Here is a 1,033,872-nt window from a genome sequence, read left to right as displayed (position 1 = left end):
ACGTAGACTATATATACTCTATTCACTTCATTGTATGATCAGAATTCGGCCCACTCGGGTGAATGGAACTCAGAGCTGCTAACTCCCCTTAGAGGTTGAGTTGCTCAGATTTTCATATGCGATTAAGTTGACAGAAAGGGAACACTCAAAGCTCTGTTCATCTGTAGAATGTTTTTTCTTTAATTTCAGGTGTACTGCTAATTCTTGGGACTCCTATCACCTTAACTAACAGGAAGATAAGCAGATTGTTTTTGCCCATTTCTGTTTTTGGCCGCCTGAGCCCTTGGAACCATCCAGGTGGCTGATACCTAAGGCAAGAGTTCTTTTCAAACCATGTCAAGCTTGAGCTAGAAAGATTTACAATGATGGCCCCCTGCAACAAGTGCTTGTTGTGCATATATGTAAATGTGGCTAGAAACTGATGTCTTTCAGACATTTTGCCACAAGATCGGATAGAGACTACTAGCCGCAGATTACTTCACGTAGAATTATCCCCAGGCATGCGACTGGATCCGGAAAACTTTCTTGCCCAGCATCCCTGCACGCCAGGGGGACGACATTACGCGACTCCGCCCAAGCGTCGTCCGTGCACGTGACGTCAGCGAGGTCACATAAGTCTCACCCCGGCGCACCTACATCAGTTTTTTCCTTTCCCACGTGCAATGCGTTTCCGGTTTGTGCTCGGGCCTGTTTAGGCCTTTCCCTTACGCTATTGCTGTGTGTGGGAACAGTGTGCGAATGCCTTCGGGCTTTAAAACTTGCTCGTCGTGTGGCCGCCTCATGTCGGTGACGGATCCTCACCCCATCTGTATGTGGTGTTTGGGGGAGCACCACGACTCCACCGATTGTGAGGCGTGCCAGCAGATGAAGCTGAAGTCCCGGCGGGAGCGCCGGATGAAACTTTTTTCAGCTCGTGTGTCCAGATTGGCGTTGGCGCCTCGTCCGGCCCCTGCGAAGGGTTCTCGGGCCCGTGGCTTCCCTCGCCGACATCGATCTTCTTTTAGGTCGCAAGAGCGCCACTCACCTATTGGTAAGTGTTGCAGTATGTCCCCGAGGGTTGGGTTCCGGCCTGTCGGGGGCGTGGGCTCTCCGCGGGTGGTGCAGCCCCGCTTGTCGTCCCCTTATCTGCCGGTTCCTGGCGTGGGGGCGTCCAGAGCCCAGATGAAGACATATGCAGTGGCTTTGCAGGCCTCGCTGGCTTCTCCTCCTCCTTCCCCTCCTGGGACGTCAGCGGATCCCTTGCAGTGTGCGGGGCCCTCCGCGGCGTTGCTGGCGGCTCCGGCGCTGAGTGGCTCGGATCCAGGCTCCGAGGATGTGGTGCCGTTGGGATGCGGCACTTCGGGGGTCCCTCCTTCAGACCACTGCACCTCTGCTTTGCCGCAAACTCCCGCGGGAGTCCCTGTGGTGTCGCGGGAGGTCGTTGGAGCTCGGGTCGCACCCCCGAGCCCCTTTCAGTCCTCGGGACAGGCGGCGTCCTTGTCCGAGGCCGAGGTGACACCGCTACGGCACCGGCGGCCACTGGCCTTGGCGGCGCCACAGGGGTCGGCCCATCTCGCCCTGCCACGAGTCGCGGCTGGCGGGGGACTCATCATCCTTCCCCGGGCCCTTCTCGTCCCTCCACGCAGGCGGCTACCTCATCGGAGATCAGGTCAGTGCCGTTCCGGCGCCACCCCTTCGCCACCCCGGCTCCGGCCCAGCTCTGGTCTCCTGCGCTGTGTACTGTGTCGGAGGTCGCCTCGATGTCTCCTCCGGCGCCGGTCGCCGACGGTGGCCTACCTCAGGTTGCGGACTCTACGTCGCCGAGCCGATGTCGGGACGTTGACTCGTCTTCGGACGCCTCCTCTTCTCCAGACGCCTCCTCTTCTCCAGAGGTTCGGCGGTTGCTGGTGTCATCCTCGTCGGAGACGGGCCGCCGTGTCGTGGCCTTTTCCTCGACGCCATCGAAAGGCGGCTCCTGGCTGTCCCCACGACCGCGGTCTTTGCTGGAGTAGCCGCAGGTCCCCCATTCCTCGGTCCCTCTTCCTTCTGTCCGGCCTTGGCCCTTCCCTCCTCCGGTTGGCTTGGGGGATGGCCGCCTTAGTGTGCAGCCGTCGCCTAATGAGGAGCTGCTTTCCCCTCCGCGGGGCCCCACGGACGCAGGTGCGGCTTTCGCCCGCGCTGTTTCCACGGCTGTGGTAATTTTGTGTATGGGTGATCCAGCTGCCCATTTCTCTGCCGATCATCTTTTGGAGGTTCTCCACCAGGGCTCTGGTGGTAGGGAACTGTTGCTTCCCTTCGAGGGTTCACTCCATTCTTCTCACTTGGGGACGTCCTGCCACCGGGGACCTTCTGCACTGCCACCATCCGGCACCGCGTGATCCGGTGTGCCTTTCTCTTCACCCTTCGACCAGAGGCCCCCTTTTGCAGTCTGCCTTTCCTGCTTTGCCGCTGCTGTTGTCTCCCCCGTCACGGGAAGCACGCTGGCTGGATTCCTGGGGGAGCAATATCTTTGCCTCGACCAGTGCGGCTCTGCGGGCCCTTAACACACTGTGTGTTTTGGCTAGGGCCACTTCTTGTTTGTGGGACTCGGTGGAGTCCCTTATGCCTGCCGCTTCTCAGGAGGGTGCATGTGTGGACTTGCAACACCATGTCTTGGATGGTCGGGAGCTGGCGGCAATTATCCTTCGCTCCGCTCTGGACATCTCGGAGGTGCTCTGTCGTGCCATGGCTTCTTTGGTGTCCCTTCGTCGTCATGCCTGGTTTCGGGACAGTGTGTTCCCGGAGAATGTCCAGGAACTGCTGGTGGACCTTCCCTTCGATGGTGCTCTTTTGTTCCATGCCCCTGCGGACTCGGCCATCCAGAGGTTCTTGGCGGGGCTTCGTCCTATTCCTCCTCCTCCTCCTTCTTCTCCTCCTCAGTGACCTGCAGTTGCTCTGGTTCTTGGAGCTGTTCTTCCGTTGGGGCGGGTCGCCCTGGTTGTCTGGCTGAGATTGTGGTTCTGTTGGCTGCTGGCCAGCCCCTTTTTTACTGTGTGTTTTTCCACACCATGCTGGGCCTGCGATTGGGCCTTCTGCATTTCCCATCTGGCTGCTTGATAGGCCTCCTGCAAGGTTTTCTTTTGCCGCGGTTCTTTTTGTTGTCCTCTGCTGTGGAAGTTTCTTCCTAAGAGGTTCCCATGTCTTGGGATGTGACATCCCCCATGTGGGGCAGTGTTGGCTTTTATATAGCCCTGGTATGTGCTGGGGAGTTGTGGTCGCCTGCGGACTTCTGCTCTTCATGGCGTTATGGTATGTTGCGGATGCAACCTTCTTCTTCGCCTTTTTGCTTGAGTATTGGTTCTGTGGTGTTCCTGGCGTCTGGTGTAGCTTGCCAGTGCCGCCCTTCGGTTCTTTCTGCATCGTTGTGCCTTCTTGGGGATTTAGTGGGACTGTCATCCTGCCTTCTCTGCTGCTTCCAGTGGACCTTGCACTCGGTTCTACCTCTTCTCCCTGTGGGGGGGATGGTCCCTGACTTTTGGACCCTCTTGCGGGTGCAGTTTGTCCCTGCGGGATGTTGGACGCTTCTTCCTGGGTGACCTTGGGTTCCTCTTTTCGGCTTCCGCCTGCTTCTTGCTGCCGGCGCCATCCTGTCTGGGATTGTCTTTGCTCTGCCTCTTCTCCTTGGAGTCTCTAGGTTGCTCTTCTCCTTCAGCGCCCTCCTGTTTGGGATTGCCTTTGCGCTGCCTCTTCTCCATGGAGTCTCTAGATTGCTCTTCTCCTTCAGTGCCCCCTTATTTGGCCTTGGGCGGAGGTTTTCTTGCCCCATGTGGGCGTGGGGTGTTTGGCCTCTTTGCGCCTTGCCTTGTTTCCTCTGCTGAGTGAAGACAGGTTATCATCTTCTTCTTCTTCTTCTTCTTCATTTCTCCTTGCCTGGGGGACGGGGCTCCTCGTCCTGTTTGGGACTCGGCCCCCGTGCGGGCCTCTGTTCGTCCCAGGTGGGTGGGGTCCTTTCACAGACCCTCCTTCCCCTTGGGTACGACTGGGGTATCTATTCTACGTGAAGGAATCTGCGGCTAGAATCGTCTCTACCAGATACATCGTTACCGAAGGTAAGTAACCCGTACATCAAGACTCTCACTCACAGGGATCCAAAGGCTTTGCAAATTCGTAATAAAATGTTGCCTGACACAAAGTGAGCAAAGAGTGCACCTCCAGATAAAACCAAGAAGATCGAGTTGCAGCTGGGTGGGAGCCACAAACACAGACAGACTGATCACTCCTACTCATATGCCCTCTGAGCCTTCCTTTAAAGCCCAGACTTCTGACAAGATGGATAGTTTGTAGCGAAAGTCTCAAAATCCATGATGTCCCTAATTCACCAGCATCTCCTCAAACCTTCAACTTTGGAGGAGCCTTCTCAGTGACCAACAGCATCGTTGACACAATCAAGCAAAGCTTTGTCACAGAAGAAATGTGATAACTGTGCAGAATGGTCACTGATGACTAGTGGCAAGATAGCTTTGTCTTCATTGAAAACATTCCCATTGTTGAAGGCCATCCCAGCGACAACCTAATCGACAAAAACATCTGCAGTGTTAAAGGTCCGACCATTGTCGACAGCCATCCAGACAAAGACTCATCAAGTGAGAACTACTTTGTCAGTCATTTTTCTGGGCTAATGCATCTGCCCTACACACTTAATACTGTCAAAAGAAAGTGATGACAAGCTCATCTCACTGGTTCAGCACATAAAAGTTTGCATTTACCAAACCATACACAAATACAAGAAATTGCTAGCGACTTTGTTGTTCTGTATTCAACTACTTCCCCAGTGCCATGTCTCCATGTGCCTGCTACCAGAACAATTGGATTGCAAATGGAAGCAGTAGCAGGACTTTTGGATGACATCATTTCAATGATCTCCAAAGCAAAGCAAGCAATACAGTAGTGGGTCGGTCCATGCAAAATCTTTGCAGGACAAAACCTGTATTCGTAAGACACTCCACTTCATCCCACCACGGGTGCATTCCTTTTTGGGAATGGGGAGCTATTCTCTCGAAAATTTCTCCACCATTGGATGGTGGAAGAGTTATATCTACATATAAGCCTACTGGAATAGAGAACAGTAATGTGGCCTCTAAAAACCTTTTTTACCCCAATTTGCCAAATGAAAAGTACTTGTCCGGACAGTTGACAAAACTACCAGTACTGCATAAGAAAACAGGGTCGAAGAAGATCACTTGGGTTCTTCTGTACGTCAGTGAACTAATGGGTTCTTCGGCATGCCATTGAACTAACGGTGGAGCATGTCCAAAGTTTGAAGAATGCCATAGTAGATGCCTTCAGCAGGCACATTTGTGACTACCTAGAATGGAATATAGACGTGAAATCTTCAACTAGTCTTCAACAAATGCCCCCCCCCCCCCATTCTGTTAGCCACCCCAGACAACTTCAAATGCGGGCCGTACGCTATTAAACAGTGGAACACAGGAACCCTGGGGGTAGATTTTTCTATTCCCTGGCCAGGGATTTATGCATACGCTTTTCACCAGTCCCTCTCAAGCCGATATTACTCTGAAAATGAAAGAGAGATCCATGTAAGTTGCTTAGGCCAAAAGGCAATGTTGGATTACAGAGTTGTGTGATCTCTCAGTAGATGTCCCTATTCGATTCATGGTGGGCTCATATTTACTGACCAGAGATCAGAGTAAGGCTCTATAGTTACTCCAACATGATTGTTTGGCTGCTGTAAACCTAGAGTGTGGAATTTTGAACATGCCACCTGACTGTTGAACCATCTTAGCAGAGTACATCACAGCATGCAAAAGAGTGTGCATGTGGTCCGTAAATCACAATCGGAATCCCTTACAAATGTGTCATTACAAGATTTTGTCCTGTCTTTTGCACATGGCTCCTTCCAAATTGAAATATTCCTATATTCAGGTCCATTTAGCTGAAGTATCAAGAAACCTAAGAACACAAATGACACAATCCCTCTTTTTACCAATGTGGTGAAAGAGTTTATGAAAGCTCTTTTTGGAACTTTCCCACTGTAGCCAAATCACAACCAACCTAGGAATTAAAAGTGGTTCTGGGAGCTCTTGTGAGAAACCCTTCAAAACCCAGTCAGAAGTCCACTCTGCAGATGCTGTCATTAACAACAGCTACATCATTAGACCTTCATATAAACTAGAAGAGTTTGAGAAATCCAAGCATTATAAATTCACCTATCTTATCTTAAATGTAAAAATTCCATGGTTAAACTGACCACAAATCCTCGTTGCATTTCCAAGGTGCCATCATTGCTCCATCTCAACCTAAAATTCCCTCTACCAACTTTCATTCTACCTTCCAATCCCTTAGTGAAGAATCATATCATTTTATCAGCGGCTTGTGCCAGCCCCACTGCTGTGTATAACAGTACTTGGGGGATTACCTATGATCGGACCCAAGCGATCACAGCAATTGTGTTGCAGGACTCCCCATAGCTGCTATCCGAATTACGTTCCGCTAGCAAATCCCCCAGTGGGATTCTGATTACCCTAGTATCGGCGCTTGAGCTCCTCTATCCCATGTAATCTCTGGGCTTACATCTCAGCAGCAGTTTTAAAGTTATTTTGCTAATTGTAGTACTGCCTACTTCATTACAATGACACAATTAAAAAAGTATGGTTAGTTGATGTCAGTTGGTCTAAAACGTGTATAACTTGAAAGGCCTGCCATGTATGTTTATCCTTTGGTCTAGAAACCACCCTATTACAGATAATAGGCGTGCAGATACCCTTGCGTGTTATACCATAAAAAGGGGTTTCGAAGAGCAGCTGCTCTGTGTTCTATATGTCCACTGGTATTGGTGTGATTTACCCTAACACTTTTCCCCGCAATTGCTCAAATAGTGCCATTAGGACTACCATAGTGACAAATGTATTTAAAGTGATATCCATGCAGTGTTGTGCTCTGCATCTAGTTTGATACATTAATACTGCATACCATAGGAAGTACCTGCATTTGGGGTACATATCTTGCAAAGTATGTTGTGTAACTTTATCGTTTTGGTCCTAATGTGTATATAACATAGAGCCATATTTTATATACCGCTGTGTGGAGTCTCTTTTGTGGTGAGTTTATTGTGTTGCTGTGTGAATGTGTCGCGCAAACGCTTTACATATCGCCTCTGTTGATCAGCCTGCCTGCTTTGCGCCACGCTACCAGAGAGTGAGCACAGGTTATCTTTGGTGTGTAACTTACTTGCCCTGATTAGTGGTGGGTTCTGCCTGGCTTAGATACATACCCTAGCCAATCAGAAATAAATCCCTTTCCTAACATTAGTGATCAGCAGTGAGGGCAGGCTTGCATGTGTGTGATACCACAGTAGCTCATTATTGCACTACAACTCTGCACTTTTATTATGTGTTTTTCTCCTGTTCTCTCATCGGCCATTTTTATTGTTTACTCCTGCTTCATCTCCTACGCCTGGGAATCTTGATGTTACACTTTTGTTTTTGTTCCAAAATTGAATCTACTTTTCATCCTGATGACCTGTTTTACAATTTGGAGGAGTTGAAGGATGTTCTGCAGGGAGAGGGGATTAGCTGTGAGTGGGAAATTCACCCAGTGGGACCTTCGGAGAGTCCAACACTATTTTGAAAGGGAACGCGAAGAAGCAACCTTAAAAGAGGATCAGGAGGGTGGTGGTTTTGAGGAAAACCCTCAGGAGGACTCAGAGATCAGTGAGAACTCCAAGTGTGAGGGTTCCCAGTACACGCCCCAAGAGGGCAGTGACCCTGAGGAGTTTGAGGAGGAGGGAGAAAAAGACTTAGCAGGGACGCCAGTAGAGAGAGAGAGAGAGGACCCCATCGATCGATAGTCCCTTGCTGAGTCTAGTGCCAGGAGCAGGGTCAGCTCCCACACCCTGTCCCCTGAGGAATTCAAGGATCGACAGGCTGAGAAGGACCTGATTTCACAGCTGTGTATAGAGGAGATAAGGGCAAAGGCTGAAAGAGACTTAGGTGAAGAGAGTATGGCGGAGGCTGAAATGCCCTGCGCCAGGGAAAAACGTGCTCTTGAGGAGAAGAAATTAGCCCATGAGCATAGTTTGAGAGTTCTGGCCTTACCAGCATAGAGTACTGTGGTGGCAGCAATATTGAGTCCAATGTAAAAGATACTATCCACAAAAGACTTAGTGCCTAGCTTCAAGGAGGGGGATGACATACATAAGTGTTTGGAGGCGTTTGAGAGTGATCTGGCAGTGCACAGGATACCTGAGAAGGATTGGGGAACTGGCCTGGGGAGTTATATTCCTGATGATGGGAGGGATGCCTACTGGTCTTAGAAGGGAGTGGCAAACAGAGGTAGACCCCCATGAAGGAAGCCCTGATAAGAAAGTATAGCTTCACCCCTGAAGAGTATAGGTTTAGGTTCAGGGGCAGCAGGACACTGTCTTGCCAGTCATGGGAGGAATTTGTGGAGAATTTTTGCAAAGCACTGGATGAATGGCTGAAGAGTAGAACAGTAAGCACTTAGGAAGGGCTTCATAATCGGATTGTCAGAGAGCACATGTTCCGCTGTTGTTTTTTGTTCAGGGCTGTGCCAACACCTGGGAACTTGCAAAGGAGGCAGACCTCTAAGTGAGTACCAGAGGGTCTGGAAAGGCATTTGGGAGTGATCCTAATGAAAGTGACTCATGTTCCCCCCAAATAGGGCGGGGGAGGTTCACAGTAGCCCAGACAGTTCCCAGTGTAGTGGGGTGGGTAAAGGGTCCCATGTCCCTTAACAGAGTAGGAGGAGAGGTGTGGGGTGGGCAAAGTCCCATGGTGCCATATGCCTAGTCCCAGCTCCTGGATAGTACCCCAAGGGGACACCAAGAAGGGAAGCTAGTCTGTACTGGGGGACCCCATAGTATCAGGAGAACTTCGTCTAGGGCTACTGATACCAGCGTCCAACCAGTTCTGGTTTCTGGCTGTACAAAACCCCAGAGGAGGGTGTGGAAGCCCAGACGGTGGCTAGCGGGAGGAAGTACTCACTGCTAACCCCTGTTCAGTCTAAGGGTAGAGACCCTGTGTTGGAAGACCAGTTACAGGATAAAACCCCTGAAGTGGTAGAATTGTGCAGGACGGCTGCCACAAGTGCTCTGACAGCTTGCATTCTGGGGTACCACTCCCAAAAGGAGGGTACGGAACCCCAGAAGGAAGGGCAGGGGAGGAAGGACTCACCCCTGACTCCTCTCCAGCCGAAGGGTACAGACCACGGGCTGGAAGACCACTGTCAGGATATCGCCCCTGAACTGGTAGAAGGTGGAGTGGAGAAAGGATGTGATGCACCTGGGGCTACCGCCTCCCACTCTGTGAAACCACAGAGGACAGAGACCCCTGCATGTCCTGGGGTCTGGCTCTGGACGGTGACAGCGGCCTCTGTTGGTTACTGTCCTTGTGGACAGAGTTTTCCTTGGGTTGGGGACAGAAGTCAGACCTTAGGGGTAGAATTCGCCTCATCACTTTGTGCCCCTGTAGTAGCGGGCCAAGGTCCATGTTCTATCGCTCTGAGCAGGAAAGCCCATAAAGGTATTGATTAGTCTACCCTGGCGTTAGACTAAAAGGAGTTTGTGAATATAAATGAATAAAATACATTTATATAGCACACAGCTACACAGAAGAGTGTCCCGGCGTTGTTGGCCGTGGCCCTTTTTGCAGGGTTATTTCCCAGACTGTTTGCCTTCCTCTGCCTATATTTATGACCTTCTTTTTGTTGGTTTTAGGACTCTGGGCACTTAACTGCTGCTAATAAGTGCTAAAGTGCATGTGCTGTTTCCTCTTAATATATTCTGATACGTTTATATCTGTTTGGCATGTTTGATTTACTTGGAAGTCCCTTGTTAAGTGGTATACCATATACCCAGGGCCTGTAAATTAAATGCTACTAGTGGACATGCACACAAAGAAGAGATGATGGACAGAGTGCAGAACAAATTAAACATTCACCCCATTTGCAGATCTGGGTTAAATCCATTGGTTTGTCTTGCTCGCCATGCCATTCCAATGTGGACCCAGCCATGTACAAATCAGTCTTGACCCTGCTCCCCAATGGGAACAGTCCAGCCCAAACTACCAGGCCCTCCCTGGACTGGAAGCAAGCATCCTGGGACCAGTTTCGAGTATCACCCCTCATCAGCCAGGCTAGCTTGAAACTAGTGGCATAGCAGGCACTGGAATGGCGTGGTGAGGATAAAAACGATAGATTTAACCCAGATCTGTGACTGGGGGTGAATGTTTGTTTGATTTTCCTCTATCAATTGTTCTTTTTGCATATGCATTTGGGAGGGGTATTGTCCAGACTTGGGTCCCATGCTCGCTATGCCACCGGATTCAAGTTGGGGTGGAGTGTTGAGCAAATAAACAATAGATTTAACTCAGACCTGTGACTGTGGTTGAATGTTTGACAATGTTCAGCATTCCGTCCATCCGCTTTTTGTTTTGTGTTGAAACTAGTGGACATGCAGGACTGCTGGGCCCCCACAGCAGTAGACTTTCAAACTTGTCTCAGGCCTGCCACTGCAGGGCCTGCATCTGCAGTTTACTGCCACTTTCACTTGTCATTTAAAACTACTTGCCAAGCCTTAAACTCCACTTTTATTAAACATAGGTCATCCATAAGGTAGGCCCTAGGTATCCCTTTGGGGAGGGTGTTGTGTAGGTAAAAGGTAGGACATATGCCTTTCTTTGTGGCATTTCCTGGTAGTGACAAACAGCCCTTTTCTGCTGTGAGGCTTATGCCTCTCATAGACTAGCATTGGGAATTCCCTTATATATTTTAAGTGGTAATTCCTAATCAGAAAGGAGTGGCTTTTCCATGAAAGTATGTTTAGAATAGTGGTGATAAATCCTACTTACTGGTTTGGTTGAATTTTACATTACTATTTTAGAAATGCCTTTTAGAAAGTGGGCATTTCTCTATCCTTTGACTCTTTGTGCTTTGCAGCCGGCTCCGATACGTCTGAGCTAGGTGACAGCTTCACTTGGTGCTTACTTTTCAGACAGCCACCACACAGGAAGGGCTGTGTGAGACGGGATACATCTGCATTCATCTGCATACTGATAGTCTTGGACTGAGAGAGGGAGAGTTAGTTCACACTTTACATTTGTATAGGTTGTATCCTTCCCTCACACAAAGGGCTACTTACCCCCTCCTGATCGTCTGGAGCCAGGGTTGGTTTGAAAGGGATTGTAGCTCACTTCTGAGGGTTCTTTTGAAGTCATCCTTTCATCAAAGACATTTTTGAGTATAAGTACTGGGGCTCTGTCCCCATGTTTTAAGACACTGTGTGGGACTTGTAACCAGATGTTGCTGGCTCTACATTCTGCATATTACCAAAGGACTGCTGTACTGACAAGAGAAGCCGCTATTTGGACTACTTGCTTTGCTGTGCTGGCCTGCCGGGCTGCTGGAGGGACTGACACCCTGCAGCTGTACTTTTTGTGCTGGGCTGCCTGCTACTCCCTGTGTACCCCCAAGTGTTCTCCAATGGCTTGTTGGCTTGCCCCTGTTCTCCCTGATGTCTCAGGGGCATCAAAGACCTCGCCCTATCACCCTGAGCCCACAGCACTGCCTGATTGCTGTGGGCTCAGGGCTATGATTTTCCCCCGCAAAACCTTGTGGTTTACCTTCTCTATGGCATAGGCTTTCCAGCATTGCCTGGAGCTCCAACCTGGTATAAATTTTGAACGCTCTGAGAACTCGCGCCCTTGACCATGAACAGTGTTGTGCTTGCCGGTTGACTGGCAGCTTTTTTTGTTAAGCGCTTTTAATGACTCATGCTGTGGATACCAAACAGCTCTGTGAGCCCCCATCCTGCCTTTTTGTTATGAGCACTTGCTTAGGAATGCGCTTCGGATCACCAGCACCGGCCTCCCTGTTGCTCTCATGACTGAGATGTGCTATGTGCACCCTCTCGGGAAGTCAGGCAAACCAGAAAGCGGGCCCCAGCCCATGGAGCCTGCCTGCACTGTCTGACCAGCCCAACTCGCCGGAAGGAGATTAACAGGGCTGTCAACGCAGGCCCAGAGTCTGTAGCCTGCCAACAGTCTCAACAAACTCTCTTGAGGTGTTTCACCCATTCACCAGACGCGGGCGTGCCTAGACTTTGCAGAGGTTTGACCCAGCCCCGCGGCTGTGTATAACATTACGTGGTGGATTACCTATGATCGGACCCGAGCTGTCCCGGCAGTTGTGTTGCAGCGTTCCCATAGTTGCTGTCCTACCAACATTCCGCTTGCAAATGTCCCAGTGAGATTCTGATGACTGTATATTCCCTAGTGACTGCACTGGGGCTTCTCTCCCCTGTAAAATCTCTGGAACTGCATCGCAGCAGCAGTTTTGAAGTTCTTTTGTTTGTTGTAGTATTACCTACTTTATGACATGACACTATTCGAAAAGTATAGAGTTAGTTGATGTCAGTTGCTCTGAAACATGCATAACTTGACAAGTCTGCCGTGTATGTTATCGTTTGGTCTAGAAACCACAGTATTACAGGTAATAGGCACATAGGTGCTCCTGCGCCCTACGTTTTCTGCCTGACACCATACAAAGGGGTTTAGAAGCGCATGTGGTCTATGTTCTATGTGTCCCCTGGTAATGGTGTGATTTACCCTAACACTTTTCTGTACAATTGCTCTAATGGGGCCATAAGGACTACCGTAGTGCCAAATGTATTTAAAGTGATATCCATGACCCCATTTCTAACATACAGTAAGACTGTCAGTTCGAGGCATATGAGCTGCAGATTGTACACTTAGCATAGATCGCCATCTGGTGTTGGGCCCGGATGTTTGCAGTTTGTTTTTGTTCTTTGGACAGTCTTTGGAAGTCACGAGTTCGGTGACTCCTCCTTCGGTCCGTACTGCGCATGGGCTTCGGCTCCATCCTCAGATTGTTTTTTTCCGCCATCGGGCTCGGATGTGATACTTCGTGCTCCGGCTTCGAACTTCTACGGTTCCAGCCTCGACGGAAAATCCTCGTTCTTCGAGTTTTCTTCATCATATCTTCATCTCTCGAAGCGGCACTTTTCTCCATTCCGTACATCGGCACCGGCCTTCGGGCCCTCCTCGACTCCGGTCCCGGCCGATGGAAAGGACTCCGTTCAAAAAGTGCCCAAAATGTGGGTCTAAATTTCCCCACACCGACCTCCATCAGGTGTGTAACCTGTGCCTCTCTGCAGAACACGAGGCCAGAGACTGCCCCGCCTGTAAGTCTTTTCGATCAAAAAAGACCATCCGGGATCGAAGAGCTCGACGCACCATGGCGCACTCATCGACCGCAGCTCCACCGGACATCTTCGGAGACGACGCCGAAGCTTCGGGGCAACTACACACCGAGCAGGAGGACGATGTCGTCAGCGCTTCCGAGGCCGACGACTCCGACGTGGAGGACATCACACCGGCGCAGCGGGTCGTGAGTACTGTACCCCCTCCCACCCCCGCGCCCAAAACCAAAGAGACTCAGGTTACACCCTCGCCTGCAGGCCTGGGTAAAACCAAGCACACAGCTTCTATCACCCCACCTTCGGGCCCGGTGTCGAAGCCTCAAAAGTCTCACGGCAGCTCGGGCTCGAGCCAGCCGGCGCCCAGTGCCGAAAAACACCATCCGGCACCGAAAAAAGTAATACCCAGCTCGACTCCGAAGCCACCGGTGCCGAAACCTGGACTCTCGGTGCCGACCAAACACAAACACAAATCTGTCGGCACCGACGTTCCGGCGCCGAAAACTCCTTCGACGCCGAAAAAAACGGAGGCTCCGAAAAAGCATGGCGCACAGAAACCATCGAAGCCCTCGGCCCCGAAATCATCGGCGCCAGCGGACGATTCGGCGCCACTGGCTCTGTTTACACCAGACCCTTTGCAAAAGACTCTATCTAAAGATCCAAAGACTGGGCTATTGACTTTAATTATCAAGAAAAGACGCCTTGACACTCCGGCTCCTCCTCCACCACCCAAACGGAAGGACTCTGCTACTTCTCCCCTCAGAGTGCCCTCCCCACTACCTCCTCCTCTGCCTCCTCCACCTCCTCCACCCCCTCCCCCTCCCAGGTCTCCGCCACCTTTACCTCATCACTCCCCGACCCCGTCCCCAGATCCGGATGACGGGGATCCGGACTATGACCCGGCGGACGCCCCAATGGACCCCACTCCACCGGGAACCCCAGACCCATGGGAAGACTACCACAACCCTGACATACCTGATATGCCTCAGGACGACCTATACCCATCCAGGCCGTCTCCTCCAGAGGACTCCTTAGGGTTCCATCACTTAGTGCAGAGAGCAGCACACTACCATGGGGTGGACATGCACAGCGAACCAGTGGAAGACGACTTCCTACTGGACACATTTGACATTCAGGACAAATCCACGTCTATTTTGCCCATGCTGAAAGGTGTCACCAAGCATGCTGCAGAGGTGTTCAGAGAACCTGTCAGGGCCAGGGTACTGAACCCTAGAATAGAAAAAAAGTACAAGGCGGCACCCACAGACCCTGCATACATTAAGGGCCCTGCTCCCTTAGATTCCCTAGTTGTCTCCACAGCTAGAAAGCGGGCTAACTCCCAGTCCTCAGGAGAAGCCCCGCCGCCAGACAAGGAATCGAAACTTTTAGACGCGTCTGGCAAACGCACCACCTCCCAAGCTGCAAACATGTGGCGCATTGCAAATACACAAGCACTACTTGCGCGCTATGACAGAGCACACTACGACGAACTTGAGGCTCTTATGCAGCACCTCCCTGAAAAACACAAGCGCAAGGCTCATGACCTGATACAGGAGGGTAAACTAATTACAAACACCTCCATTACGTGTGCCCTCGATGCAGCCGACACTGCTTCTAGTGCCATAAATACCAGTGTCCTCCTTCGTCGTCATGCCTGGCTCAGGATCTCAGGGTTCAAGTCTGAAGTCCAGGCGTCCATACTCAATCACCCTTTTGACCAACAAACTCTCTTTGGGCCAAAGGTGGACGAAGCGTTGGAAAAGATGAAAAAGGACACAGACACAGCAAAGTCTATGGGGGCACTCCAAACACAGGCCCCTAAACGTTCCTTTCGACGCTCATCCTTTCGTGGCACAGGTAGAGGCTTCTCCACCGATAGCGCCTCTACCTCCTACAAGTCCCCTCCTCAAAATACCTTTTCAAAGGGAAACCAAAGGGGTGGTTACAGAGGCAACAACAATAAGGGCAGGGGCAAAACTAACACCACCCGTTCTGCCACCCCGCCCACGCAATGACTTCCCTCCGCTCCCCCCAGACCATTCCACTCCGGTCGGGGGCAGACTACAAAACTTTATCAACGCATGGGAATCCATAACATCGGACAAATGGGTGACCCAAATTATTCGGTCAGGGTACTGTCTCGAGTTAACATCTACCCCACCCAATATCCCACCAAGGCACCGTCCAATGTCTCAAGAACATTCCACACTGCTCAAACAGGAGGTGCTCTCCCTCCTCCAAAAACACACTATAGAGCAGGTCCCCGTCAATCAGCAGAATCTAGGGGTCTACTCTCTGTATTTCCTAATACCAAAGAAAGACGGGACCCTGAGGCCCATTCTGGACCTCCGGCCCCTAAATGCATACATACATTCAGACCATTTCCACATGGTCACCCTACAACAAGTCCTCCCGCTCCTCTGTCAGGGAGACTTTCTCACTACCTTGGATCTGAAAGACGCATACTTTCACATTCCAATACACCCTTCTCACAGGAAGTACCTCAGGTTCGTGGTGGACGGTCAGCATTACCAATTCACGGTTCTCCCCTTTGGGGTCACCACCGCACCACGGGTGTTTACCAAATGCCTAGCGGTAGTAGCAGCACACCTCAGGCGTCAACATGTTCACGTCTTCCCTTACTTAGACGACTGGCTCATAAAAGCCGCGTCCTACCACCAATGTGTGCAACATACAAACAGCACCATTCAGCTGCTCCACCAACTAGGCTTCACGGTGAACTACCAAAAGTCCCACCTTGTACCGTCTCACACAAAACAATATCTCGGGGCCACTATAGACACCTCCAAAGGTATTACCTATCCAAACTCAGCCAGGATCGCAAGCATACAAGCCTTGCGCAAAACATTCCTTCCTCAACACTCTCTTCCAGCAAGAGTGTTTATGAAGCTCATAGGAATGATGGCGTCTTGCATTTTCATAGTGCCCCATGCAAGACTCCACATGCGTCCACTTCAAGAGTGCCTAGCACGACAGTGGAACCAGGCCCAGGGTCAGCTAACGGATCTGGTGTTGGTGGACGGCCGCACCCATCACTCTCTGCAGTGGTGGAACACCACAAACCTTTCCAAAGGGCGGCCGTTCCTGGACCCGGTTCCTCAACTGATTCTAACAGCGGACGCATCGCTCTCCGGCTGGGGAGCGCACCTCCTACACCTCACAATGCAAGGTCTATGGACGCCACAGCAAAAATCGCTCCACATCAACCATCTGGAACTCTTGGCGATCTTTCTAGCCCTAAAATCTTTCCAAAAACAGATTTCGGGCAAAGCAGTCCTCATTCGCACAGACAACATGACTGCAATGTATTATATCCAAAAACAGGGGGGACACACTCTCCCCAGCTCTCCCGCTTAGCCCAGAGCATATGGAGATGGGCAATTCCCCAAAACATCTTTCTCCTGGCACAGCACGTTCCAGGCGTACAAAACACCATGGCAGATCTGCTCAGCAGACAAACGCAACAACTACACGAATGGGAACTGCATCCACAAGTTCTTCACCCATTCTTCCAACAGTGGGGGCATCCTCAGATAGACCTCTTCGCCACCCACGAAAACAAAAAATGCCCAAGCTTCGCCGCCAGATACCCACACCCATTGTCCAAGGGCAATGCGATATGGATGAACTGGTCAGGCAGATTTGCATACGCCTTTCCACCTCTCCCACTAATTCCATTAGTGGTAAGGAAGCTACAACAGCACTCCCTCACACTCATTCTAGTAGCTCCAACATGGGCCAGGCAGCCGTGGTACACCACACTACCACAACTATCAGTGGTACCACATCAAAAACTGCACCTGTCCCCATGCCTCCTAACCCAGAACCATGGAGAAATCAGGCACCCGGACCCAGCTCAGCTCAACCTTGCGATCTGGCTCCTGAAATCTTAAAATTTGGATACCTTAACCTTCCCCCTGATTGCATGAACATCATCATGGAAGCCAGACGTCCTACCACTAGAGCATGCTATGCCGCAAAGTGGAAAAGATTCGTAATTTACTGCCGTAACAATACAATCAACCCTTTAGATGCATCCATACAGCACATCATATGCTATCTGCTCCATCTTCACAGGTGTAACCTGGCATATTCATCCATACGCCTACACCTAGCAGCGATCGCTGCTTATCTACAAAACAGACAGCATTTATCACTGTTCAGAGTGCCCGCTATTAAAGCCTTTATGGAAGGCCTTAAACGAGTAATTCCTCCCAGGGCACCACCTTCCCCTGTATGGAATCTAAATGTAGTTCTTACACGGCTAATGGGTCCGCCCTTCGAACCAATGCATAAATGTGAGCTACAGTTACTCACCTGGAAAACAGCTTTTCTCGTAGCTATCACTTCCCTTAGAAGGGTTGGTGAAATACAAGCGTTCACTATACAGGAACCCTTCCTACAAATACATCACAGCAAGGTCATACTTCGTACAAATCCGAAGTTTCTGCCCAAGGTTATTTCCCCCTTCCATCTCAATCAATCGGTGGAATTACCTGTCTTCTTCTCGCAACCTCAATCTGTTGCAGAAAGGGCTTTACACACACTTGATGTTAAGAGGGCTTTGCTGTACTACATACAAAGAACGCAACCTTTCAGGAAGACTAAACAACTGTTCGTCTCCTTCTCTCCACCACATAAAGGCAACCCCATCTCTAAATCAGGGATAGCTATGTGGATTGTAAAGTGCATACAAATTTGCTATCAAAAGGCAAAAAGAACATTATCTGTTCCACCTAAAGCCCACTCTACTAGAAAGTTAGGGGCTTCTATGGCTTTTCTAGGGAACATACCCTTAGATGACATCTGCAAAGCAGCCACATGGTCAACACCGCACACCTTCACAAAACATTACTGTGTAGATGTGCATTCCAAGCAGCAAGCTAGTGTGGGCCAGGCTGTACTAAAGACACTTTTTCAAACCACTGCAACGGATACCGGTGGTCGCCGCTAAGGTTGGGTACTGCTATATAATCTATGCTAAGTGTACAATCTGCAGCTCATATGCCTCGAACGGAATATGCTACTTACCAGTATGCATCTGTTCTTGGCATGTAGAGCTGCAGAGTTGTACACGCCCACCCGCCTCCCCGGCTACCTGTATCCGTTCCAGTCCATCTTATTTAGATACAACACACATGGGTTTCTCACTGTTATTACTACGCTCCATCATTTCCCTGTTGGCGAAAAACAATCTGAGGATGGAGCCGAAGCCCATGCGCAGTACGGACCGAAGAAGGAGTCACCGAACTCGTGACTTCCAAAGACTGTCCAAAGAACAAAAACAAACTGCAAACATCCGTGCCCAACACCAGATGGCGATCTATGCTAAGTGTACAACTCTGCAGCTCTACATGCCAAGAACAGATGCATACTGGTAAGCAGCATATTCCTTTCTCCTACTCGGGTATGACTCGATCCATCGTGGGAAAATGCACACAATAACCAGGGCATGTCTCAGCCCATTAACCACGGGCATTTTGATAAAAGCCAGTTGCATCCTGTTAAATGGACTTCCCAATCTACCTATGACACTCATTTTCACAGGGGTTCTTCTCTCTACATTAAACTGGGAGAACTGGACTGGTGAGAGGAGTTGGGTGATGCCAGTGGTCTGGATACTTCTCCGGACCCTGGTATGCTTTCTCCCCCTACCGTGGCTACGGAGGAGGAAGCCTCATGCGCAGTGGTGTTGCCTAGGGCAGCTGAGGCCTTGAACTGTGAGCACCTACTGTGGCGGTCAGGACTAACCTCCTGACCGAGGTGCTTCAACCGGCAGCGGCCTCTTCGGAGCCCCTCCTGCCATTCAATGAGGGCCTTACTGACCTACTTCTGGGCACCTGGTCCAAGCCCAGCACAGGGGCTCTTGTGGATAGAATGATTGCCCTATGCCACAGCCCGGCCGACCCACTTTTCCTCTCCCAACCCATGAGAGCTTGGTGTTCTACGCCCCAGATAGGTTATCCAAAAAGCTGGACCATCTTAGAAAGAAGATGTTTGTTCCCGCCAGTTTAGTACTGCGGTCGGTGAACACTGCATGTCCTTTGGGCTGTTATTCACACTCTGTGTGGGATATGGTTGCGCAGGTGCTGCCACAGTCCCCCACAGTCAACGTCAGCAGCCCTACAACACTATGCCTGGCTGAGATCCAATGGCTTTTCGGTGATGTCCAATCGACTCTTGTGTACATGCCTTTGATGGCCGTCACTTGTTTGGCGACAAAGCGGACAACGCGTTCAAGCACTTTAAGGATTCTAGGGCCTCGCTACCACCTCTCACCCCGCGCAGTCTGATTTTTGCCCCTTTCGGCTACGGAAGGGGTGCCCCACCACGTCCCGCCCAGAGCCGCAGACCTGCACAAAATGTTCAGCCCCTGCGTGGCTGGGAACCCAGCATCATGGGTCAGGGGGCCAGCAGGTGGGCCAGCCACCTCTGCAGCAGCCTCCACACCCTCCTAGTCTGTCCTTTCAGGGCCACCAGTTGCCAGTGGGTGGCAGGATCCGCCATCACCTCACCCACTGGCAAACCATCATGTTGAATAGGTGGGTTTTGCAGATAGTCTGAAGGAGCTACTCCTTCCCCTTCGAGACTACCCCTCCATCCATGCCACCTCAATTCCATTGCATGTCGGAGGATCACTTGGCCCTGCTCCATCAGGAAGTTACGGCACTCTTGGCCAAGGGGGCTATCGAGTGAGTTCCTGCCCCAGAAGTAGGTCGTAACTGCTAGTCCCACTACTTTCTGGTGCCCAAGAAGGACAAGGGTCTGCGTCCTATCTTGGATCTCAGGAACGTCAACCGCTTCTTCCGGAAGGAGAAGTTCAAAATGCTGACGTTGGCTCAGGTCTTGTCTGCCCTCGGCTCTGGAGACTGGATTGTAGCGTTGGACTTGCCGGATGCCTATTTCCACATCGCCGTCCTGCCGGCCCATAGGCTTTATCTACTGTTCACAGTAGGCCACGCCCCTCGATTGTTTTCGAAAGTGATGTTGGTGGTCGCAGCTCATCTGCGCAGATCAGAGGTTCTAGTCTTCCCCTATCTTGACGACTGGCTGTTGAAGGCAGGCTCACTCCAGGCTGTCGTCGCCCACCTGCAGATTACGGCGGACCTCCTGCATTCGCATTCGCAGGGGGTTCACAGTCAACATGCCGAAGTCGCACCTGAACCCTTCTCAGATGCTCCTTTTCATCGGAGCGGTTCTGGACACAGCGCTGTTTCAGGCCTATCCTCCCGAGCAGCGAGCCCGGGATATTCAGGCTATGATTCTGATCTTTCAGCCTCTATCCCGGATTTTGATCAAAATGACTCTGAGGCTGCTGGGCCTCATGGCTTCCTGCATCCTGCTGGTGGATCATGCCAGGTGGCACATGCAGGATCTGCAGTGGGACCTGAAGTTCCAGTGGGCACAGCATCAGGGGAATCTTGCACTGAAGGCATTCCTTCCCTCTGCCCGGGTAATAGTAGTGCAGGTATTCACGGACTACACCACCGCCATGTGGTACTGCAACAAACAGGGTGGGGTGGGGTCGTGGACCCTCTGTCAAGAGGCTATCCGCCGTTGGACATGGCTGGAACACCAGGGCATGTCTCTGGTGGTTCAACACCTGGCAGGTTCCCTGAACGCCAGTGCGGACAAACTCATCCGCAGATGCATGAAGGATCACAATACCAGCAGAAATCACTGCTTTTGAGCAAGCGTTTTTTTTGGAAATTGAGACCTTCGACCAACCTAGACAATTCAAAAATCTGAGTGCAAATGAATATAGGGCACTAGATAGCTTAAAAGCCAATTCCACTATCACGATTAAACCAGCCGATAAAGGCGGTGGTATCGTAATCCAAAATACAGTGGATTATGACAATGAATGCAAATGCCTGTTGAGTGATAGAACTAACTACCAACCACTCATGACAGATCCCTCTGTTGCACTCAAGACCCGGATCACCAATCTTGTGAGAGAGGCAGAGGAGAATGGCCACATAAGTAAACACAAGGCAGATTTTTTAACAGCAGGGGATAGCATAGTGCCCTATTTTTATACTCTGCCAAAGATATACAAAAACAAAATGCCTCCCCCAGGACGCCCGATTGTCTCGGGCATTGGCTCTCTACTTGAGCCCCTGTCTCGCTTTTACAAACACTTTCTTAAACCTTTAATCCAAAAAACTCCGACCTATCTGAAGGATACTAAGAACCTCCTTAACTTACTCCAATAATTATCCATTGATACCGAAGCCACCATACTTGTGACCCTAGACATCGAAAGTCTCTATACCAGCATTCCCCAGGACGATACCATCAGAGTCCTGGGAGAAGCCCTCGATGGTATTAACTGGGAAATCCAAACACCCAAGGAATTCATCCTGGAATGTGCTACCTTGGCACTTAAACAAAAACATTTTTAATACAAAGGGGATATCTACCTGCAGTCTACCGGGACTTCTATGGGCAGCACCTTCGCCCCCAGTGTAGTGGGCCTCTACGTCCATGATTTTGAACGCAGACACATCCTAGGTGCCACTAATCCTTATTCCTCTTGCATTAGATTTTGGGAAAGATACATAGACGATATCCTTCTTATCTGGAAAGGTGCAGAGATCACCCTAATGACCTTTCTACAATGAATAAACAATCTGGACCTCAACCTAAAATTCACTCATACCTGTAGCTCACAATCAGTGGTGTTCCTGGACGTTGTGATCTCAAAGGCGAATGGTTGTCTCACAACCAAAACTCACTATAAACCTACTGCCAAGAACAACCTTCTCGAGTTCTCAAGTTTCCACCCAAGACCTCTACGAGAGAACCTACCCTATGGTCAATACCTTCGGGTAAGGAGAAACTGCAGCAATCTAGAAGACTTCCGAAAGCAGTCCACCGATCTCACAACGAAGTTAAAACATTGGGGTTACACAGACAAAATCCTCAACAATGGCTACAAAAGAGCGCGCAACCAGCCAAGAGAGGCGCTCCTTGAAGACAACCCAAAAACAAAGAAAGACCTACCTTTGACATGCGTGACAACCTACAGCAGTGCTTCGAATTTTGTGAAAAAAGTAATCAATAAACATTGGGGTATCCTCACAAGTAACAACCGTACCTGGGAAAACGCCCTTTTTTCATTCAAAAAAGGACGTAGTCTGAAAGACTCCCTAGTCCATACACGTCCAACTGAAAATCTCATTAAAGAACCCACTATCACTGAAGCTTGGGGACTACCCAAAGTCATGGGTCATTTTCCCTGCACCAATTGCAGCATATGTCACTTGACTAAGCATACCAAAACCCTTAATCTAGAACCAGGAAAGACGTGGACACTACGAGTCCACACCAACTGTAATTCGATCAATGTGGTGTATCTGCTGATGTGCCCATGTGATTTACGTTATGTGGGCATGACGACTCGAAAAGTGAAAATACGAGTGGGTGAACATCGCAGTAATATTCGCTGTGGGAGAATTACTACTAAACTTAGTGAACACTTTATACAGCAGAATCATACTGCCAATGATCTCAGGTGGACAGTCATCGAACAGGTGAACACACAACGCAACACTCAGGAAATCCTTTTTGAAAAAGAACAAAGGTGGGTGTACCGGCTGGGCACTCATGACAAAGGGTTAAATGATAACATTCCCTGGGCTTCAGTTTTGAAGCGCTAGTTATCCTTACTTTCTCTTTGAGTTCTACCGAACACTATTCAATACATTTTTCAATACCTTCTGCCACCTGGCCCCTCATGTGGCAAAGAAGGATGAACCTTTTCACTGGATTTTCCCGCGCGCTTTGCCTAATACGTGTCCATAACTCCTTAACCTATTGATTTATAAGGCCCCCCTCATATTCGCACTAATTACGAATAGTGACTATATGATCTCCCTGCTTGTGCTTTGACCCACTGTTTCTTGTGTCTTTTTTCTATTTTTAACCTCCATCGACCCCCATTTCAGCATACTTATAAATGTATTTTCACATACGATTAAAACGTATACAAAATGATCTCCCTGCCTTTGCCTTGATCTACTGAGGTTTAAATCTTCATTTTTTACTTCCATTTAAGCACACTTATAAATATACTTGGACGTGTGCCACATACATAGACATCGAGTAGATTGAATCTGTGTCTGTCTCAGTGTCATTCGTCAAAACACAATAAAGCTTGACATTCTGACGTTCCTCCTTCCTTTTTTTCTGAACGCGCTACTTCGAGCGCGTCATCACCATGACAACCAGGCTCATTGTCACACCCACCCTGATTTGTTAATACTCTAACCTCTGGAGGATTTAGAGTCCCTATTGGTAAACAGCGGGTGACGCCCGTCGGCGCACACGTGACCACGCCATTCGGGACGTGACCCCTCCCCCTGGCAAGCCTGCGAAAGCCTGCCATTAAATACTTGCCGGTTCTCACTCCACTTGGTCATCGGGGTCCGGTACATGAGTGTATTTTGCAGGCACCAAGCGGGTGTTATGCACTGCAGGCGTGAGTCCGTTTCTTGCAAGCTGAAGATAAGTAACGCAACATTTCGGTCGCTCTTTACTAATCGTTTTCTTTCCACTTTCGTTTCCTTTCTCCCAATCCTCTAGGGTGTGCCATTGTTGCTATCACCCCCCTCCCGAGACCCATGATGCAGTTAATGGCTGCTTCTTAAGTGAGACTATGTTTCATTTCTTCTAATAAGCATCCTATGCCCAAATGTGCTATGTTTACGAGCTTTACGCATAGCTTCTCTCACTCTAGTTCATGTGTATCGATATACCTCACGATGGGCATATAGACTCTTTGACGCTACTGTGAGATTACTTCACCGAAACGACTTTGGTTTACTTTCTTTAGTGCACATTATTTTCCAAAGGCAGCACGTTTTGATAAATGTTACTGCTCATTTGTGCACTGCGTAGAGCACCAGTATCTATCTTTTTATTCCACTGGATTTTACGGAATGAATTATGACTAATTACTATGTCTGTCTTTCTTTATATGTTGGTCTGTGTATGTTATGTACAATCAGAATAAACTCTGTTCCTCTCACGCACGAGGGTTTACCAGATGATATGTGTCCTAAAGAAATCCTTTTGACACTTTTTATCTTCTTAGCGCGCCCATACTGCCGGGGTTTACACCTTATGGTCCTGAAGAATGCCCGTTAAAATTACAACACATAGGCAGAAACATGTTGACCACCTCTTAAGTAGACTCTGCTGAACAATCTACTCAGCTGATGTCCCACACCTAGTTTTTACTGTGTCCGATTGGCCTTTAATAAAACTTTTTACGGGACACAATCGTGATACTTTTAACACTCACGTATTCACTATTCACCACACACGAATAACCAGCTCCGCAGTAACTCTGGCGTTGCAGCACACCAGGGTGGCACTCGGCCTCTCATGGTGGGGCCCAATGATGAAGCATGTCACCAACCAGGTTGGTGAGTGAGGGCTTTATAAAAACCTAACTTGGTTTTTCCAGTCGTGCTCTACATACTTTCTTTCAAGGCACACTCTTCTGTTGTTATGATTGGATCACAAATGGCGTCTTCACTCGGAGGTTGTGCAAGGTCTCTTTCAGCAGTGGCGAGAGCCTTGGTTAGATCTATTTGCCACCGAAGAGAATGTGCAATGTCAGCAGTTCTGCTCATTGGAATTTCCAAGGCGGCACTCGCTAGGTGATGCTTTTCGTCGGGAGTGGAGGTGTGGTCTCCTATACACCTTTCCGTCTGTAACACTTCTGCCCAAAGTGCTGGAGAAGATCAAGCGCGACTGGGCCCAAGTCATTCTTGTGGCTCCGGATAGGGCACAGACAGTCTGGTATCCCAAGCTCCTACACATGGCCATCAGACTGCCTCTTCTGGAGGATCTTCTGTCGCAGCAGCAGAGAACGGTTCTCCACCCAAACCTATCCAGCCTCTACCTTCTTGCGTGGAGAGTATCCGGCGACAGTTTACAGCTTTCAACCTGGGGAGGACCAGGTCTGTAATGTTATCTTGGCAGCCAGGCGTCCCTCCACTAACACAGTATACGCCTGTAGATGGAACAAATTTGTGGCTAGGTGCACAGCAAAGACTGTGGATCCCCTTTCTGCTCCTCTTTCTGAGGTTCTTTTGTTCCTCCTTTCTGTGGCCCAGCAGGGCTCTGCTCTGGGTACTCTTAAGGGCTCTCTATCGGCTATCTTAGTCTTTCTTCTGCTTCCTGATCTGCCTTCTCTTTTCAAGTCCCCTATTGTGTAAATAGATTTCTTAAGGGCATTACTCATATATTTTCTCCTGTTACTTTCGGGATGCCCCAGTGGGACTTGAATCTGGTTTGGACTTACCTTATTTGCGCTCCTTTCGAGCCGCTACATAATTGTCCTCTCAGGCTTTTAGTTTAAAAACTGCTTTTCTGAATGTCATTACCTCTGCTCGCAAGGTGAGTGAGCTCCAGGCTCTGTCTTCTAAGCCTCATTTCCTTGCTGTTCATCCGGACAAGGTTGTCCTTCAAATTCAACCTTCTTTTCACCCCAAAGTGGTTTCCTCTTTCCACATTGGCCAGACCATCACCTTGCCCACTTTCTTCCGACCTCGCATCCTTCAAAGGAGGAAGAGAGGATCCACACTCTGGATCCAAAACATGCGCTATCTTTCTATCTGGATCGCACAAAACAATTCCAGGTGGACGACCAACTCTTTGTTTGCTATGTGGGCGCCAAGAAAGGTCGGACCATCTCCCGGTGGGTTGTTCTTTGCATCAAACTTTGTTATTCTTTGGCAAAGAAGGTTGGACTGCAAGCCCATTCCACCAGGGTGATGGCAGCCACTACTGCTTTGGGACGTGGAGTCCCTCTCAGTGACATCTGCCAGGCAGCCACATGGGCATCCCTGCACCCGTTCACGAAACACTACTGCTTGGACAGCCAAGTCCGGAGAGACAGCTTTTTTGGACGTTTAGTTCTCCAGGACTTTCTGGTGTGAACTTAGTTCGCAGACCCGCCTCCGGGGTTGGTATTGCTGGGGTATATATTCTAAGTTAAGGAATCTATAACTAATTGTCTCTTTCAGATGAACAAGTTACTTACCTTCGGTAACGATATATCTGTAAAAGACATATATTAGTTATAGATTCCTTACCGCCCCACCTATCCTCCCCGTTCTGCGTACTGCCTTCTAGGGTAAAGGACTCCCTTTCAGGGCCCTAGTTTTGTGCACCAGTGGTCAGTGTCTTGCCTGGCTCTATGCTTCTGGTGTGGAATGTTGTGTGAAGAACTGACATCAGAGCACAAGGGCGGTGTCTAAGTATACACCGCAACGTCATCCCCGGCACCGAAGACGAACGCAGAGTCGACTGACGCTACCTATCGGCGCGTCGGGGTACTGCTACAAAAAAAATTCTCCGGATGCAGTCTGACGCCTGGAGGTAATTCTAAGGTAAGGAATCTATAACTAATATATTTCTCTTACAGATATATCGTTACCGATAGTAAGTAACTTGTTCAACAATTTCATAGCATACTTCCCAACCCTTATGGAGGAACCTGAAGAGAAAATAAACTCCCTTTGTGACCACAACTGTCCAAATTCATGAACGGCACCAAACCCGTACTGATAGCCGGTGAAAATAGTCACCCTCAAATGGTTTGAGACATTGCAAGCTCTTGTAAGAGTGACTAACTCAGTCACTTGTGCAGAAGCAACAGTGCAGAGCCATTAGGCTTCCGCTACACAAGTTTTCTCTATCATCCATTAGGCAGGCGCCATCCATAAACAATACATAGTCCAACTCTTCAGGGAGTTCATCTCTAATATCAGGGCTCAGCTTGGTGCACAATTCTGTGATATCCAATCATGCTCAACCGCCCCTTCAGTCATTTAATTTTCTGGCAATGGTAACAATGTAGCAGGATTTAGCGATGAGCACCTCTTCAGAGTAATATTTTCAGTAACCAATTTACCATGCTCCTACTTTGTTAATCGGCTATTTGTCAGATGCTGGGTTCGGTTTCGGTTCAGTAAGATCTCCACTGAATGAGGGAGAAGTACTATAAGAGGATGTTCCATAACTACACTCTTGCACCTTTCAGGGCTGACTCATTCTGTTGCAACAGCTTTAAGACAGCCGGGCAGTCCTACGACTACAGGATCAAGGGTAGCAGAAAAATATGCCACAGGGCTTTGAGTATCCCCATGCATTTGTGTAAGCACTGAGAGAGCGCAGCCCTCCCTTTCACTACAAAAGAGTGTTAAAGATTTTTTATAATCTGGTATTCCTAGTGCTGGGGCACGAAAGAGACTTTCTCTGCTCGAGGGATGCAGTCGTAGTGGGTCAGGATTATCATTGTGAGTTAACCTCTGCAGAGGTTTGGCTACTAAGGAAAAGTTTGTTATCCACTGCCTACAGTATCGTACCATTCTCAAGAACATCCTGTAGTGGGTGGATTCATTTTCAAAACGGCAGATATCCTCTCTTGTGACACTTTCCTTACCCCTTTCTCAACATGATGTCCCAATTATAGTACTTCTTTCTGACAATACTGCAATTTGATTGAGGACACCTTGTGTCCAATTCCCGTCAAGTGGTTCAACAAGGTGATGTTATCCTGTTGTCAGTCCTCTTGTGAATATGAAGCATCCAAATAGTCATCTATGTATTGCACAAGAACCAAATTACAGGGCATGTTTAAGGACTCAAGGTTTTTCTTTAAGATCTGATGAAAGATTCAGGGGCTCTCTGTATATACCTCAGGGGCTCAACTCCATGCTAAACCCCTAAAGGAAAAGTTAAACTGACTTTCTCCATGCAATAGAATGGAGAAGAAAGCCTGGCACAAGACAAAAACACTGAACCTATCAGCCTCACATGGTATCTGGAATAATATTACATCGGGATTCGGTACTACAGGGCATCTGGGGACACCAATGTTATTAATTTTCCTCCGGTCCTGCATGATCCGGTATTTAATGTTTGGTTTCAGCACACCCATAATGAGTGAATTACTTGGACTCCCCATTATCTCTTTCAGGATGCGTTGCGGTTTCATTGACTCGGTCACTGGAGAAATTCCAGCTATCATTTTGGGAGTGAAATTATATTATGGTGTCCTAGAATATTTGCCATTTTGTTTGATAGTTGTCATGAGACCAGCGGGGTGCATGAAAAGTCCCAGACTTCGGGCTTTGCAGTATCCCGCAGATCTAAGAGCAAATCATCAACAGTCATTAAAGGATACAGACCGATAGCTATCCCTTGCCTAACCAGTCTGAAATCAGAAACTTCATTGTGAGTCTGAAATTCAAGACCATTTTATGCGCAGCATATAGTGTAATTTAACTTTCACAATAAATCTTGCCCTAAAAGGTTCACAGCACTACAGTCACATATTACAAACTGATGGTCTTCCTCTCACATCCCTATCTTTACGGCCTCTTTTTGTGAAACAGGGTTGGTGATTTATTTATTGGCAACTCCCACAACCTGGTTCTGTTTTCCAGACAGGGATAGATTTTGAACTTCCTCTGCCCTGACAGGTAGCACCAGTGTCAATAAGAAAGGACACTTGATACATTAGTCAGTACTTTATTGATAATCACGCAATGGCCTCCACACGCGTGGTTGAGTGGAACTCCTTCAAGGTAGTCACCAGGGGACTTTGCATCCAGAACATAGCCGGGGTCCGCCTGGAACTGGCTACAGACCTTACAGACGCTGAGGAGGCACTAACAGACCATGACAGTCGCACCACCTCCCACTGACAATGCCACATGCTGGGCGAAAAGCACCCTGCTCTGATAGAGGGTCTTTGCTGCTATAGTTTTTGCAAATTATACAATCTGGATTCATGCCACAGGGGACAAACCTGGCTGCCTACTGTCATGGCTCACCCACCAGGAGACTCACACACCCGCAATTACGGAAATAGCCCTGGACACTTGACCCATTTTATGCTTTCAATCAGCATTACTACAGGCATTCTGACACTACTAGCTGTATAGGGCTCCTCGCACTCCACTCCATGGCGTGATTGTGCGATTTTTCGCCCTTCACCCATTGCCCTTCATTAGCGCCATTGAACACGAAGAACTAGACAAACTAATCACCGTAGCGCAGGTGAAGAAGGTGAACCACGAATTGGCCTGAAATAAGGCACCAGGGATGGATGACCTCCCAATAGAATACTGTGATCACTTCTCAGCCCACATTGTCCCCAAAGTGGTTGAAGTATATAACGATGCACTCACCACTGGAGCGCTCCCAACCTCCTTCCAGGAATCTCTCCTCTTCTCCCTTGTGAACCCAGACAGAGACCCACTCGCCTATCCTCGTATTGCCCCATAGCCATTCTGAGCACAGACTACAAGATGCTCTGCAAAATACTTGCCGAATGATACCTGGAGGTATGGCCCACCATTATACACCCCACCCAAAACAGGTTTGTTCCGGACGGCAGCTCGTCCAATAGCATCAGAAGGGTCTTTTACGTAGTGGACCAGGCGTCACTACGATACCCCCAAGCAGCATGCCTGATATTAGACCTTGAGAAGACCTTCGATTCTCTCTCCTGGGACTATCTTTTCGAGGACTTGTGGACAGCTGGCCTCGGCAGGCATGTTCTGGCCTACATGAAGTTGCTATACACCAACCTAGTCTCCCAGGCACGTATTGGCCACCTGATTTTAACTCCTTTCCCAATCAAGTGCAGCACTTGACATGGTTGCCACTTATCCCCAATCCTTTTTGCCTTTGCCATGGAGCCATTGGCACACTGTCTTTGGTCGGAAGGACTACGCTGGGGCATCCCCCTAGACGTCAATACCCATGCAGTGTCATTGTACGCTGATGAATTGCTGCTGTACCCCCAGGATGTGGCAGCGAACATTGAGTTGATATAAGTCACTTTCCATGAATTTTATGAGGCAGTGGGCCTACAAGTGAATTTGAAGAGTTGTACATTTAACCTTTATAGCAAAACGTGCCCCTTGACTATACGCCTTGCTGGGAGACAGTGGCGGTCCGCTGCCTCAGCATCAGGTTATATACCACTTAAAACAAGACTTGTTTGAGGCAACTTAAAGCGGGCATTTACAGCCCTCAAATCTCAAACGTGATTCTGACAGCACCTACTGCTTGCCCTCACTTTCAAAATCGCTCTCTCAAAAATGAACATCCTTCCACTCTATTATATTATTTCGTCAATGTGCTGGTATATCGTCACCGGCAATTTACCGGGATTGGGGCCTGATGCTGGTAGAACTACTCTGGGACGGTAAATCCAGCAGGTGGCTCTCAACAAGCTCCAGCTGCTGATGGGACAGGGTGGACTTTGTGCTACATGAGTCTTATTACCTTGAGCCGCAGCTTCAGTGGGTATCCCGATGGTTAGCAGGAAAGAACTTATACAAGAGTAGTACTGGGAACAGCCCTCTCCCCCTGGATATTCTTTCCCAACTATTAAACCCCACAGCTAAAGTACATCGCTCCTTGTCCAAAAACCTTTGGGTGGCCTGGAAGTGCCTTGCCAGGATCTTCAGCTGACAAGACAGGTGCCAGTTGTCAACATGGCATGAATGCTCCCTGGAAACAGTGGGCGGCTTCTTCCAGATTACATTTGATCAATTGTGTCAACATTATGGCTTTCCCCCGGGTCTGTTCATCCAGCATGGACAACTGCTGGTGATGATCCAGGCTCTATGGCGCACAGTGGACGAGGAGCCCCCCTTCACACCGTCATACATTCACTGCACACCATGGGGGCAGGGCGTCACGAGGTAGCATGGCTGTATAAAGCCATCGGGGAACACATGGGGGTCTCTAGTTGGCATAGGTAGGTACTTGTGACAAATAAGGACCCTTGCATCTAGTCAGGGTAAGGGGGTACACTCCTTAAAAAAAACACTGCTTACCCCCTTGGTAGCTTGGCACAAGCAGACAGGCTTATCTCAGAGGCAGTGTGTGAAGCATTTGTGAACACATACAGTAATCAAGTGACAACACTACAGATGGACACCACACAAGTTTTATATCAGAAAATAAGTATTCTTTATATATATTTAACACAAGACCATAAACGACAAAAATCCACAATACTGTTACTTTAAAATGGTAGAATTTAACTTAGTTCTCTTAAGATGGTAAATGCGATACTCAGAGTTCAATGTACCTTAAGATGCGACACGCAGGGCAACAAAAGTGTTGCAAGGACGGTGATGCGTTGAAGATCCGGTGCAAATAAACAAAGATGGCGCTTTCTTCTTGATGCAACACACTTCCAGGTGATGCGGTGGTGTCTGCTGCGACGTCGATCCTCTTCTCCGGCGATGCGAGATGCTTTACACGATGCGAGCCGCGACAGGCCCTGCGACGCGCTTTCTAGTGATGCGGCGGCGTCTGCTGCGACGTCGATCCTCTCCCCTGGCGATGCGAGTTGCTTCCACAGCGATGCGAGCCGCGACAGGCCCTGTGATGCGGCGGTGTCTGATGCGACGTCGATCCTCGTCTCCTGCGATGAGCCGCAACAGGCCCTGCGACACGCTACCCAGTGATGCGGCGGCATCTGCTGCGATGTCGATCCTCTTCTCCTGGCGATGCGAGGCGCTTCAGTGGACCTGCGATGACTCAACGATTCTTCTGCGACATGCTTCCCGGTGATGTGGCGGCGTCGGAAGCGACGTCGATCCTCTTCTCCGGCGATGCGAGGCGCTTCATGTTGTGAAGCGGCAGCAGCAGTTCGGCACCCCGCTTCTTGTTCTTGAGTCGCGCTTCCAGCTCCTTGCTGTCAGAGCCCCCCAAGTCTTACCTTCCGCTTGAGGGGTGATCCTGCAGAGGCGACAGGAACCACCACCCCCGTTTCCCACCTCACCCTAGCAGGGGGTGAGTACTGACTAGGACAAGGGGGTACCAGGGGTAGAAGTCAGATAGGAGCGAGTCAGAAGGCACCTTTGACACCGAGCTTGTGCGATGTCACGGGGCAGCCTCCACGGGAAGTCTTCAGTCCCAGAACGGCTAGTGGGTCCCCGGACTGATGAACGTGAAGCACTGCAGTCAAGGTGAACCAAAATCAAAGAAGAGGGCATTCTTGTGGTTGGTCCGTGCTTCCGTGGTTTTCTGGTTTTGCCAGGTTTTTTTTAAGCGTCTGCAGGCGCGTCTGGCTTCTTGGAGTTGTGGTGAACCAGGCAGCCTTTAGAGGGTGTTGTTTGTCGGGGAGGCGGAGTGGTGCGAGCTTGTCCGCACAGCAGGAGATCCAGCGGTGAAATTCCCTGGCTGCGGTGTTGGTGTCGGTCGTGGCGACGGGGGTGTTTTGGCGTAGGGTGGTGTTGAGGAGTTCCTCTGTGACCTTGTTCCAGTTCCGTTGTGGCGGGCGTGGGGCGGGCTTGAATGCGGTGGTGGTGTTGAAGGTGAAATGTACGCAGTGGTGGTCCATCCAGGGGGGCTGGGTGGTGTGGCTGAAGCGGATGTTGGTTCCTCCTGCGAAGATGGGGTCGAGGGTGTGGCCTGCTCTGTGGGTGGGTGTGTTGACGAGCTGCTTCAGTCCTAGGTTGGCGAGGTTGTCGGTGAGAGTGCTGAAGTCGGGGCCGTCGCTTTTGTCGAGGTGGAAGTTCAGTTCTCCGAGTAGGATGTAGTCTGTGGAGGTGATAGCGTGGTGTGCGGCGAGCTCGGCGATGGACGTTGTTGGCTGGGTGCGGGGTCCCGGCGGTCTGTAGATGAGGGTGCTGCGTAGCGTGGTCCTGGGGCTGGTCTAGACCTGGAAGTGGAGGTGTTCCATGTTGGACTGGTGGTCACCCGAGGTGGAGAGTCGGAGGGCGGTCTTGTGCGCGATGGCGAGTCCCCCTCCTAGGCGGTGCGGGCAGTCCTTTGTCTGGAGCTTGTAGCCGTCTGGGATGGCGGTGGCGATGTCGGGGCTGGAGGTGGCATTGGTCCAGGTCTCTGTGAAGAAGGCGACGTCGGGTGAGAGGGTGTCGATCAGGTCCCAGATTTCGACGGCATGTTGGTGCAGGGAGCGCACGTTGAGGAGGATGCAAGTAAGGCTCTCTGTGGTGCGTGCATCGGACGGGCAGTCTGCGGACGCGGGGGGCTTGTCGACGGTGAATGATTTGTGGTAGGTTTTGCAGGAGAACTTCCCGTGGGTGGTGTTGGGCCATGATCTTGCGCAGTCGGTGTGTCTTCCAGGGTTGAGTGCGTGGAGGGTGGTTGGGTCGTAGCGGTGGGGTCTAGGAGAACCAGGGTTCCTGGAGCTGGTCGCGGTCGGGTTGCAGACGGGCACAGACGGGCTTGCCTTCGGTGCGCCTGCGGCACGACCGCACAGCGGTCGCCATAAGTAGGGGAGGGGGCGGGAGCAGTGGAAGGGAGGCGGGAGTGGAGCTGGATCCGGGGGTGGGGCCGCAGGGGCAGCAAAGGCGGGAAAGGTAGGCGCGTGACACTGGTGCCGCAAAACACCAAAAATTAAACTAAATCAGCAATCACCACAAAATAAACTAAACGAGAATCAAAGTAGCAGGGGCCAAGCCCTAGAAACGCAAAGGAGCAACCTGCGGTGCGGGGACGGGCTGCCGGCTCGAACCCTGCCGGGAAGGATCTGAAGTGCTGGGTCGCTCGGCTGATCTGGCGGAGCTGCTGGGGAGAGTGCTATCCTTGTGCCAAGAGGTCAAGGAATCACGTGTGCTCCCCCGCAGCGGTCGCCATAAGTAGGGGAGGAGGCGAGAGCAGCAGAAGGGAGGCGGGAGTGCGGCTGGATTGGAGGGCGGGGCCACAGGGGCAGCAGCGGCGGGAAAGGTGACACTGGTGCCGCCAAACAACAAAAATTTAACTAAATCAGCAATCACCACAAAATAAACTAAACGAGAATAAAAGCAGCAGGGGCCAAGCCCCAAAAACGCAAATGAGCAACCTGCGGTGCGGGGATGAGCTGCCAGCTGTCTTCCAGTAAGTAGCTTCAACCAATGGAAACTGTGGGATAGTGACTTAAAGTGCTATGAGGTCACTGCCTATGACAGAAAGCACGGTTAATATGTCTTTATATAAAAAATTTATTGCACACAGTATACCATATGGTGTCGTGAAATAATCAAGGGCCACATCATGTACGAAACTTTGAAATCGTGAGTTCCTAATTGTGATATCCTGCGAATCCCAACTAGGAAATCGCGATTTCAAATGTATTAAACTCTTTTGCATTTCATTTGCGATTCGCAGTGGGTCGCAAATAGACCTACCTCATGAATATTAATGTGGTAGGTTTTAGTTAGCGAACCTTTGAGAATTGCTAAAATCACAGGGATGGTGGCCTGCTGGGGTCAACAGACCACCATGTCTGTGATTGGTTTTAAATAAAGCACTCTGTTTTTATTTTAAATGCAGCATGTTTTCCTTAAAGAATATCGGGAGGTGTTTTAAAAAAAAAAAAAAAATTAAACATTTTCTTTTCAGTTTTTTAGAGTAGGCAGTGGCCCCCTGAACCACTGCCTGCCATTAAAAAATGCTTTTGCAAACATTCACAAAGGGGGAGGAGTCCCTTGGGGACCCTTCCCCATTTCTGAATGGGTTATCACCAATTTAAAATTGGCGGTATATTACAAACGTTTTGCAACTGCATTTTGGTCGCAAAACATTCACACATACCAATGCAATTCGGTATTAAGAAGGAACGCCCTACACACGCCCCTTCCTGATACCGAATTTCAAATCCAATTTGTTATTTGGTAATTGGTTACTGAATCGCAAATACGGTTTTCTACATCCCAAAAAGCTATTTTGCATTTGCAAACGGGCTGATTCTGCGAATCGGCCCATTTGCGACAAGCAAAAAGGTTTGTACATATGGCCCTTAATGTTTAAGATCAATCAAATGATGTCAAAGTATATTTTTTTGTAATAAGACTGTACCAAACAAGTGCTGAGAAAGTATATTTTTAAGTAATAGGAATGTACCAGGTACAAACATTTTTATTTGTAAGGATCCATTAAAACAAAGCAGAACTCAGCTGAAACCCCCTTAATTTACCTCTCAGAAACTATAAATATTGGTCAGTATGAAACTGAATACATCAAATATAGTATATACGGGATCCTAAGCAGCCTTTGCATTTGGAGTCAGGTGTACTAAGATAGGATTTGTAGTGAGTGGTCTCAATTCGCACGCTGACACTTTGCGAACCTGATGGATTTTGTAAAATACCTAATCTCAGTGGGTCGCAATTGGACCTACCTCATGAATATTAATGAGGGAGGTCACAAATTGTGACCCACTACGATTTACTATCATTACGTGGCTGGTGGCCTGCTGATGTGAACTGGCCACTATGTCTGTAGTTGCTTTTAAATAAAGCAAATATTTTTTTATTTTTTTTTTAAATGCAGCCCATTTTCCTTAAACAAAAATGGGCTGCAATTAAAAAAAGGAAAAGTTTAAAAAAAAAAGAGTAAGCAGTAAGGTCACGAACCACTTCCTGCTCCCAAAAATGTTTTTTTGACCATTTACAAAGGGGAAGGAGTCCTCTTCCCATTTACAAACGGGTTATTCCTACCTTTCAGTAGTCGGAAAAATCTTAATGTTTTGTGGTAGAATTTAGTTCGCAAAATATTAGTACATACCATGTGGAATCTCGCTATTTTGAAGGGTTGCTATAAACACTCTGTTTTCAAATAGTGATTCCTAATGGCTTCCATTTAGCGAGTCTGTAACATGTTACTAAATTGCTAAATTGGTTTCGTACATTTGAAAAACACATTTTCTTGTTGCAAACCTTACAATTTTCCAAATGGCAGTGTTTGTGACTAGAAAATGCGTTTGTAAATCTGGCCCTTGGTGAATAATCCATTGCATGCATTTGAGTTTCTGTCAGGTAGCAGGCACCCTGATGAGAAGGCATGTTTCTTTAATTCTCTGCCCCTGTCTTGGCTTCACAAAACAGGAGACATGGCATCACCCTCATTTTCAGAGGTACATCTGGGTCTGCATTAACTGTCCACGTCTGGTTGTTTTTTATGAGAACTCCTTTTATTAAAAAAACAATTCCAATGGATCACACCCACTTTGACCTCTGTTTATATGCAAATGTCCTTCTAGGTGAGTCAAAGGTGTTGCGTGGAGGAGGCCAGAAAGTTTACATTCAGATGCAGAGCCCTGATAGTCTGAACCGCTGGAACTTCACACTAATGTCCCAGGAGAAAGAGGAAAGAAGCGAGGTCTATGCACGCCGTAACAGAGATGGCCCAGAGGAGGGGGCAGTATATGGTAGCTATTTTTTAAAATTTACAAATGGACAGAGACAGCTTCCTTGGAGAGATGCCCTGAGGAAGGAGGTGAGATATGGGAGCTTCCTTTCTTTTTTGAAGAACCATTAGTGCAGCAGGTGCAGTAGCACTGGTGTTAGGAATGTGAGTGCCACTCTACCCCATTTATGGCTGTTTTACTACCAGAAAAGGGAAACGGGACGATTTTTCTTACCAGTATTAAGGCCCAGGTCATCCTTGATGTACAGTGAACAGGGCCTGATGTACAGTGAACAGGGACCAAGCAACAGGCAGCGAGATGTGGGATTTTTGTCTTTTATTTTCTTCTTCAAACGCAGAGGCAGGCAGCCTGCTTTTGGCCTCAGGCCTAGGAGTGATGGCCCAGTGGTCTAGGCAGAGGAGATGGGCTGTAGGTATCAATAATTCTAAAGGTGCAGTGGCACTGGCCCCATTGATGCGAGGTGCAAACTAAACTCCAATTATGGCTGTGTTACTATCCTTTTTCGCTTGTATTCGGGCCCGGGGCACCTTTGTGTGCCAGTGTTGCTTTGTGGCTAGGAGGTAAGAAGAAAATTGAAACAGACTTTAATCTTGGCTTGAGCTCAGAGAGGTTGTGGCTATTTAGTAGCAATTACTAATGAACCAGATGCAGTGGCACTGGGGCTCAGGGGTGTGAAGGGCTCATGGCATCACAGTTATGACTGGCTTACTGTAAAAAAGGGACATCAGAGCTCATTTTCCTTGCTAGCATTGAGTCCAAGGGCACCCTTGCTGCACAGATGTGGGCAACACAAGGGAGTTAGTAAAATCTCAGGGTCGGAGATCCAGTTTCAAGATTGGAGTCATGTTCCAGCATGGTGGGAAGAAAGGGTGAAAGAGGCAAAGGAGACAGCCTGCTATTTGGAGCCGCTGCTGTCATTAGTTCACCGGTGCAGTTGCTTTGGGACCCATGACTGTCTCACATCCTCTCATTATGGAAAGCAGTGTTTTTTGGCAAGTTTCTGTTTTAGTTTGATACATCTGCTCTTTGATAAGTCTTACATTTAATATGGATTATGAGCGGCGTACCCCTGAAAGGATTTTATAAGCTCCACTGTGGAAGGATTCTGCACAAATGCAGAACTATGCACAGGAATATGGCACCTTGGTGCATAGTGACTGGGTCTTCCTACCACCTTAGTACCCACAAACCCAGGACCAACTAGCTATATTGCCTCACTTGCTTTCCTATTCACTTGCAGAGAAGCAAATGATTAGACACCCCCGAACACATCACTCCCAGATCTCTCGGGAATCGCGGTAACAAGACACACCCTTTCGCTCACTCTCTTATACTTGTCCACAATAAGATCTGACAGAGACGTGAAACAGATTAAAATATTTATTTTAACTGACGTGCCCCAACATGTAGTATACGTGCCACAACAAGTAGGAAAATGCATAGTACAAATACAGTCAGCATAACAGCAAGTCTATATATCATGAAGGGAGATGTAGTAATAAAAGGACAATGGAGAAAGGACTATAGTGCCTAACCTCCCTCCCCTTGCTAAGAAGAAGTATTACTATATAATAGAAGATCTCTGGGCTTTGTCAGCAGACCCCATACCTTAGCCTATGGATGGTAGATCTACATCATAGGTGCAGTCTCGCTCTTCTCCCAGGAAAGGTCCGTCTCCAATTGTGTCTCACTTCTTCATGTACCCCACTAAAAACCCAAGTATGCTGTCCAAACAATAGCTGCATTGGTATGTTTTGGCTAAGGGCTAAGGTCTGGCCAGAACAAAATAACAAGGGGCATTGTTGTTCGACCTTGCACATAATGTTCAGTTAAAATCGCAGGAACATGCAGAGAGTGAACACAGTGCTGAGTTCTCATGTGAAAGCAGTCATGGAAATTATTGCAAAAAATAAAGACGTGTAGTAACATGTGCAAAGCAGCAGGCAAGCATTAGCCATTTGCGAAAAACAAAAATCAGGCGTAAACAGAGTCAAAGTGTCTCAGTCAGAGTCCAAGTGGTATAATTACGAAGCCAAATTGTTTTTTTAGTATTGCATGGGTATAATGTTCAAAGATTTTTGCCAATTGGGTGCTTAAAAACGCAAACTGATCATAGTCAGTCTTCAGAGACAAAAATGTTACGGGAAAAATGGAATGCCATGAACTCCAGAATGTTGTCTGTCCTTCCATCGTAAAAAGGTAAGATATCCAGTTCAGTCGGTCGAACGAGCACACATGTTCCTCATATCCCGAAGCCCTTAGGAGCATCTCAGGGCAACCTGCGTTAACCTCGATGAAACCACGGTCTATGAGGTGCTGCACCCGAGCACAGATACTAAACTTTGCCGTTGGTCCAAGTAGAGGGTCGCACACCAAATGCCTACCCCTGGCACATTCCTTGTCATGGACCTACAAAGAACCCATTAACAGATCGAATTCCAGGGCAGCATGTGTGGTATTGGAGAGGCAGACATCCATAGCCCATTGAAAAGGGCACCAAAGGCAGTGGAACACAGGTTGCACGCAGGTAAAGTAGACATACCGAAGGTCAGCCAGTAGTAGATGACAAAAGACTTTACTGGCATAGAACCAAAGAGCTGACTCATTCGATAATGGTACAGTTGCAACTGGATCGGGTTTGGCAGCTCCACAGATCGAGCATCCATTGCGAAGCAATAATAGGAGAACCAGCACGCCGCAAACCGACAGGAGCACCAGGGTAAAGCCTCCGAAGGTGCTGGAAAAAATAGAGTGAATAAAGGCCGGAATTCTCCAAAAATAGTCTGAAAGGAAGATACAAGGCCGGATCCCACAAATTTAAAAGAGTGAGCAAGGCCCTCTGTATCAGGCGCATTAAATATTTGGTGTATTCATTCTCCAAAATGGAGTGGGAGATTTGTGTTGAGCAGCTAGTGTATCTCACTAGCGGTTCTTGTCACCTGCAATTCGAAGGTCTCTAGAGCTGATACGAGAGCGACTTTTTATTGAAACAAAAGCGCTTTGAGTCTGCTTAGCTTGTTGAAATCTGTTTTCACGGTTGGGGTGGAAGGCCCAGGTGAACTATGTACAATACCATGCGGGGGTGGAAACAGGGCATTAATGCAACATGTAACTCGTTGAGATACCGTTACTATATACGGGATGCCAGCTCTCAAACCGCAGCCGTCGTGGTTATTCAAAATAAGATAACTACTGTTAGAAAGTAAAGTTAATTCTGGAATAATAGCTGGGACAGGGTTACCTCTTAAAAAACAAACCAGATTAGGGGCCGATACGTTACAGGCTCTGTGAAGCTAAACTTGTTTACAGACCAGGGAATGTTCTACTGTGGAATCATAGTCTCCCCTACAAGGAAAACGTCCTTCTCTGCACGCTGACATCTGTAGGTGAAAGGTAACGACCATAATTTGTGAATATAATTATTGCTAAGGGGCTCATATCTCCCAATGGGATGATGTTTCATACATGCTGTGAACTGAAAAAGTGAGATAGGCAGTAAAATAGTCCCATATATTAACCACACAGCTGAAAACGGTAACTGTTCTAATTGTTCAATATGTAACAATGTGTATGTGGTATCTTTCATGGACATTAATTTCTGTTTCTGAGACGAATTAAACGGCAAAAACAGTGCAGAAGCATTCAAATAATCCCATGGCACTTTACCATTTTTGAGTGTTTGCAACGTCCAAGCAAACTGCAATACAAAACGTAACTGATTTTGACCATGATACAAAACAGACACTTCATGTTGAACAATGTCAATGACAGATGATACAATATTATCCAAAGTGTATATACGCTAAGACAGCGTATTAATACTATTATCTACTACTGCAAGGACTTTTTCTAAATTAGCCTGGTCAATTTGGCAGAGACGCACCGCTGCTTCCATCTGCGACAGTTTCCAAAATTCATAATATGCTGAATAAATGAAACGTTTTGTTCGAGAGGACTTTGGACCTAAAAGGAATTGAGCCAAATCGATGTCATCTGACAAACGAGAAAGGTGTTGTTTCACAGACGACAGTGTGGAATGTTCCAAACATTGCTGACATAATTTACCCACTGAATATGTGGTAACTGTATGCAAATGTGGGAAGCGTGGATCAGGTCTACTCTGTGTAAAATCTTTTGTAGTATTCAAAAAGCGTAATTGACATGCATTTGAAGTTGTTGCCACACTAACCATCCCAAGGGGTCAATAATGGAAGAGTTAAGTGTGCCGTTTTGAAATAAGACCGCTAAGTCTTCAATTATGTAGTTAATGTGCATTTGCCATGTATCATATGGAATCATTAATGGAATGGAGGGAATATTTAGACTTGTGACCATTGCTAAACCAAAATAAGTAGTCTGTTTTACTGTGTCATTTAAAAATAAAATTTGAGATGGTATCAGACATGCACGATGCAAAGTGTCAGTTCCCTGTACTTGCCAATCTCTAGTACCCCAAATGGTTTTTAAATCAATTATGTCCAAGTGCTTATAACCCTTCACAGATAACTCGTTCCTGAAGGACATGGAGTAAACCAATTTAGTGTGTGTTAACATAAATTTAGTTTGGGGTGGCATCTTCAATTTATAAAAAGTAGGACTGTGGGTCTGACAGATTGTAATCTGAAAAATACACAAATTTACTTTGTTGGGTCTTCGAACTTCCCTGTAATGGTGTTGGGCAATGCTCCCATTGGGTATAATTAAAAAAAGGTCTTTGAGTTTTAGTTTTGTGTAAAAGATGATGGCCATAATGTTGATAGCAGAATAAATCTGCGTAATTAGGCGAATTCAAATACAAATCTTCAGTGTCAAAAGCAGTGTAATATTTCAAATGAGAGAACAATGAATGAACTGCATGAACATCCCAGTCATCTGAATGTATGTCAGGCAAAACCACATCCCCTAAGGAAACGTGAAAGACGTATGGAATGTTAAAAATTTCCGTCAGGCCAAGGATATCGTATGATACTTTATCCCAGACAAAGCCATCAACAACAGGGAATGCTAATATATTGACACGGGATTGGTCTCTTTTCATTATGTGGGACGATGTGTGAGGGGCCAGAACTCCGTCAGCAAAGTTGACAGCAGAGCGTTCAGGTAAATAATGGCCATTAATGAGTAGGAACAACACAGTCACAAAGCCGGTCCACATGAAGAGGAATATCATCATAAGCACCATCCAGATATATGTCCAGAGCGGGACCAAGTTAGTCTTTGTGAACGCGGAGATCAAAACGCTAGTACGGGTAGGGGTCTCCGGCACAGAGGATGACGAGGAAGATGTATCATTGGAAAAGCTATTACGTTCCATATAATAACCACTGGACCCCAGCTGGAACAACGGGGGATGTGCTGCATCAGATGTTGCAGGTATAGTACTCTCAGGAATGTCACTTATGACTTTAACGGGAGAAGCATACTCAATATCCACAGATGTGGATGTAGAAGGAAAAAAGGCAATAAATCAATTGAAGTTTCCATCTCCCCTTCGGTTTGCTGGGGAGCGGTCGAAGAAAATGAAGCCATCAGATTCAGTGAAAGATCTTGACGTGGAATGCTTGGGGGCATACTATTCAGTATTGACCATATGGTGTAGCTTGACATGTTCGATTGAAATGTAACAATTCTCCTTACGATCAGGTAAAGGAGGTAGGATCACAGGATGTGTGCCTTTTAAACCAAAGACTCTGACCGTTGCACGGTAGGTTGGACCAAATTCTTTTTTGTTCTCCACCTTTTATTGGACCAGATCTCCAACTTTAGGAAGCCAGCCAGAAACAGGAATCAGCACCGCTTGATCTACGGAAGAGGGCAACTGGGCTCTTGCTCGTGAATCACAAGCTTTTTGTTGGTCCTGTAACATAGCACAATGATTATCTTCATCAAAGGATGCGGCAGCCGCCACAATGTCTAGACCATCAAGGTCTGGCACAAACATTTTAATGCCAAAGAGCAATTTGTATGGGGTCCGTCCACCCAGAGATCTTCTAGGGAGATTATCTAGTGCATGTTGGACTACATACAGATGAGTCAGCCAACCCCTGCCAGTACCTAAGACTCTAGCTGTCAAAGATTGCTTTAAGTCATCCGCTCCACAACTGAATTGTCCTCAGGCCGGTATGGAGACGGATATTACACCTGCACCCCCAGAGACTTCATCACATCTCGGTACGTCCTATAGGCAAAAGCAAGACCTTGGTCAGAATGGAAGGTGCCACAGGCAAACGTACCGACAAAGACACGCAAATCCTTAATGACAGTTTGAGCATCAGCAGTATGTTGCGGCCAAACCCAAAGGAATGTAGTGCACAAATCCACTGCAACTAAGCTGTGTTTAAAAGCAGTGTCAGATGTCAAAGGACCCCAGTGATCCAGATAGTTACAACCAAATGGTTGTTTAGAGATGTAAAGTTCAGTGTGGGGTGGATGAGCAACAGTAGAAGGCTTAATTTGTTGACAAATGTCACTCGAAAGAACATATACCACACCACCAGAATCGTTGCTGTAAAAGAGACACTGTCGCTGTTACTCCGGCATGTGCCGAAGCCACGCTTTCAATGATCAAAGAAATTCTGCGGTCCTCATTGGGTATCGGCACAGAATAGATACAAATTGGACTTGACCAAAAGACATATGATATGAATAACGTGAAGGAAAACCTTGGGGAAATTCTGTTTCCTCTGTCGCCGCAATAGCTGCTAAAATATCATCATCAATTTTAGTCATGGACCTTGTGACTGCTGCTACTGAACAACTGGCTACTGCAGATTTGCCTCCTCAGCCAGCGAATTACCCAAAGCATGTGTACCCACACGCTGATGGCCCAAAGTATGGATAACGTGTGAGTGGCAATCATTCCTTAAGAGCGGCCACTCGAACCCAAAGCGATTTATCCTTAATTGTGCTAATCATTTTGTGTCCAGAAGAACAAGTTGTCATTGAAGGATTGTACGTAGTAAAACGAATCGCACACTGTAAGTGTAGGAAAATCTGGATCCGCAAATTCGAGAGCCAAAAGCAAAGCACGTAGCTCCGCCAATTGAGCCGTGCAGTCACCAAGAGACTGTGTGTGCACCAAGGGGGATTTAAAATCCCCATCAACAATTTTACCTGCCACAATTGTGCTGGCAATCGAATAAGCATGTTTAGAACCAATGGCTAGCTGTGCAGATCCATCAGTGTAAATAATGCATTTGTACTGATCAAGAGGAAGCAATGACAGAGGAGGCGGGTGAACATGTTCATATTGTAAAAACTCCTGTGTCAGCAAAGACGGGTCAAAGATAAAGTTGACATCAGCCGATGTCAGAGAACTAGCTCATTGTATCCAACGTGGATGCAAGGCTCTGGAATTCAGAACACTAACCGTTGTAACTGCTTCCAAAGCAGGTACAGGCAAGACCATGAAAATGTGTTTACCCTGAGCCAGAGAGCATTCTTTCAGAAACGCCATCTAGACAGCGGTCAAAAAGTTTTCTGTAGAATAGAAACTCATCTCAGCCGAAGTGTACAAATGTGATTTATATGCTATGAGGACTGTGTCCCCTTCATTGAACGTTAAGTAAGGAAAACCTAACGCACCAAGTACAATCTTTATGACCAGATTTGTAGAGTTGTTACATGTCAACAAGCAGTTGGACGCCAGCAGATCAGACTACAGAGACCGAAGAAGCATGGTATGTTCCGGAAGCCAACAGGAAGCCGAAAACGAAGGTTGTATCAAAGAGTAAAGTGGTTTGAAACGCTGGGCATAATCAGGAATTCCTCCCAAGATTAAAAAACCCCACAAAGATTGCAATTTTTTAAGATTAGAGGGAGGTTGCAATTGAACACATTTCTCCAGAAAGTGGGGGGCCCAACCCCCTACCTTCATTGGTAAGTTTGTAACACAGAAAAAGAACTACCAAACAGGCAATATGCGACTTGGTAAAGTTGAATTTGTACCCCAAGTCTGCAAAAGACATTATGATGCAGTACACACGCACAAGATACGGTATCAATTCATCATCCATCAGAGAAATGTCATCAATGTATGAGAAAGCATCAGGGTCAATTTCATGTAAAACTGATACTATGCGTGCCGCAAAAGCGCCAGGACTATATTTATATCCCATAGGCGAGTGCGTATAACTTTTTATGACTGCTGAGGGCGCTGAAGGCTGTCAAGTCACGGCTATCACGAGCCAAATTGTAACTATAAAAACCATTGGAGCTATCGAGAGCCGTTTTATATTTTTTACGAACAATGGTATCGACTAAGGCAAAGCTGTGGGTGGTCTGTAATGCAAAGGTACAAACATGACTGTTCAAATGACGGTAATCCAAAACAATATGATATGAACAATCCGGTTTCAATATCGGAAAAAGAGGATTATTCATGGATGAAACACAGTTTTCAATTACACCCTAATATTACAATTGGGCCAGGATTTCACTTACGGGTGCTTTCGCGTCTCACTTAATTGGGTATTGGGGATAGGGTTGTGGCATTGAACGCAAAGGAATTTCAGGTGACGAATTCTTTTCCCAACCCACCTGATTACGATACACAGCCAGAGCAAGGGCTAACGCCCACTCCAAGGCGTAAACTTGTTCATCCTCCTCCAAGAACTGATGCGAAAAACTCGGGAGAATAACATCCTCCCCCTTAGAAGAAGCCAGAACAAGTGGGGGAGACCAATCAACCTCTGCCAACAAAATATCATAGGAAGAAGTAAGGTTGTCCCAAAATACCACCTTGATTGTGCGTTTAATATCACCTTCAATTTGGAGGCCTATCTCAGAACGTCTATCGGGGTGCAACTCTTGTGACAGCTGTTTCCACTGTAATGAACGTGTCAGTTGCTTTCACCTCTAGACACTGGTGGAGTGCCTCCCGCACTATGGTAACTTCTGCAGCACTGTCGAGGAGTGTTATTGTCCATTTCCAATCGAGGAGCAGTGTTCTTACCGTATGAGGCACACTTTGCAGTCAAAGCGGCTACTTTTTTCTTCTGAAATGGGGCACGATATTGAGGTGGTCTCCCCTGTTTGGCTTTTACATCAAACTAGTGCTGCGGGTCACGTCTTGGTTGCAAAGACTCGCCTTCTGACGTCCTCCTCCGCCAATCTGTTGATCTGACGATTCCTGAAAGGAACGAGGAGAACGAGGATCTGGAACCTGAAATCTCTCGGGTGTTTTAATTTCAGAGCGGTCACACAAATCATATCTATGTTCAGAAGCGTCCGGCAGTGGTGAACCAGCACGAGAACCAGGCTTCTGCTGTTGCTGCCGCTGATTTTTATTCCATGCCTTTTTAGGAAAGATCGGACGACCCTCCTTTTCTGTAGGGGGCTTATTTTGTACCTGAGCATAAGTTCTTACTCCTAAACTATTGCGACCCAATGATGTGTACACATCCGCAATAATAATGGGCAACTGCCATTGCCTGTCAATGTCTGTCGCAGCCAACAGTCATTGACGCACTTGTAAGCTAACTTTCTCACCTATGACAGTGGCCAGAATCAGGTCGGAAACAATAGGGAACATGCCCACTAACCTCATCCCCAACTCCAGGGCCAGACCAGCCCTGTGTTCATCTTGTACCTTCTTTAGAACGCTCATGGAGGGGGTGCCAAAGTACAGTGTATACACCGCAGTAAACACCATCCCCCAGGTGGTGCAATCAGCTAAAGTGGGAACAATACCACTCGGTAAACTCATCATAAGGATCCAGGGTTTCTCAACAGGAGTAGTATGTGGAAAAATACCCTCAAGTTGCTTAAATCTTTCTGCCAGCCAATATGGGAAATCATATCTATTCTGAGGACGCTTGCCCATCACTGAATTAATCATGATGGGACTTATGACAAGACCACCACCATGGCCAGGTGGTTGAGGAGCGGCTCCATCCGGAGCCACTTGAATATTACGTGACATAAATTGTATGACACTTCTGTTTATTAAATTAATGTGCTGCGCTCAGCCCTGCTCCTCCTGCTCCACCAATCTATGCCATAAAGTTTCGGAGGATGCCGTCTACAAAACATTTTCCTTAGTGAGGGTCCACTGGGCGGCAAATGCAACCCTAGCCTGACACAGAGTGCGCGGATGCATATGTGGTCAGCACATAATTGCCTGACAGCACAGCATCAGCCAAACAGCAATGCACACTTCACGTTTATACACCAAGTTTAGGTAAAAAGGGACAAATTAATGGGAAAATTAAACAAACTAAAAACATGGATTAAAAAGTTAGCTAAAATAAGCAAAAACAATTCTCGTTTTATAAGCATTCAGATGAATTTTATTTTTACAATTCGACACTAGAGGGCAGCCAGACCTCAAGAATATTCAAGGTAACATTTAATAATAGGAATAACAGTTTCAAATACATATAAAAACAAATAGTTGAAAACGTTACATCAAAAAACCGTGGCACAGCTAAAAAAAAGTTAAAGAATCAACGTAGCATTCGCAGCAGTGATGAACACATCCATTCGTAAACTCTTAAATTCAAGTGTAGTAAGAAATAATGTTTTAATGTACCTCTTGTGCAACTTCCCTAACTCTGCGATTAAATTAGGATACTGCTAATTAAGCAGCTAAGCTCTCGGAGTCAATTACACACCTCAATACATTCAAGTCTAAAGTTAAAAAAGCCAAATGCGATGCGCTCCAAGAAGCGTTAATAACAGCAGCTTGGAGCATTCCAGATACAACATTAACAAATATTTATTTGTGAAAAGTACTTGTAAAATAAAGTGGCATAAAGTGTAGCAACAGGAGTTTCAATAAAATGATCAAATAAGCTTTACTTGTATTGTCCAGGTCTCCAAATATAACCCAATCTTCCTCTTTCTCGTCTAGAAGCGAAATAACCAGGGGCCCGAGGTATGAACAAACCTGCGATCCGCTAATCGGTTGCAAATGGCTTTGTGGCCGCTAAAATGAGCTTCTGAAATGTGCTAAAGTGCCCAGAGTATTGAATTCATGTTTTTGTGTTTCTTTATTACAGATTACTAAATAGCGACTCTCTATGTCTGTATTATGCATTCGCAATTTGTGAATGGCTTGCATGTGCAAAATACCATCAATCGGAAGCAGGTGTTAACCAGGCGCAAAATATGAAAGGGGATGGAATGAACATTTCTAACTTCAGAGTGGCGGAGATCTGTGCTCTGGTGAGGTGAGTGTGTATTCTGGCTGCAGTAAAGGGGAATAGGAGGAGAAGGGAGAGGATTTTTAGGCTGCGTGGCACTTTATTGGAGAAGTCAGTGGAGAGGTATATACTACATACAGGTTAAGAAGACAGGTAATTATTGGCTTAATAGATTCATTTAACCCGTGGAAGAGAAACGCACCGTAGCTAGGTGTTACCTACACACATACAAGTGCTATGTTTGCTACACCTCCTAACTTCAGGGAGCTACCAGGGAATAGTGGCTGTTGCAGGGAAGATTTCACAACGTGGTCCTTTAAGGATCTTCTGTACCTGTTTAGATGCTATGGGTCTCATTTATGAGGTTTTGCCATAGGGAAATGTCGCGGGCCTTCCTGCTGCGCTGCCCTACGGTAAAAGAAAAGGGCAGAAATGTGCCGTATCTATCAGATAAGGTGCATTCCTGTCCTTTTCGCCTGCGCCGGCGCACAATGGGCTGCTGTGTGCCAACGCAGGCACCTTTACACCTTCCTCCACAGAAACAATCACAAGAGGTTTTTTCCTCTTTCTATGTGTGCTGCAGAGTGCTTATATTTTTATGTATTTGAGTAATCAATGGTATATGCACTGCTATTGAGAATTGTTGTTTAATGTGATTGAGGAATAGAAGACTAAGAGGAAAGATATTTCTCCTTTACTGTAGAGGAACATGGTTTTATCGTTTTTATACAAATGTTAAAATGAGTGCAGTCTTGGTCTTATAATAATTTGCATATATCTATTGTTTTGCAGAAGAGGCGCAATGTTTTTTATGAATAAAGTATAAACGTTTTTTTTATTATATATGAATGTGGGGTTCTGTTTTGGTGGTACCAGGGGTGTACAGCAAGGGATGAATGATATTATTGATAAGAGTATGAAACAGGCGTGAGAGTTACTAAGAAACCCAAAGGGGATTTCTTTTTTTGACTAGATGGCAACAGTACATATGCAATTTGTGCATGGATTATGGACCCATACATTTATGCACATACTCCGAGATAGAGCAGATGTAACAATGCATATAGGCAAACGAGATCTACAATAGAACGTATTTCTGAAATACTTAAGATGATGTCTGCATGAAAGTGGAACAGCCCTGGAGGACACACCAGAAACCAGCTGTAGAAAAGTGGCGGCTGGTGACATTTGGTGTAAAATTTTGGCTGAGTGTTATGTGGTAAGAATGAAGCGAGCAAGCCCAACGCTGTGGAGGGGTTTGTGTGGGTTCTCCACCCGATAATTTATTTCAAATAAAGAGTCGGCAAATGCTGTAATATGAGCAAATTTGAGAAAGCATGACGGTAAATATCATGCATGGAATCCCAGGCTCGTCTCTTAGGCTCTTTGTGTGATTCTGCACCTCAGTTCCCTTATCTGCAGCTATTGGAAGCGCTTAAGCAACTGAACAATCACTTTCGCTCACATTTCTATATGGCACTTAATGGCCATTTACCATGTGCTTATTCTTACAACTGAGCCAATTGCACTAGGTGAGGGTATATACAGCTCTGAGTGGAGCCAAAGCCCCACTCCATGTATAGTTTAAATATAATAGGTGCTGTTCCAGCCAGATCTAAAAATGTCATATCATCCTCAAGCTGTGGCTACAAAGCAGGAGCCCCCAACTTTCGTCCACAACCCCCCCCCCCAAAATCCTTAAAACATACACACTACTTCTGTGTAGCAACTGTCTGGGGGCTGTAACCCTTTGAGCCCAATGAGCGTTGCGCGCCTGACCCTGAGGCCCTCTATTGGCGACCGCGGCTGCCTGGTCTATGCTGCACAATGCAGTAATGAGAAAGGATCTACCACATGAACCTGACGAAGACACCTCGGATGATGATGACGATCCACCGCCTTCCCATCTCAACTAGGGCACAAGTCATCCACGGCCACATAGGGCAAAGCACGCCGAACAGACATTACAGATGAATATTTTTAAAGTCAATGTTTTTGAAATGCATTCAAAATAAAGTTGTAGAGAGTTCTTATTGAATTATTAACCAACATTTTGTTTACTCACAGGTGGAAAACGTGAAGAAAAGAAAACAGCAAACCATTTTCTATCTGTTAATTGTAATGAAATTATTGTCAACAAATGCGTAATAAAATATTGATGTTTCAAACTACATCTGTTGTTTTCCTTCATTTGTTTTGCCAGCGGCTGCTGTGTTTGTCTTAACTTTAGTAACCAGTCCTCCTCGTCTTCTTGGTCTTGCACCAGCTCCTCCTGCACCAATAGTAGGAGCCGCCTCACCCTCTCACTCTCGCCTGGTGCTGTAGCTCTGCTCATGGAGGCATTGGAGGTTTGTGACTCCTCCGGTACTTTTGTTCCTTTGGTACAGCGTAATCTTCAGTCCCACGTTGTTTAACAAGTGCAACCTGAAAGTCGGTTGTGCATCATCACAAATGTTTGCTAAACTGACAAAATCTGCAAGAGGCTTCTTGACATTGGCTGGTATATTGTGGCTGTTTTCTGACCTGGGCAAAAGCCTCATCTAAGGAGGTAGAAAGATTAGTGATGGCTTGTGCCAAATCATGAATTCTTTGTGCCACTGCTGCAAAGCCCTAGCTAGTACATTGTACTCTTTAACCCAGCAGACTTCCGGCTAATTTCGAACAGGGCCTTTTGTTGTTTCTCCTTCCTTCTTACATCTTCTTTTCTACTATGTGTGATCTCGCGGTGGTTGTGGTAGTTGTCATGGTGGTAATACTGGCAATGGTGTCTGGCTCCTTATGTTCCTGCAGGCCAGTCTTGACACCAGATCCTCTTTACATGCTGGTATCACCAGAGTGGTTTCTGATGGATACTTATAACTGCAGGCTTCAAAGCATGTGAATATCCCCCAGGTGTCAGGCTAGATCCGGAAACTGAAGAGCCGCACTGCTGCGCGTCAGCAGGTGTCATTGTGCTGCTCAGTGCGTTGCTCTGCTCCAGTAGAGACCAGCATGGTCGCATATACCCATCCCCCAGGTGCGAGGCTGTCAGTTCCTTTTATTTCCTTCAGACTGTACCCTGAGCTCAGTCTTCTTGTCTTTGCTAAGTATTTTTTCTCCAAATGTTTTCTTTTCCATTGCACAAGGGGCAATATGTCATCTCCCAAAATGACTTGGTTTAAACTTTGTAAGGACTGTCAGAAACAAATGTCTGTGATAGATCCCAGAGAGGTATGTCTGTGGTGCCTGGGGTCAGAACACGACAGCAGGGCCTGCGACTACTGTGGTCAGATGAGCCCAAAGGTCATATGGGACCGCGAGGGAAAACTGCCTGTCCCCAAGCGCTGGAAGACTCTGTCCGATGACCGGTCAAAGGAGAAATGAAGGCCCTGTTTCCACTCCCAAAAGTTTGCTGAATTGTGGTTGAAGTCTTTGGATAAGTGTGACAAGAAGCATAAGAAAACGAAGTGACAATCCGCTCCTTCTTGCTACTCTCCTACTCTGGAGAGGATGTGGGGGTTTCAACATGCCTCCCAGTCTCACTCCTGAGAAATCAATTCCGGGTTTGGTCCCAATAGAACCGGAGTTTGTGGGTTCATGGTCAAGATCTCACCAAAAAGATGCCTTTTCGGGAAACCATGCTGCATATATTTGGCATTGTTCCAGCTCCCTCTGGCATAGCTTTCGGGCCCAAGGATTCGCAGAGGCCTCCAGTTGGGATCCCGCCGGCAGGTTCCTTCTCAGTGCTGTCTGTGCCTCTTGAATCCACATTGGGTTCTGCACCTGCTTTGATGCCGACTTTGGTTCCAACGCCTCTCTTTGTGCCTGTTCCGTGCTCATTACCTTGCTCTTATCACGTGGTAGAGGTCATACCTTACAGCAGCCCTTTGGTTCAGATTCTGATAATAACTACGATGAAGTGGATGCAAATTTGCTCCTAATTATGACAAGGCAATTGGTATACTGAATTACAGGACTGCCAGTGGTCTAGACACTTCCCCAGGACTGGACTTGTCTCTCCCCCTGGTGATGCCACTGGCGAGAGTACCTCTTTTGCGATGTTCATGTGGTGGACTGTATCGATTCTTGACCTACAGCTACCGATAATGGGAATTAAAACTATCATCTTGACAGAGGTTCGTCAGCCTGGCTATGCACCTACTAACCCTCTACTACCATTTAGGGAGGCCTTTATAGCTATCCTCTTATGCGCTTAGGCAAAGCTGTGTTCTAGCCACCCTCCTGGACAACCTCGCCAGCCTCGGACTGAAACAACTCGTCACCACCCCTACCAACAAGGCAGGACACACCCTCAACCCGATCTTTGCAGGAGGTAACAACATCCACTTCAGCCACACCACGCAACCCCCCCCCCCCCGGATGGACTCCCACTGTGTACACTTCCATGTCGAAAAACCCACCGCCCTCAATCCTGCACCACGCCCTCCGCGAAGGGACTGGAGCAAGGTCACCGCAGAGCACCTCAACTCCACCCTCAACCGCAATGCCCCCCCACCTCGACCGACGCCAACTTTGCAGCCAAAGAACTTCACAGATGGATCACCAACTGTGCAGACAAGCTCACCCCCCTCCGCAACCCCAACAGACAGTGCCACAAGAAGGCCACCTGGTTCACCGTTGACCTCCAAGAATCCAGAGGCACCTGCAGACTTCTCGAGAAGAATTGGAGAAACAGCAAAACTTCAGACGACTGCACCACATACAAGAACGCCATGACAGATCCACCAAAAGGACCTTCATCTGAAACAATATCCACGCCAATGCCAGCAACGCCAAGGAAATCTTCAACATCATTCAGGAATGTATCTAGCCCCCCAGCACAGCAACCAACGTCACACAATCCCAGGACATCCACGACAAACTAGGCTCCTACTTCCAACTGAAAATTAGAGCCCTTTACGAGAACTTCAACGAACAGCCTCAGGACACCCTCTCCACTCCTCCCCCCAGCAATGACAACAGTCCACCATCTCCTCCTGGACCCTGGCCACCACCGAAGACACCGTGTCGAACATGAAAGGCATTCACTGAGGAGCCTCCACGGACCCCTGTCCTCCGCACAACTTCCACAGAGCCGCTGCCCCATCAACACCACCTATGAAGCCGGCACATTCCCCAATGACTGGAAATGCACAGAAGTCAAGCCCCTCCTCAAGAACCCCATATCAGATCCAACGGACCTCAAGAACCACCGACCCATCTCTCCCCTCCCTTTCGCGGCCAAAGTCACAGAGAAGATCGTCAACAGCCTAACTAATGAAATTCATCGAAGAGAACTCCATCCACGACCCCTCCTCATTTGAATTCCACAGCAACCACAGCACAGCGACCGCCCTACTCACCACCATCCGCACCCTCCCCAACCTCGGCCACACCGCAGCTCTGATCCTGCTCGACCTCTCTGCAGCCTTCGACACCATATCCCACGGCACTCTCACCACCAGATTCCATGACACTGGCATACAGGAAAGCACCCTCGACTGGCTCCCCTCATTCCTCACCGGCAGAACCCAAAGAATCAGAATACCGCCCTTCCTCTCCACACCCACAGAGATCAACTGCGGAGTACCCCGATCGTCGCTCAGCCCCACGCTCTTCAACATCTACATTGCCCCCCTCGCCACCATCGACAGACAACATGGACTCCGCATGGTATCCTACGCCGACGACACCCAGCTCATCCTCTCCCTCACTAAGGACCCCCTCACCACCAGACTCAGCTTCTAGTAAGGAATGAAGGATGTCGCATTCTGGATGAGCAGCAGCTGCCTGTAGCTTAACTTGGAGAAGACAGAAGCCTTCATCCTCTGACCCTCCCTTTCTGCATGGGACAACACCTGGTGACCCACCACCCTAGGCAGCACCCCCTCCCCCACGGACCATGCCCAGAACCTATGCATCATTCTCGCATCCTCCCTCACCATGACCCGACAGATCAACGCTGTCGCCTCCACTGCTTCAACACCCTCCACATCCTCCGCAAGACCTTCAAATGGATCCCCCCGAATAAAAAAAAACTACTGTCACCCATGCACTCATAACCAGCAGACTGGACTACAGAAACGCCCTCTATGCCGGGATCACCAAATCTCTGCTCCTCAAGTTCCAGACCATACAGAACACCTCAGCCAGACATGTCCTCAGCATCCCTCCACATGAACACATCACCCAACACCTGCAAGACCTCCACTGGCTTCCCGTCGAGAAGAGCGTAACCTTCAAGATACTCACCCACGCCTACAAACGCCTCCACAACACCGGACCCCAATATCTCAATGAAAGAATCGCCTTCCACAAGCTCCTGATCAACATCAGACACGCCCCCACTCTTCACATCTTCATGAAGGCCTGGCTCTTCAATTGACCGGAGCTGCATCCCCCCCCCCCTCAGTGCCTTGAGACCCCTAAGGGTGAGTAGTGCGCTTCACAATTCCCTGCTTGATTGATAGTTAGTAGACTGGTAACTCATCACCACAGACCTGCACCGGGCATTCCTGATATTTTGACAGAACACTTTATGCAGGAGAGTTCGATGGTACTGACATCCACCAGCAGAGTCAACCCTAACGACTTTCCAATGATTACTCTTGACCGTGAGTCTAACCTCATGAAAACATTTGGCAAGCATTTGTTTTCTTCGGCTAGCCTTATTTCACGCTCAGTTAATGCCAACTGCATTTTAGGCCATTACAGTCATGCTTTATTGGATGCAGTTGGCCAAATCTTGCTGGCAGTTCTACGGGCATCTTTAGCTCCAACCATACAGGATGGTCCAGATGTGGAAACGTTTGTGGTACTGTCTGGCCTTGCCACAAGTGACTGCTTGGGCTTTCAGTGGACATGATTGTAGTGCTTCAGTACCACACTTCAATGAGGTCTACAGTCTTCTCTGTGGATATCCTGGCATCTTTGATGGATATACAGTTTGATGATTATAACTTTTTGACAAAAAAGTGGACTCGGCCATTGAACGATTTAAGGAGAGTTGTGCCTCAGTGTGATCCCTGGGGCTATTGGCCAATACTAGACAATTTCTGCAGCTGTTTTGCACCGTTTGTGGCTATGCTACACGTTTTAATAAAACAAACGCCAGACCCTGCAGCTGGCACGACAATCTGCTCAACCATTTCATGGCCGAGGCCGCGGCTCCTAGAGACATCATTCAGGGCATCAAGGACAATGTACAGCTTAGACCTTCAACCCTCCAGCAACAACAAGACTGCTTTAGTGTATCCTTTTCAATACAAGCTAATCATGTAGAAAGCAGGATCGGACGTATCCTCCAAGTGTGGTAAGAAATAACTTCAGATGCATGGGACTCGAACTGGTCAAGCATGGTTTTGCAATCCCATTCCTTTTTGCTCCACTGCTCTTGCCCCTCCACCATCAACATGGCTGAGAGAGGAGCACAGGGCCATTTTGCGCCATTAACTGCAGGTTTTTTGGCAAAAGGAGCCATAGAGAGGGGCCCAGCCTCAGAAGTAGGAATTGTGTGTTACTCCATTACTTCCTTTTGCTGAAGAAGGATGGAGACCTTCGTCCTATTTAAGATTTCCACCCACTCCATACCTTCCTAGGGTAGGACAAATTCAAGATGCTCATGCTAGCCCAGGTTTTGTCTACCCTGCATCCAGGAGACCTGCAGAACCTGTATTTCCATATTCTCATCCTACAGGCTCACAGGTATTGTCTATGGAACACAGTGAGCCAGGAAATGTTTTAGTTTTCCGTGCACCCTTTTGGCCTTACCGATTGTTCATGAAAGTAATGGTATAGGTTGCAGTGCATTTTATGAAGTTTTCCTGTACCTCAATGACTAGCTGCTGAAGGTGGGTTCACCCTAGGCAGTCATAGGCAACCTCCACATGATATCAAACCTCCTAACATTGTTGGGGTTCACTATCAACATGCCGAAGTAAACCAGACTCCTTCGCAGATATTCCCATTCATTTGAGTTATCCTGGATACGGTACAATTTTTTGTTTTATCCTCAGAGCTGTTTCAGCCTCTGTCCTAAATGGATGAGGATGGCGCTGAGGTTACTGGGCTTCCTGCACCATGTTAATCCAGTACTCCAGATAGCATATGCAGACGCTGTATTGGGATTTTAAGTACCAGTGGGCACAGCACCAAGGCAACCTGTCAGATTTAAATCCAGGCTTTGTAGAAGACTAAAATATGTATAGTAATGGCTGCCAGACCACAATTGGGACAGTGGTAGACCCCTCGCCTTACCCCGCTCATAGCTAACAGGGGTCATTAATGCATCACTGCTTGGTTAGGTAGGCCATCTGGAATAGGTGGAAATTAGAGGATTCTGGTGGAAACCCAACTCCACATCAATCTGTTGGAGTTGAGGCAATCAGCTTGGCAGTAAACGTCTTCCTTGCATCCATTAAGGGGCGGCTAGTACAGACAATACCACTGCCACATGTTACTGCAACAAGTAGGGCAGAATGGGGTCTTGGGTCCTGTGACTGGAGGCCCTACTCCTCTGGAGGTCGCTGACTCACCAGGGCATTTCCTTGTTTTTTTTGGTGTTTTTTTTAATGCTTTATTTATAAATTTCAAACATTACAAACACTTGCAGTATATTCAGGAGCATTAAGTCATCACAATATCCATACCTTTCCATGGCACAATTTCCTCATGTTCTCTCGTGCTCAGCAGAGCATCATATCTGACAGATTCCAATCTATTCTTCTAGGGAGATTCCATCGTTGACCTCACCGGTCAGCTCAGCCCCGGCCTAGTACGAGCCAATCTATGTAGCCCCTTGACTCTCCATCTCACCAAGGGGCTCAACCCCTGCCCGCGCCGCCCCCCTCCCCGGCTCCCTCCCCCGGACACACTTCCCTCTCTCGCTCCTCACCGGCGCCTCCTTGTGGGCATGCAAGTAGATAGCTTTTTAGTGGCCCCCAAATGTCCCCGGGTTTAGAGGTGCACGGCAACAGTTCCGCATATGCGCTGAGTTGTTCCTGACAATATATTAGATCGTCCAACCATACCTTAAATTTGGGCGCCCTCCCTCTGCCCCAGCGGCACGCCACTCGCCTCTTTGCCAGCAGAAGCGCTAGTGCTACATACCTGCGGTACACGGCTTTTAATGGTTTAACATAGCCTAGTACGGCCAGCAGGGGCGTGGGTTCAACATGCTCGTTTATCATCAGAGTTAGGGCCTCAAAAACTTTCCTCCAGTAAGCATAGACACCCGGGCACTCCCAGGCTAAGTGTAAGAAATCCGCATTTGGTGCTCTACACCTCTCACAGTTGTCCGTTGTCCTCAATTTGTACCTGCACATCCTGGCCGGCGTGTAATATAGTCTATGCAAAAATTTATAGTGCACAATACGCAGTCGGCTGCTGTCCGAGACCAGCTCTGTCTGTGACGAGCAGTACTCCCACTGCTCGTCTGTCAGCACAGACCCCAATTCTTCATCCCAGCGCTCCCGGGCCGGGGCGGATGATGTCTGTCTCTGTGTGTGGACGGTATGATATATTAACGATACCAATCGTTTAGCCGTCGCATTTTTAAGAATCAATTGTAGTGGCGCAAGCTCGGGGGGTTCAGCCGAGAAGGCAGGGGTGAGAGAGCGGACGCCCTGCCGGAGGCGGATATATAAAAACACATCCAGAGGAGTACGTGGTAAGTCCCGAAGTATGTGCTCTAAAGTTCGAAATTGACCATTCTGGTAAAGATCTCCCCATGTTTTAATGCGCACGCGTTCCGCAAATCTGCGAAACACCGTTTCCTGAAGTAGGGGCATTTTAGGGTGGTAGACGAGCGGTAATACCGAGGAGTAGAGTATAGGAGCATCCAGTAGGGCACCTATGCGCTTCCATGCTGCCACAGTGCATGCAACCGTTGTCGTCGGCCGCTCCCTGCTAACAGGCACATCATACAGTGCTCCGTCTATCGGGATGGGATGAGCCAACCAGTGCTCCGCCACAACTTGTGGCATATATCGCAGCTGGCGCACCCAGAAATATGCATAGTGAGCCTGCGCACTGAGATAACATAATTCATGGTCGGGTACACCAAAGCCTCCCTGCGAGTACGGCCTAATAAGGACACTCCACTGTAGTCGTGAGTGTTTGCCCCCCCCCCCCACACCAAGCGTATCAATTCAGATTTCAGCGTTTTAAAGAAGTAATTTCCGGGACAAAATGGTATATTTAAGAAAAGATACAATAGTTGGGGTAAGATCACCATTTTAATCAGGGACGCACTCCCCGCCATCGAGAGCGGGAGGGAAATCCAGCGGGTCACGTATTCCATAATACGTGTCAAGGCCGTTCCGTAATTAAGGCGCATTAATGCATCCCTATCTCTCGTGACTGTGATGCCCAAATACCGCACTGCATCCTCGCACCATTCCAGGGGATAGTCTAATGAGAAACGAGTCGCAACGGCTGTCAAAGGGAAGACACAGGATTTACCCCAATATATTTGGATCCCTGAGAGTCTCCCAAACACGATGAACTCACGGAGGATCGGATTCAGATTGGCTTGTGGGTCCCGAACATACAAAGTGATGTCATCCGCGTACAAGGATATCAATATTTGCCTCATGTTACACCGCAACGCCTTATCTCTATGATGTTGCCGCAGTTTTGCCGCTAGAGGCTCAACCGCAAGTGCGAAGAGTAAAGGGGATAGAGGGCAGCCCTGTCGGGTACCCCTCGTAACCGGGAATGCTCGGGACACGCGACCATTGACAAGCACCCTAGCCATGGGCAAGCAATATAATAACTTGATCCATGAAAGGAAAAGGGGAGGAAAGCCCATGCGTGACATCACCCCAAACATGTAGTCCCACTCAAGTGAATCGAAAGCCTTCGTGGCATCCAGAAACACTGCCGCCAGAGGCAATTCAGGAGCGACATTGTTCAACACCGAAAAAAGGGTGCGCAAGTTATGAGAGGTTGCGCGGCCGGGCACAAACCCAGACTGGTCAGGCAGCACCAAAGCCTCCAGTAATAAGCTAAGCCGGTTGGCTATTAATTTGGCTAATATTTTAACGTCGCAGTTAAGAAGTGACAATGGACGGTACGAGTCACACAAATGTGGCGCTTTCCCAGGCTTCAATAATGAAATGATCAGGGCCTCCCGCATAGAGGGAGGGAGGTGCCTGACCTCCAGGGCATCTTCATAAACTTCACGTAGTATGGGGGGCCATCTGATCTATATACATTTTATAGAATTCTACCAGTATGCCATCTGTGCCAGTGGCCTTCCCGGATTGGAGCTGCATTATGGCGTCCTTTACTTCATCCAGCTGAAACGGGGTGCAGAGAAACTCTCGCTGCCTATCACTCAGCCACCCAAGTGTCACATCGGCCAGATAACTATCTAGATCTAGTTCACCAGCCCTCTGCATGGTATACAGTTGGTCATATTGTGCGGTAAAGGCATTGAGGATACTTGCCGTGTCTCTGTACACTGCCTCCCCAGGGCCCGCGATTTCCAACACTAAGGAGGAGTATCATGGCTTCCGAATCACCTTGCCCGGACGCTCTCCTTCACCGTACCGCCTAGCTGTCCAATGTCTACCCCTAAAGCGCGTCTCACGCCGCGCCGCCTCCATATACTCGGTAAGCCCTTCTCTGAATTTAAGCCGGGTAGGCCCATCCGGGCACTCGGCTAATTTCGTCTCCAAGTCCTTCAGGTCGCTATCCAGCCTCCTCAGTGTGCCCATAATATCTTTTAGCACACCCGCTCCCTTAGATATTGCAATACCCCCTGAGCGTGACCTTGAATGCTTCCCAAACGGTCTCAACATGCTCGACTGATCCCTTATTCCGTGTGAAGAAGTCACTCACCTCCTCCCCCAACCCGGCCTGGAAAACCGGATCCAACAAAATAGCACGCAGCCGCCAGCTATTGCGCGGGGGTCCGTAATCCGCCGATGTTAGTGTAAGCTTAACTGGGGCGTGATCTGAATAAGTGCGGGCCAAATGCTGCGCCTGTGCTGTGGCTGGACCCAGGCCGCGGGACACGAAGATATAATCCAATCGCGCCCAGGATGCCGCCTGTGCCGTAAAATGCGTACCCTCCAATTTGTGTGGATGAAGGTGCCGCCAAACATCCAGTAACTGATAAGCGCAGAGTATGTCCCAGAGGACCGCCCGGGCCCGGGTGTCATGATGCGGGGCAGGGTGGGACCTATCATGCCCCGGGTCACATGTGACGTTAAAATCACCTCCCCAAATGATATGATTTGAGCCTACATCAAAAATCATAGCCCATAAGTCAGAGTAAAAGTCTGGGGTATCCACATTAGGGCCATAGCAGCAAGCCAGGCTGACGGAGTCAGAGCCCAGTCTACCCCAAACTATGCAGTATCTCCCCTGCTCGTCCCAGGTAGCGCCAGCTAGCTGAAATGGTGTGCGTCTCTTTATAAGAATAGCTGTGCCCCGAGCATAGGAGGAGTTAGAGGAAAAAATTCGGTGTTCCGCCCATTTGCAGGCAAAGGTATTGGGGCTCCGGGGACTAAAATGTGTCTCCTACAACATAGCGATATGTACCTGATGTCGGTCAAGGTAGGCCAGTATTTGTCGCTTTTTGCGTGCATCTCCCAGCCCCCTAACATTCCAAGTAATGATGTTCAGTTTTTCTATCTTCCCATCAGACATAAGTATACATATTCAATAATGATCATCAAGGTTCGTGCCTGGCGAGCACAATTCAAGAAATGAAAACACATACAGTGCCATAATACAACCTGTGCCATGCTCTCGGTTCTGCTAGCCACTATCATGCTCAATATAGGTGAACTCAATCTGTCCCATACTAGAAAGAACAAGTGATTCCGATAAGTACCCCTACAAACTCCCCCCCCCCACTGAAGCAGCCCCAACTTGCCAGAAGTAGTCACCCACCCTCCTTCCCCTCCCCAAAAAAAGAAAAGTCAACAACACCCAAAAAAATATGCAATATGGCAATGGCCAACGCACATGGCTTAAACCATGCAGTGTGCCACCACGGGGGATTACCCATGAGGGATCACCGAGGTGGCCACCCTATCACTCCCAGCTCCGCCGGTCCACCGCGTATGGTGAGGCCCGGACTCTAGCAGAGCCGAGAGTGCCCAGTTTGTCAAATATCATACTTAGAGCAATCAAGCAGGCGGGCAGTAATCAAACTAATCACCAAATATCCAACCATCCAGTCATTTCTATTGTCACACTGCCCACAATATAGTCCAATTCAAGTAGATCCTGAAACAGAAAGATTAGCAATTGGTAAAAGGAAAGAAGCAATACTATAGTAACTGTGCGCCAGCAGCCGCCCCCGATGGCGAAGAGGGCCGTAATGCAGCCGCAGCGTCCTCACTGTGACCTGTCCGCTTCAGATGCTTAAGAAAATCCTCCACCTGCTGTGGCGTGGTAAAGAACCGCTGCTGGCCCTGATTAGTCACCCGAAGGCGCGCAGGATACAACAGCGCATAGTCGATTTGAGCCAGCCGCAGTTTGTTCTTGACCGCTGTGAACTTACGATGTTCCTCCTGAACCAGTGGAGTGAAATCCGGGTAGACAGTAAAAGTGTTGCCGTCATATGCCAGTTGCTTTTTGCTTCTTGCTATCCGTAAAGCAGCATCACGGTCCCGATAGTTTAAAAGTCACGCAGTGATGGGGCGAGGCGTGCTCCCGGGAGGCGGTCACGAACCAATGTGCGATGCGCTTGTTCGACTATGAATTGACTTGAAAAAGCATCCGCCCCGATAGAGGTCAGCAGCATCTTCTCCAAATAGTCCTCCATCCTCCCCGTATTGGTGGACTCTGGAATACCTAAAACACAAATATTGTTGCGCCGACTGCGCGCTTCCAAGTCCTCATTCTTCGCGGCCACCAATGTCAGCAATTTTTCCATGTGAGTGACCTGCGTGGTGACCCGTGCAGTAGTGTCCTCAGTGTCCGAGATACGCCTCTCAGTCTCTTTGATACGATCTTCATGGCCGTTTAATTTATGTGCGATGGCATCAATACGCGATGACATCCTGTCCACCTTGTCTACTATAGTAGCGAATCCCTGCCGGACCTCTTGCAGTATGCTCTGCACATCGGTAGTCATCGCGGGTGCCTCACTCTGAGACCCCTCAACAGTGTCCATCCCCTGATTATCCTGTGTGGCTCGAACATTCTTTTTGGCCGTCGCGAAGGTCAGCTTAGGTTGCCGGGCATCCGACTTCCCCATGACGCCACCACGATGGAGCATTCCTGCCCAGACTATCCTCCCCACCGTCGGCGCTGTACCAGGGAGCCGGGGCGTGGCCTGGAAACAACACAGCAAGAGCCACCCAAGAGGAAGGCCACTACGAACCCCCCGCAGCCCGCAGCGCCCCGGCCCAGATCCCTCAGGGCCACATGAGGCAGCAAGCGCAAGGGTGTTGCGGGGGGGCCAGCAGCGTCCCAAGAGTCACAGCGTCCCGCCGTTACAGCATGCAGCAAGAAGCTGCGCCCCCCTCTCTGCGTCTCCAACTTCCCGGGGAGGCCCAGGACTCTCTCCGCACTGGGTAGGAAACCCCCAGGCAGGCACCACAGACAGGATCCACACAGACGAGCGGATTGAGCCGCACTCAGACTTGCCTTTAAGTCCCCCGCAGCGCCAAGCAGATCTGAGCAGCAGTCTAGGCAGTCTAGGCAATTCTCATTCCAGTGGGCTGCAAACAATCTCCTGGCACTCCAACTTGCCTCACCGTTCCTCCTGAAGTCTCCGCATATGTCGTCCCCGCTGCCACCGCGCCCCCAGGGCCGCACCGCTCCTCACGTCTATCTCCACCCGCGCCGCCGCTGTTCCTGCGGCGGGAGTTACTCAATCCTCAGCCGGGGAGCAGGCCAGCATCGCCCCCCCAGGCAGCACTCACCGAGATTCGGGGAGCGCCCGCGTCCGCTGCGCTTCTCCAGGCGCTCCCCCAGGGCCCAGGCGACGCGCGGCGAACACCGAGCCTCCACGCTCAGGGGAAGCCGAGGTGGGCCGCCGCCTCAGTCCTCTCCGCTACCGCTGTACCTCCTCCACTGCCGCCGCGATCCCCCGATCAGGAATCCGGCAGGAAGCAATTCAGCAGGCACTTCTCCCAGGGACCGGGACCGCCCGCGCCGATCCCGCCTCACGCCGCGCACTCCCAGGCCCAGGCGCCTCTTGGTCAGCACCGGTCTTGCGTGTCTCCGCAGGCCGAGGGAGGGCTCCACACCGCTCCGCTCACCAGTCCGGCCCAAGTCTCACAGCGGCATAGCGCGTGCAGTGTTGCTCCAAACAAGCCACAACTTTCACCAGTGCCGCAGTAGTAGATGCGCTCCTCCCAGTCACCGCTTTTGACCTTTTGCGACGCCTCTAAGTAGGATAATTAAACAGATAAATGTGCTGGGCTGCAGGAGCCTCACAGCAGTGCGGCCATTCTGCTCGTGCGCCACCTAGTGCCCCTCCATTTCCTTGGTTGTGAACCAGCTTGTTGGATCTCTAAACGCTAGAGCAGATGAGGTCATAGTGGATTACAAATGCCAGCTACCCCCAGAGGTGGTGCAGGTTTTTTTGCAGCAATGGGCAAAACCTGGCACGATCGGTTTGCTACCTGTGAGAACGCACAATGTCAGCACTTACTATGGATTTCCCAAGAAGGCTCTCTCTCGGAGATACATTCTGACCAGAGTGGAGCTCTGGAATCTTGTATGCTTTTTGCCTCTAACCCTCTAGGGGGTTCTGAAGAATATCAAGATTGATTGGGCCCACATCACCCCAGTGCTTCTGGATTGGCCCAAAAAGGTGCGGTATCTAGAACTCGTTGGCATGAGCATCACTCCTTCGATCAATCTGGCACTCCAGGAAGATCTACAGGGAGGACCTACTGTAGCAGCAACAGGGCAGAGGCTAGCACTTGAGCCTTCGTACACTGTCACCTTTGAGTCTCCTCTTGAAGTTGATGTAATTCTGGAACCTAAGCATTCCTTTACAAAATCAGGGTGTGGTGGGCACTGGGACAAGTTGGTGACTTGGTGCAACAACCATTGAATTGACCTGCTACAAGCCACATTGTAGGAATTAGTGTTTGTTTTGTCATTAGGCCAACAGGGACTTGCGTTGGGCACTGTTAAAGGCTGTTTGTACACTCATTTGGGTTGAGGATGCTGAATCAGACTTCTTCGCTTACATCACCTGCTGTGTTGAGATTTCATAAAGGTTTGCAGCATATGTTTCCACTGAAGCCCTTTGTGATGCCACAGTAGGGCTTGAATTTTGTTCTCAGTTTTCTAATATGTACCCAATTTGACCCAATGTGCAGCTCTCTGTTATGCCTCTTGACCCTGAACACTTTTTTCTGGTTGGGATCACGCCAGCTTGTCATGTGAGTGAACTGCAGGCTCTTTCTGTGCATCTGCCTTATACAAAGTTCTTCCCAGACAAGCCAATGCTGAGAACTTGAGCTGCATTCCTGCCAAAGTTAGTAACCCCTTTCCACGTCTGGTAGGCTACACTCTTCCAGCCTCCTTTGCCCCGCCTCATCCCTCAAAATAGGCATAGAGACGGCATAGTTTGGACCCAAAGTGGGCCCTCAGTTTCTACAATAATCGTACCCAGGACCATCAGGTAGATGATCAACTCTTTGTGGGCTTCCCAGGAAATAAGGGCACGGCAGTGCCATCTCTAGGTCGATAGTCCTCTGCATCAAAATCTGCTATGTTTTCACTGAGAAGCAACCACCTGAAGGATTGAAGGCTCATTCCACTCGAGCAAAGGCTGCTACTATTGTGCTTACCTGTGGAGTGCCTGACCTGGGTACCTGTCAGGCTGCAATATGGGTATCAGGGCACACATTCACGAATCACTAATGCCTTGACAGTTTGGTCCATCAGTATGACCATTTTGCCAATGTGGTCCTGCACAGCTTTCTTAGCCATTCCACAGACTCACCACCAGAGGAGCTACTGCTATTATAAAGGTGAGGAATCTGCAGTTAGAAGTATCCATCAAAACTATTTACCTTCTGTAACACTCTTTCAGGTGGGTAATCCTGTCTGCGCCCGTCCGCGCCCATACGGGCCCAGGGACCACACACCCTGTTCTAACTCCCCTGCCAAGAGTCAAATATGATTCCAAACAACTGCATGCTCTACGACCTAAGTTTGAGCAGGAAGCTATCATCTTTGACATGTCGGGCCAGTTTCCTCAGACCTGCCTTCACTGTGGCTTCTCTCTGGGAGTTCCACAGTTGTGCAGCTGCTTTGGCCCTCGAACATCCCTTGCCGACACTTTACAGTTTACCTTCCTTAGTTTAAACTGTCGTTCCCTCCACCGGCACAAACGTGAGATCTTTGACTTACTGGTGGAGGAATCACCAGATGCATTGTTTCTTATGGAGACCTGGCTCCATGAGAGTTCAGGTCCGGATGTTGCGGAGGCATTGCCCACTGCTATGCTATAGTCAGGTACGACCGACCGAATAAGATCGGGGGGGGCATCACAATTATCTTTAACAATGTTTTCCAATGTCAATTTGACCCCGTTAAGATCGGCAATAGTGAATCTGCCTCTTTTAAACTTGCACTTCACCCCAAATTTACCCTTAGTGGACTCCTGGTTTATCGTCCTCCTGACCCCGTGAATGCCTGGACGGCCTTGCTCTCGGAGTATATTGCCTCAGTCCTTGCTACATCTAGCAACTTTATGCTAATTGTAGACCTTAATATCCATCTGGAGGATATTAAGAACAGCACCAGCAGCAATCTTATTGCTGACCTAGAGGCTATGAACCTGATCCTCCAAAACCAAGGCCCTACTCATCGCGGCGGTCATTTTCTTGACCCCGTTTTTTCAAACATCTCCCAATTGCTATGTTCTCCGGCCTTGCCCATTCTATGGTCTGATCACTATTTGATCAAATGTTCCTTGTCTGTGAGTAAAGTCACACCTCCTAGTAGTACCCCAGTGAGAGTTACCAAAAGAGATTGGGCCAAGCTGGACATTGCTTCTCTCAACACCTTTCTCACTAATCATCCCATTATCGATCTGCCGAACTCCATGGAGATTGAAATGACTGCCAGCGCTGTCAATTCATGGCTCTTGGAAGCCATTGACTCCTGCCTCCCGGCCACTGACAAGAAAACGAAACTGCACAAGACTCCCGCTCCTTGGTACAACGTGTCTTTAAAATCTGACAGGTCTCGCTGTAAAAAGCTAGAACGTATCTGGAGAAGGGAGTATTGTCCAGTTGCGGGCCTCACCTACAAAAAAGAGTTGAAACTTTACCATAAAGCTTGTGCCTTGGCCAGAGCCAACCATGCATCCATTATGATATCGGAAGCCGTTAACAAATCTAAAGTTCTGTTCAATGTAGTCAAAAATATTGCTGGCTCGGAGACTTCAGCCAAACCCCCTCCCTTATCCAATATTAAATGTGATGAATTAGCTCAATTCTTTATCTCTAAGATCGATAATATATATAGCGACATCGCTGCACATGGAGCCAGCAAACCCACTGACACTTCTGGAGAGCCTACCGATTCTGTGTCTTCTTCTAGTGCTCTCCTTGAGTGCTGGCCTCCCCTCCACCAATTGAGTTTTGGAGACCTCTTGGGGAAAGTTAAATCAGGCTCACCTTGTGATCCCCTACTTGTTTCAGTGCTACGTCTCTTAGATACATCCCATCTGGCTACTATTTGTACCTTACTCAATCATTCTCTTAATACGGCCATTGTTCCCAGCTGCTGGAAGCACGCAATGGTTACCCCTTTGTTGACAAAAGCCCACAGCAGATCCTAAGGTTCACTCCAATTTTCGTCCCATATCCTTATTACCTGTGTTCCCTAAAATTTTGGAGAGGCACATTCACCAGCACTTGTCTCAATTTGTGACCACTCATAATCTCCTACACACTTCTCAATCCGGCTTACGCTCCGGCTTCTCGGCCGAGACCACCCTTCTGGGAGTCACAGAAAACCTTCGTTGCTTGCTGGACCGTGGTGACACAGTGGCTCTAGTGCTGCTGGATCTCAGTGCGGCATTCAACACTGTGTAACATAAGATACTTCTCGGATCCCTCGCAACTTTGGGGATTGGCGGGAAAGCCTTGAAATGGCTAACATCCTTCCTTTCGGACCGAACTTTTCAAATTTCATCGCATCCATCGAAATCCAAAATGTATCCTTTACCTCACGGGGTTCCCCAGGGTTCTATCCTTAGTCCTCTCCTTTTTAACCTTTATGTTGCCCCTTTAGCCCTTGTTGCACAACGTTCCGGATTAAATTTATTCACTTATGCTGATGATTCCCAAATTGTTTTTTCCCTTTCTCAAGCGGACCCAACTCTGCCTTCTCCCTTACAGGCAGGTCTCAGTGAGATATCTGATTGGATGTGCCTCAACCTACTCAAACTTAACGGAGATAAGACTGAGGTTCTGGTGCTTGGCAACAAACCAGAACTTTGGAACCCAAGGCATTGGCCAGCTGTGATGGGCCCTCTCCCCACTCCCTCAGAGCACGTACGGAATTTAGGTGTCACGATTGATAACACCTTGTCCATGAAACATCAAGTAAACAAAGTTGCGGCTACTTGCTTCACCATCTTGCGGTGGCTCCGGAAAATTTTCTGGATGTTACCTACTGACGTGCAGAAGTCCGTTGTGAGTGCCTTGGTGACCTCTAGGTTGGATTATGGTAACATTCTCTACCTGGGGGCTTCCAGGGCAGTCACTCGCAGACTCCAACTAGTGCAAAATGCAGCCGCCCGCCTCCTCTGTGGCTGTCGGAGATCTGACCACATCACCCCTCGACTTCGGGAACTCCACTGGCTTAGAGTCGAGAGCCGCGTGAAGTTCAAGGCACTGAGCTTCATGCATAGGATCAGAACTGGGGTCGCTCCTGCGTACCTTCAGTCTCTTGTCAAACACTATACTCCCTCGCGCTCCCTTCGCTCCTCCTCTCAGCATCTATTCTCTGTACCTAGGTACAGGCTTTCTAAAAAAGGAGGTGCCGCCTTTGCTAACCTGGGACCGCGACTTTGGAACTCACTCCCCCTTGAGATTCGTAGCGAGAACTGTCATGCCCGCCTTCATCGAGCCATCAAGACCTGGCTCTTCGACCAATAACTCCTTCTGGTGTTTGTTTAGTTCCTCTGTCTTCTAGCGCCGAGAAACCCTTTTGGGTAGCTGTTGCGCTTTATAAAACTAAAAAATAAATAAAATAAAATAAATAAATAAAATAAATCTATCTAACCTCGGGTTCTTCTCTGACCCTCCTTCCTCCCCCTTTTGTGGATTGAACTCCTTTTCTATCCATAAAGATCCAAACCTAGAGATCTGCCCACAGGTTGCGCCAATTTGCCTGATGGTTCTGTGTCTGAGGTGGTGCACAAGCTTTAGAAAGCAAATGACGTCAGCACCTGGTGGTGTCTAAATGCACCACCTCTTGTCACTTCCAGTAGAACAATGTTGGTGCGAAGCTGCATAACACCACCTACCAACACAGGAGTACTGCCTTCGAGTTTCCTGAACAAATCTGATGCCTGGGAGAATATTCACAAGGTGAGGAATTTTTGGTTATGTAGAGTATCCACCATAAAGAGCATTACCGAATGTAAGTAACTTGTTCACCATGACCTGCACAGTGTGCCTAAGAAGGTTATCCAGGTTTACTATATACTAAAGAACCCTTGTGATATGCATAGGAAAATGATATTTGATGCACTTAGTTTTCCATTTCCCTTTGCTATCCCCTACTGTGCCCTAAATGGTGTCCTTTCTGTAAGCCTAGCATAATTCCTCCAGGGAAAGCCATGTGTCCGCACCGTATGCCTTTTGATATGTTTTAACTGATCCAGAATATTTTGAAGAGTTCCAATAAGATCTTTGGGATCATATGGCGTGGCAGCCATCTTTCGGCATGGTCATTTTACACCACATGCAAAGCCATTTCGTATTGCTTGACTTTGTTTTCCACGAAGCAGAAGTGGGGAGTTGAGTGCCTTTCGGGGCTACTCATCTGTGTTTCAGTCCCTATCTTGAATCAGTGCAATCCTGTGAAGGGATCTTCATTACCTCATCGTCCCTCCTTCGCTTCCCTTCCTTACTTATTGAGGCATCCTTGCCTAACCAGACACCCATACCCCGTGACTCCAACACGTGGAGTATATATAGCCCCCACCCCTCCAACCTCCTGCTTTTTTTCTGTGTCTCACCTCTGAGACGCGCATACCACATGCAGGCCGTTTGTGGTGCTGCGCTCTTCTATTTTCATTTATGGAGTTCTGTCAAATGCTCGTCGAATGTTCTTCAATGAAGGATCTCTACTGATGGTCTTTGTAAAGTTGCTATGTTCTGTAGGTGCTTGCTGTTATCCCCAAGGACTTGCTGGAGGCAGTGTAGAAGGTTATATATATATATTTATTAATACAAATAAAGACTTCGCCTAGAGAGAGCGCCGGGCAACACGCTCCGATCGCTTGCTCTCGCGCCGCGCTACTCGCGCATGCGCAGTAGCGTCCAATATGGCCGCTACTCGCATTGCTGCCCTGACGTAGTGCGCGTCAACTAGACCGCGACACTACATATCTCCCCCTTTTTATACCATCCAACACAGTGTACTCCGACCCGGGAGTCAGTCCATTTCATAGTCTCTAAACTTGGATGGTCTCACCACTGCTCGCCCCACCCGGGTGTGTCTTACCGGAGTGGTTTGTCCTTCTCGGCCTCCTTCTGCGACCGGGCCTCCTCTCCTTCCTTCCGGAGTGCCCTGGCCCCCTCTCTCTCCTTTCTCACCGTCTTCCCGGGTCCTTTCCTCCATGGGCCCTCCATCCGGTATGTCTCTCTCTCCGTCCTGTTCTTCACTCCGGTTCTCTCCGCACTCTCCTTTGGACGTTCCTGCGTCCCTTGTCGCTCCTTCTGTCAGTGTTTCCCCTTCCGTGTCCTCCCTGGACCATTGTAGGATTTTGTTGCACTTGGCCATGCGATCGTGGGACCACACGTTTCCGTCACTGAGCAACGCTGCCCGGTCGTACACTTCTTCTACTCTTAGGGGTGGGGAGTACTTGCTTTCTCCCTTCCGCTTCAGAACTGCCAGCTTCACTCTGACCCACTCCCCTTTTTCCAATACTGTCTCCTTCACCTTCCTGTTGCGATTGTAGTGGTCCGTATAAATGCGTTGTGCCTTCTCCAGGTTGTGTTGTACCACCGCTGGAGACCATTTGCTGGTGATGGTCTTCTCCTGCCAAGCAACATTGTCTCTGGTGAAGGGTTGCCTTCCTCGCAGGATCTGGAAGGGGCTGTACCCCGTACCGGTGGGGGTGATGCGATATGCCCATATCGTACTTTGCACTTCTTTTTCCCAGTCTTTGCCCCTCGTGATGGCCGCTTGTATGGAGCCCATGAGCACCCTATTGAACCTTTCTACTTGTCCGTTACCTGCCGGATGATATATTGACCTGTGCCTAAGTAGGATGCCGTTCCTGTCAGCAAATTTGGTCCATTTGTCCGAGGTGAATTGGGGGCCATTGTCACTGATTATGGTCCTGGGTATGCCTTCCCTGAGGAACACTGCCTTGAGGAAGCGCAGTATCTCATCCGTGTCCATGACCTCTTGGATGTGTACCTCTGGCCACTTTGAGTACTTGTCCACTAACACACAGAGGTATTTAGGTATCCCCTGATCATCCAGTATAGGCCCTAAGATGTCCACTGCCACCTCTTCCCATGGGTTACTGGGACTCGTGAACTTCCCTAGAGGCGGCCTCATTGGCTTCAGTATCTTGTCCGCTCCTTGGCACTGCACGCAGTCTCTCACGTGCCTCTCTACTTGCGTATCCATTCCTGGCCACCAATACGTTTGTTTGGTCCTGGCCTTCGTCTTCACAATTCCCAGGTGTCCTTCGTGTATTATGGAGAGCAGATCAGGTATTATGTTCTCCGGTGGTACCACTCTGTTTCCTCTGTATACGAACACCCCGTCGTTCCCCACTGACAGCTCTTCTCTGACCTCGTAGAACTGCCGGACCTTGGGTCTCTGTCGTCTCCGCTCCGGCCACCCTCGTACTATGTACATCTTGATGTCGTCCATGTCTTCATCTGCCGCATACGCGTCTTTCCACTCCTGTCTACTGATGGCTTTTTCTGGGTCGTCTGTCAGGGCTACCATCTCGTCTTCGTCTTCCGTGCCATTGGTGGCACTTTCCATCGCCGACGCCCTGCTGAGGTAATCTGCAATCTTGTTTCTCGAGCCCGGTATGTACTCCACGTCGTACCGATACTCCAGGAGTTTCAGCGTCATCTTCGCAATCCGGGGTGTGGCACTGGCATGGCCGTCGGATGTCAAAACCTTCACTAGGGGTTTGTGATCCGTCTTCACTTGAAATTTTGTGCCCCACAGGAACTGACGGTACTTCCCCATGGCCCATACCACGGCCAGCATCTCTTTTTCGATCACACTGAACTTTTGTTCTGGTGACGTCAATGTCCTGGACGCGAAGCTGATCGTCTCTGTCCCTCCTTCAGGTCTTTCTTGCATGAGCACCGCTCCTAACCCTTTGTCACTTGCGTCCGTCATCAATATGGATCGCCCCTGAGGATCGTACCCATGCAGCGGGATCGCTTGGCTGATCTCCCGTTTCACCGTGTCGAACTCTTCCTGCGTCTCTTCCGTCCACACAAACGCCGTCTTGTCCCTCGTGAGTTGCCTCATGTGGTGCGTTTTCGTGGCGAAGTGGTGGACGAACTTGCTGTAGTATTCCGCCATCCCTAAAAATGACCGTACTTCTTCCTTGGAGGTGGGCGGGGGTGCATCGCAGATGGCCTTCACGTTCCCTTTCTTCGGCGTTATCCCCTGCGCTCCTATCTCGTGCCCCAGGTATGTGACTGACGTCATCCCAAAATGACATTTCTCCCATTCTGCCGTCAGGCCGTTTTCCTCCAGGATCTTCAATACCGCTTCCAGCTTCTTGTCGTGGTCTTCCAGCTCTGTCCCCATTACTAGGATGTCGTCCTGGAAGTATTGCACTCCCTCTATGCCCTTGAATAGGCGGGCCATCAGCTTCTGGAACACCGCTGCTGCCGAAGCTAGACCGAAGGGCATGCGGCAGAACTGGTAACATCCAAACGGCGTTATGAATGACGTCAGTTTCTTGCTCGTGGGATGCAGCACTACCTGGTGGTACGCCGATTGTAGGTCGATGGTGGAGAACCATTTCATGCCTTTCGTGCGGGCCAACATTTCCTCTATGCGTGGTAAGGGGAATTTTTCTACCACGATGCACTTGTTTAACTCCCTGAGGTCCACACATAGGCGCACCTTGCCTGACGGTTTCATGGCCACTACCAGAGGCGCCAACCACTCCGCGCTGTCGATGGGTTCGATGATTCCCCCGTCCTCCAGCCGGTGTAGTTCCTGTTGTACCGCCTCTCTCACTGCGATCGGTATGTTCCTTACTTTATGCGCTACAGGGCGTTCGTTTTCCTTAAGGACGATCTTGTGGGAGAACTTCTCGAGTTTTCCGATTGTGCCGCCAAAAACTTTCGGGTGTCCACTCCGCCATTTCTCCGCCGTCGACTCATCTCCGTCCAGGGTTACCATCACTTGGGTGTCCCCTCCGGGGTTCAGCTGTACGCCCAACTCTCCTTGGTCCATCCATCCCAGGACTGCAGGTCCCTTCTCCGCGACGTACAGTTTGCAGTGGGCGCTTCGTTCTTTGAACTGGAACAGTAGCTTCCTGAACCCTACCATCGGGATGGGTTCCCCTGTGTAGGTGACTGGTCGTATGTCGGGTGGTTCTAGATGGGTGCCCAAGGTAGGTTTGAACCTCTCGTTCCACACCGATCTTTGGACGATCGTGTAAGGAGACCCCGAATCCGCCACTATGGTGATTCCTACTCCTCCAATGATCATGTCACACTGGGGCTTGCGCGATCTCCTCCCATCGATGTCCAGCACCTGGTCCTCCACACACAGGACTTCGTCGTCTTCCTCCTGACCGTCTACTTCTTCTCCTGCGTCTTGTGCCACAAATTTCACCGCGTGTTGTCTCCCTTTCCTTCGGCATACTTTATCGTAGTGGCTGACCAGGCCGCAGAACGCACACTTGGCTCTGAAGGCGGGGCACCGTTTGTCGTGCGCTGCATGGCTCGAGCTTCCACATCTGTAGCACCTCACCGTTTCTCCTTTGTCTTGCTTCCATGTTTGTCCTGGTTTTCCTTTCCCTTTGGGTGTTCCTCTGTACTCCCCAGGCGCTGTTTTTCCTCGTCTGTACTGGTCCGCTTCGTCCACCTTATTGACTGCGAGTCTTGGGGCTTGGTCTCTCTTTGCGGCCTCTGCACAGCGCTTGGTCAGTTCTGCCCTTTTCACTATGGCGATCACGTCTTTCAGCGTCGCATCTCCACTCGCCCACAGTTTATCTTGCACCGTCTTGCTGGTCGTATGCATCACGATTTGGTCCTTAATGAACTCTTCCTGTAGCGCTCCATACTTGCACGTTATCGCAAGTTTCCGCAGCGCCGCCACGTAGTCGTCTATCGTTTCCCCCGCTTCTTGCTTCCTCTGCTGGAAATTGTAGCGGTCGATGGAGGTGCACACTGCAGGACGATAGTGGTTGTCTAAGTCTTCAATGGCGTGTTTGAACACGTCCGTGTCCGCTGCCGGTCTGGTGACCGGTGTGAGGTTCTGGAATACCCGTATTCCTTCTGGTCCTAGATTGTGTAAGAGTATCCTCTTCCTCCTGGCACTGGAGAACGCCTCCTCGTTCTCATCTTCCAGCGCTTCCAGGTAATTTTTAAAGTACTCCCTCCAGTCTTCCCACTTCATTTGGGGTTCTCCTGGACGTGGAAGGAACGGGATCGGCGTCGTTAAAGCTGATGCCTGTGCGCTCATTTTGGCTTCCACCTGTTTCCTCGGGCTACCTGGCGCGTCTGTCCTCTCTCCCCTTCTTCGGGTTCCCGGGACTTCGTTAGAGCTGCCTGCGCCGTCGTCTCCCTGTTCCGCCAGGGTCTCCGCTGCCTTCCTGCGGTCCGCCTGTAATGTTCCTCCGCCTCGTGGCCGGCACACTCACTGCCCACGTGCCACCCTCTGGCGTCTGTCTGCCACTGCCGCGCTCTCCCGGTGCGTAGGCGTCTGTCCTCGACCCCCTCGGTCTTCTTACCGCGTAGGGTGACGTCCCTCCTCGTGGGTTTTCCTCCCAGAAGCAAGTTGGGGGGCACCTTCCTCCTGGGTCACACAGGGTCCTCACCGTCCGAGCCTCGTCGCCACTGTAAAGTTGCTATGTTCTGTAGGTGCTTGCTGTTATCCCCAAGGACTTGCTGGAGGCAGTGTAGAGGGTTATATATATATATTTATTAATACAAATAAAGACTTCGCCTAGAGAGAGCGCCGGGCAACACGCTCCGATCGCTTGCTCTCGCGCCGCGCTTGCGCAGTAGCGTCCAATATGGCCGCTACTCGCATTGCTGCCCTGACGTAGTGCGCGTCAACTAGACCGCGACACTACAGTCTTTATGCCTGCGGGGCTTGGTGGTGCCGGCCTGGGCAGCACGGTGCCTTCCCTCCCCGCGTCTGGAGCGGCAGAGAGGGCGGTGTCCGGCTGACAGATTCAACGACCCTGCGTGTTTGGGGCTGTCTTTCCGGGTTGGAGGCCGGAAAGGGAAGCTTTCTGGTTCCTGTATACAGTAAGGGCCTAAAAAAAGGCAGTTTTTTATTGTTTTTCTGTCAATTGCTGATTGGATTGCGATTCTTTCACTATGTTGGCTCATTGTTGATTGGAAATCTTTTTCCCCTCAGTTTTTTTGCCTGATTTTGGTTGGTCCTTGGTTTCCTGGGTTGCACCTATTTAGGGGTGGCTTTCAGCTGTACTTCTGTCTGTGGTCATTATGGTGGGAAAGTGTGCTACCAAGCGCAAGCATGTACTGTCCTCCTTCTCTGACGATGATGAGCCGATTCCAGCTCGCCGGAGCAGGTCCAAGGGTCCGGGGGATTCTTCTGCCCTGCTGTCGGCCTCTGAGATGCAGGATATGATTGAGGCGACAGTGGCTCGTGCTCTGGACATCAGAGATCTGGCTAAACGCAGGGCTTCTCGTGCTGCGCTTGGTCCAGTAGACTCACCCTCTGAGGACTTCTCGGCTTCAGAGACTAGCCGGCTTTCTACATCTTCGGGGAAGTTTGTTCGTAGGGAAGAGGTCCCTTTGATTCTTCAGCACATTAGGGAGAACTTGGGATTTCCTCCTTTCTCTTTCCCCGAGGGGTTGGAGGACATCTTTCCTCAATATGTTAAGCCTCATGTATTTGCTATGCCCTTTCATGGTCGCATCAAAGACTTGATTTCTGGGAAATGGTGAGATCTGGAGCACTCCTCGGTTCTGCGCTTTTTGCAGAAACTGTACTCGCTGGAAGAGGGTGACGACTCTCTTCCGCACTCTGTAAAAGTGGATGCCATGTTGGCCACTCTTATTGGTCGTACCGCAATCAATCCGGAGGATTGTTCCGCTACGGATGCGACTGAGAAGAAAGTGGATGGGGCTCTGCAGAAGGCCTTCTCTGCTGGTCATTTGACATTGCGGGCTGGCATATACTCTGCTTATGCAGCACAGTCATTGGTGTCTGACTTTGAGAAGCTTTCCATGGCTATTCAGGAGGAGACGGACTGCTCAGACTTGCTTGTCCACATGGAACAGCAGGCCAAGTTGTTGGCTGATGTCTCTTCGGATGTTCTTAAATCTTCTTCCATGACTTCGGGTTCCTTGGTGTTGGCTCGTAGGAACCTGTGGATGCGGGACTGGAATGCGGATTCCTCGGAGAAGTCTTCTCTCCTTAAAATTCCCTTTGATGGCAAGGTGCTGTTTGGTGAACAGCTGGACAGCATGATCACAAAGGCCTTCAAAGATCGCAAATATGCTCTGCCTCATAAGGGAAAAGCTTCGTCTTCCCACTCCCGTTACTTCTGGAATCCTCCTTCTTCCGCTTTTTCGTTCCATTCTTCCCATCAGTCCTCCAGGCCCTTTTTGGACCATCGGCATAAGTTCCAGCCCACGAATGCGTCTTCCCTGCCAGGTACCTAGGGTCAATCGGATTCCTTCAAGCGGAAGCCCTGACAACGATGGCGAGGCAGCTTCGAGGCCTGTGAGCAGGAGGCTGTTATATTTTCTGGGAGCTTGGAGTCTGAACGTGAAGGATCACTGGGCTTTGAGCATTGTCAGGAGCGGTTCTTTTCTGCCACCCGGCTGGGGCACCATCCGTATTCCTGTCCCCAGGGATACGGTGAAGAGGAGGTCTCTTCTGGAGGGCATTCAGGATCTTCTGGCAAAGAAGGCAATCATGCCGGTCCCCCTGGCGCAGCAGGGAATGGGTTGCTATTCCATTTTGTTTCTAGTTCAGAAGGTGTCAGGGGGGTTCCGGCCGGTTCTGAACCTCAAGAGGGTGAATGGTTGGGTTCGGACCGTTCACTTCAAGATGGTGACTTTGCAGTCCATCATTCCTTTGGTGGGGGTCTGAGACTTCCTGACTTCTATAGATCTGCAAGACGCTTATCTGCATGTTCCCATGGCTCGGGAGCATCAGAGGTTCCTGCGTTTTGCGATAGGCGACTGCCACTTCCAGTTTGCAGTGTTGCCATTCGGGCTGAAGTCTGCCCCTCGAGTCTTCACCAAGCTTCTGGCTCTGTTGGTGGCCTTGATTCACAGTCAGGGCATTTTTCTCCATCCCTACTTGGACAATTGGTTCATACTCCCTCGTTCCAGTTGGCTCTCAGTCACACGAGGGTGGTTCTCGACGATTTGAGGGGGCACGGCTTTCTTCTCAATGTGGGAAAATCCTCCCTTGTTCCTTCCCAAGATCGCCTCTTTATTGGGGCTCGACTTCATACAGATCTGGGGGATGGTCACTCTGCCCGAGGTTCAGGTGTCCAAAATCCACTCTTACATTCTGTCTCTTCTGTCCGGTCAGGTTCAGGTGGTTGCTCATTGGCTCCAGGTGCAAAGGGATCTGGCTGCCACAGTTTTTCTGGTTCCATGGGCCCGATTTCATTTGCACACTCTGATGGCTCACATTCTGGCTCATTGGTCTCCCCATTGCCTACTTCTCTCTTTTCCAATTCCAGTGTCCCCTCAGATCAGGGAGGATCTGGGTTGGTGGCTGGTTCGGGATCACCTACTGCGGGGGGTCTCTCTCTCTCCTCCTTCGCCTTCGGTGGTCACCACAGATGCCAGACTCTTGGGGTGGGGGGCCTGGTTGGGGAATCATCGGACCTGGGGCGTCTGGTCCCCCTTGCAGATCAGAAGGTCTTTGAATTGAAGGGAGTTGGAAGCTGTCCGGTTGGCTCTGAGGGCCTTCTCGCAGTTTCTGCAGGGTTCGGTCATTCTTATCAGGACTATCACGGCCATGTCATATGTGAACAGGCGGGGGGGAGGACCAGCTCCTGTCTCTGGCTCTGGTGGCAGTGCAGTTTTTCCGTTGGGCGGAATCCCATCTAGTGGCGCTATCGACGATTCATATTCGGGGGTGTCCAATTCCCTGGCGGATGATCTCGGCAGGGCCATCCCCTCCTCAGTGGATTCCTGCCTCCGTCAGGAGTTGTTTGTGACCCTGACAGGGTGCTGGGGTGTTCCGGTGGTGAACCTCTTTGCCAGTGTGGGCAATGCCAAGGTGGACAGGTTTTGCTCCCGCAGCCGGGATGGTTCGGCCTGGGCGGTGGACGCTCTCTCCTGCCCTTGGCCTCGCGGGCTTCTGTATGCCTTTCCTCCCTTTCCCCTTCTTCTCCGGTTCCTTCTGTGGGTTCAGTCCTTGCCGGCTTTTGTGATTCTGGTGGCTCCAGCTTGGCCTTGTGCTTCTTGGTTTCCTCTCTTGGTGGAGATGCGGTCGGAGGTGGAGTGGTTGCTGCCTCTGACTCCGTCCCCTTTGTTGTTCCCTGTGCTGCAGCAGGATGTTCTGTCCCGGATGCCCTTAGCGGCCTGGAGGTTGAACGCCTAGGTCTACTGCAAAAGGGGGTCTCGGCTGGTTTGACTTCTACTCTGCAGGTGGCTAGGCGCTCTTCTACCAACAAATCTTACCTGAGGCACTGGCGTTCTTTCGGTAGATAGTGTCGTGGGAAGGGTTTGGACCCTGCTTCCTCTTCTTTGTTTGAAGTGATGTTGTTTCTCCAGGAGTGGGCTGTGTCCTTTAAGACCTTCTTTTTGGTGACTACTTGCTCTGCTCGCCGCCTGAGTGAAGTGGGTGCTCTGTCTTCCAAACAGCCTTTTTGTAGGGTCCTTGAGGACAGGATAATTTTGAGGATGATTCTTTCCTTTCATCCTAAGGTGTATTCTCAGGTCAATCGTGATCAGGAATTAATTCTTCCTTCCTTTTTTGATTCCCCTTCCTCAGAATCGGAGGTGCAGCTGCACTCGTTGGATGTCAGGAGGGCTCTCCTGATCTATTTGGAGCGGGTAGCTCCTTTTCGTCTTTCTGATTCCTTTTTTGTGAATTTTGGGGCTGTGAATCTGGGTTTGCGTCCTTCCACTCCTCTTTGTGTCATTGGATTCGGTCTGTTTTCTCTGGCTTACGAGGCGGAGGGGCACCTTTCTCCCTTGGGGGTTGAGGGTCATTCCACCCAGTCCATGGAGGCGTCTTGTGCGGAGATCCAGGGGGCTTCCATTTCCGAGATTTGCTGTGCTGCCACCTGGGCTTCACAGTTGATCGTTGCCTCTCATTACAGGATTGGCCAGGAGATTGACCGTGCTGAGGTTTTTGGGTCCAAGGTTCTTTCCACTATGGTTCCTGAATAGTGGTGCTTCTTTGTTGTCTGTGTTTGTTAATAAATCTGTTTTTGTGCATACCTGAATTGGTTGTCCTGTTTGGCTTTGTACATCTCAATAAGCAAGAACGGGAAGCGAGCGAGGGGTGATGAGGTAATGCATCAATTACTTACCGGTAATTGCATTACTCTGAGTACTACTCCCTCGCTTCCATTACTTACGTTCCTCCCTCCCTCTCTGGTAGTCCAGGCCAACCTTTTTGGTATGTGGTATTACAGGAGGGGGGTGGGGGCTATATATACTCCAAGCGTTGGAGTCACGTGGAATGGGTGTCTGGTGAGGCAGGGATGCCTCAATAAGTAAGTTATGGAAGCGAGGGAGTAGGACTTATGAGTAATGCAATTACCGGTCAGTAATTGATGCATTTACGCCCTCTATCTGGAAGAGAAAAGACAAAGAACTTTAAACAGTCTCTAACGTTAGTCCACAAATGTTTAGCTCAAAAGGTTAAGCATCGAATGTAGACAATTTTTAATAGGATGTTGTGGACATAGCATATTTTTTGATACACGATCTAAAACTAATGATTTCAAAAGTTTCAAGCCTGACTGAATGTTAGCACTGAGATCTCAGAAGAGAAGTAAACGGTAGGGTGAAAAAAATTATTACAAGGAACATTTGAAGGGAACATAATATAAAAGACAAATAAATGTTTGTGAAATAAGTCAACAATCTTTAATTTGAAAAATCGAGATTGTCTTGTCCGCTGTTTACATTATTTGATCGTTGTTATCTCCAGGGTTTCTGAATCTAGATTCGCTGGGTCACGCGGGAAGAAGTTTCTTGAAGTTGCTTTTGTTAAACTCTGATTAATATAGAACACTGAACTAATGTGTTGTTTATTTTTAGGGAGTTCACGCTCAATCTGGCTAACCATGACATGCTCATACATAACTAATAAGTTTTTCTTGTAGAAGAGTCCAGCCCCCCTCCTGTGTCTGCCCTCCATCCCGACTCCCTCTCCCCTGCAGGGTCACATGAGGCTCCGGAATTGGGATCTGCAGGTGCTTCTGACCAGGTGGAGCAGTGGCGAAATGTCACTCCTGCAGTGGTTCAGTACAAGCATAAGATGAGTGGCTAGGGTCAGGTGCAGAGCTAAGCTCTTCCCCTGTTATTTGTTGGCCTCTGTCTTGCGGTACATCAGTGATAGTATGATATGTAAGGAGTGGAGGGGGGTGGCGGGTCATAGGCCATTGCAATGTCATTGAGGAATGAGTAAATTACTCATTCACAATGTTTCAAGTGGATTTAGCCTGTTTTTTAAAAGAGATCTAGGGAATAGATTAGGTATTATTCACCCTCCCTCTAAGAAATCTCACATTATACATTCATAATCTCATTGTAGTCCGATGGTTTTCCTGTTCTGGAGGCGTGACACTGAATTCTTCCCAGAATCGGCTGCAATTTGAAGTCCAGCCTAGACAGTATTTTTGTGGTTGTACTTTATTGATTCGATTTTTCTAACTGAGAACTAAGTCTCATTTTGTGTTTGCACATGAAATTGCATCACTTCGAAACTGAAGTGAGTTTAATTGATGTTGGGGGAAGTGTTACTGTGAAACGTAATCAGTCGTTTCTGATTTCAGCAGGCTAAGACTAACAGCCCTCATCACCACACCTTAATTTAAACACACTTCCAACTGTGCCACTATGACAGTAAACAATCCAATAGTGGGAGTTAACCCTATATACCTAACCCCTTAAACACTATACCCCAATCTCTGGCCTTAACCCCTGACCTTGGATCCCAAACAGTTACTCCTCAACCCTTTAACCTATATCCTTAACCCCAACCTCAGACCCCTAACCTTACACCCCTGACCATTAACCCTTTAACTCCAAACCCTGTAATCTCAAACCCTTAATGTATACTCCCAACCCTTCAATCCAATAATCTCAACCCCTTAACCCTATTCTCTTAACATCTAAGCCTATACCTCTTCCCCATACCATAAATCATAGACACCAAACCCTCACTATCTAACAGGTACCCATATATTTTACTCCTATGCCCTTAACCCTATGCCCTTAACCCTATGCCTTTAACCTTAACCTCTTCTTCCTTAATCTTTACATCCCAAACATTAAACCACTACAGTTTAACCCAAAAATATAAAGCTATTCCACTAACCCTTATGTACACCCCGAACCCATAACTCTATAGCTCTAAATCCATAACCATGGCCCCTCTACCTTTAATCCCTATACTTCAAGCCCTATACTATACCCCAAACTGTTGAACCAACACATTTAAATCCTTTCCCTTGCCCCCTAACTCCCTCCATTTAACCCCTCTACCCTTAACCATATACCATCAACCCTTAACTTCTACCCATTACCGCCTTAAACCCTAACCTCTTCATGCCTTACTCCATTGCCTAAACTATTAATCCCATTTCAAAAACCTTAACACTATACCTTTATGCCCAATCTTATACCCTTAATTTCAAAGCCTTAACCTAGTTCACACTGTCCTTACTTAAGTGTATTTTGGGAACAAATATATCTGAAAGAGACTATTAGTTGTCGTGTTCTCCTTGCCCCAGGAACCACACAGGAATCAGGTAAGGGTTGCGTTACTCTTTATTTGCTATTGTTGCTTCCCCTGCCCACATACACGTCTGTCCTCGTGCCCTCCTCGTTCATACTGCCCTGTCCACTCCCTGACCGGAAGTGATGTCCAGTTCCCTTCCTGCCTTGTGGTCCGGTGCAGGGTCCTAGTGCTCTTCACCCCAGGCCACTATATCTCCCCCCTTTGTCACAAAGAAATGATGAGAGAAGAGAGAGAGAAAGAAAAGTGGTAGCGATAGGGAGAAGGGAGAAGAGATAGCTCAAAACAAAGAAATGATACGTGTGCATCCCCATTACTGCATTTCTTCAGTAAGTCTTTTCAGCCTTATGCTCGCTCTTTTTGGACAAGTCTCTTCCTGTAATTCTTCTGCTGGCCCTTCACCCTTGTCCGTTCCCTTTCCGTTGTGATCCATCGCTTCATCTCCTTCTGTTGCAGTATCTTGGCCGTCTTCATTCACGGTCTTCAGTCCTTTGAAATGAGAACTGTTCCGTGTTATTCGGTGTTATTCGGTGATGTTCTGACGCAGCCGTAATCATTGGCCCCTTCACGTTTATGATCGTTAGCGGTTGAGAACAAGCTGTCGGACTTTCTTTGCTGTCGCTGATGCGCTACCACTGCGTCTCCTTCTTTGAGGAGTGACGAGGTGGCATGACGCCTTGCATCTGCATATGCTTTCATCTTTTCTTTAGCTTCCTTGTCCTTAGCTGCAATGCTGCTGTGCTCTGGTGACGCCGTTGCCTCTATCTGTGGTAGCCTTGTCCTGCTTGTACTCCCCAATACCAACTCAGCGGGGCATATTCCCGTGGAGCTGTGGGGTGTTTTCTATAGTCTCGTAGAACCTGACATAGTGCCTGTCCGGTGGAGATCTGTGCCAGCTTCGCTCGTTGGACCGCTTTCTTTATGTTCCCCATGAACCGTTCCACCATGCCGTTCGCTTGTGGCCAAAGTGGTGTTATCTTCCTGTGATGAATGTCTAGGTAGGACATGAACTTTCGGAACTCTTCTCCTGAGAATGGAGAACCATTGTCTGTCTTTAGAGTTTCTGGGGAGCCCCAGGCCGCAAATATGTCATCCAGGATTGGTAGCCTCGCTGTTGCCGACGTTGATGATACGTGTCGCACTATGGGAAATCGTGAGTACTCGTCAATGATCATGAGCAGGTAGTTGCCCGTATATAGTGGCCCAAAGAAGTCAGCTGCCAACGTTGTCCACACCGCCCTTGGGAGTTCTGACATTTGCAGTGGTTCGGGTTTGGCTGGCTGTCCTGTCGTTTGACAGATGGGACACGTCACAATGGTGTCTTCCACCATTCTATCCAGGCCAGGGAACCAGAATTTCTCCCTTAGCAGCTTTTTTGTTGCCGCCATTCCGCGGTGTGACTCGTATGCCACATTGACAGTCTGTCGCCTTAGTGAACTTGGTATCACTATCCTTGTTCCTCGCATTATTATTCCTGTTTCTGTCTCCGATAGTTCTTCATGTATCTTCTTTAGTACTAGCATTTCCTCCTTATTTACTCATTCTCCCCAGGTGGAGTTGTTGTTGATGTGTCTCCATCTCTGCATCCTTGTCGTTTCTTTGGCCAGCTGCACGGTAGCATCTTTCGCTGTCTCCTGCTCTAGTTTCGCTAATGTTATTGGCGCCGGAGTGTTTTGCTTTAGTACAAAATTGAGATATTTCTCAGCCATTGAGGCGGTCTCTGGTGACTGTGGTAGAGGGTGTCTCGACATGTAGTCAGCTAGGTTATGTTCCTTTCCGGTCTTGTGCACAATTTTGAAGTCATAGTCCAACAACAGTATGCCCCAGTGCTCAATGCGAGGTGGCAGTTTTGCCGACGGATTGCCATATATTGTCCCCAGAGCCTGATGATCTGTTATGATGATGAACAACTTCCCGTAGATGAACATGTGATAGTGTTCACATGACCATACCACTGCTAGGCTTTCTTTTTCTGGTTGGGAATATGCCTTCTCAATGTCAGACAAACTTTTGCTTGCAAACGCAACAATCTTTCTTTGTGAATCTCTCCCCGGCAGGTGCTGCGCTAGTATGGCTCCTAGTGCGACTGGGCTGGCGTCTACCGTCAGCTCAGTGCATAGCAAAGGGTCAAAATAGGCAAGATGATCTACAGTCATTACGGCCTCTCTGATGGCTTCAAATGCCCAACTGCATTCTTGTGACCAAAGGAACTTCTGACCTTGCTTTGTCGGTTCTCGAAGCGGTGTGCTCACTGTGGCGAAGTCCTTGATGTAGCGAGCACAGTAGCTGGCAAGCCCCAGAAATAACCTTACTTCTGCGACATCCTTCGGAGGACTCGCGTTTCTCAGTGTCTCTACTTTGTGGGATCTGGCCTCATTCCTTTCTTGGAGAAAATGTGTCCGAAGAATACCAATTCACTTCTCCCCAGCTCACACTTGTCTGCGTTCAATGTTAATCTCGTTTGTTCCAGCTGTAGGCATACTTGATGCAGGGCCCTATCCCGTTCCTCATCTGACCGCCCGAATACTAGAATGTCATCACTATAGTTTAGGCTGTTCTTCACCGGCCTTATCACCTGCCTTATGATCTCTTGAAATATCTCTGCAGCCGATTAAATGCCAAAGCTCAGTCTCTTGTAGCGAAACAGGCCCATGTGCGTCAAGAACGTGGTAATGTATCTTGACTGTTGGTCCAGCTCTAGTTGGTGGTACCCTTTGCACAAGTCTAACTACGAGAATCGGCATGCCCCAGTGAGACAGCTGATCATCTCGTTGAGATGTGGCCCCGGGTGGCGCTCTCGCTCGATTGCTGTATTCGGTACACTCATGTCCACACATCTGCGGATCTTGGAGGTGTTTTTTTCAGGACTGCACTATTGGAGACACCCATGGCGTCAGCCCTTCCGCAGGCTCAATGATGTCCTGGGCCAGTAAACTTTTAATCTGTGGTTGCAGGTGGATTGGTACCCGCCGATGATGTTGTGCTACCGGCTTGATCGCCTCGTTGATGTGCAACGTTATTTGTTTCCCCCTTCAGTTTTCCACGGCCCTGCAGGAAAACTGAAGAATGTTCCTTTTTTCCGACATGTGGTATGTCATCGCAAGTAGACCCATCACCTGCGCCAAGACATTTCTTAGCAGACATGGTGCTGGGATGTCACCTCTCAGCACATGTATCTCTTCTTGGCAGGACCTGTCCTTCCCCATGTTCTCTACTGGCTTCTTGGAGCCCCACGTGAACACATCAACAGTGGACGGTGATAGCGGCGGCCTCACTTTCATTTTCTCATACTCCGACATGCACATGATGTTGCATGTGGCCCCGCTGTCAAGCACGAACCGTGTATTATGTCGCCCTACTTCAATGTCCATGGTTGCAGTTTTCTTTATTTGATGCTTCTCCACGAGATGAATGTGCTCTGGTCTCCGGTCATCATTGGGGGCATCGGACATTAGGTACAGTCGTGCCACGTTCACAGGTGCTGCCGTTTCTTCTGACTCATCGGAGGAATTGTGATTCGCTGTTTCCATGTGTTTGGCATACCGGCTGGTGGTACTGGTGGTCATCTGTGGTCTTGCCACTCTGCCCGCTCGCTTCTGAACTGCCTGCTCATGCAGGCGCTTGCAAAGTGATTGTCCCTGTTGCATTTCCTGCATCTCTGGCCCATCGCCGGGCACGCACCGACATGCGGAAAGTTGAGTCCGCATCTATAGCACGTTTGTTCGTTCTTCTTTGCTGGCGTGGCTGCCGGGTATTCTTTCTTCTTGCCATTTCCCGTGATGCGATTTGTTTGTTCCACTCTTTTCTCTTACCCCAGCTCCATCTCTTTGGCATGCGCTGTTGCTCTCGCTTCCGTGCGGGCCATGGTCAATATCTTCTCCAGCGTTGTTGGTTCCTTCAGGACACGTGCACCGAACTCTACAGACTGACAGCCTTCGATGATGCGCAGTCGTATCGCCTGCTCATTGTCAACCTTGTCGAACTCACAGTATGTGACCAATTTTTGCAGTCGTGTTGCGAAGTCGTCAAGGGACTCCTCTGTTCGCTGACACACTGTGTTGAAGGTGTATCTCTCAAAGTCAATGTTCCGTTGCGGGTCAAATTTCGCTGTGAGGCACTGTATCACCGCTTTTTATGTTGCTGTTTGATCGCTTTGAAATGTTATGAGCAGATCCTCCACTTCATCCCCTGCGAGATTCAGAAAGAGGTCCAGCTGTTTGCTGTCTACAATGTCCGCATGTAACGCTCGATTTGCCTAATCCACCTTTCCCACCTGATGCCAGCTTGTGCTTTTGATAGGCTGAATGGCAATGGTCTTCGAAATATTGCTTTCTGTGTAAACCATTTTTACTGACGTGCAGCTCCTGTGCAGGTCTTCGTTTTCTGTAATTGCTTTCTTTCTGCGTTGACAGTGGCACTTCTGTCTCTATTTACTGTCACTTTTTCTGTCACTTTTGTTGTCACTTTTACTGTCACAATTTACATTTACTTCTTCCTTTAATATGTTGTCTTTTTACTTTTAAATTACACCTTTCTCCTTGTATATTTGCCTGCTTCACATTAATCTGGCCTCCTGGCCTTCCATTCCACTTTTTTTCACCCTTTTTCGCTTCTGCCTGACTTCAAAATGGCCTTCTGGCTTTCCTCTTCTTCTATTGGCTTGCTTTGCCTGCCCACATGCACGTCTGTCCTCGTGCCCTCCTCGTTCATACTGCCCTGTCCACTCCCTGACCGGAAGTGGTGTCCAATTCCCTTCCTGCCTTGTGGTCGGGTGCAGGGTCCTAGTGCCCTTCACCCCAGGCCACTGCATTAGTTATGGATGCCTTACCTTGGAATAACCCGCAGGCGTCAGACTGGATCCGGAGAATTTTTCGTCAGTACCCCTGCACGTTGGTTGGTGGCGTCAGTCGACTCCGCGTTCGTTGTTGGCATCGTGACCGCTGGAATGGCGTCGTGGTATCTACTTAGATGCCGGCCCTGCACACTGATGTCAGTTCTTTCTTTTTGCGCGCCAGCCAGCGCAGATCCGGAGAAAGCGGTACCCTTAGTCTTTTTTGACTAGAGTTTTTTTGACTTTTTGTTGATTTCATTTTTCTAGTCGTTAGACTCCTGGTGCAAGGGATGTCACATCGACTGACTGGCTACAAACCTTGTGACTCCTGTCACAAGTTGATGTTAGTCATGGACCCACATCTTGTGTGCCTCTGGTGCTGGAGTGCGACCAGGGCCCAAAGTCGCGCTCCGACTCTCGCGCCATCAACCCGGAGCCTTTGTGGGAGCGCTCCCGAAAACCGTTCACCGAGTCACCACCATCACTCCTCTTCGAAGTCTTTGTGTAAGTCGAAGCACAAGAAGAAGGCGAAGAAGCACTGTCGCTCTATGCCTTCTCCCCGTCTGTCAGCCGATGCAACGGGGGATGCGGAAGGTCGTCGTCCTTCGGCTCCGCCCGCGGAGCCTGTTGGGTCGGCTTCGATCCTCCCTCCCTTCCCGGGAGCCGGGGTGACCCCTGCCCAACTTTGTTGCTTTTACGAAGCCCTCCACTCCATATTTGGGCATGCCGACTCAGCAGGCTTGCCTTGGGGCCCCACGGACTCGGCTGGAAGTTCAAGGCTTTCAATGCTGGCGGCTTCAGCTCCGGCACTGCGGGGCCCCCAGGGTTCCATGCCTGGATCCGGATTAGCACCGGTCCATCTTACAATACCTCCTCCGGCGTCTAATTCATTGGCGATACCTTCGCCCCCTCCGACGCCGGTTGTGTCCCCAGCCGCCGTCGTCCCCGGCCTCCCCCTCGACATGGACACGGAGACAAACCGACATCAGCCGACGCCGGTATCAGTGCCGACCTGTACTTTTGTACCTCTGTTCTATCCTGGAATTCCCTATCACCCTGAGTGGCAGCCAGAGGAGGGTGAGGAGGAGTTGGGAGTGGTCTAGCAGACCAGCTGGAAGAGCCGGACTGGAAAGAGGAACTGGGTGAGGCCAGTGGTCAGGATACATCCCCAGACCATGGTTTGCTTTCTCCCCCTACCGTGGCTACGGAGGAGGGAGCCTCCTACGCTGGGGTGTTGTGTAGGGCGGCTGAGGCCTTGGGCCTTGAGCTACCTACGGTGGTGGTTAGGACTAACCTCCTGACTGAGGTGCTTCAACCAGCAGCTGCCTCTCCAGGGCCTCTTCTGCCGTTCAATGAGGCCCTCACAGACATCCTTCTGGGCACCTGGTTCAAGTCCACCATAGGGGATCCTGTGGATAGGATGATTGCCCAACGCCACCGCTCGGCCCCGGGCGACCCCATTTTCCTCTCCCAACACCCTACCCCTGAGAGCTTGGTGGTCCCAGCCTCAACATCCAAAGGCGCATTCCCTACTGGTCCCCCAGATAGGGAATCCAAGAAGCTGGATCATCTTGGGAAGATGATGTTTTCTTCCGCCAGCTTAGGTCTGCGGTCGGTGAACACTGCATGTCTCTTGGGCCACTACACCCACTCTGTGTGGGACATGGTTGCGCCGGTGCTGCCACAGTGCCCGGAGGAGGCCGAGCCGTACTCTCCCGAGCGGTCACAGAAGGGAGGGATGCAGCAAAATTTGCCATTCGCTGTGGGCTGGACACCGCCGACTCGCTAGGCAGGACTATTTCAATGTCGGTAGCACTGAGATGCTATGCCTGGCTGAGGTCTACTGGCTGAGGTCCACTGGCATCGTGGGCGATGTCCAATCAACTCTTTTGGACATGCCCTTTGATGGCCGTCGCTTGTTTGGCGTCAAGGCGGACAATGCGCTTGAGCGCTTCAAGGATTCTAGGGCTACTGCCAGCTCCTTCGGCCTCGCTACCACCACTTGCCCCATGCAGTCTGCTTCCCCCCCCCCATTGTGGCTATGGGAGGGGTGCCCCACCACGTTCTGCCCAGAGCCACAGGCCCGTGGAGGCTGTCCAGCCGCTGTTGGGCCGGGGATGTGGGACCCACTGCCGTGGGTCTGAGGGTCAGCAGACGGGCCAGTCCACCAGTGCCCCCTCTGCAGCAGCCTTCAAACCTTCCTAGTCTGACTTTCAGGGCCACCAGTTGCCATTGGGTGGCAGGATCCGCCATCACCTCCCCCACTGGGACAACATTATGTCAGACAGGTGGGTTTTGCAGATAGTCCGAAGGGGCTACTCCCTTCCCTTCGAGACCAACCTTGCCTCCATGCCACCTGCATTCCAGCACATGTCGGAGGATCACCGGGCCCTACTCCGTCAGGAAGTTGCGGCTCTCTTGGTCAAGGGAGCCATTGAGCAAGTCCCTGTGCCAGAAGTAGGTCATGGCTGCTACTCCCACTACTTTCTGGTGCCCAAGAAGGACAAATACCTGCATCCTATCATAGACGCCAGGGAGGTCAACCGCTTCTTCTGGAAGGAGAAGTTCAAAATGTTGACATTGGCTCAGGGCTTGTCTGCCCTTGACCTTGGAGACTGATTGGTAATGTTGGACTTGCAGGACGCTTATTTCTACATTCCGTCCTGCCGGCCCACAGGCGTTACCTACTGTTCACGGTAGGCCACAAGCATTTTCAGTTTACCGTGCTCCCCTTTGGCCTTACCTGTGACCCTCAGGTGTTCATGCAAGTGATGGCAGTGGTCGCAGCTCATCTGTGCAGATCAGGGGTTCCAGTCTTCCCTTATCTCGACGACTGGTTGTTGAAGGCGAGCTCGCCCCAGGCTGTCATTGCCCGCCTCCAGGCTACGACAGACCTCCTGCATTAACTGGGGTTCACAGTCAACATGCCGAAGTCACACCTGTACCCTTCTCAGAAGCTCCTTTTCATCGGAGCGGTTCTGGACACAGCACAGTTTCGGGCCTATCCTCCCGAACAGCGAGTCCGGGATATTCGGGTTGTAATACCGATAATCCAGCCTCTATCCCGGATTTTGGTGAGCATGACCCTGAGGCTGCTAGGCCTCATGGCCGCCTGCATCCCACTGGTGGATCATGCCAGGTGGCATATTCAGGCTCTGCAGTGGGACCTGAAGTTCCAGTGGGTGCAGCATCAGGGGAATCTGTCCGATGCTGTCCAGATCTCGGTGGGGACTGCACTTCAGTTGCAGTGGTGGCTCACAAACCGGGATTGGGTCATTGGCAGATCCCTCTCCCTTCCCCAACCAGATGTCACAGTGGTGATAGAGGCGTCACTCATGGGATGGGGCGGCCACATGGGAGAGGTGGAAATCAGAAGCCTCTGGTCTCCGACAGAGTCCGGGCTCAACATGAACCTTCTGGAGCTCCGGGCGATTCATCTAGCACTGACGGCATTCCTTCCTCCTGTCAAAGGAAGAGTAGTGCAGGTGTTCACAGACAACACTTCCGCCATGTGGTATTGCAATAAACAGGGTGGAGTGGAGTCGTGGACGCTCTGTCAGGAGGCCCTTCATCTCTGGAAGTGGCTGGAACATCAGGGCATGTCCCTGGTGGTTCAATACCTGGCAGGTTCCCTGAGCGCCAGGGCGGACAAACTCAGCCACCGGTGCTTGATGGATCACGAATGGCGTCTTCACTCAGAGGTGGTGCAAGGTCTCTTTCAGCAGTGGGGAGAGCCTTGTTTAGATCTAGTCACCACCTAAGAGAATGCGCAATGTCAGCAGTTCTGTGCATTGGAATTTTCAAGGCGGCACTCGCTAGGCGACGCTCTTCGTCGCAAGTGGAATTGCGGTCTTCTATATGCCTTTCCACCTATACCACTTCTGCCCAGCGTGGTAAAAAGATGAAGCGCGACAGGGCCCAAGTAATTCTCGTGGCTCCGGAGTGGGCACTAATAGTCTTGAGCTCTTGAACATCGCCATCGATCCCCTGAGCAGACTGCCCCTTCGGGAGGATCTTCTGTCGCAGCAGCAGGGGACGGTCCTCCACCCAAACATGTGCAGCCTCCACCTCCTTGCGTGGAGATTGAGCGGTGACAGTTGACAGCCTTCGACCTCCTGAAGTCTGTAACGTTATCTTGGCAGCCAGGCGTCCCTCTTCTGAAACAGTATACGCCTGTAGATGGAACAAATTTGTGGCATGGTGCACAGCAAAGGCTGTGGATCCACTTTCTGCCCTCCTTTATGAGGTTCTCCTCTTCCTGCTTTCTTTGGCCCAGCAGGGCTCTGCTCTGGGCACCCTCAAGGGCTATCTTTCGGCCAATTCGGCCTTTCTTCACCATACTGATCAGCCTTCTCTTTTCAAGTCCCCTATTTTAAATCGTTTCCTTAAGGGCATTACTCACCTGTTTCCTCCTATTCCTTTCGTAATGCCCCAGTGGGACTTGAACCTTTTTCTGACTTTCCTTATGTGTGCTCCCTTCGAGCTGATACATAATTGTCGTCTCAGACTCTTGACTTTAAAGACTGCTTTTCAGGTTGCCATCACCTCTGCTCTCAGGGTGAGTGAGCTTCAGGTTCTTTCTTCTAAGCCTCCTTTCCTTGCTGTTCATCCCGACAAGGTTGTCCTTCGAACTCGACCTTCTTTTCTTCCCAAGTAGTTACCTCTTTCCACATAGGACAGACCATCACTTTGCCCACCTTCTTCCCACCCCGCATCCTTCTAAAGAGGAGGAGAGGCTCCATCATCTGGATCCAAAACATGTGCTCTCATTTTATCTGGATTGCACAAAACAATTCTGGATGGATGATCAGCTCTTATTTGGTTATGTGGGCGCCAAGAAAGGTCGGGCCGTGCAAAAACGAACAATCTCTCGATGGTTCGTTTGTTGCATTAAAATATGTTATTCCTTGGCGAAAAGGGAACCTCCAGTAGGGTTGCACGCCCATTCCATCAGGGCGACTGAAGCCACCACTGCTTTGGGATGTGGAGTCCCCCTTCGTGACATCTGCCAGGCAGCCTCGTGAGCTTCATTGCACACGTTCATTAAACATTCCTGCCTGGACAGCCAAATCCAGAGAGACGGCTTCTTTGGCCACTCCGTTCCTCAGGACTTCCTGGTGTGAACTTGGTTTGCAGACCCACCTACAGGGTTGGTATTGCTGGGGTATCTATTTTAAGGTAAGAAATCCATAACTCATAGTCTCTTTCAGATGAGACAAGTTACTTACCTTTGGTAACAATATATCTATTATAATATATATTAGTTATGGATTCCTTACCGCACCACCCATCCTCCCCTTTCTGCGAACTGACTTCTAGAGTAAGGGACTCCCTTTCAGGGCCCTAATTTTGTGCACCAGTGGTCAGTGTCTTGCATGGCTCTGCGCTTCTGGCGTGGAATGTCGTGTAAAGAACTGACGTCAGCAAGCAGGGGCAGCATCTAAGTAGATACCGCTACATCATTCCGGTGATCACAATGCCAACGGCGAATGTGGAGTCGACCAACGCCACCTACAGACACACAGGGGTACTGCTGAAGAAAAATTCTCCGGCTCCAGTGTGACGCCTGGGGGTGATTCTAAGGTAAGGAATCCATAACTAATATATGTCTCTTACAGATATATCGTTACCGAAGGTAAGTAACTTGTTCTTTAGGATGTGTTTCCTTTTATATGTATTTATAATAATTGAGTTCTTTTTAGAAGTATTACATCTGAAGTTTTGAAGCAATACCCTTGTTTCTAAGACGTCCCCTCTGCCCTCCAACTCTTCCCATCTTTAAGCATTCCAGTGCTGCCTCTTCAGATGTGTTGCAGAGCCTACAGATGACACTGTCCCAGGATCTCCAACAAAGAAACAGAGACTCAGAGTTTGTTGTGGTTCCCTTCTTCGAAGGAGCTAGGGGATAACAACTCTTTTCAATGCTAAATAAATGGATTCAACCCATAGGTCAACCCTCCTTATGACCTTCAGCATATTGTGTGTGTTCCTATTGTGGTGCTGAGCTGGCAGATTGCTTGAGCACACTCATGAAACCGGTCTCTCATTCCTAATCAGTGTATATCCTGCTAACTCATTTAAGATGACTGAAACACACAATTTTCCATATCATCTTTCTGATAAAGTACGGCCAAATACCACCAATATCCTTTCATATTTAATCTTTCAGGTCTAGTTGCTTACCTTACTTGGAAGCCTAGTGTTCTCACTTCTAGTCACACCAGGCCTATGGTAATAGGGCTGTATTAGCAGGGGCACATCATATGGGACCACAGCCTGTCTAGCAATACATTGTCATTACTCCACAGGCCCAAATAACAAAATGGGGAACCCATATGGGTTGATGAATTTTCTCACATGTGTAAGATGCAAAGAGAATCACATGCATTGCATTACGTGAATAGGAGATACCTGCAGTAAAGAAGGCCTGTGCACTGCTGAGTGCATCTGCCTACACGAGGCATCTCTTCCCATACTTGCAAACAGCTGTTACACTCCTTAGAAAACTAACACATGCCACGTACCGCATGCAGGACTCTTAAAGATGCAGCTATGTCATGCAGAAATTATGGAAAAGACATAAAAACAGAAGAGCTGCTAGGAGATGGACACAAGAAGCACAGGCCACAGCCCAGGCCCAACAAGGAACTCTGCTGAGAACAGCATGACAATTAACTGTACTCAATGAGCCCAGTGGCGGCTCATCTGATATGGTGGAGGAGCGTTGCCTCACCGACTCAGAGCCAGCAGCTAAAAAATAAAACAATGTTTCATTATCGTTTTATTTTTAAGCGGCTGGCTCAGCCAGCGTCTGCAGGGAGGGGCGGGGCCAGGGCATGAGACTGGGAGGACGAGTGCTATGTGCACTCTCTAAGTGCCCATGTGTGTTTGGCCCGCTATCTCAGGCTGGCCAAACCTACATGCACACTTAGGTTTCTCTAGCCCAGCTGCATTGAACAGCCATTCTGGAGAAACTGCACAGACTTCATGGTCTGAGCAGAGCGTCTTTTCAGCCCTCTCAGGCCAATCCCCATGCTGCTCTTATACATGAGAGCAGCGGGTGGATTAGACAGGGAGTCTGATGCAGCCCCAGTGCCTGCTGGGAAAAAGAAGAGGAAAGACTAGGCGCAACGCGGCCAGCAACTTAAGGTATGTTTCCTTTTTTAGTATTAAACTACCCCCATTACTCCACCTCCCACGCTCCCCCCTCCCAGCTCACCACCTTTTTTATGTGGCGGCCGCCACTGAATGAGCCACAACATACTACATAAAGGAGGTCACATGCTTCGGTGACAGACACAGATTATAGCTCTGTAGCATACTATATGACTCTTACTTAACTAGTATCGACCCACTAACTGATGTCCCCAAGAAGGCTGGCAGAAACTATCAGGCGAGAGGCAACAACATGTCTGATTTCACAAAATCCGAAAGTTCTTGTGCTTGCTAAAGAGGTGTGCTCGTTACTGAAGCTGCTAAACTATTCTGACAAAACCCGGCCTTGCAAAAGTCTACGTAGGCAGCCACATGAAGTAGCTTTATGCCAGAGCATAATAGGTCTTAACAGTGCCATAGCTCAGGATGAAATTCCTCCTGGTGAGGCTGCCATCCAAACAGCTACTAGTAACGAGAGAAGTTCATATGTCCCTGACTGTGACTACAAACTACATTCAGTGACTTGACCTAATGAGAAAAATGGTGGCATCTCGGTTAGTGGGAACAAACTTACGGACTCACTAGATTTGTACAGAGGACTAAAAGACACAATATACCTTTTTTCTCAAACATTGGGAAGAGGTCATCAGGGATTATGAGCTGGGAGAGAAAAAGAGAGCCACTCCAACCCTGGTGCAGCCAGCATCAGAAACCACTGCAGATGCCAAAGCAGAGCCTTATGGGGAACACTACTACCAAAGGTATATTCAGCCATACATTTTTTCAAACAAATTTACCTTTTTACACCTGCCAATGGCTCATAAAAAGGTTCCTGGTAGACATCAGTCCGTTTGCATGTGTGTTGATCTCCGCCGTGAATGCGAAGTTCTTCACACTCGTAAATCCCACACATGGAAGGCAGGGGTGGGGGAAGTGGGTGCTCCCAGGTGTGGTTAGCTTTGGAAGTTATTGAAGGCCCACAAACAAGGTTGTTTGTGGGTATTCACAAATTTCTATCTTTCTGCTTTTCTCCCCAGAAAGGATCAGATTTTTACTCCAGCCAAGGGCTGGCGAAATCTTGACAGGCAATCAGCCTAACAATTCTTTCCCCGCAGAATATAGATCACTTCAAAATTGAACTTTAGGAGTTTCACAGCGAGCCGTGCCAACCTGGCGGTCATTTTTTTTCTTCTTGATCCCTTGCAAAATATACACTAACGGTCTGAGGTCAGTTTGTAAGCAAAATGATCTACCCCAAACATAAGATTAAATGTTTCTACTCCCCACGTGTAAGCCTGCATTTCTTTTTCAATACCAGAGTATCTGGTCTCGACATCAGTTCATCTACAGGAAGCAGATCTAATAATCACACCGTCACTGAGAGAGAACAGCTCTCAGATCATATGCACTAGCATCCACTGTGAGCACTGTTCTACGACATACAGTTATAGTGCTGGAGCTGAGGTGATACTCTTTTTGATGACATCAAAATGTTGCTGACATTCAGTGGACCAAATAAATTCAGCATTTTTTCAACAAATTCCTAAAGCATTCTGTCATGTCAGAAAAGTTAAACATGAACTTTGACTAAAACTCACACATTCTCATAAAAGACCTAAGTTGGGCCCCGTCCTTGGGATGAGGAGCTTTTACAATGCCTTCAACCAAACCAGGTTTAGGTTTGACACCCTCCGATGATAGCATGTGACCAAAATACTTAATTTCATTTATTGCAAATACACACTTATCCTTTCTCAGGGTAACACCATTAGTATTTAAGACATTCAATACATGTCATGTTCTTTCAGGGAATCTGCAAACACTAATATTTGTATTTGTATTTGTATGCGGTATTTATAGAGCGCAGCTATCACCCAACGTGTATCTTGGCGCTATAGTACGTGAATCATCAGTCAGAGATGACAACAGATGTGGGGTAGCATGGAGAGTCCTCAATGATAGATTCTAGGGAACAGCCATGTTTTGACCTTATTCCTAAATTGCAGAAGGTTATGGGACTGTCTGATTTCCATAGGAAGTGTGTTCCAAAGCTTTGCAGCGTCCGAGCTAAACGCCCTACCTCCTACCTTGGTTCTTCGAATTTTAGGAGTTCTCACCAAGTAGGCAGTGGAGGAACGAAGACACCTCGACGGGATGTACCATGCAAATGTCTCCCGTATAGGTTTGGGTCCGAAACCCTGAAGGGCTTTGAAGACCAAGCAGAGAGATTTAAACTGGATTCTCTGCATGATTGGTAGCCAATGAAGCTCTGCAAGGGCCGAAGAACCTGACGAGCGGCGAGGTTTCATCAATACCAATTTGGCCGCCAAAGTTTGAACTCTTTGAAGGCGTTCAATTAGAAATTTTGGGGACTCCAATAATAGGGCATTACAGTAGTCTAGGATGATACTTCCAGGATCTTCCTCAGAGCTCTGATCAGGGAAAACAGCTCCCCAACAGCTTATTTACATGTACTTCCAGATTTAAGTTAGCATCTAGCATGACTCCCAGATTATGTACTGATTTAGAGTAGAGGCAGTTGAAGAAGGCCAGAAATTGTCTGGAAAAGGAGAGGGGACTTTCCCCACAGCACAGTGCAAGACCTCGGTCTTGGCAGAATTAAATTGAAGAGAGTTGGCTCTTAGCCAACAGGCAGTGTCCTGCATGCAGGCAAGAAATGTCGCAAGAGGTATAGACTGATTCCCCTCTAAGGAGAAAAAGAGCTGAGTATCATCAGCATAGTTTACCAATTTCACACCATGCGCCTTTATAATATCGATCAAGGGTCTCATATAGATGTTAAAAAGGATGGGACTGATCGCTGATCCCTGAGGGACACCAGTATGGACATTGGAAAACTCGGATTGATACGGAGGGAGAGACACCGCCTGACACCTGCCAGATAAATAGGAGCAAAACCATTCTAGAGCCGTGCCTGACACCCCAATCTCATCCAGCCTGGTCAGCAAAATGTCGTGGTTGGCCATCTCGAAAACGGCAGACAGGTCAAGCAAAATAAGAATGCCAGATTGTCCCCTATCTGCCCTCAATCGAAGATCATCTAACACGGTCACCAGAGCAGTCTCAGTTCCATGGCCAGGTCGAACACAGCCTTGAAGAGGTGATCGCTCCTACTACTAATGACCCTAATCACCCTCCTATTTTAATCGCCCGGTGTGCCGTTCGCCTTACATAATGGGAACTATGAGGATTGAAAACGTAATTTTTTAGAGTAATAGTCTCAGACCCTGCCAGGCAATGCGGGCTTAAAGGAGGATGCCTGACCAAAGAACTACAAACGATCGCCTATTGAAATCGTCACCCTAAGCATAAGATTCTCAGATCCTAAATGATCAGGCCACAGTGATGCAGCCAGGCAATGTGGGCTCCGTTGTAACCGTCACTGCTGCGTGCACGATGTTAAAGATGCACGCAGCCTACAAAAAGCGGGCGAAGACCGGAGGGGTGAGCGCTCTAACTAGACACAAACGCCACCTCTACCGGGTACCTGTACCGGATTGCACCTCTACCGGATTCGCCCGCAACCGCTCTCCAGCAAGTTCTCCCGGCACTCCTCCGCGATTCACCGGCTCGTGCTGGAACTCCACGATTCTTCCGCCTGCCTGCCGAGCTCTGACTTCCTCCGAATCAACAGCTGACCTGCATAAAAAGAAGAGAGGAGACAACCCACGGCTCTCCGACGGCGACGAAACTCCCAACGATGATCGACCGATGACCCTGCAAAACAAAGACAAAATCAAATTACAGCCTCCTAGCGAGGCTGGTGTGGCAGGCTGGGGAGCAAGGAGCGAAGAGACTGACTCCTGTGCTCCCAAGCCTTTTATCCAGGTTTCATGCCAGACCGGTCCTAACCTGGCGTTAGCCCATCGCGTGACCCGGAAGTGATTCCAATCACTTCCGGGTCATGCCCTGGGCTGGGACCAATAAATGAGGAGGCGCACGTGTCGCGTCACCAAAGTGCGCGTCAGGCTTGCCTCCATGTCTGGAGGGGGCCGGCACGACCGCCATACTTTTGGCATGGCAGATGCCTGCCCCGCCGTTCTCAACTAATTCCTTTTTCTGTCAGGTCTAAATTTCTGACCATCAATTGCTACAGGCGAGCATTAAATGACCTAATCCAAACTCTCCACTTAACGGAAGTAAGACTCTGTTTCCCCTGTGGGTTCTCTACTTCAGATGTTTCGCACAAGTATTAGTGCCAGGCTGGTTTTGTGTCTTTGCGGCGTAGCCTTTCTGACAAGGTGCTGTCAGAATCACCATAGTTCATGGTTTATAGCATACTCTCTTTTCTGTTCAGTGGTTGAGACTAATGTTTTTCAACATTTATATAGCCTTTATAGGTGTGTCTTTAGGTTCATACAAGCATCTGCGCATTCACTGTAGGTGTTACATCTGTGATCCCATGTTATTCTTCGCCGGTATCAATCAGGCATCTGAAAATGTGTGTCTCTTGTCTTGCGTGGTTATTTTTTTTCTGGACTCTTCCATCTGCTTGGATCCTGACTGTTGGTATTTCTCTCCTAAAATGTGAGCTCTCGCTTTGTAACATCCTGATTAATCTTCACGAGATCGCCCTCATTTTTGTCATGTCACCAGATCTGGCAATTTGAGTTTTCAAAACATTTTCTGTGTAGAAGTACTATACCGTCTTAGCAATTTGTGGATGGTCCTCCTGGGGTTGCTATTGCTCTTTGTAGGTATATTTTTATGCAGTAGTTTTATGTGCAACCATAGTTGAAAAATAGCACAGCTCTGTACGTAGTCAACAGCCAAGCTACAGTCAACAAATGATTGGAGGAGTAAATGGATTTGGAGAACAAAAGTGGACTATGATGGAGAGTTTGTTTTGGAGTGTCTCAGTTCTTACATTTTTGCAAAGTTAGGGTGGTCCTGATGAATACAGGGATGTTGTTCCAGATGATGGGTGCGTGGATTGCGAAGACCTCATGGATGTCAACTCAACAAAATGCCTGGGGTAGCAAAAGTTTGTGTCTCAATTCAGAAGGAGAATAACAGAAGCGGGGCTGCGGCTAACTGTCTCCTCCTGTCCCCTTTGGCTTCTTTCCTTCAAATGGCTTTGCACCCAGAACTTTGACTACCAGCATGTGTTGGCACCCCCCACAAGTCCTGGCAAGACTTCAAAGGCGATATCAATCCTGTAAGTTATATTTCTGATGTCAACCACCATGTCACTTTTAATGGAGGTGGTTTTGTGAACATCAAGACCCGACGAACTGGAATTTCTTTTGGCCAAAACTGAATGTGGCACTCTTTTAGAGACCTTACATGACGTAACAACTGCCAATGGACGCTGTCTTCACACTGGCATGCTGTTTTACAACGTCTGAAACTAGAAGGAATAAGCACATTTCCTTTGTGGCAAGAAACCCTACCCCGTCTGCCCCCAGACTGTGCTGGGTTGTGGGATTTAGAAAAAAGAAAAGAAAACCGAATTCTCCTAACACCCCACTTAAAGCACTGCACAAGTCTGGAGCTGTCGTGTGGCACTCCTGCTCAGTACAGGAACCTCCCCATAACTGCCCCCTGGTGGACGACTTGTTCTCTGTAAATGTGCGTCTGTGTCGGCCTACCATGACGAAGCTGAACATATTTGCAAATGTTTATAATATTGTACACCGCTGCAAAAAAAAAATCTATCCCACTTGCCCCCCTGGGATGCAATGGCCAGACCCTAGGGTGAGGATTGGCGAAAAAACCCTTAAAGTACCTGGTGCACAAGGATGCCCATCAGCCATACCAACCAGGCAGGACCAGCTCCTGCCATCTTTGCTGAAGATCACTCGGATAGTAAATGCCCCCCGACTGATGTCTGCCTATGAAAGCTTGATGGTGGGAGGACTAGACGAGCACTTAACGTTGTGCCACCTGCCTCCTCTCCTAGCATTTAATTTGGGGGGAAAAACAGGGGTCAAAAGCTGAATACTAAGCCTCCATAGATGTCACTACATTCTTCTTTCTTCCACCTACCTACACTTCCTAACTTTTCATCTCACTCTTGCATGTTAGTTTTCATTCCTAGTTTTCTTCTGTCACCGTTTCAGTATTTCCTTCTTACTCCATGTTTAGCTATTCTTTCTCTTGCTCTGGGCCGAAGTCTGAGCATTAAAAAAGAGAATCACTGCCTTAAATGAGAGCTGGTGCTGACCACCGGTACAAGTTAAACATTGAGGCCGTGCCTCCCCTGATATGTTTGGTTGCCTGAGAGATCTCCCCATACTTTTTAAGGTGTTGCCCCTTCATTCCAAACCTGGCCAGTGTGGGGGGGAGGGGGGAGGGTGGTGGTGGTGGCAGGAGGGGAGAAGAGGGGTTGAGGGAGGGGGGTAGGAGGTTTTCTCTCCAGTGCCTTAGGATATATTGGGAAGGTCATGAAGGGCCTGGCAGCATCTTTAAGGAGCTAGAGCATGGGTACTCACAAACGTTTGCACTGGGGCGCCAAAGTATGGTCTATGGTGTGACCAAGGTCTGCACTGATGGCGGTAGGGGGTCTGGGTGGGTCAGGGTTTGTGTAAGGAGGTTTAAAAAACATGTTAAACGAGTAAACATTTATTTGCAGGTTATTAAATGCTTGCCTGTTTATTTAAAAATAACAATTCTGAATATTAGTACTCAGCATCTAAACAGCAGCTCATGCTGCTGCAGGCGGGCCGCATGTAAATGTCAAGGAAGCAGCATGTAAATGTCAAGAGGGCCACAAGTGGCCCCCGGGCCGTACTTTGAGTATCACTGAGCTAGAGGGTAGTAACCACAATACCAGGTCCCTAGAGAATAGATGCATTGGAATTAAGTGAATGGGGTACCATGCAAAAGAAACACGTCATGCCTAAAGATCTAATTTAGAAAAGGACGCTTTAATGGTAGCTAGATACTAGAGGGCAATTAAAAGGCTACTGACTATGGTGATGGCCATTAAAATCCATGTAGCTTAAACTGTTTTTATGTGAGGCCTTGGTGTACATTCGTAAACTCTGTACAGCTCAATTTGATAGGTAAATTGTTTTTTCATGTGGAGCTGACGGTGCGTGTAGCAGCCAGTAAATTGTACACAAACTTGAGAAACACAATTCTTAGATGTTTAGACTTGTAACATATCAAGCTATAATTATATTTGTCACAGTGTTTTGTTTGTGTAATTGCTGTGTTTAACGAAGCAGTAACAAGCACCCTATATTTTACTTCTTCAATTTGATGTATCGTGCTTTTCTTAGTAGTTATTCACTCAAATTCCAGTAGATGGCGCACTTGGCAAAACAGTAAAAAGTCTCAACTAAACCCCACCGTGAATGATGTTAAAAACATGAGGCTCGGAATATGTGGCTTTGACTTTTTTTTTTTTTATAGTACCGCCAACCAAGCGGAACGAGGTATTACACTCCTGAGCCGCATTCTACGACTTGAGTCGTTGCGGGATACCCTGTGATGGAATATCTCCGTGGATTGAGTCGCGTAAGGACTCCCAGTATTAATGCATGTGTGAGCATAGATTATTTGGTGTGGGGTTATATTCACAGGAGTTGAAGCAATAGTGCAGGGTACAGGGGCCGATGTGATGGGTCCCACTGCAGGCTAAAGATGGTAGTTTTCTTACTTACTTAAATTCGCGCGTAGAGGACAACTTTTATTTATTTTTTGGAGATTTGTATTGCGCGAACTCGGCCGGAAGGTATCAGAGTGCTTTTCACGAGCACCAGTTGCGTTACAGACGGACACATTCATTAGGTCTCGCCTACCCAGCGCGCATGTGTTGCATAGGAGAGACCTTTAGTCATCGGCACAGCTTTGCGGCCAAAAACGGCCAAAAACGTGCACGCGTTCCATTGCCTTCAATGGCAACGCGTGCACGTGTGGGAGCGAGCGGCTGGCGCCATATGTTAGCAATTATCGCGGCGCCGGCTGCTCGCTCCCGCAAGTGAATCACGCAGGCCCCCTCCTCTCTCCCCCTGCTGCAGCGCGAACTTGTGCTTGTTTTCCTTATTCTCGCGTGCAGTAGATATATTTAGAATGCATGTGTTGGACTTCAAAAACCGTGACACAACTGGTACATTATCGCACGTATGGGGATTGTCAGCTGCAGCGCTTCAAACTAATTTAACCACGTTTCCAATAAGTAAAACTCAATCGCCCGTCTCTATAAATGCTTATAGTTGTGTAATGTTAACTTTTCTGTGGCCAGCTCCAGGCACAAAGCGCTGAGAAGAGGCGCGCATGAGCTACTGCTAACCCAGAGATGGCCCTGTACGCAGTGGTGGTACACAAAATGATGGCATGTGTGACGAGGGGCCCCTGTGGCTCCCCATCTCATATTTATCTGGAGACTTTGGGCTGAATACCTCCCTCCACCCCCACACCGTAGGGGCGTGCGGGATGCCCCTGTCTGTATCTAAACATGTCTTCTTCACAGTAAAACCCCAGGCACGAGCATGTGGGCTGGATACCGCATGAGTGAGTGAAGCAGGTCCGCCGTGTGGCCGCTGACCTGACAGCATGACAGGGGTAATAATTCCACTTGAGTGACACGTTCCTCGCCATCCTACGGTGGCGGACCCGGAGACCAGCAGGGGCAAGCGCTGGAGCCTGGGCAGATGTGGAGCTGCTAAATGTAACATGCTAGCCGCCTCCAGGGAGACAGGAACAGCCAGGTCTTCTGTTCGAGGGCAGAGCACATGCATTAGCTGATCTTATCGTGGGCCCTGCTGGTCAGCTGGGATTTTTTTCTTTTGTAGTTTTATAAAGAGCGATCTCATCCCGGGGCGCTCTACATGAGCACCAGTTACATTACAAGGATACATTCATTTAATTATGTAGAGCAGAGAATGTAGCTGCAAAAGGCTAGATTTTTCAAACCTTCATAACCAATTCATGAGATACAGAAACCAAGATCATTTAATGCGGTTTCTAATAGGCAAACGAGATAAACACCATACTCTAGAAATGAGGACTCTGTCTGTGACCAGTAGAGGGAGGCGTTTCCCAATTAATCCACCAGTGCTGCGAGGCTTATTAGACTTATGCGCATTTCCACCAATGACTGTCCACGTTGTTCAGCAGCGCCAAGAAGTTTCCATAGTAACAACACACTGGCATGTATACCTCAAATATCTACTTGACACATGTCAAAGAAGCAGCCATCTTGTTTGGGTTATTGAGATTCCTACTACAGCGAAAGGCAAACAAATTAGATGGGAACCCCAACGGAAACATGCCCAGCTTAACGATTCAACGAGGAACGTTTGTAATTAAATGAAAAACAGATTTGTATTGTGTTTTTCTGCTACTTCATTTGTCTTGGTCCATGTGTGATTAACGAAAAGAATACTTCTTTCCCTAGGGAAAAGAAAGCGAGGCAATTGGCAATCTATTCCACTTTCTACGTCTACGTACAAACACAAAGGCTACCCTTTTGGACATTGACTCTAGTCACAGCAGCCTCGCTTACACGGCGAGAGTTTACCCCATTCTGAAAGCTGCTTGTGTTCTCGACACCGTCTGTCTCCATGCTGGAGAAGGCAGCTCGCCATGGCCTCCATCGCATCACTCACCCACAGGCTGGGATAGCCGTAGCTCCTCGTTCAGCCACTGGCACATAATGTCCGACATGACAATACCCCGCGTATGGTAGGCACCGCTCCCGGGTCCCACAGTGATTCACTCTACACACAGTACTCTCATGTCGGAGTGAGACCCCGAGCGGTCTGCTCCCCTTTATTTAAAGCCTCGACCATGCCTGGCCAAAGGATGAGGTGTATATACAGTCGGGTGCTCCACAGGAAGCAGGACCGCTAGCCTGCTACATCCATCCCCAACTTGGTCTTGAAGGTCTGAGTTTATTTGATTTGACATGCAAAGTCTTTGAGCCGCTGGCTGGGCTGAGGATTGGGTCGAAGGTTGTATCGATGGGGTTGACTATGAGTGGACAGATCACAGGTGGGAGAACCGGCTTGCGTGTTCTCTTGCCGACTCTCTGCGGGACCAGACAGGCCTGATCTGTAGGCTCATTGCCCACCGTGTCATCCTCTCCGTACTCAGACCAGTCAGTATTCTCTTCATTGTCGTTTTGAGGGGAAGGCTAGGGTGAGTTTTCTACCCATTTGAACCATGTTTTGCTCCTAGAGACCACTTTTAGTCCCTTGCTGGCTGTCACCATGGTTCTGTCACTTCTGATGACAGTCCAGATCCCAGGTTCAAACGGTGTCCTAAACTTCCTCCCGGGCTTGTGGTCTTTGATGACTATGTGGTTACCAGGTAAGAGTGATCAGGCTCTTGCTCACCAGGTCTGGCTGGCGAGGGTGTTGTCACTCGCGACTTGCTTGGATCCCTCGAATGTCGAGAGATGGTGGTGTCCACCCTGGACATGTGGGAATCATATCTTGACGAGGTCCATTGAACATTAGAGTCCAAGATGCTTGTTGGGTTGTGCAATGGGGGGTACTCTGATATTTTCTGAGGAATGATTGGAGGATGTATTCAGGGATGGCCTGCTCCCCGGTGGCGATGCAGAGTGATTTGTTCATTGTGCTAATGAACCTTTTAACCTCCCCATTCGCTTGTGGCCATTAGGGAGTGATTCGGCGGTGATGTATTCCAAGCCGGTTAAGAAAATCCCTAAAATCTGCACCATGAAAGGGCGGTCCATTGTCACTTTGATTCTCGGTGGATAGACTAAAGATGGCAAACACCTTCTAGAGGACTGTGGCGACGTGGACAAAGGCTGGTGAGTCGTACACCTCCACAATTGGATACTTCGAGTGAGCGTCCACTATCACCAAGGTGATCCGTCCATCTGAGAAACTACCGAAATCCATACTTAGTTTAGACCAAGGGATCACACAGGGTTCTTCGGGGATCATGGGTGCTGGCCTCTCCGGTGCTCCTGTTAGCTGGCACGCTGGGCATTTGCGAACGAGGTCTTCAACCATCTCCTCTGACCCAGGGATCCTTACCTTTTCTCGCATCCTTGTTTTCATCTTTGTGACACCTTAGTGCCCTCTATTTGCTAGTAGCGTGACATGGTGCCTCAGTGTCTTCGGGATTATGATGCGGGACCACCATAGGAGGAGTCCATCTGGAGTAGTATGGAATTCATCCTGAGTTCTCCACATGTTCATCAGGCTCTCTCTCTCTCTCTCTTCGCCTGGCCAGTCATTGTCGTCCCGAAGGAAATATTGCCATGTGCCGCCTTGAACAGCGGCTCGCACCCAAATGACTACGGGGTCCAACTCGGCGGCCTCCTTGATGTCTTCCAGCCGTAGAGCTCGGTGGCAGGTGTTATCTGAAACCATTGTAACACAGTCCTCCACTACATCCTGGCCATCTTGAGTGTTGGAAGGCACAGTGTGGCAAGATAAGAAGTCAGCAGGGATCTTTGACCATGGACGGTAGACAGCTTCCATTCGGTAGTGTTGTAGTTGAATGACCCACCTCTCGTTCTGAATAGGTAGATGAGGAGCTGACCCTCGGAATAGGGGGACGAGGAGCTGATGATCCGTGATGACCTTGAAGGGTTAGCCACTTAGGTACTGGTGGGAATGCCCACAAACCGCCTTGATTGTGAGGGCCTCTCACTTGATTTGGGCATAGCGCGTCTATGTTGACATTAACGCCTTGCTGGTGAACGCCAACACGGACCATCAACCAGGTTCCTGCTCCTGGGCAAGTATGGCCCCCAGCCCAGCAAGGCTGGCGTCAACCATCAGCTCAGTACACTTGTCAGGGTCAAAGTAGATGAGCGTGGTGTTGTCCAGGAAGATGTCCTTGATTTTCTGGAATGCATCCTCGTCCTGATGACCCCATGTCCATATTTGCCTTCAAGAGGGATCACATCGGTTCAGCGAGGGTTGCAAGGTCTGGGATGAACCTCCCGCAGTATGTAGCCATTCCTAGGATGCTTCTCATTTCTGGAACGATGGTGGGTGCTTGCTTTAACGTCTGTGGCTTGCGAGGGTCAACTTGTATCCCGTCTTGGTTCTTGGTTAAAGACGTATCCAAAGATACGTGCAGTTTCACCCTGTGTTCTTTGAGGCGTTTGAGAGTGGCCTTCAGCTGCTTATGATGTTGGGCTGCTGTGGGCGAGTGGATCAGTATGTCATCACTGACATTCAAGATGCATGGCAGGCTGGACAGAGTCTCATGCATTAGATTCTGAAATACTTCAGCGGCCGATGAGATGCCAAAGTTCAGGCGCTATATCGGCGTAGCCCTAGGTGGGTGCTGAATGTAGTGATGTACCGGCTTTCCTCTGCCAATAGCAGCTGCTGGTACCTGGCATTAAGGTCCAGCTTTGAAAACCAGCAGGAGCCATTGACGTCTTCTATTATCTTGTCCATGCTGGGGCTGATGTGCCGCACCTGTTTAATGGCGTGGTTGGGGTGTCGCATGTCAATACATAAACAGATTTTCCCCAGTTGTTTGGGTTTTTCTGTGCTCACCATTGGAGAGACCTAAGGAGTGGGTCCTGAGACTTTCTCTTTCACACCATGGTCTTCCATTCTCTCGAGCTCTTTCCCCACCAACGGGCATAGGTGAAACGGGACGCAGCGATGCCAAAGCACCACTGATGCAATTGAAGAGTCGATGTGTAGCTTTACTGGGGGATACTTTAAGACAGCCGAGCACTCTGAACAATTCAGGAATCTGGTTTAACAGGTCACTGATTTGATGTGATCTCACTCTTTTGGTTAAGGATATGTGGCCGAGATACTCTGCCATGTGGCTGCTGAACAGTGCGTCTGCTGCTTGGTCGATTATGTGAAATGTTGTAGCAACCTCCTGATCCTCAGATTCTACTGGTATTGACATCCGTCCACAGAGAGGTAGAGGTGTCTGACTCCCATATGCAAAGATCTTTGTGTAGGACAGCACCAGTTGAGGTTTGGACCAGAGACAGTTGTATTGTTGCACCCCCATTACATAGACTGAGGCTCGGGTGTCAATGATGGCCTTTACTTCTGCAACTTGGATGGTGCACGTGGGTTGCAGCCTTCTACGGTGCTTTAGTTCTCTTGTGAAGGAGATGAGGAACGTTTCTTCTTCATACTTTTCTTCCGAGGATGAGTCTTCTTGATGGCGACTTTGTCTCGCCGGGGTCTTCGACTCATTTAGGCGCATCATGGTTGTGAGAGATAGTTGGCGCACCATCTTTGACTGCAATCTGTTGTCTCTGGGGCCTTGTTTCTGAGCTTTTTTCTGCAGACTGACGCAAAGTGTATCTGGATTCCATAATTTGAACAGGCGTGGCCCTGTGCCAGACAGTCACTGATTGGGTGTTCTTTGTGGCCACAGTAGCTGCACTTTGGCTTGGCCGACAGGAGCCATCTTCCTTTGGTCGTGTCACCTTTGGTTCGAATGGCATCGGTCCGTTTGGTCTTGATGTTTGCTGACTTTTCTGGGGTCTGTGTGATGGTCAGGTCCATTTTGTTGGCCCAAGTCGCAGACAGGTCATGCGATCGCGCCAGGATCAATATGTTGTCCAGGCTGATGTTCAGTTGGCACAGGATCAGGCTCCGTAGGGTTTTAGTTTGGCATCCTTGTATCAGCCGTGCCCGGATATCTTTGAGCTGGTCACCCTCAGTGCAGGTGCTTGCCAGCTTGCATAGCCTCGCGTAAAAGTTGTCAATGGACTCCCTCTCTCATTGAAGGGCTTGGAGCAGCTTGAACCTTTCAAAATACAGGTTTAGCTGGGGGTCAAAGTGGGCATTGAGTGCCTTTATGGTTACACCTTAGGCAGCGGCTGGCCCGGTGTCTGGTAGATGCTCGAACAGCTTGTAAATTTCTTCTCTCTCATGATGGAGGAGTAGCGACCTCTTGACGGTGCCAGGCGTCTCCATCGTGGCAACAAAATAGTTATCCAGTTGCCTGATCCATATCTTCCACTATGGGGACGCGGTTGCTGAGTCTGCCAGCTCGTTGAATGGTGGTAAAACCTCTGTGAGGGCATGTTGTGTGGGGGTTGGCTGCTGAGGCTGGGCTTCCTCTGCCATGTTCTCCGGTTGCCGAGAGACTGGTGGACTGCTTGTAGGCCCTGGTTCTGTACTTCTGGGTCTTGCGCGATTAATGTGCGCTCTGTGCCTTAAGCTGACACCGCTGGTGGCGTAGATTTGAGCCCCTCTGGGTGCTTCACCTTCTGTCTGTTGGTGGGGATCTAGTCTGGTATGTATTTATTCTTCCTCTACTTCTCATTCAAGCTTAGCTGTTTCTTTTTTCTTCCTTTTCTTCATTTACTTTTATTACAACTTCTTTTTTTTCTCTTCGTTGCAGGTGCCATAGCTTGATGGAGATAATGAGACGGTAGATCGACACAGAGCTGGCATGTGAGGGCGCGTGGGACTGGCTGGGTCATTTATATGCGGCCTCTCCTCCACTCGAGGAGCGGTCTGATTGCACATGTGATGGGCGTGGCCTGGGCCGGCCGCTGCTCACCTCAATGCTCCTGCTCGTCGCTGCGTGTCGGCCCCAGTTTCCGCCCACCTCGCCTCGCTCAACCTCAACCTAACTAGGAGGGAGGAGATGCCAGCCGCAAGCACAGCCCTTCCAGCCTTGCGGCAGCTCTGGAGTCCTGGCTACCGCAGTGCTGCGCATGGCGGCAACAACGATAGCTGGGTCTGATTCAATCGGCTGTTGGATGCCGCCACTGCCGGTACTCGGTTGTTGAGGGTGCGTGGGGGCTCCACGTACGCTCTTTGCCAGTGTTGTGACGGTATATATTGGCCTGGCAATACCCCACATGTGGTAGGTTCCACTCCTGGGTCCCACAGCGATTCACTCTACACTCACTACACTTGTGTTGGAGTGAGACCCTGAGCAGTCTACTCCCCTTTATTTGAAAGCCTCTGGCCACGCCTGGCCAGAGGATGAGATGTATATACAGTCAGTCAGTCAAGTATGCTTTATTCGAATATCATTCATAAAAGCAGAAATACAATTACAATAAACAAACTCATACAATATTTATAAATAGGATTAAATTATGATCAAATGCTCAAATACAAAGCATACATGTACAATTTTTGTCTTAATCATGACCCTATAAAAACGTACTGTTCTTTTGGTGGTAAATAATTTAAATTTAAAAGACAGAAAAAAAAATAGTTGAATAAAAATACTTTTAAAACCATAATATAGAAATCAAAGTGCAGAAAAAATGCTATAGGAGAGAATAATCAAAAGACTAGCAGTCTCTCCCTAATCATGAGAATAGTCAAACGACTAGCAGTCTCTGTCTAATCGACCACGCCCAGCCTAAATATTTTGCAGTGGCTACTGAAATCCATGGCAGAGTACTGGTACATATAATACGCAGGGCCAGGTTACCACTGGTTGTTCCTAGATTTTTACACATCGGGGACATCCAGTTACGCCTTGGAACCTCGTAGAACTTACAGGCAAATAGAAAATGACCAATAGTTTCTTTACTGATACCACAGGCAGGGCATCCATCACAAGATCCCCCTTCCCACTTAGATGTCAAGAATTTAAGTGGGAGTGCACCTGCTCTCAGTTGGAAAAGAAGCTTTCTTTCCATAGGCCTTGTTATAATGTCCCAATATGGTCCTAGACAAGGATACATCTTGGCCTCTAGGAACTCTCCGGTCATAGAGCCGGCACTCGAGCTATTCCAATACCGGCGAGCAACCATCTCCCAATAGATATTCTTTAAAGTGCTTTTAGATGGGAAACTGGCTGTCGCCGGGGCATCCCAAAGTGAGCACAGGCCAAGCTCAGACAGGGATGTCCTGAGTGATTTTAGCCATCCTATTTTGTGATAAACATCGGACCTTATAATGTCTAAAAAACCATCTGCATAATGAGAAAGGACAGGAGTCGTCCATAACCTGCGCCAATACAGGATGGGGCGAAGTTGTACCAAATCTGAGATTGCTTTTCTACCCAGATCATATTTAAGGGGCAACAATGGGGTACTTTTAGGGACACCTGTTATTGCCCTTAAAAATTTGTTCTCTGAGGATTGAAGGGCAGCAACCTTCTCGAAGCCCCAGAGCTCTGCACCGTATAAAGCGGAGCCTAGAGCTTTTGTTTCATACACCTGTAAAACAGGTTTTACAGGTTTGGTCAATGATTTTCTATGCTCTGAACAAATGGCACCTGCCAATTGCCTATGTCTGATTGTAGCAATATCAACATGATGCCGCCAGTTCATCTTGCTAGATATATGAATACCCAGATATGTAAAGGTATTCACTACTTCTAGCGGGCGATCATTTAAAATAATTTTAGATTTAAAGCTACGGTGGGGGATGAATATCATAAGCTTTGTTTTGGCAATATTAACCTCTAGTCCGCAGTCCCCACAGAATTCGTCAAAAATAGACAAGGCACACTGCAAACCACTAGGAGTTTTAGATAGGATGAGCGTGTCATCTGCAAACATTAAAATAGGGATTTTAGTCCCAACTAAAAAAGGAGCGTCCACTTGTGCGGAAGTCATGCGGGCAACAACATCATTAATGTATAAGGTAAAAAGGACAGGAGCCATCGAACAGCCCTGCCGGACTCCCCTCTCTACAGGGAAGTCCGAAGTTACCGAGCCGAGTCCTCCCCACTGAATTCTGGCATAGTTAGATTCGTGTAGCCTCATTATCAGAGATAATAGATCGCTAGGAAGACTCTGCTTATTTAGGGCCATCCAAAGCTTAGATCGGGGGACAAGATCGAAAGCGGCCCGTAGATCGACAAAGGCCGCATACAAGCTTCCTTTGCCCAACACCACCGTCTTCCATTGTAACAGGGTGAAACGGAAAACCTGATCCACTGTGCTTGTGGACCGTCGAAAGCCAGCCTGGAATGATGAAAGAGCATTAGTCTCATCCGCCCAATCCAGGAGCCTATTGACGATCACACGTCCCACGACCTTTTGAATGGTGTCTATGAGGGTTATTGGCCTGTAATTACCCGGAAGGGATCGGTCACCTTTCTTAAAGATGGGGATGATAACTGCACCCTGCCAGGATTTTGGTACCGCAGCACCCAAAGCAATGGCATTAATAAGAAGATGGATATACTGGCACCGGCGCTCCTTGTCATTTAAAAATAGATCGGCTGGCACACCATCAAGACCAGGGGCACGCCCACAGGCAACCGTATTCAGGGTCGATAAAATTTCAGCTTTACCAAAAAGATTCACTTTTTGGAGGTCTACACTGAATTCCTGGGCCATGTTATCATTATTTGGTGCAGCATACTGGTTTTTAAAAAATGTTATCCATTCTTTTTCAGGCACATTGTTATGTGGGCACTCGGGAGAGCCAGTTTTTCCCCATCTAACAATGTGCCAAAATAGCCGGGAGTCCCTACTGTCAGTGGCTGCCTTTAGCTCAGTCCAGTGGTGTTCATCCCAAGCCTTTTTAGCCTTTGATATACTGGTTTTATAGTTCTTTCTAGCGGCTTGAATTGAAGTGGATTGCCCCCCCCTTGATAGCTGCACCTAAAGCTAATCGTGCTTCCCTACATTGTTCGTTATACCACTTAGCAGGCTTAGGGACTCTATTACCTTTGTTTTTCACGGGTTTAAGGAAATACTCCTTGATTACACACAAGAGAGAGTTATGTAATCCTTCAACCTTATCTAAGCCAGAGCTAAGTGGGTTAAGGTGCTCTATAGCTGATATTACTATGTCCACCTGGCCATTGATCTCAGCAATGACCTGGTGGTCAATTGCTACGTTTTCCCACCTTAATCTCCGCATGTCATTTGTAGGAACAATCCGGGGAGGAACAGTCGTAGAAAAACGTGGAGATAAGATGGTATAGGACCACAATTTGTGGATGGTGCACAGGGGATTATGATCACTCTCGATCCTTCCTACAACCTCCATGTCACAAATCAAAGGCCATAATTTTAAACTACATAACACATAATCAATTCTACTGTTATGTCGGCCATTGTCAAATGTACTTGACCCATTCCTGTCGCCACTAGTCCTACCATTTAGGGCTCTTAAGCCCTTTTCATAACATATATTATTTAGGCCAATAACATTGGCTGTCCACCGCACAACCGGTGGGAGCTCAAGCTTAGGAACACCCCATTGTCGATCCTCCTCATCACCGAAAAAATCATCGTCATTAATTAAGGGTTCAAATGTTCTATTAAAATCACCCGCTATGACAATATTATTATTTAGAGAGTGGGTGTCAAGCAGAGTGGTTAGAGCAACTAGAACATCAGACCTCCCCCCCCTTATTGCTCCGAACATAAACATTATAGATATCCAATCTACCTAATTTATCTAGATCCAATCTGATTAATTGGATATCTTGGTTTTTGGTATCAACAACTTTAATAACCAGCTTTAAATACTGGCGAACCCATATTGTTAGGCCTCCCATGGGTCTTCCCCTAGGGCCCTTTAAAGCCGGCACGGAGTAATTCAGATATCCCTGAACAAAGCAGGGTTCACATGACCAAGTTTCCTGGAATATGCATAGATCATAGTTTTTAACAAAACATATCCAATCTACGGATTCCAATTTGGAAGTCAGCCCGGCGATGTTCCAAGAAAATAAACTCCCAGTAATTCCCTGGGGGTAAATCGGGCAATTAGCTGTTAATAGAAGATCGGAGACAGTTGAATACTTAGAACAATTATCTGAAATTACTTCCTGTTGTGGATTTCTTATCTCATTGATAAAAGGAGATGGGTCAGACAATGGCTCAAAGGGACTCATTAACATGGCCTGGTTGTTATTAAGTCAATCTACATCTTCGAGGTTAGCTAACACCTCAAAACGATTTCTCGTTGAAATCAAAGCATTAGATTGAGTGCAACGTGGAGCCCCAAAATTAGAGGTGGAAACTGACCTAGGTCTAGGGAAAAAATAAGTTAATTCCCAAGTAGTAATAAAGGAGCTCCTATGATTTGTATGCCAGTTTAGGATGTGATTGACGGCTCTGGGGTCCCTAAAGTTGATCAGAATAATGTCCCCATTTATATTTTTTGGAGTATTACCCAGCCATGGTAGACGCCTAACGTGTAAAATTTCCCCGTTAATATACGAGGGGAGAGGGCGGTTTTGTCCTAACCAATGGATAACCTTGTTCTTTAGTTGTGAATATCCCTCTATAGCTTCATCCTTCAAGGTGGGAACACCCGCAAGCACCACTACAAGAGGAACAGCTTCTGGTGGAAGATTAATAGAGAAAGATCCACGCATCTTAGCCATAGGAACCAAGTTGCAGGTCTTTCTATCCAGCAATGCATCCCCTTGTGGTGGAATGTTTCCTCCTCGGCAAGCTCTATCCTTGTTTGACTGGATTGACTTAGGAATATTAACTCTTCCTGCGTGATTATTCATTACATTATTTGTACTGCAGTCACCTTGAATAACTTTCTGATGTAAGGGTAGAGTAGAAGGCGATACAGCAGGAACGGAGACAGTAATAGGCGGCATTGTTGGCTTTACAGAATTCTTACATGAGTCCCCTTTACCACCCATTATAGATTCAACTTTTGCCAGCCTTTTTTCAATGCTTTTTAAACTGTCAACAATTGGTAGCATGTGAGTTTTGAATAATTTGTCTATGTTACCCATTAATTCCGCAATCGTAATGTCATTTACAGAACAGGATACCGAGGTACCAGGGAGGGATAAGTTATTGGTACCATTGATGGGGCCTTTGTCAGTGTGAGCCAAGACAGATTCATAGCTGGATATATTTCTATTTTTATTTTTATGGACCTCAGAGTCCAGCTTCCTCCTTTTCCTAGGTATACATCCGGGTAGTCCACAGGAAGCAGGACCACTAACCTGATTCACCACCGCCCCAGTATTAGTGTCTTCCCATTGCTATTTCAGTATTCCCCTCTCCCAGTATATGCTTGTCACAGTGTCAGTGCGGTCCCATGACTGTCTGTTTTTCCCTCTCTCACTGTAGGCCTGGCCCTGTGCCACTGTGTTTCCACAACTGTGTCTGCGTTTGCCCAAACCCCCTAGAGTGACCTTGTTACAAAGTCAGAATCCATGTTTTAAGCTCAGAGTAAGTGTGCCTGTTCCCAGAGAGTCCCTGTCTCAGTGTGACCCTGTTCTAAAACAAGTCTTCCTTTTCCGCTGTGTGGGTTCCTTACTTACCCACTCTTGGTGTGTTCCACTGTTCCTACTGTCTGTGTCTCTGTTCCAATGTAAGTGCCTGCTGATCCCACTCTGTCTCTCATCTAACTGCATCGGCAGGTCGTTGTCACAGTTCAGTGCCGATGTCCGAGTGTCAAAGTGACCCTGTCCGAGAGGCAGCGTGACTCTATCCCATTGGCACTGTGCTCCTGTCAGAAGAAGTGTGACCCTGCGCTAGTGTCAGTGTGTCCCTGTCTGTCATTGCGCCCCTGCTCCGCTGTCCGGTGCTTGACCTCCCACTAATTAATGTCTTCCTGTTCAACTGTGAGTGCGGGGTTTCATTGAGGAGTGACGCCGCTGAAATAAGACGAGAGGAACGTACGAGTCATGGGGCGCATACTGAGGGTGATATCATTGTTTTTATGTGATTCTTCCTGGTGGCATGTACATGCATCACACGCTATAAGACTGTGAGGTACTGACCCCTTCCAGATGTTCCAGGGAAAAGTGTGCATTTGGTGTGTGGTTGGAGCAATGCTTATTTGTGCCAGTGGTTGCTGTTGGCCACCCCTGATGTTCATTTTTGGAGACCATGACACCGGAGTAAAAAAAGGAAGCGTTTTCTCTGTGTTCTACTGTGCAAAGACGTGCCTGTAGCAAATCATGTGAGGTGGTCACAGCAACATTGTATGGTGGGCGAGCACTTCCATCTTTGGGCACCTGCACTTACATTTTTAACAAATAAGCTCTGGGTTTGGGAGTCACCTGATATACTGAAGGAGAGAACTTACTCCTATGCTATCGCTAGTTGACCAGATTCAGTCCTTACAGGAGCTGAGGAGGTCAGTGTATGCAGTGCTTTAAATGGAAATATAGAAGTCAGGTACTCGCTCCTTGAAGTACCTGTTTGCTCCTAAAAACCGGGGCGAAACACAGGCCTCCGCAGCCCCCGCGATGCAGAGGGCCCACCGAACTGCAGGGTGCCCCTGAGCTGCAGGGGGCCCGCTAAGCACAATACTCTGGCCCAAGAGCTCTTACTAGATCAGGCGTGGGAGCCCCTCCATGTACGTGGCAGGGGGGCCCCTCAACTTTCATTATGCCACTGCCTGAGAAGTGCCGGTACTCTTCCATTAAAAGCATTGGAGCAGTACTGAGAAGTGTAGTTACTCTTCCTTTCAAATTAAAGAAGTGCAGGTACTCAGATACTTTGGCGGAGAAACTCACAGCCTGAAAATATCCCAAGAGAATTGTGCAACGAGCTAGAAAACAAGCACATAATAACAATGTAGACTCTCTCCTGGAAACACATCCTAAAGAGTAACCGGATAGGCCCGTCTGCGTAATCCCTCCACAATGTTGGACCCAAATACCTCAATGAAAGAGTATCTTTCCACATACCCAAATTAAACCTCCGCTCCACTGACCTCGCCCTAGCAGAAACACCACACATCCACAGAACCAGAGCAGGGGGAAGAGCCTTCTCCCACATTGCGGCAAAGGCCTGGAACGAGCTCCCAGCCAACATCAGATGCTCCCCTACCCTGCACACCTTCAGGAGGAGCCTCAAGACCTGGCTCTTTGGCTGATCCGGAGCTACACCTCCCCCCTGGCGCCTTGAGACACTCACAGGTGAGTAGTGCGCTTTAATAACCCCGGATTGATAGATTGATTGATAACTACCTTCTCACCTGTCTCAAATGCAATGAAGAAAATGATCTCAAAAAATTTGAACATCCTCCGCAAAGCAGGAAGGCTGGTCTTGTCCTCTCTTTTTCTTCAAAGGGGGAACCAATCTAAGGGACGGATTACTACACACCAAATATATTCTACCTACACCTACAACATTCACTCTGACTACCCTCTGTGGCTTATCACCTGTCACTGGACACTACCAATGTGGCAGACGCATTTATTTTGCAATTTCCTAAAACCTGTAAGGAGATAGACATTGGGATCAATCAACCATTGGTGATCAAAAACCATCCCATTGTAATAGCGAAAATGTTACATACATAATTACATGTCTCTGTTCTTTGAGATACATTGGCATGACTTCACGGAAAGTGCGCATCAGGTTTCGTGAGCACCACAGTAACGTAAGATGCAGAAAGAAATACACAGGAATGAAAAACCTTTTTTTTTAGAACAAAACCACTCTGACAAAGACTTGCCATGGGCAGTACTCGAAAAGATACTACCTCAACTATAAGATAGCACATTGCAGACCCTCTGAAACAAGGAACAACAATTGGTATACCACTTGAAAACCCAGACTAATGGGCTTAATGATTAGATACCGTGGTTACAGGTATCTACATGATAATCTTACACTTATTTTCAGTACATATTGAAATTGTGGGTTTCTCATGTAGGTCCCTGTCAACATATACCTGCATTTTCTGACATAACTGGGATCCCATCCCCTAGGGTTCTAATTTCGATGTGCAGCCGGGCTCGACTACGTTTCCCATATGCCCGCCATACCACAGATGCGATGACATCCTCAACATGCTCTGCTCGTCCTCCAAACCCTTAATAGGAGTAGGAGAGAATCAGAAATTATTATTGGAGTCAGTCGCCAATATAGCTTGAGTGGCAGGGTAAGACCTTTGACGGAGTAAGGGATTTAGCTGGACCTTTATTAATCCCAACTTTCTCTTCGCTGTCTCCCTGGGGCTTTCAAGGAAAGTATGTTTCCTCATAGAGTGTGACTACAAGGCTCCCCTCCTTAACTCCTCCATATAGTCCCTTTGATCAATGACAAGGGAAATGGAGTATGTGTGAATCGGTGTGGCATGAGTTGCAGTTTGGGGTGTTTTTCCCACCAGCTTCCAGTGGTTTGCAGTGATTACCCACCACGTTGCTTGGTTACAGTGGCACATAGCTGGATTCAGCACGTTTTAGGATGTGATTCTTGTTTCTTTAGTGTATGCCTTCTATGTCTTTATCAGTGTGCATTGAATAAGTGTTCCTAATAACTCTCTGTGTTTTATATGCTACAGAACCTCAAGAAACCTGCAGATTCAGCAATATTTATTCCAACAGGAACACAATATTGGTATTGCATGTATGCATGCCGGTTGTGTGTAAATGAGGTCAGGGATAAGTATAGGGAGAATAGGGATCTCGGTCCTGACAAAAGCATAGGACCCCCTTGTAGAGGCCATTTGAAGGGCTGAAACATGTTGACCTTTCAGACGCTGGAGTAATTACCTTTCCTATGCATGCCATTTGTTTCGTAACTCACCGCCCTCCCACAATTAAAAGAGGAAACTTCCTATGGTAGGCTTTTGAGATTCTTATCTGATTTTCTTCTGATTATTTTCCTTACTCCCCTGCTAAAGTATTCTCTCTGAATTCACAGGGCCCACCTGCCATTAGAGGATTAATTGGGGAGTATTGGTGGCCGATGATGGACCATGACACCCAGGGTGGAGTGCAAGGCCACACCTTACAATGTTTTTTAATTTTTGGGTCCTCTCATTGACATTAAGGCACCCCATAGTTGTGTTTGCAAATTGTGATGTGTTCTGAAACGAACAAATAGTACTTTAATTTGTTTATATCTATTGTCTGTTCTGCACTTATGGGTAGGGACAGTAGTGTAGGAACGGTGCCAAGCATGTGAAAAGGTCTGCCTTCTGTTTGGTTGATTTATAAAAAATAAAAAAAGAACAGATATCATTGAGTTGTAGTGGGTCCCTCAAATCCTAGGCACCGGAGCCAATCAAATGTACATCCCTGGGTGGGGACATTCTGTAGCTAAAGGGATTTTTTCACTTGATTGCAATGTTCTGAAAGTTTAGAAATATTACAGCAAAATACTTGTGGTGTGTTAACGACAATCCTAAACAAGCAATGCCGAAGCCAGTATATCTCTTATTTATTAAGGAAAGTGTCTGTGTGTCCCACCTTATCTGTCAAAGAAAGAAAAAAACACAATAAAACTGCAACTTTGACTACAACAATATGGAAGCTGGAAGTAGGGCTCTTCACTGAATAGACGTTTGATGTGTCAGCAAAGTAAATGTATCAAAGACTGCATACTGTCTTGAGTTTAAGAAATGGACAACTGGATTGCCTATCACCAAAATCTAATGGCGAAATGTAATCATCCACAAAATGCTATGGCCTTGATTCACAGCCCATCGCAAACCATGCTGGGATACTTTAAGTCTCTCATATGAGGGGCGAATCTTCATGTCACGGGAACCCTAAGACAACAACTCATGCGGCTCGATGAGGTATCATCAAACCTGAAGGCACAGTAGAAACAGGTATGTGCCCATACTCTAGTTGCTCTGAAACAGTGGTTTGTGCAGGCAAAGCCTAAAATATTTTCTCTGGTACCTTCAAACAGATAAAAGAACCTACAAGAGGCTCTAGCGGATCTGGAATACAGGGGCCGTTGTTGGGTCTGTTAGACCAGAGCAGTAGTAGGATTTGTGAACATTGTATAGTAGGGTTTCCAGGGCAGACTAGAAGTATCCAATGGCAAAGGTAACTGAAGAATGAATGGAGACTGCTACGGAGAGGACGGTAGCTCCATCCCACAGTATGGCCGTAGAGTGCATACTGGGCAATGGATGCCTAATTCTGAGCTTATGGCAGTTGTGGCCATTTACAAATCGCTTGTTGGTGCAGTGCTTGGAAGTGTGAGCGAGAAGCTGCCAGGAAGTGGCAAAAGGCATGAGAAGCTAGCAATTATTATTATTATTATTATTAAGCATTTGTAGAGCGCAACAGTTACCTCCAACGGAGGTGTCCCGGCGCTAGCATCCATGGAGAGGCGGGAAGATAACGGGAGAGAGATCGAGGCGTTAGCAGAAAGAGGATAGGTCAAACAGCCAAGTTTTGAGGGCCTTTCTAAATGGCAGTTCCGCTTTGATCTGACGCAGGGGGTTTGGCATCATATTCCACAGCGTAGCCGTTTTTACTGCAAAGGCTCTCCCTCCTAGCCTTGCTTTCCTATAGCGTGGAATGGCTAGGAGGTTCAAGTTGCTAGATCGTAGATTTCTGGCATTCTGATATTTTTGGAGCCTCTGTCTCAGATAGAGGGGGCCAACCTCTCTGAGCGCTTTGTGGGCTAGGACCAGAGCCTTGAACATCACTCTTTTTTTTACCGGCAACCAGTGTAAGCTTTGCAGATGGGGAGTAATGTGATACCTTAGTGGCACATTTCTAATCAATCTAGCAGCAGCATTTTGAATTCTTTGAAGTCTCTTCAAGAGATAGTCAGGGAGACCAATGAAAAGGCTGTTGGCATAGTCTAACTGGGAGGTGATAAGCGCATGAACCACCATCTTTCTGCATTCCATAGGAAGGAATTGAAGACACCTGCGTAAAGCCTTCATTTTCCAGAAACATTGTGAGGATATGTAGGCTATTTGGGCCTTGCCTGTTAGTTGGGTATCCATTCTAAAACCCAGGTTCCTTGCTGAGTTGACCGGAGTTGGTGGGGGGTTAAGTTCTAATGGCCACCAGAGCTCAGATTGAGGGGGGATGTACTGCTCGATTTTTCCGGTCTTATTGTGTTGAAGGGTGATTTAGGTGACTTCAGTCTCTTTCCATTCAAGTCTAAGGGTTAGAGTAGTGTATAGAGCCTATTTATTAGGCACTTCGACATGATCCTGTGTTCTTCCCCATAGATCAGGGTTTGCATATATATCCTAGGGGATAGATTCGTTAGCATTAGGGGTAATCTGTTCTGTAGTGAGGGTATTTCATGGAGCCGTGCTGAATTCAGGCCTGGTAGGCCTTAAACGGGAGAGACTCCATCTTTCCTCCTGCTCTGGCAGCTTGGGATGTTTCTAGGTCATAGGCAGTGTTTTAGTTAGGAGGTGTTATTAGCTTGGAGAGAACCGGTTCAGGCCGGCCCTTATCGAAGGATTGTATTTTTCTTCATGCCGAAGACACTACATCAGGCCGGCCGGCTGGGAACGTGTCCTTGGCACGGGGAGGTACAAGAATTTGGTGGGCGGCAGGTTACGGGCTGGAATTTTCCATGAGGAAATGCACGTCTATATTAGTAAAAGTTTGAGGCAGATACTGGCACTTGCTTCTAGTCCATAGGCGGCACCTGGCCGTTAGTAGTAAAACTGCTACTTATTCCAGGGAAGACAGATGACAAACTTGGAGGTGGAGAAAAACCGAGAAATAGATATTCCAAAGAGAAGAGAGTAGCCGATGAGGAAGAGGTCCCAGTGACTCGGAGAGGGAGACGGGAGTAAACCCGTGATTGCGGAGGTGTGACTTCCAGGCGAAGCCGAGGCGCAGACGAGAAGGGAACCTAGATGACCATTGAGTGCAGGCTACATACGACCAAGGTGATGTCAACCCCTTACTATTAGAGTGTACAACTTAATCTTTCACTTTTCTTTGCAGGTTATGTGATATGTATTATGTTCCGTGAGTGTGCATGTAATAACTAAATAAAGTATTCAGTTTGTAGTAAAGCAATATGTGCTACGTGTTCTTGTGTAAGAGGGTAACCTATTCTTCTAGTCAGCTGTGACTTGACATGAACAGATGTTAATCCTGATCAGGTAGGTGGTAACTGAATAAGGGAGAAAGGAGCCCCTCGAACTGGGGAACAAGTTGTGCTCAACTAGCTGTCTTTGTGTGATCTGATATATAGTAGCACTGATTCCCTTGTTGTATGTCGTGGTAATTATAGGATGAACTCGTGCTAAGGCTGCCGTCTGGGCAGGAAGTCCTGGGTCCGTTTGGGACCGCGAGGCTGTGACTGCCGTCTGGGCAGGAAGTCCTGGGTCCGTTTGGGACCGCGAGGCTGTGGCTGCCGTCTGGGCAGGAAGTCCTGGGTCCGTTTGGGACCGCGAGGCTGTGACTTGTAGGTCTTGGTATATATAGTAGGAATTCCCTGTCCTTAGGTGGTACATATATGTGGTTATTTAGGTGTAAATAGGCCCTAGGGAGGGGGTAACGTTCTGGTTTGGGTTAGAGAGGCTCTGCTGAGCGGGTTCTATCTGATCCGAAAACCCAAGCAGAACATTTGGCGTCACGAACCGTTTACGAAACCTGTGTGCGTTGTGGTTGTCTTGTGTTTGCTTTCGGCGCGTGCGTGGTTTTGTTTGCATTTTATTTTTGTATATTTCTGTGTATAGTTTTTATTTTTCTTCCTTCTTTTCTTTTTCTTCTTTTCTTCTTTTTCCTTTTTCACGATGTTTTCTAAAAGGTCTAAATCTACTTTTAAGTTGCCCGTTGATATTCCCGGATGGGATTCAACGCCTTATGAAGCCTTGGCCCGTGAGTGGGCTGATTCTACTGGTTTGAGTGAGAATTGGAATTCTTCTTTGGAGCTGGCAGAGCCGGCTAATGTGATTGCTTGTTTGCAGAAGGCACCCGTATCGAAGGGTGAGGAGATTCCCATTTTGGGGCGCAGAGGTTGGATTCTTTTGTCTGCATACAGGATTCTGCATGAGAGATTGTTGAAGTTACAGATATCTTTTAAAGATGTGGAAGCGCACTTTGTTGAGATTCAGAATTCTCATACTTTGTTGCGGTGTCAAAATAAGTTGCTTGCTGATAAACTTGAGACTTACCAAACTATTGCCGAACGGGCGGCTGTGCGAATTGCTCGTTATAAATACAAGAACAGGCGCGGTCGGGTTTCGACGCGAAAGGTGCGTCTGGTCGTGGCGACAGCCGGGCTGGATTGGAATCCTGATGAATGGGATGGTAATATCTGGAACTCGACTGATTCTTGTTCCTCGGGTGAGGAGTCTGCCAAGCGCGAGTCTTCTCGCTCCCGCCATGATTGTAAGTCTGCTTCTCGCACCTTTGATGGTGCACCCCGTGATTACGCTCGTTCTTCGAGTGGGATCAATGCTTCTTACACTGATTGTCCCTCTACGAGTACTGATCGGGCTCCTTGTGATGCTCGTCCCGCGGTTTCTGCACATCCAGTTTTCCGTCGGAAGTTGCAGCAGTCTCCCAATGCTCCGCAGGGTATTTCTTTGGACTGTTTAGAAGACTTTACTCAGCAGGAAATTAGTGATATTTTGCAGCGATTTCGGCAGCGAGCTGGTGAGTCCTTGCTCACATGGATGGTGCGCCTTTATGAACTGGGCGCTGCTGGTATTATGTTGGATACTGGCGATTGTTTAAAGTTCTGTTCCTTGAGTTTGGATTCTACTGTGCAGGATCATTTTCGTAACTATAATGGTGTTGGTCAGATTTCTTTACTCCAATTGGCGACTGAGGGTTGTAATCAAAAATATCCTACTGAATCTGACTGGCCTGTGAATGACAAGCCGTGGTATACTTTGCGTGATGCTGCTCAACGTCTCAAAGAGGAGGTGATGAAAACGGCAATTTTTCTGGGTACTGCTGACAGGTTGCTTGATGGTTCGTTGACATCTTCTGTGCGGAACCGTATCATTCGATCTTCCCCTGTTGCCTATAAGCAGGTCATGATGACTTTATTGATTAATCAGACTGGTAACGTGTTATCTACGGTTTTGGAATCGGTGCGCCAACTCGGTGAGTTGGGTGAGTGGTTTAAACCTGAACGTCAGTCCCGGCCTGACACTCGTACTCCTGGTGAAAATAAACTTACTAGACGTGATATTTTTTCTGGTCTTCTGGCTGATGGTGTGCGGAGGGAGGACATTGATGGTGAGACTACCGCTCGTTTGTGGGAGTTGTTTCGCAAACGTGGCTTGGATCGAAAGGAGGGTGCCCGGCGTGTTCGGACCACTGAGTGTGATCGTGGTGGTTCTGACGGTAGCGGTGATGACGACCGCCGTGGGCGCTCTGTTCATCGTGATGATCGACGTTCTGCACGTGATGTGTCCCCCCGTCGAGAGAGAGACAGGGAGAGAGAGGGGGAAAGAGAAAGGGGGAGAACTGACTATGTTTACAGCAGACGTAGAGATGATAGGGATCAATCCCCTGAGTTGAGGAGGAGAGAGGATCGTCACAGTTTGGTCGATCGTAACCCGCAGTACAATGCAGAAGATACGAATCCGTTCCGTACTGGGAATGGATATGAACAGGAGGTACCGATACCTAAGAAGCGTGAGAGTCTTTATCCTGATTTATCCTGGTATACAGAATGCAGTAAGAATGATTAGGAAAGAGGTCAAGCTCCGGTACACAGATGGGCTCACAGAGATAATAGACCGTATGTAGATATTGACATTTATTGGAGACATCGTAATATCCAAAGGGCCCGAGCATTGGTAGATACAGGAGCGGAGGCCACTCTTATTCATGGAAAATCGAAGAAGTTTACAGGTCAGCCTTTTACTATTACCGGATTAGGTGGAAAAGAAACCCCTGCAGTTCAAACTTTGCTTGAAATGAGAATAGGTAGAATTCCTAGAAAAGAGTATTCTGTACTAGTAGTGCCACTTCTAGAATTCATAATTGGGATTGATATTTTGAGAGGAATGACTTTGCATCTAGATGACGGATGTTACCAATTTGGAACAACGCATTATATATCGTCCAGACCTATACGGGTTGGTCGTTTAAGAATGCCCCCCATACAAGTTCCCCATGCGACAAAAGTGGTTTGTCAGAAGCAGTATCGTATTCCAGGTGGTCATGAGGAGATTAGTACCACTATTCAGGAGTTAGTGGATGCAGGAGTCATAACCCCAGTTACTTCTGCTTGGAATAATCCTGTTTGGCCGGTGCGTAAGAGTGATAACTCTTGGCGCATGACCGTTGATTATCGAGAATTGAACAAGCACACACCCTCTTTGACTGTTGCAGTACCGGATGTTATTACACTAATTGAGAGAATCCAAAAGCATCCAGGTACATGGTACGCGTCCATTGATATTGCTAATGCTTTCTTTTCAATTCCGATTGCCCCAGAGTGTCAGGAACAATTCAGTTTTACGTGGAACGGGCGTCAGATGACGTTTAGAAGTCTTCCCCAGGGCTATGTGCATAGTCCTACGATATGTCACCGGCTGGTGGCAGAGCATTTGGCTGAGGTACCGGTTCATCCCCAAATTCAGATATGTCATTATATTGATGATGTTTTGATCCAAGGCGAAACACAAGAGGAAGTTCAGACCCAATTAGACAGAGTCATTGAGTGCCTGCGTGAGAAAGGTTGGGAAATCAACCCAGATAAATTGCAAGGTCCGTCCCAGGCTGTAAAATTTTTGGGTATTAATTGGCATGAAGGGCACCGTGAAGTGATCCCTCAGGTTAAACAGAAGATTCTTGATTTTGCAGTTCCTAGAAATAGGAAAGAAGCCCAGAGCTTCATTGGTCTGTTTGGCTTTTGGCGCCAGCATATTCCTCATTTGAGTCAAATATTGGCCCCCTTGTACCGGGTCACGCGTAAAAAGAATGCATTTGAATGGGATAAACCACAGCAAGATGCGTTTAGTCTGGCAAAAGAGGCAATTCAACATGCTCTGGATTTATGGCCTGTACGTGATGGTGACGTGGATTTGAATGTGTCTGTACAGGGCCTTTATGCAAATTGGAGTTTGTGGCAGAAACAAGGCAGGAGTAAAGTACCGTTAGGTTTTTGGACCAAAAAGTTACCTGATGCTGGTGAGCGTTACACACCCTTTGAGAAACAGTTACTTGCTTGTTATTGGGCTCTGGTGGATACCGAGCAATTGACTTTGGAACATGATATAGTTCTGCGTCCGGAAATTCCTATCATGCAGTGGGTTCTGAGTTCGCCGAAAACTCACCGAATTGGACACGCTCAAGAGGCGAGTGTGATTAAATGGAAATGGTACATACAAGACAGGGCACGTGTGGGCCCGAAAGGAGTTGCTTCTTTACATGAGCAGGTGGCGCGAGCGCCATCGACTGAGACTGGGAGTGAATGTTCCGTACCTTTAGCACAGGAGTCTCCTGTCAAGTGGGGTAAGCCTTTTGATGATTTGTCCGCAGCGGAAAGAAACCATGTTTGGTTCACTGATGGTTCAGCGAGGTTTATAGGGATGACACGGTACTGGAAGGCGGTGTCCTATAATCCGATCACACAGAAATTGTTGAGCACAACTGGTGAAGGTAAAAGCAGCCAATTTGCCGAGCTTTACGCTGTTTACCAAGTTTTGAAACAAGAGTTACCTGGTACATGTCATATTTTCACTGATTCTTGGTCTACTGCCAATGGACTGGCTGTTTGGTTGCCAACTTAGCATTCCCATAATTGGAAGTTACATTCCAAAGAATTATGGGGAAAAGAGTTATGGCAAGAAATTTGGGAGATGCTCCCACAGAGTACTGTTACAATCTTCCATGTGGACGCTCACACCCCGATAGATTCTCTTGACAAATTTTTTCATAACATTGCAGATGAGAAGTCTAAAATTGCTGAGGCAGTGGTGGACAGGCAAGATTCTGATATTGCGGGATTGGCGAAATGGGCACACCAGAAGGCAGGACATTTTGGAGAGAAGGCCACTAGCAGGTGGGCTGCTGATCGAGGAATTTATATTCCCTTAGATTTAATCAAAAATGTTATTTTACACTGCCCCGTTTGTCAGCATATCAGACGGCGTAAGGTGCCCCAAATTGTTAAAGGTCATTTACATCGCGGCAAACTGCCCGCTCAAATTTGGCAGATCGATTACATTGGTCCACTTCCCATGAGTAGGAATTGTCAATATGTTTGCACTATTGTTGATACATACAGTGGCCTGCTGGTAGCCCTTCCCTGTAAGCAAGCTACCCAATTGAATACCATTAAAACATTAGAATTAATTATGATGTACTATGGTGTGCCATTCCAAATTCAATCTGATAATGCATCCCATTTTCGTGGAAGATTGGTACAGGAATTCTGTGCGGAAAACAATATTGAATGGATATTCCATATCCCCTACTACCCACAGGCCTCGGGCCTGGTGGAGAGATTGAATGGCCTGCTAAAGGACCAGCTGCGTAAGTTAACGGATGACAAGTATAAAAATTGGCGAGACTTTTTGCCCCAAGCACTATTGATTTTGAATAATCGTCCTTTTTTAAATGCTGAATCTCCACTTATGTGTTTGTTTCCCCCGAATGCTGAGGCTATGCCTAATGAAATCAGAGAAACTGTGATGTATTGGGAAATTACTCCCGGAGCTTTGGCTCCATGTAGAGCGACCCCAGGGTCGGCAGGTTTAGACTTGCATGCTATGGATGACATTGTTATAAAAAGTAGAGATCGAGTCATCATAGAGACAGGTGTTGGTGTTCAGATGCCACCTGGAAATTTCGGATTGATCGCCCCTAGATCGGGGCTGGCTGTAAAAGGCATTCAGGTGCTTGGAGGAATTATCGACAGTGATTATCAGGGAGAGATTAAGGTGCTCCTGCTGAATAGCAGTGAGGTTGACTTACTGATACATCGCACTGACCGAGTGGCTCAATTACTCATAATGCCTGTTTTCAGTGGTGTATTAATGAAAGGCACTGCTCCAACGTTGCTAACTGTACGTGGCCAGAAAGGTTTTGGCTCCACGGATAATCCTGGGGCCAGAGTTTGGGTGCAGTCGCCTAAGAATCCCCCTGAACAAGCAGAGGTCATTGCCACCGGTCAGGATAATGCCATTTTGGTTATGAGACCAGGGAAAGATAGCTGGGAAGCGGTCCCGGCTGATAAATGTTATTTACGAGAATGATTAATGCCTGTATTTGGTTCTCTTTCAGATCATTCTTTGGATTGTTGCTGCAGGATGTGTCGGAGCCGGACTGTTTTCGGACTGGTACGACGAGAAAGGAGGGATCCTATCAACCCGGGATGAACTGGGAACCCGAGTGTTGCGTTCCTTCGCTGCATGGGATTCATCATCGAACTTTTGGACCGCACTTGCTAAGAGGGTGACTGACGCCCCTCACTTCTGTTTGACACCGATGAGATCTGTACATGACATTCTGGCGACCTGCCTGGTTGCTGTCCCCGCCTCATTGGAAACTTTAACTCATATTTTTAATGTCTCGAAGGCCCGTCCCAATATTCTCCTGGGTGATTTTGCTACCCATGTATATTGCCCCCTATGTATTGAATTGCCGAACGAGCAAACCCCCATCCAGTCCCAAATACTTACTTATAATATCACACAAGGTGATTTGTGCTTCTTTCTTACGTGTAATCCTAGTGCGATCTCTGAATGTCTGCGCCTAAAACTAAAAGGCGCCACTTCGTTTACAACTCACGAACGGACTTTGTGCTTTCAAAGGACACCGACCACATGTGTTTCAGTTCAGAACAATATGACTTGTAATAGTTTGGTAGTTACCCCCAGTCACTATCGCACGATGTTACTACCTGCCGGATGGCTTTTCTCATGTGGTAATACTTCCTGGCCATTTGTCCCTGCAAACATTTCCGGAGGCCCTTGTGCCATTACGAGACTCAGTTTGTTGATGTTCGCATCGCATCCGAATGCCAACTCTCGTGTGCTTCGAGATACTGTAATGTTACAGGAGGATTGTGACCCATCTTTGCATTTATATTCCAAGTCTGAATACCTTAGATTAGCTGTTTCAATGATTGGTGTTCCTGCTTTGGCGGTTTATAATGCCAAATCTATTGGGAAAATGGCCTGCTGGATGGTGAAATCTATTAATCATACTTCTACAATTTTGTCTGACATGCTATTAGACGCCCAGGGTGAAAGTAGGGCCATTTTGCAAAATAGAGCAGCCATTGATTATCTTTTGCTTAAACATGGACATGATTGCTCGGACTTCGAAGGTCTCTGTTGTTTTAACTTGTCTGACCATACACAATCCATTCGTGCTCACATCGACAAGTTGCGTGACTTAACAGAAGAAGTTAGAAAACACATTGACCAGGGCTGGTTTGACTGGCTCTTTAATTGGTTACCTGATATACACATGCTACGCCAAATATTAGGTGGTATTTTGATTGCTGTTGCTGTTTTGATTTCTATCTGTTGCTTTATTCAGTGTATTCCTTCATTATTTCAATTCTGCACACTTGGTACTAGACATAGATCAGTTAGCTTTGTTTCATATTATTCTTCCACAGATGTTAGCTCCATTTAATGAATGTATAATAGACTGAAGTCAAGGGTGAAATGTACTGCTCGATTTTTCCGGTCTTATTGTGTTGAAGGGTGATTTAGGTGACTTCAGTCTCTTTCCATTCAAGTCTAAGGGTTAGAGTAGTGTATAGAGCCTATTTATTAGGCACTTCGACATGATCCTGTGTTCTTCCCCATAGATCAGGGTTTGCATATATATCCTAGGGGATAGATTTGTTAGCATTAGGGGTAATCTGTTCTGTAGTGAGGGTATTTCATGGAGCCGTGCTGAATTCAGGCCTGGTAGGCCTTAAACGGGAGAGACTCCATCTTTCCTCCTGCTCTGGCAGCTTGGGATGTTTCTAGGTCATAGGCAGTGTTTTAGTTAGGAGGTGTTATTAGCTTGGAGAGAACCGGTTCAGGCCGGCCCTTATCGAAGGATTGTATTTTTCTTCATGCCGAAGACACTACATCAGGCCGGCCGGCTGGGAACATGTCCTTGGCACGGGGAGGTACAAGAATTTGGTGGGCGGCAGGTTACGGGCTGGAATTTTCCATGAGGAAATGCACGTCTATATTAGTAAAAGTTTGAGGCAGATACTGGCACTTGCTTCTAGTCCATAGGCGGCACCTGGCCGTTAGTAGTAAAGCTGCTACTTATTCCAGGGAAGACAGATGACAAACTTGGAGGTGGAGAAAAACCGAGAAATAGATATTCCAAAGAGAAGAGAGTAGCCGATGAGGAAGAGGTCCCAGTGACTCGGAGAGGGAGACGGGAGTAAACCCGTGATTGCGGAGGTGTGACTTCCAGGCGAAGCCGAGGCGCAGACGAGAAGGGAACCTAGATGACCATTGAGTGCAGGCTACATACGACCAAGGTGATGTCAACCCCTTACTATTAGAGTGTACAACTTAATCTTTCACTTTTCTTTGCAGGTTATGTGATATGTATTATGTTCCGTGAGTGTGCATGTAATAACTAAATAAAGTATTCAGTTTGTAGTAAAGCAATATGTGCTACGTGTTCTTGTGTAAGAGGGTAACCTATTCTTCTAGTCAGATGTGACTTGACATGAACAGATGTTAATCCTGATCAGGTAGGTGGTAACTGAATAAGGGAGAAAGGAGCCCCTCGAACTGGGGAACAAGTTGTGCTCAACTAGCTGTCTTTGTGTGATCTGATATATAGTAACACTGATTCCCTTGTTGTATGTCGTGGTAATGATAGGATGAACTCGTGCTAAGGCTGCCGTCTGGGCAGGAAGTCCTGGGTCCGTTTGGGACCGCGAGGCTGTGGCTGCCGTCTGGGCAGGAAGTCCTGGGTCCGTTTGGGACCGCGAGGCTGTGGCTGCCGTCTGGGCAGGAAGTCCTGGGTCCGTTTGGGACCGCGAGGCTGTGGCTGCCGTCTGGGCAGGAAGTCCTGGGTCCGTTTGGGACCGCGAGGCTGTGGCTGCCGTCTGGGCAGGAAGTCCTGGGTCCGTTTGGGACCGCGAGGCTGTGGCTGCCGTCTGGGCAGGAAGTCCTGGGTCCGTTTGGGACCGCGAGGCTGTGACTGCCGTCTGGGCAGGAAGTCCTGGGTCCGTTTGGGACCGCGAGGCTGTGGCTGCCGTCTGGGCAGGAAGTCCTGGGTCCGTTTGGGACCGCGAGGCTGTGACTTGTAGGTCTTGGTATATATAGTAGGAATTCCCTGTCCTTAGGTGGTACATATATGTGGTTATTTAGGTGTAAATAGGCCCTAGGGAGGGGGTAACGTTCTGGTTTGGGTTAGAGAGGCTCTGCTGAGCGGGTTCTATCTGATCCGAAAACCCAAGCAGAACAGGGGATCGGCTGATTAAAAAACAATATCTCGGTCTTGTCAGTATTTAATTTCAGGCAGTTATCAGTCATCCAAGATGAAATATCAAGGAGACACTGCCTGAAATTAGTAAAAGCATTCTCATTTTGCTCATTCCACTCATTCCAAAGACTGACCCTGAAGCAGTGATACCTCAAACCCACTAAACTTGCAATACCCAATTCTGTATTTTCCAGCAAGGAGCTAACTTTGGCAGCATTTCATCAACATCTAGTATTTAATCTGCACATCAAGGCACATCCACAAAGCCAGAGAGCCTAAAACGAATGACGCGTCCGAAGTACGCGTGGGAAATTCCTTTATAGTTGGAGGCCCTGTACACTTTTTTAAACCCTTTCCTTAATAAAAACTGCAAATTGTTATATATTTCCGCAGAACATGTCTTTTTGAATAACCCCTGTCATATACATTTTGACTTCCAACAGACACATCCCTGAAGAGCTTTACTACTGTTTCTAAATCAAAGTTCACAGAGCTCAGCATTTGCCTGAGAGTCCCACCGCCATCGTTAGGTTTACGCATTACGTCAATAAAAGGAGCTGAAAAGTTCAATTTCACATTGAACCCTAGAGTCTGTTCCTCACTGAACCTATCCAGTGTGGAATACAAATGAAAGCAGCCACTAAGCCTCAATGAAAGAGGCAATCTATCCTCTTCATGCGCAGTTATTTATGGCCGCCTCTTATGAATCCATTTCGCTAAGAAGCCGGAGAGGAGAGCGTGTGATGCTCTTTAAGTGTGCATCCGCGCCTCTCATCCGGGCACTTAGCAACGAGCATTCACCAGGCACCTGGGCCTGAATTGAGAGTACCCTCATGCATGACCTCAAACCTGCACAGGGAGTTGTCCTGCCATATTGGGACTGCAGTAAAGGAGCTATAATTTAAGAGTCAGCTGAACTGCCTGAAGTTGGGTCATGTTGGCCGGCTCTAGATGCAAAGACACCTAAAGTCCCTTTAGCTTATCCTAAAATGCAGACCTGTATATCAGCATGCAATATATTTTCATACTCTTTTCTATCGTCTCATAACCAATTTAATGCTTGACCTTTCCTGTCTGCATTAGTATGCAATCGGACTACACATGCGGATAGCACAGTGTCTAGTAACATATTACTGCCACTCTGGGATTGTCACTGAACACGCAACAGGCTAAATATAAAATATTCAGTAGTTTGGCATGTTTCCCCAAAGAGGAGCTACATTAAAACATATATATTTCTGCGAGAGAAGTGATTGTACGGTGTATAACTTGTACACTTTAGATCAAACCTTTTAAGAAGACTTTGGCAGAGGAATGGATTTAATCTCTCCACTAGCCAAAAAAATCATTATTAATCCTTGTTGAAGCCTCTGTAACAATGTAAAGTTGGAAGCATCCACTTTGTAGTGTATTAAACTAATGTAACATTTCGAGTACATATATTCATCAGCAGGGAGCGTTTGCTCTCTCTTTCCTTCTTCATTAAGCTACAATCTGGATTTCATTTGGACTGCTCTGCTGAGATCACTGGCGAAGAATGAACTGAAGCACTGAGCACGGACGCTTCCCCCCTCCCCCGCCCGCCACACTGTCAGAGGAGATACTTCGGGCTGTGCGAAAAATGAACATTTTCCATTCCCTCCGAAACCTGCGGTTTGTTGTCAGAAGATATGTGGCCACCACCGTTTTCTCCTGCGCTATGACAGAACATCCTGGCGACGTACACAAAAGAAAGATCCCTCTCTCGCCATGGAAACAGATTGTCGTATTGTTTAGTGAAGGGCCTCAGCTTCAAAATAAGGTCTGGCCTGACCCACTGTAATGCATGATCATGTAAGAGAACACCTCGTTTCAGTCAGTGAATTGTTATTAATCTTTTGTAAAGTAACCTCGAACTGTAAAGCTCTCTGACGCCCACGGGCAAATTCTGCACTATATAAAACCACAAATAAATTGTTGGACGATGCGTAAGAGCGACTGGAAGACATCTCCGGGAGCGGACTGTCTCACGTTACGGCCGCAGTGGCAGCTCTTGAAGCCATTCCTAGTGGGAGCACGCACTGGGCCACAGATTAGATTGATTGGGGCTGTGGTGTTGCGGGGCCATCCTTTCACTTACTCATCCATCCACCCAGTTACTCATTCTACCACCCAGTCCCCTTTTCAGTCATCCATTCATCCTCCCTTTCTCTCTTCATTGACCCTTTCACTTAGCCATCCTTCCTTTCTTCGATCCACCCATACTTCAACTCATCCACTCATGAATCCATCCATTGACCCTATCACTCATCCATCCACTCATTCACTCACCGATCAGCCACCCTTTCACTCATCCATCCATCCTTTCGCTCATTATCCATCTATTCACCCTTCCATTAATCCATTCACCCTTTCACTAATCCATCCAGCCATCCACCCCTTCCTTCACCTACTCACTCGCCCACCTTTTCCTCTTAATTATGAACTGAGCCTTTGTCTGCAGAGTTGCAGACAGAAGAGGCCCATCAAGAATTTCGCCCATGCTGTCTTCATAAAGCAAGGGGTGGGGTGGGGGAGGGTTCACTATGCACTGGCACATAGGCAATCTGAAAAAGTGGAAGTCATGAGTCATGCATGATGCACAGTGCCAGGCCATGAGGTGATTGTGACATGGTGTTTCCAGGGCTTTAAGCGGGATGAAAAAACTGGGGGTCTCTCCAAGGGGCGTGTCTGATGTAATTAATGGTGTTGCTTAAAACAACTAAGCTAAAAATCTGTGCTTAGCATTGTGTATCGCCGGATTGGTATTTTGCCACTTCTTTCATTGCATCCAGATATATATCACAAGTAACGTTACACCTAAAACAAGCCAGAACCATTTGCTTTGTTAATGGTTGTTAGTTTCATAAAATAAAAATGCAGCAACCATGGCTTAATTGAATATAATATTGAAACTGCACTTTTCTAAAATGATGAGACGGAAAGAATTCCCTGCCCCAATCTCCACTCTGTCTATTGCTTAAAGACTCAGCACCCACCCCCGCCCCCATTTGGCTCTAGTTGCGCCTCTAACTCACTCACCTGAGGCCGGGGCGAGCGTCGAACCGGACTCAGAAACTGCGGGCGCCGCCGGGCGGCCTGCTGCTGTGCTGCGTGACTCCAGGCTGTGCTGTTGACTGGTGGTGGGCTCACTGGGCTGGCACCACCCGCCGCTGCCTGTGGCCTGGGTGACCACCAGTGGACCACAGTGGGCGGCAGAAGCAGGGACACCACGTGCGTCCGACTGTTAGAAATAAAGTCTTCAAATCCAGTAAATTGTATTAAGATTTAATTTGAGCAGCACAGCAACCCAAGGTGACTGATCAGCACAAGCCAGCCAGAATAACTGCCCAGAGCCTCACAGTCCCTTAAGGTTCCATATGGAACAAGAACAGTTTCTCATAAGATGCTACAGTGCCAATACACAACAAACATTGAAAATGTAAATGTAACATATCTCCCTTTTTTTTTTAAACAAACATGTATATCCAAACAACAACAAAATAATACATTACTCATTGAGTACAAACATTACTCATCATCAAATCTTCTTGGAGTTATTCTTATGCGGTCAGAAACTTTACCTCTAGACGCTACAGTATCATTATCACTCACTGATGGAGAATACACAGTTTGACTGGGTATATTGTGACATTTTGCAACACGTTTAACATTCCACAATCTTCCATCTTGAGTTATGACAATCCCTTACATCCCTTAAAATCTTCATGGGTTTACCAAAACTTCCTGAACACTTCATAGTTAAACCAGGCTTTTTAACCCTGACCCAATCACCCTTGTTGAAATTGTGAGCTTTAGTTTTCCACTTGCTGTCATACCAAACCTTTGTTTTCATTTGTTTGGAACCAACTCTTTCTTCAACACCAGTAACCATGGAGTCAGAAAACGACTTGAGCTTGCATTTATCTTTAAACCACCATGGACATATCTTGGAAGCAGGATCTCTCCCTTTTAACAGACGGAAAGGACTGACTTCCGTAGTTGAATGAGGTGTGATGCGGTACAACCATAATTTTTCCCTTACAAAATTTTTCCAATTGTCCTTAGCTTTCACTCCATCTGCAACATACCCCTTTAACATCCTATTAAACCGTTCGACAAGACCATTTTCATGTGGTTCATATACTGAAACAGTATGGTGTTTAATATTATGACATTTTAGAAAGTTCTCCATATCATTAGATGTGAGTTGTACACCATTATCTGTAACAAGCTCAGCAGGACATCCTTCCCTAGAAAAAATCTCTTTGAAAAATTCCATGACTAAATTGGTCGAAGCACCTGAAGAAAATTTTACTTCTGGCCATTTGGAGTGGTAATCCACCAACACAAAAGCATATTGGGAATCACGTGGTAGACACAAGAAAGGACCAGAAATGTCAAATGCTACTTTTTTCCAGGGCTCAGTGGGCCATTCAGTATTCTTTAAAGGAGGAGTATTCAGCTTTAACATTTTTTCACTCCCCATGCACACATCACACTCTCTCACTATGCGATCCACCATGCGATCTAAACCAGGCCACCAGAAATAATTCCTGACCAAACGCTTTATTGCTGATATTCCAGGATGTGACTTGTGTGCCAAGTCTATAATAATCTTTTGAATTCCAAAAGGAGGCACACACTTACCATCTTTAAACATCAAATCACCTTCTAATACCAGAGAATCTGCAACTCTATGCATTGGCATAAATTCCTCTGATAACCCCCTCTTTCCTGGCTAACCTTTCACAATATACTCCTTGACCGTTTGCCATATGATATCCTCCTTCTCACAACACTTCCAGCTATTTTCAGTAATGTCTTCAAATGTTCCATTCACCAGTACCTAAGAGGTCCAATGTTGAAGGAATAGTGAAAGCTCCTCCTCCATCGAACAAGGAACAGCTTTTATCATTCACAGGAATGTGTGAATACTACAGTAAGTTTGTTAAAAGTGCTGTTCAGAAATAAAGATACTTTTTATTACGTATGCCGGTGACTTCCTTCCCTGCGAAGCGTTGTTATGGAAACAAACATCAAGGAACAAACGCGTTGTTTCAGCTTCTGTTGCCAACCATAGAGATCGTCGACTGGTAGAGTGTCTTCAGAGACAATCGCGCTGATAGACCATTAAGTGTATGCGCACGCGCATTCAACCTGAGGGCCTTCCGATCGGAACATTCAGCAATGCAGGATTCAGCGTGCGTGAATTGCCTTCCTTGAAAATTCCATGCAAGCCCCTGAGCCAGGTATTTACTTTTAAAATACACGCTCGTTTCCTCGCGCTACACACTTCTTACTAATTAAAGTGTCAAACTGTTCAAAATAGAATAACTCATGTTGCCAAACAAGTTGGAAAGTCCGGTTTTTTGCAGGGATGACGATCTTGAAGTATCGTTTAAATCAGCAGGGTCCGTTTCACAAGCTCGATGAAACCAGAATTTAAAGAACACACAACACCTGTGCTGCAGTAGTCTGGTTGGTTAGGTGTTCCTCTCCCTCATAACTCGTCGCCATTGTTAGAAATAAAGTCTTCAAATCCAGTAAATTGTATTAAGATTTAATTTGAGCAGCACAGCAACCCAAGGTGACTTATCAGCACAAGCCAGCCAGAATAACTGCCCAGAGCCTCACAGTCCCTTAAGGTTCCATATGGAACAAGAACAGTTTCTCATAAGATGCTACAGTGCCAATACACAACAAACATTGAAAATGTAAATGTAACACCGACTCCAGTCCACTCCGACTCCTCATGAATCCATAATGCGTGAAGATGCGTCCACTCCTGGCGCGAGCCGAAAGTAAGAGCTCAGGTCACACACATGTGTAAACACCTATGAAGTATATTACAGCGCGCAGTCCACACAACGTATGCTTTTCACTCTCCTCAACGAGGGGATGTGCTTTGTGTGCGTTTTATGGTCACTCAGCGACAATGGCTACTTAATCATTCTGGAACATGCGCTGTCCACATTCCCCTGCACGCCAGTGGTCCTTAAGGCCTAAGTTTTTGGGAGCATGAAAAGGATCGCCATTGGCAACCACAGTGCCGCATTCAGACCCACTTCAATGCAGAGCTGAAAAGAAGCGGCTCTCGCGGCGTCTGCATGTAGATTTATCTCCTCTGATCTGAAGGGCTCCGCGGAACTTCTCTCACCCTCGCAGCCATTAAATCAGCACACGGCGTCGGCTCGCATTCTCCGAGCCCTGTGCCCTCGCAATAAAGTCTCGGAGAGGAAATTATATTAAGTGAGGAATGGATCATGGTCCTCAGGCTGAGATCACGCTGCACGCACCGTGACGCACGCACGCAGGGGCTGGCCAAAAAATTATTCCTAGGGCCGTCATTGGTAGCGTTTTCGCGCGCTACTGGATTGACGGCCCTGGGGGACCCCCACATTGGCCCGCGAACTCACGCGACGGACTCCTCATGGTCGGAGCCCGCCCAGGCCACAAAATTGCGCACAACCATCCAAAACTAGCCCAAAAAGTAGCCCCCCGCCAGGCATGGTTTTTTCCCGCACAACTGGGAAAAAAGTTGCCCAATTGTGCGGGAAATAGCCCAATCTGGCAACATTGCCGGAGCCCCGCGCTTTTAATAACCCCTTCCACGCTGAACTGACGTACGCCAGTCCAGCCCATTACAATTACGTACATGGGATCCCAACTAACCTCTCCCCTATGCAGATGGGAGAGGTGGGCTCGCCCATAATCTCACAACACTACAGGGGCCACCTACAAAGGGCAGCCGTATATATATATATATGTGTGTGTGTGTACATTTTTGCTTAAAATGCTTAAATATGACTTTGAATGGATGTTTATGTATACATATATTGAACGTCATATTAAACCATTTTAAAATGCATGGAGGTCCTTTGCAATAAAAGGTGGCGTTTGGACAATGCACGTGAAGGTGGGTGCTATATCTGGTTTTTAGGTCTCGGCTAGCGTAGGCTGCGCAGACATGCGCAGTCTTGCTGGCTGAGATTTTATGTTTTGGGGTAGCTTTCACTAGCGGGGTTTAAGCCCCGCCCCTCTTTTCCATTGGCTGGCGTCACCATTTATGCTAAACAGTGGCCAGCCATTGGAAAAGAGCTTCCAGTGACCTACACTTTTCTCTTTTAGAGTCATCCCAGTTGGACTGGCTCGCTTGACTTACGTGTGTGGTAAAAGGTTTCTTATCTTTATGGAGCCATGTGTTTCAAACATATGGCCCCATAAAGACAAGAGATGGATGCTTGTTATTACTCTCCTCCCCTTGAATCAAAGACTGCAAAAGATGGCTTCTTTTTGTATGTTTACTGGGTGTTAGTTGATAGGCGGCTTCTGGTGTGTTCAAAGGATGTTTGCGGTTTGAATGGAACACTGCTACCCAGTCTGTAGATGTAGACGGGTAGAAGGACCGACAGCCAAAATGCGTATTTCTCCTTAGAAATGAAAGCGCTGGCTGGAACCCTGATTCTACCTTTCCTCGTTTTGCGTGGGTGACCTCTGGTTGTCAATCACCCTTCAGGTTGGTTTCCTGTCAACGTCTCGACCCCTCCTTCGCTCCTGTGTCTGCCTCTTATTATATTTTGTAAACTGGTGACGTGACCCAGTGAATGTTGCCTTGAACACTCGATTCCACACTCGACAAAAAAGTAACTTCTGGTGAAAAGGCGAGCATCACTTTGTCTCTCTGTACACACAAAGCCCGAGCGGTGATTGGCTGGCATGTGGCTGACGGGCACAGCACATAGCTCCCCATTCAGTGCATGGGAATGGGTCTCTGTAACACGGCCTGTGCCAGGTCACTCGCTGCGTGGACTCATGGCACCATGGTAAGCCTGACCCCAGCTGTGTGCCCTGTACATCCTGGGGGCTGTGTGCTCTCTGTATCCCTGGGGCTGCGTGCTTCGCGACTTTGTGTGCTCTGGGCATCCCGGGGGCTTGTGCTTCGTGACGTTGTGTGTTCTGGGCATCTTTGGTCTGAGTGCATCTTGGGGGTTGTTGTGTGGGGAATGTCTGTCTACTCGAAACATAGGTACCCGATCAAGGGGTGTTTTGTGTACATCTGCGTGACTTCTGAAGATCTGACATGGCTCAGAACCCGGTTTTATAGGCTGCTAGACAACTCAGCGGGTTGAGCGCCAACTGCAGTGATCATTGGGTAGCCCATGGAGGCTCAGAACAAGGTAGGGGCGGGTTGGCAGTTCATCCCCCTCAGGCTGACAAGACTACAGTGACTGTGGCAATGCATATTTTTGCTGTTTAAGCGCAAAAGGGAAGTTAATTTTGTTGTCGCTACGAAAGTTTAAGTTTCACCTGCAGAAGTGTGTAACCCAAAGGTAACAGTTTAAAATCCTGGCACATCCACTCAAAGTTTTAGCCACCAGAAACGGATAAAATGAGTGCAGTTAGGTAAAAACCATACCTGCTGTTTAGAAGACTGACTAACATCGACACTAGTCCGCTCTATCAAAATACAGCTTACTATTATACGTTACCAAACCTAATCCAATTAGCGGCCTCTTGTCCTGTCCATATATAAAAAGTTTATGGAAATTACTCAATGGAAGCCGTAATTATTTATTTGGCAGTTTCATATAGCGCCCAAGGTCTCCTAAGTCACTTCGCAACACTAATGGAAGGGTAAGGATTTTCATTTTTTCATATCATTGCCAGGTTAGGGAACCTTCTGTTTGTTTAGAGGGGTTGTGGCAGTTTTAGAAATTTCTGGAAAATTCTGAGCAATTGTACTAGATTTCTAGCTCTTTACTGACACGGTCCCGCCCTTCCGTCTTGGCCACACATCTTTTATAGCGCTCATGCAGCTAGGTAATTGAATTAATTACATAAAACTTTGGCACCCAATCTAGCGAGGGGTTAGGGCACAATACATGCAACATATCTTCCCTGGACCTCCTAGACTCCAGTCCATGGTGGGAACCTTGGAACTCTGTGGAAAGGCATCCCAGAGCGCCGAGAGCGCTGTAAGGTACACTAATGCGAGACTGTGCACTACACAAATGCCAGCATCATAATAGAAGTTTCACTACACACCGTTCTTGGTGTTAAATTGGTGAAACCTTTTAAGTTCTGCATGTGTGCGGCACTGTACAATAAATACCAATGTGTGAAAAGCTTTAAAGTATTTCTAGGCATATTATTGTGTGCAGTGGCCCTTACACACCTCACACCATTGCACTATGGTGCACTGTGGTGCAAAGGTACGTGCTTGGCGTTAGGCACCCTGGTTGTGCACCAGCGGTGGTAGAGAGATTTTAGAAGATACAACTCTACCCTGCTCTCTCCCCCTAGAATAATGCGGTGCAGAAACTTTGGCTGCTGTGCAGCTTTGCACTACAAATTTGCACCATGGCAGCCGGAGTTTATAGTAAGAGGTTACACTGATGCAGGGGGTGACGGGGAACGGCTTGGCTGCCAACGCTCTCCGTGGCACAGCACACACAAGTGGGAGAGGGAGTTCCTCGAGAGACAGCGTTTACAGTGAGTGGTCACTACACTACTTGAGGGGTGGGACTGAGGAGGCGCCCTACCCAGTGTACGCCAAAGCTCACTGAGGCTGCATGCAGGCGTAAGTGGGAGCTACCTGGCGCGCAGAGTTTACAGTAACTTCATTCCTAGAGATGCCGGGAGTGACAGGTGCCTCCTGCCCTTACAGTAACCCTTATCACTTCATGAGGTGGGGGAGGAGTGGCTCGGTCATGTGTTCCCCTTTCCATAGCCCCGCCCCCATAGTCCACGGAAGCTGCCACAGGTGGCATGATAAGGCCTGGGAGACCCCCTGCTCATCACAAGGCTTTTCACTCACTATGGAGGTTCCAGAAAGGAGGGGCTGTGAGGGCAGCCCCCATGGCCCTGCGTGCACGTGACAGCCCTGGCCAGGTGGATGCCGCACACGTGTCCAGACCACGCTGTGTGTACAACAGACCACCTGCCTCTCACAGAATGGGCTCCGACCACTGTGAATACAAACGGAGGGAGGGGTGAGTACAGGAGGTGCCAGGAGCGTCTGTGGCACTGAGGGGGCAGAAGGGAGAGAGAACGGGAGAGGATGTGGTCCGTCGGCTTAAGCTGCCGACTTTGGGGCAGGAAATCAGGGTTCGAGCCTCGAGGTCGCGTCCACATCCTGTGATTCTGGGCAAATGCTTAATCTCCCCGTGCCTGAATGTGTAATGTAAATACGGTGCTCATGTAAAGCGCTCCAATACCTTAGGGTCGAGTTCGCGCTATATAAATATGCAAAACAAAAAAACACAGGTGGAGTGCTTCAGGAGAGGATGTAGCCTTGCGGCTAGAGCGGTCGACTTCGAAGCTGGAGACTTCGAAGCTGGAGAACCGGGTACGACGCTCAACATCCTGTGATTCTGGGCAAATCATTTGTTTGTTTAAACTTTATTTCGGCTTTATAGCCTTAAAAGCAAAAGTACAGAAAATAAATAACAGGCACATATATACATAACCATAATCCAACAATTGATTAAATTTACCATGTAACAGGGCGAATAAATCATTAAAATATAATCATACTTGAGCTTTATCGCAATTAAGATCATAAATACAATTATTAAATTAACTAAAATCCAGACACTAAAATAATTCTGTACAGGTTAAGGTTAGACAGCAGTATATAACCTAACATTACAATTTATGACCAGACCATTTCCTGATAAGGTACACACTGAATAAAAATCTACTTGTACCAAAAACCACAAGTTGCGAGGTATTAGACTTAATTATGCGCTCTGCCTCTTTATAGGATCTAACCCCCATATTTTTACATAGAGGTTTGATCCAACGATCTCTCGGTTTTTTATAGGCCGGACAGAAGAAGAGTAGATGGACATCATCTTCTTTTGCCCCCAGAGAGCAGAGAGTACATAAATCAGTACCATTTTTCTCCCCCCACCTACATGTGGTTGCAGAGGTCTGTAAAATCCCATATCTAAATTGCAAATATAGTGTTTTTGCTAGGGGTGGGCCTATCTCGTCCATAAATTGCTCAAAGAAAGGGATGTCTTTTATATTCAAAAATTTCTGAGTCAATGTGCCAAACGAGGAACTGTATATTAGATCATAATTGACACACGACCAGAATGTGTCCCTTACAAATTTTTTAGAGGAACAAGTCATGTTTTGGGGAACATCCCATAGGTGGGAGAGCCCTAACCTCTCGTACCACATAGAGATATGCTTTAACCAGGGTATTTTCATATGTCCATCAAGCTCAATTATTTCAATCAAACCCTTCTTATAGTCACCCAACTCCGAGGTTGTCCATAACCTGACCCAATACAACAAGGGTCTTAGTATAGCTTGATAGTCAGTCCTTTTGAGATTAATATAAAAAAATACTGGTATTAAGGGGGTTCTAATCGGAATTTTAAGCAGCCTACGTACGAAATGGTTTTCCACCTTTTCAAAATTGTTTTTACAGCTGCATCCCCAGAGCTCAGCTCCATAAAGGGCCGCCGATTGGGCCTTCGCTTTAAATACCTCGATTGCCGGCGTAATTGCTTTAGAGTGGCTTGCACCGTGCACTTTTAGTATGGGCATTGAATTCTGTTTAAAGGACAGATTACTTTTTTCCAACTGACCTTGCCAAGTAAGGTTATTATCCAACATTAAACCTAAATAGTTAAAACTACCCACATGTTCCAGTTTTTGACTTTCTAAAAACAGATTTTTCCTAAATGACTTATGGGGTTTAATGGACATGTATTTAGTTTTAGCAGGGTTTATTTCTAAGCCCTTCCTCACAAAATAACTTTGGAAGGAATCCACCAATTTTTGCAAGCCCCTCGGAGTCTGTGAAATAAGAATGGTGTCATCAGCAAAAAGTAAAGATGTAATCGCCTCACCACCTAGCTTTGGGGAATCATGATCACAGTTACTTAAGTAGCTGGGAATGTCATTAACGTATAGCGAGAAGAGTGTGGGTGCTAACACACACCCTTGACGCACACCACGTTCCACGGATATGGGCCTTGAGATTTCTCCAACCTTTCCCCATCTAATTTTAGCAAAATTCCCTGTGTGTAGTTTAATAAATTCTTGGAGAAGCTCGCCAGGGACCGCCATATTCTTAAGTGTGATCCACAACAAGTTGCGAGGGACAAGGTCGAAGGCGGCTCTCAGATCAACAAATGCTACATACAGGCTGCCCTTCCTTATGTTAATATACTTCCAACAGATGCACATGAACCTAAACACCTGATCAACCATACTCGTTTTTGACCTAAATCCTGCTTGGTATTTGGTTAAAATCTTCATTTCCTCGATCCAATCTAAAAGCCTATTTAAAATATGTCTGGCAAAATTTTTTTGTAAAATATCAATTAAACTTATTGGGCGGTAATTGCTCGGATCATAACGATCACCTTTTTTAAAAATTGTTATGATTTCCGCCCCTTTCCATGATTCGGGGATCGGTGTTCCTGCCACTATCGAATTACATAGAAAATTTATATACGGCCCCCACACTCCTACATCGTGCTTTAGGAGATCACCGGGAATTTTATCAGGACCTGGGGCTTTACCCATTTTAACAGCCTGCAATGCCTGAGTAGTTTCTTCTAGACTAAATCGTAAGGGAACGATACTCTGTTCTGAATTAATCTCTGCGTCCCCTGGGATTAATCCCTCCTTATCAATGGAATAGAGCTTAGAAAAGTGATCACACCAAGTTTTTTCATCTAAATAAATATCCTTTGGTGATCTACCTTTTTGGTTTCCCTTTGCAACTAGGTTCCAGAATGTACTCTGGTCTCTTATCTTGGCCGCATTTAGGAGATCGTCCCAAAATCTTCCATCCCAATCTTTTTTCGCTTTAGCCAGGATTTTATTATATGCCTGTCTACCATGTTTTATGTCCAGTTGATTCTTAGATTTTACTGCCTGTATCAAACTGGACTTTGCTATCCGACAGTCTTTGTTAAACCATGGATTCGTTTGCTCATGATGGTTCCCTTTTGAGTTTACATCCTTATTATACAATTTACTCAAAAAGGGAGATAGCGCATCTACCAATTTGGTGTGCAGATCTAGGACGTCCTTAGAGCCCATTAAGGGCTTCTGCGAAGCTTCAACAGTGTCAGAAAATGTGATATAAATGTCCTGTAATGACTTTTCTTTTCCCAAAATAAATGGCCATCTTAGAGCACGCCTATTATTTGTTATCTGTGGCTCCTCGTCCGTAGTGTTTATTAATGTTTCTCCAGCTAGTCTAGAAGAAAAAGGCTGTGGATCTAGCCATAATTGGAGTGGGAGATGGTCACTCTCTGACCTAAAATCTATCTTGAAGTCAGTAATTAAATACCATAGACTCATTGAGACCAAAACAAAGTCTATGTGTGACCTACAATTGCCTTTTGAGAAGGTTGGGGCCGGTGGTCTATCGGATCGAAAACGACCATTACATGCCCTTAAGTCGTGGGACATGGTCAGCTGTAAAATCTGTGTAGCGGCTACAGTGCTTTTAACTGACCCCATAGGCTCTAAAGGCATGATGTCGTTAGCAACATCTTGTTCATCGAATAAAGTTTCCAACCCCAGGACTGGTTCATACTTACAATTAAAATCCCCGCCTACTACTACATGAGCAATAGGGCCCAGTGAGTCTAAAAAGGAAACCAGGAGTTCTACCACCTTTGATTCCTTGTTTGCTGGGTACGGTCTATTATAAATGTTTATTAAATACATAACTTCATTCCCTCTAGTCACAATTTTTAAACCTAGTATATTCGGAGAGGGAATAGACAATTGGGTAACAACTATTTCCAAGTTAATTTTCACCCATATGACCAATCCCCCTGATGCTCTACCTCTCACTGAAGGAATTGCATTCGAACTAAAGGATTTATACCCTAACCTGTGAGGGATTTCTACAGCCCAAGTCTCCTGTAAGAAAATGATGTCATAGTCTTCTATATAGGAGCACCATACCACATCCTTTAGGTTTCTATCTAACCCTGCTATGTTCCAAGATATCAGTCTTGTGCTTAGGTTATCTTCTACACATGGTAGGAATGTAGCTGGTAGTGTATTGACCACAGATGTAAATGGGATGTTTAATACATCGACTTGAATATTGTTTGCGTTGGTTCCCTTTTCCTCTATATTCTTAATGTGACCACGGGTGACTTCACCCTCCCTACATACTTTGCCCACCCTGTCTCCCTCTCCCAGTTTAGCCTTATAGGATCCAACACTAAATGGCGACTCTTCTGGCACCACAACTTTAGGTATTGGTTCCAATAAAGTGTTAAGAATAGGTTCTTCATTACTCGATGTCTGTCCCCGTACCTGGGTATCTGAGGTTGTCTCTACAGTGGTTTTCCCATCCTGTGGGAGTCAGTCATTTTGGTCCAGTGTGCTCAGTGCCAGGTATCTATTTTTAGTGGGGATTTGAAAAACTGGGCTTCTAGTAATATTTTGGTTCCCATTTGTAATAACACTAGATTGACATGTTTTACCTAGGTGACTATAAAAATAACCCAACAAATGTACAGTCACATCATTCTCTCCCAAAACAAGAGAGGCTGCTCTAAGTAAAACGGTCATAACATGTTGAGGGTGTCTAAAATTTATAATCACACAGTCCCCCTTACGTCTTTTCCTTGAATTACCAATCCAGGGAACCCGTCTGGTAGACAGTAGTTGGTCAGAAAAATTAAAGGGGAATCCACAGTTTTTATTCAACCACGCAATTGTTTTCCTTTTTAGTGAATCGTGCGATTCCTCCCGGAATTAAGATACCATGTGGTCTACAGGAGGCACATTTGAAAGAATGATAACATAAGGTTCACAGTCAGGTGGAAGCTCAGTGTGTCGTATACTTCCCTCTGGAACAGTATACCTCCCACCTCTAGGTAAGTTTTCTTTAGTCTGGGTAATACTATCATCCTTACAAGGTAAGACCTTTAGCTCAGGATTGAGTTTAGGAGATTTTACTCCCCCCTAACACACTAGTCTGGGCGGAAAGACCCGATTGGACCAGTGTCTCTGGTGGTTTTTTACTTTGTTCCTCGTTTATTTTAGCTAAAAGGCCACTTAACCTAGAGACTTCAGCAGTTAGAAAGTCGATTTTTTCCATTAATGGTTTGACAGTAAGGTTTAGTTTTTCTTCAACCATCTTAGCTATGTGACCCAGAGAAACTAAGTTCGTATCATCGCTATTCGACTGGGTCTCCCTAGTAGTCTTGGTTCTTTTCTGTCCTGCTTCCAGCGTTGGCTTAGGATGTACATTCCTATCCTTGTTCTGGGTTTTCCTACATTTCCTTACTACTCTCTTAACAGGAGAGTGTGGTATTACTATCTCTCCAGGGACAAATAGTGGATCCTGGCCTAAAATATTTTGTGCCACGGCTAAAGTTGCTGAACTCTCCTCCATTGAGGGTTCAGTACTTAAGAATTCGGCCATAGGAGGGCTACTACTATCATCTGGGAGTGGGAGTATAGTTTCAGGGGAAGTTTCTCTACCCAACGATTTCCTTCTATCATTATTGATCTTGCTTACCATCTTAACCAGATAGTTATCCATGGTCGATTTACTTTTAGCCATAATGGACAAAGGAAATGTGGTATAAAATAACCCTCTAAATGCGAACAGAAGCACCTATGGGGTTAGTTAACAGTAAAAACTAGCAAGAACTTAAGAAACAGTACAAAATATTACATACACTATGCCTGCATTATAACACGTATAATAAGAAACAAACAGTGATCACAATGAATAAAACAATTATACAGCAATATGCTGCAACAGTTTGGGCAGCCTTGTAATTTGGGCTTAGAGGGATGACCCGACCCGACCTCTACCGGCCCCCTAACGGCCACACAACAGCCCGCCCTTTGCCCGGGCATAGCCCGGCGCCGCCCGCGCGCGTCTCGCGACGCGGAGGAAGCTGTTTGAATTTAGCGCCTCCAGGCGCGGAAGTGGCACTGTGTGGGGGCGGTGACAGTGGCGGGGCTTCTTGGAAGCGTAGTCCTGCTCTCCCTCGATGCACGCCGCAGCCACCAGCAACAGCAGCGGCGAGGCCAGGGGAAACGCCAACACCAGCGAGCCTGCCAACACCCGTCGGACACCCCAGCTCAGCCGCCCAGTAAGTGGGCTCCGCTTCGTCAACTGTCCAAGGAAAGGGAGACCCCCTGCTCATCACAAGGCTTTTCACTCACTATGGAGGTTCCAGAAAGGAGGGGCTGTGAGGGCAGCCCCCATGGCCCTGCGTGCACGTGACAGCCCTGGCCAGGTGGATGCCGCACACGTGTCCAGACCACGCTGTGTGTACAACAGACCACCTGCCTCTCACAGAATGGGCTCCGACCACTGTGAATACAAACGGAGGGAGGGGTGAGTACAGGAGGTGCCAGGAGCGTCTGTGGCACTGAGGGGGCAGAAGGGAGAGAGAACGGGAGAGGATGTGGTCCGTCGGCTTAAGCTGCCGACTTTGGGGCAGGAAACCAGGGTTCGAGTCTCGAGGTCGCGTCCACATCCTGTGATTCTGGGCAAATGCTTAATCTCCCCGTGCCTGAATGTGTAATGTAAATACGGTGCTCATGTAAAGCGCTCCAATACCTTAGGGTCGAGTTCGCGCTATATAAATATGCAAAACAAAAAAACACGGGTGGAGTGCTTCAGGAGAGGATGTAGCCTTGCGGCTAGAGCGGTCGACTTCGAAGCTGGAGACTTCGAAGCTGGAGAACCGGGTACGACGCTCAACATCCTGTGATTCTGGGCAAATCATTTAATTTCCGAATGCCTAAGAAAAAAACAAGCATTGAAAATGCAATAGGTCTCGCCTTTAATTAAGTTAAAGCCATTTGCTTTGCTAATGGTATTGTATAGCTAAGCACATGTCTTTAACGTAATAAAAGGCGAGACCTATTGTATTTTTAATGCTTGTGCAAGAGGTAAATTTTTTGTTACCTCTTGGCGCATTCACCGGCTGTGGTGGTGGGGTCAGGGCACACCGAGGTGGAGCACAACCCGTGGCATAGATAGATGCCACGGGTTATGGGCCCCTTTATACAAGTGTAAAATGGCGCAGCCCTCTGTGACCCTGGGCTCTGAGGTGAAATAGTTCAAGGACCTCTGTTTCAAATCCCCTCTGCAGTTAAACATTCACTGGGGTTAAAGTTAAACTCACTTGCTAGAGAGAGCGGTGACTCTGGGCTCAATAAATCCAGAGGTTCAGGTAGAAAGGTCATTTCTGTGCCGCACTCAAGGTCATGCAGCAGCGTCGTGCTCGAGATACTGTAGTGGTCGCTTGTGTCGACCCTTTCCCGTAAACACGTTTGTAGCAGCGCTATTTAAATGTGTAAGTGGGAGAAGCTGTCGTCGGTTTTGCAACGTGTCCGCGTTGAATTGGAGAGTGCTTGATTTTACAACCATATTGCACAGTGTAATGTATTTTCTATTCCAGTCATGTTTCAATAAATACAGTTTTATACAACACATTAAACTGCTACCCAAAGTTTTTACTGCAGGCAAAATATAAACCGCCTTGCCACAGACCTCTTTACTCATTATATATTATGTCAGGGGGTATTTGTAAAGCAGTCATACGCATAAGCTTCTAGGCACTGTAGGTCCTCTAACAGCCCAGTAGCAGCACCTGGGGTTATTAAAGTTTATTGATTAGACATCCAGGTTTTCAAGTGTTATCTGTAACTTAGAAGACAGGTTTCAGATCCTAGGGGCACAGATAGTGTGTTCCAGAGTTTTGCAGTAGCTGTCACGAGCTGTTGTTAACACACGATGGCCTTTCAGATCTGGGGGCAGGGAGAAGGAATGTTTCTGCACTGGAAGTTTCTAATGGGATTGTCCCAGGGAATTGTGGGGCTGTGCCATGATACAGTCAATACGGGTAACACAGAACTGTTCACGTGAGAGGGCCAAAGTCATTTAATGGTACACACATACTCGCTTTCCTTGTGAATCTGGACTGCCACGTTTCAGCATGCTTCAGGGGCTATTTTATGTATACCAGTAGAAAGAACATTTCCGCTGCTAACCTTTCACGCTTCTGCAATTTCTTGTACCTTTGCTTGCACAAGATGGGACAACAGCACACGAGGTGTCATTTTTATTGGTAAAACACAGGTATATGTTTTTTTAATGTCACGTCCTGCGACTGTCTGGTTGCTAATTTTGCATACTGAATCATTTTAACTGCAACTTGAGTGGAATGACTAATGCGGGTGGGTGAATGTAGGTCTGTCAGGAGCACTGTGCACAATAACTCTACACGGAGGGATATCCCGACCATAGTTCCAGCTACGGATGCCCCTGTCCCTGCACAGGGATTCACGGTGCTCACACTCATGGTAGAAAAGCAGGGGCACCAAACCATGTATGCTGTCACAGAGGAAACCTTCAAAAGAGTGATATTTGGGAGTCAGGATTTGAAACTGTCAGCCAGACTGCATGAGAATACATAGCAAATGAGAAATCATAGATGTCAAAAACAGAATAGACTCCCTACATTGGATGAGTTGGGAAGTGTGCCAGTGGGAAGTGGACAAGATCAGTTTAAATCTCCTTTCTCAGTAGTTGTGTCTCCATAGGCTCCTGGGCACAGTCTCATGATGCTGGGCGCTGGTGCAGATATGGGCAGCTTGGTTTAGTTGCCTGCTTCCTTTCTAGATGCCCCTCGAACACATCTGCTGAGACAGGATCCAGATGGCCAGTGGATTATCTGATTACATCTGCTGGGGTAGGATTCAGATGGACAGTGGATTACTTGAGCACATCTGCTGGGGCAGGATCCAGATGGACAGTCGATTACTTGAGCACTTCTGCAAGGGCAGGGTCCAGATGGCCAGTGGGTTACTCAAATATATCTGCTGGGGCAGGATACAGATGACAAATGGATTACCTGAGTACATCTGCTGGGGCAGGATCCACATGGCCAGTGGGTTACTCGAGCACATCTTCTGGGGCAGGATCCAGATGACCAGTGGCTAACCTGAGTACATCTGCTGGAGCAGGATCCAGATGACCAAGAGGTTACTTGAGCACATCTGTGTGGGCAGGATCCAAATGACCTGTGGGTTACTTGAGTACATCTACTGGGCCAGAATCCAGATGACCAGTGGGTCCTCTCATCTTTGAGCTGGCTTGGACCTTTTCTTGTGTCAGGTGCCTATGGAAGCGTGTAACTTACTGGAGCCCATGTGTGAAAACTATTCCTTGCTGGCCCCAGGGAGCCTTTGACTTATCTGTGTGCTTTTGTGCACTCTCCAACGCTTGGGCGCCGGCACCTGCTTCTACCTCCTGGAGTGGCAGGGAGTCAGCCACTAGTGATCAGGAACATCAAACTGTACCTTCTCACCTGCTTCTACTGGCCTATGTGGATGGATCAGCAGGGGACGTGGGGGGGGGGGGGCTTCCATGAAGTACCACAACTAAAATCACAACTGACACTGCAGCCGTGGTCTTGGATGGATGGGAGTTAGCTTGCTGGCTTAGCTGGATTTTAATGGTAGTGTACACCACAGATGGCTTGCAAGGCACAGAAAGAAGCAAGCAGGCAGCGGGTCACAGCACCATCGTGGAAATGCAACATTCCCCACTAAAACCAGCACACACAACCAGGGGCGTCTCCTACGTAATGGCGGAGGACCGCCGCCCCCCCTGATAAACGATGAAAAATAAAATGATAATAAAAGCATTTTATTTTCATTTTATTTTTGCCTATCTGACAGTCAATGCAATTCTTCACAGGGGCAGGGCCCGGCAATCCTGTGTGACAGGCATGGCAGGGGGAGGTATGGTGAGCACTTTTAAGTGCCCACATCAGTTTGGTCGGCTGTCTTAGGCTAGCCAAACAGACATGCACACTTAGGTTTTCCCAAACCAGCTGTGTTGCACCGCCGGTTTGGAGAAATGCCACAGGCTCCCAGGCGGTGAACCAGGCAGCTCAGAGCAATCCCAGTGCTTCTCTCATGCTGTGAATAGTATTCCCTGCAAGAGTGAAGGGCCTGGATTGGCATCTGGGAGCCTGCGAAGTGTGCTGCCGGAGTCAAGGATCGGAAGAGAGGAGCATGGCGGCCACCGTCGGAGCGTCAGGGAAGTGCAATTTTTTACTTTGTCTGTCTCCACGTCTGTGAAAAGCACCAAACAGCAGAGGGCAGTGGACCTCAACATATTGCTGCACCCACACCATAATAACCCTAAGTTAAGTCAAATGGGTAAATTTTTCTCATACCGTTTGCACTACTCTATGTACACCCTCTGTCTGCCCTAAATGATGCTACCCTCACATAGAGAAATCTTTAACAATATTGCAACAAGAGGTGCACCACATTCAAAACAAATGTTATTCAAATGATCATAACATTTTCAAAAAATAGTGACAATGAATTTCACAAATGCAAATGGTCTTCTTCTTTTATTAGTGCTTCCTCAAAAGTACTCATACCACCAGCCAACGCATTTCGTCCAGCATAAGATGGACTTCATCAGGGCAAAATGGCAGTGAAGTAACTCCGTGATGTCTGTGCTTGTTACGAAGAGTATTGAGAAACTGTCTGGTAGAGGGCGGTAATTCCCAAAGGGCAATGTCCAAAAGAAGGGAAAATGGAAAAATGAAGCGTACTATAACTTTCCAGCCCCTTGTGGGTTAAGTAAGTTATGGAGAAAATGGTTCCAATCTGTATTTCAGGAAGGGCATATCCGCCCTGTATAAGGGCACTACAATTGGTCTGTGTCTACCAGTTTCGCCACTTCCCTATGTGTCTCTGCAGTCAGGCTCTCGGTGTCTGTGTCCGGATGCCCTCTTCACAATTTAGAGATGGTGGTAGTTGTGATTTTCATGTGGCAAGTTGGTTTATTGCCCCACATCTGGTTTCTGAGTTTCTCCATTGACCAGGTGCCCCCTGCAAATAGCAGAGGGGTGCCATTAATGGCTCCACAGGCATGAGCAAAGTGCGAATCCCTCATCGGTGTCGCCATGAAGGAGGGTTTCCTGTGACATCATCTGGGGGCGCCCCCTGGGACTGCAGAATATCAGGCATCACGAGGCAAAGGATTGGCCTCTTTTCACTCCACTGCGCACCGCATTCCACCCTACTGCATTCTCACCCCCTGCCCACCCACCCACTCCTGTATGAAGGCAGTATTGGCGGAATTTCTTGCAGCAGAAAAGGGGGTCTCCCCAAATGTTGACTGAATTATTGAACCTTCCCTGTGGAGGGGTGTTGATTTGTGTGGGCACTGGGCAGGCGGGAAGGGGGGCTGCCTATTGGTGGTCCTGGACCTTTATGCCCTACCCCGGGATGCCTAGAGTTGAACATTTTGGGGATTTACCAGGTGACAGGTACCCCGGCAGGGAAGGAGCGCTATGCGGTGCCCTGGTATATGTGTTGGTATGGAACAGCAGGTATTGCCGGCCCATCTCTCTGAGAGATGAGCAGAAGTTCCTACTAAGGTATAGATGCCTTTGGTGGAGGGCGTGGGAAATGGCCTTCTGGCACTTTCATCCTGAAGTGTTCAGCTGTGATGGAAGGTGGGGACACCTCTGTTGCTTTGAAAAGTTTTGCTGACCTGATGTCATGCATTCTCCTAACAATAATGTGTGTCAGTAATGTACGTCTTTGCTGATCTTATGTCCTGTAGTCTCATAACAATGTCTATTTAAGTCCTGTATTCGCATAACAATGTGCTTATTGGCTATCGTTTCTCAATGATACTATGTGAATAAAAGGCTACGCCCTTGGTTAAACCACAGTTATTACATTTGTCTCTCTCCTTCTCTCCTTGGGAGTTGTTGCAGTAAGAAGAGTAGCGAATTGCACGTTGTGAGCGCACTAGTGAGCTTACCCTGCACAGTGACGCTTTGCTGCAATGCACTCAGGATTTTACTGGCTTTAGCTGCTGCAGGGGAAAGTTCTATAACTGGGTGAAAAATCAGAATGTAGTGCTTATGAAATAAATGTTATATGTACGGGACCTGTTTGCATCAATACTTACAGAATGGCGCAATATTGTATAGTGTGTGTTACATATCATTCCACTACCACCAGCAGTGAATTGTGGATCCAATACTATCTGGCATTACTACAAACGTACCAACTTTAAAGAAACTTTGGAGAAAAGTCTTGTACAGCTCCACGGTCACTGAACAACACCCGATCCACGTTCTGTCGGATGGGGAAAACGTCTGTGCCAGCAGGGACAGCGGTTTGTTGCTTGCCCTATGCCAGCCAGTGTATTTCATTGAATTGTAGCTCTTGCATAGTGAGTTATATCACTGACAAGGCTCCGAAGGTGCTATTGATTGTTAGGAAAGAGGTTATTTATTCTCTTTGCTGTGCATGGTTGCCAAGTCTGGATTTGTTGTGTGGTTTATGGAAAGAATTTGGGTGTCAAGCGTGAGGTTCAGAGGTGCCCTTCAAACAATCTTGGCGAACTTGTGTCTGTGCTCAAACGTGCAGTGAAGCAGAGACATGCGAGTTACGCTTACATGTGCATTTACCATCTTCTAGTAAGAGGCTGCACAGTTGTTACCCTGCTGGCAGAGATCAACTTTATGTGGGAAGAGTTGGGCTGTCGTAAGCAATGTTCAGAGGGGTGAAAAAGAAACATGCCAGGGCTGGGCCTAAGCGTGCAGTGATAATGCGCGTGTAAAAGTATTCCTTCATTCCTGCACAATGCAGTATGGGAGGCACCGAATAGTAAGAGACAGGGGCTTTTGAGATGGTCACCTGCAGCTTCTTTCGCCTCACCACTTTCCAAGTCCACCAGCCACCACTGCACACCACACACAGAACATACACATACACATACACAAGTTTGGTCTAGATAAGCATGCAAACGCACAGTGACACTTTCGGAAAAGAAAATGGTTTTGCATTTTTATGCAGCATTAGCCTCACAAAAACACAACAAATTATTTTCTAAAAAAATAAGATCTGATTAGTATTATAGTGCATTTTTAAATACTTATCTATATCGAACTTCAAGTAAGGACTTGTTTAGCAGACAGAAAGTTTTGTTTTTTCTGCGGGAAAACTTTTTGAGATGACTTCACTGTTGAAGTACTTGAGAAGGAGATTTCATATCCGCAGAAAGCCTTCATGCGGCAGCTGCTCCGAGAACAAAGTGCGTTCTCGCGTTGCGATGAAAGCACTCCGTGGGCGGACTGATACCCCGACTAGCCAATCAAGCAGAAGCATCACTAGGAAGACGACATACTTTAAGCTCCTGCTCTTCTTTTGATTACATAATCTCCGACAAGCAGCTAATGTCTTTAATCATAAAAACAGCGACAAAAAATAAACTCTCCAGCAGATGACGAGGGTATCCTTTTGAGACTGCTCCTCTAAAGCAGCTACACACAAACAAAACAAACGCTCCCATCTATGAGGATTATTGTGAAATGCAACGTTATCAATGTTCACAAACAGGAAAACAGTAATAGTAAGCAAAAAATAGGCCCACAAAACTTTCAGAGAATCGGATTAAGGACATTTTAAGAGCATTCATTCTTTGCTGTTCAAGCAGGCCAGCGCGTTTGTGTTAGAACGATTTGTACAGAGTGGGAAACGGTTGCAATTCTTTTAACCAGATATGGTAATTCCTCATTTGGTCTCCGTTTCACTTTTTCTTCCTCTAAATTGATAACTGGCCTGGGTCTGAAAGGACAGCAAGTATTGATGGCCAACGCCACCCACCGAATAGTAAATTCTAGTCAGGTTTTTAAAATGGCCAACCAATATAAAAGTAATTTGAGCTAAAATTCACACTTAGAATGGTTTTCTTTTGCATATTGATAGTCGAGGGCTTGAAAACCTGACTGGGTTTCGCCATTCACCGGGTCGACAATCAGGGGCGCAATTAGACCCGAACTTCGAGGGGGCTAACACTCCCAGCCAAGGCGGGCCCTAGCACTGGTCGCACACCAACAATGCATCATCTCTCTACAGCAGCTTTCTGACAAACATTAATTTTTTTATAGTGCTACTCAAAGTTTACTCACACTCTGTTCTGTGATCTGCATGGTACACGTTCTTTGCAGGAAGCACATTAACTCTCTGCACTGAGTGGGTGGCAGGAGTGCCCATGTGACTGTACGGTGTGCGATGCAACAGTGTGAGAGTAGGGTAAGAGTGACTGCAGGGTGAGTGAGGTGACCATATGAATTTGGGTGCGGATGTAAGTGCAGAGTGGGACGAACAAATGCATGGTTAGTGATGGGTTTGTTTGAGTGATATTGCAGATTGAGCAGTGAGGGGGCAGGTGAGTGAAGTGTCACATGACCCTTTAAAAGCCGCAATTGCAAGTGTGGGGCGCTTCATTCGCTCCTACAGCCCCTTGCTACCGGACTTATCCCGGCCCCACGTCCTGGAATGCCTATACCGTGAGATATAACCGGACCTGACACCTTTGAGCTTTTGAACCTATGCCTCGGAGCGCTTCCAATTCCTTTGCATGCTACATCCCTCCCCGGTGCAAGATCCTTAACTACCAAAACGCACCACAGCAACCTGACTGCTGTTGTCAGTGACGCCACCCCGCGCTTCAAGATTAGCAGACATTAACTCTGGATACTTCCACCCTCCCCTCATATTGTCACCAGAAGCACTTTATGAATCGTGTAACCATATGTCATGGTTCCGGCCGGGGACGTTCTAGGGCAGGAACCGACTTCCGGTTCTCGGAGCACGCGCCGCTTTCAGGTCCGCGGTCTAGTGCTCACGAGGACCTTGGGAAGCACTTCCGGGTGCGGCCGCATTTAACCACGGCGGCCGCTCCCGTCAGTGCTTCCAGTACTGGACGTGTCGCTGCTTGGCTGCCTGTTTCCACGCCCTGTCTGTTACGCCACGCCGGAGCGCCTCAAGCTACTCTCTCCCGTGACACACTGGTAGCGTGGTCATGGACTCGCCCTGCCTATTACACTGCGCCGGAGCGCCTCAAAGCAACTTTCTCCCGTGACATGCTGGTAGTATGGTCACGGACTCGCCCTGCCTCTAACACCGCGCCGGAGCGCCTCAAGCCACTTTCTCCCGTGACACGCTGGAAGCGTGGTCACGGACTTGCCTTGCTTTTCACCGCGCCGGAGCGCTTTCAACCCAGTCTTCCTCCGTGACACGCTGAAAGCGTGATTACGGACTTACCTTGTCCCCTCACCGCGCAGGAACGCTTACTACCACAGTTTTGACACGCACAGGGAAGCTTGGTCACGCAGTTCCTTCTTTTGCCCCTCACCGCGCAGGAGCGCTTACTACCACAGTTGTGACACGCACAGGGAAGCGTGGTCACACAGTTCCTTCTTTTGCCCCTCACCGCGCAGGAGCGCTTACTACCACAGTTGTGACACGCACAGGGAAGCGTGGTCACGCAGTTCCTTCTTTTGCCCCTCACCGCGCAGGAGCCTTTACTACCACAGTTGTGACACGCCCAGGGAATCGTGGTCACACAGTTCCTTCTTTTGCCCCTTTACCGCGCAGGAGCGCGTTTGTGTGCCCATCACATGCTGCTGTCCTAACAGGCATGTATGACGGCCACTGAACCCTCTACACCTGAGACGTCAAGACCAACCTCTGTCTGGAGTACACGAAAGAACCCACAACCACCTGCCAGGTGACTATACCTTCCTACTACCAGCCCTATAGCCTGTAAGGTTGTTGCGTCTGTACATGTGAATCACGAAAGGAAAGCAGGTGCACTGATCATTGTTGTTCCTCTGTTTAGCTGGTGATTCTTCAGAGAACATTCCCGGCCTAGCGTGACTCCATCTCTGATCCACCATGACGTCTTTTCCCTGATCCCATTCGGCATCTTTCCCTGGTCTCCTCCATGCCTGGGTCTGATTCTTCCCTTTGATCAGGTAGGGAGGGGAACGGTGGAGGTTGCTCACGGCGTCCCTGCGAGATGGCTCCACAAGTGTAACAGGTAAGACTTGTGGGGTCCCTGACACCATAGTCCTGATGATGACCTCAAGCTAAAGAGGTCGAAACGCCGTTGACTCTACAACGCCAGTTGCGGCTTTTAAAGGGTTATTCACAAATAATGGAATTATGTTTCTGAGTGTAAATACTTTTGTTTGACCCCCATTGTTTATTTGCTTTTTTGCCGCTCCACGTTGTTGCCTAATCACTTGTGTCACTGCGCCGTTCACCACCACGACACCCCCAGTGCACATCTGGTTGTTATGGTTACTGTAATTTAAATGTATTCTGTGCTTCTATCTACAAATAACAACCCCTCTTGGTCTCCCTTGTCCCTTTCCTGTGCTATGTGATTAATTCTCGTGTTTAACAGCCCCCCCTACATGATTTACCAGTTGAGACATTGTCCTTTTGCTGCTACACTTACCTGGTCTCAGCTGGGCTAACGGGTTCACTCCTGTTTCTGTTTTCTTGCCGGCATGCCGAAGGCTCGCCAAAGCAAACCCGTCTGCACCCATCCGCGACCCGACCGCGGCCAGCGCCAGGAACCCTGGACCTCCCACTACCCATCGCTACAACACCACCACCCTCCTCGCACTCAACCCTGGAAAACTTAGAGAATGCCAACACACCTCGCCGAACATGACCCATGGCCAGTTCTCCTACCTCCACTGCCGCCAGACCATCACCGCCACCCCGGCCTCCAACACCGCCGACGCCAGCACCGGCGACACCCTAAAATGCATCCTCCTCAACGTACGCTCCATACACAAACACGCCATGGAAATCTGGAACCTACTCGACTCTCTCTCGGCCGACATCGCCTTCTTCACAGAGACCTGGACCAACGCATCCTCCGCCCTCGACATCAGCACCTCCATCCCAGACGGATACAAGGTCCAGAGGAAAGACCGCCCCAACCACCCAGGAGGGGGCCTCGCCATCGCCTGCAAGAGCACCCTCCACCTCACCACCTCCAGCGAAACCTTCCCCTCCACCGAACACATGCACTTCCAGATCCAGGCCTCCCCCAAAGCCACACTCCGAGGAACCCTCGTCTAAAGACCCCCCGGACCCCGAAAACCCTTCGCCACCACCATCACCGACTTCATCGTACCCCACGGCATCACCGCAACAAACTACATACTCATTGGAGATCAGAACCTCCACTTCGACAACCCCAGCGACCCCAACTCCACTATCCTTCATGACAACCTCGCCAGCGTCGGACTTAAACAATTTGTCAACACACTGACCCACAGAGCATGACACACCCTCGACCCCATCTTCGCGGCAGGAAACAGCGTCCAATTCAGCCACACAACGCAGCCGCCATGGACTGACCACCACTGTGTACACTTCGCCATCAACAAACCCAAGGCACCAAAACCAGCTCCACGCCCACCACGAAGGAACTGGAGCAAGGTTACCGACGAGCAACTTAACTCCACCCTCACCCGAGACAACCACACCTGGGCACCCAACGCAAACGACGCAGCCAGAGAACTCCACACCTGGATCTACGACTGCGCAGACGAGCTCACCCCGCTACGCAACCCTGACAGACAACAGCGAATGGTTCACCACCGCTCTCCAAGAAGCCAAACACTTCTGCAGACACCTGGAGAAGAACTGGAGAAACACCAAGGAAACCGAAAACCACACCACCTACAAGGACACTATGACGGACTACCACAACCAGATCAGAGCCACCAAGAGGAACTTCATCCACAACAAAATCCTGGCCAACACCACCAACTCCAAGGAACTTTTCAGTGTCTTTCAAGAATTCACCAACCCACGCAGCGAAGCCACAGACATTACCCCATCCCAAGACTTCTGCGACAAGCTTGGAACCTATTTCCACCTCAAGATCAAAAACCTCTACGACAACTTCATCGACCATCCACCAGGCGCCACAGACGACCCCCCAGAAACACCTGCCAGCCCACCATCTCCAACTGGACACCGATCACAGCCCAAGACACCGCCTCGGCCATGAAAATTATCCACTCAGGGGTCCCCACCGACCCCTGCCCCCCTCACGTCTACCACAGAGCTGCGGCCGTCATCGCACTCGAACTACAATGCACCATCAACACCACCTTCTAAACAGGCACCTTCCCAGATGACTGGAAATGCGCAGAAGTCAGACCTCTGCTCAAGTAGCCCACAGCTGACCCCACCGACCACAAGAACTATCGGCCCATTTTGCTCCTCCCCTTCGAAGCCAAAGTTACAGAGAAAACAGTCAGCAGGAAACTGACACGATTCATTGAAGAGAACGCCGTCCTCGACCTGTCCCAATCAGGATTCTGAAGCAACCACAGCCAGAGACCGCCCTACTCGCCGCCACGGATGACATCCGCACCCTCCTGGACCAAGGCCACTCCGCAGCCCTCATCCTACTCGACCTATCAGCGGCCTTCGACACCGTCTCCCACCGCACACTAGTCGCCATACTACACGACGCAGGCATACAAGGAACAGCCCTGGACTGGATCCGATCATTCCTCACTGGAAGAAGCCAAAGGATCAGACTCCCACCATTCCTCTCCGACCCCACGAAAATCACCTGCGGAGTCCCACAGGGTTCCTCCCTGAGCCCCACCCTCTTCAACATCTACATGGCCCCCTCGTAGCCATCGTCTGACAACACGGCCTCAACATCGTAAACTACACCGACGACACTCAGCCCATCCTCTCCCTCACCAAAGACCCCACCACTGCCACACTCAGCTTCCAGAAAGGAATGCAAGACTTCGCAGTCTGGATGACCAACAGCTGCCTGAAGCTCAACGGCGAGAAAATAGAAGTCCTCGTCCTCGGTACCACCCCTTCTGCATGGGACAGCACCTGGTGGCTGACCGCCCTCGGAACCTCCTACCTCCACAGACCACGCCAAGAACCTCAGCATCGTACTTGACTCATCACTCACTATGAACCGACAGGTCAACGCCATCACCTCCAGCTGATTCAACACCCTCTGCATCCTCCGCAAGACCTTCAAGTGGATCCCCCTGAGTCAAGGAAGACAGTTACCCCCGCACTCATCACCAGCAGACTGGACTATGGAAACGCATTTTATGCCGGTATCAACAAGTCCCTACTCCGCAAACTCCAGACAATACAGAACAACGCAGCCAGACTCGTCCTTGGCATCCCCCCCACACAAACACATCAGTCAACACCTACAAAGTCTCCACTGGCTCCCCGTGGAGAAAAGGGTCACTTTTAAAATCCTCACTCAGGTGTTTAAAGCACTGTACAAGTTACTGATAAACAACTCTACAGTTTGGTTTTTGATTAAAATGGTGGGAAGACCAGGTAATGCATGGGTACTCGCAGACATTTTCCCAGGGGCCACAAAGTGTGATCTATGGTGTGCCCGAGGGCCGCATTGATGCCAGCACAGTGGGAGTGTGGCTTTGTGTAAGGAGCAGGGTTAAGCTGGGCACTATAGCTGGCTTGGGAGATTCAAATGTAAAAAGGAAGGAACTTGATTAAAGAATTGGAATAAAATTGAATTGCACAATTTGAAACCAGAAAACCTGGGATCAATCCTGGCTTTTTTACTTGTCCAAATTGTGTGATCCAAGGCAATTGTCTAATTTCACTTTGCCTCCTTTTTCTTCATTATGACATATGAGCACCTTGAAATACATGAGTTCAGGATGTGCACTGTACAAAACCTTCTCTCTTGTGTGTGATTAATAAACTATAATGTTGTCCAGGTATAAGAACAACCCCGACCACCCAGAAGGTTCTGTGACAACTGACTTGCCTTTTAGTTCACTATTGGCATTTTTGTCTGGGTGGGTGGAGGTGTGAATGTTTCTGTGTTCATTTTTGAAAACTATCAGTTCTAAAAATACTTCTGAAGGCAATGATATTATCAACTAAGGTGAAATGCATCTGCATGTTAATGAAATGCACTTTTTTAAATTTTGAGGTGACTTTATCATATTTGTACACGATTGTTACAAAATGTGTTAAAAAATAATAATGCTTCCCTAAACTTAAGTGGTGCAGGACACCTAATTTGCTTATTCTCTTTTACTTCAGTTAGTGTAAATAAATGCTTGCCGTTTATTTAACAACTTTCTGAATGTTACTGCTCACAGCAGCCCAGTGCACTCATTCTACTGGGGGACCACATTTGAAGGTCAGGAGGGCCGCATGTGAAGGTCAGGAGGGCCGCATGTGAAGGTCAAGAGGTCCGCATGTGAAGGTCAGGAGGGCCGCATGTGAAGGTCAGTGGGCCGCATGTGAAGGTCAGAAGGGCCGCATGCGGCCTGAGCTGTACTTTCAGTATCACTGAGCTAAAGCAATATGTCTACTGTATTTAAAGAATTTTCCTCGTCCATTCATGTAAGCGATCAATGAAAATATGGGATGGTTTTGCGCATTTAGGAAGTCTTCCACGCTTTCCATAGCATACCCATGCTCTACCTCAACATTTCTGTATATGCAAGCACATTTAATTATTTAGGTGACTTGAAGGTCATTGATATTTCAATATTGACTCTGTGGTCCGCCAGGAAATTCAGGTATCTGTGATGTAAGGACGAAACACCCTCTGGTCCAGGGGCTTCTCACTTCCTCTTGGTTAATAACAGGCGTGAAGGCCTCTGCCGGCCTGCCCTGCTGGTGCTGCTGACCTTGTCTACATGGATGTCCCTCACCAGCCCAAGAACTCCAGAGAAGTATACACAGTGTTTTGAGTCCCTCACCACCTCTCACAAGAGTCCAGAGGAGGGATGCTCAAGAAACTACTGCTACATGTGAACTGAGCAGCATCTTTGTCTTGTGAGCAAACTCCCTTGCTGATGCATCTCTTGTTATTTTGTCTCTTCAGTTGGCTGCTATTTGTGGTAGCCCAGCATCCAGTTGGCTTGCCAGCTATCCTGAACGAGCGAGCCATAGGCAGATTTAGATCAGCCCTTTGGCCCTGTTTTGGCTTGAACCTGTTCCTATGAGCCAGATTCATCCAGCCTCCTTTCATCATCGAAGATGTTCTCCCTTAAGTGAGCATCTGGTGACCCATTTTTGTCAACAACACCACTACTGAACCCTGAAGAGCTGCCTCGCTGGACCCATCAAATACACTTTCGGAATTCCGAGGCTCTGGTCACAATAACTGCAGGCTACAAGATACACTTTATTGTTGCTCTCCATCATGTTTTTTTGTGCTTATTTCAGACATTCACAAACATTATGGTCGTAAACCACAAAGTTCACACAATCGCAGCCAAAAATCACGTTTTTGGCTTGAAGTTTGCAATCTTTCATTTTGCAGTTTGTTGATTGTTGTCTGTTAGCGATCTTCAGCAGTATTTGAGAACATTGTTGATATATTTAAATGTTCTCATAACTGCTTTGTTGTGATATGTTAATTCAGTCCTGATTGTGCCAATGTTTGTAATCTTTTAGGGATAACAAACGGTCTATTTTTTGCATAGCATGGAGCTGTAGTTTTGCTACTACATAGATTTGAGTTGACATTTTATTATGTATTGCATCTTGAAAATGTTTTGTTATTTGAGATCCCATTCCTACTGTAAATAGTTGAGATATTAGTTTTGTATAATCACAACTCTTGCTGGGCTTTCACAACTTTATTGCTTCTGTGCTAATTGTGTTGTAGTTTACTTAGATTCGCCCTCAACATCTCTCTTGAGCAAGGCTCTGACTGATGGTCCATGGCTTCCCGGAGAGCCAAGTAGGCTTAACAACTCTTATGCCTTCAGAGCAACCAGTGCTCCGGTGGGTGCTCTGAAGCCACTGAGATCCTCACCAGGTTAGAGATATCTCACACAGAGTGAGGGTCCTCTACTTTGGGTGGATTGTCCATGGCCTCCACTGGCTTTGTATCTTAGGATCTAATTACCTTTCTGGAGTCTAGTTGAGACTGCTTGGTTGTCTATGAGAGTGCACAGGCTCAATTACAAGTAATGTATAACAAAATAAAAAATGGATAGTATATGTGGTAGGCCTTGTACATTTAATATTTTGCCACTTGGTATATGTGCATAATTAGGTATAGCAAGGTTTAAGAGACGCCAAGTTTTACGTCCAATGTGACATGACATATGTAGTCTCCTGGCCTTACACATTTGCAGATTAAATTTTGTACAGTAGGCCAATGTGTTCATATGTTCAATTACCCCAGAAAAAGGGAAAGTATGATGATTTTGAGGATGGGGCATTAAGACAGATTAATTGTTGTGATCAAGCTACCGCCTGAATAGGATGGGTTTCAGATCTTTCATGAAAAGTGTGAAGTACAGAGCTAGGCATAATGATATCATTTGTCAACCAAGGGCTTTCTTGTGGATATGAGATCTAACATCAGGGATGTCAATTATGGACTGCCAAGGTTACCCCCCACTTACCTTGTGGTATCCCCGTCACTGCCCTTGCTAGTTCTAGAGTTACAATAGTGGATGGCTGTAGCTGTAGCTGTAACTAACATTACAACAGGTTAGATTATTTCCTGTATTTTCCACTCCTTGGTATGTCCTGTGCCCTTCAAAAGTAAACCAGATGCTACCGATGGGTTAAGATTAGGGCAAGGGGTCAACTCTTTGATGTGCAAAAGGCGAGTGATGTAAAGTTCACTATGGCTGGAATCTTGGTGGCTTATCTTTTATTTGTTGTCTGTTCTGCCACCTGATGTCACTGGATTTCTCTTCTTAGAGTCTTGACTTCCATGTTTTTCATCTTTTCTTCAGCAGCCATGTTCTTAATGCTCATATCTCTTCAATAGACCATTTGCCTTTTCACGGGGCCTTCATTACGGTTCTTTGTTCCTGCTCCATCTCATTTCCATCCAGTTTCTACATACTAGGGTTGAGTTTTTTGGTGCTTTGAATGAGGCAGTACTGGTGGCCTTGAAGGGAGGCACGTTAAACGCTTTCAGTTGGCACCGAGTCTGCCAACTGGGAAAGAGCACATCGCACTGGGCAAGTTCAGCGCTACAGAGCAGAACAATTTAAGACACAGGGCATAGTGTAAGTTTTGCACCTGTCAAACCAAACACTTACACCGTTCTTTGGACTCCCATATGGGAAATCCATTTCTTCAGACTGGCAGAGCAAGAGGGTAGAAGAGAAGAATGCAGTAGATATATGTTATTTAAGAGGTTCAAATTCATCTACTACTAAAGTCGTTAGTTGAATTCTATCTGCTTCATCCACATCTAAAATGCTGATTAATATTAGGAGGCCCGGGGGCGTGGCCAAGGGCGTCAAGATGGCGGTCGCACTTTAGTAGTGCTCCGGAACCCTCCGTCATCCACCCTGAATCCGCCTACCATCGGGACCCCAGTGACCGTGCAATCCTTACCTGCTCACCTGGAGGTCCGAAGGCCCCCGCTGCTGTGCTGGTTGCTGATCCTTGGGTCCGCAGACCCTTCTTCTGCTCCAAACCTCATCGCGGCCTCTCGCAAGATGGCGGCTTCTGCCGTGGCCGTTGGCTCCCTACCCGATCGCTCATCCTGCCTGCTTTGATGTGGATCGCTTCGTCGCCGGCCTCCTGGAATCGGCCGGAGGGACTGAGAAACTGCCCATTCTTTCCCGGTATCGCGGAGGCTGTGGCTGACGCTGCGGGTGCTCCTGGGACACCTGTCTGGGCTCCTCCCTGCACTTAAGGAGTCCGCCCCTGCCTGCGGCTGCCTCGGGCCTCTGCTGTTGGGCCGAGGAGGAGCTGTGGTGCCTTCGTTTCCCCCGGCGCAGCTGTGACCGTGTCTCTCCGCGGGGGAGGCCGCCACCTTGCTCCTGTGGGCCCCCCCTGGGCTGCCATCTACCTGGGAGCTGTCTTGCTGGCCTCCTGTGCCCGGCCGGCGTGACTGTTGGGGCGGCTGAAGCTGTCGGGGCCTGGGTGACTACTGTCTGCCTTCTCGGGCTCCCCCTGCATTTCGGGAGCCCGGATCTACCTTGAGCTGTCACGGGACCTGCCTGAATGGCCTGAGGAGGGGCTCTGTTATTCCCGCCTCCCGCTGAGGACATCGTGGATTGCCTCCCACCAGGGGGCCATCGCCTTGCTCCTGTTGGCTCCCTCCTGAGACACTGTGAATCCCGGGGACGAACTGGATGTTGGCCGGGTCCGGCTTGGATCGCAGCTGCCTGTGACCCCTTCGGCAGCCTGTGGCGCTGCATTGCGGCATCGGCAGTGATGGGGGTGCTGCCTGGACCTCCTGGAGGCCTGGACCATGCTGCGCTGGTATATGCGAGCCGCCGAGGGGCTTTCCTTCCCCCCCCCAAGCGACAACTGAGGTGAGGAGGTGTTCACGGGGGTGCGGGCCTCTGGGAGGGGGATCGGCCGTCGATCGGGTGGCAGGGGGGTGACGGTGTGTGCAGCCCCGGGCCGGCTCGGTGCCCATCAGGGCTTCTTCCCCCCCACCCCCTGGAGTCCGGGAGGGTTGGTGGATCCTCGACAGCCACCTCGGGCAGTGGTGTTTGGGCTTCTGGGCGGGGGCCCATGGGTGGCCCGGTGGCTCCGCCTGCCTTTCTCTCTACCTGGGGGGACCGATGCGGGCCTGGCTGCCCGGTCCCGCTCACCTGACCCGGTGCAACCGTCTGGTGCGGTGCCCTTGGGCTACGGCCACTGCCTGGGGTTTCTGGTCAGCTGCACGATTCGGGCGGCGGGGGGGTATTGGTTGTGGGCCCCCTCCATTGGCACCTGTCCTCTGAAGCGGTGACGTCCTGCTCCCGCCTCCGTAGTGGACCTTGGCCCCCAGCGCTGCGAGCCTGACACTCTTCAGTGGTCCACTGAGGCCCCTGCGGAATACGACCGGCTTGACGCGGGGCGGCGAGGGCTGGCTACGCCCTGGTCCCTCTTCTCCATCCTCTTTCCTTGCCCCCCGGCTGACTGGATTACCTTAAGGGAGCCGCCGTCGCGTCTCCGTCCTGTCTGGAGGTCACCATGGTCTGGGACAAGATACCCAAGACCCCGGCTACCCAAACCCGGATAGACCGGTCCACCACCACTGACGCTGGGGCTGCCGGTGGTCTTGTTGGCGCGGGAGCTCCTGCCGCGCCAGATCTCTCCGTGATTCTTCAGGCGATCCAGACGTCGCAGTCCTCGTTCGAGGGTTAGACTGCTGAGGTCCGTGTAGACATAACACTAATCCGACAGGACCTTCGCAATGCCAACACCAGGATTAAGGAAGCGGAGTCTAGAGTGTCTGCCGTGGAGGATGACTTTCAGCAACTCAAGGCCCAGGTGAACCGGCTCCAATCCCACACTCAAGAGCTCCACCGGCGGGCTGAGGATGCGGAAAATCGCACCCGCCGTAACAATCTTCGGTTGGATTTTCTGAAGGCGTAGAGCAGGGTCGGGCAGCGGAGTTTGCAGAACGTTGGACACGCTCCTGGATGCCCGAGGGCGCGCTCTCTCCCTGGTTCACGATCGAGAGGGTGCACAGGTCGCTTGCTCCCCGGCCGCAGCCGGGTGCCACTCCGCGACCCATTATCCTGCAAATCCTCAACTACCGGGACAGAGATGCTATCCTGGCCGAATCCCGGAAGAAGCAGCCGCTCAAACACGAGAACCTGACGATAATGGTCTTCCCTGACTACACCCAGGAGGTCCAATCTCAACGTCGCTCCTTTGCTGAGGTAAAGCAGAAGCTGCGTTCGCTTAACATTCAATACAGGCTCCTCTTCCCGGCACGGCTGCGTGTGATCTTTCAGGACAAATCCCTTTTCTTTGAGACTCCAGAGGAGGCATGGACATGGGCGACAGAAGAGCGCCCAATGCAGCTGCCTGTCCAGGACTGCGTGCAGCCTGCTGCCACCGGATGCGTGCGGCTGGACTTGCCTGTGCTCCGCCCGTGCCGCAGACGCTCAGGGAGGCGCAGGGGCTGGCTAAGTGCACGATCTGCCTCTCCGGCGGGCCCCTCATGGGATCACATGCCTGGGCCTTCTGGGGGGACCTCTCCTGCCGGGAGGCGCTCTGGTTCCTCGGGCCGGCCGACCCCAGTTCAGCTTCACCTCGACCGTCCCTGATCGATCTTCCAGATACCGATCTTTCCCGCAGCCCGACTCTTCTCACCGGACCGGTCTGACCACATCGCAGTGATGTTAGCCTCCCACGCGATGTCTGGGTTCCTGGTCGGGGTCGTCCGAGACCTGTGGCTGAGTTCAAGATTAATTTCCCATTTGGTCACTAACTGTTCACCGTTGGTATAAGACATGAACATCCTACTAAGAGGAGGGGTCCTCCATGTCTTGCCCCGTTTCCAAGTGTTTTAGCTTGGTGTTTCCGTGCTTTGTTGTTGTTTGGGCGACAGATGCTTCCGTTCCTGAAGTGTGGGGTGGGGGGATGGGAGGGGTTGGAGCCTCTTCTCCTGTTTGTTTTGTTTTTCAAAGTTATTGTCTTTTCCATCACCTTTGATCCACAGTACTTGGGGGAACACATCCCATACACCGCTACACTACTCTATCCGTGGGCACTGGGAACTTCCGCACATCTCTTATCCCAGCTAAGCTGCCTCGCAACCCGGCTCCCCCCATGGCCTCCTCCTCCTTGGCGATTCTAGCGTGCTGTCATCGCTTCGTCTAGGCCTGGAATGTTAACGGCCTGCTGGACAAAATCAAACGTGCAGCCGTCCTGCGATACGCCCAGCACCAGGCGATAGATATACTCTTGCTCCAGGAAACCCATCTACTAGGCCAACGCTGTCCTTTCCTTGCCCGCTATGGCTATGGCGCGGTCTGGCTTTCTGGGTTTTGTAGGGGATCCAGAGGGGTGGCAATTCTGGCATGTCCTGCTCTCCCCCTTGTGGCGCATAAGGTGACACATGACCCTCAGGGCTGCTTTATTCTTTTAGAAGGGATCCTTGGGGATCGGCCGCTAAACTTGCTGTCTGTCTATTCCCCTCCTGCTCTTTTGGCCCCCCACAATCTGCAGACTTGCACCGCTGATCGCTTCTTACCTCTTGGACTGACCATGGTGGGGGGTGACTTTAACGCCATTATGGACCCTGTTCTCGACGTTGCGTCCCCTCCCTCTACTTCCAGGACTGTCCAGTCCGGTCTTCTCTCCTCATGGGCAGCCGGCCTGGGGCTCGGAGACGCCTGGAGACTGTGGCACCCGACGGCTAGGCAATACACCCACACTTCTGCCTCTCAACACACCCATGCGTGCCTAGACTATGCTTTCCTACCGGTTCAGGACTGCCGATCGCTCCAGGCCATATCTATCCTCCCGAGGGGCCTATCGGACGATTACCGAGTGCTACTTCACGTAGGGGCCCTTCCCCCAGCCTCCCGACCGCTCTGGCGACTCAACGCCTGGTTCCTCCAGGACGAGGAGTTCAGGGACAGTATTGGTGCTGAACTTACCAGCTATTTTACCATTAATCAGGACTCGGTGTCCTCCTCTCGCACTCTTTGGGAGGCTGGTAAGACCACTATTAGGGGGTTTGCCAAGGGCCAGTTGAAACTCACTTGCGCGGCACGTGACTCCCAGCTCACACGCCTGGAGGCACAGGCCGCCCTGATTGAGGCGCTGAACCCTGACGAGAGATCTGATGCCCAGGAGCAGAGACTGGCGTTCCTACGAGACGAGATGCGTCAGACCTCTCTGGAGGCTGCCAAGCTCCTTTGGCGTTCGTCCGTGGCCCGAGTGTACGGTTGGGGAGACAAAAATGGGAAGCTCCTCCACCGCCTCGCCACCTACCCTATGGCCAACCGTATCATACCTGAGATGACAGACAAAGATGGAACACTCCACCGTGCCCCGGTAGCGGTTGCCCAATGCTTTGCCTCCTACTACGCTACCCTCTATTCGGTGCGTCTGCCTGATCTTTCTCTCCTTGACCTCCTCCGACGGGAGGACTCCTGGGCCGGACGCGATACCCTGCTTCCACCTCTCGTGGCAATGTACAGGATAGCGGTGGAATGTGGCTCATTCCAGCCAGAGATGGATCTCACTACCATCGTAGTGATCCCTAAGTCCCAGCCCCCCTCGCAGTGTTGCTCGGACTATCGTCCCATCTCACTCATCAATACGGAACTTAAGATCTTCGCATCCGTATTGGCCAATCGCATACGGCCGCATTTAACCCAGCTTGTCCACCCTGACCAATGCGGCTTTATGCCTCGCCGAGGGACTAGACACTGTCTCCGACGCCTTCACCTTGCCCTCAAGAACCGACACCTGCTTCCTCCATACTTGTCCCTTCTCCTTATTGATTTTGAGAAGGCTTTTGACTCCGTTGACTGGAGCTACTTGGATGTGGTGTTGGAACAGATGGGCTTTGGTACTCCTTTCCGTAACCTGGTGAGACTACTCTACCACCGTCCCCGGGCACGGGTCCTCGTCAACGGCGCTCTATCCCGTCCCTTCCCCATTGGACGGGGTACGAGGCAGGGATGCTCCCTCTCCTCGATCCTCTTTGCTCTCGTAATGGAGCCGTTCGCTTGTCTTGTCCGCAGTGACCATTCCTTGACTGGTTGGAGGTGGCCCGGTCTGGCGGAGGATAAAATCGCGCTATACGCGGATGACGTGTTACTGTTCCTGGTGGACCCAACCTGGTCGGGACCTCATTGCCTTCGGGCACTGGCTATTTTTGAATGAGCTTCTGGCCTGCAACTCAACCCGGCCAAGTCCGTCCTTGTCCCCTTACACTTATCACGCAAGTGCTTTGACTGGCAGTCGTTGATCCCTCTTCGGCGGTTGTCTTCCAAGTACTTGGGGATTTGGGTTTCCCTCCTCCCTGACCTTGCATGGGAGCTCAATTTCACCCCGCTGGTTAAGCGGGTCTGTGCCGACCTCCTTAAATGGCGCACGCTGCCTCTAAACCCTCTGGGCAGGATTGCCCTGTACAAAATGATGATCTTGCCCCGTTTTCTGTACATTCGCCAGATCTTGGTTCCGAGATATGGATGGCATGGCCACCAAATTCCTCTGGGGAGGTCGGTGGTCCAGGCTGGCCCTGGCCCAATGCCGAATCCCACCATTTGATGGGGGCCTCGGAATGATGAACCTCTACCTCTACTACCTAGCGACTCGTCTCCTCACGATTCACGACTGGTTTAATGGCGGCTGGTCCGACCCGGCGTATCGCTTGGAACTTCATCTCTTGGGCTTCTCCTCTATCCAGGGGATGCTTTATGGGACTGCAATTCCCCGAGCTCTTCCTGAGGTCACGTGTGGCGTATTCCTGGCTTGGCGTTCCTCACTTCGTCATACTCCATGGGCAGGCAGGCTGACCCGCTACACTCCCTTGTGGTGTGGCACAAGACTTTGTGAAGTTGCTTCCCTGCCGGGGTTCCGGCAGTGGGATCTCATCGGGGTAACATTGCTGGGTGACGTCTAGAGCGGTACCCACATCCAATCCTTTCAGGACTTACAGACCAGGCACTCCCTCCATCCCTCTCAATTCTTTCGGTACTTGCAGCTGCGCCATGCCCTTCACTCCCACATTCCACGTCCCTGCCTGAATATAACTCGCCCAAGGCACAGGTACTGACCGGGGACTTGGGGAAGGGTGGAGTCTCTCGGATCTACTGCTCACTCACCAACACCACCCCTAATTCCCTTTCCCTACTCCGCAAGAAGTGGGAGGGCTGGCTTGGGGCTCTGGAGGATGAGGACTGGAGGGACGCCCTGATGGCCCCTAGGACGATTGTGGTATCGGCGAGGCTTCGCCTGGTCCAAGTCTATTTTCTACATGCCGCCTACCTTAAACCTCTGCATCTCCACCGTGCTGGGCTTCGGCCTGACGCCCACTACCCCCGCTGTGCCCACCCCCACGCCGATTTCTACCATATGGTTTGGTCGTGCTCTGCGATTCAGAGATATTGGGAATTTTTAACACAAGATCTGACAGGGGTCCTGGGGTGGGAGGTGCCTCTCGATCCCATACATGTTCTGCTGGGAGTCACTGATGGATTGGACGTCTCCAGGGCTGAGAAGCTCTTCCTTAACACAGCACAGGTGGTGGCCCAGAGGGACATTGCTGCGCATTGACTGGACACTGCTCCTCCCACTCTAGGGCGCTGGCGCCGGGGGGTGGATTGGTGCGCTGCACAGGGAAGGCCTCTATGTAGCCAGGGGGTGTCCTGAGAAATTTCGCCATATGTGGGGCAAATGGGTCGGGGTACTCTATGACTGAGATGGTGTGGTCCTCTCTTCAGGTACACGTGGATATGCTTTTAGTGATTTCCTTCTGTAGCCTTAATGTCACTGCGATGTGTTTTTCTCCCTATTCTGATAATGCATATGTAGCTCTGAATGGTGCTGTTTATTGTTGCATCCAAAACTAAATAAAATTGGTTGTCAAAAAAAAATATTAGGAGGCCCGTTATATTGGGTCTGTTTCATAAAGTTTCATTTTGCAATATTTTTAACCATCCTGAACAGCACTGTGGTTACTGTGAAATATGGCTAAAAAATAAATAGTAGCAATGATGTGGACACCACATCAATTTATAGCTGTTTGCATGCGTTCAATGCAGGCTTTTTAGTTATCGATCCGAGATTAATCGTAAATTCTTTTAGCATGAGTAGGTTGGGGAGAAGGTGGGAGGTGAAGCCACTCAATGTACTGGGACAGGATGCACTGTCCTTTTTTGCACCACGATGCACCTTTAACCAGGTGTGTCGGGTGCAAACAGGGACCTTTCATCCTAATACAATTAATGTGCTCAGGCCAGCTGCGAACCTGAGGCTGCCCTGGGGGCAGTGCATTCAGTGAAAGACTGAGCTGCTTCCTTCAAGCTGCTCTCATGTTTCATGGTGCGGGCAGCACCCAACTGCACTTTAAAGAGGGGAAAGAGATCCACCTTCAGGCGGGTGCAGTGAGTGACTGCGCCCATCTTCAGGGGGATGTCTGGGGAATTCATGGGACCCCTTTTCCCACCTCCAGACAGCTTTCGTTTTTCTGGTGCAGTGTTAGCGCGCCTCCTAAGGTCCTATTTGGTTCTGCGTTTGTGTCCATAATATGGTGCGGGCGCAGATGCAGCATGATTGCCTGATTTGCATGGGGCCATGCCCCCATGCAAATGAAGGCACACCCACTCACGATAGCGCCAGCGCTATGAGTATTACTGAAGGGGCCACACAACCTTCTGCAGTCTCTTCTGTTATACTGTAGTGTTCCAGGTGCACAAACAATGGGCATACAAGCCTGTTAGGGCCCTGGGACACTATGGGACATATTCTCAAAGATCTCTCGCCGAGTTAACGGCACTTTATCGCAGTCAAAGTTGCGATAAATTTATCGCCCCTTTCACAAGCTGGTGCTAACAGCCCATAACAACAGTTTACCTGCGATAGCAGCTGCAAAAAACATCACCACAGATGACCCCGGCAACTATCACTAATGAGATGCAGAGTAGGTGTTCCCTTGCCAAAAGCTGCTACAACACCACTCCGCAACATTCTCAACGACCAGCCACATCAGCGATAAGTCCACAAAACATGCAAAATGGCGCGTTAGCAGCAGGAAACTAACACCTGCCCTGACCTGGTGCAAAGTCGGACGGCAGCCGGCACCAGAAAAGGGAGCCCAGACCACAGCTACACCTGAAGGACAACAGATGCCATGGAGCTACTCATCATGCAGCTCGGAGCCCCAACAGGCCCACAACACCCACCGCCGCCACCCCCAGGCCCGCCACCATCCCCTGGACCACCCCACACCACCCCCCCGGACCATCACAGAGGCAGCACAGACACAGACCGCGGACCTTCAGGAAACGCACCAGCCTCACAGACATGACACCAGAGTATGTCATTGCCCACTTCAGGCTCAAAAGGACAACCATCCTCCGGATCCTGAACATCATTGCCCACAGGCTGACTGTACCAACACAGCGGACAACCAACATCCCTTCGCAGACAAAGCTGCTGGCTGTGCTGCACCTGTTGGCCTCTGGGACATTCCAACCGCCAGAGTCGGAGGAGTCTCACAGCCAGCCCTATCAACGTTCCTCACACCTGTCTTGAATGCCATCATCAGCTTGGTACCCCAGTACCTACACTGCACAGATACAGCTGGAGACCAAACAAGGCTTCTACGCCATAGCTGGGTTCCCTGCCGTGTTGGGGGCAAAAGACGGCACACATGTCCTACTTGTGCCCCCTGCCGAGACTGCACACAATTACCGCAACAGAAAGCACACACATTCCATCAATGTGCAGGCAATAGTGGACCACCGGGGACTCTTCACCAATGCCCTCGCCAACTACCCAGGCAGAGTGCATGATTCATACATCTTCCAACAGTCCATCATCAACCGGCGCTTCCAGGATGGCACCTACGGAAATGCAGTGCTCGTTGGTAAGTACCAAATGCACACATCCCACACCTCAACTCCACGATCATACAACTCACATCTCTGGTAAAGCACATGTTACAAACCCACATACAACATGCCAAACAACATGCCCACCCACCAGACACGACAGCACAACTTACCGTGGGAACCTGGCCTAGACATGTGCATGAGCCATCAATGGCATGGCACCTCAGCCACACATTAGCAGAATGTGGGAAGAGGAGGGAACCAGGCATGTGTGAAGGAGGCGATGTGACTGATGAATGAGACTGCACACAATGCCAAGTGTGGCGTGGATGTGTTGGACAGACTGCAGTATGCATACCACGCAGATATCCATGTCGACATACACTGCTGGTGTTTGGTGTAGTGGACAGTGGACGCAACCATGTCACCCCAGCCAGTGGGGGAGAACAAGGAAATGTAGCTTGTTAAGTCCCCCCCCTAAAAGCATGAGAGGAGTGGGCTGGCCCGGCGTATGCCAGGCCAGCGTAGGGGTGTGAATAAAAAGCACGTAGCTCTGGGCGTAGTCCTCTTCTGGAATGCCCAACGTCCCTGCCAGGGCGGCGCCTCTCACCTCGCCACAAGGCCTATGCCGTGAGCGGTGTTGCCTGGAATCCTGGCGCCTGCTGCACCCCGGGCCGCTGGTCCCGAAAGCCATCATGGCCGCCCCTGCGTATCCAGGCATCACTGCTCACCTGCCGACACCGGCGTGTGTCAAAGAGGGCCCACCACGTGCCGGTGCAAGCTCCAAGCCTCGGGCCCCCGACCTTGGCAGACTCATCGGACCATCACGGCCTCCGTGACACAAGCCAGTGGAACTCCTTTCTGGTTGACGTACTCCACCGGCATACCCAGCGGACAAGTAGGACACACATTTGGAACTGAGTCTTGATTATACCATGGCAGAGTACATGATTTAAGGCAGAGTTCATGTCACTATACTCCCTCCAATGTGGTGCCACCAAGTCTGTGCATAGGACTCCCACCAAACGTGACTGTGGGTCCTTGCTGACTCAGGCCCTTGGCCTGCACTGCTGTCTTGCAGGCCTCACACTAATCCAATGCAGTCCGTCACAGGCAGGACAAGGCCTCCTCGCCGGCTGCACAACCGCTCAGCTCTGGTGCCACTACCTATGTCACCCACAAATGTAATACAAATGCCATTCCAACGTCGTGTGTGAGAGATCCAGGATGAGATGGCTGGACTGCGGTTGGCCCGCGCTGACTGCTGCCTCCGACCGACACTGCGGCCAACTAGGTTGCACTTTTGGAACTGAGTCTTGATTTCTTCATGGCAGTGTTCATGTCACAGTACGCAAGGAGAGGAGTAAGAGGAAGACGCGCTTCAGTCCGGAGGAGAAAAGGCTCACCTATCCTGAGGTGATGGGACACTACCAACAACTGCACTGGTGCCACTGACTCTGTGCAGCGCATGCCTATCACACGTGGCTGTGGGTCCCTGCTGACCGCGGCCTCAGCACATACTGCGGTGGAGTAGGTCACACGATTTGAACTGAGTCTTGCTCTCCACATAGCAGAGTCCATGTCATTCTACAGGACTCATCGCAAACTGCATCCCCTTCCAGCTCTGGTGCCACTGAGTGTGTGCCCTGAAATCCATGCAAAAACAACAGTTGATGGACAGAATGCAGAACAATGTCATACATTCACCCCAGTACAGAGATCTGGGTCTAAATCCATCGTTTTTTTGCTCACCATGCCGTTCCAGTTTGAACCTAGCCATATGCAAATCAGTCTTGCCCTGTGACTCATGGGAACAGTCCAGCCCGAACTGCCAAGCCAGGTCCTCTCTGGACTGGAAACAAGCATCCTAGGACCGGTTTCGGGGTTTCACCCCTCTTCAGACAGGATAACTTGATTCCAGTGGCATGGAGAACACGGGACCCACGTCTGGGCATACCCTTCCCACTCGGGGTGACAAATGCAAAAACAACAGTTGATGGACAGAATGCAGAACAATGTCATGCATTCACCCCAGTACAGAGATCTGGGCCTAAATCCATCAATTGTGTGTCTTTTGCTTTCTCGTCCTAAGTGCACCAGGTATGCCCAGATGTGGGTCCTGGGCTCACTGTGCCACTGGAATCAAGCTATCCTTGCTGAAGAGGGGTGAAACCCAGAAACCAGTCCTAGGATGCTTGTTCCCGGTCCAGGGAGGACCTGGCTTGGCAGTTCGGGCTGGACTGTTCCCATGAAGACTGATTTGCATATAGCCAGGTCTAAACTGGGGTGGCATGGTGAGCAAAAGAATGATGGATTTAACCCAGATCTCTTGACTGGGGGTGAATGTTTTGATTTGTTCTGTATTCCGTCCATCAATTGTGTGTCTTTTGCTTTATCGCCCTAAGTGCACCAGGTATGCCCAGACGTGGGTCCTGGGCTCACTGTGCCACTGGAATCAAGCTATCCTGGCTGAAGAGGGGTGAAACTCCAAAACCAGTCCTAGGATGCTTGTTTCCGGTCCAGGGAGGACTTGGCTTGGCAGTTCGGGCTGGACTGTTCCCATGAGGCACAGGGTCAAGACTGATTTGCATATGGCCAGGTCTAAACTGGGGTGGCATGGTGAGCAAAAGAATGATGGATTTAACCCAGATCTCTTGACTGGGGGTGAATGTTTTGATTTTTTCTGCATTCCGTCCATCAATTGTGCGTCTTTTGCTTTCTCGCCCTGAAATCCATGGGCAATATCTGTTTGGATGTCGGTGGCGTCTGAGCCCATGGGCTGGAGGCTGTCTTCATCTACATGTAGCTGATACTGACAAGGTGGAAAAGTGGGGTCTGTAGCATTCAACTCTGCCATCTGCCTGTTTCTGCTTGCTTCTGCCCTGGAAGGACACCTTCCACTGTCCTCCGCAACCCTCTGCGAAATTCCCCTTGGACATCGTCGAGTACACGCTCAGATCGCTTGGCACTACCTCAGTGCACCGCAAGTCACCGTCCCGTGGCGGTGTGCCTGCGCTGGCCGCTGTGCATCCGGGGCCACAAACTCAGTGCTGCTAAAGTCAGGGATCCATGATGTACGTACCTTGTACTGCTGATTTTCTGCTCACTGTGGTGGTCTTTGCCAGCACCAAGCATCCCCTGAGTGGTGGCTTACACTACCCAATACCCATCCAGCACAGGCGTCACTGGAGATGTAACCCTGGCAATAAAAGGGTCCAGGCGCACGTGCCCGTGGCCAGTCCCACAAACTCACTCAGTGTGTCTGTGTGTTTATTATGGATGCATGAAGGACAGGGGTCATTCCACATAACATTGTGCTGTGTACAGCATGTGCATCCATGTCACCGCAGGCAGTGGTGTAGACCTGGAACATGACACCGTGTCATACCTCCCTGTGAGCGTAAGTGGGGTGGACAGGCATACGACAGTACTGCATAGGGGTGTGGCTACTCCACACGTGGATCTGGGTGTGGTGCAGTGTAGGCCTTGCCAAGGATGTGGCTGATGCGTGTGTCTCTGTTGTAGTGTCTGCGCCCCCTTTATCGTAATTGAAAATGTTGCCCTGTGGCAGGCCCCCGGTGTGCGTGCTTGGCCGAAGGGGTGCATGGGGTAGGGCATGCCCGCAAGGGGTCAGGGATCACACATGCCAACTGTTGTGTGTGTCGCTATTATCACAGCATGAGCCACAGATGTACCCTCAACTGCATGTCGGGTTCAGCCAGGCAAGTGCTCTACATCTGTGTCAGCCCTCTCCTTGCAATGGGCCAACACATGTGGCCGGCCACATTCTGTGCAGCATCATCACTGTGTCGTAGTCAGGCTTGTGGGCATGCACAGATAGGCATGACAATGGTGTGCCGTAGGGGTACATGTGATGCAATCGCGCTGCGCACAATAGTGAATGTGCTCGGGGTGGGAGGTGCAGCAGTGAGGCTACGTAGTACACAGTGATGCCGCTCATTAGCAACACGCAGTACATGTCATATAGGAATCACTAAGTCAGACATATCACACACCAATGAACCAGTGAGCCTGCCAACACATCATGCAGTACGTAGTCTTGACTCATGTCTCTATGCACTGTCACAGGTGACCAAGGATATGCACTCTGCGCATGGATGATGACACCCCTCCGAGCCCCAAACACACAGCCCCAGAGGCAGTACAATTTGGCCCAGAAACGCACCAGGGGAATCATGGAGCGCACATTTGGCGTGTTGAAGTCATGTTTCAGGTGCCTGGACTTCTCAGGTGGAAAGCTCCTGTACAGCCCAGGCCTTGTGTGCAAGATGATCGTTGAATGTTGGGTGTTGCACAACATATGTGTACGCAGCAAAGCCCCATGGATACGAGTGCCAGATGCACCGGACGATGATGATGAAGATGAGGCAGGTGGACCACACCCCACTGCAGCAAGAATTGCCCATAGGGACTACATCATTGACAATTTCTTCTCTGGTTGACGTCCCATTGTGAGGGTCCTTAGCAGTAATGGCACAGTACGTTGACTGACCACAGGCACAGCATGTGCTAATGAATGCATTCCGAAATAGATTCCCGGCGTGCATGTCACTCATCTGTACAGGCACTTCACTCAGACCAGTGTGGGTGCAACATGTTGTGCTGACAATTTAGGATTTTCGTTAATGGATGGTGGGTGTGTCACCTCTGTGCAGTGAGGCTGTTTAGGGTGTCACGTATTGGAACTGCCAGTTCTGTCTGTCACAGTTGTTTCGGTATCCCACTCTTCGGCATTTCACATGTGTCCCAATTCATTCCATTTTGGCTGTCATATGTGGCCTACAAGTGACAAGAGGGCTTCTTTTGGGCTCTGATATATGCCACCATGATGCAGGGATGCACCCTGTGACTCAAGTCCCGTGACATGGGCGACATGTGCGTGGGGGGAGTCACTGCCCCTACATTGGTCCATGCTTTCATTACTTTTTGGTCATGGACATGGCACGTCGGTGTGCAGGGGGTATTGCTTGTCCCTCTGCAATGTGAAGAGGAGATGCGGTTTCACAGTGTGTTCCATGTTTATTTCTGCACTGGCGCAGGTTACATACTGAATGCATGTCAATGTACATTGTGGCTGTTTGTGGGGGACTGCCTATCTGATTTGGGCAATGGCCATTTGTTCTGCGTCACAGCTGTGGGGTTGTGCTCGTACGTTGTCATCTCGCCGTTTGTTTGGTCTGCTTTTATGGTGCATTTTCCTGCCAGACGCGTGGGATTTGCAGGCCTGCCGCTGGTTTTCGCTGCTTTTTGTATCGCAATTGGCCTCATCGCAGCTTTTTTGGCATTCGTGTTTCGCATTTTTGCTGCGTGGCATTGGTTTTAACGCGGCCATTTGACGCGTTATCTGGTGACTATCGCATGGTACCACCATGTTGTGAATACTTGGTTAACACAGAGTAAGTTTCCCGTGATAGACTGCGATGTTGGAGGTTGCGTTAAGTAACTTTTGCGATGGTTCTCACACGTTCTTGAGAATATCCCCCTATGTTTAATATGGTCCCAGGAGGCCTACTATCATCTGACTTTCCAGAAGTGATACAAACAAATAAAGTGTACCTCTGCCCTAACGGGTGACATGTTGGTAGTCATATTTTGGATTAAAATGCCACAGGTCGTCATGTGATTTGCACAGTAGAAATATAAATGACCTAATTATAGCACAATTGCTTCCGGGTTCCTTGATTCCAGAGTTTTTGCCTTGGCAATGTTCCAAATATTTGAAAGTAAACGAGCTATCAAAGTAGGTTAATTGAAGTCCTATTTATGAAGGTAAAAAACGAAAGGAGGTTTAAGAAGACTTTACCCAAGAACAACAATCTTTAATATCGTATGCAAAAGTATCGACTGAATTGTGTAGTAAACCGTTTAGAAGATATCCTCCCATTGGGTGTAGATTTCCAGTTAACTCCAGTGGGGGCAATGTTTTTGTTAGTGGTATTTAGGACGCCATATTTATGTCAAATGAAATTCTGACTGCAATATTCTCGTTCCACGCCCTAAAGGTTCACATAAAAAAATTACAATATCGAAAATGAAAACAGGATCTAAAGATAAGCACATAACAATGTGACCATTATGTTGCAAAATAACAGGCGTTTTTTTCTTTTTCCAATTTATCCCAGTCTTTGTTTAACAAATGCATACCTATCACACATTCCTTCTCTGCTGATGAATCCACAATCCATTTCCTGTGCTGCCAAGAAGCATTTGTCATCCCAGGTCTTCCAAATGATGAAATAACACCTGGAAAATGTTTTAGTCGTTGCCACCAATGTTATAGCTCAGCAGGGAAATTTTCCTTTACAGCTGCATTTAACTTTTTGGAACAAAATAGATGGCAATATCTTTTTCTTGACACAGGAGTAATAACAATCATAGAATGGGAGAATAAAACCCTGCTGAAGATTTCATGCTGATTCCCAGGGGCGCCACTGACATATTTTACAAAGAATTAGTTATGTTAATGTGAACATTGGTAGAGATGAACACAGCCAGACCTTTTCGTTTTTTAAGAACATGAGGCCTGATGTACAAAGCCATTTTCCAATCGTAAAACCTCCGATTATCCAAATCACATGGTTCGCAACCTCAAAATGGCTTTTTTTTATGTATTGAACCCATTTTACAATTCGTAACAGATCACCTCATCACAAAATGAGTTTATAAACCCAAAGTGAATCGCTGTTTGAAAAGGGCATGTTCATAGCATCCCTTCCGAATAGCGAGCGATATGTAAATGTAGGCATCGCTGTTTTGGGACCAAAATCTGGTTGCAAAACAGTGACATGTTACCAACACCTCAAAGGAGGTGGTAACCCATTTGGAAATGGGCAGTGGTTATTTTCTTTTTGGGACCCTTTTCTGTTTGTGAATATTGGAAAAAACGTTTGTTGGGGGACTATGCAGTAGCCATTGAGACCACTGGACCACTGCCTACTCCCAAGAAAACAGAAAAAAAATATTTTTCAATGCAGCCCCATTTTCTGTAAGGAAAATGAGCTACATTCAAATTTAAAAAAATGCTGACCCCAGTGGGCCACAATACCTGGGATGGCTTCCAATGGTAGAGTCGCAATTTGCGGCCTACCTCATGGATATTGATGAGGTAGTTCAGATTGCAACCCACTAGGATTAGGAATTTTATGAACAGACCTATTAGTGCATAGGTCATTTCAGAAATTTCCTTTTCATTTGCAAATAGTTGGTGCACAATTTGCAATCACTTTTTTTGAAAATAAAATTTGTTTATTGGGCTCTTTTTTTGTGAATATCTGCACACTCGCTATGGATGGGTCAGAAACATTGGCTTGGTGTAGGAAGCTGGCTCTCTATATACTATACCAAAAAGAGGTATAGTGGGCAGAGAGTCCAGTGGATCCCCAGAGGCTTTAATGAAGTAGATATTATTAATGCTCTCTTTTGTGGTAGTGTGGGCAAGTAGTTAGGCTTGTCAGACGGTAGTGTTAAGCATTTGTTGTACACACAGTGGCAATAAATGAGACTTGGTCTCAGGTAAATACAATTTGCAATAGAAATACTTTTCAATCTAAAAAGTGGAGTCAGTGCAATTTTCAGACTTTGTAATGTTAATCTATGGGAGCAAGAAAACATTCAACATTCGTATAGACAACATCGACTTACAAGACCAGTCTTCAGAAGTTAAGGTCAGTATTGGACAAGGTTCAGTACAGCACCAACAGTATGCCACCAGTTGCACAGGGGCGGCTGGGTGCAGGGTGCAAGTTAGAGGTCGAGTGCCCAATACAAATCAATGGGACAATTGAACAGGGGCTGCTTACAAGTAAGTAGCAGCGACCTGGAGTTGAGGTTTTGGGGTTTGGGCCAACACTGGACAGGGCCCAAGGCAGCACCAATACTACACCACCAGGGCACAGGGGCAGCTGGGTTCAGGTTGCCAACACAGCATTGGGTGCCCAATGAAACACACTGGAGGCAGGTCAAATCAGAAGAGGGCTGCAGGCTCAGGCCAGGAGGCCGGTGAAGGAAACCAACAGCTGTAGAGGTAAGATGCAGTGCTCGGGGCCACCTTTTATCCTCTTCACCAAGGCCCGGGATGGACGGGTGTAGGGGTGCCTTTTGGTGTCAGAAACGGCTTACCGGTAGGCCTGGGTGGAGCTCGTGGAGTTCTATTCCATAGAATTCCGCAGAGTTATCTGAAAACTCCTTGAGATTCTGTGGAGTTCCGCCTGTGGCGGAATGCCGGCGCCGCCCTGTCTGAGCTCTTGTATTTTGGTGTTTGACATTTCTCCGTGTGCCATTTTGCTCCTCAAGACATTCTGAACTCCATTTACGTTTGGTGCTATCCTAATGCATGAAGAATGAAGCAGCCCTTCTTCAAATGGAGAGTAATGTCAGAGTTAGTTGAAGCAAATTACAGCGGTTGGCATTGTTTTTGCCGAATTCCGCTCTCCAAGCAAAGCATGGAGTTGGCAAATCTCTGCAATCTCTGCTGGTAGAGTGGCGTTTGATGCTCACCCCTACTTACCGGAGTAGATCTAGATGGAGTGGGGTTTCCATGGAGAGGCTACAGGCAAAGTCGAGGACTCCGGAAGAAGTCACCTCACAGTGGACTCGGGCTATGGGGGCTGGGGGACCTTGCTGGAACTGGTGGGCCCCTTGGACTCATGCAGGAGGCCTCGGGTGCAGAGGTGGAACCGGGGGCAGGCTTTACGGTTCTTTAGGTCGCAGAGTCTTTACTTTGAAGATGGTTGCTTTGTGAACAGATCCACTGTTCTCAGGAGATCTTGGTCTTTATCGAAGACAGGCAGTCCTCCCAAGGCTCTGGAGGTTGCTGGGCTGCAGGACTAGTTGTATTTTGGTGCAGGATCATCGAGGGCAGCAGACAGGCTGGTAGGGCTTGAGCCATGTCAGTAGTTCTCTGCAGTCTTCTCTGCGGGTGCAACTCTGTGGTGCCCGGCTCTTCTTAGGTCCCCTGGATCTGGGGATACTGTCTAAATACTGGATTTAAGGATGTAACAAGGAAGTGACAGGTAGTGGCCAATAGGCCCTCACCTGGGGTGTCCACACCCTCTATTATGCTCACCTCCTGAGGGAGGGGGACATAGTCCTAACCCTGATTGGATAAGTACTACCATGAACAAGATGGTGGCCACTGAATAGTGTACTTCACCTCACCTCCAGCATCTGAGGGGTGTAGTTGGCATAGGAGGCACACCTCCTATTCTTTCTATGTTTTCCCTCTTGTCCTCGCACCAAAAAGGGGGTGAGGACAGGAAGGGGACTGCTTCCTCTAACAAGAGAGGCTGGAGTCGCATTACAGAGGCAGCATTGCCTTTAAAGCTACCCACCATGGATGGCTCCTCCTGACCTGGGGAAGGTGTGATCACCTCCCCCAGGAAAGGCATTGTTCTCGACCTCAGAGTGCACAGGCACTCTCCCTATGAGGTCTGAACACTGTCTGGTGGAAGCAGGCTGGCTCAAGCCAGTCGGTGACCACACTAAGGATTGGTAGGATTCATAGGTCCCACCTAAGAGGCCCTCTGTGTGCACTTTTTAATAAATCTGACACTGGAGTCGGTGCAGGTTTATTATGCTGAGATGTTTGGTACCAAACATCCCATATTTCAGTGAAGTCATTGTGGAGCTAGGAAACTTGTAATGACCAATGTCCAGCCCATGCATTTACTATGGCTTCCCTGGTCACTTACAATATGCAGGAATCGACAAGGATATTGCAGAGGCATGTCCGCTCATGCCGTTATGCCCTCACAGGAGATATAGTGCATCCTGCCTTAGGGCTAAGGCCTGCTAGAGGGGTGTCTTACCTATATCACATGCAGTGTCTATAGGCATGGCACACAGGGATGTGTGCCATGTTGACTCTTCAGTTTTGTCTACACCAAGACACGCAGGCTGCAGTGGCAGTGTGAGTGTGCTTGCTGAAGGGTCCCTTAGGGTGGCACGATTTGTGATGCAGCCTTTAGAGACCCTCTTTAACCACAAGGCCCTTGGTACCAGGGGTACATTTTACTAGGGGCTTACATGTGATCTAGAGGGATGCCAATCATGGAAATGACAAGTACAGTTTAGGGAAGGAGATCTGGCACAGGGGAACTGGTTAGTGGAGACCCTGTGCACTTCAAGTTGAAACTACTTCATTTTCCAGGCAAGAAGAGGGGGACAACCATGTCCAAAGGAGGCACTTTCCTACACTCGGTTAACAACAACAAAAATCAACACCTGAGCTGTTATATTCATGTTTATGTGTATAACCTTGTGGATAATTCTGGTGCAAGTATTTATTTGCCATTGACAGAGACCGATCTGTGCACTCTACATCTTTCTGAGGCTTGGCAGGGTTTTTGCTAATAGAGTAATCCTGGATCTGAGCTCACTGTGAATGTGACAGACAGAGTGTGTGAACCCATGCCTCGAATGCATGTTTAAGTGTATTGACCAACTAACTCAGACACAACAGTTTCGGTGCCTTTACACAGGACCCCATATTGATTTTTAAACCTGGCCACTTCTGAGTAAAATGTGTAACCGATATCCGCAAATGAGGGGGGTTACTTTGTTTCCTCTCAAACCCTTTATAGAACACTGTAAAGGTTCTCCAGCTTTGTTTTCTTCTTTCTTCATTCATGAAGACATTTAGCTAAAAGACATCTTATGTATTTTGGAAATGGAGCACTGCCCCTTTTTGTACCATGGCACATCTTTAAACAGGTGCACTGGGCGCAAATAGGGACAGTGGGCCCGATTACAATGAATTTGTGCCCCAAGGCCAGCCACCAACTTGCGTTTCCCTGGGGGAAGCACATTTAGTGTGATACTCAATGGCTGCTTAAAAGCCTCTCTGTGTCTCACAGTACTGTGGGCATACTGTCTGCCCCTCAGAGAAGGAAGAGAGATCCCACTGCAGGCGGATGCAGTGTGTGACTGCACCTACTTGCAGGGGGATGTCTGGGGAGTCCATGGGGAGTCTCTTTTCAACCTCCTGCTTTACGAGGTGCACTGACAATGCGCTACCTTTTTATGGCACACTGTGAGTGCACCTCCAAAGGGGCTATTTGCATCTGCGCCCACATGTATAATACTGCGCGGCCACCTAGGTAGACAGATTCTTTCATTTACTTGGGGCCATGCTCAATTCGAACACCCGCACATTAGAGCTGGTGCTACATGTGCACCAGGGATATCAGATTACAGGCGTTTGCAGATCCTTCTGTACCCTGGTGGTGCACAATGTGGGCTCACACACCCTTTGCGTCCCTAGGACACAAAGTAATGCAGCCCCATATCACTTAATTCTGAACCAATTAACGACTATGCTACATGAATTGCAAAGGAAGACTGAAACATCAACTATGTTATGCGGAATCAAATTTGTATACATGGCGCACGCCAAGGTTACATTGTATCTTTATAACAGTATTTGCCCAGACTAAGGTGTTAACACCCAGGCATTGCAGGTTTTTATGTTGTTTTGCATTGTTTTTATTCAGAGGTGATGTCTCTTTCCCCAGGTTTTGGATTCTCCATTGAATTCTGAAACATTTTTTTAAAAACATTTTTTGAAATAGTGTATGTACAAAAAAGATCATCTTGATATAATTTTCCATATATCTCTTAGTATATCATATTTACGTAGTGTTTAATGCTGCATATAGTAAAAGGCATAGGATGGATGTTGTTAATTAAAAGCCTGAAAAATAACTCAGGAAACTTGCAGACAAGGCCTTTTATTTCATTTATAGTTCTGTAGTTTGGGGTGGGGGGATCACCCCTATGACCTTTGGAGTTCACTTCCTTGTTCTAGGTACAAGAGGGAGCAGGTCCAGACCTTCAGGGTTACTCTCACATCTCAAATTGCAGTTCCTGTTGTCTTCTGTCCTTCCTCAGGTCCAGCAGCGGTCTGAAGCGGGTGCCTGAAAGTTTCACATTTATGTCTGAAGCTAGTTCAGAATCAGAAAATGCTTTATTCGATTTTAGACAATTGATAAAATCATAAAAGCAGAGTTTAAAAAACAATTCATACAAAAAGGGATTATAAATACAGTATAAAAACAGCTCACCCGACGATGCATAATTTACAATTTAAAATCTAGTCAGTTATGCTTTTCCTTTTCCTCAAGATGCTTTTCAAAAGTCCAATCATAATGCCAATGCAATACACATTATCCAATAATTGTAGGAATAGGAAAGCTGTGCGACATTGCCGCCAAGCCTCCTGCTTCAAACAAGGCTTAATCCATCGAGCACGTTCCATATGGTCTGGGACTACCGAATTTCCCCCTCCCCCTGCGCGTAAACCACAATTTTTAATGAGGGACATGAGAAGGTAATTACTTTTGGAGGCGGGGGTCGTACAACCCCCGGCCGTATTTATTAAAATATGAAAACAAAATTAAAATTTTGAAATAAACAATATTTACACAATTATACGCAGAAACATAACACGACATTTGATTACAATTCATATGCACAGATATCAGATGGCTAACCTTAAACTATCTCTAATACATAGTTTTTCTATCCAAATCTAACATCTGGACATAATCATACATTAATTATTTTCTGCGTATCCTCTTTGGGCCTACGGCAAGGTCGCTAACCGGTGTCAGATCCTTATCAATTAACCACGCCCTCCCGTAGGAGTTGCGCATGCGCAGAGGGCCCGCTTACCGAGAGGGTTCTTCCCCCCCCCGGTTACCCCCATACGTTCCCTGAACTCCATTCCAATTTGGGGGGTCTTGCACTCTGCGACATTTTAATGATGTCCATACCAGTGCGGGGTGGCCAACCAGCCTAAAGAAAGCGTGACTCCCCTCTTTCCCCGCACCCATCCATCCAACCGGATGTACCGCCCCTGGAGTTCTAGGAGAGACCCTTGTCTCTCCTCCTGGGCGACCCCATACGTGAATGGCGCCGCCCCCTAAGGACCTTAAAGTTACTGCTCACCAGTCATGACCTTACAGCCACAGGTCAGCATAGTTGACCGACTATCTGGCCCCCCCCAAACTAACCCTCAGAAAGGTCATGCCCCTTCCCTCAGACCCTCTAGTCAGGCCATGAAATTCTCCAACATTATGTCATTACCTAACCTAGTCAGGTGGACTCCGTCTTTTAAGAAGCACGGTTCCCCCCTGACACACCCATGCGCAATGCATTGCAATTTGGAAGATCTGAAAAGTCTCCCTAAATTATTGTTGACCCTCTTTACCGAGTGTTTCGAAGCCCTCACAGAGTCCCCCCCTCTCCATTTAAATCCGGGTATCATGTGAGACCAAACTATGCAACAACCCTGACAGGCCTTGGCTAACCAACTAATCTCCGAAATTATGTTCTCCAACAAAACCCTCCTGCCCTGGTACTCCTGTGCTAGCCAGCCAACCTTGGAGATTACTTCCTCCCGCAAGACTCTTCTGCCTAGCTGTATCAAGTCATTCCCCCACTAACTATAAGAACTATTGCGGCGACGGACTGTATCTCTTCAGAAGATCAGTCATAAAGAAAACCCCGAAACTGACTGAGGCCAAGGAAATATACTTGAAAACCACCCTGCTCTCAGCTCTGTCTGTCTAGTCTGCAGGTGTAAAAACGCTAGCTAGCCTCCTCCCTACTGGAATCTCCGCAATCCATGCCGAAGTGTACCTCGGCATAGTCGTGTCGCTTTCCCACTCCCATGCGAAGTATTCCCACCGTTCTACCCAGGCGTAGGGTCCGCAACCCCTTACCTAGTGTAGATAACACAAATACCATGGCTGACTGAATCAGACAAAATTGACATAACGTCAAGGAGCCACAAAATGGTCTTGATTGACGCATCGTGATGTACCACGTAGCAACCCCAACCCCTAGCATCATTAGCACCATGCTCTAAACCGTCAGAGTTGACCAGCCGCTGACATACCCCGGTACTCATTCCAGATGTGATTATACAATTGTGATACTAACCCAGATAGTGTCCCACAGGCTCCCAAAGAATTGCCATAAGCATACCATGGGCCTCATGAACCACCGAAACCTAACCAATATGCTCTAAGATAGGTTCTGTATTGGCTGCTGCCCCTACTCCGGAGCCTCCCAACACGCACAGTGACCAATTTAATGACAAGGGGTGTTGAGGAATAATTTTGTACCCGCTCACTCCCCTTTGCAGGATAATAATGCTACGGGGCTGAATTCATCATAGAGAGTGAACCTTCCGTTTTGGAGCCCTAAACCGTGAACTTATCTGCATCCGAGCACAATGTTCTGGAATAGGCCCCGTGACCAGCCTATCCCCCTATACGGAGCATCCCGACTTCTCAATGTCCGCACCGAAAGGCGCCTGCGTGCACATGCGCCGTAATGGCAGTTAACCGTTCCGTGACACAGGAGTTAATGTGTCCCTCTGCCCCGGATACTGGTGTTGTATCCCATCGGCGAAGGTATATACCTACATGGCAGCGCACTGCCACCATAACACGATTGGCAAAGTAAATGTATGCGTCTTGTAAAGCGCACTGCTGCCCTGAGGCGTCGTGGCGCTGTAGACCGCTGGGGAACCCGTCCTGGCTATCCCTGTGAGATGGTACCTCCAGGGTATCTCCAAGGTGAAACCAGGCATCCCCGGCGAATGTGGGGGGCCGTTGTGGAGATGAGGCAAGCTAATGCCCAGAGTTGCCGAGTGTGTTCCTGGTTAGAGTAGGTACCGAGGCGAGAATTATCAAGTCCGTTTTGACCCTGGTCCACGACCCTGCCGCGTCGGGAATTGAACCCTGGTCCCTGGCCGATTCTCTGCTTGCGGATCTGCCGCCTCTAACCAGTGAGCCACACCTCTCCACTCCAAGTAAATGGATGACAACCATACCCTCCCACTATAATGCATGGGCAGCTCTGAAGGTATACCCCTGCCAGGCAGATGTACTGCCGACTTACCACAAATGGCAACAACAAATGAGTGCCAATTATACATTCCACTATGAAGCATATGGCGCACTGTCTCAAGCTAGCACCACTTGAACCACTGGATGATCACCCATCCAACTTGCTGCCGCCGCTTGCCACTCACGTTTCGGATCCACCAGTTCCCCTGATTGTCCACCTCTAGTAGTCATATCGCTGTGTAGCACTTCCAGGCATCAGGCGTGGATCCAGGTATACATAAATGAAAACCAAACAGATGATTAGTGTTTTTGTCTTTGGGTAAAAGATACACAGTGTGACACAAAACGAATGCAAGATATCATAGGCATCCAACACACTATAAGTGCACAAGCCATGATCGGTAGGTACAGTGTATCGCAGAAACCGAGTGCAGAGATACCGCGTGACAAACCATAGGCCTCTAATGCTTGATCAGGTAGAAAGAGCCGACTGGTAGGGTGTGCCACAACGCAGACATCCAATGAACCCGTGTTCCGGCATCTGGGGGCAGAAATAGTGTGTAACACAATAAATTAGTAGTATGCATACATACCAGTCGAGCACATGGGTGCACCGGTACTATGTGACAACCACCAGCATAAATTGCTGTGCCTCTTTGTGACCTAACGGGTTTCTAATGTATCGGTGTAGCTGCAATGGGTATCTAGGTGCTTTTTAGCAGTCCCCTACTTTGTATGTGTAACTGCACACGTGTGCGTAAGTACTCATTAAGGCCAGGCATGGGACGTACTGATGTGATATCATTCGTGGCGATAATGCGCTTGGGTGACTTCACCTGGGCCAGCGCCTCGCAAGACTAACCTCCCAACCGTGGAATGGGTTGCTGCTACATGTCAGCTTGGAATATCTAGATGTGAATGGCCACTGAAAGGCAAGTCACGTTTCGTACTACCAACGCCAATGATTTGGCCACTCTGATGGCAACAAACCGCCCCGGCCAGGTCCCTAGTGCAAAAAACCTGCCGCTGCCACTTTAAATGTGAACCCATACTTGCATTCCTTGTGAGACGGCCAAAGCACACTTATCCATGCCTGGTGTTACAAGCCATCATGGGAGCGCAAACCTTTTTCTCTTAGTTTTCTATTCAGAACAGCAAGTACTGTGCAGACCATTGACATCAGACCTTCCAATGAAGCCTGACTGCCCGCTGAGAGCGCTTAGCAGAGCCCCAGTTGTATTACAGGAATTGCCCAGTGAAAGTTCCTTGTATGACTCCAGCTCCTGAAATGCCAGAATCTGAGCATACTGCTGATGATGACTAGAACCATTTGTGAAACCTAATTCCAATATTTGCATCAAAATGCACTCTCTCTGGGTTTAAAAAACAGGCATGATAAAGTGATAGATCTAAACCTATCACTGTGTTTGCGATCCCATGGAATACAGGCCAAACACAGACAAAAAGAATTTCCCAGAGGTAGGAAATGTGATCGCTGGCTGAATGTGGGCCCAGAACCATGCGGCGTGAATTTCAATTGTGGCTGCCTAATTTGAGCAGACCATATGCTCCTGGGCTAAACCCTACCCCTAGCCACTCACTCACTGTAGATCATAAAAGGCATATATGGACCCTCACATCTGGTAGCTGCCTAACACCAGTCAGATGAACAAGACCCTCTATGTATAGATAGCTTATACCCTACCATATATATCTTAAAGGAAGATGATGAGGCCCTGCCATTTTTGACAAAGAAGGCACCATTAACCAGAAAAAAGGCCTGAAGAAAAAACAGGCCTGAGATGCACCTCCGCACAACTTTTCACATGTTATGGCGAAAAACAGTAGATTCGCACAAGTTGGTTAGTTTTACAGCTTGTGTATACTGGGCTCTCACGAAGCACCCACAGGAGATAAAAGGTACATAGCCTTTAAACTATATGCTTGAGATATCGGTGGAAAGCCCACCTGTTGTTCGAGGTGCTTCAAAAATTCACTTTGAGGGTAAGGGAAAGAAATACGCAACTATGGTGTACCCCCTTACCAGTTTTACCTATCAGACTTACCAGTTACACCAATTGCATCACATGAGGTAACATTGGAATCACCCAAACAAGAGTGCCTACCATTAACATTACATGAGGAGCATTGTACTCACTTTCAATTGAGTGCACCCAGCTTAGAACCCGTTGCATCACATAGCACATATTGCCGTATAAGACAAAACTTTGCAAATAGACTGTCAATTTAGAGCGCGTATCTCTCCACCATATTCCTTACACGAGGAACATTGAGAATATATTCTTTAAGTTGGTAAGGGAGCTATTTCCCAGAGTCACATGGTGCTGAGCTGCTGCCGGGGATCGAACCGTGGGTCTCGCGCTCCGGAGTCAGCCGCTCTGGCTGCTGCACCACACCTCTCCCTCATAAGAAGACTGGCCAGCCAAACAGAGACTTGAACCCTGGACCCTCAATTTTATAGTCTACTGCTCTGCCGACAGAGCTATAGCAGGCATATAAAACATCCAAGGACAGACAATACTACTTTGTTAAAATGATCGTTAAATCATAACATCAATAAAACCGAATTATTTGATAACAATCTAAAAGTTGCTCCTCATAATAAAATGGGATTTTACATTGAACATTAAGTGTCCATTAGAGGGCGACAAACTCATAACGTTGTCTGATTTGCAGCGCACGCCTACTAAAGCAACATTCTCAGACCCTAACCATTAGGCTACAGTGACTCTTGTGGGGCGCAGCCTACTGCTGTTCCCGCCTTGCGTGTGGTTAAAATTATTGCCCAAACACGACTAACAGAGCTATACTAAAATCAAGATAAACTCCGACTGAGCTACACAATATTCCAATAATTCTGCTCTTTTAAATGCGCAATGCGAATATCTGCCCGATTATTTGTATGTGATACTATTTAAAAGTGAGGCACGAACTGACAACCTCAGCATGGCTCACTGCATGTAATGCTGCATAAGACCACACGCTAACCGATTGCGCCACGGGAGCTCACTCCTTCCTCTTCAGTGAGGCACACCTGCCCCGCTGCACCCACACCGGATGAATAACAAACTCGAAGCACGGTCGAAATACCCTTAAATTAAATCGTAGCAATACTGTATTGCGCCAGAACATGTTGCATTTTTATAGCCCTTGTACCCGTATGACATTTGCTACGTTTTCCTAATTCCAGAGCCCCTGCCAATACAAATTACGCTGCCACCAAGCGCATGCTCACCATCATTATAAAAAGGTGGGGGTGGGCTTCCGCAGCTCGCACCGCAGCCGACCGACACCGCTGTTCCTCTCGGACTCGATCGACTCCTCGCTGCCGCCCAACACCGGCACTGGTCGCACGCCAAGCCTAGCCGCTCTTCTCATCACGCGGGTCTCGAGAAGGCAACCTCCACGCTCGTCCGGTGATGCAGCACACGTCCCCCGCCGGGCACTGCACGTCCTCCGCCAGGCGCTGAACAGTCCCGCTTAGTCGGCGAGAAAACTGGGCCCCACTCTGACTCGACGATCATCATTATAAAAAAGGTGGGGGTGGGCTTCCGCAGCTCGCACCGCAGCCGACCGACACCGCTGTTCCTCTCGGGCTCGATCGACTCCTCGCTGCCGCCCAACACCGGCACTGGTCTGACTCGACGATCTGAAAAACAAAGAAGAAATAAAATTACAGCCTCCTAGCGAGGCTGTTGCCCTTAAAGCGCCTGAAAAGAAACACAAACAAAATAGTTAGCAGCCTCCCAGGGGCTGCGTCCGGATGGCCGAGAGCGCGGGACCAAGAGACCGCGCCCCGCGCTCCCCGGCCTTTTATCATAATACTGGGGGCAGGCCAGTTCTAACTGGCCTGTCCCCTGCCGCCCCCTTGACCCGGAAGCACCTTAATTGCTTCTGGGCCAAGGGTTCCCTGCCGCCACCCAATCCCGGCCGTGACGCGCCCACCGCGTCATGCTGACGCGGTGGACGCGCCGGGCCGGGCGAACAGGCGAGGGGGGAGGGGGTCGGTGCCCCGCCATATCTGCGGCAGGGCCGATACCGGCCCCGCCTTTCCATTCTCTGTGCCCTTCTTCCACCCCACCATTCCTCTGTTCACTCAGGGGCTGCTTTCCTTGTGGTTCACCTTCCCAGCTTCTCCCCCAGCACTGCCCTTCCCCCTCTGGCTCTTTTTCCTCTCAGCCCCCCGTCCCTGTCCCTCTGCGTCATGCCGTGTCATGCAACAGCCGGCGTTGGTGGCAGGCCTGGATGCAGACAGCCTGCATGTTGATGAGCTTGGTGGCCTACAATGACACGCAACCGGTGCCACCCACCCTAATTCAGTCAATGCTTATGAACACAACCACTTGTTCTAGGTCTGTGTGCTTTTTTAATTGTACATTGCACCTAGAAGCTGGAGCCTGGCACTTGTTGCTCATTACAAAAAATAGGTAATTACAATTATGGATATAAAAATTTGACAGAGCAGGGTGAAAGGGATTATTTTATTGATATTCTGATTACAGTGGTAGTGCTACAAACAGGCCATTTCAGGAAGAGCTGGTTAGACGAGGAGGAGTGAGGCTGAAGCGGTACGAAGACTGTTTTGTTCCTCCAGCACTACCAGGCTGGTTAAATTAAGACAGTGAAAGTTTATCAGAGGAGTACGCAGCCACTGCAATCGTAAGTGTATTGCATTGTATGTCTCAAACTCACATACAGTATTTTTAGGTCTCGCCTGGCATTGCAGCGCGCATGTGGTGCTCGCTCTCCGAGGGCTTCTTGGAGTCAATACGGTTTCAGAAGTTCAGTTTGTGCTCCGTCCCTAATTTTCATTGGGTGCGTCATTTTTGGTCATTAATTATGCTGAACAGAGTGTGATGATTGAACCGGAGGCTTTTTAGTCCCTCCTGGTTACCACCCTGTCCTCTTTTGGCCCCGCCCACCGGGACTGGATCTGTCACTGGCGGCGTGACATGGTGGGTTTTTATAATTACTGTCCGCGCTTTTTTTTTACCATTGCTTGCATGTGGGCTGTGCGTTTCTATTGTGTGCCGTTTAACTAATAATGTTTTTTATTTCACGACACCTGTTAACTAATTTTAAGTATTATTATTACTATACGCTAGAGGCGCTTGGGGCTTGTGCCAAAATGGTCCCAGAAAAGTTAAGGACACGCATGCGGCTTGGAGCTTGTGTCCACTCGCGTTTGCTTGTGTGGCGCGATGTTTATAATGGCGCTGCTCCCTCATGTTTTGTTTCTCAAACTGTGCGCGGGGCCCGCTTTATGGGGGTCGTGCTATAACCTTTAAAAATGCTCTGTCTTTGTCAGTAGCGGCCTCTCCTTCCTGCGGCTCAGCATGTGTATGGCTCACACTCTGTATGTCTATGGTGTGCACTTCTGCCACTCACGTTTGCTTGTGTGGCGCGATGCTTATAATGGCACCGCTCCCTCATGTTTTGTTTTTCAAACTGTGCACGGCACCCGCTTTATGGGGGTCGCGCTATAACTTTTAAAAATGCTCCATCTCTGTCAGCAGTAGCCTCTCCTTGCGGCTCAGCAAGTGTACAGCTCACCTTCTGTATGTCTATGGTGTGCACTTCTGTTCACTCGCGTCCGTGTGTGTGTGGTCCTGGTTAAACATGGATGTGTGTGAGTGTGAAATGTACATCTAACTGTCCGTGTCTAAGTATTTTGCTTGGTTTGGGTGTTTTCATGTGCCTTCTCCCTGAGTTTATAGCCGTAGGTTTTCGGGGAGTCTGTGTGTGTGAGTGGGTCAGGAATTCTGTACAGATATTTATAAGTGTGAGCTTTTGTGTATTTTGCATTTTGCCATGTGAGAGTGCGAATCGTGTGTGCGGTGGGAGTGAAAATGGTTTTGTGTGAGTCTCGACGTGACATCAAATGTCTTCTTGTATGTTTGTATGTTGTCGGTGTCTCTGTATGCGTGTGTGTATTTGTGCCTGTCTGGTTAGTGTGTGTTCATGATTTTATATATGCGAGTGCGTGAGCCTCCCTGCTCTACAGTCTGCTTGCAGGCTGCCCGAGTCCCTTGGCCCAGCTCCGTGCTCCTTTGAGGCTCCAGTCCGGGTTTGCCTCGCCTCCATGTAACCAAAGCCAGCATGCTGTGAGCTGGGAGTCTCCTGGACTGCCTCCCAACCTCACACGGCAAATCCACCTCCCACTCCAAACTTCAGGCTTTACAATTAAAACTCTCTACAACATCATCCGCGAGAGAGCCCCCCAAAAAGGGCACCCTGAGAACCAATCCTGCCCTCCTCTGCCCCACTGGATGCCGAACGCACCCCAACATTTTGGTGCCACAATATGCAGAAGTTAGCAGCCCCGGAACTTTGAAAGAAGAAGGAGAGAAATTGCTCTGCTTCAGGGTGGTCTACGGAGCCTGCTGCCGTCTGAGAATGGAATATTTATAACTAAGGCAAGTCTTGGACAAATATATATATATGAAATTTAAGTTTGGTGCGGTTTAAAGTCAATATATATTTATAAAATATATTTGTTTATATATATATTGGTATGTGGAACTTAACATTTGTGTTGTTTTGGTGTACACTATTTGAACTTGTTTGTCATGTATGTATGCTTGGGTGATATGGTATATATACCTACACTGTACTAATAACAACTCATGTTACACTACCAACAACATCAAACAACAACCAACACACTACTCGTATCCTCATCACTCACAGTCCTTCTTCATCACACTACTCTTCTCCTACTCCAACATCTCCAATCTTCCTCACAGTGCTCTTCTGCACTTCTTTAATTGCTTATATTTAATGCTAATAAAGTAATCTTACCTTGCTTCAACCTCACACTATTCTTCTACATCTCACAATCCTGTCATATCACACCTACTGCTCTTCTACCACTCTATCCTTTCTTATGCATCATACCACTCTCCAAACTTTTCAACATTCAAAACAACACTAAACTCCTCCACACTTTCTTCCTTCTCCCTATTTACTCTCCTCCACACCTTTGTTCTGCATCATACTATTCTACTCCTCACTATACTTCATTAGCCCTCATGCTATTCTTCTAATCATTCTCCTTCCCAAATCTTAAACACTGCTCCTCTCCTACTAAAGTATGCTTTAAACCACTACACAGCTAACAAATAAAATTCTAACAACATAAAATCACAACATATCACAAACATACACTAATTAATACAAAGCTATAAAACAATACCATTCGCAAAGCAAACTGCTTTAACTTAAACAAAGGTGAGACCTATTGCATTTCTAATGCTTGTTATGTGCTTGTGTGTCATGTGTCATGTCCACCTCTCTGATCTGTCTGGGGGCAGAGTGCACTGCCAAAACCAGCTCTTTCTTTCTTGCTTCATGGAATGGCAAAAGCTGGGCTACTTGAGGTCCCCAAACTCCACTTTTCATTGTTTGAGCTCCTCTGAGGCTCAAGGGGAGGAGGAAGTGGAGACCTGAGAGGGATAGTACAGGGGGTTTCACTTAAATATGGGGTGTCATATTAATCTACACAAACGCAAGTTGAAGAAAGAAAAACATACCTATGGACATTAAAATATGTTTTCTCTAAGGAACTATTAGTTTGAAATGTGAACACTTTGAGAATCTCTGGCGGAATAAATAACCTCAGTGTGGGGAGAAAGGTGACATAGGGCACAAAGGGAGCGCCATGCTTTATCTTTGATGGGGTTGTGTGCAAACATGAATTGCACAGGGCAAGTATCGGAGAGTTTTATGTTTCAAATCAGTACTTGTCTGGGGAGGGAGGAAGGGAGACATTTACAGCAGCTATCATTGAAGACACTCGTGAGTCACTTTGGAACCTAAAGCAAGGAGATGAAAAGCACCTGAGTGAGTTTCCATTTGACAGCACCGGTTATCGGTAATCCCTTAGACGCACAGCTATGCAGATGACTTGAGAAGTGAGAACTGTTGGTAACAATCTGCATTCTGACTTCAGTTTTGGAGTTTTAATTTCATGACAATCACTTCTTTAATTTATTTGGAAGCGAACCTTGTGTCAGGGAAAGAAAATGTGCACATGATTATGACAACATGGCTGAGCAGCAGGCAGGCCAATTACACTTTTTTGTATCTTTTTGAGTGAATGTTCTGTTTTTCAGTTTATTTATGTATGCACTGTACCGAGTCCTGACCTAGGGCGGAATGTGTTGTTGTTTTGTGGTGTTTATGTTCAGTGATGCTCAAAACTGGGTGGTAGAACGGGCCTCGGCAGGGGCGAGGCACAGGGAAGCACCCCTGCCAGTCTCATGTCTCGCCCCAGAGCACTAACCCCCCCTCTCCAGTGCTTCCCGACCCTGCGCCTCTCTAATGGCCATTTGCAAAGAAAAACATGCACTGTGCTCCTGGGACCAGGCCAGTGAGTTAGCATAGCAGTTCTCTGATTATACTGAACACGCAGCTACCAGCAACATTATCATAAGTAATAGCTTTATTGATGTCATATTCAGTTTGACAAAACTGTCTTTATTACCATTCTTGCTTTCTAAAATTTGCTTGAACATTAAGGCTCCCTGTTTTCCGTTTTTACTGATTTGTACAGATAAAACATTTATTTTCTTGTCTGTATTTATATTTAAATGTGGATAAAACCGGAAATTGGGTGCTTTTTGAGTGATTCTAAATACACTTTGACATTTCTGCCAAGGCAATAACTGTGTGGATTCATAGATAAGGTGAGATTTTTTTTTGTGTGTAAAGAGGCTTAAACAGCAGTAAATAGGCACAAGGTGGATACTGAAATGTGCATATTTTCATATAAGTGCATTGATTTACCTTCTGCAGGTGTTCATATCACTGAAACCTGACAGGCATTCAAGCATGACTGCATATTTATTAGTTAAATAAATGCGGAAATGTACCAGTTTCAGCTTTATTTTTTTCACAAAACCCATATTAAATATGAATAAATACAGATAAAGTTGACAAAAAATAAATATGGGTAAATACAGACGGAAATGTCAAAAAAATAAATACCATAAAACCGAGAGCCCTATTGAAAATGCACCATTTGCTCACTAGTTTTTTAAAAACAATTCCAGCGGGAGAACCCCCCATTGGACATTCAATCTCACTCGCTCGCCGCAGGGCACTCATCATAAACGTTTGCACCTCACCACTTTCAAATGTCACCAGCCGCCACTGGTAGGTTCTGCAAAATAGTTGGTGGGAGTGGGTGAGAAGATGACTAGCGAACACACATTCTGACTGAGGAAGCAAACTCTCACTCCTTCTATGACCCGATTCCTGTAGGACTGAAGTGTAGCCATATTAAGTGGAGGAGGTCTGCTCTTCCCATGTTTAACCTGGGCAGGTGACCCATGATGATCCATGATGACCCATAGATCCAAAAATCAGATAGGAGGGAGAAAGAAGGGCTTAGGTCCACTCAGCTTCCTTGTCTCAATATATCAAAAAATCAGTAGTAGAGTGGATCACTGGTCCTGGGAAACCAGGGTATTGCATGGTTAGTACTTTGTACTGTTTAAGAAACCCTCATTCACGTTTGGTTAAGGATCGAGAGTAGCGGTATATCTTGATTCTCCGCTGGATTTGGTATTAACGTGATCGCATAATCATTGGGTTAATCCAATGCAATACCCTGGTTTCCCAGGACCAGTGATCCACTCTACTACTGATTTTTTGACCCATAGATCCTGCAAAGTATCACTGTTAGGTGTGGTAGAGGAATGTCAACTGTACAAGCGTGAAACGGGTATTTCAAGATAATTTCACAGAGGAAGGTGCTACTCGCTCCTAGATCTGCCAATGAGGTCCCAATCTAGGTTCTTCAACCATATAAACCGCTAACTTTCTAGCTTGGGGCCTGCATTTGGGACATCGCCCATTTAGCATTGTTCATTAAGGTCTATATGACTCCATGTGTGGGAGGTTACAGCATACAGCAGCTTCAATTAGGGTGGACCACCCTTATCATATGGACATACAACAGGACCTAACCAGCAGGGACTCCCCTCACCAATGGGAAGCTATCAGCAAATGTATGCAGTGTACCAGTGACCCTCTTGTGAGAAGTGCACTTAGGGGACATGTACACACATCTATGCCTTTCACGATTTTGCCAAGGTGAGACAAGTCCCACAGTGGTATAGAAAGTGCATAAAACATTTATTGTCCTGTCCTCCTCAAGCCACTGCCGCTGCTTGGTGTGAACCATTAGTTGCAGGTGCGGCCCAGCCGCACTCCTTTTTGGGAACCAGCACTTATTTTGCTTTAACAGAGTTTGAGCCAGATCAAGAAAGATACAAACAAAAGAGGGGGGATGAAGGAGGAAGAGAAAGATGGAAAAACAGTGACAAAGAGTGAAAGCAGCCTGCAGAAGTGAGATAAATTGTGTGGTGGTGTATTAGATGAGAGGGAACTAAGACTATGCATTCTTCGTATTCGACACCCCGACCACTGCCAAATGTATTTTAATGCTCTGGTTATTGTTACACTTTTATTACTAAAGAAACCGATTGAGACTACTAACTAAAAGTTTTTGAGGTCAGTACTGTGTCTCCTGCTATTCATCACTCTTACACTTTGGCAATTGTTGTATAGTGGTAAATGTTGCCATGACAATGATCCTGTCATGGTAATGATGCAATTGAGAAGGGAATAGAATGTAGGAGTCAGTTTGTGCTGCCCATGTTTTGTACTGACAGTTGAAGATTACCTAGAGCATGGGCTGGTTGTTGTACGATGTACTAAATAAAGGGTTACACAGCATTTCAATTTGACATGGATTTATATAAAGAAGAGGGCTGTTTTAGGGGTGACGAAGGGGAGATGCACATGAGAAGAGGACCAGCCCACTCCTGTCATTATAATGATTGTGGAGTGTGAGCTCTGAGGGGTGTACATGTGTCGACAGCAAGAAAACCTGGTTGGTTGCTGGTGTGACCGGGGAAAAGGAGACCTGTGTATCCCCCAGTGAAGTGAACAGACAAAGCAGTGTTGTGTAGTTCCTATAAACCTATATAGGATCTGCACATTTAGACAACATAGACTGTGGGATTGGTGTTCAGACTGATTCTAAACACCCCCACCGGGTATGTTTGCCTGCATACCAGCTACCTCACAGTGCCACTAGAAACCCCTCTTACCAAGGAGAGAATAGTTCTTGGCAGCTATCGATTATGACAACTCTGTCCCATCAGCGATCATGGAAACAGTGCGATACTTTTTGCTCAGTCACTCGTGCTCACTTTTTCTCTGAGAGATACACAGAATTAATGGTGAGGACGTTTTCAATAAGCATTTATTGAGCCAGCGTCATTCTAGTGTAAAATAGGTGTCCTGAAACAACCATCAGCCAGAAACAGATATTAATGAAGCACCAACAGAGTAAAAGGATGGTAGATTCCTACTATAGTGCTAAAACAATGAATACAGGCAGGTATAAAAATACATAACAGTAATAATGTGTACTCCTACGATGGAACCCTAACTGGATGTACCTCAGTGTACCTAGCATGTATGTACATGTGGAGCCAAGAATCCTTCTATGTCTAGGATAAAGTAGACCCCATTACCTGAAGTGAGAGACCGTGGGCCCGTCTTGGTCTCGAAATGGACACCCCGCGAGGGACATCAGACCACTGCGAGCTGGAGTGTCTACATGCAGGAACCTTAGCATTTTGCATCAGCATGGAAGTCCTTTATCTCCTCTCCCTGCCTCAGCAAAGATATGGTGTTTATATACCCAAAGTGGTACCCTCAAGGGATCTACCTTGCTGTGTCATGTCGGACTTAGGATGATGGAAGGAATGACCCTTATACATAGTCATTATGAAGGGAGATGGTAGTCCTGCTGAGTTTCCAAGAATCCTCATGCATAATGAATGAGGCTGGTTTTCAGGAAAAAACCCACGTCTTGTAGCAGTACCATAACTAGGTAAAAGGTCAGTACCAAGAACCGTTATGTAGTGTAATGGCAGGGGAAATATAGGTGAAAGGTTTGGTTGCTACCTGAGATTATGTTGGGATACCTGTATGAAACATAACAGCAGCAGAAGATACTTAGTACCAGTTACCAGTAGTAAATACATGCTTTTGGAGGTTGTGAATTTCATGTTGGTGTTTAGCAGGCACTTTGAAGATGGAGAAAAGAGAAAAAGGACTAACAGCCTTAAGGAAAAGTGAAAGGAAGCAGGATTATGTGGCAGCCATGATGGTCTGGGCAAGCAAGTTAAATGGCATTTAACTGTGTTAATTTGAACATGCTTGTTACCATACATTTAGAAGACATCAATGACAACTGTATTCATGTAAATTAATTATGTTAGTTTTTTTTTTTGTTAAATCGTATGGAAATGTTTTTTGACGACGGTGCCAACTTTATTTATGTTAGTTGTGTTTTTGGGACTGAAAAACCTGCTAGCAGAGCGAACAACTTGTAATTGATATACAATTTTAATTAGTATCAAGTGTAAGTACGCGTGTCTTGTTACATTACATTTTGAGGTAGTCAATTTCACCACCACTTATGTTTTTAGCTAGTCTGGTTGATCTTGTAGTGGCATGGGAGGATTGACATCAAGTGTTTGAAACGTATTGGAGGCGATTGATGGAAAGGAATTTATAGCAAAGAGAAAACTAGCTATATTGGAGCATAGTTTAGGAGTTGAGGGTAGATAAGTTCTGTAAGAGAAATTTTGAGGATGGTGGTGAGGACAATTCTGACATGGAAGAAGAGTCTGAACATATGTCTACAATGAAAGCGTTGGATGAGAATTTTGGACGTAAAGTAAGTGTAGTTGTGGAAAGATATAAATTATTTTCTTGTGCTCAAGGTGTGAATGAGTATGTGGAAGTACTACGAAATGTAGCTGTTACGTGTAAATTTAAGGAAATGCAGTTTGAAATAATAAGGGATCAGTTGATCAATCGGACAAATAATAAAAAAATACAAGCGAAATTGTTAGGGATGAAAGAGTCGACATTAGATGAAGTAATAACGGCAGCAAAACGGTTTCAAAACACATCTAAGTATGTTGAATAGTTGAAATCTTACAAGAGTGTGTGTAAGATAACGGACTCAGGGTACAAGAATAAACCCGAAGAGGAAGGGAAAAACAGATGTCCAATTAAAGCATGAGGAAATCATATTATAGATGTGGAAGTATGAAGAACATTGTCACATCTAGTAATTGTCCTGCTGTCAGAGTAAAGTGTTATACATGTAAAAAAGTGGGGCACTTTGTGAGAATACGTAGACGTGAAGGAGGTGTTAGCACGTCAAATTCTGTCAATGTGGTATATCATGGCAGGGACAGTAGAAGATTTGAAGAAAATCTATCAGATTCTGATGCGGAAGTCTTGATGGTGCAAGACCTTGTAAACACATTGGAAGTGGAATCTATGGGTGCAAATGATAATTATCGTCCTCCCAAATGTCAAGTGAATATATGTAGAATGGATGTATGGATGTGAGCTGATTCATATTCTACCTGTACACTGATAAATAAAGAAATCTTGGAGAAATTAGGTAGAGTAAGTTTATGTAAGACTCACATTGAACCGGAAAGGTGTTGTGGAGGCAAACGTCCTATCTATGCTTGCTTTCAAGCCAAATTGGGATTCAAGGATAGAAGTGCGATATGTATGGTGAATGTGGTAGAAAAGAGAGATTTATTGTTTGGATAGAGAGATCAACGTAAGCTTGGAATAAAGTTGGATCCTAATGAGAAAGAACAGGTATTAGTAACAGCAAATAATGATGTAAGTACATGGACACATGAATTTCCTAGATTGTTTGGACAGGCACCTGAATGTTTAAAAAACTTTGTACATAAGATTATGATGAAGGAAAAAGTTACACCTCTGGTGCATAAAGTGAGAAGTGTACCCATGGCTTTAAGGGTTCAATAAGAGAAGAGTTGGAGAGATTATGTAAAAGTAAGATAATTGAACCAATTGAATCATCAGATTTGTTGAGTCCAATTATTATAGTCCGCAAGCCGAATTGAAAAATATGGACTTGAAGGAATTTACCAGCTTCATATGGGTTGATTGGCACCCCTTACCGAATATGGGAGAATTTTTGTCTGGAGTAACCAAGGGACAGTATTTCTCGACCATTGATTTGCCCAGTGCTTACCGCCAGTTGTTATTACACAGTATTTCTCGCCATTTGACATTCATTTGTCACTCCTGAAGGGGTATTCTATTTTACAAGAATGCCATTCAGATTGGCGTCGGCATCAGCATTTTTTATGTGTGATACACAAATTGCTGGAAGAATTACATCAAGTGATATTTTAAGAAAGGTTTTAGAAAAGTTTGATAAAACTGGCTTCACTGTGGAATAGAACAAATGCAAATTTGCATTACAAGATGGTGGAGTACTTGGGACACACCCTTTCATCTCAAGAAATAGAACCTAAACTGAAATTAGTGGAAACTATTGTGAAGGCTCCAAGTTCCATAGATAAAGACCAACTATTGTCATTTTTGGGTTTGGTAGAATTTTACTCAAAATGTGTTGATCATTTTGCAGATTGAGTACAGCTGCTGAGAGAATTGATGAAAAAAGGATGTACATTTTGTTGGTCATTGGAGTGTCAAAGAGCTTTTTGTGACATCAAGACATGTATAATTAGTGCTGTAGCATTATCTCTGTTTGATCCTCTGGATCAGACAATTGTTGCAACTGATGTGAGCATGCATGGAAAGGGTGCTGTACGCATGCAGAGGAAAAAGAAGGGCCATGAAAAAGTGATTGCATTTCCTTGCATAACATTGAAGGGAGTGGAGTTAAATTACTCTACTATTGAAATAGAGACCATGGCCTGTTGGTGGGGAATACAGCATTTTAGAAATGTTGTATTGGACACTGAATTCAAAATGTGGACTGATCACAAACCTTTAATTGATGTATTTATAACTCAGGGAGCAATAAAAGCAACTCCACATATAGCAAAGTGGTTATTTAGATTACAAATGTGAATGCTGATTTCTTATCACATTTATCATTACAAATTGTGGTGAGGTTGAACGGGATTGGATGATAGCAGATGCAGAGAATGCTAGCCTTAGAGCAATTTCAGACCCAGAATGGAAGGCTGAAATTGAGAAAGAGGAGACTTGTCAGAAAATCATTGAACGTTTAACTAGTGGTTGGAGCATGCAATGGGACAAAATGGATGCAATTGCTAATTAGTAATTGCTAATTTGGCCAGGATTATCATGTATCAATGGCATTTTAAGAAGAGGAGTCAAATTAGTGGTACCTACAAATGTATGTTCCGAATTACTTTCTGCAATGCACGAGGGACATGGAGGTTTATCAGCTATGAAATGCAAATTAAGGTTGGAATTTTGGTTGCCAGGGCTAGATCGGGAGATTTGCCTTAGTATTAATGGATTAATATTCCAAATGGCCAGAGATTACTTTTGCTAGAGAGATAAAAACAAAGTTGGTAATTGAATTTTGCAAAGAGGTGTTCAGAAGAGAAGGATATCTGGAAGAATTGACATCAGATAATGGATCTCAGTTTGTAGCTATATGTTTTGAAGTACTTTTGGAACAAAGTGGAATTATTCACAAGAAAACTGCAGTATATCACCCACATGAAAATGGGCTTGTTGGAAGATTTAATAGATTAGTTGGAGAAAACCTTCAGCTGTCTCTGCAGAGTGGGCTAGATTGGAAAGAGGAAATCAAGAAGATGGTGTGAGATTATAGACCTACTTCACACTCTATGACTGAGGAAACACTGTTGATGTTGTTGAAGGGTAGAAAGGCTACAGTAGCTGTGCCAGCTTGTATGAACAAGAGCAGAGTGGAAATGGTGAATGAAGAGAAAATGAGAGAAAGTGTGTGTAGGCAACAGCAAAGGTATGGGTTGGTGAAGGAAAAGGATGTGGAAAGTGGTGCTACAAAATTACAAGTTGGTGATTTTGTAATGTTGAGAAAATTTCATATATCCAGGAAGGGAGAGTCCAAATGGTCAGAACCCCAAAAAAATGCAAGAAGTGTTGAGATTTTCTGTTATTGTGGCGGATGGAAAAAGATGGAATATAAGAAATGTAACAAAGTGAAGTGAGGTGGAATTAACACATTCTAATGAAGAATTGAAACATTTTAGTGTAGAACCAAAAGATAGTAAAAATGCTGTGACCAAATTGAAACAGGATGCTAGCTTGCCTAAGAAGTAGGAAACATATGGCTCTCACTCCACATGAAGCATGTTAAGCTAGTTATTTTTAATGGCTAACTATCCGCGGGCTACTTTATGATTACATGTGAATGATTGATTTTCATGTTGTTTTTATTATTGAAATTGTTATTTAACATGTTTATATATCTTCTAGTGGTTTCTAAAAGACTTAGATGATGTCGTGATTTTTTACCTTGACTAATTAATTTGTCAGATTGTAGCTGAATTCGATCTATTTAACTTAATATGGTTTTAAGTGTTTTTATATCTTTTTGTACTTTTATGATCTGTAGATCACAAAACAGACCGAATAAAATAATTTCTATGTCTAAGAAACAGGATGATAGGGTACCAATGCAAAGAAGTAATCGTTAAAAGGTTAGTCAAAGAAAATTCAAAGACTACATGTAAGGTACAGTTGTGCCAGGATTTGGGACATTATAATAATAGTTAAATATTCTAGTATGCATGTGTAGAATTGTAAATGTTTATAATGCCTTTAAGAATAATTTTGTTTTGCAGAATTCATTTAATTTGTTTAGTTAAGGGAGATATATTGTATAGTGGAAAATGTTCCCATGACAATGGTCTTGTCATGGTAATGATGTCATAGAGGAGGGAATGGAATGTAGGAGCCCATGTTTTGTACTGACAGTTAATGATTACCTAGAGCATGGGCTGGTCGTTATATGTTGTACTAAATAAAGAGTTACACAGTATTTTAATTTGCGGTGGATTTATTTCAAGAACAAAGCTGTTTTTTGCACTCAAATGTGAAGGAAGTGCTTTGGTGAATAGAGGTAATGTGGGGTTGAAGGGAAGTAAAGTGCAGTGGAAAGCATGATATTATGTCTTTTTCATTCACATACCTACTTGTCTACTTTGTGACAAAGGTAAATATATAAAATCCTAGCAGAATTTTTAGTTGATCAATTCTCCCACACATTTGGCAGCCGCCATGCACATTTATTTATTTTATATTCAATATAACACGTTACACTATATTTTAATGAACCTTGTTTCGTTTCAACAGCAGTGCACCCAACGTGTACTTCTTTAACTCTCTCAAGGTTAGGTCCAGATTGTCTGGTCTCTGTTCAACAGCCTCTGGAAGGTGTAGCTGTTGAATTACTTGTGCACATGGACTTTCTTCTCTGATGATTGTACTCTAGGGGCCAGATGTACGACCATTGGTATTAGCGACACGCAAATTGCAAAAAATTGTCACAATTTGTGAGTCGCTTATGCCAATGAACAACAGTATCAGAGACACTGTTTGTGATTCCCAATGGGGTGGCAAATTGCATGCCTCATCAGTATTCATGAGGCACTCGCAATTTGTGACCCCATTGGGAATGGCTGGCCATCCCAGGTATAGTGGCCTGCTGGGCTCAGCAGACCTCCATGTCTGGGACGGCTTTTAAATAAGGCAGTTTTTTTCTTAAAATACAGCCCGTTTTCCGTAAAAGAAAACGGGATGCATTTAAAAAAAGAAAACGTTTTTGTTTAATTTTTTACGGACAGTTTGTAGTCCCTGGAAGCACTGCCTGCCCCTAAAAAATGTTAACCCGTACATTAACAAAGGGGAAGGGGTCCCCCTCCCTTTCGCAAGTGCTTTACCACCCTCTTGAAGAAGGCGGTAAATTGCAAGCATTTTGTGAGCACAATTGCGGCCGCAAAACATTCTTACATAAGGTAGCGAGTCGCTATTAGAAAGGGACGCCCTCGGAACACCCCTTCCCAATAGCGTGTCGCAAATCCTATTTAGCAAGTCGAAAATAAATTGCGACTCGCTAAATAGGGTTTAACATGGCCCATTGGTATTTTTGCATGCGCAAACAGATCGCTAACACATTTGCGCATGCAAAAATGGGTCGTACATATGGCCCCAGATACTGTATTATAAATGCATAATGATGAGCATTGAGGATTACTTTCTAGGTCATATATGATGTTAATAACTGAATTTACCGACCACAGGGGAAAGCAAGGCTGAGTGGACATTGGTGGAATGCTGACTGGGTCGCCTGCACATCACAGCACATGCCATCGGCGAGTCATAACACACTGGGACATATTTCAAAATATGTATGCATACTTTTATTACCCGTAGCACCTGCTCAGCCTTCAAATAAGATGCATTTCAATGACATACATTCCCTGAGATGCGGACAGACGTGTGTCAACGTTTCATCTTTCAGTTTCTTTAGACAAATGTCAACATGCACTCAGCATGCACTCAATCTGAAACCAGGCTCTCTTTGAAGCACTCCTTGAGCATCTTCTAATAGGTAATTTTCAATTTTGCAGGAAGTCTGACACGCAGCTTCTTGAACTAATGAGGGAGAACAAATTACATCTTTTTATTACAGCGGAAATGACTTTAGAATTACAAAAATAACAGCTACTTCTCAGAATTATCATCTTTGGCCTGGAATACCATTAAGGCTTCAGATTGGAGAAATACTGCCATTATTAAGTATTCTCTCTTCACCGCAGGAACTGAGAGACAGAAGGGCCCTGTGTTCTGTTCACACAGCACAACCCCACCAAATAGTGGAAACTAATGTAGTGCCTCAAAATCCTTTACATGATTTCAGGGTCGGATTGGGACAGAAAATATGTCCGGGCACTAAAATGAAAGCGGCCCCCACTAGTGGATTAGATAGCTAAAAAAGTGACCAGTGTTTGCAAATTGGGGCAGTATTAAGCTGCAAAGATATGCTGCATACGTGTTTTGCAAAGTATGGAAGACTGCATGCATTTCAGCTTGCTGCAGACAATGTTTATTTTAATATCAGAAATATGAACAGTAGAAACTGGCCCAGTAAACCATAACACAGGCCCATAGACAGCAAAAAAAACAGTCCCACACAATGACCTGTCACACCAGCTCTTTGCCCTATAGCCCAGTACTACTCTGTATGAATTTAAATATGGTACGCCCATGCAGTGCACTTGCCTTTTGCAAGTCTCAAGCCCTTGCATTTGCCTCCTATCTTAATCCACTGACTTTGCATGGGCGTTGATTCACCAAAATGCCTGGGGTAGCAAAAGTTACATCACATACCTTTTGACCTGAGTACCATTGAGTTGGGTAACAATAAACATCTGTTATTCAGCGCCAAGAAACCTTTGGGTGAATGTGCGCTTTACAAATACACATGTTATGTTATGTTGACCTTAATGATCCCTGACCCTAATTCTTTCTAGGAAGGCATGTCACATGACGCTGACATCACAACAATTGAGGATTTGCATTGGATAATATCACAAAGTAATGCATAGTTGCGCTTTTTGCTGCTTTGCATCATTGTGTTTCAGGTGGGGCGTTCCATGGATGCACATGCAACCACCGATGGGTTTTGACACAAATCCTGATATACAAACATGGGTAGACACAAATTTTGCTCCAAAATCTTATGCCTCTCCTGCCACTCCCCTGTGGGACACAGCTAGACTAGGCACACTAGGGACGCAGCCTGGATTCAATAAGTGGGACTTCATTGGCCATTCCAGGGTGGGGGACTTCTGAGCACAGGGAGGAGTCATCCCTTTTGCGTAACTGCAAAGTGAGTACGATCTAGCATCCATTGAAATTTAGCGCTTTTACAGATACGCCATGCATTGCAGAAGGCACTTCCGGAGGGAACAGTGCTCCCCAAATCCTGCACACTAGAGGACAGGCTGCTGGATACTCCCATACAAACAAACAGAGCTCGGTTTTGGAGGGACTTGAGGATGACGTGTGGCTTGAGGCCCTGGAACCCCTAAGAGAAGAGGCCATAAGGTCAGATTCTGCCTAGTGCAGCTAAAAATACTACAAAGATCCTATTATGCATGCACTACTATGGTAAAAATAGGCAGGGCAACGGATGCACAATGTTGGCCAAGTAGGTACATTTTTCCATATTATATGGAGCTGCCCTGCAATACAGCTATATTGGAACCCTGTGGTCAATTGCATGAATAATCTTTGTGGGAGCGACATGGGTGCTTCTGCTAAAGGGTGCCTCCTGAATGTCTGGGAATGCAACACACCTAAATAGCAGGAAACAGACTTGGATGACCCTGGGGCTGATGGTAGCCAAACAAAATATTGCATTTCTATGGGGGGGGGGGGGGGTTTAGAGCAGGCACCACAACTGGGTGACTGGAAACAGGATATGGATTGGTGTATGCTGGCTGAGAGAGTGGTGTACGAGGGGCGGCGGTCCCGAAAAATGGGCGCAGATATGAGGAAAGTGGAACAGCTATAGAGGAAATCCCTTTACATCTCTTGTTGGTGCTGATTTATTGCTTGCTACCTGCTCCGAACCAAATGTTATCATTGAAGACATGGGGGGAGAACACAGAGGCGTTTAATGGCTGAGGGGACAATGGCTCTGTCTGTCTGGGTCAATGCACGACAGTGTGTTAATTTTCATGTCTTTATTATTTTAATGTTTACAATAAAAAGAATGTCAAAAAAAATTGTATGCCTCCTCGAGGCAGGCATAATGAGGAGAAATGTTTTAATTTCTTTTTGTTTTTCCAACTTTCCATTTGTGATGCATTGTATAGCACACATACAAAGTGGGAAACGCCTTAAAGTATAATTTTTGTTCTGGAAGTGACCTCTTTTAGTACAAAACCTATGCTTCTGAAAATGCACACACATTGCATTCTGGCACATGGCTATGTTCGTTGGCGCACGACTGCCAGAAGTACACCAGTGTATGGGGAGGGAAAAAATGCACTATATTTAATTAAACATGGCACATTTTTTATCTCCCTCTTTGACGCAAAGCAGCACAGCAACTTTGATTCAGCATTTTGTTGCGTCAAAGAATAGTAAATCTGGGTCTCAATCTCACACAACCTCACTCACTACATGTCACTTGACGCTCACTCCCTTTCACTCACACACACACACACTTGCACATACTGACACACTTGCTAACACATGACATGCACACACTCTTTCTCACTCTAACCCGCAAGCATGCATACAGCATACATTTAAAACCAATTGTACTTACCATAGCTGCCACTATAGGTCTCAAGTGTGCTCTTTTTTTATTACAGTAATAGTAAATAATAGAATATTATTCACTATTAGTATAATGAAAAACAGCCGGACAATAAGGAATGCAGAACCCCTGTGTTCTTGGGACTGATTTTGTCACTTCTGAGGGCAGAGGTTGCAAAGGAATTGCCAGAGGTTGCAAGGGGAAAGCAGGGGTCATAGCTTCCACCCCTAAATGACGTCCATGGACTTTGTCATTTTACTATGCGAGTTTTCAAGCCACAGTAGGTAAGTTTAAGGGCCTTGTTACAAGTGGGATGGTAAGTTCTATTCCCAGGATGGGACTAGAAACCAAATTCAGCCCAGGCTAAAGTATTGAAATAGCACGCATGAGTCTGTGGCTAAAGGAGGACATGAGCCTGGTTGGGTTAAGGTAGCCCATCGCCCTCTGAATCAGTCCTCGGCCTTCTGTATCCTGGGGAAACGCCAGAGTGACAGAATGACTATTCTGGTCCTGCACCCCCTTTTTAATCACTTGTTTGAGGTTGAACCATGCTGTGCACAACTGAAGCCCATATGTCTGGGTGCAGAGCTTGGCCAGGCTCTGATCTCAGACCCCACTGTGCACGAACAAAGATCCTGTGCTGTGGTTTGTCTTTACAGGGCTTCATGCACCCATTTTGAATCACTAATTTTTCTTGTTCATATTCAATTGTTATTGATACCTCAGCGATGTTGTCAATGCTGTCATTTTAGATGTGATCAGTGATGTCCTTGTTTAAGTTATTTGAGATGTGAACAGTGATAACCCGTTTGAAGTCATGCTCCGTGCAAGGAGAGAGCGTAGTTTTGTTCACTACAACCAGTGAATTTTTGCGGCTTTTACATTTCATTGGTTTTTTGTTGTTTAGCATTGTAACTACAAAGTCACTTTAATTGCAGTTTTTATTGGAAGTTCGTAAGTATTTATAACCAAACAAGAATTTAATCTGCACAATGTAACTATGACCTACCTTTAGCAAACAAGATGCTCACCTAATTGCTTGAAAAACAGGTTAAGGATCATACCTTTGCAAGCTAAGAGTCTGCAAGTGCTATGAATCAGAAAGACTAGCCCTAGGCATTGCGACCAGCCTTAAATTTGTAGGGTGTAGTTTCATTTTTCCTAGTTGGCAACGTTGGCGTACTTTAACTTCTAATTCCTTGTGTTGTTGAGTTAATATTACAGCATTCCCCTTCCGTAGATTTAAAAAACACAGAACATTAACCCAGGGTGGACCACAAGCTCGGGTAGCGCAAACACAGATAATTCGGCTTCTTGGAGCCTGGAATATGTGGCATTGGTTTTTTAAAGTATTATCCAGGATCACAGTTGCCATTCACTTCCCGGAGGTTTCCAGGAGCCTCTCTTGAGAACCCTCCTTTGCTGGTTTTTCCTTGAAAGATGTACCTTCTAGCATCTCCTCACCTGTTCTATTGTGTACATTGAACCATGGTACAAGGCATTCTCGTAGACCGGTATTTGTTATGTAGCAAAACTATCATGTATCAAAAACCTACAAGAAGTTGATGTAGAATTCACGTTCAAGGAGGTCTCTTGGTTCCATTGACAGATAACATATGTTATTGTTACACAAATCAATGGTACTTACTTTATTCTTCTCAGGAGGATGAAAGGCTGAGGTGACCCACCAGGATTCAAACCGGTGTTCGTGAGGTCAAACATAGATCCCAGGACAAACACATTAATGTACTGTCAAGGTCTATGTTCCCTCTTTTTTCTACATTTCCATTGTTCTTCACATCAGTCTCTAAGTGCAACTTTAATGCTAGAGGCAACACATTCACCTATTCCTCACACATGCCTCTCATACACACCCCCTAGCAGCCCCCCTTTTCCAGATAGAACAATGGTAATCTCTCAATGCCTTCTACCTTTCTGACATACAATCCCAATGTCTAGTACTTTGTTAGCTATCCTGGTTGATGAAGGGTGATGCCATGAAACCTGTCCCAGGATGCTTTTTTTCTGGTCCAGGTAGGACCTGGCTTGGCATTTCCGGCTGGACTGTTCCCATGAAGCACATAGTCAAGACTGATTTGCATATGGCTGAGTCTAAACTGGGGTGGCATGGTGAGCAAAAAAATGATAGATTTAATCCAGATCTATTGACTGGGGGTGAATGTTCGATTCGCTCTGCATTCCGTCTATCATCTGTGGGCCTTTTGCTTTCTCACCCTAAGTGCGCCGGTTATGCCCAGATGTGGATCCTGGGCTCCCTGTGTCACTGGATTCAAGCTCGCCTGGGTGATGAGGGGTGATGCCCGAAACCGGTCCCAGGTTGCTTGTTTCCAGTCCAGGGAGGACCTGGCTTGGAAGTTCGGGCTGGACCATTCCCATGAGGCACAGGGTCAAGACTGATTTGCATATGGCTGGGTCTAAACTGGGGTGGCATGGTGAGCAAAAGAACAATGGATTTCACCCAGATCTATTGACTGGGGGTGAATATTCGATTTGCTCTGCATTCCGTCCATCATCTGTGTGCCTAGTACTTTGTTAGAAACAACTAGAGCTTTCGAGTGTGGTAAAAGTGTGATACTAAACTGGCCCACTTGGCTAGTAATGTTCCTCAGCACTTGTCAAATGCAAATGCATCATGATTAGCTTGCCTGGGAGAAAGCCATGGTGTCTCCACTGACCTTCTGGAAGTATCCAGTGACCAAGTAGTGGAATACAGCCATTATTCTGACATGTGCAGGTATGGCCTGGGAGTTTACGTGAGATGAAATGGGCTCCCATTCCCAGTGTCCAACCATGTCAAGGATACAACGAATGAGAAGTGTTATATAACAATGACAGTCTCCCTGAAAATGCCAAATGTGTTGATACTCTGCCTGTAAATCCTCCATCTTCGCCTCATATATCCTCAAAAGGAGGTGTAAGACAAAAAAGATATACACCAGGATGGTAAAACATTTATTTTTGGTCTGCATCTTGCTTCCTTATGTGAGCATGTTGTGTGTGATTGGTTAAAGTTGTATATGTTTCAGCTGTTTATGGGTGTGTTGAAGTCCTGACTGTTTACACCCTCACACCTTGCAGTAGCAGGTGTGTTGGAATATAGGGCTCCAAGGAGGGAACATGGCGGCTGACAGGTAGTGCCGGTCGTGAGCTCCGGCACACTGGGTGAAGGATGGACTGAAAACTGACCTGTGCCTTTTTGAGTGCACGAACGGCGATCGGCGATCGCGTGCGGTCTGAGGCGTGCTCCCTCTGTCCCGACCGGGCGCTTTTCGTTGGCTTCTGTGCTTCGCTCATGCGGGAGGAGGCTTCCTCTTGCTGGTCTCTGTCTGCTGCTTGTCGTAGCGTCGCGGTCGCGGTGCGGCATGGCCTGTGGGCAGAGGTGGAGGCAGGGGGAGTTGAGGAGCTCGCCGGTTGGAGCTTGGCTGGGGTTGTTGCAGCGGGCTTGGTTGTGTCCGGGCTCGGCTGCTCCCTTTCACCAGTGTTGGTTGGGCTCTTGGAAGATGGAGTCACAGCGCCACAGTGTGTGGGCGGAGGCAGCTAGTCGGCTCAGTCAGGGTCAGCGTGCTGCCGCAAGAATAGGTTTCAGAGGTGGCGAAGGTGAGGGGTGCTGTCTGACTTGTCTTCTAGAGTGCAGTTCACCCAAATTTGGAAGACTTACGCGCCATTCAGCTGAAGAAACCCAGAGAGGAAGAAAAAATAACAAATTCTCCTCAGAAACCCTGATGACTCTGGTAAGAGGGGGGAAAGATCACAAATTTAAATCTAAAAAGGCCCTAAATGTTTATAATGGCATAACTAATAGCTCTGTCGACGGATACACTTTAAGGAGCAGGGTGGTAAAGACTCAAAATACTGTATCACTACTGTCTCCTCAAAAAGAGCAGAACGAGGGTGGATCTAGTTGCTCTCAAGTAGCCCCACTAGATAAAGCAATATAGGACTCCTCAATAGTTAGACAGGTACCAGAACTACGGTTGGAGGCTGGGAAAAAGTGAAATAAGAAAAATGTCGACTGTGTAAAAATTACACCTTCACTCCGTTCATACTTTAAAGTCCAGACTCAAATTGTGCATTTAACCCCTCCTCTTCCCATTACTACAACACCTATTATAACATCTGTATCTGCATCAGTCTTCGCATCTGCACCCTTAGCTGAGATTCAAAAGCCGGATTCCATAGTCCCTACGCAAATTATGGATGGCACTGGTAACAGTACCACTAAAGGTATGGACAGTGCATTGTGTTTGGAAAATAGATTTGGCCCCTTAGCGGCTATAACAGAATGCGAAATAGGCGCACAAGCACAAGTTGAGACAAATCCAGTTGACATTACTAACAGGTCCTTGAAAATAGCTTCTGAAGCCTCCGCAGTGACGGTAATATCTGACAAGCTAGAACAGTCCACCCAAACAGGCATAGAGAAACTAATATCTACTCTACTAATAGAAATCGGAGAGAAATTTGCCATTTCAGAGACAAACCAACAAAAGATTCAATATACCTGTGAAACACTAGAAAATAAGATTAGTTGGAGTAATTGAGAGTTCTTTGGAAGAACTCTCAGGAAAAGTCGATGTAAACAAGAACGAGATCGCTAAACTAAAGGAAAATGATAAAAAACTGCAGAATAAGCTGGAGGTCCTTGAAAACAATGCCAGGAGAAATAACATTAACATTTTGAATGTCCGAGAGGGTTTGGAAGGGGAAGATATAAAGGGCTTTACAACCAAACTTCTGAAAGAATTCAACAAGGATATCGATGAACTTGCACTAGAAGAGGATATCCAGAGAGTCCACCGAGATCCCGATCTCAAGAGACCGGGGGAAAAAAACCCTAGGAAAATTCTGGTTAACTTTAAATCTTATTCCCTGAAAGAGAAAATTCTTTCAGAAGGGTTTAAAGCAAATATTTATAAGAAGGGTGAATGGTCTTTAAAGGTGAGATCTGATATTTCTCGTTCAACTCAAGATAAACAATGGGAGATGGGGAAGTATACTTTCTTTTCTTTCGCCTGGTGTAATGGGGCTCAAATAGGAGGTAATCTACCCAGATACCTCTAGTAGTAGTAGGAGGGTTCCCTGGGGTGGGAAAGGGGGGGGGAAGGAGGGCCACTGGCAAAAAATAAAACACAAACAAAAAAATGATTTCATTGCACGTATAGGGTGGGGGAGCATAAAGGTAAAAAAAGAAAAAACCTCATTAGTCAAAATGATTCAGTCAGAATCTGGCACAGTCCAGTTCTCTTTAAGAGCTATAAATGCCTGTATTACACTAAATTTGTGGAGTCATATGGCCAATTTAGATAGACCAAAGAAATTAAAATTTTTATTGTGGAATGTCAACGGCCTCAGAGTATCCTCAAGGAGGAAAAAGATTTTAGAATTTTTTAGACTTTCGGATAGCGAAGTGATTATAATACAAGAGTCTCACCTACTGAGAGATGAGTGGTTTGAGATACTTAAAACACAAAAATGGGTAGAACATTATGTGTGTACCACCCAAACCTGTCCGACTAAGGGAGTTGCATTACTTTTTAAAAAATCCATCCAAGTTATTCTGGGGGAATGGAGGGCTGACCCTCTTGGTAACTGGGCAATAGCCACAGTTAAAATACAGGGGTCTTGGCTGACTTTCGTGGGGCACTACGGACCCAATATAGATGACTCAGCCCCGTTACAATCTCTATTGCTGCATCTGATAGATATTAAAAACCCCATTATACTTGGTGGTGATTTTAAAGTGGTCTTAGATTTAACCCTAGACACTACGGGCCATATGTAGGTAGCTAAATACCGGTCGGTAACGGCCGAAATTCGGTAAATATCCCGTTACCGACCGGTATTTAGTCAAGTGAGATGTAGGAGGCCAAAAACCAGTTTTCGGTAAATATGAAGCGGTAAATATCGATTCATATTTACCGATTTCTAAAATACCGATTCATATTTACCGAATACATATTTTCCGATTCGGTAAATATGAAGTGGTAATTATGAAGTGGTAATTATGAAGTGGTAAATATGAAGTGGTAAAACGGAAAAAGACATGTAGATAAATTCGGTAATTAAGAAATCCATGAAATTCGGTAATTAAGAGTCGGTAATTAACACAGATTGAAAGCAGGTGGTAAGCATCAACAGTGCATATAAGCAATCCCAAAATGCAACAGCGTGGACAACATGGCCGCTCTGTATGTCATTGCAAGGCGCCTACGTCTACAGGCAGCAGGTCTGAGGATTTGGAGACGGGAGGAACGCATCTACAGACAGCGCATCACACTCTTTCAACAGACTGATGCAGAGATACATGAAAGGTACAGGCTACACCCACAAACCATCATGGACCTGATAAGGGACCTGCACCCACTCCTGGACCAGCCAACAAGAAGGGTGCATGCCATACCACCACATGTGCAGGTGCTCTGCAGCCTACATCTACTCGCATCTGGCAGTTACCAGGGGGTGATAGCTGCGGTGGGCGGTGTATCCCAGAGTTGCCTGTCCCGTTTCTTCAGGAAGTTCCTGGATGCCATGATGCAGAGAATGCACCACTACATCAGCTTACCAAACACACAGGCTGAACTGCAGAAAACTAAAACTGACTTTTATCACATGGCACAGTTCCCCCATGTCATTGGCTGTATTGATGGCACACACATCCCAATCTGCCCACCAGCTGCCACTGAGCACATCTACAGGAACAGAAAGTCCACCCACTCCATCAATGTGCAGGTAATCTGCGATGCAGGGAACATCATCACTGATATTGTTGCGAAGTTTCCTGGGAGCACCTACGACTCCTACATCTTCCAGAACAGTGGGATCTACACACGACTGCTTGCCGGAGAATTTGGAGAGGGATACCTGCTAGGTAAGTAACAGTGACGCCCCATGAAACTTGCAAATCATAGTGTATTGAGGCATGTGACTGATGGTTCCCTTTTACTCACCTAGGCGACAGTGCATATGCCGTGCGGTCATTCATCCTCACTCCCTACCTACACCCATCAACCCAGAGTGAGAGACGATATAACGTGGCACACAAATCTACACGCAACGTGGTGGAGCGCACGTTTGGACTATTGAAAAGCAGGTTCCGCTGCCTCCACAAGAGCGGAGGCGCACGCCAGTACACACCCATCATCTGTTGCAAGATCATTGCCACTTGTGCAATGCTGCACAACCTTGCCACGAAGAGAGGTACAGAGGTGGAACTAACAGATTTTGAGGACAATGAGGATGAGTCAGGTCAGCCAGAGGCCAACGCAGCTGGAGTGCCAACAGCAACAGATGGGAGAGAGAGACGGGCAGAGATCACATGCAACTATTTCTGAGTAAGTAAGGGGACACAGCCAGTTGTTGGATGTCATGACGTAGTTTAATAATGCGGCACTACGCCACAACACCAAGATTATGCCATTCTGGCAACATTGCGTAATTACAAGTAGTAAGTCCAGGGTTACATCACCCAATAGTCTTTGGCTATGCGGTGCTGCATTAATGTTTGCGGCCACGCGCTACAGTGTGGGATGGCACGGATTGAGCCTCCTCACTAGTGCCAGCCCCAAGCCGCCTGCTGCTCCTGCGTGTATCTGGGACCGGGGGTGTTATGCTGCTCCTGCTGCTGGTGTCGATGCTTTCCGCAGCATCCCCTGCACCAGTTGTGGCCGCCTGACTTGTCAATAGCACCTCAAGTGCACTTGTGACCTGCACCATCCCCCTAGACACGTCGCTGCTGCAGTGTGTCAGGCCCTCCTGCATAGACACAGAGCGCCGGCAGAGTAGTGAAGTGGCAGTTGCCAGCCGGTTGAGTGCCCTGGTGTGACTGTCTCTCCTCTGCCGTTCCCGGCGCCGTGCAGCCCTGTCTGCATCATATTTGCTGCACAACAGCTTGATGGACTGGGACATGTCCCGAATGCCCGCTGCCATGTCACCCATCCCCACCGCCATTGCGCCGATGTTCCTGTCCATGTTGACAAAAGTGGTTTTCAGTCCCCGCATATGCCGCTGAACTGACATGACTGCCTTTGTTTGCAGGCGCTGTTGCTTCAACATGTTGCCCTCGAGCCCCGAGAAGACCCCATGGCTGGCAACGTCTGCTGGTGGACTCTGCACCCGCGACCTGCGACGCCGTCTTGCACCCGTGTGTTCTCCCTGTGAGGTGGAGGGCACAGTGGCATGGCTCCCATCCTGGGGCATAGTGTTTGGCTCCGGGCCCCTGCTGTCGTCAGATGAGGTCTCTAACGCTCACAACCTGGCAGCAGCACGCCTCCTCGGCCTCACAAATGCAGGCGGTGATGTGGCCGGTGACTCAAACATGAGTGGCGATGCTGGCTGTGGTAGAGGTGATGCTGGCTGTGGTTGAGGTGATGCTGGCTGTGGTAGTGGTGATGCGGGCTGTGGTGGTGGTGATGCTGGCTGTGGTAGTGGTGATGCGGGCTGTGGTGGTGGTGATGCTGGCTGTGGCAGTGGTGATGCTGGCTGTGGCAATGATCCCTGGGCAGAACTTGTGCTGGCCAGTGCTGACCTGTCTTGCCGGTGTGCCCTCTCTCCTGTAGCATGTGCAGTCCTGCGCGATGTTACATCTGTGGACAGAAATGCAACATCAGCTCAGTGTACCTGAAGCCCTGCATTGCTAGCATCACAATAAATTCATGTAACACTCTCACATTGTCCTCTGCCTGCTTTTGGCTAATGTGTGTACCATGCATTGTTGTTCTGTGCTATTCAGCTCATGGTTGGGGTTTCCCTGACTACATCTCCCATAATGCATTGACTGTCTGCACTAACACATGGACTGGAGTGGGATACTCATTTCACAATGGGGGATGTGGGATAGGGGTAGGGGGGGCTACATTGCTGTGCATTTGTCTTACCTTGTTGGGTGGCGGCTCTGGCAGAGCTGTCGGCATCCCCAAGGCCCACGACGCTCTCATGCTCGATTGTGGCCTCCACCAGCTCCTCCAGTTCGGTGAGGGCAGGTGCCCTGTTAATTCCACCTCCTGTCCGGCTGGCCTTCTGTATTTCCCCCATCTTCCTCTTTGTGACGATCCTCAGGTCGTACCAGCGCTTTTTAAGTACCTCAATGTCCCTGGGGGTCACTCCAACAGCATTGACCTGCGCCTGGATTCCCAGCCATATATTGCGCTTCTCTGACTCTGGCACTTGCAGGGACTGCCTCCCAAACAGCTTCTGGTGCTGCTTCACCACCTCCTCCACTAGCACCTGGAGTTCCCTGGGGCTGAATTTCTGCTTCCTCCTCCTTTCCCCTCCATCTCTCTGTGTCCTCTGGCTGGACATAGTGATTTTGAGCTGCACAATCAGGCACTGGCTCCCTGCCTCTCCTCTGCACTCCCAGCCTCTCCAGGGTCTGTTGATTGTGTGCACCTGCCTGGGTGTGGCCACTTCCTGGTTGGGTGGGGTGTGGTTGCACAGGATTGGCTGTTTCATCCAGTCATGTGTTTTCGTTTTTCCGATTCGGTAAATACCGATTCGGTATTTACCGATTCGGTAAATACCACCTCGGTATTTACCGATTCGGAAAATTCCGATTCTTGAATACCGAATGTTACCGATTCGGAAATTTTTACCGAATTATTACCTACATATAACTTACCGATTCATAAATACCGATTCAGTAAAGTTCGGTATTTAAGAATCGGTAAATTATATTTACCTACATGAGGCCCTACATCTAAAAGAAGTGCGGCGACTCATGAGATGAGGAGTATCCTAAAACAACTAATGTTTGATCTAGGCCTCATAGACATATGGAGGTCGATGAGAGCCAATGCTGGGAGAGGTGGGGGAGCCTTTACTTTTCATAATAAAAAGCATGGCCATCAATCTTGGATCGATTTCTTTCTCGTAGATAACTATATTAGTAAAATCACGAACAAAGTAACTCATGCCCCAGAACACTTCTCTGACCATTCAGCTGTTATCCTAGAGGTTATGTTAAAAACAAGACCACTCTCTAGTGGGTGGACAGTAAATAGATCTCTGTTTTCAGATCAGAGGGTAGTAGAACAATTAAAAAACTCCACAAATGAATTTTCTTGTTCAATATAGATTCAGCTCCACTCGAGATTGTTTGGGATATCTATAAGGCCTATATAAGAGGTATGGTAATGTCCCTATCTTCTCAGCACAATAAAAATGCTGAGATAAATAAATTAGAAAATGCTATTCAAAGTTTACAAGTACAAATTGAACAAAACTTGGGTGATTCAAACATGGCACAGTTAAAGAAAAAATTGCAAGAGGCAAAATTGGAGTTGGGTGACTATTTTGAGACAATTATAGAAAAAATGAAAAGCCAGCAAAATGTCGAATTATGATTATGGAGAGGGATGTGGTAAATTGCTGGCATGGAAAGCTAAAGCCAATCAGACAAGAAACCAAATAAGAGATCTTAGATGCCAAAACCCAGGTGACATAATCTCTAATGAAGAAGTGATTGAGGACGCATTTGTCTCCTTTTTTCAAGATCTTTACAAGGAAGATGCTAAAGCTGACGATAAAAAAATTGAAGAATATTTTAAAGATGTTGATCTCCCGTCTTTGCAAGAAATGGAAAAAGAGAGACTAAATAGTCCTTTCAGTCTTGAAGAGATTATTCTAATCATTAGGGGCTTAAAAAAGGGGAAAGTGGCAGGTCCAGATGCCATCCCTAATGAAATGTATTCCTTGCTTAATGAAGAACTTGCCCCGATACTATTACAGTTGTTTAACTCTGTCTTTTTGGATAAACAGAGTCTCACGTCGTCCTGGGATATGGCCACAATAACTATACTCTTAAAATCGAACAAAAACCCGAGGGCATGTGAATCTTACAGGCCAATTTCTCTCCTTAACAGTGATTATAAAATCTTCACTCAGGCTTTAACCAAGAGATTGGATAAGGTGATAGGGTCTCTAATTCACACTGACCAAAAAGGTTTTTTAAGATGGAGGCAATTTCATGAGTTAACCCATGAACTTATTGCAACCATTGATTTGGCGAAAATTAATGGGAATCCCCTTACAGTAATGGCACTAGACGTGGCTAAGGCTTTCGACAAGGTTAGTTGGGTCTTTTTGCATAAAACTATAGAACGTCTTAACCTTGGAGAAACTTTCTTAGCAACAATTAAAGCAGTGTATGAAAACCCAGTGGCAAAGGTGTTGGTAAACGGGAATTTGACTAAACTAATAAAAATTGAAAGAGGGACTAGACAGGGCTGCCCCCTTTCTCCTCTCCTTTTTAACATTTATATCGAGCCTTTGGCTTGTAAACTGAGGGAAAATCAAAAGATCCACCCCTTTTCCTGTAATGGATGGTAAAAACAAATTGGTCTGTATGCCGATGATTTAATGATCTTTACAGGTGATCTTCCCAACTCTCTTTCAGCTATTTGGGAAACATTAGATCTTTTTACAGGCGTCTCGGGGTACTCTGTAAACCAACAAAAGATAAGAAAAGAGATGATGCAATGGAACACACAACACTGTAGTAGTTTGATAAGGAAAGAAATAAAATATCCACAATCTGGAAAAACTAGCACAGACAAACTTTGATAAGTTAGTTGTATCAGTTAGAAAATAACTGCAGGCTTAGGGTGCGCTGCCATTGTCCTTTCTTGGCAGATCTAACCTTTTAAAGATGTCGGTGCTTCCAAAATTTTCCTTCCTATTTAACACTATCCCTCTAGAGTTTAATAAAGTATGGTTTAAAAAAATACAAGGAGAGTTCCCCAGTTTTATCTGGGGAAATAAATGTCCAAGAATCGCCTTAAAAAAATTATGCAGGACGATAGAGCAAGGCGGTATAGCCACTCCTGATCTATATCAATACTATCGAGCCTTTAATTTAAAGAACTTTCGTCAGCTTTTAAAGGCTAGCTCCAGCTTAGCCCCCTACTTAAAGGCTCTAGTAAAGGACTCCCAAGTTCAACCAGAATATTTCCTTTTTAAATACGCTCACCCTAAATTTAAAAAAAAAGTTAAACTAAAAATTCTTCAGAATGCAGCCAAGATTTGGTACTACACAAGACTTACTTTACAAATACCATACTACAGTGTTTCTGCCCCTATCTGTGATTCCCCAGGTACGTCGGCTTGTCTTTTGGACTCACTAGCAATCCCGCTACGAGAGAGCGGAATCAACCACTGGGGTCAACTCCTGGAAAATTCCAATTTAATTTCATGGCAGAGATTGTCTGAGGTAACTAATAACACTGTTTCTAAATTCAAATATTACCAACTAGCCAGCTGGGCAAAAAGATTAGAAGAAAAGGGTGAAGGAAATTCTGAGGCTGAATCAAGGATAAAATTACGACCCAAGGTACAGAAAGAAATCGCAGAGTGGTACTGGTTGTTTATTCAGGAAGAAGAAGGGCCCCAGAATGCACTGATGGAAAGCTGGAAGAGGGAACTGCTGGTAAAAGATCATGAATTATTATGGCAAGTATCAATGGCTTATTTATGGCGCTACGTGAGCTCTACCCCACTAAGAAAAACGTATCTCTTTACTGTCCACAAGGCATACTGGACACCCCAGGGGTTATCAAAGATGGGAAGCCGGACAGTAAGAAAATGCCTTAAATGCAGTGAAGAAAACACGAATGAAGCACATATGCTTTGGCAGTGTCCCTCGATCCAGTTCTTCTGGGAGAAAGTGGGTAAGATTATATCAGAGGTCCTAGAGCAAGAACTAGAGGTGAGCTTAGACATTGTCATTTTTGGGGTTTTAACAGGAGCAGCAGATAATGGGAACTTTACTAACATTCAAAAATCTATTATTTTTGTTTTAATATTGCTGGCAAGAACGGAACTGTGTATTAAATGGATACTTCCATGTTCCCCGACAGAGGTGGAATGGATCCTTTCAGTACAAAGGGTGGCAACTCTTGATCGAGCGATTGGGTTAAGCAAGAAGACAAGATTCTGGGAACTATGGGATAAATAGTTAGAAACATATAGAAATTAGATAGATCTTAGTCATGTTCGCCATTATTTAGAACTCAGTATTGGACTTTGGTTCTTATGTTTTCTGTTGTTATCTGTTTCTTCCCTTTTTTCAAAACATTTGGTCCTATGATTAATAATATGCTTTACAGGGTTTGGCTTATCTGTGTCAGTGCCATAATCTTTGCCTGTGTCAGTGAAGTCAGTCCCTTTTGACCAGGCGGGGGGGATATTTCCCTTAGGTTACCCGGGATGATCATAACATCTCCTCCTTACGGAGAGACCGGGTTCCCCTGCCCTAGTAGAAATGGACTCTTTTCCTGATGGTTTTTGCATATTGACAAATGAGGACAAAAAAAAAAAAAGGAATATAGGAATATGTGTTTTAAATAACTTGAAACAAAAGTAATTGTTCTTTTTATTTTTTATTTATTAAATAAAAAATAAAAATATAGTTTAGACATTCAAAAATATTTTTCATTTATTTTCTTATTTTTCCCTATGTGGTTTTAATAATATTTGTTGCCTCCCTTGATTTCTATGAGAGTGTTTTCCAATACCAGTTGTTGGCCATATGTGGTACTTGACTTACTCCACGGCTTGGCTGTAGTAGATTTAAGCCTATCTTGCCATTATCACTACTGCTGTATAGATATGTGTAACGTTTGTGAATAGTAACTGTCTTTGAGGGTGTTTTTTAGTATTTGCATGCCACCTATAAAACCATCCTTAAATTTTCCCTAACCCCACCCATTGTTTCAAAACATACTTTTTGGGAATTTTCTATTTAATTGAGTACAAGCAGGTGCAGATTATAGTCACATTTTGCATACATTGCACACAGGTTTCTAGACTGTCACTTTAGATCCCACTTTCTGCACTTATTTCTGTTGAAGTACAATGCCATAAATATAGGAGCGGTCAGACCACAGTCCATGTTTGCTTGCAAGTGACACCCATATATCACTGCCTTCAGATTTCTCCCTCCCCCTTTTCAACAGCTGCCCGTAACCCCAGGGTGCCACATTCAGGTCCTCCCTCAATTCCCTTCATATATTTTGGAGCTTTTGTTCTATATTGGGGTTGGTTTATCTCTTTTACCGTGTTGTATCATCAGATTTCTTAGACACCGCTTTTATTATATTGTCCATGCATCCAGTCCAAAGCATTTGGCTATTTTTGCTACTCGGCTATCACCCACTGGGTCACATCAGATCTCAATAATACATATGAGGAAGCACTGAGCAATTTCCAGCTCATCGCAATTCTCCATTTGGCTAACGCTTGTGGTAGGTCTATGAAGTCACTCTTGGACTTTCCCTTCCATCCATGTCTGACCACCCTACACAGGCATTCTTCAGGGGGTCTACATCCCCATTAATCTGTGTGACTAAAGTGGATCAAAACGTGCATATCATGGGCAGCCTCACGTCATATGGTATTGGTCTCCGCGGCCCAAATAACATCTGGGGCAGCTGCTGAAATCACCCCAAATATTTTTCTTATTCTTACATGTATAAGGTAGACCCTGTCTAAACAAATTACATTGTATCGTTTTAAGGCACAATCGATGATGAGTTTACCTCACCTTCCAATATGAATTCTGCAGACATGGTGGTTCACAATCTATTAGAAACTGTGGAACATACAAAGCTGGTCTGCTTTGTATTCACCAGCATATCCAAGAGAGCTATATAATCACAGAGAATAAAACTGTAAAATCTGGCTCGCCACTTGATTTTTGTCCCATCAAAATTTTCCATATGATCGTAAATACCATCGCTCATATTCTTGCTTCGCTAAAATGCTTACTTTATATAATCATCAGCACCCTTCTGCTGGAAGAAAGCTTCATTAGTCCCCTATTAAAAAAAGCTTTTCTTGACTCAACCATGTTAAAAAATGTATAGACACAAATTGTTATTACAATTTATGGCCAAGGTCACAGAAAACGTACAAATACACACACACCTACAATTATTGAAGGAAATAATATTGTTGAAAATGAGCAGGTAGGATTTAGAGCATATGCACAAATAGAAGGAGTGAGAGGAGATTGCATCTCTCTAATACTTTCTCCCTACCAACAATCATCACACTAAGGGTATAGCAAAAAGCAAATTACCACAATTTCTAGTTAGATGTGTTGTGTATCAGAAACCCTCTGGGAAGATAAAAATCCCTCACCAACAACTTGTGGCATGCTTCATCATCAGACCTATCATCATCTCGACGAATATCATGTCAGGATGGGTTTGACCAAAACAATCTGGGAGGTTTAGACATTAGAACTTCAGAGATAATTACATAGAGTGCTTGTAAAATTTCATTTATTTAATTGATTCAATATTTTATTTGTGGTTAATTTGACAAGATTACAAATGTGGATGGTTAGAGGAAGGTGTCATGTTATCCTTCTATCCTGTAATTTCCATCAGCATGTTTCACCTTATGTCAAAGCCACTAAGGGGCAAGAGGCTCTCGTCAGGACTGTAAGATTCCCACTTAAGATGTCCTATTTCACTTTTCACTAAGATATTAATTTGCGAGTGGGCAACCGAGATAAGCAGTAAAACACAAAACATGCGCAGATAATCACTCGCACCTTGACAGGGTTTTTCTGTAGAAATGATCCCAGACACACACACTAATATTTAATCAGAGCTAATAAAATCAAATCTGCATGGAAATGCACCAAGTGATGCACTGCAGTCTATGGTAAAGCACTGCACTCAAGTGAGGAGGCAAGGTGTTATTGTTAGAGACTCACCTTGATTAAAGGGGAAACATGCCACATGGAAAGTAAACATCTCCCAGTAGTCACACACTAGACATGGACAAGGTCAATTCCATCAACTAAAAGAAAATCATAAGGGCTGTTGGGTGTGGGCTCTCATAGTCCAATGTTACTCAGTATGTGGTAAAACAGCCCCATAAGGTACTTCCTTTATCAAGGCAAAGATGTTGCCAATTAACATGACTTTCCTTTTCCCCACTGGTGATTGGGGGAAAAGAAGCTGGAGTTTTTAATTAGAGCTCATATTGTGATCCTTTGCTTCCCCTTCTGATGACGTGACATCCTTGATGCACGTCACATCAGCGTGTTGAGCTACACATTATGGTGACGTGCCCTCCATAGCAATGCAGCCAAATTTCCAGAAGTGTTGCTATGGCTTAGATCGCCTTCTCACCTAGTGACATGTCGAGTGGAATACATACATTACACCTTTTAAGACTGCACACTTTAATATACACTTTCAAGCTCTGGAATATACATCCTCAATCTCTGCTCCTCAGTGAGAATCATTGTTTTGTTAGGAAAGTGCTGTGTATTTTCTGGCTGGTAGGGAACTTTACAAAACTACTAAATGAATAAAAAGAAATACACTGCTCCTAGAAACACATTCTACATACACCATTAGTCTGTCCCAGTCATCTCTAAATTCCTTATGCATGGCTTCCTGCCATTGTGCCCTCAGCCCTGCAAGTGGTTTACATTATGTCTCTAGGATCTGGGTTTAGAGGTGTGATACTATCGTATGTGCTGATCTCCATGTCAGTAACACCAGCAGGCCTCTGTCTGTTGGTGGTTCAATGCCACTGCTAATCCATGTGACCCCTTACCGCATGTACCAGAGACCCCATGACAAAAAAGACCCTGGTAGTATCCCATATTCTCCCTGCACCTCTGCAAAAGTGTGAAGTTTGCGGTCCGAGTATATGTTGCCCACTTTCTTTAATGATACATCCTTCCACACATCTGCAACTAATACCAGTTGGGTTTCAGACCAATGCTTCAAACACCGCAGGGAATTTCGAAATCATATACTTTAATGTTTCTCTCCCAATGATGTCCTGATGCAGATAGGGTCGGATTAGTTAGGCAGGCACTCGGGGAATGGCTGAAGGGCCGGTATCCGAGTTACAGCTGTGGGCTGCTTTTTTGGGCAGCATGGGGGCCGATTTTGGCTGTGTGTGGTGTGTTCAGATGCCACCAGCGGCCCAGTAGTTGCCTGAGTGGCCTTTCTGGAGGCAGAAGGGAGTCCATTACCTCCCTTTTATCAACGGGCAGAGGTGCCACTCCCTTTCTCTCGCTGGGCCGACAACTTAATATATTCATACTGAGCGGGGGCAGAGGGCATGAGCAGAAGTGGCCTCACTTGTTTTCAGGTGTGTTTCAGCAGTGTGAACTAATCCGACAACAAGGAGAAATAAAAGTAGTTCTCAATGCGTCAATCTAACTCCTGCTTTTGAATGGCGTTATATTTTAGCACTGCCTCAGATTTACATATCCTTGTAAATATGGGGAAGCGTCAAAAAGCAATGGGTGTTGCTGTGGAACACCCACATCAACATACATTGCACGCCCCTTTCACGCAGAGAAGTACGTGAAAGGGTACCATATCTACAAAGTGGAGTTAAGCCACACAAAGTTGCTTAACACCACTTTGTAAATATGATGCAGGGCATTACACCACCAGAATGTCTCAGAGAGGGACGCTCTGGTGAGGCCGTCCCCTTGTAAATATGCCTCAAAATGTTTTCCTTTTTGGAAAGACTTCGGGGAGAGCAGGTAGTCATGCACTGGAATACTGCCTGGTCCTACTAAGGCTGCCAACATGATTCCCAAAGATGAAGATGTGCTAATGAGACATCTTTTGCTTTGAGGATCCGGCACCACCTACTTTCGGGTTTCGATATCTGAGCAATAGATTGCAACTGCAGTTTAGATCACAAACCATCGATACATTCCTCTCGGAAATGAATATAAGGAGGGGGCAACGCTCTTATACCCTTCCTCTAAGTGATTCATAAAGGGTCACACAGCTCCTTTTATATCAGAAAGACTTTTCTGGCTCGTAAAAAGACTTTTGTAAATAAAGAAAACTTTGGGAATCACAGGGTTTGCAACCCAGATTCCTTTGTACATCAGGCCACTACTGCTTTGAATAACAACCGAGGCAGAATCACCAGTACAATGTTGAAAACGTAAAATAATCTAGGCAATTTTACCATTTTTGACAAAGTTATCCTTCTCATTAATGATAGTGTGAGCTTTAGCCAGAATTGTACGGAGCTCCTAAGGCTCACTGACTTGTGTCTGCTACAGTCTGTTAAGTCACTGTCTGAATGGTATTTATGAACCCACAGGTATGGGAAACTAGTGGCTGGCAGCTGGAGTGGAACTGGATCAACCCATTGTTGTGAGTCTTGGTTCATCTTTTGGAATGGGAACAGGCTTAACATTGCCTAGTTCATCTTCAAAGCTGAAAGATACACGAAAGATTCCAGCATCTGCCTTACCTCCTTCAACTGCTACAAAGGATGTCATCAGCATGAAGGGATCACATGCCATGTACGCGATACGTTCTGCACCATTTTGTCTAATCTGATTTGCCAGTGGTTTTCTGGCTAATGCAAATTGGATACATCACTTGTTTAGATGTAAATGTTCCCCATTTTCCAACCTTCTTGCCTTGTTCCTCCCACATTTACTCAAAAAACGTATGCTTCTTTGTACTGATATCTCAGCTTTTGTGGTAGAGGTCTCTGCAAATGAGACATAGAAAAAGTCAGAGGGAGAGACCTCTGGCCAAAGACCTGTGAATAGCATTTGTGAGTATAGGGACTAGTAGTACTCGAGTACTCCTCCCTGTAATCAAAAGTGCTTTTGTGAATAAGCTTCATAGCCATAAAAAGAAAAGCATGTTAGACTCTTCATATAAGTTTCTTTGATCCACCACTTCAACACTGACAATACTAGAGGTATTAGTTGCAGCCCACACTCTCATGTGCAGGTGGGCGGACATCTGTTCTAGAGTAAACACTCAACTATTACCTAAGGTTATCTTGGAACTTTCCCCTTAATAGACTCTTTAAATCAATCCACTTCAGCTTCATAATGTCAGTGTCGCTGATTCCTGAAGACATAACATTCATTTTTTCTGAGATTGTCTTCAATGTAGTGTTTTGGCAGACAATTATATACACTGTCAACCATGCAGTTTAACATTATACAAGGTGATCTTTTCACCAAGAAATTCTATTTCTTCTTAAAAAACTTTGATGCAATTTTCTACTGTTCTCGTATATATGTTACCCCTGATGACTCACCCATGAACTGCAGGAACAACACAACACAAGTAGGAGCGGAGCAAAAATGTCCTGCTGTGTGCACTGGTCAATAACCATAAATGTTTGCACTCTTCGAGTAGAGCAAAAAAAATCCCGAAATACCCTTGCAATCATAGTGAGCCATATTACATGCTACAGCAACTTCAAAACTGGCATAGTAGTTACTGCCTACTGCAGAAGTGGCTCCAGAAGGAAGAGGCATGCCATAGCCTCCAAATTGAAAGTACGTAAGATAACACAACTGTGGGGGATACAATCCTAGAAAACAAAAGAATGTTAAATAGGTGGTGGTAGCACCACTTACAAGCCTACTGAACCAATTGCTGGAGAGGGAAATTGGTTCCAGAGGACTGGACATGCACTGGTGGTGTGTGACGTTCTGAATCAACAAAGGTGACCACAGAGCAGAAATATTAACTTTGAAATATTGTTTAACCATAATATCTTAGTCAAAATATCATAAATGCAAAATATTGTGGGACAGAACATCGAAGGTGGATATATGTGTTTTTCTATATTTCTAATAATATTAATCTTTAAAGTGTAGTATCTGAATATATTGTTGTTCATAATGTTATGTTCTGTGGTTGTTTTTTTAGCAATATTTATTTATAAATATGTCTTATAGTATTGTTATTTTATAAACTTTTTTTAGAATTTTATTTCTTTCAGGTTGTGCGGTTTATTGTGTAGGTTGTGTTTTATTTCAATGATCTATTAATTAATATTAAATTGGTAATTCAATTCATGAATTCATTTAAATGAATTATCTTATTAATGTAAAATAAATAATACAACGATTAAATAAATATTGAGATACATTTAATTATATAATATAAATTGTAAAAAATAAGAAAATATTTTTCCTTTTTCGAGGGTATTGGGCAGATGGTTAATTATTATTAGGAAGATTAATTTACATACATATTGAGAGATGTATGTTTAAATTAGTATTGTAATTGTGACAAATATTTAATGAAAATATTTGGGGTTCAATGTTGTGGTTTGGGCATTTTCCTTTGTTTTTGATTTTATTTTTAGAGTTTCAGAATTTATAAAAATATAATATTATTTTATATCTTATTTTTGTGCACATCAAACGAGTATTTAATGACATTTCAAAAATATCTCAAAAAGTTAATATGAAATAATTTCAATAATTCCATTTAGAATTAATAACAAAAATGTGCTATGTTTGTTTATAACATTTGTTTAATTTACATTACATCTTTGCTTATTTTGACTTAGGGCATAAAATCGCCAACCCCACTTCGATAGTTGAAATTTCCCCAATTTTAGTGAAACAGGATTTAGAAAATCTTTGTGGGATTGGAGTTAGAATAGCACACTTACCCCCCACGCCCTCCCCCCCACCGACCCCACATATACACTTTCTCCAATTTATTTTGAGGTGTAGACACTATAATACGTCTTCCTTTCCCTCCCTCGAAACATACTTTAACTAATGATTGTGGGACTGCAGTTAAAATCTACCCCTGCTCACAAATATATGCACTTTCCCCAGTGTTAGTAGGATTGGAATTATAGTAGTAATTTGCATCCTTCCTCATAAAATATATGCATGTTCTAGAATGTTAGTAGAAATAGAGTTAACACAGTAGTCTGAAACCCTCCAAATATATGCATTATCCACAAGTTATGTAGGACTGAAGTTATAATAGTAAATCACACCCAAAAAGAATGTATTCACTTTCCCCAGTGTTTGCGGGACTAGAGTTAATTGGAATACTAAATATGTACCTTCCTCAATGCCTATGAGAATGGAGCTAGAATAGCAAATCACGCTCCACTATATATGCATATTCCCCAGTTTTATGAAATTGGAGTTAGATGTATATATTTTAAGTCTTAAATTACTACCTGTGAGTGGCTATTTGCGGTGCTGGTTGTACTCCAAGACTAGGCTGAATGAAGTACATTAACTACTGTCTTGTGACTTTTAGGAAAGTAATAACATTTGAGTGCAGTTTCTGAATAGCAATGACCTTACTCTTTTGTGAGTGGATGTTTGTATTATCATGCCCCTCCCTAGACTCCTCTTTACCCCACCATCCTCCTACTCACCCCTCTCTAACCCCTCCTTAGATTTCCCTGAAACTCTCCTATTTAGAAGCAAGTATTCCCCATTACCTTCTACAAAATGCAGATTGCGATCAGGGCCATTCACAGGATAAACATGGAATTTCATGATATCAGCAATTTGAAGTGCTAAATGACTGCACCTGATTTGCCAATGCACTTGGCTTGAGGTCCATGGTCTTAAAATCATTGGAAATAATTTCTAATTTAGTTTTTTATAAGATGGCAGGAGACATAGATCAAAGCAAAACAATGGCAGTTAACTACTTAGACTTCTATAACACTTCCACTGGAGTTCCACAAAGAAGACTACTATAACATTTCAAAAGGGTAACCAGTGGCTTGTTGAAATCTCAGCACTATTTTTGCTAAATAAAAGACATACAATTCTCATATATTTACACCAACACCAAGAGCATCTAATTCTTCTTTAAGAAAATCCTGATACAAGAAATCAAAAGATTTTTGATGTAGCCATATAAACAAATTTCATACACCCTGTAGAAGATATTGTTAACCTTGGAATAAATCGGATTTTGTCACATTGATTCAAAGTTTTTCATTAGGTCCACAGGTCTTCTACCATGTCCACTTTCAAATATTTTATTTTCAGCAGTATCTGAATGTATAGGTCTGTGAGCTCAAACTTAGACCACCTCTGACTTTAGCTATCGAAATAATTACAAATGTTGCTGTTGTGGGTAATTGCACCACGTTGCATGGCTTCCTTAACCATAGCAATCGGTGCAGGCCATATTGTTGTGCTATTTTATAGATATTATTCATTAGCCTGTGAGGACTGCGAAGTACAATTGTTTAATGAGTGTATAGTGGTAAACAACGTTTATCCCGAAACTTTTAAAACGCAGGCAATCACAACGCGGTCATTACAACGACCGCGTTGTGATTCCGCATACCATTACTCGGAACAACGACTTGCGGAGGGGGGGGGGGAGGTGTTGGATTTAAAATCTAACACCTTCCCTAGTGTCCGCACAGACTGGAGTTGGAATAGTAAATTATACTATTCCAACATCCAGCGCCCCCCCTCCGCAAGTCATTGTTCCGACTTGCGAAGTAATGGTATGCGGAATCACAACGCGGTCGTTGTAACGACCGCGTTGTGATTCCCTGCGGGACAAAAGGCGGCGGAATAACGTCAGACATTCGTGTATAGTATTTACTATTTAATATCTTTATGAAGTGATTCACAATTCCACTGAATGAACGCAATATCTATAAACTTTGTCCTCAAATCATCAACCATCTCATGGACGGATAGATGTTTATAAAAGATTGATTGCAAAACATTTGCTTATTAAATTAGTATTTCTAATGCTAGTACGACACTCTAGTCTTCTGACGGTAAATATCTTCCATGTTTCGCCATTTATCTCATCTCATTCAGCATTGCATGGGAGGCATTGCAATGACTGACTTAAATATCTTCCATAGAGGCTCATGACAATTGGTGGAGGGGGTCGCTCAGCTGAGGTGCAAAAGCTTTTTGTTCACATGCAGAGGTAACATAGCATGTGAGTTGTCTAAAAATGAAGGTGTTGATGTGACACTGATGTGCCTTCTGGAGAATAATAACCCTCAAATGCAATTTACAATGTTTTGTGTGTCTAGAAGTTCCAATATTTGTATGAGCAGAAACAAACAGGTAGAAGGTAAATTCTGGTCTGACAAATAATAAATGTATATAGAGAGCATCTCTGCTTTGACATGCTAATGAAAAGGAGGGCTAAATCCTACTTTTGCTGAAGAGATAACCATACCTCCTTAAGGCTTTAATAGACAATTGAATCTTCCCAAGGGTGGGAAAATATTTCCGCTTTTTTGTTGGAATTCTCCATATCTGAAACTGGAGGTGCGTCAAAATTTAGAGGAACATCCACTGTAGGTCAAAGATCCCCGAATCCTCCACACATCATCGAGACATTAGGTAGTAAAACCATTCTAAAAGTACTGGGGAGTGTAACAGGCTATGTCACAGGCATAAGGAGGGCACCTGCATTATCCTCTTAAAAGACTCACCTCAAAAGCAACATGAAGGAAACCAACAGGGCCTGTGGGACAACAGATAACATTCCCCTTATAGGATAAATAAACCCCAAAGGCTGAGAGGAGACGTCATATGAGGGGCCATTAGTAGAGTGTCAGTTAGTACCAAAACGTGATTGAAAGCTGGCTATCCTTGGACTACTGGAAGGAAAGAGCATGGCATTTACAAGGCCTTATTCCTAATTGAAAAAACACATAAATAATGTAGAGACCCAGCTATAATACTGCCGATGCCTGCATGGAAAGCATTTGACAGTATTGACTGTGCTTTCTATCCTAGAAATGGTGTGACTGGTATGGGATCTAGCTGCATCTGTATAGAAAATCTGAATGAACAGTTGCCTTTCTGAGCTGTTTCTCCAAAGAGTTAGACAGCAGGGATGTCCCTCTGTTTCTTTCCTTCTTGCATTCACTACAGAGACACTTACACAAGGACTCTAAATGAATAATATTAATAAAGGTATCCCACTCTGTTACAAATACAACAAATTATTGCTAATGTCTTGAACATGGGAACTGATGCCGATATTTCACTTCCAGGATAAATAAAAGAGAGTCGGTTGTCATGAATGTATTGAAATTCGTCTGCTTGAGTTACATGTGATAAACAATTTTTTGGGTTTTTTTTTCCACAAATGATGAACTAGTTTATTGAATTCAAAAACCGAGAAAAACATACATTTTAATTTTAATCAGAAGCTTTTTTTAAACTTATTTTTTATTAAAAACCGCTTCCACTGTATTAAGTACAAAAAGCATGTACATACACTTTGGGCTCAGATAGGCAGAGTACAATTTGTGATATCCATAGATCATATTTTGGTTACAGACAGTCTCACCATCACATGAGCGTACTATTTACCCATTATATCAGTGCAACTGCAGTTTATAGTTTTATGTTTGTAAAACCTATACTCTTCATAACAACTAAACAACACTAATAATCCTCCCAGCTAGAGAATAAATCCCTGCCCCCCCCTGCAATTCCCATCCCCCCCACCCAAGTGACAGCGGCAGACAGGTGGCCCAGTCTAGATAAACTAGTACAAAAGTTGGCGGTGCACTCATAACTAGTGTGTGAATCATACGTTCATGTTGTGAGAAGGTGCGGGGTGCGGCGAGTGTTCAGGGTGCGTGAAGTCGAGTATGGAGCCCTGTGTGCCATGCTCGCTATCCGTTTCATTCTCATTCATTGTTGTGGACATTTCGGTCAACATCTGCCCCCAATCCAGAAGATCAATCTCCACATTGTCATCCGTCCGCACTACCGTAAGGCGACACTCCTCGGCTACTCCCATTCCCATAAGTCCTCACTCCATTTTGTCCATGCAGGTGGACCAGGCTGTACCCAGTGAATAGCTATTCGTCTTTTTGCCAGAACCAGCCCCAAGAGGGCGAACCTATAGCGCATCCTCATCCCTTTCTTGGGTATTGGAAGGACTCCCAATAAGCAGTGCTTTATGGAGATCTCCATGCGCACTGAAGTCACTGTGCCAAGAGATTGCACCACTTGGTGCCAGTACTTCTGCAGACGGCGGTAGCTCCAGACCATATGGAGAAAAGTAGCCGGATCTGTGCCACATCGCGGGCATGCAGAAGATACCACTGGTGTCAAGCTTGATGCTGTGGGAGATGAAGATAATAAAATTGAATTAATTTAAATTGTGCATTACTGGTAGCTTCAGCCACCTCTGCGAACGCTCTCCTCCACTCACCATCTGTCAAAGGGGCCGGCAGGTCCTCTTCCCAACGTGCCCTAACCCTGTCTAAATGCGAGCCCTGGTCCATCTTCAACGCCTTGTATAAGCGGGAGATAAGCCCTCGAGTAGACCCTGGGTCCAGCAGAGTCACAAGTGTACTGGTCACTTCCGGCTCAACAGGAAATGTTGTCCACATCTCTAGGACGGTACGCGATATCTTAGCGTACTGTAAAAAATGTCCCGGTGGCACCTGAAACCAGGCTTGCGCATTTTGGAAGGTCATAAACGTTCCATTCTGGTATAAATCTCCAGCCATCGCGCAGCCTCCCTCATACCATTTTGTGAGATGCATTACATCTTGTGCCTTCTGAAAACCCTGCAACGAGTGTAGAGGTAATGCGCTAGCGTATGTGGCTTTTTTAATCACCCCAGTTACCGCCTGCTCCCAGACCTCAGTAACCTATGTGATAAACAATTAATCAAAATGCAGAACACTCATGAATCAAATTACACACATTTGGTTGATATTATGTTCTGTAATGTGATAATCAAGCCTATGTGAATATACTTGCAATTTTTTATCTAAATGCTGATAGCTTAATTTTTTATGTTAGCTTGTTATTACTTTCTATGAGTTTCTAGAAGGTTGATAATTATGGGCCTGATTACGATGGCGGTGGGACCGTCACCGACAACTGGATGGTGGCGGTCCCACTGCCATTGCAGTACAGAATATCGCCCGCCACAATAGGATGGTGGGCAGATGGTCGGGGTGGAAAGACCGTTCAACACTAATCCGACTGTCGTAGGGTCTGTAATGCCTACGATGGTGGTGGTGCATACCCGGCACCGCCGTAGGCATTACGATGTTCCTTTACGCCAGCCCTTTCATGGCGGTGAACCGGCCATGAAAAGGCTGGCAGAAAGAGACATTCTGGGCCCCTAGTGGGTCCCCCTTATCCCTGGCCCCCAGACACAGACCTGGTGGGCACCTATGGTGCCTCCTACATATCCCTGCACCATGTGGCAGGCACAGGATGGTGCCTGCCACGTAGTGCAGGGATATGTAAAGTGTCTCTTTTTTGCATTGTGGTGGGTGCTGCAGCCAGCAGCACCCGCCGCAATGCAAAATATAGGCATTGCGATTGCCGTGGTGGCGGTCGCATCAAAATGCCTACTGCGGGACTGCCGACAGCCTATCGGGCGGTCCCAATCCATAACGTCGGCCAGCCACCTTAATCGGGCACTATGTATCTTGCTTTTGTTGATATTCGAAAGAACACAATCTCATAGAATGAAAATAATTGAAAGGGCATCAGGCCACTTTTTGTCAATTGTTTCTACTTGGTGTTCTAAATGATAAAGTTGAGCACAGAAAGGGGAGGGCAGAGAGGAGTCGTCACACCAGGCAACACTGCGACACGCCGTATAGAATCATATCTTTGGTTCCGATTGAAGTCTACCAGAACAGGAGGGACTTAGCGTTCCTGTGTTGCTTTATCGGCGCAGCTGGCCTCGTGTGACATGAATAACAGACCTTGGTATTTTCCTCAACACAGAACTTTATTGTTCAGGCAGGCGTGTACTGTCTGTGAAACTCACAAAAGCTTTTATTTTCTACTTTGCCAGAATTCTAGCATTAGACTAGTTCTTAGAAGTAGCAGAAAAAGGGTAGGATTACAATCTATTAAAGAACAGCAATCATGTTGGTGGCATCTATTCACATTTCTAATAGCTGTTGCTACTGCCATATTATATGTCTTTACAGTGGTTACAATTCAGATTTTGTGCACTAGATTAGGATTTTAAAATACATATTTTAAATGCTTCCTTGGTGTTCTTGAGTGTGTAATTCAATAATGAAAGGGGATTTGGAGCTCCACTAATTGTCCCTGTTATATCTCATGTGATTGATCATTACCTAGAACACACCTTGCCCAAATATTGCTCAATGGGTTGTGTAATGGATAAAGTACAGCTGGTTTTTTGATTCAGGTTGGCACATTGACACAGTGCTAAGTGGGCTAGAAAACTGACCCTTATATATAAAAATAATATCTATAATATAGAATATAGAAAAAGCATCACATTCTTTTGCACCAACAATGCAGGATGATACATAAAGCTGGATATGCCAAACGTAGACAAATAATGTTAGAAAGTAAGCTCAGACATTTGCATGTGGAGAGGCATATTGCCTAGAACACATAACAATAAATTGTTTGCCCAGTTGATTGTACTTTATTTAGGCTTTTTTTACTACAGGTTTCTAAACATGACCTATGCATCCACAGTCCAAGGGTCTAATTATGAGTTTTATGAGTTTGGCGGTCCCACAGTGGCGGTGCGGCTACCACTGCACTGGTGGTCCAACCGCCCTATTACAAAATCGGGCCTTATCTAATTTCAAACTTGCCAATTTATGATGTCTTTGTACTAACCAGATTCAGACTTAATAACTTTCACCGTCTTATTACCTTTCCAAATATTAACGACTGGTCAAAGGAGCTCTCTTGCTGTCTGTGTGATGACACCTCCATGCAATCCCTTCTACACGTCACTTTTTTCTGCAAATGTTATCTTGAACCAAGAAGACGGTGGCTGAAACCTCTTCTGTTACAAATGGCTCTACGTGAATGCCGCCCGGCATTGTTGTCACTGCAAATGTTGGACTCCCTTCTGGTATCTTTTAATATTGCTAAATTTTTAAAATTCTGTATTAGGCATCGAACAAAATTATAATTATAATCTTGTTCCTGTGACTGTTAGCTGTATCGTAAATTAATTCCACAAAAATCTGTTTTAATAACCATTTACCTAAATTCAAAACTCGAAACAAACTATTTTTTCTAATTTTGCTATTTTGCACCTGACATGCTTTTGCCATTTTTGCACTTATTCAACCCTATACAGAACTAACAAGTCCTCTCGAAAATTTTTTGGTCTGTTTTTAAAAATTTTGAGTGTTATACCCACATTATGTAAATCGTGACAAATTTTTACAGTGTATTTGTACCATGCTTTTATGGTTTTGCTAAGCATTCCAAATAAAGCTTTTATTGAATTGAAGTAGGGCAGTCGGACCACCATGAGACTGCTGCTACAGCCAGGGATCTGCAATCCCTGGCGGTCTTGCAGCGGTCAGAGGCACCTAATATGCTGGCGTTGCCACGGCGGCATCGCCAAGCATATTAGGAGCTTCCTCACCCCCATAGTTTTCATGGTGGTGAGCCTGCCATGAAAAGTGTGGCGTGTGAGGAAACAAAGGGTTGCCTCTACGCCTGGGGATGCATGCAGGAGGGCATATGGTGTGCCCTCCTGTATGCATGCACCCCTAGTTCCTGCAGGACAAGGACTTGACAGTCCAGGCCCTATAGGATCTGCCTGTGGCACTCCTATTGCGCTGCCTTTTTAATAGGCACCGCAGTCAGACCGCCAAAGAATCGTCCGCCAAAGACAATAAAAGCCATACTCTGGCCGGTGGTTTCTTATGGCTTTGGTGGACTTAGAGCAGGGCTGTAAAAACATGGCGATTATCTGAGATACAGCATCATAGTGAAGTTAAGAGGGGTAAAGGAAAATGTACACTTCAGGATGTTTAGAATGTTGAGCGCTGGTTGTTTGGAGACCTTTCCTGAATTGCATCAAGGAAGGTGCAAGTCAGTGATGCAAGGTGTAGTTGGTCTAGATGTTCGGGATATATGCAAAAAAGTGTGTCTGTGTGCTCTGTTAATCTTGTGACTTCCAGGAAGGCAGGCAGAGGTGTAGGTCAAACACGATCCTCTGAGTCGACCTCATTGATACTGCAGTACTACCGAAGCCCTCTGCCTCGACCTAAGGCACTCGAAATCCTGTCGATTTGGGTTGGACTATCAGATTGCAATAGGGTGATCAACTCTTAGGAACTATTGCCCTTTTGTCTCACCACTAGAGGTCGTTAGACATAACCCAGTTTTAACTTTATATAACCTGCCCTGAGTAAGGGTAGATTATCTAATTTCATTGGTTCTGAAGAAATGCCTTGGATCCCTTCTGGACCGGAAAAGCATGTAGCATTTTGACCTAAGCATCCAATCACCACACACTAGATAGCCATCATCGTAACTTTGTCCTGATAATCTACACCTCACTGATTTTAATCCTGACAAGGGGACCTCTGTTTGAATACACCTCTGGGTACCCCTTAGGTATTATTAAGACCACCCTTTTTCTCACTATATTCATGACCATAATACCTGCACACCTGCACGCATCATCTCAGCTGAAACAAAACGATCCCCGCCAAAGAGCTCTCTTGCGGGGCCCATGGGACTTTCCAGCACCAGCCCCATGAGGAGCAAAAGCCCGATGACGAAGCATGACACCCACATGAGTGTGTGAGGGCAACACTTTCTACTAAGGAAGACCCCCTCACTTAACATACTCCAACCTTTCACTTTCCATATATGAACAGCCTCCCTTTTTTGTTCATGTATTGCAAGTAGGACCAGGGAGGAGCTCCTGGTCAAAGAGGCTGTGTTGAACCTGGCCTTTTTTGTAGGATGACACCACACCTTTTGCCTTCCCCTGCTTTCCTTTGCTGGATCCGTTTTGTTGGCTGTTAGGACTCTGTGCACTTTTCCCCTGCTAACCAGTGGTAAAGTGCTTGTGCTCTCTCCTTTAAACACCTGGTATACACTGCTTGGTTCATTTAATTTGCTTGTAACCCCTCGTATATGGTACTACATGTACACAGGGCCTTCACATTAAACGCTACTCGTAGGACTGCAGCACTCATTGTACCACCCACTAAAGTAGCCTTGTAAAACATGACTACAAGCCTGCCAGTGCAGCCTGCGGGTTTTACACTGTAATTTCAACCTGTCAAACTAAACCTTTTGACAGGCCTACACCTTCCTTGTAACTACTTATAGATCACCCCTAAGCTAGGCCCTAAACTCTTATAGGGCAGGGTGCCTAGTATTTAATAAGTTAGACATGTGGGTTTACATTTTACGTGTCCTGTCAGTGAAAATTGCCCCTAGTATTTAAAAAGTAAGACATATGGGTTTACGTTTTATGTGTCTTGTCAGTGAAAAAATCATTTTTCGCTGTTGCCAGCTCTCCCATAGACTAACACTGGGTTACCTTATTACATTTAATAGCTAACTTCAGATTGAGAGCAGATAGAAATATGCTGATTACACTCAAATGAATTGTAATTAATTGTCATTTCAAATCCTCAGCCGGATTTTAAGTTACTGTTCTGAAAATGGCACTTTTAGAAAGCTGCCATATGCCTGTCTAAAATATCTATGCCTTTCCACCAGTGTCCTGAGTCCCATAAATGTGAATAGCTCTACTGCTGGGGCTTGTGTATTGCTTCCAGTAACACAAAGGGGGCTTAGGCGTGGACAATATGGAACATCCTGGCAGGATGGAGGGGGGAGGAGTCATACACAGCCCTGAATGCTCTTCAAAGGGCTTTAACCCAACACACACAAAAGGACCTGACACCAGGCCTACTCTGCCTTTTGTTTGCCCCAGACAGTTTAGAGTCTTAACATGGGAAGGGGGAAGAACTTTCCAGAACAATTTGTGGGGCTAGGACAAGGAGTCCTCCACACAAAGGCTGATGCCAGGTATAAAGCTTGGACCTCCAAACCACTGATCAGAACTCTCCTGGACCTGTGGAACTTACAGAAGAAAGACTGCCCTGCTGCCTAAAGGACTGCCATGTGGTCTGAGGAGGAAGATTGGACTTGCTTGCCTTCATCCCAGGCTACCCAGAGTGACTCCAAGGGTCAGTTGGTTGGCCTACGGTGTGAGCTACAGTGACTCACCATGCTTTTAAGACCTCCATGGAACTGCCCAGCTGACCTGCTGCAACTGGACCTGAAAGTGGATCTGCCTGAGCCCTTCTTTTGGCCTCTGCTCGAGCGATCCCCAAGAGGTGCCCTCCAGGTCCTGGACCCTTGGTTGGCATCAGTGAGAACTATTGGAAAGAAGAAAAGGTGAAAATCTTGACCTTTGGGCCCCTCATGACTGCACACAGGTCAGTTTGCACCAAGCCATCCGTGATGACCGCCAACATGAAGTTCTGGTGAGGCCTGCTCTTTGCGCTGTCAGCAAAGATAAGCCACTTTAAAGCTGCACTTCTTGCTACAGCAATGACAACCCTGATGACTGCCAACACAAGGATACAGCAACCACCGTCTGTGATGCTTGACTGTTTTTTTGCGCTCCAGTGAGGACCACCTGCAACTATTAGCCCCCTCCTCAAGGCCTGTACCTCCAATGAAATGAGTCAGACTTAGAATGTAACTTTCCAGCGGGAACAACCTGGTCCCTGTATGCGGGCCACGCTCCCTCACAGTTGGCCTCCTGAACTTGTGACTTTCCCCCAGTTTAGCATGACCAGATGACCATGAGTGGTGCATTGTGCTTTCAGGTGCTATTTTCACTAAAAACTTTAAAACTGCATATCTGTGGTTCTACTGATTGAATCGTTGTCATTCTGGTATCATGTTAAAAATATTTTTTAAAATGACTCTAGTTTTCACTTCATACCTGTTTGTGTGCTGCATAAATATTTTATACTTTGCCTCTAGGTTAAGTAAGCCTGACTGCTTTGTGCCCAGCTACCTGAGGGTTACGCATATGGCATTTTAGTGACTTTTGATGGTTCACTCTGACAAGGATTGTGGTTGTTGCCTTAGACGTGCTTGGACGCCGCTCAGCCAAGAACTAAATTTCTTTTTTATAACCAAATTTTATTCATTTTAACAATTATCAGCAGCATTCACCAACAGTCACAGTGTGTATAAGATATTGGAAAACAGTACAAATATCTGTAAACAGCAACAGCATCACTTTAGTAGTTCATGATATGCCCACCACCCACCCCATATCTTATCAAATAATTAAATTTCTTACAGGCTGACAAATATCCATCTAGCAGTTTATCCTTATGTTCATCCACCCAGATTCCCAATCACTCTTGTGGAACAAATCAGACGTTCTCAGCAACACAGGCCAAACGTCTTGTAGGACGTGGAAGACAAGATGCAGCAATGTCAGTGTTGGCATTATATGCAGCAGCAGCAACACAAGAAGGTGCACCTTGCCACCATTCAAACCACCTTCAGAACTTATTGTTACCCATTCAAAGTCAAAGGGTCATATATAGCTTTCTTTCAGATAAAATCATCTGCTTTTGAAACATGGAAAAATGTGACTGAGGTCGGAGTTCCACTTTTGACGAATGGCCGGACAGAGCATTTGCAATTGAGCCAAATCTCCAACTTGTGTGTGAAAAGGAGTGCTGTCAGAGTGTTTTTGATTAGGTGATTCTGTACCTCATCAGACACAAGCATAGTATCATAATCCTACGGCTCTCTGCTGGATACATGTGCCGAGGAGAGACCATCTGGTCAACCTTGGTGGTCCTGTCCAGCGAATTCTAGGTTCTGAAAAGAGGTTGCTTGCTGTAATTCAAGATTTATTGCTGACATTTAGAACGTTTCCAATGGATCATGCTGATGATAGATGTGGGACTGCTATGACAATTAAGACATTTTTAACCCCAGACAACTGAAGTTGACTTCCTCAGTCTAGGCTTAGATTTGCTTGGAGAAATGCTCTCTGCCTTAATCTCTCAGTGAAATTCATTCTAATTGGCCGTCTTTCCAGTCATAATATTGCTTTTCCCTTAAATTTAGCAGATGTAGCTTTCAAATTGGTCTTGAACCCTTTCATATTTCGATTCTTGGAGACTTGAAAGTATCAGCAATATATTCCAATTTCTTCTGGATGTCTTTCCCTCTCCACTTGAAATGCTGCTGGTTTCAGTCAGTGGTCCACTTCTCACGATCGTATAAGCCTGCCACAATTATTACCACTGACATGGGCTGACCATATCTGTTTTTTTTGTCCATTGCATCCTCTTTAACAGACCATTATTCGGCACTTTATTTGACCCTAACTAGCTGCACTGAAACAAAATGAAATCATTCCACTCCAGTTAGAGCTCTATATAAACTAAACACTGCGTCATCCCAATCGTGACCTTTGCATGCAATATTATAGCCTTATAGCCCGCCGTAGCGGCTGTTAATGGCCCGCTGCAGCGTTAAAGGCCCGAGCCGAAGGGACTTTAACAACAGCAGCGGGCCATTAACAGCCGGTATAGCCCTGCTACGAAGGGCTATAAGGCTATTAGAACATTCTGCCACTAGAGGGCAGAATGTTCTAACAAAACAAAGCCCTTCAGGGAGCGCGAGGGGATTGAAATCCCCTCAGGCTCCCTGAAGCCTTTGTTCACAGCCAGAGCTGTGAACAAAGACACATTGGAATGTTGGTGCTCCGGGCTTATACCAGCCATTACAAGCCCGGAGCACTCCATTGTTTTCAATGGAGCTCCCAACATTCCAATGTTCTAATAGATGTTATTAGCAGCTTTGTACTGTTGATATATTGTGTCAGCATAATTCAGACAAGGCGTATGTTTTGCATTTCACGCCACAGTTTTCACATTAGCCAAGTGGACAAACTACTACAGCACAGGCTAGTATTTGATACATTTGATTCTAGGTTTGAGCAGAGCCAAGAGGGTCAATGCATCCACAATTCAAGTAATGAACCTGTATTAGAACATTGGAATGTACCTTTTTTCTGTAACTAAACCACCTCTCATCCAGCTTCTTATTCTAGGGAAACTCCTCACTTTAAGTTAACTGTAGCTTTCTATCTGTTCGAAAAAACATCTCTTTAGAGCCTTGTGACAGTGCAGTTCATTGACTGATTCTGTCGCCATCCCTTATCTGCATGAAAGAATTGTCATATAGCAAATCAAAACCAAATCTACAGTTTGTTGAAGCCCCAGAATTTGTTGGTTGGTTGAGTTTATGCTGCTTCTTTGGCCTTAAAAGAAATTGAACCAGTACTACACTGAGTCCTCGATGACCTGCATCACATTGTGCATGGCAGCGGAGTCTGTGTTCGGATTGTACTGGGATCAGGAGCCCCTTAAGCTCACTCACCCACACTTTTCTGTGTTCACAACACAGTAATGGCTGGATGCCCCTGTGCTTGGAGTCAGTCCTATCTCTCATGGTGCTCTCAAGCTCAAAGGGGATTTTGCAAATCAATCAGAATTACATTTAAGAGTGGTAGTGAAAGGGATGTCCCCTTCTAATTGCGATTTGTAATGGTCTATTTAAATGGTTTGTGAATGCAATTGTGGTCACTAGCCATTGAACAGTTACCCACATATCAAAGGAGGTTGGTATCTGATATGAAAAGGGGGTGCTTCACCGTAGGACAACTTCACCTTTGGGATTCATGTCGGGAGGCCTCACTCAGGGCAGGCAGTGGTCTCCAGGACCACCCTAATGTTGTCCCGAATGGTAAATATTTTGAAAAGCGGCCTTTAAGGAACACAGACTGCTAGAAACAATTGTTTACAGTTTGGGAATACAAAGGAAGGGATGGGGCTCTCCAGTCCTTTTCAGGCCAACACCTCTGCAATGATAGCCAATCACAGGGATTCACAAATTGAAATCTATCTAACTAATATTCATTAGGCAGGTCATTCTGCGATCCCCTGTGAAAAGTGCGAGTTATGATGCGACCTCTGAGCAAAAACTCCACACTTTAGAATGGCAGACTGGTCGTTAAGAGTTGATGCACATTTTTCACCCATTGTATGCAACTTGTCTATTCAAACATCTGGCCCAAAGCTTCTGAAGTTCAAGGTGTTTGTCCAATAGTATGTATATTATATGTTATGTTATTGAATTTTGTGACGCTCACAGCTACTCCTGGGAGTGTCCCAGCACGAACCTTGGAGGTGCTGATAAAGGAAGCGATTAAAACAGAAACGTTTTGAGCTGTTTCTTAAGCTGCCCCAGATCCTGGATGCTACGTAGAGAGAAGGGCAAAGAATTCCAAGCCGTGGCTGCCCTAAAGGTAAGGGACCTGCCCTCCATTCTTTGTAGACGCACACAAGGTATCTGTGCCAAAAGCTGAGATGCCGACCTGAAATGTCTGGCAGGTGTGTAAAAAGCAAAACGCTTCCTAAGATATTCAGGCCCTCCAGCGTGTAGGGCACGGTGCTCAATGACCAGGGCCTTGAATTTTACACGTTTCATGACAGGTAGCCAGTGCAACATACGCAGATGTTGCTTAACTCTCTTTCTAATAGGAATGTTAAACACAAACCTAGCTGCCGCGTTCTGGACCACCTGCAGTTTTCTGAGGGTGTAATCAGGAAGGCCCACATACAATGCATTGGCATAGTCAATGCGAGAAAGGATCAGTGCCCGGGTCACTGTTTCCTTCGCTGTTCTAGGAAGCAGTGTCAGGAATTTCTTAAGGGATTTTAATATCCCATAACAGCTCCCAGCCAGTTTTTTAATTTGGGTCGAGAAGGACAGCTGCTCGTCGAACCAAATACCCAGGTTTTTTACTGGTAGACCGAAGGAGGACGGCATAGCAAAGTCGGACGGCCAGAGAGATTCTCTGAACCAGGGGGGGGGGGGGGTAGGGGGGGGACACTTTCCATAGAGAAGGATTTCCAACTTCTCCTCATTGCTTTTGAGCTGGGCTGCACAGAGCCATTGAAAAACAGCTGTAAGATACTCTTTTGCCGTCACAGTAGAGAACTCCGATTTACCCAGTGTAAAGAGAAGTTGGGTATCATCGCGTAAGCAATGATCTTGGCACCCTGCTCTTCCGCTAACTGGACAAGAGGGGTGACATAGATATTAAAGAGCAGGGGGCTCAGAGAGGACCCTTGCGGCACTCCAGTGGTCACAGATTGAGGCAGGGACGAAAAAGGCAGAAGCCAGACCTGTTGCGAACGTCCCTCTAGGAAGGATTTCAACCACCTCCAAGCTAACCCAGAGATACCTATGTACCTATGTCTGCTATCTGGGCCAGGAGCAGCGAATGGGGAACAGTATCAAATGCCGCTGACAGGTCCAGCACTTCCACCAGAGTCCAGGCAGCCCTGAAGAGCTTCAGAGACTTCGACTAAGGCAGACTTTTTATATATGAGTATACTATTGTTTACCATAAGGCCAAATATAATCTAAAACCGATAAGGCATCCAAGTGTGAGTATATTTGCTGGTTAAGTAAATGCAGACGTATATTATTTGCATCTTCATTTTTTCGCAAAATAAATATGGGCAAATGTCAGCAAATGAGAAAAATAAATGTGGATGCATACAGTCTGAAATGTCAAAGAATGCCATAAAACTCAGATCCATATTTATTACATAGAATTGTCCCAGACTTGGATGAATGCACTATTTAGAGGAGATCAGAGTTCAGATGAATTGTGCTTAAAGTGAACTTTTGTCATCCTTAGAAATTACTTAATGGTATAGTTTTCCATAGGTGGACAAGGCTCAAGTAGAGTAGGGATCAGATTATCTGACAGAGTGAGACCTTCGTAGAAGTGTGAAGTGGCTACTGCAGTAAACGAAAACATCTGCAGAGACCTGGCTGATTATATACCCAGAGTAATGAACCTGCTGCAGTAGCAATACACAAAGCATCCTTACAGTAGCGGCTCGTGGAGGGAGTTCGGTGGGGCAGTGAGGCGGGGTGGGGAAATGTAAACACCGGAATATGGATGAACGGAGGTAAGTACACATTTAAATTAATAAAACGAATTCCTGTGCGCGCGCTGCATCATGCAAAGAGGGAAAAGGGTTAAAGTTAGTCTCAGCGTAGTATTTTGTATTGGAAAGGTACCATTTCAGTACAAAACCTATGCTAGACTCATGGAGACACCCTTGCACCATGGCGCAAAGCTGTCTCAGTGGCGCACAGCAGCTGATTTCAGCGCCGGCACAAGGGAAAGGGGAATAGAGCGCCAGATTTCTGTACATTTGGCGCTCTCTTCTTCACTCCTTTTCACGCAGCGCAGCCTGTGCAGCATTTACAGCTGCTACACTGCGCTGCACGAGAAAGTAGTACATCTGGCCCATTGCGCTCTTCCATCGACTACATTCACCTATTCCAACGACAAGCAAAAGGGGAGCTTTCAACGAGTGATCAAACTTTTTCAAAGCAAAACCGTTCTGTCAATGACAGGATAATCCTTGTGACAGAAACTCTGCGGCAAGTGTTGGTAATGAAGAGATGAGTTTAAGCCTGTATGAGTTGGTTATGCTATGTAAAGTTATTGATGCTTTATCACAACAGCAATAGCTATTGGTTTCTATCACTCTATTTATGTATCTATAATTTATATGTCAATGTTTTTTCTTTACCAAGCCCAGCTTAACTGTATGTGGGAACTGCATTGGGCACGTGGGTTAGCAGAGAGAGATCCTGCATGCCTGGCAACTCACAGCAAGAATGAGCCGCTGCCATTGATGTATGCATGGCAGGGGGCACTGCAATGCTTTGGTTCTATTGCTGTGCGGTCTGAAATGGTGGTGAAGGCCTCTGTGGCATCAGAAGCATATTATAAACTGGATAATTTGGATACTGGGCCTCCTTATTGGTGAGCAACATAGTGAGCAACAGGGTGAGCAACATGGCAAAAGGTTCCACTGAATATCCTTACTTAAGAGGATGAGCAAAACGCTTGTGATACAGACATTTGAGATTAACCCAAGGTGAGTGGGAAATCAGTATTATATCTGGGGCCTATGTTATAGCATAGTAGAAGCCCTGCACTACTATCATGAGCTATTTCAAAACCCATGCTTCTTGATACAAGGATTGTAGTAATCCATGAGGAGGAGTCACAGAAGGTTGTGGTAATGGGAAAACACGAAAGAGGTGTTGTGTCACAACAGGATTAGCAACAGAAGGAAAAATGTACAGTCTGCAGAAGCCGTTTGTGCTGAACAGGCTGGATATGTTGTTTGATACACAGAGATCTTTTTAGTTTTCAGAAGACAGAGTTTTACATGTAACTAGAAACACTCTGTTCAGACAGTGAAGGTCTGTAAGTTGTAGTGATTGGGTGTCAGGATACATTAGGTTCTTCTAAAGAGAATGGCGTGGACTGCAATACCCAGAAAAAAGTTTAGAACTGGATAATTGACTCACTAATAAGACAAATTAGAACATTGGAATGTGGAGCACTCCATTGTAGACAATGGAGTGCTCCATGCTTCTGCGGGCCGGTAAAGGCCCGCAGAGCAACATTCCAATGTTTTACAAAAGCCTCTCGAAGCTCGAGGAGATTTAAATCTCCTCGAGCTTCGAGAAGCCATTGTTTAATTTGTTAGAACATTCTGCCCTCTAGTGGCAGAATGTTCTAATAGCCTTATAGCCCTTCGTAGCAGGGCTATACCGCTATTAAAGTCCCGCTGCTTTTGTTAAAGTCCCTCACCTTCGGCTCGGGCCTTTAACGCTGCAGCGGGCCTTTAATAGCCGGTATAGCCCGCTACGGCGGGCTATAAGGCTATAGTATTGACCTACCCTGCTTGGTAGATAGGGGACACTTTTAGCCGAAATAGTGGTGTAGTGACCTTTGAAAACACTATCCCGGATCCAGGACTTGGTAACTAATTGTGGTCCGTAGCATTGGATGAAAGGAACAGCTTATTGACAGCTTCCCTATGACAGGATGAACTTTGTCAATGGAAATTTTGTACCATGAAACAATTTGCTTAAATTTGACGGAGCTGTTTATAAATATTACCTACTATAAAAGAGTATCCGCGGCGTAATTCAGCATGTAATACCCAGTGTTTATGCAGGTCACTCATGAGAAGTGTTCTCTGCATTGAACCGAGTTAGTTAAAAGTAAATAGTAGGGAAGCATGTCTTAAAAGGGCAGTATTCGCTTCTGTTGTTTATTTAATTGTTTGATTGGGTTTGATTAGATTTGAGTTTTTCCGTTTTGATGGATTATTAATACAATAGGCCCCAAAAGGCAACATCGATAAGCAAAATACAGTGATCAAACCACAATGCAAAGTATTTTGGATCATGAGAGACCACCATGAACCAATCATGAACCATCATGAGCCAATGCACTTCATATTACTGCTACAACTGTACACTGGATGTGAAACAAGTGAACATATGCGATCAATTATACAGAGTTTGTAATAATGATGAAACCCAACCCAAATTAACTATTACTCTCAATCACATTGAGGAAAGCAGATGCTGGATTTCAGGATAACCAGCATTGTTGGTAGTTGGAAAACTCATGTATTGTGTGAGGCTCATAGGACTTTCCATGAGTGTGCTGCATTTTGTTCATCAGCAACTCACAGGATAAGGCCGTGCAAACGTCTACTGTCACACTGACTGAAGTGGCCCATAGGCACAAGTAGCACTGCTAGGAGGAGCAACGTTCACTGTGCAAAAGGAGGAGTTTATGAACTACAATAATGGTTGCAGTAAGCAAGGCATCCAAATTAAGACATTTTGTGGGTCATGCCACTGTGCCATACTCTCACACCAATTTCAAAAGAGTGGTTTAGGCAAAGTGTGTGTGTTTTTTTTGCAGTCGTGAGGAACTAATAACTGAATTGGTACTGATGAAATGATGCAGGTTATCTTTGTGACAGCATATGAATCTGCTAGCCAGAAAGAATGTGCACTGTAAACATGATGCCAGTGAAAGTACAAAATAACAAGCAGAAGAACGTAAAACAAGTGGATTTTGAGTAGTCCATGCAACAGAGGAGAGATAGTTCAACACACCTCCAAATATTCATGCAGACACAAACCAACATGCTTTAGCCACCTGGGCACATAGAGCAACCTAGGTACAGGGACCATTAGAACACTGGAATGTTGAGCGCTCCATTAAAGACAATGGAGTGCTCTGGGCTTCGAATGCCTGGTAGAAGCCCAGAGCATCAACATTCCAATGTTTGTTTCACAGCTGTTGCAGTGAACAAAGACTTCATGGAGCCCGAGGGGATTTCTTCTGTGAGGCCTTTGTTTTATAAATTAGAATATTCTGCCCTCCCGCAGCGGAATGTTCTACTAGCCTTAGAGCCTTTTGTAGCGGGCTCCACTGACCATTAAAGGCCCTCTCCCTTGTTAAAGGCCCTCGCCATCGGCTTGGGTCTTTAATGCTGGAGTGGGCCTTTAATGGCTGGTAGAGCCCACTACATTGGGCTCTAAGGCTATATTAAAATGTGGGACTGTTGAGATCTCCATTGAAGACAATGGAGTTGGGTGGGCTTATAATGAATGAATGACTGAATGAATGAATTGGTTTTATAAAGCGCGCAATACCCGAAGGTGTCTTAGTGCTGAGCGGACCAAAGACGGAAAGGGGCAGAGACCAAGGAAATAAGTCAACAAACACTAGCGCTCAGTTGGTGGAAACAGCCAGTTCTTTAGCTGCTTTCTAAACAGCTGCAGGCTGTGTTGGGAGCGTAGGGCCAGAGGGAGGGAATTCCATAACTTGTCCCCCTGGAATGTCAAAGTCCTCCCACCCCATTTTACTCGCTTAATTCTCGGAATCTGAACCTTATGCTCCGAGCTAGATCTCAACGCTCTGCTAGGTGTATACCATGTGAATAGCTCCTGAAAATAGAGGTGGCCGGTTCCATGAAGTGCCTTATGCATTAGACACATAGTTTTGAAAGAAATTCTCCTCTCCACTGGGAGCCAATGAAGGCCATGCAATAAATGTGACACCGGTTTGAACTTGGGGATGTTCAAAAGTGTTCTGGCCACCGCATTTTGGAGAGGCTGCATTTTTTTAATCAAGTATTTCGGGATACCTATATAGAGTGCATTGCAGGAATCTAGCTTCAACCCAACGAGGGTCAACATTACGGTCTTCTGAAGTTCTGTTGGAATACACAGGAGTATTTTTGTTTTAGAATTTGTAGCAGAAAATAGCCCCAGGAGGTCACTGCATTAATCTGAGCACTGAAGCACACTCACACTGTGTCTGAAAAAAAAGATCAGAACAGAAAGTCTCTGAAATGGCTGGTATAAGCCTTCCGCTCCTACAGTCCAATGTTTGTATTTCTGTCTCTCTCTTTATAGTTTCGAAAATTCTAGCCTCAGTGTGTGAAATGTTCTAATAGCCTTATTTATATCCCTTATACCTTGGGCTTTGCTGGTTGTTAAAGACCTTCTCCCTCGTTGTAGGCGTGAGCCAAATGGCATAGCCTTTGGTAGTGGTCTATAAGGCTATGATATACACAGGTAAACAAGCATGTAGTCATGCATACAAACTTATGAAACACAAATCAGGTACCCAACGTATGCAGGAAGCAGGCACAGTCACTTAGACAAAGATAACAAACATGCAGACACAAACTTATAAATACCTTGCATTCCGCCATAAAGAGCCACACTAGTAAAAGCATAGATTGATGAACAAATGCGCGTAAAATGGATACATGGGTATATGAATGGACATGGGTTCAAACAATAAATTAAAGTATCCTTTATGTTGATATTTTGCGGCAGTTGATTTTGCCGAGAAAGATACAAAGTACAGGAAAACTCGTTCCCAGATTATGCACAGAAATATGACTGAAAAACTGAACAAGGTTCTAACGTTAATCTTTCTGTGAGAACTTCTAGCAGGGAAAACATATAAGCACTGCACTAACTACTCCCAAATGACTTAACCTCTCTGAGAGACTTGCCCTCATCAATAAAATGTATTTCTAAATCCAACGTCACGGAAGAGCTCAGCAGAAAGCAACACTTTCGTTATTCAAAGCCAAAAATCATTGCACCCGCCCACTGCCAGACATGCAGTGTTATAACTCAGTTATTGAATGATCAAATTGAAAACAACATATCCACAGCATCATGGAACCATCCATCATCGCACCCCTATCACTTTACCACAGACTTAAATGGACCACATTTTAGACTAATCCCTTCACTGACTTCTCTGATGTAATCATTGTGTTAAAATCCATGAAATACAAGGATGACATCCTCCTCCCTACTGTCATAGAAAGCCCTCTCCTGTAACCGGCACTTGAAAAGAAAAGCTTTCACTCAGACAGTACTTCGGATCCTGAGCTCTATGGAAGCTTCTATTGTTGATTATCGAGTGTTCACCAGCTTTGCCTTCAAAGAATCTAGACTGACCACTGAATGCCTGAAACATTCATCTATACATCTGAATGTCAATACTTACTATCCAGACAGACTCACTCATTGATATCGTTGCTTTACTTAAAACTTCATTGGGTCCTGCAAATCACTGACATAAAAGAACTACTGAGACGACTGACTACAGTTCTTAGAACCTTGGCTAATTAATTAAGGTGATGTTAACTGACTTGTTGACAATGTGTGTGATTACCCCTTTGCTCCAAAAAGATACCATCTTGGTTTGTGATAATCACCTATTCCAAGTATTCGTATCCTACTATGGATTCTGCTTAGCTCCATCCCCATTTGGAAAGTCATTATTTGCTTGGTGATGTTCAATCAGGGTTTCACTGTGTTGACAGGGCCATACCATTGGTGCAGCCGGTGCAATGCACCGGTGCCCTGAGGTGGGAGTGGGCCCAGTCTGTCCCTGCATCAGCTGATGTTATTTCAGAGTCTTTCTGTTCTGATCTTTTTTTCAGAGACAGTGTGAGTGCTTAGCTCAGTAGAGGATAAGGGAACAATAAAGAAACGACAGCAAATCAGTGCTTAATTTGCGCCGTTGTTGGCTGGTGCTCGGCACAACACCTTTTTCTAAACAACGGCAAACCACATGATGGTGCTGTGTGCCTAATATGTTTGGCAGAATTCATAAGTGGTGATTTAATATACATAGGTACGGCTGTCACTGGTATTTGGTAGCAGTGGCAGGAGCTGGGGTGGCGGGAGCTAAAGTGGATGCCTGAGAAATACTTTGGACCCAAGCACTTAATAATTTACAAATTAAGCTCTGCAGCAAATGAACTAAAGAAAAAGGAGAGGGTGAAAGAATGGGGAAGAGTACAGGAAAGGAAAATGTGACAGAATGGGAGAAGGAAATAAGGTGGAGGAAGAAGGAGAAAGGTGATAAGGATGACAAAAGTGGACCATGGAAAAGGACGAGAAAGGAAGCAAAAATAAGGAGACAAGGGAAGAATGAGATGATGATGAGTGAGAGACAAAAAAGGGGAAACTTCAGCTTTAGAAAGTCTCTTTAGTACACAAAAGCTACAGTATTAACTGAAATTGACATTATTAAGGTGAATCAGTAAGATTCTGTATCAGGCCAAAACCAGACAGTGAAACACTGAAATAGGTAATAAATTAGGTCAGTCCCCATGATTACTTACAGGAACAAGCTTCAGTGATAACAGCAAAATAGCTAATTCACTGTAACTTCATGTATTCATAATAAAACAACAAACTACCCATCCCTAGCATCACAAAATAACAGCCAGCAATTAATGCTGTGAAGAAATAGCCAGCTTCTACTTTGGTAAAGTTGCAAAAATAGAACGATCCCTTATCCAAGACACAAATCTGACATTACAGCCTGCCTCCTCCATCGTCACACATTGTCACACAGGTCACCGTAGAAACTCCCCTCCTCAAGACCTAACAAAGATCCGGAGTGCCCCAAGAAAAACTAAAGACAATAAAGATCTCCTACAACTGAAAAACAATGCCAAGTGGACAGACTTCAAACCTATGGCAGAAGGAGAAGTCTTCAATATAATAACAAACTTGAAGCCCACATCCCCTACTACCAATCCTCTCCCCTCCTTCCGAGTACATAACCTCAACCATATAATTTCCCCGTTTTGGACTAAAATCATAAACGCCTCTCTCTCATCAGGCCATGTACTCGAGTACCTTCAACCAGGCCAAGTCACACCCATTCTTAAAAAGCCTGGGGCAGACCCCAACTACCTCAATAACCTCAGACCTATCACTAGCCTTCCTTTCCTAGCCAAAACAATGGAGACGTGTGACTTGATACAACTCAACCAACACATAGATGACTTCAAACTCCATAACAAATTCAAATCAGGATTTAGGAAATGTTGTAGCACAGAAACCGCTATGCTCAATATATCAGATGACATTCACAGGTCCTTAGATGAAGGTGACTCCTGCCTCGTTAGCCTACTCAACTTATCTGTGGCATTTGATACAGTAAATCACCCAGCCTTACTCAAGATACTCAGTAACCGCATGGATATCAATAGCACAGTCCTGAGTTGGTTCACATCCTATCTGCAACATCACTCGCAACAAATGAAAATCAACAGCTGTCTCGCGAAGCCTACACTAGTTCCACAAGGTGTACCTCTTGGCTCTATTCTATCGCCAGCCCTCTTTAATCTCTTCACGGAACCCCTCATGAGTTATTCTGAACCAAGCAGGGGTCAAATATCACCTATATGCCAATGACACTCAACTCTACTACAAAATGAAATCACCTATTGACATCTGGCATCTAAATGCATCACTAAATAAGGTAAAAACATGGGTAAACACCAACCACCTAAAGCTGAACCCCAAGAAAACTGAGCTTCTACTCCTCTCCCAAAAAACAAACCTTTACCAATCCAAGAATGGCTCATGAATTTGGATGCACTAAACTGTTCTCTATCACTAGCTAACTCCGTAAAGTTCTTGGGTATGACCCGGGACAAAAACATGTCAATGAAGGAGCACATCAACAACTCAGTCAAAGGAGCGCTCAACACACTACAACACCTCAAGAAAATCAAACCATTCATCCCTTCTGAAGATCTTGAGATGGTAGTACAATCACTAGTCCTCTCGCAACTCAATTACTACAATGACATCATTACAGGAACTCCAAAAATTCAACTCCCCCCGTAAGAGCAGTCCTCGTGGTGGCTGCCAAACTCTTCACAGGAATCCAATGGGTTGATCACATCCCACCTGCCCTCAACAGTCTCAATTGGCTTCCTATTGAAGGAAGATGCATCTTCAAGACAGCATGTATCACCCACAAAGCCCATCACACACTAGACCACAAATACCTTGAAACAAAACTTTTGAGAGTAGGAAGAGGCCTGGCACTGAGAAGCTCCAACTCCCTTCTTCTCATACCTCCTAATCTGAAGACAAAATCCTCTTCGTGTGCTCTTTCTCAGGGAATGCTCCTAAGATTTGAACTCACTCCCTAAAGATCTCTGCTACAACCACCCCCCTTCTCCTCTTTCAAACGGGACCTTAAATCTCAACTGCTCAACAATTACTTCTACATACGCACAAGATGATCTATGTTTCTCAAAGACCTACTCACATTGACTAGATCTGTTGAGGCGGCCGTCTAACTCGTTCAGTCTTGAATCTGTCTCCAACACCATTATCTTAATGTTGTATTGTTATATATTTTTTGAGATTATTTTTAAATACCTCAATGATGTATTGTTTTACACTTTTCTATTTCTGTTTTGACCCATAACCATCCCCACATGCACCTCAAGGAAACGTTTTCACATAACATGTAAAGGGCTCTGATACCTTCGGGTCTAGCTAGCGCTATATAAAACTAAAAAATAAATAAATAAATATTCTCTCAGGAAGTGCCAAAGCAGCAAGCGCCATCCAGATATTGGGTTATATACGCATTCTTTCATTAGCTCTAGTTTTGGCCCAATATAGACTCTTGCTGATTCACTCGTTTATCGTTTTCATTTAAAGACATGGTCAATGATTGACTCCATAAATTGTAAGTACCTAATGAGCCTGCATGTCACAATGTTGCACTGCACTAGGTCACCAGGCTTATTTTCTTTTTCCATAAAGCAAACTGCATGACAAGGCCACATTTATTAATTGACTCTACCTCATGGAAGTAATTTTTTCAGCTTGCATGTCACACAGAAACACTGTACTTTGGTACGATATAGCTCACCTCCTTTGCTGTTTGAATATTTACTCAGCACAACCGGTAATTGATACTTGAATGATCCCTTCTTTCAATGCAAGCAGCAATCAAGTTTGAGTAATTCCCTTGAGCCTCACACTTCTCTGTGGACTAATGTGTCCTTATTTTTTATACAGGTGTCCCAAATTCTCATTGGGAGGTGGAAAGGCAACTCAAACTGACTTTTACACTGTTGAAAATTATTAGAGAATCTGGTATTTACTATAAAGATAATGCACAGCTCTCCACTTCTTTCACTTTTGTTAGCCGTTTGGTTTTGTCCACACATTTTACTCAATATATGTATTTTTGCAATGTGAGCCCTAGGGCACTGACCATTGCAACGTCTTTTGAGATTGCTTTTTGCAAACAGCTTTTAAAGCATTAAACCTACATGTGTGATTTACGAGGCCAGCCTTTTTAATATAATTTCTTGACCTAGTATGTCCAAATGTTATATTTGTTTGAAAAAACGATAAATGGGTAAATTGATGGGCCCCATGCAACCACTGATTCTTTAATTTTGGATGTATTACGTATGTTCTTTTTGGGTCTATTGGGTTGTGTTGGATCTGGCACTCTCTGCAAGGTTACACCCAAACATTTTGCCTTTTCCATTCTACTTTTTGCTCATTTTGTTTTTGTAGGCCTTAGGGCTCTGTGCAGATGACCAGTGCTAAAGTGCTTGTGCTCACGCCCCTAAAAAATTGTTAAATTGGTTTATACTTATTGCAATATTTGATTTACTTCTAAGTCGCTGGAATCGTGGTATAGCCTATACCCAGGGACTGTAAATTAAATGCTTCCAGTGGGCCTGCAGCACACATTGTGCCACCCACTTAAGTAGCACCTTAATGCAAGTTCCAGGCCTGCCACTCCAACCTAAATGCAATTTTAAACTGCCATGTTGACTTGCCAACAAAGCCCCCTTGCCAAGCCTTAAAATCCCATTTCATTACATATAAGTCAAGCCTCAGGTAGGCCCTTGGTAGCCCACAGGGTAGGGTGCCTTGTAATTGAAAGGTTGGATGTGAACATTCTAGTTTTACATAACCTGGTGGTGAAAAACTCTTACATTTGTTTTTCCCTACTGTGAGGCCTACCGCCCCCATTGGATAACATTGGGGATTCCTTATTACATTTAATAAGCTGTACTTTATAGTTGTGAGCACGTAGCTATGTCATGTTTGGTGCATTTGGAATTTTAATGAATAACTATATCTAATGGTAAAGTCAGGTTTTTGATTACAATTTTGAAATTGTCAGTTTTAGAAAGATGGGAGTTTTTGCCATTAGCCCTCCTGTGCCTGCAGCCTGTCTTGGGTCACATGACTGAGTGTAACTGATAGTTAGACTTTGTGTGAATTCCTCCCAACCGTCACAGAAAAGAGGGATTAGGTGTACCTTCCAGAAACAGGGCACCGGGGTATATAAATAGGACCTCAGACAACAACTCTTCAGTACACTTCTGGACCAGTGAATTGGTCCACACTCCATCGCGGTCGGCTTGTGGCATTGTCCCGGTCCAGCCCAACCAGATATCCATAGTTTGCGCTTTGTGCTTTTTAGCACTATTTTCACTAAAATCTTTCAAATTGCATATCTCCGGTACTACTGATAGGATTTTCGTTGTGTTTGTCTTGTTTTATTTATTAAAAAATACTCCCTCATTCTAATCTGGTGTAGGATGCTTTTTGGGTCGTGTTTTCTCTTTATTACTCGCTGAAGTGTTGCACAAATGCTTTATACATTGCATCTAAGTAAGTCCAGATTACTCTGTGCCAAGCTACCAGAGGGCTGAGCACATGTTAATTTAGACTTAGCTTGTGCCTCACCCTGACAAAGATTGTTGTTGCTGCTTGACCAGGGCTCACATCCCAGTCAACCCACAACCACATTTTCTACAGATTGCTCTTGTATCTCCTAAATCTGTATTACTTTGGTGGGCAGAAGCAAAATGTCATAACAGTATAACAGAACCGGTGGCTGAAGTCAGTTAACCAATAGTTTGTTTATGTATCTTTAGTAAGGATTTGATTTAAAAAAACAAGAGCCTGGTGTGACACCTGAAGCAGTGTCAAAGGCCACACCTAAACACAAGCTGATCAGTGCACACACTCAGCAAATTGCCCATTCCATTAAGATCTCTAGAGGGTGTATCCCAAAATTGTCTACAATTACAATTCTATCAATGTATAAGTGGAGAAAGCACGTAAGTCCTGATTGTGGGACTATCACTTTATTCATTAAAAATCAAAAGTGTCAAAACATGGTTTTATATCATGTGTAAAGAATAAAGAAATAATAGATCTCATTGCCCATGTTAGGAGTATAGGAAAGGGGAGGTGACATCAGAGCATTAGTAAATCATTTCAACTCGGGTGTCTGTCCTAATCTTTTGGCCTTTCGACAAATGTGCTTGTCTGAGTCCTAATCTATTCCAGCTCTGCATGTATGTTGTACATCCTAAATAATTAATTCTGAAATGTGCTACAATAGGCATGAAAGAAAACTTAATGATTACAATATTCTTTGCCTAAAATAAGTCAAAATATTTAATAGGCAAATAACTGAAATAATTACAGGGTTATGGACTTTGGCATCCACTGAGCCTGGGGGGGGGGGAGGGGTTATAAATACCTGTACGGTCAGATCAATGTCCAGCTACCTGTTTTACTTACTTCGGGAAAAGTGGAGATAAGGTGGCATTTTAGAGAGAGAATTGTAATAACACTGACAAAGACAACAAGCTTGGTATTGGTTGTCAGTCTCTTGGCTCGGCCAATGCTTATTTTCTTTTTTCATGATTTTTTTATAACTTTATTGTTGGGAAAGCCGCCTTGCCCTTCTCAATCTAAATAAAATATTTGCAAAAAGCAATCATACTTTCACAGAAAACACTCATTGCCACAGTAGTGCCTGGCACTGACGGGGAATACTTTTTGTGTGGATATGCTTTGTGAAAGAGCAGAATGCAGTCACTCACAGAGAAATTACAATAGCTGAAGTGGATTGACCCACTGCCTTGTGCTGTTGTGCAGGAGTGGCCGGAAGAAAAATGTAAATGAAGCAACAAACAACCAAAGACTATTGAATGAAGACCACTGGCTGGAAGCCCCTTTAACAAAATGTATTATACATGCAATTCAAGTAGCATAAAATGATCATGGCAAGCACCAGACCTGAGGACAACTGAACATTGACCATCCGTCAATTGAATGGTCAAAGTCCAAATTATCCCTTCCTTTAATTGTGTGCTTTCCTTTTCACTGATGACATGTTGTTCATGTAATACCCACAACATGTGAATCTTAATTAGGCTTTCAATCAGGAAAGAACAACTTCTGTTCACTGTTTCATAAGCCTGAACAACTATTATCGTAGTTCAAATTGCCTAATAATTTACAGCAAGCCATACTCGGGATCCAGAGGAAAACATGTAATATGGGAACTTCCCAGGCATATGCCTTTTAGGAACAGTAACTGTGCTCCCTGGCACTTACATGTTCTAAATGCCACTTTTAAATTAGAATCGTACTGGAACCTGGATTATATATGTAATTAAGATTTATGATTGTCCTTAGCAAGTTTAAATACAATATTGATTTCCACAGAATAATACCCACACAGTGATAGAAACCAGGGTTGGCTTTAGTGCTGGTGGAGCCCGGTGTGACAATCTTTTTTGGCATCCCCTCTCCCATGACCACCTCCTCGGATACGCTCATTACCATCCTGCAAAAGTGCCCTTCATCTCTCCATAGACCCTCTCTTACATACATTTATGCGCTGGCTTAACTAATCCACTCAGCTATCCACATAAAAAACAGATCTTTTCTTTGCAGCAGGCATATTAACCCTCTGCGCTACTTTATTGAGTCAAAACTGCCCCTCCACAAAACTCAGATCTCTCTCTTTCTCTAGCAGGAATATTCAGCATGAGTTATCGTGACATTTTTATTGCTGCTGGAAAGCTGAGCGCAGAAGGAACTCTTCAGCAGGTGCTTTCAAATCTTAAGTTATTGCTAAACACAGCACACCCCTCCAGGTCAGCGCCCAGTGTGACCGCACCAGTTCACCTCCCTAAAGCCAGCCCTGTAGAAAACACCACAAGGGTAGAATACGTCTTATAACAAAGAAAGAGCACACAATCTTGATATGTATGTGCCAATTCAGAAAAACATTTATAAGTATGAGAAGTAGTGCTGCGGAGGCACTCTTTACCATACTTTTACATGCCTTTCCACATCTGTATGAAACGTTCAACTACCTGTTAGAAAAAGTGCAAAGAGGACATAGTGCCTTTTTACGCGAATGAATTTTACTGTTTTATTCCCAGCTTAGATATTTCTGCGTCAATTCACACAAGTACTTAAAATAGTTTGAACTCCAAAATACGTTTGCAAGTAGGTCCTCTAGTATTTCTTTAAAGCAAGTATATTCAAAAGAAATATCAAGAGAAGGAAGTGACTTATATCCTGCATCATCATGGAAGTTGTCTTAGTGTCAGATACTAAACCCTTCAATTTGGGCGTTAGAGTCTTTGCACAATGAGCACAGCAAGCAGGGAGACAATGTATGCGCAGGCAACAGGTGAAAAGTAGGCCAGCAAGTACAGCGGAGAAAATGAGAATCTTCCAACCCCAGGACGTGAACAGATCCCAAAACCATCGAGAGAGAGACCAAGTACTATTCTCTTGGTGGATGTCGGATGCAAGTCTGTGCAACCTCTGAATGGCAAGGTATACATTAGGGGCATGGTCAGGTATGTATACGCAGCAACTTCTGCCAATGACGCGGCAGGCTCCTCCCCAATCAGCAAGGATGATGTCTAACACCATCCGGTTTTGTAAAGCAATGAGTCTCGTAGCCTGGCGCTCATCTGTAATATTCGTCAGAATCCCTGCCATTGTATTAATGACCCCCTCTACATCTCTTGTGAGCCGACGAATGTTAAGGCTATTGGACAATGGGCCCCAAAATAGCATGATACCCTTCATGGCATCTGTAAACTGTTGCAAAGTGGTATCTGTCTGATCTATAGCTTTTGTGTTAATAACCCTTCTAACTCGGGCATGTGTGCTCTCCTACGTTGTAATCGATGGTCCCTATGGTAAGTGGACGGTGCTATATGCACTGGGGGAAGAAGGAAAGAGAGATAACAAGTACCTGACCATCCCCTAGGAAGCCAAACATAAGCTTGAGACCCACAGACAAAATAGACATTATGTGGTGGGAGTAAAGGTGGACTACTGTTTGTGTTCAACATATACGTGTTATTGCAATTGCTCCCTCCTACTTGTACTTCCCCTGTTCCCTGGACACAAAACCCAGCTGTTGTATTGACTATTGGTATTGGCATCGCTTTATCCTTAGTAACATTACGTGTCGGAAAACATTTGAAGTATTCGGTTGCATTTAACCCCTAGAAGTCTAACATTTTATTTCAAAGCCATGTTGCATTTTTTCTCCTGTTCATATACATTGATACAAGCTGTTGGGACAATGTATCAGGGGCCCCTTGCTCACCTGGAGTAAACCCTTGATGAACATGTATATATTCTAACACTGTATAATAATCAGCAGATGTCATATCCATAGTAGAAGAATGAAAATTAATATATACCATAGTAAACAGTTCAAACCACCCCTCGCAGCTTGCCAGATATGAGAATGGCATCGACAACAGGATATCACTTCTATGTGTAACTGAGGGGAGTAGACCGCAGATCCAACAATTTGTAACATTAGACATACCATGGGCCTGATGCAAAAATACATTATCTGCATATATTTTGCAATATTCCCCTTTGTGAGGGGCCAAAGTAACAAACGTGTTCAGGGGGAACAGGCGTTGTACCAACCAGAGAATGCACTAAGTATTTCTCTTCCAAGAACCATGCTACTCCAAGTACTGTTACTAAAAATATCACAACAATCACTAAGAAAACTATTTTACTCTTTATGGACCAACTAGACCAACTAGACTCATTCCGCTCTGAACTCGCATCTGCAAATGACTGTTCTTCCTGAGTAATGGGTCGGCCAAACAGGTACATTATGAAATGAAGGGGAAGGAATGCAAGTAAACCAAGGGCAAAAGGCAAATGTTCCTCGCGTCTGTTAGAGCCTCGCTGGCTATTGTTCATTAACGTTGGAGCTGTTGAGCATCGGCGGTGGAGCTGTCGGACCAGTTCTTGAATAAAATCCCACATCGTACATGATAAAGTACCCCCCTTCCAAGGGGAGCACTTTCAAACTATTCTGTCCAGTGTCCGAACAGTGCATCAGTTATGCCTTTACCTAAACTTCTGTTGGTACCATGAGCAAGGTACACCCTAACTCTCACAGTCCATTCTTACTAATCTGACTTCTCCTTTGATGCACTGTTCCTCCGTCGAAGGCTCAGATTGTACCTAGCTACTCCAGGCACAGAGGGGTCAACAAAAAGGGGCTCATTAAGAGGGGCCAATGGACTGGGGCTCGGGCACAGGTAGGACATCAGAATGGGGCTCCTGAATGGCCCGGACCTCAGGGGGCACTGCCGCATTCAACACTGCATCATTTTCATCCTCCGTTTGGGTCCACGTTAGCTGGGCATCTGAAAAAGGAACAAAGCTGGGCCCTTGCTCTCCTTCTGAATCCCCGATGCCGTCAAGGACCCACTGGTCGTAAGGCAGAGGAAGAGGTACTTTACAGCAATGCTGGCAGTGAATCCAGTTCTTTCGGCAGGCGACCTTCACAGCGGTGCGGGTGGAACGGAGCACCGGGACTGCCCCTTCCACCTCGGCTCCAAGGCCTTCTTCCTCGGGAAATTAAGTGTTAAAACGAAATCTCCAGGCCGGATATTGTGCCCAGGCCCCTCAGGTACTGGAGGGAGTGTGTTCTGAATCTGTTGATGAATAGAATGCAGACTTTTAGTTAACTCATACAAATAATCTTCCAACAGAGGATATTCAATTTCAGAGAACCTTCCAGGTCGCAGGATGCCCCAAACATTTGCCGGGTGCCCAAACACGAACTCGTAAGGTGACAGTCCTATTCTAGAGTGAGCTGTCACTCTTTTAGACAAGAGGGCTAATGGTAAAGCATCTGGCCACTGCAACCCGTGCTCTCTTGAATCTTTGCCAATTTCAGTTTGAGAGTACCATTGTACTTCTCAACCAAAATGGCTGACTGGGGATGATTCGCAGCATGAAACATTTGATATGTAGTCCCTCACACTCCAACTGAATCGTTTTAGCATTGAGGTGCCTGCCATGGTCACTCCAAATCAAACAGGGCAAGCCAAAGCGAAGAAATAACTCCTTTAGGAGGGCTTTCGCAGTTGTATGGCTGTATTCTCTTTGGTGGGGTAAGCCTCAACCCATTTACTGAATGCACCAAAACACCCACTAACACATACTTCAAATTGTTGACTCTGTCCATTTCTATATAATCAAGTTGGAGGACCTCAAAAGGGAAAGTGGGAGGTGCGAAATTACTAGGCGGTTTAGGGGTCCCTTTTCAAGGATTGGGCATCATACACACCATACAATATTTAACCAAATGAGCAGCCGTCTTTGGGATATTGTCATTCTGCCATACAGGGTTAACAACGTACAAATGCCCTTAGCACTGATATGAGCGTGCCCATGCACCATAGTGACTGCGGGCAGAACATATGCATCTGGTAACATCCATCTCTGTTTTTCCTGACTTATCAGTCCAACACCAATCCTCATCCAAACATGCTGTGCTTTCCTGCCATAGTGCTAATTCCTCAATCATTGCCTCACTCTGAATCTCCTTGACATTTTTCAACGTGTCTTCAAACATGGTAACCTCGGGCACCCACCTAGCGGGACCTGCTACAAAAATCCTTTTCATCTTTGTTCGAGCTGTCTCCTTAGCTGTCTGATCTGCAAATGCATTCTCCCTGCCCACGTCATCAGTTATTGCCTTGTGGGCGCTACACTTCACTACCGCTAATTTCTTGAGAATTGTCAGGGCCGACAAAAGTCTATGTATAAGATGGCCGTTTTGTATTTTCATCCCATGGGAAGTGAGGAATCCTCTCTCCTCCCAGAGCCGTCCAAAATTATGGGCGACTCCGAATGCATATTGGCTGTCAGTGTAGATATTGACAGCTAATCCCTCACTCAACTCACAAGCTTGAATAAGGGCAACGAGCTCTGCAGCTTGGGCCGACTGATAGGGAACTCATGATGTCTCAACTACTGTGTGTAGTGTTGTGAATACATATGCTGCAGTCGTAGTGCCATCTGGTAACTCAAAACAAGAGCCATTGATGTATAGTTCCCCTTGGGGGTCAGATAAGGGAACATCAGTCAGGTGTACCCATCCTTTCATCTCTTTCTCTGTTCGGAAGATACAATCATGTATGTTAATTTTTTCACTCTCAGAAGGGAGGGGTAGTAACGTGGCTGGGTTCAGAGTGGCACATCTTTTGACCGTGACATGCGGGGCAAAGAGAGTTAGATCATAACCAGTCAGACTTGCACTGGTGAGGTGCTGTGTCTTGGTCTTATTCAAAAGGGTATCCACCGCATGGGGTACCATAACTGTGAGGTCAGTATCAAGTACGAGCCCAGCCAATTGCCTTATGGAGATGGCCACAGCCGCGACCGCTCTTAGACAGTTCGGGAGGGCCCTGGCGACAGGATCAAGCAAAGCATAAAAATAAGCACATATCTGTTGCTTACCTTCAAAGGCCTGTGTTAAGACAGAAAGCGCACAACCGGCCGTCTCGTGAGCGGACAGCACGTACGGCTTCTTGTAGTCAGGCGTACCAAATACAGGTGCAGTGCAAAGCGCAACTTTTAATTGCTCAACAGACCGCTGACATTCATAGGGCAAGGGTTCAAGCACATCTTTAGTAATCAAAGTGAGCAGGGGTTGGATTAGTAGGGAATAGTATGGGTTCAAGTGGCGACAGTAAAAAGTAATGCCAATAAAAGCGCGCTCATCCTTTTGAGTTTGAGGGATAGGCATTTTAACAATGGTACTAATGCGCTCAGGAGTCAATCTCCTACCCTCCTTCGAAAGTAGGTGACCTAAATAGATGACCTCCTGTCGACAATATTGAAATTTGGAGAGGGACACTTTATGTCCATGATGTGCCAAATGCAATAACAATTTGACTGTGCTGTCTTTGCAACCCTTTTCAGTGTCAGAAGCAATGAGAAGATCATCAACGTACTGGACAACACATTACCTGAGGGAATCTAATTGGGCATTTAAAGCTTGACTATATATACTAGGGCTCTCAGTATAGCCCTGAGGAGCACAATATAATCTAAAGCTTCTGCCAGCCAGTGTAAAGCTGGACAAATGTCTACTGTCTGGATGGATCGTAATACTGAAGAATGCATTTTTTAGATCAATGACAGAAAAGTATTTAGCAGAGGGAGGTATCATCATCAGAAGGGTAGTAATGTCGTGGACCACCGGAAACTGAGGAACCACTATGTTGTTAACTTCCCGTATGTCAATCACAGAACGATAAACATCTGGATGGTCATAGGAGGAACCTGAAGGGGTCCTCTTAAGGATGGGAAGAATGGGGAGTTTGCATACATTCGCAGTCGTCTCCTCAACAACCCATGACTTAATCATGTCCTGTATAATTTATATGGCTCGCTTCACAGCCTGTGGTATCTTGTATTGAGGAATGCGGGGCAGGATGGCATTGTCTTTTATTTTGATGGAAACCGGCAGAATCTGCAATAGTCCTACGTCTGTATCACCCGTTGCCCACAACGGCAGCACGTATTTGAATTCAGCAGGGAGTGGCGCATCCTTGAACAGACACTGTTTAGCGTTAATCACATTAGGGCATATTGTCATGTATACACCTTCAGGGGAACAAAAAATTGTTGCATGCAACTTCTTTAACAAATCTAAACCCATCAGATTTTCTCCGCAATTGGATGTCAACAAAAATGGTCAATCCACAGTAAAAGGACCTATAGTCAGTGCAAGAGGTTTGGAAATGGGGCTCACAACCGACACACCAGAAAAGCCTACAGAAACATTATGTTGGCCAGAAATGGAGCTATTCATTGCACCTGTATCCACCAGAAATTCCTTAGCTGAGCCATGCAAATCCACAATAACATAAGAACCGCGCTGATCTACATGTATCGGAACTGGTCCCTCACTCTGACATTGGCTGTCCTAACAGTGAGACATTCCTGTCACCTCATCCATGTCGTAATCATCATGATAATTCTGTCACCCCTAGTGTCATCAAAGTAGTTACCACCTGAACTATTCTGTGAGGCCGCGGAATGCTGAGCCCTGTCCTGTCCACCAGCTCCACGACCCCATCCATGAGAACCTCATCCTCTAGGGGCCGTGACTTTCTGCAACAACACTGAACACTCGCAACGCCAGTGTCCCTCCTCTTTACAATATGCACACTGATTCAGCCCTACAGGTGTAGTAGTCCGGCTAGTACGCGGAAGCTACCTGTCCGAACCACCACTTGCTCTACCATTCCCCCTAGAAGCCTGCTGCAACAACACCTTCGTTTTCAACTCTTTATGCTTTTTCTCCTACTTCTCTTTTCCCTCATTTTCTCTGTCCTCATAGTACTGCACCATACTCAGTTTCACAGAAGGGGAGGAGGTAGTCCAAGTGCTCTCCAAAGCCTGCAACCGAGTTGCTATCTCAGGAAGCAAGTTGGTAACAAATATATTAACGAAAAATCGGAAACCCCCTTCCACCGACAAATCCTGTCCGCTAATATCCCAAAACACACCTTCAAATCGGGTGAAGAAATCTGGCACACTTTCATCTTTCTTCTGACGATATGCCGTTAAGTTGTCCCAATCTACCCTCGGTGGGATGAGGGAGTGCATGTACGTAATTATTTGACCAGGCAAAGCTAGTATCTCAGCCTAAGGCTTCTCACCGCTCTTTAATTTGATCCCAGGTCCCACCCAATTCCACAATGTGGTACTGTGTGTGCACCTGTCTCCAAATGTCAACGGGCAATAATAAACCAAAGAACATCTCAATAACTGCTAGCGTCATCACCGTCGACGAAGCAGCCTCTGTCAATTCCTAATAATATGCAGTAGGATTTTTCCTAGGATCGGGTAACTGAGTCTTGAGGGACAAAACCTCACTCCTCTTCCATGTAGTATAAACCCACTGTTCTTGGTACTGGGCCTCTACCGTTGTTCTGACAACAACATCATGCTTGTCCCATTGCTCAGGTATTTCAGGGTGATATATAGGGTGCACCTCCCGCATCGGAAACTGAGACACTATTTTCGGGCTCTTATCATGCTGCCTACTCCGATAGGCAACTAACGTCGCAACATTACCAGACACCTGACCAGGGGCCATATCTGCTACATAGACATGATCCTTAATATCGTAGACAATCTGTGGTGCTTCCTCATTAAAACACTGCTCCCAAAGCCCAATCAAAGTAGCCGACATGTGCTTATGGGCATGCTGCTGAATAAAAGGCTCATAATCTTTCATCACTTCCTACACATCCTCCACGCTGTAAATGATGTTACGAGCCCACTGAGCTGCCTGATTAGCCACCACCTTTTTCTCGGCTTCCCTACATCAGATCAACGTCCGTCCTAACCAATCCTTTAATTTCATCAAGTCCCTGTCCTCAGGGCCACGTACTGGCTTCTCAATATTTTGTGATATAGGGGAATAGGGGAAAACAGTGGGAGTGATAACAGAGTTACCGGGCAATAAAGTTGCTATTGGCTGGGTCGTGGGTGTAAGAGCTGGCAAGAGGGATGCCGAAGCAATAGGTGTCACCGGAATGCCAACAGACGTAGTTGCCACAGACGGCGAAGACAGAGAGAGGACAGGAGGTGCCGTGGCCAAGGCAGACGGAGCCACAGTGGTAGAGACAGAGACAACAGAAACAGAAGAACCAGGTGGCTGAGGCTGCGGGGGAAGTACAGGGTATACCCTCTGCGAGGCATATGGAGGCGGGTGTCGAGCATCCAACAATTCCTCCCAAAAAGTATCGCTCTCATCTCGGGCAACATAAGACTTATCAACTTGTAATCGGAAATTCCTATCAGCACACTCTATTCCTTTTTCTATGTTCTCCCTATCATGTGCTTTAGCTTTTTGAGTCAATGTCTGCATTCTCCCCTTCCGGACTTCTTTCTCCGCCTTTATCCGTCTCTGTTTAGCCTCCTTCTGCCACGTTCTGAGGGAATCAAACATCGACTACATACTCCTTCTCGCAAACAATTTTTCCTGCGGGAAATTAATTTTCTGTTCATCAAAAGTGCCCGTCAACGCCCAGTGCAACTCGGCATTGTCCCTCGTATATTTGTGCCATAATGTACTAAACATAATAGGGCCAATGCCATGTTTCACATATTAATCAACATTTGGAGTGCCTTTCGGAGGCGCTGGCTGACTCTTCTCCAATCGAGCATCAGTAGAACAACAACAGCTCAAACAAATCAATTTGCTACAACAAGGCATTTTTAAGAGAGAAAAAAGTTCAGTACTTCTGCCTAGCAGATATTTGTAAATATCTTTACCCAAGTCGGTCCTCTGACCTCATCAAATACAAATCAAAATGGTACCATGTTCATAAAGAACCCAAACAAATTCAAGCGCTTGTCCAAAGACGGTCCGCAGGCCGTGCCAAATACAAACCAAAAAGACGCCATATCCACAAAAAAACAAAGCAAACTCACCTGGTGCACACAGGTCAAATTAAGTTATTCTCCACTGCCGACTCTTCGGACCAAATGGTCAGATCCAAGGGTTTTGCCATCTAGGATCCCAGTCGGGATGATCACTGGATGAGGCACCGCCCGGTTAGACAGACGGGCAGCTGTGGGTTCAAGACTCTCTCCTGCAGAGATCCTCGGTCCGCCCGTCCGAACCGAGGTGGCCCGACCTCCTCACCCATCCGCGGGCAAGGATGGGTCACTCACCTGATGGGGTCCGTGTTCGGGCGCCAACTGAAGGAAGTGACCCGATTAGGGCCACCCGAGTCACTCGCGACCACCTCTCAGCCTTCCATACAAATGAAGAGTTGGCCAGACAGTAGAAAATACAAACCAAAGTGATTTATTAGTCATACACTCAAGCGGAGTCAAGTCTGACCAGCCTCCTTGGATTGCTGCAGAGGGAACTGGCCTCAGACAACATGGTAAGGCATAAAGTACATTTCCAGTACCCCTAAAGACATGCCCAGACTGGATTTTTACAGTTGGGAGCTAATGAACAAAGGAGATAGAGAAAGATGAGTTACAATCCTGGGACCTTATCAAGGTTACTCTGCCTGGCCTCACTGATGGAGCAAGGACTTGTATAAAAGAGACTTGCTCGGAAGCAATCCTCTCAAATAACTTGTAGCACTGTATTAATCATGTTTGTAAAGACAAATATGCACCACATTCCATATATTTAGCTTAGAGGAAGCTTGCATATGTGTCTTACTAACAAGTAACCCGAGAGAAATTTAAAATGGCTGCTAACGTGGGAATTTGCACTGCGCATGCGTCAACTGCATCTACGCAGAATGACGAACTAAAGCTTGGAGGGAATTGTCTGCATGTGCGCACTTGCTTCTAATATTGCCACTTGAAGGCTCACATGCTAAGCATCTGCCTCGCTGAAACTAAAACATGCTATTTACTAAATGCTAATGCAGGGAGATTATTTTAAGTAAATGGGATTAGAGTAGAGATAGGTGGTATACAGTGAAATCATTTTATTTTGATTTTAACTTGTTTCTTTTTGACCTCTCTATTAGTTCATATTTGGGCCTCAGAGTGATGCTAAAGTCTATACATCACATGACTACTCACGCAGGCGCAGTGACTACCAGCCAGAAGCCATGAGGGTGTGCTTGGATCCCGTCCAAGGCCGCGTTCGCAACATGTCCTGGGAAAGTGATGGACATCCTGCAGGATGAACAAGACAACTGTTCAATGTATTCTTTTTATTGATAAAGATGTGAAATGCTGGTGGGAAATAAAGCTTGGGAAAATAAATTAAGGGGTGGGACCACTGAATAACGAACTAGAAAAATTGTTAAAACTTAGCATGATGTGATGATCATTCCCCTTTTCCTGCCCAATCAGAATTAGGAGTTTCATAAATGTGAAACATTTAGGAGTGGTACATGCCATTAGAAAAGTATAATTGAGGTAGTTTAGTTAGTTAAGGAGATGCTGATGATGATGCTGATGCGGCTGCTGCTGCTCGTGTTGCTGAGATGCTGAGAGACCGGGATGCTGTCCGAGAGCTGAATAAGAATCGAATTGCAGAACTTAGAGCCAAAATCTAATTAATTAGAAGAAGATCACAGAAGAATCGAGGAGGGAAATAAGGCAAAGAATTAGAAGAAGATCGCGGAAGAATCGAGGAAGAAGATAGCGTCAGAGAGGGGTGGACGCAGGCGTCGAATCTAGAAGAGGTAATCTATCCTGTCCCTGAAACCTGTCCTGAAACCTTTCTCACCTGAGCTGTGCCAGGGGACCCTTCCAGCTCCTTGGCCAAGGGGTTGGTTTCCACACTATCCTAGGTAAATATAATTCTGTGTAGTATGTCATTGTACTGCTCTCTCTAGTTTCTCCTCTCCAGGTACTGTCAATATTGTTTAGATGATTTACTGACATATTTGATAGATTGATTTTCCTTCCTCTGAGAAAACTGTGTACGAATTGTATTTTTGCTTTGTCTCACATGAAATTAACTAGATAAACATTTAAACTCTTCCCGAGTCTGTGGTTATTTTAAGTATTCAATTTACCTCATTTCACCTTATACTAGCTTAACTAAAAGGTCCATTGACCAGAGGAAAGTACTTTGGATTTAGAAAGATATTAAAGAAATATTATGGTAAATTAAACTTGAAGCATATCACACAAATTGACCCAAGTGGCACTTTACCAGCTTACGTGAATGTGTGTTTATGGGCCCAGGTGAGTATGTGGATTGTGAGTATCTCTAGCTGGTAACCCGCTGGATCATCACCGCTCTGAGCAGTGGGAGCAGGCCTATCTAGTCAGAAAGGCATGCACTAATAAAACATTCTATTCATTAGCACAGCAAACTCAGCCGTGAAGAAATACACGTACATAGGACACTTTGGCAGCTGCTGTCCGGTGAGGCAGACACAAAGTGAGACAGAAGTTAGTTTTGATCATGGCTCAAAATGGCGGCTGAATTCAAAATGTTGCAGCGAATTCTAACTTAAATCATACAGTGCATGGGAAATTCGGAAAAAGCAGTTTTGTAGTCCAACACAGGTTAGCTGCTTACATAGAAGGAGCAGGGTTTAAGGGAAACATACTCAGATGGCTTCCACTGTTGTTACACCTGCCCCAACAAATGTATTACATTTCTCATGCAAATCAGTGTCTGACTCATGGGAGTGTAGACTAGCTTGGCAGAGAAGGTAAGCAGTTTACATGAAGAAAACAGTGCCACTCAGTTTTGAAGTATTTGCTGCACTCTAATGGTTCAAAGTGCTTACATAATAGTGTGTACAGCAAGAATACAAATTAACTTATAAAAGAGAAATCATATAGTGTGTAAAATGCCATAATAACTATAAAATGTTAAACATGGACATGCCTGTAAATAGGGAAATGAGAATCAATTCTGTCTGTTTCAAAAAGTTGCCAATAATCCTCCTAACAACAGTTATGCTGTTCCTTGGCAGAGTCCTTACAATATAGCTGAACTTTTGTCAAGACAATGCACAACCTTGCTTGCTCTTGAAACACATTTCAAATTTCCCCTCAAATTTTTTATAAAACTGTCTGTGCCTCCATATCTAGATCTCCTTTTTGGTATACAAACATGGTGCCATCCTGGCTGAAGGGAAAGAAGGGAGTGTAATGAATAGATTCAAAAAGTAATCTAGCTATTACTTCCTTGTCCTTCCACCTTGTCACAGTGCTTACAGAATGAGCACCAACCACAGGAGAGATTAATCCTTGACCACCAAGTCACAGATGGCACAATATGTCAGGTAGAGTTTATTAGCAAGCTATCAAACATTTTTCAGACAGCAGCTATATGCAGTTTCCAGAAACAAATTTCTATTGACAAAGGAAGTCCGTAATTCAGTTTATAGCGTTTAATAGAAGTAAAGGGGAGTCACTTAGCTTGGCACATTGCAAATGCTCAATGAAACAATTTTCATTTAACACAAAAAGTAGCATTCTCTATAATGTCAAGGCCTTGCTCACAAAGAAATTCATTCCTGAATGTCCCTAAGCAGTTAAAAGGACTATTAATCCATTGAATTGGTGTCATGGGAACCAGTTCATCCCTGTATATAAATACTGAACAGAGAGTCAAAGATTTAATTTCAAATTATCTTTATTGAAATTTTATGCATAAGCGGAACAGGAGCTGGTAACATGGTGTGAAGCCACAATGTACATGAAATGGTGCTGCAACCGATCAATAACCAAGTGTCAGCAATAGACGTACATCTTAACAGCGAAGTAACTCCTTAGGCACCAGCTCAAGAAAGGAAGAAAGGAAAGAGTGAAAAAAGAAAAAGAGTGGAAAGGAAAGCCGAAAGAGAAGAGAAGAGAGAAAAGAGGTAAAAGAGCTTATCTAGCGCCTCGAGCCCCATACTTAATATAACATAGTTCAACAAATGGCCGGCCAGGACGGTTTCCTTAGAAGTGAAGCCCACATAGGAACCCTCGATCAAAATGATGAAATCATGGCGGCTTATGAGAGGCGAAATATTCATCCAGGGTAGACCATATACTTCTCGTGGAGGTTTTCCAAGGAGAGTGTTGCAAGACAATGTTATCTGCCCCTCTAAGGTGTATGACCCAGTTCAGCCAGCAATTGTAGGAGGCTTTGCTAGTATCCTTCCAATTGGTGAGTATCATTTTAACTGCAGAAATCAACAGTAGATCAAGGAGAGCTCGGTCCCCCTCCGACTGCAAATCCACCTGTAAAAAAGCAGTTACCACGGACGGTAGGGTCCTGGGGAGTACACAGTTAAACAAATTATTCAAAAATAAGTAGACCCTATCCCAAAAGGGTTTCACAACAGGACAGTGTAAGATAAGGTGAGGCAAATCTCCTCTTTCTTGATTACAATTCCAACACATGTCATCTTCCCGGATCCCCGTGGAGAACAGCCTAGCCGGTGTCCAAAAAGCCTTGTGTAATAGCCAGAATTTCGTTTGAGATAGAACTGGGGAAATCTTGTTGCGTGTGACTAGCCTCCATAACGGGGACCACGATTCTTCGGTTAGCTGATTAGCCGAAAGCAAGTTCCAGTAATCGACTACCTTAGAATTAAGCTTGGAGGATTTTGGGCGGAAAAATTGGTAAATCTGGGAGACCTGATGGCCAAGCCTATGAAGTTTCGAAGCAAATGTGGGTAACGATGGGGAACTAGGAGACATTCTGGATTTCGCAATGGCAGCCCTCACTTTCAGAAAGTTATAAAATTCAATGTCAGCTAATTGGAAGCGCGATTGAAGTTCCTTGATCGTCAGTGGGAATGCATTATTTTCCAATTGATGAGGAAAAAAAATACCTTTTTTGCACCAGGAGTCAAAGAATAATGGTTTACCATTGTAGAGGAACTTGGAGTTCAGCCAAAGCGATTCCATATTGGAGCCCTTCATACTGACATCCATGGACCTATCTATTTTTAAGAGAGCTAATTTAGTGTTCTTAAAGATGGACCTAGAGTGGGTGGCAACAAGACGGTTAGCCGTGAGAATCGACAGATGGTGTATATTATTGAGGAGGGCCCCTTCTACTTACAACCACACAGGTACATAGTTATCAGGAGGAGAAACCCAAAGTAGGCCTTGCTTCGCCAAAAAGGCGAATTGGTAGATACGAAAGTCAGCCAGGTTAACGCCCCCCAGTGTCTTGTCCAGCCTCAATTTTCGAATGCTAATTTTGGCTTTTTTACCACGCCAAAGGAAGGATGTTAAAAGAGTATCTAATTTATGGTGAAAGGAGTCAGTTAACATGAGTGGCAGCATACTTAAGAGATAATTAACTAAAGGAGTAACCATCATCTTGATAGTCTCAATTCTCCCCCACCACGTGATGAATTTTGGGGACCAGGCATCTAAAAGTTTCTTAATTTTCTGTAGAAGGACCTTTTCATTTTGATACAGGGTGTCCATTATGTTATTTCCAAATTCAATCCCTAAGTATTTAATAAAACCCGGCTGCCATGTTAACCCCGAGTCCCCCAACATTTCGCTAGTGCAAAACACGTTTAGTGGTCTAACTTCCGATTTGTCTCTATTGAGTTTATACCCGGAGTGTAAAGAGTATAATGCAATCGTTTCCATTAGGGCTGTAATGGAGGAATCCGGACGTTCTGTAACTATCAAAATATCATCCGCATAAGCGGCCAATTTGACTCGCACGCCATAGATGTCAATTCCTGTAATATCTGTGTTGAGCTTGATGGCCTGAAGAAGAGGTTCCAATGCCAAGAGGAAAAGTGATGGCGATAGAGGGCATCCCTGTCTGGTACCCTGATAAAGAGGGAAGGCCTCTGAGAGAGACCCATTGACAGCTATACGGCCAGTCGGGTGTAGGTAAAGCGACATAACCATTTTAATAAAGTCCGGGCCCAAGTTAAAGAAATGCAGGCACCGTTCCAAGAATGCCCAAGAGACTCTGTCGAAGGCCTTCTCGGCATCTAACGTAATGGCAATAGAGGGTTCATGTTTAGTTGCAGCATTTTCTAATACATGGCATAACAGACGTGTGTTATCATTGGATAATCTATTCCGGAGGAACCCCACCTGGGAATTGCTTATCAATTTATGAAGGACCGAATTTAGTCTGACCGCAAGAATTTTGGCGTATATTTTGCAGTCGACATTTATAAGCGAAATAGGCCTATAATTTTTTGGGTATACAGGATCTTTCCCCTCCTTGGGAATAACAACAATGTTAGCTTCGGTCATTGAATCAGGCGTGTGACCTGTGTCGGCAATATGGTTAAAAACCTGCTTCATAGCAGGACCTAATTGGATTAAAAAGGATTTATAGAAGGATGCCGTGAAGCCATCTGGCCCTGGCGCTTTATTATCTTTCAAGGACCTGACCGTCTTTTCAATTTCCGCGCTATTGATTTCCATACTTAACATGGTAGAGTCTACTTCTGATAGTTGTGGCAAGTTAAGATCACGGAGGAAAGCAGTGCACTTCTCAGTGTCAAAAGTCTGATTATTGGAATATAGGTCCTGATAAAAGTGTTTAAAAGTATTGAGGATGCCGTTGTGTGTGGTATGGGTTTGGTTATTAGCATCCTTAATTGAAGAGATGACATGCTGATTTTGTCTATGTTTAAGATATGAAGCTAAAAGTTTCCCTGCCTTGTTGGCCTCACATAGGTTCAGCGCTTTAAATTTATTAATCCACACCCCCGCGCGTTCACTCAATATCTTATTGTACTCGTATTTCTTCTGTGTTAAGGTCAGCAATAGAGTAGGATTGTTGAAAGAGGCAATGTGGGCAGACTCTAAATCTCTAATTTCTCGTTCTAGCTGGAGTAGTCCTTGGTTCAGGCGTTTATTTTTTTTTTTTTTTATAGCAATGACTAGCCCCCTTATAGTGGCCTTCAATGCATCCCAGTGTATATTTATATTAGTATCAGACACCTTGTTATGCCCGAGATATTCTGAGATGGCCTCAGCAATCTTCTTTCTATCCTCAGGGTCTGATAAGACCTCATTGTTAAACCGCCATCGTTTGGGTGTTTGTTCCTTGTGACTTCCCGCTAATTTAAGAGAGATGCAAGAGTGGTCAGAAATCAACCTTGGGGCTATATCAGAGGACTCAATGAGGCTGGCGTATGCCCCCGAGACAAGGATATAATCAATCCTAGTGTACGAGTTGTGAGGGGCCGAATAAAAGGTATAATCCCTTGTGTCTGGGTGCTGGAGCCTCCAGGGATCTTTGAGATTAAATTTAGAACAAATAGTTGTGAGCACAGCGTGTGAGTTCGTCGGTTGATAGTGGCAGTTGGACTGCCTGTCAATTATCGGGTCCAGGGGAAAGTTGAAGTCTCCTGCCACTACTGTAAGATCTTCCTGGGGAATACTACCTAACCTGTCAGAAACGCTGGACCAAAAGGAGGGGTCATCCGCGTTAGGACCATAAATATTGACCACATGTAATAAGTCTTCGCCTCTCTTCAAGTGAGTGATCAAAAAACGACCTTCATTGTCGTGTGTGGAGGATTCTAGCGTGATGTTGGCAGATCTCGAAATCAAGGTTATGACCCCTCGTTTCTTCTTATCTGCTGGAGAGCATGCCAATTGCGAAATCCAGTTACATTTTATGAGGTTATTGTCTACTTCAGAAAGCTTAGTCTCTTGTAACAACACAATGTCACTTTTGGTCTTGGCTAAATACTCTAAAATCTTACGTCTTTTCACCGGATGGTTAAGACCTTTAACATTTAGAGACACTATCTTCAAATCGCTCGTAAGGGCACATTGTTTGTTAGTGGCCATTAAGAACGGTTTCAAATGGTGAACTCAATAAGTATGGGTCTTGATATAGGAGCAAATGTGAATATCTTAAATACCACGTAGCAGGCCTCATGTAATAGTCAACAAAATCATACATCTTCAACAGCATTATACCCGTGGAAGCCGGATAATCCCATCCCGGAAATTGCATATGGGATATAGGGCACCAGACATGTCTATCGAGTAGGAGACGCCAGGTAAAGAGAAGAGTGAAGAAGAAGGAGAAGAGGAAAGAAAAGAGAGAAAAGAGAAGAAAGAAAAGTAGATGGAGAGCAGCTGAGAAAACAACTATGAAAACATCGAAAACGTTAGTAATAACGCGGACGCTCTCAACCAAAACACCCCCGGTCCCCTCCCTCCCCACCCCTACCGCAATACTTAGCATGTGGGAGGTGCGACGACAGAAGTGTCCACCCGCACTCCTGAGGAAACATCATGGTCAGATCGTACATATACCTGCCCAATACCCAACTAACAACCAACCTTCGGTTAAAAATGCAAGCCTAAGTAGAAACAAATACTGTCACGTCCAAGTATCATCCCACCCAGTAAAGGACTTTACAAAACCACAAATTACCTATGAGTCGATACAATGCATCAGAACAATTGAGGAAGACAATGACAAGAGGAGCAAAGGAATCAGTGCGTACACTACGCCGGACCTGGTGAGGACTTCCTCTTACTGGCAGAGAGCTGTGACGAGTCCATGTCCTGAATAGGAGGGCCTTCTAGATAGTTCGCAAGGTCTCTGGGATCGTTGAAAAAGAGAGGTTTCCCCCCATCAGTGATCTTAAACCTAGTAGGACCGACAAAGGAAAACAGGATGCCCTTGTTCCTCAACTTGTCCCTTAGATTTAGGAAACCCCTACGTATATCAACAGTAGGCTTCGAAAAATCCTGGGTGAAAATAATTTTGTGACCCTTCCAGGTGAGTTGATGGTTCTTCCGGGCATAGTTGAGTATTGCTTCTACCTGTCGAAATCGCAGCGGCTTACATATGATTGGACGAACTCCCTGCCGTGGTGAGGATTTAAATGAAGGGATTCTGTGTGCTCTGTCCAATTCAAAAGGCTGATCAAACGATATGCCCGTAAACTTAGGGATCCAGTCCTCTAGAAAGGCTAAGCAAGAGCCTAGAGCCTCCTCCGACCCCTCCGGAACACCAAGGATTCGGATGTTGCCTCTACGATTGCGGTCTTCCAACTCGGCTGTCTGTCTCAAGAGCATTGATGACATATTCTTCAGGGAATTTGTTTCATTGCATGACTTGGTCACAATGTCTTCAACATCGCTGATCCTCTGTTCAGCTACAGAAAGTCTGTTACTCACAGTATTCATATCTGCTCTAATGGCCGTTATCTCCAGCTGTATAGTGTCAGTGGTTTGTTTGGTTGATTTGGCCAACTCGTGGACATCAGCCAGCTTTTTAAGGATTAGGTCCAATGTACTGTTAATATCTGGTTTCAGTTTGATGGGTGAATCAGACTGTGAGGATTCGCCTTTATTTCTCTTGTGCAGCAACTTAGATTCGCGGTCAGACATTTTGGAGGTTTTTATTTTGGGACGTGCTAACAATTGAATAATTAGTTGGATGTTTGCTTGCTTGGTTAGCGAAAATCTCCAGTGACAACCAAGACCTTCGTGCTGGGAGAAAAAGAATGATTCAAAACGATAATAGCGGCTCTCTGTAATAATGCCTGGAGAATACGTGGATGTTTATGAAGATCTAGTGGGCCAGTTGGCCACAACACTTGCAGAATGTCGTCCAGATGCCCCAGTGTGGCAGGATTAGCCGCCAGAAGGCAGTGTGGCAGTAAGTCGCGGAGAAAAGGTAGTGGACCTAATAGGTAGCCAGTGGTATCAGGTAGTTTAACAGCGTGGGAGATACGACCGGTGAAGAGACCAAACCTGACCCCAGCTTAGTGAGCAAGACTTACTCTCCGCAATTCACCACAGAGCGCACAGAGAGTCAAAGATTTAAAAAGTCAGAGTTTGTCTGGTACAAATTTGAAAAGTATGCCACACATCCAAGATTAGGTAGTAGAATTATTTCCAAGAAAAAAAAAACCTGCCACAGAAGGAAGTGGAAGGTTTAATTAATATAAATAGAAGACAAAATTACGACATTCAGGGCCTGATTTAGAGTTCGGTGAACGGATTACACCGCAACAAACGTAACAGATATCCCGACTGCTTTATTGCAAGTGCATTTTATCATATGACACTTGTAGTAAGGAGGACGGAATACCCATCAAATTGTGATGGCGTAACCTGCCCATCAAACTCTAAATCAGGCTCCTTATCTAATTAGGTTCATCTGGACTAGGACCATAGTTTACTAAGTTCTGTGTAAGCACTAGTGCATTGCTGTACAATTTTGCAGTGCACTAGTGGGCCTTTTCAGTCTTATGTAAATTGAGGCAGTTCTTTGTGTCCCTTTGCACCATGCAAGCACCTGTGCAAAATGTTAGTAGAGAACCCCCTGGAATTGAAATAGCTCCATCAATTCAAGAGAGTTTAGCGTGATCTCCTACAAATGTTGAAAGGGGGACAACTATATGGCTAAGAGAACCAACAGCATATCCTCGTTTGGAAATAGGGAATATCTAACATTGGATATCATATCAAAGTAGATGACAGGAAGTCAATGCACATCCTGCCTCCCAAGGATTGCATGATGGCTTTGATCTCTGTTGGTTGTGAACACAAAAAAAGATAAAGCAACCCACATAAATAAAAGATTGAAGGGACAATCCAAGAGACAGTCAAAACTGGACTTCAGATCACATTGGCTCCTGGATATATACCAGCTTAAAAAACATTTAGAGTACCTGTGCATTTGGACTGTTTGATTGATATCACTACTTTACTGGAGAGACCTTTACATCAGAGAAATTGTTGATTGTCCTAGACAATTTTGAAGGAGAGTCCTAATTGTTTTTAAAAGAAAAAAGAAGGAAATATTATGCAGTCTCTCTTCTTGCTTTATCTTGTATAACACATAATGGAATGCTACAGATCCCATTATCCTTCTCACCCGAGCATATTGTTATTAGTTCACAGAATGAGCATCCTCACCTATAAATAGCAGTGGTCCATACACCAGATCATCTTTTCTTGTCGAGTCAGAGCCTATTGTCCATGAAAAAAAAAAAATGAACAATGACAAAAAATAACAGACACGGACAAAGAACTTCTTTGCCATAGGGAGGGCTAACAAATATCAGAGTTGGGATAATATTCAACACCTTTATATTTAATAATATCATAAAGGGGTCTCTCTGGTCAATTTTTGATACCATGCTAGCAGCCGCAAGTCCCTTTAACAACCAGTTACTTTAAGTATGGTAGGGAGGGGGAGGAAGCCATCCAGGTCCCTGCTGTACAGGTGGGCCAGAACTTCCCCTCACTCCAGTGTGCTCAGCTGGAGCCAAAAGTTATTATTAATATTTTATTATTGCATTTTGTAAAGCGCAACAGCTACCTCCAACGGAGCTGTCCCGGCGCTGACAGCGAGTTGTGAGGGGGAGGTAACCTGGTGAATAGGCTCGGGGGGAGGCTCTACGGTAGACTAAAGAGCCAGGTTTTAAGATTCTTCCTAAAAATGGGTTCTGAGGTGGGCTTTTGGAGATGCTCCAGCATGGAGTTCCAGAGAAAGGCGGTTGTAAAAAAAAAAAGATCGTCCGCCTAGTCTAGCTTTTTTGAAACGTGGAATAGCTAGGAATCTCTGGTGATTTGATCTCAGCGTCCTGTTTTGGATATATTTGGGTAATCTTAGTTTTAAGTATTTAGGGCCCGTGTCACTGGTGGACCTGAAGGCCAGGGTTAGAGAGAGCCTTGAACTGCAATCATATCATACACATATAGTTACCATTTATTACAGGTCTAGATGGCAATCTAGAAGTTCTTGTTAAACAAGAATAGACAATGAGACAGGACACTGAGTGCTTATAAATGTCATCTGAATCCAGAGATGGCTTTCTGGACCATTTATCTTTATGCTTGTTCTGCTCGATTTTCCCGGCCTTCTTGTGAGGAACAATGATGGAATGTGACTTCAGTCTCTTATCATTCAAGTCTAAGGGTTAGAGTAGTGAATGGAGCCTATTTACTAGGCACTTCGACATGATCCTGTGTTCTTCCCCATAGATCAGGGCTTGCACACATATCCTAGGGGATAGATTCGTTAGTATTAGGGATAACCTGTCCTGTAGTGAGGGTATTTAATGGAGCCGTGCTGAATTCAGGCCTGGTAGGCCTCAAACGGGAGAGACTCCATCTTTCTTTCTGCTCCGGCAGCTTGAGATGCTTCTAGGTTAAGGGTGGTGTTTTAGTTATGAGGTGTTATTCGCTTGGAGAGAACCGGTTCAGGCCAGCCCTTATCGAAGGATTGTATTTTTCTTCATGCCGAAGACACTACATCAGGCCGGCCGGCTGGGAACGTGTCCTTGGTACGGGGAGGTACAAGAATTTGGTGGGCGGCAGGTTACGGGCCGGAATTTTCCATGAGGAAATGCACCTCTATATTAGTGAAAGTCTGAGGCATATACGGTGCACTTACTTCAGTCCGTAGGCGGCATCTAGCCGTTAGCAGTAAAGCTACTACTTATTCCAGGGAAGACAGATGACAAACTTGAAGGCGGAGAAAAACCGAGAGACAGATACTCTTCTAGCAGAATAGCCAGAGAGGAGAGAGAGTAGCCGATGAGGAAGAGGTCCCAGTGACTCGGAGAAGGGAGAAGGGAACAGATCCGTGACTGCGGAGGTGTGACTTCCCGGCGAGCAGAGGCACAGACGAGAAGGGAACCTAGATGACCATTGAGTGCAGGCTACACACGACTAAGGTGATGTCGACCCCTTTCTTATTAGAGTGTACAACCTAATCTTTCACTTTTCCTTGCAGGTTATGTGTTACATAGTAATGTTATGTGATTGCGTATGTAATGAGTAATAAAGTACCCAGTTTGTAGTGAATCAACATGTGCTGCGTGTTCTTGTATAAGAGGGTAGCCTATTCTTCTAGTCAGCTGTGACTTGACATGAACAGATGTTAACCCTGATCAGGTAAGTGGTAACTGAATAAGGGAGAGAGGAGCCCCTCGAACCAGAGAACGGGTTGTGCTCAAACTGGCAGTTCTTGTGTGATCTGATAAATAGTAAAACTGATTCCCTTGTTGTATGTTATGGTAATCATAGGATGAACTTGTACTGAGGCTGCCGTCTGGGTAGGAAGTCCTGGGTCCGTCTGGGACCGCGAGGCTGAGGCTGCCGTCTGGGTAGGAAGTCCTGGGTCCGTCTGGGACCGCGAGGCTGAGGCTGCCGTCTGGGTAGGAAGTCCTGGGTCCGTCTGGGACCGCGAGGCTGAGGCTGCCGTCTGGGTAGGAAGTCCTGGGTCCGTCTGGGACCGCGAGGCTGAGGCTGCCGTCTGGGTAGGAAGTCCTGGGTCCGTCTGGGACCGCGAGGCTGAGGCTGCCGTCTGGGTAGGAAGTCCTGGGTCCGTCTGGGATCGCGAGGCCGCCACTTGTATTATAAGAGGTCTAGATATATATATATATATATATATATAGTAGGAATTCCCTGTCCTTAGGTGGTATATATCTGTGGTTACTTGTTGTGAATAGGCCCTAGGGAGAGGGTAACGTTCTGGCTGGGTTAGAGAGGCTCTGATGAGCGGGTTCTATCTGATCCGAAAACCCAAGCAGAACATTTGGCGTCACGAACCGTTTTCGAAACCTGTGTGCGTCGTGTTGTCTCGTGTTTGCTTTCGGCGTGTGCGTGGTTTTGTTTCTATATTATTTGTGGTATAATTGTGTGTATAGTTTTTCTTCTTCTTTCTTTTCTTTTTCTTTCTTTTCTTCTTTCTTTTTCACGATGTTTTCTAGAAAGTCAAAATCTACTTTTAAGTTGCCCGTTGATATTCCCGGATGGGATTCAACGCCTTATGAAGCCTTAGCCCGTGAGTGGGCTGATTCTACTGGTTTGAGTGAGAATTGGAATTCTTCTTTGGAGCTGGCGGAGCCGGCTAATGTGATTACTTGTTTACAAAAGGCACCTGTCTCGAAGGGTGAGGAGATTCCCATTTTGGGGCGCAGGGGTTGGATTGTTCTGTCTGCGTACAGGATTCTGCATGAGAGGTTGTTGAAGCTACAGATATCTCTTAAGGATGTGGAAGCGCACTTTGTTGAGATTCAGAATTCTCATACTTTGTTGCGGTGTCAAAATAAGTTGCTTGCTGACAAACTTGAGACGTACCAAACTATTGCCGAGAGGGCGGCTGTGCGAATTGCTCGTTATAAATACAAGAATCGGCGTGGTCGGGTTTCGACGCGAAAGGTGCGTCTGGTCGTGGCGAAAGCCGGACTGGATTGGAATCCTGATGAATGGGATGGTAATATCTGGAACTCGAGTGATTCTCCTTCCTCGGGTGAGGAGTCTGCCAAGCGCGAGTCCTCTCGCTCCGGCCGTGCTTGTAAATCTGCTTCTTGCGCCTCTGATGGTGCACCCCGTGATTGCGCTCGTCCTTCGAGCGGGGTCGATGCTTCTTCCACTGATTGTTCCTCTACGTGTACTGGTCGAGCTCCTTGTGATGCTCATCCCGCGGTCTCGGCGCATCCAGTTTTTCGTCGGAAGTTGCAGCAGTCTCCCGCTGCTCCGCAGGGTATTTCTTTAGACTCTTTAGAGGACTTTACTCAACAAGAAATTAGTGATATTTTGCAGCGATTTCGGCAGCGAGCTGGTGAGACCTTGCTCACATGGATGGTGCGCCTTTATGAACTGGGCGCTGCTGGCATTATGTTAGATAATGGCGATTGTTTGAAGTTTTGTTCCTTGAGTTCGGATTCTACTGTACAGGATCATTTTCGTAACTATAATGGTGGTGGTCAGATTTCTTTACTTCAATTGGCGACTGAGGGTTGTAATCAAAAGTATCCTACTGAGTCTGATTGGCCTGTGAATGACAAACCGTGGTATACTTTGCGCGACGCTGCACAACGTCTCAAAGAGGAGGTGATGAAAACGGCAATTTTTCTGGGTACTGCTGACAGGTTGCTTGATGGTTTGTTGACATCTTCTGTGCGGAATCGTATCATTCGTTCTTCCCCTGTTGCCTATAAGCAGGTCATGATGACTTTCTTGATTAATCAGACTGGTAACGTGTTATCTATGGTACTGGAATCGGTACGCCAACTCGGTGAGTTGGGTGAGTGGTTTAAACCTGAACGTCAGTCCCGGCCTGACACTCGTACTCCTGGTGACAATAAACTTACTAGACGTGATATCTTTTCTGGTCTTCTGGCCGATGGTGTGCGGAGGGAGGACATTGACGGTGAGACTACTGCTCGTTTGTGGGAGTTGTTTCGCAAACGTGGCTTGGATCGGAAGGAGGGTGCCCGGCGTGTTCGGACGACTGAGTGTGATCGTGGTGGTTCTGACGGTAGCGGTGATGACGACCGCCGTGGGCGCTCTGTTCGTCGTGATGATCGACGTTATGTACGTGATATGTCCCCCCGTCGAGAGAGAGACAGAGAGAGAGAGGAGGAAAGAGAAAGGGGGAGAAATGATTATGTTTACAGCAGACGTAGAGATGATAGGGATCAATCCCCTGAGTTGAGGAGGAGAGAGGATCGTCATAGTTTGGCCGATCGAAACCAGCAGTGCAATGCAGAAGACACGAATCCATTTCGTACTGGGAATGGATATGAACAGGAGGTACCGATACCTAAGAAACGTGAGAGTCTTTATCCTGATTTATCCTGGTACACAGAATGCAGTAAGCATGACTAGGAAATAGGTCAAGCTCCAGTACACAGATGGGCTCACAGAGATAATAGACCCTATGTAGATATTGATATTTATTGGAGACATCGTAATATCCAAAGGGCCCGAGCATTGGTAGATACAGGAGCGGAGGCCACTCTTATTCATGGAAAATCAAAGAAGTTTACAGGTCAGCCTTTTACAATTACCGGATTGGGTGGAAAGGAAACTCCTGCCGTTCAAACTTTACTTGAAATGAGAATAGATAGAATCCCTAGAAAAGAATACTCTGTACTAGTGGTTCCACTCTTGGAATTCATAATTGGAATTGATATTTTGAAAGGAATGACTTTGCATTTAGATGATGGATGTTACCAATTTGGAACTACGCATTATATATCGTCCAGGCCTATACGGGTTGGTCGTTTAAGAATGCCCCCCATAAAAGTTCCTCAGGCGACAAAAGTGGTTTGTCAGAATCAGTATCGTATTCCAGGTGGTCATGAGGAGATTAGTACCACTATTCAGGAGTTGGTGGATGTAGGTGTTATAACCCCAGTTACTTCTGCTTGGAATAATCCTGTTTGGCCTGTACGTAAGAGTGATAATTCTTGGCGTATGACTGTTGATTATCGAGAATTGAACAAACACACACCCTCTTTGACCGTTGCAGTACCGGATGTTATTACTCTAATTGAAAGAATCGAAAAACATCCAGGTACATGGTATGCGTCCATTGATATTGCTAATGCTTTCTTTTCGATTCCGATTGCCCCTGAGTGTCAGGAACAGTTCAGTTTTACGTGGAATGGGCATCAGATGACGTTTAGAAGTCTTCCTCAGGGCTATGTGCATAGTCCTACGATATGTCACCGGCTGGTGGCAGAGCATTTGGCTGAGGTACCGGTTCATCCACAAATTCAGATGTGTCATTATATTGATGATGTTTTGATCCAAGGCGAAACACAAGAGGAAGTTCAGACCCAATTGGACAGAGTCATTGAGTGCCTGCGTGAGAAAGGTTGGGAAATCAATCCGGATAAATTACAAGGCCCGTCCCAGGCTGTAAAATTTTTGGGTATTAATTGGCATGAAGGGCACCGTGAAGTGATCCCTCAGGTTAAACAGAAAATCCTTGATTTTGCAGTTCCGAGGAATAGGAAAGAAGCCCAAAGCTTCATTGGTTTGTTTGGTTTTTGGCGTCAGCATATTCCTCATTTGAGTCAAATATTGGCCCCCTTGTACCGTGTCACTCGTAAAAAGAATGCATTTGAATGGGATAAACCACAGCAAGATGCGTTCAACCTAGCAAAAGAGGCAATTCAGCATGCTTTGGATTTATGGCCCGTACGTGATGGTGAGGTGGATTTGAATGTGTCTGTACAGGGCCTTTATGCGAATTGGAGTTTGTGGCAGAAGCAAGGCAGGAGTAGAGTGCCGTTGGGTTTCTGGACCAAAAAGTTACCTGATGCTGGTGAGCGTTATACACCTTTTGAGAAACAGTTACTTGCATGTTATTGGGCTCTGGTGGATACCGAGCAACTGACTTTGGGACATGATATAGTTTTGCGACCTGAAATTCCTATCATGCAGTGGGTTATGAGTTCGCCGAAAACTCACCGAATTGGACATGCTCAAGAGGCGAGTGTGATTAAATGGAAATGGTATATACAAGACAGGGCACGTGTGGGACAAAAAGGAGTTGCATCTTTACATGAGCAGGTGGCGCGAGCGCCATCGACTGAGACTGAGAGTGAATGTTCCGTACCTTTAGTACAGGAGTCTCCTGTCAAGTGGGGTAGACCTTTTGATGATTTGTCCGCAGAGGACAGAAACCATGTCTGGTTTACGGATGGTTCAGCAAGGTTCATAGGGACGAAACGGCACTGGAAAGCGGTGTCCTATAATCCGATCACACAAAAACTGCTGAGCACAACTGGTGAAGGTAAGAGCAGTCAATTTGCTGAACTTTATGCTGTTTATCAAGTTCTGAAACAAGAGTTACCTGGCACATGTCATATTTTCACCGATTCTTGGTCTACTGCCAATGGACTGGCAGTTTGGTTACCGACTTGGCATTCCCATAATTGGAAATTGCATTCAAAAGAATTGTGGGGAAAAGAATTATGGCAAGAGATTTGGGAGATGCTCCCACAGAGTACTGTTACAATCTTCCATGTGGATGCTCACACCCCGATAGATTCTCTTGACAAATTTTTTCATAACATTGCAGATGAGAAATCTAAAATTGCTGAGGCAGTGGTGGACAGGCAAGATTCTGATATTGCGGGATTGGCGAAATGGGCCCACCAGAAGGCAGGACATTTTGGAGAGAAAGCCACTAGCAGGTGGGCTGCTGATCGAGGAATTTATATTCCCCTAGATTTAATCAAAAATGTTATTTTACATTGTCCCATTTGTCAGCATATCAGACAGCGCAAAGTGCCCCAAATTGTTAAAGGTCATTTACATCGCGGGAAACTGCCCGCTCAAATTTGGCAGATTGATTACATCGGTCCACTTCCCATGAGTAGGAATTGTCAATATGTTTGCACTATTGTTGATACATACAGTGGCTTGTTGGTAGCCCTTCCCTGTAAGCAAGCTACCCAATTGAATACCATTAAAACATTGGAATTGATTATGATGTATTATGGTGTGCCATTCCAAATTCAATCTGATAATGCATCCCATTTTCGTGGAAGATTGGTACAGGAATTCTGTGTGGAAAACAATATTGACTGGGTATTTCATATCCCATATTATCCGCAGGCCTCGGGTCTTGTGGAGAGATTGAATGGTCTGCTGAAGGAGCAACTGCGTAAATTGACAGATGACAAGTATAAGAATTGGCGAGACTTTTTGCCCCAAGCGCTATTAATTTTGAATAATCGTCCTTTTCTAAATGCTGAATCTCCACTTATGCGTTTGTTTCCTCCGAATGTTAATGCTCAGCCAAATGAAATCAGAGAGACTGTGATGTACTGGGAAATTACTCCCGGAGCTTTGGCTCCATGTAGAGCGACCCCAGGGTCGGCAGGTTTAGACTTGCATGCCATGGATGACACCGTTATAAAAGGTAAAGATCGGGTCATCATCGCGACCGGTGTTGGTGTTCATATACCACCCGGGAATTTTGGATTAATCGCCCCTAGATCGGGGCTGGCTGTAAAAGGCATTCAGGTGCTTGGAGGGATCATTGACAGTGATTATCAGGGAGAGATTAAGGTGCTCCTGCTGAATAGCAGTGAGGCTGACTTACTGATACATCAAACTGACCGAGTGGCTCAATTACTCATAATGCCTGTCTTCAGTGGTGGGATGGTAAAAGGCACTGCCCCAACTTTGCTAACTGTACGAGGCCAGAAAGGTTTTGGTTCCACAGATAACCATGGGGCCAGGGTTTGGGTGCAGTCGCCTAAGAATCCCCCTGAACAAGCAGAGGTCATCGCCACCGGTCATGACAATACCATTCTAGTTATGAGACCAGGGAAAGATAGCTGGGAAGTGGTCCCGGCTGACAAATGTTACTTACGAGAATGAATAATACCTGTATTTGATTCTCTTTCAGATCATTCTTTGGACTGTTGCTGCAGGATGTGTCGGCGTCGGACTATTTTCGGGTTGGTTCGACGAGAGAGGAGGGATCCCGTCAACCCGGGATGATTTACGCACCCGAGTGTCGCGCTCCTTCGCTGCGTGGGATTCGTCATCGAACTTTTGGACCTTACTGGCGAAAAGGGTGACTGATGCCCCTCACTTCTGTTTGACGCCGATGAGATCTGTACACGACATCTTGGCGACCTGTCTGGTTGCTGTCCCTGCTTCGCTGGAAACTTTGACTCATATTTTCAACATTTCAAAGGCTCGCCCCAATGTTCTTCTGGGCGATTTTGCCACCCATGCGTATTGCCCCTTATGTACTGAACTACCAGACCAGATACCCCCCATCCAGTCCCAAATAGTTACCTATAATATCACACAAGGAGATTTGTGTTTTTTCCTTACGTGTAACCCTGGTGCAATTTCTGAATGTCTGCGTCTAAAATTGAAAGGTGCTACTTCCTTTACCCTTCATGAGCGAACTTTGTGCTTTCAAAGGACACCGAAAACATGTACTTCTGTCCAGAACAATATGACTTGCAAGAGTTTGGTAGTTACCCCCAGTCATTATCGCACGATGTTACTACCTGCCGGATGGCTTTTCTCATGTGGTAATACTTCCTGGCCATATGTCCCCGCAAATATTTCAGGAGGCCCTTGTGCCATTACGAGACTCAGTTTACTGATGTTCTCGTCACACCTGAATGCCAATTCTCGTGTGATTCGAGATACAGTGATGTTACAGGAGGATTGTGACTCGTCTTTGCATTTATATTCCAAGTCTGAATACCTTAGCCTGGCTATTTCAATTATTGGTGTTCCTGCTTTGGCGGTTTATAATGCCAAATCTATTGGGAAAATGGCCTGCTGGATGGTAAAATCCATTAATCATACTTCTACAGTCCTGTCTGACATGCTGTTAGACGCCCAGGGTGAACGCAGAGCCATCTTGCAAAATCGAGCGGCCATTGATTATCTTTTGCTTAAACATGGACACGATTGTTCTGATTTTGAGGGTCTTTGTTGTTTTAACTTGTCTGATCATACACAATCCATTCGCGCTCACATTGATAAGCTACATGACTTGACAGAAGAAGTTAGAAAACACATTGACCAGGGCTGGTTTGACTGGCTCTTTAATTGGTTACCTGATTTGTATCTGTTACGTCAAATATTAGGAGGTATTCTGATTACCATCGCTGTTTTGATTTCTATCTGTTGCTTTATTCAGTGTATTCCTTCACTACTTCAATTCTGCACATTTGGTACTAGACATAGATCAGTTAGCTTTGTTTCATATTATTCTTCCACAGATGTTAGTTCTGTTTAATGAATGTATAATAGACTGAAGTCAAGGGTGAAATGTTCTGCTCGATTTTCCCGGCCTTCTTGTGAGGAACAATGATGGAATGTGACTTCAGTCTCTTATCATTCAAGTCTAAGGGTTAGAGTAGTGAATGGAGCCTATTTACTAGGCACTTCGACATGATCCTGTGTTCTTCCCCATAGATCAGGGCTTGCACACATATCCTAGGGGATAGATTCGTTAGTATTAGGGATAACCTGTCCTGTAGTGAGGGTATTTCATGGAGCCGTGCTGAATTCAGGCCTGGTAGGCCTCAAACGGGAGAGACTCCATCTTTCTTTCTGCTCCGGCAGCTTGAGATGCTTCTAGGTTAAGGGTGGTGTTTTAGTTATGAGGTGTTATTCGCTTGGAGAGAACCGGTTCAGGCCAGCCCTTATCGAAGGATTGTATTTTTCTTCATGCCGAAGACACTACATCGGGCCGGCCGGCTGGGAACGTGTCCTTGGTACGGGGAGGTACAAGAATTTGGTGGGCGGCAGGTTACGGGCCGGAATTTTCCATGAGGAAATGCACCTCTATATTAGTGAAAGTCTGAGTCATATACGGTGCACTTACTTCAGTCCGTAGGCGGCATCTAGCCGTTAGCAGTAAAGCTACTACTTATTCCAGGGAAGACAGATGACAAACTTGAAGGCGGAGAAAAACCGAGAGACAGATACTCTTCTAGCAGAATAGCCAGAGAGGAGAGAGAGTAGCCGATGAGGAAGAGGTCCCAGTGACTCGGAGAAGGGAGAAGGGAACAGATCCGTGACTGCGGAGGTGTGACTTCCCGGCGAGCCGAGGCACAGACGAGAAGGGAACCTAGATGACCATTGAGTGCAGGCTACACACGACTAAGGTGATGTCGACCCCTTTCTTATTAGAGTGTACAACCTAATCTTTCACTTTTCCTTGCAGGTTATGTGTTACATAGTAATGTTATGTGATTGCGTATGTAATGAGTAATAAAGTACCCAGTTTGTAGTGAATCAACATGTGCTGCGTGTTCTTGTATAAGAGGGTAGCCTATTCTTCTAGTCAGCTGTGACTTGACATGAACAGATGTTAACCCTGATCAGGTAAGTGGTAACTGAATAAGGGAGAGAGGAGCCCCTCGAACCAGAGAACGGGTTGTGCTCAAACTGGCAGTTCTTGTGTGATCTGATAAATAGTAAAACTGATTCCCTTGTTGTATGTTATGGTAATCATAGGATGAACTTGTACTGAGGCTGCCGTCTGGGTAGGAAGTCCTGGGTCCGTCTGGGACCGCGAGGCTGAGGCTGCCGTCTGGGTAGGAAGTCCTGGGTCCGTCTGGGACCGCGAGGCTGAGGCTGCCGTCTGGGTAGGAAGTCCTGGGTCCGTCTGGGACCGCGAGGCTGAGGCTGCCGTCTGGGTAGGAAGTCCTGGGTCCGTCTGGGACCGCGAGGCTGAGGCTGCCGTCTGGGTAGGAAGTCCTGGGTCCGTCTGGGACCGCGAGGCTGAGGCTGCCGTCTGGGTAGGAAGTCCTGGGTCCGTCTGGGACCGCGAGGCTGAGACTGCCGTTTGGGTAGGAAGTCCTGGGTCCGTCTGGGACCGCGAGGCTGAGGCTGCCGTCTGGGTAGGAAGTCCTGGGTCCGTCTGGGATCGCGAGGCCGCCACTTGTATTATAAGAGGTCTAGATATATATATATATATATATAGTAGGAATTCCCTGTCCTTAGGTGGTATATATCTGTGGTTACTTGTTGTGAATAGGCCCTAGGGAGAGGGTAACGTTCTGGCTGGGTTAGAGAGGCTCTGATGAGCGGGTTCTATCTGATCCGAAAACCCAAGCAGAACAATGCTTTAAGTTGATTCAACTTAAAATGCATCGCTATCTCATCATTCTTGTGGATTATGTTTCTGTAATACAAGTTCAACTAAACATTACCTCACACAGTGGATAGTCAACATAGTGAACTACAAAACCACAACTGACATCCGAACTCTTGCATACTGGTTTTGAGGAAAGTGTCACCGTAGATCCAGACTTAGTTCTGCTTACAGAAGACATAAGATCGCATCTTGTTACAATTACAAACAAGGAATTGTGATACTAAGTCAGCCAAAAAGGCAGCTGCCAGCACTTTGTTAGGTCTAGCTTGCCTCATGCTACTCCTAACACCTGATATATCCAACAAGTTGACATAGATATGTAAGTCAAAGCAACACAGAGTTTAGTACTTAATTTGTAGAAAATGAAGTGCTTGGGCCCAGGGCATTTTACAGGAAGTCACTGGAGATGGCACCACCCATTGACAAAACAAGGAGAGCTGCCAATGCTGCCCGTTATTTAGCATCCATTTGTATTCAAAGTGTGATCAGTGAAACAACACACTTGTGACTTCTTTTTCTGTCAGATTTAATCTTCGATCATTTAGATTTATAAAAAACAACACATAACACTACATTTGTGCCCCAAACAAAATTCTACTTGAAGTGATAAGCGTTATTTGATATATACAAAATTCATTTTTTTGAAAGAGAAGACGCAAAAAACATATTTGTACAAAAAACATTAAATACATCAATCATACCCATTCATACCACTCATATCTTGTACAAATTACAAAATTACAACAAACATTGAAAAGGCCATCAATAAAATGGAACTCAGTAAACTCTATTTTGTTTTAACTAGAAGATTGGCCTTAGGACTAAAGGTCGACGCGTTTCAGATCCCCTTTCATGTGGAGATCCTCATCAGGACCTATGTGTGACTGAAACAGAAAACAAAAAACCTCATTTACTCAATGACCCAATATATCGAACGTCACAGCCTACCAACTATTTTAATTCGACTCTTACCTGCAACAATGCAGCAACAAGAAGACAAAGTCAGTGGACCTAAGGAGGGATAAAACAAGGACTCTAAATATAGTCATATTTAGTTGCAAGTCAGCGTCCGTCTACTAAAGCTGGCAGTTCCGTCATTGTTTTATGTAAAACTAATGGATTCTTACTTGTGATATCTTGATGTTGTGTGGACCCAGCTGCGGGCGGAGATGGAGATTGGTGTGCGCTGAAATGAATTAACGCACAACTATGAGAATCGGGCTTGCAGAAGTTAAAAAAGGGGGCTTAAACAAACAACTAGTTAGATGATAGTACCTTGGATCGTGGCGTTTTTCTGTTGGAGCACGAACAGGACCAACGAAGATTTTGTTTGTTGACGAACAATTGTTTATCTAAGATAAACAGAAACGGACAATTTAGAAATCTGTGTGACAGCAAATATGCCGGTCGGCTAAAGAATGATAGTAAGGCCCAGCTCGTTGTCTTTACCTCTGAGTAAAACGGTGTCCTGTATGGTCTCTTTCCCGCATTGGCGCCTTCTCCAAATTGAATTGCCTGTGTGACCCGCTTGCTCTCGCGATCTTTATTGCTGCTGGGAGTTGTAGTTTTTTGGCATCGTTCAATGCACGTGTGTGAATCAACAAACTTTATTTAGATCCTAGGAATGCACCGCTGTCCTCGAATTACGCTTATTGCCAAAGGCGTTTAGAAGGATATCTTTTGGCGGATTAATACTTTGAATATGTGGATATAGTCTCCTGAGATGGAGACACAATTTATAGACATATATCTTGGTGGCTGTTTTGTCCATATCAAGTGTACTTGATCAATAAACGCATGAATGTGGCAAAGAGTAAATCGGAACAGGATCATTAGTGCCGATTGGGTGCATGAACCGTTTTTATGAATCCAGATTTATATTTCAGGTATTAACAGACCTGATGCATTAGTAGGACATTGTGACATGCAAAAACTTTGTATGGGCGCTGTTCCTTTTGTTATATGAAATGAACATTATAGATTGTAAATTTTGGATAGTTCATTCAGCCCATCTATAGATGTATTAAATTTGACAATGAGCATTGCCTCACGTTTTAATAGTTTAGAATCTAGATCACCTCCTCTCATGTCCTGTTCAACTTTAGAGATCACGGTCCATCTCAGATCTTTTTCCGTGTGGGCGAGGGCCAACCAGTGATTGACCAATGGTGCATTCTGTACTTTTTTGCGTACTCTCGATTTGTGCTGTTGAATCCTTAATCGGATTTCTTGGTTTGTTTTTCCAATATATAATTTGTCACATGGACACAATATTCCATACACAATATACTTGGATTTACAATTGGTGAATTTGTCGTGTTTCCAATGTATTTCTTTGTGTGTGAAAAGTTTCTCAGTGTTGAATCTCACTCGTCCTCGTTGTACAAGATATGAGTAGACCACTAGGTACCTCCAGTAAGCGCCACAGAGCTGCGTTGCAGAGAGATGTAAAAAGGGGCACGGCCTAGACCACCTCTCTGCAATGCAGCGGCGCTTACTGGAAGCAGCTGGTGGGCTAGTTGGCCCCCAGGGTCCCTCAGGATTGAAGGGGAATTATTTCCCCAACTTAAAACACGCCACAGGACGTCCTTGCACACGTTAACTCAGGCCCCGTCCCCTCCCTTCACCACTGTGTAAACATGCCCTGTGGCCGTTTTTAGTTGGGAGATTAAGTTCATTTGAACCCTAAGGGTCCCTAGGGTCCAACTAGCCCACTAGGTACCTCTAGTAAGTGCCACAGAGCTGCGTTGCAGAGAGGTGTAAAAAGTGGCACGGCCTGGACCACCTCTCTGCAACACAGCTCAGTGGCGCTTACTGGAAGCACCTGGTGGACTAGTTAGCCCCCAGGGGCCCTCAGGATTGAAGGGGAATTATTTCCCCAACTTAAAACCCGCCACAGGGCCTGTGGGCGTTCTGAGTTGAGAGATTAAGTCCCCTTGAATCCTGAGGGTCCCTAGGGTCAAACAAGCCCACTAGGTACCTCCAGTAAGCGCCACAGAGCTGCGTTGCATGGAGGTGTAAAAAGGGGCGTGGCCTCAGAACACCTGTCTGCAACGCAGCTCCCTGGCGCATACTGGAGATACCTGTTGGGCTAGTTGGCCCTCAGGGACCCTCAGTATTGAAGGGGAATTAATTCCTCAACTTACAACTGGCCAGGGAATGCGTTTGCAGAGTGCTACAAGGAAGGGGCGTGGCCTCCGGCGCGATGCCGGTCTTTTATTTATTTATTTTTAAGAAGGAGGGCTGTGTGGCCCCCTTTCTTTTTCTAATATATTAGCCCTGGGGACCCCATCCCCCAGGGCCTGCACCCTAATTTTTTTTGTTGAAAAAAATTAATTTGGCCCTCCCAAGGCCCCGGGGACCCCAACCCCCAGGTCATGGCCTTTTTTTTATTTTTTTATTCTTTAGGAGGGGGGCTGTGTTGCCCCCCTCCTCAGGCCACTTATGGCCCCGGGGACCCCATCCCCCGGGGCCGGCCTTTGTTTTTTATTTTTTTTAACAAAAATATATTTATAGAAACACCTAGGACATGCTGGACAAACCGTATGTACCTATCACCATGACGATTTGCGTGATATTCATTACAAGGCGACTATGCATACAATGAATCCACGTAGAATGTATTCACACCGCTAGTAAAGCTCTGACATGTCTGACACCCTACCGTGCCTAATCCCGGCGCCCCCGCTGGTGGGTACTCTCCAAGTAGACACCCTTGTCGTTTATTTATACAAACATGGGTAGCTATTGACGGGCACATTTAATACACATGCACACCAAGCCATTCAAAGGGGGTTCGACAAAAATTCGACCAAACTATGCAAGAAACCCCCTCACGGTTAATAAAACACACATCCACCGCCGGATGTGTAATACTTTTTATTTTACTCTCTGGAAAGGAAACAAACCTCACTTGAGAGTCACAGCGTGCTCCTGGCTGAGCCCACTGCTGTGTTACACCCACCAGTGCCCGCCGAGTGCCACACACCTCTGTGTTGTATTCCACCAGCTAGTGCGTATGCTAGGACACTCTCTAGCCCATGTGCACTGTAACACCACCCCGTGAATATTTCATGCCACACTTGCCTTCGCACGGGTTATATTGCCCCATCTAACGTGCCTTCCTCGATGCCTATGTTATAAAGCACAGCGCTATGCCATACATATTACAATCTGGGATCCATATCTTTGTCACAGTGCATATGTAATGTTACACTACCCAGCACATATTTTATATTACAACTTTAGAGACTACTTAGGTTACACAACACTGCCCTGTGCATATTACACTCCAAGGCGCATATCACATAGCAAGCGCTAGTGCCTGTGCTATCTCGCGCTCTCCAATGAATCTGTCATTGCGCACAATGTATTGCATATTATATTTCACGCCCCGGTTCATCTTATATCACACTTTTTGGTGCATAGTTTATACCATATACTATATCTAGTTTTCATTTTCAATCGTGCTCTCAGGACTATGTTCTATATAACACTGCGTCCACCTACCCTTTTCACGGGCATTACATTTGCGATGGGGTGGAGGGTCAGGGGATGTTTCTGCCAAGTGAGCCCGGAGTCACAGTCCCAAACGTCCTCTTCTTCCTGAATAAAAGTGAGATTATGCTGCATACTTGTTCATATTTTAAGTAGTTCGCACAGACACACATTTTGAAAAACAATAAAGTTCCTAATACCCACCTCCTCCCTATCCTCTGTTGTCTGAATCCATGGACTAGCATCCTCCCTGCTGCCATGCATTGTCTGATGTGCTGCCACTGCCCTGCATTTAGCATAATGTATCAGTCCACTCATCCTGCCCTCCATTGCCCAATTCTATGGCCCATCATTGACCTTCTGCTTAGCCTCTGTACTTTGCTTGCTGCCCCTATTCTCCTTCCCCCTGCCCTCCGATGTCTTTGTGCAGTCCCCTGCTCCATCCTTTTTGACCACCATGTTTCATGGACCTGCCACACCTATCTACTCTGAGTGTTCTGTTGAGCTGTCACTCCCCTACCACCTGCCTAGCATTGTCAGATGACTGTAACCTGTCCCTGCCACCTCCACCCTGCCTGTCCACATGCCATGCCCCTATCCCCTTCCTCCTGTCCTCCATGGTCCATTTTACTGCCACACCCTTCTGCCCTCCCTGGTCTGTTGTGCTGCAACTGCTCCTCCTGCCTGCCCCACGCGGTCTGTTGTGAGGCCCATTCCCCTGAACTCTCTTGTCTGTCCCCAGGTCCTGACCCTCCCTTCTATCCTCCATGGTCCTTTGTGCATGCCCCTGCACCCTCCTTCTTGCCCATCATAGCCATTGTGCTGCCACTAACCCTCCCGCTTGCCATGCATGGTCTTCTGTGCTGCCATGGCCCCTCCCACCTTCCCTGTGTGGTCAGCTAGCTGCTCCTGACCCCCTCCCACCTTCCCTCCATGGTCTGTGTGTATGCCATCATAGTCTCACTGTTGCTCTCCATGGTGTGTCTTGTTTCTAGTGCCCATCCTGCCTGACCTCCATGGTCATCTTGCTGCTCCTGCCCTGCCCCCTTGCCCCAAGCCCTCTGTTTCCATGTGCAGACCCCTATTCCCTCCCTCCTGGCTTGTCGGTTCCATTGTAATGCCCCTGATCCGTCCCTCCTGCCCTTTATGGTCTGTTATGCTGCAGCTTTCTCTCCTGTCTGTCCATTATGGTCAGCTAGCTACCATTGCCTCTTCCCCCTCTGTTGTCTGTTGTCCATGTGCATGGTCCTGTCCCCTCCCTATTGCTTTCTATGGATTGTTGTGCTGCACTCCCGTCCCCCATGCCCTGTGTGGTGTATTGTGCTGCTGCAAACCCTGATGCCTGCCCTGTAGGGTCAGTTTGGTGCACCTCTCAATGTCCCTCCTGTCCTCTGTTATCCGAGTCCATGTCCCTACCCCAATTCCTCCTGCCTACCATGATCCAATGTACCATACTTGCGAACATTTTGAACTTGGTAAGAGGGAGATTTTGAAATAAAACTGGGGTTTTGATTTTCCCCTTTGAGTTACATTGAAAAAGAGAAGATTGTAGACAGGAAACAGATCAAGTAAAGCCCATTTGAGCTTAAAAACATTGGACGTTTCCTGGCTGAAACGGGTCTGTTGGCATGTATGGTTGTATGACCACTGCCTCTTCCTTCTAACCACAATGGCCACAGCCTCTCTTGCCAGTCCTGTATTGTTGGTTTGTTGCCCCTGCCCCCCTTTCCACTGCCCTCCATAGTCTGTTGTGCTGCCACTGCCCTTCCTGCCTGCCTAGTGTGGTCAAATTGTTGCCTCTGCACTCTCCTACCTGCCTTCAATTTTCAGAGTACGTGCCCCTGGCCTCTGCCTCTCAACAGCATCCCAATGAACAACTAGATTGCTAACATTCTATATTTTTTACAAAAGTGTGGAATTCCTGACGTCATCTTGATGTAATCAAAACTGTAATGCCTAGAGCATTTCCTTTAGACATTACATATATGAGAGGGTCTTATTTGCATCAAAATTTTGGTTAGTGCTCTAAAAAACTAAAATGAGGACATATTTTCTGAGTTTTCAAATAGCGACAAAGAACTTTTAAATTATTTGTAATCTTAGTTTTTTTATCCAGTTGACCACTTGATTAAATGTTGCATCCAAGGGGAGAGGGTGTCGTGTTACTTCCAGAGCTGCAGACTTTGCAACTGGGGAACCAGGTTGGAGTTTCTGCTTCAGCTCAACATTCTGTGATTCTGGTCAAATCACTTAATCTCCCCATGTCTACAACCAAAATGAATTTGATCTTGTGTGATGTAACCAATGTTCATGTAAAGCACTCCAATACCTGACAAGTCTGCACTATATAAAACTGCAAATACACAAAAAATAAGTGTTTTGCACACTTCTGTCATTGGGCTACATTTGGGCTACATCTGGGTGATATTTGGGCTACATTTGGGCTCTTTTGTCTCTGGTGGCCATTTTAGGAGATGTATTTGTTATGAAGTTTCCTAATTTCCTCATTTACTGCAGTCTCCTCAGTAGGAAATGCTTTCAGTTTTTTACTTTGATTCCATCAAGAAGGTATTCAGATATGTCACACATTTGCCATAAATTCTGAATGTTAGCACTCTAGTTGCTCATTAGATCACTGTAGTAAAGCTACTGCTCACCACGGAAGTCTGCTGCTAGTATTGGAAGTGCATGTTTCAGTCTGCATATCAGATTTTTTTAATGAAATAGAAGAGGATTTGAGAAGTCACTCAAAATGTGCCCTCATTTTTCTTTCTTCAGCACTAATCATAATTTCTATGGCAAAATGAACCCCCTCATTGTGTTCCTTTTTAAATTAAATGTTTTAAAGTGTTACCAGTTTATTCCAATCAAGATGGATTCAGGTGTGCCATACTTTTGTCATAAGTAAGACAGTAAGCGCTCTAGTTGTTCTTAAGAACACTCTGGGACATTCTGTCATTGGGCTATACTTGGGTTACATCTGGGTGATATTTGGGCTACATTTGGGCTCTTTTGTCTCTGGTGGCCATCTTGGGAGATTTATTTGTTATGAAGTTTCCTAATTTCCTCATTTACTGCAGTCTCCTCAGTAGGAAATACTTTCAGTTTTTTACTTTGATTCCATCAAGAAGGCATTCAGATGTGTCACACATTTTCCATAAATTCTGAATGTTAGCACTCTAGTTGCTCATTAGATCACTGTAGTAAAGCTACTGCTCACCAGGCAAGTCTGCTGCTGGTATTCAAAGTGCATGTTTCAGTCTGCATGTCAAAATGTTTTTATGAAATAAAAGAGGATTTCAGAAGTCAAAATGTGCCCTAGTTTTTCTTTCTGCAGCACTAATCATAATCTATATGGCAAAATGAACCCCCTCATTTTGTTCCTTTGTAAATTAAATGTTTTAAGTGTTACCACTTTATTCCAATCAAGATGGCTTCAGGTGTGCCATACTTTTGTCATAAGTAAGACTGTTAGCGCTCTAGTTGTTCTTTAGAGCACTCTGGGAAGCTGCAGTAGAACACAAAGGAATCAACTCACAGTCTCTGCCCTTGTTGGATGTACATATTGTACTGAGAATGTCAGACTTCATTCTTACATGACTGAGAAAGATAATGTGAATTTACAGAAAATATGCTCTCAGTTTAGCTTATAGATCACCTTCCAAACCTCTGTGGGAAAAGTATGAGAAAATAGTTTTCTCTCAAACATGGTTCGTTATATCACAGCAGAAGGCCTTTTCACATGGTAAAATCACCTTAGAACACACCACAATTCCTAAAATGAGTATGGTACCATCAACGAATGATTTATAATGTAACTAAAGTCTTAAAACCTTCTATTAACTGCAATGCTTTTTAATGAGGTGCTATCATGTATATTGGTCCCAAGATGGCTGCCAACACTTCTGGATGAAGTGCTGACAGCCAATCAGATCTCACGATGAGATGTGTGGTTAGGCTCCGCCCAGATATGTATGTGATTTTACTTTTGATTTTCTCAGGAACTACTGAACAGATTGACACCATATATGCAAAAAGCACATGCCTGACCTGAGGACTACCTCCTTGCCAAATTTCAAGTAATTCTGTTCAGCCGTTCGGGCTGTACCTTGGACTAAAGGTCCCTATGTAAAATTGCATGGGGAAAACGCGTTTTGGGACCCCCCTTTTTTTCTCAGCCCCCGCTTGACGAATCCCCCCGAGACTTTCAGGGTAGGAGCGGAGCGGAGCGCCCCACCTATTTTGAAAATTTCGCGAGGATTCGTCACCCGGCGCCAAAGTTATTCCAAATAGAATGTTGCGGATTTCCTATGGAAACACGGTCCTAACTATAACTATCTACTGGCAACCGCCAGTAGATTATATATATATATATATATATATATATATATATATATATATATATATATATTGCTTCTGGATATTAGAAGGCAACTGTAACATTAACCACTGACAGGGGTATTGGCTTACCTTCAGTAACACTACGGGCCTGGAAGGACTGTTAGAATTCTGATGTGGTGAACTGTAGAAATGTATCCATTTCCATTTGGGACCAATTTCCCTGTCTTACCTTCTTGTAGGCATGCATGTAAGAGCTCAGAAACAATCTGCCAAACGGCTCTCGGCCTGTGGGAGCACCAGGGGGTGCTCTATGCTGGGAACGTACATTTTGTGTTAGGGTGCGAGAACTAGTACTCTTTTGCTCTAATGTAGCAGTCCAGGGAGATGAACGTATAATACTAAACAATGCAAACCAACCTTCACAGCTACTGACATATGACAAAGGCATGGACAACAAGTTCTCACTTCTATGAATCACCGAGGGTAACAGCCCACATTCCCAACATTTTGTCGTATTATAGGCAGTGTGCCTCTGATGCAGGGTTTGAATAAACACATTTTCCTTGTAGGTCTTTCGGTGCTCCTCTTTGTGAGGGGCCAAAGTAACAAAGATGTGTTCAAGGGGAAATAGGCGTAGTACCAATCAGAGAGTGCACAGGATATTTTTCCTCAAGGAAATATGTTATCCCAAGGACATTATTAGAGAGATCAGGATAACAGCTACAAAGACAACTTTACTTTTGACAGACCAGGAGGACCAAACAGGCCCATACCGTTGAGAACGCGGAGCTGAAAAGGGCTGTTCTTCCTCCTGAATGGGGCAACCAAAGGAGTACATTTTCTCAACCAGAGGAAAAGACTTACTCTTGGAGCCAAATGGGGATAAAGCAAGAAAATGGAACAGTGTTTCCAACGTCCGTTTGGGTCCCGCTGGTGGACCTCTATTGATCATCAAGCGTAGGTGCTGTTGACCACCGGCGATGGAGCTACTCGTCTAGCTCCGATCTAGATCCTATGTTGCAGGGCAAGGTATTTCCTTCCTTAGAAATGCAGTACGTTTCCCCTGATCGTTCACTGTCCGAACAATGCACCAATCTCCCTTTCCCTAAGCTATGGTTGGTACCACGGACAGGGTACGTTCGCCCTATTCTTCATCAATGCAGTCCATCCCTACTAATCTGACTTCCCCTGCGGTGCACTGTTCATCTGGCGCGGGCGTAAATTGTACCTCAACACCCCAGGCACAGAAGGGTGAGGAAAAAGTGAGTCAGGCTCAAGGGGACCAAGGGGCAGAGGCTCAAACACAGACGAGCCGGCAGATTGGGGATCAATAGGTCGGGGCTCAATCACTGCTGGATGTGCAAGCCGGGGCTCCTGGATGGCCTTAATTTCAGGTGGCACCGCCTCGTTCAACACTGCACGGCTATCTTCCTCAGTTGATACCCACGTCAGGCGGGCATCTGAAAAAGGAATGAAACGTGACACCTCTTTTGTCTCACAGTCATCAATCCCATCCAAGACCCATTGGGCGCAAGGCAACGGCAGGGGTACCCTCTTGCAATGGGTACTGTGAATCCAGTTCTTCCAACCGTCGACCTTCACCGCTGTTCTGGTGGCAAGAAGGACTTGAAGAGGTCCCTTCCAATGGGCTCCAAGCTGCTCTTCCTCTGGAAATTGCGAACCAGTACCCAATCTCCGGGTCGTCTCTTGTAGTCCGGCCCCTCTGGATTTTGCTATAGGGTCTCAGATATTTGTTGGTGAATAGAACGCTAGTTTTTAGTCAATTCATAGAGATAGTCCATAAGCAAGGGGTATTCTATGTCAGAAAACTGACGAGTCGTACAGTGACAGTCCTGTTCTAGAGTGGGCAGAAGCTTTTGTGGACAACAGCACTAGGGGTAAAGCATCTGGCCACTGCAATCCTGTGCTCTCTTTGATCTTTGCCATTTTCAATTTGAGAGTACTTCTCAACTAAATCTGCCTACTGGGGGTGGTTTGCGGCATGAAACTTTTGCGTAATGTGCAACCCATCGCACACCAACTGATTTCTTTAGAGGTAAAGTGGCTTCCATTGTCACTCCAAATTAAACGGGGCAAACCGAAGCACGGGAAGAACTCTTTCAAGAGTATCTTTTCCGTCACCATAGCTGTATTCTCTTTAGTGGGGTAAGCCTCAATCCATTTACTGAACGCACAGACAACCACTAACACATATTTCAAGTTGTTAAATTGTTCCATTTCGTTGAAATCCATCTGGAGAACCTCGAAATGGAAGGAAGGTGGTGCACAGCTGCCAGAAGGGGTAGGGGTACCTTTTCCAGGGTTGTGCATCATGCACACCATACAGTACTTCACCAGGTGGTCAGCTACCTTATGGATGTTATCATTCTGCCATACAGGATCTGATCTAGCAATTTACAAATTACCTTCGCACTAAGGTGTGCTGGCCCGTGTGCCATGGTGACTACAGGGAGTACATATGCATCTGGTAACATCCATCTCTGCTTCTCTGATTTGTCAGTCCAACACCCATCGTCATCTAGACGTCCTGTTCTCTCCTGCCATATTGCTAACTCCTCCATCGTTGCCTCACTCTGAATTTCTTTAACATTTTCTAATGTATCCTCAAACATTGCATTGTGAAGTACCCATCTAGCAGGACCTGCCACAAACATTTATTTCATTTTAGATCAGGCTATCTCCTTAGCTATCTGATCTGCAAACGAATTTCCTCTTCCCACATCGCCAGTGACTGTCTTATGGGTACTGCACTTCACTATTGCTAACTTCTTGGGAAATGTCAGGGATGACTAAAGCCTATGAATCAGTGGGCTATTTTGGATTTTAAACCCATGTGAAGTCAGGAAGCCTCTCTCTGCCCAGAGCCGCCCAAAGTTATGAGCGACTCCGAATGGGTACTGTCTGTCTATGTAAATATTGACAGCCAGTCCCTCACTCAACTCACAGGCACGAAGGAGGGCAATCAACTTTGCAGCTTAGGCCGAATGATAAGGAACTCTTGATGTTTCGACTACTGTGTGTAAGGTAGTGATGGCGTACGCCGCAGTTGTTGTGCTATCTGGTCATTTGAATGAAGAGCCATCGACATATAATTCCCCTTGTGGCTCGGACAGGGGAACGTCAGTCAGGTCTACCCGTCATTCCGTCTCCTCCTCAGTACGGAAAATGCAATCATGCACGTCCGCGTCCTTACTCCCAGAAGGGAGGGGTAGTAACATGGCTGGGTTCAGAGTGGCACATCTTTTGATGGTGATGTGTGGTGAAAACAGGGCCAATTTGTAGCCAGTCAGACGTGCACTGGTAAGGTGCTGTCTTTTTTCTGTTCAAAAGTGTGTCCACAGCATGCGGTACCATGACTGTGAGATCAGTATCAAGGACAGGCCCTGCCAATTGTCGGATTGAGACGGCCACGGTCGGAACGCTCTTAGCCAGCTCGGGAGGGCTCTGGCGACGCTATCCAGAAGTGCAGAGAAATAAGCACATGGCCTTTGTTTACCTCCAAAGGCTTCTGTTAAGAGAGAGAGTGCACACCCAGCCGTTTTGTGTACATACAATACAAACGGCTTCTGGTAGTCTGGTGTGCCAAGCACAGGCGCAGAACGAAGCACGATTTTTAGTTGCTCAAAAGCTTGTTGGCAATCATGCGTCCAAGGCAAGGACTCATGCACATCCTAAGTGGTTAGTTGCAGTAGGGGTTTCGTTAGTAGGGAATATTAAGGGTTCCATTGAAAACAATACGAGATAATACCTATAAAAGCTTGCACATCCCGCTGCGTCTTAGGGATGGGCATTTTAACAATAGCATTGATACATTCAGGTGTTAGTCTCCTTCCCTCCTTCAGCAGTAGGTGACCTAGATAGGTGACCTCCTGTCGACAATATTGAAATTTTTAAAGGGACACTTTATGTCCGGGGTGGGCCAAATACAACAGCAATTTAACCATTGCATCTTTGCAACCATCTTCAGTGTCCGAAGAGATCAAAAGATCGTCCACATACTGCAACAATACATTACCTGTGGTAAGGACAAGGGAGCCCAATTGACTTTTCAGAGCTTGACAATAGATGCTAGGACTTTCAGTATAGCCCTGAGTAGCCCGACAGAATCTAAAACGTCTGCTGGTGAGGACAAATCCAAACAGATACCTACTGTCTGAATGTATTGGAATGCTAAAGAATGCATTTTTCAAATAAATGACAGAAAAGTATTTGGCAGAGGAAGGAATCATAGTTAGAAGAGCAGTGATGTCGAGGGCCACTGGGAACTGAGGGACCACATTCTTATTCACCTCCCGCAGGTCAATCACAAACCGATAGACATCTGGGTGATCATCTTAGGATCCCGATGGTGCCCTCTTAAGAATAGGAAGAATAGGGCTAATACACAATTTCCAGTCATCTCCTCAACAACCCCAGATTCAATCTGATCCTGTATAATCTGCAATAGCGCTCACTCCCCCACCTGCAGTATTTTGTACTGAGGGATACCGGGTAAAACAGCGTTGTCCTTAACTCAGATGAAGACCGGTGGTATTTGCAGTAGCCCCACATCCATATTACCTGTAGCCCACAACGACGGTAGCACATCTTTGAACTCAGCGGGAATGGGCTCATCCTTTGCCAAACATTGCTTGGAATTCAATACATTCGGTCCAATGGTCATATAGACACCATCCGGAGAGCACGAAATAGTTGCATGCTACTTCTTCAACAAATCCCAAACCATCAAATTTTCTCCACAGTTAGATGTCAGTTGAAAAGGTGAATCTACAGTAAAAGGACCAATAGTCAGGGCGAGTGGCTCAGAGATGGGGCTCACAAACGGTATACCTGAAAAGCCTACCGAAACATTATTTTGGCGAGACAGGGCTGCTCCGGGGGCCAGTGAATGAGAAACAGAGCTATTCCTTGCCCCCGTGTCCACCAAGATTTTTTTCGCTGAGCCCTGCAGATCAGCAGTAACATAAGGTCTGCGCTGATCCACAGGGATCTGAACTGGTCCCTCACCCTGCACCTGGCTGCCCTAGCCAGGAATAAGTCCCGTCACTTCATCCAAATCGTAGTCATCATGGTAGTACTGTCGCCCCTGCGGAACATCAAAATAGTTCTGGCAAGATGGACCTGGCTGTCCCTCACTTCCCTGGCCTCCGTCATGGTCGCTTGCCCCACGACCCCGTCCTCTAGTAAAACCTTGTCCTCTGAGGACCCCAACCCTTTGCAACAACATTGGACACTCACTGCACCAGTGCCACTCCTCCTTACAATATGCCCAATGGTTCATCCCCAAAGGCGTGGTATTCCTGCTAGTGCGAGGCAGCTGTCGGGCCTGACCAATGCCTCGTCCTCTACCGTTCCCCCGGGATACCTGCTGCATCAACACCTTCATTTTCAGCTCCTTAGTTTTCTTCTCTACCTCCTCCTTTTCTTCGTTCTCTCTATGCTCGTAATACTGTGCCCTTCTTAATATTACCGATGGGGAGGACGTAGTCCAGGTGCTCTCCGAAGCCTGCAACTGAGTCGCGATCTCAGGAAGCAGGTTCGTAACAAATCTGTTAACAAACAACACACCTTCAAACCTAGTGAAGAAATCAGATACACTTTCAACTTTATTCTGGCGACATGCTGTTACTTTGTCCCAATCCACTCTCCTTTGTGGAATCAAGGAGTGCATATAAGTAATAATTTGGCCAGGCATGGCTAGTATCTCAGCCCTAGGCTTCTCACCAGGCTTCCTCTCTTTATCCCATGCCCTGATCTCTTCCCAAGTGCCACCCAGCTCCACAACAAGGTCCTGTGTATGCACCTGCCTCCAAATATCTCCCGGTACCAACAAGCCGAAAAACATCTCATTATCAGCCAACATCATCACTATCAACCAGGTGGCCTCTGTTAATTCTTTGGAGTATGCAGTTGGATTCTTCCTAGGATCTGGCAACTGACTTTTAAGAGATAAAACCTCACTCCTTTTCCATGGAGTGTAAACTCATTGTTCTTGAAAGTGAGCCTCTAACCGCTGCCTGACAACAGCATTCTGTTGATTACGCAGCTCGGGTATCTCAGGGTGAAAATGGGATGTACCTCCCTCATTGGAAACTGGGACCCTGTCGTTGGTGTCTTCTGCTGTAACCTACCTCGATAACCAATCAGTGAGGCAACATTACTAAAAATGTCATTAGGAGCCATATAGGCAGAATACTCACGGTACCGGATGTTATACATTTTCTGAGGCGCAACACCATTGAAACACTGTTCCCATAAGCCTATTAGTGTGGCTGACATATGCTTGAGAGCATGATGCTGCACAAATGGCTCATAATCTTTTACCACACTCCACACCGTAGATCGGATGCTGAGCCCACTGGGCGGCCTGATCAACCACCATTTATTTCTCCTCATTCCCCACATCAGATCGAATCAGCACCCGCCCCATTCATTCTCGAGCAGCTGCCCAATTCCCCTCATCTGGTTCACGCACCGGCGTCCCAATACTCAACAATGTCAGGAAAGAGACATTTGAGGAAGACACAATAGATGAAGGGACTTGCTCGAGCGTTAACAGTGGCTATGTTGAGGGTGTGAGGGATGGGGGAGAGAGCATAAGTGTAGACAATAGGTGTAGCAGGAAGGCTTGCTATTATTGCATCTGTTGCAGACAAAGCTAAAGAAGGAACAGTAGGTGCTGTAGCCAAAGCAGCCGGGTCAGGAGCAGAAGAACCAGAGGTGGAAACAGGAGGGGCAGAAGACTGAGGTGTCGGGACAACAGGGGGTGGTCTCTGCAGAGGTCGAGAGTCTAATAGCTCCCCCACGAACGTATCGCCCTACTCTCGGGCGACATACGATTTGTCGCATTACAATCAAAACTTCCTATCAGCACACTCTATACCTTTTTCTATCTTCTCTCTATCATACGCTACTGCTTTCTGAGTCACTGTCTGCATCGTCCCTCTCCGGGCTTCTTTTTCTGCTCGCATGCGCCTTTGCCATGCAAACAATTTATCCAGCAGAAAATTCAATTTTTGTTCATCAAAGGTACCTGTTAGTGGCCACTGGAGCTCGGCATTGTCCCTCCTAAATTTGTGCCATAATGTACGAAACATAATAGGGCCAATGCCATGCTTGACGTACATGTCATAGTTTGGGGTGCCCTCCGGAGGTGCAGGTGTCTTTCCTCCAGTCGGGCATCAGCAGAACAACAACGGCACCCCAAACACCACATTTTGCTGAAACAAGGCATTTTAACATAAGACATGTTCACTATTTGTTTTTTACACAAGTTGGTCCTCAGACTACGTCAAACAAAGGAAACCAAGAGTCAGCCCTCAGACTGCACCAAAAAGACAGGCTCAAGCCCCAGGCATTTTCAAGAGTAAAACAAATTTGTTATATAGCCTGGTAGAGTATCCACAAATACTCTGATCTAAGCGGTCCGTAGACCCACCAAGTTCAAGCAAGCCAAGAAATGGTCTTCAGACCATACCCAACATTATTCAAGGATGGCGCCATATTTACCAAGAATCAAGACAAACTCACCTGGTGCACACAGGTCAAACAAAGTTATTCCCCACTGCCATCTCTTCGGACCAAAATGGTCAGATCCAAGGGTTTCGCCTTTTAGGACCCCAGCGGGATGACCACAGGGCGAGACACCGCCCGATCAGACAGGCGGGGCAGCTGCGATAACTAAGCTCTATTGTATGGGGATCGCCGATTCGTCCAACCGACCTGACGCGGCCCTGTCCTCCACACCCGGTCGCAGGCGAGATGGGTCAGCCCGATAGAGTCCCTGTTCGGGTGCCAACTGAAGGAAGTGACCCGATTAGGGCCACCCGACTCACTCACGACCAGCTCTCAGCCTTCCAAACAATGAAGAGTCGATCAGGTAGTAGAAAATACAAACCAAGGGCCTCATTAAGATGGCGGAACGATTGCCACAGCCGGGCCGGCCATCGTAAAGAGATTTACCCACCGCCATATTAGGATGGCGGTGAGTATCACAGCGGACTAAAAGTCCGTCCGCCGCTTTTCCGCTGGTGGAAATCGTTACGATTGCCTGCCGGTCGGAGCTGGGCCACTAATATGGTGGCGGTGCCTAGCAGGCACCGTCCGCCATATTAGGATGTGGGTTATGTATAGGCCTTTCCATGGCGGCGATGCCACCATGGAAAGGCTGACCGGGATTGGATTTGGGGGCCTGTTGCGGGCCCCCTCAGGGGGGGTGAACTGGGGGGTTACCCATGGTACCCCCCTGCAGTGCCTATCACGTGGTGCAGGGAAATGCTGTGCATGGCCTTTTACCATTGCGGACGGTGCTGGGGCTGGGTACACACTATCCCGCCTCAAAGGCCGCTCGGCCTGTGTCTACCATTCAAAGATGTGGCAATGGGTTTATCGAACAGCGGAGGTATGCAACAATAGAGAGTACATTCATTAGTACAATGAAACTCGGCCTTCGGCAATACAAGCTGAAGGTACAGGATGCAGTTTTCTGCTGATAGAAGCAATACAAGACAGAAGCTTAGTTGCAATCAAAAAACAAAATGTCGGTCACTAATCAAATGGCACCATGAATTCTAACTTAATACAGAACATAACATGAGCATCACAATAAGAACATTTCAAATCTAACAACACCTTTTTAAGTGGCCTGCCACCTTTACTTATACATTTCACACTTTTAGCATACAATTCTGGAGTTATGGCCACTTTCTCAGATGTTATTAACCTTGGGAACTCCACGCTCAGTTTAGATCTAACACTTCTGCCCACTGAACATTTTATCTTGGACCTAATGTATTCATTGATAAATGCCAAAGGAGCCCACTCCACTGACGTTGGATGCTGAATAAGCCCAGGATCAAACATGGAGTATCCTTTTTGTCCAAAATAACAATATGAGGCTTACTCCCAGTTTCCATCTTTTTTTCAGACCTTAGTACCATCATCAGCATCATTGTAATAATTGTCATTGTCATGGGATTGAAGACATTCTGTGAACATAAATCATCATAGGGTGTAATACTTGGTCCTCCCATATTACCCACAATAGGGTTTTGCCACATTAACATTAAATCATTATCTCCCTGTGGAATTATACTGCCACCAAATTCAGCTGCCTCATATCCAAGAGGGAGAACATATTTTTAATGTATCATTCTTTTGCCACCTTGACTTCATAATTTCCATTGCTGGGAATGTAACATGCAGTCTTCAGGAATTAAAGAGCTTGTAATAGCATTTGCCATGGAATTTCCTATATTAGTGACTGTGCCCCTAAGTTGTGGACAGTCTGCTTTATTAATAAAATTAGAAACTGCATTGTCCAAAAATTCACAAAGGTTACTCTTAAAAACCTCATTCTCTTCAATATTAACATTGTGGTCAACCATTTTAATCAGAAAACAACCAGAAATTGAACCCCCATAATATTTTTTGTTAAAATATATTGAACCAAGTATGCAGACAAAAGGTTGAGCCATTAAATTGCATTCACATAAATCCAGGCAGCTGTTTGCATAAACAGTTCCTCAGGCATTTGTCTGCCTCGCAACAAATAATACAATGTATCTGATCATGAAATAAATAGTGTCAAAATGCCACAGCAGTCCGGTGCTGACACGATACAATTATTCATATGTGAACCTTGGAAACAAGCAAATTCACTCGTAAATAAAGAAAAAACAGCCACAGCGCGCTGAAACAATGTAATAATTTCACCCAGAGCCTTTGAAGCAGGCACCTATGTAAAATCGACCTTCAGAAATCCAAACTTCAGTGTAAACACCAAACGAACAATAAATATATGCACAGTAAATCACAATTCAACGCCAGCAGTAGGGAGAGGAAACAGTGTATGGGCTACTGCTATTTATAGGTGGGGATATCCTTTGTTTGTATTCATAGCTTCCTGCCCAGGGCAGCAGGATTATGAGAGTTGTAGTGTTTGTTTAAGTCAGTGATTCTCAAAGTACGCGCCGCATTCAGCCCTCTTGACCTTTACATGCAGACCCCTGGCCAACAGCAGCACTGGGCTGCTGTTTACTTGACTCACTTCAGATGTAAAGGTTATTTTAAGTTAAAGAAAGGAAGTAACTAAGGTGTCCTGCCCCGTTTAAATTTAGAAAGGCCTACATTTTTAAAGACATCTTGCAGTAAAAGTGTAAAATTATCATTGTAAAAGTCTGTGCAAAATTTAAAAGTGCATTTCATTAACATGTGTTGCACAGCCCCGTGGAGAACATGCCCAACCTCACCAGGCACTGCCTGAACTGTCAAACAGACACCTCAGACCAATCACAAAGCTGCTCCTGCAGCATCGTGATTGGCTGGCAGAGTCAGAGCCTGGGCGCTTCCGGTGCAGGCTGCAGGCAGCAGCCGGGAAGAAGATGAGAATGAAGACAGCGGAGAGGAGTGCGGCGGATGCGGCGGCAAAGCAGGTAAGTTTATTTTTATTCACCCTGACCCCCCTGCCTTACCACCCCCATTCAGAGGCAGCCGCCACTGTAGAAACTTTCATTCTCTCGCACCCCTGCCCCACCCACCCCCCGACAACAGCCCGGTGAACTAAGAGTCAAGTCCGTTGTAATATGCACACTTTGGGTTGCCTGGGTTTCTATTATAATGAACAACATTATAGTTTAGAAACAACACACATCCTGAAGTCATATACTTCGAGATCCTCATATGTGATAATGAAGAACAAGAGGGAAAAGTTAAATTAAACAGTTGCCTAGAATCACACAATTCAGTTAAGGGAAGAAGCCTGAAGGAATCACAAGTTTTTGGTTTCACATTGTACTATTCACACACTACATATATACGCTTTGCTTCCCCTACACCCACATTACTGTAAATTCTTCCACCCCAACCCCTTACTGCCACCCTGCTGGCATTAATGCAGACCTCGGTCACATCACCGACCAAACTTTTTGGCCCCTAGGAAAATTTGTGTGAGTGCTCATGGTTTAAGTTCTGTAGGAACTGATGCAAGAAGGGAGACTGCATACTGGAGCCTTCTGTCTTGTAATAAAATTACCTTTCAACTTTGAAGTCAATAAGCAAAGGCAGTGAAACGGTTTTCCATGACAATGGAGTAGGAGCAGTAAAAGTAAAGCAATACATTATATTCAGTAAAATGAGGGAAATTAAATGGAATTCAAATAACAGAGCCCTAGGTCCTCCCACCTGCAAGATTAAGTTCCTAGAACAAAATGCTGGAAGTGTATGTGTCTCTGAAATAAACAGGTCGTATGAGGGAAGTCAGAATCTGCAAACAATCCAGAGAAACAGTTGCAGGAGTTCACAGTGATCTATAGTAATGGAAAATACCAGTTAAGGAAATCTGCCTAACCATTATCTGTGCAAGAAATATAAATTGCCCTCAGAGATAATAGATTGGTATATGCCCAGAATCAAAACTGTTAAGCATCTTCACCAGAGAACATGATCAAGTCCTACACTTATTTCTTTGTAGGAAGGTTTTTGCACTTAGTTGTCAGTGTGAACCCACACTGGATAGCCTTTCAGATGGGTTCAGTAGACATTTTGACATTGACATAGGTTCTCTCAGGTTGTAAAAATGAGACACTTTGGTGCTGGATTACTGGTTGTTTCACTGTTAGATCTGCTATTGTGTCCCTCTGTGTTTCATGTTGTTATCCTTCCTACCAAAGGATCCTTATCTAGATGTTTTAGAGCCAACCACCCCTTGAATTATGTCCTCAGGTGCCTCACGATAACTAACACTTGGCCAGGGAAAAGAGAAGTATACACTGGACTTGCATCTGGTGTGTCTTCCTTAAGGTGATAGAAAATCTCTGGTCCAGCTGAACGTTTGCAGATTTGGGTTGTGACTGGGTTTTGTACACTATTTTATTTGGGAGGGGTGGCACTGAATGACTTTACTGTATAAAACCTGCATAAGTAGATCCTTTACCTTCATAAGGAGGCACAGTGCCAAAGGGAGACCTAAATGCAGTACTCATAACTGAAAGAATGAATTGGAGGAACTTTTGATAAAGAGCACATATATTTCCCAGGAAGACTGACCTGAATAATATTTTAATGTTATTCTACAGTCAGTGGGCGCCATCCGACAAATGTGTTGGTGCTCTTGGCATCTAAACCTGGCTAGGAATCCAAGGCAATGTCTGAGCTAAAAAAAATATAGAGAGTAAAATCCCTTTCCTCCTTTTCCTGGGCCGCCACTGAAATGTCTTCTTTCAAGATAATAGTGTAGGGTCCGTATGTATCAATGCATTGCCCCATAAAAACAGAATGGGTAAGAATGATTGATAAATCAGGCACAAGATTCTGTTAGATTTCAAAACTACAGGGGCTGCTCATCAGAAACAACGCCAGTGAAAGGGAAATAATCCTACACAGTGGCAGGATACAACGCCTTTAATTGAGATGCCCTTGAGAGAATGCTTAATGATCTGGCATTACTTCAAATAATTTCATATTTTGGATATGGCCGAATAGACTGCCTGGTAAAAGACAGGGCAACTAATATTCTTTTGCGAATACGGAAGGGTTATTTGACAAGAAAAAGCTGACAGACACTAGTCTTCTAATGGCACTATAGTAGTACCCTTCTACTCTGGTATATGCGGCTCATTACTGTTGGAGCTGGCCCTCTATGCAGGGTCATCCCGAAACTTTTCACCATCGCCAGTCCCGTTTTGGCGGAATTCATTTTTGTTGGCCTTAGAACTCTTTGCACTTTACCACTGCTTACCAGTGCTAAAGGGCTTGTGCTCATTCCCTAAATATGGTAACATTGGCTAACACCTGATTGGAATATTTAACTTACTTATAAGTCCCTAGTAAAGTGGTATACCATATACCCTGGGCCTGTAAATTAAATGCTACTAGTGGGTTTTCAGCACTTATTGTGCCACCAACTTAAGTACCCCCCATAAAACAAGTCCCAGGTCTGCTATTGCAGCCTGAATGAAGTTTTAAACTGCCAATATGACTTGGCAAAATATCCCCCTTGCAAATTCATAAACTCCCCTTTTATTACACATGAGTTACCACTAAGGTAGGTTTTAGGTACCAAATCGGGCATGGTGCCCTGTAATTTAAAGGTTATATATTAACTTTTTAAGTTTTACATGTCCTGGTAGTTAAAAAAGCACACATTTATTTTGTTACTACTGTGAGGCCTACCTCTCCCATAGGATAACATTGGGTTGCCTTACTACATTTAATAAGTGCTAGCTTTTGAGTGGGAGAAGGTAGGATTTCATATTTGGTGTCTGAGAAATTTAAAATCTTCTTTAATGATAAAGTCGGATTTTAGGTCGCAATTTTGAAAATACCACTTCTATAAAGTTAAAGACACACACATTATAGACAGAATGTGGACCAAATCAAACATTCACCACTAGTCAAAAGATCTGGGTTAGATCCATAGTTCTTTTGCTTACCATGCCACCCCAGTTTAGACCCAGCCATATGCAATTCAGTCTTGACCCTGCTCCTCACGTGAACAGTCCAGTCTGAACTTCTAAGCCAGGTCCTCCCTTGACCAGAAAAAGCATCCTGGGACTGGTTTCCGGGTATCACCCCTAATCAGCCAGGCTAGCTTGAATCCAGTGCCACAGTGAGCCCGGGACCCACGTCTGGGCATACCTGACGCACTTAGGAAAGAAAGTAAAAGACACACAAATGATGGGAATGTGGAACAAATCAAATAATCACCCCGAGTCAAGAGATTTGGGTTAAATCCATCATTCTTTTGCTCACCATGCACACCAGTTCAGACCCAGCCATATGCAAAACAGTCTTGACTCCTCACGGGAACTGTCCAGCCCAAACTGCCAAACGAGGTCCTCCCTGGATCAGAAACAAGCATGAAGACTGATCTGCACATGGCTGGTTCTGAAATGGAATGGCATGGTGTGCAAAAAAAAAATGGATTTAGGCCCAGATCTCTGTACTGGGGTGAATGTTTGACATTGTTCAGCATTCCGTCCATCAATTGTTCTTTTTGCTTTTGTCGCCCTAAGTGGGAATGGAATGCCCAGACGTGGGTCCTGTGCTCATTATGCCAACGGAGTCAAGCTAGCCTGTCTGGTGAGGGGTGATTCCCTGAAACCAGTCCCAGGATGTTTGTTTCTAGTCCAGGGAAGACCTGGCCTGGCAGTTCGAACTGGACTGTTCCCATTGGGAGCAGTGTCAGGATTGATTTGCATATGGCTGGGTCTTAACTGGATTGGCATGGTGTGCAAGAAAATGATCGATTTAGGCCCAGATCTCTGTAAAGGGGGTGAATGTTTGACATTGTTCAGCATTCCGTCCATCAATTGTTCTTTTTGCTTTTGTCGCCCTAAGTGGGAATGGAATGCCCAGACGTGGGTCCTGTGCTCATTATGCCAACGGAGTCAAGCTAGCCTGTCTGGTGAGGGGTGATTCCCTGAAACCAGTCCCAGGATGTTTGTTTCTAGTCCAGGGAAGACCTGGCCTGGCAGTTCGAACTGGACTGTTCCCATTGGGAGCAGTGTCAAGATTGATTTGCATATGGCTGGGTCTTAACTGGATTGGCATGGTGTGCAAGAAAATGATCGATTTAGGCCCAGATCTCTGTAAAGGGGGTGAATGTTTGACATTGTTCAGCATTCCGTTCCTTAATTTTTCTTTTTGAACTACTATGAAAGTTGTCATTTTCCTGCCCTATCTATCTGGTGCCTGCAGCCTATTCCTGGGTCACATGACTGAGTGTAGTTGACAGTTGGACTTTGTTAATTCTTCCTAGACGGCCACACAATAGAGGGGTTAGGTGGGCCTGGATGGACCATCACTAACAGTATGGGGGCGGAGCTTGCACTTGCAATTAAATAGGCTGTGCTCTGGTTTCACATACAGTATTTGTTACCACTGTATTGTTCATGCAGCCAGCTTGGAGCCAGGGCAGTGGAGGCAGAAAATTTCAATCATCTAAAAGGAAATTCTCTAGAAACCTCTCCCACTTCAAAGAAGGTACCCGGTATAAAAATAGGACCTTCAGACCCACTCTTCTATTCACTTATTCACTTTCTGGACTGTCTACTGCTGTGGCCTGCTGGGTACTTCAGAAAACAGCTTTGCTGGCCCGGGAAGAAATGCTCTGCTTTCGGAAGCCTGCCTTATACCCTCAGAGGCTTGCCCTGCTGCTTAAGCCCTATTCCACTTCTTGAACCTAGGACTACAAGAGTGACTCCAAGGACTAGTTACCTGGTCTACTTATCAGAGACTCAGGGACAAAAAAGGCTTTAGCCATCTTGAACCCGCACCTGGACCCAGCCTGAGTGAGTCCTAACACCCCCCCACCCCATTGGTGCTTCTCCAGTACTGGACCCTTGGCAGTAATGTCAAAGGTGCCCAGATAGCCAAACCTCAAAACGTGGGACTTAGAAACCTTTTGGCTAAAAACTGTTCAGAGAACCGAGAGGAGACTGGTATCAACCTGCTCATTTTTCAGCCCAGGGTGTATCGCCTAATATTTTTAGCTTTAGCTTTGTCCTGCTGGAGATTTTCAATTCCAAAAAAGAGACTAATCCCGAATGTGGAAATCTTCACTGCAACTTCATCCAATGGCTCCTCGACGATGACGCCTCCTCCTCAGACACTGCCTGCAGCCTTGCCCTGCTGAACTTTACCTTCTCATACATTTTTCAATAAATGTCTCTCAAGTGCAAAGGTAAGTGCTGACCGGGCCTAATCCACTTCTTGTATTCGACTTGTGCTGCATTAGGGTGGCCATATTTTTTTACTTTGACCCAGTCTCGTGCAGCTAGATGTCTGCAGTTGGTGCTTTGATCTTTTAGGCTCTAGTTGTTTTGCTTACACTTTAAAAATTCATAACTCAGGTTTTTCTTATTGGATTTCTGATGTATTGGAGTCAAATGAGTTATTAAAATGAACTCTATTTTTCTCAATTGGTGTGGAATATTTATTTTACTGTGTTTTCACTTTATTACTGTTTGTGTGCTGCATAAATAGTTTACACATTGCCTCTAAATTAAGCCTGACTGTATTTTGCACCAAGCCACCAGATGGATAAGCACAGGTTAATTTAGTTACTTTTGTTGTTCACCCTGACAGGGCTTGTGGCTGTTGTTTGAGCAGGATTAACACCCAATTCAACCAACAACCCGGTTTCTCACAGTTGCCAAAAATACCGAAGAAGCACAGACAAGAGGTCACCATAGAAACTGGGAAGATTGCCTCTAAGGGTCAGAAATTGACAGTAGAAGTTTCAATCATATTTTTTTCACAAATGCAGTAAAGATACAATCAATACAAATTAGTTAAGGACACTCCACAGTCCAGGGATATAGTCACAAGTGATAACTGCTGCGATAACTATTCTAGATTGACTACTTAGGAGCTCTTTACTAAGTCATACCAATGTAACTCTTCAATCGTTTGTTGACTTTTTAGATATCAGCTTTATCCTTGAATTAATTTCAAGAAAGTTACCTAAAATACTGAAGCAGCACAGACAATTAGTCCACACCGGGTACAAAATGTGGGAGATGTGGTCTTGTAGAGAGACATACGTCCTGGCTGTACTTCAAGAAGCAGAGGTTTCAGACAGATGTTGGGGACACACTTCACCACATTGCAGGGAACCATTGATGATGATAGCTGGTATGACTAAACTCCTCCCAAAGTCATGCAGATGAATGGTCTGTATATGTCAAGAATTCCTGTCATACAAGGGAAACACGCCCTTATGTAAACAGGAGAGCTGTTACATAACTCAAGGGAACCACGCCCTTATGTAAACAGGAGAGCTGTTACATAACTCAAGGGAAACACGCCCTTATGTAAACAGGAGAGCTGTTACATAACTCAAGGAAAACACGCCCTATAAAGGGAGGAACCGGGAGGTACAAGGCTGTCGGATATTGTGTTTACACCGACGTACCTGCTTCGTGAAGAGCAGTGTTCCGGAGTGGTGCTCCAGTAAGGCAAGAACGGAGGTAGGTCGAGTCGTTACTCCCTGGGCCGTGTCTTGCCCCATCGTCACCTGTGAAGGACCCGGAAGCTCTACCGGTCAACCATTGAGCTTCGCTTTTTGACTCGGCTGAGTCCAAGCGCAGTGGCGCTTTTGCTGGTTGGAGTCGTAACTCCCAGCCCGACCAGAGACACAGGGACTGCCAGCTGTAACGCACACCAGGAGGTGTTTGCCGCGTTACAGACTCGGAAGTCCACAGGATCGATCGAGCGGCTGCTCTCGGTTCAGTCTTCTTGCTTGAGATTGGGGTATCGGTGACGCATCACCAGGAGGTGACTCCGCGTCCCGGTGCAGTCTGAGGAAGAGGTTGAGCGGCTGCTCCCTTCAGGTAGAGACCCCGGCTGGGTGTTTCCCTGACTCCTCGATTCTCCCCAACACTCTTCGTGCCCCTCACAGCCTACCGATTGGCATTGTCGGCCATTTCATTTCTGCCCTCTGTTGGCATACGCCGGGATCGGCGTATATGCAGAGGACGGTTAGGACCATCCGTGCTGTGGGCTGGTAACGTACTTAGCCTGGAGGATTCCAGTGACTATAACTTTTGTTTGTTCTTTGTATTTTATTTGCCTTCATTAAAAGAACTAACCCTTCACAAGTGGTTGCGTCCTCATTGTCGTGTCTGTTAAACGATCCTGAGACGTTCAGGGCGTTACAAAATATCCGACCTTAATAACACTAACTGTCTCCCGGTCGATAACAGACATGGCAACACTTGATGATGTGCTGGCTGCTTTAGCGGCCATGCAAGTTGAAGTGGCTGCCTCTAGGCAAGAAACAGCCGATGTAAAAGCCAGACTGGATGCTATCCAATTGGACCCGCTCACGCCCAGCACCTCCCTCACGAACCAGACCCCTGCGGTAGTAGTGGAAATGCCGGTAGCCATCCCCTTGGCAACACCATAGAGGTACAGTGGGGATCCTAACACAGTGCAGGTATTCCTCTCACAAGTGGCGCTACATTTATCGTGCAAACCAAAGGCGTTCCCCACGAGTCAGGCTCGTGTGGCTTTCCTTATATCCTATTTGGCTGGAAACGCGGCACAATGGGCCGTACCTCTGGTGAGCAGGGACGACCCCCTCTTATGTGATTGGGGTGCTTTTCGCGAGGAATTCCTGAAGGTATTCGACAGAAGGGCTGACTCGTACACGGCGGACCGTGAAATGCTTGAGTTGAGACAGGGATCCAACGACCTGGTGCAGTATCTCAACGCGTTCCGAAGGCTGGTTGCGGAAACCAAGTGGCCTGTTGCTAAACAGACGGCGCTCTTCCATCAAGGGCTGTGCGATGAGCTCAAGGACGCCGTGGCTCATATTGACCCTCAACCCAAGACATGTGAGGGCCTTATCAACCTGGTATTACGGCTGGAACATAGGCTAAGTGAAAGAAAGGGGGATCATGGGAGAAAAGGAAAATCCCTTCCATCCTATGTGACGGTGGGAAGTCCTGAAACTTCCACCGCATCCAAGGGAGAACCCATGGACATCAGCGCAATACGAGCGAGCCTCACAGCCACGGAGAAAGAGTCACGCCGTAAACAAGGATTGTGCCTATATTGTGGCAAAAAAGGCCACTACGTACGTGAATGCCCTGCCAAACCGAAGACGTCACGTTATCGGGCCAACCGGTCGGTAACAGCCGTGGTGGACATACCGGCGGAAAACTAGAGGACTCCAAGACCAGAGAAGGGGCATCTCGGAGTCACTCATCCATCCCTTCACTTTCCAACTCGGTCACTAAGGGACAACGACACCTGTTTATCACGGTGCACGTGGGAGTGCATGACCAGTGGATACCCGTTGTGGCCATGGTGGATTCAGGGGCCACTGGCATGTTTATGGACCACAACGAGGCATGCAGGCTAGGGCTAGTGCTTCTTCCCAAAGCAGTACCCGAAGACGTCTATGCGGTAGACGGAAGGCGATTGGTGACGGGGCCCATCGGACAGCACACGGGGGTCCTTCCGATGAGATATGGGAGGAACCATTTGGAACAAATCGATTTTAACATCATCCGAGCGCCCCAATATGGCGTCATATTGGGATTGCCGTGGCTACAGAAACACAACCCCTTTGTGGATTGGCCAACACATCGCATCGAAATGACGTCACCGTATTGCATCCTGCATTGTGGAATAAGAACGGAATCCCTTGACGCAGATGAGAGCGGGAGTCAGACGGTGGCTACAGCGGCAGAAAAAGATGTGGCTCTCCCCCAGGCTTATCACAGTTTTGAGGATGTATTTGATGAGGTGAAGGCGGAAGTGCTACCACCACATAGACAGTTTGACTGCCAGATCGACCTGGTGCCAGGGGCCAGCGTTCCCAGCGGCAGGCTGTATGCCCTGACGGAGCCTGAAAACGTGCATCTCCGGGGGTACCTGGATAAACTCCTCAAGCTAGGATTCATCCGCCCGTCCAAGTCTCCGGCCGCCTCGCCACTCTTCTTCATCCCGAAGGCTAATGGGGAGCTGAGAGCCTGTGTGGACTTTAGGGCATTGAATGCGATAACCATAAAAAATCGGTACCCCTTGCCTCTCATCAGTGTACTTCTGGAACAGGTCAAGAAAGCTCGTATCTACACCAAGTTGGATTTGAAAGGGGCATACCATCTGGTGCGCATGAGGGACGGAGACGAGTGGAAGACCGCCTTTAAGACCAGGTTCGGCCTTTTTGAGTACCTCGTCATGCCGTTCGGTCTGTGCAACGCCCCGGCAGCCTTTCAGTACTTTTTGAATGAGGTATTCAGAGAGGAGTTGGATATCTACGTGGTCGTATATATCGACGACATCCTCATCTATTCGTCCAGTGTGGAGGAGCACGTACACCACGTCAAAGCTGTGCTCCAAAAGCTGAGGGAAAACATGCTGTTTTGTAAACTCAGCAAGTGTGACTTCCACGTCACATCCGTGGAATTCCTCGGAGTGATGCTGAGTCCAGAGGGACAGGAGATGGCAGAACGAAAGATCAAGGCGGTGAAAGAATGGCCGGTGCCCCAAAGCGTGAAGGACGTCCAAAGTTTCATTGGCTTCGCCAACTTTTACAGGCGGTTTATAGATGGATTTTCAGGAGTGGTGGCCCCAATCACACAGCTACTGAGGAAGTCCAAGGAGTTTGTCTGGTCCCCTGAAGCGAACAAAGCCTTTGAGGCCCTGAAAAGCGCCTTTGGTAAGGCGCCGGTGTTGGCTCACCCCGATCCGGATCTCCCCTACGTGGTGGAAGCGGACGCGTCGGATGTGGCGCTGGGGGCTATCTTGTCCCAACGCAATCACGACACAGGGGTGCTTCATCCCGTTGCGTACATGTCCCGCAAACTCAACGACGCCGAACGCAACTACCATATTGCGGAGAAGGAGCTTCTCGCAATCAAGGACGCCTTCACCGAATGGAGGCATTGGTTGATGGGGGCAAGACATGTGGTATCGGTGTACACGGACCATCGGAACCTACAGTTCATGACGGCCACTAGACACCTTTCTCCCAGGCAGCTGCGGTGGATGATCTTCTTTGCGGGGTTCAACTTCCGCATCACATATCGGCCGGGGACGGAAAACCGGAAGGCGGACGCCCTGTCCCGTCAATCTGCAGTTAAGGAACCATTGCCTGCAACCGAGCGTTCCATCATTTCCCCGAGGATGGTATTGGGGGTTATCCAACCGGATACTTTCCTGAGGGGAATAAAGAGAGGGATCAGGTCATTCGCATGGCGGAGGTGGCTCCTCAGTCACAGAGAATGGCAGCTGAAGGACGGGATACCCCTGAAGGGCAGGTGCCTATTGATACCCACGCCTAGGCTAAGGAAACAAGCATTCATCTGGTGCCATGACTCTCCATGCGCAGGTCATTTGGGCTTTGAAAAAACGGTGGCTAGCATGGGACGGCATTTCTGGTGGCCAACCATGAGAGTGGATGTCAGGAGGTGGGGACAGGAGTGTCCTACGTGTGCTACCATGAAGGCCGACCATGGCCGAACCCAAGGGCTCTTACATCCACTTCCAACCCCGGATAGACCATGGGATAGCATATCACTGGACTTCGTGGTGGGCCTACCAGTAGACCAGGGGATGACGGCAATACTGGTGGTGGTGGATTACTTGACGAAAATGGGGCACTTCATCCCCTGCAAGAGAGTCCCTACGGCCGGGGAATTGGCGTCACTACTCCTAAAGAATGTGGTACGACTGCATGGATTACCTGGGGTGATCGTGTCGGACCGGGGGTCGCAGTTTACTGCGCAATTCTGGAAGACTTGGTGCACTGCGCTGCATGTTAAGACCGCCCTGTCCACCAGCTACCACCCTCAAACGGACGGCCAAACCGAGCGCCTGAACCAAACGCTCAAACAGTATCTGCGATGTTTTGTGGACCAGGGCAGGGAAGAATGGGTCGACTTGCTATGGGTTGCAGAGATAGCCTATAACAACGCCACTCACAGCTCCACACAGTCATCTCCGTTCTATAGCAACTATGGCCAACATCCCAGGTTCTTGCCATTTCTACATCCGTTCAGAGAGGACAGGATTCCCGCCACAGCGGACAGGATGGCACACATAAAAGACACGTTGATGCGCTCAAGGGCTGTCCTAATAGAGGCCAAGAGAAGATACAAGGCTGCGGCAGATAGGAAGAGAAGGCCCGGGCCACTGTACCGCACTGGAGACTACGTCTGGATATCCACAAGAAACATGAGGTTTCGAAAGAACAGTGTGTTCCATCCCAAGTACATGGGCCCCTATCGAATTACCAAGTGTATGGGACCCGTGAACGTGAAGGTGTGCTTGCCCCAGTCATTGCGGATACACCCTGTCTTTCATGTATCATTGCTCAAACCAGCACCCTCCAAGCCGTCTGGGACACCTAGGCCGGTATGCGTGGAGTCGGAGGTGGAGTATGAAGTGTCGGGCATACGGGCGTCCAAATGGCGCAGGGGGAAGCTGTGGTACCTGGTTGCGTGGAAAGGCTATGGCCCGGAGGAGCATTCATGGGAACCGGCTGAAGGGGTTCATGCTCCGCGCTTGGTCTCCTTGTTCCATCGGCGTTTTCCTGCCAGCGCTGGACCCGTGGGGAGCCGCTGAGAGGGAGGATGTACTGTCAAGAATTCCTGTCATACAAGGGAAACACGCCCTTATGTAAACAGGAGAGCTGTTACATAACTCAAGGGAAACACGCCCTTATGTAAACAGGAGAGCTGTTACATAACTCAAGGGAAACACGCCCTTATGTAAACAGGAGAGCTGTTACATAACTCAAGGGAAACACGCCCTTATGTAAACAGGAGAGCTGTTACATAACTCAAGGAAAACACGCCCTATAAAGGGAGGAACCGGGAGGTACAAGGCTGTCGGATATTGTGTTTACACCGACGTACCTGCTTCGTGAAGAGCAGTGTTCCGGAGTGGTGCTCCAGTAAGGCAAGAACGGAGGTAGGTCGAGTCGTTACTCCCTGGGCCGTGTCTTGCCCCATCGTCACCTGTGAAGGACCCGGAAGCTCTACCGGTCAACCATTGAGCTTCGCTTTTTGACTCGGCTGAGTCCAAGCGCAGTGGCGCTTTTGCTGGTTGGAGTCGTAACTCCCAGCCCGACCAGAGACACAGGGACTGCCAGCTGTAACGCACACCAGGAGGTGTTTGCCGCGTTACAGACTCGGAAGTCCACAGGATCGATCGAGCGGCTGCTCTCGGTTCAGTCTTCTTGCTTGAGATTGGGGTATCGGTGACGCATCACCAGGAGGTGACTCCGCGTCCCGGTGCAGTCTGAGGAAGAGGTTGAGCGGCTGCTCCCTTCAGGTAGAGACCCCGGCTGGGTGTTTCCCTGACTCCTCGATTCTCCCCAACACTCTTCGTGCCCCTCACAGCCTACCGATTGGCATTGTCGGCCATTTCATTTCTGCCCTCTGTTGGCATACGCCGGGATCGGCGTATATGCAGAGGACGGTTAGGACCATCCGTGCTGTGGGCTGGTAACGTACTTAGCCTGGAGGATTCCAGTGACTATAACTTTTGTTTGTTCTTTGTATTTTATTTGCCTTCATTAAAAGAACTAACCCTTCACAAGTGGTTGCGTCCTCATTGTCGTGTCTGTTAAACGATCCTGAGACGTTCAGGGCGTTACAGTATAGCTCTTTTGGTGGATTAATGTAACATAGGAATCCATTGGTCTACAGCAACTGTGCCATCAGGGTAGCTTCCAAATTTGAAGCAATGTAACAAATATTTAGATGCATACTGAGATGACAATCTGCAAAATACCCGTCAGTGTGATATACAACCCTCTCATAAGTTAACCTAGTCAGTCTTGGCACACCTGACAGACTAATCCTTCACAACATGGTGAGGTATAGCATAGACAAAGAAAGATGTATATCACAAAGAAATGGGGATCAAAGCATGAATGCCCGCACCAGTCTTAACTTCTCTATAGTTCAACCACAAAACAAGGTGCAAAAGAGCCTGGGACACAATCCCCTAGGTCCCAAAATAGAGAAACCAGGAGAGCCCTAACTTGTTCCTCTAATACCATACATAAAAAATAGCTCAGCACACTTGTTAATATTAAGTATGGACAATCCACGATAAAATATGTCTATAGCACAGTTGTTTTCTCAAAAAGGAGTCGATATGTTCTGTTGGTATTGAAATTCATCCTTTATTCACATGTATACTTTGTTTGCAACCGCCAACGCGTTTCATCCACAATCGGACTTCTTCAGGGCTCACAATAGACTTTTTCTATTTTCAAGTATCCATTTCGAATGTGTTTAACCAATTTGTTTGAAAGCAAGTTTATCCAGACATTGTACATCTATAGTTTCCAGAGAACTAGGTGTATGTCGGTGATAGTGTGCACCCGTCCTTGCGCGATCATCCGGTTTAGAAAATAACTTCTTTTCGTCCGATTGTGGACGAAACGTGATGGTGGTTGCAAAAAAAGTATACATGTGAATAAAGGAAGAATTTCAATACCAACAGAACATATCGACTCCGTTTTGAGAAAACAGCTGTGTTATAGACGTTTTTTATTGTGAATTGTCCATACTTAATGTTTACAAGTGTGCTGAGCTATTTTTGTTACAAAGAAAGATGTAGCGAATGTGGAACTCTTGCCTCCAAATAGTTTAGAGACAAGGTCTTCAAACTGAAGCATGTGCCACCCTAGGGGTGGCCTGAATTGATCACGGGAGGCGGCGGCAGGGCAATGCACTGGCATGATGGGCATCATACTCAAAATAGTGGTATGTTTTTAGTGAAAAAAACAAATTGGCAGCGAGTCACTTGGTAGGGGCCATCCTAACATCTTTCATCAATCACGCCCTGCATGGGAGTATGTATCATGGGGTTGGGCTCAAACCTCCCTACCTCCCATTTCTGATAAAGGATCACTCTGTTGACTCTTTTACATTTTAGGGGGAGAGCAGGCTGCCCATAGCAGTTGCAATATTTTTTGTGCTTCCAATCTAATAGAATAATTTAGGGAAATAAATATGTAATGGGAGGGGGCAATTAGATTTTTTTACATGAGTGGTTGGCACTTCTAAGTCTGAAGACCACGGGTTTAGAGCAACATGAGGTGGACAGAGCATTGTTGGGAGGATTTGTAATATTATATAAGAATGTTGAAACTGGTTATTTAACACCCAATAGGTGAATATAGCCTAAATGCAGAATTGTGTATTATGCTGTTGTAATTTGAGATAAAGTTAAGAATGAATAAAGAATTAACATATACTTGGAACAGTAACATTCTTTTAAGGAATGAACATAAATCTGCATCAAGTTGTGATCATGCCCATCAACTTCCAGGAATTTATTAGAATATTTTCCCAGTTTGTCAAACGCATGTCACCCGGTCTCTTCAACTTTTTTTGTTGTTTGATCTGACAGCCATGAATCCAGTACATCTATAAATAATATTTTAGGGCAGAGCTTTGCATACATTTTACTTGTGGGTCGGACACAGATTATTGCTTGCATAGTCAGTCCCGGCAAACAGAGTGGAAGTCACTGCGTCAGTGACATTATGGTCAGACGGTGTCACTGGTAGTTTGGGATTCGATTCTGATGGGGGCATGAAGATCTTCTGAGTACACTTCAATAAGCTAAGTATGTATAATAACAAATTAGAGAAGTGTAAGAAAAAAATTGAGAAGTGCAGGAAGGTAATAGATTCTTCTTATGTGACTCTGCATATGGTCTTCTGGTGAACGTATGCCTAATTTCTTAATACAAGATGCTTTTCAGTAAGTTTTTCTTTCTGAGACAGAGTTAAGTTTCATGTGAGAGTAGCTACGTCTGCACAATATTTAGTTCTTTGTTATGGTTTATCATATCTTTTATTTGTTGTAAATTCTACTTGTTCAAGAGGACATTGAACTAGATACATAGCTTAATATAATATAGAGGTGATGTAAAACTAGTCTCCACGTGTATTGTGAGAATCTACTTAGTGAATGTGTCTCTAATAAATAATATTATTGCATGCATTTTTTTTGCATTAGTTTGTTTTGAACTAAAATCCCACTCTATGCATGATCTAGGACAAATTTGTGCTGGTGTTTCTTTGTTAACTGTTTGGAATATTCTAGAGTTTAACAAATCTTATCCAGAAAGATTTAGAACCTGATTTAGAGATTGACAGACATTTAACTCCGACGCAAACTTGACAGATATCCCTTCTACCTTATTTCAAGTGCCTTATATCCTATGTTACATAAGGTAGACAGGATTTCTGCTATGTTTGTGACAGAGTAACCCATCCGCAAACTCTAAATCCGTCAGGCCCTTAACTCTCGTGCAAATTGTTTTACATTTCTCATATCTATGGGTCAGAAACCTTATTGTTGTGCTAGCCACACGATGTCACCATTTGTTTATATCTCACTTTCATAAGGCAATAATTTATCACACCTAACCCCAATCAATGGAAATCATGTAATAAAACAAATGCAAGTTTCAGTTAAAACGTGTTATTTTATTCATGGTACAGTGTCATTATTAATCCGTTAAATTCAATGATATTACATTAAATTGGTTGTACTGAAAATAGAATGGATACAGTAGAGGTATGTTTTTATATCAGTTCCTGAAACCCACACGCCTGTGTTTTTTTAGAGAGGCCAAAAGTACATTGTTTTTTCAGTGAATCAATTCCTTGAAGGAGCCAAGCTTGTCTTCGAAGCCTCTGTTCGGTTTTGCAGCAGCGCCATCTTTCTTTGGCTGTGAAGAAACCAGAATCTCAGAATGCACTGTTTACCCACAGGGTGCTGAAACTAACTGGTCATGGTCGAAAGTTCACTTTTGCAGAAGTTCGAAAGCTGCCAAATTGTTAGTGGCACCACTTATGTGAGTGTATCGACGAAATTTTGTGATGCGGTATTGACCTTTGAACACGTTATGCTGTCAGTGTACTTTCTGAGAGTAGCTACTAAACCACGGAATCCCTGAAAAAAATAGAATTGCTGAGGTCCACTCTGACACTTCACAAGGCCTCCATGAATGGGATCCCCCTAGCGTTTGAAATGCATGCACGTCACCACGCAATCTGCACGTCACCACACGTCGCCTCTCCCAGCTTCCGGTGTCCTGCCACCTGTATACCTCCTAGTTATGGTCCCTCCATATACATATCACCATGCTCAGATTCTGGAAAACCTGAAGAGTAATGCAGCTGGTTTTACCACAGCCCGTGCCCCTAACAAATATGCCCTATACGTTGGGTAGAGCTATTACCTCTATAATTATGTTCTTTGGGTGCATTGTCCACAGACCAACCTACAACTCAGCAGCAGAGCTGACGCATCCGACTGAAGTCCTGGCCAGCCATGGGAGGCAAGATGGGAAAGGGGGAGCGAATCAACTCCATGGTTATCTGTGGATCTCCCAGGTGCTTCGAGCTTTTTATCCATGCAAATATTTATGTATAGGGTAAGCGATTAATCGTGTAATTCTGAGACGCTTCAAGCACCTCTTGTCTTGCTTGAATTGTGCTGAATGTATCTACAGTTTAAATGCATAAGGAGGCTATGTCTTACTCTTAGGGTTATTTATTCGAATGGGCATTACATTTGTAGGATAAATAAAAGAAAAGAAAGGTTCTGTTAATGGTATCTAGCCAGTCAGAATAACGTAAAGTGAGCATCACTCGTCCAGGCTAAGGCTGCAGCTAGTTGTAGCCTACAAATTTCAGATTTCAAAAACATTACACTAAAATATTTATTACATTTTGAGCATTGAAAAGAAGGACAAAATATCTTTCTTATCTCAACCATAATAAGACATCCTCAACGCCAATGTATCCAGCACCACTGTCTCATCACCAAGTATAAAATGAATGTATATGTTGCAAACAGGTACAAAACTACATCTGCAGATGTGAAGAGTGAAATATGCTATTTATTACTACTGGTGAGTATGAGGAGGAGAAGCATATTACGTTCTTCAATGTCTGCATGTATGCTTTATGTATGCTCTAGTTTATTGTGCAGTAATTATGAATGTACAAGAGGTGTTCTGCTAAGTGAGATATAAACATAAGAATTAGGATTTTAGAGTATGGCCCCAGGCATTTTCTACTCTACATTGAAATTAAATGAAATCTCTGACTCAATTAGCAGTGTTTGTTCAAGTGAGGTGAGATGCATACTCTGGAATTCACACGGAATTTGACCTTTGAGCCAAAGTAGTAAATGTCTGAATATAGTCCATTAGCTGAAGGATGAGTACAGAGCCTGGCCCTGCGGCCACACCCAGAAGTGTACAGCCAAATGCCACGTGCAGCGGGCATTGGCTACTCGTGATGAGTTGGGCACAGGGAACTTTCAAATTTAGTATATCACCAAAATTCCATTGAAAAACCAAAGTTTACAGTGAAGTTATGATTATCTTTGGTTAAAATACCTCAACATATATATAAAAAAAACTCGGTTAAAGTTCATCTATGTTTACAAAAATACTGAAAAATCACTGAAATTTGCAAGTTATGGTTAGGACCACAACACATAAGTCGCGCAGCAGTCAGGAGAAATATAACTCACCCACTAATGCAATGATTAGGACCTCATAAATAATAATTAAAAGCAAAATGTAAATAAACAACAACACACATTCAAACCAAGTAATGATACTACATTCATGGTTGTCTTAGTCTGAGTGGTAAGGGTAATGCAATATGTATTCTCACATGTAAGATGATTTACAACATTTGCTTCTGTTTTCTTAAGGGTGAGGCCAGGAGCTTTGCATTTGGTGTGCAAGTTATGGTTTGCATGGCTGTTGCCCAAGTTATGGATTGTGTCCCCAATTACTATCTGAGAATTTCAGTTTTTTTAAAATTTTAATTCTGTTTTGTTTTTTAACAGGTATTCAAAGCAAAGTTAACTATAACTTTAATTAAATCTTTGTTTTTTTTAAATATATATGAACACACACATATATATATATATATCTATAGCCACTCACAAACTTAATATTTGTGTTTGGGGTTGCAAGTGTTTTACAAAATAATTCTGAGGCCAGGCGAAGTGTTGAGCACACACTCGATCACCTTACCACTTGTATTGTACACGCTATTTCTTGTTGTCAGAGATAACTGCTGGCATTCAAAGCAGGACTGTGATGTCATTACCCAAATTGCCCTGTGAATGCTTTGCAAATGGTACGCGAGATCATTGTCTGTTTTGTAATAAGCTTGCCTTGAGAGAGACATCACAAAGCTGAAAGGGCTACTGTACGCAGTAAAGCGAATTCAGCGAGACTTTGTAAGTTTGAAAGCCAATTATTTTAGCTGTCAACTATCTGGAAAGCATATTTCCATACATTGCGGTGGTTCGTGCTGCACAGAAAAAAAAGTGTTGCAGTGTGCATAATAGAGGGGATTACAAATTCAAATGTATGCACATATTTCAGATAGTTCCGTGTATGGGAAACTATCGAAATGAGTAACAGACTTTCTCTAATCATTGCTGTCCACGTCTGTGGCGACGAGGACGCAAGAATGGGCCTTTGTTCTCCCTCCGCAGGAACAATGGGGCTAATTTTCCACTTGCTCTAGAGGCCTGGAGGGTTCCTAGCCTCTGCGTGGGCCCGCAGAAGTTCTGCAATGCTGCTGTGGGCTGACTTCGAAACAATGGACAGAGCAGAGATGCCAACCTGCAGACAAAAGGACAAGAAGAAAGAAAAATTAACATGATGTAACTCATTAAATATTGCTCAGGGAACCCGCATGGGGCCCAAGTACCAAGCTATTATAATATGAGACCATTACACGTCTGTGAAACAAGCCCAGTATTTCCAATGTGTTGCCCATTTTCCACAAGGGATAATCCCTCGAACTGCAAAAAGTGTTGCAGACCTTTTTCATCAGTTTTGGATGCAGACTGAGAGGTTCAGTGTGTTGGTCAAGTCAATGTAATCGTCCCATTGGAGTTATTGGGCATATTAGAGGAGCAAAAATAGCATTGGTCTACACAACAATGAGAGGCTCTACATTGCTCTTTGATTGGTTGGTGCACAGAATATAAAACATTCTAAAGTTCAGTGCTTTGAACAGGTTCACGGTAAAACCTCCATTGATGAAATAGCATAAAATGCACCACAGCTTGACCTGAGGTTCTCCAGGGTCATATTTACAAGGGGATTGCGCCACCAGAAAGTGACTTTTTCCGAGATTCCGGTGGCGCAGTGCCCTGCATCATATGTACAAAGTGGTGTTAGGCCACGTTTTATGGCTTTGTAAATATGGTAGTCTTTCATGAAGTTTTCTGCGTCAAAGGGGCATGCAAGGGGTGCTGCTGTGGGTGTTCCACCACAACACCCATTGCTTTTTGACACTGCCCTAGATTTAGAAGGATCTTTAAATCTGAGGCAGCGCAAAAGCAGGCGTTAGATTGACGCAATACTTTTATTTCTCCTTGTTTTTTCTTTTTCTTAGTGTGCTGCATTCTGCAGCACACATAGAAAGAGGAAAACACCATAAATGATTGTTTTTGTGCAGGAACAGACTCTTTCCTGCACAAAAACAATCATCCCTGCAATTCAGGCACCCTTGCACTATGGCACAAGGGTGTCTGTGTTGGCACTAGGCAGGTTTTTCTAGCACCAGCACAAGGGAAAAGAGAGGTGTGCCATATTCTTGTAAATACAGTGCATCCCTGCATTTTTTAAATGATGCAGCGCTGCAAAATTTGATGCAACGCCATGCTGCGCCATTTCCTTGTAAATATGCCCCTCGGTCTCTGGAACGCAGCACAGAGAACAACCCTTTGTTAACAGCCGACTGCTCACAGAGTTCAGTTCATGAATCTGGTAGTTATGCACAGAGGACCATCTGGTTAGGGTCTTGAAGAATGATCTTAAAGGGGGCATCCAGTGAATGATGTCACAATAGGTCTCCAATTCCAAGTAGGCATCATCAATGAGAGAAGCATTCTGGAACACGTTTTGTTGGTGATTGTTAGCAATGTGGGACTTAGCAAATAAACCACATTTTCTCTCCACGCTGGACGTTCCCTTTTCAGTATATCTCAGGCTTAGATGCTTATTCTGCCAAAGTGGAATATGCATTCCTGAGCTCAGGTTCAACCCCCTGCTAACAGGATGTCTATAATGTTCTACAGTTGTTCTCCCCATTTGGAAGACAGGTCTTAAGACGTCTTAGTTGTCACTGCCATGCTCTGTTCCTGATCACTTGCCATTAAGCCTAAGGAGTTTGGTTACGTTGGTGATGGGTACCCACTACTGGTTAATCGAGAGAGAAACATTTTCCTTTCCATCCAAGGACTCATAGTTAGAAAACATGGCCCTTTTGCAACCAGTAATAAGGTATCAAAGATGTATTGAGTATTGTCACCACCCCGTTGTGCCCCCTACCCATTACACAATGATAGATGGACATGGGACTGTGCTGTGATGGCACGGCGTACCCACTGGCAGGACGCTTGGCTTCAGTTCTGCAGGATAGGTGACATGCCCCATGCCACTGCGGCTCACCCTCGAGAGCTAATGGCATTAACATTGATTTTCTGATTACGGCAAGATCAGAGATACAGGGAAAACCTTCTGAATTAGATTACAACTTTACTACCTTTATTCTGGTCAGTTTGGACGAGAGAAGAACTGTGGCTTCTCCTGAGAGCAATTGGAAAACCACCGGGACACTATCTGGCCTCAGTGCATTGTAGTTACAGCACTAAGCCACTCTTTACTAGCCTATTTTTTTTTTTGCCTGGAGCTTCACTGCAGTTCAAGGCAGAAATGACCAACTGTGGTCAAACGGTCTGCTCCAGCACTCAAGCAGATGGAGGGGAATTATTTATGTTTGTATTAAAAAATAAATCTTTTAAGTAGAGTTATAAGGAAGTGGAATTATTAAACCTCACTCCTTCTGTTATTAGTGCCTAATCTACTAGTGCATACAATGCAATCTAACAAGCAGGCTGCATTTCATATGTGATGTGGGTACACAATGCAATACGTTAACATGAAGAAAGAACATATCTATTTCTAGCATGTTTCATCTTAGGCGAACCATTCCACACGAGAAAATCACAGGACGAATGCATTAAATAGTATCACATGTTCCTCACAAAAAATGGCATTCATAAATATGTACAACACACAAGAACAAACGCTGCATTTAAGGACAATAACCTGAAAGGGCGCAGCACTCATGGGGGTGTAGCGGTCATGTTAAATCTACTAGCTGGCCTTTGGACTGGTTAGTAATAATTGCTTCCAATCCTGGGCTTTGTTTCCTCTGCTCATGATTTTGGAGACGAGTTTGATGGATGCTGGGAGATTAGCATGAGCCTCCACTCCAATATCTGTCAGTGACACAGACCTTCCCACAGGCTGGTAGGTGGGAAGCCTGCATGAGTCTGTGAGATGGTGTTTGTGTTATCAGACAGGAAGAGTCCCTGAGTCTCCAAAGTGTTTACATTGACCTTTCACCCTTATTAAGTTGAGGAGGTCGGTTTCACTTGCAATATAATGCTGTTTTGAAAAAGCAACAAGCATTGCTTCAGGAAGTATCAAAATTAAAATAAAAGCAACGGGGGCTTTGGTCAGCTTTGATAAAAAGAAATGTATAAACAAGAAGTCGTGCATATCCTGGGGATAGGAACAGCTACGCCCCTCCCAGATAAGGCCCAGCTGGGAACTGCAGGTTAAGGTAGATGGCATGGTCTTTACTGCACTCTCCCAACTGTGGACAGGCAAAAAGAAGGATCATTTCTGATCTATAAAATCCCTGGGTCCCTGCTTTTTAAATAATCCTCAACATACACTGTTATTGGTCCCAGCGCCCTTGTGCCAAATAGTGTCTGGGACTCGCTCACTGATACAGCCACTCTGAAAAATCTTCAGACTTCTTTCGGGAATCTAAAATGCATATCAGCTGTACACAACCATAACTTTTAGGGTCTCATTATTGAATCCCCATGATGTCTGCTTGACATATCCTCCTGACTTGAGACTGGGGACAGAGTGACCTATGAGCTTAGTGTTGCAGCTGGCGGAATGTCTTCCTCCTTCTGTTGCACCACATATATCAGATGGATTAATTATCCTCCATTCCCTTTCCTGAGGTATGAACATAGCAATGCTTTTCAGGCACCAGGGAGCAACTTCCAGCTTACTTAATGGGATAAGAATCAATAAGCGCCGCAATCTGCTTTAAAACTTACCTTCAACAGGTCAAAACAGGAGATGGCTTATATATTTTGTTATACAATAATTTTTCTCTTTGACTTCAACTATCGGGGGAACTAGTTCTTTTATATTCCACAATAGTGTTATGTCTGCCACAATTAATATTTTGTATCATAAAGGTTTCTGCTTCTCTGGAAGATTTTTCTTTTCTCTGGGAGTTTATTTTTAATGCCCGATAACCTAGTGATGGGTAACATGGCTGTTTTAAATTGGTGCCATGTTTCCCTCATCATAACAGAGAGGTGCTTACTTTCTAAAAAAAAAACAGCTTTCTCGCTGTGGATCGATTGGTAGAGGATATGGCCTACGGGTGTCAATAGTGGGTACCTTACTCTAAGTCAGATTCTGGGAAATCGGCTCATAAAATGCTAATATTTACCAAGTTTAGGACCTTAACTGGAGTTTTGGCGGACAGAATACTCCATCACAAACATGGCAGGTGCCCTTGGCACTGTATTACAAGTGCTTTATAGTCCATTGAACTTATAATAAGGCGAGTGGGCTATCGACCAAGTAATGACGGGTATTCATCCAGCCAAACGCTAAAGAAGGCCCTTAGTCCAAATATCTGTATTACTTGCAAAAAGCGTATGGTCCTTGGAGCACAGGCTACCACATATGTTTAGCACTTTAAAGCACATTTGAAAATTGTTCAAATACTGGGCCATTTGCATTTTGGACAATCAATACTTAGGAATATTCAGGAAATAAGGTGCTCGTATAAATCCTTAATTTAAGTATAATGTGTTATTTGTGCATCACCTAAAATGTCATTATCTTGCACAGTTAGTAGCACAGCTGCTTTTTGATGCACATTGTTGCTAATTAACCTGCACAGTTTAATATGTCACTAAGTAACAAAAGAGTCAACATGTCAGTGAGCCGCAGGCACATTTATTTGTAACCGCGCGATTGTTATCAATGATCTTCTTGTTTGAAGTTTGCTGAACCACCTCTCCTGAACTTCCTGCGGCCTTTGCCTGGCAACTTCACAAAATATCTTCATTCCCATCTAAGGCCAAATCCCATGATTTCTAAACAAATTAATTTGCTAGTAATTAACATTTTAAATATAAATGTACTTGCATCTACCCAACACAACTTAGTGTTGACCAGACTAAGATAAATACTTTACCAGCTTTCAGAAATATGGTTCAGAAGCATTTTGTGTATTTGGGATCCATAAACAGTCATCAACCATGTTTAGTTGTGTATTACCCAAGATTAACTTTCTAGACACTAATCTGGTTAACTCTATTTTAGGACAACAAGGAGTCAGTGGCGTAGCTGGGAGGAGTGATGAAAGAACGTTTTGGGGGGCAGCTGCGAGCGCAAGGTAGTTTTTTTCTATTCTCCCTCGTCATCTGTTTCCTCCCCCTGCTTGTTGTCGTCTGTAGCCAGCACCCCCTGCCCGCTCGTCATCTGTCGCCAGCACCCCTCCCCCCCGCTCTTACCTGCTCCGGCTGTCACTGGCCGGCAGACTCAGGCATCGCCCCGGGCCTCAAATGTACTAGCAACGCCACTGCAAGGAGTAAAAATATTGCACAGGCACTGGGTCTCACAAATTTCTTGCGCCAACCCCATTTGTGCTAGAAATCAACAGCAATGTTTAAATGTGATATTCTTGGTGCTTTTTCTGTGTCATGTCATGTTTGAGGTCACTGTGCCACTTTGTAGGTTAAAGTTATGCAGCTGCCCAAACTGATAGGTCTTTTGGACTTTTTGCATTTTGCAACATAGCATTACTATCTCTTTAGGTAAAGTTCCTAAAGGATTATACTACAGAGTCGTCAACAGTGACCTTGTAGTTATGATTGGTTTAGTATTTTTTATGGCCTTTTCAAACTTTGCCACTGTAAGAAAATCTGAAAACATCTCATCCGACGGTGGCTTAATTAAAGCTGTGTGGTCTGTAGCAATGTCAGTTACTAACTCTTTTGAGGCATACATTTGCCAGACTGCCACTCCAGCTGTGCTCCCAAGCAGCGAGGAGAGGTAGTAATAAATCACTGCTTTACATTGATTGAAGACTGTAATCTAATCTTTCCCTGCTGCCCCTCCCTTTATGAAACCTTTACATTATGGCCTCGGTTTTATTGATTCCTCTGCTTGACTTTTCGATTCCCTTTAATTATTCTGGTAGCAATCTATGTTATCTGTCTATCCTCTCCTTTACATCATCCCATTTAGCGCCTCAACAATGACTCTTTTCTTTCCTTCGTTTTCTCTATTTCCTTTTGATGGTTGAGAGCAATTCTGAACAAAACCTTTTTACCTTCCTGCCTTTCCCTTTGCCACTTTATTCCTACCACCACCTAACAAGTGCATCTAGTCTCTCTTTCTGCTTTTAATTTTGCTTCTCATTTAAAATGCAACTTTGTCTTCTGTGCACATTATTTACCTCCTGTCTTCCACTCAAATTCCCATTTCCATAGTGGATTTTTCCACTTTACCCTTCCCTGTCTCCAGACCAGCTGTTCCTCTTTTCCTTCTTATATACAGAACCTTGATCCCCTCTGCGCATCTCCACCTTCTTACCTACTCTCTATTTTTGTCTTCTCTACACTAGAATATTTCTCAATCAATCAATTAAATCAGAGTTATTTTAGCCTAAAATCCATAAAACCTGAGGTGCATAATAAAACATTCCATTCACAAGAAGAAACATGGGTTCTGCAACCGATAAGTAAAGGCAAGAAAATGAAAACTACATCAAGAAATCACTTTAAAAAAAAAAATCACATCTTCTAAATCAAAGTGTTCCATTACACTTATTCTGGGGCATAACGTGCACCATGCATTGAATCACAGACTGTTTGAACACATTTGAGATCTCTCACAATGTATTTCTATCTCTGAATGTAGACGTTTTGGGACCCTGCCGTGTCTGGAGCTTAGTGGATGCCATTAAGGATAGTATCCTCTTTCCTAGACAAAGTTTTAGTGCCAGATTTGTGTTTTAGAAAGAGATTTCTCAATCTCTTCAGACATACTTCAGTCATCTCCCTACCTAGCAAACTTTTCATTGTTTGAACCCTTCGTGCCAAGTTCCACACAATTTTGCATCTGTCTTATTTTTAAGGCAGTGTATCAATGCAACATCGAGTTTTGTTGAATTATATGAACTTTTGTCAACATTGCACAACATTATATGACATTTTGTGAAATTCCTTTTGCAGTATAAGTGAAAACTGAATGTAAAGGCATCCTTGTGTTCAAGAGCCACCTCAGATACCAATGGTGCTCCTAATCTCTCATTAACACCCCTCTCTCAATTATGTATTTTATAGCACTACCTATTCCAATGCAGACAGTCAGAGCACCTTACTTCACAAACATATTATACAAATACGGTTAGCTAAGTTTGTAAATTAATATATAGGAAATGTTACTTAATACAATGCGGATTACAAGGTGTAGGAGTCACATGCCATCCATACGGGTAGGCATTATATGTTAAGAATGCGTGATCTGGAGAGACAAAGGGACAGATTCACATGGGGGCATATTATCAAGGGCCTTATCTCCGCTTTTGTGGCTGTAAAAGCCACAAAAGCGGAGATAATGTTTTCGCCCTATTAACAAGAGGGTGATAACATGCAATAGCGCATGTAAGCACCCTTTTACCCGACGCCTCCCTTTGCATCTCTAATGAGATGCAAAGTGGGCGTCACTGGGCAGAACAACCTTGTAAATATCGCTGATGTGCACTTCGTGATATTTACAAGGAGGCCCAGGCATTTTTGCAGTTGTTAGTTTTTGGCGAAAACTGCGCTTTTCGCCAGAAACTAACGTCTGCAAAAATACTGACTTACCTATACTTTATATTGGAGGTGGATTATGCTGATACGACCACAGGGTCGTATCAGCAAGGTTATCGCCGTTTTCCATGGAACATCGCTGGTTTTCCAGCGATGTTCCATGGAAAACAACGCTATCACAGGAATAATTATCGTCATTGCGCTATGCGTTGGCAATACAGCGATAATTATCTGCGATAGCCGGCGATGCCAATTCTCACGCATAGAACGGCCAGCGATAATTATCGCTGGCCGTTAATAATATGCCCCTAAATTTTTATGTTGCACAGTAACTAATGGTGCTGCGCTGAATGAAAAGGAGTCTGCACAACAGCACCATATTTACTAAGATACAGTGCTGTTGCTCTCTCATCTAGTGCTGGAGTACCTTAGGTGAACATACGCCAATGCACGCACCCTTGCAAAACCCTTGCATCGTAGTGCAAGAGTGTTTGCATGATATCATACTTGGGCTTTATACTGGAATGGTACCCATCTAGCTGGAAATTCTATGCTTGATAGAGTATAACATTATACCACTTTGTCTATGTGGTTTGTCTGCGTGCTGCATGGTGTAGCACACACGCAAAGGTGAAAAGGTTTGGGGAAAATAAATCTTTTTATCTTTTGCCTGCCTAAACGAAGCATACTGTTTTGATCCGATCCCATTATGCCAAATTAGTAGTTGGGGGTTTGCATGAAAATCTGTAAGTAAGTGTATGGGAATGTCTATTAACCACCTCCTTGACATAAAGTAGCACATAGTGTTACTTTATGGCTGATGTCCAAAGCAAACAGGATTTGTGCCAGAAAGTAGGCCCCAAAACAGCTTTTTGCACCAAGTTTGCATAATTTTTGTCATGAAAAACAGACACAAAGAGGGCGATTACGATGCGGCCGGTAAAGGCTCCGACTCAAGGCCGCATTGTAACGGGCCGCAAGGTTTACTTTCTGAATGCCTCCTTATGATGTAGCCCGTCTGCCAGTCGGACCCCGGCCAGTAATCTCAAGGGCGGGCCTTTCTGCCCTTGAGATTACGATGCACAGTTTCTGACATGGTTTCCTTGCTAGCCTGTCCAACATGAAAACCATGTTGGAAAGTGTGTTTGGGGGCCCCCAGCAGGGTCCCCTTTGGTGCAAGACCTCTGGTTGGAGGCCGAGGGGGCACCTATGGTGCCCCCCTGTTGATCCCTGTACCTTGTGGCAAGCACCTTGCAGTGCTTGCTACGAGGTGCAGGGATGGATTGCACCTCCCTTTTCTCAATGGATGCGTGTGTTACGGCCGGTTTACGGCCATAACATAAGCTCCCATTGAGGAAAAGGAGCATGCAACCGAACAGTGTTCGGTCGGATTGTAATGGGCCAGTTGAGACCGCCGTTCAGGTGTAGGTCGGTCCCAGGACAAAGTCGGTGTCGGTGGATGCAATTCCGCCCAACATTGTAATCAGCCCCAAAGTATTAATAGAGCCACTCCATAAACGTAAAACAATGATTGGTGTGTCATGCTAATAAATTGTATTGCTAATCAAAGGAAGCTTTCTCAGCATCCTAAGAGTAGCAAAAGACTAAGCGAAAAAAAACAATAATGTTCTAAAAATATGCCTTTCAATTTGCAAGCAGCGCTTTGATAGCAGTTCATAGCTCAATGTGCTACAGTAGAAAGGTTGTTATTTATGAACTCCAAGTAACAAAAGGATATCTGTGACAAAAGCAATAACCCTCTGAGCTATCAATCTAAAATACTAATCTGTGATCTGTATGTCACATACTGCGGTTTGCAACAGGATCATTTCCCCTCTATACTACTATATCATGAGTCAAAACTTTGACTGGACAAATCACAGATATTTGTCTCATGTGCATTAATCACCAGAGTTATAATTCCCTTGTAATATCCCGTGAAAATGCTGCACAGACTAAGGTCTCTGCAGGCTGCTCATATCTCAGAACAATCTGTCAGTCAGAGGTCACCCTCTTGACCTTGTCGCCCAGTGCAATGGCACTGGTCACACCACTCTAAAGCTGGTAATGCTCTGAGTTGTTGACCCCACAGAAACACACTCCTGGCTTACCTTGTTAGTTAATGTAACATCACATTCGGGCCGAGAGAGAAGCTGCCTTACGATTTCCACATGGCCATGCTGACAGGCAATCATAAGAGCTGAATCACCGTCGTCATCTTGCAAGTTGACTTGTGAGCCACAAGAGAGCAAGACCTGCACCATGTCAGACCGCCCATGGCTCACTCCCAGCATGAGTGCTGTCTGGCCTCCCTGCAAACACATGATCACAAGAAATAAAACATTAACATCAAGCACCACTGTGAATGTCTAGAACTGCATCTCTATAAAACATGCTTTTGCTTCTATAGTTGTAAGGCCATATCGTGCATCCTTCAGCAACAATATCACAGTGAAATGTATGCAGTATTTGAGTAAGTATCTGAAATGTACATGTGAGACTTTGAAAAAGCGAAACAGTCATTGTATAAGAAACTACATATGATAGGGATGACCAATATTAATTTGAACAAGCTCCTTTCTGCCAGTTTAAAACAACTTTATTGTATCATTTTCTCTAGGTGTCCATTATGGTCACCTGAAATTCTAAAGATGAACTCTCGCGTTAAAGTCATAGCGCCCTCTTTTTTATAAAAATAAAATGTAAAGTAATGCAGTTGGGTAGCTCAATGAAAATCCACTTGCAAGGAGGACCAGCATGGGCACTGATGAACGTTTAGGGTCTACCTGGTATCTTCAGTCTCACATCACATGATGGGGGAGAGTAAGAGAGGCATGTCTATGCCCCCATGAGGAACCCATCACGTTCTCCAAAAGTAGTATTTCATTTTGCACCCTTCAGCGTGAAATCATCTATTTCAATGCAGACTGCAATCCCAGTGAGGAGAAAAAAGAAGGGGAACGCCTAGCAGATTAGTATATGAAGGACTGCTAACACGATAAATATATTGCAAATGGTGCTATCATCATTTTCTGCTATTTTGGCAGATTTAGGATGTAGTGGTCAAGAACTAGAGGTCTCTTGGAGGAGAAGAATCGTTTTTTCTGGACCAAAAAATAATAGAGCCAGCCTGCCTGACTCCCTCCCTCATTCTCTCTCTTCCTCCCTCCCTCCTTCCTTCTGAGTGTGAGTGTGTGCTAACTTTTGACTGTGCATAGCGGGTGTTGGCTGCAGGGCCTGGTCTTCTGACGTTTTGGTGGGGGAGGGGCAGCAGCACTGCACACAGCCTTCAGACAAGTGCAGATGGCTTTAGCTGCAGGTCCAGGCCTTCAAACAGTTCTTGTGCCCAGGATGAAATGGCGGTCCAAACCTTGCTGTGCACGTCCTTTGGCTGTGTGCACCACAGTTTCTGCTAGCACCAAACGCTCTGTGGACGACCATGCAGGATCTAGTAGTTAATAAAGACAACCTCTTTTATTGAGATTTGTTGGTGGTTCTCAAAATAAAAAGAAATGTTAGAGGGGTTATTTTTTAGGGGGGGCTTGCAATTGTGTTGGCAAATTACTACTTACAAACCTTGAATAATTTTCTTTTGCCTATTGATTACATTTCATGTAATGGTCTTCCATCTTCCTGATTCTAATTCCTGGGATTCTTTCATCTGCACTAGGTGTTTATTATTGCACTCCATGCAATTAATGCAAATATGATGAGGTGGGGATTATTGTCTTCATTTTCTACAACACCTCTTCAGGAACATTTTCTGTTCTTCGTGTATCCTTGGATTGGCTCTCGGCCCCTACTTAATCTTTGCTTGCATGTGACTGACCTGGCATTTAGTTTCTTCTTTTCGGTGGTATTTGTGAAAAAATCCTTCCCAACATGGATCCATGAGTTTTATAGTCAGTGGTCTCCGTGATGAGACCAAGGACTTTGGAACACAAATGCGCAGGACCTGCAGTTTGTAGAACATGCAACATTTTTTAAAAACTTTGGGGGTGCTATTTGGGAGTCACCTCATATGTGCCTGAGGTTAGAGTGTGCCCGTCCTGTACCCTTATGTGGACAAAAATAAATAAATAATTATAGAATTTGCATGAAAGACTTTAAGGGGGGCTGAGAAAAGATATTCTGTAATTAAAAAAGAGGCTTTGGCTTGTTGGTGGGGGGTCCAACATTTCAAGACATATTTAGGGGGGACAAGATTTAAATTAAGAACAGATCACAAACTACTGGTGAATGTCTTCACAACAAAAGGAGGGAAAGGCCACTTCTTGAATGGCAAAATGTTTGTTTAGGCTTCAAGCATATTCATTAATGAAATGAAGAATGCCTTTCATTGTTGCCAGTAATACCAACAGAGGATGATGGTATGGAGGAGAAGGATGCAGAAGATTGGATGGTGGCCACAGTAGGGTTGTTGCTTGAAAGAGCAATCACTTAGGACAAGTAGAAGGGTGCCTTAGGTATTGATGAGGAGTTGAAGAGAGTAAGGAACAATATAATGAGCGTGTGGAGAAAAGAATGGACAAGTGATTATCTGCTTGGGAAGTATAAATTGGTGTGGACCGAGTTGCCAGTGGTGAATGATATTGTGCACAGAGGTGAGCAGTTGGTGGTCCCAGAGTCGACTTATGGAGTTATTAAATGAAGGTCATGGAGGTATGTCAGCCATGAACCGTAAGGTGCGGATGGACTTCTGGTGGCCAGGTATGGACAGGGACATAGAGAGGCACTTGAGAAATTGTGACAGTTGTGTGAGCAGTGGTAAGTCTTGTGTAGTAAGGGAATCACCTATAGTACCAATTAAATATCCTAAGGGATAATGGAGGAAGCTTGGCTTGAACATTTGCCATACCAATGGTTGACTATTTCTCTAATTGGCTGGTAGTTCACATAGTAGATGATGTTAAAACAGGTATTGATTGGATTTTGTAGGGATGTGCTTGCAAGAGAAGGCATTCCTCAGGAGATCATCATGGATAATGGTCCACAATTTGTTTCAGAATAAATATCTGATTTCTTTAGATTTCACAACATACAGCACCATAGCACTGCATTAAATCATCCCAGAAAGAACAGATTAATTGAAAGATTTAACAGAGTGTTGGGAGATTACCTGCAGTTAGCCAAAAAGAATGGTTTGAAGTGAAAGGAGTGCGGAATTATAGGTCCACACCATATTCAGTAACAGGTGAATCACCTTTTGTGCTTCTTAGAGGAAGGAAGTCTGCAACAATAGCCTGTCCTGCATGGATGAAAAGTGGAGGGGTCAATGGGTGTGAGGTGAGCATTTTAGTTAAAAAAGTGAAAGAAAAGCAAACAGTTACTGTTAGAGACACAATAGCAGGTTGGGAAGTGCACATATGTTTGAAGACGGAGAATGCATGTGTGTCAAATTGGGTGCATCAGTGAAAAAAAAGGTGAATCTAAATTTTCAAGTGGCAAGAAATTACAAATAAAACATTTTAGTAACACTGTGATCTTAGAGGGCATTACCCTTGAGGAAGTTGAAAAATGTTACGAAAAATGGACCACCTATTAAAAATAGAAATGTACCTTAACGTTAACATAAAAATGCATAATAAATTTAACGTTAGGAAAATGTGCCTTTATTATAAGTGCAAAAGTGAAAAAGCTGCTTGTTTCTGCAGAAAGCTTAAATTTCTATTGTTTTCACACAGCTAGGCCTCACTATTCCTTTATTCTTCTCTATCCCTTTAAGAATAAATGCTTTCACAAAAGATGAATTAATGTTACAACTGAATTGTAGAACTTGACCTCTTTATGAAATGTCCTGTTTCCTGAAAATTATATTTCTCTTTCCTCATACCATGATTTCACTGTATGTTGATTGTTTCCTCTGCCACATATTCGGAATGAACAATCGTATTTAATGAAAGACGCTTGCTGCAGCTTAAATATCGTGATCTAACTAAGACATAACAGACTTAAATGCTTCATTTCATAGAACAGCTCATTGTTACACGATGGCACACCAAGCAGCTAATAGGGTAGGCTTGCAAAAAGGTTCCCATGAGAACCTTCGTAGATGTAACTTACTGTTCTACGTTGTAGCCACATCTGAGTGACTTCTTATCAACATGAATGTTTACTGTGAGAAACATCGAAGACGACGGACCATGGGAAGATCTTCCTCCATTTGACATTGATGACATATTTGCCTGTTTTTCCTACGTATATTGACTTTTCTATATAGTACGTGTTCCTAGCTAGAGAGTCAAGGCATTCTATGCACTCCTACCCTGCCATGTCCCTTAGCACTTTTTGGTGCAAGCTCTAATTACCATAAGCTATTGCTAACTATCATTATCTTCGATTATCCTTGCGGAAGCTTTCTATCCCTATGACAACCATAGCTACTTCTGTAGTTATTTCCTTCTACCTGTCTTAACGGTTGCTACTGCAGCTGTTTGGAGAACTCAGCTGAGTCTCCGGAACTACCCTTTATGGGGAGTTTGACTTTTCTTAGATATCTGACTTTGCTCCCGAATTTACTTGCTCTTTTCCAGAGGGAACTTTATTGTAGAATAGGGACCACATTCAGAATGGAACACGCTGTTATTTTCTTTGCTTATTCTAACCAAAACTTATTTTCTTCAATTTCTGTAATTAGATCTAGTTGATTAATCTGAATAAAAGAAAATAAATATCGACTAATCTCTTAATGAGAAAAGAAACTTTTGAAACTTCACCGACCTTCTCTTTATTGGCTGAACATCAAATGCAAATAATAATGACTATTATGTGTGTTGCTCCATTTTAATACGGTGGCAAAGATTCATTGACTCAGGAAGGCGTGGAAATCCCCAGATTTCTAGGTAAGTTTAAAGGACTGTAGTTGTGGAAATTATTATACGATATCAGCGCTTGCACCCTTCACTTTCAGTTTTGGACAATGTAGAGCAATTAGTTGATTTCCAATATGTGGCATTGGATAGACGCAAATCACTTTTTATGACAGTTTAATTGCTTCACGTAAATACTGTTTTTTAAACTGTGTTTTTACACTAGTGACGTAGGGGTTATTACTTGCCATGTGGTAATATAACGAACACAATTGGATTAATTGCTAATGAACATTTATTCTGATATGAGTGTTTTTGTACCATAGATACCACTGACGAAGAGCAGTGGCCCGAAATGCATTGGATAGATGTTTGCTATATTGACTTATGGAGAATGGTGAACCGCCATGCGCTGTTGAGAGAAAAGCCTGGATTGGCATCTCATTGAACTGTTTACTTGAGACATGGAAGAAAAAATTAATAAAGATGGGATTAAATATGGATAAACTGTTTGAAGTTGAGTTAAGAGTGTTTCAGCACATTAAAACTTTGTTTCATGGTAGTGTATCCCGGATTTTATGGTAGTGCATCCCGGGTAGCAATAAAGGAGTGAAAGTACATTATCTATACACTTGTTCCAAAGCACTGGATATTGCTACATCCAGTTATGATTCTTGTGAAGTTAGTAAAATATATTTCATTTTCTCTGTACATCTTGCTAGGTCATCTCTTGCAAGCGCATTAATTCCATTAGAGTTTTCCATGTTCACACACTTATTCAGGATCGGTTAAGGATGATAAGGATAGTAATCAGATCAGTAGCTCAGGTTCAACGTAAAACAGAGGTGTGTCTTAAAGTGAAAGAATGCTACTTAATAATATTTGGTGTTGTAGTTGTTTAATAGTGGATTCTGCACCATAGTCTTTCCTCAGTGGCTACTATTTTGTACACTGGTAAATTCATTGTCCACTTCTTTACAAGTAAACACTCTCATAAATCACATTATGCACTTACATTTCAATTGTATATTTATCAGCTTTGTGATAAACAGAGCCCAGACACATTCCATTATTTTTAGCAAGAGCAATTAAGAGACAGTTTATCTGGGACTTAGACAAAGATAAGAGAATGTTCTGCTGCCAGGAGTGTTCTCTGTGCTATTGGTGTATGCCGATGGAATGCAATATTAGCTGCTGCATAACATGGAACAGAGCCCTGCTAATGATGGCCAGTAATAACCCAAGACAATCAATTCCTGTCACCCGGTCACTCCAGCAGGTGTGTAGGTGAAACCCACAGGCACTTATTAAAAAGCAGCTGCCTCCACATCAAATTATGGCAGTTGCAATTAAAAAAAGTGTTGACTGTGAGTTACAGTTTGTAAATATTTCTCATTAGTTGCTCATGTTCACAAATCTATGGCACTGAAGAATGCTGTTGTCAATATAATGCAGGATAATTGGGCTTTGAGAATAGAACGTATAATTGTACACAATACCACTCTGCTCTTCAGGAGGAAGGCGGGCAAGTGTGCTTTAAGGCACAGTGTGGGAGACAAAGGACTTATAGTGACCTTCTGTGGGAGGGGCAGGACTCCGTTGCCCTCAATACTGCTCTGCACAGCTAAGGAGAAAGAAGGGTACGCCTGACCTTGTCACAGTCTCGATGAGGCTCGGCTGGGCCACCCCTCTCGGCTTTGGTTTGTAGATTCCTCTGTGCTTTACCTCTGATACAACAAAATGGGTAATCCACTAATTCATCAGGGTGGAGGGAAGGTCTGTTCAAGGTGACAGCCTCTGTTACCAGCTACCTTTTAAGTGTAATGAGGGCGATTAATAATGAGATGGGATTGGTTGAGGAAAGAATGGGTGCTCTGCACTTCCGACCAATGAACTCAATCATCATTCCTCCAACAAAGGACCATCCAAGAACAGTAGCGCCTCAACTATAACCTCGGGTGCAACGGTTGACTGTGGTACAGAAAAGTTCCCAGGTCAAGACCCCTGTGTATCCATTGTATTGGGCACGGCCAACCAGGTAGCCAGCCCCCCACTGGCTAAAAAGAAGAAAAGGGTGGTCGACAGGTCCAACTCTTTGCAAAACACCAAGCTGGGAATGACAGAGGAGAAAGTAATAATACACTCTATGTGGCTTCCTCCAGGGCCTGTTGCCCACAGAATATAGAGGTGAGTCAATCACAATAACATTAAAGGAAATGCAACAGTCCATGAGAAGCAATTTTAGCACCTGTTGATATGCTATAGGGGAAAATGTCGTTTTTTTTAGATAAAGTATTAGACAAACTTAAAAACATAGCGATGTTATTGATAAATAATCTGGAGACAAGATGTGAAGTCTGTAGGAAGCAGCCTCTGTTTACACTATACCAAAGTAAGGTATTGTTTGAACAGAGTCTAAGGAGTCCCCAGAGGTATAGCAGAGGGTAAATTAAACAAGAACTAACAGCTCTCTTTGTGGTAGTGTGGGCGAGCAGTTAGGCTTATTAAGAGGGTGTGTTAAGCATTTATTGTATTCACTCAATCAAGAACTGATTACACACACTCAGAGACAGAATCCAAGTATTAAAACAAGTTATACTTAGGTTGTATTTCTAGAACCAAGCAGGACAGGTAGGTAAATTGTACTTGCAATGGTAAAACATTACAAGTTAATGCCACTGGAAATGGATTTGCAATCGATACAGGTAGGTATGTGCTTTAAAAACTGTTTAAATTACACAGTAATTACTTTTGATTACTTTGGTGGTACTTTTAGATTGCATCGACTACTCAGGGAGGTATGCCTATATACCACACTTTGAATCCCACAATACAAGGTATGTAAGACTTTCTTTGGTTTGCAATATAGTTACTTTTCTTTCATAAAAAAGATCAGCTCGACACAGAACATTTTAGGAACAAAATATCACAACGTTGGTTCCTATGGGAAAAAGAAGGTTATCGGTTTGCAGGTAAGTAAACCATCTGCAAGAATAGTTTTTGGGAGTTAGAACAAAGGTAATCCAAGGTTCAGTTAGGCACTCAAATTGCACCACCAGCGACACTAGGACTCCCGGTTGCAGAGTGCAGGGGCCCAACGTTAGCCAACTGGGCTAAGGAGGCCTTTGGTCATGGGCTGCTTACGTGCAGGCCACTCTGGTATGGGAGCATAGCTCCTGGGGTTAATATCAGCGCTGCAGGGGCCAACAATCAGCACAGGAGCTGCACCACCAGAGGCACAGGGGCGGCTGGGTGCAGAGTGCCAAGGAGGTGTTGGCAAAGATACTGCAGGCTCCGGCAGGGAGGATACTTGAAGGTGACCACTACCTGGAGAGGTAAGTTAAGTTCTTGGGGATATCTGGACACTGTTGGTTGGGCCACCCAAGGCCGTCGGGTCTTGGGTGCAGGGGTGTCCTTTGGCGTTGCGATTTCTTATCAGTTCTGGTCACGTTCAGGGGGACCCTTCATGTTGAGGCTGAAGGCAGCAGCTTGAAGCTCGAGGGGGTCACCAGATCCCAGTTCAGCATCACTTGGGAGACCTCCTCGTGGGGTTGGGCCACTCGAACTCAGGCTGTGGGCGCCAAGTGCAGAGTGGTGCAGAACCGCGGAGTCGCCTGGATCCGGGTTCTGTGTTGGAAGTGTTTGCTTGAGCAAATCCAGCGCTCACAGGTGAGTCTGTAAGGTGAGTGCAGGACAGATCCTCCGGGCTCAGGGGGTGGGGCTGCTCGCTGCTGGACACACTGGGGTTTCCGCTGTTGGCAGGTCAAAGTTGGGACAGGCTTGTAGAGCTGGGGCCAAAGCAGTTGTACTCTTCTTCGTGGGTCAGCATGGCTCATTGGTCCTTCTTCTTTCTTCCTCAAATTTGAGGAGGCATGGTTGAGAGTCGCCCTTAAATACTAAATTTAGGGGCGTTACAGGGGTGTGCAGGTTGGGACTAATGGGTCTGTTCCTTAAGGGGGTACACCCCCTATTATGGCACCCTCCAGTGAGCCTTGTCCTAATTGGCTGTGTCCCCTCATCTGCAAGATGGAGGGAACTGAGATGTGTGCTTCACCTCGCCTCCCCCACCTGAGGGGTGGGATTGGCAAAGATGAGCACACCTCTCCTCTTAGCTTGGTTTTCCCTGCTGAGTCTCCTGCCCAAAGTGTGGATCTGAACCGGTGGCAGCCAGTTGATGGCAGCAAAAGACATGGACAGCTTACAAAGGCAGCAGGCCTTTGAAGCTTTCCCTTCGTGGACCCAACCCATCCTGGGGGATTAGGCATGACACCTCTGCCCTGGATGGGCTTTGTCTCTGGACCCAGAAAGCAGAGGCTCTCTACCCTGGGTTCCAGAAACCTGTCTGAAAAATGTCAGGCAACCTTTCAGGATCCACACCAGGACTGGTAGTCCTAATGAGAGTTACACGCCATTAGTACCCACAAGGCTGTGTGCATCCTCACTCGAGGCGCGACTACGGTGTGGACGGTTGCAAAATGTATGCCCGATTCCGGCGCGGGATAAACATCATGAAGTAAACTGAAATCTTATCGAAATACACAAGTATTTAATCTTGGACAGCCGGAAAAGAGGAAAAGTTCCCTTTCTCTAGTCCCTCTGCATTGGAAACAAAATCCATTTAAGGCAGATAGATTTCTCCGTGCAAAGAAATTGGTTGGTCCTGAGGAGAACCCACAACTCTGGGGTTCGAAACGCGTCGACCATTTTTCATTTCCTTGTGTCGCACCGCTTTCATAAAATTGTATTCCTATGCGAAGTTTAAAAACATGTTTGTCATATTCATTTTCGCAAAATAATAATGAAATGTTTTTTGACATTTGAATCGCAATGTAATCAATCGTACTAAGAAAGAAAGGTCGCCACAAGGACCTAGTTCTAGACAGTTTTTGTATGTATGCCGTGAATGCATGAGTGGAATGGCCATGAGTGTTTGATGAATGTTGACATTTATTTTCTTTTTGTGTTTCCAGGGGAATATTAGTTATGTGTTATTGTAATATATGCCTTGTAACATTTTGTATATATGACCTCAGCGCAACAAAAGAAATGGTTCTGCGCAAAAATTGTTCTTGCATCATAAAATAAATTTGAATTATTTCCATCAAATAATAAGGAAATTCATAAATCCCTCCTTCTCAGTTTCATTTCTTTTTAGGAGCTACAAAAAGATTGTGTAGAGTTATTCTCAGCTTGAACTGTTTGTTCTGTTTTCTTCTATGTGTACATCTAGCATTAAATCCCACACTAGTATCAGTGTGGGATTAATGTGCTGAGATGTTTGCTACCAAACTTCCCAGATTTCAGTGCAGCCATTATGGAGCTGTGGAGTTCGTAATGACCAACTCCCAGACCATATACTCTTTATGGCTTCACTGCACTTACAATGTTTAAGAATGGACTTAGACACTGTAGGGGTACAGTGCTCATGCAACTGGACCCTCATCCTGCTAGAGGGGTGACTTACCTAGGCCATAGGCAGTGGATTGTAGGCTGGTGCACAGGGATGTGTGCCAGGTCGACTCATTCACTTTTCTCTGCACCAAAACATGCAACCTGCAATGGCAGTGTGTGGGTGTTAAGGTACACGGCCCCTAAGGGTTGCACAACAGGTGCTGCAGCCCTTGGAGACCTTCCCTGGCCACAGTGCTCTTGGTACCCTTGGTAACTTTTACAAGGGGCTTACTTGTGGTCAGAGATGTACCAATTGGGGGGTACAAAGGTACAGATTTGGGAAAGAACACAGGCTCTGGGAACCTGATTGGCAGGGACCCAGGGCACACCAAGTCAAAGTGCATCATGTGTCATGCATAAAGTGGGGGATAACCATGCAATAAGGGGCACTTTCCTACAAAATCATGCTAAATGTTACCACAACCCACAAAAATGATAAACATATAGAAGTAGATCCTCAAATAGTACCCAAAGGGCAAGGTGGAGCGAAGAAAGGGGGCTGAGGGGCAATGCTATGGGGTCCAAAGAAGAAAGTGAGAAAGGAGGGGTTACCTAGAGGATCTGCACCACACACAAGTCTAAATTAACTTCAGATTATTTGCTTCCAGTTTCACTGGGTGACAAGATTGACAGTACTGTACATCTTCATCTTCTATCATTAGCCACCCCTCAAGTGGTCGTGCTTGAGAATGTACCCCCGTTATGCACCTCACAAAATGAAGACTGATGGGAACTGAAAAACAAGGTTATTCATTGGATGATGAGGCACACAGGTTGAAGAAAAAACAGTTTGGCGTAATATCAATGGCTAGAAGAGATTTCTGGGCAGGTAACGGGCAAAACATTACATGGGGGACTGAGTGGTACTTAATTTTAGAAATGCCTTAATTACTGAGAATTTCTTCAAAAAACTTTAAATGGAGTCATGAGGCTGATAGTAAAGTTTGTGATCTTCCGTGTGGACATTTCTATAGATCGGCTGATATATGCACAAACCATCAGGTACAGGTCATGTTGAAGTCAGAAATGTTTCTTCGCCACTTTGGCTGCTAGATGAGAATGACTGGCTCTCTTATCCTAATATGAAGGCCCATGACCCCAAAATAAATATGCCCAATTTTGTAATTAATGAGGCCAAAAATTCAAATCAGAATATGCAAACAAGTTTGCCCTTGCCTAGGAGTAGTGAGGGTGAAAATCCATCTCGCCTTCTGGAATATTGCAGGAATTTTGTCTAAATGAATACTCCAGACTGGTCCAAATTTGTCATGGAATTCAATATATTTTGTTGCTGAGAGGCATGGGCCCTACATCTTTTTCATATGGTATTGCACGTTTGTTATTCCCACTATAAGCTATATTGTAGGGAAGGCTAAGAGGGATCTGGCAACCCTAATATCAGTGACAAGTCCTATTAAAATTGTAAGGACTGTACAGCTTCTCCTCATTTTCAGATATTGCATATACGTTTTTCTGATTTACACAATACTCTGCTGATATACTTGCATCCTAATAATTTTGACCATTGTTGTAGCATAACCATCACTGAACTTGTGAAATCAACAGGTATATTATCTAATGTTCTAAGCCAATTGCAATGATATGGGTAGGCATTTTAATACAACTCTAAGTAATCTAATCCTGTCCTCAATTTGTGGTGTGACAGACACAATCGGAGAAGAACAATCACATTTTTGACACAACCCATATGGTGAGGCTCTAAACAACTAACTAGTAAAGCACAATTTTGTAACTGCTTCGGAGGCTTGCGTATCTATCAATTCACTAATGCCAACGTTCATCGTTTATGCTGCGGGAAGCTCAACTGATTTATTCTTTTTTTCACAGGCAATCTACTAGACCTGGGCAGAATTTCAATTACATGGGAGCAGTCTAAGTAATTTTGGTTATTCCATGTGATTGTTTTGATGCTGAATTACCGATAATAACATATTTACTTAGGTCGTATAATCAGGAATAATTTGGTCGAAAAAAGAAACTTCGAGAGCACATTTAGTGAGCAAAAGCAGCTGCTTGTGTTGCTTTTTTGTTCTGTTGCATTTAGCACTATATTCTTAGCGCAGAATTCATACTCGCGTCCATTTTGGACATAAGGGCAGATTTTGCATTAAGAAACTAACGCTAAATGCTGGGATCATGTTAAAGGAAGATTCTACCCCAAGTGCACATTTAGCAAATGCGAGAGACTGCTTACACTAGCTGTTCATGTTCTGTTGCATTTAGTGCTATTTGTTAGTGCAAAATGCATCCTTGGTATGTTAAGATCCTTTCTTACCAGCAGAGAACCGTCAGTATCTCTAGAAGAATTCACATCTAAGGGGTGAATTACGATGACGTCCAGAAAAGCTCCGAATGGGATTCGGTATCTCAGAATTAGATTCAGAACCCTTGTTTCCGACCGTATCCTGCACATTTCCCAACAACTGATTATGATGCCTGGAAACCATTTGGGCTGTCCGAATACGTTTTGAAAGGCATTCGGACAGGTCGAGTCTTTCGGAGCTGAATCGTACAGCTCTATGGACATGGTTTCCGAAGAGCAGTTATGATGACCGATTCAGACAGCTGTTCCGATTCGGTCTGCCCAACATGAAACAGCTGTCGGAATCTGTCTTTGGGGGCCCGTTGCAGGCCCCCCCTTCACTCGGAGGTGTCCAGTTGAGGCACGTGGGGGTACCCAAGGGACCCCTCTTTCCAACCATGCACAATGTGGCAGGCCCTTTTTTCAATGGGAGCCAGTATTCTTGTTCCGAACACAGGCTCCCATTGAAGTCACAGAACCCGATTCGTTCGGAAAAAATTTCTAAACCGATTAGGTCGGAAGAGTTTCCTAATGAGATCATAATCAGCCCCTAAGTACTTTTCATTGCCCTGTGGAGTTCCCCCAGTAGTTTTCATTAAGACCTAAGCTTTTTAATATTTACGTAGCACCATTGGCCAAGCTGGTTTGTTTTTTGGTTTTGTTTATATTGAAAAATATGATGTTGATGTACACCATGGTATATGTACATATGACAACGAACTTGCATGGCTGTTGTCAAATCCACCTAAGATGATCGCCCCATCAACCCTGATTCAAAAATGTGTGGTCAGGCAGGGCTTGCGACGTAGGCCCGAAGCAACTGATGAATAGATCACAGGTGGGGTGACACATAACCCTTAGACAAATGCGCAAACAGCATTTTATTTTTCCTTTCCTGCCGAGTCCTGGGGGCGGGGCCTGGAAGTGACAGACGCTTTGGGGAGTGGTAGTGCACTCCCATCACTGCGCATGACGGCATATATTCACTGTTTTAGCACCATGGTAGAATTCTTCCTTTTATTTACTCTGTTGGTGATTGTAATCTTATGCATCTGTTTCTGTCTAACGATTGTTGCAACAAACATGTTTTGTACTAGTATGACGCTGGGTCAATAAATGCTTATTGGAAAACGTCCCCACCGTTTATTCTGTGTATCTCTCTGAGACTAAGTGAGCATGTTTGACTGTGGAAAAAGTGCTGTACTGTTTCCACGATCCCTGAAGGACCTAGGGTTGTCATGTTCGATAGTTGCCAGAAACTATTCGCCTCTTGGTAAGGTTAGGGAGCTTATGGTGGCACTGTGAGCTAGCTGGTCTAAAGGCTAACATATCCTTCTGGAGTGTCTGGAATCAGTCTAGACACCACTCCCTTGGTTTATGTTGTCTAAATGCGCAGATCTTATGTATTTTTAGGAACTATGCACCACCCAAGTACTATGCAGGGCCTCCATTCTTTATTGTGCAGCATTTGCTAGGAGCGGGCTAAGATTTTTGGACAAAGTCATCATTTTTTTCCTTCTTCGTCAATTTTCTTTTCTCTTTGCTTTTACTTCTATTATGATTTTCAATTGATGCATTTTGTCTTGATTTTGTGGTGCTGATAAATTATTGCAACTGTGTTCTATGTTGAATGTTATGTCCAGTTAACGATTCGATGTGCGTATGAAATAGTTGTCATTTGTTCACATTTTGCTGTTCCGATCCTAACAAACAACTCATAATGTGTTGAATTAGCCATTGCACTTTCTTACAGGTTATACTTATCATATGTGTTGTTTTATGTACTGTTTGTTTGATGCATCTTTTTGTCTAAGCTAAGCTTGCAGTAACGAAGTTGCTGTAGGCATAATCCCTTGTACATATTTTCCCCATGATCAGAGTAGAATTTAGGATTATCTCAAAAGCCTTGAGAAGTTAGAAGTGTACTAGTCCCTTAAAAGTTCCCAAACCATCATGGGGTCGCTGTTAAACCGGATGAAAACTAGGTTCCCAACGCAGGCCAAAAAGCTAGATAAATTCTGCTGTGAATGTCACGCACACACTATAACACATGGGTTCCCCTGGCCAGAAGGGGGAACCTTCGACACCAACATAATAGAAAGCACATGGACACACATTCAAAACAGGTATGTAGGGCAGAAGAAGGCTAGAAGAAAGGCACTGTTAGAACTTTAGGCCGTCTTCAAGGTGGCCCGATCTACTATCCTGTTCCAGAACCCGCAAGCAAGGCGTCCGCACCTCCCGCACCATAGACAGGCCCAGAAGAGCTCTCTCATATACTTGCCATCCATGCCGAACCCTGAACAATAAGATAGATAGGTTCATGTGGCCAGAAGTGAAGGGGCAACCCCAAATTGTATGAAAACCTTAACTTATTCCCTGTGTTTCAGAGGCAAAGGAACAATCCTGCTTGGCACAAATGAAAATTGTGGAGCAAAACATTTGCTAGCAATGTGGGGAGTTTGCCTACGCTCAGCTTGTCTCTAAATGGTTGGGCTACGGCTCCCTCGTAACCATACACATCTGGACCCTGGTCATCCCGGGAGCAGACCTGTCGGAGTTGTTCAAAAAAGAACTGCTGATTATTTTGGCTGGGCTCAGTACAAGAACATTCCAGAAGAATGTAGACTGTTTTCTGACACTCAAGTAATCACAGGAGGGTCCAGACACTTCTTCGCCCTGCAACCAAAGGTGAATATCTGCTGGTTGAAAATAGTCAGGTGGGAATTGCTGGAGATGATCAACAATACTGAGCTCGGCCTAAATACTGTCAAAGAAAAACTAAGAGCCATCCACCTCATGGTGATGCAACATCGGTATGTATTGCACTTGATGACTGCAATGGAGGGTGAGGTGTGTTACAAGATTGGTGCATCCTGCTATACTTTTATTCCTGGAAATGACATGGACAATAGGAAGCTAACTCTTGCCATCCAAGCATTGCATCGTCAACAAGCTGACATGAAGAAGAAGGGGGGTGCCCCTGAGCAGAACTGGTTTATCGATTTGTTTTCCTGGCTCTCCCGATGGGTGACCAGACGATGCACGTCATTGCTTCCGCTTATCCTATTTGTGCTGTTTTTGTGTGGTTACCTACAAGTGGGGGTTTCCTGCTGTAAAAATGCAGTCCTCAAATTAAGTAGAAGGCAAGTAACTAGGAGGATAGTACCAGAAACAACAGAAACACACTGAACCTCAAATAATGTGACTGTCATGAAGTGTGGGGCATTTGAAGTAGTAGAAAATTCAGCTAAAGGAGACAATGTAAATATTGAAAAATACAGTGTTCGCCATGGTATATATACCTATAACAACGAACTTGCATCGCTGTTGTTGAATTCACTTGATATGACTTCCGCCTCAACCCAGGGTCAAACATATGTGGTCAGGAAGGCCCTGCAACCTAGGCCTGAAGCAACTGATTGACGGATCACAGGTGGGGTGACAGTTAACCCTTAGACAAACGTCTAAACAGAAAAACCCTGATCCCACAGATAAGCAGCAATACCACAGTGGTCTAAGGAGATCAGCCCCAATAAAACACATTTGACCAGAGGGGTGCGCATTCCTAAAACACCATAAAGTCAGATGCCACACTAAGTTAGGAATACTCAGCCAATCCGGACCCCGCATGCACACTAGATGTATTGATCCCGTGCTCCCCAATGTCAGCCAGCTCGACAAGTACCCACCGGCCCTGCATTGTGTCCACGCAAGGTCAAGACCCACCTGTGCTTCTTATCAAATAACCAGATTTATGGCCTCATGACTAGGCCCAGATTCCTGTTTTTAAAAAACGTTTCAAATTGCTTTATGACACTTTGCGAAATGTATAAAATGACGGGCAAAACCAATGTACTTCGAGACAGAGTTCAGACCTGGACTCAGTTGGATGTTTTCCAGGCGCTGTGTTTAATTAAACCAACTGCCAAACTCCTCTTACAAGGATGACACTCAAATTGTAGTCTAGATTTTGAGTGACATTGAGGAGGTTGCAAAATGCTTTAACAACTGCATAAGAGGGGTAGTTGTATGGATGAGAGACAACTGTCTCAAATTGAACACTTAGAGAACTGTTTGGAAATGATACCACTTTTTGGAATCCTTCCTGGGGTTTCCAATACCTGGGCCCCCAGTCACAAATGTTAGGTATTTGGGAGTATTGTTTGATGGAAAACTTAACTTTGCGGATCAGATTAATTAAGTCACCTCCTGCAGTTTACTCCTAAGAACGTTGAGAAAGATCTTTCCATTTATCTTGTACGAACTCCGAAAAACAGTAATTACTGCATTGGTACTTTGTAGGATAAATTAATGAGCTGCCCTTTTATATGGGCTTTTAACAATGGCTGCTGAAAAAACTGCAGGTACTACCGTACGCAGCAGCTCGACCTCTCATGAGGATTACAAAATTCAATTCAGTTACCCAAACCATTGTGGAGCTACACTGGCTGCCTGTTAGAAAGCGGGTAGTCTTCATGGTGCTCTGCCTTGCTCACAAAGCCTATGACCCAGAATATCTTAGGAAGAAATACCATTGGTACATTCCCAGGAGAGCTCTTCGATCATCTCCTGCTAAAACCGTGGTAATGCCCAAGATCAATAAAGTTTCCTGGGGTGGTAGATTTTTGTTTCTTCTACCTGCAAACTGCGAAGCAAGCTGCCTTGGCACCTTTAAGATCAGTGCAATCTCATGCAATTCAGAAAGTTGCTCAGAACCTGGCTGTTTTCATTTTCTTTGTCTTATTAGGCTGCCTTTTGGATCAATAAGCAGACACCAACGGCAAGACGCCTTCGCAAAATCATGCGCTCTATAAAATAATATCAATATCAGTACCTTGCATCCATTTTAGATGGAAGGTATATTTTTTTTGCTCAGAAAATAGCACTGAATGCAGAATTATCCTTGGAGCGTAATTGAGAATTATCCTTCTAGCGTAATTCCGTTCATTTTAGACGGAAGGTGTATTTTTGTTATAGAAAATAACACTGAATCTCGCTGTATTTTTGGCTAATTCCACATGATCATGCTACACGGAAAGACGTGACTTACTCCCACCTCTATAATCCACCCTTTGATATCTGATTTCAATGTTGTGCACAACTGTACAAGTGATCACAACCCACTTACTTTATCTATGGGATTTGCTGTTGGCTCTAAATATGTAAACGCAAAAAGTTTGGGAATCGATTAACCAAAGAATAAAGGTATAAAACCAAATGGTGTAAGATAGAGCCAATTTGCTTACTCCAGGACTTGTTTTGGTTGAATTGCTGGGTATGTTTAGACAATAGTGCAGAAACAGCAGTGATTTTGAACTCTTTTGCCTCACTTTGTGACTCTTTAAAATCCTTGATGACTTTCACTCCACTACGCCCCCAACAAGGATAAAACCACACAGGTGGTTTGACCATGCATGTTCTGTAGCACACAATAACCTTCTGGTCACTCTAAAAGGAAGCTAAGGGCCAGATGTATGACTGTTTTTTTTGCGGTCGCAAACGAGAAAGCAGACCGTTTGCGACCGCAAATAAGGGTGTTGATATGTACAAATGCTATTTTGTGAGTCGTGACTCGCAAAATAGTGTTTGCTAGTCGCTATTAGGAAAGGGCGTGCCAAGGGTGTCCCTTCCTACTAGCGAGTCAAATTGGTATGTACCATTGTTTTGCAACCGCATTTACAGTCGCAAAACACTCGCAGTTTACCACCTACTTCAAGTAGGTGGTAAGCCACTCGCAAACAGAAAGGGGTTCCCAGGGGACCCCTTCCCCTTTGTGAATGGACCACTGCCTGCTCTTAAAAAATAAAAGAGAAACGTATAATTTTTCTTTTTGAAATTCATCCCGTTTTCATTTAAGGAAAACAGGCGACTGCATTCAAAAAAAAAAAAAAACCTGCTTTATTGAAAAAGCAGTCACAGACATTGTGATCATCCCTGCAAGGGCTGGCAATTCCCAATGGGTATCAAATTGCGACTTGCCTCATGAATATTGATAAGACCAGTCATTTGCGACCCTATTAGGAATCGCTAACAGTGTCTTAGACACTGTTCTACATTCCATTTTGCGAGTTGCAAATTGCGAGTCGCAAAACGTTGATATTTGCAACTCGCAAAATGGAATGGTCGTACATCTGGCCCCATATGTTAGTGATAAAGTGAGGGGGTGTAGGAATATATATACAAGGAGGTTCTGGATTGCAGAAAGAAAGATATTGGGGACAGGCAAACTAAAGATAAAGAGGCATTTTGGGGAACTGTTGATCTAGCTTTTTTTCAATGAGCCACAAGCCCCAAAATTGGAATGCTTAATATCAGCAGACCAGTGCGTAATCCATTTTAGAATTGTCTATACCTCGTATGTGGTGGACAATACCCAGGAGGCCCAGAACGTTGTGGCTTAACAATTGAGGCCCTGTCATTTTAGCAACCCTACCCTCATTGAGGTCACAGAGATAGCCCTTACCATAAATGAAAAACACAGAAGAAAAGCTCCCGGCCAATATGGGGTCCCAATGAGCGTAAATTAAAATACCATCACCCTGTGGGCACCTATATTAAAAAATATTATCAGGGCTGCCACTACAACCACAATCCCTACATGTGGACCGAGGCAATACTTTTTCCCGTTTTCAAAAAGTGGCAAGAAAGGATCCCAGATGCTATTAGCCAATATCTCTGCTGGGCTCTACAATCTAAAATCATAGTTAGCTAGATCAGAAACTTGGGCTGAGCAGAAACCAATTCTCTCAGAAGTACAGTATGATTTTCTCCATGGTTAAGGACAGTCAAACAAGACCTTAACATATATTTGCTTTTTGGAAATATACCAAAATGAAGAGGGGAGTTGGTACATATGCACCATTGCAGAGATGAGGGTGGAGACATCTCTAAACCCCCTATTAAGGGTAATGCATAGAGACGTCCCACTGAGGGTTTGTTACAACCCAAAAGGTGAATGTACAGAGCCTATCAACGCCAAATGGACGGGGATTCACTAAGGATGTCTCCTGGCACCATCTATTTTTATCCTGTACATAAATGGACTACAGAATTACATAATGAGAAATAAGAAGGGCATGCCCTATTGGGCAACACCCTTTCCCAGTCCTGCTATATGGAGATGATGCAGTCCTGTTGGCCAAGACTGCAAATGGGCTGCAGTGTCTTTTGGATGATTTTACTTTTTTCATAAAAGATTTGGACTTGAACACTAAATTAACCAAATCATTCACAATGGAATGTGGTCCAAAAAGTCCACTTTATTGATAACATGGCAGATTGGAGGGTGAGTATTTTTACTTATTTGGGCGTACCTTTCCACTCTTCACTTAGTTGGGGCTGTCTCCAGATCCATAGAGTTCAGACTCAGACTTGCATTAACACTAGGTCACCAATAATAAACTAGAGGTAGGCAATATAGAGAAGCAAGTGTCTGTCAAAGGCCACATGTGGAGCAGATCTTTGGGTCTATTCAAAAGCTGAAGTCTTGCTTAGGGTAGAAAATGACTTTCTGCAAAGACTCCTATCAGTTTCACATTCTGTCTTTGTCTGCCATACCGAGTTGGTGTTGCCTTATGTTGTGGATCAAATCACAATTTTCCCCCTACTGCTGTGGATTTCTATCTGGTTGAAACCAGAAACAGGTTTTATGCAGGCTGTAATAAGGGAGAGCATGTCTCTGGTTAAAGTCCTATCCATCCCTTATCTCGCCCATGTAAAGGAAACCTTCTACTTGCTGTGAGCTCCGGAGTTATTTACGGATATGAGATCTATCGGGTTACCGACTGGAGAAAAGATTAAACAACAGTTTACCAATCATTGTGAAAACGTTAGATTCATTCATGAATCAGATAAAATTTCTATGAAAACCCATATAGAATTATTGCCAGTGAATGGACAGGAGCCTTGCCTCCTTTTTGTAAAGAATCCTCAACACATTTTATCTGACACGTTTTAGAGTTATCATTGTGCATCTTCTTGTTTTTTTCTTATCTATGGCCTTTGGCCCATGCATCACTCGGCATATCAATGTGAGAAGTGTTCAGAACAAAGCCCATTGCACTTTATGTATTTTTGCCTCCCTTTTTTGCCACCCTGGATGCCGGACTACTAAGCAATTGGCACAGCGCATCCGCGCAGCCTCTACACAAGGTAGTGTGTCTGCCTTTACTTGCCTTTACTTTCCTTGTAACGCACTACTGTGCGATTTTCAGGAGGTTCCTGGCTCCTCTGTGCTATTTGTAAAAGTCTTGTGCCTTTTTAATTACTTTGTTCGTTTTATGTTTTCTTATTTTTCTCACTTTTAATTTAGTTTTGTTTTTCCTTACCAGTAGTGTTACACCGCACAGGAGCTTACAGCAGAATACGAGGGGTTGCTGGACCCCTGTTTGGTTTAAATTCTCCCCTCACTAATTATTAAGCCGCGCTGAGAATCCCCATGTCATCACGGCCCCAGACATCCACCTCTGGATGCCCGTCTACAAAGCAATCGGCACAGCGCATCCACGTAGCCTCTACACCAGGTAGTGTGTCCAGTGGCGTAGCAAGTTCAGGTGGTACCCGGTGCGGAACATTTCTTGTCACACCCCCAGCATCAAGTTCAGCTGCGTTTCGTTGCGTTTGTTGACTGAACTAAAAAGTTTCAATATGTACATATTTTTACCATTTTGTCACCTCCCTCAGTGATGACACCCGGGGCAGCCCGCACCCACCGCACCCCCCTTCCTATGCCGCTGAGTGTGTCTGCCTTTACTTGCCTTTACTTTCCTTGTAACGCGCTACCGTGCGGATTGATAAGGTGTCAGGCTCCTGCATCGTTTCCTCTGCACCATTCATAAAAGTCTTGTGCCTTTTTAATTACTTTGGGGCATATTATCGCTTTAGCGGCAGAAAACTGCTGCTAAAACGGCGATAATGGGCTTGATAATAATATGCTCTATGGAATTCCAATTGAAGCCCATGTTAGATGTCCTTCACATTTAATAAGGGCTTCAATTGGAATTCCATAGAGCATATTATCAAGCCCATTATCGCCGTTTTAGCGGCCGTTTTCTGCCGCTAAAGCGGCGATCATTTTATCGCCTGGCTTGGTAATATGCCCCTTTGTTTGTTTTAGGTTTTCTCACTTTGAATTTAGTTTTGTTTTGCCTTACCAGTAGTGTTACTCCACACGGGAGCTTGAGGCAGAATACGAGGGGTTGCTGGGCCCCTGTTTGATTTAAATTCTCCCCTCACTAGTTTTTAGGCCGTGCTGAGAAGCGCTGTCATCATGCCCCCAGACATACCCCCTGGATGTCAGCCTACAAGGCAATTGGCACAGCGCGTCCGTGCCGCTACCACCAGCCTCCTTTCTGTTTTCCAGCCCGCCATACCACCATGCGTAGATATTCAAGCGAATAATTACTAAAGCTCAATTCCTCAGGTAAGAAACCTCACAGCACTATCTTGGAACCACTGGGTACCATAGATACTATGAAATGTCAGGCTTGTAAGTTTGCACTAACTAGCCATAGAATTGGAAACATGAATACAATCAACCCAGTCACTGTATGCAAGCCTGCAAATCAACTCATTTTCACATGCGCCTTAATCAATGCCAGATCTTTGATAAAAAAATTAAATAGAGTTTAAGGACTTTTTAGGCTCCTATAATGGCATGGGATTTATAACCGAAACATGAGCTGGCCCCTTTTCTGATCCTGATTTGGTGGCCGCCATTCCTTGAAGATACTTTGGGCCTCATTTAAGAGTTTATGCCATAGGGCAGCACCGCAGGCCTTTCTGCAGCACTGCCCTACTCTCAAAAGAAAAGAGAATGTGCCGTATCTTTTAGATGCGGTGCTTCCCTGTCCTTTTCCCCTGCGCTGGCACACAATGGGCTGCCGTGCGCAAATGCAGGCACTTTTGCACCATGCTGCAAGGGTGCCTGCATTGAGGGGATGGTTGTTTCTGTGCAGGAAGGGAAACCTTCCTACACAAAAACAATCACAAGAAGCTTTTTCCTCTTCCTATGTGTTCTGCAAAATGCAACACACATAGAAAAAGGAAAAAACGAGGAGAAATAAAGATATTTCTCCTCGTAGTGCATCTCTTTCGCCTCCCCTGGGGAGACGTACGTTTTTGACAAAGCCTCAGAGTTACGATTTCTCATAAATCTGGGGCAGTGTCAAAAAGCCATGGCTGTTGCTGGGAACGCCCCCAGCAACATGCATGCCCCTTTAACGCAGAAAACTGCGTTAAAGGGAACAATATTTACAAAGCAGCATTAAGCCAAATAAAGTGGCTTAGTGCTGCCTGGTATATACGGAGCAGGTTCCTGCTCCACCCGGGGTGACAAAAAGTGATGCATCAGTGGCTCAAGGGGCTTATAAATAAGCCCCTCCAGTTTTAGAATGGACTAACCTGTAAAAGGAGGTGGGGGACTTGCGATAATGTATTGTGACCACTTTTTTGCAGTCTCATCCAATGCTAAGTGCGAAGCACTCTCTTTTAAGATTGAATTGAATGAAAGCAAAACCTTTAATGGGCTACTTATTTATTGGCCTCAGGGCCCTAGGTCCACTTTTATCCAGGCATTCAGTCATCAGCTAGAATTCAGATTCAACTCCGCAGACTACACAGTTCTCTGAGATTTTAATTTTCATCTGGAGAACAGACAGAGACTCAGAGCTTTTAATTGATACCATGGCCAGCCCTGGCCCTGCTCAGTTGGTAAATGCCTGACTAAGTGGCTGGCCACATTTTGGGCGGGATATTTTCTGATCATCCACTTCTTAACCTTACGGCAATATTGCCATTGACATGGTCAGACCACATGGTGGTCATGTTTGATTTAAAAATAACAGACAAATCACCCCCTGCAAATGATCAATAACCCAATAGAAAGTTGTGTCCTTGGTGCAAGATAGAATCAGAGGCGCTGGACTCGGTTATTACTAGGTCAAAGCCCAGTCCCCTTAAACACTTGGACCTAGCAGTCTCTGAATATCGCTATTGGTTAGGTATGGCGGTAAATCAACTAGCCCCTGAAAAAAAACATTTCAGTCGTAGGGTAACTCTATCTGAATCTTGGTTATCTGACAAACTCAACGCCCAAAAGCATCAGTGCCATAGGTAGGAGCGCAAATGGAGAAAGAGTTACAAAGCCAGTGAAAGAGAAATCTATAAACACACAAAATCAATGATTACAAGACCCTGATTCTAGAAGAAAAATACTCTTATTATATTAATAAAAATGAGATTGCTGGAAATTCAACTAAAGAACTCTTTAAGACAGTAAAACAACTTGCCATCGTTCCTGAAAATAAAAACACATACTCTAACCGATCTTGTTGTAATATGCTGGCCTAATCCTTTCCTGCCAAAGTTGAAGATGTGTACAACATTTTCGCGGTGAACTCCCCTCCGATCCTACATACACCTGATGAGGTTTCCTCACCTTTCAAGCTAGATACATTAGCTTCTTTCTCATCACTCACTGCAGATCAGGTGCTTAGCTTGATAAATTCTACGAAGTTGGGTTCCCCAGTTGACCCATGTCCTCCAAAAAGAATACAACTTGTCTCGAAAACAATATCAGTACATCTTGCCAACATCTTTAATGGAATATTTTGTTCAGGGTACTTTCCAAGGTTTTGGAAAAAATCATCTATCCTGCCTTTAGTTAAAAAGGCTAACCTGTCCTCTTCAGACCCTAGCAAATATCAGCCAATATCATGTCTGCCATTCCCGGGCCAAGGCTGTAAAAAACACATGTTGGCTTCATACATTAACACCAATGACTTGCTCGACTCTACTCAGTTCGGGTTCAGGAGTGAGCATAGCACTGAATCTGCCCTGATTGTGGCATCTGAGGACATAAGATCCACCCTTGACAAAGGAGGAAATGTTGCTCTGATTCTTCTAGACCTCTCTGAAGCATTCAACACGGTCAACCATGACCTTCTGATTGACCGTCTCTAATCCTTAGGAATTAAGGGAGCACCCCTAGCTCTCCTAAAATCCTTGTCAGAACGGGAACAATTTGCCGCTTTGGACGAATTTGTGATTGATCCTTTTTTCCTCCCATGTGGAGTAAGTGCCACAAGGGTCTTCCTTGAGCCCCACCCTTTTTAATTTTCATGTCACCCCTCTGGCCAGACTTATAAAATCTTTTGGTTTCTCAGGAATATCTTACACTGACGACACCCAAATTGCAGTCTCAGTAATCCCGATCACACCGCAGCCAGATTCCATGGCTGTATGCTGCATATAGGCAAATGGATAACAGCATTTGCCTAAACTTAAACTCAGGGAAAAACAGAGGTACTCCTGTTCAGGAACATCACCTTTTGGACCCCCTTTTGGACCCCCTTGTTGATGGCCTCAAGAAATGGGTACACTGCCAACGCCGGTCAAGAAAGTGAAGAATTTAGTGGATCTTTTTGACAACAGGTTAACCTTTGAAAGTCAAGTTAATTCAGTAGCATCATCTGCTTTTTATATTCAGAAGAAGCTCAGAAAAATACTTCCATTTATCCCTAAGGAGCTGCAAAAGGCTGTGGCAAATTGGATTATTGCAATGCGCTCTATACCAATACGCAGCTAAGTCTCCTAAATCAACTACAGATACTGCCAATGCAGCAGCTCGGGAATCCCCAAGAATCAGTCAGCATCAAAGCCTCTTAAAGAGTTACATTGGTTGCCCATAAAGAAGCGCATTGTTTTCAAGGCATTGGGCATTGCCTTCAAAGCACTTCACAACTCTGGCCCTGACTATCTTAAGAGTACCTTCTCCTAGTACTTACCATCCAGGTCCTTACGATCGTCTGCAGCCAATAATGTAATTGTCCCTAAATTCAGGAAATCCCATTGGGGAGGCAGAAGCTTTGTTATCAGCACTTCCTAACTCTGAAATACCCCCACTCTTAAACATAAGAAAATAACAGATATTTGCCAATTTAGGAAAGCTTTAGAAACTTGGTTGTTCTGACAATATTTCTTTTGATCTGGATAGCCCCCCCTCACAGCTATGGTTCTTTCTCTTTCACATCCTTAGGTAGTGGCAGCACCAAGATGCCTCCGGGCAATCTAGCGCTTTATAATTATACATTTTAAATTTCATTTCATATGTTCTGCTGCTAGGAAATTTTATTAATGGGATGTATTAGTCCTCTGCATGATCATGGATGTGGACCCCTGCCTTGAGTGCCCAACTGTCCTGTTGTCTGGCTCACTAAGGCTTCTTTTTGTTGTTATAGGAAACACAAACCTTGCATGAGCGCCATGACAAAGGCCTGGTTTATGGATTGCAGTCTTGTTGGCCCGGGAGAGGCATTCAAAACACTACCCTCATAGCAGTGGAAGGCTACTTAACTAGGAGTTAAGCAGCACGAGCGCAATGATAGCGGCACACCATATAGTGATTAGTAGGATTGAACAGGTCCTGTTTAACCTGTGCTCACTCACTTTTAAGGTTGCGCTGCTGTGTGCTTAATTCAACCTTGGCCAACATCAGATTGCTGTGAAGTGCTGTGCAGGGCAGAGGTGGTGTATCCGTGATGGGTGTATGGGTGCCTGGGAAGGGTACAGTACAGGGATAATGCAGTACTGAGCAGTGCATGTATGGTGATTACAAGTGCTGGATTTACATGTTCCTATGAGTGGTACAGTACCTCAAGGATGTAGTGCTGTACAGTGCGTGCAGGACCAATGCATGTGCAGGGTGTATGTGATCAGTGCTTAATTTGTAAAATAAAATGAGTGCAAGGGTCCAAAATGTTTTTTTTTAAACTTGATGCCTGTATTTTTGAATGACGGGTTGGCAAATATCAAGGCTGCCTAGTTGTGATTGCACATCATCTCCTGTACTTCCACCTTGCTACGCTTACTGTCTCTCTTTTTCTCTTGCAGGTCCTTTTTCATCCTTACTGTCAATTTTTGTTACTGTTCTATTGTTGTTTCCTCCTGCTTTATCCACTTTTCTCATTGCTCGCTTTTTGTCTGGGTCGAATATGTGACGTTACAACGCATGCCATCGCATGCCGTTGTAACGCAAAACTTTACCCCGACTTTCTGTCGGGGGAGGGCTGGAAGTTGGAATAGATTAATTTTCTATTCCAACTCCAGTGTATGCAATAGTAGGGAAGGTGGTGGAGTTAAATCTAACACCTTCTACCCACTGCTGCACACCTTTTGCGTTGCAATGGCATGCGATGTAATAGCATGCGTTGTAACGGTTGCATTTAAAAGGCTGTTTCCCATCTGGGTCAGAGTCTGATGATGAAAAATAAATTCAGAGCCCTGAAAATGAGTTCTGGTGTTCACCACCTGCAATCAACTGCACAAATTAAGCACGGGTATGTGTACCTTGGAGTGGTACAATACATGAAGACTGCAGTGAGTGCATGTTAAATGCGTATGCTGGATGTATGTGTGCCTATGCGTGGTGCAGTACACGGAAGATATAATACTGTACTGTGCATGTATGCTGTATACATGCACTGGGAGTATGTGTGCCTGTGGATAGTAAAATAAATGGAGGGCATGGGTTCCATTTTGGGAGACCCAGGCCTACATGGTGAAACATGGAGTGGCGGTAAAGAGATCCCCCAGAAAGAATTGTGTATTGCTGCATTCCTGTAACCTGGGTGGGACACACCCTGGAGAGGAGAAAGTGAGGTTTCACCTGTACATTTCAAGAGGGGCTCTTTTATCAGTGATAAAGGGGCCTGGGCACATCTCTCAAATGAGATGGGGCTGATTAGAGCATCGCAAAGAATAGGTAGGGATGCGGGGCATGAGCTAGCCATCCAGATGTGAACTCTTGTCTCTCCCATGGCCTGTGTTGTCAGACTATCAGCTTTGAAGGCACTCCTGCTGTGAAGAGTGCATTTCATGAGGGAGAGGGAGCAGAGAAGTGGACAGTACAAAAGAAGCAAAACACCAACAAAACACATCAAAGACTCTGCCCTAATCCACATTTGGTGTCTGCACATGGACTATAAGAAGGGGAGTTGCCAAGCAGCTAGATGGGCTATGTGAGATGGGGAAGCTATCCAAAACTTCCGCCTGTGACCAGGACTGGGAGCTAAGGCCTGCTAGTCTCCCAGCTGGGTGAGGGTACATCACTCAGGGAATCCAAGACCTCCTGTCCTGGAGCCTGGAGCACTAGCACCTGCCTGCTTGCCAAGACCAGTGTGCCCTGTGAAGAAGAGGAGAGCATTGGAGGGAATGAGGTCCAGTGGGGAGACCTGTCGAGTGGACTACCAGTATAAGGAGTGAGGAAACGGCAGGAGATGGCTGCTGTGAATTTGACGGGTGTTGTGCTGCGCCAATTTGTTCAGAGTGCATGCGAACTAGTGAGACGGCGACCCCGTATGCCAGAAGGGGCTGCCATGGAATAGACAGCCATGCAGTGAGGGCCACAGCCTAGTGTAGTAGCAAGGCCGTCATGGAAAAGGCTGTTGTGCGGTAAGGGCACTAGCCTTGTGCGGTAGCAAGGCGGCAAGCCAGAATGCCAGGAGAGACTGCCGTAGAAAATTTCACAGTGTCGATCACAGTGTCGATCATAGTGTCGATCACAGTGTCATCTGATTGATTGATTCACAGTCAAGACCTGGAACGAGCTCCCAGTGAACATCAGGCGCTCCCCGACCCTGAACACGTTCAGGAAGAACCTCAAGACCTGGCTCTTCACCTGATCCGAAGCTACACCCCCTCCCCCGCCCCTAGCACCTTGAGACCCTCACGGGTGAGTAGCGCACTTTATAAACCTCTGATTGATTGATTGATTGATCAGGCCGGAGCCTGTGGATGGATTGTGAGTTGCAGTGACCCCGCATATCAGAGGGGGTTACTAGGAGCACCAAGGACTGCAACTTGTTCCCCCCCAACAACAAGTAAGGACACAGTGGGAGTACCTGTGCACCATCGCCCAGGTGAGGGACCGCAGACAGGATCGTCGTTGTCACCTCAATTGAGAGATGAGCCAAACACTTACCCTGCAGGACGAGCTGAATAGAGCCTCTGGTTGCTTCAGGAGCACGACCAAGAGTGAGAGACTCTGCACCCGCTGTGAGCGCACTCAGGAACTCCAAATGCTTCACATCTGCTGGTTTGGGTAAAACTGATTTTGGGCCTATTGGTCGCGGGGGAACTGGCTGCTAAATTAATGCTGGAACACTGTTGACTTTAAGTTAGAGTCATAGTGGACTATTGAGACTTGAACTACTAGGGGGGCATGCCATGGATGTTATCAATAGCGAATAGGGTGTATGCACGTTCGCTAACGCAAGGAGTGGGTGAGGCGGGGAATTGCCAAAGAAACACTAGAGTCCTAACCTCAGGGGAAAACTGTGTAATTATTTGTGGAAGTTGTATTTTTCCTTTGAGTGGATAGCAGTAGAAATAAAATGCTTCTCTTTTTTCATAAAAGTTCACTATCCTGTATCCACTCCCTTCCTTCTCTCCTGAGGGAGCCTTGGATTGCTCGGACCACGCTATCCTGAGAGTCAAGTGCAGAAGGGGTACTTGGCCCAGTTGCTCAGAGGCCATAGTAGGTCAGGCCCCGGGACATCAGCATTAAAAGGCCTCAGTCCCCACGGTGTGCCCAGTAACCCCTGCTTGGCCCGTGGCCCTCTGAAAGGGGTTCTGACAGTAAATTCATCACATTATTACGAATTTTAAATATTAAATAGTGCAGGCCAGCTCTGATGGAGTTACAGCAACTTCCATCAGAAATATGTTGTTTGGCGCAATTAATTTAACCAAAGTGACTTGAAAACCATTAAGTTATACTGTAAAATAGGAGAGTGAGAGTATTTGACAGATTGTGCAAAGCCTTTTCATCCTGATAGTTTTAGCGAAAGATTTTAAACCCGTCTATTTTTCATGTATTGCGAAGTGATTTTGACATTTGCAGGTGCTTTGGTGATTTTTTTCTTTACAACCCTGCTAAGCGTTTTAATACATTTTACCCTGGAGTTTACTCTGGGGATTATATGTAAACAAAGTGTGTAGATTTTTTAAGTCTGTTGACAGAATTATTCTTATTTTATTCAATAAGTCATTTGTGCAGTGTTCTATATTAGTTTATTTATTTCAATTCATTTAATTTCGACTATAGGGCATAAAACAGTAAAGCAATATAGCAAAGTTAAATGCATCATAGAACAAAAACACACGCTAACATAAACAGTCAATTTAATAATTCAACCAAGTCCAAAGACTACAGCACATAGTGATCAATATTGTTTCTAATATTAATAGCTGCCATAAGAAATTTAGACAAATAACATGATACTCGTGGAGACTGTAACATCAATAAGTACATAAATGCCACTATACAGTCGATTATCCCACTAGATCTTATTAAGGGTCTTAAAAGTGTCCACCTAGACATGGCAAGAGGAGTACAGGAAAAGGAAGTGTATGCAAGATTGGCGTAAGTCACGTGGCCAGCTACCGGCATGTAGCTCTAGCGCTCTCGTTATAGGAAAACTGATCATTCCAGCTACCAGGTCTATTTTACATCGGGTCAACAGATTGCTAAAAGCAGCACCCACACCAGATAGGGTTCTTGGCCAAAACAGGTCTTGGTTATTATACATGTCCTAACTAACTGAAGGTTTTCCGAGCTGTGCCTTTTCTCTGTTCATAGTGTTATAGTCCGTGTAAATATATATATATTTTTTTTTGGTTCCAGTAAATTTTCCTTACTAGATATGTGATTGCAGGGGGTAATTTTGATGGATTCTCTCAAATAAAATGATAGTCTATGCGATGGCAAACCTGGTCAAGATAGCTCAGCCATGGGATAGAATGTGAGAAGTGACCCTCATCACATCCCCTATGATCTCTCCTTTCAGAGGTGCATGCAGAGTAGTACAAGCTGAGATCCAACTGGAACTGGGGACAGTTTAGTCTGATCTTCCAGGTATTTTTTACCCATTCATCTAAAGGCAAAAAATGGTCCGTTTTAAACCGTGTTTATAATAGTCTACAATTTAGAGCTCTGGAATTGAGACAGACGGCACTGCAAGTTTCTCACATTGCCTGTCAGTGAATTAAAGCCACGTACTTTTAAAAAAAATAAAAAGATTTACTTACCTGTTGCCTAGTGCTGGGTGCTCCTCTTCATCTCGGCACCAAAGAATCCCAGAGCTCCAGCAAGCAACTCCCCTTTACCAATCCAGATGCTTCCCTCAGCACAATAAGAGAAGCACCAGGATTGGCTGGAGGATGCTGGTGCATTGCTTCTTAAAGCACTGAGGTTCTGTGCTTGCTCTCCAACCAGCTGTCTGAGGCAGCTTGGGTTGGAGTGTTTAAAGTGCGCATGTCAAGCTGGCTGACGCAAGATGGCCAGCCAAAGTGACATGTGCACTTTAAATTAAGTGCACAGAATTCCTCTCTGCTGCTGCCCCTCCCCCAGAGTTGGCTGCTGCCAGCACGAAAAATAAAATGGTAGTATATGTGTTTTATTACCATTTTATTTTTCATGTTGTCCTTCTCTCCAGCAGAGGGGCGATGCTGCTCCGCTCTCATGGAGGCACTGCTGCTGCTTATCTTCCGTCCCCTGCAGACAATGTCATTCTGCATGCCCCCATATGCCTGCACTGTACAGCACCATGCCTAGGCCTTTAGCCTTGTGTACATTAAGCACAGATTACACATGCAAGTAGCCATGCCAAGTTGCACAGCTGGCACCCCCCCCCCATTAACTCTTTGAATTTCATAGGTAAGTGGGTTAAATAGAGGGCTCCAGTTTAGCTTGCGATCAAATGTAATACCCCAAATTTGGTACCAAGATCAACACTTTAGCAGGTCCTTTCCAAGATGGGGGGTGCCCAGTTATTTGCTAGATATCATAGTCAGACGGCATACCAACAACGATACGCAGGTCAGGCATGGTAGCGCAGGCGAGCTAACTGATTCCTTCTCCGTAACCAGAGTCAGACAGGGTTGTGTGTTGGCCCCCACGCTGTTTACGCTCTACATCAATGGCCTTGTCAAATTCCTGGAACAGTATTAGGATGACACACCCAGATTTGCAAACATGAGGGTTCCTGCCCTCATGATTGCTGATGATACTTTATTACTCTCCAGATCCCCCATGGGACTCCAGAAGTTGTTGGATCAGTTTGAATGTTTCTGCCAAATGAGAGGATTGGAGATCAACGTGAGCAAAACTAAGTACATGGTCCTGAATCCTTGGCATTTGACCAGGAGTCATCTAACTCTAGCAGGGGCCCCCACTGGAACGTGTGCACACATTTGTGTATTTAGGTTTTACACTGACTGAACATCTGCGGTGGCAAGCTCACATAAAACAGCGACAATTAAAACTGAAGCAAGTGGTGGGAGGTGTTCTGAAATTGTTGCACAGCTCACAGTACCGTCCCATCCTGTCAGCCCTACAGATTTATTATCGTCAGTCTCCGGGGTGCAGAGTTGTGCGGGCTTCTGGGAGCGGCCTCATTGGTAATGGTGGAAAATCACTTAATGTGTGAATTGGTGGGTGTAACTGTAAGCAATCCTTTGCTTCCACTTAGGCTGGATTTTGGAATGAGAGACCTCTCAGACAGATTGGCACTGCGCCGCTTACTTTACTGGAGGAGGATCTAGGCTACCCCAGAGTTATCTGCCTATCCCCAAGGGCTAGAGGACATTTTGTCTCAAGTGGGCTCTTGTAGAATTCCATGGCTAAGCACGTCAAGGGTACACTGAAAGAGATTGGCCTCCATGGCTTATGGAGTACTCAGGCTGGGGCTATCTCGAAATCACTTATCAAAACAGCATATTGTCAATATAGAGGTATTCTCTTACACTGTCAGTTGAGGCATGGGACTTTAACAAATGCCTTTCTTACAGTTTAGGACTCCTTTAAAAAGGAGGACTTTCTGGATGAAATAGAACCCCCACTAGCAAGGCGATTGTATTTGCAATTTCGGTATGGAACCTTGCCCTCCAGGCCTTTACTGCCAGTGGGCACGAGCACCACAGGTCGGTGAGCTGCAATGCCTGGCCTGTGGTGACACAAAAGAAACTGTTGAGCATATTATGTTCTTCTGCCCAGCCTATATGACCTATAGCAGGTGTTGCATTATTCTGACTTGTCGTAATTTGGAATTAGGGAGTACAAAGAAGGTCTGAGGATTTTGAGATACGATACATGCAGATTGGTGGTTTTTGCTCTCTCTCGATTTCTGATGGGTGTGTGGAGAGTAAGGCACAAGATGAGCATTTCTCATGAACATTTGGATGGTGGCGATCTGTAAAACGGTAATTGCAACTGTTGCTAGAGAACAGGATGTGCAATACTTATACAGCAACACAGGAACCTCTTTTAGAATATTTAAATATTTTAATATTTAGTTGCTGACCAACTTATTTTATTGTGTATTACTTATTTACAGCTTGATGTGCAGTTATAGGATTAGCTGGTTGTGCAATTCTGTGAACGAACACTACCAGTTAGGGAGATTCCTGTCACTTCTTGATTTATTGCTTAATCTACCCCATTGTGTTATATATCTTTTTTTTTGTTGTTGCTCAAAACACATGAAGCCTGTTTAGTAGGAAGAAGGTATCGGTTGTCTTAATGTTTATTATATTGCACATGTCATATTTTATGTCTTATTGTATGTTTTTGTCTTAGGTGCTTTTATGGCTCATAGACAAAATAAAGTTTTTACTGACTGACTGAATCCCCCACATAAGACAATGAGTTCTCCCTTTTTCAGCCCTGGCTGCCTGTTATAATATGTTTTATTTTACTAAGTATCACGTTTCATTTATTCACGTAAGTCGCCAAACCGCGACAGCACATAAAACCAGCATAGCTTGCTGCAAGGCTTTGCAGGCTACTTAAAGTCATAGAGATAAGGACTGCATTGTTTTCCTACAAAAGCAAAGAGATATATGTGCCAACCTTAGGAGTATCTGCACCAGTGGTCAGCAACGCAGCTTACACTAGATAAATATATCAAAGGAATAAAATGGAGCTAACACACACCCCTGCTGTGCTCTCTATTGAGTGCCCTCACCATTCCTCTCATATATAACTGAGGCTTGAGGGCCACTCTGCTAAGACGACAACAAAGCTATCAGGAACTTATCAACACCCTTAGGCTCTAGGCAGTTTATTTCTGAGAGCCCTGCATCACTTTTGCACCAAGTAAAATAGCATATGCATGACGCAGGGCTCTCATGAAGATTTATGAAGCCACGCAAAGCGACCCTGCGTGGCTTTGAGTGACCTCATAAATCATGAGTAAGGAGATGCTGCGCAAATTGCTGCATTGCTGCAGCACCTTACTCTGCACTGGGAGGCCTTCCATGGACGTTGCAGTGGGTTTTCCCACGCAACACCCATGGAATTTGACGCAAACCGATATAAACCTGGGGAAGTGTAAAATCCATACGCCTCTCGAGGTGAGGTGTAAGGAGAAGAAATATGTTAATTTCTCCTAATTTATTCCTCTTTCCATTCTGCAGCACACATAGAAAGAGGAAAACACCTCGTAAGATTGTTTTTGTGCAGGAAGGTGCCCCTTCCTGTACAAAAACAATCCTGCCTGTAACGGAGGTAGCCTTGCACCTACGTTGGCGCTAAGCTGCCAAAATGGCGCCAGCACAGGCAGAAAGGAAAGGAATGCACTGTATTGCTCCTCCGCTTTCACTTTGGCATTGGGCAGCGCAACAAGGTGCCTTGCTGCATTGCCCTACGCCTAAATGACATAAATGAGGTCCCAGAATTCCGCATAGTTTGGACCTGTTTACCTTATCAAAGAGGAGGACAGGCCCATATTAGTGTTTTCAGTAAAGATGACATTTTTAGAAATAATCGAGAGAGAATACTATCTCACCAGGCACAGAACTGTAATCTCTCCCATATCACCCTCCCCAAAGGCTTGACAGATGAGTCTATGAGTGGTATTGGGCAATAGCAGAGCTTTGTTCAGCTCTGCGGAGGAACCAGTTTTAGGAAAGATCACTGTGCTAGATACTGCATTAAAATCCCTGGTAAATAGGGGGACTGCAAATCCAAATTTAATTTGTAAATGCCTTTGGGGACACTATCCAGGCCCAGACTTTTTGGGCTCACTTGACTAATTTTTAATTTCTCCTCTAAAGTGAAAGTAATGTCGATAGTATCCACATGAATTATAGACCCAGAACAATCATTGGACCAAAACCATTCAATATGAGGAAATGAGAAAAACAACCATCAGCTGGGATTACCACTTCCATATCAGAATCAAGATAGTGTACTTGCGCCCTCCCTGAAACAATACAACAAAAGGTCTCCTCGCCTTTCAGGCGGCATGCATTTTGCAAAACATCCAATCCCTGCCAGTTACATCCTCTTGAGCCTTGGACATCACGATGCAACATTCCTGCTCATACTCAGGCCCCAGTATGTGGATTCTATGAAGTGTTGTCAAACTATAAAGATCTGGTTTGGCTTTCCTACGCGCACTTGTAAACCACCTTTTTTAACTGGATCATTCTGGTGGGTGGGGGCTCTGTTTGTTACTTTCCGTTTGTTACACTTATTGATGAACTCCTAATAACTGAATCAGAATGACCTTCCAGATCTAAAGAAGTCATAAAGACTTCACTGAAAAAATGTAACACTGCTGTAAGCAAGTCGTTTGGAACTACAGTATCCGTCTAGCACCATTATGCAATATTGCAGCTCTTCATTGAACTGTCACCCTAACATAAGAGAGATTAGCAATCTCAAAACAGGTGCACAAGATCAAGGGATTATGAGAATTCCTAAACCTTTGTTGCACTTAAAAACTAAAAAGCAAACCCTCACTAAATGGTCCACAATCGAGGGTGAGCCTTTACCTAAAAATGTGGGCATATCATTGTCAAAGCATCCATAGCAGCTATTTATAGGGTGGCACGGTTTAAGATCAGTGTCTGCCTTGACAGTCAATTCTACAACCATCCACAAAAGACTCAGGAATGTGAAAAATAATGCTTCTCCGGATCAGGCACTACACTTTCCAGTCTTGGCTTTATAATTTTTAACAAGTGAAAGGGAGACAGAAGAAACAAAAACAGTCTTACTGTCTTACAAGTCAAAAACCCCCTTGAGTTCTTTAGATTCTGGGACTTTTCCCTGTCCAATACTTGTTGTAATAATTAGTTACATATAGCAATTCGCTATCCACGAAAATTATATAGAGTGGATAAAGAATTGTTTATGAGGGTATTGGAAAAAGAGAGAGGTGACAGTACAGGGCCAATTATACCCAGGTTAGTAGTCCCCTAGAGCCCGTAGAAACTAATGTTAAAATTAATTAAATTATGTAAATTATTTAAAAATATAATTAACTTCTATTTTATATTTAAAAAAATCTAAAAACAAAAAAGAATTATTCATTTATTTTAAAGTCTTTATTAATCTTTTTGAATATTAAAATGGATGTAACATTAATATTTATTAATACAATTCAATCACTGTTAATTACTTCCATATATATCGCTCTTAATAATTTTAAATGCATAATAAAAACTAGATTTGTTTTACTGTAAGTTGTATATTTTTTAAATAATCTTAAAAGAATGTTATTTTATATTTAATATATTCACTTTTGCCCATCAGAGACTAATCCTACCTCAGCTTTTGTCTGTTCACATTTGTTAAGCATTTTAAAACAGTATTAAAATTGACTCTGAATAAGTTCTCTTCAGGGGACAATAACAAAGCTGGCAAACAGTCAGTGTATCCTCAGCATGGGAAAAGTTCTCAATTTGATCATCATTGTATATGGCAACCAGACGAAAAAGTTAATCCTTAACACGTGTCTCAGTTTCCTGGTCTGGCAGAGTGTTAGCAGTACAGGAACTCCAAATAATAAAAGGTTTTGTGCCAGCAATTTCATCATTTAATAGTCCCACTGTTTTTTTAATGCATCAAATGAAGTCACATTTAGTTTTGAGCCTTTACCTGTAATTGTTGTTGGAAGTGTGGCAGCCTTCTGTTTCAACATAATGACTCATGAGGCACTAACCCAAGAGTTCTTCCCAGCTCCTCTATCATTGGTGGGCGTCCTGCACAGCAGGGAAGTCAAGCTATATACGATATGATGTTGACATAGGTGCTGGAGCTCTGATGCAAAGCAGGGGAATCTGGTACTTGTGGTCCCCCGACAGTCTGAGGAAATAAAAATTGTGTCCCCTATGTGCCCCCCGACGCTTCATGTACACATGCATGTAACCCATGCATTTCCCCTCCATGGCCTGTCTATCATGATGCTTATGCTATAACGTGGCCTGCCATCATCCAGTCTCCCATGAGAGAAACGACAAATCTGCACTGAGGCCTACACGTTTTGCATCATGTTTTCGTGCATTTTCATGAAAACCCATGTTTGTGGCTCAGCCAGAGCCAAAAGAGGTTTCAGGCCTCAGACGCTCTGAGAGCTGCAGCTGCATATCCTTGGCCTTGCACACTTGGGCCTCAGCCAAAAGGGCCCTGTCCGAGGTGCCGAGACAGTATTGAGCACGGTTATCTGCTTACTCCTACTGAACCACATTCCTGCCTGGAGAAGGAGGAATAAACACCACCCGTCTGCAAAGGAGAAAGCCTAGCCTTTCTGTCTCATTTTGTGTGATTGCAAAGCTCACGTTAGTGAAAAGCCCATAGCCCCCATGTAAGGCCTACGCAGTGAATGAAGAAATAGATGCCACATCGGCTCTTGGTGATGGGCAACCTATGTCACAGATCAGTCCCTGCTCCCTGCTCCGGACTTTAGATATCAGATAATACAAGATGTACTGGTCGTCCTGACACTGAAGGCCTCTCTTCCAGACTCCCTGACTGCACAAGCAGCCTTCCCCCAGTCACACGTCAATTACACGTCACACTCAAGTTGAGCACAAGTAAGGCAAAGTTCCAGTAAAGTTCCAGCTGATCACGCAACCCCCTCCAGGTATCCACCCACCTATGACATTCACCAATGATCATCACATGGACGCCCCCCTTCACGCCTACTTACACGCCCACATGCTCTTATCTCATTCTCTCTTGCTCTGCCTGAAGCGCTCCTGCTTACGTGTAATATTGAATGTATATATACTGTACTCTGAGAATTCTGATCAGATGACTCTTCCTGATCCCTTGTGTTGATGGAACTATTCTCCCTATAACTCGAGTTATTGGAATAAAGCCCTTTTGAACCTGATACTACAGACTCAGCCTCTTGCTTTATGCATGATCATATTGATACATAAAGAAATTATGAGTGTGTAATACTTTATTTACGACATTTAATGGCGACCGAACAGGGACGAATCTCCTTCCCCACGCGCCGGAGATGAAGGTCCAGTTTTGCCCCCTTCTACAGCCGTGACGGACTTCAAGTGTACACATCGCGGGTTTTCCCGCCAACTCCCTCAGGCCAACGAAGGAGACGGACTGCGACCAGGCATCCATACGAGGCGGTGAGGATTGCGGATCGTCCCGACCCAGAGCCCACCCTGCGAGAGAGCTGTGTCCGAGGTTTCTAGAGATCCACCAGAGATACGCCATTCCCTGCGCAGCGTCAAGTGTCCGAGGCCTTCAAGTTCTGCTTCCCGGTGAGTTTTTCATGGGGGTTGCATAAAGACGGGTTCATTTAATGAACACGGTAAAGACGTGTCTCACTTGTGAGACCGGTATGTTTTCAAGTATTCAAGACCATGCATCAAGTATTAAAGAATTAAAGTAATCCAAGTATTCAGGTGCACCGATTTAACTGTATGAATGTTATTGTCTTAGTCAGGTTCAGTTAGATTTGAATGTGTCAGGTTTTTATGTAAGTTTGTTTCATTGTGATTTTTTGTTTTTGGGTCATTGTGATTTTTGTTTTCGGTTACATTCCAACATGCCGTTGTTTTCGAAACTGCGTAAGATATGTACCAGAAAAGGTGCACTAGAGGAACCAGTTAACATTCCGCCTAGAGACACACCTGGACATTTCATGTACTGTAAGCATGGTTTAGATGCCGTGTTGTTTTTAGAACTATGGGTGGATTACACGAAGGATTTAGAGACAAAGTATAGATGGCCTATCACGGGAACGTGGGATGCGGAATGCATTATGAAGGTAGAGGAAGAGATATGGAAGAGAAAATCTAGACCTGCTCAGAAGGATGCCATTGAGTTTTGGCGCAAGGAGTCACATAGAAGAACAGAGAAAGAGTTCCACAAAGCAGAGAGAAGTAGACAGGAGTCCGAAAAAGCCAAAGAAAAGAAATTACAGGAGGAAGGGGAACGGGTAAAAAGAGAGCAGACTGAAAGAGAAAGAAATACTGTCGTTGCTGGTATTTATCCCGTCCTTTCAGAGGAACTAGCAAGAGTGGCCCCAGTAGAAAGACCCATTAGAGTGCCACCGCAAGTACCCCGAAAAATAAAACCAACAGCATCCGAAACGTTTATTAACACCTACCTAGAGGAATCCCCACCAGCATACGTGGACGGATCTTTCCCTGCACCCCCAACGCAAGACCAGCTCCAGGAGCTCGAGGACGGCGGGGAGGGAGGATCCAGGACAACATCAGGAGGGGGGCCGACAGTAAAAGTAGACATCCCCGAATGTATATATGATCCAGATCCAGGAAAGGGCAGAATGCTCGTGTTTTCACTAAGGCTTAGACGAGCAGTCGCAGATTTGGAAAAATTACCAGATATGGATAAACATCTAAAGAAAATGTACACATTCATAAGAACAGGGGAAGGTCCTGAGTGCATAGCAGAAGCTATACAAAATAGAAAGGTAATTATTAAGAACTATATCCTTCGCTTCCTAATTAACTGTCTGATCAGAGAAAAAGACGAAGGTGACGGGGACGTAGACCGTTGTTATATTGGTTGGAGTGATCGCATAGATGCCGGTCAGCATGATAAATCAGGACAGACAGACAACATGTTGACCAAAATCCGAAAGGCAATAATAGCTTCACACAAAGCAGGACCGAACGAACAGGCTGAGTCACCCTCTGATGATGAAGCAGGGGACAAAGACAGAGTACTATATGTGGGCCATGCCCGGCGGTTCGAGAGGCCCAAGGGCCTCAATCACCGTAAACAGGGAACGGCTATAAAAGAAAGATATTCCCTTGAAAGTTTGTTCCAAATCACCGAAAAAGCGGTGAATAAATGGTTAGGTAACGATCAGCCCCTCACCCCGACCGAAAATGAATTAGCACGGTCAGCCACCCTGTGGGTATCCCAATATGATACATATAATAATGATATCGTAGCACAGACGTTCTTGAGCCTCCCACCAAACGAACAGCGCATAGCTGGTGTTTACATGGTCCAACATTTGATTACGTTGTATGAGAGTCAATATTCTGGTCCTGGTCTATTGTATAAGTTGCTGGACGACATAATACTAGACAGGTGGATGAACATGGGTACTGAATTGATTAATGTCATCCTGGATCAGCGACACAAATATATAGTATACATGACTAGGTCCCTGCTTCCCGCTCCACCACAGGATAAGGGACAGTTATACGACAAGCTGAACCCCCTACGAGAGGTTCATCCTGTAAAGGATGCAAACAATGTGCTGCAACGGGTGTATGTCTACACCCCCTTGTCAAAATTAGAGATACTGGAAATGAAAAAAATGTTGCCCTCCCATGATAAAGAACCGGGGGGTTTTCACCGAGAACTGAAAGACATTCTCCGCTTAGGAGAATATACATATGCTGACATTCTAAAGTTATTAAAAGTACTATTGCCTGCTGGTATTTACGAGAGGCTCAAAGGAAAGGACTGGGAGGTGGGAGAGAAGAAGATTAGCTGGGATCTGTTGGAAACAGAGGAAGAAGAAAGAGGCCCGGGGGTTGGTCTGGGTCCCCGAGGTAAGGACTTACCTGAACTCCTTGTACAAGTTTTGCCTAGATTATTAGTTACTAAGAAGGAAGACTGGGATGCTATTTCAGCCTGTAAACAGAAACCAGACGAGGACACTAGCGATTTTTACTCTAGGTTTGAGAAGTGTTTCGCTATCAATAGTGGCCTTAAGCCCGGTAGCGATTCATATCCCCATCTTTTCGTGAGCAAACTAGTACAAAATTCCCTACCAGAGGTAAAGTATAGGGTACTGAAGGTTGAGAGCACTTGGCAAGCAAACAGCCCTTCCCAAATGTTACAGATGTTACAATATCACCAGAACAGAATTAGAGAAGAACAGAACCAGGAAAAGAGACGCATGAAAGAGACAAAGATGAAGATGCTGGTGGCCCAATCGACACCGGCAAACACAAACACGAACAAGAATAGCACAAAACAAACTAGTGGGACCTGTAATTATTGCAAGAAGCCAGGCCACTTCGTAAATGAATGTGCAGTCCTGAAACACAATATAGCTATAGGTAAAACAAAGCCACGTCCTTATCCTCCCAAGGAAAATAACACACGTCAAACATCAGATACGTTTCCACCGCCGCCACCGCCTGTCCATGCACCTGCACCAGCCCACGCCACGACACAAATGTATGAGCACGCTCAAACTAACTATCCAGAATACCAAGCATATTCATGAAGCAGCCCAGAGAGGGAATTCGACTTGCCCCTTATTTCAATTCCTGTGGACCAAGAGGGTCCCTATGTACATGCACGTTTACTAGGACAAGATAAAAAGTTTTTGATTGACACTGGGGCGAGTAGAACTACCATCAGTCATTCCGAGGTTCCAGGGGCACCCCTCTCGGGCTCAAAGAACATATCCCTGGGCTTTTCAGGAAAGCCTATTATTAATGAGGTTTCAGAACCAGTCTCTTTAGGAGTTGGTCCACTAATACATGCAACAGACTTACTGCTTACTAAATCATGTCCAGAAAACTTACTTGGTATAAAGACATTAAAGGAACTGGGAGCAATTATCTGTTGCTCGCCAGAAGGAGTGCGACTGTATTTACGTGATTTCAAAGGACATTTTGTAATGAAAGATATTGACATCAGGCTCCGAAATGTGCCACAGCACCTATGGGCACAAGGCCCGACTGACGTAGGTTTCATGAACATTACACCACACCAGGTCACCCTCAAGGAAGGAGTAGTGCTGCCACGGATTAGACAATACAAAATGCCACCTGAGGCTGAAGTAGGGTTACTGAGAATAATCGATGAACTCATTGCACAAGGGGTGGTGGTAGAGACAGATTCAAACATATGCAACTCACCTGTTCTTCCTATTCTTAAACGATCTGATCCCAATACATCACCTGTCTACAGATTAGTTGTGGACCTGCGAGAATTAAACAAATGTGTGGTGCCACAGTACCCTGTGGTCCCGGACATTTCTTCATTATTAACTGCTATTGATGCGAAGGCTACGTTCTTTACAGTTATCGATCTGAAGAACGCATTTTTCAGTATCCCAATACATCCAGACAGCCAATATCTTTTTGATTTCAGTTTAAAAGGCCGCAGCTTCAGATTCACAAGAGCACCACAGGGCTTCACGGAAAGCCCTAGCATCTACAGTCAGGCACTCAAACGACAACTAGACAGTATTCATATGCCTACCACTACAGCGCTGATACAGTATGTAGATGACATTCTCATCACTGCAAGATCGGAAACTGACTGTGAAGATGCATCACTCACGGTTTTACACTTCCTGGCTGACAAGGGGCACAAAGTGTCCCCTTCAAAGCTACAATTCTGTGAACAGCAAGTGGCGTACCTTGGGCACTTGCTATCCAAGGAGGGTAGGCGACTGACACCAGAACGTATTCAATTGATTTCTGGCCTTTCACAGCCCAAGACACAAAAGGAGGTACGTGCATTCATTGGCCTCACTTCATATTGCAGGCAGTGGATCCCCCAGTATGCTTACATAGCCAAGCCCTAATACAGTTGACGACACAGGAGGCAGCTTCTACTAATGTCCTCCCTTGGACACAAGAACACACTGTGGCATTTGAAGAATTAAAAAGAGCTTTATGTCAAGCACCAGTTTTAGCAATCCCTGATTACAACAAATCTTTTATGCTTTTTGTGACAGAGCGAGATGGAACAGCACTCTCTGTCCTAACACAAGATCATGCAGGAAAACACAAGCCCTGTGCTTATTTTTCTAGTACATTGGACCCAGTAGCACAGGCTTTGCCTGCGTGCCTAAAATCTGTTGCAGCAACGGCCTTAGCCATAAGACAAAGTGACTCGATAGTGCTGGGCCACCCCTTGACAGTACAAGTACCGCAAGCAGTGGAGGTTCTCTTGAACCGGACACAAACCCAACACCTGACTGTGGCGAGACTGACAGGTTATGAGCTGACGTTATTTCAACCACACATAGAGATCAGACGATGCAACATACTGAATCCTGCTACTCTTTGCCCTCCAGTACAGAAAACGTTTCTCCACATGACTGTGTTGAAGTAATACATACCGTGACCAAGCCAAGACAAGACTTGACAGACGTTGCACTTCCAGACCCTGACCTAACACTCTATGTTGATGGCTCATGCATGAGGATGGGGGCGGGAGAATTAGTGGCAGCATATGCAGTGACCACTGCTACTGAAATCATAGAGACTAAAAGAATAGACATACTGTCAGCACAAGCAGCAGAGCTCATCGCCCTGACACAAGCGTGCATAAGAGCTAAGCACTTGAGAGTAAACATTTACACCGACTCACAATACGCATATGGGGTAGTCCATGACTTCGGAGTACTGCGGAGAGAAAGAGGTTTCTTGACCTCTCACGGGGCCAAGATACAGCATGGCCCCCTTATTCAAGCCCTTCTGGACGCGATACATTTACCAACAGCCATAGCTATCCTGAAATGCAAAGCACATACTAAAGCCACAGATACCATTTCTCAAGGCAATGATCTGGCAGACCGAACTGCTAAACAGACAGCTCAGACCCCACTAGACATGACAAACTCACAGATACCATCAATGACCAAAGCCATGACAGTCAGGGATCCTTCCAGAGATGTACAAGACATACAGACACATGCTACTCTAGACGAACTAAAGAAATGGTCGGAACAAGGAGGGGTACTGACTGATCAGGGTTGGATGACTAAGGGCAAAGCAACATGGTTTCTTCCTGATTCGATGGTACAAGTGATCATAAATACCACACATAGTCCTGCACACTTAGGAGAGAAAGAAATGCTAGACAGCTTACAGAATATATGGTTCAACAAGCACCTGCGTGCAGCAGCGAAACAAAAGGTCAGAACATGTATGATCTGTTGCCAATTCAATCCAGGTAAAGGCATTCCGATGGAACAAGGTGGATTCCATCCACCTGACCATCCTTTTGAAGTCCTCCAAATGGATTATATCCAAATGGACAGATGTAGAGGTTACAAATATGTCCTGGTAGTAGTATGTTCACTGACAAGGTGGACAGAAGCTTATCCAGTCCCTGATTATACTGCTGTAACTACCGCCAGACAATTGGTGCGAGAGTTTTTCCCACGTTATGGATTACCGCGTGTCGTATATTCCGACAACGGTCAGCCTTTCTCCTCTGAACTCATGAAACAGGTGTCCCTTCTGTTAGGGTATACCTGGAAGTTCCATTGTGTACGACATCCTGAGGCAGCAGGCCTTGTAGAAAGACACAATCAGACCTTAAAGATAAAACTAGCAAAGATTTGTGCAGACAAAGGTGTAGATTGGATGGTAGCCCTGCCGGTTGCCCTCTTTTACATGCGAATGGTAGCCCATTCTAGAACAGGCTTATCTCCCTATGAAGTGGTCTTTGGTAGACCACCGAATATGTGGGGCACTCCAATGCCTAAAAAGATTACTGATGTTGATAGTAACATGCTGACAGATTACCTGGCTTCCTTGATGTCTGCACTACTCTCTTGTCGTTCGCAGGTTGCTGCCGCCTTCCCTGACAACACCCAGGTCAAGGAACACTCCATCGTTCCTGGGGATTTTGTCCTGATAAGGAACTTTGACAGATTAAGCCCTCTTGAGCCGAGATGGAAGGCGCCAAAGTTGGTATTGTTAACCACGAGGTCAGCCGTTAAAGTCGAGGGACGGAAAGGATGGGTGCACCTCCATCACTGCAAACGCTACTTTGGAAATAACGACTCTTTTAAAAGGGAAACTAACTTTCCAGACTTTGAGCCCCCTTTACTAGAGGAGACTCCCCAGCAGGAGTACAAAGCTAAACTTAGATCTAAGAAGTCAGAACCCGTTTGATCAATTAAGTCCACTAGGTGGTGAAGCGGTTGAACATGTATTCTGGCTTGCATAAGATCTCGGACAATAATAATGATAAAAAGAGCAAGATGAAAAGCAAATACTGTAAAATATTACGTGGTAGATGTATAGTGACTTTGATTTTTCTATCTCTTCTGTGCATCACGATAATATGTATCAGCTTAATACTACATGCTATTTTTCCTCCTATTGCCTCACTCTTACACTCCTCCACTAATGATACCATAAAGCACACATTTAGTGATCTGCCATCCCATGAGCTATCATATCGACTTGCCTTACGCAACAATACCTTTATTCAGATGCTGCACCATTCACATCAGACTAGCAATGCTACAGACTGCTGGGTCTGTGGCCGACTTCCCCCGTATCAGAAGGTGAAGGGAGTGTTGCCTCTTTTCCCTTTTCCGTTCTCCCATAATGGATCTTGCGGAGCATGGTTTGCCTTAATGACATCCATCACCGGTGATGCCAAAGAATGTCAAGACAAGGAGTGTAGGGGCGACTGGGTATGGGGTAACTTGAATAAAGTCATGAATGAAGCATGTTTCCCAGATGAAGAAGGTCTTCCCCAAAGGAAAGGTACAGATCTAGAAAATTAAGAGTATCTGCAAGGAAATGCGACCCTCGACTTTATAGTGTTGAATGTCAAGCCCATACACAATTTAGGTCCATCCTCACTTACAGTTCTGCCAGTAAAAGGGAACTTGTGTGTCAGAAAAGAAGGCTCAGTACATTTGGGGCACAGCGAGTGTAATACTATAATAGTGTTTAAAGACAAAGGAAAGTCCTATTTCAGAGCATCACGACACACCTACTTTATTTGTGGCCAGACAGCCTATGTGCAACTGCCCTTAGACTGGGGTGGGACGTGCTACATATCATTTCTATTACCACCCGTTTTCTTGGCCCCATCGAACTATCATCAAGATCTCCAACTAGCACTTATCAGACACAGACGAGGGCTCGATGCCTCCGGCATTGACCAAACTGAGACGGCTTGGGAGCAATATACAGATTTCAACAAAGGATTTTTTTTCTTCATAGGTCCTGTCCAGAATAGTAAACTTATCCGCAGGTTAACAAGGATTCTAGAAACAGTTGCAAATGAGACTGCATCAGCCCTGGGGAACTTGACCCAGGAACAGTCTGCTATGAGAATGGTCGTTCTTCAGAATCGTCTTGTTCTTGACGTCATCCTGGCGGATAGGGGCGGGGCTTGTAGGGTCATCGGCTCCAGCTGTTGCGTTTTCATCCCTAATAACGCACCGTCTGTATACAAAGCAATAACAAGGCTCCACAAGATTGCCCAAAGCATACATCAAGACCCAGGCACGTGGACTTGGTCCAGTTGGCTCTGGGGAGTAATATCGGCATGGGGATGGAAAGTGTTGACCGTCTGTGGGTTAATACTACTAATGGTATTCAGTTGTTGCCTATGTCTGCAGTGTGGCCCGGCCATTTGCGGCCTGTGTGCTACTGCATGTGTTCCACATCTCCATTTACAAAGCATTGAAAATGGAAAAATAATGCTGCAAGAACAGATCGACTGTCTCATGAAAATAGATGTGACATGAAGGGTCCACTAGGGGACAAGGAGGGAATGAGGAAATAAAAATTGTGTCCCCTATGTGCCCCCCGACGCTTCATGTACACATGCATGTAACCCATGCATTTCCCCTCCATGGCCTGTCTATCATGATGCTTATGCTATAACGTGGCCTGCCATCATCCAGTCTCCCATGAGAGAAACGACAAATCTGCACTGAGGCCTACACGTTTTGCATCATGTTTTCCTGCATTTTCATGAAAACCCATGTTTGTGGCTCAGCCAGAACCAAAAGAGGTTTCAGGCCTCAGACGCTCTGAGAGCTGCAGCTGCATATCCTTGGCCTTGCTCACTTGGGCCTCAGCCAAAGGGGCCCTGTCCGAGGTGCCGAGACAGTATTGAGCACGGTTATCTGCTTACTCCTACTGAACCACATTCCTGCCTGGAGAAGGAGGAATAAACACCACCCGTCTGCAAAGGAGAAAGCCTAGCCTTTCTGTCTCATTTTGTGTGATTGCAAAGCTCACGTTAGTGAAAAGCCCATAGCCCCCATGTAAGGCCTACGCAGTGAATGAAGAAATAGATGCCACATCGGCTCTTGGTGATGGGCAACCTATGTCACAGATCAGTCCCTGCTCCCTGCTCCGGACTTTAGATATCAGATAATACAAGATGTACTGGTCGTCCTGACACTGAAGGCCTCTCTTCCAGACTCCCTGACTGCACAAGCAGCCTTCCCCCAGTCACACGTCAATTACACGTCACACTCAAGTTGAGCACAAGTAAGGCAAAGTTCCAGTAAAGTTCCAGCTGATCACGCAACCCCCTCCAGGTATCCACCCACCTATGACATTCACCAATGATCATCACATGGACGCCCCCCTTCACGCCTACTTACACGCCCACATGCTCTTATCTCATTCTCTCTTGCTCTGCCTGAAGCGCTCCTGCTTACGTGTAATATTGAATGTATATATACTGTACTCTGAGAATTCTGATCAGATGACTCTTCCTGATCCCTTGTGGTGATGGAACTATTCTCCCTATAACTCGAGTTATTGGAATAAAGCCCTTTTGAACCTGATACCACAGACTCAGCCTCTTGCTTTATGCATGATCATATTGATACATAAAGAAATTATGAGTGCGTAATACTTTATTTACGACAAGTCTCCCACACAGTCTCCCTGGCTCCTTTCTTCTGGATGGGCGGGTTCTATATTTATAAGTTCCCTTTTGTGGGCAGTGCTATTGGCCTTAGGAGATGCAATGCAAGGTGTCACAACTCTGACTAGTGAAGTAGAAGCATCTCTTGTTCAGCCAAATGCTCATTCACCAAATGTTCTTCATTCATGTAGATAAACAAGATCTGCCTACACCCTGGTGCTTCTTCCCTCTGTGTCATGGCCGCACACACCTGAATGTGCTGAGGAAAGTTTCCTGGTCCATGTTTTCAGTTTCAAATGATCATCTGCATGCATGGGTCAGCGATTACACAGGAGACACCCTGACCACTTCCCTCTTTAGTCAAAACAGGGTGATTGTGGTGAAGCAGATCGTCATCATCAGTTTCAGTTCCTCCTTAACCTGCTGTTAGCTGTTATGGGCCCTACAGGGAACACTGTATTAGCGAAGGGCTGCAGAAGCAGTATCATTATAGCGCCAAAGAACAGGCGATATCTTACCTAGGGTGGCAGTCGTCACGTTGAAAACAAAACTCTCCAAAACAAAGTAGTGCAAGGGCAGAATGAGACAAATTGTAAATAAGAAAGCCTCATGAGAACCATGCTTAAATGCATGAATTATCTAAAGTTCAGCCAGCTGCGATTCATTAATGATTTCATCTCAGAGGTCACTGTGCCTGACTGTTTCCTGGTGCAAATCAGCTACAGTGCTTAATTTGTAAAATAATGAGTGCCGGTGCCCAAAGCTCTGCTGAGAACCCTGCAACCTGGCGCTAATACATGTTGGCATGCTGAATACCAACGCTGCATAGTTTGGAATCCATTTCGTGCCATTTAAACCACTATTAGACACTCCCTGCCCAATTATCTCACTTGCAGGTTCCTGCATTCTCCCTTTATGACCGATTGTACATCTTCTCTTTCTCCTTCTTTCCCCTTTATGTGTTTTCCTGTTCTTTTCTCTTTGAAAATGTCCAAAGAGCAAAAATAATTGCTGGTCTCCCAAAATGAGTGCTGGTGGGCCCCTCTGGTAATCACCAGCTCAAATTAGGGGGAGGTCCTCCAGTGCTTAGTTTGTAAATTTAAAAAAAAGGACCAGGGCTCTCGTCAGGAGGCCAATGCAGCTCGCACCATCTAATTGCCCCAGCCTGCGCTGCTGTCAGTACCAACACAACTGCTAATCATCACACACCTACAAGAGTGACCATTGAGACTATTACAGGCCCCGAAAGATAAAAGATAGGCTTGGGCGGCAGGTATCAGTCATTGTCAATGTTTATTGAATCACTAAACAACTGTTATTGTGTTCATCCTTAAATTAGACAAACCGTCAGTGGCAACATGTGGCAGGCTGTCATAAATACTGGTGTTGACAACATAGGGGCTCATTACGTTGGGGAAGGACCACCACCGTCAGCCCGTCAGTGGTAGTCCGCCCGGCAATTCTGAGGGCCGATCAGACCGCCACATTACGATGGCGGTCGGATCGTTGGCGGTTGGAAAATTCGACCGCCATGGTCCCGGCAGTCAGATAGAATCCGACCGCCAAACGGACCGCCCGCATTAGCCAAAAGGGTGGCGGTGCCTTTTAGGCCGCTGGTCAGATAATGATATTCATCCCTGCCAGCCTTTCCATGCCGGTTCAACTGCCATGAAAAAGCACGCGGGGATGGACATTGGGGGCCCGTAGCGTGCCCACCTTTCCCCCTGGCCCATTCCTCTGGGTGTTGGGGGGCACCCTTGGTGCCTCCTACATATCCCTGTACCAAGTGACAGGTACCGCATGGTGCCTGTCACGTGGTACAGGGATATGTAAAACATCCCTTTTTAACATTGCGGCAGGTGCTGCAGCCAGCAGCACCCGCCGCAATGTTAAAGGTGGGTGATGAGACCGCCATGGTAGGGGTAGCATCCTAATTCCTATTGTGGGAATAGGAAACGATGGCAGATGGACTGTCCGTCTGCCATCGTAATCCAACCCGAAGTGCCGGTGCCGAGCACCAGAAAACACCAGCTCAAATTAAGAACTGAGGTCATCTCTCCAGGAGTGAGCAGAAAACGTAAATGGAGAGGTAGGAATCAGAAAAACAATGATTACTCTATGGCTACACACATTTATTTTTACAAGACGTGTAACATAAATATATAAACAGGAAATAACTTCCATCAAATCTGTTTGTGGAGAAATGGAGCAATAACTTATTTGCATACATGCCCTAAAGTGTTGGCAAGCCAGATAACAGAAACAAATGTCAAATGGAATTAGTGCTAGAGGAGTCAGGCAGCAGAAGGTCAAATCGAGTTACATCATAACATTAAGAGCATGAAATGGAAGGGATGCTTTGCTCGAAACACAAAAATTGCTTTACAGTTTACAGAAATGCACTCTGTTCCACAAGGACACAAAGTCAAATTCTGGTAATTCAGATGTCAAGAGAATTTAGATTCTGAAAGTACCTTACTTGCCCTTGTGTTTACATCTCCTTGTTTAAGGAGCGTCAAAACAACTTTCATATCTTCATCAGTCTCTGCAGAAGCCAGAGGGGTGAGCATCACTGCGGTGTATCCTGCTTTGTTCTGGTGGTTTACATCACACACTCCTGTAACACAAGCACAGGCGAATGAAAAGCTGTCCATCCTATGGCATTTCCAATGAAATGAAATGTAGAAGGCGCAACAAAGATTTTCTCTATGAAACTGAGTTTCCAAGAAAAGAAAAATGCATTCACTTCATATATTATTTCATATTGATTCCTTCGCAGAAAAAAATAATGCCATGTACGCTCCCTGTATTTGCAACATCAGCACCTATTACCAGGATTACTGGAACTATGTGTCAGGGCAGGGCCACATTCTGTGATGGGTTGCATTACATTATTTAGTAAGAAAAGGCACATTATGTGGAAGGAAAGGCATATTATGCACCATAATATGTGATTACAATACAATTCTGAAACATATTCTGTATCAATATTATCTATTTTGAAATGCTAAAACAGTAATAAAAAAATATCAAAGTGCAATAAAAATACATAGGTTCCCAAAGAAGAAATGTATATCCACCCAACACATCCTATTTAAAATGAAACTCACCAATAATTTTGTCTTTTATGAAGCATTGTTACCTGTTTACTTTCTACTTCCCAGAGTACAATACATAGTGTAAAACATACGTCAGGCTCATACTCGGCAGAAAATAGCCTTGTGGTACGCAGAACAATGCTAATTTATTCCTTTTATCCCAATTATATTCTACAGTTTGTCTTCAGTTTTGAGTTAACCTTGTGTTCACAAAATAGGGTCTCTGGAAGCCCTACTATCCAATAATAAATGGCCCATCAGAACAGTAGCATACATTTTTAGGTCTCGCCTAGCGACGCAGCGCATGTGCTGTGTGCCTTGGCGAGACCTATAGTTGTCGGTTTCTCTGCCGAAGGGGGACAGGAGATGTGCACTCGTACGGACAGGAGATGTGCACTCCGTATGCGTGCACATCTCCTGTGCCCACTGTACAGCGCGTTAGCACAACTCCTGCTCGCTCGCTCCCTCCCTCTCTGTCTCTGGGACAGGACATGTGCACGAGTACGCGCCAGCAATCTCGGAGTCAGCTCACCTTTGAGCACAACGCGCGCATGGCGCACTTTCACTTTCCCAGTCGGCTCCAGATATTCTCGGAAGCTCCCAAGGACCCTGCATGGCGTGATTTATGGGCATATCGCAGAGAGACACATTTTTTATTATTGAAACCGACGTTTGAGGAGTGGGGCGATTTTGCTAGTTTGTGATTGTAGTAATGTTTTGTCTTTACTTGATTGTGGGCGATTTCCCAGGGAATTGGCACATCACTCTGTTGGCTGCCTCTGTTTTTACAGATTGTCCCTCCATTTAGTGAATAGGGCAGAACCCTGCACATTTTCTTTCCTGTGTTTTGTAACTTGTGTAGCAGGCGCACTGCTTTTCTCTGTGAAAGAGAGACCGAAAGTTGGCAAGTGGACGATGGTGAAATTAGGGGCATGAAAAGGCAGAATATGAAAAGATGTTTGGCAGCAGAGAAACCATTTCAGAAAGCCTGCAGTGCACAAAGTCGATGAAAAGTATGGCAAACCAGCGTAATTATGGAGTCTGAATGGTAGCCATAATACGAGAGATTAGCTCATTACAATAGCAGGAGTCCGTGTAGGCAGCTTTAGCCAAACTTCCATTTGATACTCTGGAACAGCCTGATACTTCCATTGCAAGCTGAATCTCGTTTACTGAGCTTTGGGAAACATTTGAAGACCTGGCTTTTTGTTCTATTCCAGTACCTCTTATGTCTTATTTTTATTTAGTAGTATGTCCTTTTATTCTGTTAAGGGTTTTGAGTGCCACGGTACCTTTGGGTGACCGTTATGCTTTACAAACTTTAAAATAAAGGGCGGGGTGATCTTTCTCCATAATCTTTCTCTACCAATACTTTGTATGTAACCTGCTAGAGGATCCTAGCCACGCAGTCTGTTAAAAAATACTCTAAAAGAGCCCGCCAGGCCTGTAGATAGCCCAATCAGCTCTGCTCTGAATCTGTAGGCAGGATATGACTCAGAGGAACATGGCAGGAACTCGGGTTATAGCTTTTTTGTTTTTTCCTGAACATCGCACATGCACTGTCAGCTAAATCTTTTGCTAACAAAAAAAAGCTTAAAGACGAGCTTAGAGCCTGCCCATTACTTACCTTTACTTACTATTGGTTGGCTTCAATGTCATTTGTTTCCTTGCATCTTATTGGTCACCTTTTCCTACTAACCTCCTACTTCCTCTGGGTCTTCAAGTGATTATCCCTGCTGTGGCCCATGGACAAAGTACAGTTTCCTCTCCGTCCAGTGTCCTTCCCCAGGTCGCAGGATCCTGCAGGTACTTTTACAATTTATTTTATAGATGCACTCTATAACAGGGCAAATGTTTCCGTCCCACCCCCTTACACGGTGCATGCGCTTGCCTCCATCCGCTCTCCATGTGTTATTGCTCCCTTCTCGCTCACACCTCCCTTGTGTTGTGTCACACTCCCAAACTCCCCCGCTCTCCATTGTGTTGCTGCTCAACCCTCCTATCCCTCACAAAAACATTAAACAAAGCCAAACCGCTTGTGTGAAGTGCTTTTTGGCACGCTGCCGGCTTTTATTTTACATACTAATGGCGGTCTGCTTTAACTATAGTGGCCGCGTTTCTTTATTTAGTTTAGCAGCGCGGTCCGGTGTAAGTATAGTGGCCGCGCGTACTTTTTTTTTGTTTTTTTGGTGTTGTTGTTTACTAGCGCCCATGTGGCGATTTCACATTCATGGAGGCCGCGCCCCTTTCTTTAGACAAGTGGTGTCTAAAGAAGGGTGTGCGGCCTCTATTAAAGTAAAAGCGCGGCATGGGCGCTTTTACAAACAAAAAATCTGTTTATCAACTTAACAAACAGATGCTTTTTTTTGTCATAGCGCCCCATGCTGCGGTTTTACTTTCATGTCGGCCACGCCCCTTTCTTTAGACTCGCTTGTCTGAAGAAAGGGGGGCGTTCTCCATAAATATGATATCGCCACATGGGCGCAAGTAAACAAAATAATATTTCCAATGCAATAGGTCTCGCATTTGCGAGAGTTTAATCTATTGCATTGCCAATAGCTCAAACTCTCGTAAATGCGAGACCTATTGCATTGCAAATGCTTGTTATATTTGTTACCTATGCGGCATGTTAGGATGTAAGACGGGCATTAGAAAGAGACACAATACATTTTGGCACTTTCGAATTGACCCTCTTGAGACAACTGCTACTCTGAGTGCAGTGTGTATTGTGTAAACATGTGAGCATGGGTGTGGATAGTGAAACAAGACATTTCCATGACAAAGAATGATTGTTTTTGTTCACTCTGATTATATTTAAGTGTTAAAGTTTTGTTCTACGTCAGACTCAAGGCCCTTGCTCCTGTCCATCAATAGTGATCGTTTACACTATCCCCTCTTTAAAGGCTGGAATTTAACTCTTGCACAGGGCCAGGCATTTTATTGACCTGGCGCGGAACAATTATGAAACGTTTGATTCGTTAAAGGGGAAAACATTGTTTGGTTAAAATCTATGCAACAAGCCTGTGGCTGAAAAATCACATTTTTCCTTTGAACCTGTTTATGACTTTCTAGAGAAGAAGGGCTCAGCCTGGGAAGAAACCGATAGACATAGTTCTGATCAGCAATGCTACAATTTGTACCAGAAAATCTGGTCATTTGTTTTCTTTGAAATAATTTTCAGGGATTATTAGCAAGCAATCTCAAGCCCATAAGTAGTAAATAAATAGGAAATTGATAAAGTTAGGCTGTTATTGTCAATGGATTCCACTCCAATACTCATCAGCGCTGTCATTGTGCCAGTGGTTCACTTTGAAGGAGTGGCAGTGGAGTGAATGTTTTGATGATATCCTGAGCATTTGAATGGAATCCTTGAAAACAAAAAGTGCGCATTTCCCATTGAAAATATCCAATCCCATATCATTTGCTTTTAGGGTTTTGCTAAAGGGTTATGCGTAGTTTAACAGCGTCAATGAGCTTTTCAACAATGTTACATTAGAAGAAAGTTGATCATACACTACCCCTAATAACAAGTGCATATGATGTTATATTCAATGGAGACTGAAACCAGAGCTAAAGCAAACATGTCGAGCAATGTGATGTGTTTCAAAAGAAGCTCATTTGAAAAGTTTAACACTTTCTTCTAAAATGCTTCACTACTTCCAAAGCATGGAGCTGTTTCTAAAGGGACAATCGGCAAAAACGAACACCGCATCTTCTCTAAAATGCATACGATTACGTTAAAGCTTACTTTTAATGTAAGTGTGTAGGATTTGTGCTTTTGTAGTTGTTATATCGAACCTGGATTTAGCAGTGTGTCATGCTCATATTACATCTGTCAATCAATCAATCAGTTGGTACTTGCAGAGTGAGGCTTATCACCCGAGAGGGTATCTAAGCTCTGGGTTGCTGGTCTTAGTCGAAGAGCCAGGTCTTGAGTTTCTTCCTGAAGTTCATCAGCAAGGGTGATGTTCGGAGGTGGAGTGGGAGGGCATTCTAGGACTTGGCAGTGAGGTGGGAGAAGGAACGTCCTTCAATGTGGCTACCACGGATGCACGGTGTCTGTGCCCGGGCGAGGTAGGCAGAGCGACGGTTTCAGGATAATTGGCGGAAGTTCAGACTGTGGTTCATGTGTGCTGGTCCTTGGTCATGGAGGGCTTTGAAGGCATGTGTCAGTAGTATGAATTGCCATCTTTTCTCGTTTGGGAGCCTGTCCGTGGAGGTTCCTCGGGTGCTAGGTGACGTGGGTCAATTTGGGCAAGTTAAGGATCAGTCTGACCACTGCATTCTGTATCATCTGGAGCCTTCTCATGAGTCTGATGGTGGTTCCTGCATATAGTGTGTTGCCGTAGTTCATATGGCTGGAGATTAGGGCTTGCATTCTGGTGCTTGTGGGGAGCCATTTGAAAATTCTTCGAGGCATGCGGAGAGTGTGGAAACAGGCCGAGGAGACTGTGTTGGTCTGTCGTTTCATGGCAAGTTTGCTGTCCAGGATGATGCCATGGTTGCGGGCGTGGTCTTTCAGGGTGGGGGTGGTTCCAAGTTTGGCACACCACCAGGTGTCTTTCCAGAGGGAGGTGTGGGTGCCAAAGATCAGCACTTTGGTCTGGTCTGTGTTAAGTTTCAGACAGTTGTCCTTCATCCAGGCTGCGACATTCTTTATGCAGTTGTAGAAGTTGGTCTTCATTGTAGCTGGGTCTGCTGAGAGCTAGAGGATGAGCTTGGTGTCATCAGCATAGGGTATGATGTGGAGATCGTGGGTTCTGATGATGTCGGCTAGAGACATCATGCGGATATTGAAGAGGGTGAGGCTGAGGGATGAAACTTTGGGGACTCCGCAGATGGTGCTCTTGGGTTGCGAGGGGAAGGGGGAGATGGATTCTCTGCGTCCGTCCTGTGTGGGATGATGCAATCCATCTGATTGTGTCCCTTTGATACGGATGTGGTACAGTCTCTTGATGAGTGTGTGGTGGGCAATGGTGTCGAAGGTTAAGTAGAGGTTGAGAAGATCAGGGCAGTTGATTCTCCTCTGTCGAGTAGGGCGCGGATGTCATCTGTGGTGGCGATCAGGGAGGTTTCGGTGCTCTGTTTGGTTTTGAAACCTGATTGGGAGGGGTCTAACAGGTTATTTCTCTCCAGGTGTTCGGTGAGCCTTCTTGAGGACTTTGGCAGGAAACAAGAGCAGTAAGATCGGGCCGTAGTTCGGGAGATTGCTGGGGTCTGCAGAGGGTTTCTTGAGGAGAGGTCTGACCTCTGCATTAGGTGGCTGAGGCAATGGATGCATTGAGGATGGGGGTGAGTTGGTGGCTGATCTCGCTTCCTAAATTGAAGAGGCTGTGGCAGAATGGGTCGGTGGTAGCTCCTGAGTGGATGAAGTTCATTATGGCTGTGGTGTGGTGAGCTGCTCCCATGTGGTGAGATGTTGGTGGAAGCTTTGGTGGGAGTGCGGAGGCTGAGGGGTCAGTGGGTTAGGGCTCGAATTTCCAGATGTTTGTAGATATCTTGTTGTGAAATTGATTTGCTAGAGCGTCACAGAGTACCTGTGAGGCAGGGATCATGCTCTCGCTGCCTGTTGAGTGGGCAATCACTCTGACAGTGGTGAAGAGTTTCTTGGTGTTGTTGGTGCTAACCTCAATGCGGCCTGCAAGGGCGCCCTTTTTCATGTCTTTGAGTTGTTGGTGGTATTTGTTGAGGGCCTACTTAAAGGTGGCTCAGTCTGTGTCATCTCTGCTGGGGCAGCATCTTCTTTCTAGTTGTTTGCAGTGGCGTGCATAGTTCCGAAGTGTACCAGCTGGCTTGTTTAGTAGATCTCCGAGTTTTGGCTGATTTGATGGAGGCAACTCGGCTGGGGGCATTGGGATCCAGGTGTTGAAATTCTTGACTGCCTGCTTCAGGTTTGTTGCGCAGTCAGGCTGGGTGGGGTTGAGGGAGTCCAACCATTGGTTCTGTTAAACATTGCTCCAGCTGCAGAAGGATGTGCTGGGAGGGTTGGGGTATTGGGGGGAAGTGTGAGGTTTTACTGTGATGGTGAAGTGGATGATGAAGTGGTCGGTCCATGTGAGTTCCGTGGTATGGCTGCATTTGACTCTGTTGCTGGATGTGAAGATAGGGTCCATTGTGTGTCCTGCTCTGTGTGCAGGGTCTGTGACCAACTGGGTGAGGCCCATGTTGTCCATTTGTTCCAGGAGATTGGCAGAGTTTGTGTCTGTGGGATCAACCAGGTGGAAGTTGAGGTCTCCGAGGAAGAGGCAGTGCTTGGATTTGATGACAGGTGGGGTGATAAAGTCTGTGATTGTGTGGCAAAGGCCGGTTCGTAGTCCTGGGGGTATGTAGTTGAGGGTGCCTTTTTGTGGTTGTTTTGTGATCGATGTGAAGTTGGAAATTCAGGTGTTCCAGGATCTGCGTGGTTTGTCTTCGGTGGTGGTGCAGTGGATTGATTCTTTGTGGATGCTGGCGATGCCACCTCCGTGTTTGTTGGTGCGGTCCTGGTGTTTCATCTTGTAGCTTTTGGGCATCGCGCTGGCGATGTTGGCGGCCAAAGACTGGTTGAGTCATGTCTTTGTGATGAAGGTCACGTAGGGGGTAAGAATGAGGATGGTGTCCCAGACTTTGGTGGTGTGTTTCCAGAACGATCTGGTGTTTATCAGTAGGCATTGGAGTGGTGCTAGGGTGGTGTTGGCCAGAGGGGTGGGAGCAACACGGGTATCTGCAAGGGCGGCCAGTCCTAGGTTGCAGGTGACCTGACTTTGGTGGCAGGTGAACGTTCATGCTGTGTAGCGAGGAGATGAGAGGCAGCAGTTATTGTGGCGTTTGGGGTCTAGGGCTCTGAGATCTGTGTAGGAGCCTGTGAGTAGCTGGAGGGTCAGGGTTCCTGGTGCTTGGAGTGGTCCAGACGTGGACGTGCGCAGACAGGCTTCCCTTTGGCACACCCAATGCACCGCTGAGTTGCTGCCACATCAAGTTCGTCCTGGGAGGGGGGGCACCGTACGGAGGTAGGTGGTGGAAAGCGGGACGCAGGAATTGAGAAAACAGCAAGCGGCAATAGAGCCTAAAGGGCTGACAGCACTGGAACCTACAAAAACAGGCTGTGTGACAAAGCTGGCTGCTGAGGCTCACTCACAAGGGCAGGAGCGGCCTAGCAGCAGCCAGGCGGGAGGAAGAGGCGACTACCAGCAAGGCGAGCTGGTGAGAACCTGGTCATCTATGTCTTCAGAACATGAAATTCAGAATTAAAATATGTGATGAATTGCATCAATATTTTTGTGTTCACAGACATATGCAATAACTAGGGGACATAACATAGAATCTGTAATATCAACCTGTGTCAAGTAGAAGTTTCACAATAGAGAAGTTGGAGTGTGAGACACTGTAGTGAAGGGCTGTGTTCCCATTTCCATCCGCCATATTTAGGACCATCTTGAGCAGTTGTGGGCTGATGGAGCTGAACTCTTTCAGGTAGGCCTCCACCACAGACGATCTGGATGACTTCTGACTAGACACTCGGAACCACTCTTTGCAGATGATGCTTAGGGTATCTCTCTGTACAAAATAAATGCAGTTAGATTTAGATTATGTTCTGCGTTGCTGCAACAAAAGAGTACTTAATTAAATACCTATTTTAAATCTGAAATGGGTTCTGTTTAAAAAAAGAGCATTACAATTGTACACCTGTTATGCAACACAAAATGATAAAATATAAAACAACTAGGAAAGATTAACAGTGCATTAGAAGTGACTGTAGCAAAGTAAAAGCAATATAATCAGGAGCAGACGAAAGATGACCAAAACAAAGAGTTGAGTTATAAGAACAGAGAAACAATAAAATCAGGCACATTCTGATAGAGTAGCTTTCAGAAATGTCTAGTTCACAGAAGTCATATCTTAACTCTCTTCTTGCTGATAATGGACTATTATGAATTAAAGAGAGATTCTCTTAGACAGAACATTAAGCAATTTACTAATCTAATTACTGATGTACAAGTCCATAGGGTTTTGCTGGTGTGATATAAGATTTAACCTAGTTCTTGTGTGTCGTGCGGTCACAAAACATGGCATGGATTAACTGGTTCCACGACGAAGAATGGATAGAGATGGATCTGCAGATTAACAGTGGGGCACTATTTTATTAAACCAAATGTGATCTCAAATCGTTTTACAATCAGTTTACGACTTGGCACTGCTTGCATTTATATTTAGTCTGGGTGTGGTAGAAATCCTTCTATTTGGTACCAGATTAACACCCAGGAATGATTTAATGAAAGTCCTTTTATGCCACCAGAGAATTTACATGTGGTAGTTAGCACAAGCTCAGACAATGCAGAATGAAATTGTATAACATCCTTTCCAATAGAATCGGACACACATGGATGTTGCATGATCCTCTTTTCAATAAATCTATAAAGCCAGGTACTTAAAAATAAGCATAGCATAAGCATATGATATTCAAAGAACACAAATAAACTTGAGTCTTAAGAATATTGAACAAAAACATTACATTGATAAAAACTTACATCACATTTTCCATCTCAAATTATATAAAAATTAATAATAAACCTGTAGGAATGTGCACTACATTGTGATTGAATAGAAAGTGTTCTGCTGCCAGTAATGCTGTATTTTTGTCACAATATAGTGAAAAAATTCTATTCTATTGCCACAATAAAATCCTATGACCCATTGATCTAAGCTGTCTTTTCTAGTATTGAATAAACACGTTAACATTTGCAGCTGTAAAGTTACACAGAGGCTGTGGTCTCCCCAATGCTAACAGTGCGCCTACCGTTGGGGAAAAAAACGGACCCAACAAAACAGAGTCTCTTACCCTCTATGATTCTCTCAGCACCAGTAACTGGCTGACTGTAATGGTTGCCACAGGACTACCACTGACCGCAGCAACAGGGAGAAAAACAACACACACAGTACCTTTACTTTAGAAAATCCACAGGGTTCATCTTGACTACTGGAAGATGTGGGGTACTAAATGGAAAAAATGGCTGCCAAAGACTTTCTGAAAAAGCTAAGATGTGATGCTTTGGTCTCAACAACACAGGGCTATTTTTATTCTATGGACTCTATTGTTAAAAGCAAGGCTTTCATTACAATTAGTGTCAAAATGTATATTTGATATATAGCCCTTCTTTGTGATGCATATATTTAGTGCCATTTCCTGAAAGTAAATTTTGCCTACATTTATTCTATTGCCTAATAAAGAACGGATAACACCCAAGTAGAGTTTTACCACAACAGTGTCTAATTTTTGTAAATTGGCCTGTAGGTCACACAATAGGATGTGAACACAGTACGTATTGAGGGACAGTGCAAATTTGTTTTATAGTGTGTGATAGCAAATATCATCTGGTTTGCGATTGGGAGGGTAACATTGTAAAAGGCATTTTCAAGGGAGCCAAGGTGTTGCTGAGAATCGGGACTGTACATGTGGATAAGGATGGGGTCTAAACATTGGAGCTTTTCTTAGAGGGCTGCAAGCATGTGATGCTGGGTAAGAGGCCCAGTTGAAACCCGTTGCAATAACAAGGTCAAGAATATTAACCTGCAAATCTATTGACTCCACAATATTGAATGCCAACATATTGTCAAGATAAGCATACACAGGGCAGTACAGAATTGCTATTATTAAATCAGCCTATTGGTAGTCAATATTGATATGTATCTTTGATATTTTGGTAGAACACTAAGGCAATCTTGACTTACTTGTTGGCATGGCCTTTGAAAGATGTCAGGGTGATGTTTATTTAGAAGCCAAGGAGCTTTGTGCCTGCAGTGAGACACGGGGGGAAGGCTTCAGGGTTCATGTCCACAAATCATGCCTGCATCTGCAGTAGATGTGTGCTGCCATAGAAGAGAAAATTCAGACTCAGTCAGACTGAGATTTTTTAAGTGGCCATTCATGTTTTGAAGGTGTTCCGGCAAGTTTGGAGCCTTTGGAAATTGCTAGCAGAAGTGACTTTAAGGTAGTGATGTGTTTCATACTCTCGTTAGTTGAAATGCCTATTTTCTAGGGAGCGTTATACTTTGAAGGAGTACAGGAAGGCAAGGGCCTCCTTTGTTAGTATTCTTTAATGCATCATAAACCACCTCAGAAAAGAGGATGTTGTCTTCATAGATTTGACTTCTAGGAACTCAGGGATTCACACTACATGCGGTGTTGTCACTGGCAGGAAGAAGTGCTCCGGGGCACAGAGGAATACATGGTTTGACAATATGGAAGTTTGTGGAATCTATGTCTATGTATCTTTGTTAGGTGGGATAGTGTTGATTCCATTGATGAGTAGTGAGTTATTTCACAATGTTTTGCTCTAAGTGTGACATACTAGGAGCAGCTAGCCAATTCTATAGTTGACAGCTGAGGAAAATCCTTGCTGTCAATATTTGCCTTTGGTGTGGCTATTGTTTAGTACTTGCACTTGCCTATGGTGATGGTCTGTTTCATTTCAACAAATACAATCTCCAGTACACAAGAGGTACCTGCTTATACCTTGATGCTAAAGTAAAATTCTCTAATAAAGGGCTGCATGGGTTTCCGAGTCCAATGAGGATTAGTGTAATGATTTTGCTCTTCTGCTAGACCTTACAGCTGAAGTTTTCAAAACATTTGCTTTAATACATTGAGGTTGTTTGGGTACTGGATAAGCCCCAAGTTGAACAACAGTAGGGATAGTGTGAGGGGGGTGGTTCTTAATGGCAAAGCCTCAATGGCTTGAGGATACCCTGGCAGCTGTTCTTTACATCCAGCCTTGATAGCTACACCTTGAATGTATGTATGCCATTTTATTTTTTCCAAAGCTTAATAGTAATTACGGATGCAATGTAGAAAATGGGGTATATAGATCAATTGTCATATTCACTCGTACACTCGTACACGTCCTAAGTTAAAGCCAAAAACGTATAGGCATCAAATAACATAAGTCAAAACGGACACATGGCAGTGGAACCAAAGCATATACAGGTAAACCCCATTTGCAGATTGACTGAGGTTAAGGCTTTTGTAGGACACAGCCGAGAGATGTTTTTTCCGACCAGGGTGTGTGTTTCAGGTCTTTATCGATCGCTGCGGGGGTAGTCAATACCCTGTTTAGATGTCAGGGAGTTCTGAATTCTTCGATCCGGCCAGAGAAAGAGGGTGAGGTGATTCTTAAACCCTGGCATCTCCAGAAATGTCTCAGAGCTAATCCATCATTCCAATGCACCCCCTTGAAAGAAATGATTCATTTTGTAATCAAGAATGAGGCTGGTTTCTTTTTTCTTACCTTCTATGGGAAGCAAAATGAAGTATAATTTTTCACCACCCACCACTAGCAAGAAAGATACGTGTCCTAATGAAGACATTGGAATTCGTTTTGTACTACGACACCCTCCCTAAAGAGATGCTCACATGTTCCACCTTTTCTCTTGGAGGTGGGCAGTAAAGCCACCTACGACCGTACCGGCTGAGACTTCGGTGTACCTAGTGATTGATGCAACATAAAATCAGAATGAAGCATTTTGCATAGTAATGGTCGGATGATTTATATTAATGGGAGGAGACAAGCGGTGCTTTTAAAGTGATGGAGATGTTATAGAAACTTCTTTTATCTAGAGTGCGCTGTTCAGTATCTGCCTGCTACCCTCTCTTGGAGTATTCTTACCCCACAAAGACTGAAATGTGTCAGTAGTGCATTAGAGAAGCAGCCGGTAAATCCGAATAAATACTGACTGAGTAATGGTACCAGGGTCTTGAGTTGAGATCTTCATAGAAATCATTGACAACAAAAACCGTCTGCGGTCGCTTGCCATCGAGAATCAGTCGTAGTCCCTTTATTGCAACGGGCTATTTACAATTGACTCAAGCATGCTTGGGGGCGGAAAACAGAATATTGTAATCCTTATATTAACACATGCGTTCCAATAGAATGAATGGGGAAGCTCATTAAAAGTTTTTATAAAGAACAAAATGCCACTGTTTCCAATAATCTTAATATGCAGAGGGCCAGCTTTATGCATATTTCAAAATTACTGCAAAACACCCCCTTCCATTGAGTAAATATATTTAATGCAAGAATAAAAAGCTTATCCAAACGAAATAAACTGTTTTTCACAGTACTGTTTTAGATAAATCTAGAAATATTCTTTGTCGCTTCTGAAACTGTACATTGTAAGCTTATGGTTAATAAAAAGAATATACTAAGAAAAGTACTGCATATAGGCAACAAAAGTACCATTTGCTTGTCCGGCGTGGAACTGATTTCCGATAGGTGATTGCTCAACAATTGGCACTGATGAAGAAATTCTTCCTCGAGTTTACATCTGCAAATGAAAAACACGTTTGTGAATAATTCCTAGTGCTATTCCATCTCTTGTCTGTCTGCTCAAGCTTACATGAGGCTGCAGCTGTCACATATTACGCTATCCTCACATAACCTCTTCTACCAATTTGTCACATTTCCTGCCCTCAGCTAGGGATCTTTCTTACGAGGGAAGAGAGGGGTTCTTCCATCTGTGCTTTGTCCTGTTTCCAAAGCCTTCACCCCACTATTTGGCCCTTGTTTCTAGTAATAATCTCACTGACTTCTTACCAGCAGACCTAAAAACACCTCCTTATCAGGTCCTGGGGTTAGAAAAGAGAAGTGGGATATTTAGTTACCCTAGCAGGCAGGAATACTAGAGTAATTGGCCATTGCTTGAAGGGAGAGCGGAAGGATATATGACGAGTCACATTTTATGGGAGTGATGTTCCCCTTAATGTCTAATAACCTCTTCCTTCAAATAGCCTCCTTCTGCGTAATATCATGGTGGCATCTAGTTTGTTGTACAGTCTGCGAGGCACAAATCATCAGTCTGTACGCCACCACGCGTAGTGTCCGTAATGTCTGCATCATCTAGTTCTACCATTTAACCAAAGGTCACTCAACCATGCTCCAATGGTGGTGTTTCCTAGTTGTTTCATTGTATTTAAGTACCTTGTGTATTTAATGTCTGGGATATGTATCTTCTCTCTTGGCATCATACAGCTTTTCTCTTTGCATGTTCTTGCTGTAGATCAAAAATACATCTGGGTAACACCCGAGTGAGCTCTCTCCTCTAAAACAACTTGCCAGCAGTCACTGTCTTTAGTACCAATACAGTATAAATGTAGCATAGTGATAATCAGAAGCACAAAACACGCCCTCGCACATGCATTCCTTGATATGGTGTCATCAGCTAGAGGACATGAACATTAAACATCTGTGCAGATGGTCCATCGCGAATGGGTTCAGTTATTTTAAGAGCCATTGCTTCTTTAACAAATTTACAATTTATGATGTTGTCGTTTATTCCTCAACACAACTCTTGCTAAAAGATATTTATTAGAATGTACTTTACCTTCACATCTGCTGTTTCTCTGATATTACTGCTTTGCTACTATCCTTGCCAGATCAACCCTAGTTGCAATTACTCTCACAGAGCACCTTCTATCAATACTAAAGTTAAAACATCACAATGCATTGCTTCAGGAAACTGCTTCACACCCAAACAACCAACTGCTACAAGAAATCATTTATCATCTGAGCACACTTTTTAAAAAGGAAACCTAAAAAGAGTATACCAAATGGGCTACCATTACATCTGAATACAAATTAAAAAAATAAACTTAAATCAGCCATTTCTACACTCTGGAACCAAATATTTTAATCACTGGATTAGGGAATGGATTAGGACTATAGTTTAGCCTCTTATTTCAGCTGGAGATAATGGCTTGAACCGTAAAAGAAGCATTTTGAACATCTCAATTGAATAAACCTGAGGCAGGCTCAACTTGAAACCAACTGCACAGTTGCAGCCTGAAATAAGCAGCCATGAGACTAATACAGAACCAAATAGAGTGGTAATAATATTCAGAAAACTTCCAGCCAGAGTCGCAAACAAAAAGGGAATTGAACCCGCACTGTGATCATCCAAGAGGATCGCTTGTTCGCATTCATACAAGTAAACGCCAACCCCTAGACGTAAGCTTCTTTCAGTGGCTTTTGATACAATTTATTGCACAATCCTAATAGATAGACGGGTGTAAATGATCAAAGGCAGTGTAAAAATGATCAAAGGTGGTCCACAGGGCTCACCATTGTAATGTCAACAACAGGCCACCAGTGGTAATGGTTAGATTAATTGAGTGGAATTAACCTGTATGCAGACAACAGCTACATCTATTCTTTGGTATGAGAAAATTAGGAGAACATCAGTGAATCTAAACACGCCTCAGCACAATTGGTGGTTGGATGATCGACAACTACTAATGCCTGAATAGGGCAAAATCTGAAACATTACATTTTCAAATCCATGGGCAAGACACTATCAATCCCTCGGTCAATGTCGATAGGCATGGCCCCTAAACCAGCAATGGAAGCAGGCAACCTTGCAGCATTATTTAATAACTATTGTCCATCATCCTACAGATAATAACTGAACCAATACCTTAATGTTTTACCTAACATTTATGTGGTGGTTGCCAAACAGCTTCAAATTAATCAGTAGAATGCTGTAGCCTTAGCATTGGTTGGGTCAGATTAAAACAGAACAGGCCCATCAAGTTTCTAAAGTGGCGAGGAGTCTCCTTTGCTGCCCATACACTACAAGATACTGCTCAACATAGCAATCATAATGATATCCACAAAACTTCTACAAAAGATATATAACTTAAAACAAGCATAACATCAAGGTGCCAATTCCGATCCTGGAGAAACCGGGTACGAACCGTCGGACGGAGGGTTTTCTCCGTCCGACTCGTACCCGGTTGTAAAAGTATACAAACATGCAAGTACGATTCGTACGGTAAAAAGACCGGATACGAGTCGTACGGGGAATTTTTTTCCAGGATCAGAATCGGCACCTAAATTCTTATACCTATTGAAAATGTAGCTTGTGCAAGGCAGAGAGAGCACGGCAAGTAGGCCGATGCCTGGCAGAAGGGTGAGTGAGTTTGAAAGACCGTGTCCCGCTTGATTGAGGTAAAGACCGAAGTCATAAGTATTTTCTTGAAATGATTACTAACAAACCAATACCACAAAAAGGACCCTGGGTCTAGAAGATGTGGAAAAGTGCTAAAGGGGGGTTCCTTTTAGGTTTAAATCTTTTTTATTGATACAAGCAATATTGCAATGAACATTACAGTGCCATCTGTTTACAACCGTACGTGAAATACAAACCCCCAACTCCCCCCCCACGATCTCCTCCCCGGCCCTCCCCATCCCCTTACCCATAGTACTGCCTCCCTTCCCCCCATCCGCCCCATCGAGCAGAAAAGGGGGATTAGCAAGTCGCAGCCTGATATCTTTATGTCTGTGCTGATTTAGTCAACTGCTCCAGAGGGTAAACAGACATAATATCGAATTCAAAATATCGGTAGGACAGAATATCGAGTTTTTAATATAGAATGGACAGAATATCGAATTGCCAAAATATAGTGGTGAAGAATATCGAAAATCGGGTAAGAAATAAAATATTGATTTAAATAATATAGTAAGTAATATCGACAAAAGAGCAAATGGAGGGACAGGAGAGGCCGTTTTCCACTCACAGAGGAATGGGAGGTCCAGTAGGAACAGGGGCCCCTGTTACAATAATAGCAAAAGATGTTCCTATAGTTCCTCAGAGAAGAAAGAGAAAGAGTAGTGTCAACGCTAAGGCTTCAGGCGGATAAAACACACCGTAAAGTCAGTGTGGAAAATCCTTATGTCGGATTTAAATGCCCTCACACACCGAGTCCGGACTCGGTGGAGAGGGTAGGTCGTAACACGGTACTCGAAAGGAAGACATCCTCTTAATCTTGAGGAAGTCATATTCGTGTACAACCCACCGAGTACTGTTGATACCAGGATATTGACTGACTACGGTAGCTCCCGGTACCAACAGGTATTCAATACATAGATTGATCAACAATCCCAACCAACCAGGTTGTGTAATGTAGATATTTTTTTTTTTTTAAAACCCCATAGGTCCTTAAGAATCGCGAGTATAAATTACTCATAGCGAGAAACATGTTGACCCACTATTGCAATATACATACCACTTTAATAGGAGACATTACGCTCACATAAGTGCTCTGTATACACGTTTTTAACTAAGGTAGGAGGCCATCTGAATAAAATTTACTTCGACAAAGGCACTCATCACCCTATTTTAAAATCACCGATCTTTATCTACATTTAACAGGCCCTACACCCGCACTTCATCTATACGGCAGTCGGATTGAAGATCTCCGCCAAAGAGCCCCTTTTTAGGGAGCCCGTCGGGCATTGCACCGCCGGCCCGACGAGGAGCAGCCCAAATGATGAAGCATGACACCTGCAAGGGTGTGTGAGGGCATTTAAATCCGACATAAGGATTTTCCACACTGACTTTACGGTGTGTTTTATCCGCCTGAAGCCTTAGCGTTGACACTACTCTTTCTCTTTCTTCTCTGAAGTAATATCGACAGTCATAATATAGTTGTTAAAAATATCGATTTTAGTGTTTTAAGTGTTAGTATATGTGTTAAAAGTATGTATAAATTTTGGAATGTATGTTTGAATATTTTTAAAGTAATGAATTGTATGTTATTTAATTTTTGTGTAATTTAATTCCGTAGCGGGTTGTGGGTTTATAGGGGATTAGGGTGGGAAGTAATTTAATTATAGTACATTAAATAATAATTTTTAGGAATTATTAATTATTTTTAATTTAATTTTGCGTTTTACTTCTGTAGCGGGTTGTGGGTTTATAGGGGAATAGGGTGGGAAGTAATTTAATTGTTATTAGGTAATTATTAATTGGTATTGAAAATTAATTGGTTGTTGATTAATTATTAATTGGTAAATATTTAGTATTAATTGGTAATTAATTAGTATTAATTGTTTAATTGATAATCATGTTAATTGTATTAATTTATTATTTGTAGCGGGTTGTGTGTTTATAGGGGAATATGGTGGGAATTAATTTAATTGTAAATAATTAATTATTGAAATCATTTTTGTATATTGCTAATTAATTTATTCTTTTTTTTTTTTTTTTTTTTTTTAAACCTTTATTCTTTTAAGTCAGGGACACAGCTATTCAGCCGACAACCCGGAGGTACGGCAGCTTTAGAAACACAACACAAGCGAGCGTCCACATTTCACTGATAGGAGAATCAAAAGGTTCTGTTTTAAATAAACACAAACCCAAACCTAAACACAAGCAAGGCGATAAGTACTGAAAGCACAAAAAGGGTTCCCATCAGGGGGAGCGAGCCCCATTTCGTCCATCAGACACAGGTCTATAGTAAGGGAAGGAGGGGAAGGCAGAGACTCAAGAAGGCAAACACATACCAGCAAAGAATACAAAGCCGGAAAGAATGCTAAGGGGAGAGCTGCTCCTCAGGCGGGTCCGGGTCTGGGGGCAGGCATATGCCCCCTCTGTACTGGTTCCATCGCCCCCATACGGTGTGCCATTTCCGGGGGCGCCCTCGAGCACAATACACTGTCTTCTCCCTAAACATGCTCCAATCCATGTTTTCCATCCACGCTGCCAATGTAGGAGGCCTAGTAGAGCCCCACAGGCGAGCGATGTCGCGCTTAGCTACCATGTTCCCTAGGGTCACCCACTGAGTCTGTGCCGCGTCGTGGTCGGTAGGACCCCAAACATTCAGGAGACAACACCGCGCCTCCGGCTGCATGGCGATGCCCGTCACCTCCCCCATCACATCGTGGATTCGCTTCCAGAACTCCATGATCGCACCGCATTCCCAAATAATATGTAGGAAGGTGCCCACCATACCACAGCCTCTCTTACATAAGCCCTCCTCAGAGAAACCCATGTGGACCAGCCTAGGCCCTGTCACGTAAACTCTATGGAGTATTTTAAGCTGCACCAGCCGCAGGCGCGCCGGGATCGCGACCTCTTTGGGAGAAGAAACTGCAGACTGCCAATCCTCATCATCTAATTCGAGGCCATCCCTAGTCCATTGATCGCGCAACCCTAGAAGAAGATCTGCCCGTACATTAATTAGTTTCTTATAAATGATAGAGATCGTACTCTCTGGCATATGGCCATCCAGGATCCGGTCCTCCAACGGAGAGGACTCAGGCACCGTCTCCCCCTCTACAAGGACTGACCGCAAGGCGTGACACACTTGAGCGTATCGGAAGAACTCCGTGCTCCCTAGCTCATATTCCTTCTGCAGCTCCTCGAATGACTTCACCCTACCCTTAACCAAAAGGTCTCCAACCCTGGATATACCGATCAGGTCCCATTTCTCAAACCCTTTTGTATGCCAAAGCTTCCCCAGAATATCGGAGTCAAACAACGGGGTGGCAAGGGTAAGCTTACCCCTCCAGCCCAGTGAATCTGTCGCCACCTTCCACACGTGCACGGCCACCCTGGTGGGCCCCGTAAGGGTTAAGTCCAACGACTTCGAGTACAACGCTCTGTGGTAATTACCCCCGCGCAGTAACCACTGGTCCATGGCGTAGCCGGGGCTCAGCGCCGGACCATAGACACCATGGTTAATCGCGCTCAACTGAGTGGCCCAATAATAACGTCGAATGTCTGGAAGCGCGATACCCCCGTCATACCACGGAAGCGTCAACTTAGCAATCGCTATGCGCGGTCGCCCTTCCCACAATAGCGCGCGCTGGAGGCTTTCGACCTCTCGGAAATAACTGGCCGGGACCAATTCAAGGGTATTCTGCAAGGCATAGAGGAAACGGGAAGAGACATCATTTTAAACAGGGCGGCGCGGCCAAGGAGGGAAAGCGGCAACCGCCGCCAGCCCGCCACGTCCCGCCGCAAACGTGCCAAGGGAGGCAGCAAGTTTTTCTCGTATCGTAAAGTGGGGTCAGTGGAAATATAGATCCCTAAATACAAAAAGCCCTGCCGGGCGATCTGGATCGAGCAGTTTCGCGGGACAGGCGGGACATCACCACACAGGACATACAAATATGACTTTCCCCAATTAATAACAAGACCAGAGTTCCTACCGAAAGAAGTCAAGACGTCACAAACCAATATGAGAGATTTCTTAGGCGAGGTGAGGTATAACAGAATATCGTCGGCGTTAAGCGAAATACGGTCCTCGTGGTCAGGCGACCAACGAATCCCACGTATATCCGGGTGCCATCGTATCCACGCCGCCAGCGGTTCAAGAGCAAGGGCAAACAACAACGGCGACAGGGGACAGCCTTGCCGGGTGCCCCTCCCGAGCTCGAACGGTGTCGACGCCCGCCCGTTCACCACGACGCTAGCAAGGGGCCCCTCATAAAGCAACCTCACCCAGCCCACAAAGCCAGGCCCGAAGCCGAACTTGGTTAGCACAGCCCACAGGTATGCCCACTCCACCGTATCGAAAGCCATCGTGGCATCGAGGGCCGCCACTATGGCCGGCTCTCGCATCGTGCCCGTCCTAGCAATCACTCCATGAAGGCGTCTAAGATTCAGTGCAGTGTTACGGTGCGGGATAAAGCCCGACTGGTCCGGGTGGATCAAATCTCCAAGCACCCGGACCAGGCGGTTAGCAAGGATCTTGGCAAGGATTTTCGGCTCGGCATTGAGAAGTGATATCGGCCGATAGAAACCACACTTATCCCGGGGCTTACCGTCTTTGTGTATTACCACAATCGTCGCCAGTCGTTGATCAAGCGGAAGAAACCCATTCACCCGCGCCTCCACGAACATGGCGCCCAGGTGAGGAGCCAACTTATCCGGACGAAGCTTATACAACTCAATCGGCAAACCATTTGGGCCCGAGGCCTTACCCGAGCGCAACGCACGGATAGCACACGCCACTTCGTCAACAGTTATATCTCCATCGAGGTCATCCCTATCTATGGCAGAAAGGCAGGGCAGAGCAATATCACGCAGAAGGTCGCACGAGTCCTCAGTCGGCCTGTCCGAAACCGAGGTGTATACCGTACGAAAATAGTCCGAGAAACACTGGACTATACCGTCGGGGTCAGTGACAACCTCTCCCCCATCCATCGACAACTCCGGCACCACTCGATTAACACGCTCTTTTTTATCCAACCACGCCAACAGTTTCCCGGCCTTATCACCGACATCGTACAATCGACCCTGCTGCTCCCTATTGAGGGTGTTGGCAGCGTTCGTCACCAGATCCCTGTATTCCAATTGCTTCAAGCTCAAATTATGCAGTGTGGCCGCTGCAACCTCCTCCTCCAAGGCCACGTCTAAAGCCGCAATCTCGTCCTCAACTTGTGTCACCTTGGCGTCTCTCTGCCGCTTGGCGGCCACTACCAAGGAAAGGGCCTCCCCTCTCAATACGGTCTTGAACGCTTCCCACAAGGACACCGCAGATTCAACTGAACCCTGATTATCCTGAAAATAGTGATCAACTGCCTTCAGCAACGCACTGCGCAGCTTGGGGTCACGAAAGTACCAGGGGTTAATGGGAGCCACCCTGCCCCCCACTACTCGGCCAATATCCAGACGGGCCCACACCGGCGAGTGATCGGATATACCCCGTGCCATGTGCCTGGCCTCAGATACCAATGAGGCGTGCGCAGCCAGAGTGAGCAAGTAATCAATCCGAGAGAGACTACCGTGGGCCCCGGAGTGAAAGGTATATTGTCTCTGAGTGGGGTGTCGTAGCCTCCAACAGTCCACCAGGCCAAAAGTATCTATAAAGTCGGGAAGCCACTTCTGAGCCCCCCCGGTGTCCCTGGGCGGGTACCTATCGAGCAATCCAGATCCAACCGCATTGAAGTCTCCTCCCACCACCAGCATCCCTTCAGGGAGTTCCAACAAGGCCTTGCCCAGATCAGCAAACGTGGAGGCCTGCAGGGCAGGAGGGACATAAACAGAAACCAATACCAACGTTCTGCCCTCCCACCTCCCCGCCACAGCCACAAAGCGCCCCCTATCATCAGCAATGGTGGAGTCAACCTCAAATGGTAGGGAAGCTCTAACAAGTATGCCCGCACCCCTGGAGCCCGAGGAGAACCCCGAGTGAGCAATGAATTTATAACCCTTTCTATTAAGTGCATAACACGTATTCCCTATAAGGTGGGTCTCCTGCAAGAGGACCACATCTGGCGAGGTCCGTTTCAAGAATTGTAGGACTATCCCCCGTTTAATACGATCCCCTAAGCCATTAACATTCCAGCTAATTATGTTTAAGCCCCTACCCCCCATCCCCAAACACAAAGAGACCTCCACCCCCCCCGTGGGAACCACAATCGGACAATACTGACAACAATTACTACGCCTTGCAAGAAAAAAAACCCCAACAACAACCCCAACATCCCAAATCCCCCCCCCCTCCCTGCACCCCTGCGTCAGCTTGCAAAGCCCCCCCAACTTGCAGTGTGCCTGTCGCCCTATCAAAAACAAATCTACAAAAAGTACCCCAAGGGAGGAAAGAGCTACTATCTTCCCCCCGCCGCCCTCCCATTACTGCAGTAGGGTGCTAGTCACTGTCCGGGGCTGAGTCAAAACAGACCGACACCGGAGGTATCACTCCTGTCCATCCCGGTCGCCTTCCGCTCCAACCACGTGGTCCCCGCCGGGCTGTCGCCGAGGGAGCGCATCCAACCAGTCCCTTGCCATGTCCGGCGATTCGAAGAAGAAAGTCCGATCCTCATACACCACACGTAGCCTGGCGGGGAAAAGCATGGCATATTTCAGGTCCATCTCCCTAAGCCGCCTCTTCACCCCCAGGAAGCTCTGCCTTTGCTTCTGCACCATCTGGGTGAAGTCAGGATAAAAGCTCACAGAGGCATTCTGAAAAGGCACCGGGCCTGTCACCCTCGATGCTTGCAGGATAGCGTCTCGGTCTCGAAAATTAAAGATCCGGGCGACAATCGGTCGCGGGGGGGCTCCTACCTTAGGCCTTCCGCCAGGCACTCGGTGAGCCCGCTCAACCGCAAAAAACCTGCCGAGGCCCTTAGGCGCAAGATGGTTCACCACCAAGTCCTCGACGAGTAAATCCACGGAGAGCTCCTCCGAAGTTTCCGGGACCCCAATAAGGCGCACATTATTGCGCCGGGCCCGACCTTCAAAATCCTCGAGCCGGCGGGCGGAGAGGTCATTCACGGTCCGTAACTTGCGAACCTCAACCTGGAGTTCCGAGACATCATCCGCGAGGCCAGTGGTCTTGAGATCCAGGGACTTGACCCGCTCATTGGTTTTGCCCAGGTCCGCGCGAATCAAGTTGACATCAACCAATATCATGTCCACCTTGTGCGCCAGGGTCTCGAACTGTCGCCCAATCGATGATTGCATCCCCTCAATCGCCCCCTTGATATCCTGCAACGATAACTCCGAGGCTGGGGATGGATCGGCCTTCTGTGCTTCCAGCGACTGTCCCGATCCACCAGGCGACCCCTTCTGCTGGGCATAGCGATCCATATTGTTGGACTGGGTATAGCCTCCCCGTCTGGTAGCCTTAGACTTCAGCTTGTCTACCTCCGATTTGGCCGACATCTCGAACAGCAGGGCGGTCAGTTACAAAAAGACGTCCCTCGCTCAGCCAGAGGAAACAGGGTCAACCAGAACTGCAACAGCCAGCCCGGGTCGAGTGCAGGTCTTCCAGATATCAGGGGATCGGCATGAAGCACTCCCGGGCCAGAGCAAGCAAAGGGCGAGAAAGCGAAAGTGAAAGTGCAGCGGCACCCGTCCGCCAGTTCACACCTCCCAAGGCCGCTGTTGTTCAATTAGTGGCCGGGCATCCTGCCAGCGCGAGCCCCTGGCATCCTTCGGAGGTAGGCCGCAATCTTCCGCCATGCACAACTTCGGTTCCCGGTGGGCGATCTTAGCCCGGACAACGTCAATCGCCCCAGCTGTGACTCATCTGCAGGATTCCGTGCATGAAAAACAGGATTTAGGACAGGATAATTGCAGGAGGGCGCGAGGGTCGCGGGAGCTCAAGGCTCACGCGGCCATCTTGATCAAGCGCCAGGCTCCTCCTACCAATTTATTCTTAATTAATTATTAATTGGTATTAATTTTATTTATTAATTTTTGGTATTGAAAATTAATTGGTTGTTAATTAATTATTAATAGGTTATTAATAAATAAAAAAAACATTGGTATGTATTTATAATAAAGTAATTATTAAATATTGTGTGATTGGTAATTAATTTTAATATTTTTATTTGTTATTAACAATTTATTTATTTTTAATAAAATATTAAATTATTATTTTCCCTACTATTGCACTCACTGGAGTGGGAACAATAATTTTTACCCCTACGGTATCCAACGCTTATCCTAGAGTTGCACTCACTGGAGTGGGAATAGTAAATTTTACCCTCCCGCTATCCAACGCTTTCCCTACTGTTGCACTCTCTGGAGTGGGAATAGTCATTTTTACCCCTACGCTATCCAACGCTTTCCCTACTGTTGCACTCTTTGGAGTGGGAATAGTAATTTTTACCCCTACGCTATCCAACGCTTTCCCTACTGTTGCACTCTTTGGAGTGGGAATAGTAATTTTTACCCTCCCGCTATCCAACGCTTTCCCTACTGTTGCACTCTCTGGAGTGGGAATAGTAATTTTTACCCCTACGCTATCCAACGCTTAACCTACAGTTGCACTCACTGGAGTGGGAATAGTAATTTTTACCCCTACGCTATCCAATGCTTTCCCTACTGTTGCACTCTTTGGAGTGGGAATAGTAATTTTTACCCCTACGCTATCCAACGCTTTCCCTACTGTTGCACTCTCTGGAGTGGGAATAGTAATTTTTACCCCTACGCTATCCAACGCTTTCCCTACTGTTGCACTCTTTGGAGTGGGAATAGTAATTTTTACCCCTACGCTATCCAATGCTTTCCCTACTGTTGAACTCACTGGAGTGGGAACAGTGAATTTTACCCTCCCGCTATCCAACGCTTTCCCTACTGTTGCACTCTCTGGAGTGTGAATATAAATTTTTACCCCTACGCTATCCAATGCTTTCCCTATTATTACACTGTCTGGAGTGGGAATACTAATTGTTACCCTCCCGCTATCCAACGCTTTCCCTACTGTTGCACTCTCTGGAGTGGGAATAGTAATTTTTACCCTCCCGCTATCCAACGTTTTCCCTACTATTGCACTTACTGGAGTGGTAATAGTAAATTTTACCCGCCCGCTATCCTACGCAAAAAATATAGCATTTTTTAAATAAATATTACGTTAATATATATGTATTATTATTATTTTTTTACTTACATTAATTATTTATTAATTTTAAAGTAATTTGAGTATTTTTAAGTATGTTTCAGTTAATTATATGTTTTATTTCATTCATTTTACATTCATTTTAAGACATTTAAAAAAATTCGATATTGTGACTAACCATATTTTTTACAACGATATTTAGGATTCTATATTTTTGTACTTACCTGTTTGGAGATAGGGCTTCAATATTTTAGCATTCTATATTTTTCCTTCGATATTTTGGCAAGTCGATATTCTTCTTCTCGATATTTCGTCAGTGATCCGCTCCAGAGGTCTCAAAAGATGGTAGAGTTCCGTGATAAGGCGCTTACTGGACTTTTAAATGTGCAACCACTTCTCGTATGGGGTGAGCGGCCTTTGTGCCCCCTCACGTAGGGATGGCTGCATAACCCAGTGACGTATCTGCTGAAAATGATATCGTTCTGACTCTGTGAGCTGAAAATCAAAGCGGAAGTCTTCAATACTCAGGGGGCCCTCAATATCAAAGAAGTGGCCAATAGATCTGTGCCCTTCCTTAGTCCAGTGCCTGAAGGCCACCGGATCCAGACAGGGGGTAAACTCACGGTTGTTAGTTATAGGTATGAGTGGAGACGGAAACATGGTGAGGCCGCATCGAACGGCGGTCGCATCCCAAGTCTTCAGGGTCGCCCTAGCAACCGGTGACCCATAGAGCTGGGCGTTGGATTTTGAGATTTTGCGAATAATGGAATTCTCCATAGGGGCTGGCCTCCCAGGGCTCTCACCATAAGGAGCCAATGTTTCTTAGACTCTTTTTTGAACTACTCCAATAGAACCCAATAGAACCCACAGCTGGGTAGCCCGATAGTATCGTTCGATGTTAGGAATCCCGAGACCACCCTTCCCTGGGGTCTATAACTTAGGCCTCTATTCATCCTGGGCTTTTTGTCCGCCCAGACGAAAGAAAGACACTCATGCTGGAGAGACCCCGGCATACCAGGGCAGGCTCTGCTGGTAGCGTTTGGAAAAGATATAGTAGTTTCGGAAGCACGTTCATTTAAGCGCTGCCACACGGCCTAGCCATGAGAGGCCAAATGGTCGCCAGCGTTGAAGGTCACGGCGAGTCTGTGACAGGAGATGGTTGTAATTCAAGGAAACTGTACCTCGAACCAAAGTTGCCAATTTTATTCCTCCATATTCCGGCAAAGGTGGCATATCTGGTGAAGGGTGTCTCTAGTGGAGGGCTGTAAGGAGAACCCCAAGGCCTGCGACTTGGATAAGGGGGTGTTCCTTTTAAAAGACGGTTTCCCTCACCCATCCGAAGGTGGCATGCTTCATCATAGGGTAACCTTCTCGCATTATGAACCTGGTCATAATGCGGGCTACAACCCCCTCTCTGAGAGGGAGGAGCTCAGGGATGTTTTCAGTGATAGAAAGAGGTATCCAAAATCCTGTAGATGAGCAGGGTGTGGTGAGGAGTGAAAAGATGAAAAGCATGAACCTGTCATAGAACCATGAGGGTCGACAAGTTTCAGTCTTATACCCTCCGTAGAGGTGTGGCGGCTTTCTTCAGGACCAATATAAAAAATGTGAATAAATATGTAGTATGGCTCATGTAGAAAACTTAATCATCAATAAATGTAATGGTATACAGAACCAGTGGTCGACCCTCATGGTTCTATGATACGTTGAATACCTTCTTGTTGTAGTTTGATTTTAATCTTGAGCCAAGGACGTCCCAATAAAGTTAACAGCGTACCTTGGAGTTAGTTTTACTTCACATACACTTTCCTTATTTTCACTCCTCACCACACCCTGCTCATCTACAGGTTTTACGATAGCTCTTTCTAACACTTAGCACTCCTCCACATCTTCTAGACCCTGGGGCCTTTTTGTGGTTTTGGAAAAGGGGAGTCGCCCCCTGCTGGTCTTTAAATCCCCTCAGGCCCTCTTTGGTGTCATAGTGATTCCTAATAAACCTTTAGAATTATTTGGCCAGTTTCTCGAAGAAGGAGCTGCATGTATCTGATGTAATGTGCTGAAGCAACCTGGAGCAGCATGCCTGGCCATAACCCATAAAGTAACTACAGCCAGGCATATGTCCTCATTCTCACTCGGCGGGCAACCTGGACTCAAAATCACCTGAATTGGGAATTCAGCTGGTAAACAAATACCCCACACAAATGTCACCAGGTAAATCCTTGCTAATGTATGCAGGGACAAAATACAATATTCTGAGTTTTGAAGATTCAAATGAGGGAACAAATGTGATATTATTTTATTGTGCCCCTTTCCGAGCTGCGCAATTCAGAAGCCAAAAGCTGAACCCTGCTGCCATGAGAGGTATGTCCCCCACCCAGTACAGCCCCAAAATCAGGAATGAGAACTTCAGTACTGCTATGCCACACCCCCAGTACAGACCTCAACCCAGAGTTAGCTGACAACAGAAAAAAAGATGTCTGTGTAACCTGTGTGCCATTTTAATATTTTTTTTTTAGAGGAACCGCTTTAATAGTCAGCAGGCAGCCCCTCGCCCTGTCAGGCGAGCTGCCTGCATCACAATGACGAGCCCCGGGAGAACCGAGCATTCGTGAGGCTGCTGCCTCTGTCTGAGACACTCACTCAGGGTTTCATGGCTCAGCTTCTTTAGAGCTTGCAGGAAAAAAGTCTTGATTAGACTTCGCAGTGACAGCTTGCCTACGTATGCTCTGTCCTTTGTATTCAGGGTTTGACAATGACTGGAAAAAGACACTAGTATAGAGATAGGGGGTTTGCGAAGGATGCCAGAAATTTATGTTTATGCAGAGTAAACATGTGCATGTCAACAGGATTATGTCTGTACAATTCCCTTATTATGGAAAGTACATAAATATCAACAATGTAAATCATACATACATGTCTACAAGCAATTAGGGGGCATATTTATAATGAAGTGGCGGAGCGTGGCGTTAGCCTCCTTGGCTTAACGCCACGGCCTGCCACTTCTGAAACGCAGGACTGCACCATATTTACAACTATATGGTGCAGCCCTGCATTTCCCCCTGCGCTGGTGTGAAATTTAGCAGCCATAGTGCAAGGGTGCGTGCGTTGAGGGGAAGATTGTTTGTGTGCAGAAAGGGTCACCCACCTGCACATAAACAATCAATGGCCGGTTGCTGTTTCGAATGTGCAGCACACATTGAAACAGCAAAAACTAGCTGAAATAAAGCCGCTCCGTCATGAGCCACGGTTGCCGTGTGCTCATGACGGAACGGTTCCGTCATGTTACGGCCGTTGGCGGCCGCTCCGCCTACGCGGCGCTGTTTCCCCGCCTGTACGGGGGGACAACGCAAATGGGCGGAGTCATGACGGAACCGTTCCGTCATGAGCACAGCTCAACCGTGCCTCATGACGGAGCGGCTCCGTCATGAGCACAGCGCCACCGCGCTGCCCCCCCGCACCTCCCAGCACCGCGGCGGAATTCCCGCCGCGGTGAAAGGGTTAAACAACGTTAAGTGGCTTAATGCTGTCTTGTAAATAAGGCAACACACATATTGCCACAGGAACGTCACTAAAAGTGACATTCCTTTGGTGATAGGGGCTTGTAAATATAACCCTAGATATTTGTAAACTTACCCAGATAAAATTAGCAGATACAAAAATCTTTTTACTCTCAGTTCATTTAACTTCATCACCACTATTGCCCTTTTCTTGAATAACCTAGAAAAACGTATCACTAACTAAACTGGGTGATTTGTGCTTTCTGCACCGACCTTACTCATACCTAATTTTCCCACGGATAAGCCTTCTCTTTAGCTAACATACACACGCAGGCTGAGTCATCCACATTTTTCGTAGCTACTTGAGAGTGCTACAACATGTCAAAATCAGGGCACTGGCACCAAACAATGATGGGGTGTTTCATTGTAATGGATTTTCCTTACTTGCTTCATTTAGAAAAATATATATTTTTTTATTGTTTTTCCATTTATAACAACAGCAATTGGCACATCAGACATCAATGTCCAGTAGTATCAATCTTGCTACATCATATACACTTTTTAGCAGTTACAACGTCACAATTGCTTATACAGTGGGTACTACTGTGTGGTGGCGCCCAGGAGTTGCGCATTAGAAGACACGCAGTATACATCAGATGCATCTGGACTACCTTTGTTCTATCGTATGACGAGTAACAAGTGAAGTCTGGTTCTTTTTAGGAGACCACGCTGAGTAGTGCAATTTATAACTGGGGGGAGAGAACATTAAACTAGGAGCTGAGTTGGAAAATCTCATTTATCTGTCTGTGTGTGTGTATTGCCAATTCTACCCTTGCCTGCTGCCCTGCTACTTGGCCCATGGTGAGAGCGCATGCTGGAATGTGGCTGCGTGTTAATTGGTCACAGGCTGAGTGCCTTTAGCTAGTATGGAAGTATGGGTCACATGCGCAGTATCACACCGCTGGGTTGGTCGCCTGAGGGGTCGAATCTGGCGGGTTTGCGCTCTGCTGTAGTACTGTCAGGATTGCGTCCCAGTGTGCGGATATCGGTATTTTCCTTAGGCCCATGGTTTCTTCACATCGGATCACTATACTTTCTGCTCTGCCCTATGCAAGTGTGGAATGCCTCCGTGCTTTTATGCGCGGGGGTCAGTTGCCTTCCATTTTCTGGTGCTTAACCTTTTGGCTGCCACTATGCCTAGGTCTAGGAATCTGGAGGTTACCTTAGTGTTACGTGTTCTGCGGAATTTTGTGTAGCAGGTATGTCGGCCAATCAAAAATATGTCTCGCTCGGTGCAGTTACGGAGTGCATCCGCTACCTCCCTCCAATATGCGATGAGGCTGGCGCAGCTCCAGAGCATATGTATGAGATCGGCATCAAAGGTGGCGCATCTGGGACAGGCAGAGTCAGTACGGTTGAAATATCTGTTGATTCTGGCAGGCGTGAAATTTGCTCTCTGAGTGATGTAGTACTGTATTTACCTGAATCTCATGTTTCTGGGAATCTTCACTGGACTGGCCAGCACCTGCACCCATTCAGTGTCTGAGAATTGCCGGCCCAGATCATGTTCCCACTTGTGCCGGAGGGGGTCTAGACTAATCGCTGCGTGCTCCCTTAGTGAGGCAGCAAACCACTGCGTAAGGTGTCTGCCCAGTCCCATAATGTGCAGGCATTGTATGGTGAGATGTGTTTGTGACTCAGTAGTAAGATCGCCCCATTTCACCGTCTATCTATCAGTGAACGATGCAGGAGGAATTGACCTGTGGGGAGCCCTTCATCTTCTATCAGTGTTGCGCAGGGGACAAGCGAGCCGTCGCGATATAGGTCTCCCAAGGATTCTATGCCTGCTTCGTGCCAGTGTTGTAACTCGACGGCTGTGAGCGCTGACTGACCTCTAGGGGTGCCTTCTAAAGGGAGTGTGGTGGCATAGGGCGTTATGCGTCGGGTTATGTGGAGGCTCCTTTGGTAGCATCTGTATGCCACATTCAGCATCAGGGATTCTGGGGGTCATGCCTTTGCGCCAGGGTGGAAGAGCCTGAGGTGCTGGGGTAGCGTGTATGGTAGGCACGCAGTCACTGTGTCGTCATGTTGGCGGTCTGCCATCCATCTGGCAACCAATTGGAGTTGGGCTGCCAGGTAGTAGTGTTGGAAACATGGTGCTGCTAGTCCTCCTTGGTCCGTGGGCAAATATAATTTCTTCGCCACCACCCTGTGTCGACTGAAACCCAATGTGAAGTCTCTAGCCATCTTCTCTAGAGTGGTGAAGAAGGGGGTGGGTATATATATATATGGGCAAGTTAGCAAAGTAATAAAGGAATCTCATCAGTGCCACTATTTTCACGAGTGCTATTCTTCGTGTTACAGCAAGTGGGAGTGCGCTCCAGATTTTCATCTGACACCTGATGGCTGTTAGCCCCCTGCCTAGGTTGCCATTGAATAGATCCGGCGGTTGACAATATATTCGTATGTCTAAGTACCGGAATGTGTCTGCACTCCACTGCACTCTCTCCCCATTAAGTACAAGGCCCGGGTCGTGGTTTCCTTAGTTGAAGGCATATCATTTAAATTTGCCTACATTCACCTTCAGCCCCGATATGGGCGCAAATTCCCGAAGGATTTGGGCTAGTTGCACCGGCACGTCATTTATGTCCTTTAGATAGATCAGCAGGTCGTCTCCATATAATGACACCTTGTGCATGCCATCGCCTAGTGGAATGCCATCATTTAATTGTGCCCTTATCGACTCCGCAAGCGGCTCCATCGCGAGCACGAAGAGGAGGGAGGACAGTGGGCAGCCCTGCCATGTCCCTCGTCGTACTGGGACTATGTCCGATAGGTATGGGCCCAATTTCACTCTTACAACCGGGTTCGTGTAGAGCAGACGGGTCAACTTTAGGAAAGCGGGGCCTAGTTTGTATTTTTCAAGGGTTGCGAAGATATAGTCCCATTCTAGGGAGTCGAAGGCCTTCTCAAGATCTAGTATGAGGCAGCCCACCCTTGCCCATGTGCTTGTGGAATAGGTTGCAACCCGAAAGAAGCTGCGTAGTTTGAGTGAGGTGTTACGAGATGGCACAAATCCGTTTTGGTCTGCATGGACCAGAGTTTGGACCACTTGTGCAAGTCTGTCTGCAAGGACTTTTGCTAATAATTTATAGTCAATGTTGAGTAGGGCGAGAGGCCTATAGGAGCTCATGTCCGTGGTATCCCTATTGGGCCTGAGCAGGGATATCAAGTGCGCTTTGCGCAGGGAAGGAGGTTTTTGGGGGTTTTTTGTTGCATATTTATATAGCGCAAACTCGACCCGAAGGTATTGGAGCGCTTTACATGAGCACCTTATTTACATTACACATTCAGGCACGGGGAGATTAAGTGATTTGCCCAGAATCACAGGATGTGGATGCGACCCCGAGGCTCGAACCCTAGTTTCCAGCACCAAAGTCGGCAGTCTAGCCGAGGGACCACATCCTCTCCCCAGGAGTGAGTTGTCCTGCTTCTGCAGTAGCTGCATAGAGGGCATGTAACCGCTGCGCTAGCGATACATGGTATGCTTTGTAGTACTCTGCCGGGAGCCTGTCCGGTCCTGGAGTCTTTCCAGTGGCCAGGGACGATATTGCCTATTTAATCTCCTCTAGTGAGACCGGCTCGTTCAGCATCTTATTATGTATCCGTGTCGCCTCGAGTAGTTGTATGCGGTCTAGAAAGGCTGTTAGGGCATGCGTATCGCATCAGCCTTGGGATTGATACAGCCGAGTGTAGTGCTGTGTCATAGCTGTGTGGATGAGTGTGTAGCAGGAGCTCTGTTTTAGTGCACAGTGCGTCTATCGGCTTGGGGCATGTTACTGACTAATTAGCCAGGCCAGGAGTTGACCGCCTGATCAGCGAAAGCATGAGTGCGGGCTGTATGTGCAGTGCAGTTGTCACAGCGTAGGCGTTCTATCAGCTCAGCATGCTTTGTGCACAGCATTTCTAGGCGATGCGTGTTTCTCCTCCACCCCTCCCCATCTGCTTCGTATCGCAGAAGCTGTGTTTCTATGTTACTGAGGGCAGCGGGCAGTTGTCTACGTATGTTCCATGTCGCCCCAAGCAATGTCCCCTTGTTGCGACCTTAAAAGCTTCTGACTCCACTTGTGTGTCTCCTACTGTGCCTTCGTAGACCTCAAAATATTCGAGGAGCGCTGTTCCTAGTGATGAGTGGAATGCTGAATCTTCTAGTGCTGCAGTTTGAAGTCTCCTTGTGGGGCTGGGGGGCGCGCAGGTCCCCAGGTGAGTCGCAGCGCCTGGGGGTTATGATCAGAGTGTTTCCGGCCTAGATATTCTATCTGCTAAACTAGGGGAAGTAGCACAGGGGATCCTACTATTCGATCTAGGCGTACATGCAATCCATGTACCACAGAGTAATATGAGTAGACCCGGGTGTCAGGGTTGAGGGCACGCCATACATTGAGCAGTGTCCAGTGAGTGAGCCAGTCTGCGAGGGCCTGCGCATTGGATGCTGCTGCGGATTTGGTTAGGGGTGGAAACGACCTGTCTAAGTCTGTGTTAAGAACGGAATTAAAGTCCCCTCCAAGGAGCCAAGGAATTACATTCCATTTAGCTAACACCCTAGTTAGGTTATCTAAAAAGGAAGGCCGACTTACATTCAGGGCATAGATGGAACCGATCAGCATCAGTTGGCCATTGAGTTGCCCACTAACTAGTGTGTATCTGCCTTCAGGATCAATCAATATGTTTTCACTTATGAATGGGATATCAGCTCTCACCCAGATGAGGACACCCCGTGCATGGGCCGAGTATCAAGGGTGAGTTCCAATAGGATGCTCGTCTAAACTAGGGTGCCCAACTTATAGCAATAACTGTGTCAGTATGATGTACGGTATGGGTGTGTGTGTTGTGTGACTAAATGGGGTTGTTTTGTCCCTCTGTGTTGTGATCTGGTTGCTTATCTCTCAGCCAATCGGTTGCACCAGGAGTGCGTATGTGTTGTCTGTGTCCTCAATCCCGGAAACTGGCAATCGTTGTTTGCGGCTGTGCATGGGGCGGCGCTGTTTTTTAGGCTGATGTGTGGGCAATATATTAATTGCAGCATGATAATTTGCTAGGCTGGCAGGTACTTTCGTTTGCTGATTTCTAGATAGTACAGCAGTTCACAAAGAGTCATATGATGCCATCCCCCGTCTGCGGTGTGACATCTGGTAGTTGGTATTCTTCAGGGTCGTCAATCCTGGAGGGTGTGGAAGCACTGGTATCTGAGGATCTGGTAGGGCCTGGGTGTCGATCAGGATATTGCGCCGCGGTTCCAAGTGTTTCAGCCAAGTGTATTGCCTCCTGCCTCTCCATTCTTCTCTGTTCTAAGTTGGGGGCAGTGGAAGCCGCTGTAGCGTCTATTCGGGCCTGTTGCGTCCGCCTCGTTGACGTCGTCTTCGGTTAGATTTCCTCGGCGCTTCCTCCATGTGTGGCCTGGGTCCTGTCCATAATCCAAATTCTTCCAGCCAGTCCCAGACTTCGGAGGGTGAATCGAAGAAGCGTACCCTGCCTTTTGCGACCACTCATAGTCTGGCTGGGAATAGTAGTGAGTAGTTGAGATCAAGATCACGCAGTTGTCGTTTCACTGTAGCATATGCGCCCTTGCGCTGCTGTACTTGCGCAGTGTAGTCAGGAAATACCATAACTTTACTGTTGCCTATTTTTATGTTCGTCAGCTTGCGGGTTCTCGCAGGATCATATCCCTGTCTCTGTAGTTGAGGACTTTAAATAGAAATGTGTGCGGGTGATCTCCCGGTGCACTCTCAACCATGAATTGGGGCGATAATACGCCAGTAGGTAGCAGTTCTCTGATCCACCGCTCGGCGTACTCTTAAGGGTTACGTCCTTCTTCTCCCTCCGGGAGGCCTACTAAGCGGATGTCGTTTCAGCGTGAGCGCCCTTCTGCATCCTCCACTTTGTCTTGCAGCTCATGTACACGGTCTATGAGGTCTTGCAGGGCTGCTGTGTGACTTTGCGTAATGGGATACAGCTCCGCGAGTGATTGCTCTTGTATGCGCACTTTTTCTTTTAGCTTGTGATGATCCGCTCGCAACAGTGTCAAATCCTGGGTGACTTTGTCGATCTTTGACTCCAACGAGGAGCGGGTTTGGTCTAGGGCAGATCCGATCTTCACCACCGCCGCCAGCACTGAATCCAACTTGGTGGCGAGCGCCACATGTGATGCCTCTGTTGTGCTTCCACCTTCCGCGGCTACCGGCTCCGAGTTGCCATTACGTGTATTGGGCTGTTGCATGTTTGTGCGTATGCAGCCCATTGCTAGTTGTTTTGCTGTTGGCATTCATTATTAAATCGTGGCTGCAACACTGATTACTTGGGGCGTGATGTCTCGAATGTAGTCGCCCTGGTCTGCAGGACTGATGCGTGGTCTCAGCAGCGGGTGAATAACAGCTTGGGTGGGTACGGACACCTCTTAATTTTCCTCAGCTGCAGGTTTCGTGTCTCAGGGTGCGTAGTTCCAACAGGAGTTACAGCGATATTATGTTTTCCGCAGTAGCAACACACTCTACTGCGGGTTTGTGGTCTTTGCTGATCTTCACCATGTGTTTGTGGTGTGTGCGCGTCCACCTGCGGGGATGTGGGGTCAGCGGAGTGCCTTGGAGGGCCTTTCTTCCTTCCCTTCCAGTGGGCAATCAATTTGGGTGCCACGCAGAGGAGGGTCGCACCGCGCCCAGGCTCGCCCCGGGGGAAGCTGCGCCCGATGTGTGTTGTTGCAATATGCGGGGTTCCGACTGCTGTGCCTCGCGGCCTTAGCCTAGGCCTGACTGAGCTTTTGGACTTGATGACTACTGAGGCGCTGTCTTCCAGGCAGACAGACGCGTCACTTTTCAAGCTGTCAGGTGGTTGCATTGCCTGCTCGCTCCCGTGGTGCCTGCAGTTTCGTCCCCCACTCTTCACTGACTCCGGCAAGGCTTGTCCTTGTGCTGCAGGGTTTTGTCGCCCGTATGTGTGAGGGGACGAGGGCAGAGGGGGGTGAAGGAATGCTTAAAGCCTCCGGGTCAGCGCCTCAGCACATTGAAGATTGCGCCCTCCGTCATGTGGGTGCAGCTTGGGCTTGAATTGACCCACTGCCTCAATGGCTGTCAGGGCCTAGAGTGATAGTGGTATGGTGGGGCCTGCGGGGTTGGCAGTGTCTACTGCCCTCGCTCGTTATCCCTCTGAGTATTTCCTCCGCCTTCTGCTGCCGCGGCCTGAGCCTGATTCGCTGTACAGATGGGACAGGTTGTGTGCTTTGTGTTGATCAGGGGCCTGCAGAACCCGTTGCGCCCTCTGCGCGTGCCCGCTTCTCCTTGGCCGCTGCCTCTACCCCTTGTTACCGCGACCTGGGCCCGATCCGAACCCCATGCCTGGAGCGGGGTGGGCCTGCGCTGTCTCCCAGCTTCCCCGCTGTACTATTGCGGGCTTGCCTGCGTATACCTGGGCGCCTCAGGCCTCTTCCTGGTGGTTCGGTGAGTTACGCTCGCCACTGGGCAGGTAGGAGGAGCCGCTTGCTCTGCTCCCATGCGACCACGGTTTGGGCCTGATCCAGCCCCCAAGCCCTGTGTGGGGTGGGCCTGCATCGATCCAGTGCCTCGCAGTAGTGTTTCTGCGGTCCGCTTGTGCGCGTGGCCTCCCCCGATTTCTACACACCGGCCCAGCCGATCACACACCTCTGGGAGAGACAGCGGAGGGGAGGGAGGGGCAGGGGATGCCACTCACCGTATACCGAATGCGGTGCTCTGTTTTGTTGCAGGACAGGCGCTCTTTCTCTCAGCGCTATCTTCTTCTTACCGAGTGCTGCTGCTTGTTTTGAGGTCAGGGGTGTAGGGCCACAGCTTCCTCAGTGGCACAGGCTCGCTGGGCACGCCCGGGCCGCGGGTGTCCACTGTTCCACTTTGGCGGCAACTTTATCAGGTCGTGGGTGGGGGGGCTGTGTTACCCCCGTAGCGATCATCCACGTATGGAACATTCCTTCTTTGGACGGCTTTGCTGTTGCGAGCCCGTGGCTTCTGGCCTGTGTTTGCGGATTCCGGCACCTCTCCGCCTGTGGTTACGCCGCTGCCAGGTCCTAAGGTGTCCGTCAATAATGCTTACCGCGTCTTTTACGCCTTTATAGGATCTTGATTATGGGCTACAGCAGTTCAGGTGCACATTTGTGTCCTGGTTGTGCTAGGTTGGCGGGGGATTACGGGGTTTAAGCAGGATAATCAAGGGTTTATTGACAGAGCTCTAGAAGCTCGCGTCAGCCTTGTTGGCTGACTAGCATGGTAAAGCATTTGCAGTTCAAGCAGGGCCAGTTTTAGGGCAGCGTGAGTGGTGCTCACCTGGGGATCGAGCACTGACCTCAGGTAAGGGGCGCTGTATTTAGCAATAACTTACGTCACGATAACACTTGCGATTAATGTTCCTGCTGTAGAAAGAGCTCAGAGTTTTGTCTAGTGCTGGATTTGACTCGCCATGTAGTAGCGCAGGGAGTTAATATGCCTGCTGCAAAGAATGCGTACTGTGCAGATCACAAATCTGTAGTTTATGTGGATCGCTGAGGGAATTACTGCTTTTGTTACCACATTTAATACGATACTCTGGCGTAACAAAACTTAAGGGGGGGGCCTGAAAGGTACGTGGAAAGGGCCACTCCAGACTCATTAAGGAGCTCTCCAGGCAGAGTACTGTGCTGAGGGGGCCCCCGCACCGCGGTGGATGCGGTAGCCTGTGTTACGCCACTGATAAGATACAACCCTAATATGGAACAGTGACTGTTATGAACTGACATCAAAGAGCTGCATGCAAACTGCATAAAAAAGGTTAGGACTTTCTATTTTTTCCCCCCAGTCTTTCATTATCTATTCCTAATGTTGTTGAAAAGGGGTTGTTTGGTTAAATGTACCTTCTTATTTGTAAAGCCAGCCTTTACCAGCCCTTTAAAACAAATGAAATGTATGTGAGAGAGGGGCTATGGAGAGATGGGGGGCACTTTTGCCCAGTGGTCGTGAGGGAATCTGAGGAGGTCATGGGGGAGCGCCAAAAATGATTGTCACACTAGGCGCCAACAGCTCTAAAGCCGGCCCTGCGAGTATGCACAACAAATGCAGCCAACGTATTCCTGAATGTCGAATGGGTTTAGAATGTAAACAGCTTTTATGGAGAGACTGGGTTTAACCTCAGTGCATGAACAGGGCTGGACAGGCCTTTTAATCCACCAGGCATTTCCCTGATGGGTAATAGCCCTTAGAGAGTGGTTATGAAAGTCCAGGGTCGCTCCTGGTGCCGCTGTCACTTTCTCCAGCTCAGGGAGGTCGATTGCAGCAGGCAGAGGAAGACTTCAAGAGAGAGAGAAAGAGTGGGAGGGAGGGACGGGGAAGGTAGAGAGAAAGCAATCAGAGATGGAGAAGAGAGAGAAAAAGGAGAGAAGGAGAAAGAAAGGATGGATGGAAAGAGAGACGAAGGGAGAGAGAGAGGCTGGTTTAAGCATTTTTGCCAGGACTGCTTATGGTTCCCCAGTCCGGCCCTGTACATGAAGCGTAGGTGAGGTCCATCAGCATTTGAACATGTCTACTAATTTAAAACTGGCACCTATAGGCGTCAAGTATGAGTTCATCCTCTTCTCGAAGACACAGTAAATGTTTCCCGGATGAGAAGTGTTCTCTGCAGCCCCGCTGATTATTTGTGCATTGGCTCCTCACGCCGCCTTTGAGGAACAGAAGGAGCCGACAGAGAGGCTCGGCTCATACAGAGACAGCGCGTGTTCCTCTGCCGCCTCCAGTGCTCATTTAAATCTCACCTTGAATGTCTCCTTGTAAATTAATTGACTGAGTAATTACACACCACTGTGCATAGAGCCAGCCAGTGCATTGTGGCTCGAGGTGACTGTCTGGTGCGCCGGGCTAATGGTGGCTAAAACAAATGTAATGACTCAAAAGAGCAAGTGCCGCATGGACACCAAAGTGCTGCTGAAAGGAGTACATTTTTACAAATCAAGAGCTTATGGCGACGAGTAAAACTCATGTTTGAGCATGGCATCGACTGTGTGACCCAGTGAAGCATGCGTTAACACTTCATTCTCCAGGGACCCACCCACCATCTTACTTAACGTAAGGGGCCTTCCTATAGAAAATTCCACTGGAGCGCAACTTGTGTTTGCACCCGTTTTTGGCACCCCAAGGGCACTCTGGTATTACAGAAGGGACGGCAAACACGTGCATAGCGCTCTGTAATACGAATCCCAGCGGCACACATTTCCACCTGCCCAATCACATTTGCAAACTTACATGGGACGTAGCCCCATCCTTCTGTGCCAATAGTAGAATTAGACGTAAGGGCCACAAGGCAGCCCGAAGAAGGACCAATTGTGCAACACAGTTCACCCTGTGGAAGTGGGGCACATGGTCTCAGGGACCACTAGGTACCCCCCACACACTGCACCTGCCTCCAGGGAAGATAATTGTCCCCTCCTCAAAGTGATTCCTGTCCCTCTGCTGTGAAAGACAAACCAGCAGTTGCACAGCACTGATCTGATTTTCAATGCTGTATTGTCCCCAGCGAATATACCAGGTTACATTAGGGACAGCATACTTTTTTATGTGTTGTGGTGCACTGTCTCAGACTGTACCAGATGTACCTAGCTGAAGCGCGCCCAGCGCAAATACATATGGTGTGCCATTTTACATTGTGTGGCTCCCGGCAAAAAAAAATACAGAAAGCAATACATCTACAATGGGCCTAAATTTCAAAAGTATTTGTAAATCTGGATGGGTGCCGATTTATGAAAATCAGTAATTAGAAAACTTCCCAAGAAACCTCCAGGAAACCTAAGACAGTTGCAGGTTCCTGATCGTACTCCTGAAATGTTTTTGTAAATTCCCTTCACCATGGAGGAGAAGCAATTTGCTTGTGCAGAACCAATGCAAGTAATTCAACATAATGTACGACTGCACCTGTAGAAATGGGTCTGAGTGTTATTTAATATCAAAGGTGTATATATTTTCCAAAAGGAGAAACTCATTCGCATCCACACCCACTGCTTTTGCTAGTGTTCCTTTCTCCTTCTCATCCGGAAAAGCAATTTACTTATGCCCTTGACAAGAGTAAATCTCGGACCGTGTACAGATCCTGAATTAGTTGTGAGCAAATTTGTCCATATCCACAAACTTGTCGTGTTCCCAAACTTTTCAGGATATCCAAGCCCTTAAACGTCCAATTTTTACAACTATAGGGAAACCTACTAGTATAATATTACATCGTCTTAAACCATGCTAGGGAAATATTATGCCTGAATAGATCTATTTTCAAATGGAACTTTTTTTGTGAATTGATTGCACTGGTTAATCAAGCCACTTTCAGCTAGAAGTTGACCTTAAACCTGCAAAATTCTTTGTGAATTCAGCCCAAAATGTTTTTCTTCAAAATGGAGCAAGCGGGGGGCAAAGTTCACCGCCTGAAGTGTGCTATAGAGAGGGGGGGAAGCGGATCCTTAACGGTCTCAAAACAATGTTTATTTGTGGTCCAGGCCTAAAGGGGTGGATATAGACTTTGAGGTATAAATAACTAAGGAACCATTAAAAGAAACGTGGCTTAACCAATTCAGCTATCTAACACATTGAGTGCACATCTTTGAAAAAGTTCAAATTACATATAAACTTCTTATACCAAGAGTCTTAAGAATGCATCCAGTATCCAACTTTTATTGATTTTTCAATACATAAAATTTTTCAATCAGCCTAGTCAACGTGTTTCATCCTCTATAGACTTCATCAGGGCTGTGCTTTCCACACTTGTGTGACTTTTAAATAGCAGGAAGTATAGCCTCCTGTTTCAGTGTCTTCATGGGTAATAAATCCCTTTTTGGGTGGAGTAGTCTCCCCTAAATCATCTTCCTCCTTCGTGCATCAGGGCATTTTTCTGCGACACTCGAGCCCTGGCTTGCAGTTGTGATTCAATGGGGTCGAAAGGTTAAGAACCACTGCTCTAGAGCAGGGTTCTCCAAAGTCGGTCCTGGAGGGCAGAATCCATGCCAGATTTTTAGCATATACCATTTAGATACATGTAGTCATCTTAAAAATCTGGCATGGGTCTTCCCCTTCAGGACCGACTTTGGAGAACCCTGCTCTAGATCATCCTTTCCACACAATGACAGTAAATTGCAGTTTTGGCCACCCAAATGCGGATCACTTTAGACATTAGTGTATGCTGCTTGTTGGATTACTCAAAGCTGTTCTCACCAGCAAGTTGCACTCATTTTTATGAATATATGGCACATTTCCTCTGCCCTCTAGGCTCAGTCACTCACCATTCAGATCCTTCCAGCTGGCACAAAACGGATAGGGGGAGCATTAGGAGGCGGGAGGGTGGCCAAGTGGTTCAGTAAGCCTACCAGCCCCCTGCATCACACACAAGGTGTCATTGATGTCTACCATCCTGTTTATTTCAATGGACCATAACTAAGGCTATGTTCAGGCAGAGGTGAAGCTGCACTGCCTATATGGGCTGTTGGTACATTCACCACTTGTATTTAGCGTGAAATCCAGACGTTAAACACTGATCACATGAAGAAGTGGTGCAGATAGATCTTCCCTGCACCATTTTGCTAGTCATTGCATACATAACAGGGTGCTGACACACATGCTTGCATTGTTTTTAATGTTGTTTGTTTACCACAGTGTTTCTGTGCAGTGCAACTCTAAAAGGTGCCATTGCCAGCCAACGCAGTGATACTCATTTTATAAACCTCAGAAAGATGGAAAGTTGAATCAGCCAAAACCCTGTGACGTTTCATCCATTCACGGATTTCCATTGGCTGAGCAACCACACACTGAGTTATAGCGATTGTTCATAGGCCAGACCAAGAGCATCAGCTGGTAATATAGATCACTGAGCCAAGGAACCCTTTGCAGAAACCGGCGTTCATCTAGCAGGTGTCCACTTCCATTACTAGTGAAGTAACGCAGGCGGTTGTTGCGCACAGTAGACTGTAATGTACAGGTCACAGGTTTGACCCACACTAAAGACCTAAGAGGTGTCAAGCGCTTGTTGTGAGACTCCATGCACCAGATGCAGTTCAAACATTACAATCCCCGTAAACTCAGTTGGTTATGCACGCACTACAAACACCTACCACTAATGTAAAATGCATGCATCTGAGGATGATAACATTAGTATAATGAAGCGAGGCAGTAACTAACACCTATGCTAGACACAAAGAAATAGTTATTGTTTCATTATGTGTTGTGTATATATGGTCTTTATTTGTATACTTGTTCACCTAGATGTACAATACATTCCAAATATTGTGCTTACAAGAAGCCTGTTATTTTTCCTGCCTACCCTGAAAATATGCATCACACTTTCATCAACGTCTGCTGTTTCTCCTTCTACCTATATTTTAGTTCACTTATATGTGGAAAATATCTTGCCTTTTCTGGAAGCTTGCAGATATACCTCTAGTTGTCACTTGGTCGACTAGTGAAGTGAGAAAGAGCATATTGTGGAGGAGTTATGACCTCACTCCAGCCTCGTGGACCTCTCATACCTGCCATTGCCTGTTTCCAACATGGTGCATCCAATGTACTTCTATTTACCTCTCTGGGTGACACTCTGTGGTATTCTCTGTTGTTGAATCTTGCAGCTTGTCTTGGGTTTGGTCCGTGGCCTTTATGCATTTTGTCATTTCCGGTGCAGCTCGCACACTGTCACTTGCAGCTTCCACGTGTGTTTCTTCGGAAGGGTCCCATGTTACTTCCGCGTCACTGTCGGGGCATCCTTCGGACGAGCTGCCCTCCTCGCTTGATGTGGTCTCATACCTGCGGAGAGCACAATATGCAGATTATGAATAATGCCATCTTTTTATGAGCACAGCATTTCCTCAAGGCACACGATGCTAGGGGCTGATGGTTAATACACAAGTGGTTTGCTCTTCTCGCCATGTACTACAATTCCAAGAGATCCGTCACAAATGCGTTTTATGTGTGTGATGAAGATTTTAACAAAGAAGTCCTTGGATTAGACCTTGTTTCAACAAAAACACAGAGCAGCAGATTCCCATTCTTCTTTCTGCTTTGTTAATAAAAATAACTGGTTGTGCTTCAAGCGTAGTCATATCTACCATCTTTACAAAGTAGAGAAGATGTATTTTATCCATTTCTCATTTTATAATCACTGCAAAAAGAGAGAGCATTCTGGTTCTGCAACCACCATGTGTCCAATTCCGGAGGATTCTACAAGCAGCAGGAAAGGTCGAACTTGATTGGTTCTCTTTTAAAACAATGAAAGGTTTTATAGTAGGGCTTTATTTCAGATACTTCCACTAGTTACTAAAACATGGCATTCTCTAAAAAAAATCCTAAGGGGTGGTTGTTGTGTTGTAAGGGGTTTCATCGATACTGCTATGCTGTTATATTCAATTCTCTTTCACCCATGTTTAATATGTGCTGGTGGTTGCAGGTTTTAAGCACAGAACTTATTTCTGGGGCTGGGACTGATTTATCATCATCAGACTATGACCCTGAGCAAGAGAGTGAAAGGCAGGAAAGTGAGAAAAGAGGAGGAAGAGAAAATATTAACAAGCATTGGCAAAGACTAACTGGTCGCGCCTATTTGTGAGCTATTAGCACGAAATGTATTTTTTTTAAACGTCATAGAAATGTTTTTTTCTTATGGCGGGTGAGGGGGCAACACAGGTAGGGGCGAAGGAAGAAGCAAAACGGACTATGCAAGGGTGGAAGAGAAGAAGCCTAACGGACAACGGAAGGGTGGAAGAGAAGAAGCCAAACAGACAACGGAAGGGTGGGAGATAAAAAGCAACACAGACAATAAGAGCGTGGGACGGAAGAAGCAAAACGCACAATGCAAGGGTGGAAGAGAAGAAGCCAAACGGACAACGGAAGGGTGGAAGAGACGAAGCCTAACGGACAACGGAAGGGTGGGAGATAAAAAGCAAACCAGACAATAAGAGCGTGGGAGGGAAGAAGCAAAACGCACAATGCAAGGGTGGAAGAGAAGAAGCCAAACGGACAACGGAAGGGTGGAAGAGATGAAGCCTAACGGACAACGAAGGGTGGGAGATAAAAAGCAACACAGACAATAAGAGCGTGGAAGGGAAGAAGCAAAAACGCACAATGCGAGGGTGGAAGAGAAGAAGCCAAACGGACAACGGAAGGGTGGGAGATAAAAAGCAACACAGACAATAAGAGCGTGGGAGGGAAGAAGCAAAACGCACAATGCATGGGTGGAAGAGAAGAAGCCAAACGGACAACGGAAGGGTGGAAGAGACGAAGCCTAACGGACAACGAAGGGTGGGAGATAAAAAGCAACACAGACAATAAGAGCGTGGAAGGGAAGAAGCAAAAACGCACAATGCGAGAGTGGAAGAGAAGAATCCAAACGGACAACGGAAGGGTGGAAGAGAAGAAGCCAAACGGACAACGGAAGGGTGGGAGATAAAAAGCAACACAGACAATGAGAGCGTGGGAGGGAAGAAGCAAAACGCACAATGCGAGGGTGGAAGAGAAGAAGCCAAACGAACAACAGAAGGGTGGAAGAGAGGAAGCCTAATGGACAACGGAAGGGTGGGAGATAAAACGCAACACAGACAATAAGAGCGTGGGAGAGAAGAAGCAAAACGCACAATGCGAGGGTGGAAGAGAAGAAGCCAAACGGACAATGGAAGGGTGGGGGATAAAAAGCAACACAGACAATAAGAGCGTGGGAGGGAAGAAGCAAAACAAACAACAGGAGCATGGAAGAACATGCAACACAGACACAGGGAGGCAGACAAGCAACAACAACATGACAGGGGAAGAAAAAACAGTACCTCAATCACAAAGTTATCAGCGGAAGGACACTAATCAAATGAAGCAATCAGTGCTTGGATCGTGCTCCATAGAAGGGAGAAATGAAAGAAGAAGAAGTGAACCTGCACACACTGGCCAATTAGGAGGCAGACAATAAGAGTCACATTGAACCCAACGAATGGTAAGCAATGGGCGGGCTCCATGCCAACAAAATGTCTCTCAAGGGAAGGCACATGCACTGTCTCAGTTGAGACCTAAAAACGATGACAAAAGTCAAAAGCAGGGACATAAAAGAGCCAGCATGAGGGCAATAAAAAGACAGGACAATACATAAGATGGAATCAAGACCAGGTAGTCTTGGTATTCAGCAATCCCGGTATTCATTAGTGCTGTTGGTGGTGTCCTAAGAATAACTTTGTGCCAGTGCACCTATTTTTTTGTTTTTACAAGTTCAGCACTGGACAGGTCATATTGTGTGCCCTGCCAGTCCACAGTGCTCCAAATGCAGCTGGACAGTCGCTTGCTGACCGCTCCCTGCTGCCTCATGTAGGGCACTCCTCAGCAAGTTCTTGCAGTGTGGAGCAGATGCCTGGTGCAGCTTCTTAGTGTAAGCTGGAGCTCCACCTCACCCAGAGGTCCTCATTGGGGTTACGAGGAACATCCATATCTTCTTGGAGGCCCCTTGAGAGGCTGGGCGAGGCTGCCTGCACTATAGAGACTGGGTTCAAGATTCGCTCACTAGACTCGCGGTCGTAGTGGGGAACAAGAGCCCAACCATTTTCTCTCTGTTGGCCGGTTTAGAAGACTGCACTGCAAAAGAAATCTGCCAGAGCCCTCAAATGACTTAGGACCTGCTACATGCTTAGGGAAGGGAGATTGTCTTTATTATAGTGACATTTTCCTGATTGGTGAAAACAGTTCAGCATCAATCAGGTTAAGGAAAAAATTAAAGACGGTGTTAAAGGAGCTCAGGAAAAGATCTGGATGAGACTGATCATCCCTTGTGAGTTGTCACTGCCATCCATACTTTGAGCTCGTGAATGGAGAAGCCTTCTGCACATTAGAACCAGTGCTTAATATGAGCCGGCGGTTTCCTGTGCTCGGCACTAGCTTTTAATTGGCAACACCGGCACTTATGACAGTCCACCACACGGTGGCATTGTTTGTCTAATTTAGAGACAAACACAACAACAGTTGTTTATTAATTCAATATACATTAAAAATGACTAATGCCTACCACCAAAGCCATTCTTATAGTTTTGGAGGCCTGGAGTAGTCAGAATTGTCACACTTGTAAGAGTGTGATGGTTGGTAGCTGTGTTGATACTGTAATTGCCCTTGCTGACAGCAGCTTCCTGACAAGGGTTCTGACACTTTATTATTTTACAAACTACCGACTGATTAGATGCAGCAATTGGCCCAAGGTGTCTGCAATGCTTCATCAATTCCTAGATGTCAGTTTCTGGTGCTGTCATTTGTCCATCTTCATACACAGACATTGTAAGAACGGACCCTTTTCTGGAACTCCACAATTTTTTCTACAACCATATGATAGCAATCTATTAAAAAAAGAATATGGGGCATATTCTCAAGGACCTATCTGCCAAAGTGGCGATACATTCATTGCACCATTCTCAAGCTGGTGCTAACAGCCGATATCACCAGTTTTCCAGTGATAGCAGCCGCAAAAAATATCGCCATAGATGACATCGGCAACTAAAGCTAATGAGATGCAGAGCAGGCGTTCCCGTGCAAAAAGCCGCGACAACACCACTTTGCAACATTGTCAATGACCAGCCAGATCGGCGATAAGTTTACAAAACATGCGATAAGGAGCGTTAGCAGCAGGGATTTAACACCTGCTCTTACCTGGTGTTAAGTCGGACGACAACCTGCACCATGAAAGGGAGCCCAGCCCAGAGCCACACCTGCAGAACGACAGATGCCATGGAGCCACGGATCATGCACCTCGGAGCCCCAAGAGGGCCACAACACCCACCGCCACCACACCCAGGACCCCCCGGACCACCACAGAGGCAGCGCAGACAAAGACAGCGGACCTTCAGAAAACGCCCCAGCCTCACAGACTAAACACCAGAGGATGTCATTGCCCACTACAGGCTTAAAAGGACAACCATCCTACGCATCCTGACCATCATTGCCGACAGGCTGACGGTACCAACACAGCGTAGAACCAACATCCCTCCGCAGACAAAGCTGCTGGCTGTGCTGCACATGTTGGCCTCTGGGATCTTCCAACCAACAACTGCCAGAGTCGTAGGAGTCTCACAGCCAGCCCCATCAAAGTTCCTCACACCTGTCTTGGATGCCATCATCAGCTTGGTACCCCAGTATCTTCACTTCCCACACACTGCACAGGAACAGCTGGAAACCAAGCAAGGCTTCTACGCCATTGCTGCCTTCCCGCACGCGTTGGGGGCAATCAACTGCACACATGTACTCCTCGTGCGCCCTGATGCCACCGTGCAGAATTACCACGACAGGAAGCACACGCATTCCTTCAATGTGCAGGCAATAGTGGACCACCGGGGACTCTTCACATATGTCGTCGCCAACTACCCAGGCAGTGTGCATGATTCCTTCATCTTCCAACAGTCCATCACCAACCAGCGCTTTGAGGCTGCCACCTATGGGAATGCATTGCTCGTTGGTAAGTAGCAAATGGACACACCACACACCTCAACTCCACAATCATGCAACTCGCAACTCTGGGAATGCACATGTTACAAACTAACACACGACATGCCAAACAACATGCTAACCTACCAGACACGACAGCACAACTTACTGTGGTGACCTGCGCAAGCCATGTACACGAGCCATCAATGGCATGGCACTTCAGCCACACAATAGCAGAATGTGGGGAGAGGTGGGAACCATGCATGTGCGAAGGAGGCAAGTGACCCATGAATGAGAAAGTACACAGGGGTGCCGCTCGCCGCATTTGACCGCAGGACACTTGGAAGCTGGTCATTCTCCCTGCCTGGGACCGCTGATTTTCAAAGGACGCTGCATCTGGGGAGGCTGTTCTCTACCATCCCGGGACTGCGAGGACCAGGGTGCTCGCTGTTGCGCTGACCCAGCACACCTGTGTCCTCTTCCCGGCCCCTCCCCCATCAAGCATTTTACCTCTCGCGGCCCCCGCTTTGCGGGTGCCGCTCGCCGCATTTGACCGCAGGACACTTGGAAGCTGGTCATTCTCCCTGCCTGGGACCGCTGATTTTAAAAGGACGCTGCATCTGGGGAGGCTGTTCTCTACCATCCCGGGACTGCGAGGACCAGGGTGCTCGCTGTTGCGCTGATCCAGCACACCTGTGTCCTCTTCCCGGCCCCTCCCCCTTTCTTTACGCCCGACCAGTTTATGAGCCCCGCCCCTACGCGCCAGCGGAACGCGCCCGGAGCGAAGACCGGGCAAAGAGCGGGCCGTTTGAGGCCGTTAGAGGACGGAAGAGGCCGGGCCAGGGCCATACCCTTTAGACCTTTCCTGGAACAAGAGGGATAATTAAAGGACCCTTTACGAAGAGATGTCGACAAGAGAGACAAGGAGCAAAAGTGCCATGGCTTCCACGACCTTATCAAAGGGAACATTGGACAATTATTTTGTGAAAGCAGGGTCATTGTTAATTGAGGACATCACGCTCCTTGAAAGGCGAATATCCCAAGAGCTGGACTGGGTGCGGAGATCGTCTATGGGCCCTTTGGCCCAGGTAAGTCACTTGTGGTAAGCTCAGAATTCACCACGCCGGACATATTGGTGGATGACATTAATGATTTTTCTGAGTCATTGAATATATTGAATTGTACTTCCCAGGCAAGTAGTAAGGACCCTAGTGATTCTGTAGATTTTAGTATGCTAACTCTTCCCGGAGCCCAACCCCATCCTACAACCACTATAAATCCTACATTAGATCCTGACATTACTAATCCCTCAGGCTCGAAACCAAATAAGCGAAGTGGAATTAGTGAGGGAGCGATTCCAAAGAAACGTGGAGGGCGTAAGGGCAAAAGAAAGCAAAACACCATAGTTCCACCCACAAACATGCCACCAAAAAGTTCCCGCTCAACCACCAGGGAAAAACCGCAATCAGGCAGAGCTGAGCTCATGCCTTTGAACTCAGCAAAGAAGACAAGTAACCAATCCAATTTAACCCTACCTGAATATATCGAGGAGGATGTCACCCTTGCGGACATAGGTGCCCTCTTAAGAAATCTCTTAAGCCCGTTGGAAGAAAGACTAATAAAGATGGAGGCCAGGCTAGTGGTTATAGAAAAATCAACAGTCCAACTAGCCGACAGCCTGAAAATAGCCAACAAAGGTAGAGCAAAGGCTTCCGATAGGGTTACTCAAAGGGACTCCCCCCAAATCACATACCAAGCTAAAAGTGCCTCACACATAGTCCAACAGGCAGTATCTAGCTCGCCTATCTGTATTACTACCGACCTGATGGCAGATGTTGCAAATAAACATGTTAATCAGCTTAACCATACATCTCCCCCCCCTACGAGGGTAGTTCAAACTGGGGAGAGCAAATCTGCTTCTACCAATCCAATTAATGATGCGAAATTACCGACGAAGGGTGCCAATGAGAGAACAAACCCTGGACCAATACATCTCCCCCCAGAAGCAGTACCATACACTGTTGTGTTGGTGGGGGTTCCAGGATTGAACTCCACCTTTAAAGAATCCACTATCTCTCTTAAGAACAAGGTGATAAATTGGTTATGTACGTATAGGCCGCTCCCGGAAGGTATAGTGAGACCCGTTCTTATGGTAAGAAGGGTCCCGTGGGTGGGTAACTCTACTAAATCCATAAAGGGCGACTGCGTCATAGTTAATTTCAAAGACCAAAGGGCCGTCCTGCATATAGGTGGGTGGCCCAATGACGCAGAGGCAGTGGCGTAGCTAGAGCTTGTGGCGCCCGGGGCTATCCTTCAGATTGCCGCCCCCCTCGGGGGGTGCTGGAGAAAAAGGATGGCGAGCACCTGAAAGAGGTCAGAGACACACGTAGTATCGCCGCTAATAGTTACCTCGATCATGCAAGTTACATGCACATACATGACACGGTCCAGGGCTAGACAGCCCCTGTCCCCAAAATATTGCCGCCTGGGGCGGACGCCCCCCACCTAGCTACGCCGCTGAAGGAAAAGCAGAAGGAAACCAAAAACTTACATCAGTTCTACCTACTCTGCTTGTGACATCTCACTCATAAAATCACAGCTTGTGCAGGACCCTTGTCCCCTGTCCCCCTGTCCCCTATCTACCCCGTCCGTGACCTCAGCAATGTCTGCAGACCGGTCCACCAAACTGGGTTTGACCACGATTCCCCTGGCAGGACCTTCAGGATACTACAGGTGAGTCCAATGCACCTGATCACTAGACTAACTTGAGTTCTGTAGTTGGGGCAGTACCAGCCCTGCAGTGAAAGCCTTCTCACTCCACCCAAGCCCCCCATGAGAGCTCAGTAGACGCCATCCCACATGCCCCTCCCAGGAGAGAGCAGTGGAGCCATCCACTGCCCCAGCCGCAGAAGAACTACATACCCTGACCCCACCCATCCCAGGAGAGAGCAGTGTAACCATTCTACTCCTCCCTCCCGCCAAACAGAGAGCATTCAACACCAACTCAGGGTCGCCTACGGTCACTACAGTATAGTAATGTGAGTTTTTAAAGACTGTCAGTGCTCCGAAAGAATTTCAATAAGCTGGAGTGTCAGGCCAGGGAATGCAGTAGAATGTGTAAAATTCCGTTTTTACCAGGCCAGAAGGGGGATCTGACCCGTGGCCCAGCGTAGAGACAGCCTTGACCCTGCACCTGTCACTACAGACAGCCCCATGCCCGCAAAAAAGATGTAAAAATCTATAGAAATATTTTCCTATTTTTGTGGGGGGAAAAGGGTATACTAGGAGGAGACAACCCACGGAATCTGCAGAAGGAACCGTGGCAATGTATACTAATAACAGTTTAGTTTCCCAATGTAATATTAAAATGAATTGCACCCAAGGTGCCTCGTTTCAATATTCCTGAAAGTTTAGAAAGGAAAGTAATTGAATGTGAGTCCTGATATCATGGTATGTGCCAGTCCTCACAAACATCTCTTGTTAGCACATGAGTAATGCCAAGGTCTCTGCACTTTCATATCGCCCGCGCTCTTTTTGTGTGTGTTACTAAGAACACGCAGGTGTTGCTTGCCACATTCACTCTTCAGCTGTAAATGTCCACTTCAGCACAGACTTACTTTGCTGAGCTGACGCTGTAATCAAAAACAAGCACTGGCAAAGCCAAAAGGTCTTGCTTCTGAGAGCTATTGATTTGGCAATGCTTTGTAGCCATGCTGTACAGCATTGCAGATGCTTTGCAGTGTGGCTAAAACTAATTTTAAATGGCACTAATACACAGCCAGGGCTAATGCACTTTTACCCGATACTTCCCCTTAAACTATCCCAACCATCAGATATCCCAATCTTCCCTCACACTGTCCCCTTCTACCTTCAATCTAGCACTTCTATACTCAAATGATCCCTCCCTTTCAACCTAACCTCCTTCACCCAAACTGCACCAAAACAACTTCTCCAAAAACAAAACTACCCCATCTTCTCGCTACCCCATACTTTTAGACTACCTCTCCACTCAAACTACTTTCTATTGTCAAAGAACTCTGCCTACAGTCAGAGTATCTCCACTTACTACCTTCTAGAACAATGTCACCCCTTCAAACAAACTACACCTACCTTCATGCGAACTCCACCTTCAAACTACCCCTCCAATGCTGAAACTACCTCCAGTTGTAAAGTATTCCCTTCCAACTTCCTCCCCAGCACCGAAGCTACCCTATATTTTGTCACATCCCTCCTGACCTCTAAATACTTCCAACTTTCAAACTGTCCCCACTTCCTACTACTCCTATACTCAGTCTCCCAGTATCAACTTACCCTGCGCACTCAGCATGACCCATTTTACCTGAGCAAATCTTCGATGTCACAAAGTCAGCCTCAATACCCCATGCCCCTTCCCTTTCACTATACCGAGGATTTCTAGAACTGGGCTTATTTACTGATATTGAAATTCTCCCTCTCTCCTCTTACATTTTATTATTCCATAAATTATAATATATATGTAACAACATAATGTTGAGTAATCTAATTCTAGTCGCGTAGCACAAAACCCCTTAGAATTCTTGTAAAGTGGGTGTAATGGGGTAGGAACCACACCAACAGGCCTAGAACTCCAAACAAAGCCATATCAACCTAACTAAAGCCATACAAACTAGCGTAGCCCAGTACAAACAACAGACAATGGGAAATGCCAAAATATTTCAAAGCATATTAGGTGTGATATTTGCTAAAATTACACACAGTGCCTAATTTACCCTTAGGAGTCTGTCTGCACAAAAGAATTACATTCGAGGGTTTACTCAAAACACAAAACTCATACAAAGTATTGTTTCTCTGCCTTTGCATAAATTAAAAATCATATTTGTCACAAATAACAGTTATTTGCATGTGTGTGGCTGATGCCATCATTGTGGCACAATGCGCAGTAAATACAATGCAATGCTAATTTTGGTTGTGCAAGAGAGACTATTGCACATAGTTGCATAGTGTGAATCTTGGTAAATCTGCTCACAAGTGTACTGAATTTAGAACGTGCTAGATCAGTAAATGCACACAAACATAATGACCCCTTCAACACCCAATCTACTCCATACTCCTACTACCTCTGCCTTTTATTAACCCCTTCGGTGCTCATGACGGAACGGTTCCGTCATGAGCGTCGGTTGAGCTGTGCTCATGACGGAACCGTTCCGTCATGACCACGCCCGCGCAAGCAGCGCTCAGCACAGCGGGGGAATCCACCCCGCATGGAAGGGGTTAACCCATCCTATATTTAAACTATCCAACCTTTAAATTACTCCTTCTACCCTCACATTATATCACCAAAACTCACACACTAAACCAGGCCCGGCTCCAGGAACTTTTATTTGGGTGGGCCAAGGGTGCATTCGGGTGGGCCACTACAGGCCCGATTTGTCGCTTATATGTCTAGCCAGGCCTGCTTCCAACCCTCCTTTAGCTCTTCTTAGTCTACCAAGGCCCAGTAAAACACACTCTTTTCCAAATCTCTTTATAAATGTTATTACTCTCAAAAAGTGTTTTTTTTCTCCATGATATGTCCCTTTGATGGGAAGAGGAGATTTCTAAGGTGGGAGTATCAGGCAAGTGACACTACTCAGGCTCCCTCCGTGTGACCTTCAGGAAGAATCCCTCTTCATTACTACCTCCACCTGACCCCAGACTCTGCAGCGTGCTCCCTTACAGGCTTGCTTATCCACTTTTCTACCACCCCTCTTCATTGCATCTTATCTCACAGCTGACCTTGGGCCCCAGCCCCATATGAGCCACCATCCAGTTGCATTTTCATTATTCCTGGTAAAAAAACATTAGTAAAATCACCTTCAAACTTGAAGCATTGAATATAGCAGTAAATGTAATTAGCATGCACTTTACAGTTTTCCTAATCACCCGACTGTTAATTAAATATACGAAAACAGAAAGGCCATGACAGGGTTGGATTTAGTGCTGGTGCAAAAGTCTTTTTTGGGGCCCTAACAATGACCTCTTTCTCCGTGGATACCTTTACTACCACCCTCCAACAGTGTCCTTCATCTCTCCGCAGCCCCTCCCCCTCATGACCTCCTCCTCAGACTCCATCACTGCCACCCTCCACCAGTGCCCCTCATCGCTGCGTAGCCCCCGTACCCCATGACCTCCTCCTCGCTTACCTCACTGCCACCCTACACTAGTGCCGCTCATCTCTCTGTAGTCCCCCCCCCCCGCCCCCCCCCCCCACCCCATGACCTCCTTCTTGGCTTCCCTCACTGCCACCCTCTACTAGTACCCCTCATCTCTCGGTAGTTGCCCCACCCCATGACCAGCTCCTCGTATTCCCTCACTGCCACCCTTAACCAGTGCCCCTCATCTCTGTTGCCCCTCTCTCATATGCATTCCATTTGTTGTATAGCGCTACTCATATCAGTGTAAGGTGTCACAGTACTTTACATAACAGCACACATTATACAGAGAGAATGAATCAGTCTACGGGGAATGTCACATAGGCCAATGAGGATTACAAGTGTAGGAGTCACATGTCATCCATGCTGGTGGGCAATATATTTTACTAGGCTTTGGTCTGGAGAAGCACAAACTCAGGATTTAAAGAGTACTCCAGTGGTTGGGGGTTGGCTTTACTGATAAAAATGTATGACTTCCCAAACAAACTCTTTTTAGCGACATCAGAATAATGAAAGACTGGAGAAGTTCTAACTATATCACAACACAAAAAAAGGTGAAGTTTGTATGCAGCTCTTTGATGACAGTTCTGAGTTCACTGTCCTATTTTAGGATTGTAACTTCTGAACGGCAAGTAACACAAGGATCTCTGTGACAAAGGCAGTAACCCACCGAGCTACCCACATAAAATACAGTTTATCTGCATTTAAAAACTAACAGACAAATGATTGCTCTCTAGCAAGATCATAAATCACCAGTTATCTGAACATTTTTTTATTATTGTTGTACATCGGTTTCAGATTCATTGCCATTGCCCAGGCCCACCCCCTAGAACCGGGCTTGCACTACACTCCAGTTTGAAAAACTGCCCATTCAGACGCAGACGCACACTGTGCTCTCCTACCTTAAAGTAAAAGTACATATTGGTAAACGGGTCCCATCCAGGGGTGTCAGGCACCATAGCCGATTCATCCACGTCATCGGGGAATGGTGGTGGGGTGCAGGAATCCATCCCAACCCCTGCACGCGCTCTCCCTGGCTGCACCAGCGTTGTGGGCTGCTCGACGTCGTGGTGCACGCGCTGGAGGCGGAGCTCGTTTCACCGCGCGCCCAAATAGCCTAATCTGGCAACGTGGTGCGTGTTCTGCATGCGACAATTTGTTGCGTTTCCTTTTTTGCAAGCACGTGAGCAGTGCTTGTATGTGAAACGGCGGCCGCGCGGCACAGGCCCGTTGCGGCGGCCTTTATAATTTATTTGGGTACACTGACTGTCAGTGTCTCCAAATAAATTATAAAGGCCGCCACAACGGGCCAGTGCCGCGCGGCCGCTGCCGCCCGCAAAACAGTGCCGCCTGGGGCGGTCCGCCCCCACCGCCCCCCCCTAGCTACGCGCCTGCGCAGAGGGGACCACCATTCAATCTCTACCCCTCTCCTTCTTCTATCCTCCCCTGGCATATGATAGAGAGGATGAGACATGGGGGGCACAGATACAAAGATCGATCAGGTGGGGAGATCACAAGAAAAGGGGAGCCACCTATTATCCCAGAAGACAATATCTAGGGAACCCCGAAATTAATACATACCATTCACACCAAGAGAGATTGGGTGAGGAGTTGCCAAGAGGATGGAGACCACCACCCGACCCTCGCAGGCAGGAACTTGCCCACTACACACCCAGTATGTTAGACGAGGGATGGGAAACCTGCCACGGTAGAGGTAGTAACCGTGGCGCAGAAATGCAAAATCAATACTCCCGGAGACCCCCCCACTACTTTCATCTCCCACTCCAGAATAGATATAGCCATTTAGATATGGTGGACTGACTGCCCATACACGCAAGTGGGAAATCTAATTCTGCAGCAGGGGAGATTGTGGAGGAAGCTAACCTAGGAACAAAGCTGCTTAATCCCCCCGAACACCATGTGGCTCTAAACAACCCGGCTGCCGCGGCACGCCATGTTGTGGAGGGAGATATGACCACCCCATTAACAAACATAGAGGCATCGATCAGAGATAAAGGGGACGCTTGTACTCACACTACCATTTGTAGTACCAGGTCCCATTCATTAAAAATACTATCTTGGAACGTGGCGGGCCTGGGAAACAAGTTTGATTCCCAGGATTGGACTGAATATACTGATTCCAAGGATCTATGTATGTTTCAGGAAACATGGGAAAGAGAGGAACACGAGAGGCGGGGCTTCGCAGTATTCTCCATTCCTGCGAAATGGGGGGGAAGGGGGCGCCCATCCGGCGGACTTGAAACTTGGGTCGGTATCCACTTGGGATGCAAGGCTACGCGTTTCCCAGTGGAATCCGAAGATATACTTGTGGTACTATTGGAATGGCATAATTCTTGCAGACTGGCGGTGGTAAATGTCTATTCGAGGCCGGTTATTATTTCAAAGGAGTCTCCTACCATCGACAAACTAGCGGACCTCTTGGCGGAGCTCCCCCAGGGATTCCCTTTTATAGTAGGTGGGGACCTGAACTCCCATTATGAACCTTTACCAGGTCTTTTAGATGGGGCCTGTTTAGAGGAAGAGGTAAGATGGCGAGTACCATCAATAGTATCTATCCAACCAAAGGCTTGGAGCCCATTGGCAGTACAGATTACTGCCTTAACAATGAGACATGGGCTTAGGGCCTGTAATGGGCGAGCTAAATCCGACATCCCGAGCAAACCTACATTCAACCGAAAAGGCAGGGAATCAAGACTAGATTATATTTTAGTACAGCTTTCCTCTTGGTCATATGTCGCAGACTTTAGGGTCATGGATAGACAAGACAGTGACCATAATGCTTTGGAATTGGACTTTCTCCTTCCTACCCGACCCGGCGGGGAAGGAGAACTCCCCAAGCCAAATTCTGACCTAGTTCTTGAGAGTAACAGACAAAGAATTAAGTGGGAAAAATTAGCAGCCAGTATAGATAAGCTTCCCCGGTTTTATAATAATTTTATCCCTACTTTGGAGAAGATGGCGTTTTTAAGCGAAAAACCAAGTTCTGTGGCCAATAATGAACAGATATGGCTGCACCATGAAGAACTTGTAACGTTTTTATCCGCAGATTTATTTAATAATGGTCCGAGGAGGGGGGGTGGAAGGAGCCAGTGCACTTGGTATAATGCGGCGTGCCGTAGTGCAAGGAGGGATCTCCTGCTGAGTATCAAGAATCGTAAAGATAGGTTGGAGATTCAAACCAGGAGACGAGATTACAAGAGGCTCATTGCCAATGCTAAAATGGAATGGGACCAGAATAAGTGGGAAGAACTTGCAAGATCCTTGGCCTCTACGGATTCAAGGAAGTTCTGGCGAACTGTTAGTTCAGGTTCTGGAGAATTAGCTACGGCAATAGAGCCAAATATTTCATCAAAGTCCTGGCAGGAGCATTTTCAATCCCTGTATACAGAGGCCCCAGGATGTGGGGGCAGCAGCCCCATTCTGTTAGCTGATAATTGGATGACAGGGGATCCAATCACAATAAAGGAAGTTCGGCTTGCCATAACAGGCTTGTCAACCAGAAAGGCACCCGGACTGGATGGTCTCCCTGGCGATCTTTTTAAACAGGAGCCAGATATATGGGCCCCTTACATTCTGGTCCTATTTAATGCGATTTTAAAGGGCATGCAGGTACCCCGTACTTGGCTGGGCGCAGAGGTGGTCCCGATCTTTAAGAAGGGTTCGCCTCTGCTCCCATCCAACTACAGGCCCATCAGCTTGATAGATGTTTCGCAGAAACTCTTTGGAAGGCTTATCCTAGATCGATTGGAAAATTGGATAGAGGAAGCTGCCACTATGAGTCCGTTTCAGGCTGGTTTCAGAAAGGGGGTATCCACCACGGACCAAATTTTTCGGCTAAGTCTTATTTACTGGAGGAAGGCACTTGTCGAGGGGGGTTGCCTGTACACGATATTCGTGGATTTACGGGCTGCCTTTGACCTGGTGCCTAGATCCAAACTCTGGAGCGTCCTGGGAGATATGGGAGTCCCGCCAGACATACTGGCCATTCTGATCAAACTACATCAGGATAATTTTGCCCAGGTCAGATGCGGGAGGTTGGGAGGCCTAACGGAAAAATTCCCCGTTGACAGGGGGGTGAGGCAGGGCTGTGTGCTTGCACCCACCCTGTTTTGCCTCTTTGTCAACGGGGTTATTGACCATTTGTCCAGGTTAGATGATATCGATGCCCCCAAATTGAATGGCAGCAGGGTGCCCGCCATAATGTTTGCGGATGACACCCTGCTGCTTTCTAAATCACCTATGGGAATTCAGCGGATACTCGACGGGTTCCTAGAGTTTTGTACTGAGAGGGGTCTTGAAATAAACGCCTCAAAGACAAAATTGATGATCTTGAACCCCATTCCCTCCACACGCCCCAATCCCTTGTTAGGCATGGCGCGTCTGGAGAGGGTTACCACATTTGAATATTTGGGGGTAACCCTGAATGAGAAAATGACATGGGGAACTCATACGACTAGGGCAAATTTGAAGTTATCCCAGAAGACGGGGGGCATCCTGAGAATGGTGGGTAAATCCATTTACCGCCCACTGGGCCCTATGATACAGATTTATAAATCCCAAGCACGGGGCTCAGTTGTATATGGGGCGGAACTTTGGGGCCATGTTTCTGTAAAAAAACTATCAACCACAGAAAACAAATTCCTTAAACAGCTAGTGGCCCTTCCCTCGAGCACACCATTGCTTCCACTCAGATTGGATCTAGGTTTGAGGCCAATTGCTGAGGAGATAGGTTTGAAGCCTTTAGCTTTTTGGCGACGAATATGGAGCAGCCAGGACCTTCGTGATTACAGAAATGAGCTTCGAGAGTTCCTGGCCCTACCAAATACCAGTAACATCCCTTGGTTAAAATACATAAGGAGCAGATGCGAAAGTTTGGGTCTTCCGGAATTATGGACTGACCCTGCGACCGCAAGTAGGAGGATCTCCAGGAAGGCACTCTCACAACTTTATTACCAGCAGAAGTTGACCATTGACATAGGTATTACACGGGTGGGATCATTGACCCATACATTCTTTTTTTTTTTTTTTTTTTTGAAGACCTTTATTTCTAAATTCAGGACACAGCTATTCAGCCGACAGCCCGAAGGTTCGGCAGCATTGCAAGTTAGATACAGTGATGTGTCCCCAATACAGTTCGATGAGTAATGCAAAGGTCCAATTTTAAATAAACACAGAAAAACCACACAACAAACCCCAGCAAGGCAGAACATTGAAAGCCCATGGCGAAAGCCCCCAGGGGAGGCAGGACCCCACTCATCTACTAAGTATAAGACTGTGTGCGGAGGAAGAAGGGGAACAGCAGAGGCCCAGAACGGTTACTAAAACCAAACTGTGCTGGAAAGTAGGTCAGGGGGAAAGCTGTTCCTCGGGAGGTTCCAGGTCCGGGGCGAGACATATTCCCCCCCTGTATTGGTTCCACCGCCCCCAGATGGCATGCCACTTCCGGGGGCGACCTCTAGAGCAGTAGACCATCTTCTCCCTAAACATGCTCCAATCCATGTTCTCCTTCCACGCGGTCAGTGTAGGGGGTCCCGAGGAGCCCCATAATCGCGCGATATCCCTTTTAGCTACCATGTTACCCAGAGTCACCCATTGGGTCTGCGCCTCATCGAGGTCAGTGGGCCCCCAGACGTTCAGGAGGCAGCACCGCGCCTCCGGCTGTACCACAATGCCCGTCACCTCCCCCATAACTGCATGGACTCTCCTCCAGAACTCCACAATGACACCACATTCCCAAATGATGTGCAGGAAAGTACCCACCATACCACATCCCCTTCTGCACAGGTCGTCCTCCGAGAATCCCATGTGGACCAGCCTTGGCCCCGTCACATACACCCGGTGCAGTATTTTAAGCTGCACCAGCCTCAGACGCGACGGGATCGCAACCTCCTTAGGCGAAGAAACCGCTGACTGCCAGTCCTCATTATCCAACTCAAGGCCATCCCTGGTCCACTGTTCTCTCAGCCCCAATAGCAAGTCTGCCCGGACGTTTATCAACTTCTTATATATGAGCGAAATCGTGCTCTCGGGCATATGACCATCAAGGACTCAGTCCTCAAGGGGAGAGGACTCCGGCACCTTCTCACCCTCCACGAGGACTGATCGGAGGGCGTGACGCAGCTGGATATACCTAAAATACTCTGAGGGCCCTAGCTCAAACTCAGTCTGCAACTCCTCGAAGGACTTCACCCTCCCCTTATGCAGCACATCTCCCACCTTGGATATACCTATCAGATCCCACTTATCAAAGCCCTTCGTATGCCAGAGTCTTCCCAATCTTTCCGATTCAAACAATGGGGTAGCGAGGGTGAGCCTATCCTTCCAGCCCAGCGAGTCGGTCGCCATCTTCCATACGCGCACCGCCACACCCGTGGGCCCCGTGAGGGACGAGTCTAAGGACCGCGAATACAACGCCCTGTAGTAGTTGCCGCCGCGCAGCAGCCACCTATCCATGGCATACCCAGGGCTGAGGGCAGGGCCGTAAAACCCATGGTTGATCGCGCTCAGCTGCGTGGCCCAATAGTACCGTCGGATGTCTGGGAGCGCAATGCCCCCATCGTACCATGGGAGCGTCAACTTTGAAATAGCTATTCGCGGCCGCCCATCCCACAGCAACGTCCTTTGGAGGCCTTCGACCTCCCGAAAGTATTTGGCCGGTACCCAGTCCAAGGTGTTCTGGAGGGCGTAGAGGAAGCGGGGAAGAGACATCATTTTGAACAGGGCCGCACGCCCAACAAGGGAGAGCGGCAGCCTCCGCCAACCGTCAACATCTCGCCTCAAGCGTGCCAAGGGGGGGAGCAGGTTCCTCTCATAGCGCACAGCAGGATCCATGGATATAAAAATCCCCAAATACACAAAACCTTGCTGGGCAACCTGTATCGAACATGTTCTAGGGATCGGTGGGACCTCGCCACTAAGAACGTACAAGCACGATTTGCCCCAATTAATCACAAGTCCCGAGTTCCTACCGAACGATGCGAGTACGTCACAGACCACTATAAGTGACTTCTTAGGTGAGGCAAGATACAGCAGGATATCATCGGCATAAAGCGAAATACGGTCCTCGTGATCAGGCGACCACCGAAGGCCCCGTATATCAAGGTGCCAACGTATCCACGCAGCCAACGGTTCAAGGGCGAGGGCGAACAACAGAGGCGACAGGGGGCAGCCCTGCCGAGTACCCCTACCAAACTGAAACGGAGTAGATGCCCGACCATTCACCACAACATTCGCTAGTGGCCCCTCGTACAGCAACCGAACCCAACTCACAAACCCGCGACCGAAACCAAACTTGGCCAGCACGGCCCATAAATATGCCCACTCCACCGTGTCAAAGGCCATCGTGGCATCAAGAGATGCCACAACAGCCGGTTCACGCAGCGTGCCCGCCCTGGCGATGACGCCATGAAGACGCCTAAGGTTCAATGCTGTGTTTCGGTGCGGGATAAAGCCAGATTGATCCGGGTGGACCAGATCGCCAAGTACCCTAATCAAACGGGTAGCCAGGAGTTTGGCCAGAATTTTCGGCTCAGCGTTGAGGAGTGAAATGGGCCGATAGGAGGCGCATCTATCTCGGGGTTTACCCTCTTTATGTATGACCACGATCGACGCCAGCCGCTGATCCAACGGAAGGATCCCATCCCCCCGCGCCTCCAAAAACATGGCGCGCAGGTGAGGGGCGACCCTATCCGGGAACAGTTTGTACAGATCGATCGGCAGTCCGTTCGGTCCAGAGGCCTTACCCGAATTCAACGCGCGAATCGCCCCCGCCACCTCGTCAACCGTGATGTCGCCATCCAAATCGTCCCTATCTATGTCAGAGAGGCAGGGCAACTCGATATCACGGAGGAGATCAGACGAGTCTTCGGGCGGCCTGTCCGACACAGAGGAATAAACCCTATGAAAATACTCCGCGAAACACTCCACAATCCCCTCAGGTTCCACAATCGCCTCTCCCCCCTCTCCGATCAACTCTGGCACCACTCTATTGACCCGTTCCTTCCTGTCCAGCCACGCCAGGAGTTTCCCTGCCTTATCCCCAACGTCATACAGGCGGCCCTGTTGTTCCCTGCTGAGGGTCTTGGCGGCGTTCGTCACCAGGTCCCTATACTCTGCCTGCTTCAAGCAAAGCTCATGCAATGAGGACTCTGTGACCTCCTCCTCCATATCCCCCTCAAGGGCCGCAATCTCCTCCTCCACTTGCCGCACCTCGCAATCCCTCTGATTCTTGGCAGTCACCACCAGGGAGAGGGCCTCCCCCCGAAGCACGGTCTTAAAAGCTTCCCACAGCGACACCGCCGAGTCCACTGTTCCCAGATTGTCCTTAAAGTAATTATCTACCTTCTTTACCAGGGCGCTGCGCATCTTGGGGTCTCGGAAATACCATGGGTTGATGGGGGCCACCCTCCCTCCTCCCTCCCGACCTAGGTCCAGCCGGATCCACACTGGCGAGTGATCAGAGATACCACGTGCCATGTGCCTCGCCTCGGATATCAACGAGGCATGTGCGGCCAGAGTGAGCAGGTAGTCAATCCTGGAGAGGCTACCATGCGCCCCGGAGTGAAACGTGTATTGACTCTGTGTGGGGTGCCGGAGCCTCCAGCAGTCTATCAGGCCAAACGTGTCCAGGAGGTCTGGAAGCCATTTCTGAGCCCCCCCTGTGTCCCTGGGCGGGTACCTATCCAACAGTCCGGAACCCACAGCGTTGAAATCCCCTCCCACTACCAGCATGCCCCCCGGGAGAGTCAGCAAAGCCCTGCCCAGTTCAGCAAATGTGGAGGCCTGCAGGGCCGGCGGGACATAAACCGAAACCAAAACCAAAGTCCTTCCTTCCCACCGCCCCGCCACCGCCACAAACCTCCCCCTATCGTCAACAATGGTGGAGTCCACCTCAAAAGGCAACGATGCTCTAACGAGGATGCCCACACCCCTGGACCCAGAAGAGAATCCCGAGTGTGCAATGAATTTATACCCCTTCCTATTCAGGGCATAGCACGTATTGCCTATGAGATGCGTCTCCTGCAGCAGGACAACGTCTGGCATTGAACGTTTCAGAAATTGCAAAACAATCCCCCTCTTAATGCGATCCCCCAAACCATTAACATTCCAGCTTATAACACTTAAGCCTCTACCCCCCATCCTCAAACGGAAAGAGGCCCACCCCACACCCGAGGCGCCACCATGGAACAGCCCTGAGGATAATCATCATGCCTTGCAGTAATAAACCCCCCAACAACAAACTCAAACTCCCCATAACTCCCCCCACCCTGCACCCCTGCTGCAGCTTAAAAAGCCCCCCCAACTTGCAGTGTGCCTGTCGCCCTACAAAAACAAAAATCTACAAAAAGTACCCTAAGGGAGGAAAAGAGCACCCCTCGTCCTCCCGCAACCCTCCACAGTTACTGCACTCTGTTCAAATCTTCAAGTATGGTCAAATCAAGTCAGGCCGGCTTTGAGATATCAGCCCTGTCCATCCCGGCCACTGTCTCCATGCTCGGCTGTGTCGTCCCCGGTCCGTCGCCGGGGCAAAGCGTCCAGCCATTCGTCGGCCATAACAGGAGAGTCAAAAAAGAATGTCCGATCTTCATGCACCACCCGTAGTCTGGCGGGGAAAAGCATGGCATACTTCAGGTCCCGTTCCCGAAGTCTTCGCTTCACCCCCAGGAAGCTCTGTCTCTGTCTCTGCACCTGCTGGGTGAAGTCCGGATAAAAATTCACCGACGCATTCTGGAAGGGGACTGGGCCCGTCACCCTCGAAGCTTGCAGGATAGCGTCCCGATCTCGAAAATGAAAGAGCCGGGCGACAATCGGCCGCGGCGGGGCACCCGCCTTGGGCCGTCCGCCCGGTACCCTATGGGCCCTTTCCACCGCAAAAAACTTTCCAAGGCCCTTAAGCTTCAGATGATTGAGGACCAAATCTTCCACAAGCAGGTCCGTCGAAGCCTCATCCGAGGACTCCGGGACCCCGATGACGCGCACGTTGTTGCGCCTGGACCGGCTCTCGAAGTCCTCCAGCCGGCGGGCGGCGAGGTCACTCTCGGCCCTCAGCTTCCGGACCTCGTTCTGCAGATCCGCAACATCATCAGTGAGGCCCGTGGTCCTGTGGTCCAGGTCCTTAACGCGTTCGTTTGTCTTGCCCAGGTCCGAGCGGATCAAGTTGACATCCACCAGGATGGCATCCACCTTATGCGCCAGGGCCTCGAATTGCCTCCCCATCGAGGTCTGCATCCCATCAAGCGCGCCCATGACATCCTGCAGGGAGAGCTCCGGTGTCCCAGGCGAGTCCTCCTTCTGGGCATCCGGCGCCTGGCTCGATCCACTCGGCGATGTCTTCAGGAGGGCGTAGCGGTCCATACTGTTGACTTGGGAATACGTTCCCCGCCTGGTGGACTTAGTCTTCAGCCGATCTCCTTCTGCCTTGCCCGACATAATGGACTCCAGGCAGTCCAATGCAGTGAAGACCGTTCCCTCTCAGAGAGAGGTATAAGGAGTGAGCAGGACCGCCTTGTTCTGCCAAAGTAGCCCGCCGAGCGTCCTTGGGGTTATAAAGCCACCCAGAGCTCTACAGTGTCCGGGCAGACGAAGGGAACAAAATCGAAAGTGAAAGAGCGAGGGCCTCCGTCCGACAGTTCACACCTCACCAGGCCGTTGTTGATCAACTAGGAGTCGGGCATCCTGCCAACTCTAGCCCCTGGCATCTCCGGGAGTTAGGCCGCAATCTTTCGCCAGTCATAAGTCCGGTTCCCGATGGGCGATCCGACCGCGGGTGGCATCAATCGCCTCCCTGACAACTCAGCAACACGGTGCCATGCATACCATCAGGATTAGAGACAGGATAGTCGACGGAGGGCGCGAGGGTCTCGGGAGCTCTAAGCTCACGCGGCCATCTTGGTCAAGCGCTAGGCTCCTCCCCGACCCATACATTCTTACAATTCAAAGATTCCTACCAAATGGAAAGTGTATTAGATGGTGTGAGTCCTGCGCTGGCAAGAAAACTATATCTTCACTGGAGATATGGCTCCTTGCCATTGAGGGCCTTCACTAGCTCTTGGTCCAATCCACCAGCAGTAGAGCAGTGCCCAGCATGCACCTATCCCTCTGAGAGTGACTTACATGTACTCTTCTTTTGTAAAGCTTATCAACGTGCGAGGAGGTATTGGCTCCTGCCTATTCTTAAAAATATGGGCTTTAGGAAATATCTCCCCGCGTTTAGAACTCTCAAAACTGACATGTCACATCCGATCGTTTTTGCTGTAGCAAAGTATTTAATGGCTATGTGGCATATACGATCGCGGGTTCTAAAAGAGGGGGATACTGTATAAAGTCTCAAGATATTGGTTGATTTTTAGTATGGATTATAATGCCTGTAACATGCAACTTTGAGCTTGTGTGCAATTTAAAAACTTTTCCTTAACAATATTATAAATTTTAAATCTCAAACAATGTTATGTATTTTCATCTTTGATGGTCTAAATGACCGAGAATAAAGATTAAAACTTGAACTTGAAAGTACACAATGCCAAGTGTGGCGTGCATGTGATGGCCAGACTGCAGTATGCAGACCACAGACATGTCCATGTCGACATATACTGCTGGTGTTTGGAGTGTAGTGAACAGTGGACGCAATCATGTTACCCCAGGCAGTGTGGAAGAGCGTGGAAAGTAGTTCATTACCTCACCCCTGTAAGCGTGAGCGGAGTGGGCTGACCCGGCATACGCCAGGCCAGCGTAGGGGTGTGAATAAAAAGCCCGTAGCTCTGGGCATGGTTCTCTTCCGGAATGGCCATTGTGCGCCTGCTGCACCACAGGCCGCAGGTCCCCAGATCCGTCTTGGCTGCCCCAGCGCAACCAGGCCACACCGCTCACCTTCCGACACCGGCGTGTGTCAAAGAGGGCCCACCACGTGCCTGTGCAAGCTCCAAACCCGAGGCCCACGACCTTGGCAGCCTCCTCAGACCATCGCTGTCCTCCTCGAGCCAGGCCCGCTGCACTCCTTTCTCGTTGATGTACTCCACCGGCCTACACAGCGGTCAAGTAGGTCACACATTTGGAACGGAGTCTTGATTATACAATGGCCGAGTTCACATGTTAATGCAGAGTTTAAATCACTATACTCCCTTCAATGTGGTGTCATCAACTCTGTGCATAGCATTACAACCACACATGTCTGTGGGCCCTTGCTGACTACGCCTTCGGCCTACACTGCGGTCCAGCAGAGCTCACACCAATCCAATCCAGTCCGTACCAGGCAGGACACGGCATCGTCACTGGCAGCACACCCGCTCAGCTCTGGTGCTTCTACCACCGTCAACCACAAGTCATCCCCACATGCAATTTCAACGTCGTGTGTTGGAGTTTCAGGCAGAGCTTGCAGAACAGCGGTTGGCCCGCGCTGACCGCTGCCTCCGGCCTACACAGCGGTCAAGTAGGTCACACATTTGGGACTGAGTCTTGATCATGCAATGGCAGAGTACACACTTTATGTCAGATTTGATATCACTGTACTCCCTTCGATGTGGTGCTACCAACTCTGTGCCTAGCATACGATTGACACCTGTCTGTGGTCCCTTGTTGACTACTGCCTTCGGCCTACACTGCGGTCGTGTAGGTCACACACTTGGAACTGAGTCTTGATTTCTGTATGGCAGAGTTCATATCATTGTACGCAAGGAGAGGAGTAAGAGGAAGATGTGGTTCAGGAAAAAAAAAGTATCCTCGTTACGGAGGTGATCGAACACTACCAACAACTGCTCTTGTGCCACTAACTCTGTGCATCGCAAGCCAATGACACGTGGCTGTGGGCCCATGCTGACCGCTTCCTCCGGCCTACACTGCCGTCAAGTAGGTCAAACATTTGGATCTGAGCCTTGATTTATTTATGGCAGAGTTGATATCATTGTATAGGCCTCATCGCAGACTGCATCCCTTTTCAGCCCTGGTGCCACTGACTCTGTGCCCCGAAATTCATGGACACTCTCTGGTTGAACTTTAATGGCATCTGAGTCTATGGCCTGGGGGTTGTCTTCATCATCATGTAGCTGATACTGACTTGGTGGTAAAAAGGAGTCCGTACATTCTTCTCCTCCATTTGCCTGTTTTGGCTTGCTTCTGCCCTCTGCATCATGCCCTAGAAGGACACCTTCCACTGTCCCCCGAAACACTCCACGACATTCACCTTAAAACATCAACGAGGACCCTCTCAGCTCGCGTGGCCCAACCTCAGTGCACCGCAAGTCACCATCCCATGGCGGTGTGCTGGCCGCAAGGTATCCCCGGCCACTAACTCTGTGCAGCTCAAGTAATGGACCCTGTCTGATTAACTATTGGATGGCCTCTGTGTCGATGGCCTGGGGCTCATCATCTCCATGTGTCTGTGGCCCTGCACTGTCCGCTGCCTCCACCCTCAACTGTGGTCCACCAGGGCTCACACATCAAATCGAGTCTTGACCAGCCCGGACGACGCATCACCGCAGGATGCACACGTCACCACCGCAAGGACCACCTCCAACCAACAACTGCCAGAGTCATAAAAGTCTTACTATACGAGTTGCTCACACATGTCTTGGATGCCATCATCAGTTTGGTACCCTGCTCAGCTCTTCAGGTGCCACCAACTCAGTGCACCACAACTCATGGACCCTTTCCAATAGATCTTTTTTGATGTGGACAGCTCACGCAACAATGTCACTTCAAGCAGTGGGGAAGACCTGGGACGATGATGGGGAAGATGTGGCCGGTGTGCGGAGTGGTGAAGGCACGGACAATGGGAGGGCAGGAGGCAACAACCAGAAGGCAGCAATGCAGACTGGAGGTGGTAGTCCAGCTACACACCAGGAGCTATGGATGAGGTACGTGCTGTGGACTGCGCATGCAACTATGTCACCTCAGGCAACGGGGAAGACCTTGTACATGTAGCTCTGTCCCCCTCCTTCATATGTAAGAGGAGTGGACTGGGCCGGCGTACGCAAGTCCAGCGTAGGGGTGTGAATGATTGTCCCGGGTCTCTGGGTGTGGTTCAGTACTGGAAATGTGCAAATGTGTGTGGCTATGTCGCAGTGTGTGTGTCCGTTGGTGAGTGTAAGTGGTCCCTGATGGGAATTAGACACCCACATATGTAATCGAGTTTGGCTGCCATGAGTTCGAACCTCACCCGCACCTGTTCAAACACCTCCTTCTGGCAGTCCAACACCTGGCCGTGGAATGCGATGTGTGCTTCTGTGAAGTGCTGGGAGCCATCTGTGGTGGTGTGTGCTTCCTGCTGTGTGGTCTGTGCAGGGGGTGGGGTCTCCTGGATGCAGCTGGGCTGCCCTGCTCATGGAGGTGGGTTGCATAAGATGTCCATGAGCTGTTGTAGGGCGTCAGTGTCGAAGGTGTGGAGGTCCTCTTTATCATCACTGATGAGTTGTCTGGTCTGCTCTGCAGGAGGTGTTGGTTGTCCCTCTGCTATGTGAAGGGGAGATGCATTTTCACATTGTGTTGACATGTATTCTGATGCATTGTTCATGTTTACCTCGGGACTGCATGACAATGTACATTGTGACTGTTTGGGAGGAGCTGACTATTTGATGCGGGACAGTGGACGTTTGAACTACATGACGGATGTGAAGTTGTACATGTACATTTAAATCTTACAGTTTCCTGCTATGCCATATGTGATTGGCTATTTTCACGCACAGGCGGAACCACTTGTGTCCTCTGTTCTGTCGTGAGAATATTGCACTTTGTACCACATTGTCGTCAATGTTGATGTGCTGTTATTGCTAGGTGTGTGTGCTGCTTTGTGGATGAGTCGCCCCTGCTGCTCAGATTTGGCTGCCCCTTATCCCTTTCAGGCGGTGTGTGTTTGACTTCTGTACTTCCTCAGGAAAATCAGATTGTAGATCTTTTTTGCAGAATATAATGAGAGCAATGAAAGAAACTTTAGTGGCCTTAAAAAGAAGTCCACGTTTTGCCCACAGCGCTTAGCCATGCCTGAAGAAATTTTGTTCTTTGAAGATCAAACCTTGCGCGAAATAGATCTGTTGAACGCTAAACGAATTCCGTTTAGATCTAACTTTAATAAACAAGAACAACTGGCTTTACAAGAACTAGCTAGTAATCCCCTTACGGTTATTAAGCCAGCGGATAAGGGCGGAGGAATAGTCCTTTGGGATGCAAAAAACTATGATGAGGAAATTAATAAGCAGTTAAGTAACAGAGAGCACTACCGACCGATAAATGACAACCCCACAGCTAGATTAAAAGCCCAAATCTTACACCTAACTACAGATGCCATGGAAGCAGGATATTTATGTCAAAAAGAATATGAGTTTCTAAATGTCACCGAACAGAAAATACCAAATATATATGTATTACCGAAAATACATAAAGATGCTTCCAAACCACCAGGTAGACCCATTATTGCCGCTTGTGGTTCAATTTTGGAACCGCTGGCAAAATACATTGATGTGTTTCTTAAGCCATTTGTTCCGCTAACGAAGGCTTACGTGAGAGATACAATGGACCTCATCTCCAAAGTGGAGCTCTCGGAGTTCGATGGAGACCAACAGTTGTTGGTCTCCTTGGACATCGAGAGTCTCTACACGAATATACCACAAGATGAGGCACTTCTGGTGATGAGACATGTATTGGACACTAGACAGAGACCTCACCTAGTTCCTTCAGAATTCCTTCTTGAATTGGCTACTATCTGTTTGAAAAACAATTTTTTTGCTTTTAAATCCGATTTGTTTTTACAAGTTAAAGGTGTGGGGATGGGATGTTGTTTTGCCCCCGAAATTGCTAATCTAGTGATGGATTTCTTTGAAAATAGGTACATCTTCAATGAGGAGACTCCATTCAGAGAGCATATCCGCGAGTGGATACGCTTCATTGACGATGTATTTATGGTATGGAAGGGCACACATGAAGAACTTGAGCTATTCCATATATGGCTCAATAACCGTACCCCCGACCTCAAATTTACCAAAAATGTGAGTAATACACGCATTAATTTTCTGGATGTATGGATTATCGCTAGAAACGGCAAGTTGGAAGTGGATTTATTCACTAAGCCGACTGATAGAAACACTCTATTAGACTATTCATCAGGACACCCGCGTAACCTCAGGGACAACTTGCCTTACGGGCAGTTCCTGAGGGTACGACGGAACTGTACAGAAAAACACGACTTCTTCAGGAATGCAAAAAATTTACAAGAAAAATTGGTAAATAGAGGTTACCCCAAGCGATTGGTAAAGGGAGCACTTAAACGTGCTTGGTACACACCCCGGGAAAATCTCCTTACACCTAAAACTAAAAAGGAAACAGAACAATTGGTATGTGTATTGACCTTCAGCCCGAAAGCTAACAAGGTCAAACAGATTATCTTGAGGAACTTGAGAATACTGGACCATCTAAATATTCCTAAGCCACTGTTCGCCTTCAGGCGCGGTAGGAACTTGAGAAACCAGCTTGTTAAAGCTTCTAGGCAAGCACCTATACCCACAGATACTAGAGGTCTATTGGGGTTACCTAAAATTGTAGGACACTTCAAGTGTAACAATTGTGCTGTATGTGTACACACCAAGGACTCTAAAACAGTCACGATTCATGGTAAAATACATAGACAGCTGATGTTTTCAAATTGCAATACGAAAAATTTCGTATATTGCGTAACATGTCCGTGTGGTTGTTCATACATAGGACAGACCACACAAGCAGTCAAAATGCGGATTATCCAGCATAAATCCCGCATTCGGTGTAAGACCTTGGGGGCCCCCATGGTCCAACACTTTTTGGAAAAAGAACATGGTGAAAACGAGCTGGAGTGGACTGTCTTGGCAATGGTGAAGGCTCCTACTAAAATACTACTGCAGAAAAAACTTAATAATCTAGAAGCACGTCTTATTGAAAGATATCAGACCTCTAGTAGTAGGGGGCTCAATGACCGTGATGAGGTTTGGTCGTTGATTGGAAATTAATTCTGCATAGATTTGACTTGATTTGCCCCCAGGCAATTTCCGACAGGATGTACCATATAATTTTTTAAGGGGGCCCCTGCTTGCGTAAGGTTCTGTATGCAATTATAGTCTTTGCTAAGGTTACAAACAGACTGTTGTATGTCCATGATGTACCAGCCGGGTGAGCCACCTGTAGGGCTCTCCTCTCATTTGTGGTTATGTACATAGATTTTTTGTAAGTATAATTGTTTTGTGTAACTATATATATTATATAGATCCTTTGTACTTTAGTGAGTGGTGGGGTTCCCCTGGTGTGTTGACCGTGCTGTGCTCACAATGCCCACTCTGAACCTTCTTTTCTTTGCTTCCCCATTTACTCGAGGGACTGAGTTAGTAGCCAGAATGGTTGTATCTGAGGATTTAATTCCTTTTGCTATGGTTATGTTTTTTTTAAAAAGTTTTTTTTTTTTTAAATTTTGTTTGGATGTATCTGTATATACCGTTGCCCCGTGTTTAATATAGCCAGAGGAGCGTGTTATCAGCTTAGGAACTCGAAGACCCGAGATCGATATGAGCCTGAGGTGCCTTCTAGTCCTCTGTCGATATCTTTGTTTTCGTTGGCAGAGGGAGGGACCACTGTAGAGTGATAGCATTTAGTTCCGGGTCGGACGCGTCTTGTTCCGTTACTTCGGAACCCGCGTTGGTTTGGATTGGCGTGCTAATGAGGATTTGAGTAGAGAGACAGCCCGTGTTTGACCGAGTAAGTGCTTCCCCTTTTCCCTGGACAGACCGTTTAAGATAGGCTTTGAATTACGGAGTACATATAATAGTTGTCTCCATTATTGTTATAGAAACTGTGTGGAGAACCGGTGTTCTGATCTCTGCCGAAGGAACAGTAATGAAGCGCGATTAGTGTCTACTAGGTAGGTGCATTCTGATGTATGTGACGATAGTAATCTCTGTGTATATTAAGTTCCCTCCTCAGCAGCCCCGGTGACACGTTGTTTCTCCATTTTCTCGTCACTTACAGAACGTTCCCATCGATTTCTAGTGAGCCTATTTTGAATTTGAATTTGGAAGATACATGTGAGTGTATCTAGGTTTTGTACGTGTAGGGATATAAGGTTTTTAGTTGGGCACATGTATATAGCACATTAGGACGGTGGCTCTATAAGAGATTTTATCGGAAGTTTTGTCTCCATCTAAATTAATGCTTGTTCACACTAGGGTGAGGGTTGATATTAGATATCCCGAGGCACCTTGCGTTGTATGACTAATATTTATTTTCTTCTTTTCCTTATAAATCACGTTGGCACGTAGGGTGTAATTGGTTCCTTTGTGGGCTACTGGGCTTGTGCGCACGGCTTGGTCATCACCCCTAGTCTCAGATCCTTGTAAAAATTTTAATGGTGAACCCCTCCTCCCCTTTTTTGTTTTAGTTGCCATTTAACCCCTGTCCTGAAGAGGCCTGAAGTTTACTTTGGCTGAAACGTGGTCACGTCGACAGATATTGGATGGAGGAGTCACTTGAGTTTCAGTGATTTACAGACTGTCGCTGGGACACATGTAACAAAGTTTGGGTTATATTTGCCCTTATTGCTTGTGTTCCCCACTGTTTAGTTTGACTACCTCCGAGTGGTCCGCCTGATACCTCGTAAGGGGACACTCTCAAAAAATGTTTGTGTTTGGGTTAATTGTTTGTTGTTATATATTGAACTGATGGTATGTGATATATGTGTCTGTATCTTTCTTTGTATAAACGCCTGTTTCCGTGTGATATACTGTAAATGATGCAAGATGTATTCTATCTCGATTATTTGATATTTTTGAAAGGGTAATTAAATGTGCTCTTTCTATGAATAATTGTATGTATATTTTTTCCGTGATACTCCTTTTTCTATATATATATAATGACTTCTGTACTTCAGCAGTGCTGGGATGTTTTGAACTTGGGTATATTGGGCTCTTGGTCAAGTTGTGACTCTTGGGCATGGTTCGTCCGTGGATGTTTTGCTGCGTCAGGGGTGGTTTGTGCACGTAGATGTGTTGGAGTGTGGCCTGCTCCTTTCCAGATGTGGTCCACACTCAGCCACCTCAGTGTTGTGGCATGCACAATGTCATGATGATTGGACTGCAGCCATGCTAATCGGTGTGTAGTGTCACTTGCATTGTCGGTGTAGCTCACAAATTCGATTCTTTGCTGGGTTCCGCACGTGTGCATGTGTTGGTTGTAATATTGGTGATGTGTTGGGTGGGTTCCCTTTGGGCACGTTGTGGACGGGGGCCTACTTGGTGTTTGTATGTGTGCCGCAGTGTGCCACGGGTGTCAGGGACATGATCCAGAGTCATTGTGGGTGTGCAGTGTGCTCTGCTTAATTGTGCATGTGTACCATTGTGCCTATCACCCCCGTCCCCCCAGTCCCTGGTCGGTACTCACCCTGTTGATGTTGTGTCAGGTCATGTTGAGCAGTGTCCGGTGCCACCACTCCTAGCACCGTATCCCGACTACTGACTGTGGCCATCATTTTCTCCATTTCATCCAGCTCCTTGTGTGCCGCTGGACCCCCACCTCCAATCTGCGTAGCTGCTTTCATGTTGGCATCGAGTTTCTTCTTGGTTGTGGCCTTCACATCCTTCCAGTACCTCTTGACCTCTTCCATTGTCCTCCTCAATGCTGCATCTGCATTCACATGGTCCAAGATAGTCTGCCATCTTTGTGTCTTTGTTGCCAATGACACGTTGGATGTGATGAACAGTTGTTGGTAGTGTTCTATCACCTCCGTGACAATGATCCCGTTTTCCTGCTGACTGAACCGCGTCTTCCTCTTCCTCTTCTCCTTGGCCTTCCCCGACCCCGAGGTTCCTTGCTGGTCGTCTGTGGTGCTTGTGGGTTTCCCGTTGTCCTCTGCACTCGGTCCGGGTGCATCCATGGTGTTACACAGTTTATTTGTTTTTGTATTTGTTTTACACTGCTTTTATAGTGCATTTACCCGCATGAGGCGTGGGGATTGCGGGCCTGTCGCTGGTTATCGCAGATTTTTGTTTCGCTATGTGGGACATCGCAACTTTTTCCGCGTTGTTGTTTTGCATTTTTTCAGCGTCGCGTTCGTTTTAACTCAGTCATTTGGCGCGTTATCGCATGGTGCCGCCGGGTTGAGAATACAACGTTAACACGGCGTAAGTTTCCCGCGATAGACTGCGATGTGCAAAGTTGCGTTAAGCAAATTTTGCGATATTTATCACACGTTCTTGAGAATATCGCCCTATATTTTTGTTTAGAAATATATGCCCACAAATAAAAGCTTGCCACATCCTGAACATACTGCCCTTTTGTCCCCAAGCACTAGCTTTTAATTCGGAGTAAATGCACCAGTTTCGTTACTAAATATAAGCTTGTTATTTTCTTTCAATACTCAAGTTAACGACAGCCTCATGTAGATCGATACTGTCTCACATGCCTATGTTTCACTGTAATATGCCCAGGATTCCCATGATTTGCCAGGGATGCCCATAACAAGCTCAGGATGGGCATTTGATGCCAGAGATGTCTGCTAGAGGCCAAGATGGACACCAAATGGCAGTGATGCCAACTTAAGGTCAAAAATGGCCGCCATATGTCAGAGATGATTAAGATATGCAAGAGATGACTACTGGAGGCCAGGTCAGTAATGGTCTCCACATCACAGTGATTTCCACCTGCTAGTGATCACCACTCAATGTCAGGGAGTGTAACTAAAAGCCAGTGATCGCCACAAGATGCATTATATTTCAAAGATGGGCAACAGAAATCTCCACCAGCCACCCGATGCCAGGTATGGCATCACAAAGCCTGGGGCAACCACCATACGCCATTGCTGGCCACCTTCATCAAGATAGGCATTAGATGCCAGATGAAGCTAGAGAAGGGCAGTACAAAGCATGGGATGTCACCATATTCCAGGGACAGCCATTGTAAGCAGAGATTCCCAGTTGTCCCATTGTATGCCAAGGATGTCTAGATATCCATGATATCCCTGGTCTCACACAAATATCACTAGACATGCACAGGGAGACATAAACACACACTATATACATAGATGAAGGTTTATTCACTCAGACACACATGAAACTGACCTACCCTCACACATGCACTCACAAACAATGGATAGATTACCCACCCCCACTCATCCTTAACATTTTACCTTTGTGTAGGCATTTTCACAGCCCTGCTCCAGTAGATTGGCAGGGTAAGAGTCTGAGCTAGATGCCCAGCCAAATGGCTTAGCATTTGTGGCCTGTCAGGCTCAGGAGGAAAGTGTTCATGCTGCGGCTCTCTACCTTCTGTGAGCATGGGTCAATACAATGCTAGCCAGACGAGTAGAGCATAGGCCAGAGTCTGCTGCGGACAGAGCAGGGTTGAGGTCAGAGACAAGACAGAAAGAACTTCAAGGTGTTATACCCCAAAGAAAGTGTAGGGGCCATTGTCAATAACGGATCAAAATATTGCTCAATACAAACCACTAAACCATGCAATTATCAGTTAATGAAAATCCTTCTCAGCAGATGGTTGCCAATGACGTTTTGACCCACTCCATGTTAAGGGGCCATCATCATGACAGGCGTAAGGTGTAACTGAGCACACTAAGCATGGCTGCATCAGGAAAAAGGGAAAACCTGAAATGAGCACATTCAATAGATGAAAACATCGAGATAAGTGAAGCTATTAAACTGGTCATATCCAAGGTACATTGCTAATGTAGATCATACATACCTATACAATAAAAATGGTGAGAACCATTCACATAACAAATTAATTAATATTTATCTGGTGTATGTGAAATAGCAGTAGTGTGCATACAGTGACACACAGACATTCAAGAAAATATGTAGAATTCTTGGAAAATATTCAGGTTTCTGAAAGCAGTTGTAAGAGTAACATTAATTTAAGGCACAAGTAGAAACATGAGCTATATCACTGAAAGTGGGCAGGAAAGAAACTTACATATGAAGACATCAGTAGATGGGCAAGAAAAGCATGCATGAAGTGGTCCTTTAAGTGGCAAGGTCCCACTAATAGAAGTCAAGAGAAAGCAAAAAGCTTGATACTCCCAGTATGCCACCTGAGAAATCATGTAATTACAACATTCCTTTGAGTATGTTCCCTAATCATCATCAAACCCGCTGATAGGTGCAAAGGCATAGTGATCATGAACCAATCCAATTAACATGCTAAAATTCCACACCAATTATCCAATGACACTCATTATTTCTGATTACAGGGGATCCGCTAAGACAAATCCACTCTGCTATTCTAACAATTACCAAATCAGCCCTTGATATGGGTATTGTCAACAAAAATGAGTTTTTATTCTGCAAGAATAATAATCCACAGTACACAGGTTGTCACAATTTATAAAAAATATCCATAATTCTCTTGGTCAACCCATTGTTATAGTTTGTGGGTCAATGTTTGAACCCTTAGTGAAATATGTAGACACTATCAATTAAGAATTTGTCTCCCACTCACAGACACACATAAGAGACAATATTGACTTGATAAAGACTATACATCTTAGTTTGTCTTGATAGTGAATCCTTATATACAATCATTCCACAACTAGAGGGATTGGAGATCAAAATGCTAGGCTCTTGGCCTCACCCTGTACGTGTGCCAACCACTTTCCTTGTGGATTTGTTGGAAATAACACTTACCAGGTAGTACTTACTGTTCAAAGACACTTATCATCTGCAGAAGAAGGGAGTTATTATGGGTGCCTGCTTTGCTACGCATTTTGCTACGCATTTTGCAATTCTATATATAGATGACTTCGAGACTAACATCAAACTTACACTTGCTAACCCATATTTTGAGAATATTTGTTTATGGAAATATTATGTAGACAATGTGATCCTAATTTGGACTGGAGGGCAGACATTGAATTCTTGTCATCTTTTTTCTCCTGGCTGAATAATACATCAAACATACCTCAGCATCTGACATTTACTTTTGAGGCAAAAAATGATTTCCTTCAATTTCTGGGCCTTACTATTCAAGTTACTGATGAGAGAATTGGGACCTCCTTATATCATAAACCCAATGATGGGAATATCCTTTTACTCTACACCAGTAACCATCCTAGAGGACTCGATGATGGGCTACCATATGGGCAATTTCAATGCACTTGTAGAAACTGTAAATGACGTTCTGATTACTTCAGGGAAGCTGCTATCTTTTCAAAATAATGTCAAGATAAAAGTTAACCACAATGTCTTGTCTCTCGTACACTCAAGCGAGCCTGGTACTGCCCTAGAGGTGCTTTACTTACCCCTAGAAAGAAAAAACCCAACTTCAATATTCCATTTGTTTCTATTTTTAGTCCCATCAGTAACCAAATTAGTTAAATTATCAAACTCAATTGGCAACTTGTAAGATTAAATTGACTTTTTCTGAACCCCTACTTACAAAAGAAGTCGTAGCCTCAAGGGCCTCTCGTGGACACTACTATTAGTCTGTCTATTACTGCAGTCTGGTGACTGCCACCAATAGGGGTCCATTTTAGATGCCAAAACTGCTCTGTGTGTTGTCAGCACATTATTAAAAAAACATTCACACATACTATCAAACAGTTTACTAATTGTAACTTTGCATATGTTATAGCTGCGATTAGGTGTCTTTGTGGACTCCTATATTTTGGACACATTAAAGGTGAATTTACTGATCAAACAGCACAAGAGCAGAATCTGATGTAAAACTGAGACTACCCCTTTGGTGTCCTATTTCATCACACATAATCACCATGAGAATTACATCACCTGGCAGGTTATGGAACAACTCACTTAACCCCTATGTGGTGGAAAGATTGCCGAACTATTAACCCCTTCGATGCGTGTGACGGAGCGGTTCCGTCATGCGAATCGGTCACGCTGTGCGGATGACGGAACCGCTCCGTTACGGCCCCGCCCGCGCACGAACCCTTCAACACAGCGCGGTAATCCGCGCCGCGCTGAAGGGGTTAAAGAGGAGTGAATGTTGGCGGATCTTAAGACGTAACTCTGTCAACAATGGGTTGAACTCAATGGGTGAATGAAATTATATGGTGGCTACATGATTCGGTTGCTGCCATTGAGCACCTTATCTCTATATTTTACACCCTTTTAGGTCAGCCATTCTTTTTTAATGTTTACCATGCTATCTTTTGAACTACATATTTTGTTTGTACCCTTACAGATATATGAGTATAGGTATGGTTAGGCTTTTTTCTTATAACCCACTTTTTTGTGTTCCTGTCTGATTTTTTGACAGGAACCTTTGTTTTTGTCCCCCCTCCCTCCTTTTATTCTCCTGCGCAAATTGTTTTGTCTTGAATATCATGTATATTGTTACATTTTGAGCAACATTTTTCCAGTTTCAATTTTATTTTTGGAAACTCTGACTCATTTATAATTTTCTCATTTTGCCAATGGGTCAGTTAGATTATTATTTTAGTTCAAAGTAACTTTAATTTTCCATTGATCATGGCCACCCCCTCTCTGACTTACTATCGCACTCAGTGTTCTAGTTGTTCTGACAAGATCAGTGGTCATTTGCCACTTGTATGCAACAAACATCTATTATGGATGCCCCCTTTTTGACTCACTAGCGCACGCATACGTTCACATTTTTCTGGCACAATCACTGGTCACACTGACATCATTTTCCACTTGCAAGGGCTTTTCTTGTTATCTGCTCGCAAATTAGACCGCTGTTACGACCACTCTTCTTCAGGAAGAATTGTTTCTTGACTACCTGTGACTATTTTTTGTTTGCAGCCTAGATTGCCATAACTATTGAAAATTTGACACCCGCAATTTGTACAAAGCGTGCATCAAACTCTTTGGTTCCTCTTGACTGCTATTAGTGGGACATTGTTACTTAAGGGACCACCTCATAGGATGCTTTCCTTGCCCATCTACTGATTTCTCCATAGGTAAGTTTCTTCTCTGCCTGTTTTCAATGATATAGCTAACATTGCTACTTGTGCCTTAAGATAATGGTGCTCTTTCCATTGCTTTAAAAATCCTGAGCTTTTTCCAATAATTCTGTGTAAGAATATCAGTGTGCCACTGTGTACACATATCATTGTTGTAGGACAGTAGGATCAGCTTTTATGACTACCCTCACTTTTTGCTTGATGTGATGCTGTTTCTGACTAGTCTGACTGGGATCCTGCTAATCAGGACCCCAGTCTCTGTGCTTTCTCCCCTAAATTTGTATGGTAAGTACTTAGGTACATCCCAGATTGGACGCTGGTGCACTTATCAGTCCCTAGTATATGGTACTAAGGTACCCCGGGCAATAGTACACCAGGGGTCCCCCATGGGCTGAAGCATGTATTATGCCACCCATGGGAGACCACTCAATTTGTAACTACAGGCCTGCCATTGCAGCCTGTGTAAGCTAGTGCTACCACCACTTACAAAAGATACAGGGTTTCCTATATCTAAGGTCACTGCACTTAAAACCTATAAGTCACCCCTGAGGCAGGCCTTATAATCCTGAAGTCAGGGTGCTTGGTTCTGAGTGTGAGGGTGCCCCTGCATGAACAGGACACCCCTACAGCCGATGGAGTCCATTCTCCAGCGTTGTAAGTGAGACAGCCATATAACATATAGAGGGGCACTGCGTCATTACGGGATGACCATCTTGAAACTGGCTATAACGAATCCTATTATGCAACGGTGTGGCAGGTATGATTCCATGCACTGTAAAGCTCCTCCTGAAGGGCCCTCAGTGCTCCCGGTACCAGTCTTCTAGACCCGGACAGCACAACATGGCTGACCAGAGACACAATTCTGCCCTCCTGCTGCTGAGTTAGGCTTGGGCAAGGGAAGGCAGAATAAAAGTTATCCTGTCACAGGGAGGTGTGACCACCTCCCAGACAGGGTTTAGTGTATTGGGATAGGGAGTGGGGGTGCTGAACAGCACCACTCAGTCTGCTTGAAGGGCACAGTTGGTGCCCTCCTTGCATAGTCCAATTCAAACCAGTTCTTGGAGCCATTTGCTCCTGGTCTGGCATGGAACTGGACAAAGGACATGGGAGTATCCTCCCCACTGTCTGACCCCTATCCTGGGAGGGATCCATGGTTTGTCTCAACCCTTTCCTTAGGGTACTTAAGGGCTTACTTGAGGGTGGGTCCCTAGATTCGTCATTGAACATTATTCATTTCAGACACCACTTTTTCTTCAACCGTCTGGGCACTCTGGACTTCGCTCTGGGCATCAAGGCTGCAACTGGGAAGACTCCCGCTGCTCCTGATCGCCTTGCCTGTTCGTTTGTTGCAACATCTGTGCCTGTGCACCATACAGGAACCTTCCAAGGCCTGTGAGCATCCAAGACACCTGAAGGAATCTCCCTTGAAGTGAAGGAGTCACTTCCCTGCATCTGCAGGCACTGCAATTAAGCTGACTGGTCTGCTGATCCTGGACTACCACAGACTCCAAAAGGCTCAGCAACACAGATCATGGTTCTTCACGTCCCTGGAGGCTTGCCCTGTCCTCTTCGACAAAAACCAGGATCCTTTGTCGGAGCTGCAGGAACTGAACCCCCGTGCACCACGTCGACTTGCAGTTGCAAAGGCTTGTTGGCTTCCTTCCACCAAGATCTTCGGGGTCGAAGTAGCCCCAACCTCATGCATCTCCTCTGCCCAAGATCTTTTTCCTCACCACATCACTTGCATCGTGGTCTTGCATCTTTGGTGAGCTGCTTGAGGACCACTTTGGTGAGCTGCTTGAGGACCACTCGCGACTCCAGTGCCTCCGGTGTGGGGGTCCTCTCGAGGTTCTCCTTTGAATTCTTTGGGCTCCTCTGATTTCTTGGGGCCTGCCCTTCCCTGACTCCCCTGCTTGTTGTGAGTCACCTGGACCTTGCTGATCCTGACACTGCACCTTCTTTGCTTTCCACATTGTTTGCAGTTGTCAAGGCTTGTTGGTGCTCCCGAAGGACACCGACCCCTCAACTGTTGACATCCAACGTGGGACAGCTTGTAAATGACTCCTGGTCTTCCACAGCATTGCCTGGTCCTCACAGCTGCAGCTCCAAGGTCGCCATTAACTCTCCTGCAGCACCCAAAATCGGTGGGCATTCGTCTTCCATGCCTCCTGGTCACTCCTGAGTGACATAGACTCTGTCCCCTCTGCTTGCAGGTACTTCTCAACTTGAATCCACCTTTGGGTTCCACCGGACACTTTCACCTTTTCCAGCAGCGGCATCTTCCTGAAGTCCTCTATTGGGTTAGACATCGGTTTCCGACGGCACTTCACACCTATGCACCCGGCTTCCCTGGTGTAGGTATCCTGGTTCCTGGGGTATCCACGGATGGGGTAGCTCGTCAAACTTCTGTCTTCCATGGGGTTTCTTCAGGGTCCACTGGGAAAGGTCCTTCTTCTTTAAAATTGTAACCGCTGCTTACCCATTGACTTGTAAGGAGCCTGCGGTCGTGTTCCCACTCTGCACACGGCTTCCGTGGGGTTCCTGGTTACTTACCTTGGGTGGTTTGCTGGGTCCCTGGCACTTCTAAGTCTTCTGGTACAGTCTTGACTTGAGTCGTGGTTCGCATACCAGTATTTAGTATATGGTTTGGTCTCCCCCGGTGACCACTGCGTGTTACATGCTACTTACCTGTTTCTATTGAAAAGTATTGTGTGCATTGTGTATATCTCTGGTTAGGAGATATCTGTATGTGTTAGTGAGTGTTCTATAATAAATACTTATGTTACAAGATTATGTTCTGGTAAAACAAGCTGCTTTACACTCTTTCTGGACTAAGCCGGAAGGCTGCTTTCCACAGCTACCACTTAGAGAGCTTTCTAAGGTTGCCTAAGACCACTATAATCACCATATGGGTTGTCTGGATTGGTGCAAGGTGCCCACTTACATAAGTGTACACCATATACCAAGCCAGCTTCTCACAATTGTTTTTTCACATACACAAAGACATTAATTATTATTGTATGTGGATGGTTCTCCACTTTTTTATTTTATTAGTATAGATGGTCCACATTATCAAGGTCGCTTGCATAGGACCACTTTTATCACTTCATTTATATTGATGTTTTCATCTGTTGAATATGCTCATTTGATGTTTTCCCTTTTTAGGTCTCGCCTGGCCTTAGCAGCGTGCATGCGATGCTCTCGCCATGCGAGGGCCTTTTGGAATCAATACGGATTTTGCAGCTAGATGTGCATGCATACGGAAGGACAGAAGATGTGCACGCGCTTGTCAGCGCCACCCTGCTACTGGCATGGCAGCGCCCCCTCCTGGCTGTCACCATCGTCTCGTCTCATCTCTGCGCTTCAGTTATTTTGTTTTAATTCATTTAAGAAGTTGTTGGTGTTTTTGTTCTAATATGCTGCTTTCCACAGACTTTCTAAATCGGTACACGTCCATATGGTAACCATGTCTCAAAAATGATCTCCCCCCAAATAATGTTGTGCAAACAAGATGGTGCCATACAGTGAAGATAAAGTATTGCAATTTAAAAGGATGGAGGTAAATCAACACGCGTCATGTTAGGATCCCATGCATTTCATTTTGAACACAACTGGGCCTGTTTTGATTCTTCTGTTAATAGCTCTGCATTCCCTGTCGCTGAGTTTCTTTAATAACTGGTGGTGGTGTTGTCCATTTCAATGAAATTATTTTTGTTTACTTCAGAAAGGCAGTGACCCTGGCGGTACTCCTTTTTAGTCTATGAGCTGCTGTGTTGTTCAGATTTCAGTGATAGGTGCATTGACCCACTGTGGTATCTTTGATGGTCTGAAGGGTTAGGTCAATTATTCCATTTAATAATAGTATATGCCTATATAGCGCCTTTCACATACTGAACTAAGCTTTTGCACTTACGTGCGACATGTTTTCACCCAAATTACTGCCACTCATGTTATCAAGAGCACAAAGAAGAAGGGCTAAGTCGCCTTTACCGAAATTCTAACCTGCAAACTGTTAACCCTTGACTGTCTGCAGCAGGCGCCCAACACACCGAGATATCTCCTCTGCTTATTTATTCGTTTTCGGTTTTGGTTTATTTAAACATTCACACAATAAAGCGTGTTGCCTGCCTGGGGCTCAGTTAAAGGTTGTAAAGCACAGTTTTCTTACAGATTGTGGTGACACACTATGAGCACCTTACTAGCTCAGTATTCGCTTATCTGGAAGTAGTTCACCACGACAGTTTTACGGGAGCTGCGTAAGGATACTTATGCAGCGTCCATTAGCACATCCCTGTAATGGCTGCACTTAGCAGCTTACTTATAATTTTACAGCTCACTAGGGGGCATATTATCAAACACGGCGTTAAAATTATCGCTGCTTTAGCGGCAGAAAACTGCCGCTAAAGCGGCGATAATGGGCTTGATAATATGCCCTTGAGAATTCCCATAGAAGACCATGTTCTGGTGTCAACATGAGCTTCTATTGGAATTCTCTGCAGCATATTATCAAGCCCATTATCGCCGCTTTAGCTGCAGTTTTCTGCCGCTAAAGTGGCGATAATTTTAACGCAATGCTTGATAATATGCCCCTAAATAACTAATCGATTGTTTTTCCCCTCTGTCTTAACTAAAGGTAGAATCCTAAATAACATAATAAAAAGACTAGCACATTTCCCTTGTATGTGTCTTTAGATGCGCCTAATTTTGCTTGTTTTAATTACGCTCAAAATGTTAGGAAAATATTGGCAAGAAAGATTTCAGTTTGTAAAACGTAAATGTCTGAACTAATGGGTAAATATGTCAATATTAAGTGGAATATCTGCAGTTTGTCTGAAGCTCAGCGAATGCCTTTTAACAGCTGCCCTTCAGCACGCTGATTTAAAAATAGTCGTAGTTGAAGTCTTGTATAAAAACAGCCATAAATGTCAATTAAGTCACTTGATAAAATCCAAAATCCTAGATTTTTAACCAACGATGCCCCCTCCGTCCATACAGTACTTCACTTTTTGTTAGATTAATAAAGCTTTGCTCTCATCTTGTTGCAGGCCAGAACGCCAACAAATGTCTTCAATGAAAGCGCGCCATTTAGAGTGCTGACAGAATGAACAAAAATGAGACGCCATTTGTAAAAGTATCTCCTGTTTCCTGTACATATCATTGCCTATTGGTTAACTACCTGCTACAAATGTTACTCCAGTTTAACGTATATTGTGGTCACAGGTGATGGTCGTTTTATGCAAAGTCCGAGTTCACTCATGGAAACCACTTGCTTACCCCCTTTTGCAAACATTCAGTCTTTCACAGTCAGTTTCCTTTGATAGTTCCCCATTTATCATTCACACCAAGATAAACTATGCATGTCGGGTTATGGGTCATTGTGGTGGTTTAGTGCACTCCTCCTGTTGCAGTGTTGCACGGGAACAATGGTCGTTCTGGACTTGACATTCCTGCCAATAGTGAATCCTTGGGAAACATTTCTGGAACCTTCAATGCTTTGAGCGGGGCCATAATCCACTTCTACGTAACCGACTTATTCATTTTCCTGCTCATAGGCCTCCTAAGCGTTAATGGAAACTCATGGAGTTGCGCTGCTCTCGCCATGCGAAGGCCTTTCGGAATCAATACGGATTCCGCAGCTAGATGTGCATGCGACGCGTACGGACGGACTGACGGACAGAAGATGTGCATGCGCTCGTCAGCGTCACCATGCTGCTGGCATGGCAGCGCCCCCTCCTCGCTGGCACCATCGTCTCTTCTCATCTTCGCGCTTCAGATGTCACATTTCCTCACATTTCCTCACATTTCACGAGTCCGTTTTATCGCAGCAACTCTTTGCAGCTCCTGTTGCAATGTACTCGTGTTAATACATTATTCATTAATTAGCTCAAATGATAGCTACTTTATGGTACAGCAAATGTTGGAGCGGGTTCTTAAACGTTGCAGTACAATGATGACCATGAGCTTTATCATTGTTATTATGACTGACACTTTCATTTTACATCTTCGGAATGGGTATAGTAGCAGGAAAATTGTAGACGTTTCCATTTCGCCTTTTTAGGTCTCGCCTGAGACAGCGCTTTAGCGCTGCTCTGGCGAGACTTATAGTAAGCGCTTTTGGAAGTGGAAACGAGTGCATTTCAGGCCGCCAACTACAGTGCATGTGCTCCAGGCGCGCGCACCATTTGGCAGCCTGAAAGCATTCGTTTTCTTTCACTTTCGCGGCCGCTTTGATGTTTGATCGCGATTGCGATCACTTTCACTTTCGCGGCCGCTTGTTCTTCTTAGATGTTATATTTTCCCTTGTACTCGGCTGCAGTTGATTTATTTTTTACATAGCGCCAAGAAACTACTGGGAAATTATTAAAACCGCCTGCCACTTTTGCCGGAGGAATGCTCGCAACTGCCATTATTTACCCCAGACCTCTCACTTCCGGGTGAAACGCTTCTCCGCTGATAGCTTAAAGCGCTTCATCCGTGCTCTGGTGCCGCTACAGTGCGCGTGTTGGTGTGTACACGGTTCACTTCATACGGCCAGTGCAGACCAGCCTGTGCTCTTGGTGTTGTGCAAAGAACCATCACCTTGCCCCTCCCCCGCCCCACAGCGCATCAGACAGCATTTTATGTGCCTGCGTATGCACAGCACGTCGTGTTTTTGTATAATACATTTTATTTATATAAGTGCTGCAGATGACATTATGTGCAGTGCTTCGTGCCACTGACAACTTAACTTTCTTGTCTAAGGGGAGCACGTGCCAGTGGAGCGCGCATCTCACAGAGCGCCCGAGCTGGGCTCGGCGCTGCGGTTCACTAGGACACGCCCCAGATTTAGTATGTTATACTTGTATCCCTTATCAATAAATCTACGCAACTGTGGCTCGGAAGACACTGCTAGTGAACGGCCAGCAGTACAGTACTGCAACAGCTCTAAAAGTGCAACAAGGATGTGCACAAGAGCTGTGCAATCAACCGGACCAAACTGCTTGGAGGGCAGGTAAAAAGCGCTTCACCCAGGATGGTGCTGTGCAAGCGCACTCTGCCCTCACATCTTTTTTTGTGCACGGCATGCACTGCACGCCCTATGTGTCTGGACCTGCGGTGAGTGTGCACAAGTATGAAAGTCACCTGGTTTAACTATAAGACCCGCACAATGTGTATAAGCACCCTCACAAACTAAATTACAACTTAACATCTTACCCATCAGTTATTATTATCCAGCTCAGTGTCGATCGTGCTCTCAGATGTGAGGCGCTTCATGTGCACTCGGCACTGTGCAGTGCGGTGCCCTCAGTGCATGAATGAGTTCACTTGCCGCTGCTCTGTGAGCTGAGGAAGTTGAAAGGAGAGAGTGCCCAAACCAACTCTCCCATTCCCCTCGGACCCCAGCGCCATCCCCCCAAAAAAACCAAGCATTTGCAATGCAATAGGTCTCGCAGTTACACGAGTTAAAGCTATTGGCATTGTAAATGACAATGCCAATAGGCATTGTTATTTGCAATGTCAATAGCTCAAACTCGCGTAAATGCGAGACCTAATGCATTGCAAATGCTTGTTTCTTCTTGCCACTTGAGGGTGCGATTGACACGACACTGTGCCTTACTTTTTAGTTCAGTATTGCATAGCTATTTTGCTGTACGATTTCAACCCGGTTTTATCGAGTTTCCCTCTGTCTAATCTGTAAAATATTGTCTCAGCGCCCGGACATCTTTCTTTAAATAAAGATGGGCCTGCAGCGCCCCCATTCCTTCCCCAAAAGCCATAGGCGGCTGCCCTTCAAACATGAATCAATCCTCCCAACCCGTCCATTGACGCGCATCTCTTACAGCGCCCCACGAGCGTCCCTGCTGCATCCTCTTACTCCAGTCCTGGACATGCACACCTCCCACAAAGCTCCTCAATTCTGCCCTGCAACACCCTTTTTACCAACCCTGCACGTCCCAGCCCCACTAAAGGTCGTCAATTCTGCTCAGGGCACACCCACCCCCACTAAAGCAGCTCGTCAATTCTGCCCTTACTCCAGTACAGGGCCCTTACTCCAGTACTGGGTACGTCCACTTTCACTATAGTTCAGCAATACTGCTCCTTATTGATGTACCCGGCAAGCAAAACACCCTAAAGTGCGTCACTTCTGCCCAGGGCATATCACACTAGCTCGCCAATCGTGCCCTTATTCAACTCCACTCCCACCTCCCTCCACCTCCACTCCCTCCTCCCTCTACCTCCAACTCCACTCTCCCACCTTCACTCCCCCCTCTCTCCCTCCACCTCCCTCTCTCACCCCCTCCTTCCACCTCCACCCCCCTGCTCCCCCACCCTCTCCCTCCCTGCACCTCCACTCCCCGCACCTCCCATCCCCTCCCTCCCCTGAACCTCCACTCCACTCCTCCCTACACCTCCACTTCCCGCTCCCCCTACTGCCCCCTTCCTTGCATAAACAACAAAACTAGAACACATTTTTGGTGTTAATTCGGGTTTTTATTAGCATACTTCAGTTGTATATAATGTTTTCTAAGTTTTATATAAAGTGACAAATGGTTATAACACTTTTTTAATTATAACTTATAACTTTTAAACATGCTGCACAACATTAACAATGCTCTGCAACACATATTAAAAACGTTAACAAAGCCAATAGCTCTCTCTAAACACTTATAAGGCCCCAAAGGCGAGACCTAATGGCTATGCCAATGCTTGTTCCTGATGCAGCCATGCTGAGTGTGCTCAGTTACACCTTATTTCTGTCCAGATGATGACACCGTAACATGGGGTCGGTCGAACATCATTGAAAACCATCCACTGAGAAGGATTTTCATTAACTGATAATTGCGTGTGGTTTAGTAGTTTCAATGGAGCAACATTTTGATCCTTTTGTGTGCTATGGACCCTGCCTTTTATTAAGGGTATTACACCTTGAAGCTCCTTCAGCTGTGTTTTATATAGTTTTATTGTGATCATCTTCTTTGTACCGCCTGCACAATTATTTGAGTACTTAGAGTTCACATTACCCTGAGTACCTGAATTTTTGACTCATTTCTACTTGTTATGTTTCTGCTGCATTAAGTGTGTTTGTTTAAAGAAATATCTTTGTCTCAATTGTAATTTGTAGTCTTATCTTAATTTTAGCTGTTTTAGGCGCCTCACAATACATAGTTTAAGTATTGTACAAATCATCTTAAGTTGCTGTTTAATTATACTTATTGGGACAATGTTTTATTTGTTATTAGTCGATACCCCTGTCCTTTTTGGTCTAAAGGTCTCTCCTAAGGTTTATACTCACACCCCTCTGCGCTGCATTCCACAATGGTCATCCTTCAAACCCCTACCTTTTGCAGACCTAATCAACACCCACAAGTCTCCCAAAGCCACCTCCCTCAAAGATGGTATTTTATCTTCAACTTTCATGAAAGCCATCTGAGAAGAAGCTACATAACTCCTACGCATGATCATAAGTGCTTCATTCCCCCAAAGCATCTTCCCATGAGCACGCAAGAAGGCATGACTCCAAAACACACCACCTTAGGGCATTTAACAACCGTGCCATGCCTCATCAAGCGACTGAATAAGGAAGATCACATCACCCTCACCCTAATGAAACACCAGTGGCTCACTCACCCTGCCAGACTGCACCATCTTTGAAAACAGTTGTATCATCTATATGATGACTGGCATCCCCAACTATCGGGCTGACAAGCACACTGCATTAGAGCAGGCAGATATCCTCAGACCGGCGACGCAGTGCAAAAAGAAAGAAACAAGGCAATAAACCTTGCTCTTCAATAGACCCTAGGGCTAGAACAAGAACGCCATATCTATCACACCCACTCCAACCATGCTCCAATTGAGGAAAGATTTGAAGACACACCTCTTTATAGGAAATGACCAAGTAATATTCCAGTTGTGAACTCAGCCATCCCTCCAACCATTGACTGAATATTTGTCTTTGACTCTGTACAGCACCCTGCTTTTAGTTTAGGTTTATGCTATGCATAAATACATAAATACATCAATACATACATACATACATACATACATACATACATACATACAAACATACATACATACATACGGACAGACAGTAGGACTGGCAGAGTAGCGTCCATAAACGCTACTGGCATTGTGGGCTGGCGGGCCACTTGCTCAACTTGAAATTATCTCCTCAGTTTGCTGGAGGCTGTTCATTAGGGATATTCTTTCCTATCATTTCGACCAGGGCTAATCAAAACAGCCCCTATTTCCCTACTCTTTAGTGAATATATTTGGGCCCTGAAACTTTCCTTGTATTCAAGCTATGGCGTGTTTTTTTCTAGAGATATTTGAAGTATTATTGCAGACAAAATAGATTTTAAGCAGGTCTTAGCATGAAAATTCAGTAGTTGAACTAACAAGTTAATTAAGGCTCCAAGGTCCTGAGGAACAACAATGGATGGTGGCCCATTAAAGCTGTGCACCCCGTCCCTCTGCGCCCTTAGTTTTACTGTGGTTGGCTCCGTACCTAGTAGAATTGAGTCTCTTGTTGCTTGATCCAGTATTTTTGGTCCAGAAATACTTGAACATTCATAGTTGCATGGGGATATTGCTCCTGACAATTCTTAAAGGGGGCCTAGGGTAGCCCAGGGGTGAGATTTCTGGGACGGCACATCGCCAATGGGTACTTTTTATGGAGAAAACTATTAAAGTCAACAATTGTATTTTAATAAAGAATAGTTGTGCAATAATCACAACTTTAAAAAAAGAACTCCATCTCACACCAGTTCTCTTGAGCAGCCTAAATATATTATAATATTATCATATTCTCTTATCTGCTCTGAAGTGTTCTTGACCTCTCCGCACCCAATAACAGGGAACCAGTTTCAGAATATACGTACACCTCAGAAACAGTCAAGTTTAAGGTGGAATTATGTGATTAATTTCAGGGGTTTCAACCATACAAGAAAGAAACATGAGAATTCCAGAGCCATACAAGAGTCCAATGGGCTCAATATCTTCTGAAATTATGCCCCATATACACAATAAATGGTGGTACAGCTTCTCCATGGCCCACAGTTGTCAACATTTGCAAAACCAACAAGCACTTTGGAGGGGGAGTCAGGTGATTTCCAGTTGAGTGCTTTCAACATTTTAGCAGTAGTCTTCTCTGTGTAACCCTCCATCTGGGAATGCCTCACATCTATGATTTTTAAGCTTAGATCATCTAGAATTGGGAAACCCAAGATCCCCTTGATGTGCCCCAGGATTTCCTTCCAGTATGATTGTATACTTGTGAAGAAGACATGGAAGCCAGATGTTGCAGAAAGGGAAAAGGTTTAATGAAGGTAAAAGGTACCCAGGAGCAGATGGCATGATTGGCTTAATAGTAACCCTGGGCGTAGTTCGCGAAGTAGCACTACGAGTAGCCATGCAAAGTGCACTTCGCACTACGCGAGCTACGCATAGCACTTCGCGAACTGCGTAGTACCCTGTTCGCACTGTGCAAGATGCCGTTTTCAATGATTGCAGAGTGCGGACAAGCATCCGGCACTGTGCAATCATTGAAAACGGCATCTTGCACAGTGCGAGCTGTAGTTTTCTGCCGCTCGAGTAGATTTTTACTCGAGCGGCAGCTTTCTCAACGCGGACTGGTAGTTTCTCATCGCGAGCGGTCGCGAGCATACGCGACCACTCGCAATGAGAAACCTGACCTCCCCGCGTTGGGAATTTCGCCGGGAGGTTTATTTTCCACGCTCGCGATCGCCAACTTGATGTTGCTGATCGCGAACGAGAAAAAAGTCTCGCCGGGATGTCATTTTGCATGCTCGCGGTCGCCAACTTGACGTTGAGGACCGCGAGCAAGCAAAAAATGACCGCTGCACTACGCCACGCTACGCATGTTTGCACTGTGCTACATGCAATTCGCGTAGTGCGAAGTAGCGCAAACTCCGCAAACTACGCAAGCGTAGTGCTTTGCCCAGGCTTACTTAATAGGTAAGGAAAGTGCAACTCCCCTCGCAGTTTATAACCAAAGATTCTTACAACAATACATGGTATAACAGCCTCACGCTACTCACAAGGTAAATATTCTACAGAGCAGCCTTGCACTACTCACAAAATAAAAGTGGTAAGTAACAAGGTAAGTGAATAGGTATAGTAGAACCTACCACAACTTGGACTTTCATTTTAGATGTGTGTGAAAGAATCCACCCCCAAGGAATATCTCCAACATATGTCTAGTATGGCAGAAAAGGTTCAGATGAAAAAATGTGGCATCAAGAGCCATTGGCGCATAATTTTAAAAGATGATTCAATACATCCCACCAATACGTCTCTCCAATAATCTCGGTTAGGGATGACACCCAGCCAGGGCTTGAATTGTAAAAGAATAAGTGGCATTGCCCAAAGCTTTTCTCATAGACCAGGGCCGTTCTAATGGAATGGCGGGGTGCTGAATCCCAATCCTACATAGTCTTAATTCCTTTTCCAGCCTCTTTCATCTATCACCAGTCATTCCCTGCCCCTATCGCTCATTCTTTCAGATTTTTTTTTATTCTTACCTTCTTTCTTTGTCACTGTTTTCCATCTTTCTTTACGTTTTTCCTTCCCCATTTTGTGTTTTTCTCTACCTTGCTCTGGGTCAAAGTCTGATAAGGAAATATAAATTCCATATAAGCCCCCCATCTGCAACCACAAGCTCAAATTAAGTACAACATCCATCTTTCTCAGAATGCCCAAGTGTGTACTTAATGACTGCTATGGTCGAGTATACATATGTCTAAGATCAGCATGGGGAACCATCATACAATGTATAGAGAGGGTTATCCTTAAGTTTCCATGATTTATTGCAGCACGATTCTCACAACATATATTTTTGATATAGGGGTTCTCTAAAGAAGCTGTACCTGATAGGGGGACAATTTCATATTAATATACATACAGGTGACGATGAGTGACTGTGCAAAAGAATATGTGACCTGTGCTCACAGTGCCATAGGACTGAAGTTATGCCTCACTGACAAGACCGAAATAGGTCCAAACCAGTTTGGTGTTGCTTGAGGTTCCATCTGAAGGTGACCTGGCCTGGCATACGTGCTGGGCTTTTCCTCCTGGAGCAGGACCAAGGCTGATTTGCATAAGTTGGGCCTATGTCTAGATGGCATTGTGGGTGAAAAATGATTGCCTGGAATGTGACCCCAGTGATTGCCCGTCGCTGAGATCAATTCAAGTATTCCTTCCATCACCTTGTTGTTTTTGCAGTAGATGCCCAAAGTGTGGCGGTATGCACAGATGTGGGTCAGTGATCACTGTGTCATAGGACCTCATTGAAGAGACCTAAGTAGTTTGAAACCAATGTGAGGTTGCTTATGTTCTGAATGAAGGGGACCTGGCCTGGAAATTCAGGCTGGACATTTCCTATTGGAGCAGGACTAAGGCTGATTTGCATACGGTGAGTCTCACTCTAGAATGGCACAGTAGGTGAAAAATGATGGTCTGGAATACGGCCCAAAGAGATCAACAATGACTGAGATATATTCAAGCATTTCTTCCATCACCTTGTTGTTAAAGTTGAACGAGTGTAGTACACCCTATTTAGGCAAAATCCATTTAGAGACAAGTGATCTCATGTAATTCTTTAATTTAGTAGAAAACCAAGGGGAAGGGAGAAGCTAAATTGGGGCAACCCTCAGCCTCCCTTAAATGTTGTAATCAGTAAACAAAAGATGGAAAGTCTCACAACTGATGAACTCCTAACATTTTAAGAGGTCAAATTAACTGGTTTCAATATCTATATCAAAGTGGAAAGGGATATGCACCCAGGTGAATCGGTGCAACCCTTGCATCACATGAAGATATTAGTTGGATCCTCATCCACCAGTGGTATACTTCATCAGCAGATCCTCACCCACTGCACCTAATGTGTGTGGGTGGGCTCAACACGGTTTGGTCGACATGTTTTAGCCTGTTACAAGTGCCACTCAGGGTCAGCAGGCTTTCTTCAGGACCGACTAAATCAGTAGATCTTCTACAGATTGTGTTAAATACCAACTCCTAATGCTGGTTTATACAGCACTCTAAACATGAAGCATGCAGTCATACAGACCATATAGGACCTTTTCCCTGTAATGGTCTATGACTCCTAAACATTCTGGCACCATGAGGTAGTGGGGGTGTTGCGATCCCTGCTGTCACACTTACACCAAGGGACATCGTCCTCCCTTGCATGTATTCAGCTCCCTGCATTAGGATCCTGAAGGCTTTTTTAACTTGCACTTAGGTTTTAGTAAGCGCTCCGTTTACACACTGCATTGAGCCCATCCACCCACACTATGTGCTGTGGGTGAGGATCCGATGCTGAAGTATGCCGCAGGTGGTACTAGTGGGTGAGGATCCTACTAATATACCCATGTGATGCAAGGGTGACACTGATTCACCTGGGTGAAGATCCCTTTCCACTTTGATATATATTGAGACCAGTTAATTTGACCTATTAAAATGTTAGGAGTTCATCAGTTGTGAGGCTTTCCCTCTTTTGTCTACTGATTTTTTAATTTAGCACTAAAAAAACCATTACCAGACCCCTAACAGATTCTCTAAGGAGAACATAGCATGATATTCCTTATCTCCATTTAGCATGCAAGAAAGGATAGGACTTTAGCCTCTTTCAATCAGGCTTCAGGAGAAGGATGGAAGAGACCAAGGCAAGTCATCAAGTCAAGAGTTTGTATTTCCAGAACTATATCAAGAGTGAGCAAATCTAGTTAAAATATAGCGGATACGTCTAAGTGAAGAACATTTCTTAAAATACATAAAATTAACCATGCAATTCTATGGTATATTGCATGTGAACTGTATGATGCTTCATTACAATTGTGCCGACATCGTGATGGCCCACACAATAACTGTAGAGTAAGATGAAGTGTGTGAGCCACTCTCAAAACTACTACGAGGGAATGAGATGCATGGCTTAATGGATGGAATTAAATATTATCTCCCACTCGGACAGCTGTCAACATGGCTTTTAGCAAATGGAATATTGTCATCATCATTGCAGTTATATCACTCATTGCTGCCTCTAATATGGCACAGTTAGCTCATTTTCAGAAGACATAAATATGCATGTTCACATGGGTGATGAGATTATTGTTTAGTGGGCACTGAATTTGAAGTATTTTTGTTATGGCATTCTAGAGATATGCTACAGCTGTATTTCTGAGTGATTTGGACAAATAATACAGTGGATTACACCCACAATAATGAGACTGTACCTTGCGAAGTTTAGTTGCTATTAAATGTATTGCGGTTATTCTTAGAGTTAACACCCATTTTCAAGTACTATTCTTAACAATGCAATGTGGTATTTCATTTTCTGGGAACTCACTGTTTACATACATTTTTCAAATACTATTCTTTATGTTGCAATTGTGGTATTCCAGTTTGAAAACATCCAAGTTGTGCAGATTAAGGGCCAGATGTTCAAAGGCTTTTTTGTGATTTCAAAATCTCTGATGTGGTAAAACACAGGGTTTGCAACCACAAAAACGTTTACATAAGCACAAAACCCTTTTGAGATTCAGAAACGTTTTCCCAAATTGCAAAATGGGTTTAGAAATCATTACTAAATAGAAATTTGGGAGTAGCGTTAAAGGGGCATCACTTCCATATTTCAATTTAGCAAGCACTGAATTAGTGGTTTGCAAATGTAATTTCTGTCACAAACCATCAATCAGTTACAGTGTGGTTCAGGGGCACCATTCTGTTTTCAGTTAATTACCCCTTGAAATGTACATTTTTTTATAATTTACCTTGGATGGTGAATTGGCAGACGATGAACTGTAGGTGTTGTTGAGGTAGGCCAATGTAGTGGAGATAATGTACTGTGGGTGTATCAATTACATACTTCTCGCTCCAATGACATAGGTTGAAAAAAGGTTTACGTGGGCTAAAATGTAATTCATCAGTGAATAACATATTGACAAAGGCGGAAAAGAAAAATACAGTATAATCTAAAGTCAATAAAACTGCAGGCAAGCACTGGATAATGTTTAATTGTCCTAGTTACAGAGTACATTGAAAGGGAGGGCATGTCTTCTCCTGGCAGGCTTGGAATAATTGCAATAGACTGATGAAGCAAACTATCAGGAAAAAGACCCACCAAGAGTTTCTGCATCATGGACTTGCCAGGTCTACACTGAAGGGGGTCTACGCTGAAGGGGATATTTGTAACTCAAAGTCTATTCCTTTTGTAAGATAAAATATACACTCTCTCAGATAGTCCTGCTGTACATAAACTAAGACTCAGTTCCCAGGGAGAGGTGTATTTTAGCTACCTTTGATTGGCTGTCTACATCTGGGATTCACATACTGTTTCTCTTCAAATTCTTCTACCCACTCCCTGTTGCTCTCAGGCTGAATGTGCAGCTTATGAAGGTAGGTTTATCTCTTGAAATACACATTTCACAATAAGTCCATTGAAGCTGGCCTACATGCTATGCCTTGGGTCCTCCACATGGTGTCTCTCCAATGGGAGATAGATGAAATGGGAGTAAGTGGCAGGAATAGGGAATTGTATGTATAATAACATTTAGTTAAAGGCCAAGGAAAAAAAAATGGCGTAGCTGTTTTTTACTCCCTCACGCTCGCCAACGTCAAGTTGGTGAGTGCGAGCAAGGAAAATCCACCTCCCGGCGGGATTTCTTAAAGCAGGCGGTCGGATTCCTAAACTTGGGTGGGCGCAGATTGTTGCGACCGCTCGCGTTGAGAAATCTTCCATGCGGGTTGAGAAAGCTGCAGTTCGAGTAGAAAATCTACTCAAGATGCAGAAAAGAAGTAGCGCCCTCTTGCGCTGCGCATGGTGCTATTTGTACAGATTTTACAGTTTACAAACACCTGGCACTGAAATGCAACGCAAATGGCATGACCAAAAGCACTCCACAGCTTGCGCAACTCCACGTAGTGTGGCAGATTTTTTTAGTCACTTTGTGGAGTTTCACTTAGCAGAACATCGCAAACTCCGCTCAGGCCTATGTGGTAGATGAGTGCAAAAGTATATATTTTTTTATTATTGTGGGTACTATTTCTATAATTATTGGAAACTTACTCACATGTCACATTTTGGACAGTTGTCATGATGACGAGTTATATTCAATGCTATAACACTAAACAGATCTTTGGTGAACTGCATAACTGGTGGTACAAAATAAGGCTTCCCGCTGGACTGAATAAAGGTCTCATAAAGTGGACTGGAGAACCCATTAAGGAACAATATGAGTTTGATGTGAGAACTGGGCAACTCCATGAGGAGCAGTGGACATGCCAAGCGATAGCTACTATGGATCAAATGTTAGTGTCATTGGATTCTTATATTTGGTGCTAGGTGGCCATTTATTTATTTATTTATTTATTTTTTTTGAAAATTTTATTGAACAATAAATCAATTACAAGAATGGGCCTACAACCACCGGGGCCGGCCGCTAGATTCGGGAAGGATCATACAGAGGTTAAGGCAGTAGTCGACTCCCGGGGTCCAGCCCCGTACATGACTCCGGAAAGTCCTAGGGAAGCAGGATACATAGGTTTAACATAAATAACAAATAAAAACAAAAGCCGAGGCGTAAAGGCAAAAAATGTGGGTAAGGCTACATCCGGGGGACTCTACTTCTGATCTTCAAATAGCTACTAAAAGGCAGGAGTAATAATAGGTCGGGGGGGGGGGGGGCACGGGAGAGGAACGTCTATATTCGATTATCCCAAAAGTCGCAGGGAACCATCAAGGGTCAGGGGGACAAGGCAATGTCGGTGTCCACCAGGGGGGGAACACAGATACCCCCACGATACGCATTCCATTGCCCCCAGATTCTACCCCACGCCCCCGGCTTGCCACGGGCAACATACACAGTCTTCTCCATGAACATGCACCAGTCCATGTTCTCCTTCCATACGGACACGGTGGGAGGCCGCTGGGAACCCCAAAGCTGCGCTATATCTCTCTTGGCAATCATGTTCCCCAGGGCCGCCCACCGAGTCTGAGCCGCGTTATAATCATTGGGCTCCCACACATTCAGGACACAGCGACGCACCTCCGGCAGCAGCACAACCCCGGTGACTTGTCCCATGACCACATGAATCCGACGCCAGTATTCCGCCACCTCGCGACACTCCCAAAGGATATGGAGAAAGGTGGCTCTGAGTCCACATCCCCGCTTACAGAGCCCGTCTTCAGAAAATCCCATCGAGACCAAACGGGGACCCGTCACATACACCCGGTGGAGAATCTTAAGTTGGACCAGACGGAGACGGGCTGGAATGGCCACTTCCTTGGGGGACGACAGTGCGGACTGCCAGTCCTCGTCGTCCAGTTCCACCCCATCCCCCGTCCACGCCTCCCGGAGGCGCACCAAGAGGTCAGCCCGATTATTGATAAGTTTTTTATAAATTAATGAAATAGTACTGTCGGGGACATGACCATCGAGTATGCGGTCCTCGAGGGGCGAAGAAGCCGGGATATTGGTCCCCTCCTCAAAAACAGAGAGCAGGGCATGCCGAATCTGGGCGTAGCGGAAGAACTCCCTTTCCGTAAGTTCGTATTCGCTCTGGAGCGCCGCGAATGTTTTAACAGCACCCTTAATCCATAAGTCTCCCACTCTACTAATACCAATCGTGTCCCAACGTTCAAACCCCTTCGTTGTCCAGAGGCTTCCCAGGCGATCGGAGGCAAACAGAGGAGTAGCACATGTTAATCGCTCACTCCAGCCCAAGGCTACATTGGCCGCCTTCCAGATCCGTACCGCAATCTTAGTAGGGCCCGTAAGGGTCCGTCCCGCCGAGCTGGAGTAAAGTGCCCTGTTATAGTTCCCGCCGGGAAGCAGGAATTTATCCATTTCATACGCCGGATTCAAGCCAGGCGCATACGTGGCATGGTTAATGGCCGACAGCTGTGAGGCCCAATAATACCTGCGAATGTCGGGAAGCGCGATGCCCCCGTCGTACCAGGGGAGAGTAAGCTTTGCCAGAGCGATACGCGCCCGTCCATCCCACACCAGTCTCCTCTGCAGGCTCTCCACCTCCCGAAAGTAGGACACCGGAATAACATCGAAGGAGTTCTGGAGTGCATAGAGAAATCTGGGAAGGGACATCATTTTGAACAGCGCTGCCCGACCCAGCGGGGACAAGGGCAGCCTACACCACCGAGCCGTGTCCTCCCTCAAACGCCGAAGTGGAAGCAGGAGATTCTGCTCATAGCGAGCCACCGGGTCCATCGAGACGTATATTCCCAGGTATTTAAAGCCGGACAGAGATAATTGGATCGGAAGCCGAGGCGGCAAGAGAGGAGGGTCACCAGAGATAGGATAGACACAGGATTTAGACCAGTTGATCGTTAGACCCGAATTTCTCCCAAAGGAAGTCAGAACATCAAAGAGAACATTAAGCGACTGCCGCGGCGAGGTGAGATACAGGAGAATATCGTCCGCATACAACGAGATCCGATCCTCGAAGCCCGGGGCCCACCGGATCCCTCTGATCGAGGGCTCCCAGCGGAGCCAAGCAGCGAGCGGCTCCAAGGCAAGAGCAAAGAGCAGAGGGGACAACGGGCACCCCTGCCTCGTACCCCTACCGAGAGCGAAGGGCCGAGAGACCCGCCCATTAACTACCACCTGAGCCATGGGTCCCGTGTAAAGAAGCTTCACCCAGCCAAGAAATCCCTCCCCAAAGCCGAATTTGGTCAAGACAGCCCAGAGAAATGGCCACTCGATGGTGTCAAAGGCCATCGTGGCGTCTAAAGAAACCAGCACGGCAGGTTCGGAGAGGTACTCCGCCCTGGCGAGGGCGCCGTGAAGACGCCGCAAGTTAAGAGCGGTGTTACGGTGAGGGATGAAGCCGCATTGATCAGGATGAATCAAATCACAGATGACGCTCAACAAACGGTTGGCAAGGACTTTCGCCAGGATTTTAGGCTCTGCATTTAGCAGCGAAATAGGCCTGTAGGAGGCACAGCGATCTCGTGGCTTACCTTCCTTAGGGATCACGACTATCGTTGCCAGACGTTGGTCGTCAGGAAGGGAACCCGCATCAAGGGACTCCTGAAACATACGACGGAGGAAGGGCGCGAGTTTATCCGGGCGCAACTTGTATAATTCAATAGGCAGACCGTTGGGACCCATCGCCTTGCCCGAACGAAGGGACCGAATCGCAGTTGCTATTTCATCTACAGACAAGGGGGCGTCCAGCTGCTCACGGTCTTCGACAGACAAGCCGGGCAAAGCAATATCCCTCAGCAGAAGGCGAGAGTCTTCTTCATCCCTATCAGTCACCGGGGAGTACACGGCCCGGAGGTGGTCAGCGAAACATTCCACAATCTCACCAGGCTCAGTCACACACACTCCATCCGCGACACACAGCTCCGGGACCACTCGGTTCACTCTCTCCTTCCTATCCAGCCATGCAATTAACTTTCCCGCCTTGTCCCCGGCATCATACAATCGACCCTGCTGTTCCCTATACAACGTTTTGGCGGCGTCAGTGACAAGAGACCTGTATTCAAACTGTTTCAGGCTGAGGGCTTGGAGCCCGTCCGGTGTGACACCCGCCTCCAAGGCCGACTCCAGCCCCGAAATGTCAGTCTCCAGCTTCACCACTGCCTCACTCTTGAGTTTCTTAGCCACCACTATCTGGGAGAGGGCGTGTCCGCGGATTACGGTTTTAAAGGCTTCCCACAGGGACATTGCGGACGACACCGACCCCTCGTTTTCAAGGAAGTATTGGTCCATAGCCTTAACCAGGCTGTCGCGAGTCATAGGGTCTCTCAGGTACCACGGGTTAATGGGAGCAATCCGCCCTGCAGACCGCGTCTCGGCGTCAAAGAGCAGCCACAGCGGGGAATGATCGGAAATACCCCGCGCCAGGTGCCTAACCTCCCGAATCCGACTAGTCTGTGCCGCTGGCATAAGGAAATAGTCTAACCTAGAAAGACTCCCATGTGCCCCAGAGTGAAAAGTGTACTGACATTGGGTCGGATGCATTAATCTCCAGCTGTCTACCAGGCCGAAGGTATCCAGCAGGCCACCAAGCCATGCCTGGGCAGCGGGGAGGGCCCTGGGTGGGTGACGATCCAGGTCACCCGAAACCACCGAATTAAAATCCCCGCCCATAAGCAAAAGGCCATCCGGAAGTTCAAGCAGCATTCGACCCAAGTCCGCGAAGGTGGAGTTCTGGAGGCCCGGGGGGACGTAGACTGAGACCAGGGAAAGGGGCTGCCCCTCCCATCTCCCAGACAGACACACATAGCGCCCTCTGTCATCCGAGACTACCCTAGTGATATCCAACGGAAGTGAGGATCGCAGGAGAATGCCCGCCCCCCTGGAACCAGTTGTGAAACCAGAATGGGCCACGAGGCGGTATCCTCCCCTGTTCATTGCATGACAAACATTGCCCACCAGATGCGTCTCCTGGATAAACACCACATCAGGAGTAAGACGACGCAAATACTGCAGTACTATACCCCGTTTGATACGATCCCCCAACCCATTGACGTTCCATGACATCAGTCTCAACCCGTCCCCCCCCATCCCCTCCAATAGACCAAAGGCCCCCCCGTCAGTAGCACAGTTCCCGTATCTGGACAAAAATCAATACCTCGCCCTGTAAACAAAAAACACACAGCAAAACAGCCCCTCCCTCCCCCCAACCCCCCCCCAAAAATCCCAACTCCCCCCACCCTGCACCCCTGCGGGCCTGAAAACCCCCCCAACTTGCAGTGTGCCTGTCGCCCTACTAACCCCATTCTACGAAAAGACCCCGGAGGAGGAAAGGGATCCGTCCCCGCCCGCCCCCCACACTGGTCCTAGTGAGACAAAATGAACAAAAGAAGTAAAACCCAGCTGAACAGTGCAAAATGGCAAAATCAAGGACCAAAAGTTACTCCAAAGGGGACCCGTCACCTTCGGCGCCCGCAGAGGGCCCGGGACGGTCACCTCTGTCCGGCAACGAGTCCAGCCAGTCACTCACGGCCACAGGAGAGTCAAAGAAGGCAGTCCGATCCTCATGTTCCACCCGGAGTTTTGCAGGGTAGAGCATAGAGTACTTTAGGCCCAGTTCACGGAGACGGCGCTTCACCCCCTGGAATCCCATCCGCTGTTTCTGAACAAGTTGGGTAAAGTCCGGATAAAAGTTAATGGATGAGTTCTCATGACGCACCGGGCCGTGGACCCGTGAGGCCTGTAGAATCGCATCTCGGTCTCTATAGTGGAACAGTTTGGCCACGATAGGCCTCGGGGGGGCCCCCGGCCGTGGCCGACCGCCCGGAACTTGATGTGCCCGCTCCACGGCAAAGAACTTACTTAGGCCAGCAGGGGCCAACTGTTGGAGGATGAGTTCCTCAACCAGGAGGTCAACCGGTCGGCTGTCGGAGGACTCCGGTACGCCTATGACACGGATGTTGTTGCGTCGGGCCCGTCCCTCGAAGTCCTCCAGCCGCCGGGCCATCTGGTCGTTGACCGCCTTAATGTCACCAAGCGCGGCCTGCAGGTCCGACACATCCGTACCAAGGGTGGAGGTCCGCACATCGAGAGCCTGTACCCTCTCATTTGTTTTGGAGAGATCTGCCCGAATTAAGGTGACATCGATCGCCACCGTGTCGATTTTACGGGCCAGGGCCTCATATTGCGTGGCGATGGTTTCCCTGATGCCCTCAATGGCGCCCATGATGTCCTGCAGGGAGAGCTCCGGAGAGACGGTCGTGCCACCACCGACGGCATCGGGGGGGGGCCGGTCGCTCCAGGGGACCCTCTGCCCTGAGTGTAACGGTCCATGTTGTTGGCCTGGACCGGTCCCCCGCGGAGGGAGGCCTTAGTCTTACGCCCCTCGGGGCCCCCCTTGCCCCCCATGTGGTCACGGACACCGAAGGGGATCGCCGATCAAGAGTCGTAGGGGGACCGGCACCGCAGACCAGCGCCTCACCATAGACCACAATATGGCGGTGCGGGGGGACCCAAGGCGACGGGCACTCTAGTGGCAGGTGGAGACAAGGCCTCACGCAGAGGCCAGGGGAATACCCCGCCACATCAATTGCATTCGCAGGCCAGCCCCCTGAAGTACGAAAGTGAAACCGAAAGTGGTAGAGCGGCCACTGGCACCGCACTGCAGCCGCTGTTGTTCAATTACGACACGGCTCCACGGTTCACCTTCGCCCCGGGCACCTCCGTCGGGTGGGTCCCAAAAGTTCGAACGACGACAACTCAGGATTCCCAGGTCCGATTCGAGTTCTGAAAAGAGATACGTGCTCATCCGGTCTTCATCTGCCAGATTCCACAAACCACATCAGGATATTCTCAGGATAAATTCCGAGGAGCAGCAAGGGTCCGGGGAGCCCTGTGCTCACGCGACCATCTTGGATGCGCGCTAGGCTCCTCCCCCTAGGTGGCCATTTATAAGGGCTAGTGGCATGCTATATATGGCCCAGCGGCCATTACAAGTAGGGATACATAGTGTCCAATAGTTCAGCAACTGGAGCTTAAAAGTGAATACTAACTGGAAAGACATGACATTAATTCTTGGTGTCTCACGTGAATAGTGTCATGGGTTAGATGCACTGGGGGAGTGTGCAGGAGAGAAAGAGAAAGCAGCGAAGGTCTCGAGGTCATCATTTGAAATCAGTCCCTAAAATTGACAGTGACACTATGCAGCAGTGGTTGATTCACCCATTGTCAATTTGCTTTCTGCCAATCATATTTCTAATCTGTGCGCCATCACTTTTGGATCAGAAATCATCTGGCTGCAAGAGGAAAAAGAATAATAGAAATGGTAAAGGGGATATCAAAGAGCCTAGAATAAGCAAGGTACAAAAAAAACCACAAAGGTTTTAACAAAAATCATAAATGTTTTGGAAAATGAAGGATGAAAACAATCAAAGGAACAAGACATATATAAAAGTCTTAAGCCAGAGGAGTGCAAAATAAGAGGAGATGAGAGAGGAAGGGGTAGGTGGAGTTCAAATATTAACAAGTAGATCACAGACTCCTTATTACACTCTCCTGAACGAGCTGCGTTGCCCCTTCTGGATACAAGGTACCTCTTTACAGTTTAGTGCATGTAGTGCAAAATGATTTGGGCTACACATCTTGGAAAGCTGGATTTTTTAAGTAGACCTAAAGGATCTTTTATGTGTTCTTATAGAAAACCTTTGACATAAACACACTTGATACAATTGGTTGCAATATTTTGTTTGAAAACATTGATTTCTAAATTTACCTACCCTTTTCCCAGACTGTTTTTTTGAACTACGGGTATTACTAGTCTAACGCATGTCCTTCAATATTTGTGGGAAAATGCTTGTCAAAGATCAAAAGGTTAGACAAACAGTAATTCCTGTGAACCATGAACTAAAAAATCGCAAATATGTCAAAAACGATATGGTGTAAATGAAACAGTGATGAAAATATTATGCTGGAGAAACCTAGCCAACTTGCATAAATAATTGTATTCAAGAGGGCACCAGGACCAAGTATTTCAAAAGGATTTGATAATGAAGTCCCCAAAAAATGTAGGAACATATGGCTGCACGCAAGTCAGCATGGTTAGCTGGATGAGCACGAGTGTCGGCATTCAAGCATCCATCCAGAAAGGGAAACCTCATTCACCACTCAATCTTTCCAGTGACCAGCCTTTACAGCGAGGGTGGTACCCTGCATGCGAAGTTACCATGTGTTACTTTAGCATGCAAGTCATTACAACAACTTGCTGTAGGGGACATGTTGTTGGACTGGTGCTGGATTTTTAAGTCCAGCAATTTCACTACTGTTGCATAGACTCGAACTGTAATACTAAATTATACTACCCCAAGGTCCAGCACCCCCTAAAGCAAGTCGTTGTAATGACCTGCATGCTAAAGTAACACAAGGGAACGTCGCCTGCGGGGTAAATGCCTGCGGGGTTCCGTCATAAATCTATCCGGAAAGATCTTCCTGAACTGATCTTTACAGATGGGTGATTGACTGAAAGGATAGATAACACACAGCAGATTCACCATCTGGAGCCGTTTAGTGGTACTAGCCAGGTTAGCCGCCTTGTCATTATAAAAAAGGCCTGCTTTGCTATACAATCTATAAATGATCATAACGGCACAAGAGGCGGGCCCTCAAAAAGTGTCGTGCATGGGTAACATTGACCCGTCTGCCCCCACATCTAACGGGCCAGACTATCACATTCCTTTTTCCACAAATTGGTCAATGTGGAAGCCCTCTGATTTCTATCCTTCATTCTCGAACAGAGATTGAGATATAGAAAGGGTGGTGAGTCGATTCAACCATCCAAATCCTGGCAAACCCAAGTTATCTTGAACGTGTGTGATGACTGGTGCCTCTTGATTCATTTATTCAAATCCTTTCATATGGTATTGGGTAACACCATTCAAATATGGTATATCTTTTCTCCTACACATGAGCATTAAAACAGTACTATATACCAGGTTTTACATAAAGTATTGTAAATGAATGAAGATGAACATGCTATACTTATTAATTTCTCAATGGCACAGGAGTTATGAAAGGGTGAACAACAGTTCAATGTCTCAAGGCGTGTGCGGTCTTCACACACCTGGAATTTTTCTATATCCACAGATTTTCCTTGTAATACCTTACTGAGCCAACCCTTCAGTTTTGATCCAACATACTGGTGAGTATTGTCACTTAGATCATTCTGCCATGTCTGTTGTACAAAGTACATTAGTGATTCTGTGTTTATTTTCATGAGGAGCATACAACATAAATCACCCATCTATTTCTCTATTTAACACGTTAATTGGAAATGAAAGAAAGACTGAAACGGGCTCAGAGATAGGAAGGAAAGCTGTGTTACATTACGAAGAAACAATATTTTAATTTATAGTGTCAATAACCCTCCTGTACAATTATGAAATTATGTAAATTATAAAAAGACAAACACATTTATTTGTGCCCGACCATAACTCTGACCCCTACATTTTTGTTAGTGTTTGGACAATTATCAGCCATTGTGACTAGTTGTGGCCGGATAAACCAGTCATGTCTCCCCCTCACAATCATTTGACTCCTCAAGCTAGGCATATATGGGGAGTAACTATAAGACTGGACCATAGAATGTAGCAGAGTACTAAGGTACATGGAGAACTTGCACTTTAGAAACGTATTCACAGCAGCACTTTGTGAAAAATTGCAGCTCCCTGTTGTACCAAAGATAGAAAATAACATAGCATCAAACAAGAGTCCCTGGCAAATTGCAGCCCCCTGTTGTACCAAAGATAGAAAATAACATAGCACCAAACAAGAGTCCCTGGCAAATTGCAGCCCCCTGTTGTACCAAAGATAGAAAATAGCACAGCACCAAATAAAAGTCACTGGCCTGTGTGTGAACAACATTACAATGATTTGGTGACGACCTGAACCAGCAGCTCCACAGGACAGGAGCCTGATGGTGAAAATAAACAAGACATACTTTCTCTGAAAGGCAGTGCTTTCACTTGGTTTTCCTTGTAACCATAATGAACGACCGAGCTATATAGCGAGTCACTAGCTTGACATTCTTATTCCCTGCGGTGCACAGACTATTAATATGTTTTAAAGCCTGTACTTGCCTCACACCAGGCCGTGACTGTTATGCAGCGTAAAAGCCGTTCATGCGTAAAAGCTGTTCATGCTTTACACGACACATAAACCAATCTCAACAATGAAAACACAAAAGTGCACTTTGCACACGTCTAGAAAAACGAGTATTGTAAAAGGGTTTGACTATGAAGAAATAGAAGGATTAAATTAAATAGTGAATTTGAAATGTTTAGTAACTGATTACTTTATATTCTTAACAAAGATGTCATGAAAATTAATGATGAAATTTAGGATTTTATTTTGACTTCATTGTAGAGCGCCATAACAAACTGAACAGTGGTGCAATTCATACATGCAATATGTTAGACGATCGAAACTTACATTTTAAAGATCATTTATTCATAGAAACTATTTTATTTTAATGGTTTTTAGAAAAAGTTTACATGTTGCTACTTTTTGAAATTGTGGTAGTAGGCCATAGTGAGTGTTGAACATTTTGTGTAACAATCACTGACAACATTACAAAATGTTTATATTGGATATGTGTGATTTATTTAGTTATGCTTGAACTTAATTAGGAGTTATTTTACTAAATAAGATATGTTAACTTTAAAAAGCATTTGAATTGATTTTCTCCTTAGGATGCATTATTTCATAGTCCTGTGCAAAGGACTTTGATATGTTTCCTCAAATGTTACTTTATTTGTTCTTGGCCATGTGCCATTCTTTAAGCGACAAGACCTCTTCTTACAACATCTCTTTGTGTATGAATGGTGGGAAATTGACCTTTGGACTATAAAGTAAATAAGCTCTTTGTCAACTAACCTGTGAGGATGGAATGGACAGTCGTTTCTCATGATGAGCATGGGGAAGTATGCTGGAGTATCAATTTGTACCTGGAGAATGGAAGAATGATCACATGATGATCAGACCATAGTGCAATGGCTATTGATGTCACTGTGGACAAAATGGAACTATAAAAAGTGACTTTCCTAGGAAGAGGGAGCACAAGCTCTTGTTGGCCTGCCTATCCCCTTTTTACTTTCCTTGCCTACTGCCTGCTTGCTGAAATTTCTCTATTATGCTCTGTGCCTTTCTGCCCTTGCTGATGAACTTGTCAGTTAGACAATTTGGAGCAGTTTGGTGAGAGATCAGACTTGAACTTTCCTGACTTATGCTCCACTCCCTCTGCCCACGCCCATGACTTTTCCCTAGTGGACTTTAACTTGATCCCCTCGCCCATGCTAAGAGAGCCCTTGTGAAACTATCCTCCTGCCTTTGTTGGTGGTTTAACGATTGGAACCATCCACTTATAGATGCCTGTATTTAGCAGTAGATTTACTTTAGCTAGATGTGTAATTTTATATTTCAAGCTGTGAGACTAATGACTGAGCTTCTTAAAATGTCACTTATATGCATTGATTTTGACTCTTTAATTCATTAACCAAATTCTCTAAATTCGTCTGAATCCTTTATTATGTCTTGATGTTCTGTGGCAGAAACTGTGCCTACAATTATCTGATTGACTTTGAAATGCCTGATAGAGAGAGTCATAGATTATTTGCTTTTATTCTGTTTAGCCACAGCAGAGCTCTTGTTAGATTCTTGTCAGACTAAACTACTTTAGGATTTAGGAGGTTGGTTCTTCCAATTGTGATACTCTATTTCTATAGCATGGTTCTACGAGTAATGTAGGTGAATCTGATCTCCAATTTGTGAGTAGGCTACCAATTAATGGTCCTCATTGGATGGCTGACAGTGGGACATCCTAATTTCTCGCCACTCACTACAATGAAGAAAGATCAATCAGAGTGTTGTGTGTCTCCTGCATGTCCCATTGTAGGTCTCCCTGTGTTAGTGCAAGTTGCAGGCCACATTTTACTTTGCACATGTTACTATATAAACATGTTTTGCTTTTGTGTCACCTTGTACTTTCACACGGAACCTGCATATGTTTTCGCGTTTGGTTCTTTTCCTGGGATTTAGTCTGAACACCATAGACAAGGTCAAGCAACAATGTCCCTCGTTATTCTTTCTGGCTGTGCACAAACACCTAGACATAACACAAAAATGCAGCTGTTGTTTATGTGCACACATGTCCTATCATATAGATGAGCACATGAGTAACAAACAGACACAGGGAAGGAGAATTTGTTTGACAAGCGCACTGAGTCTGCTGAGATGTAGAGCGTCCATATGTGCATGCTGAAGTACGGGGTCTGCCAGTAATCCCAGAGATCTTTGATATATAATCATTTAGCTTCATTAACAAGGGAGGGGGGTTTAGGTTAGTCTGTCTTATAAAATGACAGGACTTTTCATGATATATGATTATTAACCATGCTAACAGTATTTTCGTATGCATATGTTTTCTAACTGTGGCACGTATACTGCATTTCAGAGCATGATAATTTAAATAAATATTCTTAACTGCCTTCATGGTCGCTGGTTATCTTATTGTGGATGAGTACGAGTGAGAGAGCGAACGGGTGCTTCCTGTTACCGCGATCCCTGAGAGGGTTGAGAGGGTGTGTTATGGGAAGCCAATTCACTTGTTTCTCTGGTAAGGTTAGGAGGGAAAGTGAGGCACTATAGCTATTCTGACTTGGACCCATAGGTACTGAGGTGGTATGGTGACTCAGTCCCTACATACTGATGACCCATGGTTCTAGGCATAGTTCTGTTCTAGGAGCAGAATCCCTGCAATAAGAGGACCATCGCCTCTGAGGTGAAGTATCGGATCTGAGTAAAATTCCTACCCCTATGCGCCCAGTAGGCGTGTTAAGGCTGTATTCGAATGTATTACTTCCGCTGCAACAACTGTTTTTGACACGTCTCTAACCCATAGCACGAGCCAAGCCTATCAACCAGCTCCGGCTGTGGCAGCATGAGCTCACCTTATGTGCCCCAGAACTCAAAAGACCAGAGTGCAGCCCGAGTGTAGCCGACTACCATCACTGCTACAAACCCACAGTGTGCGCAGTTTCACTCAATCACCTCAGACATGGTCGAATGATTCATTGGACCATATTCCTTGATGCTTTAATTTTTCCTTCAGGAATTCCCATCTGTATCACTGTGCCACTTCCCCAGATTAAAGCATGACTGTAAGCTTCATTAGCATTGGCTGATAAAATAGCTCACATGTCATTGGTTGAGAACAGAAGAGGGTACTATAATTTTCTCTGAAAATTTGGAATAGCTTGAAAAGTGTTTAAAACAACACTTCTATCTACAGACTGAGTATTGGAAGATCTACAGAATTCCTATCACTGTACAGTATATTTGGAATATGAAGGATAAAATGTAAGTACAGGTCAGATGAAAAGTTCCGCAGCACCATTTTACAAACCTGTAAAAGTTTCTAAACATATTCTTACAATCAATACTTTAAATTCCATTACAACAACCGGGATACTGCACAGGTACCACCAAGCTTTCTAGCTGAATCTGGCAAGAAGCAGGCATTATTACTTAGCACTAATGGGAGAGACAATCAACACATCTTCAAGTACCTACCTATAATGCTAGCTGCTGAATGAGTTTCTCAAAATCGGTCAAATGTTGAATGAGCAGGCACACCTTCCACATTTTAGCACAGAAACAGGACAAAATATTGATGAGTTTGTGGCAAGACTAAGAGAACATGTAATAAAATGCCGGTTTGGCCCAGTGGCTCACAAGCCGATTAAGGATCAGCTGAGTGTCTAAAGTGCCAGCAAGAAAGTACAAGAATATCTTTGGGCAGCAAGAAATCCTACTTTAAAAGAACCCACAGCAATTGCTGGAATTGAAACATCTATGAGGAAAAAGCAATGTATGGAAGGCCACAAAATCCAGGAAGGGCAATCTTGGAAGAAGGTTCTACATTTCCTTAGAGCAGAAGCTTACATATGGAAGGGAGAGGAAGAGCACACTTGAAGGTAACCCCACAAACAGGGCAGAAAAATAGTTGTCACTGTTGTGGCAGCTTTTACCATGGATCTGAATCAAGGAATTGTTTCACCATTGGCTAGAAGTGCAGGAAATGCAGGAGACAATAACACTGTGCGCACGTCTGTCATAAGGGCCACAAAGTAAAAGTTGCTGTGGTCGAAGGAGATGAAGAGGAACACTCACAAAATGTTTTCAATGTTGAAAGCACAGAGGATGACCATGGGATGAGGAATAGACCTAAGGTTCTGTTCATGCTAGGAGCACATGAAGTGGCCCTTATGGTGAATTCTGGTTCACTGTACATTATAGCTTCTAGACATATATTTGTAGTTACTTGGCCTCATGTTAAATTAAAACCCAAGCACATTAACTCTGAAGGGTGCCATGGCAGCAGCATTGACGTGATACGTTTTCTGTAGACAGACATCAAGCTCCTGAAGCTAGTGATGAAAGGGAAAGCATAAACGGCTAAGTTTGGCCTACCTGAATTAGGTTGGGTGCACCAATATAATCTAAGAGCACCTGACCAAGTCATAGTTGTTAGTGACAACAGTGTGGAGGACATTTTGTCTGACGCGCTACAAAGTGTTTGAATGTAAGTGAGGACCAGTTGAAGGTTACATACATAAAATTGTACTTAAGAAAAGGACAACTCCAGTTAAACATAATGTCACATAGGTGTCTTAGATGGTAAGAAAGGAGGTGAAAACAATGCTAACACAAATGGTGCCTGATGGGTGATTGAACAGGTCAAGACTTCACAGTGGTTGTCTCAGACTGTAATCACAAAGAAGGCAGATGGTAGCTTGAGGTTCCGCAAAAACCAATGTGGTTTAAATTAAAATATTGTAATGGATTGATTTTCCCTTGCTGACATCAATAAAATTGTGTCATTGCTCAAGGATACCGTCTTGGGTGATTAGTGCGCTATACAAATCAGCATAACATAATAGGGATGACAAGTTAGATTTGAGGAGTGTTTACCATCAAACTTCATCCTGAACCCAAAGAACTCAAGTAATTTATCTTCTCAGAGGGGGTGTTTCAATTCAGTCATCTGTCATTCAGGTAGGCCTCTTATGCCAGTGTCTTTCAGCACATGATGACAGAGGTGCTGGAGGAGCAATAGCAGGATATCTTTCTTGATGATATCTTCGTTTTTGGCAACACAATAGATAAACACAATATCATTGAATGGCATTATGCAGAGACAATTGCAGATTTCTAGAAGAGTAGGTGGAACATTTAAGATTTTTCATTTCTGTGGGCAAGGTGAGGCCAAAGGCAGATGTAGCAATTTCATAGTCAATGCTGTTACTCCTATTGACAAGGATCAGCTCAGGTCCTTCGCACGCTTGATCAAGTACTATGCAAATTTTATGGAAGACTGTGTAAGGAATACTGAAGATTTGCATGTGCTGCTAAGAAAGGGTGCTACAATCTCATGGGAAGGTGAACAACAAAAGTCTTATGATACCTTTAAAAGGCCACAGCAGATGCAGGATTTTAACTCCATTTGACATCCGTAAGAACACAGTCATTACTGTAAATGCCAATACAACAGGTCGTTAGCGGCTCTCTAAAGAGGGCACAAGGGCGGCGATCCCGCGAACCCTCACCTCTCACTATGCATCTTAATGATTATATATTACATCTTGTACATGAAATGAGCACATATGTTGTAAAGTATTAAGGCAACCAAACAACATGAGCAATATGATGATTCTATTTACTGTCAAAGTAGGACTAACGACTAAAGTGGTTATATCAAAAATACAAAATTAATTTTTATTGTACATCGAATAATAATAAAACAATTTCACATTCCTACAGAAAATGACATATTCATCATACACATCTAATCACACTTTCAGTTGTACAGAAACATGTGAGAATAGTGAAAATGATACATTGTTGGAAATTGATATTCTGAGGAAACAGAACGGTCATTAAAAAATCACACAATGTGGCACAAAATTGGTTGACTGGGGTGTTCTCTACGCACGTTTCGGCACACCGAAGTGCCTTCGTCAGGAAAAAATTGGCCACTGAAGGATATCAGGAAAACGTAGTGTCTGTATTATCTTTTTATTTATAAGTCAGAGTCTTGTAATAGGATGTCAACAGAGGAAAGTTTTGTGCATAGCAAAACTTAGTGATCAACTATTGATCTCCCTAATTTTGGTGAGGGAGTTGATTTTAGCGTTGCTGAGTCAGGAAGGGTAAAGATACTTATTAGTGTATCTGGATTTCTGATATGTAAACCAACAGTGTCTCGAGGAGCGGGATATCGCAAGTCTCGAGATGTCAAAGCAATAAAAACTTCTGTGTAGCCTTTGATTCACAATAGTATATAAACCCGGTATTGATGAGGGATTAATTCTTCAAGAGCGTGGAGCGTACAGGACGATGGTTCCGGCTTCTACACTTCCTGGAAGATGCTTTTGTTTACATGTAAAAGTTGCAATATCACCTTGCTCCAGAAGAGGACTCCCCTAGGCTGCATTGCGCATGTGTAACTCATGGGCTGTTACAGCCCATCCTTGCACAGACACAATCCATATCTGACATGCTGCACTGGCGTCACACAGTTTCGAAGGCCCAGCCTCTTGGACTCCTTCATGGACAGAGAAGCTGCAATGGCCTTTGCACAAGTACCCACCATCATGCTGCATACTCTCTCCAGACACAGCAATTAGAGGTACTGTCACCCATCACGTGAGGTGAGGGTAGGAGTCCCAGACTGTCTCAATTTTAACAAGTGTCTGTATTGCAGTTCTCTGCCGGCTGCCGGTGGGCTTGCAACATGCGCTCAGAGAGCCCAACGATTCCCTAATCACCAGTGTAAGACCCTCGGCAGCTGCGCCGAGCTGGGGGCTAGGATGGAGCCAGTTAGATGTGGCAAGCAAGGCACCTTAGCATAAGCCCCTGCAGGTACACTATGTGAGGTAATAGAGAAACCAGAAAGGGTGATTGCTGCCTTGTGAAGCTGCACTGTATGAGGTGAGGAATAGGGCAGCCGGAGAAAAGCTTCCTGTCTCCTCAGGCAACGGTTTAAGTAGCGTTAAAAGTAGGGTGACCAGATTTTCAGAATGAAATACCAGGACACGACCATAGAAATAGAAATAGGACTATGTTTTGGACAGGGCTGGATTATGGTTAGAGAAGGACTACACTAAAAACAAAACACGTGTTGCTTTGCTTACTGCTCCCTGCATATCAACTCTAAGAGGCAAGGAGGAGGGATCATCTGTGAATTAAAAGCAGCCCTACAAATGTTTCATTACTATCTTCATATTAAAGAGGTGCTTACTGCCCCACTGTAGGAACTGTTGAGGAGGCTGGCAATCAGTGTCTTACGAGCTTCCTACGCGTGAATTCTGTAACAGCTGATAGGGGTGCATGCTGTCCCTCTCACACTTTACTGGTAGCGTCTATGAGGTAACATGGCTCCTCTAAGAGGCTGTTACATTGTTAAAAATGTTATCTGCAAAGGAGAGTAGCAAACAATAGAGGTGGGAGACCAAACAAATAAACAGGGAAAACTGACATGAGCATTAAAAGTATTTGGCATGCAAATTATAAAATAAAGATCATGTTAGAGTATCATAAAGTGTTTTTTTTTATTATAAAGTATTTTTTTTTATTCAGAAGCTTTTTCCCTTAGCACATCAGATTACATCACAACACTGAAAGATATTTATTAAAAGTGAGAGTCGTTAAACATGAATTGAGAATCATTCCTGACCCCCACACCTCTGTAATGATAATGTTATTAGGGAACTAAGAGACAAGCCAGGGGTCATGTGTATCTTATATGTGGGCCAAATGTTACTATTCTGGTGAACGTCATCTCCAAATGGTTAGACATTGTTTTCTTACACTCGATTACCACAGCTAGAACCATCAAGTCTCTTAAATAATTTTTGGGTACATTAGAGATTCCATTGTAAATTATTACAGATAATGGTACTCTGCTTACCTCAATGGAAATAAGAGTTTTTGGAGGAGCGTGGGTTTGAGCACATGAGGACATCTCTTTATAATACCTGAGCTTATGATCAAGTGGAGAAATCAAACAGAATGGTTAAAGGTGCAGTGGAAATGGCTGTCAGAATTTGGCTTGATGTAGAGGGTGTGGTTGCAGATTTGATCTGGGCTTATTGTGCCGCCGTTAATAAACAGACACAGAGGTCCTCTTTCTCTTGCATAAGGGGGCAGCCCAAAAGTTCTGAACTTTTACTTCATGGGTTGATGGAGCTAGTTAGTTTACATATTGTCAAGGAAGTTGAGTCTTATGATGATCACAAAAAAACACCAGAAAAGTTGATTGGGTGAAGGTCAAGCCAGCAAGAGTTAATGGCTGATTCTACATGTTTAGGAGTCAGGACTGGGTTAAGTTGATGAATGGGCAAAAGTGGGATTTAAGGCATGTGGCACTGTATTAGAGGGTGCTGATTGTTTTGTAGAAACTGAGATGCTGTGAGTGGATGACGATGTCGGACAGTGAGATGAGAGAAGTTAATGTGGAAAGACTTCCTAGTGCCCATTTGTTGGATGTGAGACTGAGCTGGAGATGACTTGAGATTGCTTGTGTACTTGCTCTGATGTTCGCAGGAGTCCTCCTTGCACAAGACGTTTGAGAAGAGTTCCTACATGGTTAGGGTTTTACACATTGTGAGGCACTCTGCATTTGGCTAAACTCTGGCACTTGCATTCCTGGTGATTAGGGAGACGAACGCACAAAGTGAATGCCTCTTGATCACCTTCTTCATTTCTTCTGTTTACCTTGTTAATATTACTTTATTGTTTGCTTTTGTTGCCTATGTTTCATTTTTTCTTGTTTTTCATATTTTAAGAAAAGGAGATGTGTTGTGGCTTTAAGATTGCTTTGAAACGCTGATGTGTACTGTATTCTCTGTTTTCCTCTGTGGGACATTCTAGAAGAGGCAGTTGGGTGACCATATTTACAATGTCTCCTCCTTATTATGTCATCAGCGACACTGATGTTAAATCTGGCTGTAGCGCATAATGCTTTACTTTGAGCTACGGTGCAAATGCAAGCCAGTAATGTGAAGCCTAAGATTGTACAGGTGGTAGAGTGGTATTTAGAACTAACGTTAATCAGTCATGGCTATTTGCACAACTTTCCATTCCTTTGTATTGTATGTGTGCCCGTGCATTCCCATAGTAAATCTGGTCTCAAATATGGTACCCTGTGTTACAAAAAAATGATGTTATGGGTAAGACAAATTTGGACATCATAAGAGCAGAAGATTAAAACAACCTCCCTACCTTCTTCAGGGTGAAATGGCAGGGACGTCTGTTGTATACCCAGCTTAGTAATGTATTGTTAATATCTGAAAGTTCTAAAGCACATAACATTCTATTAGTAGACCATAGCAGAGCTTTTAAAGGCGAGGCAAGACTGAATTCCCAAACGATTCTCTGGTTGCAAACTGATTTAATTTCCCCTCATGTTTCATTTTCCCTCCCCAAAAGGACCATAAGTTCCCCACTAGCCTGGGAATAAATCACCTACTTTAAGTTCACTATTAATGTTTGCTAAATATGCTGCAAAGTTGTGCTCTTTTCATTTATATGTTAAGATATTGAGTTACTTACACTCTTTGGGCCCGATTCACAAAAGTAATCTGAGACAAAATCCTAACTTTACGAACTTCACAAAGCGCATTTAGGAGTAGTAAAGTTAAGATTTTGTCTCAGTTAAACTTAAGTTTTGGTTTTAAGTTTAAGTTTTGGTCTTAAGTTTAATTTAAGACCAAAACTTAGGTTTTACTGAGACAAGTTAGGATTTTGTTAATCGGGCCCTTTATTTTTATATGCCAATGTTTATAATATTTCCCAACTTAATTGGAAGCAATAAGGCACACATCTTAGACAATTCTAAAATCAACTGCAACAATTCAGTTTGGATACACTTCTTAAACCCCTTTAGTTATAAAAGAAATGTATTTTACTGAAATGGCCTGCTTTAAAACTGGTTTGTATCCAAATGATGGTGATTCCCTTTGAAATGTACGAATTGACTCCATTTGATTCACAAAAAGAAACTTGAAATCGTTGGAAATTTATTTGCCAAAAATGCCACTAGGTTGATAACAAATTTCCAACTTGTATTGATTTAGCAGAGAATTCAAACTGCTCTGTATTTTTTCAGCACTACTCACTTGTATAAAGTTTAAGCCAGCAACATTTATACTAGGTGTACACTTAATGCATATGTAAAAAACGTAGCGTAGATCAGTTTTTGCATGTTTACCCTTTGTTATGTGCTTCCATGGGGGAAGTAATTTTCTCCCTGCAGGCATCCTACACTGATACACCCAAATTCATGTTGGTGTTTCCTCTCCATTCAAAACATGTAAATTAACTTACTCCAACCATTCAGTGGAGTAAATGTGTGTGCATTTACTGGATGAGAAATTAACCTCGCAGGTTTATGGGTGTTTACCAACTGTTGCAAATGAACTCACCCAGGAACGCTCACATCCCTGCTGCTACAGCTAAATTTGGTTGAATAAAAATGTCAACGTACTGGTTGAATTTCCCCTTCTGGAAAAGAAAGTTTGCCCATTGGAAGGTCTTTAAATGCTGCTCTTTGATTTCGCTCAGCAACCCCTTACAATATAAAGACCTACTAAATGCTTGGTGACCTTAACATCTGGGTCAATTACCCCTCAAACTCTTTAGCCCAATGGCTGATCACAATTATGGACAGTCTGAGCTACTGACAACAAATTATTGATATGAGGCTGACACTCACTCTTGACCTACTTCTCTCCTATACCCTCATCCACATCTATCTTGAGTGTAAGGTTTGCTCCAACCACAAATACCATGTGCCTGCAAACAAATTCCGCGATTACAATAAGCTCAGGTGCCGATCATCAAATGCCATATATGCGCTCCCAGCCAGTAACTTGTCCATAGACTACCCCCACATCTGACGGTTTTAAGTAGACCGAATAATACATCTCAAAACAGAATTCATCAATCAAGGCATACTATAAGCCTTGGTTCACTGATAACCTCATGAGATCTAAAAAGAATAGGATGAAACTTTGAAACAGGCCAGAGGAAAACAACATCCGTCTAGACTGTATTATACATTGCATTCAGTACATGGGCTACAGAAATGCTCAGAGTAAAGAAAAGCTACCAACAACCTAAAATTTTGAAGGTAAACATGTACTATGCAGAACTCCTCCAAACCATCAACATCATTCGGTAAAAAAAGCATCTGTGACTTCTTCTCAGGAAAAGTTCATGATCTAATGCCTTACTTCAAAGGCAAGGCAAAGTTTATCACATCAATTCCAAAGCTGCCGAAGGACTACAGTCATATCCTCTGGTCATTAGATTTTGTACCCAAGGTAACTTCCTCTACATTTACCCTTGTTTCTCAAAAATGGGAATGATCAAGATTGCTATCCTTCAAAAGTGGCAACCATCTCAGAGTCAGAAGTAAACAAAAATTCTGAATTGTATGAACAACTGTCTACAGTGACGTGTGTAAGGCCAGATTGGGGTGACCTTTCTTTGTACCTTTGATATAAAAATGAATGAATGCCTCAATTTGAGATGTGGTGGTTTCCAAAAAGCTGAAACACTATCTCATCACCCTTAATTTGCAGAAACCTGGAGGAAACTCCGAAGACCCAGATCACTATTGACCTAGTTCAGAACTCTCCGGCTTTGCCAAATGGAGAAAAATCATATTCTCCTCCCAGTGATCTCTCCTTCTGTAATCGGACTGCTTTCATGGATATAAGGCAGGATTCTGCCCCTGCTATGGCAATACAATTGTTATCTTCAGTGTCTGAAAGGAATTGCTATGCCCCAGATTCCAGGACCTGCTCTGCACATTGATCTTACTTGATCCATCACAGACATTTGAAAGTGTTGACCAGAACATTCTCCTCTACCACCCGAGGGATGATGGGTATAGAGGGAGTTGCAGTGAGTTGATTCACATCATTGATAATATTTTTAACACACCACTTGGTGAAGCTCAACACTTTCCTCTAATCTGCCACCAACACCTAGGGACACAAATCTTGTAATTTTCAGAATATCCTCAGAGACACACCTTGCCTTGCTGACTCCCATTCTTTACAGACAGTGGCTTTGTTACCAAATGAATGCAAATGATATTAACATTAAACTGCTGGAGGTGGATTGAGGGCTCCGCCAAATTACTGAAAATCTGATCTTTGATGATGTTATGTCAGTTATTGTTGGTGCCACAACCCCGAAAAGATTGAAGTTTTATTCCTTTACCCTCTGGACCCTTCACCACTCCTGTTGTGATGACGACTCTCATTGGTCACTCCCCTCCTGCTTGTACTTCTATAGCTGCATGTGATGCCATTGCAATATATGTGCAATGTAATGCATGCCAACAGAGGCTATTGGGAACCTCAGCTTAGAGTGGGCTGAGCAAATAACAACATTGCTCATGGTGGGTTTCTGTACCAACATAATAAACCTACTACTGATCAACTTTACAAGAATAAATATATTTCAACATACTTCATTGCGTGCATATTAATCATCCTAACCAATTATCAATAGTTGGCATCCTTAAACTTGATGTTCCTCTGAAGCATAATGTTTAATTGGTATAAAGGGAGCTCCCTGCATTTTTTCTTACAACCACCAAACTACATAAAGTTCAGAAGAGCTTTAAAAATGCATGAGCCCCTCTAGCTACAGGCACTTGTAAGACCTGCTGACTAACACTCACTTGCTCCTGCCTATATTTTGCTTCCTTCCTCTCCCTTCCCCTCTGGTGCTGCAATAGCAGCTCACAGCAAAGCAGCTGCTTTAAAAACCATTAATATGAAACATAAAAATATTTTTCTGTAAATCAAGATTGTATATTGTTGTCCTGTAAAGGGTATATTGTCTGCACATTTCTGTTGAAATGTCCTAATAACTATATGGGTGGGTAGCTGCAATCCTGATAATCTTGACAATGGGACCCCTGATTTTAAAAGCTTCAAATTTGGGTGTGTCTGCTTTTTAAAAAATATATATATATAATGCTGAGTTTTAAATAAGCATGGGTGGGAGGAACGTCAGCTAATATTTCTGAACTATAGCTGAGATTCAAAGACAAGCATTTCAATCGAAATGGGAAACATTACAATTGTGTCAGAAGTGATGCAGATGCTAACCACATATTGCGATAGTTGTGTGATGAACAATACAAAATGGAATTCTTGTGCTCCATAAGCGATGCTTACCCACCATTTACCCCAACAAACTGAAGGTTCTTCTTAGCTCCATTACCTCTCGCGTGGCAACCGTGGCCTTTCTTTTTCATAATAGATTTAAGACTGGTAGTTGGCGACGTTTCTGGTAAAATATAAAACCATTAATCAAAAAGAATAATTCTTATTTCCATCAGCTGTGTAAAATATATCCTTTATTAGATTTTCCACATACCCATCAATCAAAAGTTCGTTTGGCACAACACTGTTACATTATGTAAACCGAGTGTATGATTGAAGGGCACACACTTACAGTTGATTGGTGAAGACAGAAAGTACTGAGTAGATGGATACAGACCTGGTGGGAGTGTAGAAACATGTAGAAAAAATATCACACTCTAATCAGCCCTTTAAGCATCTACATACATAGGAGTTTGTTTGAAATTGAAAAAGATTTAAATGATGCTGTCATTCGTTTTGCCCTCAATTTTGTTTCGGTCTCTGGTGGAAATTGTACTTGACAAGTTAGGAATGGTTTCCTTTGGATCAGTTGGGGCATGTGACTTTTTGGGCGCTGGACTATGTTTGCCCCGCAGAAAAAACAAGAAAAGTTGTATTTGTTAAAATAATTAACAAATGAAACCATAGGCCATAATCTGACACAAGTGACAAGTTCCAAAATGCAACTGGAATTGATTTGATGTTTTCTTGTTAGTAACGGCAAACTGGACACAATCCAGAAATTTGACCCAGCAAAAGCCATTTGTAACTTGCCAAGTGATATTCACACTATAGGTGTGGCACACTACCCCCTTCTGAAAGATGATTTACCAGTTCATAGGAGAAGAACACCAACAGGAGGGCAGAAAAGCCTTGAAAATAGACATCATTGTGAATTGTTCAAAGTCGTGAAACTTCAGGGGCAGGGAAAATGTCCTCCGATGTGGAAAATTTGGGAACTTTTGATTGACTGGCCCAATGGAAGCTGGTTTAAAGACCACAAATCTGCACAGTAGACATAATTCAGAACCTGGATTGAGGACTGAGGTCAAGAAAGCAAACATTTACCCAGATCCAGAGTTCTGGGATTTGGAGAGCACAACTAGGGACGGAGTCATCCAGCCCCGGCTCTATTTTGTGGTTTCAGGCTCCTCAAGATCAGACTTAACAGTCACCCAAGCACTCCAGGCTAGTGAGGAGCTCAGGGCATCTCTCTTTTTCTAATTTGCTATAGGACAAATAAATGCATTACTTCTATGCTGTCTGTTTTTTCTAATAGTAGGTATCATTACAGCACACTTTATATTAATACCAACTGGCCAAGCCTTGTGGCATTTGTATTCCACTAGATTTGGTAGAAATGTGTTCCCGTAAGCCACGCAAGACTCTTGGTTAATGCTATATAGTAGATCAGGAATGCAAAATTGTAAGAAAGGCCACTCATCTTTGAAGAGCATCTGAAAGAAAGAGCAAATATTTTCAATAGTGATGCTTGTGTGGCTAAAAAGGGGGCTGACTGAAAAGAGAGTATGAGCCCACAGCAAGGATTAAAAATAAATATTTAAGGAGTGGACTATGTTACTACCAAAGCAGTTGGTATAGATAGGAAACACACTAGTGTAGTTAATTAAAATACCCAAGTGCCCACATTTAATGCCAGATGTACACTTATGCACTGCCCACTCAGAATGGCAGAGTTCCTGCCCCATGGCTCTGTTCCAGTGCCAGAGTGCCCTCACAGGGTTCTACGCTGGGGATGCAAAAAATGTTAAATTAACAGGAAACCCTAGACTGGGGAGCATATCTTGTAGAAGAGGGGTGAGTAGAGGCGTCTCATGTGACTTTAGATGCCCATCAGATTTCACTTGCTTTGGGTAAAGTAAAGGAAAGGTTGGCAAGAGAGAGAATGTGAGAGGACATTATTGTGTTTCAGGCCATTAGCCGCACAGGTTTCGGTTAACCTTCATCAGGCATGTAGCGCCAGCTTAACACAGAAGCATATCAAGAGGGAAGTCTCTTAGTTTCTCAGCATCATACAATGAACATTAGGAACAAACAAAAGCAGTGAACTCAATATTAACTCCTGCTCTCCTTCCAAGTGATTCTAGAAGGAGACCATGACATTATCAAAAAAGACCAGGACTATAAGTGCATGATCAGTCACTTCACTAAAGAGACCTTGATACGCTCTTTACCTCCAAGGCGCGGGCAGTGGATTTAGTGCACATACTTAGCAATCCCACTGTGTATCTGACTTCAAGGCATTTATGTTACAAAAGCACTTCTGCTCAGTTGGTATCAATCGACTTTGTTTTCAAAGGAAAAATCAATATGACTACAAACAATTTTCTTGTAAGCATGTTGCTCTAATTTGAAAGGTAAATTGGAGACATTGGCTGTTTCTCTGTGCAGGACAACAAAGGACAGAGCTGATCATTGTATTGCTGTAAATGGTTTTGTCCCTGCCTGAGGTTTTTGGACACATTCTAAGATACATCAATTATCTTTACATGTTGAGAAAGCGGGGCAGGATGACCTGGGTCAATAACAACTGCAACAACCCATTGGCATCTTCTCTTTGACAAAAAAAGACCTAGCATGGAAGAGAAGAGGACCAATCAATGACTGAAGATGCAGTCAATCCCAAGCAGCATAGAGATCAATATTCAGAGGGCAGCACACCACACTAACAAAGGCAGTGTGGCAGCAAACTCCAGGGTACAAAATGCTTAGAGGGCGAATATGACATGCTCTTATGTCTAAGTGAATATAAATGCACATTTTAAATTCTGGAAAACTATGGCAGGTCAGGAGAACAGAAAGAGTTCCATGCTGATGCTCAGAAACCTGATGAGCAAATGGAAGTCAGTCTTTAAGGAAGGATGGGCATAAGATGAACGCCCAGCTAAGCACTATCAGGGGAAACACAGTCCCCACCGAGATACCCGGTGTATGCAAGGTAAGGCTATCTAGGGCGAGAACACCCAAAACACTTTAGAAGATGTGAAAACAATAGTAGCACCAATGGTTGGAATGCATTCAATAAAGATGAACAGCAGTTTCATTAGACCAGTTTCATGTTTCTGATTTCTGAGTTTAAAAAGACAACCAGGTTTGGAACAGTCTGGAGCACCTACAGGACAGTGTGCATGTTTCAATTTTTTTGAATAATATGCAATCAGGAAAATCCCTCTTTTTTCATATGTGGGTCTTTTTCACCATCTATATGACTTTCCCAAAATGAACATTTGCAATGACACGATTTCTAGCCTATAAAGTATTGTGTTGCTTAAATACTATACTATGTAATGACTGAACTTGTGGGAAAGAGCTCTTTGTAAGGACAAGTTGAACTCTTAATAAAAGAATGGACAGTAAGGCTTTTAACATAATGGAGCAGGCACTGCCGCTCACCACACTCACTTACTCTGCACTGTACACTTTGGAATAAAAAAACGATTAGCGTATATTAATATACCACAATTAGTTGTTTAGACTTCAATAAGGCAACGTATTGGCCTCTCTACCATTCTAAGGGTATCTTCTAAAGAGGAACACAAGACCAACATTGATGGCAGCTTCCAAGCTGACACAAACACGCCTTCCTTGAGACATGCGTGGTGTTGAGGCATGCACACAACATCAACTCCTCCGAGTCCTAAACTATACTCAAGTGGAGAGCTATGACATTCAGAGAGAAAAGGACAAGTCTGCACATGGCACGTGTCTTCATTTTTTAAGAAATCCCCCTTTAGTGCCTGGATTCCAATTATTTGAACATATTTTTCTGGTTATCTCTGAGCTGCAGACATTGCATTCAGAAACATAATCTGAGAGTTCAGGCTCCAGCCTTCTTTTGGACACAGTCACGCTTCACATAACAATCAGAGCACAGCAGACACATAAAACTCTGCCTGCTCGTCTCTGCCAAGTTCAACTATTGCACGAATGCTGTGCCGAAACTGTGTAGTGGCACACATGGGACTTACTTGCTGCAGAGATGAAGAAAGAAAGAATTTACAAGGAATGTGTTTTCCTCCAAGATGTCGTTAAGAGTTAATGATAATTCCTCCATCGTTCAGCACACCAATTAAAGGTTTCTTTTTTTTTTACAAAGTGCATACAAATGGAAAGCAATTTTATCTTTTTTTTTCAAAAACAAAAGTTCATATGTTTAAAATTCTAGCAGCTTCAGTGAAGTATGAATTGTAGCCTTAGGAACTGGGCCTTCCACCTGATCCTGGTTATGTACTGACCTTTGACCTCGAGGATATAGAGGAAAGCCCATAGAATTAGAAAGAAGGTGTGTGCTTGCCCGGTGAGGTTAGAGCTCTCCGGAGACCAGCCCCGAACAACACTCATCTCTTGATTATCAAATGCCACATGCTACAAATGGCACCAGTCAAAGACTGCAAACTTCACTCATCTGGAAGAGAAATGACCTGACACTGATGTTCAATCACTTAAGGACCTGCGCACAGACAATCATTTGCTAATATGCGCTTGTCCACCTGAGCCATAGTTCTCTGCTCATTCAGAATAACTGAAAGTTGTGCTTTCATGTGGTGTATTTGCAAAATGGTACCCTGTCTACAAATTCCACTCTGACAGTGTTTCAGCAGCTAAATATCACTCATGGACTACAAGTAAATGTCATTTAATCATTTTTTTCAAGGGAATGCTTTCCTTTCAGACCTTTGCGTGGAGCTGTACTTGAGATGTTGGTCATCTCTCCAGTAGGTCTTCGGTAAATGTCAAAGTCTAACAAGTGCAAAGTTGCTAAAACATTTCCTTATAAGTCACAAAAGCTCTGTTCACAGTAGCGGGTGATCAATTACAGCTATGCTGAATTAAAGAACCCATGGAGCGATACACGTATGAGCCAACAAAGTTCACTATATCAGAACGCAGTGACGTAATACAGATACACTGACCAAGTTAATTGACCAACTACTAAATTGACTATACAATCAAATTTACACTCTTTATATGGTTAGTCGTACAGAACAATCTCAGGGGGGATCTATTTTGATACACAATGAGCTCTTTTGTTAGTTGTCGTTATTTACCCATCTCTTTGTATTTTGCCTTTGCATTCTCCTCATCGGATGAAGTTTGGGAGGTGTAGACCGATGACAGCAGGTTCAGGGAATTAACCAGTTGGTTCTGAATGGAGCTGAGCTTTGATGCAGGCTGCCTGATGACGTTTGCCAGTTCTGGGTACCCATGTTCCAAGCATGTCCACTGCTCGTGAATTAATTCCTGGATTTTCTTCACATATTGCCCAACAGTAACATCTGGTGGTGACGGGTCTTGCTCTTTGGTGGCATGCTGCTTTTTGGGGGTCTCATTTGCAGGATGAAATTTGCTATTACCATTTTTCATGGAAAGGCTTCCTTGGACGGGGTTCTCGACTGTGGAGACAGGGGCAGGGGATTGTGCGCTACAAACTTCACTTCTAAGTTCACAGTCATGAAAAGACTCTTCAATCTTCAGTTCTGTATCATCTGACATTATTGAGAGGATGGCTTCAGTAGGGGTCTCAGAATTGGTTCTGGTTACATTCTCATTGACTACATCTATATCAGACTCTTTGTCGCTAGTGCTGAGGCTGGCCAGAGGTACTCCACTCATGCCACATAATTTACAAATGACTTCATTTGTTGGAGGGATAATGTTATTTACATCAAATTCTCCGCACCCAATTGACTTTGTACCAGGAGTGATATTTACACTTATCGCTTTATCACACACATGAATATCTTCCTTGGCCTGCCAGGGTACAGTATTCACTGCAGTATCACAATATTGCAATTCAGACCGCTTTATTATCTGGGACTCTTTGGTATATTCCTCCAGGATTCTTATTGTGTTTTCCAGATCCTGGATGTGTCTACCTCTGGCATCAATTTCATAATTTTGTTGCTGTAGCAGACGCTTGGTTTCTTCCAGTGCTTCTGTCTTTTCATTCAGCTTCTCCTCCAGATTTGAGGCCTTTTGTCGTAGTGCTTTGGCTACCATGTGTTGTAAACTGACATTAAGTAATGGCTCCAGGTTCACATTGTGCTTTGCCAAACTTGGTGAGATATTTTTAATGTCACTATTGGCAGAGTTGTGGGACTCACTTTCAGAAATGTTTAGTTCTATTCCTTCACTTCTCTGATTTTCAACATTTAGTGGTTCCAGGTCTTGAACATTGAATATGGAAGACGTTTCAGCGACTGAATTTATTTCAGCTGTATCCGTTAATGTTTCCTTGTTCAATAATGTAGTCTTCAACTTTTGAAGGGCTTGAAGTTGGTTTGTTAGCTGCAATTTCTCCCCTGTGAGTAGTAGTATTTGCCTGTTAAGTTCGGGGATGGTTTTGACTTGCTCTTCCATCTCTCGATAGGCCTGTAGTTGGTACTTTAACTGCAACTGGTTGGCTGCTTTCATTTCTTGATGTATCTGGAGTTGGTTGCTTAGCTCTAACTTCTCCTCTGTGAGTAGCATTATTTGCTGATTAAGTTCAGGGATAGCTTTAACTTGGTCTGCCAAATCCCTTATTCTCTGCAAGGCGTCATTGATTTGCTGTTTCATGATGATCTGTTCTTTGTGCTGAGCTAATTCCCAATCACAGGACTCCATAGCCCCAAAATCATTTTCTTTGATGCTGTTTCCACCACACGGTTGGCATGTGACAGGATACTGACAAAAAGTGGAGCACAGGTTGGGCTCATCTGCATTTTTGTCATACGGAAGAGCAGCAGGCATGCTGGAAGCCCTAAAAAGATTAGGTCTCCCATTGAGTGTGATGAATCCATCATGCAAAATGATGTCTGCTTGGCTGCTTGCCTCAACAACATTAGTCTTTCGCCTGTAATTTAGCTCCTGCAGATGTTGCAGGTGTTGTGATGACGGATTTACAGGCAATGAGCCTTGGCCCTTCGCTTCAACAGTTTCCCTCACTGATATAGAGGGGCGGACATTGGTTGTCCCACTTTGAGCAGCAGAGGAGGTATGCACCCTAGACTCATTGTCGGGGACACTGAAATTCCGAGGTAGCGTGCTGAATTTAGATTGCTTAGATTTTCTGCTAATGTGGATCTTTTTAATGGTATTTCCTTTTTCAATATCGTCCACATATTTCAAAAAATCGAGGTCCAAATGGAAGCCATAAGGGGTTTCCACAGAGTATGGAAGTTTCTTCTCTTTTCCTCCAGCTGTTTTAGATAGTTGGTTTTTCTCTGAAATACAGAAAAACTCAATTAGTTGTTAAATCACACAACAATATTCTTCCATAATTTACTACATCTCTGGAGACCATCTAGAATTGTACTTGCTCTTTTTTATGTGCAACACTATCTTAACTTTTCTCAGATAATTTCATTAAATGTCCTAAAGTATGCAATTTTATATACTGGTCACATGTGTCTTATGAACCATTACCAGTGACCAGTGATTTTCTTCAGTACAGAGAACAATTAATTTAGACTTTTTAAGATAGTTTTTCTCATGGACGAGAATGAAGCTCACAGTAAACAGCAGGGTTGAATATCACACAATCAAGATTAGGCCTGGGCAGAATTTGGATTACGACGGAGTAATTTTAATTATTCTGTGTTATTCCTTGCCACGGAATTACTGCTAATTATGTGATTTCTTCTGCTTGAGTGATTAAGAGTAATTTGGGGGAAAAGGTCCTCAGTGAAGGAGCATATCTAGCAAGAAAAGTGGCTAATTCTGTTTGCTATTCGTGTTCTGCTGAATTTAGAGCTTTTACTTAGCCCAAAATGCACCCTTGTATCCTTTTTGAACATCAGGGTGCATTTTCAGTAAGAAAAAGCGCTAAATCCTGGTAATAAATTGGAGGAAAAGCCTACCCCGAGAACACTTTTAGCAAGCACAAGTGACTGCTTGCCCTCACTATTCGTCCTCCCTTGCATTTAGCTCTATATCTTAGTGCAAAATTCATCCTTGCATCCGGGGCATTTTTACCTTACGAAATAACTCTGAATGCAGAATTATCATTCTCCCATAACCCCGCGTAATCATGCAACATTCTTAGGTAACTCCATGTAATTAAACTACACAGAATAAAACAAGTTACTCCCAACCCTAATCAAAATCAAGAATATCAATGTGTACATATATGGACTCCACAGTTTTGATAATCAAGAAGCATAACCAGAGGGGTATAGATTTAGAATTCTTAACTCCACCTCTTCTTACCTTGATGATAATTTGGTCATCAATGTTGTGAAGGTCGATATTTAAACTTTTATATTAGAGTGCAGCACCAATTAACAGTGTTTGAGATCAATTCATATTATTACATATTGTTTTTCTCATTGAATCACCCGAAATGGGATGGTTAACCCTAGAAATTGGTCATGTAATTTGCTTTGTCATAAGACTCAAGCTGCTCTTACCTGATGATGCCCAACAAGGTCAAATCTTGTCTTTGGTGGCATGTGTTCCCATAAAGAGTGGATGTGGTCTAGCAGTCCGGGTTAGACTTTACTTTGTGGGGAAGGGCCCAGACTGGCTTGAATTGCTTAGTCTGTGGTGCAACTATGAGCAAAGCTTCAAAAGATTGGAATGTAGCCCAGAAAAGTTACAGTGTCTGTGATTATTTCAAACATTCCAGCAATTAATTTTTGTACTTGCCTTGCTCCTACCTTCTGCTGTGTGGGCAAGGATTCCCAGGGATTTAACATCTTTGACAGAAAAATAGACAGGTGTCTATAATTGACTTGCAGTGGTATTACCCAAGGGTCGTGTCACCAAGGTTGGTGGGCACTTGTCCATTGCATTACGGGATAGTCCAATGGTTGAAACACATGGTTTAGGTGGGGATATCAACGCTGAAAGAAGGTGACTTGTGCCCCTAGCTATCCCCCCCACCGCTTTAACAGCAAAAGTGGGGTTTACCACTGGGCCCTAACATGAACTTGCCTCACTTAGCAGCCCCTGACCCCTAGTCTCGATACTGACCTTGTATTCCCATAACCTGCTTGTATAATCTTTTGTCTGCAGAATCCAAATGACGCTAATAAACCATCAGGCCCAGTGGAAAACACCACTTTAGCTGTTAAAGCGGTAGGTGGGGAGGGGTCACAAGTCCACTTCTTTCAGCATCGATATCCCCAACAAAACCATGTGTGTTAAACCATAGGACTATCCCCTAATGCAATGGACAAGTGCCCACCAACTTTAGTAACACGATCCTTGGGTAACAGCTTAAAAGCAGGAGGTACTGCTTGCCTTGTGAATATGGGACGGAGACACGTCCATAATCCTGATCTCTATCGAGACTGCGGGACATACTTACGGGGATGGTCAAGCAGTGTATGCAGTGCACTGTGTGACAGGGAAAGGGCAGGAATGTGCCTTATTTAAAAGAATATGGGGCATTCCTGTTATTTAACTTGCGTTGGTACCCTTTTGGCAGCCTAGCACCAGCGCCAGAACCCTTGCACCATGGTGCAAGAGTGCCTGTGTTGCATGCAGGACTGTTTTTTGTGCAGGAATGTGCCTTCCTGCAGAAAAACAATCCTGAGAGGTGTTTTCCTCTTTCTATATGTGCTGCAGGATGCAGCACACACAGACACAGGAAAACATGAAGAGACAAAGATATTTCTCCTTGTTACGCCTCTCCTGGGGAAGTGAATCTTTTTGCGTATTCCCAGGTTTACCTATTCTTGTAAATCGGGGAATGTGTCAAAATCCATGGATGTTGCATGGGAGCACCCACTCAACACCCATGGAAATGCCTTGGTAGTACAGAGTAATGCAAAGAGGCAATTTGCGCTGCGTTACATTACTCAAGATTTATGAAGCCAAGAAGGGTTATGCAAGGTGGCCGTGCGTGGCTTCATAAATCTCGTTTTTCAGTTGCCTCACTCTTGCACCCCGTGGCACGGTGCAAGTGCCACACAATGTGGCTCATAAATATGCCCCTGCATCTTTGTTCATTGTTTGTTGACATTGACTAACACATAAGCATTACTCAATTACCCAAGCGTGCGCACTAGCACAGCTGCGCGGAAGGTGGGAAGGAACATAGTGTAATAGGGGAAGTAGGTGAGCAAGGGCCACGCCCCTGTAAAGCCACTCAAAGCTACTTCCATAATGAAACCCTGTTTTTTATTTGTGTGTAATACTGACATATTATTAGTACAGCAGATTCCCACTGTTGCACTGAAGTGCACTACAAACGTCCTTCCTCCGTGCAGCACAATGTTACTTACACTGTGCATAAAAAGGAAGCGCTCAGTGTGCTTTACTTCATGTAATAAGACATGCAATCTGTAAGAGCCTGTGCCCCTTTATAAAGCACAGCAGTTACACTTTTGGTGCTGGAATGAAACATTCAGATGTACTGCACATACTTGGTGGTAAATTGTGCAATGTTTGCTGAAAACAGTTTTTGCAACTCTATTATTGAAGCAGATTTGTGGCAGTGGTTATACGTAAAAATAATTGCATACTTAAATAGATGCATTGCAGCTGAGATGCAATGACACAACAGCAACACAACAGATAATTATAATAAAACACCATCAACCCACCACAGTGCCAACAAGCAATACAACAATGCAATAACAAAAGCTCAGCACAACGAATACATAACACAGCAACAGAATACAAAACTCCATCAAAATGCAGCACACCAACATAATATAATGACAACTCAAGAACACAATATGACACACTACTGCACAACATAAAAATATATCAACACAGCATTAACCATACAGTACAGTACAGTACAGTACAAAAACACAACTGCATTGACAGTATAACAACGAAATTGCGTTTTGTTTCACTCTTTACTGTTTTAGCTTTTGTTATGTTTCTGTTGTATTGCTGTTTGGTTTTAAAGGTGTCTTGTTTTGTATTGTTAATGTGCTCTATTTGGGTTATATTTTTTTGTGGTCCGTTATGTTGGTGTGGAATGTTGACATGTTATGTTATTGGGTATTTACTAAACGCACATGCACCAAAAAGGTCGCTTGGCGCTATTGTAAAGGGTTGTTGTTGATATGTGCTATTATACTGTGATACTGTTTTGTGATGCAATGTTGTGTTGAATTATTGTTATGCTGGCGTTCTAGTAGTGTTTTTTTGTAGTACTATCACAATGTATTGTTGCTGTTGTACTGAATTCTATTGTGGTTGTTTTGTTATATTGGGTGTTCTTGTTGTCTCTTTATATTGTTGTCTTATTGTAGTATTGTGTTGTGTTATTTTGTGTTGCATTATGGCAGAGGTCTTCAAACTTTTTGATGCCGAAACCCCTGTCAAAATCTTTTCGGCGTAAGGACCCCCTCCTGACAAAAATTTCTAGAACTTTATACACCTCATCATTGACAACTATCGATAACCATAAATGCCCCCAATTCCCACAACAAATTATATTTACAGTGGGAAAATATTAAACAGTGTTTAGCATAGCAAAGGTTAGTGATCGTGGGGGCGTGGTCAAAGGTGTGGCTAAAAACAAAGGGCCTCATTTATGAGGAATTGGCATAGGGCAGCGCCGCAAGTCTTCTTGCTGCGCTGCCCTATGCCAATGTGAAAGGGCAGGAATGCACCGTATTATTAAATGTGGCACATTCTTGCCCTTTCCCCCTGCGTTGGCACACAAATTTCTGCCTTGTGCCAACATAGGCAGGATTGTTTTTGTGCAGGAAGGGGCACCTTCCTGCACAAAAACAATCCAGAGAGGGACTTTCCACTTTCTGTGTGTGCTGCAGAATGCAGCACACATGGAAATTGGAAATAATGAGAAGAAATGAAAACATTTCTCCCTGTTATGCCTGCTGTGTGTAGGCGTAAGGTTTTGGCGCTGCCCCAGGTTTACATGATTTTGTAAATCTGGGGCATTGTCAAAATCCATTGGCGTTGCGTGGGAACCCACACCGCAATGCCCATGGTTCACCTACTTGACACAGAGTAAGGCATTGCAGCAACTTGCACTGCTTTGTCTTACTCCATATCTATGAGGCCATGCAAAGCCACGCTGGGTGACTTTGCGGTGCCACATAGATATAATTGAGACGCTTGCGCTGCTGGAGCTTTATAAAGTGATGCTCCAGCGGCACAAACGTCTCGTAAGCCCCAAAATATTTTGTTCTGCGTAAGTCATTTTTTAAATAATATTTTAGGATAAAATGGAGCTTCCAAAATGTAGATTTTAGTAATACCAGTACATAAGTGATGCAATTTGTTTTTTGTTTTTTTGCATAACTGTCCCTTCAACCCTCCTCAGGGGTACTAAACACTGTGTAAATACAGTTACAATTAAAAGCATGACTTCACAGCCCAGGTGTTAACTCTTCCTACTACCAATGAAAAAAAACAAATCTTTTCAATCACAATGCTTGGAGTGATTACTGCTACCAAGCACCCTTTACATTTGCATTTTAACTCATAGCTGCGTTTGCATCTTCAGCCAAGCAGGTATCCTGGTGTGAAGGATTGTTTTACTTGGCTGCCTGGCCTCTATTTTTTCACAGCACAGGAGACCCAATTAACTTAAGCAGAAGCTTTTTCAGAATGAAGCACCCGGACCGTTCTCTTTTTCCAAAAGGAAAAGCACATTTTGGATTTCAGGCAGAAGTGAGGCCTGGAAATGTGCGACCCCCTTTCCATGACTCCAGGGCCCCCCTGTGGGTCGCGCCCCACAGATTGAAGACCTCTGCATTATGGTGTGTTTGTGTTTCATTGTTTTGTTGAGTTTTTGTGTTGTGTTCTTGTGTAAAGATTGTGTTTTGTGCTAGTTTTGTTCTGCATTGTATTTTTGTTACTATTTTGTTGTGTTTGGTTGATTTATATTCTGCTGTGTTGTATTTGTGTTACATGGGTATGTTGTGTTATTGTGCTGTTTTGTGTTGTACTTGTGTTTTGTACTGCAGTCTTTTGAAACTTTTTTTGTTTTGCGGCTTATCGTGTATTTGTTTTTTGGATTTGCTGTGCATTATTATTTTGTTCTGTTGAAGTTCACCACTTCAACAAAAGTTTGCCATGGCAAATATTGTTGGTATACCGCCACTACGTCAGTTGGTCTCAAATCGCGGCATAGACCACATCTTAGTGTTGTAATTCCCCATTATAATGCCTCTGCTTAGCATTATGGGTAGGTGAACTTGCAAAATAATAGCACATTGGGCTTCTGCTATTAAATACGAGGTAATCTGTCATGAGAATGATCACGTTACACTTATTGGCAAACCTCACTCCTCTCAACCACCATCCACCACACAAAGAAACAGTATAAAAGCTGTGTACCATTTGCTCTCTCCATGTCTATTCACTGTCAGGCTTGTCTTTTTGTTAAACTTCATCAGATGAGCCAGCAGGACAAGGTCACAGCACCTGGAAAACAAAATAAAACGTATGTTTGAAATGAAGATTATAGCTGTTGTGTCAAGATATATTATTAGCATGCTAGCACTAAATGGACGTGGGAGTAATTCATGTTTAGCAAGCCCCGCCTGGGGTTGAGAAATTCGAGCTTGGTCGCGTCATATCGCTTATTACTAGGATAATGGGGTTGAACAGCATCTGGCATTCAATCTACGAGGTGGGAACTGTCATGGCGCCCATTCGCGTCTCATTATGCAAAGAAATGGGACAAATCTTCCCTGCCTTTGCTGTGAGCCTGGATGAAAGTGACCAGCTGATTAAAGCTCTATGATATGTATATATATATTCTCAGGTGCAAGGTCTTCATAATCAAAGTTTGCAATGTGCAGATATTTCATGCATGGGTTTTATCTAGTGGAAATAACAATTGACCATTTACTAAAAGTTTCTAATGGAGCCAGTTTCAGGCATACATGTTTGGAACATCTAAAAATTCCAGTTACAGCTTAGAAGTGGCCTTCTTGGTATTGGCTGCTGTTTTTTCTAACTTGTAGAATTTCCTTTGCTTTTTACCTTGTAGCTAACCCAGTAGCCGAATCAGGATATCCCATAACTGGCTACATTATAAGACATCTGTAACTGATCGTCCGCAATTTCATTGAGGCTTGAGGCCTCACTATCTAGCGCTCTGGAAATCCAAATGCGACCGGTAGTGGGAGTTACAAGCCCCATCAGCATTCCAGCTAGAGCAGTAACACCAAAGATGGAGTATTTCCCTTAAAGGCTCGCTGCTGAAAGCAGGTGACATCTATGTTATGTTATGTTAATTAATTTGTAAAGCGCAACGGTTACCCTGGGGTGTCCTGGCGCTAGTTACCTTTCCTACTGGCTGTTACCAAGAAGAGTCAGACTATTGAATGGCAGTGGAGAAATTCTACGGCTGAAAATCCAGTAGAAAATTGCGTAAAAATGCAGAAATCAGTGTGGAAACACCCATTCCCACATGTTATTTTCCATGATATAACTCCGGTAATTCTGCAGTATTGGTAACTCGGGGTAAGAAGTTAGAAAATACCAGGCGGAATTCTGGTCCAATGGTAATTAGGCCCTAGGTGTAATTTTTACGGATTGCAAGCAATTTCAATCAATCAATCAATCAGGATTTATAAATCGCTCCTTATCACTTGTGAGGGTATCGAGGTGCTGGGGGGCAGGCGGGGGGAACTGCTGAGGGAACAACCAGGTCTTCAGGCCCTTCCTGAACATCTGTACCTTCTTTTTTTAATACTACTGTGCCCCTTAATACTAGCCTGATCATCATTGTTTGGCTGTCAATTTGATCAGTGCGAGATCGGTGCCATTAGCTGAATGTTACTGCTTCTTTTCTTTTTTCAATTAATATTTTATTGATGAAATCATGATCAATCAAAGATGAACAAATATAAAGAAATTGTTTAATTACACACCACATAAACCTAAACATGAGACACACTTTCAATCACATGACACAAAATCATAATATATATTTTTTTATTTTGGTACATGGTACATCTCATTGCAAAAAACACTTAACGTCATAGCAATCATTTCATTAGGAAATCGCCATTAATAGAATTGGTTTCTCTGTAAACTGCACCCATTAATCTTCACATTTGGTCAACAAATCTCTCACGTTAAGAGAGTATTTCTTCTAATCAGGGCCCCCTGCCCATGTCTTCCAACCACGGGTGCACACTGAGCTGAAATTGTAACGTGAGATGAAAACCTCACAACTCCTGTGCTAAACGATTGAGTCTCAAACAACATTACATTCACTTGTAACCAGTGATCCTTGAAAAGGTGTTCATTTGAAGGATTACATCTTAAATAATGAACGTAATTCTTCCCTGAGATACAATGGATAATTACAAATTATGTACCTTAAAACTAGGTAACCAATTCATCAATCTTGGTAATTGAAAACCTGAGTCATGTAATTATTTTACCACAATAACTGGTGGTTTGCAGCGGATGTGATAAGGACGTTGGTAATTGTTTCCTTCAGGTATTTTTTCGCCTGATCTGTTTTTACCCAGAGTCCTATTTTTCAGCTTCTTTCATTGATCAACCCATATGATTGGAAACTAATCAAGCAGGCGCATGAAATGTAAACACAGCAAAAAAAGCCAGAAGATTTCTCTGCTGCTTGGCCCTGAAGCGCTCATAAAGGTTGTTTCTCTGGGCTTCTGAGACAGCAAACATAAGCAGAACAAAGCCAGAGAGAGAGCCTCCCCAGCAAGAAGCCATGTCTCCACCAGGGGCGCCCCTTGTCCTACAAGGCTTGATGAGCCATGTTGGTTGCCAGCATTGGCCTCTGGCTTCCTCCCAGGTGCCTGTGCTGCCCATGAACTTGTCAAATAGAGACTTAAAGGATACTATGAAGTTATTCATACCGCGCTCTAGTCTCCTCTGTGAAAAGTGTTTCTTGACACTATGTTTAATATAACATACATTCTCAATAGAGCAAACGTGAGCAGTCTGTCTTATTTATTTTCCAGCTAAGGAATACGGGTGTCTCCTCGTTTGTTCCGTTTTTCTCACTTTCAGCCTGTCCATTCTGAGATCTTCAGTAAATCAAGGAATATTCCTTATTTTAAGGTGCCCTCCAGTCACTGCCTGCTATATGCGTGGGTTGATTCACACACTGAAAAGGTTCAATATCACCCTTTTAATCTATCAATAATTCAGTTAATCTTTCATGATTCATGCCCACATGTACATTAAAATTCCCTAGAACCACTACTTTATCTGCCATCACACCCAAAAGACCCCCTAGATCAATTACTGTCTCTGAAAACTCAGCTTTGGCAGATGGTGGCCAAAAAACAGGCACAAAATATATGATTGTCTCATCTATTATTGAGCATTGAGTAATCAGCGGATCACTGACACAAAATCGATGGACAGAATATCGAGCTACAGGAATATCGAGTCTACAATATCAATGGACAGGATATCGACGGCCTATCTCTACAATGGTAAGTACAAAAATATTGAAAACAAAATATCGTTGTTTAAAATATCGTTGTTTAAAATATAGTTTTTTTTAAATGTCTTAAAAATAATATAAAATCATTAAATAATAAATATAATCAATTAAAACATAGTTAGAATTATTTAAAAAATGTACAAACTGATAAATAATAAATATAATTTAAAACGATTAAACATACATATTTAATTTTTCATATATATATTAACTTAATAAACTAATAAATTATTACATTTAATTATAAAATGTTAGAAACAAAAGAAAAGTTATAAATACTTACATATATGCATAAACCTGTAATATAAATATAAAAATTATATATATATATATATATATATATATATATATATATATATATATATATAATATATATATAAATACATTAAAAAAATACAATTTTCAAGAGGCCCTACATGTGACATGGATAGGGGTAGGGACACGGAGCACTCTACTACCCCATTTTCTTCTTTTTTGAATTCTTTTCTAGGGCAACAGGCACTCTGCAAGTTTTAGATGGGCAGTTTTAGGCCCAGAGTGCAGGGCAGCGGGGTGGGGGGTTGTTGGGCCGGGGTGTTTTGTTATGTTTTTATTGTATTCATTATCTCAGCAACGTCTATTGTGATTTTAGGAGGGGAAGTAGGCACACATACTGCACTCTCTCAAGAGAATGTACGAAGATGCAAGAGCCAATGGGTGCCTACCCAAAGACCAGAGGACGGCCACCATAATCACCATTCACAAGGAGGGGAAGCCCAAAGAGGAGTGTGGATCATACCGGCCGATCTCCCTTTTAAATGCAGAGCCTAAGATCCTGGCTAAACTGCTGGCCAACTGTATGAACACGGTGATTGAGGCACTGGTCCATCCACACCAATCGGGTTTTATTCCGCATCGGAATACAGCACTTAATCTTCGTAGAGTACACAGCGTTCTGGGTAGGGCAGCCTCCATCCTAGAGCCAGCTATTATAGTCTCTCTCAATGCCACCATGGCATTCGACACCATTGAGTGGCCGTATCTTTGGGCAGTGCTGGAGAAGATAGGGTTTGGCCCGGAATATATCATTGGGTACAATTGCAATATGCTCGGCCTCTTGCCCAAGTGGTAGTCAATAATAAGAAATCTGCAACCTTTGAGTTGAGTCTAGGGACCCGGCAGGGATGTCCACTGTCCCCACTCCTGTTTGCTCTGGCGCTGGAACCATTGGCGGCCTGGATCCGCAGAGACCCAATGATCCAGGGTATGCGTTGATCGCCGGAATGAGAGGACCGTATCTCCCTCTACGCAGATGATATTCTGCTTTATCTGACATATCCGAGGCGGTCCTTGATTGTAGTATTGGATATCCTCACTGCTTTCGGTCGATTTTCTGGTTATTCGATTAACTGGAGTAAGTCCCTGCTTTTTGTGGTGGCGGGGGAGCCGCCGGTCCCACCGCAGGGGTGTTCAATACAAATACACACTGATGGCTTCAAGTACCTGGGGATCTTTCTTTCCCTGGATCCTTCACTTCGTTATACCCAGAATTTACGTCCCCCTTTGCTCAGGCTGCGAAAAGACATACTTCATTGGAAGTCGCTTCCCCTTTCCCAACTGGGAAAGGCGGCACTTTTTAAAATTATGTCTTTGCCCCGGTTTCTATATGTTTTACAGAACTCCTTAGACCCAGTCCCGGCTTCATATTTCAGGGAGGTAGAGGGCCTCCAGCTAGATCTATTGTGGGAGGGAAAGCCACGTATCGCTCTTGGTAAACTCTTCCTGAATTGGTATGATGGTGGTATTAGCCTCCCCGATATTAAAAAGTATTATTGGGCAGCTCACCTAGCCTCCATCAACCACGGTACATACGCCCGACCCGAAGATCCAGGCTATAACATGAACAAATGGTTGCTTTCTGGTGGGAACTACAATAGAGCCCTTTATTCCAGACCGCAACGTTTTCCACTTATGGGCCCCACCAAGCACTCAGTACATGTATGGCACGCAGCCTCTAAGGGCCTGGGTTGGGATCGAAGACTTACACTTGTGACACCACTATGGGACTCGGAACAGCTGGGTAGCTTGTGGAAAAGTAAGGGGTTTGACAAATGGGACCTAATAGCCCTCTCACGCATTGGTAACCTATGGGACAAGACAGACGTTAAACCGTTCTCGGCTCTGCAAAAGCAATTTGACTTGGCTGACTCAGAGTTCTTCCGCTACACACAGGTTAGGCACACCCTGTGCTCCCGATTGCAGCGTGGAACTGCCCCTCCCGAATCCTCCCCACTTGAAGATAGAGTTGTAGACAGTCACATCCCAGACAGTACTATATCGCCGATATACAAAAAACTCATCAATAACATGCCAGACCCTCTTCACTCACTTCGAGAGAAATGGTCCAAAGATGGTATTGAGATGGACGATGAGGAATGGCAGGATGCCGTTTCCTCACCCAGAGTAGGTGCCATACCTTCTCGCCTCCGACTGGTCCAGCTTAAAATCCTCCATAGGGTGTATGTGACTGGACCTCAGCTGGTACGGATGGGGAGATTGGACGGGGGTGAGTGCAGACGGGGATGTGGTCAGGAGGTCACTTTTATGCATATAATTTGGGAATGCGAATCCATACAATCTTACTGGCACCTCATTCACGACACCATTAATGCAGTCTTGTCCACACATCTTCGACTAGAAGCCCGTAGATGCTTATTAAATATATGGGAGCCGAATGATCTTAATACCTACACGATACAGTGGGCTACTTTGGGGCTTATGATTGCCAAGAGAAATATTGCTCAGAGGTGGGGGCGCTACTCCCACCTGCAGTACGAGACTGGGAGAAAGACTTGGACTGGTCAATGTTCTGGGAGAAAACAGTGTAAGTGTCCTGAGGGTTCCCTAAGAAGTGGACTCGAATATAGGGTCTGTGGAATGCATATCGGGGGGATATATGTCAACCTCGCCTAGCTACATGCAATGAAGATCCCCCTTCGCCCTAGACTTTCCGGACTATATTCTGTAATGATTCCTATTGCCTATTGTAGTCATGACGCCAGATTCATCCCCCCTCTGTATTGTGATTGTAAGGCTGATTGTTAATAAAAAGTATTTTTTTAAAAAAGAAAATTTAAGTTAATATTTATTTTGAAAAAAGAATTACAATACATTAACTATAAAAGTAGGGAAATGTTGGATAGCGTAGGGGATAAAATTACTATTCCCACTACAGAATGTGCAACAGTACGGAAAGTGTTGTATAGCGGAGGGGAATAATTTACTATTCCCACTCCAGCGAGTGCAACAGTAGGGAAAGTGTTGGATAGCAGGAGGGTAAAAATTATTATTCCCACTCCAGTGAGTGCAACGGTAGGGAAAGTGTTGGATAGCGGGTGGGTAAAAATGACTATTCCCACTCCAATGAGTGTAACAGTAGGGAAAGTGTTGAATAGCGGGGGTTACATTTACTATTCCCACTCCAGTGAGTGCAACCGTAAAGAAAATGTTGGATAGCAGGTAGATAAAAATGACTATTCCCACTCCAGCAAGTGCAACAGTAGGGAAAGTGTTGGATAGCAGAGGGGAATAATTTAGAATTCCCACTCCTGCAAAATAATTAACATTAATTAACAAATAATTAATGTTTCAATGTTTTGTTACCTCCCACTATATTCCCCTATAAACATCACCACCAATATTGTATTTAAGAATTAATTAATTAACTAATAACAATTAACAAGCAAATTAAAAACAATACAAAATAAATTAGTTTACACAATTAAAACGTTAAAATAAATTTAAATAAAAATTATATATATAAAAGAATAAAAATATATATATTAGAATTAAATTACTTCCCACCTTACTCCCCTATCAATGCATAACCAACTCCTAAAAAAATTACACAATTAACATATTTACCAATTAATTAGTAATAATTAACATCCAATTAATAACTAATTAATAAAAAAAATTGACACCATTAACAATATAAAATATTAATTACATACATATTACATTTTCACATTATTAATAATTAATTATCATTAAATTACTTCCCACCCTACTCCCCTATTATACCACAACCCGCTCCTCAAAAAATTACACAATTAACATATTTACCAATTAACTATTAATAATTAATATCTAATTAATAACTAATTCATACAATTTTAAACACAAGTAACAATATAAAATATTAATTACATAAATATTAATTAATACAATTATTAATAATTAATTATAATTATATTACTTCCCACCCTACTCCCCTATAAAACCACAACCCACTCCTAAACAAATTACACAGTTAACATATTTACCAATTAATTATTAATAACCAATTATTAATTAATTAATAACAAATTATTTAACAATTAACGATATAAATTATTAAATACAAAAGTATAAATTAATAAAATTATGAATTAATTAATTTAAATTAATTTACTTCCCAACCTATTCCCTTAAAAACACACAACCCGCTATGGAACTAAAGCGCAATATATATATATTATTTTATTAATAACTTCTAAAAAAAGTGATTAAATATATTAAAATTAAATTACTTTCCACCCTGTCTCCTATAAACCCACAACCCACTACAGAACTAAAATACGCAAAAATTAATTAACATAAAATGAATTACTTGTAAAAAGATTCAAACATACATTACAAAAATAAGCTATACTTTTAACACATATAATAACATACAAAAAATCGATATTATTAACAACGATATTTTTACTAACGATATTACTAACATTGATATTAATTAAAAGGATATTTCTTACCTGCATGTCGATAGTCTGGTTGACGATATTCTTGATGGTGGATATTCTGTCACATCGATATTTAAACATCGATATAATGGTAAATCGATATTTAGACATCGATATTATGTCTGCATACCGTAATCAGATAACTGGGGTGTATGGGAATCCCAATGATTCTCTGAAAGCAGCTTTCCGGTCTCACACTTATGTTCGCATAATAATTGAATATGTATTAGTGCAGAAGGCAGTATTTTTATCTTGGCGAATAGATTTGAAGAGAGAGGTAACGTATTACAAGTTTGAGTATTAAATAAATTACCCTCTCTGCAGAATCAATTAAATTAACTTTTGAGTTAGCCTAGAATATTAGTGCCCATATCTGGAATATTGGTTGGAGCTACCGAAACATACCTTAAATTATATAGCATCTGCGAGTTACAGCTTAACTAGCAACATCGCCCCAGTCCGCTAGGTTCAGGGGGTAGGGAGAAGGTTCTGGTAGATTTGCTTTGGCACCGCCTGTGCACCAGCTACATAATGCGCATCCTGTCATATTTTGTATAGAGACCGGCCCCTTGACAAATACTGTAGTATACTAGACCACGCCCTTCCCAACCACTCACCACTCTCAAAATGGCACCACAAATCGGTGTCCTATTGCCTGGAGCAACTTTCCTAATGTCGAGCAATGGTAAAGGAAGGAAGTCTAACGGGATTCGCCAACGCTCTACGACTCTTACTCCCAGTCAAAAGCAAGCCTAGTCCTGGTGAACTGCCATGCTGAAGCAATATAGGATTCGATTGGTAGGAAAATGGCGGGCATAGCTATCCTGTACAACACCACTGTTGCTTCCCTGGTGAACTTTGCACCAAATTTCTTAAACAGAGGACCAGTCTTCACTTTTGGGGTACAACGGATTTTGTGCAGGAAGATTAAAAAAAATTATTGTTTCAGCAATACCCAATTTGCAATTATGTCACCCATTATTGTCTTCGTTGGATGCCTATCTCGAAGCATGAAATATATCCTTGCATCCATATTTGGTCCAAGGGCGCATTTTGCACTAAACAAAATTGTGCGATGCGAACAACAGCCGCTCACATTCAGTTTGTTGATGTTGTTACCATGCTCCTGGGATAGGATGTTTACACTAAGGGGTCTATAAGGATGATGTGCGGATTGCCACTGCCCTACCGGTCGTGGCGATCCGCACGCCAAAACACCCTGCCGGACGGCCTTCTACCCTCCCCCCCACATTAGCATGGCGGGGGGTACCGCGGCAGACGGAAAGACCTTCCACCCCTTTTCTGCCGGTAGGCAATTGTCACGATTGCCTACCGGGCGGAAACGGCCCATAATATGGTGGCGGTGCTTATGAGGCCGGCTGTTGGATGCCTTTCTGGAAAGGCATGCGGGAATTTACTGTTGGGGCCCGTTACGGGCCCCCGAAGGGGCGGGGGTGGGGGCTGCACCGGGGGGGTACTTATGGTACCCCCCAACATTGGCATACACAAGGTGGCAGGCACCGCGTGATGCCTGTCACGTTGTTCATGCCATTGCATTGTGGCGGGTGCTGCCTTCAGCACTGCCCGCCACAATGATATATAAGCGGGATGCGACCGCCAGGGTGGCGGTTGCATCCTAATTGGTGGTGCGGGACCGCCTCACCACTGGAGTCCGCCTGCCATCCTAATAGTCCCCTAAGTCTCGATTATGCGACATGACGTACTGTAAAATGCTGGACATTACATGAGATTACGCTGGTGTAAATGAAATTTCACCCGGGCCTAATAAGATTTCAAGCCTGAATTTTAAGTACATGGAATGTCGGGGCTCTGGTGTTAAATATCAAGATAATATTCTAGACCATTTTTGATTTTTCGTTCAAGGGATGCTTTCAGCATAAAACATTCTCTGGTGCTATTGTCAGTCTCATTTACTTTTATCTGCCAATTGCTTGCCTTGGTAATTCTTGTTGAACTTAGTTTCCTTGGATTCTCCCACAATTCGCCGCAGTCAGTCACTTTTAAAGCTTTCTCTACGTGCTTTATCCAAAGGTTTTTCTTAAAGACATTTATGCTAGCGACGTAATGCAGGGCTCTTAGGTACACCTCAGCAAGGGACTCGCAGTTGGATCACATCTCCTGTGAAGTTTTCTATCTCTTGTATATCAGGCATCTGTTGGTAAGTACATAATTCTGCTCCATATGTAGGCTCTGCGAGTGCTTTTATCCTATAGACGCTTGGAATGGCTTTTTCTGAGTCTCCTCTGAAGTTACATTTGCAGTGTAGCCCGGCTCCCACGTTCTGTGTGGACTATTGTCTCTGTCGGGCCCATGTCAGTTTAGCGTCAAACCTTATTCTAAGGTAGTCAAAATAAGTGACTATTTCTAGTAGGATCCTCTTTAGATCAAACACTTGTTTAAAGGCCATCTCATCATGATCATGTCCTAGTAGAGCCCAACATTATTTAGAAAATTACTGGTGTTGTTTCCCATTCCATTAGGCTGACAGAAACACCTGTCATTTACCTGTCACAAAGGCCGCTTTCGGCGCTATGTAAAAATGAGTTATTATTATTATCATCAAGTGTTTTGCTTAACTTCTTGTCTTCGGGTAATAGATGCTAAAAGATGTATGGAAGGGTACCTCTGGAAGAACAGGATATCTTTATCCTCAGCCAGTGATCCTTCACCGCTCTGGTCGTTGCATTTTGTTAAACAATTTAAAATGAATTTCCTAGCTTCCTCTGTTAATATTTGGTCAAGATAAGAGCTCTTGTTGTGCTAATGGACTTTAGTTTGCCAGAACAAATAAGAACGCACTGTTGAAAGGAGATTTCACCTTGCAGATTAGTATTTGATGAAAGTGCTGGGAAACCATGGACAGGTTTGTGTGCATGCTAAGAATGACATAAGTGGAAACATTAAAATCTCTTGCTAAGAGCATGGACGAAAACAACAGTTTCTACATTTGTAACTTGCACATGCATTTGCAATTTAGACAGGATTAGTAATCAGGATGGCCACTGGCAAGATGTAGCAATCACTACCTAACCATAGCCTGTCCCATGGCCTGTCCCTCTCCCCCTCTCCCCCCCGCAATGACCTTGCTGCTGATATGAGGGGTCATGAAGGCAACAGCAGAAAAGTAAAGAGGGCTCGTCTCCGACCGCTGTCTGCTTTCAGGAGTTACAAGTCCTTCCTCTCGCTCCTCTGCAGCACAGAGAAAGTAGAGAGGGGGCAATAGGCAATGATTAATTTGTTTTAAAAAACATATGTTCCGGGGCGTCAGGAGGCAGCTTGCACCAGCCCAATTCTCCAGTTAACACCGCCTAAAACAGAACCATGAAAGAGGGGAGAGGATGTGGTGTAATCGGCAGAGCTGCCAACTTCGGAGCTGGGGAACAAGGTTCGAGTCTCAGTATGGGTGCAACATCCTGTGGTTCTGGGCAAATCACTTATTCTCCCCGTGCCTATCATACATACATAGATGAATGTGTCCTTAACTGGTGCTCATGAAAAGCGCCGGTGTTGATGATTAAGTGCTAGAGCAGAGCAACCGAAAACGTATAGTTTCTTACCTGTCGGTGTAGTTTTGCAGCTTGAAGACTTTCTGGATTCACTAAGCTGTGCATTATTCCGCCATCTTGTGGTTGGGTCCGTAATTGTAGTCTTTTTTCTCTTTTTTTTTCGTGGCCCAGGTGGGCGTCGACATACCACCATTTGGTGTCCTTCGTGACGTCGACGTGCTTCCTCCCACCTTTGGTCGCCATCTTCGGATTCTTTTTTCTCTTGTCTAGTGTTACTCTTACTCTTCTTTTATCCCTTTAACCCCTTCGCCGCGGTAGGAATTCCGCCGCGGCGCTGGGGGGGGTTTGGGGGCAGTTGCGGGTCCGCTGTGCTCGTGACGGAACCACTCCGTCACGAGTCACGGTTGAGCTGTGCTCATGACGGAGTGGTTCCGTCACGTCTCCGCCCACTGCGCTAATCGCCCACACAGGCGGGGAATTAGCGCCGCGTGGGCGAAGCGGCCGCCAACGGCCGCAGCATGACGGAACAACTCCGTCATGAGCACAGCGCAACCGTTGCTCATGACGGAGTGGTTCCGTCATGAGCGGGGAAGGGGTTAAAGTCTTTTCCCTGTTATCCTCCTTTACTCCTTTCTCATCTTTTGGCGGAGGATGGTGGGATCGCTAGTGAATCCAGAAAGTCTTCAAGCTGCAAAAATACACCGACAGGTAAGAAACTATACGTTTTGCAGCGTGAAACTTTCTGGAATCACTATGCTGTGCATAGACTTTGTAGGTGTTTGTTGTCTTTTGTGGTGGCTGGGTGGAAGATAAACTCTGGTTACTGAATATGTGCGGTAAGACCTTCTGACCTACTTGTGCTTCCTTTTCATTTGAATATCCACACAGTAGTGCTTAGTGAATGTGTGCACTGAAGACCATTTTGCAGCTTGGCAAATGTCGAATAGGTGTGTTTGCTAGAAACACATTTATTGCTCCTTTCTTCCTTGTTGAGTGAGCATGAGCTGCTCCTTGTAACTGTTGTCCTGCCTGTTTGTGGCAGAGTTGTATGGTTTGTGCAATCCATCGTGCAATTGTATTTTTGTAACTTGTCGTCCCAAAAAACTGCTGGCAAAGGATACAAAGAACTGTTTTGTCTTTCTGCACTCCTTTGTCCTCTCTATATAGTGCATTACTGACTTCCTGGCGTCCAGTGTGTGTAGCGCCCTTTCAGTGCTTGTGGCAGGTTTTTGGAAAAAACTTGGTATTTGAATTGTCTCGTTGATGTGGAACCGTGACACCACCTTTGGCATGAAGTGAGGGTCTGTTCTCATTACAATCCTATCATTGTGTATTTGCAGGTAGGGCTCTTGAAGTGTTAACGCTTGCAATTCACCCATCTTAGTGATGTGATAGCCACTAAGAAGGCTGCTTTTAGTGTGAGCATGTGCAGTGTAGCTTTTGCATAGGCTCAAATGCCCGGCACCAGCACCTGCCAAGCCGAACACCAGCAGCAACCACCTCAAGTGCATCCTGCTCAACACCCGCTCCATCCACAGACACGCCATCGAACTCTGGAACCTCCTCGACACCACAGCCCCTGACGTTGCCTTCATCACGGAGACCTGGATGAACGCCTCCTCAGCGCCCGACATCGCCATCGCCATCCCAGAAGGATACAAGATCACCCGGAAGGACCGCAACGCCAACCAGGTGGGAGGAGGCATCGCCATCATCCACAAGAACACCATCCGCATCACGACCAGCACCGACAACACCCCACCCTCCGCCGAACACCTGCACTTCCAGATCCACACCGACCCGAAGACCACCCTCAGAGGCACCCTGATCTACCGACCCCCGGGACCACGCACTCAATTCAGCGAGGACATCGCCGACTTCGTCAGCCCGCACGCCCTCCCCTCCGCTGACTACATCCTCCTGGGGGACTTCAACTTCCACCTGGAGAACAACAACGACTGCAACACCAGCACCCTGCTCGACAACCTCGCCAGCCTTGGACTCAAGCAGCTGGTGTCCACCCCCACCCACCTCGCCGGACACACACTCGACGCCATCTTCTCATCCAGCAAAGACATCGCCTTCAGCCACGCCACAGAACTCCACTGGACAGATCACAGATGCATCCACTTCACCTTCAGAAGAACGACGACCCACCACCACCAGCAACAGGTTGCCCGAAGAAGCTGGAACAAGATCACAGCCGACCAGCTCGCCGCCTCCCTGAGCCAGCACCCTCCGGCCAGCTCAGCGAACCCCAGCCAGGCCGCCGACAACCTCACGAAGTGGATCAGCAACTGCGCGGACGAACTCGCCCCACTGAGGACCCCGCCCAGCAGACCCGGCAGCAAGAGAGCCCCTTGGTTCACCGACGAACTCAAGAGCTCCAAGAAGAACTGCCGAACCCTCGAGAAAGCCTGGTGAAAGGGAACCCACGCCGGACAACAGGACCACCCTCAAGCTCGCCACCCGGAAACACCACCAACTGATCCGCATCGCCAAGAAAACGGCTTTCAAAAACCGACTGGACAACAACGCACACAACTGCAAGGAACTCTTCAACATCGTGAAAGAGCTCTCCAACCCCAACGCCGGAAACAACGACATCATCCCTTCGCAAGACCTCTGCAACTCCCTCGCCTCCTACTTCCACAACAAGATCGCGGACATACACCACAGCTTCAGCACTCAACCGACGCACGCCACGACCGCAGCATCGCCACCCACCTCCACCCTCCGCGCCTGGACCCCGGTCAACACCGAAGAAACCGTCCACACGATGAACTCCATCCACTCCGGATCTCCGACCGACCCCTGCCCTCACCACGTCTTCAACAAAGCCGACGCGGTCATCGCACCCCACCTGCGGGACATCATCAACACCTCATTCGACACCGCCACCTTCCCCGAGAGCTGGAAGCACGCCGAACTCAGCGCTCTACTGAAGAAACCTACAGCAGACCCCACCGAACTCAAGAATTACCGCCCCATCTCTCTACTCCCGTTCCCAGCCAAAGTCATCGAGAAGACCGTCAACAAACAGCTGGCCACCTTCCTCGAGACGAATGGATCCCTCGACCCATCGCAGTCCGGATTCCGTGCCAACCACAGCACCGAGACCGCCCTCATCGCCGCCACTGACGACATCCGAACCCTGATGGACAACGGGGTAACAGCGGCCCTCATCCTCCTAGACCTCTCCGCGGCTTTCGACACGGTCTGCCACCGCACCCTAGTGCAGCGCCTCAGCAACGTCGGAATCCAGGAGAAGGCGCTGGAATGGATCGTCTCCTTTCTCGACGGAAGAACACAAAGAGTCCGCCTACCACCGTACAAGTCAGAGGCCACCAAAGTCATCTGCGGCGTCCCTCAAGGATCCTCACTGAGCCCGACCCTCTTCAACGTCTACATGAGCCCCCTCGCGGCCATAGCACGCCAACACAACCTCAACATAATCTCCTACGCCGACGACACCCAGCTGATCCTCTCCCTGACCAACGACCCCGCCGCCGCCAGAGCCAACCTGCACGAAGGGATGAGAGAGGTAGCCGAGTGAATGACGACGAGCCGCCTGAAGCTGAACACAGATAAGACGGAGGTCCTCATCCTGGGCTCCTCGCCCTCCGCCTGGGATGACTCCTGGTGGCCCCCCGCCCTGGGCACCGCACCCAAACCGACGGACCACGCACGCAACCTGGGTTTCATCTTGGACTCCTCCCTCTCCATGACCAGGCAAGTCAACGCCGTCTCCTCGTCGTGCTTCAACATCCTGCGCATGCTTCGGAAGATCTTCTGGTGGATCCCCACAGAGACCAGGAAGACTGTCACCCAGGCCCTCGTCACCAGCCGAATGGACTACGGCAACGCACTCTACGCCGGAACCACCGCCAAGATCCAGAAGAGACTCCAGCGCATCCAGAACGCCTCAGCCAGACTCATCCTCGACATCCCACGACACAGCCACATCTCCGGACACCTAAGAGACCTGCACTGGCTCCCGGTCAACAAGAGAATCACCTTCCGCCTCCTGACCCACGCACACAAAGCTCTCCACGACCAAGGCCCGAGCTACCTCAACAACCGAATCAACTTCTACGCCCCCAAACGCCACCTCCGATCCGCCAGCCACGCCCTCGCCGCCATCCCACGCATCCGCAGAGCCACTACAGGAGGAAGGTCCTTCTCATACCTGGCCGCCAAGACCTGGAACTCCCTCCCGGCCGACCTGCGCCTGACCCAAGACCACCTCTCCTTCAGGAAGAAGCTCAAGACCTGGCTGTTCGAGCAGTAGCGGCACCCCCCCCCCCCCCCCCCCCAAGCGCCTCGAGACCCTACGGGTAGGTAGTGCGCTCTATAAATGTCTTTGATTGATTGATTGAAATGGTGCCTTTATCAATTGAGTTAGCATTACGTTGAGGTTCCATGCTGGTGCTGGCATTCTGTTTGGAGGTGCGATTCTCTTTGCCCCTTCTAAAAATCATTTTACTACTTGGGAGGTGAAGAAACTCTTTCTTGTTTCTCCTCTTGTGTAAGCCACTATTGCCGCTAAGTGCACCCTTAGGGATGTGTAGCTTAGTTTACTTTGTAGCAGATGCATTAGGTATTTTAGTACTGTTGATTCCTTTGCAATTTTTCTTTGTAGTTTCTCCCTAATGCACCATTCGGAGAATCTTTTCCACTTTGCGACGTAGCACTTTCTTGTGGTAGGTCTTCTTGCCTCCCTAAGCACCGCCATTGTGCTTGCTGGTAGTTTGAGGTGTGCAAATTTTAGGTCTTCCGGGGCCATGCTGCTAGGCTGAGGCACGCTGGCTCTGGGTGTAGCACTCTTCTGTCCTGCATTGTTAACAGGTCCCTTCTCTTTGGGAATCTGTGTGCTGGTGCTTGCGCCATTTCCACTATTTGTGAGAACCAGGACTATCTGGCCCACTGAGGAGCTATTAGTATTAGCGTCATGTTGCTCATCCTGCATTTGTTGAGTTCCCTGTGTATCAGTGGTATCGGTGGAAAAGCGTATGCAAATGTCTTTGACCAACTTATCCATAGCGCATTCCCTTGGGACCGATTGTCTAGTTGTCTGGATGCGAAGTGTTGGCATTTTGCATTTTGGTGTGTTGCAAATAGGTCTATTTGCGGTGTGCTCCATTTCCGGAATAGTTTCTCTATTTCCTGTTGGTTCAGCTCCCATTCGTGGGATGCTGACGTTTGTCTGCTGAGTCTGTCTGCTGCCACATTATCCTTCCCTGGGAGATGTGTTGCCAGCAGGTCTATTCTTAGTGGAATGGCCCATGTCCATATTTCCTGTGCTAGCCTTGATAGTGCCACAGTTTCTGTTCCTCCTTGTTTGTTGCTAGGAACACTGTTTTTAGCTCCAGGCAGTTGATGTTTTTGACCGCATCCTGCTGCGACCATAACCCTCTAACCTTGAGTTTGTTCATGTGCGCGCCCCATCCCAGTTGGGAGGCGTCCGTTGTGATGGTCACTGTTGGAGTTAGCTGTGTGAATGGTTTCCCCTGTGATATGTTTTCCTTGTTCCACCACGCTATTTCCTGATGCACTTGGTGTTTGACAACCACAAGATCTTCCCAACTCCCTGTTGCCTGTGACCATTGCTGCTGTATCGGAACGGTCTCATGTGTAAGCGAATATTCGGTGGGTGTATGCATGATGCCATCATTCCCATTAGCTTGCTCACGGTCTTCACTGTCAGAGCTTGCTCCCTGAGGTAAAGACGTGTCTCCTTCAGTATTGCCAAAGTTCTTTTTGTGCTGGGGAACACCTTGCCCTGTATGGTGTTGATCTCTGCCCCTAAGAATATCTTCAACTGTTCCGGTTCTATTGAAGACTTCCCCCAATGGACTGAAAAACCCAGTTGGATTAGTGTTTGTATCACCTGCTGGGTGTGTTGTTTGCACTGGCTGTAGGAGCTTGCTTTTACGAGCCAGTTGTCGAGGTAGGGGTAAGCATGTATTCCTTGCCTCCCTAGGTGTGCTGCTACCGCTGCTAGGCACTTTGTAAACACCCTTGGTGCGGATTTGAGACCGAATGCGAGCACTGTGAACTGGTAGTGAGTTTTGTTTATCATAAATCTTAGTAGGCATTTGTATTTTTTGTTGATGGTGATGTGTAAGTACGCGTCCTTTAAGTCTATAGTTGCCATGTAATCCCCTTCCTGTACCTGGGGTATTATCTCTTGCAGGGATGTCATTTTGAATCTTTGTGTCCTTATGAACTTGTTTATGAACCTTAGATCCAGAATCGGCTTTAGAGATTTGTCCACTTTTGGTACGAGGAAGTAGTTGGAATAAACCCCCTTGTTTCTTTCCTTGTACAGCACTATCTTTATTGCTTTTTTGTTGAGCAGCTCCTGTGCCTCTAGCAGTAAGAGTGAAAGTTCCTTTGCCGAGTGCGCCTTGTTGTTTGGCCTCTTGTTTGGAGGTTGTTTTTCTACCTCTATGCAGTAGCTGTATTGTATGATGTTTAGTATCCATTTGTCCGTTGTGACCTTTCTCCATTCCTGGAGGAAATTCATTATCCTGCCTACATGTTCGTGAAACTGTTTGTTTTGTGAACTTTGTTTTTTGATTTGTATTTTGTCCTGATGCCCCCCTAGAGGTGTTATTTTGGTGGGCGTTAGCCACACTGCGAAGTCACTTGCAGGTGGGTAGTTGCCCCCTCTCCGTCCTCGTCCGTTTGAGCGACCTCGAAAGGACTGGCCTTGTGGCTGGTACTGACAATTCTGCTGCTGCTGTCCCTGCTGCTGGCCCTGGCCATTTCCCTGATAACCTTTGTTGGATCTGGCCCTTTTTGCAGGGTCATCCCTAAACTTTTTGCCTTCCTCCTGTATTTTTTCTGACCTGTTGTTGGCTGTTTTATGACTCTGGGCACCTTACCACTGCTGACCAGTGCTAAGGTGCATATGCTCTCCCTATGGTAAAATGTTGACGTTGATTGGTTTCCATGTTTGGCTTATTTGGTTTACTATCAGCCCCTAGTAAAGTGCACCAGGAGTGCCAGGGCTTGTAAATACAAATGCTGCTGGTGGACTTGCAGCACTGGTTGTGCCACCCACAGAAGCGGCCTAGTAAAATGTGTCTAGGATCTGCCATTGCAGAACCTGCGCGCGGTCTGGTACTGTCGCGCTGATTGCGCAAGTGCACCTACTTGCCAGTCCCCAAACCTTCACTTAACTACATATTAGTCACGCCTCTGGTAGGCCCAAGGGCAGGGTGCATTGTAGGTATAAGGTAGGACATGCCCTGATGTGTGTGGCATGTCCTAATAGTGAATTACAGCCATTTTCGTTTTTCACTATTGAAAGCTACCTGCTCTCCATAGACCAGAATGGGCTGCTGGAATTACTACACGCTGTAATCCCCGTGGGCTCAGAGAGCATGGTAGAAAGTCAAGTTTAGTATGCCTGAACTCAGAATAATAAAATACTTCTTTTAGTAAAGTTTATTTTAATATCCTGTGTTTGTAAATACTACTTTTAGAAAGTTAGTATTTACTGACCTGGCCATTTCAGTCCGCCTCTGCTGTGTGTGTGTGTTCTGCCTAGCAACCATGAGGAGCAGGGCTGGGGAATTCCAGGAGACAGGCTGGCTGCCAGGTGGTGGGTAGAGAGATTACACCAGGATGGGTGGGAGGAGTACACCTTGACTCTTGAATAGACCTGTGCTCTGCCACCACAAAGCCGTCTCCGCCCCCTGTGGAGCGGCTGATGTCTCTGCCCTACTGCTGGAAGGAAAGAGCAGAGTCACCACAACAAAGTGCTCCAAAACTGGACTGAGCCAGGCCCAGGCCCCCTGACGACAAAGAACAAAAGAATTGGTGTATAAAAGAAGGAGCCCTGCTCCTAAGAAATCAGATCCTGTTTGCGCCAAGATGAACCTCTGCCTGAAGGAGAAGGACCTGGAGAAGCTGAAGGAGGAATACAGTCTCTCTGCCTGAGAGACTGGCCTGCAGTGGGTGCCTGTCTGCTGTAAGGAGAGGAAAAGACTAAAGGAAAAGACTTTGCATCAACTTGTGCTTTCAAACCATCTCCAAGGGCTTGCTTGTGAACTTGCCCCCTGATCTGCGCCCCAGGAACAGTGGGCGCTACCTTTCCCCCAGAAGAGGAGAAGTGGCTGGACGCAATCCCGAGACGCTGACCCCCCGAGAACCTGTGTGCCTCTCCCCCTTTCTCTGCACCGCGACATCTGCCACCTGGGGCTACCACGAGCACCGCAAGGACCTGCCTACCGGGTCTAAGCACCGCAAGTACCTGCCCCTCCGAGCCGTAGCTCGCAACGTGGAGAAAGGAACCTGAGCGTCTACGCACCGAGCCTTGGCGACCCCGCGCCGCCGAGATCCCCGCAAGGACTGCGACATACTAGTGATCTCCTGAGAAGCCGACAGCGCTGCAACGCGCTAGGAATTGCCCCGGAGCTGCCTCCCCCTCCTCTGAACTTTGTCGTGTGGCTGCGACCCTCCCCGGGTGTGCCACGAAACACCACCGCCCTCTGACTGTGAAGGACGACAACGCGACGTGGGACACCTCCCCGGGGAACCCCGAGGCCGTAGTGAACATCCCCCTTGAAAACCAAAGGTATTGTGGCTTTTGCGCGTGAAGTACGGCCCGTACTTGCCTTCGTACGGCGCATACCTGCATTTGAAGTATTTGTGACTTTCGCGCTGAAGTACGGCCCGTACCTGCCTTCGTACGAGCGCACCTGCCTTTGAAGTACTTTGAGACTTGTGTGCTGGTACGACCCGTACTTGCCTTTGTACGAGCCGTACCTGTGCTGCCGTCCGTGTACGGCGCGTCCCTGCATCTGTACGGTCCGTACAGTATCTTTAACATTGCCGGCGCTCACGCGGGAAGCGTGGGATTTGGCAAGAGAAGCCGCGAACGTGTACGACGCGTACCTACGTAGGTACGGTCCGTACGGTTCACGGCCGGCATACGCTTACTCACGCGAGAAGCGTGAGGAACGGCACGACGTACCCAGATAGCGGTACGAAGCGTACCTGAGGCGCTACGAAGCGCACAACCCCCCCAAGAAGCTTATTTTTAACAGAACTGTGCCATCTTAACAACTGTGGACTGCCTCTAAGCATTTAAGAGTAACTGGATCAGTATTTGAACAAGAGAACTGTATTTTTGCAACCTACCTGAAGAAATCTTTTATATAAAGAACTTTATTTTCATATAAATACAGCCTTGTGTCTTTGTGTGGTGGGGTGGTGATTATTGTGTGGGATACCTTGAATGCTTAACCTAATGCCCTCTGGAAATCTAGCCTGACTGCTCGCGCCACGTTACCTAGAGGGTGAGCAGGGGTTATTTTTAAAGAGGTAATCCTACGCCCTGACTTAGATGAAGAGGGTCCCTACTTGTCGCAAGTGCATACCTGCGGCAACCAGAGACCCCGGATTCTAACAACCTTGTTGGAAGGTTTGGTGCGAGGTACTCGGTTGATTGCCTCCCCTACCATTTGGCCTTCTTGAGGGTGTGCCTCTGCTCATCCCTCTAAACTGCAGTGCTCCCATGAACCTTGCAGTTTCGTTTTTTTTTAGTTGAGTTAACTTTTTGTCAACTAGCGTCCCAAAGAGTTGCTCTCTGTTGAAGGGTGTGCTCAGGATATTGTTCTGAACCTCAGGCTTCAAGCCTGAAATCCTAAGCCATGCGTGCCTTTTCTCAGTCACCCCAATCATCATCTGCCTGCTGGACATCTCCGCTTCGTCCAAGGCCGACTTTAAACATGTGTTCGCCATGTTCTTCCCTTCCTCTAACAGATGGACTGCCATCTGCTGGTACTGATTGGATAGATGCTTCAGGAGTTGCCCCACTTCCTCCCAGTGCTGGTACGCATGCCTGTTGATAAGGGCATTCAAGTTGGCGATGCGCCATTGGATCGCGGCACTCCGTTCTACTTTTCTCCCCATGAGGTCCATTCTTCTACTCTCCTTGTCAGGAGGGGGTCCGGCATTTGTGGGCACATTGACCCTTTTCCTAGCTGTTGCAGTAATTATTGAATCAGCTGGCACTGATCCCTGAATGTAAGCAGGGTCCTTTGAGGAGTGTTTGTACTTCTTCTCTGTTCTTGGGGTCACTGATTTACATACAGCTGGCTCCTTGAAAGCCTCTTTGCCCTGGTCCAGCACACTAGGGAGCATGGGCAGGAATTGACTCCTTGTTTGTGTAGGCAAAAGGGTCTCCAGGAGAAAACAAGCCTTGGGCTTCTCCTCCTCCAATTTCAATCCATATGTCTCTGCAGCATTCTTGACCACCATATTATAGATCCCTATATCGTCTGGTGGTGAATGCCTCGAAGGGTATGTGTCTACTCCTTCCGGTATTTCGGCGTCGAGGTCATGCCACTCTAAGTCTTGTGCCTCCGAGGACGTTGAGTCCTGGTAGGTTTGCTGTTCCTCCTCGCCTTCTCCCTCAAGTAATACAGGGCCTCTTCCTCCTGTTCTTCGACCGGTTCAGGCGTTTTTGGCGGTTCAGTGTCTTTGTCGCCCCTTTCGACCTCAGCCGTGGGCTTCGGTGGAATGGTGTAATGCCTCATCTTTTCGTCGAAGTCCTTTTTCCGCTGCAGGATGCTCGCCATTTTGGCCTCGAGCCTCCTCTTCTTCCTCTCCATCTCGACAGCTTGTTCAGCGTCGAGGGTTTGAGCGTTTCGCGGTCGTCGATGTCGACGAAGTCATTGCTGACCCTTCTTCTCGACGTCGAGGAGTCCTTTTCAGGGGCTTCCTTCGACGACCTAGATTTTTCATGGGTCTTCGCCGTCTGGGAGTCCTTTTTGAAGGATTCGCTGGGCTGTTTGTCCTTGGGTGCTGTTGCTTTCGCCGAGTGCCTCGGCGGCAATGCTCCCTTCGAGGACTTTGACTCACGCTTACAAGTGTCGGTCGAGTGTCTGGGGTTCGACGACTCTCTTACCTCCACTTACCTCCTTCGATGCTTTCTTTTGGACTTCAACGACAGTGCAGTCCTCCGGTCCTTCGCGGATGTTGTCCTATTCTCCACTGGAGAGGCCCAAGTCTCGGAGCGATGGAGGTGGCCCCTGCCCCTGCATGGTGTGGTTCGCCCTTCTCTGCCTCTCTCTTACTCTGAGGGTCTTGGGTGTAAATACCGAGCACACGTTGCAGTCCTCGCTGTTGTGGTCGAGTGGCAGGCAGAGGTTGCAGACTGGATGCTGGTCCTTCTGGGCGTATTTGTGGTGGCAGTTGGTGCAAAACTTGAAAGGTGTTTTGTACATTCGTGCGCTCAGGGAGCCCCCTGTGTGCGCATTCTCCGGTGAACGTCGAGATCTCATGAGAAATTCTTTTCCTTCGTAGTCCCAGTTACGTGACCTGTAGTCGGGTGTGATGAAAAACTGTGATTTCGTCGATTTTCCCAATTCCCGTTGATTCTCTCTCTTAAAACTCTGGAACTCTTCGGTAACGATCCAGACCCAACAGTGGAAAAAAGAATCTGAAGATGGCGACCAAAGGTGGGAGCTTCCAGAGGAAGCACGTCAACGTCACGAAAGTCACCAAATGGTGGTATGTCGACACCCACCTGGGCCACGAAAAAAAAAAAAGAGAGAAAAAAGACTACAATTCCGGACCCAACCACAAGATGGCGGAATAGTGCACATTCAGAAAGATTCACGCTGCAAAACCACAGGCTCAAATTAAGCACTGGCAATAGATCAACACTGTGAGCTCATTTAGGGCTTACAGTGATTAGGGGTTCACTTCCGCTACCCTTGGTATTTTGGTAAATCGGTGCCCGCATTTACATTTGAAACAGTGGTCAATTTTCTACTATTTAACATTGTTTTTCATTTTAGAAGAAGAATTCTTCTTCTTATGAAGTATGTCTTGCTAGACAAAGAACAAGAGACTGCATAACCCACTCGTAAGTGCTTGATCTATAGTGTACTGAGGTCGAGTGGCACAAGACTTACTCACAGAGGTGTTGTGGGGGTTAGAGATTCAGAACTCAATAAAACAGCCATTATAGGTCAATAATTCAATGTTCAGTTAGTACTGACACTTAGAAGATGTTCTTTACTCACCACACATACAACGCAATCCCAAATATAATACAGATTATAGCAAACTGTACCTATGGCTTTCAGTGATTAGCTAGGAAATAGCTGAGGCTATTCCCATGGGACAAACTTGTTATCTCTTGCAGTAGCGACTGACACTTTTAAAAAGTGGTGGGGCAGAAAGTTAAATATAAACTTCAAACGCGGGGAGGGGGGTAGGGGGTACAAGGCAGATGGGGAGAGGATGTGGCCAGGTTTGAGTCTTGGCGTTGGCTCAACATCATATGATTCTGGGCAAATCGCGTAATTGCCTAGTGCCTACAAAAAATGCCCGTGTAAGGTCACTGCCAACTTGAACTGGTGTGCACTGCACCTATAGTCTGCTGGCGATATCCTGTGTTTTAATATTAGCGCCTTCGCCAAATGCACTACCCGGCCATTCAAGCAAGAAATGTAGATGCCTAAATTTTACCTATTATAATTCCTTTGCATTCAACATTGCAGTTTTTTTTCTTAATGATACTAATTACTGTAATTTGCATAAATTTGCATGAAAAGACATGGGGCAGGGAACTGAGAATGGTCAGCCTCTCATTAGGTTTGGTTACCTTTGGTTTTTAAATGAGACAATAGGTCCGCGGACTGAAGCTCAGCGAGAATCTGTCTCATAGAAAGATAAAATTCTCATCTGGTAAATGTACCACGGAAACATACCCTCGTAACTTCCTGTTCATAGTTTAGAATGACATGACAAAAGACCGAGACAAACGTTTGCGTGGATAGGATACAGTATGATGCCTGACAAAACTTAAAAAGTGCTAAATTAAAGCTCACCACTTAGTGGCACAGCGCTGATAAAATCACAGAGTTCTGTTGATTCCCCCACATCTCTGCGAGGGGTCGGCTAAGAGCCAATAGGAATCCTGCTCTGGACATCGAGCGCTGTCTGCTGCAAACGGAGAGCGCGTGGACGGGCCTGCACCGTGCCTCTGTGATTACACATCACCTGCTGTCACGACAAACATGTCTACTCCACGATTCAGATTGATTCAGATTATCAAATAATATGAATAATATAAAAAAATAAAACAGCAACTCACCACTGGTCACCAGGGCCTAGAGAAGCACACTCTGGGCAGTGGAGACCGCACATGCTGCTTGCTCTCTTCAATAATCCCACCCCCACTATTACTTCAGAGCAGCACTTCGTCATTGTAACGTCTCCAGTATGCACGTCAGCGCAGCCTGAACAACCAATCCGTGCCTTGCTCTCATGCTCTTTTACTAGTAAACAGAATGAGACCAAAGCAAGGATTGGTGTGAGCAGGGGAGCCCATCGCTCCAAAGGGGCGCTGGGCTACATTTCTCCCTGGCTCTTTAGCGGCGCGATTCCGAAGCCTAAAGTACGCATGTCTGGTTGGGTAAAGTAACATACCTGTCCAACCAGACATGCGCACCAGGTTATAACGGCCGACTGCCAAATAGCAGGAGTGGCCATGCCCTGGCCTACCGGGACAAGGGCAGACAGACTTTAAAAACATGCTGCTGCTGCAGTGAATAGTGATCTATAGCAATTCAATTGGTAGTGGGGGCAACAGGGATAGACGGTCAATTCCCCCACGTCCCAATGAAGAAACCGCTGCTGATTTCTTGTGCAATAGCTTGTGATCATTGCCTGGTGGTCCCCCATGCAAGCATTTAAGTGGCGATAATGGCTAGGCTATTGGTCATTCCTTGGTGATATTCCCTCCATGTTACTGAGAACTTTGTTCCCATACACCCAGATTATCCCGGGTTGGCACAGTGCTTTTGTGTTGTGCAGTTATTGCATTGGAGGTGCAGACACTGTCTAAATTCTAAGACAGGTCAGTGTTGCTCTATAGTGTGTGCACTGCATGGCCTACAAAGAGAGGAACAGAGATCTCACTCTGGGCCTGATGACTAGTGAGTGAGCAGCGACTAGGGTTCCAGTGCGGTCTGACCAGTAAGTAAAGGCAGCGTCAGCACTAGCTGAGGAGGCTGCAATGGAGTTGAGATGCTCACAGTTCATTATATCTTGCAGCCTGGATTATTCCTTTTGACCAGGAACACAAATCACCACCCAAACAAGCTAGGTGCCCGCCCCTGGTTAAAATAGTGAGTACTCTAGAACTTGGTGCAAGCCTCCCATCAAAGTGGTTCTCCCCCAGCACTCTTGCTTTCTCTTTCGGGAGGACTGTATTTTTCAGTCGGGGCTCTTAGCACTACCTGTTTTCTTGGTGCTTGATCTTGCACTGGAACACAACTGAACACGAGTTGCTCAGTACCCTTTGTCCACTGCAGGCACACAAATTAGTTGCCACTACACGGCGGTCACTTCCGGATACCTTGCCTCACCTTCTCAAAGTGGTGCAGGCCCTTTCTGGGTTCTCCATCAGCACGTCTTTGGCTTATCCCACCTCCTTTCATTCACTGTCCCTCTCCTAGCTCATGCCAGGGCATCTCCATTGTCCCTCCTGAGCTTTGGGTCAGTTTTCCCCTTCAATGCAAGTACCAAGCAACTCCTCTCAACATTCTTTGTCGAAGTTCCCAGGTTTCTGGCCCTGAATCTGGCAAGGAAGGTTGAAGGTAAATACCATAACCCTGGAGCACAGAGAGCTTATCAGTCACCAGTGGTGTGGAGATCTCGGAATTCTGGTAGAGTAATATTGGCGCACTGGCTAATGGTCTCTGCTAAACTTCGCTGTAAGGCAGAACCTTTCCTGCAGAGAGGTACAGCAAGCATCCCCATCTACGCAGGCCTGGCAAAACGCTCTTACAAGGAGATCCACAGCTCCTCCAATACACAGATGTAGACTTCTTCCAGTGATGTCCCCTCACCTCTGGGAAGCTTGCTGTTAAAGATACCGACCCTGGATGTCAGAATATTTCTCCAACCCCCTGCGGGCTGTCATCTAAACTGGTCAGTGAGAAGTTCTAGAACACTAACGGACAGTTTCAATCATTCTCCTATTCTTCTCTCTGAAATATTGTTTGTATACTCCGTATGTTATGTCCTGGAACCGGTCGGAGGAGGTTGCTTGACTTTGCGTATCGGTCTTCTTCCTGAGCAGACACACTTTGTCTCCAGGGGACGGCAGTAGATGGTGATGCTGGGGGAAACTCAGGACCTGAGAGGCGAGAAGCCTTCGCAGATGATCCCCAGGAATACTCTGGGTGCAGCAGCTGGTGTGGAATAAAAGGAGCAGGCTTCTCAAAAGGCTAACCCTGCACCAAGGAGACCGCTGCCTCCAGACTCCCCACACCCTCCATCCAATCTAATGAGTGCCCCTATGGAGAAACAACATGCAGGACACAGCAAAAGGTCACTTCTGCACTTCTAAAAGGAGCCCTGCCTCATCCTTCCTTTACTTCAGAGTCTGATGCTGCACAAAGCTTCAAGGATGCTGGAAATGAACAACGATAGTCTGACTGGCTACCATCAACCTACATCTCGTGCAACATGCTTTCATTGGCATTCCTAGATGGACACCACTGAACTTGCATCCATATAGGGTACACAGTCCACAAACATACCTCCTCACACCTACTCTACATACAAGTGTTATTCAGGCACAGAGGAGGCAGCAAAGGATCCGGTTACTTGAAATTAGGCGGAATTTGAGAGCGGTGAGGATGGGGGGCACGCCCACTTGCCTATGCCTCAGAGAACAGGAAAAGGACCTGCTCTGTGACTATGATTCACATAAACATGCTGCAACCACTGCCAAGCGTGTGTGCACTTCCAAGGGGACACTATTCAAGCTTTCGAGGGAAGGCATGACTGCTGCGCCTCTCCGGATCACAGAGCCATGTTCTGGGTCTCACCTAAGTACATAAATACCCACATTTTATTGGAAATTCAAATATATTAGTGTGCATCTCTTTGACACACAATTTCGTACTAATAGAGCTACATCTGTAGTTGTGTTGAAGTGACTGCAAGTCGATGAACAGCACTATCCAATGATTTAAAAAAAAATACATTGTGGATTGCATGGTGCACGCGAAATGCAACAGAAGAAATTAATTTGAGGAATAGATACGGGGCTCTGACAGACATGGAGGACTGTGATTGACTGCAGGGTTCCTCTAATGATGTTCTGAGTAACCTACATGTGAATGACCAAATGAATGGGCAACTGGCGCAGGGTAATGAGGGGATCCAAGTAGGACACATAATACCCATATGTCCCTTAGTGGAACTACCAAGGTGCTCGATTCCAAATGGTGTAGAAAGACCCACTAAAATACAGACTATCATACCAAATCCTCACCCTCCTGACAATTCTATTGTCGAGTATTCCATGGGAGGAGAGAACGAGATCGAAGAAGGAATAAAATACCCCCAAAATACGAATATTATTCTAACAAAAAAGGAAGGTTTAACCCTCCTTTCATGGAACATCGCGGGAATTGCTAATAAGGTAATATCTCCGGATTGGTGTAGATTTATTGATCAGTATGACATTAATCTTTTCCAGGAATCGTGGTCAGTAGCCCCGGTCTTTCGCATGGGATTTCTTAATTTTTACATCCCTGCGGTCAAAAATTTAAAAGGTAGGCCAGTAGGAGGTCTAGTGATCTGGATTCGCCAGTCCTTGAGATGCAAGGTGCAGCAGGTCGGAGTATTATCAAAAGATATCCTGGCAGTTAGACTTGAATGGCCTGTTGGCAGTAAAGTAGCTATCTTTAATGTTTATGCCAGAGGACAACCAGGGGGATGAACCTCAGAGGTAATTGAAGCTCTTGATTCCCAGTTGGAGGATCTTCCAGAGCAGATTGCCCCAATAGTGGGGGGAGATTTTAACACCACTTATGAACCCCTGGGCCAGGAAGACCAGGATATTTCTGCTGATCAAGACAATAGATGGGGAATCCCTAAACTTGATGTCCCCGTTATAAAAAGATGGCCAGCTGCAGCAATCCAGCTCAAAGTAATGTGTTTAGAAAGGGGATTAAGAGCAGCAAATGGGAGAACTCCCTCTGATCAACAGGGAGCGAACTCCTTTGACAATGGGAGGTATAGTAGTCGGATTGATTATTTACTGGTGGATATCAGATTTTGGCACAGGCTGGTTGACATGGCCATTATACCCCGGTTAGAAAGCGACCATAACCCCCTCTGCTCGTCATTTTATGCACATAGGGTGGACCGACTTGAGCCCATAAGAGGAGGGATAACTACCTTAGATATTGTTGCCTCTAATAATATGCGTCACGTCAAATGGGACAAATTATCGGAGAATCCTGCTCAGTTGGCTGCACTTAAAAATGAAGTGATTGGGGAATTGATTAAATTAAATACCCAAATTAATAGACAGGACTTCCCCTGTATTATGCTTGAGGCGCATAATAATCTTTTTGCAAGACTTAAGGTATTTTTCCAGAAGCAACAAGAAGGGGAAATAGAAAACCAAAATTGGTAACTACTAAGTGGTATAATGAATCTTGTAAACTTGCTCGGTCAATGCTGAGCAAAGAATTCAGGGCTAAGAATCCCATTAAAATACGAGTGGCAAGGGATTCTTATAGACAAGCCCAGAAGGTGGCAAAAAGGCAGTGGGATGAGGACAGATGGCGGGATCTGAAATTGGCTTGTGCATCCAAGGATTCAAAGCAATTTTGGAATATTATAAAATGGGATGGGGGTGGGAAAGGAGAACCCCCCCAAAACAATGTTCCTCAATCTCAATGGTTAGAATTTTTTAAACCCCAATATGCTTGTCACCGTGAGATAGAGGATTGTAGTTTCCCACCCACCATCCTTTATTCAAATAACCCGTTTACTATTGAAGATGTGAGTATGGCACTAGACTGTGTGACCAGAGGTAGGGCACCGGGAATGGATGGTATTCCAGCTGACATCTTCTTGAGTGATAGACCCTCTTGGTGCCAGTACTTTGCATTGCTGGCAAATTCAGTGGCTAGAGGTGCTCCCATTCCATCTTCTTGGAAGGGAGCTGAAATCATCCCAGTTTTTAAAAACGGGGACAAATCACTCCCAAATAACTATAGGCCTATTAGCCTTATAGACTCGGCGCAAAAACTGGTTGGTCGTTTAGTCCAAAATAAAATACAATCATGGATTGAGGACCAAAACATCTTATCCCCATATCAAGCTGGGTTTCGTCCTTGTACCAGCTCAATCGACCAGGTCTTCTTTTTCATCCTATTGTATTGGAGGAATGTGTTGCTAACTAAGGAATCATTATATGCAGTCTTTGTAGACTTTAAATTGGCCTTTGATTTAGTCCCCCGTTGTAAACTTTGGTCTGTCCTTGCTGATCAAGGGATGCCATCTGATCTTTTGACTCTACTCGTCCGCCTGCATGAGAACAATTACGCCAGAATCACGCTCAGGGTGAGGTCACTGATTCATTCCCTGTCGAGCGTGGGGTTCGACAGGGGTGTGTCTTGGCCCCTACTCTATTTTCACTTTATATAAATGGAATAGTTGAACATCTTTGTAGCTCCCCCATAGATGCTCCTATTTTGGCTGGTGCGCGCGTGCCTGTTCTCATGTTCGCGGACGACACCCTTATTGTTTCGCGGACCCCGAGTGGCTTGCAGAAGGCGGTAAATGCCTTTGGAGAGTTCTGTATACGACGTGGTCTTGAGATTAATACCACAAAAACTAAGTTTATGTCTTTTAACTTGTCCAAACCCTATAAGGGTAGAATTCTCTTAAATGGTACTCCTCTTGAGCAGGTTGATTCTTTTGTATATCTTGGAATCTCGCTCCAGGCTAACATGGGATGGAATTGTCATATGGATATGGCCACATTAAAATTTCACCATCTTGCAGGGGCCCTATCCTCTAAACACAAGTCCTCCCTAACTAGGCCTGTTACACCAGCCTTGGAGGTCTACAATATGAAAGTAATTAATACTGCCCTTTATGGAGTAGAACTCTGGGGCTTTAACAACTTGAACCATTTAGTTAAAGCGGAGAATAAGTTCTTATGTAACTTAGTTGGTGTTCCCCAAAGTACCCCGATCATTCCGCTCTAGTTGGATTTGGGCAGGAAAAGGATTGAAGATATAGCAAGGCTGCGACCGTTATTATACTGGAGACGCATTTGGTCCACTCCCGAACTTCTACATTATGCACAGGGACTGAAGGACGAGATTTTGGCCGACCAATTTCATAAAATCAAGTGGCTCAAAGAGCTCAGGTCTCTTTTATTAAAGTTGGACCTGAGCATCTTATGGGGCAAACCAGATTCTTCAATTTTCCCATCTAAAAAACTAATGAAAGAAAAATATTGGGAAATGGTTCAGACAGAATCCCACAGAGCCAATATGCACACGAATTTAACTGGTCGGTTCTTAGACTATAAAATTCACCCATTGTGTGAAGCTTATTGGGATATTATCGAGAGGCCATTAGACCGTAAGTTATATTTTCAATTTAGGATAGGTACTCTTACGGTCAAAACATTCACAAATAAATGGTCCTCTACAGTGGATGAGAAATGTCATAATTGTCTCGATATGATTGAATCAGTAGCACATGTATTCTTTGCTTGTCCCCTTTATGCAGCCCCGCGTCGCAAGTGGCTTAGACCTATCTGTCTACAATTAGCTTCAAGTAGACATATAGAAGCATTAAGGATATTGGGGTCTGACTGCTCGCCATGTTTGGCGGTGGCTGTAGCCAAATTTGTAAGTTGGGCTTGGATAATACGTACCCGGACTTCTATCCAGCTTACTAGTTGCTAGCAAACTTCTTGAATTCGCTATGCTGTTTTAATCCTTTTTAAAGAGGGAAAGAAATTTTATGTAAATTTAGTAATTGAAAATGTTTATTAATTTTTTTATTGACAGTAATTAATTGGATCTAATGGTTTTTTATATTACAAAGAGGATTGTCATGTGATAATTATTTTGTTTGTGTCTAATATGTTTTATGTGCTTTTAAGATTTACTGTCGAATAAAGCTTTTTGATGATGATGCAACAGTATAAAAATAAGTGACACAAATTCTATATGAAAATTCAATGAAGAAAAATGTAAGCGTAATTTCTTCTACATACATAAACTTCCTAGAAGGAAATTTCGTCTAGACACGAACCCATAAACTCCAAATGCAGCATGAAAACGTTAAATCTATTGCTCGAAATGTTCTCGTTAGAAAGAATGTGAATACGATAGCTCAGTGAGTTAATACATTGGCTGAAGAGATCTGAATCTGAGTTTAATAGATCTGAATCACCGGAGGTCAGCCAAGACTTTCATCTTTATGAGTTTGAGAAAATATGTAGCAATGAGCTGGATAATAGTAAATTATATAAGTGCCAAGTTGCAGTTACGTTTGTGGTGGGCGCTATACATATATGCACTGTTGAAATTATTTACAATTCTATCTAAATGGCCTGTAGAAGGTAGAGGAAAACAAGGCACTTGCTCTTATATGTTGGATTCTGCTCTGGATAATAAAGTTCCATTTTTTAATTAATGGAAGGCATCCACTTCTCTTTCTGTGCGCCATCTGGGAGAATGCACATCACAGGCACAGTTTCTATTCTTATATTTGATGAACAGAGATATAAGTGACAATAATGAGCTCTGACGAAGGAAGCGGGCACTCGTGATGCTAAGCCCACAATAGAATCCTGACTGACAGCTCGTTGACTGAAGTAAAAACAAGGGTGCCGCAATTTACATATCAATCCATTTGGAAAACTTCGTGAATAAATTGCCGTGCTGTTGCAATCAGCAGCAATTTGGGACTCTAAAAATGGAAACAAATAATAATTATGGGGATAGAGTGGTGGCTAGGGTTCAGGGAAGAATATTGGCAATTTATCAGTATATGCAGCTTGTTTGAAAGCTCTAAGTTAGAGTCTTTGCAACTTTATTGGACTCTTTAGCAATAAGAACAGATGATGCAAAGCTAAATGTATCAACTATAAACGCTGCACGTTAAACATTCTGGAAATTACAATTATAGTTAGGGCGGAGGGAAAGTTTTCATCACCTCTGGGAGGAAAACACTGATGGGTGGAATGCTTGAATTCATTTCAGCCACTGGGCATTGCTCTGACCTGCATTCCAGTCCATTGTTTGCTTGCTCATCGGGCCACTTCAGGCAAGGGCCATCTATATGCAAATTAGCCTTAGCCCTCTTCTAGAAGTAACCTTTTAGCCCACTCTGCTAGATCATGCCTCCTCTGGATATCAGCACAAACAGCCATAGACCAGTTTCTGCCATATTGGGCCTTATCAGTGAGGCGCAGCTCAAGTCCTACGCACAGTGAGCTACTGGGCATATGTTCGAGCACACCTGTCCACTTAGAGGGTCTCACTAAGAAAAACAAAAAAGTGATGGGCGGAATGTGTGAGTAAATCCAGCCCTGGCAGCTTGAGTTGGACTGCCCCTTTTGCGGAGGTTACCAATCAGATGTGGGTATGGCTGATCCTAGTCTTTAATCGAACAGATGGCCTAAAAGAGATGGACTGGAATGTGACTCGGAGTGATTATCAGTGGCTGACAGGGCCGGACTGGGAACAAAAACCGGCCCTGGCAAAGTGCTATGCTGCAAAAACGGCCCTGTAACAAAAACGACCCCCAGGGGCCCAAAACCTGGCCCCTACCCGTGCAGCCCGCTGGGGCGGATTGCCCAGTGCCCGCTATGGCCAGTCCGGCCCTGGTGGCTGAGAATAATTCCCGCATTCCACCCATCACTTTTTCCACCTCCCTAAGTAGGAGCGGTATGGCCAGACATGGTTCCCCCCTCTTCTGGCCATAGGACTCATGGTGCATTTCATAAATGAGGTTCAACAAGGCCAAAAATGATCTAAGGTTCCTTGTTTCTTATTCAGAGAGGACCTGGCCTGACAGTTACAGCTGATTGTTACAGCTGGCTCATACCGTTGGGGATGGGCCCAAGACTAATTGCATATGGCTGGTTGGTCCCTGGCCATGATAGCATAGATGGGCTAAAAAACGATGGACTGGAATGCAGCCTGAAGTACATTTTTTAATGTATGCATTCCCATTTCACTTTTTGTGCTGTCTTACAGACACCAGCTGTGTGCCATAATACTGGGCCTGAGGAACCACTGCATACTATTTACAAGAGTAATTAATGAATGCCTGTTTGTACACCACAAGATTATAACATTTCCAGATGTTTATAAAGTTGTAAAAACAATGGGAGAACATCATTCATTTCATCTAAGGGGTCCTCTTTAACCTTGGTCTAAATGCTACTATAGCTGGTGTGACATTACTCTAAAAGACTGGAATGTATAAAAAACATTGAGATGGCACAGTGACTCCAGGAGTGGATGTATAGATGACTGAAGACTAACTAAATGGTAGAAAGTTTAAATTTAGGCTATACTGATTTCATTTTTTGCTGACAGATACTCATGCTTCATGCTTATTGTTAGACCTATCAGTATTAGGGTGGTCTTCTCCCAAACTTTTTGACTTGCTCCTCCATTTTTGCTGATCTCGTTTTTGTTGGCCTTAAGATTGTGTGCACTTTACCACTGCTAACCAGTGCTAACGGGTGTGTGCCTTCTCCTTTAAACATGGTGAAATTGGCTTCCACCCGTATTGCCACATTTAATTTACTTTAACATTCCTGGTAAAATGACACTACATGTACCAAGGTGCTGTGAATCAAATGCTACTAGTGGGCCTACAGCACTAATTGTGCCACCCACTCAAGTAGCCTATTAAACATGTCTTAGGCCTGGCATTACAGCCTGTGCGTGCAGTTTTATTTTGACCGGGCAAAATAAACCTTTTGGAAATGGTGATAGAATGTATGTGCAGACATGGGTCCCGTGCTCGCTACACCACCAGATTCAAGCTAGCCTGGCTGATGAGGGCTGTTACCCCAAAACCGGTCCCAGGATGCTTGTTTCTGGTCCAGGGAAGACATGCCCTGGCAGTTCGGACTGGTCTGTTACCATGGGGAACAGGGTCAAGACTGAATTGCATATGGCTGGGTCTAAACTGGAATGGCGAAGCGTGCCACAAAGATGGATTTAACCCAGATGTGTGACTGGGGTTCAATGTTTGATTAATTCAGCATTCCGGACATCATCTGTTCTTTCTCCAAATTTCAACATAAACGAATCAAACTTCACTTTTTTCTATATATATAAACATATCAACATAATCTTTATTGTGCAACACTGGTGCATGCTCTGCCCAGAAGACGCTTGTGAAAAAATTGTTTATAGCTGGTCATTGAGTTGTCAACCAGTCCCAGGGCCCACAACATTTAAGCCTCTGGCTTCCAAAATTTAAACAAAATCAAAAATGTTGACATAATTAGTCAAAACAAAACAAGGCTGTCCAATGCTTCAATTGCTTTTTTGAAGACGTGGTGATGCCAGAATTCAAAATTCATAAATGATGCTACTCCAAACTTGTGTCAGCAGCATCTGGCAGTTCAAGGTTCATCATAAGTAACAGTTGAATCATAGACCTAATGCATGTCGGGAAAACCCCTTCATCAGGGATAACTGTAATGTGGAAAATGACACAGTCTTATCAGAACAAGCCATAGGAAAGTAACTGAAATAAATGCTTGACAATTGATGTCCATGCCACGTGTAACATGCGGATCTATGTGAATATGCAACAAGACTTTTAAAAAACGGATTGAAATCAATTCTTGCGCAAATAAACCAATATCTGTGTTGCATGCAACACATGACTCCCTCAAAGTGCCAGTGTACACGCCAAGAAACGGTTTAACAGTGTACACCGACTATCTGTAATAAACTGAAAAAATAGTGCATCAGGAATGACCCGAATGTCTATAAACCAGTGATTTCTAGAGAAACCACACCTGTGACAAAAGTGGTAACATGCCTCATACATAATGCTGTGCTTATGATAATGCGGTACTCCTCCATGATACAACTTCACTCATGTGTACAAAGACAGACGATAAACTGTCGGTATGTAAATGATACAACCAGCTTCACTCACCAGCTATTAACTAAAATAACCCTTTTGTCAGGCCTAAACTCTTCTTTTAAATACATGTAGTTCACGCCTAAGCTAGGCCCTACACAGCCCAGAGGGCAGGGTACAGTGCAGTTGGGCATGCACTTTTAAGTTTTACATGTCCTGGTAGTGAAAAAACTACTAAATTAATGTTTCACTACTACAAGAACTACCTCTCCTATAGGATAAAATTGGGTTAACTTATTACATTTAATAAGTAATATAATATACAAATATCCCGGCACTCCAAAGTAATACCCTATTCTGACCTGTATACAACCATTATAAGCAAACTGTATTTCATTGTGTCAATATATCACTGGCAACAAGCAAAGATGGGTTTATACAAAAAATTGTCTTTTTAATATAAACAACACATTGTGTAAAACATCACAGTTTTTCAAATAAGTCCATAAAGACCCATTGTCCCTAAATAAGCATGATATTGAAGAGACTGTTTAGAAAGGGTATCTGTAGCTTTACGGTCTTGATCCACATGCGCAACAGCCGACACGTGTTTCGTCACACCAGGTGACTTCCTCAAGGCTGTGAAAACAATAACATAATCTCATGTGTACTGTTCTTATTGATATATAAAACATACCCCCATTTGTAGGGGATCTCTTCCACCATGGTACTTACTAAGAGTCTTTAAATGCAAGAAGTGTTTGTGTCGAGAACAAGAAGAAAGAGCTCCAGAGTCAGAAAAAATTATTTGTTTTCCCAGAAACACCAAGATGTGCTGGCCATATCAGAATGGAAAAAGTGATTAAAATGAAGAAACAAAGACCCACTATCTCACCGTGCAACAAATTCAAAGGGACCAATCCCTAGTGCATACAACTTCAAGTAACTGACCTTTTTGAACAATATTCCTTTCTGAGACTATAACGTTCCTATTACTCCGAGGAGATTTGTCTTACATGATCCAAACACGACCGATATTCTGTGAAGAAATAATCACAGCACCCAAAAGTTGTCTTTAGGAATCATGTATATCCATATTCTTAATGTCAATCATTTTCCATCGAATATGCTGTGTAAACTCACTTTCTAGTTTGCGAGCGATGTCCGTATTGTCCACGTGTTAGGATACCAGAAATTTACCTAAATAGGTGATTCCAAAAGTATTTAGCATAGATCTCTATTGGGCGAAAAAAAGGAAGAGTGCAATTTGAATCACACATCCAAAAGATGTACATATCATGACAGTCCTTCCACATAGACTTATCGTACCTGTTTATATGTCTCTTTTTTCTATGTCTGGCATACGTTTGCAAAGCCCAAAGGACAAAATCCAAGATATGTTTTCCCCTTTCGGAAACTCCTCATTCTGTACTTCAAATTACAAAGGTATATATAACCCTGTAAAGTTTAAAAAGTATACTAGTCAAGCAATTTGAAAAAGAGCATACCTAATATGGCAGTATCTGCTATCCTCCCCAATTCTAGATTCTACTTACTTTAAAATGTCTTGTATGAGAGAGCCATTTTAGAATTTCCTGCAGGCTATAGTAGGACCCTGTAAGTAAAATTGTAAGGAACAATAATATATTGTAAATTATTATAGGCGGCTGGCCCCCTAAGGATTGCGAGAAGACAGATAAAATAGTGTATAGACTGCTAACAACAGGTCACCTAATGTGTACCTGTGTTGTATCGTAACCGTTTCTCCCCCTTTTTTGGGAAAATTTGTGAGAAGCCGCTTCATATCCAAAGCCCCCGTCAGCCAAAAAGCTACAAAATGTACCTACCGTTAGTTGACAAACACTTGCGAATACAGTGGTTATCCAAAAATATGTATAGGCCGTTATCAACAGGTCACCTCTTGTATGCCTGTGTCATGTCATGCCTGTTGCTCTATTTTATGAGATTAGTGAAAATGCCGCTTATTTGCAAAGGCCCCCATTGGACAGCAAACAATACGAATGAATGCACATTGGTATCAGTGGTTAATCAAACTCGTGCACAATAAATTAACATTCAAGCATTTCGCCGGTCCAAACTATGATACCGTTATCCGGGAGCAAACTATACGAATGAACGCAAGTCGGTATCAGTAGTTAATCAGAGTCATGCACAATACGTTAACGTTTAAGCATTTAGCCGGTCCAAACTGCGATAACGTTAACCGCGTTATATTTAACAAAAAATACAACCCTGCGATGTTTAAGCAACTCACCGCATGTTCAATGGCGTGGGCTTAGCGGTACGCGTCTAATGCGAGATGATACGGGGGTTGTCATTCTCTATATAAGCGATACGCTACAAAAGAACCGGAAGTGAGTTCAAACGGAGACTGTTAGTCCCCTTCACTATTTCTCTTCTCCCATGCACTGTTAGCGCTGTGTGCGGCGGCCATATTTAAAGGGGAATATATTTCAACTAAAAATATAGTTGAAAGAGCAGTTATTTAACACGCATTACTACTTAATATTTAACTCATGGGTATTTATTAAAATTGAACCTTTTTCGTATAATTAATGTAATTATATACAAAACAATTTTGGATGATCAGTGCTAAAATTTGCACATATTATGTCCTTCTTTCTTCAGGACCAATGCAGGAAGACGATATAAAAATCCAAAAACACACCCAGTGCGTGAAAAAATATATTTTGAAGAACAGATTGAGCCAGGAGAGGAATCCCTCCACCCTTTGTGTATCAGAAGAGAGAAAGATAGGTATATGAAAAATGAGATAGAGAGAAAAATCATATGACAAATTTAAGTCAGTCCATTACATTTCCTTCTTCAACAGTTATTTTAAACTAACTTTATATACAAATACATTCCATTAGTCAGATGTTAATAACAGCATGGATTACAAATGTAGCCCCTTTCACTTTTTTTTAACATTGTAAAAGCAGACCCCTCAGAGTCCTGTTTTTACTTCACGATACTCCTCATGTTCTGCAGAAGTACAAAAAATTGGGTGAATTTCATTCCGTTAGAAATACATGCAGTTCTTTATCAAAATTGAGCGCCATCTCCATGGCCCGTAATTTAATGATCCATTGTGTCTTTGTTCTTCTCAACATCAATGTTCTATCTCCCCCCCCTCGGGCCACTCAGTGTGTGTGCAATACCAGGAAACCTAATTCTTCTGATATCATCCAAAGTATGACTTTGGTTAAAGTGTACCGCAAAGGGGTAACTGCAGTTGTTGTTGCGTACTGCCCTAACGTGTTCCTGTATCCTCTCTCTTAGAGGTCGTATGGTACTCCCCACATAAATGAGTCCACAGCAACAAATAATACAATAAACCACATAGTTGGTATTACAATTCATAAATTGTTTGATACGATGTTTGACGGCCGTATTATATTGAAAATCCGAGATCTTATTTGCTGCGAACTGACAAATGCTACAATTAGTGCATTTGAAGAAGCCCAATGGTTTGGACGGTAACCAAGTGGCCCCTTGCTTCTTAGGGGGCAGATAGCTGGGACACAAAAGTTCTCTCAGAGTTGTGCCCCTTCTGTGTGACACAGTGGGTGTGTTAGCAATATATTTCTCTACTGATTTATCTAACTTTAGGATGCGCCAATGTTTCTGAAAGATATTGTAAATTTGGTGACTATGTGTGCTGTAGTCCGTCACCAATGCAATTTTCCGTTCCTTATTTTTTTGTCTGGCTTTCTTTCCTGATTTTAATAGGCAAGATCTTGATTTTTTCTGTATTTTGGTTTTGGTACAATCCAATGTAGCTTGAGAGTATCCTCTACTTTGGAATCTTAACTCCAATGTTTGCAGTTCCATGAGGAAGACCGAATCTTCGCTACAGTTCCTTTTGAGTCTCATCATCTCCCCAAGGGGATTGAATTTATTTGGGACTTCGGATGAGCACTGCTTACATGCAGCACAGAGTTGCAAGCTTGGGGTTTTCTAAATAGTCTGGATACAATCTTATTTTCTTTTATGTATAAGACAACATCCAGAAATTCTGTTTCCAATTTGCTGATCTTGTGAGTAAATCTTAGATTATATGTGTTGTTGTTTAGATGTTCCAACCACTCTTGAAGACATTGGTCACTACCCGACCAGATGATGAAAATATCGTCGAAGTAGCGGCTCCAATACACTATATATTCTGTAAGCATGGTGTTTGACATTTTCCACAGGTGCTGCTGTTCAAAGAAATCCATGTACAGGTTGGCATAAGACAGAGAAAATTTTTATCCCATAGCTACTCCTATAGCTTGTCTATACCATGTATCCTGGTGTAGAAAAACATTGTTCTCTAGGATCAAACGTATTAGATCTAGTAACATCTGAGTGTGTTCATAAAATGTGGCATATGTGAAAAGCATTCTGCAGGGAGCAGGCGAGGAGTAGGCTGTGCCCTCAGCCAATCCTGGCGCTGCAGCAGCGCCAGGATTGGCTGAGGGGTTGCCACGCAGTGATGACGTGCTGTTCTAGTTCGAAGAGGGCAGAGGCGCCAACGCGGACCAGGAGCAGAGGCGGTCAGGTAAGTTTTCCTCTTAATTTTAAATGTATAAGGCTTGTTTGTAGTGTTTATAAAATGTGTCTTTAGTGTTAGACATGGGCGTATTATAGCATTGGTATTTCGAAATATAACGATGCTCGTACGTGTTTTAAGTGCTGCATAAATCCTTTACACATTGTCTCTAAGTTAAGCCTGACTGATTTGGGTCAAGCTACCAGATGGTTAAGCTCAAATTAATTTGGGATTGCTTGTGACTTCATTCTAATAGAAATTGGCTGCGGTTGAGTAGGGTTTCACCCCCCTCAATCAGTAACCCAATTTCCAACATTTACCTTGTCATGATAGTGGCTTTGGAGGTTGCTGGTATTATGAGGTGCATGGGAGCTGGTTAACAGAAATACAAATTATATTTTCTTTGTGTTGAGAAGGGGCTGGAGTGTGACAGTGCATAATGTGTGTCCAAAATTTTTCTTAAAAGTCCGCTTGACGCACTGCCAAAGGCTGGGTTTGCCGAATACTATTGCTGACTAATCTTGATTCCACCTCGGGTCCATTGTTTCACTACCCTACATTTCCTGCTTCTTGATCTTACACTTGCAGGTGCTTTTTCTATCTGCTTTCTCCCTCTAGCATTCTTTTCTGAGCATTTGCTCAGTCCTTTTACCTCCCTTTTCTGCCTTCCTCTTTCTTTCTTTCCTGACTGTATGTCAAAGCGTGATGATGAAAAATAAGTCCTAATTTCCAACAAGCATTGGCAATGTCAATAGCTCTGGCTTTAAAAGAATGTTGTATGGTAATGTGAAACTGCAACAAATGATGGACGGAATGCTGAATGATTCAAACATTCTCCCCCAGTCAAGAGATCTGTGTTAAATCCACCATTCTTTTGCCCACTACACCACCCCAGTTTGGACCCAGCCATATGCAAATCAGTCTTGACCCTGTGCCTCATGGGAACAGTCAAGGCCGAACTGCCAAGCCAGGTCCTCCCTGGACCGTAAACAAGCATCCTGGGGCCGGTTTCGGGGTATGTCACCCTTCATCAGCCAGGCTAGCTTAAATCCAGTGGCACATTGGTGCAGGTCAAATGGTCAGGTGACAGTTGCACTGTCATAACAGATCTAGACTCCATTCAGGTTAATGACTGTCCTCTGCCCATCTGTGCTGCTTGCTGCCAGTGGAAAACAACATAAATCGTATAGTTATCTGAGACACTTTAATAGCATTGCAGTGTCATGTGTGTGTCTGCCCCTATACGTTCAAGCTCAGGCAGATGGATAAATAAACAAATTGATCACAGCTCTGTGGAGGCCAAGCACTTTTTTGTGGAAGCACTCAACTCCTGCCTAAACAATACTCCTGGTTCCCAACATGTGGTCAGAACCAAATCTCCTCTCTAGTAATGCTCACTAAATTGCTTGGCACCGCTGTACAGTCAAACCAGACCATAAAAATGAGGCCGTTGCCCACTACCTGAAACCACTAGCACGATTAAGCGCTGGAGGTTTAGAAGTGGTATATGACATACTTGTTCTGTAGATGGTAGACACTTTGGGGCTAATAGTCAGCTGTATGTTGGCAGATTTTATAACCATACCAATGTGGTGTAGTGGTGAGATATACACACGCCCACTGAAATTCTGCGATTCTACTGCCATGGTGTTTTCAACATAATTATGGATTTGCTGCAGTTGCCACATAATGCATCATCTCTTGTATAATCTACAGATTTCCACTAAAGAAAAATTTGCTTCTTGTTCGAACAGATCAAAGGGTACTTAAAACCATGCCACGTGTGTTTCCTTGCACTGGCAAGTCCTTCACAGTTCAGTGACAGGTCACCTTTCTTTTGTTGCATTTAGGTGTTAACCGGATACTGCTTTTAGGTTTTGAACTGATACCAATGTCCTCTGCCCAGGCAGTGTAAACACTGTAACATGTACAAAACAATGAAGTCATACAGCCACAAAATGTGCCGCATTACACCACAAAATGCACTTTTTTGCTGCATAATTTAGTTACCCCCACCACATAATATGTTCCTTCCCGCCACATAATTCCAGTAACCCAGGATATGTAGTACATCCTTTGAGATGTTACTCCCCTCTCCAGCTTCATAAGTGCTATAGTAAGGACATTTAGAGCTTCTTTGCAGGTAACACTACACTTGCATGGCCAGCATCTGCTACAAAAAAGATAGTTAGTGATTGCTTCAGTTTTTTGGATTGTGTAACACAACTGCATGGACAGCTTGGTATATTAGCACCATTGGAGTAAAGGCGGCCTCTAGCAGCTATGAGTGCGGCGGCTCAGGGTTCATGTATGCGATCTGGGTAACAGGCAGTGAAGGTAGCAGTAGCGCCGTGAAGCGAATCCTAAACACGTGTGTGTCAGCGCTCTAAAATATGAAACCGGCAGTGGAGGACCTGGTAACAACTAAGATGAATGAACGTGGTTGTTTATAATACTGTAAAGCAATACAATTGAGCAATGACGCTGAGGGGTTTGTACATTAAGAGGAAGAAGCAGCGCTGAATTAATTTTCCCACAAAAAGGTTTGCCCTGAAGAAGCCCCGATTTTGGGAGCTGCAAAACAGGTGTTGGCTGTTATTGTGTCATCAACGTAGTAGATAGTGTTTGGACACGAAAGAAATTGTGAAGGATCTCGCTTGTGTTCAAGTTATTGTATATTCATAATCCATAGTAATTTGAAACACATGATATATTGGTGTATATAATATTTTTTTTTCAAAGAAATAATTTTGAATTAGATACAAATAAATCCGATTCATTTCCGAAATTGTGTGAATTCATGTTTTTTGACTCTCTACCAAGTGTAACACTTATTCTTACAGTGACTACTTAACTACCAGAGAAACAAAGCACAATGCATACATGTAACTGTTTTATATATATATATTGGTTGGGTAAACAACCCAAGGTTATCTATTTTTCAAGCTGCTTTTGCTAACCATATTATGTTTTTCGCAAATGATTGGGCTTTAATACACATTGATGATGCTCTGTGGGTAGAAAATATAATTCTTAAAATGTTTTTTTAAATGCTGCTTTTAGTTAAGATAAGTACATTGTGGGTTTACAAGTTAGCATGCTTATTTAGAGTGAGGTTTTTGCTGTATGCCCCACGTTTTGTGCAAATGGGTATCTAGTTAACGACTGTTGTCCTGTTGCTAATGCTGCTCTACCCCCCTCTGAGGTGATGTAGTACCGTCCCTGCTAGTTCCCGATTACAAATTGCACACTATCGGCAGAGTGGAAACTCCACACAGGTAAGTACCATTACTGTGTGGTAACAGATACAAAGCAAAGGCAGGTTAAACCCCCTCAGGCTAGGAAATAACTTTGTGACCATTGATAACCTTGTAGGATGCCCTAGTGTGAAACACACGTTTACCCCCTGCTCTAAGCAGACACTCAGCTCTGCACTGTGCAATCAAAGACTCAAGATGCGGGTCCAGGTTGTGTAGAAGGGGTCATCGGGAATGATGACCATGGCTAGTCCCAGAGTTTGGTATCTAAAGTGTAGAGGGTTAGAAAAGATGTCCCCTTGCCCATCCTTCATATTGCTCTGAGTCAGGCGCGGCCGGCACAGGTAAGAGCGGTGGGGCGGGGCGGGGGGAAGTTGACAGGAGACGGGATGGGTAAAATAAAAAATAAAATATATTAAAATCACTTACCTTGCGCTCGCTGCATTGTTGAGTCGGCGATGCAGCGAGCGCAAGGTAAGTGGTTTTATTTATTTATTTTGTTTTATTTTACCCATCCCGTCTGTCGACTTCCCCCCGCCCCGCCCCACCACTCTTACCTGTGCCGGCCACGCAAGTCTGAGGACCACCCTTTATACGTGCAATCAACTCAGCCAGTGCCAATTCCATTCACTGATCCCTCCCCACTGTACCAGCAGCCCAACCACCGCTCCTCTGCCCTGATTCCCAGGTGCGCTGTGTTGTATCCAGCGCACGCCTCTGCAAATTAAAGAAAAAGGGATAAAACATCTTTCTTGGCCTTCAAAATTTACAAAACTACTTAGATGAAAACAAAATTGAGCACAATGGATTTTCAAGAACAAAGGTGAAAACTGTTATAAGAAAATTAAAAAATTGTCTCTGAAAGTGAATGAAGACATCTCTTAAGAGCAGCGAAGGCGCAAGTGACAGTGCCTCTCTTGTCGCTGCAACATGCTTCTGCTGAGGGACCCCTGACTGACTACCAGAGTCTGAAGCCAGCTGTGCTCAATATGTCAAGGGCCTTAGACTCACCAGACTGCTCTCCATCCTCAGCAGGCTGGAACCAATGACATCCATTTGAGAAAACCTCTCAATGAAGGCATCTTGGGGGCTGAGAAGAGCAACAGTGAGCTTGCTGTTTTCCTGGGCCCTGGTTCTGATAGGCCCACAAACCGTGCGGTTTCATGGTGCAAACTGCACCTGATAAACACTGGTTGCACTGAGTTATGTACTATCCGCATGCACAACTTATGCCCTATGCAGGTTGGAATGGAGGATGACACTCTAAAAACATGTTATTTCCTATCGTGTATGTGCACTGTTCGCATGCAAACTTTTTGCCAGTTTTTACCAACCGAAACCGAAAGTCCAGCTGGCAAAACGCCCAAGTATATGCAGTTTTCAGGCGACTTGTTGTATCAAGGCAGGGCCTTCATTATTATACAGCCACAGCCACTTCTTTGCAATATGCTTTTCACATCATGATACCCAGGCATTTCCCATTCATTTCCTCCCTTCACTTGAGGAGCTCAGGGCGCTGCACAAAGAAATATGACCTAAAGGTCAGAAGTATAAGAAAGCAAACAGATCGCAATGTGCTCTGTTCCAGAGATGACAAGAAGACCAAGGAGGGCTGACTAGCCTCCTCTATGGAGTCATTTCAACTTGGCCAAGCCCAGTGGCGGCTCGCATAGGGTGTGCTGCTAGGCGGTGAGGCGGGGGAGGGGCATGGGGTAGTAAACTCGGACGTACGACGGCACGGAGGAAAGTAATTATTACGTTCACCCTGCCCCTCCCCCGACTCGCCCCACCGCCCCGCAGCACGCCCTATGCGAGCCGCCACTGGCCAAGCCAATGGTTTTAAAGCGTGATTTGCATTGTTTATTTAGAAGTGCTGCAAATAGGTTCGTTGCCGGCAGATCCCCAGCAACAAATGAGGCCCCCCAGCTGGGAAACCGGCACCCACCCTGCCAGCCGACCGACCCCCCACCCCACCACACTACCCCTCCTTTTGGTAGCCAGTCCATCCCTTGTTACTGGGCCTGGATTGTCACAATCCGAGCCCTTAACCCCTGGTGCCCAGGGCCTTTACCCTGCTGCTGACCACAAAACTGAGCACCAAATACATCCTATTTAGCACCCGACCATCCAAGTACTGAAGTCAATCAGTACAAGGCTCACTCAGGGAGGCGGCGTAGGGCTGGAGACTCAGCATTCAAAAGATCTTTTATCAATTAATAAATCAATGTCATGCCAGCGATTTAACTTCTAAAAGAAAAAGTACTTTACTTTTAACACACAACACAATACTGTACATGTTTACCAGAGGGCTATATGTTTGGTACACTGGTATCTCCAGTAAGTATGGTGAGTTGGGAGCAGGGGCGCAACCAGAGCCAGAATTCGGGGGAGGGGGGGTCTAAGACTTCCAGCCAGGGCTGGCCGTAGCACTGGTCGCACACTGTGCAACAGTCTTTTTTTGCGGCCCTCCCCCATTTCCTCCTTCTCCATGAATTCCCTCACTACCACTCGCCAGCAATGCACCACATCTCTCTATAGCCAAACATTTAATTATTTTATAGGGCTACTCGTAGTTTACTCACGCTCAGTTCTGTGATCTGCTTGGTACATGTTCTTTGTAGCAGACACATTAACGCTTCACGCTGTGTGGGTGACAGGAGTGCCCATGTGTGTGCACGGTGAGCGATGCGATAGTGTTAGAGTAGGGTGAGAGGAGTGACTGCAGGGTGAGTGAGGTGACCATATGAATTTGGGTGCAGATGTAAGTGTAGAGTGGGACAAATGGATATATGGTTAGTGATGGGCTTGTTTGAGTGAGATTGCAGAGTGACCACTGAGAGGGACAGGTGAGTGAAGTGTAACATGAGTGCAGGGTGAGTAGTGCTCGTGTGACTGCAGGGTGAGGTACAAGGTGAACAGCGCAAGTGCATTGGGAGTGCACAGTGAGCTCATGTGACCGCAGGGTAAGTGGAGGTAGAGAGGTGTGAGTTCATGGTGAGTTGCATAAGTGCTGTGTGGTCATTGTGAGTGCAGAGTGATTAGTGTGAGTGAGAATTTAATGCAATTCAGAAAGATACTGAAGACATGGTTATTTCACATAATATACAGATGCAATGTTACTGGTCCAGCTTCTGATTTTGTCTGCCCCCCCCCCCCCTTCAAAATGATAGTTCTCGCATGCTATAACATCAAGGTATTCTCTTAGCGCCAAGATACCCGTGGGGTGGTAGTGCACTATACAAATCCTCTTTACATTACATTACATTACATGGTGATCAGTGTGAGTGTATTATGATCCCTGTGAGTGCAGGGTGAGTGTAAAAGTGAAGGGTGAGAATGAGGAGTGAGTTGTCTGTATGTAGGGTGCATTCCCAGACACTTGAACTAACTCAGCATGTTATTGAGGGCTGGCGTAGGGTTTCAGATATAAATTAAACTATTGCTATTATGGCATTATTCAGGGACAGGGCCGGACTTGCTATAGCGGGCACCGGAAGTTTTCTCGGTGGGCCAGAAGGGTGGGGGCCGTTTTTAAAGTGGTGGGGACATTTTTGGTACATGGGGCCAGTTTTGCAGCAGTGCTCCAATATCTGCCCCCTGTACCAAAAGCAGCTGCAGTGTCTTCCAAGCGCATCACCTCCCTCCCCCCCCAGCCCCACTCCCTCCCCCGTGGCCGGTTAGACTCAATAGCCAAGGCCGGTTTGCGTTCCCAGTCCAGCCCTGTTCAGGTATCGAGGGTGGAGGAAATAACTATTGTGCTCATCCTGCAACAAACTTCCAGTCCTGTGATTAGGGTTGCCAGCTCATCATATTGCTGTCCCAGACATTACAAAAATAAGCAGTCACCTAAAGCCTATTTTCACCACTTATTTGTGCATACATGGAACAGCAAATATAAATAGAAAGCATTTTTAATCGTGTTCTAGGGCTGTCCGAATGATCCATGACTGATAATTAAAGGGAACAATGACAGAAAAGTCACATTGCAAATGAATACATATGATTTTATTTCTAACCTTTTTTAGTGTCAAGACAAGGCCTTTGCAGGCTCTTTAAACAGCAAATGGCTGGTATTTTCCTTTTGGCAGCCCTACTTCATATTCCTTTTCATTAAATGCAATCTCACACTACGGCAGTAAATGTAAAATGCAAACGTAAGGAATAGGCAGAGTGGGAGCTCAGGGGGTACGGAAACCAGAAAAACAATCTAAGCCTTGTTAAACAGTTCACAAAGGTATGTAAATATGCAAATGGTCTTTAAAGACCTGTGAAAAACTCTGGATGCCGGAGATGAGACTGCAGACACTGCCCGGGCCGAGCCCCAGCAGCTCGAGTTGCAGCAGCCCGGGCGGAGACACAAGAGGTGGGGGGGGAGGGGCAGAAGCCCTTTCAGCCCTATGGGCGTTGCGCGCCTGGTTGGGAGAGAGCCACGGTACCGACGTTACTCCTCCCGAGGGAGTTCTGTGAGTGATGTTCATAGGGAGCTCTTGTGGGTCTCGTTGACCCCTTCCAGAGAGTCGTAAACACTTAGGGCGCCAAGAGATAGACAGTTCCCATCCCTCTCTTTGTCGCACTTGCACGGGTGGTGTGCGTTTTTGCACGGCCTACCTATGATCTTTATTTGTGTTTCAACAATCAAGAAGAGAGTCATGATTGGATACAAATCAGATCATGAGAGAGGAGGATGGCGCGTACAATAGTCACCATAAATCCACATACGTTATATAAACTTGGTGCAAGTAGTATCCTGCATACGTGACATCCGTTCACAATACTATCAAATATAATACATCCGTCCCCATGTCTGGATGTATGACGTTACAACGCACACTTTTACAACGCATGCACTTACAACGCATTTTTTACAACGCATAATCCATTACAACGCATGACATTACAACGCATGACACTACAACGCATTTTTAAAAAATACCTTTACAACGCATTACCATTACAACGCATACTACCTTTACAACGCATACCATTACAACGCATAATATTAAATTACATTTAAGGTAAGTATTAGATAGTATAGGGGTAAAAATTACTATTCTAACTCCAGGGGGTGCAACAGTAGGGTAAGTGTTGGATAGTATAGGGGTAAAAATTACTATTCTAACTCCAGGGGGTGCAACAGTAGGGTAAGTGTTGGATAGTGTAGGGGTAAAAATTACTATTCTAACTCCAGGGGGTGCAACAGTAGGGTAAGTGTTGGATAGTGTAGGGGTAAAAATTACTATTCTAACTCCAGGGGGTGCAACAGTAGGGTAAGTGTTGGATAGTATAGGGGTAAAAATTACTATTCTAACTCCAGGGGGTGCAACAGTAGGGTAAGTGTTGGATGGTATAGGGGTAAAAATTACTATTCTAACTCCAGGGGGTGCATCAGTAGGGTAAGTGTTGGATAGTGTAGGGGTAAAAATTACTATTCTAACTCCAGGGGGTGCAACAGTAGGGTAAGTGTTGGATAGTATAGGGGTAAAAATTACTATTCTAACTCCAGGGGGTGCATCAGTAGGGTAAGTGTTGGATAGTATAGGGGTAAAAATTACTATTCTAACTCCAGGGGGTGCATCAGTAGGGTAAGTGTTGGATAGTATAGGGGTAAAAAATACTATTCTAACTCCAGGGGGTGCAACAGTAGAGTAAGTGTTGGATAGTATAGGGGTAAAAATTACTATTCTAACTCCAGGAGGTGCATCAGTAGGGTAAGTGTTGGATAGTATAGGGGTAAAAATTACTATTCTAACTCCAGGGGGTGCATCAGTAGGGTAAGTGTTGGATAGTATAGGGGTAAAAATTACTATTCTAACTCCAGGGGGTGCATCAGTAGGGTAAGTGTTGGATAGTATAGTGTAATATTATGCGTTGTAATGGTATGCGTTGTAATGGTAGTATGCGTTGTAATGGAATGCGTTGTAAAGGTAGTTTTTAAAAATGCGTTGTAGTGTCATGCGTTGTAATGTCATGCGTTGTAATGGATTATGCGTTGTAAAAAATGCGTTGTAATGGTAGTGCGTTGTAAAAGTTGCGTTGTAAAGGTTGTTCCCCCCATGTCTTAAACCAATAGAGGCGTAGCATTTCTTCTACATTAACACTATAACTCCCCATGAAAAATCCCCCCTCCCACTCCCACTCGCCTCTCCACACATCCACTGCTGTCCAGTGTTAATAAGCATTATTATAAGCCGGTTCTGACCGTCTTTTATTTATTTATTTATTTGACACATAGTCTGGGAGAAATGTCCTCAATCATCCCACCTATGGTTAGAACTTCAATAGCATGAATCATAGTGTGCATCATTCCCCCTTCAACGGTACCATCATTTCTCCCAAACAGAATGGGAGACCCTCAACATGCTGTCTCCTCTCCTTCCAACAAGGCAGTCAGTGTGTGAGTCATTATCCCCCAGGAGAGTAAAGCGTCAGGCAGCCTATCTTCCCTCCTCATGCGCCGCTTATGTGCCTCTTCCACCCCCGCCCACTCTATCGTATCCTTTCTCCAATTCTGTGTTGACGGGGGACGCAGACTCAGCCACTGTATCGCGATATACCTCTTGGCCACCACAAGGCCCAGAGTTACAAAGCGCCTGCTTAACTTGCATGGCCTCCCTAATGGAGATTGAATTTACTTTGGCCCGGTCTAGCCAAAGCCGCCGCAGCCTTTGTCAGCTGCACTTGCACAACCCTCCACTTCCACCACACCGCCCATTACGTTGAACATCGGCAGGACCAGTACTTGTCCTAAAGAGGCCATGCTCAGGTCGCGCAGCTCACAGTATGATGGCTTAACCTTTGTTGGACCTTCCTCAGGAACATACTAAAGTCCACCACCCAAATAATATTGGGGGGGAGGCACCTCACGCTCCATCAGTGATTACAGGGTGCTGGTCCATGTCTTCTCCAACAGTATGGGACACCAAACTTCTTCGTGCAGCACTTTGTCCACCACTCAGTTTTGTCAGATGGAACCACTAATTGCAGTCATTTTCCTTTAGTGCCCACACTTCTAGTTGTATTGAGTCTTTGGCAGGAATGCACTTAGTTGGTTTCTGTAAGTGCCCCACTGTCACAGGTTCTTCATCTTCCGCACACGCTACAGGGTTACCCAGGTCTTCGAGGCTGTACCCTCTAGCTGAGTAAAACACGTTCTTCTTCCAGGGATGGTGGGTAGCTTAACATCATCATTCACAGTCCTTCTCTTCTAGACAGTGTCTTTCTCGTGCAAGGGCATCTCCAATTCCCTCCAAAACACTTGGCCAGCTCCTTTCTTTAAGGTAGGCCCAAGTCAGCTTATCCTTGCTGGCTTATAAAAACCCCCAGGGTTCTGGTCCCAAACCTGTTAAAGGGGATTTAGTAACCAGTACCCCAATCCTGGAAAAGAAAGGGTTTCATTGGTTGTTGCTTATGTGGGAAGGGGCTTCAAGTTCTCATCGAGAAATCTTGGCATACTTTGATTGCAGTCAGTTTGTGAATTCCAAGAGTCTGGCTCTAGGACCAGTTTTGGGCAGTTCCTTCCTTTTGTTTATTTCTCCCTGACTGGACCAGTCATAGATTTTTACTTCAGGTGTCAGTAGGAAGGTGGGGTGTAGTTAGGAATCTCCTTTCAGGGAAACCTAAAGCGAAGGCGCCAAAGACCATGGGGCTTCCCCGTTTAACTATCTGCTAACCTTGGGGGGGACAGCCCTTTCAGAGTACAATGGAGCAGGAAGGGACGGGCAAATTTGCCTATTCTAGAAAATAACCCTTGGTCTGCTTTCTTCCACAACCTAGAATATAGTCCTCTATTAAGGAATGCTATTCGTGATCCCCGTAATTCCCATCACTGCCTAGTGCTCTCTCCAACTTCCATATTAGGTACTAGTTTTGTTCAGGAAATCAAAATGGATTCCTGTGTAGCCACAAACAAATGTCACAGATACTTCACGCACAACTTCTACACACAGAAGTTACATATACACATGCATCCTCCATGTCCACTAGGATGGAACAAAGGACCCCTTTGCCAGGGAATGGCAGACTAATTTAATACAAGAGATACCTGTAGGCGACTCTCCCTGGCGTGTGAAAGCTAAAAAGGCCATTCCTGCCACTGTAATCTGCCACTGCCACCATTGTTCGTCCTCAGTAAGAGGGTAAGTTACCGATAATCACACTCATTAAAAGGGAGGAGCACACGGTGTGCGCCTCTAGACCACAGACTCCCGCTCAGGGTCAAAGTTTGTAATTCAGGAAGGTCTCACCCCACATGTATGATCATTGTATGAAAAGGCATTATCATGCAAAACAAATGCTATGATCACGAGTTGCTTATTATCTATTAATGCTTGTGTGGATATCTATTGTTTTTGAGAGGGGTTACCTCTAGAGAACATGAAATAGAGGACGTCAGCTTAGAATCGGCTACTACAGAGACATCCAGTGTGCATTCCCCCAACTAATAATATGGTCTACCATAACACATGATTCACTAGAGGTGATTGTGGAAACAGTCACAGCCGCACACCTCAGTTTTGGGTAGTATTTAACAATTCAGTAGACAACTGAAGTGCACAAATCAACCAGGGTCTATCACCACAACCCCTACATTAGAACAGCCAAAGACCATTTACCAAGATAATATTGTGACAGCTGATCAGCAGGCTCTTTGTTCTGAATATTAAGCAAACTACAGAGAGTGCTCAGCTATACTGTGCGCCTCAGCCACGGGCTTCTGGTTAAACAAAGGGTTAACTATACATCTTCCTTTTTCATAAAGCCCCAGGGTTGCACACCAGTACGTTTAACTGCCTTCTACTCTGACAACACACCAGAAGCTCAGGTTTGGTTTCTGAGAATATTTTTCACTGCTTCTATCAAGATTTAAAGAGTGAGGTGGGAATTTCCTGCAGCCCTAAGGTTCATTGCTGCATCAATTCCGCCCCTTGCCCCTCCAGGCGGATCAAAGCTTTGGAAACGCCTGAAGACCCAACTATTCTCCAAGCATCCTGGATGAGGGTTGTTAGCGTCTGTCCTCGGTGAGCCTCAGCTCAGATCTCAGGCGCTTCAGCATTCTCAAGCATTTCGATTTGAAGTGACTGAAAACATCTGTAGGATGGAATTCTGTACCGCCCATTGACATAATCCAAGTAACTAACAAACAGGATTGATTAAAATGTAGGGATAAAACCTGCTTTCACTTAAGTAAGCAAATGACTTACAGCAAAGCCCTAGCAGATGTGCTTTGTACATCTTGAGCTCCTTAACTAATGTGCTACAGTGCACAGGAACATGAAACCAGATTGCACCTAAAACTTCTAAGCTTATGGCAGCTAACGCCAGCATCACTGCCAATGTTGACACGCATTGGGACTGATTCAAAAAGATGACACCCTACGGCATTGTAATAAGGTGGATGGAATACGCATCACGTTTGTGGCGAAACCAGCCCACCAAACACTAAATCAGGCCCTTAATCTTGTAATGCTCCAGACTTACTCCTGAAATACAGCAGAATGTAAGTAATGGAGGAGTAAGTCATTCTTCCTCATAGTAATATTGTCAACAGGTATCATGGCCTCTGTTGTTCTCGATCTGAGGACGGTCAGAGCATGAAACATGATGCATAAAAGCATCCGACACACGATTATAGGACAGACAGAATACACCGTGTGTTGTATACTAGTGTCTAACACACAGGATTGTCAGAACATCCTACAAGCAGCACAAGGGCATCTGACATACTCCAACGTGGGACTGTCTGAAAATATACTATTTGAATTAGAACATCCAACATGCTTCCTGGTAGGACAGTCGGAACATGTAACATGCAGTGTATGAGCATCTGACACACTGGATTACTCCACAGTCAGAACATATGCTGCATGAGAGCATCAGACAAACTGGAAATATCCAGCCAGAACAGATCCCATGCTTTATAAGAGCATCTGACTTGCAGTGGGTTAGTTGAATGCCTGTGTGAGTGTAACAGCACCAGTGAGTGGCTATTGTCTCTGCGAGAGAGTAAGAGCGGGAAGGTCATTGAGCACCAGTGGATAGCTAGGATGTCTGGATGAATGCCCCGTCAGGCTAAACTGGCCGCATCATCACTGGCTCCTTAGTAAGCCTCTGTGACCGTATTATCTTACAAAGCGGCCTGTATCAGCAGTGAGTAGAGCGGGCGCAGTATGAGTGTAACATCAGGCAAAGGTGTCTCATCGCCAAGCTGTCTAGCTCTCTGATTGAAGGTAACCTCAGGCTTCCTTATTCTTCTTACTTCTCCACACCAGATGGGAACCCCCACCTTAAGAAGACTGATGTCCTAGTAAAGAAAAAGCCTCCAAGGTCAGTGTTGCATCTCTGCTGATCCAACCAGAGGGTACTTTGAATGCCTGGAAAATACTGGAGCTCTGAACCAGATAGATGCCTCACCACCTACGCATCTCATCTAAACCTCTGTGCTGAGGCCAATCCTGTCGCCGTTCAGAAGGAATCCTCCAAAGCACCCTTTCTTCCTTAATTTATCTCTGTCTCTTTCGAGTCAAGGAGGTTCTTGAGGTGGTTTAGTTTCCAGAGCCGAGCCACATTTCCCGGATGGTTGCTTTGGGTGAAACAGATAAGAGAATTGAACATCCTGAGAAACAGAGGCATGCCGGTGTTTATTCAATTGAGTAAGTTTACTGGCTTCCGTTTCCTATGTAGTGCATCACATAAGTGAACTTTCCAAACAAGAAAACTGCCTGCTGTAATGTCCTCAATTGAATACTGGAACATGACAATTATCCCTACTTTATCAGGGTGGTGTGTCTCTTTTGTGTTATTCGTAAGGTTGATCCCGAGTTGGTCCTTTTGTTTGTTATGGTCCAGTTTAGGTACAATATATCACAGAGGACACACAAGCTATGAAGTCTTGAGGTGACCAGTCAAGCCTGTTTCAAACGAGATCTAAGGATTGGGGAGGAGCTGGCCAAGAGCGTGGGATGCTGCAGTTAAATCAAAATGCGGTGGCACCTGAAGGCAGCATCCATTTCTCAATTTTCAAACAACACAGGTTTTAGGCTTCGCCTAACAGTTCGCATGCGCTGCTGCTGCGAGGGGTCTTGCATGCAGTATAGGGCTTGGAGACCCGACATATCTTACCCTTTGCAGGCAGTGGCGGCTCGCACAGGTACCGCTGTGGGGTGGTGGGACTGGACGGGGGAGGGGCGGGAATGGATTGGGGGTAGTGGAGTTCGACATATGACTGGAAAGTGGAAAGTAAATAAATAAATCCACTTACCTTACACTCGCCGCGTCGGTGATGCGGCGAGCACAAGGTAAGAGGTTTCATTTATTTATTTCTTTACTCTCCACTTTCCCGTCGATTGTCGAACTCCTATACCTCCCCACCCCACCCGCCCCACCTCACCTCACCACCCCACAGCGTTACATGTCCGAGTCGCCACTGTTTTCATCAGTTTAATTAGTGTCCTTCCTCTATTTGAGCTGTGGTTTCAAGAACATTTTTTTTTACACATTTATTTCGGATTGCTATTTTTTATCTTTTATACATTTCACTTTTTTGACAATTTTTTCAGATCGGCTATTCCCCCCTAAACTTTCACTTTGTGACTGAAATGTTTGTAGTCACGTAATTGTCGTTTTTGTTTTTTGTATGAGAGTGGATGTGCTTTAGGGCTTGGGCGCAACCCGCTGCCCTATTGCTCACTCTTCCACACCCCTCTCCATATTTCTCCTCCTCATTAGCTCTGCCGTTTTTTGTTTGCAGTTTTTTATAGCGACAACTGGACCGGGAGGTATTGGAACACACCAGTTGCATTATACAAGGTCACATTCCTCTTTTTTAGTCACAAGGAGATTAAGTAATTTGCTCAGAATCACAGGATGTTGACCGGCACTGAGTCAGCAGGTCTGACCTTTTGGCCACAAACGCTATGACATGGCCAGCCATACAGTATAATGTAAAAAAATATATTGACAAAGCCAATAGATCTTGCATAAGCGCAGTGCTTAATTTGGGCCAGTGGTTTCCGGTGCTCTGCACCGGCACATAATTGGTATCCAGTGCTCGGCAACAGCATTTAATTGTCATCACCTTCTTATGGCACTCTGCCACATGGTGACCCTCCTCATCTAATTTAGAGATGAGCAGAACAATGGTTCTTAACGAATACAATATACATTAAAAAATACTAATACCTGCCTCCCCAGCCATTCCTTTAGCTTTGGCCACCTGGAATAATGTGAATTATCGCACCTGCAGGCGAGAGAGATGGTTAGTAGTTGTTTTGGTACCATCCTTGGCAGGATGACAGGGGCAATGGGTGGTGCAAGCTGCAGTGGCCTCCTGGTCAGGGCCCTGACACTTATCATTTTACAAATTTATCACGGCATAATCGAGACCTATTGGCTTTGCCAATGCTTGTTTTCATGTGGGAACAGATAAGAGAACTAGCAAAACGCCAACAATGTTTGAGATAACAAGGTGCTCTAGCACACACTCCCAGTCCATAAATGCAAGCTACTGGGCGAGGTGTAGGACTGTTTAATTAATGCTGAATGAAAAAAGATAACTTCTGAGTTACAAGGGAAAGCAAACCTTGAAATCAGGAGCAGCTGCTTTCTCACAAGCCTAGAGATAAGGACATACATGAATGAATAGCAATGAAAGGTGACCGTATCTGGAAACCTGTCTCTCCCACCTTTTAATGAAGCAGACAGGAAACCAAGGCAAAGATGTTTTCTCAAGTAGAGCTGTTCATAAATATTCCCTTTAATGATCCTGCCATGGCAAATGAATCATGAATCTTTGTATTATGCACGCTGCAAAATGCAAAGGCCGTACCTGTCTGCCTTGATTTCAAGCTCAAACAAGCATTGGCAAAATCCATTATGTCTGGCCTCTGTAAGCTGGGGCAAATGTTTATTTATTTATTTATTTTTAATAGCAATCACATGCCGCAAATAGAAAAAAAGAGGACCCAAAGAAAAAAAGAAAACATATCACCACCTAAAAGTGGTGGTTCAAAGTTTGCAAGAAATAAATATTATTTTTTCAAAAAATGTACCATCACATATAATAGAACAGAATAGGTGCTTCCTAGCAGGGAACTGCACCCACAACGGGTACAGACACATATTTTTAGGTTTTAATGGAAAATACGTTCCTATTGGCACAAGTAAAAGGCGGTGTTGGCTTTGAATTGCCATAACCTGAAGACATAGTTTAAACACACAAGAAAGACTAAACAAAGTATAAAGAATGGATTTTTTATTCAGGATATTTTTTATCACATGAGGCTGGCGAAACAGCTGTAGATGTGCTTAGGCCAGGCCTCAAAAATATCACTAGCTCCTTCTTAGCCGTTCATAGGCATGCAGAGTTGCCCAGTTTTAAGGCCCATCATGAACATGATCTCCCATGAACCAAGCTGAAGAGGTAGGGGAAATACTCCCTGCCTGCTTGACATCATCACCCTGCGCAGGCGACACCACTGGGAGATGGCGGGGGGGAGGGGGGGGCTGCCAGCAGGGCAGCAGCATAGTAGCACTGTACCCTACGCAACCCTCCGCTCTGTGCCCCTGGCATCAACCTCACCAGGTGACACCACTGGGAGATGTCTGGGGGGGCGTGCCAGTAGAGCTGAAGTGGAGGAGCGCAGTAACCCTCCCCTCCTCCCCCTGTCATCACGCTGACCATGCGACAGCACTGGGAGATGTTGAGGGGGGGGCATGCCAGTAGAGCCGAAGTGGAGGAGCGCAGTAACCCTACCAACTTCCCCACCCAAGTGGTCGAAGTGGGCGGGAACGGAAGGGCACGGCGTGCCCCTACTTATTTAATTTAACATAGTCCGTTCCCCTACTTCTTCATTTCAAAAATGCGTCCCAGGACGACAGGAATGCTCTGAGTAAAAAATAAAAAAACTACAGGATCATCCAGGCCAGTGTGCTGCATAGCGAAGAAGGCCTCTGGAGTTGCCAGGACCCCCTCCCCCTTCCCCACTGTATCTGTGGGCAGGGACCTGCCCAGCAACACTGTAGGAGCCGTGGTGCACTGGAGGAGCAATCAATCGGCACAAAAACCCGGCTACCTCTGATGGGCCCGGCTGTGCAGTGATTTACACCTCATGTAGTGAGGAGGCCACCCACCTGCCCCCACTGTGATCAATACAATGGACACATTAGGACGCATTGGCGGCCCCGCCCTTGACCTCATCTGCCCGAGCACCAGAGCCCCTTGTGAACCCCATCCAGGGTCTGACTGTGAAAACAAATAAGCCCTGGCTCCAAGGCCGGGCTGGTGTACTGGACATCGGAAGGGAGGCTGGTTTTATTACTGGAGGCTGCAAAACCGACCCCCAGTAACAAAACCTGCAGGGCTGTCCAGCACAATGACTCACTTCTCACTCTCAAAAACGCAAAAATCACTGCAGGATTCCTTGTAAGCCCAGCAGATTTCAGGCAACAATAAAAGAGTCTCTGGTGGTTGATCTTCCTGTTGGAGAGAGATTGGAGTATTGTCTATTGCCAGTTTTGACCCATCCATTGTAGCGCAGAGGGTTAAAATGCCTGTTGCAAAGAACCTGTACCATACAAATCACAGAACTGTATTTAATGGGCAAAGCTCAGTGGGTTACTGCTTTTGTCACAGAGAGCTGCATGCAAATTGCATGGTGAGGGTTTGGAAGTTATGTTTTTTCCCCAGTCATTCATTATCCTAATACTGCTAAAATTGGTTTGTTTGGGAAGAAATACATTCTTTTTAGAAAATCTAACTACTGTGTTACATTTTGAACCCTCGGGTTGTGTTCTAGATCTTAAAAAAATGCCAACCAGAATTGATGGCATGTGAATCCTAACACCTTGTAGCCCCTTTTGTCTTGTAAACATTTTCTAAACATTGAATTACACACGTATGATTAATTGTCTCTGTATGTGTGCATGATGTAAAGTGCTCCAAGTTCCTCACTGGTATGAGAGGCACTATAAAACAATTTAAATACATGTGAGAGTGGGGCAGTGGAGAGATGAGGGGCGCTGTTGGAGGGTGATAGTGAGGGAATCCTTGAAGGGCCCCAACAAGATTGTCGTATCCTGGTGCACCGTAAGGTCATCATTTACTGTTCTCTAAAAGCTAATAAAATGGAATACATAATACAATGTGTTGTAGAAAGCACCATTTATGTATTTTTTTCCAAAATTTTCTAGGGGAGAGAACACCCTCTCCCCGTGTCCCTTTTGCAGTCATCAGGCTTGCTTGCTGCGTTCGCATGCATCACACTGTGCAGGGAATGGACACAAATTTGCCAGGGCTGCTTTGGGTTCCCAGTTTAGCCCTGTCTGGCACCAAATTAAAAGTGCAAATGAGATATCTAAACAAGCATTGGCAAAGCCAATAGGTCTTGCCTTTGGGACCTCTTAGGTTTGTGATTTTGTTTTAGCAATGCATTACAGCCTAACTAATGTACGATTGTGTCACCACAAAAAATAAAGTTGGATGTATCCTTCACTTCCCGAATGAAAATATAATTTTGCCTTTTACCCTCAAGAGCTCTTTCAAGTTTTTTGTGGGTAGAAGAGTTAGCAAGCCAGACAGTTCAAAAGGTATAGTTAGCAGGACACTTGAATACATACTGTCGATGTTTGAGCAGCTAGCTGACTTACATGAATGTGGAGGAGCCCTGTGGGTTTCTGTGAGTCAGATCAGAGTTTCCTCAAGAATCCCTTAATCTTCTGAGCCCTGCTTATGCCCTTCCTTGCTTTCCACGAGTACACCAAAGGCACACCTGTGTACACTAAGAGCACAGTTTTCATGTCCTCAACGTTTGAGGCAAAAAACACTCATTGATTTCTAAACAAGGAGTGTAAAAACTAAAGTAGCCATGTCGATCCTGCTTATATTTCGCACGCTTTACATAATCTTCGTGTGCCAAGGAGTGTTTGCTTTTTCCAGGATGTTGTTACTTTTTTCAGGCAGTGCGTAATTTGAATTGAGTCACAGCCACGTGTTTATAATGGGGCAGAATTGGGTTGCAGCTGAAGGCAGTGCAAGTGTCTCTCAGTGGGACAGAAGGGTGCTCAGGGAGGATAGGATGTGGCACTATGGCCAGAGCTACAAAATCTGGAACTGGGGAATCGGGCTTCATGACCAGTCCACCAGACCACTCTCCTGAGAGAGCACATTCCCCTACTAGACCTTAGAAGGCCATACTAGACCATAGAAGCCCTGGTCTCTAAGCACCAGCAAGTGGACCCTACCGGTGGCCAGAATGGGTTAACCTTGAAGGCCTGTCCATCACAATCCATACTGAAGTTCAGCTACAGTCTTGCGGGTAGGCCTACGAAGCAGCACACCCTAGAACAGCAGTGACTTTGTCACTGAGGTCACAGGACCCTTGAGGCCAGTCCGCCTCACACATAGGTGCCTCCATTGGCCTTGTTCCAGCAGTATTAATGCAACTCACCAGGGATTGGCAATGCAGGATTTGCATGCACACCAGACTAAGGGGCATGTTTACAAGGGCCTTGCGTCATGCTTGCACCACGGAACGTGGTAAATGCACGTCACAAATCTGCAAGTCATATTTATGAAGCCACGCAAAGCCACTTTGCATGGCTTTGAATGGTTTCATAAATATGGAGTAATGCAACACAGCGCAAATTGCTGCTTTGACTTACTCTGCACAAGGGAGGCGTTGCAGTGGGTGTTCCCACTCAACTCTCACGTTTTTTATGCATTCCCAGATTTACAAAGACTTGTAAACCTGGGACTGATTCAAAATCTTACGCCTCCCCAAGGGAGGCACAACAAGGAGAAAAATCTTTATTTCTCCCTGTTTTCCTCTTTCTATATGTACAGCACTCATACAAAGAGGAAAAAGCCTCTCAGGTTTGCTTTTGTGCACAAAAACAATGCTGCATGCAACGAAGGTACCCTTGCAATATGGTGCAAGGGTGCCTGCGTTGGCGCTAGGCTGACGAAACGGCACCAGCACACTTGGAAAGGGCAGGAATGCACCGTATTGGATAAAGACGGCGCATTTCTGCCCTTTCCCTGTGACGCAGGGCAGCACAGCAAAGTAACTTGATGCGTTGCACCACCATGCCCGTAAATATGTCCCTAAGTTCTCAAACTTCACGGTGTCTCTTTGCTTCAAGTAGCAAGCACTTTTAACATGTGCTGCCTGCTTTTGGGCCGCTGCAATTACGCAGTAATGGAGGGCAAAATTATGTTTCAGTGTTGACTAAATTATGCAGCAAAGAAAGACTGCAGCTTAATGTGGTACATTTTCTGATACTTTGTTATTTTTAAATTTTTACACATACGAACAGTCTCTGCAAAGCTTTCGCCTCATTAATAGCAGCCCTGAGAACGTGACCAGTCAACCTTTGTAAAGGGCCCTCCACTTCACAGCAACACAAGTCACGTTGTTTTGATCCATTTGAGATACAAACACATTTTTAGGTAAAACTATCAGCTTATGAAGCAGATGGTGCTTTATGTGGCAAACACGGCAGAGTTATAATTATGTGGAAAACATTTGCAAACTAGGATATTTTGCCATTCATGTTTGAACTTCTCTCATGCAGTCTCTGGTGGGTGGTATTCCTAGACACCTACAGTGCTCATGGAGAGACAAGGGAGGAAGGTGCCTAATAGTGATTGCAGAGGATAGTAGCCTGTAGGGGAGAAAATAACTGATTGAAATAATCTGAGGACCACTACCTATTTTTGACTCTACCAATGTTTGAGTCTCATAATTTCAGAATTGATGCATTTGCAATTCTCATTGCTATCTAACTTGAGTGGTAATTACACAAACTACTCATAACATAGTTGTATCTCATTCATCTGATACTGCTAAAGCATCTGCAAAACCAACAGGTCTGGGTTGTTTTAGAGTGCTAGGTCTAGATACAATAACAGGAAACTAAGAGGCATCTAATGCTGGCTTCATGACATGTTGCGTGAAGCATGTGAAAACACATGAATACAATTTTGCATGGACCGTGGGGCACAGAATGATGTCATCAACAGTGCTCCCCAACACGTGGGGCTTCCTGTCATCGAATCTAAAGCCAAATGTTATGTTCAGAAATGGTTAGAAAAAGGGAGAAGTGCTAATGAAAGAAACTGCATGGCTCGGACACAAATGGCTTATGATTCCACCTATATGCGTATTTGGGACATTCTGTGATTGAATACGTATCCCACATTGTAAATATATTTTAATGTCAATAACTCATCTATTAAACCTCAAATAAACGTGTATCTATTGGTTGCATTAAATAACATTATAAGCTGTAACTCGTCAGCGAAATGCCAAACATACTAAAAATTGGGATGTTTTTCTCTTTCTAGCCACACCTCTGACTCCGCCCACTGACCTAATCCTCAGAATATTCCCGCCCCCTGATGCTCCGCCCACAGTTCCCCTACTTTTTTTTCCCCACTTCGACCACTGCCCCACCCCAACACACACCCTTCCCCTGGCATCATCCTGACCAGGTGACACCACTGGGAGAGGTCCCTAAGCAGTGGGAAGGGGGCCGCCTCCCAGTAGTACTCTACACAGCCCTCCCTCTGTGCCCCTGGCATCACCAGCAGGTGTAAAATAGCTGTGCTGATGTCACGCAGGTTAGGAGAAGGTCCCCCTCCATTACGCCAAAAAACACATGGCGGATGTCCTCACTAAAAACATTAAATTTATCCAGCATATTAATAAATTAATTGCGCTTTAATTAACAAAATGATTATTGAATATATTACCATTGCAAATTCGCCCCAAGTTGCTCACAAATACGTTCAATGCTGAAGTTATAACCGTTTATCACATATTAATATTCTCCACAGAGCCTACTTTACTAGAACACGCCTCTTCAAAATGGGGAGAACAGCCATTGCCCCCGAGGGTGCCACTCACCAGGGCCCCTGAGGCACTGCCTCTGGAGCTGCCCAAAGGCACAGAGGCACTGGGCGAGGGTCCAGCAGCTGATTCCTAAAGTCCTGGGGGATTCACTAAAACTCACTCCGCTGCTGCTCACTCTGGGGCTCTGGAGCGACCAAACCCCGGCTAAACATGCCCCACTACTAGAACCTCGCCTCGATGGTGGCAAAGAGAGGCATAATCCAGATGTGTGCAGTGGAGAGTGCCCGAGGGTGTCCTGCTGAGCCCATAACATGGACTGGGACCTGTGGGCAGAGGAGATTGCCCAAATATGGGGCCCTCCAGAGGAACTTCTAAGTATCTACTGAAGATGCTGGTGCGCTGTGGGCACGGGTACCACCTGAGTGACAAAGGATTATTGAGTTCATTATAACGTAGTGGGACGGAATGGCCCCAGATCCCCCATATCCGAGCTGGACATGGTAGTGTATAGTGCCCGCTGGTGCGCCAGAAGTACATGTGTGCAGTCCTTCTATGTATGTGTCTATGTGTGCACTACCTGGAGAATACCATGTCCCTGTACTATGTAGATTCCTATGAAAATTAATAAAAAGATGTTTAACAAAAATGTTGAAATTAAAACTTAATTTAGCAGGGTACACGACACAACACCCTTCAGTCAAAAGGAACATGCAGTTCGAAAAAAGCTGTAGCAGTCACAGATGGCAAAGGCAATGTAAACAAGAATTTGCAATGCAATAGGTCTTGCATTTATGAGAGTCTGAGCTATTGGCAATGTAATAGCTGAAACTCTCCCAAATGCGAGAACTATTGCATTGGAAATATTTTTTTGTTTACTAGCGCCCATGCGGCGCTTTCACATTAATACCGGCCGCGCACACTTCTTAGGCACAGCTTGCCTAAAGAAAGGGGCACGGCCTCCATGAATGTGAAAGAGCCGCAAGGGCGCTAGTAAACAAAAAAAATAAATAAAAATAAATAAAAATAAAAATAAATATGCGGCCAATATACTTAAAGCGGACCATGCCGCTAAAATAAATTAATTAAGAAACGCGGCCACTATAGTTAAAGCGGACCGCCATTAGTAAGTAAATTAAAAGCGGGCAGCGTGCTGCGACCTAGTGGCAGGAATGGGGGCAAATCATTGAACAAAATAGTGCTCACAGCCAAGGTAAAGCAGAATGTGTAACAAGACAAGTAAAAGGTCCAGTCGTTATGGGAGGTAACAAATGCCGACAAGGCGGTACCAAGGAGGGACTAACAAGCCTAATAACAACTCGGAAGCCAGCGTTTATGAAGGACAATGAACCAAGCCAATTAAAAATATGGGCTGAGAGTGGACGGGGCTTCAAAGCCATACTCCAATACTGCATGCCTCGCAGCAGCGCATGCACTGCCCAGGCTCGACCTAAAAAACAATAAGTATATGGCTCAGTGAGTTAGATGCTCAATGGAAAGCTGTGCGTAATGTGCTAGGCAAAAGCTCAAATTGTGCGGGGGTAGTCAGGGGCGTAGCTTAAGGCGGGTGTTTGGGGTATTACACCTCCCTAATAAATGTATTTTCTGGTTAATAGTTGGGTACCGGTGCTTACAGTTGGGTATGGTGAGGTGTCTGTTGGATTTCTCCTCAATCTTTACATACAAATAGAGAAATAAAAGCACACACTCTCCCTCTCTCTGTGTTTTGTAAGTCTTCAAAAATGTTGGTTATTTTTTTTACAACATATTGTGTTTTTTTCCCACTTAATCCCCCAACCAATCTACATTTCCACTGCCCGTAAGTCCCTTTTTGCACACTGCTTGTCATATAGTGTATTTTAACGTGATATGCCAGTGTGATTGTTGGGAAATTTGAATCTCAGCCCCAATCTTACTGACCAAGTTACGCTCAATCCGAGAAAGAAAAATAAGTACCTTCAAACCGTTTAATAGCCACACCTATTATTGACATCTTTATGAAATGGCAAAACCGTTGTCAGAAGCATTATATAATAAATAAAACCTCATCGTCAATTTCTGTTTGCTAGTTAGAATCCTCAGCACTTATCTAGAAACATCCAGACCAACCATATATAGTGCATAAGCATTTATTCACATTGCTAAATCCACTTTGTGAGATAACCTCCGAAGAGTGCTAACAAAAATGAATGTGAGCTTGTGTAATGTAACTGGTGCTCATGTAAAGCGCTCCGATACCTGATACACGGGTCAAGTTAGCGCTATATAAAACTCTGGAAACAACACAAAAAGAACTAATACCCACCACCCAAGCCATTCTTATAGCTTTAAGGCCTGGAACAGTCTGAGCTGTCACACTTGTAGGTGTGTGATGATTACTGCTTGGGTTGGTACTGCATTGGCAGCGCTGGCAGCGGCAATGGGTGGTGCAAACTGCAGTGACCCCCTGACGGCGCCCTGGCACTTATTTTGTTTTTACAAATTAAGCACTGCAATTATGACAAAGGTTTGTTCATATAATTTACAAGCACTGGTATCTCATCTAAATGTCTTCAAACAGCTGTTAAGCAGTTTTGTTTTGATGAAAATACTCTATATTAATGACTAGCAGTGGCGGACATTATTTTGCTCTCCGCTAAGGGCGGATGCGAAATCTTCGGCACTTCCACCTCTTTTCCTCGTTTCACATACACATGCCCGGATTGGGAAAAAAGATGGAATGTAGGTGGAATGACTTGCAGCATACGTATTCCTATCCCACGCAGTCAGCATAGGGCGCCTACCTGCTAGAGTGCCAGGAGGACCAGTAGGCGCTGCCCGCCTCTTCCCTGCCAGGGGAGGGTGCTTTAAAGAACGCCGTCAGGTAATTCCATTGCACGGCCCCTGAAAGGGCTCCTAAAAGCACCTGTGTTGAGTTTAGTATTTTATTCACTTGCAAAAAACTGCTAAATAAAACAAAAAAAGGGTAAATGTCGCCTATTTGGAAACTTCCCTAGGAATATCCCCGACCCTTATTAATGCCGTAATTATGTTTAGCTACACATGACTAAGTACAAAAAACACTTGAGGAAGCTGTTCCACAGGAGAGTAGATATTTATCCATCTCGTACATCAATTTCACCATTTGCAGCCCCATTATGAGTCCATGACTTTATCCATCTACGTGAGCCATTACTAACAAGGGAATTGATAGGTTTTAGCTCTGTCCTCCATATTTTCCCTCAGCAGCCTTCTTGTTGACAATAAAGACTTACACATTAAAAACAGAACTTCCAAAGACACAGCTCCTTCCTAGAAAACACCCTACTGAGTAGACTGATTCTTGAATGACTGTGAGGCACAAATATGTCCCAGTAAAATACTCCTCTTCAAATCCACGGCCAACACCTTCTTATTTCAAGTAGGTTTTTGGGAGACAAAAATTCCTGCCATTTCTGAGGATCTGGCCTGATATGGTTGTTATCTATCTATGGATGCGTGTGAATTTATGGGCATATTTATAATTTTATCACGCAACGCAACACACCTCCTTGCTGCACTGCGTGATAGGGAAAGGCCAGGAATGTGTTGTACTTAACATTGTACAGTGCATTCCTTCCTTTTCCCAGTGCTGGCGCAGAATGTGCTGCCTAGTCCCAACGCTGGCTGAAGACGGCTGAAATGCCAGAAACCGGTCCTAGGAAGCTTGTTTCCGGTCCAGGGAAGGCATGGCTTGGCAGTTCGGGCTGGACTGTTCCCATGAGGCACAGGGTCAGACTGATTTGCATATGGCCATGTCTGAACTGGGGTGGCAGAGTGGGCTAAAGAACGGTGATGGATCAAACCCAGATCTGTTGACTGGGTGTGAGTGTTTGATTGGTTCTGATGCTCCTTCCATCACCACCCCTTTTTGTACTGCTTTGTTCGCCATAAGTTGGCAGGGTATGCTCAGACGTGAGTCCCTTGCTCACTTTGCCACTGGATTCAAGCAAGCCTGGCTGAAGACGGCTGAAATGCCAGAAACCGGTCCTAGGAAGCTTGTTTCCGGTCCAGGGAAGGCATGGCTTGGCAGTTCGGGCTGGACTGTTCCCATGAGGCACAGGGTCAGACTGATTTGCATATGGCCATGTCTGAACTGGGGTGGCAGAGTGGGCTAAAGAACGGTGATGGATCAAACCCAGATCTGTTGACTGGGTGTGAGTGTTTGATTGGTTCTGATGCTCCTTCCATCACCACCCCTTTTTGTACTGCTTTGTTCGCCATAAGTTGGCAGGGTATGCTCAGACGTGAGTCCCTTGCTCACTTTGCCACTGGATTCAAGCAAGCCTGGCTGAAGACGGCTGAAATGCCAGAAACCGGTCCTAGGAAGCTTGTTTCCGGTCCAGGGAAGGCATGGCTTGGCAGTTCGGGCTGGACTGTTCCCATGAGGCACAGGGTCAGACTGATTTGCATATGGCCATGTCTGAACTGGGGTGGCAGAGTGGGCTAAAGAACGGTGATGGATCAAACCCAGATCTGTTGACTGGGTGTGAGTGTTTGATTGGTTCTGATGCTCCTTCCATCACCACCCCTTTTTGTACTGCTTTGTTCGCCATAAGTTGGCAGGGTATGCTCAGACGTGAGTCCCTTGCTCACTTTGCCACTGGATTCAAGCAAGCCTGGCTGAAGACGGCTGAAATGCCAGAAACCGGTCCTAGGAAGCTTGTTTCCGGTCCAGGGAAGGCATGGCTTGGCAGTTCGGGCTGGACTGTTCCCATGAGGCACAGGGTCAGACTGATTTGCATATGGCCATGTCTGAACTGGGGTGGCAGAGTGGGCTAAAGAACGGTGATGGATCAAACCCAGATCTGTTGACTGGGTGTGAGTGTTTGATTGGTTCTGATGCTCCTTCCATCACCACCCCTTTTTGTACTGCTTTGTTCGCCATAAGTTGGCAGGGTATGCTCAGACGTGAGTCCCTTGCTCACTTTGCCACTGGATTCAAGCAAGCCTGGCTGAAGACGGCTGAAATGCCAGAAACCGGTCCTAGGAAGCTTGTTTCCGGTCCAGGGAAGGCATGGCTTGGCAGTTCGGGCTGGACTGTTCCCATGAGGCACAGGGTCAGACTGATTTGCATATGGCCATGTCTGAACTGGGGTGGCAGAGTGGGCTAAAGAACGGTGATGGATCAAACCCAGATCTGTTGACTGGGTGTGAGTGTTTGATTGGTTCTGATGCTCCTTCCATCACCACCCCTTTTTGTACTGCTTTGTTCGCCATAAGTTGGCAGGGTATGCTCAGACGTGAGTCCCTTGCTCACTTTGCCACTGGATTCAAGCAAGCCTGGCTGAAGACGGCTGAAATGCCAGAAACCGGTCCTAGGAAGCTTGTTTCCGGTCCAGGGAAGGCATGGCTTGGCAGTTCGGGCTGGACTGTTCCCATGAGGCACAGGGTCAGACTGATTTGCATATGGCCATGTCTGAACTGGGGTGGCAGAGTGGGCTAAAGAACGGTGATGGATCAAACCCAGATCTGTTGACTGGGTGTGAGTGTTTGATTGGTTCTGATGCTCCTTCCATCACCACCCCTTTTTGTACTGCTTTGTTCGCCATAAGTTGGCAGGGTATGCTCAGACGTGAGTCCCTTGCTCACTTTGCCACTGGATTCAAGCAAGCCTGGCTGAAGACGGCTGAAATGCCAGAAACCGGTCCTAGGAAGCTTGTTTCCGGTCCAGGGAAGGCATGGCTTGGCAGTTCGGGCTGGACTGTTCCCATGAGGCACAGGGTCAGACTGATTTGCATATGGCCATGTCTGAACTGGGGTGGCAGAGTGGGCTAAAGAACGGTGATGGATCAAACCCAGATCTGTTGACTGGGTGTGAGTGTTTGATTGGTTCTGATGCTCCTTCCATCACCACCCCTTTTTGTACTGCTTTGTTCGCCATAAGTTGGCAGGGTATGCTCAGACGTGAGTCCCTTGCTCACTTTGCCACTGGATTCAAGCAAGCCTGGCTGAAGACGGCTGAAATGCCAGAAACCGGTCCTAGGAAGCTTGTTTCCGGTCCAGGGAAGGCATGGCTTGGCAGTTCGGGCTGGACTGTTCCCATGAGGCACAGGGTCAGACTGATTTGCATATGGCCATGTCTGAACTGGGGTGGCAGAGTGGGCTAAAGAACGGTGATGGATCAAACCCAGATCTGTTGACTGGGTGTGAGTGTTTGATTGGTTCTGATGCTCCTTCCATCACCACCCCTTTTTGTACTGCTTTGTTCGCCATAAGTTGGCAGGGTATGCTCAGACGTGAGTCCCTTGCTCACTTTGCCACTGGATTCAAGCAAGCCTGGCTGAAGACGGCTGAAATGCCAGAAACCGGTCCTAGGAAGCTTGTTTCCGGTCCAGGGAAGGCATGGCTTGGCAGTTCGGGCTGGACTGTTCCCATGAGGCACAGGGTCAGACTGATTTGCATATGGCCATGTCTGAACTGGGGTGGCAGAGTGGGCTAAAGAACGGTGATGGATCAAACCCAGATCTGTTGACTGGGTGTGAGTGTTTGATTGGTTCTGATGCTCCTTCCATCACCACCCCTTTTTGTACTGCTTTGTTCGCCATAAGTTGGCAGGGTATGCTCAGACGTGAGTCCCTTGCTCACTTTGCCACTGGATTCAAGCAAGCCTGGCTGAAGACGGCTGAAATGCCAGAAACCGGTCCTAGGAAGCTTGTTTCCGGTCCAGGGAAGGCATGGCTTGGCAGTTCGGGCTGGACTGTTCCCATGAGGCACAGGGTCAGACTGATTTGCATATGGCCATGTCTGAACTGGGGTGGCAGAGTGGGCTAAAGAACGGTGATGGATCAAACCCAGATCTGTTGACTGGGTGTGAGTGTTTGATTGGTTCTGATGCTCCTTCCATCACCACCCCTTTTTGTACTGCTTAGTCCCAACGCTGGCATCCTTGCACCATGGTTCAGGGTGCCTGCCTTGTAAGCAGAATTGTTTTTGTGCCAGAAGGGGCACCTTGATCCCCTGAGGCATTTTCCTTTTGTGTGCTGCAGAACGCAGCACACATAGAAAGTGGAATTAATGAGGAGAAATTAAGATATTTCTCCTTGTTACACCTCATCTGGTGAGAGACATAGCCTTTTGTGGCATTCCCAGGTCTACCACTAATGGTGAATCTGGGAATGTGTCAAAATCCATGGGTTTTGAATGGGAACACCCATGCACCACCCATGGAATGCCTCCTTGGGGCAGAGCATTTTAATCTGGATTTATCAGGCCACTCAGGGCCAGGCAAGGGGGCCTGGCGTGGCTTGATAAATCGCATCTTGAGAGTTGCGCCGCTTTTGCAACCCATTGCACGGCACAGAAGCGACAAAAGCCCTTGATAAATATGGCCCTTAATATTGCAGGCTACTCTGGGTACCGCTGTCTTGTAGTGCAGGACGGGATGTCGAATTCGTCGGTTTGAGCAAGTTTGATCAGTCACTGTGTCTTTCCCGGGATCCAAGCCCCAAGGGATTACACCTCCAACTGGTAAGCAACATTCTCCAGCCTTGACACATACATACATTATTTCTTATTTCCACAACGGACCACTTGTATCACAGCCGCTGCAGGTAAAAGTGGTGGGGAGGTAGGACCGGCTGAGTGGGGATTTCGAGAGACGACCACAAGGGAAAATTAATTATTGATTTAATTTCCCCTCGTGGTCGTCTCTCAAAATCGCCCCCAGCTGGCTCCACTGCCCCACCACTTTTAACTGCAACGGCCGCAGCCGTTGTATCATCTTTTCCTAGTATAAGAGACGTTTTAAGGCATGTGCAAAGTGGGCAAGAGCCCAGGGCCCCACCTTCCGAGGGGCCGCCTGGGAAAGTGATCTTTCTTTCTGACCTCTGTCTAGTCTATTTCTCTATCAAGATCTTTCTCCCGAACTGTCTATCTCTAACTCTGACTCTCTAGCTTGTACCATCGTGAGGATTTTTGGGGTCCCGAGTAAGACAAATTTCACTGTTTTTGAGTGATCTTATTAAAGTATAACATACAATTTAGTATTGTTTGGCATCAAGTGGGCCTGAGTTAGCAGGAAATGTGTAATAAAATTTCAAGTTGTGTTCCTTATCGGGCCCCCAATCTATTCCTTGCCAGACCCCCCCCCCCCCCTCCCGAATCCATATGATGATAAAGGCCCATATGTTGGTTATTGGCGGGTTTCATGTGTTGCAGTTTTTCATTGTTGGTACCCGCTGTTTGACATCAGTTTCTGCAGAAGTCGTGCCCAATTTCCTGTAAGCTCCTACAGAAAGACCTTCAAAACCTGACTCATTGCAAGATCCTTCTGAATTTCCTGTAGGTAATTTTCACTCTAAACCTGATTGGCGAAGAAACACTTTTGAAATGTTTATAAACATAACATGAGTTCTGCATTTGAAAACACTGCATGGGCGGATCTTAAAGTGACCTTTCAGTGTATGATGTCACACTTCTTTCAAACCCCAACTGACGTCATCACACATAGCGCCACTCTAGTATACTTATTGTTAGTGACTGGCCGTCGAGGACTGCTTTTGCCACTGGCTGACCCCTCTAAGTAAAGATTGGTTTCTAGGAAAGGAACTAGGGTGGAAAAGACGAGCAGAGAGGAAAATTCGAGTAATTGTCCGAAATCTGGCTGCTGATATGCGTTGATTATTTACTAGTTTTTATCAAGCACTGACGAGCCCAGTCGGGGCTTTGGGGCGCTGTACATTACCTCAAAGGGATGTGTATTCTGTGATACAGGTGCTGTGAAGATACGCAATTATGAAGGCAGGCGGTGGGAAGCAATAAAGGTTTTTAATGGTGGTAGAAAGGGGCGTGGCGTGGAAGGAACCGATCCAGCCCTGTGCCCGAGGAGTTGATCGAAAGGTCAGCGCCGTCTGTTTGAAGTGGAAACGCTTGAGCTGATGAGGCGAAGGAGGGACCTGACAGACGTACAAGGCTGGAAGAGAGATGCTGCAGTGGATGGAAATAATGAGGCAACACAAGGCTGGGTCTTAACCAGCTAATTCTGCCTGGCGATACAGAGGGCACCGGGGGTTAAAGGTTAATGACCCGGAGGGTTTACACGCAATCAGCCACTTACTCCGGTCAGCTGGAGTTAAGCCCGTGGCTCCTTTCCTATACTACATTTGTAGAAAATATGTTTCGTTCCTATGTTTGTGCCTTCTACACCTTTCTCTATACGTGTCATGGACATGCGTGTCCGTCAGAACAGCGTCACCCTTTAAGAAACCGGAGTGGTGAGAAGTCTATTAAATTGACTAGTGTTATAACGCGATGTCCCTTTCCTGTTTGATTTAATTAAAAAATACACGCTTCTATCAATTACAATCTGATAAGTGTTCGGGAGACAGATTCAGACTCCCCTCCTCCACACCAAGCAACCCCCTCCCCCTCCGCACAGGGGTTTTCCCACGGATTGACAGGGCTCCTTCACCTGGACAGACTCCCGTCCCTTCTAAAATGAACTCTGGCTCAAGCCTTTGAACTCGCCGTCTACCCATTAATGTGTCTACGCGGAAAAGCGCTCTGCTCCCTCCATGTTTAATCCGAGGCAGCCCCCGTTCACCCCACCCCCTAATACCCCCGCGTACACACAAACTAGCCATCCCTCTCATACTGAATACATGCTAACCCCAAATGTGAGCAGTAGACGTCTAAAAAAAAGCTGAAATGCCCATAAGGGCAGCCACAGACAGAAGATTTTGCAGCGTCCAGGAAGCGCGTTGCACATAATTTGTCTCAGCTCTTTTTACCGTTTAAAGCTCAGTCACCCCAATAAAACCCCCATCTTCTACACGGCGGTCGCAAATTATCAATGCATACGGTTTATGACGTTCCCAGAAAAAGCTCCTACGAAAATGATAGGTAACAACTCGAAACGTCTTAAGCTAATCACCACACCCTCAGGGATTCCACAGTATTTTGAATTTTGCGCTCAAAAATCATCTTTTAAATATAGTTCTAGATATCAGTGGCTTGCAAGTGCAGCAAAACGCGATTTGTCGCTGGGTGACTGCACTTCTGCAAAACCTCATTAACTCCAGCACAACACAGTTCTGCGCCCGGTGTGTCGTTTTCTTCTGCATTGCAGCAATTGGGATTAACACCTCGTTACAAAAAACTCGGAATAAGGGTGTTAGTGTGCAAACGGCGGCCCCCATGCACGAGCCCCGCTCCCCTACCTGCAGGACGTGGACGCCGCCGGAGAGCTGCGCAGTCCATCCCGGTCGCCGCGCTTCCTACCCTCGCGGAGAGTCAACACACACGGGCTGGCAGCAGGCAGCAGTGTGTGCTTTCCAGCTGTTAATGGGTTTGGTCAGGTGATCGGCGACCTTGGCAGAACAGCAAATAGAAGAGTTTTTCTTACAGCAAAGTAGGCAAATGGGAATGTTTAGGAAATCATTTTCTGCAAAACCGATGCTCGCGCCTCTAAAAACAGGAAGCTGCAATGGTGCAGGTAAAAGTTACTTCTGGGGACGGCTTGCTAGTGGCACTGCACGGAGACACGTGCTCCGATGTGCCTCGCAGTCATTTGGATACAGGATGGGTCCTGACTCCCTGTCCTCGTCCAAAATAGCCAGGTTGGTTTAAATCCATCTACGCAGAATGCAGAAGGTGCGGCTTGGGGTTTGGTCTGGTGACTGTCCATTAATCAGTGACTCCAGTGCGCCCCGGCCCCCAGCGGGTCACACTACAGGCACGCGACGTGTGTGTCAAGTGCCGGCAGTGCACTAGTCACTCCCTCCAGTGTGCACGCCTGCTTACCAGATGCAGTGCGCCCCGCCCCCAGCGGGTCATTACAGGCACACATTCTGTGTGTCAAGGTGCAGGCAGTGCACTAATCACTCAGTGACTCCAGTGCGCCCTACCCCTTGGGGTAACTACAGGCACACGATATGTGTATCTAGGTGCAGGCAGTGCACTAATCAGTGACTCCAGTTTGCACGCCTGCATGCCAGATGCAGTGCACCCCGCCCCCAGCGGGTCACTACAAGCACACATTGTGTGTGTCAAGGTGCAGGCAGTGCACTAATCACTCAGTGACTCCAGTGCGCCCTACCCCTTGCGGGTAACTACAGGGACACGATATGTGTATCTAGGTGCAGGCAGTGCACTAATCAGTGACTCCAATGTGCACGCCTGCCTGCCAGACGCAGTGCGGCCCGCAGCCAGAGGCTCGCCACAGGCACACTGCGTGTGTCAGGGTGCAGGCAGTCTAGCCTGCAAGCTGTAATACCAATGTATCCTCACGCGGCTCACGTCCCCCCTTCAAGTGCTGGGTGGCGACTTTGATTGATGGTTACATGAACTTTTTATTAAGAAGTGGTGTGTTTTGCAATAACATCATTCTGCTCAATTATTTCCTGCACTTCTTTCATTCAATAACAGCTTTTTGCTGTGGTGATACAATTTGATGGTCGAACGTTGCAAGCATTATTATGGGTAAGGGCCTTATTTAGAGAAAGGTGCTAAAATAGCAGATCAAGCAAATAGGGCGTAGCAATCATTGGTGCAACCTCCATATATTTAGCCCGTGAAAACCCTTACCCAGCTTTTAACTCTCTCTGCTATTGCTCTCTCCTCTATGGATCCAACTATCACTAATCTCAATCTATAATGAATGCAGTAACATGCAACCATCACCAGCCCCGACGGGGACCTGCTGACATGAGAGGGTGGCTCTCAAGACCTAATCTCAATCTATAATGAATGAAGTAACATGCAACTATCACCAGCCCCGACGGGGACCTGCTGACATGGGTGGGTGGCTCTCAAGTCCTAATTTCAATCTATAACGAATGCAGTAACATGCAACTATCACCAGCCCCGACGGGGACCTGCTGACATGGGTGGGTGGCTCTCAAAACCTAATCTCAATCTATAATGAATGCAGTAACATGCAACTATCACCAGCCCCGACGGGGACCTGCTGACATGGGTGGGTGGCTCTCAAGACCTAATCTCAATCTATAATGAATGCAGTAACATGCAACTATCACCAGCCCCGACGGGGACCTGCTGACATGGGTGGGTGGCTCTCAAGTCCTAATTTCAATCTATAATGAATGCAGTAACATGCAACTATCACCAGCCCCGACGGGGACCTGTTTACATGGGTGGGTGGCCCTCAAAACCTAATCTCAATCTATAATGAATGCAGTAACATGCAACTATCACCAGCCCCGACGGGGACCTGCTGACATAGGCGGGTGGCTCTCAAGTCCTAATTTCAATCTATAATGAATGCAGTAACATGCAACTATCACCATCCCCCACGGGGACGTGCTGACATGGGTGGGTGGCTCTCAAGACCTAATCTCAGTCTATAATGAATGCAGTAACATGCAACTATCACCAGCCCCCACGGGGACCTGCTGACATGGGTGGGTGGCTCTCAAGACCTAATCTCAATCTATAATGAATGCAGTAACATGCAACTATCACCATCCCCCACGGGGACGTGCTGACATGGGTGGGTGGCTCTCAAGACCTAATCTCAGTCTATAATGAATGCAGTAACATGCAACTATCACCATCCCCCACGGGGACGTGCTGACATGGGTGGGTGGCTCTCAAGACCTAATCTCAGTCTATAATGAATGCAGTAACATGCAACTATCACCAGCCCCCACGGGGACCTGCTGACATGGGTGGGTGGCTCTCAAGACCTAATCTCAATCTATAATGAATGCAGTAACATGCAACTATCACCAGCCCCGACGGGGACCTGCTGACATGAGAGGGTGGCTCTCAAGACCTAATGTCAATCTATAATGAATACAGTAACATGCAACTATCACCAGCCCCGACGGGGACCTGCTGACATGGGTGGGTGGCTCTCAAGACCTAATCTCAATCTATAATGAATGCAGTAACATGCAACTATCACCAGCCCCGACTGGGACCTGCTGACATGGGTGGGTGGCTCTCAAAACCTAATCTCAATCTATAATGAATGCAGTAACATGCAACTATCACCAGCCCCGACGGGGACCTGCTGACATGAAAGGGTGGCTCTCAAGTCCTAATCTCAATCTATAATGAATGCAGTAACATGCAACTATCACCAGCCCCGACGGGGACCTGCTGACATGGGTGGGTGGCTCTCAAGACCTAATCTCAATCTATAATGAATGCAGTAACATGCAACTATCACCAGCCCCGACGGGGACCTGCTGACATGGGTGGGTGGCCCTCAAAACCTAATCTCAATCTATAATGAATGCAGTAACATGCAACTATCACCAGCCCCGACGGGGACCTGCTGACATGGGTGGGTGGCCCTCAAATCCTAATCTCAATTAATAATGAATGCAGTAACATGCAACTATCACCAGCCCCGACGGGGACCTGCTGACATGGGTGGGTGGCTCTCAAAACCTAATCTCAATCTATAATGAATGCAGTAACATGCAACTATCACCAGCCCCGACGGGGACCTTCTGACATGGGTGGGTGGCCCTCAAGTCCTAATCTCAATCAATAATGAATGCAGTAACATGCAACTATCACCAGCCCCGACGGGGACCTGCTGACATGGGTGGGTGGCTCTCTAGACCTAATCTCAATCTATAATGAATGCAGAAAAATGCAACTTCCACATATTTAGCCCGTGAAAACCCTTACCCAGCTTTTAACTCTCTCTGCTGCTGCCCTCTCCAACATGGCTCCAAATATCACTAGACCCAATTAGGATCCGCTGGCACGGGTGGGTGGGTGACTCTCCAAACCTAATCTTAATCTATAATGAATGGAGTGAAATGCAACTTCCACATATTTAGCTTGTGAACACCCTTATCCAGCTTTTAACTCTCTCTGCTGCTGCCCTCTCCGCCATGGCTCCAAATATCACTAGCGAAAACAAAGACCTGCTGGCACGGGTGAGTCACAATGCTTATAAAATTGTCTAACCCCTTAATCTATCGAAAAATGCTGCTAAGAACTTTAAACACAATCTACTCAAACGGTACCCGGGCACGTGGTCTGGATGCCTACTTTTGTACGCCATTACCAGCCTAAACTTCTTCACTAACAGGAGAACCCAATGGAGAAGAGCCTTTGCATCCATGCTCAGATCTAAACCAATAAGGAAAACACCTCACAGTTTCAGACTTTCCATAATATCCTCATCTGTCTTCAGAGCTGATCTAGCAATATCACTATACAACAATGGAAACATTATTATACAAGCTTCAGATCGAAACCTAGAACAGTTGGACAAATTCTTTTTCAGGATAAAAAATTCAATGACTAACAATGTACGGTCTACGACACCAGGTCAAAAATCCATCCCCCACAGAGAAACCTCAACCGGCAGATACCAGCTCCAACCCCTCCACTTTATGGCAGGGTAATGTCCCATGACAGGTGGTGTTCCCCATAGTGTCATCTGATTTGTACTTCTAGGTGTAAATGTGTTAGTGTGTACTAGGGCATCTTTTAGGCTGCAATTTTTTCTGAATGAGAACATGGGTTTTTCGAAAGATAGTCTGTTAGATGTTAGTATGGACCATTTCTTATTTATTATTTTTTTCAGTACATTAGATGAAGAATTGTACGTAGTCACACATATCAACTGGTCCGGCTGTTCTCTTACATGTGTTTCTAAAAGAGCTTCTCGTGGAGTGTTACGTGCTCTTTTCTTAGCCCTTTCTACGATCTTAGTAGGGTACATCTTTTGTTTGAGTTTGTTTGTCAGGACAGCTGCTTCTTTTTTGTAGGTCTGAAGGTTGGAACAATTTCTGCGGATTCTCAGAAATTGACCTACTGGACCTCCACGGCCACATACGGACTGAAACATGTTGGCACTAGGGTCATAGGACCATAACTATCCTATAAAGACCCCATTTTAAGTAATTTTAGTATCCCAGACAGACCCAATAATAAAGGGAAACTGGGGATCTGTCCGAGGTTTTTTTAAATTTTCTAGCCCCCCTGGTCTATAATATCTTCAAAGAGCTCCCAACACTGTGGTTGAGCCCACCCCGACTTTTAGGCGTCGGGGTGACCCGATGATGAAGCATGACACCACTAGGGTGTGTGAGGGTACCTAAACCAAAAGGAATTGCTTCCTTGCTCACCTACTGGTGAAGTTAAAATTTCCCCTCAATAGCTTCTTCACATTATTCCATCTATGTGTGTTGATATTGACCATTTTTTGGTCAGTTGGAGTAAATTTATAGTGTAATTGATTATATAGGGAGGTGTTACTCTGACCCAGAATCCTCTCCACCCTCTTGGCAAATGAAAAACTTTTTTCAATAGCCTTTTGTATACACATGTCCACACATCACACCTTGAAAGTGAAGTCACCAAATCTCACATCAATCGATGCTCATTAACTGCAGATCAGCGGTGAGACATGCAGCGGATATTGCAGACCTCATACTATTGCAAGAATTAGCCCTCCTGATATTAACTGAAACTTGGTTCAATGACTCCTCTACACCATTCTTGGACATTCTAGTTCCCGCCGAAAACGACATCATTAGACTTGATAGACCAGTTAAAATCGAGGGTGGCATAGCCTGCATCCATCGGACCAGTCTCTCATTGAGACATGCACAATCAACCCCAATGTCCTCTTACGAACAAGATATTATGCACACTCCACATGATCTACCACCCCCTGGAGACAATCTTCTGTTCAATGAACAAATAATGGAGACCATATCAGTTAACTATGGCCAACTCCCTAACCATATCTTCCTTGCGGACTTCAATTTACACTGGAATGACGATAATGACCCCTTACTATGCACTTTCAAGACTTTCCTCTCTGATCTCAACTCACACAATCATGTAACAGACCTACACATAAGACATAACAAGGGTGCCACCTTAGATCTGATAAGAGCCAAAGACAACGTCATACAACTGGATGACCTATTATCATGCGATTGGTCAGATCATTTATTAATCTCTTTTCGAATCTTGGAAGGGGTGCTGTCTAGACAAGGACAACCTCGTAAGGCCAAGCAATGGCCTTGAGATCTGAGCAACATCAACCTTAAAGGATCTTACCTGTATGAGCAACAATCTTCTTCCTCTCCCCAACATGACGAATCTGGATGAACTCACTGATCACTATATTAATTCCATGACAAATATTATCGACTCACTGGCTCCTATGCATCTCAAAAGGATGCTAGCAAACATTCAAATCCTTGGTTTAATGGCTACCTTAGCTAGAAACGACATAAACTAAGGCTTGCAGAAAGTTCTTGGGGAAACTTCTCTTCCATAACTAACCTCAAGCAGTTAAGGATGACAAGAAGTGCCTATAACAAACATATCCATAGCGCCAAAGCTGATCAATTTAAGGATCAGCTTGATAAGACCAAAAACAGACCCCAAAAAACCTTTTAAAATCATCACACAATAAGCGAATCACTCTACCAATCAACTCTCGGCGCTCAAGGACTCACTCCCTAGTGGTGAGGAATTCTCTGCGCACTTTATGGAAAAGACAAGAAAGGTCGAACTAGGACTGCAACTCTCTTCCTGACACATAGTTTCCAGCTCTTTTTGCAGGATCATTGGCTTACACTCCAAAAAATTATGCAACATGAAATACCTTCATTCTACCAGACGATGCAGAGCTGCTCAACATCATAGCTTCATTAAAGCCTTCAAATCATTTCAAGGATCCAAGTTCTTCAAAGAGTTTACCTATTCCATTTTCCGTCTCTGGTCTCAGATTGTGCATGAATCTATTGTGCAAGGCTTAATTCCTGATTGCCTCAAGATTGGTCAAGACACCCCCATCCCAAAGAAGCCAAATACAGACCTATCAATCAATCAATCAATCAAAGCATTTATATAGCGCACTACTCACCCAGAGGGTCTCAAGGCGCTGGGGGAGGGGGGTCCGCTACTGCTCGAACAGCCAGGTCTTGAGTTGCTTCCTGAAGGCGAGGCGGTCCTGGGTCAGGCGGAGGTGGGTCGGGAGGGAGTTCCATGTCTTGGCGGCGAGGTAGGAGAAGGACCGTCCCCCTGTGGTGGCTCTTCGGATGCAGGGGACGGTGGCGAGGGCGTGGCCGGTCGATCGAAGCTGGCGTTTGGGAGCGTAGAAGTTGAGGCGGCTGTTGAGGTATCCTGGGCCTTGGTTGTGTAGGGCTTTGTGTGCGTGGGTGAGGAGTCGGAAGGTGATTCTCTTGTTGACCGGGAGCCAGTGCAGGTCTCTCAGGTGTCCGGAGATGTGGCTGCGACGGGGGATGTCCAGGATGAGTCGTGCTGAGGCGTTCTGGATCCGCTGGAGTCTCTTCTGGAGTTTGGCGGTGGTTCCGGCGTAGAGGGAGTTGCCGTAGTCCAGACGGCTGGTGACGAGCGCCTGGGTGACCGTCTTCCTGGTCTCGGTGGGGATCCACCGGAAGATCTTACGTAGCATGCGCAGGATGTTGAAGCACGACGAGGAGACGGCGTTGACTTGTCTGGTCATGGAGAGGGAGGAGTCCAGGATGAAGCCCAGGTTGCGTGCGTGGTCTGTTGGTTTGGGTGCGCTGCCTAGGGCGGGGGGCCACCAGGAGTAGTCCCAGGCGGAGGGTGAGGATCCCAGGATGAGGACTTCCGTCTTGTCCGAGTTCAGTTTCAGGCGGCTGTTCTTCATCCATTCGGCTACCTCTTTCATCCCTTCGTGAAGGTTGGCTCTGGCGATGGCGGGGTCGTTGGTGAGGGAGAGAATCAGCTGGGTGTCATCGGCGTAGGAGATGATGTTGAGGTTGTGCTGGCGTGCGATGTCTGCGAGGGGGCTCATGTAGACGTTGAAGAGGGTTGGACTGAGCGAGGAGCCTTGAGGAACGCCGCAGAGGACTTCGGTGGCTTCAGATCTGAACGGGGGGAGGCGGACTCTCTGTGTCCTTCCGGCGAGGAAGGAGATGATCCACTCCAGTGCCTTCTCCTGGATTCCGACGTTGCTGAGTCGCTGCACTAGTGTACGGTGGCAGACAGTGTCGAAGGCCGCGGAGAGGTCTAGGAGGATGAGGGCTGCTGTTTCTCCGTTGTCAAGCAGTGCTCGGATGTCATCGGTGGCTGCGATCAGGGCGGTCTCGGTGCTGTGGTTGGCCCGGAAGCCAGACTGCGAGAGGTCGAGGGAACCGTTCGTCTCGAGGAAGGCGGCCAGCTGCTTGTTGACGGTCTTTTCGATGACTTTAGCAGGAAATGGGAGCAGCGAGATGGGGCGGTAGTTCTTGAGGTCGGTGGGGTCGGCTGATGGCTTCTTTAGTAGAGCGCTGAGTTCGGCGTGCTTCCAGCTCTCCGGGAAGGTAGCGGTGTCGAAGGAGGTGTTGATGATGTCCCGCAGGTGGGGTGCGATCGGGGTCCAGGCGCGGAGGGTGGTGGTGGGGGGCGGTGGTTCGGTCGTGGCGTGCGTCGGTTGAGTGCTGAAGCTGTTGTGTATGTCCGAGATCTTGTTGTGGAAGTAGGAGGCGAGGGAGTTGCAGAGGTCTTGCGAAGGGGTGGTGTCGTTGTTTCCGGCGTTGGGGTTGGAGAGCTCTTTAACGATGTTGAAGAGTTCCTTGCTGTTGTGTGCGTTGTTGTCCAGTCGTTCCTTGAATGCGGTTTTCTTGGTGGCGTGGATGAGTTGGTGGTGTTTTCGGGTGGCGAGCTTGAGGGCAGTCATGTTGTCCGGTGTTGGGTCTCTGCGCCATGTTCTCTCGAGGGCTCGGCAGTTCTTCTTGGAGCTCTTGAGTTCGTCGGTGAACCATGGGGCTTTCTTGCTACCGGGTCTGCTAGGCGGGGTCTTCAGAGGGGCGAGGTCGTCTGCGCAGTTGCTGATCCACTTCGCGAGGTTGGTGGCCGCCTGGCTTGGGTTCGTTGCGCTGGTGGGAGGGTTCATGCTCAGGGAGGTCGCGAGCTGGTCGGCTGTGATCTTGTTCCAGCTTCTGCGTGCAACCTGTTGCTGGTGGTGGTGGATCGTGGTCCTTCTGAAGCTGAAGTGGACGCAGCTGTGGTCCGTCCAGTGGAGTCCGGTGGCGTGGCTGAAGGCGAAGTCCTTGCTGGATGAGAAGACGGGGTCGAGTGTGTGTCCGGCGTAGTGGGTGGGGGTGGTCACCAGCTGCTTGAGTCCGAGGTTTGCGAGGTTGTCCAGCAGGGTGGTGGTGTTGCGGTCGTTGTTGTTCTCCAGGTGGAAGTTGAGGTCCCCGAGGAGGATGTAGTCAGTGGAGAGGAGGGCGTGCGGGCTGATGAAGTCGGCGATGTCTTCGCTGAATTGTGTGCGTGGTCCCGGGGGTCTATAGATGAGGGTGCCTCTGAGGGTGGTCGTGGGGTTGATGTGGACCTGGAAGTGCAGGTGCTCGGCGGGTGCGAGGGTGTCGTCGGTGTTGGTCGTGATGCGGATGGTGTTCCTGTGGATGATGGCGATGCCTCCTCCGGTCTGGTTGATGTGGTCCCTTCGGATGATCTTGTAGCCGTCTGGGATGGCGATGGCGATGTCGGGCGCTGAAGAGGCGTTCATCTAGGTTTCCGTGAGGAAGGCGACGTCTGGTGAGGTTGTGTCGAGCAGGTTCCAGAGCTCAATGGCGTGTCTGTGGACGGAGCGGGTGTTGAGCAGGATGCATTTCAGGTGGCTGCTGCTGTTGCTCGTCTTGGTCTTGGTTGGTGCTGGAGTAGTGCTGGTCCGGATGCAGGTGAACTTGCAGGCGTTGCAGCAGAAGGGTCCGTGGGTGCCTCTCGGGGTGGCTCGGTAGCATCCTGGGATTCGGCCGGCGTTGAGTGCGTTGAGGGTGGCAGCGTCGTACGTCCGGCGGGTGGGCTGGGGTCTGCGGGGGCCAGGGGTCCTGGCGCTGGGCGCGGGCCAGGCGCGGACGGGCGCAGACGGGTTTACCTTTGGCGCACGGTCGGCACTCCCGCTGCGCGCGTCTGCTGCGCGGTCGCTCTGGGGGCGTCATAAGAAGGGGGACGAGAGGGCGGGTCAGCTGGGCAGCGGGAGCGGCTCGGCCAATGGGCCGGTGGTGGGCGGGGCCTGTGGCGAGCTGCGGCGGGAAACTGGCGAGCGGGCGGCTCTGCTGAGGCTGGGCCGCTCGGGGGGCCAGGGGGGCGTCTGCGTCGGAAAAGGCGGCAAGGCTGGCAGGCAGGAGCAGGAGGCGGCAGGAGGAGCAAGGGGGTGACCCGGCCTGGTGAGAGGCGCAGCGGTCACCTATCGGACCCTAACAACTTCCAACCAATTTCTAATATTATGACTTTAACCAAACTACTTGAGAAGTGCATACATGCACAACTCTGCAAGCACATTGAACAGTATCAGCTCCTAGACCAATATCAATCGGGCTTCAGACCTGGACATAGTACGGAATCTGCTCTAACACTCATTGTTGATGATGCCCTTATACACCTTGCCTACTTATACTGCTTGAACTTTCCTTGGCGTTTGACATGGTCAAACATGACAACTTGATTGACCTTCTTGAAAAAAGGATGGACTTATCGCGTCCAGTCTTAAATTGGTTTGTTTTGTTCCTTCAAAATAGAACGCGAAGGATCAAAGTCAACCACAATCTTTCTAACAGTAACCCGCACTCAATTGGAGTTCCACAAGGATCCGCACTTTCACCCACACTATTTAACTTGTACACAGAACCTCTCACCAAAATTCTGAAACACACAAACATACACTATCACATGTATGCTGATGATACACAATTGTACATGAAAATTTCTTCACCAGACGACATCAATGCTCTCAACTCAGCTCTTCTGAAAACTCAACAATGACTATCTCACAACCACCTTATGCTAAATACTCTCAAAACGTAATTCCCCCTGCTTGCCCCCACAATTATCCTGCCCCCATTCAAGATTGGCTCAAATAACTAACGGCCCTCAATTGCACCCTACCTATTGTTAACTCAACTAGATTATTAGGCATAGCCTTGGACAAATTCCTGAATATGCAAGACCACATCAGCGCAAAAACTAGAGGAGCCAATCACCAACCCTATACTTTTATGGAAAATCAATCCCTTCCTGCCACCTGCGGACAGGCAACTTGCAGTCGAATCCCTAGTTATCTACCGTTTAGACTACAGAATCATGACCCTAGCCGATCTACCCAAAACTAAACTGACCCCATTAAGGGCCACTCTGAACTTTGCTGCCAGGCTCATCATAGGATCAAGAAAACGTGATCACATCACACCAGATCTAATCCAACTCAACTGACTTTTTCTCGATACAAGGCTCAGGTACAAGTTAGCCTGCTTGACGCACAAAGCGCTGCATCAGAACACTCCAACTTACTTGGCAAATAAATTTGAACTATTGTGGGAATCGAGCCCTCAGAAGCTCAAACATTCTTTTGTTAAAACCACAAAAGCTCAGAAGAAGAGAACGTACAACCGCGCATTCTCTGGTCCTGCTCCGAGAATATGGAACGCACTCCCTACCCAAACCAGAAGGAACCCCTCGATCTTTGCATTTAAAGAAGAAGTCAAAGGATTGCTCCAACACCCCCACGATTTCCACTGGCTCCCAGTTGAAAGAAGAATAACCTTCAAACTCCTCACCCACGCATACAAGGCCCTTCACAACACCAGACCAGTATACCTTAACAACCGCATCTCCTTCCACGCACCCAAAGGACACCTCCGATCAGCCGACCTCGCCCTGACCTCCGTCCCACGCATCCACAGGACCAAAATAGGAGGAAGGTCCTTCTTCTGCATTGCAACCAAAGCCTGGAACGGCCTCCCCCTCCACCTCCGGCAAGCCCCAACACTGCCCCAGTTCAGGAAGAACCTCAAGACCTGGCTCTTTGGATGAGCCGCCTGCCTCCCCCCAGTGCCTTGAGACCCTCACAGGTCAGTAGTTGCGCTTTACCAACCCTGATTGATTGAATGACCACCTGCGACAATAGACTTTTAACCATGCAAACTTTAACTGCTTCACGTCATTGACCAGACCTTAATTACCTACCATGCATTGGTCATCTGATGTAACCGCATTTATATCTTTTATTTTCTGCAATGGGAAAAATGTACTCAAACTCAGCCTAAGTCACCATCACAGAGCATTCAAGCATAGGGAGGTGGAAAAGGCAAGGCGTCCTGAAATCAGACGGTACAGCTGTCTTGACCAGGGACCTCTTCGAGTTATTAATTTAAGCATTGACCCTGCCTAACCGCATGGTTGTGATGAAATGTGATGCACATACTGGGGGTAAGGACTTTGTATCTCGGGGGAATGCATTAGCCGACCAGTCTGCAAACAGGGCAGCTTATGGAGCAGTTGGGGAGACACATAAACTTCCCTTACAACAGGCATCAGAGACGAAACCCACCCAGGATGAACCTTACACAGAAACGGAAAACTATATCTGAAGAAGCTGCAAGAAGCAGCATTACCACTAGGGGAAGCCTGTGGCTGCACACAGACCACACATGACCTCCTATATCAGCACGCACCAACAGGAAAACCAGTCATGTCCCCAAACCTAGTGAACATAGCACTGCCCCAATTGCACCTCTCAACACACACTGCAAAAGAACACATGTTGGCAAAGCTTAAGAACTGATTGGCTTATCCCCATCATTATGGATGTTGTAATGACGTACCTAAACGAGTGCAGCGTTTGCCAATTGTTTTCACCCAAAGCGTCACTCAAGGTCATAGCAACATTCATCCCTAGACCAACTGGACCTTTCAAGGCATTGCATAATGATTTAATCTATGTGATTGATTGAAGCACTAATTACAGGTATCTGATTGTAGTTGTCTGTCCTTACTCCAGATGAATCGAAGACGACCCTTGCATCCACTGTCACGCCTAGGCAGCGGCAACCTTCCTCATTAAGAAAATGATACCCTGGTAGGGGGTGCCAGAATTTTTCTGATCAGACAATTGGAAACACTTTGTCAACACCATGTTCGACAACATCTGTACCTTGCTAGAAATCACACATTAATTAACATCCGCCTATCACCCCCAAAGTAACAGCATTGTAGAGAGGCTCAATGGCCTGTTAAAGAACAAAATAAGTAACATTTTCACCAAACTCAAAAAGAAGTTGCTCCACTGTCTATCCCTTGCACTATTTGCACTGAGAAACATACCACCATCTTACACCACACCAGATTGAGACTGGTAGATTGATGTGGACACCCATCCCTAAAACTAGGTCAAGGTTAATTTCCGAAGCTGGCTCTAAAACATTGGGTGACGAATTACACATATATCTCTCAGAACTAACTAAAACTGCAAGGTTCTTATGTCACTTACAATTACACTGAGCAGAACACTAGCACCCTGCATGCACTACATAGCACTCTCATACACAACACTTGGTACCAACATATGAATTCAGTCGGCTCCCAAGTATCAACCAGATCATGTTATGTTTGTTTTCTGATCCCACATGCAATTGGAATAGATAGGTATTACCTGTTCCAAGAGGTAGCCCCCGAAAAAGCAAAATACCTTGTTCAGCCCACCAGGATAGAACCTCACAAGGTAGTTGTAAACCTGACCTAATACGACATGAACCTAACAGCATTATACCTCTTCACTGAACCTAATGATATCCTAACCAAGCTGGACAGGATGCATAGAAAGAGCACCTAAAGGTAAGACACTGGCCCGAGGCTTCCCAAAGAAGAGATTCTCTGTGGTAGCAAATCACCCAACTTAGTGCGTGAACATGTCCGCTCCTGCATCCATCTGCAGGGCAAGGGTGGCCCTTAGCGTATCAGAGCGGTCTTTCTCAACAACAAGTGGTCTCCCGACATGGAGTTCCTGTGTAGGGCTATCCAGCTTATGGATAAAAAGGGGAATGAGTCACATGGGGGAGGGTGGAATTAGAGTATAGCCAACCCATGTTAGGAAACCTGGGACACCAAAGTGGGTGGTTACACTTGGCTAGAAGGGAAAGGGAACCCCTGATTGTTCAGAAGCAAGCACTGTATTCCTTATGTTTCAGATGTATAGGAATGCTAACTGCGTCATGATATTGCACATTCCGTATATGCAGTGGGGCACCTCCATGCTGACGTATTAGTACTGGCAATGCGGGAAGTTTAACTACACTCCGCCCGTCCCAGAATGGCACACCCATATTCTGGTCATTCCTGCAGAAGAACTATCTGACTTGTTCCGACATCCGTTGATGGCCCAAACTCGTGACAAAAGATCTGCGGACTATTTTGGATGGGCTCAGTTCAAAATTATTCTGTAAGAATTCAGACTGTTCACTGACGCACAAGTATCAGCGGGAGGGTCTATACCCTTTTTTACCCTGCAGATTAAAGCAAACACCCATTGGCTCTAAATTACCAGGTGGGAGGGGCTTAAAATGATAAACAGCACTGAGCTTGGCCTCGATTCGATCAAGGAAGAACTCCAAGCAATCTGCCTCATGGTAATGCAGCACCAATATGTATTGGACTTAATAACCGCGATGAAGGGAGCGGTGTGTGCCAAGATCAGGGCGGCCTGCTTCAGGGAATGACCTGGATAGCGGAAATCTGACACTTGCCATCCCAGCATTGCAGAATTTACAAACAGAAATGTATGAGTAGGGAGGTGCCCTTTAGCGGGAGTGGTTTTCCAATTGGTTCTCCTGGCTCCCACGGTGGTTATCCAGATTGTATAAATCACTGTTGCCAGTTATCATTGTGCTTCTATTGACATGTGGGGCGGTATTTGGGGATCACCTGCTGTAAAAACTCAGTCCACAAATTAGGTAGAATGCAAGTAACTAGAAAGGTTGACATAGTTCAAAGATTGCAAGGGGCAGAGGATCCTAATAAAGTGATAGAAGAAATGCATAAATTAAATAGTGTCGTTGAAAAATCAACTGGAGAAGGGAATATAAATATGGAAAACAATAGTGTTAATATGAAAAACGATATATTCATTTATGAAAATGGAATCACGTCCCTACTAACGCAATTGCCCACTGTGAACTCCACCTCAACTCTGACTCACAAATACATAGTCAGGCAGGCTCTGAAACCCAGGCCCAGGGTTGCTGATTCATAGGTCACAGGTGGGATGTTGCACAGCTGGCAGATATCCGCACAAACAGGAAACTCTAGATCAACCCCACAGATAGGTGCAACGACATTACAATGGTCGAGAGAATGACCCCAATAAACCCAACATTGCCGGAGGGGGTACTCACGCTCCAAAAACACCATAAAGGCAGATGCCACATGAGTTAGGAATGTATAGCCAATCAGAAAGCAATACACTCAGTGACCAAGTGCTTCCCATGCTGAATATCTGGACACGTTACCCACTGGCCACGTTGTGTTCACGCAAGGTGGAGGCCCACCTGTAATAACCATTTGACCATTAATTTATGACTCTAAGGCAGCAGCCAACATTCTTCACCTTATATGGAGTGCCAGGAGAACGTTACAACCTGTTGCAAATTGTATTTAAGAGGGATGCCCACTGAATGCAAATTGAGACACTGCGCCTGTAACTGTTCTCCCAGCTGCTACGTTTAATTAAACAAACTATTCCTGTTTTGCCAAACACCTCTTGTCTCTTATTTTTTAAAGGTATTTCGTACTAAAGTAACAAGAAGATGGAAGCAACATGGGGATGGTGGGAGGGAGGCGTAAGCAACAGGGGAGAGGGTACGAGGGAGGCAAAAACAAGACCCGAGAGGGCGGGTGGATGCGGAAGCAACACCAAGGGTGCAGATGGTGGGAAGGAACAACGGAGAGCGGTAAGGAGGGTGCAGGTGTGAGAAGCAACATAGAGGCACGGGGACACAGGGGGGAGAAGCACACAGATAAGTGCAACAGGGGGAGAAGTAGGGAGAGGCGACATAGAGAAACACGTGTGCAGAGGAAGAGAAGTACATGAGGTACACAGCTCAAAAGCACATGCAGTCATTGAGTGCTTAACACTAAATAAAAAAGTAGTGCTTGAAAACCAAGTAGTGGCAGTGGAGATGACAGCCAATTAAAGAGATGTTAAAGAGGCAATGCTCAAGGGGAGGGTCAAACAGAAGATTGACAAGCTGGGACACAAATATGAAGCAGGCAAATGAGAGTGACAGGAAAATCAACCAATGGTACGCAATAGGCAGGTTCCAAGCCCTGGGACCCAGAGCCCTCAATTACAGATTGAACCCTGATAATTGCTGTATATTACTACCCAAACAGCAGTGATAGGGGGATTTGTTCTTGCTTGCATCAAATGACATGGCACCCTTGCCATGCTACTATCTACCAACCTTTTTGCCACTGATGCATGCACATTATTTTGTGCTGCACAGATGAAGCTCACTGACTGGTTTCAGACATAACGCTGCATGATCGCGAGTGGCTGATCTGCGCCGCTATGTCTGGCCTCCATGACTTACCGCCATGAAATACAGCTTTGTGAAAATCCTTCAATAAATGGTTAGTAAAGTGTCTATACAATGCCAGAAACACTATAAAGCAAATCGGTGAAACTGCAGTTGTGGCCAGTGGATATATACCCCGTATGGGTTACAGTTCAAGTCAAGGTAATCTAAGTGTGCTTAACATCAAGGCAAGTTCAAGAGATGGAAGTTAGGAAGACTGGAAATATACCTGATAACAGGTACTTTTCAAATCGATGTAAGCTTATGTTATATTATGTGAATTTGTAGAGAGCAGCTAATCACATGACAGGGTATCCAGGTGCTGAGTAGGGCAGGCCTGAGAGGGGGAGCAGGAGATCATCCCTCTTTCGTCTGGAAAAATCATGTCTTGAGGTTCCTTCAGACGTCCATGAGGGAGGGGGCAGTTCAGAGGTTTTTCGGGAGGTCGTTTCAGGTCTTGGCTGTGAGGTATGATAAGGAGCGTCCTCCATTTCTGGTCTTCTTGATACAAGGGAGGTGTTTCCTTGCCTGGGACGCAGATCAAAGGTGTTTGATGGATTGGTAGAAGGTGAGGTGGTGGTTGAGGTAAGCTGGACCAATGTTGTGATGAGCTCTGTAGGCATGGGTGAGTAGCTTGAACTTACATCTTTCCTGGACTGGGAGCCAGTGGAGATTGTTGAGGTGCGGAGAGATGTTGTTATTTGGCTGAATGCCCATGAAGAGTCTGGCGGCAGAATTCTGGATCGTTTGGAGCCGGCATAGGACATGGGCTGGGATTCTGATATAGAGGGCAATTCCATAAATAAGTTTACTTGTGATAAGAGCCTGTGTGTCTGGTGCTTAGTGGGATGTCCTTAACATTCTGGAAACACTATCAAGAATATTTCTGACACTGCTGGCACGGCCACTGCAAATGTACCCCTTTTTGGGTACATTTCAAGTCAAGGTACGTAAAGTGTCATTACAATTCTTGAAACGTCTACCAAACTTCCTGAGACTGCAGTTGCAATCATTGGAAACAGGACCCAGAGAGGTACATTTCAACTCAAGGTAAGTAAAGTGTCATTAAAATTCTGGAAACACTACCAAGCATCTTTGTGAGCCTTTAGTTGTAATCGTTGCAAATTTACCACTTATGGGGTACATTTCAAGTGCACGTATGTATAGCATCCTTATCTTTCTGGGAATACTATCAAGCATGTTTCTGAGACTATAGTTGTATTATAGTTGTATTAATTGGAAATATACCGCATAGTGGGTCAATTTCAAGAAAAGGGAGGTATGGTTTCCTTATCTTTCCGGAAACACTATCAAGCATGTTCCTGAGACTGCAGTCGTAATAATTGGAAATTCACCAGAAAACACCATGACAAATTTGCTCCTTCAATGCAAATGCAGTCACTTTGACAAAGAACTCTTAAATTTGGCAGATTTGTTCCACTCTGGTAAAGGAGGAATGGTAGAAATGGAATTCCTGATTGGCTGAGGTATGCACTCAAATCAGGCAGGAACCACCACTCTCCTCGGTGTAAGTGAAGTACACACTAAAAGATAACCTGTGCTCACCCTGTGGTAGCTTGGCAGAGAGCAGTCGGGCTTATCTAAAGAGGCAATGTGTAAAGTATTTATGCAACACACACACACAGTAACAGAATGAATACACCACAAAAAGATTCCACACAGGTTTATAAAAAGAGTTGCCTGCATTATTAGCAAAAAAAACCCAATAAAAATATTAAGTATATTCCTCAAGTTATGCATATCTAAAGAATACCAAGAATCACAGTGTTCAAAAGTTCTTAAATATCGAAGGGACACTCTCATTCAAAGCATTTTATTTAAAGTAGGCAAAAATGCAAGATTAGCAAATTCTGGAGTGTCGAAAGAACACTTGCACTAGATCGGGCAGTCACAGTGTCGCTGACTGGTTTACACTATCAGGCTCAAACAGAGGAGTTGGAACAACATGGTCTACGCCGCCTGTCAGTGGGAACATGGAAGCTGCCGTCACCTCCAACGTCTGCTGTGAACCTGTACCTGCTGCAGCACTAAGAACAAGGTAATCGGGTCTCTGCCGTTGGATGGCTCAAGACGTCAGGGGGTGGGGATGATGTCATCAGTGCACTTCATGTTGCCCAGGCAACGCATTAGAAGGGAATACAGCTGATCCACTCGTCACCCTACTCTAGGCGGTGCTCTCATCTGGAGTCTCCACTTACAGGGCGCGGACATGGTTGGCATGGAGCTTCAGCCTCCCAAGGTGAAGCACTTGTCTTTAGAGAAGTGAAGCACGAAGTCTGAGGAGGTTTCAGCCGCCAGACTTAGAGTCCCACAGCAGTTCTGGTACAGCAAAAGTCTTAGATGACCCTGAGACTTTTAGGGACGGGGGCAAGCCAACAAGTCCTTGGAGAACACTCAAAATGTAACAAAAAGGTAGCAGGCAGATAGCCAGCATATGAAAGCAGATTGCAGAGTTGGAGTTCCTTCTGCAGCACAGCACTCAGCAAGCAGCAGGTCAACACAGCAAAGCAGTTGGCAAAGTGGCAGTCTATCCTGGCAGCACAGCAGTCCTTCAGGCAATGTGAAGATGTAGAGCCAGTAGTGTCTGGTTACAAGTCTCATGCTGTGTCTGATTTTAGGGGGTCAGAGCCTCAGTACTTATACCCAAAAGTTCCTTTGATGTAGGGGGTGACTTCAAAAGAATTCTCTGAAGTGTACAAGGATCCCTTTCAACCCAGTACTGTCTGTCAGGCTATTGGTGGGGGTAATCAGCTCTTTGCTTGTGGACAGCACACTACTTATTGAAGTGTAAGTGCCCCCGATTCCTACCTGCCCAGGAAGACCCAATACCTTTTACTTACATACCACCCTGCCCTTAGGCCTACCCAGGACCTACCTATGGGGTGACATATGTAATAAGAGGGGAGTTTAAGGCTTAGCAAGTAGTTTTAAATGCCAAGTCAAAGTGGAAGTAAACTGCACTCACAGGCACTGCAGTGGCAGGCCTGAGACAGGTTTGAAAGGTTACTTCTGTGGGTGGCACAATCTGTGCTGCAGCCCACTAGTAGCATTTAACTTACATTCCCTGGTTATATGAAATACCACTTTACAAGGAACTTATAAGTAAGCTAAATATGTCAATCATGTATACACCAATTTCACACATGGTTAGGGAAGAAGCACATGCACTTTAGCACTGATCAGCAGTAGTAAAGTGCTCAGAGACCTGAAGCCAACAAAAACATGGTCAGAAAAAGAGGGAGGAGGAAGGCAAAATGTTTAGGGTAACCTTACAAAAAGGGCCATTTCCAAATAGGAAATTTCGCAGCAAAGGCAGATGGATGATCTGGCATCGAAATTCTAATTTGCCATACATCTCATCAATTAACACTTACATTGAAACAGTCAAGCAAATTATTATTTCTTTTATTTCCAAAAAGTGTACCATGCACTTGAGTGCAGGAGAATATAAAGCACCATTAATACAAAATAAAAGATAAAATGAGGTTGGACCTTTTGTGAAGATGGGAAAAGTTTATTTACTGAGTGTCTAGCTTTACCTGTCTTCTATTCCTTGAAGTTCGATAATGCGACCACGATGGATGGGACTTCAGACTGCAGGTAATTGTTTCCTCCACTATTACTCAGGATGACCTCTAGACTAATTGGTAGTAAGAAATCAGCTACCACTGGAAAGCTATTTTTTCTCATTACCGGTTGCCAATAGTCCTACCCTGGGACTAGAATGGGTAATGGGATGTACAAGGCCCAAGAGTCAGGAAGGAAGAGAATAGTAAGTGGCTGGTAAGCAGGATGCTCGTGACCCTGAGCAGCAGCTGAAATAATGTTGCTGTAGCGACGCGCCCCCTTTTGAAAAAGAATTAGACATTTGCAAAGCATTTTCCTTTGCAACTTTGCCTATCCATAGGGGAAACAAATGAACCTCATTGCATCCATCATAGGACATAAGTAAGAAGCAATGGCAAAGCCAATAGGCATATCGTTGGCTGCCAGACTTTTGGCTTTGTCAATGCTACTTCTCACTAATATATGTAAGGCATTTCCGTATGATTAAGATCTGAAGAGATCGAAAAGTGTAAAGGAGACTTAATGTTCTGACACGCAGAATAAATGAAATCTTTCTTCACCTGAAACTGGCTGGAGGGCTCGTTTACACTTTAGGAGAGAGGGAAGTGTATGTCTTTTGGAATATTGAGCGGTGATGTCGCTACCAAGCCCCGACCCGAGAGGCTGGGCATCACTTCTCGTCAGTTTGTATCTGGATATATATAAATATAAATATATATATATATATATATATATATATATATATATATATTCAAGGCTCCATTTGCACCAATGCCTCTGCACTCGCAGGCGGATGCTGAGTCACACGAGGGTGTGCGACGTTATTAAATCCAATGCTCTTTTAGAAAAAGACCAGCACTCACTGGGGAGAAAAAAAGATATATATATATATATATTGGATCTACAGTGCACTCAGACGCGTTTCGGCTTTGCGCCTTTGTCAATGTCTGCTCCTGTCTAGATAGTTTCGGGGTGATTCGTCAAGTGGGGGCCGAGAAAAAAGGGGGATCCAAAACGCTTTTTCTCCATGTTAATTTCCCTCACGAACTTTTGTTGTGGCTACAGCCCAAACTGCTGAACAGAATTCCACCAAATTTGGCAGAGAAGCAGCTCTTTGCTTTAAATGGTGCAAATCCATTCAGTAGTTCCTGAGAAATTAAAAGATAAAAAATATCGATATCTGGTGGTCGAGGAGGATTCGCAAAACCTCCCGACCACAAGCCTCATTCTGATTTGCTGCCAGCACTCCAAACCAAAAAGTGTTGGCAGCCATCTTGTGACACAGTAGAACCGAGTCACGAGAAAAAAAGGTTTTAAAAAAAGAAAAAGGGGCAGGGTAGAAACACCCTGACCCCCTAGGCCTGCTCAAGGGGTCCCACAGAGACTCAAGGGCCCAAAAAGGCATTTTTTTAAATTTTGGCTGGATTTGCAAAGGGTGCGCGAATCTGGCTGAAATTTAAAAAAAAATGAAGTGCGGGCTCCCGAGTGTCGTTTTCTTTAAGCCCCCAGGTGAGCCAGGTCCCGGGGGCAATACCTAATTATGTAGCGGGGGCCCCCGCAGCCACAGGGACCGCTACCTCCCTGGGGCATTACGTTATTTTAGGGCTTTTAAAAAAAATGCGTGGGGGGCCTCCTGCCCCCCCTGCCTCCCCGGGGACCACCACCACTCCGGGGCATTATGTTATTTTAGTATGGGGCCCTCGTGGGTCCCCCAAGCCCCGGGGACCACCACCTCCCCGGGGCTTTAATTTATTTAGGTCGGGGGCCACGCGGGCCCCCACAAGCCCCGGGGGCCGCCACCTCCCCGGGTCTAAATGATTTAATTGCGAGGGGGCCACGCAGCCCCCCTGTAGCCCCGGGGACCGCCACTTCCCCGGAGCTACTTTGAACAACAAAGTGTGGGGGGGCTCGAGCCCCCCCACACTGCCCCGGGGACCACCACCTCCCCGGGGCACTCTTGATTAAAATGAGGGGGTCCGATGCGGCACCCCAGCCCCGGGGACCACTACCTTCACAGGGCTTTAAACAGTTGGGAGAGCCCCCCTCCTGGAGCCCTAAATGGCCCTGGGGACCGTCACCCCCAGGGCCTGCTCCTGCAATGTCCCAGGGTGCCCACCCCCGAGACATTGCCGTTTGCTGTGGCAGGGCAGGTGCACGGCTCCCGCCCTGCCATAGCAAACACTGCTTTGCTTCTTGGAAGCGCGAGCAGGAAGGAAGCAAAGCAGATTTGATTTTGGGCAAGCTGCATGTCAGCAGCTCCCTTTGCTCAAAAGCAATGCTGGCTCCTGTAGGAGGCAGGGAGCTGGCAGGGACCACGGGGTCATTGGGGCTCTCCCCGCGGTCCCCAACGTGTGGCCATGCCCTGGGTGATGGGGTCCCCGGAGACAAAAGTGACCTGGGAGGGGGTCACCCGTACCTTTCTTTAAAAAAAAAAGCAAATGCCAAGCCCTGTGGGATGGGGTCCCCAAGGCTGAAATTAACCCGGAAAGGGGGCTGTCCTCCCTTTTAAAAAAAGGAATGGCCATCCCCCGGGGCCAAAAATGGCCCAGGAGGAGAGCCAGACTGCCCACTCCCTTTTTAAATTACATTTTTTTTTAAAACAAAGGAAGGGCGGGCCCCGGGGGATGGGGTGCCCAGGGTCCAAATTGGCCTCAGGAGGGTGGGCCACACGGGCCCCCTCCAAAATAAAAATAAAAAAGGCTGGGTATGCCCCAGGGGTTGGGGTCTCCGGAGTCAAAGTGGGCGAGGGAAGGGGGCCACTCCCATAAAAAGATTTATAAAAAGAAACTGGCAACTTGCCAGAGTCCCCGCCCCCTCCCTGCGCGACTCTGCAAACGCGCCTCCTGATACGATCTGGATTGGGGTATAAAGTCCTCGTCGCTACTGAGAGTCACTGGGGGCCAACTAGGCAACCAGGGACCTCGAGTAAGCCTCATACAGTGGGATTGCTGAGAGGTGGTACGAGGCCACGCCCCTTTTGTACACCACTCTGCAAACGCGCCTCTTGGTGCACTGCTGGTGGGGTCATGAGGTCCCCTTGTGTCCTGAGGACCTCAGGACTAAAGTGGACTTCATCCCCCAAGCAGTAGTGCGCCAGGATGCGCGTTTGCAGAGTGGTGTTAAAAGAGGGTGTGGCCTCTGACCACTCTTAGCAAACCAGCTGTGTGGGGATTTTTAGAGGTAACAAGAGGGCTAATTGGCCCCCAGGAAGCCTCAGGAGGCAAGGGGACTTCATCCCCCAACCAAGAGTGCACCAGGAGGCGTGTTTGCACAGTGGTGGAGAAAGGGGGTATGGCCTGTGTCCACCTCTCAGCAATCCCACTGTGTGGGGCTTACTGGAGATAACAGGTAGGCTAGTTGACCCCTAAGAACTCCCAGCAACAAAGGGGACTTTACTCCGCATCCAAGAGCGTGCCGGGGAGCATGTTTGTAAAGTGGTGGGTACAGGGGGAGTGGCCTGCTATGAGAACTTAGCAACCCTGCTTTGTGGGAGTTACTGGAGTGTCAGGAGGTCATGAACGGACGGGGTAATGCGGGACGAACACTCCCCTCCTTTGTAAGTCCTGATGCTTCACACACAGGCTGCGGAGTATCCCTTTAACAGCATACGCGATCTCCGGTAGGAGGAGTGCCGTGTCTCAACGTGATCCAGGTCCACCCTCTTAGAGGACTCTGGGAGGAAGAAAGAGGAAGAGAACGTCCTATCCGAGGAGAAGGCGACCAAGAGGATGGAAGCGGCTGGAGAAATGGAGGAGACGCAAGCTGAGGACTCGACTCGTCGAGGGTGTACTGGGAGTATCACCGAAGCAGACATCCAGGTAGAGGAGAAGACACCAGGAGGCCAACAAGGACACGCTCCTGGAGGAGCATGGCTGGACAAGGTACGGGGGGTTATACGGGGGTTCTCGGGGAACTGGGTGGAAAAGGGAGATACTTAGAGGGAGGACACCTTTTAGCGGGGCTGCACGAGGTAGCGGTATGTCATGTTCCCTCACAAAACCCCTCCCGAATATGAGATTTAATACTGGCCAAATCACTGACCCGTGGTATTCTTTGCTTTTGTTTATCTTATGGTATCCCTGCTCCGCGAGGACAACACCGTCCCCATGACTATGGCTTGACCCTTCATTCCTGCTCTTAGAACCGTGACCGGACTGCCCTATAATCCCCTATTTAACTGTGAACCGGTATAAACCTAACTCTCATGGAGACTATCCTTGTGTATTGGTCTTCTTTGGTGCTCGCACATGACCTAGCCCTGGTGAAACCCTGACATGGAGGTAACAGGAAGGGTAGTTGGCCCCCAAGAATGTCCTTGGGGGGCAACTGCCCCTCCTGTTACCTCCAGTAAGTCTCATGCAGTGGGATTGCTAAGAGGTCTTCGGAGGCCACGCCCCCTTTCCCTACCACTCTGTAAACGCCTGTCCTGGCACCGTATGGGTTGGACTCCTGAGAGACATTGTGGGCCAAGAAGCCCTCCTGTTACATCCTGTAAGTCCTGCGCAGAGGAAATCTTAAGCACTGGCCAGGGGCCCAGCCCCCTTTCTTCACCACTCTGCAAAGGCGACTACTAGTTAAATAAGTATTTGCAATGTAATAGGTCTCACATTTGCAAGAGTTAGAGCTATTGGCGTTTTAAGTGTAAAAGTTTTCTACTAATGTTTTTGGGAGTGGAATGGATGTATGTTGTGTGAAGTGAAATTATGTGGTATGTTGAGCAGCGATAGTATGTGCATAGAAAATAGGTGGTATTTAGTGTATAGGAATTATGTAGAGTGGAGCTATGGAGAGTAATTATGTGGTATGGTAGTCTGTGTTGTGGAGTGGTAAGCTCAGATTTAGTCCTCCTCGTTTCCATAGAAGCAAAACTATAAACTCAATGAGACAAAAAAAGAAGGAACCACTGAGGAGCACTTCTGGACCTAGTCAGAGGTATGAGGAGGGCCACTGGAATTATGCAACTGTTTGGCTGCACCGACTTTCGCACTATTATACATTTTCTGCATTTGCCACATAATCCATCATCTGCTGCATAATCTGCAAATTTGAGCAAAAAAAACTTGTTTCTAGCTCAAATGGATCAAACGTTACCAAAACTGCATCAAACAAGTGTTACAGCGTGGTGGAAGTCCCTTTGCAAACTTAGAATGGCCACTTCTTATTTATTGCTAAATGTGGGTGTTAAATTGGTACTAATAGTGTGCAATCCACACTTGCTTGTTTCTACGCCTCTCTTGCCTCTTTCTGCACCCCTCTTGCCTCTTTCAGCACCTCTCCTGGTTCTTTCTGCACTGCTCTTGCTTCTTTCTGCACCTGTTTTGTAGATTTCTGCACCCCTCTTGCTTCTTTCTGCACCCCTCTTCCCTCTTTCTGCACCTCTCTTGCATCTGTTTGCACCCCTCTTGCCTTTTTCTGCATGTCTTTTGCTTCTTACTGCACTTCTCTTGCCTCCTATTGCACCCCTCTTGCCTCTTTCTACACCTCTGTTGCTTCTTACTGCACTTCTCTTGCCTCTTTCTGCACACCTCTTGCCTCTTTCTGTACCTCTGTTGCTTCTTTCTGCACTTCTCTTGCTTCTTCCTGCACCTTTCCTTGCCACGTTCTGCACCTCTTTACTTCTTTCTGCACTTCTCTATCCTCCTTCTGCACCCTTCTTTCCTCTTTCTGCACCCTTCTTCCCTCTTGCTGCAGCTCTCTTGTTTCTTTTTGCACCCCGTTCCCTTTTTCTGTACCTCTCTTGCCAGCTTCTGCATCTCTGTTGCTTCTTTCTCCATTTCTTTTGCTCTTTCTACACCCCTCTTGTCTGTTGGTTCTTTCTGCACTGCTCATGCTTTTTTCTGCACCTCTCTGGCAACTGTATGCACCCCTCTTGCCTCTTTCTGCACTCCTCTTGCCTCCTTCTGCTCCTCTGTTGGTTCTTTTTGCACTGCTCTTGCTTTTTTCTGCACCTCTTTTGCCTGTTTCTTTAACTCTCTTGCCTCTTTCTGCACTTCTCTTGCCTCCTGCACATCTGTTGCTTATTTCTACACTTCTCTTGCCTCCTTCTGCACCCCTTTTGCCTCTTTCTGTACCTCTTCTGCTTCTTTCTGTACTTCTCTTGCTTCTTTCTGTACCTGTCTTGCTTCTTTCTGCACCCCTCTTGCCTATTTATACACCCCTTCCCTCTTTCTGCACCTCTCTTGCTTCTTTCTGCACCCCTGTTACCTTTTTCTGCACCCCTCGTGCCTGTTTCTGTAACTCTCTTGCCTCTTTCTACAGTTCTCTTGCCTCCTTCTCCACCTCTGTTGTTTCTTTCTGCACTTCTTTTGCCTCTTTCTGCACCCCTCTTGTCCCTTTCTCTACCTTTGTTGGTTCTTTCTGCACTGCTCTAACTTCTTTCTGCACCTCTCTTGCACATTTTTGCACCCCTCTTGCCTCTTTCTGCACTCTCTTCCTTCTTTCTGTGCCTTTCTTGTCTCTGTCTGCACCCCTCTTGCCTCTTAGTCCACCTCTTTTGCTTCTTTCTGCACTTCACCTACCTCTTTCTGCACCCCTCTTGCATATTTCTGCACCTCTGTTGGTTCTTTCTGCACTGCTCTTGCTTCTTTATGCACATCTCTTGCAAATTTATGCACCTCTCTTGCCTCTTTCTGTACCCTTCTTCCTTCTTTCTGCACCTCTCTTGGCTCTGTCTGCACCCCTGTTCTCTCTTTCTGCACCTCTTTTGCCTGTTTCTGTAACTCTCTTGCCTGTTTCTGCACTTCTCTTGCCTCTTTCTGTACTCAAATGGGAAGTGCAAGCTGTCAAGTTTGAAGGTCTTCGTGCTCTTGTGACTGAGGTATATGTCTACTTGTATATGTATTCTCACATGTGTTATGCATTTGAAGATGGTATCTTAAAAAGTGGGTAACGTCTCCTATAGGTGGTCAAATCTTCTCAGTTCTGTTCTGTCATTCAGTTGCACAGGCAGACATGTCTTATGTATATAGGTGTTATAGAGCCCCTCAAATATTCTATTGAATACCTATGCGCACTGTATTATGAGCAGAAAGGAATACATAGACCTTTTTATGCAGATATTTACAGAGTATGCTGTTTGAAACACAAGCATTCAGGTATTTGTATGTTTGTTTTTATGTAACATGTCACTAGGTAAAAGCAGAGACGTGCATGCATACCTTCACAAACTCGGTCAGACTTACAACAGTGATATACTTAGGATTGCTGTTTTATATTTGGCAGGCCTAACATTCTTAGTAGTCAATTAATAGTGAACCTTCAAGGGAAAAGGGAGGTTTAGGACATCTTGGGAGGAGGATTAGTGATTAGGCTACTTTGTATGAGTCTGTGGAAAGGTACAGTCGAAGTAGGCCTCTGTTGCTTCTTTCTGCACTTTTCTTGCCTATCTCTGCGCCTTTCTTCCTCTTTCTGCACATGTCCTAGCTATGTAGGCATAGTTAGAAATTAGCTTTTAAAAAACCTTAGTAATTCATTGGAAAACCAGAGGTTTTCAGGGACGTTATTGTTAGGAATTAGCATTTTAAAAAACATAGAAATTCACTAAAAAACACAGGTTTCAGGGACGTTATAGTTAGTTGGACATTCCACTCATACAAAACCAGAGAAATTTGGCCGCTATAGTTAGTTGAGGTAACGATAACTCACGTCCCCACAATGCACTGCTGATGATATCACATATTGCATCACTTATGACATGGTCAGTGACATCACTTATGACATCACTGATGATATCATCCATGTGATAATCTGATGCACCTCCTCACAGCCTAAGATAATCTTTGATACACCATATACCCACTCTAAAATACAGACTGCCATTTTCGAAACCATAGACACACCAATACCAGTTACTACATACCCACTCACTGATTCCTAGGTCTACACACACATCCACTCACTCATCCATACAGTCACTCATGCATGCAGACACTCATCAGTACAGCTACTATCATATGCACACCCATACAAACACTTACACACCCCCACTCACCCATAGAGATACACATACAGCTAGTCAGGGTATAAATGACAGTGAATAAATATATATATATATATGTGTGTATTAATATATATATATATATATATATATATATATATATATATATATATATATATATATATATATATATATATATATATATATATATATATATATATCCCACACTTGTAGTCTCCAAAGAATCCGTATCCACGAAATAAGGAAACCACGCAGATCCAAGTAAGGCACAGTTGTTGTTACTTTATTTAAAGCCGAGTTTCACCAATCTGACGCGTTTCGGGCATCCGCCCTTGCTCACAGACGTATATATATATATATATGAGATCTTCAACAATTCTCCAAATGCAGACGACAAGAAGCGGCACACCAGGAGACTGCACAAATATTTTATTGTGCACCAAGATCAAGGACCACGCGTTTCGGCGTGTAGCCATTTTCTATTTAACGGCTGCTGTTGCCGTTTAGCAGGCACTGACACTGTAGGCTGGGAACTGCTGAGTACTGTGACTTGGTATATATATTACCTACTGGCGGTTGCCAGTAGGTAGTTATAGTTAGAATCTAGTTTTCATAGGAAAAGTGTTTTTTGATTTGCTAATAACTTTGGCGTCGTTTGACGAATCTTCACGAAATTCTCCCCCAAAAAAGTCTATCCAGGTCAGCTCCTATCCTGAAAGTTTGGGGGTGATTCGTCAAGTGGGGGCTGAGAAAAAAGGGGGTCCCAAAACGCGTTTTTCATGTGTTAATTTCCATAGGAAATTTTGAGACAGGCTACAACCCGAACTGCCGAACGGAATTACACCAAATTTGGTAGAAAGGTTGCTCTTGGTTCAGAAAGCAACCTTTTTTTTTTTAAATGGTGTAAATCCGTTCAGTAGTTGCTGAGAAATTAAAAAAATAAGAGTCGAAAAAACAATTTCCCATAGGAAACTTTAGCCAAGGCTACAGCCCGAACTGCTGAATGGAATTACACCAAATTTTGCAAAAAGGTAGTGCTTGATTCAGAAAGCGACTTTTTTTTAAATGGTTTAAATCAGTTCAGTAGTTGCTGAGAAATTAAAAAAATAAAAGTTTCAATATCTGGGGCAGTGGTGGGTTTGCGCACCCTCCCGACCACGCGCTTCACTGTGATTGACTGCCAACACACCAAAGCAGGAAGTATTGGCACCCATCTTGTCACTCGGTAGAACCAAGTCACAAGAAAACAGTCTAAAAAAGATTAAAAGAGAAGAAAAGGGGGCATGGTAGAAACACCCTGACCCCCTAGTTCTGCTCACGGGGGTCCCACAAGGAACCCCAGGACCCAATTTTTTTTTTTTTAATAATAAAAACGTCAGAATGCACGCTGGGTGCGCGAATCCGGACAGAAAAAAAAAATGAAGCGGGCTGCCCCACTTCATTTAAATGAGCCCCCGGGTGGGCCAGGTTCTGGGGGCAATCCTATAATTATATTGCGGGGGGTCTGCAGGGCCTCTGCAGCCCCAGGGACTGCCACCTCCCTGGGGCTATGTAAATTAGGCTTGTTTTGTAATTTTTGGGGGGCGTCCGAGGCCCCCCCAAGCTCCTGGGATCACCACTCCCCGGGGCTTTAATTAAATATGCAGGGGGGGGGGGGGCTTTGCAGGCTCCCCGAAGCCCTGGGGAACACCACCTCCGGGGTTTTGAAAGTAGAGCACCACTCCCCAGGACCAGCACTTGCAATGTCCCGGGGCACTCACCCCGGGACATTGTTGTTTGGTATGAGAGGGTGAAAGCATGTCTCGCACACTGTCATAGCAAACCCTGGTTGCTTCGTTGAAGTGAGAGGAGGAAAACCTGCTCTCGGTTCAATGAAGCAAAGCAGGATTCATTTTGGGCAAGGGGATCTGTATATTAGCCAGTCCCGTTGCCCAAATGGAATGCTGCCTCCCGCAGGAGGGGGGGCGGCGGGACCGTGGGGGCATTGGGGCTCCCCCCATGGTCACCAACAGAAAGGCCAGGCCCCAGGGGATGGATCCCCGGGGCCAGAAGTGGCCTGGGAGAGGGGCCACGCGGCCCCTTTCCCCTTGGAAGTTTTTTTTTTAATATGTAGATGTGGGCATGCCTCCGGGGATGGGGTCCCCGAGGCGAATATAATTTAATGAAAGTGAACGCTTTTATTTTTAAAAAATGTTTGGAGTCGGGACCCTAGAGCGGCCCCCTAGTGTGAATACGAAGGGTGCGCTGCTCTCAGCGCAGCCCCCTAGTGTGAATACGAAGAGTGCGCGGCTCTCAGCGCGGCCCCCTAGTGTGAACGCGCTGGGTGCGTGGCACTCAAGTACTTCTCAGGTCTTTAAAACACTGAGAAGCATATTCTCAAGGAAGCATCGCTGAGTTAACAGCACTTTATTGCAGCCAAAATGGTGATAAATTTAGTGCACCATTCACAAGCTGGTGCAAACAGCCCATACCACCAGTTTACCAGCGATAGCAGCCTCAAAAAGCATTGTCACGGATGACCCCGGCAAATATTGCTAATGAGATGCGTGAGTAGACGTTCCCGTGCAAAAAGCACACCACTTTGCAACTTGCTCAACCACCAGCAAGATCGGCGAAGAGAGTACAAAACAGGCGATAAGGTGCGTAAGCACCAGGAAGTTTAGACGTGCTCTGAACTGGTGTAAGGTCGGACTACAACCTGCAACATGAAAAGGAGCCCAGCCCACAGCCACACCTGAACGACAACAGATGCAATGGAGCCAATGATCTTGCAGCTCGGACACTCAACAGTGCCCCGACACACCCCGCCACTAGCCTCTTGTCCGCCATCCCCCCTTGACCCCCCCGACAAACAAATGTGACAGCAATCTTCCAAAATCTGGAACGTAACAAATCGGGTGATGTCGCACAATTATAATAAAAAAGATGCATGTGAGGTTTGACAAATGAGAATCTCAGTCATCTATGGATTTACAGATAAACATTTTATTTAAACAAAACAACAGAATAAAAGTAGGTACAGCCATGGCGTGTCATCCCTCGACAGTCTGTGAATCACACCCTGCAACACGAAAAGCAAGATAAGATTGTGCGTCATGCGCCCATCAAAGGAGAGATAGAGTGAGAAAGAGAGAAAGAGTGAGAGAGAGGAAGAGAGAGAGAAAGAAAAAAAGAGTGCGAGGGAGAGGAAGAGAGAAACAGTGTGAGAGAGAGGAAGAGAGAGAAAAAGAGAGAGAGAGTGAGAGAGAAAGAGAGAGCGAAAGGGAGAAACAGTGTGAGAGAGGAAGAGAGAGAGAGACAGAGAGAAAGAGAGAGAGAAAGGGTGTGAGGGAGAGGAAGGAAGAGATGGAGAGGGAGAGGGAGTGCCAACACTGTGGACAAAAGTAAAACCCTTACAGCTCACCTTTCCGCCACCGGTGTGTCTCCAACAACGTGCCGGGACATAGTGCAGCCCTCAAGATCACTCATCTGAAACATAGTATAGAATTAGTAATGGCAGAGTACATACAACTGCACATGCCTAAATCGTTGTCCCGCCCCTGCGCACCCAGGCTGCTGTACCCCATCCACACCCACTGGCCAGAGGTGTCTGTCCACTCCTGCGCACCCAGGCTGCTGCACCCCATCCACTCCCACTGCCCAGAGGTGTCTGACCCCTCCTGCGCACCCAGGCTGCTGCATACTATCCACTCCCACTGCCCAGAGGTGACTGCCCACCGCTGCGCAAACAAGCCTCTCTGCTCAACTTTCGCCACCGGCATGTGTCCAAAAGGGCCCAACACATGCCGAAGCAACCTCCTCAGCCATGGCGTACACGCGGTCCAGCCGAGCTCACAATTCAGATCGGGTCTTGATTGCCAGGATGGTGCATGAAGGCCACGCATCATTGCAGTCTGCACATTCGCTCAGCTCTGGTGGCACAAACTCAGTGGAACTCAAGTTATCGCCACGTGGCGGTAGGCCCGTGTCGGGGGGGGTTATACAATCTGTGAATCACAGCCTGCAAGACAAAAAGTAAGATAAGATTGTGCGTCATGCGCCCATCAAAGGAGAGAGAGAGAGAGAGAAAGAGAGAAAGAGTGAGAGAGAGGAAGAGAGAGAGAAAGTAAGAGTGAGAGAGGAAGACAGAGAAAAAGACAGAGAGTGAGAGAGAGAGAGGAAGAGAGAGAATGAGTGAGAGAGAGAGGAAGAGAGAGAGAAAGAGAGAAACAGTGTGAGAGAGAGGAAGAAAGTATAAGAGATAGAGGAAGCGAGAGAAAGAGTGTGAGAGAGAGAAAGGAAGAGATGGAAAGGAAGTGTGCAGACACTGTGGACAAAACCCTCATAGCTCACCTTTCCGCTACCGGTGTGTCTCCAACCACGTGCCGGGACATACTGCAGCCTTCAAGCTCACTCATCTGAAACATAGTATAGAATTAGTAAAGGCAGAGTACATACAACTGCACACGCTTTCATCGCTGTCCCGCCCCTGCACACCCAGGTTGCTGCACCCCATCCGCTCCCGCCACTCAGAGGTGTCTGCCCAGCCCTGTGCACTCAGGCTGCTGCACCCCATCCACTCCTGCCCCCCAGAGGTGTCTGTGCGCACCCAGGCTGTTGCACACCATCCACTCCCACTGCCCAGAGGTGACTGCCCGCCCCTGCGCACCCAGGCTGTTGCACCCAATCCACTCCCACTGCCCAAAGGTGACTGCCTGCCCCTGCACACCCAGGCTGCTGCCCACCATCGACTCCCACCGCACAGAGGTGTCTGCCGGCCCTGCGCACCCACGCCTCACTGCTCACCTTCCGCCTTCTGGGCACCCTCCACATCATGCAGCCCCGCTCCGCAGGCCACCAGGTCTCACATTTGGTGCTGCGTCTTGATTGTACCATGGCAGAGGACATACCAGTGCACCGGCCATCATCGCAGGTTGCACACCCGCTCAGCCCTTGCGGTGCCACTAACTCTGTGACCAGTGAGGCTATGCCACGTGGCGGTAGGTCCCTGCTGTTTGATGGCTCAGGCCTACACTGTGGTCCAGCAGGGCACACAAACCTGACCTGTCCGGACCACTGGGACCGGGCATTATCGCAGGCTGCACACCCGCTCAGCACTTACAGTGCCCCTACCCGTGGCGGTGTGCCTGTGCCGGCTGCAGTGCATCCAGTGCCACCAAGTCTGAAATAGAAATGACGTGGAGCACGTGCGCCTGGTCCTTTTTATTGGCAGGGTCACGTGTCCTGTGACGCCTGTGCTTGATGGGTGTGTTGTGGGTGTAAACCAGCCATCAGGGAGTGGCTGTGGCGTACTGACAATTAGACCTGTGAGCAGCAGATGACTACAATGAAAATCTGGGCCATGAAGCGTTGTTGTCCCTCTCTGTATGCGTAAGCAGAGTGGGCTGGCCTGGCATATATCAGTTCTGCATGAGGCTGTGAACAATGACTCCGGAGCTCTGGGTGTGGTTCCGTCCTGGGCTGTATGAGGAATCAACTGATGCGGGTGTCCCTATTGTAGTGCTGCCACCACCCAGGCAGTGAGCGCCAATGTGTCACCCTGTGACCCAAGTCCCAAAACATGGCCAACATGGAAGGTAGGGGGAATCACTGACCCTACATTCATCCATACTTCCATACATGAAAGATCGTGCACATGACATATCTGTGTGGATATGAATGTTTATTGCACATTCAGTGGAGTGTTGCAGCTGTAGCAATACAGGGCCATACAAAGCTCAAATTTCCATTTTTGGCACATGGAGAGCAGCCAATTAGAGCCAAGCTCTTGCTCGAGGGTTAAGCTCCCCTAACATATGTACTTATCCAATCACTCCACCAATTTCGAAGCACTTATAAATTCACTATACACTCTCCTTGCAGTGCTCTAATGATCCAGTCTCTACCTATGTACTTATACAATGACGAGACAAAGTTACATAACCGAAGTTTTCCCCACTGCCAAAGGTAACATGGTTGCGAGCGCTGTCCACAGCAAAATGTAATGTGGTAGGGCCCAGGGGCAGCATCATGCATACATAATGAACACACAGACACAGTTAGATAGATAATGGAACTGGGTACGGGCATGTGCGCTCAGCACCTTTTCACATGTCCAGTGACGTCTGTGCTGGATGCGTGTGGGGTTAGTGTAAGCCAGCCCTCAGGGAATGGTTGGTGCTGGCAACGAGTACAACAGTAATCATCGGATCACTCACAGAGATTCAATCATAAAGGGTCCATGACTTGTGCTGCACTAAGGTAGGGGTACCAGATATGAAATAATACACAAAAGATTCTATCGTAAAGGGTTCATGACTTGTGGTACACTGAGGTAGGGGCAGCAGACCTGAAATCATACACATAAGATTCTATCATAAAGGGTCCATGAGTTGTGGTACACTGAGGTAGGGGTATCAGAAGCATTCCGCATGTGCACAGCTAGCGATGATGCGTGGTCCGGGAGGGCCACACTGGTAGCTTTGTCTGTTGCCTACTCGACTGCGTCATCTGCAATCGCAACTCGATCTGAATTGTGGGCCCTGCTGTCCGCAATGTAGATCGAAGGGTGTAGTCAGCACAGACATCGAGGAATGCTTTTTGTCATTTCCTCTTGAAAAATCCGAGGACATAGAGTACAATTCTGTCTGCAATTAATAAATAATGTCTCAATGTAAATTGTGAGCTCTGCTGACGCAGTGTGGGCGTATGGAACAAAAGATGAAATATGTATGGACTACATTGTCGAAATATGAAGGTTTCAGGGACGTTATAGTTAGTTGCCTACTGGACTCTGAAATTAATTAATGAAGACGAAATTTGAATTCTGAGCCCCGCTGACTACAATGTAGGCCGGAGACAGTGGTCAGCAAAGGCCCACAGCCACGTGGTGTTGACTTTAGCTGCACAGATTGGGAGCGTTTGGTCTTCTTAACCGATTATAGTCTCTTACACAATTTACATCTATACTAATTTTGAATTGTGAGCCCTGCTGACTGCAGTGTAGGCCGGAGGCAGCGGTCAGGAAGGGTCCACAGCCATGTGGCGTTGACTTCAGCTGCACAGGATTAGTGGCACCTGAAGCACTCAGCGTGTGCGCAGCCTGCGATGATGCGTGGTCCGGGCCGGCTGCACTGGTAGCAATGTCTGTTGCCTACTGCACTGCGTCATCTGCAATCGTGACTCTATCTGAACTGTCAGGCCTGCTGACCGCAGTGTAGGCCGGAGGCAGCGGTCAGCAAGGACAAACAACCACGTGGCGTTGACTTGAGCTGCACAGTTAGTCGCACCAGAATCACTCAGCGTGTGCAGCCCGCAATGATGGGTGGTCCGGGCGGGCCACAGTGGGAGCAATGTCTGTTGCCTACTGGACTGCATCATCTGCAATCACGACTCGATTTCAATTGTGAGCCCTGCTGGCTGCAGTGTAGATCGAAGGTAGCAGTCAGCACACACATCGAGGAATGCTTTTTGTCACTTCCTCTTGACGAAATCCGAGGACATAGAGTACAATTTTGCCTGCAATTAATAAATCATGTCTCAATTTAAATTGTGAGCTCTGCTGTCCTCAGTGTAGACTGCCATTCAGTGTTCCTTTGGACTTGCAAGATGAATTTGGTCATTGTAGTAAAGCTATAACTCATGGGCACTCACAAACTTTCTCTCAGGGGTCAAATTTACATTGTGGTTTGTGGCCGAGGGCTGCACCGGTGTGGGTGGGGTCAGAGGGGGAGGGGCGGGGCTAAAGCAAAAAAAATTGTGACCATGATGTTGAACACAGGTCCCTGCAGCAGACACCTTCGTCCACTGAGCCACCAGACCCGGCATACACACATCTCTCTCTCTCTCTCTCTCTCTCTCTCTCTCTCCCTCCCTCCCCCTCCCTCCCCCTCTCCCTCCCTCCCTCCCCCTCCCTGTCCCGCCCTCTCCCTCTCTCCTCCTCCCTCTACCTCCCTCCTCCTCCTCTCCCTCCACCTCTCCCTCCACCTCTCTCTCCCCCTGTCTCTCTCTCCCTGTCTCTCTCTCCCTGTCTCTCTCTCCCCATGTCTCTCTTCCCCTGTCTCTCTCCCTGTCTCTCTCCCTCCGTCGCCCTCCCTCCGTCGCCCTCCCTCCGTCGCCCTCCTCCCTCGCCCTCCCTCCGTCGCCCTCCTCCCTCTGGCTCCCTCCTCCCTCTGTCTCCCTCCTCCCTCTGTCTCCCTCCTCCCTCTCTGTCTCCCTCTCTGTCTCCCCCTCTGCCTCCCCCTCTGTCGCCCACCCTCTGTCCCCTCCCTCTGTCGCCCTCCCTCTGTCGCCCTCCTCCCTCTGTCTCCCTCTCTGTCTCCCTCCCTCTGTCTCTCTCCCTCCCTCTGTCTCTCTCCCTCCCTCTGTCTCCCTCTGTCTCCCTCCGTCTCTCTCCCTCTGTCTCCCTCCCTCTCCCTCCCCCGTCTCCCTCCCTGTCTCCGTCTCCATCCCTGTCTCCGTCTCACTCCCTGTCTCCGTCTCCCTCCCTCCGTCTCCCTCCCTCTGTCTCCCTTCCTGTCTCTCTCCCTCCCTCTGTCTCCCTCCCTCTCCCTCTGTCTCTCTCCCTCTGTCTCCCTCCCTCTCCCTCTGTCTCTCTCTCCCTCTGTCTCCCTCCCTCTCCCTCTGTCTCTCTCCCTCTGTCTCCCTCTCCCTCCCTCTTCCTCCGTCTCCCTCCCTCCCTCTGTCACCCTCCGTCTCCCTCCCTCCGTCTCCCTCTCTCCGTCTCCCTCCCTCTGTCTCCCTCTCCCTCCCTGCCTCCCTCTCTGCCTCCCTCTCTGCCTCCCGCTCTCTGTCTCTCCGTTTTCCTTCCTCTCCCTCCCTCTGCCTCCCTCCCTCTCCCTCTGTCTCCCTCCCTCTATCTCCCCCAGACTGCGCCTCTCTGTCTCCCTCTCTCTGTCAACCTCTGTCTCCCTCCCTCTCTCTCCGCCTCCCTCTCCCTACCTCCGTCACCCTCTGTCATCTCACCCCGTGTGTGTGTCAGCCCTCAGCCCGGGCAGAGACAGCTTCCCATCGCGCACACACAGCCGCACTGAGACAGCTTCCCAGCGCGCACACACAGCCGCACCCGAGTACTTCACAGATCTTTAAAAGACCATTTACATGTTAATAAAGCTTTGTTGTATTTCACCTCTTAGGCCCCTGCATCTTCACTTTGACAATCACTGGAATCCCCCGGCCCCCACAGAGCAGAGTCTCAGAGTCTGGGCTGCTGCAACCGGCAGTGTTTGCTAACACTATTTAATTATTTATTTTAAAACACAGGTAGGATGTCTGCAAGGTCCGTGGGCCGCCAAGGCAGGCTTGCTGGGCCGCTGGCGGCCCGGGGGCCATACTATCAGTAACTAACTGCAGTGTAGGCCGGAGGCAGCGGTCAGCAAAGACAGACAGCCACGTGGTGTTGACTTGAGCTGCACAGAGTTAGTGGCACCTGAAGCATTCAGCGTGTGCGCAGTCAGCGATGATGCGCGGTCCGGACGGGCCACACTGGTAGCAATGTCTTTTGCCTAATTATGTCTGCCTCAATAAGGCCACGTGGCGGTGACTTGTGGTGCACAGAGTTAGTGGTACCTGAAGCATTCAGCGTGTGCGCAGCCTGCGATGATGCATGGTCCGGGCGAGCCGCACTGATAGCAATGTCTTTTGCAAAATGAATTCTGCCTTAATGAGGCTACATGGTGATGACTTGTGGTGCACTGAGTTAGTGGCACCTGAAGCACTCAGCGTGTGCACAGTCTGCGATGATGCGTGGTCCGGGCAGGCCGCACTGGGAGCAATGTCTCTTGCCTACTGTACTGCGTCATCTGGAATCGCGACTCAATCTGAATTGTGAGCCCTTCTGTTCTCAGTGTACATCGAAGGCAGAAGTCTGTACAGACATAACTCTGTGGTGCTGTGCCGCTTGGTTCCAGGGGGCCTGTGTCGAGGAGGGCAGCGGTCACGGCGGTGGCCTTGTGGCAGGGTGAGGGCTGCCGCTGTGGCAGACACGTTGGCCTTCCCAGAAGTGAACCACACCCAGAGTCCCGGCCTATTTATTCACACTCCTACGCTGGAGTGGCGTACATTGGACCAGCCCACTCCACTTCCGCTTACAGGGGTGGACAACACAGCTACATGACCGAGATCTTTCCCACTGCCTGAGGTAACATGGTTGCGTCCACTGTCCACAACACTACAAACACCAGCAGTATATATACACATGGAGAGGTCTGTCTAGCACATTACCGCTACACTTGGCATTGTGTGCATTGTTATTGATGGGTGACTTGCGTCCTTCACACATCTCCCAACATTTAGCTTTTGTGTGGCTGAGGGGCTATGCTGTTTTGGGAAGGTCCGCTGTCCTGTTCTGAGCTGCCTCAGTGGTAGTGGGGAGGTCCGGGTGGGAGGTCCTGGGGGTGGTGGTGGTGGGTGTTGTGGCCTTCTTGGCTGTCGGAGCTGTATGATCAGTAGCTCTATGACATGTGTTGGTCTTCAGATGTGGCTTTGGGCTGCATACTGTAGGTAGTCGTCCTGCTTTACACCAGGAAAAGGCAGGTGTTAAATTCTTACTGCTAACGCAGCTTTTCGCCTGTATTTGGATCGCATCGCAGATTTAGCTGGTCGTTGAAAATATCGGGAAGTGGTGTTTTTGAATTATTTTTGCACGGGAGCGCCTACTCTGCATATCATTAGCGTTAGTTGTCGCTCTCATCCTCTCGTCGCTCTCAGTGATGTCATTTGAGATGTCATCAGTGATGTCATCAGTGATGTCACTGACCATGTCATGAATGATGTAATATGTGATGTCATCAGCAGTGCATTGCGGGTGCGCAAGATATAGTTAGCTGAACTAACAATAACATAGGAATTTCTATGGTTTTGTACGAGTGAAATGTCCAACTATCTATAACGTCCCTGAAACCTATGGTTTTTTCAGTGAATAGATATATATATATAAATAAAAACACAAAACTTTAGTTAGAATCTAAAATGTTTCAGTCACAGAAAGCACACATTGCTGAAGCAGTCCCAGGCACTCAAGAGAACTACTTTGTTTGTGGATGTGCTCCTTGTGAAAGAGTGGAATGCCATCACTCACAGTGAAGTTAGTTATATGGCTGGACTGGAATGGGTTGGCCCATGCTTTATGCTGTGGCGGGCGGAAGTACAAGCATCGGCAAATTTGTGACCTATTGGCATTGCCTATGGTTTTTAGCCACACTGCACAGTATCCCAGATGCTGTGCAATGTGGCTGAAGTTTTTTAAAAGCCTTTGACGCAACCACCCGCATCATTTTGTAGGCAAGTGCACCACACATGCATGTGCCTACAAAATGACATAAGCTCATTTAGTTTCCTTTTAGTTACCAAGCCGAGTTGTATCGGGTAAGTAAAAACAAATGAAAACATGCATTTTTTTTTAAGCAAGCTGGGCTATTGGGAATGGAAGCAACACGAGAAGGGTGGGAGAACAGAACATGGAAGCAACACGAGGATGGTGGGAAGGAGGCGCTAACAACACGGGAGAGGGTGTGTGGTTGGGGAAGCAACACAGAAGGTGCTGATGTTAGAAAGGAACAACAAGGGAGTGAGAAGGAGGGTGCAGGTGAGAGAAGCAACATGTAGGGCACGGGAGGCATGGGGAGAAGCACATAGATAAGTGCAACAGGGAGGAAAGAGGGGAGAGGCACTCAGGCGACAGAGAGCAAATGCATGGCAAAAAAGAGGGAAGCTATTGCAGCACAACCACACGATTAAGTTAAGTACAGCCGAATGGTGATATTTTTCAATCACGGTCATCAGCAGTCTGATTATTTAGAATACTTATGGCCAAATTAGGACAACAGAGAAACAAAAATAGAATACAATTAATCACATATGATCAACCGATAAAAATTTTCTTTCGAGTTTTATTGTGATCCAAGCAAAAGATTAAAACGTTTTTCCCAGCACACGAATAGCCGACACGTGTTTCGTCCGATCAACAGACTTTTTCAAGGCAGCTCATGGGAATATTGAGGAAATATTAATAGATGGCGACGAGTACACAATCCGTCACAGTACTACTGACGGTTATCGGTTGATCATATGTGATTAATTGTATTCTATTGTTGTTTCTCTGTTGTCCTCATTTGGCCATAAGTATTCTAAATAATCAGACTGCTGATGACCATGAATGTAAAATATCACCATTCGGGTGTACTTAACTTGATCGTGTGGTTGTGCTGCAATAGCTTCCCTCTTTTTCTCCTTAGTTTGCACACCATCTTGATGTGCACGTGACTGACACCTTTGGGTAGTAGGTGTCTAAGGCTAAAATAGCACCCACTTGTTAATATTGCAACAATATATATATCACGCATACTACTTACGATTTGATACTGTTTGTTTAAATTAAAGGTGCGGTTTTCCCTATTTAGGGGACACAACTACTCGCTCTTTCCTTGAGAGAGCAAATGCATGCAGGGGAAGAGAAGTACACGAGGTGCACAGCTCAAATGCAAATGCATTCTCGTGGATTGCTTAAGGCAAAATAAAAAAGTGTGCTAAAAAGCAAACAGTGGAAGCAGAGATGACAGCCAATTAATGAGCTGCTAAAGAGGCTATGCTCAAGGGGAGGGTCAACCAAACCCAAGATTGACAAACTGGGACACAAACAGGAAGCAGGCACATGAGAGTGACAGAAAAGTAAAACAAAGGTAAGCAATAGATAGGCTCCAAACCCCTCTATATTCTTGGTAAGCCACAAAGTTCCTTGCAACTAAAAGACTCGACGTAAAAATGTGAATAGCACAAGAACAAAGCAGTGGATGAAGAGAGATGGGTGAAGGGCCGTATAAATAAGCGTATTATACATATAAATGTAGTAAAATCAAAATTTCTTTGCTAACGCTAGACCTAAAAAGGAAGAACGATACACAGCCATCAATCTGAAACGAAAAAGCCCCAAAGGACCCCTCCCTCCTCAGAGGTGCTTAATGATGCTTCTTGAAAAAACACAGGGAACGAGAATATGTCTTTAATGTTGGAAGGCTGAGAAAGTCTGCAGTGATATAGTGCTACATGGGGGGAAAAGTACAGTCTGAGATTGCAACCTTGTGGTACCTACAATTTCAGCAGGTCTGTTCTTTAAAACACCCTGGGTCAGTCGTTTCTAGTTCATCATGCCAAGCATGAGGAGTTTCTGCGTGGAGGGCACCCTTGGTGAATCGGTTCCTATTGGAGCAGCCGGCGTAGTTGCCGCAGCACAGCATATAAACATTAATTTATGTACACCGAAACACATATTTACATGGAGTCATTTTTCACAGGGCAGATACAATCAATCATTAATTTCCTGTTTATAATGCGGCTCGGCCGGTAGTGTGGTAGAACAGAGGGCCCGCTAATGATTCATCGCTTGCTTTGCAACACCACACACCCAAGCAGTTAAAGTAAGCGGCTATTCTGCTGACCTGGCAGTGAATTCTGGCATGACAGGGAAATCAGAGGAGTCCTAGAGCGGCTCTAACTGCTCAACAGACCTCTATTGATCTGACGCCTCAGCGCGCCTGTCCCCCGGGGCGCCACGGCGGCACCGACATAGATCATTCGCAGAAGGCGGGAAACCCCTTCCCAGGCGCTGCGTTGCCTACGTCGTCCCTCCGCATCTTTCATCCTTTCAAAACGGTTCCTGTCACCGCCCCATACAAAATCCGTGCTGTGTGTGTATTGACAGACACCCTTCATATTATCAACAGCAATAACACAAAGATGGTAGAGGGCATCAGCTTTTGGGCATCCATTGCGCTAAAGGAGTCCGTGCTCTTGAAAAATACTAGGGCAGATTTACAAGCCTCTTGCGCCACTTTTGCGTCACTTTTCCCATGTTAAAAATGACGCAAAAGTAGAGGTCATTTCACTCACTTCTTTTTCGCTTAAATAAAACATATCATCGACCACAGCGTTGAATTGGCTAGTATGAACGTAAGGTGGCGGCCGTAAACAGAAATATGTCAGAATTAGAAAAGTTCCCTGTTTTGTGTGCTTAATCTTACCTTTAAACTAGCACACATCCTCCATAGCTGCCAAGGTTTCAGATTGCTATGTTTGACATTTTCATATTTTCAGTGTAATTATGAGTGACATTTCAACGACTAGGTGTGACTAAACTGAAGTTGAAGTGCATCAGAAAGTGGAGCAGGACGCTTATTCTGTATATTAACTAATTCATGCCGGGCGGCCTCAAGTTGAAGGAGCCATTCCTTGAAGAACTTCGAAACAACTGAGTGTTGAGACAGACTCATTTATAAAATTATAAATACTGCCGTGCCCTAGCTGTCGGCTGTGCCTGAGACTTCTCTTCGCCTCAGACTGAGGCTTAATGCATTTCTGGTGCTTTGCTGCAGTTTTACGATTTCCTTGTTGCTCTAATTTAATTGAATATGTTACCCTCGTCTTCATTGCTTGATTTTGCTTGCGATAAAGTGTCACTCCTAGTCATTGAAATGTCACTCATAATTACACAGAAATTACACTGAAAAGTCCAGCACAGAGAAATCATGTTACAACAGCTGAGCCGGCCTGAGAATGGTATTGTGCCGTGCTTGTTGTGTGTGTGCGTGTGTCACTGACTGGCCGCTACTTGCAAGTCTGTGTGTGGCTGTGAGTGCGGAGTGTGACTCGTGTGTGCGTGGAACTTGGAGGAGGTCAGAAAGGCAAGCCAGGATCACAGATCATTTGGAACTTTATTACCAGCAACTACTCCCATTTTACACCCCTCTCTAACTCCAGGGCTAGGCACACATGTACTTGAGATAAAATTGCAGCAGCGGCCAGCTCGATAGCAGCTTCATTTCACGTGTTGCCAGCCGCCTGGCTCACCTCTCCCTGTGGTGACTGGCCGCCCACATCAGGCTTGCTCGGGCTTGCTCAGCTGCACAGTTCCTGGTGCTCGGGGGCCGCAAATGGGCCATTCCGGCTGCCGCAGTCAGCTCGGGTGTTCTGAGTGACTTCTCTGCTGCCCGGGCCACGGTGGGTCAGGCTGGGTCGGGCGCTCGTGATGTGGCAGGCCGCGGGATTCATTACAGTGCCAGTAGTGAGCTCATCACAGCAGTCATTTCTGAATTCAGCTGCTACCTATGACTTGCGAAAGTGAGAGTATGCTGCGCTACAGCGCGGTGATTCGATCCAGTTGTTACATTGTAGCAAACTGACAGCTCAGAGTCCAGCCCCCAAGAAGTCTCCTGTGCAGCTGGAACTGCCTGCCTGTGCCATTGATACTTGAGTTTTATAATAACAGCCCTTGACAGGCACAGGCCCTTCTATGCATGACTTCGCATTTCAGTGCGGTGATGCGGACCACCTCATTGAAATGCATTAGTCTAACGCCTGATGCGTGATACTTGGCAGGACTGATCCTCATTGTGAGACTGCCCAGTCCCGTTCTATCAGTACCGCCCACTTTCTAAATTGTCACTGAGACTATTCATAATTAAGGGACTGAGTTGGCTTATTTAGAGCTCCACAATCTTCAGGGTTTGTAGATGCTGAGTGGCTACACTTATTAGTAGCACCATAATCTTCATGGTTTGTAGATGCTGAGTGGCTACACTTATTAGTAGCGCCATAATCTTCATGGTTTGTAGATGCTGAGTGGCTACACTTATTAGTAGCACCATAATCTTCAGGGTTTGTAGATGCTGAGTGGCTACACTTATTAGTAGCGCCATAATCTTCATGGTTTGTAGATGCTGAGTGGCTACACTTATTAGTAGCGCCATAATCTTCATGGTTTGTAGATGCTGAGTGGCTACACTTATTAGTAGCGCCATAATCTTCATGGTTTGTAGATGCTGAGTGGCTACACTTATTAGTAGCGCCATAATCTTCATGGTTTGTAGATGCTGAGTGGCTACACTTATTAGTAGCACCATAATCTTCATGGTTTGTAGATGCTGAGTGGCTACACTTATTAGTAGCACCATAATCTTCATGGTTTGTAGATGCTGAGTGGCTACACTTATTAGTAGCACCATAATCTTCATGGTTTGTAGATGCTGAGTGGCTACACTTATTAGTAGCACCATAATCTTCATGGTTTGTAGATGCTGAGTGGCTACACTTATTAGTACCACCATCATCGTCATGGTTGGTAGATGCTGAGTGGCTACACTTATTAAGAACACCATAATCTTCAGGGTTTGCAGTTGTTGTTCTTAAACATTACTATCTCGAAGATCATCTGGAAGGCCGTACTATGTTATGGCCACTTTGTATATCTTGGTTGATTGACAGTTTTGTTTTTGGGGAAATTTAGATTTCTTGTTTTTTGCTTCTTCAGTCTCTGGAAGGGTGTAAGTATAGATTCTATTTTTTTAGATCAGCAGCAAACAAGTCATGAATGTATTTTTGGATACAGTTGGAAGAAACTCTTAACCTGCAAGTCAGACTAGATGTTCACAGGGAACATTTAACTTCCTGGGACTTCATACTTCATACCAGGACAGTGGCTTACAGTGCAAGATAATGCAGGTGATGGGTGGGATGCTTGTTCATGGAGGACTTCCCTAAGCAAATGCAGGCTGGGCAGGTTGACCGTGTTAAGTGGGCTGCTGCGTCACTCTGTTTTTCCCCACCGGTGCAGCACACCATTCTGCTCCACCCCCTCTTTGGTAATGAATGGTCAGAGACCCCAAAGAGGAGTTGCTTATTCCCACTGGGGTTATCTTTCCATCTATTTATGTAATAAGGGCTGTAGTATCTTATATTTGGAAGTGATTGCTCTTACGTTGTTTCACTTTTTCAGCAAGAGTGATGGTTTATCTGTCTAACTTTTGGGTGACCTAACTTCCAGTCCTTCATGCCATTATCCGAATGGCTGTAATGTCCGAGGCAGGGATTTCCAAAACCGAATTCCTTTCAGAACTGAGCAGAATTGAATTCTTGCAGATTCCGAAATTTGGATTTTCCGGAATATGTGCCACTTCCGCTACTCCTGAAACACTCTTCCAGCTGCATAAAGCTATCCACACATAGAGGCATACTGATTTGCTGTGTGTTCTCAATAAGTTCTGTATGTAAACAAAATATCCCCACCGTCCATCCTCTCTCCCACCCAGAGCCAACCCCTCATTTCTAACCTGAGCATCCCCTGCAGAATCTGCACAGTCAGAGAGAGTGAACCTTCACGGCTGCAATGAGGGAGTGAAGGAGTAGGAGGAGGCGTGTCACAGTTCTATACTGTCACAAAAGTAAAGAAACACCATTGGGTGTTCATCGTGACCAAGCCACAGTAATTGACAATTGCCCATCCTTCCCGTTTAGTTGATCATCCCCAAGATGGGCAAATCAGAAGTTCTTTTCTCCACGAGTGTCCCTAATATGGATGGATTGTATTGCTACAAATCTTGCTGCTTGGAATAGAAATGACAAAGGACATTAGAACTCTTGATACAGCAGCATGGAGATGGGTCAGTTTTAATAAAGAAATGTCAGGCGAAGAAAGCATCTTGATGAAATATAGTTACAACTGGTTTTACCTCACTCTATTGGGAATAAAAATTACATTGGCAACATACATTTTTCGTTTTCACTAAAAAGCGAGGTGACATAAAATACAGGGATAGGGGGGTTACAAAGGGATAGGTTTGGATAGATGTCAGGGTTAGAGTTGTGGTGAAGCTAAGGGTTAGGGCAATTAATATGGTTAATCTAATGTTAATTATTAGGGTTAATGCTATGTATAAGGTACATTTAAGCTTAAGGGTAAGAAGAATGATTAGTTGGGAAAGTTTATAAGGCTATTTGTAGGGTTATGAGAGATCAGGGTGAGTGAAATAAATGTAAAAATAAAATTATTGTAGAATGTTCCTTATGACACTCCATTAAAATTATTTTGTCTGAAGATTCAGCACAAAGGATTCTTCATAATGGTACGTCTTCATCAAAATATTCTTCATTTCAACATAAATCCAATGTGTGATGCCCTTATTTCCTAGAAAATGTGTTTCTTATTATACTTGAACAGGACGGATGGAGTTTTGCCAACCTCATAACTATTTTGTTTAAAAGGTTACTGCTCATAGTCATAGAGCCCTCCACCCCTCCCACTATTATAACCACAGATTGCCTTAAAAAGGCAATATTTGATTTATGCTATTCATCGTTGCCTTGTGAAATTGGCAATACCTCCAGCAGCCACTGCCTATTGAACATCAATAAAAGCCACAAAATATGGAATGTTTCTGTTTGTGGTTTCAAGTTTCTGATGTGGAATTCTGTATAGGAGGAATGCAAATTAAAGTGTCTGGCTCGGATACAAACTGGAATCTCACAGCAGCTAAAATCGCAAATTTAGAGGAAAATGTACTAATTTATAATGCAACACAGCGCAGCAACTACAGTTGCTGTTGTTTGCTGCTAAAAGAGGATGGAGCTCAGCAGTGCCATATAGACCAAGATATGGCACTGCTGCTCTTTCTACCAGAGCGGTGCCCTTTAAGGCTGCGTAGCACCACGCACATACCTTTGCGCCGTAGTGCAATGTCCAGCATTGGTTTTGTTAGCAGCGCAACACGGGCCCCTGCAGCCCCTGCACCGCGGGGGGCAAGTTCCAGGGGGGCCCCTCAGCACAGTACTCTGCCAGGAGAGCGCCTTCATGAGTCCAGAGGGGGACCCTCCCTGTACCTCGCAGAGGGGGCCCCCTCAAGTTTTGTTACGCCACTGGCGGCAAGGGAACCCTTCCCGTACAAAATACTATGCTTAGATATATTTTAAAACTTTTGCTCAGTGTATGTATTCTTTGTAGTGCACCATTTATACAATGTGTTAAAAGTAAGTAAAATAAAAAAACAATGCTTTGCTAATGCCTACCATGAGAAGTCATCATGTTTTTTGTGGCAAAGCCCTGTGTACCTTTGCTATTAAATACTGCTTTGCATCAAAAGCCATGAATGGTAGTGTAGGAATGCTCACATTCCGTCCATGAAATACCCACTTGAGGCAAAGTAACGGAAATGTGGACAAAGAGCTATTTGCTTTATTTTTCGGACAAAAAAAAAGTTTTGCTTTGGAAAGTAAACACTTTGTGCTGGTTTGCGTCACTTTTTTGTGATTTTGCATCAGTGCAAAGTGTATTAAATAATCTGCCCCTTAGTGTATCAATGATAACAGAGAGACAATGGTAAGTCAGAGATAGAATAAAAGTGTGGTGTTTGCTTGGCCAATTGCAAAAGAAAAGAATTTCTGCCCATTGGCATTAGACACTAAAGAAATGTGACTAGGACAAGTACAAGGGTTCATCTGTGATCAGTAGACATGGTGCAATGAATTGGGCAATGGGTAAGTATTGCATAAAAATGGTAGTGGCACAGGAAAGGCAGGGGAGTGCCAGCTATGGAAAGTGAAATAATGACACAACATGATGAAATAAGTGGAAACAAGCCTCAGATATGTTTTGTTCTAAAACTATACCTAAAATTCGTATCTACTCTATTGCACAGAGAGCAAACTGTAGCCCTGTAACCACTCCTTTAAACAGTTACCTGAAATGTCTTTATTACAATTATTTAATTGGTAATTAACATTATCGAAATTAGTTTGCAAGGAATGAATTCTTTGCATCAGCGCCATAAGTTATTTTACAACTGTATAATATTCGGTCTTCAATCTCTCTACAAAAGAGCACCACCGCAAAACCTGAAAGTGGGTGGGATAACACTCTTAGGGTGACCAACCGTCCGTAAATTTCATGGACCGTCCGTAATTTGGATCTCACGTCTGTTGTCCATGAGGATCCCTTTTACGGACGCCTTTTGTCCGTAATTTTGGGCATTCCACGGAACATCACTGTTCCCCTGCATGAAGCCTCAGCTCCCTAATGGGGCCGCCTGGCACTCCTCTTCGGAGCACAAGAACAGCCCCATCCGCCCATTGTTATTCTGTCTGCAGCTGATTGCCACATACAGATTGACAATGAGCCAGTCTGTGCTCTTATAGCATGTGGTGGCCTCCTCCTGCCCCGGTCTAGGGCATGGCATTCTGTCAGATGGAAGAAATGTGCTAAAACGCCAATGCTGCTAACTGAGAATCCAGTTCATTCAAAGAAGGCGGTGAAACAAATTAAAAAGAAGGGGCTAGAGTTCTTTCACAGTCTTATCATTTTAGAACTGGTACATTTTTAATATTATATTCAACAGCACCATGGTTGCTGCTTTAATATTTTATGCAAATAACAACCATTAACAAAGCCTATAGTTATGGCTTGTAGGTGTACCATTACTTGTTCTGTTATATATCTGGGTACAATGACAGAAGAGCCAAAATATCAGAAGGGCAGCACACTATGATAAGCACAGATTTTTAGCTTAGGTGTTTTAAGCCACACCCTTAATTACATCGAATACCCCCTTTAGAGAGACCCCCCAGGTTTTTCATCCCACTTAAAGCCCTAGAAACAACACCATGTCACAGTCACCTAATGGCCTGGCACTGTGCATCATGCATGACTCATGTCTTCCAAGGTTTCAGATTGCCTATGTGCAGGGGCATAGTGACCCCTTGCTTTAGGAACTACAGCAAGGGGGACATTCTGGATGGGCCTCTTCTGCCTGCAACTCTGCAGACATAGGTTCTGCTGATAATTAATGTAAAAAGGTGGTTGAGTGAGTAAGTGAAGGGATGGGTGGGTGGATGGCTGGATGGATTAGAGAAAGGGTGAATGGATGGATACCGAGGGAAAGGACGGATGGATGAGTGAGTGGTAGGATGAATGAGAGAAAAGGTAAATAGATGGATCTATGGGTGGAGGGGTAGATGATGGGTAAAAGGGTGGATGGTGGGCGAGTGAATGGATGGATTGATGAATTTATAAGTGAAAGGGTGAATGGATGGATGGATGAGTGAAATGGTGGATATAAGGATGGATGAGTGAAATGGTGGATATAAGGATGGATGAGTGAATGAAAGGGTGAGTAGATGGACAAAAAATGGATAGATGAGTGAAGGAGTGAAAGGGTGGATGGATAAGAGAAAGGATGGATGGATGCGGGAAAGGATGGATGAGTGATAGGGTCAATAGATGGATTCATGAGTGGATGAGTGGATGAGTAGATGAATTGTGGGTGGATGGATGGATGGAAGGAAGGATGGCTAAGTGAAAGGGTTAATGGAGAGAGAAAGGGAGGATGGATGGATGAATGACTGAAAAGGTGAATGGGTGGAAGGATGAGTGACTGGGTGGATGGATGAGTAAGTGAAAGGATAGCTGAATGGATGAGTGAATAGATGGGTGGAAGAGTGGATGGATGAGTGTACAGATGGATAGGGTGAAAGAGTGGATGGATGGATAATGGATGGTTGAGTGAAAGGGTGGATGGAGGGATGGATGAGTGAAATGATGGATGGAAGGATACATGATGGATAGGTTTGCAAATAGTTGAGTATGTTTGGATTTATATGGACTTACTTATATACTATTGAGCGACCTGCCTCTAATGTGTCTGTACAACGTACCTTTTGTCCCGAAGTTTTGCCCTGAATTTTGACCTCCTGTCCTGAATTTTTGTCTTGAATTCTGACCCTTTGTCCTGAATTTTTACACTCACCATCCTGAATTTGCACCCATGCCAGTTGGTCACCTTAAACACCCTGGGGCATATTCTCAAGAACGTGTGATAATCATCACAAAAGTAACGTAACGCAATCTACAACATCGCAGTCTATCGCTGGAAACTTACGTCGTGTAAACCAAGTATTCACAACACGGCGGTACAATGCAATAATCAGCAGATAATGCATCAAATGACCACGTTTAAATCAATGCCACGCCGCAAAAATACGAACGTAAAAAAAGCTGCGATGAGGCCAATCGCGATACAGAAAGCTGCAAAAACCAGCCACAGGCCTGCAAATCCCACACGTCTGGTGGGAAAATGCACTATAAAAGCAGAACAAGAAAGACACACCAGAAACAATCAAAAGTGCGCACCACCATGGATGCACCCTGACCGAGCACAGAGGCCAATGCGAACCCCACAAGCCCCACAGACCACCAGCAAGTTACAACAGGGTCGGGAAAGGCCAGGGAGAAGAGGGAGAAGAAGACGGGGTGCAGTCCGCAGCAACACAAGACCAGCGTCACGGAGGTGACAGAACACTACCAGCAACTGTCCCACAATCAGACTACCTGGAATGCAGCCGGAGTGTCGAGGAGGCCAATGGATGAGGCCAAGAGGCGCTGGCATGACCTGAAAACCTAAACCAGGTAAAAAGACGCCGCCAACAGGAAGGCAGCAACGGCGACAGGAGGTGGTAGTCCTGCGCCACAGGAGGAGCAGGAGGAAATGGAGGCAAGTCATCAGTGTGGAGACGGTGCAAGGAGGTGGGAGTACGGACACAGCTCGAGAGGGCCCGACACAACAACAACAGGGTAACGACCAGGGACTGGGGGGACGGTGGGAGATGGGCACAATGGTACACATGCACAATCAAGTATAGCACACTGCACACCCACAATGACCTAAGTTCATGTCCCTCACCCCCGTGGCACACTGCAGCACACACGCATAGCAATCACAGCACACCCCATGACAATGTGGCACCAAGAGCAACACCAACACTGCTGAATAGGGGACACAACTAGGTCCACTCATGCACAGAAACAGGCCAATCACATTGGACAGAGCAGGAAACTGTGAGATGCATATGCACGGGTACAACCTCACATCCGTCATGCAGTCCCAATGTCCACTCTCCCCCCCAAATTGCCAGCACCGCCCAAACAGTCACAATGTACATTGTCACACAGTCTGCATGTAAACAAGAACAATGCGCAAACATAAATGTCAACACAATGTCAACATGCATCTCCCCATAACATTGCAGAGGGACAAAAAACACCTCCAGCAGGTCAGACCAGACAACCCATCAGTGATGCCGGAGAAAAACCACCACACCTCCGACACCGACGTCCTACAACAGCTCATGGACTTCTCAGGCAACCCACCCCAAGGAGCAGGGCAGCCAAGCTACATAGGGAAGATCCCAGTCCCTGCACAGACCACACAGCTGGAAGAACCCGCCACCACGGCTGGCTCCCAACACTTCACCGAGGCACACATCGCATTCCAATGCCAGATGTCAGAATGCCAAAAGGAGGTGGCTGAACAGGTGCGGGTGGGCTCAGAGCTCATGGAAACCGAAGTAGATCACATACGTGGGTGTTCAAGTCCCATCAGGGACCACCTACACCCCACAAAGGAGACCCACACTGCAACAGATACACATGCATGTGCACATGTCCTGCAATGAACCACGCCCAGAGCCACAGAATCATCATTCACACCTCGGCGCTGGACCTCTGTACGACGGCCCAGTCCACTCCTCATACGCATTGAGTGGCTGACGACAAAGCTACATGTCCAAGGTCTTACCCGCTGCCTGCGGTGACATGTCTGCGTCTGCTGTACACAGCACAATATAATGTCGTAGGGTCCCCGGGCCCACATGCATACAACAAGACCACAGGGACACACGCCTATATCATGTTGAACTGGCTACTAGCACGTGCGCCTGGTCCTGTTATTGGCAGGCCCACATGTACAGTGATGCCTGTGCTGGATGGGTGTGGGGTGAGTATAAGCCAGCCCGCACGAGTGCTTGGTGCCGGCAACAACTTGAACAGTGGACACCAGTGCAATGGAAACAGAAAACACCTGCATAACAGAGTCAACTGCTGAGCAACATGGAGGGAGCCAGAGCAAGGACAGTGGTCACACAACATTCAAACAGAAGTGTCCGTGAGTTGCAGTGCACTGAGGTTGGGGCACTAGAGAATAGTGCGCTCATGTGAAGAAATTGCTAGGATTTTGTCCCTTCGGGTTAGTCCTGATGCAGATGCAGTGGGGTGTGTTACACCTGCATCAATTTCCTCATCAACGTCTCAAGTCTCCCACTCTGCCTCAGGTGACATTGCTGCGCAACCTCTCCACAGCACAAAACTCAATCAGTAACGGTCCATGGGTTGCGGTGCACTGAGTCAGTGGCACCTGGAGTGCTGAGCAGAAGATCAGGCGGATGGTGGCATCCACGACAGGCCTTAGCAACTCCATTAGTCTGCCAGTACCACTGTTTCGACTCTGGCAGATTGTGGATGGAGTTGGCCCTTGCGATGGTGGCGTGTGCCTCCTGCGGTGATGAGGCGTCCTGACTCAATTTGATGTGTGAGCCCTGGTGTTCCGCAGTTGAGGCCGGAGACAGCGGACAGCGCAGGGCCACATGCACATGGCGTCGATGACCCCAAGACCACCATCATCCAATATTTATTCAGACAGGGTCCCTGACGTGAGCTGCACAGAGTTAGTGGCCCCGGATGCACAGCAGTCAGCACAGGCACACCGCCACAGGATGGTGACTTGCGGTGCACTGAGGTAGGGCCACCCGGACTGGGCGGGTCGTCATCGATGTCCGAGGTGAATGTGGCAGAGGTTTGTGGGGGACAGTGGAAGGTGTCCTCCAGGGCATGATGCAGAGGTCTGATGTTATCTGGAAGCAGCAAATGGAGGAGTGGAAAGCGACAGCCTCATTGCCACCACCAATTCGGTGACAGCCACATGAGGATGAAAACTACCCCCTAGTCTATAGACTCAGACTGCACCAATGGACAACCAGAGAGTGTCCATGGCTGTTGTGGAGCAGACTTAGTGGCACCGGGGCTCGGAGGGGGTGAAGTCTGCGATGATGCCGGTACACTGATATGAACTCCGCCATCGCTAAATCAAGACTCTGTGACCTACTGGACTGCAGTGTAGGCCGGAGGCAGCGGTCAGCAGTGGCCCACAGCCACCTGTCGTTGGCTCGCGATGCACAGAGTTAGTGACACCAGGGCAGTTGTCGGTAGTGTTTGATCACCTCTGTAACGATGTTCCTCTCCCCTCTGGATTGCAACGCGTCATCCTCTTATGCCTCTCCTTGCGTGCAATGATATGTATTCTGCCTTTGAATAATCGATGTTCAGTTCCAAATCTGTGACCTGTGCAGCATAGGCCGAGAGCAGAAGTCCGCATGGGCCCACAGACACATGTGGTTGTAATGCTATGCACAGACTTGGTGGCACCACATCGAAGAGAGTATAGTGACATAAACTCTGCCTTAAATAATGTTCACTGCCATGGTGTAATCGAGACTCAGTTCCAAATGTGTGACCTACTTGTCCGCTGTGCATGCCGGTGCAGTATGACAACGAGTAAGGAGTAATGCGGGCCTGTGTTGCAGAGGCCGTGATGGTCTGAGGTGACTGCCACGGTTGCAGGCCTCGGGCTTGGAGATTGCACCGGCACGTGGTGGGCCCGCTTCGACACACGCCGGGGTCGGCAGGTGGGCATTGAGGCCTGGGTGCGCAGGGGTGGGCAGGACAGGTTCGGGGACCAGTGTCCTGGGGTGCAGCAGGCACACAGGCTCGCTGGCAACTCCGCTCACGGCGTCGGCCTCGTGGCGGGGTTAGAGGCGCCGTCCTGGCAGTGACGTTGGGCATTCCGGAAGAGGACCACGCCCAGAGTCACGTGCCTTTTATTCACACCCCTACGCTGGCCTGGCATATGCCAGGCAAGCCCACTCCACTCACCCTTACGGGGGGGACGTAACAAGCTACATTTCCGTGATCTTCCCCACTGGCTGGGGTGACATGGTTGCGTCCACTGTCCACTACATTCTAAACACCAGCGGTGTGTGTTGACTTGGATCTGTGTGTGGTCAGCATACTACAGCCTGGCCATCACATCCACGCCACATTAGGCATTGTGTACAGTCTCATTCATGGGTAGGTTGCCTCCTTCGCACATGCCTGGTCCCCACCTCTTCCGACATTCTGCTATTGTGTGGCCGAGGTGCCATGCCGTTGATGGCTAATGTACATGGTTGGCCCAGGTTCCCACAGTGAGTTGTGCTATCGTGTCTGGTGGGTGTGCATGTTGTATGTGAGCTTGTGACTTGCGCATTCCCAGTGTTGTGAGTTGCATGATTGTGGGTTTGAGGTGTGTGGTGTGTGCATTTGGTATTGGCCACCGAGCAGTAAATTTCCGTGGCTGCCATCCTGGTGACGCAGGTTGATGATGGACTGTCGGAAGGTGTAGGACTCATGCACACTGCCTGGGTGGTTTGCGGTGGCGTTGGCGGAGATTCCCAGGTGGTCCACTATTGCCTGGACATTGGTGGGATACGTGCGCTTTCTGTTGCGTTTCTTGTGTTCAGTGTTGCCAGGATCCAATAGTAGGACATGTGTGCAGTCAATTGCCACCTGACACGTGTGGTAAGCCAGCTGTGGCGTACACGCCTTGCTTGGTCTCCTGCTGTTCCTGCACACTGTTTGGGAAGTATAGATAGTGGGGTACCAAGATGATGGTGTTATCCATGACCGTTGTGAGGGACTTGGATTGGCATGGCTGTGTGACTCCTCTGCCTCAGGCGGATGTTGGTTGGAGGGTACCAGAGGCCAACACGTGCAGCACGGCCATCAGCTTTGTCTGAGGTGGGATGTTGGTTGTCCGCTGTGTTGGTATCGTCAACCTGTGGGCAATGGTGGTCAGAATGCGGAGGAGGCTTGTCCCTTTGGGCATGTAGTGGGCAATGACATTCTCTGGTGTTGGGTCTGTGTGGTTGGTGCATTTTGGGAGGGTCTCTGTCTTTGTCTGCGCTGCCTCAGTGTTGGTCAGGGGGGGTGGTGGGTGTCCGGGGGGATGGGGGTGGTTCTGGGGTGGTGGCGGTGGTTGTTGTGGCCCTCTTGGGTGTCCAGCACGCATGTTCAGTGGCTCCATGACATCTGTTGTTCTCCAGGTGTGGGTCTGGGCTGTGCTCCTTTTGTGGTGCAGGCTGCCATCCGACTTTGCACCAGGTCTGAGCAGGTGTTGGTTTCCTGCTGCTAACACACCTTATCACATGTTTTGTGATCTTATCGCCGATCTGTCTGGTCGTTGAGAATGTTCTGGAGTGGTGTTTTCGCGGCTTTTGGCACGGGAACGAATACTCTGCATCTCATTAGCGATAGTTGCTGGGGTAATCTGTGGCAATGTTTTTTGCGGCTGCTATCGCGGGTAAACCGGTATTATGGGCTGTTGACACCAGATTGTGAATGGGGCGATATGTTTATCGCAACTTTGGGTGCGATAAAATGCCATTAACTCGGCGATAGCTCCTTGAGAATATGGCCCTCTGTGTTATTATAAGTAGCCCTCTCCCGGATGGTGTACCCTCACCTGGATTTTCTGGGTCCGAGAATCCCTGTTCTGAATCAACTGGCTAGAAACCCAGCTGGGAAGTTTGCCATGGGAATGAGATGCCCACAACCCCTACCCAGCTTATTCTAAGTAATGGGGGGGATGTAATGCTCCCCACGCCAGGTAACATTCTCGTTTTCCCTCGGCCAAACTCCGCACTCCCCTCCACCGCCACAAGCCTCACACCACCCCCTGCTCATGACAGGAGGTAAATGTGTACATTAAACTCCAAGAAACTGAGAATTCTGAATGAAGTTCTGATTAAAAAATCAGGATCCATAAAGCCATTCTCCATTACATGGTGTTTAATTCATAATAGGAAGATATATCTGTGGAGATACCAACTGGAAACAGAAATTCTTGTCACACAGTATCCCCTCAAATAAAGCCAATTGACTTGTAAGTAAGAGCCCCGTGTCATACAATATTCCTTCTTCGCCTGCCTCCGATCATAGCCACCCTCCCTCTGAAGCTAATATAGATCAGTGGATAACAGCAGTAGCATTTGAAGCCAAAATACTCTGTGAGATGAGGGTTAATGAGAATTTCTTCTTTTCAGAATTAGAAAGAAATGTGTGATTGGCAGGCAAGTTAGGCATGGGGGTCTCCTTCTGTTGAAGGAGGAATTATTAATAGAGATAGACAGGGTGTATTTTCTTTTAAACAGGAGTCAAAACTGCAAAGAAAGGATGTCCTAGAAAAAAGTAGTCCATCCTGTCCCTTAGGTGACGGAACAACCAGCCATCATCCTGTCTGTGAATCGACGAATCATCCTATAATCTTGAGAACTGTACCTACGTTTGTTACCAATACATTATCTGTTTATTTGGTTTAGCCCAGATAATGTTTAGGGGCTCATTATGATGTTGGTCGGTGAGCCTACGACCGCTCATCGGATGCTTACCGACCGACATCGCAGGTTTAAAGTCCGGCCTAATTACAATGTAGGTGGTTGGAGTTTAAACCAATCGGACCGATTGACTTCCAACTGACTCAAAGAGCCCGTCGGCCAGTTGGAGGTCGCACATAATCCCCTATGGACGCGTTTGCGCCATGGTGATTATGATGTCGGTTTCCAACAGGCTTTTCATGTCGGGCTTTCCAACATGAAAAGCCTGTGGTAAAGTGACTTTGGGTGCCCCTAGCAGGGCCCCCATGACTCAGCGGCCTCTGGTTGGGGGCCTGGCGGCACCTATGGTGCTCCCCTGTTAATCCCTGCACCATGTGGTGCCTGCCACGCAGTGCAGGGATTAACAGAGCAGAAACTCCCATTTCTCTGAGGGAGCTTGTGCTGCTGTCGGGTTCCGACTGCAGCACAAGCTCCCATAGAGAAATGGGAGCTTGCAACCGCACCATGTGTGGTCGCATCGTAATTGCGGTGTCAGGACCACCGTCTGTAGGTCGGTCGGTCTCAAGACCATGGAAGGCAACTCCAACCGCCATCGTAATAAGCCCCATGATGTTTATATAATGTAGAAAGTCCAACATCTGGTGCATTATATACAGTGATGTGAAAATAAATGTACATCCTCCTAAGACGGTTATGGTTCTACCTACCACCTTATATCTAACCTTCATATAGCCCTTTAACAATAGATTATTCTAATTTTATGTTCAAATAACACTAACATTTTCAGCTTCTCATTATTTAGTAAACAAAAATACCATCCAACAATCAGTAGCTATGTGTGAAAGTGCAAACGCACCCCATGATTTAGTAACTTGTGGAACTCCCTTTAGCACCAATAAATTGAAGTAGAAGTTTTCTTTAAGATTTAATCAGTCTGTCACATCACCTGGAAGGAATTCTGGTCCATTCATCCTTACAAAACCTCCTAATGTCTGTGATGTTTGAGGTCATTCATTTATGCGTAGGTATCTTTAGGTCTTACCAGAGTATCTTGATAGGGTTTAGATCTGGATTTTGACTTGTCCATTTAAAAAATGTGATTCTTTGTTTTTTGCACCCACTCAGTTGTAGTTGCATTTTGGATTGTTGGAAAGTTGTATGGTTTACATTTGATTAAGATTTAGCTGTTGAGAGAGATGATCTCAAATTTTCTTCCACAATGCTCTAGAATAGAGAGGAATTCATGGTGGGCTTAATGATTGTGAGACGTACAAACCCTGCTGCTGCAAAGCAGGTCTAAATCATCATCCTTCCACTACAATGCTCAAATGCTAGTATGATATTCTTGTGGTGATATGCAGTGCTTTGTTTTCATGAAATATGTTGTTGTGCATTACAGCCAAAGAACTCTACTTTGTTCTCGTTTATCTGTAGAATATATTATCACAGATCTTGGGGTTCAAGTAGCTGCTATTTTGCAACCTTAAGCCAAGCAGCAATGTTCATTTTGGAGAGGAGGTTTGACCTTGCTACTCTTCCATGACTGTTTTCATGTACAGATTATTTCAAATGGTAGTATACTGAACTCTAATTATGACCATATTGACAGTACTCTGTAGATACTTGGATATAAGTCTGAGATTCTTTGCAATGTCTAGAAGACTCATGCCAGGTGTCTCCAAGCAGTGCAGCAGAAACCATCAGAGTAGCTCCCAGCCTTGAGTTCATTTTCAACAAAGAACTGCAATAAATAAGTGTTGTGTTTTCCTTTTAAAGTTAAGGAAATGCTATGTTTATTTTACATTATTTTCAGGCTGCTGATAGCAGAGCCTGATAATGAGCATTGCTTAGTCAGATTGATGCAGTGGAGGCAACTTCACTAAGGCAGAGGAGTGTCGCCCCACTGCTCCTTGAGCAGTGCAAAATAAAAATGAAATAATAATAGCAAGAAGTTATTGTCAATTTATTTTTCTTTGCTCCAGTCAAGCCTGGCGGGGCGGGCTGGGCTGTCTTGCCGCACAGGAACTAGGAGTTGTTTGCACTTCCTCCCTACGTGCGCATGATGGCATGACTGGCCCTCGAAGGCCTGCCTAACCGTCATGCACACTTGGCATGTTCTTCATTGGGCTGTGTTGCACAGCTCTGTGGAGAACATGCTCAGTCTCCCCAGGCACTGCCTGAGTGGCCAAACAGGCCGTTCAGACCAATCACGCCGCTGTTCAGGAAGCGTAATGATTGGCTGGGAGAGTCGGGAAGCCTGGGTGCTTCCGGTGCTGCCAGCTTACGGAGGAGAGGCGTGCAGCAGAGAAGGTATTTTTTTTTCACCCACCACTCTTAAATAAAAATCCTTCTCAATTCAATATGGGAGCATGAGAGCAAAATTATATTTCTGAATGCTTTCATTCTAATTTATTTCCTTTTAAAAGTGTCACATTTAGAAACAGCAGCCATCTTGCTCCCAGTAGCTGATACACACAGTGCCATATTTGTAACTGTTTCTATGAAACATTGTCTTAATGGTTTCCTCTACTTTAAATTAAGCCAATTAAGCCGTAATGTTTTATGAAGCATGTTTCGGCACTTGAAATTTCTCACATTTAAACAAATGGCTGTATTTTCCTGTTACAAATATAACACCATGTCTAAAGGCCACTGGGAGTAATATGCTTGCTGTTTGTAAGGACACTGTGACATGGGGAAAAATTCAAATGATGACTTTAATGTAATGCATATAAGCATAAAGATAACTCTTTAGTTTTATTTAAAGTGTCACATTTACACACAGAAGGCATCTTGCTCACAGTAGCTGGTAGACATGCTGCAATATTTACTACTGAAAAATAAAAAAAACATTTTAATGGGAGAAAAATGTTCCATCAAGTGCAGAATTTTTTTTCTTAATATAAACATTTCTTCAGAAAATGTTTCTGCAATTTAAACTTCTCCCATTTATAAAAATATATATGGTTGTATGTTTTTGCTGTACATGTAACGGTGCCACATATGGTGAAAGGTATGTCCTGTGTCACAAGTATAACACAGTTTCTCAGTCACCCATAGACATTCATTCACATACATGTTCATACATCCCCAGAGACCACGCACTCACTGACGCACATGGCAGCCCTATCATAGTAACCCTAGTCACAGTATTTTATTCAAACCATAGTATCGAGCTCCATGGACATTAGGTTTGAAGACAATGAAGCTGGGCGAGGGGGTGCCTGGTAACAATGCGCTAGTTACATGGCCTTCAGTAGCTCACAATGACTTTCACTGATCAGAAATAGCTCTCAGTACAGAAAAGGTTGGAGACCCCTGACTCATATGGTCCAATTGAGGGAGAAATCATGGACAAGAATTCCTAGGCAGATTGCATATTGATTTTTTTTATTTTTTTATTTTATTTATTTGAGTTTATATAGTGTTAGCTGAACCTGAGGGTTTCAGAGCGCTTTACAAGCTGTGTGAATATGCAAATACGATTACAAGAGGAACATGAGGGTATTCATAAAATCCAAGATACAAGATGGTACAGCACTAAGTGGTTATAAAGTCATAAGGTAGAATTCAGGGCACACGGATGAGAACAGATCAGGGACAAAAAGGAGATTGGGCAAGTCATGTGACCATCTAGAGGGCATTAGTCAGCTAGGGCATCATAGAATGGTTTGTGCAAATGTTGAGGTAGTTGTTGAGGAGTAGGGATTTAAGGTCACGTTTGAAGGGTGGAAAATGGGAGTTGCAGCGGAGATCTTTCGGTAGTGAGTTCCAGATCTTTGAAGCATTACCTGAGAAGGAGGGAGCCTGAGACGATTTCTTCTTGAAGTTGGGAGGAATGAAAAGAAATGCGTCCGAACTTCTAAGTGTTACAGCTCTACCAGCTCTAGAAATTTTGTTTTCTAAGTATTCAGGGTTTTTTATATGAAGCACTTTGTGGGTGATGCAGGCTGTCGTGAAGATGCATCTTCCTTTGATGGGAAGCTATTTAAGACTATTGAGGGCAGGAGAGATGTGATCACATTTTTAGCACCCTTGAGGAGTCTGGCAGGCGTGTTGAGAGCAGCTTTAAGGGGCGACCAGAGACATTTTGGAGTTCCTGTAAGGACTGAGTTGCCATAGTCAAGTTTTGAGAGGAGAAGAGATTGTACTACTGCCTTAAGGTTGCCTAGGGGAATAAATGGCTTTACTTCCTTGAGATGCCTGAGTGTGTAGAGCGCTGCTTTGGCAGAATTGTTGCTGTGCTCCTCCATTGACATGTTTTTGTCAAGGGTGATGCCCAGGTATTTGACAGAGTTAGAAAGAGAAAACAAGCAGCTAAGAGCATATAGATTCTTGATCCATTCTTGGATAGGTAAAGAATTGTTTCTGGGGGAGAAGAGAAGTAGTTCTGTCTTATTGGGGTTAAGTTTAAGATGGTTGGTTGTGAGCCGTGATTATATCTCAGTAAGTGATGGTGTTCAATTGTCAGTGGTCACAAGGCGCTTTAATTTTGTAGTACAGTTGCATGTCGTCGGATTACAGGTGATAGTTGATCCCTGCTTGATCCAAAATGGCGGTGAGGGTTAAATTAAGAGATTAAATAGGACTGGGGAGAGGATAGAGTCTTAAGGTATGCCTTGTGTCACCAGAGCAAATAGCAGAAGTAGCTCTCAGTGCAGAAAAGTTTGAAGACCCCTGACTCATACACTTCAATTGAGGGAGAATTCAATGGACAATAATTCCTAGCCAGATTCCATATTGATGTTTCAATAAACGTAGCTATCGCCTTTCTTATTAAATCATGGTCTGTTTAATTTGATTCTGTATTGAATCTTTTTTGCACATTGGTATGTCTAATGGCTAAAAAACAGCTTCAATATGGTAACTAGGAGCATTATTCCTCCCAAACATGCACAATATAGTGAAAACTATCTACATGCTATTAAGTAGTCATATTTCCAGTACAAAGGATAGAATTCTCAGTAAACACACAAGATAGTTAGTGTATGTGAAAGTTTTACATCAGAACTTATGTGATTTTTTTAAAGTTATATGGAGGCTCAAATCCTACCATCTGTGTGTCTAATAATTGTATTTTTGTGCACAAGTATATTCCATATAATACCAGTACACGCCATGTATTTTATATAATAGATAAAGTTTTCCCAACCGTACATAAGTACATTACAAGCAACCAAGGACTGGCAATGCCACATATCCCTTAAAATGATTGGAAATTAGAAATCTGTCTACCTCAGCCATTGAGGTATAAAAACAGTCCCCAAAACAGGAGCCTCCAGGACAAATGCCCACCTCATGGCATGGCCAGTCTAGCCATGTAAATCTTCTGTCTGAACTTAAGATATATTCTTCTTCTTTTCCTGTGAATCAGAGAAATGAGTGTACATACCCATCATTATGCTGGGTTTTACATTGTTTTACCTACTGATCTATATAAACATCATGGTACTTCTTGGGGCCCCAGTCATATTAAAGAAAACTGAAAATACAACTGAATCTGTTTGTTAATGTGCTTTCCTCTTCCATCAAGTTGAAGGGGTCAATAAACCTTTTTGTTTGGTAGGCAATCATATTAAAGTACATGGTAGAGATGTATGTATTGGTATTTATATGGTGCAAACCTAGCTAGGTAGCAACATATACCATACTTAAAGGGTTTATTATCATAAAAGTTAATGTACAGCTTTTGGACATTTACACACTAATTTCACATTTCACATATATACATTTCACATGCATATATAATTTGAGGCACACAGAGATTAAGTGACTTGCCTAGATTCACATGACTTTTAGACACTTGCTAGAGTCATCCCCTTTAGTTTAAAAAATCAGCAGCTTAGCTGCTGCCCTACATTCCCTCCCTGAATTATTTCTAGCCAAATCTTCCTGCCAAAAGTAAAAACCCACCGGCTTAAGTTTAATGAAGGAACATGCTATGCCATTGTCTACAAATGAATTTTACTTTACACCTTGTATTTATTTTGAATCACCATGCTACCACTGTAGGTTCCTCCATTAGAGCGGTGGAGCATCGCCCCACTGCTGCGAGCGCAGCAAATGTGAAAAATAAGATGCTTGTAAGATGGTATTACCATTTTATATTTTACTGCTGTACTGCCAGCTTGAGCCTAGTGTAAGAGTGGGGTGGGGCCAGTTGGCATGTGACCACCAGCCCGACATGTGCACTTTAAACCTCTCCAACCTGTATTTGATAGCTGGATGGAGAACAGACACAGGCCTCCAGTGCCTAAAGGAATGTTGAGACAGCCCACTCCAACCATTCCTGGGGCTTCTCTCATTCTGGTTAATATTATAAACAGCATGAGAGCAGAATCTGGATTGGTTAGGGGAGTTGGCTCTAGGTCCCCGTGCTCAGACGGACTAGAGAAGAACACAGAGGATCAGAGGACATGCAGCTAGTGGGTAAGTGCACATTTTATTTTTAACTTTTTGACCCACTGACAGGCACTGTGTGAAACTCACAATTCCTTCAGACTCAACTCTAGAGCTCTAGTCATGGTCCTTTATGAACACTTTAGAACAAGCCACGATTGAGAGCTTTAGTGTTGATCCAAAGGGCAGTGCTGTTTTTTCACACTGCCTGTCAGAGGGTTAAAATATTTGCTTTGCTTGCCCCACACCTTATAAATGTCACCAACTTTATGCAACCTTCTCTCCAAATATATACAATGATGTGGGTCCAACTTACATGGGGGTTAAAGCTAGAGTAGACATTTCACCTGAAACTTTTGTTTGATCCTTAAAAGTTTTGTGCCAATCATGCAAATTGGATGCAAAGCTGGATTAGTTTAAGAAAAAAAACTACTAGATATAATGAAACAAAACTAGATGTCAATCCATTCAGCAGTTTGTCAGTAGAAGCCGAATTAATATCCTGGTGGGAAAGTGGATTTCACAGACATAATGTGGCAGACCACCCAGCATTACATTTTTGACAAAAGTACCTCTGTTCTTTTGACAAAGCAGTTTTATCAAAGATTCTTCATCAGAGCACTGAAGAACTGTGAAGTTGTTTCATTGGCTCTGGGGTAAGATCTTTCCTTTTCTGGGAATAGAGGTTCTTTCCAGTGTTCCTGCGATGTCTCAAAGTCCTTCGGTGATAAAGCTTTACCACCAGACATGAAGGCTGAACTATCAATACCACTGGCTGGAATTTCACACTTATAGGTTTGTTCTATTTAAAATCAGAAATCAAGCCCTCATACCATGCCCTTATAGCTCCCCATACCCCTAAACTCCGCAGCTACTAGCTCTCCAGATTTCTTCACAATTGGGGCCCAATGATAGGCAGTTAAGGCACCCACAACAGTCATTTTTGGGCACAAATTGCCATCTCTGTAGGTAGCACTATTCCTATTGAAGCATCTGTCAATCTTTGTGGGCATCAATTCTAGCCTTTTTTAAGCTTGCCTAAACATGCTTTTTAGGTTGAGCCTACTAGACAGCGCATGCACTGCAAGTTTTGAGGCATATAGTGGCTTACCAAGAACATAGAGGCTTGGAGCCTGACCATTGCTTGCCATTGTGTATGTCTCTCCCATGGAGCATTGCCTCTTTACCATCTCTTTGATTGCCTGGCATCGCTGATTCCACTGCTTGCTTTTCAAGCACTTGTTTTTCTTTGTGTGAAGCACCCTTGATAGTGTGTGTGTTTTCAAGGCGTCTACCCCCGTGCATGTCTCTCCCCTTTGCACCCTGTGTGCTTTGTTTTGCCTGACTGCCTCTCCCCACCCTCCTCTTTCTTGCACTTGTCAGTGTGCTTCTCCTCATTGCTTACCCTCACCGGCGCCCTCCATGTTGCTTTCCCCCAATCCTGTGCTGCTGTCACTCCCACCCTCCCCTTAGTTGTTTTTACATCCTTCCAGGTCTCCTGCATTGCTTTTGTCCCCCCCTGCGTGTTTCTTCGGCATTCCCACCACACACCCTGTGTTGCTTTGCTATTCGCCCCACCCTTTCAATATTACTACATTGCTCACCCCACACTCACCCTTGTTGCTTCCAACCCATGTTGCGTCTGCTACCCAGTCACCCTCCCCTTTATTGCTTCGCCGTACAGCCACCCACCTCCTTAAAGAAATGTGTGTTGCATGCGCCTACAAAATGACAAAAGCAGCTGCATCAAAAGCGTTTTTTAACTTGCTTGATGCTATACATCATATGCACAGGCTGTGCAGAGTGGCTGAAAACAACTGGCAAAGCCAAAAGGTCACAAAGGTGAGATCTAATGGCTTTGCCAGTGCTTGTTGTAAGTGTGGGATGGGGCTAATAATTAGACACACCACCCGCCACATTTTCGTGCAACTCCAAAAAAGCGGAGCTCTTTCTTTTATGTGCACACCCGAATGGTCCTACGCAGCTCAATAAAAAGGCAGGGTCAGCTGAAAGTAAGAGGAAAAGGGAGGAGCCAGCCACCCCTGTGCTGGCCGCCAGTTGAAAGTTGCAGCATCCTTTGAAAACAACGGGCACTGCTGTGCCAGGCCAATCACTGTCTAATAGTTGTGTGCCACCACATCACATCACAGTGGTTCACGAGCGAGATCCACTAACATACAAACAGGCCTTTGCAGAAACCACCCCATTTGTTGAAATATGTCATTTTGAGTGAACGTTAAACTAACAATTTTAACTGAAAATTGATCTTTCTCGCAGAATTACCTATTTACGTTCCACAAATGTAACGATAGCTAAAATATGCTTGAAATGCCTTTCTGAAATGAACTCACAATAACTTGCATGCTCACTGTGCACCATGATGTCACGCACAGCATAATAATAGACGAGACAAAAGAAAGGTAAATGAACATGTCTTTCCTGCCTTTAGAGACTCCTAGAGGGGGCCTCCTCTCCACGGATGTGTGTCAATTCTTCATGTTTAAAATCAGTAACAATGCACGGCTGTGTAAACGTCAGCAGCCTTACAATGAGACAAGCTTTGCTAACATTATTAGTCTGGCTGGCCTGTGGAATGTAAAAATACAGCAATTCGTCTCAGTGGAGGTCCACAATTAATGGTCGAGATATGCAAGGCGGCTGGAAGTTAACAAAAGGCAGATGGGATCCCTCAGTGGAACCCAAGGGCATACTCACCAAAAAATGTCAGAGCGCGCTGCTACGCCAAATTTGACAACGCCGCGCTCTGAAATTTTTTTAACACAGGGATGTGCCGTATTCACAAGAGTACGGCGCACATCTGTGTTTCCCCTAGTGCTGGCGCAAAAAAAGCTGCCTAGCGTCAGCGCAGGCACCCTGCCGCCATGTTGCAAGGGTGCCTGCGCAAAGGTGTGATTGTTTATGTGCAGGAAGGGACACCTTCCTGCACATTAACAATCAATAAATGGCTATTTGCTCTTTCTGTGTGTGCTGCAGAATGCGGCACACATAGAAAGAGCAAAAAACGAGGATAAATTAATAATTTCTCCTTGCATTGCCATGCTAAAACCAGGTATTCCCTGGTGTTAGTTCTTGGTGCTGCCTTAGTTAGGGTGACCAGGCGCCCCGGATTTCCAGGGACAGTCCTGGTTTTCACCAGCTGTTCAGGCAGATTTCGGCAATTTTGTCCCAAGTCCCGGTTTTTAGGGGGAGGGTCAACTGACATCAGTCAGAGGCACCATTTAGATGTTCTGAAGCTGTGCCGATTAGCAGCTGTTGTAAGTAAAAACATTTATTAACAAGTATGATGCTGGCTTTAGAAATTAAATGTTATTTATTTTCTTGGTGTCACCTCTGTGTTCCTATGTTGATGAGAGCTGTTATTCTGCGCCCCGCAGTTGATGTCAAATTGTAGTCCTTCTTCTGTTTTTTGGAAAATGTCCCGGTTTTTGGTTCTCAAGATCTGGTCACCCTAGCCTTAGCCTTGTAAATCTGGGGCAGCGTCAAAAAGCAATGGGTGTTGCGTAGAACGCCCATTGCAACACCCATTGCACGCCTCATTGCTGCAGAAGACTGCCGCGGAAAGGGGCATATTTACAAGGTGGAGTTAAGCCATATTAAGTGGCTTCGTGCCACCTTGTAAATATGGAAAATGGCACTACGCCACCGGAGCATCAAAAAAAGTGACGTTCCGGTGGTAAATGGGGCTTGTAAATATGCCCCAATGTGTCTTTCTCTGCTGCCCTCCCCCTTCAGGACCATGTTGGTTTAAGAATATCACTAGACCGGAGGCAATGCACCTATAGAAACTTGTAAATATCCCATTATAGCAGAATCAACCATTGCCCAGGGGCTCTTAACATAATTATTATAAAAAAATGGTGACCAGCTGCAATTAAAGCATACCTGCAAATATATGCTAGCTGGGTATAGGAAGTAGAACATTGCATTACTGGATATCAATAGTGCATAACAACAACAAAAATACTTGTCCCTAGATGTCGTCATTGCAGAATCTCTAAAAAGGATGTCACACTCAGAAGCACAGATTTATTACTGAATAGGGTGAGCTATTCATGATGCTAATCAGTTCATCAAGGCATAAAGTAGAGCAAAACACTTTTGCTCTTAGATTTTTTGACAACTTTGTGAATCATGCAACTTTTGATCATGGAATCAAATGGCCATCATTTCCGCCAGAGACCTTACTTATCATAGTGCCTAATTTGAGCCAATGGTTGCAGGCGGGGTTCACTCACAATCAGGGCCGGACTGGCCATAGCGGGCACCGGGAGTTTCCCTGGTGGGCCGCTATGGTGGGTGCTGGTTTTGGGGCCCTGGGTGGCCGTTTTTGTTACCGGGGGTCGGCAATGTCGGCCCCCTGTAACAAAGTCGGCCGAAAACGGCCCTCGCAAACTGATCGGCTGCACTCCCCGTCACCCGAGGGTGGGGGGAGGGGGGGGGGGCGGTTGAGCAATTTGCCAGGGCCGATTTCTGGTCCCAGTCCGGCCCTGCTCACAATCATTTCTGAAGACCAGGACTTATTTTTCATCATTAGAGTTTGACTAAGAATAAGGCAGAAAAGGGGGAAAGAAAGATAAAGAGAAAAGGGTAAAAGAGTGAGAAAAAGGTAAAGGCAGGGATAAAAAGAACTTGCTGAGCGGGATAAAAGAGATCGGAAGTATAGGGTAGAGGACGAAAGAGGCATGAGACGGAGTCAATTCTAGACAGCCTTGGTATTCAGCAATCTTGACATTCGATAGCACTGGCCACAGGCTTATGAGAAAGCCTTTGGATCTTTCCACTTATTCTTTTACCATGAGAACATTGCCCATTGTTCCTTCTAGGTCTGTGGATGACTCATGAAAGGTCTAAGTAGCATTTCTACTAAGAAGCGCTAGTCAATTAAAATTACAAGTCAGAGTAAATGAACTTGGAGAAAAGAAGCAAAAATGAAAGACAACAGAGACAATTCAAAAAGTAAACATATAGGCTTAATTGAATCCCTTAAAGAAGAGACTCGACCCCTCCTTCCATCGATGGATCGGTTAATACTCTAAAAATAAAGAAATGTTATTCACAGTTTTATTAACCATCATTGGTTATCTGCATAGAAACACTGGATAAGGCGAGCTATACCTGCAAAATACTTTGAATTAAATCATTTGTTCCAAGATAATGTTGTTTCATCTAAATTTGTGTGGTTCTGAAACAAGGTGACTGCCGCTCCCACCCACTGCAGCAATCATCAGTCTGACAGCGTTGATCACAGTGAAAATGAGACATTGATCCCAAATGGACAGAAAGCTCTTAGCCACATTCATCCAAATTAAAATCAAATAGGCTTCTGGCTCTGCTAAATGCAGCACACATCCTAAGATAGATCAATAACCAAAGATGGTGTGCTGGTAACAGGTTTCATATACAGACAATTGAAGCGCCTGCAGGTCCTGGCACAAAGGTCAGCAGCATTGAATGTTGAACCGAAACGTATTGATCTTAAGAGGCGTATTATGTATTAACAAATGTTGTCTTCTGTATTTTATTTTTTTAGTTGCTCGTTGCATTAGTACAAGTTGCAAAGGCTGTGTTGATAATACCCTTGACTTCTTTTCATACAGTACTGTTCTGTATTCTGAAAATGATTTCAGAGATAAAAGTGCAGGGAATTCTAGAGTGGAAACATTCTGTGCTCCTGAAGCAGACTTATTGACCTGATTTGACATTCTAATAGAAATAGGATTGCAACCAAATCGGCTGATGAAAGAGAAGCAGCAAATGAAAACACTAAAGGCGGTGTTATTCTCAGTCCTTACACAGTCGCTCACCCTCCCTGTGACTCGGTGTCTCTCATGATAGTTCTGTACAGAATAGTGCAGCGCCTCTACGACTACAACTATGACACGCACATCTATTTAATAAAGTCGCAGAATATACTGAGGCTTTACACATTCTGTAATAGATTTAGTCTCAATAAACATGATAATAATAATAACAATACAAACAACAATATAATTATGCTAACAACAACAATAATATTAATAGGGATATTAAACCATTTCCAACCATTGTCAAATATTGACACATACTGAGCCGCAGACCCTGCCATTCTGAAAAAAGTGTCTCATAAATGTGCTATTATGCCAAGGTGGAGTAAATGCAAGTTTGCCGCATTTATGTCCCAGTCACGTGGTCTAGTACATCCTCGGTTCCCAGGAAGTGAGAAAGTATTGCCTATACTCAGGGGTAGAGCAATCCTCACAATAAGTGCACTTTTTCATCATGGCGGTGTCACACAGTGCACGCTTCGCTTTTTCCACAGACATAAAATCGATGAGTTCTGAAAAGCATGTTTGATTGTTTTGTAGATTTCTATCTCGGTGATTATTTGCACTGCTAAATTATTTATATTCTCTTCAATTCAGGTTTCAGGTCATTTGGTGTGCTTTAAAATCCTACCGAGTGTATACGTGTGAGAATAATATTCAGATTGCATTTAAAAACGTTTATAAAAATAGCTTATTAGGCGAATAGTGGTTAATGGAGCGAACTAACACAAGCAGGATTAACAACATGATATCATTGTCCACCAATTGTCTATTGTCGTATACAAACTGTAGGAAAAAATACTCACAAAACCCCAAGTACAACAGATACAGGAACAGAACATGCAGTCACCACGCACACCATCAAAAATGAATGTGTCCCTCTGTGTTGGCAACTGGTACTCATGTAAAGCGCTCTGATGTCTTCTGGCCCAGTTCGCGCTATATAAAACCCCAACAACAAAATATGAAACACACACCATAAACTTCTTTCGAGAGATTCTTCCCTTGAAGCCATTTAGCCAGAGCGCAGAGCTCTACAGGGGAGAAGCCCAGGAAGCAGGCTGCCCCCCCAGAACAAGCTGCAAGCTAGCAATTGCAAATTTGCAATGGCGCTCAAGGACATTGACAACAATAGTGCAACTGCAAACCGGAAGTGATTGTTAACACCGAATGCAGTAGTACATCAAACCCCTCTTCGATGATCTGCCTGCCCGATTCCCAAGCAGCTGGGGATGTGTTTGGAATTCGGCGGGATCTGTCTTTCAATTTGTCACAGACGCAGCCTTCCCGGGCTTTAACTCCAAAGCATACTTGAGCCAAACCCTTGGCGGGAAGAAAAGCTCTGTGATCTGCCCTGCTTCAATTACACGCTCCTGATAAACCCGGACAGCTTCAGATGTCGATAGTGCTCAGGCGACGATGCCGTTGGGTTTCATTGTGGCTGCTCTGTTGTTGGTGGGTGCATGCCTGCTGGCAGATTTACAGGCACAGACACCAGAGGCTTGTGTGTGTGTGTGTGTCAGGAAAGTTAGAGCAAATTATGCTTCAATTGTGTATCTCTCAGCAGTTTCCTGCATATAGTGTGTTTTCCTCGTGTCTTCCTTCAATAAGCCCCTCTGCCTTCTCTGCCGCTGACCGCGGCCCCCACAGGGGGCCACTCGGCGGTCGGCGCCTTAGTGGCCCCGGGGCCCCGGTCACCCCTCCCCACTCCCTCCTTCGGGGGGGGGGGGGGCGGGGGCCGGGACTCAGACTGGTGCCCCCTTCGTGTCACTTCCGGGCCCAGGTGTCGGTCCGTCGTCATCGCCACGCGGGTCCCGCCGTCACCATTTGCAGTACGTAGCAAACTCGTCCGTATTCGGTGGCTGGAGGTTTATTAAGTGGCAACAGAGAGACGCGAGCCATACATCCTCCGTATTCAGGGCTCGGACGGGAATAAGAGAGAGCAACTGTTAAGAGATGGACAGCCAAGGATTATCCCCCCCCCTTTTCACACCAGGGACACAGGTTGAGGAGTCCGTGCCGGGCACTTCGGAGGAAGCCCGGATTGCCGCCTTCTTGGAGCTGACAAGGGCCAAGGGTTTAGCCTGGGCAACTGAACTATTGAAAGCCAGTACCCCCCCAGACTCTGGGATAGCGATGGACGTTCCATCTACAGATAAGGATGTAGGGGAGGTTGCGGGCCCGTCTCGGTCGAAAAGAATTCGCCGCCCCACGAGCAAAGACTTTCCGGTTGAGCAACCTCCGGCACGAAATAGAGTGGCTCCCCTTCACAGGGCCTCAATGACCCCCAGGCGGCGGTTGGTTTGGGGACGGGGACGCACATCGGACTGCCTTGCCCTCCCCAGGCGACATTTGCATCAGCAGAGGATCTGGGTAAGCTTTCAGATACTTTAAAAGACTTCATGGCTGAGGTCAGATCTGGTCTGTTGCTTGCCAGGTCCCCCCTAGGGGTCGGCCCGTCCGCCCCACCACCACCGAGTGTGACCCCGGCGCCGGGGGGCTTCACGCATGTCTGGGGTCAGCAGCCGGCTGCGGTGGAACCTCCCCCGCGGCCCCCACCCCCAGCTGCTGCTGTGGCTGAGAACGCGGCAAGTGCGGTCAATCCCGCAGTAGTGGTTCCCCCGGTGGTACCCATGCCGGCACCAACACTAGCCGTTGTGCCTAAGCCTCTAGTTACTACGGCCCCGCTAGTGTCGGGCCGCTGCTCACTCGCTTGGATGGTCCCTTTAGTGGCCAAAGAAGGGATTTGGCGCAGGGAATTTATCGATATCTTCACCCTTCTCATGCATGGGGCGGAGGGGGTAGATACCAGGAGGATGGGCAACAAGGAAGAGGACAAGAGGGTGCGGTATCATTTATATCCCGCAAAAAATATTGGGACCTGGGGTCAGGCCTTTGCCATCTTTGCGGCAGTAATAGTGGAGAAATTCCCAGACGAAGGGCCAGGTCTCTTCCACTATGCAAGCGTGATTACAGAAGAGGCTGCTAAGGGTGGGGGCATGGGATGGTACCACTATGACTGTGACTTCCGCAGACAGAGAGCAATCTGCCCAGATCTTGAGTGGGACCAGTTGGAGGTCCGTTTATGGGTAAAACACATGGGCAAGCATACTGAGGGGTCTACGACAAAGTCAGGTACAGAGAGTGGTGTAAAGAGCAAAGAGAAAGAGGATAAACAGGAGGGGAAATGGCAGAACAGGAAGTCCTTTCGGGGCGGTCGTGGGGGGGGTCGCAGGCCTGGCTTTCGGGCACGGTCTTCTGGAACTTGCAGGCTCTTCAATGCAGGGTTCTGCTCCTGGGACAAAACATGCCGTTTCTCACACAATTGCAGTGTGTGCGGGGCACCCCATGCCACCACCGTATGCTCCAAGCGCGACACTCCCGACAAGCCTTCCTCGAGCAAGTAGCCCAGGGGGGGTTCCCCCTCCTGCGCTTTGGCCCCCCGCGAACACATCTGCCAGCGCGCATGACCTTGCCCCACACGACCATGTGAAAGGGCCCTCTCCCATCAGCGTAAAGAACCTCCTCAGCGCCCTCCGCGGATACACTAGCAGGGAAGGGTCCCTCATTTCTGAGGGTTTCTTAGACGGTTTCCGCATTCCTTATCAAGGCCCCTTAGTGAGCAGGGATGCGGAGAATCAGAAATCAGCTAGGGAACACCCGGAGGTAGTGCGGGATAAAATAGCGAAGGAGGTGTCTTTGGGCAGGGTGGCGGGCCCATTTTCCTCACCCCCTATGCCCCACTTTGTGATTTCTCCCCTGGGGGTGGTACCAAAAAAGGAGCCAGGGGCTTTCCGACTTATTCACAACCTATCACACCCAGAAGGGGACTCCGTGAATTCCTGGCTTGACGAAGGTAGATGCTCAGTGTCTTACTGCTCCCTAGACCTGGCAGTCGACATGATCAGGAGGGCAGGGAAGGGAGCCTGGTTGGCCAAGTCTGATATCGAATCGGCTTTCAGGCTGCTGCCAGTACACCCGGACAGCCAACACCTTCTGGGCTTCAAGTGGGGGGACCAGGTCTTTTATGATAGGTGTATGCCCATGGGTTGCTCGGTGTCTTGTGCGTACTTTGAGGCGTTCAGCTCCTTCCTACAGTGGGCCTTAACAAACAGGTATGGCATTGAGGGAGTGACCCACTACCTGGATGATTTCCTGTTCATCGGGGGAGCTGACTCGCAAGATTGTGCACGGGCGCTGCAATGTTTCAAGGAATTGGCAGGACACTTGGGCGTACCTTTAGCTCCTGGTAAGACCGAGGGTCCGGCGCAGGTTTTGGTATTCTTGGGCATCGAGTTGGACACGGTAAAGGGCGTGTCCCGACTCCCTGCGGATAAGGTACAGGCCTTGCGTCAGGAGATCTGCGATCTACTGGGTAGGGACAAGGCTACTCTGGGTGAAATCCAATGCCTGCTAGGGACTCTGAATTTTGCGGTAAAGGTCATACCCATGGGGAGGGTCTTTGCCCGCAGGTTAGCAAGGGCGACCGCTGGTATAAAAAAGAAACATCACTGGGTCAAGCTGGGGACAGGTTTGAAACAGGATCTGGTGGTGTGGAGCGAATTCCTAGCCCGCTTTAATGGGACGGTAATTTGGAAGCAGCCCTGGATTGACAGTCAGGAACTTTGTCTTTTCACAGATGCCTCAGGCAGGGAAGGTTTCGGGGCTATCTTGGGTGAGGAATGGTGCGCTCAGGGATGGCCCAATGTTTGGCGCAGGCGTAGGATCACCAAAAATGTTACTGTTCTGGAGCTCTTCCCGATTGTTGTTGCACTACACCTATGGCCGGCGGCGTTGTCAGACAGAAAGGTGGTATTCTGGTCTGACAACATGGCGGTCGTTCAGGCAATTAACAACCAGTCCGCCAGGTGCCGGCTGGTGCTGTGCTTACTAAGGGAGTTGGTCCGGGCATGCCTGCGCATCAATGTGGAGTTTAAAGCCAGGCACATTGAGGGTATTCAAAATGTGGCAGCTGACGCTCTTTCTCGTTTTCAGTGGCTCCGATTCAGGGAGGCCTGGCCGCGGGCGAGAGCACAGATGACCCCATTCCCGGACCATCTATGGAGGATCCTGCAGTGGGACTGAGCCTGAAGGCGATGGGAGAAAGAGCTCTGGCCCCAGGTACCAGAAAGCGTTACAGCGCCCACATGGCAACATTCAGAGCAACTTCTGTAGCGCTGGGTACTTCAGGGGCTGCGTTGGTGTCCCAGGTCCGAGCATTTCTGGTGTGGGCTAGGGGACAGGGGAAAAGCCGTTCATGGGTAGGCAGTCACTTGGCGGCCGTAAGCCACGACACCAGGTTGTCTGGCGGGGCGGATCCCACTAACTCCTATCCCATCCGGGCCGCCTTGAAGGGTTGGGCTAGGGAGGAGCCCAGGGCCCCTGATAATCGAGCCCCCATTGATTTCGAAATCCTGAAAGGCATGCTAGGGGCTCTCGAGCTAGTCACCTACTCTCATTACGAGGCCACGCTGTTTTCAGCCACATTCTGCTTAGCATTTTTCGGGGCATTCAGAGTCAGCGAGTTAGTGGCTAGGTCCAAGGTCGACTGTTCAGGGGATGCGCTGGCAATTTCAGATGTGTCTATTTCCGGGTCACTGACCATTCATTTACGCAAGTCCAAGACTGATCAGGCGGGGCGGGGGATCAGGGTGGTTCTTCAGCCCCTAGGTGACCCCAGGTTCTGCCCAGTACAATGGGTAAAGGCGTTTTTGGAGTACAGACCACCCGGCCCTGGTTATCTTCTGTTGCATTCGAATGGTACCCCCGTAACTAGATACCAGTTCGAGCAGGTAATCAGGGCCAGTTTAGCCAGGGCGGGGCTCGCCCGGCCGGACAGAAGGTATTCCAGCCACTCCTTCCGCATTGGCGCAGCCACCGCCGCTCACCTGGCGGGATTAGAGGCCGCACAGGTGAAGAAATTAGGGCGTTGGGAATCTGATTGTTATAAGATATATGTTCGCCCGTGAGGCAGCCTTTAGTTAATGTGTTTTGTGATTTTATAGTGTGTATCGTTGGAATCACCCTTTCTGATTAAATAACTTGTGTGTACACCATGTCTCCTCTTTATTAGGACGAGTGGTGTGGGTGATCGGGCATTCATTTGTCGCCCGGGCTGCCCAATGGGCATCGCACCGGAATTGGATGCGACACTTCTCTCAGACCAAAGTGGAATGGATGGGGGTGCCGGGGATGAGATGGTTCGAACTCAGGAATAAGATCGAGCAGAGACTAAGAGCACACGGATCCACCTTGCCCCACCTGTTGGTGATCCACCTGGGTGGGAACGACCTTGTTACCCTAGGGAGACGATTGCTGCTATTAGCCATGAAAAGAGACTTAGGGGAAATCTGCAAGCGTCTGGGCGAGTGTGAGATCGTGTGGTCGGAGATCATCCCCCGCAGGTCCTGGCGGGGGGCTAAATCCTTAGAAGCGGTAGAGCACTCCAGGAGGCGCATTAATGGAGCAATGCGTAAGTTCACGTCCCAAAGGGGTTTGGGCTTTCTTCGCCATGAGATGATTCGGGGGAATGTAAAGGGGTACTTCGACTTAGATGGAGTACACCTCTCCCAAATAGGCATGGACCTGTTTTTATTGGATTTAAGCGAAGCATTGGTGAACAGAGGGTGCAGGTAAAGAGCTAGGTTGGTGGGGGGCCCTGGCTGCGACGGTTAGCCGCCCCCAGGGCTGTGGCGGAGTTACAGGGCGATCTGGAAGCAGGCCGGTACAAAGGGTACCTCTGCGCGGCACCACGTGGTGCCTGAGCCAAAACGAGGAGCCTCCAGAGAGGTCCCGGAAGCCGGTCGGCGCCCCGCTAGGCCTGCGGGCGGTTGTGGGCCTGAACAACCGGGGGCTTGCTATGCGACGCTCCGCCCCGAGAGGGGGGGTGTGAGTAGAATTTCAACGGCACGTGATCGAAAAAAGAATCACTTGGGGGGGCAGCACTTGCGGGTCGTTCCCGTGCTGCCCGGCTCATCAGGCGGGCAGGTGAAGTAGATGGCCGCCTGCCCTTGGATCGCCCGTAAGATAACCCACCTATTACATATCCTGGAATTATGTAATAAAACCTGCAGCATTTGTTACCCACTTACAACTGTTTCTTGTGTCTTCTTTGGGTAACCTAATTTGGGGGAGGGGGGAAAGCGGGGTGCCCCTGGGGGTACTATGCCGCTGACCGCGGCCCCCGCAGGGGGCCACTCGGCGGTCGGCGCCTTAGTGGCCCCGGGGCCCCGGTCACCCTTCCCCACTCCCTCCTTCGGGGGGGCGGGGGCCGGGACTCAGACTGGTGCCCCCTTCGTGTCAGGGCCGGAAGTGACGCGCAATGCGCGTCACTTCCGGGCCCAGGTGTGAGGGGGAGGCTATTTAGCCTTCCCCCACCCTCACTGGCGACCTCTTTTGTCGCCCACCTCGCCTTTCCCCTCCCTACCGCTTACCCGGCGTAGGCGTGGTGGGGTAGGGTTTTTGCTGAGCGTTGTAATGTTTTCCTTTTTCGTTGCAGGCGGAGTTACAGGGCGATCTGGAAGCAGGCCGGTACAAAGGGTACCTCTGCGCGGCACCACGTGGTGCCTGAGCCAAAACGAGGAGCCTCCAGAGAGGTCCCGGAAGCCGGTCGGCGCCCCGCTAGGCCTGCGGGCGGTTGTGGGCCTGAACAACCGGGGGCTTGCTATGCGACGCTTCGCCCCGAGAGGGGGGGTGTGAGTAGAATTTCAACGGCACGTGATCGAAAAAAGAATCACTTGGGGGGGCAGCACTTGCGGGTCGTTCCCGTGCTGCCCGGCTCATCAGGCGGGCAGATGAAGTAGATGGCCGCCTGCCCTTGGATCGCCCGTAAGATAACCCACCTATTACATATCCTGGAATTATGTAATAAAACCTGCAGCATTTGTTACCCACTTACAACTGTTTCTTGTGTCTTCTTTGGGTAACCTAATTTGGGGGAGGGGGGAAAGCGGGGTGCCCCTGGGGGTACTATACACGCTGCATCATGTACTGTACTTACTCGGGAAATATATAAGGGACAACATATAGCATAAATCGGGTGCGATCCCAGGAAGAGGGGAGGGGTGTAGTGCAGACGCACGAGTGCTTATTTTAAATTTCAAATATTCTTTATTCGATGAAATTTCATCATAAAAGAACAAAATAACAACACAATACAATGTAAAATTCCAAGCATAAGATTAAATAAAAACACAATTGATCACTACACCACTTAAGGGTAAACACAGTCACATATCAACATGGTGGAAATCCTAACCAAGTACTCTTAACTAGTAAGTGGGCCAGAGTAGGTTTTGCAACGCCTCATGCGGGATCGCCAGGCACTGCCCAAAAATTTTGCGACTCCACAAACCATAGCAATCGAGGAAGTATCAGTGCTAAGTATCCGCAGGGCCGATACGTGACATCTAAGGCCCAAATTCTTACATAACGGCTTTAACCAGATCCTCCTGGCAACCCTGTAAGCTGGGCAAGCAAAAAAGAAATGTGCCACTGACTCTGTAGGGGCTGCACAGCCCGGACATGTATTCATTTTGCCGACATGCTTTTTCCACCCCGAGGTATAATCGTTTACTGGGAGGATCCCGAGCCTAACCTTTAAGTAAAGAGCTCTATCCAAAGGCTGCTCAATGTAGTCCAAGAATGGTTCAAAGCTCCTAATCCACTTAAAGGACAAGAATCGCTCAGTGAGTGAGCCCACAGAACTACTAGAAAGTGTCTCCTGCTGTACTAGATCCCAGTAGAGCTGTTTAATCACCGTCTTGGGCGGAGGTGATTGGTTTGACAAGAGTCGCTCAAACCCAAGAGCACCACCAACCGCTTCAAGTTGCTCAGCCACTTAATCCTATTATTGGCATTTAGCTGGATTAATTCATCTAGGGCAGCGGCATAATCCTGAAGCTCCCTTGTCCTACGCATGCGAACCCAGAAAAGTAACGGGCGTAAGCGCACTAGATCCTTAAGAGGGCGCCTACCCATGTCAGCCCGTAAAGGAATTAGGGGGGTGGAGACTGGGAGGGCTACTGCATCTCTCAAAAACTTATTTTCAGCTCTGTCCAGCTCTACAGTATTTTCAAACCCCCATAATTCTGAGCCATATAGAGCGGATGGGAGAACTTGGCCTTCATAAATAGTTAGGAGCGGTGAGAGGGGCTTGCTCTTAGATTTGCGGTATTCTCTCATAACCGCCCCCGAAGTTCTTTTATAATTTAACATCATTTTAGCCAAGTGATCCTTCCAGCTCATACGATTATTGACCCTAATACCCAAATAGTCATATGAGTCTACCAGCTCCAAGGGCTCTCCATTAAGTAAAAGGTTGTTTCTAAATCTGGGTGAAGGCGCTAGAACCATGAGCTTAGTTTTTAGAGTGTTGATAGTGAGACCTCTGTCAGAGCAAAATGCACTAAAGCGATTCAAAAGCTTTTGTAAGCCAGACGGCGACTTAGAAATCAAAATGGTGTCGTCCGCGAAGAGGAGTGTGGGGATTTTTACACCTGCCAGGGATGGAGCATCAGCTGGTTCTTCTCTTAAGTAATCCACCACTCCATTCACAAAAAGAGAGAACAGCGTTGGAGCCATGACACATCCCTGGCGTACACCCCTCTTCACGGGGATCTTCTCAGTTAATTCCCCTTGGGTACCCCACCTGATCCTGGCATAGTTCCCCTCATGGAGATGCACAATTAAACTCAAGAGGGGACCAGGAAACCCCATATTCTCCAAAACCTCCCACAGCCTCTCACGAGGGACCAGGTCGAAGGCCATCCTAAGATCTATGAAAGCCAGGTATAAGCTACCTTTGTTGATAGTAACCGACTTCCAATAGATCGCGGAAAAGCGAAAGACCTGGTCCATCGTGCCCACCTTTTGTCGGAACCCTGCTTGGAGATGAGACAACACATGCATCTCTTCCATCCAGGTGCCAACCCTAGATATAATTACCCTGCCAACCACCTTCTGTAGCACATCAATCAAACTGATTGGTCTATAGTTGGCAGGGTCGTCTCTGGCACCCTTCTTAAAGACCGTGATTACCTCCGCTCCCTTCCACGAAACTGGGACAGGGTATCCATGGGAGATGAGGTTCATTATTTTTGCAATCAGTTTGGCCCATAACTCTGGGGCCTCCATAAGGAGATCTCCAGGTATCCCATCTGGGCCTGCTGCTTTCTTTGGGGTAAGATGACTAATAGCTAGCATCACCTCAGATGGCAAAAAGGGTTCCCTGACCGGGAGTATGGGATGGACGCTGGGGGCATAAACAGAAGGGGCAAGAGGCATTTCTGACCCACCATAAATTGAGGAAAAATGGGATTGCCATTGCTGACCTGTTATGTGGCTATCTAAAGGGCGAGAACTAGTCAACCTGGCTTTGTTAATCAGATCCCAAAACAGCGAAGAATTCTTTCCTTTGGAAGCTGTCTTGAGGTCTTGCCAGCGTTGTTCTTCCCATTCACGTTTTGCTTGCTCCAAGGCCCTTGCGTATTCTTTCCTGGCTACACTAACCCGGAATTGGTTCTTTTGACGCAAGGCAATTCTAATCTCGTTTCTTGTAGCTTTACAATGGGCCGTGTACCAGGGATTGTTTGTTATAGCTGTATTGTTAACCCTACCACCACTCTTGTCCTTATTGTTTCCTTTTAAAAGGAAAAATTCCCCAACTTTCTCCGTTAAGCTATTGTACGCCTGTACAAAAAATGTACCCTGTACGGATGCTAGATCCTGATCAAACACCACCATTTCTGTACTCAGGTCTTCAACAATCGCCCTGATCTTTGTCAAATTATGAGCCTGCGGTTGGACCTTCTCCCACTTCAGTCTGCGATTTCCCTGAAAAGGTATCACCTCCTTAGTAGATCTCGGGTGCGATATCCTCCCTGCGTTATTCCGCTGCCCCCATCTTATCGACATGCATATGGGATTGTGGTCACTATCCTGTGAAGGAGTCACCACCATATCTACTAAATCGCACCATAGTGTCACGTCTAATAAGATGTAATCGATTCTTGACGGGCTGCTTAACCTATTAAAGGTCATCGCCACATCAGGGTCAGAAGGAGTCCTACCATTGAGAGCTCTAAGGTTGTGTTCCACAGTAAGGGAGTTAATCTGTATAACCTTGGATGACCATTTCTTAATTGGGGCCAAAGACAAGGTCGGAATACCCCATCTAGAGTCCACCTCCTCTAGACCCAAGGGGTCGTCGCCTTCTAATGGTTCGAAAGTACAATTGAAATCCCCTCCCACTATAATTTTGGAGGAGGGGGGGCAAATAGCCAATGCCTGGTCTAAAATAGATATGGTACTTGAGTTTAAGTCCCCTGTGATACCTCTTGCGTAAACGTTAAATAGATCTATCCTACTGTTTCCCCCCTCAAATGAGATATGTTGTATGTCACAACATTCAGAGTCATAAGAGGTTACTTTCCAGTTCAGGGCAATCTTAATCCATACATGCAGACCCCCAGCTGGTCTACCCCTACCCTTACTCAGGGCTGGTATGGAAAAAGTAGTATATCCCGATTTATATAATGGGGAAATACTCCAAGTTTCTTGAAATAAACATACATCGAATTGATCGATGAAGACATTCCATTCAGGTGAGACCAACTTTCTTTGCAGACCCGCCACATTCCAAGAAACTAGGTGTAAGACTTTATTATCTTTCAAGTGCAGATCTGGGGGGGGCCCTGCAGGCCTATCCAAATCCAACCTGGTTTGGGTACCTATAGGTTCTAGTTGGACTGGGTGGTCTATCGTCTTGGGGATTGCAACACTGTTGTCCAAGGGAGTAGAGAGGGGGGTGGATACAATCCCGCCACTAACAGATCCGATTATAGTTGGTAGTCCTGTAATTACAGGAACAGCTCCGTTGGCTTCCAAACTCCTCTCACGAGCGGTGTACTTGGGGCTAAATGAACCTAGTGGCCCCCCTCGGCCCTGATGAGGCTTTAACCTTCAATCACAATCAGCCAAGCTAGAGAGGGCTTCGAACCGATTCATTAACACTAAAGGAGTAGAGGGCTTCACGTTGGCACCTCCTCTAATAAGGTTCCTAGTAGATCTAGGAGGAATATAGTTCCACCTTAAAAGATCAGCAGCATAGGAGGTGTGTGAGGGGCCTAACAAATGGTTCGGCCTAAATATACCTGGTGGGATAGGCAGCAGAGAGGCTTGCTTGGATATATCGGAAAGGGGGAACACCGATGATCTAGGGTAAAAGTAGGTTAGCGCACGTGGAATAATGCCATTAGTACCTATTTCAGGAGGCCACTCCAGAATATACTTAACTACATGTGGGTCTCTAAAATTTACTACCACGATGTCTCCCACGATGTTTTTCGACGTACCACCCAACCATGGGAGACGTCTCACATGTAAAATCTCACCATTGATGTTCTCCTCAATAGGTCTATAACTACTGAGCCAGAACATGGTTTTGTTTTTTAACTCGGTAAACCCTTCTCTTTTGTTAACCGATAAAGGTGGGACCCCCGTCAAAACAACCACCAAGGGTACAGCTTCGGGGGGCAGATCAACTTGTGGCATGTACTTTGATACAGGCTGTCCATTACTGGAACTTTCCCTATTTTCCCGCAAAGTGGTTGGGGCAAGGTTAATCCCCCCTCCCTCTGCGTCGTCCCGTATATGCACACTCTGAGAACCCCCAGTCGACGACGGCACAGACACACACTGAGACGCCGCTAGCTGATTAGACGGCTCACCTGTAGCCTGTGGAAAAGTAGAAAGGTGAGGATGGCAGATAGGTACCACCGCTGTAAAGTCAGTACCACTATCAACACCCGCCTTCCCCTGTCCTGTTATTAGGTCAGTTTTCTTACTTATTATAACTTCTAGGTCCGCAAGTTTTTTCTCTACTCTTAATAAGCCTTCAATTAGTGGAGAAATGAGGGACTTAATCACCTGGCCCAAAACCTCCTGGCAAGCAACCGAAAGGGGAAGTGATGGCAAAGGGACGACAGGAATAAAGCCTGATGTTGTGGGGGGCAATTCAGGTTCAGGATCAACAGATGTCGTTGGAGGAGGAGGGTTAGGAGTAATAGTTGATACAACTCCTGACCCTTTAGATAAATTTAAACCTTTCAATGCGTGTTTCCCAAACTCAGAATGATTATACTTAGGTTTAGCTATGACTCCCCCTTTCTTACATCTTCTCTTAATCGGGGGGGGGCCATAAATCTTAACTGCTTTAAGCGGCTTAATGAACTTCTTAACCTGTTTACCAAGTACTGGCACACTTTTAGTTATGTCTATAGGAGGACCAGGATGAGCACTAGCATGGTTCTCTTGAATGGCCTGCTCTATAGGTGAAGAAGCTGGGATAAGAGCAGGTTCCCTTGGCAAGTGAGAATCACACGGTGGTGCAGAAGGATCAACTATGGCACCACCGCTATCGGCAATCCGGGGAGCAACCTGCAAATTCAAGTTATCAGAAGACCTAAGCTTCAAGCTTTCTATTGAGTGGAGACGCTCAGACCTCCTTTTGTCCATGTTATTATCCGTTACCTCCACTCTTAGCGCCTTTTTAAAGTAGGTGTCCAGTGGGCCAGCTGTCATAACTCTCGTCTTTTCCTCTACGGTGTTAATAGGGATGTTAGACATATTGGTTATTAAGCATTAAGCGCACGCGTGTACAAGCGCTACAAGAACCAACAGGTCAATAGCCGAGCCCAGCCCGGCCTCACTCGGCCTCTGAGGGCCTAAGAGGGCCCACCCTTTGCCCAGGCTTAGCCCCGGGCTACGCCCCGCGCGCGTCCCGCTTGCGCGTGGATGGGGGTTACAACTTTATGGGTGGAGGATGTTGAGGGGGAGGGGCCGGGAAGAGGAGACAGCTGCTGAGGCCGCCAAGCAGCCTGGTCCTCGCAGTCCCGGACTAGAAAGTACGAAGATAAAAATCACCCCCACTCAGCACAGCGTCCACAATGTCCACGGTAAGATATTCAGGATAGCCTCCAGTGATCAGCAGCAAGAGCCCAGGTGTGGTGAAGACAAGGGCGAGCCTACGAGCGGCACTTTATTTAAAAAGAAAAGGGTAACAGACAGCAGAAAAACCTTCTTAGGGTGTCACAGACTGTGGATTCCTCTGAGACTACAAGCACAAGCAAATGCTGAAGCACGCGTTTTCATGAAGTGGAGGTTTGGGTGCTATGCATTGAAAATAACTATCTCCCAGAAGCCAACTGGGGGTCAATTCATTGGCAGATTGGCTGATTTATATATTCCGAGTTCCAGTTTGATAATAGTGCTTTTTGGCATTAGTATAGCTTGTAAAGATGCTACTAACTGACCAAGGGTGGAAAGCATGGAACCAAGCAGTATCTGAATGATAGAGAAGAGCGTAGAATTGTAGATTTTTATCTTTTTAATAGCAGATACTATTTAATTAAAGGTAAAGAAAGGGGGAGTGAATTCTAAGCTTTTGCATCCTGGTACGAAACAAACAACCCCAAGTAATGACTCTGTAGATCCTAGGAATGAAGAGAGTGAGGGAAAATGGGGATCATAGAGTTCTGGTGGGGACGTCATCTCTTGAATCTGTGTGATGAAATACAGCCATATTGCAAGCAGCCACTGGCATCACTTGAAGACACCCCACGTGGGCAAAGATATGGAACCATTTGCTAAAATGGGGAATGAGTGGGATATGGCATTCTATACCAGATGGATCTTAGCAAGCATAAATTGGGTACCACAAAAAGAAGACAATTGCAATCATTTAAGTAGGACAACATGGGGACAAGGGCCACCGCCTTCCTGAGAACTGGATATGGACAACATTTTTCAAGTCTTTAAGTAGAAATAAAAAACATAGTCAAATGTATTATTCTGAGGATGAAAAGAGAGTATTTTATCAAAGGTGACTCCGAGACTACATGAAAAGTCCAGTCGCATGGAGCAGTTTCCTAGTTTGAAATGCCATCAGACTGACAGAATTTCTGTCTTTTCCAAATTGAGTTGAAAGGAACTGCTTCACATCCAAATGGTAATGTGAGAGGGGTGGTCTTAAGGTCTTGCCTACTAAACAGCGCATGTACTATTGATGATGTATTTGTTAGTTTACAGTGGGCTTAGACTCCGCCCATTGCTTACCATTGGTTGGCTTAATTGTAACTCTGCTTTGCTTGATTCTTATTCATCAGCTTGTGCATGCTTTCCTTCCTCTTCTTGTGTTTATCCCTCCCCTGGAGCATTATCACATTAATTGCACCCTTTCACTGCCATTTTTCAAGTGCTACTTTTTTCTTTTTGTTTAAGCACTCCACAAGAGTGCATGTATTTTCCAGCTGTCTCCCTAATGTACTTCTCTTCTCCTTCTTGGGCTTTCTCTAATGCTGTGCGCTTCTCCACTGCTTTCTCCCGTTCCACGCTCCACATTGCACTCCCTCCCCATTAGTTTGAGTTCCTCCCAACCATCCTCCTTGTTGCTCTTGCCCACTCACATCCCAGTACTACTTTTGCCCCACCCTCTGTGTTGCTTCCTCCACGCCTGCCCTCCATTATTCTGCCCTCTACCCTCCATATTGCTTCCACCCCCTGCGCTCCACCTTGCTGTCTCTCTCTCCTGTGTTTCTGTGTTTGACTCCCAGAGAAGCTGAAGATACTTGGATCTGCTTCATGTGGGAGCAAATGAACTACAGGGCTTTTGGATCAACGTAACCAGGGAACAGTACTGTAACTCGACTTCTAAAGGGGCACAGTGGCACCAAGAGCCCAGGGACCTATATTCACAGTCTGGGACGTGACAGAGGAGGTCAGGCCCACAGCTTTCTTTCACTGACGTTCACGAAGCTGTTAGAATAAAAAATTATGCTTCTGTATTGTTTTACGAAAGTTAGCCTTTGCTGCACCATTTTGTGTACGGGCCCCATTTTGCACCATGATCGAAACTAATTCTCTGCCATCTCTAGGTTATGTTTCTTCAGAGCTGAGTTCTGCCACACTAATGAATGCACTGTTCTTATTAGCGCATACCTTTCCTTTAGATGTAAGCCATCTCCCACTTGTCTAGTGGCGTGCACAGGCCTTGACTGATAGACGGCTTCAGAACTGAAACTTACTCCTTTGTAATTTACTGTCCAGCTGCAATTCTCTGGAAAATTCCATGGTGGGCGTGTTTTAATTGATTCTGAAATGTACATAATGTATCGTTATGCTTGCTGAAGTCAGACTCTCTCTGCAACACTCTTAGCAACTGGGCAGACAGGGCTCCGCTCTGGGCGAACTTTGAATAAACTGCTATTGGTTTGTATTCTCTACTGTCTGACAAACTCTTCATTTCGTAGAAGGCAGAGATGTGGTAGTGAGTGACCCGAGTGACCCGAATCGGGTCACTTCATTCAAAGCCCCCCTCTGGCACATAACACCAGATGTGCTATTGCCCTCCCAGAGATGCCCCAGAGTGAGTGTTGCAGAGGAGCAAAGCGGTCACTCCTTTTACTGCTCCACAGCATTTAGATTTGACTCCAAAGTTGTACAGCATCATCATTTTTAGGTCTAGTCTATGTGACAACTTTTAGCTGTCTATACACAAAGGCATATTGTGGACTGCAGTCATGGTTTGGGTAAAACGTGAATTACAATCCTGTGCTTTACGCAGAATCTTGCTTAACCAGCATTTTGGTGGGGAAACATTGTTTACAATGCATGCAAAACATTGCATGCCATTACACCGCAAGTTGTTACAACGACGCGTTATTACATCGCATGCCATTACACCGCAAGTTGTTACAATGACTTGCTGCAGGGGGCAGAAGGTGTTGGATTTGTTGGATTTTCAATCCAACACCTTCCCTACTGATGCACACACTGGAGTAAATTATACTATTCCAAACTCCAGTGCCCCCCCTACAGCAAGTCGTTGTAATGACTTGCGTTGTAATGGCATGCGATGTAACAACGCGTTGTTGTAATGACTTGCGTTGTAATGGCATGTGTAGAAAACGCATGCGTTGTAATGAGTGCTATTCTTTTGGTGCTTCTCTCTGATATTACTGCTATTGTATCTAGACATATCACACAATAACAAACATATGCCTAAAGCAGGCAGGACCTAATGGCTTTGTGAGGGCTTTTTTAGTAGGTTGATATAAAAGAGTGAAAAAATGAGTTTGTTGTAAATAATTGCAATTGGAAATTACACATTGTACATATGTGACCATCACTATGTATGTACTAGAGAGAGGCCATGGACTGAATGAGCATGTAATCGGAACACTGTTATGGCCCACTGACTTACACAGCCTCCAGCCTCAGTTCCAGGACTCTCAATCATACCTATTATGAACACTCTCCTACAACCAGAACTTAACTGGATACCTAAATGAGACTCAGATCACATATGCCATACTAGCATTAGAAACCCCAATAGGTCAGGCAATTATTGCTGAGAACTATTGGCGTTGCCTATACTTAGTAAAGTAAAATCAAATTACAAAACAAAATTGCACTAAAGCAAAGAAAGTTTATAAATGTTAACAAATGCAAAGTCTTTAAGTAAAATATGCAGTGTATAAACAGTAACATATTGGTAAAACTATTGAAAAATCCAATATGTCTAAAAGGGGAGTCCTACTGGCTTTGTCAAGGTTTGCTAAGCTGCTGCTGGGCTAAGGAGACATCTCTCTCGTTGTGAATGATCAATTTATTGTCATTAGGGTAGGAATAAAAGATAGCTCAATTGATAGGATGAGAGTTTTGAGGAGAGCAGCACACATGTTGATACTTGTGGCCTCCCAAAACGTATGGTTTTATAAGAAGACCTGAAGACAAGAATGGAGGAGGCTAGCATGATCGATTAGAGACGAAAACAAGTTCCAAGCTTATCCTCATGTTTCAGAATTAAAAAAATAATCGAGCAAGGCAGTGTGGGAAACTGCATCAAGTATTTAAGAGTGATCCAGCAGGATAAGGGTGGATGATATTTAATCATCCAATGACATTGTGAAGTCAGCTAGAGCTAAGACTAAGGTCACTTCAGGACCATGGCCCGGTTTACCCCAAGTCTGAGATTCATCAAGAATGAAATTGGCTTGAGTATGAGTGGTGTTAAGAACAGTGGTTATATGCCGACCTTGCACTGTAGCTCGATGTCGAGGAAGGACTATTATCGTAATCCCACATTTTGCATGCAATTCAGTGACCCCACCACACAGAATTACCATTTCCTCAAAGAGTAGCTTTTAAAGTTGAGACCTCACCAGCAATCAGTTTTTGTCTCCTTTCTCTCATTATTTTTTCCTGCTCCTTCCAAATGGTTACATTTCCTGTTCTATTCTGCCCTCAAACCATTGTGGTATAGGCTTAAGATTGGTTGAATTCACAATTTCTTTCTTTACGATTAGTAACATTTAGGAGAATGTAATTTCTATCTTGTTAGATGGCAAATTACACCCAAGTAACCCATCATAAAATATACCCGTTGGTCCCCGATAACTGTTTTCGCAGTTATCAGCAAGGGGCGGGAGATTGGCTCCACGCGTTTTTTACTTGCGCGAAATTAGAAAATGTTTGGACGGAATTATTTGAAGCAATTAGTCAGACTTTAAACTCTAGAATAATCACAGAAGCAGGTTTAGTAATATTCAGGGTCTCCAGGGAGAGCCAGTGGCTTAAGAAGGGAGGGAAGTTCTTTCTCACCATTGCATTGACGATTGCATCATCCTTTATTCTGCAGAACTGACTGGAGACCCAGTCTGATTCCATAGGGTCTGGGGAAGGCGAGGGCTAGCATAGCCCGCGACGCCATTATGGTGGTCGCACTAGTCCCCGGGGGCAGGAGGGGGGGCGGGAGGCCGCACGAGTCAATGGTGTGGTGCTCCCACCCCCATGGGCCACCAATCAGGGAGAGGCGGCGGACATGAACCGGAAGCACGTCAGTGCTTCCGGTTCAGACGTTCAGCCTGTGTCCAGGCAGACCGGTCTAGACCGGCCAGCCTGGGCGAAGGCGACTTGTGTGTAGGACAATTCAGGGAGCTGGTGAACCGCGCTTTGAAAGAAAGTAAGGGACCACCTGCGATCTGGATCCTGCACCTAGGGGGTACCGACTAGGCCCGACTGGGCCGGAGGGTGCTAGTGGAGGACCTGCTCACAGAGGTAGGGTGGCTGGCAAAGAGGTGTCCCGAGTCTATAATCGCATGGTCTCACATGATCCCTAGGTTTCAGTGGAGGGGGGGGGGCAAGTCAGTAAGAGCGTTGAATCACGCGGTAAAGCGGATCAACAACAAATTTGATAAACTATTCAGGACCCCTAGATTGAGGTCAATAGGATACAGGAACATCAGGGGGGATCAGTTTTTACTGCATGACGGGGTGCACCTCTCATACAGAGGAAATCAGGCCTTTATGGAGGACATCCTACCTTGGGTGGGACGCAGGACATGACCTTTCTAGTGGGCTGAGGGGGAGGCCAGATAGTCGGGCAACTAAGCTGGCCTGTGGCGTTAAGGTCATGATTGGTAAGCATAGTCTTCGGTCCTTAACGATCAGCACCATGTAACTCCAGGGGCAGTGACAACAGGCTGTCGGGGTGCGGGGGCCGGGGGAGTCATCCTTCCCAGTGAGCCTAGGGCCACCCCTGCACGCGCAGGCGCATCAGGGTGCCAGTATGCAGAAGTCTGCAGCCCCCGTGATGGAGTTTAAGGCACAGGGCGTAGGGGGGGCCCGGGGGAAAGTCTCCGTTTAATAAGCTGTACCCCCTGCACAACCTTTACTTTCGGGAGTAGTAGTATTTGTAGTACACTGGGATCAGGGGAGCTGCCAGTCATTGACCTTGCCATAGGCTCTAGATGGGACACGCAGAAAGTAAATACATGCATTGTTAGATTTACGGTAGGAGTGTCTTCTGTATTAGACTTTGTTAAGGTGAGCCACGTGACAACATTTGTCTATCAATGTATCTGTACTTTCTGCGTAATTATTTGTACATAATGTTATTAATGATGTTTTTTAATTTTAATAAATACGGCCGGGGGGGTTACAACCCCAATCCAAAACTTGGTGTGGTTTCAATGATGTGGCTTGGGGGAGGGAGGTGCCATTCCATCCCCATAGATTGGTGAGTCCAGTAGAGGAGTAGGGGACCTAAGTAAGTACCAGGGCATATGGGGAAGACGAGGGCTAGCATAGCCCGCTACGCCATTCTGGTGGTCGCACTAGTCCCCGGGGGCAGGAGGGAGGAGAGGCCGCACCAGTCAATGGCGCGGTGCTCCCACCCCCATGGACCACCAATCATGGAAAGGCGGCAGACATGAACTGGAAGCACTTCAGTGCTTCTGGTTCAGACGTTCAGCCTGCGTCCAGGCAGACCGGTCTAGACCGGCTAGCCTGGGCGCCCCTAATAAAAGGAAGCTGTGGGAAGCAGAAGAGTCTCTTGTTCTTGCTCCCCACAGGATCGAATACCGGGCCAGCTGTGGCCCGTGACCTTTTTCTTCCCCACCCACCATCCCCTAAGGCAGGTTTTTGAAGGGCATGTTTGGAAATGTATAGGTGTTTTGTTTCCTTTAACATTTTATTGCAGGCAGCGTGGAACTTCATGGAATGTAATTGTTTGAAAATAACATGTAATAAAAGTGTGAGTAATTGATATTTTGTTTCAGGTAATATTGTCGTATTTAGTTGTGTGTCTCTGGTCAGGCGGTAAGGTCATGATTGGTAAGCATAGTCTTCGGTCCTTAGCGGTCAGCACCATCTAACTCCAGGGGCAGTGACAGCTGGTAAGTAGGCTGTCAGGGTGTGGGGGCCGGGGGAGTCATCCTTCCCAGTGGGCCTGGGACGACACCCGCACGCGCATCAGGGTGCCAGTATGCAGAAGTCTGCAACCCCCGTCATGTAGTTTAAGGCACAGGGTGAAAGTCTCCGTCCGATAAGCTGTACGCCCTGTGCTACTTCAGTACGGGAGTAGTAGTATTTGTAATACACTGGGATCAGGGGAGCTGCAAGTCATTGACCTTGCCGTAGGCTCTAGATGGAACACGCAGAAAGTAAATATATGCATTGTTAGATTTACGGTAGGAGTGTCTTGTGTATTAGACTTTGTTAAGGTTAGCCACGTGACAACATTTGTCTGTCAATGTATCGGTACTTTCTGCGTAATTTTTTGTACATATTGTTATTAATGATGTTTTTTAATTTTAATAAATACGGCCGGGGGGGTTACACCCCCCCAATCCAAAACTTGGTGTGGTTTCAATGATGTAGCTAGGGGAAGGGAGGTGCCATTCCATTCCCAATAGATTGTTGAGTCCAGTAGAGGAGTAGGGGACCTAGGTAAGTACCAGGCCATAAGGTTTGGAAGGCAATCATGACACGCACTATGAAATTTGAAGAAGCGCACGCACAGAGGTTGGGGGGATGAAGAGGTTTAATGCCATAGGGCATTATTGGGAACATAATGTAGGGAGCTGCCCTAACTAGTCACTGAAAGCTGGTTTACAGACTTGGTAATATAGGAGCTAGAGCAAAGTTAAATGAAACGAATTTCAAAAAAAGATTTGCACGTTTGCACATTGCACTTTACAAGCACAGAATGCACCTTGCACAGAATTCACTTTTACTGTTGTAAAATGTGAATGGATTGCCCTGCCCTGGCTGGGTGGGATAGGAAAACTTGCACTTTGATATGCTGGGGACGCGCACTTTAGCCCTCAAGCCCTGGTGACATCAACTCTTACCTGCACAGACTGCACGGACTGCCGTGAGGGAAACGGCTCGACCAAAAGTCGGATCTCAGGTGCCCTGCAATTTTCATCGCCGTGAGGGGAACGGCCCTTTCAAACTTCAAATACCATCATCCTCTGCTCCGGGCGCTTGCCGCTAACGTCATCTGGCAGCGCCCGGGCTGACATAAAGCTCCCTGAGGCCCCCGCAGCACGGGACGCGCGCTTTAGCCCTCAAGCCCTGGTGACATCAACTCTTACCTGCACAGACTGCACGGACTGCCGTGAGGGAAACGGCTCGACCAAAAGTCGGATCTCAGGTGCCCTGCAATTTTCATCGCCGTGAGGGGAACGGCCCTTTCAAACTTCAAATACCATCATCCTCTGCTCCGGGCGCTTGCCGCTAACGTCATCTGGCAGCGCCCGGGCCGACATAAAGCTCCCTGAGGCCCCCGCAGCACGGGACGCGCGCTTTAGCCCTCAAGCCCTGGTGACATCAACTCTTACCTGCACCGACTGCACGGACTGCCGTGAGGGGGAACGGCTCGACCAAAAGTCGGATCTCAGGTGCCCTGCAATTTTCATCGCCGTGAGGGGAACGGCCCTTTCAAACTTCAAATACCATCATCCTCTGCTCCGGGCGCTTGCCGCTAACGTCATCTGGCAGCGCCCGGGCCGACATAAAGCTCCCTGAGGCCCCCGCAGCGCGGGCAGCGCCCGGGCGAAGCCCGGGCCAAGGGCGGGCCCGTCCTTGCCCGTCCCTGACTGGACCTGACTAGGCTGGGCCACCCCTCTAACGTTGCTGCTGAGTTCCTACGCACAAGGTAGAAGTGTGCTTTCAAGTTGATTGGACAGTAGTCAAGTGTTTATTGTATTTGCTGTTGAGGACTGTGGGCCACTTATTTGTATTAATTTAGAGCTTTACTTCTAAGCCAGACGCGTATTTGTGTTCCCCGGTATTGTTGATACTGCCTTGAGTCCATATTGCCACTGGAGTGTTTCCAACACATTATGGCGGGCAAAGGGAAGCGTACTGGTGGGGGTGGGTCTGTGTCTGGTACTCTGGACCAATTTATTACCAGAGCAGTTTCAGTATTAGAACACGAATTAGCCATCACTGAGCGTCGTTTATCTTCAGAGCTAATTCAAGCTAGACGCTCATCTCTGGGAACTCTTGCATTAGCTTAGCAGGGCAGGATACAGGTGACTCAGTTCAGCGTGGGGAATACTGGGGATAGCACTATTATATCATTGGTTCGTGGTGATTCGATCGATGCCCTGGGTGAAGCCGTCCCCACAATAGGTAGTACTCCTAATATTCCTAAACCTGTTTCAACCTACCCTCATTCTAATCTCAAGAGGAAAAGAGATGAGCTGACCCAGGGAGGGAGACAGGCGAAGCATTCCAACATCACGAAAAACTCATTAATTGTGACGGGTGAGGCTCAGGCTGATGATAACTCATTCTTGGGCGAGACTATCAACAGGCCTTCGGACCAGCCCCAAAACAGTGATCTGATCCCCCAGATCGAGCAAATGGTGCGTTCTCTATTATTGCCACTCTTAGAAAGGGTAAAAGTGGTCAATGAAAAGGTCGAACGACTTGAGCAAACTATTTTATTTTATTTGTTCACTGAAAAATGTTATCAAACTAGTTACTAAAGACAGTGACAATCCCATCAGGGTTAATTCTACTCTTCCTGTCTTGCCACTTTCTCCTTCTGACCTTGATGCGTCATCTAAGGACAATTCTAAGGTCGCCCCCCCTAAGATTCTGGTCAAAGATAATGTCACCAATCAAGGTGTCGGTCAAGAAAGGGTTAACCTAAAGGGTATTTCCAGTATTAACACTGCAAGTAAGGGCGAGCATAAAGGAGTAATTATGGAGTCTCGGGATAGAACTAACAAACTCCCCAGGGCTCACATTCATCTTCCTCCAGATTCCACTCCTTATGTTGCTGTTTTGACTGGTGTCCCTGAACTAAAAGATGGCATATTGGAATCCTACCAACAACTCAAAAACAAAGTTATATTCTGGCTAAATAAGAATAGACCGATCCCGAACTATATGGACGGGAAGATCCTTTTTGCCAGAAGAGTTAGTTGGGTGGGCCCTAGACCCAAAGATGTCCCAGGGGACTCTATCATCATTAATTTTGAAGATAGACGCGTAGTGCGTTTTATTTGCGATCATTCATCTGTATGTGATCGGTCGGAAATCAGGGTACACGATTTGAGGTATTTTTATAATTTTAATTCCAACATATCTGTAAGATCTAGTCATGACCAGGCAAGTCAGGGAACCTACCCAGTGCCCGCCACTCACTCCCCCGATTATATCAACAATTTAAGTTACCCTGTAGCTCTAGCCTGACCGGCGCCCGAGAGGCAGCTTCTTATTATGTCTCCTATACCAAACATCCCTATAGGTGGGCCTAAGGGTGGAGAAGAGGCAGATATAACCGCGCATAAGTCATGTATGAAGACTACATGTAAAATTTTAAGTTGGAATATCGCGGGCATCAGATCTAAAAGTCAGGATGAGATATGGGCTGGCTATGTTATATCCCATGATATTATAGCACCACAAGAAACCTGGGATATTTCGAACAGTTTTTCTCTGGATGGTTATGCCCATTTTTATATCCCAGCTACACCTAGTCTGGCGGGCAGGGTGAGGGGGGGCCTTGCACTTTTAGTCTCATTGAATTTGAAAGGAGCTGCAACTCAGTTAGAATCAGGCTCCCAAAAGTGTCTAGTCGTAGAACTAGCGGTTGTAAATTCTCCCACTTTGCTACTTATTAATTTTTATAATTCACCTGATAGTGTCAGTCCAAACCAGCATCTAGAATCTCTAGGGGAGGTTCTGGATAAATTCAGAGCGTTACACAATAGTCCCGAGGTCATCCTGATGGGTGACTTTAACATCCATCCATGCAGTTTGGAGTGCGTTGTGGAGGATGAAGGGGGATTTCCCTATTCATCACCCACACACTTCGAACATACCAAACAAGGCGAGGCTTTGGAGAGCCTTCTGGCCTCCTCAAACCTCTCTGAATCCGGTTGTTGCATGGAAGGGCAGAGGACTTTTACATTTAAAGGAAAAGATTCAGGATCAGTCATTGATTACATATTTTTATCCTCTTTGATTTCGTCTTCGGTTTTAAACTACAGGGTAGAAGACTCTGTTTTCAGTGACCATAATCCCGTGATTGTAGAGGCTGTTCCGGGAGGGTCACTGACTTTTAAAGATATAAAAATTTCAGGAGCTACAGACCTCTTTTTAAAAGACCAGGGTAGGAGATTGAAATGGGCCAAAGTGACCCCGCTCACTTTTCTACAAGAGGTCCTGACCAAGGTTCAAATGGAGGTGGGCATATTTCTAGATCACGCCAATGCCAACTCAAGGATAGTTGAGGCTTTTAACACCATTTGCCTACAAGTAAATAATGCCCTTTTGGTAAAAACCAACTTAGGTGGCCAAATAGGCAAAAAATGGTTTGACACAAATTGCACTAAGGCTCACTCTGCCCTCTTAAAGGCATTAAAAGAAACACCTAGAAATAGATCACTGATAGTATCCTTGAGGAAACAATATAAACAGGCCATCACAGCTCGCAAAAATGAGATCAAGGAAGATGCTTGGAATGATCTACAGTCAGTCGAAATCTTGCGGGATAGCTCCAAATTTTGGGGAGTGATTAATCACCCATACTTTTCCGGTAGCGAGAACCAGGCCATGGAATGTAGTATTCCAGACGAGCGGTGGCTAGCTCATTTTGAAAATATTTATAGTCAGCACTCATATGGGCACTCAGATGTGATGTTATCTTTTAACCAGGTTGGTTTAGTCTTGGCCTTTAGGGAGGAGGATGTGGAAAAAGCTATTAACGCGACAACCAAAAACAAGGCTCCGGGTCCAGACGGTGTCCCTGCAGACCTATACAAGTCCGCCCCCAAATTTTGGGCCAAAATATTGACTAATGTTTTGAATGCCGCTAGAGATAAGATCATTCCTGAGTCCTGGGCCAAGTCCATTATCATTCCAATTTTTTGAAAAAGGTCAGAGGAGTGACCCGGCCTGCTATAGGCCTATTTCTTTAATTGACTCGGCCGTTAAAATCTTAGGCAGAGTCATCTTGGGCAGGCTGACCACGTGGCTTGAGGGTAGCGGTATACTATCTAATGCCCAGTATGGCTTTAGGGCCAACAGGAGCACGCTGGATCAATGTTTAAACCTTCACTTACTTATCTGTAAATATACAATCGCGAAGGAGGGGTCCCTGTATATGGCTTTTATGGACCTCTCCTCAGCTTTTGACCTGGTTAATAGGTCAAAGCTGTGGAGAATCCTATTGGATATGGGGGTTGATCCCCCTCTGGTTGGCTTCTTGGCGGACCTGCATTGTGGCTTATTAGCTTCGGTGAGAGTTACCCAAGGAGGAAGGTGTACTAGCTGCTTTATGTCAGAGAGGGGTGTTAGGCAGGGGTGCATTTTGGCACCCCTCCTCTTTACACTATATATAAATGCACTGGACCCAGCTTTGGCCAACTCAACGGCGGACGTACCGCGTGCAGGAGAAACTAAGATCCCAGTTCTCCTATACGCTGACGACGCCGTTCTTCTGGCCCGCTCAGGTGTGGCCCTCGATAGACTACTGGCCTCATTTGGCGACTTCATGACCTCTTTAGATCTGAAAATTAACACTAAAAAGTCTCAGGTCATGATTACTGGTCAGGCCAGCAGGAAAAAGAAATCCAAATAATTTTTTTGCCTAGGTCATGAGGTAAAAAGGGTCCCCATCTTTACTTATTTGGGGGTTATCTTTGATGAGAAAGGAACATGGGGTCCGCAACAAAAACTAAAAGGCAATTCTGTTGCAAGATCGGCCGCAGCTATACTTGGTTTTGCCAAACGGTTGGGAGCTCGCCCAATGGAGGCTATTTTAAAGGTCTATAAAGCCAAATCTTTGGCCATAGCCGCCTATGGTTCTGCCATTTGGGGCTATACTAATACCGATACCATTCAGAGGGTGGAGAACATGTTTTTAAGATCTCTGTTGTCCGTCCCTCAGTCCACACCCACCTTTACGATACACTCAGAGCTGGGTGTGGGGTATGTTGCAGACCTAATTAAAGTGGCCCCCGTTATTTGTTGGCTAAAAACCTGGCTTAACAAGGAAATTTCCTTAACCCACCTGATTCTTAAAGATTGTCTTGCCCTGGACAGAGCCCACAGAATCCCTTGGCTGGCCTACGTTAAACGGACACTGGCAATAGTGGGCAGACCAGAGTTATTCAACTCCCCCGACCGTATTAATAAAAAGGATGTTATGGGGATTAAATCCGCATTAGTTACCCTATTTATAGCTGAGAGGGAGGACTTAGAATTAAAAAAGCCATTAGTTAGAAGGAACTATGCGCTTATAACTGTTCCTGGTCTCGAACCCTATTTTGCTTTTGTAACTAGTCTATTTCATCGGTCTCTACTAATCAAATTTCGTTTTAATTTGATACATTTTGTGCTTGGTTTTTATCCCACATGGGCTATCCCTGAAAACGCAATCCCATGTGACTGTGATAATTTCTCCACCCAGGACACATTACATTTTATTATGTTTTGCAAACACTACGCACAGATTAGGAAAAAATACCTGTTACCTATCCTAAAGGAGGCTGGTTTTTTACAAGTGAGGCCAGCGCTCCTGTTCTTGCAACTTTTATCTAGCACTTCTATTGCATTTTATGTAGCAAGCTTTTTAGTTGCGGCTGTTCGCATAAACAAGAAGCGTGTCAATGTACGGCCAAGCTCGATTATGATCTGACCTGGGGTGTAGGGTGTGTAGGGCTGGTGGTTTCTCTCTTTGGAGTTAATTTTTTATCTTTATCAGACTTTTCTACATTGAAAATATATTAATGTATCATATCTATTCTTTTAATTTTGAACTGAACCTATGAAATATGTTCATTTTAATTTTTTAATCTTGACAAAAGTTATTTATAATCATTACTGTAATTGATGAACTTATGTCCTGTATTTTATGCGACTATCTGTTTGTTATGTCTTTTTTTGATTTTTATTAATCGAATAAAAGTAATTGACTGACTGACTGACTGATATGCTGGCCTTTTTTGCACAAAACAGCAGAATGTTTTATTGTATTGATACCTACTCTCTTTATGAAATTATAATGAACTATTTATGTCTTCTCTTTAAAAATAGATTTAAAAAAAAGACTTTACTATTTCTTTACCTTTCCTGGTTTTAGTAATTCCAAATGCATTTCCCCATTTTTAGTGCACCAGTGTTGCTCTGAAGGGATGTATTATTGTACCAAGCCCCTTTAGATGTGATTTAAGACGCCATTGTTAAATCATGTTTGGAATTCTCCTCACCCGCTTGCACCATGCTTGTTCATGAGTTTCCTGAACTCTCTATGTGTAAACCCTTCATTTCATTACTTCCAAGCATCACCCAACAAATCCAGGCCTACCCATCCTTTGTTCTAGATTCACATCTCTTCTATGATATTTCCACCTACTGCACTGTATTTCTATCCCCTTAAGGTAAGTGCAAGTTTCTGATATATTCCCTTCTTCATTGTCTCTGCTAGGCAGTTCAGGCTCAAGACTCTACACCTCTATTCATATGCCTTCAGTTGTAACTATATATGGTCTAGACATTGGAAACTCAAGTTATAACCATAGTGATAAAAATGACAGCCCCCTGATGAAGGCATTCCCGCCGAAACGTGCATAGTGTCTATACACCGTCAGTTTCTGTGCCCATATATTGTCCTATTATATCATGAATTAATGGCAATCTGTATTACAGTCTAATGGATTGACAATTATCTAAAATCATCAATAATGTATATGAATAATCTTTGTATTTATTAATGTACAGGAAAATAGAATTGTGAATCATGCTTTTAATGCACTGAAAATTACTATTATTTAAAAAAATCTTTTTATTGATAAAATTTTTCAAAAAAATTGTAATAAGAATACATGAAGTCTCTCAAATGATTCAATGAATTTTAATCTCATGTAACTGTTGTATGCCTGTACGTCTTTTGTTTATTGTCTCTTGCCCAAGTCTGTTTTTTAACTAGTAGACCTGACATGTACCATCTAACTAGTCCTTAAATATGTATTTATCCTCTGAACGTGCGGTTTTTAGAATTGGGAACCATGCGCTAGGTAAGGGCAAAATAGGGCCATCTCAATGTATTTTGGCAACATAGGTAAAGTACAATACTCAATTTCCTCGTATGGTCCTCCAGACCTGGGGCAAAATAAAGCCGGGTTGCATGATGTATCCCCCATCACCCGCAAGGTAAATCTTAAATATGTGCCGATGTGACCCCTGCGTGGCATTGGCCATGCCTCAATGTTTTATTCAGTGGAAATACACTATCCTTTGTGGCTGTGGGTTTAGTCTCTGCGTCTCATCATTCACGACTCGTCCTAATGCCCTGTCAGATAACCAGAAACTTTCAGGTCATTATATGACATGCCTTTGTGCTATGACCTGCAGCCCCTCAGGTTTCACATTCAGAATGTCTGGCATAAGTCTCAGTAGCATTGACTCTCACAGATTCTCTAACTACTTTACGTTAGTTTTTCAATCACAGCTTTTTCACAATGTTTGGGATACTTCAAATGTCATGTCCATAAGGACACACACTCTATTTCTGCGCTTCTTTAATGAAGTTGAGCTTGGCACTAAAATGCCAGACCACTCCCCCGTGTGGTACTCTACTGGTCACTCCCCTGTAGATTCATGTGTGTCCTGTCATTTTGTCATTTCTTAATATAGTTTACTATTATCAGACTAGTTCTGAGGATATTTACCTGTGTCATCAATGAACTCTACTAGAATTATCTGACAAATCATGTATAGTGTGCCCTATTTTCATTGGCTTCTAAAGAGTACAATCTTTCTTTTATAAATGTCTCCCTGAATTTTCATAAAACTGAGTTCGAGTTTATAGGCCTCCACTTGCTGACCTACTTTCAGTTTTACTTTTTAGAAACTGGAGTACATCTCCTCGCCTCCAGTCCTCTGGTACCAAGTGTATCTGCAGCCAGTAGTAAAAGGCGGTTGTCTGTGGCTGATAAATCACTTTTTTTCCTTGGCATCCTAAAATATATATCCCAGATCACCTGTTATGTTATCCACCTCTAGTTTTGAAAATTTAAGAATCCCTCTTCTATAAAATGGTATGTGTTCACTATGGCATGCTTCTTTTTTTAAGTTCAAAAGGTAACTTTATTGGTAAAAAATAAAGGTGTCGATACATAATTCACATTGTTAAGGTCAAATCAGTACAATACAATGTATTACATTAGAGAAGAACAAATGAATTGGATTGGTAAGTACAAGAACGGAAAACAAAACAATATAAATGGAGCAACATAAAAAACCATGTAATAACAAATAAGCTAGGAACGTATAAGGGAATCAAGGGGGTTTAAGAACTTCTTGTTGAGGTGGTTTCAGATGAGAATGACGACTGGCACACACATCTAAGTACAATGTAACAGGAGACCACAGATCCAGACGTTTCGGTGCCAAATATAAAGGATAAACAAAAGAGGTGTCTAAACTGTGATTATGGCAAACAGCGTACCACCATGCTTTGTAGGAAATTTTTGTGAAATCTTTCCAATTAACAGTAATTTGCTGAAAAGCAACCGCAAGCAATAAATCAATAATTTTAACATTGAGTGTAATTTTCTCCCAACAAGATGAGAGACTACCTAGGAAAACATGGGTCATGGAAAAAGAAATGTTGGTTCCAAAAATTAAATTAACTTGGGACCATACTTGTTCCCAAAAATGGTATACAGTTGGGCATAAAAATAACATATGTAATAAATCTGCATTTGAAGAAGAACATGTTTAACAAGTAGGTACATTCGTAAATCTTTTGCTTAGGACATTCGGTGTGAATAAAAGTCTATTATAAACGAAGAATAACGTTTGTACTATGTTAGCTGCTCTAGAGGATTTACGTATCTTAATCCATAAATTGTTCCAAGACACTGGCCAAGATACTACTAAATCCCTTTCCCATGGAGTTTAGAGGTCAGCTTAATTATGGGAGTGGATACAATCTGTGGTTTGCGTGAGAAAGAAAGGTATTCAGAAAAAGAGAAAGAGGATAAAAAAAGACGCTCAACTGTAGTCCATAAAGGGCAGTCATCTGAGGGACTAAGTAACCAAAGAGAAGCTTGGCGTAAAAGAAATGCCTTGTGATATGCCTTGAAGTCAGGAAAGTTGACCCCCTCCTTCTATTTTAGGTCATGTCAGTTTGAGTAGTGACATTCGGGACTTCTTTTTATTCCATAAGAAGGAAGAGAGGGTTGAATTAACTTTCTTAAAGAGTTTAATGGGGATAGACACCGGGATATTAGAGATGACATATAATATTATAGGCAACAACATCATTTTTATAGTGTCTAGGCGGCCCCACCAGGATAAGTAAAGAGGGTGCCATTTAGTAGTTAAATCCGAAATCTTTTGTATGCATTTATTCATACCAAACCAAACATACCAAACCAGCGTTGAGAAAACTCCATTGGCTCCCCGTGAGGGAAAGAGTCGCATTCAAGGCCCTCTGCCTGGCCCACAAGACCCTGCACAACGCTGGCCCCCCCATTCTGAGCACATGGATCACCCCATACAGACCACCGAGAGCGCTCCGGTCTGAACAGGGAAACCTTATCGTGGTCCCTAGGGTGAAGAAAACCCGCTTTGGCGGCCGCAGATTCTCGGTAAACACGGCCAGAAAATGGAACGCACTTCCCCCGAACCTTAGAGCGGAACCAAACCTTCTAAGATTTAGGAAATCCCTCAAAACCCTCCTCTTTCCCTGATTTACCTGAAATCTCCCTTGCCCCCCCCTTTAGGAGTTCGAGGTTTCAGCGCTGGGATACTCGAGGGTGACTACGCGCTCTATAAAAACCTAAAATAAATAAATAAATAAATAAAAATACATAAAGCAACTGTTTCAGATATGGAAGAAGTGACATGTCGACCTAAGTATTTAATGTGATTGGGACTCCAAGTAAAATTAGAAGCACTAAAATCCGATTTAAAAGTGAACTTGTTAAAATGTAGGATTTCACACGTATCTTCGTTCAATTTGTATCCAGAAATAAGAGAGTAAGCTAGTACTTCCGCCAAAAGCCGCAAGTTTGATATGGGAATTGGGAGTTTGAAAGCCATGTAAATTTGGGTTCTGACGTAGTTTAGAAAGAAAAGGTTCCAATGCCAGGTTAAAAAGGAGAGGGGAAAGAGGGCAACCTTGACGCACTCGCCTCCGTAAATCAAAAAAGGTGGAGACAAACCCATTTGCGCCAACAGCCGCCCGAGGGTTAGAGTAGAGAAGAGGAATCAGGGATATAAATTTAGGGCCGAAGCCAAACCAATTAAGGGTATGGAACAAATAAGTCCACTCAACTCTATCAAACGCCTTTTCAGCATCTAATGTTATCGCCGCAAGGGAATAGTTTAGACAAGAGGACTTAGATAAAACATTAAAAAGGAGTCGTGTGTTATCAGTAATGAATCTACCTTTGACGAATCCAGATTGCTCTTTTCCTAACAGATCAGGTAAGAAGGAATCTAATCAAATGGCCAATGCTTTAGCAAAGATGTTATAGTCGATATTGACCAAGGATATAGGCCTATAATTCTTACAATGTTTAGAATCCTTGCCAGGCTTAGGGATGAGACAGATATGTGCTTCTGAGAAAGAGCCTGAGGAACTACCCAGCGTGTTGAAAGAAATAAGTAAGGAGTGTAACTTGGGCAATAAAAGTTTAGAGAAATGTTGATAAAATTCTACAGTGAAACCATCCGGTCCTGGGGCTTTGTCTTTTTAAAGATGTTGCAAAGCTGCTAATAATTCTAAATCTAACTCAAGGGAGGAAAAATCAGGTATATTATGTGGAGATTTCTGGATGGTGGAGACAAAATAGGAAAGAGAGACATTAGAAGGTTGTGTTTCAGAAGTGTATAGTGATTTATAAAAAAGGGAAAACTCATTCAAAATCTCAGTGTCTTTAAATTTTAAAACTGATTGAGTATCATAAATAGATTCAATATTTAACTTATTGTGTTTAACTTTCAAATAGTTGGCCAGTATTTTCCCAGCTTTATTCTTCCCCCCATAAAATTTGGCACTGGATTTTAACAAATATAATGAGGCATCTTCCGTAGATTTTTTATTAAATTGTAATTTGGCATTTATGAGGGCGGTGAGACAATCTTTCGAGGTTGAGGTGTAATAAGTATGTTCCAAACGCTTAATGTCCTGAAGGAGATCTTTAGTGAGCTTACGGGAAGTTTTCCGTTTTGAGGCAACAAAGCCTATTATGAAATCCCTTGCTGAGGCCTTGAAAGCATCCCATACCATGACATGAGGCATAGAAGGGGTTTGATTTAATTCACAGAACTATTAAAATGCCATCTTCTAGGACCAACGGCTAGAGGAAGGATATCCAGGCCAATTGAAACTGGGGCGTGATCTGACAATAAAATAGGGCCAATCTCAGCACTGGTAAGAGTTTGCGAGATATTGTGTGAGACAAATATATATATATAGTCAATTCTTGACTGAGTGTGGTCATAAGGGGAATAAAAAGTATATTCTCTGGTAGTTGGATTGCAAAGACACCAGACATCCAGAAGTTTATGTTGGGAGATAGCATGCACAAAGGACTTGTGTACTTTGTTAGGAACAAAGGAGACTTTGGAGTTTCTGTCAAGAAACGAATCAAAAATTTGATTACAATCGCCAGCTAAAATAAAATTATCGTCTATACAATGTGTAATTTGTTTAGCCAACGTGGGCCAAAAAAAGGGTGCACCACCTGTAGGGGCATAAACATTTTAAAGAGAAACAGGAACCCCCTTCAAAGATAATTTGACGTTAACCCATCTACCATCCTTATCTGACTCTTGAGATATAAATGAAAATGAAAGGGACTTATGGCATAGTATCATTACTCCATTTCGTCTCCCACCCACTGGGGAAAAGAAAATCTCCCCTACCCATCCCCTCTTTAACTTTATTGACTCTGGGGCAGAGAGATGAGTTTCTTGCAAAAAAACAATATCAGCATCTAATTTAGCCAAATGAGTCAACACCCTCTGCCTCTTGATGGGAGAGTGTAAACCCTTAACGTTGCATGTAATCAACTTTAATAACATAAGTAATGATAAAGAAAATGAACCAAAGTTGTCAAATATAAATCCAATTCATTAAGATGACTATAAAAAGTGTGAAAGAAGGAAAATAGATTGAAAAGAATAGATGCAATGTTAGAGTGAAGTGAGATAAAGATATCAAGTAACCAGGAGAAAGAACAAGAAAAGAAGATAGGAAGGAAAAAAGGAAGAGACCAAGTAGATAAGCAATAAGAAGACAAAAAAGTAAGAAAAATAACAATTGTAATGATCTTAATATCAACAAAAGTGAAAAGATAGAAAGGGATGAGCAAACAAAAGACACCATCAGAAGAGAAGATACGAATCAATGTAACAAAACAGAGAACAAAAAAGACTACAGCCAACAAATCAAAAATAAGACATGAAGGTAACATACCTACAAAGGGAAGACTCAAAAATATACGAGAGGGGGATGAAACCACTTGGAGAGGGCCACAAATCCGGGGGCAGCCAAACGGAGGATCAAGGAGACATCACGATAAGGGATTATAAAATCTGTGAAGGTGACAAGTAAAAAAATAAGGTTAAATAAAAAAAAAAGAGGAGATTGGAACAAACATTGAATCAAATATTAATAAAAACAGCATCAATGAAGATAAACAAACTTGGGCGAGAGACAGAACTTTATAGAAACAACAAGTATGACAAAAAACTATCTAAAATCCATTATAAAAGAGCAGGATACTATAAGAGAGGCAACAGAAACTGAGGAACCTGTGAAAAGAAAAACTGTTATCATGTATTAGAAGAGGTCGAGGGTCCAGAAAAATCCATGACATTTGTTTTGCAAGAATTAATGAAGCTTTGTAGACGCGTCGGATCTTCATACGTCGTTGTTCTGTTATTATACGTAACCTTAAAAAGACACGGATGAAAAAGGCCATAACGAGCTCCCATGCAACGTAGATCAGCTCTCATGCCAAGGAAAGCCTTGCGTCTATTTGCAGTAGCTTTAGCATAATCCTGCATGAAGAATAAAGATGAGCCTGACCATGTAATTCTTGGGGAAGCTTTGACCGCAGAAAGAACCTTCAACAAATCAGTATACTCCAGGACATATAAAATGACTCCTCTTGATCTTTGTGGAGACGAAACATGAGATGGAAGACGTCCCAGCCAATGAGCTCTTTGGATGTTCAGTAAAGTTCCATCAGGCAAATGAAGAAGCTTAGGAAGAAAAGATTTGGAAAAGGTGATTGGGTCAGACCCTTCAAGACCTTCTCCCAGGCCATAAATGCATAGGTTGTTTTGTCTATTGCGATTTTCAAGATCCTCAACCTGTTTCTGAAGCAAGCATACCTGAGAATTTAGTTGAGAGACTGTAACGCAAGATTCTTTTAAAGAAGCAACAGTGTTCTCAACCGCGGAGACCCTCATATCCATTTGAGACCAGTTATCTGTGAGAGTTTGCAGTTTAGTGTTAGTCTCTTCCATAAAAGGTCGAAGGGCTCTGATCTCCTCAAGCAGAAGCTCCATAGAGACAGGTGAAGCAGACTTAGGCGGTGAGGGAGGGTCTTTTTTAAGGCGTTTAGAGATAGATTTCCCAGGGGCGCCAGAGGGAGGATCCATACTTGTCTCAAGGCACTGAGAGGTAGATGATAGAGAGTCTTTAAATTTGGAGAATTCGGTACAAATTTTGGAATTTTTTATGAAGATGTGCTTCTTGGAAGAGGGAGGATGAGTCAGCCTTATTCTGCCCATATAACGCTAACCGTAAAAAGATTCTTCCTCCAATAAAACCTCCAAGAGATATAGAAAGGTACTTCCTGAGAGGACGTGTTGAAGGTCGCAAAATGGCCGCTCAGATACAAGAGTCACAAAATCCTCACCAAAAGTATCAACAGCAGCAAGTTATCCTGAAGAGCTCAAAACGCCAGACGATGCCACAATCCTATAGAACTGCCAGTGTACAGAGCCATTAACATAAGGAGCCGATTCTCAGTCAGCTATGTGAAGAGTAGGGCGATGTAATTACTGATAGATCTGACGGAGCATCTCAAAATGGGTGCCAAACCTCAGCATCTCAGAGCATACAAAACTTACACAGGAGCGCTGTGCAGCAACAAACCTCAGTGCCATAGAAAGAGAATAAGCATAGGACAGGGGTGAAAAAAAGTCCTGGGAACATCAGGAGACACTTAGTGAAGGGTATCGTTGCATTTGGAGATAGAGCGCGATCGAGGCAAATTTTCAAAATGGCGGCCGCGGGAGAAAGCGACCGATGCGTTGCAAATGATTTAAAATAAAGATACTTGCTGGGAATATTGAAATACGCCAAAGACAACAACTTTGTCAGCCAATCTTCATAACTGCATATCCGTCTTCACATTTCGGCGAAACGGGTAAAAAGCATGATGTCTCCGTAATCCGCCGGAGAGCTTTACTCGTGGACCGCCAGCTCCATTGGGCGTCAAGCCACGCCCCCCATGGCATGCTTCTTACTACTCTCATTTTACTGTGAACATACATAAATTGTTTCACTTGCAGGCAGTTGTTTGCAAGCATATCAGTCAAAGAGTTCAGTCTTTCCCATTCCCCTGCCTCACAGTTTAGGGCCACATTTATTAAACTTTAGCTCAACGCAGGGCAGCAAGCAAAGCTATGGTGCTGCGTTGCAGGAAAGGGAGAGGGCAAAAAGGCTCCATAATGACAAAGATATTGAGCATTTTTGCTCTCGCCTCATGCTAGCTCACTGTCTGCAGCATAGCACCAATGCAGGCAAGCTTTCATCATAGTGTAAGGGTACCTGCAGTACAGGAAGGATTGCTCTTTGTGCAGGGAAGCACACCTTCCTGCATAAAACCAATCCTTAGAGGCATGTTCCTCTTTCTATGTGTGCTGAAGAATGCAGCACAAGTGGAAAGAGAAAATAATGAGGAGAAATATAGATATTTCTCCTCGTTATGACTCACTTGGGAAGGCTTAGCATTTTGACGCATTCTCAGATTTACAATTCTTTCTAAAACTGTGCATTTGGCCAAAATCCATGGGTGGATGCATGGGAACACCCATGCTCCAGTCATGGAATGACTCCCAAATTGAAATGTAACACATCCCAGGACAAGCAGCTGCCTTACATTAAATGTCTTTACAAAGCCACACAAGGTCATGCAAATATGACCTTGCCTGGCTTCATAAATATGGGCCCCAGTCTCCTTGTCTTCCTTATAGTGGAATCTCTCGCTCTTAATAGAAGGCAATAATTTTCCTCTCTTTTTCTTCTGTATCCAGTGAGTACCACTGTGGATCTTTTCCTATTTAGATTTTCTTTGCCCTTTTATATTGTTTCGATGCAAATCTTTTCAGAATCATGTTTCATGTCAACAAACAGTACCCTGAGGCAAGAGTGAGAAAAGTCTATTCTGCATTACGCATCCATGCACACAATGTGCATAATTTAATCTGTACTAGCTGTCTGGGGACTATACAATTCACAGAGGCCAGTATCTCTCTACATGGATATTTTTGTCATTGACGATCCCTTTGAGATATTACATACGTACTAAAACTGCAGGCATTCTCTACAAAAAAGAAGAGATCTGCTGTAGGAAATCCATATTTTCTGCAAAGCCACACTGGATTGTTCACCCTTTGCTGAACGCTATATTTGTGCTGTAGTCCTGCTAACCAGTAGGAAAGTGTCTGTTCCCCCCCCTTTTAAAATGGTCAAGTGGGGCATGCTTCAAATTGTTATACTTTACTTGTCTATAAGACCCTAGTACATGGTACAAAATCTACCCAGACTCTGGGGGTTAAATGCCACTAATGCACTGTGGCACCTGTTGTGCCATCCACTACAGTGGCAGTGCAAACATGGCTTCAGTCCTTCTCTAACAGTTCACCATCCACTGCCCTGCTATGCGCTGCATCCCATAACACGATAACTGCATCTCAATAGTCATCATGTACAAAATCCTTCCAACCACTCATCCTGCATGGTATAACCTGTCACCCATATATGCAACATCTTCAGCACCCCACATAGGGGTAGTAAGCATTATATCAATGCTGCACTACTATACAATACATTGTAGCTTGACTGCAACAGGGTAGAAACAGAAATTTGTCTTGTGAAAGCAATCACTTTGACAGGTAAAAACCTTCTTTGTAAATATTATTATGTCACCTCAGTGGTGCATGGTATTTAAAATATAGAAATGTAATGTTAACATGTTCTTAGAGTGACTAGCACCCAAAGGTTATTTTTAATGTGGCAGGCCTAGCTGTCATATGTAGAAAACCATAGCACAGTTTAAAATATATCTCAGGAAAGGGAGCAGCTAAAAAAATTATCAAACACCTATTTTTTATAGTTATTATAAATCCAATTCAATCGTGAAGTCAGATTTTTAATAAATATTACGGAAAGGTAATTTTTAGAGAGTTACCTTTTGACTTCCTTAAGTCCCCGACAGGGCCGGATTGGGAACCAAAACCGGCCTTGACAAAGTGCTCAGCCGCCCGCCCCCCGAGGGGTTGGGGTGCGGCCGAGCTCTTTGCCAGGGCTGGTTTTCGGCTGATTTTGTTACAGGGCCGATTTTGCAGCTGCGCTGCAAAAACGGTCCTGTAACAAAAACGGCCCACAGTGGCCCAAAACCAGCCCCCTCCCGTGCGGCGCACCGGGGGATTGCCAGGTGCCCGCTACCCCCAGTCTGGCCCTGGTTCCAGAGGGCTATTTTGCATTAGCTCTCTACCTTCTCCCAGCCAGAAATTAACCATAAATAAGTGTAAATAAGTGTGAAATGCCTCACAGGAGCAAACAGTAGGCTAACCTGTATGGGTGCTACAATGTCAAATGCAGCTTGAGTGTCAAGTCCTGCTTGACAGGTCTGCTGGGGGTACTTGGGGCACACTTTAAAGGGGAGGTAACAGGATGCCAAGACAGTCCTTGTGAATCCACTCTCTGGTTACTGAGAGACTCAGCTTTAGCCCTACCAGACTTCTGTCTCTGGGTGTATATAAAACCCCTTGGGGCACATTTGAAAGGGAGAGAACCGGATGCCGTGACAATTCAGGAAGATCAACTTCTGGTTGCTAAAGAACTCTGCTTTTGTCATATCAGACTTCTGTCTCTGGGTTTACTTTGGGTACAGTGGCGGCCTCAAACTGGATTTAGTATTGGATGCCGGAGGACTCTAGGATCCCCATATCACACTCCTCAGACACACACCGAGCCCTCAGAGCCAAAGTTTAGTGTGGCCGAAGACATTCATCATCTTGAAAATGCCCAAAGTAGGGAGGGTTGGCCATGGGAACTGTTACCCCATTGGTTAGGCCATCACTAGGAGTCATTCCACCCACAAGCTAAAGTCAGGCATAAATGTAGCACCACCAAGCACCCACTTCAGTACACTTACTGGACTTGCGGAAGATCAGATGAGGACTGGGCCTGCTGTCTATGACCTGAATGGAGAACTGAAGGACTGGACTTGCTCCCTCTTGTACCCAGGACAAAGAAATAGACTCAAGTAAATATAATACTAACCACTGGTTCAGACTCCAGGGATACAACAAGCTGGATGTCATTTGGAGATAGTCAGGGATCACAGCTGTGACCTCTAGCTTGCTCCCTGCTACTACTCCTGGCACTTCCTTGCTACCCCTGGCCTCAGAGGGAGCAAAACTATTGCATCCTCTGAGGCCAGAGGTCACAAAGGAAGTGCCAGGAGTAGCAGGGAGGACGCTAGAGGTCACAGCTGCGACCCCCGACTACCTCCAAATGACATCCATGACAATAGGCTACAAGACGCTTTTTGCTGGAAGTACCCAGCTGATAAGTGGTAACTGGACGGACATGAACCGGACCCTGCTGTTGGCCTCTGCCTGGCACCCTATAAGTCTCTAAGTGCCTCCCCTGAGGTGCTGGGGGGCTTAAGAAGTGCACACCTGTGGTGGATTAGGACTTAAAGGACTAAGGGCCTGGGTTTTGAGTTCGGAATATGGGTTATTTTGTCACAAACATTAAGGATATCTCATCTGCCATATTACAAATGCCATTGGATATAATACATTTGTATTACGGCAGACAGGATATCTCTCATGTTGTTGATGGAGTAATCCGTCCACTGCACTATAAATCAGGCTTTAAGTCAGAAGATACAATCTTTGTCAAGGATGAACCTGGTTGGTGTATCTGACCCATGCTCCATTGTAGCCAGCCTCAAATTGTGCCTATGTCCCATCTACCCCAATCATTGACCAATATTGGTTAATTTAATGACTTTAAGGGTTCACCCGTCACAAATAATAATTCAATTTCTCACATCTGCCATTAATAATGTTTATTTGCCTGGGCACTTTATCTTTTTGGTGAGTACTGTGTAATGGCATGAAGGGCATTGGTCAGTTCATCATGCATCTTGCAGCAAGCAGAGACGGGACTGCATGCTTCCTAAATATAAACTGATAAAGCAAAGCAGACAGAACCTTTATTGGTAGAAAATTGATGGCTGCGGTATTATCCGATAAGGTAGTAACAGTCTAACTCTCAATCCCAAGATATCACTGCGTATCACTGTCTTTCACGACAAGGGCATAAAAAAACTTGCAATGTAACCTGTCTGGTTCAGCAGTGAATCATCATCAGCTTCAAATATATACATCTACTGCAGTTGCCTTGGAAGATGTGCCTGTCGTGAAAGAAGTCTGGCATTACCAATTTGCATTACACTAGTGTGCAAGGCGTGTTAGCAAGATGAAGTCATGATTGGTAAGCATAGTCTTCGGTCCTTAACGATCAGCACCATGTAACTCCAGGGGCAGTGACAACAGGCTGTCGGGGTGCGGGGGCCGGGGGAGTCATCCTTCCCAGTGGGCCTAGGGCCACCCCTGCACGCGCAGGCGCATCAGGGTGCCAGTATGCAGAAGTCTGCAGCCCCCGTGATGGAGTTTAAGGCACAGGGCGTAGGGGGGGCCCGGGGGAAAGTCTCCGTTTAATAAGCTGTACCCCCTGCACAACCTTTACTTTCGGGAGTAGTAGTATTTGTAGTACACTGGGATCAGGGGAGCTGCCAGTCATTGACCTTGCCATAGGCTCTAGATGGGACACGCAGAAAGTAAATACATGCATTGTTAGATTTACGGTAGGAGTGTCTTCTGTATTAGACTTTGTTAAGGTGAGCCACGTGACAACATTTGTCTATCAATGTATCTGTACTTTCTGCGTAATTATTTGTACATAATGTTATTAATGATGTTTTTTAATTTTAATAAATACGGCCGGGGGGGTTACAACCCCAATCCAAAACTTGGTGTGGTTTCAATGATGTGGCTTGGGGGAGGGAGGTGCCATTCCATCCCCATAGATTGGTGAGTCCAGTAGAGGAGTAGGGGACCTAAGTAAGTACCAGGGCATATGGGGAAGACGAGGGCTAGCATAGCCCGCTACGCCATTCTGGTGGTCGCACTAGTCCCCGGGGGCAGGAGGGAGGAGAGGCCGCACCAGTCAATGGCGCGGTGCTCCCACCCCCATGGACCACCAATCATGGAAAGGCGGCAGACATGAACTGGAAGCACTTCAGTGCTTCTGGTTCAGACGTTCAGCCTGCGTCCAGGCAGACCGGTCTAGACCGGCTAGCCTGGGCGCCCCTAATAAAAGGAAGCTGTGGGAAGCAGAAGAGTCTCTTGTTCTTGCTCCCCACAGGATCGAATACCGGGCCAGCTGTGGCCCGTGACCTTTTTCTTCCCCACCCACCATCCCCTAAGGCAGGTTTTTGAAGGGCATGTTTGGAAATGTATAGGTGTTTTGTTTCCTTTAACATTTTATTGCAGGCAGCGTGGAACTTCATGGAATGTAATTGTTTGAAAATAACATGTAATAAAAGTGTGAGTAATTGATATTTTGTTTCAGGTAATATTGTCGTATTTAGTTGTGTGTCTCTGGTCAGGCGGTAAGGTCATGATTGGTAAGCATAGTCTTCGGTCCTTAGCGGTCAGCACCATCTAACTCCAGGGGCAGTGACAGCTGGTAAGTAGGCTGTCAGGGTGTGGGGGCCGGGGGAGTCATCCTTCCCAGTGGGCCTGGGACGACACCCGCACGCGCATCAGGGTGCCAGTATGCAGAAGTCTGCAACCCCCGTCATGTAGTTTAAGGCACAGGGTGAAAGTCTCCGTCCGAAAAGCTGTACCCCCTGTGCAACCTTCACTACGGGAGTAGTAGTATTTGTAATACACTGGGATCAGGGGAGCTGCAAGTCATTGACCTTGCCGTAGGCTCTAGATGGAACACGCAGAAAGTAAATATATGCATTGTTAGATTTACGGTAGGAGTGTCTTGTGTATTAGACTTTGTTAAGGTTAGCCACGTGACAACATTTGTCTGTCAATGTATCGGTACTTTCTGCGTAATTTTTTGTACATATTGTTATTAATGATGTTTTTTAATTTTAATAAATACGGCCGGGGGGGTTACACCCCCCCAATCCAATACTTGGTGTGGTTTCAATGATGTAGCTAGGGGAAGGGAGGTGCCATTCCATTCCCAATAGATTGTTGAGTCCAGTAGAGGAGTAGGGGACCTAGGTAAGTACCAGGCCATAAGGTTTGGAAGGCAATCATGACACGCACTATGAAATTTGAAGAAGCGCACGCACAGAGGTTGGGGGGATGAAGAGGTTTAATGCCATAGGGCATTATTGGGAACATAATGTAGGGAGCTGCCCTAACTAGTCACTGAAAGCTGGTTTACAGACTTGGTAATATAGGAGCTAGAGCAAAGTTAAATGAAACGAATTTCAAAAAAAGATTTGCACGTTTGCACATTGCACTTTACAAGCACAGAATGCACCTTGCACAGAATTCACTTTTACTGTTGTAAAATGTGAATGGATTGCCCTGCCCTGGCTGGGTGGGATAGGAAAACTTGCACTTTGATATGCTGGGGACGCGCACTTTAGCCCTCAAGCCCTGGTGACATCAACTCTTACCTGCACAGACTGCACGGACTGCCGTGAGGGAAACGGCTCGACCAAAAGTCGGATCTCAGGTGCCCTGCAATTTTCATCGCCGTGAGGGGAACGGCCCTTTCAAACTTCAAATACCATCATCCTCTGCTCCGGGCGCTTGCCGCTAACGTCATCTGGCAGCGCCCGGGCTGACATAAAGCTCCCTGAGGCCCCCGCAGCACGGGACGCGCGCTTTAGCCCTCAAGCCCTGGTGACATCAACTCTTACCTGCACAGACTGCACGGACTGCCGTGAGGGAAACGGCTTGACCAAAAGTCGGATCTCAGGTGCCCTGCAATTTTCATCGCCGTGAGGGGAACGGCCCTTTCAAACTTCAAATACCATCATCCTCTGCTCCGGGCGCTTGCCGCTAACGTCATCTGGCAGCGCCCGGGCCGACATAAAGCTCCCTGAGGCCCCCGCAGCACGGGACGCGCGCTTTAGCCCTCAAGCCCTGGTGACATCAACTCTTACCTGCACCGACTGCACGGACTGCCGTGAGGGGGAACGGCTCGACCAAAAGTCGGATCTCAGGTGCCCTGCAATTTTCATCGCCGTGAGGGGAACGGCCCTTTCAAACTTCAAATACCATCATCCTCTGCTCCGGGCGCGTGCCGCTAACGTCATCTGGCAGCGCCCGGGCCGACATAAAGCTCCCTGAGGCCCCCGCAGCGTGGGCAGCGCCCGGGCGAAGCCCGGGCCAAGGGCGGGCCCGTCCTTGCCCGTCCCTGACTGGACCTGACTGGGCTGGGCCACCCCTCTAACGTTGCTGCTGAGTTCCTACGCACAAGGTAGAAGTGTGCTTTCAAGTTGATTGGACAGTAGTCAAGTGTTTATTGTATTTGCTGTTGAGGACTGTGGGCCACTTATTTGTATTAATTTAGAGCTTTACTTCTAAGCCAGACGCGTATTTGTGTTCCCCGGTATTGTTGATACTGCCTTGAGTCCATATTGCCACTGGAGTGTTTCCAACACATTATGGCGGGCAAAGGGAAGCGTACTGGTGGGGGTGGGTCTGTGTCTGGTACTCTGCACCAATTTATTACCAGAGCAGTTTCAGTATTAGAACACGAATTAGCCATCACTGAGCGTCGTTTATCTTCAGAGCTAATTCAAGCTAGACGCTCATCTCTGGGAACTCTTGCATTAGCTTAGCAGGGCAGGATACAGGTGACTCAGTTCAGCGTGGGGAATACTGGGGATAGCACTATTATATCATTGGTTCGTGGTGATTCGATCGATGCCCTGGGTGAAGCCGTCCCCACAATAGGTAGTACTCCTAATATTCCTAAACCTGTTTCAACCTACCCCCATTCTAATCTCAAGAGGAAAAGAGATGAGCTGACCCAGGGAGGGAGACAGGCGAAGCATTCCAACATCACGAAAAACTCATTAATTGTGACGGGTGAGGCTCAGGCTGATGATAACTCATTCTTGGGCGAGACTATCAACAGGCCTTCGGACCAGCCCCAAAACAGTGATCTGATCCCCCAGATCGAGCAAATGGTGCGTTCTCTATTATTGCCACTCTTAGAAAGGGTAAAAGTGGTCAATGAAAAGGTCGAACGACTTGAGCAAACTATTTTAGATAACTTTTGTTCACTGAAAAATGTTATCAAACTAGTTACTAAAGACAGTGACAATCCCATCAGGGTTAATTCTACTCTTCCTGTCTTGCCACTTTCTCCTTCTGACCTTGATGCGTCATCTAAGGACAATTCTAAGGGCGCCCCCCCTAAGATTCTGGTCAAAGATAATGTCACCAATCAAGGTGTCGGTCAAGAAAGGGTTAACCTAAAGGGTATTTCCAGTATTAACACTGCAAGTAACTCTCCTGGCAACCATCTAGGATCAAATATCTGGGTGTTTGGTTCGCTCCTCTCTTGTCTGATACACTCAAATTTAATTTTGATTATGTCTTCAAGAAAATGGACACGGCTATTCAACGCTGGAACCCGCTCTTTCTGTCTTGGTGGGGTCGGCTCAATTCTATAAAAATGATGTTATCCCCTCTTCTTCTTTATACCATTTCCATGCTGCCAGTACACATTCCAGTTTCCTTCTTTAAACGGATTGATTCCTTGTTGCTGAAATTCTTATGGAATGGCAAGCGGTCTCGGATAGCTTTGGCTTCATTGCGCAAGGATAAGGCTCAGTCTGGTGTGCGCTTTCCGAATTTCAGAGAATATCATCGAGCTTTCTCTTTGAAACAATCGACCCGTTGGTTCTCTTCTGATCTTCCGCACTATCCGCCCGTCTGGTTAAGTATGGAGTCTTCCTTTCTATCCCCCTTTACCTTTCGCGAGTTTTTATCCTTCACGTCTTCTTTAGTTCGCTTTCGTACGCCTGTTATTTCTCATTGCCGCACTCTCCTTCTCCCTTACATAATATCATCTTATCCCTCCCTCCTTTCCATTCACGATCAACCGATATGGCACAACTCTCTTTTCAAAATTCGTAATCGCACCATCTTTTGGAAGACATGGCATTCTCGAGGATTGTGTTGGATCTCTCAATTAATTTCCCAAGATACCCCTCTCTCATTCCAGGAACTTCAATCCTCTTTCTCACTGCCCTCTTCTGCTCGTTCGCAATACAATGCCCTTCTCCCAGTCCTGATCTTATATCTTCACTCTTTGGCGCCATCTACTGATATTCCTTTGGACCGCAAAGCTACTTCTTTATTATTGGAGACGTCTCCCTCAGCCTCTGCTATTTATAACTCTTTCCGGTACTCCACTGACAGACTAAAATCTAAAATCGAGAATGCATGGGAATTGGATCTTTCTCAGGGTTGGCCAATACCTTTTTGGGACAAAATATGGGCTAAGCTTCATAAAGCCTCTAGAGCTGCTAATACTACCCAAACCTTATATTTCATTTATAACAGAACTTTATGTACTCCACAAGCTTTATCCCGTTTTTCACCTGACACATCCCCTATTTGTTGGTCCTGTTCCTGTCCCGTCGCAGATCTCAAACACATGTTGTTTGAATGCCCTCCTATCTCCAAGTTCTGGCACCTAGTATGGACGCAAATACAAAAGATATTTCAACTTCAAATTCCCTTTTCCCCTTCACAAGTTTTTCTAGGTTCCCTATCACCGTCACTCCCACAATCTCCTTCCCATTATCTACTACTTGACCTTCTAGTTGCTGTGGCTTTCCATACCATTACTTCTAATTGGAAACAGGCTGCAAATGTCTCCTACCAATCTTGGTGGAATGCAGTTTGCTTCCATCATCGCCTAGATACTAATTACGTATCTCCCATTTCCCTGGCAATTAAACGCGACCTGATTTGGCTTCCTTTGGTATCCTATCTCTCCTCCTTTGCTCCGGTGCACGCCTCTCCAGATCCTAACACAGTTGAGGTGCGTAAGCCACCATGATTTTCTTCTTTCTTTAATGCCTTTTTTGTTATGATATCACGTTCTACTATACTATATGGTATTTTTCATTCCTATACGTAGGCCCTGTTCATGTAAGCTTCATGCTTGTTATAATTGCTTTTAATGAGAGTTTCTATTGAATTGCTTATTTTTTGTATATGTTTATCATGATGATTATACCCCGTTCCCCTCCCTTCTCCTTCCCTTCTTTATTTCTTCAATAAACTCAAACTTAAAAAAAAAAAAACACTGCAAGTAAGGGCGAGCATAAAGGAGTAATTATGGAGTCTCGGGATAGAACTAACAAACTCCCCAGGGCTCACATTCATCTTCCTCCAGATTCCACTCCTTATGTTGCTGTTTTGACTGGTGTCCCTGAACTAAAAGATGGCATATTGGAATCCTACCAACAACTCAAAAACAAAGTTATATTCTGGCTAAATAAGAATAGACCGATCCCGAACTATATGGACGGGAAGATCCTTTTTGCCAGAAGAGTTAGTTGGGTGGGCCCTAGACCCAAAGATGTCCCAGGGGACTCTATCATCATTAATTTTGAAGATAGACGCGTAGTGCGTTTTATTTGCGATCATTCATCTGTATGTGATCGGTCGGAAATCAGGGTACACGATTTGAGGTATTTTTATAATTTTAATTCCAACATATCTGTAAGATCTAGTCATGACCAGGCAAGTCAGGGAACCTACCCAGTGCCCGCCACTCACTCCCCCGATTATATCAACAATTTAAGTTACCCTGTAGCTCTAGCCTGACCGGCGCCCGAGAGGCAGCTTCTTATTATGTCTCCTATACCAAACATCCCTATAGGTGGGCCTAAGGGTGGAGAAGAGGCAGATATAACCGCGCATAAGTCATGTATGAAGACTACATGTAAAATTTTAAGTTGGAATATCGCGGGCATCAGATCTAAAAGTCAGGATGAGATATGGGCTGGCTATGTTATATCCCAATCAATCAGTGACACTTATAAAGCGCGCTACAACCCATAGGGTCTCAAGGCGCTGGGGGGGGGGGGGTGCCGCTACTGCTCGAACAGCCAGGTCTTCAGCTTCTTCCTGAAGGAGAGGTGGTCTTGGGTCAGGCGCAGGTCGGACGGGAGGCAGTTCCAGGTCTTGGCGGCCAGGTAGGAGAAGGACCTTCCTCCTGTAGTCGCTCTTCGGATGCGGGGGACGGCGGCGAGGGCGTGGTTGGCTGATCGGAGGTGGCGTTTGGGAGCGTAGAAGTTGACTCGGCTGTTGAGGTAGCTCGGGCCTTGGTCGTGTAGGGCTTTGTGTGCGTGGGTGAGGAGGCGGAAGGTGATTCTCTTGTTGATGGGGAGCCAGTGAAGGTCTCTCAGATGTCCGGAGATGTGGCTGGATCGTGGGATGTCGAGGATGAGTCTGGCTGAGGCGTTTTGGATCCGCTGGAGTCTCTTCTGGAGCTTGGCGGTGGTCCCGGCGTAGAGGGCGTTGCCGTAGTCCAGTCGGCTGGTGACGAGGGCCTGGGTGACGGTCTTCCTGGTCTCAGTGGGGATCCACCAGAAGATCTTCCGTAGCATGCGTAGGATGTTGAAGCACGCCGAGGAGACGCTGCTGACTTGCCTGGTCATGGAGAGGGAGGAGTCCAAGATGAAGCCCAGGTTTCGTGCATGGTCTGTCGGTTTGGGTGCGGTGCCCAGGGCGGGAGGCCACCAGGAGTCGTCCCAGGCGGAGGGAGAGGAGCCCAGGATGAGGACCTCCGTCTTGTCCGAGTTCAGTTTCAGGCGGCTGGTCGTCATCCACTCGGCTACCTCTTTCATCCCTTCGTGTAGGTTGGCTCTGGCGGCGGCGGGGTTGTTGGTCAGGGAGAGGATCAGCTGGGTGTCGTCGGCGTAGGAGATGATGCTGAGGTGGTGTTTGCGTACGATGGCCGCGAGGGGGCTCATGTAGACGTTGAAGAGGGTGGGGCTCAGGGATGATCCTTGGGGGACGCCGCAGATGACTTCGGAGGCCTCTGACTTGTACGGTGGTAGGCGGACTCGCTGTGTTCTTCCGTCGAGGAAGGAGATGATCCATTCCAGCGCCTTGTCCCATGATATTATAGCACCACAAGAAACCTGGGATATTTCGAACAGTTTTTCTCTGGATGGTTATGCCCATTTTTATATCCCAGCTACACCTAGTCTGGCGGGCAGGGTGAGGGGGGGCCTTGCACTTTTAGTCTCATTGAATTTGAAAGGAGCTGCAACTCAGTTAGAATCAGGCTCCCAAAAGTGTCTAGTCGTAGAACTAGCGGTTGTAAATTCTCCCACTTTGCTACTTAATAATTTTTATAATTCACCTGATAGTGTCAGTCCAAACCAGCATCTAGAATCTCTAGGGGAGGTTCTGGATAAATTCAGAGCGTCACACAATAGTCCCGAGGTCATCCTGATGGGTGACTTTAACATCCATCCATGCAGTTTGGAGTGCGTTGTGGAGGATGAAGGGGGATTTCCCTATTCATCACCCACACACTTCGAACATACCAAACAAGGCGAGGCTTTGGAGAGCCTTCTGGCCTCCTCAAACCTCTCTGAATCCGGTTGTTGCATGGAAGGGCAGAGGACTTTTACATTTAAAGGAAAAGATTCAGGATCAGTCATTGATTACATATTTTTATCCTCTTTGATTTCGTCTTCGGTTTTAAACTACAGGGTAGAAGACTCTGCTTTCAGTGACCATAATCCCGTGATTGTAGAGGCTGTTCCGGGAGGGTCACTGACTTTTAAAGATATAAAAATTTCAGGAGCTACAGACCTCTTTTTAAAAGACCAGGGTAGGAGATTGAAATGGGCCAAAGTGACCCCGGTCACTTTTCTACAAGAGGTCCTGACCAAGGTTGAAATGGAGGTGGGCATATTTCTAGATCACGCCAATGCCAACTCAAGGATAGTTGAGGCTTTTAACACCATTTGCCTACAAGTAAATAATGCCCTTTTGGTAAAAACCAACTTAGGTGGCCAAATAGGCAAAAAATGGTTTGACACAAATTGCACTAAGGCTCACTCTGCCCTCTTAAAGGCATTAAAAGAAACACCTAGAAATAGATCACTGATAGTATCCTTGAGGAAACAATATAAACAGGCCATCACAGCTCGCAAAAATGAGATCAAGGAAGATGCTTGGAATGATCTACAGTCAGTCGAAATCTTGCGGGATAGCTCCAAATTTTGGGGAGTGATTAATCACCCATACTTTTCCGGTAGCGAGAACCAGGCCATGGAATGTAGTATTCCAGACGAGCGGTGGCTAGCTCATTTTGAAAATATTTATAGTCAGCACTCATATGGGCACTCAGATGTGATGTTATCTTTTAACCAGGTTGGTTTAGTCTTGGCCTTTAGGGAGGAGGATGTGGAAAAAGCTATTAACGCGACAACCAAAAACAAGGCTCCGGGTCCAGACGGTGTCCCTGCAGACCTATACAAGTCCGCCCCCAAATTTTGGGCCAAAATATTGACTAATGTTTTTAATGCCGCTAGAGATAAGATCATTCCTGAGTCCTGGGCCAAGTCCATTATCATTCCAATTTTTTGAAAAAGGTCAGAGGAGTGACCCGGCCTGCTATAGGCCTATTTCTTTAATTGACTCGGCCGTTAAAATCTTAGGCAGAGTCATCTTGGGCAGGCTGACCACGTGGCTTGAGGGTAGCGGTATACTATCTAATGCCCAGTATGGCTTTAGGGCCAACAGGAGCACGCTGGATCAATGTTTAAACCTTCACTTACTTATCTGTAAATATACAATCGCGAAGGAGGGGTCCCTGTATATGGCTTTTATGGACCTCTCCTCAGCTTTTGACCTGGTTAATAGGTCAAAGCTGTGGAGAATCCTATTGGATATGGGGGTTGATCCCCCTCTGGTTGGCTTCTTGGCGGACCTGCATTGTGGCTTATTAGCTTCGGTGAGAGTTACCCAAGGAGGAAGGTGTACTAGCTGCTTTATGTCAGAGAGGGGTGTTAGGCAGGGGTGCATTTTGGCACCCCTCCTCTTTACACTATATATAAATGCACTGGACCCAGCTTTGGCCAACTCAACGGCGGACGTACCGCGTGCAGGAGAAACTAAGATCCCAGTTCTCCTATACGCTGACGACGCCGTTCTTCTGGCCCGCTCAGGTGTGGCCCTCGATAGACTACTGGCCTCATTTGGCGACTTCATGACCTCTTTAGATCTGAAAATTAACACTAAAAAGTCTCAGGTCATGATTACTGGTCAGGCCAGCAGGAAAAAGAAATCCAAATAATTTTTTTGCCTAGGTCATGAGGTAAAAAGGGTCCCCATCTTTACTTATTTGGGGGTTATCTTTGATGAGAAAGGAACATGGGGTCCGCAACAAAAACTAAAAGGCAATTCTGTTGCAAGATCGGCCGCAGCTATACTTGGTTATGCCAAACGGTTGGGAGCTCGCCCAATGGAGGCTATTTTAAAGGTCTATAAAGCCAAATCTTTGGCCATAGCCGCCTATGGTTCTGCCATTTGGGGCTATACTAATACCGATACCATTCAGAGGGTGGAGAACATGTTTTTAAGATCTCTGTTGTCCGTCCCTCAGTCCACACCCACCTTTACGATACACTCAGAGCTGGGTGTGGGGTATGTTGCAGACCTAATTAAAGTGGCCCCCGTTATTTGTTGGCTAAAAACCTGGCTTAACAAGGAAATTTCTTTAACCCACCTGATTCTTAAAGATTGTCTTGCCCTGGACAGAGCCCACAGAATCCCTTGGCTGGCCTACGTTAAACGGACACTGGCAATAGTGGGCAGACCAGAGTTATTCAACTCCCCCGACCGTATTAATAAAAAGGATGTTATGGGGATTAAATCTGCATTAGTTACCCTATTTATAGCTGAGAGGGAGGACTTAGAATTAAAAAAGCCATTAGTTAGAAGGAACTATGCGCTTATAACTGTTCCTGGTCTCGAACCCTATTTTGCTTTTGTAACTAGTCCATTTCATCGGTCTCTCCTAATCAAATTTCGTTTTAATTTGATACATTTTGTGCTTGGTTTTTATCCCACATGGGCTATCCCTGAAAACGCAATCCCATGTGACTGTGATAATTTCTCCACCCAGGACACATTACATTTTATTATGTTTTGCAAACACTACGCACAGATTAGGAAAAAATACCTGTTACCTATCCTAAAGGAGGCTGGTTTTTTACAAGTGAGGCCAGCGCTCCTGTTCTTGCAACTTTTACCTAGCACTTCTATTGCATTTTATGTAGCAAGCTTTTTAGTTGCGGCTGTTCGCATAAACAAGAAGCGTGTCAATGTACGGCCAAGCTCGATTATGATCTGACCTGGGGTGTAGGGTGTGTAGGGCTGGTGGTTTCTCTCTTTGGAGTTAATTTTTTATCTTTATCAGACTTTTCTACATTGAAAATATATTAATGTATCATATCTATTCTTTTAATTTTGAACTGAACCCATGAAATATGTTCATTTTAATTTTTTAATCTTGACAAAAGTTGTTTATAATCATTACTGTAATTGATGAACTTATATCCTGTATTTTATGCGACTATCTGTTTGTTATGTCTTTTTTTGATTTTTATTAATCGAATAAAAGTAATTGACTGACTGACTGACTGATATGCTGGCCTTTTTTGCACAAAACAGCAGAATGTTTTATTGTATTGATACCTACTCTCTTTATGAAATTATAATGAACTATTTATGTCTTCTCTTTAAAAATAGATTTTAAAAAAAGACTTTACTATTTCTTTACCTTTCCTGGTTTTAGTAATTCCAAATGCATTTCCCCATTTTTAGTGCACCAGTGTTGCTCTGAAGGGATGTATTATTGTACCAAGCCCCTTTAGATGTGATTTAAGACGCGATTGTTAAATCATGTTTGGAATTCTCCTCACCCGCTTGCACCATGCTTGTTCATGAGTTTCCTGAACTCTCTATGTGTAAACCCTTCATTTCATTACTTCCAAGCATCACCCAACAAATCCAGGCCTACCCATCCTTTGTTCTAGATTCACATCTCTTCTATGATATTTCCACCTACTGCACTGTATTTCTATCCCCTTAAGGTAAGTGCAAGTTTCTGATATATTCCCTTCTTCATTGTCTCTGCTAGGCAGTTCAGGCTCAAGACTCTACACCTCTATTCATATGCCTTCAGTTGTAACTATATATGGTCTAGACATTGGACACTCAAGTTATAACCATAGTGATAAAAATGACAGCCCCCTGATGAAGGCATTCCCGCCGAAACGTGCATAGTGTCTATACACCGTCAGTTTCTGTGCCCATATATTGTCCTATTATATCATGAATTAATGGCAATCTGTATTACAGTCTAATGGATTGACAATTATCTAAAATCATCAATAATGTATATGAATAATCTTTGTATTTATTAATGTACAGGAAAATAGAATTGTGAATTATGCTTTTAATGCACTGAAAATTACTATTATTTAAAAAAATCTTTTTATTGATAAAATTTTTTAAAAAAATTGTAATAAGAATACATGAAGTCTCTCAAATGATTCAATGAATTTTAATCTCATGTAACTGTTGTATGCCTGTACGTCTTTTGTTTATTGTCTCTTGCCCAAGTCTGTTTTTTAACTAGTAGACCTGACATGTACCATCTAACTAGTCCTTAAATATGTATTTATCCTCTGAACGTGCGGTTTTTAGAATTGGGAACCATGTGCTAGGTAAGGGCAAAATAGGGCCATCTCAATGTATTTTGGCAACATAGGTAAAGTACAATACTCAATTTCCTCGTATGGTCCTCCAGACCTGGGGCAAAATAAAGCCGGGTTGCATGATGTATCCCCCATCACCCGCAAGGTAAATCTTAAATATGTGCCGATGTGACCCCTGTGTGGCATTGGCCATGCCTCAATGTTTTATTCAGTGGAAATACACTATCCTTTGTGGCTGTGGGTTTAGTCTCTGCGTCTCATCATTCACGACTCGTCCTAATGCCCTGTCAGATAACCAGAAACTTTCAGGTCATTATATGACATGCCTTTGTGCTATGACATGCAGCCCCTCAGGTTTCACATTCAGAATGTCTGGCATAAGTCTTAGTAGCATTGACTCTCACAGATTCTCTAACTACTTTACGTTAGTTTTTCAATCACAGCTTTTTCACAATGTTTGGGATACTTCAAATGTCATGTCCATAAGGACACACACTCTATTTCTGCGCTTCTTTAATGAAGTTGAACTTGGCACTAAAATGCCAGACCACTCCCCCGTGTGGTACTCTACTGGTCACTCCCCTGTAGATTCATGTGTGTCCTGTCATTTTGTCATTTCTTAATATAGTTTACCATTATCAGACTAGTTCTGAGGATATTTACCTGTGTCATCAATGAACTCTACTAGAATTATCTGACAAATCATGTATAGTGTGCCCTATTTTCATTGGCTTCTAAAGAGTACAATCTTTCTTTTATAAATGTCTCCCTGAATTTTCATAAAACTGAGTTCGAGTTTATAGGCCTCCACTTGCTGACCTACTTTCAGTTTTACTTTTTAGAAACTGGAGTACATCTCCTCGCCTCCAGTCCTCTGGTACCAAGTGTATCTGCAGCCAGTAGTAAAAGGCGGTTGTCTGTGGCTGATAAATCACTTTTTTTCCTTGGCATCCTAAAATATATATCCCAGATCACCTGTTATGTTATCCACCTCTAGTTTTGAAAATTTAAGAATCTCTCTTCTATAAAATGGTATGTGTTCACTATGGCATGCTTCTTTTTTTAAGTTCAAAAGGTAACTTTATTGGTAAAAAATAAAGGTGTCGATACATAATTCACATTGTTAAGGTCAAATCAGTACAATACAATGTATTACATTAGAGAAGAACCAATGAATTGGATTGGTAAGTACAAGAACGGAAAACAAAACAATATAAATGGAGCAACATAAAAAACCATGTAATAACAAATAAGCTAGGAACGTTTAAGGGAATCAAGGGGGTTTAAGAACTTCTTGTTGAGGTGGTTTCAGATGAGAATGACGACTGGCACACACATCTAAGTACAATGTAACAGGAGACCACAGATCCAGACGTTTCGGTGCCAAATATAAAGGATAAACAAAAGAGGTGTCTAAACTGTGATTATGGCAAACAGCGTACCACCATGCTTTGTAGGAAAGTTTTGTGAAATCTTTCCAATTAACAGTAATTTGCTGAAAAGCAACCGCAAGCAATAAATCAATAATTTTAACATTGAGTGTAATTTTCTCCCAACAAGATGAGAGACTACCTAGGAAAACATGGGTCATGGAAAAAGAAATGTTGGTTCCAAAAATTAAATTAACTTGGGACCATACTTGTTCCCAAAAATGGTATACAGTTGGGCATAAAAATAACATATGTAATAAATCTGCATTTGAAGAAGAACATGTTTAACAAGTATCTGGTACATTCGTAAATCTTTTGCTTAGGACATTCGGTGTGAATAAAAGTCTATTATAAACGAAGAATAACGTTTGTACTATGTTAGCTGCTCTAGAGGATTTACGTATCTTAATCCATAAATTGTTCCAAGACACTGGCCAAGATACTACTAAATCCCTTTCCCATGGAGTTTAGAGGTCAGCTTAATTATGGGAGTGGATACAATCTGTGGTTTGCGTGAGAAAGAAAGGTATTCAGAAAAAGAGAAAGAGGATAAAAAAAGACGCTCAACTGTAGTCCATAAAGGGCAGTCATCTGAGGGACTAAGTAACCAAAGAGAAGCTTGGCGTAAAAGAAATGCCTTGTGATATGCCTTGAAGTCAGGAAAGTTGATCCCCTCCTTCTATTTTAGGTCGTGTCAGTTTGAGTAGTGACATTCGGGACTTCTTTTTATTCCATAAGAAGGAAGAGAGGGTTGAATTAACTTTCTTAAAGAGTTTAATGGGGATAGACACCGGGATATTAGAGATGACATATAATATTATATGTGGTAAATAAAATAAATATTACCGGACTGAATTTCATGCGGAATCTTAAATTAAAGTAAAATAGCTCAAAATAACGAGAGGCAGAATCCGTGGTATAAGAGGTTTCTAATGGGCTTTATTCCATTCAAAATGGCCGACTCGAGTCGCGGCCCTCAGGTTCCGTCACCACGAAGGTTCAGGAAGTGAAGTACAATAATTTATTAACAGACATGTATTTTTATAATAAGTACATTACAATGAAACGAATGTAGAAGGCGTAACATTTGATAAGAAAAATGACGTAACAGTGACATAATCGAAACTAGGCGTAATAAGGAATAAAAGAAACATGATTGGTTAGAATTATCAGGCATAGGTGGATCTATAAGATAATACTTGGCATAGATGCCCGCGCGGCAGCATGACGTGTAATTGACGTGCAACTAGGGGGTGAAGGGGACTTGACATTTAGCTCTACATGTGGAGACGAGAAGTCTGGGGTCAAGTCATCCTAATCCCAAATCATATCTAACATCCTATGTTTAAAGAACTATGTTATCCACAAGGAAGGACTCTCGGACAGAATCTATTCTATACTGACTGTGTGCGTGTACAAGCGTCTAAGTGTCTATATGAGATGCGAGGGGCAGAAAACTTTCCATGGCAACAGGGCTATGAATCACTTGCAGGAGGACGGAAAGACTGAGTCCTTTGCTTGTGAGCTAAAGGAAATGTTTACCTAAATCACTGGACAGGAATGCATCGGCTGAAGAGCAAAATAGATAATTCGAAGGTGAAATACAACTTCTTGGCAGACAGGCGAAAACTGGCCGAGGCAGGCACCGTTAGCTGCACAGGGAGTAGGACAAAGTTCATGGATACAGATGCGAGCTCAAGCTGAAGCTGTCAGAGACAGAGAGCAGGGAAAGGCTTTGAGGACAGAATCGGGCCTACTCGCCTGAACTGTAAAAATGGAGTAACTTAGCCATATAAAGTCGGTGGCCTTTCATACTTAGGAATCGAATATCCAGCCCATTGATGGCGGATCTGACAGAGAACATGTTGATGGTAGACACACATATGTTTGCGTCTTAGAAACTGGAACTGGAGGGAACATACATGTACTTGTAACATGCATATAAAACCGTTGGGGTCCAAGATAGGGGACATAACTGATCAGGAAAATCCACATTTCCACATTCCCTCCTTGTCCCCTTCTTGCCCTTCACGAGACATCAATCTTCATCATTCCATTGATTTGCTCATGGAGCATCATTTCTTCTTCTTTCTTCTTCCGGGATCTTGAGCCAAAACCTTGATGTGGAATACACGATGTGGCACACAGACCACAAATCGCTGGTCCACATTGCAGGCATAGACAACAACTGAAGAGCATAAGAAGGCCAATACCTAGGAAGGATAGAACTCTCCATCCCCAGGCTGATATCACACTCCAAAACCACCCGGACCACGTCCAAGTGCCTGGATTCTCGTGTATCTGGCTTACAATCTTATGAAGGCGTGTTATAGCTTTATATACAGATGGCGAATTTTCTGGTATGAAAATGCAGCAGCTGGATCCGATGACCCTACAAGCTCCGCCCCTATCGGCCAGGATGACGTCAAGGACAAGACGATTCTGGAGAACAACAATTCTCATCACTGATTGTTCCTCTGTCAGATTGCCTAGGGCGGCTATAGTCTCGTTTACTACAGCTTCAAGAGTCTTGGTGAGTCTGCGTATCAGCTTACTATTTGATATAGTACCTATATAGGGAAAGATACCTTTATTGAAATCTACATACTTGTCCCATGCTGTCTCAGTATAATCGACAACTGGGAGATCTCTTTTCTCTCTATTGTGTACTAAATGAACATTTCGATAATAATCAGGGGGAGCTAGGAAAACAGGTGGCAGAAGGAATGCTATATAACAGGTACCATCCCAATCTAGAGGCAGACGCATATATGCCGTCTGACCACATATAAAGTAAGAATGGCGAGAAGCTCTAAATGAAGATTTGCCTTGATCACTATATTCTACTGTAGTAACGCATTGGCTATGGCCCATATGTATGGAACCAACTTTTCTTACACATAATTCACCCTTAACTGGAAATACTGACATAGTGGGCAAAATTAGTTCAACTTCGGATTTGACATTCAAAATCATAAGATTAGGTGTAAAATTACCTAATTTATACACTTCATTTTCTAGATCAGTTCCTGTTCTACTGAGGTGACCCTCCTTATTAGGGTGACAGACTTTGAATAAAACTAGATTCAGATTTCCCCATATCCAATGTTGTTGATAAACTGCTGTGTCTGGGTCTATGGAATTTAATAAACTAAACCATGCTCCACAGGAGCCATTGTGTGTGAACGGATGTGGAAAGAAAGGCAGAACTCCTTTGTTATTCTGATAGGGAGGGAGTCGGCCACACACCCAACAATTGGTCGCATTACTAGTCTGATGGGAATGATGTAACATACTAATGAATGTGTTATTGCGCAGCGCAAGTCTATAAGATAATTCATGTGGCGGTAGGTCACTAAAAGAATGTTCATCAGTTATATTGAGAACACGTTTAGAAACAGGATAATACATATGCAACAATATACTTGCAATAACTATTAAAAAACTCAAGGAAAACAAAATTAATAAAGTCACAATACAGTGGTTACGCAGTAATTTACAATAAGCATGTCGTTTCATTATGATTCTGGACTCTACATGATTCAGACCTAAGGGATACATGTCGGGACAGATTCAACCGCTTCACCTTGGAGAGGACTTAAACAATCAAATCGTCCGACAGTTTAGATCTGGACCTGAGTTTCTGTTTATAGCACTGAGAGTCATTTTGTTCAACAAAAGGAAGTTTTGAATCAGTCTGTGAGGGAGTGCAGGGCACAGTGTCTATATCTGAAGGTAGTCCATGAAATTTTTTTATATGGGTGGAATGCACCCATCCTTTCCGTCCTTCGATCTTCACAGCTGTTCTGGTCGTCAGCAGGACCTGCTTAGGCAACTTCCACCTAGGATCCAATTGGCTTTTCCTATCAAAATTCCGAACCAGGACAAAGTCCCCGGGGACCACGTCATGGGGTTTCGCCTCAGTGTTGTCGGGAAAGGCTGCAGCTACCTGTGAACGAGAAGATTGTAGTGCAGACATCAAGGAAGCCAGGTAATCTGTCAGCATATTACAGTAAACATCAGTTATTTTACGTGGTATAGGCGTCCCCCACATATTCGGCGGTCTACCAAAGATCACCTCATACGGGGATAGCCCTGTTCTAGAGTGTGCTACCATTCTCATGTAAAAGAGTGCAACTGGTAATGCTACTATCCAGTCGACACCTTTCTCTCTACATATTTTGGACAGTCTGATTTTCAGTGTCTGGTTATGTCTTTCTACGAGACCTGCTGCTTCGGGGTGTCGGACACAGTGGAATTTCCACTGATATCCCAACAAAAGTGAGACATGTTTCATTAATTCGGATGAGAAAGGCTGACCGTTGTCTGAATATACAACACGTGGTAAACCGTACCGTGGGAAGAATTCTCGAACTAGCTGCTTGGCAGTAGTCGGGGCAGTGTAATCTGATACGGGATACGCCTCTGTCCAACGAGAGAGAGCGCAGACAACTACGAGGACATATTTGAATCCTCGACAACGTTCCATCTGAATATAATCCATCTGGAGGACTTCAAAAGGATGGTCAGGAGGCTGAAATCCACCCTGCTCTACGGGAACACTCTTTCCTGGATTAAACTGACAACATATCATACAGGTACGAACTTTTTGTTTAGCTGCTGCTCGTAAATGTTTGTTGAACCAAATGTGCTGAATGCTGTCTAGCATAGCCTTCTCTCCTAAATGTGCTGGACTGTGAACTGTAGCTATAATGGCTTGAACCATGGAATCGGGGAGAAACCATACAGATTTCTCCTTCGTCATCCATCCTTGGTCTGTCTGGATCCCTCCTAGTTCAGTCCATTTCTTTATTTCTTCTGCTGTGGCATGTGTCTGTATGTCAATTACGTCAAGTGCGGGATCCTTAATTGTCATACACTGTGTTGGTGTCTGAACTATTGGCTTTGTCATGTCTAATGTGCGATTCTGAGCAGTCTGTTTAGCTGTTCTGTCAGCTAAATCATTGCCTTGAGAAATGGTATCAGTAACCTTCGTGTGTGCTTTACATTTCATAATCGATATAGCAGTGGGTAGATGTATTGCGTCTAACAAGGCATGAATGAGGGGTCCGTGCTGAATGTGAGCACCATGGGACGTTAGATAACCTCTCTCTCGCCACAGCACGCCGAAGTCGTGTACAACTCCGAATGCATAACGTGAGTCAGTGTATACATTAACTTTCTTATTTGTGGCTTGAATACAGGCTTTTGTTAGAGCAATAAGTTCTGCTGCTTGGGCTGACAAAGTATCTATACAATTTGTCTCAATAACTTCAGTGTCTGTTGTGACTGCATACGCGGCCACTAAATCTCCTGTATTTGTTCTCATGCACGATCCGTCTACATACAACGTCAGGTCTGGATCTAACAATGGAACGTCTGTCAAGTCTTGTCTAGGTTTCGTCTTTATTTCAATGATTTCAACACAATCATGAGCTAGTGGGTCTGTTCCAATTACAGGTAATAGTGTAGCAGGATTCAATGTATTACACCGTCGGATCTCTATGTGTGGTTGAAACAATGTCAGTTCATAACCGGTAAGTCTTGCTATGGTCAAGTGTTGCGTTTGTGTTGGGTTCACAAGAACCTCTACTGCATGTGGTACTTGAACTGTCAATGGGTGTCCTAAAACTATGGCATCGCTTTGTCTGATTGCTAAAGCTGTCGCTGCCACTGATTTCAGGCATGCAGGCAAAGCCTGAGCTACGGGATCTAATGTACTGGAAAAATAAGCACATGGCTTGCGTGATCCTGCTTGATCCTGAGTGAGTACTGACAAGGCAGTACCTTCGCGTTCTGTAACAAAGAGTGTAAAAGGTTTGCTATAACATGGTGTTGCTAAAACAGGTGCTTGACATAGAGCTTTCTTTAAGCTCTCAAAAGCTAGTGTGTGTTCCTGAGTCCAAGGGAGGACAGTCGACGTGGCTGCCTCCTGTGTTGTCAACTGAATGAGTGGCTTCGCTAGAAATGCATATTGGGGAATCCACTGTCTACAGTATGAAGTGAGGCCTATAAAAGCCCGCACTTCCTTTTGCGTCTGCGGTATTGGCATGTTTGCAATTAACTGAATGCGATCAGGTGTAAGCTGCCTTCCCTCCTTGGACAGCGAGTGACCAAGATAAATAACTCGCTGAACACAGAATTGCAGCTTAGAAGGGGACACCTTGTGCCCCTTGTCGGCTAGGAAATGTAAAACTGTCAGAGAAGCTTTTTCACATTCTGGCTCGCTTCTCGCGGTGATCAGCAGATCATCGACATATTGAAGCAGTGCAGTATTGACTGGCATGTGGATACTGTCAAGTTCTCGTTTCAGTGCTTGGCTGTAGATGCTGGGGCTTTCTGTAAATCCTTGGGGAGCGCGTGAGAATTTAAAGCTGCGCCCATTTAAACTGAATCCGAACAAGTATTGGCTTTCCGGATCTATTGGGACGCTGAAAAAAGCATTCTTGAGATCAATTACAGTAAAGAATGTTGCTTCGGAATCAATTGCTGTCAACAATGATGATATATCAGGGACCACAGGGAATTGTGGTACAATACACTTGTTTAGTTCACGCAAATCAATAACCAATCGGTATACTGGCGGAGCAGTAGGATCAGTTCGTTTAAGAATCGGAATTATCGGTGAATTACATACATTGGAGTCTGTTTCTACAACTACTCCCTGGGCAATTAGCTCATCAATGATTTTCAACAAAGCCACTACAGCATCATGCGGTAACTTGTATTGTCGCATTCGTGGTAGTACCACTCCTGCTTTTAATGTAACTCGATAGGGTGTAATGTTCATGCAGCCAACATCCGTAGGGCCTTGTGCCCATAGATGTACTGGTAAAATCTGTAGTCGGGGATCCATGTCTCTAGACACATAGTGACCTTTAAAATCACGCAAAAACAACCTTACTCCTTCCGGAGAACAACATATTATGGCTCCTAGTGCTTTCAGAGTTTTAATTCCTAACAAATTTTCTGGGCATGATTTAGTAAGCAATAAATCTGTAGTTCGTGTCAAAGGTCCTATCGTAAGTGGTAGAGGCTGTGATACTTCATTAACAATAGGTTTTCCTGAAAAACCAAGGGAAACATTTTGAGAGCCTGAGAGGGGTGCCCCTGGAACTTCACTACGTTTTATGGTTGTTCGACTTGCCCCTGTATCGAGTAAGAATTTTCTATCTTGACCTAATAATTCACTATGTACATAAGGTCCTTCTTGATCTACCGGAATCTCGATAAGCGGTAAGTCAACTTCCCTCTCTAGGCTGGTTCATGCGTAACGCTGATACTCAGGGTATTCATACTGTGCAATCTGATACATTTGTTGTGTTGTGGTTTGTGTGGCAGTAGTAGGCAACGGTGGTGCAGCTGGCACAAACTGTATGGGTTGCTGTGAGGCTGGCATAGACTGTTGCTGAACTGGCACGGACTGTCCATGCTGCATAGCTCCTTTTTCATTCTGATCTTGTCTAACTAATCGTGGTCTCTCTTTTGCAATACCTGTAGCTATATTTCGTTTCAGGACTTGACAATCATGTACATAATGGCCTAGTTGTTTACAGTAATTGCAGGTTCCCTTTACAGGAACTGCAGAATCACCAGAATGTGTCACACCCTTTTTGTGACCATCTGCTGGTACTGTCTGAGAAACTAGCATTTTCATTTTTGTATCCTTCATGCGTCTATGCTCGTGTTCTTGTTCATCCCTAATTCTATTGTGATGATACTGTAACATTTGTAGCATTTGCGACGGAGTGTTACTTTGCCAGGTACTCTCGAATTTCAATATTCTATTCTTCACTGGAGGCAGTGCATTTTCTACCAATTTTGTCACAAATAAATGTGGATATGAGTCACTACTTGCTTTTATACCACTATTTATACCAAAACATTTTTCAAATCGAGCATAATAATCGCTTGTGTCTTCATCTTGCTTTTGTTTACAGGCTGTGATTGCACCCCAATCTTCCTTTTTTGTAGTTAATAAACGTGGCAGTACCTGTACTAGTAAACCTGGTAATAGTTTAACTTTATCCCCGAGCCCTGAACCTGCAGTTCGGCCCCTTTCTTCCTCTGCTAATGCTGTCCAGTCTATCTTTTGGTCTCCCACTTCCCACTCTTTTTCTTTCAGTTTTTCATATATGCCAGCAGGCAAAAGCACTTTTAATATTGTCATAATATCAGGAAAGGTGTACTCTCCCATCAGTAACATGTCTTTAATTTCTCGGTGGAAACCCGCTGGGTCTTTGTCATGACTGGGCACTACTTTTTTCATTTCTAATAATTCCATTTTTGATATGGGTGTGTAAACAAATACACGGTGAAACTCATTGTCTTCGCCTTTTATTGGGTGCACTTCCCGTAAAGGATTTTGTCTATCCATGAAGTACGGTGCTCTTTCTCTGGGGGGCAGGGAGAGAGAATCTGGATTTACAAAAAGGACGTACTGCTTACGTGACACTAATATCTCTTTAATTAGCTTGTTACTAGAACCTTTCCATCTGTACGTGAGTAGTTCCGTTAATATATCAGGTAAAGGACCAGGATCAGCATGTTGGCTCTTATATAATATGAGGAGTTGCTGAATCATATAGATTCCAGCTAAACGTTGTTCATCTGTACTGAGGTTGAGAAACGTGTGTGCTACGGTCTCATCACCGTATTTTTCAGGACTAACAATCCAGTGAACGGCTGATCTGGCTAATTCTTGCTCATCCATGGAATCGAGGAGGTGGTAACCTCTTCGTTCTCGTAGTATTTTATCTGCGGCTTGAAACGAATGTTCAGGAGACTTCAGATTTATTACAGGCGTTGGATACGTTCTGCTATTATTTGGACATACAGAATGTATTGGATCAGAAAAACATCTAGTATTTTCACAAGATCTTCCTCTGCCTACATAGGCTATGGTCTCTGACTGTCTTGCAGAATTCCCTGATTCGGACACTTCATCTTGCTCAAACTCGTCTATTCCCAATCTCTCTTCATGAATACGCTCTATTTCTTTACGTATTTTTCGGCACATGGCTATTATACAATTTTGCTTATCGTGTCTCCCTTCTGATATATTCTGACTCCATCTTGTAAGAATAAGCATTGCATTCCGGTCTACCCCCGGACGATCTTGATTTCTGATCACACAGTTTACTTAACAGTTCCCCTTGTATCTCTACTTTCTGGAATTCCATAGCTCTGTTAATACATCCTGGATCTCGTCCTGTTTGAACAAAATGATATATGTTATCTAGATGCGTAGCCATCCCTGGTAACCTTGCTAAATACTCTGCGGCTCGTCTGATACGTAATGATGCCAGGACCATTTCGTCCTCTTTACCAACCACCGGGTCATATCTACAATTTACAAGAAGTTCCTTAAGCGTACGTTCATTTACGAACTTAGGTGTACGTGAATGTGCTGACTCTTGAAAAACAAGTTTATTTATTCTAGGTGGTGTAAAAATACTGCTAGCACCTCCCGTGGCCCCATCTGGGGCGTCGGGTGTGAAAGGGTTCGTCGAACGTGATACAGCAACTATGGGTGTCGATACCCCTGTAGAGTCGACTGCGGAGACAGATGCGGAAACAGATGTGCTTGCCGGAGCTTGCATCGGGACTTGCTGTTGCACGGGGACAGATACCTGATCCTGACGTTGAATCCCTCCGCCAGACGGTCTATGTGGTGTGGCGTTAGCATACTCGGGGGCTGCATCGTCTAGATATGAGGAAAGAAAAACATCTTCTGCGGTTCTGGGATGCCCCTTTGGATGTACCTTAATTGGAAATAACGGGGGTGGCAAGTCTTTTGGCACCTCCGTAACAGCCTTAGGTAGTCCTTCGGCTAGAAGGGGATACATACCATTCATAAGAGCATTTCTTTGTCTATTTACTTGTTCTGATTTCACTCGGATACCTTCCTCAATTAATAGATTTTCTTGAACTTTATTTGAACTTTCTTTACTCCTCTCTTCTTGTCTACGTGCTTTTTCTGTTCGTCTATGAGATTCTTTACGCCATAACTCAACGGCGTCTTTCTGTGACTGTCTGACCTTTCTTTTCCATAACTCTTCCTCCACTTTCATGATGCACTCTGCATCCCAGGTTCCCGCTATGGGCCACCTTTGACTTTCCGGTAATCCTTTGGTATAATCTACCCATAGATCAAGAAACAATATGGCATCTAAGCCATGTTTATGGTACATGAAATGTCCTGGAGTGTCTCTAGGAGGAATAGGAACTGCTTCTTCAAGCACCCCTTTTCTGGTAGTAATCTGTCTTAACTTCGAGAAGAGCGGCATATTGACAACTGATCTGATACTTACTCTTGAACTTACTTAATACGAGAAACACAATAATGAACAGTGAACAATGAACAGTCATTCATACCACAATATGCAAGACATTTTCTGAATACTTTAAACATTAAACATTAAACATTATAACAATGATCGACAATGATGACAGTCTGCCTAACTAATCACCACGCTGAATTCTTGACAATAACTGAATACTTCGGAATACTTGATATACTGCTAAACAGTACATATACACTGCTAAACAGTGCAGACCGGATTTGTGTACCCAAATCCGTCTTGACCGGCACAACCTATGTGCGCGTCAACACGCCTCCTCGGCGATGGTACTCACCGAGTAGCTCCTTGAAACGGAAGGCCTCAGAGAATGGACAGGACTCGATAACTGCGGACATCGGACCCTCTGGACGTCGGAATTTCGGAAAACCTGGCGGGCCTCTGTATACCTCGGATCTTGCTCTCTCAGCTAGGCTCTGGTCGGGATACTTCGCACTTCTCACCGCCTCGTCTGGGTTGATCGCAGCCTCAGTCGCCCCCGCTTGACCGGAGGGAGCTTACAGGAAATCCTGCTGGTACGCGTTTATGGTCCGTCCAGCTGTGGCAGGAGACCGGGCCTGCAACGCACCGCCGGCGCGTGAGATGAGAAAGTGTCCCTGTTCGGGCGCCATTATGTGGTAAATAAAATAAATATTACCGGACTGAATTTCATGCGGAATCTTAAATTAAAGTAAAATAGCTCAAAATAACGAGAGGCAGAATCCGTGGTATAAGAGGTTTCTAATGGGCTTTATTCCATTCAAAATGGCCGACTCGAGTCGCGGCCCTCAGGTTCCGTCACCACGAAGGTTCAGGAAGTGAAGTACAATAATTTATTAACAGACATGTATTTTTATAATAAGTACATTACAATGAAACGAATGTAGAAGGCGTAACATTTGATAAGAAAAATGACGTAACAGTGACATAATCGAAACTAGGCGTAATAAGGAATAAAAGAAACATGATTGGTTAGAATTATCAGGCATAGGTGGATCTATAAGATAATACTTGGCATAGATGCGCGCGCGGCAGCATGACGTGTAATTGACGTGCAACTAGGGGGTGAAGGGGACTTGACATTTAGCTCTACATGTGGAGACGAGAAGTCTGGGGTCAAGTCATCCTAATCCCAAATCATATCTAACATCCTATGTTTAAAGAACTATGTTATCCACAAGGAAGGACTCTCGGACAGAATCTATTCTATACTGACTGTGTGCGTGTACAAGCGTCTAAGTGTCTATATGAGATGCGAGGGGCAGAAAACTTTCCATGGCAACAGGGCTATGAATCACTTGCAGGAGGACGGAAAGACTGAGTCCTTTGCTTGTGAGCTAAAGGAAATGTTTACCTAAATCACTGGACAGGAATGCATCGGCTGAAGAGCAAAATAGATAATTCGAAGGTGAAATACAACTTCTTGGCAGACAGGCGAAAACTGGCCGAGGCAGGCACCGTTAGCTGCACAGGGAGTAGGACAAAGTTCATGGATACAGATGCGAGCTCAAGCTGAAGCTGTCAGAGACAGAGAGCAGGGAAAGGCTTTGAGGACAGAATCGGGCCTACTCGCCTGAACTGTAAAAATGGAGTAACTTAGCCATATAAAGTCGGTGGCCTTTCATACTTAGGAATCGAATATCCAGCCCATTGATGGCGGATCTGACAGAGAACATGTTGATGGTAGACACACATATGTTTGCGTCTTAGAAACTGGAACTGGAGGGAACATACATGTACTTGTAACATGCATATAAAACCGTTGGGGTCCAAGATAGGGGACATAACTGATCAGGAAAATCCACATTTCCACAGCAACAACATCATTTTTATAGTGTCTAGGCGGCCCCACCAGGATAAGTAAAGAGGGTGCCATTTAGTAGTTAAATCCGAAATCTTTTGTATGCATTTATTCATACATAAAGCAACTGTATCAGATATGGAAGAAGTGACATGTAGACCTAAGTATTTAATGTGATTGGGACTCCAAGTAAAATTAGAAGCACTAAAATCCGATTTAAAAGTGAACTTTTTAAAATGTAGGATTTCACACGTATCTTCGTTCAATTTGTATCCAGAAATAAGAGAGTAAGCTAGTACTTCCGCCAAAAGCCGCAAGTTTGATATGGGAATTGGGAGTTTGAAAGCCATGTAAATTTGGGTTCTGACGTAGTTTAGAAAGAAAAGGTTCCAATGCCAGGTTAAAAAGGAGAGGGGAAAGAGGGCAACCTTGACGCACTCGCCTCCGTAAATCAAAAAAGGTGGAGACAAACCCATTTGCGCCAACAGCCGCCCGAGGGTTAGAGTAGAGAAGAGGAATCAGGGATATAAATTTAGGGCCGAAGCCAAACCAATTAAGGGTATGGAACAAATAATTCCACTCAACTCTATCAAACGCCTTTTCAGCATCTAATGTTATCGCCGCAAGGGAATAGTTTAGACAAGAGGACTTAGATAAAACATTAAAAAGGAGTCGTGTGTTATCAGTAATGAATCTACCTTTGACGAATCCAGATTGCTCTTTTCCTAACAGATCAGGTAAGAAGGAATCTAATCAAATGGCCAATGCTTTAGCAAAGATGTTATAGTCGATATTGACCAAGGATATAGGCCTATAATTCTTACAATGTTTAGAATCCTTGCCAGGCTTAGGGATGAGACAGATATGTGCTTCTGAGAAAGAGCCTGAGGAACTACCCAGCGTGTTGAAAGAAATAAGTAAGGAGTGTAACTTGGGCAATAAAAGTTTAGAGAAATGTTGGTAAAATTCTACAGTGAAACCCTCCGGTCCTGGGGCTTTGTCTTTTTAAAGATGTTGCAAAGCTGCTAATAATTCTAAATCTAACTCAAGGGAGGAAAAATCAGGTATATTATGTGGAGATTTCTGGATGGTGGAGACAAAATAGGAAAGAGAGACATTAGAAGGTTGTGTTTCAGAAGTGTATAGTGATTTATAAAAAAGGGAAAACTCATTCAAAATCTCAGTGTCTTTAAATTTTAAAACTGATTGAGTATCATAAATAGATTCAATATTTAACTTATTGTGTTTAACTTTCAAATAGTTGGCCAGTATTTTCCCAGCTTTATTCTTCCCCCCATAAAATTTGGCACTGGATTTTAACAAATATAATGAGGCATTTTCCGTTGATTTTTTATTAAATTGTAATTTGGCATTTATGAGGGCGGTGAGACAATCTTTCGAGGTTGAGGTGTAATAAGTATGTTCCAAACGCTTAATGTCCTGAAGGAGATCTTTAGTGAGCTTACGGGAAGTTTTCCGTTTTGAGGCAACAAAGCCTATTATGAAATCCCTTGCTGAGGCCTTGAAAGCATCCCATACCATGACATGAGGCATAGAAGGGGTTTGATTTAATTCAAAGAACTATTAAAATGCCATCTTCTAGGACCAACGGCTAGAGGAAGGATATCCAGGCCAATTGAAACTGGGGCGTGATCTGACAATAAAATAGGGCCAATCTCAGCACTGGTAAGAGTTTGCGAGATATTGTGTGAGACAAATATATATATAGTCAATTCTTGACTGAGTGTGGTCAGAAGGGGAATAAAAAGTATATTCTCTGGTAGTTGGATTGCAAAGACACCAGACATCCAGAAGTTTATGTTGGGAGATAGCATGCACAAAGGACTTGTGTACTTTGTTAGGAACAAAGGAGACTTTGGAGTTTCTGTCAAGAAACGAATCAAAAATTTGATTACAATCGCCAGCTAAAATAAAATTATCGTCTATACAATGTGTAATTTGTTTAGCCAACGTGGGCCAAAAAAAGGGTACACCACCTGTAGGGGCATAAACATTTTAAAGAGAAACAGGAACCCCCTTCAAAGATAATTTGACGTTAACCCATCTACCATCCTTATCTGACTCTTGAGATATAAATGAAAATGAAAGGGACTTATGGCATAGTATCATTACTCCATTTCGTCTCCCATCCACTGGGGAAAAGAAAATCTCCCCTACCCATCCCCTCTTTAACTTTATTGACTCTGGGGCAGAGAGATGAGTTTCTTGCAAAAAAACAATATCAGCATCTAATTTAGCCAAGTGAGTCAACACCCTCTGCCTCTTGATGGGAGAGTGTAAACCTTTAACGTTGCATGTAATCAACTTTAATAACATAAGTAATGATAAAGAAAATGAACCAAAGTTGTCAAATATAAATCCAATTCATTAAGATGACTATAAAAAGTGTGAAAGAAGGAAAATAGATTGAAAAGAATAGATGCAATGTTAGAGTGAAGTGAGATAAAGATATCAAGTAACCAGGAGAAAGAACAAGAAAAGAAGATAGGAAGGAAAAAAAGGAAGAGACCAAGTAGATAAGCAATAAGAAGACAAAAAAGTAAGAAAAATAACAATTGTAATGATCTTAATATCAACAAAAGTGAAAAGATAGAAAGGGATGAGCAAACAAAAGACACCATCAGAAGAGAAGATACGAATCAATGTAACAAAACAGAGAACAAAAAAGACTACAGCCAACAAATCAAAAATAAGACATGAAGGTAACATACCTACAAAGGGAAGACTCAAAAATATACGAGAGGGGGATGAAACCACTTGGAGAGGGCCACAAATCCGGGGGCAGCCAAACGGAGGATCAAGGAGACATCACGATAAGGGATTATAAAATCTGTGAAGGTGACAAGTAAAAAAATAAGGTTAAATAAAAAAAAAAGAGGAGATTGGAACAAACATTGAATCAAATATTAATAAAAACAGCATCAATGAAGATAAACAAACTTGGGCGAGAGACAGAACTTTATAGAAACAACAAGTATGACAAAAAACTATCTAAAATCCATTATAAAAGAGCAGGATACTATAAGAGAGGCAACAGAAACTGAGGAACCTATGAAAAGAAAAACTGTTATCATGTATTAGAAGAGGTCGAGGGTCCAGAAAAATCCATGACATTTGTTTTGCAAGAATTAATGAAGCTTTGTAGACGCGTCGGATCTTCATACGTCGTTGTTCTGTTATTATACGTAACCTTAAAAAGACACGGATGAAAAAGGCCATAACGAGCTCCCATGCAACGTAGATCAGCTCTCATGCCAAGGAAAGCCTTGCGTCTATTTGCAGTAGCTTTAGCATAATCCTGCATGAAGAATAAAGATGAGCCTGACCATGTAATTCTTGGGGAAGCTTTGACCGCAGAAAGAACCTTCAACAAATCAGTATACTCCAGGACATATAAAATGACTCCTCTTGATCTTTGTGGAGACGAAACATGAGATGGAAGACGTCCCAGCCAATGAGCTCTTTGGATGTTCAGTAAAGTTCCATCAGGCAAATGAAGAAGCTTAGGAAGAAAAGATTTGGAAAAGGTGATTGGGTCAGACCCTTCAAGACCTTCTCCCAGGCCATAAATGCATAGGTTGTTTTGTCTATTGCGATTTTCAAGATCCTCAACCTGTTTCTGAAGCAAGCATACCTGAGAATTTAGTTGAGAGACTGTAACGCAAGATTCTTTTAAAGAAGCAACAGTGTTCTCAACCGCGGAGACCCTCATATCCATTTGAGACCAGTTATCTGTGAGAGTTTGCAGTTTAGTGTTAGTCTCTTCCATAAAAGGTCGAAGGGCTCTGATCTCCTCAAGCAGAAGCTCCATAGAGACAGGTGAAGCAGACTTAGGCGGTGAGGGAGGGTCTTTTTTAAGGCGTTTAGAGATAAATTTCCCAGGGGCGCCAGAGGGAGGATCCATACTTGTCTCAAGGCACTGAGAGGTAGATGATAGAGAGTCTTTAAATTTGGAGAATTCGGTACAAATTTTGGAATTTTTTATGAAGATGTGCTTCTTGGAAGAGGGAGGATGAGTCAGCCTTATTCTGCCCATATAACGCTAACCGTAAAAAGATTCTTCCTCCAATAAAACCTCCAAGAGATATAGAAAGGTACTTCCTGAGAGGACGTGTTGAAGGTCGCAAAATGGCCGCTCAGATACAAGAGTCACAAAATCCTCACCAAAAGTATCAACAGCAGCAAGTTATCCTGAAGAGCTCAAAACGCCAGACGATGCCACAATCCTATAGAACTGCCAGTGTACAGAGCCATTAACATAAGGAGCCAATTCTCAGTCAGCTATGTGAAGAGTAGGGCGATGTAATTACTGATAGATCTGACGGAGCATCTCAAAATGGGTGCCAAACCTCAGCACCTCAGAGCATACAAAACTTACACAGGAGCGCTGTGCAGCAACAAACCTCAGTGCCATAGAAAGAGAATAAGCATAGGACAGGGGTGAAAAAAAGTCCTGGGAACATCAGGAGACACTTAGTGAAGGGTATCGTTGCATTTGGAGATAGAGCGCGATCGAGGCAAATTTTCAAAATGGCGGCCGCGGGAGAAAGCGACCGATGCGTTGCAAATGATTTAAAATAAAGATACTTGCTGGGAATATTGAAATACGCCAAAGACAACAACTTTGTCAGCCAATCTTCATAACTGCATATCCGTCTTCACATTTCGGCGAAACGGGTAAAAAGCATGATGTCTCCGTAATCCGCCGGAGAGCTTTACTCGTGGACCGCCAGCTCCATTGGGCGTCAAGCCACGCCCCCCATGGCATGCTTCTTACTACTCTCATTTTACTGTGAACATACATAAATTGTTTCACTTGCAGGCAGTTGTTTGCAAGCATATCAGTCAAAGAGTTCAGTCTTTCCCATTCCCCTGCCTCACAGTTTAGGGCCACATTTATTAAACTTTAGCTCAACGCAGGGCAGCAAGCAAAGCTATGGTGCTGCGTTGCAGGAAAGGGAGAGGGCAAAAAGGCTCCATAATGACAAAGATATTGAGCATTTTTGCTCTCGCCTCATGCTAGCTCACTGTCTGCAGCATAGCACCAATGCAGGCAAGCTTTCATCATAGTGTAAGGGTACCTGCAGTACAGGAAGGATTGCTCTTTGTGCAGGGAAGCACACCTTCCTGCATAAAACCAATCCTTAGAGGCATGTTCCTCTTTCTATGTGTGCTGAAGAATGCAGCACAAGTGGAAAGAGAAAATAATGAGGAGAAATATAGATATTTCTCCTCGTTATGACTCACTTGGGAAGGCTTAGCATTTTGACGCATTCTCAGATTTACAATTCTTTCTAAAACTGTGCATTTGGCCAAAATCCATGGGTGGATGCATGGGAACACCCATGCTCCAGTCATGGAATGACTCCCAAATTGAAATGTAACACATCCCAGGACAAGCAGCTGCCTTACATTAAATGTCTTTACAAAGCCACACAAGGTCATGCAAATATGACCTTGCCTGGCTTCATAAATATGGGCCCCAGTCTCCTTGTCTTCCTTATAGTGGAATCTCTCGCTCTTAATAGAAGGCAATAATTTTCCTCTCTTTTTCTTCTGTATCCAGTGAGTACCACTGTGGATCTTTTCCTATTTAGATTTTCTTTGCCCTTTTATATTGTTTCGATGCAAATCTTTTTAGAATCATGTTTCATGTCAACAAACAGTACCCTGAGGCAAGAGTGAGAAAAGTCTATTCTGCATTACGCATCCATGCACACAATGTGCATAATTTAATCTGTACTAGCTGTCTGGGGACTATACAATTCACAGAGGCCAGTATCTCTCTACATGGATATTTTTGTCATTGACGATCCCTTTGAGATATTACATACATACTAAAACTGCAGGCATTCTCTACAAAAAAGAAGAGATCTGCTGTAGGAAATCCATATTTTCTGCAAAGCCACACTGGATTGTTCACCCTTTGCTGAACGCTATATTTGTGCTGTAGTCCTGCTAACCAGTAGGAAAGTGTCTGTTCCCCCCCCCTTTTAAAATGGTCAAGTGGGGCATGCTTCAAATTGTTATACTTTACTTGCCTATAAGACCCTAGTACATGGTACAAAATCTACCCAGACTCTGGGGGTTAAATGCCACTAATGCACTGTGGCACCTGTTGTGCCATCCACTACAGTGGCATTGCAAACATGGCTTCAGTCCTTCTCTAACAGTTCACCATCCACTGCCCTGCTATGCGCTGCATCCCATAACACGATAACTGCATCTCAATAGTCATCATGTACAAAATCCTTCCAACCACTCATCCTGCATGGTATAACCTGTCACCCATATATGCAACATCTTCAGCACCCCACATAGGGGTAGTAAGCATTATATCAATGCTGCACTACTATACAATACATTGTAGCTTGACTGCAACAGGGTAGAAACAGAAATTTGTCTTGTGAAAGCAATCACTTTGACAGGTAAAAACCTTCTTTGTAAATATTATTATGTCACCTCAGTGGTGCATGGTATTTAAAATATAGAAATGTAATGTTAACATGTTCTTAGAGTGACTAGCACCCAAAGGTTATTTTTAATGTGGCAGGCCTAGCTGTCATATGTAGAAAACCATAGCACAGTTTAAAATATATCTCAGGAAAGGGAGCAGCTAAAAAAATTATCAAACACCTATTTTTTATAGTTATTATAAATCCAATTCAATCGTGAAGTCAGATTTTTAATAAATATTACGGAAAGGTAATTTTTAGAGAGTTACCTTTTGACTTCCTTAAGTCCCCGACAGGGCCGGATTGGGAACCAAAACCGGCCTTGACAAAGTGCTCAGCCGCCCGCCCCCCTGAGGGGTTGGGGTGCGGCCGAGCTCTTTGCCAGGGCTGGTTTTCGGCTGATTTTGTTACAGGGCCGATTTTGCAGCTGCGCTGCAAAAACGGTCCTGTAACAAAAACGGCCCACATGGGCCCAAAACCAGCCCCCTCCCGTGCGGCGCACCGGGGGATTGCCAGGTGCCCGCTACGCCCAGTCCGGCCCTGGTTCCAGAGGGCTATTTTGCATTAGCTCTCTACCTTCTCCCAGCCAGAAATTAACCATAAATAAGTGTAAATAAGTGTGAAATGCCTCACAGGAGCAAACAGTAGGCTAACCTGTATGGGTGCTACAATGTCAAATGCAGCTTGAGTGTCAAGTCCTGCTTGACAGGTCTGCTGGGGGTACTTGGGGCACACTTTAAAGGGGAGGGAACAGGATGCCAAGACAGTCCTTGTGAATCCACTGTCTGGTTACTGAGAGACTCAGCTTTAGCCCTACCAGACTTCTGTCTCTGGGTGTATATAAAACCCCTTGGGGCACATTTGAAAGGGAGAGAACCGGATGCCGTGACAATTCAGGAAGATCAACTTCTGGTTGCTAAAGAACTCTGCTTTTGTCATATCAGACTTCTGTCTCTGGGTTTACTTTGGGTACAGTGGCGGCCTCAAACTGGATTTAGTATTGGATGCCGGAGGACTCTAGGATCCCCATATCACACTCCTCAGACACACACCGAGCCCTCAGAGCCAAAGTTTAGTGTGGCCGAAGACATTTATCATCTTGAAAATGCCCAAAGTAGGGAGGGTTGGCCATGGGAACTGTTACCCCATTGGTTAGGCCATCACTAGGAGTCATTCCACCCACAAGCTAAAGTCAGGCATAAATGTAGCACCACCAAGCACCCACTTCAGTACACTTACTGGACTTGCGGAAGATCAGATGAGGACTGGGCCTGCTGTCTATGACCTGAATGGAGAACTGAAGGACTGGACTTGCTCCCTCTTGTACCCAGGACAAAGAAATAGACTCAAGTAAATATAATACTAACCACTGGTTCAGACTCCAGGGATACAACAAGCTGGATGTCATTTGGAGATAGTCAGGGATCACAGCTGTGACCTCTAGCTTGCTCCCTGCTACTACTCCTGGCACTTCCTTGCGACCCCTGGCCTCAGAGGGAGCAAAACTATTGCATCCTCTGAGGCCAGAGGTCACAAAGGAAGTGCCAGGAGTAGCAGGGAGGACGCTAGAGGTCACAGTTGCGACCCCCGACTACCTCCAAATGACATCCATGACAATAGGCTACAAGACGCTTTTTGCTGGAAGTACCCAGCTGATAAGTGGTAACTGGACGGACATGAACCGGACCCTGCTGTTGGCCTCTGCCTGGCACCCTATAAGTCTCTAAGTGCCTCCCCTGAGGTGCTGGGGGGCTTAAGAAGTGCACACCTGTGGTGGATTAGGACTTAAAGGACTAAGGGCCTGGGTTTTGAGTTCGGAATATGGGTTATTTTGTCACAAACATTAAGGATATCTCATCTGCCATATTACAAATGCCATTGGATATAATACATTTGTATTACGGCAGACAGGATATCTCTCATGTTGTTGATGGAGTAATCCGTCCACTGCACTATAAATCAGGCTTTAAGTCAGAAGATACAATCTTTGTCAAGGATGAACCTGGTTGGTGTATCTGACCCATGCTCCATTGTAGCCAGCCTCAAATTGTGCCTATGTCCCATCTACCCCAATCATTGACCAATATTGGTTAATTTAATGACTTTAAGGGTTCACCCGTCACAAATAATAATTCAATTTCTCACATCTGCCATTAATAATGTTTATTTGCCTGGGCACTTTATCTTTTTGGTGAGTACTGTGTAATGGCATGAAGGGCATTGGTCAGTTCATCATGCATCTTGCAGCAAGCAGAGACGGGACTGCATGCTTCCTAAATATAAACTGATAAAGCAAAGCAGACAGAACCTTTATCGGTAGAAAATTGATGGCTGCGGTATTATCCGATAAGGTAGTAACAGTCTAACTCTCAAACCCAAGATATCACTGCGTATCACTGTCTTTCACGACAAGGGCATAAAAAAACTTGCAATGTAACCTGTCTGGTTCAGCAGTGAATCATCATCAGCTTCAAATATATACATCTACTGCAGTTGCCTTGGAAGATGTGCCTGTCGTGAAAGAAGGCTGGCATTACCAATTTGCATTACACTAGTGTGCAAGGCGTGTTAGCAAGATGAAGTCAAATGGTCAGATATTTAAATGGTGGCCGTGGCTATCATGTGAACAAGTGAACACCAATATATTAACATGGTATTCGAGCATAAGAACAATGTAGCACCCAATTGCTAAGTTCCCTCTATTTACTATGTCTATGCTTCACTTTCATTTACGTAAAATATGTAATGTGTCCGACTGATGCACTCGGATTTGAAAATAATTTGCGCTTTGCTTACCAAATGGACAGAGTTTGTATACTTTTTCTTCTGCTTTGTTTGTGCTAGGGCGTGCCGAGAGTGCTGATGCAGAAATGCAGGCCATCTAACTAATGTTTATTTTTTTACATAGATTTATAATTCCTAAAACACTAAAATAAAAATTGTACATTATGAAAAGCACTAGGAAGAAGAAATGATATATGACTGCTACAAATTAGAAACAAACCCCATTAGAATGTGCTACATGTGATATGGGAATTGGGAGTTTGAAAGCCATGTAAATTTGGGTTCTGACGTAGTTTAGAAAGAAAAGGTTCCAATGCCAGGTTAAAAAGGAGAGGGGAAAGAGGGCAACCTTGACGCACTCGCCTCCGTAAATCAAAAAAGGTGGAGACAAACCCATTTGCGCCAACAGCCGCCCGAGGGTTAGAGTAGAGAAGAGGAATCAGGGATATAAATTTAGGGCCGAAGCCAAACCAATTAAGGGTATGGAACAAATAATTCCACTCAACTCTATCAAACGCCTTTTCAGCATCTAATGTTATCGCCGCAAGGGAATAGTTTAGACAAGAGGACTTAGATAAAACATTAAAAAGGAGTCGTGTGTTATCAGTAATGAATCTACCTTTGACGAATCCAGATTGCTCTTTTCCTAACAGATCAGGTAAGAAGGAATCTAATCAAATGGCCAATGCTTTAGCAAAGATGTTATAGTCGATATTGACCAAGGATATAGGCCTATAATTCTTACAATGTTTAGAATCCTTGCCAGGCTTAGGGATGAGACAGATATGTGCTTCTGAGAAAGAGCCTGAGGAACTACCCAGCGTGTTGAAAGAAATAAGTAAGGAGTGTAACTTGGGCAATAAAAGTTTAGAGAAATGTTGGTAAAATTCTACAGTGAAACCCTCCGGTCCTGGGGCTTTGTCTTTTTAAAGATGTTGCAAAGCTGCTAATAATTCTAAATCTAACTCAAGGGAGGAAAAATCAGGTATATTATGTGGAGATTTCTGGATGGTGGAGACAAAATAGGAAAGAGAGACATTAGAAGGTTGTGTTTCAGAAGTGTATAGTGATTTATAAAAAAGGGAAAACTCATTCAAAATCTCAGTGTCTTTAAATTTTAAAACTGATTGAGTATCATAAATAGATTCAATATTTAACTTATTGTGTTTAACTTTCAAATAGTTGGCCAGTATTTTCCCAGCTTTATTCTTCCCCCCATAAAATTTGGCACTGGATTTTAACAAATATAATGAGGCATTTTCCGTTGATTTTTTATTAAATTGTAATTTGGCATTTATGAGGGCGGTGAGACAATCTTTCGAGGTTGAGGTGTAATAAGTATGTTCCAAACGCTTAATGTCCTGAAGGAGATCTTTAGTGAGCTTACGGGAAGTTTTCCGTTTTGAGGCAACAAAGCCTATTATGAAATCCCTTGCTGAGGCCTTGAAAGCATCCCATACCATGACATGAGGCATAGAAGGGGTTTGATTTAATTCAAAGAACTATTAAAATGCCATCTTCTAGGACCAACGGCTAGAGGAAGGATATCCAGGCCAATTGAAACTGGGGCGTGATCTGACAATAAAATAGGGCCAATCTCAGCACTGGTAAGAGTTTGCGAGATATTGTGTGAGACAAATATATATATAGTCAATTCTTGACTGAGTGTGGTCAGAAGGGGAATAAAAAGTATATTCTCTGGTAGTTGGATTGCAAAGACACCAGACATCCAGAAGTTTATGTTGGGAGATAGCATGCACAAAGGACTTGTGTACTTTGTTAGGAACAAAGGAGACTTTGGAGTTTCTGTCAAGAAACGAATCAAAAATTTGATTACAATCGCCAGCTAAAATAAAATTATCGTCTATACAATGTGTAATTTGTTTAGCCAACGTGGGCCAAAAAAAGGGTACACCACCTGTAGGGGCATAAACATTTTAAAGAGAAACAGGAACCCCCTTCAAAGATAATTTGACGTTAACCCATCTACCATCCTTATCTGACTCTTGAGATATAAATGAAAATGAAAGGGACTTATGGCATAGTATCATTACTCCATTTCGTCTCCCATCCACTGGGGAAAAGAAAATCTCCCCTACCCATCCCCTCTTTAACTTTATTGACTCTGGGGCAGAGAGATGAGTTTCTTGCAAAAAAACAATATCAGCATCTAATTTAGCCAAGTGAGTCAACACCCTCTGCCTCTTGATGGGAGAGTGTAAACCTTTAACGTTGCATGTAATCAACTTTAATAACATAAGTAATGATAAAGAAAATGAACCAAAGTTGTCAAATATAAATCCAATTCATTAAGATGACTATAAAAAGTGTGAAAGAAGGAAAATAGATTGAAAAGAATAGATGCAATGTTAGAGTGAAGTGAGATAAAGATATCAAGTAACCAGGAGAAAGAACAAGAAAAGAAGATAGGAAGGAAAAAAAGGAAGAGACCAAGTAGATAAGCAATAAGAAGACAAAAAAGTAAGAAAAATAACAATTGTAATGATCTTAATATCAACAAAAGTGAAAAGATAGAAAGGGATGAGCAAACAAAAGACACCATCAGAAGAGAAGATACGAATCAATGTAACAAAACAGAGAACAAAAAAGACTACAGCCAACAAATCAAAAATAAGACATGAAGGTAACATACCTACAAAGGGAAGACTCAAAAATATACGAGAGGGGGATGAAACCACTTGGAGAGGGCCACAAATCCGGGGGCAGCCAAACGGAGGATCAAGGAGACATCACGATAAGGGATTATAAAATCTGTGAAGGTGACAAGTAAAAAAATAAGGTTAAATAAAAAAAAAAGAGGAGATTGGAACAAACATTGAATCAAATATTAATAAAAACAGCATCAATGAAGATAAACAAACTTGGGCGAGAGACAGAACTTTATAGAAACAACAAGTATGACAAAAAACTATCTAAAATCCATTATAAAAGAGCAGGATACTATAAGAGAGGCAACAGAAACTGAGGAACCTATGAAAAGAAAAACTGTTATCATGTATTAGAAGAGGTCGAGGGTCCAGAAAAATCCATGACATTTGTTTTGCAAGAATTAATGAAGCTTTGTAGACGCGTCGGATCTTCATACGTCGTTGTTCTGTTATTATACGTAACCTTAAAAAGACACGGATGAAAAAGGCCATAACGAGCTCCCATGCAACGTAGATCAGCTCTCATGCCAAGGAAAGCCTTGCGTCTATTTGCAGTAGCTTTAGCATAATCCTGCATGAAGAATAAAGATGAGCCTGACCATGTAATTCTTGGGGAAGCTTTGACCGCAGAAAGAACCTTCAACAAATCAGTATACTCCAGGACATATAAAATGACTCCTCTTGATCTTTGTGGAGACGAAACATGAGATGGAAGACGTCCCAGCCAATGAGCTCTTTGGATGTTCAGTAAAGTTCCATCAGGCAAATGAAGAAGCTTAGGAAGAAAAGATTTGGAAAAGGTGATTGGGTCAGACCCTTCAAGACCTTCTCCCAGGCCATAAATGCATAGGTTGTTTTGTCTATTGCGATTTTCAAGATCCTCAACCTGTTTCTGAAGCAAGCATACCTGAGAATTTAGTTGAGAGACTGTAACGCAAGATTCTTTTAAAGAAGCAACAGTGTTCTCAACCGCGGAGACCCTCATATCCATTTGAGACCAGTTATCTGTGAGAGTTTGCAGTTTAGTGTTAGTCTCTTCCATAAAAGGTCGAAGGGCTCTGATCTCCTCAAGCAGAAGCTCCATAGAGACAGGTGAAGCAGACTTAGGCGGTGAGGGAGGGTCTTTTTTAAGGCGTTTAGAGATAAATTTCCCAGGGGCGCCAGAGGGAGGATCCATACTTGTCTCAAGGCACTGAGAGGTAGATGATAGAGAGTCTTTAAATTTGGAGAATTCGGTACAAATTTTGGAATTTTTTATGAAGATGTGCTTCTTGGAAGAGGGAGGATGAGTCAGCCTTATTCTGCCCATATAACGCTAACCGTAAAAAGATTCTTCCTCCAATAAAACCTCCAAGAGATATAGAAAGGTACTTCCTGAGAGGACGTGTTGAAGGTCGCAAAATGGCCGCTCAGATACAAGAGTCACAAAATCCTCACCAAAAGTATCAACAGCAGCAAGTTATCCTGAAGAGCTCAAAACGCCAGACGATGCCACAATCCTATAGAACTGCCAGTGTACAGAGCCATTAACATAAGGAGCCAATTCTCAGTCAGCTATGTGAAGAGTAGGGCGATGTAATTACTGATAGATCTGACGGAGCATCTCAAAATGGGTGCCAAACCTCAGCACCTCAGAGCATACAAAACTTACACAGGAGCGCTGTGCAGCAACAAACCTCAGTGCCATAGAAAGAGAATAAGCATAGGACAGGGGTGAAAAAAAGTCCTGGGAACATCAGGAGACACTTAGTGAAGGGTATCGTTGCATTTGGAGATAGAGCGCGATCGAGGCAAATTTTCAAAATGGCGGCCGCGGGAGAAAGCGACCGATGCGTTGCAAATGATTTAAAATAAAGATACTTGCTGGGAATATTGAAATACGCCAAAGACAACAACTTTGTCAGCCAATCTTCATAACTGCATATCCGTCTTCACATTTCGGCGAAACGGGTAAAAAGCATGATGTCTCCGTAATCCGCCGGAGAGCTTTACTCGTGGACCGCCAGCTCCATTGGGCGTCAAGCCACGCCCCCCATGGCATGCTTCTTACTACTCTCATTTTACTGTGAACATACATAAATTGTTTCACTTGCAGGCAGTTGTTTGCAAGCATATCAGTCAAAGAGTTCAGTCTTTCCCATTCCCCTGCCTCACAGTTTAGGGCCACATTTATTAAACTTTAGCTCAACGCAGGGCAGCAAGCAAAGCTATGGTGCTGCGTTGCAGGAAAGGGAGAGGGCAAAAAGGCTCCATAATGACAAAGATATTGAGCATTTTTGCTCTCGCCTCATGCTAGCTCACTGTCTGCAGCATAGCACCAATGCAGGCAAGCTTTCATCATAGTGTAAGGGTACCTGCAGTACAGGAAGGATTGCTCTTTGTGCAGGGAAGCACACCTTCCTGCATAAAACCAATCCTTAGAGGCATGTTCCTCTTTCTATGTGTGCTGAAGAATGCAGCACAAGTGGAAAGAGAAAATAATGAGGAGAAATATAGATATTTCTCCTCGTTATGACTCACTTGGGAAGGCTTAGCATTTTGACGCATTCTCAGATTTACAATTCTTTCTAAAACTGTGCATTTGGCCAAAATCCATGGGTGGATGCATGGGAACACCCATGCTCCAGTCATGGAATGACTCCCAAATTGAAATGTAACACATCCCAGGACAAGCAGCTGCCTTACATTAAATGTCTTTACAAAGCCACACAAGGTCATGCAAATATGACCTTGCCTGGCTTCATAAATATGGGCCCCAGTCTCCTTGTCTTCCTTATAGTGGAATCTCTCGCTCTTAATAGAAGGCAATAATTTTCCTCTCTTTTTCTTCTGTATCCAGTGAGTACCACTGTGGATCTTTTCCTATTTAGATTTTCTTTGCCCTTTTATATTGTTTCGATGCAAATCTTTTCAGAATCATGTTTCATGTCAACAAACAGTACCCTGAGGCAAGAGTGAGAAAAGTCTATTCTGCATTACGCATCCATGCACACAATGTGCATAATTTAATCTGTACTAGCTGTCTGGGGACTATACAATTCACAGAGGCCAGTATCTCTCTACATGGATATTTTTGTCATTGACGATCCCTTTGAGATATTACATACATACTAAAACTGCAGGCATTCTCTACAAAAAAGAAGAGATCTGCTGTAGGAAATCCATATTTTCTGCAAAGCCACACTGGATTGTTCACCCTTTGCTGAACGCTATATTTGTGCTGTAGTCCTGCTAACCAGTAGGAAAGTGTCTGTTCCCCCCCCCTTTTAAAATGGTCAAGTGGGGCATGCTTCAAATTGTTATACTTTACTTGCCTATAAGACCCTAGTACATGGTACAAAATCTACCCAGACTCTGGGGGTTAAATGCCACTAATGCACTGTGGCACCTGTTGTGCCATCCACTACAGTGGCATTGCAAACATGGCTTCAGTCCTTCTCTAACAGTTCACCATCCACTGCCCTGCTATGCGCTGCATCCCATAACACGATAACTGCATCTCAATAGTCATCATGTACAAAATCCTTCCAACCACTCATCCTGCATGGTATAACCTGTCACCCATATATGCAACATCTTCAGCACCCCACATAGGGGTAGTAAGCATTATATCAATGCTGCACTACTATACAATACATTGTAGCTTGACTGCAACAGGGTAGAAACAGAAATTTGTCTTGTGAAAGCAATCACTTTGACAGGTAAAAACCTTCTTTGTAAATATTATTATGTCACCTCAGTGGTGCATGGTATTTAAAATATAGAAATGTAATGTTAACATGTTCTTAGAGTGACTAGCACCCAAAGGTTATTTTTAATGTGGCAGGCCTAGCTGTCATATGTAGAAAACCATAGCACAGTTTAAAATATATCTCAGGAAAGGGAGCAGCTAAAAAAATTATCAAACACCTATTTTTTATAGTTATTATAAATCCAATTCAATCGTGAAGTCAGATTTTTAATAAATATTACGGAAAGGTAATTTTTAGAGAGTTACCTTTTGACTTCCTTAAGTCCCCGACAGGGCCGGATTGGGAACCAAAACCGGCCTTGACAAAGTGCTCAGCCGCCCGCCCCCCTGAGGGGTTGGGGTGCGGCCGAGCTCTTTGCCAGGGCTGGTTTTCGGCTGATTTTGTTACAGGGCCGATTTTGCAGCTGCGCTGCAAAAACGGTCCTGTAACAAAAACGGCCCACATGGGCCCAAAACCAGCCCCCTCCCGTGCGGCGCACCGGGGGATTGCCAGGTGCCCGCTACACCCAGTCCGGCCCTGGTTCCAGAGGGCTATTTTGCATTAGCTCTCTACCTTCTCCCAGCCAGAAATTAACCATAAATAAGTGTAAATAAGTGTGAAATGCCTCACAGGAGCAAACAGTAGGCTAACCTGTATGGGTGCTACAATGTCAAATGCAGCTTGAGTGTCAAGTCCTGCTTGACAGGTCTGCTGGGGGTACTTGGGGCACACTTTAAAGGGGAGGGAACAGGATGCCAAGACAGTCCTTGTGAATCCACTGTCTGGTTACTGAGAGACTCAGCTTTAGCCCTACCAGACTTCTGTCTCTGGGTGTATATAAAACCCCTTGGGGCACATTTGAAAGGGAGAGAACCGGATGCCGTGACAATTCAGGAAGATCAACTTCTGGTTGCTAAAGAACTCTGCTTTTGTCATATCAGACTTCTGTCTCTGGGTTTACTTTGGGTACAGTGGCGGCCTCAAACTGGATTTAGTATTGGATGCCGGAGGACTCTAGGATCCCCATATCACACTCCTCAGACACACACCGAGCCCTCAGAGCCAAAGTTTAGTGTGGCCGAAGACATTCATCATCTTGAAAATGCCCAAAGTAGGGAGGGTTGGCCATGGGAACTGTTACCCCATTGGTTAGGCCATCACTAGGAGTCATTCCACCCACAAGCTAAAGTCAGGCATAAATGTAGCACCACCAAGCACCCACTTCAGTACACTTACTGGACTTGCGGAAGATCAGATGAGGACTGGGCCTGCTGTCTATGACCTGAATGGAGAACTGAAGGACTGGACTTGCTCCCTCTTGTACCCAGGACAAAGAAATAGACTCAAGTAAATATAATACTAACCACTGGTTCAGACTCCAGGGATACAACAAGCTGGATGTCATTTGGAGATAGTCAGGGATCACAGCTGTGACCTCTAGCTTGCTCCCTGCTACTACTCCTGGCACTTCCTTGCGACCCCTGGCCTCAGAGGGAGCAAAACTATTGCATCCTCTGAGGCCAGAGGTCACAAAGGAAGTGCCAGGAGTAGCAGGGAGGACGCTAGAGGTCACAGTTGCGACCCCCGACTACCTCCAAATGACATCCATGACAATAGGCTACAAGACGCTTTTTGCTGGAAGTACCCAGCTGATAAGTGGTAACTGGACGGACATGAACCGGACCCTGCTGTTGGCCTCTGCCTGGCACCCTATAAGTCTCTAAGTGCCTCCCCTGAGGTGCTGGGGGGCTTAAGAAGTGCACACCTGTGGTGGATTAGGACTTAAAGGACTAAGGGCCTGGGTTTTGAGTTCGGAATATGGGTTATTTTGTCACAAACATTAAGGATATCTCATCTGCCATATTACAAATGCCATTGGATATAATACATTTGTATTACGGCAGACAGGATATCTCTCATGTTGTTGATGGAGTAATCCGTCCACTGCACTATAAATCAGGCTTTAAGTCAGAAGATACAATCTTTGTCAAGGATGAACCTGGTTGGTGTATCTGACCCATGCTCCATTGTAGCCAGCCTCAAATTGTGCCTATGTCCCATCTACCCCAATCATTGACCAATATTGGTTAATTTAATGACTTTAAGGGTTCACCCGTCACAAATAATAATTCAATTTCTCACATCTGCCATTAATAATGTTTATTTGCCTGGGCACTTTATCTTTTTGGTGAGTACTGTGTAATGGCATGAAGGGCATTGGTCAGTTCATCATGCATCTTGCAGCAAGCAGAGACGGGACTGCATGCTTCCTAAATATAAACTGATAAAGCAAAGCAGACAGAACCTTTATCGGTAGAAAATTGATGGCTGCGGTATTATCCGATAAGGTAGTAACAGTCTAACTCTCAAACCCAAGATATCACTGCGTATCACTGTCTTTCACGACAAGGGCATAAAAAAACTTGCAATGTAACCTGTCTGGTTCAGCAGTGAATCATCATCAGCTTCAAATATATACATCTACTGCAGTTGCCTTGGAAGATGTGCCTGTCGTGAAAGAAGGCTGGCATTACCAATTTGCATTACACTAGTGTGCAAGGCGTGTTAGCAAGATGAAGTCAAATGGTCAGATATTTAAATGGTGGCCGTGGCTATCATGTGAACAAGTGAACACCAATATATTAACATGGTATTCGAGCATAAGAACAATGTAGCACCCAATTGCTAAGTTCCCTCTATTTACTATGTCTATGCTTCACTTTCATTTACGTAAAATATGTAATGTGTCCGACTGATGCACTCGGATTTGAAAATAATTTGCGCTTTGCTTACCAAATGGACAGAGTTTGTATACTTTTTCTTCTGCTTTGTTTGTGCTAGGGAGTGCCGAGAGTGCTGATGCAGAAATGCAGGCCATCTAACTAATGTTTATTTTTTTACATAGATTTATAATTCCTAAAACACTAAAATAAAAATTGTACATTATGAAAAGCACTAGGAAGAAGAAATGATATATGACTGCTACAAATTAGAAACAAACCCCATTAGAATGTGCTACATGTACATGCTGTTGGATCAAAACATAGATGGAAATAAAACTACTTCACACAAGCACTCAATACAGTGTGAAGGTGAATTAATTTGATGCAAAGTTTGAGTTAAAGCTGAAGAGCAGCTGCACATCCGAAAGTCAGGGATCTTGGGCATCGCTGTCCTGTATATTAGACCCACGTGCTGGGTAGCTTTGATTTCTGCATCATTCAAAGCCACTTTTTAATGATAGGTCAGAGCACACATCCTGCACAGCTCAGTAACATCTTAAGAGGCTGTCATGAGGTCCCAACAGCACTCCAGTTTCACAACCTCCAACTCAGTAGCAGGGGCATGGCTTCGGGGGAGGGGAGTTTTTTTGAGGTGTGACACCCCCCATATAAATGCATTTTTGGCTTGAAAGTTGGGTCGGGGGGGCCCTGAGTTGAATCTGCTTTTATTGTCATCCGGAATTTGCTGCCTTTCGATACATTGTGAGGCATTACATGGTTGGTGCTTGGGCTTTCCTGTGCATCCATCCATGGATTTGATGGATTTGATGCAAACCCATATTTACAAGGAGTTGTAGACATGGGTTTGCACCAAAATGGTGCTCCTGCCTGAGACTGGCATAACGAGGAGAAATATCTTTATTGCTCATCTTTAATTCCTCTTTGAACATGTGTTGCATTCTGAAGCACATGTGCATAAAGGGAACAGTATCCAAGGAAAGATTTTGTGCAGGAAGGGAACCCTTTCTGAACAAAAACTATCCTGACCACAATGCAGACACTCTTGCACTGTGGCGCAAGGGGGCCTGCATTGGTGCTAGGCAGCCCAAAGTGCACCAGGACATGGAGAGAGTAGAACTGCTCCATTTCTTTGAAGATTTGTCACAGTTCTGCTCTCTTCGTGGTGATGCAATGCATTGCAGAAACTTTGATTGCTGCACTGCATTGTGCCACTTCTTTGTAAGTATGCCTCTCAGTGACCGGTTTACTAAAAAAGTGGAAAATCTGCACCTATGGAAGTATTCCTTTAATGGGTGCAAATTTGCTGCTTTTTAGAATTCACAAATATTGGCAATAGTAGGCTTGTAAATTTATATCAGGTTTAAAGCCATACTACTGGCAATCCAGCACCCAAAATATGATGGGGCAAATGCTTGCAAATACCACTGAAAATCCCTAGGGATAGCATTCCAAAGCATTGTTTATCACCCACTGTGCCACTCTAGACAGAGGGCCTCTGTAAGAAATTGGGTTGTTGATTGCTTGGCAAGTGAGCCCTAGTCAAGCAGCAACCACAACCCTTGTCAGGGTGAGGCATAAGCCAACCCTAATTAACCTTTTTCTTAACCCTCAGTAGAACCGGAGATATGCAGTTTTAAAGTTTTTTTGTGAAAATAGCACCAACAAACACAAAGTACCACCTGTGGGTATTCGGTCGCACCGGACTGGTATTAAGTCACAAGTTAAGGCCAACCACGATGTAGCGCAGGCCGGCTGCAGGGTCCCCAGTTAGGCCCTGTGAACAAAGTACCTGGAATCCTAGTTTGCAGAGCATTGTGAGGATCTGCATCAAAGATGCGTGACAAAGCCAAAGCGATGCATCGGTTCCGAGGCGCAGCTAGGCTGCAATGCGAGCTCCTGCGTCATCCCCGAGGATCCCACTGATGATGGCTTGCGAGGCAAAGTCCGATGTCGAGGTTGCGTCACGCAGGCAGGACAATATGTCAGTTCCAAGGAGTGGCGAGGCTTCGATGCAGTCTGTTGTAGTCAAAGCTGCAGTTGATGAGGGATGCGAGGCTCTGTGCCAAGGATGTGCTGCACTGTAGCGGTTCCGAAGAGGCTACGGGCTGCAGAGGTGATGCGGATCTTTGCATTGGGTCCTATCCATGCAGCAGTGGAGATGCATCAGTTCTACTCAAGGTTGTGCTGTGCAGCAGAGGAGATGCGTCAGTTCCGCTGGATCCACAGAGGCTGGCAGAAGAACCTAGGCCCACTTCCAAGGGTCCAGGACTGAGGTGACACTACTTGGAAGGGTGGATTCACAGACGGTAGGGAGCTTTGCGGTTGTTAGGGCCTTTTGTTCCTTAGGCTCAAGTCAAGAGGCCAGCCCACTAGCCCTTGGAGTCACTCTGGGGTCCTGGGTTCAACAGATGCAGATCCAGTCCTTCTCACTCCGGCAAGAGGGCAGTAGACAGCAGGGCAACTGTCCTTCAGAGCTGCTGTTCAGCAGAATGGCAGTCCTTTCAGCAGCACAGCAGTCCTGCTTCCTGGCAGAGTATCCACATGTTCAGAAATGTACTAAAGAGTTGGGGTCTGAGGTCCAGTATTTATAACAATTGATCCTTTGACGTGGGTAGAAGCTTCTAGAAGTGCAGAGGTGTCCTGCCTTCCCCCTGGCTCCAGACTAACTACTGAGGTAGGCAGCCCTTTGTGTAGAGCTAGGACACAGCCTATTTAAGTGTAAGTGGAACTGAGTCCATCTTCTCCCTCCGATCCTGCCAGTGATGGTCCAACCAGGCACACCTAAGCTCCCTATTGTCTGTGACTGTCTAACAGGAATATTTAAAACCCAACTGTCAACTACACCAAGCCATGTGACCCATAGCTTATTAAATGTGATGTGGTAACTCCAAATTGTCCTACGGGACAGGTAGTCCTTTCAATAGTGAAAAAACACATTTTAGAATTTTTTACTATCAAGGCAAGTAAAACTTGAAAGAAAGCAGATGCCCTGCTTTTTAAATACATTACAAGTTTGCCCACTAGGCTGTCCAGGGCCTACTCTAGGGTGATGTGTATTGAAAAAGAAGATTCGGGTCTGGCAAAAGTTTTATTTTGCCAGGTAGAACAGCTGTTTGAAACTGCGCGCACAGACTGCAATGGCAGACCAGAGACATGTTTGAGGTGCTACTTGAGTGGGTGACACAATCAGTGCTTCAGGTTCACTAGTAGCATTTAATGTACAGACCCTGGGCACAGGTAGTGCAACTTTATCAGGGACTAACAGGTAAATTAAATTTGCCATTTGGGTATACGACAATTCTACCATGCTTTGAGGAGAAAGCACAAGCACTTTAGCACTGGTTAGCAGTCCTAAAGTGTGCGGAGTCCTAAGGCCAACAAAGATGAATTCAGCAAAAATGGAAGGAGTGAAGGCAAAGAGTTTGAGGATGACCTTGTAGGAAGGGCCAAGTCCAACAGCCTCATTTACGTTTTAGCAGATGAAGTAAAGGCTGAAAGGGTGGCGTAGGCCTATACTGCCTTTAACCTGACTGCCAAATTTCAAGATGTCCGTCAGCTAAGTGGACATCTCGATATATTGGCAGGACCCGCCATCATGGTGGTTCGTGTCTATCTAAGAAAAGTTCACTAGACTGCTCTGTCAAACGTGACGGCTGGCTGTCAAACTTTTCCACAGTATTTTATTTTACAGAAATATACTCCAAAAGCCTGAGTTTGTTTTCAAACAACAACAAAAATGACCCCCACACCAGTTTCCTCTCCTGCTGTGTGGGGGTAATTTATTGTTCTTTTACTGTCCCACACTGCAAGTTTTAAAAAAAGCCATCTGATCATCCACTCTAAATCGGGTAGATGGTTAGATGGCTTATTTCCAATGGCACGTACTCCGTTGGGCTATTGAAGGAAATTTTACACTGACAGAGTAAATTTTACTCATCAATATAAAATTTGCAATCCGTCCGATTGAAAATTCGGCAGGCGGGCCCGGAGTTTGGCAGACAAAGCACTCAGTTGCAACAGAGTATCTGTCTGCCAAACTCTAAATCAGCCCCAAAGTCCCACCTAATATAAATCACTAGTGACCCTGCTACTCATGGAAACAGTTCATCATGAAAGTTCATCTTTGCTTTATTCGACCTAAGTTGGCAGGGTATACCCAGACGTGGGTCACTTGCTCATTTTGCCACTGGATTCAGGCTAGCCTGGCTGATGAGGGGTGTTACCCCAAAACCGGTCCCTGGATGCTTGTTTGCGGTCCAGGGAAGACTTGGCTTGGCAGTTCGGGTTGGACTATTCCCATGAGGAATAGGGTAAAGACTGATTTGCATATGGCTGGGTCTGAACTGGGGTGGCAAAGTGAGCTAAAGAACGATGATGGAGTCAACCCATATCTGTGACTGGGGGTGAGTGTCTGAAAGGTTTCAGCGCTCCATCCATCATCTCCTTGTGTTTGCTTTGTTCACCCTAAGGTGGCAGGGTATACCCAGACGTGCCACTGGATTCAAGCTAGCCTGGCTGATGAGGGGTGTTACCCCAAAACCGTTCCCAGGATGCTTGTTTACGGTTTAGAGAAGACCTGGCTTGGCAGTTTGGGCTGGACTATTCCCAAGAGGAATAGGGTCAAGACTGATTTGTATATGGCTGGATCTGAACTGGGGTGGCGAAGTGAACTAAAGAACGATGATGGATTCAACCCAGATCTGTGACGGGGGTGTGTGTCTGAAAAGTTTCAACGCTCCATCCATCATCTCCTTGTGTTTGAACAGTTCATCCCGAACCTTTGTTCACCTCTCACAGTCACACCTGGCCCACTGCTTTTTTAGTTGGAAAATTTAAGATTCACACCCAATGAATTGCACTGACTAAGCCACGCTCATTAGGCTCTTGTCAATGAAACTCATATGACAATGGGTTGTAGGCAAAACAGACAGAAAAAAGAACTATTGATAGAATTAAGATTAATGATCAGATGTACTTTGTAAGGGAGAGGGTCAGTGTTGGGACAATGCTGAACAAATGTAGAAGAGGTGGCTAGAAAAGTAGATGTTGTTGTGAGTATAATTGAGTTATTTGGTACAATATGTTTTAAAGGTTTTTCTGCCCCTTAAGCCTGGGGGATTGGAGTAAAGATCACGGCAAGTCAAACTTAACCTCGAGATGATGTAGAAATATGTAGGCTTTGTAGTCATGGACATTTGTGCTCATTCAATTATCTAAATGAGGTTTGTTTCCATCCAGGTATCTAGGGTATTTTAATGAGCACAGCTGGTATGATCCTTTTTCTCACGTTTGGCTTCACTTTGACTGTTTTCTATTAACATCACTCTTGGACTCAATTGATTTCGGAAATCCATGCACAGGGATGAGATTTAGCTTATGGATCTACATTACCTGGAGATCTGGGATATATCTGAAACCTCTGAAATTAGGCTCTAGAAAGGGGTCCTTGGGACAATGTAGGGACAGCTCTCTATAGCAGAAGGATCGGCGGCTGAATCCCTAAGTGATCAGGGCATTTATCTTACATTGAAACGACGAAGAAGAGCACGAATAAATGAAACCAATTGCTCGTTTGTTGCTGGTTCTGAGGAGGTGTTATGTGTAGGCACTGGATATGTGATATAGTTCCACCTCAGTGGAGGAGCCGCCACTGATTCCAGGCAAAAGACATTTTGATTTGAAAGGTGGCCTTTTCTGAGTGTAAAAGGTGCTTTCCGCTGCTTTGTGTGCTTTTGAATCAAGGTGGCGTTACGAGGGTGTCACTTGGATGGGTTAGTGCAAACATAGATACGTTTTCACACAAAGAACGATATACGAAGCTAGTGAAACAAGGCCTCACGCTAAAAAATACTGTATGCTTGATCATGCAGTAAGCAGACAAAATCTGTACATTTCTAAAAAAAGAAAAAAACATAAATTGCATATGTACTGAAGTGCACACCACACATCCAATTTGTGGAATCCTTGTGAATTTGTCTAGGCAAAGGAATTTGCACGGGAAGGAAAGGGTATGCTTCTATGTACAAAACCTGTGCTAGACAACACAACCCACACTCAGCCCTGCAGCATGGTGCGAGGCTGTGTGTAGTGCAAGGCTGCCCTATCAGAGCACAGCACAGGTGAGGGTAACACCAGCAGGGCAATCTCAGTAGATATGGTTCGGAGCTGTTTTTCCCTTTACGCAACAACGTTCAGCAAACGTGGTTGCTCTGCTTCTTTGAAATTATAGAAAATTAAATCTGGCCCTAAAAGCATTATGAGCCACAGGAAGAAGTGTGGTAAAATACCCCACCCATGTAAATATGCGTGAGGCCATACTAATGGCAGTGCAGAGCGATACAAATCTCTGATAACACATTACAATACGATGGAAAACATTGACATACATAAGTATTAGCATTGGCCCAAAAATGGTATCATGCAAATTAGCCCACTCCTTTAAAAGGCTTGGTCTTGAATGACTTCCGGAAGCCTTAAGAACCCTTTGCTGTTGTCCTCGTGCCCTGCGGCTGGGGTCCGCACGCACCCGGGCTGGTTTCATGCATAATAAACAGCACATTTCTCCCAGCATTACTGCGGGAGTTCGGCGCTGCTTTTGATAGATTTCACAGCACTGTTCCTCCGTTTCAAAGCGTCTCTGGCACCGCGAGATAAGGCGTTCTTTCTCACAAAGATGCTCTGCGTGCAGCCAGCCTCTCCGCAGTCCCCGGAACGCCGGTTCGGTGGGCCTGCTCGGGCGGCTGCTGTGCTGTAAACAATGGCGGCGGAGCGCATCCTATTGGCCGGGATGTTTGGGGTAAGCAGCGGCGCTCTCACAGAAATCACTGTATGGGGTTACAATCCTCTCGCTCGGAGGTTTTCTAGACTTACAAGAGTCCAGAGGTTTACCCTTTGATGTAAGAGGGGACATCTCAGGGACACACCGCGCTGCTTTGTTTAGGAGAAGGGACTTTTATTTTATGAACCGAATATCTTGCTGGCTGACGAGACACTGAACCTAGCTCTTTAATTTCCTGTATAACTGTGTACTAGTTGCTGAATAGTATATCTTTCTGTTCAATTTCGGAACATTTAAAGCAGCATTTGGCAGCGCCCCCCAATACCCCCTATCTCAAGAGGGTGGCGCAAGCACACTGAAGCGCAATGTATGAGGCTTTAAATTGTAGCTGATGGATACATCAAGCTCTTGCCAAGCACTCTGGTTTCATTTAACTGACTGAAAATGGAAGGCGGCTACAGCATCAACAAAGCCACAAGCATTTCAAACCCTTGTGGCTCCCACTTCGGCAGCACAATCAGCTCTTGCTGGCATTTCTGTTGTAGAGTAAGACAAGTACAGCTGGCCTCTGCACTCCACTGGCAGGGGAGGGCGGGCAGATTCTGCGTACATGCTCGAAAGGTTGCTCTCATGCAACGTGGAGGTCAAAATGTCACCCAAAGTGGTAAATGTCCAAGCACTGTAGCCTGCATGGACATTGTACTGGACTGGCCATGCACTGGGGACAGACTCAACAAAGAAAAGGCATACACCTATAGAAGTATTCCCACACACAGGCGTTAGTGTGCAACTTTTGGGAATACACAAACATTCCCGGTAGTTCTTTTGCAATGTTGCACCTGTTACAACTCCCCTTGCGTACTACTGGGAAGGTTATGTGGCATTTTGCATTTCCCAGTGCTTAGCTGTATGCAAAGTATAATTCTACACTGGAGAGATGCAGCTTGCTTTTCAAATGCACATTTTTCTTTCTCCACGAGGAAACCATTTTTCCCAAGGAGAAACCCCTTTCCTTTTCACCCACAAAAAGTTTGGGGCTATTCTGTTCCCCTTCCCACCCCGAAAGGGGAATTACTCGAACCCTTTGCTAGAGTTAATCTCTGTCTTTTTCCAGAATGGAAAGGGGTCGGTGAGAAGTATTTGAATGTCAATACATTGACACGTAATAAACTAACAAAGTAAGCATGCCTTGATTTTACCGCACCCCACCCATTGCCCCTTGGATTTTCTACTAGCCATATGGGGCACAGGGAAAACCACTTTCAGGACCACTGCAGAAAAGACCACTGTATTTAGCGCTCGGTGGGTGAAGGGATTAACTGCGATACGCACTAGTAAAACCATTTACTCCTGCCGGTATCTGTTTGTGAATTCCTGACAAGCAAACGTGGAGCCATTTCTGGCTGTAAATGTAGGCTTATGGCTATACATGGCTTTGTGAACTGGACCCTGAGAATTCATATATAGAGAGTCCTGTCTATGACATTAGGTCCCTATGGCAATTCATTGTAGAGTAAGCAAGGGGCAAGAGTTGGCTGTCAGTTCTGCTAATCTTAGCAACTGACCTGCTAACAACTTGCCCACGGGCCAAACTAGATTTAATCCTCTCCAGGGTTGCCTGGAAGCAAAGGGCAGCATTGCTATTGTTAGAAGAATAACTTTGATCTGTAGGCAGCGCCTCTCGTTTCACAAATATTAGGTGTAGTTTTGTCCGTGATAGCAGTTCAGATCTTATCATTCCAACCTGCAATTAACACCACTGCAAATAGTCTACACAGTGCCAGGTGTGGGACAGCTCCACCCTTGACAATGTCGGTTCTTCACCTATATTTCTTCACCTATATTTTTTTATTATATTCCTTGTAAAGTGTCGCATGCTACATTTTATAGTCTGTTTTTTTAGATGTAGATGGAAATATTTCATATAACTCAAACAGAAGGTGTCAGCTAATAAGAGGTTTGAATCAAGATTAGCTAAACAAGGTAACAGTGGGACAATTATCTCAAGAACATACAGCATCTGACCGGTGCAGGCTTATTCAAGGTGTCATCCCTTTCACATTCATGTCACTATCTGTGCTCCAGATCAGGTCAGTGGTGCCTGCAAGTTACTGACAAATGGGCCTAAACCAAAGAAGATTCACAGAAAGTGTGTGTGGAAGGATCCACTTTTTTTTGCCATTCCAGAATATTTTTGTAGTATAGAAGGAGGTCACAAGACACTACTTGTGATATTGAACTGTACCTGAACAATAGAACTGGTGGTGGCGGCTGAATCCAGACTGCCATTGAGGTGCTGGACATGCTGTGTCCTCTTGAGAGGACTTAGTAAATAGACAATAAAATTGCCACAGATCCTTAGTTGGTTGCCATGGTGGGAAGAGTCCCTCGAAAAGGAAAGCTAGGGGTTTCTGACACAGACCAAGGCAGAGGGGCCATAGTGAGGCAGCTTGGCTCTGGGGCCAGGGAACACCCACATCCAACAATAACCTCTGGACTACCCCTCAAAGAGCATGAGACAACCCCATCATACTCTTAAATAGCAAGCGGAGCAGAGGCGCCGAGTTAGCAGCGTTGCACCTGGAAATATTTTGACACCATCACCTACTTCCAAGCCATGTCTTCCCTGAACCGGAAACAAGCATCCTGGGACCGGTTTCTGGCTATTCAGCCGTCATCAGCCAGGCTAGCTTGAATCCAGTGGCAAAGTGAGCAAGGGGCCCACGTCTGGGCATACCCTGCCAACTTAGGGCGAACAAAGCGATACCAAAGGGGATGATGGACGGAGCGCTTGAACAAATCAAACACTCACCCCCAGTCAACTGATCTGGGTTTAATCCATCATCATTCTTTAGCTCACTCCACCACCCCAGTTCAGACATGGCCATGTGCAAATCAGTCTGACCCTGTGCCTCATGGGAACAGTCCAGCCCGAACTGCCAAGCCATGTCTTCCCTGGACCGGAAACAAGCATCCTGGGACCGATTTTTGGCTACTCAGCCGTCATCAGCCAGGCTAACTTGAATCCAGTGGCAAAGTGAGCAAGGGACCCACATCTGGGCGTACCCTGCCAACTTAGGGCGAACAAAGCGATACCAAAGTGGGATGGATATGCCCAGACGTGGGTCCCTTGCTCACTGTGCCACTGGATTCAAGCTAACCTGGCTGAAGAAGGGTGACATACCCAGAAACCGGTCCCAGGATGCTTGTTTCTGGTCCAGTGAGAACCTGGCCTGGCAGTTCGGTCTGGACTGTTCCCATGGGGCACAGGGTCAAGACTGATTTGCATGCTATTCTTGTCGATTTGTAGGCCCACACAAATGAATTAATAGATTGCTGGAATTTATCTATGGCCTGCTTTTCAAAGTATAGCGGGATGGTATTGAAGAGAAAGGTGACTTTTGGTAGAAGTACCATTTTTATTAAATTAATTCTACCCATGATAGTCAAGGGAAGGTGTGCCCAGGACTTCATGATTTTATGACATTCTCTCACAATGTTAAAAAAAATAATTTCTGCTATCTTATTAATGTCCTGGACAATTTTTACTCCCAGATATCGCATTTCGTTTTTAACCTGATGTTGACACCCTGGTAGATTCCATGTCATAATTTCAGTTTTGTCAGCATTAATTTCATACCCCAAGACCTGGCCTCAATCCTGCACTAGATGGATAATATGAGAGAAAGATAGCTCCAAATTCGACGACAGAATTAGTATATCGTCTGCATACAGAGCCACCTTCCTATCCCACACTCCGCTCTTGAATGGTATAATATTTGTCTCCTCTCTTAGACGTATAGCGAATGGTTCTATATACATGTTAAATAGAAGCGGGGAGAGGGGGCAGCCCTGCCTGGTTCCTCTCTCGATTTTAAAGGGTCTAGTTAAATTTCCATTGACTACAAGTCTCGCTGAAGGGTCACTATATTTGAGATTGATAGTTCGGCAGAATTTTGGACCAAAATTGTACTTCTCAAGTACTGCTGTTAAATAGTTCCAGTTTACCCTGTCCAATGCCTTGTTGGCATCCAGGGTCATTGCTGCCAAGGGGAGTGAGAAAGTTGAGGCAAAGTCGATGGCAGCTATAAGATCATGAGTAAGGTCAAAAAGATTCCTGCCTTTCAGGAAACCCTTTTGGTCTGCATGCAGCAGACTTCCTGCTACTCCACTCAGCCTATCTGCCAATATTCTAGTAAAGATCTTATAATCATTGTTTAGATGTGAAATAGGTCTATAGGACCCACAATTAGTTGGAGATTTACCTGGCTTTAAGATCAAGGTTATGTTAGCTTCACCCCATGAAGTAGGAGGTCTGGCACCTTCTACATCCTTATCCTCAGTGTACAGATCTTTAAAGAAGGTGAAGAAAGCTTCTCCTATCTCTTCATCATTACTTGTTGGTAATTTAGTATATTCATCATCAATCTGTTTAATAAGGTTACGGACTCTGTCAGTTTTTAGTCTTCCAAGCCAGTAATTTACCGGCTCCCTCACCGCATTCAAAATGGGCAAGCTTGCTAGCTTCCCATCGTTTAGAAATTCTGGCCTGAATAATTTCCTCCACCTGATCTTTCAGAATTTTCAGTTTATCTTCTAGTGTCTGGCGGGTAACCTGATCGGCTTCACCATTAAACTTTCTTTCTACCTCCTTCATTTCATTCTCAATAGATGTCGTTTCTTCTCTATATTGTCTGTTCTTGTAAGAGGTCCTATTTGTAATCAAGCCTCTCAAGTATGACTTCAGGGTGTCCCAAACCACTGCAGGCTCCGCCGAGCCTACATTCATGTTTAGGAAGAGCTCTGTCTCCTGGGACACTCTCTCTCAGCCTTATGTAAGAAAAGTATGTGATCAAATGTCCATACCCTTCGTTGTTCTTTGTCAAGTAACTTAAGTTCTATCCAGACCACCACATGATCCGAAAGGTGGGGGATCACATAGCCTATATCTTTGACTTTACTCCTTAAATCATTGCTAATAAGGAGGTAATCGATCCTTGATTTATGCCTATATTTTTTATTGTAGAAAGAAACACCCAGTTTGGTACCTGATCTTTCTCTCCAGACGTCTGATAGGCGTTCTGCCTCATCATCATCTTTAGGTATGTCCTAGATTTAGACAGGACGTTTGTTTGCCCTGCTACTGGGTGATTTATCTTTTTGAGGATCCAGCACTACATTGAAATCCCCCGCAAGAATAACCAAATCAGGAAACCCCAGGAGATTTGAGAAGATAGTTTTTAGTGTAGAAGGGTTGTCTTGGTTAGGTCCATAATAACCTACTACCGTTATGGGTGTACCTTCCATAGATAACTTAACAATGACCCACCTGCCACTTGAATCTGTCATAGTTGTCAAGAGACAAGCATTAGCTTGTTTCTTATCGAAAATAGCTACACCCCTAATGTTAGTATTTTGCTCAGAACTAACACAGTGATCCACCCACCTGAGCTTCCTACATATGCCAGTAATCTCTTCCCTCAAAAGGTGTTTCTTGCAAGATGATTATCTGTGCAGGTGAATCTTTAAGATATTGGAGGATTTTTTCCCTCCTACTTTTGACCCGGAGACCATTTACATTCCAGGATAGATATTTTAACAATCTCATGGGGGATTAAGATATTGAGCTCCAAACCGTCTACCTTATTCTGGGTGTCGACACCAGTTAAAAAACAATAACCAAGAAAAAATAACACCAGGACAAGGACGTAAATGAGAATTTTCTTTTTTTTCTTTTTTATCCCTATGCTCCCTCACCCGTGCCCCCCCTCCCCTTTTCCATTCCCCCCCCCCCTGATCCCCTCCCTGGAGAACTCTACCCCCATTTGCCTGGACTCAGTCCAGATTATGCCTACTGATGTGTCCCACTTTAGCCCTGAAATTAATCTTCATCCGTTATCAGCGGCCATATATAACTGAAACTCCCCTATTTCCTAATGTTTTTTCCACATCATATTATCCTATTACATATTGTAGGTTTTGCGAATATATGATATATGTGGATCTAGAAAATGTACATAGTCAATTAACCATCTCTTAGACTCTTAAAGGTTTGTGGGGCAGTTTTCTCATATTAGATGTTATTTAACAAATTATTTTAGATTTTTCAAAAGCTCTTCTGCTTCCTGCACTGTTTTTACATTATACATTTTATTTTTAAACATGATTTTTAATTGTGCTGCAAACTTTAGCTGGGCAACAGTCCCCAATTTCTTAAACTCTTCCATTTTTCTGCCCAACTCCCATTGACGGTCCAGGGTAGAGCGTGAGAGGTCCGATCGGTTCTCAAAAGGAAAATCCCTGGTTTTCAGGGACTTTTGCTTTAGAGCAGCTGTTAATATCTTTTCTTTCAAGGAGAAGGTTAGAAAATTGACTAAGATCTTCCTAGGTTTGGTTCGATTAGGGTGCCTCCTATAGGGATCCCTATGGATCCTTTGTATGTCTCTCAATAGGTCTTCTTCTGAATCCTCAATCTGTATTGATTCTTTTATGAGAGTTATGATATAGGCTTTAAGATCCTCTCCTTCCTTACCCTCTGGTACATTCAAAATATGCAAATTGTTGCATCTGGAGTTGTTCTCCAAGGATTCCAGCCTATCTCGGAGCTTCGCCTCATCCTTTTTAAGCGTTACTATGTCGGCTTTAGCTGCTCCCAAATCTTCTTTGAGCCCTTCTACTGAGTCTTCTAGAACCACCATCCTTGAGTCCAAAAGGTAAAATTTCTTCTCCAGGGATTCACAAAAAGTCTGATTTCTCCTTGATTAGACTCCGATACAGCAAACCCCTTCTTAATGTCTAAGGACAGAGTAGAGAATAATGCCTCCAAAGGGGCTACCGGAGGGCGTTCCCTTCCTATTTCTGTGCTGCTCTTGCTCTGCCCATTTTCACTACCGTTAATCACATCGTCCCCCACCTCTGAACTTTCTCCTCCAACACTCTCTATAGTTTTTTGGTTTTTCAGCGGCTCGAGTTGTTTGGCCAAAGGTTTAATGGGGTTTGAAGGGAGAGCAAGTGAAGATGTAGGTGTAGGTGTAGGTATATGTGCCGGGGCAAGTAGCAGGGGTAAGGATGGAGTTAATTCCTAGCTCAGTATCATCTATCTGGCCTAGGGCAGAGAATCTTATTGCTCGCCTAGAGTCATCCCTAAGGGCTTCTCCTTGTTTGGCCTCGTCTAAAACCTGTGGGAGGACCTTAAAATAACCTTTTTATTTTAGCATCTGCCAGATGGTTCTTCTTTCTGTTTATCTTGGTACCCTTACCTCTATTCTCCCAAAAACGTGAAAGGTTGGTTTCAGGGCTACCTTCGGGACTTATTGTCAAAAAGCTTTCTCCTTTCCCCTGTATATCTAGGGACTGCTTTGTAATATTTTTACAGGACTTGCCCTTTCCGGACCCTTGCAAAATAAGCCCCTGTACTGCACCTCTTTTCCTACCTTTCTTATCAAATTTCGTTTTTGTGGTCTTATTTCCTTTTGAATTAGGTACCTGTTTGGTTTTTTAAGCTACACTTGGATGATGTCTAGGGTGTCTGGGGTACCTAGGGTGACCAAGGCCTCTCCTTCCTTATCCTTATCAACTAATCGGGAAGAACAGGAGGAACACAGTGAGCAGGAGGTGGAATCTGCTTCTAAGGGCTCACACGTACTCCTCTGGTGCCCCGATACCTCACTTTCTTCTGCTTCTTTCCTCGAAGCCACAGAGGTTACACGAGTGATACCTGCCATCATGCACCTCACCTCAGTCAGCCCCCAGTACTACGCCTCCTTTACCGTGGTCACCTTTATCTCTGTCTTCGTCTCCATCTCCGTTCTGCTCGTGATGGCGCTCTCTTCCGAAGCAAAGACAAACACAGCAGCGGTTGCACCCCTTGTGCTGACTCTGCCGCCGACCGCTCCGGAATCGCTTCGTGCAAGACCGCCATTGAGGAGGCCGCGCGCCGCTAGCCTTCGGCCCCTCCTCAGCTCCAGAGCCACTTGAGACCAGCGAGGGAGATCTCCCGACGAGCCAACCAGTGGCGTAACGAAAGTTGAAGGGGCCCCCCTGCAAGGTACACAGAGGGGCTCGCTCCGGATTTAATCCGGAGCTCTCCAGTGTGAGTACAGTGCTGAGGGGGCCCCCTGCGCTCGGGCCCCCCCCCGCACTGCGGGGGATGCGGGGACCTGTGTTACGCCCCTGGAGCCAACACACATGCCCTTGGTAAGTCACAGGGGAAAAAGAAGAATGGAAGAGTGGAGGAAAATGCAGTTTTGCGATATGTTAATCGGCGCTACAGGATGTCTTCGCAGGGCAAAGCAGGAACACAAACAGCGGCAGCGACCGCTCTAACTCACGGCCGCCATGTTCTCTGAGGCGCAAGGAGAGAAAAAGGCGATCTTACACTCCCAGATAATTCGTATTTTGCCTGGGCCTTTCAGCTAACATGTTCCAGAATGCTACTAAAATGCCCGGACTCATCAGAAAGGGGGAGAATGTTTTCTGCAATGTTAGATCAAGTTGGATTATCACGTGAGGGCTTTTTTTTTAAATACGGAGACCAGAAGTTCTTTAAGAAAATAAGACTGAAGGTATTACTGAGTGCAGCTCAAATTTGGGAGAGACTAAAAAAATTGACGGGCCTAGAATACTGCTCAAGCTTGGCCGCTTTGTGGGATAGTCCGGGAGCTACGAGCTGCTTGAAAGGTAAATTGGCAGCCCCCCTTAAAACAGCGGGGTTCCTGGTCTGGGGAGATTTGGTCTCTGAGGAATAACTTTTGCCCTGGGCATCATTTGATGAGAGAATGGAGGAAGGTATGTCCAGATTCAAATATTTACAGTTAAAGAGTTGGTTTCAGAGTTCTGATAAATCCATAGGCAATATCCTTGAAGAACATTTGGTACAGAAGCAAGGAGGAAAGAATGAAGTATCATTCTTTTATTGGATTATAGAAGAGACCATAGATGGAGACTTCAGATTACCCGAGGAACTATGGGGGGGATGAAATCCCGGATATAGGCTGGGCAGATATGTGGCAAATTTCCTTTAATACCCTATTTACAGCTGTGAAACCAGCTTGGCTAAGAAGAAATCATTACTTTACCATATATAGGGCCTATTTTTCCCCGGCGAGACTTACTAAAATATCTAAGGGCCCTCCTGCTAGCTGTAAAAAGTGCCATATGGAAAGCGCCCCAGACACACATATGTTCTGGGATTGTCCAGCCATTTCAGAAAGTAGAAACTACTCTTACTGATATTTTAGGGTGCCCAGTATGCATCTCCCTCATGTTTATCATCTTTGGTGTATCAAGTAAAATTATAGGCCCAACCAGAGTTTTTTATTCTATGCCATTTTGTTAGCTAGACGTGAAATCTGAAAAAGATGGGCTGAGACCATATCCCCCATGCACTCAGACTGGCTGACTTCTCTATATAAAACTTCCAGAACTGATTTAGCTAGACTGGGAAATAGCGGGAAGAAAGCCATTTGGGATCACTTGATAAACTGGTCTCCTGGTCAACAACGTTAATAATGATAATTGGCCTCACATTATAAGATAATCTATATAACATATATAATTTCTTGATCCTATGATTAAGCCTCAGGGAAAGCTCTCAGATTGTGTGAGGCTGTGTTGTGTCTTTTCAGTTCCGATTTCCAATTGCAAACAGACTCACAGCATCAGGCACCGGTTTCGAGAAATCAGAAGAGAGTATGGCCACCCTTTCCTTGACAACGAGAGGTCAGCAACAGGAGCGGGTTTGCTTGCCACTGGTAGGCGGGTGACAGAGAGACGGGGTTCACACCTCACGGGCCTACGTCTCGTAACTGAGTAACAGTGGCAGCCCACTAGTCTCCTAGTGGTCTGGGGTCAAAGGCGAATGAGGATTTTTAAAAAAAACAAAAAGACTGATTTGCATATGGCTGGGTCCAAACTGGGGTGGCTTAGTGGGCAAAAGAACGATGGATTTAACCCAGATCTTTTAACTGGGGGAGAATGCTTGCATTGTCAGCATTCCGTCCATCATTTATTTGCTGTAACACATAGTTGTGTATACCTTCGACTAATAGTTCACTGATAATCTGGGACAATTTGAAATATTGTATGCAATCTTTGCAGATAATATTGCTATCTGCCAAGTGGGCTCATGCCATGTGGGCCACCATTATCCAGCCTTGGCATTTAAGCGAGCAGCACTTTGCATGCTGATATTTATTAGCACATTCTTACAATGATAAAAGCAAAAGTAAATGTGCCATAATGCAGCATGCTTTAAGAAAAAGACCCAGGATAGGTTCACATGGCAGGAAGATACTTGGCAACACTGGGCGTTCATAACTTCTGCAAAAGAGTATACAAATAGGTTATTAATATATATAGTTTACTCCAGCCTCGACATAATTTCATTGTCTAATTGACACTAGTGAGGTTGAATAAATAAATCGTAGAGGTTCAATTGAATTTAGAGGGGTTGCTAGTGGGTAACTTTGCCATCTATGATTCAACCAATTCGCTACCACTCTTTAAAGAAAATATGCCTTTAGTTTTTAGGTCCCACCTAGGCAGCGCTTGCGCTGTCTTTGCGAGACATGCTGTATTCAGGATATGAGTAGTAATTATAGATTAAGGGGTGCATTCCGTGGTATGATCAGCGTTTATTCAACGTTAATTCAAACTTTTTGTATACGTTATATATTGTTTGAAACTCGTATCTATGAGAAACAAATGAATGATGTACACAACTTTGTTTTGTATGTACAAATTTCGTTTTGAACCACTGTTTTGTGTTACTGCAATTGGATATATGTATCAGTGGAACAGTAAATCAACTCTTATGAATAAAATAGCAAATTGTGCAAATTTTGTTCAAGCAGTGGTGTAAACACACCAGGTGAATTGTGCGCAGCATATACAAGCCTCCAACTTGTAATTAACTCAGTATTCAGGATATGGGCATAAAGCTCCGCCCACTTTCCGCCCATCTTTTTATGTGTCCCCTATCTTTGTCCTTTGTAAATGGTGGCTTTTCATTGGTCAATAGCACAAGTATTTACCCCTTAGTACCGCCTGTATCTTCTTGTCCTCTCCCATGAGGACATCCCCTATTACATGTGTTTTTACTCACTAGGTTTTAATTTAAGCATCAGATCGCTGTTTTCTTAGAAGGCTTCAGGCAGGACACACACTTGTCCAAAGTAAGGCTGGCTGTGTTTACTTTACTCACCAGCACATCTCACATTTATATGAGACCTTCTATAAATTTCTCTTCATCAGCTCCAGCCAGAGACCGATTGCATTTCCAATGCAATAAGTCTCACATTTGTTAAAGTTAAAGCAGATGGCGTTGAAAATGGAAATGTTTTTACTTTTGCTTTTTTATACCATTGGCAATAGTTCTATGGAAATATGATAACTCTACTACAAATAAAATAAGAAAGTAAAAAAGCACTGTCATTTTCAATGCCAACAGCTCTAACTTTAATAAATGCGAGACCTATTGCATTGCAAATGCTTGTTGCTTGTTGTCGTGGGTTGTATTTGAGCCTGATATAATTCTGTTTAGATTAACATGCTTTTTTAAAAAGATATGAATTTACAGTGGCATAGAACTGGCTGCGATGCCAATTCTGGCTATGCTACTTCTCGAAATATCACTGAGGTCAAAGGTCATGCTGTATACCTCACCACCCGTGGGGACATTTGTAAGTTGCCTCTCGCTAATGGGACGCATAGTTGCAATGTGAGAGTTTGGGGCACTCTAATAAGTGAACACCAAGACAAAAGAACTGCGCTCTGAGGTGCAGCAAGCAAAAGTGAATTTCAGATGCACCCACCACACATCAGTGCAAGGTGCATTTCACCAAATGTGTTTACTGATGTTTGTTTGACAGCTTTATGTGAACGTTTCTGAACACACTCCAGTTACCATTGGTAAAGAATCCACTTCTGCAAAACTATTGCAGCAATTGCTAAAATTTGGATATCATTCTAGTCATTCTCAAAAAAGAGGCTAAAGGCTGAATTGTTAAGCAGTCAAAATTCACTTGTCCTCCAATATTGGTACTTCTGGAGCAAAGTTGATACACTCAGTGGAGCCAGAGTGAAAGATGGTGTGGCAGTGTTGTTTTGCACTGTCTGTGGCTACATGGAATACTTACATTTCCAATACTGCCACTCCAGCACCCTTCTCAAATACCAAGCAAACACAAGTGCTAAAATAACATTTACAAAGTAAATCTTATACACTTTGTTAAAAATGACCCCTCCTTAATTTTCCTGTGACTCGTTTAACAGATGTACTCATTAACACACACCACCTTTTTTCATATTCTCTACAGCACAAGAATCTCATGGTGTTTAACCACTATATTGAGGATTTAATACCTGATTCATAAAGGTAAATTTACACACATATATTTACAGGTGTAAATCTACCACTGTACCTACGTGTACAACCACAAGTCTTTGCTATTCACCACTTCGAATGTAGGTTTGCACCTAACTGTGGACTTATGTCTCCTCCCCTGGTGGAGCATCCTACAAAAGGATTTACGAGTGTAGGGTTACTACTTATAACTTTCACACTTAGGAGGAGTTTATAATTCTTTGAAATATTAAACATATTTTAATATAAAATACAGAGGCAATGTAATGTATTTTAAACCTTGAATTCCTTAAATAAAATGTTATATTGTTAGATTCCCCCCAAATCCTTTCTTTGCTGTCTCCCATTTCAACCAGCCCCTTTCTAAATCCATATTGGTTGTCCATTGTAGGGCTTGGCCACACATGGACTGTCTTTGCTCTCTTCAGGAAAAAGCCTGTTTCCAAGATTTATTCGAAACCAGAATCCATTTTCCATCAATAACATAATTTCACTATTATTTCTACACAATAGAAGAGCTTCACACTTAACATGCGTCAGAAATCCGCAAATAACTCGGATGAAGAAAAAGTCAATATTTGTTAAATGTGTCTCAATTATGCCTGTCTGGTAATGTCTGAAGGTTAATGTATTAAAATATGTGAGGCTAAGAAAGCAGAGTGGTAGAGTTATGTGCAAACACGTATCAAATTGATCATGTACATATAGATTAAAAAAAGTGATTGGGGTAAGGCAAGCTGTCAATAATTTCTGCCATTGCTCATTTCTCTGGGTCTTATTCTAGTCCATTGTTTTTTTTATTTTTTTATAATTCTTTTTATTAAACAATCATCGGTATAGATAGACAATACAGAGGAACAGACCATGTATACAATACAATAGGCACAAACGGGGAATTTAGACAATCATTACACAAATAGGAAAATCACGGGGAGGGTATGTAATCTTGATCATTGCACTGAGGCGGCACGCAGATATCACGACGATAGGTATTCCGTGGGCCCCATATACAAGACCACTTCTTTGGGCATACTCTTGCCAAATACACTGTCTTTTCTCTAAACATGCACTAGTCAAGGTTTCTTTCCCAGGCCTCCAAAGTGGGTGCGAGATTTGCCCCCCATAGTTGGGCAAAAGTCCTTTTTGCCAGCATAAACCCCAATGTGGCCCACTGCGTCTGTTGAGTGTTGAGATCTGTGAGTTCCCAAACATTCAAGAGGCATCGCCTCACCTCTGGGCGGAGGGAGACATGCAGTACCTCGTTAATTGTAGCATGCACCTTAAGCCAATAGGAGGTAATGTATTCACATTCCCAAATAATGTGTATGAGCGTGCCTAGGAGACCACAGCGCCGTTTGCATTCTACGGTGTCAGACCACCCCATGTGCATTAATCTAGGTCCAGTAATGTATATCCTGTGAAGGGTCTTCAGCTGCACCAATCGTAGGCGCACTGGGATAGCCACAACTCTGGGTTAGGATACTGCCACCTGCCAATCCTCATCATCTAGTTCAACCCCATCTTCCATCCACTTATCCCGTAAAAGCTGAAGAGGATCTATCATGTGGTTAATTAAGTTTTCATAGATTAGGGAGATCGTTTTGTCTGGGAAGTAGCCATCCAAAAATTCTGTCCTCTGGGGGGAAGTTTCCCGGGTAGCAGTCCCTTTAGGTAGAGTGGACTGGAGGGAGTGCCAGATCTGCGCATAGCGAAAGTGTCCTGTGTCTGAGAGCTTGTATTCAGTCTGAAGCATCTCGAAAGACTTAATCCCACCCCCCCTCCAGACATCCCTAATGTATGAAATTCCAATAAGATCCCACCTGTCAAAACCTTTCGTGGTCCACAAATCGCCGAGTTGTTCAGAGTCCCAAAGGGGGTAAGCTAAGGTCAGTTTCAATCGCCATCCAAGAGAACTGCTGGCGTCATGCCAGATTTGAACCGAGTGTTTAGTAGGGCCGGTCAGTGCAAATCGTTTAGACCAGGAATACAGCGCTCTGTTGTAGTTGCCCCCTGGTAAGAGCCATCTATCCATGACGTAGCTGGGATCGTCCTGGCGGCCATATGTACCATGGTTGATAGCTGTTAGATGGGATGCCCAGCAGTACTTTTTGATATCCGGTAGGCTAATGCCTCCGTCATACCAATTTAATGTTAATTTATTCAGGGCAATCCGAGGTTTACCGTCCCAGAGTAGGCTTCTTTGTAAGCCCTCAATCTCTTTAAAGAAGCACGGCGGGACTAGATCAAGGGTATTTTGCAGGGAATAGAGGAACCTGGGAAGGGACATCATTTTGAATACAGCGGCCCTGCCCAAGAGGGAGAGGGGAAGTGACTTCCACCTGGCAATATCTTTTTAAGCTTGTGAAGAGGTGGGAGGAGATTTTGGGCATATAGAGCTGCGGGATCAAGCGAAAGGAAAATTCCCAAATATCTAAACCCCGTGGTATTAAATTGTATAGGGCAATTTCTAGGAGGGATGGGTGGCTCGCCCCTTAGAACAAATAACAGGGATTTACCCCGGTTGACAGTGAATACCGAGAATTTACCAAACACCGCAAGTATGTCTAGAACCACTTCGAGAGATTTATTAGGGGAGGCGAAATAGAGTAAAATGTAATCTGCATAGAGGGAGATGCGGTCCTCCCAACCGGGGGACCATCGCAACCCTCGTATCATTGGGTCCCAACGGATCCAAGCTGCCAACGGCTCCAGGGCTAGGGAAAAGAGAAGGGGCGACAACGGACAACCCTGACGGGTTCCCCGACTAGGCGAAAATGGAGCTGACAACTTGTTGTTTACCACCACTTGGGCCAGGGGTCCGGCATATAGAAGACGTACCCATTGAATGCATCTTGGGCCGAATCCAATCTTTGCCTCCATTGTTTTTTTTGGCATACTGTGCCACTCCAGACAATGACACACCTTGAGCAAATCCGCACTGGCATCTGCACCAAAAGGATAGGCCTGGCGTTTCACAGTCATGTATGCATTAAAATAAGAAAGCTTTAAAAAGGATAGACCAAAGGTGAGTAGGCTGGGAGTTCTGCAGTATAGCTCCACAGAAGGAGAATGAGAAGCCGTGGAGATGTACACATTTGAAGTAAGGAATGATCAGCGTTCTCTGGAAGTGGATTTAAGAGAGCGACAGGGGATATAGCACAAGAATTTGTACTTTGGATCTGAGGAATGAATGGTTTGGCGAACTATGTGTAGCACTTTGAACAAGATTATTTTGGCCACCTGGGAAGGGACATCATTTTGAATACAGCGGCCCTGCCCAAGAGGGAGAGGGGAAGTGACTTCCACCTGGCAATATCTTTTTAAGCTTGTGAAGAGGTGGGAGGAGATTTTGGGCATATAGAGCTGCGGGATCAAGCGAAAGGAAAATTCCCAAATATCTAAACCCCGTGGTATTAAATTGTATAGGGCAATTTCTAGGAGGGATGGGTGGCTCGCCCCTTAGAACAAATAACAGGGATTTACCCCGGTTGACAGTGAATACCGAGAATTTACCAAACACCGCAAGTATGTCTAGAACCACTACGAGAGATTTATTAGGGGAGGCGAAATAGAGTAAAATGTAATCTGCATAGAGGGAGATGCGGTCCTCCCAACCGGGGGACCATCGCAACCCTCGTATCATTGGGTCCCAACGGATCCAAGCTGCCAACGGCTCCAGGGCTAGGGAAAAGAGAAGGGGCGACAACGGACAACCCTGACGGGTTCCCCGACTAGGCGAAAATGGAGCTGACAACTTGTTGTTTACCACCACTTGGGCCAGGGGTCCGGCATATAGAAGACGTACCCATTGAATGCATCTTGGGCCGAATCCCATCTTTGCCTCCATTGTTTTTTTTGGCATACTGTGCCACTCCAGACAATGACACACCTTGAGCAAATCCGCACTGGCATCTGCACCAAAAGGATAGGCCTGGTGTTTCACAGTCATGTATGCATTAAAATAAGAAAGCTTTAAAAAGGATAGACCAAAGGTGAGTAGGCTGGGAGTTCTGCAGTATAGCTCCACAGAAGGAGAATGAGAAGCCGTGGAGATGTACACATTTGAAGCAAGGAATGATCAGCGTTCTCTGGAAGTGGATTTAAGAGAGCGACAGGGGATATAGCACAAGAATTTGTACTTTGGATCTGAGGAATGAACGGTTTGGCGCACTATGTGTAGCACTTTGAACAAGATTATTTTGGCCACCAGTAAAGTGCGAGTCTGACTTCTTCCTGCCACTTTGAAAGTGAGCTGCAATGTTCTGGCCAATCTTCTCTCTGGTGATAAGGTATTTAGGCAAGCGCTGATGGAAGACATTACCACAGTCCAATCTGGAGAGATGGCTGTTTGAATAACAAGATTTGTGCTTCCAGGATGAAGAAGCGGGAGAATCTTCCTTATGGTCCTTACTCGAAGAAAGAGAATGGCTACTACCATCTTGACCTGAGGAGTAAAAACCAGAGCCGATTTCAAGGTGATACCTAAATAACGGACTGTGTTGAAATGGATTTTTAAAGGGCTCAGACAATGGAGCCCACTAGCCAGAGGGCCAAACAGAAGGAACCACCCATGATAAGGTCAATAACATAATTAGGCTTGTTCCAAGTTTGGAACAGGAGGAAGAATCAGCTACCGGTGTCACCAAGCCTCTGATGTGGAGATAGGAGGAAAACAGGATCACATAGAATTATGGTGCAGCGTGGGGTCAAAATGGAGAACACAACTTGGGTGGGCAAAGGATAGTAAACAAAGGGAACAAGTAAGGACAAGGGGAAGGGATAGTAAACAGTGATGGAGGAATGAGTGGGCAAGTGAAAGGGAAAGAAAACCAGTATCGGGAGCAATGGTTTTATGGGGAGGAACAAATAACCTCAAAGGGTTACAATGTTAGGAAGAGGAGGAGAAAGAGAAGAGCGATGGGCAGGGTGGAGTTACAAACATGTATGACGGCCTCGGTGTGTGCAAAAATGAAGTAGTATATATCCGTGACAGGGAGCAGGTCAGGCAAGGAGATGGGACAGAGATCATCCTGAGAAACGGGGAGTCATAGTGATCTCTTGTTAACTCCATGTGGTTTGACTGCTGATCTGTTAATTGTAAAAGGATCATAACTGCTGCGCATGGTGATTTCCGCCACCTGTGACAGACCTTCTTAATAGAAGGGATGTTTTCGAAAAATCAAGGCTTGATGAGGAATCCTGCAGCTTTTACTAGCCAACCGGGCATCATCAATATTGGTGACTAATCGTGGGACCTGATTGATCAATACCTGCTTTTTTCCAGAACACAGTTGAAAACCACCCAGAGTGTAAGTTTCCATGGATTCTAACCTGCCTCATTACAGCTACACACTGCGGTGCCCTGAGATAAGAATGTTAGGAGGACAGAAGAAAATATTACACCAAACTTCCATAATCACACCAGCTCGATGTGACATCGAAAATTAAATTTTCAACACATGATTTGATTGTCTCTATTTGCTTTTATTTGTTTTTAGGCCTACAGTGCAGTTTTACCAGCAAGCCACCCATTTTACAACCATTCACTCAGAGCGCGAGCTCCTTGTATCTACTATCAAAGGCCAGTGATTTTACCCGTGGGTGTCACTCAACTCTTACAACTGGTTTTTAGCGCCCTTCGACATAGTGCCAATATCGGCAACTGTAGTCACATAACACACATAATACATCAATAAACCACACGACACTTTTGTAAGCTGAGAAATATTGCTGCGGGTTTATTAGCATAACCAATATGCAAACATGGTGGGTTATCTTACGGCCGATCCGATCCCAGGGCAGGCCAACCCCTATGCCGCCTGCCCGTCTGATAAGCCTAGGGACAAGAGAGCGAACATCGCGCGGGGACAGCCTAAATACCCTTGTCCCCTCCCCCTTCCCCGGAAGTTGGTCTGCCGGACATCCTCCCTGGCCGTGGCCCAGGGACTAGACTGGTGCCTCCAGTGCCCTCCTGTGGCACTAAGGCGGGCGCCCTTCCTACGTGGGGGCTGCTGCGCAATCCCCCCCCCCCCCCCCCCCCCCCCGGGCAGCCTTGCAGTCGTTCTGTATTGGGGGGAAGGGTTTGATCTTGGTTAGCAGAACCCTAAACATTTACGAATTGTATTTTTTTGGCTCCTGAAGAGAAACCAATCACTGTACGGTTTCTCATTCGGGCATGCGAGCCGGCCTCGCGCACTAGTATTACGTTTACCTCAAATGGAAATGAAACATCTGGGGCGAGCGCGTTCCCGCGCACGAATGCCTGGCCCAGGAGCGTATTGATTAGTTTAGCTGGGAATGATGGATTCATTTTATTTTTGTGCTTACGAAACAAGTCCTGGATATTTGTATTTTTTATTGATGTGTTGACTTATTATTCAAAACATTTATTTATCATGGTTAAACAGCGCACGAAGAAGGCGAGAGCTCTGGCTTTTTGTGTTTTTTAGCTCTTGAGGGCACAAGTCAAGACAGGATAATAATACATTTCAGAGAAAATGAATACAAATGCAAGTGGTTCAAAAACATTTACTCGGTCACGGTTTGATGAGCGACAGAGAGGTGAAAGGAGCGGCAACACTAATGACGCTGCCTGCTGACTTTTTGACGAGAAAAGAAATGGAGCAAACGAGCTTTCCCCACTGTTTCGAAACAGCAAATATGGAAATTAGCAAAGAGGTGTTCAGCCCGATTTGCTTTCATTTTTGGTCTGTATTTCAAATTAAACAAACGAATGAGGTGAACTCTTCATTTTACCAGAGACACAGAAGGGGGGTTTGTAAGCATTTAAAAACATGACTAAAAGGTGGCTTTTTCAGTATGCCAGGGACAGGTGAGCCTTTCAGGACCCACGAACAGACAAAAGTGTAGTGCATAACTCCACTGGCACACACAATACAGACAAACATTGAGCATGCACACAGACACACACACACCTATAGAGACCCATTTGTACCTAGTCCCAGACAAACACGTGCTCATACACATAGACGAAAAAAATATGCAAATCAATGCATGCAGATCGACAGTCATAAATAACCCTGTTGAGCCGAAGCCCCAGGATGATGTGCAACAGGGCACAAGGTTGCATAAGGTTGTGCTGTGTGATGTATAGCAGGGGCGCACAGGGCAATGCGCATCTGAGGAGGAGACAGTGATGTGTACAGGGAGCACAGGTTGATGCATCCCTTGCAGACACTGAGCACTCAGTGTTGTACATCAGGGGACCGCTGGGTGATGTACAGTTCAAGGGCACATAACTGTGTGCATTATTGTCGAGCAGACTTTCATAAGGATGTGCATCAGGGAGCCCACTGTGCTATAAAACAGAACACATGATTTTGTACAGTAGGGGGTATTTGTCAATATGCTGTAGGTGGGCACAAGTTAGTGTCACAGAATCTCAAATTGTCCAATGGCATGTGTGACTCGCTCAACTAGTCCTGTTTTTAGGTCGCGCCTGGGCAGCGCATGCGCTGCTCTGCAAGACATGCTGTATTCAGTTTTTGAGCTAACAGTGACTTTGGACACATGCTCTGCTTTTGGTTGGTTAGTTAGCCTGCTTTTTAAAATTCCTTTTCTCTGGTTGGGTAATATTGTGCATCTGGCCTGCCTTTCGGTGCTTGGTTCCCTCCCATCGGACATCACCAATTTATTCTTTTGGTTGACCAGCTCTGGCCACCTCTTGACTTCTCTCTTGCATACCCTCCCCATCCCGTCATGCGCAAATGCAGCGTCCATCTATGTCGTTATCTGGAAGGGGAACATTTAGACCCTTTTTTACAGGGCACTGGCCTATTGTTGAAAAACATTGAGGTAATATCAGGATTAAACACGCATTTGCAACGCAATAGGTCTTGTATTACTGAAAGTTTGACCTGTTGGTGTTGCATATAATAATGCAACCCCAATTCCTCAAACTTTCAGTAATGCAAGACCTATTGCATTGCAAATGCTTGTTGTTCTTTCCATTCTGATTTTTGTTGTACGTAGGATTACAAGGACCAAAATGCAAAGAAAACAATATTGGGACTAGAAAATCTCCAGGCATTTTGGAAGGTAAAAAAGGTATTGTTAGTTTATTTTAAATGCATTTGAGTTGTTGATTTAGAAGGAAAGAAAGCTGTTTGTGGGTTGATATCACAGTTATGGGCTTTTTTATATAGGCAACCACGTAGATAACAGATAGGGACATGAATACAGACAGGTAGAGCACACATGGAGGAGAACCTGCAGATTTAGTGTTTGCTTCTTTGAAATACATATTGTAGGTTTCGACTCCTTTATAGAACCATCTCCTTTGTCCTGTTCTTTGTCAGAGGGAACAGTATGCACAACGTGAACATCTGTAATTCAGAATGACCTGTACCATAGACCAAGGGATTAACCAGGGATCACATCTGGCTGTCAGCCTCCAGTTAAGTATGCCTCACAAAGGTTCAAAGGTGTAAGCCCTCCCCTCTATAGTGATTAGCTGTTCCTGCAGTGCTAACCTTACCAGACCCGCCATCTCTCCTGATAAGGATTCCACCTCTCACCAACCAGTGACTTCTTCTCAATCAAAGAAACCTGTGATGTGCTCAGAGGATGCTCCTCTCTTCAAGTGTGTGTTCCCACCCATCCCTCAGGAATGTCAGCAATCCACATCTCCTGGCGGGGTTGCAGTCCTCACCTCCAACTAGCCTCTGCAGGCCATGGGCTTCCATAAAGGAACTCACAGGACTCCATGTTATTTACAAAGCACAGGCACATACAGAACACAGCACACACACACAAGCATTAGGCTCTGCATACCATTACATATAGTGATCATGTAGGACAAAGGGTGAGTTAAGTACACAGCAGGGGATCTTTGCATGAGTGGGCCATTAGGCAACTCTTCTGTGACAAAGGTAAACAAGCATTAGTAAATGCATTCGTTTTCGTCGATGTAATTATTAATAAGCTGCTTTTTGTTGTAGGTTGTAGCTTGCTGAGTAGTTGGATAATATAAGTTACAGAAAGTCTATTAAAGTGTTAAGACTTGTTTATGTACAAAAAGGCAATATATTGCGCTGTTACTAGTGGTATAGTGTGGAAAATAATAGGATTAATTGATGTAATAGCAATATTATGTGTTGTGGGAGTTGTTCTGACAACGTTTGGGTCCTGTGCAACTGCACCTGCTGCACCATTCAAATCATGCCCCTAGTGCCTGCAAGATAGCTGCATTTGTGACTGCCTGTTTAGTAGTAAAATATAGCAATATTTTGTGTTTAGAGAACTCATGACAACTTTTGGCTCTGGTGTCACTGCACCTGCTGCACCATTCAAATCAGGACCCTATTGCATGTAAGGTAACTGCACTTGTTACTGACTGTTTAGTAGTGAATTATTGCAATATTTGGTGTTTACAGTGTTTCCTAGAACTTTGGGCCCTAGTGTCACTGCATCTGCCTCACCATTGAAATCATGACCCTAGTGCCTGCAAGGTAGCTGCATTTGTGACTGCTTATTTAAGTAATTAAATATAACAATATTTGGTGTATAGAGGAGTTCTGACAAATTTTAGCCCCGGTGCCACTGCACCTGCAGCAACATTGAAATAATGGCTGTAGTGCCTACTAGATAACTGCACTTGTGTCTGCCTGTTTAGTAGTAAAATGTAGCAATATTCTGCATTTGGGGGTCCCTAGAGCTTTTGGCCCGGTGGCACTGCGCCTGTTGCGCCATTCAAATCAAGCCTATTTCAACTGAAAGATAACTACAATTGCGTCTGCCTGTAAAGTAATAAAATATAGCAATATTAGGTGTTTAGATGAGTTCTTACAACTTTTGGGCCCGGTGCCACTGCACCTACTGCACCATTCAAACCATGACCCTGTTGTCTGCAAGGTAACTGCACTTGTGACTGCCTGTTTTTTTTAACATCTGTTTATTGGCATTTGTATATTTTGAAGCTGTTGTAAATAACAGCATTGCTTCATAAATTAACAGACCACTTAAATATCAACAAAGAAAAACATATGAATATAAATTATCTACCCTGGTATCCTCAGGTGCCACAGTGAGTTCTCAGAACAGCTGTATACAGGAGGAACCCCTATGCTTTTACAAAGGGGGGTAAATAGTCCATTATGCAACAACGGGCTGGGGAAAAAAGGAAGAACAAAAGTACAAATAAACAGAATTTACAGGCACAAGTGAATGGCCCGACTGTCAATGAATACTATAGATGGGCAATAAAGAACACCAATCATTAAGTGGGGGGCACTGTAACCGAGGGCCCACCCTCGGATATTTCCCCAGGGATGGTACTACTGCTGACCACATCAGCTAAGGCCCCACTTCCGAACCTGGACAAAAGGCAAAGGGATGAGCACTCTCCCTTCCACAGCTACGAAACAGGGAACCAGGGAAGGGGCCACCAGGGTCACACCCGACTCAGCGCCCCTCTGTCTCCTCCATGCAATCACTTGGCACTTAAACTTCCCCTCCTTCAGACGGACTGTTGCTAATCCCTGGGTCTCTCCCCACGTCACGCTCCGGGTGCTCCCAGGCCACTGACACCTTGGTCCATAAGTCCGCTATAGGGAGTCACCTCACTCCCGAGCTTCCTCCCTAACCAGTGCCCGCTCCTCTGCCCTTTCCCACTGGATCATATCGGACCTCCAACTTCCAATCCTAGGTCCAACTGCTGACTTCCAGGACATGGCTTTGTGCCTCTTAGCTAATACAAGGGCCAGATCTACAAACCTTGAGCCCACCTTGCCTGTGGTTGGTCTTGTAAATAATCCCAAGATACAGGTCTCCAATAAACAGGGAAGAGAGCGCCCAAGCATGTTGTTCAGAGCGGCCAGCACTGTATCCCTGAAAGGACACAGCTGGGGGCAATGCCAAACCGTATGTATGAAATCAGCTTCCAAATGTCTGCATCTTGGATAGGGACGAGGCTCTCCCCCACAGATTGCCTGGAATTTGTTTGGCGTCCAATACGTCATATGGACATAATTAAATTGAATATATTTTAAATCTAGTATTCCTGGAAATCTTTTTGGGGAAGGCTAATACCCTACACCACTCAAGGTCTATTAAATCCCGCTACAGGATCCTTAACCAATGCTCCAGCAGAGAGGACAAGGGGCTTTGAGTCATTGCCGAAAGGGACCGGTAAATTCAGGCCACCAAATGGCTGGTGGCACCCATCGTGACCAACGTCTGCATCAATGGGTCCTCCCGCTTCCCCGGCCCCACAGGTCCCGGAACGCCCAAGTCCTGTTCTTCATACATGAGGAATTGACCAGACGGTAAGTCATATTGCTCCATTAGGTCCTCCACGGGCAACTGTGCGCCCTGCTGGTAACAGTCCCCAGTCATCACCAACCCGGCATCCGTCCATGCCGACAATTGACCAGCAGTGAAACGGAAGAGGGGTTTGCCGTGGGGAAGTCCCAATAAAGACAGCAATGGTCCATACAAAGGAGTCCCTGTGGTTCTCAGGACACATCGGCTCCAACATTTTAGTGCCATGGTTAGCAGCACCCCCTGATGCAGGAACGCCACTGTTAGGCATTGCAGTTTGCCAATAAGGTTCCCATGTGGGTCATCGATCCAAACTCCCCCAGCCGGTCCTGAGTAATCCCATTGTGCTTCATTGTAATCCACTGAAGTTGTGAGGCTAGGAAATATAATTCAAAATCAGGGGCCCCTAAACCTCTTGCTCCGGGGGGGGCATCACAGCACTGCCAGGGACACCCTTTGACCACCTCCATCCCATATCAGGTCACACGGCAGAGTGATCAGTTTCTTAAACCATGAGATCGGCATGCCTGTCAGTAAATTAGCATAAAAATAGAGACGCCTCAGAAGCATCAGCATCTTGGAGACCGCGATCTGAGCCATGATGGGCAGTTAGAGGAAGCACCAGAAGGGAACGCTGGACCTCAGGGACCGGAGAGCCCTCCACAAGTTACCCTGTCGGAGGTCCTCCGGGGAATGGAAATCTGGATCCCTAGGTATCGAAAGATGGTGGGCGACCACGTCAAATCTGGAGGGAGATCAGAAAGCCGCACTGCACCACACCAGATTCTCCTCCCACCTGTCTAAAGAGTTCAGCAAGAGACCCATTGGCCAAGGCAAACAGCAACGGGGACTGTGGGCACGCCTGCTTCATGCCCCTGTACACCCTATACTGTGGGGAGAGCATGGCACCAGTTTTAACCAAAGCTATCGGGAATCATACAATACTTTGACCCATTTAACCCAGTGCTCTCCAAAGCCCATTCATGCCATCACCTGAAACAGCAAGTCCCATCACCCGTGTCGAATGCCTTTTCAAGATTGACAGACATCAGCATATTGTCCTCGCAGGCACAGGTCTCGGTGTGGTACAACTTATGATACAACCTCCTAAGTATCAGGGATGCATTGCAGGTGGAGATGAAGCCAATCTGGTCACCATGGATCAATGTTGGCAGGCGTGGGAGCAGGCGGGGTGCTAACACCTTACTAAGAATTTTGAAATCTAAATTCAAAATGGAGACGAGGTGGAATTCAGTGACCCGGGCCCCCTGCGTCTGGGTCTTAAGAATAGGGATAAGTATGGCATTATTAGTGGACTCAGGAAGTGTGGCGCATCGCCAGGAGTCTACGTACAGCATTTCCAGTTGTGGGGCCAAGGTACCAGCGTATGCTGCATAAAACTCAGTTTGGAAGCCATTGGGGCCCAGCGTTTTGCCCCTCACCATTCACTTGGTGGTATTCCGAATTTCCTGCACAGACACAGGACCCCCCCAAGGGACCAGGCTCTCATGGTGTACCTCAGGCAGCTCATTTGGTGGTAAATTAACCAGAAAGGCAGATCCTGCCTTCGTCTGAAGGGGCTCAGGGGCAGCGTTAATGGAGGTAGAAGAATACAGGAAACAACCATACCACAGTCGAATATGTGTGATGGTGGCCCCCCTGGGCTTAGGTCTAATAAGCAACGCCAGTAACCTTCCAGATTTCCCTTCTTCCTCGTGCGCCCTAGCGATATACTATTTGTATTCATGACTGTGCAGCCTTTCCAGTGTAACATTATATTTTTTCCTAGACTCCTGCAGCTAGTCCAGGACTTCTGGTCGGGTACCAAGGGCATTGTCTAAGGTGTGCAGGGCACTAGCTAGGGTCCGTAATTCTCCATTTAATTCTTTCTAAATGCTAACTGTCGGACTAATACCGTCGCCACGCACCATGGCCTTAAAGGCCTCCGACTCCACCATACTTCAGGAGGTGGAGCCCTGGTACTGAACAAAATAATCGGATATTACCCCCACCAAAGAGTCACAATAGCAGGCGTCTTCAAGAGAGGCTGGGGCAAGATGCCAGGTGGTAACAGGTGGTCGATCCCCAACCAATTGGAACCCCAACAAAACAGGACTGTGGTCAGACAATGCACGTCCCAAATAATTGGAATGCGTAATGCACTGGCTTAGTCTATGCAAAAAAACTAACCCATCAATGCCTGCTTAGTAGTAGAATATAGCAATATTAAGTATTTAGAGGAGTTCTGACACCTTGTGGGCCCGGTTCTACTGCACCTGCTGCACCATTCAAATCATGACCCAGTTGCCTGCAAGGTAACTACTCATGTGACTGCCTGTTTAGTAGTAAAATATATCACCTTTAGGTGTTTAGTGGGGTGCAGAGAGCTTTTTGGCGCTTGTGTCACTGCACCTGCTGCACCATTAAAATCATGACCCTGTTGTCTGCAAGGTAATTGCACTTGTGACTGCCTGTTTAGTTTTAAATGTTAGCAATTATTTGGGTTTAGTGGGGTCCCTAGAGCTTTTGGCCACAGTGCCACTGCCCTGCTGCACCATTCAAATCAAGTCCCTTTCAACTGCAAGGTAACTGCAATTTTTTAGTAGTCAAATATAGCAATGTTATGGGCCATATGTAGATAGCTAAATACCGGTCGGTAATGGCCGAAAATCGGTAATTTTCCCGTTACCGACCGGTATTTAGCCCTTTCTAATGTAGGAGGTAGGTTTTAAGGATTCGGTAATTTACTGCATCGGTATTTTAAGAAATCGGTAAAATACCGATTCGGTAAATTACCGAATCCTTAAATCCTATGTAGGGAGCACTCAAGTGAGTGCATTTTTGGTTTAAGGATTCGTTATTTACCACCAACTACAAGTTGAATGGTAAATACCGGATACCTTTTCAAAAGCAATTTTGTGCTTTTTTAAAAGTGCCATGTGGCAGACATACATGCCCTTAGGGCATGTATGTGCGCCACATGTGCACACATGCACGATTCAGGGGTGCAACAGGGTGTCAACGTGACACCCTGCCACCCTTGAATATGCTCCCCCTATTACCGATTCGGTATTTACCGAATCGGTAATAGTGAATGGCTTCCCATTCATTCCTATGGGCCTCCAGGTCCATAGGAATGAATGGGAAGGTATGCCTTATTACCGATTCGGTAAATACCGAATCGGTATTAACGAATATTACCGAATCGGTAACATTTACCGATTTTTTTTACCTACATTCTATTTACCGATTCTTAAATACCGAATTGGTAAAATTCGGTATTTAGGAATCGGTACATAGAAATCACCTACATCTGGCCCTTAGTGTTTAGAGTTTTAACAACTTTTGGGACCAGTGCTACTGCACCTGCTGCATCATTCAAATCATGACCCTGTTGTCTGCAAGGTAACTGCAAGTGTGGCTGCCTGTTTAGTAGTAAAATATAGCATAGCTCTTGTATATTAACTTTATTTTTACCTTGCAATGCTTATTACAATATATAGAATTTGATCATAATGGCCAAAAAGATTACTTTGAAAAAATCTGATAATGCCTACAAAGTGTAAAGAAAGGTACTGAGGCATGAATAGGAAGAGCCTCAAATGTTCTAAGGATAAAGCATCTGCTTTACACACAGCTAAGTAATGAAAAAGAAAGCATTCTGGCATACTATTAGAAGCTGTCAGCCTTTTCCATGGGAAGAGATCTTATCTTGACAGTGAAAGGGGCTTAAACAGTGTTAACAGCTCTAGTAAAAGTATTGTAAATGCATGCAGCCAGGGGAAGATAATGAAAAAAAGTTCCACACAAAAGTGAATGAACACAGTAATTTGGCTATGGGAACTGATAAGAGCCCCCTTTTAAGATATATTAAATACAAGAAATGTCAAAAGCACAGCGCTAGCGCTGTGCAGGCCACAACCAAAAAACTCCTGCTCACACTACTGATTACTACAAAACACAAAACGGGAGTGCTGTCCCCACAACGCTGATGTTCCTTAACTCCTGTCAATGACAGTAGCCCTCTACCACGGGCAGGACAGCGCTGTGTGCGCTGCTCCCAGTCTAACAAGACTGCATAACCACGAGACACGCCTAGGTCATGGCACACACGTAGAACCTGTGCAGAAAAATCAGTACTAGGGGTCCCGATATCCATGCGTCTGGGGCACTCAATGTAAATGTCCACGTCTATCATCAAGCAGAGGATTTTCTTGTCCCAGCAATGATTTTGAAAATCTGACTTGCTTTTTGTGTGCAGTTTCAATGAATTCTCTACTTTGTCTTTGTCCTAAAGTCACCTATTTGATTTTGCCTTGTTCCTCTCCAAATGTTTCATAGCCAGTCTTTGAATTTCAATCCAGGCATGAAAAGGGCGATGCAAAAAACCACAATGGGATGCATAAAAGATAAGTTTCAGAAACTCTCTGAAATTTGGTCTGGCTGATGCAAATAATTTGGGTGTAATTTGGGTTTGTTTCTAACAGCACTCCAAAGAAAACATCACAAACAACCGGAGAAAATGGTGTAGAGGCTAAACTACATTCCTGAAACATGACTATTGCCTACACTCTAACTTTATCAGTCATAAATCCAGCAGTTATGTTTACCATATCCAGCTTCCTTATTGTTACTATCAAACAAGTGAACATGAATGCCACAAGTGCCATTCACAAAGGCGAGCCAGAAATAGAAACTCTTTCACACCCTGCTTGGAATTGTAGAATTACCCAAACATTGCCTCAGTGAGAATTTGATTTGAACCTTAATTGGAAGAAATTCTGGCCTAGGAACGTCTTTCAGTGTCTATGACAGATATCTGGGGCACTTCAGCATGCTGGCTTTAGGGTGGTGCGACTGGTGCAGCTGCACCTAGCGCTGAGAGCTGTTGGGGGAGAGCGCTGTGTTTAGAAATTATTTGTAGGTATAAAAGCACCTGCTGCAGCGTTTTCAGGCAATCACAATTTCAAGATAACTCTGGTCATTAATGTCCTGGCTGGAGAGAGATCAGAGATTTGTCTAGTGTCAGCTTTGACTCATCATAAAGTAGTGTAGAGGGTTAATGTGCCTGCTGCAAAGAATGTGTACCATGCACATCACAGAACTGTATTTTATGAGGATAGCTCAGTGGGCTATGGCTTTTGTCACAGGCATTCTTTTGTTACTTGCGGTTCATACGCCACAATCCAAATATATATCAGTGAGCTATGAACTGTCATCAAAGAGCTGCATGCAAACTATAAGGTATAGGCTAAAAAGTTATGCCTTTTCCCTGGTCTTCATTATCCTAAGGTTGCTTAAAAAGATTTTTTGGGGGAGATATACATTCTTGTTTGCACATCCAACCCCATACACTGTGGTACGTTTTAACTCCTGGGTTTGATCTTCTCCAGACTAAGCATGTGATTCCTACACCTTGTAATCCTAATTGCTGTATGTAACATTACATATAGACTGATTTACACATGTATGAATCATTGTCTCTGTATAATATGCATGTGTTGTAAAGCGCTGTGATACCCTACATTGGTATGAGTAGTGCTAGGAAACGAATGAAATGCGTGCATGAGGGGGGCTATGGAGAGATGAGGGGCACTGTTGGAGGGTGGTAGTGAGGGACTCTGTGGAGACTGATGTCATTAGGGTGGGCATCAAAACAGATTCTCGCACCGGGCCCCACCCGCGCTGAAGCGAGCCCTGTACCTGGGAGAGCACTCGGCCTTCCATTGAATGCACTGTAAATCCATCCTGCCTCCAGTAAGCCTCCACTTATTAATGAGGGCATTTAGGAGCCCTCACAGGCTGCCTGCTCCACAATGCAGCCCAGCCCTCGTAGCCTGAATTCTAATGAGGCAGAAGGCTCATGGTATCTGGATAATTCCCGGCCCGGGGTCCTCTGTGCATCACAAGCTCCGCTTGAAGAGCAGCCGGTCTGTGCAGCGTCAGATCCGTGCAGCCGTGTGTGCCATTAGCGGCTAATAGGTGGTATGTTTCTAATGTTTGGAGACAGAATAATTACCAATGTGGAGGCGACGGTTCTTTCCTGACTAGACTAGAGTAATGTGTTGGTCACGTGCTGTCAAATGTATGTCTCTTGAGTCTCTGTAGAACCCAAATATGGCCCTGCACCTGGCTCCAAGCTTTCAGAAATGTGGTCACATCGCCCCGCCTCAAGTTTCACTTCTTCGGCTCTAAGTGTAATTTAATGCTCTATTTCAGTGGTTCACATTGGCTCTTGAAGAGATTTTTGGTAACATTCCAGTTTGACGCAGAGATAGCTTGTACAGTTACACCCCCCTCGTGCAAGCTTCCCTCTGCAGACTTGTTTCAGCTCTCTGTGCCAAAAAGCACACTCCAAACGAGCGGAGCATTAGCATTCCCTGGTTTGTGACATCTACTCTCGCGGTGGGATCTGTCCTCTCTCTGTCCTTTTTTAAAGAAATAGATCAAAATAACAAAGATGCAGCGACCTGGTGCCAGTGACACACATTCTAATAACCCTTAGAGCCAGGATATATTTATTATTTGTCAATGCCACGCAATAACCACATTTGCTGCACTGGGTTGCGCCAGGGGGGCGGGGAGGGGGGAGGGGACAGCACATGGCCACATCTCTTAAGACTGGCCTGCTGCTGCTGTTCCCTTTCTGGCGCTATAATAAGGCAGCCTTGCACAGCTCACAGCCTTCCCATATGTGGCGAGTCAGCACTACCTAGCCTAGGGTTTGTACTGGGCACAGGGTGGTTGTCCTATAGCAGGCATGAATAGTGCAAACTGCTACCCCTAGAAGCACTCACAAGGAGCACACGCGTTGGATGTGTGCTGTGCACTTAAGCACACATAACGTACATGGGTTTTTGGAGTAATGAACGCATTTCCCTTTGCTAATAACACCTGCTTCAAAGGGGCGTTACTTCTTGAGGCGCAGCCTGTTCTGGCTGTCTGAGTAGATCAGACTTTGCATCAACACCTATGGGCGTTCGAGCTGATCTGCCCAAGCAATGCCCTCTTGATGCAAGTGAGGCAGAGCAGTGCAAACCGCTCTTGTGCTCAGAAAAGGACATCTTTATATCACAACCCTGGAAAGTAAATACCAAAGTGTTGTTTGTGTTGCTTTGTGTCGCTTTGCATCAGTTTGTGACAGCGCACAGACAGTAAATCTGCCCCTTAATACACCCCAGTTAAGGGGCTGATGGAGCCTTAATTCCCACCACCACCAACATGACAAAATAAGGGGGTGCGTGTTTGATTGACTGTGAGTGTTTGTATGATTGAGAGGCTAAGTTCATTGAGTTAGTGATGACGTGACGTAACACCAAGTTTATTTCAGTTAAAAATGAATACCATAAAAAAAGAACAACGAGTCAAACTTTCATTATCACCAAACAAGAAACCATCCTTGAAATCGCATGACGACAGTTTCTAAAAATCATCAGTGTCGAACAATTCATTTTCTGCTTCTTTTTTTGCCTGCACCACGCAAAAATGGTTTAATGCATAACAAACTATTGGAGAATATAGCTGTAGCAAAAAAGAGAATGAACGGTCTATGGCCCCTGAAGTGTTCACACTTAAGCAATGGTAAGAGAAATTTGCTTTGAAGCTTTCCATTATAGCTACAGAAATACATAAAGTACATGGTAGCTTGTGCAAGACTGTACTCACAGGGATGAGGATAAGGTATCCCACGCCTACAAATGCCTCCACAACACCGGACCCCAATACCTCAACGAGATAATCTACTACCACGAACCCAAGATAAACCTCCGATCCGCCGACCTCGCCCTTGCCGAAACCCTGTGCATTCGCAGAGCCAGAACAGGGGGAAGAACCTTCTCCTACATCGAGACAAAGACCTGGAACGAGCTCCACCAATGGTTTTTGATGCAAAGCCCTGTCTACTGCCATTTGTAGAAAGGCCTTTACAGTAAGCCCGAGTGGTGAACTCCGCTCCACTCATCAAGTTGGCAAGCGCGAGAAAAATTCACCTCCTGGTGAGATTTCTCAACGTGGACAGTCGCGGGTGGTCGCAACCGCTCGCATTGGCAAACCTTCTGTTTGCGTTGAGAAAGTTGCCGCTCGAGTAGAAAATCTACTCGAGCAGCAGAAAAGAAGCAGCGCCCTCTTGCGCTGCACATGGTACCATCCACATTGATATTCCAGCGCAGGACAAACACCTGGCGCTCATTACTTGCGGCACAATGGTGCATGGTGAGGGTTCAGGGGTTGCATTGTTTTGTTATATATTGATCAGGTGCATCATTATCTCTATCAACCAGCCTCAGGATTTCTATATAATGACTCACCATATATATTTTGAAATCAAGGAGAGGGGGCTCTTTACTCCAAAGGGATGGAGCACCCAATAACTCTCAAGTTAAAATAAATGTTCTCTTTGGATGGGACCTATATTTAACTGTGTCAATAAACTTTTTTTAGGGGTTCACTATTTTGGATACACACTAAACTACCCAAGTTAATCTCTCTTTATGCTGAAGATTTGAAATTGCAGATAAAAAAGATATAGAGATAACAGACAAATTAAGCATATCTAAGTTAATGATGATATACATAGGAAGTGAGGAGGACAAAAAAGTAATGAGTGTTTTTTTAACATTATAGATGTTATGAAAACTATTATCCAACCTCAATCATCAGTTGTAATGACTTGAAAGCCTTAAAACCTGAGTGCAGTCGCACCGGTGAGTTAAAAAATTGAAGTTAGTGCTGTTGGACGGAGTGTGTCTGTTTACCTTGGTGAATGTGAGTTAACAAATTTGGTTATATAATTGGTCCCCTAAGTTTGGATGGTTGAAGCACTTATAATCCGAGAGATATATATGCTAAAGGAATTTTGATAACACGAAAAGAGATTGTTTTACTAAGGAATAGTGCTTAAATGAGACTTAAATTGTAATAAACCTAAAAGACGATTAATGTCTGTGCAGTGACACACATGCTTATTTTGTTTTTTCATTTGTACTATAGGTTTGACACTAGGTTGATAAATGATGACTTTTTAATAAGAGGAGAAAAAAGTTAATGTCCTGAAGAAGGTGGTCCTATAGCGAATTTGCCACTGAAACGCGTCGACGCCCACAATACAATTGGTGTTAAATTTGGAAGAGTCAGCATCAAGCTACTGACAGGGAACTTAGATCCATGCTCTATGCTGTCTATGTAAATAGCCAAATTAACATGCAAAAGACATAGTGTATTGTCTCTGTATATTCTCCTTTTTCTCTGTGTTTTTAGATTATTGTATTTTTAATGTATATGAACTTATGTGTTTTTTAATGCTGTAATCAACTTTTTGTGTGTCATATAAATTTGCACAATTTTTATACTGATTAAAATATATTAATAATCTGACAAAAATAAGCAGTTGACTTATAAGTGCCTGAATCATTGATGAGTACGATATGTGTGGAATATAAGTATGATCGAATGATGAGTGAGACTTGTTAAATATAGGTCCCATCCAAAGGGAACATTTCTTTTAACTCACCATATATACTGACAGGACCTCAAAGTACTAATGTGGAAGTCAAGGGGCTGGGTAGCAAGATTAAAAAACAGGTGCAGTTTCAGAGACTTCAGAAATATAGAAATCCAGCTAGTGGCAAACAGGTGTTGATCTATACTGTGGAGAAAATTCAAAATAAACGGCCCATGCAATCTTAATACAAGGGTCGAGGGAAGCAGTGTTCCTCAACTCAACACAAGTTATTCCTAAAAACATTGGTTGATTCCAGAAGGTGATATGTGGCAGTGATGGTAATTCATGAAAGGGAAAGAGGGACATTTTATCTCTATATATAACCTCCACTTTGCAAACAGTGGTGCTGGAAAAGCTGGATACATTACTCCCACAGGTGCGTGAGACAGAATTGATAGTTGGAACTGACTTTAATCTGTTGATTGAGGCTCATATATACCCAATTAGGCTGGTCCACTAATAGGTCTGTGGCGTGCAAGAGACCAATGAAATTGAACAGATTTGAGTGACATGTGGAGTGACTCTCCACCACCTATGATACTATAGACCATACCATTTAGATAGCAAGACAAGAAGAAATAGGCATGAGCGAAGTTACATTAAAAAAGTTCCAATCTTTAGTTGACAATAGAACACAGGCTGTGGTTTGCCCACCATATGAGGCAAGACCAAAAACTCTCAAGTGTGGTGTTCCACAGTGGTCTATTATTTCATCCATGTTATTTAATATCTATATGTGACATGCAATGTGTGTTTAGTCTGAGAAATGTGTGTTCTGTCACTTCACTTCTGTCTAATCAATTTATATAAAATTCCCTAAGACCACCAAGCTGGTGGCCAATTCTAATGCATTGTCAGGAACTGCCGTCACAACATCTCCATCCGTCAAATGTATTGATTTTTTCCCTAAGCTGGATTTTGTTTTTGAAAATAAAAAATAAAATGCTAATTTACCACGGGATTGATCTCAAATGGCAAAGGGAGTATTTAACATATTTTCAATGCCCTTACTGGCAGGACTTTTCTTGGCAGTGATGGGCAGTGAAAAATTAACTCTATGCCCGCCCATCTAAATTAGGTGGTTGAACATAGAGGTCACCCTCCCACAGCCTTCTAACTTGTCGTCAGAAGGGTCTAACAATGTTGAAGAGAGTGTAGTCTCCCCCATGGTCACAAAAATGGGTGACCCGCATATAAATATGTTAGTTTTTTTATTTAATATTTGCTATGTGCATTTTTGTTGCACCATCAAAGCATTACACTTCGGTTTTGCTTGTGTTGAAGTTGGAATAGTAAATTTAACCCCTCCAATACTGAGGTACTGGACTGCTGAAGTTATGTGCTGAATGTGCTTTGCTCCGTGCCAGGCCAGGAGGAACACAATACAAGGAAGCTGGTGTGTCTCCTGCTCCAGGACAGCATTTACCATGGCTGAGCGGTCCCACTTGGCTCACAGGCCTGCTGCGTGCAGAATCATACAGACACTGCAGGAAAAACGTCGAACAGTCTGTGACGTGCTGCTGAATACCATAACAACGAAGGGTGTGCTACTATTCTAGATCTGAAGGCATACTACACATGAAAGCGGGCTAGTGTCCCGCTCAGACAGAGCTGCCCCCGCTGAGCTTCCGCTATTTGCAAGAAAACCTTTGGAGTACCCATGACAAGCTGCCGCACAACAACGGAGGAGTGACCTACATAATCACATTAAGGCAGAGTACCTTGGTCCAACTTATGGACATGCTGTACGCAGTTTTCTGAAGTCGGCTACAACAAGGAACCAACCGGACTTCACGGGGCGAATCTCTGCACACTGCAGCAGCAACAAGGTGTGCACAGAGACACACAAGGCAGCATTGGGGCAATATACTTGAACAAATGGCGCACACTACCTGCTGGATTGGGTCAGAGGGCCTAAAACTAGCGGGCAGTGAGCTCTGTGGTAAATCTCTCTTGTTTATTGCTTTCAACTTCGTTTTTCTTACATCTTGCATGTAATCCTCACTGAGTGCTCTTTAAATCATCATGATCATTCACATTTGGCAGATGGAATCTATAATTGGATAGGTGCAATGTACAGTTCCTATTGCTGTGGAGTTATTCATTGTTATTGCTTAACACAAGGGACAATTTATTACCAGAATAAGTATGGCATCAGTGTGTGACGTCCAAAGGGTATTGGGTGCTAAAGCTTTGTTTCTCGCAGTAACCATCACCAACAGTGTGACAATATCCAGGACGGAATCCAGTCCGACTCTTCATACTGAACTAGCGAAACTGAAGAAACTGTCCCAAGCTGAGCTCAGTAAATGGTGGGAGGCAGCGGAATGTCCTTCCAGAATTATCTTGACACTGATATGATCCCTCGGGGATTAAGAATATTCATCATCCCTACGTATGACCATCCAGACCAAGTTATGGTTTACAAATGGATTCAAAATTTAACTGCCTGCTCCCAGACGATGCTGAATATTTGGATCAGATATGCATAGTCTGATCGTTACAAAGCTTTGAATGAAATCCCACAGATCAATGCATGGTTAGCATCCCAGAAGGTGTAAGGTCACATAGCCATGTTCAGAGTTGATATGGAGCCAGACTGGAGAAGCTTGAATCATCTGACATCAAGATGCGAAAACAAAAGAAGTATACAGGATTATGCCACCAGACACATTCTGAATGTTAACAAAATATTTGAAGACACTTATGGGAAACAGACCAGAAACGTATCTGAGTAGAGCATGCTTTCCACAGGTGCTATCCATTCCAGCAGGGATACACTAGAGGAAACAGACACATCAGGAGGAGCAAGCACATTGGAGGAAGAGTACACCAACGCTAATAATATTTTTTACAGCAATTTTACCTCCTGAGGTGGGGGCGGATAACAAATCAACAATCCTAAAGAGAAACAAGAGGTGGAGGCACAAGAGGAAGAAAAAGAGTCGCCAAAAGGAGAGAAGAAAGGCCAGCGAACAACCCTATGGGAATGTACAAGAGGGGTCCACCAATCGGACAATGAATTTGGCAAATAGTATCATCATTTATTTATCGAACATACCTCTAATTCAGACAGAATCAAGTGTTTTTGCTTTGGCCTGTTATTTTGTTCAACTGATAAATTTGATTTTGTTAGGACTAGAATCAATGTATTCAAACTGATCAGGTGTTTCAAAAACAAGTTGCCTTATGACTAACATCTTCCTTTTCAATGGGTACTACACAGACAGATACAGGGGTCTGCGATGGGCACCTGCTTCGCCCCCAGCTAGGCCGACATGGTGGTATGCTTGTGGGAGGAGCAGGTGTCCTCCGCTCCTGATTTTGAAGAGGACATAGCAAGTGTGGTCATGTGGGCGGGATTCATAGATGACTTGTTCCCCCTATGGCTGGGTAATGAAACACAACCACACTCTTTGTAGAGCATATGAACACCAATAAATACAACTTAGAGTTCATAAGCACCATGAGTAGAACCAAAATAGTATTCCTGGTTGTAGAGGTCATGGTAGAAGGAGACATGTTTAAGTCCAAGTTGTTCAGGAAGCCCACAGCGGGCAATAGGCTCCTTGATGTTCTGAGTAGTCACCCTAACCAGCTGGGTTTTAGCATACCCTATGGTGAGTTAAATAGATCCAAAAGTAACTGTAGCAGTGAGGATTACTTCCGGGTAGAACAGAGAGTCATGGTAAAAAGATTCAACAAATGTGGGTACCCAGAGTGGGTACTCACCAAAGCCGTGTTAGAAGTGGAGGGCAAGTCTTGCACTGAGATACTGTTTGGTCAGAAAATCAAATCATCTACTTATGAAGAAGGGATCAGAATGATCACCGCATATAACGGGGAATTTAACAGTGTGAATAAGATACTCACAACAAATTGGAAAGCACTCAACTGTGATCCAATTATTGGGAATCTAGTTGATGAGAAACCTTCCATTACATATCGCAGGACCAGGCCTGCTCTAATCTCACCAACCGGAAGCATTTTGAGGTACCCTGCAGTAAGACACGCAAAAAGATTTCAAATTTTATAACATGTAGCACCATTTATCTACATACTGGAGTGGCCATGCGCCCTTTGATATGTAGGGAGTATCATCCATCCTTTATGCAAAAGAGTTCTTGAACATGCCTGTGCTATCTCTAATCATGATAAGCACTACGCTAAAATTCTATGGTATTCAGACCTCGAAAAAAATCGCAAAAATGTTACTAAACCGGTAGGTCTAGTGACTTAAATAATCTACACGACCTAATTATAATGCTCTTGACCCATAAACTGGTTTCAAATTATGTGATCCTGGGCAAGTATTTTAATTCACTGTGACGCCATTTTCTTCTTTATCACGTATGAGAGCGCCTTCAAATACGCAAGTTCAGCACATCTGCTGTACAGAAAACTCTTTTGTTCGATTTAATAGACTAAACATTAGCTCCATATAGAATGCAACTCTAGCTACATATAAGATACACTTGACTGCAGACTTGCCTCTCAGTTCATTAAATGCATTGTCATCAGGGCTTGGCCAGGAATGTCTCTCACATCATGTTTAAAAACTATCACTTTTAAGAAATACATAACTAAAGCATAAAGTAGCAGCCCACAGTTATTTGCAATCAGCAGATTTTACATTGAAATGGCCACAGAATTTGTCACAGACATGTGGTTTTAAAACTATATAGTGTACAATGTTTGAAAATAAAGTTTCTGCAAATATTTGTCATTTGCACATCACCAAGTGTTCTGATTTATTTTACTCCAATTTAAATCTTTGTTTGCATCACACTTCTGAATTACAAAAAAAGTTATTTCATAAATCCTGATCTACTTGTACTATTAATTTACAAGCTGTTCAAATGTTGTTTTAGAGACAAAAAAAGGACATTTTACTGCATTTTTGTTCACAATTATTGTCAGATAGCTCACTTGACAAAAACATTAACTGTAATAAGAGGAAAAAAAAGTAAACACCATTTTCCAGAAACACATGAGCAAGAATTAGTAAAAAGACAACTGCATTTGACCTCTGTCCTTGAGCAGACTGTAAATGTGTCAAGATAAAACACGATTTAAAGGCCTCTTAATTGCTCATTCACTTGCTGAGTAAGTGCTAAAAATAGCTTCACCTACTAAAATTTCATGTACAATTACGAGTGGGCGAGTGGAGTTTTCAAGGCCTGGTATTGACCATGTGGGGTATTGACACACGAGGGGAAGATAAGGCACTCAAGATGAGGGAACGTGAATCTTCACACATAATTGATCTCAATACCAAAGCCCCCTTTGGTCTGAATTCTGATGAAGAGTTGTACTTTCATTTAGATTGATATTCTGTTGGTGGTCATATATTTATAGCCCTGTTTGGTGCATTTACCTGTTTTTAATTGTAGTTGTTCACATTTTTAACATATTTTCATTACTCTCTTTCATTGCAAGAGGGGAAGGAAGGGATCTCTAGCCTGGCCATGTTGGGGTGATGAGAGGTTGCCCATACCTAGGCACCCTACCCTGTTCTTCCACAGAACAATTGGTGATTCACATGAATCAGGATTTAATCAATCAGGATTTATAAAGCGTGGCAAATCACACGTGAGGGTCTTAAGGCGCTGGAGTTGCTAGCTGCTTCACAAAGAAAACAGTAAAAAACAAGGAAAAAGCCCTCAGAAAAATTGGGGGAAAAGGAGGAAAAAACTGTAAAAAATGAGGGAAAAGCAAGAGAAAGCACAGGGAGGAAGAAAAGGGTTCAGCAGCACGGGAGAGCTGGGCCTGGGGCCTGCTCAATGGGGGCACACTGGGGCCTAGGTCCTGGAAGAAGAGAGCAGTGCTGCGAGGTGGTGGGTGGGGCTAGGCAGGAAGTGGGAAAATGGGCGGGAGGTGGGAGCAGCAAATGAGGAAAAAAATGGAGAAGCAGTGAAAAATGAGGGAAATTAGGAGAAAGCACTCAAAAAATGGGGGAAAGGAAGGATACAAGCAGGAAAAAACAAGGCAAAAGCAGGAGAAAGCACTCAGAAAAACAGGGGAGAGGAAGAAGAAAGCAGTAAAAATGAGGCAAAAGCACTCAGATAAATGGGGGAAAGGAGAGAGATAGAAGTAAAAGACAAGTGTGAGAAGGTGGCTCTGACCATCTGAGCCGCCCGGATTTTTTGCTTTTTGAAGACCTGATTTTTGAGCTTTTACTGTAGGAGAGCCTCATGAGCTGGGACTCACCCCGGTAAACTCATGATAAAATGGACTGCATGTGGATTTCACTGTTGTCCGCCTTGTGAGATAAGGCCGCTGTGCTGCAGCCAGAGTAAGGGGCACTGAATTGGTTACATGTGAACACATGTGTGTACCCGTGTAAGGGCTGTGCGGGGAAGATTCCTGTTGTGCACAGCCCAGGAGCTGGGTACAGATAGAATGGTGTGGAAGGGACTATGCAGAGTTGGGTGGTGACATGGAATATGCTTTATAATGTGGGGAGACACATGTAAGGGATAGTCAGTTTGCTTTACTGTTTCACTGTAGGAGCACTCCATTATACTCCTATGGAGACAGAGACCACATGTGGTAGTTTCAGTTCCCTAGGGCATACACACTCCAGACACACCAAAGTACACTGTAAGTTGTGTAAAAAGAATTATTCTGCTGAGTCCAAAGCCATATCTGTACTGCTTATGGGTCATCCAGAAATGTCATATTCACCCAACTCAGCTGAGAACCAGAGCCCAGCAGGGTGTGACCCTGCCAGGCTGGATTAATTACCTTCATCCCAAGCTGTAGCATCCATAGCCTAGCCCTTCACTGCAAGCATTCCCAAGGGTGAAGGTCTACTCTCCAAGAAGGAGAGATGGTGTGAAGCTGAAGGGCATCAATCAGCAGATGTCACCCGGTACCAGGCACTGCAGGATAGAGCAGAAGTGCATTCCTGCCAGCCCCCTCCAATTTCTCTTAAAAGGTCTTGCACAGGAACAGGAGCTCTCTCTGGGATGTTGACCTGCCGAAGAAGACTGGCGCCTTGGGCAGTTGGAAGGAGAAACCCCCTGACTACCCCAGGGCTCTGGACTGCGCCTTTGAGGGAGTCCAGGGCCAATGAAAAGAAGCCTGAAGCTGCGCAAGGAGAAGAGAGGCCCAGAAAGAGAACTAGCTGAAAGTCTGGTGCAGGAAGCCAGTGAAAGCAGCTCCTTGCTGAGTTAACCCTCTTGGAGCCCAGGAGGGTGGCAAAAAGTGCTCAAGGTGGCTAGGGCTGGTCACCAGGAGCAAAAAGAGGCCACGATTGCCAAAATCTGCATCACTGGGGCCAAGATATGCCCCTCAGAAGGTAGGCGACCACTGACCTTTAATCAGACTGATGACAAAGAATGTGGGGCTCCACCGCAAGTCTCCCATTTGCCCCCGGGGTTTGTCAGGTCCTGGGGTCGTGGATCACAGTAGCGCTCCCCATGAATTGGCCCCCAGGGGCCCACTGAAAAATGAAGCCAGGGAGTGCTGTTGCACTCCCTGTAAGCGGTTTCAGGGGCCCGGGACCCCATCTCCAGTCCCCGCCAAAAAAGAAGTCGGGGACTGCTGTTGCGCTCCCTGTGAAGGTGGGTGGGGCCAAGAACCCCATCCCTGGGCCCTGGTGTGAGTGGAGAGGCAGGGGAGTGCCGCCACACACCCACACAGCAAGAGGAAGGAGGAGGAGTGCTGTTGCACTCCCCCGATGCCCAGCCCGACCGGCTGAAGCATCGAGCGGGCAGAACAGAATGAAGAGTCAGCTCCTGTGGCAGCACATGAGGGTGCTGGCCAGGTTGGGAGCCGGTGAGAGCAGCAGATGGTGGGCTCCCCAAGCTGCTCTCCAACTCACCTGCATGTGGGGTGCCCAGATGGGACAGAGCCCCCAAAGAGATGTTAATGTGGCGTGAGTACGCCAACAAAGGCAGCACAGCTCTCCCCAGAGCAAATGGAGAGCCGCTACTCAAACCTGCACGCTCTGGAGGAAGATTGCCCCATAATGCCTTGCAGGGCAGTGAAAACCTGCTTGTTTTCAGAGTGTGGTGACCTCAGGAAGATGGGGTCACCGCCAGTTGTTTGCAAAGTTGCAGGGGGAGCTGGAGGAGCAATGAAGACTCCCCCAGCACAAAAGGGGAAATTCCACACCCTAAGTCTCTGGTGACTTACAGAAAATAACCTCTCAAGGGTACATCCATTTTTCAAGCCTGCCTAATGCTGAAACCTTTGTTCTTCTGCTGGAAGCTGATGTTTAGGACTACACTGAGGTGTGAGAGGCTTACAATGGATTGTCACTGTGGAGACATCCCCTAGGTGTGGAAAGGTGTAATTGCACAGGTGGTGCATTTTTGAATGGTGTTACTTTTGGAGAGCGAAAGTCACATGTAATATGTGAAGTGATAAGTAAATTGGAAATATGTTGCCAGGCCCCCTAACCAGGGTTTCTGGTTGTTATTGCATAGCCATTTGATTATAAATGTGATGCTTTTTAGAGGCTGTGATTGACTTGCATTATACATGTTACCAGATATGACAAGTATCCCTTATTCCAAGGTATTCATAGACATGTATTCTTGTCACTTCATTAGTTGACCAACCAGAATGTCAGCCACTGTGATTGAAGTCTGTATACTGTTTGGTCAGTATGACATGCTCTCAGTCAGTGTTATGTGTCACTATGGCAGGTGTTCCCATTACAAATGCTTGTTGAAATAATGGGGTGGGCCACCACTGGTGTGGTGCCAGTGGAAAGGGCCCTCACTCCAGATTATGGTCAACCCGTTGCATTTGGGGGCAAGATGATGTTCATACATGTGAGTGGTGGTACTAGACCCCCCTCCTGGAGGGGTGGGAATGTTATGCAATATCAAGAAGTATTTCCAACAGCTTATGTATATTTGTAAATTGATGCATAGTATTGAGTAGTGTCACATGTGATCATATATTGAGACAAATCAAGAGGACAGTTGGAGCAAACAGATTATTTTAACACCTAAATATACCTCACAGGGACAGCAAGATATCTATTATAGAGGAAATATAATTCCAGCTTTAAAAAACTTAACTCAATCTGTTTTACTGTCTATTAAATTTATTCTTCATGAAGAAAAGAAACAGATGGAAGAAACGTATAACAAAAAGAAACAGATGGAAAGAACACTTGCGACATGGAGAAATGAGGAGATTGTGGAAGTTATTATGAATGCCAGACAGCAATTTGAAGCATGGGGTATCAAGTAGATTACTATGAACCAAACAGGATTTCGTAAGGGGTTCGGAACAACAACTAACATACTTGCTTTGACCATGATTGCAGAAAGGTACAAACGCTTGAATGTAAAATTACAGCTCTGTTTTATTGATTTTAAAGCAGCATTTAACAGCATAGAGCGAGGCCTACTGTGGTGTAAATTAAAGAAGATGGGTATCACCAGAAACAATATTGCGTGCCTTAATTCAAAAGTATACTGGAACTTGGATAAGAGTAAAAATTGCAGATGGTACGAGAATTTCAAGGGCAATACACATGGAGATAGGGCTAAAGCAAGGCTGCGTACTAGCCCCCCAGCTATTTAATCTCTTTATGGCGGACATCCCAATAAGACTAAATGGGACAAATTCTCATCCACCACGTTTGGGCCCATTACTGATAACACATCTTTGCTACGCCGCTGATATAGTTTTACTCAGCCTGACACGAGTTGGCTTACAAAGATCATTAAACCAGCTAGCAATATTTGCAAATGACAACGCCTTGGAAATTAACACAAAGAAAACAAAAACGATGACTATTGCAAAGCAGTCAGGACGCAAATTCCCTGTCAGACTGGGAGAAATAGCATTAGGGGTAGTTGATAACTACAAATATCCAGGGCTGTACATTGATGATCGTTTAAACTTCCAAAAACATAAACACTATCTGGAAACAAAAGGTAATGGCTCTTAATCCACGCATTATGTGCCCTCACAAAAAAGCTAAAGGGTCCATCCCTAAAGCCATTGTTAGCCGTAATGACTGCCAAATTGATGTCGACAGTAGAGTACGCAAGCATCGTTCTACATGGAACAGATGCTAAACTGTTGTACAAAATACAACTGAAAGCACACAAAAGGGTTTTTAACCTATGTCAGAACGCGTCTCCAGCGCAGGTGAGATTGGAATTTGGCCTTATTCATCAAGAGATTGGGAGAACCTATGCGTATGTCAAAAGCCGGTATAAAATCTGGTTAAATCGAGAGAATGACCTACACGATGCCTTATGGCGGGCTCAGGAAGAAGATCAGCACTCTAGTTGTGGAAAGTTTTTAAAACTAGCCTTGGAAGAAATAAAGTCCAAAGATCTTTGGGCACAGTCCCCCTCCTTTCCTGTTTTTCGTAAAGTAATAAATAAAATGGTGAAACTACATTCATTATTAGAGGACAAAAATAAGTTTGCAAAGAGGTCTCACGCCTGGATGGTATTGCAGTCCTACACAAAATTACAACCGGCTGCATATCTGAACACAACATATTCATATTACTTAAAACGGAAACTCATGGCCACCAGGTTTGGGTACTTACCAAGTTTAGCGGATCAGCTGAAATGGAGATATAATGGGCCCACAATACGTACACTATGTGGTGCAGAGAAGCAAGATTTCATTCGTCTTATCTGTATATGTCCATGTTTAAAGTCGACTCAGGCATGGTTTTTGAAAAAGGCATTTACCAATAGAGGTATTAGGTCTTGTCGATCCGCAATAATCAAGGGCTTGGACTCAACGGATCCCCTTTGACATCGTAAGGTGATGACATTTTTGAAACGGTGCGAACAGATAAATAATGAAAATGGACATAAAACTCACAGTGCCATTGATAGAGTAGTGTTTGTACCCGCCGTTAGGAACATACAAGAAGTGGTAGCAGGAGTTGCGTTGTTGACTCCAATATTGGGACTGAAATAAGTGGTGATGGAGGTTCCGTTTTGCGACGAATATAAAATGGTCATGTATTTTGGTTTTAATATGTTAGGTAGGGTTCTTAGATTTTTAAAAGAATTCTATGTCTAGTGTTTATTTAGAAAGTCAGTAACACTGTAAATTTTCTTATGAAATCCCCGTTTAACAATCTTTTTATGAAATCGTTTGGTATAAAAAAAAATTATTTTAAGAGATAGAGGGTATAAGAATTTTCGATATTGTATGGGTTTTATTAGCTCAAACAATAAAGACTTTCATTCATTCATTCAAAAGAGTAGTGTGTGCATAATAAATGTGCTCTTCCTTTTAGTAAAGAAAAGTACAGATTGGACAATCAATTATTGAGTTGGATTCCTGGCGATTACTAGACCACACCATCTTCCTTGAGTAAGCCTTAGACTGATCTGCAACGCTACCCTCTGAGAGTCAAACGCTACAATGGGGTGTTGGTTCCCAGTGAAGGACAAATGTAGACCCATACTTGTGCAGGCCTCACAACTACAAGGGAAAAGCAGGTGAAGGCACTCGGAAAAATGGAGGGGAAGGAAGGAGAAAGCAGTAAAAAATAAGGCAAAACAGGAGAAAACGGAGGGGAAGCAGAGCAGTGCAGCAGAACGGGAGAGATGGGCCTGCGGGGGTCTGAAGGATTTGGTTTATATAGTCTTCACTATTTACTTCTCTTTTCTTCCTTTTCTTATTTTTAGTCACACTCTCATCTGTGCAATTATGGGACATATTTTGGGACTCTAGTAGTGGCCATATGGCAACAAGCTGTGTTTCTGAACTAAATAGCCCACTGAGGAGTAATATGTGACAAACTATAATTCAACATTTCTTGATTTATAATTGTGATTCTCTGACGGGACTTATATTAGTAACTGTATAATTAGCTTACTTGGGCAATATTTACAGCAACTGTGTTCATATGATTATTACTAAATTGTTGGATCAGGTCTATTGTCTCGTCGGCTTGTCCAATGGAGGTAACTTTCCTCAATTTGTGAATTACAGTCTGTATCTCTCTTGATTATGTTGTTGTTTGCTTTCTTGTTTCTTATTTCAATCATCTGTAAAGCGCTCTGATACCCTTATGGGTCATGTTCACGCTATATAAAACTTTATAAATAGATGAAATAAAATATGTAATTTTAATTTGAAAGTTATTATGGTCTGGAAAACGCCCATTTTGGCACGATGGGCGCAACCCAGCGTGGCCCAGAGTGGTGAATACTGAGTATAATGTTACCTAGAGTACCAACACGCAAATACTTATGTGTTTTATGAGCAACAGGGTGATATTATCTTTACACATTGACTTGGTTATTTTTGTTACGCTATGACAGCAATAAGTATGTGAAGGTAACCTGTTTCACAGTCTTACGCAGGTGACTTGACATATCCTGCGACCCAGATTAGAACTCTCTATGATTCCAGAGCCTGTTCAGTGTTGCCACCAATAAGCTTTGAAATGACAATTAGTAAAATTATTTGATTTTTGATGTCCCTATAGTATGTTGATCATCATTTTAATTTTGTAGTTTAACTGAATTTTAGCACTTCACCATATACCATACTGTATGTAACCATGCATAGACAAGTACTGAGTATATATGACACCCCAATATATATTAATTTTAGGGAAGTAGTATTGTAACCTTTTATTGTTGGAATATGTTACAAAATGGCCACCACATTTATTGATGTTAATAATGCTGTCTTTTTCACTAGGGTGACATTATGTAAGATGGAAAAGACTGATAACCAACTCTACTTGGGGTAGTGCGGTGCAGTAGGCACATTCTACCACACGATATGGGAATGCCCAGAAATCACAACGTACTGGGAGACAATTATGAGCACAATAACACAGGTTAGTGAGTATCCTGTACCACCGGAACCTAAGCGATGTCTCCTAAATATATGGGAGGCAACAGACCTCAATCGTACATCTCAAGCTTGGGCGACGCTAGGCGTGATAATGGCCAAACGCAACATCGCCAGACACTGAGGGGCACAAAATACTCCACTCCTGGGGAATGGTGTAAGAATATGGATATGGCCATGGTGGCGGAAAAGGTTGTTTATATTCATAGAGGATGCCCCAAGAAGTGGGAACAGATGTGGGGAAAATGGAACACATTCAGGGGAGGCATATGTACTTTCCCATTGACGGGGCCCTCGATAGAAGACAGTTAATACACCAGGGTGCCACACGTGGAATAACTCACCAAAGGTATATCTGTGAAAAAATGCATACCTGTAGATGGAATGATGTAAAGTTGAGCGTCAATGGGCTATGTGTCAATTTTGTTACTGCATGCAATAATCGCAAATCATGTACCTAATAAAAAGAGTAAAAAAAAAAAATAATGCTGTCTTTTTTCTATGTCTATTCTTATATGCACTTACGCTGTGGTGCTGTGCTGTGCATGAACGCTATGCATGATCAAGACCAAGATGCCCGAAATGCGTTGTTGCTGGTGTACATGATTTAATATACACAGTTGGAACATGATTCCTGAGTGTGTGTGAAATCGTTCTCTTGAAACGCTGATGTGTATATATATATATGTGTGTGTGTGTATATATAATTTCTATTGCTTGATAAAGCTATTTATTTTCAATCATATATTATTATTTTCTAGTTTAATATTTTTAATAAATTACTTGCATTGCTATGTATATACAAATGTCGATATTCATACCTTTTTTGATGATATTCTATTCCATAGAAAGTAGTAAAACTCAGTATTTTTGAATCCACTCAAAGCCAGTTCAACCATGATTCCCAGCGCCAGTGGGATGATCCAGGTGCACAGGTATGGGTAAACCCCCCACTGTAGCTTTCACACCAGAAAAGCATCTGGATACTGGTGTGGGTGCTATATAAAGTGCAATTTATTTTGACCCAATGTTTTTTGGCTCGGCTTTACAGGCATGGTTCATAGATAGGTGCCACCTTTTCTTTAGTGGTATATAAACATGGTGCAATCAGAATAAAGTGAAACCAGAAATAAAACTACTGTTTAGTCTTTCTTTACACATGTTTCACAACTTTATATATCACAGACACCTGTGTCCAGGTGCTTTTCTAATGAGAAACTTGATATTGTTTTTGACAATATTTTCACACAATACTCTTGAGTCATAATATTGTTGTTCTCTATATTCTATCATACAACCCTCATAGACAGAAGGTTCTGGCGCACAGGACAGTCCAGTAATTCCTCCTTTCGATCAGAGCCAGGTGATGCCCTCTCTTCTCTGGTGAGTTGGTTGTCAGTGCAACACCAACCCTTGTCTGCCTCGTAGTCACTGAGTACTCTGTGTAGTGCACCTCCTTGGAAGAAGTGACCAACACAACAAGCACTGATGGGTCTTGGGTTCCCATCTTTGTACTGATTTCGCATATGAAGGATGTGTATTCCAGGTCTGCTTTCTTTTGACTGGATTTGATCGGTTCATCTTTCATGTGTCCAGGCCAGGCCACCTTCCAGACCTGGCCTTTGTCTTTAATGATGCTGTGGCGAGCCCAACAGTCTCCAGGTGGAGTGCCCACCACAGAAGAACAAAGAGGTGTGAGCAGGATGAACTCAGCTATTTATGACCCCTCCTCACAGTGATCAGTAGGGGATGCAAGAGTCTGTGCCCCTAGTAAGGACTCCTTTCTCTAACAACAGAGACTACAGGCCCACCCTGTACCATCTGCCATTTACCTAAAAGCAGCTGCAGTCAGAGTTGATAACAGCCCAATGTATCATGAAGGTTCCTGGTTCCTCTAAAGAAAGCCTATCTCCTCTTTCTTCGCAATAGGGTTTAGTGTTCCCCCTCCCATCTAGTGGTATGGGGCCACCAACACGCTCCACACATGAAACCTGTGACAGGGATGGTAGTCTACTGTTACTTTAAGGGTGATTTTTGTGTACCTCTTCCAGTTCAGAACAAGGTCTAGAACCTATCAACGTCAAAAACCAGACCTAGATCAATACGTGCACATTGGATTAGTGTGTGGCAAGACCAAAATCAAAAAACAAAATCATGGGCATATGCTGTTTAGGCATGCAGGGCAGGCAGTACATCTTGCAGGGGTCATTCCTGTTCCAAGAGACCTAAAACATGAGAAGCTTTTAAGGAGGAATATTAGCTATCAGAATCACAAAGATATTAATACTTACACCTCAGAAACATAATTTCTTGTCAAATCAAAGATTCGCTGAACAACCAGGACTGAGTTCCTTCAGAAATCATCCAAATGTTCATCCCACTCCACAAGGCAGTCTTTCAAGTCTGTAAGACACCAACTAATAGCACACCAAGTATGCTCTACAAACTGAAGGACAAGTGGGAGATAGATATATAGGTTCAGTTGATGAAGTGGATTGGGTGGACACCTTTGGTGATGCCCAAATGGTGCATTAAGAGCCGGTCTCAGACTGGTGCAATCAAAATCCTTTCATTGTATATACTATGCTGGTTGGTAAATGTATACATTTGTTAAGATTACATTCCTTATGTCTGATGGGCTGTGGACAGAAGGGGACTCATATGAAAAGCTAGAACAGAAGTTGCGCACTCAAAATTTCTCCAGGTCAATATTTTAAGCAAAATTAGTTGGTGCAAACAAATTAATCCCCCTGAGTAGGGAATTCAAATCGTAGATAATGATAGCACGTTCCTGAATAGGAAAATGTCTTTCGTTTTGCACTCAATCTCAGAGATGTGATCTCTTTTATGAAATTAAACTCAGGTAAATCGGAATTTATTCAAGTATAACTTGAGTTTATTAACCGTTGTTCAAAGTTAATGAAGTCAAAGAATTGTATTCATTCTTTATCAATGCATCATATATCCAACTGCCCAATGCATTTCGGGCTTTTTTAAGCCCTTCTTCAGGGGCGGTACTCTGAAAGGATAAGGTATAGGGTTCAGTATATATATACATTTTATAAACACTCAATAGAAAAGAACAATTTTTATCAAAACAATTATACAGTAGATTTTGATTGTAACAAACATGATCATGTTGAAACAGTATGTTCGTAATAAGTAAAAGAACACAATGCCAGTGTTGGTAATTACCAAAATGGAGGTACACTACACATCAAAGTGATGTGAAAATATCCACTTGTTTTACATGTTAAAACAACATACTGTGATGTGCATTTACCAAGGTCATAGGAATTAGTGAAGCCGAAATGGACCAAGAAAGTTTGGGTGGTAGTGTAAGTAAAAAAATTAAATGGTAAAATGAAAATGTCATATAGGACAAAGTAATGTGGTGTGTTTTTGCCAAAATTGTAGGAAAAAGTAAAGACGAAATAAAAAGAAAAATCTGGATGGTGGTGTGGGTAACAAAAATACATACAGCATGGGGCCTTTTAAAAGAATACAATCACTATCTGACAAGTAATGGAAGATCAAACTTACAGTTGGTATGGTGATGTATAGATTCTCCTGAACCCGGGAGAATCAAATCGGAAACGCTCCGGTAAGTGTAATGGATGGTAATCATGTGATATATAGACATGTGATAAGGAAAAGTGCGGGAAAAAGAGAACTACAAAGAAAACAGACTTGTAGTTCCAAGAGGTAATCATGTGATATGTGATAAAGAAAAATGCGGGAAAAGGAGAACTACAACGAAAACAGACTTGTAGTTCCAAAAGGTCAATAAAGTTTAGTGAAACTACACGTGCAAACAAAATGTAAAATAATAAACAAAAGCTTAAAAAAGCCCGAAATGCATTGGGCAGTTGGATATATGATGCATTGATAAAGAATGAATACAATTCTTTGACTTCATTAACTTTGAACAACGGTTAATAAACTCAAGTTATACTTGAATAAATTCCGATTTACCTGAGTTTAATTTCATAAAAGAGATCACATCTCTGAGATTGAGTGCAAAACGAAAGACATTTTCCTATTCAGGAACGTGCTATCATTATCTGTGGACAGAAGGGCACATTCTTCCATATCATCTGGCAATGCTGTGGTGATTCTGGAGGACAGAAACATATTATTTGGAAATCGTCATGTGAGGACAGACTCTCTTGAATGCTTCTCCAGTGTAGCAAAGGTTGCAAAAATATTTTCTGCCATCTGGCTGAAAGTAGCAAGAAGGGACATTATGGTGGGAAGCAAAGGGCTCCAGAGATTGAGACACGGTAGAAGAATATGGACTGTGCATAGTAGGAGAAATGGTGGGTTACAACAGCAGGAGCTGCCCTGATGAATAACGTGCTGTCAGATCCATTGTATGGCTTAAATTGCTGTACCCTGTCTTGCCAACGCAAGAATCCCTCTGTAAAGAACATTAATTTCTGTTTGCACCTACCACTAAATGACAATACTGGTTGTAAAGATGAGTCTTCAGACGGTGAGTACAAAATCCAAGTTTTATTGAAGATGAGACACAGCACAACTATATAGAACAATGCTAAGCAGTAACTGAACTCAAAGAGCTCTGAAACATGGAACGTAAATTATACAACGCAGGTACAGTGTTCCATGTTCCAGGCAAGGAGAAGGCAGGAAACAGGGAAAGAGAGAAGAAGTGCCACAAGAAAGATGAATGCAACACTGGTGTATAGATTCAGACAGCCTGAATGACAAAGTTAAACTTACATTTTTGTGTAAGTTTATGATTGTTTGTAATTCACAAAACTATTTTATGAATAGTATCTTTACGACTGCCAATCTTTTTATGTGTGGAGTTTCTGGCACAATAGTGGAGAATCCACAGTTATAAAGAAGTGTAAAGTGTAAGTTTACCTTTGTGATTCTGGCCCACACTCGCTAATCATATTCCACCTATATTGTTCTAAATGTGGTCACACAATTGCAGATTCCTGGACAAAAGTTCAATTTTAAGCTTTTTTACCCTCTAATAAAATACCAATACAACTTTATTAAAAAGAAATACTCATAATTCCACCCTTGTGGGCAATCTCTAATTGTCCGAAGTTTAACATGTTCCTAATGCTAGTGCACTCACACACGTAATTACAGGTGGCTATTGTGTATGTAGACCACTTACATAATAATCATGATGTGATTGTATCGTTCATTTATATATGGACTAACTGTTCTTATGCTACTTTATTATATTTTGATGACAAATGTCCAAATTGACAATTTTGTAATTGGTATCCACTATCTTCACTCAGAGAGCTCAAAGGACACAGAGAATTAAACTGCCTCTTTACAACTACCAGTCAGGGTTCAGATCTGGAGGAACGCCTCTCAAATAATAAAACAGCCTTCACACTGCTCGATTTGTCCACAGCCTATTCCACTGTTGACTACACTCTTTTTTTAAATAGGCTAGAAAAATAGGCAAGAATAACAGACAGTGCTTTATCCAGTTTTCAATTGTTTCTCTCCAACCACAGTCAAAAAATCAGGTTGGAACAGCCAAGCCATCTTCTCTTATGGTATGGTATTTTGTGAGTTTCCTTTCCTGCTTTTTGTGCAAAATGTGTCTGTGCCCTTAAGCACAGCTTTTTGAGCAGTAGCAAGTAAACTTACAAATACAGCAGCTGACACTCAAATACATTTCTGGCAAAACAAGGGTTACTAACATCAGCTCATGCTTGGACCACTTCCTTCACTGGATGATGGAGAACTGTCCCTGGGCGAATAAAACCAAGACAGAGGTCATCATAATGGAAGGAAGTGACCCCATATCACTTTCCTTTGACTGGCATCCTGGTCTTGGGGCCCCTCCCCTTTCACCACCCCTGAAGCTAGGAACCTTTTGACTTAGAACTGTTGTTCATTTCATAAGTCAATGATGTTTGAATTCATGTTGACTTGACCAGAGCCTGTGTCTTGTCCCACATGAACCAGTGTAACATTATTTATATTGCTCCCACACCACAAACACTTATTGTCATGCTGCAAAATATACAAAGCCAAACATCCAGAAAGTGCATTAAGCAATGTACGCTGGACCACATCAATCATGCTCTAAAAGCACTACACTGGTTACCAGTTAAAGACAGGACATTCAATTTTAATTTCTCTGTTCTCTGTACTGTCTATAAAATCTTCTGGGAAAAGTGGTGAACTATTTGCAAAAGCTACCTCCACATTACACCGCAGCCAGAAAACCTGTTCCTATGCTGGTACATTGATTCATCAATGACTTTCCAAATGTATGGAACTGGGAGGCAGATTCCTGTGAAGTACAAGGTCTAAGACAATGGAATTCCCTCAGCCCTGTCCTGAGATCCAAATCAAATCTCATGCACTTCAGGAAAGTCCTAAAAACTGAATTATTCCAACTCATTATAGGGAATTATCATCTTTGGCCCAGAATTATGCCCTAACTGTTTTTGCTAGCTGCAGAATTCTGTGCCCTTTACGCCTCTTACCCAGTAGTACAGTACCTGCGCACCACTTTTTAACATGGTTGAATTGGCCTAATTCTAGTTGGTTTAACTTGCCTATAAGGCACTATTATATGGTGGAAAGTGTATCAAGGCACCTGGAAGTTAAAGGCCACTGGTGGATGGCAACACCTATTGTGCCATCCAGTACAGTGGCAGTGCACGCATGGCTTCAAGGCCACCTTTGTAGCATCACTGGAGCGGTGTGATAACTGTAATTCAACCTGTCAAAATAAACCCTTTGACATGTTTAAACTTCATTTTAAATATCAATAAGTCACCCCTAAGTAGGTCTTGCACCCCACAAGTCAGGGTGCAAGGTATTTAAAAGTAGAACATGTAGAAATGTAAAGTTGACATGTCATTAGAGTCGCTAGCAACTCAACACTATTTTGATTGGAGGAAGGCTGACTAGCCCATAAAGAAGCACTGAGAAGTACTATTGAATATTAATTCTGCTGTCTCAATTTTGAAGTCGGATTTTTAATAAATATTAAGGAACAGTAACTTTTGGAAAGTTATCTTTTCATCGCCTAAAGCCTTTGGGGCTAATTTGAATTAACCTCTAGGTCGGATGTGGGCAGGTGTTTCTGATCCTCTGGCAAGATGACAATTTGGGTTGTACCGAGGACCTTAATTTAATTCCAAGGGACCTCCCCTGTCGCAGGCAGATGTCAGATGACTTCTTCTTTTGTTCTTCCAGTCAGCCAGGCACCAATCACAGTGGGAGGGGAGCTGCCTATAGAACTGGTTTGGAGTGACCTCAGAGGAAGGGCTGTTTGTAACACTGACCACTCTTCTAGGTCGGCACACAGGCTATGCACAAGGGGAGAAGGGTTTCTCCATCTTGGATTTTAGGTGTGAGGCACACGGTAGGATTGTTTGCAATAGGGCAGACAGGAACTGCTGCAAAAGTTGTTAGGGTTATCTCTGGAAACATTAACCCCATTGTTTATGGAGGGACCAAGAGTCACCTCCTCTCACAAGCTAGTCCCAGGCATAAATGTGTCATCCCCTGGCACCCTCTTAGGAACACTCAGGATCTGAGGAAGATCAGTAGAGGACTGCACCTGCTTTCTGTGACCTGAGAAGAGCCTTGAAGTTCTGGACCTGCTTCCTCCTGTACTCAGGAGAAAGAAGTGGACTCCAAGGGTTTTAAGTCCGACCTCCTGTTCAAGTAACAAGGAAACAGCAAGTTACGGGAGGCCTTTTTTTGCAAATGCCCAGCTGACCAGTTTCAACTGGACTTGCCCTGGACCCTGATGTGGGACTCTGGTGGAGTGCTTCCTACCTCACAAGTGCTGTTCCTGAGGTCCTGGAACCCATAGCTGTGTCTGGCTGGACTTCTCCTACTATCTTTGAAAGCCTGGGACTTAGAATCTTTTTCAATTACAAGACCTCTGGAGGACCAGGACCAACCTGCCAAGCCAATCCACCCAGGCTTCTGCTGCTCAGGGTTTCTCTGTAGCAGCAAATCCGATTCAGCAGGACCACACAGAGAATGTTTCCAGCCTTGTGGGTCCTCTTTGGCTAGATCCTGAAGCCTGGGCCTGCTAAATGATTTTAATCTTGACAGGGCTAAGGTCCCAAAAGTATCCAGCCAATGAGAGGCCTTTCCTTGGAGTGAAATTCGATTTTCTCCCGTTCTGAGCTTCCCCCCAAAAACCAACGGTTTCACCAGGACCTTATCCTGCTACCATCTGACCTTGTAGAGCCCTCTTTGGCTACAGCCCGATGCCTTGCCCAGCTGAAGATTTTGGACTTTCATTTTTGAGGCGAAGTCTGACGGTGAAATCTTTGACCAGGTTGAACTTGGTTTATGTATGTAGCTTACGCTCGATTACGGTCGGCCTGAAATCACTCCTAGGTCCGGTCTACCGCGATTACTTGACTGCGGTGGCCACTTAATGATTTTTGGTGATTGCTATCATTTTAAAGTTTACTCTATATTTCTTATTCAGATTGGGATTTGTATTGTGTTGTAGTTTGACTTTATCACTGTTCGGATACTGCATAAATACTTTATACGTTGCCCTAAGTTAAGCTTGTCTGCCCCTTCCAGGGGGTTGAGCTCAGGTTACTTTAGTGACTTTGAGGGTTCACCCCGATAAGGATGGTGATTATTATGTGGAAATTAGCCTTTTTAGGGGCCCACCGGTGCAGGGGTTCACCCTTATCTGTCCACGTGGCACTGAAGCTGGAATTCAAAAATAACAAGTTTATTCACTCATGAGCGAGACCACGTCCATACAACACCCTCAAATATTCCAGGAGGTAGTGGCTTGAATACACAGACCATGGGCCTTAAATACTGAGTTTGTTGCAGAGTAAGCATGTAGACTCAAATAGAAGGTACAAACATACACAGGAATAGCTATCGACTAACATGGGCAGATGGATATCACTTAGACAGCAAAGTAGGAGGGGAGACAGAACTGCTTACATCAGTAGGATATGATGGACAGTTACGTTCTCAAACAGGTGCATTCTAGCAGCTACAGCCCTTTCTGAGCTCATACATTGCTCGAGCTTAGAATAGAAGGAGTTAACTAAAGCTGATGACTCAAGCAGAATAGAAAGGCAAGCAACAGTCAAGACGGAAGAATCACATGGCTAACAAAATTGACGGCACAACCAAGATGGCTTCAGCTCATGCTAACAGCAATTATTTTCGATTTCCACAATTACTCCAGGTGTATAGTTACCCCCCGACTTATAACCCAATTTATGTATTCACTTACTAAATGAAACACAGTCTTACCAAAACCAATATTGAAGAAAATCACATATGGGCACCAACTGATATTCTACCACAATATTGTATTTAAAATATTGTGCTCCAAACATATTACAGCCAAAATATTGTCTACCAAAATATTATACTTTCTTAACCTTATAATAAATGTTCATCAATGGTACCAACCACACATTCATATGAGGCAAGCAGTCCCTAATGCAGCACCAAAAATACAGCTTACTAAGACAGAAAAGTCCTTCCCAATAAGGCGTACATTTAAGTGAGATGTATTCAGAAGACTGAATAAAAATTGCATTGAAGAAAAGTTTGGATGTTTACAAATTAAACAACGTGCGGTGTATATTCCAGCATGCAGCAAAAACATGTCCGATGTATGAAAGAAGCTCAGAATCATTCATCAAGAAGATCCACTCATGCACATATAGTTTGTTTGGGTCACTCATCCAATTCAGAATTTACTTGACTGTAGATGAGAAGATGCTTATTTGAGAAGTAACAAGTAACAGAGTCACATCAATGTTTCAGTCTGTCATTTAATTAATAAATGAGACCATCTTCAGGACAGAAATGCTTTGAGCAGTTATAAATGACCCCGTTTGATTAAGGATAGTCTACAGTAATTACATGATGACAGGCAATGTCTGCTAGAGATGAATATTCTGCCAACCAGCAAATAACTCATTTGGTCCAGTAGTAATTATGGGTTTTTAATGTTCAGTGCGTTAAGTGTGTTTTTGTAGCCAGCTTCATGAAATGAAATGAGCACTTTCAGATTAAATCAACATTCTAATCTACAATCGCGTTCTTCTATATTATATGAGTGACCCGAACAAACTCCATGCACAAGAGTGGATCAGGACTTACATGTATCTTCGCGATGAATAATTCGGAACTTTTTCCTTACATCAAGCATGCTTTTGCTGTATGCTAGAATATACATCACATGTTGTTAAATTTGTAAACATCACAAAGTTTCTCCAATGCAATCTTTGTTCAGTCTCTTGAAATAAATATCACTTAAAACATGCACCTTTTTGAGAATCTATTTTCTTTCTAAATAAGCTGTTTTTGGAGATATTGTCAGGACTGCATGCCTCATGTGATCGTGTGGTTAACACCATACATGTACAGTTTTTATACTATAAAGAACATTTGAAATGTGCACCCAAATGATCCTCTTTTTTCTATGTAATATATACCCAAGCTCGCAAGAGGTTATTGGCTTGTTCTTACTCTTAGGCACATAACAAAATATTGTGGCAAATATCAGGCAAACATAAGTGAGTCAGGAAGACCACGGCTGCTTCCTGCTGTCCTAGTTTCACTTTTGCAGTTGCCACAGACCCAAAACTCAAAAAAACGTTTTTTTAAAACATGAGGACAACAAGTATGTATAGGGGCATACCGCCCCCCAGTAAACTGAAAAAAAAAATTTAATCTCTCACAGATTTTTTAAAAAAAGGAAACACTTTGAGAACTGAACTATGACACTCAAACAACTGTGATTCGAGAACTGCAATTGTTTTCTTGAACCACTGTAGTGCATTTTTAATACCATTTAAAATCTCCCAATTTATTTTCATGGATAAAAGAAACAATGTATTTTTAAATATTTATTTTTACTTTGATGGATATTGTGGGAAGAAGAAGCCGCTTAGATTTATTAGTTTTTTTATTAGGTTGAATTAGAAAATGGCAGTAACGGTAGACTGATGTTACACGCTGTAATCTAAATATCAAGACTTTTAAATTTCAAGAAGACATACTCAGCCCTCCAACCTTTAGAGGTCTGTAACTACCATACCATTCAATTGGATATTAGTAAAATCTGGGGCGGATTACAGAAGTGCCCGTGGGATGCAGCCAACAGTTGCTCCTACTTTCTACAAATGTAGATCATTCCCTTACCACAGAATTGGAGCTGGAGATGATTGTGCAGCCTATTCCGTAATACCAATTCCATACATGAACCTTTTGTGTTGTCCAGACCGTCCTGTTATACCAATTGAAAGGTGAACATTTTGCGTTTTTGTAACATTAAGGGTGTGTTATCTCATTTGAATAGGGGAGTGACCAAATTCTAAATTTGGATCTGCTTTGCCTGTGTGCCTGCATTATATTTCCAAAAGAAATAATTGATGGAAGGAATGCTGGACAATGCAAACATTCTCCCCCAGTCACAAGGATCTGGGTTTAATCCATCATTCTTTTGCTCACCACACCACCCCAGTTTGGACCCAGCCATATGCAAATCAGTCTTGACCCTGTTCCTTATGGGAACAGTCCTGCCCGAACTGCCAAGCCAGGACCTCCCTGGGCTGGAGACAAGCATCCTGGGACCGGTTTCAGGGCATCACCCTTCATCAGCCAGGCTAGCTTGAATCCAGTGGTGTAGTGAGCACGGGAGCCACGTCTGGGCATACCCTTCCCACTTAGGGCGACATATGCAAAAGAAACAATTGATGGACAGAATGCTGGACAATGCAAACATTTACCCCCAGTCACAAAGATCTGGGTTTAATCCATCATTATTTTGCTCAACACACCATTATATTTCCAGCACAGGCCCATAGAGCAAACTGGGTGTCACTTGGGCATTGGTACAACCGCAGTTCAACCCAGAGAGCACCATTTTAGCGGAAACATGGAGGGCTCCACAGAACCCGCAGAACACTGCAGTCACAGACTGGGATGAGGGATCACTGCCTCCCCTCCAAAAGAAGGACAAAAGCAAGTTATTATTAAAACAAGAAATCATTAGATTCACACAACAGAGGTTGTAACGCCCTGTGAGTATTTTCTAGACATACAATGGTAGTAGGACACTTAATTTGGCAGGCTCAGCTGCCCCAGTGTCCACTTTGAAAATGCAATGAAGGCATCTGGACTGTGCCCATGTGCATGGGGTATCTTGTTTGCACAGCTAGTGGGACCCTTGGGTAGGAATTAGATGCACCATTGCTCCAATGGGGGATTTAAGGGCGAAAATTGACACAACTTCCTGGTACTTGGCCAAGGCCTGGATGGGGCATTACTTGTGAAGGCAGTTGTGCTGTCCTTTGGACATTGCATTGTACCGCGTTATCCCCAGATTCGCACCTCTGAGTCTAAAAGATCCCTTCTCCTCCAGGCCATCAGACTTCCCATTCTCCCTTCTTCTGTTGATCCCCCCCAGAATGCTCTGACTTGTTGAGTGAGCTGGCAAATGTAGAGGTGGCTGCTCTATGGAAGGAAAAAACACATCCAATGTATTGTACCCTCTTACTCCTCTATGCACCTCTTATGTTCTTATCGCATATGTGAAGATACAGGAATGTTGTATGTGGTTAGGGTAAACCTCTAAACCATGCAGTTTAATGATTTCCCATATACCTGAGCTAGTGCAATGCAAAGATATCACGTGTGCATACATACAAAATAGGAATTGACTGATTATGTTTTTACACAGAGCTGTAGTTATGTTTCTAGTCTGAGAATGTGCATCAGATTTAGGCATGTGTTATAAAGTGAAGACACTGAGAAGAATTAGTAAGACTATTCACATCATACACCACCACAGGTTCTAGTCAGCTGAAGTCAGCTCTATAACCTTCAGGTGACAGTTCAAGGGGAAAAGGCCAACTGGGTCAGGACAGGAGGGGGAAAAGGAATGTTCCAACAAGGTAAGTTATAACAGCATGCTCAAAACACTCAGCCTTATCATTATGCCACATCTATGGCTAGACTAGCAGCTGACTTTATGCACCCATGAGAAGCACTGTGTTACACAATCTTGGGTTAAGGTAGTGGAATAAAAACCTAGTCAGAAGGCCTGGCAAATCTTGATCATAAATTTTGACTCATCCTCGTTTGCAGACATTCGGGGTTTTGAGATAAAAACATTAATGGGCGGTGTGGTGTGAAAGATATATCTGAAATCTGGGGCCTGCTGTCTTCACTCTGAATTGTCACACTTGTGGCGGTGTGATTGCTAGTAGTTGGTGAAAGCTGGTGTGGCTTCCCGAAGAGGGTCCTTACACTTACAAATTAAGCACTGGCTGACCACCACATGATGATATGCAGTGCACATGAGGATAATCAATCGTCAAGTGTCGAACATTGTGCACTTATGCGTTGACCATCCCACTGATTCAATGAATTAGACGCATGTGGGATACGATGGGGTACGACTAATGGCTCTCCACCTTTATCAAGGGAACACCAGAGTAAATCTATGAATGTGCAGCAAGACATAACTTTTGTTTATTGAATTATGTAATGGCATTCATTATGTCCTCTTATTTCTTTTGCATATGATGTAAACGGTGGAGGCTTTGAGTATACTCATGTTTTTTTGTGTGTATATATTCTCCTGTGTATCGGTTTGCATGGGAAGTCAGTTAAAAAAGTAATATGGCTTCTATTTGGTTGTTTTCAGTTAAAAACATATGAGACGAATTCCCCTCGACGAAGACGATCATTCCAAAATGCATTGGGGGTTGGATATGGGGACAATTCGCCAGAAGAATTGAAATATTGGAATCATGCAGAATATATTTTAACACTGGAGATGAAATTAGCATGATTAAAATAATAAAGAAAAATGCTTCCATGATGCAGAAAGCATGTTTTAAATTTGTTTTCTTGATCATTGAAAGTGGCATCCTGTTGTGCATTCAAGGGGTTATCTTTCAGTCAATGACAGCTAGCAGGTTTTGAATCATTCTTTCAACACCCTGGGACAGAGAGTGTACCTGTGAGCCCACAAATGGTATTACAATGACTGAGGTTATGTATGAACCTGCAGCCCTTCTTCCTTTCTAGACTCAGAGAGAGTAAGGGCCATATTTATCAAGGGGTTGTGTCGCTTTTGCACCACGCAACGTGGTGCAACAGCGACGCAACCCCTAAGATGCGGTTTATCAAGCCATGCAAAGCTCCCTGGCCTGGCTCTGAGTGGCTTGGTAAATCCAGAGTAACGCAAAACAGCACAAATCACTGTGTTGCATTACTCTGCCCAAGGGAGGCATTCCATGGGTGATGCGTGGTATGTTTCACGCAACGCCCATGGATTTTGACACATTCCCAGCTATACCATTACTGGTAGACCTGGGAACGCAGTGAACTTCTATGCATCCCAGGGGAGGCGTGACAAGGAGAAATATCTTTATTTCTCCTAGTTGTTTCCTCTTTCTGTGTGTGCTGCATTATGTAGTGCACACAGAAAGAGGAAAATGCCTCACGGGATTGTTTTTGTGCTGGAAGGTATCCCACATTGTGTGCCAGTGCTGGGAAAAGGCAGGAATGCACGTGTTGTGCTAAATACGGCACACTCCTACCCTTTCATAGTAACACAGCACAGCAAGGTGACTTGCTGCACTGTGCTGTGCTGCACTGCATTACAATTTGTTAAATATGGCCCCAAGACCTAATGAACGACCTGTCCACAGCTGTGTATGCTGGTGATTTCCACAGGGATTCACAAAGGTATTACCATACGTATATTTGAACCAAATAGTGAACTGAAGTGATCGTGCGACAGACTTTGTTTTGCCATTACCCACATCCAGTATCTTTACTCTATTTAACTTTCCTTTGCAGAGTCTCCAATCTGGAACTTATGAGTAATTGGTGGCATCATGAGTCTGTAAGGAATTAATTGCTCTAATGAGAAGGATAAGCTCAGTCATTTACTGAAAACTGAGGTCTCAAAGTGTCCATTCAGTGCATCGAAAGAAACTTCTCTCTTGACTCAGTCCTATATCTCTACAATTCCCCAACAATGGCCATTCTAGAATATTGCTTTGTTCGATGCCTTGCTTGGGGGCTTGACACATATTATTGCATCATTCCCTCGATGGCCCTTTAAATTTCTGCAATGCATTCATTGGAGATCAGCTGATACCCTGGAGCAGTGATGCTCAAAGTACGGCCTGGGCGCATGTTCTGTGTACAGGCAAGCCTTTATTTAAAGGTTAATTGAAGTTAGAGAAAAGAAGTAACTTAGTTGCCCTGCACCACTTAACTTTAGAAACACCTTCATTTCAAAGCAATCTTGCAGCAAAAGTGTAAACATACGATAAGGTCTCTTCAAAATTCAAAAAGTATATCTCAATAACCTGCACAACCATTTCACCTTTGTATATCAGAGTATATCAGAGCACTGAGAAGTACTTTTTTAAGTGATAGTTTTCAAATATGAATTTAGAAACATTCATTCTTTCCCCTACACTGAACACAATGCCATAAGAGAACTAAGAAGCATGTCAGTTGTTATGTTCACTCTTAGGGTTCCTATTATACATGAACAACATTATGGTTTATTAAATCAAAAGCAGGAAAAGTTTCCGTACAGTGCACATCCTGATGTCAACTATTTCGAGGCCCTCTTATATGTGAAACTAAAAGAAAAAGCATTTGCAATGCAATAGGTCTCGCATTGATAAGAGTTTGAGCTATTGGCATTGTAAAATTACAATGCCTTTTATTTATGTTTTGGTTTTAAAACAAACAAAAGGCATTGTCATTTACAATGTCAGTAGCATAAACTCGCATAAAAGCAGTGTGTGGAGTGCAGCAGTGTGTGGCGTGCAGCAGTGTGCGGCGTGCAGCAGTGTGTGGCGTGCAGCAGTGTGAGGCGTGCAGCAGTGTGAGGCGTGCAGCAGTGTGCGGCATGCAGCGGTGTGCGGCGTGCAGCAGTGTGTGGCGTGCAGCAGTGTGTGGCGTGCAGCAGTGTGCGGCATGCAGCAGTGTGTGGCGTGCAGCAGTGTTTCGTGTAGCCGTGTGAGGCATGCAGCACTGTGTGGCATGCAGCGGCATGCAGCAGTGTGCGGCATGCAGCAGTGTGCGGCGTGCAGCAGTGTGCTGCGTGCAGCAGTGTCGTGCAGCATGCAGCAGTGAGTAATTCAGCAGTGTGCAGCAGTGTGTGGTGTGCAGCAGTGTGCGGCGTGCAGCAGTGTGTGCCGTGCAGCAGTGTGTGGCGTGCAGCAGTGTTTCGTGTAGCATTGTGCGGCATGCAGCAGTGTGCAGCGTGCAGCAGTGTGTGGCATGCAGCAGGTTGTGGCGTGCAGCAGTGTGTGGCGTGCAGCAGTGTTTCGTGTAGCAGTGTGCGGCGTGCAGCAGTGTGGGGCGTGCTGAAGTGTGCGGCGTGCAGCAGTGTGCTACGTGCAGCAGTGCGTGGCGTGCAGCAGTGTGTGTGGCATGCAACGGCATGCAGCAGTGTGTGGTGTGCAGCAGTGTGTGGCGTGCAGCAGTGTGTGGCGTGTAGAAGTGTGCGGCGTGCAGCAGTGTGCGGCGTGCAGCAGTGTGCGGCGTACAGCAGTGTGCGGCGTGCAGCAGTGTGAGGCGTGCAGCAGTATGAAGCGTGCAGCAGTGTGAGGTGTGCAGCAGTGTGTGGCGTGCAGCAGTGTGAGGCGTGCAGCAGTGTGAGGCGTGCAGCAGTGTGGGCGTGCAGCAGTGTGTAATGCAGCAGTGTGTAATGCAGCAGTGTGCTCAGCAGTGTGTGGCGTGCGGTAGTGTGCGGCGTGCAGCAGTGTGCGGCGTGCAGCAGTGTGTGGCGTGCAGCAGTGTGTGGCGTGCAGCAGTGTGTGGCGTGGTTTGTAAACAACAAGAAAAGCAGACATCAAAGGAAGGGTGGGAGGGAACGAGCATATGGAGTGTGAGTTATAACGAAAGTTAATTGTTGTAAGAGGGGATGCAGGAAGTGAGGCCGAGCGCGTGCTGGCGAAAGCAGTCTGCTGCTTTCAAGTCCGATGCCAGATGCCAGCTTCGCACTTGAATGCCTCACATGCACTGGCCATAAACCGCATTCCCAAGGTCTTGTGCCCCTTACTAAATCTCTCTGAATGCGTGAGGCGGCGCACGCGCAGGAAGTTGCTGGTGGCAAATGGAATGCGCGTGGTTGTGCGCGTAACCGCCACCCGATCCGCCTGGGAAGCCTTTGGGAGCATTTTCTGAAGCCCCTACATAAGTCTCGCTGTGCGATCGCTTACGAGATAGCCAGGCGAGACCTAAAAAGGAGAGAAAGTGAAATAAAACAATTGCCTAGGATCACACAATTTGGCAAAGTGGGGAAGCTGAGATTAATCCCAGGTTTTCTGGTTTCATATTGTGTAATTCAGCTACTAGATGTATATGCTTCGCTTCCCTTGTACCCACCTAATCGCCCCCCACCGATCGCCCCCCTGCTGGCAGTAAGGCGGCCCTCAGTCACATCACAGACCAAACGTTGTGGCCCTCGGGAAAATGTTTGCGAGTACCCAGGCCCTGGAGGAAGGTACGGCCATACCTGCAAGTCATCGTGAAGCAGCACAAAGCACTATTTGTTTTTATAGAACGCTGGTTTGACTGATAAAATGTTTCTCATCTTTATCACACATACTTCATTTATTCTTAAAATCAAACTCTGGGTGAAGAGCCTATCAGTACTCAATAAAGCTGTGACCCACATCTATTCTTGAGGAGAGAAATGTTATATTTCGGCCCTGTCGCCTGCAAAATGCTGCGATGGAGGATAGCATAGGAGGTAATTTCCAAGCAATCAACGGATGTCAGTATCTGAACAGATAGTTTCTGGATTTCAATGTTTTTCTTTTGTTTAAGTGTTTCTGCTCTTTTCACCCTTCAGATGGGCGGACCAGAACAAGCAAACTCAGTGAGCAGTGACAGATAGCAGCATCCAGGCACTGGAACCCTATTGGATAATCACACTGCGTCCAATTTCAATCAGATTGCAGTAGCCGCGACCTTTCAAAATATTGACCCATCTTCAATGGGTTCCCTAGCATGCAGGAGGACCTCGCCCCACTCACGTCCCTCCAGCTTGCTACTGTCGCTTAAAGAGTTAATGTAAATTCACATGCTCTGGCAGACCACTGGCTTGCAGAATAGCTCAGAAAAGGTTTTGTTCCAAATCAACATACTTCCATTTCTCAGAGGGACTATTTGTTGCAGAGTTTCTGCTACTTTGGGATTCACAGGAAGAGCAGTAATGGGTTTACAGCCTGGCGGATCCTGCAAAATCTGGAAGCCACCGGATGCTTTAAGGACAATACCACAGCAGAGAACACAATGGGGGAGTCCAGCCGGCCATATGAATACAATTGATAACGTAAAAAGGAGAATAACCAAATCTTGGCTATGAGTGAATTGGTTGTTGTGCCTTTTGCATGCAAGTGGTTGCTGTGTGACAAATAATGGAAAAACATTTAATATATATTTATTGAAATAATTAAGAAGGTGAGGGCTTAACTAAAAAACTAGGCATGACCCACGGAGAACGTTTTTAGCTCACCTACGTAAGATTGTAAAGAAAGTACACAATGTTGAGCTTTGTCTCTTTTACAGGACATGTCTTAGGTTAGCCACCGTATCCATCCTATCGCAAATGCAGACAAGAAAATATGTATTCTTGTTATATTAAACGTATTTACTTTGCTATGCACAAACTAGAATGCACACCTAAACAGACAACAACCAAAAAGATCTTCCATCTTTTTCTCATTTTACTGAAGAATGCTGTTGGCAGAAATGTGTGATTGTATAAACAAGCAACGCCATGGCATATGGCAATACTGTACAGCATGAACAATAGGCATTGGTACAGCCAATAACTGTAAAAGACAAGACCTATTGGCTTTGCCAATGCTTGCTTTTATTTACTGTTTTAAGATTATGGATGCCAATCTTGGAGTGGTAAATTAAAAATATATGTACAAAAGCATAGGGAAAAAAGGAGTAGCCGCTGCAGATACTGGACCCTCCCCAAAAATTCAAATGTATTTTAAACATGCAACAAAGAGGTGTGGGGAGGGGAAACAGCGTTTACAATGCTGTCTCCACAACGGAATGCCATTACAATGCAGTCGTTACAACGACTGCGTTGTTAGTACGCAATACCTTTACATCGCAAGTCATTACAATGACTTGCAGTAGGGGGCACACTGGCATTGGATTTAAAATCCAACACCTTCCTGCTGTTGTGCAAACTGGAGTAGGAATAGTAAACCCCCTACTGCAAGTCATTGTATTGCGTACTAACAACACGGTCGTTGTTATGACCGTGTTGTAATGGCATGCAATCAAAGCGCATGCGTTGTGAGGAACCATATTCGTGGAGAGCAATGGAGAAGCAGTTGGAGGTGGGTGGGAGAAAGTCTAGATTGTGGAGTTGCAAGAGCAGCGGGTGTACGGAGAAGTAAGGGAGGAGCAGGGAATTTAAACATTTTTAAAAAGCCAAGGGTGGAAATCATGGAACAACTGTGTGGGGAGAAGGAGGGAAAACAATGGAATGTAAGCAGTGGAACGCTAACAAGTCATCCAATCAGAACACAGTAAAGAGGAAATGCTCCAGACAGACAGCAGACAAAGAATAAGGGGGAAGTCACTGAATAAGAAGCAAGAAACAGAGATAGATTCGAAGGTCATCTATCGAAGAGCAAGGAGGGGACCCTAAGGCCGCTGTTGGCATATATTTCAATGAATTAGAAACAACAGTTCTTCAACAACAGACTGCTAAATCTCTCGGTCGGCAAGACCTAAAATCAGTAGCTGAAGGAGCCTTGGCAGACCCTCTCCTTATATTATATGCCTTATATTATATATGCATATAATATATGCTTATTATATATGCTTATATTGTATGCTGTGTATTGCATTAAATATGCTGTTGTGTCTTGCATATTGTATGCTGTGTACCCACATGAGAATCTCTCAGACAGCTTAAGGTCTCCATAGCTAGACCTAAAAATGTGCTTTCTACCCCTCATGGCCTCTTGTACAAACCACCAATCAGGTCCGCCCTGTAGTAACTGCTCGTTGGGTGGCTGGCTGTGTGACAGGCAGGGAGACATGCTACGCATGATGGAAACCAAGGCCTGCCGCCCATACACAGGGGGCCACAAGAAGGAGTTTCTAAGCTGCATTCGGCTTCCTGTGAGGCAGGGCAGCTGCATTCCTCAAGAGAGCTCCCCCTCTCAGTGCACCTTGCCTACTGCTATTTTCGAATCATAAATCTTCTTGTTTATAGTAAGATTCGGGTTGAGCTTGATCTTATCCCCGTTGCCATAGAAACGCACACTGCCAGCATTAAACTGAAAAATGCACCGGAATTCAATAGTAATCACGGAGCTCGAGCCATAGAAAGCGCGGCTCGTGCTCAAGAGGACGCTCGCTGAGGAATCAAGCACTTTGGCAAGAGGCGGCAATTTTTACTGGAATATTAGCTGTTGTGCGAGACGAGAGAGTCTCGCAGTGGGTTCTTATTCATTAGGATAATTGAGAGTCTTACAGAGGAAATGTGCTCGAGCTGGCAAAAAAAACTGTAGGCTTTTTTATTTCACATTTTTCAGAATAAATGCAAAGACTGTGGCGGTACAGACTTTCAAACTATGACTCCCTAGAGTGAAAATATGTATACTTATGTGACATACAATTATAGAACTCTCTAGTGGGAATTCTAGTTCTCATGTTGCAAGTGGTTTTCACTTGTTCCATTTGCAAGCATGTGGGTTTGGGGTATCGGCATCTGCTAAACTGCCCTAAAGAAAATGACTATCAATTCCATTGGCATCTTGGGAATAGTTACTGATATCATATAGTGTCATTTTAGGTCTCAACTACTAGACAGCGCGTGCACTGTCTATTGCGAGACATATTGTCAACTTACAATGGGCTTAGAACCCACCCATTGCTTACGATTGGTTGGCCTGATTGTCTCTTTCGTTTGCTTGCTTTTTATTATTCATTAGCTTTTGTGGGCTACACTTTCTCTTCTTTCATTTGTCTCTCCCCTGGAGCATGAATGTATTACTTGTGTCTTTCAGTGTACACTTTTAAGGTGCTACTTTTTTCTCTGTGTTTAATCATTTCATGAGAGTGCATGTGTTTTCCAAGCTGTCTCCCTCATGTACTACCCTTCAGCACCCTGGCACACCTGTGTTGCTTTTTCTCTGCCAATGTGTTTTTCCCAATCCCCTTATGTGGTGTGCCCTCCCTCCTGTGTTTCTCCCCTCCCACGTTTTTTTCATTCCCATGTGCTTCTCTCAGCGCCTTGTGGTGTTCTCTCATCCATTTGCTTCCACCAGCTACATGTGCCTCTCTCTTGGTTTGCATCCTTCCCCATGCTCTGCACCATGCTTCCCCCATTCGCAACTCCCATGTTGCTTTCCCTCCACCAGCTTGTACTACTTTTTTTTCTTTTTATTGACTGATCTAACTTAGGCCCGATTATGGGACCGACAGACTAACAGGGGTGTGGCGGTGGCAGTCTGCAGACCACCCTATTAGGAGCCAGGCGGTCGAACCGCCACAGTCCAGCCACAGCCACCAGGGAACTGCCATTCCCTGGTGGTGTTGCAGCAGTGTAGAGGCATCTATATGCTTGACAGGACCGCTGCGGGCCCGCCAAGCATCTTAGGAGTTTCCTCTCCAGCAGGGTTTTCACGGCGCTTCCTCCTACATGAAAACTCTGGCAGAGAGGAAACAAAGGGGGCCTTACAGGGTTCCCTGGTGCCTCTGTGCCCTGTGGATGCACACAGTGGGGATGCTCCCCGCCCGTGTGTATGCACTCCAATTCCTGCATGGCATGGACTTTTTAGTCCATTCCGTGCAGGAACCGTTTTTGGCGTTCCCATTGTGGTGCACATTTTTAGTGGCACCACTGTGGGAATGCCAAAAAAAGCCCGCCAGACAGGGGAAAACTCCTAATCTGGTGGCCAGCTCGACCACAGCTTTGGTGGTGCAACGGCAGGGCAGACCCGGCGCCTCACCGCGCCGCACCGCCAAAGTCATGATCGGGCCCTTAGCGTTTATGCCTACATGACATGGCTGGCTGCGTCATAGGTTTCTTAGTCCCTTTTTATAACCAGACTCTCTGTTGTCACATTATGGTTCTCACTGTGACTATCAGAGCACCAGTTTCACTGTTCGCGCACCTGTTTACTTTATCACACACTCACACTTCAAACATACAGGTCGCCTGACTTTCGTCCATCTTTACTTTCTTTAGGAATTCACTCCCTGACGAAGGGCAGGTTAACTGCCCGAAATGCATTGGTGTTTTCAATCGGATGATTGATTCAAAGATCAAGAATAACCCTTTAATGGATTTGTTTTAAAAACATCATCATCTCATGAATACAAAGAGAATTTGACTCTATATAACGAACAATACATTTTGGATTTGAACTACCCAAACTTTATTGATTATCTGTACAAACGTATGAACTTCACAACAGTGGCAGTGCGTATGGAGGGACATCTCCCGTGCAGGGAAATGCAACCTTTTTGATCCAAATAAGTGACATAGACTGCATAGGGAGGTCACCTCCTGCTTACTCACTGTTCGGACATGAGTAATCAGATATGGTAGAAAAAGGTAAGGAGTGAAACCGTCTATTGTTTGATGAATTGTGTCCAGAGTTTTATGGACCTCCAGTTGTATAAGATTAAATACATAACCTTGAATTATAGGGGTGATCAGATCCTCTCTTATGTTTCGAAAGATGGTTTCAGTTCCCCCTTGAAGGTGGAGACGTAATCATTAGCTCATCAAGATTCCATTTGGATGCAGGCAGGAGGAGTTTTGTGATGGGAGTAAAAAATTTAAAGATTCTGCCATGCATGGGGTGTTTCCCTGGAGTCAGACTCATCCATTACCTCCCTCGATAACATCTTACCCAAACCTTCCCTCAGTTACATCCTACCCAGTACCACCCTCAGTAACACCTTATACAATAACCCCCTCAGTAATATCGTACCCAATACCCACTCAGTAATATCTTATCCAATACCTATCTCAGTAACATGTTGCCCAATACCTATTTCAGTAACATCTACCCAATACCCCCTTAGTAACATCTTGCCCAAAACCCCCCTAGGTAACATATCACCCAATACATATTTCAGTAACACCACCCCCTAAGTAACACCTTACCTTTTACATCTCTGTGTAATATCTTACCCAATACCCCCCTCAGTACCACCTCACCCAATACCGCCCTATGTAACATCTTACCCAATACCCCCCTAAATAACATCTTACTCCGTACCTCCCTCAGAAACATCTTACCCAGTGCCTATCTCAGTAACATCGACACAATAAACCCCTCAGTGACATCTTATCAAATGCCTCTTTCTGTAACACCTCACCCAATACCCCCTCTGTCATATCTTACTTATACCTCGTTTATTAGCACCTTGCTCAATACCTCCAATAGAAACACTTTATACAATGCCTCTGTCAGTAACACCTTACCCAGTACTTCCCTCCGTAGCATCTTACCCAGTAATTTTTACAGTAACAGCCAGCATGGTGTTCTGTAGCTCCCCAACCTACACCTCTCACCCTGCTAGCCACCTCAGACTTACCCTCTCCCTCTAACATCATTAAGCTCTTTAAAGTTTCCAGAGTAGCTGGGGTAGTTTAGTTTTGGTCCTTTTGGAGTATTTCTGCCTCAGCATCTTCCTGAGCATCTAACTTGATGCAGAATTCATGTCAGACTTGACTGGCTAGCTGTAAGTGCAGGTCCGTTGTGTTTGTATCATCTTCAAAGGTGAAAAAGGCCCAATCTGATCATTTACTGCCGATGTATCCATAGCACGGCATGCACTGCAGGTCAGGGCACGAGTGCTTAGCACTGGCGCTTACACTTTTAGGCAGAGCTCCAATAGCGCCCTGGAAAGAATAACATGTGCCGCCCTCACCACTGCTGGTGAATACAACGAGGCAGCAGCCGTTTTCCACAGTCAGCCCTTGGCTGGCTAATTTAAGGCAGCGACTGGCCTCTGAACACACCGCTCTGCACCCCCCAAGCTCACCTGAGTCACCCTAGCTCTGTCAGGCTGTTTCCAAGTTGTTTGGAGGGGGGTGGGTGTTGATGTGTGTCCGCAGGAGAGGAGGTATAGCTGTCCGGTGGACCGGCAAGGTAGGACATAGGAGGGGCTGATAAGGTGATAAACAAGATTTGGCATAAACAATAGGTCTCTCCATTGGGACTTTATAAGTTTTAGCTTTGTCGCCAGGGTTTGAAGAGCTATACAACAAATAAACACACCGGTGAACACATGCATACACACACAGACATGCACTACTCGGAGCAAACCACAGATGGCCATAGCACACGTAGGTAGACACAGACATGCGTGCACAGTTTCACACCCACAGGCAGAAAGAACACATACATATAGATACACACATCAAACATACCCCATACAGCTCCTTCCATGTACACCGATACCCATGGATATGCCCCTTTCCACTCATACTTCTTTTCAAGCTCTGGATCCTCCTCTCTCTTGCTAAAATGATGCCTCTAAAGAACAAGCATTTGCAATGCAATAGGCCTCACATTTGCGAGAGTTTAAGCTATTAGCATTGCAAATGACAAAGCCTTTTATTTGTTTTAAAAACCAAAACATAAATAAAAGACATTGTCATTTACAATGCAAATAGCTCAAACTCGCGTAAATGCGAGACCTATTGCATCGCTAATGCTTGTTTTCAACTGCCCCTTGGTTCCGGAACCTCAAGTGCAAGTTAAACTAGACATCAGAATTACAAGTACAAGAGCATAAACCCAAATACAACACAATGAAATACAGAAACCCAAGTTTGCTATGATGTGGTGAGTAGATAGGTGAGCTAACAAATAAATAATTATTATAAAATTAAAGATTAAAACAATAAAACATACCTTCAGGGAAAATCGGATATACAACATGATTCTCTACAGTCGGGGATCTACAGGTGGAATCAAAATGTGTGCCAGTGGTCACTGCTAATGGTGAGAGGACAAAGAATATGTGTGAGGGGTACACAGGTTCACATATGAGTAGGTCTGTGAGGGGATTCCACATCCAAGAAAGATGTTTGAAGATGTTAGGCGAAAGGTAGACAGTGTGCCTGGGATCTGTGCATGAAGGGTTCTACAGTATACGATATGGTACTATTTTGGCCTGATAAGCCAGCCAGGTGTTGGCAAAGCAAAAGGTGAGCGTCTGCAAGAAAAAGACAGAGTGTGTGTCAGGTGATCTGTGCAGACAGAGGTAGAGTTTAGTGCAATGCAAAAAGTCTGCCTTCCCCCTTATGTTTTACTTCGTTGATTAATATGAGTTTAGTCAATATTGTGGACACCATAAAATGGCCACAAGAGATCCTCGATTCCCAAAAGTTGGGAATTGAGAGGTGAAACCTCAAAAAAAAAAAAGATAGCATTTTCCAAATTTCGCGGGCAGTTTTGTAAAAATCGCGGCATTTTTACAAAACTGCCGATTTCGCTATTTTTTTGCAAATCGCGAAATCCTGGAGGGTCAAAGGTGAGACCTATTGGCTATGCCAATGCTTGTTAAATAAAGCAAGTATTCTTTTAAACAATTATTCTAACCAAACACCGAAAAGAATAACTCCAGCCGTGTAAAAAACATAACAGAGTAGACAGGATTGGTACATGGAATTGACACTAGTATATGGTTAGTAATTTTTTTTTGTAAACCTCATCCCATTTACTGGGTATGCTTCACTGAATGCTTTGCCTAAAATACTGATAAACTATCTATTTGCTATTAATACATTTTAAATTAGGTTTTTACATTCCTATCTGATTGTTTCAAGGGCCTGCTAGACTTGCAAGGATAACTGTTATTACATAATGACATGACCTGGATTTCTCACTCAGTACGAGACGTCCCTCCGAAAAATAATAACATGGTATTGGCCTAAGTAAAATAGACAGCGTGGTGCACAGGAGTTTCTAAACCGTGCCCGGTCCTCAGGTAAAAAAGCATTCTTGCCAGGAATCTAAAAGGAAAGATTACTGAAAACATGCTCTCCCGTACGTAGGAGCCAGCGACCAGTTTCCCACCCCTGGGTGCTTTATTTTGCACAGTAATAGCTGCTGGTATTGTTCCACATCCATTCGAATGGAGCAGCCACAAATATTTCAGTTCGGCTGGGCACGTCTTTAGCGACGGCAAGACTGCAGTGGGCCTTGGTGGTATCAAAACGAAACCCGAAACTCTGCCAACATTGATTTATTTACTATATGCGGCCTTGACATAGTTCACTCCCCATCTAATTTGGTTTACACTTCTCAGCAAATTTTACATTTACAATGTATATGCTGTTCCAGCTTTTTTAACTCGTTTCCCTTAAAACACAGATCTCATTCATCGTGTCCTCAAACGAGTGCTACACCACACCTCCAGTTCAATCATCTTGACTACTTAATGTTCCTGTAGCCTATTAGACACACAATCAGCTGTAAAATATCACAGAGAGCCACATGATTTTATTTTATCCTCCAATTTCACATCTAAGGTGTAACTGAACCATTATTAACTCTAACCAGTAGTATGTCGATTTGTTATTTTTTACTCACACACTATAATATTATAACCCATCATCTTGCCCTTGGATAAGGAGGGGAACACGGGACAGCCTAGGTTTTCAGGCGTACCATTCTGGCTCATGTAATTACACAACCTGAGATATGTACTGACTTGAAATATCTTTCAGATCTGCCTCAATCCCTCCTCAGATCTGGCTCAATCCATCCTCAGATCTGCCTCAATCCCTGCTCAGATCTGCCTCAATCCATCCTCAGATCTGCCTCAATCCCTCCTCAGATCTGCCTCAATCCATCCTCAGATCTGCCTCAATCCCTCCTCAGATCTGCCTCAATCCCTCCTCAGATCTGCCTCAATCCATCCTCAGATCTGCCTCAATCCCTCCTCAGATCTGCCTCAATCCCTCCTCAGATCTGCCTCAATCCATCCTCAGATCTGCCTCAATCCCTCCTCAGATCTGCCTCAATCCATCCTCAGATCTGCCTCAATCCCTCCTCAGATCTGCCTCAATCCATCCTCATATCTGCCTCAATCCCTCCTCAGATCTGCCTCAATCCATCCTCAGATCTGCCTCAATCCCTCCTCAGATCTGCCTCAATCCATCCTCAGATCTGCCTCAATCCCTCCCCATACAGCCTCACTCTCACCTGTCACCCTTCAGCTCAGGACCTTCAGCATTCCAAGGCTTTGTTGCTCACTTCCCTCTCCACTTCTCAATTGCCACCAGACATGACGATCAGAAAATTTGGTTTGATTGCCCTACTGGCACCCTTGCTAACCTCTTTGCATCCTCATTGATATATTTCGTCTCACGTGTGTAATAGGTAGCATTAGTCATGCGAATGGAAATAAACTTTCTCCTCACAGTCTGTACTGACCACCGTTTACTTTTAAAAAAACTTACCTGAGGAGTTTTTCCTCTAAAAGTATTGAAATGTTCTTCGCTAAAACAACCATATTTTTCTGGCTCACCAGTACATATTTATTGCCTTCTTCTCCAGACTGTGCCGCCAAAAGACTCCCAAGGAATGCAAGTACCACATTTATTAACAGGCTTTATTCGCGTACAGTCCACAACTATAAAACAAGCTCCCTGTGCACGGCAGACCTTCTCTATCCATCAATGGTGCAATCGATGAAAGACCTCACATACCACTACTTCCTACTTTACTACATGGTATTGTTCCACCTTCTTATTCTCTCTGGTGTATGGCGTTATTATGTGAATTTCGCATCGGTGTGGAGATCTTTGGCTGCTCCCATTCACCGCATCTCTGCTGTTACACTCACAGAAAGTCTCTGCAATCCTTGCTGCTAATTAAAGGGAAATGAGGCTGGGCTGCCAAACATCTGGCCAGGCCCAATACATTATTTAGAGTCACTGGCTTGATTCCGTCCCCTGCTTGATCTCTTATCCTCATGCCAGCTGTAAGGGAGCACTGCCTAGCTTCAGATGCACTCATTGACTTCAAGATCCCCCTTGTTATACGTGCGCTCTCTGCAAGGATTAGTGTTGGTGTTGCTTATGTGGCAAAGTGGCCCAAGAATGATTCCATTATCTCTATCTGGACAGTTTCACTCTTAGCCTGGTACCCTCGGCTTAGTCACTAGAATTCACAATCGACTCCAACCTATCTCTTAAGCAACAGATCAGCAAAACAGCTCAATCAATAAACTACCACTTACGTGCGCTCAAGAAACTAACAACCTTTTCTTGTCAAACCAGCTAAAATTGGTAACATGTGATCTAATAATTTCAAGAATCGATTATGGTAATGCAATTATAGCATGAATTCCAGCCAGCTCCCTCGCTCCCATTTAAACGTATTCCATGCAACACCAAGATTGATCACAAACAAAACAAATGACCACTTTATGCTAAGTCTATGTTACCTCATTGGCTTCCATCGGAGACCAGAATACGACTGAACAGTGGCTGCATAGCGCCTAAAAGTACCCACCCTTGAAGACCCAACTTTGGACTAACCTGTAAGCATTCTCTGGTGGATCCAGAGACTGCAGAAGCCAAACAAAAACACTCTTCCACTAATGATGCCCAAATTCAAAATGAAACAAGAGCAAAACAAATCACTCAGCAAAGCAGCAACAAGACTGTGGGATGTCCTAGCATCCCACCTGAGACAAGCACTGGACGTACTCTCCTTAAGTAGGTGTTTACAAATGTTCCTAATGCAAAGACACTTAGGAAAAGATCTATCCAGAAGAACGTCCCTGTACTGAGGGCGAACTACTCTGTTTTTCTATCGCAAACCAACCTCAGCTCTACAATCTTGCTACAGTTACATTATTAGTTTATATATTCATTGTATGGTTTGAAGAATGCTCTAAAGCCATGAGGTGCAATGGCGCTAAATGAAAATATCAGATAAATAGATAAACTTTTAGCCATCCCACACTTCTGTTCATTTGACTGAGGTGTGTTGCAGAACATTCCAGGCGATTCCCCAACTCTCTGTTTGTGGTGACGCTGCCTACATTTTCCTGCTAACAGTGAGTGTAGTGCATGTCAACACCCGCACCCAACTACTTATCAGAAAATACATGTATTGGTCGGGGGTGTGTAATCCCCCAAACACCCCCGTGAAGCTACGCCCCTGCATGTCAAACTATTTTACACAATATTGGGAAGAGAATACCGGTGTAATCAATGCAGGGGTATGTGTTATAGTTCTGGGTTAGTTTAGGAATACCATAAGGGAGTGGAGATGTGCTCCACAAGGAATAGCTTTAACAGATGTGCCTGTTGTAAGCAAATGCAATGGCTGGTTGTGCAGCTATTGCAATCAGGAAGGAACAAACTCCTTGTAGTACTGGGCCTTGTGGCCCCATTACTGACCGAGTCAGACTCTATCCAAATGTCAGCCCCAGCTCACAGATGGAAGCAGGTCAGCCAAACAGGCATGCTTCAAGTCAACCAGTATCAAGGGTTGTCAGAACAGCTCAAGTTGTCTGCTGCTCAGCTTCAGGCGTCCTCCAATGGAGCATCAGAGCCTTCGTAGACAGCGGGTGGAAGAAAGGAGCTGGCTAGAGATACACATGCCTCATCAGACTCAGTGTCCTATTTGTTTTAGAAACATGCAGTCAGTCATATTCCAAAACATAACTTAGACAGAGTCCATATGTATGACTTCTACAGTGACAAAGTTCATAGGTGAGACCATTATTGAAATGTTGTGAAGTTCAAATATTAGGGTATGTTATGTCATTTGGATTTTAGATAGTACACTTCTGCTATGTGTTGTCTTGGATATGTAAGAAATGCACAACTCTGGGATTTTGCATAGACTGAAGGCCAGTTGTATCTAGGATGGTGTGACTTGTGTGGTCAGGTTAGGAATTGCAGACAAAGCATTGGCATTACGTATGGCATGATGAGTTTGCTTGTGTTGTTAGGATGTCTTATGTGTGGTTTCCATCCTTCAGTGTATAGAAGATATTTTGGATTTTATGTGTGATGCCGGAAGTAGGCTGGTAAGGCTGAAGGTGAGTTTAGTTTATTTTTGTCATAGGTCATTTCTATTCTGCATTTGCACTTGCAAGTTAATAGTTCAGTTCTTGCTATTGGGTTAACTTGTGTTGTGTTTCTGTGTGTGTGCCTGCGTGCGTGCATGCATGCATGTGTGAATATGTATAGAGTGTCAGTGTCTGTTTCCCTCATCTCAGTGTCCCTGCCTTAACCTCGCTGCTCTACAGTCGAGATTTGTGCCTCCTTGTTTCGGTACAAATTTTTAGGTCTTATCTGTGACAGCCCTTGTGCTGCATGTGATCTAGCTTGCGATAGATATTGTTTGCAACAAGAGGCTTGCAGCCCACCCATTGGTTAACATGTGTTGACTTCATTGTCCTTCTTATTTGCTACCTTCTAATAGGCCAGCAAATGCTGGCTTTACTTCCTTTTCTTTCAGTTGGAGCTTGGACCAAGTTCTGATTTCTTCAGCTTGATTGCTGTCCTTCAAACTGTTCCCACTGTGATTGTGGTACTACTTTTATTTTTTCTTCTTCCCTGTCATCTTTGTTTAACATCTTGCCATTTGTAGCTATGTTTTATTGTGCCACACACACCTCAAAGAAGCCCTTTTCTCCTTTGAAATGGATGTTTATTATGACAACAGATGTAATCTGCTTCTATTGTGTCAACAGATGTTTTTTGCTTCCAAATGTATTTTCCTAAGACATGGACATTAGCGCAATTTCTTTCTTTATGTGATAGTATTTGTTGCCAAATGTCATATTGTTTTTATTTTTCACGCAGAGGGAGATTAACTGATTTGCTCAGAATCACAGGGGTGTTGTTCTGTGACCTAACAAGCATTGGCAAAGCCAATAGGTTCTTACCTTACAGCCTATTGGCTCTGCTATTGTCTTTTGTTCATGCTGTACAGCATGGCACTGCCAACTTTGGCAGTGATTTGTAGCCATGATGTATAGCAGCGTGGCTGCTGTGCAGCATGGCTAAAATAATAATTTAAAAAAAGACTATAATGCATCCAGCACTAATGCACTGGCTAAGTCATAGGGCTTTCTTAAATTAGAAAGCCACACGGCAAGGCATCCATGCTGCCTTACAGTATGGCTCTATAACATTGCCAAAGCCAGTGGGTGCGGGATGTGAATGAATGGGCTACAGCTGAAACGGTTCGAATGCAATGGATCAGACGGGATGAAAAACTAGAAGATGACCTATGGGCCTGGAGGGCAATACCGAGGGACATGCAGACGGATCGGTCACCTGCTGCTTCTCAGACTAATGACACAGGGACAGAACGGTCAGCAAAATAATAGGGTGACGGCTATGAGAGGTAGGAGGATACACAACTTTGAAATGAGAATTGGCACACAGGGATGGATAGAAGGAAGAAGGACACACACCCAGACATGGAGGGGAGGAGGTATAGTTATAGGGGGAGGGGTAGTTCAGTTTAAATAAAAAAGTTTCTTGTTGTACAATAGACATCAGTCAAGGAAAAATGTTATGCAAGAGCAGGGGGCAGAGGGAAGCAATAATATGTATAATGCTGCTTTATGATGCACAGGACAGTGCATGTATACACTTTGTGTGTGTTTTATTTTCTCTTCGTCTCTTGGTAAAATTGGCTTCCCTTGCCGCAAAGTTTCAGAATATGTTTAAAATGCTGTACCATCTATTCTTGTCTCAAATGCCAATAAAGATATCTTTAAAAATACATTGCCAAAGCCAGTAGTTCTTATAGGTGAGACCTACTGGCTTTGCCAGAGCTATCGACGTTGTCAATACGTGTTGTGTTTTCCAGTCCTAATGTGTCAATGACTCCCTGTTTTAGAATATGTCTCAATTTATCCTGTCCAAGAGACAGAGACAACATTTCCCATTGTATATGTCCCAATGTCAGCATCCATGTCCTCTTTAAGTTAGCTACTTATACACTTAGGAGCAGGAGTGGAACTCCTGGACCAAGGAGAGTGGAGAGGTCGTTTCGTATAAGAAAGGCAAGGGGTTATGTGCTACCTACTAAATATACAATAACCTGTGCTGTATCCTTCTCGTGGGCTGGCAGTATGGTAAGGAAGGAAAATAAGTTATACCTCTGCTCCACCACACTCAGTGGTGGAAAAAAGGCAAACCTTTTTTATACAACCCTCACCCACTCTAGTTGTGGCGTGCTTCACCGTCGGGTTCACCCTGACTCCTAAAGGTCAGGGAGGGCTCAACAGTATTCCAGGGAGCTCTTTGAAGAATTTTTGTTTTTTGGGAGGTTATATACTATTAGATAACATTTCTTATTCACCCCAAGGTATCCCTTTATTGGTGGGGGTGGATGGGAAGGATAAAACTATAATTATACGGGGCAAATAGGATGCTGTGGTCCTATGACCCTAATGTTAAAACACCAACATTTTGCTGCCCTATGCCATTGGTCTACCATGGGTCCTGGGCATTCCTCAGGGCAAAATAAATGAAATGGCTCCCCCAGTGGCGCACTGCTGTAAAGATTTTACAGGTAATGCATAGCATGCAGAGATAAGCTTTCGCATGCAGTTAAAAGGTGGTGTACTTGTTGTTTTGGAAGTACGCTAGAGTTAGGTAGAGTATACTTTTCAAGGGGCTATAGGGGTAGGCCTTGAGGTCAGGGGTCCCTGCACTCAGCGAACCTGTTCGGGGCACCACCGCCAAGGCTTTGGTGTATAGAGGGTATTTTGGATTTTATGTGTGATGCCCAAAGTAAACTGGTAAGGCTGAAAGTGAGTTTCGTTTTTTTTTCTCAGAGGTCATTTCTATTTTGTCAGTGATTCTGGTATTACTTTTATTTTTTCTTCTTCCCTGTCATCTTTGTTTAACATCTTGCAATTTGTAGCTATGTTTTACTGTGCCACACACATCTCAAAGAAGCCCTTTTCTCCTTTGAAATGCATGTTTATTATGACAACAGATGTAATCTGCTTCTATTGTGACAACAGATGTTATCTGCTTCCACATGTATTTTCCTAAGACATGGACATGGGCGAAATTACTTTCTTTATGTGATGGGATTTGTTTGCCAAATGTCATATTCTTTTTCTTTTTCAAGCATGGGGAGATTAACTGATTTGCTCAGAATCCTCAGGCTGTTGTTCCACGACCTAAAAAGAATTGGCAAAACCAATAGGGTCTTGCCTTACAGACTACTGGCTCTGCCATTGTCTTTTGTTCACGCTGCTCATTTGACTGAAGTCTGTTGGAGCACATTCCAGGCAATTCCTCAAATCTCTATGCGTTGTGAAGCTACCTACATTTTCCTGTTAACAGCGAGTACAGTGCATGTCAACCTATTTTTACACATTATTGGGAAGAGAATATCCTTGTAACCAGGGTCCGCTTTAGCACTGGCGGCGCCCAGTGCAACAATCTTTTTTAGCTCCCCCCTGTATGACCTCCTTCTCATATTCCTTCACTATCACCCTGCAAAGGTGCCCTCATTTCCCCATAGTCCGTCAATCAAATACATTTCACTTGTTTTAAAGTGCTGGTAAAGACTGGCTTTATTAATCCACTTAGCTGTCCACATAAAATACAGAACTGTTCTTTGCAGCAGGCATATTAACTTTCTGCACAACTTGGCGAGTCAAAACTGCCACTAGACAAAACTCTGATCTCTCTCTAGCAGGAACATTCATCAAAAGAGTTACAACATTTGTATTGCAGCCTGAAAGCTAGAAGCACCAGGAACTCTGCAACAGGTGCTTTTAAATCCTACATTATTGTTAAACGCAGCCCCGTCCCCCTGCCCCCCTCCAGGTCAGCGCCCAGTGTGGCCGCACCTGTCGCACCACCCTAAAGTCGGCCCGAGTGTAATCAATGCAGGGGAATGTGTTTTATGGTTCTAGGTTAGTTTACGATTACCATAAGGGAGTGGAGATGTGCTCCACATAGGAATAGCTTTAATAGATGTGCCTATTGTAAGCAAGTAAAATGTCTGGTTGTGCAGCTATTGTAATCAGAAACTCCTTGCAGTACTGGGCCTTATAGATCCATTACTGACCGAGTCAGACTCTATCCAAATGTCAGCCCTAGCTCACAGATGGAAGCAGGTCAGCCAAACAGACATACTTCAAGTCAACTAGTACCGAAGATTGTCAGCCACAGATAAAGTTGTCTGCTGCTCCGCTTCAGGCTCAGTGCTTAATTTGCAAAAATATAAGTGGCAGAGCTCTCTTCAGGAGGCCACTGTAGCTTGCACCACACATTGCCCCTGCCATGTTGCCAATAATAGTAACACAACTACTAACCATCACACTCCTACAAGTGTGACAATGTGCACTATTTCAGGCCTCCAAAGCTATAAGAATGGCTTGGGCAGCAGGTAATAGTCAATTCTAATGTATATTTAATGAATAATTAACTTTTGCTGTAGTCATCTCTAAAGTAGCCAGACAGCGCCACTTTGTGGCAGACTGCCACAACCGCTGGTGTTGACAATTAAGTGCAGGTGCAGAGCACCGGAAACCACCGACTCAAATTAAGCACTGGGCGTCCTCCAATGGAGCATCAGACCCTTTGTAGGCAGTGGGGTGGAAGAAAGGAGCTAGCTAGAGATACACATGCCTCGTCAGACTTAGTGTCTTATTTTTTTTTCGAAACATGCAGTCACTCCTATTCCAAAACATAATTTAGGCAGAGTCTATATGTATGGCGTGTACAATGACAACGTTTATAGGTGAGACTTTTATTGAAAGTTGGTGAAATGCAAATATTAGGGTATGTTATGTCATTTGAATTTTAGATAATGTACTTCTGCTATGTGTTGCCTTGGATATGCAAGAAATGCACAATTCTGGGAGTTTGCATAGACTGAAGGCCAGTTGTATCTAGGATGATGCGGCTTGTGTAGCCAGGTTAGGAATTGCAGACAAAGCATTGGCATTATGTATTTCATGATGAGTTTTCTTGTGTTGTTAGGATGTCTTATGTGTGGTTTCCATCCTTCGTGTATAGAGGATATTTTGGATTTAATGTGTGATGCCCGAAGTAGGTGGGTAAGGCTGAAGGTGAGTTTTTTTTTGTAAGAGTTCATTTGTATTCTGCTCTTGCACTTGCAAGGTAAAGTTCAGTTGGCTCTCTTGGGTTAGCTTGTGTTGTGTGTCTGTGTGTGTGCCTGCATGCGTGCATACATGCATGTGTGTGTATGTATAGAGTGTCATTGTTTATTTCCCTCATCTCAGTGTACCTGCCTCTGATCTATAGCCAAGGTTTGTGCCTCCTTGATTCAATACCAGTATTTAGGTCTTGCCTGTGACAGTGCATGCTCTGCATGCACTCTAGCTTACAATAGATATTGTATGCAACAAGGGGATGGCAGCCCACCTATTGCTTACCATTTGTTTACTTCATTGTCATTCTTATTTGCTGCCTTCTAATAGGCCAGCGAGTGCAGGCTTTACTTCCTGATCTTTCAGTTGGAGCATGAACCAAGTACTGATTGCTGCAGCTTGATTGCTGTTCGCCTGCTGATCCCGCTGTGATTGTGGTACTACTTTTATTTTTTCTTCTTCCCTGTCATCTTTGTTGAACATCCTTCCATTTTTAGCTATGTTGTACTGTGCCACACACACCTCAAAGAAGCCCTTTTCTCCTTTGAAATGGATGTTTATTATGACAACAGATGTAAACTCCTTCTATTGAGACAACAGATGTTATCTGCTTCCAAATGTATTTTTCTAAGACATGGACATGGGCGCAATTGCTTTCTTTATGTGAGGGGATTTTTTGCCAAATGTCATATTGTTTTCTTTTTCACGCATGGGGAGATTAACTGATTGCTCAGACTCCCAGGGGTGTTGTTCCACGACGTATTGGCTCGGCCATTGTCTTTTGCTTATGCTGTACAGCATGGTACTGCCAACTTTGGCAATTATTTACAGTCATGCTGGATAGCAGCATGCCTGATGTGCAGCATGGCTAAAAGAATAATAAAAAAAAGACTATTATGCATCTAGTTCTAACGAACTTTAAAAAAAAATTGCATTAACCCTGGCTAAGTCATAGGGCTTTCTTAAATTAGAATGCCACACTGCAAACCATCTGTGCTGCTGTACAGCATGGCTCTATAACATTGCCAAAGCCCGTAGTTCGTATAGGTGAGACCTGTTGGCTTTTCCAGAGCTTTTGGCTTTGTCAATGCTTGTTGTGTTTTCCAGTCCTAATGTGTCAGTGACTCCTTGTTCTAAAATCTGTCTCAATGTATCCTGTCCCAGAGACAGTGCCAAAATGTCCCATTGTACATGTCTCAATGTCAGCATTCACGTCCTCTTTAAGTTAGCGTCACTAGCTCCCTGTCCCACTGTAGGCACCTGTTTCTTTCTTTCCCAATATTAGTGTATGTGTCAATAAGACCTGGTATCAGTGTTTGTGACTTCCTGCCCCAGTGTTAAGGTCTCCATGTCCCAATACCAGTGATTTTATATCACAGTGTCAATGTTTTGTGTCCCTGTTCCATTTCAAGTGTCCATCTCTCCCTCTCTCCGAGGTAAAGTTCAAAGCCACATGTTCCAGTGCCCTTGTCTCACTGATGCAGTGCCATCCATTGTGAAAGGGGAAGAATGAAGCATTTTTGTTTTTACTTTAAGAAAACATGGCTATACTGTTGCAGTAGGGAATACAAAAATATAAATAGCAAAAGTGTAGGAAAGTGTCTTATAAATAATAATTTTTATGTCTCTCATACACAGCGCATGCACTGTGCTGCAAGACATATTGTTTACAATTCAGTGGCCTTACAACCCACCCACAGCATACCAAGAGTTGTTTATGTTATCACTAGCATTTGCAATCTTTCAATTGCTTAGCTCCCGTAGGCTTCCTTTCCTTTCTTGTGTTAGCTCCTACCTCGAGCATGGACCAAGTACATGTGTTCTTCCTCGTCTTTGTTCTGCCTCATATTTTTGCAGCACTCGATTGTATTAATTTTTTATAAGCATTTCAGTATTATTTCTGGATTTGCAATGTGCTTTCCTACTTTTAACGCAGGCATACAGCTTCTTATGCATGTTACTGTCACCCTATCAGCCGTCTCTGTTGACATATTAGTTACTTACACCAACAACTGTACCACTCAATGCCACTCTACTCTATAGTACTGCATACTACACCACTCCATTCAACTCTAACCCACTCTACTCTATGCCACTCTATGCCATTCCACCCTACAACACTGTACTCTACAGCTCTCTATGACACTCTACTCTACGATGCTCTGCGCCACTCCACTATACCATTAACTGCTCTACTCTATGCCACTGCAATCCTTGCCACTCCACTCTGCTCTACACCACTCAACTCGACACCAAGTCACTGCACACCACTCCATTATATGCCACTCCATTCTATTCTATGCCAGTCTATGACTCTCCACTTTATGCGACTGTTAGAAATGGGGTTTCTGGTTGGCTAAGGTATGCACCTAAGCCAGGCAGAACTCAGCTATCTAGTCAGTGAAAGTCAGTTACACACCAACCAAAGATAACCTGTACTCACCCTCTGGAAGCTTGGCAAAGAGCAGGCAGGCTTATCATCAGAGGCAATGTGCAAAGCGTTTGTTCAACACACTTACCCAGCAACACAATGAATACACCACAAAAGAAACTCCACACAGGATTATGCAAAAATGATTTTATTGTACGTAATACAAGACCAAAAATGACTGGAATCATAAGTACTGGCACACTATGCAATTATTCAGATGGTACTCGTTATCCTGATCAAGGCAAGACCAACATGACATAGATCATACTATTAGTGCATGTAATGCAAGTTAGGTTAGGGAAAAGTATATGAATCACAATATATACCCATAAAAACACAGAGCACAGTGGACCTACGCCCCTATTAAACTTTATATGGTAATCAGGCACAAAACAAAGGGCACAGAAGCATCGGCTTGTCCATTACTTTTAATATGGTAATCCGATGTTTACCCAAGTAATGCATGTTCCTAGCAGTGGGGGCATGCAAGAAACCTCGCTGGGTCCCTCGCTTTCTCTTGTGCCCGATCACAGCAGCCCGCGAGCACATGGTGCAGCTGCCAAACCACCTAATTTGCTGGTCTTCCGTGAAGGGGAGGCAATGTGGGGCAGGCCAACTCTGCAGCCAGTCGTGCACACCAGATCAGTCTAAAACAGAGGGAGACCAAGGAGTGCGGTGTCCTCGAGAGAACTTGCTCGGTCCCTCACCTTACTTTTACAGAGATCAGCTGCTTGCAAGCATGCTGTGTAGCTGTGCTTCTGATCAGACACGAGCTGCCACTAATGAGAGAATGGCTGTCCCGGTCTTCAGGGCGTGCACTCTTTTTAGCACAGTGGCTTCCCAGTAGGAAGGGAAATCTTCTACACCGCATCGGCAATTTAGGCATTCCCTGGGGCAGGACTTAAAGAGTGCTGAGGTCCACGGACTCCTTGGCATTGCCCAGGCAATGAGGCCACGAGCCTCAAAGCATTGAGACTCACTCTTCCCCAGCCCAGGGTGCCACTCTCAGGTCCATGGTCCACACCACCACGCTGGCACTGCAGACAGGCAAGACGGGCTATTTCTGAGTCACACTGGGAAATCCAGAATCTGTCTGCTTGCATTGAGCCTCAGAATAGAGAGAAAGTGGGGAATTAAGCACCTCATTGGTCAACGACTCGCTGATATAATAGGGAGCATCGTGCTGAATCCACCAGGTGCAGAGTCCCACAACAGGGGCAGAGAGGGGGGATCTTTGCTGGTCCTGAGATTCCCAGAGGCCAGGGGGCAAGCCAACAAGCCCTTGGAGAACATTTGGGGCACAAAGGAAGCAGCAAGCATGCAGGCCAGCACATAAGATCAGGTTTGTAAAGTGGCAGTCCATCCTGCAGACCAGCAGGCCAGCACAACAAAGCTAATAGTCCAAATATCCTCCTGGCAGTACAACAATCCTCCTGGCAATGTGCAGATTGTAGAGCCAGCAGCGACTGATTACAAGCCCCATGCAGTGTCTAAAGAGGGTGAGGATGGGAAAAGGATGTAGCCTTACGGCTAGAGCGGTCGACCTCGAAGGTGGGGAACTGTGTTTGAGTCTCTGCAACGATGCTCAACATCCTGTGATTCTGGGCAAATCACTTAATCTCCCCGTGCCTAACAAAAATTAATGTGTCCTCATATAACGAAACTGGTGCTCATGTAAAGCGCTCTGATACCCGATATCTCGGGTCAGTTCAAGCTATATAACACTCTAAAAAAATAAAAAGTTTAAAAGACATAGGGTCAGAGCCCTAGTACTTATACTCAAAAATGTCTTTCCTGAAGGGGTGAATTCAAAGGAACCTTTAGGAGCATGCAACAATCCTTTTTAACCCAACCCTGGCTCCAGACGATCAGTAGGAGAAATATCAGCCCTGTGTCCGAGGGCAGGACAAAACCTACAAAAACTTGAAGTGTGAACCACCTCTCCCTCTCCCAGGCCAGGAGGACTATCAGTAAGCAAATGAATGCAGATGTATTCTGTGTTCCACCTAGCACTTCCTGTGTTGTGGCTGTCTGAGAAATATGCACCAAGTGTAGCTGTCGCCCAGCACAAAAAATGTATTGGAGCCAGGCTGCAATGCACAAAGAGTCATAAGCAAAGCAAAAGGCCCACTTTCTAAATGGGGCATTGCGAAAATAATAATGAAAAATCCAACTACCCCAGTAAGTAAGATTTATCACTACTATTCTAAACATACCAAATATGGAAACGCCACTTCTTTCTGATAAGAAATTACCACTTAAAAGTATGTAAGGGAATTGCCAACGCTAGCCTATGAAAGGAGTGGGGCTCACAGCAGTGAAAAACGAAATAGGCTGTTTGTCACTACCAGGACATGCCACACATAACACTTTACACAGCACCTTGCCCATAGGGCTACCTAGTGCCTACCTTAGTGGTGACCTATGTGTAATAAAAGGGGAGTTTAAGGCTTGACAAGTAGTTTTAAATGCCAAGTCACAGTGGCAGTAAACTGCGTACACAGGCCGTGCGGTGGCAGACCTGAAACAAGTTTGAAAGGCTACTTCTGCGGGTGGCACAAGCAGTGCTGCAGGCCCACTAGTAGCATTTAATTTACAGGCCCTGGATATGTGGTATACCACTTTACAAGGGACTTTGAAGTAAATCAAGTATGCCAAGCATGTGTAAACCAATCATACAATGGTTAGAGGAGAGATCACATGCACTTTAGCACTGATTAGCAGTGGTAAAGTGCCCAGAGTCCTAAAGCCAACAAAAAGAAGGTCTGAAAAACTAGCAAAGGAAGGCAAAAAGATTGGGTATAACCCTGCAGAAAGGGCCAGGTCCAACAGCCACTCTACTCTACACCACTCCACTGTACACCACTCCACTCTACTCCATGCCACTCCGCACAACTCATTTCACTCCACTTTACCCCACTCTAGGCCACTCTGCTCTACTCTACTTCACACTGCTCTACTCCATCACTCTATGTTACTTACTGCCATTTCACGAGACTCTACACCATTCCACTGTACGACGCTCTACTCTACACCACTCCATTCCACTCTACACCACTCTACTCCACTCTATCCCAGTCTACTCCACCCCATGCCACTCTAATCCACTCTATGCCACTCTGCTATATTCCGTTCTACACAACTTAACACCACTCTACGCCTTTCCACTCTCCACCATGCCACTCTACCCTATGCATGCTACTGTACATCCCTCTGTGTCACTCCATTCCACTCCACTATGCCACTCTACACCACTCTACTCTATGCCACTGCACTCTACCCTACACCAATTCTCTCCAAACCACTCTACTCCATGCCATTCTACTCTACGTCACTCTACTTCACTCCACCCCACTCTATGCCACTCTACTATATGGCAGCCTGGTCTAGTCCATTACATTCTAATCATAGAATTCCACTCTATTCTCTTCCACTCCACCAAAATCTACGGCACTCTACACCACTCCATTCTATTCTATGCCACCCTACCCCACTCCACTCTATGCCACTCCATTCTACTCTGCTCCATTCTTTACCACTCTATGCCACTCCAATCTTCTCCATGCCACTCGACTCCAATCCACCCAACTCTACTCCACTTCACTCTACTCTATCTCACCGTATTCTACTCCACTTCACTCTACGCCTCTCCACTCCACTTTACTCCACGCCACTCAACTCAACACTGCCCCATTCCAATCTATTGCACCCTACTGTTCTGTACACCACTCTACTCAACGCCATTCCACTCTATGGACCTGATTCACAAAGGTAAACTTAGACTTTTGTTAAAGTTTACATTTTGTTTGGTTTGCAACTGTGAAGACTCATCATTCGGAAGAACTCCGCACATAAAAAGATAGAACTTGCCTATCTTTTTACGCACGGAGTTCTCTGCCCTGAGTGTGAAGCCTCCGCAGTCGTAAACATACTATTAAATCGGAGATTGTGAATTAAAAAAGAAAAAGCATACACAAAAGTGTAAGTTTACTTTTGTGAATCAGGCCCTATGCCACTCCACTCCACTCTACTCCATGCCATTCCACTTTAAACACTCTACTCAATACCACTCTACTCTTCACAGCTCCATGCCAATCCACTCTACTCTCTTTAATTCCACACAATAGGGTACTCTATCACTCTACATCTATATATGCTACTCTACTCAATGCCACTTTACGCCACTTCACTCTACTCCACTCTACTCTACGCCATGCCACCCTAATCTGCGCCACTCAAGGCCACTCCAATCTACACTTCTCTAAGTCACTCCACTCTATGCCACTCAACTTCATGCCACTCTACTCCATGCCACCCAACTCCACTCCACCCCACTCCATGCCACCCTTCTCTATGCCACTCTACTCTATGCCACTCTATTCTACATCACTCTACTCTACGCCACTCTACTCTATGCCACTCCACTCCACTCCGCTCTACTCCACTCCACGCATCTCCACTTCACCCCACTCAATGCCATTCTACTTTACGCCACTCCACTGCACTATATGTCACTCTACTCTACGTCACTCCACATAATCCTACACTAAGCCACTCTCCACCAAGCTACTTTACATCACTCTACTCTATGCTACTCTACTCTCCACCAATCTCTGCCGCCCCACTATACGCCACTCTACTCTACACAACTCCACTATAAGCCACTCCACTGTACTCTATTCCATTCTATGCCACTGTAGTCTTAGCCACACTAGTCTGCTCCACACCCCTCTTCTCCATCCCACTCTATGCCACTCTACTCTATGTCACTCTATGTCATTCAAGTCTACATCACTCTACTTCACGCCACTCTATGCCACTCCACTCTATACCAATCTAATCTACGTCACTGTACTCTACACCACTCTACCCTATGTTACTCTAAGCCACTCCACGCCACTCCACTCCTCAGTATGCCATTCCACTCTCCGCCACTCCATTGTATCCCTCTCCACACCATGCCACTCCACCACACTCTAGGCCACTCCATTCACCCTGCTAAAAGTCATTGGCAAAGCCAATATCTCTTACATAGAGGAGAACTATTGGCTTTGCTAATGTTTTTTTACATTTGGCAAGTGCATATGTCGACATGATAGCTTATAGAAAATGGAATATATGTCAGATAGTCACTGGACCCATCACATAGCTTTCATTTCTGCGCGTACAGAGTTAAACGTCCATTTGTGGGTCATTTGTTCTCTTTATGCAGATGCTGCATAGCCTTGGTGGATGGTAGTCTCTCCTTTGCATAACACAGTCATCCCAAACATGTTGCTCCAAGCATTGCATCCACTCATATGATTGAATGTGATGGGGGCGGTCGATGGGCATCGGTGGTTACTGTGCCACTTTGTTGTCACTGGCGTTCTTTTAATAATTTTGCACTAGAAAGCAGCAAGACAGGTAAGCGCAGATGTGGTTCTTTACATGTTCACGGGTCCTCTGATATCTAATACTTCTTCCTCCGCTCCCCTGGCCACAATCTAGCCTTCTCCTTCATCATGTTGCAATGTCTCCATCTCTTGCTCTCACTCCCTTCCAAAGGGATAAAACATGATGTCCTGTCCTGCTTACTCTTACGGTCTACAGGTGTCTCAACCCCCTCTCCCACCATCCACTTGGCCCTCTCTCACCCCACTTTGTGTTGCGTATTCACCTCCTAGTTCTCCCAGTGGACCATCCCCCTTCCACTAGGTTTTCGGCATGGTTACATTATTATAGTAATAATATGTTTACTTGTGCAGTGCCTAACCCTTTCGGGGCGTTGAGGCACCTTTTAAACTTTGAAACGAATCCACTATTGCTGGGTAGATAGGCCACATTCCTAAAAGTAAAGACCAAGCTAGACACCCAGGATTCCAAACACAGACCTGCAAGTTGCACTTAGAGCCTTAAAGGAGGGATACAAACACAGAGGTACCTCCTTCCCTCGAATATCCATACTGTGTTCTAGCCTTCCATAGGGTGCTCGGGCAGAGCTTCCTTCTCAGGTTTCCAGACTCCTCCTTTTTCCTATTCCGCTCATTGGCTCCTGCCTAGAGGCCCCATCCCCCAGGGTGCTCAGAGTTTAGTGAGTCATGGTATTGTTTTTTAGCCCTGCCAAGTACCATGCATCAGGCATTAGACCAACGCACTTCGGTGCTGTGGTCCGCATCACCCCACTGAAATGCAAAGTCATGCATAATAGGCATAGCGCCTTTCTCGGCTGTCAAGATGTACTAGCGCTGATAATCATCCTGACTAAATTAAAGGAGTGGCAGCGTGCCATGTCCTACGCGCTGCTTCCGGCAGGCTTTGGGGCTGTCTGAGGTAGCAGCTGCTAACTCACTTGACTGCTACAATTTATTAATTTAAGGATAAGATTTCCCGCCACGGCGCAGCATTCATTGTAACTGATGTCACAAGACAGTGCCCAATAGGCACGTGCCGCACGACTTCAAGTCCTGTCGCCGCCGGCTGCGGTTACGCATGTGGGAGGCAGGCTAGGCTGTGAGTGCGGTAAATCATTGCAGCACTGGTGCTGCTTGTGGTAAATTAAAATCAATGACCCTGAGACTGCCGGAACCAACCCCGCGGACCCCAGAAGCCGCTAGAGCCCACACTGTGCAGCTCAGCTGTTTCTGCTGCTGAGCCTGAGTGAGTGAGTCTGATGGCTGGGCAGAGGGTGCACATTTGCAGCAGGAGTGACAGGCCAGGACCCTAAGGAGGCGGGCAGGTGGCCCGTAAACCCTAATTGCTGTGGCTCACAAGTAAGTGCCAGTGAGATAGTGCCAGAGCGTTTACATTTTAATCTAATTTGCTTTTAAAGTAAGCGCTTAGCACATGATCAGCTGCCTGCTGGTCAGTGTAGTTCTGCCATTGTCACTGATGCTGTTGGCGGGTGGCTGTGACTTTTAAGTCTGTGCCTCAGCTGCCTGTCATATTTAAACAGAACAAGGGGACCCAATATGGTATACAACAACCTCGGGTTTCGATAATTTGTAAGAACAGTGGTCCTTGGTAGAGATCTAGTATAAACAAACAATCAATATAGACTAGTGTCAGTACTATATTCCTGCTGTCCAGCCGGACAGTGAGATTTAATGAATATCAAGTTAAGGATCAGGAGAAAACAAATAAAGTTGGATACAGTTCTGCGTCCTACACATTACAGTAAACAGAAAGTAACGAAAACAAACATTCAGGCAGGGCAAGAAAGGCTTGTTTGCAATGTGAACAATTAAACAAGCAAAATGAAAACACAACTGTTACACTTGAATAACAAATTACGTTGTGTACATGGTGTCAACCAAATCGACGACGTTTCGATCGCTTTGCGAAGATATTAGGATCATCATCAGGACAAAATTAATGCATGCCTGAGGAACATAACGCCACAGGTACTGTGGCGGAGTGGCCTTAGCCAGCCATATATCTGGTTGGGGTGACGACGGGGCACGGTGGCCTCCGAGCGTTATATTATTGCGGTCCAGTGCTGGCAAACGGTGGAATGCTGATAGAGTTTAAAGCAGTGGGCAAGGCACGGGCAATTGGATGCCAGCAATGGTCAGAATTCTGGTAGGGTCCATGACCGTCACCCGGAGTGGGCCGGTCGGGTGTCCGTGATCAATTGATAGCTGTAATTGGGCGGGACAATAAAAACAATGGGCCGTAGTGGCGTGGCCAATGTTTGGCTTGAGTACCTGCGAGACGATATCGCAGAATGGAGCTCAATGGCTGAGTGTTCGGTCAGGCTGTCTTGCCAAAATTCAATGCCCGGGTACGTACTGTCCATCGTCTCTAACTTGCATCATGGACGATCAGGAGAGCACACTGAGCATGCCCCTTTCACCACATGGTAAACTGGCTCCCGCTCATGGCCACCTATAATGTTTTGCATTTTATTTCTACTAGCGGGAATAAACTATTTGAAAATGGAAATATTGTTTTTTTCCAACCTAAAATGCCTTTATAATAAAGTGCAAAATATCGAGTTGTGAAGGGTCTAACCTGTCACTTGAAACTGCCACAAAAGCTCTGTAGTTTGGCAGCCAGCACCCTTTTTCTCATTTCCCCCCCCCCCCCATGCTATCAGGGCTTACAAGAATCCAAACTTCCCCACCACACCCACACTCTTTACTTCCCTCTCCGTGCCACGGATGTTCTGAAGTAAGCTCGGGGTTCTGCTAGCTCCGACTGATCACAGCGCTGTTAGAATTCCTTTAGCTCTGTCCTCCCCCTCCCAGACTCTGGTCTCTCTTTTCTGTCAGATGTTAGCGCTTAGAAGCAAGCACTCTAGCTCATATGCGTTGTCCATGCTGCTCAGTCTTTCCACCAGGGAGGTTGGATGCTTCTTCACTGCTCAGCATGCCCCTTGCCACCACTATACTTCCTACGTGCCCTTCCATTTCTGGTGCTTTGTAGCAGTTTTTTGATCTTTTTGCAGTTTCTCGTTGCTCAAATGGGCATCATTTATGATATTTATATATTTCCACTTATTCATTGCTTGGTTTTGCTCATGAGAAAGTGTCACTCGTTTTTCAAATGTCACTCATAATTACACTGAAATTATGAAAATGTCACACATCGCAATCTGAAATCTTGGCAGCTATGGGTTTTAGTGCAACCTTTATTAATATGCTTGGAAGTAGCAGGAAAGTCAGGGTGAGGCGCCCATCTTCCTCTCACCCTCTGCAGTCACACACCATCAAGCATACCCCCCAGAGAGTTAGCACTGGTGTTACAGGTGTAAACTGCGGGTCAGCCAGTGAGTTGGGGCAAGAACAGACAGTGTTGTCGGCTCCATGCACCTCTTAGCAAGGTTTATGAGGTAAAACGTCCTCCCACGGCACTGAATGGAGCCAAGGTATTTACCCCCCAGTATCTTGCAACATTCAACTATGCATCAAGAAATGTCCATAGAAGGCATTTGCCTCGGGTTGAGACTGCACAGCATTCCTTTTTGAAGCCATACTGAAGTTTTAAGGTGGTTCTATCAACTCTATGTGTCCACAGTAGGCTCCCTACAAAAACTGTGCCCATATTAGAAATAGCTTGCACTATCCCTGTTAGCACTATGAAGCACCTCTAAAGGGATGTAGCAGTTACAGAATGGTTTAGTGTGCATTACTAAAGTCTGCTCGCTTTCCTCAGTGCAGCCGCAGCCTCGCACCTGCCCTGTGGCTATGCCCTGTGGCTAGCGCATTAATGAAATGCAGACTTTTTGTTTGAAGTCTGTCAGTGTGCCAGCAGCGGGATGTCTCAGGAGGGTTGGGGGGGCTCTGTGGGACACACTAACCTCCCTTCATAGGGGATCCCTAGGGGCGTGCACCGGCAGCACACCATCTCTATGTGGTACAGTCACTGCCCCTCCTTATGGCCTCTGTACCTTTGCATCCAGATCTATAATACAGTGAGGGAGGCAGGATGTTCCCTCACTTGCATTGGCCACACCACAGGTGGTATTGCACTGCCTGTATGCTGGCATCATCTGTATTGCAGTAGGGTCTGCACAAGCGTGTGCAACCCCTTCTGTAATACAAAGTGCACCGGGTGCACAAAGACTAGGCACACACACAGCCATTGCAGCTTCTGGGGCAATTTTGACTTCACACATGTTGTACTCTTGCACTGATGAGGTTAGGCCTTACCTGGCAGGCAGTATTGAATTGTTATTCTTGAAAAAAACTGTTGAAATCAGGGCTCGCTCTGCAGAGCTTTCAAGCAGACCTGTTGCATTGTTGAACGATTGACTAAGTGCTTAATTTGAGACAGTGGTTTCCGGTGCTCGGCACCAGCACTTAATTGTCAACACCAACACTTATGACAGCTGCCACATGGTGGCAGTGTTTGTATAATTTAGAGATGAGCAGAACAACTGTTGTTGATTAATTCAATATACCTTAAAAATAACTACTACCTTTTGGCCAAGCCATTCTTATAGCTTTCGGGGCATCGAACAGTCTGAATTGTCACACTGTGTGATAGCACTTCGGTAGGTAGTCCCATTGGCAGCGCTGACAGGGGCAATTGGTGGTGAAAGCTATGGTGGCCTCCTCGTGAGGACCCTGGCACTTATTGTTTTACAAATTAAGCACTGGATTCAATGCTTGTCACTATCTGCCTAACCAGGAATACCCACAGTTCTATTTTGAGGCCCATCCAGAAGCTGAGATGTTTATTTAAACTTTAAATCAGGAAGATTCCCCCTAATTAAGGCTAGAAAAATGTGCACTCTGTAGGGTGGATTACTGGATTATTTACATGTTTTTATTAGATCTTTGTGCATACAGACACCCCGCTGTAAATTAACGCAACCCATGTTTGCCGAAGAAGCAGACACAAACTGTGCAAGTAACAACAGGCGATGTATATGCTAGCGCTGTTAAATTTTGAATCCCATTTTTACTATGTAACATTTTTACTTTTTGCATTTCTGTTTTTATGGTTGCCTGACCTCTGTGGGGTCCAGGTTGTATTTTAAATGTTGTCTCGTTGTGTATTTTTGAATAAACAATGTTCCTTGATCATAAGTCTTTGTTTCCCAGAGTTCCTTTCTCCTGTTACCACGATAGGCCCCAGATGAAAACCATTTAAATTGCATTAGCTGAAATAACTCTTTTACTGATTATGAGACTGATTTCCCCTCGATTTGTTTTCCACAAAATGAGGGCAATAAACTGTACTTTCTACAACTACTTATTAAAAAACACCCTCGGGGGTCGTTTATTTTCATCTCTAGCTTGCCTTTTTATAAGACTTAATTTCGTGATAATAGGCATTAGTGGAATGAATAGTTTGATAAATTAGTGATGGACAGAAGCCTGGTGTGCGGACGCTCCAGCATGTTTGAGTTCAGAATCCATTGTATTCATTTCTTGCTGACAAAGGAAACAGAAGGCTTTGATGAAACGAAGGCGTCACTCAAAGGAATTGTCAGCCATGTTCAGTGTGCAGCTGTTTTTCTATGAAAAAATGTGAATATCCAAATACTCAAATAATTGATAAGGCACAGTGTATTACACGTCACTCGATCACTGAGGTAACATTTATTGGGTTCAGTCGGGCATGCAGAGGAGATAAAGGTAGCTGCCAAGCTATTAACACAAGTGGCATCTGAGGCCAAGTAATTACACCTCGATCAAACAATCATAACAACGAGAGGATGCTTAGTACATAAACCAAAGAGCTATTGAGCAACACACTGTGGCTATGACAGAAATACAGTTTTCATTATAAAACGTCACCCAGTCTGTTAATATTCTCAGGGTAGTGTATATTCGGGGCGTCTGCATATATTGAATCTCCTATAGACCTCTGTCGCATCATCAAAACGAGGCTTAGCTGTAGCGGGAAGTTTCTGAAAACTTCCCCAGGTGCAGTGGTTCACCACGCGGAGCCATCACTGATGGTGGACAGATCTGTATTGGGCCCTCAGTCGGGGCTTCGAGCAAGAACACTGATTTCAATTGCACACACTTGCAATGTGAATAGCAAACCTAGCCTGGCCCTCTTGCAAAACTGTGGCAATGAGAAGGGCAGTGCTTAATTTGAGCAGGTGGTTTCCGGTGCTCAGCACGGGCGTTTAATCATCAACACTAAGGACACATTAATTTAAGGTAGGCCCAGGGAGATTAAGTGATTTGCCCAGAATCACAGGCTGTTGAGCCGAGACACGGACCTGTTTCCCCAGCTTCGATCTTAGCAGCTCTGGCCATTACACAACATCCTCTCCCCACTATCAGGGTTAGTAGGAAATTAGACTATTGCAAAGGTAGTGGTATTGGTTAATAGGGACGGCGCTCCTGAAAAAAATTCACTAAATTATTTATTGGGTATTGGTATTTAGTATGGTGCTAAAAAGGGAGAAGAGAACCACCCAACTCTTCTAATTAATCTGTGGCCTAGACTACAGTACACGAATTCATACAGATCCCATAGCACACAAAATTCATAGCATCACAGTATTCTTAGTGTAATAATTCAATACACAATCTGTTCAAAATAATGATGTGAAGCTTTGTTCTGTAGTTTTCCTCTAGGTCCTTCTTTTAATATCACGAACTGTGATTCAGTTGGAGAGCCAATGCCAAATGCCAACACGTGTTTCGTCGCCTTCAATAATTTAACATGTGACTTTTTCAAGGCTGAATAGAAGATGAATCACAGTCACTAATTTTTCACAATAGTCCTTCACATATCTTAAAGATAAATCACCACGGTCCCTCCACCGTGTACAAACAAAAGGTGAATTTAGTTCAATCAGCTCCAAAACAATATAACGGTGAATTCTGTAGCTACGCAGATAAAGAAAATTGCAATTATTCATACAAGACAAATATGAATTCAAGTTGTATGGATGTATGTTTTGTGTGTGAATATGTGTCATATTATCACTAGTCACAACATTTCCAAGTGTGCGGTGACAAGTAAAGCCCCAAGAACCTCTTAGAAGCCAACACACGTGAGTGCCCTGCCACCCACGCATGTAACCAGCAACCAGATCATGTTTCTACCCTGCTGTGTGCAGCCATCTCTCACATGTGGCCATTGGCTAAGTACAGCTGTAATGCACTGAATTATTTTTCTTTTTTTTCAGGATTCACAAATTTGGCAGCTAGGAGAGTCAGTGGAACATATGGCAGGTCCAGGATTTGCGAATCTGTCTCCGGATTCACAAGTGTGGCGATAAAAATCATTTTTTTAAAGATTTATTTTTTCTGCAGAGTGCATTTGGAGTCACCCTAAATTGGCCAGGGTAAGTTCACCATGCACCTTCATGCGCCTGTTCTTTTTTCCTAATGTGGTGCAATGGTAGCCACAACAGAAATGTTTCTGTGATAGTCAGCCAATCAGAGCGTAGCAGATTGCAAAGCTTCAGTCGGATTTTCAAACACACAAAGTATATTTGGAGAAAAAGCTCCCTTGTTCAATGGTGTGCCTATATTGTTTTTACTGGTGAGTTTTGTGTCTAATAAAACATTGTTGCAAGCACCTTTGCCCTGTCATTAGTGTTTTAGAGTAAAGATTTTGAATTTACTGGTCTGGTGTGCTTCTCCAGTTGAAGCGCACCACTCCCGCGTGGCCGAGAGAGCACAGGAGGCTGCGGTATTATATATATATAGATTGTTTTCCATGAATTTGAAATGGTGAGTCATATATATTGTTTATTGTTTTTAGGATGGTTCGTAATAGAACCATGCGTTTTTTGTGTTTGAGTTTTGACAGACTATTTGGGGATTTTATTTTTTTGTGTTCTAAATGCACAGCTGTAGTTGCGAGCTATTCTTTAATTGGTGGTATTTATGGTAATGGTTTTTCATTTTCCCCCAATCCTGGAATTATCTGCTCTGCACCAGATATTTATTTTGCATTTCATAATAAACAGTGCAAAGATACTAAGGTGGGGATGCTCTCTTCTGTTTCCAACAGCACCTCTTCACATGATGCTCCCCTGGAGAGATGGTGGGTGCTTTTTTTCTGTTCTTCCAAGAACTTCGGTTCCTCTTTTTCGTGCTTCAACTTGAGATACTATGTCATGATCGCAGTTCTAGAGGAGTTAGACCTTTCTATTCCCTGCTTTCCTTCAGGTCACAGAGTGTGTTGGTTACCCTACTAACGTGTATCTTTCTGGGGAATGAGTGAAAATCTCAAATAATGGAATCTTTGGGTGCATTTTTCTGGTTGCACTGTCTTCTCAAATGACTGCTTCTTCCTTTAGAGAAAAATGCAAACAGAACAGATGATGGACGGAAGGCTGAACGAATAAAACATTCACCTCCAGTCACAGATCTGAGTTAAATCCATAATATCTTGCATGCCATGCCATTCTAGTTTAGACCCAGCCATATGCAAATCAGTCTTGACCCTGCTCCCCATGGGAACAGTCCAGCCAGAACTGCCAGGCCAGGCCCTCCCTGGATCAGAAATAAGCATCCTAAATTGGGGTGGCATGGTGTGCAAAAGGACGATGGATTTAACCCAGATCTCTTGACCGGGGGTGAATGCATAATTTTTTCAGCATTCCGTCCATCATTTGTTTGTGTAGCACTTTTTGCCCTATGTGGCATGGGTATTCCCAGATGTGGGTCCCTTGCTTCCTGTAGCCACTGGATTCAAGCTAGCCTGGTTGATGAGTGGTAATACCCCAAACCTGGTCCCAGGATGCTTGTTTCCAGTCCAGGGAGGACCTGGCTTGGCAATTCAGACTGGACTCTTCCCATGATTAGCAGGGTCAAGATTGATTTGCATATGGCCAGGTCTAAACTGGCGTGGCATGGTGAGCAAAAGAACAATTGATTTAACCCAGATCTCTTGACTGGGGGCGGGTAAATGTATGACATATTCAGCATTCCGTCCATCATTTGTTCGCGTAGCACTTTTTGCCCTAAGTGGAATGGGGATGCCTAGACGTGGGTCCCTTGCTCACTGTGCCATTGGATTCAAGCTAGCCTGGCTGATGAGCGGTAATACTCTGAAACCAGTCCAGGGAGGCTTGGCTTGGCAGTTCGGGCTGGACTGTTCCAATGATGAGCAGGGTCAAGACTGATTTTCATATAGCTGGGTCTAAACGTGGGTGTCATGATGAGAAAAAGAACAATGGAATCAACACAGATCTCTTGACTGGGTGGTTTAATGTGTGATTTATTCAGCATTCCGTCCATCATTTGTTTGCATAGCACTCTTCCTTTAGAGGAGCAGATGCTGGGTCTACAATCTCCTTTCGAGCTTTGTCAGTCGTGGGTCAGAAGTGGAATGCAACACTCGCTCTAAAGAGGAAGAGCAAATGTTTCCTTCTGTTCACAAAACGGTGGGCGTGGCTGCTGCTGTTATGAAACAAGCAGCTTTACTTTTTGTTGAAGCATTTACACATTTGTAACCAATGAAACCCTCGGGATAGTCTCAACGATGCTTGAAAGTCAGTTCGAGTCTGCAGACCCAGCACATTTAAACAAGTTAAATATGGCTATAAACAAACCACCTTAAATACAATCTTAGCCCAGCTTCTCCTAAACAAAAATATAAAAGGAAATAATGTATTCAGCATATTTGAACCAGTCTCATGACATACTCAGATGATGGATGTAACCCACAATGTGAGCACAGAGTTTGCAAACTTTGACAAAGGACCCACATCAATTCACAGGTTTTTGAGCATGCAGATTCAGCTCACCGTTCATCAACCCTGTGAGGTGCTGCCCAACACAGTCTATGAGTTCTAAACCCACGAGCCACGCTCGCAGTTGGCACTTCTGAGAGTGGACCCAAAACAAGTCCTCGAGCCAGGAGACTCATTCTGAGTTTGTGAACTCTTCAGCAGGGGACCTAACTTCATTCTCTGAGTTCACTACTCTGCTAACTAAGCAAAGAGTTCTCAGGGGGGCAAAACACCAGTACTGCGAACGTGGCTCAGAGTTTGCAAACGTTTTGGCAAGTTTGAGGACATCTAGGCCAGTCAGAATTTGTGAACTTAGAGCTGAGTTCTCAAAACCCATGAATAAAACAATAATCTTTTACTTTCTGCACTTTTTAAACCGTGCTTGGGCACTTTGTGGACCCCCCACATAGGACGGAGGGTCATTGTGTGCTCATCTTGCTCCCTTATGTGGCGTTGTCTTCTTTTTCAGGACACGGGTACCCTGCACTGTGCTCTGTAATGGTGAATGTACCAGAAATGTTATTTTCAGCAGCGGCCCGTGCAGGTAAGAGTGGTGAGGCCTGGTGGGGGGATTTCGACAGATGACGACGAGGGAAAAATTATGTATTTATTTAATTTTCCCTTCTGGTCGACTGTCGAATCCCCCCACAACCCGGCCCCACCGCTCTTACCTGCACGGCCGCTCCTGGTTCTGTTGTGGTTTGCCAATCAAAACACGTGGATTCATACACCATCCGTGAGCTAACAGCCCAAATATCTCTAAACGTTAACCCTTCAAACTCCAAGCAACACATTTTTGAAACACATATTTCTCAAAAATTATTGAATGGATTTACACTTGTGGAAGCTTACATCCTACCTGTATCATGTACAGTGTTCATCACCACGTATATAACCAAGAATGTACTATTATTTTATTATCAAATATGGGTGTTGATTTATATTAGTTTGAAGCTTCCAATGGCATTGAACATGTTTTCTACTTTTCATTGCTCAAGTAGGTCCAGAAGCCAGTCGGCCGAAAGTTGTACATTTTCACATTGTCTGAATGTATAACCGCACTTTTCAACTTGGCAGTGAAAGCTCGATTTAGGAGAATAATTACTTTTTAAAAATAATTTTCTATGAAAGCCCTGGTCAGTTTAAAAGACATTTGCCTCTGATCTTTTTCTGTGCCGCCTGCTATTATGCATTCAACGCTAGCTGAACTTTAAACTTCCCAATTTTTGTATTTTATTATCTTGTTTTACTCTCCAAACCAGAAAAGGGCAAGCTTCATGCCACGTTTGAAGAAATTCGGTTCAGTATTTTTTTTCAGTTGCAGAGAGCAAATTGTTCCATGGAAATTAAACTGGCCCCCATTTGTCTCCCTCTTCCACCCTTTATGGATCTGCACGAAACTTGACATGCTGAGAGTAAGCATGTTTCACATTTTTCGGAAAACGTTTTGTTCAGTTTGTCAAACAGTGCTGAAGTTGTATACATATATATTTATTGTTTAGTTCGTTTATTTTTCGTAAATATATAGTGGGGTTGCTGAAACTGTGCAGTCCAATTATAAATATAAATATTTAGGTTAAGTTATATTTCTGGAAAGTAAGCAGTAATAGTTTTGGGAAGGTTGTCAGGTAGGATTTGTTTTGAGAGAGCATAGAATTGGTGGTCTCGGTGAAGGTGGTAAGTGTGGTAAACCTGGCCATTTGCTGAGGATCACCACCACTGCCAGGTAGCTATGAAAAGTCATTTCAGTATGGGATGTGTGCCAATTGGAATGCTACAAACTGTGCAGGCTTAGTACAACACCTGATGTGTAATTGGGCACATTGGTGCATTACACAAAATGTGGTGTGCACAGCTACTGTGTGGAAGGCCTCTGAGTTTGGTGGTATATGTTTTGCAATATGTGGTGAATTGCATGGGTCTCACCATGCTTTGTCTTGGCGATAAGCCAAATCTTGTAACGTCTGGGATTGTTAAGAGGCCACCTTTAATTTGACTGTGTAGAAATATTAGGAAATAGTGAACATTTACCATTACAATATGAGTCCCCACACTGGACTTGTCAAGTGAGCCTTATTCAGGAACATGTTGTGTGGCGGGCCATATTGGGTCTCCACACTCTGGGTCATATGCACTTTTCAGTGCATAAAGGGCCATGATCATCTCACACATTGTGTGGCGTACACCACCTAATGTGTGGTGGGCCACATTAGTCATGTCACACACTGGGAGGCGTTCTTAAGCTGCAGTTTGGGTGCCTGTCAGGGGGCCCTCTATGATGTCCTTCAAAAGCATGAAAAAATGTGAATTAACTGAGAGTCTGCACATTTTTCCTCTGAAATGAATAAAGCACATGGGGGAGGGGCAATCAAACACTTCACCTTTTACGGACTGTAGGTCGGTGTATTTAATAAACATTATGCACTGGAAAATATTTCACACGAGGTTCTACTAAGGTTGAGGTGAGGAGTTAAAAGGTCATTTCCACTGCAAAAGTTTGCTTTTGTAACTCAGAATGTGATTGGGGTGATTTGCATGTTTGAACATGCTAATTCAGTAATCTTCTTTGCCAATCCCTGGAAGGGATTTGGAAGTTGGCATTTTACAAACACGGTCCGCACAATTAATAAAAGTTATTCTTTTTGAAATATGTTAGAAATGTGAGATGTTAAAGATTACATTGTGAAGGGCTGGCTCGACTTGTCCTGCAAAGATTTAAATTGTGACTTAAAAGTCACACTGATTTAAATCCCAGGGCCGTCTCTCTTTTTCTTATATGATCCTATGTGCAATGTGGGAAATGCTGCTTTACTTCCACTTGTGCGCCCTGTGACCTTGGCGAATTTCTTTTATCTTATCACAGTGCGTTTCAACAAACTCATTTCCTTCGGGCAAAGCCTTTATTAATTCACACATACTATCTATAAACGCTTCCCTTAATTTACCGCTGGGATAGCTGCATCATTGAATGGCAAATCCAGTATTAATTTCAGAATGATCAACAAACATGAAAATAATCCCTAATGCAATTGATTAAATGTAAATTTTATCAAATATACTCATTGTGGATACGTTGATAATCTGATTGCATTTCACAGTTCGATAACCCAGCTCTACTTTCTTTCCTTTTTTTGTAATGTCACTCTGTGTACCATTGGGCAAGTCTCTCAGGTGTCGAGTGGCACGCTGTGTGATCTTCAGCAAATGAATTTAACTATCCAGCAAACCTACTGGATTTTGGGTAAGCAACTTGGAATCAAGTTACCGTTATTTTGATGCTAGTATATTAAGGAAGGAGAGCATTTGGCACCGGACACAAGTCAGTATCCAGAGGCCAGGAATGACCAGGTCTTGAGTTTACAAACCAGGTAATTCCTAGTCCAGAGACAACTGGCAACTTGAACAGAAACGAAAGAATAGAAAGCACGCCGACTCCCTGTACACGTTTTCAAATGGGCCAGACTAAAATCAGGACCCTTAGAAGAAACGAGTGAATAGAACCCGGGCCGGGTAGGCAAAGCCGGACCCATTAGAGGCCCGGGTCAAAACGCCATCCGGGGGCGGTGGCCCTCCCCCGCCCAACCCCCTCCGGGAATTTACATGGGGACTAGGCCAACGCGGCCAGGATTGGCCCGGGGGGCACGGGCATGCACCCCCCCAATCAGGGGGCGAGCATAGGGGCCGGGGGGGGGATAAAAAGGGACGCAGGGTCCAGTGGAGCCACAAATCCCCCCCTCCCCGAGCTGAGGACGCTTCCGATCAGCAGGGGGAAGCACGCTAGCGAGGGGCGCGCCCTCTTAAAGGGACAGGATCCCTTTTTCTGCGGGATTTCTTCGGCAACCAAGCTACCAAGCACGCACGAGGACAGAGGATTGGGATAAAGATGGCAAACAGGAAAGGGGCTACAGAAAGGAAAAAACAGCCCCCGGCCCGCTTCAGGGAGATGCAGGAAAAGCCAGCCACACAAAAGACAGACCCGAGGAAGCGAAAGGAGAACGATCTAGATGACGACCTGCAGGACATGCTGGAGCAGGCAAGGGCTCTGGTGGCTTTGAAGGGCCGGAGCTGGGTGGACCAGCAAATCAAGGAAGGGCTCCCTGGGAAAGGGAAACGGACACGCCGGGATTCGCCAACACCGCCACCACCAAAGAAAGCGCCAAAGGGGGGGTCTGCAGCCAAAACGGCGGCCCCCCGCAGGAGAAAAGCCAGGACAAGCGACGGGGGAACCCCTCCCCAGGCGACCAGGCGGAAGACCCCAGCGGCAGCAGAGCAGGCGGCCAGCTCCGATTCGGACGAGAGCAGTGATGGTGAGGGGTCAGTAGCCTGCACGGCGGCCCCCCAGGAAGGACAGCAGAAGAGTACCCTGGGTAAGCATGGACTGCCACAAAGCACGCAGGGGTGCAAAGGGGGTGTGGGGCCACAAAGCAGAAGGGGGCCACAGGCGGACATGGCATTACAGGGGCCGTGGCACGCGCAATCTCCCTGGCACACAGGCGCAGGCCAAGTGTCAAGAATTCCTGTCATACGAGGGGAGGAAAACGGTAACCAGCGAAAATGGACTACATCTCCCAGGATGCTTAGCGGTTGAGAGGTTATGTAAACAGGAGAGCTGTTACATAACTCAAGGGAAACACGCCCTTATGTAAACAGGAGAGCTGTTACATAACTCAAGGGAAACACGCCCTTATGTAAACAGGAGAGCTGTTACATAACTCAAGGGAAACACGCCCTTATGTAAACAGGAGAGCTGTTACATAACTCAAGGAAAACACGCCCTATAAAGGGAGGAACCGGGAGGTACAAGGCTGTCGGATATTGTGTTTACACCGACGTACCTGCTTCGTGAAGAGCAGTGTTCCGGAGTGGTGCTCCAGTAAGGCAAGAACGGAGGTAGGTCGAGTCGTTACTCCCTGGGCCGTGTCTTGCCCCATCGTCACCTGTGAAGGACCCGGAAGCTCTACCGGTCAACCATTGAGCTTCGCTTTTTGACTCGGCTGAGTCCAAGCGCAGTGGCGCTTTTGCTGGTTGGAGTCGTAACTCCCAGCCCGACCAGAGACACAGGGACTGCCAGCTGTAACGCACACCAGGAGGTGTTTGCCGCGTTACAGACTCGGAAGTCCACAGGATCGATCGAGCGGCTGCTCTCGGTTCAGTCTTCTTGCTTGTGATTGGGGTATCGGTGACGCATCACCAGGAGGTGACTCCGCGTCCCGGTGCAGTCTGAGGAAGAGGTTGAGCGGCTGCTCCCTTCAGGTAGAGACCCCGGCTGGGTGTTTCCCTGACTCCTCGATTCTCCCCAACACTCTTCGTGCCCCTCACAGCCTACCGATTGGCATTGTCGGCCATTTCATTTCTGCCCTCTGTTGGCATACGCCGGGATCGGCGTATATGCAGAGGACGGTTAGGACCATCCGTGCTGTGGGCTGGTAACGTACTTAGCATGGAGGATTCCAGTGACTATAACTTTTGTTTGTTCTTTGTATTTTATTTGCCTTCATTAAAAGAACTAACCCTTCACAAGTGGTTGCGTCCTCATTGTCGTGTCTGTTAAACGATCCTGAGACGTTCAGGGCGTTACACCAAGGGGGACTGAACTTCCAGGGGGAGGCTTGGCCAGAGGGGTCTATGCAACCCCCACCATGGTTACCATGGTGGCAGTGGCCAGGAAGAGGGGTCCCATTCCCAGGGAACGCACCTTGGGGCACAGGGGGCCCCGTAAAGATCCCAGCCTTAGACGGAACAGCCAACACAGGGGCGCAGGCAGCCAGGACGGCGGACAAGGAGCCTACGGGGCTAAGCCGGGCAAGCCAGGGCGAGGAAACCAGTGCGGAGCCGGTGCAACAGGAGTGCACGGGGAACATGGTAGGGGGGGGCTCAGCTACAACCGGGGCAGGTGAGGGCAAGCCAGCGAGTGAGTACATGCGCCCATCCCCAAGCGACCCCCGCACAACAACAAGGTTACTGGGACTGGCCAACCTTATCCCACTCCCAATAAAGGAGAGAATTTGGAGGAAGGAATTTATAGACATATTTTCCCTTCTGGAAGTGCGGCAGGCAGGATTAGATCTCACCACCCAAGACAAGAAGGACGAGGACAGGAGGGGCCCTAGGAAACCCAGGGTGGACAGAAGTATAGAGAACTGGCTAAAAGCCTTTAGGACACTAGCGTGCGTTTTTATTGAGAAATTCCCACAGACTGCAGCATCACTAATCTTGTATGAGCAGAAGGTGCACGAGGCGCAGCAGCAGTTTCAAGGGGATGCATGGCTGCAATATGACGAGGGTTTCAGGGAAAAAATGCAGGTGTGGCCAACAATAGGCTGGGACTGCCAAGACATGGAAGGCTATTCCAAGCACATGGTGGCAGCCAGGGAAGGGGTTGGTGCAAAAGAGAGTGCTTTTCGTCCCTACGGGAGTAAGGGCAAGTTTGAAGGGCACGGAAAAGATCCCAAGGGGAGGGGCCAACCAGCCACCAAATCCACCAAGGCGTGCTGGAAGTTTGACAAAGACGAGTGTAGGTGGGGGGATGCATGCAAATTCAAGCATGCTTGCGGGTCATGTGGGGGGAACCACCCTTCGATACGATGCCGGCGAACCACAGGGCCAGCGGCAGAGAAACCAAAGACGGGCCCAAAGAAATGAAAAGCGGGCCCCGTCAGGAGGGGCCAGGGGGGAAGGGGGCGGAGGACAGGCGCTCCCAACACCCATAAAAACAGGCAGACTGCTGCACCTGTTACACAAGTACCACAAGACAGCAGATAGGAATTTACTAGCGAAGGGGTTCACTCAGGGTTTCCCAATCCCATACAACGGCCCCAGAGGTGCACGGGAGAGCAGGAACTTGAAGTCAGCCAAGGACAACCCCGAGGTAGCAAAACAAAAGGTAGCAAAGGAAGTCGCGCTGGGCCGGGTCGCGGGCCCTTTCCTCACGCCTCCACTAAAAGACATGGTAATATCCCCGCTGGGTATAGTCCCCAAAAAAGAGCCGGGCAAATTCCGCTTGATTCACCATCTTTCATACCCGGAGGGGGAATCAGTCAACGATTGGTTGGAGCAGGGGGCATGCTCGGTGGCCTATGCATCGGTTGACGACGCGGTGGACCTGGTTAGACAAGAAGGGATGGGGGCCCTAATGGCCAAGTCAGATGTAGAATCAGCATTCAGATTGTTGCCAGTGCACCCAGACAGCTACCATTTGTTGGGGTTTAAATTGGATGGGGGCTATTACTATGACAGGTGTCTCCCAATGGGCTGCTCGATCTCCTGTGCGCATTTCGAGGCTTTCAGTAGTTTTTTGGAATGGGAGCTGGGTCAACGGACGCCCAGAGGGGGGCGAGTCCACTACCTGGATGACTTCTTGTTTGTGGGGAGGGCAAACACGGAGGACTGTGCCACTCTCCTCAGTAACTTCATGGCGTTGACGCGGGAGCTAGGCATCCCGATAGCTCAGGATAAAACCGAGGGTCCCACAACGAAACTGACATTCTTGGGGATAGAGCTAGACTCAGTGGCAGGGACATGCAAGCTGCCAGCCGAGAAAGTGGAGGGCATGCTCGGCGACATAAAGAGGTTGAAGCAACAAAAGAAGGCGACTCTGGGAGAGATACAACAGCTACTAGGGAAACTGAACTTTGCCCTAAGGGTAATTCCCGCAGGGCGACCATTCGCCAGGCGGCTGGCCTGGCTCACGAGGGGCGTAACACAGAGGCATCACAGGGTTCGCATCACACAGGGAGTGAGGGACGACCTGGGCCAATGGGAGAGTTTTCTGACAGATTTCAACGGCACCCTAATATGGCGGGCCCCCTGGGTCCCGGCTAGCGAGTTGGAACTCTACACTGACGCAGCAGGGGGGTACGGCTTCGGGGCAATCCTAGGGATGGCGTGGTCGGCAGGGGAATGGCCGGAAGCATGGCACGCATCCGGGCTGACCGCAAACATATCACTGTTAGAGCTTTTTCCCATAGTGGTAGCCTTCCACATCTGGGCCCCGCAACTAGCAAATAGGCAAATCACGCTATGGTCAGACAACCATGCAGTGGTGCAGGCAATCAACACAGGAGCTGCGCGATGCCCAGCTGTAGGGACCCTCCTGCGGAAACTAGTGGGCTGCCAATTAAGAGGCAACATTGCGCTAAGGGCAAGGCACATTCAGGGTGTGGAAAACTTAGCGGCGGATGCTATTTCTCGTTTCCAGTGGGAGAAGTTCAGGAAGCTGGCCCCAGGCGCAGACAGACGGATGACCCCGATGCCGGAGGAAGCGTGGTCATGGGTGGAACCGGGTTGAAATGGTTACTGGACAATGCACTGGCCCCTAAGACCAACAGCCGTTACAGGAAGTGCTGGGAGACTTTTAGGGGCAAGACAGGACTAAAGAAGGGACAATGGGCCCATAAAAAGGAAATCCTGGGATTCATAGATTGGGCCTTCCGGGAAGGGAAGTCAAAAACCTGGGCACAAGCGCATTTAAGTGCAATAGCGCATTATACAAAGATGGCAGGGCGGGAGGACCCAACAAGGGCGTTCGAGTGTCGGATGGCTATGAAAGGGTGGGGTAGGCTACAGCGGGCACCAGGGGACGCCAGGCGCCCCATCCACTTCAAATTACTGCAGGCAATGCTGGGGACCCTGGCCGGGATCTGCTCATCGCGACATGAAATCACATTATTCCGGGCAGCATTCGCAGTAGCATTCTTCGGGGCATATAGGGTCAGCGAGGTGGTAGCTCCTTCAGTGGTGGACTCAGGAGCGGCATGCATACATAGAGAGGAGGTAGACATGCAGAAAGGGCACATGGACATACTGCTGCGGAGGTCCAAGACGGACCAGACGGGCAAGGGGATATGGACCAGATTGCAGTGCACGAAGGACGCTGAGCACTGCCCAGTTTGTCTACTAAAAAGGCATCTAGAGAGCGGTCAAGGGAGGAAGGGGCCGCTTTTTCAACACAGGGATGGGTCGTTCCTCAGCCGCTTTCAGTTCATAGCAGTAATGAGGAAGGCCCTAGACGCGCTGGGGCTTCCTGCACGGGAATATGGGTCACACTCATTTAGAATTGGGGCGGCCACCACGGCGGCAGAGCTGGGTATGGGCGGGGGGGTAATCAAGGGGATAGGGCGTTGGGCATCCGGCGCTTACAAGCGGTACATACGCCCAACACTGTACTAAGCCCACACCTCTCCCCCACCCGCCCCCACCCCTGTTTTTACAGGTCCAAACGCTTCACAAAGGAAGGTGTGGATCGTGGGGCACTGTTACGTGACGCGGGCGCAGAGGTGGGCAGCGGCCAGACGGGACTTTGGCGGAATATGGCTACGGGACACCGACATTGAATGGTGGGGGCGTCCCGGGATGAAATGGGAACATCTGCTGCACACGGTGCGGGACGCGTTGCAGCGGGGTAGCAAGCCAGACGCAGTGGTGGTCCACCTAGGCGGGAATGACTTGGCAGCAATGGGGCGGAGGGCACTCCTAGAAGACATGCAGAAGGGTCTCACGGCGGTGGCACGCGTGGTACGCCCCGCTGACATAATTTTTTCTGAAATCATAGCGCGGAACGCATGGCGGGGGGCAATTGACCTGGGAGCGGTGGAAAAGTCCAGAAGAAAGCTCAATATTACTATGGCACAGGTATGCAAGGCCAATGGCTGGGGTTTCGTCCGTCATGGGTTCATAAACCTAAGATCCCCGGGGTATCACAGCGAGGACGGAGTACACCTCACAGGGGTGGGAATGGATATGTTTCTGCTGAATATTGTAGGGGTACTGGAGCAGAGGGGTTTCCTATGACAGTAAGACGAGGCAGGGGGCGGTTGGGGGGAGCTCCCTCTGATCGAGAAACCATAGGGAGCGTGGCGGAGCTAAACTAACTAAATTACCAAACAAAAGGGAAGAACTCAGTAGAAGATAGATGTGAGGCTCTCACAGGGCCCTGGGGATGCCGCACGGCAGGGGCAGTGAGCAAGCCAAAGGGCGGCACGCCGCCAGCAAAGTTTAGAGGTAATGCTCTCTCATGACCCTTGGGATGCCTCACGGCAGGGGCTCAGAAGGAGACAAAAAGCAAAGGACCCAATCGCAAGAAAATAGAGCAGATGCGCAAGAAAAGGCCCTTGGGATGCCAGCCGGCAGGGACCTCTGGGCGAGGGGAGGGCCCACGAAAGGGCACAGGGCGAGCGGGACGGCACTTGCAGCCCGGACAGGTCCAAACGGAGACCCGCCAAATCGGTAGCAAACTGAAGCCTAGACCCGGAAGCACAGAACGCAAAAAGGGTCCCCTCCTCGCCTAGGTGATTGCTAGAACTGGGTCAAGGACAATAATAATGCAGCATGTACATAACCACGATCAATGTGATACAAATGTGTAAGTTGTTATCATGCTAATAAAACTGCGACCTTTTCAGGCACCCAAGAAAGTTGTCAGTGGTGTTTTAGGGTAGCAGAGTGGGGAAGCGGGGAGGGGCGACTCGCCACCTGGAGGGGGTTAGAACCCGGGCCGGGTAGGCAAAGCCGGACCCATTAGAGGCCCGGGTCAAAACGCCATCCGGGGGCGGCGGCCCTCCCCCGCCCAACCCCCTCCGGGAATTTACATGGGGACTAGGCCAACGCGGCCAGGATTGGCCCGGGGGCCACGGGCATGCACCCCCCCAATCAGGGGGCGAGCATAGGGGCCGGGGGGGGGGATAAAAAGGGACGCAGGGTCCAGTGGAGCCACAAATCCCCCCCTCCCCGAGCTGAGGACGAAGAAAGGAGAAACCCACCCACCCACACCTAAGAGTCGGGCGTCGCAGCTGCACGGTGGAGGGTAGCGGAGCTAAACTAACTAAATTATCAAACAAAAGGGAAGAACTCAGTAGAAGATAGATGTGAGGCTCTCACAGGGCCCTGGGGATGCCGCACGGCAGGGGCAGTGAGCAAGCCAAAGGGCGGCACGCCGCCAGCAAAGTTTAGAGGTAATGCTCTCTCATGACCCTTGGGATGCCTCACGGCAGGGGCTCAGAAGGAGAGAAAAAGCAAAGGACCCAATCGCAAGAAAATAGAGCAGATGCGCAAGAAAAGGCCCTTGGGATGCCAGCCGGCAGGGACCTCTGGGCGAGGGGAGGGCCCACGAAAGGGCACAGGGCGAGCGGGACGGCACTTGCAGCCCGGACAGGTCCAAACGGAGACCCGCCAAATCGGTAGCAAGCTGAAGCCTAGACCCGGAAGCACAGAACGCAAAAAGGGTCCCCTCCTCGCCTAGGTGATTGCTAGAACTGGGTCAAGGACAATAATAATGCAGCATGTACATAACCACGATCAATGTGATACAAATGTGTAAGTTGTTATCATGCTAATAAAACTGCGACCTTTTCAGGCACCCAAGAAAGTTGTCAGTGGTGTTTTAGGGTAGCAGAGTGGGGAAGCGGGGAGGGGCGACTCGCCACCTGGAGGGGGTTATAAAATTCGATTTCATGATCTTTTAAAGGAAATCACAGTGCAAGAAGGGAGTCCGGTTAAGGGTCAGACTTAACCAGCAGACCCTAGGAAACCAAGGATTGGTCTAGAGTACTCCAGAACAGGCATGAAGAAATACAGCCAGAATACATAATAGAGTTTTCATTCTAAGAAGCACTCTCCAGTTTGTGATAGGTGATACAAATTCCGGTTTGCCTAAGAAATAGTCGGACCAACTAAATAGTGGTCAACTTGTGCCTTGATTATAAAGAACTAGGACCCATAGATGTTTTAATTACCGAGAGTACAATCATATGTAGTCTGGATAAAGAAGGTACAACTATCACTAAACCTTCGAAACGCGTCGACGACTGTCTACCACAAACCCAACGCTCTTAATTCACCCCAAATGCTAATGAGTTTTGAAACATTGGGGTGTTTGTGTACAGTTCTAGGTAGTGGTTATGGAACCTAATGACAAAAATTTAATGTCTTTTTTTATCTCTCAGATTGTGTTTTTAATGAATATTTTGTGTAATTTTTGTTATTTGTGTTAGATGCCTTTCTCAGATGAAATCTTTTTAACTTTGTAGTACTATTTTAATAAAGTCAACATATCAGTGTATTAAGTTTCTGTGCCAACACATAGACCACTGGTATTCTACGGTGATACCCTTAATTGAATGTGGAAGAGTTGTTGGATGTATGGTAGTTGTGTCTGTGATAGAATATTGTGGAATTATCTTTTAAGTATTCCCAGAGGACGCTCACTCTAGAATTTCTGTTTGAACCCTAGTCCTTTGGGTGTTAAAGGGTCCCTCTCTTTTTTTAAGAAAACTTGAAATGACCCACAAACATATTTTCCAGTGGGGAGACCGCTCTCGGCCTTTCCATAAGAGGCCTTAAGCAGAATGAGCATCCCTGTGTAGTCTGTTATTTATGTGTTTCTTTTTATTTACACCTAGTGTGCACCTGTCACCCTTGCGCATTACGCCGCTAGGAACCAGGGAGGGGTGCCCTAACAAACCAAGAAAAGTACATAGTAACAGAAGAGATATACTTACAGCAATGTAAATGGTCCATGATACACCGTTCAACTGCTCTTAATGCAAGCACTCTTAACCTCTTCGGTGCCCATGACGAGCTGGACTCGTCATGGGCCGCGGTTGCGCTGTGCCCATGACGAGTCCAGCTCGTCATAAACCCCGCCCGCTAATGTAACGGCCGGCACAGGGCGGGGAAGGGGCGGGCACTGAAGGGGTTAAAGTGGAGGATTGTAAGGAGGCAAAGTGCGCTTCATCTCAGTGGTTTCACTGCAAAATGTAGGAATAATAGTTTTGAGAAGAAATTTCAATTTACGATGGAGAATTTGGAAATGGATCCTTCGCTTTACCGGAAGCCAGTGAAGGGACCAGTGAGCTGCAGAAAGGTGATCATAGGTGAGCCGCCAGGGGCGGTGGACCAATGCAGTGGAAGGATCAGAGTACCCTGAAGCCCCAGGTGCCCTGAACCCTCCGATGCAAGGCATTTGCCTTATTCAGATGCGAGAAGACGGTGTTGCCAATGACCATGGCATGTTAACCAGAAGTCAGGAAGGGTCTTCAGCAGGACATGAAGCCGTTGTGAGAAGTTGGCCTGGCATATGCTGGTCACTAGTTATAGTGGCCACCTTGCACCAGTCCAATTCGACTCTTGGTAGATAGGTTTAAAGACAACCTTTTAAAGAAAGCTATCCTAGTGGTAGCTGTGGAGAGCAGCCTTCAGGCTAAGTCTCTGAGGAATGTAAAGCAGCTTGTTTTACCTTATAATCTCTTGAATTACCGAATGAAAAGACACCACACAGGTATATATATCAAATATATATGTATTTATTTCTAAATATACTCTACTAATCTCTTTATGAGATTAGAGCCAGGTAAACATTCAAAAGATCAACAGTTCTCAATAAATTAAGCACAAATATGGCTGTAGCCCTAGGGGCGTACCAGACCATATACTAAAATAGTGGTTTAACAAACTCGACTTGCAATATGAAGAGGCCTAGGGCCTTGGGAATCGCTGGGGCTTCACTGCTGCAGTGTTTACAGGTAAGTAATCAGCCCACAGGAGACGCGTGCAGTGTCTAAACACACACGCGGGTTTTCAATGCGTTTCAATGGCAAAATGTCGCGGTTTGTAATTTACAGTTCTAGGGCACTTCGGAGTGGACAACAAGCAAACAACTTACAGGGTAAGTACTTCGATAGCCAATGCACACTTGGGCACCGTAATGTCAGAGTTACCTCACCCAGGGAAGCCGGGTGCATAGGTGTCCTTTGGTGTCGGGTCGCGATGCTGTTTTCAATGGAGATCGTTGAAGACTTGCTGCTTGTGTCGTCGAGAGAAGTGTCCGCGGGAATCCAATGATGGATTGGAGTTGCAGGTGACCTAGAAATTGAGGGGACAGAGTTCAGAGTCACTTGCCAGTGACCGGTGGCCAGCAGGATAGATGACCACAGCTGTCGCGTCTCTTCAGGTCGCGGATGTCGTTTTGTCTCTTTGCTCACGAGGTCCAGGAGAGATCGATGAAGACCAGCAGCTGGGCTTGGAGGGTCCCACGATGTCTGCAGCTGTTGGCGGTGTCGGCACTCGGATTAGAGCCAATAAACCTTGGCAACTGCAAGTCTCGTGTGGATGGAAGATTGTCGATGGATCAGACCAGCAAGGTCTGATTGACTTACCCAGCAAGGGTAAGTGAGGGCAGGCCCAGAGCAACCAGGCGAGCCCTTGAAGTGGATAAGAAAGTCTTCTGGAGAGTCGCTAGCCAACGGGCAAGCAACCGCAAAGACGCCTTTGCTGGGAAACTTCACCAACAGCCCACGGTCACTCGGGACAGGATAGGCCACTGATCTTCGGTTCCAGACCTGCTAGGGACTTGGACAACAAGTGGTCCAAAGCACAAATTTGTAGCTCGTCGTTTAGGGCTTGCACTCAAAATCAGTGCACGGTTCCCTGGTATCACGGTTCCTCGTCACTCGTGGGGTCCAGATGCCACAGCTTTGCTGGGGACTCAAAATGGCCGTCGAGAGGTCAGGAAATCTGCTTCAGGGGACGCAGGGACTTCAGGCTCCAGCGGGAGCGGTAAAGTTTGCAACCGTAGTTCAGTCCTTTAGGTGCCTGCCAAGCATGGGAGTCACTCCTTGACTCCAAGGGAGATCCTTCAGTCTTCTAGAGGTAATAGAAAGTCGAAGGGCCAGGATTCTTCTTCTTAGAGCGTCGTCCAGGTGTAATCTAAATTGCATTGGCAATGTGTGGTATCTTATACTGATAAGATGGGAGGGACTAGCTCTATGGCCACTCCTCTAGGAGGGCCAGGGTAGTGGGTGGTTACGCCCACTTCCCTTTGTCCAGTTTCGCGCCAGGACAGGGGCAGGCAGCCCCTGAACCGGTTTGTGCTGGCATATGCACAGAGGAGCCTACTGCTCCCCCAGTGCAGGACTTCAAAGCACTCTAAGAGTGCACCCACCCAGCTCCAATACACTAAATCCTGTCTGGGAGGTGGTGACACCTCCCTGTGACAGGAAACCCTTTGTTGGGCTCCCTCCACTGCGAGTTTCGGTCAGCAGCAGGAGGGCAGCCCGGTGTCTGTGCTGGTGGCATCCATTTTTTGATGCCAGGGCTCTGAAAGATTTCTACCGTGTAGTACAGTGTGTACATGTCGTCCCCTCTAGAAGGGTGGGATCCTACTGCCACACCAGTTACTGGTGTGGGGGTAGGATTCCAAGTTGTTTGACACCAAACACGACATGTTTTGATGCAGTCATTCCAAAGTTAGCATTTACCGCGAGGTTATAATGCACTTAAGAGTATATGGTTTAACCGCATCCACAAACAGCAGCAGAGAATAGACTCTGCCAGCTGCAGAGGGGTACTGCTCAGGCAGAAGCACCCCCTCACATAGTAAACCAAGCACCCTGCCCTTGGGATTGATAGGGCCTACCATAGGGGTGACTGATAAGTTTATATGTGTGTGTATGGTGAGATATAGGAACCTATACCTCAGTGAGGAGTGCTAACACTACCTCACACAGGCTGCAGTAGCAGGCCTGTGGTGTCGGATTGTGAGTGCTTCCCAGGGGTGGCATAATACATGCTGCAGCCCCTGGTAGGCCTGTGAAGTACCAATGCCCTAGGTACCTAAGGTACCATATACTAGGGGCTCATAGGGTACCACAGTATCCAATCACTAGTGCATCTAATATGCACACCAAGTTGTTTAGAGAGATCAGTTAGACTGGGGCCCTGATTAGCAGGGACCCAGCCAGACTATAGCCAGAAACCAGTGTATACATCAGAAAAAAAGTGGGGGCAACACAAGTGCAGATCCTACTCTCCTACAGCCGTACCCTACTGTTTGCAAACCCTCAGGTTGCAGACGCAAGGGCTGAGCATGGGGAGGATGGAACGGAGTTGCAACCAGGACCCGCAGGCTGCTGCTTGCCTTCTGGTTATGCGAGCGGTGTTATGTCACTACATCGGGGTCCACAATCGACCTACAAAAATACTGCATCCACTACATCGAAAACTGGTAGAGCAGCATGTTAGCCTGATAAACAGAGTAAGCTTGATAGTGTGTTATGATAATGAATAAAAATAGACAATGTTTGCATGCTATTATACGCAACACAATCTTGTGAGTCAGGGAGCAGCCAAGGCACATGAGCAGTTTCAAATAAATTCACCAGGAACATAAAAAGCAATTATATGTGGAATGTGTGCAGTGTGGATGGGCTGTTAATGCTGAAAAATTAATGTTTTCCTGAGATACAGGATTTTGGTCGCAATCCGTGAGCTGTATCAACGTATTGACCTTCCGGCAAGACTTTCAAATGCAAATATTTGTACACTTACTTTTAAAAATATGAAAATCCGAAAGGGGTAACATTGATTCAATGTTTGGAATAAAAGGGATGAGCATTTAGCAATCTTTTTTCAAGACTGCGGGGTTCTTTCCGTTGTGCATATTTTGTCAATCTGAGATTGCAGTCTAAATAAACAACATCTGGGCAGCTAAAGCTGGAGGGGATGGAAAACTAACGGTGTGGGAGTTGAGGGTGGGAGGGTGCCTGTCTGCTGTCTGTAAAGTACCCGAAGGGGCTGTATGAGGGGTGGACTCGGCCTCCATTGCTGATTTAAACCAGCTCTGGGAGGCCCCTGCTACCATCATTGGTTTAGCTGCATGAGATGTAATGCAACATTTTTAGCAACACAAGAACTAATGCATAGGTTTGTTCAGTGTATGTTGAAATGCAATTTGTGTTTTATGAGCAGTTCCAAACGAATTCTTTCATTTTCCGTGCCTGTGCTTGTATTGTGTTTTTTACCCCATTTTGCTTGGGTTGTGCTTCCCTTGACAGGAGCTCTGCTTATTTCCCAGGAGGACTCAGGAGCCAGTGTTTGCCAGCACAGCGGCTTGCTCGGCTCTCACTGCCTCCATTATACAAATACATATCACAGGACTTCCTGGACAAAAGACCCCCGCGCTTCTTGATTTTTATTTTATTGTTATAATGTAATAACAGCACATTCGCCGCAGCTCCTCGCATAGCCGCTGCATAATTTGTGCTTGTGTTTGCATTTTTGGCACATTTTGACACATCAACCATCTTTTCTGTAACTCGTAGGATCTGAAGTACATTTTACTTACCTAAGTAGATTCATGAAAACTTTATTGCGGCTATTACAGCCATAAAAGCGCATTGAAAATTTACATCAATTTGGAATCAATGCTAGATAAAGAATACAAGATCATAGGATACATTAAAATGTAAACATATATGAATAATAATACCACTGCGGTAATGAAAAACAGAAAATCATCATTATGGGAATTTCATAAGTTAGAACATACAACAAGAATAAAATTTAGGTTAAACAAATTCATAAAAATCTAAAAAGCCCAGGGTCGACTTCCAGCCTGCTACTCTCTTGAGTTTACCTAAGTAACTTAAGTACATAAAATGTACTTTGAAAAGGTAAATGACCAACGCTGGTTCGCAGAATCAGCAGCATTGGTGGAATTTACACATAAAGGTACACTCACAAATGTACCAACAATACGGCAGAACTGCCACATTTGGAAGTTTAGAGTTAAAAGGATTGTGGGTGTTTCTCATAGGAGCACACTGACTAACGATACTTGAGGGGGCCCCCTGGAGCTTTGGGCCCCCCGGGACAGCGGGGGCTGCGGGGGCCTGTGTTACGCCCCTGGTGGAGCATCCTGCAAAAGGAGGGGAATAGACACAATTTTTTATTTTTTTGAATTCACAGACCTCTTGCAGGTAGGACAACGCGTGCTTCAAATCTGGGGCTTGGTGTGTATGGAAAGGATTGCTCCAAGGGAAAAATACGTGTGAACCAAAATGGTTCAAAACACATTTGTGTCGCATTTATACATGCAGTATTCTCCACCTTTTTTTTTTTTAGGTAGTTATAGAACAGATCCTAACCGAGAAATATCAGGCAGAAACTCTCATTAACACAGTTGTTCCTCAGTTCTCAGGGTCAAGCCTTCAATAGTGTGTTAATCCTGCAACAAGAAGTGATCACACTCCATGGTGGTGTATTGTCCCCACTTAGGGAGTTCTGCACCTTCGATCAAGAGGACCTAATGCAGGAGCGAGGGACATGGACTCTAATGATGTGTGGCCCCTTCCAACAAATGGTGACAGGGAATGTGATACTACACTTACCACACATGTAGACGTGTCATGTCTACTTGTTCGGTTCGTCTGCCTCTTTGTCTCTCGGGAAAAATTGCCCTTTTATTTGTTCTGTCATTTCGTCTTTTCTCGAGAATTCGTTCGCTCATACTTTTTTTCTGTCCATTTTTGTATTCACTGTCTTTATCCTCCTTTTATCTCCTTTTTCTCCATGCTTGCTCTTGTCCAGCTGTCTTCTCTAAGAATTTTCAGGCCCACTCTTTTCCGCGCTTCTCAGATTCATCAAGCACGGCTGCATGAACAGATTCTCTGAGAAAATCTCCCTCCAAATCTCCTTTTCTTGGTTCATCTTTCACAGTTTTAACAGTTATTGTCTTCCCTGAAATCCTAATTCGAGCGAGGCACTCTTTGTGAATGAATCTTTAATATTGATTTTTCTGGTGTTTTTCCGAGGGTCATTTATTTTTTGCTCGCACTTGGATTAGGCAGTAACCTTGGGTGTGCTATCTTGACTAAATTCCTATATTGTGATGTATTCCTGTTTTGTGCATATTTCAATGATGTGGTGTTACCTCACTCCTGAATGGCTAACTCTTATCTGCTTCCTAGGCCTTCCTGGGAAAACACGAGTGTATCTGTGGGAAAGTTTACAAAGCTTTCTCTTGATAATTTCAAGCAACTTTGTGTTCTGTTCCGACGCTCTGCATGCCGAGACGTTCCATTGAGAGCTGTCTTGGCCCATGCCAGCACTGAAGAAATTACCCTGGTCATTTCCAAACTGTATCCCACCGTGTTACTACACTGTCTATCTCTTTCACTTCAGAATAAAGGCACCTCCTGAGTTCTCCCAATTTCTCTTCATCGAGAAAGACGCAGTTGGACAGTTTTTATCATGGATGTAACCCTAAGATTATAACCACTGTGTTTGTTTGCTGAATACCTGGAAACATTTATGACAATATTTCCCCACTGTGGCAAGTCGCATATCTTGTCCTGCAGTGGGAAATGAGTGAGGGGGAGATCTGAGAACCCTGCAGTTATAGAGCTAACTGAACAAGACAAAAACAATGTAAAGGGATGTTGTTTGAGGGGTAACGGGATGGGCCATGCTTGCCTCCCAGTTTCAGAAGTAACTCTGTGGCAGGAGCCCTTAAACATACCAGCCCTTTTCTCAAAATGACCCTATTGAAAAGCAGAACCAGAACCAGACTCAAATTGGACAATTGCTTGGGAGGCAATGTAATGTATCTATAACTTTTTGGGGTCAGACAGTGAGGGGATTGAACAAAAAAGTGCCTTTGGAATTAAAAAGTAAGCATTTCACTCTCCATCCGCCTGACATCAAACGTCAAAGATTTATCATCAATTTGCAAAGGATTTAATTGTATGAAAAATGTGGGTACAGACAAAGCCCACATTGATATTAGAGGCGCAATGCCCACAAAAAGACCTATTCATGTTTTGCAAGATCATTTGTCTTAAAATGCACAATAATACCACCCCAGGAACTCTGTGGCCAATATAGCGTGATCACCTCTGGATTTTGGCCTTCCTACTGATATTTTACAGCAATTTCATTACCTATGTATTGATCGATTATTAGTGCCACTTATAAATAACGCATTTTGTATGGTGTGAGAAGGTGCCCATTGTTGGTGGTCACCTCCATTTTTCAGGTCTCGACTACTAGGTGACTCGTGAGCTGCCTATTGCGAGACATATTGTTCGCTTACAGTGGGCTTAGAGCTTCCCATTTCTTACCATTGGTTGGCTTTTTGGCCGCTATGTTTGCTTGCTTCTTATTGGTTAGTGTGTGAGCTTTCCTTCCTTTCATGTGTTTGTCCCTCCCCTGAAGCATAAACGTTTTACGTCTCCTTCCACTGCTCACTTTTCAAGTACAACTTTTTTCTTTCTGTTGAAGCATTTCTCTAGAGTGCATGTCCTTTCCAGCTGTCTTTCTTGTGTACTTCTCGCCTGTCCTTCTGCCAAGCTCGGTGTTCCTCTTTCCCTGGTGCTTCTCCCCTCTACCCTACGTAGTTTTCTCGCCTGTGTGCTTCTTCCTGCTAGCTCCACGTTGCTCTCTCTTTCTACTGTTTGCTCTCCCAGAGTCCACTTTGCTTTCCCCACCCACATCCTGCTTGTTGCTTCCTCCTACTTGCGCTCCGTGTTGCTTCTGCTCGCCACACACGCCCCAATGTTCTTCCGGCTCTCCAAGCTGCTTCCTACACCCCCATACACATTAGTTCCCCCATCTATTGTTCTATAAAAACAATTTAGCACATCTTTTTTTCTTTTTAGTTACTCACCCAACTCTGAAAAGTAACAAAAAAGAAAAAAAATGCGTCAGCATCAATTTGTTGGTTCATGCATGCCCCTACACAATGATGCTGCCAGTAGCATCATACCATTCCTAAAATTCTTTAGCCATGCTTCACAGCATTAGAAATGCTGTGCAGGGATGGCTAAAAATCATTGACCATGCCAATATGTCTCAAAGGCAAGACCTATTGGCTTTGGTAATGCTTATTTTGAACTGATGTCATCTGTATGTAGGCCTTGTCACCCACAAGGTATGGTGCATCGAATTTAAAAGTGTGACATGTAGATATTTAATATTGCTAGGTCCATAAAGTGACAAGCACCCAAAAGTTATTTTAACTACCGAAGGCTCTGGCTACCCTAGGAGGAAAACCAGAGTGCAGATCAAAATATTAATATTGCTATTTCAGGTTTGGGACAAGCTAGAGAAATGGTTCAACCATTATCTTTAATATTTTTTAAACATTCAATTCAATGATGAATTTGGATTTTTGCTAAATATTTAAGAAGAATATCTTGTAGAAAGTTACCTTTATGTTACCTGAGGCTCCGAAAGGTTAATTTAGATTATCCTGCCTGCAGCTGCCTCTTCAGTGCTTGACCTTAGTGTGGTGTGAAAACTGCTCTCAGAACAGGAACAATTAATTGCTTGAGTCTGTCTGGTGACTGGATAGACTAAGAGTGGAGCATGTGATACCTATCAGCTCAGAAAGGTCAGCTGGGTAGGTTCCTGGAACTTCATTAACTTCAAAGGGGCAAAGGTGATGCCTGCCCATTCACATTTAAGTGTAAGGGGAGAACTGAAGAAGGAAAGGCCTTTGTTCTTCAGGTTCTCTATAAGCAGTTAGGCAGCAGCATGGTGGGAGGGGTAGCTGGTCCCAGAACAGTTTGATGTAATTGAGGAGGGAACTGTTCATTTCACAAAACACACCCCTGGTGATTCACATGTTCCCTTCAGGGGAAGAAGGCCTATGACATAATGGAGTAGTCCTATAATACCACATTCTAGGCCAGAATGCAGGATGTGCTGCAAAGTTGGTAGGTTGCCACATGGAACTTCCCCTAATAAGTTAAGGAGTGTCCAGGAGTCACACCACCCACCAGTTACTGAAGTGTACAAAAGTGGACCTCACCACCCCACCAAACCCTCAGGACACTTTCAGCATCTGTAGAAGAACAGAAGAAGGACTGTGCCTGCTGCTTGAGACCTGATAGAATACCTGAAAGGCTGGACTGCTTCCACTTGTAGCTAAAGAAAATGGGCTCTAAGGATCTTTTTGCTGACTTCATGTGTGGCTATAAGGACATTAAAAACTGCAACAGGCCTTTTTCCAGGAGTGACCAGTCGCAACTGGAAGTGGAATGACCCTGATGTTGGCCGCCAGTGGAGTGAGTCCTGACATCTAAGCGCTGCCCCTGAGGTCCTGGGACAATAAGTGGTGTCCCTGAAAAATGTGGACTTGAAAATGTTTTGGACTTTCATGCCTCTGGAGGAACCAGACTGGCCATCTAGAATCAATCGGCCCAAGGTGTGACCTGACTATGCAAGAAATGTATGTTGGTCACATGCCAAGCTTTTTGACACCTGAAAATCTATTTCAGCAGACTCTTGCAGCAAGCCTATCTGACTTCAATGTGACCTTCCGGGATTCAGCCTGCTGCCTTCCCCTGCTGAAGGAATCTGAGCTCTAACAAAGAGACTATGGGTGAAGGTAGCAAACGTGATTGGGTGAAGTGGCCAAAAGTACCCAGCCGACAAAAAGACTTCCCTGAGCTAGAAATGTGACTTTTTCTGCTCAGAGCCTTTCCTGCGAAAGACAGCAGCATGAGCGGGACCTAGTTCAGTGCCTATCAGGCTGCAAAGGAATCCTTTCGGACAGAGCTTGCTTCCTTCTCCCCACTGGTCGATTCTGACTTCCATTTCAGAGAGTAATTTATAAACTACAAACATTGATCAGGACATGCCTGCTTGGTGTATTTGACCCGTGCTCCATAGCAGTCGGCAGAAATTACGCCTCAGTCCCAATTGCAAGCAAACAGTACTTTCTATTGTTGCTTTACTTTTTCTTTTAAATATTAAAACAATTTCGTGTCATTTTGTTTATTGATTAAACCTTTCTCTATGTTTATAAATTGGAATGGGATTTTTATTGTGTTGTGTTTTTAAATTCTTAACTGTTTTGGTACTTGTAAATTCTTTACACATTTTCTCTAAGTTAAGCCTTTCTGCTCTGTCATAGGTACCAAGGGGTTTGCTCAGTTTGAAATTATTGAAACCTTTGCCTGGATTTAACAGGTCAGTGAGTGTATTACTATCATCCACCCCAATTAATAATGATTTTTTTTGCAAATGGGTACATACCTGCAGAGTTAAAATGCATTGGTCCAGTCAAATCTTTAAAAAATATCATTGGGCACTGATTACCCATCGCAAATATGTCATAATCTGTAAAACTCCTGGTAAGTGCAACTATAAACCAGTTTCATCTATAAATTGAGACAAAACAATCTTTCAAAAATCCTGGCTGATTTAAGATCACACAGGGGTATGGAATACTACGGAATAATCTCAACCCTCGACATTCTGAAACAAGAAGTTGACTCTGGTCACATCAGTGTCCTTTGGCACAGTATTCCATGCAAGCCTGCTAGTCCACTTAGTAAATGTTGATCCTGAAAGAACAATGTTAGGCTTGGAGAGATATTTGTTGAGAGAATGATGCGCAGCCCTCACACTAACTCCCTACAGTTCAGAATTCATACTACAACCATACGGGTCTCAGTAAGGCTCTGCACTGTCCTTGTAATTTCTCACGAGTTTCCTTATCAGCACTAATAGTAGTGCTGGATTCCTTTGAATTATCTTTGTACAAGTATGCTCAATTATCTCCCCCACCTACAGAGATCAGAAGTTTTAATTGTTCAAAGCCAAACTATGGAGCTTCAAGTTTCAGCAGTACTGAAAACAGGCTCTGCCATCTGTGGTGTTTTCCAAAAGGTATACCCACTTAGTCTGACCTCAGAGAGTCTGTCAATTACTACATTGTTGCTCTCCGACCTACGCCTTGTCAGTGGGGCCATCTTGGGTTACCAGATGATGCAGCATCAGAAATTGTAAATTTCTTCTGGTGAGAATACAGCAAAGAGGTTATACTACATGGCTTCTGCACTCACCACAATGGTTCTCAGTGGCCTAGCAAGTAGACTTTAAGATACTTTGAATCAATCTAGATCCTCGATTACGCACTGATACAATGATTCCCTTTAATCGAGTCACATTACTGATGTCCTCAGACACTCTTTTATTAGCAGACTCATATGTAAGGGAAACTTGCTTGAACACATGTTTAGCACTTGTATGGGCCAAATAACTCAGTAAATCAATACCAGTTTGACACATTAAAGTTTCAAACAGTGACAGAAATCTTGCATCTGAAATAAAGTAAACAAAGGGTGAGGTTTTTAGATTCACCAGCATTGCGCTCCAAAGACACACTGAGAATTTAAAGAACATATTCCCTTTAAAAATGATGTTGTCATGTATTTTCATTTGATAGCTGGTACAGTGCTGTGGCATTCTTAATCAGGGTTCATTAGGGTACGTCTCTTTATTCGGGCAAGGAGGCATTCAGCATTTGCACTTTCACCAAATGCAGATGTGGAATTGACTCTGGGTTTCCCACCCAATTGTGAGTCTTGATTCTCTTTGCAATACCTTCACTGACTAAAATGTAAGCCTATGATGTGCTTTACATTACTGTACGTGTTTTAGAAATGAGTATATGATAAATGCCAACTCAATTTAAATGTTAGTTGCCACAGACTAAGACCATTCACTCACAGGATCACCACAGTTAAATCCTCACAGACATCTGGAATATCAAGCAGAGCAAGACTCAAAACCAAAATCATCCTGACAACAATGTTCAAACCACCCCCACACTGCAAAAGACCAGGACTAGAATAGGACTATGGTGCCTAGTTTGGTCATGGCGACACATTCTGCTCTGTAAGCACCCCACTATGCTGCTGCAGGCCACCAGGAAAATGTCACAGTGGCACAATGGCAAGACTAAACCTGATATCAAGGAGACATTGAAGGCAGTACACTATGGTAGACCAATCTCAAACACTCAGCTGAAACTACAGCCTTGGAAGCTGCTGGGGTGAAGACTCTTCTCAAGCAACAACCACAATCCCGGTCAGGGTGAACCACAAAAATCACACAATAACCCAGAGCTTAACCCTCTGGTATCTTGGCAAAAAAGCATTCAGACTTCACTTAGGGTACTGTGTTAAGTATGTATCCAGCACAAAAACAGCAATACAGCAAACAAACATTGGTAAATGCATTATGTTTTGCCAAAGTGATTAATAATAAGATTTTTGTTGTTGTAAGTTGTAGCTTGCTGAGTAGGTGTACAATATAACTTACAGAAAGTCTGTTAAAGTGTTATGACTTGTTTATGTACATAAAGGCAATATATTGTGCTGTTGCTAGTGGTATAGTGTGGGTAAGTAATATCAACATTCGGAAAAATGAAATGAAAGAAGGAAACAATAGAAATAATTGATGTGGTTGGAATATTATGTGTTTAGAGGAGTTCTGACAACTTTTGGGCCAGTGCCACTGCACCTGCTGCCGATTTCAAATCAGGCCCCTAGTGCCTGCAAGATGATTGCATTTGTGACTGCCTGTTTAGTAGTAAAATATAGCAATATTTGATGTTTAGAGGAGTTATGACAACTTTTGACTCCTGTGCTAATGCACCTGCTGCACCATTTGAATCATGACCCTATTGCCTGCAAGGTAACTGTACTTGTGACTGCCTGTTAAGTAGTAAAACATTGCAATATTTAGTGTTTGGAAGGGTTCCTAGAGCGTTGGGTCCCGGTGTCACTGCACCTTCTGCAACATTGAAATCATGACCCTTTTGTCTGCGAGGTAACTGCACTTCTGACCACCTGTTTATTAGCTATATCAATATGAGGTGTTTGGTGGGGTTCCTAGAGCCTTTGGTCCTGGTGCTACTACACCTGCTGCATCATTCAAATCATGACCCTATTGCCTGCTAGTTAACTGCACTTGTCTAGTAGTAAAATTTAGCACTAATCTCAGTGTAGTGGGGTCCTTAGAGCTTTTGGCCCCAGTGTCACTGCACATGCGGCACCTTTCAAATCAAGTTCCTTTTAACTGCACGGTAACTGCAATTGTGACTGCCTGTTTAGTAGTCAAATAAAATATAGCAAAATTAGGAGTTGAGAGGAGTTCAGACAACTTTTGAGCCCCGTGCCACTGCACCTGCTGCACTATTCACATCCTGACCCTGTTGTCTGCAAGGAAACTGCACTTGTGACTGCCTGTTTAGTAGTCAAATATAGCAATATTATGTGTTTAGAAGAGTACTGACAACTTTTGGGACCGGTGCTACAGCACCTGCTGCACCATTCAAATCATGGCCCTGTTGTCTGCCAAGTAACTGCTGTTGTGGCTGCCTGGTTATTATATAGCATAGCTCTTGTATATTAACCTTATTTTTAATGTGCAATGTTTATTACAACATCTAGAATCTGATCATAATGACCACATAGATTAAGATGAAAAAATCAATCCGATAATGCCTAGAAAGTGCAGAGAAAGGAAATGTCACAAACGTTCTTGTAGTATTGTAGTTTCCACAAGAACTCCAGTAAACGTGGTTTACAATCCAAGCTGATTTAATGATTAGATACCCATAAAATAGTATGCTGGTAGTAGGAGTAATCACAAAAGCGACATACACAGGTAGAAGCCAACCGCTAACTAACTTAAACCGAATCTAACATGTATGACCTATCCTCGTTCTAATCTAGAATCATGTCACTTAAAGAAACAGTAGTGAATCAGAAATGAATAGACAATACTACATACCCTCCCCCATATAACAAAACAAAAGAAATTGTGATAGTAATCATTATAATACATAATCATTAAATTTTATCGGAATCTTGCAAATGCGATGATCCCACATAGGTACCACATCCAAGGAGATGGAAGATCGACTTGGAGAACTAGGAAAGGAAAGAACACAGAACGCATGAACTGAACGCTGGAACACTGGAGTCAGAACCACAGCCTTGTGTCGTCTTCAGAATACAGCCTCGAGGTAAGCAACGTCGCTCGTTGAGCATTCAAACAATGCTAGCAACAGTCCTTCATTTAAGCCAGTATCACTCAGCAAAAAAAATAACAAAATTATATGTGATTTACTCCAACTTGCCTCGCTTGGTCCTCCCGCACTCCAGAGATCAAAATCTGGCTCGCGATCCTTGCGCGCAGAAGTAGGACAAATCAGGGAACCAGCAATCTGCTGAAAAGTGTGGATACGGCAGACGAATTCTTAAAATTCAAAACTTCCGAACATACCAGTCTCCGTAAAAATGGTCTGATAAAGTTTTCCTGATACTGTCACCATGGAAACCACAAATCTTCCAGAGATTGAAGTTGGACCCCACTCCTGGTACCAAATTGTAGTAGTGTAGTTTCCACAAGAACTCAAGCTGATTTAATGATTAGATACCCATAAAATAGTATGCTGGTAGTAGGAGTAATCACAAAAGCGACATACACAGGTAGAAGCCAACCGCTAACTAACTTAAACCGAATGTAACATGTATGACCTATCCTCGTTCTAATCTAGAATCATGTCACTTAAAGAAACAGTAGTGAATCAGAAATGAATACACAATACTACAGTTCTAAGGCTAAATCATCTTCTTCAGACAACTAAGTAACAAAAAGCAAGCATTCCAGCATACTGTTATAAACTGTCAGCCTTTTCCGTGGGAAGAGATCTTATCTTGACAGTGAATGGGGCTTAAACAGTGTGAACAGCTTCAGTAGAAGTATTGTAAATGCGTGCAGCCAGGGGAAGTTAATAAAAAAAAGTTCACACAAAAGCAAATGAACACAGTAATTCTTAAAGGGGAACTGATAAGAGGCCCCCTTTAAAATATATTAAATACAAAAGATTTCACAAGCACGGTGCCGGCGAAACCTAAAAATCCGACACCAATGTAGAAAAATAGAGAAAATTGCGGTAAATAAATTGACAGCAAAACAAATTAACTTCAATCTGTAGAAACAGTGGTATGAATTTTTAAAGTTTCAAGTGCAAAATAGAGCCTGAAAGGTCAAAGCGCCAACCATGGGTATCTGGTCATAAAAATCTGGACGAAAGTCAAAAGTTAAGGCTGACCACAATGGAGCAGGTAAACTTCAGCAGGTCAAGGCAATCAGCACTGTCCGAGGAGCAGTAGTCATCATTGGGGAGCCACTGGATGTAGTCACAGTGAAGGTTTAGACATTCAGAGTTTGTCACTTTTTCAGAAGTCCAAAATCTCCAGCAGGATGAGGATCCAGGCGGTAGCTGACGAGGGCTCTATTAGGTTCCATGACGAGGGCTCGAAGGTGCCGTTGAACAGGATTCACTGCTGCGGAGAAGAACATAGGATGAGCTACCTAGAAGTCAGGAGTAGTGGAGATACACCTTAGGTGAATTGGTGAACAGGTAGGGCCTGGTCTCTTTTTGGTTCTCAGGCCAATTTTTAGTGAAAAGTATTTTAGCTCCTAAGTTTTAGGTTTTGACTGGAGAAACACATCATTTAGTACCACTTCCAAGGCTCCAGGAAAATACTGGGCATCACTTTGGGGTTCAGGACTCACTTTAAGCAGAAGCCAGGTACAGAGTTCAAGTACTCTGGAGCTTAGTATATCGCTGTTAGCTCACAGAGAAGGCCAGCCAACTAGCCACTGGAGGCACTGTAGTAGTCCTGGGATCAACAATATGGCAGGCCTCAAATAGCAGGGCAGTTCTCTGAAGGTACACGGCAAGCATCAAACAACAGGGCTGTGCTCTGGTACCAGCAGGGAAGTCATAAGAGGTACAAAGCAAGCCTCAATCAGCAGGACAGTCTTTTATAGTACAAGGAAGTTCTTCTGGGGGTCCTCCGCAGGTCTACGAGTGTAACGATGAGTGGGTCTGAGGGTCCAATATTTTATACCTGGTGCCAGTCTTTGAAGTGTGGGAAACGTCTAGGCTTACACCACATCTGGTTCTGAAAATTTCCTTACTTCCCCTGCTCAAGCTGTAAGTGGTCTATGGTGACAATAGGCTGGTGTTAAGTTCCCTTTTGAGTGTGCTATAGGTAGGCCTTTGAAATGTAAGTAGGACAGGGATAGCTTCGTCCCGCTCATCATGGCAGAATGGCACATCCTGCCAACACCTATTCCCAATTTGTCCCACTGACTGGGGGAATACACAAAGGCCAACTGCCAACTATTCACAGTCATGTTCCCCAGGACAGAGGCTGCAAATGGTTAGGACAAGAAAGTGCCAACTTTCTAAAAGTATAATTTTTTAGAATTGTGACTTAAAATCCAACTTTACCATTAAAGAGGATTTTACATTTCAATTCTTTTGAGACCAAACATGATATTTCTACCTCTCCCTAATACAAAATGAACACCTATTAAATGTAATAAAGTAACCCATTGTTTCCTGTGGGAGACGTAGGCCTCACTATAGTGAAAAATGAATTTGGGAGTTTTATTTCTATCAGGATATGTAAAACTTAAAAACACATGTCCTACCTTTCAAATACAACGCACCTCGTCCTATGGGCTATTTATTGCCTACCTTAGGGGTGACTGAAATTCATCAAAAAGGGAGGTTTGGACTTTGTAAATGCTTTATTTTGCCAGGTCGAATTAGGAGTTTAGAACTGCACACAGGCTGCAATGGCAGACCTGAGACATGTTTTTAAGGGCTACTTAAGTGGGTGGCACAATAAGTGCTGCAGGCTCACTAGTAACATTTAATGTATAAGCGCTGGAAAGTGAGCACAAGCACTTTAGCGCTGGTTAGCAGTGGTAAAAGGTTTAGAGTACTAAAGCCAACAAAAACTAATTTCAGCAAACAGGAGGGGAGAAGGCAAAATGTTTGGAGAAGACCACACCAAAGGCTATCAGGTCTAACAAATGAGATATCTTTTAAATTTAATGTTGTCACTCTGATTTAAGGAGGAAGCCTTGTACTGTTTGGAAATCCCACTCACTCATTTGATAACAAAGTCAACTTCTTGGTTTCATTTTTGCCTGCTTCTCAGGAGGCTTCTTAATCACTATTTTCAGCCCACCTTAATTTCTGACCCCATTATGCTATATAATTGAATTTTTATTTAAAACAGAGGTCACCATTTACAAGGGCTCATGACACCGGGTATCTCAGGATGCATGGTAGATTTCCCTAATACTGGGGGTTTCATGCGGAATGTTCTGTCTTATAATCAGCCCCCAAATGTGTACGTGCATGTCCTTAGACTTAGTTTCACAGACCTGCCAGTGTGGTGCTTGATCTCTGCTCCAATAGAGAACAGACTGCACAACTTCGGTTGAGCAGTCGCAGAGGTTTTTATGGGTACCAACAGGAGACCAGTTATTTTCTTATATACTTGGGTGGGTGAGGGGTGGATTGAGGTGAGGGGGTGAGGGTGAGTGACAGGACACAAGATACTTTAAAAAATATTTGCGAGTGGGGTGTAATGCCGATGGTGGTGCGGGAGGGTGGCACGATGACAGGTATTCTTTTGGGGGGTATGATGGGTAGAGAGTGATGGGAGTAAATGGCAAGACGCGGGGGTTTGATGCAGGTTATACCATGTTGTGTACAGTTCTCCATGACTCCTCTACTCCTGCATAGCTGTTGAAAGCATAAACAGCCAAGACCTCATACAAAGGCTGGCTCAACTGGGTGGCGTACCTCAGAGGCGCAGTTAACATCGCTCTGCAGAACACACCCTGGAGGCCAGCAACCAGAGGGATGTGGGACTCACTCGACACATACCTAGACTCTTACGAACCCCCTTGAATACAGTCCAGCTCCCCCGTCCCGCCCCCCTCGGGGGGAGGGGAACAAGCAAGTTTGGAATGCTCTCACCAAAGGCCAAAGAGAGGGGGCCTTGATGGTCTGCCATTCCCATCGCAGGTTAACTAGTGGGGTGTCAGATGTCTATAACCTCAATTAGTCTCATCGTTACAGAGCCTTTCTCGTACCCTCCTTTCACCCCTTTTCTTTCCTGTCTCTTTCTCTCTATCACCCTGTGCCTATTTTCCCTGCAAGCCATGTAGAGGGGTCCAGCTAAACATATATCTTATGTACCTGTAATCAATGTAATACTTACTAAGTTTGGCTAACCCCGCGACAGAAATGCTATCTGTTAATAAAAAATCAATAATATACTTTGAAATTAAAAAAAAAGAAAGCATAAACAGATGACTTATATGGACAATCCATAACATAGATTTGTAGATAAGTAACAGTAACTAATGGATATGTTTTTCACCTCGGAGTTCTAAGTAATAAAGAAGCTGACCTTTGCTCTCATTGTCTATGTGATGTCACTCACAATCCTTCAATTAAAGTATCCCCATTATTTACTTTTACCCAACTATATTTCTATATGTTTTTCAAGTAAGCTTCGCTCCCATTGTTTGTCAGATGTCACTCAGAACTCCTAGGTGAAAACATCCTCGTTCTACTTTAGCTGTACAGGTATGTTTATGGTTAAAAATACATGATTTATGTCTACCAGGAATTCATTTCTGGCAGACATAAATTTACTACTGAAGATTTTTCCACAAAGAGTGCAGAGCAATTCGCAGTAGTAACCCACATGCAATGGGCAGGAAGTGAGCATTACAAGTCGTAGTTTACCCTGCATGTTACTGAACACCCACAAATATGTATGTATGTGGACATACACATACTCCAATCTGTGCCCTTCTCACTCTGGAAACATTCTCTAACTAAAGGCTTGTGTAAATCTCCTTCCCTGATGGGCAAGTGAACAGAGGCAACCCCACCCCCATTTGGTGACGGTGTGGAGGAATGGATTTCTCCATGGCAATTAACCTTTTTCACTGCAGAGAACAAGTGTGTGGCTCCTAGATCATACCCAGCTTTGGTAGTAAAAAAAAAACTGATTTGTGGACAATTTGCTCACTCTTGTTACACTTTGATAATTATCTTGCGCAACTAAGTGAAAAAACCTATTTCTACACAGTATAAGGTATGTGATAGTATGAATAAGGCACACATAAACAGTACACCCAAGAAAGACTTTGATTCCAGCCTAAAAGATTTTGTGCAAAATGTGAGCCACATAATAAATGTTGCCACCAATGCTCAAAGGAATGAGGAATTGTGAATGCATACACCATATAAATCTATGAGTTCCCGTACTTTACATATTCAAAGACATAGGCCAGAAGTTGCACATTCTCCATCGTCAATAGTTCACGCATTAAGTTATCTTTGGACAAACTGCTAAACTATGCAAGATCTCCATGTCACTCAGATACACAAGTGCATCACATAACATACACGACACACACAAATAAAATACAATCCAAACATTGTTCAAAGTGAACTTGTCCACTACTTATCACCAAGAGTGGGATTCTTTACATATACTCAGTCATCCTCTCTCTGCAGAGCTGTAGTCATGTGAACATCATGAGTAAGAATTGAAATCAGGACGACGGTAGATCATCACCTGATCAATACAAGAAAGCACACCTACGACAGTACAGACGACTGGCGTCAGATATTTACAGGACATGAAGAGGGGTGATATCTTTAACGCTGCCAATACTATTTGGGCCTATTTTAAGGTTTGGGTGACAGAGTACATTAGACTGTCGTCCTGAGGGACACCCTGTCCTCTCAAATTGAGCAATGTCCGCCAGCCCTGCAGACGTAATCTTTTAACACTGTAAGGAACCGCCACCGTGGCGGTTCCTGTCACTGCTGTAAAAATTCGAAGGACATCTCTGTCAAACATGATGGCCAGCTATCAAGCCTTTACAAATTCATCAGCAAATAAAGCCAGGTTGCGGTCTCCAACCTTTTCTGCAGTAAGACCTACATATGTTCAATGAAAATCCTCCCGAGCTACTATTACTAGATTTATAATAGTGACCACATCAGACAATATTACATTATTGTCCCCGTATGCAAGATTATCAGCATTGATAATTTTAGTGCATCAGGCACATTTGCCAGCAGTGAAGTAACATATGCTTTGCCAATGTGAAATACCTTTAGGTGAATAATACATATAAAGCCATAGCAACAATGTCCCTGGCATTAAATTAATAATATGAGTAATACGTCTCCCAAATGATGCATGATTTATCACTCAAATACCAGCTTTAAATATATTTTGAAAATTCATCCATTTTTCTCCAAACATCCGCCTGGGAGTTCTGAAAATAAACACATTTTCATTTCAAAACACTTTTGTTGGTGTACATAGTTTAACTCAACAAGCAAAGGTTTTTAATTTAATAGGCTAGGCTGCACACAGGAGAGCTACTCACAGGTAGCTCACAAGACCCTTGTTGGAGAAGCCGAGAATAAGATAGAACAAGGGGTCAACCGTGTGATGTCACTGGGGTTAAAGGTTTTGTGATATCACTTCTGCTACCCTTGCAGCCTCTGTCCATGTCCCTGCAGCCTTTGGCTTTTAGTCTGAAAAGAACACAAAGATGCCTGACTCGGGCATACCTCTGGATTCCATTGAGAGCATTTAGCAGTGAACTCTACATTTAAATTACAATAAATAATCCGAGTAGCGAATGTAAATGCTTGAAAAACTTTGAAACTGTTACCATAATTTTAGACTTCCTTTTAAGTACCTGAAATAACAATCACACTGAAGCATGTTACAATGAAGCATGCTGGCGGCTACTCTACATAAAACTTGATTTGTAGGACATAAGGCATTTTTTCCCATCCCCACTAGATAAAAGTATGATGTATTACCCGAAAGAAATAATACAAGAAGAATATTTTTCAGGGTTTTGAAAACCTTGAGTTAATGTAACTGACAAAATAGTGTGTGGTTTATAAAATAGATTACTTTCAATCTCTTGATAAAAAGCATGATACACGAGTTCTCTTTAGTCACTTTGTCACTATTTATGGTTCAGGAGTTATTTTTATGCACATTCTCTGTGTCGCAAACTATCTGCAAAACAAAGTAAAGGAGCAGCCTGCAGTCAATCAACAGAAGCAGGTGAGATTGTACCCCAGTGTCTATTTAGCCCAGGGTTGCCTAATTTAGGTTCAGGAGTGACAGATCTATGCCAGATTTCAAGGACACCCACATAATATAAATATACATGAAATGAATCTAGTAGAAACTCAATTATATAGTCAGTGGTAATCATGAAAATATGGCATGGATCTAGCCTCCTGCTACATTAAACTGCCACTCAACCACTGCATTCTACTTTTCGTTTCTTGCTTTTAAATTGGGTGTCAAGTAACCACCTCAGTATTCCTGCAGAGTGAGTGTTTTCACCTACCTATGTTAAATTGTGTTACTGTTAAACTAAGGTTATACGAAGGTCACATGCAATCAAACTCCCCACCGTGCTTGTTCTACGTTTTTTGGTCCTCTGACGTCTCCTGCCTCTGTTAGAGTTATTTCTAATGTAAAGAAAATGTGTGCTAAAGATCAGGAGCATTTCTGCATTCAAATGAAAAGCCTGCACTTTACAGAACTATATTTCATGATGTTGGACTAAACTAGACCCGAACGAGGACTAATTTTCATCCTGGATTTCAAAGCAGCCATGATGTGAGTTTTCATTTCTCTGCTCGCCTCATGTAACCCAAATGTTCTTGAAAAACTCAAGAGGCAGCCTTTTTCCTACATTCAAGGGTCTTCCTGCCTGTTTTACTGTAGGCTTATTCATATTGTGTGACTTTTATTACTTATATATATCTAGATTTTTACTGCCACATTTGATGAATGTAGTTACATCAGAATAGGGACAATTAATATTCATTTAGGGGATAGTGCCAGGATGGTGGCATTAGATGATGTTGTATAAATCTGTATGTGATTTGTTTAGCTTTGCACCACCTTATGCTGATTGTGCGATTTCCATTGGCCAAGAAATTGGGGGTGAGCCAGACTTACTTTGTTATCCAAAAACCAGTCTTAGGATTCTTGTTTGCAGTCCAGGGAAGACATGGGTAAGCAGTTTGGGCTGGACTGTTCCCATGAGGAACAGGGTCAAGATTGATTTGCATTTAGCTGTGTCTGAACTGGGGTTGGCGAAGTGAGCTAAAGAATGATGATGGATTCAACCCAGATCTGTGACTGGGGTGAGTGTCTGAAAAGTTTCAGTGCTCCGTCCATCATCTCCTTGTGTTTCCTTTGTTCGCCCAAAATTGGCACGGTATGCCCAGACGTGGGTCCCTTGCTCACTTTGCTACTGGATTCAAGCTAGCCTGGCTGATGAGGGGTGTTACCCCGAAAACTGTCCTAGGATACTTGTTTCCGGCCCAGGGAAGAAATGGCTTGGCAGTTCGGGCTGGACTGTTCCCATGAGGCACAGGGTCAAGACTGATTTGCATATAGCTGGGTCTGAACTGAGGTGGCGAAGTGAGCCAAAGAATGATGATGGATTCAACCTAGATCTCTGACTGGGGATGAGTGTCTGAAAAGATTCAGTGCTCCGTCAATCATCTCCTTGTGTTTGCTTACTTTCGACTATTGCCTTGAGCCTCTAGCAATGCTACCCAATTTCTTACCATATTGATTTGCTGCATTTTTTTAAAAAACTTCTGTAATGCTTATAAAAATTATTTTAATAAACCTTTATGGCTTACATTTTCTGCTGTTTCCAGAGAGCTTATGTTTGTGAAATTCTGGTTATTTCATTTGTGTTGGGGGTGCTGTTAGGGAAACATTAGCAACATATGTTCTTCAGGTTCAACACTGTCCCCAATACTGCGTAGGTGCATGATCTTGTTTATCTAAAATATAACATCAACACCTGCATGCACTCTGCCCCAGAGGACTCTTAGACCTCTTGTGTACAAGTCTTGCCTGTACCTCTGTCTCAATTGATCTGCACATCTGCAGGGAGGTTCTCTGTGTGGTCAGCCTGGCTAAATCAGCTTCTCAATGCTCTTTCACTGATCCAGAAAACCCTGTAGAATGACGTCTGCCAGGTACCATTGGATATTATTCCAATTTACCTGTTTTGAAACTCTTTCTTGTTATGGCCATATAAATCATAGCAGTGTGTATTTTTGCCTTTTATATGCTTTTTGGGGGGCGTTGAGCAAATGAATTTCGATATAACTTCGGATATCGGTACAATGATTCCCTAGAGGGAAACAGCGTTTACAACGCAAACAGAACTATGCAGTGCCATTACTACACAGGCACTACAACGAACGCGTTCATTTACAACGCAAGTCGTTACAATGACTTGCTTTAGAGAATGGATTGTTGGATTTTAAATCCAATACTTTCCCAACTGTTGATCAGACTGAAGTTGGAATAGTAAAATATACTATTCCAAAGTCCAGCGCTTCCCTGAGGCAAGTCGTTGTAATGCTTGGTAACAACACATTTGTTGGATTGCCCGCGTTGTAAAGGCATGCGTTGTAAAAGCAAGAGTGAATATGTCATACATCCTTCCCTAGGTGTCAGGCTGGACATATGCATTGTTAGGTTTTGTATTTTGAGCAAATGAGTTTGGATATAACTTTGGATATTGGTCAATGATTCCTTAGGTGTCAGACTGTTCGTCTGTATTGTAGTATTTGGGATTTTGAGGTCCGAGACTTTTGAGGTTTTTAGGATGTTATTTCTGAAACTGAAGTACCATTTTGTGTTTTGTGAGTGATGTTTGTTATCTGTTTTCCTTTTTGTGTAGGACCAATAGGTAAAGCATTTTATATTTTATATCTGTTCCCAAGTGGAGCCACTGATACAATTATTAAAATGAAAAAATCTTTTCAAGTGATGTTTTTGCTGTCTGTGCTCCAATTACACCAAACAAAAGAAAAACTCTCTTTCAACAATGCTTCCGGGCAGAGTGTCAGAATATTTTGTATAACACTTGCCTGAACTGTCTGGTCAAAGGGATGGTCAGAGTTTAAATTATTTTCATTTGTGTTTAAAAATTGGATAAATGCATTCAGCCAAAAGTATGTGTTGCCTTGGGAAGGTATCATTTTCGAATTTTTCAAAGAGAAGAAGAAACCAGTTTATTACTGAACTATTTGGGTTATCATCTACAATTATGGGGGTGTTTGACAAGAGAGCATACTTGATCAATTTCATATAAAATGTTGAGATTTTAATATTAAAGTGGAAATGTGGTTAAATGCCATCCATTGTAAGATGAAGCATGAGTTATTGACAGGAAGATCATACTCAATTTAGTGTCTGAAGGAACTGAATGGTGAGGAGCAGAAGACAAATGATAACATCGCTATAACTAAAATAAACAAATTGGATTTCAACCCTGAGATGAATACGAAAGCTAAGTGGGATCCCACGAGCATGCTACATCGGGTGAACTTTAAAAAAAAGAGTCAAACAACAGAGAAAGCCCCGCTGTTAATCCATCAGTAAAGGTTGTAGTAAGAGAGATTTTTTGTGTGAAAAATTGCATAATGTTTGCGAAGGATATACAAGTGTGGTCACACAACTGAGTAAAGGAGACAAGGACTAGTTTTGGATACCATGATAAAGAATTACCCCACGACACTTGTTCTGTGATGAAGTACCAGTATATTTTTATGTTGGTAGACCCTGGTTCTACATAAGTTTTAGTGGTTTGGGGAACAGTATAGAAATTCGGCAACGTGAAAAATGTATTCTTAGTGAGGTGGATATCAAAGGAGAATATGGTGGGGAACAGATATATTGAATAACCTTTTAGAAGATGAAGCCTGTAAGATGTTTGCTAATTTTGGCAGAAATTTCTATTCTTTGCCACTGATTGTACTACTGAATATCAATCCCCAGAATATTGTGCTACAAGAATGTCGAGGACAGAATATGTACGGATAAAATATCATAAGGTAAGTGAAGTATGAATGTATTATTCCTAACTCCACATCAATGTACTTTGAACTTAGGTATTAGAAATTTAGACTTACTTACCTGTTAATTTTCTTTTGATATTTTGTCCTCAATATTGAGGTCTCTGACCAGTCGCGGCCAGCATGATTCGTGGGTGGCAGGGTGGGCGTGGAGGGTGGGGTTGGCGGGTTTCGCGCAGGGGGGTAAAAAATAAATAAATTGAAAACTTACCCCGAGGCCAGGTCCCGCATCTTCTCTGTTCCTACTCTACTACCTCTGACAGGAACAGGAATCAGGCAGCCAGGCTCCCACCCCTAAGCCTATCACAACGCTGCATTGCAGCATTGTGATTGGTCTGAGCACCGTGACACGGTGGTCAGCCAAGGGCTGGAGGGCTGGGCATGTTCTCCATGCAGGCTGTAATGCAGCCTGCATGGAGAACAGGGAAGTGGTAATTACTGGTTTGGGCGGTCCGAGAGGGCTGGTCAAAGCGTCATTAATCACTTAGGAATGGGCAAACCCCTCCTCCGCTGCCCTGCTCGGACAGCAGAGCAGCCCCGCCCACCCACCCGCTCGCTGTAAAGCAGCAGGACACGAAACATAAAATGACAATAACTTAAAGTAACTGTCATTTTATGTTTCTCACTGCTGAAAAGTAGTGGGGCGACGCTTCTCCGCCATAGCGAAGTAGCCGCTCCTGTCGCTGACTTTCTGGGGTAGATATTCAGGGTCCACACCTCTACCAGTCTATCATATTGTGCTGGCTGCATGTAATAAAGCTTGGCATTGTTCTTGAACCAGAAAGCAGGGAACCTATTTTTAATTCTAGTGAGTGTTTGAATTTCCAAAGTACCGAAAAGATTAGAGACAAACTGATAGCACTGGTGTAGGAAAGGAATTAATATGTTACATAAACCTGCATCATAATCACAGGTGCCTATGTCTAATCTCTCATATTAAGCGAGTAATACGAAATTGCATTTGCTGGGTTTTTTAAACAAGCCATCTCATCACTACTATTTCCATTATTACCATGGAAAAGCATATAATGGACGTGATGTTTGAAGCCCATATGATGGTTTTTCAAAATGTGCCATAATATATTATTACCATAGTGAATCTTTATTTGACATGGTATCAGGTCAGAATTGCGTCTAAAAATACATCAAGGAAAATAATAAAATCTGTATTGATTATTTCTCAGAAGGGAGGATTTCCTAATGGATAAACACAGATAGCTAAGTCCAATAGTGATTCCTAAGTAACAAATGGTCTAATTGAAAGTTTCTATAATATTATAAAAGAAGGTTTACAATTGGTAGGTAATTCAGGCAAAAGGTGGTTGGAGGTGTGTTATACTGCAAAGGCCAGAGACTCCAGTCAATTGAAAAGAAGAAATTAAGTTTATTGAAGTAGCGATGAAGGAACAGCACACAACATCCTTTTAGCGACTGCTTCACATTCCTACACCAGATAACTGAAATGGCGACTGAAATACTCATCAAGAGATGCACAAATTAACATTCTTAAAGGAAGTAAGGCCATTAGTAGCCTATAACACACCTCCTAAAATGCCACCAGGAGTGATCAAATAAGATGAACAGAAACAAAATTGAACTAAGAACACAACTTGAAGCAATGAATGCAAAAAGATAAAATGCTTAAGACAGCACATAATCCTCAAATACCTGGGGACCCTGATAATCGTCTTATCCTGCCAAGCCTTACACTGTGTTGACCGAGCAACCACAAGCCTGGTTCAAAAGAAACATAATGGCAGCTAAGAGAGGGAGCATTGGCAAACCAAATGCTATTTTTATTATCAGTTGCACACTCGCTATGACCTGCACCAACCAAAGACCAATCATCCAATCCCTCTCTAGAGCTGAACAAGCATGAGACCCTTCCCTGAAGCTGAATGGGCAAATGAAATTCGACTCACCCTCATCTTCATATCCAACATTCACCTTAGTGGCACTCCTCCTGATCCACCGTTTACCATTTCAACCAAAATGGCATGTTAGGAGACTTGAAAATATTTGTGTGCAGGGGTAAAACATTAAAGAACCTCTCCTCAAGCTTGGTGGCTTCCTAATCTTCACTATATCCTTAACTTGAAAATTGATCTCTTTAACCTTTTTCGGGTCATCATGCCTCAACTTTCTTTCGGCTTGTGCTTACTTCACATATCAGCATTCGTGAGTCTCACTCAAAATCCTATTGCAACACTTGTCTTCTCCGGGATCCTTCTTGACAACAACTTATTAGATGAGTGCCTATCCCTCAAAAGCACGAAAAGAACCACACCTATGGTGGAAAGAGGAGTGTTGTGATAACTCCACAACCTGCTGGAGTCCATATAAGTGACACTCGAAACCGACGATAACCCTAATTGATTGGTTTCCTTCAACATGCGATTCACCCTCGTCACCATTCCATTCCCTTGAGGTCTATGCAAGGCCACAGAAAGATGCTTGTTGCTAAGGAAAGAGAAAAAGGTCTCCATAAACTTTGTCTGTTACCAAAAAGTTTGGGACACCTTCACTCTGCAATAAATCTTTCATGAATCTAATGACAGCATCAGTGTTAGGTTCCCTCATACACTTACATTCAGCCCAATTAGAATAGTAATCAACTAATACCAGGCCACACCTCAAATGTTCTCCCATCTTGAATATAGGACCAATGAAGTTCATCCCCAACTTTTCCAGAGACAATTTTGTGTACTCAACCTGACACAAAGGAGTATTAAACGTGTATTAAGATTATCAGCATTCAGGGCACCCAGCCATAAACCGCTCTACTTCTGTGCCCATACCAGGACACCAATAGTAAGTATAGAGCATTTTCTTTGTTCCTGTCTGGCCCACATGTTCAGTATGTGCATATTTGATCTGATGTGCCATTCTCTCATCTGGGGAAATAAACAGATTTCCTCTCAGGACCAGCCACCCTTCAATGGTCAGTTCATCTCTGACCTTAGAAAAGGGCTTTACTTCATTCTCCTAACAATTTTGTTTGGGCCAACCCTAAGTAATGAATTTCTTGGGCCATGTTTGATAAGCTCCTTATCAAAACAATGCTCCCATTCATCTTGAGATATGATGTCCTTGGGCATTAAAATCTCAGCAACCATCCTTACAACACATTCCTTGTTCTTAACAGCAGTATCATCTGAAACTATTTCCAAAGAACATTGAGGTAAACAAAATGCTCTAACATTATTTCCACCAGGAATATGTCTAACATTGAAGTTGGATTTGCACATTTTAGGTACGAGCCTGGCTAGTCTTGGAATAGCTTTACAGAGACTTCTTTGACCCAGTAAGTATACCAAGGGCATATGATCCGTGAACACAGAGAACTTCCTACCCCACAAATATGTTGAAAATTGATTCGCAGCCCATACACAAGTTAATGCTTCCCTTTCAGTAGTGCTATAGGTGCCTTTGGCCTTTGACAAACCTTAGATGGGAAATCTATGGTATGTTCTCTGCCTTCAACTAACTGATTTAAAACCACCCCTAGACCAAATGCACTAGCATCTACAGTAACTATCAATGAAATATCATCCCTGGAACCTTGTAGTTTTATGTAAGAACTCCCTCCTACCGCCAAGTCTTCACGGAGGTTGAGTCCGCCCTGGTAGTACCATCTGACCAGGGAGGTGAGTGGATGCCGATGATGAAGCATGACTCTACAATGTGTGTGAGGCATACTCTTTCAATAAGGATGACCTTTCTGGTCTGAAGGGTCTTACCTGACCTGTAGTAGGTAGCATCCAAACCCGATCCTGGGTTTAGGCACATTTATGTCCATTTGCAACCCACTCTTGGAGTGGTTAATGTTTCTCGTTTAGGAGGACAGTAGGGTTGCCATTTTTCCTCCTCTATCTCTTATGTGATAATCTAGACGAGTTTTTGACCCACACCTGTAGCAAGATCCTTGCACACTAGTAGCAGTTTGATCAAACTTCTTGCTTTCATTATTTCAAATTAAAATGTGCCTAAGCTTACACATTGATGGCATTCATGGATTCATGGTTTCTGACGCCTGCCCATGTTTGAATTTCCCTAGTTCTTTGGGTGTCATTATAGAACTTTTGATTTCTCTCACAATTTCCAATGTCTCTTTCAAACTGGGATTCTGCAACATAGTAACCTTTCTAGTCTCCTCTCATCAAAAGCAATTAACTACAATCTGATCTTTTGAGTAATTATCCAATGTCCTGTTGAAATCACATGTAGAAGCAAGGATTCGCAATTCAGCTAAAAATCTATCAATCAACTCATACTAAAGTTATTGGCACGTGAAAAATCTGTGTTTCTCCACTATTATAATTGTATCATCTTTAAAGTGTTTTTCTAGTTTGTTCACTGACTCCACAAATTCATCCAAAACTACTTAAGAAGGAGGAAAAGGAACTGGTGCATGATCAAAGATCCTTTGACCCTCATTTCCTAGCAATTACAAAGCATGACATTTTTTAGGGTCAGATTTGGTGCCATCAAGGGCAATCAAATGACTGTCAAAAGTCATTTACCACTGTTTCCATTCTAATCTTGACCCCACCCTGATCGCCGCCACCGACAACATCAGATCCCTCCTTGACCAGGGTGAAACAGCGTTCCAGATCCTCTTGAACCTGTCAGCAGCGTTCAATACCATTTCCCACCACACCCTCATCAAAAGACTCCACCATGTCCGGATCCAGGGAGATACCCTCAAATGGATCACATCCTTCCTCATGGGATGCACCCAGAGAATACGCCTACCACCCTTCACCTTGGAGCCAAAGACCATCATCTACAGCATCTCTTAAGGGTCATCCCGCAGCTTCACCATGTTCAACACCTACATGACACCTCTGGCCGACATCATCAGAATCCAGAGACACAACATATATAGGCCAGTTCAAGATGCTGACACATGCCTACAAGGCCCTCCATGACCAGTGACCAGCATACATCAACCACCACCTGAACTTCCACCAACCTTACAGACACCTGCGCTCCATCTCCCTCGCACACACTCCCCGGATTCGCCAAAACTCCAGCAGAGGTTGTTCTTTCTCCTACCTCGCTGTCAAGTCCTGGGATGACCTACCACTCCACCTACAAACATCTACCTCTCTCGTAGATTTCAGAAAGGGACTCAAGACCTGGCTGTTTGACTGAGACCAACAAGACCTCAGTGCCTAGATACCCTCAGGGGTGATTAGCTATACTCAATAAATACTGTTTGATTGAATCTTTGCATACCTGGTTCTGCCAAAAAGGAGGTTGGAAGATATGTCTTTTGGATAATAGAAACCTATATATGCAATGTTGTTTTATTTCCAAGAATGGTGTATTTGCCAAATACTAGAAAAAATTCTGTAACAGAAATGAGAGAGAAATCCTCCAATCAAGCACATGTTGCTCAGTCCAATCACAACAGAGGTTCCCCGTGGAGTCAGCCAACAAGAAGTCCGAATAAACATGACACAAAGCTACAGAACCATGCTTTCAGGCTCCTACAGGTCAGCTCACTGGAGCTATGTCAGAAGAGAACGGAGATGATACACGGATACATGCTGTGGTGCTTCTGCTCTTGCCATGTGCCATGTGGATCAATCACTATCAATGGTTCGAGAGAGCTGGACATGGGAGCAGCACCACCATGGTACTCAAACGCCTGCTGTGACTGTCAACAATGGACCTTCATGAGCAGTGCGTACCCTGTTTGGATGCACAGTTGGAAGACAATTATAATAGCAAACTTTGTTGCAGTCTTTTCCCCCTTTCGGGGAAATAGAATGCTGTAAAATGATGAAACAGCTCTCTGTAGAGTAGAAGTAGAGCGATATGTTCCTTCATCTGAATGCGGAGTAGGTGGTGTTTCTAGGATAAGGTCCTCTCGTCACCAAAATTGTTATGTTGAAAAGGTCAATGATTCCAGGCAGGTGACAAGATCAAATTAAGTTTATTGAAGAAGCGATGAAGGAATAGCACACAGCGTTCCTTTGGCGACTGCTCCAACCTCCTACACAAGACAATTGAATTGGATCTTGGAACCCTTTCCAAAAGATGCACAAAAATATTGCATGCTTAATGAAACTAGGCCTATAAGTAGCCTATAACGAGGTTTTGGATAAATCTGTAACGACATATAATTTCTCACCATATTGTATTCTAAGTATTAAGCGCTCAATGTGCAAAAGTGAGGTCGCAAAGCAGTCAAAGTTTTTTGCACTGCAATTGCTTTGCAATCTAATCCCAGTTTTGCTCTGCAACGATGTACAAATCAGTCATGGTGCGCAACCACCATTCCCAAGGAGTTGCAAAAATCCTGGCACATTATTCTATATGAGGTAGAATTTCTTTTGCAACTCATGGTGGATGGCTGGGAATCCAGGGGATGCCTGCAATAGACAGCAGAAAGCCATTTCTGAGTTTACATTTATACAGTACATTGTGTTGATATATTCCAATTCCAGTCCCGTAGTGGGGGCTGGAATCGAAAACATAAAATCCACAATTTGCGAATGGCTTGTCGAGGACCACCCGATGCACACAGCTGATAATCACAGGGTGGACGCTGTCCGTCATGGGCAGAATACACTTGGTAAATCAGGAACACCTGCTTTGACAGGTCTGTTGCAAACTATGGATGCATCAGATGGAGAGTGTGTGTCCATTTAATTCCCCATCAACCTTCCGATATGCACTCAGTTTCAAACTCTGCTCAGTGGGTTGGTTCAACATTTCCAACGCACAAACTACATTTTGTATATTGCAACTTGCTGTGTTACATGTGATTTTGGGAATCACTGATTTTTTTACTCAAGAGCATTGTAGTACTCTTGGTCCCTATGTTATTTGGAGATCTTGATGGGGAGAAAGTGCAATACAAAGTTTGTCCAGTGCTAGTGAAAATGGCAGGAATGATGAAAGGGTGAAAAGGGTCAGAAGCTTTCTCATGGCAACAAAATACTGTCATGGTTAAGAAAGTTGATGTTGGAGAAGATTAGAACACAGTCTGTATTACAGATGAGTTATACAAGGGGATATGTACATTTTCATACCCTTTGTCCAGCCCCTGTCTCTTGTTAGAGATCAAGATCTGCCTGGTTCCACAAGGGGCTGTTAGGGACAGAAAGGCCTTGGGCTGAGCTGGAGACACCATCATAGCTCCTGACCAGTTTCTAGTATTACATCACATAACTGACCTTGAATCTTGTAACTAAACATAAACCTATTTTTAGGTGTGGTACTGTATGCAATGGCTAAGGTACTGTAGGCTATCTGCAGGGTATGTATACGTTATGTTATTGCTTGCTTTTGAGATGTGTGTTTTTGGAGGTGAGGAAGTGAAGACAGCCATCTGCCTTGTTAGATCATGAGACTGTACTTATTTTTGTGGTTGAAAGGGTGGGTAGGAAGGACTCATAGATTGGCAGCAAGGTTGCTAGACCTAAGCTTTTCCTTATTGATCTTGTGTGGTTATGCTTGGAATGGACCTGTAGACCAGCTGCAGTGTAGGTTCAATCTGAGTACCTCACTCATTTTCTCTGAAATTCTGGTCTTGATTTTGTTATGGGATCAATGAGACTACAAATCCCAAAATGCAAAGGGAAAACCTGGACTAAATGATGTGCTCGCGTATGATTGGGGAAAAAGCAGAGTGAGAGAAGGAGAGATAGAAAATGATAGCGAGAGAGATATTTTTCACAGTGCTTCTTATGTCCTGCATTTTTGTGTGCTTGTTTTTGTTTGGTATGTGTTATTTTGTGACTGTTAGGGTTGTTAATGATTCACCATCTCACTTACGTTTGTGTAGGTATGAGTGAGTAATTCTATTAGCAATGGTGCTTATGAATGTTTGTGTGGGTGCTTCTATCCTTTTGCTTTATTGTGCTGGTCGCTCTTATTGCAATCTGCCTTTTGCTGCGTCTACGCAGTAATTGTTAAGGCGTCTTTTATGTTGTGCTGGTATTTGCTTTTCTTCGCCTATCCTGCCTCACTGTCACATCTTGCTACCATGCCTTGCACTAACTTGCAGAACAGAGGGCTGGTGAGTTCAGCTGTGAGTCAGGCCATTTCTGATTGCTAAGTCTTATTGCATTGCTTTGTGTTCCTTTGTAGGAAGGCAGGAGTGTTGCATCCTGCAGCCTATTCTTCAATGATACTTATAGATATCGTGTTGGTCTCCTTGGTAATTCCTGTCTGTCATGGAGTTGTGGACCATCCTAGTTCCACCCACTGCTTGAGCTCCACGTAATATCCGGTCTCCCCAGTTCAATGCAATTGACAGCTCCAGGGGCCCAAAAAGGAAATATCAGCATCTTTTCTACCCTTGTAAAAGGTCATTAAAATGCACTAAAATTGATGTTCTTTTTTGCATTAAAATGCAGAAATAAAGCGCCAATGCTGAGCCTCCCTCCATTTTATCACAAGAATGGCAGTGGCTAGCAATACTTCAGGAATTTTGTTGAGATCTTGTAAACATTCTTTGCAGCGATTATAGGAATCATGCCTAACGTTTTTCATTAGGATTTTAAGCATGTTTAAGTGGAAAGAGGCCTAATTAATGAACTATTGAAAAGATGTCTTGGGAGGCCTGTGTTTAACTTGGCTCAGCGTTTCATTTGATTCATTAGATAAACAGGATAGATGTGCTAGCAACAGAGGGATCTGTCATTGCGCGCGCAGTACCTGCTCATGTCGGTTTAGCTAACGTGCAAAGCATACGTGGATGCCATTAAGCACCCCATTATTGTGCCTGCATCCCCGTGCGTGGTGGGATTCACGGGCAGAAGCTGAGGGCAGCATCAGGCAGTTCTTAAAGGATTGTGGACTAATCCAATAGCTAAGAGTGCACACATCATTTATAAATGAAACTAATTTGTTGAACATTATCATAGAAATGTTTATATACTGTCGCTGCATCAAGATCATGTACAAAGACATCAGTCGGACTTCACACAATTTAAGAAGATCGAACGCCTATATGGCAATACATCGGTACCGTTGTGGAAGCAGAAAGACGAAACTGCTGACATTAAGTCATTTTTCCTTCTATTACAGAGACTACTAAAGTACTAAAGTGCCCCTTGAGCCTACATATTTGTTCCTCACATTTCCTTTGTCTTTGACCCCAGGTGTCCCCAGTGCACACCTTTGCTAGACAAATTATAGTTTTGTATATCTATAATTTCGATCCATCATATCACATTTGAGAAAATTCTTAACCCCTTCTCATGCGCCTAGAAAAAATAACATTGGTTATGGCCAAGGACCTAGCAGGGTTTGCGTACTGTAATATACTGTACTAGGGCTTGTCCCAAAAAAGAATTGCTTTCGTCTGATCAATGCCAGATTGCATGAAATGCATGTAAAGAGAGGTCCAACACTGGCTGCACTGACCTTTGATAGTGAAAATTTAAGAACTGTGAGTACAAATGCTTTTCTGAACCGCATGTACCACAGTGTGCTACCATCCGCTGAAAATTGTTGAATGCTCCTCCGAGGAGCCTTGTTTTGGGCTTGGCTTGGTACTGTTCCAAAGAAATTCGAAAGCAGCATGTTAAATGCCCCCCAAAAAGACCACTATTTTCTGATGAATGACAACTAACATGAAACGCGTAAAGAGATGTTAGACACTGGCTGTGCTTACTTTTGATGGCAAAAACTCAAGATATGTGAGTGCAAACACTTTAGTGAACTGCAAATTCCACAGTGCATCGGGAGGACTGGTGGCGGTGGTGGTGGTCAACATCCTCAGAATCATCAACATCAGAGAGCAACTGCTCCACCTGTGACATCCTCCGAATCTATAAGTATGGTGGACAGTAAATAAGAAACCTCTTCCACCTTCTATATAGCCCATTGCAATAAGATATCCTCAAAGCTAATATACAACATAAGGCCCATATTTTCAAAAGCCTCCTCTACAGTGCTTGATCTGCACCTAAGAATAAAAAGAGTTTAGTGGAGCATGTCCTCTTTCTCAGCTAGCGTCGTCGGAAAGACCTGTCCCAGAGGTCCATCAACCAGGTGACAGAGCGGGCTAGGAGCCAAAAGCTGACCTGGCAAATGTTATCATGCCAACCCTTATAACGTGCACAGCAAGTATGCACAATGATCGACACCACAAATGGGGTTGATTGGGGTCTCCTTACAGGAAATGTTGGCAATAATGGAGATAAATGATGTCTTTTACTGTACATTTTCATTCTCTTCTGCTCTTTTTAAACGTGTCTCCCCCCCCCCGCCCCCCAGTCAGCCTTACCTCTGCCTCTTCTCCTAGCTCCCTCTCCTCTTCCTTTCTCCAACCATCCAACCTTTGGCTTCCTGTCACCTCTTCTCTTACCTGCGTCTTACTATGCGCCCAGCCTTCCTACCTTCTCATTTTTACTTACATCTACTTCCTCTCCCCTCCATCATCTCTGTTCCCATCTCCTTTTTCTTGCTCTTCTCACTTTCTTCTAAAATTCTCTTCCTGTTTCCATCTTTTCCTCTGTTTTATCTGTGCTTTCACCCTTCCTTTATCCCCATTCTTCTATCTTCTGCTCTCTCTCTTCTTCCATCTCCTCCTTGTCCTCCATCCAAATCCCCATTTCTCATCTTCCCTCCCTTCTTTTTGTCTCCTTTGTCTATTCCGTTGCTATGCTTTTATTCTCCTTTTCTTTCGCCTTACCCTTTAAGGTACAGACAATTAGCAATAATGTTCTAACTCTACGTCCTGCACTGGAACTAGTGTAGGTAACGCAGGATACAATGTAGCTGTCTAAAAGTGACAAGCATCCTGGAAAAGGGCTCATCAGAGGGGCCTGAGACATTAGGGAAAAGACCACCAGCCTTCCAGGGCGGTATTCGGGAACCAAAAGAAGCCCTGGAAAAATAATCAAACTACACACCTCCCATATTCTTGCACTATCTCTCTCTCTCAACACATATATAACTACTAAATAGTCCCTTGTGTCAAGTGGTATCTTCAGCCCACCCTGGCTTCTTAGCCAACAGTACTTTGGACTCAGGTTCACACAGTTTTACATTTACTGTTCGAGCTGTGAGCTTAGAAGGAGCTGCTTGCAAAGTGCTATAATTATGAAGCTAAGGTTGGCTGAAGGCGTAACACATAGTAGCTATTTTTACGCCACCATTCACGCGCAGTTTTGGTTGACAGTGTTTATGCCATATACAGAGGTGCCGATTCCGATCCTGTAAAACCCGGGTACGAACCGTCGGACGGAGCGTTTTCTCCGTCCGACTCGTACCCGGGAAAAACACCTTACAAACCCGCAAGTACGATTCGTTACAGAAACACCATTTCCGTACGAATTGTAAAAAACACCGACCGGCTACAACATACCCACAATTCCGATCCGGGGCACCGCGCACGCGACATTCGCACGGAGTCAGGCAGCGTTTTATGGACCAGCAAGTACGATTCGTACCCACAGCACTTCGCACGGCAATATTTTTACGGGACCCAAAAAGTGCCGGAAAAGCTAAGTACGCCACGATGCACGGGGAAAAGGGGGCCTGGTACGCACCGTACCCCCATCCCTACACGTCCGCGCCATACCCCAGCACCCCCCCATGTTCGCGCCGAACACCAGCACCCCCCCATGTCCGCGCCATACTCACACACCCATAGGTACGGCGCGTACCCACACCCCCGTAGGTACGGCGCGTACCCCCATCCCACCCCCGTAGGTACGGCGTGTACCACCACCCCCGTAGGTACGGCGCGTACCACCACCCCCGTAGGTACGGTGCGGACCCCCAGCGCGTAGCTGGGGGTCCGTACCATACATACGGGGGTGGTGGTACGCACCGTACCTATGGGGGTGTGGGTACGCGCCATACCTACGGGGGTGGGGGTTCGCGGCGTACCTACGGGGGTGTGGGTACGCGCCATACCTACGGGGGTGGGGGTACGTGCCATACCTACAGGGGTGTGGGTACGCTCCGTACCTACGGGGGTGGGGAGGGGGTACGGCGCGAACATGGGGGGGCTGTGGGTACGGTACGTACTTGGGGGTGGGGCTGGGGGTACGGCACGTACGTGGGGGGGTGGGCTGGGGGGGTGTTCGGCGCATATGCGGGCACATGTTTGGACGTCTCCATGGTTGCCATGGGAGTTCGCTCCGTACGGTGTTTTTTCCATACGGTTGTGCATTCGGACGGACGGGACGGATCGTACTTGCACGCTCGGACTTCAGTTTACCGATTCGTTCGTAAAACTGTCCGGGGACGTGTCGGACACTGTTTCCGACCCGAGGACGTGTCGGGGAATTTTCCCAGTGCGATTCGTATGGATTTTTTAACATACGAATCGTACTTGCCAGTTTGTACGGGACTTGTACGATTCGTACTGAAAAAAATCCGGATACGATTCGTACGGGGAATATTTTTAACGGATCGGAATCGGCCCCAGAATGTCTCAGGAACTGAACCACTGCTATCGAAGTCAGTTTAATGAGATGTACCATTCCTGGACAGCACAGGCACATTAGTAGGAAAAATCTGAAAATTTCAAATATTTTGACAAAAAGCAGGCAGTGTCTTAGAATGTAATAACGTAGCACTCTATCCAGCACCACCCCTGGAGATAACCGAGTGACTTAAGCACTCATTGCTAACACTCTCAGTAACCTGCAGGTTACAATTTTTAATTCTGGCAAAGCCAACACAACCATTTCTCCTTTTGATAAATGAAATAGCAATACCTCTTGAACTAGTTACATTTATCGTTTACAGTGGCCAGAAGCAGCACTATTGCAGTATGGAGCACTATGTTTAAAAAGCTGATGTTATTAAATTCCCATTCTCTCCTCACACAGCAAAACTATCTTTGCAGTTGTCACTTCAAGTGTGGTCAGTGGGCATCACAAATGGGAGGTATCAATGGCAAAAGCACCTCTTCATTCTTGGAAATAATAAATTATGTTTATTGTGTACGTTCACCCAAGGGTATCTTGGTGCTGAATAAGATGTTTAGTGTTACCCAACTCAATGGTACTCATTTTATCAACCTCAGAAGGATGAAACCAGAAGAATGGACCGGCCAGGATTTGAATCTGTGACCATGAGGGTGAACACAGGCCCCTGCAGTGGGTGCATTAGTCTACTAAACCACCAGACCTGGCTATAAATAACAGTGCAGGCTGGTTGCGAGGGGTGGAAACCCACACATTCCCACCTGTCTGGCAGAGACAGGCTAAATTAAATCATGGTCTCCCAGCCCTGGCACTAAAGAGCACTTCTTTTTAGTAGGATGTTTACATGCGATCAGGTAAAATCTCGGCATTCACACTGCAAGAGAACCAATGGGTGAACAGGGCTGACCCATTGTCTCATACTCCATGCTGTGATAGATGGGAGTTAATGACACTGAGCAGACCAATAGGTGAAAGGGCTGACCCAGAGCCACTCTATGTATGTACATTTGGGGTAATTTGTTACCTATGACTTTGTTTGGTTACATGAGGTTGGTGAGACAGCTAAAGCTGTTAGTAGGAGAGCCCTCACAAAAGAGTGGGGCATGCTCAGCATATGGCTTTCCTAAACAATCTATAATCAAGCAAGATAATAGTAAAGATAACTGAATTCTATTCTGCTGTCCTAATATATATGTGCCACGTCTTTGAGCCGTTTACCCCATGCATTCTAAAACAATGTTAACATTACAAAAGTATAAAAAGAAAGGTTTTGTATTGTTGTGTCAAAGGCATTTACTGGGCAGGACAGTTAAATGAATTAGAATTCCTAGCTCAGGCAAACAAAAAATGTTATAGCAACAAACATGCCACATGTTACACAATGCAAAATCCTTAGGATATCCTAAAATGTAGAAAAAAGAGGGCCAATGTTTAGAATATCCTGGGCCTGAATAGATAATGGCGAATAAAACATTGTCTTTGTAATCAGAAGTGTGTTCATTAATGGTGTTCATATTTCCTGATGTCTCTTTGGCTACTCCCACACTAACACAAACACACACATAAAAACACAAACAACCACATTTCAGACATATGAGCAATTGCATGCCTTGTCTCCGATCCTAAAACTTCAGAAAAATTGGAGAGCGGTAGGAAGCTCATTTAATATTATTCGCAGTGAAAATTTGGAAGAGTGCCTGAAAACAAAGGGGAGAGTTCTATTTATACTTATTTACATTCTCAGTGAATCACTTTAGTTTAGCTCTTCCTCTGACCCTTTTGTTTATAACTTGGTTCAATGCACCATGCTGTTTGGTCTCCATTGTAAGCTATAGATAGAAATGGGAGAGCCTCCTGAAATTAATCAAATCTTGGCCAAATAGCAGCCACTTCTCCCTTTGGATCCAAGCCTGCTTTGCAACATCCAAGGGTTGGGGTTAGGGCGGGTTCAAAGGCTCTACAGGAATTGTTGTACACCACTACAAAGGAAGCCTGGGTTTGGGTTACCTCTCCCCTTGTTGATTCTGCCTACAGAAGTTCCGAGAGGCTTCAGGGTAGTGATTCTCAAACTTTCTGTGCACTATCCCAAAAGAGAGTGTGAACTTTCCTTTGCACCCTCGCTGTATGATCCATGAGTATTTGATATCAGGCCTCCAGATACATCCATAAACTGTTGGAACTAATACACCCGGCACAGTTTCTGATTTCTCAGTGAGTTATACTTTTCTCTACCCGTCAACACCCACTATCACTATCATTTCACTTTTGAATCCTCTGTGGTGAACGGATACTCTCAACAACTAGCTTCTGTCTCTCTCTTTCGATCCTGGAGTAGATAAGACATCATCTCCCTTCCCCTGCTCTACATGCATATTAGAACAATGGAATGTTGAAAGCTCCATTGAAAAATATGGAGTGCTACAGGCTTCTACTGGCCAACATCTAATGTTTGTTCACAGCTCTTGATGTGAACAAAAGGCCTCACGGAGCCCGAAGGGATTTAAATCCCCTCGGGCTCTGTGAGGCCTTTGTTTTGCAAATTAGAACATTCTGCTCTCTAGGGGCAGAATGTTCTAATAGCCTTAGAGCCCTCCGTAGGGGACTCTACCGGCCACTGAAGGCCCGCTCCTTTGTTCAAGGCCCTCGCCGACACTGGAGCAGGCCTTTAATGGCCATTACAGCCCGCTGCATGGAGCTCTAAGGTTATATTATAATCTGGTGTGTGCTTGTAGTGAGAATGTGTCTGTAAGTATTTGCCATTATCAATTTTGTAGACAAATCAGTTGGGCCTTATTCACAAACAGAGCTGTAAATCTGCACCCTTAAAACATATGTCTACCCGCACGTGAACATTTAGGGCCAGATAAATGACCATTTGCTTTTGCGACTCGCAAATTGCGAGAAATTGCGAGTCGCAATTTGCAAGTCGCAAAAGCAAATGTACAACAGTCTCAGAGACACTGCTAGCGATTCCCAATGGGGTCGCAAAATGCGAGGCTCATGAATATTAATGAACCACTCACAATTTGCGACCCCATTGGGAATGGCTGGCCCTCTCAGGGATGGTGGCGTGCTGGGCTCAGCAGACCTCCATGTCTGGGACTGCTTTTCAATAAAGCAGGTTTTATTTTTTTAAATGCAGCCTGTTTTCCTTAAAAGAAACGGGCTGCATTTTAAAAAGAGGGTGGTAATTTTGAATGTTTTGCAACCGCAATTGCAGTTGCAAAACATTGGTACATGGCTTTGCGGTACCTATTAGGAAGGGAACGCTCCTTCCTAATAGCGAGTCGCTGAACAATATTTTGCGAGTTGCAATTTATTTACGGCTCGTAAAATAGTGTTTGTACATTGGCCACAGGTTTCTAGCATGCGCAAATGCAATACCGTAGTACATCTAGCCCTTAATACTTTTGAAAATCCTCAAACATTCCCAGTAGTGCACCAGGAAAGCCCCGCCCCTCGACCCGCATATGACCTGCGGGTGATCAATTTTCCTTCCCATTCCGGAGGAGGAGTTACTCCAGCCCTTGGCTGAAGTACCTCCAAAGTGTAAAGGGTCAGATTTCAGTTTAAGACTGCTCATATACGTACATGTTTGTGTGCGCTTAGAAATTTACAAAGGTAAATACCACTTGTAATGCCCAAATCCCATCCCTTGAATGGAATTAACTACTGCACGTGTCTCTGCACTCGCCGCTGAGAAATCTGCAGTAGTGTATTCACTTACACCCACCAGACACCCTTATGTAAATTCCTGACAGGTGTATTTACTCCAAAAATACCTTGTGGTGATGTGATGCTGGCAGAGCTCTATGAATATTCTATGATATCATCTAGAGTGTTGGTAAGCATCCTGCTCTGAGTGTTCCCTCAGTGGCAGATGCTGCTTGTGCCTTGGCTGTGCCAGCTGGGACGGCTCTCTGTACCCCTGCAATAAATACTACAACTGGAAATCCATCACAGTGTTCTTCATACTTCATATCATACCTTTGTGAATAGGGCTCATTTTTATTGTTATAATTAGCACTTTATTAGACAATTTTTGCAAGAACATGCTTCAAGAAATGTAACCAATTATTATTTCCTTGTTTAAAACTGGGCATTTTTTAAATATCTATTACAAGTTCAGCTGAGTGCATACGTCAGTAAAACGTAGGGTGTACATCCTGGCTTACGTCTTCATCTGATTTTGCAGTGCGTTTGTGGCCTCTCACAAAGTATATTCACGTTTCTGAGAGCAAATGATAGGCATTTTTCTATTATACTTTAGCAGTCCTTTTTATCTGAAGGATTACCATTTAAGTATTCTAGGATGATTACTCTGCAGCCGGATTTCCAGCAATAGCTATAATTTTTCATTCCCATTCCTTAAATTACAGTTTTCTGGCAGTGACAGTAGGCGCTTCAGGCTTTAAAATTCTACCACAACGGAATCATTCATTTTGCTTTACAGTTATAGAGGGAACATGTCACTATTTTTCTGATCTATTCATACAGACGGTGTATTATGTTGTAGTGTTATCAATCACTGTTGTGGCATCATATATCTCACTATAAATTAGACAGCTGCACAATACCAAAATGAAGCTTTGTGATTGGCTCCTAATCAGTCAATATCTACCAACAAGATTCACAGCCTAAGGCAAGCTTTTTTCACAGTCACAATCAACACATCACTACACCTTGTTTCCATGACAGCTGTCTGAGAAGGGTTCCATAGAAGAATTGTGTGTTAATTTGTCTCATTGATTTTATGATAATATGCAATTTCTTAAATTGCAGAAATAATTAAATGACTTCAAAAGCCAGGGTACTTTCGAGCAGGTAGGTGTAAAAGACAGACACAAAAATAAAAAGGAAAAAAAGAAAATATGCATCATTTAAACATGGCACCCTTGCTGAAAATGTTTAATTTAAAAACATTCATCAATGCAGCTGTTGGATTGGTGACATTTTTAATACAATAAGCCTTTCAGTTGTGCTATGCATTTCATTATTATAATAATTATTTGAGATGGAGTTAAGAATAAATAACTATCTAACCAACTACTCAAATTAAAGACAGCTACAATGTTACAATACCAACACGTTATAACATAAACTTTAAAAAGAAGCAACATTAATTCTCAGTGTTCAAAGTTAATATACAAAATAAAAAAGTAAACTTTAAACAAGCTCTTAACAACTGAAGAAAAATTAACTATTGTAGGCGTATTTGAAGACAAGACATATGGGTTCACCGAGGACCAGTTCAATAAAATAATTAATGGTACATCCAAAGACATTACCTCTATAACAATCACTAACAGTAACGAGGAACAATGGAAAATCCTCTGGAATTAAAAAAAAAAGGTCATAAGGACCGAACTTCATGCTGATTTTCTTATTGAATATTGTAAAAGAGGCGTAATACCCAAAGGCCTACAGGTTAATAATGAACCCAGGGTTTTTATTAAAAACAAAAAATTCTTAGATAATTGGACTTTCATTGCAAATAGGTGCAGCCGAGATTGGATGCTTTTAATAATAGAGACGGCACATGGGGTTTTAATTATAGAGAAAAAAGAAATTGAGGAAATGGAATTAAAACTTAAGGAAAATACCTCCCTTGAGGAGGCCAAAACAAAAATAGAGGAGATCCAACAAGACATCTCGGGATACCAAGAATATCTGGTAAATAAAAAAGCAAATAAATTAAGGAATGATATTACAAATTATAACAGCGAACATGTGTACCCATACTTACAAAAAGACTTCTATGAAAGATCTAGGGAAGAACCTTATATTGATAAAAAAAACTGGACACAACCAAGAAGACCGTTCCCAAGAAAAGAGTGATGTTCTTTGAGACTTCCTATACCAGCTCAGAGTCAGAAAATGAGCTACCCAAAGATGATCACAATACGAAAAACAGAGACGCCACCCCCAGTACAAGTAGAGATACATTTTCTTTTTTAGAAAAACGCCCTTTCAACCACGGCCAGAACAGGGGCAGGGCCAGAGGGAGCGGTTTTTTCAACTCAAACCCAGCACAGAATCGCCCGAACACCAGAAGTAAAAAACACTGGGACTAACAGAAAAGGCACCTATCATCAATCTCTCAAATAAGATATTAACACAGGAGGAAGTAAGTGTTTTAGATTAAGGGTTAGGATATGCAATTACTTCCCCTGTGGATAGAGATAACCTTGAGAGAGATGTTCAAAATGTTTTTAGGAAACTACGTCTTAGGGGTCGATTCCGATCCGGGTCGGAAAGCACTCCGACCGAGCCGGATCCGGAGTGTTTTTTGACCGAACTGGAGTCCTGCAGTCCGACCGAGTGAGTAGGATGCGGCCGTATGCTGCCGGACTCGGTTCGGTCGGACTCCCATAGAAGTCAAAGGGAGCCGGTCGTACGACGCGTACATGGGCTCCCATTGACTGAATGGGTACGTCGCGGACAAGGGCCCCCCCTACAGTGGGTACACATCGGTGCCATCCGTACCGTACATGCCTGTATTGGGGAGACCCATGGGTCTTCCCCGTGTCCGAGTCATAGGGCTGCGGCTGACAGCGGGTGCCCAAAGGCAACCACCTGGACAATTTGCGAGCCGGACACTCTGGCTCGCACAGGCTGTCCGACGCGTGCATCCTACTGGCTCGGTCGTGAATCGCATCCATTGCACACCACCGTTAGCTTATGACCGAGACGTACGGCGCGGTTCGGACCCGGAAACGACTCGGTCAACGAATTTCATGTAGCTCGCATCGTACTTGCTCGCTCGTACAGCTGTACGAGTCAGCTGGAAAACACGCATACGGCTCGTAGTTTTTCCGGCCAGATCGCGTTCGGTGCCCTTCCGACCCAGATCGGAATCGGCTCCTTAATTGTTATTTTGAAGGAAAAGAAAAGATCCAGACTCTAAACAAATCAGGTCTCAAGCCCAAATCCAAGTAGACTCAATCCTTACAATTAGTCTACAAAGATATTGAAGATTTGAAAGGGTAGTGGAAAAGAGTATAGACGATCTTTTGAATAAAAATATTTGGATTGATAACAACTTGACGACTCAACAACGCGTAGCCCTATCAACTCTCAAACAATGCCAAGAAATAACCATCAAACCCGCCGATGAGGGCGGCGGCATAGTGATTCTGGATACTAGTGATTACAACGATAGAATGATGGTCCTTCTTAATAATGTACAGCACTATCAGAGATCTAGTAGAGATGAGTGGAACACCTTAATTGAGAAAGTCACTACCCTGTTAACATTTGCAAAAGAAGATGACATTATCTGCCAGGACTAATTCAATTTTTTGAGTAACACACATCCAATTATACCTGCTCTATAAAGTCCGTAAAGATACTAATAACCCACCCATGAGACCAATGGTGTCAAGTATTGACTCCCTTACAGAGCCACTAAGCAAATATGTGGATATTTTTCTGCAACCGCTAGTTGTCCAACAACAGGCATATATAAAGGACACAACTTCAATGATTAGTAAGATAGAGAACCTCCCTTTTAACATAGCGACTCAATGGCTTGTAACCTTGGACATTGAAGCGTTGTATTCAAACATCCCCCAAGATGACACAATCCAAATGATTAAAGACCTAATGAGCAATAATGACAGTGATCTCTCCACATATGCCCTTTTTATCATTAACTGTGTGGAACTCATCCTAAAAAATAACATCTTTTTATTCAATACAAGTTTTTTTAAACAAACTAAAGATACCGGGATGGGAGCAACCTGTGCTCCCAGTCTGGCAAGTCTTTATGTCAGCAGATTTGAGGACAGACATATTTTTAATACAGCAGCCCCCTTTTACGAAAATGTATCATCATGGTCAGGATATATTGATGATATTATTTTCCTTTGGACAGGAACTAAAGAAACATTGATGGATTTTATTGATTGGCTAAACCTGGGAGACGAGAATCTCCATTTTACGTCCTCCATAAATAAACACAGTTGTGATTTTTTAGACATTAAAATTGAGAACATAGAAGATCACCTAGAAGTGGAATTATATACCAAGCCCACTGATAGGAATACCATTCTCCATTATACAAGTAATCATCCAGTGTGTCAAAAAGACAATATTCCCTTTGGACAATTCCTTAGGATTAGACGCAATTATAGTACCATCCATGATTATACTATACATACTGATAGACTGTCTAGAAAACTCATGGATAGGGGATATCCACGTAAAATGGTAAAACAGGCCTATAAACGTGCCAAACATTACAGTCGAGAATCACTTTTTGAAAACAAAGAAAAAAATCAAAATTCTGGCAAATTGCCCCTGATCCTTGTCACCAACTATAGCAATATTAGTAATAAAGTAAAACATATTATTAATAGAAATTGGCATCTTGTAAACACACAGGGTAAAACCAAACTAGAGAAACCAATGTTTTCGTTTTGTGGAAACAAAACGATTAGAAACTCCTGCCCCGCCCCCTGACCACGAAGGAGTAAAACCTGCTGCTTCCTGTGAGACCGAGGGACACTCATTTAAGTTGCTGGTGATCGTAAGGAGGTGTAGCAGTACTGGAGAACTGATGTGCTTCTGCCCGTGAATTTGGCCACTGCTCGCCGGACCCGCTCCGCGGGTCCCGCTTCGTTGTTTGGGCTTGCCGACTGTGTTTGTACCGGTACTGGCGCAGAGGCGCTGTGTTTGGGAAAGGTGAGGGTTCAACTGGCTACAGGGCTGCAAGCGTATTTACAGGGACTTCATCTCCCAGGAGTCCCTGCATGACCAATTAACACCACCTGGTCCGCTCTCCCTGCATGCCTGCCCCGCCCCCTAACCACTCTCCCTCCCTTCATAGCAAGCTGATCATACCGCTGCGCGGGAGCGCCGCGGGAGCATCCCGGGAGAAGCCCGGGACAAGGGCGGGTCCGTCTGAGGCCGTTTGAGGCCGGGCTGGGCTATTCCCCTTAAATCTGGTTTTTAAGTTGTTCATTGTTTGCGATTCATTGTATTTTAGTACTGTCACCAACCAGTTATGGCATTACGCTCTGGGAAGGGAAGAACTGCTCAATTGCCAACTACGGGTGGGGTGGTCAGTGGAACAATGGACCAATTTATAAAACAAGCAACAGTGATTTTAGAGAAAGAGATTGCTCTTACTGAGAAACGTTTGTCCCTAGACATCAATACAGGGAAACGCTCATCTTTAGGCCACATTGGGACTGTGATCTCCCCTGACCCCTCAAGATTACCTAAACCTATTATTACCCAGGAATCTCGATCCTGCTCGAGCCCAACGATTCTGGTTGCGGACAATTCAGCGGATTGTTCTACCCCCAATCATTCTCCACCCAGTATGATTTCTAGTAGCCTATTCAGTAGAGTTTCTAGCCCTTCTCCGTCACATAGACCCACTACAGAAACCCAAAAAATAGGCTCACTGGTAAATACCAAACCAAGCAAAAGGAAAAGAGGGGTGGAACTGCTAAAATGCCCAAAATCCCTAACAAAACTGGGAAAACTTTGATCCCTAATGATACTACCCAGCCAACAAACCCAACTTTGGTCAAAAGAGGTCCAGCCCAACAGACCCCCACGAGTAGTGCTGCTGATGGTCTTTTGGGTAAACTGGAAACCCTAATCAAATCCTTGATCGTACCCCTAGTGGAGAGAACAAGGTTGATTAATTCGAAATTAGACACATTGGAGAACCTTGTTTTATTAAACACAGACGTACTGAACAAATTAGTTACAAGAATGGAAAACCCTAACGTACTGATTGTTGAACCGCAAAAAACAGGGTTAGATAATGGAACAAGTGCTTTAACATCAGTTGTAAATGACATTCCTAATTCCCAAGAAGTACAACATAGTACGGATATTCCCCAGGTAGGCAAAACCATTATAGTTACCACACAGGCTAGGCATACTGGGGCGTGGGAGGTGTCTAAAAAAAAGGTTGCTCTGCAAGATCCAGTTCCAGTTAGTGGGCTAACTGGGTATTCTCGGTTGGAGAAGGAGAAAAACAAGCAGTGTTTGCCTTGTGTTAATCTTTCCCCAGAATCCACACCTTACACTATCATTCTGGTGGGAGTCCCTTCATTGGGGCAGGATAAACAAGAATCAGATAGAGAGCTAAAAAATAAAGTCATATTTTGGCTCAATAAGAAAAGAACTCTCCCTCCCTTCTCTAACACTGAGATACTCTGTGTTAGAAGGGTGAATTTCGTGGGACAATGTCCAAAGGACTTAGAGGGTGACTGTATCATTGTGAATTTTAGGGACCCTTGGGTGGTTGATTTTATCCGCATAGAGCCAAGATTTGGGAGGGAGGGAGATATACAATCCTTAGGTCTTGATTATTTCTACCCTCGCTCAACTAGTGGCTCTTCCCACTTACCTTTCAATCCATATAGGAGAAGACACCCGGGGGGAAATCCTGTAGTCCAGATAGAGCGACACCTTCCCTTGTCTAACCGGTTCGAGCCCCTTATAGGTCTAGAGGGGGTAGATTGACTTTCATACAGGCACGGTAAAAATAGTTGGCCGATGAATCCTGAAGCGGTCTCCATAGGGACTGGTACCATAGGGGGGGAAGTAGCTGTCCCTGATGGATTAATTTTAGGTAACCCATTGGAGTTGGTGCCGGCGATATCGGAGGGTGTGCAAGGAAAGGGGCAGCCCGCAGCATTTCCAACCAGGATATTTACAGACAGGGATTCCTTGTTGGAGAGTGGAGGGTTATCGAGTATTAGTCTCCAGGCTATCGAACATTCTCAATCCCCTAGTATGAATACCCCGCTTAAAATAGCTTCCTGGAATATTGCGGGGCTGAAAAGCAAGGTAGGCCTAGGAGAGTGGGCTGACTTTGTGGACAACCAGGACATTTTAATATTTCAGGAAACCTGGGCCCTTGATCCTATTTATAGACATGGGTATATTAATTTCTACAAACCCGCCCAGATGGGTAGAATGGGCAGAGCTTATGGGGGATTAACTATTTGGGTGAGCCAGTCACTCAGTTATAGGATCAATGACGTGTTAGTGGATACTCCTGATATTCTTGGGATTATGCTGACGAGTCCCAACCTCCAGGAGATTTTTATTGTCAACATATATGCTCGCGGACTCCCTGGGGGACGTAGTCCGTTGGTTATTAGAGAATTAGATCTCCTCCTTAATAATATCGGTAGGGATAAGTTCGTGGTAGTGGCGGGGGATTTTAATTGTACCTTCGAACCACTCCAATATGAGGGAGTGGACATATTTGCTGAAGAAGATGTGCAATGGAATATCCCTCCCCTCGAACTAACCGATTAAGCGAGGGACAGAGGCTGCACTACAATGGATGGGTTTGTGTCTTGAGTGGGGGTTGAGAGCGGTTAATGGCCGATCACATTCTGATAAAGAAAGCCGGGCCACATTTGACAACGGCACCAGTACTAGTCGAATTGACTATATCCTAATCGGGGTTGAGTACTGGGTGCTATTGGAGGATATGTTAATAATGGCTCGACCTGAGAGAGACCATAACCCGTTAGTGCTTAGTCTAAATATAAAGGACTGCCTAAGGAGATTAATTCCGACTGAGTGTACAACTGCAGAGGCAATTCTAACAAACGACAGTAGAAGGCTTAGGTGGAGCAGGATAGTGGAGGATCCTATGATATTAGACAGAACTTCATTAGAGGTCTCTTCCACTTTATCTGCTTTGCAAGCTCTGGTTGACCCGTTGAACCAATTATCGTACATAATTGGTCAGCATGACAAGCTCTTTGGTGTCTTAAAATGTCTTTTTACTACAAGTTATAAACCCATGAACTTAAAGGTCCCAAAAACAGGAAAAAATGGTATAATAATTCCTGTAGACAGGCACATACTCACCTGATTAAAGCCTTAAAATCTAGAGATGTACCAGAAATTAGGATGGCAAGGCTTGCGTATAAAAAGGTACAAAGAGAGTCAAGGAGAGAATGGGATGATTTGCATTGGCTGGACTTGTATGAAGCCAGTTAATCAAAGGACCAGACTAAGTTTTGGCAGATAGTCAAATGGGGTAGTAATCCGGACTGTCAGATCCCGACGAATTTTGTCTCGCCAGAAGTGTGGGTAGAATATTTTGAGCACCAGTTTAGGGGTAGTGAACCAGAAACTGTGAGTGGCTTACCTGCTCTTTTTTTAAGTGAATCACTGTTCTGTCCACCTATAGTTTTTGAGAATACTGATGCAGAGTTTGCACTGGGTTTGATTAAAGCAGGTAAAGCCCCTGGCATTGATTGTATCCCGGCCGACTTATTCAAATTTGATTTATTGAATTGGGTCCCTTGTATCACTTTTACAGCTAATGCCATTGCAAGTGGTGCCCAAATTCCGGATTCATGGTGTGGGGCGGAAATTTGACCTATATTTAAGAAGGGGGAACGCTCGTCCCCGGAAATCTATCGCCCTATAAGTCTAATAGATTCAATTCAGAAAGTTGTAGCTAGGATGGTGTTGGTTAAAATCCTTGAATGGATGGAGATTGAGAATATATTATCTCCTACGTAAGCAGGATTTAGACCCAGTGTCAGTACAATTGACCAGGTGTTTAGATTCCTTCTTATATATTGGAAGGTGGTGACCTTGGGCAGTGGAACTATTTACGCAGCGTTTGTAGACTTAAAGTCTGCATTCGACCTCGTACAAAAGAAAAGCTATGGGCTGCCCTAAGGAACATGGGAATGCCGTCAGCACTCCTGGATATAATAATAAAATTACATGAGGCTAACTTTGCCCAGGTGAGATGGGGCAGGCAAAGACAGATAACAGAGAGGTTTCCAGTCACCCGTGGCGTCCGCCAGGGATGTGTCCTTGCACCGACTCTGTTTTTGTTATTTATCAACAGGGTCGTACAGTACTTTGTAGACACTCCCACTGATGCCCCTATTTTAGGTGGTACTAAATTCCCACTTCTCATCTTTGCGGATGATACCCTCATTCTATCCAAGACTCAAAAGGGGCTCCAATTCGCCATAAGCAAGTTTGAAGAGTTTTGTAAAAACAACGACCTTCAAGTCAATGTCAGCAAGACAAAATTTATGGTGTTTACTAGAAATAAGCCACAGAAGGGTCACGTTAGGATGAATGGTGTTGAACTAGAACAGGTGGAAGTTATGACATATTTAGGGATTGTACTTGAAAATAAGTTAAGATGGAAACCACAGGTTGATGTCCTGTCATTGAAATTTGCCCAACTATCTGGTACCTTAATCAAGGAACAAAAAACCTCTACAACCAAAAGGATTGGCCCTGCATTAAGAATTTATAATGCTAAAATAAGTTCAGCAATCCTGTATGGTGCAGATTTATGGGGCTCTTCAGACTTGTCCTCCTTGGTTAAAGTCCAAAATACATTTCTAGGTAGTCTAATAGGCCTGCCCCAATCTAGTCCCTTGAAGCCCTTGTTACTAGACCTGGGTTGTTACCCTATTGACGAAGTGGCACGGTATAGATCCGTTGCTCTGTGGAGAAGGATCTGGTCAACACCTGAACTTGCTACTTTTGCAAAGGAGATATTAGATGTTAGATCCATTTCGGGATCTGCTAACATCCCTTGGTTTAGAAATGTGAGATCGATACTGGTAAACATGGGCCATGATCAGTTATGGTCGGATCCCGGTAATAGCATTTTTCCTTCAAAAAAGGATTTTAAAGAACAGTACTGGGTGACTATACGTTATCAACATATTGTCCAGACAGATCCCACTTCTCTTTCTGGTAGATTCCTGGAACACAAGATCACTCCCTCTTTAGAGGAGTATTGGGATGTAATTGTAAAGAGCTGTGATAGAAAACTATACCATCAGTTTAGGGTGGGGTCACTTCCAGTGAGATCCTTTACATCTACGAATGAGTACTGCCCTTGGTGCAGGGATTAAAAAGAGTCCATAGGCCATGTATTTTTTGTTTGCCCATCCTATTCAGCCCCCCGGGGAAAATGGTTCAACTCAAACCCATCTGTAAAAACATGAAAACTCGGGTGAGCCAGGAGGCATTATGGCTCTTAAGGACTAATACATCGATTCCATTGGCCATAGCCGTTGCAAAATTTCTGGGTTGGACATGGATTATTAGAGCCAGTCAACATTGTAATAGTGGCTAAATAGCCCTTATAACAAGTACATATTTTTAACACGTCTTTAACCGACATTTTTAAATACCTTTTAATCCTATTTTATTGTGTATAATATGTTTAACTCCGCTTATTAGTGATGATTTGTGCTAATTAACTCTTGTATGTATTTTATCTTATTTTCCTGATCTTTTAATATTTTGTGTAATTTTGACATCTGGAGTTTTTAGTCATGAGTGGAATGTTTTATCGCATGTCTTTTATGATGAAATAATATCGAAATAAAGACGTATGAACTGAACTGAATGTTACCATAAATTAGCAACTGAGCATAACTAATATTCCGTTACCAACTGGGACTTTTCCATGTAGTTCCTGCAACAATTGTACTATTGTTCTTAAGGGGCCCAGTATTGTGCATAATAATATTACCCACAACTTTAAAAGTATGGCAAATTGTTGGTCTAAAAATCTTATTTACCTAATTTTGTGCCTCTGTAACTTAGGTTATATAGGTGAAACCTCGAGAGAGGTTAGAGTGAGGCTAAATGAACATAAATCAGTTTTACGGACTAATAGGAGAAACGCCCCTCTCGTTGAACACTGGATAGAAAAGGGACACACCATAGACCAACTGAAGTGGTGCTGTATAGAGATCATTCAGACAAGTGCACGTGGTGGCGATACAACAACAAAACGCAAAAAACGCAAAAAACGCAAGCAATTTTACATGTCCAAATTTAAGATATTCAGATAAGGCCTAAACAGTAAGGAGGACTGGGAGAAACTCATTTAAAAAGTAACCTGTCACTCCCAGTATCAGGTTTGTAGATAGATGTAGGGTGTAAGAAGATATCAGAAACATAGAGATTGTGGGCTATTATTTTCATCTATAGCCTTTTTCAAAATTGAAGAAAAAAAAGGGTTATAAACATAATACAATATATATAGGTCACCACAAAATTCATTGCACTTCTGCGTATAGGAGGCAAAATGCTCTGTTGAACAGTAGCAAACTATTAAATCCTATTAAGAAACTGTTATATATTAAAGCGGGTACATCCCGTTGAGAATTAAGATCTTATCTTTATCTATAGCTACCACATTAACGATATTGGGTGATATCAAATGAGGCTGCTAATACATCCAAATTTCAGAGTGTTAAACCTTTTTTATAGAATAACTTCACGTAGTACCTCTGCGGAGTAACCGCGGTAATTATATTAGAAATTGTTCTATATTATCTATAATACGTATGATAACAAGAGATAATAGCTATTTGCACCCATTCTTGCCTGATAATAATGAGCTATATTTAACAAGAGAACGGTATATAATATAACGGTGCTCCCTAACATTCAAAGATGTCCGACAAGATAAACATTAAAATCTCGAGTATCGGAGAAACCATAAGCACGTGATACCCCTCATAACATCACGCGATACTCCCCGTTTCATTTTTGAATGACGCCGTAACAAGCGGGCCACGTATCCTGACCCGATAGACGTTTTCGTAGCCAGCATGGAGGCCAGATCTACTCTTTTAAGTAAGTAAGACAGGAGAACGGCACGTTATAATGCGGATAGAAATGCTCTTTAACGAGGAAAAACTGGAGGGCTTTTATGAAGGGCTAAACTAATTATTACATAGCGCATCCAGCGTGCGGCGAATATGGACGCATAAACTTTCATAGACCACAGCGTTCATCTTAAATTTCAAATTTTAAACCAATTTCGGCCTTGTTTTTATGCAGTCTTCTTTAAACATTGATTAATACGGGTGCCAGCACCATCACGATATCGTTATATAAATTGTTATCTTATAACTTTAGATTTCCAAATAGAGGACCGTGATTAACAGATCCTAACACAAAACTCATGGTATAAGAAGCCAGGCACAGTTTTCCGTGTATAATATCCAATAAACGATGGGCAACACTGATATATACATTTATATACATCTTTTCCTCGTATGTATCTGAAATTTTCAGCTACAATATACACCGCGTCTATAGCTATATACTAATGGGCGGTATTGTTTGATTTTTACAGATCTCCAATAAACCCCTTAAGTTGTAACATTGAGCAAAACAACTTTTCCATGTAATTTCCAACCTGCTTACTAACACAATGAAGCAGACTCTAAATCACTTAAATGTGAAAATAAGGAAATAATGTTTTGTTTATTTACTCTACAGTATATCTAACAACCAACTAACTATAAAGGAGTCCAATCTCAGCTGACTGGTGTGCTAGATGAAAAGTCGCTGGTTTTTTAATGGTAATAATTATCTTATTTTGCAATTCAGCAAATACCATGTACCATCGGTGAAACTTATACAACTTTTATCTTTTTAAGGTTGCTAATATTTTAGTTTGTAAGATTATCGGTAGCTGCTATGAAAACACCACTAAGGAATAGTACCGCATAAAAAGGTACGCTACAACGACTTTAAATGAAATGTGGGTGTTCCGCACATTTTTTGCAAAGTACATTGCAACCATGTTTTCTATTTGTCTAATTCTCAGGACATTCCGTAATTTAAAATGGAAGAATGATTCCCTCCTGAATAATTTACGGGAACCATTAATTTGAAAAATAAGTCTAAATAGGTAGGTTACTTCACAATTTAGATGGATCATATGTTGTTTCTAAGAAGCGCGTAGTGTAATGTTTCAATATGTAACGTAGCGCCATGTTTTATTAAATAACTTGCACCTGTGAAGTTTTAGTAAAATGATGTACCTACGTTTTGTATCTTTTAACATTGGCAGTTGTCAACTTAGTTTAATACTGATAGATGTATGTTAAAATGATATATTAATCAAAAAATGTTTTGTTTTTTCAAAAAATGTGGTTTTTGAACAGTGATCTAATGCAATGTTATACATTATATTCATAGAAAACTCTGTCCTGAAGAAGGTGATCTATTTGAAAATTCACCGAAACGCTGCGTCAACTTTTATTGTAGTTTTCTTGATTTTGTGTATTTGTAAATATTGTGTTGGTATTACTGTTCTTAATATCTATTTTTTGATTTTGTATGTTTGAGACCACTTGTCATATGGTGGATAGTACGATAATTATTCTAATTTGTGATTATACAGTGTTGATTTACTATTAGGATACAACATATGATCCACAACCTCTTTCAGGGACGAGTTTTGTTTCACTCTTGTTACCCTGTCCTTATCTTAAGTAATAGGGTTGCTCCTTTCTTTTTCACTACATATTTGAACCATGTGCACTGACAGTCACTCACCCAGAGAGAAGGCAGCCCATGAGTTAAGTGGGCTGACCCACGAAGATGGCGGAGGAGTGAGTCGGACGTGGCGATCTCAAATCGCCCTGTGAGCAGCATCTGAAGCTGTACCAATCCCCCAAATGGCTCCCACAGTCTGGAGGGGTGCCTTACTGTACTCCCCTTTGGCAAGGGGCACCGCAGGCATTAGAAGTGATAGTGTAGGCTGTGGAAGGCTTGCGCAGCTTACCACTTCTTTTTTGTGGCACACTTCAATACACCACCTAATAGCATGTGTGCGTCTGTGCCCATGTTGGTAACACGGAGCGGGCATAGAGGCAAAGTGAGTCCCTCATTTGCATGGGCCATGCCCCCATGCAAATGAAGGAATGCCTCCTCATGATAACACTGGTGCTACAGGTGTGCCAGGGATTTCAGTATTATGGAAGGGGACGCAAAAACGCCTGTGGCCCTTCCTGTAATACCACAGAGCCCCAGGTGTGAACAAGCGTACGCACACACCCTTAGCGCCCCGGGGCACAATGCATTAAATGGCCCCAAATGTTTTTTAATTATGAAAATGGAATCTGTCTGCAAATAGCTAACTGTCCCACTAAACAGTGGCATAGCTGGGGATGGGGAGAGGCACTCTTTATCGGGGTGGCAGAGATGAGCAAGTCGTGTCTATCGACTACTACCATCCCACGAGAGCAAGTTGTCCGTTGACCACCACCCAAACTCCTCGGCCCCCACGCCCTGTGGGAACAAGTCGTCGGTCAGCTACCCCTCGCTCTTACCTGCACCAGGTGGCAAAGTTAGAGGCCGCCCCTAGTTCTAGTTACACCACTGTACTAAACCCTGTATCGCCCTTCATTGTCTTACAAAGTGCCCCATTTTCATGTTAAAAATCTAGTACCATAAAGTAATATAGAGTATGAACAGTGGGAGGATACACCAAAACAGGCCACAAAAAAGGGATTTTGGATGTTGCAGGGGAGCACTCAAATTTACCATTTTGGCCTTTTCATTAACAGTATAATTAGACCTCATGTTGCTCATTTCAGCAACCTGCTTCCTCACAAAGGCCATAATTTCCACAGCTACTATTACTGCAACATGATGTTCATACGTGAATCTCCTCTGTCATCAGTACAGGATGTTAGCACTCTAGTTCTTCAACACAACTCAGCTACAGTAGATTAGTGGCATAAACTCACTGCACTGAGGAAAGTATTTGCGTCGCTTGTCATGTCGGACTAACCCAGATTCTAGCACTAACGTCCCAAGTGCACTTCGAGCGTGCTTGTGTATGTGGCCTGCGTAGTACATGCTTTGTGCGCCAGACTAATGGATATTTGAGGGGTCCATTTTGGGTGCCCCTGGCCGTGTCCACAAGATGGGTGGAGACAAGAACCCTTTAGCAAAAAAATGACACCTTTTGCTTGGAGGGTCTGCTGATTAGTCTTCGTGTAACACTCCTATTTGGTGGCCAGTGGGGGCTGAAGGGTGACACTCGAGACCCTAGTGAAAAGGATCCCTTAGGCGCGGCCAACGTTTTGCATTTCTCCTGATTCTCTCATTAGTGCAGTTAATGACAGTCAGGTGCAGAAAGCTAATTTCTCTTTATGCTATTGTTGTTGATGCTATCCTAATAAGAGTTGCATCATTCTACAGGAAGGCTGTGTCTGAAGAGGAGCCTGGAAAGGGCACTTGAAAGAAAAACAACCAAAATTGGATCTGAAAGTGCAGACTGTGGATCCACATCTCTTGTCAGCTTTGACTATATATATGTGGAACCCACAGGCCCATTTCAAGGAAGGCAGTGCTTGAAAGAGTAGTCACAGGAAAGTTGGATCCTGCCTGTCAACCAGCTGTGTTTTGCCTAGCTGGAAAAACTTTTTCATCAGACCTGCAGCGAGAGAAGGGGTCTGCCAACCCGTCTAGGAGGAGCATGATGCAGCAAGACTCTTGTGCTGGTGGGGTGTACCAGAGGAAGGCGGATAGAGAATGATCTGCTTGACCCAGATGTTTGCTGGTGGCAGGCTCTCCTATTCATTGTTTCAAGTAGGGTCCGCAGAATCAAGACTGCCCTTGTCCAGGCAGACAGGATTGGGAGCATGGTTGATCCTCAATCTATCAATCAATCAGGGAATTGTAAGCGAGCCACTCACCTGTGAGGGTCTCAAGGTGCTGGGCTATTACCCAAATAACTATGGCTGATGCTGTGCTTCTGGGGCCCAGATAACTGTGATCACAGCTGGTTGTGTGCTGCTGTGACCCAAAGTACTGTTGTGGTTGTCCTTATACAATCTCATCAAAATTCTGAGGTTTGCCTGTGTGCCACTAGCATGAAGAGACTGAAGCCGTGCACTAGCCACTCATGCTGAGTTGTTTAGTGTACTTAAGTGGGGTCAGTGTAAAGCATAGCTCTCAAAACCTGGCTGTAATATGGCCATAAGGAGATCCATCTATGTGGGGACACCACGGCAACAGGTTATCTGTTTTGCTTGCTTCAAGGGCTGCCCGTTGCCTGTTCTAAGCTGCCGCTACACAGCTACACCCTTGCAGCAGTCAAATAATGCATCCTCAGAACCACAGCATTTTTGCTCTCCCAGAAGTGAGAGAGGGGCTGCTCGTTGCTGCTGGCTGGTTGACGCCCAACAGCCGAACAACTTCAGGATTTACTTTGGTGAGAAAAAACTGCATGAACTATGAAAGATTGAGCATATTGAAAATTCAATAACCAGGTAATCTTTACTCCGACCTAAATTCATGCTGTTACAACTATTCCATTCCTTGGATTCAAGCAAGCCTGGCTGAAGACGGCTGAAATGCCAGAAACCGGTCCTAGGAAGCTTGTTTCCGGTCCAGGGAAGGCATGTCTTGGCAGTTCGGGCTGGACTGTTCCCATGAGGCACAGGGTCAGACTGATTTGCATATGGCCATGTCTGAACTGGGGTGGCAGAGTGGGCTAAAGAACGGTGATGGATCAAACCCAGATCTGTTGACTGGGTGTGAGTGTTTGATTGGTTCTGATGCTCCGTCCATCACCACCCCCTTTTGTACCGCTTTGTTCGCCATAAGTTGGCAGGGTATGCTCAGACGTGAGTCCCTTGCTCACTTTGCCACTGGATTCAAGCAAGCCTGGCTGAAGACGGCTGAAATGCCAGAAACCGGTCCTAGGAAGCTTGTTTCCGGTCCAGGGAAGGCATGGCTTGGCAGTTCGGGCTGGACTGTTCCCATGAGGCACAGGGTCAGACTGATTTGCATATGGCCATGTCTGAACTGGGGTGGCAGAGTGGGCTAAAGAACGGTGATGGATCAAACCCAGATCTCTTGACTGGGTGTGAGTGTTTGATTGGTTCTGATGCTCCGTCCATCACCACCCCCTTTTGTACCGCTTTGTTCGCCATAAGTTGGCAGGGTATGCTCAGACGTGAGTCCCTTGCTCACTTTGCCACTGGATTCAAGCAAGCCTGGCTGAAGACGGCTGAAATGCCAGAAACCGGTCCTAGGAAGCTTGTTTCCGGTCCAGGGAAGGCATGGCTTGGCAGTTCGGGCTGGACTGTTCCCATGAGGCACAGGGTCAGACTGATTTGCATATGGCCATGTCTGAACTGGGGTGGCAGAGTGGGCTAAAGAACGGTGATGGATCAAACCCAGATCTGTTGACTGGGTGTGAGTGTTTGATTGGTTCTGATGCTCCGTCCATCACCACCCCCTTTTGTACCGCTTTGTTCGCCATAAGTTGGCAGGGTATGCTCAGACGTGAGTCCCTTGCCCACTTTGCCACTGGATTCAAGCAAGCCTGGCTGAAGACGGCTGAAATGCCAGAAACCGGTCCTAGGAAGCTTGTTTCCGGTCCAGGGAAGGCATGGCTTGGCAGTTCGGGCTGGACTGTTCCCATGAGGCACAGGGTCAGACTGATTTGCATATGGCCATGTCTGAACTGGGGTGGCAGAGTGGGCTAAAGAACGGTGATGGATCAAACCCAGATCTCTTGACTGGGTGTGAGTGTTTGATTGGTTCTGATGCTCCGTCCATCACCACCCCCTTTTGTACCGCTTTGTTCGCCATAAGTTGGCAGGGTATGCTCAGACGTGAGTCCCTTGCTCACTTTGCCACTGGATTCAAGCAAGCCTGGCTGAAGACGGCTGAAATGCCAGAAACCGGTCCTAGGAAGCTTGTTTCCGGTCCAGGGAAGGCATGGCTTGGCAGTTCGGGCTGGACTGTTCCCATGAGGCACAGGGTCAGACTGATTTGCATATGGCCATGTCTGAACTGGGGTGGCAGAGTGGGCTAAAGAACGGTGATGGATCAAACCCAGATCTGTTGACTGGGTGTGAGTGTTTGATTGGTTCTGATGCTCCGTCCATCACCACCCCCTTTTGTACCGCTTTGTTCGCCATAAGTTGGCAGGGTATGCTCAGACGTGAGTCCCTTGCTCACTTTGCCACTGGATTCAAGCAAGCCTGGCTGAAGACGGCTGAAATGCCAGAAACCGGTCCTAGGAAGCTTGTTTCCGGTCCAGGGAAGGCATGGCTTGGCAGTTCGGGCTGGACTGTTCCCATGAGGCACAGGGTCAGACTGATTTGCATATGGCCATGTCTGAACTGGGGTGGCAGAGTGGGCTAAAGAACGGTGATGGATCAAACCCAGATCTGTTGACTGGGTGTGAGTGTTTGATTGGTTCTGATGCTCCGTCCATCACCACCCCCTTTTGTACCGCTTTGTTCGCCATAAGTTGGCAGGGTATGCTCAGACGTGAATCCCTTGCTCACTTTGCCACTGGATTCAAGCAAGCCTGGCTGAAGATGGCTGAAATGCCAGAAACCGGTCCTAGGAAGCTTGTTTCCGGTCCAGGGAAGGCATGGCTTGGCAGTTCGGGCTGGATTGTTCCCATGAGGCACAGGGTCAGACTGATTTGCATATGGCCATGTCTGAACTGGGGTGGCAGAGTGGGCTAAAGAACGGTGATGGATCAAACCCAGATCTGTTGACTGGGTGTGAGTGTTTGATTGGTTCTGATGCTCCGTCCATCACCACCCCCTTTTGTACCGCTTTGTTCGCCATAAGTTGGCAGGGTATGCTCAGACGTGAGTCCCTTGCTCACTTTGCCACTGGATTCAAGCAAGCCTGGCTGAAGACGGCTGAAATGCCAGAAACCGGTCCTAGGAAGCTTGTTTCCGGTCCAGGGAAGGCATGGCTTGGCAGTTCGGGCTGGACTGTTCCCATGAGGCACAGGGTCAGACTGATTTGCATATGGCCATGTCTGAACTGGGGTGGCAGAGTGGGCTAAAGAACGGTGATGGATCAAACCCAGATCTGTTGACTGGGTGTGAGTGTTTGATTGGTTCTGATGCTCCGTCCATCACCACCCCCTTTTGTACCGCTTTGTTCGCCATAAGTTGGCAGGGTATGCTCAGACGTGAGTCCCTTGCTCACTTTGCCACTGGATTCACGCAAGCCTGGCTGAAGACGGCTGAAATGCCAGAAACCGGTCCTAGGAAGCTTGTTTCCGGTCCAGGGAAGGCATGGCTTGGCAGTTCGGGCTGGACTGTTCCCATGAGGCACAGGGTCAGACTGATTTGCATATGGCCATGTCTGAACTGGGGTGGCAGAGTGGGCTAAAGAACGGTGATGGATCAAACCCAGATCTGTTGACTGGGTGTGAGTGTTTGATTGGTTCTGATGCTCCGTCCATCACCACCCCCTTTTGTACCGCTTTGTTCGCCATAAGTTGGCAGGGTATGCTCAGACGTGAGTCCCTTGCTCACTTTGCCACTGGATTCAAGCAAGCCTGGCTGAAGACGGCTGAAATGCCAGAAACCGGTCCTAGAAAGCTTGTTTCCGGTCCAGGGAAGGCATGGCTTGGCAGTTCGGGCTGGACTGTTCCCATGAGGCACAGGGTCAGACTGATTTGCATATGGCCATGTCTGAACTGGGGTGGCAGAGTGGGCTAAAGAACGGTGATGGATCAAACCCAGATCTCTTGACTGGGTGTGAGTGTTTGATTGGTTCTGATGCTCCGTCCATCACCACCCCCTTTTGTACCGCTTTGTTCGCCATAAGTTGGCAGGGTATGCTCAGACGTGAGTCCCTTGCTCACTTTGCCACTGGATTCAAGCAAGCCTGGCTGAAGACGGCTGAAATGCCAGAAACCGGTCCTAGGAAGCTTGTTTCCGGTCCAGGGAAGGCATGGCTTGGCAGTTCGGGCTGGACTGTTCCCATGAGGCACAGGGTCAGACTGATTTGCATATGGCCATGTCTGAACTGGGGTGGCAGAGTGGGCTAAAGAACGGTGATGGATCAAACCCAGATCTGTTGACTGGGTGTGAGTGTTTGATTGGTTCTGATGCTCCGTCCATCACCACCCCCTTTTGTACTGCTTTGTTCGCCATAAGTTGGCAGGGTATGCTCAGACGTGAGTCCCTTGCTCACTTTGCCACTGGATTCAAGCAAGCCTGGCTGAAGACGGCTGAAATGCCAGAAACCGGTCCTAGGAAGCTTGTTTCCGGTCCAGGGAAGGCATGGCTTGGCAGTTCGGGCTGGACTGTTCCCATGAGGCACAGGGTCAGACTGATTTGCATATGGCCATGTCTGAACTGGGGTGGCAGAGTGGGCTAAAGAACGGTGATGGATCAAACCCAGATCTGTTGACTGGGTGTGAGTGTTTGATTGGTTCTGATGCTCCGTCCATCACCACCCCCTTTTGTACCGCTTTGTTCGCCATAAGTTGGCAGGGTATGCTCAGACGTGAGTCCCTTGCTCACTTTGCCACTGGATTCAAGCAAGCCTGGCTGAAGACGGCTGAAATGCCAGAAACCGGTCCTAGGAAGCTTGTTTCCGGTCCAGGGAAGGCATGGCTTGGCAGTTCGGGCTGGACTGTTCCCATGAGGCACAGGGTCAGACTGATTTGCATATGGCCATGTCTGAACTGGGGTGGCAGAGTGGGCTAAAGAACGGTGATGGATCAAACCCAGATCTGTTGACTGGGTGTGAGTGTTTGATGCTCCGTCCATCACCACCCCCTTTTGTACCGTTACAACTATTCCAGCAAAGAGCAGAACGGAGGGGAACCCAGGGGTAAGGCTATCCGAATGAGGGCCCAGCACCCGTCTTCACTAAATTATACCTGACCATTATTGCATGTATAGTATTTAGTTCTGATGTGTATAGATGTACTTTTAGTTTTTTAATGTAAAGAATGGGGTTGGTCATCCGTTATTGCACGGCTATGTGAATGTTGAACCCTGACCTTGAGCACCCTCACACTCCCTCACTGAGAAGCCTGAGACTACTTGCCATAGCTACCACTGAGAGTCAAGTGCTGAAAGGGTAATTTCTGACCCAGTTTGCAGAGCCATAATAGGATGGACGCTGCGACACCAAAGGCAAATAATCTCATATCCCAATGGTTGAGGCCCAGGCTCCGTGCACTACTATTTACAATTTCCATGAACAAATCGTAAGGGAAAAGTGTTATCGATCGAAGGTATGCATCAAGCCCCAGGCACAGATCAACATTTTTGACATGGAGGAAAACAATTGAAATTCACTTCCATACCAAAACCACTGTAGCACTTATAATAAATTATTTAAAATGAGACTAAAAGCTATTATCATCTTTTTTACAAGTTCCTTTGTAATGACCTCTAGTCATCTGCTCCACTGCATATCAATTGAAAGTCTATGTTACTGTAGCAGAAACAAACTAAAGAGCCAGAGAAAAAGCAGCAGCTGTCCTTCATGTAACCCTCCACTTAAATAATATCATGAAGAAAAGGATAATGTTTATAATAAGAATGTGACAGAGTGGTAGTGGTTTCTCTCCAATGTGTGCCACAAATGTTAAAGTGAAAATTAATAAACATATATATAAAAAAATTACGAAAATGAACATCTTACAGAATACTGTCAATCACACTTAAAACTCCAGGAGTCTGATTTACCAATTAGTAATATTATCGAAGAGGCAGGTCACCCCTAGATAGCTACTGAACAGGGTGGAGTGGAGTCCTTGTCATTATTTCTAGCCCTTTGACTTCACCACTATTAACAACTATGTGGGATGGACCCTTTAAGTTAATATTGCCTATTTAGACAACTGAAATGTTGAGAGCTCTATTGGAGATGATGGAGTAGCAGAGGTCAGTAATGGCTGGTAAAGATTCAAGCTCATTTCCATTTATAACATTTTATCCTCAGTGGGTAGAATGCTCTATTAATATTATGTCCCTTCTGCCTCAGGTGATACTGGTCATTAAAAGACCTCTACCCGGGATACAGGCCAAAACTGCTCGGGCCTATGACTCGAATAGAGGGCCTTTACTGACCTGCCCTGCCTTTGGTAAAGGGCTATAAATCTATATCAGAAAAACAGAATGATAGGAGTTCCAATTTAAAACAATTGGGTAGCTAAGGGCTAATAATGGCTGGTATAGGCCTTCTACATTTCCAACATGTGTCTTTATTTTTCTGCCTGTTTGCTTTACAGCATTCTAGCCTCATTAGGCCATGCCAGTCTTTAAAGTTCTTCTCCCTCGTTATCAGGTCACATCTGTGGCTCAGGTCTATAACGCAGGCAGAGGGGCTTTTATAATCAATACAGCCACGTTTAGAATAAACAGGGTGACCTGCTATTCCATACAGAATCTGGATGTATAGACCACAAGTTATAGTGTCCGGGATGGGTTTCCTTTCAGAGTACCTAGGGACAAAGTTAAGAGCATTTCCTTTTCAAAAATTGAACATCAGTTTTTTGCAAATGAAAGCAAATTTTACAAATCGACCTATGTATTAATAGGCCAGTTTGCAAAATAAGGATTCAGAGTGGGTCACAATTCACTCTTCCTCATCAAAATGCTTGGAGTAGGACGTGCATTGCAGTTCAGTCTGGTTGGAGATTATCACAGAGATGGTGACGTGCTAGTGTTAGCAGATGACCATGTTCATGATTGCCTTTATATGCTTTTCATATATGCAGCTAATTTTTATGGGGCTATGTTAAAAATAAATCTTAACTTTTTTATAAAATGTAAAAGTTGCAGTGGTCCATGACTAGACTTGCTGTCATCTGAATCAGAATGTGAACGTTACATTACACTACTTTGTATCTGTGAGGCATTCACCTGCTCCAGCTGTGGATTTATACTGTTGAATGGAGGTGAAAATAATCCCAATAAGTTATTCAGGGGTTATCGTCATGGTACCACCACAGGGCTTGGCAACAATTACTTTGAAATAATAAGAATGGGAAGTAGTATCATAAAATTCGATCACCCACAAAAATGCACATATGTTTGGCAATCAACACTCATGTTTGATTTACGGGAAGGAGTTAGTATCATTATCTTTCAAGATGAGTATAGCACGTCAAGGAGGCATGGGTGTCTAACCATTGCTACCATTAGTGTCGTAGTAAATTAATTATGCCAGGACCTATTTTATAATGAATTCAGGATTTTTATCATGTTAGCACTTTGACTTCTTGAGGACATGTCTTGTTCGCATGGATCCTCCATTGTGTTCCATGTAGGTTATCATTGAATGTCATCCCATTCATGGTTCTCTGCAACCCATAATCCCCGTTGTTGTTCTGAGACGGTGGTGTTAGTGGTGTTGAGTGGCATTTAATTCACCCAACAGGTGGTGTGAGGGCAGAGAGTTGAATGAGGTGGTCTTGTTGATCCATCTGCATGTATTCGTGGCTATGCTTATAACCATTGGATAGAGGCCTTTTCAGATGACAGACGTTCATCAACACTCTGCACCAATATGACTTTCAAGGCACATGTACACCACAGTGGCAGTACTGTGTGGGAGATTGCAGAATCTCTCTGCAAGTAATCTAGCTAGGAACTACATATTACCCTCACACTACCTACTGCTATCTTAGTGGTCATTAGCAGACCCTAATCTGCAATTGAGTCTTGGAAACTGAGAAATAGCGTTTACAGCGCTATTGTTACAACGCAGTGCTTTTACAACGCAGTGCTTTTACAACACGGTTGTTACAATGACCGCGTTGTTAGTACGCAATACTTTTACATCGCAAGTCATTAGAACGACTTGCTGTAGGGGGCGCGCTGGACTTATGAATAATATTATTTACTATTCCTACTCCAGCTACTATTACAACAACTGCGTTGTAATAGTACGCGATGTAAGAGAATGCGTTGTAACATGTATATACGGTTTGAAGGTGCCGAAGCTGATTGGCACTGTGAGCAAATACAAAGGGCAGAATGAATGCCATATCATTAGGCCTTCCAGTTTTCAATTTTTTCTGATTTTTACACATAAATACAGACAGAAAGCTATTGATTTTCCTGTCTGTATTTATTTTTAAATACAGAAAAATACAGAAAATAGGCCTTCTTTGGATAGTCTTTTCTACTGTCAGTCATGAGGGCGGGGTCAGTGGATGTACAGTTTGAGAGGTAGGGGAGATTAAAGTACACAATAGATTTCCTTATTAAGCTTAATCATGTGCAGAGCTACACTTATTAATGCCATTCTACAATACCAGTGTTTTCAGGTAAGGCTATTGCACTGTATACTTCTTAAACCTTATGGACAATCAAATGCGAGTATACATTTATCAGTCTAATAAATGTGGGGAAAAAACATTGCAGCGTCATTTATACAGAAAACACGAAATAAAAATGGATAAATACAGAAAAAATTAGCAAAAAATAAATATGGATGAATGCAGATGGAAATGCAAAAAACAATATACTTTAAAACCGGTAGTCCTACATATAATTACATATAGGAGTGCATAACTCTACTATCCCATGAAGAGCGACTGAGATTAGCAAGAAAATGAATATCAATCTGGAATTCTGAGAAGCAGGCCTCTTTGAAAATATTCCTCATGTGTGCTAGTTAAATAAACTACCCCACTGAACTTTGGAAACAGTTACACATTTACATTAAATATTTTATACGATAATAATAAAGCATATTTTTAAAGTTCCACATTAAATATATTGTTGCATCAAGGAATGTAAATATACTTGCTGCAATGAATGTATGTTAATTTTACACATAACAGAAGCCGCTCCATTACTTGCATTCTAGTCTTTAAATTATTAATTTTCATGCAGGATAATAGAGTGGCTCACAGCAATGCCTCCATTTGCAAAATGAATTTGTATTGTAAGACTAAGGTAGGATGGAATTAAGGTGTGTATAAATATTTTTCATTATTGCAGAGCATGCATCTCTCCTAACTCTGCATTCGTATATTTGTGAAATGGTTTTTGTTTAAAATGAAGGAAGGATTGCTCCTCTCTGCCAGCGTCATTGGTGACTTCAAACTACATAAAACAAACAATGATGCTACTTGTACGAAGTGCCAAGACATCAGGCTTATTGAGTTTGGGAACTGAACTTTCCGATTGTTCTCTATGTTTATGGAGTTAAATTTAACAAAATCCCACTTTAGATGAAGTTCAAAAATACGCAGTTGATGGTATATTCTTACACAACCTTCGACAGAACATTAGCATAAACAGTTATAGTTATGTGACTTCCACTAAAGTTTAACAATGCAGTCTTGGCAGTTAAATGAAACTTAATACAATATATTTTTATATTCGGACGTGAAAACAATTTTCTCGGACGTTTTGCATACTGCAGATTAATATTGTTTATGTAACAGATGCAACAGATTACAATCATAATACAAATAATGGGATACATTTCAGGAACTAGTCTTTTTTTTTGCTTTCTCTTGTTATCAGCATGTAGAGAATGTTTCTTGTTTGGGGTGATTGAAAAGTGCAGTGTTCTTTGGCAGGAGATGAGGGAGCCTCTCCCTTTTCAACAGAATCTTCTGTCCTGGAATTTGTGAGTGTCCCATCCATTCCTGGCACCAAAATAAGTTTGAACTTTTTAGTTAAACTTTTATGAAACTTTTATTTCCCTTCTGTCAAAGTCTCTCTCTGTGTCTGTCTGTTTGACTTTAATGGGGGAAGGAGCAAGTAAGGGACATCATCACTACGTCTTCCCATTCCTTACTAGTCTTTACTCCTCGGTCCTAATCACTCCTCAACTTTAATAACCACTACCAGCTACTCACCCTCACTATTCGATGATATTTGGAGAGAATGAATGATCATGTCTTAAATATGCAACTCAGCATCCATTATAGGACATTATCATTTGCCAGGAGTGATTAAGAGCAGTAGGGAGTAATCAGAAGGAGTGAGAACGGGGAAATGTGGAGGAGGAGTGAATGTTCTAAAAACAATGCAGTAATGTATATTTTACTCCATCGTCTTTTAACTTCTTTCCTCATAATTTGAGGAATGAGGATTGAGGATGGGTGAGAAGAAGAAGTGAGGATTCAGGAGAAGTGAGGTTGTCCTAAAATGGATTAGGTAAACATTGGAGAACATAAAGAAGAAGTAGTTCCTACTTATGACTTGACAGTCTGAGAGGAATAAGTTGTGAAATGCATAGTTTGTATTTAAACACTGTGCTCTCAACTTGATTTTCCCAAAGAGTACAGTAGGGTTTCTACAGTAAGTCAATTCTGACACCATACCTCTTAGAGCCCAAAGAGTTTCTTTTATTCAGTGGTTTTATGCAGCGCTTCCCTCTCTGTGAGGCATTATTGCACTTTACAAAGTACAGAAAGACACAATAAAATCCAGTAGGACAGCAGACTTAACAAATATTATAGTGATCGCATTGTTGGGGGTGCTTCCGAGGTAGGCGGAGGCTTACTGCTAGCGTGTGTGGCTTTTCGTTGGTTTGCTGATGGACAGCGATTTGGGTGCAGTTTTTAATTCTGCAAAGAGGGGGTTTCAAAAGGAAGCAGCTGCACCTGAGATTATTTCAGGGTAATGGTGGTGTTCGATGTGGGGGAGGGGAGCGAGGTGCGAGAAAATAGCATGTTAGCGTTCCTTGGAAAGCAGAGGGACATGCTTACTATGTGACCCAAGTTCAGAAGCAGCTGGTTGAGACTCAGGCAGCTCAGCTGCACACATTTCAGGAAACACATCCCTGGTCCTGACCTTGGTCTAGCCGCACCAAGTTGCTGGTTTGCACCCCCATCATCAGAATACCTGCCACTGGATAAAGTCTCAGGGTTAGATAGAGAACACCTTTCCTTGATGTTCTCAGGTAACATGTTTGGTCCTATGTATTTGTCCCATTCAAACTTGTCAGTTTTGACAAATGTGCTGTAATTTTGCTCCATTATCTGGCCAGATCTACTTTACATGATCTTAAATTGCACTTTGAGGAAACTTCCTAAAATGGGGTGCATCAGGCTCCATGGATCGCTGAGCTGATGCTTCCTGGGTAAAGGGAGGAGGTCTGCATCAGAATGACAGTAAGAATAGCTCATCCAGGGCGAAGTCCTCGAGTGTACACTGACTGGGCATTAGAGAAACCTCTGAAATGTGCAAATTGGAGCCTTCTGGAAAATTGCAAGAGGTTAAAGGGACTTGGCAGGAGCACTAACTGGGGTATTTCATTTCCAATATATTCCTTGGAATAACACAACCATCCCCAATGTGAAAAGTCTTTCATTTCCACTAGGATGTAGCCAATGTTAATGGACTAGTGTACTTTATAATCTTAAAAAGTGCATATTTTTTTATACAGTCCACGGCTAGAGGAGAGGTAAGTTTCAGCTGAAGGGCCAGCAGTTGCGGTGACAAGACCAGAAAATGGGTAAAAGAATTCAAACCTGGTTTAGCGTGCTGGCTTGTTCAGTCTCAGCATGCTCACAAGAGGTGATTATTTCCCTGAAGAGTACAGGCAAACTAGATTTTGGACTCTTACAAAAAAAATGGTGAAAATCTAGTTTGCTCAATCGTGTGGCACGTCTTTGCGCTTCACTAAGTTGCACAGCCTTAGCAGAGAAACTTTTTCCTCTCAATAAACCAAGATTAGTCGTGTACTCCATGTGTGATCCATATCTTAATCTATTCATTATTCAAATTTCATACAGTTTTAATCCATTCACTCCAAAGGTGGCGTTAATTCACATTTTTACAATTTTTTATATGCCATTGGCATGCCCCTCTGGGTCTTATCAGTAGCAATTTTTGACATAAGAACACATTTTGAGCTAAAAAATACTGCAAAAAAGTATTGCGTACAACAGCCACTCACGTTCAGCTGTTCCTCACCCACACCTACAAATTCCTTCACAACACAGGACCCCAATACCTCAACGAGAGAATCACCTTCCACGTACCCAAAAGAAACCTCTGCTCCACCAACCTCACCCTAGCTGAAACCCCGCGCATCCGCAGAGCCAGAACAGGGTGAAGAACTTTCTCCTACATTGTGGCCAAGACCTGGAACAAACTCTGTATCGACATCAGGCGTGCCCCACTCCCTGGAAACCTTCAGGAAGACCCTTAAGACCTGGCTCTCCGACTGCTCGGAGCTGCGATTTCCTCCCCCCCCCAGCCCCTTGAGTGCCTCACCGGTGAGTAGTGCACTTAAAATGCCCTGATTGATTGATTTATTGATTTACTGTGTGTTTGTGGTAAATCTTTACAGTGAATGGGAAATTTGCGATAACTTTTACCCGCGAATGCCACTTAAATATGTGACAAGGCATAATGGAGTCATTTTGGGAACTCACATGAAAAACGTACCACAAAATTTCCAAAATTGCATGAATTACACCAGCATAATTCTTGTTGCGTCCAGGCACTAACAAAACACACACCCTCAAAAAACAGCTGCAATTCACAAAATATACTTTTAATTCTACTGCAGCCCACATTTGACAAAGCAGACTTAAATGCACTCCAGTCCAGCCTTGGAGTAAGTCAAGCACTACACATGGCCAACTAATGACACTCCCACAGAAAACAATTGAAGGAGGTTGTAACACCAACACCTCATCGGAAACAAGGGAAACAATGTATAATAAATTAAATTCAATGAATGAAAAATGTAAGACAATTACGCCAGAGCAACCCCAACAAACAATTCTGAATTGCAAATCAGGTTCACCAGCAGATCCATGTACCACTCTCAATTTTAGTGAAAGCATTGAAGATTACCACCCGAATCATTAACCCTGAGATATGGAAACAGGCAAAGGTTAAACCCCTGCAAAAAAGCCTTCTGCTGATCTGATAATGTTAGCAAATTGAAAACCTATCTCACTGTTGCCCGCCCTCTCCAAAATATTGGAAAAGCTAGTCTTACACAATTTGTCAGAGTATTTGGACCAGTTTAGCCTTCTTCACACTTCCCAATAAGGCTTTAGATCATGGCACTATACAGAGGCATCTCTACTTGAAGTGTCTGAATCCATCAAAATAATCCATGAAAGAGGTCAGAATGCCATCCTGATACTTCTGGATTTGTCTGTGGATTTCAATAAAGTGTCATATGCTGTTCTGTTACAGCACCTTGAAACTTTTGGAATATTTGGTACTGTCTTGGGTTGTTTTCAGTCATTCCTTGGTAATAAGAAACAGTCAGTAATGGCTTCCTCCTACAGTTCAGGAAATAAACCTCTCAAGTATGAGGTCCTTCAAGGGTCATTTTTGAGCGCAACATTATTAAACTTTTACATGACCCCCTTAACCTCTCTCATAGAATCCTTTGGATTATAGCCATCGCCTATGTGGATGATACCCACATGATTCTATCCCTTGGCAAAGACTCAGGTGGCATTGACCCAAATTTTAAAGCCTAACCCAAGTCATAGATTCAAACCACTTAAAATATAACACTGACAAAATGGAGATTTTACTTTTTGAAAAAAATAATACATTCACGGCTTTGCACTGGTGGTCTTAGGGACTTGCTAATCCCCAGTAACAAAAAACCTGGGTGTGGCATTCAACAAGGATGTGTCATTTCACTAACAGATCCTTGCTATGACAGGGACCTGTTTCTCATTTTTATAATCACCGAAGATGTCCTTTGCCTTTCTTCCACTATAGGCCTGTGAGCCAGAACATGTGTGCATTTACTCATAACATCAAGGATAGACTATGGAAACAGTCTTTATTTCGGATTACCCAAATGAATGATTAATAGGCTGCAGGTGGTTCAGAATGTAGCTGCAAGATTGGTGCTCAAGCTCCCTCCCCAGAATCCTGTCTCAGGGCAGGTCAGACATTTGCACTGGATCTCAGTGCATAAATGGATTCTTTTCAAAGCCCAAGTTACAGTCTTTAGAGTTTTCCACGGGACTGGCCCTAACTATCTCAATAATAGAGTTTGCCATCATGTTACCAGCAGAATATTGAGATCCATGAATGCAAAATCTCTTGATATACTGAAATTGAGGCTTGTTACACGAGGAGGGCTGGTCTCAAGAGGTTGAGATAACCTTTCTCTCACTCTATTACAGGAAAGAATGAGTACACCTTCAGGAAGCGACTGAAAACCTGGCTGTTCTCTTTACCATAATGACCGTCGTGGTAATCTCAATCTCTCCTTTATTATTTTACTCTTCACAGAAGGGCATTGATTTATCGTACTGTGCGTATTCCATGGCAGGAGTTGTACTCATCAAATACCATTTTCATTCATTCACAAATGTAAGTAATTCAAAATTAAAAACATATGTGTATATGTAATTTGTTTAAATTAAAAAGTACATTTGATAGTGCTAAATTCTATAATTGTTCTTCATTTAATAAAACACTTACATTTAAAATATATACATGTTATTAGTTTTAAAGGTCTACCATCTATTATAGTGAACTAAACACAACCTATTATCAATTTTGCTATGACTTAAATCAAAATGAAAATGTAGTAAAGGTGGGTAATTTTAGTATTGTTCTACAAATAATATTTAAATGATTCATATATTTAAATTAATGAACAATTTAATACAAAGTTATTTTAGGAGGTAATGTATTGTAAAAAAAAGATGTTGGCCTAGTTTATTACTATGTGTTTCTATTTATTTTATATTTGAATTTTACATTATATTATTTTACTAATAAACTTCGTTAAATTTTCTATAGTGAAATCTCTACCCTCGTGGCAGAAATCAGTAAGTAACACAGGCTGCTTTTTTTGAGGTGTGGTGGTAAAAAGGAGGTTGAAACACAAAGAAGTTCAAATATTAGAAGAGCAAGTACGGACACTGGAAAAGGAAGTGGTCAATCCAAGAATAAACCAGGGGGACCGGGACGTTTTACTGTTGGAAATAACGGAAGTAAAATCAAAGTTAGCCGCAGTATTACAAGACAGGGTTAGGAAGAGGTGGGAGGTCAGTCGGTAGGCCTATTTTGAATATGGCCTAGGGTGCAGTAAGTTGGTGGCATGGAGCGCCAAACATGATCAGGTGGGAAATAGGGTGAATCAGGTCAGGTGTGAGCAAACAGGGACCCTACTAGAGCATAATAAGGGTATTGAGCAAGCCTTCTTTAGGTATTTCGGAAAAGTGTACCAGGAAGAGTTGGACATCTCAAAAGAAGTGGCGATGGTTTGGCTGAAGCAGGACTGTGTTGAAGGCCTAATGGACGATAAAAGCAAGAAGTTGAACAAAAAGATCAACATGAGGGAAGTAGAGCAGGCAATAGGGGAGTGTAAGAAAGAGAAGGCACCCAGACCGGATGGCCTGCCTCATGAAGTCTACAAAGCTTTGGCTAGCACATTAATACTTATCCTAGTCGAAATTTTCAATGATCTGTTTATGACAGGAGCTAAAATGCCTGAATCATAGAAAGAGGCCATCATCACAATAATTTTGAAACCAGGGAAATGCCCTAAGAACTGTGGCTTGTATAGGCCAATATCGCTATTAAATTGCGATTATAAGATCTTCGCGAAGATTATGGCAGGAAGACTTAATGAGGTCATGACTGAGCTTGTACATGAAGATAAAAAAGGGGTTTATATGGGGAAGATCTTTGAAAGAGTTGACTTACATGCTTATCAGGCTCTATAGACTTGGCTACAGCATACGAGCTCCCCCTTGCAGTAGTGGCATTAAGTGCTACTAAAGCATTTGACCGGGTAAACTGGGTCTTCTTACAAGTAGTTGTGAAATCTCTCAACCTGGGAACAAAATTTTGCAAGGCCCTGGCAGGGATTTACGCCGCACCAGAAGCTAGGGAGCTGGTCAATGGCTTTCTAACAAATTCCATTTGGATCACCAAGGGTCCGAGGCAAGAATGTCCCCTGTCACCATTACTGTTCGATCTCTAGATTGAACCGCTAGCCAAGAAACATAGGAATGACCCAGATATTTTGCCATTCCAATATAAAGGCTGGGGGAAGAAATTAGGTTTATATGTAGATGATCTTCTAACTTACACAACTCACCTACAGAGAACTTTGAGTCGGGTGATGACAGACTTTGGGAAGATCTCTGGTTATGACATCAAAAAAGAGAAGACAGAGATAATGGCTTAGAACACAGAGGAAGGGGACGAGAAGGTTAAAAGGGAAATGAGATACTTAGGGGTTAAGATCACTCAAGATATAACCAAGCTAACCAAGGAAAACTTTGAAAAAGCTAGGAAGGAAGTGGGTGCTTTGTTGAGAAATTGGACACATCTCCCGCTCACTTTATTCGGCCGAGCTAATCTGGTAAAGATGAAGGTCCTCCCCAAGTTTACCTTCCTATTCAATTAGATTACTTTACCCTTTAAGAAGGAGTGTTTTGCGAAGCTGCAAGGTAAAATTAGTAGCTTCATCTGGTCTTCCAAAGGGCCGTGGATAGCGTGGAAGAAGTTGAGAAGGAGGGTTGAAAAAGGGGGGCTAGCGCTACCAGACTTGTTATTCTACTCATGGGCATTCTTGTTAAAGAATGGGAAAATGCTGCTAGATAGACCCACAAGTTCGGAGATCGGGAGGCTACTGGCGGTGGTGCTAAAACAGGTGGAAGGAGAGGAATGTGGCTTTATGCACAATTCTGCAGATTCTAAATACTTCAAGAAAGTCATGCTGGAAATTCTATGGGGCATGGATGAGACATGGTACAAGATTAAAAGATCTCTAAAACTCCCGGACTTCAGTCATCTAACCCCTTCTGGGATTTTCCAGGCTCTCCAGAATAGACAAAAGACAGGCTGGCGATACCGTTACGTGAGTCCGGTATAACAAGATGGGAGCATTTACTCCACGAGGGCACTTGATAACTTGGGAGATGTGTAAACAAAAAACAGATGACAAGGTCTCAAGGTTTAAATTCCTTCAGATACAGAGTTGGTATCAATCTCCAGGCACTGCAGTAGGTGATTTGAATGAGCTCGAAGAGAGACCGATGTTGGGGTCCATGGTGAAGAAATGAATAGCTGCGTGGTACTGGCTGATGATCGAGATGGAAGATGGAGAATTTACTCTGCTGGTGGAGTTGTGAGGAGAATGCTTGCTGGAGACTTGGCTGGGGTACCTATGGCAAGTATCTATGTCTATGATGTACAAAATAGTAAAACCTGCCTATTTAAGGAGAAATCATCTTTTCACCATCCCCAGGGCTTATTGGACCCCACAAAGGCTCTTGAAATTTGGAAAGGGAGGTGAGGAGCCTTCTCCGAAATGCAGCAGCATGAAAGAAGACTATGTGCACATATTTCTGCATTGTCCAAAGATCCAGATATCTGGGAGGGCGTGAGTAGAGCTTAGTCTAATATTCTGAAGATACAAATTATGGTAAGCGTTTCACTGATTATTTTTGGATGTCTTGACTCGCAACAAAAAAGTGGCAAAAACCAAGCATAGCTGTTTTTTAGGCAATATTACTGGCACGCAGAGAAATTTGTCAGCAATGGGTTGCCTAAAACCCCCCCTCGATATGAGAATTGGCTATTATCTGTAAAGCGTATCGCCAGATTGGATCTGTCGGATGAGGGAAATAGAAGGTATGAGTTCTGGTTACCTCTAATAAGGTGGATTGAGCAACAGGGAAGCAGGTCGGAGCAGGGGTCCGATGATTAAGCCTACTGTGCCTCGGCTGGCACTTTTCTATCGAGCAGGGTTTACTCGCAGAAAGTGTGCTTTGAAGAAGGGGTCTTCACAATCCGAGGGTAGTACCTTGTGAACCCTCTTTCTTTCATTTCCCAGCAAAAGGGCAGGACACCCCAGTTACTGTCCAAGTGGAATGGTGTTTTGAGGCAAATGAGGACAAAAGAAATAAAGTAACACAGGCTGCTTTAAAAAAAATGTGACCCCTTTGGGAATGCAAATACAGGGATGTTGGTCTGCTGTTCGTCATAGGCCTCCATTCCAGTGTTTGCAGTCATTCAAGAAGAATTGTAAATAGGGAGATGGAGATTTATATTCATTAGGCAGGCTGTTCTGCAACCACCTGCAACTGAAGATTTAGATAAGTACAAAAATTCCATTGGAAAATTAAAGAGTGGTCACCTGGGGGCAGATGTACAACCATTCCGTATTACGGGTCACAAATTGTGATTTTTTGCGACTCACAAATTGTGACTCGCAAAATGGAATGTACTAATGTTTCTCGGACATATTTAATGGTTCCCAATGGGGTCGCAAATTAACTGCCTCATCAATATTCATGAGGCAGGTCGCAATTTGCAACCCATTGGGAATGGACTACAATCACAAGGATGGTGGCATGCTGGGGACAGCATACCACCATATCAGTGTTTGCTTTTTAAATAGAGCAAATAAATTTCAAATGCAGCCTGTTTTCCTTAAAGGAAAATGAGATGCATTTAAAAGAAAAAAATGAGATTTTTCTTTTCATTTTTGGTGGAGCTTGGGCAGCGCATGCGCTGCTCTGTGAGGCATTCTGTATTGAGGTAGGGACTTGAAGCTCTTCCCACATTTTTCATTGGCTTGTGTGATTGTCCACTATAAACTGTGGCTGTTCATTGGTCAAAATGCATAGTAGTCCCTCCTTAGTACCGCCTAGTTTCATTTTGTAACCTCCCATGGCGACACCCCCTGTTACGTGTGTTGTTGCTTGGTAGACTTTAATTACAGTCTCTGAGCACTATTTTCTCAAATAGCGTTGTCTTGTCTGCTGTTGCAGGCAGTACACGTTCTCTCCTAACGCATTTTTTAAATGTTTATAGCACTCATTTGCAATGCAATTGGTCACACATTTCCGAGAGTTAAAGCTATTGGCATTGTAAATGACAATGCCTTTATTTATCTGTTTTAAAAACAACACATATATAAAACACATTGTCATTTACAATGCCAATTGGTCAAACTCTCATAAATGGGAGACCTATTGCATTGCAAATGCTTGTTTAAGGGCAGACAAATATTTTCTGCCAAAACACAAAGGGGGAAGGGGTCCCCCGGGGACCCCTTCCCTTTTGCGACTGGCTTACCACTAATTTGAAATTGGTGGATAATTGTGATTGTTCTGCAACTGCATTTGCTGTCGCAAACCAGTCTTACATCCCCCCTGCGACTCACTATTAGAAAGGGACGCCCTTGGCATGCCCCTTCCTAATAACGACTTGCAAAACTTATTTTGCGAGTTGGTAATAGGTTATCGGCTCGCAAAATAGGGTTTGTACATACCACAACCCTTTTAACTATGGCAAACGGCTCGATTTTCCGTTTGCGACAGCTAAAAACTGTCGTACATCTGGCCCAAAAAGTCGGCGCACATTTTGCGACCACCTTTTGCAACCGCTCTTTTCTTGCATCTGACACTTAAACCTGCGTTTACCATTTTGCAATGACAAAGGACTTGAAAAGTTTGGAGTTAGTTCATCTCCCTTGGTTCTGATGCAGATGGGAGAACTGGCATCTTCCCATGGCTTGGATTCATCCCCATTGTTCTGCTAGTTCCTTACTCAGAATGAACAGAATTTAATTTTGGCAGCCACAGTTAAAAAAAAAAAAGGCCCAAAGGACAATAATCACAAACTGGGATGCGTTAAAATCATTTTGCGACATAACCAATTATGCATTTCATTCGAAACACAGTCGGAAACCTAAGTTCGGCTCCAGTGCTAACGTCACAAAGCTTTAACATGTCTATTTACTTAAACATTAAATTATTAGCTTTTTGTAGCAAAGAATCTGCATTGAAAACAGAAACGCTCCCTTTATTGTTGATTAGTTCCTAAACTCTAATAGCCGGCGCTCAGCTGCCTCTCAGAGGACCCTCGGCCTGGGAAAGGAAGCAGATGTGGGCAGATCCAGCCGTGTTGACTTTAAAACTCATTTGTGTTCCAAAGCAGCATTTGGAGCAGAGCATTTCAGACACTGCTGGGAATCCGCTTCCAGAGCACAGGGCTGGTCACCCCTCATCAGAGGATGTGCAGATGCTCGCTTTCTGGGCTCATTGTTGTGGCTCCCATCAGGCTGGCAGCCGCTCTGTTTTGCAACCTTCGCTTGTGGAACAGGACTTATACATTAAACCAGTTCTGCGCCAATTTGCGCTACGTCCAGACACTCCTTCGCTCTTTTAAGGAGCAATTTGCCATAACATCAGTGGTGCTGGGGCTATTTTCAAAGGAAGGATGCTCCAAACAATGTTACGTCACTGAACTTATAGGGATTGTAGAAAAAATGTAAGCATCACACAAAGAACAAATGTAGCAAATGAGCCACGCCCATTTGCAAAAGAGGGGGCTGTAGCACCCCCAAAATAACTGTGCTCGACGAGTACGGAAGGTGAATGAGCAATAACATGCTAAGTGATTGCTTTTATCTTGTCACACCCATAATTAGTTACACAGAGGCGTAGCTAGAGCTTGTGGCGCCCGGGGCTATCCTTCACATTGCCGCCCCCCTGGGGGGTGCTGGAGAAAAAGGATTGCGAGCACCTGAAAGAGGTCAGAGACACACGTAGTATCGCCGCTAATAGTTACCTCGATCATGCAAGTTACATGCACATACATGACACGGTCCAGGGCTAGACAGCCCCTGTCCCCAAAATATTGCCGCCTGGGGCGGACGGCCCCCACCTAGCTACGCCGCTGAAGGAAAAGCAGAAGGAAACCCAAAACTTACATCAGTTCTACCTACTCTCCTTGTGACATCTCACTCATAAAATCACAGCTTGTGCAGGACCCTTGTCCCCTGTCCCCTATCTACCCCGTCCGTGACCTCAGCAATGTCTGCAGACCGGCCCACCAAACTGGGTTTGATCACGATTCCCCTGGCAGGACCTTCAGGATACTACAGGTGAGTCCAATGCACCTGATCACTAGACTAACTTGAGTTCTGTAGTTGGGGCAGTACCAGCCCTGCAGTGAAAGCCTTCTCACTCCACCCAAGCCCCCCATGAGAGCTCAGTAGACCCCATCCCACGTGCCCCTCCCAGGAGAGAGCAGTGGAGCCATCCACTGCCCCAGCCGCAGAAGAACTACATACCCTGACCCCACCCATCCCAGGAGAGAGCAGTGTAACCATTCTACTCCTCCCTCCCGCCAAACAGAGAGCATTCAACACCAACTCAGGGTCGCCTACGGTCACTACAGTATAGTAATGTGAGTTTTTAAAGACTGTCAGTGCTCCGAAAGCATTTCAATAAGCTGGAGTGTCAGGCCAGAGAATGCAGTAGAATGTGAAAAATTCAGTTTTTACCAGGCCAGAAGGGGGATCTGACCCGTGGCCCAGCGTAGAGACAGCCTTGACCCTGCACCTGTCACTACAGACAGCCCCATGCCCGCAAAAAAGATGTAAAAATCTATAGAAATATTTTCCTATTTTTGTGGGGGGAAAAGGGTATACTAGGAGGAGACAACCCACGGAATCTGCAGAAGGAACCGTGGCAATCTATACTAATAACAGTTTAGTTTCCCAATGTAATATTAAAATGAATTGCACCCAAGGTGCCTCGTTTCAATATTCCTGAAAGTTTAGAAAGGAAAGTAATTGAATGTGAGTCCTGATATCATGGTATGTGCCAGTCCTCACCAACATCTCTTGTTAGCACATGAGTAATGCCAAGGTCTCTGCACTTTCATATCGCCCGCTCTCTTTTTGTGTGTGTTACTAAGAACACGCAGGTGTTGCTTGCCACATTCACTCTTCAGCTGTAAATGTCCACTTCAGCACAGACTTACTTTGCTGAGCTGACGCTGTAATCAAAAACAAGTACTGGCAAAGCCAAAATGTCTTGCTTCTGAGAGCTATTGATTTGGCAATGCTTTGTAGCCATGCTGTACAGCATTGCAGATGCTTTGCAGTGTGGCTAAAACTAATTTTAAATGGCACTAATACACAGCCAGGGCTAATGCACTTTTACCCGATACTTCCCCTTAAACTATCCCAACCATCAGATATCCCAATCTTCCCTCACACTGTCCCCTTCTACCTTCAATCTAGCACTTCTATGCTCAAATGATCCCCCCCTTTCAACCTAACCTCCTTCACCCAAACTGCACCAAAACAACCTCTCCAACACCAAAACTACCCCATCTTCTCGTTACCCCATACTTTTAGACTACCTCTCCACTCAAACTACTTCCTATTGTCAAAGAACTCTGCCTACAGTCAGAGTATCTCCACTTACTACCTTCTAGAACAAAGTCACCCCTTCAAACAAACTACCCCTACCTTCATGCGAACTCCACCTTCAAACTACCCCTCCAATGCTGAAACTACCTCCAGTTGTAAAGTATTCCCTTCCAACTTCCTCCCCAGCACCGAAGCTACCCTATATTTTGTTACATCCCTCCTGACCTCTAAATACTTCCAACTTTCAAACTGTCCCCACTTCCTACTACTCCTATACTCAGTCTCCCAGTATCAACTTACCCTGCGCACTCAGCATGACCCATTTTACCTGAGCAAATCTTCGATGTCACAAAGTCAGCTTCAATACCCCATGCCCCTTCCCTTTCACTATACCAAAGATTTCTAGAACTGGGCTTATTTACTGATATTGAAATTCACCCTCTCTCCTCTTACATTTTATTATTCCATAAATTATAATATATATGTAACGACATAATGTTGAGTAATCTAATTCTAGTCGCGTAGCACAAAACCCCTTAGAATTCTTGTAAAGTGGGTGTAATGGGGTAGGAACCACACCAACAGGCCTAGAACTTCAAACAAAGCCATATCAACCTAACTAAAGCCATACAAACTAGCGTAGCCCAGTACAAACAACAGACAATGGGAAATGCCAAAATATTTCAAAGCATATTAGGTGTGATATTTGCTAAAATTACACACAGTGCCTAATTTACCCTTAGGAGTCTGTCTGCACAAAATAATTACATTCGAGGGTTTACTCAAAAAACAAAACTCATACAAAGTATTGTTTCTCTGTCTTTGCATAAATTAAAAATCATATTTGTCACAAATAACAGAGTTATTTGCATGTGTGTGGCTGATGCCATCATTGTGGCACAATGCGCAGTAAATACAATGCAATGCTAATTTTGGTTGTGCAAGGGAGACTATTGCACATAGTTGCATAGTGTGAATCTTGGTAAATCTGCTCACAGGTGTACTGAATTTAGAACGTGCTAGATCAGTAAATGCACACAAACATAATGACCCCTTCAACACCCAAACTACTCCATACTCCTACTACCTCTGCCTTTTATTAACCCATCCTATATTTAAACTATCCAACCTTTAAATTACTCCTTCTACCCTCACATTATATCACCAAAACTCACACACTACACCAGGCCCGGCTCCAGGAACTTTTATTTGGGTGGGCCAAGGGTGCATTCGGGTGGGCTACTACAGGCCCGATTTGTCGCTTATATGTCTAGCCAGGCCTGCTTCCAGCCCTCCTTTAGCTCTTCTTAGTCTACCAAGGCCCAGTAAAACATACTCTTTTCCAAATCTCTTTCTAAATGTTATTACTCTCAAAAAGTGTTTTTTTTCTCCATGATATGTCCCTTTGATGGGAAGAGGAGATTTCTAAGGTGGGAGTATCAGGCAAGTGACACTACTCAGGCTCCCTCCGTGCGACCTTCAGGAAGAATCCCTCTTCATTACTACCTCCACCTGACCCGAGACTCTGCAGCGTGCTTCCTTACAGGCTTGCTTATCCACTTTTCTACCACCCCTCTTCAGTGCATCTTATCTCACAGCTGACCTTGGGCCCCAGCCCCATATGAGCCACCATCCAGTTGCATTTTCATTATTCCTAGTAAAAAAACATTAGTAAAATCACCTTCAAACTTGAAGCATTGAATATAGCAGTAAATGTAATTAGCATGCACTTTACAGTTTTCCTAATCACCCGACTATTAATTAAATATACGAAAACAGAAAGGCCATGACAGGGTTGGATTTAGTGCTGGTGCAAAAGTCTTTTTTGGGGCCCTAACAATGACCTCTTTCTCCGTGGATACTTTTACTACCACCCTCCAACAGTGTCCTTCATCTCTCCGCAGCCCCTCCCCCTCATGACCTCCTCCTCAGACTCCATCACTGCCACCCTCCACTAGTTCCCCTCATCGCTCTGTAGCCCCCCTACCCCATGACCTCCTCCTCACTTACCTCACTGCCACCCTACACTAGTGCCGCTCATCTCTCTGTAGTCCCCCCCCCCCCCACCCCATGACCTCCTCCTTGGCTTCCCTCACTGCCACCCTCCACTAGTACCCCTCATCTCTCGGTAGTTGCCCCACCCCATGACCAGCTCCTCGTATTCCCTCACTGCCACCCTTAACCAGTGCCCCTCATCTCTGTTGCCCCTCTCTCATATGCATTCCATTTGTTGTATAGCGCTACTCATATCAGTGTAAGGTGTCACAGTACTTTACATAACAGCACACATTATACAGAGAGAATGAATCAGTCTACGGGGAATGTCACATAGGCCAATGAGGATTACAAGTGTAGGAGTCACATGTCATCCATGCTGGTGGGCAATATATTTTACTAGGCTTTGGTCTGGAGAAGCACAAACTCAGGATTTAAAGAGTACTCCAGTGGTTGGAGGTTGGCTTTACTGATAAAAATGTATGACTTCCCAAACAAACTCTTTTTAGCGACATCAGAATAATGAAAGACTGGAGAAGTTCTAACTATATCACAACACAAAAAAAGGTGAAGTTTGTATGCAGCTCTTTGATGGCAGTTCTGAGGTCACTGTCCTATTTTAGGATTGTAACTTCTGAACGGCAAGTAACACAAGGATCTCTGTGACAAAGGCAGTAACCCACTGAGCTACCCACATAAAATACAGTTTATCTGCATTTAAAAACTATCAGACAAATGATTGCTCTCTAGCAAGATCATAAATCACCAGTTATCTGAACATTTTTGATTATTGTTGTACATCGGTTGCAGATGCATTGCCATTGCCCAGGCGCACCCCCTAGAACTGGGCTTGCACTACACTCCAGTTTGAAAAACTGCCCATTCAGACGCACACTGTGCTCTCCTACCTTTAAAGTAAAAGTACACTTTATATTGGTAAACGGGTCCCATCCAGGGGTGTCAGGCACCATAGCCGATTCATCCACGTCATCGGGGAATGGTGGTGGGGTGCAGGAATCCATCCCAACCCCTGCACGCGCTCTCCCTGGCTGCACCGGAAGTTGTGGGCTGCTCGACGTCGTGGTGCACGCGCTGGAGGCGGAGCTTGTTTTACCGCGTGCCCAAATAGCCTAATCTGGCAACGTGGTGCGTGAGCTGCAGGCGGCAATTTGTTGCTTTTTTGCAAGCACGTGAGCAGTGCTTGAACGTGAAACGGCGGCCGCGCGGCACAGGCCCGTTGTGGCGGCCTTTATAATTTATTTGGGTACACTGACTGTCAGTGTCCCCAAATAAATTATAAAGGCCGCCACAACGGGCAAGTGCCGCGCGGCCGCTGCCGCCCACAAAACAGTTCCGCCTGGGGCGGACCGCCCCCACCGCCCCCCCCTAGCTACGCCGCTGTAGTTACATTTTCTTGTGTGTTAGAAAAAAATAATTTCTTCCAGCTTTTCCTTTTACGCCAGCAAGATTGTCACGTACTTCATTTCACAAAATCCTCTGACTTTGCAGTCAGAGAAAGAAATGTAGGCAACAGTCCCCACGTAAAAAGAATCAGCAACATTTTGTCAGAAGACAAAGCCTGGCATCCTCTTGTCAACATGATTGCATAACATGTAAAGCGCTCTGATACCTTCGGGTCTATCTAGCGCTATATAAAACTCCAAATAATAATAAAAATTATAAGTGTCTACTATACTTGTTTTCTATGCTGTGAACATTTACTGTTGTAAAGCGCCCTGACTCAGATGCTCTGTATAGACTTGTTATCGATGATGTGCACATTTACTGTTTTAAAGTGCTCTGATACCTTCGGGTCTAACTAGCGCTAGATAATACTCTCAAATAAATAAATAAATGTAATCTCTGTCTTTGAACACACAGCAAATGTACAAAAAAACAAACAAAGCCCCGGGCACACGTATAACGGTAAGTATGTTAGTTAGCAAAGTCTGTTTGCAAATGTCTTGAGTATAACTTGGAAGGTCCATTCAAGACTTATGAAGTTCATGAATTTATTTCATCTTTATCATGGATAGGCACAACCAGCCAACACGTGTTTCATCACACTGGGAAGTATCCCGTGACTTCTTCAGGGCTGTAGTGAGATGCGTAGGAATATTCATATATCGCCTTGCCGGTGATATTTCCGACCCTGCCGGTCTGGGTAGTACACTGGAAGAACCGGTCTACTTAAGCCGTCCTGGGGTAAACTAAAAAGGGGGGGAGCCCCCAGTGTAATGGAGATCCTATGACGTAAGTGCCTGTGTAACGGTAGAATGGCGAGTGCGCCTTCCAAAGTACCGGTGAGAGTAAATCCAAAATATATAGTAAAAGGAGCGAAAATCGGGCGGGTGCGCTGTCAACCCCAATCTTTGACGACACAACTGAAGCACAGCACAGGCACTGGTTCACATTAGTTTACCCCAGGACGGCTTAAGAAGACCGGTTCTTCCAGTGTACTACCCAGACCGGCCGGGTCGGAATTACCACCGGCAAGGCGATATATGAATATTCCTACGCATCTCACTACAGCCCTGAAGAAGTCACGGGATACTTCCCAGTGTGACGAAACACGTGTTGGCTGGTTGTGCCTATCAATGATAAAGATTAAATAAATTCATGAACTTCTAGAAATCTTGAATGGACATTCCAAGTTATACTCGTGACACTTGCTAACAGACTTTACTAACTAGCATACTTACCGTTATACGTGTGCCCGGAGCCTTGTTTTTTCTTGAATTGTGCGGGTTTAGTCCACACACATATAGGGGTTATAGGGTGTCTCCCCTATCCTGGTTGCACCGTGCCACACACATATTAATACGTACAAAACGCTAACAGAGCAAGGCGCCACACTTCCTGACACATCACAAACCCTACCTCCTAGACACACAGCAAATGTGACAACATAAATACAAAATGTAAATGCATATTTATTGCTCATTCACGTCACAGAAATCCTGCATGGTTATTTTGTGGGTGCTGCAGCACCACCCGCAACTCCACTTCCAGTGGCCCCTGTGACATTTTTGCACCAGTAGCTACTACTCATTTATACCAAATGATAAGCGCAAAAACGACCTTCTTTAGAAACTGGTCCCTGGAAATATTGGTTCTATACCGAAAATTGTGCTCGTGTGCAAAACCACTAAGTATTAGTCCAAAATTAATCCTCATTGGTGAAATTGGCTTTATCTTAATCTGCGTCTAATTTCATAATTTGCAAAGGGTCTTTTCTATAGAAAAAGAGAACTCAACTTGAACTTCGCATGCAGCGAATCGCCATTTTAATGAAGCAAACTCAGCGGTAATAAGCAATCGACACATTCACCACACTCAGCCAGGCCCCCCACAGACCCTCTGCAGCAGCGCTATTAATGGATTTCACCTCAGAATCAAGGCACAAGAAAACACCAGGGATAAACACAGCTTTTAGCTTCAAGGATCGCAAGCAAAAGCAGCAATAACGACACACTCTAAAGTGGCATGACATTTAGCGGACAGAAGGACAGCCGTCTAGGCGCATTTCACTCTGTTTCATATTGTTTATGCAAGGAAAAAGAAGGGAGCATTTACTCTTATAAACATAAGGAAATAAACATTCCTCGTGGCCAGATAAGCATTACTTGACTCCCCTGTGGCCTTGTCCCATAATCAAGACACCAATAAAACCATTGGGTATGCATCATTTCACTGTGGAACACTGTGTTTTTAGCTCTCCGACCCCCAAAGGAATCTCTTGAGATTCCTGTGGCCAAGGGCTAGTCTATTCCTGGTCCACACATTCATCATTACAGCCTGGATTTAGAGCTGAGCTTTAAGCGGAAGTAGCCGCCCACTGACCGTCCCATCCGCACAAGCCTGTAAAGATACAAGCAGCGCACTGGCTTGCATCAGTTGTTGTGGAAGCCGACCTGTCCCACCCACACTTATAACCAGGAACACTGGTTATAAGTGTGGGTGGAGTAAATTATGCCGCATAATGCTGCACATTTTGTAATAGTATTATTTCTTTAATATATCATTTTTAAACACTCTTTGGGTATTGGGTGCACCTTGTTAACACCAGTTTAACATCCACATATAGCAACAGAAAGGTGTGCAGTCCATCTTTGCAAAGTCTTCCACTGCACTGCAACATGTCATGCATCTTTTGTAACTATTGAACCGGTTGAGCTAAAAACAAAATTTCTTTTTTGTTAAAATCTGTAGATTATGCCATAGATTATAGATTATGGGGACGCTGTTTGTTGCTCCTGGCCGGCGCTGCATCTGTGTGAGGGCTGCTCAAACCCACGACTTGCGGAACCCGCTTCGCGGGTCCCGCTGCGGAATCCCCTCACCTTTACCGCCTGCTGCTGGTCTCCTGCCTGGCTGCTCTGTGGGGGCGTGTGAGGCTTCAGGGCTGCGAGCGCGAACCGGGACTCACCTTCCCAGGAGTCCCGGACCCGGAGGCTGAGTCACCTGGCCCCGCTCTCCCTGAACGCCCCGCCCACACCTTTCTACAATTTAAAAGGCACCTGGACCCTTTCTTCGTGGGACGCTGTTTGTTGCTCCTGGCCGGCGCTGCATCTGTGTGAGGGCTGCTCAAACCCACGACTTGCGGAACCCGCTTCGCGGGTCCCGCCGCGGAATCCCCTCACCTTTACCGCCTGCTGCTCGTCTCCTGCCTGGCTGCTCTGTGGGGGCGTGTGAGGCTTCAGGGCTGCGAGCGCGAACCGGGACTCACCTTCCCAGGAGTCCCGGACCCGGAGGCTGAGTCACCTGGCCCCGCTCTCCCTGAACGCCCCGCCCACACCTTTCTACAATTTAAAAGGCACCTGGACCCTTTCTTCGTGGGACGCTGTTTGTTGCTCCTGGCCGGCGCTGCATCTGTGTGAGGGCTGCTCAAACCCACGACTTGCGGAACCCGCTTCGCGGGTCCCGCTGCGGAATCCCCTCACCTTTACCGCCTGCTGCTGGTCTCCTGCCTGGCTGCTCTGTGGGGGCGTGTGAGGCTTCAGGGCTGCGAGCGCGAACCGGGACTCACCTTCCCAGGAGTCCCGGACCCGGAGGCTGAGTCACCTGGCCCCGCTCTCCCTGAACGCCCCGCCCACACCTTTCTACAATTTAAAAGGCACCTGGACCCTTTCTTCGTGGGACGCTGTTTGTTGCTCCTGGCCGGCGCTGCATCTGTGTGAGGGCTGCTCAAACCCACGACTTGCGGAACCCGCTTCGCGGGTCCCGCCGCGGAATCCCCTCACCTTTACCGCCTGCTGCTGGTCTCCTGCCTGGCTGCTCTGTGGGGGCGTGTGAGGCTTCAGGGCTGCGAGCGCGAACCGGGACTCACCTTCCCAGGAGTCCCGGACCCGGAGGCTGAGTCACCTGGCCCCGCTCTCCCTGAACGCCCCGCCCACACCTTTCTACAATTTAAAAGGCACCTGGACCCTTTCTTCGTGGGACGCTGTTTGTTGCTCCTGGCCGGCGCTGCATCTGTGTGAGGGCTGCTCAAACCCACGACTTGCGGAACCCGCTTCGCGGGTCCCGCTGCGGAATCCCCTCACCTTTACCGCCTGCTGCTGGTCTCCTGCCTGGCTGCTCTGTGGGGGCGTGTGAGGCTTCAGGGCTGCGAGCGCGAACCGGCACTCACCTTCCCAGGAGTCCCGGACCCGGAGGCTGAGTCACCTGGCCCCGCTCTCCCTGAACGCCCCGCCCACACCTTTTTACAACACACCCCATTGGTCTTTGGCACATAAATATTGGAGAGTGACGCTGCGCGGGAGCGCGCGGGAGCGTCCGGGGCTAAGACCGGGCAAAGAGCGGGCCGTTTGAGGCCGTTCGAGGACTGAGAGGACTGGACTGGCCCACCCCTTTTGGCTCGATATTTTTGCAAGCTAAATTAATATCTGAGGGGAAATAGACCGACCTTTCTCACAGTGCCTTAGCGCTATGGATCCAAGGGTAACCCGTAGCAAGTCTTCTAAACGTGGGTCACAAATCAGTGGCCCCATGGATGACTTTATAACCCGCACTAATATAGCCATAGACGAAGAGATATCCAAGCTCCAATCCCGGGTCTCGTTAGAGCTAGATGCCGCCAGAAGAGTGTCCCAAGTAATTGCACTTTCCAAGAAATCCTCTCTAGGCCACATAGCCACTTCTGTCACCCCTGAGCGCCCAGCCCGCCCACATTGTATAGTTACTCAGGCCGATGTTCACCATTCACCGATTCCGGCTACTCCCCAATTTGCGTCAGGAAGTAAGAATGAGGAAACTCCATCGACACCTCTTAGTGTGCACATCCCTGTCCCCATTGCATTTTTCCCGAATCTGTCCAATAATATTTCCAGTGGTAAACAACCGAAGAGGAAACGCAATTCTCGCTCAGCTTATTATCGCAAGAAAGCGAAAATTGCTGTTCCAAAAGATCTGCTAGTGACCAACATCACAGCATTTAACGCTGGAGTAGAGATTATCCCTAATACCCAGTTATGTAGTGAGGGGCAGGGAAAAAAACCATCTACTCCCCTCCTTAATTCTCCAACAGGTGGGGATCCCGAAGTAGACGGGTTAACTAATAATAATAAAGAATTTATAGAGGTGGTTTGGGACACACTTAAAAAACTTTTGTCACCTCTAGACCTAAGACTATCAAGGATAGAAAATAACTTGTTAGAAATAGAGAAGAGCATTATTGCTTTGGCCACTCTTGGGTTGAAAAGTCTGGAAAACCAGGGCATTATTGCAGCTGACTCATCGCCACAACCTACCGCACCCCAAATCAATCTAGCCTCCTCTTCAGTACCACCCACAATAAAATCTGTCCCTAAACCAAGGTCAGCTACGGAGGAGCAAGCTCGCGTTAAACCAAGGTCAGTTACGGAGGAGCAAGCTCGCGTTAAACCAAAGGCTCCCCCACGAGGTCCCATACGTAACCTGCAACATTCCAAACGCGAAACACTAAATAGATCGATCCCCAGTGAATCCCAGGTTCCCCCAGCCAAAGATAATTTTAGAGGTGGCTATATTGACCTTCCCCCAGAGGCAAATGACTATGTGGTTGTCTTGACGGGTGTTCCTATGATAGGTAATGGCCAATTTGAAAATCATTGGTCGCTGAAAAATAAAATAATGCACTGGTTAAATGTTAACAGACCAATCCCCAATGGTAGAAGAAGTCGTGTACTGATGGTTCGCAGAACCCCCTGGGTAGGGCCAACGCTGAAATCCAGTTCGGGGGACTGCATAGTAGTGACCTTCGAAGACCCACACACGGCACACCGTATCTGTAGTTGGCCCAGTAATGATGACTCCTTAATCAAACCTAAACCACTATCCTTTTTTTATCCCCCCCGACCTATCTGTAACCAGGGGGACAATTGGTCATTGGTCCAACACCACCAACGACCGAATAGGCCCTGGTGCCACCGGGAGACCCCTCTATATTGGAATGGTCTCTCTACTTTTAATAGATTCAGTGGCTTAGAGGAGGTGGATTGACTCCCTGTGCAATCACCCAAACAACCCCGAAGGGAATTCTCAACTTCACAAAGGCATCATTCTATCGATTGTCCTGCCCTTGAGCCTGTAATAAGCCGAGTAGGACGATCTAACAATGTAAGGGTTGATGGGGTGATATTGTCATTAGACAGAACAGTAAATTGTAGCAGGGAAGATTGGTCAAACTTGCTCTGCATGACCCCCCCTGCATTTACTTCTCTTGAACACCCGGATTCTACCTGCCTTGCCTCCTATGCGACCTCCAATCCCCAGCAAATCGAGCCATCTGTGAGGCCTCTAAGACCTGTGGGTGTGATTGTTTCTCCTATGCCCATTGACCCCATCAAAGTCTCTCCAAAAGTTGACTCTGTCCTAAAAATTCTATCTTGGAATGTGGCTGGTCTTGGTCGTAACTTTGACATCCCCGAATGGAACGACTTCCTGGAACCCTTTCACATTTGCCTCTTTCAGGAAACCTGGTGTTTGGAGCCAAGACATCGAGTGGGATTCTCCACCTTTTTTATCCCTGCAGTCCAGGAACAGGGATCCAAAGGTCGCCCATCAGGCGGCCTTATTATATGGATTAGTATTACTCTGGGCTTCAGGGTGAAAGAAAGAAATACCCAATCACCGGATCTCCAGTGGCTAACGATAACATACAAAGGGGGAAGAAGTATGGAAGTCTTCAACATCTACCTGAGGGGTGCCAAAGGTGGTGTATCCCATCTACCTCCTACAGGCCTAAACCGCAACCTGGCTGCCTGCAATGCGGACTCCTATATAATGCTTGCAGGCGATTTTAACTGCTGTTTTGAGCCCTTGGCCAGCGATGATATCTTGGACACTTTTGAGGAGGACACCAGGAGAGGTATCCTATTTTGAATCTTGACCCGATTCCCAAATGGTCGCAAAACGCAATAGAGATCAATGCCCTCTGTATGGAGCATAATTTGCGACCGACAAATGGACGATCTAAATCTGACCATATGGGTGCACACACTTATAACAGACAAGACCATACGTCTAGGATTGATTATATTATGCTTAATTACAATCTCTGGCAACATCACCTAGATATGGAGGTTATAGTGTCGGGTGATAGCGACCACAACCCCTTATCGCTATCTATTTCATCTCCTTGGCAGGCTGGAAGTCAAGGCCCACTCGGTCATAAGTGGAAATCCTCCCACGAATTAGTCCCCTCAAATTGTAGTAGGCGCTTAAAGTGGGCAAAAGTCTTAGCCGATGAAACAAGGATGGCCCAAGCCGGGTCTATTTTGGAAGAGGTGGAGCCCCGGATGAACACTTTAAGTTTAACCGATAACAAGATCCTACCTCTTTTCACTGAGACTGTATTGGCACTGAGTGACTTATTTATTGTTCCCCAAACCACTCGTAGGGGTCCCTCGAAAACCTTGCATAAACAGTCAGACAAGTGGTATACTGTAAAATGTCGTGAAGCTAAGAAGGAACTTGTTGTGACATTGAAGTCCAAAGACACAGCTGCTATTAGGGCTGCTAGAAAATTTTACAAAAAAACTATATTTGAAGCCAAACAGGTTTATGATTTTAACTTTTGGGGAGATTTAGTAGAGGCTAGCACCAGGAAGGACGCCAAGAGGTTCTGGGACCTATTAAGATCTAGGGAAAAGCCCATTGACCAGCAGTTAACTCGTAACATTACAGGGGGGGTATGGTTCGACCACTTCTTACAACTGTACTCCGCTCCTCCAGGCCTCCCCCAGCTGGCCCGCACACCCATGGGTTTATTGCCTAATTCTATAATCAACCTCCCGTGCTATGATGGCCTATTTACCAGCTTAGAAGTAGAGAGAGCAATCCAATGTATTGTCTCGAACAAAGCAGCGGGTCCTGACGGAATCCCAGGAGACCTAATTAAGAATTACCCACCCATTTTGAGTAGATTAATTGCCTCGCTTTTGAACGAAGTTATGTTGGGTGGAGTCTTTCCTGACTCATGGAGGGGCGCTGAGGTCGTACCTATTTTTAAAAAAGGTTCTAGGGACGACCCAGCGAACTACCGTCCAATTAGTTTACTGGACTCTTCCCAAAAGGTAGCAGGGAAGGTGGTATTGGGCAGGATTAACGAGTGGGCAGATGGAAATCACATCCTGTCAGATCTTCAAGCGGGCTTCAGAACAGGAACAGGCACAATCGAGCAGACGTTCCGCCTTCTAATGATTTATTGGAAAGTGGTGGTGCTGGGGGGGGCAGTCTGTACTTAGTCTTCATTGACTTGCGGACTGCCTTCGACCTGGTACCACGCGCACTTTTATGGAACGTCCTCGATGGGTTAGGCCTCCCTCCATATTTGTTGTCGCTGCTCGTAAAATTTCACGATAGGAATTTTGCCCAAATTAGATGGGGCGCACAGGGAGAGAAAACATCTCGTATCCCGGTGGACAGAGGCGTTCGCCAGGGCTGTGTGCTTGCCCCCACTCTGTTTTCTCTTTATATTAACGGAGTGGTGGAGCATCTTCTACAACAACCATCGGATGCACCAACCCTGGCTGGAAGGAAAATCCCAACGCTCCTGTTCGCAGACGATACCCTCCTAATTTCAAAATCACCAATGGGCATCCAATCGCTGCTTTCTAGCTTTCAAACCTTCTGTGAAGGAAGGGGTTTGGCCATAAACATAGGCAAAACTAAGTTTTTAGTCCTTAACCCGCCCAAAAAATCCGTCTATCCCCCGGTCCTAGATTCTGTTCCACTTGATCGCGTCAAAGAATTTGATTATCTGGGTATACGCATCAGTGACACCATGAGCTGGAAGGCACACCACCAAAAAATCTTTCTTACTCACAAAAGGGTGGCAGGTGCATTGCTCAAGGAACAGCGAGCCTCATTATTAAAACCTATCGGGGCTCCCCTAGATATCTATAGGGCTAGGGTTGTAAGTGCGGCACTTTACGGTGCTGAGCTGTGGGGCACTCATAGAGTTGACACTCTGGCCCATCTTGAGAACAACTTCCATAAAGTTCTAATGGGTTTGCCCCACAGCACGCCAACAATCCCATTGTTGTTAGATGCAGGTACCCGGGCAATTTGCGACCAAGCGAAACTACGCCCACTTTTGTTATGGTCCAGAATCTGGAATGTACAGGAATTAAGAAGCTATGCAGAAGCTCTGAATGACATTTTGTCATTACCAGGTTTACATAAGATCACCTGGCTTAGGGAGGTAAAAAAGCTGCTTTATAAATTAGGCCTAGGAGAGGCTTGGGCTAATAAATCTGCACCCCCGAAACAACAGCTAAAGAAGGTTTATTGGGCATGGGTAGACAATGAGAGGGCCCGAAGTATAAATCATTGTAAATCTGTAGTTCTGTTTCTGTCGGTCAAAGACTCGCCGTTAAGGGAACTTTATCTAGACACCATTCAGAGCTCATGGGACAGAGCACTGTACATTAAGTTTAGGATGGGGGTGCTTCCACTATGTGAGTTTATGTCCACTTGGAAACCGCCCGCTCAAACTGTACCTTATTGCCCCTTCTGTGATCTAAGGGTTGAGTCTGTGTCCCACATGTTGTTTGAATGTAGTGTCTATGTAGCTCCGAGACGTAGGTGGTTGAAGCCCCTGTGCAGGTGTCTGGGAACTCGTTCTCACTTGGAAGCCCTGCGTATTTTACGGACAGATGCTAGACCCTTCTTTTCCACTTGTATGGCAAAATTTTTGGGCTGGGCTTGGCGTCTAAGAACTGCAAGAAAACTGTTAACTCAGTGAATGACCCCCCCTACCCAACATGCTGTTCCGGATATGAAATGTTTTTATGCTGACGATTGTTTTTTAAAATGTTTTTTTTTTTTAAAAAAAAGCTGGAAAATGCTTTTATGATATGTTTTTATCGAATAAAGCTACTTACTAGATTATGTGACAAATGCGGCAAAGCTATAATTATACGAAAATCGCCACACAGTTGCATAATTCCAGTGGCCCTACTTATATCAGACGTAACTTTCAAGTGTGATTGCTACCAGGAGCGAATGGAGCTGTCAGTACTCACCAGTCAACTATCTATCAATGGATGCTCTTAAGGCTTCCAAAAACCAAGCACAGAGGCCACAAAAGCCCCAGACTGCATCATTAAGGCTAATCTGCAGACTGCTATGCTGCAACGTATTGACAATTTATTCCAATACCTCAGCTGGCTCAAGGTCGACAAAATAAACATCTTAAATCCTCTCAATGGACTGGAATTTCCCACCTACCAACAGATTGGATCATCAGTTGTCAATCATATTATGCACTTTGTGCAGGTCAAAAGTATAGTCTATTTTCTAATTTGAAGTTCCTAGATGGGGAATGGCCATTTTATTTAGTAAATTAAGAAACAAATTATGAAGAGGGAGGTCCACGTGAAAGGAATAAAACAAGTAACTCTGTTGCACTGTACAGCAATTGGACTATCAAAATTGAAAAAAATAAATTAAAGGGGTCGGAGGAAGCAAGAAAAGATAACTCATTGTCAGGGGGTGGTGATGTGAACAGGCGGACATGGTAAAGAGGAAGAAAAGGCACATGCTCCCATGAGTGCTAAAACTCAGATGAAAAAGGGTTACCTGATGTCAACAGTGGAATGATAAACTGCATCCAATTAATATGGTAGTGGTACAGCAATGCTCCAGGGGCAGGACATGGAGGAAAGCTATTGAATCATTAGCATTGAACTGAGATAGACAAGAAAGCCATGTAATGATGAACAAGGGACTGACCAGAAGCCCTCTCTGTATATATTTTATATAGTAGCACTTCAACAGCAGACAGCTGCCCATATGTTGTATGTATCCCAAACTAGGCCTAAGTAGCAAACAACCTTCTACCTACATTTGTCCTCCCTTGCTCTGCATAACGGTTCTAGCACTGGCATTTTACCCAGGTAATTGCTGAATAAATGTCGATCTGTTTCCTTGAAACTAGCCTAATTTATTATGCATGAAGATTCTTAGAAAAGTCCCCTGTACATGATGTACATAACAGGATTAACATACTCTGTATAAAAGTCATGGTCATCTTCATCCTTGGGCGAAAGAACTACCTTGCATAGTTGCAGGTATTGATTTAAACTCATTTACATAATCATACTCACAGCATATCGATTGTGGTGGGAACCCCTAGGCTATTTTTATGGTATAAAAGAACCATTCTTTCATTAGAAAAGAGGAGGATACACTTTCATGCTGACAGTTAGGTCCCTGCACGCAGATGCCCCAGCACACAGTGGTCTGACATCCCTCACTGGGTGTCCAATTCAAGACCAAAATGGGGTCCTTCATTCTCTCCAATCAGGTAATGGGGTTGGCTCTTTCCCCAACCCCATGGAGTTGGCTCTTTCCTTGGGGATTCTTGGCTTCACACCTACATACACTTGAGGTACACTTAGGTAGAGTCAGCATCGTAGGAGTACGCTTGATTACTGTCATGTTTATATGCCTGCATATATTCTCTGTTTCAGCAACACAGCAGGATTCTACCTTCAATTTACTCTGTTGGTGTTTGTAATCTTATACATTTGCTTCTGTATAATGATTGTCGCAGCAAACTTGTTTTATACTAGAAAGACGCTGGTTCAATAAATGCTTATTGAAAACGTCCCCAACTTTTGTTCTGTGTATCTCTCTGAGACTCAGTGAGTACCATTGACTGAGCAAAAAGTACTGTGCTGTTTCCACGATCCCTGAAGGATCAAGGGTTGTCATCTTTGATAGTTGCCAGAAACTGTTTGCTCCTTGGTAAGTTTAGGAGGCTTATGGTGGTACTGTGAGCTAGCTGGTCTAAAGGATAGCATATCCTTTGCGGGTGTCTGGAATCACTCTAGACACCAATCCCTTCGTTTATACTGTCTAAATGCGTAGATCCTCTGTATTTTTAGGAACTACACAACAATGTGGGTTATGTGCTCACTGTGCCACTGAAACCAAGCTATCCCTGTTGAATGAGCTAATAAGGGTGAAATTAGTATTGGGTTGCTTGCGTTCCAGATCAGAGAAGACCTGTCCTGGCAATTTGAGCTGGACTGTTCACATTGTAGAAGGATCAAGACTGATTTGCATATGTTTGGGTCCCAACTAAGGTGACATGGTGGGTGAAATATAATGGATTAGGATGCAGTCTGAGCGACTGCCAGAGACTGAGATTATTTTAAGAATTGCATCAATCACCTTGTTTTTGATGCTATATATGTTCATGTGTCATCTTTGTCTTAAGTGATCCTTGTATCTTAGGATAATGTATATTTTAACATATTTATATATGTCTTAGTGTTTGAATTTTTTAACTAATAAGGTACTTTTGAATTAAGCTAACGGGCTGTTCTCCCTATATCATATGTCTACCACCGGTCCCGTCTGACCTCAGGGTTTCCTTGTTCCTTTTTTCATCTAAGCGCAATCGCCGGATTGCAAGGAATTGCTTATTCCTCCCACTCGTTTGTTCTATAGTGGGCCCCGTACCCTTCCCCCTCCCTTCCCCTCCTATTCTCCCCCCTTTTTTATCCTTCCTTCACGTATCACCCGTCCACCACCCCTTCTACCTTCCAGCTCCCCGGTAGCATGGCCCAACATGCACCTCTGTATTCGGATGACTACATTTAGAGAATATTAGAGGGCCCGTCATTGTTCACTGACACCACTGAGAATATAGGCACCTCTGAAAACACCATATTTGAGCAACTTGAGAAATCTACGAAAAAATTTATCAGGTTACAACTGATGGTCCGTATGCTTACCGAGTACCTTAAATCGGACACTATCCCCGTAGGGCTCCAAGTCCGCAATATACCAGGGGTCTTCGCAGATATAAAAAAATATTTGACTGGCTTCAGCCACATTGGGACGACATGCTCAAGACACTGGATGGTCTTGGGCATAGATATAGCTAACGAAGAAGCCAAAAAAATAGAAATTGAAATCAAAGATATTGAAAGGCAGATTAAAGACAATAGTACTATCACAGACGCCAAAACCTTGTTAGACAAAGTTGAGAAAACTCTCTCTGAGTTTCATAGAATCGAACAGAACAAAAAAATCATTAAAGTCAAACGTGACGTCAAAAACTACAAAGTTGGAGGAGGAGCCTAGCGCGCAACCAAGATGGCCGCGTAGGTGCGAGGCTCCCGAGGACCTCCGCGACCTCCTACGTTTATCCTGTCTTCATCCTGCATCGGTTGAGGGGACTGTGTCGGTGAGCCTGAGCCGAGGTGGTACCCGTTTCCCGTTCTCGAATCGGACCTCGGGTGCCGGAGTGAGCACCGATTGAAGTTTGCGGCCTCCTTCGCTCCTGACCCCGGACTCGCGTTTGGGGGCGACCCGGTGGCAAAGTGAACAACAACGGCGGGCTGGGCCTGGCGAGTCGCGTACCCCGCACTTTCACTTTCACTTTCGCGCCCCCTTGCCGTCTTTGCAAGTGGGATCGCGGCGCTCTTTGTGTTGGGGTGGCCTCGCTGGGTGACCCAGCCTGCCTGCCTGCTGTGACCCGCTCCGCCGTCCTGGGGTGACCCCCCGGACCCCGTGGCCTTGATTGCTTGCCTTTTACTGCGTGGTTGGTGAGGGGGTGAGACCCGCGACGATGGCCACGAAACAAGATGGCGATCGGTTGAAGGCCAAGTCGACCCGGCGTGGCGCCGCACATCAGGCCAACATCATGGACCACTACACCCTCCCGAAAGGATCTCCCGGTGGACCGCACAAGTCCTCTGAGTGCCCTCCGGATGCCCCGGATTTGCCCACAGAGTAGACTCTGCAAGACGTCATGGGCGCCATTGCTGAGATGAAGGCCTCGGTGGGCCAGCGGTTTGACACCTTAGCCCATAAAATCGACGCGATCCTAGTGGATGTCAACCTGGTGAGGGCTGATCTCTCCAAGACCAACGACCGGGTCGATTCTTTGGCCCACACCGCGTCGGGCCTCACGACTGAGGTGGCGGCCCTCCAAACGGAGGTGCGCTGACTTCGTCAGGCGAGTGTGCTTATGGATCGGCGCCTGGAAGATTCCGAGAGTCGGGCCCGGAGGAATAACATCTGCATCATCGGAGTACCCGAGGGACGGGAGGAAGCGGTGGCGGATCTTTTTGTAGAGGACCTGATCGTTACCCATCTCCAGCCTAGGGGACTGAGTAAATTCTTTGCAGTGGAGAGGGCCCACAGAGTTCCCGGGGGAAGGCCGAAGGTCGGAGCCCCTCCGCGGCCTCTCATTGCCCGGATTTTTAACTTTCGGGACAGGGACGCGATCTTGCAAGCCTCCAGACTGCAAGGGCCGATGAAGCTGGAAAATATGGAGGTGAACTTTTATCCCGATTTCACTCAAGCGGTCCAGACACAGAGACTGAGTTTCCTGGGTGTTAAGCGCCGGCTCCGGGACATGAACTTAAAATACGCCATGCTCTTCCCGGCCAAGCTGCGGGTAGAGGTGGATGGTCGCACGCACTTTTTTGATCGTCCCGAAGCGGCCGGGGACTGGCTGGACACTCTGTCTGGGGGTAGTGCTCGGGATGGTGGGGGGGGCGGCGGGAGGAGACGGCCCACTGGATCGGGACTGAGGGGTGGATATTGGACCTCACTCTGGACGATTATGATGCCACTTTCGACCAAAGCTTCTGTCTTTGTTCTTTCCCCTCTTTTGGAGGTTGTGTGGGGTCTAGAAGGGGTGCTCTTTCCTCCTCTAGGGGGTCTAGCTAGTTTCACTATATAGGGGCGACAGGCACACTGCAAGTTGGGGGGGCTGTCTGGGCTCATGCAGGGGTGCAGGGAGGGGGGAGTTTTGTTGGGGTGGGTGGGTTGGGGTGGGGTGTTGTTCGTTTCTACCACAAGGCAAAAGCATCGTTGTATCATTTCTAAAGTGCTCTCTGGGGGACGAGTGATGGCTTCTGTTTATGATGGGGGGTAGGGGACTGAGCTTGTTGTCCTGGAATGTTAATGGATTGGGGGACAGGATAAAACGAGGTGTGGTCCTGCAGTTCTTGAAGCGAATCTCGCCCGATATAGTTTTTCTGCAGGAGACACACCTCATTGGCAACTCCTTTTGTGCCATGAATAGACGGGGCTACCGCCTTGTGGCCCATTCGGGCTTCACGTCTGGTTCAAGGGGTGTGGGCATTATGGTTAAGAACTCGCTCCCGTTGGAGATTGATGAGGTGCACCATGATGACAGGGGACGTTACACGGTTTTGGTGGGTAGAATGGAGGGCAGAGTGGTCGTTTTTGTGTCTGTCTATGTCCCGCCGGGGCTGCAGACGACCACCTTTGCGGATCTGGGGCGCCTCCTCCTTGGTCTTCCGGAGGGGATTCTAGTGGTGGGGGGGGACTTTAATGCTGTGGTTTCCGGAACTGTGGATCGTCACCCCCCTAGGGATCTCCCCCGTGCCCAGGCCTGGTTGTCTGGCCTCTTGGATACCTTGGGGCTGGTGGATTGTTGGCGTTTGAAACATCCCACGCAGCTGCAGTACACCTTCCATTCAGGGGCTCATGGTAGTCTCTCACGGCTAGATTATGTCCTGGTTCCGGCGGCGCACGTTGGGAGGATAGGGGAGGTGCGCCATTTGGCACGGGTATTTCGGACCACTCTCCACTCTTGTTGCACTTTGATATTCTTCCGAGGGGAGAGGGTAGGGTGGTCCCGATTAATCCCTGGTACCTGCGTGACCCCACCATTCGCGCAGAGCTGGTTAAATCCCTTAAGCACTACTTTGACGAGAATGTGGGGTCTGTGTCATCAGCGATCTCATTGTGGGAGGCGTTCAAGACGGTACTCAGGGGAGAGGCCCTGTCCCTTATTTCCCATTCCTGGAGGCCGAGCGGGAGGAGGTGACTCGTATTGAAGCGGAGATAACCGAGTTGGAGGGTGATCTAGAATGTGGGGTGACGGATGACAAATTACATGTTCTTCGACTCAAGCAATCGGCTTATAAGGCCCTCGTCACGGAGGCGGCCAGGGGCCTCAGTAGAGAGCAACAGGGGAGACTGTATGATGTGGATGACAAGGCTGGTAAATTGATTGCATGGTTGGACAAAAAGGAGAGAGCGAGTCGAGTTGTCCCGTTGATTGAGAAACAGAACGGTGTGTGTGTCACTGAACCAGAAGAAATTGTCGCCTGCTTTGCAGACTATTTCCGTGGGGTGTATTCCCCGGTGTCCTCCCGCTCTGAAGAGGATTCCCACGCCCTGCTCAGGGATATCGCGCTGCCTTCCCTTTCGGAGGAGGACAGAGTGTCGTTGGACGCTGCTCCAACTTCCAAAGAAATTGCCCTCGCCATACGATCGGTCGCTTCCGGCAAGGCCATGGGCCCTAATGGTCTTCCCATCGAGTTGTATAAATTGCGACCGGATACGCTGGCGCCACATCTCCGTGCTATGTTCCTCGCGGCCCACTCGGCGGGTTCCCTCCCGCTAGACCAGCGTCTAGCTACTATCGTGGTTATCCATAAGGAGGGGAGGCCACGGGACCGGGTCATATCCTATCGGCCTATTTCGTTATTGAATGCAGAACCCAAAATCCTCGCCAAGGTGTTGGCCAATCGGCTGGTCGGCGTAGTGTGTGACTTGATTCACCAGGATCAGTCCGGCTTCATCCCTCATCGCAATACAGCGCTTAACCTGCGGCGTTTGCATGGGGTACTCGCACGTGTCCCGTTCATACGAGAGCCGGCCATTTTGGCGTCCTTGGACGCCACTATGGCGTTTGACACGCTTGAATGGCCTTATATTTGGGCGACGCTCGCGAAGTTTGGGTTTGGCCCAGGATTCATCAGTTGGGTAAAATTGTTGTACTCTGGCCCGCTGGCGCAGGTCGTGGTCAACGGTAGAGTGTCGGCCTCGTTAGAGCTGGGCAGGGGCACGCGGCAGGGCTGCCCGTTATCGCCGCTCCTTTTCGCGCTCGCTTTGGAGCCCCTGGCGGAGTGGCTGCGGTGGGAACCTTCTATTCGTGGTCTCCGCTGGACCCCCGAGTATGAGGACCGCGTATCTCTATATGCTGACGATATCCTCCTGTACCTGGCTTCCCCACGTAAATCACTGATAGTGCTGGTTGATGTCTTGCATTCATTTGGTCTTAACTCCGGCCTTATCATCAACTGGGCTAAATCGTGCGTCTATGTTCTCTCTGGGGAGGACCCTATCCTTCCGCGGGGCTGTCCTATCCAGATCGCCCCGTGGGGATTTCGGTACCTGGGTGTCTTCATTACCCTGGACGCGGAGGCCCGATATAGTCAGAACTTGCTTCCCCCCCTCCAGCGCCTGAAGGAGGATGTTGCGCGTTGGAGGCGCTTGCCGCTCTCGCCGCTCGGCCGGGCGGCATTGTTTAAGATGATGTCGCTGCCGCGTTTCCTGTACGCTCTGCAGAACACAATGGACGTCGTCCCGGCGCGCTACTTTGGCGAGGTGGAGAGTTTGCAGCGCCGACTGCTCTGGGAGGGTAGACCGCGTATCGCCTTGGCGAAGCTGACGCTCCCGTGGTATGACGGGGGGATCGCCCTCCCGGATATCAAACGGTATTATTGGGCCTCCCAGCTGGCTGCGATTAATCACGGCCTGTATGGGCCCGCTCTAAACCCAGCTTTTGAAATGGATAAGATTTTACTGCCGGGTGGTGATTATAACCGCGCGCTGTACTCCGGCTCGCTTGACGCACGTCTGACGGGCCCCACTCGTGTCATGGTACGAGTGTGGCACGCGGCTAATGTGGCGATGGGGTGGAAAGGTCGTTTGACCCGGGCGTCGCCACTATACGCATCTGAGCAGTTGGGCTCCCTGTGGACCTCGAAGGGCTTTGAAAAGTGGGACATGATAGGCATCAGCAGGGTGGGTGATCTCTGGACGATGGGGGGATTCAAAACGTTCGAGATGCTACGGACAGAATTCCAGTTGCAGGACAGGGAGTATTTTCGGTATATGCAGATCCATCATGCGCTATGCTCCGTATTCCCGGACGTTGCCTCCATCCCGGAGTATTCCCCTCTGGAGGATAGAGTGCTAGATGGACATGTACCGGACAGCACGATTTCATTGATCTATAAAAAACTTATCAATGACCGCTCGGGACTGCTGACTAACCTTCGTGAGGCATGGGTGGCCGATGGATTGGAGCTGGATGACGAGGACTGGGTATCGGCGGTGGCCTCCCCGAAAGAGGTGGCCATACCGGCCCGCCTTCGCTTCGTCCAGCTCAAGGTACTCCATAGGGTCTATGTCACGGGGCCAAGGCTACTGCGTATGGGATATGCTGTAGACGGGTTGTGTAAGCGCGGGTGTGGTTCTTTGGGGACCTTTTTCCATATTTTGTGGGAGTGCCCGGAGGTGGAGCGATTCTGGCGTGGTGTGCATGAGGTCCTGCGGGTGGTTACGCGTGTGTCGCTGCTGCCCGAAGCGAGGAGATGCCTGTTGAATGTGTGGGAGCCAACCGACTACTCGGTACCACAGACGCGGTGGGTGACTCTGGGATATATGGTGGCCAAACGCGACATAGCTCAACTGTGGGGTTCCCAGAGGTCCCCGACTGTCTCGGCATGGAAGGATAACATGGATTGGTGCATGTTTCGGGAAAAATTGGTGTATGTTGCGAGAGGTAAGCCTGGGACATGGGTGAACGTATGGGGCCCCTGGAACGCCTACCGCGGGGGAATCTGTACCCCGCCGTTATTGCCCGATCCGTCACCGGCCCCATCCCCTTAGCCAGTTTATCTCCCCGGTCCCGGGCACTGAGTCCACCTAATCCCAGTCTTGCCCTTTTTCCCCCCCTTGCTACTCCTATGGATTGGTAGGGTCCCCCCCCCCGCTAGGGGAGCACATGCTGCTGTTTCCGATTGTGGGTTGCCTTGTGGATTTGTTCTTTTGTTGTTATTTATATTAAAATGAAACCGTCATGTGTGCCCGGATGGTGTGGCTACCACCGCTTCTAACTCCTGTGCATTTCCCTTTGCCGCGGCATGGGCGCTATTGTTTGTATTCATTGCTCCTCTTGCTTGCTAGCGGCCGGCCTGAAGGTTGTAGGCCCATCTCTGTATATTTTTAGAATTTTGTAATAAACGGCTTAAAAAAAAAAAAAAAAAAACTACAAAGTTGAAAGGACTTACCCGTACTTAGTCGAAGACTTCTATGCCAACAGAACATACTTGGGCCCTAAAACACAACGACCTGGGGGTAGATTCAACCAACAACAAAAAATAGTTGGTTTCTCTGACACGTCAGCAGAATTCTCTGATAACTCTGACTCTACAGAAGGCCCTAGCACGTCCAGACCCAGAACTAACAACTTTACTTTTTTAGGTCAGGAACAGAGCCGACAACCCAATCGCGGAACGTCCCGCCCTCCGCGCTGGTACAGTACCCCCGGCGACAGACAAACACGCCAAAGATACTACCAATGGTGAGACATCAAGGCCCTTTCACTCCCTCACAGGAAACTACTTCCACAGATACTATGTCTGAACCCGACACTATTCCTATCTTTAATCTCCCTAACCACCAACTATCTGAGAAAGAGATCACGCTTCTCAGCAAGGGACTTTCATTTGTCTCCACAACCAGATCGGATTACTTACAACTTCAGATTGAGCTACTCCGCTTCTTTAGAAAGATACGCCTACACGCCTTCTTTCTGAACAAACCCTATACCCCCTCTACCACATTTACACCTTTTCGCCCCCCTCTACCTTCTCCCCTCCCCACCACAGTCTTCCAGCAGAAATCTTCACCTTTGAGAAACTCATCCTCAAAGACCTTGCCTTGCTTGAACACACTCGCAAATACATCCCCTACAACCTTACATTACCAGAAAAAAACGCCTTACAGGCACTCAAACAAACGGATGGTCTTATTATTAAACCAGCCGACAAGGGCGGTGGTATTGTCCTCCAAAATACTGACGCATACAAACGAGAGATCCTCAGACAATTATCTGAACCTGAACACTACTTGAGACTCCCCGCTGACCCTACCCAAGAGATTCAGAAACTTATTCTAGATATAACAGAGGAAGGCCTTTCACAGGGTTTCCTCAGCAAACACGAATTCCAGTACCTCAACACCAAATCACCACGTACCCCAGTGATCTATACCCTACCTAAAATACACAAAAATGTAACCACTCCACCTGGACGCCCCATTGTCTCGGGCTGTGGGTCCATCCTTGAATCCCTTGGTAGATATATTGATTACTTTATCAAAGAATGTGTCCCCAACACACAATGTTACATCAAGGATACCATGGACATGGTTAACCTCATAGAGTCACTCCCATTTGACCCCCCCACCAGCCTCCTTTGTACACTTGACGTTGAGGCCCTCTACACGAATATTCCCCAAGACGAGGGTATTGATGTCATAGGCTTGGTACTTAACTCAAGACCACAACCCCACGCTGTTCCAACTTTTTTCTTTTTGATGGCCATTTCTACCAACAAGTCAAAGGTACCAGCATGGGCGCAGTTTTCGCCCCAAATTTCGCCATACTCTACATGGATTGGCTAGAGACTAACATCATACTATCCCATTTGAACCCATTCAGAAACCACATCCTTCAATGGAAACGCTATATCAATGATATTTTCCTCATCTGGAATAGCACCGAAGATATTCTTCTACAATTTCAACACTGGCTCAACACACACAGCCATGGCCTCAACTTTACTGTTAACAGCAGTAATCACAAGATAGCCTTTTTGGATCTCTATATCATTGCCCATAACGGTGGACTCTACACCACTCTGTACCGTAAACCTACCGACAAAAACACTTTACTATCATACCACAGTCACCACCCAAGGGCCCTCCGCGACTCACTCCCACATTCCCAATTTCTCCGCTTACGGCGAAATTGCTTCCTCAAAAAAGACTACTTCTCGGAGGCTAATACTCTTTCCAAGAAACTCATAAGCAGGGACTATCCACGCAAACTTGTTAAACAAAGCACTGAAGAGAGCATGGTATTGCCCTAGGGAGACCTTACTGAGTCCTAAAACTAAAGCAATTGACGATAAAATAGTGTGTGTCACCACATTTTCACCTGTATCCAATACAGTGAGGAAAAGCATTTTGAAACATTGGCCCACTCTTAATGTCGGCTACCTCAAACTGGAACGCCCCCTCTTTGCCTTAAAAAAAAGCAAAAGTGTTAAAGACCATCTGGTCAGGGCTTCTCTCCCAGATAACAAACCGGTAGCTACCATTAGGACACTTTGGAATCTCCCTCCTCTAGTTGGTCATTTTAAATGTGCTGCATGCAGTGTTTGTAGTCTCACCACAGACACTAAAAAATTTGTGCATGGTAATATTGACATCACCCTCTGTCACTTCTCCAATTGTAACACCTCTAATGTTATATATGCCATTGTGTGTCCCTGTAATTTGATCTATGTGGGGCAGACTACACAAAAGGTCTGTATCCGGATCTGCCAGCACAGAAGCAGGATCCGCTGCAAGACTGCCAATGCCTCACTTGTCGAACATTTTTCTGCTTTGAACCACACTGAAAACGACTTAAGGCGGCAAGTTATCAGCGTGATCCAACAACCTGCGAGAAATACTAACATTGCCGCAATTTTGAACAAAGAAGAACTCAAGTGGATAATTCGAACTGACAGCCTGCACACAGGGCTGAACCGCATTGAGGACTGGTCGAACCTGCTTTAACTTTCCTATGCGGATATTTTCCCATGTGGACACCTGTTTAACGTGTTTTTTCTGTCATGCCCTATGGTCTTCATGCAACCAATTTCTTTTGTTCCAATATTCTCCCCTCTTTCTCATTCCTTTATTTTCCCCTCCCCTTCCCACCTTCTCCTCCATTTCCATACTTGATTATCTTCTTGTTTATATTTTCTAATTAACTCTAATTAACTGGCTGACCTGTTGGTGCGTGTGGAGAACTGTTGCCCTGACTGCTGCTTTTCCTTGCAGCGCCTCGCGGAACCCGCTTCGCGGGTCCTGCTTCGAGGGGTGTGCTGTCCTGGACCTTTGGACCCCTGGAGTTGTTTCCTTGCCAAAGCGGAGCCTGCAGTGGGTGTGAGTGCGCGTGGGCAGGGCTGCGAGCTGCGGGACCGGGACTACCTCTCTCAGGAGTCCCCGCCAGCCCTAATTACAATCATCTGGGCCGCTCTCCCTGCCTGCCCCGCCCCCACCAACGAATTTAAAACCTTTGGGACTCCGTTATACTTTGGGACGCCTGGCTGACCTGTTGGTGCGTGTGGAGAACTGTTGCCCTGACTGCTGCTTTTCCTTGCAGCGCCTCGCGGAACCCGCTTCGCGGGTCCCGCTTCGAGGGGTGTGCTGTCCTGGACCTTTGGACCCCTGGAGTTGTTTCCTTGCCAAAGCGGAGCCTGCAGTGGGTGTGAGTGCGTGTGGGCAGGGCTGCGAGCTGCGGGACCGGGACTACCTCTCCCAGGAGTCCCCGCCAGCCCTAATTACAATCATCTGGGCCGCTCTCCCTGCCTGCCCCGCCCCCACTAACGAGAGTCTCTATTTTTTTCAATCTGTTATTCCCGTTGCGCGGGAGCGCACGCGGGAGCGTCCCGGGAGAAGCCCGGGACAAGGGCGGGACCGTCTGTGGCCGTCAGAGGCCGGAGTAGGCCGGGCTGGGCCTACTCGCTTGGGTCGTCCATTCGACCCCTGGTCCTATTTACTGTCACAGCCCCTTGCCGATTATAATCCATTACTCACATTATGCCGTCTCCGGCAAGGGAGAGCACCCCATTGAAGCCGGGAGGAGTTAAAAATAGGACCCTAGAGAATTATTTCTCCCGGGCGGCGGGGGAGGGGGACAAAGAGTGCAACCTGTCCCGGTTAAGGGCAGAACGGAGACGCTCAATAGATAACTTGAAAAACATCCCCCTTGGAGAACAACCCACTACGCCCAGGGAGGAGTTGTCCCTAATAGATGAGGTCCCACTCCTGCTGAGGGATTGTATAAACACTCCATCAGTTGCAGCCATGAGTATAGTCCCAGCTACCAGTCCAAGCCCTACAAGGGTGACCATTGATTTAGTCTCCCAACCCTCCCCAGCCTCTAAGGCTAGGAAAGCTAAACCCAAGCCAGTCACCACACAAGGAGCACCGGGGCCCCCTCCTAATAAACGTGGGAGGAAATCGAAGGGAGCCCAGGGAAGGAGTAAACCCAAGATCTCTCACTCGGACTTAGGGAAATCTTCAAAACCCCCCGTATTAGCAGCAAAATTACCGGCTGAATCACACCCCAAATCTATTGCCCGGGAGGATCTAGCTCCCGCCCTGATAAAAGACATAGGAACTAATACCGCTCATGTCCCCCTCTCTGTTGTCCCGCTTGGAAATCTGGAATTCTTGCTAAGGTCTCTATTACTACCGATTAGCGAGAGTATAAAAAAGATTGAGATCAGACTAACTATTCTGGAGGCCACACTAGGTAGTCTGAAAATCCCGGCTGGTCATCAGGGAAGGCATCTAGAATCTACCCCCGCCACAATAGCCCCTCAACAGCCTGTAAATAGTGCAGCAAACTTAGTCCCTCCACAAGCCGCAAACGCGGCGGCCCCGCAAAAATCCCTAAGACCCAAGCCTGCACCAACTAAGCTCCTTAACTCTAACATGCCTACTCCTCCTTCAGGCCCTGTTCATCCGGCACAGCCGGTAGATAGTACCACACCGACTCCCCTAATGAAGCTTCCCTTGAGACCACGCAGACCTAACCTACCCCCAGAGACTAATGATTTCACTGTAGTCATGGCGGGTGTCCCCCCACTCGAAGAAGGTGAAACTGAGGATTTTTGTGCCCTGAAAAGTAGGGTTATTAAGTGGTTAAACATAAACAGACCCCTCCCGACACACCTTAATAACGAAATCATAATGGTAAGAAGGGTGCCATGGGTGGGGAGAACATACAAATCTATTATAGGGGACTGCATATTGGTGAGTTTTAGGGACACAGGAACCGTGTCCTACATATGCCAAGGGAAGAATAGATCCAGAGAATCCACTATCCAAACCCTTTGTGTATCTTTCTTTTTCCCCATTATTCCAGTCCCATTGCAGCCGCCCCAAATTCATGACAACTGGGAGAGGGTTGGCAGGAGGGGGAGACACTGGGCATTCAACCCTAGGCCACTATTTGGCCGACCAGAACCACCCTTGTACACCTATAACCGGTTTAATTGCCTGAACGGTCTAGAGGGGGTGGATTGACAAACAGATAATGTCCTCCAGGGTTATATGGATAAGGGCGTTTTGGTAGAGGTGGTGGAGGAGCAAAACTCTCAGGCTCAGCAAACTCTACCGAGTGGTGTGGGGAATTCCATGTTTGCTGAACCTAACGCTACAGCCATAGAATGTATAGGAGGGGGACATGGGCTGGCTACGCAAGGGTCAATACAGGAGATACCATCAAGGCCCCAGGGGGGTTCAAGACGGAGGGGAGAGGGAGTGAGACTCATCTCCTGGAATGTAGCAGGCATAGCGGGCAAATTTAATAACAAGGAATGGGTTGATTTTATTAGAAAATTGCAAGTCATATGTGTACAGGAGACATGGGCCTTGGTGAATAATTACCATCTACAGGGGTACAAGTGTTTTTTTGTCCCCGCCCGAAAATCCAGATCAGGGAGAGCAATGGGCGGTTTGTCCATCTACGTAGATTTAGACCTCCCAGGCTCCTGGTCCTCCCCAGATTGGAACTCACATGGGATTCAGGTAGTTCGGTTCCTTGGAAAGGGGTTAAGATTTTCTGTTTTTAACATCTATAACACTGAGATAGTAAACAACCATATCCCGCTACTAGCTGAACTAGACCATAGGCTGGGACAAGAAACAACATTCCAAAATAAGGGGCCGCCGCACGGGCTGCTTTTAGTGGGAGACTTTAATTGCCACCTCTGTCCGGCACTGGTCAAGGTAAACACAGACTGGTCACAATGCCCAATGGAGAAGGGGCCGCATTTTTCTCATACGCCTACTGGGTTGGCTCTTAGGTTGCTTCGGCTTAAGTACGACTTAGAGCATACCATTAATATGATAGACCCACAGTCGGATGGTACACTTCTACCAACTTTCAAGGGCAGGGGTTGCTCATCTATTATAGATTATATTCTGGCCTCGGGATCCCTGATAAACAAAATAATCAGTGTAGGGATAGATTGGAGCAGTTTCAGTGACCACAATCCCCTTGTTTTGATGCTCTCGTATAGGGTGGGTGCTGGAACTAGAGTCCACCGCTCAATTGAGGAGAGGGTCACAGATCAAGGTAGAAGACTGAAATGGTCCAAAATAGATGGGGTAAAGTTTTATAAAATTTTGGGTGACAAGGGCCTACTGGCCATTAACTACTGTCTAGACCTAGAAGTCCAGGGACCAAGGGTACTGGAAGCATTTGACCAGATCGCTAACCTGGTCGATGGCCTACTTAGGACCAGTGCGCCCACACGTGATCTGGTAAATCCCCGGTGGTTTGATAAAGACTGTTCTAAGGCATTGAGGGAGTTGAAATGCTCCCTTAAGCTAAAACCAAGGGACCCTCAAAAAATCAAGGTATGCAGAGAAAAATATAAAAAAGAGACCAAAAGGAGGAAACTTGCCCTGCAGGCAGAAGCTTGGGCAGACTTAAGAGAGGCAGGCGAAAGAAGGGATCTAGCGGGATTTTGGAGAATCATTAATAAACCGACCTTTCAAGAAAATTATTCCCCAGAGATAGGGGTTAACATCCTCCCGGAGCAGTGGGTCACACACTTTAGGGGTCTATATAACCATGAGCCCGGTATCCATGTAGAGTCACCCGTAACCACAAGTCAGGTTCCCTCGGTAGTATTCACTCTTAAGGAGATTACTGCAGGGATGGAGGGTCTGACTAAAAATAAAGCCCCGGGGCCGGATGGAATTCCCCCCGACCTGTTTCTTAGTAATATAGAACTATGGGCCCCGCTGATGACCAGGGTCATAAATACTGTGACCACTTGTGGCCTGCCGCCATCCTGGTCTAAAGCGATCATCGTGCCAATCTTCAAAAAGGGCAATAGGGATGACCCCAAGTGCTACCGGCCCATTTCCCTGATTGACGTATCGGCTAAACTTTTGGGTAGGGCAATCCTCAACAGACTGTCTGAGTGGACCGAAGAGAATAACACCTTCTCGGACACTCAATACGGGTTTAGGACAGGGAGGTCCACCAGTGACCAATGCCTGAACCTTTACATGCTGACTGCCAAATATACTCTGGCCAGTGATGAACCCATTTATATGGGATTCATGGATCTGGCAGCAGCATTCGATCACGTCAATAGAGGAAAGCTGTGGGATATGATGTCAAGCATGGGGATTGAGAGTGGTTTAATTACCATATTAAGGGAATTACACAGCGACACCACGGCCAAGGTTCGATTTAATAGGGAGGGAAGATTGTCTGACTCTTTTCCCTGTAAGAGTGGAGTCAGACATGGTTGCATTCTTGCCCCTTTTTTGTTCTCCCTTTATATCAATAACCTGGAGCAGTTCCTTTTGGGGTTAAAGGCAGATTCCCCAAGGGTCGGGGCGCGGCATATTCCTGTTCTGCTTTACGCAGATGATGCGGTTCTGCTTGCACGCACACCCCGAAGCCTACAAATCCTGATAGACGGGTTTGTTAGGTTCATGAGTACACTGGATCTATCTGTCAACCTGGGCAAATCATATGTACTCCTGGCCGGCAAAAAACCTTCCTCTAAATTTACTTATACAATAGGCACCCATACTTTAGAGGAGGTCAAAACGTTCTCTTATCTTGGAGTAACCTTTGATGGTGTTTTGCAGTTTAACTCTCTAGTGGCGGAACGTTGTAGCAAAATGATTGCCTCTAATGGGGCTATAGCTGGATATGGAAGGAGGCTAGGTAGATGGAGCCCGGAACAGGTGATGAACTTGTATGGCTCCGTATCATGCTCCAAAGTAATCTATGGGGCAGAAGTATGGGGCTTTGTGAACACCACTAGAATCCAACAGGAAGAAAACAAATATCTGAAATCTATCCTGAGGGCACCACCAAGTACCGCTGGAATCATAGCTCATAGGGAGCTAGGGAGACCATACTTGGATGACCTGTTAAAACTTAGGCCAATTGTGGCCTGGCTAAAAATATGGGTTAATCCAGATGCGCATCTAAGCAGAGAAATTTTATTGGACTGCTTAGATAGGACCCATTGTATGCGCATCCCCTGGCTTAAATATGTAAGAAACACCCTTGAAGATTTAGGCTTTGGAAACCTCTTCACGAACCCCACAACAATTACAGCCCAGCACAAGAAACAAGTAGGGGAAATTTTCCTAGAGCGGAAAACCCAATGTAGAGCTGAGGCTGAAGGTGTTAAAAAGACTGTGAGGGCTCATAATTTGGTAAAGAGTGTGGAGGGTATGGAGCCTTATCTGTATCTTGTGCATAATGCACAGGATAGATTTCTTATGTGCCGTTTTAGACTGAATTTACTTCCTTTTATGTTGGCCTCACCAGCAGGTTTCACCACGTCAATTGAGCAGAAGGGACCCTGCGGCTGCGACAACAGGTCTCCGCAAGATTCCCTCCATTTTGTTTTGCTCTGTCCCTATTTCTCTATGCCCAGGCGCAGATTTCTTGTAATTATTTTTAAAAAAGCCCAACAGGAACGTGCCAGGGACGCATTAGTCTTTTTGCAAAAAGCCTCTGATCCACTAACATTGTGCTGTATTATGAATTTTATTAAGGTTGCGGTCCGATTAAAGATGACTAGGGGAGAGGAATGAAAGACTTTGGATTTTCTATTTTTATGACCCTGTATGTCGGTATCTCTATTTGCACTAACTCTGTATAAGGATCTCGATTAATGTTTAATGACTTTTTATCCATGTATATATATGTGCTTTTATGGTGTTTTTTAATCACCGAATAAAGATTCTTGAAAAAAAAAAAAAACTTCTTTTTACCTTTTATCTTTTTGCTCCCCTTATATCCACCTATCACCTCCCCTCCGCTTCTCTTTTATTCCCCCTTATCCTCCCTCTATTTTTCTCCCCTCCTCCCTATCCCTTTTTTTATCCAGTACTGCCCTCCCCACTGAGGTTTTAATTCGCTCCCTTGTCCCTTTTTCCAACGCCCGCTACCCCCTGGGCATCCTGCACACGCTTTTATTTCGGCTCCCCCCCCACCTTCCCAATCCATCATGGCCGGACCCACACTTGTCACCTCTTCTATCTTCATGGGTCGCGTCATATAGACCCACCCTCCGCTTGCCTTCACCTCCACTCTCCTTCGAGAGACCGCACCATGTGGCTTGCCTATCCTTGGTCCCGGAAGTCCCGAGCTCATTGCCGGCTCCTACTCTTTACACGGCCGATCCTGGCTCTACAGCTCCCGTCCGACACGGCGCTTATTATGTCAATTTCCGCCCTGGACCCCCACGCTACTAACGACTACAACTGGCACTCCTTCTACCCAGGTAAGATTCACTCCGATCTTCTCCTTCCAGTGATTCTCCGTCCCACAGCTGCTACGGTACTACCTCCCTTCTTCCCCTTATTTTTCAGCAACCCGTGAGCTTGTCTCGCCGTCCTGCGTCTCCTAATCGGACCGCCACCTATACCATTAACACAGGCGCTACGGCACTATTAGGTGTGGATTACGGATGCTCCTCCTCCGCCTCCTTTCGTGCATACCCCCAGCACCTGAGGCCCCTCGGCCACAAATTCATTCTATCAGTTGCAATTCAGTAAGTCCCCTTCTGTACCAACTGGGACCTTCTAGCACTCTGTTACTTGGCCATTGCTCTGCACTCTGTTTTTATTCTTTCACTATTATCACTCCTCGGATTCCTGTTTTTTACCCCTCCTTCCTCCCTCACTTTTCCATCTCCTCACCTCTGGCATTCGCCACACACGGGCCATTTTTTACTAACTCCTCTTCATACTCGTCAGACCCCCCTTCCCCCTCCTTACCCACCCTGGTTTTTTTCAATCGGTACTCACCCTTTTACTACTCTATACATATTTTGATCCCGCGTTATTCTATCATTTCATCCTGTACTTACTGTTTACTTAATTCGTCCTACCTTTCTCCCCTTTCCTCCCTCCCCTTCCCACCCCTTCTTTCCCCCTCCTACCCAGGCTAACTTCCCAGGCATCTTTACCTTCGTCTTGTCCTGAAGAGATCCCACCATCTGTTTGGGGATCGAAACGTCGTCGACCTACGTCTCTAAACTCAAAACTTTATTGTACATTTGTTTTCTGAGTCTGAGATGTTGATTTGACTTTTCGGAATTGCATTGTTCACTTAAAAGTCACTTTTTAAGTCACCAGCCTGGGTTTAGGAAATCGGCTGATTTCCTTTTAAACCTTCTCACGGCTAGCTCACTTAATTTTTTCTTTATTATAGTTCTTAAAATCAACATAAAAACCTTCTTTCATTACATGCATTGTTCATTTTTTTGAATTCCTTTGCTTATTATAGTAATTCTGATATTTTTCTTGACTTATCGTGAATGGGACCACTGTTCCTTATAAATACAGTTCTCCCTATATCAAGCTAATGTTCTAATTATCAATATGGCCTGTGCAATGCAATACGTCAATCTTGATTGTCATTTTATAATGGTTGATGGCATAAATCGTATAAATGGCTTTTTTAGTTGATATCGGTGTATTTATCCCACCAATAGCTTATATTTAGTTTTTTCCGAAGATATTACGATTGATATCCTCCTGTACACCTTGCCTATTTCAAGCAGGACTACAACTTTGCTTTTATCTACTGCATCTCTATTGCACATCAACTTGAATTGGAATTGTATTTTTCTCTTCCTTTCTTTTTTTCTTTCTCTTTCTCGTTCTTATAAATCCTGGTGTCTAATTATATATACTTCAACTACATTGGATATGTGGCTTTTATAAAATAGCAACATATTATTGCCAGTTCCAGACCTTCTTTTTTTTAGGATCATTGTACATGCATTGTTTCAAAAACATTGATAGCTGTGCGATCACCAGGGGACCCTTGGTACAGTTCTTATAACAAAGAGCGGCAATTTGCAGGCTTCTCACATAAACAAATATTTGTGTACTAGCCCAGCCCTCATCTCAGGTACAATATTTCTGACAAACCCTGCGGGCGGACTTCACCTCATATTGCCCGACCCTTAGCCACTTCTGTGCGAACATAGGAGTGATCCGTATGTAGTTGCTACCCTCCCATCACCTAACTCCTTTTTGTTTTTTACCAAACGAAACATTTTAACTTATTGTTGCTATTGACAGCATCTGGCGGTAAAGGCAGCCTCCCTCTTATTATACTTTTGTGTCTTTGGTTGAGAGTGGAGAGAGGTTTTCACGTGTAGCTGTGTCTCTCAATCTCTGTCCCCAGCTGAAGTACGTCTGGGTGGGTGGAGAATGATGCAATAGGGGCATAAGTGAGGAGTAGATTAGTGAAAAAAGAATAGTTAATCTATAGGGTCTCCGAGGCAGTGGAATGTAAGCTAGCTGGCGGCCGACACCCAGGTGCATATTGTGGGCCAGGAAATGTTACCTCAGTTAGGGAGGGGGCCTGGAGTTGTGGTCTTTGTGGAACCATGGTGCGGGGGGACAGCCGGGGAGTCACTTTGTGTGGGTGTCAGGGTCCTGTTCCGTGGATGATCAGTGTTGCTCCATCCAGTGTGGCCTATCCCCGGAGTACACCCAAGCATAATTCCCCAGGTCTCTAGATCTCTGTCAGCGTTCTCATCCATGCAGACCGTGGGTAGATGGCGTTCTTCTGCTACCCCCCATTCGCAGAGGTCCACCCTCCATTTCTCCGGGAGGGGGGCTTTGCCTAGCTTCCAGTGGATAGCTTTGCAGTGTTTCACCAACACCAGTCCCAGCATGTTGAATTTATGTTGCATGCAGGTTGTGGCCCAGGGGATCTGCAGCACCCCCAGCAGACAGTGTTCAACTGAAGGCTCAATTGGGAGCTTCGCTGCCCTCCGCAAAGTATCCAGCACTGTGCTCCAGTTAGAATGGATCATGGGACAATCCCAGGTCACTTGTACGAAGTGAGCTGGGGAGGCATCGCATCTCAGGAACTTAGGTGAATGCGATGGATCAAACTTGGATAAGCGCAGAGGAGTCAGGAAGGTGCGGTGGAGATAGTTGAACTGTGTAAGCTTAAATCAGGCATTGCTCGAGATGTCTTGGACCTATGCAAATGCAGATTTCCATTCCCCTCTTTTAATGGCACAGGTAGATCCTCCTCCCACCTGTCAGAGTCTCTGTTAAATCAATTCTACTATCTGTTTTCAGGGCCTTGTATAGCCGAAATATTAATCCTCAGAAGGAGCCTGGATCTAGGATTGTACACAAAGTGCTTGATTCCTCTGGCTCGTTTGGGAACGTAGTCAAGATTTTACGGATCGTGAGAGTTATCTTCGCATACTGGAGGAAGTGGCCTTCCGGGATCCTATAGTGTTCTTTTGCAGCCTCAAAGGACAAGAAGGAGTTGTTGAGGTAAAGGTCCCCGGCCGAAGTGCAACTGCCTTCATAACAGCGGGCCACATCCATTACCGATTGTATATGGCGGAAACTGGAGAGCCACTCCAGGAGAGAGCAGGGCATACGGGGCCCTCTGCAGCACAAGGATGACCGCTCGCTCCCAGGCCCAGGTGACCTGTTTGTTCATTAATGGGCAGTCCGGAAGGGTCCTCAAACCCATCATTAGGTACCTAGGGAGGTCTGCTTCAGGGCACCAGCCAACGAGTAGACTTTTTTTCTGAGTTCGGCCGTCCGCGCACCACTGCGCAGCATACTGGAGTAGACCTGCAGTATAATAGAGGCATAAATCCTGTAGCCCCAGGCCACCCTGCTCCATGTCCATCTTTAGGAGGTCGAGTTTGACTCTGCTATGTTTACCGGCCCAAACAAGTAAGACCAGAAGGTTGTTCAGCGTGGTAAAGGTGTCATTCAGAATACAGCAGAATGAGTTTTGCAGTTTATATAGGCAACAGGGAAGCAGCACCATCTTTGCTATGGCCACCCTTTCCATGACTGACAACGGTAGTCAGTTCCAGAAAAGTATTGACTCTTTCAAACCTTCAAGGGATTTCCCCATATTCAAGGCATATTGGGCTTCAGTTGAGTGGGCTATCTGCATCCCTAGATAGCGAAAATGGTCACTCTTCCAAAGGGAGAGCCAGAGGTGGGAGTTCAGCCACATCCCACCCCGCCAGACCTGCCAGTGGAAATGCAACTCAATTTTTGGGGTTAATTATCAGCCCAGACACCTTTCTGAAGTCATCCAATGCAGTCAGGAGGTCGGAGGTGGCCTCTGCGGGATGATGCATGTATATCAATGCGTCGTCCGCATAGAAGGACACATGCGTCCGCCCCCCCCCCCACTAAACCCCAGCGTTCCATGTCTCTCCGCAGACAAATTCCAAGAGGCTCCATTGCGAGTGCAAATAGGAGCGGGGACAGGGGGCAACCCTGCCTTGTGCCCCGTTCAGTGGTGATTAAAGTAGAATCCAGTCTGCCATTGCGCAATCTGGCCGTGGGGCGCTGGTAAATGAGGCGCACCCCTGCAACAAAATCCGGGCCTAGTCCCATTCAAAGTAGTACTTCCCATAAGTAGTCCAGGTGTCAAAGGCTTTCCCAACCTTTGTTTAGTAATATTTCAGAAATACTTAGTTTTTCCTGTGTTTATTTGTTCACTGCACATGAATGCTTTTGGTAATTTATTCTTTTTCTAGTCTGCATTTCTTTCAGCCTTGAAAAAGCGGATTTGAAGCATGTATTGGCTGTACAAAATATATTATGCCATGTAGCACAAAATGAAACCCTTGTTATTGTTATATTTGATAAACGGGGACGCGTTCTTCAATTTAACTTACCTGGTGCCAGACAGAAGGGGGCTTGCAGCCTCAGGCACTCCTGTTTACCCGCCGTGAGGGCAACGGCCATCAACCCAGCTTCCCAGTCTCTCCAGCCGTGAGGGGAACGGCATCCAGAGACAGGGACCACAGGATCCAGCAGCCTTTGCCTGGTGCCTGCCTCTGACGCTGCACAGCATGCCAGGAGTGAGTACTTTAGCGCCCCCAGCCTCCCACAGCACGGGACACGCGTGGGCAGTGCCCTGGCATAGCCCGGCGCAACGGCGGGCCCGTCCTGTGCCCGTCATCACAGGGCCACCCCCCTTTCGCCTGCAAGTGAGGACCCTTGTGCAGGCTCTGGAGCTTGTGTGCAGGTACTGTTGGCCTGGGATTTTTTTGCCCTTATTTCCTTAGATGGACACAAGCTCAAGGATTGTATTTTTACTTGTACACTTTCAGTGTCATCTGCCCTGTCGGTTCAAGAATGCTGATATTACTTATATAAAATCTGGCCAAGACTCTATCGTAAGAGCCAGGATTTTGTTTTGCACATTGCACCTTAGCGCCCCTACTGTGACCAACTGTTTCTTTAATATGATAATGAATCACAGTATAAGTATCTAGTATTTTTTAAAGTCCTGAGGAATATTTGTAATTTGTTATTTGTGCTGCTTGTTGTAACTTCTTTGTATTTTGCACATTCCATATTGCACTAGTCACTTTATCTTTATAAGCAAATCTGCACTTTATAAGGGACCTGAGTAAATAACCCTGAATGCCCATAAGCTGCTAAACCGAGACAAGCGGAAATTAAATCTAGGGAAAAGAGTGGCGGGAACTTTAGATGCCTTTTTAACGAGGGCCGAATCTGTCCTCATTAATGAAATTAAATCAACAGAGCGCAGGTTATCCCTGGAGCCTCACATCTCGCAAGGCAGGCTCTCCCTAACTCCTGCTTTTCCTGATGCTCTGTCGGGGTCTAATCAGGACATATCCCCATCACGGCTGAGCCAGTCGCCACTCGTTGTTCCAGCAACACTGATTAATTCTGTCTCCTGCACATCTCTGGAGCAGGAATCTAGCCTTGCAAAACGAAATCGAGAATTAGAAGGCAGAAAGCAAAAACAAAATCTAATTGTATTAACGAATCCCCCGTTGTAATAAGGAAGAACCGGGTACAACAAAACCAAATAAATCCGTAAAGGGCACATCTGGGAGGAAAGAGCTAGTTGTTCCTACTACAAGTGCTGGTAGTGAGGGAAATCCTACTTCCCCGAATCAGAACAGGGCAGGACCATTAACTGTCAGTACCCTGGAGGGGGACTTTTGGGGCAGGTTTGAAACCATGCTGACTACCTTAATAGACCCCATCTTTCAAAAAATAGGCTCAGTAGAAGACAGGCTATTTAAATTAGAAAGGATGATGGTTTATACTCCGCCGGTTATTCCAACAGTAAGTACAAATACGTCCAATGCTCAAATAGCTAAGGAAGGGGAACGGGCTGGGCAGAAAGGAGCAGGGGTAGCCCCTAGTGTCAGGCCAACAGCAAATAGTGAGGCGCTAGATAAAAATAGTTCTAATAGTTTGAGGCCCACCAGTATAGATACTCCAGTTTCTACACAGCAGTCATCTTTAAGAATAGGGCCCCCTATGCCTCAGAGGGACAAGAGACCAGAGGGAAGGGCCCCCCAGGTGATGAATCTTCCAACTATTGATCTCCCACCCGAATCCACTCCATATGCTGCGATTTTGGGGAGTGTTCCTGCTCTCCCCAACAGAAAGAGTGAAGATTATGGGCAGTTTTTAAATAAAATAAACCACTGGTTCACATAAAACACCACCCTGGGTGCTCATGTATCTAAAAACATACTCATGGCACGCAGGGTTAGCTGGATTGGGAGGTCACGCAATCATCATAAATTTTGATAATCCTTTCACCGCAGGCCGTATTCTCTCTAGGGACTGCAGTCTCACCCCCTTAGTGGGTTCTGTCATTAAGGCATTACCTTTGGGCTATTTTTACAGGCCACTTTCCTATGGAGACATGACCATAGATGGCCATGGGGTACCCCACCGTGGGGGCTGCTCAACAAGACCAATCCCTAGACACCAGTCCATTCCCTTGGTCCAACCACTTCTAGAATTAGATAGGCAATTTGGTACCGGCCATATAGTGGCGTCAAACAATAGATTTGCTGCCTTAACAGGCATGGAGGAATGTGATTGACTGCGGGGCCCCGTACTTCTTGGGCCCGAGATGGTCGTACCTCTTCGGGCTCTAGGGGAGGTAGTTGTGGGACTCCCAGTGTTGAGTTCGAATAATTTCCTATCCTGGAATATAGCAGGGCTGGCAACTAAGCTTCAGGATCCACGGTGGGTGTCTTATGTCAAGCAATTTATGGTAATTAGCCGACAGGAAACGTGATTGGTGGATTGCGACCTATTCCTGGAGGGCTACAAGGCCTTTTTAGTCCCAGCCAGACCATTTGTGAGTGGGAGACCAAAGGGAGGACTAGTCACATATATTTCTGTGGCTATTGATTGTAAGTTGCAGGTGATGTCCACCACACGCCCAGGAATTCTGGCATTATCGGCCCGAAGGGCGGACATCAGCTGGGGAATTGTCAACTTTTACAACTCATTCTCCTCCCCGCATGAGGCTAGTAACATAACTGCCCTGGGCGTAACCATAAAACAATCCCTGGGCCCAAGTCTTCATAACCTTTTGGTCTCTGGCGATTACAATATACATCCCTGTGGTGAGCCAACAATATTGTGTATTTCTGAGCTGGGTTGTCCCCGTATGAAGGGTTTTCACTTTGAACATACCGCTCAAGGGGAGCTGTTAAATACTATGATAAATGAACTAGATTTGGTGGCTACAATGACTTTAACTGACCCGCGCACTAACTTTCCTGTGCCTATCTTCAAAGGACACGGGAGGGGGTCTTTTATTGACTTTATTTTAATCTCGCCCACCTTACAATTCTTTATCAATAATTTTAATATTGCAGAAAGTGAATTTAGTGATCATAATCCGGTAACACTTAACATGACAGGTCCACTGTCAGCAAAATTTGGGGATGTTCCAAGTAAGGGCGTACTGAGACCAACAGATGGGAAGTGCAGACTAAAATGGTCGCAGGTATCCCCAGAAATATTTTATAACAAGGTTAAAATAGTATGTGCTGATGAACTGTCCCTATGTACAATGGAGTGGTCTTCTCCAAAAGAGATCCTTGGTGCATTCGAGTCAATTTCACAAAAAGTGGCTGAATTGCTATGCGCTCCAGCCAGAGGACAAACCTTATCTGGTCCTAGATGGTTTGATTCCCATTGCTCTAAAGCAGCCAAGTGGTTGAGGGAAGTCCTGTCATCAAAACCTAGAATTCAATCTGAAGTCTCCATCTGTCGTAGGGAATATAAGGTAGCCCTTGCCAAGCGGAAGGGAGCATTGAAGGAAGAAGCGTGGAAGGAGCTGATTGATTCCAGCACTCTCAGAAATAGCTCGAGGTTCTGGAGTGCTGTGAATAGGCCCCTGTTTGACCATGAAGGGGGGAGGGGCCCTCGATTCACATATAACTGAGGAGGAGTGGGTACTTCATTTTAAAACTATGTTTGATTGCCCGCCTAAGCTTAACTGCAGGAACTCCCAGGACAGGAAGGACCCAGTAAAAATAATTGAGAGGGGTGAGATCCTGGAAGGTATCACAGGATTATCTGTTGGTAAAGCGCCTGGTCCTGACTGGATCCCCCCAGACTTATTCAAGTCAGACCCCTCCTTTTGGGCGCCGATACTGGAGGCAGTTTTCAATGCTGCGGCAATGAATGGTTGTCCCCAGTGCTGGGCAACCTCTACTATATTTCCTGTTTTTAAAAAGGGTGATAGAAATAGTACCCACTGCTATAGACCAATTTCGCTCATTGACTCAGTGGTAAAAGTGGTGGGACGGGTCCTCCTACAGAGATTATCAACTTGGGCGGAGGACAATAAGATTTTGTCGGAAGTCCAGTATGGTTTTCGACCGGGACGTTGCACCTTCGCTCAGTGTCTTAATTTATTAATGATACTGAGCAAATATGCTGTTGCTCGTACTGGGACCATTCACCTTGCCTTCATGGACTTGTCATCTGCGTTTGACTGTGTCAACAGGGGCAAGCTATGGCAGTCCATGAGGACAATGGAAGTGGAGAACAGTATTGTCAATTTTCTGGAGGACCTGCACATGTCAACTAAAGCTGATGTCAGGTTCTCACAGGATTTGCAGGTCACGAGGGATTTTAATATCAAAAAGTGAGTTCAGCAGGGCTGTATTTTGGCCACTTTTTTATTTAATTTTTATATTAATGAACTGGATAGCGTACTAAGGGCAACGGGAGTTGATTACCCAAGTGTAGGACAGCGAGGGATTCCCGTCCTGTTATATGCGGACGACGTCATCCTCATATCCAGGACTGAACTGGGTCTGCAATCACTTTTAACTACCTTTTCCATATTCATGACTGACCGGGATTTGGCAATCAATAATTCCAAGTTGTATGTCATGCAAGTTGGGCAATCGGGGAAAAAGAACTTCCAGTTTAGTGTAGGTGATACCAATATCCACCGTAGGAATGTATTTTCCTATTTAGGGGTCCTCTTTGATGACCAGCTCAAATGGAGCCCCCTATTACAGAAAAAAAACAGGGGATCTGGCCAGGGTTAATTCAGCAATTTTAAATTTTGCATCTAAAATAGGGAAGAGCAACAGGAGCCATGCTGCAAGTGTATCAGGCCAAAAGCCTGGCCGTAGCGTCTTATGGCAGTGAAATTTGGGGATACACTGTCGCAGAAACCTTCCAGATGGCAGAAACGCTTACTATGTGTTCCTCGTGGCACATCTAATTTAGTGGTCCACGAGGAACTGGGGGTTCCCTATTTAAGTGACTCACTTGCTTTGCGACCCCTGATTTTTTGGCTAAAATGCTGGTTGAATAAAGATCTTTCTCTCACCCTCCTGATCTTAAAAGAATCCATGTCTCTTGACAACTCGGCTCATATTCTGTGGCTGAGATATATTAAAAAAAGCTTTGATGGGTTAGGGCGGGGGGGCTTATTTGCCAACCCTGATGTTATTACAAAAAAGGATGTGGAAACAACCAAATTAGTTTTTGTCACTAAGGAATATGGAAAGGGAAGCCAAGGAGGTGCTGAAACCCAGCGTGCGGACATATATAATGCTTAAAACAACCCCCATGGCAGGACCCTACCTCATGGGGTCTTTGTCCACATACGAGAAATTTTTGTTAACCAGGTTGCGGTTGAACCTTTTTCACCTTTTGCTCGCCAGACCCAAGGGTTTTAATGGAGGTCAAGAGCTAGCGCCCTGCGGCTGCGACGGACAGTCTCCGCAGGACACGCTGCACTTTCTGTTTTTATGTAAATTATATGAAATTCCTCGTAAACGCTTTCTGGTTCCTTTTTTAAAAAGAATCAATTTTAGACAGGCTCGCCCGGCACGTGTGTACCTGCAATTATTGAAAGAGGACTGTATATTTGTTATAGCAGGGTTTTTAAAAACCACTGTTAAATCTAGGAGTTATATGGATGTGTAAAGAGTGTTTCCTCAGGCTTTTTTTTTATTTATTTCATGTAATTTTAACTGCTGTATTGGTTGTCATCTTAGCCTATGCACTTCTACTCAAATTGTTTTTATGTCAATGCAACTTTTATGGTTTGTAAGCAAAAACCGAATAAAGTTTTTCTGACTGACTGATAAAGTCTCATATGGAAATAAATTACATGTCTTGTATAATCTATGGACGAATGAATTATTACTTTTATATGTTTGATGACTCAAAAGAGTATTTTTGGATACTGTGAGGTACAACAAAAAGGGCGACTCTCTTTAGATGGCCCTGGGTGCTAGACATTATTTCACCTTTGCGCACCTGATGTTGTGTGTATTAAGCTGAAGAGCACACCGGTGTCCTCCTTGAGTTGAACATGTCTGAAAGACCTGGGGAATCTAGCATACAAAAATACTGCAAAGTCTAATGGTGCCTTGCCTTTCTGCAGCTGGAACCCTAGCAGTCAAGCAGCCTGATCTTTTATATCTGTGAATTCGAAGAGCACCCAAAAGGACAGAGGTCTTGAAGCCAAGAGCATGCATCTTCAAAGCAAGTCAAGGAAAGGCTAGGATTGTCACAGCCTAGTCAGAAACTGTTGCTCTGCTCTCGCTTCTCCAGAAAACCAAAAAACAAGCTATTGGAATGGGCAGGCAACTATTTGCTGTAGTGTGCAGGATTTGGCCATGTCCTTGGCACAATATTTGTTTAAAAGTTGTTTAAAAATTGTAGACTGGCCTGCTGTACTGGCTTGGACAGGCAGGGAAGAAAGAGAGACAGCGGAACTAGCTATCGCTACATCGTATGCAATGGAACACCCTATAACCCTTGATGTTTGCTACATTAAGATGGACCCAACATGGGTACCATGACCACTTGTCAGGTACGCACGTGCACATCACATACAATCAGGGAAATCTGAGGGTCCATTCATGACGTGCTACACAGATGTTCATGTGGAGAGTCAGTAGGAAATCTCGCCATTCAATGCAAACAAAAAGGCCTGTTTAAACTACAATTGTTCAGTTGCCAACACCTGTTAGTAATGTAATGGCCTGGTCCTGGGAACAGACGTCGACAATGTTGAAAAAAGTTCCATTTTGCAAGGCCACCCACCACCCAACAGAGTCTGGCCCTCTGTTGCTGAGCAACGTTCTTATGTACAGCACTTGTCGGAAGGTTTTTGTGCCAGGCTTGATGCATTAGAAATCATTGTGGGTCGATCAAAATATGAACATGAGGCTCATGTTGTCCCATGAGCATTGCACGAGAGATTTTCAACCTTGAACGTGGCGATCAAAGTCCTGTTTGATTTGCAAGTTCCAAAGTCTCCCGACTCTAGGGACAGGACTTCGCTCTCCTTCCCAAATACTGTGGCCTGCTCTGACATTTTCCATTTAAACTCTACACACTGTGAGCTCCGGCGAGCCCAATTCGAGGACTAAGAACTCTGCTTGATGTGAACCTTTGTCTGAACTTTTGTTCCAATGTGGAAATCGAGAACCATAAACCAGGGCTTTTTAGATGGGCCAACAATTTTTAGTTGTCAGAATCACAGTTGTGGTGCGTAGGGGACCGCTTGTGTGACAAGCTCCCTGTTGTGGAATGAAAACTAAATGTTTTGGTTTAATCCGACAAAGCTTTGGAAATCTCTGTAGTGGCTGGCCTTGAGATTCTTTTCATGTGATCTTTGCCGCTGAAGCAGTATTCTAGATTATAGTTTCAAGACTATTGACTTGTATTGAAGAGGCAAAAAGCTATTTTTCTCTGCTTTTTTTTGTTTCGGACTACTCTACATTTTTTGTGGTATTAGCTAAGGAATGATGGCTTTATGAACTTGCGTCAAGTGTTCCATTTTTTATTCTTTTAACTTGCTTGTCTTAAAAGTCAATCACAAGGCTGGGGTCAAGAGCCGTGCTTAGCTTCTACTTACCCAGCTATTCTCCACCATTGGATCTGGCAAGCATCTGTGCTGATGTTGTATGAGATGCATCTGACCCCCTACCCAGTCTAAGATGATTTGTCCACCGCCTCATTTGGTGGTGTCAAATAAAGGTCAATACCTACAATGCATGGCGGTCTTTCAGCAAGTCAAGTAGTTAAATATCCTCTAACTATGACATTGCTATCAGTTTTTTAATATAACATTTCGTTTTTTAATATAAAATGTTCTGCCTCAGTTTAGTTAAAGTGTAATCCAAAAGGCACATGACAAATCGGTCTGAAATCAAAGCCAGTTCACACCGTTGTCGTCCTTGCCAGCCAGCTGCACCTTCGGGGGACGAGAGACACAATGTTCTGGTTTGGAGAGGGAACACTTGTGTCTGAATAGACCTTTCTAGCACAATTGTTATAGAAAGAGTCTTGCCAGAAAACCCAGCAGATCCAGGCTCTACAAGCAGGAGTGGCTCCTCCGTTATAGTGGAAGAGCGTCGCCCCACTGAGATGCCCCCAGAAAACCCTCAGAGACGAAAAATAAAATGGTAATGAAGTAATTCATTACAATTTTATTGTTCGTCAACCTGTCCCGAACTGAGTGTCAAGACGGGGCGTGGCCTTCTGAATGCCAGCAGTCGCAGGGAGAGGTGGTGAGCTGCCTGTGCACTAGTTTAAAGTGCACGTGTCTCTTTAGCCGGCCATCTTGCGACTGTCCGCCACATATGCCCTATTTAAACCTGTATAACCCAGCTATCTGAGAGAGCTGTGTTAGAGAAAGCAAAAGCCTCAAGTGCTCTTGTGAGTGCTGATAAAGGTCGCTCCCTCCAATCCTGATGCTTCTCTAACAGCATGAGAGCAGCGCCAGGATTGTGCACATATGATAAGCAAAGAAGATAAAGCAGGAGAACGAGCAATCACACCAACATATCCTTGTTTCAGCATGAACAATGCATAAAAAACAAATCTGAGCCATTCGTGTGAGTATCTCGTCCCTCGTCCCCCCAGTATGACCCCGTGCTCCATCCATTCCTCAATATCGTGCCATAGCCCTCCTCGCTTTAGTTGTGTATGTATATGGTTCCTCAGCAAGCCCACATCCTCTGTGACCCCCAGCCCCCAGGATATGCTGCAAGCGGTCGCATGGCTTGAACATCCCTGCACCTCTATGCGGTTCCCTGGTTGGGGTCCTAATGTACTCACGGGGGCGGTCATTGGGGTACTCCTCAAACCTTTCCAGGTAGATATCCCAGTGGCCCAGGGAGTACCCCTCTCATCCCTCTGTGCGCAAATCCTATGTACTGCTAGTTCAACTGCAGACCACTTGCGCAATGCACCTTACCAACGGCCCAGAGGGGGGCTGCGGCTGATTTTCACACCATGGCTATACACCTCTTCACAAGGATCAGGGCTAGGTGCAGGCCCTTTGTTTTCTCAGTGTTATGCCCCATGCCTAATAAGCACTGTGTTGGGTCCAGTGGGAACAGACAATCCGTCACCTCTGCCACTCTGTGCCATTTGTGTCCAGAAGGGGGATATTACCACACAGGATCAGACCATGTGTAAACAATCTGCTTCAGGCACCCTACACCTGGGGCACTAACTCACTCCTGGGTACATCCTCCCAATCCTGTGTGGGGGTTAAAAATGCATGGTGAAGGTAGTTCAATTGTATAAGTCAGAACCTAGCATTTTGTTACACCTGTCGAACCAAATGAAGACAGCTGCCCCACATCTTATTCGGTATAACAGCAGTCAGCACAGTCGTCCACCAGTCCTGGAGAACTTCCGTCCCCCCAGCGGAATGTCATCACATGGGCATGTACAAGCAAGTGATAGCCTTGACACAAATAGTAAACACCACCTCCAGTGGGGCTCCAAGGGTCAGTGTCTCCCGGTCCTGCCCTAGGTCTTATGGATCACCCCCCTGAGGGCTGAGTAAAGCAGGAAAAGCTCCCGTACCACCCCATAGTCATGTGTCAGTTCATTGAAGGAGTGTAACCCCTCCTTGGACATCACATCTGCCCGTGTTTGGATCCCTACATCAGTCCAGTCTGTAGTCTGGTACATGGTTCGCAGACGCTCCTTTAATTCATCCACCACTCCAGCCATGGGACTCGAGCCAGCCATCGCATCGGCCATTGCAGCTAGGCTACAGCAGAATATCTCATATGCTCATAGTGAGGTGCACCCAGTCCGCCCTCTTCCAAAGGGGCATAGAGATTGCTAAGAGCTACCCTTCACCTTCCGTCTTCCCATGTGAGGGCCATCAATAAGCTCTGTAAATCCATAAAGAAAGGCTTCCTTATGAGCAACGGAATGGCTGCATGAGAAAAACAACAATCTAGGTAGTATAAACATTTTAGAGATTGCAATCCTACCCATCAGTGACAGTGGCAAGCCAGTCCAGAAGGGGAGCTAGCAGCAAATGGAGTCTATAGCCTTGTCAAGGTTTCCCTCCATGAGGGCGTTGATCCTATGATGCACCTGAACCCCTAAGTACATTATGGTGTTGAATTGCCAGACCAGGCCAGTGCGCAGTAGAGCCTACCTCTAGTTTCCTGTCAGTGGTGTCAGGGGAAACAGGCAGGACTTGTCCCAGTTAACACAGATTCTCGACACGCTCCCAAAGTTATCAAGCACCGACATAACTCCTAGAAGAACGTCTGGGTCGGCCCGCAGATACACCAGTTCATCATCCGCGTACAACGATATGGTCTGAGGCTGCGCTGGCACCTGAAGGCCCCACTGTGGTGCCCGATCTCTCAGTAAGCATGCCAAATGCTCCAAGGCCAGGGCAAGCAGCAGAGGCGACAAGGGGCAACTCTGCATTGTCCCTCTGGCTATTGGAAAGGGATCTGAAATCACTCCCCCAGTGCACACCCTGGCAACCACCATTGTACACAAGAGCGTCATCCACCTGACAACAATGGTTAAATACTCATTTTACGCATGACTGCCATGAGGTTAGGCCACCCCACGGTGTCTAAAGCCTTTTCAATACCAATGTATGCAACCTAGTCAGTTGTCACCCTTCTCTTCACACGGTCTATGGTGTGAAACTACCGTTGTAAATTAAGGAAGGAGTTCCGCCCTGGTATGAAACCATTTATTTAAATGAACCAATGTACCAACCACAGTCACCACTTGAGTTGCCAAAACCTTGCCAAGCATGTGATAGTCCTGATTTAAAAGGGACAAGGGGAGGTAGGACGTCACATTTAACTTCAGGAGCATCACTATCATCGCCTCCATCATAGAGCTCAGGAGCGAGCCACGAGATACTGCCTCCTCGTTTACCCTCAATAGCGTGGGTGCCAGGTGAATCCAGTAGGTAGAACAGAACTAAATTGGGAAGCCATCTGAGCCTGGCACCTTCCCTCATGCAATCTGTGCTATTGCATCCTATATCTCCTCCAAGGACAGCGGGCTATCCAGCTCAAGCGAGATAAATATTTTGAAACCGTGTCTGTTTTAACCCCTGAAACCTCTTCATATATCCCACTGTAATATTCTACAAACATCACATTGATCTCTAGCTGCGAGTTCACCACTCAACCTGACTGTAAGCAGAGAGCTGCTTTACGGCAACTAGAGGACTCTGATCGCAATAGCCAAGCCAGCACGTGGCCAGCCTTGTTGGTTAAGTTGAGTTGTTGCTGAATGTAGGTTTTATAGTCAAAATTAGAAAACCTGCAGAGGAGTGCTTCATTCTCCTTTCATAGCTCTGTCAGCACCGCACCGTGATCCAGGGACGTCACACATGCTCTCTCCTGGCCCCCATGCGGTCCTCAAAATCGAGTACCTTCACCGACAAGCCTTTCCTCACCATATAAACTGTCTTCATGCACTGCCCCCTTAAGACCACCTTGAACACATCCCATTCGAGGGTAGGGTATTCAAGGCAGATTCTTTGTTCTCATGGAAGTACCGCTCTGTGTCTACACCTATATCTGTGCACAAAACCCTGCATCATTCAGGGCAGTAGTGGCCAAACAGCAAGTAGGGATTTTTTGCCTAGGTTTGCCCCACTCAAAAGATACCAGCAGGGGATTGAGATCGGAGATAGGGCACCCTAAGTACTATGCATGAAAAGAACCACGTGACCAAGTCAGTAGAGCTAATCACCATGTCTAGTTTGGAGTGCAATGCATGCGCTGCCGACTAATGCCCTCAGAGAATAACAGCCACTATATCTCCCTCACCTCCATATCGTGTGTCCCTTTACGTAATTGCGGGTAAACAGTGCAGGACTGCCCACCCTGCCGTACAGGCAAGGACCTGTCCTCAGTGAGATCCAAAACCCCATTAAAGTCCCCACATCAGATCGCAGACACTGCAGGATCAACCAAAAGGGTAGGTGTCAGGGAAGCAAAAAGAGAGTCCTGTCTTGCGTTCTGGCATAGACCACTACCGGCGATAGTGAGATCCAATCCAACATCCCCCCCACCACCACAAAGTGGCATTCAGGGTCTGTCTTGTTATGGGAAGTTGTACAGGGAACCCCAGGGGCCATCCACACCAGACCTGCCCTGGCATAGCTCAAATAGGTTGCGCCAAAAAACGCTTCTGTCCAATGCCTGCACAGCTTGGCGAGTTCTGCCTTTGTAAGGTGTGTCCCCTCAGGTAGGCGTAGATCATGTGTTGCTTCCAAATGTACCCATGCCTCTCAGTTCCACGTGAGCAGTTTATAGTCTGGTGACACCATACCAGGTCTGAATGTATGAGCCCCCAAGGGCATTTGGGATTGCGTAGCATGAGGGGGAAACTGCCAGACAGAATAGCACACACATGAAATCATAAAAAACATAACCCCTGAACTCCCCTCCGCTGCAGTCTTCCAGGGCCCCCTCTCAGACACACAACAGGTCAACAATGTTCTCAAGGGCCCACTTTCCGGGTCAACACGTCGCTGGCATCAGGATGCGCCGGCTCCGGCTCTGGCCTCTGTCACCGGTAGGAGGCTGGTTGCTGCGGCCACTCTCAGGGACTGCGGGGAGTGAGCACTGCCTCCTGCGATCCTCCTCTTTCACATCGGGCTACGGGTGGGCTCCGAAGTCCTTTCTCACAGGTAGGGTGGGGGGGGGGGAGACAGCGATGGTAACAAGATTCACATGGTGCCAGGACAGAGCTCGCAGTTATGCGGCCGCTCCTGCTGCCATCTTGGCCACGACCCCAAGCCTGCAAATCTTAATACTGCTGTAGCGTTGCCATCAGTAACTGGGTTATCCTTTTACTATGCTACTCCCACTCAACGCAGCGAATTTGCCTGAATTTGAATACTCTGCTGCAGAATGTTTTAAAACAGAGGAAGCAGTTGCCTGCTAGGAATAAGTTTAATGGACCAGTTTGAACTGGACATTTATTTGGATCTGAATGTGCAATTGTGGGATCCCCCTAAAACTAGAACAAATGACTGTAGGAAGCTGGCTCTATATATACTATGTCAAAATGAGGTATAGTGTGCACAGAGTCCAGTGGAACCCCAAAGGTAGGCAGCGGTAAATGTAGATAGCACCTTACTCTCTATTTGTACTAGTGTGGGCGAGCAGTAAGGCTTAATCAGAGGGTAGTGTTAAGCATTTTTTGTACAAACTCAGGCACAACATGATGTCACACTCAAAAACTGAACTCAGACCAATCTGTTTGTATAAAAATATTTGGTTATTTTATTTCTAGACCCAAGCCAGGCCTGGTGCAGGTAAGTGAAATAATTCTTTGCAATACTTATGCAATTAATTACAGTTGACTGTAGGTTCAAATGCAGTTGGTTGATTTACAGTTAAGTCAATAATCAGAATTACTTTTCAGTTACTTTGTAGACTACAATACTCATTGCTTCTTGGATTACTTTTAAAGTTACTTTTGCTAATCAGTGTGATATGCCTAGAAATCACATTGAAACATTCCCTAGACAAAAGGTAAGTAATTCACTTTTGGTACATTTGCAGTTTTTCAAGTTTTCATACAAACCAACTCCACACAGAAGAAGTTTAAAAGAAAAGCAGTCAATGCAATCCTATGGGAAGAAATGAAGTTATCGGTTTACAGGTAAGTACTTGTTTTTAGGAGTTGATATTCTGGGGTTAGAACCAGGGTTCCCCCAAGGTCGAGGATGCACTCTCAGAACACCATCAGTGGCATTAGGGCGGCCGGGTGCAGAGTGCAGAGGCCCAATTATATCCAAAGGGGAATACGGGGCCTCTGGTTGGTGGCTGCTCACAAGCAGGCCACAAGGTTGTGGGAGTAAAGCTCCTGGGCTTAATCTCAGGGCAAAGGGGATCCAGTTTAGCACACAAGGTGCACCCACAGCAGCACAGTGTCGGCCGGGTGCAGGGTGCTGCTTTTGCGTCGGGTGCCCTGTTGTTTTCAATGGGAGTTGCCAGTTTTGGATTTTGGCTGCAGGCTCGGTCCAGGAAGACTTCCGGGAGAAATCAACAGCTGGGCAGGTAAGTTGAAGGGCTCGGGGATGTAGGTGCACCTCGGGTTCTCCTCTCCAGGGCGACTGGATGCAGGGGTGTCTTTTGAGGTCGGATTTCACCTTACTAGGCCACTCGCGGTTGGGGGGTCTCCGTGCAGAGGCTGCAAGCGATGTTGGGGAGTCCTGGAAGAGTCAACCCACAGTGGACTCGGACTCTGGAGCACTGGGGGACCTTGCTGGGACTGGTGGGCCACACGGATTCGGGCCGTAGGCATCAGGGGCAGTGGTGGTACAAGGCGTCGGGTTTCTTTGTCCTCAGCAGGCTCCGAGTCTTGCTTTGGAGATTCTTTTGAACAGAGCTGCTGTTCACAGGAGATCCGGTCTTTGCTGAAGGCAGTCATTCATCTTTCTGGAGGTCGTTGGCTGCAGGAAAAGGCGACTTTTGGCGTAGGATTTCTGGATACTACAGACGGGTCGGTAGGTTTGGGGCCAAGTCAGTTCTTCTCTGCAGTCTCCTCTGCTGGACGTCTTTTTTCGTCCTTCTTCTTCGTAGGTTAAGGGAATCTGTCTTCTTGGTTCAGGGCTGCCCCCTAAAAACTGTATTTAGGGGGAATTTTAGTGGTCTCGAGGTCAGTAGCCAATGGGCTACTGACCTCTGGGCGACTACACCCTTACTGTGCTCATCCACATGGGGGAGTGGGCACAATCCCTGATCCTGATTTTAGAGTACCTACCATGCATGATGGCGGGCACTGAAGAGTGAGCTTCACCTCGCCTCTCCCACCTGAGGGGTGGGGTTGGCAGAGGTGGGCACCCAAGGCCTTTGAAGCTCCCCTGACACAGATGGCTATTCCTGGCCTGAAGGAGGTATGATCACCTACAGCCAGGAAAGGCTTTGTTTCTGGGCTCAGGGAGCGAAGGCTCCCACCCCAGGGGCCCAGAAACATGTCTTGTGGTGGCAGGCTGGTGTGTACAAGTCAGGAAACCCACCAGAGACTGGTTGTTTTTCAGGGAGCATCTATAAGATGTCCTCTGAGCGCATTTTTCATTAAATCCCACACTGGCATCAGGGTAGGTTTATTGTGCTGAGAAGTTTGATACCAAACTTTCCAGTTTTCAGCAAGGCCATTATGGTGCTGTGGAGTTCGTAATAACAAACTCCCATCACTATATACTCTTAATGGCACTACTGCACTTACAATATCTAACAATTGGTCTATACACCGTGTGGGGACAGGGCCCTCACCACTGGTATAGTGCACACAGCTATAGGGGTGGCTGACCTATTCCAGGGCAGTGGGTTGTAGGCATAGCACGCAGGGATGTGTGCCATGTCGACTCTTCACTTTGTTCTGCACCAAAACACGCAGCCTGCAATGGCAGTGTGTGTGTGTGTTTGTGTGTTAATGTATAGGGCCTCTAAGGGTGGCATAATAAGTGATGCAGCCCTTAGAGGCCTTCCCAGGCCACAGTGCCCTTGATACCCATGGTACCTTTTACAAGGGACTGACATGTAGCCAGGTACAGTTTTGGGTAAGAACACAGGCCCTCGGAACCTGATTGGTAGGGACCTAGGGCACATCAAGTCAAAGTGCATCAGAAATCTGGCAAAAAGTGTGGGGGGTACTGCAACAGAAACCCAGCTTCCTACAATCACCAGGAACCTGAGGAGCCAGTTTTCTCCAGGACTTGTGGGAAAACTTCATTTTACTCCAAGCAGACCAGGTCAACTTACCACACCCACAGAAAAATAAATTAACTCTGTGGCCTCAATCCTGTCTAGGTTCAGCTATTATCCTTTTTGCCAGCAAGCCTGATGATGCAGCCATCTCACTCCGTTTATCTGAAATCCTGCAGCTTTTTAAAGCTACAGTTTTCTGGATTGCCACACGAAGGAACTTTGAGCTCCAGAATGGCTTCTCAGTTTGAATGCATAACATTTTAATGTGGCCCACCACGATTTTCAATTCAACTGTATTCACTCACAGGTTGGATAAAGAGTGTATCTAGCTGCTGGTCAACCATGTGGAAGACATGGTAATGTTTTATCTTATTTGAATTTCCCAGAGGATAACGTTGAACACCTTTTTCCAAGGCTGCGGTCTCACCACTTTCACGTGTATCACACCTATGCCGCAGGGTCTCTCATAGATCTTCAGATCCTCTCCCAGGAAGGTTTGCTGCCCAAGGGCAGAGCAGGGGCAGATGTTCTGATTCAAGATCCAGCTCAGAACCAGGGATGTGCTGCTGCTACTCCAGAGGGCTCTGACTGGGCTGGAAGGAGAGTCTGTGATGGAGCCCCATTGGCTACATTGGATCCTGGCTAACTCTGCTGCGTTGTTTGGATTATCGTAATACTCTTTGTTTGGACTCCTGAACTGGTTTATTACCAAAATCTCCCACATTTAGCTGCAAGAACGAGGCAAGATCACACTACTTAGGGTCAGGGAGTGTCTGCTCACTTATCAAAGTTTTTGTATCCAATGGCTGTGGGTTAATTCCACAAGTTGCCTTTAATGTGCATATTTGCACTATGGACTCTATTATGTACAGCAATTCACAAGGATGCACTGAACTAAAAATAAAAACAAATACTGATATCAAGAAGAAATTTCATTGGTCTAATTCTTCTTAGGCTACAATGTTGCCAGTTGCTCAGTGAATTAAATTAAAAGCAGTTATTTTGATGCATAAAGCCATCTCATTCCCAGACCTTTAGCATATAAATAATTTTCTTATCTAGCATTTACCAGCACCAGAACTAAGGAAACCTTTAAACGCCGTGCTGGCGATACCTAGAGTGACAAGGGCCTCTCACTGCAGTGGAAGCCAATCAATGGATAATTTACAATTTGAGTTGAGATGTGATATTCCATAAGAAACTTAAAATATAATGATTCCCCAGAAATGCATCATCCAATTGTACGGTTTTAGGGCTGTATGAACAAGTAAACAGAAACAAGCCCACTATAGAAAATTCATTCCTGTTGGAAGTGCCAGAGCTCCAGAAATTGGGTGGAGTATAGTTGGCACATGCATGAAATCCACCCTGGAACAATAATAGAAGATCATAGGCGACTTTACAAAAACATTAAAGCTGGATGGTACGGATTTGTGCTTAGAAAAACTCAGCACGTGACACAAATTGGTAAAATGTCAAATTGTAATAGGAGTAATTAATAAGGAACTATGTGAACCAGATCCTGGCACCGTTTGATACCCTGACAGCGAAGACAGAAAAACAGTGTCGTTGAATACATCATACGTGGTGAATAAATGCAGCATCGCAAGTGATGTAGAATCTCCGGCTTAATTATTTTGTTGAAATCTCATCTGATGACTAGAATGAGTCTTTGATACAAACAAAGGCTCACTTGCCAGTTTATAAGCAGTTTATAAGCATGTCAGCTTTTTCAACAACTGAGCTCACATCACCAAGTGTAAATATCATTGCCCTCTGTTCATTGTGTTAACAGCAATGAATGCCCCCTGCTGAGAGTGTTAATTGCTGTTAATTTTCTGCTCCACGATTCTGAGCTAAAACAAATCACCTCAAAGAATGGTGTGGGGTGCATCATGTGGCCAATAAAGCTGTTACTGAGTGTCCCCTTATGTCACCAAAAACAGACACACATGAACGGCCACTGTACCTGCCTCATGTCTGTGACCCAAACACTCAATTAACTTAAAAGGCAGCAGTACAGTAATATTAGCCGCTAATCTCTGTAGCAACTTAATGCTGACAATGTTCGATTGTAAAGTCAAATGCGGTGATTTCCCCACCCCCCGAATAGCGAGCACTAAAATGCAAATGGAGACGCTGTATAGTTTAAAGATTATTAAAAAAAAAAAAACTTAAAATGCAGCAAACAACATTTAATGCAAGCATTCCAAGCATCCTAACTGGCTGACCCATGCTCCCCGTCCATCCGGGCTAGGGGGACAAATAGAATTTAGTTAATTGTTTCTTTCAAATTCTGGATAAAGTGTTTATGAGCAGTTCCATGTTAGATGGCCTGAAAAAACAGGAGAAATGTGGGATTAACTGTATGCATTCTCTGCTTAAGTCTCATATAGTTAGAAAAATAAATGGAACAATAGATAAGGCTAGCAATAGAAGCATTAATTTCTATTGATCATTTTTCAAATATGTTGAGATCATGTATGAACTTATTTAACAGAGGCAAACGTAGTGTAGAGGTGCCTTGCCAGCTCTGTGATTGCGAATCGTGACTCACTATACTCTCAGTGCATTCTTTGGGAGCTGCAAGCAACTGGAATTGCACCCCTGTTGGTGAGTAGCAGAAATCCTGGGGGAATTGGAGCTATAGAACAAGCCCTGCAGGGTCCTCCCAGCGATATTTAGAGGAAATTGATGAAGATGGGTACATTAGCGACGCAGAATAGGTAAAGGGGTTGCCACATGACATAAAACTGGTCTCTTGGAATATAAATGGTCTAGGAAATCAAATAAAGCAAGAACTTATAAAAGACCTTGCAGAAAGCAATGAGATCATCTGTATCCAAGAGACCTGGCTATGCGGTAATACCCCTGTAGTTGATGGCTTTCGCCAACTCCACCGCTCGGCAATAAAACCAAGGTCTGGTCACCCAGCGGGTGGCATAACGACACTATTATCTACTAAACTAGTGAAGAATGTACTCCAGCTTACTGTAACATGTAAATGGTTGCTTGGTTGTAGGATAGCCTTAATGGTTGCTGATAAAAATTATTAAAACATGCTGATTTTAAATGTATATATGCAATGGGGTACCCAGGAGGAATATGGTGTAGAAATGGGACATTTTAAGAATGATATGGACTCACTATATGAAAAGTATGGCTCGGATATATTCTTGTTGGTGGGAGATTTTAATCACAAATTACACCCAAAGAAGTTAGATACCTGGTATATGGAAATCTTGGAGTCTCATGATATAAATCAAGCAAAGTTCCCTGAAAGCCTCCCCTCAGTTCACGATGTAAAGTTGGAAAATTACCTAGCGACAAAAAGCCTTTTTTGCTTAAACGGTAGGTTAGCCCAAGACTGTCCGGCGAAGAAAACTTTTAAACTGGGTACACAAAATTGCCCTATAGATTATGTTTTTATGCCAGTATGGAATTTTGTATTAGTAAAGGGCTTCAGGATCTGCCATAGAGAAAGCAGTGACCACAATACAATGGAATTAGAGCTTGTAGATCTCCATCAGACTGTCTGCCATAATGTAATCGTACAACAGATGGGTTATCCCAGGCGTATAACAACAAGGTTAACTGTAAAAAATATAGAAAGGCTAACCAGGTTACAACAAAATATTGACCTAGGATGTGTGAGTGGCCTAAACTTGGCTTGGTATGTAGAGAAAATAGAACAAGTGGCACAAAGCCTTGGTATAGAACTCAGAATTGATGCAAGGGTTACAAAGAGTAAACAAAATACACCGGCTAGACAAGGAAAGTGGTTCAACACAGATTGCCTAAATAAGAAAAGGGAATTAAGGAGAGAAGTGCGCAGTCTGCGTAAAAAATGTGATCAGATTAGGGCCGATAACTTGTTAAGCTAAAGAGAGATTACACCATGCTAATATGTAGTACAAAAAGAGCCCATAAGGAAACCTGTTGGAGAAAATTGTTGGAGGCAATCGAATCAAAGAACGTACATCAGTTCTGGAAGCTGATACAATCAGCAACAGAACCTTCGGTTGCCTCAATGAATTGTGTGGTGGAAGAGGGTGCACGGGAGGAATATCTGCTGGAACTGTATACCCCGGGGAGAGAAATTGAAGAGGATGTATCACGGGACTGGAGTGGCCTAGTAGAAGACCTAAAACCAGATTCAGTAGAAAACGTGTTTAACACGATAAAGATCTTGAAACTAACAAGAGCAGCAGGTCCGGATAACCTATTAGCCCTGATAATAAAATCAAAGTTGTCCTGGTGGGCAGAATTCTTCTCGCTTATGTTTTTAGTAATCTTAGAATCTGGGAGGATCCCAATAAACTGGAAGGGAGCGATAATAAGGCCGAAACACAAGAAAGGAGATGTCTATGCCCAAAAGAATTATAGATTAATTAACTTACTAGACATTGGCGAAAAGATCTTTGCTAAAATAATATTAGGTAAGTTAAAAGATTGGGCAGAGCAGGGATCAATTGTTTCAGTTGAACAGGGGGGCTTCAAAGAAGGACACTCCACTATAGACCATTGCTTTACCCTATGGGTATTGGCCCGGAAGTCGATAGAGCAAAATGGGAAGCTGTATTGCTGCTTGTCGACTTTCGGGCAGCCTTTGATTCTGTGGATCGTAATTGCCTCTGGGAAGACCTGAAAAAGTATGGAATCCCGGATGGTATACTAATGATTCTAAAAGAGTTACATAGAGGGAATTGGGCCCAGGTAATTAGAGATACGCAAGGGTCACTGACTCATAAAATAACTGTAGGGAATGGCCTTAGACAGGGGTGCATCTTGGCCCCCTTGTTATTTGCAATTTTTTTAGCAGACCTCCCTGCCGTATTAGAACTAGAAAGAAGTGCTAGCCCTAGAATGAGTGGAAACAAAGTGTCCTGCCTTTTATACGCGGATGATCTTGTGATCCTTGATCAAACGAAGCTAGGACTCCAAAGGAAATTAAATGTTTTTAAGAACTACTGTGATAGAAAGTTTTTAACCGTAAATATGGAAAAAACAAAGGTTTTATGCTTTGGGAAAAGAGGCAAGAATTTTAGTTGGTTTTTAGGTCAAGACAAACTAGAGATAGTTAAGGAATAGAGATACTTGGGTCTCTGGTTTGATAGTACACTAAAATGGTGTACTCACCTGGAGGCCCAAAAAGTGAAAGCCTTCTCGTCAGTTTGCGGGCTGAAAAAATTCAATAAAGAATATGGTGACATGTCACATAGACCCATGTTAAAGGCATTTGAAGCAATGATCCCCCTGCAAGTACTGTATGGGGCAGAAGTTCTTTACCTGAGTGGTAAATGTGGGTGGGATCGTGAAGAAGGGAAGATCTTAAAAATGCTATTGTCATTACCGAGTTGCACAATGATCCAAGCTATCAGAATGGAGTTAGGGTTAATAGCATGGAGTGGACAGACCCAAATGTCTTTGTTAAGATTCTGGAAACGCCAGGACCCAGGTGGAGTGCAGCAGGTCTCACAATGGTGCAGGGTGGAGATTCAATCTAGTAGCCTAAAATGGGCAAAGGATGTAAGAAGGAATCTCCAGAAAATAGCAGTGCGCCTTAAGGTTAGAATTTCGCAGCAATCCCTGGATGTAGATTTCACAAAGAGTACTCTCAGATACCAAGGGCAGATATATTCAAGGTCGTTGGACCTAGAATACATGAGAGTGAAAAAATCAGTCCAGTGGTTAAGTAATTCATGGGTAAACGAAGCATGGTTCCCGTACTTGGATATCTTGCCTAATCAAGGGCTCAGGCATGAAATTTTAAGGGTCAGAGTTGGCATTAATCCTTGGATGATGGAAGAAAAAATAAAAGCAGCAAAGATTCAGACAGATGGTATTTGTAAATGTGGGTTAGGAACAAAAAACAACATTTTGCACATATTGCTTGATTGTACCTTGGTTTTAGCTATAGGGAAATTGCTTTTACGCCCCTTATTTTTAAAATAAGAGATAAGCTTTCGTGCCCAAGCGGTCTGTCTACTTACGGAAATGCCATCTCTTGACATTGCAATCGCTATGGGAAAATATCTGAAAGCCATAAAAGATTTCGTAAGGGAGAAATCAAAGGAGGGGCATTGATTTTAATTTATCTTAGGCCTTTCCCATTAATGTGAGTTGTTAATAGTTTTAGGTGTATTTACAAACTTATTTGATATAGAATTTATATTGTCACCGTTACTTGGGTTCCAATTGTGTTTAAAGACTATGGTCTAAATAAACAAAGTCCCATTTTGCCTGCTGTACCTGCAGGCATAAACCTCAGAGGCCTGGAGACAGAGGCAGAGACCCTTGACCCTCAAAAATTGGCCCAGTAGGTTCAGTGCCCCAGGAAAATGCCTGATGAAATAAATGGTCATTCCGGCCCAAGCGACTAACTATTTCCAACCCAGTAAAGTCTTGCAGCGTGAAGCGCTCCTTGGGAAGAGGTCATGCTGGTTGGTGTTTGCTCTGAGGGAGCTCGTGAATGGAAGCTGATCTGCTTGAGGGCCATCCAGCCGCAACACTCTACAGGAACCGCAGGGAGCTAGACCAGCGAGACATCACTCTTCACCCTGAGGCTAGGGTGGCAATGGTGTAACCAGCAGGCTGATCGGTGAGTCTGAGAAGATTTGGTGATGGATGATGGCTCAAGGGAGAGTGACTTGGGATACACAGAGCTTATTCTTAAATCAGGGATCTTGACTTCTGGCATGAGAGGGTGTAGCCGAGCTCTGTAAAAAGGATATATTGTGAGTTCTAGTCTGTCTGGTAAATGCTATGCCACCTTAAGAAATCAGAGGACATGGGCCTCCTCACGTTAACCCTGAGGTGGAGGGGTGGCAATGATCTAAGGGTTGCCAATCTGACCACGGGTAGATCCCTTCTTTTTGTAAATGCTGGCAGACTTGAAGACCACTTCACTAAGCATTCAGAAGATAGTATCGTCAGTGCAAACCAGCTTAGATAGCTTAGAACTAATGTTTGCCACACTGAAGACACAGTGATGCAGCTGGAATAAAAAGGGTCAAAGCAAAAGGGACCAGCAGATGGCCACAGTAAAAACCTCAAGCAACAAGAAAAATGTAAACACTGTCCAGTCTTTATGCTTATCCATCTGGAATGAGAGATTGAGATGCTTGAGAATGTAGCTTGCTCTATGAAAAGAAGGTCCTTGGATTCCTTCCAGTAGCCAAATCAAAGAATATCAGAACGTTGATACCCACCTTCCTCCTGATAAAGGTTGTGAGTCATTAATATATTGTTGTACTAGATGTAAGGTTTCCTAATTGCTGACCACAGGTCCTAGAACTAGTTCCCCTGGAATGAGCATAGAGTTGACTGAATTGGGAACACTGATTCTGTAAGAGACTATCACCCTTGTGGGATCACAAAATTGAGACTAAACTTTCAGAGGTTCCAAAATGTTGGTTTTCCCAGAACTCCGCAGTAGTTTACGAGAAAGAAAAAGGGAGATGCAAGACACCAAGATTTCCCACAAAACTTGAAGTCTCACTAATACAAAGCTTGCATTTTAATCATTGGTAGCCGAAAGGCTCAAAACGAAGGAGAAATGTTGACCATGGTGCCGATTCCTGGGTTTGAGACTGTGACTAGCCACATACATTTCTAGCCTGTTCCCACACAAGTGGATGGTGTTGCCTTGAGCTATTTGGCAGATAACTTTGTTTCCTTGTTTATTCTAATTCTTCCCTCCTCTCTCCTCCTGTTATGGGTAGAACAATTCTGTAAGTATATCTTGTATTGCTGTATTGTTAAGGATTTTAATAAAGGTCTGTAACATTCTGCAAGCATTGTCTATATTTGAAATGGCCAATAAACATGATTGAAACCTATAAAGAAAAATTCCACTTTACTACATTTTACTGCACAGTGGTGGAATCTACTGCCCAGCAATCATAGTCAAAAATGGCAGAATACTATCCACTCTATGGGATGTGAGTATTTCTTCCACCACTTTTTCCCTCCAACATAATGAGACCATATAGGTTTAGGGCTGGTCACCTCAACTAACTTTTAACACCCAAGAAAAGTAAGATGTCAAACCTCATCTAACATCAAGTTTAAAAAGTCCCTTTTTATAGATGCTGAGCTAGGAAGAGAGTGCACACTGGTACAACTTTATTTTGGTGAACTTGAGAATAATGTTCAACACAACAAATACTACAAAGCATATTGGCCATTCTATCACATGGATTGCTTAGAGTGGACACACTTGTCAAGGAAACATATTTAAAATATGTATTACCCATATGCTCAAAATGATATTTAGAGGGTAGAGATAAAACTACATTTAGACCATACCCTGCATGTGGTCATTAAACCCATCCTAGTCTTTTCAAGCCATTGTAGATAGCATTTCCCTGCACTAAAAGTGAAGCACGGTCTATTGAGAGAATTTCCTCTTTTCACATAAAAATCAGAATGGTATACTCTCTGGGATAATGGGGGGAGTTTAACTAATTGCTCATGCACCAAATAGCAAATCATTTAGATTACAGGCAGCATGGTGTTGTTGGGGAACACATCTGTGCAGCCTGAGTGGCTTCCATACCTGGGACAGCGAAAGAGAAGATAGATCACCTTTAACCAGGCTCTCAATTTTGCAAATTAAATACCATGTTGCAATCATTCTGTCCCAATCAGGACGTTGTCAGGGTTGGACTGGTCTATAGAGCAGTCTGGCAGTGCCTGAAGGGCTGGTCTGACAGGTCACTGTGTGGGCCCTTTTTTGATGTTTGTGACCCTATTTATGGTCTGGTGGGGCGGTTTTTACTATTGCTTTCAGAAAGGCAAACACAAGGGGATGATTGATGGAGTACTGAAACTTTTCAAATACTCACCCACAGTCACAGATCTGGGTTGAATCCATCATCATTCTTTAGCTCACTTTGCCACCCCAGTTCAGACACAGCTATATGCGAATCAGTCTTGACTCTATGCCTCATGGGAACAGTCCAGACCGAACTGCACCGGAAACATGCATCCTGGGACCGGTTTCAGGCCAACAGCCCTCATCAGCCAGGCTATCTTGAATCCAGCCGCAAGGTGAGCAAGGGACCCACGTCTGGGCATAATCTGGCACCTTAGGGCAAACATAGCAAACACAAGGAGATGATAGACGGAGTGCTGAAACTTTTCAAACACTCACCCCCAGTCAGAGATCTGGGTGGAATCCATCATCATTCTTTAGCTCACTTTGCCACCCCAGTTCAGACACAACTAAATGCAAATCAGTCTTGACCCTGTGCCTCATGGGAACAGTCCAGACTCAACAGCCAAGCCATGTCTTCCCTGGACCAGAAACAAGCATCCTAGGACCGGTTTCGGGCTAACAGCCCTCATCAGCCAGGCTATCTTGAATCCAGTGGCAAAGTGAGCAAGGGCCCACGTCTGGGCATACCCTGCCAACTTAGGGCAAACACAAGGAGATGATGGACGGAGTGCTGAAACTTTTCAAACACTCACCCCCAGTCACAGATCTGGGTTGTATCCATCATCATTCTTTAGCTCACTTTGCCACCCCAGTTCAGCCACAACTATATGCAAATCAGTCTTGACCCTGTGCCTCATGGGAACAGTCCAGACTGAACTGCACCGGAAACAAGCACCCTGGAACCGGTTTCAGGCTAACAGCCCTCATCAGCCAGGCTATCTTGAATCCAGTGGCAAGGTAAGCAAGGGACCCACGTCTGGGCATACCCTGCCAACTTAGGGCAAACAAAGCGACCACAAGGAGATGATGGACGGAGTGCTGCAACTTTTCAAACACTCACCCCCAGTCACAGATCTGGGTTGAATCCATCATCATTCTTTCGCTCACTTTGCCACCCCAGTTCAGACACAGCTATATGCAAATCAGTCTTGACCCTGTGCCTCATGGGAACAGTCGAGACTGAACTGCCAAGCCATGTCTTCCCTGGACTGGAAACAAGTATCCTGGGACTGGTTTCGGGCTAACAGCCCTCATCAGCCAGGCTATCTTGAATCCAGTGGCAAAGTGAGCAAGGGCCCACGTCTGGGCATACCCTGCCAACTTAGGGCAAACAAAGCAAAGACAAGGAGATGATGGACGGAGTTCTGAATCTTTTCAAACACTCACCCCCAGTCTGAGATCTGGGTTGAATCCATCATCATTCTTTCGCTCACTTTGCCACCCCAGTTCAGACACAGCTATATGCAAATCAGTCTTGACCCTGTGCCTCATGGAAACAGTCCAGACTGAACTGCCAAGCCATGTCTTCCCTGGACCGGAATCAAGCATCCTGGGACCGGTTTTGAGCTAACAACCCTCATCAGTCAGGCTATCTTGAATCCAGTGGCAACGTGAGCAAGGGCCCACGTCTGGGCATACCCTGCCAACTTAGGGCAAACAAAGCAAAGACAAGGAGATGATGAACGGAGTACTGAATCTTTTCAAACACTCACCCCCAGTCACAGATCTGGGTTGAATCCATCATCATTCTTTAGCTCGCTTTGCCACCCCAGTCCAGACACAGCTATATGCAAATCAGTCTTGACCCTGTGCCTCGTGGGAACAGTCCAGACCGAACTGCCAAGCCATGTCTTCCCTGGACCCGGAAACAAGCATCCTGGGACCGGTTTCGGGCTAACAGCCCTCATCAGCCAGGTTATCTTGAATCCAGTGGCAAAGTGAGCAAGGGACCCACGTCTGGGCATACCCAGCCAACTTAGGGCAAACAAAGCAAACACATATGCATGCAGTCTCCCATACCTTTCAAAACACCTATACAGCGTATTTCTGTAAGTTCGAAACTACTTTATGGATTTTGTGGTCTGACTTGGGGGTGCATCTCTAATCAGACAATTATGTGAGAATCACCTGGATAGGTGCTTTGGCTCTGCCCACATGTAGGGAACCAGTAATACATGTTTGGATTGGGCAGATGGTGTGTGCTTCCACTTATAGGAGCAACTTTTAATTTGGTGCCTGTTAGACCTGTCAGCCCTAGGGTGGTATACCCAATTTTTTTTGCCCTTGCTGCCTCATTTTTTCCCACCATCTTTTGGTTGGCCCTAGGTCTCTTTACCACTGCTAAACAGTGCTGAGGTGCAGGTGCTCTCTCCTAACAACATGGCTGAGACAGGCCCCTGCTACTGCGGAGTGGCCGTTGCATACACACACCAGTGGTTAGGAGCAGGCTGGGACATTCTGATACAGTATCCTTTTCCATCCCGCCTTTTTGTCCCATAGACTATTATGTGGAAGCTCCTGGAACCTTCCAGCCCTGGGAGGGATTATGCTTTGCCGCCTTTGCAGGAGGGTCACCTGACCTGGGGGTATAAGAGGAAAGGAGGGAAACCTGACTAGTCAGTTGGGGCACCACTGGACCTGGGGGAACCTCTGCCGGAGCGTAGGCGGTTGGGCCTAGGGGAGAACCTAAACTACTGGGACTGACTGAGTCTAGGCCCTGCTGCACCCAAGTTAGATGAGGGACTCTGCCTGCCTGCTGAGCTTGCCGGGTGAGGGGGCAACCCAGGGGACCATCTCCAGTGTGCTGCAGGAACCCACCTCTGATGCCTCCCAACTCAACCTCTTATTCCCCCTCTAATAAGCCTACAAGGGGGACCGGCCAAGTCTTTTCCCCCTAAGACAAGCGCTGACTTGGACTGTTGCTGTGGGCCTTCCAAGAACTGCAGGTAAAGCACTGTGATCCCCAAGCGCTGTGCTGCCAGACCTGTGCCCCTGAGAAAAAAGTTGTCGAGCTAGCGCTGTGCTTGCTGAGCGCTGTGTCTTCCTAGCGCTGTGACCCCCAAGCGCTGTGCTTGCTGAGCGCTGTGTCTACCTAGCGCTGGGCCCTCTGAGCGCTGCAAACTCCCAAAATCGCCGCCGTTGCCCAGGAACCTACCGTCTAGCGCTGGGCGACTCTAAGCGCTAGCTGCCCAAGTCACCGCCGCGGCCCCTCCCCGCTCCGCGTCGTAAGAGACGCTGTGCTGCCGTCACCCGGGGAATTGCCGCCATCGTGGACACTTGCTGCGCCATCCTTGCAGCGGCCCCCAACGCCAGGAGAGGGCCGCCGCCACCCGGAGGAAGCGTGGGGAAGGCCATTGAAGCCAGCCCAGCCTGTACCACGTGGCGGGGCGCCGGCCGCGTCACCTGCCACGCCCCGCCAGGGCTGCGCCGCTATTGGGCCGAGCTGCTGCACCCCCCCCCCAGCAAGCTGCGCAAGGATTGGCCGCCGGGGGTGTGGCCGGAGAGATCTGCGCCTGGGACGGGGAAGACGGTGCGAGGCGGAGGCCGGCCCTGAAGCCTCCGGCCTCACCCCTGCCGTGTGCCAGAGTCGCGGGGAGTCCGCTTTGTCTGCGCGGGCTCCATCCGGCCTGGAGGCCCGGCAACGAGGTAACACCCCCCTGGGGGGAGGGCAGAGTAGCTGTGGGGATCGTGAGGGCTGCCGAGGAATTCCTTTCACCTGGCAAGGTAGACCCGCGTCCGCCCCTCCTCCAGGGACTGCAACCGGGCCCAGGCCCGGGGAGCCCCTAAAGCAGAACTGCTGGGCTGGTGACTGTACCCGGGAGTTGGCCCTGATTCACGACCGGTGCGCCCCTACCACCCCCCTTCACAAAATCTCATTGCTCGGGCCTGGAGTTCTAGGAAAGGGGTTGCCTGTCCGGGGTCGCCAGGGATTTGGTCACTGAGGGGATTTAACTGCTACTCTGAGCCCTGAGAATCCCTTGATAGGAATAAAGTGATTGTTACCGTGAAATGCACTGTTTTACTCCTTAGACTGAATTGGTTGTTACACTGAAATACTCTGGTTACTCCCTGTGATGAATCGACTGTTGCCTAGAACTGCACTGATTTAGTGACTGTAAGGAATTAATTGTTGCCCTGCAACGCCCTGTCCCCTTTAATTGAAGGAGGTAATGGATGTCCTGCAAACACTTGTTTTATTACTTGAATGAATTGTCTGCTACAATTGAACCACCTCCATTAAATTGTTTGTTCTCCTGAAATGGGCTGATTTATTGCAATCGTAACGGTTTTATGCATGAAATGACTTGATTCCCCCACAATTTGAAGGAGATAAAGAATCTTGTTTTCATAAAAGCACCTGGTGTTGTGTCCGTCATTGTGTGCGCATGGCTGAATCCGTGTGAGTGAGTGCTGCACAGCTGTTTTACACATTGCCTTCCGGTGCCTTCCTATCTCGCGCCAAGCTACCACGTCGGAATTGGTGACCCCAGTTCTAACAGTGCCCAAGCCTATTTTCTGTCCGAGTCTGACCCTGGACAGTGCTGCCCGGAGTCACCGTAAAATGAGTACTAATTATGAGGAGCTCATTAGGTGTTACCAAATGGGGTCTTCAAGAACAGCGTTGTCTGATTTCTGGTTATAGGAACCTGCAGCGACCCTTTGGTGGCCATCACACATGAAATGGCAACACTTTCCACATAGAATAAAGCAAAGGCAACACCCTTCCAGCCATAACCCCCACATGGTGTAGTGTGCTACTCATTTAGTAATAGCTTCAGTGCCCCACATAGGGCAAGTAAGCTGTTTACAAATGCTACTACAAACAATTCAATACAATACCATAGCATTGTGTGAATATTTTCCAATGTTCTGCCCGTGGGCCCTTTAAATATCACTCAAACTTAGGGACTGATTTAGGGTGTATGTCTATCAGGGTGGTGTTGGACTTGCCCCTTTCTGCATGGTCATCCCCAGACTTTTTACCTTTAAACCTCCTGTTTGCTGACTTCATTTATGTGGGCTTTAGGACCAAGCACACATTACCACAGCCAACCAGTGTTAAAGTGCTTGTGATCTCTCCTTAAAACATGGTAGAATTGGCTTATACCCTAGTGGCATAATTAATGTATTTCTAAGTCCCTAGTAAAGTGGCAGTACCTGTGCCCAGGATGTGTAAATTAAATACTACAAGTGAACCTACAGCACTGTTTGTGCCACCCACCAAGTAAGTGGCATAGTTGCAGCATGTTTTGTGTGCAGTTTTAAATTCATGTGTCAACCTGGCAAAATAAATCTTTTGCCAGGCCCAAACCTTCCTTTTATTTTGCATTCAAGTCCCCCCAAGGGTACGCCCTGGGCAGCCTAAAGGGGGTCATGCCCTTTTTTTAGATTTGTATGTCCTGGTAGTGAAAAACACTTACATTAATTTTTCACTGCTGCACGGCCTACCTTTACCATGAACTAACATTGGAGTTACCTTATTACATCAAATAAGTGATAAAATCCAAATGGAAGCAGGTAAACAGCCCACGTTTTGTGCCTTTGGAATTGTAATGAAAAATACTCTCTCGTGTGAAGAAAGATTTTCAATTACAATTCTGAAAATGCCACTTTTAGAAAGTTACAAAAAGAACAATTGATGGACAGAATGTTTAACCATGTCAAACATTCACCCCAATCCAGAGATCTGGGCCTAAATCCATAGTTCTTTTTGCTCTCCATACCATTCCAGTTTGAACCCAGCCATATGCAAATCAGTCTTGACCCTGCTCCCAATGGGATCACGCTAGCCCGAACTGCCAGACTGGGTTTAAACTGTGGTTGCATGGTGAGCAAAAAACTATGGATTTAACCCAGATCTCTTGACTGTGGTTGAATGATTGATTTGCCCTGCATTCCATCTATCATCTGTGTGGCATTTTCCATCCCTAGCCATTTAGTGCCTGTCTCTGGGTCACATGACTAGGTGTAGCTGACTTCCTCCTAGACAGCCATGCACAATGGGGAGCTGAGGGATGCCTGGATGGGCCATCACTGGCAGGGTGGGAAGGCAGAGTTAAACAGGCCCTACTTACATTTGAATGGGCTATGTCCTGCCTCCAAACAAATGGCTGCATATCCCCTGTTGTTAGATTGGAGCCAGGGCATGGAGGGTGGAATGCCTGGGGACTTCAAAGGGAAACCTCTAGAAGTTTCACCCACTTTAAAGGAAGGCCCATACATAAATATTAGACCTCAGACACCAACTCTTCAGTACACTTCTGGACCTGTGGATACTCTGCTAGGAAGATAGACTATTGTGCTGCTGAAAGGACTGCTGCCCTGGTGTGCTGATCTGCTGCTTGCTGCCTTCTTCCCTGGGTGAGAAGGATTGAACCTGCTTCTATTCGACCCAGGACCCCAAAGTGACTCAAAGGGCTAGTTGGATGGCCTCCTGACTAGAGCCAGAAGGCTCCAACAACTTTGCAACCAGCACCTGGACTCGTTAATCTGTGACTCCCACCCTGCCAGGTAGTGCCACCTCAGTTCTAGAATCTAGACCCTTAGAAGTGGGGCTGAATGTGCTCTGCCAGCCTATATGTGGACCCGTCAGAACCAACGCATCACCTCTGCTTAGCTGCGCAATCCCAAACAGAACCAATGCATTGCCTCTGCTGCGAGGATTCTTCCAATGCAAGGACTTTACATCCACCCCTCAGCCTAAATTAGAACCACCATCTGTGCAAAGCTTTCCTGACGCAGACCCTCGCATCACAAATCCCTCATCGCATTCAGCCTCAACGACGACGCAAGCTCTCACATCGCAGCCTCACAGCTCTTCAGAACCGACTCAACGTCTGGACTTAATAACGCATCCTTGACGCTGGACTTCACTTACAAACCCTTGTCAATGGGATCCTTGATGACCACACAAGACCTCGCATTGCAGCTTCACTGCTCCTCGGAACCGAGGCATCTCCTCGGCTGCACAACACATCCTAGGCGACGGACCTCACAACTCTCTGCAAACCAGGATTTAAGGTACTCTTGTTCAGTGGGCCTAACTGGGTCCCTGTAAGTTGCCCGTGCTCCATGGCAGCCAGCCTGAACTTGTGACTTTGTCCTAGTCCAGTCTGACTAGCTATCTACCGTTGGCACTTTGCTCTTTTTGGCGCTATTTTCACTGAAATCATTCATCTTGCATATTTCTGGTTCTACTGATTGGATTTTTCTCAGTTTGGTCTTTTGTACTTTATTTTTCTGAATTGCTGTGTGATTTTTCTTGTGTTGTGTTTTCACTTTATTACTGTTTGAAGTGCTGCATAAAAACTTTACACCTGGCCTCTAAGTTAAGCCTGCCTGCTTGAGTGGCAAGCTACCAGAGGGTTGAGCACAGGTTAATTTGGAGCTTGCTTGTGCCTCACCCTGACAGGGACTGTGGTTCCAGCTTGAATAAAGTTTCACCCCCCTCAACCAGTAGCTCGATGTCTTACAAGTGTGTAAAATTCTCCATTGCCTTGACTTGCATGCTGGCCACCAAATTTAGAGATGTCAGCCAGTCACCTCTGTCAAACATGACAGGACTCTGTTAGACTTTTACAAAGTTTTACATTTTTCAAAAAGAAACTTCCAAAGTCAGAGTTTAATACTGAAAATTGTAAAACTAATGGCCCCAAACCATGAGTATTTCTTTTCATAGTGTAGTGGTCGTTATTTTTTTTTATTGTCCTCAACACCAGGCTTTACCTGGCAGTGACAGACAACAACAAAAAACGCATAACGCCATTCACTCTATATAGGGTCGACGGTGTTGTTATAACCGCCAACCGCCCGCACTGTGTATGTAGGCAACGGAGCTCCAGTACACTTCAACATGTATACACTAAAGGTATGCCCACATCTAAATAGAGTGGACAGAACTTGAGTTTGACTGAAATGGTACTTTGCTGTTGTTGCGATAGAGTACACTCTCAGCCAAACTCTAAATCAGCCCTTTAGTAGTGTAAATATTATTTTTGCCATAGGAACATGTGAATATTGTTCTCTTCTAGGATCCTAGGAGTAGGGATCTACTTTGTGATTGGGTTAACATTGTTGTTGTCTAGGTTTCTATGACTATAATTTGCCCCAAAATACTTTGACTTTAGTTTGGAGTATTAGATGAATATTGTTTGTCCAGGGATTAAGTGACAATTATTTTACACAGGGACCCTGCAAAAAATGAAGCACAACTTTTTGTCCCAATTATATTATTCTTATTTTTTTCACTAGTATCTTGTCAGTCTTGGAGTTTCCTAAACCATGTGAATGTTGTTCGTCGTTTGGATCCTGATAGCTGTCTTCTACCCTAAGATCCTCTGAATTTTGTTTGTTGCTAAAATCTTGTAAATATTGTTTGTGCCAACAATTCTGTGACTATTGTTCTACCACAGAATCCTGTGACTACTGCTTTAGATTAGGATCTTGTGTGTATTGTTCTATACTAGAGTCCCGCAGGTATTCCTCAAACTTAGGAACAAATCCTGATTGGTTGCCCCATGTATCATGTGGGTATTGTTTTGCTACAGGTTTATATTGGTATTGTTCTCTATTTGGGTTGTGCGAACATTCCTGCACCTGGTGATGCAAGTATGATACTGTGAATGTTGTTGCGCTGTAGGATCCTATGAATGTTGTTCTACCCTAAGAAAATATTGTTCCCAAAATATACTTTGAATATTGCTTTTTTCTTGGTATGAGTATAGTTCTAGCTCAGTATCATGTGACATTATTCAACCCCAGTATGATGTAAATACAGTTCTATCCTAGACTCCTGCATTTAATGATTCTTTCTTAAGAACCTGTGATGCCAAGAATATCACATTTATTTTTCTACTCCTAGAACCATGATTATCATTTGTACCCTGGTTTCCTGTGCTTACTACACCACCATCTGATCCTGTGAATATTGTTCTTTCCTGCAATCCTACCACTATAGTTCATGTCTATGATGTAATGGTGATTGCATTACTCTAGAACGGTGTGACTACTACTCTTACCTGGGAGGCTGTGAGCACAGTTTTTCTCTCTGACCCTGTTATAACTGGAAAGCCACAGGTTTTCATGAATATTGTATATTCCAAGAATAATGTGACAGTACAGGGACTATTGTCTACATTATAAAACTCCTTTGTTAATCAGTATTTATGGCCATTGTAAATATTGTCCCCTTTAGATAATTTCAATATTCTCACACCTCTCATTCTGAATATTCTTTATAATGATCCGGCAAACTCTGTTGGACTCTAGGATTCTCTGATTATTGGCCTACTGTATGATCATTTTGATAATGGCTGCCTTTGTTTTGTCTACAATGGAATACATTTGAATTACCTGATACAGCTACAGCTGTGAATCACTTTTTGGAAAGTTGCAAATGGAACTTTATTGACTGGTTGCGTTCTCTTCATTTCATGACTGTCTGAGGATAAAAGTAACATTGTTTTGGTGTGCTTCGGTGCATTTGTTTTATATTTTGGTCTAGACTGCGGCTGCAGGTCTAGCAGATTTTTACCCAAGGTGGGTGGGTAATACGGCGCCACGAGAGCACCCTTGTACTTTGACAGGTTATAAATTGAATGTTTGACTATAATTAGGCTGTCCGGTTTTAGGTTTAAACCTATAATAACTGATAAAACCCCACCGAAAGGGAAATAGCCCTCACCAGTATAATCATATAAACACTGAAAAAAAACCTGCACAACCACAAACTAAATGCCATTCAAAGAAATTAAAAGGAGAGTGAAAGAGTCATTTTTATTTCTTCCCGAAGGGGCCGATACAATGTAACTTTGTTATATAAGGTAGCTGTAAGGAAGACTGGGCCAACGTTATTCTGCTTGAGTTTTGTTGTGTAGGGATGTCACAAATATATTGTTTCTTCCTTTTTCAGTTATGTGATCTTTGGTCTAAAAATACAGGGATTAGAAGCATGTTTTAGGTGTTTTTATTTATTTTATAAATTGTAGAGAATCAGGAAATATCAATCAATATCTTTTGGCTATGTTTGAGTCTTTCACTGATAGGAAAAATGTATGATTCATAAGAATCTTTCCAATATATGTACCATCATATTTACCCACAGAGAAGGGGTAATAACCCTTGATACATCAGACCCCTTTTCTAGTGAGCCAGTATTGATAGTAGGTGAATTGCCAAACACCCCAGGCTTTAAACATTAAATGCAAGGTATAGTGACCGGTATATATGAAAAGAGTGCAGTCACAAAGCATCTGGGATAATGGTGAAAACATGACACCAGACTTTTGGAAAACATGGAATGCAGTGTCACTTGGAATGCTGCTGCAAAAAGTTCTTACCAAGTTCAACAAAGATTGGAGTGATATTGTATGTATTTGCAGTGATTCAGCTGCATATATGAAAAAGTTGTGATGACATGTCAAAATCGATACCCGAGCTGAAGTGTTTCCCTATAAGAGATCCTTGCCACTTGTTAGATGGTATGCTGAAAGCATCATTACAATCTTCAGAGTTAATGAAGAATGCTATTGACTTTTTAGTCCATTCGGGTGCACTGTTTTGTTATGCGGGGAAACTAAATCGCAAATATTTCTCATTTTGTGCTTTGTGTAGCATCAATGAAAGAGTCATCCCAACTGTGTCACTTAGCTGGTGCTTCTCAGTCCTACAGGCCATGAATGCTATATTATCCATGTGGCAACCATTTACAGAACTCTTGCTGAGTGATGATGGCAAAGGCAAGAAATGTGAGGATCTTTGGTCACATATTGATAGTGATTTGAAAAAAAGTACATTCTACTGCATTCTTACATTTTTACAGGAAAGCATGACTGCTGTAGTGGACATAATATAAAAACTAGAGTTTGAAAACACCCTTGCCTACCAAGTGTTCAGCATAATTGGTTTAGATGTGAAACATCTCCTTGAGAGTAGTCTTTGACTTTGGCACTGCAACATGTTCCATGTTAGGGTGCTTGCCACTTGGAAAGCAAAGAAATGTTGAGGAGCAATTCAGTAACTTTTATTTCACAATGTATGAGAAATAGCCCTTCACCAACCATGGCATTTGAGGTCAATGAAGCCTCACTGTGGTACAGTGTTATAGATCCCTTCCGTAAAGGGAAATTTTCTATGGTGTTTCAAAAGTGCTGCTTCATTTTTGACTGCTTCAATAACTCTGAGGGTATATGCTCCCAGTTCAACGTATATGTTGCAGAACCTGTCACAGAGAATCATGATCTTCAAGTGCACCAGTATTGGCATGGAAAGCTATGTCAGTGACCAGAGTTAGCAAATTGTGTACTGGCTATTTTGGCGTTGCCTCTCTCAAGTGCCAATGTTGAGAGGGCCTTTTCACAGATAAAAGTTTACATGGGAAGGAAAGAGCAAGCGTGCATGACCAAAGACTCACTGAAGAAGTATTGTATGGTGTACTACGAAAAGTTTGATTTGTAAAAATTTATTTGGACCTCATATACACTGTATGTACACTGTCTATATACCATGCACTATCAGTGCAAAGCGAGCAATAATTAGAGTAAAAAGTTCCATAAACACTGGAAAAACACTGTTTATGTTGTTTTTAATGGCACAAAAATGTGTAACCACTGATAACCACTGTTTTTTAAGGTACTGAAATCACTTGAAAACACTGAAAAAACCCCACCAGAATTTACCAAAAATAGAAACTGAAAACAGGAAAGCCTAACTATAATATAACTGACTTATCGATGTGCAGATCTGAAAGCATATCCACCTATCGTACATATGTAATCATTTTCATAATGGTCTGGACTGGTCACACGCTTTGGTACACATACGCCAAGCCTGTTACTTCATTTTATATAATCTCCTGGCTTATCATGCCCCTCTATTGCTAATTGCTGGTCATGTATCCAGCGACATAGTACAACGCGTTTTAATTACGGACTCACCTTGGTCTGCCATTTATGGCAGTAGTTTAACTTTGGGGCACCGCCTGTCCCCTTTTTCAGGTTCCTGTTTAACTTATTGGGCCCTCTGATTCCCCATTGACAACCTGGCTTTTTATTACTTTATTCAGCCTTGAAAAAGTCGTCCAAGATGAAACAAGTGTCGGCTGTTTTTCCTACATAAAGAACCCAAAAGCAAACAACACTGGATCAGAATCTTCATCAATACATCGGACCTGCTCCAATAGCAGACCATCATAAGACTTTTTGTAGTGCTCTGGGTGTGTCTTTATATCTGTTCTGGACTGGGTTGCTGTGGTTATTGTTTGTTCCCACAGTACAGTGACTATTGCTGTCCATTAGGACAAGTTGACTATCTGCTCTAGAAGTCTGGGGCCTTTGTTCTACATTGGAACCCTGTACAACTATTCTATGCTAGCGTTTTATTGGTGACAGTCACCTTACTGGTATAGCGTATATTGTTCAACTAATGAGTACTGTAACTACTTGTAAAGAACACAGTGACTGTTCTTTTGCCCAACGACAGTTTATGCGAATATCACTATACGCAAGTATAACAAAAGCATGTGTATAAACGCAAATTCAATGACCTCTGCTCTATCCTTGACATCTGAGAGTACTGTTCCATCTTTAAAGGGTATGAATATTGTTAAATAGGGAGAAGCTTTACAAAGTCACTTACTTTCTTTGGAGAAACATTAAGCAGTCTACAGACACTGATTGATGCTTTTAATCTCAGGCTTAGAAAATTATACAAACTGTGATACATACATTTTTGATAATCAATGCAAAAGAAGCAGTTCTCATTATTAAAAAAAAATGCTCAATGTAAGACAAAATAAATGTTGGGTAAGTGTAGGAAATTGTGATTTTATCCGCATTCCGGAAATAGTTAAACTTGTTTTTTTTCCGATTGCACAGCACCAGCCTCATGACATCTCAGCTAAACAATGTGCCGCTGATTTCCCAGAGAGAGATGCTGGCTGTGTGTGCCAAGTCCTGAGCAGAAATGATTGAGCATCAAACACTACAGTAAGACACAGATGTTCCACCGCAGCTATTAGCTGCCATTTAACCACTTGAACCGCGCTTGGCGCTTTTACATTCATATGTAACAAAGAACCTCAATTAGCCCCTTTTGCTCTGCAACATTTACAAAAAACATTCCAAATAATATTGCCATATTTTCAAGCTAATGCCTCTCAGTTTGAAACCGAGGAACGTAATATTAGCAATACTTTGCTCAGTGAATTTGTCGCAGAGTACAGTGCCATCTCTACATTTAAAGAAATACAGAATTAAATAGTAATTCATACTTGCCAAGAACATGGCCACCATTCTTGGTCCTCCCAACTTACCTGTTGTTCCACAAATCATACAGTCCGAACCATAACACCGGATGAAAACAATAGGCACCATTTTCCACCAACACGCAGTTCAAGAAGCAAGGCAAGTGAAATCACCTGGAATTGTTCCTTTGGTGGCTCATAAAATATATACCTGCACCTGGATCCAGCACAGAAACATTTGCAATTGGTCAAATGAACTTTCCTTGGCTATGGAAATATGACCATGTCTTGGAAGCACAGGGGAGGCTTCACCGGCAACCAGTTGAATAAAGAGTACAATTCAAGGCCCATTGCTTAGCCTACAATATATAATAAGGACCAGAAAGATCTGAATTAAAGACTATCCTTGTTACCTTGTACTCCTAGTAGTTGTCTGAGCTCTTCGCACTGGCTCCCCCTTAATGTGCCTAAAATAAAAAGATCTCTTCTAGGCTGCTGATCTTCCGCCATCTTGCACCCAAGCTCTGGACCAATCTCCCACTGGAAACTGAAACTATCTAGCTTTCAGACGAGCACTGAAATCATTTTTTTCTGCTGATTGTCTTCTCTTAAGTTTGCTGATCCTCTCTTTGATCCTCCAGCACCAAGAAACCTGTTTGTTCTTAGTGAGCTTAAGAGCAAAAATAACAATAAGAAGAAGAAAGCGATGGATGGAAAAGCTTGAACCAATCATAATCACTGAGAATTGCTTGAGTAGCATTCCATTCCACCATTTTTTGCTTGTCTTAAACAATACAGAAGGTTGCCAGCGATATGCTAACCTGTCTGGTTCTCATCAATGGGTCTCAGCTTGAGCCACTAAGGCAGAGCAAGCTCGGGAGACACACAACTGAGATCATGGCCGGACTGAGAACGCAAACCAGCTAGCCCTGGCAATTAATTTGGACCGGGGGGGGGGTTAAAAGCTGCTGCTCTTGTTACAGGGGGGCAATATTGCAGCACTGCAGCAAAACCGGCACCCAATAAAAAAAATGGCCCGCCCAACTCCAAAACCAGACTCCACCCATCCGGTCCACCAGGAAAATACCCAGTGCCGGCTACGGCCAGTCCGGCCCTGACTGTGATAGACTCACATGGACAGAGGAGTTGACTGATACTGACAGGAAATTTTGCATTTGATATTTGTACGTCAAGCCTTTTTACTAGTTTTTCCTTTTTTTCTGTACAGCTTAAATTTTCACTAGATCTGATTTCCTTCCTTACTCCAAAACTGCAAACTCTGCACAGTCTCTTGCTCCACCGTTGCTGTCCGAGACAAGTACTATTGCACCCCTGTATCCACTGCTTAATTTGAATAAGTGGTTGAAGATGAAAGAAACCAGCACTCATTTTTGTGGACCAGGCCTTGATTTTCTCCATCATATTATCACCCAGATGAAGAAAGACAAACACAGAAAAGGAAGACAGAAGGAGGAAGAGAAAGATTGCAAGAGAGAACAAAAGGAGGGATCTGAATGAAAAAGAATCAGCAGAAAAGAGATAAAGAGACACAAAGAGTAGGGCGGTAGAAGAAAGACTATGAGGTGGAACTTAATATTTGACAAACCTGATGTTCATCAACACCAGCAGGGAGCTACAAAGACAAAATTTGACCTCATGCACTTCAAAAAAAATAAAAATTAAGCTCTGCCTGTATCTACTGGCAACCAAAGTCAGATGAAGTCCTTTCCACTAGCACCCAGCGGACCCATGCATTCTCTATTCTCTTCCAAAAAGACGCCTTCCCTAAGACCAATTCCACACCCTACAGTGCTTAAATTTGTAAAGCAAATAAGTACCAACCATAAACCATGACCATACAACTCGTACAAGAGTGACAGTTCAAACTATTCCCGGTCCCAAAGTTATGAGAGTCGGTTGGGTGGCAGGTATTAGTCATTTTTTATGTACATTGAATTAATAAACAACTGTTGCTGTGCTTATCTCTAAATTAAACAAATAGCGCCACCATGTGGCAGACTGTCATAAATGCCGTTCTGAAAATTAAAGGCTGGTGCCCAGCACCGGAAACCACAGTCTTAAATTAAGCACTGATTAACCCTATATTGGCCTGATCCATTCTCATAACAGTCTTTAATTGTTCTACCACAAAAAAAATTTTTTTGCCCTGGGCACACTGTCTTCGAGGTTCACGTCACACAATTCACCAAAGAGAGAACAGAAAGACAACGAGCAGCATCTTCAAACGACAAAAAAGTGACAAAGTACGAAAGTAATAGCAGGATGTGTGGGGTGGGCGTCCTGTGCTGCTAATGTGTCCCCCTTCGGGTGACAATGCATGAACTCTCCATCTCACACAGCTGCACACTGAAGCCTCACACAGCCGCCAAAATACAAGCACTTTAAGATATCACGTTAATGGCACAAGTACACATTTCCTTACACAAATTGTGCCAAAGCTTCTGCGAGGTCTACTCATACGTAAGCTCTGTGGGACTTGAAAGGGGTAAGACATCGCTGAATAAATACGAATACAGCTCAGTACTTGATGTATCCGATATTACACAGACCATTGCATCTTAGCAGTCAGTTAACACACTTACACTCTTCATTTTACTAGTGGGGAAAAAAACGTGAACGCGTCTACGTCGTGCGCGCGATGCACAGCTTGAAAACACTCATTAAGAAGGACTGATCTATTCTTACCGCCACGGGCTGCTGCGGTTCTCTTTAATTTCTGACTTGAACAGGGCAGCAATGCAGAAGTGCTCGTTGCCGACCCCTCCGCTGCCTCCCTTCATTCGCCGCCTTTAATGTATTCCATACCCGGTGCGCGCGCGATGGGAATGCGGTGGGATGGCCCTGCATATGAACTCGGCTCAAGAAATGCCTGACGTCCTCCCCATACCATTTGAGAGGAATTCACAAGCCTTCGCTGTATTAAAAACTTGCCTTTTGTGTCCGGCCCATAACTCCCTGCCCTCTGCAGTCTGACTGCCGGCCTCTTAAAGACATCCCACTTTTTAAACACATCCCAGATACTGTATCCCTTGGGCAGCCTTTGTTGTGTCTTTAACCCCTCGAGAGGAATAAACGTTGCAGCAATTAAAGTTTGTAGGTAGAGACTGTAAATGTAATTTATATCTACTTTACAACAAAGTTTGCGCTTTTGAGCTAATTTCTTTCGGGAAGACATTCTATACATTAAGGTTCTTGCTTTACAAATTTTAAACAGCGCCTTCAGGGATATCACAGTTTCAGGGCACTTAACATATGCAAACCTGAGAAACTATAGCGTGTGTACAACGAGACATACCTAAATGTTCGTAGAAATAGTGATTACCTGGGAAATAGGATGCCTCTGGGGGCGAGCACGTGCTATGCAAGTACACCTTATGCTATTTTATGTGATGTTAGGTTATACAGATTTTTAAAGAACAGTATCTGCGAAAAGCTTCTTGGCACTTCAGAGAAGACTGCTTGACACTGTGCTGATAGCTGAGATGTTATATGTTAAATAGATAGGTTTTAGCATCTGAACTGAAGCAAGGTATGTATGCTGGATATGGAAATTCAGCGAAAAAGAATTCAAGCTCTGGATGAGGCAATCGAAAAGGATCTGTCTCCAAAAGTAAGGGTAGGTGACTTGGAAAGAGTCAGAAGAAAATGTTGCTTAGAGAGGAGAGACCTAGAGGGCTTGTACCATGGAAACTTATTGTGGATGAGCAGATTCAGAAATGTCATTTGAGATGTCGTCCTCAGTAGTTTCATAAAGGATGTCATAGAACATGTCATGAGTGATGTAAAGGTGTGAGGTCATAAGCAGTGCACGGCAGGGGCGCAAGTTATAGTTAGATCTGCTAACTCTGGTGAATTTCTGTGTATTTGTTAGTTCAAAAATGTAATGTTGTCGCCGACATATTCACTTAACTATAATGCTACTTTGACCTTTGTTTTTTAAGTTTTTTTATATCTACAAAAAGATCTTATCACACCTAACTAATACACTACTTTAACGTTCGTTTTTTCAGTGAATTTTCAAGGATTTTTAAATGTAAAGTAATATATTACCATACGTAAAGCCAACCTTGGCCGTGCGGGGTGGGGGTTTGGCAACAGGGCCAATCCACCCTGAGGCAGCCAAACCAACCTGCAGACAGCCAATCCCAACCTGCGCACAGCCTTTTCGTCGCTGGTGGTGCAGGTTCAGCCCTGCATCCAATTCCCTTCAGGCCTGCACCCAGAGGCAGCCAACCCCACGCTGCGCACAGCCCTTGGTGGGGCATGGCATGGAGTAAGTCTTGCAGCCAGCCTGTTTCCAACTCTCGCACGCAGCCAACACCATGCTGTGCACAGCCTTTGGCCATGTGCAGCGGGGAGTTGGCCCCATGGTTTGGCCTGCCGCCAGGCCCTGTGGCCAAACCTCAAGCAGGCTGTCAACCACACACGGCACACAGCATTTGGCGTGCGCAACATAGGGTTAGCTTTCGGGCCCTGGGGCCGAAACATACAAATTAAGAGGAGGGGGCATACAGCCCCCTCCCCGACCCTTAATTGGCCTCGGGGACCCCATCTACTGAGGCCAGTTCCAATAAAACGGGGAGGGGGCCTGAAGCCCACCTCCCTGAGCCTTATTAGGTCCTGGGGATCCAATCTGCAGGGCAGAGTAATTTTTAACTAGATAGGGGTGCGAGGCCTCCCTCTCTGAGCCTAATTAGACCCTGAGGACTTCATCCCCTGGAGATAAAAGGCAAATAAAATGGCAGGGGTCGTGCAGCCCTCCCTTCCCGAGCCTTTTTGGGCCCGGGGGACCCCCATCACCCTGGGATAATATAAAAAAAAGGGGAAGGGCGTGTGGCTCCCCTCCCTGAGCCTTATTTGACTCCAGGGATCCTATCCTCCCGGGCCGAGTAATTAATAAAGGGAGGGGCAAGCAGCCACTCCTCCTTGACCCTATCCCCCAGGGCTGAAATGTAAATAAAAGGGCTAACCCTAGTTAATTAACCTACTGGTTAATTAGTGAGTGCAAACTCGGATGAATGCCTAGTGCATAATTTACACTACAGCTGCATAAAGGACCATGAGGTGATATGTCCATTGACCTTATGTACATGTAATTTTGGCTCTGTGATTGTTCCTCAAGCACCTTTAAACAGAAAACAGTGACAAAATGAAACTGTGTATAGAGAAAGCAAGGAGACCACAAAGAGTTGAATCTTCACCAAACAAGGGTACTTCCTCTTAATTATATGGAGTAAGTGCTTACTTGTTTGGTGGAGTTTGCATCAAGAATGTGTCATCAAAATCAGCAGGAAACGTGCTTCGATCACTTTTCTATGTTGAGCTGTCCATCAGCCTGGAAAATGACGGGAACACCATTGCATATTACTAACGTGCAAGGGGTGGGCCCAAACAGGCTGGTCGCACCATCAGAAACAGCAGGAAACACTCTCGGGTCATTTCAGTAAGATGAGCTGTCCATCAGCATGGGAAATGGAGAAAAGACTTTGAATACTACTAATGTTGAAGGGGCAGGGCCAAACTTGCTGAGCATTGTAGGTCATTTGGCTCCTTTCCATACTCAGCAGCAGTTAAAAGGGAGAACCATGGACACTGCTCTCAGACCAGGAGATAGTCACTACAGAAAAGATTGTGTGCCACTAAATCAACTATGCATTCACCTGCATCAAGGATTTCATTTAGTTTTTCAATATGCAACTGTAGCGATAAAACACTCTCCATCATTTTGGAGTATGGTGGGAACACTGTTGCATACTACTAATGTGGAAGGGACTGCGCCAAACAGGCGGAGATTTAGGTGATTTGGCACATTTACATACTCAGCAGTAATTAAAAGGGAGAACCATGGACTCTTCTCTCAAGCGTGGCAACAACAAGAAAGAACCCATTCGTCTTGGACAGTCACTACAGAAGAGATAGTGCTCCAATAAATCAACAATACATTCACCTCCATCAAGGATTTCAGATCATTTTCCAGCGTACAATTGTAGAGAAAATACACTGTCCATCAGCCTGGAAAAGGGTGGGAACACTGTTGCTTACTAATACCGAGGAAGGGGTGCGGCCAAACAGGCAGAGCTTGTAGGTGATTTGCCGCCTTTGCATACTCAGCATCAATTAAAATGGAAAACTGCTGACTCTGCTCTCAGACCAGGAGACAACAAGAAAGAACCCACTCATCTTAGACAATCAGTACAGAAGCGATGAAGCTCCAATAAACCAACTATGCATTCATCTCCATCACTGATGTCATTTTAGATGTCATCTGTGATGTCACTGACCATGGCGCACTCCTGCTTGGGGGATGAAGTCCGCTTTAGTCCTGAGGCCCTCAGGAGGCAAGGAGAAATCATCTCCCCACCAGCAGTGCGCCGAGAAGTCCGTGTGCAGAGTGGTGGAAAAAAGGGACGTGGCCTCAGATCACCTCTCAGCAATACCACTGTGTGGGGCTTACTGGAGGTAACAGTTGGGCTGGTTGGGCACTAAGGACCCTCAATAGCGAAGGGAACTTCATCCCCCAAACAAGGGCACGCAGAGTACTGGACAAAGGAGGCGGGTCCTCCGGAGAGTTGCGGGCTTCGCTTGTTTTTTAATTTTATGGAGGGGGGCTTTGTGGCCCCCCTTCACTTTACCCTTTTGGGCTCCTGAAACCCTATCCCCCGGGGCCTGACCCATTACATTTTTTTTAATTGTAATAAAATGGGAGGGGGCCGTGCGGCCTTCCTCCTGAGGCCGATTTCTGCCCCAGGGACCCTATCCCCGGGACTGGGTTTTTGGTAATTATTTTATTTTGAAAGGGGAGGGGGGCCATGCGGCTCCCCTCCCCAGGCTGATTTGGGCCCCAGGGACCCCATCCCTGGGACCTGGCCATTTCTTTTGTTTAAATAAATATTTTTATAAGGGGGGAAGTGTTTTAGTCAGTTTTGGCCTGTTTAGGTCTCAGGGACCACATTTCTCTGGGCCTGCCCTGTATTTAATGTATTTTTTAAATTTTGGTTGGGGGCTGTGCGGCCCCCCTCCTAAGGCCAAAAATGGGTAGGGCGCCTGCATGGCCCCCCTATCTGGGGACCCCCTCACCGGGGCATGGCCACATCATTGGGGACCACCGGGGGAGCCTCAAGGCCCCTGCAGTCCCAGGTCGGCTTCCCGCCTCCTGCGGGAGCCGGCATTGCATTTTGGCAGAGGGAGTTGCAAACATACAGCTCCCTCTCCCCAAAAGCAATTCTGCTTCATTTTTCATGCTCTCGCTTCCATGAACCAAAGCAGTGTTTGCTATGGCTTGGAGTGAGCAACCTGAGAGGAAACGTGCGGCAACCAGTTTGTTCAACAGGACTCTGTTCCCTGCGGGGAAAATAAAGTTAAAAAGTGATAGAAGGGGTCAGGGTGCCTCTACTAATGGAGAGGTCTGCGAGGGACCCCTCATGGGTTTTTTCTATTTACCATGCCAGGAGTTGCGGCTTCTCCCCAGATGATCCCTTGATCCTCCCCAGAGCCTCCCTGGAACCTCATGGTTTCAGGTAGTATCAGAGAGGATCTGGGGATCTCGACCCCATTAAAAAAAAGCATTCACTCACAGATCCACACACCTACTCACACACCCACTTACACAACCACACAACTACTCACACACCCATACAGCTACTCACACACCTACTCACATACCCACAAAACCACTCACACACATATCCTAAGACTCACACAGCCACTCAGACACACACACAACCACCTAAACAACCACACACCCATACAGCCACTCACACACCCATTCACACACCCATGCAGCTACACACACACTCATAGACCTTCAAAATGACTCACACACCCACTCACAGAGCCACACAGTTTTCACTCACCCATTTATATTTACACACAACCACTCACATACCCATAGAGCAACTCACACACCCACTCACAGATCCTCAAAACCTCACACATCCCCTCACAGACCAGCACACCTTTCACACACCCACACAACTACTCACACACCCATACAGCAACTCACACACCCACTCACAGACCTTCAAAACAACGTAAACATCCATTCACAGACCCACACAGCTTTCACACACCAACTCACACACTCATACACCCACTTACACACCCACACATCCACTCATATAGCCACTCACACACCCATACAACGACTCACATACCAACTCACAGATCAACAAAACCACTCACACAGCCACTCACATACCTACTCACACACCCACACAGTCACTTCCACATCCCCTCACAGACGCACACAGCCAGACACACATGAACTCGCACACCCACCACACACTCACACACCCATTTACATACCCACACAACCACTCACACACCCAGGTTGCAGGGATGTTATAGTTAGGAAATAGCATTAAAAATCATTGAAAGTCACCGACAAAACAAAAAGCTAGGAAATACAATTAAAAAAACCTAAGAAATTCACTGAATAAAAAAGGTTACTGGGACTTTATAGTTAGGCTCAGATTTCACTCATACAAAACCATTGAAATTCAGCAGTTATAGTTAGAGTTATCTCTAGTAACCTTAATTCGGGGCTGCCATCTGCTGCTAGCAGCAGAGGCTGGGGGGTCTAATTACAAAGGCGGCAGGTCTTTGAAGCTTCCCCTTCGAGCACTGTGCCCATCCTGGTGGAGGAAGTGTGACACCTCCGCCCAGGAAGTGCATTGTGTCTGGTCCCATAGAGCAGAGGCTCTCTGACCAGGGTCCAAAAACATGTCTGTGTATGGGAGGCTTTCTAATGCCAGTCAGTGACCACACCTGGGTCAGTAGATTTTCAAGGGGCACCTTTGTGGTGCCCTCTGGGTTCATGGTTCAATAAATCCCACACTGGCATCAGTGTGGGTTTATTGAAAGGAGTAGTTTGGTAGCAAACACTTCTGGGTTCAGTGAAGCCATCATGGTGTTGTGGAACTCGAGTTTTAAAGTTTCCAGCCCATGTACTCTCAATGGCTTCCATGGCACTTACAATATTAAGGAATAGACCCTAATACTGTATAGGGCATATCTGCTCATGCAGATATGTCCACACCTGTAATATAGTGCACCATGCCTTAGAGCTGGTATGGCCTGCATGAGGGCTGACTTACCTATATCTTGGGTAGTGTTAGTTGGCATGGCACGCAGTGTGCCATGTCCACTTTGTTCTTTTGTCTGCACCAGGACATGCATGCTGCAGTGGCAGTCTGCATCGCATAGGTGAGGGGTCCCTAGCGGACCCTCTTCAGTCCCAATGCCCTAGGTACCCATGTGCCTTTTACTAGGGACTTACAGGGGGCCTGAAGGGCCCGTTGTGGATCAGTTTTAGGGAACGAACACTGGTACTGGGATCCTGAACAGCAGTCAAATCTGCATCAAAAGCATGGCAAAAAGTGTTGGGGGGTACTGCAACAGAACCCCAATTTCTCACACTTGACAAAGCACACAGTAGGTTATCTTAGCCCTCAAGGTTGGCTTTAGGATGGAGAGTGATTCCAAATGAGTCAAGTCCCAGATACTAATAGAAATAAAACACAGGCTTTGCCACATTTAACTAAAATATCCTCCCAATAAGATGGCTTGTGAAGAGATTCATAATTTTGGAAAGGGCCATATCGGTCAAACAGAGCTCAGATTATCACAATCCTCTGTCACATCTTCCCACTCATGCCATTGCTAGCTGTGTTTACAAGTACTCTTCGATGCTTTTTAGTGCCTATGATGAAATAAATCAATTCTTTAGCTATTAACATTTAAAACTATGTGGAAAATGCTCAATTGCTTATCAAGCTACAGCCTTTTATGGTACCTTTGCAATACAGATTTACAGACTGTCTCCTTGCCACTTGTATCCTAATATAGTTGCATTCATTTAGAGCGTAATGCTCCTAATGAGATGCTGATGCACATTTACGGAAAAATAGTATGCTACACCATCAATTGTACTTTGTTGCAAAGATGTGCGCTTACAGTATGGCCTATTTGGGAAATGCTTATGTTTTAGTGATGTCTGATGGCCTAAGTGGTGTTCTTAATTTTTCATGTATTGCTGTTCTTCAGCATGCAGTGGTATGAAGAGAAGTATGTGAAGTGTTCATCCTGTATCTGTTTGGAAGGTGTGAGCTATTTATGTGGTCTAAGTGGGAAATGTTTTGGTGTTGTGCATGCAGAGTAGGGGTTGCTCTTTGCCTGCCACTCTTTTCATGTAGCTGCACTTATTCCTGGAGTGTAACAAAGTAGAGTGAGAGAGAGTGGAGCATCTGGTTGTGCCTACCATCCCTGTGTGGAGATTAGATTTGTTTTTTGGATGTGCTAGAACAGACTTACAATGCATCCAAAACAGCAATCCTGGTGGCTGAGGTATCCACACCTACTTTGCCTTCAGACATTTGACACTCAGCCTGATGGACCTACTAAATTTTAGAGACAAAAGCAAAGGGCCAGGGAGTCCTAATGGACTTTTTTAAATATAATCTTCTGAGAATCACCAAGACAAACGTTACCTTTCTTATTTTCCCACTTACAGCTCAGACCACCATAGGTCTTTGTTTGTCCAGGACAGATTCCACTAATAACGCATATGTAGATCTCAAATACAAGCTTGACTGTATCACGAATAGAATGTTTCAGATTACATAATGTACCTTCTGAGGACTTGGGACCATGTAACATCCATAATTAAATCTCTTTAGTGGCTGCAGATGCAAAAATGGTTGAAGTTCACACCTGTGAATGTGGTATATCAGGATGTATATCATCAGAGATCATCCTTTCTACAAATTGTGGCCCAGATTTAGAAACAGTTTACAAAATGCTGCACAGCACCCAAAGTTGCTTGCTGTGTTGCGTGATAGGGAGAGAGTAGAATATACCATATCTACAGCGATATGGCACTATCCTGCTCTGTCCCTAGCACTGGAGCACCGTAGTGCAAGGGTGTGTGCATGATGTCTAGCATAGGTTTTGTACTTCCAATACAAAATACTATGCCTTGATGAACCTTAAAACTTTTCGAACTTCGGATGTGTGCTGTACAGTGCATCACACATGCAAAGTGGCAAACGTAAGGAGAAATAAAAGCATTTCTCCTTTTAACGCATGCTTCAAAGTAGCATTATTTTTTGGTGCAAAACCCTGTCTACTATTGTTAGTAGATAGGGCTTTGCGTCAAAGACCATGGATAGTTGCATTGGAATGCCCATGTACCACCCAAGAACTACCCCATTTTTGTGAGGCAAACCAGCGTAAAATGTTAGTAAATTTAGGCCTGAGAGCATTTCACTATGCAAGACTCCAATGTACCAGGTTTCTGCTCACAGGGCCCTAAACTTTGGAACACACTAATTCTTACACAGAAAAGAAGAAAGGATGATCACTTCTTCTCCAGACAGTCACTTAAAGCATTGCTATTTCACCGCAAAGGACAATCACTACCACTCCTCTCATCACCCTATTATTCTGTCAAATGTCCCAAAAAGATAACAATGCTGTGAACATGGTAGACCTAACACTATCCAAAATCTTTCTTCATGTTCAAACCAAATAGAAGGAGCTGCATTTCACTCATGGTTCCCTAGTGAATCAAGAAAATGTTTGGATTTAGTGAAGCAGAATTCTCTATATGCACATATTGAGCCAATCCAAATGATGACACAGGGCATACTTCACAGCAGTAAAAATCCATGCCCTGATTTCTGCCGAATCTTAGAGGTGCCCTGATGACCCACCCTTCTAGTTCCTGTTTTACATCAGGTATTGAAATAGACACAACTCCGCCCCATCTGTGACATTCTGTTTGCTTGAAATTCTAGAACCTGTTGGGAACTGTAAACATCAAACAAAACACGTGTTATTTGCACTGCTCATGATATAACATCTTATAATCAATAGTGGCTACACTGAATAGTACCAAGCTACCCACATTGCCCATCTATGCTTGCCTCAAACATCCATTTTGTGAGATAGTCGGCAGATGCCACAACAAGCCCCCAAACCACCACAGGTCATGTGATTAATCTATGGAGTGATTGATTCATTTTATAAAGTGCAATGATATGTGGTCAAAAGTGTGCCTTGATTACGGCATGAAATAAGTGATGCTAGAGTTGTATTGCCGTTGTACCTCTGTTCTATCACAGTATACTGGCCAGTACAACTACGTTTGGAGACATGTAGGTGAATCTACTCCTCTCCTTTTAAATTTAGCCATTGGAAAATCTTCATAACATATTGATTACAAGCTGTGAACCTGTACCTTGTGCTGCAATTATAGCTGGTGTAGGACCTGAGAGACTGAATAGTACTTCTTTATCTCTAGGATGAGTCATTCAGATGCATTGTGTACCTGCTGGAGGCAGCCTTTGAAAACCAAGAAGACTGGTGATAGAGGAGAGATTTCATCTAACAATTTTAATGACAAAATAAATGATTATGACTACTTTTATGCAATAATGACAAATGTGTGTTAAGTTCCACGTTATTGAAAAGGACATACAAATATAATTCAGATACAGCATCATAAAAGCATGCAGATGAAAAGACAGTTTTTGAGACATATTATGTGTTTAATTATAATAGATGTGATTATTATTTGATTTTCATGTGATAAATGTGAATTTAGTTAGAGTAAAGAAAAATAAATGTGAAGTAGAATGACTGTCATGTGAAAGGTGCAGAACTATTATCTCATGTTATAACGCGCACCGAAAATTACAAAAAAAAGTAGGAGCTACATGAATATACTTAAAAGGGCCTTCATTAGACGTCTTTAACATGTGTTTTATAGATGTATTAGTTGAAAAACACGTAAAAGAAAAAGACTTATATGCATTTTTTTATATATGTAACGTTGACACTTGCAAAAATGTTTTATGAGTACCCTATACTTACATGTATTAATTATGATCAGATTGTTAATGTATTTTGAAGTTAAAATACTAGTTTCCTATTAACGTGTAATCACAATTTAACTTGGATATTATTGGGAATTAGCCAGATTTTATGTAGGCCTCATGTTAATTTCCTTTTCTAGTGATGTCATTGACTGACTATTCCGAAGTTTTTGGGGATATTCAGTAAAGTAGCAAACTGTATTGAAATGATAACTGTTTCTTTTGACATCTTCTGGACACGAATAGTTTAGTTGCAACAAATAGTTACATTCTGGATCAGCTGCATGAGAACTAATCTTTTTCTACCCTCATGTAACCATCTTAAATATCCTATTGTCCAATGAGTCCTTTGCTTACATGACCCAAAGAAGCTGCGTAATCGATTTACTTAATTTTTCCTGATTTGTATCTTCTTTCCTGCAACATCACCTTCATCTCCCTTTGGACTGGCCAATGGAACTGAGTGGTTTTACAAATCTGGTGGTGACAGGGGTGTCACCCTGGAAACCTTTTCAGTACAATTGTTCAATTTTGGGTGTGAGGGGGACTCACACACTCTTCGATGGCTGTCCTTTCCATGATTTGGGTTTCGGTACTGATTCTGCTGTTGGGACTAGGACGTGTTGCTGCTGAATGGTGTCCTGACGCAGATAGAACCTTCCAGCTGAAGGGTTCCAGCTGAGCTGTTGTGACTTTGTCATTACAGTGACAGACTAAGACAGAGTGCTGGCTTGAAGAACTGGAACTGGTTACTTGGAACTTTGCTGAACTTTCCTGAGAACCATTACAGGGCTCACCTGGATTCCTACATCCTGTAGGTATATACACTGTATGTGCTCAAACTGCTGCGCCTGAGGTAGATTTCCCTGTTCATACATCATATTTTCTTTGCATCTCAGAGGCTTGGTATATTTGATAAAATCCTTTACTAATACTGAATAACTATACTTCAAATTCAAAACTGATTCTGCTGATTCTGTCTCATCATTCCTCATAAGTGATGTATTGTGTTTGGGTAACTTATTATAATTGTCATTGAAAGCTTTATCTATTTGAAATGTATTTGATTTGAAGATACAGTTATCCTATTCTTGGTCCTCATTGGATGACTGTCCATCCTCCGAATATCCAACCCCTTTCAGCACCGAACAAGATCCATCGGAGGACCAACTGTGTATACGATAGTGAGAGGTTGAGAAGTTATATGTGTCCGTTCAAATACATATGGGCCCAGTAAACGCTACAGCACCAGCATGTACAACATTAGCCTAGTCCAGTCTTGCATTGACCAGAACTCCCACTGCAGCTTTGTGGAAACCATTATCAAGTCAAGCCAAATACTCTTTATTAAAGCATTATGCCATCAAGGATAGTCAAATAATTAACTAAAAACACAATATAGTAAAAAAAATCCTGAGCACAACCTCATAAATTAAAAATAAAACAGCCTTTTAAAACAATAGCTGATGGCAGAATACAATTTTTTCAAGAAGCAGAATGGAATACCTTGCTTGACCCTTCCTCTATTTGTCAATCCATGAGCAAATAACAGGTCATTACACAGTGGTAAATCATTAGTTCATAAATATCTGAATATGATATCTTGGAGGGGTCAGAGCCCACTATTATTACGCAAGTTGGTTGATATTTAGTACTACAATGTTATTGATGTTTTTAAACAATGGGCAAGGTACAATTCCTGCCCCTCCTCCATCGTACACTAAACTAATAGATGGCATGATTTTACCCAATGATGACTCGTTAGTCTATTGGGACTGATTGGTATTTGGAAGCCCGCTAATTACGCATGTTGTAAACATGGCAACTCAGATAATATACAGATTAGATGTGGGCTCTACTGGTATGAATTTGTTCCTGATGAACTACATTGCAAATAAGTACTTTAAGACTGCAAATACTATGGATTAACAGGTATCAGTTTTAAGAATTCTGAACGCCTTGTTGTATTGAGCAGACCCAATGTTCCTACACATGGGGAGTAGCCATTCGGAACTGACCCTGCTATATACGGGGCAGAAAAAGAGGACATGAACCTCTGTTTCACCAACAAGGCCACAATTTAGACAGACCTGCTCCTCGTTGTTGGACCTTAGCAACCCATTTATAGGTAAATGTACGCAGGAGAAGGGTCCCGAATATGAACTGTACATATAGCTTCCTTTTTATAAATTTTTTATATTTTTTATTATTTGGAGAGGACTTACAAAATAAAAATTCATACATATTTCATACATAAATTAGCCTTCGGCATCCAGTTAGGCAAGAGCTTATAACTCCATATTCTCTATAGCTTCCTAGTCAGGGTGGGTTTGATTTAGTCCAGGAACCCTTCGGTTTTATAGGAATCCTCATGCAGTATAAATCTATAGGTCAATGCGCCCAGTGTAGAGCTCAGGAGAAGAGTACTTAGTTTAAAATCCTTGTAGCTTTTTGTTAATTCGACTTTGGAAATTAGGGTGCAGGGTTTACTAGGGTAATCCCACAGATTAGCTTTCCCCATGCATCTCAAAGAATCTCTAGCAAATCTAACCCAAAGCGATCTACCAGCACCCGGGATGCCAAGTATACCTTCCAGGCCTGTCGATATGAGATCAGCTCTGGTGCTGCCCAAACTCTTCTCCAGTTAAGTAATGGACTGATGACAATCCCCTCTGATATTTGCCTGACACCCAGATCAAGCCTTAGAGGAACTAGCTGTGTACTAACTGGAAGATTCAAAAGTTGCCTCAGGAAACAATTCTCTGTCAGGTCAAGGGCAATGGCGGCTTGTGGCCCAAAACCTCTGCCCCATACATTGAAGCCCCCAAGTGCTTGATTCATATTTCAGGCCCATAGTTCTGCAGAGGGAAAATACTAATCTAAAACGATGTTACATAGAATGGAGTGAGTATAGATCCATCGACACCCCACAATCTATGGGAAGGAATAATGCCATCAAATTCTCAATTTGGATGCATTAACGGCTCTCCATAAAGAAAGGTTTAAACACTGGCGAGCGACCCCACGCACCTGAGCTACAGAGCTGCAGCATTTCAGCTGGAAGAGGTAATCCTCGGTAGAAAAAGCCACTGACAGCTCAAGTACAATGAGCAAAAACAACAGTGTTTCAAAAAGTCATGCAATACAGTAAACAGAAAGCCTTCTATCTCCTCTCACATGTGGAATCAAAACTGATTTTACTCAAAAACGGCAATTTCCACAAAACTGTGACTCTATTCCAATCAATATTTTCTACAAGATCTCAGAGATTCTCATAAGACTTAAAAAACTTCTAAAGTTTTCTATGGCACTGGGGTCAAGTACTTTTTTCAGAGAATGTAGGAAGTGACTTTTATTTGCCACACTAAAGAGGTTTTGCCTACCATTGTCTTCTTTCACTGTTCCATCTGCTACCATCAACAATTGCAGGTGCATGGACCGAAAGGTGCATGGACTCATCATCATAATCTCGGTCAGGCTCCATCTCATCCTCTGGATGTCTGGGTACTGGGCACAATACATCCCAATTGGAGATAGTACCACAATGGTCCACACGTTGTCAGGGCTGTACTGTAAATTGATCTCCCCCATACCGGACTCTATGCCACTGTGCCTGTCCTTTCCCAGTCCAAATATTGGTTCTGTTCTACCTCTTGCCTTGATCAGTGCTAGGATCTACTTCTCCCAAAGCAGTTGCAGGTGAGCTCAAGAGAGTCAGTAAGGGTGGCAGTAAGGTATAGGTCGAGTCTTTTGCAGAAGGTGGGGATGTACTGGCATTGATACATTTCATGCATTATGTGTAACCTACCAGAGACCTGGGGCATCATGTACTGTGATAGGGGCTTCAACTGGCATACTTGCATTGTGCACTGGTTCAATGTGCAGCAGCACAGGAGGCCTACTAGATGAACACTGCGCCTACTCAATGTGCTGTGCTCTTTGGCAATGGCGGAGGGTGATTATACAGTGGTACAGCAAGAATGACAGTCATTTTTTTATTTTAGTTTCATATATTGTATGCAGGTGTGCAGTCATGTTTTATTGTATGGTGCTATTGGTTCTATTGGTATGTATGGAATCTGATGCTCTTGCAAACGTGCTATCTGTAGAGTGAATGGAACATTTTCTATTGTAAGTTTATCGGGTGCAAAAAACATCAAACCAATCACGGGGCAACTCGTAATGAGGACCTAAGCATGCGGATGATAGTACCCTGTCTCGATTTGCAATCATTAAAAGCACATGCAAATTTTCAGCTCTTTTAATACATTACCCTTCATTTTCATGTTGTATCAGTGTTAAAATTACTTTTCACAAACATCAACGTGTGACAAGTGAGTGTTAAACATTGTTACTATAATTTTGTAACCATCACTTTCTCCTACTAATTGTTTGCATACAGCCCATTTGTTCCTACACAGGAGTTTCCCATGTACTCTCTTTAAGAAATACCCTTAACAATTAATGCCTTTGCAATTTTTTCCAACTTACATTAGCAGAGAGTGGAGAACCAGCAGGAGGAGCAGGCAGATGCAACACTATATCAACAGCCACAGCACCATCAGTACCTGCAATTAATAAAAGTGGTGGTACAAAGAATGATTCCACCTATGAACAGGTCTAGATCTCTACAAGGTGCAAGTTCAAAGCAGGGATTGTAAACCTCAGCTTCACCTTAAACTGTTTGGAAGGTTCTCATGTCAGCCATGATAGTGCAGAAGAACTGCTTGCTGCAAACAGAGCTGTTCAAACTATCTTATGGCTGAGAGCTGGCAGCTAAATATCCTTTTAGTAAAGAATAGTGGATTCATCCAGTGTGTGACTCATGTGATTGTATTCACTGATTACCCAGGTCCCCCTCTGCTTCCAACAAGCAACCACTATCACCTAACTCTATGTCACCAAGGACACAGCTTCTTGTGATATATTGACTGTTGGACCTGGCTCTCTATGCAGGGTCACCCCAGATTTTTTACTTCCCTAGACTTGCTTTACTGAACTCGATTTTGTTGGCTTTTAGGACTTTGTGTATACCTTTTCCCTCCCAACCGGTGCTCTCTTTTCTAACACATGGCCAAATTGACCTACACCTGACTGGTACAAGTAATTTACTTATACGTCCCTAGTAAATGATACTACATGTACTGAGGACCTGTAAAATAAGAGGCTGCTAGAGGGCTGCAGCACTCATTGTGCCACCCAGTAAAGTAGCAATGTAACACATGTTTAAGGCCTTCCACTGCAGTCTGCATAACAGTTTTAAACTGCTATTTCGAACTGGTAAAATAAACCTTTTGCCAATCCTAAACATTCCTGTTTTTAATACTTATAAATCACCCCTAAGGTACGCCCTTACCACTCCTACATCAGTGTGCATGGTATTTGAAAAGTAGGACATGTGTATTTAAGGTTTACGTGTCCTGAAAGTTAAAATCTCCTAAAGTTCTTTTCCACTGTTGTAAGGCTATCTCTCTCATAGACTAACACTGGGTTACCCTATTACATTTTTAGGGCCAGATGTACGACCGCAAGATTTTGCGAGTCGCAATTTGCAAAAAATAGAGAGTCGCAATTTGCGAGTTGCAAAAATCAATGTACGTACCCAACTGTACCCAATTATCGACTTGCAAATGACTCGCATTGCAATTTTGCAAGGAGGCAAATTGCGACTCGCTTAGCCCACGCTGATAGCGTTTGCGGTGGAAGAACCAGTTTAGCGTGCGCAAATAGCGTACGTGGCTGGAAATGGCATTTTGCATGCGCGAATAAATGAAAAAAACCACTTTCTGGGAGAACAGAAGGACCCCAAATCAGGAATTGGTGTCCCTGGAGATTCCTGAATAAAATAGTCAGCACATGGCAAGGTGCAGCAGCACAGTCCAACACTGCAAGCCAGCTAGGCGAAGAAAAGTAAGATGTCCAGCAAGTCCAGTGAGAAGGCAGGGAAGGAGAGGCTGTGCAAGCTCAAATTCTATGAGAAGGAACAGGCGAATCTGGAGAGATATCATGCTGCGCGTAAATGCCATGGGTGTGGCTGACCGGTCCCTGATCAACATAAAGAAAAGGTGGTACGACCTGCGCTCCAGGGCCAAGGAGAGGGGGGCAGCATGGCTGCGTGAAGCATAAGAAACAGGAGGAGGCCCATCCATGTTCCGGAAGCTTCAGCAGCAGAGGCAATGGTGGAAAGTACCTTTGAGAGAGAGGCAGTGGTGGGATATGGGACCCTCAATACATCTCAACCTCCACCACCCCCTGGTAAGCGTAAAATGTGTGCCATATTAGTGTGTCAAACAAAAGCCAGCTCCCCAAATGCATGCCCCACAACCAGACCCAACAGCATCTACATGCTCCATCTACATGATCCAAAAATCACAGTTGGTACATTATGGGAAATGTAGTATGTGACATAAACAGGACAGTTAGGGACAGACATGAGTTGTTAACATAGTAGCACCACTGAGATAGTTTCTTTATTTCACCTTTTGTAACATAGAAACACCTCTGAGAGGAGAGACAAGAGGAGATGTCATTGATGCACAACAGGAGCAGGTCCAGATGGAGGAAGGGCAGGATGAGCCAAGTTGATCTAATGTCCTGTGAAGTGCTGCATAGGCTCCAGTGCATGACACACCAGCAACACAGCAGCAAGCACCATCCCATTGCACTCTGGGCAAAGAGGTCCGGGTTCAGCATCCGACACAGCATTCAGGAAGGCGGCTTCAAGCACAGAAGCACAACACCACCCACACCGGAGCAGGCACTCAGTCGGCATTTGGTGGCCTAGAGCAAGACATGTTAAAGGTTCAGCGCCTGCAACAAAAACAGATAAGGCTGATAAATTCAAAGCTGGGCCAGGGATTCCTCAACCTCACCCAACAAATGGTCGAAAACCAGGCCCGCTTTGAGGGGACATGTGAAGCCCTTACAGGGGCTATTGGGCAGCAGTGCACTGAGTTGTCGAGGAGAGAGTGCAGCACAGGAGAATGGAGTGCAGCAGGGCACACCGAATGGACTCAATGACCAGGGCAATTGGTAGGCTGGCAACAGCAACAACGCCAGACACCAAGTGCACACTGGCTCTGCAGATAGAAATGGGCCACTACAGTGGTGACGTTGTACGAGGGCTGCAACAAATCACAGCTGCAGTTGAGGCAATTCAGACAAACATGGTTGCAACTGGAGGAGCCACAGAGACAGCTGACAGTGAGGTGTCCAGTTGCAGCAGTGTCTCCACTGCAAATACACCTATGCAGCGGCGAAGCAACCGTCAGCAGCCACAAATCCTATGTGCCAGATTCCACATGCTGGACGTAGAGGCAAAAAATGATTTGTTGGATAGAGAAGTGCCTGTTTTCCTTTTTTGGTGGTGCAGTAACCACATGACATTTCTACTTTCATTTGGTTATTATGGATTGCGGTGGGCATGTTGTCCAGCATTGTCCATTGACATCCAAATAAAGGGAAATTCTATTTGTCATATTCACATTTTGTGGTGTCATTTGTTGTGTGTAGAATGTCAATGGGAATGACATACCTTGTAAAATAATGTTTGGCTATGTGGTCCCTGCGCCTTCTTCCCTCCGCTTCTGAGTTTCCATCGCTTGGCTGTTGGGCTGGTGGGTCAGGGTCTTCATCTCCAGAGTCTGAATCAGACACCTCCATGGATAAGCCACACCTGCAGGCAATGTTGTGGAGTATGGCACAAGTTGCCACAATTTTGCAGACTGTCTCAGGCGCACACTGAAAGGTTCCGCCACTCTTGTGAAGACACCGAAATCGTGATTTTAAGATACGAAATGTGTGCTCAATGACTGACCTGGTGCGTCTATGTGCCCTGTTGTACCACCTTTTAGGTGCATTGGTGGGAGACAGGTATGGTGTGAGGATCCATGGATGCAGGGCATAGGCACTGTCACCTGGGGGGTGACATATGATGGTGAGATAACATGCAGTCAGATATCATAGTGCAATTACATTTCAGTGTGGACATGAGAAATCAATACCTAGTAGGTATCCTTTATCAAAGTCACCTCTCTAATTTCTGCCACTGTGTCTGAAAATGTATGAGTCATGTTCGCTTCCAGAATATTTGGTAACATTGTCTGTGAGGATTTTGTTTGCGTCACAGACAACTTGGATGTTGAGGGAATGTGTGCTTTTCCTATCACGGAATATGTATTCTATGCATGAGGGGGGACATATGGGCACATGGGTCCCATCTATGCACCCTATGACCTGTGGAAACCTTGCTATTCTATAAAATTGCATTTTTGTATTTTCAAGTTCCACATAATTCCTGGGCAGGTAGATGTGTTGATGGATGTGGCATAGTATGGCAACTAGGAAATTGTGTAAGAAAAGCAAAAGCGCACTCTGTGACACAGCTCCAGCCAATGCAATGACATCTTGGTAGCTACCAGTGGCCAATAGATGGAGGGAGCACAACACCTGAACATGCGTGGGATGGCATTGCTGCGCAGGGTTCTGCTTTCCAATTGTGGCTTCAAGGTGTCTATGAGGTCTAGGATGGCAGCGGTACTCAGCCTGCACTGGTCACATATCTCTTCTTCTGGCTTCTCAAACAATTTCAGCCTGACTCTGAAAATCCTCTCCTGTCTCCGCCTCCCCTGCTGAGCAGCCAGTATCCGCATCCTCCTTGCTATCACATACAGGCCAGCCATTAGGGAAAATGTCAAATGCATTATGTGCCACTTTTTATAGGTTAGGCCTGTTTACCACCTGGTTCTGATTAGTGATAAATTGCATGCGCAAATGGGCCAATTTGCGCATTTTCGCAATATGCGAATGGTCTGTAGATTGTCATTTGCGACTCGCTATCTGCTACTCGTTATTTTCTGACCGCAAACACTGGTCATATTTTTTGCACTTCGGTATTTGTTTGCATCGCAATTTTAAGATTTGCGAGTGCATTTCGTACATTGCGCTTGACCATTTTTGCATGCGCAAATCGGTTTGTGACTGATTTTGCACTCGCAAAATAGTCGTACATCTGCCCCGAAAATTGATAACTTCATTTTGTGAACAGATAGAGCAATGCTCCTTCCACGCAAATGAATTGTAATTTAAAACCCTCATTAAAGGTATAGTCCAATTTTAAGGTACTATTCTGGAAATGCCACTTTTAGAAAGACTTCATTTTTCTGAATCGAGGAGCAGCT

General features: G+C 45.4%; 1 protein-coding gene across 3 annotated transcripts; it reads right to left on the bottom strand.

Moving 5' to 3' along the window:
• Positions 1-322,693: 322,693 nt before the first annotated feature.
• On the bottom strand, positions 322,694-1,014,757 carry KANK4 (KN motif and ankyrin repeat domains 4). 3 transcript variants are annotated; one of them, XR_014960662.1, is made up of 13 exons: positions 1,014,504-1,014,757; positions 734,455-734,573; positions 725,274-725,392; positions 690,319-690,437; positions 515,925-516,011; positions 507,719-509,875; positions 502,683-502,794; positions 427,004-427,225; positions 398,018-398,105; positions 393,122-393,341; positions 385,187-385,324; positions 335,321-335,521; positions 322,694-325,890 (listed from the first exon to the last, which is right to left on the bottom strand). XR_014960662.1 is itself a non-coding variant. In XM_085602436.1 (13 exons), the coding sequence occupies exons 5-13, from the start codon at positions 515,938-515,940 to the stop codon at positions 325,789-325,791; spliced, it is 3,261 nt and encodes a 1,086-aa protein (XP_085458562.1). In that variant the 5' UTR covers positions 515,941-516,011; positions 690,319-690,437; positions 725,274-725,392; positions 734,455-734,573; positions 1,014,504-1,014,757; the 3' UTR covers positions 322,694-325,788. The 3 variants fall into 3 exon arrangements, 2 of the variants coding, with proteins under 2 accessions (XP_085458562.1, XP_085458563.1); XM_085602436.1 differs by having other exon boundaries at positions 385,182-385,324; XM_085602437.1 differs by lacking the exons at positions 690,319-690,437; positions 725,274-725,392; positions 734,455-734,573; positions 1,014,504-1,014,757 and adding an exon at positions 588,084-588,558 and having other exon boundaries at positions 385,182-385,324.
• Positions 1,014,758-1,033,872: the final 19,115 nt, after the last annotated feature.

The sequence above is a fragment of the Triturus cristatus genome, chromosome 4_2, assembly GCF_964204655.1.
Source record: "Triturus cristatus chromosome 4_2, aTriCri1.1, whole genome shotgun sequence".
Lineage (NCBI taxonomy): Eukaryota > Metazoa > Chordata > Amphibia > Caudata > Salamandridae > Triturus > Triturus cristatus.
The sequence above is the reverse complement of the archived record's forward strand: the minus strand, read 5'-3'. Positions and strand labels throughout refer to the sequence as shown.

Bases quoted from the DNA above. Each gene is read 5' to 3' on its own strand.
- KANK4 (XM_085602436.1), bottom strand. The intron at 502,795-507,718 runs GTAAATAACGAC...ATATTTTACCAG, and splicing joins GGCAAAATACAAAGAGATGG to AAACGTCGCCAACTACCAGT. The intron at 427,226-502,682 runs GTAAGCATCGCT...TGCTCTCCGCAG, and splicing joins TTTGTTGGGGTAAATGGTGG to GTATGAGACCACATCAAGCG.